Here is a 1,020,010-nt window from a genome sequence, read left to right as displayed (position 1 = left end):
ATTTCAGGGGGTCCCCAGCGAGGAATGCGGGCTCTCTCATCTGTGCCTGCCCTGGAGCCGTGTCTGGGCAGATTCAGGGGGTCCAGCTGCCGGGAGGATACAGCTGCATGGTTTCAGTCCTGCCCCGACTGCTCACCTGCTTGTGAGACGCCACCCCAAACGTCAGGGAGGGGCTGCAGGGCCCCAGGACACGCTCAGGGTCCTGTGAGGACGAGCCAGTTCAGGTTTCACCATCAAAGCGCTGTGCCTTCACAGGCGACCTCTGCATTTTTGGGCTGAGCTGCCACTGCCTCCAGCCCTGCTTCTGCCAGATGCCGGTGAGGCCGGGGTGACCCTTAGCTCATGCCGTCTCAGCTCACTGGGACCACGAGAGTCCCCAGAGTCAGCACCTCTGGCCCAGGCCACAACCGCAGGCGCCTCCCAGAAGAAAAGCCCCTGGAGAATTCCATGAGAAGCCCCCAAAGAACACTCAGTGTGGAGTCTGAGGAGCTGGATGCAAAGTCTCGCTCTGCCACTCACCGACCGTGTGGCTTTCCGCTCGTGACCCAGCACCTGTCAGAGTGGGGACCATGCCTCCCTGGGAAGATGGCATGAGGGCGCTCACAGGGCATTTAGCACGGGCAGAGCCCGAGGACCTGTGGGCCTTTCTTTGGGGCCTGGGTTCTGAGTTGCCGTCCAGAGCATCTGCTGGGGCACTTAGCAAGTACAAGTGTGGCCTTTGACATCCAGAACCCAGGGTCTGTTTGCAAGAGGCCTCAAGCACTGCTCGGGAAGGCAGGCAGACGGATGGATGCTCAGAGCCCCAGAAGAGACACCGCACACACTGGCCTTCATGCAGGAAAAAAACCAAAGTCCACACACTGCAGCCAAGGACAAGGCCAAGGGTTAGTAGGTAGACCCAGAGGACGCTCAGAGCCCAAAGCAGGACCCAGCTGAGCCCCAGAGAGGCCAGAGCCAGCAGCACCTATTTCTCCTGTCTTGCCCACATGCCTCATCTGCCACTCCCTGGGGGTCTGCTTGCTTCTCATTCTCTCACACTCTGGCCCTCCCTCTCATGTGCTCTGCACACCAGCATACATGGCACACATATGCATATGTACACACAATCACCCAAATTCACGCATTCTCAGTTCAGAATTTCCAGAGGCAAGAGAACCAGGGCAGGCTCTGATTGGCTGGCCTGGGTCAGGTGACCCCTTCTGCCCCTGGTTGCTCTGGCCCAAGTGGGAGTGGGGAATATGTGATCACAGAGTATCTGGAGCTGGTCTAGGTTTGGGTCCTAGAGAGGCACCTGCTACAGAGGAAGGCAGGTCTGTGGGCAGAGGGATGGAAGGGAGACCTTCCGGGGAGACGGGAAAGCGCCTCACCAGCGGCTGTGACGCGAGGGACGACGGTGAGGTGAGTGCCGCATCATTCATCCTTTCATCTGTCCATCTAGCCATTCGACATGGGTGAGCACCTTCTGTGTGCAGGCTCTGAGCCGGGCACTGGGGACTCAGTGTCATCCCTGTCCTCACACAAGGGATGTGTGATGATCTAGCCCGTCCCACTCCACCCCACACATACACACCCCAGCCACGTCTGTCCTACCTCTCTCCAAGCCCCACCCTTGCCTCTCTCTCCCCCTTCTGCATCCTCCCGGTGGCTGGGAGCAGCCCGTGTCTCTAACTTCACTTAGGTCTGTCACTGGCCCACAGTGACACAGTTCCAGCAGCAACCTTGAGGTTCCACCTTGACCTTAGCATAGCCTGAGCTGAAGGTGCCCTCTTCCCCCAAGCCCCAAACGGCTCCGCTGCTGACTGCTACATCTCTGGATCAGCCCTGCCATCTCCTGCCAGAGTCACCCTCACCACCACCTGTGGTCACCCCCATTGCCAGCTGGATAGTTCTCGCATCTAAATGTGTTTTCAAACTCAGTCACTCTCTTCTTGATGCTCCTTTTTTTTTTTTTTTTTTTTTTTTTGAGTTCTGGCCCTTGAGACTTTTTACCTGGATTACAGCACCAGCCTATAGCCATTCCCTGCCCCCAGGGTCTTCCCATGTCCATCCCTTTCCGACCCAGCCAAGCTCCATCAGACAAGACTGCACCTACTGAAGTCAGGTTTCCGCACCCCGCCTTCCTGCGTCTGACCCCACCTCTCACCGAGCCCCGCCTCCCCGATCTCCCCGCTGCACTTGTGGTGCCTCAGGCCCTAACCTCTGTGCTTCTTTGCCTTTGCATGTGCTACTCCTTCTGCCTAGAATGCTTTTCTGAATTGAGAAAGTTGCAGGACACAAAATCAATATACAAAAATCATTTGCTTTCCTGTACACTAATAATGAACTGTCAGAAAGAGAAATTAAGGAAACAACCCATTTACAATTACATCAAAAAGAGGAAAATACCTAGGAATAAATTTAGCCGGAGGTGAAAGGCCCGTACACTGAAAACCGCGAGGCACTGATGAAGATGACAAAAATAAGTGGGAAGATATTTCTTGTGTATAGATGGTTAGAATTAATCCTGGGAGGATTAATATTGTTAAAAAGTCCGTACTACCCAAAGCAACCTACAGACTCAATGCAATCTTCAAAATTCCAATGGCATTCTTCACAAAAATTGAACAAACAACCCTAAAATTCGTACGGAACCACAGAAGACCCCAGATAGCCGCAGCAGTCTCGAGAAAGAACAAAGCTGGAGGCAGGATGCTCCCTGATTTCAGACCGTGTTACAAACTACAGTAACCAAAAGTACGTGGTACGTGGCACTGGCCTGGAAACAGACACATAGATCGATGGAACACAATAGCCCGCCCAGAAATAAACCCACGCGTACATGGTTCGGTTAATTTATGACAAAGGACCCAAGAATATCCAATGGGGTAAAGACCATCTTTTCAATAAATGGTATTGGGAAAACTAGACAGTCACATGCAAAAGAATGAAACGGGCCCACTATGTTACACCATGTGCTAAAGTGAAAACTCAAAAGGGATCGAAGACTCCAAGGTAAGACCTGAAACCATAGAGCTCCTAGAAGTAACAGGTGGTAAACTCCTTGACATTGGTCTTAGCGATGAGTTTTTGGATATGTCTCCGAAAGCGAAAACAAACAAGTGTGACCACACCAAATGAAATGGTTCTGCTCAGCGGAAGGAATTTAAACAAATGAAAAAGCAACCTACAGAATGGGAGGAAATATTTGCGAATCATATATCGGATAAGGTGTTAATATCCAAATTACATAAAGAGCTCATACAACCTGTAGCAAAACAAGCAATGACCAATTAAAAAACGGGCAGTGGGTCTGAGTAGACATGTCCCCAAAGAAGACATCCAGATGACTGGCAGGTACTTGGAGAGATGTTCAACATCACCAGTCACCAGGGAAATGCAAATCACACCACAGTGAGCTGTCACCTCGCACCTGTTAGAAGGGCTGTTCTAAAAGACAAGAAATAACAAACGTTGGCGAGGGTGTAGGAAAGGGACCCCTTGCGCACTGTTGGTGGGAATATAGATTGGTGCAGTATGGCGGTTCCTCAAAAAATTAAATACAGAACTACCATATGACCCAGCAATTCCACTTTGGGTATTTATCCAAAGAAAACAAAAACACTAATACAAAGAAAGGTATATGCACCCCATTGTTCATTGAAGCATTATTTTCAATTGCCAAGATACAGAAGCAACCTAAGTATCCACCAGTGGATAAATGGGTAAGGAACATGTGGCATACACACGATAGAATATTATTCAGCCATAAAAAAGAATAACATCTTGCCACTTGCAACAATGTACATAAAACTTGAAGGCATTATGCTAAGTGAAATGAGTCAGGCAGAGAAAGATAACATGGGATTTTTTTTTAAAGCTATAATTTTTTTTTAAATCTCACAGATACAAAGAACAGATTGGCAGCTGCTAGAGGCAGCGGGGGTGAGAGGACACATGAATTAAGGGCACGAAAACGTACAAACATGCAGTTATAAAATAATTACACCATTAGTTAACAAACCCTGCAGTGCACGCGTGGGGGCTGCTACGCCCCACGACAGGTGTCACGTGAATGTATTGTGGCGATAGCTCACAAATACTGAGTCGCTATGTGGTACACCTGAAACTCTTGTTACAGAACAATTATACCTCAATAAAAATGTTTATATTAAAAGTTACTAATAAATGGAGTCCGATTATCAATCTTCTCTTTGATGGATAGTGCTTTATGTTTAAGAAGCTTTGCCTGTCCTCCCAAGCCCTTTAAAAATGGCTCTTCCACCCTGCAGTGCCTCCCCTTGGAGACGAGTCCTGGAAGAGGGGAGAGGAGAGAAGACCTCTGGGGGGACAAGGTGTGCAATGGGCTCTGGAGTCTGTGGGGCTGGAGTGAGTGAGGCTCCGAGGGGCGGAGAAAGAATTGGGGGGGGGGGGAGCACTGCACCTGTGCACAGGGCATAGCAAACATTTGTGGGGGGTGGCAGCGATACCCCTCGTGCAATACCACCACAGCCCTGCCGTCAGGGACCCCCCCCAATTTAACAGATACGGAAACTGAGACTCCAGACAGTCTCAGGAGCTCAGGACATCCAATCCAAGCGTGCCCAGCTTCAGAGCTGTGCCTGGAGGCAGCCTGAATTATGGCCACCCCAGAGGAAGTGTCCAGTCGTGCAGTGGCTCCTCCTGCGGTCAGAGGGGCCCAGCTGGGGGCCCAACTCTGCCACTGCCCCAGCCTGTGGCCCTGAGGCTCTCTGATCAGAGCAACTGGCCACAAGGGCTTCCCAGAGGAGAAACTGAGGTCAGACCCAGGGTGCAGCACAGTGCCGGGGGGGCAGGGCACCTGGCATAGGGCATTTGGCCACGGGGAGGCCCCAGGAGGCCCTTCAGTGTGAGCAGGAAGGGAGACGGGGTCCAAGGTCACCTGTCCACCCAGCATGAGAGCCCCTGGCTTAGTGCATGCTTGTGCTCAATCAATATTCCTGGGTAGGGATTTGCCAAAAACTCCTAGGGCCCCGGGCTAGTACCAGCCCCACTGAACCCGTCACTGCATCCCACTGGGGTCTGGGGCCGCCTGGGGCTTGGCCAGGGCGGCAGGTCTGGGCACCCAGCACCCCACTGCACTGACTAGACCAGCAAGGCTTCCTAGGGTGGGCCTCTTGCAGCTCCCGGAGCTGGGGGCTGGGCGGTTGGCACTTTGCGGGGAGGCAAACCACCTTTGAGTCCCATTTCCCAACTGGGGGAACTCTGGAGGTCTCTTGGACTTTTTCTCTGGCCTGTTTTCTCCTCTGAAATAGGGGCCGTTCTACTTGCTCCTTTCAAGGTGACTGGGTCGCCTGTGAAGTGCAGATCCCTCTTTGCGGGCAGCCCTGGCCGCCGGTGCACACACCGAGTTCGGCCGCGCGGGGGCGCTCTTCTGCGCCGGCCCGGCGCCGGCTCTGCCTGGGCTCTGCGGGGACCCCCACCGCATGCTGTCGGTTCTTCCATCTTGCAGAAAGAAAGCAGAGCTCAGCGAGCTCCTCCAAGAGTCTGAAGATAAATCTACAGCTCCGTGCTGTAGACGTTTGTTTGGACCGAGTCCAGCCGGCAGTGGGCCCCTCCACGACCCTCGGGGGTATCCACCCCTGCTGCACCCGCAGGCTTGCGGGCAGCGGCTCCACGGGACTCTGAAGTCCCAAGGTTGGCCAGGCCGGGCAGTTGCGCTCGCTGTGCTCTGGAATCCGGATTCGCTGGCGGGGCCTGAGCCTGGGCTGTGGGACCGCAAACCCTCAGCTCCGCCCTCCCGTGCGCGTAGGCTCGGACAAGTCACATCATGGAGCCTCAGCTCTGAGCCTCAACTTCCACATCCATAAACTGGGGACGCCCACAGTCCCTACTCTGAAAAGTCTCTGAGATTAGAGGAGACATGTCTCTGTTGTCCAGCGTCCAGCGTCCGCGCCTGTAACCAGATGCCTGAGTATCCGTTTCCCTGGCGGTACAATGGGGATGACAGAAAGTCCTTACTTCCCGGGGTCGGCGAACAGCTGAGATTGCAGCAGCTGCCTGGCACCCCCAAGCTCTCAGTAAGCAAGCCTACAGCCCCAGCCTGTGTCCCAGAACCCCACCATTGTCTTTTAGGGGTCCAGGCCACCCAATCTGGGAGCTCCTGGCTGAGAGCACAGCTGGTACTCCCTCTGGTTCCTGGCTGGAATCTGGACTCAGTTGTGTTGCCCACAGCATCTGGGAGAATGGGGGGTGGGTGGGGAGGCAGTGCCCCACTGGTCTTCAGGACCCTCTCTGGTTGAGTCACCTGGCAAAAACACTCAGCTTTTGACACCATCCAGAAAGTGAAAATGTCCCAAGTGTCTACTCCTTCCCTTCCTTTTGGCAACTTAAGCCGCCCTGAAACACAACCAAGGCATGGAGCGCTTCCATGCTGGAGTGGAGCCTCCCGGACTCAGAGAAGCAGAGCAGCGCCTCCGGTCGGACTCAGTCTCACCAAGCATGGAGGGATGCCACCCCCAGGAGCCCACATCCCTATGTGCCTCCAAACCAGCCGACCTGAGGGGCACCCCACAAACCCTGCCTTTCTTCCTAAGCAGGGCTGCTGCCTACCCTCATCCCCCCTCAAAAAAAAAAATATTTGAAATGGTCTTTGACTGAAGTGAAATTAATCCTCAGTTCCCCGACAGTGTCCTTGGGCGTGTGTTTTTATAACCTCCCTTTCAAATGAGAACCATTTGTCGCAGAGAAGCTGGGGAGGCCCAGCCCCAACTGCTGGGCCAGACATCACCGGCACCTGGTTGAATGTCAAGGACAGTGCGAGGGGCCAGAGCCGAGGTGAGAGCAGGATGTAAGCCGTGATAACCCGTCCTTTGCTGCTCTCTGCCTGGTCCTCGGCTCCGGCCAGCGGCAAACTCGGGAGGATCCAGACTCCGGCCCTGCCCCTCCCACACCACAGCCATACATCCTTGAATTGCTGACTTTGCCTCTCAGAGCCTTACTCTTCTCATCTGTAAAATGGAAGCCATAACGGCCTTTGTCTCCCTGGTGACGTGCCCAGCCCAGTGCCCGGAAGACAGGAGACCCTCCATGTTTAATGAGGCTTTTAAACACGGTCTCAGCTCCCTTGGTGAACGGGCAAAGTAGCCCGGGCCGGGGCCCTCCAGACCACTGCCGACGTCCATCCTACACGTGGCCCAAGTCTGGCCCTTCCAGCATACTCCCAGGTGAGAGGGTGTCTGCACAGAACTGGGGTTGCTGGCACTTTAATATGCAGTTTATAGGTGCTCCAACGCAGTCTCTTTAATTAACTCTCAGCCCTCTGCCGGTGGCCTCCCCCCAGCACAGACTACCCACCCCCCAGTCCTGTTTGAAGTTTGCAGCCCCCACCCTCCCCTTTCCTGCCCGTCTCTGCTTGCTGAACCAACTGCAGAGCCTCCGGGCTCAGCTGGGAGGGATTTATTGGAGAATTTCAATCATGGGCTCCTGGCTCACACTTGTGGCTTCCCCAAAGATCTCCCCAGAAGTTTGATACATGTGGAACTGAGGCTTGAAGAAGGGATGCTGATGATCTCAGAACTCAGAATTGCACCTGGGCCTGTCGGAGAACTCACAGCCCCTGACACGGAAGAAGGGAGCCCAGACAGCCAGAAAGATGCAGGTTCCTGCGACAAGGTACCGGGATTCGTTCACTTTTAAGGAGCTGCTTAGAAATAGTGTTTCTCCCTTCGGCACCCACCTCCCTCCCCCAGCCGTGCCACGTGTGTGCAGGTGTGTGGTTCTCTGTGGTGTAAGCCCCAGGTGGCCCTGGGGCTGAGGAAAGGATGCGAATCTGAGGTGGTGTGAGTCCTGAACGGTGGCTTGGGCACCAAAGCCAAAGAGATGTGCCATTTTTGCAATTTTTCTTAAGCCATGCGGCGCACCTCCCCAAAGGCATTCCCTCGGCAGTTTTCAGATGGAGGAGCCCACACCCGTCCATGGGAGCCAAGCCAAGAAGGTCCTGGGACAGAGGCCCCATGTGCCGCTCATTTTTCTCCCCCTCAAGCACGGCTGACTCCTTCCCTTTCTCAGAGAGATCTTTGCAATGATGGATAAGCCGTGGCCCCAACTGCTGGGGTCCTGGGGAGAAAAAAACATCTTTTGCAGTTTTGCGTAAAGCCTCCCACTTCTTGCTTAATAAGTGCTGAAAGCGGCACAAACAGAAAGACCCCGGGCTTTCCATGACTAACAAGATGACCACATCAGGCAGCCGTGCCCTTGTCCCCGGAGTGAGGTGTCCAATTCCCTCCCCAGCCTCCATCAGCAGCGCTTTGAAGCCCAGGCGAGGCTGCCGCAGAGCTCGGGGCTCGGGAGGAGCCGACGGGGAAAGGGCTGGGCTCCCCCCGGCTCTGATGGGCACAGATTGCCGCGATAAAGAACCGCAACTTCATCCAACTTGTGCTGAATCGCTCTTTTCAAAAGCCCTTTCAGATGGTTTCACTTCTCTGCGCGCTTTGTTGAAAGATGTAAAAATTTCAAACCACCACAAAGTAAACATTTCAAAACTCGCTTTTCAGAATCCGTCACATTTTCAAAAATCCCTTGAATTCCATCTCTCTGCTCCCCCCACCTCTTTTGCTCTCCTTGGACTCGAGTGTTTTTCATTAATTTAGAAGCAGTCCAGGTAAAGCTGGTGTTTTCGAGCTGTGTTTTACGGGCGGGAAGTAGCTTTGTTATTTAGGAGATGTATTAGATAAGTCGATGTCTTGTCAAAATCAAGCAGGTTTTCTTTATTAGGGTGAAATCGTAATGAACTCATCTGCTTCTAATATTTATAAAGAGAAGAGAGGCCATTAATTCTACTGCTTGTGAATAAAACCATCTGTGATTTCTTTCCATTTGATGGGCTTTGGTTTTAATATACATTTTTCACAAATAAGCGCAGAGATTTTTTGGTGAAAATGTCACATTCAGGATCTCATAAAGAAAGAATGCAAAGGGAGGAAAACGAAATGTTTTGTTAGCTAAGTAATTTCTCACCTTGCAGAGTGGGGAACATTTGAGCCAACTTTAGCACATTAGGTGATAGAATCGCCCATTCAACGCTAATGCAATCCATGACATGTTACAAGGCGAACCACGTCCGTTTTGAAGTTTGTTTTCCTTCGGGAATTACACAGTTCGTTTAACCTAATCTGTCCTGACACTTGAATTATAATATTATGAGCTTCTTCAGGGAAGTAAAACAGTAGTTGCCTGCTTAAAAGCAAAGCAGAAGTTAATAAAGTGGGCAAAATGTCAAGGAAAAGGGGCTAATCGAATCACGGTGTCATTCTCTAGAGAAAATATAGTCAGGTTGTATTTTTTTTTTCCAGTGGAAATCTTGGATGCCTAATGACATATTTCTGTCCAGGAAGAAATTTGAACTCTGAAACCGAACTTGATTAAACCCCAAACTGCACGACCTTGCCCACTGGGACCACTCGGGGACTTTGACTTCTGGGTGTCAGAGCTTAATTAAAATATTCATCCAGCTGCTCTCCCCTCGCCAAGGGGGCCCAGAGGAATGAAACCAATAAGCTTAATTCTATTAGTTCACCTGCCTGTGTACACAGGGATGCGGAAAACCATCGACTCGTTCAGAAAAAAAGCATCAGACTCACCCTGCAAATCCAGCGTGGGCCGTCCCCGCATCGGTGCGGGTCCCCCAAACACAGGTCCACACAACACTTAGCGTCTCAACTCCTGACTCTCAATACACACAGCTATTTTTAACCTGTCGTCCCAGAAAACGAAAATGTCAGGCGAGTCGTTATAAGGATTTATGTGCGTGGTGTGACCTACACGTCATTTATCGTAACGTAATATCTACAAAACCGTGTGTCACTGTGCTGAGCCTGTCCCAGTCACATCTCAGGGAAATCGTCACTTCCACTCTAGGAAGCCAACGCTGTTACAGCCCCACTTGACAGACGAGAAAACTGAGGCTCCGTGAGGCGAAGTGAATTGAAGCCCAGAATTCTCAGACCAGAGTCTGAGCTCTTCGCCCGTAGTAGGGAAGGCTTCACTGACGTTTGTCTGGAATCCTAAGTAACTTATTTTAAATCTACCCTACACACAGGGCATACAATTCAGGAGGTGCAACGGCTATAAAGGGCGAAGGGCTCTGACCCTTCCTCGGCCCCCTGCGCCCCTCCGCAAGGCAGCCACTTGGGACGATTTCTAGTGTCTCCTTCCAGAGTCAAGGTTTATACCAGCAAATATGTGTCTATTTGCTTTTCTAAAAACACATATGGAGCCTAACAGGTACGCTATTCTGCAGCTTGCTTTTTTCATTTCTTAATATGTGTCTTGGAGTGTTCTCCATCTCATTCCTGAAGACTGCCATTCCACTCAACAGCTATAGTGGATCGGCCCATATGAGACCGTCAATATCCAACCCCTTTGACCAGTGAAAATGCCAATTTAATGTCGTTCTGCCTAATATCAGAATGTCGTTCACTTGGTCTCCTGTGATGGAGGCATGGAGGGGGGTTCCCGCCTTTTGCACCTACAAATAGTGCTGTGCTAAGTATCCTTTCTCACCCATTCAGGTATTATCTGTAGGAGAAATTCGTACAGGGGCCAGCCACTACCTGTGACGTGGGTAAGCCAAGTCCCTCGCCTTGACCCGAAGTCGTCCCGGAAGTGAAGCAGTTACGCTGGATAATTTCTGAAGCCCCTGGCAGGCTTTATTGTTCTGCGAACTCTCACGCCCACGTTTGCAGTTCCATGTCACGGCTGGAGATTGCCCCCCACCTCCTCACGGACAGAGCCACGGCGCCAGCTCAGGGTCCCCCAGATCACGGTGGAACAAACGTTTTTCACCCAACACTAACTCCCTCCCTGCGGGCTGGACGCGTTGGCCAGAGAATGAGACGTTTCCCTGTGATCGATACAAATGGGATAGAAAGCTATCCTGGGTGGCAGCAGCAAGTCTTGGCTTTTTAATAAGGGGACCCCCAGAGGACACTGCATTCCTGTGACAACGGCCGGCAGGCCTTGGTTTTAGTGTCAGAACCTGTTTAATGCACAGGTCTGCGGCTGGGGCCTGGCCGAGCGTCTGGGGCTGGAACCAGACTTGGTTGGAGGCGGCTGCAGAAACCAGCCTGCTGCCCCTGCGGGCCACCTGTTCCCAGAGGTGGCCAGTCGCCTCTGCCAGCTGGGCTGCGGCCGAGCCTGCGTGATCTGTAGCCACAGGCTGATTATTTATGGCTTTCCCAGGGTCCCCGATGACCAGGCAACTCCGGGATGACGGCAGTTCACCTTACACAGGACCAGGTACCTGGGCAGAGGGGGCAGCACCTGTGAGTGACCGTACAGACAGCCTCTTTCCTTGCTATAAATTAATGCGATAAGAGTGACTCAAAGAAACGCCCTATGCCGGTTACTGTTTGAACAGACTCGAGAAGGGTCGGCTCTGAACTGTCTCGGACAAAGTGGAAGGTTCTGAAAACACGATTCTTGCCCAAACAGCCTTGATGCCTCTGGGCTCTGTCTCTTGCTTCTTCTCCCTCTTTTTAAATTATCTGCTGATACAGACCAGGGCTGAGAAGGCAGGCAGAAACAGAGAAACAGCTGGCGTGTAAGGAGATAGAATCGCAGTGATTTATTTCCAGGGATTTGATATTTTAAGTTATTGTTGATGTTATGTGTGGGCAATAAATCATATTTTAAAGGATCTGTTAATAGAGTGTTTTATTCTTAAAAAATAATAATCCTTTTTTTCTCTCTTTCAAGTGGATGGGTTATTTCTTGAAGCCGAATCCTCGGGTTTTATTAAGAGATGTAACAATAAATAAGAACGCGTCAATAAATTTTTCCACTGGGAAATTTCACACCCAATCACATCATCTAGGGTCTTGTCCTTCCAAAAGTTAGCAGGAGAAGAGAGGGAGCCTCAGACGCTACTGCTTAAAATCCTGTCTTCCAGTATATGGAAATGTCTTTAGTCCTGGGGCTTTTTGACCACTGAATTCATGTTTAGGAATTTTAAATACCATGATGGGTACTCTCTCCGAGTTTCAAATGGCGACTCTCACAGTTGCGTCCACCAAAGCCCTGAGGAGCAGGCACAGAAGTCCCCCAAGCAAGGTCTTGAAGGATGATGGCCACATTCCTTTGTGTGACACAGTAACACCACTCATGGGCACGCTCGACCCTCCGTAGAGAGTAACTGACTGGGCTGCAGCTTAAAACTAATCTTGCCCTTGGCTCCCTGGCCAGAGGTCAGGAGGAGAGCCCCTCAGAACATGATCTCCGGCAAGAGCTGAAGGGCTCAGAGAATATAACACGTCGGAAAGGGTGGGGGAACGGAGACGGAGGGAAAGAAAAAGAATAAAAGCAAAATTAAATTTTTACAATTAAGCATATTCCTTTTTTTTTCATTTAGTTAATTTCCAGCCGCTCACGTTTATTGCACATTAATTATGCATACAGCTTTTGTGCAACTTAAAAAGTGAAGAATGTGATCCTTATCCTTTCATGGAGGATCCGGCTGCTGGGAGAGGGCTGGGAGAGGCTCTGGGTCAGAAGGGGCAGGCACTGCGCCCCGCGCAACCCCCCCCCCCAGCCCCTGCCCGAGTAGTGGGGAGGGGGACAGGGACACTCCCCCTCCCAATCCAGGGCTCTCTGAAGCATTTCCTACGGGGCAGGGATGGTGATCAAGGGACCCGGCAGGGGGCGGGGAGGGGGGGGAGCTGGATGTGTTTCTGCATCAAATCTAAGAAAAAGACCTCAAACTAGCCCCTGACCAGCACCCACCCCCAGCTTGTCATGGCCAATATCTGTGTGCAAACCCACTAGCCCAGGCCTGGGGGCTAAAACAGAATGTGACAAGGCAACAGACCTGGGGGGAGAGGCATATTTCCTTCCACCCACCCACCCACCCACCCCTACCTGCCAAGGAAGCAGAGGAGGTGGAGCCCAAGGGGGACCAGCCACCACAAGAACCTTCTTCCAGTCCCACCCAGCCCAGGCCACAGCGCAGTCCCCTATGCCCCCACAACGGCCTCAGGAGCAGGTGGGCAGTGGCCCCCCGCCAGCATGCTGTGTGACACCAGACCAGGGCCATGGTCTCTCTGCCCTCCTCTCAGAACCTGCGTGGAAATCCGTTTGGCCAGGACCTCAGGCTCTGTGCCCAGCCAGGCTCCCTGATCCACGGAAGCCTGTGTTTCCTCTTCAGTCCTGAGACCAGGTGGCAGGTCGCCTGGTGGGAGCCGAGCACCAGCCCTGAGCCGGCCAGAGCACGGCAGTCGCCCTGTCTCCTGCACAGGCTCTGGGCAGACCCAGGACCCAGGACCCAAGCCCAGAGCCACCCTCACTGCCTGGCGTTTCGGGCCACAGGCCTCCCTCTCTCTGATCCCAGACTCCATCTGAAACACGCATCAGAACCATTCACAGGGCTCTCTCCTGGGCTTTGGTTGGAATATTGCTTCCAAATCCCCACCCTGGGTGAGCACCCAAGAAATGGGAGCTCACAACAGCCCCGAGGGGTGGGCATGGAGACCCCATTTTACAGTGGAGGAACGGAGGCTTTGGGAGGGAAGGCACCCTGCCCAGCCAGCTGTGTGACAGCTCACAGTGTCCCCCTGGGTCCCACCACCCTCAGCTCCCAGGGAGCTGGAAGCCTGACCCTGTTTCTCCATCCACTGATGATGGAGACGAGGTGAGCGAAAAGGAAAGGCACAAAACTGGTCCTTCTCTGCCTAGGAAGGCTTGTGTGGTGGATTTGCAGGAAGGGAGGCCTGGCATGGCACATGGCTCTTAGTCCCTTGGTCCCAGCCCTCTCCCTGTAAAACCACAAACCAGTGACTCAGATATCAGCCCCAGGGAACAAAGGCTGCAGAGGCAGCCTCGCCGAGGGGCTCAGCAGGCGGCGACATGCAAGCTGAGACGCCCACTGCAGCCCACCGCCAGCAGCAGCAGAACCTGGTGGCGGACAGGCACCGGCTCGCCACACCACCCCCTGACCGGGCTGTGGGAAGGGGCTTGGGGCCTGGGCCGCCCCTTCTGTTTTGTGGTCTTAATAAAAACGGTTCTCCCAGTCGTCCTGCCAGGACAAAGCGTGAAATACCTCTCCCTTCTCTCCTAGAGTCCCCACCCCTGTCTGCCGTGACTCTGACAAACTTTAAAATAAAATTGTCATCATAAAGAAGTGAGCCGTGCATAATAATAAACAACATGCTTAACATTTATTACTCTGCCTTCTGACAAACTGAAATGTGAAAATATGCCAAAATTTGGGTTTCATAAAACAATTTTTCATCAAGTTCTTGCCTTTGACAAAATGCCTCCGTTTTGCTTCAAATGCCACAGCGTTTCCAGAAACGGGCCTTGGGTCTGATATCCCCAAGTCTCCTTGGCTCCATCAGACTCTGAGTGACAATATTCTAGCTTTCCCAGCGAGCCACTGGGCGGTCACCTCGCCCGATGGGGGGGCACCGCCCTTCTGAAGTGGAGCCTCGCAGTGCGGCTGCTCGCCGGGCCCACATCCCCCTTTTTTATTGCGGTGAAACACACATAACATAAAATTTACCAGCTTAGCCATTTGAAGTGTACAATTCGGTGGCATTCAGCGCATTTACATGGCCGTGCGACCTTCACCACCCTCTCCCCGGAGCTCTTTTCATCTTGCAGAACTGAAACTCCCTCCCCATTAAGTCCCAACTGCCCGTTTCCCCCTCCCCCAGACCCCGGCAACCACCCTTCTGCTTTCTGTCTCTGAATCAGATTTTCCCGGCGACCTCGTGGGAGCGACTCCGTGCAGGATTTGTCTTTGTGCATCTTGCTTAGTTCCTTAGCTAATGTCCGTCCTCCAGGCTCATCCACGCTGCAGCCTGTGCCGGCGTTTCCTTCCTTTTTAAGGCTGAATACTATTCCTTCGTACCAAACGCTACGTTTTTAAATATATTTTATTGATTATGCTATTACAGTTGTCCCATTTCCCCCCCTTTTACTCCCCTCCGCCCTGCACACCCCCTCCCTCCCACATTCCCCCACTTTAGCTCACGTCCATGGGTCATACATATAAGTTCTTTGGCTTCTCCATTTCCTATACTGTTCTTGCCCTCCCCCTGTCTATTTTCTACCTACCATTTATGCTACTTATTCTCTCCCTTTCCCCCCTCTCTCCCCCTCCCACTCCCCTGTTGATATCCCCCCATGTGATCTCCATTTCTGCGGTTCTGTTCCTGTTCTAGTTGTTTGCTTAGTTTGCTTTTGTTTTTGTTTTAGGTGTGGTTGTTAATAACTGTGGGTTTGCTGTCATTTTTACTGTTCCTATTTTTTATCTTCTTTTTCTTAGATAAATCCCTTTAACATTTCATATAATAAGGGCTTGGTGATGATGAACTCCTTTAACTTTATCTGAGAAGCATTTTATCTGCCCTTCCATTCTAAATGAAAGCTTTGGTGGATAGAGTCATCTTGGATGTAGGTCCTTGCTTTTTATGACTTGGAATACTTCTTTCCAGCCCCTTCTTGCCTGTAAGGTCTCTTTGGAGAAATCAGCTGACAGTCTTGTGGGAACTCCTTTGTAGGTAACTGTCTCCTTTTCTCTTGCTGCTTGTAAGCTTCTCTCCTTGTGTTTAATCTTGGGTAATGTAATTATGATGTGCCTTGGTGTGTTCCTCCTTGGGTCCAGCTTCTTTGGGACTCTCTGAGCTTCCTGGAAGTCTACTTCCTTTGCCAGATTGAGGAAGTTCTCCTTCATTATTTTTTCAAATAAAATTTCAATTTCTTGCTCTTCCTCTTCTCCTTCTGGCACCCCTATAATTTGGATGTTGGAACGTTTCAAGATGTCCTGGAGGTTCCTAAGCCTCTCTTCATTTTTCTGAATTCTTGTTTCTTGATTATTTTCTGGTTGGATGTTTCTTTCTTCCTTCTGGTCCACACCATTGATTTGAGTCCCAGTTTCCTTCCCATCACTATTGGTTCCCTGTACATTTTCCTTTATTTCACTTAGCATAGCCTTCATTTTTTCATCTAATTTGCAATCGAATTCAACCAATTCTGTGAGCATCCTGATTACCAGTGTTTCGAACTGTGCATCTGATAGGTTGGCTATCTCTTCATTGCTTAGTTGAAGTATTTCTGGAGCTTTGATCTGTTCTTCCAATGGGCCATGTTTTTTCTGTCTTGGTGCGCCTGTTACGTAAAGGGGCGGAGCCTTGTGTGTTCCCCGGGCGAGGAAACGCCGGTCGCTGCGCTGTGACTGACGCTGTACGTGAGGGAGGGGCCGAGAGGGAACAATGGCGCTTGCTCTGCTCTCTGCCAGATTTCAGTCACTTCCCCCGATACCCACAAGCAAAGTGGGCCCCTCTGGTGCTGATTCCCCGGTGGGGGGCTTGTGCATGCTCTAGGCCGCTGTGGGTCTGTCCAATGACCTCTCCTGTGGGGCTGGGAGTCTCTCCCACTGCTGCCTCAACCCCCACGGGCGTTTTCAGTCAGAGGTTTGAGGCTTTATTTCCCCACCTGGAACTCTGGGTTGCGCAGTCTGTTTTGGTCCCCAGTTGTTCCTCCCAGTTTATCCTCACGGAAATGTGGGACCCCTGGGTCCACCAGCCGCCGCCTTGCCGTGAGTCCTCCCCGCCCAGCTGCCCGTCTCCGCCCCTCTACCGGCCTGGGTGAGTGTTTCTTCTTTATCTCCTTGGTTGTTGGGCTTCCATACAGTTCGGTTTTCTGGCAGTTCTGGTTGGTTTTGTTTTTAAATTGTTGTTGTCCTTCTTTTGGTTGTGCAAGGAGGCACAGTCTACCAGGCCTCCATCTTGTCCGGAAGTGCAAATGCTACTTCTAACAGGTACACGGTCACGTACACGGGCACACCTCAGAATACTTCCCCTCCACAGCGGTAAAGGAAGGGGCACCACTCACCCTCATCCCAGCTCAGATGCCATGGCCACAAGGAGGGCTGAAGGTTGGGGGGTACCCCTATCCACCCAGCTCTCAAGTCCCCCACTCTCCCCACACACCCCTCTCCCCTGGGCAAGGGCAGAGCTGGAAGAAGAGTCCCTTCTGTGCTCAGGAGCACGAGGGAGGATCCAGGGGCCGATCTGACTTTGGACACATTCAGTCAACAAACACCTCCCCAGCCCCCACTGTTCCTGCAGGGCTCATGGACTTGGGAGCTGAGCATCACTCCATCCTCCCGCAGCTGTCCCGAATGGAGACTGAAACCAAAGGAGGCCTAATACAGTAGCGTTCTGCCCATCCTTTGTTTGCTGAGGCACCAGCACTTACGTCTTGGCTAATTATCCAAATCCCTGCCCCTCGAATTACTGCTGCTTTTCGTCACAGGGCCGTGGTACTATGGTGACAGAGAAGAGCAGCCTCATGCTTAGAAAGTTCACACTGAAATATTTAGGGATGACACCCGAAATGTACTTTCAAACTTACAGAAAAAAAAAGCCCAACACATAGGTATTGATGAGTGTATCCCTAGATAAAGCAAGTGGGGTAAAATGTTTCCACATGTGGAATCCAGGGGTGGGCATGCGGGCATTCTGTGCACCGTGCTTTCAACTTTTCTATGAGTTTGAATATTTTTATAATGAACATTGGGGGGAAATCCTTCGCTCTCAAACCCTCCCTTTATTGCTATGTTCCTCTGCACGAACGTGGCCCAGAGGTCCAAGGGGACATGTCAACGATGGGACATGGGAAGGGCATTCTGCCAGTTACACGAGCAGGGAGCATCACGTGGCTCTGCCCACACACTCCCGGAACAGCCGGTCACACGGGAGTGGGAAGGTTCAGTAGAGCAGCTGGCTCCAACATCCCCAGGGACGCATCAGGGCCCCAGGCAGCACTGTCCCCAGACACCGAGAGTGAGGGGTCTGTCCCCATGGCAGGCACACTCTGCCCCGATCAGCGGTAAGCGTGTGCCACAAAATCCATTGCTAATCAGAGACCCCTCCACGAGTACAAGAACCACGTCCACCTCACCCGCTTCTGTCTCCCCAGCGCCTGCCCAGGGCTGACACAAAGTGGACCCTCGATAGAAGGAATGAAAGCTTACAGTCGCGGTTCTCTCTCTTTTCTATTTTTTGTCCTCATCCGAGGACAATTTTTTCATGGCTTTTAGAGAGAGAAGAAAATGGGAGAGAGAAACAGATTTGTTGCCTTCTGCACACTCCCTGACTGGGGATTGAAACCACAGCCCGGGTATGTGCCTTTACTGGTAATCAAACCCCTGACCTTTTGGTCTACAGGATATGCTCCAACCCACCAAGCCACACTGGCCAGGGCCGAGGTTCTCTTTTCCCATATTAAAATGAAGTTGAGGTCCTTCTTCGCAGCCCAGCTGACCATAGAGATCAGAGGTGAATGCCTGGCGGTGACGTGGCATGTGGGCACACCAGCTTCCTGCCTTTCTGGGCAGCAGTAGCCGAGGGTGAGCAGAACTGAGGAGCCCCGTGGGACGAGGGCAGGAGGAGGCAGCTGGGGCCAGAAGATGGGGGTGGGGTGGGCAGGCCACTGGGCCAGGGACAAGGCCGGCCTGGTCAGAGCCAGGTGTCCAGGTGAGCCTCTCCAAGGCGGCCTTTGAAGCCAGGGCCTCTCCCACAGGAAGGCCCAGGGTGGGCTGGCCTCTCTCTGGCAGTTCCACGTCTGCTGGCCAGAAAGGGGGGCCTCCCTCTCTGACAAGGAGGAACCACCTGAGAGGGTGTTTTGTTTTAATCATCAGAGATCAAAGACAAGTCCCACTGGGCTGGGAATCCCCCAGGGGTCCCAGGGAGCCAGCAGGCAGCCAAGAAGGGCTGCTGTAGGCTCCGGGGCCCTTTCCTTCTCTCCCTCCTGCCGGGTGGTGCCTGGCTCAGCTCCCCCATCCAGAGCTGCTGCCCAGGGCTGTGAGGGCCCAGGGACCTCAGTCCTAGGGTCTTGCTGACTTTAGGCTGTGGCCTTACAGAGAGCTCAGAAATGAGGGAGGGACTGTGCAGCTAAAAATCTGGTGTGCCCAAGGGACTTGAGGGCCAGCTGAGGGCCAGCTGAGGCCCCGGCCCCCTCTGGAAGGCCCCCGGTTAAGAGCTGGGCGATGGGATGGCAGAGCCAGTGCCGTCCTGCCTCTGACCGGCTGGCCACCTAACCCTCGGAGCCTGCGCTGTCTTCCGTGAAAGGGGGGCGCCAGTGCTGCTGCGCTGAATTGTCCTTGTCGAGCGCTTGGCTGGGTACCAGGCCCACAGGGCATGCTGCAGGAGTGGTCCGAGTTGTCATTGTCACCGTGTGGGCTAGGTGACACACAGGGGCCAGAGACCCAGCCAAGCATCCTCCCCGCCACTGCCTGTGGCCTGGGCCAGCATCCCCAGTCCCGGACCTGCCCTTTCCCTGCCCCCCCGGGAGGTGGGATGGCCTGTGTCCCCCCCAAGGACAGAGGCCAGAGACTTTGGCCCCGCTCTGTTTGCCATGAAAGAGCAAAACCACCGCAGGGTTCAAAAGGAAAAGGAGGAAAACCTGGTAACTCGTCCCAGACGGCCCGTCCGCTTTATCAAAGCTGAGTCCAGGGAGCGGCGTTCTCACGGGGAGAGGCCACAGCCTCATTAGGGAGTTCTGGGAACGATGAAAAAGCCTGGCCGCCACGCACATCCCCGGGACAATTAGGCCTTGTCCCTGTGCCTTCAAAGGCAGGCTCACTGAGCATGCACGCCTGTGTACGTGCGTGTGTGATGTGTGTCCAGGGAAGCCTGAGTGTGCGTCTCTTCTCTTTGTCTTGTCTTCCTTGTTGGCTCTTTGTCTCCCTGTTCTCTCTCTCCTCTCCATCTGTTCGTTCACCCCTCTCGGCTTGTCCTAATGACCCACGTCTGCCCGCCAGCTACCACAGATGCGCCGGACCAGACAAACCACCCCCCACCCCCGCTCAGGGAGACCTTGCCCTCCTGTCCTTGGAACAGGCTCCGAGAAGCTGTCCCCAGGACACCCAGTTCTGCCAAAAGATGGGGCGGTTGCCATCACTTTGGCCAAGTCCTTCGAAGGAACTCCAGTTCTGCCGTCCTGAGCACAGAATGCAAACTATTCCCCCAGAGCAAACGCCAGCTCTGGTTTCCGGATGCCGCCCTCGGACGTGGCCGAAGTCTAAGCCGGGATTCCTCTCCAAATCCCTGGGAGCACCACCCCCACCCCTTCCCCACGGGAGGTTTCTTACCAACGTCAGGCGTCCTAAGCAGGGGCAGTAACCCCCTCCACACCCCTGGAGACTGCTGGGGCCTTACTCTGAGAGGCGTCCTGCTCTCTGGGGACATGGATTCATTTCGGGAGTGCCACCCAGAACGGATCCAGGCCCCGAGAGCAGCGCGGGCCTGCCCAGTCCTGACCACCCCACTGCCCGCCGCCCAGCCCCCTGGCACCAGGGAAGTTTCCTGGAACCGACAACACCCCTTGTGATACAGATTCTGACATCAGGCAATTATTTCAGGGGATCCACATGTTGCTTTAAGTGAAAAGGCAAATTCTAGATACTTGTTTTTGTCATAACACCAGAGGAAGCAGGCACAATATTTGCAAAATTAGAAACAGCCTGGGTCTCAGCCCCCGGCCGATGGCACGCAGGTATTAATCCATTAAGGCAATCAAAAGAGCTTAAATAAAAGTCTGAAGCCTGCAATATACATGTCCATGAACAAGCGGTAAAACTTCCTGAAAAGGTGATTTCAAAGCCATATTGCCCACGCTTGGCAAATTGCATATTTAATTATTTTGTCAGTCCCTCTTTCTCCTCTAATCTTTGGGGAAAATGCCTGTGGCCATACGAAACCAGTTAGGATAATTAAGGTACGATGGAATTAGGTGTCGGTTGATTTCTCAGAAAGATGGCATCCCCTAAGCTGGTACGAGATGTGTGCAGACCCCAAAAGGCAGTAATGTCGGCAATGTCTGCCTTTCTATGGAAAGATCAAAGGTCTTTTGTCCCTTTCAAGATGTTTGTAGAATTTGTTTCCCAATTACCCCACATTTGCGCACTGGGACATCCTAGTTAACTCTTTGATGGCACCTCTGGAATTGGGCTGTAATTGACATCAAGCCGCACCTCCCAACTCCAGGCTGGAGGCCAAGATTCCGCTCTGGGGCTCTCCCTATGCTCCTTAGAGGGTACGGGCTGAGGCCTGGGACCCTTCGGTTTCTGCCGGGCTCTGCGCTCGGCGATCTGGTCGTCCACTGGTCCTTCTCATTCTGGTGTGGCTCGGCGCTAGGATTCTGCCTTCGCAAAATGTTGCCTCGGGCCAGAGCCCAGCTGCCTTTGAATGTCGTTCTAGAGAGGAAATAGACTGAATACACGATTTTCCCACACTGGAATATTTCTCCTGGTCCAGCAAGATGTTCAAAAAAAGAAAAAGCCTTCAAATATTTGGAAAAAGTGAGAAATAAAGGCCATCAAGATTTGAAGTTTTAATTAAGACCTTTTGAAACTAGATGGGACTAAGATGGCATGCCCAGGTATGAAGTCAAATGTTAACATTTTCCGTCTAATGTAAAGACTTTTTCTAGTGTATGTTTTATTTGCTTTTTAGGTTTCCTTTTTTCATGTTCTGTCCCTCTGTTTTTTCCTGATTGCTTAGTTCAGATGATTTGTCTGTAAAACTTTGTCTTAGCTTAAGAAAAAGAGAAGGAGAAAGAAACAAAAATAGAGTCTCTTCATACACAAATGCGGTGGGCCTTGAGGAAATAATTGTTCGGAAAAGCCCGCCATAATTTGAAAAATGAAATACCACTGATTTAAGGCATCAGATTCCAGGAATTGCCCCAAGAACTTTCGCTTATACTGTGTGCTGTCCCGTCCCCTGCATTTTACCCTTTTTACAAAAATCCACCTGTATCCTTACAAGTTTTACATTGAGGAGACAGGCTCCCAGAAGCATCAGAGCGAAGAGTTTCCCTCACGACATCAGCTGTTTTCCAAATTCTTGCAGAGACCCTGGAGATCAGAAGCAGCCCGCCAGCTGGGCCGCGTCCGCTCCAAACCGCAAACTCCAGATTGCCGCATTTCCCTGAGAACATTTTCCCTGGTGAGGGAGCGCCTAGCCCCTCCAAAGATGTCTACCGAAAGAAAAATGTCCCCCAAATGCATGTTCTGCTCTTTGCAACAATACAGGGGTGGTCCCGGCACCTCTCAATGCTCAGAGTAGCCTCCAACCCGGACTCCTCCTGCCAGAGAAAAGCCTAGAAGATTCTCCCCGGCGGCAACAAGCACCCCTAACAGAGGGAAGGGAGCCCTCGGTAGAGTTGCCAGATTTAACAAATAAATACACAGACCGTACCATCCGGTGCTGATTTCAGATAAATAAAGAATAATTGTTTTTAGTGTAAGTACATCCCAAATAATGCAGTAGACAATACTTATACTAAAAAAATTAAAATGAAAATAAAAAAATAAAAACCCTGCCGGTTCTCTCAAATTGCCATGGAATGGAGCATCCTGTTCTTCATCCCTGTTCTCTGCTCCCAAATGGAGCAGAGAAGACTGGGCAGGGACCCCCCTAATCGTCCATCCAGAAGCGGAATCAAGTCTACCAAGGAAACAGTGACTCGGGGTGAGGTTAGGTCTGCAGGAAGGAAGGAGGCCGACCAGCTCTGCACTGGCCCTGAGTGGGACTCTACAGGGTCTCACCCCCTTCTCCTTCCGCAGGCCCCCCAGGTCGGTGACCGTGATCTGAGGGAGGAAGTGCCAGGCTGAGTCACCAGCGAGCAGACGGAGCCCGTGTTAGGGCACCTCGGGCTGAACACGGACACCTGGAAGTGTTGGCTGCATTGTTCTCAGGCACCGCAGTATTCATTGTGGGGAGAACTGAGACTTTGCCCGCCTTCCTTACACTTTACAATTCACTGCCATTTATTTTGATGAGTGGTGGGCATGGGGACATCATGACACTTTAGGGGCTTTGGCAGCTGATTTCTGGGTCTGGTTGTCCCTAACCTGCATGGGCCCTGACCCCTTAATGCTCCATAAGTTGGGAAGTGGCCTCAGAGGCTCCCATCCAAGGCTGGAGACCTCAGACAACCAGTCTTGCTGGGGTGGTGGGGCCTCTGGTCCACGAGGCAAAGCTGGGTAGGTGAGGGTGGTAAATTAATTCAAATCATAATTGCAGAGAAAGAAGGTACAGTTCCCCAAGTTCCCTTTCTCTGGCCCCTGGGCACCCCCATCAGTAGCTGTCACCCTGCTTCTTATAGCTGCTCAGAGGTCAGCTCCCCTACTCTTCCCACCCCAATCACTCCCTCAGCCAGTTCTTTCACCTATCCCCCCTAATTCCCTCCTGCTGTAGAAGCCCTTCTGGTCATGCTGGGCCTCTAGGGAGACAGAGAACAGCTGGTCAGCATCTGGTGCTCTCCATTAGCCAGGGCCCCTGCCCCCTGGGCCTTCCGCTCCCCGGGCAGAATAATCCCGCTTCCTCTAACCTTTCGGCTGGTCCCGTGCTCCGGGGCTTTCATCATGTCCATCGAGGCCTCTGAAGCCACTCCAGGCTCCCTGGGCCTCCCATGGCTTCTGCTGGGCCAGGCCAGGCTGACCGGCAGGGGTGGGGCAGGGGGTGACTGACCCCTCTCTCCTCCCAGCCAGAGAAGTGGGGGGTGGGGGCAGCCATGTCAAGGGAAGGAGGCAGATGTCAGGGCCATGCCGACTTCCCCTACTGCCAGGTGAGCCTCATCTTGAGTCGGGAAATTGGGGACCCTATGCCCTCCCTTGAGGGTTTGGTGGGTGGGTGCCAGGGGGTGAGGGAGTGGAGCCCTCTGCCTCTGCTCCAGGCCATCCCGAACTCCCTTCCTCCACTGGGTTACTTTGAGCCAGTAATCTCACTTCTTAACCTGAGCTGCTCCACCTACAAAGGAGTAGTTAGGAAGATTCCAGAGATGGGCCCCTAATGTGCTTGGCCCTGATCCACAGTGAGAGTTCAGGAGTGTTAGGATGCTTGTCATCATGGGTGCGGCGCCCAACGACTGTATCATCCTTGTCATTCACCAGACCGGGGGGTGGGGGGGGTGCTCATGCAGTGGGTTCAGCTGCCCAGGCCCTGCTCCACCTGCCACCAAGGGCCTGAATTCTGGGCCCCCTGGATTGGGCCCCAGCCCCGCGGCTGGGAGGGAAGGCTCCTGCAAACACAGCTAGTTACACTGTTCTCGGTGCCTCCAGAAAGATTTGGGGAACCTCCCCTTTCCAGAAGCCTCCATGGACCCAGTGCAGGGTGCCTGCAGAACCCAGGGTCACAGAAGGGCTGACTACAGCGGTCCTCTCCCTAAACTTGCACAGCACTCCCGGGCGGAGTGTGCATGCCCCAAGCCGGCCTGGGCACGGAGTGGGCCCAGCCAGTGCAGCTGAACTCCAACACTCGGCATTTACAGACCCGAACGAAGCCAAGTTCACAGAAACTTCCAGCCCTGCATGGACCTTGGGTCATGTCCCTCAGAGACCCGCCACCATGGAAGTGTCTAGAAGCAGCATCAGATGAGCCATCTTTGATTTAGACGATGAACATAGCATCCTGACCTTTGGTTGTCAGAGGCCCCCTGTCCTGGAAGGGGCTGCAGAGCTATGTGAGTTCACCATCTCCCTCCCCTGGGCCTCTGCGGACCCCAGGAGCTTGAAGCTTGCTTCTCGAAAGAGCCCTCGGTGGCACCCCCAGCTCCCCCTGCCACATGTCATCGTATCTGCAAACAGACACCCAGCACATAACCTCACGATTAATTTCCACAGCTTGGAAAGAATCCCGGAGACTAGAGAGATATTTATTAAATGCAAACTTCTAATTACTTTGCGGAATGCTGATGAAAACTGCTCCTTAAGTAATCTTTTTTCTAGTGACTGAGCTCCAACGTATTTTTCTAGCAATTATTTTTAACATGCCGAAAATTGCCCTGCAGATATGCAAAACACATTTCCTACGAATCGCACTTAAGAGAGGCAAGCTCTCTTTTCCCTCCATCTCAGTTATTAAGAAAATGGGAAGTCAAATTTGTCGCTAATCACATTTCCGCAGCAGATTCTAACGGGGGTGACTCCCCCACAGTGAACAAGGAAAGAAAACCAAGAAATAAAGCAGAGAACTCGCCTGCCACGCCTTTGTGTGTTTGCCCTTCCCGCCAAGGTGTGCGGGTTCCAGGGTGGAATTTTCCTGGCTCACCCACCCTCTCCAAGTGGGTCGCTCGGAGCTGTAAGAACTTACCTGCAGGCGTCCCGAGGGGCAGGCTGATCTCCGGAGCTGACCGTGCCAGGGCTGGGCCACGGAAGGTGGAGGTGCAGCATGTGGAAGGCCTTTGTGGACAGGTGCATGGGCCCATCCCTCTCCAAGGCGCTACCTGCGGTTTACTGGACATTTATTAGAAGCCCACGCAATATCATGAAGCACCTGCAGGCAATAAAACCCCTTACATGTGTGAGGCCTTGAGGAAATTAACGGCTCCTCCCTGGGGATGCATATTTTGTGAAGATGTTTATTACAGATGAAGTGCTCCCGGGGTGGACCATTAACAAGTTGTAGAGTGATAAAAGGGTTTTTATCCTTTTTCAGTGACAGAAGTAGGAAGAAGGCTTTCACAGAATCTATAAAAGGCCCACTTCCTAATGAATTTTCTTAACTCTTTATTAATAGGGTTGGCTGAGTGGGGCTGGGGGTCCTTGGGCTGTTGGACCACGAGACAAGGGGGACAGAGCAGAATGGGGAGGGGCCAGGGGGCTTGATGCTGGACTGAGAATGCCCCAGAAGGGTCTGGGTTCGAATTCCAGGCCTGGAAGATCATTCCAGAACCTGGGTGCATGATGGATGCGTTCTGCCGCAGGAAACTCATTCGCAGGCCCCTCCAGGTGATGGGGTGAGTCAGGCCAAAAGGCAGGTTCCAAGCCCCTCTTTTTAACCCCCTGTTCCCCACTCTGGCCTGCAGGCCATTACCAAGATGAAAGCCCGGAGAATGCCTTTGGACCACGACTGCGGAATCTAATTGAATTATATGAACGCAGTTAAACGTCTGCTTCAGAGAGGCAGGGCTTGCTTTCAAGACTGGATGCTTCAGGAGTTAATGGGCTATTTGAACAATATAGGCCAAGAGCCAAACACAGGTGGGCTGTGTTAATAACTTTATTTAGACCCGCTTTTTTTCCCCCTTTGAGGCGCACAAGCCTTCCATTAATGCATTCATTAGAGTTTACGGCCAGGCTCTGGTTTTCCCCTAATGACACTGTCCAGACCCGGCTCCCCAGCTAATTGAGGCCAGCTGCCCCAGGGCCGCTCCCGGCCTCAGAACCCAGTGTCACCAGGACAAGCTGCTGGGGCTGGGGCTGGAGCTGGACCTGAGCCTGGCTGGGCAGGTCCCGGGACAATAGCAGTTTGGGGAGGGGACCCGGCTGTTCTCCCCCATCCCAGGAGCTACAGGAGAGGAGGAATTAAAGGAGCCTTTGGACACCCCCAGCCCCACCCAGGCACAGGGAAGGAGCCCAGATGGCAGACTTCCATCACCGCCATCACCATGGCCAGTGCTGCCTCCACTCCTGCCCCCTCCTGGGCCTCCTCCCCACTGCAGTCACACTGATGCTTCAAGAGGCCAATCTGATCACGTCAGGACTGCTGAATAGCCTGCTGTGGCTCCCCACTGTCCTCAGAGGGAAGTTCAGAGTTTGTCTTATTGCCTCCAGCCCCACCTCTCACTCTCACCTTCGTGCATCCTGGGTCCCTCCTCTGCCTGCTGCAGATCATCAGCCAGGAGTGTCTCACCCTAATCCCCAAGAACCCCCTGCTCCCCAGCCTGCCAGACCCAGTTCACATGCAGCCTCCTCCTGGAAGCCTTCCTTTTCTGCCTGCATTGGAATCCTGTGAATGTGTCTATGTCTTATCATTAGCCCCTTCCCTCCACTAGACCATGAATACCTTGAAGAACAGGATTCCATGTTCATTATTATTTTTTAAAGATTTCATTTATTTATTTTTAGACAGAGGGGAAGGGAGGGAGAAAGAAAGGGAGAGAAACATCCATGTGTGGTTGCCTCTCATGCTCCTCCTACTGGGGACCTGGCCCACAACCCAGACATGTGCCCTGACTGGGAATCAAACTGGCGACCCTTTGGTTTGCAGGCCAGCACTCAATTCACTGAGCCACACCAGCCAGGGCTCATTATTATTATTAAAATAACCACAACACTCTAGTGATTCCCTCTGGTCAAGAGCACAGTGCCTGACCACCTCGTTCTAGCAGGCAAAAAAAAATCGCATGTATATATATCGTATATCCTATCATATAATATACATATATATAGGTGTGTATATGTGTATGTGTGTGTGTGTGTGTGTGTGTGCATAATATCAGGAGGTTTTACTAGCATGGAGGAATATAAAGTAAGGACAGAGAGTAACTGAGCAGTTGTTTTCTTTTATTTATTTTATTTTTATTTTTTATCCTCACCTGAGGACATTTTTTCATTGCTGTTAGAGAGACAGGAAGGGAGAGAGAGAAACATTGATTGGCCACCTCCCGCACACACCCAGACCAGGGATCAAACCTGCAACCTAGGCATGTGCCCTGACTGGGAATTGAACCTACAACCTTTCAGTTATGGGATGATGCTCCAACCAAATGAACCACACGGGCATGGCTGGTTGCTGTTTTATACAGGAGTTGAGGACAGCCTCACATTGGGCAGAAACGTAGAGAAAGTGAAGGTGCAAGTCTCCAGGCAGAGGGAACAGCCAGTGCAAAGGCCCTGGGGTGGGACAGCAGTGGCTGGAACAGAAGGATCAGGTGAATTCAGAGAAACACAGGGGCCTGATTCGCACCAAGGACTGTGGAATTTATCAGAAGGAAGGTAAGGAGCCATTTGTGGGTTTTCCACAGGGGAGTGATGTGACATGCTAGGAAGTGACTGCAGTTGTCCTGAGAAGACAGGATGGAGGCTGTGCTGGTCATCCTTGGCCCACGGTACCCTTTATCCTGGAGTGACCTGTCCCCATTGTGCAAGTCTAAATCCAGGTCCACCTCCTCCAGGAAGCCTCCTATCCAGGTTGAGTCAGGTGGCCCTTCCTAGTGCTCCCACGATGCCCATCCCTGTCCCCCTCATGGCAATTACCTCATTGTTCGTAAGGCCTGCTTACTCACCTGCCTCCCCAATAGCCAAACTGCAATGTGGACACAGGGGCTGGGGTTCTTTCTGCCCAGGGCTGGCACATGCCCACACACAAAGGAGATGCTCAGTGGACACGTGTTGACTTAAACTAAAAGACACAACAATATTACCACAGTGAATGCTGTTCCACAAGAATTCAAAGCAAACCTCTCAAAGGGAAGTTAGGTGTGGCCAGAGTGTAAGAGAGGGCAGGGGAGTGGTGAGAGCTGATGCAGAGTTCATGCAAACTGCACCCCGAATGGCAGAGAGTTTGCACTTTCTCCTGTGATTGATGAGAAGCTGTTGGAACACATGTGGCATAGCGAGATTTCAGTTTTAAAAAGATGACCCTAAAATGGCATCAGGCCCCGATGGTTTGATGAGATCTCCCAAAGAGTAGATCATTGACATGTAGTTACTACTTTCCAGAGGATAAGATGGAAAGTTTCACTGACAATTCTATGAAGCTAGTGCAAATCTAACACCATAACCCAACACAGGTGGCAGCAGAAGCTCTGGAGAGCAATCTCATCTGAAATATTGATGGAAAATACCAAACCAAACACTATCCCAGGGCATCAGATAGAACATCAGAAGTACAATCCGCTGTGATTAAACAACACCTGTTCCGGGAGTGCAGGTCCAAGCATGCACGGTCAGCAGGAAGAAACACTCCCGATGCAGTCCTTCACAGCCAATGCCCGTGATCGTGAACTGTTAGGCAGACTTTGTACTTAAAGAGTGGAACACCAAGCTGCAAAAACTCTTCTTCTCCAGAGCATTTGAGATCTTATTTCCCAGCGTATGCTATTAATTTGGCTCAAATAAACTCTCATAAAAGTTTAAAAACAAAAGAAAAGAAAGAGTGAAAGACTAGCAATAGACGTAGGAGCCAGGCTGGGTTGCCGATAAGGATGCCTGTGATGGTGATTGTCCTCCTCCTTTTGTCTCGTGACACAGACACACGTTAACACGCCCTTCTCTTCATGCTCACCCCCAGGGGTTGAAGTAGTGCCCGGCGGTACTGAGCCACACCTGCGGTGATTCATGGTTCCCAGGCTACAACCCGCCCACTCCCAATAGTCATGACACACCAGTGCGGTGGGAGGAAGTATCAATACGGAAAAAAAATCACCATTTGTAAATAAAGATGCTGTTTGTCTATAAAATGCAACACAATCAAGTCAAAAATTATTAGAGCTAAAAAGAGAGTTTGGTAAAATACTTAGTGGTTAGACAAGCAGGAAGAAATCACTGCTATATTTCAGTAGCAAGCAGTTAGAAAATCTAATGAAAAAAAAATCCCATTTATAAAACCTATTTAAAAAGTACCAAGTTCCTAAAAATAAGCAGGACCAGAAATGTGCAGGACTTCTGAAATTAAAAAACTTTATAGAGAGACATAGAAGAACTTTTAAATAATTGTAGAGACAAGGAATTTTACTGGATGGGAAGATTGATTCCTGTAAAAATCTATTTTGAAAATGACTATCTTGCCCCGGCTGGTGTGGCCCAGTGGATTGAGCACTGGCCTGTGAACCCAAAGGTCACTGGTTTGATTTCCAGTCAGAGCACATGCCTGGGTTGTGGGCTGGGTCCCCAGCTGGGGGCGTGTGAGAGGCAACCAATTGATGTATCTCTTGCACATCGATGTTTCTCTTCCTCTTTCTCCCTTCCTCCCCTTCTCTCTTTAAAAATAAATAAATACAATCTTTAAAACAAAAGGAAATGTTGAAAAAAAAGACAGCATGTTTTGCTTATCAGATTGGTCAAGGTTGGAAAGAATGGTAACGCCCAGTGCTGGTGAGGATTCTGGGGAAGCACTCTCACGCTCTGCGAGCAAGGGTCCAGCTGGGGCAGCTTTCTGGAGGAGGTGACGCAGACTGACAGCCTTTAAAATATACATATAAAATGCACCTCTACCCGGCATTTCTGCTTCTAGGCCTCTGGCATGGAGAAATAGACAAGTTCCCTGCACAAGAGTATTCAAATGAGACACTGTTTACTAACGTGGGGAAAACTGGTTACAAGCGAAAGTTTAGGGAAGTGGCTGAATAAACGCGGGTGCACATCCGTCCTAAGCAGCACGAAACAGAATTAGGGAGATCTTCGCGTACCGGTGTGGAACCACCCCAGAGACTACGGTTACGTCAGAAAAGTGAATAGCAAGCCATAGGTGTAGTATATTTGTAGTTGTGGCAAATAATATATTTCTATCTGCATGCATAACAATTCTGAAAAGATGCCCCCCCCCAAAAAAAAAAACTGCGAGGGGGTATAACTATTTGTACTTTTAAATTTTTTATCTTGTTTTTTTAATTTTAAAAAATGAGAAAGATATGCTAAGTATGTGCATATATATTCTCACACGGAAGGGCTGTCAGAATTGTCAGGTTACTAAATAGCACAAATAACATGATACCATCTTTCAAAAAGGAAACGTGTCTGTGTGTGTCTTGTCTGTAGTGGCTTATCTGTGTTACTTCATCTCACTGCTGGGCTTAATAAACATTTGTTGGATAAATCACAATGCATCTCCCTGGAAGAAAGATGCTAATATCTCAAAGACTGCCGGTCCCCAGGTGATAGGATTATGAATGGTTTTGATTTTCTTTTATTTGTCATTTTCCCTGGTTTTTTAAAAAAATAAATAGGTATTGTGTGTGTTACTTTCATAACTTTTTCAATTAAAAGAAAGAGAAGCTAGTCATTTCTCTACAAAATGGGTGACTAATGGGCTGGTCAGTGGGCCAAGCAGTTGAGATCTGGCGACACCACAGGAGCTGGACCTGGGGAGCCAGACGTCCCAGCACAGTCCGCCCAGGGCGCGCCCCTCCTGAAGACCCGGCCCTCACACCCCTTCCCCACCGTCCTGGTTCCCATCCCAAACAAGCATCAGACTCACTTGGAAGTTTATTGACAATAGCGGTTCCCTGGCCCCAGCACGGACCACGGACCGGCTGCCTGGTGGGGACCGAGGGCACCGCGGTCTGGAGCCTCCGGCAGAGCTCAGAGCGGCGCCAGGGCACAGAGCAGCCTACTGATCAGGGCTTGCGCCCCTGCCCCGGTGACCTCCCTGCTTTACGCCCTCTGGCAACACGGCCTCAATTTACCACTACAAGGTCATGTGGCATCTGTCTCCCTGGAACCCCGTTCCCCTCCACCCTCCACTAAGCTTCTCACTCTGCCTGGGACAGACCTGGCCTCTTCACCCCTTCACGCCCCCACTTTGCCTCCTGGCACACTCCCGAATTCACGTTCTGAGATACCTGCTGTTGATGAGTGGGCTCTGGGAATAGCCCGCAGCTGTCCTGCTCTCAGAGTCCCAGGGTCTTAGAACAACCCCTCGCAGGTCTAGACTGCGATCTCCACTCCCAGTCCACCTCTGGGCAGCCCCGCTGCTGCCGGGAAATGGCTGCTGGTGCACTGTGTCCACCTCAGACACGGGGTACTCAGCGGAATGCTCTAGAACCATCCCCTCTTATGGACCCCATACTGATGCCCAGGGAGGCTGGTGCCATCCTCACCACCCCTCGGCCCCACAACTTCCGGCTCACAAGGTATTCCGCACATTAATAAGCAATAGTCAAGCACCCCATTAGAAAAAATGCTGGTCTTCTTCCAGTAAGCACGTGGGGTGGCGTGGGGTCTTCCTGATTTGCACAGAAATTCAAGTGGCTCCAGAACCTCATCTTGGAATGGGGGTGGGCCCTGGCTTGGTCCTGGCCCATGGGGGCTCTGGTGCTCTGCCCTTGCCCCCACCCCAGGCTGCTCCAGCTGGGCTCAGCACCCGACACCCCTGCACACAGGTCTCATAAGCTCCCACAGTCCCCTGCAGCCCCCTCACTGCACCTCATTCCCAGCAGGTGAGGGCTGAGGCCTGGATGTGCTGGCAACAGGACTGGAAGAAAGGATGACCTTTGCTGGGACAGGGGTGGCTGAAGGCCCCTGGGGTCTTCCTCATTTCGCACAGCCCTTCGCACGACCTTGCTGTCTGCCCTCTGTTCCCCAAACTCCCCACCCCCACGCTGTGACCAGACAGGCAAGGTAAACCGAGGACACAGGTCCAGGCCCTGAGACTCTAGGAAAGCTCCTCTCACCGCCTGTCAGTCCCTCTGGTTCGGGTCTCAGCAGGTCTGGTGGCCCAGGGTCTGGACACTTGGTGAGAGTTTGGAGGGTGACCTGCAGCATCCATCCTGAGGGAGGCAGACCTATGGTGGGCAGGGCCAGGGAGCAGGCAGGGGAGCTCGGGGGGCTGCCCTTCTGACGTGCCCCCACATCAACTGGCTGGTGAGCCCCTGGGGTGGGTTTGGACGCTAACGCCCTCTGTGACTCCTGTCCCTGCCCCTGCTGAACTCGAGCTCTGAGGGAAGGGAAGACCGAGGAGGGGCAGATGAATGCATGGGGGTGGAGGCCAGCGCAGAGGGCCGGGGGCTTGCAGGGTCCATCGTGGCTGACGTGAGCCCATCCAAGGCCTGGCCTCGGGTCATCAGATCCTGGCTCTCCAGCTGTGTGGCCTCAGGCAAACTGCCCCCCTCTCCAACCTCAGTTTCCCCCTCTGTTCCGGGGACATATGCCTGTGCCTGTGTCACTGGGGTGCCGCACGCACTAAAGGAGGGTGTCCACTCAGTGCCCCACCCATGCTGGCTCTGCCTGGGTGCACAGGATCCCCCTCCCCACCCTCCCTCCTCACCCTCCCTTCCCTCTCCCTCCTCCTCTCCCAGATCTTCCTCCTCCCTCACCACTTTGAAGAAGGAGAAGGAGGAGCAGTGTTTGAAGTCTCTGAAACCCACTCAGGATCCTCTTTATTGGCTCCAGCCCTGGAGACGGCCTTACCCAGGAAGCCCGTGGGATGTCAGGGAGGGAACGGTCTGGAATGAACGGCCCCTGGCCCTGGGCCCAGGAGATGAGGAAAGAGTGATGCTCAGAGCCTGGCGGGGGGACAGAGAAATGAATAGAAAGGGACAGTCGGGGGGAGGGGTCCAGCACCAATGTCCTGTGAGCTTCATCTCCCTGTCCCTGGTCCCTGAGGGGGAACCTTGCTGTCTGCCCCATGCTGTGCCCGTGGCAGCCAAGCATTGCTGGGGAGACCTCGCCAGGGCCCCCCACTCCCCCTCAGCCCCTCCTCTCCAGCCCCTCAGAAGTCCCCTTGACATCTGAGGGCCCCAAACCCAAGTCCCCTTCACGGGGCCCACCTGGCCTGCGGCCAGCCCCTTCTGCTGGGCTCTGCCTCCAGCCCCCTCACCAGAGGCTTCTCTCTCCAGCTTCCCTTGGCCAATAAACCTGCTCAGGCCTCTCCCCACTTTAAAAAACATCCTCTGACTCTGCCCCCCAGCAGGCACCCCCTCCCACTGCTCCTCCCCTGCACAGGCCAACTTCCCAGGGGGGGTCCTGGGCAGCCCCACCACACTCCTGCCTCCCCTGCTCCCAATGCTCCCCCACCAGGTCTGCCCACCTCCCTCTCCCCACAAAGCCCATCCTATCAGCCTCCTGGTTCCAGGGTCGTCCTTGTCCTGTCTCAGCTTCCTGACCCAGCCTTCCTTTGAGGCTTTCCCTTCCCTTGGCTCCCCTCTCCCCGTGCACCCTTGCCGCCCCCACTCTCTGGCCTTCACAGGTAGTACCCATTCGTTTCGCGCTGGGTCCTGGGCTCCCAGCATGGTGTGTGGCACAGATGAATGAGAGGGAGCGAATGAACAGAGAGCAGCCAGCACCCAAAAAGAGAGAAGGGGCTGAGAGGATCCAGAAGGCAGAGCTGGGCAGGAAGTCCCCCGTGTCAGGCAGAGTGGGTGTCACCATGCTGACAGGGACCCCCACGAGGCCAGAGAAGGTGGTGATTGAGAGGAAGGACCGTGGAGCCAAACAGCATTGGATTCCAGCCCTGGCTCTGCCTCCCGGGCCTCCACTTCTTCCTCTGTGGAGTGGGGCCAGCTGCCGCCGCTGGGAAGGGTTCAACCAGCATGGGATGCCGGCTCGCTCCTATGCGCTTGCTCTGGGGGCCTGAGCTCCTCTCCCTCTCACCACAAGCCTGGAAGCAGGTCAGCCTCTTGTCCCCATTTTTCAGATGAGGAAGCTGAGGCCAGAGAGCTTAGGTGGTTTGCCCGGGGCCACAGGGTTCAAGGACAATAGGGAGGAGACTTGAACCCAAGTGGCCTGACTCCAGAGCCAGCCCTCCCCAGCACAGCCCAGCAGCCCAACACATCAAAGGCGCGGATGCCCACCCAGCACAGGGCTTACTCTCTGGAGAAGCCCAGAGGTGGAGCCTCCAAGAGTGAGTAATGAAATCCAAGATGGTGAAGGCTTTGGGCAGGAACACAAGGGCATAGCAGGCTAGATGAGAAAGGACAGGGAACCTAACACTTCAGGCTGGGGGTCACTGTGAGCCGGGAGCCATGGGGAGTGAGAACGGGTTCCAGAGGACAGGGGCCTCTGGCAGCAGAGCCCATGGAGCAGACGCTGTCAGAGGCGAGGACCAGACCTGGACCACGAGCCCTCTGTACCCCACTTAGTGCCTGGCCAATAGTAGGCAAACATTGGATGGATGGATGAATGGATGGGTGGCTGAATGAGGTTGCTGTATAACAATGGATTTCACCCTTCAACCCAAAAAGTTCTGTTCTGGGAGTTGTTCTACTGACAATCCAATGATGCGTTTGCAAGGTTCTTCCGCTCAGCTGTGTTAATAATAATAAGCCAGGACTGTCTGCACAGTGGAATACTATGCAGCTGTTGAAAGGAGGGCCCCCATCCACGGCAACATGGAAAGATCTTCGGGACGGAGTAAATGAAGAGAGGAAGGCGGAGACCCTGGGACACAGCATTCTATGTCGATTGCGCCTCCTGCTCCTACGTAAACATGTACGTGTGTAAAGGAACTCAGGAAGGAGACCCACGGAGCTGAGGGCAGCGGTTCTGGCACCGGGTGGCGGTGGGAACTGGGACATCACTGTTCTGTCCACCCATAAATAACGTTGAACCATGCGAATTTAAACATATTTCAAATAATTAAATGTAAAATAATTTGTTGTGGGTTCCAAGGTGAGGCAGGTCCGGGGAGAAGAGGACAGAGAGGAAGCCTCATCTCAGCTCTGCTGTCGGGCTGGGGGAGCCAAAGCCTGGGCCGTGCCGTGCTGGCTGGAAGCACCCTGGAAACGCCCCTCAGGCCCCTACTGAGGGGTGACCAGAGGGTGGGGACAGAGGCTGACACACTGGCAGGGATCACACCCCCTCCCCAGGCAGGGTGGGCCACCTCCCTGGCTGCCCCTCATGAGCAGCTGAGGAAACTGAAGCGCAGAGAAGGCGCTTGCTGCCGGTTCCCGGCCTGGTGACGAGTGAAGCTGGTGTCGGGCGGAGTGCTGGTACGAGGCTCGGGCTTACACGTCTGTGTCATTCATTCATTCATGCATGCATGCATCCGTTCAATCATGTGTTCCTTGCGTCTTTGCTTTCTGCCAGAACTAGGTGCTTGGGACTCAGAGGATGACAGGGAGGGACACCTCGGGCTGGGGCTTGAAGGTAGAAGTTGGAATCTGAACAGAGAGCCTGGGCAGAGGGACAGGCACAGCAAGGCTGGGAGGTGGGAGGGAGCGGTGCTTGGCTGCACCCTCCCCTCCGGGGCAGACTCAGAGCAGAGCAGAGATTGCCCACGCCAGGAGCACCCACGTGGGGCACCCCAGCCTCAGTCCCATACATGGGATTGGCAGGAGATAGCCAAGGGCTGGGCAGCGGGACTGGGGGAATGGATGTGAATGCCACGCAGGGGCTCAGTCCAGGAACACCACAGTCCTGGTGGGAGTAGGGGGCAGAGGACACAGAATGGGGAGGGGTTATTCTCCGGTAGTGGGGTGAGGGGGGAGTGGCAGCAGCTGCCTCCCTGGCTGCCACCCCTCTCTGGCTGGGTGATGGGCAGGACTGATAGCAGCGACAATGTTGGGCCTGCCAAGGGGGCTCACTCTGTCCCTCCCCCCAAAGTTCTTTATCGGCAGGATGCGCGTTGCCAGGGAGCCTGCTTCGGGCCCTGCTCCAGCCGTTGCTGGGAGGATTATCAGAAAGATTTGAGTCTTTTTAATTAAATCCGTGCCGAATGCAACCCTGTGCCCGCCCGCTCAGAGAAGCCCATTCAGCATCCTGTCGTCTCTCCGATAGCTTTGTCTCGCAGGCCCTGCTATCAGGCCATCTATCTGCAAGGCAGCCACCCTGTCCCCAGCCAGACAGCGGTGGGCACCTGGGGAGTAAACAGGTGGGGCGGGGGGGCCTCCGGTTGCTGGGTGCAGGCCTGAGGTCCTCCCAGTAACTCTGCCCAGAGCCAGGCCAGAAAGCCAGGCACTGTGGCCTCTCCACTCAGCCTTAAACATTGTTCTCATGGGCCACCTCGCCCAAGCCCACAGCATTTGAGGTTTACTCTGTGCCAGCTATTGTGCCTGGCATGTGGATCCCTCAGGCTGCAACCTAAAAGGAAGGGTCTGTTCTCATTCCCATTTTAAGGTGAGAAAACAGAGGCTGGAGGAGGGAAGTCACACACAGCTAGGAATTGGCAGAATCAGGATTCGAACCTGGACCCTCGTCCTCCAAAGTCTCCACTCTAAATTGCTGCATCTACAGACTTTGAGGGGCTGACCCCAGCCTCCCTCTCACCAAGGCCTCCCAGGCTTTGTCCAGAAGCTCCCACCATTAGTGGTCACGGTACCAGCAAAAACAACAGCCAGCATTTTCTGAGCGCTCGCTGCCTGCTTCATCTGGGCCTCATGCAGCCTCAAGAGGCAGCTTCAGCTTCTGCGCCATTTCACGACGCAGAAACAGAAGGTCCGGGAGGGGCGAGTCACTCGGCCGACATCTCAAAGGCAGGCAGGGTCCGGCCCGGGTCTCTCTCATTTATAGCCGGCATCCGCGGCCTCGCTCCTCCCCAGAGGAGGCCAGGGTGTGCTGGGGCACAGCCTGGGAGGCAAGTCAGGGTCGGGGCCGGGGGCTCCGAGTTGGTTCACGATGCGGCCAGAGGACAAAATTAACTCGATAAATAACATGGGCACGCAAGGGCGGGGGTGTTCGTTTTAGAAAACCCGGCAGCTCCAGGCACCCACGCCTGTGTGCTGACTTTATAGAGCTAAGTTTTAATTGCAAGCCCCACACCCTGGCTGCAGCCACCCCGCAGTGGAAGACGTGTATTCTTTTTAATTAAATCTGTCTGTTATCACAGAGTATTGTTATGAAGGGTGGCCCATTAGCAGCGTGGCGGCTGCTGGGAAACGGCCTGCTGCACTGGACACAGGGGCTAGAAATCCCCATCAGGGCCGGATCCCTGACCCCTCCCTGTCCTCGCCGCATGACAGGAAGCAGCTCTGGGCAGGCCCCTCCCACATGGAGCCCTACTACGCTCCAGGAAGGCACCTGCCACCCAGGGCTCTTGCAGAGCATGGGAGAGTGTCACACCAGGACCTGGCAGGAGCTGGGCTCTGGGGTCCGAGAAACCTGGGTGGAACCGTAGCTTGGCCACTTCTTTGGTGCATGACCCTAGGAACACAATGTCTCCTCTGTTGATAATGGTGATGATGAGCGGCTCGCATAGGTGGCCCATCCTCGCTGGAAAGCTATGAGCTTTTTTGTACAATCCTATTGACTTCACACAACACCCCAAGGTGCAGGGACAGTTGTTACCCCCGTTATATAGGTAGGGAAGCTGAGGCTCAGCAACCACTTGCTGTGGAGCACACGGTTTGCATTTTGGCTGAGCTAGGACTTGAATGGACCATGGTCTCAGTGTCCCCACCTGGAAAATAAGGATGATGGTCCTCACCTGGGAATGGAGGGCTAGTCAATAGGGGAGTAAAGAGCACGGAATGACTCAATAAATGATAGCTGTTTTCATTGGAACTCTGTACTTTAAGTCCGGGAAAGGCTATTAGCATGATTTTCTAGACGAGGAAATGGAGGCCCCGCCCCACGCTGCCCCTGGTACCACAGCCCTCTGATGCCACCCACACCCGGGCATCCCGGCAGCCTCCTCAGCAGGTTTTGGCCCTGATGTGCCTTTGAATCTTGTCTCCTCAAAGCGCCCAGAGCAGTCTCTCCTCCTATCATTAAAATAACATATATTTGATGTTTAGTTGATTATAAAAGAAAATCAGGATAAACGTGTGTAAAACTGAAAGTATAAGAAGAAAATTGAAATCACCTACGATCCGATACAGTTATCTATCTGGGTTCGTTTCTTTCCACCGTTTTCCTGTTTGCTCATTCATTCGCTCATTCATTCAGCATTTAGTGAGTCCCCGCACTGTGCTAAGCCTCGTGCGTGGTTCTGGGAAACGGCAGTGAACGAGACCAACCTGGTCTCCTCCCGTAACAGGAGGAGATTGATATGAAATAAACAGGCAGGCACAACTATGACATTGACCTCGAGTGTAAAATGGACTGCACCGCGTGTTTGAAGGATGATATACCATAACCAAGTGGGATTTATTCCTGGGGTGCAAGGATAATCTAACATATGAACACGTATGAACATATGATCAATGTAATTAATATACCATATTAACAGAGCGAATGGGGGAAAACCCACATGATCTCAATTGATGCAGAAAAACATTTGACTACATTCAACACCCTTTCATGGAAAAAGGAAACACCTGCCCTGGCTGGTGTGGCTCAGTGGATTGAGCAGCAGCCTGCAAACAGAAAGGCCGCCGGTTCGATTCCCTGTCTGGCCACATGCCTGGGTTGCGGGCCAGGTCCCCAGATGGGGGCGTGCGAGAGGCAAACGATTGATGTTTCTCTCACACATCGATGCTTCTCTCCCTCTCTTCTCCTCTCTTTGAAAATAAATAAATTAAATCTTTTTTTAAAAAAGAAACCACTCAACAAACTAGCAATAGAAGGTAACTACCTCAACATAATACAAGTCATATACGAGAAACCCGCAGCAAACGTCATACTCAATGGCGAAAGAATGAACGCTGCTCCTCTAAGATCGGGAAAAAGGCCAGGGAGGCTGCTTTGGCCACTTCTGTTCAGTGTAGCACCAGATGTTGTCAGACCAAGTAGGCAAGAATGAGAAATAGAAGGCATCCAAGTGGGGTGGAAGAAGTAAAATTACATCTGCTCACAGATCATATGAACTTACCTATAGACAACCCCTAGAATTTCATGGCTAGAATTAACAATCAAATTCCAAAAACCATGGTTAGACTTAATCATCAAATTCAGCAAAGTAGCCAGATGCAGAACCAACACACAAAAATACATTACGTTTCTGAACACTAACAATGAACAATCTGAAAAAGAAATTAAGAAAATTTCATTTACAATAGCATCACAAAATATATAAAATACATAGGAATTAATTAACTAAGCAGGAAAAAGACTTGTAAAATAAAAACTACAAAACATTTCTGAAAAGAAATTAAAGGCAAATAAAGGGAAAGACATCACATGCTCATGTATTGGAAGAACTAATGTTTCTAAACTGTTGATACTTCCCAAGGCAATGTACATACTTAACGCAACCCCTATCAAAATCTCAATGATTTTTTTTTCACAGAAATAAAAAGCATCCAAAAATTCATATGGAACCTCAAGGGACACCAAAGAGCCAAAACAATCCTAAAAAATAAGAACAAAGTTGGATTCACACTTCCTGAATTCAAAACTCACTACAAACTTACTATATTAATCAAAATAGTGTGGTGCTGGCAAACACATAGACGCATAGACAAACGGAACAGAGTGCGCAGAAATAAACTCTCACGTGTGTGATCGGATGGTTTGGCCCAGATGCCAGGACTAGTCAAGGGAGAAAAGACAATCTTCTCCCCCAAAGGCGAGGAGAGAACTGGATGTCCACCTGCGAAAGAATGACACAGTACACAAATATTGATGCAAAATGGATCCATGCCCTAAGAGTAAACCTAAAACTCTCAAACTCTGAGAAGAAAACATGGGACAAAAGCTTCCCTAAACGGGATTTGGCAATGACTCAGTGGATATGACACCAAAGACACAGTCAACTACAACAAAAAAAAACAGACAAATCAGACTTCATCAAAATTAAAAATCTTGTGCATCAAAAGACACCCTCAGGGGATACAAAGCCAACCCACAGAATGGGTGGAAATATTTACAAATCAAATATCTGATCAATAGCCGAAATATAGAGAGAACTTCTACAACTCAACAACAACAAAACCCACACACAACCCCATTGAAAAATGAGCCAAGGACTTGAATACAAATTCCTCCAAAGAAGGTCCACAAGTGGCCAATAAACACAGGAAAAGATGCTCAACATCATGTATCATTAAAGAAATGCCGTCAGAAAACTACACTTCACACCATTTCAGTGGCTCTTACAAAACTAGCAACACCAATAACAGAAAGATTATTGGAGAGGACGTGGAGAGATGGAGCCTCGTGCACTGCGCATGGGTGCGCAGAATGGCGCGGCCACCGTGGAAAACAGCATGGCCGTCCCTCAAACAATGACAGACAGACTGACCGCGTGACCCAGCAACGCCACTCCTGGGTACATGCTGAAAGGGATGGAAATTGGGGGCACGGCGGACAACAGGGGAGGGGAAGGAAAGGCATGATTTTCAAACTTACCTTATTTCATACCCCTTTGGAATTTTTTCCCATGTGCCTTTATAACTGATTTTTAAAAACTAGATAACGTTCAAAAATAAATGACGTGTTTTCCAAACAGTACAGTTTAAAATGTTTTTCTTTGTGGTAGAACGTTGTCCCCTATTCACCTGGGTTCAAATCCTGAACCCATCACATCCTGATTGTGTGATCTCAGCCCGGGTGGCCTCCCACCTCGGAGGCCTAGATTTCATCTGCGCTCTTCAGATGGGAACAACGCTGCAAGACACGAGAACAAGGCATATTAACTCCCCAGCACATAGTGGGTGCTTAGTTCTCCCTACCTGGGCTCGACCAGGGTCCTTACACTCAGCTCAGCCTGGGGTCCCGTACGCCCTGGCCCCGCCAGGACCACCTCTAGCTCTGGCTTCAGCTGGGATTGCCTCTCCCCCTGGGGATGGCCCTGGGAGAGTAAAAATGGTGGCCCCCTGGGAAAGGGGGCCCTTCTGGGGCTTGATCCCTGCAGCCCCCCTCTGTCTCCTGCCAGCTGGCCAGCGCATCTGAGGCCCATGTGTGTGCTCCCCTGGCCAGGGGTCTGGGTCCCTTGTTTTATGGCTCCCTAATCCTCACTTGGCAGAAAGGAAGCGGTGGGTCTGCCCAGCCTCATGGAGAGTGGCCGGAGGATCCGGAAAGGAAAGAAAGATTCATGGACCATCAAACGGGACTTGTGCCTCGGAGGCCGCCCCAGCCATTCACGTCAAGATAAATCACTGCCAGAAAAGGCAGATAAAAGGTGCAGGGATGCAGGGCCCTGTCCTGTGGGAAGAAACGTGCCGATGGGGGCTTTTCCCTGGACTCCTGCAGAGCTGGGCTGGTGACCTCCCAGGGGCTCCTGAGCGCTGTCTCCCACACGTCTTCCCCAGACCCGAAGGGACTGGCTTCCCGGGCCTGCGACCTGTGAGTCTCGCAGCGCCTTGCACAGGGAAGGGCCCCGCGCTGGCTGTCACTGTCTTGAAATGCTTAATTTTTTAGCATAGGGCCCGACGTTTTTATTTTGCCTGGGTCCTGAAAATTACGTAGCCCATCCTGCCTGGCCGGGAGTGGCCTCAGGCATCTGGTGCTCCACACCCTCTCTGGTCAGTGATTATTTGTCACAGCTTGCGCACCTCCAGAGATGAGGAACTCACCTCCGCCTAGGGGGCCCACTGAGTGGGCTGAGAGACAGCTGAAGCTCAGGGGCTCATCTGATGGTGCTGTGAAAGCACTCTGTCTACTAGTCCCGGCTCCTCCAGGGCTATGGGAGCCAGGGCACATTATTGTACCTTATTGTCAGAGAATTAGGTTAATAAGAGGGCTCTTGTGAGAAGTCAGAGAGAGAATGCATATACGGTGCCTGGCACATACTGCCTTTATAGTTAATCTGTGATAACTGTTATCATATGCTGTTGGAAAAGACTTCCTTCTGCCCAGTTGCGATCTGCAGGCCTACGGTGACTAGGAGGAGAAGGTAGAGGGAGGCAGAGGCACACAGGCTGCCAGAAGCTCTCTTCTAAGGTCAAACCTGTGTCTTTACCTGGCTCCACCCATCAGGTACCTTGTTCTCTGCTGCCATCTTCTGGCTAGAATAGGGCACTGCACCACAGCTGACAACGGCTGGACACCAAGCTCCATTCCTTCTTCTAGTCATTAGAAGATAATGGAATCTTTGGACAGTTGTTTACAGAGGGCTGCTTCACGCCAGGCAATGGAGATTTTGCCGTGAACAAAAAGACAAAGTCTCTGCCCTCTTGGAGCTGAAATTCTCATGGGAAGAATGGATAATAAACAAGAAAAACAACAATTTGATTTCCACTAATGATAAGTACAACAAAGAAAAAAATAATAATAACGCAGAGGGTGGGCAATAGAGGCTGTGGGCTCTTGCTGGGGCCAGAAGGACACAGTCCGTTCTGGGGTGGGGGCAGGGGGACAGCAGGCTGGAAGGCTGTCAGGCAGGGGGACAGGCGGTCTCAGCTGCATCCCCTGCGCCAGGCTTCCCAGCCCCACCTCCCACATCCTGTTCAGTGGTGGGCAACTTCTCCCCTGACCTTCTTCCCAGTTTCCTCATCTGGAAAATGGGGAGAATCAGAGCGGATTCAGTGGGGCCCTGGAGGGAAAGACGTTTTGGGGACTGTATTCTTCTCTTCATTATAATCTTACTGTTGGCTAATGGTTGCTATGCATGTATAAGAGCAAGAATACAAGAATCTGCCAAGGCCTTTTATAAACTGCCTCACTGAATGGTGAGAGAAGCCCTGCTAGGTCAGTGACCACTCCCCTTTTCCAGACTTCGAGGGTCAGGAGATAAAGCGGCAGCCAAGGGCCTTGGACGGGTGAGAGCTGCGGACCAACGCCGGACAGTCACAGCCTGCATGCTCGCTCCCACTCCGGTCACCTCCACCCATACTTCTGCCTTCTCTCCCCAAGGCCAGAGGGCTCCCCGTGAGGCTGGCAGACCCTGGGCTCTGGTCCCCACTGCCCCGCAAAACCCCGTCTGAGGACCGTGACTCTCCCATGACACACCACCCCCCAGACTCAGGGCTGAGTCCCTGTGTCCATGGAACTTAGTCTGCCATACTAAGCCCGTCCTATGCCCACCCTGTCTGACCCCATGTGCCGCCTGTTCTGTCCGGCCTCAGTCTGCTCATCTTCAAAGCAGGGAGAACAAGCGGGAGCCCTGGAAGAGGGTAATGGCTGTGTGAGCCGTGAAGTGCAGGGGGGGGGCCCAGCCCCGGCCCCGCCCCGGCCGCCATGCCAAGTGCTTTTCACGCGTCTTCTCTTGTGACCCTCACAACGACCCTGTGAGTGACCAACCTGACCTGCTTTTCCTGGAATTTTCTAGGGTTTAGCACTACAGCCCAAGAAGTCCCCCAGTTCTGGGCAACCCTGTAAGGCAGAGAACATCTGCTGCATTTTCCAGGTGGAAACGGAGTCTGAGTAGAAGAGCCCTTTCCCCAGGTTCTGCAGCCAGGAGGTGGCCCGGGTCTGGCTAAGGCGCCTGGCCGGTCCCTGTGGACAGTGGGCAGGGCAGTGGCACGTTGTGCCCAGGAGCTCACGGCCCGCCCGGGCAGGTCTGTGCCAGGTAGCCCTTGTGGGGGGTCAGCCAATGACATAGTTCAGAGCAGGGCAATCTGAATAAACAGCAAAATGCCCTGTTGCCCTCCCTTCCTCGTTTAGGTTTTAACTTTGAGGACACACGCCTCAAAGAAGTCCAGCATGGGCTTGTGGCCCAAGAGGCTCGGGCTCCGTCCCCAAGCAGTGGTTGACATGCCCGTGGCTTCAGACACTGGAGGGTCTTTGGCAGAGCAAGAAGGGCCCACGGGCGTTCCAGGAAAGCCGAGGTACAGAGCACAGTGAGAAAGTCAGGGCCGGCAGATCTGGGCCACCCCAGCCCGAACATCTATTGACAGCCACCATTTCCTGAGTGATCACTGAGTGAGTCTCTAGAAGTTCCTGAATTGTTACCAAGGCTCAGTGAGGGGAGGCCCATTATGATCCCCATTTTACAGATGGATAAGCTAAGGCCAAGAGGGAGCATGGCTTGCCTCAGGTCACCCAGTGGGAAGTACCAGGGATCCTGAAGCCCCAAAGCCCCCTATTGGCCTCCTTATCTTATCCTCCCCCTTCCGGGGGGTGGCCTGCTTGAGTCCCTGCCCTCTGCGTCTTGGTCAGCTCCCCTGGAAGGTGGGCCTCAGAGTCCACCCCTCCACGTGTGCTAGAAGAGAGGGACCGGGACCAGGGCAACAGAAGTGATTGCTCACCACCGTTACTGATACACAGTGAGGGAGATCTTCACGTTCAAATCCGTGACTGACGTCTACATTTCTGTTGCCGCGGCACCCACAGCGCCAGGGAGCAAGGAGCTGTGAGCCCTGGCTCTGTCCGGGTCCAGCTGCAAGCAAGCTCTTCATGCACGTTAGTGTTCGATCCATTTAATTCTCACACCAGCCCTGAGCTGGGCACCATCCTCATTCTCCTCGGCAACTTTCAAGTGAGACCCAAGAGAAGGAACTCGCCTGCGGTCACTCAGCCACTAAGGGGGGGTATGGGATTGGGTCCAGCGAGGGACGCATGGCTTTGCTGAGGGGCAGGAAGCCGGAGGGCTCTGTGGGCACCCGGACTGGGCCACCCTTGGCTGCCCTCGGTACCTGGGAAGATGAGGGTGTTCCTGTTTCCTCTGTGCACTAGAAGGTGAAGCCCCAAAAGGGGAACTCAGAGTGCAGGCGTGGAGGATGGGTGGGCAGTAGGGGTGGGAGGGAGCCAGGTTAGGTGGCGGTCAGGACAACCTCGCTGAGGGGGCCACTCTGAGGCTGAGGCCTAAAGGGGACGGAGGTAGACTTGTGCAGAACCGGAGAGGGTACACCTGCTCACCCAGCCCCCGTTGCCCTGTTGGTAAAGAAGGCAGGGTGGAGCTGTCCCTGCCTTTGAGGAGGTCACAGGCTAACGTGGAGGCAGAGCCCCAGGCAGCTGCGACCCACATGACCCAGGAAAAGGCCAAGGACACACTGCACTGGGCAAGCTCAGAGAAGGGAGGCACAGCCTTTTCAGGGGGGGGCGGTCAGGAGGGCTGCCTGGAGGAGGGTCCCTGGGAGCTGGCCCTCAGGTTTCTGCAGGAGTTGACCAGACACCTGAGGGGTCCAAGGGGCTGTAGCCTGCATTTCTAGTGGGAAGAAGAAGGACCAAGGACAGGTCTGGGACCCTGGGCATGCGGGAGGCAGGGTCCTAACCCATGGCTCTGGAATCTCCCTCTGGAGGAGCAGGGAAGGGCTGGAGCTGGGGCCAGGCTGACAGGATGGGACAGGAGCAGACAGTGGCCTTCAGGAGGCGAGAGTTGGGGGGGGGGATACAGATGGGAAGCAGGTGGGGGGTGGGTGGGAGACAGGAGACAGATGAGGCCTGGACAGGGAGGAAACGGAGAACAAGATGAGAGATAAGATTTCAAAGGCGTGTCAGACAGTGGCAGCGGCTGCAGAGCATGAGGAGCAGCCCTGGCCCGGGGCCAGGGAGGCCAGGGCTAGGCGGGGCAGGGTGGGGTGAGGCTGAGAGACCTGTGGAGGGGAGAGGGTAGGAGGACCAGGGACAGCTCTAGGTCAGGCCCCTCAGAGCTCTGTCCACACCACTGTGTCCCCAGGGGCTGTCCCACTGTATTTCTTGTCCTGTCCTGCTGTACCCAAACATAGCCCACTGTATCCCTGACTCCGTCCAGTTGGGACTCATACCCACTGTTCAGAGGTGTGCCTAGTACTGTCCCCTGCGTCCCCAAGCCACAGTTTGATCCCCTGTTCTATCTGTTCCCCTGCTCACCAGCCATATGTTTGCAGCCCTGTCCTTGCCCCAGGATGGCACCCCTGTTCTGAGCAGTCAGCACCCCCATGCTGCAGCCAGGGAGTCCAAGCCCTCCCAGCCTCTGAGGATGGACCCAAAGGGAAGACCAGGAAGGGCATGGAACGGCCCATGCAAAGCTGAGTCCTGGGAGCATCTGGAAGGTCCTGGACAAGCTGAACGTACCTCCACCCACAACCCCGCCTCTGTTCACACCTCATCCTAGGTGGCCTGCCGATGGCTCTGGGAACAAGAGGCATGCCGATGCTGTGGTCGACCCCGCCCTGCGGACAAAGCCAACCCCCACCCTCTGCAGCATCAGTGTGGGCACCAGACTGCCTGGGAAGACACCCAGCTCCACCTCGCACCTGCCATCGGGCAAGCTGTTCAGCTCTCAGTAGCAGCAGTGGTACCTGCGTGCCATGGGTTGACATTAACAGCCAATGACGTGAAGATTCTATTTTGACCTTTAACCTCGTGCACTGAGGGCAGCAGGCGGGTGCGATGGAGGGCAGAGCTGTGTGGTGGGCGACAACGTGCAGTGGAGTCTGGGCGTGTGCAGCTTGGGCAGCGAACCACAGCAAAGGCTGGACCCCACCACAGGCGGCGGCGGCAGGGGCAGCTCCTTGGTGCAGCTGGTGTTGAGAGACAGTCCCAGAGGAGCAGGGCTGATGGGTGTGAGGCAGAGGCTGAGCCAGGCACACAGAGCCAGCAGCGCAGGTGCGAGAAGGGACAGAGGGGGTGGCTCAGAGCGCTCCTTTCAGAGCCCTGGGGCCCATCAGGCCAACGCGGGTGGCGTGTGGCAGCGTCCGCAAACGGAGCGATGTCCAGAACTGGAGTCTCACAGGCCCCGGTTTGCACCCAGCCCCTCTGCTTCCCAGCGCGAAGCATCTCCAGGGTGAAATCCCAGGCTCGGGGATGTTGAACTGGGGTCAGAAGACAGCTCCGCCCCCACAGCTTGGCCCAAGGTCTCCCCAAAGGTCATGACTGATAAGAGCCACAACCACGTGTTATTTTTGGGAGGTTTCCTCACAGGTAGGTGGCTCAGCCCAAGTCGGTCCCTTCTCCTCTCGGGTCCCAGCCCACATGTCACCTCCTCAGAGACGCTGCTTTGGCACTCAAGCTCTTTGGATGTCAACAGTCCTTGCAGGCAACAATGCAGCTCCACGCATGCGCAAGGAAACGACACCTCGCTCAGGCTGGGCCTTGCTCTGCGCACCTGCTGCCTTTGGGCCCCTCGCTGGACACGGCACGGGGGAAACCCACTCAGAGCTCAGGCATCTGCGACCCAAACACTCAGGAAGAGGTAACCCCAGTGGGGCAAACCTTCGGCCAACAGGGACAGAGGCCAGTGGGCAACCACTTCCCCCCCTTGTCCAGATGGACCGCCCTGAGACGTGTTTCACACGACGCTTCCCCTGCCCTGTGGGATGGAATCAACATCGTCCCCAGATGGCAGTGGGGTCCCTAGATGGCAGTGGCTCACTTAATGACACATCCACACACTGGCTCCTCCTCCTCCCGGGGCTCACACTCCCCTCAGTACTTGCCCTGAAGTCCTTGTCTCAGGCCCTGCTTCCGGGGGAGCCTGGCCAAGGCAGAGGCCCTCCCTGGGCACCTGTTCCCGAGTGGCCCACCCCAGCCCCGCCCCCAGTAGACCCTCACCCCAGCACTTCCCTTTCTCTCTTCACTGCATCTCTCATGTTCTGACGGCCATGTTCATTGGTTTGCTGACTTTCTCTCCCTCTCTCCCCAGCTAGACCGCAGACCCCACAAGGGCTCCACCCCAACACCTGAAACGGCCAGGTACATGCCTGGTGCTCAGTCAATACTAGTCAAGTGAAAGGAATGGCACTCACCAAGCCTGACCGCTCCTCCTTCAGAACCTTAGACGAGAAACCAGACTTCCCATTCACAAGCTGGGATTGGGATTCTGCCTTAGAGTCTCTAGTAAGCCGGTGGGTCTTTGTTCTCAGGAGAGAGAGTTGGCTCTTTTCAAACAGAACGTTATTTTTTAGGTCCACCCAGACAGGACCTTGCCCTTCAAGGGGATAGAGGTCAACCAAGAAGCAGCTATTGAAATCTACCAATCGGAGAGCGTCATGAGCGATTCTGGGACAGCTCCTCCTCTCCAGAGGCTTAATTGTGTCTAGATCACCCAGGATATTACGAAATATCACCAGGCCCCAGACACCAGCCCAGGGGACTTGAATACATGGCTTTCTTTTGCAAGGTGGCAAAGGTAAGCTTCTCAGGTGGTAAGCAGGTGTTGGGGCTTCCGGGACCTCATTCACCAGCCCCCTTGCAGTGTGGGTACCCCAGGGACTCGGGGTGCAGGACAAATGAGATGGCACACACAGAATCACCCGACATATGCACTGGCATCACCATCACCTGTATTTTTCTGCCCACCTGTGACCCTGAACCTTCCTTGTAAGACCTAGAGGCAAGCCCCAGTCCCCCCCCCCCACACACACAGACCACACCCGCCCCCAGGGGAGGCATAAATGCAGAGTGGGGGCTCTCCACGGAGAAAACTGCCACCCCTGCCCGCCACCCCTGCACAGTGGCTGCGTGCCCTGGAGCAGATGAAGCTCCCCCTCTGAGTCTCAGCTGCCTTGACTATGAAATTGGGAAGATAAAACCCACCACTTTACGGGGTAGGAGGATTAAATGAGATATACATAAAAAGAGTGCCAATTCATTCTTCACAAAGAGCCCTCGGGAATGGAAGCTCTACTGGGTTGAATAGCCTCTCCCAAGTTCACCTCCCACCAGACTCTCGGCTGTGACTATACTGAAGATAAGTCTTGCAGATGTAACTCGTTGAGCTAAGATGAGACCACACTGGCTTAGAGTGCGTCGTAATGTCAGTGGCTGGTGTCTCTGCGGCAGGAAGGAGAGGGGCACTGAGACACAGACAGAGGAGACGCGCCCAGGAAGAAGGCCGCGTGAAGACCAAGGCCAAGACTGGGGTGGCGCATCTACAAGCCAAGGAACATCCAGAGCTGTCAGTCAGCCCAGCAGCAGCCAGGGGAGAGGCAGACCCTCCCTCAGGGCCTCGGAAGGACCCAACCCTGCGCACACCCTGACTTCGGGCTCCTGGCCTCCAGAAACTGAGAGAACAGATTTCTGTTTTTCAAGCCACCCAGGGCGCGGCACTTGTTCATCAGCAAGTCCTTCTGGCGCTCGTCCTGCCGGTTCTCTACGGCACACGAGCGGATGGATCCAGGGCGCAGAGCTCTCCGCACCCCGACGGGGCTGGCACACAGTTACTCTCTAGCGTGCCACCCGCAACTCAAATGCCCGGACGTGTCTGGAGCATGGGGGTTTCTCCACGGACCCGGGAGAACGCCTGTATCTCCAGCGCCCAATTGTATTTAGATCGCAGCGTCTGTGAAGCCACAGAGGATCTCCAGAGCCTCCGGGATTTACCTGCAGTACACGGTGTACACCGTCGGCGCTACCTGTGTGCATCACCCCCAGGGCGTGTCCAGGGTGGAGACCTGCTGACAGCTGCCCCCCTGTGTCTAAGGACAGGTGACCACCTTTGCAAGACTCAGGCAGAGTCCACACCCACAGGAGCCTCTGTCACACGCGTGTGATGGAGAGGACACCAGGCGTGGCCACAAACGGCACCCCTGGCAAACGGATGGCATTCACAGCTCGGTGTGAGCCTGCGGCATCCGGGTTCCGGACAGCGAGCTATGGAGATCCGCAGCCCAGGAGGATGTCTGCCCCGTAGAGGTGGCTCAGAGGAACTCGGAGTCACTATGGCACATGGAAAGCAGAGAAAGAGAAAAATCCATTCGGGGCCAAGAGCTCTGTCTGAACTTTGTCCTTTTCTCAAGCAAAAGAAAATATTATTTCACCCTCTAAAGAACCACACATAATAACAGGCGAAATGTCAAGACCAATGTTGATATAAACCCCCAAGGAAAACAAACATCTCGGTACCTTCTCCACAGCCTCCCCACCTCACCCTGCTCGGCTAGTTTAAACAGATCTAGCGGTGGGCAGAGCGGAGGCGAGACGCGGGGGCAAGGCTGCTGTGCTGGAGATGAGGCGGCCAGGGAGGCTGTGCCTCTCCAGCAGGAGCAGCGGTTTGTCCAGGCAAGCCCGGCCCGGGATCGACACACAGACGGGACGAGCCATTAGGAGCTTGGTCAGATTTCAGCCCGAACGTCGCTCACTGGCTCTGTGACCTTGGGCAAGTAGCCCGACCTCTCTGAACCTGAGTTTCCTCATTGGCATATCAGGAGGATGGGCATGGGGTAATGCATGTCGGGCACCAAGCGCGGTGCCTGGCACATGTGTTAAGTAAAAGCAATTATGATTGCAGGCCCGCCAGGTCTCCCAGCAGGGAAGGCCAGGGTCAGGGCTAGCCAGGGAGGCCCCCGGGCTGCATGACTGCGTGAGCAGGGATTTCCTGAGCACCCACTGGGTAGCCAACACTTGTCGAGCCACTCCATGGAAACCACCTACGTGTGCCCTCGCGGCCTGCAGATGATCCTCTCCCCGTTGTAAGGGTGGAAACAGAGGTTTGGAAAGGCGAAGGGACTTGCCTAAGGTCACACAGCTGGGAAGAGGGGCCGAGATGCAAAGCCAGGACCGGCCAGCTCCAAAAGCCCCAGGCAGGGGTGACTCGAGGGCCCTTCCAGGAAGCTGGAAGCCCAGCTCTGGTCCCAGAGTCGCTGGGACTCTGCACCCAGGATGTGTGTTGGGAGATGTTGGATTATAGTGGCCAGGACACCCCCAAGCTTGGCTCTGGCTTGAAGCCTCAAATGCCCAGCCCCTGGCGATTGGTTTTCCCAGCCCCACCCGGGTAATTTTCCAAACTTTCAGTCTAGTTGGGTTTTTTTTTTTTCTGAATTGAAGATAATCCAACAAATATTTGTGGAGCCCCACCTCTGTGCCGGACCGGGGCTGAGCCCTAGAGACCCAGTGTCAAATCCTCTTCCTGTCCAACCGTCAAGAAAGCCCCACTCCAGTGGGGGCGGGAAGGAAAGACAGACAGAACAAGACAACTATTACGATACAAGAAATAGCTGCTTTCGTGGGTGCCTGTGTAAGCCTCAGTGGAACTGTAGGAGAAGGGGTACCTGACCCTTCCAGGGGACCCGAAAGGGGATGACATGTGAGCGAAGACTTGACAATGAAGAGTAGCTTGCCTGGAGGACTAAAGAGAGAGGAAGGAACAGCTCTTGTAAAAGCAGGGAGGCAGGGGAGCCTCGAGTGATGGGCATCGAGGGTGGCGGATTGGCAGGGAGGTTCACGAACTGACCCAAGATCCCATGACGAGAAAATGGGACGGAGGAGTTGGCAGGGGCCACGCCACGGCGGGCTCTACTGAAGCGGGTTTATGGTGAGAGCGGCAGAGTGCCATTGAAGGCGCAGAGACAGATCAAACTTGCATCTGAGGGAGACTGGTCTACGTCCGGGGTGGAGAAGTGTTTTCGGGGCCAGTGGGGTGGGGGCTGCAGGGAGAAGACCAGTGAGGAGGCTGAAGGAGGGCAGAGGCCTGGGGGATGCCGAGGAGGAAGGGGCACCGGGTTGCGCACGAGGTGGAACCAGGGGCCTTGGTGTCCAATGTGGAGCGGCCCCTCTTCCCAGCTGTGTGACCTTGGGCACAGTGGAGAAGAGGGAGGGGTCCACAGGATGCTCCGAGTTCACACCTGGGTCCAGGCAGGGTGTGGTGCCTCCTGGGGAGATGGGCCTCCTGGGAGGGGTTCCCCCTGGGGGAGGGGTTCCTGGGGATGTGCTGAGTCTGAGGGGCCTGTGAGGTGGTCCAGTGAAGACACCCAGAGGCGCTGAGTGGGGAGGTAAGCCAGAGGGGGTGGTACAGGTTTGCTTGTTGGTCCCCCGGGGAACATGGCTATGGGACTAGGCGGTTGGAATGCTAGGGCACACCAATACTCAGGACATGGAGCAAGTGTGAGGTGCCAAAGAGTAGCTGGAGGAGGAACAGCGGAGGTAGGGTGCGAACCAGTGGGAAGAAATTTTAAGGAGGCAAGATGAAGACTGAAAATCCAACAAATGGTCTGGGCCATGGGAAGGGCAGAGGTGGTCTCTCCAGGAGCCGTTTCCAGGGAGGGGGAAGCAGAGGGCAAGTGCAAGGAGGTGAGGGCTGGGTGGAGGTGAGGAGCAGGTCAGGGACAGGGTGCCACACACTGGTCTTTAAAAAGTTTGGCAGGAAGTGGAAAGAAAGATAGAAGATGGTCGCTAGCAGGAGGCTCAAGGTCAAGGGAAGGTTTGTATTTCAAAATGGGAAATTTCAAGAGCTGCTGGTGATTCAGAAGTTCAAGTCACAGGAGCTGATGGGTTACAGGAGGCAAGGAGGTCCTGTGGAGGACACTGAGACAGAGGGAGAGAAGTGGGGTGCTGGGAGGGTCAAGCCAGAGAGGGCAGAGGGAGAAGCAGTGTGGCACGAGGGGGTGGGGTAGAGGGATGTCAGCACCAGGCCACGGGGCTCTTCAAGGGCAGGCCGCGGAACCCAACGGGGCAGCAGAGAGATGGCAAGGCACTGGCCCTGGGTTCAGACGGACCTGGGTTTGCATCCCCGCTCCGCAGTCACCAGCTGTGTGACCCTGCCGTCCCCCCTCATGGCTGTTCCCTTACCCCACGGGGACCCGTGCACGAAAGGCATCCAGCACTGGACCCGGCAGCAGAGAGCCTGGATAAATGTTAGCGAATAAGAATAATAAATAATGAGGAGCTATCGAAGGGTTTTGAAGCGGGAAGTGACAAGGTCAAATCTGTGTTTTAGAAAGACCCCGCTGGAGGAGGAGGTGGCCTTGGGGAGAAACTAAAAGGTCGTGCACTTCTCGAGGTATTTCTCTGAAGTCTGTGGGAAGTTTGTAGTGTCAGGTTAAAGACTTTATTGGTTCCACGTTTGGTTTTGATTCGGCGGTTTCCTCGTGTCCTCCCGCGTCGGAGGCCGGGCTCTCTGGCTGTGCTCGGCACCCGCCTGGTGAGTGGGGTCCGTTCGGGGCTTCAGGATGCAGTTCAGAAGGAAATAAACTGATGGGGAAAGTAAATACAGAAAAATAAACTAGTAACGTGGAGGGTGGATCTGGGGGGAAGCTGGGCGGGGCTGGCAAGGGCTTGGGAGGCCTGGTGGCCGTGGGAGGAGGATGCAGCAGGACTGTGCGGGGGCAGGGGGGGGGCGGGGGGGCCCAGCTGGGAAGGACGGGGGTGATTCCTTGTGAAATCTCCAGTCTGTTCCACAGGACAGACCAGCAGCAGGGTCCCAGACACGGCCAGCCGTCCTCTCACACCCTCACGGCCTCAGCAGAAGAGGTTTGCATTTGGGAATTGACCCGCCTTCTGGGGCCCACGGCGAGCCCCAGGGCCCAGCCGGGCCTGGGTGAGCTAGAAGAATGGCGGTAATAGTGGTATCGGCCGTGGTTATCACTGAGTTCTTCCTCCTCATCCACCCGCATGACTTTCACGTGAGACCGACACGGTGATTAGCCCCGTTACACAGAGGAGGAGATTGAGGCTCAGGGAATTTGCTGCTTGGCCAAGGCCTTGACTTGGAAAGACACCCACACGCTTACCCATCCTGCTGCAGGGGCCCTGGCTGTGCAGAGCCCTGGGCGGCACTTCCTCCACGAGACCCCAGGGAGACCCAGTTCCTCCAACTATAATTCAGGCACAAAGGAGGAGGAGCCCAGGGGAGCAGGTGGCCTTGCCTTCCAGCTCTCCACTCACGGCTGTGTGACCTGGGGCAAGTCGCTTCCCCTCTCTGAACCTTGACTGCCTCCTCCTCAGTCCAGTGTGGTTCCATGTCTAATCCCTGGACTTCATTGGCTCCCGCCTATCTTGGGTCTAGCACATAGTAGGCGCTCCATGAGGCCACAGCCCTCTTCCCAGGGTGTCTCTGTCAAGGATGATTATCTCCATGGAATCTACACTGTGAAAATAAACATGAACTCAAGTGGCCCCAGTCGCTGTGGCAGCCAAGGGGAAGCTCGGTCCCCAGCCTGTGTCTGTTCTGGGCAAGAACAAAAGTTTCCCTGTGAAGTTGCCCCCACCCCCGCTTCCCCTCTGGAGCCAGCTGGGATGAGGAGGTGGGGAGGGGGCCAGGGCTACAGCCCTGTGAACTCAGCTGCCTGTCAAAAGCCAGCTCACTCCTGCCCAACTCCTTCCCAACTCCACCAGGCCAAGGCAGGGCCTCCCAGCTCAGGTGCCCCAGGGGCAGAACGCTTGTGTCGTAGTAGTAGGATTCGAGGGAGAGAAGAGGTGGCCTTGGGCACACAGTGGGCAAAGACTAGATTCCAGAGACATTCCGGGATGGGGGAAGCCACCCCGTTATCCTTGCTCCAAGCACTGTGCTAACTCCCTCACCTCACACACCTTCAGCCACCAGCCACGCTGTCCGCAGCCCCTCGGATGGCGGGTTTCGGGAGCCAGAGGACACAGCAGAACTGGCACACAATCTCGTGTCAGAAAGAAATGGTGCCAACTCCGGCCCATCAGAACTTGCCATCAGGCAGGTTAAGTCCTCTTCGTGCATCTGCCTCTGCATCGGGGTCACAGCACGGACCCCCCCGCTGGGGCCGAGGGGCAGCCACATCCAAGTGCAGCAGCAGCTGTTGGCACCCACTGGGGAACAGGCACCATGCTGGGGCCGGCCTGAGATGCACCCTCCCTGGGTTCCGAGCTGGGGTGACAGGAGCAGGCCTCAGGGAGGAGCAGTGGGCCTCTGAGAGAGAAAAAGAGCCGGATGCAGCCCAGAGCCAGAGGAGCAGGACGCCGCCACTCCAGGTGGCAGTGTGGCCATCTCAACACCAGTGTGTACACAGCTCTCCCAACAATGAGGCGGCTCCTTGGTGACAGCAGGGGCCGTGTGGGAGGGAGCCCCACTTCCCTCCACTCCAGCCCTTTGTGTGCCCAAGCAGCCCTGCTGGGGGGGGGTGGCCCTAACCAAGCAGAAGCCAGAGGAGGGACCTCGCCTTCCCCTCCAAGGTCATCAGAGCACAGGAAGTGCATAGGGAGGGTCAGCAAGGCGCGGACAGTGGGCCATGGTGGCAACTTTGTTCTGTAACAGGGTGCAGCCAAGGGGGGCCCCAAATAGGGATTTGTGATGGGGTCCAGAACTCAGTGTCCAGGAAATATTAGAAAAATGTATATATATATATAGAATGTCCTCACCCCCACAAGTCTGAGCTGGGGGAAGGGACCCATGGAGCAGGGCCATTGAGAGTGTTTTGAATAGCACCAGTTTTGCAGATTACCTCTGGCATGGTCATTTAACATATCTACAACCTTTAACTGGTTTCATGGATATGTTAAACAGCCGTGGCCAACGCTTTGAGCTGGGGGGAGGGGGATGGGAGTGACTTTAACCAAGGATGTAACTGGGAGGCAACTCCCCCTGGTTACAGCCCCTGCCTGAGAGCTTGGAGATGATTGGCTCCACGCCACAGAGCCCCACCTGCTCGGACTTATTATGGCAGCCCAGTAAAGCTGGAAAAGTAGGGGAATGCTTGCAGCTGTAGCCAATTGTGGGAGGAGTCGGAAGATTGGCGCTGGGATTTAAATCCAGGCGTGGCAGCCATGCGGCATCTTTTTGGGACCATTCGGCTTAGGCAGAGAAGAGCTACGGACTTCTATTTCTTTTTCTGAGATACGGTACCCCGGACTGGGCAGAGGGGGAAGGAAGACTGACTGTGCGTTTGTGGGCATTTTAAAGGACTTTGGGATCTCAATGAAGACAGTAAGTCATTACTCTTAAGTTTGTATAAGTCTTTAAATAAATAATCCCTTTCCTTTTCACCAATCTCTGGCTTTGAGAGACATGTTTCCCTGGCGGTAGGCAAGATGAACCTAGTACAGGGTGGGGGACCCCCCGGAGCACAAGGGTGGGTCCATTTAGTAAAAGTATATCGTTCACCACCCCGGGTCTGTTCGGTAACAGTTCTCCAGTGCAATGGCATAGGAGTTGTCAAATGACCATCAGAATGTATGTGAATTATAGCTCAATAATGCAGTTTTCAAAGACTTAAGTTGTCTTTGACTTAAGTTGTGATTGCTCATTGCTGGCGTATAGAAATATATTTGATTTTTGTATTTCATATCATGCAATTTTATTAAACTCACTTATTAGTTTTAGTAGTTTTTCTGTAGATTGCACTGGGTTTCTACAGAATCGTGTCCTCTGCATGCAAATGCCACTTACTTCTCCCTTTTGAAATAAAATGACGGCCAGAATTTACCCGCAGGTACCTGTTACACACCCCTTCGGGTCTCCCTGACTCACCCAGAAGAATGGGGCTCTGGGAGGCACCCGGTCTCCTGAGAGAAGGGGCTGAGGCGCCGGACCCCGCCCACATCGAACCTTTACGGAAAGAGGGAGCATCCAATGAGACATGCAAAGGTTCTAGCCAACTTCGAAGCCTCTTTATCCACAGAAAGTCTATGTGTAAATGTATACAGGTGATAGGTGTGCTCCCTTTAAATTGGATCTAAAATTCCTTTCCATAATCTTTTTATAAAAGATCCAGCTTATTGTCATCCTAGGCTGATGACACCAGAATAACGGTGATCATAGTCCCTTCTCTGTGGGGGATCATGGGAATTCGAGACCTCAGAGCTGTAAAAGTGTTTGATGCAGAGTGGCATTTGGAGCCTGCAGAACTGGTTTTTGTGTTGTCTGGAAAAGACATTTAAATGTGTAATGACGTGTTGCTACCTGTCCCACAAAATGTGTATGTTGGAGCCTAACACCCAGTGGGATGGCGTTAGGAGGCGGGGCCTTGGCCAAGTGACTGGGTCCTGAGGGTGCAGCCTCATGAATAGGGTTGGTGTCCCTGGTAAAGGAGGCCCTGCTTCCCTCACCTTTTCTGCCAGGAAGACGCAGTGAGAAGGTAGGTGTCTACGGACCAGGAAATGAGTCCTCTCTGGACCAACACTGAACCTGCCAGCACCATGACCTTGGACTTCTCAGCCTCCAGAGCTGGAAGCCACAGATTTCTGTTGTTTGTGAGCCTCTCAGCCTCTGGTGTTTTGGCAGAGTGGCCGAAAGGGACCAAGACCGTGAATTGTATTCAAAACTTAAATATTTCAAAACAATTACAATGTGGGTTTTTATATCTGTAAAACTCTTTGATTCTACAATTCTAGTCTTCAAAACTGATCATTAGAAAATTACAAAGTGCCCAAATATGCAGATCAATTGGTTGATAGCGCACAGAGAACATCACAACATCATTTATACAAAAATAACTTGGGGCCGACCTGAACACGCGGCCATTACAAACGACTGTGCGGTATATCTCTACGATGTGTCCGGTTGCCGTCTCGGTGAAGCAGGTTTGAGACAGTATTAGATACTAATCTCGTTTTGTTTTTAATAAATTCATTTATATAGGAACATGGCTGGAAAAAAAAACCCTCGAAATATTTGCCTGATCATCCCTAAGAGGCGAAATTAGGAATAATGTGCACTTTCCCCCTGATTTTCTTTTTGTTCTATTTGCATCTTCTTGCTTTTCTACAGTTAAAATTATAACAACGACAATATAAACAATTCATTAAGCATTTACTTTGTGCCAAGCAATGTACTGGGAGCTTTCTATACGTTTCCTTGTCTTCTCCAGTAACCCCCCTGGGAGACGGGCGCTATTGACTAAAGTCTCAGGCAGGAGTCTTTCAGGTGAAAGTGACAGAAGATCTAACTCAAACTGGCTTACGCAAAGAAAGAGGATGAATTAGCTCATATCAATGGAAAATCATGATCAGCTTCATTCACAGGGCTCAAAAGTTGTCTCTCACAATAGGTTCCTATTGATTCTGCTCCTCTGGGGCAGCCCATGCTCAGGCACCCAATCCCACCTGGCAGCCAGACGGCTTTGTGGAAGGGTGCAGTCGTGCCCTCACTGCTGCAGGGCTATGGGAAAGAAGTGGTTCCAGCAAAAGCCCAAAAGGACACTCCATTGGATGAGCTTGGGTCACATGACCCTCCATGAACCAGTCTCTGTGGTCAGTAGTGAAATACACTGATTGGCTTCAGCCCAGGTCACATGCCGCAGTCTTGGAGCCAGGGGGTGAAATCACAGCTCAGTGGGGTAGAGAATTGGTTCTCCCAAAGCAAACACAAAAGCCCAGTAATGGGTGCTGCATGGGAGGAAAAAACAAGGCGACCACCACAATTATCTCCAACTTACCGATGAAGAAGCTGGAGCTCAGAGATGGAAAATAGCTTGTTCAAAGTCATAGAGATAGTAAATAAGGGGGTGGGGATTTGAACCCCCATCGTCTAACTCCAACAACAGTACATTGATTTACTAAACAGTACTGCCTTCTGTGATTACTTGCATAGTATTTTGATTAATTTAAAAATGAAATCATAAGCTCCATCAGTGGGTTTGTGGTGCCTGGCTGCTTAAGGTGCAGTTGGGGTCAGGGTACACCTGAGACACTTGTGCCCAATGCTCCCTTCTGAGGAGGTAACCAACCACTTGCTTTGTATCTGTCCACCGGTACAAGTGGCCAAGAGCAGCCCTGACAGCAGTAAATGGCACGTGCAGCGCAGAAAAAGAAGGCGTTCCAAACACACGAGTTATAATAACAGTGTCTGATATTTACCGGTGGCTTACGCGTGCCAGGCATTGTGTTCCTCGTGGCCGTGGGAACAGTGGCTGCCCTGTGTTACAGATGAGGAGCCGGAAGCACAGATTGGTGAACTGCTTCCCCCGAGTCACATAGCCATCTCGGGTGGAGCAGGGCTCAGGCTGAGTCTGACTGCAGAGCCAGCCCTGAATCCCACTCCCTGATGCCCGCGTCGTAGGTCCTCTGCGGCCGAGAGAGAATTTTAGTGGCACCCACAGAGACCAGGACTGTAGAAGGCGAACGTGCTAATGACATAACTCCGAGTATGAAAGGGGGCGAGAAAGGCTGATGCTGCCAGTACGTCCCCCTGGCGTGTCCCAGGGACTGAAGCACAGTGCATGGCCTAGTCCCCTGCTAAATATTCCTCCTGTTGTAGTTCCAGTCTTAATCTTGAGTTGATAATTATTTTCTATGGTAAAGGATGTCGTCACTGGTGAAAGTAAATCCAGCCTATAAGCAGACACAGGTTTAAAGGATGTTCAGTTAGGGAAAAGTTCATGATACATCGTTAGTGATGTTTCTGATGCAAACTATAGAGCTATATATGTATGGTGTGATCCAAATGTTTCTTAAATATATATATGTGTGTGTGTGTGCATATATATATATACACACACACATACATATACACATTTAAAAAAAAACAAAGGAATATACAAAAGGCTAATTCTGGGGGCTAGTATTATAGATTATTTTTATTTTCTCTTTTGTTCTTTTCTATACTTTCCAAATTTTCTATAACAAAGTATATATTATATCCATAATTTAAATGTTAATAGATTTTTCACAAAGGTTTCTGAGTATAAGAAGCATAAGACTTCCACAACAACCACAAGCTTTGTTTTTCTTTTGACCTTCTCTAATCATTTGCTTACTCGCCCAGCAAACGCCCTCTGGTTTCTGCCGTGCGGGGCTCCTGCGCAGAGAGGGCCAGGCGCAGGTGCCTGGAGGGGTTCCCTGTGCAGCTTAGACAGGGATGACCCACCGGATGTGTGAGCCCCGTGAAAGCAGGCCCCCGTCTGGCTCAGCCCTGTACCCCAGTGCCTGGGCTGGGCCTGCAACAGAGTCAGGGGCTGCGGAAACCCCGGTGGGCAAGTGGGAAACATCTGGGCAAGTGGGCAACATCGGGGAGGCCTGAGCTCAAAGTCCAGCTCCTGGACTTCCCAGTTCCCACTTCTGCAAAATGGGGGCCTAATAGCCACCTCAGGGGGGCATTCGAAAGTCTTTTACACAATGCCTGGAAACAGTGCTAGCCGCTGGACGAAGAGGAGAAAGCATTTATTTCAGTTTGGTGTACAAAGCCTGGGGTCAGGCCTTCCTCTGCAAGTGTTTGGGGCTTAACTAGAAAGAAATCAGGCTTACTGTTTGGACAAGAGTGTGCAGAGCATGCTCCCATTTATCTAAGAAAAGAGGAGGCGTTAACTTTTAAAATGAAAAGACAAACCAAAGAGTTGAAGCAGCCAAAGTTACCTAAAGTAAGGGGAGAGGAAGGGAACCGGCCAGAGGGGCAGAGGCAGGAGCTGGGCCCCTCCTAACGCCCCGTGTCTTGTGGACCTGACCCAGAAACCAGGCGGGTATTTCATGTCATCATAAAACAATGTTGAATGTTTCAGAGAGAAATTCCAAACCTCATAAAGCAGAACCAATGAACACCAAGCTAACGTGGGGCAGGTTGGTGATGAGCTAATGGCGTGGAATTACTTCAAGTGACTAAAAGTGCGGTGATTGTGGCCTTCTATCCCTAGGGAGACGTCCCCCAAAGGCAAAGCCAAAGATGCAGGTAGTGGGTGCCTAGTAGCAAATAGCCTAGTAGGGGCGCAGCTGTAGGAGAGGCAACCACACGTTGACGTTTCTCTCCCTCTCGTTCTCCCTCCCTTCCCCTCTGTCTGAAATTAAAAAAGAAAAAAGAAAAAGAACGCTAGGAAGCTACTCATTATTGAGAGCTGTTAAAGCAGTAAGTCTTTGTACGGTCTGGCTTGCATATATCGAATGACACCGTACTGTAAGTTCTCTTGTACAAGTACTCCAGCCAATAAATGAGGGAGGCTAGAATTAGAATAGCATCATTTTGCGGTCCCTAACGAAATAATGAATCTAGGCAATGGACATCAGCGACAGCTAGCTTTACAAAGACAGACAGCACGAGACATTGTGGGCCTCCAGATGCAAGGGCACGACATTGCCTGTGACGTGTGAGCCCCCAAATCGAAGCCGGATCTATCTGATCGGGACTGCAGACCAGATCTGCTTACAAGAAGTACAGAGGACAGAGGGACACGGTAAAGGCCCACAAGGGTCCAAGAGGCCCAACCTGGACTAGGAGAAACTCCGCAGGGTGAACCACCAGCTCCCTTCAACAATAAGTAGAAAGATGGGGAAGGAGGGAGAGACCTAAGAGACATGGGTGGACTCCAATAAGGTATCACCAACACTTCAGAGAGTCAAGGATAGGTAAACACTGACCAGATGGGTGGGATGGTAATAATTTCTCCAGGTGTGATGATGGTATTGTGGCTGTCATTATTTTTTAATTTCCTTGTCTTTTAGAAAGAGATACCAAAATAGTTATAGTTGAAATGTTACCGTGTCCAGAATTCACTTCAAAATCATCCACTGGGCTAGGGGAAGCGGGCATGAGTTGTCACTGCTGACGCCGGGTGACAGGTACACTATTGTCTCCACTGCTGTGTATGTTTGAAATTTTCCGTAATAAAACAGAGCTTACAAAAAATGAAAATCAAAGCTGCTTCTAACCAAGGCAGAGGCGGCCCAGGCTCTCTTATGCCTCTGCTGTTTTTATGTTGTCACCTCTTTGTATAAAATGTGGTATGAGTAGCAAAGACTAACTTCCCAATATGCCTTCTTCTTTCAAGTGCCTGTTGGAGAGTCGGTTCTAACCTGCAGGGGTGAGGAGGAACCCCAGCGATGCCCTCTCCCCACATCAGCCTGCACCCTGGGAAGTTCCAGCAGCCACCAGGTGGAAACAATGAAGCTGGGTTTGGACCCCAGCACTGCAGCCACCTTTGCGGAGGGAGGTAAGAGCACTCTAAAGCCACCCCACCCCCAGTGGGCCCCCCTCCAGGCCACAGGCCAGGCTGGGCGCCAGAGGGCAACAGTATGAGTGCCTTTCTCATAGGGCTGTGGGGTGGACTCTGTGCAGCAAAGTGAAGCTCTGAGCTGAGTGCCAGGCTGGAGTGGCACCCAGCCAGCAGTGGTTATTTCTGCTGCTCTAATTATTTAGCCAGAATATAAAGTAGGGCTTTCCCCCCAAAGTGATTCCTTGTATTTGCCTCTTTACAGAGAGCATGCTGTATAAGGAGACACTTTCTCAAATATTTCATTTTGACCAACAGAATGTTGTTTGGGGAAGATGCAGTAGCCTGAAATGATCTCTCTTAGTGCTCATTTTGGATGTTAATCCCAGCACCCTGACAAATGGGCTATAAGAGATAAAGTAATTCTGCACAGTTTTAGAACTTCTCCTGGGAGTGTGCCCTCACACCGGCAGGGGTTAGGTATTGCTGCAAAGGAGACTTTACAGTACACTTTATAACACAGCAGAGAAGCTGTGCGGACTGTGGATTCATACAAGAAGAGCAAGTATGGCCTAGTGGTGTGATGTTTGGCAGATAGGAGCGTGTGGCGTGTGACAATGACAGCACCACACGTGCACCGCCACGTGTCGAACAACGTAGAGAGAAGTGAAGAGGGGTGCTCTGGAAAATGATACTGGCTATCCTGAAAAGTGGCTTAGGGACGACAAAGGACACATTCAAAAATGCAAGTGAAGCACAGGCAACAAAAGCAAACGTAGGTCAATTGGATTTCTAAATCAAAAGCTTCTGTGCATCAGAGGACACATCAGCAGAGTGAAAAGGCAGCCCTCCAAAAGGGAGGAAGTACGTGCAGACCATGTGTCTGGGAAGGAGTTGATACCCGGAATACACAAAGAACTCCTGCAACTCAACAACAAAAAACCCAACTTGGGCAAACGCAGACTTGAATAGACATTTCTTCAAAGAAGATACACAAATGACCAATGACCACATGAAGAGATGCTCAACATCACTATTCCTTAGGGAAATTCAAATAAAAACACAACCAACTACTACCTCACACCCATTCAGATACGACTAACACCACCAACAACAAAAAAACACAGACGACATAGAGAAACTGGAACTCTCGCGCACTGCTGGTGGGAATGTACAATGGCGTGTCTCTGGGGAAAACAGTATGGCGGTCTTCAAAACATGAAAATAGAATTTCCATATGATCCAGCAACTCTGCTTCTGGATATATACTCAAAAGACGCGAAGGCAGAAATCTGATGAGTGGTTTCTATACTCGTGTTCATAGCAGCGTTCATTACTCACCATAGCCAAGGAGTGGAAGCACCTCGAGTGCCCAAGGATGGATGGATGGATAAACAAAATGTGCTACAGCCATACTGTGGCATGTTATGCAGTCTTAAAAAAGAAGGCATTTCTGACACATGCTATAACATAGGCGAAACTTGAAGACATTAAGTGAAATAAGCTACTCACAAATGGACAACTATGTATGATTCCACCTGCATGAGGTCCCCAGAGTATCAAATTCATAGAGAAAGTAACATGATGGCTCCCAGGGCCCGGGGTGCAGAAAGGATGGGGAGTCACTGCTGACTGGGGACAGAGCCTCCGTTCTACAAGAAGAAAAGTGTTCTGGGCATGGATGGGGCCAGTGGCCACAGGACACTGCGGATGCCCCTGGTGCCACAGAACTTCCAGTTGAAAAAGGTTGAAATGGCAACGTCTATGTCATGTTATTTCATCACTTTTCAACATAACAGTTAAAAAGGAAGACATGCAAGTCAAGAGGCTGAAATTAAACTGCCTCTGAAACTGCAAGAAAAATCACTATTTGTATCTATTATCTCTTTTTCACCCATGTTTCAGGTTACTGTTACAAATATCCAAAATTACAATCCAATTGTGAGTGTAATTTGACAAGGCATACCCAACTCATAAGCTTAATATTTTCAGTAGGCACTTGACAATTTCATCATCTTCAGCTTATATGCTCAAATTGGCCAGAAACATTTGGGGGGATCTTCTCTTTAGGAAAATGCAAGGGAGCTTTTCATCCCTTCTCAGGTGTCCAGGGCATGTGTGGAATCTTCTCCCATCACCACTGTCCCCGCCACCCCTCCCCACCCCCCCGCCGGCTTTCCTGGAAACCCCCGGCTCTGTTGGTTGGCTCTGCACTGTTTCGGGCACCCACGTAACCTAGAACCCAGAGCTCGGGGCCCCAGGGCTCCCACACGGCCTGCCCTCCTCCCCGACAGGTGCAGCCGCAATGCAGAGAGCATTTAGAGTCTAAAAGGCTCACGTTTGTGCATGCTTTTTAATGTTCTTTTATTAAAGAGTAATGAGCTGGCTCAAATAAATGACTAGAAACAGATTTTTAAAATTCTTCCTACATCCCAACACCTTGGAAAGAGTGCTCCTTTTGCAGAGTCCCCTCAGGCTGTCACCTCCAGGTGCCTCCACAATGAGCTCCCTGCTGCAGAGCCTCTGCTCCAGGAGGGTGGACAAGGGCTTGAGGCCTTGAAGGTGGACTCCTGACAGTCACCACTGAGTGCTATGACAGGGACCAGGCCACGGTCTCTTGCCCCCTTGCAATGTGTGAGACCATCATCACGCCCCCACAAGCTGCCTTTATGACTGCCATCAAGAATCCCCAGAGAGCCCTGACCAGTCTGGCTCAGTGTGTTGAGCATCATCCTGCAAACCAAAAGGTTGTGGGTTCGATTCCCGGTCCAGGCACCTGCCTTGATTGCAGGCCTGGTCTCCAGGCCGGGCGCATGTAAGAGGCAACCGATGATTGACGTCTGTCTCTCACATTGATGTTTCTCTCCCTCTCTTTCTCCCTCCCTTCCCCTCTCTCTCTAGAATCAATAAAAGAAAAAAAAAATTAAGAATCCCCAGAGAAGTGTCTATTTAGGTCCTTTGCCCATTTCTAAATTGGATTGTTTGGTTTTTTTTGGTGTTGAGTTGTATGAGTTCTTTATACATTGTTGATATTAACCCCTTAAGAAGTGTATCAGTGTATCATTGGCGGTTACTTTCTCCCATTCAGTGGGTCTTCTTTTCATTTCGTCAATGGTTTCCTTTGCTGTGCGAAAACTTTTCAGTTTGATGTAGTCCCATTCATTTATTTTTTCTTTTGTTTTCTTTGCCTGAGGACATATATCAGACCTGAAATTAAAACAAAATAATAGTGAATGGACATTGTAATTGAAAAAAATTTAATTCTAATAAAAATAAAATTTTGGGGGGGGAAAAAGAAGAATCTCCAGAGAGCAGAATCTCCTCTCCTCACCCACTGCCCCTCGCCACCCCCAACCCTTGGAGCTCCTCTCCCCGCCAAACCCTGCTGCCTCAGTTTCCCCAGACCACTCCACCCTCCCCGAGAATCTAGCAAGCCCGTCTTCAGTTGCGTCTTCTCCAGCGTGAGTGGTGAGTCCAAGCACTGTCCTCTCCATCGTTAGTGCTCCTGGGAGGAGGAGGATGGAGGAAAGGTGGGGGGGGGGGGGGGCTACTTGGTACAGCAACCAGACTCACCCATGGGAAGCCACCTCTTGCCTGAGTCCTACGTGGGAGAGGCGTGTTCCAAACCACGGAGCCCATGCAGCGTGGACCATGTTTTACTTCAAGGGCCCTTGTCCTCTCCCCATGTCACAGAACCCCTGCCTTGCCTTGGCACTGAGGGGTGCTGTCTGCATCACTTCTCCCTGCTCCTTCCTGGGACGGCATGGAGGAGGGGGGCAGGTAGGAAGACAGATAATCCTGCCTCACCATGATGGAGAAACACATGTTGCTGAAAATATGTGTCCCATAGGAGGCAAACCTAAGCTGATCTGGGAGGTAAAGGAAGGCTTCTGGGAGGCGGCGACACTTACAAGGAGACAGACAAGACGAACAGGAGTAAGCCAGAAAAAGGGGGTGGAGAGTGCCTTCCCTGCAGCCCAGCAGCAACAGCCTGTTCGGAGCCTGCAGGCAAGAGAGAGTATGAGCTGCTGGAGAAGCTGAAAGAAGGCCAACATACTTGGCGAGTGGCAGAGAGAGCAACGGGGAAGGAGACAGGGACGGGGCCAGGGATGGACGCAGGCCAGAAGGCCTGGGAGGCCACTGGGAGAATGCTAGACTTGGAGGCTTTTCCTGGGCTTGGAAGAGTCTGAATTACCCGGCTCTTCCAGGGAGACAGACTCCACAGGGTAGACTGCGGGCCGGAGCGTAGGTGGGATTCGGGATGCAGGCATGGAATTTTCTGGCTTTCCTGTGTGCTGGGAGCAGTCGTAGGGCCGTCTGGATCCCACAGAGCTCCAACACGCCAGCTCGCCACCCTTCTGAGGCTGCCTGGCACCCACCGGTGGCAGTGTGAGGGCAGGGGCTGTGGGCCATGCTCTGCCACTCAGGAACTATGAGCAGGGGCGTCCCCTCTCTGAGCCTCGCCTTCTTCAGCTGGGCAGCAGGAATCGATAGCAGCCACTCCATGGGCGTGTTCCAGGGCTCCCCAAGACCACAGATGTTAGGGGCTTTGCAAAGGGCCCGGTAGAGTAAGTCGTCAATAAAGGGTAATTATGATCACCATTACTACTATTGTTGTTATTGCTGTTTGCAGCCTGTCCGGACTCCTGAGTGCTGCTCTGCCTGTGGGTTGCAGGGCTGTTTCAGGGACAGACACTGCCAAGTCCCAGGACTAGGATGCTCTGCTTTTTTTTTTTTGCATAAATGTGCATCTTGCATTCAGAAGAGCTCCTCCTTCCAAGGAGGGTCGAGCGGGGTTGCTCGGGGGACACATTCCAGAAAGAATAACTCTGTGTAACATGAAACCCTGAATCTGGAAACACAACCTCTATGGGAAATTAGAGGATAAGGTCTGCTTCGCGGACCGCCCAACCTCATTCCATACAAAAGGGATATTGAAACCCCAAGGCCTCGTCACTTGGCCTCCTGTCTCTGGTCTCACCCCTCACCACAGCCAGAGAGATCTTCCTAATAAACAAACTTGACTGTGGCACTGCACTGTTTAAATGCTCCCATGGCTCCCCACTGCCCTCAGGTTCAAGTCCACAATCCTCATCTAGTTCCACAGTGCCCTGTGGTCAGTTGCCTTCCCACACCTGTGGCCATGCACTTGCTCTGATCCAGCCATATATGCTTGCAATGGATCAAGGTCTTTCCTGCCTCAGGACCTTTGCACATCCAGTGATCCTCATGCCCCCTGTCACAGGCCACAACCACTTTGAGATTCAAAAGCCCACAGATCTAGTTGAACCCCCACAGAGTACTAACATCATCCCCATTTTCCAGATGGAGAAACTGAGGCCCTGAGAACCACCATGTAGCTCCTGAAAGTAAGCCCCCAAACCATGCCAGCCACCTCCAGAATTTATCAGCAGCCAAGAGGAAGCACCTGGCTGCCCCTCTGCTGTAACAGGAGGGTGCAGGCGGCTCAGACAAGAGGGCAAGCCAAGGAGAAGAATGGGCCAGTACAGCAGGGAGCAAAGGCCCTGAAGTCACACTGAATGCATTCAAAACAGTGTGGCCACTCACACGCTTGTGGCGTAAGACAGAACGTTCGACCTATCCGAACCTCAGTTTTCTCAGCGGGAAAGTGGGGCTACATGATAACACCTCCCTCGGAGGCACACTGTGAGTGTTCAGGAAGGACAGGTGGGAGCGCCTGCACGTGTGTGGTGGAGACTCAGTGAAGGGCGTGTGCCACCCTCCCCTGGTGTTTCCGTGGAGCCGTGCAAGTCCAGACCAGCTCATCTCAGACTAGCCTCCCCCTAGATTAGGCTGCTGGGGCCTGGGAACCATCCCTGCCCTGCTCTCGGTTTCGGGTTTTGTTTCCCAGCCTTTCCTTTGGAAAAAGCCCAGCGTCCTCCCTGCTAGAAGAAGGCAGGAGGGGGCTGTTCATGCCTTGGCCTGGATTCCCCAGGGAAGCCATGTGCAGAAATGACAAGAGCCTGGGGCTTGGAGTCTGGCTGATCTAGGTTCGAATCCAGGACCTGACACTTAGGGTGCCATGTGACCCCGGGTAAGTGACTTTGCCTCTCGGAGGTACTGATTTCTTCACCTGTTAAAAAGTCTTGTGGTTTCTACCTCGAGGATATACTGGAGGTGGATGGAGGGACTGGGATGAGAGAAGATTCTGGAAGTGCTTTCCCCAGTGTACAGACAGTGATTCCTCTTGCGGAGGGACTGAAGACGGGGGAGAGGCACAAGTTTACAACAGGAGTTACCAACACAAATGCCCCCGGCAAACTGGAGAGGGCAGATGGCTGGCCTGGGGCGGGGGGGCGTTGGGCTAAATCTGGGGGGAAGGCACAGTTCAGTCCCAGAGTACCAACACCCAGTTGCATGAGGGTCTACGATTGGGTCTACGATTATTCAGGAGAAAAAAATCCATATTTGCATGTAAAAATCTCATGAATAAAGCATGGTAAGGAATATATACTGTATGACTCCATTTATATAAAATTCGGAAACAGACAAAACTCATGTATGGTGATAGGAACCAGGGCAGTGTTCTCCCACAGGAAGGCTGGGCAGTTAATGGCTGGGGGTGGGCAGAAGGAGAGATTCCAGGGGGCCAGAAACACTCTCGTGATCTGGGTGTTGGGGGCCAAAGTGTAATGTTATGTTTGTACACTTCTCTATATGCATATTAGACTTTGACAGAAATACTAAAATCATTTTAGAACAAATAAATCAAGACTGTAGTGCCAGGAAGAGAGACAGCCAGCATGGGCCAAACCAAACAGTCCTGCCAGAGGCAACCCGGGCGCCGGACAGACCCCTGCGACAGGGGCTTGGGTGCTCCTGGCCGCCGACACCCTGGACTGGCTCTTCACCCTTACAGATGGCTCCTGCTTCCCAAGCCGCACAGGAGGAACACCCATCCCTCCCCACCCCGAGGGCCTGTCCAGGGAGGGCCGGGAGCCACATCTCTGTCAGCCCGTCTCCTAGGCACATACTTCTGAGCTCAAGTTCTGGAGAACAGTTCTGCCCTGACACTGAAGCGGTCAAGTGCCGCCCCAAAACCTCACCCTTATCTGTGATTCATTTTACTTCACCAAGAATACCCAGAGTACAGGAATCAAAAGGCAGCCGAAAAGCCTTCCTAGAATCTGGAATTCACCGAGCCTGCCTCCCAGCCCACAACTCCATATAGCAAACCCCAAGGTTGCAGGTCCAACAGGCAAGCGTCCAGTCCCCAGAGCCCATGAGCCCTGTTCACAGGGGTGGTGGGCCACAGTGAGACTGCCCGGGGCTGCCCCTCTGCCTGGTCTGGACATCTTGGTTTTATTTTTATTTTCACTCTCATTCTCTTCTTTCTGAGGGCCAACAGAAGGCGCACACGCCTCCTATATAGAGCGGCGCTAGCCAAAACAAATGCACGTCAGATGCATTTATTTGCAAAGACACTCATAAAAACTTTACTAGACACCAAATAATTACAGGAAGGGGCGAACCTCCAACTCCGCTGATCCCCAGCATTCTGAAGTGGATTGAAGATAAAGATCAAATAGACAGGCGTTCTCATCACACCCAGCCAGCACCCCCTTCCCAGCCTGGACCCTCCCGACGAAGGCCAATGAACTTTCTTGCTTTTGTGAATTTGCGTTCAATTCATATAAAATGTCTTTCTGTGAGTTATTTTTAGTCTCCTAATGGGGCTTTTATGACTCCAAATTTCATCCCCGGCCGTCTCTTTGTTCTGGCTCAAGTCCTCTACCAGGGAAGCCCCTGGTTGTAGATGGGCTGTTGAAATAACCCAGCCCCTCCACTTGGTAAGAAATGCAAAAATTCTTGAGGAAAGTGCCCTTTTAAAATGTGCATATATATAAGTGGCATCTTGAGAGCCCCACACAGCTGGTTTTGATGCAATGTGCTGCACCTCTAATTCTGTTCCCCACCAAGGGTCCAGCTTGGGCAGCCCTGGCCTGGGGCTCCACAGGCTATCTGTGCAGGAAGCCTGGGCACTGCCTGGGGCAGGGGGCGGTCTCCCAGGCCCCGCCCACAGCGGCTGGGATCCGAATCTCACGTGCCCTGAAGGAACATAGTTGGCTAAATTCAGTGTGGTCTGCTTCTCCTTGGGCTCTGGTTGGAGGAGAGCTGCGATTTCCCCAAGTCCTGGGAACTCTCTTTCATTCAATTATTTGCCAATGCCAAATATTTATAGAGGCCCACTATGTGCCAGGCACTTTGGTGAGCATTTACATGGTGTCCCCTCCACAACCTTGGAGGATAAATGCTATCCGTATGCCCACTCTAGAGATGAGGAGGCTGAGGTGCAGAGAGAGAGAGCAGGACTTTCCTGAGGTCCCACAGCCAGATGCTGACCCATAGCTGGGTGACTCCCAGAGACATGCTCCTGACCACTCCTAAGCCCTGCCTGGCCAGTGGAAGACCTCAGCCCTGGCCCACCTGCCCGGGGCACTGTCCCCCGCTAAGCACCAGGCCGGAGCTGGCTGCACTCTTTGGATCTAAGGGAGCCCAGGCTCCTGACCCACCAGGGAGGAATCTCATGATTCCTGAGGACCCAGACCTTGCGCTGAAAGGTCGTGGGTCTGCGGCCAGAGACCCCACCAGCTGGTGGAGGGTGGCGCCAAGCTGCAGAGAACAGAGGAAGCGGGCGGTGCTCGACCTCGCACACAGCCTGCGTCACAGTCACCCACGTAGCACCTCACCAGCCAGCTCTGCCTAACACCCTATCCCCTGCCTCCTCTGCCACCAGCCTAGAAAAGCCCAGAAGGGAGAGAGCCTGCTCCCAGCCCTGAGTCAGAGGGATGGCAGCTTGGACCTCTCTCCATTCACTCCTCTCTTTGGACCTCCACCCAGCTCAGGGTCTCTGAGTTCGCCAAAAGCACAAGACCACAGACACTCTTCCCTGGGCTGTGGGGAGGTGAGGGAAGGGTTACTTATTGCACACAGCCACCTCTTTGCTAGCTGAGAAGGGGCCTGAGCCTTTGACCACAAGTGCTGGCGCCAAGCACCCCTAGGTCTAAGGTGGGAAGCGTGGGGACCTCTCCCAGCGCCACCCAGCTCCACTTCCAGCACTCCCAGTTCTCCGGACCTGGGGCTGCCTCCCTGGAAGAGCAATTCCCAACCCAGGTCATGGCTTGGAGCAGTTTGGGTTCAGTCTGGCTGCAGCTCATGGATCTGAGTGCCTTTCCAGCAGAATGCAATCGTGGACCCGTGCAGCTCTTCATCTGCACCTTCGTTCCTCACGGCACTGGCCCCGGCAGCACCCTACGCTCCATCCGGGCCCAGGATCCTGGCCTCTAGCTAGGATTGTAAACTGAGAGGGGACCCCGGCGATAGGCTCTGGTCAGAAAGCACAGGGGAGAGGGGGATGCACCAGGCTCCGTGCGGGGGGGCGGTGTGGAGCACAGGCCGCTGGTAGCTCTGGCATGTGGGGAGGGGTTCAAGGCCCCAAGAAAAGGAGCAAGGGGGACTGGGGAGGGCTCAGTGAAGATGGAGCATCCACGGGATTTGGGAAGCCCAGACGCCCACCTCGGAGCTTGTCTCTCTGGTTTTGCTTCTTCCCAAGCGATCCCGCACAGCCAAATGGGTCTTCCCTTAGGTGAAGAAAAGCTGAAGCTTTTTCTGCCGCTGAAGGCTGAAGTCCGAGCCACAGAGAATCCCCCATCGGCCAGGGCCAGAGCACCTCATCGTGGGTCCAGAGTCGCTCAGGCCAATCGGCGGCTACCGGATGCCCCCCGCTGCTGTGGGGGAAAGCAAGGCGTCGCTGCCCACGGGCTGTGTCCGACTCCGGGCCTAGGCCCGGGTTCTAGCACACGGTCGGTCACATCCTCAACAGGGGACTAGGTCTGGAGGCGCAAGAGTTGCGAATGTGCTCGAGAGAGACCCGGGCCCCTGCGCAGCTGTGTGCGAAGGATCCGGGACCACAGACTCGGCCGGGGAAACGAGTGACCCGGGCAGTAGGGACAAAGGACAAGGAACCGGACCTATAGGGTGACCCAGAGCGGGGGTGGGCGAGTGGACAGTGAACAGAAAGAACGGAGAGAGGGAACTCCAGGTTTCTGCACCAAGCAGCCCGCCTCTCAGACAAGAGAGGGCAGCCCTCGCCCGAGTCCCGCCGCACGCACCTCGGCAGCTGCGGGGCGCCTCTGAGCGCCACCCGTGGCCCTCCCAACGTCTGCTATGGTGGTGCTGGCTGTGACGCCGGCAAGGGCGCGAAGTGACCTGCCAAAATTCTGTGTGCCCCAGGATACGCCAGCCACCCGCACCCGAAGGGGCAGCCGGCACGACCCCCCCCCCCCCCCCCCCCCCGCGCAGAGCGCCAGCCAGCCGGTGGCCCCGGGGATGCGACTTGCACACGGCCGGCCGCCCGCCCGACTCAGCTCTTGACGCTTGGCCGAGGGTCAGAGAAGTGTAAGCGGCCCCCACTCAGCCGAAAGGGAGAAGAGAAGTGCGGAGAGGAAGAGGCCGGGCACAGGGAAGGGGTTAGTGAGAGACGGGGGAGGGGGATGGGACGCTGCACCGGGAGTCTGGGGTCCCGGGTGGGTCTGCAGGGACTGTGATGGGAGAGGATTTCCAAGTGCGCTCTGCAGAAGACAGGGGTTCGGACCTGGAACCAGGACCCTCTCGCCTCCTCGCCCGGCAGCAGGTGCAGGCACGTAGCGCTACCAGCAGAGGGCAGAATATGCCCGATCGGTCAGACGGCCCCGCGCCCAGCTGTGCGCGGCCGCGCGGCCCGCTCTTCCTGGCGGCTGCCGGCCCCCGCCCCAGATACCAGGAGAAGGCAGCCCTGGCCCAACCTCGGTAGACCAAGGCCTGGGGTTTGGGAGGACCGAGGATCAAGGGCCGTAGGAGAAAAACTCCACACCCACTCATCCACTGTCCTGGATATAGACCCAAAGAAACCGAGAAATACACGGAGACAGAGAGACACACACACACATACACCCCAACACCCCCCCCCAAACTCTGGGATACCCGAGCACGCAGAAACATTCAGAAACTCGGAGACCCCCCACACACAAAGGTGACAAGACGACACAGACACAGAAAAGGATCCCAGACACAATACAGAGGCTGAGAGACGACGCACAAAGGCAAACGTGCCCGCAGAGTGACACAGGCGCAGGGATACACACAAAGACCTCCAAAACCACGGAAGAAACAGAGGCACGGAAGGACCCTCAGATTCCCGCACAAACACACACACGAGGATGCAGGGAAATCAGACTCAGGCTCACACATTCGGCGCCCAGGAAGTCCGGGGACACAGAGATACTACTGTATTATGTGCACAGAAACACGGGTACACCCGCACGCGAGAGCCTCCGAGGCCAGACCCTGGACAAGCGCAGGCACACACGGACACACACGCGGGTACTGGGGTGGGGCGTGAGGCCCTAATCCCCCACAAAGCCGGGCCCCTCCGCGGGGCCCCACGGCACAGGGGGCCACTTCTGACCAAGCCTCCCGCAGGCTCCAAATCCGATCCGCCCTCTCGCCTCCAGCGGGGTCAGGGGACCCGCCTCCCTTGCCCTCCGCCCCCGCCCCGCTCCGCGCCGCTGCCCCGCTCCTCCAGAGAAGCCAGGACCGCCCCGCCACAGCTCGCGGGGTCAGCCCGCGCCCGCCCCAAGGCGGCTCCCCTCTGCTCCCCGGCGAGCCGCGCCTCCGTGGGGCCCCAGAAGCCGAAGACACAGCCGGTGCCGGCGCAATGCGCTGTAGCCCGACGCGGCGGCCTGAGCGGCGAGCGCGGGTGCCAGGCCCAGCGGGTGTCGGGCCTCGCGGGCTCCGGAATCGGCCGCTTGGTCTCGCCGGCTTTCTGCTCCCCGGTGCAGAGGCCCACTTCGTCCAGCCTCTCGCGGCGCTGTCCCTGCCGGGCGCGGCCCACGGACCCCTGGCCGGGTCCCTCCACCGCCAAAGGTTGCCTAATCCAGCGTCCAATCCGGTTTCCTTCCAGCGGCGGAACGCACGTCGTCCCGGACTTTCGGCCCGGACCTGGAGCCAACAGCCCCTGCCCTTGTTCCTCACTCCAACTCCTTCGAGGCCGGGTTCCCGTCCATTGCCCCCAACCCTACCCGGGGACCCCCTTGCCCAGACCTACTCGTCCTCTGAACTTCCCGTCGTGTGAACCCGGCCTCGCCTTCCTCCCCCGTCCAGTGTCCCCTATTCTTGATCCTGGGGCCCCTCCACGACGTTCGCTCACTTCTCCCCCCAACCTCTGCCACGTCTGAACGCTTCCCGGACCCCACACCCCGATTCCGGGGCCCACCCCCCTCTCCATGGGCCAGGGCCCCCTTTGGCACGTCCTGGGCCAGCAGCCGTCCCCTCCTGCAAGTCCACGTCCCTCGGGCCCGGTAGTCAGCTCTCTCCGAGGACCAAACCCTCCCCGGGACGGCGCCGCGGCCCGGGGACGCCAGCTCAGCCCGGTGCGACCTACCTCGGCCGACAGTCTGGGTCCCCGGCCGGCGCCGTCCGCTGGTGCAGCCGCTGCGCTCCCCGCGGTCCGCGCAGTCTGGCCGCGTTCGGGGCCACTGCTCTCAGCGCTGGAGCTTTACAAAATATTAATAATAAAGAAGGCAAGAAAGAAAAAAGAAAGCCTTCATTCCCCAACTCCCAAATCAATTTTTCAAGGGGGTGGGGTAGAAGAATTTGTTTGGAGGGCAACCCAAACTTATGAGAGGGGCCAGCAGGGCGTTCGTCCTGGCCGGGCCTCCGGAGCCGGTGCCCTGAGCCAGGCGCCGCGAGGGGCGCAAGCTGGGGGCGCGGGGAGCCCTCCTGCAGGGAGGGGGGGCGGCGACGGCACTATTTGACGTGGAGCCGCCGGCTCATCCCGGCGCAGGGATACGAGGCGCTCCAATGAGTTCAAATGTCAGGAAGTTTGAGGAGGGGTGAGGCGGCTCCCGGCCGGAGTATCCCTCCGCCGCCAGCCCCAGCTCTAAACCGAGCGGCTCCTCGGGCGCACCATGGCACTGGAGTAGCGCGGGGAGCGCGCCGGGAGCCCCGCGGCCCGCTGCGCCCCGCCCGGGACCCCGCTGCGCCGCCCGCGCCCCCCCCGCAGCCCGCGGGGCCGCCCCTGCACCCCCGCCCCCTCCCCCGCCTGCCGCCGCCGCAGCCACCGCCGCCGCCGCCGCGGCCGCCGTCTCCTCCCCGCGGCTCCGTCTGCCGCCGCCGCCGCAACCCGGCTCCGGGGCTGACAAGCAGGTGACAGAGGAGCCGGCGCGCGTGGGTGCGAGTGCCCGGGAGAGCGCGGCGCGGACTGCAGCCGCCCCGGCCCGCCAGCACGACGCCGGGACTCGGGTCCAGCGCGTCGCCGCTGCACGCTCGCCGGGGGCAACCGGCGGCCCCAGCCGCAGCCCCAACCCCGCGGGTCCCGCGCCTCCCCCGCGCCGCGGCCGCGGCAGCGGCGGCCGCGAGCGGGCCGGCGGGCGGCCGGGCGAGCACCCTGGCTGGCGGGGCCCGCGGCGCGCCCCGCGTCCCATGGATATAGCAACAGGTCCCGAGTCGCTGGAGAGGTGCTTCCCTCGCGGGCAAACGGACTGCGCCAAGATGTTGGACGGCATCAAGATGGAGGAACACGCCCTGCGCCCCGGACCCGCCACTCTGGGGGTGCTGCTGGGTGAGTGCGGGGTCGGGACGCCCGAGTGGCCACGAGCAGGGGACAGGGGCCTCGTCCCGAGGTGGAAGTAGGCGTCTAGACCAACTGATAAAGGAAGTGGTTTGCAGGACATGGGGATGTCGGGGGACACAGAAAACTTCTGGAGTGATCACCAGAGGGACAACAAGCTAGACAGCCATCCTGTGGGGACAGAGGGATGCAGGGACATCACCTAGGAGGACGAAAGACAGGACAGCTCCAGCCTCCACCCCCGCATCTTCATCCGGCCTTGGATCTAGAGATGCCATTCTGGGCGGGAGATAGGAGGCGGGTTGCAGGGGCGACGGAAGACCCAAGCAGTCACCTGGGCAAGCTTGGGAGTAGTGCCAGGTCGCTTGGGGAGGGGGAGCTTCTAAAAGAAAAATGTCCCCTGAGTCACCCAAATCACAGATTTGGGGGAGTCCGAGGACAGAAGACCACGTATGCCACTGTGGGGCGTGTCAGCCAGCGAGCGCCCCAGCCTCACCTCGCCTGTCTCGGTCCCAGCCCGCTACCCCGCGCTGTACTCGTTCTCTTACGTATTAAATACCAAGCGCTGGATCTCCGGAGAAGGGGAGAGCGCAGCGCCGAGCCCAGGCTCGAGGCCCGCGGCCTTTGGGCGGCGGAGTCCGCCGACTAGGACGAACTAGCTGAGGCTGCCCGGCCCTTGGCGTGGCGGGTATTGCTCCAGGGCTGCCCTCGCCCTTGGAGCCCGGGCTGCGGGCACCGAGCGGCCGGGACGCGGGGCCCGGGCTTGTGGGCGCTAACGGCCCGGCTCTCGCCCTGTGCGCTGCAGGCTCCGACTGCCCGCATCCCGCCGTCTGCGAGGGCTGCCAGCGGCCCATCTCCGACCGCTTCCTGATGCGAGTCAACGAGTCGTCCTGGCACGAGGAGTGTTTGCAGTGCGCGGCGTGTCAGCAAGCCCTCACCACCAGCTGCTACTTCCGGGATCGGAAACTCTACTGCAAACAAGACTACCAACAGTAAGCGCCTCTAGTCCTCCTCCTTCCCCGCCGCCCTGCGCTCGAGCCTGGCCGCCCCCTGCCAGGCCGGGCCCACGTCCGCCCTGCAGCCGGCTCTGTGCGCCGCTGGGCCATTCCGCTCCGAGGGCTCCGCGGGCTGCGCGTCTCCAGCAGGAGCGAACCATCCCAGCCCGGACAACACTAGTGGGGTGGCTGCGAGCCTCCGGCAGCTCCTAGTTGCTGCCTTTTGTCCGGAAAACCTTCGCTGGGCCGCTGAGTTGGGGTACAGGACAAGGCCCTGGGCCGACTGGGGGATGGATGCCGCTGTCCTGGGAGGCCTGAATTGAGGACCAAGAATTGATTTCCAAACGAAGGCAGTGCTTTAGGGAGTCAGGCCCTGGTGGTGTGCTTCTCCAGCCCAAAGACTGGGTTTGTAGGGGCTTGGGGTTCCTGGAGCAAGGAGGTGGAGAGCAGGGGTGCTGAACTGCCTGAGCAGCCCCCCCCATGCCCCTTTGCTGCCAAGCGCCCTGCTGCAATTTTAGTCCCTGTTGGAGAGAAAAGGATGTCCATCCTCCCCAAACCGTTCCATGCGGGAATTTTGCACTTACGATTTTCTTTGGCTGGAGAAGCTGTCTAGGAAGAGGACCAAGAGGTGGCAAACCACAATCTGGGGCTCCCCCTTGGGAGTGGGAAACTGACCAAAACAGCCATCCCCAGCAGGCTCTCTGCTTTGCAAAGTATGTGTTGGGGAGGGGGTGGTCTGCTCTGCCCTGGTGTAGTTCAAGCTTGAGAGTTGAGGCCGGAGGCTATGGGTTGAGTTCTACCTGCTGACGTTTTTAGCTGAGACTGTGAATTTGTCTGGTAAGGGGCTTGGGGCAGATATTAGTAGATGCGCCTTCCCCCCACCCCCAGTCTGGGTTTCGTGCCTGGCAGCATGATTGAGAAGGAGGCAGAGAGGCACAACAGCCAAAAGAGGAGTGTGGGGATCCCTAGGGCAGCGTTGTGGAGGCAAGCGGGTGCCTGTGACAACTTTCTAGTGAGGCCGGGAAAACTCCTTCAGATGGAGCTGCACGGTGGGTAGGCTGCTCAGGTGGTTGGGGGCTCAGTGGGGACTGTGTGTGCCCACGCCCCTGGGAAAAGGCTGGGCTGCCAGTGCCTGGTGATCCGAGCAGCTTACCTGCTCTACCCAGGGACTCTAAATCCAGGCCCTGGTGGGAATCGGAGCAGCTGGCGTGCCCCTCCACTGCTTGGCTGAGGCCAGAGCCCTCAGGAGGGCATCAGGTTCTACTCTGGAAGGCTCTAGCTGAGCCCCACACTAGGGCCTAATCTGGCTGAGCTCCCCTGGTCTGGGGGCCTAGCAGGAGCTGGTTTTGTGCCTTGCTCTTTTTGCCGGCTGGGGGCTCTGAGGGCAGGAGCTGGGGTCAGGTTCCCAGAGTCAGCTCTTTCACTGGTCTGGGAGCCCAGCTGAGGCCTCCCCCTCTGTCTGGAGAGCCCCCGGGTTGGGCACACTGCCGTTGATCGCTTTTGACTCGTGCCCTGGGCTGATGGGGTTCTAGTTTCAGGAGGTGAGGCTGCCAGTCAGCTCCGCCACAGGCAGGCGTAGAGACGCACAGATGAAATGGGGAAAGTGGTTTGGAGCAAGCGTGGTCGGCAGCTCTGGGCCAGCCTGGGGAGCAGCCCCTCGGCTAGGCTCAGCAGCATGCCGCCCACCCACGTCCCGCCCGTCCTGCAGCCCTCACTGCTCTGCCTGCCCAACCTGAGCGGGGCCCTGGCAGTTCTACTTCCCACTCAGCTCAGCCACCAGCCTGGTCGACTCAACACGTGGGGGCAGGAGGCTCAGGAACCTGGAAATGGGCCTCCGGGTCTTTCGTGCAGGTTTCTGAAATTGTTGTGCACGTTGGCAATGCTCCTCCCAACCTCTAGTACCAATCTGCGCGTTCTGCCCCCCAGCCCTCACCCCCAGTCCAGTCATTGCTGGAGCTGCTTTTTAAAACAAGGAGAGGATGATACCCCTGCTTCTTCAGAGCACAGAACTGTGAAGTCACCAAATCTGAACTGGATGTTGCCCCTTAGAGCTGAGGGACCAGCCCCTTCATTTTACAAAACAATTAAACATTTGCGATTGCTTTGTCAAAGGTATATTTGTTTTAAAAAGAAAAAAGGCGCCCTAGAGTTTTCTTCTTCACTGCAGTAGGGGTGTGCTTGCGAGTGAATTTTGGAAGAGGGTGAATCTCAGGTCCCGAGTCTGGGTCCTGCAGGGCCGTAGCCTCGGGGCGCGGGCATCATTCAGCGCCCTCGAGGTGCCTCCTCCTCCCTGACCTCCTCTTTCTTCCAGTAACGCCAATTAGCTACCTGCACAAGGCGGGCTGGTCGGGAGCCGAGGAGGGGTTGTTAGAAAGACAGTCCTGGGCACAAACTCCCGGGGCAGGTCTCGCTTCAGCGTTTCTCAGGGGCAGTTAGTGCAGCCAGGCAAGCAGGGGCTCACAGGAAAGCAGTGTGCTTTGCACAATACAAATAGATTTCACGATTTATTTTTTTTCTTTGAGGATCGCAGAGGCATATTTATTGCATCTGTGCGTAAATGCTTTCAGACGAGAATCCAGGCAAGTGGGCACAGAAACGTGCCTTCTTGGTTTTGTCTTGTGTGTGTGACGGCGGTGTTGGGAAATTAGCAGTCCCCCCACCACGGTAACTTTTGGAAAACGTGTCCTCCCAGCAAGGAGCAGCGGGGCTCGGTTCTTAGAAAGAGGTGGCTATTTTTATTAAGCTCTCTTTCTCCACTCGATTTGTTTTCAAAGATCCTGGGCACCTAGAAGGGTAGCATTTATTTTACGCACCACGGGGGTAATTAATTGACATTCGGACGAATTTAATAGCATTTGATAAAAATCCACGGCAAGCGCTGCACTGGCAAAAAGAGCAGGGCGGGGGGCGGGGGGGCATGGCATTTGTCATTTTCACGCATAACTCGAAAGTCTCCTTTTTCTCCTACGCTTTTTTGGGGGGCCTCCTTCTAAGGAAAAAAACCCAGAAGCATCGGATTGTTCTGTGCCCGAGGCTCTGGCCCCTCAGCAGCCGGAGCACTTCGGACAGAAAACCCGGCTAGAAACCGGGAGGAGATGCGGCCTCCAAACGCGAAATCAAGAGCACCCCTCTCCCTCCTCCACCGGAGAACACACGGAAAAATGACAACATGCCGTCCCCCAGTTTTTTTTCTTGGCGGTTTGGCCAAACAGAATTATGTAACTCTTTTCTTGCCGTCTGTCGCTCGTCTGGAAAGGGTTTGTATCCTGAGGAGGTGGCGAATTCCTGGAGGAGGCTCCGGAAGGGGGGAGGGTTGGCGGGAGAGTCCAAAAATCTGTCACAAAATGGAGTCTGATCGCTTGTAAGACAGCTCCGAGGTCTGGCGACCCGAGACTCGTCGGCGTGCGAGCGGGAGCCTGCGTGCGCCGAAAGACGCCAGGCTCCCGCCGGAGCCGTGCACCCAGTCCGGGCTGGCGGCGCCCTTCTGCCAGCGGGGCCCGCCCGGGCGCCCTCGCCTCTCCGCCGCAGTTGCAGGGCCCCGCTGAGCCTGCGAGGATCCCCTTGGGCTCGCCTGCCCAGGTAGGGTGCGCCCACCTCGGCAGGAGGGGGACAGCGAGGCTTTGATTGAGTTTCACAAAAAGCCGTCAGAGTCCCGGGGTGATTTTTTTCTTTTTTTAATTTACCCCAGCTGGCTGCACGGAGCTCCAGTGGCCCAACCCCGCTCTTCCCAGCACATTCCTTTCCTTGGAAGTGTTTACACCGGGAAAGGCCTTCCTGGGAGGCTCACCTCCCCTCCGAGCACCCGCGGCGGCAGGGCCCGGGTGTGGTGCAGGGGAAGAGCAGAGTCGGGCCGTCTTTTCTGGCTGCTGCATCTCCCAGCTCGGGAGGCCTCCCATAGGCCTTCCTGCAGAGTGCCAGTTACCAGCAGGACCCCCCTCCTCCGGTGGGTACCCCAGCTGGCATAGTCCTCATCCCACTCATTCAGGGCTGCGGACACCCCTGTCCCCAGCCTGGGGTAAGGGCCTGTCTGAGGAAATGGATCTCTTTGGAAGGAAGAGACATCGCATTGCCTTATAAAAAGGCCTCCATAGTGCCCTCCTGGGGGATCTGAGGGCTGAAGGGCTCACTCTGCCAGCCCAAGCCTGGGGACCCTCTGGCCCCTGGGAGGGCACCTCTCCATTGAACCTCAGCACCTTGGCTGCAGGCGGAAGGGCAAGCAAAGGCCTTCCTGAGGCTGCAGTCGTCTGCTGAACGGAGGCATTATTCAAAGCTGACTCCTGGCTCACCCTGTATTCCCCAGGCCCTGGGCTGGAGTAGCCTAATTTGTTGGCCGGTGTTTTTCTCCAGTGGGGGAAGCAGGTTGTGAGGATCTCCTCTGGGGTATGTGATTAGTGGCCCTCGGCTACCTCCCTCCCTGTCCAGCGGAGCCAGGTTAAGGACCACACAGCCCTGACACCTACCTGAGCCTCTTCTGTAAAATGGGGGCATGCCCACCTGGGAGAAAGTATTCTTATAAGGATTCGAGATAATGTGGCCCTGAGGACCTGGCATCTTGTTGCCTGGAAATTATTGCTGTTACTCGTACCACCTTCAGCGTGGCAAGGAATGCCTTGTCTTCGAGGACACGCACCCAACTAACTGCCCATGGGCTCCGCGTCAGAGAGAGGTGCAGCTAGAATGTAGGGCTTGTGTGAGCCTCTATTCAGGGACGATGGGGCGTACCTGGCACCGCTGGGAAAACCATTCCCTTTGCATGGGACACTGTGAGGGTCCTGCCTCCCTCAGTGATGAAAAGAGCTTTAGACGCTGAGGCAGACCTGGGTTCACATCCCAGCCCCAGCACTCAGCAGCTGTGCAACCCTAGCCAGGTGGCTGCCTATCTCTTGAGCCCTGGCTTCTCCATCAGCAAGCTGGGGATGATGATGTCACTTCTAGGGAGTGGTAAGGAGTACACGGGGCACCTGGTGGGGCTTCAGTGAGTGCTCTATATTCCGTGGGGTCCAGAGAGGCAGGAAAACTTCTGATTGTAGGGGTAACAGATGCCAACTGTGCATCATCAGGAAGGGCAGACGGTGGAGTGGGGCTGGATGTGATGCTGACCTATTTCTCCTTGGGAGCCGAGGTGGGTGGGTGTTGGACCAGAGCAAACACCTTTCCACTGGGGAACAATTAGCATCTGCAGGGTCTAGTTTGGAAAAGCATTCTCAATATTATCATTTCACATTTGGACAACTGTTCATGCTTATTGCTTTTGTGATTCAAGTGACTGAAAATAAAGCTCAGCCAACATCTCTGAGGCTGAGGGGGATACAGAAAAGGGGGCATATGGGGGAGAGATCTAGGGATCTGTGTGTTTCTCAGAAAGGAGATGAGATTTAAAAGATCACCAGCCCATGCCATCAGAAGGCTCCTCCAGCCCAGGGAGGTTTTTTTGGTCCAAGATGGGCTGGCAGAGCCTCCCCAGAGAACTTCCTCTATCCTGCGGCTATGAGATTTTTAAAACAAAAAAGTTGGGGGGGGGACCAGTCCTACTTTGGCATTAGTTAGGCTGAGGAATGGAGGATACTCTCAATGACATGAGTTATAACTTCCAATTTGTTGGACACCACAGTCAGGCCTCAGCTTCAGGGGAGGGAGGAAGAGCGGGGATGGTCCATTCATCCAAGGAGCCTGGGCAGGCTGTCGGTCAGTTGGGGGTGCAAGAGGACCCTAGGCCCTTGGCTCTCTGGCTTACCCAGCCCTCTCCAACCCCTAGATTCTGCACTGATGGCAGCAAGGAGCAAAACCAAAATTATATGTATATATGTATTTTGTCGCTGCAGTCAGGAGTGGGGAGGCGGTGGTGGGGAGGGGAGGGCCAGGCTGAAAACCATATTTGAAAAAGTTGATTCACAAGGCAGAGGAAGCAGAGTGGCAGACGTTTGCCATTTCATCGGCCGGCTGGTGCTCTCCATTCATGTCATAAATGTCTCCTGTCATTTGAAGCCAAAAGCAACATGATTTGGTTCCCCGGTGGCCTATAGGGTTTTCTCCCCCCCTTTTTTTTGTAGTAAATGTTTATTTGTTAATAATATACTTTAAACAGCCTAGCCTTGACCTCAAGTCTCCTGAAGCATCCATCTTCTGTCCAAAAAATCTTTCAAAGTGTGTGTAGTTTTGGGGGGAAGGTGTAACTGACGGGGCAGTGAAGGGCCTGTGTTTGCTTTAACTACTGCTGCGTGGTGGAGTGGTGGGGTATAAGGGGCCACTGTGCTCCGAATGGCAACTTTCTTGGGTTTCAGGCCTGGCTGACAGCACTTCCTCGCTGCCCTGTACCTTTGCTTCTCCTGATCAGTACAAATAAATTTCTGCGTGGGCCCTTCCTTTGTTATTCCCGGGGCAGTATTCCATCCATTTCTGTTCAGGTTCTTGACTGGCAGCTGCTGGACCTGCCTGGTGGCCCCTGGGGCCCTGAGGGGGGTGAGGGGGAGTGTAGGGGTTCAGAGGATGTACGTGGACGTTAGGGGTGGGGGGAGGGCTTTGTCTCCATCGGGAGCCTGGCTCAGATAGGCCTGGACCCAGAGTGCTGGCCGCTGGCAGAGCACCTGGCGGGCCCTGCACTTGGTGAACTGGGGGAAGTGTCGTTGAAGGAAAAGCCCGGCTCCCGGAGTACGGTTCCAGAAGAAACAAAGATGTTTGCTTCCTGGCCTGCTGGTGCTGCAAGAGGTTTCCCTGGGAACTGCGAGGTGGGCTGCCAGCCTAGGCGGATTCTGAGGGCTGCCCAGAGCAACAGAGGTGCCCACCAGGACTGGCGGGAGTGAGGAACCCACCAAGCTGCTGGCCAGATGCAGAAAGCAGAGCTAGCGTGCAAGAACACAGGGTGGCCAGCCGGCAGCAGACCCCCACCCCGCCCCGCCCCCCAGGCGCCTCTGCTGAGCACGGCAGCAGCGGTGATGGGAGAGGAGGAGCAGCAGCGCTGGGCCGGGACGCGCTGGAGCTGGGTGTGACTGGCGTTCCCCTTCTCCTGCCTCCTGCTTTCCACAGGGACTCAGTGACTGTTGTCATGTGACTCCTGGATTGCCATAGTTACTGGGCAGTCGGTGTGTGGGGGCCCGCCCAGGCCCGCAGTGCGGAGCCTGTGGAGATGGAGAGGACCAAGGTACTCCGGGGCCACCTCCTCCAAATGGAGGTCCCCCTCCGTGGGGCACATTTTCTCAAAGGAAAGAGCAGGACTGCAAGGGCAGATCTGGGAAGGGAATGGCGCTGGCTCCCGCGACACAGGCCAAGGGCCTCTTCTGGAGCCTCAGTCTTCTCCTCTGTGAAATAGGGGTGACAATTCTCTGAGGATAAAGTGAAACAGATGCAAAGGTGCCAGCCTGCATTGGGCGCTCGGTCAATATATGTTTCCTTCCTGCCTGCCTGCCAGGAAAGTGAGCTGGAGACGCCCTGCTTGGCAGGAATGCATTGTCTGCTTTGCGTGGGAGGCCCAGAGAATGTAGCCTCCAGAACAGGCCTCCCCGAGGGGCCTCGCCTACCCGCCTGCTCCTCAGCCAGGTCTGGGGCCTGTGTTTTGAAATGTTCCCTTGAAAAGGGAATGGGGCAGGGCAGGCTGTCAGAAGCTGGTCCCTGGAGGTAGGCAGTCAGCTGCCTATGGAGGGACCCCCAGTACTACTGAGGCACTAGGTCTAGTTTTTCTCCAACAGGCCAGTGGAGATGTGAACTCTCAGGAACAGAGGCTTACTGACCCCAGGAGGACGGGCCACAGTGGTGCCTGTAGAAGGAAACGGAATTGTTCTTTCTTGCGTGCCTGCGGGTGTGTATTGACCTCTATCACTCTAGCTCCATGCAGAGATGAGGAAACTGAGGCCGAAGGAGTTAAGTAACTTACCCCCAGGTCCAGAGTTATTCTGTAGCAAATTTTCTCCCGGGCGGGGCTAACTCCCAAAACTGGTGGCATCCCTAAATCCCATTCCACCTCCCGGAAGACCCAGATTCCCACCCTGGAGAGTTAGGATTCTCCCTGGAGCGCCCACCCTGGAAGCTGTAGGGCAATAAGCGCCCTAGGGTTGGGAGGGTCATTGCCCTCTTCACGCCAGAATGCCCTGTAGGGCCAGCCTTTGCTAGAGAAGGAAAAAGGTTAGAATAACTGCCTTTCTCTCCGTGGGAGAGCTTCCTTCGAGGCGCGGCACACGGACAGGAACTGCGGTCTCTCTCCGCGCCCTCCTCCAGGCCCACCTCTCAGAGGGGGTCCTGCTCCTCGTTCTCCTTTCCCCCCCGACTGGGGCAGTGCGGTGCACCGGCTCCTTGGCTCCCGGGCTGCTCGGGCCGAGCCACGGGCGCCAGCAGCGGTTGATGAATTTCGGTGTCACCAGGGGTTTAGCCCGGATTTGGGAACCGCGCGCTCTAATACGCGCACACGGTCCTGCCCTTTCTAAAGCGCAGCCCTTTCACCCAGCCGCTGATTTATGAAGGAACCCGATCCCAGGACGGGCTGGGCTGGAGCTGGGAGCCCGGGGCCCTGCGACAGCCTTCGTGCTCCTTCGTGTTTCAGGGGCCCTTGGCGGCTCCGGGTGCTCTCCTGGTCTAGACTTGGGGCGCCCTGGCGGGTGGGGCCTCCGTGGCTCCGCAGATGCCAGTCCCCAGGGAGCCGCTTAGACCCGCTAGAAGGGAGCGAGGTTGGCGGAGAGAGTTCGCATTTTCGTTGAGAATGAAGCAAAGCCGTTGCCCCTCCCCAGGCCCTTCCGCCGACCCCCTGGGGCAGGTCTAAAAGCAGCGAGTTTGGGGGGTTTGTTTATCGAGGGAACAGAAAATTGAAAAAAGAGTCTAAGACCTTTTTCCCGCCTGAGAAATGTGCAAAGTCCCTCCGCTCCTGGAGGCGGCCGGGCGGCCGGAAAGCCGAGCCCTGGGCGCGAAGGCTGGGCGACCCCAGCCCCCACCTCGCGCGCCCAGCCTCCGCGCGGCTGGAGGGTGGAATTTTTTCAGGTTTGGTTTGCAGGGGGGAAATGGGGTTGTATCAATCCACAAATATTTACTCTTAACAGACTTGTATCTGTGGAGATTTCGAACAAAGACAGTTTAGGGGGATTACAAAAACCTTAAACCCCGTTTTTCTCCCGGACTTGGCGCTTTAAATGCCAATTACAGGCAAGCCATATCCAACAGCAACGGGGGAGGCCGGCAGGGTCCGGACGGGGTTGGGGGGGCGAGTCCAGCCATTAAATGTAACTTTTCATTATGAAAAGGATTTCGCCGGTTTTATCTTCTAATAAGATTATGTCACGAACACAAGTACCTAGGATGGTGCTGAGTGACAGGACTCTGTCGTTTAATCAGAGGCTGCGCCGTTCAAACCGCGGGGCCCTTTGTCCAGCGGCGTGAACGACGGAAACTTGCCGTCCTAATCCCCTTATTCATGTCAAGCAGAGAAAAGAAGGCGAGCACCTTACAACCGTGTCCCCTCCACCCCTTCCGAGGGCAGGAGGAGGGGGGCTCCAGTCCTGTCACCCCCCTAGCCTGTCCTTTCTGAGCGCCTGGGTCTCCTTAGCCTGTCAAGCGTTGCAGTAGGGGGTGGGAGAGGGGGTTGCTTTACAGGAGCCTCAATTGTCAGCTTCTGGAAAATGGGGACAACAGCCCCACAAATAGAGGACACTTGTTGGGGGAATTTGTGTGTGTGTTCTTCCCAGGAAAGGTAGCCCTGGGCGTACACACCCACCATCCCCAATGAAGCAGAATCAACAAAAATTACGAAGCCGTGTGGAAATGCCAGGCTGGGGTCTTCCGCTGGGCGGATGTCGTTGGGTCACCGGGACCAATGTTCCTATGCTGGTATTCCTGCGAGTGTCTTGGGGATTGACCATTCCAGCTGCTCACTCAGCCCATTTCTTCTGAGGGTGAATCACTTTGTTCCTTCCCCCTCAAAAGTCCCCACCCCAGGAAACCCGCTTCTCCGCTGGGTGGTGGTGCCTTTATTCTCGACACCATGCCGCTTTCTCTACCCTTGTCCCACAGTTCGCAGGTATTTCCTGCTGCACCCAGGCCGCGCGGACCAGCCGAGTGCGCCGACCGGCCCCCTGACGAGGGCACCCAGCTCGAGCCAGGCTGCCTGCTTGAACAACGACAACTCCGGCCAGCCGAGCGGTCGCTGCAGGCGCAACTTTAGCTGCCTGCGTTCCCCTCTAGGCACAGCAGAGAGCCGCGGGCTTCAGAGAAGCTGCCCTGCTCAGGTCCTGGTCACTACGTCGGCTGAAAAAACCAAAAGCAAAACCAACACCCAGCAAATGAAACCCATGCGCCCCCACGGCTCCACTTTGCATCCCTCCAGAGGACCAGGCTGGCCACCTGTGGACCAGCGTCTGGGGTCTCAGGCAGAAGGCCCCAGAGTCATCAGAGCTGGAGGGGGTACTTCTGAGGAATTTGCCTCCAACATCCCCGGCTCTTCGGCATCCTTTTAAAGCTCTTAGGCTTTGGGCCGTGCTGGGGGCAGCCGCCCGGGGACCCCACTGTGCCCCGGGAGCGCCCTGGAGACGCCTGGCTGCACGCAGTCTCCTCCCTCTCTAGCCCAAGCTCCAGCATGGGGAGGATCGGGCTGAGAGCAGGGTGTCACCTCGTAAAAGCGACAGGCAAGGGCTGTTTTATGGGGAGGGAGAAGGGGCAGGAAGTGATGCTTCCATCTCTGGCCGAACTGGGACAGAGCCCCCGATGGAGGGAACCCTATCTGGGAGAGACAACTAGGGGGACAGAATAGGTCAGATACCCTGGGCCCGGGTCCGCAGCTTTTAGGCGTTGGGCAGGGACAGACCAGAGCTGAGAAGGGGACCAGCCTATGGACCAAGAACCAGAGCTCACCTCCCGCCTGTCCCCTCCTCTCCCAGAGCCCCCTCTGCAATCCCGGCCTCAGCCCACAGCCCCAGCTCTGCCTCCCAGGCGGGGGGCAGGGGAGAGACTTTCTCCCTCGAAACACTTGATACCAACTTTGTTTTTCTGGCAAGAAAAATAAGCCTTGTTTGGAAAGGGGGGGGGGTGGTCGAGTGAGCCAGGGAAGGAGCGAGCCTGAGGCAGAGCAAACTTTGCGGATTAGGTTTCAGAGCCTCCGCCCCACCCCCAGCCCCGCGGCGGTGATTTGTGTGCGGGGGTCTGTGACCCTGTGAGGCATCAAACGGCCCGCGGGAACCGGCCGAGTTCAGAGGGACAGTGGGCAGAGGGGCGTCCTAAGACAACGCAGATGGTTCATATCAGCCCTGCCGGGCCAAGCCCTGGGCTCCCAGCGTCTGCCCACCAGCCCAGGCTCCTGGGCAGGGAAGAGACCTGGGGTCTTCAGGGGAGGCCAGGGCATGAGCCGGAGCAGTAACAGGGAGCCAGGGACACCGCAGGCAATGCCCAGTGGGCCCCAGTGGAAAGGAGGCCAGTGACGGAGTTTCTCCACCGAGGTCTGGCCCAATCCAGGCAAGGAGCACCCTGACCCTTGTCTGCCTAGAGTAGCCTCTGAGCACCAACTGGTGGGAATGGAGACCCTTCAACCTCTGCCAAGTGGCCAGTGTGTATACCCCACCCCTGCCCAGGGGCAGCCCATGCTCCTTCTGCTCACGGTGCCCCTCCCCTGAAGACCCTTAATAGCATTTTTTTTTTTTCCCCAGCCAGGTGTCCTGCCTTCAGCCCGACTACTGTGATAGGTTTGGGAAGCCCTCACCTTCCTCTGACATTCATTCATCCATTCATTCATTCTACTACTGCGGTAGAGAACCTCTCCCTCCCTGCCCTGTTGAGCCCTGCTGCCGGGCTTGGGCTGACTCTGAAGGACTCTTCTTTCTCACTCCTCGCCCCAAGGGAAAGCTAAGAAGGAGGCTCACTCATACCTTGGCCCAGAGCCTTTCTTTGGGGGCAGGGCCCACAACAGCCTTGGCCTCTGAGCCTGCTGGCCCCTTCCCAGAGCTATTGACACCAACAGGCCCAGGCCTCCCTGCCCTGAGCTTTAGGCCCTGGCTTCTCCGTGGCATCCAAGAACTCTTTTTAGTGACCACAGCAAGAATGCAGCAGGGCCATGCCCACCACCATGCCGCCACTGCTTTCGAGTGTCCCAGTTGAAGGGCTCTTCCAGATCCTTGTAGAAATGGGAACACTAAGGCCCAGCTGTGGCCAGGACTTGCCCCAAAGCTCACTCACTTCGGGCAGAAACTCCCATGTGCTCACTGCCAGGTTTGGGGTTTTCTATGTGGCAACTGCAGAATTCTTTCGAGAACCCTCTCCTAAACTCTGGCTTTAGCAGTGGCCTGCTCTGTCCTCTTTGGACTGAGGTCACTGAGAGGAGAAGCTCCTTCGGCTGCTGAGAGGGGGTAGTAGATGAGCCTCCATAATGAAAATGATGTTTGAGAGCTTTTTGGGTAGCATGGGCCATGTGGGTTTAGGACTTCCATCTTCTAAATCTCGAACTGAGGGACAAGAGCCAGGTGAGCACAGTGCCATATCCCAGCATCCCTCCATCCTTCCGATGTCTGACACCCAGACACCATGGGCTTGGCCCTTCCCCTCTCCAGCAATCCAGGGGGAGGGCAGTGGTCTGCGGGGACCTCTCGGGGCTCCGTCTCCCAGGGTCCCTACCTCGGGGGAGCAGCGGCTGGGTCATCTGCACACGGAAGACACATCTGTCCTCCACATGTTGGAGGCCAAGCAGAGGACATGTGGTTTGGGACGTGTTATCTTAATCATATTAGCCAATCCTGAAATTGGGGGAAAAAAAAAAAAAGTTTGATATTGTTACAGTTTGGAAAAGATTCCCCAAAATCTACCGGGCGACAGGCAGCAGAGGCTGCTTGCAGCAGAGAGGTCTCCTTCAGCCGGGACCAGGACGCAGCCTCGGGAGTTCTCGGGCTGCTCGGGGGGCCTCGGAATCCCCGGGCTGCGAAACAGCACTTACCGCTCTCATTCTCCGGAGCAGAGATCTGAAGCAGAATTAATTACCTCTGCCTTGACTGATAGTTGTTCTGTTGGAGTATGGTTCTAATCCTTATTAACATTCTCTAAAGTCAGGCATGAAATATGACTTTTACAACACACTCTTTGGCATATGTTTTTCTTTCCCAGGATATTTTTCAGGCTATCTCCGCGCGCACTGCTGTTCATTATTTTTGCCGTAGGTCTGAAGTCGCCAGCCCCGCAGCCAGCCCCGCCCAGAGCTCAGCAGAGCGGGTGGAGGGTGGGCACGACACATCTCTGCTCGCGATGCAAATTGCTTCTGATTATGGAGCTTTGAATATTTTCCTCCATCGTGTTTTTATTAAAAACCCCAGCAGCATATTTACCCTTGATGGTGTCTTCATTTAGGTTAAAAAAAAAAAAGCGTGGGGTTCCCCTTGCTATGGCAGTATGTAAAGAAAATAATTCTTACGACCGCAGAATTACCATCCAAACCTGGTTCTAGTAAAGCTGGCCCTACTTTGACAAGCCCAGCAGGCTGGGCGCTTTTTTTCTGAGTGTTCCAGCTGCTGGGGAAACAGACCAGGGGGAAAGCCCACAGAAGCCTCTGTTCTGCAGGGGACTCAGGGTGTCTCTCAGGAGCTGACACTTCCCAAGTTTGTGAGCTGCAGAAGGGGGTCTGGCTGCAGGGGGCTTGCTGACAGGCAGGCCCAGCCCAGAGAGCACAGGGTGGTGGCAGCGACAGTAATGATCCCAGCAAACGCTTATTGAGCACTCGTGTTCATCAGGTGCTACTGCTGTAAGCACTTCCATTCTTTCCCTGAGCCATGACCTACATGCCATTATTATTTTCATTTTCGGAGAAGACAGCCGAGGCACAGAGACGTTGAGTAACTTGCCCCAGGTCACACAGCTAGGAAGTGGACCTAGGATTGGAGGGTAGGCATTCTGTCAGGAGAAAACCTCCAGCAATCTAGTGGGGGGGGGGGGGGGCGGGTACCAGCCCCTTGCTGAGTTCAGTTGCCCCCGTAGCTGTCGGGCCCCAGAGCTCACTCAACGTTATTTGCTGAATGAATGGCTCGTAATCAATGGCCAGTGTTCACTGCCTGCTGCCTGTGGCACAGGATCGACGGGGCTAGCTCATTGAATCTTCTCACCGGTCCCGGGCGGGCATGATGATTATTTTCCGTTTTGCAACACTGAAGCTGGACCTGAGAGGTGCAGGTCCCTCCCCAAGGTGACACAGTTTCACAGATGACAGTGACAAGAGCCACCGTCTACTGGGCACGTGTCATGTCAACGTGCAGGTCTAAGCCCTCGGCACTCCAGAGTTTTTGATGAGAGTGCCTAAAAGCTCGATCCTTTCCCCTGGTTTCCAGGTGACAGGGCTGGGGCTCAGAGAGGCAAAGGCACACACCCAGGGCCACACAGCCAGCTGGGAGCTGCACCAGCGTGGAGCCGGCATCTGCAGGTGCCAAGATTTGCCCTCTGGACCCTCCTCAGCCTTGAGGGGCCTGGGTTAGGGGAGCACTCAGACCAAGCTTTCTTGGCGTTAGACGGGGCGTGTTTTAGCATTGAGGTGTGTCTGTGCCAAGTGGGCATGGCATCATCCCATCCTCACCTCACTTTACAGAGGGGGGGCTGTGGCCAGGCAGTCAGTGAGGAGCTGGCAGGACTCACACTTGGTGTTCTGGCTTTGGGGTAGCGCTTCTCCTAGAGAGACTCTGAGTCCCCATCTTCATCATCAGCGTGGTGTCCCTCGTGCACAACCATCCCCGAGTGCTTTCCTTGTGCTTGGCAAATGCACCTCGACCACAGGGAGGCTCGGAGAAGGGAGGTGATTTTCCCAGGGTTGCACCGCAAGATATAGTTGGCCCACGGGGATGTGCCCTGCTGTGGGCAGGGGCAGGGGAGCAGGCCCACCCCACGGATGGGAGCTTGGCCAGCTCTCAGGGGCCGCCTTTACCCGTGTTACCTTCTGGGCTGGGGCTGAGGGTCCAATAGCCAGGGCAGGCGCTGTCTGCCCTTTGAAGGGGATAGCCGCCTGAGCATGTCACTTTGAACTGTAAGGGGGCCTGTGGTGAGGGCTCGGCCCCCTCCCACGTGCCCCGTCCGCCCACCCCCCCAGGTCTGCTTCCAGTCGGCAGGCCTGGAGCCAGAGGGGCAGGCAGGGCGGCAGCCCCCCTGTGGGATGTCAGCCTGATAAGTGAGCAGCGGCAGACCCCTGGAGGGGGCAGGAGCTGGCCGCCCACTGGTCCAACCAGCCACACGGCAAGAGTTCAGGCCGGTCACTGAGGTGCCACCCTCCCACAGACTTGCCCGTGTAGCTGCAGAGAAACCTCTCCCTGGATGTCAAAGATTTAAATTAAAATAACAGTAATAATGGTAATAAAAATATTAACTGGTAAAAGGAAACATCTTGCCCTGGGGCACAGGGAGTATCGTGGAATCAGCCGAGCGCTCTGCTTGGTGAGGGCTCCTGGCGGGAGGCCAGGAGGGGTGTTAGGTAAGAGACTGGTGCGTCTGGGCAGCCAATCACCAGGAACCCGGCGAAGCTGCCCACAGAGGGCTCCCAGGCAAAGCCGGTGGGGACAGAGTTGAGCAGAAGTCATGCCGGCACAGCTCCTGTGCCTGGAAACGTTGGCCTCTTCTCTGATTTTGTGACCCCGGAGCTGATGCCTGGGGAGGCTGAGACTTAACCAGACCCTTAGCCTCGCAGACAGAAGCGAGATGCTAGTGCTTCGGAGCCTCTGCGTGCAGAGTCCCATCTGGGCTCTGCCGTTCCCCGGGTGTGGTGCCTTCAGTTGGCTGCTTTACCTCTCTGCCTCAGTTCCCTCACAGATGCTTGAGGACCAAACACCTGCCTGAGGACAATGATGGGCTCCAAAGGAGAAAGCAGATGGAGTGTGCTCATATTAGGTGTGTGGCTCTTGCTGATACTGTTACTGATGCTCCCGTAGCCCTTGGTGACGGGCCTGCGCAGGCATCTGATTTTGGTTCTGTGTCAGGTGGCCCCCTTGCTAGAATTCCCTGAGTGCACCGTGCCCTGGCTGGGACAGGGCATGATGCATACAGAGTAGGTGCTTGGTTAGTATTAAAAGAAAGTACAAGGGAATAACTTGGGGGCTAGGCGGGCTGGGCTGGTCCCCAGGCTTAGCCTGTTTCTAGCAAGTTCCTCAGCCTCCCTGAGCCTCTGTCCCCTTGTCGGTAAAATGGGGATAATCAGAGAGCCTAGCTTCTTGGGTTGTTGTATTAAATGAAGTGATGAATGCAGACAGCCCTGTCAGTGAGTGTGAGCTATTTTTGTCCATGGGAAGGGCCATGGGCGGGGGTGGGACCCAGGACAGCGAGAGTCTATGTGTTGGGTGGCCCTGGGAGCTTCCTGCGAGGGGGGAGGCTAGGTTTGGGGGGAGCAGACCAGGCAGGGTCCCTGGGAGCCAGAATACTGGGGGTTAAATTGGTGGCCCAAGACAAGTGGGCTGGGACAGTGAGTCTGGCTGGAGGGGCTGCCCAAGGGCTGCTGGGACCTGGGGCTGCAGATGGGAGGGGGGACGGTAGCTATGCAACAGGGTTTGGATCTCATCCTGTGGGCAGGAGGGAGCCATCGAAGGTTATTGGACAGGGGAGTGACAGGACTGGAGAGGCACTTTATAGAGGTGACACCGGCAGCTGTGTGCATGGGACTGGAGACCAGAGACGGTCTCTTTAGAGGTGAGGGCAGTGGAGGGGACGGGAGAGGAGACAGATTTGAGCCAATTTAGGAGGCAGTGCTGAGGATTGAGGGGAGGGGGTGGGGCAAAGGGACAGTCAGAGAGGCCTGGGGCTCGCAGCTGGGGTCATGGACCCCTCTGGGCCTGAGCAGTCTGCCTGGTCCCAGCCAGGGTGACCTACTTGACCAAGCCCTTGACAAGCCCAGTGCTGTGAGCTGGTGGTCAGCACAGCCACTTGGGCCCTGCACTCAGAAGGACTCTTCTTGTCTGAGGCTCTGCTGTCGCCCTTCTACAATTCTTAGTACTTTCTGAACGAGTACCCTGGGTTTTCGTTTTGCGCCAGGCCCTGCAAACTGCGCGGCTGGTCCTAGTTCTCTGAGCCTCAGGCTCTGGCCTCTTGAAACGGAGGCCTGAGTGCGCCTGAGCCAGAACCAGGCCCTCAGGCACAGCGCTCGCCCTGCCTGTTGGCCTGAGGCTCGTCCTCAAATGGCCTCCTCCTCCTGGCCATCTGCTTGCCCTTCCAGGCCTTCCACAGTTGGCCCCACTCTCTCTCATCTTCTGTGTTCAGCCATGAGCTCACCTACTGTTCCCCACACATCTCCGACACTTGTCCACATCTAGATGTTGCTCAGGCTGTTGTGGGTGTGCAGTCTGTGTCCCCCAGCTTCCATTATCTTGTCTGTTTCTGGAAAAGTCCATCTTCTCTGAAAGCTTGGCATGAATCACCAGTTTCAGGAAGTCTCCCTGGTTTCATACTCCACCCCCTATCCCCCTGCCCTTTGCCAAGCCTTGGGTCTGTCCTGCAATGCATGTTAAACATGCAGATTCCTAGGTCTGGGGGTGGACTTGAACTCTTAGGGTGAAGCCCATGAATCTGCATCCTTTGCAGGGCCCCCTGGGGGTGCCTGTGTACACTGAGGTCTGAGAACCTCTGCCCAGTGTCCCCCCAAGCCTGGCCCCGGGCTCAGTGTGCTGAATGAATGAATGGGGGGGCCATGGTGATCTCCTCGGCATCAGCGGGCAGGTGACTCTGGGTGGACAGGTGGCATGGCAGCAAGTGTGGGTCCGGAGGGCAGTTGGGAGGATGCCTGGCCCATCCTGGAGGCTCTAGCTGGGCCAAGGCTCTTCCCCTCTCCCTGAAGCCCTAGGATGTGGGGGTCAGAATGGGATGTGGGAGGGCAAAATTAAGACCCTCTAGGAGGCAGGGAGTGAGCAAAGGTCAGGGGGCCCCTGGCATCCTCCATCCAGCGCTCCCCCGTCCGCCCCTCCCCATGCACTTCTCTCTGCACACAGTGTGGCAGCAGGGTGGACTAAGGGTCTTATTTTTTTATTTCTGAAACCTTTGCCCTGCGTAGGCACAGAGTTAAAGATTTGTACCATCACACTAAGCCCTGACAAACCTATGAGGCAGGGTCTGCCATCGTCCCCATTTCAGAGATAGGGACACTGAGGAACAGAAAGGGGAAGGCAGCCGTTCAAGGTCACACAGCTTAGCTCAACCACTCCACCAGGTGGCCTCCGAGATGCCTTATCCCCCTTGCAGCTTCTGCTTGCGATGTCCCCTGAAAGCACCTGGCACTTGGTAGGTGCCCAGTGCATATTTGAGGAAGGCGGGGAGGGAGGGAACAGGGAGACCCAGCTCACCTATGTGACCGGAAGGACCCTGCTCCAAGGGGCAGAACCTGATCCAGCCAGACAGGCCCTGGGGCACGGAGCGGGGACGACAGAGGCCAACGTGATTTCCAGTTGCCTGCCTACTGTAGCAGCCCCTGTCAGTCAGCGCCCCAGAGCGCCAGGCCCCGGGCCCTCCCTAATGCCACTTCTGGGAGCTGCGCTGTCTCAGATGAGTCCCTCAGCTTCTCCAGGCCTCAGTTCCCTTACCTGTAAAATGGGTCCAACTCTCCCTCCTGTCCAGGTCATTGGACGGGTTAACAGTGGGAGGGTGTGAAGCACTTAGCGCAGAGCTCACATATATGAAGTTCAAGGAAAAGAAGTGGTTCCTTTGCATTCCTTCACAGCTGTTGTTTATGTGGTGGTCATTACCGTTTTTGTTATTAGTAAGAATTCTAGCAAAGCAACCACAGGAAGGTCAGTCGACCCCTCCAGGCCCTCTGTCGCCCTCCTTGAGGCCAGCCCCCGTCTCCACCACCTCCCATGGCTGCGGCACAACCAGGTCTGACTCCAGCTCCTGCGTCTCCCTGATAACCCACCACTCCTCTCCCAGGAAACAGCTTGTCATCTGCTTGCTCACTACCCACACACCGTCACTCAGGGGAGCAGGCAGAACACGCTGGGGCTCTCACAGAGGCGAGGGGCGTGGGCTTTGGCGATGGAGGGTGGGGAGAACAGGTCCACGGGGAAGTAGATGTAAGAAGTTTTTGAAAAACCAGTTGCGGTCGGAGGGGATGCTGTGGCGAGGGCACTCCAGGCTGAGGGTACAGCTTGGGCGGAGGCGTGGGGGCGGACAGGCCCAGACCACGCTAGCATTCTCCATGCATGTGTGGTGATGCAGCACAGTCACCTGTGACCTTGGAGATTCAAAGGGGAAAGTGTGTGTTTCAGAGCCTGGTGGTTCTGGGCTTGGCTCCCTCGCTCTCTGCCCCTCAGCCTCCGTTTCTTCACCTGAAGTGGGGTGGTCTGAAGACCCGCGTCAGATTGCCTGCACGTGAAGAAGCGGTGGCTGCCATCACCGTCTCTGTCGTCCTCGCTGTCACCTCAGCAGTTGCAGCTGAGGAAACCGGAGCCCAGAGAGGTTACGTGGCCGCTCTGAGGTCACCGCGCTGGGAAGTAGGTGGTTTGTACTGGGGCCTGTCTGCTAATAACTGCTAGGGTGGCACTCCTTGGTGTCACAGGTGCTGTCTCCCATAAGAAAGGGGGTGACACCCTGAGGCCTCATTCAAACCTGGACAGCCCAATCCAGAGCCTGCCCTGTGGTGCTGGCCCATCAGGGGTGAACAGTGGGGAGCATCCACCCCCACAGTCCAGGATGGGGCACTGGGGGTGACCAGTGACAGAGTGACAGCCACTTCCTGCCAGCAGGCAGCCTTATGGCCCCAGGCTTCCCTGGACACCCTCATGCCAGCACCCGCCCTCAGTGACCCTTCTGCAGGCCCCGGTCTCACATAGAAGTGAGGACCCCACCCAAGTTCTTCCTGGTGTTCACAGTGAGGTTACTGTGTGCCTTGTCCTAGGCACTGGGGACCCAAGTCAGACACAGCCCCATCCCTAAAGAGCTCCCCATCCAGTGGGAGAGGGAGAGGCGTGTCCCTGGCTGCAGCTGGCCAAAGGCTCTGATGGGGAAGCACAAGGCCTTGAGGACTCTAGGGACAGGGCTCCTCTCCCAGACTGGGGGTGTGGAGGAGGGCTTCCTGGAGGAAGAACTGTCCACGCTGATGGCAGAGGGATTATCTAGGTAAAGAAGGGAAGGGAGCAGCTTTTGGGCAGAGGGAACAGCATGTGCAAGGGCCTGAAGGTGGGCTGGGTGGGGGGCAGGGAAGGCTGCGCCGGGGCATCTGCCCTGCACTCCAGGGGCCACTGGAAGCCATGGGAGGATTCTAAGTGTGTGTGTGGGGGCGGGTGCCAGGGTCACTTTGGAGCATGAGCTGCACTCTGACTGCCGAGTGGATTGCGGGGAATCAGGGCAAGGCTGGGGAGCAAGCAGTAAACGTGGGTGCGTAGCCAGGCAGCGCTCAGGTGTGTGCGCCTGAGTCCCCGTGGCCCTGACTCCAATGGTCATGTGTGCCTATGTGGGTGTCAGTGGACCTAAGCTTCTTCAGGGCTTGGCCTGTGATGGGGCCTCGGTGACTGTGTGGGGGACACCGTCTGTGGACACCGGCCACCCCTCCATGCCCGTGCGCTCGTGCCTCTGGGCTCCGGGCTGCATGAGTCGTCCATCGGTGCTGCTGGTGTGTGCTAACAAGGGTATTGGCGTCACGCACGTGGCGGGTGGTGAGAAGGCTGCGCCCTATCCAGCCTCGCCGCCCGGGAGAGCACAGAGGCTGCCGGCCTCGGCTGGGCCAGCCAGACCTAGTGTAGACACCAGCCGCTCTTGACACCCTGTCCCCAGCTGGAAGCTCCACCTCTGCTTACTGTTGGTGCCACCCTGCCCCTCCTGGGGTCACCACTGCTGTCAGCCGTCCCTAAGAGTTTAACCTCTGCAGTACCCGCCGGCTCACTGTGGCTGAGCTGCTGGGTGGCAGGCAGTGGCCGTAGGCCTGGGAGCTCGTGGTCTGGAACGGGCAGCACCGGGGAGGCAGCCTCTGTGGACGCCAGCTCAGAGTCTGCATAAGGCCCAGAGCTCATTCTCCCAAACACTCGTGGCCACACGTGGCGGGGTAGGGGGCGGCGGGCATGGTTGGCACCGCGTCAGCATGTGCGTATCCTGCGTGTGCTGCCGTGTGCCTGGACGGCCTGCTCTGCAGGTGTGTCCGTGTGCCCGCACGCCACCCTCTGTGCCTGTGACAGTGTGCCTGCCTCTCACCGTGTCCGTGAGCTCCAGTCTCGGCCACATGCACATTTGTACCTGCACGTCTGCGCCAGCGTGGGCGGCCGTGCTGCCTGTGTCCCGGCGTGGGTGTGCACACGGGCAGCTCCGTGGTGTGTGACGTGTGTGTGTGTCTGTCTTGGAGACACCATGTGTGAGAAGGTCCCAGCCATCATTGGCTGAGATGGCTGGGCCTGGGAGGGTGCCCACGGTCAGAGAGGCACCGCACGTGTGTTTGGGCACGGGCTGGAGGTGACAACGGCAGATGGCCCCTCCTGGCCTGTGACGTCTGTGGTCGGCTCCCAGAGCCCAGGCCAGGCTTAGGCAGGGATTTCCTCTGGCCTGTGTCCTGGTCAGAGGGCCTGCGGGGCAGGGCAGGGCAGGGCACCACGAGGATGGCCTCCCTGGGGCTGCAGAGGCAGCAGCAGAAGGTGGGCACCCTCTTCATACCCTCTCCAGGTGAGAACAGCCTGCAGCTCCTCCCTTTCCCTCCTCTTCCTCCTCCTCTTCCTCCTCTCTCTTGTCAGGTACTGGGCCCAGGCTTAGCTTCAGAGCTAAAGGTGTGGATACCCAGGAAGCCTCCCCAGATGGGGTCCAGACCCTGGGAGGGGACATACATACCCCTCCTCTTCTGTGACCTCAACTAGGAGACCTGCTTTGAGCCTGCAGTCAAGCAGCCCCTTCAAGGTCCCAGGCTGGGGTCTCAGGGCCTGGAAGCGAGGAGGGGCCAGATAGCACAGTGCTAGGCAGGGGAAGGTTCCTGGAGTCCAAGGAGCCCCCAGCCCAGGTGAACCCCTGCTGGAGTCCCTGGCAGGTGGGTCAGGACAGGTGTGCTCCAGTGGGTGCACACCAGCTGGTGTGTCCTCACAAGTGTGCCCCAGCCGTGGCCCCCAACAGGTGTGCCCTGACAGGTGTGCCCTGACTGAGTTTCTCTGGGCAGAGGAGTGGAGTCCGCCCACTGGCTCCCGAGGCCCCCAATCCCTGCCGGCCTCTGCAGTCACCGCCCCCCAGCCCAGAGCCTAGCACCACCGCCACCACCCCACACACCGTTGCCACTGCCCTGCCCTCGGCCCTGCCACCCTGGGGAGCTGACCCTGACCCCACCTGGCCCCCACGTCCCAGCTCAGGGGCTCACAAAGGGAGAGGAGGGAAGAGAAAAATCGCAGAGATTTGTCTTGTCTCGGGCTGACAGCGGAGCGAGTGATTGCCAGGCCCGCTTGGCAGTTTTTAATCATTTTATCTCTGTTCTCGGCTCTCCGGGGAGACAGCCAGTGCTTAGCAGTCTGCTCAGAAAGACCTCGGGGCGCGTGGCGCAGCGGCGGCTCCGAGCTCCCATTATTAGCTGTGCTCTTCGGAGCGCGCTCCGATCTCTCCCGGGGGAGCCGGTGAAAAATTAACACGGGCCGGCAGCGCGGGCGCCCGATGTAACTGTAATTACTCCATTGATATTCCTCACACAATAGCGCTGTCATCAGTCATTTACATAAACTTTCTCTCCTCAAAGACGGGCGGAGGTGCCTAATCCTATTGGGCGCTTCCACTGCATGCATTATACATGGCAGCAGGCTCCTAGGTGGAGGGGGAGGGGAGAGGGGAGGGGAGGGGACCGAGAGTTGAGAACTGAAGGGAAGGAATGAGGAGAGGAAGGGATTGGGAGAGGCAGAGAGGAGAGGAGGGAATGAGTGAGAGTAATTGGAAGAGAAATGGAGAGAAGAGGAGCTAAGGGCCAGCTGGGGGTGGAGGCCGGTTCGGGGCAGAGCTTGAGCCACCCCGAAGAGGGTGGGGTCCCCATGGGCTGGAGCCCAGTGAGGCTGGGTCCTGCTTTGCCTGATGAGGGTCCTACTGAATCTGGGGCTGGCCCTCCAGGGGTGGGTGAGGGAGGTTCCTGGCCAGTCTACTGTCCTGGGGCCGGTGAACCTGACCCTCCAGGGACCTCCAACAAAGCCTCGCCAGCCCCCTCCCCCAGGACCGGCCCTGTTTTACCCACTGGGGGACCAGGCCCTAAGCCCCACTGGGCCTCTGGACTCTGGCTCAAAGCCCTGCAGCCGCTAAAGAGTTAAAGTCTCCCTGGAAATTACCCCGTAATGACCCAATTACAGACTTTGGGACCACCTACTCCAGGAGGAAAGCTAATAATACCGCCCAACAATAATAATCTCAGTGGAGCCTGCCCCCCGCCCCCCGCCCCGTTATTCCTGCAACCTCGCACCTTCCCACCCCCACCTGCCCCCTCCCCTCGTCCGGCCTGTGCCAGCTGTTGGTGACAGGGGAGGGCCAGGGCCTGAGCCCCCCAGCTGGGCAGGGAAGGGCTCAGGAGGGGACCTAGGGGAGAGGCCCGGGATAGTCAAATTTCTGTTGCTGAATATTTAATGAAGGCTGCGCGGTTTATTTGGTTGGTCTGTCGATTTTTATTCTTCTGTCAATAGCTTCTCATATGTGGGGCTGTGATGGTCTTTAGCAGGGCCTCTCCAGGGACAGCTGCCACTAAATGCAATTATGGATTTTATACCTCAATGTGTTTGATATTTCTGCTGATCTAATTTGCAGCCTGGTAGTTTATTGTTTGGCATTTTAATGGCGTTCAAATGCTATGGGAAATTTGATTTCTTTTTATAATTTCTCCTTAACGCAGTTAATGCGGGTGGTGGGATGGCCCAGATTTTAGAGCCGAACGTATAGAAAGAAGGGAAAAAGAACACACACCCAGTGTGTGTTCAAGCATGTGTCCGTTGAAGGGAGATCTCCCTTCAAGCCACGGGGCCCGTGCCTGCCGGCCTCTGGGCCGGGGGCCGCAGATGGCTGGAGCAGGGAGCTGGTGCTGAGGTGTAGGCAAGCTGACGGTGGCACCCGGGGCTCAGGCAGAGGGGCTAGCAGGCGGGTCGTCCTTTGCTCCCACTGCCCTGAGCTCCATGGCCCATAGGCCTTGTCACAGGACCTCTCCAAGTGGCTTTCAGGACACTGCCTATTCTAGTTTTGAGCAGCTGTGGAGTCAGGGAGGCCGTCCCTCTATCGCCACCAGCTTTTGTGACCTGTATCGACGGGCAGGGTCTACACCAGTCCCGAGCCTTTGAGACTGGGGGTGACTCTGTGACTTGCCTGTCATCTCTAACAAATCCTTGTGAGGCCTCAGCCACATTCACCGAATGCATCCCCTCCCAAGTCCCAGGTCACGGATGTCCCCACTTGAGCCCCCGCCTGGCCTCCTTAGGAAGGGGTGGCCAGACCTGGGTTTCTAGAGGCTGTGCCGGCCCTTTTCTAGGCCGGAATACAGCCGGGAGGATGGTGGAGGCCCCCTGCCTTCTCGGGGCAGCTCCCCTAGCTGAGCCACCTTCTTCCCGGACAGTGAGTCTGCCGCCTGGGCAGCTGGCCAGGAATAGCCTTCTGCCATGGCAGGACAGCTTGGGCCAGCCCTGCGGCAGTTACTCTGGACTTTCTAAAACATTTTCTGGGAGGAAAAGAATCTAGAGAGGCTCAGGAACCTCTTCCAAGTGGCCTGCCTGGAAGTGAGCAGGGAAGGTGGTATGAGACAGGTGGACCAGGTCTATGTCCTGGTTTGCAGGGCTCTGTGGGGCAGGCCAGGCAGCCTGCTGCCTGCAGACCTCAAGTTCTGGTTGGGAAGGTCCCCTTTCCTGGAGCACAGGGCAGCCTGGAGTCCCGGACTCTGGGGATGCAGAGATGACTCAAGCTGCCCTTACGGGACACTCACTGTGTGCTGAGCGGTGTGCTCAGCGCTTGGCGTGCGTTATCTCCTTGCATCCTCAGGAAGTATGGGCACGCTATTATTATGCCCATTTCACAGGGGCACAGACTGAGGCTCTGAGAGGTTTACAGCCCCTGCCTGAGTTGTAACTCATCAGAGCCAGGATGTAAAGCCAGGTGTGTGTCGCTTCAGAGGCCCTTCTCTCAGCCGTGGTGCCTGGCAGCATGGTCTTCCAGGGCTGGCCTGCTAGGGAGAGGCAGGCCCCCAAGCCCGTCAGGTTTATTCTCCCACCCTTTTCCTCACTCCTCTTCCTGCGTCACTGGCCCAGGGCCGACCTGCCCCTGTAATCCCCCGGCCTGCCAGCTCAGCCATGTAGGTGTGTTCTGTCTTTGGGGGAATTTTGTTCCTTTTAGAAAGGAATGGCTGTCCTTGCCATCCTGGGGGACTCTAACCTTGACATCTGCCCCAGGTCGCTGCTGTGTCCAGTCCGGCCCCCACATGGCTGCTGTCCATAATACCAGTGCTCCCAGCCGCTCACCCGCTCAAACGGGAGCAGTCGTGGTAACAACTCACACTCACAGACCCCCAGCCAGCCCCAGGCAGAGCACTTCACGTACACTCTCTCCCACCCCACAAGACAGGGACCACGACCATCCCCACTGCAGGTGAGGAAGCCGAGGCTCAGAGAAGACGCACTCCTGCTCGCACCCCAGTGAGCACTCAGAGCCCCCCGACACCACCCTCCCAGCTCGAACAAGTGCATTGCCCAGGGGTTTTCCTGTGTGGCTCATGCCCCCTAAGGCCAGGGCAGTCGTGTCCATAGGTGTGGCCCTGGTAGGGCAGGGGCTGGGTTTGTCTGACTCCTCGTCTCTCTGCTGCCACAAGAGGGCCTGGCACACCCCAGATGCCAGGGCGATTGTTGAACAAATGAACGGATGAAAAAGTGAAGCCCCGCAGCCCACGCTCTGGGCCTCTCCTTCCAGCTGTTCTAAGATCTGGAAGATTTAGGAGAGATTCCAGTCCAGATGCCAGATGCCAGCGTTGCTCATAGTTCTCCGTCCACAGGAGAACTCAGGCCCTCAGGTCCCAGGTCCAGCCTCTCAGCCCCACCCCGGATGCCCAGTTCTCACCCCCAATCCTCACTTCCGGGTCCGCATTTGGGTGTCTGGACACCGGACTCTCTTTCATGTTTCCGTACCCCTGGCCACACTGTCTTCCTCCAAGAATAGCATTCCCTTCCCTTCCCAGGCTTATCCTCCTCGGTGCCACGCAGGGCGAACCCTGCCTCCTCTGGGTATCCCCACTGCCCCAACCTCATCACACGGCTTTGCCACTGTCCCCGCTGCCCTGGCAGGACCTGGAGGCGAAGCTGTCCCCCTACAGTGCAGACACTGCTGAATGGATGGGTGGAAAAAGGAAACTAGGGGCAGAAAGGCCGCTGGTGGCCGTCTCAGAGAGCTCCCCACCCTGACCCTGGAGGGCTGAGACAAACAGGTCTCCTGCTAGCTCAGAAACTCCCATCCTGGCGGGAGGGCAGGGGGGAGGGGCAGAGAATCGACGGAAGCTTTGTCGCCCAAGTGTGGACAGGACGCCGTCAGCAGGTGGTGGGTGAGCAGTCCCCTGGTGGCCTCACGCTGTCCTGAGAGCTGTCTGGGGTTAAGTGTCCCCCACCCCCAGTCTACAGTGAAACAAGACCTGAGTAATCTGATGTTCCACTTAGGAAAGAAAACAGCACTCCCCTGCCTGGGCGGGGCTGGGGCTTGGGTGGGCAGGGGGCAGCCTGCTAGCATCAGCTTTGGCCATCAGGGCCCGATAAGATCTTCACAGCTTGTTATCCTGGGTGGCTGGCGTGTGTGCATGGCTGGGGGCAGCTCTCCAGGTAGCTGGGCCTGTTCTCTGTAACCTGCCTGTGCAGGGGTGAGGGCTGTGCGCACTGTGGAGACAGCTTCAGAGGAACTGGGGTCCCAAGGTCTGCCCCCATGAGCTCCAACTTTCGATCCTGGACCCCCCGTGGGGCCCAGGAGAACGGATGCATGTTGAGGTACAGCTCAGCGGGTCGGCTCGATGCAAGCCTGGCTCAGTCACTTCCCGGCCATGTGCCCTTGGGCAAGTCACATGCCCTCAGTTGCCCACTCTAAGTGGGGAGCCCAACCCCTACTCCTGGATTGTTGACAAGCTTTGGCGACATCCTGTTTGTCCCTGACACAACTGAACAGCTCAACACAGTAGGGAACCTTGTCATTCCTATTGTCCAGCCCAGACATTTTCAGAGTAAAAAGGGATGTGACGATGTGCCGGGACCACAGATAAAAACTGGGGCTGTCCCAGGCGTCCTCGGACTGATGGTCACCTATCAATAAAGTACTCTTCCACGGGTCGGGGACAGGTGTGTCAAGGTGGGCTGCGGGCGCCCCTTCGTCTTCCCCCAGGGCTTGTTGGCAGGCAAAGGTCTGCAAAAGGGTTCAGCCAGAAGTAATACTGTGTAACATCTTCAGAGCACCAGCTGCATGCCAGGTACTGTATTTTCTTATGGACTTGTCACAATAACCCTGTGAGGTAGATACCACTTTTATGCCTACTTTACAGACGAGGAAACGGAGGCTCAGAGAGGTCAAGGTGACTTGCAAAGGTCTCACAGACAGGAAGGGGCAGAAACGGGGCCCGAAAGCAGGTCTGGTCGGCTCCCAAGGGGGAGACACTTCCCTGGACAGCGCTGCTCACTTCCCCACCCGGCCAGGCCAGCCCTGTGCCCCGGCAGCAGAGAGGAGAGGAGGCCTGGCTGATAAGAGGGCCATCTGGAGGCCAGGTGGGAGCTATCTCATCCTGCCAGGTAACCGGCCGGGCCCTCTGTGTCCTGTGCCCACCAGCAGGGCATCCGCAGAATCGGTTTCCCAGGCTGGAGGGTCTCCCCCGTCAGCTCCGCAGCTGTCAGGATTAAAGAACGAGATGGGGAAAGAAATCCATAAACTGCGGTTTTGAAAAACCTGTTTGTTGGGTGAGCTATTGATTGACTGGAAGGCTCCTCCCAAGTCAGCATCCACGCTTAATGGCCACAGAGGACAGTGGGTCAGGCACAGAAAGGGAGAGGGAGATGTTAACTCCACACCCCTCCAGCCTATCCGCCACCCGCACCAAACCACCTGCCTGGGACTCCCTGTGGCAGTGGCCTTCCCCCAGTGGGGGCTGCCGGGCCGGCTCCGGATAGTTGCCCCTGGGGAGCAGTTCATTGCCTCTGAAGCGCCCTGTTTCTGCCCCTGCACCGCAGGGTTGTGGCCTGACCTGCGCCAGAGCAGTGCCCGCCATGAGGCAGCGGGGAAGAGCGGCTTCGCCTGCAGTTGAACTGAGTGAGAATCCTGCCCTGCACTTCCTAGCCCCTCTCTGAGCCTCGGCTTCCTTTCCTGTAAAATGAGACCACTGCCCCCTTCGCAGGGGTCCCGGTGACTCAGCGGCACGCCCAGCTGGGCTCCAGGTGGGAGCAGAGAGAAGCTCCTGGGTGCACCTTCCTGAGTCAGGTGCTGGTGGACACGCATGTTCTGCTGGGGATTCTCTAGAGCGAGACAGGCCCTTTTCAGCAAGTGGGTTGAGTTTCTCAGAATCCCTGCCGAGAGCTGACGGGATGGGCCCGGGGCTTCTCCTGCCCTCCTGGCCCCTCTGCTGTCGGCCTGCCCCCAGAGAGGGCTCTGCTCCCTCTCTGCCTGGCCCCCGCCGCAGGTCCTTCCCGGCCGCGCTGCGTTCTTCTAGCTTTCTCCTGTGCTCAAATGGCTGGGCTGCCCCACTCCACCGAGACCCCTGGTGAAGAGCCTTCCTCACACCAGGGGTCCCGTCTCTCAGAGAGACAACCTCGCACACATCTAGTGGGCACCTTTCTCCAGAACTCTGCACTTTGCCCTCGCCAGACCCTGCCCCCCAGCACCTCCTGTTGGCCCCAGTGGCCTGGTGTAGGGAAGGGCACAGGGAGGACTCAGACCTGGGCCAGTCCTCGGAGAGCACCCAGTCTGATGAGGGAGACAGATATGGACACTGGTGACACCAGGTTGTGCTTGAGGGATGTCCCGTCCCAGGGCCTGGCAGGGAGCAGGACCACTGACCCAGCCTCCCCACGGGCCCATGGCTTGGCCAGCTGGGCATGGACTGAATTGCAGCCCAGTCACCCCTCTGAGGAACACCGAGTTCAGTGGGCGACCCACACGGCCATCCAGGGAGGTCCGGGAGGAGCTGGGTCCGTGGGAGGGGCAATGGTGTTGACCCTGGTATCAGAGACAGAGCTCGTGAGGCCGAAAGGAAGAAGGTCTGCCCTCCAGGGCGTTCGCACACACAGGGAGGCAGGCCAGGGGACGGCCTGCATGGAGCTAGAGAGGAAGTGGGGCTTGTCCTCGGAATCCCCAGATTCCACGTTTAAGAGTTGGAGGTGACCCTAGAGTCTAGAGAGAGCACGGCACGCAGCCGCTTCATCAAGGACAGGGTAGGGGCGGAGCTGACGAGGAAGGAGGTTTGGGGGGACACCGTACCCCTGGGGTGGAAGCTCTGCCTGTCCAGCATGCTTAGTGCAGTACCTGGTGCCCCCTGGGCTCTCGATAAGTATTTCCTGAGCGGATTACTAACCCAGCAGAGGGCCAGAATCTTGGCTCGGTTCCCCTCACTTGAGACCAGAGATGGCTGGCTTCTTGGCAGTGTAACCAGGAGCAAATCTGGGTTAAACTCTGCTCTTCCTCTTGAGAAGAGGAAGAGATCTCAGTTTGCTCCCCTGTGATAGGGGCTGATGTCCTAGAGTGGAGTGTGGGTGACAGGAGGGACGTCTGAGTGCCTAGAAAAGTGTGCTGACCCCTCTTACCTTGTTTCTCCATCCACCTCACCCTTTCCTCCATCCACTCTCCATCTAGCCATTCACGTGTCCCCCACCCATCTGTCCATCTGCCCTCCCATCCACCTCTCCGTCCATCCACCCACCCACTTATCCATCTGCCATCCATCCATCCTTCTGTCCATCCATCCATACCACCAACCAACCACCCAATATCCACTGAGGGCCCCCTCCATACCGGACCTCTCTCTGGACAAATGAAGACACAGCAGCGGAACCAGAACTGACAGCAGGGGAGACAGACACGTAGTCAGGGATGAGGTAGGCGCAGCATCCTACTCTCCCAAGAGGCCAGGGCCAGTTTGCACATCTGTAGGACAAGCGCTTTGGCCCCTGGGTCCTGTGTCTGGGGGATGAGCAGAGTCCAGCTCTGAGGGACAGCGTTCCCAAAACCAAACTCCCTTAGAGGAAGTAAACTTCAACGGAGCTGGGATATCCTCCAAACCTTTTCCTACACATTCACATTTGGTTCTCCTTGCTGGTAACTTTTGGACAAAATAGGACCATGCCCCACAAACTATTTGGCAGCCTGCCCTTTTCTCTTCCTGGACAATTCCTTCACGCCGATGCCTTCAGCCCCTCCTTGGTGTCTGCTGGCCCAGCACTCCTTTCACCAGCCGCTAACCACGGGTGGGGGTTTGCCTTCGATCTCCGCCATTACAAGTAATGCCGCAGTGAACGTCCTTGCACGGCAGCTTTTGCACAGTTGCACAAGAACTGGGTTCCAGTGCGGACTGGGCAGGGCGAGTTGGGGCCACCAGATGCACCTGGGCCGAGGCACTGTCAGAGGACAATGTGTGCAGACACCCAGACACCTGCAGCAGCTTCTGGCTGGCCTGGGAAGCAGCCAGTGGCTCCGGGTGGCTCAAGTGTTGGGTACGTGAGTAGGGAAGCGTGACCTGGCTGGTCCCTTCAGGAAGCCACACTGGGAGGGGGCTCAGCGCTTGTGGTACCTGTGCTGGGCTGTGTGAGGATGCCAGCCTGTCTGGTAAACCCAGGGGTCTCCGCATAGCCCCTGGCCCAGCTCCACAAGCCACCCTGTGTCCCAGGGTGGTCCCGGGCACAGACTGGGCGAGTTCACAGGGACACAGACTACAGTGCCCAGAGACCTGATATCTGCCCCCAACCCTCTGTCCCGCTCTCTCCAGGGAGCTGCCAGCTCTGCCGTCCCCCTTTTGCTCTCTGGACCCTGGTAGCTCCTTGGGTGATGGGGAGGGCGGCCTCCCAGCATATGGCCTGCCTCTATGCAGTATGCATTTTTATTTCTTCAGCACGTTGTGAAATCCATAACACCCGGTAATGACTTCCTCACTGTACTGGGTAAAGAGAGGGGGTAAAAGGCCCTTGAAGAAAAATGAACCGTGGCAGGCGTGGACTCCATTTGTAACAATATGGAAATTGATTGTTGAGTCGGAGGAATATTTTGTAGTTTGCTTAGCTGTGCCCGGCACTAATAGCCGGGACATTAGTGAACCCAGGGAATGAGTTATGGGCACATTAAGGAGGCCTCGAGGCTCCCGGGCCTCCCTCGAAGGCAGGCCCCAGCCCCCCGGGTCTGCCCGCCGTGGGCACTAGCTCCTCCCTGGGAGAAGCAGGCCTGGCTGGAGCCCTGTGGCCAAAGGAAGACACAGGTGCCATCCCGGTGGAGGCATGGCGACTCCTCTCCTTTGTCTGCTGTGCGGCCTCGGGCGGTGACTAGCCTCTCTGTCTTTGTTTTCCGACCTGTAGAAAGGTGTTCGCATTGCCCCGTGCTCAGGGAGTGCGGGGAATGATGAAAACAAAGCAAGGGCACAGGACTGGGCAGCGCGGTGGCTTGGGGAGCCCTGTGGAGAGATGGGTGGACAGACGAATGAGCAGAGGGCTCTCCAGGTGAAGATGGGCTGCCAGCTGGAGGCACTGAGTGAGTGACAGGACTGCCCGGGACTGTGAGGCTCTTGCGCGGACTGAGGAGGCTGCAACTGTAGGGACCGCAAGTTGGGACCAAGTAACTGGGTGGGGGGCAGATGATGACTTCCAGCCTCCGCTGCCCATCAGCAACCCCCAGGCCCCAAGCTACCCCAGGATGGGGGACCAATGACTTCCCAACTTGCTCACGTGAGGCCTCTGCAGGGCCCTGAGACCCCACTGATCTGAAGTCACAGTCCCCATCCCCACCCACCCAGAACACCATTTCCTGTCCGTCCCATTATCCACTCAGTGCCTGCATCAGATTCCTTGATGCCTCCCCTTGCCCTCACCTCCTGCACCCTGGCCTTTGGACTGTCTGTTTCCCTCTGTGCCCTTGGCTGTCCTCAACCCAGGCCTCCCCATCCTTTCCCTGCATGACTGCATCGATCTCTCCCTGGCCTCCCTACCTGCCCGCTGTCCCTCCATCCTGAGTCAGAGCGTGCTTTTAAAAACGTCCATCTGACCTTGTCACTTTCTTGGCTTCCAGGAAGTCAGGACCTTCGGGGAACCTCCCCCTGCCCCCCCCCCCCCGCACCTCCCTGCATCCCCCCAGCCTCCCCTGGGTGGGCACTGGCACCAGGTTGTCAAAGCTGAGCAGCCATCGGAACCCTCCCCCGACCCCCGCAGCCAAGGGCTTGTTAGACTGCAAACTGTACTAAGTACAAACTGCCAGCTAGTTTGTTCGACCAAGCGCTTCTGCAGTCTCGGATTCAGTGAATCGGGGTGGGGCCTGAGAACTCGCATTTCTCATAAGATTCCAGGGATGCTGCAGCCACTGTCCTGAGGACCCTCACTTGGAGAAGCGCTGGTTCAGGCACCCAAAATTGTTTCCCGTCCTCAGACAGCGGTTCCTTCTTGTCACTGCAGCTTTGTGCCTGCTGTACCTGCCGCCGAGAATGCCCTTCCCTCCTCTTTTCTCCTCTCCCCGTACCACTGGGCAGAGGCCAGCCTGGAGCCCTGGTGCCGCCCGTGACCCTCTTGTCCCTGCGGGTCCTCAGCTGGGGATGCTTGTCTGGCCGACTCTGAGTCTTCACGAGGGCCAGGTGGAGGAGGCTCAGAGAAAGGGCTGTCTGCCCTCCCAGGCAGCTTGTTTTGGCACTTCGAACGTGGGATCTGGCTGCCAGGGGTGTGGACGGGCCATTTGTGGGGACACAGAGCCAGGTCAGCCCTCCTAGAGGCCAGAGGGAGCAGAGGCCTCTGGGAAGACAAGGCCAGAGCTGCACCTCTGACCGGTCAGCTGAGAGGCAGGCGGGGCAGCGCAGTGTTTTGTTTTAATCACGAGTGAGGTGCTGACCTGGGCCTCCCTGGGGGCATCTAGGGGGAGACCAGCCCCACGGGCGGTGGAGGCGCTTCTGCAAACAGTGAAGAAAACCCAAGTCAGCAGCAGCGGGGGAGAGAGGGCCAGCGGACTTGGAAAGAAGCCATTCATTATGCCAGGAGGGTGGCAGCAAAGCCCCTCCACGTCCTGCGACCTCCCCGCTGGCGGCTCAGCCTGCCCACTGCTCAGGCCTGGGCCCTTGCCCTTCCCATCCCGGGGACAGCGGAGCCAGAGCCTCGGAGCAGCTGGAAGTTGTTGGCCACAGCAAAACTTCCAGCGCATCCTTTCCGTGGGTGCCCTGGGTGGCCCTCGCCGGGCAGGGAAACTGCTCGCCATACCTATTTTAAACACCAGTGTAATGGTTTACGGCCCATAGAGGGATAATTACGGAGTGCAGAACCGGCTTTTATGGCCCCTCCTCCCCCGGGTGCACTTAGAGAGCAGTATGTGTCATGTAGCCAATTTAGATAATGATTCTGATAAAGATAAACGGAATTGTTTATTATAAGTAATTGGGTCTGCTAAGGCCCAGATGAGGCGGTGATGGGGCAGGATGCAGTGGGTGTGGGGACCTGGGGACAGGGGCCTGGATGGGGCTCCAGGGTGGAGACAGGCCTGCCCCTGTTGATTGTGTGTGTGTGTGTGTGTGTGTGTGTGTGTCTGCTTCCCTCCTCTCTCTCTTTCCTCCCTCCATCTCCCTCTCCTCTCTGGGGCCGAATGGATCCTCCTCCATCTGCATCCTGGGCAGCAGGCTGCTCCTGGGCATAAATAAATCATGGGGTTTTCTGTCGCGTCAGCTGAGCGGGGGAGGCACCTGGAAGGAGGGCCAGGAGGGGCAGGAGGGGTTCCAACCCACCCTGGGCTCCAGGGCAGCCTGGCCTATGGGACACAGACCCCAAGCAGGTCCCCGGAGCCCCCGAGGGCTGCTGTCTTCCTGGCGGGCAGTGGGCAGGTGTCGGGCCGGGATGGGGTGCATGGAACTGGGGGCCCAGAGCTGAGACACAGTGCTGTCTCAAGGGGGCCGGTGGCCCCCTGTCGGAGGTCTTTGCGAAGGATAAACAAAATGAAGGGCCTTTGAGTCCACCCCCACCCCACAACACACACACCTGAGACCTCTAATTACGCCTCTGCCCCAGGCAGGGCCGTGGGAACGCTGCCCCTTTAACCTGCCCGCCTGACCCCTCTCCCCCACTCCCTCTGCTGAGGCCCCCTGGGTCTCAGCGCCTGGCTCTGCAGGAAGGAGAGGAGCCCTGAAGGCCCGTCCTCTGAACAGGGGGTGCTCAGAGAGTGGAGCCTCTGAGAACAGAACACACGTCCCCGGGGTCTCAGAGGTGAGGATCCCCAGAAGTTAGGCCTGAGCTGGGGGTTCCTCAAGCCGAGGTGTCTACAGGAGGATCCTGCAAACCAGTGCCCTTGAGGGGGGTGTGGAGACCCACATGTCGGAGTCTTAAATGCAGGATTCCACAAGCTAGCTTGAAGGGGAGGACCCTACAAACCACGATTTGAGCTTGGGGGACCCATAAAATGAGGGAATCCTGTAAACCAGGGTCCCTATATGCAGTGTCATCAAAACTACAAACTGGGGTGGCTGAGGTGGGGAGGTCCCTTAAGTGGGATACCTCATGAGGCTTGGGGGTCCCAGGGTCCCCACAACAGAGGCCCATCAGACCCAGGTGTAGGGGCCCAGGGTTGGCTGCCGGAGGCTACGGCTCCCCCGGATTGAAACCCAAACCGGAGGAGCCGCCTGTCACCACGCCTGTGATCCCAGGCATGATTGAGAGGGGCGCGGCGGGAGGGGGGCCTCTAGGCCCCTAGGCAGCCCCTCTGCGTGGAGCAGCAGCGCAGCAGGAGTCTGAGGAGGCAAAAAAGCGGGGATTTTTCTCTTTCTTCTCTGCCCGCTTATCTGATCACAGTGGAGGGAAGGGCTCCCGTTCAAAGGCAGTGTCCTTATCGGCTGGGGTTTGTTTGGGGCGTGATAACTGCACCTGGCGGGGAAGGCTTCCTGCAGGTGGAGGGCGGGGCTGGGGCTGCAGGCTGCGTGTGTCCCAGGATCTGGGAGTGTGCACCCATCTTCATGGGCATCGTGGTCTCTGCGCACTGGTCTGTGGGCCGTGGGTGTCTGCCCGAGTGCACCCGTCTCCCACCTGTTTGTAACAGTGCACGTGTGGCTGGGCACAGGGCAGACCTCTGCACAGGGGACAAAAGGAAGGGGCTCAGATCTGGGCCTGGGGCTGACCCTCCCTGGGGGGTACAGGCAGTGGGTGCAACAGGGACAGAGAGATGAGGGAGGGACATGAAGCTGAGGTGCAGCCCTGGGGATGCTGACGAGGAGAAAGAACCTTTGGGAGAGGCCAGATCAGGTGAGGGGGCCTGGTCCACTCACCTGAGGGCCCCCAGGCAGGGATAGAGCTGTGGACTGGCCCAAGAGTGCTGCGGGGACTTTTGTGCCAGGAGTTGACTTAGCTTAAGACCCATCCCCCCTCCCCTGTCTTCCAAGTACATGTTGGAAAACATGATACAGACATCCCCTGCCCCCTTTCCCCAGTTTCTCCCAATGGTGAGTAACACCTTGCACAACTAAAGTGCGTATCACGGCTAGGACATGGCAGTACTATGCACTGTCGGACTCAGGTTTCTCCAGTGGTACATGCATGTGTGTGTGTGTGCGTGCACGCATGGTGTGAGTCCTGTGCAGTTCTGTGGCATGTGTAAGTTCTGTGTCCGTCCACCCCCACGGGTAAGGTGGGGGACGGCCCCATCACAGGGGCCCCTCCTGCTGTCCTTCTGCAGCCATACCCAGCTCCCTCCGAGTCCCATCCCGAAGCCCCTGGGGGTTGTGTGTTTTGTTTAGCAAATGGCACTTCTCTCTACCAGGCTCCCAAGATGAAAACCGAAAATCCCCGCATTGTCTTGGTACCTGCCATCTCTGCTCCCCACCCCTGTGCATGCAGTCACCCAGGCCTGGGTATTCACCCAGTCCTACCGTTTCTGGAACTCCCTCCTTTTCTCCATGCCCCCATCACTGCCCTGGCTCATCTGCTGTTCCCTTGGCCCCGCTAACCCATCCCTGTGCCGCAACCGGCCATGTGGCCGCACACTCCAAACCTCCCGCAGCTCCCCTGTTAGGACACAAACACAGAACTCGCTGCTAGCTCTGTGCTGCCCCTCTGCAGCCTCTGCTCTTTCTCTCTGCCTTCCAGCCATTCTGAGCTACTTGCACTCCCACCCCCTCCTTGGGATGCCACGCCACCAAGCTGTCCCCTCTGCTGGGGCCCAGCACCCACCCCTGCTTGTTCCTCTTGGGTCACCCTTGCCCCTCTTGCAGGTTTCATCTGGAGTGCACTGTCCAGGCTGCCTTCCCAACTTCCTGTCCAGTTTGCTGGCCCTCCCTGGGCTCCCGAAGCCCACTCTGCTTCCCCCACCCCAGACCCCTCCATGTATTGTCATGGTCTGTTTACTCGCCAGTCTTCCCGAGAGACAGCAAATAACTTGAAGGCAGAGACTGTGTCTGGTTCAGCGCTGTGAGCCTTGGGCCTGTGTGGTGGGGAGCAGATGCCCGAATCCGGTTGGCGTGAACAATGAACGTATGGGTGGGCAGGTGGTAGGTACGCACCTTGGCCTGGTGTTGCCTCTCCAGGTGGGGGCAGACCACAGGGGCTGGGGCCTGGGGAGGGAGACTGTTTGCATCACTCGTAGTGAACTGCAGCCACCTGTCCCAGAATAGGGCCTTGCCCGTGGCCTCTGCCTTCTCCCCTGTGGCCTGGTTGCCAAGGCCTGAGCAGCTGGCTCTGGAGAAAACAACAAAGGAACAACTATTGAGTGCCTGCTGGATGCCAGGCTCGGAGCACGCCACAGAAGACAGAGTGGGCCCGTGGGAGGAGTAGGGAGAGTTGTGACATGAAATCCTGGTGCTATTTTTGTGTGACCTTGAGCAAGTCTCTTCGCCCTGTGAAATGGAGGGGGGGCAGTGATGATAATATCTTCCAAATGCATTTCCTAGGAGGAGCCAGGGAAGCTGTGGGTATGAGCTTGATAACGTTGTGATTTCATCGTGGGCTAATTAACTTTTTGGAGGTTCCCAAAAGTGCCCTGACCTGGGGCTGAAGCCAGGAAGGTGTCTCCAGCTCAGCCCTGGGGGTCCCAACACCCTGACCTTCAGCCCTCCTACAGTGGCCCCCTTAGATGGGAAGACCTAAGTATCCTCGCTGCCCCAGTACCCAGCTGGTTCTCCTGAAGGGGACAAGCAAGATGGGGGCAGTGATAGGTGGGGCCGAGGGAGCTGGCCAGGGTGCTAGAAGTTGGGGTTACCTGCCCAGCACAGAGGAATTCTGTCCTAAGAGAAACAGGTGGACAGACAGGCAGACAGGAAGGGGGAATCCTGGATGTCTGGCATCGCAGACCGGAAGCCTGGCCTTGCCCCCGCCCACTGAGGAGCTCTCCATGCAGAAGCAGCTTGGGGAGGGGCCCTTGCGCTTTGGTTCACTCGTGTGTCCCTAGCACCCAGAACAGCACTTGGCACAAAGCAGCTGCTCAAAAAAATATTTGTCGAATGAACAGATCAACCTGGGGCAAATCATTTCACTTCTCTAAGCCTCAATTAAAAATGGGAATATAATGCTGCTGTTTTGTTTTGTTTTAGATATAACTCACATAACATAAAACTTCACGTAACATAAAATTCACCATTTCCGAGTTTGTTGGTGCATATGCGGTCACTGGAAGTGATAGGGAGAGAGGGACCCACAAAGTGGCTGGCTCGCCCGCCCCACGGACGGTGGTGTGTTTCTTGTTCATGGCGCACTCCTGCTACTCCCTAGAAGAGTGTGAGGCGGCTTCCAAGATCCCTAAAGTAAAAGCAGTGGGTCAACCCTTAGAGATTGCAGGGGGTGTACGTGGGGCGCCCGGCTCGTATCTGCCCGAGATGAGGATTAAGCCGAGCTCTAAGCATCCGAGCAGCCAAGGCAGAAGGGGAGACAGGATGGAGCACAAAGTCCCCCCTGTCGGACAGCAGGAGGATGGCAAGTTCACCAGAAAAGGACTTTTTTCTGGTTGCCAAGTTCGTTTTCTGCAGTTGTCTTATATGAGGAATGGAAAATAGGCAGGGGTCAAGCCCTAACCTTTGAGGAAGTAAAATATTAAATAAGATCTTCAGCAGAGGCTGTCTTACCCACTCACAGTTTTGAACAGACAAGGGTAGAGGGCTCAGAAGCTGCTTGAGAAGGCATTTCTGGGGGGTCATTTGCTGAGGAAGGAAGGGATGTGATGCTCCAGAGAACTCATGGGACACAGGGACAGGTAGGGCTCAGGGGCCCAGCAGGAGGGTGTGGCCCAGTGCTCCTGCCCTTCCCTCAGGTCCACGCGGCCTTGGCTGGTGAGAGCCCAGCTCTGACCAGGCCCTAAACCGCAGTTGGACTGACTGCGGCGTGTCTGCGCCTCGGCACTGCTGCCTGTGGGCCAGATCACTCCCTGCTGCAGGGGGCTGTCCTCTGCATTGTAGGGTGGTCAGCAGCACCCCAGCCTCCACACCCAGGATGCCACTAGCGCCATGCCCGCTGGTCATGACAGTTGGAAATGCCTCCAGACACTGCTGAAGTCCCCCGGGGGCAAAATCGCCCCTGCTGGGAACAGCTGGGCTTGAGAGACACCAGGCCTTCTGACCTTATACTTGGCTGTGGCCACGTCTGGAGATGTTATGCACCGATGCCCCCCACGCTGTCCCCTATCCTGGCCCCGGCTTTTGCCTGTCACCTGATGAAAAAAGGACTCACGCTCCTCTGACGTGGCATGGTCACCTCCCAGCCACTCCCCTGGCCCCAGTGTCACCTTTTAAGCAACATGTGAGCATTTTTTGAGTATTTTATTACATTTTGTTCTGAGCTTTTTTATTTTTTTTAAGATTTTACTTAATTTTTTTAGAGAGGGGGAAAGAGAGGGAGAGAAACATCAGTATGTGGTTGCCTCTTGCACGCCCCCCACCCAGGACCTGGCTGGCAACCCAGGCATGTGCCCTGACTGGGAATCGAACTGGCGACCCTTTGATTTACAGGCCAGCACTCAACCATTGAGCCACACCAGCCAGGGCTTGTTCTGAGCTTTTAAAAACAGTAAAACAAGTGGGAAATGGGCAAAAGAAAAGCACTACTGTGGGTAAGAAGAAGCAGTCCCCTCACAAAGGTGGACACCGCCAGCCTGACGAAGTGGACATGAGGCTGTCTCGTCGTGAAGGAAGACGACAAAATCAAAGCACGTGAGCACGGCAGTGCACAGGAGCCTTTCTAAGGGCCAGGCAGGTGATTATGTGACACCAAATGCACAGAACAGGCAAAGCGCATGTGGGGATCTGATCATCCTTTCAGTTCTCTGCAACAGAACTCTGCTTGTAACCCGGAAGTCTGTTTCCGGGATCACCTGTGCATAGAACCGGGCTGTGTGCCCGCCTGTGTGGCGGGGTGGGGGGGGTTGTCTAGGAGAGGGAAAGACCCACGGGCTGTGGAGCCCAGAAACCTCATGGGGGAGGGCGGCGGGGCAGCCGCACTGCAGAGCCCTTGCTGTTGCCACAGGGGCAGGGACACCTGGTCTGCAGCCCCTGGGCCCGAGTTGGGGGAGTGGGAGGGTCTCGACTCAGTGGTCCGTTCACTCAGGCAGGCACTCCGCGAGCCACCCGGGAGGAGCTGCGGGTGCCGGCCACAGTGTTAGGCACGGAACATGCAAAAATAAGCACGTGAACCCCAGGGAGCTCCGTACTGTGAGAGCCCCCGAGGCCGCCCACGTACCGACGTGCAGGGTGTTGGTTGCACAAGGGCACCCAGCGAAGGGAGTGAAGAGACTGAAGTCCACTTTGCTTGTGTTCATCTGCTACAGGGCTGCAACTGGCCAGAAGTGGGGGTGCCACCTTCATTTAGCATCAGGGTCCCGAGTGGGCTAACAGTCCAGTGAAGGGGTGAGCACGGGGCCTGGGGGCTTCCCTTGGGGGAAGCAGCAGGGCGTTGGGAGACATCTTCTCAGAGAAGGGGCTGAAGGACACCGTAGCCAAGTTGGAGAGTCCTAGATGTGGAGAGAGCAAAGAGGGAATTCTCGGGCGGGTGCAAAGGTCAAGGAGGCATGAATAGGGATACTGTGTTTGGGGAGGGAGATGGCTGCCTTGTAGGAGTTGGGGGAGGGGTGAGAGACGAGGCCAAGGGGACAGGAAGGGTGAGCCTGAAAAGGGCACCCCATGCCAGCTTTGGGGTTGGGGGAAGGGAGTCAGGAAGGGTCTGCAGCCGGGAGGAACTTGCCAGCTCTGGGTCCCTTTGGTTGGGCACAGGGAGTGGGCTGCAAGCAAGCTGGCCTCCATTTTGGCCTGCCCCTTCCGCCAGGCCTCCCAGGACCTGGGGGCACCCTGCCTGCTGACCCCCTGCCCTGCCTGCCGCCTGCCAGCCCCCTCCCTCTGGTCCAAATTCCCACCTCCTGATTAGATTTGGGAAGAACTAATTAGATATAATTCATTATCCTCAAAAATGAGATCAGAAATCAGGAGCTCTCCTCAGAAGAAGGTGGCCTCGCCCCTCATCCATCATGCCTCTAAGTAACCAATTTAAAGTCAGGCGGACGCACGCGGCAGCGTTATTACCTTGTCATAAATAGTTAGGGGGAGGCCCCCGAACGAGGCAGCTTTATAAATGGTTTTTATCACATTAGTTTGCAGTTATTTGTCATCCACTTTGCTTAAGATAAATGCCGAACAAATAATCAAATTATCAAGCCAAAACCTCAGAAAATCATTTGCATTAATTGCAGCAGGAGAGGCCCCACGCCCCGATCCAGAGAGCCCCCTGCCCCTCTCAGGGCTAGTTTGGTGAGTGGGAAGGGAGCACTTCCTGCAAGGCGCAGGAAGTACGAACTGGGGCCAGAGGCACCCAGAGGCCCCACCGGGAGGCAGGGCAGGCCAGACCCAGCGCCGGGATGCAGGATGAGGAAGGAAGGCCTTTCACGGGGCTGGAGCCAGGTGTTTGAGGGTGGGTGTGCTGGGCCTCCTCCCCCTCAGACACACAGATAGACAAATACACACGGGCACATGTAAACACATGCCAACTCACAGGCATACACACACACAGGCACACTCACTCTATGTTGCCAGGAGCTGGTGTCTTTTGTCTAGCCCCAGAAGAGCCCTGTCATGGGCCTGAATGGACCCCCTGTCCCCACAGAGCATGACAGCTTCAGGCAAATCGTGCCCCAGGCCTGTCTGGTTCCTGTCCTGGCCACCAGTGCTGGGCAGGTGGTGAGGAGGGTCCTGGGCCTGGGCGGAATATGTCCGGGGGCGCCTGATGACCCCCTCCCAGCTGGGCCCGGAAGGCTCCCTCCAGCAGCAGCCCCTCAGTAGAGAATGGCAATTTCACGCTGCCCCCAGGAGGCCCTCGTGTGCCCCAGCTGGGCCAGGGATGGGCCGGGCCTGCAGGCACCCACCCCCCTCACCCCGGCAGGGCCGGCCCTGGCCCTCAGGCCCACTCCACATGCAGGTCAGGGCAGGGGCCTTGGGAGGCCTTCTGGCTGTGCGTGGGTGTCTGCACCGGCCTTAGAGGCTGTCCTGTGAAGGAAGCGCTGTCTACACGGGCCTCAAGCGCCCCTGCGTGGTGTGGCGTGGAGGTTGCTCTGGTGCGACCAGGACAGTAGGGGCTTCCCTCGGTCAGTGTGGACCCTCTTGGAGCTGCCTAAGAAGTGAGTTCAGAAGCCAAAGTAATAGCACACCATGGGCATGAGTCCTTGAGCCATGCGGCCTGGGTGAAGCCACTGTGGGACTCTGGGCCAGTCACAACGCCCACCTCCACCCTGATCGGCGTGCCTCAGGTGGTTGGCCATCGTCCCACAAAGCTGAAGGTTGATGGTTCGATTCCTGGTCAGGGCACCTGCCTGGGTTGCAGGTTCGGTTTCTGGTCGGGGTGCATACGAGAGGCGACTGATGAGTGTGTCTCTTCCTCTTTCTCCCTCCTTTCCCCTCCCTCTAAACATAAATGAATAGGATCTTTTCTAAAAATTTAAAAATGAGTAAAATAAATAAAACAAAAACGCACCTCCGGGTTGCTGTGAGGGTTAACTGAGTTAGTGTTTGCGAAGTGCTGGTGTCGAGCAGGAAGGCCTAGAAGGCGCAGCGGGCACCAGAGCAGGCCTTGGAACTCACTGGGTCAGAGGGACTGCAGGACTCGAGTGCGCCCTCTGGGCAGTCTTCGCTGGCTCGTTCTATCCATGTGTCCCCCCTCCTTCACCTACACCCTCGCACCCGTGTGGGCCAGTCTGCAGCTGGAACCAAGCCAGCCGCGGTCCAGGCCTGCTGTGCTTTCTGGGCTGAACTGGGGACAAAAACGACAGAACGGCAGTGTAAGGGCCTTCAGTAGGAGTCGCGATGAGAGACAGGAGCACTTCACCAGTCAGGGGACTCCCTGGAAGACACCCCAGAAAACGCAAGACCTAAGGTCTGAGATGGGAAGAGGTGGCCTGGGGAAGAAGGGTGGAAGGCTTTCCCCGTGTGGCACCGCCCCTGGAGTGGGTGCAGATCCTTCACAGCGAGTGGCCTCTGCGGCCAGGGAGGACTCGCCGAGCAGGGTGACTGAGGCTAGTGCAGACGCCACCTGATGCAGGGCTGCCTCTGAGGCCCTGTGGGCTGCTCGGCAGCAGTTCCAGCAGGGCCAGGGCTGGTTTCCGAGCAGGACACGGTGAGCAGCCCGGGATGGGGCAGGCAGACGTCTCCAGGGCAGCTGCTCCGGGCGGGGGTGGGGGGGTTGGAGGGCTGGCGCGTGGGGGGCATTGAAGCTGAGCTGTAGCACATGGTTGCTGTCTGTTTATTGGGCAGCGAGCAGGTTTAATGGGCCAGCCTGCAGGCCATGGAGAGGCGGCCCTCAGAGGAGCTGTAGAGGAGGGAGGCCCCTCCCTCCTGCCCCAACTGCTCCAGCTCAGCTGGGCCCCCGGGAGCCTGAGGCTCTGTGGGGCCCAGTGGGGTCCCTGCCCGCCCCCTCCCCGCCCACTAGCCTGCGGTGGGGCCGAGGCATTGAGCAGGCACCTGGAAATGCCAGGCCTTGGTGTGGGAGGGATTGGGCCTGCCCCTCACTATCCTCAGAGCCCCGAGGGTTCCCTGCAAGGTGTGGCCATAACAGTGGGGAGAGAGGACACCTGGCCAGGCACGACCTTTGCCCCGGCCCAGGCAGGCCTGCAGCCCCCAGCCCAGTGGCCCCCCGCAGCCCCCAGCCACCTCAATCACTCATTTCCCCACCCTCTGAACAGCTGGTGCTTCCAGGGAAATTACCTAATGAATCAACAATGCGGGGATTGTGGAGGCGGAATGGGCCTTTCTCCCAGCGCTAGGCCCACCGGGCACGGAGGGCACCTGCGGGGCAGCGGAGCCCTCTGCAGCCTCCCCCTCCCACCCCCACCCCCCACTGATTAAAGAAATCTGGAGTCAGACCGACCTGGGTGCCATCACCAGTCCCTGCGCTGCCCCGTGCCAGCTGTGTGGCCTTACACGAGGGACTCTACCTCTCAGCCTGCGTTGTTCTGCTCCGTACAAGAGGGGTAGCACAGCGCCTTGTGCGCAGGGGCAGTGCTGACTGGGAGAGGGGTCTCGTGCGGTGCTTAGCGTGGGCCCAGCGCCACAAACTGCCCGGCATCTGGGAGTCTAATAATAATTACCATTACTTTACCTGCCCAGGAAACTCCCTTTAAGCCACCGTTTCCCTATCTGAAAAGTGGGGCCAGGAGCCTCTTTGCTTAGGCGTGGTGGCAGGGACTAAAATGTCACAGCCTGTGGGAGGCCTCTGTCCTGGTTTCTGCCCCGAGACCTCCTGGCTCCCAGCCTGGCAGCACGGCCCTGGGAATTCTGCAGAACCAGTTCCCCGGTCTTGCCCTGTGGGACTCCCACGCCCTGCCCTCAGGGGAAGGAGGCCTGCTCCCAGGGTGGGCACAGGGCTCTGGAGAGGAACAGCGGACCTACGTGGTGCTGGATCTGGGCTGGGAGCCGGTGGGTAGCCTTTTGGAGCCGGCCCCAAGCTGGGCACAGAGGGCCCATTGTTGCTGGGCCCAGCCAGGCCAGGCCCTCAAGGTCCGCTATCGCCATGGAGTTTCGAGAAGTGTCGTCTAGACAGGGCAGCTCCAGGCCCTGGCCTGGCCTTCCTGGGGGTGGGGCTGCACCACAGGGACAGGCAGGGAGGCTGGTACCCATGGTTCAGACAGACAGGCAGAGGAGGCTGGGCTGGGGGCAGGGGTGCCAAGCAGGAAGAACAGACAGGCACCATCCAGACACTGCTGGCAGGGACAGCATTGGCCACGATGACTCACTAGGGACTGGGGAGGTGCCTGGACTCGGGCATCGGAAACCCAGAGGTGCAGTCTTGACCGTTGCTGTGTGACCTGGGGCAGGTGAACGCCCCTATCTGAGTCTCGATGGCCTCAGTGGAACAACCTACAGTTGGAGAACTCTGGGTCAGAGACTTGGGTTCAAATTCCAGCTCTGCCACTTCCCACCATGGTGTGGCTTCGTCAAGGGACCTCTGTGAGCCTTAGTCTCCTTATCTGTAAAGTGGGGATAATAATAACCCTTTCCTCATTTCTAAAATGAGATGAAATACAAGATGTTTCGAACGATGCCTGGCAGATAATGATTGTGCAATAAACGTTAACGACTGTAGCTATTGTTACCGTCATCCAGATTTGTTCTGGATGAAACCAGACCTGCCTGGCACAGAGCCAGCGCTCACACTTGGAAGTGCCTTTTCTGAGAGAGCATGCTAGGGCCCTTGCCCTGTCCTTGGCCTCAGTTGCCCTGCCGGTGAAATGGACTCGCTCCAGCCCAGGCCACCCAGGAGGCCGGAGCAACAGGCCAGGCCCTCGGTGGGGAATCCCCCACCCCAGCCTCTGTCTCCCCGCACCCAGCTATTTTTAGCAGGGTGAGTAGGAGTAGTTGCTCTTATCTCTGCCTGGTATTTTTGGCATGTCCTGACCGACAGGGCTCTCTGCCCTCCATGCCAGCAGCACCCACAGGGCCCAGCCTGAGACCTGTGCCAGCGTCTCCAGGTGGAAGGGATGCCTGTCCAGCCTCCCCTCACCTGCCTCTGGTGGCCTCTAGGCCACCCACAGGCGGTCCCAGGTCTGAGGCTTGTGGGGGTCTTACATCTGTAAAGGGGAGCTGAGCTCGGGCCTCCCCTCCCCCGACGCCCTGTGCTGTTTCCATGGCAATGAGCACAAATCCCCCAGCCCTTCACAGAGGAGCCTTGTTTGTTTTGCCCACAGAGCTCTGGAGACCAACTCACATGCCTGGCCCCCAAGTCCCCCACTCAGCCTAGCCCACTCCCCAGCCTGATCAGATGGACAGGCCCAGAGTGACCCGGCTGAGCAGCCAGCAACGTGGAGCCTAGGGACATCACCTCCCAGTCCCTTCCCCTCTGGGAGCCTCACTTCCCTCGTCCATAGAATGGGAGTGCGGCACAAAACAGAACATGTGACATGGCCCACACTAGACGCTTGCTCACGCACAGGGTGTACACACTTTCCACTGTTCTCGGCCAAAGCCATTCACCTTCCTGAGCCTCAGTGTCTCCGCCTGCGAAATGGGGATGAAGGTCTCTGCATCATTAGAGGGGGAGAGGCATTGAATACATGACGTGTGTGTGGTACTCGGCACAGTACTTGGCACGGACCAAGTGGGGATCACTTTCTCCCTCCTGCTGGTGTCTCTGCTGTTTATTATTATTATCATCACTGCTATTATTATGGTGCCCAGTTAGGGGTGGGATGTTCCCACCATGCCCTCCTGCTTCTCCATCTCCTTCCAGCTCAGGGAGCTGCTGGCTGAGCCCAGTGCCCCCAACCCCCGCCCCCCTAACCCCCAACCACGGTAACCTGATTTGGGGGGAGGGGCCGTGCAGCCTGGCACGGCCCATTGTTTGGCCTCCCGGTTAGGCAGGGGCCAGGCGGTGGGGGGGGCGGGGCTACCAGCTGTGCGGTGACATTCCGCAGCCCTGCTAACCGCTGCTCCTGACTCTGGTGGCTAAATTGAGTCTCGGTTTCCTTAAAATGACTATTTATTGCTTTAATGCAGTATTGAGTATTTACTGAGTGTTGGCAAAAAGGCTGGCCCGGCGCGGGCTCCACACGGCTGCCCGCCAGCAGGGCTGCTCCAGGAGGCCTGGGGGGCGGGCTCAGCCCCTCTTTTCCAGAGGAACAAAGGCCCCTCCGCTGCTCCCTGTGCTGGGCTGCAGGGGCGGGGTCATGGAGTCTCTGATCTGGGCCACCCCCTCCCCTGGCTAGTCTGTGTTTGGGAGGACAAAGCTGGCCTGACACCCCCACCTGCCCCTCACCAGCCGTGGAGAATCGCTGGCCTTTGAATAGAGCAGGCAGCAGCTGCCCCCCACCATCCCCCGGGTAGCCCACCTCTTCGGCGGGGCCAGCCCATGCCAGCCTGGGGCATCTCAGCTGTGTCCCCCTGCACAGAGATCCCCTGCCACCACACCCGCCAGTGAGGGGGGCAGAGAGCCCTCCGTGGAGGCTGCACCATTGTCCCCAGGGTTAATGCAAATGCTGACCAAAAAAAAAGAAGAAGAAGAAGAAACCATGTATTGTGGGTAAAGGCAAAGGACTTGTTTTCATCAGGGCTACAGTGTATAGAAGCCCAGGCCAGGCCCTGTGCTGAGGGCCCATGCCCCAGAACTCAGTAATCCCCATAACCTGGGAGGAACTACTATTTGCGCCCTATTTTACAGATGGGAAAACTGAGGTTTGAGAGGCCTGACCTTAATCCAGGTCTGGCTGCTAGACTCCCCACCTTCCAGGGTCCCAGGGTGTTTTGTCAGCTGCAGGAGGAGGGGTGGGGCTCAGGCAGGCTCCCCGGAGGCAGTGCCCATTGCATCTAGCCCTGAAAGACGGAAAGCCTTCAACCCGCAGCCCTGGAGGGGCAGGAGCAGGCCAGACAGAAGGATGGTTAGAGCCAAGGAACAGAGGTGGGCCAGCGGGATTCCAAGTGCAGGGTGGCTGTGCGAGGCTGACCAAGTACGTGGGGCCAGGTCAGGGAGGGCTGGTCTTTGTGTGGCTGGAGCCTCAATTCCATTTCTGGAAAGAGGAAACATTCCTCTGGAGGGGGCGGTGGCAAGTTGAGGGCAAGAAAAGCAAGGGCAAAAGGAAGGACGGAAGTGGGGCAAGGAAGTTGATGAAGTGCCAGCAGTGATGACAACAGCAGCTAATGTGTCTGTGGCCTTTCCTCTGCGCGGGCGCCGTTCTGAGGGCCTCACTCATGTTAAAAACGTGGACAGCAAGCTCGACCGGCCGAGGACTTTGGAGGCCACACAGTGAGAAGCAGGGGCTGCTCTGTCCTATCGCTGAGTAGAGAGACTGAAGACCTCTGAGCAGGTGACAGTCTGACTTTTACTCCCAAAGAGTCAGCAGGCAGGCAGAGCAGGTACACAGGGACAAGGGTCTGCACAGGTGCCACAGGGCGGAACAGGGGAGGAGGAGGAGGAGGAAGGCCCAGGGTTCCCGGTGCTGGCCCTCAGCCCTGGGCACACGGTGGGTGCCACCTTCAGAAGGGCTGGTCAGAAGGAGCTGACCTTAGGAGGAAGTGACAAGGCGGGCGTTTTATTTCTTTTTACATTATAAAAACCATTGTTGTCTGCTGTAAAATAAATCCAGGCAAAGCAGAGGTAAGTCAAAATGGAACAGCCCTCCCCCTTCCTCCACCCCCTTCCCAGTGGCAGTCGGTTGACTGATGGGGGGCATTCCAGACCTTTCCTGCGTGTGTGCAAGCGTGTTCTACACACATGGGGTTGCTTTTCCTGCCTATGGGACCCCATGTGCTCTGCACTTGCTCACTCCACTTAGCAGCATGCTAAGAACATGTCAGGGCACATGGATTTACCTCGTCTTTGCAACCATGACATAACGGTCCAAGGAATGGGTGAACTGTGATTTATGAGCCCGTTTCCCCACTGACAGCCCTGGGGGTCGTGGCCAGTCACTCCCACACACAGTGCGTCGGCAAATGTCCCGGTACAGAGATCTTTGTGCAGCATGCTGCCTGACGGGAACTGGGGCGTGGACACGTTGGGCTGTGCTGTCCCGGGGGCTCGGAGCGGCCCAGGAAGCAGGCGGGTAAAGGAGTCTAGGGCCCAGGGGAGGGAGAGGGGGGCTTGAAGGAGGGGTCAGTGCTACATAACAGAGGTGGTGGCTCAAGGGCTTTGGGCACAAAAGTGACAGTCGAAGCCGTAAGAGGACAGAGCCCTGGGGGTCGTGGCCTTTAAGAGCAGATGGAGAACCTGCATGTATGTGGGGGGAGACCAAGTTCCCAGAAGAAAGGGATGTCTAAATGCGGCCAACAGCGGAGAAGGGCATGAGCTTAGATGTCCAGCCCTTTGCACAGCCCTGGCACATAGTAGCTGCTCAATAAACGTTGGCTGGTTGAGTGAACGAATGAACGAGGCCCTCGAGTCTGGAAGGTATGTGTGTTCTCAGCAGAATGGTAGCTTTGGGAGAGTGGAGGAGGCTGAACCCAGGTTGACCAGGGAAGGAAGCACAGGTGAAGACGTGGTAGCAGTGGGGGCAGACAGAGGCTCCCCGGAGTGTGGTGGCCAGGGAAGGGGAGAGGTGGGCCGGTTGAGGAGTGTCCTGGCAGGTTAAGAGGAGAAGGGCAAGGAAGAGATGCTGGGGAAGTATGTTGGAGTTTGGGGCTCAGGGCTAGGGACTGTCCCTGGGGCCAAGGACCTTCAGGGACCTCACTGTTGGGGATGGTCACCACCTCATTGTGTCTTCACCAGCAAGCTGCAAAGGCAGATGATAGCCTCCCACTTTACATATGAGGAAACTGAGGCTCTGGAGGTGGAGTTGTGGGCCCAGGTCCCAGAGCTAAGATGAATCCGCATCTTCTAGACTCCAAAGAAGCCCCCACCTCTGCACCCCCACCTCTCACCTTCACCCAGGGCCTCCTGGTGCGGTGCTTAGCAAGGGGTGATATTCAGACATGGAGTGAGGAGCCTTCAGGGAAACGGTTTCTTTCGCCCGAGGTGTGGGGGAAGCCCGTGCACTTTTGCCCTTTTGTGGAACCCCGCGACGCTTCCTTGGGTAAGGAGCCCAGATGCTGTCAGACTTGTGTGCCGTTTACAAGTGGACATGGAGCCTGTGACAGGCCTGGGGTCCAGCCCAGCCAGGGGGCTCTCTGGATGGGAGGAGGGGGAGGAGGGAGTGAGGGGTGGAGAGGGAGAGGGTGGCAGGCACAGGCAGAGAAGCTGGGAGGGCATCCCAGGCGGCAGACCCGTATAGGTGACAGGGTGTGTAGGGGGCAGCAGGGAAGCCAAGCAGGGCACCGGCAGAAGGTGGGGACTCCCTGGGGTCCGAGATAGGGTGGGGCAGGGCAGCTGGAGGCCCGAGGCAGGGCTGGCAGGGGCGGACAAGGGGTGGTGGGCCCTCCCTGCTTATGAGGATGGAGGCCATGCTGGCTGGGTGTGGCTAGGAGCAGGTCACTGGCAGGAGCAGGAAGGGCGGGGTGGGGGGTGGCCAGTCACTCCCGCTCTGCCTGGATCCCCAGCCCCACCCCGCAATAACCCGTTAGCTGCTTTCAGGACCCCCACACCTTCCTGGGCGTTTTCTCCCAGAAGCAGCTTCACTCAGCATGTTGCTAAGTGGCCTACAGTTTGTGGTTGTGTGTGTGTGGTGTGCGTGCACGCATGTCCAGGTGCGTCCCTCGGCACTCGTGCGGGTCTGTGCGCCTTTGTTTTCACGCGCCTCTTTGTGTCCTTGTCTGCCCTGCATCTCCGTGTTCTTGCGTGCTGGTGTGCGCCGGGGCTTGGTGCCTCTGTGTGTGTGCACCTCTGCACGTGCCTGTGTGTTTCCCCTGCCGGTCACCTTATGCATGTGTGACCGTGTCCACAGGGGTGTGTCCACAGGTAGCCATGTGTATGATGGTTTTGTCCCTGCGTGTGCCTGTGCTTGTGAGGTCCTGTGGCTTTGGGACTGGGGTTCCGGTGTACCGGGGGCAGAGTGTAAAAGGTCACAGGAGCCCAGAGTCCCTCAGAACCAGGCAGCCCACTTCCCACCCCCAGGGTGACCTCCCAAGTACCTGAGGCCACAGGGCCAGGCGGGAGCCACAGTGACCACGGCAGAGGTGGGGGCGGCTGGTGAGAGGGACGAAGCCTCCGGAGGAGGTCGAAGGCAGGGCTCCTGGGCCAGAGATCCACAACAGCCATGGGCGGGACCTGCCTGACCGACAGGGGCCAGGCCCCCAGCCCTGCCCTGGGCCCCCACCTGCGTCCTTCCCAGAAACCTGACACCTCCCCAGACCGAATGCCCAGCATTCTCTCTGGCCTGTGCCTCAACCTCCCAGAACACAGGCCAGCAGGACTGGGTCGCCCAGAGCAGTCCCCTGACTCTGGATATGGGTGATGCCCCTCCAAGGGAAGACCCCTGAAACAGCCCCAGTGGCCTCCCATGGGGAGACATGTGACCACACGAGTAGAGGCAGCAGCTGCCCCCACAGGTGGGAACATGTGTGTGTGTGGGTTTGTAAGCAGTTGTGCATGGGTGTAAGTGTGTAAACTCGCTCAGAGATCACCCTGTAGGCACAGCTACACCCAGGTGCAGTCCCAAAAGGCCGCATGTGTCAGCGTGCGCGTGAGTATGTGTGGGCAGTGTGGGCATGCACGTGGGCACAGACACTGCTGTTTGCACATGTCTGAACGGCAGAGGTCGGTGTGAGTGGCCGTGCGTGTGCACATGGATGCGTGCTCACGTTGTGCCGAGGTGCACATGAGTGTCGGCAGGCGCGTGTGAGTGGGTGTGGGCAGGGCCCTGCAGACTATTGGCGTGTGCATCCAGCTGTGCCCACATGCATGTGTCCAGGGTGTGCATATGCGTGGAGTCCTATGCACTGTGGTGGGAAGTTGTGTAACAGGTGAGCTTGCGTGGCTGTGGGTAGGCTTGTGCACACACAGACCTCTTCTCCCGGGCAGGCCAGCTGCTGTCACTGAGGTTAGTTACCTGGGGGACGGCAGGAAAAACACACAGCCGGGGGGGGGGGGGGGGGGGGCGGGGTACGGTTTGAGGTGGCAGAGTGGGCACAAGGGATGCATGGGGCATGGGCACCCCCCAGCTCTCCCCGAGCTTGCAATCCGGCACATTCCTCGTGCCCAGCTTATCAGCGCTGTGGGAGAACTCAGTCCCACCACAGTGCACCCCCACTCTGTCTGCCACCACTGCCACCACCGCCATCACCAAGCATGAGCTGGGGGGAGGGGACCATGCTCGGAAATCGACCATAAATTTCTCAAGATGCTTTAATTTTTTAAAAGCCCCCAAGTAGATGCTTTGCATTGCGAAAATCCACAAATATAGGCTAAATGAGGTGCGCCAGGAGAAGCCCCAGCCAGGCCCGCAGTCTGCCCCTCCCAGCAGCTGGCCCCGGCTCAGCTGGGGCCCCTGGCCTGGCCAGCGGGCCGAGGGGCCCATCTTTGTTCGGAGCGGGGCTCTGACTGCAGAGTGGCTGGGTAAATAGTCGCCGCAGTAATCGCAGGCTGATTCCAACTAATTAAATCCTGCGCCAAGAGCCCACTCCAGCTAGTATCCCGAGAGGCCACGAAAACACAGACACCCCAGACAGGGCTTTGCTCCAGGTCGGGTCTGGCTCTCTTAATCCCGTATCTTTTGAAAGATAGGCGAGTCCCGGGATGAGGGGTCAGCGGGCCTGCCCCGCTCTGAGCGGTGGAATTTTTCAATAACCAGCAGCTGGGTCACCAGGCACACAAAGGCACTGCAATATCCTGTGGGCTTACGCGGGAGAGAGCTCAGGCCACGCAGAGCCAGCTCCCGCCAGGCCCAGGGCGGTGCCCCCCCACAGCCTGGGCCCCCAGCGCTGAGAGGCCGCCTGGCCAGGCCTCCACTCCGCTCCCACAAGGACAGAGAGAGCCATGGTCTGCAGCCTCTCTTGCCCCCTCCTCCCAAACCAGGCTTCCAAGCAAATTCATCTTCCTTATTAAAAACCAGCCTTGGCGCTTTCAGGCCCCAGCTGCGGCTGCAGGGGTAGCCTGCCCAGGGCCAGGGCTGCTGGGACCAGGCCCACCTCAAGGGACAGTGGATACTCCTCACTCCAGAAGCCCACCTTGCACAGGGCAAAGGTGCCCAGCTCTGGAGGGAAAGACCAGGGGTCAAATCCCAGGGGGCCGGTCTGCCTGCGGAGATCCTGGCTTGGCCACGCACTGGCTGAGGACCTTGAACGAGGGCCTCATTTGTCCTGTCTGCGAAATGGGGCTCATCAGTCAGTATGAAGTTATTGGGGGGATTAAGTGAGCCTGGGTGACCAGGACATGGCAGCTCCCTATTCCCTCCCCCAGCCTCAGTCTCTTCCACTGTATAATGGGGACCAGGCCCTGGGGGAGAAGCAGGGTGCGTGCCCTCGAGGGGCACACACACTGTCGAGGGCTGTCCTCGGCGGGAATCACGCAGCACATGTGAGAGTGATTAGAAGCTGCAGAGCGCCGCTTGATTTTATTTTATTTTTTCCCAGAGAAACAATAGTTGCCCCTCTCCCGAGTCTGGAATGCTTTCCACCCAGGGTCTGGGACCCCTCATTTAAATTGGCTGCGAAGGGACAGGCACTGTGAGCTCGGGAGGAGGTTGTTAGGGATGGAAAGCCGGGGCCCAGGAATTTACAATCCGTTACTTGAGAGGTGTCCTGCCTCCCCCTCACCCTCTCCAGGCCTAGGCAGGCCCAGAATGTGCCGTAAAGATGTCACATGGGGAGGGGGGTGCCGAGGAGGGATTCAGGGCCTGGCCTGGGTCGGGGGGGTGGGGGTGGTACACGGCCAGGGACAGAGTCCCAGCTGCACGTGTCCCCGCTGGATGGGCCTGGGTAAGAGCTTCCCTCTCTAAGCCTCGGCGCCCCTGTCTAGCAGGACACAGAGGGCTGGGTGTGCGGGAGTGTTTGTTTTATTGTGCGCCCCCGCGGCCCAGTAATGCCAGCTGTGAGGCAGGTGATAGCCTAGTAACGGTGAGCTCCCTGGACCCAGGGGACGCCTTGCACAGGCGCTTGGTCAAAACTGTTCCCCTCTCACTGCCCGTCTGTGCCAGGAACTTTGCTCACATACCAAGCAAGAGGCTCCTTTGTCCTTTGCCAGGTCACACACAGACCCTCTGTTATTGGGGGCTCTGACACTGTGTAGCTGTGACGCTTGGCACAAGGCACACTGCCTCTCTGAGCCTCGCTTTCCTCATCTGTGAAATGGGCCGTCATTCGCCCTGCCTTACCGGGTCGAAGGGGAGTGGGGTAAATGGTGCTGGAGCCGGCCCAGAGCCAGGCACTCAATCAGCCGCTGCTGCTGCCGTCAGGGCTGGGGCCGGAAAGAGCCTGACACCTCGAGGTCCCTCCCAAGGGAAAGGGCATTTGAGGGGACCTGGGGGAGTGAGCCGGGCCACCGACAAGAAGGGAGAGGGCACAGCATTCGGGTGGCTGGACACTGTGGGCCCCTGACATCCCGGGTCCCACAAACAACTCCCCTCCAGTGGGAGGGTCAGATCGCAGAGCTGCGTAGCAGACTGACGGTGGGTCAAATGCGGGGACATCTGTCGGGGAGAGGGGGACCCAGGGGTCACTCAGACAGAGGTGAGAGTGGCTGTTTGTGGCCTCAGGGAGATGGAGGCAGGGGAGGAGACACAGGGCTGGAGGCCAATGAGGAGCGCTGGGACGCCCAGGTGCTCTGTCCTGGCGTGAGGGGGAGGAGGGCGATGGCAGGGCTGAAGCCCTGAGATTCCCCATCAGGGGCCACATCTGCCCTGAGCGGACATAGGCTCAGGAGGTGACTTGGGATGCGAGTCTCCAGGCACTACAGTTTCACTGGGTCCCCAGGCTCTGAGACACTCAGTTTCTGCTCCTGGCAGAGTGGGCGTTGGCGGCATTGCCTGGAGCCCCTGATGACGGGCCCAGGTGGGCCAGTCAGCATTTCTGTCCCCATCTCCTGGACACCCCCAGTCCAGAGCCCTGAGCAAGGACATTCCTCAGAGGTGAACCTTTAGGAACCTTGTGCTCAGGGGTGGTGGGAGCAGCAGGGGAGGAGGGCGCACCCCAAGGGGAGACTGGTGGAGATGCCCCGCCAGTGCGACCGCTGGGGGAGGGGAACAGAGTAAACAGCCACTGCCCTGTCCCCTCTGCGGCCGGCCGTGGCCAGGTACACAGGCCTGTTTGGACAGCTGCCTTGTCTGCCCCTCTGTTTGGGAGATGCTGGCTGATAGATGGGGGTGGGCCGACCGTTAACCCCTCGCTGCCCGCACTGCCGCATGCTCGCTGCCTCCCTCTGTGGGGTACAGTGGAGCCAGGGGGTGGTACCGGCCGCCCCCACCCAGCTTCTCTCTAGGGGAGGCCTGTAGCTCTGAGCCAGGGACAGCGGCTGAAGGACAAATCGAGGAGGGCTCCAGTCTGCCCCCACCACGAGGGAGCCAGGGGCAGTGGCGTGTCTCCCCGTGAGGATCAGGGACAGAAGCTGTCTGTCCAGAGCCTCCTCCTCAGCCCACATCCAGGCCCTTGGGAGCCTCGTCCGCCTACGTTTATTAAAAAGCCAGCTGCCAGGCGTTCTGGGGCTGCCCGTCTTCCCAAACGGCTGCTCAGCCTGGAGTGGGGGAAGGGGGTTCAGGGCCACCAGCAGCAGGCCCCTCTGCGGTGTGAGAGATGGGGCTCGCGCCAACTGCGGGGTGGGCAGCGCTGGGCTCAGACCCAGGCGGCCTGAGCTGGGGGGACCCGGGCCGGATGACGCTGCTCTGGGTGTCTGCACACCTGCTGTCGCTACGTGGGCCCCGCCCACCACCGTGCGTCCCCATCTCAGCCACTGCTCCCCCATCCACCAGGCACCGCAATGGTCCAGGGAGCCACCCTCGGCTCCCCCCACCCACCTCAAAGGCCAGTCCCCTTAACACCCTACGTGGCTCTCAGATGACCCACCCTTTCTCCCAGTCCTGCACCCTGGCCCGCCTGTGCCTCTCACCTGTGGGGCCCCAACAGCGGTCCCCTCAGCTGGCCCCCTACTCCCAAGCTGTGCTCCCCCACCCTTGGTCCCGGCTCTGCAGCCAAAATGATCAAAATGTAAATCGCTTGAGCCCCTCCCCACTTCGAACATTCAGTGGCTTCCCGCGGCTCTTGAGAAGACGAAAACCCTTTAAACGGCCCACAAGGCTGCCTGCAGGACACAGGTTAAACACAGGAGGGTTCGCCCACCCTGTGGCTTGGCGGGCAGCTGAGGGGCTCCAGGCCTGGGGACCGGTCCTGTCGGACCGCTCAGCAGGTGGGAGGGGGCAGAGGGGGGTGCAAAAACAGTTTGTAGAGTAAGTTAGCATGTGAATGAAACAAAAAAAAGGGACAATAACCCCAACCAGTTCTCATTTCAAAAACAATAATAAAAGTCGGGGCGGGGGGATAATGCATACACACGGCTTGTGCACATACTGCGTGCGTTGTGGGGGGAGGCTCGGGCGGAAGACGGTCCGGGTTGCCCGGGGGGTGGGGGTGGGGGGGGGGGACCTGGGTGGCTAGGGATGGGTGGAGGAGACAGAAGCGAACACCTTTGTACCTTTGCATATTAAACCATTACCTAGTGAAAAAGAAATTCGATGACTATTAAAATGCCGGTTGTTTTAACTCCCTGCGCACTGAAGCAGGCTCCTGCCACTCCAGTTCCCTGCTGCTCCACATCGCTCCGCCTCCCCCGCACACCTTCTGCACCTTTTGTTTCTGGTTCATGGCCGTTCCCTCCTTGGGCCTGGGCCCTATTTCCTCTGTTGCGGGGCCTCTTCTGGCTGATCTTCCTCACCTCTCAGTCTAAGCCCAAACCTGTCTCCGGAAAAGTGACCTTTCCCTCATAGCTGCCCACCCCCCCCCCCCCACCACGATCAGGAACAATTGCACCTAACTTTCTATTCACCTGTCTCCCTTCTCCGCATGTAGGTCCGCCTGGGCAAAGCCCACCTCTGGCTTGCTCACTGCGCCCCAGCGCCCAGCTTCGCGCCTGGCACACAATAAGCACCCCGTCAGTGTTTGGGGACTGGGTGAACTAACGGGGGGCAGGGAGAAGACGCCCTGGGAATTCTGAAGAGGGGGCTGTGGCCTGGGGGGTTGGGAGGTGCCCCCCTGAGCCTTGGAGCCCCAGGATTTTGCCGGATTCACAGGTGGGTGGCGCTGCAAGCAGAGGGCGGTGCCAGGCGCAAAGCCCCGGCTGCTGGGTTTCGCGAGCAACCTGTCTGCCAATCCCGGCTCCTCCACGCCCAAGCTGTGTGTCTTGGGCAAGTTACCTTCCCTCTCTGCGCCTCGGTTTGCTCCTCCGCCAAATGGAGGCGTTGGCAGGGACCTCTTGGAGTTGCTTGGGGCGGGGTTGGCGGATCCCACCGGGAAGGTGCGCACACAGTCGGCACAGGATGAGTGCTAGGGGAACTGCGGTGGGCACGGAGAAAGGGTTAAAGCCAGGAGCTTTTTAATTGTCAAATGACTGCGGGCGATTAGCGCTGGCAGCTTCCTCAATAATCGCTCTTCTCTATACCTGCTGGGAGCTTAATTAAAAAACAAAGAGGCTCAATTTAAAGGCCATTACTATGCTAATGTAGCCGGGCGGGCGGTGATTAAGCGGCTCTGGCGGGCGGGCGCGCGGCTGGGGCGGGGCGCGGGGCGATCAGTTACCCACTAAACAGACCGTCGGGTGGCCGTGCGCGGAGGTGCCGGGCGCTGACCACGCCGATCGCCCCTTGCCCGCCCCCAGCCGGTGGGAGCCCGATAGCTGAGACCCAAGGTGATCTCCCAGAGCCTCTTCTTACTGGCTAGCAAAGGGTCGGCTCTGGGTCGGAAAGAAATGCCACCCACACCTCCAGGGACTCCTCCAGAATACCCCCTCCTGCCTCCCACCGCGTTGAGTCTGGCTCCTCTCCTGCCCCTACAGCCCAGGTTAGTTAATCTCAGGCCCCTCCACTGGGGGACGTGCTCTGCCCACAAGCTGTGGCTGTGTCCCTGCAAAGTCAGCCAGGCACTGATAGGCTGATGGCTGGGAACAGGTCTCCGGCTCCCCAACCGCCAGGGCAGTTGCTCCTCTCTTCCGGCCACCTTCCCAAACCCCTGGAAGGCAGGCTGACCGGGGTGGGCTCCTGGTTCTCACAGGTTGACTGACCTTCGTAAGGAGGGGGCTCCTGTTTTCCAGGGTGGTCAGGAGGCATTGGTGAGGCCCTGCTTGTGAGGCTCTGAGCCCAGGGCCGGTCTGGTCCAGTGAGTGTGACATTTAGGAGTGCCTGCCCGGGTGGGGTCAAAACCGTGACAGCAGGAGCGCAGGTGTGGTGGGGAGCGGGGCGGTGGCGGGGGTCCAGATCTCATAAGAGAGGCTGGGCAGTGAGGCCCTGGCTGACTTGGCTAACAAAGTCGGTGTTCTCTCTGGCTGCATTAAGAGGAGTATAGTGTGGAGCACAAAGGAGGAGGTGGCTCTTCTTGCCACCGAAGGGCTGAGTTGCCAGGTGCCGTGCTTTGAGGGCTGTTTGGACAGACTCCGACTTGGGGTCTGAGAGTGAATGAAGAAAGAGCTGCCGGAATCGGGAGGGTTCCAACCAGGACGCGGAGGCGCCAGGTCGCTCTCTTTGAGTCTCCGAAGGGCAAGAAGCAGCACAGTCGGTCTGTAAGGTTTTGACCGCGGGCCTGTTTCCTCCAGTGGCTGCCGGGTAAAGTCTGGGATCGCAGGCTGCAGTCATTTTATTGGTAACATTGAACGCCACCCTCCCTGAGCCTGGGGGAGGTCTTAACTTGGTAACTTAGCCAGTACAAGACGCCACTGACAACAACGGAACTGTCCACGGCTTTGTGTGGCCGGCTGCACACCTTGATCACCCGGGAGATGCACAAACACAAGCACAAACCCGATGACACAGCCAACCTTTCCTGACATTTTTTCCACGGAGAATGATTTACCTCAATTAAAATAATTTTAGTAAAATAAAAATGAAAGTGGAAAAAAGGTGTAAATTATTTAACTGAGCTAGAAAAAAAATTGATCAAAAAAATTAACTTGCCTGGATGGAGTTTGTTCCAGAAAGCACTTGCTAGCCCTGCTCTGGCCCTGCTCAGAAAGCTGTGGTCTGTGTCCAGGGAGTCCAGAATCCTTGGGGTCAGGATGACGGGGCCAGATGTCAGCTGGGTCAGCTGTCACGCTGTCCAGGGGGGCCCTGGATTTCTCCTTCCGCTGCCTCCCTGTCCCCTACAGCCGGAGCACACCGAGGGGCGGTGGCCCTGTGCCTCATCTCCTGGCGCAGCGCTCGGCCGTGGTGGGTGTTTGGTAAATGCTTACGGAACCAACTCATCGTAGAGTGGAAACCTTAAAAGGCAGCTTCTGCTTTTGAAAGGAGGGATCACGGCATAGGATTTGGCACAGAGCCCTTTCTGGGTAGCTCAGTTGGTCAGAGCATCGTTCCGATATGCCAGGGGTGCGGGTTCAATCCCAGGTCAGGGCACATACAAGAACCAACCAACACATGCATGAATAAATGGAACAACAAATCAGTTTCTCTCAAATCAATTTTTAAAACAAAATTAAAAAATGAAAAGATTGGCACAGAGCAAGTGTCTAGGTGTGTGTTGCATAAACAAGGATGGATGGGTGCGTGGTTATGTGGCTGGCCGGCTGGCTGAGAGGATGTATGGATTGGGCGTGTTGGGTAGCTGGGTGAGTGGATGGACGGATGGGTGGATGGACGATGGGTGGATGGATGGATGACTGAGTGGCTATGTGAGTGGATGGGTAGGCGGATGGGTAGATGGAGTGGCTGTGTGCGTGGGTGGGTAGAGAAATGGATGGATGGATGGGTGAGAACAAAAGAACCTGATCTGTCCTCTTTAGCCCAACGTTCGAGGCCCCCAGCTTGACCCTTCTCCTTTCTCTCCTGTGCTCCAAGCTGAGTGACCCACTGTCTCCCTAACCTTGTATATGGTCTCCATTTGCTACATGCCTTTGCTCTTTTTCAACCTCTCCCTCCCAGAACAGTCTCTCTGCTTCCTCCTCTACACAGAGCCCAGACTCGGAAACCAGACACACCTGTTCCCATCTCAGCCTGACCACTTCCCCATTCAATCCTTGGCACTTTTCATGGCCTCCTCCAGGAAGTCTTCCATGATCCCAACCCTGCCTGGATCCCTTCAGGTCCAACCCTGGATCCCTCAGCCCTCCCTGGGCACACAGCTCTGGGCAAGGCCTATTCTGCCCACTCAGGACCCTTGAGGTATGGGGGTTGGGTCCTCATCTTCCACCTGTGTTATCAGCTCCTCACCTCTGTAACCTTGGCATGCCCAGATGCAGGCCAGGTTGTGGGCCCACAGCTCTGAGCCGAGCAAGCAAGAGCAGAGTCATTCCAAGTGGTGGGCACCGGGGAGGAAGTGGAGAGAGGAGAGGGAGGTCTTCAAGCACAGGGAGGTCCAGGAACCAGGCAGCGAGGGGGGAAGAAGGAGCAGGAGCTCCCACGTCCCAGCTTCAGTTCCAGCCCTGGCGCTGAGCGGCTGCTATCCCCTGAAGCATCACTTTCTTCTCTTGTGAAAAGAGGGTGGCAGTGCCTGCCTCTCAGGGGTCTTATGAGGGAGGGGTCCGTGTGCAAATATGGCACAGGGTGTGGCATGTTGGAAACAATGAATCTAAGTAACAGTAGCAGTAACAACGGCTGCTGTATTTGGCAACTGAGAGCTGGTGTCTCAGGGACAATGGTAGAAGACCCCTGGGATCAACTCCGAGGGGTTTGATGGGAATGTGAGAGGAGAAGGCCCCTACTGTGAGCCCAGCACAGGCTCTGGCTCACAGACAGTGTCTGATGAAGGTTAGGCGGATGAATGAATACCTGAATCAGCACAGGAACTGAATTCGCCAAAGGGCAGAAAAAAGAGGAAGCGTGTCAATGCGAGGGTTAATGAAATGGTGCAGGTGGAGCCCTAGCTGGGCCTGGCCAGGAGCTCACAAGCCCTCCCGTGCCTCTTGGCCCAGGTTGTCCTGCAACACTTCCCATCTGGAAGGCGGGGGAAGGACTGTCAGAGGGACGTGATGCTCCACCTTCCACCTCTTCTGGACTATTGATTCTCCCTGATGTCACCAGAGGAGCCCCATATCTCCAAATGGAAAAGAGGCTCCCAGGGCAGAGTCTGGGCACCTCAAGGATCACAGCCCCAAAGGTAGCAAGCCACGTGCCCACAGCAACTCCTTCTGTTGGCTTGTGAGAGTGTGTCTTGTGTGTGCAGTGAGTGTGAGACCAAGTGTCTGTGTGTGTGTGTGTGTCTATCCTGGCAGCTCCTAACAGTGTCTCTGGCTTGGGCCCCTCGGAACTCCAGACCTGTGCGTGCGGCAGCCCCCAGGTGCACCCACGTGGCTGTCAGAAGGCAGCTCAGACGTCACATGTGCGGACTTGCACCCTCTCCGCCCCCACCCCGCCTCGGTGTCCAGGCTTCCGTCCTTCCACGTCCTGTTCCTGTGTTCAGATCCCCGTTTTCAAAAGGCATCCCGGGTCTGACCACTTCTTAGCACCTCGCCTGCTCTCACCTGGTCTGAGCTGACATCTTCTGCCTGGGTGGTTGATAGAACCTCCCAACCCCTATCCCTGCTCCCCCACCACACCCCCACGCCCACAGAGCTGCTGAGGAACCAGGTAAAATGTCAGTCGGATCACGTGCCCCTTTGCTCAGAGCTGTCCATTGAGTCAGAGCCCACATGATCTGTCCCCTCCCGTCGCTTACCTGTGGCCTCTCTGGCCACATGGGCCTCTGGTCCTTTCTCCAACAGGGCAGATCTGCTCAGGCCTCAGGGCCTTTGCACTTGCTGTTTCTTCTGTGGGGAGGGTGAGCCCCATCCCCCCAGATATCTCAGGGAGCCTCCTACTGCCCCTTGTGAAACCTCTCCCACCCCACCAGTCTTCCCTGCTTCGTTTTCCTTCATCTGCATTGTCACCGGCTGTTACACTCTGCGTGCGCCCTGCCCTGTGTATCCGGATGTATCAGTCTGTGGCCTGTGCCCTGCCTGGCCCAACAGGATGGAAGGAAGGGGGAGGTTTGGGAGGGACTGTCCTGCTCTATTCCCCAGCCTCCAGGCAATGCTTGGCACCGTAGTAGGCGCTAAATAAATGTGCGGAATCGCGGAATGTGTGTACCTCGGGGTCCCGGCTGTGCCCGTCCCTCCCTGGTCCTGGCCCCTGCCCCGGCCCCTGACCTCCAACCCCGCCTGGGGGCTCCCGACCGCGCCCTGGCCCGGATCAAAGGGCTGAGGAGCCGGCCGCCCCGCACAGCTGGGTCTGCGCCCCGCAGGAAGCGACGGGGCAGCCCTCCCGGCAGGCCTGGCCCCGGCGCGGCGAGGCTGCGCAGAGGCCCTGCGAGGCCCGCGCGCAGGCAGCTCCGTCCGAGCGCCCGGCCACGCCGCGCATTCCAGCCGCGTGATTGACGCGCGCACCGGGGCCCCCGCCTGCGGCTCCCGCCGCCGCCCGCCTGGCCCGCCGCGCCGCCGCCGCATCAAAGCAGATGTTTGCAGCTGGTTTGAGTTGGATCCCCATCAACAGGCCCCTTTTTGTCTCAAAATAAAAAACAGCTACGCCCGGAATGATAAGGACGCGGCAGGCACGTGGGGGAGATGTCAACGAGTTGGGAGGGAGGAGGCCAGGCAGCTCCCTGGGCCTGTTCTCCCCCATCAGCTTCTACAAGTGACAGGCAGACTCTGGCAGCAGCAGCTGGACCCCCAAAGGTGTCCAGGGCCCTGTCCCCGCAGCTCCTGTGAACTCCAGCCCATCCCTCAACAGGCATCGGCACAGACACCACAGTTCCCGGGAGACAGGATCCTTGGCCAGCGCAATGAGCGGTTGCTGCACAGGGGCCTGTTCCGTGTGCTGTGACCCTTGTCCGGGGGCCCTCACCATCCGTGGGCGAGGCGGGCTTGGCACAGAGTGGTAAACAAGTTAGCATTCCCGCGACCGCCTGGAAGGTGGGCGTTGTGGGCCCCAGCTTTCAGCAAGGAATACGGGTTCGGAAATTGTGCTTGGCTTGCCCCTAGGTGGGACCGCTAGTGAGCGGCAGCGCTGGGATTCACACCCTTCAGACCAGTTCTGCCCCCAGAAGCAGATCAGCTGTGTCACGGCACCTTTTTCAGAGTCCCCAGCTCTCCTCCAGGTAGACCCTCATGCTTTTCTTTCCTTCTCAAGACTTTATTTATTTATATTTAGAAAGGTGGGAAAGGAGGGAGAAAGAGGGAGAGAAACACCCCTGTGAGCGAGAAATACTAATTGGCTGCCTCTCATAATACTCCCTGACCAGGGAACCTGCAACATAGGCATGTGCCCCCATCGGGAATCGAACCTGCCACCCCTGGCTTTGCGGGATGATGCCCACAAATGGAGCCACACCAGTCAGGGCTAGCACGCCTTTGCCTCCCAGCTTGCAGAGCAAACCCATCAGAGCGCTCCCCACATGATACCAGCCCCTGCCCGACGAGCTTCAGCCTGCCTCCTTCCCCAGTCATCCTGTAAGAGCCTGGCTCTCAGCCCGCCTCCATGGGTGTTTGCTGGGTGAATTGCTGGGTGTGGCCAATGGCTACAGAGTGGCTGGGGTTCTAGGAGCCAAGCCTGGTGGTCCCCATGGAGGGAGTGTCCAGAGACTGTGGGACCGGGGCCTGGAGAAGCCCTAACGTAAACCAGACCCAGGGTTTGCATGTTCCCCAGTGTGGCCCAGGTGACGGTCTGACAGAAGCCCACAGCTCACAGGGACAGAAAGACTGACAAGGAGAACACAGACCCAACAAACAGTGTGATCAGGGGCTTCAGACTAAAATTAGAGATGAGGAAGGGTAGGTTCCAGACCCTGTGCCAGACATCATGATGAGAGACGGGGGGGGGGGGGGGGCAGGGTGGAGCACACACCTGCCGAGATGCCCTCCATGCCAGGCACTGGGCTACACTGTCTCACACGGTCTAAAACACCCAGATTCTCAATCGCCAGCTGAGGGAGGCGTCAACACCCCCATTTTATAGAAGGGCGAACTGCGGCTCAAAGCAGGGATGTGAGTGAGCCAAGACCACACACAGTTGGTGCTGGCTATGTGAGAAACAATACCTCTGAGGATGGCGGGGGGCAGGGGGCATTGGTGAGAGCCCTTGAATGAGCAGGGGAAGGAGGGGACACAGGGCAGAGGGTCCGACTGGCCCACCGTGAGTCAGGTGTCCAGGCCTGGCCCAATCACCTGTGGGTAGTGGAGTCGTTTCATACCAGTAGGGCAGCTGGGGCTTTCCCTGTGTAGCTGTCGGAGGAGGGGGTGGGTGCCGCAGGACTCCCAGCCCAGCAAGAGTCGTGTATACAATTTCGTTGATGAAAAGGACACTGGACTCCAGGTTGTATAGTTGTGAAAGGGATGGGGCCAGGAGAGGCCAAGTTCATTTATCTTGCCACCCGGTAGCATTCTTAGACCCACCCCTCCCAGAAGCAGAGTACCTAATATTCTCTTGTCCTACCTGGCTGCTCATTCCGTTTCTCACAAGGTTGTCCATTCATTCAACAAATACTTGCTAACCACCTCCTCCATGCCAGAGTCCAGGAAGGTGAGGGTGGATTAGACCCAGTTCCTGGTTTCTAGGCCAGTGGGGGCTTCAGACACACAAATACCTGGGTCTGTGGCCATCAGGGAGGGCTCCACAGAGGAGATGACACTTACATTAGGGCTTGAAGGATGAAAAAAGGAGTTGAAACAAGAAACAAAGGAAAGGGAGAGAGAAGACAGGCCTTGGAGGCAGATGGGATTGTAAGTGTTAAGGAGGCAGGAAGGAACTTACTGTGGTCCAGGAGCCATGAGAAGCCTGGCCACCCCGGCAGAGGATCTGAGGCTGGGCGCAATGGTGTAGCGTGGCGTGGGCCCCTGAGTGCCACAGTTGGGTGGCTGGACTTATCCTGAAATCATTGGCTTCTCTTGGACTGAGAACCCAGCAAGGGGCTACACATACTGTAAAATTCGGTGATGGGGTGTGGGATGGGCGGTGCAGCCACCAGGGGGCTGGAAGTCCTGGAGAGCTGGTGGCAGGGACCAGGATCCCCACTCATTTAACCCATCTCGTGTGCCCGGCCGTTATCCGCATTGGACAGCGGGGGGCACCGAGGCCGAGGCTCGGAGACCGAAAGGAACTTGTGTGTCAGGTTGCAGCGCTAGGGAGGGGCAGATCCAGGACTCCGGGTCTGGTGCATGCTGTGTGGTCCAAGATCCGCACATGAAGACCCTGGAGGAGATGCTGGAGTCCCCCCAGGATGTTAGCGAACCAATTTTATCAGAGGCAAAAGAATCAGCCAGCTGTGGGCCGCTCTGCAGTTGTCAATGGTTTAAGAGAAGTTAATTGATCAGATTTGTAACCCATGTTCAAATGCTCCAGAAAAAACTGGCTTTAGGGTTTTGTTTATTAGCTCGATGAGTTTAATAAATTGAGCATTAAACAAACACTCAGAGGGGATGGAGATGTGTTACAGCCCGGGACTCTCGGGAAGGGCAACCCTAAAAAGGGACTTTTTGCTCCACAATCACAGATAATCTTGGGTGGGGCGCTGTGTGTGAGGGGAAGATGTTCAGTTTGGTTTAAGAAAAATTCGAACATTCAGCTGCAGCTACTGGGTACCAGGCTTCTGCTGAGTAATGAGAACTCAGGGCGAATCCAGCCCCTGCCCCACGGTGTCCAGAGCCTTGAGGGCAGGCAGACGTGGGTGAGATGGAGCACAGGGCAAGGTGATTGACAAGCAGAGGAACTCTCGGATGCACAGAGCTGGGAGGGAGAATACGGTGATGCTGCTGTGTGACCTTGAACAAGTAACCTGCCTTCTGCACCTTGGTGTGCTCATCTGTAAAGTGGGGAGGGAAACAGAGTCTTCCTTTTGGAAGTTCTGGATTTACTGAGCTGACGCAGGCAGGTGACAACTGAGCTTTATCAGTGCTCAGCACTGCTAATGCCAGGAGGGCTCCACCCGGCTCAGGCCAGACAGAAGCTACAAGGGCCGATCTAGAACCCAGGGTGCTTGTGAAAGCAAAGCGTGGGTGGGACCTGGAAACCCGGTGTCAGGGGGGCTTCCCTCCAGAATCTCAGAGACTCCAATGAGGGGGACTGACAAAGGCCTGTTGGACCCACATGGGACAAGAGAAGGCAGACACACCGCTCTTGCGAAGTGCTCTCGGCACTGTGCCGGCCCTCCCGGCACCCCCGTAGGTAGGCCAGACAGAAGACCACCACTCCCACTTTAGAGATGAAGAAGTTGAGGCTCAGAGATGTTGAATGTCTCGACCAATATCACACAGCGAAAAAATTATGGAGCCAGGGTGGGAACACAGGTTTGCCCGATCCTGTGCCCCACCCCTTCCATGGTCCCACTTACTGACCCCTCCAGGGCACTGCCTCCCCAGGGCAGGTGGCCGGGGCTCTCACCAGACCAGGTTGGGGGTGGGGACTGCCTTCCCTGCTTCACAGGCAGAGCAGGACTGAATTGGTTGGTTCAGTATTCATTCAACAAACACGCATTGCTCTCCTTGGAGTGCTCAGGGCCTTGTGCTCAGTACCAAAGATACGGAGGTGACCAAGGCAGAGGTGGACCTGGAAATATGTAAAGCAGAGTCCCTAGTGCAAGCGCTACAACGCGGAGCGGGGCAGTGGGTGGTGTGAGGATAGGGAACTCGGGGAGGGAGGCACCTACCTGAGACTGGAGAGGAGAAGGGGGCTTCCTGGGAGAACGGATGCCCGAGCCAAGTCCCTCCACATCAGCGGGTGTTTGGGGCAGAGATTGGGAGTAGAGGGAATGGCGATCTAGGCAGCAGGGAAGCGTGAGGAAGGGCCTGGTCCTTTACATGAAAAATGGGGGAGGAGGGCTCTGTGGGTTGCAGCAAGCCCCTGCGCCCATGATGCGACCACAAAGCCGTCCTCTGGATTTGGAGCTTCTGGACTGGGGGAGGGGCAGGGAGGTGGCGGGACACCAAGAGGACAGGCAGCTCCTCCTGGGCACCCCACCGTGCCCTGACCCAGGGCCTGTCCGTCCCTGCCTCCCCACCTCAGTGGGGACTATTGTCCCCATCTTACAGATGAGGAACTGAGACTCTGATCTGCCCAAGGTCACAGAGTCACAGAGCAGGTAAGTGGCTGAGTCAGGATTGAGACCAGGACCTGGGCTCCACATCAGGGGCCTTCACACCAGGCTGCCGTGCCCCTGAGGGGAGGTGGGCTGGGAGACCGCCCATCCTCGCCAGCTCTGCTCCTCTGCGCTCCTAAAGCCTGCCCTGCCCACTGACCATGCCCTCTCTGCTGGCTTTATACTGACAACTTGCTGCGTCCTCACACGGAGAAGCAGGCAGTGTTGCTGAACCCCTTATACAGATCAGTAAGCTGAGGCTGGGGTGGGGAGGAAATGACCTGCCCCATCACCAGCCAGCAGTGGTGGAATCAGGCATTGGGCCAGTGCCACCTCCCTGCGGCTGGGTCTGCCTCTCCACCAATCCCTCCGTGGTGGGAGGGACTGAGGGGGCAAGTAGGGGCTCATAGAGAGGAGGGGACCCCATGGTGCCCTGGCCCCTCCCACACATGCCATTAGTAGCTCTCACCCCTGCACGGTAGACAAAGGCACCCCATACTTGAGAGCGAGTATTTCATGCGTCCCCCCTGATGTTTTATTGGGAGGAGAGATGCTCAGAGACCAAACGGATGGCACATTCCCTTTATAAAGTGCGCGCCGCTTGTTTTATTTCCCGAGTTTTTGCAATCTAGATAACAGATGATGCCCCGAGTGGCTGGCGCTGCCTCTGTAATGGCGGCGCTGAGCCTTTGGAGAAGTATTAATAATAGATTGTGTTGATGAGTTTGGAGAAAGTAGCAATCGACCCCCCGCTGCCAAGGCATTAGCGAGGCTGTTCTGAATGCAGCCTGCACGGTGGCAGTGGCGGCAAATGCAGGTCACCCCCCTGCCGCCCCCTCCCCACCACCTAAGAAGGCCTCCCCGGGGGAGCCACCCAAGGTGTGCTGGCCTCCACCTGAGCCCCTGGCCCAGCTGGCACAGAGATGTGGCCAGTGCCTGTCCACTCGGCTGCCGAGGCCAGCTGCAGACCTTAATGGGGCCCCTAGGACAGAAGGCAGAGGGTGGGGAGGGGACAGAGGGGCAGTGAGGGGGGTGGGACAGAAGCGTCCTCCGTGTCAGAGCAGCGGGTTCTGCAAACCTGGCTCCTTCCCCAGCCCCTTGGCAGAGCCGGGCCGGCCTCTGCCTGAGGCTGCTGTGGACAGTTGGGCAGGTTGTACCCCGAACAAAGGTGTCCAGGCAGAGGGCCAACCTAAAGCCGAAATCCATCTCAGGCTCTTCTCACAAAGTCACCTACTGTGTGGGCTTGGGGTGGGGTGGGGTCTGCTCTGCCTGGCCTGAGCCTCCGCCACCCCAAACCTTCACTCTCCTGCTTCACAAACACTCCCTGAGGCCTCCCTGAGGAGCAGATGGAGTGAGGCCCTGCCTTGTGAAACCACAAAAGACCTGGGAGCTGACAGGGGCTCAGGCTGTCACCCCAACGTGGTCCTCATTCACCGAGTTACATGCTCAGTGTCACTGAATTCTGATGACCGCCCTTTGGGGGGATGTCCTGTTGACACCCTGCTTTATGGTAGAAGGAACTGAGGCCGGAGAAGCTCAGGCCAGCATAGAGGAGGCCACCTTCCCCTGACCGGGCCATCCAAGAAGGCTTCCCAGAGGAGGCAGAGTTGGAGTTGGGCGTCGCAGGATGAGTAGGAGCCTGCTAGGTAGAATAGAGGGAGTGGCAAGGTTGCCGTGGATGCCCCCACTTGGAGTACCCCAGCCCGGGCAGGGGCAGCAGGCAGGCAGGAGGCGGGGAGGCCCTGTCCAGCACGCCTGACCTGCTGCCTGTGGGCGGAGCTGATGGCAGCCCCGGGAAGGGAGGCGGGCCGAGGGCCCCGCACTCAGGGCTGTTCCAGAACCGATTAGTGGAGAATTGCAGCTGTAATCTGTGCCTGCGAGGATGGCGGGCCATAAAGAGGGATGGGATGTGCGCGGCGCTCCCAAGGTGGCGCCCACAGACGTGGCCCGGGGACGCGGGAATGAAAAATGGTTTTAATTCCCTCCCAGCAGCAACAATTTGATTCTTCATAAATTTTTCCATCAAAGTGTTGTTGAGGCTGAGTTCCCACAGAGCAGGGCACGTGACAGGGACGGGCAGCCCGGAGGAGCGGTCAGTAGGTGTGGGCAGAGGAGGGGCCGAGCTGCTTGGACCGCTCTGTGCATGCGGGCTGGTGGCTGGAGCCCCCACCCAGCTCTGTACCGGGGAAGGGACACGGATCCACTGTGTCATGGAGGGACAGGATTAGTTCCAGGCTCTGCGTAGGCTCCCTCGTTTACTATCCATGTGACTCTGAGCAGGTGACTGCACCTCTCAGCACCTCAGTTTCCTAAGCTCTGAAATGGGACTGCTGTTGCTTCCTGTCTCATAGGGAGCGTGCGAGGATTCGATGTGTTTCTGCAGGCGAAGTGCTTAGAACGGCGGCTGGCAGGCCCTACGCGCTCAGTAAATACATCTCTTTCTGGTAGCAAAGCTTAAAACTAAAGAGAGGCTTAAGCAGGTGTGAGCCAAACCCGGGGCCAGAGAGAGGAAGAACAGCTGGTGTGATGCAGCTCTGGAGAAACTGCAGGCTCTTCCGTGGGGCACAGCCCCGGGGGGGGCGGGGGGAGCTGAGGGAGTGAGAAGAGGCAAGATTGGGAAGGGCCCTGAGTGTCAGACTCAGGAACCGATGTTCTCCTAAGGGCACTAGGGAGCCATGGAAGAGTCTAGAGCAGGAAAGCAGCATTACCAGGTGTGTGTTTTGAACAGATCTTTCTGGCTGTCATCCTGGAGGGTGAGTTGAAGGGTTGGAGGGGCCAGAGCCCGGGGAGAGGACTGGGACAGTCACTGAGAAAGGAGAGGAAGGGCCTGTGCGGGGTGGTTGGTTGGACAGGGTCCAGTTTGCTTGGATGTGGGGTGATGGAGGGGTAGGGAGAAGGAGGAGTGAGTCCTGAGTGCCGGTGGATGGGCCTGGGGGCTGCCTGCCCTTCCCCTCAGGGCAGGGACAGACCTGGTTCTGGGGAGAGTTGGAGGCTTACCTTGTATTCTGCCCTCTAGTGGCCACTGTGTCTCTGAGTAGGAAGGGCCCTGAGCCAACACCCAGGAGAGAGGGCAGTTCAGGGTAGAGTGCCCAGCGCCCACCCTGGGGCCACTGGGTCCTGTGAGCCAGAAGAGTAGGACTGCAGGGTCCTCCCCATATGTCTCTGTGCCCAGGGAGGGCTTCTCCTACTTGGCCCGGAGGGTCAGGGTGGTGGGAGGGAGAGGCTCTCAGTTGGCAGTGGCGTCCGGGAGGGACCCCTGAGCCCAGCTAACGTGCCCACTCTGTGCCCCCACAGACTCTTCGCGGCCAAGTGCAGCGGCTGCATGGAGAAGATCGCCCCCACTGAGTTTGTGATGCGGGCGCTGGAGTGTGTGTACCACCTGGGCTGCTTCTGCTGCTGCGTCTGTGAGCGGCAGCTGCGCAAGGGCGACGAGTTTGTGCTCAAGGAGGGCCAGCTGCTGTGCAAGGGGGATTACGAGAAGGAGAAGGACCTGCTCAGCTCTGTGAGCCCCGACGAGTCTGACTCCGGTGAGCCAGCTGGGGGGAGCCAGCAGCAGGGTGGGTGGCCAGGCAGCGTGCCGTGGGAGGGTGAACCTGCTGGAGAAGCACGTTCACGGCCCCAGGACCCGAGCTTCACGCAGACAACGTACCGCATTTGTACATGTATGTGTGCTGATATGCTCACGTGCACACATGCAGGGGCACGTGGACAGTACTATGCACACACACTCCTACAGGCACACAAATGCATGTGCAGACATTGCCATGGAGGCACACATACCTGTGCAAATGTGTACATGAATGTGATCGCAAATGCACACACATGAGCGCATAAAATGCACAGGTGGTCACCCATGCCCAGGAATGTACGTACACAGGCGAGTGGACATGTGTAGACATGTGCTCACATGCCCAAGCATGCAAAAACTCACACCCAGGTGTGCAAGCACACACATGTGTGGACACATGGCCCAGCACACACACAGTAAGCACTGAGGCGTGTGGCTGTACACACGTTTATCCCCATGCTCACATGCACGCACACGCTCACACCCTGCTCTCCGGCCTGCCATGCTCACCCTCCCTCCTCCTTGCCTTGGGCCCCCCCATGACACAGCACCGCAGGGTCTCTGCCAGCGCCAGCCCTGTGGCTGCTGATGTCAGAGAGGCGGGGATCTTGCCTGTGGCCCCCCAAAGCCTTCAGCAGTGGGGAGCAGCAGCCCTGAGCTGCTCCCTCATTCCCAGATGGGTGGCGGCCTGAAGCTGTCTGTGGTGGAGGGAAAGACCCTATTTCCAGGTGCCTCTCTGCTCTGCTCTGACCCCCAAAGGACTGTGCCAGTTTGGAGCCGTCCTGGCATGAAGGGCCAGCCAGGAGAGAGTCCCGAGGTGGGAAAAGTCAGGGGGTGACTGGCACCTTGTCATTCCTGGGAAACTGGAGCAGGGAGCATGGCATGGAGGTGACCTCCCTGTGCCAGGCTCTTGGGATAACCTAGAGCCATGGACACAGGACCAGCACAGGCAGAAGGGCTTGGTCACTGCCAGGACCTTCGGTGGAGGTGGTGTGTCCATCCGTCCATCTGTCCCTCTGTCCATCCCTGGCCAGGGCACCACCCTGGCCAGGCCTGTGGCTGCCTGGACTCCTGTGGGGGAGCAGAGGCTGGCCAGGTATTAGGAGGGGTCTCGGAGGGAGGAGACAGCCCCATCCACAGGGGCTCACGCTCGGAGAAAGACGGGCATGGAGAAAGGGGCAGCAGGAGGCACGTGGCTGGGGAGGCTGTGCTGTCCTCCTGAGACCCACAACTCTGGGCATGGAAGTGGTGTTGTGGGTGTGTCTCTGGGCAGACACAGGCCTCTGTGTGCACATGTGCGGGCGCCTACTCAGGCGTGTGCACGCCTGGTCGTCCTGCCTGTGAGCACGTGCCTGTGTGTGTGTGAATATGTCTGTGAGCTGCATGTGCTCAAGCCTTGTGGGCCCACATGCCAGTCTGTATGTGCAAGTGCCGGTGGGTGAGTGTGTGTGTGTGTCTGTCGTGGTCGTGGATGCTCCTGTGTGAGAACATCTGGAGCGTGGCCTTTGCCTGTCAGTTCTTCGTCCCTGCAAGCTCCGGGGAAGGAGGTTCTCTGGGCCTGGGGCCTGGCTGGCGCAGCACTAGCGGAACTGGCTTTCCCGAAGGTTAGCCTTCTGGACAGGGTTGTCCCGGGCGCCAGAGGCCAGCCATAGCAGGTGTTGGCCATGGAATTCCATCGGGCAGCAGGTGGCCTAAGGGTGCAAGGCTGATGGCCCGGACTGTGTCCCCCACAGTAAAGAGTGAGGACGAGGATGGGGACATGAAGCCGGCCAAAGGGCAGGGCAGCCAGAGCAAGGGCAGCGGGGACGACGGGAAGGACCCACGGAGGCCCAAGCGACCCCGGACCATCCTCACCACGCAGCAGCGAAGAGCCTTCAAGGCCTCCTTCGAGGTCTCCTCCAAGCCCTGCCGGAAGGTGAGGGGTGCAGGGAACAGCGGCGGGGGGGGGGGGGGGGGGGGGGGGGGGGAGGGGGGGGGAGGGGGGGGGGAGGGGGGGGGGGAGGGGGGGGGGGCTGACTCACATCTGCTGCCTTTCCTGACAACACCCCTTCCTCTCCTGCTGGGAGGGGGACATCCCTCCACCTCCCCACCCATCCATCAATCCCCCTCCCCCACCACCTCCCCAGGGGCCTGACCCCTGTCCCTTGCTCCCTGTCTCCTGGCAGGTCCGAGAGACGCTGGCAGCAGAGACGGGCCTCAGTGTACGTGTGGTTCAGGTCTGGTTTCAGAACCAAAGAGCAAAGGTGAGCGGCCACCTGCCATCCCCGCTGGGCAGAGGTGGGGGCCGGGCACTGGCAGAGGATAGAGGGCCTGATGTGGGTGGGCGGGGATGAGTGGGAGTAGAGGGGGGAGGGGAGCAGGGACCAGCACGAACGGTGTCTTCTGCAGATGAAGAAGTTGGCGAGGCGGCACCAGCAGCAGCAGGAGCAGCAGAACTCTCAGCGGCTGGGCCAAGGTGAGCCGGGGTGGGGCGGGGCCTGGCTCAGTCTCTGACAACTGAGAAGCCTTCCACTCAGGCCGTCAGAGCTCAGGGACCTGCTGCCCTGGAACCAGCTGAGCTCAGCAGAGGGTGACAGTGACCACAGGATGCAGGAGGAAGGGCATTGTCCTGTCCCATTTCACAGATGAGGACACTGAGGGACCTGTGGGGATCACTCAGCAAGTTAGGGAGGAAGCCGGGCCTCAGCCGGGAGTGTGGGCCTCCTAAGCTCTGTGTTTCCCATGACCATACAGCCTGCGACCCACAGCGGAATCCAGCGGAAGACTCCAGGGAACATTCCAGAGAAAGTTGGCAGGGAGTGGAGGAGTCGGGTGGGCTCCTGCTGGAGGGTGAGGGGCCAGTCAAAGGGGCAGGAGGCAGCCCCTCTCCAAAACGAGGCTTTGCCAAAATGCTGTTTCCACATCTTGGTCCGAGGCTGGTCTCCCAGGCCTCCTAGGGACACAGAACTGCTAAGTGGGGTGGGGACCCCAGAGCCACCTGCTCTGAAGTGAGACAGGGCTCCAGTGCCCTGATGCCAGGGCTCCTCTACCCAGAACTCCTGGGCCGGTGTCCCCGGTGGAGGCCAAGACCATGGCCTCAGGGCCCAGCTCTTCCCCTGCTCTCCCTCTGTCCCCTCTCCCCAGACAGCCCAGATTCCAGAAGCTGCAGGCACTGCCTCAGGCCTCCCAGCCAGGCCCATTGGAGCTGTGCCCCCTGGTGTTCCCAGCTGCCCCTAAGCTCAGCCTCCCCGAGAATGTTCCTCAGCCCCCTCGAGCTCATCACGGCCATACCGCCCCTGTCACCATCGGGTGCACACCACTCCTGCTCCTCCCCCACTGGGTCCCAGCAAGCAGCACCATGCACCCGGTGACCTCTGACCCTTCCCATCCCACACGCACTGCATCGGCTCAGGGTCCCTCAGGCCCCTCCTAGCTGATTTCTCTCACACCTCATCCCCTTGATAGGGACCCCGCACCCTCCCTGACCTCCTCCTCCCACCAGCCCTCACCCCCTTGTCCACCTTCCCAGCTCTTCTCTGCAGCCCTTCCTGGCTGCAGCGGGGTTCCCTGCAGCCTCTGGGCCCCTCAGCCCGCACCCCAGGCGCCCCCTCTCAGCTCCTGTATCCCCACCTTGGGCCTTCCCCCTCCTCACGCTCCAGCCCACAGATGGGCTCCCTGCTCCCACGGGGCAGTTTCTCTCCTCCCTGCCTCTGCTGCCCTTCAGCCTGGCAAGCTGCCCCCTGCTGGCCCCTGTCAAACGCCAGCTGGTTCATTAAGTCACATGGAACTAGGGGACCCTTCCTCCAGGAAGGCTTTTTGGGGCCTCATCTTGATGCCCCCAGATGTAGGGCGCTCACTGCACCTGCTTAGGGCCTGTCCCCCTGAGGGCGGGCCTGAGCTCCTGGAAGGCAGGGCCTTTGGCAGATGGGAGGAGGTGGCGAGGGGAGGGCTCTGGGTTTTGATAAAATGGTTCTGGAAGAGGAACTGGAGTATGTCAGGGGTAGGAGGCTCTGCTAACTGGGCTCAGTGGTCCTGTGGGCCCAGGAGGGCCGCAGGGTGTCGGGGTGTCCCTGGAGAAGGTCAAAGGGACTGCCGTGGGCTGGAGGACATGTGGGAGGTCTGTGGGGACCCCTGGGGTCCATCTGTGGGGGCTTCCGGGACAGGGCAGGCAGGACCGGTGGGTGAAGGTGTCATCTTCCCCCAGAGGTCCTGTCGAGCCGCATGGAGGGCATGATGGCCTCCTACACGCCGCTGGCCCCGCCGCAGCAGCAGATCGTGGCCATGGAGCAGAGCCCCTACGGCAGCAGCGACCCCTTCCAGCAGGGCCTCACGCCACCCCAAATGCCAGGTGACCACATGAACCCCTATGGTAAGCTGCCCCACCCCTCTCTGGCTCCAGCTCCACCCCTGCTCCCTGCCTGGCCTGGCAGGCCCGGGGCCATGACAGCCCCCTCCCACCCCAGGGCCCCCAGAGCCCAAGCGCCTCCTCCTGACAGGAAGGGGACGCCCTCAAGACCCTTCCTGCCATCCCTAGCCCCTCAGCAGGCACTGCCCGCAGGTCCTCCTGTCCCTCCCTCGCCTCCGGCCACACAGCCTCTAAGGCTGACAGGGTCCCCAGGAGCCTCTGCCCACACTTGCGTCCTGACACCCCTTCTGCTCCCCAGGGAACGACTCCATCTTCCACGACATCGACAGCGATACCTCCTTAACCAGCCTCAGCGACTGCTTCCTCGGCTCCTCCGACGTGGGCTCCCTGCAGGCCCGCGTGGGGAACCCCATCGACCGGCTCTACTCCATGCAGAGTTCCTACTTCGCCTCCTGAGAGCCAGCTGGCCGCACGAACGCTTGGGCATGGGCCCTGGGTGGGACCGCGGGCCACAGCGGCCAGCCTCGCTGCCACCCTGGCCCCGCCGCCTGCGCAGACTCTACAGACAGCCATACGGTGCCCCCTCGGCCAGCCGGGCCTGGCTGGAGTGCCCACTGGGCACAGCCGGATGGGCAGATGGGCACAGCCTGGGCAGGCGCTGTGTCCTGCCCGCAGAGACCGTGCCGCCCCCAGGGACCCAGGGCTCTTGGACAGCTACTCACCTCCCAGCCCCACCTCGGCCTCCATTGCCTCCTCTCTCCCCATCTTTTTTGGGAAGCTTAAATTCTCTCTATTTTTTTAAACATCCTCTCTGTGTCCAGCCAACCTCCATGGCCCAGGCCCAGGCCAAGGCAGGGCCCCCGTGCATGCCCCAGGACGTCAGTATGTGGTACCTGTCACCTGTGAGACGCCGTGGCCATGCACATGTACCCAGGGCTGGTGCCCACCGTGCCCACCGCCCCTCCTCTAGCAGCAGGCCCGAGGCCCAGGGTCACCCCTCCCAGCCTCCCAGCCAGAGCCTGGAGCAGAGGTGGGGAAGGGCCTGCCAGACGCCCTGAGGGGGGTCACTGGGGAGTGAAGATGAGCCCTGGCAGACCCATGGGGACAGTGACACAGGTGCAGAGGTGCACACACTTAAAGGCACACTGAGGGCTGACACACACACAGAGACGCGGAGACACTGACAGAGGCCTCTGGGGGCAGCCCTGCTGGGTTAGAAAGGGGAAGGAGGCCAGACAGGGGGAGGAGTCCCTCTTCTTATACAACAGGAGAGGGAGGAAGGAGGGGCGGGGATGGGGTGAGCTCGGAGCAGGTGGACTCAGATGTACTGCAGCCTCGGCCCAGATCCCCAGATCGGGGCTGGGCTGCCTGAGCAGGCAGGGCAGCCACCAACCCGCTCCAAGGGCAGAGACAGGGCACTCAGACCCAGGCAGAGGTGGGCCAGATGGCAGAACCTCCAGGTGGAAAGGGACCTCACAAGTCACCCACTTGGCCCTCCATCTTATGTTTGGCTCCTGCCGAGCCTCCTCTGTCTCTCCTTGCGTACCTCCTGGGAAGGGGAGCCCACTACTTCATCAGGCCCCAAGTCAGCTGCCCTTTTCTGCTGATTTTGCCTCCGCCTTTTTCAGCCCTGAGTCCTTGCTTTTCAAAGGCAGGCTTTTCCAGATCCTCCAGCTCTTCCTCTTAAAACTGTACCCACGGCTGGGCTCCAGCTTTCCCACTGAAGTGTGGAGCAGATATAACCCAGTTTTCCCACCGACATCAGCCAGCCAGAGTGAGCAGGTCCATCACCTCCCCAGCCTTACGGGCCCGGCCTCTGTTCATGCGACCCGAGGTCCAGTGAATGGGTGAGACCGCAGAACCTGGGAGACTCACCCTGCCCTTCTGTAAGCGAATCCCCTGACCCTCACACACGTGTGCCAGTGAAGCCACGCCTGTCTTCTGTGTGTGCATGTTGGGGGTCAGCTCTGTGCCTCTCACCCACAGCACGCAGACCCTTGAGGCCTTTCCCTGTTTGGGTATGGACACCCCTTGGGTGAAGCATTCCAGCCCCACTTGCAGCCCTGCTCTGCCCTGCCGGAAGCCACGTACTGCATCCACCCCCACCCCAAGTTCACACAGCTCTAACCCTGCCCTAAAGGAAGTGAGGTCAGGCTGATGGGCCCTGCTCTCGGTGACCCCTGGAGGTCACTGTGTCCTCAGCCAGGTGCTGGCAACCCAGCCTTTAATTCTGACTCAGAGCCCTAGGCCACCACCCTGAGGTCTGCTTTTTGTCCAGCCTTTGGGCAAATGGGACGATGGCTGACTCTCCACCTCTGGGCCTCTCCACCTGGCCCTCACCGGGATCCTCTAAGGGTGCCAGCCTGCTCTGTGCTTTTGCTCCTCTGTCTGCCGGGAACCCTCTGTCCCTCCAGAGTGACCTGGGCCCATCTCCCCACCCCTCCTGGGTCCTAGGCTCAAACCCTACCCTGCTGGTCACCAGGGCAGCTGTCAGAGGGTGGACACGGCTCAGTTGAGCCCTCCCAGCCGGCCTGGCCCTTCTGGGCTCTTCTTCCACACAGAACTTCCACAGGGCTCCCAGATGGTGTCCTCAGCCTTTCCGGTGCCACCCCCGGCCCTGGGCAGCGTGCTGGTTTCAGAAAGAGGCTGCCCTGCTCTGTTTGTGTTTACACAGTCTGATCACAGAGCAGGCCCCTGGGCAGGGCTGGAGTGAATGCCCCATGGCATCCCCTAGGAGACCTGGCCTTCTCTGCCGGACTCTAAGGTGGGAGGAGCCTCAGGAATGGGTCATCTAGTGCACCACTCACCCTTATTTTACAGCTGAAAACTCTGGGCCAGGAGAGAGGAATGGCTGACCAGTCCTCTGATGCCTGTCAGTGATGGGCGGAGCTGAGAACATGGGGGAATGACCTCTGGGCGAGGGGCAGGACCTGTCTTGAGTCACTCTTGCCACTCCTGGGCCTCACAAACCCTGAGTCCAGCCCAGGCTCTGCCCCTGGCCAGGAGCTGGTTCATGGACACCCATGCTCATGACCCACAGACAGTCAAAGCCACGAGGGACCTCAGAGAGCCCTTCGTGCCTGAGCCACCCCTTGGCTGTGGTTAGGTAACTCCTTCAGTGTCTGCAGGGGCTTGCTGCCTCCAGCACCCCCTGCCCCGCCCCTCCGAGGCTCTCCCAGACTCTGCTGCTCACTCTGCCCAGCCCTGGGCCGGGATACAGAAGAACAAGACGGAGGGCCCTCGAGGGGCTCTCCTTACACACTCTGTCCCAGACCTTGTTGAGGACCCATTTCTCAGATGAGGAACCTGAGGCCCAGAGAAGGGGGACGTGTGTTCAGGGCTGCCCGGCAGAAGCACGCAGAGCTGGCAGGCTTGCTGGGGGCTGGGCAAGCTGAGAGGAGCACGCTCTTCCCACTTCTTGGGAGGAAGTGCATCCTTGACCTGGGGGAGGTGAGTAGCCAGGACCCGCATCCCCTCCAGGGAGAGGGATCATCACTGGTGGGTTGGGGGGCAGTCTGAGGGAAAAGGGAAGTAAGAGTCCGGTCCCTGGAGGAAGAGGCAGAAAGGGGGCAGCGGGCAAGGAGGAGACTGCTGGGGAAGTTGAGGCTCAGAGAGGAAGGAATCTGCCCCAGGTAACATAGCTAGTGAGGGAAGAGGATGGGTAAGGAGGGCTTTTGCCCAGCCAGAGCCTTGTCTGCCTTCTGCATGGACAGAGGGACACAGTGGTTTCAAGGGTCAGACCATGGATCCAGCAGAGCCTGTAAGAGAAGGGGTCTGGGCATCTTGGGAGACTTCCTGGAGGAGGCAGCGGTGGGGGGTGTCTACCATGTCCAGATGAGCAGGGCCTAGAATGGGGCTGGGGCAGGCTCTTCTCCTTTAGGGGGCTTACCTGCCTCACCCAGCCCTCCAGAGCTGGTAGCCTTCTCACTTCCCACCCAGGGAGCCTTGGAGCAGGAAGAAGTGGCCGAGCCCTGCCTGGCCTTAGCCCGAGCTCTGGGCACCCCCTGGGGTGAGGATCTCACCTCCATTTGGGAGAACCCACAGCTCTGGGGCTCACTCCACCCTGTGGGGAAGGGGGTCCATGCTCATACGCACACATATGGACACACACTCACACCCGGACGCACATGGAGGCTCACAGACTCACACTCCCGGGCACACACGGCCTGGGGGCTGGGGGAGCAGGAGGACCCTCCAGCCTTTGGCCCTTGGGAGGTGCCATTTCCAATGAGCCTCTTTGCTGGTGCCCTCCCCACCCCACTGGGGTTCCCCCAGGAGCCTGCCTGGTTGGGTGTGGGGACCGGGCCACTGGCCATTCCTCTGTTTCCCTTGTACAGACTTTCACTGCCCACCCGCCATCCCCAGACACATTTTATTTAATAACTTGTCATTGTTAAATTATTTATTAGCGTTTACCACATCACCACCCCCACCCTGCCCTCCACTCTCACCTTCAGCTCTTCCCACAAAAGCAGAAAATGGAAACAACAACAAAAAAAATGAGACATCAGTATATTTGTAAATAAACCAACCTGTACACGCCTGTGGTGACTCTCCTTGGGGGGAGGGCTGTCCGGGCTTGAGCCAGCCCTGCAGGAAACGGTAGCAGATTTCCTGGGGGCTGTCAGGGACAGCAGGTCAAGGAGGAGGGCTTGGGGTCCCTGGTCTTGCCCAACCCATTGTCTTGTCCTATTCCATAGTCCTTACCCCCCACTCTTGTCCCATCCCAACCTTGAACCATCTCCATCCTTAAAACAAACACATCCACCCTATCTCACTCCCCAACGCTCATTCATTCATTCATTCATTCGCCCAACCAATATGAAGGGTCCTTTAAGTACCTGCCCCCAGGCTGAGAACAGGGGTTGGTGGTGTCTGACTCAAGGGAGTAGTCAGTGTGGTATGAGCCCAGTTGAGGTACAGTAAGGCCTTGTTACAACGTACCCAACCTCATCTGGAGTGGTGGAGCATCCTGGAAGGCTTCCTGGAAGAAGCTGCATGTCACACAGGGATCCAAAGTTACCCAGCAGGGCAGGGACTGGATGAAGAGAAGTTTCTGTGAGTGCTCCAGGTTTGTGTAAAACCTCACAGGCAGCCAAACTCTTGTGCGTCTCCTGAACAACAAGAATAGCTAAGTTTAGGGGCAGAGAAGCAATGAGGCTGGAGGCAAGACTAGACCACCCAGGGTCTTTCTGCAAGTGGAGAACAGGTCCAGTTAGGTCAGGATGGAGGCAGGGAGGTCAACTGAGTCACCTCTCTCACCTAGGGGAGGGCGACAATGGCTTTGACAAGGGCGGTAAGAGCGTGGAGAAAAAAGGGGACAGGTTCCCAAGACATTGGAGAGATAGGAAAGGCAAAGCCACACCTGGGCTCCTTATCACTGGGATGGGGTTTCTGGAACACTTTGGCAGGGGTGTGGGAAGCTCTGGGTCTCTGGGAGCACCCCAGTGGACCCATCCTGGAGCAGGGCTGGGCCTCAAAGGGACCAGAGGCTGAGCATCCAGGTGTTCAACAACCAGGTGAGTGAGCTTGCCCAAGGGAACGCAACATGCAGAAGCAGAAGCCAAATCCTGAGAATCATGAGGACTTGGGACTGGATCCAGGAGAGATGGTGGCAAGGGCAGAGAATGGGGGGAGATGCCAGAGGCTCAAAGGAATTTGGCTCTCGAAGTGTGTTCCTTGGAGTCTACAGGTTCCTCGGAGGACCTGGAGGAGTATCGGCGTGTGCGTGTAAATAGCTCCCTGGGTGATTGGGCCCAGGTGTCCTGAGTGCCAAGCTGTAGGTGTCAGGGTGTTGCGTGCAGCCGGGTCTACCTGCAGGCTGTCTAGATCTGCAAGTGGATGTGTCTGCGTGCTGGCGAGGCTGTTTGTATATCCACACGCGGGCCTATCACTGTACGTCTCTCTCTGTCTGTGCATCCAGGGGGCCTCTCCACCTCGTGTCCACAGACCTGATGTCCCAGTGTTCTCTCCCTGCCCGCCCCTCCATTCCGCCTTCTCAGCAGCTTCTCTCCCTCTGCCTGTGGGCACCAGCGCCCCCTGGAGGCACACTCTGCCCTGCACCCTCTGTTGGGGCGTCTGGGTGATTCTCACAGCCACATGGCTTCTGAGAATCCAGACATGTTGAGGCCCTCCAGTTCATTTCCTCCTTTGTACCCCACAACACCCTGAGAGGCAGGTATTAAGGTCTCAAGTTTCAGAAGGGAAACCAGAGGCTCAGAAAGAGACAGCAACAGGGTCGATATGACAAAGCTAACAAGGGGCAGTAGAACCAGAGTTCAAAATCAGGTTTGGCTGCACACACATGGCCTCGCCACCACCCTCCGCCCCCCACCCCACCCCTGGCTGCCTCCCTAAGCCCACACTCTCTGGCCCTGTGATCTTGTCCTCCAAAGCCAGACCCAGAGCCCCAGGGAGCAAGGAAACTCTCTCCTACCTTCCAACTGGCCTCACCGAGGCTCCGAAAAATTAAGTTACTAGGCACAGCACAGCAGTATGACTAAACTGGGTCCTCATGTCCAAGCCCCAGGCCTTGGCTTGTGTGAGAGTGGCCTCCCAGCTCCCCCTAACCCCTCAGCAGCGGGCCGCCAGCTCTCTTGCCTACAGCAACCGTTTAAAATCCTGTCACTAAAAAATGTGTGGGGAGGGCCTTGCAGGGGAGGGGCCGTGCTAATCCTTTGCTCCCCAGGTCTCCTGCCTGTCTTTTCCCCCCAGCTCAGAAAGTGAAGTCGCTGGAGGGGGAGGAGATGTAGGCTGAGTCTCAGCAGACAAGAGAGGAGGTGCGCTGTCCCAGACAGGACAAACACTAGCCACGTTCCCGCCAGTGCTAGTCACAGGCTGGCCCTGGATGCGGGCAGTGCAGCTGGCCTGCTGGACAGCTCGACGGGCAGAGAGTTAGAGGCCACGAGGCTACCGGGTTCCGCTCATCGCCTCTGTGAGCAGGAGCAGCGGCCCTTCAGGGAGACTGGAGGAGCGCCACATGCTGTGCCGAGCCTCACACATCTGGTTTCACTTTCTCCTCGCAGCCCTGAGGGGCGGGGGCCATTGTAATGTCCACCTGACAGCAGAAGACACTGCTCTCCCCAGCTGTTCCCAGGAGCTCCCATCCTGCAGACGCCGCTCCTCTGCCTCAGATGCCCCCTCAGGCCTCTGTCTGTGCCAGGCCCCACGCCAGGCAGGCCTGCACTCTGGGCACTGACAGACAGGGGGCTCTGTTAGAGCTTTGACTTTAGAGCCACCCCTGGGGCTTGACTGGAGAACGGAGACAGCCCTCTCCCCCACCCACACCCCAATTGCTCATCCCTTTGGTCTCGTGTCCTGCTTGGCAGACCTTGCCAGGCCACAGGCCTGCCTGGGCAGAGCGAAAACAAGAGTGACAAGAGAGGCAAAAGGACTCAGAGTGGGTGGGTGGCGGGGTTCGTCAGTTGTGCCTGGGAAATCAAGGAAAGCCTCCTGGAGGTGGAAGCAGCCAGAACAAATGCTCAGAGGTGGGAGCTGCCAGGGACCAGTGAGGCGGGGCACAGCCAGGTTGCAGTCAGGGCCCAAATCCCAGAGATGGCAGGAGGTGACACCCTGTTCTGCCCATGCCCACGCGGGGCCTGCCAGCGGTCAGTCAGGCCCTTGCAGTGGGAGGACGTCTGGCGCACTGCCTGTCCTCTGATTCAGCGGGGACACACTGAGACCGTGAAAAGTACGGATGAGTGTATGTACTGTACTCGTTTGTCGCCTAAAGAAAAATAATAAACACAAAAACTCCTGTACCCACTCCCTAGATAAAGAAAATGTACATTCTTCAATTCCTCGGAGCACCCAATGTCCCAGGAGCCTCTATTTCTTCATTTGGAAAATTCTGGTCCAAATCACAAAGGAGTAATGTACAGAAAGTTCTTAGCGCAGAATCTGCGGAATGAGCTGAGTGGCAGGCGGCCCCTGCTGCATCTCCCGTCTGCGTCAGAATACCCAGGTGCGCTTTTCTATGGGCAGCACCCCACTTCCATACGTCCCTTCTCAAAGCTTGGGGTACTTGGCGACTAAATTCCCAAGGCAGACCAGAAGCTACTTTGAATTTCGCTACTAAACCTGCAGTCACCCATCCAGCCACGAGGTGGCGATAGGGAGTCGGGCAGGTGAGAGCCCAAACCTTGGCTGGGCTCTGGGATGATGCGTGGATCGCGGAGCCTTCGGATTTGGGCCAGAAGGGGAAAGAGGGGAGAAAAACCTCCCTCGTCGGAGGTTTCCGTATGCCAAGCACTGTGTGGGCGCTTTGTAGGGACGATACCGGGCATTCCTCACCACAACCCTGAAAAGTAGGTGTGAGCATTCTCATTTTATAAGACAGGAAAGTAGGCTCAGAGATGGTAAGTAACCTGAAGCCACACAGCCAGTAAATGGCAGAGGTGGAGCAGTAACAGACAGACACGCACAAGGAGGAAAAGTAGGGGGGCGGGGCGAAGAAATAGGTGCCCCTTCACGAGAACTTGCGTCAGCCACTCCCAGCTTGTTTGGCTCATCCCACTGACTTCTCACACTGACCTGGGAGAGGGCGCCGTTACTACCCCGGTTTTACTGATACGGAAACTGGGCTTAGGGAAGCTTAAAGCCTTGGGAGGCTGCTTATCCTCAATGGCCTGGCTCCCGGGGAATCAGCCCTCTCTGAGCCCAGGGGGAAGACTACAGGGGTGAGTAGAGAACCACTAACCTCTCCCTACCCCCTCAACCCCACCCCTTATTCCTGCCTGGCCCCTTCTCCTCCACCCCTTCCCGGAGGGAGGTCAGCAGGCTCAGGCCCTGCCCAGGCACAGGAGGGGGCTCCCTCACCAGAGCAAGATCCAGGTCCGCCTGCAGAGTGGGCCAGCCCCTATGGACGCTTCCCCCACAGGGCAGGCGGGGGCGGCAGCAGCCTCTCATGGTGGTCTGTGTTTCATTCTGATCATCGCGGTCCCTGGGACCTACTAGTGGGGGCAACTGACCTGGCGGGGCCTGGGGCTCTGGGTTTGAGAGCTCCCCACCCGCCAGAGTCAGGGACTGTGTAGTGAGTGCTGTCAGGCTCAAATCCCAGCTCTGCCACTCACAGACCATGACCTGGGACAAGTCTCCGTTGCTTGTTTGGTTTTTTTTTTAACAAACTGAAAGGCGAGGACAGAGCCATCACAAGGGTCACATGAGTAAGTGAGCCAGGCCCAGAGTTCATCCGCCCCCAGGCACTCAAACAGTGGGGGTACCATGGGCGCCCCTCACTTCTGCCCACCCAGGAGGCTAACCCTCAGCCCAGACCAATGAACTGGGAGGGGCCAAAGGGCCCTGATGGAGGTGTGTGGAGCCGTCCCTGGCATTGGCAGTGGTGAAGCCTCCCCAACCCTTTGGGCTTTCAGAAGCTGTGTTTCCTGTGACAGAGCCTTCCTTTCCCCGTGCTCTGAGGCTGACAGACACCTGGGCCTCCTGTGACCTCAGGGGCCATGCCAGACGAGGCATTGAGGCATGGGCAGTGGGAGCTTGTCCCTGCCAGTCAGCCTGGCCTGAGTCTTCTGGCCAGACCACTTCATTCCCTGTGATTGGTCCACCAGTGCAGTTGGGCAGTCTTCTTGGATCACTAGTTAACAGGGATGCTGGCAGCTATATTCCTTACCACAGGGGGGAGCCCTAGAGACCATGGCCAGTGCACAGACAGAGGTTAAGAGGAAAGATGGACAGAGAGGCAGCCCCGGGCCTTCAGTTTAGGGAGGCATTAAAGGACTAACGAATACACGACTAATAAATTCTTTTATTGCTTAAGCTAGTTGGAGTCTCTGTCACTTGCCACCAGAGTCCTGACTAAAACCCACACCATCTCCCAGGGTTATTGGGTGAAGGGGATAATATTTCCAAGATTCTGGCATAAAAATCAGCATTCAAAAAAATTTTTTTTAAAAAGAGCTAGGATAATTCTCCACAGAGCACAACGATGCCCTCTATATCTGTCCCACCCCCGGTTTTGCAGCATCCCACCCCCCTCAGTTTATAGGCATCATGGTTTGTGGGACTCGAACGTGCACAGATTCTGAGCTGCTCTTTAAGAGGAGACGCTGTTTATGGGGCATGTTTTCTGCAGATACCGTTCACCTGGATATTAACAGAGATTCCTAAGAACAAGTGAAAATCATGATCTTTGGCCTAAAATGCACAAGGGACATCACATATTGTCACTGCAAGTGCAGTTCCTGCCTTCTGAGGCCCTGGTGTGGGTCCCCTCTGGTCCCACACACCCCTCTGGTTCACCCACAGCTGGAACCGGAAGGCTGTGCCACAGAGTCAGGCAGTGGGGTGACGCAGATCCCGGCCCGCAGGATCTGCTGTTGTGGCTGCAATATACACATACACACGGACTACAGAAATCCTGTGGAGGAAAAGGGACGGCACGGCCACTCTCTCAAGAGGAGAGGTCCCCAACCCTTGCCTTGACAGGCCTTTATTGTTTTTCTAGGCCCCTTACATCAAAGACGGTCCTCCTTTACTATGCAAAGGTTTTTTTGGGTGGTTATCTTTTGCAGACAAAGGAGAGGATGTCACTGAGTACATCAAAGAAGGATATTTGCAATGTAAAAGGAGAAATGGTGAAACCAACTATGTTCCATACCTGGACGGTCTAGCCCAGATTTTGAAAAGATAAAGATACTCAGTAAACATTTGCTGCCTCAGGGTGAGGGAGTTTTAGCAAGAGCCAGTCTCATAGCTGTCTAGGTACAATGCAGGCCTGATTTCCCACTGGAGAACCTACCCATGGACATGGGTCCTGCCCGCCAACCTCGCACCCCACTGGCTTTTCCGAATGGGGGCTGAGCCACATTTCCCCCGCTTGGAACGGTTCCCCACAGTGGGGTACTTCATAAGCAACAGAGCTCAGTTGAAAAACCTGAATTACTGGTACTGAGTTACTAATGAGCAAATAATCAGGTTATACCCATCACAGAAATGTCCACGGACAGAGCAACTGTGACAAGGGCAGAAAACTGGAGTCGTGCTCTGCAAAGCACCGTGGACGTGAGACTGCGGAAGAAGGCAGCTTACTTACGGCAGGTGTTCTTCCTGCTTAGGAAATGCCCTGCCGACACCTGGTAATAATGACGGCGACCAGGACATTGGTAATAGCTGTTGTGTATGTGCTGAGTATTCTCCGTGGGCCAGTGCCTTCAGGCATCTCTCATTTCGTTCTGACTCAAAATAGCATTATCCCCATTCTACAGGTGAAGGAGCTCGTTCAAGGTCACGGAGCTGGTGAGTGGCAGACCCTGAGAGCAGGTTACCAGTGTCAACAAGCAACTCTGCCTAGAAGGCAGGTCAGGACAGGCAAGAAAAGCCCCACATTTTTGGTAACTCTGCCCTTCTAAGCAGTGGGACAGGGCTTCAGCAGACCAGGCTCCAAACCGAGGGATGGATGAGGAGGCCTCATCCCTGGAGAGGACTTGACAGCAGGGCTGAGAGGTGTGGCCCATCCTGAGCTGCTTCCCAGACACTGGCCAGCGGGTTGGCTCAGGCATGCCAGGACAGGAAGCAGGGAGAAAGGGAGACTGACAGCCAGAAAGCCACCCTCCCTCCCGTGGGCCAGCCCAGCTGGAGCACAGGCTGGGTCTGCGCCTATTGCATCCCTGCCTTGTGCCCACAGCGGAATGGCAGAGCTCGGAGCGGTCAGCTACGTGCTGGGTTCACACAGCCCGTCCGCATGGATGAGAAGATGGGGAAGGGAGGGGAAGAGAGTGGGTTCATTTTCAGGATTAAAGCCCTGCCCCAACCCTGAGAATCTGGGAAGGAATTCTGTAGATTTGGAGCCTAGAAAGTTGATGGACATCAGGCTGCTGAGGAGAAGCAGCAGGAAGAAGTGGGCGGGGTCATCCATAGGGAGTCCACATGCAGGAGCAGGTGCAGGAGCTGGTGCAGGAGCTGGGACCCCTGGGAGTCCTTTCCGAACCACTGGAGAAGCAGGGGGACTCAATGGGGACCCCTCAGAGCCGGGGCCCTGTCCGGGACCGGGCCTGGCCAGCAGCTCCGATGCAGAGAGGACCCTCCTACCACTGAGCAGGAAGAACAGTAAGACAAACCACTGTGATTTTTTCCCCCTCTGCATTTTGGCTAATTTCTGACCCCCTAAACCCTCTCTCACTCAGTTTGGCTGTACTGAGCTTTACGCCAGGGAGACCGTGCTGTGCGTAGTCTTCCGCTCGTTCCTGTTTTATATGTGTTTCAGTTTCGCCCACGTTCGCCCACAGCGTTGCATGTAGCCATTATTTATTGCTTAGTTATTGATTCTCCTGGAGCAGGTGCTGCTTGTTTCCAGTTTTTCACTAGGATGAACTGCAATGAGGGCCCGTCTACACGGCTCTGCGACCACGGTTTTTCCAGAACCTTCCCTGGGGAGGGCTGAGTTGCCAGCATAAGGCAGGGTCAACTCCGTGAGGCAAAGTCAGCGCTTCCCAAAGTGACTTTACTATCCGCAGTCCCACCAGCAATTCTGAAGAGTTTCTGCAGCTCCCCATCCTTGCCAGGACTTACCAATTTTGACTGTTTCAAATGATCTTCATTTGCTCCTGCCTTGTTATTAATGAGGTTGAATATCGATACATTCCATGCATATTCTTCATCTGTGTTTTCTCTTTGTGAAATGCCTACACATGTCTTTTGCCCAATTTTCTTTTGGGTTGTTTGTCTTTTTCTTATTTACTTCTAGGGTTCTTAATATATAGCTACAAATAAATATATGTTACTTTTAACTTATATACAAACCCTTTGCTAGTTATATGTGTTACAAATAATTGCTTCCAATTCGTAGCATAGAAGTTCTACATTTTAATGTAGCCTAATATATCGTACTTTTTAGAGTATGCTCTTTCTTCGGTCTTGTTTACCAAACCCTTCCCTACCTGAGTTATGAAGACCTCCTCTTATATTTTCTTCTTAAATGTTAAAGTGTTGACTTCCACATTTAAATTTTAGATTGCTTTCTGTACCAGCCTACCCGCTGCCTTTTTCTGAGTTGTTTTGTATGCAAGTACACGGAAGAACAATTCAGTTTTTCATATTAGCTTACATCCTGCCTCCTTGATGAACTCTTACTAACTCTAAGAGTATCTCAGTATAGTATTTGGATTTTTAATCTAGATAATCATATCATCTGGAAATGATAGCTTTGCTTCTTTCTAAATAGTATACCTTTCCTCCCTCCCTTCCTTCCTCCCTTCCTTCCTTCCTTCCCTCCTTCCTTCCTTCATTTTCTTCTTCTTTTCCTTGTTCTTTTGTACTAAACACGTTGGCTGGAACTGCCAATAAAATATTGATTAGAAGGATATTAACTGGCTCCTTGTCTTGTTTGTTAAGAAGAATGCTTTTTTTCCCTGGTTGGTGTGGCTCAGCGGATTGAGCGCCAGCCTGCAAACCAAAGGGTCGAATGGTTCGATTCCCAGTCAGGGCACGTGCCTAGGTTATAAGCCAGGTCCCCGGTTGGTGATGTGTAAGAGGCAACCGATCAGCGTATCTCTTGCACATGGTGTTTCTCTCCCTCTCGTTCTCCCTCCCATCTCCCTCTCTCTAAAAATGAATAAATTAAATCTTTAAAAAAAAGAATGCCTTTTAATTTTTTACCACTGTGATTTTGCTACCATTTGCTAGTTAAGAAAATTCCTGTGTATTCCTAGTAAGAATTTTAATTATAAAAGATGTTGATTTTGATTAAATGGTCTTTCAGCATTTAACCTTTCCTCCTTTAACCAGTCAATGTTACTGTATATCTTTACATAGTTTATATATGAATAACAATAGATAATTTGTAATGTATGATATATAATGTGATAATTATTATATAGAGTATATCGATGGCATCATCTGTATTGATAATATATTGGTGATATAATATGTGTTACATATATTTTTTTTCTCATCATAATGAGACAAGTACCGGGTTCGACAAGGTCTGAAGCTGGCAAGCACTGAGGTGTGACTGTCGCTACGCCGCCCTTCGATCCACGGTATAAACCCATTTGGTCATGATTTTTAACTATTTTATTGTATTCAGTCTTCTACTGTTCTTTTTAAATTTGTACATCTAGGCACATGGATGAGCTTGTCTGGATTTGTGAACTAAAGTTATACTGATTTCTGAAAGTGAGCTGAGGAGTGTTCCCCATTTTCCATACTCTGGGAGAGTGTGTATAAAATTGTAATATCTGTTTTTTTGAATGTTTGAAATCATCTGGATGTGGTGTTTTCTATGTGGAAATATTTTAGCCACCTAGTTAATTATGTTTAGTGGCTATAGGACTATTCAGGATTTTTATTTCTTTTTGGTCAGTTTTGATAAGTTGTGTTTCAAGGAATTTGTGCCTTTTGCCTGTTTTTAAATTTATTAATATAAGTTATATAAGATATCCTCTTTTAAAAAATCTTTTTAATCTCTGTTCTATCTGTGGCATTATTTCCTTTATCATTCTTAATATTATTTTTATGCCTGTATCTTTTAAAATTTTGCCAGATTTTAATGTATTTTACTAGTCTTTCAAAGACCCAATTTTAGGCTTGTTAATTTCCTCTACTGTATATTTTTCTATTTCATTAAATAGTATCCTTTCTTCTACTTTCACTGAGTTCTCTTATACATTTTAGCTTTTTCAGATTTTCTTTTAAAAAATAAGCATTAAAGGCTCTAAATTTCCTTCAAACTACCATTTTTGCTGACTTACACAAGTTTTGATACATAACATTTTTATTCAGCTCTACATACTTTAAAACTTTCCAGTGTGATAATTTTCTAATTTAAAAACATGGAATTTTTTTTCACTCACCATTTTATCACTGACGTTTAACCCAGTTGTATTTTAAGTTACAGAAACCTGACCCATATGATGTCAGTTGTTATAATTTGGTGAGAACTGCATTATGTTCTAGTATGTGGTCACTGTTTATAAATTTCCCACATGCATGGAAACAGTTGTATTCTCTCATTGCTGGTTTAGGATTTTATCAACATCCATTTGTTCAAGTATATAAATTGTGTAGCTTAAATAATCCATATCTTAATTTTTTCTTTGCTTGACATATTAATAACTTCAAAAGATACTGAAATCTATAATAATCATGGATTTATCAAAGTTACTCTGTAGTTCTATTCATTCTTGCTTTGGATATTTTGAGGCTATTTTATGAGTTGAGTTTTATCTTCCAGGTGCACTAAAAATGTTATCATTATTAGGAACATCCTTTATCTCTTACAATATTTACCTTAATAACTTTTTTGATACTAATAAACAATCCCAGTTTTCCTTTAGCTTTTATTTTTCTCATGTATCATTTGAATACCCTTATTTTCAGCCTCGGGCAGCCTCGGTGCCCATGTGTTTTAGAAGGGGCTCTGAAGAGGTCCCGTAGAGCTGAATTTAAAATGTAGTGTGTCTGATAAATCTCTGTCTTTTAGCTAGATAGTTTAGCACATTAACGTTTTTTAAGATTAGTGATAAATTTTCACTTGTATCTGCCATCTAACTTTGTGCTACCTTTAAAAACACCTATCTTTTCTATGGTTCTTATTTCTCCTTTCTTACTTTTTAAAAAATTGAAGAATTCCCCCTTGCATTTCGTTTCCTCTACACACTTGGACTCTTTACGCACCATTTCTTCTTGCATATCAGACTTCCCTCTTGAGATCATTTTCCTTTATTTTCCCTTAGTAAAAGCCCGACCATGGTGAATTCCCGCAGTTTTCGTTCATGTGAAAATGGCTAATTCTCATCCTCCAAAGATACTCATGCTGAATGTACAAGTCTGGGCCAGTAATTATTTTGTCTCAGTACTTTGAAGGTATCTTCCCCATATCTTATGGATTTCTATTATGGCTATTGATAAGTCTGCTGTTAGTCCAAATGCAATTTTCTTTCGTAATTGATTGGTTTCTTTTCTCTGGTTGCCTGGAAGATCTTTTTATCTTTGGTCTTCTGCCAGTTTGTCACACAACGTCTAGGTGTGGATTCTGAAAAGTCCTCAGCCATGACCTCTTCAAATATCACGTCTCCTTGGCCGAATCTCCTCTTTCCTCGTGGGGCTGGGTTGCACGGTAGACCTTCTCCTTCTTCCTTCCACCTTTTACTCTCTTTTTACACTTGACATCTCCTTTACTGTCTGTGCTATATTCTGCATAATTTCTTTAGGTCCATTTTCCAGTTCATAATTTATCTCTGTAGCTGCATCCAATCTGTTTAACCCATCTGATGAGATGTTTATGTCATCAATGATAATTTTCATTTATACAAGTTCTATTGGTTTTACTTCCAATTTTTTGGCCATTTTTGATGGGATTTTATTCTATATTCATGTGTGTGTGCTTGTGGTGTGATTCCACCTTGTATTTCTTCCAACATTTATACGCGACTGTTTAGTATGCTGCATTTGGTAGTTCCAGTAGCCCAACGACACGTCTGAGCTGCCTACGCATACTGTTTGGTGTATTGCTGGCCCTCTCTCATCGTGGCTTGTTTCCTTGTCGTTTGGTGATCTAACTGTGGGTTCACTTTTTGTTGACTCTAATCTGTGGGAACCGTAAGGGCCTTACTTGAAGGTGTGTTCCTACTCAGGTGCATTTATTTCTGTCAGGGGTCAGGAACGGCTGTTAGCCCGGGACTACTTCCCCACCTCCAAGAGACCCTGGCTCGATGCAGGAATGTCAGGTTAAGTTCTCTCACCTTGCCTCTGCCCTAGACTGAACTTGCCCACCTCCATGCCTAGGTCAACAGCTAGCCTACCTTTCCCGCCTACCTCTCGGTTGCCATTCCCTGCTTTAGTTTCAGTTTCCCATTGTCTTCTTGTGTTTTTCTTGGCAGAAGGTGTTTAGAGCTTGGAGATTTTCCTTAGTTTCTAACAAGCCCAGCAATGCATTAACAGTAATGGTTGGTCTGTGTTGTTTTTGTAATTCACACAAAATCTGTTTGAATTTTAGTGGGAGGGCCTTTCAGAGCACAGGTCCATCATCCCACCAAAGTGGACACTTCAGGATGCTCTTGTTATCCCTATTTTACAAATGAGGAAAACCTGGGAGGCTCAGAAAATTAAATGTCTTTCTCAAGATTACACAGCCAACCCATGGCAAAGTCAAGACCACAAACCATGCTGTCTGACCCCAGAGCCTGAGCCTCAGTGTTAAATCAGGAGTTTGTCGCTCCCCCCAAAAGAAGATACATGCTCGTAGGTGTGCAGCCTTGGAACAAGTGGTGCAGGCCCAGGCCAACGCTCTGGGACAAATCCCCAAGCTTCGGCCGGAGGAGGAATGAGTAGACCCAGTCTGGCCCAGAGTGGGCAGGCCCCAGCCATCCAGCACCAGCCTCCATCTCGGCATGCTCAGCCTGCAGCTCCCACCCTGGGAAGGGAGCCAGCAGGCACTTCCTGCACTCAGGTTTCCATGACAACCAGTCACCCTAGACGATGAGAAGCAAAAGCCACAGGCAGTGAGTGCAACATTCCTGAATCTTGACTCCTCATTATAGGTAGGTCTTCTGAAGCCTTGGGGGCTGTGTGAAGGGGGCTCAGAGGAAAGAGAATTTGCAGGAAGGGGTAATGTTCAAATAAGCCCACAATGCCACTCGCCAGCCCTTTTCTCCTTACCCTCTCCCCAATTATGATGGCTCCAGGGTCCCAGGTTCAAGGAAATCCAGAAGCACTGGACTTCCTTGAGCTTGGGGGGTGGTCTGAGGCTAGGTCCCAAACAACACCAGGTTTCCCAAATGAGGGTCCCTGCCCTCAGTGAGCCATCAGTCTCGTGCAAGACTCAGACAGGTTCTGAAAGGTAATTATAACCAAAGGACGAGGCACACAGAGGCCGTGAGAGCACAGAAGACGGATTCCGTTCTGGGAGACTTCCCAAAGCAGAAGCGCTTGAGCCAGGCCTCGAAGGCTGATGAGAACCTAGCCCAGTAGAGAAGGGAGGGAAGAGCATTCCAGGCAGAGGGAACCACCTGCAATAGGTTCAGGAGCATGAAGGAGCAATGTCACTTTAGTGCAACAAGGTGAGGGAAGCAGGAAAGGCAGCCGCAAGAGGGGAGCCAGGCCAGAGCTTGAAGGGCCTTGAATACCATGCTGGGAACTTTGGCTTTTTCCTGGGAGCAACAGGCAGCTGACGTGACCCCAGTGCCAACCCAGCATCGCGGATGGAGAGTAGCCAAGGAACCCAGCAAGGAGCTTGTGGCAATAATGCAAGGAGAGAGAGACCTCAGTAACGAGGACAATGACTGTGGTTGCAGGGATGAGAGAGCAGGGGACAGACTGAGAGATGTTCAGAAGGGCAAATCAACAGGCCTTTGGGAGAGACTGGATGTGAGGCCTGGGGGAAGGACGGGCGCTCAACGGGAGTGGGAAGGCAGAAGCAGGGGTGGGAACAGGGGAGGGGCAGCTGTATCAAGCCCTGGCTGGGTCATGTGGAGGTGACCAATTTTCCTCATAAAGATGCCAGTGGTTGAGCTCCCTAGAGTGTAATATCCAGGACATTTCCTCTCCAGGTCAATGGAGAAAAAGAATGTTTCGGAGCCTTCTTCAGCCTGGAGGCGTCAGCAGGCCTCAGCTACCAGCAGGGCAGCCATAGCTGCTGTTTGCATTGCCCCCACCCCACACACAGCCCCTGCTCTGAACACCACCCTGCTGTTCCGCAGGCCCTGTGTGGGGCAACAGGGTCAGCTGGTGTCTGCCCCCACCGGGCCCCTGGCCCCTCATACCCCAGACTGGTGAACCCAAATTTCTGTTCCACACCCTGCTTCCTTTTGGAGTATGCTTGTCGCAAAGCGGCATCCATGACTGCTGGGCTGAGTAGCCCATGGTGGGTTGTGGGACTGTATTAGTAAGAAGTAAATTGTAGAGAAATTGAGGTGATGATTGCCAGTCCAAGAAAGGTGGCTCTGGGGTCTGACAGGATTGTGTGCAACCCCCCACCCCCACCCCCACACGCCTCCCCACCGGACCAGGCGCTCAGATACTCCTCCTCCTCCTTCTGCTCACCCCCTTTCCCCCCCACACCCCCTCTCCTGTTCACGCTCCCCTCTTCTCTCTCATGCCCCTCAGGCCACACTCCTCTCCTGCCCACACCTGGATGGGCCCCACCCAGACTCATCCTGGTAAGGAGTCATAGGCTGCTGAGCGAACTGTGTTGGGCCCAAAGGCTCCCCACTCCCTGCCCTTCACTCCAGCCCCCAATCGGATCTGCAGGCAGGTGCCAGGCCTGGCCATCAGGGACCAGAGCTGCTGCCTCGCTGGTGTGCACCGCTGCACTGGTATATTTGACCCTGACTCGGGACTTGGGGGCACCATTCTGCCCCCAGGGAAAGCTGTGGTGGGCTTGGCAACGCAACTGGGGCTCCAGGGCTGGTATCCACTTCTCCTTTTACCGCCTCTTCCAGCAGCTCCCCCCTACCCTCCTCACCCCAACACACACACCAAGCTCGCTGAAAGTAGAAGGTAGGTGTGGCCCGCGAAGGAGCCGAGGAAAGGGGGCGGGGCAAGGCCTGAGAAGCACTGAGACAAACCCCACCCCCTGGGTTGGGACAGCCCAGATCCCCTGCAAGAAGGCCCAGGGGAACCAGAGGGGAGTCGCAGGCTGGGCTCCCTGTAGAGTCCGGGAGCCCCCCGGGCCTGATCTGCGCCCTGCCTGGTGGGGCCACCCCTCGGCTGGGGGAGGCGCCCAGACCCAGCACCCGCTTCCTCCCCGGGGCGGGTCCGTCGGCCACAAGCCAAGCGCCGTAAAATTTAAAGAGGTGAGAGAGACACTTCGCAGAAACCTCAGCAGCGCGGGGAAATGAAATAAGGCCTCCCTTCGGGGCGCCCCCCCAACCCGCGCGGCCCGGGCCCGGGTCACCCTGGAGGGTCCAGGTGCGGGCCCTGCGCTCAACACCCCCATCCTCAGAGTTGGGGTAAAGTCATGCTCCCCCCACCCCGAGCTGCCCCGCGAAGTGCGAGAGAGGGACCAGGCACCCAGGGATCTGCGCCCCTGCAACCTGACTAGTGTCCCAGGCTGGGGCCGAATCCGGCCCCTGTCCTTCGTCCCCTCCCTACGTGGAAAAACGGACCCAGAACCACCCACCCCCAGGCTTTTCCGGGAGTCCGAGGGTACTTCTGGTTCCTGCCGCCCCCTCCTTCTCCGCGCCGTCTGAGAGCACCCCCTACCCCCACCCCTGCGCAGTCCCCATGATGGATGGAGCCTTCAGGGAGCCAGCGCGGGCGGGCTCAGCTCAGGCGGAAATGAAGAGGATAAGATCTGCGAGCTGAGCCGCCCCTGACACGGTGATATCCGCCTTGCTCGCAGCGCTCGGGGTGATGGATGGGACGGAGCAAAGCCCCCTCCACAACCACCCCCCTTGCCCAGCCGGGTGAGCAGTGGGCCCAGGGGTCCCCGCCCCACAGCCCCGGAACCCCGCCCCTACATGGAGGCACGCGCGTGTGCCCCTCCCAGAAACACCGCCCTGCGGCCACACACGCGGCAGACTGCCTCCCCACACACAGCCCACCGACGCATCTGGCCATGCCCACAGCATACACGGGACTGTCCTCTTCCCCTAACACTCGCAGCAGACCCTTCCCCCAGCGCTCACACGAACAGAACTGTCCTCAGCGCACACCACACCTTACACATTTGCACATTTGCCGATGCGACTGCCTCTTGCCAGCGCACACGCACACACATCCAGGCAAGCTTGACCCCCTTGCCCTCAACATAATGTTCTTAGAGGCTCATGGACCACTCAGGAAAACGGTGGGACCACTATGAACAAGCAGCCCTGGGCAGGGCGGGGGGGGGGGGGGGGGGTGTTGGTCTTGGCACGCGGGCAGGACAACAGCTGCTTCTGGCATTCATGGTCTCGATTCACCACCGAACAGGTCAGGCTTGGCATGAACAAAATAGCGGGCAGGGCTGGTACTGTCCGAACAGGCCTCACTGTCTGCGTTGCCATGGTAACCATCTTCCTAGCACTATCTCACAGCCACATCATCGTTACCATGGTTACAGGCACCCCATTCCCCTTCCTCTGCATTGCTACCGTTTGCTTGCCATCACCATTCAGTCATTCACTCGTGTGTTCACTCATCCCCTCATCCTGCTCATCAGCTGCTGCCCACCTTTGGGAGTGCTAGCGGGATGGCGGAGACTGGGCAACCAATGGCCTTGTGCCTTCTCAGAGCTCTGAAGAACCATTAGGCCTTGACACATAGATGGTTTGGTAGAAAGGACACTCAGGGGACAACAGGCAGGGAGGACAACAACAAAAAAGACAGGCATGAAGCCATCGGCATCATCACCACCACCAGGAGGTGCTCCGTGTGCTTGTGGAAGGGTAAGGAGAGGAGCGCATTGCTGCCGCACGGTGGAGGGTCTGCAATGACCCCACATTCCCGGTGGCATGGCTGTCGGAGTCTGACAGACCTGGACTGCAATCCTGACTTTGCCTCCTCCGAGCTTAGGGACTTTGGGCGCATGATTTCTGCACAGTGTCTGGCACTTCAGTAAGTGCTGTGGAAGTCACTGTTTTTACTTGTTATTTCTAACCATGCAAAGGAGCTTTGTAGAACCCCAACATTAACACTCTTGGCCTCTAGGAGGAGCTCAAGTTCCTCTCCTCCCTAACCTACCTCTTGATGCCCAAGGCCAGAGGAACCAAGGTGGGTAGTGGTTAAGGCCCACGGTGTGTCTGGAGGATGAAATCTGGAAGTGAGGCTTTCCTGAAAATAAGTGCACCTGTGTGCAACCTCTCCTTTGTCCGCAGGACAGGAGTCAACCCCTGGGGACATGGTAGCTGTGTAGTGGCTAGGGCTCATTCACCTAGGCTCACTCACATGGTGATGTGACCCAAGGCTTTAGATGATTTTTTCTTTCTTTTTTTTTTTTTAAAGATTTTACTTATTTATTTTTAGAGAGAGGGGAAGGGAGGAAGAACGGGAGAGAGGGAGAGAAGCATAGATGTGAGAGAGAAACATTGATCGGTTGCCTCTCCTACATGCCCTGTCTGGGACACAGCCTGACCAGGGACTGAACCCAAACCCAGGCATGCGTCCTGCCTGGGAATGGAACCGGCGGCTTTTGGCTCTGTGGAACGATGCACAATCAACTGAGCCACACCAGTCAGGCCTAGGTGACTGTTCTTCAACTAGCGTTTCCCATCAGAACCAACAGAGCGCTTTTTGGAAATGTGGATGCCTGGAAAATCCCGGCTCAGCAGGTCTGGGTTTGAATCCTCCAAGAAGCTCCCCGGGGGTTCTGACGTGCACCCTGGTTCATTTCCCAGATCTCTGGACGGCTCAGGCCCCCAGGCCCGGCTCGCAGTGGGCATCTTTGAATCTGTCTGTGCAGCTCCTCTCCCATCTCAAAGACACGCTCCTCAGCCCCAGGGCAATCCCAAGAGCTTCCATGTTCTTCCAGGACTCAGCTGGTCGATCCAGAAAGGGGCAAGGGACCCAGGAGAAACCAATCAGACTTTTTCTTTGGGGTTGTGAGAAATTATTTCATTAAAGCTTTAAATGGGAAATATTTCATATATATGGAGGAAGAGAAAGTCGCATAATAAAACCCTTGTGCTCACAGCCACGGTAGCGGTCAGGGGCACTGTGCCTCACTTCTGATCTCGCTCTGCCTGGCCCCTTTGTACCACTTTCCTCACTGCTACTTACTCACTCACAGGCAACTGTGTGTCTTAACTGGCGTGTATCCATCCCGCCCATTCACATTTTATACTTTTATAGTATGTAGGTGTCCATAAAAACATAGCATTATTTGCATATTTTTAATATTTAAATAGTTGTCCTAGACCATTATGTACATATTTACATGAATGGAATCACTTTCAACTTGTTCTCACGGATAGCATTTTCTCATATTTGTCCATGTTGATATATGTTGCTTTTGCTTATTCATACCACCTGAGGAAGGGTAGCACATTGTACAAAAATGCCCTAATTTCTTTACCCACTTTGGTGTTGGTAGACATACAGATTGTTTCCTGACGTTGTTGCAATGGCAAGGGACCCTGCCATGAGCTCTGGTACATCTCTCTGTGCCTGCGATCGCGGTGTGGGGCGCACAGACCGAGGGGTGGAGTGGCCAGGCCTGGGCTGTGTGCATTGTCAAGCTGTTTCCAATTGGTCTCGAACGTGGTTGCCCTAATTTACTCTTCCACCAGTCACGTGCGAGAGTCTCCATTTCCCCGGTCCTCACTAATACCTGGTACGCCCAGCCTTTTACATTTGCATCCATTTGACTGAAGTGCGATGGTATCTTACGGTTGACCTTTTCTAATGTTTCCCCAAGTAGTAGTGAAGTATCTTTTCATTTTTATGGGAAATTGCATTTTCTCCTTTGTATCTTTTTAAATTATTTTACTGTTGTTCAATTACAGTTGTCTGCATTTTCCCCCCCACCCCGCCCCTCTCCTTTGTACCTTAGCTGTTCATGTCCTTCGTCCACTTTTCTGCTGGCTGTTTGCCTGTATTTTATTAGATTGGAGATTTTATGTAATCTGAATATTAATCCTTTACAGTTTTTTACTTTGAACATATTTTCCCCCACTTTGTGGTGTAAACATGTTCTTAAATTTAGGATGTCTTTCTTTATATACAGTGGTTTTCGCACAGGAATGGACAAAACAGTGAAGCCGAGAGGAGAGTCTAATTTATCGGTCTTTTCCTTCAAGGTTGGTACCTTCTCTCTCTCTCTCAGCATTTCCCTAAACAAGACCATAAGATATTCTCTAATAGTTTCTTCTAATTATTTTAAAGTCTTTGCTTTTTTTACAGTAGCCCCCGAGTCCCCTGGATTTTTACACGTGGCCTTCCATACGCCTTACTTTACATTGGCTCCCACTCAGACCTACTCCCACTGACTCTCGAAGTTCACTGTCATGTACACAGTCTCCGCACATATGTTAGTTTCTGGGTTCCGCTTTCTGTTCTATTGATCTGTTCACCCTGTGTCTCTACCACAGGGTCTTGTTGGTTATATCTGTGTAAGAAATCTTGATATATGTCAGGGGTGGCAGACTGACTAGCTCTTCACCACACCTGTTTCCTCTTGTTCTTGGGACCACAGCTGGGCTCCTTGTCACAGCCCCCCTTGCAAGTAGGTGTGGCCACCAGACTGAGTTCTGGCCAATGAGGTGAAGGGAAACAATATGCGCCACTTCCAGGCATTGCTTACAAAACCTACCCTCCACACGGGATCCTTCATGCCCTTTGCCTTTCTGCCACCTTGATGCAAACATACATGGCAACCTCGAAAATTGGGAGCCAAACACGAAAGAAACCTGGGTCCATGAACTACTGCTGGAAGGCGGGCAGCCCGCTGATCAGAAAATCCATTTCGGATTTTACACAAGCCAGAAATACACTTTTTATCACGTTTGATCCCCAAACATGTTGAGGTTTGCCTGCTTCAGCAGCTAGGGTCGCCCTAGTACAGTAAGGCACAGCGGCTCTCTGCCCCTTCCTACTTCCTCCTCACAATTGTCTCGGCGGTCCTCGGCTCTCACCGTCGCAGGAATTTTAAGATCAGTTTGCCAAGTTCCTTTAAACAACCTTGTTGTGTCTTAGTTGGAATTCCACTTAAATTCTAGATTAATTTGTAGAAGCTAGCTACCTTTCCATTCATAAGCACAATCCACTTGTTTAGATATTGTTTATTTGATGGTATTAGATCTTATTTGATTAATTTGCATCAGATCATTAAGATACATAATTTATCCCATACATAGGTTTTGTGTATCTTCTGTGACATTTTGTCACAGTTAATTTTGTCGTTACTGTGAATGAAATATTTTTCTTTTCCACATTCTACGTCCTAATTGGTAGCTGCTGTTATATAGGAACCCCAATGTTGTTTGAACATTTATCACGTACCTGCAACCTTGAGAAATTTATCAGTTCTAATAATGTATAGTTTTGGATTTTCTACATAGAACACCATGTAAAAGATGCCTCCACTCGCTATTACCTCTGCCTGGAACACCCTTATCCCGGCTGGTTCACTCCTACAACCTTCCGGCCTTTGTTGAAATACTGTCTAACCTCTCAGGTTCCCCCCGCCCCATAAAGTAGCACACACACGCCTACACTGCATTCTTTATTCCCCTTACCCTATGTCATTTTTCTTTTTAGAACTGACATGGGTTATTTTGCCCTGGCTGATGTGGCTCAGTGGACTGAGTAGCTTGCCTGTGAACCGAAGGGTCTCTGGTTCAATTCCCAGTCAGGGCACATGCCTGGGTTGCTGGCCAAGTGCCCATTGGTTGGGGGGGTGGGCATGTGAGAGGCAACCACACATTGATGTTTCTCTCCCTCTTTCTCCCTCCCTTCCCCTCTCTCTGAAAATAAATAAATAGAATTATTAGTTTATTTTTGTCTACCTCCTCCACTAGAGTGAAAGCTGTACCGGAGCAGCAACTTTGTCCGTTTTATTTATTTCTGTATTTCCCAGTGCCTTGCTTAATGGGTTTATTTATTTATTTATTTATTTTTAGAGAGAAGGGAAGGGAGGGAGAAAGAGAGGGAGAGAAACACTGATTGCTTGCCTCTTGCACATGCCTCCTGACCTGGGACTGAACCCACAACCCAGGCCTGTGCCCTGACCAGGAATGGAACCGGCGACCTTTCTCTCTGGGGGACAACACCCAACCCACTGAGCCACACTGGTCAGTGCAGTCAAAGTGGTTCTTTCCTTTCCTGTCCATGTTCTACATGTTTTTTCTTTTCCTTTTTGAGACTTTTTTTTTAAAGAGCAGTTTTATGTTTGCAGAAAAATTGAGAGGAAGGTACAGAGATTTCCCATAGAGCCTCCTATCCCCGCACACGCACGCAGGATCTCCCCCCTTATCAGCATCACTTGCCAGAATTTTTTTTTTTTGACCAGGGTAAATTGACATTGACACATCATAATCACCCAAAGTCCTTAGGGTTGTACATTCCGTGGGTTTGGGCCGATAGCCATCATTATAATACCATACAGAGTATCTCCGCTGCCCTAAACATCTCTGCCCCCCCCCCCCCCGCCCACCCACTGCAAACACTGATCTTGTTGTCTCCACACTTTTGCCTTTTCCAGAATGCCACGTCATCAGACTCGTGCAGCGTACCCTTTCAGACTGGCTCCCTTCGTCTGGCACTACTCGTTTAAGGCTCCTTGATGCCTTCCTGTCCTGTCGGTGTCCTGGATTTGGGCCTGATAGTTATGCAGTAGTGTCTCGTTGTTGTTTTAATTTGCACCTCCCCGAGGACATCTGATGGGGAGCATCCTTTCATATCCTGATTGACCATCCGTATATCTTCTTTAGGGAGGTATGTATTAAGATTGTTTACCCATTTTTTATTTGGATTGTTATTTTTCTTAATGAGTTTTAAGACTTCTTTGTGTATTTTGGATAACAGTCCTTTATCAGAAGTGTCTTTTGCAAATATTTTCTCCCAGTCTGTGGTTTGCCCTCTAATTCTCCTGGCACTGTCTTTGGCAGAGCAGAAGTTTTTAGTTTTACTGAAGTCCAGCTCATCAGTTACTTCTTTTACGGGCCATGACCTTGATGTCACACTCTGTTTTCAGCACAAGACCAGAGGGATTGCCTCGAATATTTCACCACTTGTGATCTTTGTAAAAGGCTTTTGGTAACTTTAAGGGTTTTTAAATATATTTATAGCATTCTAAGAGTTTAAATATTTTATTTTTTATGTCAAATGGTTTGTCTCCATCGATTGAGATTTATTTTTAATCTACCAATGTGGTGAATTTCACCAATAGATTTACTAACATTAAACCATCCTTGTTTTCCTGGGGTGAATTTGACTTAGTGTCTATTTAGCATAAAATTCACTTTGTCAACATTTGGAAAGGAATTTTGCATCTGTGATCCTCGGTGAGACTGGTCTATTGCTTTTCCTTCGCGGGGGTTTATAGCTCTGGTGTCAAGGGTACTTCAGCCACACAAAAGATGAAGGCGAGAGCTCATTCTCTCAATTCATCAAAGAGTTTAAGACAAGAGTTACTGATTTCTCAAAATTTTGGTTAGACTCACCTGAAAAATATCCAAGTTCCGATGTTCCCATTGCAGGTCAAGTTCTGAAGTGGTTATAGGTACTTGATTTGTTTGTACTTTGCTGAAGCTAGTGTTGATCAGATGTCTGTTTCACACAACTTTCTACATGTATTGGCACAGAGTCGTTGGAAATAGTCCCTTATGGTCCCTTTCCTCTCTACTGTGTCTGTACTTTTATGTCTCTTCCTTAAAATTTCTCTTTTGCCCCCTTCATTAACCTTGCCAGAGGATAGCTAGTTTATCAGTCTTTTGAAGGAACTAACTTTTGATTTTGTTGATAATTTCTACTGTTTTGTCTTCTAGGTTATTTTCCTATTTTCTTGAGTTGAAAATTTGGTTCAATTATTTTCAGTTACTTTGGTTTTCTTAATAAAGGTATTTTAAGGTGATAATTTTATCTTTAAGCTCCACTTTGGTGGCAATCCGTGAGTTTTGACACGTATTGTTTAATTGTTCAATTATAAATATTTGTACTTGATGTTATGATCTTCTTTAATTCATTAGTTATTTCCACTCTGGCTAGTTTTTTATTATTAAATTCTAATTTCACGCAGTCTGTATAATAGCGCCTCTTTGTTATCATTTCTGAGTCTTTGTTTATGTGTTAGAGTGGGTCTATGTTCATAAACATTCTGCATATGCATGAGGACTGTATGTATTCTCCGTTTGCTACATTCAAAATCCTACATGGGTTCTTCATCTTAAACTTGTTAATTTGTTATCTAGTCTTTTTTCTTTTTAATTATATTTTATTTATTATACTATTACAGTTGTCCTGATTTTTCCCCCTTTGCCTCCCTCTACCCAGCACCCCCTATTCCCTCAGGCCATCCCCCCACCAGTGTTCACATCCATGGGTCACATGCAGAAATGCTTTGGCTGCTCCATTTCCTGTACTGTACTTTACATCCCCACGGTTATTCTGTAACTGCCTATTTGTACTTCTTAATCCCCTCACCTCTTCACCCATTCTCTCCCTCCCCTCTCCCATCTGGGACCTATCTGGTAACTAACTTATTTTCTCTTACTGCTTTTAAGATTCTCTTTCTCTTTAACCTTTAGTCTTTTAAATATGATGTGTCTGGGAGTGGACCTCTTTGCATCTGTCATAATTGGGACTCTCTGTGCTTCCTGGACTTGTATGTCTATTTCCTCCACCAAATTAGGGAAGTTTTCTTTCATTATTTTTTCAGATAGATTTCCAATTTCTTGCTTTTTCTCATCTCCTCCTGCACCCCTATGACACAAATGTTGGAATATTTGAAGTTGTCCCAGAGGGTGTTTATACTATCCTGATTTTTTAAATTCTTTTTTCTTCTTCTTGCTCTCTGTGGTTGTTTTTTGCTTCTTTATGTTCCAAATCATTGATTTGATTCTCAGCTTCATCCACTCTACTTTTGTTTCCCTGTAAATTGTTCTTTATTTAATTAGTGAATCCTTCGTTTCTGACTGGGTCTTTTTAATGCTGCTGAGGTCCTCACTAAGTCCCTTGAGCATCCTTATAAACAGTGTTTTGAACTCTGCTTCTGATAGATTGCTTATCTCTATTTAGTTTAGCTCTTTTTCTGGAGTTTTGATCTGTCCTTTCATTTGGGCTGTGATTCTTTGGCTCCTCATTTTGGCAGCTTCCCTGTGTTTGTTTCTGTGTATTAGGCAGAGCTGCTTTGACTCCCTATCTTAGTAGAGTGGCCTAATGTAGTAGGTGTCCTATAGGGTCCAGTGGCACAGCTCCCCTATCACCCAAGCTGGGTATTTGAGGAGGCCTTCATGTGGGCTGAGTACCCCCTCCTCTTGTAATTGAGCCTTGGTTGCTGTTGGCAGATCAATGGGAGGGATTTACCCAGGCCAGTCAGCTGCAAGGACTGGCTGTGACCACTGACCACCAACCTCTCCACTCCGTGGAGGATCAGCTGTGCAGGGCAGGGTGATGGTGGTGCTCCTATGTTGTCTGTAGCTGTCCATTGGATGTGCTGGCCCTGGGATTTTTTGGGTGGTGCAGGCCAAAGTCAGTCCCCACCTGTTTTGCCTGGGGTACTCTGCCTGAGCTATAAAGCAATCTAAGATGGCTGCTACTTGTGCTGGGCTTGGAGATTCCCAGGTGAAGCCGAGCTGTGAATCTAACCTGACTGAGCTAGGGCTCACCGAGGCCAGATGTCGCTTGTTTCATAGGATTTAGGAGCCAAGGCCGGCGTTCTTAAGGAAAAGCAGCCTGGATGGGCCTGTAAGTTGGGTGGGGCAGAGCCTCTGGGGATCTCCAAGGCAGGTCAGTGTTAGCTAGATTGATGGAGTCTCAGATACAGCACCAGCTTACCAGCTCTGTTGGGGAGGGTTTAGAAAAGGGACTATGGCCTCTGCTCACCTTGATGGCAGACACTTCAGTTTCTCCCTGTATACCACTGGTGCCTTTGAAGCTGCTCCCCCAGTGCTGGAGCTCAGAGGGAGCGAGTCTGAGTAGGTGAGTCCATGTGTGGGTTCTTTAAGAGGAACTGCTTGGGGCTCCAGAAGTTTCTTCCACTGATTCAATCCCTGATGGTTTTTGCAGCCAGAAGTTATGGGGACTTATCTTCCTAGCACTGGAACCCTGGGCTGGGGGGCTGGGTGTGGGGCTGGAACTCCTCGCTCCCAAGATATCCCTTCTGAATTTTTATGGGTTTGGGACTGGCCTGTTCCATGTCTGCACCCCTCTTACCAGTCTGGATGGATGTGGTTTCTTTAATTCCATGGTTGTCAGACTTCCATTCAGCTCGATTTCTGATGTTCCTGAGTGATGGTTGTCCTATATTCTAGTTGTAATTTTGATGTGGCTGTGTGAGGAGGTGAGCCCTGTCTGCCTACGCTGCCCTCTTAACTGGAATTGAATAGTGTTGTCTAGTCTTCTATGTCTTCTTTATCCTTACTAGGTCTTTTTTTTTAATGCATCTGAAATGTGTTAAAATCTCCCAGTATGAGAAGTGGTTCTTTTTTGCACTATCACCTACTTTTCTTAATGCTCTTTTCTGTAAAGTTTATTTTTGTTTAGTGTTAACATTGCTATACCAACTCCCTTTTGGTTTGTATCTCCTTATTACTGTATATTTCTTTCCCTTTTACTACAACCCATTTCATTCCTTTCAGCTTGCCTCTTGTAAATTGGCTATACGGGAGAGCTAAATTTTTAAACCAACTTGAAAAACTCTCTTTTAATGGGTAAATTTAATTTATTTACACTTATTGTGATTATTATTTTATTTTGAATTATTTATAACATTTATTTAGTGTCTGTGTACGACTCTTCACTATGTTTTTCTTTACTTCTGTTCTGGCTTCAATTGAATTAATCATTCACCTTTCATTGGTCATAAGTTGTATTTTCTATCTATTTCATTTGAGTAGTTAGCCTTACACATCTTAACATAAATAGTTGATGTAACAAAGGTGAGCAAATAATCAATATCTCTATCATTTTCCACAGTAACATATGGACTAATATATTTAATTTATATATCAGCTCTGTCATCTATTTTTTATTGTCTAACATTTAGTGCCACCATATTTTTAATTCTCCCCTTAGTTAGTTAGTGCTTTACAGCTGAGGCTTATCATGTTTTATCAAATCTAGGATGTCATCAACTATACGAAACACTTATTGTATGTACCTCCAAGAAAAAGAGGGGTGACGTCAGAAAAAATGAAAATGTAAGGACTTCTGAAAATTCCCTCTTCCATAATATCAATGAAAACACCAGCCAAATTGTCAGAAACAACTTTTTCAGAACTCTGGAAATGAACCACAGTCTTGCAGCTCTCTTGGAAGCATTTATTTAAGAAAGAAACAGAAGACCAGCAGGTGAATCTTGGTAAGAACAGCAAGCTTTACAGCACTTCCGCTGTCACGATGCGCCTCTACCCCATTCCCGGCTCTTCAGTAGCCCCTTCCCTACAATTACAGTGGAAACGAGCAGCCTGGCTGCACTGGAAGGGGCAGAATGGGTTGGTGGCCCTTCAAAGTCCCATTCTCAGGCGACTTTGTGGCCACTAAGATGCTCAAACCACTAAGATCAGACGTTGAAGAGGAGAAAGCACTACTGACATTACAGAAATAAAAAAAGATTATAAGGGAATACCATGAACAAATTAATAGATGAAATGGACAAATTCTTAGAAAGACACAAACTATGGAAACTGGTTTTAAAAAGCTGAAATCCAAACAGACCTGTTAACAAGAGACTGACTCAGAGATCCAAAACTTTCTGCAAAGAAAAGCCTAGGACCAGACGGCCTCACTGGTGTGTTCTACTGATTTGTAGGGTCCTGCTACTTCTCGGTGCCCTCCACCTGTAACATGAGACACCTTCTTCCAAAGTCTGGATTCAGCCGGCATTGCCATCCAGCCACTCACAGGACTCAACTTCAGGTTTGGTTTTCAGAAACCTCGACCTGCAGCTCCAGGAGATAACGGTTTCTTTCAGGGCAGACATAAATACTTCTTGTATCTTGACCCATTTATTTATTTTATTTTTTTTTATTTTTATTGATTCTAGAGAGAGGGGGAGGGTGGGAGAAAGAGGAGGAAAGAAACATTGATCGGTTGCCCCTTGCACACACCCTGACTGGGGACTGAACTTTCAATCCTGGCGTGTGCCCTCACTGGGAATCGAACTGGCCGCCTTTTGGCTTGCGGGATGGTACCCCACCTACTGAGCCACAGGGGCCAGGGTTTGGCTCATTTCTTGATCTGGGAATTTAAAATCCTGAGCTCATCTTTTTCCTCCAAATTTTCCATGCACTAAGAACCAACCAACCAGCCCCACAGTCCTCATACCCTTTGTTTCCCCTGAACTGCTCCACAGCAGTGGCAACTGGGTCAAAGTCTTGCCTTCTTTGTTCTTGACTCCGGGGGTCTAAAGGTGTGCACTTACATCAGCACTTCACTATTGCATGCCATGGACCACAGTGACCCCGTTATCCTGGCAGCAGAGTCCTTAATGCCTCTCAGCCTATTCAGCTTGGAGAACAAATGCCAGATCCCTGAAGGTTCTGCTCCACTCCCACTCACTGTACCAGGCCGGGTTCCGTCAGGAAGCAGAGCCCCCGTGAGTGCTCTGAGAGATGGATTTAACATTATAGGGACTGTGACGGAGGTGGGGAGTGAAGGTCCGGGGGGGGGGGGGACTCGAGGGTCAGAGGAAGATTCTCTAAGCAATCCGTCTGATGCTTTGGCCTGGTGGAACCTAGGAGCCGAGCCCACAGAGCCACCGGAGTGGGACTGCAAACAGGGGCTCAGAGGGAGGTCTGTGGGACGCTGGTGCCTCTGAGTGGCTGGCTACCTTCTCTGTGAGTTCACAGCCGTGCATCTTATGCTGAGCCTGATACAGAGAAGAAGAGCTGATCGTGGAACAGAAAAAGAGGACAGGCTGGGACTCCCTGACACCTCAGCATCCGTGTGGGGAGGGAATTCGTAGCTTGCCCAAGTCCCCCACAGAATATTCCAGCACAGGGAATATAACGGTTCTGCAGCTCATAAATGTACGAGTCATAATTTCAGCCATTGACTGAAACTGATTCACTCTGTCAAAACTCCAAATTGTATAAAGAGTCTGATTGGCTCAGCTTGGGTTATGTGTCCACACTGGGTCCAATCGGCTTTGCCCAAGGAGCACAAGTCACATGGTAACACAGCTGGGTTTCCTCCCCTGGGAACGAAGGGGACATTCTCAGAGAAGAGAATTAAGGCACAGCTGAGGCATAAACCTCTAACCTGGCATGGTGTGAAATCGGGAACTTTGGAGAGATGCTTAACACGAGGTGCTCTGCTCACAGAGGGGGTAGAGCTCACACTCCATTCCCAGGTGCTGGGATGGGGGAAACGAGGGGAAAACAGAAATCCCACTCCATAGATTTTCACCAGGTGCCACACACCACTTTAGGCTTCAGAACTAGCACAACACCAGCTTTCCCAACGAGCTTACAAATTAGAAAATTTTAAATGGTCAAGGCCTGACCCCGAAAGGAAGAAAAGATCAGAAAAGAGATGGAGGCTGGTGGTACCCACAAGACAAGTAGCTTTTCAACTCAGCAGACCCAAGATCACCAGCAGTGTGCTCATCACTGAGTGCATCACGGGTGAGCCACCCAAGGGGCCACACGTGTGCTCAGAAAATGTCTCCTAACTGTCTGTTGTCACGCTAGACTGTTCTGTGTTCTTTTAGGTGTGGTCAGGCAGGTGCGGCCCCCAGAGGGGACATAGGAAAACAAAGTTAATTCCACCCATGGGCCCTAGCTCTGGGGAGTAGGCTCAACCAAGCAGGTGGGGAGTCCAGAGAACAAGGGCCTGTGGGCAAGGACCTATATGCCTTTAGTGGGGGTCACGATGGGGTCCACCAGAAAAGATAAAAGGGATTTCACTGGTGTGTTTGAAGGCCATGATCAGGAGAGAGCAGGAAGGGGAACTTGTAACAGAAGCCAACCTTGTCATACTGGCACACCTGGTCACCTGTGGACACCTGGGCCAGGTGTCCACAGCCTGTTTGTTGGGGATGTTGAGGCAGCAGGAGAAAAGCGGGGGAGGATTGGGAAAATTTCAAATTTATAGTAGAGATGGAGAAAGGGCCGGGGAGAATGTGAAAGAGAGGGAGAGGCTGAAATTACTGTGAGTCAGTATGGTGGTTTGAGCTCAGTGAAATGTACCCAGAGTCCTCGCTTCTCCTTCCTCTCTCCCTCCTTTCCTTCTACTGTCCCTCCCTTCTCCTCTCCTCTCCCCTTGCTCCCTTCCTCCCTCCCTTCCTTCCTGCCTCCCCCCACTGCACCCCTCTCCAGGAGAGATGAGGAAGCTGGGCAGTCTGTGGCTCAGTGGTTAGCCGTTATATATTACTAGTCACATATTTTACACTCGGCAGCATGAAAAAAAGGACATAAAACTGCAATTAAGTGTCTGAACTGTTGCTATTTTGGAAATTAAAACAGCCTACATTATCCTCGGTGCAACTCCGATTACTGACTCAGGGCTGAGGAGCAGTTATTCCCACCACTTTCACCGACTTCTTTCCCATAAAAACCCGTTGTTAATGGGTCCCCGGGGACCTCTGGAAATAACAAGATCTGTAATAAAGAAATTAATAACATGCAGAGCAGGCCACAGCTAAAAAGCTTTTTAGAATATATTAATGGTTCTGTTCTGAATGAGGCATATTCGCACCCAAATACCTCCTGTCCTTGATTTCTTGTTGGTGCCGGGGGCAGGCCGCCCCGGTGGAGGGGAAGGGGCTGCCCTTTGGAGTCAGCCTCCCTGCAGGGCAATGGTGACCCCCAGTCCGCGCCTCCTCTGCTCCCCGCTGCCCCTGTCTCCATCTGTCCCCCTTTCTCCCTCTCCTTTGTTCGCTCTGCCTTTATGCCACATCACTTCTTTCCATCGCTGTCTCTGGGCCTCCGGGCCTGGTTCTCATTCGTTCCCTCCTCCCTTTGTCTTGGTTTTCTCTCTTTTCAGTTCACACCCTCTCCCTTCCTCAATTTTCCTCCAATTAAATGCTTCTCTGTGACTTTCTACATTCCTATCTATCATCTACCTTCCTCCCTCCCTACCACCTACCTACACGCCTATCCATCTAGCCCTCTTTTCCAAGCACCCTCCGTGGACATCTCGGTCTCCCCTCCTACTTCCCTGTCTGCCCCCACTGCCCCCGCTCTGCTGCTTCCCCCCTCCGCTTCCCCAGTCCTGCATCTCTCAAAACCCCGCACGTTCTCGGTCTGAATCAAAAGCTCCTTGCCCTTCAGTTCAGCTAACGCACAGTTAGGGTTTTCCTAAAGAGAGTTCATGTGGAAACGAAGTGGCCACTAAGAAGATGCTACTGACTAGAAAGGGCCACGTTGCCCTGGGGTTCTGGGTTCACTCCACGGGGGGCCAGCAGGGCCTTTGGGGGCTCGTGGTCAGCCTCAAGACGGACGGGCGATTCTCCACCGCTCGCCTTCCTCCAGTGTCAAGGACAAGAGCTTTGGAACCAGACAGCCTGCACCCCAGGCCCAGACGTCTGGGTCCTGACGTCTTCACTAGCTGTGGGGCCTTGCAGCAAATTGCTAAAACTTTTGAGGCTCGGTTGCTTCACCTGAAAAATGGGGTTAAAACTAGGGAGGTAAATAACATGTGCCCATTTTTGTAACCTACCGTAGTGTGGTAAATGGCAAACAGAAAATACGATGGCAGAATCTTCTGCAACTGACTTTGTAGCACCTCCTGTGAAGTAGTGGGGCCTATGTCCCCACCCTTCGCTTCTGGGCTGGTCTTGTGACTTCCGTCTCCAGTGGAATCCCATGGAGGAACAATGTGCCAGTTCTGAGCCTGGCCGGCCCTCTGGGGACTCCTGTCTTTGCCATAAGAATAAGCCTGGGCTAGCCTGCTGAGGGGCGAGCGCCTACTTGGGCAGAGACGAGCTGTCCCAGCTGAACCACCATGGGCCAGCCAGCCCCCAGCCCTGCAGGGCCACTGCTACAGACCCACGCAAGGGCCCAGCCCAGGTCAGCAGGGCTGCCTCGCTGAGCCCAGCCCCAAATGCCGACCCACAGAATCATGAGCTAAGTAAATGGATGTTTTTTTTTTTTTACCATCTTAACCCTCGGTAAGTGCAGGGCCCGGTAGGGTTAAGTGTATTCATGCCACAGTGCACCAGATCTCCAGAGCGCTTCCCACCACGACCACCTCTCGCCCTGCAAAGGCACTGGATGCCGCCGAGCTGTGCCCTTACCAACGGTTAGGGTGACAAAGCTCACGTGGTGTGTGTCGTGTCCGTTTCTCTACATCCTGGCCAGCGCTGGCTGTTTTCTGGTTTATTGATGGTGGACATCCTAGTATGAAGTGGCAGGTCCGTACTCTTATCGGGAGGGGTGCCCAGCTGTCCCCACTGACAGGGTGAGGCTAGAGTCCTGGAGGCTGAGGGGCACTGTCCCCCTTAGCTTCCTGGGGTGCTGCCTCCTAATGGCTCATAAGTGACCCTGTCTCCAAGAATCACCCTTGGCCGGACCTGCCTTCCTCCCCAGGGATGGCACACAGGTGATGACTGCTGAGGCGGAGGTGAAAGGTCCAGCCTCTGTGCCCCAACCTGGGGCCACCCTGAAGGGCCAGCCACCCAGCTCCACAGCTCCCACAGAGATGAGCAGAGGCCTCTGTTGTAACTAGATAGGAGTTCAGTTTCACACTCTGCCCAGTCTGGGGGACCCAGAGGGACCAGACAGAAGCCCGTATCCACCTGGTTCAAAGCCAAGTTGGAGAACCACTGCACTAAACCCTGGAGCAGGGGCAGTCAGACTGTCGGGGCCCCGGCCGAGGGTGAGACCAGCGCACCCAGCCTGGGCCTTGGGCTCTGTGTGGGGACCAGACCCACCACAATGGACAGCCCTCCCACCAGGGTCCCCAGGACCCGGACAGCTCAGGCCCTGGGAGGCACTGCCTGACTCCTGTCTGCACTTCAGTGTGCTGAGAACCTGCGCCTCTGCCCGTCACCGGCAGCTTCGAGGACAAAGTCTCCTCACCAGACACTGACCTGCAGTCTTGGTTCCTGCGAGTCGGCGCATTTTGCAGTCCCTGCCTTGGCTCACGCTGCTCCCCGGGATGCATGCCCTTCCCACTCTGGCAAACGCCTCATCTTCTTGGTTCAGCTCAAGAGACCTCCTTCATGAAGCCTTTTCTCACTCCTCTCTCCGCCACCCACACAGGTAGAAACCCTCCCCTTTTGTTCTCCCACTATAGCCCCTGACCCCCTCCCTCCCCTGCCAGGATGTGTCCATCCCCGCACTGGACACTCCTCAAGCGCAGAGCTTGGCTTGACTCTCCTTGAGGCCACCGGTGCCCAGCAGGCACCTGGCACAGAGCGGGCACCCATGAGGGTTGACTGAAAGGGACAGGCCTGGCCCGGCCCCGGGAGCACCAGCGCAGGTCTGATCTTGGTCCAGTAAAGCCCAGAGCTCTAGGAGCTGCTGGTTCTGTCAGAGGTGAACACTGCTCCCTAACCCAGGGGGCTGCTTCTCTTCAGCCACAACTGCCCACCAGCCGAGACTGAAAAGACCCAGGTAGCAGGGCCAGGGCTAGGGTGGAGCCCCAAATGCACCTGCACCCCTTCAAGATCAAGGTCTCTTTACATTTTGCTCCAGGGGCACCTCACCGGCCTTACCGCAGCCCCAGCCCTGTGACAATAACAATGGCAACGGCCACACCTGACATCTGTGAAGTGCTGACTCTGTGCAGGGCACTGAACTAGTCACTTGGCAGGTGATATGTCATCAACCCACACAAAACCCCTATGAAATGGGAACCTTGAGGTCTCCATGGTACAAATGAGGATACCAGGGCACAGAGAGCTGAGTGACTGCTGAGCTAGCAGCAACCTGGCATGCAGCAGTCCTGCCCCCAAGAGGGAGACCCTTCCCTCCACTGCTCCCACCCCTGGGCCTTTGCACGTGCCGCACCAGGCACCAAAGAAAGAGTCTGCTGCCGCATTTCCCTGAATCTTCAAACCCAGCCCTGGGCAGGGGTGCTTTGGCTCTTCTTCTTTATGGGGGGAGAAACTGAGTCTCGGAGAGACAGGGTGCCTCCCTCCACCCTGGCCACCGGGCGTCGGGGCCAGAGCAGGAGAGAGTTCTCAGCTCCTGCCTGCCCCCGAGGACCTTTCACCCGCCCCTCATCAGGTATTTATGGTTTCGCCTGGGAAAGGATGGGCCATCCCGATAAGATAGAAACATTTTATGGGGTAACAAAAATATAGATAAAATTTTATAGTGCAAATCAGGAGGAGGAAAGTATTAAGTTCCACAAACACCTTTAAATTTTAAACAGCCCCATTGCAGGGTCCCTGGAGCCAAACTTAAATAATGGATCAGAAAGGGGATAAATCTCCTCGGTCCCTTGTGTGACAGTCAGAGAGACCTGATCGACAAACAGACAGGAAGGGGGGCACGGCGGCCGCCCGGCGCGGTGCCGGGCCCTGGTGGGCCGCAGTGCGGGCAGAGAGCCTTGTCTTTATTGTACTTATAAAATATACATGGCCCTTTATTGAATTGCCTGCTGTCGAAATCTGCAAGAATGTTATTGCCTTTTACTGTCCTGGAGAGAAGCAGAGCAGCAACATCTGTGTAATTTCATAAGATGCAGGAGCCATAAATCTGATTGTGCCGGATATAAGATCGATCGTAAAAAATCACGCATTGAACAGAGATCGGGATGCCGGGAAGCAGCAGGGGCTGCAGCAGCTTGGGGGGCGATGCTCTGCACCCACCCCGTGCCGTCCCAGGTGGGGTTCTGGACAGCAGGTGCTTTGGAGAGGTAACACCTTCTCTGCGGAGTCAGAGCCTCCCTGGGGACCCTACGTGGGGTCAAAATCCTCCAAGGCCTGTGGGAGACCTGCCCGCAGGAAGGAAGCCAGAATTGGAAGGGGGCCCAGGATCCACTGTCCCTGACAGATGAGAGGAACAGAGGGGTGTAGACACCCTCAGTCACGGTCACCCCCAATTTGAGAGACACACTGACCCACCTAGGGACACAAAGGTACAACTAAAATACATTCTCCCCAATCCCTGTCCAAACCTCCCCCCCCAACCAACCACAATAACCCAGTTGCCTGATCCTTCCCTGCTATCACTTGCTTATATCTTCGTAAAAAGCACAGTTATCTTGAATACATATGTAGATATTGAGGATGGAGACAACAAATACAACCCCTCTCTTCTCTGACCATGGAACCAGTGAGCAGACCAGAGGACCATCCGTGAGCACTCGGTGGGCCTCCTCCTGCACCTCCTGAACTGAACCGCCCTGCCCCTTCCCTTGCAGGCAGAACCTGCGGGGCCAGAGCCTTCCTAGGAAGCCTCCACCTTGCCATCACTGGCAGCATGCAACCTCCCGCGGGCAGGAGGAGCAAAGCATTAAGTTCCTGCCCCCAAACCTGGCAATCAAGTCTCATCTCCCTTGCGGCAGCATCAGGGAGGGATGCAGACAGGGGCCAGGAGCGTTCCTCCAGGAAACGGCAGTCCACAGGGCAATGAAAGTGTCTCCATCCCCAACCTCTCCCCTGAGATGCTGTCCCAAGAAACTCATCAGAAAGTGTGAAAAGATGTGAAAGGTTTGCCCAGGTCTTCTGGGCCATCTGAATGCCTGAAAATTAGCTCTCCCTGTCAGTCAGAGCTGCCCTTGCCCCAGAGCTGTGCGAGAAGGGGTGAGATTTTGAAGGACAGGAAAAGGATAGAGATAAGAGTTGGTTGCTCCCAAGGCAATGCTCTTCCAACAGCACTCACTTATCTGCTGCTGCAAAACAAATTGCCCCCAAACACAGGGGCTTAAAGCAAGAACATCTGTCAACTCACAGCTTCCCATAGGTCTGGAATCCTATGAGGTGTGGCTTAGCTGGGCCTTCTGGGCCGGGGCCTCTCACAGGCTGCAGTCCTCTCATGGCTCAGCTGAGGAAGACCCCACATCCAGACTCGCTTGTGGGGTTGCTGGCAGCATTCAGTTCCTCAGGGGCTGTTGGCCAGAGGCCACCCTCACGCAGTGCCTTGTCGCATGGGCCCCTGCTACAGAGCAGCTTGCTCCATGAAGTGGACAAGCCGAAAGACAGAGAGAACACCAGCAAGACAGAAGTCCAGTCTTCGTGACCCTAACCCGGCAGACACACCCCACTGCTTCTGCCATATTCCATTCATTAGAAGCAAGTCCCACTCGAGGGAAGGCAGATGCACAAGAGGATAAATACCAAAGGCCACGTCAGAAGACGCCTATCACAAGCACTCTTTCTGGAAGCTCTTCTTCCGCGCCACAAGCAAGGCCCAGGAGGACCCCTGAGGCCTGTGGCTCAAAGCAGACAACATTGAGAAGGCAGGCATGGTGGGGCCAGGCTGTGAGTGTGGCGAGAGGCTACCCTGACCAGGACCAGAAAGAGGTGACCCTGGACTCAAGAGTGGGATTCTTTACATCAAAGCCTTAGACCGCCCCATCAGGGTGGATGATACAGTTAAGCAGTCATTACAAATCTCATTTCCCTTGCCACCTTTCACTATAGACCAGAAGGCTGTTACTTTTTCCCCAGCATCCCTTGCAACCATGATAGTCACATGATTCAGTTTTGGCCAATGAAATGTAGTATTCTCAATGTTTCTTGGTAAGAAGTAGCTAGCGCCATCCAACTCCCCCTCCTTCCCTCCTCGGACACACTTGCTGTCTGGAGTGGTGGCAGCCACCTTATGACCATAAGATGACAACCATACATACAAGCCTACAGCAATCAAACATCATGTACTGGCGTGAAAACCAGATACACAGATCAGTGCAACAGAATAGAGAGCCTAGAAATAAACCCACTCCTTTATGGTCAATTAGTATTTGACAAAGGGGGCAAAAACATGCAATGGGGTTAAGACAGTCTATTCAATGAGTGGTGTTGGGAAAATTAGATAGTCACATGCAAAAAAAAAAAAAAAATGAAGCTAGACCACCTTCCTACACCATACACAAGAATAAGCTCAAAATGGATTAAAGACTTAAATGTTAGGAATTGAAACCATAAAAATCTTAGAAGAAAACAGACAGTAAAGTCTCTGACATTTCTTCCTGTGGCAATATTTTTCCTGGTCTATCTCCTCAAGCCAGGGAAACAAAAAATAAACAAATGGGACCATATCAAGCTAAAAACCTTTTACACAGCAAAGGAAACCATCCATAAAGTGAAAGGCAACCCACTGAATGGGAGAACATATTCACCAGTGAGACACCTGATAAGGGGTTAGTATCCCAAATTTATAAAGAACTCAAACAACTGAACACCAAAAAACCCACAAACAATCCAATTTAAAAATGGGCAAAGGATGTGAACAGACACTTGTCCAAAGAGGACACACAGATGGCCAAGTGACACATGAGAAGACACTCAGTGTCACTAATCATCAGCGAGATGCGAATTAAAACCACCATCAGGCATCACCTCACACCTGCGAGAATGGCTATCCTCAATAAATCAACAAACAACAAGTGCTGGGGAGGATGTGGAGAAAGGGGACTCTCGTGCACTGTTGGGGGGAGTGCAGGCTGGTGCAGCCGCTGTGTGGCAGTTCCTCACAGAGTGGAACTGCCTTATGAACCGACGATCCCACTTCTGGGAATATATCCAAAGAAACCCGAGACGCTGATTTGAAAGAACATAAGCACCCCTATATTCACTGCAGTGCTATTCGCAACCGCCAAGACCTGGAAGCAGCCCAGGTGCCCACAAGCAGAAGAGTAGATAAAAAAGCTGTGGTATGTTTACACAATGGAATACTACTCGGCTGTAAAAAGGAGGACATCTTACCTTTTGTTACAGCATGGATGGACCTAGAGGGTATTACACTGAGTGAAAGAAGCCAGCCAGAGAAAGACAAATGCCACGGTTTCACTTATATGTGGAATCTAATGAGCAACACAAACAAACAAACTAGAAACAGACTCATATGCAGAGAATAGACTGACGGCTGTCAGAGGGGAGAGTGCTGGGGACTGGATTGGATCTGTGAAGGGATTGAGCAGGAGAAAAGAAACCTCAGAGAACAGACAGCAGCATGGGGCTTACAGGAGGGCAAGGGGGGTGGGGGCAGGTAGGAAGGGGGGACAAATGGTGATGGAAGGACATTAGACTCTGGGTGGTGAACACACAATATAGTATACAAATAATGTATTATAAAATGGTACACCTGAAACTTGTATGACTTTATTAACCAATGTCTCCCCGATAAACTCAATTTTTAAAAAGATGACACCCATGAGGAGAGAAAAGCTCACCTGCTAAGAATATTGAGCTAGAAAGACAGAAGGGGCCCTGGCTGGCCTGGCTCTGTAGGTTGGGCGTTGTCCCTAAAAGGGAATGGTCAAAAACAGAAAGGTTGCCAGTTCGACTCCCAGTCAGGGCACATGCCTGGGTTGCAGGTTTGGTCCCTGATCGGAACCCATCAATGTTTCTCCCTCACACTGATGCTTCTCTTCTTTTCCTCCCTCCCTCTGAAGGAAGGGAGGGAGGGAGGATGGACTTTAAAGCCATCACTGAGCGTCGGGTCAACCACAAGCAGTCACCTTTCTCCACTTCATTTCGCATGAGGAAATAGACCCCACTTTGTTCAAGCTGCTGTGTGACGAGTTCTCTGTAACCGGCACAGCCAGACACACCCTCCGTCTGGATGAGAGTGGGAGCCCACCGAGGCAAACGCGGCTTTGCAGTGAGCGCCCCTTCTGCGAGGCGACACAGCGCACTGATGCACAGATGCAGAGAAGCAGAGGCCAAGCAGGTTTTAAAGGAATGCTGTCCAATTTGGCAGGAGTGTGGGAAAATGATCATTCTTATGTGCTTTGGGCGGAAGTATCAACTGGCCTAGCCTACTCAGAGTGATTTAGCCATATCTATTATACTATGAAGTACATGAGCTCTCCGACCTAGAACCCTCGTGCCTGTAAATCTATCCTATGGAAACAATCACACGCGTGTGCAGTGTGACGAGCACAAGAACGTTCGCTGCAGCGCTGCTGAGAAGAGCAAAGCCCGGGAGCAAGGGCGACCTCCAGCAGCAGGCGCACGGTGACGTGAGCGCTGGGTGAGGTCTGCGCGGTCCGGCGGTCCGGCCGGGGGCCACTGGTCGCAAGCGGCCACTGAGCACTTGAAATGCGACCAGTCCAAACGAAGACGTGCTGTTAGTGTAGAACACACGCCGGGTTTCAGACGTTTAATATTTAAACACAATGTAAAATAGCTCAAGAATTATGTATTGTTTACACGTTGAAATGGTAATATTTTGGACCTATTAGGTTAAGTAAAATATATTACTCAAATTAATTCCACTTGTGTTATTTTCCTTTTTTTCAGTGTGGCACCAGAAAATTTAAAATTACATGTGTGGTTCACATTATATTTCTATTGGACAGGGCTATTTTAAACATGCATGGACTTCTACACAGCCTCTAGAAGAGTGAGGGAGATATGAATGCGCATTTGGAAAAATGTTCACAACATATTGCTAAGTTAATAAAGAATTTGTACAACTAAAAAAATAGTATGATTCCAAATTTGGAAAAGAAAACCAGAGAGAGTTATTTGTGTAGAAAAAATTCTTAAAGAACATATTAAACCACAAACAGTGGTTATTTGGGAGTGAAATTGGGGTCTTGCTTTTTTTTATGCTGTTATTATTTAATGTTATTGCATGTATTGCTTCTGTATTTTATATGATTTTTTAATGGGAAAGACACAAGAGTAACAGCAACAAAGTAGCAGCTGCCACATTTTGGCCACGGAACCTCATGCATTCTAAACCAGGTTTCTGAAAAATGCAGAGAGGCGGATCAGGGGAGAAAACTGCAGGCAAGCCAAATGGGATGAGGGGGCAATCCCAGGTGACAGTGACTCAAAGAAGACATCCAGCCACGACTGAGATGCCACTCCAGCCTCCTGGCCGAACCTGCCCCACTGCTTCGTGTTCCTGCCCTCCTGCTTGAGGTGGCTGGAAGCCACCACCAAGCCCTCTTGAGGGGACACAAGATATGAAGGCCCTGAGAACTGCCATTCGGCAAAACTGCATGCAGTTCACCCACATCAATGGTCTCAGTTAAGGCTTATTTGTAAACAACAGGAGTCCACCTCCAACCAGCTTAGGAGAAAACGGAGCTGGTGTTGCAGCGTCTTGCCTCTCAGGCCATCTCCAGAGCTTAAGCAGAAGGCTTAACCAGAACCGGGCTGCCTGCATCGATGAGACTTCCCAAGGCCATTGTGTCTTGCAACCTGGTGCCTCCCCTTCCTCCCACGTCCATCGAGAAGTTCTTGGCCATTCCCTGGGCCAGGTAACTGTTGCCAGGAAGTCCCTTAGTAAGCATGGCCTTGGGGGACTTCCCCTGTTTAGGTAGAGTGTGAACAGGTCTCAGTAAGAGCTCTGTGGGCTGGGTGACACTGCAGAATGTTTATGTCTCCGTGTGATTTGTTGTTGCTTTCCTCAATTCATTCTTTACTTTTCAAAGTGCCACGGTCAAGAGCCTCCCTCCTTTGCGAAGGTGGAATTGCTAGAGCACAGGAAGTCTGCAGGGCCACCTGCCCCCGATGCTTTGTCAAGGACTCCCTCTAAGGCACACGCTGTGCTCCTAGATATGCAGGCAGGTCCCATTACGACACCCGGAAGGCACCCCACCCCCAGCACGATCAGGGCGGTGCCACCTGGCTGGCTGCGGCTGCCTCACACCTCAGTCAGTCCTGCACTTTCTCGTCATCGTCATCCTCTTCTTGCATCTTTCCACATGTAATTTTTTACAACGTCATTAAGATACATTTGCATACCCTAAAATTCACCCATTGAAGGGTACAGTTCTGTGGTTTTATTATAGTTACAGAGTTGTTCAATCATTACTGCTACTTTTAGGACATGTTCACCACCCTAAAAGAAACCCCATACCCGTTAGCTGCCCGAGCCCCATCAACCCCTACCCAACAGCCACTGGGGACCACTAATGTACTTTGTGTCTCTACAGACTTGCTGTTCTAGACATTTCCTATAAGTAGAACCACAATATGTGGTCTTTTGTGACCAGTTTCTTTCACTTGGCATATTTTCAAGGTTCATCCATGTTGTACTGGGTTGGCCAAAAAGTCTGTTTAGTTTCTTCTGTAAAATAAATGACACATTTTTCATTTTCACCAATAACTTTACTGATTTGGATATTTTGAGTATGTCACCTACCTCCCCATGGTATAACACTGATTGTTCTCAATTAATGTTTCAATTTGATCGCTATCAACTTCAACTGGTCTACCTGACCATAGAACATTATCCAGAGAGAAATCTCCAGCATGAAACTTCGCAAACCACTTCTGACACGTTCGATCAGTCACAGCACCTTCTCCACGCACTGCACAAATCTTTGTGTGTTTCAGTTGCATTTTTACCTTTCTTGAAATAATAAAGCATAATATACTGAAAATGTTGGTTATTTTCTTCCATCTTCAATATTAAAATGGCTACACAAAAATTCAATTTTGATATATTTTTTAATGCACGCTGATATGACAGCTGTCATGACACAATCTAACAAAACTGTTTTGAATGAAGTTAAAGACAACTAAGTGCTACTAGAGGCATCTTATGGGAAAAACCGAACTAACTTTTTGGCCAACCCAACAGCATGCACTGACACTTCACTCCTCTTTACTGCTGAAGAACAGTCCATGTATGATATGAACACAGCACGTTTTGTTGTCTACTCATCAGCTGATAGACGTATGGTCATGTCCACTTTTTGGTATTACTGATAACGCTGCTATGAACATTCATGTACAAGTTTTTGTGTGAAATATTTTTCATTTCTCTTGGGCGTATGCCTAGCAGGGAAACTCACCTTTCCCTGAATTCTCTGGCTTCCTAGGCCACCCTTCCCTTTAATGTCCATGGAACAGCAAGGTGAGCCTTCCACCCCGCTCTCTCATGGTGCAGTGGCTCACGGACTTTCCTTGCCCTGGTATGGCAGGAATTTCTGACGGACACTTATGTGCTTTACAGACCCATCTCCTCACGAGCTGGCCCGTGGCTTCAGGGGCTTCTGCCCATCACCCCTTGCGGCCTGTCACCTCTTCTCCAGTATACTGTGGCTCTCCCCAAATGTGGACACAGGCACCTCCTAATTCTTCCAAAGCACAGCTAGAACTGTAGCCCTCAGAATTTTCCTGAAACCTGGGGTGGCACAGAGCTGATGGGCAACATTAAGACCAGATGTTCACAGAAAACTGAGGGAGGGTCCCCTGCCGGAGGCAGAATGCAGCCAGATTCTCTCCTCTCCCCCCAGGAGGGCAGATAAGTCATGTCTTCCCTCCATCCACAGCTTGGTGTAGGCACAGATTAAGGCCTGGCCAATGTGTTCTCCATTTCCCCCCTCTCTACTCTCCTCGGTAATCTGACCTTGGGTCCTCCAGGCCCAGGGTGGAGGTGAGGAAAGCCAGGTAAGGGGAGCAAGAAAGCTATTACCTGACTGTTCTGTCAGGAGCTGCCGTCATGCTCTCCAGGCCTGGCAGGAGTTCAAAGCTGAGTTTCTTTCTCGGCTCTTTACATGGGTTCTTCAAAGACTTTTAATCACAGGGTTTCTCCCTGTAGTTCTCTGGGCCCAGGCACATGCACCTCTCTTCTGGCTGCGAGCGCGCTCCTCCCTCAGCTCAGAGGGACAGCTCTGCTCTACTGTGGTGTCCAGGCCTCCGCACAGCCCTGCTGGTCCACGAGAAGCATCAATGTATCCTCAGCCACAACGGAGCATGAGAGTGAAAGCCCCTCCCACAGGCAGCTTCCAGCAGCCAATCAGCTCACCTTAGCCCTTTGGTTCCAGCAGCCAATCAGCCCATATGGGCCCTTTAGATGTCCAGCTGGGATTCAGACACAACTGCACTCTGGGCCATAACTTCAGGGGCTGCATATTAAGCTCTCCAGGTGGTTCTATTGAAACCTCCTTCACTAGCTTCAGGTAAGAGACAGGTACCCCCAGACTCTCCCACATCACCATCACACCAACAGCTCTCTCCAAAAGTCATTCCACAAATTCTCTTCTGGTAGCCACTCTCCTGCCCCTTTCCTATGTTTGGTGTGGTGAGAGGTTAGAAGGCTGTCTAACGAGTTTCTCACTAAAAACTCCACGCAGGTCCCACAGGGTGGCTGGACTCCTAATTCCTACTGGAATGTGATGTCCATCACTTGGGGTGTGGCCAAAACCATCACTTCAACACTGGCATTCCATAACACTGCTGTTGGAATGGCCACGTGAGAACCGCAACTACTGGGAAAAACTGCTGACAATGTCCGGATAGAGCAAGTAAGCTACTGTCAGGGGAAAGGATGACAGCTTGTCAGTGGACATCTCATTTACCACACTGAATGTGAAGTAGAAAACAATTAAGGGCTCTGAGGGGAAATTCCACACCCAGCAACATTATACTCATGTGAGAAGACAAAAGACAAAAGAAAATTTCAGACCTGTATCACCAATATATCCTTTCTGGAAAAGGGATCTGAAGAAGCATGTAGTCAAGATAAAGACTTTATAAAGCGTGGTCTGCAAGAAGCATGAGTAGGAATCCAAACCTGTTAAGCCTTTTCCTTTTTGATGGCCCAGGCACATTTTATTGGTTTTCTTGAAGAATTCTTAAGCTTATAGATAATTCTAATTAATGATTGACATGTGAATTTTTATGCAATCTTTCAAAAAGGATTCTTGAAATATAAGACATATACACTAAAAAATTAATAATAATGCATCATTTAATGCATATGTTGATTTAATAATGTTTCCAAAGTGTGGATGGTAACAAAAGGCACACTAGAACATTCTAAAGGCCAAATCTTGTTTGGAGATTATAGATACTTTAAATTTTTGACATTGTTGCGCTAGCTGGTATAGCTCAGTGGATTGAGTGTGGGCTGCAAAACAAAGGTCCATGAGTTCGATTCCCAGTCAGGGCACATGCCTGGGTTGTGGGCCATGTCCCCAGTAGGGGGCACATGAAAGGTAACCACACATTGATGTTTCTCTCCCTCTTTTTCTCCCTTCCTTTCCCTCTCTCTAAAGCTAAATAGCAAAACCTTAAAAAGATAAAATAAAATAAAATTTTGACATTGTTATTAGCAACATAATTTTAAATGTTTGTTAATTTTTTTTAATGTTATCCACTTACTAAGGTCTGCTTTATGACCTGAATTCATAATTTTGCTGGCGAAAAAGTATATAGAACTGCCCAAAACGAAAGAAAAAAATATCAAGCCAGTAAAAGTCAGTTAAAGAAAGAGAAAACTACAAAAGTAAAAGAAACGGGAAGTAACACAAGATATCAAAAACAAGACCAATTAATTGACACCTGTGAGGTTGTAATGATTAAGCTTTATTAAAAGACAAAGATTCTCGGATTGGGCGAAAAAGAAAAATCTAGCCCTATTCTTGGTTCAGTTACCTCCTGCTGAGAGACAAACCATCCCAAAACTTCGTGACTTAAAACATCACTGAATTGTTATTTCTCAGGAAGGGCTGGGTGGGGTCATTCATTCTGCTGCACTTTGTGGGGCGCTGTGCCGGGCTGCCCAGCCCAAGAAGATGTCACTCTTGTGCATGCGTAGCACCGCCCACTGCGTCTCCCCTCGGCCTCTCGGTCTCTAAGAGCGATGTTGTTCTGTATCATCGAAGGACTTGAACATCCTCCAAGCATGGCGGCGGACTTCCTCAAACTCAAGCGGAAGTTACCAGCCTCTTATTTAAAGGCTAGGCTGGCCCTGGCAAAACGTCACTTCCTCCGCTTCCTATTGGTCAAAGCAAGACCGAAGAGCAAGGAAATAAACTCCTCCCCCTGGTGGGTGGAGCGACCTGTGCTTGCAGGGCAGGAAAGAATTGTCATAAATTCTCTGGAGGCTGTCTACCTCCATTGTGCTTTACAAGAGATCCACGTCAAGTTCTGTAATTATGAAAGATTTAAAGTAGATAAATATATTTCAGGAAAGTTCAAATAGAATGAAGAGAATGTGATAGTGTTCATATTTTTAAGGGCATAATTCAAGTGAAAAAGCATGAAATGAAACTGTGGGGTATTTTTTAACTGATGAAACAAATGTATATTCACCGAGAAAATATTGTAATATTTATTGAACACTTACATAGACAATGCTATTCATCTCACAACAATTCTGGGAGGTAAATGCTATTCTTCACCCCATTTCACAGATAAGGAGCCCGAGGCTGAAGAGAGATTAAGTAAATCATCCAAACCCACATGTTTTGTGAGGGGAAGCACCCAGATTTAAACACAGGTGACCTAACACCAGAGTTCCTGCTCTTACTCACTGAGGAATTGATTAAGAATCTGAATCAGACTCGCGGATAAATACACTGAAAAAAATATAGTATAGAGCAAAAACGGAAATATGAGGGGACTTTCACAAAATCACAACCAGATTAGGGAATTTTAGAACATCTGTCGCAGAACTGAACAGATCAAATATTTTAAAAATAACACAGGCTGTCTAAATAATAAAATTAACAAGACTGTTTTAGTACATCTAGACAGCAGTGGAACGGGGGATATCCTTTCCCCAAATGCTCACGGAGCATAAAGTCAAATTGATTAAGTAATGAGTCTCAAACTAAGCTTCAATAAATTCCAAACAGTAGAAACTACAATTTCTACAAATCAATAATAAAAAGACAAATGACCGAGTAGAAAAATGGGAAAGGATAGGAAGGGGCAATTTACAAATGAGGACGTATAAATGGCCCAAAATAGATAAAACGGTGTAAAAGCCTCATACTAGCAAATGTGGAGCTTGAAATCAAATCAACAAGATACTTTTTTTGTTTACATAATAGACTGGGAAAATTGAAAAACATCAGTTGCTGGTAAGAGGGTAGGGAAGGACTTTTGTATTGCGCTGGTAGAATATAAACTGATGTGGCCATTGTAAAGAACAATTTAGAAGTATCAATGAACAGTTTAAGCATACGTGACTACTTCATGGAGCAACTCAGTTTGCGAAATCTACAGTGAACTTCTGCTGCTGGCCAAGATAAAGTTGCTACAGCAATCTCTCTCGCTGATTGCAACAAAATACAAAAGGCAACTAAGAACTAAAAATAGCAAGTGGATTGGCAAAAATGGCCAAAACTTGAAAGAACTCTTATGGGGTATGTTTCCAGGGTTTTGTGCTGCTTTCATCATTGGAGGGTGGCCCCAATACAAAACTATTCAGCAGTGCAGACAGCAAACACTCCAAGGGAAACCCATTTTCCTGGACAGAGAATTGGAATAAGAGGCCTCTGTGAGTCGGAGAGTGTGGGGTCTCTCTTTTTCTCTTTTCTCTCTTTCGACCTTTTCTGAGAACAGAAAAACAATAATTAATGAAATCAAAAGCTGATTCTTGGACAAGATAAATACTATTAGAACCTATGTGTGAGCCAAAGCCATACTCATTTATGACCTCAAATGCTTCTATTAACCAGAAAGATTACAAATAAGTGAATCAAACATTAAACTCAAAGAGTTAAAAGAAGAAAAACAAAAATAAGTAGGAGGAAATAATCAGTAAATATAAAAGCAGCGACTGCCTGAGCTTGACTCTCAGCTCCACCACTGGGTAGCTGTGTGTCCTTAGTCAAGTCACTTAGGAGTTTTGCGATTCAGTTTCTCCATCTGTAAAATGAGATAGCACAGTGCCTAACTTCCAAAGTTGCTGTGAAGATTGAGTGAGTCAGTAGAGTTTGGAATAGTACTCAGCACACAGTAAACACTATAAATGGTTGCTATTGTATTTCTCTACTGCTAACGTTGCCATTCAATTTCTGGCCAGTGTCATGAAGAAAACAAAGAAACAAAGCACAGAAATATATCATGACTAAGCTGGAATTTCTAAATAAGAGTAATACAAACATTTAAAAATGATAAGTGAATATTGTGTATCACTTTATGCTAATAAACCAACTGTTCTAAGTAAACAGATATTTACTCCAGGAAAATATACATGACTTAAATGGACTCAATAGGAAGAAATCAGAAAAGACTAATAATGTAGCAAGTAAGTTTAAGACAATTGTCAAAGGCCCTAGGACCAGATGGTTTTACAGATGAATAAGTAAAACATTTTAAGAAGAGCTACTGCCTAAATTCTCTCCCAAAACTGCAAAGCACTGAAGTGCACTAAAATACATGGAAAATTTCCAGTTCATTTTATGAGTCTGTGTAACGCTGATACCAAAAGCAAATAAAGCACAAAAATGAAAACTTTGTTGAAAAATCACACCTAGATACATCAGCAAATGCAAATATATCAGCAAATAAAATATCTAAATAATCGAGCAGCAAATTAAAAACTCAAGTAAAAAGAGTAATACATCATTACCAGGTTTATTCTTGGAAAGCAAGGTTAGTTTAACTCAAGCATGTGGGTTTTGGAAGCAAACTGCCAGGTTTTGAATCTGGCTTCACCACGTACCAAAAACCGACTGAGTGACCCAGATAAGTAGTGTGATCTCTCTGTGGTTGTTTTCTAGTTTGTAAAATGTAAATAATAACATCTACTTCATAGGAATGCAAGAATTAAATTAAAATAATTCATTTGAAGAACTTAGCCAAGTATGTGGTACATAGCAAGCACTTGACAATGGCTAGATATTAATAATAATTTTTAATATAATTGTAAAACCCCTTGATAATGCAGTTGGCTTGAGCTCTCCACTCAGTTCAAGTTTTTGAATAGGGTCAACTAAATGTCTTCGTTTTTGAATGGGAAGCGTGGAGAGGGAGGCAGAGCAGGGCAGGAAACTCAAGGAGCAAGGGTCACAGGGCACGTCCCCATGTTCCCAGCATTCTTCCAACCCAATTTCCCTAGATTGCTTTGAGATAATTAGTATCAAATAACCTATGGATTGCTAGAATTGCTGCTCCTGTCCTACAGTCTTAGCCATGCTCAGAACTCAGAATGGTCCCCAGGGATATCTGAATCATAACAGAAATCCACCACCAGGAGGCAGCAAACTACAGCCAATGCTGGGGCACATTGGATGCCACAGCCAGACCCGGGGAGCACCTGGCCTGCGGGCCGCTCAGTTTCACCCTGTCTATTCCATAATCGTGCAGTCCGGAGTTTACTCCGTGGAATACCTTTAACCACATGCATTGCATTGTGGTGGAGTTTCACTACGCAAATTTAAAAACAGAAAGTGATATGACCAACTTCATAAATATCTAAAAATCATTTACTCAAATTCAACTTCCATTTCTCTCTTTACAGAAAACTCTTAGTGAACCAGAAATGCAAGAAAATAGTCTTACCATGATAAAAAAAAAAAAAAAAAAACCTATTTGTTCTGGAGCTCACAGCAAACATCGTGCTCACTGGTGACACATCAGCACAGCACCGCACACATGACCCTGTTAGAACATGGTTCCAGGAGATGTTGAACAGTCAGGCATTAAAAAGGAAAAAGGTAGATGGTTGAGTCAGTTGAAGATATGTTAGTTAGTCTTGGACATCCAGAAGGCATCCAATTTTCTGATTCTTGCTGAATTAAAGAAACGATTTTGTCTTTGTTTAACCCAGCATATTCTAAAGTTATTTGGACCCAGAACATTTTTTTCTCTCAATAAAACTATTAGCATCCTGTTGACCAGTGTCCTTTTGATGTTAGTTAGTTTGGAGACGTCACTTTAGAGTCCTCCACTTCACAAGAACCTGCTGTCGCGGCGGTGACTTATCCCGACTCCGAAGGTGTCAGCGAAGAGACTAAGGCAGCAACAAGAAAGGAGGGGAATACCTATCGGCAAGGCAGAGACAAAATGATTATTTTGCAGGTAATGTGTTTGTCCACCCAGAGAAGCCAAGTGGACAAACTGAAAAACCACAAAGGCTAATCAGAGTGCTGAATAAAGAGAGTGATGCAAGGTGACAAATATACCAAGACCAGTGTCTATCCTGTACACCAGCCATAACAAGTTAGAAAGCATTGCGGGTAGGGGGACATATACTCAGCAAAATATGCACAAAACACATATGCTGAAGGAAATTTAAAAAAAAACAAAGACTTAAGTCAATGGAGAAATGGACTGTGTTCTTGGACTATATTGCAAAATTGTCCATTTTCCCTCAAGTAATCTATAAAATTGATGCAATTTCAATAAAATCTCCACAGGGATTTTTTTTTTTATCTTGAGAAACTGATTCTGTGGTTCCTCTAGAAGAGTGAGGGCACAGAATGGTCCCTGATGGCCCAAGATATGGCTGGGGTTCAGAAAGTCACCTCTGAGAGGAAGCATGTGGGTGCCTGGGTACCCCAAAGATGCCTCCATCCTGACATCACTCATGGTCTTCACAGGCACTTCCAACTCCACTTAAAAATACCGGACACAGCGTCCTCCCCTACTAGCCTGGTCCTTCTCCTAGTGTCCCCTAGTCCAGAAAGGCACCATCCTATTTCCAGTCACGCAGGTCAGAAGCTGGAGGTCCCCGACCCCTTTGCTCTCTCCCATCCTACACATCCAACTGACATGAAGTCTAATCGATTTTTATCTCCTATATACTTCTCAAATCTGTCCCCTTTTGCCCATCTCTGTTGCCAACACCCTAGTTTAAGGAATGGTTCTCTCTTGCCTGGACCTCTCCGACAGCCCCTTTGTGGGCACCTGCCAGTATTTGTCACGTTGTAGTAGTGACCTTCAGCAAATGCAAAACTGGTCAAGTCACTCCCCTTCCAAAATCTCCCACAAGACGTTGAGGCTCTGCATGGTCTGGCCACTGCCTACCTCACCAGCCACTACCTCACCATCACCAGTAGATGGTGATGACCATCTACTTCGTTCCTTGTCCTCTGGACCCCTGACCCAATGCCTCCCTCCACCTCCTGGAGCACACACCTGCCGTCCTGCCTCGGCATCCGGGCACATATCTCTGCCTCCTCCTCCCTGGCTGCTGTGCCAGGGCCACTGTATTGCACAAAACAGGAATGCAATGATTTCTACGGCAGCGATGCCCCCTAGAGTTGTGCAGCAGGAGCAGCACTTACCACCCTGCCTTCTTCCGATTAATGTTGACTCACCCTTCAGAGCTCGGCTCAACACTAATTCACCAGGGAAGTCCCCGCCCTCCATGGGACCAGATCAGCTGCCTGCTGCTTGCTTTTATTGTTGCCAGTTCTGTGCAGCACTTACCACAATGCTAAACATACTGTTTATTGTGTAATAACTTTAAGGCAGCTTTATTGAGATATAATCTGTATGTAGTTAAATCATGCCCCCTAGAGTCAATCCCCTCCCTGACCCAAGGCCCCGGAATCACTGATCTGGCTTCTGCAGCTACAGTTTTGCCTTTCACGTAACGTCATATAAATGGAATCTATAGAATGCAGCCTTTGAGTCTGGTTTCTTTCATTTCATTGTTGTGTAATAATCTAGCGTGTGTCTTCCTGGCCAGAATGTAAAGCGGTGTACGGGGAGGAGCCATGCCTGACCCAGTAACTACTGTATCACCATAGCCTACCTCGGTGTTTCTCAACCTTTTTTTTTTTTCATTACTGATCTTCTAAGGAGAAAATTTTAATTTAATTTTAATTCTCCCTGATGAGAGAAATTAAATTCTAAGGACTAAGGTGTTGTTGAGTAGGGTTGAGCTTTGGAGGGTCACAAAACACTGTAATAGCTAAATATTTTTTTACCCTTCAAGAATGAATTTTCATCCCTGGAAGGTGGTATCACCCGCAATGAAGCATGCATGGTTTAGCACCTAGTAGGTGCTCAACACATGTGTGCAGATTAATGAGTGAACACTTACAGACATTGCCATGTGGTAACACCTCCCAAAGGAGCCAGCTCATCTCATTGGAAGGCACTGCTGGGTTTCAGGCCAGGCTAGGAGTGACTATGCCCCCATATGTGAAAACTCCCTCCTTCTCTTGAAAACCCCACTAGTAACCGCCGAGCACCATGCCAGTGGCTTCAGAAGTGGGGCCCAGCATCCATGTACTTAGGACATAATCAAATTTGTGCTTTTGAAACAGATGGAAGGAGAACAGCCAATAAGAGGCAAGACATGACGGTTGTTTGAACTTGACTGGTGGCAGTGGGGATAGACACAAATGGATGTCCTTGAGAATGACTTAAAGTAGAATCCACACACTTGGTGGTGAGTTATAGAAAAGGGGAAGAAGGTGGACATCCATGTTTCTAACCTGGGCATCTGGGGAAATGGCGGTGCCATTTACTGAGTTCAGATCCCCTGTTAGAGGGGGCTGACAGTGGTGTGAAGGTCAGTAATGGACTCTTAAGGTTCAAGTGGCTTTGGGTTATCCAAGTGCAATGCCTAGTTGGCTATTGCATACCCAGGTGAGATGCTTAAGAGAGCCCTCTGAGCTAAAAGCAAAGATGCGGCAATGGTCAGTGTAGATGGTGACCCAGGCCATGGGCGTGAATAACCTCTTCGGAGAGTGTGGAGCATGAGAAGAAAAGATGGCGCCGGGCAGGCGCATGGAGAACAGCCGGAGGAGGAGGCACGGCATGGGAGTGAAATTGACCATCACTCCTGAGTTAACATCTAGGTTGTATTAAGCTTTTTTGTCATTGTTATTGGGTTCTGTTTTGTTTTGTTTTTGCTGCTATAAACAGCACTGTCATTAATATCTTTGTGCAGAATATCTGTGCGCAAAGATATTTCTGTGTTTAGGATTGTTTTCTCAGGATAAATTCTTAGAAGAAAAATTGCTAAAGGATAAGAACATTTATATCTAGTGAGGTATTCTGCTACATGCCTTCCAAAAGGGTATCAACATGCCTTCTGGTCACCTATGAGAGTGTGTGCCTATCAATACATGCATCTTCAGTCACGTTCTTAATCAGTGCTATTTTGATAGGGGAGGGAAGCTGGAGAGGGGTGAGAGGGATTCTGGACAGAATCCACAAGATTTGGTGATTGATGGGACACAGAGGAACAACAACAGAGAAGTCAAGGATGAGTCTTAGCTTGTGCACTCCAGCTCCTGAGTGGATGCCAAGGTGGGCCATTCGGAGGAGTGACTGGTTTGGCATAAAGGTGATGAGTTCATTTACAGCTTCTTTGAGTTTGAGGGACACCTGAGGCATCCAGAAGGTCAGATGTCAAAGGTTAATGTGTTTGTAGGTCTGAAGCTCAGAAGAGACTTGGGTTCCAGAAGGGTGGGCTGCAATAGCAGTGTCTGATCTGGAAGTGGAGTGGAACATTCAGAGCTGGGGACACCTTTCAGGCCACCCCAGGACCCTGCATCCCATCCTCCTGCTCACCTCTGATACCAGCTGCAGCTGCAATGGACAGTTCCATGCAAGTGCGCACAGCCCGCACTCAGCCTGGAAATGCAGGGAGTCAGCTCCCCTGCAGACATCTCCGCCCAGCGGAGACAGGAGCCAGTGGGTCAGTGCTCTGTCCCCATCCTTGGGGAGATAATTTTTGGGGGTGTCGGGAGCGGTGTTGTGCAAACTTCACAGAGGCCCTGCAGGAGTCAGTTCAGCCCCTGCTGCCAACAGCTGCAGTCTCGGTAACACCGCCTCCCAGTGCCTTCCCCTCACCTCCCTGCCCCATCACTCCTGGGGTCACAGCCCAAATACGCTACCCACACCCGAGTCCCTGCCTCAGACTGCCCTGCAGGAGGCTGCAGGATGCCCCGGCCTCCTCATCCTTGCATCCCTGCAGGGCAGATGTGTTGCTGGGCCAGGACGCTACTCCTCTGGTGGGGCCAGCTCTTTTGGGGGAAGGCGAACAGCTAGAAAAACACTCAGTCTAAGCTGGCGAGGTCTGTCTGCTCATTCCTACAATCCCGACCCTGAGCCCTCTCCACAGAGCCAGGGTCTTTACGAAACAATCTCCTGGAGGGTGTGCGGCCTGGCTACTGCAGACAGTTGACGGTGGAGGGTGGAAGGCAGGTCTCTAGTCCAGGATGATGCTCCGAAGACAATCGATGTACCTGCCTTCCTCCTTCCTCTGTATTGCCCCCCAAGCCAGGGAGCAGCCCTTACGCAAACCCAGGAGGGCCCTCCACCATCATCTGAATGTCTTCCCACACACCCCCATCCCCCAACCCCCACCTCATAGGCTCAAGCCATTCACTTGTCCTGGATCAACTGCAACAGCGCCACCTTCAGGACATCATGGAGAAACGTATCTCCTGAACCCTACAGGGTGCCTGGATTAGTCTTTTCGGCTGGGAGGTGGGATGGCAGGGGTGAGGAGTGTCTACCATTGCAAGGTGATGCCATTGGGCACTTCACCTCTCTGAGCCCTGATGTCAAGTGAACTTGGCAATCCCTCCTGGGGTGGCTATGAGGATGGAGTGAGATAATCACACAACACACCTAGAAATTGCCTGGTACCTAGCAATGGCTCGGTGACCAGTTCCAACATTGGATGACATACTTGTTTGCCTGGTTTGCAAAATCCCTAAACGACCAACAATGTGCGGGGCTTATGAAGTTACAGAAGTTCCTTGGCCCCCTTTTCTGTCGTTCTTTGCTTTTTTGCCTTGGCCCTCAGAGGCACAGAATTCGATGGTTCACCATCATCATTTCAACTCACAGCCATTGTGGCCACACCTGATTCCCCTCGTGTTTTTGTTTGCTTTGTTTTTGTCTCTTTCATCCCCCTTCTTGGACCCCCTCCCTTCCTCCACCCCCCACCCCCAGCAAACATTCTTTTGTGTTCAATGTGTGAAATCTGTGTGTTACCATGAAAATATATACTTATATATGTTGTAGCGTATTTAAGCAGTATTTGCCAGGCATCTTCGTTTGGCATTACATTTTTATAGTCTGCCTGTGTTAATGCGCATCGTTCTAATTCATTCCAACGAACCGCTGCCTGGTGTTCATCATTTGCATATGCCCCTGTGATTTATCTACTCCTTTATGAGTAGGCATCCTGATTGTTTCCACCCCTTGGCTATTCCCAATAAATACTTCGAGGAATATCCTTGGGCAAGTGTCTTTGTCTACCTGTGTGAGAGATGCTCCAGAGTCTGTGCCCGGAGGTGGGATGGCTGGTGTGTGGGGCATATGCCCTCCACTGTGGCCCCGCCAGTTCACACTCCTGCTAGAACAAGGGCTCCTGGGCCCCCATGTCCTCACCTCGATGTGCCCATCTGATGCTTAGAAAGTAGAGCTCACTGTTCCCCACCTCTCCTTTTCTTCCCTGGCTGTCCTGCCTGGATGGCCACAGAAGGAAGTGATGTGGCCTCCTACATGCTAAGTACTCCATCACCTTTTAAAACAAGTGGCTCCAATGGCTGGGTGACCCCACACCTCATCACTGGCTGTTGTATGTGCACAAAGCACCAACTTGGTCACAGCCAGCTGGGCAAGGGATGGTGCGGGAGCCTAAACACGTACCCAGATGTGTGGCCAGCCCAAAGATGGCCCTAGAAATTCTGTCCATACTGAGGAGCCAAACCGACCCACCCACTGCAACTTGCATGCCCACCCCTGCTCTCTAGGAAGCGGAAACGTGTGGCAAACAGCAGCGATGTGGGTGAGTTGGTTTGGGCTGCTGTCCTGACCCCTGTGAGCAATTTGCTTGGTTTCTGAGGCATGTGGGGCCACTGTGGTGTAGGGCAGACTAGGGTGTGGGTCTGGGTGTCAGTGTCCCCTTCAAGCTCACATTTCTCCAAATCTCTGGAGTGCTTTTGCATCTGGGTTTTCAGAGTCACAGGCTCTGAAGTCAGAATGTCCTGCTTCAAGTCCCCACTTAGCCACCTCACGGGACTCTTGTAGATGACAGAGACATAGTACCTGGGAAGGTCTCAGCAGAGTTCCAGGCATATGCTAAGCCCCCCAAATGACCATCTATTAATAGTCACTGTCCCTAACAAAGGAAATACATTTCCACTTCACAAATAATAAAAGTGACTCTCAGAGATGCTGAGCCACTTGCATGAGAGAAGAGTTCAAACTCAGGTCTGTCTGACTATTGGTTTCTATCTTCCGAGGTGGCCTGACTTCAGAGACTCCCATCGTCTGCCAGAACCTCGGGCTGAGTCCAGCCCCGTATGATGGGCCTCCAGGTCCTAGAGTCCTCCCCAGGGTGGGCAACAGGCCGCCGGGCCATCTTGGCAGGAGTCCCTCAGGGAGTGGGAAGCCCAGGGCAAGCCCAGACCCAGGCCGGACTCTGAGAGCCTCCCAGGTGCTGGGGAAGGTGGCTGCCTGGCGTTTCTCCAAGCATGTTGAGAGCCAACCCAAGGGAAACCCTGATTCTGTCAGTGCCAGCACGCCTGGGGCACAAGCATTGGAGACATTAAATATTAAACGTGTCGGCTGGCTTCCAAGCTTGGTAATTAAAACTCTTATTTCATATTTTACACAGGATGGACAGGGAGGTCATGGGGCTGCTCTAAGAGGTTTCCGAGCTTCCTTGTTCACCGATGAAGTGGCTCTTCTGAGGAAAACTTTCCTCTCACTTGGGACCCGTGCTGCCCTATTAATAAAGTGATTTCCTGGGAGGGCAGGAAGGGGAGGTCAGGAGGTGTCCAGGGCAGGACTCCCGGCAGGGTCTCAGACGTTCTTTCTACTTCTCCAGAATGGAGAAGGTGTTCCCCAGAGCCTGCAGAGGGCTGGGCCTCAGGCCCCTCACCCCTGCTGCCATGGCAGCCTGGAACCCAGATGGCTCCTGATATAGGGAGACAGGGCAGCGCCGAGACTGGACTGCAGGGAGGGCCACAGGGAGGGGGAGCCGTCCCTTAGCTTCTGGCGCCATCTGCTGATGATGTGCTGAACTGCAGCTCTCCCTGAGGCCAGCAGGAGACCAAGTTTAAGCTCTGGGCCTGGGGGGAAAGAAAGGGCATCAAGGAAAATCAGGCCTGGTGCTTTGGGAAACACTTTAAAAATCACACTTTAAATTTGTGTTCATTCTGTTAGTCTCCAGGGCCAAGGAGTAAATAAGACTCAGACTTGGATCTCCGGGGACCCGACCTGGCAGGATAACCAGGATGTGCGTGGGAACCATGGTGGCCCGTCGCTTGAGCGCTAAGTGTGGGCTGAGCACCGGACGGCGGGACTTACGTGAGTTATCACACGTGGGGGCTGCACTCAGGCTGAAAGAGGCCCCCAAAGTCCTGAGACGCTCTTAAGGACAACAGGCATCTGGTGTCAGGACTTACTGCAAAGCTCTAGTAGGAAGACAGGATGGCCCAGCACAGGGGTAGACACAGAGACGGGCGAGGCAGAAGGAGAGCCCCGATCCTCGCACACCCGGACACACAAGAAACGCAGAGCAGTGGGGAAAGGAGAGAGTTTTCAATAGGTACTGTTGAGACAATTGGGTCTCCAGCAGGGAAACCAGTGGGACCTCTAATTTCACCATCTGCAACCATCCAAATGGTGTGCAGGCCTCAGGTGGAGCTGGAACCAGGAGCTGAAGAACTGTTGGGAAACCAGTGGCTCCTCTGTCCCCTCCTGACATTTACTGAGCACATGTTGGGCGCTGGGCCCTGTACTCAGGGCTTTCTGGCACTTCATTGAGTCCCTACAATATTCCTCTCAGGCCAGTATTATTATCCCCATTTTATAGGGAAGGAAACTGAGGCTCAGGGATTAAGTACTTTGTCCAGATATACAATGCATAGAAGGTGGGGCTGGGATTTGAACCCAAGTAGGGAAGTTCCAGAGCCCACTGTGTTACAGTACCCCTTCTACAAACAAGAAGTTCACTGTGGCGTGGACTGGAGATTGGGGGATCTGGAGGGTGAAGGGTGCATGGGGGACTGGGAGGTAGACCTGAAGAGGTGGGTAGAACCAGGCTGTCAAGGGCCTTGAACTCACCAAAGGAGCTTACCCTTCTTCTCCAGAAGGGTTGGGAGGGCAGGGAGTGACATTTGCTCCTTTGCAGCAAATTCCCCAGTCACCACTCAGGACCCCGGGCCAGCAGTTTTGAGAGGACTATTCAGACACAGGCCGATTCCCTTCCAGCCTTAATCATTATTTCTTACATCTTCCCTGCCCAGGTCATGTCCAGAGCTGGCCTTGCTGGATGCCACATCAGGATGAAGCGGAGAGTCAGGAGGTAGGTTAGCCATATTAGTTAGAATGTTCTGGTTGCAAAAAACCCCAGAAATCCACTTGAACTGGCTAATGACCCCAAAGTGGAATTCCACGTTTCAAACGGTGAATATCAGCAATGCCACCAGGTCCTGGGAGGGCCTGGGATCTGAATTAGAGACCCAGTGGGATATGAGGGGTCCTCCTCTTCTTTCTGCACCTCTCACCCCTTCCTTTCTTTCACCATCTGGGTCTGCAAGGTCACTCCTCTCTGCTGTGGCCACCGTCCCCACCTCCCCAGCCACTGATGCACAGGTGAGTCACGGGTCTCAGTCCCACACCTGCAGCTCCATCTGATGCTTGACCCCCCAGAATCCCACACCTACGCACCTCCCAGACAAGGCCATCTGGACATCCCACAAGCCATTCAAACTCAACACGTCTCAAACTAAACCCAGCATCCTTACTCGATGTTCCCATTCAGTGATTGGCACCCCTACCCATCCTGTTGACCCAGTCACCTATGCCAAAAATCTGGGAGTCACCCCGGACTCCTCCTGCATCCTCACTCCCACATTCACGAGTCACCAAGACCTGTTCATCCTTCCTCCTAACTATCCCTCAGATGGGCCATTTCTCTACATCTCCACGGCCACCCTGTAAACATCTCTCACATGGACACCTGCAGTAGCCTCCTTATAGGTCTCTCCCCCTTCAGCTCTAAAACACAAAGTAGGTGGGTCACGGCTGGCCCACAGCCCTTCAGTTATTGGCATATGGAGAGACACACAGTTCAAGAAGAGAATTGAGAGTCTGGAAATAAACATACATTTATGATCAATTAATTGTCAGCAAGGGTGCCAAAACAATTGAGTTGGGGGGGGGGTAGTTTAGTCTTTTCGCCAAATGGTGCTGTGACAACTGCATACTCACATGCGGAAGGATGAGGTTGGAGCCCTACCTCGTGGTATACACAAAAAGTAACTCGAAATTGATCTAAGGCCTAAACGTAAGAGCTAAAACTGTACAAGTCTTAGGAGACAGTATAGGGGTAAATCTTCATGAGCTTGCACTAGGCAATAGTTCCCTAGGTATGGCACCAAAGCACAAGCAACCAAAAGAAAACCAGATACAGTGAGCCTGATTAAAATTAAAATTTCTATGCTTCAAAGGACACTAAAAGTTTGACAGTTCCTCAAAAAGTGAAGCATAGGATTACCCTAAAACCCAGTGACTTCACTTCTAGGCATATACATACCCAAGAGATTTAAAACATGTAGTTCACAAAAAAAGTTGTATGTAAACATTCAATGGTAGCATTATTCATAATAGCTAAAAGGTAGAAACAATTCAAATATCCCTCAACAGATGACGGATAAACAGAATGTGGTATATCCATACAGTGGAATATTACTCGGCCACAAAAAAGAGAAGTACTGACACACGTGATAACATGGATGAACTTGAGAAATGCCATGCCCAGTGAAAGAAGCCAGACACAAAAGGCCACGCATTGTATGAGTCCACTTATATCAAAAGTCCAGAACAGGAGAATCCAAAGAGACAGAAAATAAATTAGTGGTCTCCAGGGACTCAGGGAAGGAGAGGATGGAGAGTGATGGTTAATGGTACAACATTTCTTTTAGGGGGAGGAATACGATCTGGAATTAGACAGTGAGGATGGTTGCACAGCCTCAAGAATATGCTAAAAACAACGGAACTGCATACTTCAAAAGGACGAAGCTTGTGGTATGTGAGTTATACGTCCATTTTTAAAAAAAGAACTTTACTGGCTCCACGTGACCCCAGGACTTTGCACACTTGAACCCTGCGGACCCTTCCAGCCTAGCTCCTGCCAGTCCTTCCATAGATCACTTTCCTCAGAGAAGTAAAGACCCTACAAGTGATTTACCGGGTGACCTCAGTTCTCAAACTTAATTTGTTCTGGAAAACTACCCGAGAAGCGATTTGTTTGAAAACTGTATCTCCTGTGTCACCTGAGAGACATGTGACTGATTATACAGGTATCAGCACAAAAGGGTTGTTGGTCGAGAATTGCGACCTGAAGTTTTGTTCAATAACCGAGACATTTTTTCTGTGAATAACTTGGTTGAGGACCATTATGTTCGAGAACCAAGGGTTGACTGTATTTTTAAAAAGTGATTTAATATTGGGATGACTTGACCTTGGACCACAGGAGCTGGGCAAATGGTTTTTCTAAGTCCATTGTGCCTGCATCGACACGTGTGAGCCACAATAGCACCTGACTAACCATGGCCGCTGCTTCCTCTCCACCTTCTTAACATCACAGAGAAGGGCATTCTGGGAAGTGCGGTTAGTTCAGCTTAGCGATTTCCAGTGCAAAGCCACCCGCCACTCTTCGAACTTGGTGTTCTCCTGCCTGGAACACAGTCCCGCCTCTCTACCCCTCCCCTCTTCTCACCGTCTCACTCCTGCTCAACCTCCAAATCTCAGCTTCCAGCAGGAAGTCTCTCTGGCCCTTCCTCCAGACTTGGGTGGGTCCCTCCTCTGTCCCCCAAGGCCCACTTTATGGGGTCCACCGGCTGTGGAGGTTGTGCACAACTCCAAGGGCACAACTGCCATTCTCAGTCATCGTAGATACCCACCTTTATATGACTTCTCCCACAGATGTCAGTAAAACAACTGGAGCAATGGGCATCCTTTTCTAATTCTCACAAACGTGTGCATAGTCATTCCAGAGCTGGCTGCCCTTCCTTTATCTCAAGAGATGGTGGTACACAGCTGCTGTACTGTGTCTCTTTCCAGTCTGAGCCCCAGTTGGCAGGGACCACACCAAAACAACCTCCTAAATCCTCCGCATTTAGCATAGCACCTGGCACACAGCAGACACTGGATGTTCATTGAACAAAGGAATACATGAAGATCCAGGAGATGAGAGATGAGTGGAAGGAAACAGGTGGGCGAGCTGGGAGCCGCAGGCAGGAAGAACAGGAGGCACAGCAGGGTAGTTTAGAGTACACTCAGGAGCCAGGCTCCCATCTCCATCACTTACCAGCTGTGTGACTTCCAACAAGTTACTTCACTTCTCTGTGCCTCATGTGTTCATCTTTAAAAAAAAAGACTGCCAGCCAAAATGGAGGCATAGGTAAACATACTTTGTCTCCTCACACAACTATAGAAAAAATGACAAACAGGCCTCAAAACAAATAACACTCAGAACCACCAGAAAATTGAGCTGTATGGAAGTCCAACAACCAAAGATTTAAAGATACCACATTCATCCAGACAGGTAGGAGGGGCAGAGATGCAGAGACATGGAAACAGGTGGAGAGGTGCGGAGACCAGGTTTGGCATAGAGAGGTGGTGTAATGGGTGGTCCAGCACTCATGTGTGGTGGATAAAAATAGTGAGGGATACCTTAGGAGCAAAGGATCCCAGCCTCAGGCCAGACCACACAGCCCAGGGTTCCAGTGCCAGGAAAATAGATCCCTATATCTTCTGGCTGTAAAAACCAGTGGGGGTTGGGGCGGTGGAAGAAACTGCTAGATTTTCAGGAGACTCTGCTGAAAGGGCCTACATGGAATTAGAACTTACATAGCACCATCCCCTCTGGGATTCAGCAGCAGGACCACTGCTGGAAGGGCACCAGTCACATACAGGGAGTAAGTGAAGTGACTAGAGACAGGGCGAGTGCTGGGCAAAACTCCAGAAGCCAGGCAGCAGCATTGTCCCCTCTCTGAGCCCTCCCCCCACACAGAGCCACAAAGCGGTGAAGTGGGTTGCCTGCCCTGGCAACTACCTAAGGCTCCTCTCCACACAATTTACAGATGCCTTTTCTACAATCGGCCACACTACTAAGACAGGGAGTCAAAGCAGCTCTACCTAGCACACAGAAACAGACACAGGGTGGCTGCCAAACTGTGGAGAAAAATAAACATGGCCCAAATGAGAGAACAGAACAAAACCCCAGGGGGGGAAATAAAAACTAAATGAAATGGAGATAACCAACCTATCAGATGCAGAGTTCAAACACTGGTGATCAGGATGCTCAGAGAACTCACTGAGCACAGCAACAACATAAAGGAAGAAATGAAGGTTACGCCAAGTGAAATAAAGAAAAATCTACAGGGAACCAACAACAGAGAGGTTGACACCCAGATTCAGACCAACGATTTGGAACATAAGGAAAAAATAAGCATTCAACCAGAACAGCGAGAAGAAAAAGGAATTCAAAAAAAAGGAGGATAGTATAAGGAGTCTCTGGGACATCTCCAAACATACCGACATCAGAATCATAGGGATGCCAGAAGGAGAAGAGGAAGAGCAAGAACTTGAAAACTTATTTGAAAAAATAATGAAAGAAAACTTCCCTAATTTGATGAGGGAAATAGACATACAAGCCCAGGAAGCACAGAGAGTCCCAAACAAGCTGAACCCAAAAAGGACCACACCAAGACACATATAATTAAATTGCCAAAGGTTAAAGACAAAGAGAGGATCTTAAAGCAGCAAGATAGAAGCAGAGAGTTACCTACAAAGGAGTAGCTATAAGGCTGTCAGCTGATTTCTCAAAAAGAAACTTTGCAGGCTAGAAGGGACAGGCAAGAAGTATTCAAAGTGATGAAAACCAAGGAACTACAACCTAGATTACTCTATCCAGCAAAGCTATCACTTAGAATGGAGGGCAGGTTAAGTGCTTCCCAGACTAGGTAAAGGTAAAGGAGTTCATCATCACCAAGCCATTATTACATGAAATGTTAAAGGGACTTATTTAAGAAAAAGAAGAAAATCAAAACTGTGAACACTAAAATGGCAACAAATCACAACTATCAACAAATGAATCTAAAAGACAAACTAAGCAAACAACCAGAACAGGAACAGAATCATAGATATGGAGGTCATTTGGAGGGTTATCGGCTGGGAGAGGGAAGGGGGAGAGTGAGGGAAAAGGTGCAGGGATTAAGAAGCATAATTGGTAGGAGCAAAATAGACAGGGGGATGTTAAGAATAGCATAGGAAAGGGAGAAGCCAAAGAACTTAAATTCATGACCTGCGAACATGAACTAAGGTGGGGGGTACTGCTGGAGAGAATGGGGGTACTGGGCAGATAGGGGCAAAGGGAGAAAAACTGAGACAACTGTAACAGCATAATCAATAAAATATATTTTTTAAAAAGATAAGAATAACACCTTTTTAAGGGGTTAGTAGAAGAATTCACTGGGTTAATGTGTGCCAACCACTTAGCAGTATACAAGTATTTGTAGACAGACAGACAGATAGATAGATAGGTAGACAGACAGACATGAAGGAAAGATGGATGTTTTGTATCTCTCTCAAAGCCAGAGCAACAGGCGGTCCCTCTAGAGAAGCAGCCGCTGGGTTCCCCATCCGGGAGGCTGGGAGGCTGGGAGGCAGTGCAGCACTTTTACTCTGAAAATATTGGTTTAAGAGCATCAAGACAAATGCCCCAGCTGGTAAGAATATTTAGACCAGAGGGTATTGCATTAGCATACTGTCAGTTAAGGAATTATAGCTCTTAGGATACCAGCTTCTGCACAATAAAATGATTTTTAAAACAACATTTTAAAAAAAGGCCGATTAAAACATAATGCTTTGTTTAGTTACTGCCACAAAATGTTTTGTTTGCAAATTACAGCCTAGCGGGTTTAATTTACTTTCTGCTGACACCCATATTAGACGTGATGGACCAGGCAGGCACCGCAAGGCTGCAGGCTTCAGAGCAGCGTTGCGGGGACCTGCGCACGCGGGCTGCACCGCTGAGCCTTTCTGGGAGAGATGGCATGGCCAGGCTTCCTCCTCCGCCCCCGCCCAGAGCCCCCAGGGTCTCCGATGGCCAGCACACAGCAGTCTTCCGTAGGCTCTTGTCATCACGTAGGATTCGGGGCTTGGCGGGACACCATGCACTGCAAGCAGAGACTGAAAACTGGTCTCCAAGGACTTTCAGCCAACCGGTTGTTAACCTGGCTCACTTCACAATTTCTAAAACTACGAGCCAACATTTAAAACTCAGGACCTCTCACTTGAACATCTGCACGTTTTGCTACTTTTGAAAACTGGGAAGGACTAGCAACACTGGACTGCTGTCAGGCAAAAAGAAAGGCCGAAGTGAGAGGTCATGTGTTTTCCAGTTCATCGCAATCCCTACCATTCCCTACTGTCTCCCTCACGTTCAGGAGTTTGGGACTCACTCAGATGCTGTTTGTTGGTGCATATGAGCTGTTGTTTTTCTTCTGGTGGAGAAACATTCCCCAATTCCATGTACGCCATTCAGTGTACCAGCAGGGAACAGACAGCACACTCAAAGCCAGGTAATTGAGGAGTTTAGTAATGGGATTATTTACGAGGGTATGGACAGGGTTTAGGAAAAGCAGCAGGGAATGATACCGTACCCCAGTGCTACTAACACCTGGCGCTGTTGCCACCCCGGGTCTGGAGAGAAAGCGCCATTATTGATGGAGCTGAGGCTGGATCACGGCTGCAGCTAGGCATGCGGCTCCACGTGAACACAGCCTGGAAAAGAATTCTCCCAGTGCCTTCTCCTCCCTCGCTCCCTCCCGCCAGTCTTCTCTGATGCTCCCCATATGGGTTAGCCTCCCAGAACACAGAGTTGGGGAGGGGAGAGGCAAAGAGAGGATCTGGCGGAAGGGCCGTCTGGAAGAGAGCCAGCGTGCCATGTGTCCATCAAAAGTGGCACGACAAAAAATACACAGAGAGGACCAAATGTTTAAGAGAAAGAAGGAGAGCGTGTGTATATTCATGTGGCAGTTAGGAATATGTATTCTTCTATATTTAACGTGCAAAGGCCTGGTCTGGTCCTCGCACTGGCATCACCTGCCTGGTCCCTGGTAGTCATCTGACTTTGTATTGGTGACATTAGGAAAGTTACACCCTTCCTTGCTGCCCCCTCCCAACTCACCACACTCTCTTTTCATTTCCACGTGGAGAAAATGATTTCCACCCATTCCCTAAGGAGGAATAAGCCTCAGAAAGAAGGCCCTTTCCACCCTCCTTTCCACTACCCTCATCTGTGGGGTAAGGCAGGGGACAGGTCACAGCGTGGACACTGCCTCCCCGGATCGGCCCTCCAGAACAGCTCATCCCTTTGTGTCTGTTCCTGCTGCCACACAGTAGCTCAGCAAGGCAGAGCCCCCTACCCTGGGGGGTACTACCTGGTCTAATGGCTCCCCACAGCTGGGAGAGAAACTCAGGGAGGGAGAAGTTGGAAGCCTCACTTCAGCCCCAGGTTTAAGCTGCATTCTCCATTTCAGATTTGCCATTAATGTAGCTGAAGCTATTGTTCCCATTTGATCTCGATTCCCTATGCCCCATAATGAACCCCTGGCTTACTTCTTCACTGTCCCACATAGACTCCCATCCTGTGGGTCTACAAGGGAATTCCCCCCTTACCGAGCCTTAGAGGGAGACAGGACCCACCTCCCACTGTAGAAGCCCCAAAAGGCCACTTAGCCACTTTCCCAGCCTCCCTTGAAGCTAGGAAGCAGGCACAGGACCAGGCTCCTCTAGACAGAGTTAATCATTAGAGGCTCAGGGAGGCAGCTGCAGCAAGACTGGCTTCCAAGCCAGCAGAGGCAGCAACAGTGCAGACCAGGGTGTCCATGAGCAGTGACAATGGTGGTGGCAGTGGTGGCGGCTGCGGCATCCTGGCCACTCCAGTTCTGTGACCCAATTGTGGGTATGGTTGCATAGTCCCTGAGCCTGATTTTCCAGCCCTCTCTCCCAGACACAATGTGAGCCGCTGACACCCTTTTAGTGAATCCCTCTTCTGCTGAAATCAGATAGACTCCATCGTGTCCCCTGTAACTTTGAACTCCTAGTGACGCTGGTGCACGCATACCCCAAGAGCCAAAACCCTGGAGGAAAGAGATGGTAAATGGCTGCCTGACCTCTGCCCCAGCAACTGCGCACACACTGTGTGCCAATTTCGACTGTCTCGATTGTAAAAAGGCAAAAGAAAACAAAAGCAAAGCCTGAAGCCTACGAGCAATAAAGGGAATGCGCTGGTCCACAGGCGCCCGGTCAGGTGGGGCGTGGTGCAGACTCTCACCAAGACACTGATTTTTCTCTGGCTCTCTTTTATGTTTTTCTCACTGTCAAGTTCACTTTCAGCCCCTTCACTTCAGCATCTGCAACCACAGGCCTTCCTCTCATAGCAATAAAATGACTGCAAAAGTTCTTGACCGCCCTCCACATCCTCCCACGCCATCCCACAAAAGAGTCCCTTTTGTTAGCTCCCTCACAAGTCCTGGGGTGTCCAGATGGGATCTCATGCCTGTCCCCATACACCCCATGGTGGTAGGAAAATGGGATAAGCTGATTGACTTAAGCAAATCGAAGCCCATCCCTGGAGCTGAGTCTTCTCAAACCACAGGATGAGCATGGGGCTGGTGGTAAAGTCTCCCCAAAAGTCAGCTTACTGTCAGTGGGCAGAGGGGCATGGATGCTGGGAACCTTTGAGGTGCTCAGATATCTGGGGCAGGGCTCAGATCCACCCCAGCCTGCCAGTGTGACCCTGGGCCGGTCCCTTTTCCTCCTCATGCCTAGTGGCCAGATCTGTACCATGGTGAGGGTGGGGTGCATTTGGAGCCCTTTCAGCCCTGCTATTCTGCAGGCCTGTGGGTCTGTCTCCAAGGAGACAGTAGTGTTACATCCAGTCAGTGGCCGTGTGGACAGAATTGTGTCTGCCAACTCCCACATGCCGAAGCCCTAATGCCCAGTACCTCCATATGTGACTGCCTTCGGAGACAGAGCTTTAAAGAGGTGATACATTAATGTAAGTCCGCTACAGAGAGACCTAATCCAATCCGAGTGGTATCCTTATAAGAAGGGGACATTAGATATGCAGAGAGACACCAGGGGCATGTGTGTTCCACACAGAAAAGGCCATGTGAGGACGCAGTCAGAAGGCGGCCATCGGTAAAGCCAAGGAGAGAGGCCTCAGGAGAAACCAAGCCTTGATCTTGGGCCTCTGGCACCCAGAACTGTGAGAAAATGAGTTTCTATTGTTTAAACCACCCAGTGTGTGGTACTTTGTTATCGCTGCCAGTTCTGACAAATCCAGTGGTCATGAACTTGGACTATCTGTGAAAGGAGAGGGTCTGTCCAGCCAAGTTCCCATCCCTGCTTTGCTTCTTACCGGTCTGCATGACCCTGGGCAAGTCACTCCACTTCTCTGAGCCCAGCAGCATAGCTGGAGGACACATTCTCCGGGAGTGGTTGCTCTGTCTGCAGTTTCTATCAGCCACTTGCAGACTTGGTGATTGGCAAGAGCAGGACAAAAAAATATTCCAGGGGGCAGGGGGGAGCTAGGGCCAGTCTGTCCACCAGGCTGGTGAAGCTTCAGTGGTCAGACCTTGAGCCATGTGACGTGTACTCAAAGGGCAGGGTGTCCCCCGCTGATCCGTGGCAGGGTCCTCCTCTCAGCCTGACAAGCCCCACCTCCAAACTCAGCCCTCAGCACCTAGGGATGGAGTTGGGGGGGCTCCCTCTTCCAGACCCCTCATCTGTAAAATGAAGATAACAGCAGCACCTACTGCATGGAATTGTTGTAAATATTCAATAGGGTAATAAAGGTAAAGGGCTTAGCCTCCTACAGAGTAAATGCCCAAAGAGTAAGTGTGAAGGCCACTGTCATTCACTGGGCTCAGAAGCCATAAGGCAAGACACTATGCTTGCCTGAGAGTTACAGCCATCCTCGGTTCCCTAAATGCACCCCTACCCACACACAGCCCCTACGCCTGGGTTGCTGGACCACACTCCTCACTGGTCTCTCTGCACCCAGGTTCCAGTACCTCCATTCCAACCGCCACATAGCAGACAGCATGATCTTTCCATACAGCCCTGAAGATGTTACTCCCAGCAGAAACTCTCCCCACCCCTGCTCATTTCCTTGTCTTCAGGATCAAGGTCAAGTTCCCCACATGGCTTATCAGGCCTGCAGTGATCAGATGCCTGCCCTCCCCTCCAGCCTCATCTCCGCCCCTCCTTTCTCCAAGTACCACACTCCCACCAGTTCCTTAAACATACTGTGCCCGCTCTCATCTCTTTGCCTGTCCCCTCCGTCTGGAATATACTTACTTGTCCCACCTCTTCACTCGGCCAGCTCACCCTTCAGACTTCAAGTTGGATGTTACTGGCTCTGGGAAGCCCTCCCGGCCTGCGAGCCCAAGCGGGGGGCCTCCTCTCTGCTCTCGTGGCCCACAGCTCCCACACTGGCTTGAAATTCCCTTTTTACCTCTGTTTCCCTGCTATTTGGTGAACTCTGTGGGGGCAAAAACCGCGCCTGTTACTGTCACCCCCGAATCCCACAGGCTGGCCCAGGGCCTGGACTGTTGCAAACCCTCAAGAACATTTGCTTACTTGTACTGGTTTCCTAGTGCTGCCATAACCAATTACCACAAATTGAGCAGCTTAAACTACACAGATTTATTATTTGGTAGTTCTGCAGGGCCATCCTGTAGAGAGGGGATACAGGTCAGAAGTCTGACATGGGCTTCACCCTTTCTGGAGGCTCAGAGGGAGGATCCTGTTGCTTGCTGGCAGGGTTTAATTTCCTACACGTGAGTGGACTGGCCGTTTCTTTACTGGCTGTCAGATGAGGACCATTTCCAGATTCTGGAGGCCACACACATTCCTTGGCTTGCGGTTGCCTTCCTTCGTTTTCGAAGCCGGCCACAGCAGGTTGAGTCCCTCTAATGCTTCCAATCTCTCCTCCTTGTTTCACCTAATCTCAGACCTAGGTGGGAAAGGTTTTTCACTTTTAAGAACTCATAGTGTCAAATTGGGTCCACCTAGATAACCCAGGATAACCTCCCCATTTCTGGACCTGTAACCTTAGTCACATCTGCAGAGTCCCTTTTCCATGTAAGGCGACATACTCACAGGTTCTAGGGATGAGGATGTGGACATCTTTAGGGAGCTGTTATTCTGTCTAATATACTAATAAATGAAAGTTACTGAAAAATCAGCAGAATGTTAGAAACGAGTTTGGGTGGAGGCAGGCCACCCACAGCTAGAGAGCTGGATCTGGCACAGTGCTGCCAGGAAGGTGGAGGAGCTGAGCTGATGGTCCACAGGGAGAGTGTGGGACCAGGGGAGGTAGAGGGAGCTGGAAAGGAAGACCCTTCTCCCTGAAGGAAAGGATCAGAGTAGAACTCCTTGGGGCCAGTGATGATGCAGGGTCAGAAAGAATGAGCATCCCAAGTAGAATGAATGGCAGGGAGGCGAGTGTAATTTCCTTTGGACTAGGGATCAATTCTCCTCCCAGGTATAACCTGGATTTTAACCAGACTCTTGGCCCCTCAAAATACAAATAAGGTCAGCTAAAACCACCATCCCTTCTCCTGAAGAGAGCTCAGTGTGCTCCCCACATGCCTGCACAGGTAGCCAGGGTATACCCCTTCCCAGGCACCCCTGGATCTAAGCGCCAGCTTGTGCCGAATTTATTGAATTTCTGTCCCTGCACTTCATCACCTGCAAAGGAACTCGACCCTTCCTTTGATGTACACACACACACACACACACACACCCCACTTCCGCAGGGCCTTTGCGGGTCTAACACCTTTTATTGAAAGTCTAGGATGACAGAGGGGGATTTAACATCACAAGTACCCAAGCAAAAAACTCCTTAAATTTACATATTAAATATCCTTTATTGTAAATGAACTTTCATGCTTCCTGCACCAGAGGTTTCTTACTGGCTGCACCACAAAGCTCCCTGGTTTCTCCATTTCCTTCATCCTCCTCTTCACTCCTCCTCTCTCCTGGATGGGCTCCCCTGAATCCTTCTCATTCCAAAACAGAATAATGGAGATGCAGATTGAGGTATTGGACCTGACCTGTCACCCCGCCCTGTGTCCTTTTACCATGGGACTTTGCACTTCCCCCACTGGAAGTGGACTTTCCTACCCCTGGACTGTGGCTCAGCCCCATGACTTGCGCTGGCCAGTGAGACGGTGACAGCAACGATAGAAGCCAAAACAGGAAATGCGTTTGCACAGCGAGGCTTGATCTCTCGTCCCGCTCTGTTCTGTGAAGGGAGTTCCCCTTGGGTAGCTACTGTCCCTTCAGGGGGGGCTCAGAATGAAAACAGGTGGGCAGACCTGAGCCCAACCTGTAATGAGGAGCCAGGCCCAGCTGGACCCACAGCTTGAAGCAGGCTGCCCATTGAGGCAGCTGACATCAGCCAGCCCTTAACTGACACAGCAGAGAAAATAAATACCGTATTTTTCAGACCATAAGACACACCTAGGTTTTAGAGGAGGAAAATAGGAAAAAAAAATTTTGAAGCAAAAAATGTGGTAAAATATTTAATAACATAAATAATCCCCCCCACTCAGAGAGCCAGGTAAGCTACATTCGGACTGTAAGACGCACCCCCATTCCCTCCCAAATTTGGGGAGGTGCATCTTATGGTCTGAAAGATACGGCAACCTGTTCTGAGCCCCCTTTGGGGTGAACTGTGTGTGTGCTTATACACATACACACCTGAACAGTCTTACCAGTCCTACCAGATGCTGCAGCAGTGTCAGTTTTATCGGTCTCTCCAAAAATCTAACCTCGGGCTTCATTGTTCTTCTTTATTGTGTTTCTGTTTGCGGTTTAATTAATATATGATCTTATCTTTCCTTCCTTTCACTTTCTTTGGGCTTATTTTGTTTCCTCTCCTCAACCTTTTAAGTTAAGCGATGAACTTATCACCTTTACACTTTTCTTCTAAGAACTGAAACAAAAATATATCTCCCTCTGAAAACTCTTTTTGCTGATAACACAGATTTGGAATGTGGTAGTTTCTTTGTCCATTATTCTAAATAGTTTCAAATTTTCATTATGATCTCTTTTTTAACCTGTTCATTATTTTCATGTGTGTTTTTAAATGTCCAAATACAGAGATAATTTTGACTTGTGGGGATATAAAATGATACTACCACTGTGGAAAACAATTTGACAACTTCTTAAAAAGCTGAACATACAAATACAGTAATCCTGCTCATAGCTTTTCACAAAAGTGAAAACTTAAAGCCCATACATTAGTATGTACACTGGCTTTATATATAATTAATTACCAAAACCAGGAAACAGCAACAAGTTCTTCAACTGGAAAGAGGATAAGGAAACTGTGGTACATCTATATAATGGGATGCCACTCAGCAGTAGAAAGGAATAAACTGCTGATACCGCAACAAGATGGATTGATCTTGAATGCATTGCAGGCTAAGTAAAAGGAGCCAGAAGGTTCCATTCTACATATGAGTCTATTTTGGAACAGGACAAACTAGAGAGGCAAAGAACAGACGGTGGTTCCCCTGAGTGAGGGTAATCCACAGAGTAGGAGAATTTATTTTTTAAATCATGTATCTGATAAAGAACTTATATCCATAACATATAAACAACCTAAAAACTCAGCCATAAAAACAGAAACAATCCAATTTTTAAAAAGGGGGGGGCAAAAGACTTAGTAAACACTTCCCGGAAGAAGATAGGTAGATGGCAAATATGCACATGATGATCATTCAACATAATCGGTCATTAAACGATGTAAAATAAAGCCACAATGAGATATCGCAACATGTCCATTCAATGGTTTTAAAAACTGTCGACACCAGTTATGAAATCAGAGATGTGGTGGACGGCCCCAGTGAATTCCACAGTCTCCCCTGTGGTGAGGAATTTGTTGATTTCTCTTTAGAGTTCCATCAGTTTTTACTCTAGACCACAGTTTGAAGCTGTAATATTACGTGGCTACAACTCAGAATGATTCCGTGCTGCTGGTGAGTTGGACCTTTCCCATTCTAAAATAGGCTGTTTGAATTAGTCATCTTTGCTGAAGAAGGCTGCAGTCACTGCATGATAACAGGAAACCCGCCCTTGCTCTGGAAGCACCCACCCGCAAGCGACACGTTTCAGACTACGTTAGTCAAAGAAAGCCACATGACCACACCTCATTTAAAAATCTCCATGGTTCACAACAGCGAGGGTTCGTTTTTCACTCATCCTTTTTGGATCCTTTGTAACACTGTCCCTTCTTCATTCTATGTCATCTTCAGTCAAGGATCCAGGCAAAAAGCGTATCCCCATTTGGAACATGATCTTCTTGTGGCAGAGAGAACAATGGTTTTTAAAGTTCAGCTCAGGAGTGCACACAGGACTTCCATTCAGATTTCAGTGGCTGTGCGTGAAGTCCACCAGCTGGGAAGTACAGGCCTGCTACAGGACAGGCAGCAAATGACTGAGAACAATGACCCAATTCACCACGTTATTTCTGGCAATGCCTTCGCCTTAAAGTCTATTTCTCCAATGTTAATGAAGCTAACAGATCCAGCAGAATCTGTTACCATTCTTTCACTTCAAATTTTCTGTCTTTGGGTTTTGAACAGTGTGTAGTTTGATTTTTTAAAAAATCTGATGTTACAATGTGTCTTTTAACTAGAAGGTTTTGGGTTTTTCAAAATATATATTTTAATTGCAATTACTGATATATTTGAATTTATTTTTTCACTTTATTTTGTGCTTTGTATTTTTTCCAGTTTTTATGTTCTTTTGTTTCTGTCTTTATTTCCTTTCTTTTCTTCTTTTTCTTCTTTATTGTTTTTTAAAAGATTTTATTTATTTAGTTTTAGAGAGTGGAAGAGGGAGAGAAACATCAATGTGTAGTTGCCTTTCACATACCCCCTACTGAGGACCTGGCCTGCAACCCAGGCATGTGCGGGGACTGGGAATAGAACCTGCAACCCTTTGGTTCATAGGCTGACATTCAATCCACTGAGCCACACTAGCCAAGTCCCTTTCCTTCTTTTTTAAAATGTTATTTTTCTTCTTCGCGTTTGGTCAATAATGATTCTTTCAATGATAAGCCTCAAAATTTTAATATTCATATTTCATTAAAAACCTAATGCTAATCAATATTTCATGGGCAGTGCAAAGAAGCTAGATCAAACTAATGACTCCAATTCTTCACTCTCCCTGTAAGCAAACCCTTTGCCATAATCCTTCATATTTCTCTCCTACTATAACTCTGGACTCAGCTATGTGACTTGCTTTGGCCAACGACATTTAAGAAGAGTCCTGGGAATATGCTTGTGTATTTCCATTTGCTCTTTTGTGTCCCTTCCATGGATCTTGTCCAGAGTACCTGGCTGGTGAGTAAGAGGCACATGGAGCAGAGTCAAGGCCTGCAGCCAAGGCCATCATAGCTCAGCTGATCCTGGACTTGTAAGCAAGCCAAGTCAACCTCAGCAGACACCAGGTATGTGAGCAATAAACAAATATAATTGTACACCTCTGAGGTCTTGCGGCTATTTGTTATACAATGGATAATTGACGCACACTTATAATGCTTTAGCTTCAATAATCCTCTTATAGTTTACATACTGTCATTCCATTATTTGGGTTTTACCTTTTATAGTCCCACAAGTTATAAATTGTTCTCACATTTTGCCCTTGATGTTTGTTTATATTTACCCACATTTGCTATTTTATTTGCCCACCAACCTTTGTTTTTCCTCTGATCTTTCTCTTAGAATCATTTTCTTTCTTTCTGAAATATATCTTCTAGAAGATCCTTCAGTTAAATTCTGTTGGTAGTAACTCTTTAGTTTTGTTGATCTGAAAGTTTTGTTTTTTCATTCTCGAAACATTGTTTGCTAAGTACACGATTCTAGGTAGACAGTTATTTTCTCTTGTCACATTAAGACTATTATTTCATTAATGATATTATTTCAAACTGTTACTGTTATCATCGCTCCCATTCTGGCCGTTGAACAGTCAGGAGTTAGTATCACTGTCATTTCGTTGTAGAGATTTTCTGTTTTTTAAAAGTATCTCTTATGCTTTGGTGTTCTACAGTTTTACCAGACTGGTTCTAGGTTTTCTCTTTCCTTCTCCTCCTTGGGATTCATTGTGTCTCCTGAAGATTCTTATCTTTCCTCAATTCTGGAAAATCCTCAGCCATCATTATTTCACAATTGCCTTGCTCACATTTACTTTATTAGCTCCTTCCACCATTAACTGATAAGCACATGATAAACCTTCTCACTCTTATCCACTTCCTTGTCTCTCTAGGATGCCTTTTATGTTATATTCTTCAAATCTATCTTTTAATTTACCAATTTCTCTCCAGTTATATCTAACTTGGTATTTAACTTTTCCCGTGAATTATACATTTGAAGTGGATCTGCATCTGTTGCTTGTCTTCTCTGCTTATTTCTTCATGGGTTTTGTGTTTTTAAACTATAAGTTCATATTCAATTGGAAGCCCATCTGTGGGAATTCTTTGAAACCTGTTCTGACAGTGAGTTCTTCCAGTGAGTACTTGTGTTTGCTTTCCCCAAGTATCATAGGTACTATCTACCCAGGTCCGTCTAGTTTAAATGTTCAGTTTGTGGGGGTTTGGACCATGCAAACAGCGTGGCCAGAATTTGGCTACATATCTACTAGGGAAATGTTTTACACGTCCACCCTGAGCCAAGGCAGAGTGAGACAAATTTCCTTGCTCTGCAGGGGAGGTCCCCCCACCTCTAGTTTATCCTTCCCCTGAAGATATATTCCCTCTTGGTCCTAACCTGATGTTCCAGTTTGGCTCTCATTCTGCCTGGACCCGAACAGATGCCCCTACAGCTGGTAGCAGCATCATTGTTTACCTACCTCAACAGATGATTTTCTTTTCTTTTTAAAAGATTTTATTGATTGACTGATTGATTGATTTAGAGAGAGGAGAAGGGAGGGAGAAGGAGAAGGAGAGAAACATCAATGTGACATCGACCAGATGCCTCTTGCACACTCCCCAACGAGGGACCAAACCTGCAACCCTGGCATGTACCCTGATCGGGAATCAATCCATGAACTTTTGCTTTGTGGCATGACACCCAACCAATTGAGCCACACCATTCGGGGCCAGAGATGACTGTCGGGGCAGCACATGCACCAACCAAGTGGCACAAATGCAGATGGTACCTGTACACAACTTCCGTGCATCAGCTTTGTCTAACCTCCTGGGCCTGTGTTTCTGTTTTCTTCCTGGCCTCAGATGATTTTTCTGACTTTCTCACAAATTTACCCATGCATTTAAAAGGGTGTTTTCCATATTTCTCCTAGCAATTTTACATAGTTCGTTGTTGTTACATTTGCAGGTACGTAGCCTATAACATGGCTAGAAATACAGTCCAAGTGAAAAGTTTATTAGGCTCATACAGCAAAACGTCCAAGATTAAACAGTTCAAACCTGGGACTGTAGCTTAATGTCATATGAGACCTAGGATCTCTCAAACCTTCTGCTTCGCTGGCCTTAGCATTTCCTTGTCAGGTCACACGCACTTGAGGGTGACTGAAACTCTAACTTTCAGGTCTGTTTGGAGACAGGAAGAAAATAAAAGTGGCAAAGCACTAAAGGAGTATACTCAACTAGAGGTCCTAGTGGATTTGTGAAAACAAACAAACGAAAAACGAAAACAAAAAACCAAAACTTTTCCTCACTCAGTGACTTCTACAATAAATATTAAGAGCCAGAGGCAGGTCACGTGACTAAGCCCTGTTCAGCTACCCAACACCCGGCCAACGAACGTAAAATTCTCATAAATATTCTGGAACAATAATGAGTCATTCCCTCCAGCTGGGGTGAAGGTCCGCCTCCCCTGAGATCAAAGGATCTCCTCAAGTACCTGCACAAAATGAGTTTTTTCCTGGGGGACCCAGCACAGCAGCTGCCACACAGAGGTACTGATCCTCCAATTGAGCATTTACGTGCCGAAGGTGCTGTGCCGGCAGAAACGGATTTGACCCGATCTCTGTTTGGCAGGCTGAGTGCGGCCAAAGTTTACAAAGACAGGTCTCAAAGTCCCTAAGCAGATGGACCCGCTCCGGGCTATACTGCGCAGGCGCTGGATACCTCGCGGTGCTCGTCGACGTGAGTCACGCATGCGCGCAACGCTTTCTCTCGCAGACGCACCCTCGGAAGCACTGTCAGTTTCGGGGGGCGGCACCGAGAAGCGTTTCCGGGGGCGGGAGGCACTGGCTGAGGCGGTCGCGGAGGCGACAGCTTGAACAGGCCCGGTTCCGGCAGCGGAAAGTGTCCCGGGCCGGCTATGTGAGCGCCAGCCCTTGGCAGGTACGGCGGGGAGGAGACGACGGGCGGCGAGGGGGTCGGGGGGAGCCAGAGGGATTTGAGGGCTTACCTGAAGGTCCGGGCGCGAGCGCTGCCGGCCCGGCCAGGCCTCTGCCGCCGACCCGGATGCTTAAACCGTGCGCGGGTGGCTAGGGTCCCGTGCGCCAGGTCCTACTCTGCGGTCCCCAGCCATCCCGGCGCACGTACCGCGACACCAAGGACCCTGAGGTGGCGTCTCGTCCAAGGTCACCCTGCGGTGGCGGACCTCGGCGGACCAGAGCGCTTAGCGATCCAGCCCCGGTCTGTCCGCCGGCGTTTTGCGACCGCCAGGTGGGCGCGGCTGGGCAGCCTTGGGTTCGAGCCCAAGCCGGGAGAAAGGCTGCGTCGGGACTTAGCTGATACCTTTCTGTTTACCTCCGTGTTTCACCTCTGTTGCTGTCTCTGTCACCTGTTGTCACCTGTCCTTTTTGCCTCAAGTCGGCCCCTGTCAACTTTGTCACTACTTTGGGTCTCTCTCGAGCCCATCTCTGAGTGTTTCAGTCTTCTCTTTATTTCTGTCTCAACCTTGCTTTAGTGTCTCTGGACCGAGTGTTCCCCTCCTAGCCCTTATTCTCATTCATGGCCTATCTCTAAGTTCCGCTCTTCGGCCACCCATGTTTCTCCGACTCTGCCACTTCTGTCTTTTCTCTCTTGTTTTTGCCTCTCATAACTGGGTTAATTTGGGCGAGGCGGGCAGGCCTGCCCAGACCTCTGAGCCATGGAAGGTGGTGACTCATGACCCCTTGAAGCCTCCTGCACTGGTGACGTTCTCAGTGACTGGACTGTCGTCTGCCCTCAACTCTAACAGGTGTCTGCCCCAGCTAAGCGTCAGGGTTCAGGAGCTCTCAGCGGGCAGACAGAAGCCATCTCAGAGCCCAAGTAACTTCAGGAACCCTTGCCTTTTCTTACCCAGGGTTTTTCAGGCCTGCACAGTTCCCTACTTCCCTTTGCGCTATCCACTTACCCCAGGATGGCCTCCAGGGCTGTCTACAGCCTAAGGAAGAAGGGTCAGTCTGAGAGCCTCTGCCCTTGAGTCTCAAGGGACAGTAGCAGGATTTTTGGGAAAGCTGTATGCTTAGTTCTGAAATTGTCAGTGTGTACAGTTAAATTATGAGAAATCTAATAATTTGGGGTTCATTCTTTGCTTCACGAAAGTGGAGAAATAAGAAAAAAATACTGTATGAGTCTGCTTATATGAGATATCTAATACTAGGCAACTTCATGGAGAAAGAAAGTAGAATATAGTTTACCAGGGGCTGGGGGAGGAGGGAATGGAGGAGAATTACTGTTTAATCAGATACTGGGTTTTAGTTGGGATGATACATTCTGCACATGGATGGTGGTGATGGTTGTACAACGTTGTGAATGTACTAAATGCCACAAATTGTGCGCTTTAAAATGGTTAAAATGGTCAGTTTTATGTTAAGTATGTTTTACTACAATACAGAACAATTGCTCATTGGAGACACTTGGAACTAACAAGCTCTTTGAAAATGTGATTTTAGAAATTCACTCTAGCTTTTCGGAACAGTGCTTAGTTGAACTGCATTTATCGACACCTGCTCTCTTCACAGCCAGGGTCCAAAGGAGTTAAAAGAACTCAGTTAGAATCTTCCTCAAGCTTTCTGCTTAGAGCAGGTTCCCGCCAGGGCTCTCTTCCCTCCATATCCCTTGGATTCAAGCAGGAATCTGCTGCAAAAGTAGGAAATTGGAGGAACGTTTTTCTTTTCACATGAAGAAAACTCATAGGGTTGGAAAAATAGCTCTTTTATTATAATAATGCAAAATTATGCATTATTTCTTATGTGTATTCTGGTGGGGGAGGCCTTTATTTTTTGCTCTCTTACTTAAGATACCAGTTTGCCTGTAAGGTAGTTTATCAAAACTTTCTTATAAGACGTAGCAACGGAATTACTACCGTATTGAATCCTAGATACCATCGATTATCATATGTACCTCCCAAGGAAGAGAAAACACTGGTAATTAAACTATGACATGTGCTTTCTTGTAATTTAGGCTTTTAAAAACTTTATTGGGAACATTTTTAGACTGACTTAGACATGTGAAGTGATATGCTAATGCACATATACAAAGAAAAATGAGTGGAATATGGGGAAAGTGTTCGTTGTTAACATTCCTTCTCTTCTGAATGCTTTTCAAGTTCAGGGCTGCGTCCGTGCTTTTCCACTGTGCCGCCCTTTGTGCCGTCAGACGCTTTGGTGAGGCGCTCAGGAATGCTCTGTCATTGTCTCCAGCAGGGACGACTATTACATTTCCACCCGGCCATCACAGCCTGATTGAAGAAGTTTGGAAATGAAAATGATATACTTGACAACCATTTGCATGAACTGTTTCTTTTTACCTTATTTATACCCATCATAAGTGTAGAGAGAGCTTTGTCTTGTTTGTAATGTATGGAAGAAAAAACATTCTTTTTATTTTTTTGGTATGTGGTTAATAATTTTCATGAAACAGATTCCTTTCTTTCTGCCTTTTGCTTTCTTGACTTGAGCTACGTCTCCTGAATGCTAATGAGTATGAGAAGGCGCATTGAAATGTAATGGCAGGATGACTGATCAACTGGGGGTTAGTGGCTAGAACAATACCTTCTTTTAACAAAAATACTTTCATTGAAGTATAGTTGACATTACATTACTTTCAGCATAATGATTTGACATTTATAGACCCTATGATGTGATCACCTACTAAGTCTAGCGACCAGCTGTCACCGTACAAAGTTATTACATTATTTTGACTGTATTCTCTGTGCTGTATACGACATCTTCATGGCTGATTTATTTTAACTGGAAGTTTGTATATCTTATTCCCCTTACCTCTTTCGCCTGCTCCTCATTCTCCCCTCCCCCACCATCCCCCGGCAGTTGTCTGTCCATTCTTTGTTTCTGTGAAACTGTTTCTGTTTTGTTTGTTCTTTTTTTTTTTTAGATTCCACACATAAGTGAAATCGTATAGTATTTGCCTGACTTATTTCACTCAACATAATACCCTCTAGTCGCATCCATGTTGTCTCAATGGCAAGATTTCATTCTTTTTTATTTCTGAGTAATACCCCATTGTGTACACATACCTCATCTGGGTTGTTTCACATCTTGGCTATTGTAAATAACGCTGCAGTAAACATAAGGCTGCATTACTCCTTTTTTAAAAAATCTCAAACTGCTTACCACTATGGAATGTTTGTCCTGAAATTTTAAAACATTCAGCTGTGGCTTAAAATTTAAGGGAGATAGGAGTCAAACTGTATAAAGTAGGTAGCTTGTTTTTCAGAAATCCTAAAATAGGTTTTACTAAGTTCTTTCTTTCTCTAAAGTATTCCAATTTAAGAAAATTTAGGGGTGCTGACTGATCATCATCTGGAAACCAAAACATTTTCCAAAGGGTGGTTTAATTCCGCAGAATCACACAGGCATTGAGCAGTGTGGGTTTTCTGTGTTTGACAAATGTGTTGTGGTGATGTAAGATGTTAACACTAAAGGAAATTGAATGAGAACTCTCAGCATTCTTTACAACCTTTCTGTAAAGCTAAAATTATTCCAAAATTAAACATTTATTTAAAAACAGCAAAGGCAGAAGCCAAGAAGGTGCAGAATAGACAATATAACCAAAAATACCAACCCGGATCAGTTTGCTTCTGCTGCTCACCTACATGTGTAGTATTTACTGGCAAGACATGCGAACACAGTGAATAGCACCAGCACCTCGTTTACATTTTCCACATGATTTTTCCTTTCAGAAGTCAATGTGATTTTTATTGGAAGCAAAACTGAGAAATGGGTGCCTTTTTCTCATTCATTCATACTGCTTTTTGATGACCAATACAACTTTGCATTAGGTAAGTTATAAACTTGCTAAAAATACAACTTTAAAAATGATTTACTACAATGGTTTCTTTTTCAGTAAAAATAATAATGTGGTTGCATTTAATTGCCTTAGGCCAGAAGTTTCTTTTACTTCTGAGGAGGTACTAGAAGGCCAATCGCTGCCATACGTTGTACTGACTGAGCATTTAACTTTAGAGAAATGTTTCTACTCAGTGACTTTTTTTTTAACTTAGGAAAAGACTAGGTTTGGAGTTGTACTTCTGCTTGAACCCTGACATACCACTTCCTAGATAAGTGACCTTGGGCAGGACTTTTAACCTTCCTGAGCTTCAGTTTACTCCTCCTTAAAATGAGTGTGATGATACAGCGGTGTCGTGAGACCTGAGTTTATGCAGTCTGCTTTGTAAACCATAAAGCATTTGACTAAAAATTTTGGTGGGCGTGGTGTGTTGGTATTTTTGTACGTCCGTCCCAGTCGTTAGGTTTACTAAAGTAATACTTGCTGTGTTAAAATGCGCTCTCTATAGTAAGCATGCAAATGACAGTACGTTTCAGCCCCTGCGCCCTCCTCCAGGAGCTCCAGTTAGGCACCTCAACGTCCCGCAGCTCACTGGTGCTCTTTTCCGCCTTCTCTTTTTTTCCTCTCTGCGTTTTATTTTAAGATGTTTCTGTTGCTATGCTTTCAAGTTCACTCCTCTCTTCTCCTACACTGTTAATTCTGTCGTTACTCCCTTCCAGTGTTCGTTGTGTTTTAAGCTGTGGAATTTCAGCTGAGGTCTTTTATCCCCCATCTACCTGATATGCTTAAGTTTTCTCGGACATATGATCCACTAATTGTATAAATCTGTCATTCTAGATCTGTTTCTCTTGATCGATTTTTTTCTCTCTCATTATGGTAACATCTTCCTGTTTGTTTGCTTGTTTATTTTGCATGATGGTGATTTTTTTAATGGAGGCCAGACATGACTTTTGCCTTGTTGGGTTCTGGATAGTTTTCTGTGATGTAAATATTCTCCCGCTGGGTGCTGGATGACAAGTTGGGAAAATAGTTTGGCCCTTTTGAGGCTTGTTTTTAAGCTTTGTTTAGTGAGACGAGAACTGCATTTTGCCTGGGGCTAATTTGTCCCCCTGCGGGACTTTTCTGAGTACTTAAGGTTTTCCACTCAGGGAAGTTCTCTTCTACTAAATACTTTATTCGATTATTCCTTCTACTCCAGTCATTTTGTTCTTTCTCTCAAGGACACTAGTTAGCCATATGTTGTGGTAATTTTGATCTCTAGTCTCTATTTTCCTGTTCTGTTATCTTCTCTCCTGCTGTTTTCATATTTTTATCCTCCTCCTGAATTCTGATAGAAGTTCCCCAAAGAGCCTTCCACATCGCTGATTCCATCCTCTGTAGCCGAAATTCGTATTGCTTGTTTAAATTTCTGCTCTATTAGTTTCCTTATATCTTTTCTTTTATTCAGTCAGTTCTTTTTTATATCATTCTGCTGTTTTTGTCTTATCTTTGTACTTCATTCATAGAGACCATGTTTTCACAAGTTGGCGGAAAACTACAGTTTAAACATGCTATCTAAACTGTACTCTTTGTTTATCCCTTGCTATTTTCTTTTTTGTGTTTGTAGAATTTATTTACAGACCCCATTTACTTAAAAGAATAAAACCATGTTGATTTTATTTATTTTTTTAAGAGGGAAAAGTTCTGCTGAGCTCTGACATTTTCTCCCTTTAGAGTGGATTGGTTTTGGTCCTTCACCACGTACCTGGGCGCTGTCAGAATCAACACTTAGCTCTTTCGCAGATGGACAGCCTGAACCCCATTGACACCAGGGCTTAGCTTAAGTGGGACGGCTAGGGCCAGGGGCTGGGTCTCAGGGACTCTCGGGAGAGCTTGAGCTCTCTGCATGTTCTTCTGTGTTGGTGAAGCAGTGATTCCAGGGCTGCCTTAGTCTCTTTGGCCCAACTGGCAGATGATGGGCTGCCTTTCCCTCCTTCCCTCAGTTTTGGATGGCCACAACTGAGCCCCATCCTCTCATACCAAGTCTTTTTTTTTTTTTTTTTATTTTTTTTATTTTAAGAAATCTCTGCTTGGGCAACCTTTGGTATCCCAGTACAGCCACCGCTGAATGTTGCCAGTCTTGGGACTTGTCCCAAGGTCCACCCTCACTTCTCACTTACATACCTTCCAAATGAGCAGTTACTGGTGGTCCTCCGCCACAGCTGCAGCTGCTGCTGCTGTACCAGGATTGCCTGGTGTAGCCGGTGGGTCGCAGGGGCAGTGTCTCCCTGCAGTCTGGCCCCATCCTTACTGTATGCTTAATGAGACTTTGTGGCATGTAGATGTCTTGGATCCCTAGTTTCTAGGACTCAGACCAGTGTTTCTATATTTCTTAGGTTATTTTGGTTAGGATGTGTAAAAGGGAAGAATTGTAGGCTGCCCTCAAGCCTTCCCCTAACCTGGTGATACCAACATTTATAGTGACAAGGTACATAACTGTAGTACAAGGTACGCTGGGTTCCCTCCCCTGAGTTCCCCCAGAGTTTGTAATTCTCCTGCGGTGCTTTTTTTTTTTTAAATCAGGCTTTACCTTGAATAACAGGGTTGTATGTGTGTTTTTATGTCCCCTACCAGATTTTAGACTCTTTCATGAAAGAGAGATGCCTTCACCATCTTAGAAATCCCTCACCGTACCTTGCATGTAGTATTTTATGTTGTTAGTGAGCTAAAGTCTTTTCAACGATTGAAACGGCAACTATACTGTTAATATAGATCACAACCACCTATAACTTTGAAAATATTACTTATATAGCAGAAAAACCTTCAGAAGTTCAGGCTTTGCATGTCACTAAGATCAGGAAGTATGTAGACATGTCACACTCACCCAAAATTATGGGCAGAGATCAGGTACTTATTAAATTGCAGTTGACAAGGTTAAAAATATTGTTATATGACTTGTTGCCCAGTTTTTTAAATGTGTGGTAAAAAACATATGTATCATTCAGTTTGCCATTTGAAGCATTTTCAAGTGCACACTTCAGTGGTGTTAGTTCCACTTGTGCCACCGGCACCACTTTCCATTTCCAAAATTCTTCCTCACTCCAAACGGAAACTGCCCGCGAAGCAGTAACTCTCCTGCGCTCCTGGTAACCTCTACTCTGCTTTCTGCTGGGTGAGCTCGCCTATTCTAGATATTTCACGAAGTGGAATAATGCAACATTTGCACTTCCGTGTCTGGCTTACTTAAGTTAATGTTTAGCATGGTTTTTAGCATCGTATTTTCAGTGTTCATCCATGTTGTAGCATGTATCAGAACTTCATTCCTTTTTGTTTGTGTTCTGTATGTGTGTCTTGTAGGTATAATTGATTTATAATATTGCTCAATACCTCTGTTTATTTATAGATCTTCTGTCTGGTTTTTCTATCCATTACTGAAGGCAAGGTGTTGAAGTCTCCACCTGTTATTGTAGATCTGTCTGTTTCTGTCTTCATTTCTGTCCATTTTTGCTTCATTGTACTTCTCTTGTTAGGGGTATGTATGTGTTTATAATTGTTTTATCTTCTTAATAGATTGAACCTTTTATCAGTGTGTAATGAGTATATCAATCCTTCTTCATTCTTGTAACCTTTGTAACTTAAAATCTGTTTTGTCTGATGATAATACAGGAGTGGACAAACGTAGGTTTACAGTTGTTGGTATGGAAAATAGTACAGTAGCTGATAAATAATACAAGAGCAAACTCTGTGTTTCTGCACTCGCAGCTGTGAGCCTACATTTGCACACCCCCGAAGAGCCACTCCAGTTCTCTTTGGTAGCTCTTTGCATGGGATATTTCTCCATCATTTTACTTTCAACCTCTTTATGCCTTTATATCTGAGGTCAATCTCTTAGAGACAACATATAAAAAATGTTTTTTAATCCATTCTGCCAATCTCTGCCTTTTAATTGGAAGAAGGATTTCCTTCTACCATTTAGCTATTTGTTTTGAGTATATCTTGTATGTTTTTTGTTCCTTAGTTCCTCCATGACTGCCTTTTAAAAATACTTATTTTATTTTTTGTATTGCATTTTGATTCCATTCTTTTTGTATATATTGTTAGTTATTTTCCTACTAGATACCTTGAGGTTTATAATCAACATCTTTTTTTTTTAAGATTTTATTTATTTTTAGACAGAGGGGAAGGGAAAGAGAAAGAGAGGGAGCGAAACATTAGTGTGTGGTTGCCTCTTGCGCGCCCCTCACTGGGGACCTGGCCTGCAACCCAGGCATGTGCCCTGACTGGGAATTGAACCAGTGACCCTTCAGTTCACAGGTCGGCACTCAATCCACTGAGCCACACCAGCCAGGGCTACAATCAACATCTTAAACTTGCAACAACCTAGTTTGACTAATTCAAACTTTGTTTTAATAGTATGCAAACACTCTGCTCCTGTACATCTTCCTCCCTCCCCCTTCATATTGTTATTGTCACAGATTATATCTTAGTACATTGTGTGCCTAGTAACATAGATTTATAATTATTGTTTTATTCATTTGCCTTTTAAATCATAAAGAAAAAAGTTATAAATAAAAAGTATATCGGTTTCTATATTTGCTGATGTCGTTACCTTTTTCAGTTGTCTTTATTTCTTTATATGGTTTTGAATTATTGTCTAGTGTTATTTTATCTCATCTAGAAGGACCTTTCCTTCATCATTTCTTATAGAGGAGGTCAAGGAGGTCTGTTGGTAACAACGCCCTTCACTTTTGCTTATCTGGAAATGTCTTAATTTCTCCTTCATTCTTGAAAGGATAGTTTTGCCAGATATAGAATTACTGGTTGACAGATTTTTTCCTCTAGCATTTTTAAGTTTGTCATACCACTGCCTTCTGGCCTCCATGGTTTCTGATGAGAAATTAGCTGTTAATCTTATTGAGAAGTCCTTTTATGCAGTGAGTACCTTCTTGTGCTTTCAAGATTATCCCTTATCCTTGGCTTTCTACTATTTATTTGACTTTCAATGTTTCTCATGTGGATCGCTTTAACTTTATCTCGCTTGGAGTTTGTTGAGCTCTTCGGACGTGTAGATGTGTCTTTTATCAAACTTGGGAAGTTTTCCATCATTGTTTCTTTTAATACTTTTTCTGCCCTTTCTTCTTCTGAGACTCCCATGGTATGTATGTTGGTGTTGGTATATTTGATGGTATCCCACAGAAATCACAAACTGTGTTCCTTTTTCTTCATTCTTCTTTCTACTCCTCAGGCTGGATAATGTTACTTGCTTTATCTTTGAATTTTCTGATTTTTTTTTTTTTACGTCAACCTGCTTATACCTGCTGTTGAACTCCTTTTGTGAATTTTTAATTTCAATTTGTATTTGTTTCCTAGGTCTACCATAGCAAACCATCATAGACTAGGGGACTTAAATAACAGAATTTTTTTTCACAGTCCTAGAGGCTAGGAACCAGAGATTGTGCTGTCGGAAGAGTTGGTTTCTCCTGAGCACTTGTCCTCAGCTTGCAGATGGCCACTTTTCACTGTGTTCACATTGCACTCACCCCTGTGGTCTCTCTGTGCGTCCAAGTTTCATTTCTTACAAAGAGGCCAGTCAGCTTGGATTGGGGCCCACCACAATGGCCCTACTTTAACTTAATTACTTTTTAAAGTCCTGTGTCCCGATATAGTCACATTCTGGGGAACTGGGGATTATAGGGCTTCAACATATGAAGGGGGGGATACTATACTGCCCATGACATATCTGTTATACTTTTCAGCTCCAGAATGTCTATTTGGTTCCTTTTTGTGATTTCTAACTCTTCATTGACATTGTGCTCCTGATTTCCTTTAGTTCTTTGTCACATGCGCTTTTGTTTTGTTTTGTTTTGCTTTTTGGTTAGTGATTTGAACATATATAAGATGGTTGGCGTAACATCTTTGACTAGTGATCCCAGGGTCTAGAATTCCTCAGGGATAGTTTCTAATTCTTTTTTTCCTGTGAATGCACCATTATTTTCCTTTTTCTTTGTATACTTCATAATTTTAGTTGAGAACTAGAACATTTTGAGTATTCTAATGTGGTGACTCTTGAAATAAGATTTTTCCCCTCCTAGGAGATTTCCTTTTTTCTTTGTTGAGGGCTCAGTTGCCTGTTTGCATGGTGATTTTTCCAAACTATTTTTCAAAGTCTGGTATTTCTTTTTGCATGTAGTCACTGATGTAGCTGTTGCTTTATCTGTGTAATCAGCCTGTGACTTGACAAAGATTTCGTTAAATGCTTTGACCCAGAGAAAAGGTGGGGAAAGTGTGTTTGGTTTTTTTTAAATGTTATGATAGGTGCTTCTGGGGAAGCCACTGCAAGCAACCTAAGGGGACAAACAATGCTGTGTGGGTCTGCCAGAATGGGCAGGATGCAAAAGCCCCCAATTTGTAGAGGATGTGGTCCTTATTGTTCACCCTGGCAGTGCCCCTCAGGCTGCAGCAGGGCGGAGGAATGGGGCTGCAGCTGGTTTGGGTACGCTGCTTTCTTAGCAAGGTTCAGTAGCCTCTCCCTTCCTTCATCAAGGATTGCCCTGGTTGCTCTACGTGTCCGATCAGATTTCAGAGTTCCAAAATAGTTGATGCTGATCATTTTAACAACTTACTACTTTTTGTGGAGCGACTGACCTCCAGAGCTTCCTACTCCACCATTTTCTATAACATGAATTATGGCGTTTATTTTTGTAGAACTGTTTTTAAAAGTCTCTTCTCAGCCATTTAAAATTCTACAGCACATACTTGAAATCTTGAAGAAAAGACAGATATTCAATAATAGTGTTGAAAAAGTAGGCTAGCCATTTGGAGGGGAAGGGCTGGATTTCAGTCTTACTCTTTATGCCAAAGTAAACTCTTTGTATATTAAAGGTTTAAGTGCTTTTTTAAAAAGTGTACCAGGAAAAAACCCTAAATGATTCTTTTTACTTTTTAAAAAATAAGCCTTGGAGTTGGGAATGCTTTTCTGTATCTGACACAAAGCCCTGAAGCCATGAAAGATGGGCTAGTTTAGTAAAGTTCCAAACTAATTTCCTGAATTTACAAAAAAGTACAAATCAATGAGATGAATTGCCCAATTAATTTGAGCAAAGGATATGACTGATAATTTGTAGGAAAAACAAATACCCTGTAAACATGAGTAAAGAGTACCTTACTCATAATTAAAGAAATGTTGGTCAGCCCTGGCCAGTGTGGCTCAGTTGGTTGGAGCATTGTCCCGTGGCTGAAAGGTTCGATTCCCAGTCTGGGCACGTACTGGAGGCAACCAACTGATGCTTCTCTCTTGCATTGATATTTCTCCTTTCCTCTCTATCTAAAAGCAATGAGAAAATGTCCTTGGGTGAGAATAAAAAAAAAAAAAGGCAAAACAGAAATGTTGGCCAAAACAACAGTGCAACATGAATTATTCACTTTGGTGGGTTGCAAACTTTTATTTTCTTATTTGATAACATCCAGTGTTGGTAAGAGTGTGCAGGAGTAGACACTGTCGTTCCTGTTGGTAGTAGTATGACTCACTGCAGCCTTGCTGGAAAGTACTTTGGTAATATATATCAGAATGTCTGATGCATAGCCCCTTGACCCAGCAGTTCCACTGGTAGAGATTAATCTATAGATATTTACACAGATGTCCATTGTAACATTGCCCATAATTTCAAAAACTTGGACAATTAAAATTCTGTAAGAAGAGAACTGCTTAAATTGTGATATATCCATATGACAGGAAACTATATAGCCATTTGAACAGAATGAGTTAGCTCTTTTTGTGCTAATTTGGTGTCTTAGTCCATTTGTGATACTGTAACAAAATATCACAGACTGGGTGGCTTATAAACAGCTATTTTATTCCACAGAGTTCTGGAGTCTGGGAAGTCCAAGGTCAAGGGGCCAGAAGAATGAGTGTCTGATGAGGGCACCACTTCCGGGTTCATAGATAGAATTCCCTGTCCTCTCGAGGAATTCTGTGGTGTCTCTTTTATGAGGGTACTAATCCCATTCATGAGAACTCTGCCCTCATGACCTCAAAACCTCCCAAAGGCCCCACCTCCAGTGCCATCCCACTGGGGGGCTAGGTTTCAACATGAATTTTGGGAGAAGCATTCAGTCTGTAGCATATTGGAAGATCTCTGCCAGATACATTAAGTGACAAAAGCTAAGTACAGAATAAATCGTAGTTAATGAACCCATTTGGGTAGGGATTTTTAAAGGACATACATGATTTATTCTGATATATGCACAAAGATGAGGGTGACTAGGACTAAATGGTGGGGAGATTTTTTTTACAGCTTTCTGTACTTTTTTTACATGTTTGTATTAGACCCTCTCCTTTTTTTCAAATAGCTAAAAACAAAATTCTGCAATGCAGAGATCTAGCAGAGAATCTGTTTACCCAGATGTAGTTCTTAAAATGTACATACCTCTAGTCTATACATTTATATACTTTTCTTTCCTTTTTGAAAATGCAAATATCTAAATAGTTGTTCCCCAGTCTGTTTTTGTTTTAAATTGTGATAAAATATTTTCTGAGATATATACCATAAACTAATCATTCTAAAACCACTGTTTTACCTCTTAAAATTATTAATAACTAATTTCGTCTTTTGGCATCTTCTTAGAGGAGGCAGACTGATGAAACAGGAAAAACAGCATAGGCTTTGCAGTCATAGAAACCTAGATTCAAGTCCTATCTTAATCAAAACTAGCTTTTATTTTAACTTCGGCAGAATTGCTTAAAATTACTGAACTTGAGAATATCAGTCCCTATATGTGCAGAGTCCTTGTAAAGATGAAGCGAAAAAAGATGAACAGTCTCTGGTGTATAGTAATTATTCAAGAAACATTAGTCTCTTCCCTTGGCGTCTCTCCCTGTCTCTCAGAGAGGACTCGTAATCTTTGTTTGGGTTGTCTGGTTCTTTTTATCGTGTGCGTTTATCTCATACCTGGTATTTAGCAATATTTAGATATAGATAAGGGCTAGATGACAAATAGCACTGATAAGTCTTCTGGGCTTTCTGGTTTGTTTTCATTTACCATGGAATGATCGGGCATGCACAGGACCTCCATCAAAGTTCATCTTGTTCGTTGCTGTTAGAAATTGTCTCTAATGCCTGACTTACCACAAAATATATTTACAGTAACATTGCAGGTAATCTCTTATTGTTTGCTGTAATTTTATCTTTGGTCTATAACTGTTTTAACAATTTGAAGGCCAGCAGGTGAGAGGAACACCTTGCCTTGCCATTTCATTTGTTTCCGAGGATCGGAGAGCCCCCAAAGGGCCCAGATTCTGGCAGCAGCTGGAGAAACTCACACTGTTGAGGGCCTTAGCCTGCTTACCTTGTGGCGCTGCGGGAGCATAGGCTCGGTTCTTCTGGCCTGGCCACGGCAGCCCCCTCGCCCCTTGCTCCCTCACTGGATTCGAGCCTGGTGGTCTCCTTTCGGTGCCGTGCAGTTGCAGAGTTCATTCCCGCCTCGGAGCCTTTGCATGTGCTCTTCCTTCTGCCCACAATTCCATCCTCACTCCGACTTGGAAATTTGGGTTGAATCTGAAGCCTCTTAAAAATTCTGTCATTTTGATACATATCATGTTTGTTTTGACTAAAAATAGTTTGTTTTATTTGCAGGATTTGTATAGGTTGCAAATCTAATCTCTGTGGGTTGTATTCTCTCACTCCCAAATCAAGAGTTAATGCCATGAAGAGTGGTGGGTGGTTCCTGCCGTTGGCACACTTCATACCTGCAAGCCTCGCTCTGGGGAATGAAGGCTCCACCCGCCAGTGTCCACAGGCCAGGGGACATGGAACTATGGAACCTGCCTTAGTTATCTTAGTGATCAGTAAGTTGCTCTTTGGGCTGGAATTAGTACTAATTTTTCTTTCTTTTGTAGCACTGAACAAGATTTGTGATGAAATGGAGCCTGGAACAAACTCTTTTCGAGTAGAATTTCCTGATTTTTCCAGCACCATTTTGCAGAAACTGAACCAGCAGCGCCAGCAAGGACAATTATGTGATGTCTCCATTGTTGTGCAAGGCCACATTTTCCGGGCACACAAAGCTGTTCTTGCTGCCAGTTCGCCCTACTTTTGTGACCAGGTGCTCCTGAAAAACAGCAGGAGGATTGTTTTGCCTGATGTGATGAACCCAAGAGTGTTTGAGAACATTCTCCTGTCTAGTTATACGGGACGTCTTGTAATGCCCGCTCCGGAAATTGTTAGTTACTTAACAGCAGCGAGCTTCCTCCAGATGTGGCACGTGGTAGACAAATGCACAGAGGTTTTAGAAGGAAACCCTACAGTCCTTTGTCAAAAGCTAAATCACAGCAGTGACCACCAGTCTCCAAGCAGCAGTAGTTACAATGGCCTGGTAGAGAGTTTTGAGTTGGGCTCTGGGAACCACACCGACTTCCCCAAATCCCAAGAACTGAGGGATGGAGAGAATGAAGAGGAGAGCACCAAAGACGAGCTGTCATCTCAGCTCACTGAGCATGAATACCTTCCCAGCAACTCGTCCACAGAGCATGACCGGCTGAGCACCGAAATGGCAAGCCAGGACGGAGAGGAGGGGGCCAGCGACAGTGCCGAGTTCCACTACACCCGGCCTCTGTACAGCAAGCCCAGCATAATGGCGCACAAACGCTGGATCCACGTGAAGCCCGAGCGCTTTGAACAGGCCTGCGAGGGCATGGACGTGCACGCGCCCTATGACGAGCACCAGGTCACTGAGTCCATCAATACCATGCAGACGGAGCACTCGGTCCAGCCTTCAGGAGTGGAGGAAGACTTCCACATCGTGGAAAAAAAAGTGGAAGCAGAGTTTGATGAACAGGCTGACGAAAGCAATTATGACGAGCAGGTGGATTTCTATGGCTCTTCCATGGAAGAGTTCTCTGGAGAGAGGTCGGAGGGAAATCTAGTTGGGCACAGACAGGAGGCTGCCCTAGCAGCAGGCTACAGTGAGAATATTGAAATGGTAACAGGGATTAAAGAAGAAGCGTCCCACTTAGGATTCTCAGCCACGGACAAGCTGTATCCTTGTCAGTGTGGGAAAAGTTTCACTCACAAGAGTCAGAGAGATCGACACATGAGCATGCACCTCGGTCTTCGGCCGTATGGCTGTGGTGTCTGTGGTAAGAAATTCAAAATGAAGCATCATCTCGTGGGCCACATGAAAATTCACACAGGCATCAAGCCATATGAGTGTAATATCTGTGCAAAGAGATTTATGTGGAGGGACAGTTTCCACAGGCATGTGACTTCTTGTACCAAGTCTTATGAAGCTGCAAAGGCTGAACAGAATACGACTGAGGCTAACTAAAAATAGTATCTGGCCCTTGAGTGGCAGGCACAAAAATAAACGATGGTAATTATGCAAATCTGGGCACAGATGATGTGTGCTACTTGCTATTATGAGAGAAGCTTAAAAAAAAAAAGGGAGATATTTCTGAAAGACCAGTTCTAAGTAGGCCAATTAAAAAATCTAATTCCTCAGATTTGTATGTTCCAGCTCAGGCCTGGAGTAGGTAATGGGGGTAAGTTAAGCCACCTCCCAGCTGGCCAGGTACACCTTTAGGCCTGTTGTGATGAGGCAGGTGGACTTGGTGATACAGATACCTGCACTTGGAACTGGACTCTGGCCAGCCCACCAGTTCCACTTCAGGTGGAAGCAGTTTTTGATCACTCATTATTACAAGGTCATGTTAGAATTTTATTTTGCTCTTACTATAGATACTTAGGTAATGTGGATTTGTTTTGGTAGCTGCTTTACTGAATGACATGCTACTTATGTAAAAGCTACAAATAATGTGATTCCTAGGATGCAAAACTGATTAACAGCTCTCGTCTGGTTCTATTCTTTCTAAAAGAGTATTTCAACTAAAACTATGGAGATGTTAAGGGGTGACAGGCTAAGTATGAAACAACTTACGGCACATGCTTCAATTTTTGTAAGATGCCACTGTCGCGGCGTGTTTCAGACTCTTGATAAGGCCAAGTTCTGTGTTTTAGTACTAACACTTAGTTTGAAGTCGATCTAATTGTGATTCTCTCGTGTGCCCGAGATGGGTATTTCTAATCGGTTTGCTGTCCCAAATCCTTTTTGTTTGTCTGTAGCATCCACACAGTGGGATCTGCTCTGTGGCTAGTAGATGTCTAGCCTGCTGTGACTGACCACGGTACCATTGGCTGCTGTAGCCATTTTGCTCTATCTTAGATTATGGTGCTTCCCAAAGAGGTCAGTCAGTGACCACAGTTAGTGGGAAGGAGCCAAAAGTCACGCCTAAGAATAACCTGTGAACTTCAGGAGTTAACAGAGTGCTACGGTGACACCCCAGCCGTCAGAGTGAAGAGTTGCCGAACAGAGAATTTTGAGTGGCGGGTTATAATGGAGGGGGAGAGGCTGCACGAGAAAAGAGGAGTCTTGGAAATACTTTGGTAGGGGAGATATTTATTCTCTTAGAGGGGCACACTGAGCTAATACTGCCAGTTCTTTTAGGAGCTCTGGAATGTGTTTTAAAAGGAGGGAAAGGAAGAGTCCTAATTTTAGAAAGTAGTCTACAGATTCATGCTCCCAAATCACAGATAAAGCTGCATAAATTTACAAGTCCACATAGCTATACCTACCAAAAACAATAAGATAAGCAGCTATTCTGAGACCTCTTCTGCCGACCAGTCAGATGTTTCAGGATGAAAGAAACATCCGTCTGTTCAGGATGCTTTTAAGCTGTGTGATGTACCTGGAACTATCACTGGCGCAGGACAGGGTGCTACTCTGTGTCATCTTTCCCGTAACTTTCTGGTCTATTACTTCCAAGTGGAAACTTTTTTTCCTGAAAATAAAAATAACTTTTCTCGGATTTGGGACGAAATTTTGTTTCAAAAGTTTGGTTTTTCTCTAATGTAATTGCTGGCAATAGCCTCTGGTCCTTAAGCTCCTACACCAGGTGTTTACTCATTGAATGTTGTCTGGAAAGGGGAGATGACTTATTTCCCAGTTAACTCTTGTAATCAAGGTGACAAAACAGGGATCTACTCATTAACACTGTATCATTCTCGATATATAAAAAGCACTTTGTATTTAAAACTTTATTATAAATATATATATATATATATTGACTTTTTAACTTAGAAACTAGATATTACCTCTTGGTTGTTTGCCACATTAATAGCCTCTTCTCTTGGTGTCGAAACTTTACCCATTGACAGTCCTTTCTCCGTGTACCGGACGGAGTGGCTGTACAATCAAGCTCACTGGCTCCTTTTCTTTTTCTCATATTAGAAGCCAGTGGGTTTTAGATATGATCCTAGCCATTATGTGTGAGGAGAAACTTTTTATTACTCCTAATTTCAGTTCTAAGGCAGTGAAGCCATTTTGTTCTGCCAAAAACTGATTACCCTCTTCCATGGATTAGCAAACCATTCTCTGCCTGTTTGGAAGGTGTGCCATCCTGTTTCCCATTAAAGATCATATTCAAACGAGCACTGGGACATTTGAGAAGGGTCCCAGAGGTAAAATTAAAATACTCGAGAAAAATTTTGGTCCTTCAGTGATGCTGAAATAGCCAGCACGCTTGTTATGACGCAGCGCCCTTGCTCAGCCCCGAGTCAGGGCAGCCCTTGGAGGGGGGGGGTTTGGAAGCAGTCAGTTGTGCTGGAACGTACTTCATCTGCAGTGAAGACAGGTGTATCTTTTGTGGAAATCCGCACATGCACATCAGCTACTAAATGTAGAATTTAAAGTCCAAGGTTCTCACATCTGCAGTTATAAGTTTTTTTATGATAGTTGGGGTTTCCATGGAAATCAGCGTTGTTAATTGGGTCAGCCAGACCTTGTGAGATGGTTGGGCATCTGAACTGCGGCCACAGTCGGAGACGTGGGGAAGGGGGTTGCCTTAGTTTGGATATTGAAAGTGAATTTTTATAAACTCTGTTTGTTAAGAGTAGGAGATTATACTGTATTACTACCTTTTTTTCCTGCCTACCCTGGGGTGGATAGTCGGTCTCCTTAGCCTCTATACAGCTTTAGAAAATCTTTATCCTTCCAAAGTTTGGACGGTTGTGGGTGACACTTTTCAAACAGTCTTTCAGGGATCCTGTCAGTGGCCTGAGTCTTAACTGTGGTTTTTCTCTAATCCCAGTGGGAAAGGGCTTCACGGCACCACCAATGTTGTTTAATATTAGAACTTATACAATGCCTTTAATTTTAGATACGGACATTATGTAATCCACTTGGTAAAGTAGATATCACTGTCTGAGGAAGGACCGCGACAGCCTTTCCTCAAGTGTTGAGGGTACCCTCAGGTGCTCCTGGCCCCGGCCTGTTGATTCTTACTTCTAGATCTCACCTTCCTCCAGTCTCTTCTTTTGGCCACAGCTTTCAAAGAGTCTGCCTGAAGGGTCTCCTCCGTTCTAGTGGGCTTTTGCTGAACTAAGCTGACCCTAAGCTGACTTCTGACTGTTTGCAAAAGCTGCTGAACCTCAGCAGCTCCTTCTTGCAGAGGCACACACCTCCCCAAGCTGCTGCGGAAGTGGAGTTGAGGCAGAGGAGAAGCAGCAGAGCTGTGCTCCCCCCCCCCCGGGGGGTGGGGGGGATGGGGATTTGCTACGGTCCTCTGGTCACTGAGGCTGGCGAGGACTCCATCACACCAAATCCAGGCGTTGGCTTTTTAAAGGTCTCTGATAATTTAGGAATGCTGGAAACCAAGCAACATATTACCCTCCCCCCTTCCCAACCCCTATCTGTGCCACACTTAATTTTGTGATTTAGGTTGCTTTCATGGGTGACTAACTTTGTTCAGTGAAACCAGGGTTTGTTTGAGTTTTTTCTTTGCTACTTAATATATTTAAAGGTACATGTCTCTTATTTTAGATCTCTACTGATAGTACTCTATGGGAAGATGCTGGAACACATTTTGCAAATGTGACTTTTTTTTTTAGTTTTGCTTGAAGCCTGTGTCACAAAGTCAGTTGCTGCTGCCTTCTTTCCTTTTATGAGGTTCCCAATGTTTCTTCCAGAAAATTACTTTATTTATGCAAGTCAGGTGACTCTTAGATCACAAAACCATTTGATGATAAACAGATTATCACTAGGTGCATATCTTATTGATTTTGTGAAATGTTATGCCTGTGTTGCAAAAGTTGAATAGTTTTGTCTTTATATATTGCTGTCTTCAGTGTACAGCATGGTTTTACTTAATTGAATGTTACTGTTTAATATTTTCTTCTTATAGAAGAGACCATGCCCTTTTGTATGACATGTTTTAATAAATGTTATCTGTCAACTTTGTAAAAGTTTTTTCACTCTGGGTAAATGAAACATGTCTTTGTTTTCGTTCTGGCTTTGCCACCTGAGAATAAACGTTATATTGTGGCCTTTTGATAGTAAATGCCAAATAGACAGCTGGATCAAATAGATAGTGAGTGCCCATTTGCCACGCCAGGCACTTATGACAGTCATCTCATTTTGAACCCCCACCAGCCCCCTCTAGTGTTGCAGGGTGCGGCACAGTCCCTGTTTGCTCCTTTAGGTCCCCTCCCTCCCTGTGCTACTTCGTTCTGGAGTCCGGCCTCAGTCAGGGCCTACTGGATGCGCTGGAAGGAGCTTGGCGTAGGAGAGGAGGGAAGTTGGGGAGTCACTCCCCTGGCTCCATCCTGCCAGGTGTGTGTGGACGGTGGCTGGGCTCCTCTGCCAAGGGTGACAGCTCCTGCCAGGCAGCTTCAGGGTTTGGTAACCCCTCCCTCCCCTTGTTGTTTCAAGCTGAGGATGGGCTCCACTCCCTGTTTAGCCAGGCCTCGGTGACCCCACAGGAGTTAGTAGCCTTGCCCACACCCGTTGTCAGCAACCCCTGTATGAAGCTCTCCTCGGTCACCCCAGCCGAGGGAGCCATTTGCTTCATGTCAGGACTCTGGCTGACGCCCTCTGAACCTGCTGTGGTTCAGAGAAGGCAGGTGCACTGCCAGGGCCCATGCGGCAGCCGTGGCGTGGAGCTGGGATCCGCATGCGGGACTCCGTGGCTCCCGCACATGGAGGTGGCTCTTTCCACTGCCCTGTAACCCTCCATGCTCTTCAGGTGGGCCCCTGCCTCGCCTCACCCAGCCCTTCCCCTGTCATCCCCACCCCCTGAGAAGAAAACCCTTAAGAAACAGCAGCAGTGCCCTTTAAAAGTGCTGCAGGCACTGAGGGCCCCACATATTTCCTAACAACAGCTCATTACCAGAGACACTGCTTGTTTTAGACCAAACTTAACCATCTTCCCACACAAACCTTCTGTCACCACTGTTTGTTGTGAGGTTTTCCCCTCCCCATTGCTGATTGTGAAGCCAACTACAGATTGCCTGAGCTAGCTTAGCCGTTCTGTGTATGTAAAGCAGTCCAGCAGAACCATTTCTAGCCACCACCCCCTTTTTTGAGATGGAGCTTGTCCATCCTGACCAAGGGCAAAAGGTCCCTGTGGCATGTGACCCCTCTGACCCCTGCTTTCACCCTTCCAAGGGACCTTGCTGAGGCCCCTGGGGACCAGCAGTCCAGCCCACCTGGGAAGCAGGTGTTTTCACCTGCAGGCCCAGGACCCCTGGGGTGAAAAGGAGAAGCACTGTGCTCCTTACCGGGAGAAAGGGAACGACGAGGAACGACGAGGAGGCTCGTTTGTGTTTGGGAACAGAAGCGGGGTGGGAGGCGAGGGGGTGTCACCCAGATGAAGCATGTGACACCTGTGCAGTTTATTTAGATTTCCTCAGTCAATTCAGGGGCAGCTTCCCACCATACCACCGGAGCATGAGTCTCCTTGAGCCCGGGCCTCGCGGAGGGTGCACGGCCCTAGAATTCACCCACGGTCGATGGATCAGTTAGCAGGTCCTCAGCAGGAGATGAGGTGAGCTTGAACTTGATGTAACAGTCATTCATTATCTGGTAAATGATTTTAAGTATGTTCTCTCTCAGTGCAATAAGCAGAAGAGGAGAACTCTGTGCCCTTTCAACTCTGTTCTGTGCCCTTTTGAAGAAAACTTGGGACAGCTCTCAGGGCTTAGACCTCAGTAGAGGCACATGAGTGGGAGTGGCATTTTTGTCCTTTAGTGAGAAGCCAGAAGGAGAGTGAGGATGGGGAGAGAAATCTCATACTCTTTTTCGGAACTGGTTTGACTCGTTTGAATCAAAACCAAACAATTTGATTTTATAATCTTCCACCACTTTCTTGTACCACTACAAGTAGCCTGATGCGATTAGAGGAAAATCGCAGCTGCCCTTTGAGGGAGCATGTGCGCTCTATAAAACCTGGGTAATTTATAAGCAATGTTGTAGGTAAATATGTATTATAACAAACTGGCTTTTTTAGGCCCTAGTGATCATGAGTTCTGATTTTTTCTTCTTCGTATTCCAAAATAAGAAACAAGTACTAAAGCCATTATATGTATTTATAACTTAATAAGATACTCATTAGTCCCCAGAATATACTGGTCTGCCTAATGTAACAGCTAACCTTTATTAATGGAAGCTAAAGGCTGCTTCTAGGACTGCCCCTGCCTTGTTACTTTGGAGTCAGCAATGCTGTGATAAAATCTCACTTTTAGGGTTTGCTGAAAAGATTCTCAGCTGCGTGGCAGTTCCCTCATGGCGGATGGATGCCAAATCAGTAAAAGCTGCTAAAACTCCTACAGGATCTGGCTTAGTACAAATTGTAGGATTTTAAATGACAGCAGTGACCTTGAACCAGGCTAGAAAGTGTTGATTTTTACTACATTTATATAGTATGAAATATCTTTGTCTGCTCACAATATGAAGATACAGAGAGTTTTTCTTGGAGCTTTATTTTTTTTTTTCCTGCAATTCTATATACTTACTGGGCTCTGAACACCCATTCAGTCTGCTGAACATCATACCCACTTTAATGGGTGTAAGAAGAATTGGGGTTGTGGACTGAAAATAACAGGTATAAATGAAGGTTTTGTCGCATATTTAATACATGCTAAGTTCTTAACTTGCATTAACTCATTTATTCCTCATACCAGTTCCATGAGGGAGAATTTTATCCCAGGCCACCTCACAAAGCAGAAAAGGATGACAGCTTCCTGTTCAGTTGGAGAGATGTGGTTTGGTTTGTTTTTTTCCTGCTTCGGGGAAACCCCTCTCTGAGCCCTTTTGCGCAGACCAGCAGGGATGCCTGTGTCTGAAGGTGACATTTGCACAGTTAGTTGTCCCTCTCCACCTGCAAGGCCCTAGCATGACTTCCGGTGCTGGGAGCCCGGGCCCAGGCCGGATTGGCCTTCCGGTGCTGTTTGGTGATGGGTGACTCACCAGCAGCCTCCTGTTTGTTGCACTTTGCTCTTTTTGGAGAAATACTGTTCCATCCAGATACTATTCCAGGCATGGCCTCGGCAGCTAACTCTGCTTGAACTCCTTGGGTTCAGGAAATCCATGTAGAAATTAAACCCAGGAATGGAGAGTCCACTGATTTTCAGGCTGGTAGAAAGGTTCCCATCAAGGCCCACTCCAAGGAATGGGTAGGCAAAAGGAGCATGGATACCCCACCCCTTCTGACCAGAGCAGCTTTAATTTCAGCCGACCAACCACTCACTCCTTCACAGAGCTTACATTTATTCCATCTCTTGTGTTCCACACTGTTCTAAGCCCTTGCTGTAGATTAACTCTTCACCCTCACACCAGTCCTGCAAGGTAGGTTAGTGCCATTCCTATCTCTCAGGGGGACTGAGAGCAGAGCGAGGATTCAAACCCAGGCAGCCCAAGTCCTGGGCTCCCCCGAGCTACGTGTGCTCTGTTGCTTCCTGGAGACTTGCCTGCCCCAGGGTTCAGAACCTCCAGAGGAAACCCCACTCTGCCTGCTTGTGCCCTGGGTGTTAAATTGTGGACATAAATAATCTAGAGAGGGGTCCGACGGCCAAGGGCTTATCTGAGCCCCCTGACCACTGCTGTGGCATTTATCTCCCGGAGGTTGTGGCTCTCGGCACCAGCAGCCCCTGCTTATCTCTGGGTTGGTGGGCTGTTCCTTTCACCCTCTGGGGCAGCTGCTTCCTCACAACAGCCTCCACTTCTGATGTCTCCCACCACTGGACTGCCCCAAAGCCCTCTGTCTTCCTAAGCAGATCTAATCCTGTCACCTCCCACGATGCCTGACAGTATCTTAACTCCTTAGCTCGGGACTGGGCTCCAACATGACATAGCCTACCTGTCCTTTCTGCCTCCCGATCCCCACTTGGGCCCTGGCAGCATCCTTGGGCTTCCCTTTGTCCTCACATGGGCGATTTTCCCTGCCCTGAACCTCTTCTCGTTCATCCACCCCTCCCTTGTCTTTGTCTTCTTGGAAAACTCCTTTTTATTGTTCCAGGCTCTGCAAAAATAATCCCCGAATGCCTTCCCTCGGCATCCCTGGCAGTTACTGACACCACTCGTAGTGTTTCCATTTCATTTACCGTTGAACTTAGCTCTGCTGTAGCAGTTGTCCCTGTATTGTCATTTTATATATGCCATCCATTCTTCACACGCACCCACCCATGTGTTCTGTTGGACAGTGAGCTCCTCAGAAACAGGGACTGTGCCTGCCTTGTCTCCAAGTGGCCGTTCCTGGCGCAGTCCTGATCACAGTCAATAAATACATACTGCTGCCTTTAAGAAATAATGCCAAGTTTACTGCTCAGTCCTCACCTACCGGTGACGGCCACGGACTTTTCGCTTCGTCCAAGACCTTTCTTCAGGAGTGTGGGCACCTAGCAATCATAGGAAATGCCCTCTTCCCACTTAACGTCATCTGCGTATTGCTGAAATTGCCTGCTAGCTGAGAATCTAAGGTAAGTGTAGGTCATCTTTCCTAACACAAATGAAAGGGTTCATATCTGAGGAGGAACTTAGCTGTGCTACTGGGTTTAGGTGAAGTCGGGCAGAAGAGGGCAACGGGATTTATTGAAAAATGACATCTGGTAGAGAAAAGTCCGTGTCTGGCTCACGCCAAAAGGTCAGTAGAATAACCGACAGTTGACAACTTGCTTTGGAAGCAGAGTAAACTGAGTTGCTGCACTCCTTATGAAATGTGTTAGCCTTACAGTGAAGAGAAGTGACTCTTGGTTCATTTCTTCTAGAAGCTTGTTCTAGAAGAGGGCGTATTTTCAGTGAGATTTTGGCAGTCTAAAACAGATGATTACATGTTATTTGGTGCTTCATCTGATACTAAAATTTGTGACAATTGATGAGGGACTAAAAGTTGCTTTGGACAACATTCCAATTGAGCCTTAGGTAACAGTAGAGTCTCGTAGCTGGGAACAGAATCTGGGGCAGACAGCTGGAGGGATTGTGTGCAGGAAAAGCAGTGTTTCTGGTGAGCCGGCCCTGAGGGAGTGTGGCTTGAGCCTTCTCTGACCATCTGAAAGCAGGAAGGGCGGCAGTGAGCCTGTGACTCACGCAGGGAACTCTGCTAAGATGGTGTTAAGCAGTTCTGTTAGCAGTGGTTTCAGAAGCATCTTAGGGCAAATGTGTGTACTTTTCAAGTAGAAGGATAGAAGGATCATTTTTTAATAGAAAATTTTGCAGAGCCCCTCCCACACAAACATAATAGTCGATCCAGCAAAATTCAGAATCAAAAAACACTATTATGAATTCAGTAATGCTTAAGTGCATTTATATATATTCTTCAAAAAAGCTTATAGTTGAAAAGTATTAGTGTAGATATGTGGGGGGATCTAAAAAAGAGTAGCTTCATACCCTTTGGTCCATTCATTCTCTCATTTATTTACCAAATATTGGCCACCACCTCTGGCCCTGGGCTGATGGTGATTGGCTGTCTTCCGAGGTAGTGGAAAACACTCCAGGAGACAAAGAAATGGATATTTCAGGATAGTTCCCTTGTGTCATATACGGGACTCCAGACCTGTAAATAAGATTTAAGCATCAACTTGAAGAGAACACTTCTCAAGCAGACCTAACTGTCGACGGTAACCAGGACACTCTTAGCTGTGGATGGGGTCTGAGCCCCTGAGCTTAATTCAACTGTAGGCCAAGACCCAAGTTACAGCCAGTTCCTGTAATAGCTCTCCAGCTGCCCTAAATCCCCCTGCTCTCCCGGGTTTTCATCATTGTCATCACTAGGGTAAAAGAGGGTGGAAGTTCCCCACCAATGTTTCCTATTTCTGCCTCTCAGGGTTTCCCATTCCCCCTTTTTGAGCAGAACCCTTTTCTCATAATTCATCCGCCACAGTTCAGGACGTTGAACTCACAAGGACAATATGGAAGCTACAGAATAAATCAGGTACAGGCCCTCAAAGAGCGCACTACCTAGTAGGCAGTCATGCCTTTAAAAAAAAAAAAAGAAAAGAGCCTAACACTACACGCTATTGGCGGGGGTGAGGGGTGGCCATGAAGAACACAGAAACCCCTGCCCTCCTGGAGTTCACACTCTAGAGGCAGGTAAGACTGGGGCCTCTCTAATGCTAATGAGAGGTGCAGACTCACACAGGGTGACCAGGGGCATGTGGGAAGCCTTCTTAGTCGGCATCTGGACAGGGCCTGGGAGGCTGGGTGACGTTCTGACCTGCAGAACTGTGGACTGAGTGAAGAAGAGGCCGACCTTACCCAGAGGGAAAAGTATTGAGAAAGGCATGGAGATGGGGAAATACCGTAGGAAAGTGTATAGAGCTTGGGGGCTCGGTCATGACTGTAGCAGAGGGCGTCAGCTATCGAGCACTAACTGTGCGCCAGACTGTGCTGTGTTCTTTACCTAGGATATCTCTAGATCTTGACCGCCACCCAGCTGGAAAGGTACGGGGAAACAGGCTCAGAGAGGTTAAGTAAGTGGCAGAGCCAGAATCCTAAACTAGGTCATCTGACTCTGGAGTCCAAGCTTGTGACAATTACACCATGTTGGTGCCAAAGGTCACACAGGGCTGCAGATGCCAGGCTGAAGAGTGTGGATTTGATTTTGTGGGTGAGGATCAGAGCTGTCAGGAAGATGAATCCAATGGAATAATAGGACCCAAGACATGTTGTTTGTACTGCATTCCCCACATGGGCTGAGTGACAAATTCTAGGCTTGCCAATGTGGTTTCCTGGGTGTGGAACGTGCCTGGAGGGAGGAGCCACCATGAAGCCAGGTAGGCCAAGTTCACAGTCTGATGGAATTGAGCAATACCACTAAACTGGTAGCCTAACTGGGGAAGGGAGGTTGTTGTTAACCTAGGCACAGTACTCGTTCTCGTCTAAGAACGAGAATTCAGACACTCCTTCTGAACTTGGTTTTCTTTCATAGGGTTTTTGCCTCTTGCACTGTTCGTGTGTCTTCCAGTCGTGCATGCTAGTCAAATTCCAATGAGCAATTCCTTAAATGTAAGTCCCACTTACATTTCAAAACATTGTCCCACTGATGTCCTCAGAAAAGGGTAATGCTCATCCCCTTCTCCGTGAAGGTCACGTGGGAAGGAGGGCTGAGAGGGAACCTCAAGAACCCGATCCCCACACACTCAACTAAGAGCACTTCTGTAAAGACTTGGAAGGTGGCTGTCACCACCCCGTCCTCATTATCGCTCACCTAGACGGCTGAGCCAGCCTGGCCTCCCCACTCCTCTTCATCCTCCACATATCTGTCAACCTCACTCTTTCATCATGTCACCAAGCTGCTGTGAAACCTCCAGAGGGTCCCCAGTTCCTACCAAAGCAGGCCCAAACTCTTCAGACTATGGACTTGGACTTCCTTTCGGGTTTGTTCTCCCCATTTCTCCAGTTACTACTTCCACTCCCTGCCCAAGCCCGTAGTCCTCAAACTTGCACTCAGCTTCCCTGTATGAGCATTACTGAATGTTCCTCCATAAAGGACGACCACCACTTCCTACTCCTGCCAGAATCCCGCACGTTAGTCCTGCCCAAAATGAAGTCCATTTCTAATGCCGCCTGCTCTAAGAAGCTTTGGCTGTTCTTCCCACCTCAGTGTCATCTGTCCTTCCTTAGAGCCCCCATAACTCTTAGGTTGTGTCGCTGGTGCAGGCATCATCTGTATGCACATTGCTAAGCTCTGTGGGGACTGGAAGGGTGTAAAGACCTGATGTGTCTGTTCGTTACACTTCTGTGTTCCTTCCAGCATAGGGCCTGGCACCCAACCAGTTCATTCGGTTGGAGTTAGAACAGTCCCCTACAGTCCTTAGGAAGGCTTAGGTGTGGCAGTGGCAAGGCAAGGGACTGGGGAGAACAAAACACTCGCTGAGATAGAGACCTGAAATTCTCGTTCGGGTGAGAGCTGAAAATGCATGAAGCTGTCCCATTACTGGCTGTAGTCCCTCTTGTAAATTCAGGCACCCAGCAAATGGAGATGTATTTTGTAACCAGCCACCCCAAGCCAGGAACTGCTGCGGAAAGTACTGGGTATTGAAATTCGGCTTTGTAGCGTTCAGGTTACTCCCCTTTTGGGGACTGAAACGTGCCAACTCAGGAAAGGACCTGCTGTACCCCCGCCAGCCTGTGAGCAGCGATCACAGCCTGGTGCCTGGGATCAGGAACTGAGAGCTCGTCTCAAACCACATCATATACAACAGTCACACCCACTGCCGAGCTGCTTCTGTTTCCCCGGTCTCTCCACCCTCTTTACAAATGGAGGCTGAGATAATTCAGTTGCATTTTATTTTTGAACTTTGAATGACTAGCGCGGCCGACTTTAAAAACAGTATCTTCTTGTTCTTTGAGTAATTTTACCAGTCCCTAACTACTCGTTTTAGAAATCCAGACCCCAAAGAACCACCCCCCACCCCACCCCACCCTCCCCACCCCAGCCCACCACTCCAACTTGGGCATGATGAAAGTCAACTTGTCAACTTGGTATTCTACAGAATGCCTGGGAGGCAGCCTGTCCTGTGATCAGAGTAGCACTTGGGGGGAATTATGCAAGCTGGAAGGGCAGCTCCGAATCTGTGGTTGGGAGCCCTTCCCCAGACAGGATTCTTATCTGCTCCAGGGAAAATTGTTACAGGTTCTTAAAGACTTTTCTCCCCATCAGCAGCTGTACTTTCTAGCAGCTGCTGACCCCTGGCCTCCGTTGGAGGTCATGATACAGAACTTGTACTGACAGCGATCAAGGAAGAGACTCTGGGTGAGAGTTCCTCCCCTGTCCTCTCGGAAAGGAACATTTTCTCCTGGGAGAGTTAAATGGCCTCTATGGACACAAGAAAGCTGGGCGGGGTATGCTGCTCTCTCGTAGCCCTGAGAGATAGCTTAAATGTAAAGAAAGTTACACAAAAGCTTGCATAATCATTGTGTGATTCAGGCCTGGGCCTCAGGATTTCCTGCTGGCCACATGCACTTATTTATTTATTTATTTTAACTGAAGTGTGATCCAGCATAAAAGAGCACAACTGGGATCAGTTCAAAGAATTTTCACAAAATGAGTGCGTCCGTGTCACCAGGACCCCGATCAAAAAAACACGGGGCTCCGAATTCCCCTCCTTCCTCTTTCCAAGACTAACCTCTCCTGACGAGTAGCACCTCCGATCAGATTTGCCCATCTTGGAACTTCATATAAGTGGGATTATACCAGCGCATACCCTTGTGTCTGTCTGCCTTCGCTCAGTGTTACGTTTCTGAGCTTTACCCATGGTGTGTGTGACTGTAGTTCTTGATGCTCGTTTTTAATGCGCTTGTTCTTTAAATGGGATGGTCCCCACAGCCGCAGCTTAAACTCCATCAGAGGACCATACTCCACAGCCGAGCGTTGCAGTTCTGAATGAGATTGTCATGCATAGCCTCCTTCCGCTAGAAACAGCATTCCCATCTACAGCAATGAGACGCGAGCACGGGAAATGATGGGTATTTGGAGAGGTTCCTGGGCCCGCATTACAGCTTGAATTCTACTGAGTAAAGCAAAGGCCACGCTTAGACTTTTGCTTCTGGTTCTTCTGAGTTTTCTAGGTCTCCCGAAACTGTCATTGTATCGTGCGTTGGAACTCAAGACAGCCTTTCTGCTGACGGCGTTAACTGGAGAGAGATGTAGAGGCTGAAGTATCAGCAAACGTTCAGGAAAAGCTTCACACATTTTATTGAAGGGAATGTCTGTCCCTTCAGTGGGCAGTTTCTGGAACACCTGTTGGTAGCAAGATTGTTGACGTGTTGCTGGAAGAGAGGTGGGTTTAGGCGGCCACGGACTCTCCCGCTGGGGGAGAGAACACTGTTGGTTACACACTGCCCTCAGCACCGGGAACATTGCTGTTGCTCCTTCCTTACAGGCCAACTGTTTTTCCAGTGGGAAGGCAGGATGAGCCGCAGCTTGGAGACGAGGTTGGAGTGAGGGCCGAGGAGGGCCGGCATGGCAGGGGAAGATCCGGCTCCCGGAGGGAGGGCTCTGTGAATCCTTACTCCCTCCTTTGGAACCAGCTCCCGCTAGTGGGATCCAGATGGAGCCTGACTGCTTTTTGTCCTTCCTTTGTTCCTTGTTTTAAAACATTTGTTGAGCACTTGCCTTGTGCCCAGCTTCACGCTAGGCACAGGTATCACAGTGAGGAACAAGACTCTTAAGTCACCGGAAGCCCTGGCAACAGGAAATACTGGTAATAACTTCTAAGAATCTTGAGAGAACTAGATAAGGTTTCCACGTTAAGCTGCTTACACCTGACAGAGGAGCCAGATGCCCAAGGCCCAGTGTGATAGCTCCCAGGTAGCTGGCCACGGTAGAGGAGCCTCAGCAGGAGGAGAAGACTCATCCGAACAGACCCCAACGTGAACACAGGAGCTACTGATTTTTGTGTTTATCATACATGAGGCACCTTGTGAAGCCCTTCACAGTCCTTATTGCACTGGAACCGCCGACAACCCTTTAGGATCGGACCACGGACTGTCCATTTTAAGGGTGAGGAAACAAGTCCAGAGAAGTTAAGCATCTCTGAAAACTTGTCCAGTCGGTTTTGACCAGAGAAACTGTTCTCAGTTTATCGCTTGACCAGGAGCTGAGCCACCCCTAAAAGGAAGGACTTTAGGACTAGAAAGTCTGCCTAAGAAGCCAGAACAGATGACTGTGTCCAATGTTGTCAAAACCCCAGGAGCTCAAGGGAAAAGAAGCAAGAAGAAGCTTCAAGGAAGAGGGGAATGGTAGAGGTTACTCACTTATCTGAATGTCTTGTGAGAACTGCGGGCAAGTTAAAAAATAGGGAGCATTACAATGTACATTGGGGGCTAAGCCAGGCTTCCAAGCTGGGAAATAAGGAAGGTGCTTTGGTTCCAGCCCGGAGAAGGGATCCAGGCCGAGATACTGAGATCCTCTCAATGCAAAGGGGCACCCTAGGCAAATTCAGCCGCTGACTACTCTGGCAGTGCTGGGTGTTCTGAAGGCTACTTATTTTCAGAGAGGAGAAAAACACTGTCTTACAGCCAGGGCACGAGAAGTGAAAGGGCTGAGATATCCCCCAGTCCTCCTGAGTCTTGACTGACAAGAAAGGCATCTTCCCCTTTGAACAGAGGCTGTTCTTCAGGCAATGAGAGGGGGCGAGGGAAGGAGGGAGCGGGACTATTGAAGAGTTTTTCTCATTAAGTGGCCAGAGGCAAAGATTCCACGGAGTTAAGCTCCCTGATGAAAGGGGAGCCAGAATGACAGCCTTGGGTTGGGGGAGGGAAGGGAGAGACAAAGCCAGGGTGCCGGCTGAACTGCCCCCCCGCTCCTCTTGCCCTCCACCTCCCTGCGCCTTGTTTTCTATTAGCTCAGTCTCTCATGTTAACAGCTCCTGCTGGTTCAGCACCCACCAAATGCTAGGCTCCGAAAACCACATTACCTGCTATCTTGTAGGGTTGTCATAGCAACCACCTGGGGCAGGCAGTTACCACGCCCATTTTATAGATGAGAAAACTGAAGTTCAGCGTGTCTGAACCAGGGTCTCCTGGTTTTTACCACATGGCGCAATCTTGGAAATGTGGTGAAAGAATGTCTAGTAGTGGTGGAAGCATGGAACCTGGAAGGAAAGCCAGCCCACTTCTGGGCCAGAGATGGTGGACAGGACAACGGAGCTGAGACCAGGGACAGGGGGGACACAGGAGCTAGGGAGGAGCAGATCCTGGAGGAGCAGATCCTGGAGGAGCGCGGCAGAAAAGGGCCAATCAGAGCAGGGCTGGCACACGGCGGGGGGGGGGGGGGGGGGGGGGGGGGGGCGGTGCTCAGGCACACCCCAACTCAGTGTCATCGGGGAGGGAGATTAAAGTCAGGAAGGCAGGTGCTATGAGCCCTTCCCTACCCTGCAGCTGTGAGCATCCTCTTCTCTGATAAGAGAAGTTGCGAAGTTCAAACTAGTCTACAACTCCGTCATTGGGCGATATACTGTCCTCTCCCCTGTTTATTTTTCCACAGCCCTTCTCCCCATCTGACGTGCAATAGTCTTTTGTTAGTTTGTGCCTCTCTTTCCCTAATAGCACGGCTCATCCAGAAGGACACAGATTTTTTTTTTCCTGTCCACTTCTGTATCCCCAGCACCTAGAGCAATGTTTGGCACTTAACTAGCACTTAGTACGTATGTGTTGAATGAATAAATGTGCAACCATAATATCGTGACAGGGGTCTCAGGCACTGTGTCACCCCTACTGCCCAGCAGCTCTCTCTGAGCATGGTGGCCTCTCCTCTCCTGTCAGGCCCACCTGGTCCCTGATTTCTACAGTGCGAACAAGCAAGGTGAGCTGCACAGGGATTCTGGGAAACAGTATCAAAAACCAGATGCTGAGCACCTACCTTCTTCATGGGCAGCAACAGTCAAAAAGGCAAGTTTAGGGTGGCAGTTAACAAACGTTTACATTGGTCAAAACTCACTACACCTTATTGCATAAAGTTGATTAAAGGAAACAAAGATGGACTCTCTTCCGTCCTCCACAATGCCTGGGAACATCCCACTGCCCCCGGGGGACTCTTCCCAAAGGGCTCCAGTCTGTCCAGATTCTATTGTGAGGAGGAAAGGACTGCAGGACTAGCAGAAGGGGAAAGATTAGAGAAACACCCCTTCCCCGGTCCTCATGTTCGAAATCTCTAGTGAGGCTTTGAAACGATCAGATTCTGTGACTTAATTTTAAACAGCTCTCAGCTCAAGAAAGAGCTGAAGTCATGTCTAAGGTCAATGGAACTATTTGCTCTGGAAGAATTTACTCAGGGGGAAAAGGTTGCATCTCCCCGGGCATCTTTTTTTAAAGAGTCGTGGTCACCAAAGTCATCCTGCAAGGCCCTTTGACTTTTGAGCGAAGGGGAGTAGTGTTTGTGGTCCAGAGTTTGACAGACAGGATGTTGGTTTTACGTTGGACACGTGGGGTGGCGTGAACGCTCCTCCCATGCAGGTTGTTCACTCCGTGGAAACCCATGCCGTGCCCAGCAGGCTTCTGCCTGGTTGGTGACACTTACAACACCAAGTCGCCTTTTTAAACCAGGCTGGGTCTTGGCGGATGTCTTTACTTCCCTGACTTTAATCAGATGTGTTCTTTGTGAGAAAATGTGAGTGTTACAGCAGTCCAAGTTAAGACATAGCTTTCAAGAACACCCTTGATTTCTGCACGAGACTCTGGATTTATTGACCATGTTTGGGGCAAAAAAAAAAAAAAGAAGAAGAAGAAGAAGAAAATCACAACTAGATTAACCATTGAGTATAACCAATGATATGTTCATTGATTGTAAGATGTCTTCTAATTCCAGGAATGTTTAAATGTGAACAGGAAAACATCCTTTATTTAAAAAGGAAACTCAGTAACATTAGGGCCATTTTCATACGGATAAGAAAAAGTAAAAAAGATTAAGTGATTCACCCAAAGCAACTCTAAGGACTTCCCCATTCTCTTGACCAGAATACGACCTGCCTCCTGCAGTACACCTGAGTGCGTGTGTGAAACTTTGCAGTTGATGGCTTTGATGAATACAGGACCACAAAAAAAGGGTCTTGTATCCTCTCCTGGAGTGCAGCCACCCTCCCTGACCAGGTAGGTGAATCCTCTGCAGGAACTGAGGTAGAGAGGACCCATGCAGATGTCCTAAAAGCCTTATTTTTCCAATGAGAATTCCTTACAGATGTGGAAGGACTTTTGCTTCTCACCTGTCACCCTTATGGGTCAAGGGAAGCTGCAAGATAAGGGCTGGTTAGGGCCAGGAGACCACTCACATGGAAAGGGAGACTGGGCCCGAAGGCATGATGCAGGTAAAAGGGGAAGACCCAGGTGGGGATTCATTCCCTCAGTCTGTCCATTCATTCATTCATTTGTTCATTCTTTGTTTCACTCAGCAAATATTTATCATTGCCCATTCAGTAGGAGAGTCTCTGCAGGGCACAGAGAAAATGGATCCGCTAAACAGCCCCTGCCCTCAAGGAACTTAGAAGCAAAAACAGGCAACCACTCATTATTCAGCAAATTTGTATTGAGTACCGAGCCCTGGAGAAACAGCAGGAAAGGAGTCAGACAAAATCTCAGCTCACAGAGTTTACGAGCTACTGGTGGAGGACACATACATTAAACTCATAACTGTACAAGTAGTTAATTACCACTGTGGTTCCTGCAAAGAGGTAGAGAGTGCCAGCAGAGTCCGAGACAAGGGGCAGTGGTGGAGAATCAACAGGGAACCAGGGAACCTGCTCAGACCAGGGAGAACTTGACAACGGGGGAGGACTCCAGAGGCAGCATCCGGGCCCAGTGGGTGGCCGCAGGGCTCCCGTCAGAGGGAAGCCAGGCCCCCCCGGAAGCTGGGCAGGACAGAGCAAGCTGGCTCTCCAGGAAGTGAGAACGGGCCCCATGGAAATGGGTGGGGGCTCTCAAAGCCATCCTTTCTCTCTTGCTTTCTTGCTGACCAAGAATAATTATTGAGTGTGTCATGCTGGAAGCATATGTCACCGAGGTCGACACCTCACCCTCCCTACTCGGCCTAAGGAGCCCAATGCTCAGCAGGGTGAGTGCCTTACCACAGATCAGATCCTGGAGCTCTTGTGTAGCTGGGGGGCAGCGGTGGGGGGGAGGGGGGTTGTGGTGGGGAGGCGGCCAGGACCCTGATCTGCCAACCTAGTTAGCCACAGTGCTCTACTGCCCAGTCTTGGCTGTGGGAAGGGAGACCATAAGTCACTTTATGACCCGCTGGGATGTTCTAGATCCTGCAGACACTGAGGGACTGTTTGGAGAGACAGACTTCCCCTGCCGGCCCAGAACTACTCAGGTAGTGAGGCAGGGGGGAGGGGCACAGGAGTGAGGAAACCCCAAGTAATCCATATCATTGTTTTGCTTAAGAGATACTCATGACTTCCCAGTGTCCTGTAAAGACTCAGACAGGTGCCGATAGAGACAATAAGTTTTTGCCAAACTCTGGGGATTTCAAAGTGGGCCCAAGCCACGCAGTGAGGCCTGACTTCTGGCAGAAAGGGTCTCCTGTGTGGAAGGAGAGGCTGGGCTCAGATAGCCTGGCTATCTCGACTCTCCAAGTGCTCAGGAATATGGAACAGATGAGTGTTTCGGGCTGCTCCGTCCTGGGGAGAGAAGGGGAGGGGAATTCACTTTGACTTTGACGTGCACTTCACACACCGTCTCAATTAACAAGTGACACGCAGGGCAGACTGGTGATGTGTTTTAACCATGTGCCCTGGAAGAAGAGGAAGCAGAACATAGATACTGGCTAATACCAGCTGTCTCTGTCACAAATGCAGACCCCCACTATAGCAAAACCCCTCCTTGACTGGACTGAAGGTTAACCCCAGACTTTGAGGAAATGTGAACTTGACCATTTCATAAATATTGTGGTGGAAACTGGATACCTGTGGAATAAATTAAAATGAGGCCCATACATTACCCTCCAGCCTCTTCTTGATTTCAAATAGGCTAAAAGATAAATCATTCAAACTGTCAAAAAGATTATGGGAAAACAGGAACACGTGTATCCCAGTTGTGAAGAAATGACAATTTTCTAACTAAAATAGATAGAGATTATGATTAGCTTAATAACCGCAAGAGCAGGGGACTAGGAAATATGAGTTTAGTGGCTCAGTGAGATGGGGGAATAAATGTAAATCCAGGAGGGAAATACCAGTATCCGATGGACAGATGGCCAATAACGTGGAGACATTTGGCACAAAGGTCAAATACTTAGGAGCATTTTATTCTGTATCGTCCTTAGCGACATGCAACTCAGTAACAAATTTGGCAAAAATCAGTTAAAATGAGGCCTCCTGCTGGTCTGGAAGGACACAAGAACCCCCTGGTGGGCACGTGAATCAGCCCAGTGCTCTCGCTCAAGGAAACCTGGCTTGACAAGCCCTGTGCCTTTGAGTTCGCTGATCTTCCTGCTGGGGACAGATCTCAAGGAAACAGCTCAAGAGGATTCGTAATTAGCGTGAGATTCTGCCCAGGTGCCTGCACTTAGAAACCGTTTACTTAAAATTCCATGTTCGGAATATTCTGTTGCCATAAGAACGTCCTGTCTGGAGTCAGAGACAAGGGAGCTCATCTCAAGTCTGAGATTTAGCTGTGTGACTTTAGACATGGCACTTACCCTCTCTGAACCTCCGTTCTCTTCTGGATAAAATGGGGTTAACAATAGACGGCTACTTCCTGGTTGTGTATTACAAGAGGTCATGTCTATGAAGTGTCTATACAGTGCCCCACACAGAATGTGCAAGGGGTAGCTGCTGTTACTGGAAGGTGGCTACTGGATGGGCCCTGGAGAGAGAGTTCCTGCTTGCAAAGGATGAAGGAACATCAGGAAGTCTCAGTTTTATATCTCGAAGAGTATATCTTGATCTAGTACTTAGAATCCTAGTTAACTTTTTATTTCAAAATCAGAAAAAGGAAAATAAATCTCTGCCAACTACTAAGGAGCCCACCGAAATGCAAAGAGCAGCTCTTTAAAGGAAGTTAAATTCTCCCGAAGCTGAGAGTAAAATGTTGGGGAAGGCTCCCACTCCTACCCGTCTGAAGATAGGGGTGTCTCCAAGAATCCGGCAGTGTACAGGGGGGCCTGCTTTGTGACAGGGACTTTATAACCTCAACTTCGGAAATTTTATCTCCATTTTGAGGGAGAGGAAATCTGCCCAAGGTCCTATATGAAGTGACCCTGTATGGTAGGTCCCCAGGCCCGGGCTCTTGAAACCAGAAAAGCTGGCGTTCGTGCTGCCTGTCACCTACCAGACCCAATAAGCAGAGAGAGCATTGAATCTTTATGGGTGCTGTATTCAGATGGCTGGTGATCTGAGAAGACGGTGGGTTTGTACCCTAACAGACCATCTTACATTTCCTTTCAAGCCAGCTTTTTTATAATAGAGAAAGTGCGGTGAGGGATTTGGAATTCAGGAAAAATCAGATTAAAAAAAGCACTGCAGCATTCCCCCCCTTGGGCGGTTAGCTGCGCCCCAGGCGGTCCTCTGTCTCTTCCTGGAACACAGTGGCTCAGATACCACCTAGATTGCTCATGGTCTCTGGTGGAACACAAAGGTCAATCGCTGTGGTCTCCTGGAGTCAGGGTGGGCCGTACCTGCAGTTCAATTTTATAGGGACTCAACTGAGTCCCACTTCAAGGAGCCACCCTCATCCTGAGCTGGGCAATAGGCAAAGCTTGATCCCAATGGAGATGAGTTTCTTGACAGCTTGGCTATGTTTTTCTTCAAGGTGTGATTCATCTTTTCTGCCTTCCCAGAAGCCTGAAGTCTCCATGCTGTGTGGAGTCTTCACTTGATTCCTAAAAATTTACTAACCTCCTGTGTAATTTCTGAAATGAAAACGGGTCCATTATCACTCTGGATGCTGCCAGGGAGGCCAAAGCAAGGGATTATTTCCTTCAGTAAGGCTTTCACTACCTCCAAGGATTTCTCTGTTCTAGTGGGATAGGCTTCTATCCATCCTGAAAAGGTGTCAACAAAGACTAACAAATATTTCCACTCTCGGACCTTTGGCATCTGAGTAAAGTCTATTTGCCGGTCCTCAAGTGGGCACTGTCCTTGGTATTGTTTCCCTTCTTTCTTTTGATGGGGATCTGGCTTGGGGTTGTTCTTCTGGCACACAACACATCTAGCAATTACTTTTAGCAATGGCTTTAGCAATTCCAGGACCTGTGAGCCACAGTTTGACATAAGTAGTTAATGAGTCTCTTCCACAGTGCGTGGCCTCATGCAAATGCTTCATGACTGGCTCTACTAAATGTTTCAGGAAGCAGTATAGCTCCTTCCTTATTCTTTCTCCATCTGCTATCAGGACCTTCTTCATCAAAACCCCAACCCTTAGCTTTCTTTAAGTCTGCAGTTGAATATTCAGGGTCAAATTGTGACAAGTCCAGAGCAGGTACCAAGGGCACTACACACATTCCTTTGGCAGCCTCTTTTGCTGCTCGATCAGCCAGATTGTTTCCTCTAGCCCCTTCAGTGCCCTCCTTCTGATGCCCTGGGCAGTGCATCTGCCACCTGCACAGGTACCTGAACAGCCTCTAATAGTTTTAAAATTTCTGCTTCATGCTTAATCTCCTTCTTATTGGAGGTTAATAGTCTTCTTTCCTTCCAGACTGAACCATGTGCATGCAAAATTAGGAAAGCTTACCTCGAGTCAGTATACACATTCACTCTCTTTTCGTGCGACAGTTCCAGTGTGCTCATTGATGCAATCAGTTCAGCTTTCTGCATGAGTACCGCGCGCTGGCGCTAACCACTGGAGCTCCCACAATCAGTTCAGCTTTCTGAGCAGAGGTTCCCGGTGGCAAGGCCTGGGCCTCTGCTACTCCTTCAAGCGTCACAACTTCATACCCAGCCTTTCTGCTTCCTTTTTCCGTATAACTGCTTCCACCTGTACAGAGAGTCCAGTCTGCCTCTTCTGGAGGATGGTCCTGTACATCAATTCTGCTAGAATACACTACAGCACTTATGTTAACACAGTCATGTATTAGCGCATCGGAGTCAGGCTTCGGGAGAAGAGAGGCAGGATTTAACTTACTTGCAGTTTTGAGGGAGACGTTGGGATCGTTGAGAAGAATGGCTTGGTACCTGCCCCTTCTTCCAGCAGTGAGCCACATATTTTCCTTTTGCTCCAGCAGGCTCAACACTTGGTGGGGCACAGCCATAGGCTGTCCCGAGGAAAACTTTTCAGCCTCCTGTAAGAGCTCGCAGGTGGCTGCCACAGCTCCCAAGCAGGCTGGCCACCCCTGGACAGTGTGATCTAGTTTCTTTGACTAGTATGCAGTGGATTGCGGAATGTCACTAAGCATTTTGGTGAGGACCTCTAGGGCAATGCCCTGCCTCTTGTGCCCATATCATTGAAAGGGCTTTAGTAGGTTTGGAAGCTCCTAGGCCGGTGCAGAAGCCAGGTGCACCTTCAGGCACTCAAAAGCCTGAGTGCACGCCTTCGTCCACTGTAAAGGGCTATATTCTGGTCCCTTCAGAGCTGCATACAGTGGTTTAGCAATGAGCCCAAAGTTTGGAATCCAAATGCAGCAATAGCTTGCCATTCCCAGGAATCCTCTTAACTGTTTCCTGGTATTGGGAGCTCTCATGTGGATTATGGATTCTTTTCTGTTTCTAATGAGACCCCTTTTGCCAGGTTCAAGCAGGAACCCGAGGAATCTAACTGCTTGTTGGCAAATCTGGGCCTTCTGTGCTGCAACTTTATAGCCACAAGATGCCAGATGGTTCAAGGTAGCTATGGTGTTAGCTAAACATTGCTGAAATGATGTCTTAGTAATTAGGAGATCATCTACATATTGTAACAGAGTTCCTCCTTCTAGCTTTAGGTCCTTTAAGTCCTGACTCAGGGTCTCCCCAAAGTTCATGAGGGAGTTCTTGAACCCTGTGGTAAGACTGCCCAGCAGTACTGAGTGTTGACCCGAGATTCTGGGTCCTGCCATTCAAAAGCAAACAATGGCAGAGAGTCCTGATCAACCAGAAAGCAAAAGAGGGCATCTTTTAAGTCCAGTCCTCAGTACCAGAGGCTGTCCCCGGGTACACTGTTCACCAAAGTGTGAGGGTTCGGAACAGGGGGTGAATGTCCGGGTACAATGTCGTTTATGGCCCTTCAATCTCGTACAAACCGGTATGCATCCGAGTGAGGTTTCCTGATGGGCGATATGGGGGTGGTGTACAGAGAGTGGCGAGGCTGACTAAGTCCATATACCCAAAACTTCTGACCCATTGGGTATATTCCTCCTAGGGCCTCCTTCCGCAAGGGGTACTGTCTCTTATTGGGAGTCCTTGCCCCTGATTTGAGGTCAGTTTTAACAAAGAAGGCTCACTTAGCTCTCCCTGGCCTTCCTGCAGCCCACACAGTGGGGTTTACCTGGTCCTCAATTTGTTCTGGCCAAGGATGTGCTTCTTCCCACTCCCTGAATGATCTCATGAGGAACTGCCATGCATGCTCCAGAGGGACCTGCAGGTGAAGCTGCTGTTCCTCTGGAGCAAAGGTGATCTGGGCACGGCGTTTTGACAGCAAATCCCAGGAGAGGTATGAGACACTCAGCGATATATGAGAAACTATGAGTTAAAAGCATATCCCCCATGGCACATTCTAAGAGTTTCAAGAAAAAAAAAAACTGGTTTTCAGGGCTTCCAGAAATTCCGGTTACTGTTACAGCCTGCCATGAGGATTCGGCTAGAGGTCTACTGACCATGGAATACGTTGCTCAAGTGTCAATCAAAAAGTTCACAGTTTGCCCCCCAACCCTGTGCCCCCCGCCGTGCCACCGCTAGTCCTTCCCGAGGTTCTCAGGGGGTGACTTTAATAGGTCACGGTAATGAGAGAACCTCTGGGCGCCATCAGTCATCAGAATGATTTCCTCTTTTTAGCAGAACTCTCGAGTTCTCAGGCTCTGGCCCCGTCTTCCCTCGCTTGGGACACTTACTGTCCAGTGCCCTTTCTCTTTGCGCATTGATCGGCGGCAGCCGTTTTAGATGAGGGTCGGGCACCTCCTGCCTGCGATGGCACTGCCCTGAAGCCTGCTCCAAGAACATGGTGGCCACTTGGGCCTTCTTCTCTTCTCTGTTATTAGAAATTCTGAAGGCAACATCTACTAATTGGGAAGGATTCACGCCTATTCCTCCCTCTAACTTCTGAAGTGTTTTTTCTGATGTCAGGAGCACTTTGGGAGATAAAGGTCATAGTCACCATTCCAACATTTTCAGGGGTTTGTGGATCCAAATCAGCACCTTTTCTATAGGCCTGGTAGATCTTTCAAGAAACTCAGAGTGGTCCTCTGTGGACTGTTGTTGCACCGCCTGCACCATATTCAGACTCTTCTGCTTAGGGACACCTTTCCTCATTCCCTCAAAGATGCACCTCTTATAATGCTCTAAGAAAGGAAGGCTATTCCCACTAGGGTCCCAGTTGGGCTCAGTTAAAGGTATGGCCTTGTAGGGTCAAAAGCCCCATCTGGATTTTCCTGGTGCAACCTCTGAGCCTCTTCATTTGCCTTATCCAACACCAGCTTCCGCTCATCCCGTGAAACAAAATATTTAATAAGGCTTATACATCTGCCCAGTTGGGATGATGGGTGGCAAAAACTGATGCAACCAAGTCAGTCATTTTAGTAGGGTCATCCCCGTAAGAAGGGTTTGAGCTTTAACAGATCTGATGTAGAAAATGGAGTATGTGCCCAATAATATCCAGCAGGCTGGCCCTCTGGCTCTACTCCCATTGGAAGTCTCTGCAAAGGATATTGTCATGCCCCAGCAGGGGCTTGTTCTCCATCGAATTTGGTTCCTGGAGGGCTCGAGACAGAGATACCAGTTCAGGCTCACTTTCCCCAGTTCCCTCAGCTGGGTAAGGAGGAAGATCCCCCAGGGCTGGAAGGGCCGTGGGAACCCTGACCATGCTCACAGCACCCATAGTATCTAGATCTTCCTCTCTTCTGAGCTTCTGCCATCTTTCTCAGGCAAATTCCCTTTTCCTGGACCGTTAACTTGTTACTTTTTAATTCTGCATCTTATTATGTAAACTCATAAAAGCTTCTATGTAAGGCATTTCATCCAACTTCCCTGATCTTTGACAAAACAACTCTAATTGCAGTATGGTGTGGTAATTTCAAGACCCATTCAGTGACCAGTGCTCTCCTGAATCCAGATTATATGTAAGCCAAACAGTGTTACAGTAAAAAAACATTTTCTTTTTAGTCATCGGTTTATAAGCCTAGGTCAACCAATTAGCCAAACTCGCCCCAAAGGGCTGTTTTCCAGAACTGAGGATTCCCATTCTACCAGATAGAGCCCTGTAAACCAGATGGTACCTTAATTAAACCAGAAGACATCTTTTTACCAAACAGAGCTCTGTAAAGGCACCTTAAATTACTGATGACCTAAGTTGAAGCCAGGACTGTAACCTGAACCAGAAAGCGCAATGATTCAATCAAATGTGAAAAGCAAGGGAGGTGCCCAGAGTTGGAGGAGGAGAGTCCCCAAGTGAAATCACTTGGCAGCTGCTAGGGAGTCTCCAAATCAGCATCCCGTAGCCCCCCAGTCCAGGCAGCAATCGGGACTCCCTGCCAATACCCAAACTTAACGCAGAGTCCCAGAATTGGTCCCAGAACTGAGTCGCCAGAATATGAAACAGGAAAAGCCAGTGTTCGTGCTGCCTGTCACCAGACCCAATAAGCAGAGACAGGGATTGAATCTTTATGGGCACTTTATTCAGATGGCCAGAGATCTGAGAAGATGGCAGGTTTGTACCCTAACAGACCATCCTACATTTCCTTTCAAGCCAGCCTTTTTATAATAGAGAACAAAGTGTGGTGAGGGGGGTTGGAATTCAGGGAAAATCAGATTAAAAAAAAACAAAACTAGAGCATTCTCGTCCAGGGTGGTTAGCTATGCCCCAGGCAGTCCATCGGCTGTGGTCTGTCTCTTCCTGGAACACAATGAATGGCTCAGATACCACCTAGACTGCTTATGGTCTCTTGTAGAGCACAAAGGTCAATCGCTATGGTGTCCTGGAGTCAGGGTGGGGCCATGCCTTCAGTTCTGAAACAATAGCTTTTCACATGCATTAAATACTAGGCTTATTAACTATTACCTTAAACTAAAATTTTCCCACTCTTGAGTTCCCCATCACTTTGAACCACTGCACCTTACTGCCTTTAACTGCTCCACCAGGTGCACCTCAGGTAAGCAGCAGGTACCGGAAAAGCTGTGGGAACCAGGATCTCCGAAGGGGAGAGCTGAGCCGCGGGTGGGCACGAGCCCTGGTGATGGCTGGTGGAGGGTCGTGTCCTCCCCACCCATTCCCCTCTGGGAGCCCCGGAGAGTCCCGCTGCGCTGCCCTCCTCCCGCCAGCAGGGGGCGCCGAGGAGACCGCGGGCGAGAAGCTTAGAGAGTAGAGCCCCCGCCGCTCCCTTCCGGAGTCGGGACGAAGGCTACCGCTCTCCCAGTCGTCCGCGGCGAGGTTCCTGGACGTGGCACCGGCGGAACCTGGAGCCCCGGAGAGAGGTCCCCACCAGTGCACAGCCTTCTCGGTCCGCTCCTGCCCGGAAGCGCTGGCGCTGAAGGGGCGGGGCCAAGAAGCGCTTCCGGGGGCGGGGGGCGCGGGCTGGGGCGGCTGCCGGAGCGGCGGGGACGGGCCTGGCGCCGGCGGCGGCGGAGGGAGCGCCGCGGGCGGGCGATGTGAGCGCGGCGCTCTAGTCAGGTGAGGCGCACCGGCGGGAAACAGCGGGCGGCGGCCGAGGCTCGGGCATAGCTGGAGGGCGAGGAACAGTCCCCGGCCGCTGTCCGGCTCCCTGTGGGCGCGGCGGGGCTGGAGCGTTTGCGCCTGGTCAGTCCGGCCGGTCGGCCGGCGGGTGGGCGGGCGGCACGGGCTGGAGCAGACCCGGGCGGGGTCGGGAGGCCCGGGGCACCTGCTTGGGCCGGACACCCGCCCCTGAGGGGCCAACAGTGCGCGGCCGGGAGTCCAGGCGCCAGTGGCGGGCCAGAGGGGTCGCGCTCGGCCAGCTGCCCCGGGCTCTCCAGCCGCCGCCGCCTTGGGTGTCTGGGGATCCCCTGCTTCCGGGCCCTTCGCCCTCAGGCGCGCTACCCCTTTGTACGAGGAGGCCGGATTAATGAAACCCCTGGATAACCGGGCCGGGTGGCGGGTTGACTCTGCTGCACCGGGGTCCCTGCCCTACGCCACCGCCTTTCTCCAGGTAAACAGGAGGCGGCGCGTCGTGCTTGGCCCTAGACGTCTTCATGGTCACTCTCATCCTCAGACGGTCCTGCCATTACGGAGGGCTGGGCTGGGGCTGGACTCGAGGTGTAAAGCGTTCTTCTAGGCTTGGCGGCTGTGCTTTGGGGCGGCAATAGTCTGGGAGTCTCAGTCCTGAGGCTTTCAGCTGAGCCTCAGTTTCCCCATTTGGTCAGTGAGGGTTTTAGATTAGCTCTCTGAAGACCTTTCCAACTCTACTATTCTGTATATGTCTGAAATTGGAAGGGCTGTCCCAGGTTCAAGATACTGGGCAGTTTCACTGAAGACTTTTTTTGCAAATAGGGACTTTTTTGGCCACTTAATACATTAGGCTTCAGATAGGCTTTAAAATGATTCCAAGAAGCGTTTCTAAACCTTACCTCAGTCATAATTCATCCCTTGCTTTTGTTCCTAGTAGTATAGTCAATCACATCTCTCTGAGTTTTTGCATGCAAAAAAATTTTTTGTTGTTTATATTTGCCCTTTTTCTCTTTGTTCCCTAGGCCAGGCTCTCTTTGCTGCACATCTGGATTATTGCAACAACTTCTTAGCTGGTCTCTGACTTTAGAAGCCCCCCTCCCCCTCCTTTCTTTATGCTAATGCCAAACTTAATATAGGAAGTCAAGGAAAGAGTTGAGTGTTTGCCTGCTTATTGAATGTCAAGATGCTGTTCTCTGTGGTGGGGGAAAGCAATAGAAGACACAGCCTCTTTACACTGGGTGCTGAGACTTTACCTGTAAAAAGGTAATTTGCTAGGCGAGGCTGTGTGTAGGGGGAAGGAGAGATGGAGGTCATTATAGGCCAAGTAGTCAGGGAAGGCTTAAGGAGGGAGTGGGATTTCATCTGGCTGTCAAAGGGTGAGTAGGATTCAGACAGGAAAACAAGAATCAGGTCCAGTGATCTTACGGAGCTGGTGAACAGACCAGCCTCCTTGCAGAGAAGGGTTCATACAGGAAAGGAACAGGAGGAAGGATTGGTTGGGCTAGTTCCTGAGAGAACTTGAACACTAGGCCAAAGATGAAACTAGTCTAAAGGCAGTGGTGCGGGCAGCGGACTGGAGGTGGTTTCTGATCACTGGTAGGAGAGGGACGGGGAGCGAAGGGGCCAGGTGATCAGCCCAGGGGCCGTGGCGTTTATACTGCCCTTCAAGGCTGAGTAGTGGCCCCTTGCCTGCCCCATTGTGTCCAGTCATTGCCCACCCTGTCTTTTCAAGGCTTTCCTTCATTGGCCCCCCTCACCTGCCTGAACCTTATTCCCTGCTTCTCCCTCCAGGAGCCCGTTCCCTGTGGGAGCGAGTTTATGACTGTCTCTAGGGCAGCGATTTCCAGCCGGCGGCGTGCCGCAAGAGGCGCACTGGGGCACCACAAAAATGTTTAAAACGTGCAGTACCTGACCATTTAGTCAGGGGCAATGACCTCTTTTCCTTTAGATTGCCAAATAAAAAAATGACAACCGCCCACACAACAATAGCCACAGGGCGTGAATGAATCAGAATTATACCTTTTTTTTTTTTTTGTCAGATCGGCAAAAGGTATATTTTCGGGTGTGCTGCAGAATTTTGGTAATTAGTTTATGTGTGCCATGAGACGGAAAAAGGTTGAGAACCGCTGCTCTAGGGCTTTGCTCCTGTTGTTTCCCCTTCTGAAGTGCTGGCCTCCTTTCCTTCTCCTCTGTGTAAATTCTCCATTTCACTTCCTTCAAGCCCCTGCTGAAGATATACTTCCTCCAGAGGGTGTTCCCCGACTGCCCTACCCCCATGCCTTTGTGGCGCTCAGAGTCTAAAGCACAGGATTCAGCACTTGTTCCTTGCTTGTTAAACTTGTTCCTTTCCTGAGTGGGCTGGGAGGTTTTCGAGGGCATTGGGTCCTAATGCGTCTCTCTGTGCCCTTGTAGTACCTAATACTATAGCTGGACTTTTCTGATAGGCGCTAAAATAGTTCTTGATTTTTGCTGATGAACTTTTTTTAAAAAATTGCCCTCTCCTTTTTTTAAAGGACATCCTGTTACCAGCTTTTTTCTGTTATATGTTACTTATCTCTAATGCTGCCATTCAAAGTGGATGTTTTCAATTTTCATTCTTAGGGTGCTGATAACATAAAACAAAGTTTTGAAACATTAAAATGTTTACTTTTAACTGTGGGAAAAGATAAAAACATGTATTTCTTTGTTTGGAGGCTGTGGAGAAAGAAAGATCATCAACTTTGGAATCAGGCCTGGGTTTGAATCCCAGCAAGGCTACTAACCAGCTCTGTGAACTTGGGCAGTTTATGTAATGTCTCTGAGCCTCTGTTTTCTCATCTGTGGTGTGGGGATAAAATCTACTTCGTGGGGTTACCGTGAGCTTTAAAATGAAAAAAATACATATGAAAAGTGACCCACTCCGGGGACAGTGCCAGGTGGGGAGTCTGACTGTGGCGGCACCCCTGTCGAACAGTAACGCAGGTGTGCGAAGGCGAGGTCAGGGAGGAGGGGAACCTCCTGAGGAGCAGAAGGGCAAAAGCTCGCTTGATCTGGATGTTCAGCACCTGGTAACTGCTTAATACATTTTTAATTATCGTCATTATTAATATTAGGTGTGACCGTATCAGGGTGGGGAAATGATAGACTGCTGAGCCTCGGTGTACCTCTGGAGCTGTAGGTTTCTGCTGTAGGTCCCCGGAACCTGCTTCCACCTTCCAGCTCAAGCACTTGTTAAAAATGTCTGTCATGAATCTAGAACCATCATTGTGTCTCATTCCCATTAATTTTCATGTTACTTTTGTGTAAATTCTGCTTAATGTTTTTCAGACTTCTCGTTCATTTCATGTTTATAACTGACAAAAGTGTTGAATTTAGTTTAGCAAAGGTCATTAACTTGATGCAGCTTAATTTCTGATGGTTATTTTCTGGTTGATATTGCCGGCATGGAAACCTCATGGAAGAATAATTCAAGGTGAACTTTTTTAATCCTTGTGTTCTCAGAGGCAGGTCATAAAGCGTTTTCCAAGCCCAGTGCCCCCTGCGACGGCCGCGGCAAGCAGATACGGGATGCTGCTCCTTGCCATTGTTGAGTTCTCTGCCTTAAGAACGCTCATTCATTCTTTTCCTTGAAACAGATCTTTCTAATTCATGATTGGCATTTGAAACATCTATTTGCCCACTTCATAGACAGAAGTAAAACGAGTGGATATTATGCAGATAAATGGGTACACACTACTCAAAGTCAGCTCATTGCACCCCCTTCGTTCTCACTGTGTCGGTGCTTTGGCACACCCTTAAGTAAAAGCTGTCCTTCCACTCAAAGTTGAGCAGCGCAAGTCTGGCCCCAATAAAAACCCTGCATCTCACCATTGTGCCTGAATTAAAATCTTACTCTTACAGGATTTAAGAATTCTGGCTCTGGAGGTGGACTAACCTCGGCTCAGACCCTGGCTCAGCCAGTTTCGGTGACTTTGGGGAAGACTCCCAGTCTGAGTCTGTACCCTCACCTGTGGAATGGGGGGGGGGGTTGCAGTCCCTCTCTCACAGTTGTTGTGAAGATTCAGCGAGCAGGTGAACGGCTTGCCTAGCATACAGTACACAGTAGGAGCTCGATAACTTGGTTTTTTAACATTGCCAGAAAGGTTAAAGAGGCCATTTCTACCCTGCTAGGAAAGCTCAGAAGAGGCTTCTGATGTTCTACATTGACTGAAAGACAAATCTCACTGTGAAACCAAACTGCACTCTCAGAATTAGTGTATGTGAGCAGCCTTGGAGAATGTTAACGCCTTGGTAGGAAATCTAACAGTTTGGATAAAAATGTTCTTTCAGGCTCATATGAATTAATGCAGTAAGAACTCTAGACTTGTTTCCTTTTAAATTAGGATGAGTGCTTCATGAATATCCATTGCAGAATGCCGTTTTATTTATTTTTTCCTTGCCTGGGGTTTCAGCAGCACCAGAATGTTTCCTGCAGCCCTGGTGTAATTTGGTTGCTGCTTTCTGAAGGATTCGATCGTAGTGCATGACAGCTCAATTTTAGTTTTGACCTAGACCCAAGCAGCGATACCTAGAAAAGTTATTTTTATGTAGTTACTACTGCTGCTCCCATGCCTGTTGTCCCTCGTGCTTCCATCTGTGGTCTTTTCACCGGCTTTCTGTATGAGAATGAAGTTAGGGATCTCCAGGTCTCCATTGCCTGGTAGGGAAAGCCTCGTTTGAGTTGTCTCTAGTGTCAGCAAGTGACTGAAGCCAGCAGGTACATGTCTGGGTTTGGAGGCATGAGCATCTTGATTGAGAATAATGGGTACCTCTGGGTGCCTTAAACAATTTTAAATTTGCAACCTTGCCTTCCTTTCTTGGAGGTGTCACTGGGTGTTTTTAAATGCAGCGGAGCGCATTACATTACAGTGCCGATATGCCGATAGGCCGATAGGCTAAAGGGGAATGAGCCATCTTGCTAGATTTTGCCTGCTGGCAAGGATGGCCCTACATCTCTTTGGTCTTCAGCAGGGAAAGTTGAAAGCTGAGGGTGCAGCTGTGGGGGCAGTCATGGGTTTTGAGGCACCGACTTGGTTTAGGCTGTATTGACGGACATATGCTGAGAACCTCTCTCTACAGGACACACTGCTGGGCTCTGGGCACGCAGCCCCCGTCCTCAGAGAGCTCAGCACCGAGAGTGAGAGCTCAGCAGCACAGGGGGCTCAATAAAATCAGCCCCCGGCCAAGTGCTTGTACACTTTTGTTTGGCTGTCACAGGGAAACGGCCACACGGCTCTGCCTGAGGATGTTGTAGAGGGATCACGGCCCGTGTGGGTGTTCTGTGCAGATGACATTTACATGTCCTTTCTCATCTTCAGGTCTCTTCAAAATAGGTCAGCAGTGTGAGAAGCTGTAACTGGTTTTGGTTTTCAATACACGGTTTCCTGACAGCCTGACAAAACACATGATGTAAAATTTTACTAGTCAGTGAGTGATGTGTGAATGAGAGGCTGCTGTGGGTGCTGCCTCTCTCATGAGATGTCATTTTGTAGTTCTTCTTTGGTAGGACCAAGCAACTTTTCTGTTCTCACCTCCCCCCACCCCCGGCCCCACCCCGTCTTCTCTCTTGAGTAACCTCTTACCACATCCATTCTCAGTCAGTACACAGTGGCATCTCTGGGGCTTGTTTCTCTGCAGTTCCAGCCCTGTATGTCCCACTGTTTGTTGGGCAACTCTTCTCAGACACCCAGTGGGTACCCTAAACTCAGCTTGTCTGAAGCTACACCAAGTTGCCTCTGAGAATGGATAGCGTCCCTCAGTCTCCAAGCCCTGCTGAGTCCTTCCCCAGACCCACGGTCACGTTGGCTGCTGCCGGGGTCGGTTCTGGTTCCCACTCCAGCATTCAGGGCCCCCCACATTCCAGCCCTGGTGCTCCTCTTTCTCTCGTCACCCCTTGTTCCTGGACCCTAGCCACTGCCCCAGACGTTTTCACTCCGCTGTTCTCTCTCTTCCTGTTCTTTCCATCTGGAGCGTTCTTTGTGTTCCATTTAAGTACAAAGCCCTGTTCAAATATTATTTCCACCATGAAGTTTTTCTTTGCTCATTTTGATTTTTAAAAATCTCTTTTTGGTCACAAGTAATCAGTGTTAATCATTGTTCCTCATAGTTCTTTGTTTCTGTCTCTATAATTGCTTGATACAATAATTGTTCATTTGTACCCTATGTTTCTCTAGATTCTTTGGTTTAAAAAATTATGTTTTTAGATAAAATCCTATAACATGTCTAAAAAATTTTTTAGCAAGAATAACACAGCTACGTGATTTTAAAAATCAAAAAGTACAAAATAAAGTCTGTTTCCCTTCCATCTCACCAGTGCTTAATCCTCTTTCCCCAAGGTCACCAGCATTCATAGTTCCATGTGATGGCTTTTACAGTGGCTACAGTGGCATCTGTTCATTCTTTTAAGAAAAGTACATGAAGGGAATCATATATCTATCTATGTATCTATCTATCTATATACACACACACATCTTATTTATATGTATGGGCTAAATATTAGAGCTCTTGCCAAAGCATACAGATCTATCATTTATTTATTTATTTTTAGATCTATTATTTTTAATGGTGGTGAGTGTTTCGTTATTGATTGGTTTTTTGAATCAGTGTTTGGGGATTTTGAGGTTGTTCCCCCCACTTTATTTTATTTTTGACTAAAGCAAATACAAGTACTTAGTACGTATACCTCAACAAACTTTTGTAAGTATTTGTATATTTGTAGACCCCACTCCTAGCAGTTAATTGCGGACCAAATGGTAAATGCCTTTTACATTTGGATCGCTGTTATCAGATTGCCCCTTGGGGTCACGCTGGCCCGCTCTTCTCAAACGTGTGCAGATCTCATCTGTCGGAATCACATCTCATCTCCTCCTTTTGTGCCTCACGTGTATTTAGTCCTGAATAAAGCTCAACATCTTCTCATGGTTTTTGGTCATGTCTTTGTTTCTTGAAATGCTGACACCCTTTGCCCCTTCTTCCATAGGATTTCCTGTGTCACCCCAGTCTGTTCAGTTTATGAGAGAAATTAAGGAATTTGGAAAGTAGCCCTTTGTCAAATGTGCACATATTTTTCTTACCTTTTAAGGGAGTTTTTTTGTGGCCATAAACTTATATGTTGTCAACTGTGTTTGTCCTGTCTTTGTGGCAGCTGGGACTTAGGTCGCGTCTGGAAAGGCCTTTATGTCATTGTTGTAAGAAATTCGTTCGTGTTTTCTTTTAGTTACCTTTTGGTGATAATCAAGTCTTTTTAAGACACTGTTATAAGGATAAAATGGCATTAAGTGGAAAATAATAAAACCTCCCTGGTGCTTTATAAGAAATTGGTAAATATGCAACACATTTGAAAACTCAGGGAGCTGTATTTTCCATTAATCAGCATTTTATTTCAGGTGGTGTTATCATATGTAAGGGCAGTCATTGCCTTTTTGCCTCTTCCGCTTCAAACTCAGTGAGAGGAGTGGGGTGAGAGGAAGAGCAGAGTGTCAATTAACTGGTACCTGCTTACCCTGTGAGGATCAGTTGGCGTGTCTGTCTGTTAAGGTTCAGCTGGTTTCCCTGTTGTTGCAAAGTGACTTTTTTTTTTTTAAGATTTTGTTTGTTTATTTATTTATAGAGAGAGGGGAAGGGATAGAGAAAGGGAGAGAAACATCAATGTGTGGTTGTCTCCCTTGAGCCCCTCAATGGGAACCTGGCCCTCAACCCAGGCCTGTGCCTCGACCAGGAATCAAACCGACGACCCTTTGGGTTGCAGGCTGGCACCCAATCCACTGAGCCACACCAGCCAGGGCACGGAGTGACTTTTTTATTCTGAAGCTCCTTCAGTTAAAGTGTGTTTATTCTTAGTGAGTTTGGGAAGCTGGATTAGGGGTATCATTCCCGTGTTTGTGGTATTTCAGAACAGTATCTCTTCAGGTGTAGTGATATGTTCTGCAGCTTTTGGGTGGGATCTTGATGTCATATGGTCTTGCATCAGATCTTAGTTTAATTTTCAGAGCATGTATGTATATTGGTTTCCAGGATCCCTCTCCTTTGCTTTTTCCTTCAGGACAAAGGAGAGCTGTCTGACTCGTATGGTAACTTACAGGACAGTGCCACTCTCCCCCGTGGCTTGCCCACAGTGCCTCACCGTGTAAGTGGCCTCTCTCCTCTGGTCGCCCAGTTTGCCTTCACTCCCCAGCAGGTGTCTGTTCTCCTCCCCAAACGGGCGCGTTCTCTCGCTCTCTCTCCCTCCCCCACCTCCCGTGGTTCTGTCTTGCCCCTGGCCTGCACTGGCCTTGCTGGTGTCGCCGGTGCTTGGTCAGTCCTGAAGAGCCCCTCATATCTGCTCTTACTTTTTGACCAGTCTCAGCGCTGCTTTGAATTCTGTTGAACTTGGGTTGAACCTGTGTCTTGGCAGCATCTGCTGTCTGTGACTTTCACCCTCAAACATTAAAACGACCAGTTACTTGAGCCCCAGATCAGTGGTTTCTGATCAGTTGAGTTTTTAGCATATAAAAATAGCTGTTTACTTAAAGCCGGTAAAATCAGTCAGCGTTGGGGCTCTGAGGGGAAAAGGGATAAAAGCTGTAAATATGGAAGACATAATATACTTCATTTGGTGATTTTGATCTAGAAAGGGTGCTGTACCAAATTTCTAGAGCTGAAGTTGCCTGGTCATAGGGAATGTGCTTTTGAAATTTTGATGGATATTACTGAAATGTAGTCTCAGAGGAAGGAATAGCCCTGGGCAGCAGTCAGATTTTTGCTGCCTGTCCCTGTCCCTTTCCTTGGCCACCACCCTCGCAGGAATGTAACCTAGGGCAAGCTTTCTTTTCATCCCGCCTTTTCCTCAGCGCTTCCTGCCTCCTTCAGTGGGTCCTCCCATTCCCAGTGGGCAAATTAAACTAGACTTACTGCATAGCAGGTCTAGGTGGGCAGATTTTGGAACGGTCCTGGGAGAGTTAGCCTCTTGGAGCCTCCGTGTTCTCATCTCTAAAGTGAGAGTAGTAATACCTGTCTTCCGGGAGAAGGCTGGGAGGACTCAGCCTTCCAGGGAGGACATGCGTGGCACGTATCGAATATTCAGTAAGTGCTGGTTACGATGATGGGCTTTCCCAAGTAAGGGGTGTGGTGGCAGGTGGAAGCAATCCCCTTTTACAGTTGCTGAGGCTGGTGTGGCAGTGGTTGGACATGTGGGAGTGGATGACATTCGAACTGCACACACCAGAGGTGGTCCTTCCCAGAACCCACCATTGACACTAGTGGCAGCAGAGTCAGACCATGGCAGAGGCTGGGTGTGAGGTGAAAGCTGCTTCCAGGGTTGTGAAAGTATTCTAATGCTAAAGAAACTGAAAGAGCACCCCTGGCTGGTGTGGCTCAGTGGATTGAGCGCTGGCCTGCGAACCAAAGGGTGGCTGGTTCAATTCCCAGTCAGGGCACATGCCTGGGTTGCGGGCCAGGCCCCAAGTAGAGGGTGCGGGAGAGGCAACCACACATTGATGTTTCTCTCCCTCTCTTTCTCCCTCCCTTCCCTCTGTCTAAAAATAAATAAATAAATCTTAAAAAAAAAAATCAAAAGAGCAGGCAGTTTGTGTGTCCATTAGTTGAATGAGCAGAAGAGGGTTATGAAGCAGAGGAGCTGACAGTTCTGAACTTTCCGACAGACCATTTCAGCTAAGTCCTCTCCGTGTGTGTGTTTTAGAATAAGTATTTCACATTCTTATCCAAAGTATCATTTTTACAAACAAAAACAAAATGAGTGTTAAAATAAATATGAATGGTTTTGAAAAATAGCTTATATATGCTTGTTTTTTAAATTAAGATATAGCAATGCAAATGCCTAGTTCGGGGGTGGGTTTTTTGCTTAATATAATGTGACAGAAAGACCAGTGATTAATCTGCTGAATTAAAAACTACTACTCTGATGTATTTAGTGAGTAGAATAATCAAGTTCATTATTGTTTTCCAAAGCAGCTGCAAACTTAAGTCTAAATGAAAAACTAACATAAATCACTTCTCTGCATTATTGAAAGTGAATTTCATTCCCGTATGTCTGAGTGGGGATGCGTCTGCGTGAAGCTTGTACCAAACTGCGAGACAGGGACTCTTACTCGTCTTTGAATTCCCTTTGGTTTTGTGCACGCAGAAGATTGAAATGGAATGAATATATCCTATAGATGTAAAAAAATAATTTAAATTCCCAGTCAGTATGCCATTTAGTGATTGCAATTAAATCTAATATGTACTTGCAGCACATATAACAAAAGGCTAATTTTCTTAATTTGCAAAGAGTTCTGACAATTCGGTAAAAGGCAAATATGGGCAAAGGATATGAATAGGCAATTCAAAGACAGACTTAGACAAATTGCCATTAAACATGAGAAAAGATGATCAATCTCATGTATAATTAAATAAATGCACATCACAACGAGATACTGTTTTTTAACCTATCAGTTCAGCAAAAGTGAGAAAGTTTAATAACTGTTATTGGCAGTTGGGGGCACTAGGCACTTCTGTGTGCTGTTGGTGAAAGGGTAGTTGCTGCCCCCTTTGGGGAGGTCACTTGGCATTACTGACTGAAATGAAAAATTAACCCAGCACTTCGTCTGCTGGCAGGTGATGCTATGACTATTTAAATTGTTTCCCATTTTGTATCCATTGGGGACTGCTGAAGTACATTGTGACATAGCCAACCGTGGAATACTATGAAGTCGGAAAAGGTAAAAGTAGGTGAGTTTGTGCTGCTGTGGAAGGACTTTTAAAAGCGGAGGACAGTTTGTGCTGATAGATGTCTACAGTTTTCTCTGAAAGAATACCCGAAAACTCTCAACCAGTGATTACCTTTGGGAAGAGGAACTGGGGAAAGAGCTTTGCTATTCATTTTATATTTTCCTCTACAGTGAATTGAAGTTTGACCATATGCATATATATTTTATTTTGAAGACAAGTTAATTGAACATCGATATACCGTAGGTGTAGGCCCACTGACAGTCCACGTAGGGGAGGTACCTGCACCTGTACCAACCGACAAGGAGCCCCTGCTGGGAACCTGCTGATCCAGAGGGTTGTGAGGTCACATTGGAGTTTGGTGTCTCCGTAGGAGCATGAGTTCCTTTGCCTTGGGGACCACTCTCTGGGCTCTATAAATCAGGTCATTGGGTGTAGACTTATGATTTTTAATGATGTTTTTTACTCCCTTTCCAGCCTGGTAATGCGCCTACGACTTAAGTTACCTGCAGACTGCCTGTGTGTCGGTGCTCTCGAAGCCTCTCACTCAGGATGCTGCTTACCAGCGGCGGGCAGGGGACTGAGTCTCACTGGCACTGCCGAGGACGCGCTGATGTGAAGGAGAGGGGAGTGAAGCGTTTCCCTTCTCATTTTGCAGAAAAGTGGAGTCCCTCTTGTAGGTGTTAATCACGGTCTTTTGTTGTCTTCTCCTCACTGATATTTTCAGGTGTGGTTCTCCACTTTTTTTCTGGGAAGGTAAAAGGCCGCACGGGAGGAGGGAGCTTCATCGTAGAACCATTTTCAGCTTTAGACTCTCACAGAAGTACTATATTATTTTTCTTCTTCTGCTGGCTTTTGCTCAAGACTCTTTCCTTTAAAAAGCCAAATCTCCCTTGTGACCTTTAATTTCAAAAGTCACTGTTTACACACCCTTGTGTCGTAAAAACGGTGCAGTGCACAGGTGACATTTGGGCACTTGGGAGGTGCCAGGCAGTGGCTGTGTTTCCTGGAGGCAGTCTGGCGTGGATGTGAGCACGACCTGTGGAGCCAGACCGAGTTCACCGCTGAGCTCCGGGACGTTTGGCACGTGTCTTAACTTCTTTTCCTGTTTCTTCACCTGTAAAATAACAACAGTCACAGCATTTCCGTCACAGGCTCACAGGGGATCAGACTGGGTAGGACGTGTGGAAGGTGTCCAGCACACGGTGAGCGCTCATTACGTGTAAGCTGTTGTGCACACTTACTATATGGACTCCCCTTGTTTAATTATCAGGGAGTCGGGTTGGGAAGTAGTTCTTCCAAGACCTTTTCTAGATAAGGAAGTCTGTTAGCTGACTTGTCCATGGCCACAGAGCTATTAAGTGTTCGTTGTTACTACTTTTCTTAGAAAGTGGCAGAGCCCGGATTCATATCCAAGTCTGACTTCCAAGCAGTTCTCTCTGTTACAGTGTCCTGTCTCCCTGAAAAGGGCCTGCAACAGCTGCCTTGTTTACCACATGTCAGGCAGCCATTGTGGGAAGTGCTTCCTGCCCCTACATAGATTCCCCAGAACAGCCCACGAGGCAAGGACCAGTGCTCCCATTTTACAGATGAGAAGACTGAGACTCGGAAGGGCTATAGAATATGTTACTTAAGGTTTGACGAGTGGAAAGCTGTTGTCATTTGAACCACATCTGACTCCAAATTCATGCTCCTAATGGTTTTATTATGATATTTTCTTACCTTTTAAAAACGGGATGAGGTGTCTCAAAGTTTTTTAAATGAAATAAGAAATACATTCACACAATTTAGAAAAAAAATTTTTTAACATTTTATTTATTTATTTATTTTTAGAGAGAGGGGAAGGGAGGGAGAGAAACATCCATGTGCAGGAGAAGCATCAGTTGCCTAGGGGACGCCCCCAACCGGGAACCGGCCTGCATCCCAGGCAGTAATCTGGCAGATAGTTAATAAAACCCATAAAAATCCCTGTCCTTAAGGGGGTTACATTTTGAGGAACGAAGTTTGTAGTCTCCTTTAAAATCATTTTAATACTAGTAGTCAGCATGTAGGTGTACTAGACTCAAATAATACTCTACTGTTGGACATTTAAATTGTTTCCATTGTTTTGCTATTATAATTGAATAGACTTGTGGATGAATTCTTGAGCCTATAGCGATGATTTTATTTTTATGGTCCAGACTGCTGAGTCAAGAGAAACGCCCATTTTAATATAAATGCCTAATCTCTCTGTTTTACACCTGAAACCAATATAATACTGTATGTCAACTGTCATTGGAAAATAATTTCTTAAAGAGAGACGTGCCCACTTTAGGGCTTTTCTTCCATTTGCCTCCCAGAAGTGTCTGAGAGCTCTCCCTCTCTCTAACAGTGCCAGCTGGGCTGTTTTTAAGTCTTGGCAGTTTGAGAAAGAAGAATGTGTCTCATGTTAATTTTTATTCCTCTGTTTACTGATGGAGTTGTTAAGCATTTTATCTCTATGTTTAAAATCTATTTTTTTTAATTTCTTAAAAGCATCTGTTTATATTCTTTACCTAATTTCCAATTGTTATATTTGGCTTTTATTTATTTGTAAGAGGGTTTTATACTTCTATTTTTAATAATTTGTCCTTTTTTGATGAAAGGTGGTTTTATAAGTTTTTACTTTTATGGTTAAATCTGTTTCTTCTTCTGGTATCTGTCTTTGGGTGCTTAAACATGCTTTCTCTAGAAGTTTTTTGGGGGGTATATTGTGAAGAGGGGATCTAACTTTATTATTACTTATTTGTCTTATTCAAGCAGCATCTATTTCAAGAATTCCTCCTTTTCCACTATTGGAAATGGTCCACAAGGCCCATCATTGTCCGATTTCCACCTTGACAGCCCCATGTGGCCTCTGCCCTTCGGCTTTTCCTTGTCCCAGCTATGCCACGGCCCTTCCTTCCTTCCCCAGGCAGACTCACCTCTGTCCACGTGACTTCTTCTGTCTGGGAAACTGGACTGTTTCCCTGCAGCAGCCCTCTCCCCTCATATCTGGCGAACCTCTCCTTAGGTCCTAGGTGAAACATCATTTGTTTGAGTGGCCTTTGCCAACCACTCCCCCATCAGGAAAGATCTCATTGCTTTTATCATAATTTACAACAAGAGAATTGTAGCTCTCCTGGGTCCCTAGTGCCTGGCACAGTGAAGACACTCAGGACATACTTACCGGATGCATTACAGCCTAATCAGACATTTTTACATCTACATGTTATGGCTGCTGTTTTCTTTTTCTAGAGTATCTTCCATATTTATTCTAGATCTACACTGTCCAAAATGGTAGCCGCTAGCCACATGTGGCTATTGAGCATTCGAAATGTGGTTATTCCAAATTGAGATGTGCTGTTGGTATAAAACACACATCGATTTCAAAGACTTAAATAATCTTTTTCATATTGATTACATGTTGAAATGATACTGTTTTTGACATATTGGGTTAAATAAAATTTATTAAAATTAATTTTATAGTTTTAAACAGTGTAACTGTTAGAAGACGTTACACATATATTAATTGGACAGCAATGTTCTAGAATAATTTTAAAATCGTTTTGTCAAGTTTTTAAGGAAATACTCCATTGTGCTGCATTATATTTATAAATTAATTTTTTTGGAAAATATCCATCTTTATAGTATTGAGTCGTCTTGCCAGAAGCATGATATGTGTATTCTTTTAGACATGTTTTTGTTCTTCTTAAAGTCTGGTCGTTTTCTTCTTGTAGATCCTATTTTCTGTCATTCCCCCCTCCCCCCAGGTATTGCATAGTTCTGATGCTATTGGTTGCAACTTGTCATCATTGTAACTAACTGGCTTTCCATGTACAGTAATTTTTGAAACCCTTCACTTACTAGATCTTAATTCTAACAGAAGCAATTATCTTATGTTTTCTATGTAAGTAGTTATATTTGCCCTGAGTAGTCATTTTGCCTCCTCTTTTTAAATGGCTGTGTGCATTAATTTTCTCTTTGTTTGTTGCTTTGGCTGAGACTTCCAGAACAATGTTAAGTAAGAGAAGTGATGGACAGACAACCTTGTATCCTCCCAGGCACTAACAGGAATGCCTTCACAAAAGTGTTTACCAGAGTGTGCACCAAGGAACACTAATTCTTTGGAATATTAATATGTGTACCTTGAGAGAAGAGTTTCACTCTTAAATGAGTTTGTAGACTAAGTTAAATGGAATTCTTGTCTGCAGGACTTTTCAGATGGGTTATAATGCTAATGTGTTGTTAATCCCTGGGAGGTAGGGATATGAGGCTAGCTCATGGGCATGCACTACTAAATACATTGTAGGGAAATGCAGATATAATGTTGCCTTTTAAAGAATGATGTTGCCATTGGTTTGCAGTAGATACTGTTATTATATTAAGAAACTTTTGTTGTATTCCTACCTTATTGAGTATTTTTACCCTATTGAAAAGGGCATTTAGCTTTCCAAAATGCATTTTGGCATTGTATTGATTTGACCATATGGTTTTTCTCCTTTGACTTACTGATGTTGCAAATTGTCTTTGTATATTGCCTAACATACAGCCATCCTTATATTTGGTCATACTATGATATTCTCTTAATAGGTCATGTTTGCTAGTATTTCCTTTAGGACTTTCAAATCTGCTTACTATTTAGTAAAGTTGGCAGTTTTCTTTATGCTGTTTGCCGTCTTCTAGTATCAGACTTGTGCTGTATGAACCAAAATGCTTTGAACATTTTAATATGCATCCAGAACAGGGTGGATGGCCCGAAGATCATTTGGGCTCTGGTTCTTCTGTTTCTCTCTTATTTAATTTTGCCAGTTTATGTTATCCTAAAAATATGTTAATTCTGTACAGACTTCAAATTGACTTCAGTTATAAATCTAGGATAAATCAGGGCACAATATTGCTCTTTAATAACTAAAATGTTTCAACTCAAATTCTGACATGATAAACGCTGATGAGATCTAGTCACACAAACTAACCCTTTCCTGCAGGAGTCTTAAATTTAGTTGCATATTTTCTTGTGATTTAAAATTATATGCTGCTCTATATTAACTACTTTTTTGCTTTCTTTGGATTCTTTTTCTAACCTCATGAATTTTATTAATTTTTATTCTTTATTGTTTAATAACTATTTTCAGGCACTGACTTTCCCTGTTAAATTTTGTTGTTTCAAAACCATCAACATTTCATTGTGAAAAATTTCAAACATACAGAAAAGTTGAATTTTACAGTAAACACCTGTATACCCACCATCTAGACTCTACACTTGTTAACATTTTACTGTTTGCTTTATCACATATCTATTCATCTCTTTTTCTGATGTATTTATTCTCAAGTAAGTTGAAGACATAGCAAACTTCACTCCTAAACCCTTGTTGCTACAGATTTGATGTAAGATTTTTAATTTTTTAAATAGTGTTATTCCTTTTAGATTGTGCTTTCGATTTAGTACTTACCCAGGAAGTGTTTACATTTCTATTGGATGGGTTTTAAAAACTAAAATATTGTTAGATCTAATTTTGTTATTTTGGCCAGAGAACGCAGCCTGGGCTATGTACACTTCTGTAGTGTTGAATGATTCACTGCTGTGGATTCTAGGCAAGAGGCAGTCAGCCTGTGCTGGGTGTGCCAGTGTTGTGAGCACTGGTGGAGGACCATACACTTGTGATGTCTGGCATTCTTTTTGCTCCTGCCATCTAAAATCCCCCTCTGGGACATTTGTTCCTGTCCAGAATGTCCATGGAAACATTTGGTATATGCTAAAAGATGCTTGAAATTTGGTGCTATCAAAAACATCCATGAGCATATTTGGTCCATTCCAAATGGTCAAGGATCAAATGTCTCCATGGATGTGTGAAGATGAAATGTCCGCTAGCTCTGAAAACTCCCAGAAAGGGACTGAGCGTTGCTCTATGAATCCCCCACCCCAAACGACACACAGGTGTGCAGAGCTGAAGGGGGAAAGATGCACATTACGACAGCTCCTCAAATTCTAAACAGGGTTCCGCTCCATTCATTGTATCCAGTATGCTGTGCATTGATAAACACAAATTGGAAATGTACAAATAAGGCAGAACATTGAATTTATTTTTTTTACAAAGTAAAAGTCCTCAAAACTAGGTGAAACAGGGAGGTATTTTTCCTAAAATTGTGCCAAGTGCTTTTTCAGAGCTCAAAGGACCCTACTATATATGCTTTAATTTTGATCGAGATGAAAGTTAGGCAGTTAGGATACTAGGCCAATCAGTCATATGGTTATTTGTCTCCAGGTGAATTAACCAGGACATGAGAGACTGGAAATAAGTAAGAGGAGGATACGCAGGTAGACCCTAGGAGGCCCAGTAGCTGCAGCAGCAGTGGTGGTGGTTTGCCGGCTTGTGCTTCTGCTGCTCGTACTTAGCGAGGAGTCGTTGGTGAATTATGAAACTTTCTCTTTCCGCAGATTACGCTTCATGTCAGTAGAAATGGACAGCAGCAGTTTTATTCAGTTTGACGTGCCCGAGTACAGCAGCACCGTTCTGAGCCAGCTAAACGAACTCCGCCTGCAAGGGAAACTATGTGACATCATTGTCCACATTCAGGGTCAGCCATTCCGAGCCCACAAAGCAGTCCTTGCCGCCAGCTCCCCATATTTCCGGGACCATTCAGCACTAAGTACCATGAGTGGCTTGTCAATATCAGTGATTAAAAACCCCAATGTGTTTGAACAGTTGCTTTCATTTTGTTACACTGGAAGAATGTCCTTGCAGCTGAAGGATGTTGTCAGTTTCCTGACGGCAGCTAGCTTTCTTCAGATGCAGTGTGTCATCGACAAGTGCACGCAGATCCTGGAGAGCATCCATTCAAAAATCAGTGTTGGAGATGTTGACTCGGTGACCGTCGGTGCTGAAGAGACTCCAGAGAGTCGAAATGGAGTGAAAGACGGCAGCTTCTTCGCCAACCCGGTGGAAATCTCCCCTCCCTACTGCGCGCAGGTCCGGCAGCACGCCGCGGGCGGGGATCTGCGGATGGAGACGACGCCCAGCAAAGCTCTGCGCAGCCGCCTGCAGGAGGAAGGGCACTCGGACCGCGGCAGCAGCGGGAGCGTTTCCGAGTATGAGATTCAGATAGAGGGGGACCACGAGCAAGGGGACCTGCTGGTGAGGGAGAGCCAGATCACTGAAGTGAAGGTGAAGATGGAGAAGTCCGACCGGCCCAGCTGTTCCGACAGCTCCTCGCTGGGAGACGACGGCTACCACACCGAGATGGTGGACGGGGAGCAGGTCGTGGCGGTGAACGTGGGTTCCTATGGCTCTGTGCTGCAGCACGCGTACTCCTACTCCCAGGCGGCCTCACAGCCGACCGGCGTAGCAGAAGCGTTCGGAAGCTTGAGCAACTCCAGCCCGTCCAGGTCCATGCTGAGCTGTTTCCGAGGGGGGCGTGCCCGCCAAAAGCGGGCCTTGTCTGTCCACCTGCACAGCGACCTGCAGGGACTGGTGCAGGGCTCAGACGGCGAGGCTGTGATGAGTAACGCCGGGTACGAGAGCAGTCCCCGGGAGAGGAGTGTGAGGGGGCACTGGTACCCCTACAACGAGAGGCTGATCTGTATTTACTGCGGGAAGTCCTTCAACCAGAAAGGCAGCCTGGACAGGCATATGCGGCTCCACATGGGAATCACGCCCTTCGTGTGCAAGTTCTGCGGGAAGAAGTACACGCGGAAGGACCAGCTGGAGTACCACATCCGGGGCCACACCGACGACAAGCCGTTCCGCTGTGAGATCTGCGGCAAGTGCTTCCCGTTCCAGGGCACCCTCAACCAGCACCTGCGGAAAAACCACCCGGGGGTCGCCGAAGTCAGGAGTCGCGTTGAGTCCCCCGAGAGGACAGATGTGTATGTGGAACAGAAACTGGAAAATGACGCCTCGGCCTCCGAGATGGCCCTAGATTCCCGGATGGAGATTCACACAGTGTCCGATGCCCCTGATTAGGATGGTAAAGAAGTGCACCCAAACAAAGCACATAAATCAATGCATATTTGTGATTTGCTTTGTTGTAATCTTTAGTTTTCCCAACCATCTGGAAATCTCTTGGTCTCTTGGCAATTTTTCTAAGGTTTCTGGAAGGAGCACTTCATTGTGTTCATCCTTTCCCCTGTCCTCCCTCCCCCAAGGAGCTCAAAGCATGAAGGGCATCATATCCAGGGAAAACACAGGCTGACAGTATTCCTCTTTGGCTGAACTCTTAATCCAAAATCTGCCAGTGACTTAGCTATGCCAACTGGTTGACCCTTTAGTCTCTGCCAAGAGGCGTACTCTCTCGCCGGCCGTCACACACTGGCACCAGTGCACTTCCATGGAGAGGGACTGAGATGCCGTCAGCTGATATAAATGGGTAACCTTTTCTAATTTAAAGTTACTTTTACGGAGTAGTTAGACAATTTATATATATATAATAAAGTGATTATTATATATATAGTATATATACACTCTCAAATTTGGTTTTATTCTGGTTGAGGTGAATGTAAGAAGAATATATAATTTAATACAATGTGAACAGAGCTTTTGACTCTGTCTCATCCCTACCTAATGTGTTAGGGTTTTGCCCCTTTATTTCCCTTATGAAAGAATGTTAATAGGTTTTCATATATATTAATCATTGTGTCCAAAAGCAAGCAAAGCAAATCACAGTGTTCATAGCTCTGCTTCGTAACTAATACATAAACCAAATGCCATAAAATGTATTCAACTCTGGTTGGAAACCATTTGGAATTTTTGTTAGTTGTCCAGTGGGTAAGCTGGATGACCCGTGGTGCTGACCTTTTTACATATTGTAGTGTTTTATTAGCCAACCCCAAAGGAGCAGTGGTTTTCAATGTTTTTACTGGCCTCCGAATCTACCTTCATTCCGTACTGTAGAAACATACATACCAGGTAACTAAATCGAATCACTCTCTACCATGAGTTACTACTCGCACTAAAGGAAAGGGATTTGTAGTTCTGTCTACAATATTCTCCAAGCAGTGTTGTGGTTTTCTTTCCTTTCTTTCTTTCTTTCCTTTTTTCAAACAGCCAGTTCAGGTGCACAGCAACTTTTTCTACATGCAGTTCCCAGGGAAACTGCAAAACTTGGAATTTGTACTTTTATAAAGATATACTCTATGGGAATTGCAAGCAATATATCTATCTTAGTATCGTGTGTGCTAACGAGAGCCTCCGAGGCTCCCCCACTCTCAGTGTTTCCTGCTTAAAGAAACCAACAGTTCAGAGCCCTCTAAGATACTCTGTGTCACCAAATCTGTGTATGTCACCTCTTTTTTATTTTGGTCATGTGGTGCTATCTTTGTTTTGTATCTTTTAGGTCAGTATAGTTGTAGAAAATGTGAAATTAAATGGTAATAGTGAATTACAGTTTTTTTCCTCTTGAGTTTATAGCTTGAAAAGAGACCTCAAAAGCATGTGCTGGCAAACACATCACTGTATAAAAACATAGTCCTATTTGAATAACGTTTTATTAGTGCTTTAGGAAATGTCGTCAGTTCTATATTTTGTTCACCCGTGTGCTTCTAGTAAACAAAACGGGCTTTACAAGATGGCTTTGGTACTGTACCCTCTGACACAGTAATTTTGTGAGCAGTTGGGTGGCAGTGTGCACTGGGAGCTGCCTGTGGGAGGTCAGCACTCCAGACTCTCTGCTCGAGACCTTGGCTCTGAAATTCACAACCAGTGCGTCTCCTCCTCTGCAGAGAACAGCACAAACCACCTAAAAGAAAACAAGCAAAAAGACCAACCTCAGAGGCTAGGAGTTGAAGGAATACAAAAATAGACGTTTGCTGGTTTTCCATGCTTTTTTGGCTCTTAAAATGCCAAGAATGGGGGGGAGGGGTTGGGGGTTATTTTTTTTGTTTCGTGGGGGGTTATTTTGAGAAAAATGAGTCATTCAGGCCCTTGTGTGTGATAGCCCCCAGGAGTGGTAGCTGTGCAGTGGCATCTCTTCAGCACACGGGACGAGGTCACGTGTGAACTGCGCTACACATCAGTGTTACTATGTACAGACTACACTCGGATCCCGCCGCTCCCAAGGAACGGCGCCTGCTGAATCGGGTATGCGTTTGCCTTCTCCTGTCAGACTGCCTAAGTAAGGGGCCTTCTCTCCCTGAGCACCCGCTCAGCTCCCGTCAAAGCCGCGTGCCTCGAGGGGAGGCTGGACCCCCGGTGTTTACCCACTTAGATGTGTTCTGGGGTTTCAGGTAAATGTTTGTGGCTTTTTTTTCCTTACATGAGTAAGTTTGGTTTTGATTTTTTTTTTTTTTAAGAATTAAATGCAAAAATGTTGTGATACAAAATTAAGTTTGTGACAAGCAATGCCCAAATGAAGGACATGAGAGGTGAGGCTCAGGGAAGGAACCTCCTTTTCTCTCAGGCTTGAGGCCTTCTGAGAGGTCTCCAGAGCATTCTGTGACATACCAGACAAGGTAGGAGGAGAGCGCACTTGGGGCAAGCACCTCGAACGTCCCGTCCTTGTCACCGTGTCAGTCTTAATGTTCTTTACACGGAGTTCTTTGTACTTGTAAATTTGTTTAACTGGTTTGAGTTTACCAAAGAGTGACTTATCCAAAATTGTCTTTGACAAAAATATACATTGCTTTGATTGTACAGTTCAGGTTCAAACATTGTAATGGGACTGTTAAGGGGCAGAAAATTGATTGAGTTTCTCTCGAATAATGATTCCACATTTTGCAAGTTCCACTTGCTCCCATTCATGTTGCTAACACTTTACCCTTTCCACTGCTAGCAGTGTTAAGAAAGAATTCTCAAGCCATAACACAGTACTGTAAGGTTCCACAGGGCTTCGAGGGAGCCGCTCAGAGGCCGGCGCACAGCTGTGCGGCCTCTCTGAGCGTGTGTCCTGCCACGCCTCTCTGTGCGTGTGGCGGGGAAGAGGTCACTCCATTCAGATCGGGCAGCAGCGATCACTTGTGCCTTGTCACGTGAGGATGTGCCAGGAGGACTAACATGGCCACAAAACAGAAGCATTCTCTCCCCGAAGCTCACGTTCCGTCTCCGCAGACGAAGTACGCTGTGTAACTCCTTAGAACAGCTCTTTTTGAAAAGCAAAGTCCCTATTTCTGTACAGTTTTACATTAGATGTTTCATTTATGACAAATGCAAGAATCAATTAAGATAAAAGTGATATGTGAAGAAATCTTTTACAGCAAAATATATCCTGAATTCATACAGGTTTGTTCATAATTGAGTCTCTTCTTGAGCTACCTTTCCCACACATAGAAATGTGAAGCCAGTGACAGCGTCCTTTTCTACGGGGTTTTACCTGCTATTACAAACTGTGAAAACAAAGAGTTTTGTACTTTATGTAAGTTTGTGGTTCTCAACAGTTGTCTTCATTCTAATCAGTTCTCTACCCTCTAATTTCTACTAAAGCTGTAAATACATTTAGAAATTATATTTGTAAATACAGTATATGAAGACAAGTTAATTTTTTGGTCAGTGGAAAACCTCCCAGTTGGCTCTGCCTTGGCAGTTTTTTGTGGGTTTTTTTTTTTTTTTTAATAGAAAGGATACTGTCGGTTCACTGTTAAGCAGAAAATACTGTAGAACTAAATTGATCATTTTTAAATCTTCCGGAGCATGAGCAAATGTCTTTTCTCATGACAGCAGTTACAACCGAGTCTTTGTTTTCCCTTAGCCCAGACCATAGGCCTGCACATTTTTGTGTGCGGTTTTGCTTTTACTTTGTCTTTACAGCCTAGACTGTAGGAAGAATTTGCAGGAACGCAACACAAGGGCTGAGGGGGAGAAATCACTCAAGTGAATGAGCTTTACTTTCAAGAAATCAGTGTATTTTATTTTAACAACTGTTCTCTTAGTTACTGTGATTTTTCATTGTTGTGTCCTCGTTGTTATTGTTAAATTCTGTAATGGTTTCCTGTGAAGCCCCCACTGAAAGGGACTCAAATATGCAACACCTAAACTATTTTCCACGGGCACAGGCCCCTTGAATGGTGCTTCTAGACTGGTCAGGGTTATTTATTAAATTTTATATATGAGAGTATTGGGGAATTATGTAAATTCTTTATATGAAACTATCTAGTTCATAAGTCATAAATTTCATATTACTCAGTGCAACTGAACGGGGGAACGTTCAGCAGAGTCATTCACATTGTTCCAGATTTGTAATGGTTGTCATGCCACACGCGTCTTTTCCAGTAAGTGCCAGAGCGTGTCCACTGTCTCTGCCCAGTGCTCGACCTCTTGGCCCGGAAGAGAGCCCCTTTTCTCTGGGTCTGCACAGACAGGGCTCTTGTAGTTCTTGATCAAGTCCTGGAGTGCACCTCGCAGCAGACGCAGTAGATGGACCTCTTGCTGCCCCTCAGTGACAAGTATGCTGTGAATTCAACCTTTGGACTTGCTGCCTAAGCCTTTGGTTGCTGCCCTGATAGAGCAAGAGATAAACTTACCTGCTTTCTTTGAGAATGACCATTTTCCTAATGTGAAAACCATCTCTCTCACCACTTGTATTAGTAGGGCTAACATTGTTTTCCATTACAAATGGTTGAGCAATTTGAATGACTTGACAGTGTCATTATCTTGCAATATAAACTGGTAACCTCACAACTCCACGCTTCATCACCGTGTGAAGTAAATGAAGCTAGCTAAGCGGATGCTGTATCAACTAGTAACTTGCCATTAAGGATTATTTTATAGCATGAATTTAAAACTATTTATTCAAATGATATTTTACTCTTGTATTCATTTTGTTTTCAATTTGTGACATGACTATTTCAGTGCTGCTTAATTTTGTTCTGAATCCTTGTTTCTTGCTTGTAAATGGCTTTTTTATGGTATAAATAAAGTCAATGGAAATTGCTGTTTGTAAATAAAAATGCTGCTAGAGCGAATGTGTCTCCCTCCGTGTTTGCCCCTTGGGGCCTCGGCGAGTCCCCCAAGCTCTAACTAACATCTGCAATGTCGCAGTTCCTGTAACCACTGTTTTTGAAAGGTTAGGATTTCATAAAAGTTCTTGTGCCACAATGGTGCTGGAAAGAGGACAAAGAAGCGGCTGATTTTTGACCTTCTCATGTGTGGCAAAGACTGGGTTTTCAGGACCCTTGGGGAACCCCTGGGGAACTCTTTCCCTCTGGCCTGCAGAGCTACCCGTTTGGCTCCCTTGAATGTGCCCTTTTCTCCTGCCAGAGGGCTTGGAGCTTCGGGAGCTTGTTCTGCTCTCTCCAGCTTCTCCCTCTTCAGATTTCAGCTCAAGGGAGCCCTGCCCTGCAGCAACCCTTCTAGGTCAGGCCCCTGTAACAGAGAGTTTTGTTGCTGCGTGCCTGCCCTTCAGAGTGCTTATTTTGGTTGGTAATTGTATATGGACTAGTGTGAATATTCAATTAATGTTTCTCCCTCCAGCCTGTAAGTTCCATGACAAAAGGGATCCTGGACCGGCTCCCTCATCTGTATGTATGTCCTTAGCACAGGACCTGTCACCGAGGCAGGTACACATTAAGGACCGAATGAATGAGCAAATGCATGTGTTGGGGGGCGGCGTGTCAAGCAGAGCAGGTGGCTGGGGAGTGGATGAGGAATAAACCTGGCTCCTATGCTGCTAGAACCCGCTTGCTCCTTGGTGTAAAGCAAGGCCTCTTCCTTCTCACGAGGGTGTTTTACAGGCGAGTGGGCAGTGACCTGGTGCACAGTGCAAGAGACAATGTAGGTACCAGCCTCACTTGCTAGCTGGAGGCCTGGGGACTCCTGAGGTACCCAAAGGCATGATGGAGAAAGTGCATTGACTTGCGAGTCTGGAGATCTGGTGTCTAGCCATCCATGGCTTTGCCTGGCCATGACCTGAAGCAGGTTTCTCACCCTCTTTAGCCCCGGTTTGTCCAAAATAATGGAGTTGGACTCCTGTGGCTTAGGTAACTTGCGAGGCAGTGGCATTTTCCTTATGGCTGGAGAAGTAGCCCAGAGTCAAGGATCAGTGGTGAGCCTCTCCATTAGAGGAGTATTGCCAGGGGACGTGGTTCCGGAAGTAGCACCACCTGAAGCAGACACCGAGTCGGAGCAGATGTGTAGACATACTGAACTGTGTTGCTGGCGAAGACCATCGGCAGTAGCTGGCTCCTTCCATTTGTCCTGAAGGCGTGATCTGTCTTCACTTGTTTCTTCCGATTATAATTCGTACAGCTGGCTGAGCCTGCCTGGCTGCAGGGATGTGTAGGACATCCTCTCCAGTGTCAGAGGGCCACCACCAGTCCCCTGTTGCTTGCTGATCCTCTGTTTCCTGGACCATTTCCTCATGCCTCGATGACTCAAACATCTCATTTGATGTTTTCCTTTTGTTTTTCACAACAGGCCTAACTTGCCTACCTTTTTAGAACACAAATGGCAAAAAGAGGCGACCTCCAAGGAAACATGTCGTAGAACACGTTGGCCTGGGGGTGTGCGTGGAGCCCTCTCCGGGTGGTCCCTGTGCGGTGCTGGGCAAGACATGTGCAGTGGAGCTTGTTGATCCAGCTTTCGCTGGTCAACGTATTGTTGCTCCAAATGAGGGGGCGGAGGGATATACAGACCTCAGAACAGTGGATTACGATGCAATCACCCACAGGGTAACCTGCCCAAGATGGCAGATGCAGAACTGCTTCCCTTTCCAACTCAAACAGCAGACAGGTCCCCTGCCTCTCATCTTTGGAAGAGGTTGCTTACTAGGACTCCTTTCGTTCCTGACTCTGCCCTAATAGAGCTTGAATCTAATCAGCCTGGCTGGGCCCTTATGGGATAGTGACATTCCCTTCTGGGGCAGCTAGCTGGGTGTCGCTTGTGGTTGTGCTGGCCCCTCTGGCTATGTAGACAAGCCCACCTCCAGCTTTGCTGGGGAGGCAGTGAGGTGCTGGCACTCAAAACATTTCTTCACCCCTTTTGGCCTCAGCCTTTGGCACTCTGATCAACCCTGGGGCACTCTGTGTCAACACGAGATCTGTCCCTATTGTACCCTGGGCCCCACTAGGAGCTGTGCGTGGCCCAACGAGCTGAGCTAGAACGGGTCCTACAAGTTCGTACCACTTTCAGGCACCGTGCCAGTGTGTGTGTGCTTTAAAACATGCAAATTGGAGGATAAGTCATTTTGAATTCTGCCCCCTTTCCCAGAGTGCTCAAGGTGGAAGGGACAGACCCTCACACTCTTGGAATAACAGGAAGGGACCACCCAGGCTGCCTGCTCCCTGACTCCCAATACAGGGACTGCTTGAGTGGTCTACAGAAGTAATCTTAAGTTTCTACTTGCTTGCGGAGCCTGGCTGCCTCCCAAGGGACTCTGCATTGTTGACAGCTTTCTGTGACCGAAAGTCCTTCCTTATCCTTAGCCCCAAACCCGCCTCCCTGGAGTCAGACCCCTGGTTCTCTGTTCTACTACACAGGACCACAGCGTGCTTTAAATATTCAATGACAGCAGTCCTGTCTCCTTCTAGCCCTCTCTTGGGGCTTTTCTAGGCTAAATGTGATTCTGGGCTATTTTTCCTAGAGGCTAGGACAGGGGGACATCCTTCCCCTTTTTCTGTCTGCCCACCTGCTTCCACTTCAGGACTTTAACAATGATTAGGAGACATGTTTCTGATAGAATCTGGTTGGAATTTGAGGTGGTGGAATCCATAACTTGGAAGAACACTTCTTTGGCAAGCAAATTTCTTTTGTGTGACTGTTATTTTAACTAGCCTGTTTCTGCCAGATGTTCCATTCATTGCACATCTGGCTCCCTGGAGCTGTTTTCAGGTTTTTTGTTAACTCCTCAGCTTCTTCACTCTCTCCCCTTACATCTCCAAATATTAAGGTGAGAATTGAAAGGCACCTTTAATTTGGGAGATCTGGGCTCTGAGAATGGACTCTGGCCTCTGAATTTCCGCCGAGGCCTCACACCCATTCCCTCTCCCTGTATGACTGACTCTCCAGCTCCCCAGGGCCCTCTGGCTTTGCTAACCTCACAGGCACTGGTGCCAACTAGCTGGGCACAGAAATTCCTGTCTTGCTCCATTTCATCTTTGCAGAGGGCAGGCACGGAGGTCATTTGCTGGCTTCATATCACTTTCTCTTTCCCCTTTCAACACAACTGCCTCCCCATCCTCCAGCCTTACTCACCCCTTCTTGCCTGCTGGACCCTGGCCAGGCTTCTGGTGAAATGAGAATGCTGTTGGGTGTTCGATAACTAAACTAGTAGTTGCCTTCTTTCCCTCTACTGCATGGGCCCCCTTTCCCCAGAACAGGCCCCCAGGGACCTCCTGCCCCCAGGCTTGGTTGAAAGGCCCCACTTACGACTGTGGCCAGGGGATGACCAGCTGCAGGCACTGTGACAGCCAGAGCTCTCTGCTCTCAAGGCACAGCCAGCACGTCTCTGCCTCCAATGTGGAAATGCTTCCCTCCATAAAGAGGCGGGTGCTCTCTGGATATAACCGTCTAAGCCTAGACGGACAGAATTGGATGGTTCCTTTGTGGGGGCTCTGATGCTGTCTCTGGGTGGGTAGTGTCAGAATCGAATCACTATGTAGGAGACCCAGCTGGTATGGGGAACACTGTGCCCCTTGCACACACAGTGGAATCGACGATCAGAACCCTCCCTGTGTACCCTCGGCCCTGGGAGCGGGAGCTGCTTCCTTCTCTCATTACATGTTTCCTTGGGGTCATAAGGTCCTGACACTACATGTGAAATGTATTACTTGAAGACAGACTCTACTTCGAGATGTACATTGTAAACCTTAGGCCAATCATTAATATTTCTGAAGCATTTACATGGTTTAACCCCCTGTACTGGATTGTCTGCCAGCATTTTAGCACTGTTCCCCCTCCTGTGGTCTCCCGTGGATCACAGGGTCTGGATGCTTAGGGGAACTACATTTCCCAGCATTCTTTGCCAGAGAGTTTACTCGTTAGAGTCTACCAATGAAAAGTACAGTTGACTTGTTATTTGCAGTAGTTACGCCCTATCCAGTCATTGTGAACACCAATTAAGTCAGCGACTACTGACCCATTGTTCCAGGGGGCCATACACGATTAGGTTGCTGTGAGCCTCTGTGCATTTTTGGGAACCCATCAAAACATATCTTTGTTCATGCGTGCTTCTGTTTAAAGACCCCTTCGTATATACTGTTAATTCCTTAACATTGAGCTCATGACCAGCCCCTCTCTAACTCATGCCTGAACCAAGTTTATCTAAAACACGCGCTTTCTCCTAAAGGCACCTCACTGCCTTCCTGTGCTTAGAAACACTAGACAGCACTTCAGCGCTGTGCCTGGGATCAGTTTAAACAGAGAAATCACAAACAAAAAGCTCAAAAATGCCAAACCCCCCCCCCCATGTGGCACTAAATAGGTTGCAAAAAGGACACGTTAACACTATGAGAGCTGAACACGAGGGCAGAGCGTCACCTTGTTTGACCTCTGCTGGGAAGGTGCACATTGGGTCACTCAAGTTTGGGTTTTTTTTTTTTGCTTGTCTGTGAATGACCTTGAAAGTGCTGTGAGTATTAATTTTTGGATTATAAATAAATTGTAGCAGCAGGCTAATTTGCAAATACAGAAACCGTGAATCGTGAGGATCCATTGTATGTCCGTTTCGGCATGCCCATGTCTTCTAACAACTACCAGGACAACTCGGGTATTTCCATCTCGCTGAGCACTGGCCATGGTTTTTCGCCAGGCTTGTAAGAGCGACTGCAGTAGCTGGGGTTCTTGCTGGGGCGTCAGATCCCGTGTCTTGAGAAGGTGTCCCCAAGTCAATGAGCTCTTGTTTATTTAGTCTTACACTCCCAGTTCCTTGATTGAGCACCCACAGAATTCAGTCTCGGGGTTACTGTCCTGGCTTCTTCTGGTACATGCTGACTAATTCTTGCATTCTTCAGGCATATAGTCTGTTTTTGTCCCTTGCCAGTCCCAGTGATACCCAGCTGGGCTTGTTGGGATTTAATGCTAGTTACCACCCTAGCAGCCTGGACAGAGGTGGGGGCAGCACTGAAGCCCGGGACGCCTGTTGTCCGTGAGAAAGAGCTTCTGTAGCACCTGCCAGCTCCGTAGTGGCTCCAGTTCCTATGAAGGAAAGGTGTGCCAGCTGGGCAAGTCTGGAGGAGTCTGGGGTGCGTGCTGCAGAGCCACTGTCCTCAGGAATACCCATCCAGGTGGCCATGTTTTAGGTTTTTCCCACCAGGGCCCTGACCTTCACCCCAGCAGACTTGCCTGGCTGGACATTCAGACATCTCTGGAGCTCTAGACTCTAATAATCAGCTCTTCAGCCCACCACTCAAGTCAGTGTGTCTGTTCTTCCACTACCATAGGTGATGAGGGCCTCTTTGCAAGCTACCTCCACAGCTCTCTAGCTCTTGCCCTTTGCCGCTAACAGCTCCTTAACAACCTGCAGTCTCTCATTATCCTTCTGCTGTACAACTTAGCTGAAACCAACCAACTAGCTTCCTCTGTCTTTGTCAACATTGATTTCCCCATTTTTTCAAACTCTGGCATCATAGCACCTACCACAGTATTCTCCACAGGGATATTTTCGCAGGTCAGTCCCAGTAACACCATTAGCATTTTGAGCCACACCTCGTTGCCAGGGGCTAGCTGTGTTCCACCAGGAGAGCAGCCAGTTTGCCTGCTGGGCAGTAGATGAGCCAGTCCTAATTTCCCTGACCACTTCTGCTACTTCTTGAGCCAGTCCAGATTCACTGAGAAGTAGATGCCAACACGGGATCCAACCCTAAGGGAAGTGGGCAGGGAACTGAGGAGGGTTGAGAGTGCCACCAGACTGTGATGCAAGTCTGACCCCAAGTGAAGGAGAGAGGGAAGGCAGTGTGTGGAGGTGTCCTACACCACCATGCCTTATGAGGGAGTTCAGAGGGCCGCTGGGTAGCCCTTGAACTAAAAATGATTGTCAGAAGAGTCCCATTGTCACCCAGGGACAGGCCCACCTTAGAGGCTCTGCCATTGGGTGCAGCCCATGTATGTATGTTGACTCAGTGCAAATGCATTACAAGTGGTACCTCAGTACTCGTCATTAATTTGTTCTGGAACTCGTGACAAGTGCTGAAACTGACAAGTACTGAACAATGAAGCATTTTGTCTTGAGAGGCTGCTTCCTGACTCATACAAGTTCTAGCAAGTGAAGAGTCCCCAGCAAGTGCTGAATGCTGAACCATTTACCGTATTTTTCAGACTATACGACGCATCGAACCATAAGAAGCACCTAGGTGTTAGAGGAGGAAAATAGGGAAAAAAATTTTGAAGCAAAAAATGTGGTCCTGCTCCTGCCTCCTGTGACCTCGCTCCACTGCCACCACCCCCTTCCCCCCAAGTGAGCCAAGTAAGCTACATTCGGACTATAAGATGCACCCCTGTTTTCCTCCCAAATTTGGGGGGGGAGTGTGTCATATAGTCCGAAAAATACAGTAAATGTGATGAGTACAAGGTTTCACAAGTTCTGAAGCTTATGAGTGCCGAGGTGTGACTGTATTTGGCTTCAGAGACCAGTAGTCAGGCCCTTGAACAAATGAGCTCCCAGTATTGGAGGTCTGCAAGGTGTATTCTCATGGCCACTAGAGGACTAACTCACCTTCCTCAGGAGAACCCTACAAAGTAGGAAGTCTGAATATTACCTTCTTATACCTGGGGAAACTGAGGCTTAGAGAGGTTCGGACACTTGTCTGAGTAAGGCCTCATAGCTGGGAAGTGGCAAAGCCAGCATTATTTCCAGGAAGGGACCAAATTGAACATTTCATTCTCAACCCCTGCCCTTCCTGTCTCCACCAGCTGTCCATGTTGATGACTCGCTTTGGGGGTACCTCCATTGCCACTGTTATCTGTACCCCAGTGATGGTGCTCTTTTTTTATACCCTTTCTTCTGTCTCCCGATGTCCCCCAGGATCTGGAAGAATACTACCTTCTCCTTGGGCACCAGGGCAGGGTGGGTTGTGCCTCTGTATTAGTCCTCTATTGCTATGCAACAGTTTTATCACACATTTTGCAGCTTATAACAACACACATTTATTATGTCAGTCTCTGTGGGTCAAGAGTCTGGCACAGCTTAGCTGGACCCTCTGCCTCAGGATCTCACAAGGCTGTAATCCAGGTGCTGTCCAGGGATGCAGTCCCATCTGAGGCTAGACGGGAGGGATCCGTGTCTGACTCCTGTGGTTGCTGGCATCATTCGGTTGCTGCAGGCTGCTGCACTAAGGGCCCCAGTTTCTTGCTGGCTGTTGGCCAGAAACTCCTTTCTGAGTGATCTTTTCCATAGGGCAGCTTGCTTCTTCAAAGTCAGAAGAGATTTCCTATCAAGATGGGTTATAATCTTATGTAACATACATCCTAAAACCTTCCGCACTCAGGGAAGGGGATCACACAAGGCCATGGACATCAGGAAGTAGGGAATATGGGGGCCACCCTGGAGTTCATGTACCACAGCTGCCTTGTTGATCAGCATCTCTAATGAAAATAGCTCCTTGAACTGTTCCAAAGCTTGGCTCTCCAGGAAGTACAAGTCTATGTAGAGGCAGCTGACCTGGAGGATCCTGCTTGGTGACTTTTTCAACTCTCCTTTCCTCCTATGGTTCAAAAGATCCTTCCCCTCATTGCGAGTGACTCAAACACTTGAAATGCTGAGAGCCGGCCCTCTCCATCAGCATATTGTGCTTTAATGGTGGGTGATAGTTACGTATGTTCTTTGAGAACTATTCTTCTCTTAATGAGAAATGGCAGAAATTTCCCTCAGAGATCCCTGAAGACTTAGAAATGGTTTAATTCCCAGGGACCTTGTTTCTTTTCTTCCTTGTTTGTTTCTCTTTCCTCCCTGCATCAGCTTGGGGAAGCACAGTAACTGAATCTTTCCACATTCTGATGCTATTGCAAAATGAATTTGAAATTTTCAAAACGACATTCTACTTGTCTATGTGTCCACGAATCACCCGGAGTAAGGCAGGACATAGGGCCTCTCTTCAGTGGGACGCGGGACAGAGATGTGTGTGCGTGTGTAGTTCCGGATTTCTGAGGCTTCACAGGCTTGGCTTCGACTGTTTGCGACTTATTATCTCTGCAACTTCACCTCTCTCTTCACCTCATTGCACTTGGCACAGAGTAAAGGATCTGACAGCAGGAAGACAAGAGACAGGCTCATTTCCCAGCTTTGAACCCGTGTGGTCTTGGGCAAGACCCTTCATTCATGGGGCCTAATTTTGCCGAGCTGTAAAATAAATGGGTTGGACTCAAGGCTCTTTGGGGTTTCTTAAGGTTCTGTGTTCCGTGCCTACCTCCCAGTAGAGAGTGGGCATTAAAGTGATGTGTCTCACCAAAACCATTTTTTGTTGAAAACGGTAAATCCTACGTAGAAATTTTAGGGAAAATTGCATGACAGCTGGAAGGATGCCTGGGGAACGAGGTGCGATGCTATTTCTAGGAAGGGGATGGGCGTGGTGGGGCGCTGAGGACGTGCGAGGGCAACTGAGCATCCTTGCAGTCTGACGGCGTTCACCGGCGGGAGCTGCGGGGCCGAGTCGAGGGAGGACCGCGGCCGCAGCGGCTGCGCACTGGCGCGCCCAGCCGTCCGATTGGCTTGTCTCCGCCTTTGCGACCAACTGATTGGGAAAGCTAGTGGAGAGCTGCGCGCCGATTGGCTGGGCGGCCCGCCGCTCAGGCCCAGGAGCGGACGGTTTCTACGGCGGCTGGGCACCGGCTCTGCTCCAGCGTCGGCCTGCGCTCCAGCTGCGCCCGGCCCGGCCCCGGCCCGGCTCGGCCCGGCCCTGGCCTCCGAGCGAAGGCGCTGCTGCCGCCTGGGCCGCTCCCAGGGCCATGAGGAGGCGGCGGCAGCCACTGCGGCCCGCGTCAAGGTGACCGGCCGGGACTGCGGCGGCATCGGCGGCGGGAGCGGGCGGTGAGAAGATCGGCCCGCGGGGCGGGGCGGGGCCCTGAGGGCTGGGCCGGAGGGAGCCGCAGGTGCAGGAGGCGGGACCTGGAAGGGCCGCTGGACCGGGGAGGGGCCTCAGGGCGGGAGGCGGGCCTGAGGGGGGTAGGTCGTGCAGGTTCACGGGCGCGGGGGCCGGGCCGGGGGCCTTCGTTGCTCTAGTTCGGTGGTGGCTTGGTATGGAGGGCGGTGGGTGTCAGGGTGGCGGTGGGGTAAGGCTGCAGATCGGGGGGCGGGGCTGGCGGAGGCTGTTGGGTGGGGCCGAGGGCTGCAGGTGCGGGGGGCGGGGCCAGGTGGGACCACAGGTTTGCTTGGTGAAGCCGAAGCGGCTGGAGAGCTTGTGTCTAAGGAAACCACAGGTGCAAGGGGCGGGGCTAGGTAGACCTGCAGGAGCAGGGGGTGGGGCCCTGAGTGATTGCAGGTCCGGAAGCGGGCGCCAGGTGAGGAGCGAGCAGAGGTGAGTGGGCGCGGGAGAAGGGAATGCCGCCCTCTCTGCTGTCCAGGGGGTTTGGGTGGAAGCAGGAGTTTTGGGCTGTCTGAGGATTCTGGAGGCTTCCAGGGTTGCCACTGGGCCAGAAGGGCCGGCCAGGCCTGCCTGTCTTCTCCTGAGTAGGACTTAGGTCTCAGCTGTCCTGGTTACTAGGCTGGCGGCTTCCCCTGTGTCAGGCTCTGGGACGTACCGTTTGTCACGTCTCAGGGACTTCTCCTGTTGCTGTTGCAGGGGCCATGCCCAGGTTGGGGGGCGCTTGGCTTTCATTCGATGATCCGCTGGTGAGAAATATGTGTGCTTGAAGAGTAGCTAGTGTGAAACTTGAAGGGTCCTGGCTTGCTGGCTCCTCATACAGAAGCTGCTGCAAATCCTGACAGCGGCAGTCTCCAAAAGCCCGAAATGACAGCCTGGTTAGGGGGAAGAACAGGGATGAGGGTTTAGAAGTTTCTGCCTCTGTGTTATCTTGGAGAGTCTTTTTCTCCTTTGCAAAATGAGCATCATGGTAACTGCCTTGTGTGAGAGGATAGGATGGAACTGTGCTTACTGAGCACATCCTTGTAAAGTTATGAGTCTCCCCGGTCTGCGTTGATGGGCAGGTTGGATTCGGGAACTGGGGTCTAGGAGGAGATTTCTAAGAGGAGGGGATTTCTAGGCCATTTTCTGTTTGAGTTGGGGATGAGGCTTGTGGCGGGGAGTTCCCAGAAGACTCCGTCCTGTCTCTGATGGTGACTGCGCCTCCCCGTGAGGCTCTGAGGAAGCTGTGGGAGGGAACACGGGGAGAAGGAAAGCAGAGGAGCATTTAATTGTTTGCTGACCTTTAGAACCCAACCCCAGTGAGGACTCTGACCTGGAAAATGAGGCTCAGGTTTGAGCCTTATGGAATTCCCCTTCTGGTTCAAGTACAAACCCCAAACTTACCGCACTAAACAGAGGAGAAGGCCAGAACTTCGTGAAGTTCCTACAGGGCAGAGAGAAGAAAGCAAGGTGATGGGGCTCCCTCCTGCTGAGAAAAGTGTCCCATACCTATGTGTGTGACCTTTTATTGTGCAGTGCGGTTACTCCCTAGTAGACCAATCCGAACTGTAATTCCTCCCGTGTTGCACGGACAGGAGAGAAGGCGGGAGGAGGTTTCTCCTGTACTGGTCTGCATTTTTCTTTGCTTTAGAAGATATGAGACTTTTGGAGACCAACCACCCTGGTGCTGGCCTCTGTCACTACCACCAGTTTTTTGTGGTGGTGACCCAGTGGCATCATGGGGATAGCATCTCAGGGCTGTGCTTGTATGTCAGGCACCCACAGGGTCTAGAAGCAGCATGTGTGAGCTGTCCCATTCTGCCCCAGGAGGAGCTGTGTACATGGCTATTGGAGATTGCTGCCTTCTGGATATCCACCACACTCTGCGGTTAGAGGGGAAGCCCAGGCTTGGTGGCAGACAAGGGCCAGAACATGGGTTGGATAGGGAGGGGATGGGCTTTTTGATTGTTTATTGTTACAGTAACAATATCCAGGGTTGGGAGAAACTTCATTAATGGAAAATATTGCATCCGAGGCTCTCTGTGATATAGCCCAGTCCACCTTTTTAACTCAATTTTCCTTTTCATTATGGAGGGAAAAATCTCTGGCTTGGAAAACAGGTCTGCATTTGAAGCCTCGTGCACTAGTTTCTTAGTTTCTCACAGCTTTGGTTTCCTTATTTTTAAAACAAGGATGATTATGCCTGCCTTGAGAGCTTATTATGAAGAACAAATGAGACAAGATATGTGAAAGCATCTGATATATTAGGCACTCAGTATACAGGGTCCGGTAGAAGGCCTGCTTGAGTGTGGTTGGTAGGGTAATAGTATGGGTGTAATAATTTACAGTTTTAATTTGAACATTTCACCTAAAATGTCATGTGGTATGCTTGAGTGTGATATTTTTGTTGTGTTACAGAATGACTTGCTTTTATTTTGTAATAAAATCTTTTATTCTGTAAAAGATTTTGTAACAAAAAGAGGCGGTATTTGTGCCGGACCCTGTATATTAGGATCTGCTTCTGCCTCTCCCTGCCTCCCTGCCTTTCAACACAACAGAACAGCATGTAGCAGATAAGGAGAGCAGGACTGGTGATTCCGAGGCTTTCACTTCTTGTGTAACTTGGTCAAATCCCTTGTCCTTTCCAGGCCTTGGTTTTCTGAGCTGAGTGAGAGCGGCGTTAGACCCCGTGAACATCAAGGGCGGTCCTGGCTCTGGCATTCTGGGTAGCATGCCCTCATATTTTTTTGAAAGACAGGAGGGAGGAAACTAATAACCTGTTCTTTAATTCTTATTTTAAAAATATCTGTCTAGCTCTTTGCCTAGCACAAACAAATATTGCAACATTAGTGAAATTCGTGAACCTCAACATGATTACAAAAGGTGTTTAACAGTCCTCTTTCACCCCCAATTAAGTTCATCCAATTTATGTTCATAAGCATGCATAGTTTTTCATGTTTATAGTCATACATATCTGAATATTTGGGAAAGGCCTGGCAATAAGTCATATCTTTAAATGATGTTTTTATCTTATTTTTTTTAAAAGTAAAAAGAAAAATCACACATGGATTTTTTAAAAAGCAAGTTGTTCAAAGGGGAGCAAATGGTGAAGTACTTCTCTTTCTTGTGTTGAGCTTCCAGTCCCTAGCCCTCCCTAAAGGCAAGCACTGTTACTGTTTCTTGTTTACTATGCATGCTTACATAAATAATAACATTCTATACGTACTCTTGCTCCTTCATTTATTAACTCGATCTATTTTGGAATTGTCCCAACATTGGAGAAAGTTCCAGTTGGTACATAGAGTTCCTCTTTAATAAATGTTTTTGACTGATACTGTAAGCGTAATTTTGATCTCCACTCCAACCCCCCATGGTGTTTACTCGGAAATGGTTAGCAGTCACTGTTCAGAAGAATTACTAGAGACAGCCCTTGTTCTCCTCTAGAAAAGAAATGGCTTTGATCCCGGGAACAATAGACTAAAGGGCAATCCATGTATTTGGATTCGAGGCAGAGGACAGAGAAAGGAAAAGGGATTTTTTCACTAGGAATTGAGAGCTGATTTTTCATTCACATATGCTTCAGAGTTCAGCTCTGTCGCTCACTGTATCACTTAGGACAATTCACCTCATCGCTCTGTGTTTCAGTCTCCTGTTCTGTGGAATGGATGATGATAATGGGGTCTGCCCATTGGGGTTTTGTGTGGAGGCCGTGAGACCACGCAGGCAGAGCACCTGCCGCAATAGCAGGTGTGGGAGATGCTCGAGAAGAAGAAGCTGGCATGTCATTAACAATCTAAAGTTGACTCTTTTATTCTTTGTCAGCAGATATTTACTTAACAGTGAGGGTGAGCCACAGAGAATTCCTAAAGTCCTTGCCCTTGAGATGCTCACACCCTGTGCAGGGAGACGGGCACACAAGTCACTGACGACAGAACAAGATGGCGGGCCTGATGGTGGGGGGGCGAACAGCTTGGGGGCCACGGAGGCAGGAACGATGGCCTCTCCCTGGGTGATTTGAGAATGGCCTCCCAGCTCAAGTTTCTCCCCCTCTGTGAAAGCCCCCCAGCTCTAGGTGCAAGCGGCACTCCCATTTGTGCCCCCTCGACTTTCATTGTGCATGCACCCTGATGGGAACGTCGCTGCATATGTTACTTGCTGCTTGTTGTCTCCTGCCTGCACCCCGCTTTCATCGCTGCTGAGTCTCCAGGGCAGGCTTTTGGTGGACATGGTGATGGACCTCTGCTCAGACAAGCTGTGCCACCAAATACTGGCAGCCCCCTATCGATAAGTCATCAGGTCTGGTGAGACCCAGACTGTGGGCTCTGTTACTTCATTCCCCAAGTATTTGAGTGCCAACTCCGAGACAGACATGTGCTGAGCCATGTACCAGCTGTAGACTTTGGGTGTGGCTGGTGATACTTGTCCCACTAAGTCTTAGGGGTGGGAAGAAGAATGAAATATTTGCTTCAGGTGTTGCAAGATAAGATGGGGAAGCAGAAAAAAGGACAAATCCAGAACCGAACTGCTTAGCTTGCCGAATCCCATCACTCCTTTCCTCAGAAGTATGGCTGTTCACCCTTCCCTTGGGGTGGGGGTTGTGGGGGAGCAGGCCTGAGGGAGATGAGAAGGCGGTCTGTCGATTTTGGCCAGGGGTCGGGGATAGTTGGTGGGGTTGGCCTCTGTGAGGGTCATCCTGGAGCATTTCCGGGGCCCCTTTGTTAGAGATGAGGCGTCACTTCCTTCATGCGGGCGTCCATTCCGCAGCTTTGCTGGGCTCCTGCTCTGGGCTGAACCCTTTGCTGGATGCCAGGCATACGGAGATGAAGGACCTCCACCCTGTCCTTGTGGAGCTGATGGTCAGTAGGTGGAGAAGCCGCACGTGAACAGAAGGCGATTGGCTGTGATGGAGGACCTCAAGTGAAGTGGCCAAGCAGACTCAGACTCCGGAGCCAGGCAGACCCGTGGTCAAATCCTAGCTCTTCCATTCCTGGCCTCTGTGACCTTGGGCAAGTGTGCTCCCCACTGGGTCTCAGTTTACTGACATGGAAAATGGGGACAGCAGTGTTACCTAACGGGGCTGTTGTTGAAGAGCAGTGCAGTAATGCCGCAGAACGTTAGCACAGTGCCTGACAGGAAGCTGACGCTTACAGAGGGTTCACTGTCATTGTAATTATCCTCCATGCTGTGGGAACAATGACTATTTTCTCTGGGTTCTAAGTATAGGGGTAAGGTGCTATTTGGATGGTGAAAGTGAAGGTGATGTTTAAGGTATCCAAGAAACCAGCACTGAAGTCACAAAGGGCTTAAGGAGTACGGGAAGCATTCCTCAGGGGCCCTGCTGACCCAGGGCTATGGGTTTGTCTACAGGTGTTCCCCACGCCCCTTCTCAGAGGGGATTCCCAGCACCATCACAAGCGGTCACCTGCACCCATCAATTCCAGGACTTTTCCCTGTGGGGAGGCCTGAGTCATCCTGTCTCACCTGTGCTTCCTGAGAGAGCAGAGACCACGAAGACCCAGAGCAGCAGAACCTTCCCCAGTTTTTCTGCAGAGCTTCCAAACCCATTGTGTCCTCTGCAGGAGACTTACCTCCTGAGCATCAGAGAGGCAGGTGGGGCCGCCCTGGAAGCCCAGGCTCTGCAGTTAGGGTGATGTGGGTTCGTGTCCTGACTCCCCCACTCACAAACCCTGTGGCTTCAGGCAAGTGACTGTTCTCTGTCCTCAAGCGTACGGGAAGTGTGATAGTACTTACCTCCTCATGGTTCTTACAAGGCTTCAGAAAGCTCCTGTGGGACAGGATTTAGCATAGTGCTCACACACCATGAGCGCCTGGTAAATGTGAACTGGAGTAACATTCTCTTTTGACCATCGTTCCAGGGCTTGTAGAATGCCCGGGGGAGGATGGCAGGCGGTGCGGGTGCAAGCCCACGGGTACGGGTGAGGGAGAGGACCGCATGACCCTGAGGGGGCCCCCTCTCAGGCCAGTTCAGGAACTGAAGGCTGGTGTGCCCAGCTCTTTCTTTTTTATTTTTCTGTGATTCCACATAAATAATGGGTCTTTAATACTTTGATTTTAAAAAAGATTTTATTATTTTTTAGAGAGAGGAGGAAGTGAGGGAGAAAGAGAGGGAGACAAACATTGATTGGTTGCCCCTCACATGCCTGCACCTGGGGACCTGGCCCACCATCCAGGCCGGCACTCAATCCATTGAGCCCACCAGCCAGGACATATAATGGGTCTTGAATATGAACTAATGCCACATTATACTTTCCCTCTTTAGGATTTAAATATCTTTATTATAAGGTTTTATTTTAAGTGTAAGGTAGTTACTTGAGTAATCAGAAGAAAAATTAAGTGCTTTGCTTCAATAGTCAGAGGTTTCTTTGAAGATCATCTTGCTGGGGACAAAAGAAAGAATAATGAACATAATTAAATTCGTGTTTATTGGATACAATAATTCTCACTCTTGTATAAGCTTGATAACTAGGCCGAGGGAAATCTGTGCTTTTGGTACATTTCTGAGTAATTAAATATTTATGAAAAACAAGTTAATAAATTCAGGAGAATTTGCTGCGTCTCTTTTTGTGGCAATAAAGTCTATTATATGGAATTAGGGAATTTCACTATTTTCAGAGATTTCTTATTTTGTGTCCTTTCAGCGGCTGTGTTTTGTTGTTTTTCCCTCTAGGCTCCCTATTTCCAGCACTTGGCCCACTAGCGTTTACAGACCGTTTCCCCATTAAGCTCTCCCAGCCCCCGCTGCAGCACAGAACGACACTGTGTGACCAGCAGCGGCTCCCCTGTGACTCCCCTACTGGCCTTCGCAGAGTAAGAGCCTGCACTTGTCCCTCCGACCCTGATGGTCTGAGTGTGTCAGTCCCTCTGCTTAGAGCCCTTCTGTGGCCCCAGTCAGTGTGGCTCAGTTGGCTGGGCGTCGTCTCGCAGACCGAGAGGTCCCTGGTTCGATTGATGGTCAGGGCGCATGCTTGGGTTGCCAGGTCGGTCGCAGGTCAGGGTGCGTGTGGAAGGCAGCAAGGCAACCGATCGATGTTTCTCTGTCATGTCGAAATTTCTCTTCCGGTCTTTCTCCCTCCCTTCCCTTCTCCTTAAAATAAAACGAACAAACAAAAGAAACCCTTCGTGGTTTCTAATTTCTCTAAGAAAAAAGACCAAATTGTTAGCATGGCCTGCAGGGTGGAACTGCTGGTTACGTCCGTTTCCTGTGGTGCTGGGCAATGCAGTCCCAGCAGATCAGGGACTGCGGCCGCTTTCCTCCCCTCGGCTCCTCAGTGCTTGGCAGAGAGCATCCGAGGAGCCCCATACGTGTGTGTTGAGCAAACAGATGAAGTGAGTGCCCAGGGACTGATTTGAATCTATAAAATGAGGCGGTTGGGTCTGAGGTCCCTTCATTATAAAATATACTAACACATTATGAAGTCTCTTGACTTGTGATTTTCAGCCTCACATTGATTCTGCATGGTAGGTGGGGACAGGCTTGGAAGTGCAGAGGAGAAAAGGAGGCTCAGAGGGGTTAAACACACTGCCCAAGGTGTAGCTCCGGGAGAAGCTGAGGGCTCCCCATCCCAGGCTGCCTGAAGGGGTGGTTTCTGACATGCAGAGGAGGAGTCACAGGTGAGGTAAGGAGATAGGGATTTGTTGAAAAGAGGTATTTGTAATAATTTCTTGTAGTTTTAGTTTAATTTCCTGGTCATTGAATTTGAGGAGCTGAGTTCAATTTGGAGTGATGGGTTTAAGGCTCGGTTTCTTCTAGAGACCAGGAAGCCCTGGTCTTTCTTGTAAGTGGCTCAAGCATAGTGATCAGTGATGCTGATGGGCTGAGAGCTAAGGTTAGAATTTGTTCTTGTTGGGAAACTTTGATAGTTAGAAGTTACTTGCTAATCGATATGTAGCATTCTCTTGCTGTTTTGAAAAGACGCTGGTTGCTTCCATTAGCTTACTTCTCCACTTCCTCTCTGGGTAAACCTGCGCCAGGGCTGTACTGCAGAGAGCACTGCCGTGGCCTTCGTGCTCACCAGATACAGTGCTCGTCCATCCCGAAGGCTGGAGGTCATTGAGTCCACCCTCCCTGCTTCCCAGATGAGCCTGGGGGCTTTGCCAGGGTGTTACACTCAGGTGTCCTGACTCCCCCCCCAGCAAAACCGTTGACGTTAGCTAGCACATCCAGTGCACGTAGCAGTTTCTCAACGAGCACCTCCAGCGCACGGCACGTGGCTTATGGACCATGTCTGTGAAGAAGCATTTCTCTCCGATGAGAGCTCCGCTTCCCGGCCTGTGTTGAATCTACAGGGTGACCTCATTGGAAGAAGACGCAGACCCGACTTAGCACAGAGCTCCGGTATCGAGTGATGGCGGCTGGCTGAAGAAAGGCAGTGCCTCTGGTGGTCTGTTAGCAGCACATGCACTGATCTCGGGGGCTCCATAAGGGCTGAGAGGTTCTTGGAACTTAGTTTTATCAGCGTAGCCAGTACACTTGTGGGACTGAGAGAGCAGCCTGATGTTACAGAGACATCACTGAGTGCGAAGCCAGAATGCCAGGCGTGCCAGTCTGTGCTGACACCCGCTTTCCGAGTGAACAGGAATAGCCCCCGTGTGTACACATCCTCTCTTCAGTAGGGGAGCCACAGTTTTAAAATTCGAGATTGCTCTGCGAGGGCTGAGTCGGAGTAAAGAGAGCTGGATGATATTAAAGTGTTGTACCAGTAATCAAAGGCAGCCTTATTCCTTGTTCCTGCCGTCCACACCTACCTGCCTGCTGGTCCACCTGCCCATCCATCTCTCCATCCACCCACCCGCCCACCCACCCAGTGCTCGGGCGGGGCCTGCTGGGCGCCAGCACTCGCTGACTGTGGGGCCCTAGCAGAGGAGGAAGACGAACCTGGTCCTTGCTCTCTTTTAGCTTACAGTCTAGTGGGAAAGTTAAAGTATAAAAATAATAGCAAGATACAAAGAATTAATTACAGGTCTGATGGTGATGGCTACAAAAGAGGAATACAAGGTGCTTAGAGACCCTGGACAGGATGGTTTTACCTGGCCAGGAGGGCCGGAGACAGCCTTGCAGAGGAGAGATGAGCTGGGGTTAGCCCGGTGAGGAGGTGGCACCTATGTCTGCGTGATCGCGGCTGGGGCAGAGGTCTGGTGAATTAGAGGAGTGACAGCCAGCCGGGGTGGCTGGGGCACTGAGTATGAGGGAGAGGTACAGTGTCTCTGCCCCGGTGGTCACGGCACTGCCGTTCACCTGACCTGAGCTGGAAATCTGGCATTTCTGCGGTTGCTGACTCTTCTTTTTCAGTTCCCATCTGTCACCAAAGCATCATTATTGAAACATTACTTGCCATGGATTCCAAGATAGCAGTCGGGCTTATTTTTATTGCTTTAAAGATTGGTTGCTTCCTATGCTTCTCCAGGGGATGGAAAAACAACCTCCATCTCATTAGCGGTTTTCATCTGTGAAGTAGCCGTTTACCAAGCATGTAACTGGCTTGACCCCTTGCCCTCAGGAGCCCACAGACCCGATAGATTGGAGTAAATAAATGATGCTGCTGCTGTGTTCAGGGTGGGAAGTGGTGGAAATGGAAGCTCATGGGACCGAGTCTGGAGCCCAGGATGTTCAAGGCAGATTTCAGTTTCCCGGGTGAAGGGGACATGGGCAGAGGGAACGGACTGTGCAGAGATGCTGCAGACAAGAGCCTGCTGCGTCTCAGGCATGGCGAGCTGTGTGGTGTTGCTGGCGCGTGAGGCTTGTGGTGAAGGGAGGGGGACAAGGTTGGACGGGTGGTTTGGGGTCAGGACTCAGAGGGACTCGCAGACAGTGAGTGCTTGGGGGCTGGATGGCGTCCAGTAGTGAGTGGGGAATCATCCAGGAGTTACAGGAGGAGAGGAACACTGTCAGTTATACTCCTGGTAGAGGACGAGTGGTGTGGCAGGAGACTGGAGTTTGGGATATGGGTAAGGGACTGTTGCACCAGAACCTGGCCATGGGGATGGAGGGGAGCAGGCAGGTTCAAGAGAAACCGAGGTAGAGGCCTCTCTCCTTGGAGATGTGGTGGATGGGAGGGAGGGCAGGCAATGTCAGCGTGCCTGACTTCAGTGAGGTGAGGTGCTGGCCAGTCACAGGGAAGAGGAACATAAAAGGAATTGGGAGGACGCTCTTCTGAGTCTGGGGTGCCCATGGGAATGCTTTTGGCAGCTGGCCTGCTAGCGTGGACTTGAGAGGGAGGTCTGGGCTAGTGCAGTGGTCCTGCCCCTTTGGAGCATTGGAGTCCTCTGTGGTGCCTGCGGTGGAGAGGCTGGCCATCGGTATGTTAAAGAGTCTTCACTGGTGGTTCTGATGCCTGCACTGGTCTAGAGGAAGACTCGGGCTGGCCCCGTAGAGCTGGCCCCTGAAGTGGTAGGAGGGATGTCGGGTCACTCAGGAGGATCCTGGCTGCACTGCTGGGCAGCTCCTGCTCAAGGGGTGGAACACAGTGGAAGAGCCAGAGAAGGAGGAAGAAGAGGGTCAGTGAGGATGGAGAAAGATGGTGGTGTGGAAACTGGTGTGTGGGGGTCCCCTCCAGCTCTTTTCTTGCAGGGCCTCTGCCTCTGCCTCTGAAGCCTAGCGCTCTGTTGCCCAACATTGGTAGTTGTATTTCCGCTGATGTCAGCCAGTCTCACATGAGAGGGGTCGTTCTAGTGACCTCTGCTGCTGTGTGTGAAAGACTCGGAAGGAGGCTCTAAACCACAGGAGGCAAACACAAGGCTGGCGCACCGAATCCGGCCCTCCACCTGGTTTTATCCGGCCCGGTACCTTGTTTCTACCTGGTGGCAGTGCTGAGCTCTCACTCAGTTGTTAAGGAGTAGTTACATTTATACAGCCCTAAAATTACACTCGGCCCTTTGGAGGCAACCGTGAGGCTGATGTGGCCCCCGGTGAACATGAGTTTGACACCCTTGCTCTAAAACCCTTCAAGCCCCTTCGGACCTTCTCAAGCAATCCACTCACATCTGCTGTTGGTGATCCTTTGGACTGAAATCTCTGGCTCCTGAAGAAGGAAAGTGGGGGCCTCATTTAACATTTTGGGGTTCAGGATGGGCCTGCAGCCTTGGTGGGAAGGGTGTGTATCCAGATCCTAGGAAAGGCAGCTCTCAGGACTGTCGGGGGGAATTCTGGGAAGACGGTACAGCCATTTAGCCTGGCCTGATGCAGCGTGGGAGCCCTGTGACTTGGGAGTGCATCCTCGGCCCCCTCGGCATCCTGGGCTCGGGTAGCAGGGAAGAGCCTGCTGTGGAATTTCCAGAACTTACAGGTGCGCTCTCACATTAGAGATCTACCCGGGCAGTCAGCAGAGGGAAGACCCTGAACTGGCAGCAGTGAAGTCCCCCTGGAAGGTCTAAATGCCTGGCTGCTGTCGGCTTACAGAGCCCAGTGCAGAGCCGTAATCTGAGAAAGCCAGTGGGGAGCCGGTCTATGGCCCAGCGTGTGTTTTGCATCACCCTGAACTCGAAGACTGAGGAGTGTAGGACAGAGGCAGACACCGTGTTGTCACTGACCCTGGTGCTGAAAGCCACCGATGAGCAGTACTAAGAAAGGATCGAGGACAACTCAAGGGAAGTGGCTGTCCTTAATACCAGGGCCAACCCCGCCCCCTGGCATGAAGAAGCCATTTGCTCCTCAGGAAAGGAAAAAGAAGCGGATGGGTGTCTGTGGAGTTGAGAAGCCCCAGTGGTTGAGCAAAGAGAAGGGAGCAGGTGGGTAGATGGGAGTACATGTCCCGGTGCAGAACGCAAAGTGCCGCTGAGCTCTTGTGGGACAGAACACAAAGCAGTGGTTCAGAATAGGGTGCAGACTTAGCTGGGTTCAAGTCCCGCCTTTGCCCAAGGACTCACTACCCACATGGCCTGGGAAGAGGCGGCCAGGGCCCTGCATTCTCGTCATGCCCAGGGAGACGTGTTGGAGAGCCAGAGGCTACGGAGGCCTGAGTCTCCGAGCAGGCGGTTGGCGGGATTCAGTGGGACGAGGCATGTGACCTGTGCCAATGTGGTATCTCATTGACTGTGTGTCTTGGGTGAGTGATCGGACCTCTTTGGGCCCCCGTTTTCTCACTTTAATACCCACCTTGGAGCATTGTTGTGAGGACTCTGGTACGTCACTATGGGTCAGGTGCTCAGCAAAGTGTCACAGTGGTTCAGTGAGTGATGGTGATGACGAACTTCGACATTGACAGATTCTGCTGTGTGAGCATCGACATGTGGGAGGAAAACCGGCTCCACTGGTGAAAAGGCTCGAAGGCCGAGAGGAAGCGTGGCAACGGGGAAACACAGAACACATTTTGTGACAGGAACGAGGACGCACCGAGCCCAGGAACCTTGAGCAGGGGAGTTTTATTTGGCTGCGAGGGAAGGAGGCAAGAGGGTTGGAGTCGGAACTGGAGGTGATTCGGACAAAGTAGCACGCTAGCCTCCGTCCCGGGTGCTGACAGACCTCTGTCACCTCTGCCGTCTCCCCGAGTATTGGGTGGGCACTGGGGAGGTGCTGTCGGAGATTGTTGACGCAGTGTTTGTTTATCAGCTCCGAAGTCTGATGTTCATGACTAAGCTTGTTACAGAGTATTAACTTGTGTTTTGAATGGACTGGATGAAAATCAGTCAATCAGTCAAGCACTCAATTTCTGGCTCTTTCCAGGGAAGTCTAAACATACTAAGAGTAACAATACTGTTTTTCCAAATGTTGGTAAAAACGTAATGCAATTCTAATGAGATATTCTATAAAACCTGATAAAGTAAGTGATGTGCATCTGGAAAGATAAATTGTTAAAAAAAATTAAGTTTTTTTAAAAGCAATGAAATGGCCTTCACTTTTCCTGATTCCTATTCATTTCAACAAATGTTTGCATTTCCTGCTGCGCGTGTAAAAACAGCGCTAGACCCTTTGTTGGGGGAAACTAAAAACTGGTACCTGTTGTGAAACATATTCTTGTTTAACCCTTACTACTGCCCTTCAGAGGGAGCCTTCGTGTCGGCTGGGGTGCGGGTGATAGAAAACCCAAAATGACAAGGAAATGAGGTGGACATTTCTCTCCCGTGTGAGGAGTCCGGAGGCAATCAGCTTGGAGTAGGCGTGGAGCCTGCAGGGTCAGAGACCTTCCATTTTGTTCCATCAGGAGGTGACCTTGGGAATGGCTGACTCCTGAGTGCATTTCATGGCCTCAGGTGGCTGTTAGAGCTCTAGCGCTCGCCCCTGCTCTCTAGCCTTTGAGGGCCGCTCTCAGAAAATTACGCATAACACTTTCTGCGTCCAGCTGGCCTGATCTTGGCCATGTGGCCACACCTAGCAGCAAGGGAAGCTGGGAAATGTGGTCTGTGTGCAGGGAAGCCGTGTGTCCACCTAACAACCAGACGTTCTTTTACTAAAGAAGAGGGAGGGTGGCCATTGCAGTTCTGCCTCGCCTTCACTGGCCCTGGCTTACAGATGTGGAGCCTCAGACTGCTTGAAGTCAGCCCAGTGCTACGTGGCCTTAAAAAGGCTGAACCTTATTGGAAAGCAGTACTTTGTTAATCCCATGTGGCACTTGGGTAAAAGTAGGAACGTAGTTGAATGGAAAGCAGTGACCTCATTGCCAGCTAACACAGGAGCTTAAGTCATGAGACCTGAATTAAACGGCAGCGAGGGAAGGAAGCGTCATTACGTGGTTGGGGCATTTGGGCTCCAGTGCGGAAAGGAATCGATAAGCCTAACCACATGCTCAATGGATTCCATATGGTTTGAGTTAAAGGACAAAAAACGGAGTTAAAGACGGAAGATGTGTACTGGCTCTCTAGTGGGACCTAGGAGAAGTGGGTTACAGGACTCAGCTGTGGGGGGGACCTGGAGGGAGAGCTTCCTGTCTCCTTTGTAGCTTCCTGTCTGTATAACCCCCGAGTCAGAGACCAAGGACTCCGTCACCAGTGCGAGCATTAGCCTGCGTGAGGGTTTCCCTCCTCCCAAGTCCCATGGGGGTGACACCGTGGGCCCAGGTGGGGGCTGTGCTTCTGTGCTACAGCCGGGAAACACCGAGCTTGTGGAGCCTGCAGCTTTGTAGCCAGCAGTAGGCAAGCCTGCTCTTTGTCCTTGAGGGAGACATCGTGTCATCCCTCAAGGTTGCTCACTGCCCACACAGCCCTGGCAAATGGCCTGGGTAAAGGTGGTCAGGGCCTTGCATTCTTTTTTATCTTTTTAAAGATTTAATTAATTTATTTATTTTTAAAGAGAGGGGGAGAGAGAGGGAGAGGAACATAGATGTGCGAGAGAAACGTGCCTCTCACACACCCCCAACCAGGTGGCCTGCAACCCAGGCATGTGCCTTGACTGGGACTCGAACCAGTGTCCCCTCGGTTTGCAGGACGGCACCCAACCCCCTGAGCCACACCAGTCAGGGCGGGACCCTGCATCCTTGGCATACCCAATGAGACATGTTAGAGAGCCAGAGACTACGGAGGACTGAGTCTCTGAGCAGGTGGTTGGCAGAATTCAGTAGCATAATACGTGTAGAGTGTGTGCCGATAGGAAGCTTGCAATCAGTGTTATTCCTTAAATTTTATTTATTTTTAAAAAGATTTTATTTATTTATTTTTAGAGAGCGGGAAAGGGAGTGAGAAAGAAAGGGAAAGAAACATCAGTGTGTGGTTGCCTCTCCCATGCCCCCCCCAACTGGGGACCTGGCCTGCAACCCAGGCACGTGTCCTGACTGGGAATTGAACCGGTGACCCTTTGATTCGCAGGCTGGCACTCAGCCCTCTGAGCCACACCAGCCAGGGCAGTGTTATTCCTTATGATGCCTGTGGGCTATGGAAGGCCCGGCAATGACATGGTCAGTTGTCACAGCCTTCCTGCCTGGTTTTCAGTGCTGGGACAGGACTGAGTGTCCGGGATTGACAGGGTGCTGGGGGTACTGACAGGGAGAAGGCTCGTTCTCAGGTTCCTGTGTATAGCTTTTGGCTTCTTGTACCAGTTTCTTACCCAGTAGATCCTTGGGGCGTGTGTTGTGCTAGCTCTTGGTAAATTACTGATAACTCTCCTTCTTACACATAACCAGATGAAGTCATTCCTTGAGCTTAATATTTGTGGTTCGCTTAATTTGAAATAAAGTACAGTAAGCCTTAAGCAACAGGGTATTGTTTATATATATATTTAACAAAATTCTTGGTAACTAATTTCTGACTGGTGAAACTTTAAATCTGTATGATGACTCGGGGGGACAGTTTCCAAGCTGTTACTCACTAAACTGAAGGAAGTTTCAAACACCATCTTGCTTGTCCTCTCACAGAAGTTGTAGATGCTCCGAAAGGCAGCAATTGGTCGTCAACGGACTGAGGTGAGAAGGAGCTTGAGGACTCAAAGCACGTGCGAACGTGAATCGTGGAATGCCAGCAGCCGAAATTAGTGGCACTGCAGAAAGTCAAGGAGTCGAGAGGAGGCTAAACCGACGGGTGCAGAAGGGTCGGGAAACCAACAGGAAACCCCAGGTGTGGATGATGGACCGGGCCGGAGATCAGAACAGTGGGAGCAGAAGGAATCTTCCGTTTTCCTGAGCTGAAGAAGCCCCGAAGGGTTCATCATGAACCAGGAAAAATTAGCAAAGTAGCTAACACTCAAAACACTTAAATAATATCCGGGTGATGATAGTGTCACAGAGATACGTATCTGTGATAAATACGACGTGTTACAGAGGAGAGGCCTGGGTGCCCCAGGGCCACAGAGGAGCTCCCAGAGGGGGGGACATCTAGAGTGAGACTGGGAAAGAGGGTGGGAGCGAGCAGGGAGGAGGGAGGAGGAGATGAACCAGCCCCTTCACACCCGGATGTGGGACAGAGTGGGCGTGCCCATCGGCGTGCTCCAGGGATATTTTGACAACTGTTCTAGTCTGCACTTGCTCCTTCCTTGGCTGGGAGCCACTTCTAAGGGGCTGGATGGGGGAGGGGCTGGCAGAGGGACTGCACCCTCTCACCACAGAACATGCTCCCCCACAGGCAGAACAGGGGATTCTTAGTGAGTTGGGTGCCTTTAAGCGCCCCCTCCTTTCCTCGCACCCAGCTTCCCTCCACAGCTTTGTCTCCTGACTGTCCCCTGTGAGGACCATGGCTCTGACTGCTTAGGAGTGGACTGGAATGCAAGGGGGTGGGATGGGGGGAGCAAATGGAAGGCAAGGACCTGGGCTGATCTTCAAATGGGATGATTACTGGTTGGGTGATTAGAGGTCAGTCTTTAGGAAGCCTGGACGGAGGGAAGATTATTAAAGCAAGTTGCACTCCATTGTAGCCGAAGCCCCTCTGGGGCGGCGGGTGCACCTGGGTCCTGCCTTAGCTGAGCCCGAGCCTGAGCCCAGTGCATTGGCCTGGGGGTTGGTGTCACTGCTCCCTCCCTCTCCTCTCTCCCCAGTGCTGCAGAGGTGTTTTCGTCTGCCCAGCACCTTCTCTCTGTGACGTCATTTTTTGCAGTTCTTGAGCCATGTTTTGGCAGCCCATCCCGGTGGCTGGGGGTGCTGGTGGGGTGGCTTAAGCATCGTGGTCTTGCTGTGACCTGGCCCCTTCCTTTCCATAGCAGGCCGGGGGTGTAGTTCGCTCATTTTCATTATGAACACAGCAGACTGTGCTAGGTACTCTTCTTGAGAACTGGGGTAACTGCCAGTCACTGTGACCAACACCCCACAGAGGTGGCCTCAGTTCAGGAACTTAAGACATAAAGTGTTTGGACAAGTGCCTGGCACCCCCGCCACGGCCCAGTGCTGCTGAGTGCCCGCTGGGGCTGTTAGTTAATGCTCGTGTGCGGTGAGTACAGTCCCATCCCCCTCTGCGCGGAGGGGGACACTGAAGCTTCGAGGTGCTTGCCAGCTGCCACGTTGGTGGTGATGGCAGCACCTGGATTCAGTCCCAGAACCGTTGGACTTCCAGGTCCCGTCCCCAAGGGAAGGTGAGATAGGTGTGACACCAGTTTAGCAGGGAGGAGCCCGGAGGAAGCAATTCCGTGTCCTGGTGACAAATGCTACGGCAGGCGAAGTGGAGGGTGTGCGGAGGAGGGGCACTTGACCCACACCTGAAGGTTGGAGAAGAGACAAGTATTCCATACAGCCCTTGGTGCAACCGACGTGGCTTCCCCGTGACCCTGGGGTACGCCTCGCCTCAGTCTGCTCTGGGGGTGGCGAGGAGGCACTAGTCAATGTGTGCACGTGTGCGTGTGCTGTTAGTGATGAGTCATTCGAGGGCAGGGGGGTGGCTCCTCATCCCAGCCAGACTCCTGGGACCTTGTCCCCCAGGCACTCCTGTCGGGAAAGACCCCTCCTCTTCCCAGCACCATGTGCCTGAGGGCCTGTCACTCTGCTTTATGAATCCCCCAGCCTTCTCGGGGGCACACGTGCACCTGGCCTGGGCTGTGTCTGCCACACAGCTCTGTCTCCTGTCTCTAAGGTGAGCATGTTCGGCTGTCCCGCAGGATTGCTCCATTGCATAAAGAATGTAGCATCACTACAAGACTGTGATGAAAATCTAAGCTAAATACCCACCACCATTTGCTGCCACCGCACAAATCAAGCCGCGTGTGTTTGCCCGTTTCCCTTCCAGTCCCTGTCCACAGGGCGGGTGGGTTTTCATACAGGTGTGTGCCTTGCCTCTTGCTTCCTTTCCGCAGTTGGAAGCGAGATGGCTCAGTTAGGGAATGGCCACCAGGTGGCGCCACAGCACCAGGCATCCCACTCCAACCTTCTCAGTCTGTAACACCTGATGGTGAGCTGCCCCTGAAGTGCTTGTCGAGTGGAAGTTCATTTCCAGTGTTCTCTTCAAATGCTGTGCTACTCGTTGGTGTTTTCCATAGTAATTTGAAAAGAAATTGAACAGGTGTACAAAAAGTAGAAAGGGAAAGTGTTTCACAATGACACCTTTAAGAAGCCATGTTAAGAAACAGTTGAGTGGATACCCTTACAGACTTCGGTGTGTTCACATGTGTGCATAAATATTTCAAAACATGTCCGAGTGTCACTTGCTCAGTGAGGCCTTCTCAGACGTCCCCTCCCCACTGTCCCTGTCCCCCACTCCCCCTGTGCTTTTGTCTCTCTCACTTCTCACCAGCTGACAAGCCGTATATTTCATTGGATGCTTTATTTTTAGTTATCATCTCTTTGCTTTTGGTTTTTTCTTCACTGCTCCACGTCCAGCACCTAACCAGTGCCTGGCACACGCTAGACTTTCAGCAAATGCACGTTGAGTGAATGTTGGTCTGTCCCGAATCGGTGGACGTTTCTCCGTCCCTAAGTACTGACCTATCTCATGCTTTTGCACTACTGCCTAGTGCCCCTTGAGTGGGTGCACTCTGACCGCCTGTCCCGAAACACAGCGATGCGGTTGTCCAGCACTCTCCCGGTGAGCTTCCCGATCGCCCTCTGGTTGCCTGTCTGGCGATTTCCGTGCTTCGCTCAGACCCCAGGCTCAGTGCTTCACACGCAGCGTGTGCTGTACCCCCCATACCACACACCTCACACCTGTGTGGGGTGCTGCTCTCAGCTTCTCTTCCTGCAGATGGCGAGCCTGTGCCCAGGACCACGGGTCTGCTGAGAGCTGACCCACAGCTCTCGGAGGGGATTCTTTCTATTTTAAGGGTGTGACTTCATCATCTGTCACGTGACATCACAAACACCCTTTCCCCAGTTTGTGGATTCTTTCATCTTTTTCATAATGTCTTCACCTAGTCAGAAGTTTTAATTTTTGATATAGTTAAACCTACCAATAGTTTTTTTTCCTTCATTTTCTGGCTTTTATATCACCTTAGACTGGACTTCTTCATCCTAAGATTATGAGAAAAAGATTTGTGTTTTTATTAGTATTTTTATTGGGATTTTTTTTGTGTATATCTTTAATCCATCAGAAATTTATTCTTTGCCCAGACTGGTGTCGCTCAGTGGGTTGGGCCTCATCCCTCAGACCAAAGGGTCACCGGTTCAATTCCCAGTCAGGGCACATGCCTGGGTTGCAGGCCAGGTCCCAGGTTGGGGGTGTGCAAGAGGCAGCCGGTAGGTGTTTCTCTGGCACATTGCTCCCTTTTCTTTTTTTCCCTCCTTTCCCCTCTCTCTAAAGGTAAAATATATAAAATCTTTTTTAAAAAGTTTGACAAACATAAGTTTAAAAAAATTTGTTCTTATCTATAATATTGGGTAAAATTTTAAAGTAATCCCCTTCAAGTGAGTAGTAAATTGTTTCATGAACATCTGCTGAATTTTTCCCACTTTTCGAAATGCCCTCTTGATCTGCTGTTAATCCTCATAGGTCCCTGATCTCGTTTCCGGGACTGTGTTCTGTCCTGCTGATACGTCCGTCTCTTCCACGGGGCTTCCTGGCAGGACAGGGCCCTTCTCATTATACTTCTTTTTTGAAAACATCTTAGTTATTTTTAATTATTCTTCCAGATGAATTTTTAACTCAATTTGTTGAATTCCAAAATGAATTCCCTTAGGATTCAGAATAAGCTTACATTTTTTATACAGATCACTTGGGGAGAATTGATGTCTGTACAATGTTGTCTCCTTATTAGGAGAAGTAAAATCTCTCTCCTTTGATTTTAAAACCTTTTTTTTTTGTCTTTTAGTAAAACTTCATCATTTGCTTCAAGTGACTTTTGTACATTTCTTTTAGAGCTTATTTCCGGATATATTTATTTTTGTTGGTAGGCGCTTGTGTTTTCTAGCCATTTAGCATTTGGATAGAGGACACCGTTGATTTTATGGCCAGATGTCTAACACTCATAGCTTTTTCTTCAAGCCAATTCCATTTGCTTCTTCTAGGAGTTCTTAATTTCTGGTTTCTTAAAATTTTTTTTTTTAATTTACTGATTTTAGAGAGGGAGAGAAAGGGAGAGGGGGAGAGAGAGAAACATTGATTTGATGTTCCATTTAGTTATGCATTGTTGTGCGCTTAGTCGGTCATTGGCTGATTCTTGAATGCGCCCTGATGGGGGATCGAACCCACAGCCATGGTGTATGGGGACAACACTCTAACCAGCTGGGCTACCCGGCCAGGGCTGCAACCGATTTCTTGTTCTTCGTGTTTATTATTTCTTTGGTCATTTCCACAAGATTTGAAGAGGGCAAGGCAAAGGTATGAACCCAATTTGGGATCTTGAAACCCAGATCACTCCCTGTGCTGTTCTGCGTGGAATGTGGAGTGATACCCGAGGACAGTTTAGAACCGGGTGGGTGTTTCCCTGAAACTTCGGCTCCAACCTCATGCGGCTCTTCGTTCCTCTCCCGGGCTGGGCCGAGACGGTTCCCCCGCACTCCTCCAGGCAGACCTTGTCCACTGCCTCGCTCCCTGGAGACAGTTTCCCTCTCTTCTGTGGGACAGGCCAGGCTGTGCATCGTGTCAGGGGTCAGTGGTATTGTCAGAAGGCCCCCGATGTGGGTGTCCTGTTCTGCCAACCTCCCTCTCCCCTCGAGGTTTCTGAAGTACCTGACCAGAGAAGGAACAGCATCGAAGGAGAATCAGCGTGCCTACATGCTGAACTGGGTGGGACCGGCCCCCACCCCCGCAAGGGCTGTCTGGTCAAAGCTGGTTGAAGCAAGTGATGGGCTTACTGCCCAAAGGGGCCTCCCACACCCACTAAGCTTGATCTGTACCTTGGGCCCTTCCCTTCCTCTGGCCCGCAGCAGTGTCTAGGAATATGCAGGCCGGAGGGGCACACTTAGGGGTACACATGGGAGTCAGAGAAGGCTGAGCCCATGCAGGGTCCTGTTCCCATCAGGGGTCACAGAGCAGTGAGTGGGGAGAATGGAGGGCCCGGCACCAGGTCTGTGACCTTTTGGCCCGCAGCGATGCTTCTGAGGGGTGTGGCCCAGTTAATGACCTGGACCCTTACCAGGTAAGTCCTCTGCACTTGGCAGGGACTAGGAGAGAGGGATCCCCTGCTCCTTAGGGGAAACTGTCCCCTGCCCCATCCCCTGTCCCGCACAGACAGTGCGTGTTTGGCCCACACGGCACTGGCAGAATCCCTGGACCTGAGCACCCCGAGCTATAACTGGACTCGTGGCATGTACAGAGAACGGCGAGCCCCTGGCTATAGGCCTGGTTGTGGGGATTGCGTGTGTGTGGAGGTGGAGGGGGTGGAGTGAGTAAGGGTGTGGAGTCCCTTTAAATTTTTAAGACTTTTGTTTTGAAATAACTTTAGACTTAGAGAAAAGTTGCAAAGGAACGTAGAAATTCACATATACCCTGCACACAGCTTACATGGCATAGCTCACGTAACATAGTTACGTGAGTTAACCTGGGAGCCGTTCCATGAGTTAAACTACGGCCTTTTCCAGATGTCCCCAGTGTCCCCCTAATGTTTTTCGTTCCTGATCCAGGATTCAGTCCTGGATTCCTTCCTGCATTTAGTTGTTGAGTCTCGTTGGTCTCCTCCAGTCTGTGACAGTTCCCTAGTCTGTCCAGAAGGTCACAGCAGACCCGCATTGGATGGAATGTATGGTCTGGTTACGTGCTGCTGTTTCACATTTGTGTCGAGTAAAAGCGTCTCATCTGAGAGACTTCCTCGGGCCCGGGTGTCGTTGTAGGTGCCTGGCTGGCTGGTGCTCTTGTGGAATCAGCCTCTCCTGACTCCTGGGCTGCCCTCCTCCAGGGTGGGTCTGAGTGGTGGCCGCCGTTTTTTCTCCAGGGGCAGGGGAAGCCGCTAACACCGAGCATGTTGAGCTGCCAGCTGTTGCAAGCCACCACCCATCCGCCCCGCCCCCCTCAAGCCCAGGTGTGCTCTGAGTGTGTCCACAGACTGAAGAATCGGCACAGTAAATGTGGTTGCTCTTTTCCCAATGGATGTAGATATTGCTGTGATTATTAAACCGCAAAACCATTTAAAAGTGTTGGTGATTTATCATAGCTTTTTCTTATCGACGGGTTTTCTTAACAGATGTCAAAAAGAGAACAAAAGTACTTTCAGTGTTGAAGAGGAAGGCCTGTAACATGCGTTTTCATATTCGTTTATATATCAGTATATCTACTTACATCTGTGCGTGTGTGGATGTGTGCCTAGATGCTGCCCCACACTGCGTGAACCGGGTAAGCTTGGGCACAGGGACCAGGGCTGTGGGGGGAGGATCCTTTCTTTTCAGTTTACGTAATTTTAACACGTACGTGTATTACTTTTCCATAAAGAACTCAGGAAGCCCTGCTACCTGAAAAGGGTAGGCTCCCCTTAGGCTTCCAAGGACGAGCTGGGCCTCGCTCACCCCTGCTCCTCCGGCCTCAGCGCTCAGTGGGCAGCTCTGGGCCTCGGTCAGGGCCTGCCATGCGGACTTGCACACCGCTGCCCGGTTGTGCCAGCCCTGCCTCAGCCCCATAGCCGTGGGTGCCTCCCTAGCTTGGGGAGAAACCCGTCCTGGCCCTTCCCACAAGGCCTGCTCAGCTCCGTGGTTCATCCCCTTTTCAGGACGACCGCAGACCCTCAGTCTCCATTCCCAGCCTTGCCTCCCTGGAGCTGCTGCTCGCTGTCCTCCATGGGGGGCAGTGGCCTTTCGATACAGTGGTGCCCCCAGCCCATTCTCTCTCCCTCAGTGAGGAGGTGAGCTGTTGGGTGTTGCATGTCCGGTGGGATGGTTTGAAAGGAGTGGGGGAGGGCGTGGGCAAGCGCTGCGGTGCACGATGGCGTTGCAGTTCTGGCGTGCTTACGTGCTTATGGGCCCAGCCCTCTTTGGAAGTCGTCAGGCGCTGCTGCTGGCCAGGAAGAGGGGTCTGGCTAGTTTGGAGAGGGTTGGCAGGAAGTGGAGGTAACAGCAGCTCCACCTGCTCAAGGCTGGCCTTCCTGAGCTACCGGCAGGTGGTCCAGCCCCAGATTGATGGCTACCCTGGGGGGGGAACCTCTTGGCAATACAGTCCGGTCCTGTGTCTGTGTGCGTGCACACTCACCACTCCTGAAGTGGACCGAAAATTGGTAGAGGGGGTGTGCGCAGAAAACCTCTGTTTCCTTCCTCTGCGTCTTTGTCACAGCTTCTGTTCCACACAGGAAGGCGGAGCAAGCTCTGACCACGTCTGTGGAGAGCAGCCGCCCCCCGGCGAGGAAGCGGGCCCTGAACCGGGCTTGGCCTCCGCTTCCATACTTGTCTGAACATTTGGAAGAGATCACGGTCTTGTAACTGAGCATTCCTGGACGTGTGTGTTTTCTTTGAAACAACCTCCATAAGCTTAGGAAAAAGTGGTTATTCTGCCTTCTTAACAGTGGTCTGCACCAGACTGCCTCATGTTATTTTCCTGGTTTCCTGAACCTGAAGCGCTGAAGCAGGATTCTGAGTTTGGAAGGGAACCAGCGGTGCATCTGGGGTTTCCCTCCCCTCCTCAGGAGCCCACACACACCAGACCAGACTCTGTCATGCACAAACAGAGACGCGGGACTGTTCTGTGGTCCTGATGCAGCTGCCACGTGCTTGCGGAGTTACATCATGAGAATCGCTTTTTCTCCAGCAGTATTTTGGTTTCCAAGGAGGCGTTAGCAGTCTGAGAGAGAGGGAGGGAGAGAGAGGGAGTGTGGGTGTGTGGTGAGAGGGGCAGAGGCCGGGTGGAAGGCAGGGTGTTGGTGTGTGCAGGTTAATGTGGCCAAACTGAGAAAGCTGGCACTCTGACCCTTGGGCTGCACTGCCTCAGTGCGCCGGGAGCGCAGTCAGCGCGGGCCTGTAAAAACGTGCCCCTGAGTTCCAGTGTGATTCCCCTCCGAGCGCCAGTTTCCTCGTTTGTTTAAAAAATATTCAATGCGTATAAATCCTGAGCCAGAGCCTGAAAAAAAGTGCCTACTAAGTGGTCAGGATGATGGTGATGACCAGGCTGCATGTGAACTCCTCGAGGTCAGGGCCAGCCTGACTGCTCTGTGCAGCTCAGGGCTCGGGGAAGCCCTCCATGCCGGCTAAACGGGTGAATAGGTGACCGGGGCCCGATGCTGTGCCCGTGACTGCAGTGCAGGGCCCCCTGTTAAACAAGCTCTGCGCCTGGCCTGTCTGCCGCTGTGCCCCCGGTGCCTGTGCTGGTCTCAGGCAGACACAGGGCAGGGTGAAGGGAGAGGGGCAGCCTACTCCCTTGTGCTCCTGGAACACTGGCACCTCAGGTGTCTTTTCACAGCTCCGCACTCCCACACACGCTCAACTGCCCTCCCCGCTCTCTGCCCTTTCCCTGAAACACTCCCTCTCATCCTATGGCTCTTCTCAGTGATGTCTCCTCTGACCCCCCCAAGGGGAACCTGTGCTTGGTGGCAGCATTTGTCCTTACTGGACTCCCCCCAACCCCTGACTACCCAGCAGCGTCCTGGAGGGCAGGGCTGTCTTTTCAGAGTTGGTCCGCCAGCTGTCTCAGTGGATGGGCGCCGTGTGAGCGAATGAATGAACTGCAGATCCACATGTGGCTGTTAGGTCAACATCTCCCCAGTCACAACAGCCTCAGGTCACCCTCTTCTCCTTTGCCCTCACAGGCAGTCCATCTGCAGCCCCTCCCAAACCCATGCCTGTCCCCGTGGCTGGCCGGCCAAGTCATCAGCATCCCCTACCCACTCCTGGCTTTGCTGCTCTTTTTTTTTTTTTTTCACCCTGCCACCCGGTTCTCCACACAGCATCCGCAGCGATCTTCCCCTGCTCAGAACCCTCTGGTGTACTCCAGATGAGACCCAAGCTCCCCACCGTGGCCTACAAGGCCCTTCCTGCCCGGGCCCCAGCCTGTCTGTCTGCCGCCTCCCACGCTCAAAGCCCCAGCCATGACCATCTGCCTCCATCCCAAAGCTGCTCAGCCCATGCGCATCTCAGTCTCTGCAAAGAACAGCACTTTCTTTAATGCCGACTCCTCCCTCAGGTTCAGTTCCAATATCACATCTGCAGAGAGTCCTCCCTTGACCACCCTGGCAAATGCTGTATTCCACTCTCTTATTTTTTCAAGACATTTCTCCTTGCCTGAAATGATCTTCTTGGTTCACGTGTACTCTCTGACTCCCGCCCTGGAATGTGAATGCTGTGGGACCGGTGCCTGCTCGCTTCACGTCCTCAGTGCCTGGAACGGGGGGTGCTGACCAGGCACTTCTGAATCTGAATGGGAAAAAAATGTCATTTGCTTTTGCAAACTTCTAAGTGAAATACAGAATTTCTCTCAGTCACTGATATAGATAATGAATCACAATAATATTAATAGTATCTGGGACTTTGTCACCAGGGAAAGTCACAGGTATTTTCATACCACATAACAGCCATGGCATCTCAGAATGCCTGTGCACACAACTACTTTGAAACCACGGTAGCTTCCAGACCGACCAACAGATCTGGTTATTTAATGCATAATAAGTATATACATATGTATTCCTGTACGTGAAGCAGCACGTGTATTACTACATTACAGATGGTTTTGAAAGTGATTTAATGACTGTGCTTTAATATAGTTGGTTTCCTGAGTAATCCTGTATAATCGGTTTCCTGTGTAAGTTTATTTTATGTATTTGAAAACATTTCTGTGAGAAAGGGCCCAGAGGCTCCATCAGACTGCCGAGAGTCCAAGGCACAAGACGGTTCGGAACTCCTGGCTAGAATGGGGCCTCCCTGGCGTGGGAGCTCCAGGATGGGTGGAGGAGGGAGGGATGGATGGATGACGGCACACACCATCCCTGGTCAGAGGGGCCCCTGCGTTTTCCAGGTCAGGTTTCTGATGACTTGGCATGAACTTGGTGCTTAGGAAATCATCTCGGTCAAGGTCTTTTGGAAATCTAACTATCTGACACTGAGAGAGGCATTTGATACAAAGTACGGGGAACCAGGCCCAGTGCTCTCCTTGTCTTTGAGACCCGGCTCTCTACAGCTTCTCTCTGAGCATCTGCCTCTGAGGGACTGTCCCTGCACCAGGCAGCATTCGGCCAGCCTCTACTCCCGGGGGCACAGCACCTCAGTTTGGTTAACCAGCGGAGATTGGCATCTCAGGGTCCTGAGGTCCCAGGAGAATGAGGTGGCCACTGCGGTCCAATCAGCCTGGTTGGTTCCCATCTCCGGCCCCCCCCCCATGGGGCTGGGAGAGGGTTCTTAGAGGGGGGCCTGGGCCAGGCTGATTTCCTGGTGGGAGTCTGGTTCCTGACAAGGAACCTGGGGCTTGGCCAGGCCTCCGGGACTGAAGGTGCATGGGCAGGGGTTTCTCTGGGCCCTGGAAAGGAGCGTCTGTCCTGCGTGGTTGTGTGTTTTCTTAGCATGTGAAATATTGCTTGTCTGAGAGTTGCTGCCCATAAATTAGGCTGATTTTGTCAGTGGTGAGACAGGCAGGATTCAGATTGGAAACAAGCCCTCTGCCTGCCTTTCTAGCCCAGGCTGCCCAGAGGAAGCGTGGTGGGCATGCAGGGAGGGTCCAGAGCAGACTGACACCCCCTTCTCTCCCATCCACCTGCAGACCATCTTTCCCAGGGACCTTTGGGCTTACCTTGCTCCCCAGGATTGATTTTCTTGTGGGCACCCCGCACACATCCAAATTAAATTCGTCATCTTTCCCTACACATCTGCCACGGCACCTCTGTCCCTTGCCACCCTTCTGGTGTTGCCAGCCAGAAACCATTCACCCTCAGCGCGTCCTTCCTCACGCCTCGTCCATTTCTGTTGAATTTTTGTCCTTACTGTCGTTCAGTCTCTCCCCTTCTCTGTGACATCACTGCTACCTACAGCTGTAGCTCAGGGGACCAGCCTCATCTGTTACCCAGATAATTGCAGCTGGCTTCCAACGGGCACCTCTGCCTTCTCCTTCCCTCCCCTCTCTGTCCTCCCTCCCCTCCCTGTCACTTTGCTGCTCACCAGTTGGCGTGGCTGCACTTCTGTGACGTGCAGTAATGTGATACATGCTCTATTGGAACTGTGCGCACATTGACATGAGAGCAGCTGGTTGGCTTTGGGTGGTCCGGGCACGACAGCCAGGGGCAGTGACACTTGAGCAGGGTCTTGAACGATGGCGGGGTGGGGGGACAGCATGAGCAAAGGCACTGAAGCGTGAGCTACTTTCCTTCTCTGCACTTCACATTCCTCGTGTGGGATGTGGCTGCAGGAGCAGGACCTGCCCCCGGACTGCCGGGAGGGTTAGAGGAGCTGAGGGGTGTGAGACACACGGCGCACCGCGGGCACCGTCCGAGTGTTGGTGGCTGTCACCCATTCCTATGATGCAATGGTCCAGTGCACAAGGAGATGCAGTAGAGTTGGTCTGTCATCTTCACGACTTGCCTTCCTTTTCAGACAAAGGTCGCGAAGTCTGGTGCCTGCGCAGGCAGCTCTGCTTGGCCTGGCTTCTGGTTGCCATGAAGGATGCGGCCCAGTGCTTCCGGGTGTCCCTATTTTCAGCAAAAGTCAGAAATCCAGAATTCTATGTGAAACGTTTTAATTTCTAAACACTGATGATTAATTTAAAAAATCCCCAAACCTGTACGTGTCCAACAAACTACACCTGTGGGTCATATTTAGCCGGAAGGCCTCCAGCTTAATGCCTTTCTTTAAAGGTCGCCCCTAGGGTCATCTGCTCAAGCCGCACACAAGTTTTCCCCAGGGGCGGGATCTAGTTGGGTGCAGGGCAGGTTTTTATGCACTCCTTTGCCTTGCAGGGCTTCTCCAGACAGGTTATGTCCCCGGCAGAGGCTGCCCTGAAGCTCCCTGCGGCCTGGAGACTATGTACAAGAGGAATGGTCTGATGGCTAGCGTGTTGGTCACCTCCGCCACTCCACAGGTACGAGACTGCGAGGTCTGGGCAGGGGCCACTGCGGCGGGGGGCAGGGTGGAGCCGGGGTTCTTCTCAGCTGGCCCAGGCTCCTGCGGAGTCACGGACGGCAAGGCTGGGGGCTCTGTGAATACCACCATTCTTAGCACTCCCAGGCCCCCGGCCACACCAGGCGCGAGATTTGGGAGGCAGTCAGTCCTGGGGATCAGCATGCTTTCTGAAGTCGTTCTCTTCAAAGAAACACAAACACCTGCCCAGTCCAGTCTTAGCAAGTGCTGCATTCCACGTTGGTCGCATGAAGAGATCAGACCTTTCCCAAGAAAAGCCGCTGCTGATTATAAGGCACAAATTCCAGAATGAAGTCAGACAGAAGTGATTCCAACTGGCCCTGTGTTCTTATTTACCTTGCTCAGTGGGAAATGGCTGTGAGGGCCCGTGGTCTGAGAATGGTCTGGGCGAGGGCCTTTTCCTGGGGGCTTTGGGGGTTTGCTCTCCGAGTTCAGTCGTGGAACAGAGGCATGCGGGAGGGCGGGGGGTAGGTGTCACCTGAGGCCCAGGGGTGCCACCACGTCCAGTGTGCACTGCCCGGTCCTATAATGGACCGGCAGCACTTGGCGTTCTGAGCTCACAAGGGCCTCACAGTTGAGCTGGGCTTTCGAAATGAGCTTGTGTGATCAGCTAGAAATTCACAGGAACTAATTCATTTCGTATACACCTTTCAAAAGTCTCCCTGTTTTGATCTATGTTTCTGAAATGCAGACTGTGGGCACCTTTTACAATTCCCTGATGGCACCAATATAGGTTTAAATAAAGTTACTGCATCATCACCCCTCCCCCCACCACTAATGAGTATATTTGGGGCAGCTTTTGACTAAATAAGGACCCTTGTATGAGTGTGTCTGAGGCAGGCGCGATGGGCAGTACAGGGAAGGTGTGAACCCTGACACGCCAGGAGAGGACTCTGTGTGGTGACTGGAGGAGTCAAACCTCTGTTTCTGCTTACAATTTATGCCCCGTCTAGAGTAGAAATTCTTCCTTCCCTGCTCTCTGTGTGTCTGTACACGTGTGTGTGTGCCCAGAACACAGAGCATGCTTGATGAATATCTGCTGAAGGGGGCAGCGAGCGCAGGTCTAGTCGAAGCGCTCGGCGCCTTCCAGTCACACGCATACGCGCACCCGTGAGTGGTGCTTCCGCACACCGGGCGCTCTTGTTTGCACGTCCGTGGGCACACTCTCGCTGAGTCCTCCCGGTAACCCTGCGGGGCGCGGGCCGTTGTTTTACCCCCAGTTTACAGATGAGGAAACTGAGGCGGGGAGAGGTGGATAAATTGGCCTCACATCACATAGCAGTCAAAGCCAGGCCTCTGTGGCCCATGGGCAGGGTGCCCCTGACCATGATGATGATGACACTACACCACCCTGAAGAAAGTCACCCCGTCACCCGGCTCAGCCTGCCCGCTGGAGGGTGCAGAGGTGCAGAGTGATGGTGGGTACGTGTCTGCTCAGGGTGTGTCCGAGACTAAGGGGTGGGAGAGACCGCCAGCTCCAGAGGCACTCAGGAGTAGTCGACACTGCTTTTCAAAAGTGTAACACAGATTTTCCTCAGGGGAGACCGTCTCATCACCCACACAACTCTTAAGATAGCCACAGCTGAGTCCAGCCAGGCCCCTCGAGCCCTAGGGTCAGCGTCTCCTGATGGGGAGGGCAGGGGGTTCTGCCAGTTGCTTTGTGAGCTTCACTTTCTACCACCTGCACTGCCGCCCTGGGGAGCAGGTTCCCGTGGGGCCATTTCACAGATGGTAACTGAGACTCGGAAAAACGAAGTCACTCGCCTGAGGTTGGACAGCAGCTTGTGTGGGGCTGGCATTGAGCCAGGCCTGTCTGACTTTGGCGCCTTTAACCGCCACCGTGCATGGCTTCTTCGCATCGTCTAGTTTTTGGTTACAAATGAGTAGACTCATTTGTAAGACACTTAAATGACACAGTCCTATTAAAATCTACAGGTTTAAGTTTCTGTTTCCCCTTTTAACCTCACATTTTCAGTTGTTGACTATTGGTTTCCCTCACTGGCTGACAAACACTCTAGTTTCCAGTAAGACTGCAAAGTTTTTCCAGATATAGCCATTTTGGAAAGAGTGAAATAAAGAGGAATTAATAAAAGCATATTCTCTAAGTCCCAGTCCAAGATGTTGAGGTTAATGGAAACCACAAAATCCCTCTTCACGGATTGAGACAAATAAAACCATTTATGAATGGGGCACAGTTTGGGGGTGGTAAGTGTGATTGGTTCCCCAAAGTAGAATTTGATGAAATTAAATAAAATAGAAGAGAAGGCATGTTCGACGTTCAACTCCTGCAGTGTTGGGTTTCACGCCACCGGCCACAGTTGGGGCGCCCCGGCTTGCTCCGTTGCAGGAGACCCTTCCTTCACTCGCAGGGCCCACAGTATTCTTCCCGGCGAGGGGCTCTACTAAATATAACTCACACGCCCGTCTGCAGTGCCAGTTGGTTACCTCTCACCTCATCAGCGAACAGGCTTTGAATTCCAAGTGGCCCATGCGTGAAATAAGCCTTTGGAGCCAGTTTTAACATTTTGTGTGACAATTTCCTGCAGTGACTTCAATAAGAAGAAAAACACGTGAAACTAGGTAATGGATGCAAGACGTAACAAAACAGGAGATCTCAGGCCCCCGGAGATGTGGAGGCCGGCTCTCTCTGCAGGAGGGGTGGACTGTCTTTCAGCCTCATCACCACACAGCCAGCGCGGGGCAGGTGGGGTGCGGTGTGGAGGGTGTGCATTCTGGGATCAGGTGGATACAGGACAGGTTCACTGTCTCGTTCTTCGCTTTCCTAAGTGAGGTGCCTTGGGGAAGTAGCACTGCCCCTACTTCCTTAGCTGCAGAACGGGAGGAGGAATACTGTGTACCCAGGGTTGTTATGAGATGAAGTGAGATAATGCATGTGAAGTGCTTAGCACCGTGCCTGGAACAGGGCAAAGTACCAAACAGCAGAAGCTTTTAGCACGACAGTTTGTCACCCTTGCCGCCTGAGTTCTGAGGTGTGGGGGGCAGTGGCACCGGAGCCCGCCAGCTGCTCAGGTAGCACTGTCTCTCCCCTTCCTCCCCAGGGCAGCAGCAGCTCAGACTCTCTGGAGGGCCAGAGCTGCGACTATGCCAGCAAGAGCTACGACGCCGTGGTCTTCGATGTCTTGAAGGTGACTCCCGAGGAGTTTGCTGTAAGTAGCAGAATTGATGGGGTGCTGGGCCCGCAACTGGGTGCTAGAGGGGTCACGGCCCAGGGTTTTGCCCAGGTTGGAGAGGAGCCATATACCCAACAACAGGGGATTGTTGAATAAAGTATTCTTTTTGAAATACTGCGCAGTGTTGAACAGGATGCCTTCAATCTAGAAGTGAACCTCTTTGGGAGGCCTACACATACATATGAATAGTAAGTGGGAGGAGCCAGTTACAGCACAATTTATAGAGAACGATGCCATTTTTAAAACGCACGTACAATGTACACATAATTATTTTTGCATAAGAAAAGGTCTAGATTTAATATTTACATATTTTTAAAAGATTTTCTTTCTTTATTTTTAGAGAGAGGGGAAGGGAGGGAGAAGGACGGAGAAAGAGGGAGATAAACATTGATGTGTGGTTGCCCCTTGCACGCCCCCACCTGGGGTCCTGGCCCACAACCCAGGCATGTGCCCCACCTGAGAATCGAACCGGTGACCCTGTGGTTCTCAGGCCGGCGCTCAATCCACTGAGCCACACCAGCCTGGGCTGATGTTTACATATTTTAAATATTGGGATATATACAGCCAAACATTTGATTTACTATAGTTTCTGGTTATAGGATTCTGGGTAATTAGAATTTAATTTTTCTTATTTTTATTTGTAAATTTTTATAATGACTTTTTGGGTTTTTTTTTTTACAATAATACACAGTATTATTTGGGCAATTTTGTAATGGTAAATTTTTAAAAATTTGATTTTTCTTCAGCCAGTGTGGTCTGACCGAGAGAGTGCTCTTGTGGTGGAGGGGCAGAGTTGGCTCCTCGATCTGCCACAACTTGGTTTCTTCCTTTTACGCTCTATGGGCAGAGAGAGCACATTGGCTCGGGCCGACCTTGGGCATGATTGGGAGTGCTGTCCTCGGGCTGCGTGACTCTGCAGGGCCACAGGAGGAGAAGTGTCTCCTCCCAGGCCCACTTCACCCTGCCCCCCTTGCTCTAACACGTTTCGTGCCCTCCAGGATGCCACAGGAGCTAACTGGGCTCCCTCCCAATGCCCTGCCATCATTGGCTCCCATGTCCACTTCGACTGGGCCATGCTGAGTCTGGCACATGCATCTACTCTTTCAGTGTGTCTAGGGACCCTTTCAAAACCTGTGTAGAACTCTGTAGTGGGTCCCTTGTGCTGGAGTGAGACCCCGAGTGCTACCAGGCCTCTGGTCCCCGCTGTGGTCTGGCCAAGCCAACTCTCCTGCCCCGATCCGCTTGCCCTCCAGCTATGCGGCGGCTGCCTTTCTCCCCCAGACTCACCGCATCCCCCTGCCTCAGGGCCCAGTGCTTATTCTTCCTGCGGTCCTCACGGCCCTTTTCCATGTGTCTCTTAGCCTCTGTTCAAACATCAGTGCTTGGAGAGGACTTTCACAGGCTAAATAAGTAGCATCTCTCCATCACTCTCTCTTCCCTTACCCTGCTTAATTGTCTTCATATCTCTTAGTAGCTCATAGTCGGTGCCCCGTAAATGCACGCTGACCGACAGGCGCCAGGCCGCAGAACAACCTCATGAGGCAGATGACAGCCCCCGATTTTCTAATGAAGAGACTAAGGGTCAGGGAGACTACTTGTTTGGCCTGGGTCAGGTGTGGGCAGAAAGTCTGAGCCCTTCATCTGCGCGCTGTGTAGTCCATGCCGGGTGGTGGTGGAAGGACGGCTCCCGTGTTTGAACTACGTCTAGGTCGTATGCCAAATGTTTGCCATGCATTTTCTAATTCACTTTTTGCAACAGCCTTACAAGTGAGGCATATTCATCCTTCTCAATATACTAATGAACAAGCAAATTCCTAGAAAGCTTACCTCTTCACACAGCAAGTGGCGCTGTGTGGGATTTAACACCGGGTGCCTGACGTTCTGGACCAGCACCATCCGAGAGACCAGTAATCTGAGCCACATCTGTGACTTTCAAATTTTCTAGTAGTCACATCAAAAAGAGGTGAAATTAGTTTAAAAATACTTTTTATTTAACATAGTACATTTAAAATATTATCATTTCAACCCGTAAGCAACATAACATTATTGAAATACTTTGTATCCTTTTTTTAAAGTAAGTCTTCCAAACTCAATGCGTATTTTAAACGTAAAGTGCTAGTGACATTTCAAATAGCCACATGTGGCTAGCGGCCACCTTGTTGGGCTGTGTGACTTTCATCTGTTCCCTGGGCCACGAGACTCTATTGCCTCTTCCTCAGAAGGCTTCGTGGGTTTTGCTGGCCGCTCGCTGAGCTTCTACATTCTATTTGCTTTTGTTAGCTTGCTGTATTTTTGAGTTGTATTTTGTAGCTTCAGGAAAGGAATGAAGCAATAATGAGGTTTAAAATCCCTTTACAGTTGTCCATCGCGAGAAATGGCAGAGAGCTGGGCCGCACGTAGAGTAACATCGCCCAGCAGGACTCCTTGGGGAGACCGTGGGCCTCACTTTCTAGCCTGAGCCCTGGACTGATGCTCAGCCTTTCCCTGGGCAACTTTCTGGGCCTGGAGAACTGCAGGGAGAGGTGAAGGCTTTGAGGGTACAGTGCCTACACTCTGGCTGCCTCTGCCAGAGCTGGAGTGTCTTGAGCTCAGATGTGAAGCCGGGTCCCCTGCAGTCCTTGGTGTCCGGGGAAGCATAGGCATTGCCAGGCGTTGGAAGTGAACTGGACCACCTGGTATTTTAGTTTCCTGTCTAATAATATGAGAGAAAGAAAAAAGTGAGATACAAAAGTCCATTAAAAATCACTTACGTGGTTTGGGGAAGCTGGTGGCGACAAGAGCAGAGTGTTTCATCCTTTCTCAGTCCTCACATAGCACACTCGGAAGTCCATTCACAATATTCACGATACAACTAGGTGAAAAGTCGTCCCTGTCAAATCCAAAACACAGGTGCTGGGCATGCACCACCAACCAAACCTGCAGAGTGTCAGCATTGGTGTAGCAGAAAACAGAAGCGAGCGTGGGGGCATCAGGCAGACTTGAGAATAAGAGAACTCCAGAGTTTTCAACAGGAGTTCCCTGGGAAGTTTGGCAGATTAATGTGAGACTAGCAACGGAAACTGAGAAGGATTTTGAGCACTTGACTGATTGATGGGTGGAAGAGATCTGTGGACTGGCCCCTGTACTCTCTTGAAACCAAGCCACCAGGGCTCACTTCCAGGACAAGGCTCCATGCCAACAACAAATTCAGTGTGGGGTGGAGTCACAATGATCAGGATAGGGGAAGTTAGGGTTAGGGAAAAATAAAATAAAACTAAATAAAGTATGTGTGTGAGAAATCTCACAAAGCAACTGCATGTTTTTTTAAAACGATATTTATTTATTTTTAGACAGAAGGGAAGGAGAAAGAGAGGGAGAGAAAGATCAATGTGTGATTGCCTCTCATGTGCCCCCTACTGGGGACCTGGCCCACAACCCAGGCATGTGCCCTGACTGGGAATTGAACCAGAGACCCTTGGGTTCACAGGCTGGTGCTCAGTCCACTGAGCCACACCAGCCAGGGCAACAACTGTGTGTTTTTGAATACTATGTGAAGGCCACCAAAAAGAGATCTGTATGAAGTTAGAAGGGCTACCCTGAACCGTGTTTTTCTCTAAAAAGTGCAGGAATGCTAATTTTGCATAGAAATCAAGAAGATGAAAATTACTTTTGTCAAATCTCTAAGTTACTATTTTAAAAAAAAAGAGTAAGGAGAGGATTCCTATAGATAATGAAAGAATGCCAGAAAGACATGCCACCGAGTAAGCGAAAACTGTAATTATTTCAAACTAAACTTACAGACATTGAGATTATGCTGTGAGCCTTAAACAGCATAAGTCTGAAGTAGAAAAATTTCAGGAATGAGGTGACAGAACTTAGGAAAAAACTGAAAATAAAAATACAATTCTAGAAATGAAAATCGACCTAGAAGAAACACAAGAATAGACAAACATAAGAGAAAATGCCTGCAGGCAGGAAAGTTATTAATATCAAATGAAGAAGGAGTTAATAAGACTGAGAAAAAGTGACAAATATTGATGGTGGGCAAAGAAGATCCAACACACAGACAATAGAAATACCTGAAAGGGGAGAGTAAAAATGCACTGGAACTGAAAAGATACTTAAACTATAATTTAAAGAACTTTCATAAAATAAAAGATTCGAAATGGCGTATTGAAAGAGCACATGATGAAGGTGACTATGTTACCCGAGTGGTCAGTGCCATCGACATGTTCTTGGTAACCTACTGGGTGTTACAGGGAAAGAAAACCCTTTGGGCATCTAGACAAAGTAGCGAATGGCTTTGCGATAAACAATATTAGATCACTGCTAGTGTTTTTGACAGAAACACTTTTTGCCAAAAGAAAGTAGAATAACAAATAAATCAAGGAAAGAAAAAAAGTCTGAGCCAAAAATTTTGTATCCAGCAAAACCTTCAAGTATAAAGGACACTGCCTAACCCATTAGGAGCATGCAAGGCCTCAGAGAGTGTAACCCCTGTGAGCCCTTCCTGAGGAATCTGCTGCAGAACAGGCTTCAGGCAATGAAGAGGATTAGAGAACCATCACTCAGAAGACTGGTGGAGGGCAACAAGCATGCACTTACAATAGAGTTAAGACTAAATAAGAATTAAAAGGGAGAAGGTATAATGGCCGTATGTCCATATAATAGGCATAGTATGACTATTATATTTAGTATAAACCATAAAAAAGGAGAATGGAGAGAATATATGCAAAATTTCATAGCTTTTCTCAGTAATTATACTGATAGCGTTGCATTAGTATTGGTATTCGGAGACCACTGTGTGTACATATAGGAGAAAGTAAGGGACTATTATGGGGTACTGTAATCCTATATGCCCTGTGTCCTTGAGGCCAGGATTTTTGATACAGAAGAAGGGAGATACAGATGTAACACAGAAGAAGTAAGTTAGGGGGGAAAAAACGTTCCGAATTTGAATTTGAAATATCAGTATGAATTCTAGATTGTGGTCTTGCAATATTATTTGTCACTAAAAGACTCCACGGCTTCCCAGATAACTGGTCGGTCCCAAGTCTGGGACAGGACATGTTCCAGATAACCTGGTGCGTCCTTCCAGTACCAGCGAGGAAGCTGTCAAGGACTACTAGGGTCATGTCAAAGGGACTCAGGAGCTAGCTGGAGGGAACCCCCACTGCCCAGTGATGGGACAGCGTGAGCTCGAAAAGGATAGTAATTGCAATTGATTGAGACCCGTCAAACCATAGGTTATCACTGGATGATGACAGGGAGCCAATTTATTTTCTCAGAAACTGAGAAATGTAAGGGTAGACTCCAGTATTTGTCCTGCCTTTTATCTTTGAACTATACTGGGTAACTAAATAGTAGACGAGAGAGAGTTTCTCTCTATTACCTTATTTCAGTTAATAAACAGGAAAGAAATGATAGAATTAGAATAGCATCACTTTATGACGTCAGTGTGGGAAGAGATCTAAGCACTGAACGTCAGCAGCCACTAACATCACAAAAGGAGAGGAATCTTGTGCCTCCCAATGAAGCAGCACAATGCCGCTCACTCCCAGTCCTGCCATGGAGTCAGACCAGCGTCCGGTCAAGTCCCTGGGCCCAGCCGCCAGCTTGCAGGAAGTAGCGAGGACAGAGGGACACACTGACCTGCACCTGAGTGTGAAGAGCTGGGTAGGTCTGATGGCCTGGATTCTGCAGCAGATGCATTGGAAGGAACAGAAAGGTGGAGAGAATACCTGTAGATTAAAAGAATCTTAAAAGTATACGTGGAATTTAAAAACAGGCAAGATGACGCTGTGATGCCTTGGTACACACGCTGGCTTGACAAAATCGTGAAGACATTTGAGGAGAGTCAGAATAGTGGCGACTTTTGACTGGAGGAAGGAGCTTGTGATTGGGACCCGGCACAGGGAGGCAGTCTGAGGTGACTTTTTTCTACATTGTGGTAAATTATACGTAGCATAAATTTACCATCCTAACTATATATATTTAAATCCTTATGCAAGGATATGTTTATTGATTTGAGAGACACACACACATTGACGTGAGAGAGAGAGACACAGATCCGTTGCCTCCTGTACGCACGCTGACCAGGGGTCGACCTTGAAATCTAGGTACGTGCCCTGACCAGGAATTGAGCCTGCAACCTTTTGGTGTATGAGATGACGCTCCAACCAACGGAGCCACCCGGCCCGGTCTACCGTCTCACCTGTGTTTAACTACTGTACAGATCAGTAGTATTAAGTGCATTCACATTATTGTGCAACCGATCGCTAGGACTGTATTCATCTCGCAAACCCAAAACCGTACCCATCAAACAACCCTCCATTCCCCACTGCCCTCAACGTCATTCCACGTTCTGGATCTGTGAATTGGACTACTCAGGGTGCCTCCTACAGGCAGAATCACACAGCATCTGTCTTTTTGTGACTGGCTGATTTCACTTGGTGCAATGTTCCTGAGGTTCATCCACCTTGGGGCAGGTATCAGGATTTCCTTCCTTTTTCATGCTGGATAATACTCCATTGTGCATGCATAACACACTTTTTTTCTTTTGTTGTTCATTCACCTATTGGTTGGTGTGGCTGTTTTTGGACCTGGGTGGTGGTTACAAGGTGTTTATCTATAATCCTATTATGAGTCATCAAACCATGCCTTTGTTTATGCTGTTTTCTGTAAGTGTGTGACACTTCATAATAAAAAGGGTTAAAATTACTTAAGCGGTTCTCATTTTCCTGGAGGTGCTCTGCAGATAGGTTGCAGTCCCTTTATTCCTCGGTGGCTGAAAGCAGAGCAGAAAGCATTACCGGAGTCTCTCTTTGTTATCAATTGATCATGGACATCTTTCTAGGCCGACGCGTATAGATCCAATTCTCTCTTTCTAATAGCTGCGTGGCATTCTGGAGTCTGGGTATACCATGAGTTCTTTTTTCCAACAAGTCCCTTTTGATGGCCTTTTAGACTGTTTCCAGTTTTTGCTACTAAACATAATGGTGCAGTAAACCTCTGTATTCCTATCTGTAGCTAAATGTAGATCTCTATACAAACTCTCCTTCTACACTAGTGCTTTTCTTTCTGTAGGTGTAGGGACTGTTGGGTCAACAGCATACTCATTTCAGTTTTTAGGAGATGATATCTCAACGCAGTGAACGATCCTGGAGCAAGACAAAATTGCTATAGAGAACAATATTGAGATAATCAGCAGATTTTGAATGTGGACTGTATATTAGATAATACTGTTGTACTAATGATAAATTTCCTAACTGTGATAAGTTTACCATTATGTAAGCGGGTCATCTTGTTCTTGGGAAATAACATGCCAAAGGACTTAGGGGTGAAGGGTCAAAATATTTGCATTTTACTCTCAAATGGTTCAGAAAAAATGTACATGTATTATTATATACATAGACATAAAGCAAATGAGGGAAAATGTTGATAATTAGGCTATGTGAAAAGTTACAAGAGTTCATCATATTATTCTGGCAACTTCTTTGTAAGTTTGACATTTAAAAAAAATTAAAAGTTAAAAACTTTTATGAGTTATTGCCAGATCACTTTCCAAAAAGAACAAACAAAGCAGCACGTGGTCCCATCAGCCCCGATGGCACCGATGGATGACAGATCGTATCTTCCTGTTTAATTTGCATTTACTTGACTCTGGTTCTAAAACCATGCCAGACACGTGCTTCCTGTGGCCCTGGGAGCAGAAGCAGGAATGTGTCTTTGGAGCTGGTTGCTTTGTGAGCCTTCCTGCTTGTGCGCTGGCAGAGCGCTCTGAATGCACATTGAAGGAGAGCTTCCCGTGTCAGGCTCCCCGCTGATTGGCTGACAGCCTTTGTTGTTGTTAGTTTATTTGGGGGCTGGGAGGCCCTTAAACTGAGGTTGCAGTTGGGAAGGGAGGACCCAGGGCCGCTGCTGGAGAGGAGACACACTGCATTTAACATGCACAAGACATTTTTCTTTTCTTTTTGGGTAAGCAGCTATCGTTTATCCACACAATACCACCTTTTTCTTTAGGGCCGCGTCATGCAGTGGAGCTGTAGGTCTCTCCGTTCTGAAGGGTTCATAGCTCATAGCAACAGAAATGTTTTCAGATATGTGGCATTTGGCCACTTCCCTAAAAGGCTGGAATTTTAGGAGGAAGGAGGACATGGGAGAAGGGGTCAGGATTAAAGAAAGCATTGCCAAGTGACTAGCTTAATTGGACATCCTGTGCTGAGGCTTTATTTCCAGAAATAAGGAGAAGCTGCTAAGATGCTTGCGAGTGTCCTCATCAGTCCAGGCACGTGCTCCCCACCACCTCGGGGTGCTGCTTGGGAGAGAGAGTCTCGTCATCTGGTGTTTCTGTGGAGGTGATGCCACACCTCTGGGGGACGCCCTTTCTCTCTGGGAGGTGGGGGCCCCTCCCCTGGGTATGCTGAGCTTGCTGTGGAGAGGGACAGGACCTGACTGCCCCCCTCAAGCTTTTGGTAAAACTGTCTGCCTCGGGGTTCTCCAACTTCCTGGGAAGGACTGCTCACCAGCCACCTTTTCACAGGTGTTTGCTTTGTAGTAAAATGCTCTGCAATTTGTAATTGGATGCTTTTACCTACATATTGATATATCCTTGCTCTGGACACTGCATCCTTTTTGTGTGGAATCGAGAGGATAGAAACGGAACCCCCAGATTGTGTGTTTGGGACTGGCCAGTCTATTTTAAGCCTGGTGACCCCTGTTGATCTTGTTTGTTTAGAATAAAACACTTGAATGCATTTTCTGATTTACAATCAGCAGGGATCAGAATATTTGAAACTTGGACCATCCAAAAAGCATATAAAACATAAAGTCACTATTTTAATAAATCACTTGGAAATTCAGTAGCAAACCCTAGAACTGACAGCAGGATGGAAAGGACGTTTTCTCATTTTCGCATTAGCAGACTTCTGGTCCTTTTCCTAAATGACATTGCAAACATCCTGCCGGCTCTTCCGGGTAGGGAGTTAGCTTGAGCTGCGGGGCAGATTTCCAAGGCCTCTGAGCTCCCAGCTCAGATCTGCTTTCACAAGGCCTTTCTGTTCCCTGGGATGGCAGGATTAATCCAAGTTTTGGAGCGCTTGGCCAACAATCTCCACAGGCCTGGCAGGAGAAATGCCAGTCTGTTTGCCCTGCCTCGGCCAGGCACGCCGGCCTACAGGCCTCGGGGTGTAGTCGTCACTCGACACCCAGATTGTGAGGGCCAGAATCACACATGCTGATGTCCAGTGCCCCCTTGCCGCAGGTGGGTGGACCGGGCGGTGGAAGAGGGTGGCTTCCCAAGTGCTTCACTCCAGTGCTACCCACTGTCTCTCTGCTAGCGGCTTCTGTTAGTGGCAGCGTTTCCCCTCTGTGCCCATGAAGAACACCAGCCTTTCGGAGGGGGCGGAGGGGCCCTCCACCGAAGCTGCCTGCTTATTTCCCTTCCTGCTCAGAGATGTTCTCCTCTGTATGCGTACGCATAGATTGTCTCTCTGTGCATGCACACCATGCCCATGCCCACGCCCAGCACATACGTATGTAGAGAGCATCTGTCAGGTGCCCGGCCTTCTGCACCTTTCGTCTTGAATTTTCACTTAGAACCTGTAAGACAGCGATTATAGTTACCGTTTTCCAGATGTGGCACCTGAGACTGGGAGAGCTGTCAGGTGTCACGCAGAATATTGCTGTTAGGCGATGGTGCCAGATGCATACCCACGCCCGCTGATCCAGAGCTCGTGTTCGGTCCTCAGTATCGCACCCTCCCAGACCACCTGTGTTTGGTGGACAGGGTGCTTTCTTGCATTAGGAGACACCCGAAGGCCGTCGGCTCTCCTTTCCCTGGGCTGTCACAGAGGCGTCTGTTATCTGACACCTGGCACCCCATGTGACACCTGGAGATAGGCAGGTCCTGTGAATTCAGCCGGGGCCATGCTTTGGCCCGAGCAGTTGTCGGCAGTGATGCCTCATTATGTTGCTCAATGAGCTTCTAACAATGGGAACGGCCTTGAACCAGCCGTGTGCTTTCTGTACTGACAACATTAGTGCTTCTCAAGCTAGTTGTGGTGCGGGATCAATTTTTTTTCATTTCCAATCTATAGAAGGCTAGTACTTTAAAAAATACAGTAAGAGTACCGTGGCAAATTGCTGTAAAAGTTTCCGAAAGCTTGCCCTCACATTCTGGAGTTATCTCGTATGCTGTGGGCCGCGGAATAAACAGCTTGCGGTCCAGCGCTGGTCTGCAGAGGCGTCTTGAATGTCGTGCTACCATATAATTTTGAGGAGCCTTAGACTTCAGAAGAAATGGGCAATTTCTTTAAGCCACAATTTAAACAAAATTAAATTAAGAGTTAATAGTGCCTCTGTTTAGCATTCTAATTTGAAATATTGCCAACTGTTTAAAATTACAAAAGTAATTCATGCTTGAAACAAACTTAAACTGCACAAAAATATCCAAACTAAAATCTGTTCCCCTTCTTTTCAGGCCCACATGTCAAACTATTACCAATTCTTAAGTTGGACGTTCGTCTCACATCCCAGAAAGAAGGGCGTGGATCGAGATTTATGACGAGGAAAGGGATGGGGGACGCATTTAGAAATCTGCCTGTCTTTTTACTCTATTCTGTCTTGACTTTTATTGAAGGGGTTAAGTGTAACTTTTAAGAGTGTGTTACTGCTCCGTGTAGATTCAAAATAGCGCGAGTTGCCTGTGGGTTTTCTAACACCTCTTCTCTTTTGTTGCAGAGCCAGATCACGTTGATGGACATCCCCGTGTTTAAAGCCATCCAGCCGGAGGTCTGTGCCTTGTCCTTTATATTGTTCCCACAGCCACATCAGAGTGACTCATTTCTCAGTTTCTCTCCTGAGGTCTTTGTAAACACATGTGATCGATTTCAGCCCCCTTAAGAGAGTGTCCAGATGCGTTCCACTCCTGATGCTGCTCACTCTCTGAGCCAGGTGTCTGGGTTCTCCAGAGAATGTCCCCGCATCTGGTCCCCACATCTGGTCCGCTCTGGCAGGGCTGTGGCCCTTGGTGCCCATGACCTCCATGCCTGAGCCAGGTCCTGCCACACTAATTACTTGTCCCAGGCTCCTCCTGCTGAAAATGGTCCCTGTCCAGAAGGGGATGTGAGAGAACGTTTTTTCTAGAGTTTTCTTTCTGTTGATCCCAAATTCTAGTGGTTGCCTTGTGTCTGATTTTGAAACCAGGTGCTACAGCAAAACACATAAATATTTACGTTAAATTGCAATGTACATCTGTAGAAACCGCATATTCAAAACCGCGTAAAGAAAAAGTTGACTTAAAAAAGTTGATTTAAAAAAATTCCTGGAAATGCTTAGCAGTTGATAACGAGGCTTTATAGTTATTTCAGCCAGGGTTGTTTTTTATTAGCAAGTAATAGAAATGCATTTCAAAATAGCTGTGATAGGCAGAAGAGGAATTTATTACAGGGATAAAAGGGGCATTTCACAGAGTACATGGGTGTGGAGTTCAAGCAGCCCGGAGGACCACCCAGTATACAAGCCATCTTTGCTTCTTGCCTCTGCTTTTCCCTCTCCTCTCTTCTGCCTCCACTCCTGTCTGCCTGCATGGTTTAACGTGGCCTCCCCAGGGCCCACATTTATGTGGTCCCCACTTAAGCCATCTTCTATACCGAGACCAGCAACTCTCAGTCCAGCTCAGCAGGGTCATGTGAATAGTGGGGGTTCAGTGACTGAGGTCGGGAGTACGTGGCCAAGATGAGCAAGCACAGCTGAGGGGCCGGCCTCGTGAGTGGGTGCAGATTTCAGAGAGGAGGGGTGCAGAGATGTGTCGAAAGGTGTCTGCTGCAACCAAAAGTGGCTGCTGTGCATTCCAGAACACTCCTAACATGCTCTTGTTGCAGTAGGGCGGCTGTTAGGACCGAGGAAAACAGCACTGACCACAAAGTGAAACAAAGGGCCCAGGCCTCTGGGAGCTGGAATCCAACCTGTGCGGGGGGTCCAACCCTTTGGCGCCTCCGGGCCACGCTGGAAGGAGAAGGGTTGTCTTGGGCCACACATTAAATACATTGCAACAGTAATCACAAAAAAATCTCATAATGGTTTAAGTAAATTTATGGTTTTGTGTTGGGCCACATGCACAGCCATCCTGAGCCGCATGCAGCCCGCAGGCTGCCTGTCGGACGCCCCGTTAGAGATTAGGAAGAGACTAGCACTGTTAGCTGCTGTCAGCATTTATGTGAAGACGCGGCAACGATCTGTTACTTGTGTATGTGCATGCGCGTTGTGTTCCATTAGGTTTGGGGAGCAGAGCTGTGTTTGCTTTTTTGAATTGGCTGACTTCCAGTCTCTTTCTGTTTTATCTAATGTAGAGTTATCTATTCTTTCTAATTAAAACAACAGAAACAACTCACTCAGTACCTCTTGGAGCCTTTTGGGGGAGTAGTGGGTTGATGGTCACCTTAGTTCTCAGCTGAAACTATCTCTGATCACGTCCGCTGAGTAGCTTTGATCTGGAGCCGTGCAGACGTCTGGGTCTTCATTCGTGTCCCACTGAGGAGGGCAGCCAAGTGTGCTGTGAGCCCTGAACCCCAAGCCTGTGTGTGCCCAGGGAGAAGGGAGCGCTGCTCAGGCTCAGGCTGACTGTGGGAGGGTGGGGTGGGGAGTTCTTCAGAGGCACAAACAGGGGCAGACCAAGACCGTCCCCCAGGGCACTGCAGTTTGGGAGGTACCTTGTCCAGGGCATATCTGGTTTCAAGCGGTGACAAGACATTAAGGTAGAGGTGTTTTGCTTTCAAGATTTTATTAGCTTGGAGAAGAGGTTCTCAATTGTGGCTGCACATTGGAATCACCTGGGAAGCCCTGAAACACGGGGTGCCCAGGCGCCACCCAGACCGCTGAGTCTGCATCTCTGGGTCGGGGTCCAGAGCCCAGTCAACCCTACTTTGTAAAAGCTTACCACATGATTCTGGGGCAGAGTGGAGTTTAAGAACTAGTTGCTTTGAGGTATCTGGAGAAACCCCAAACTCAAATGTCGTGGATCTATGATACATTAGCTAAAAATGGAAGCATTTGTTCCTCATTGTCATTGTCAACATTGTGGGTAAAAGGAGGACCCTGGGAGCTACCCCAGCTTTTTTGCTGTTTTTATTTTTTTGTTAGTAGACTGAAAACTAGAATTTTTTTCCCTTGAAGTTGCCCGCCACATTGTGGCTGGACCACCCCAGAGTTGGAAGGACATGAATAGGGGACAATTTTAGGTTTGTTGTAGGCAAGACTCTCAGGAAGCAGAGGCCAGCATCTGAGAGCAAGACGGGCCCTGTGACTGACCTGGGCTCCCCACCAGCGAGGCGACCTGCGGGCTGGTGCCCTTCGGCCCTGTTTGTGCGTCAGCGTCAGCAGGGTCTCTGTCAAAAATACAGACGCCTGGGCTCCATCCTTACAGGTTCCAATTCCGCGGGTAAGAGTGGGGTGGAGCCTGTGCTTCAGCCAGTTACAGGCACTATCTCTTCTGACACCTGAATCGTCCTGTGTTTAACCATTGGGAGCCCTTTCATGTCATGTCCTACAGCAGCATGACCCATTTATTTTGTATAACGCCCTTGCTCTTTGGGACAACAAGAGATGGCCCGTGTGCTGTTGTACGTTTCCTCCTGCAGACCTGGGTTCGGGCTTTCATTCCTTCAGGGGCGCTGGCTTCTTTTAGTGGAGAATAGTATTTAGAGACCACCACCTAGGTGCCAGGACAGTCATTGTACTGGGTTGCTAGGTCTTGTCAGTGGCCAGGGCTAGGAAATGTTTATTTTTTGAAAGGAAAACTCATGAGATTATAATTAGGGCAGGTGGTGGTATTTCTTCACAATTCTTCCCTCTTCATCCTTGTTACTACTTCCCTGTGGGTGGTGTATGTTGCCCCCTTGTATAGATTTTGGGCTTGGCCCTGTGATTTAGGCACAGGTGGTAGTAATGCAAGTGGTGGGCTGAGGTGGTAAGAGGCATGACAAGCTTCTACCTGTCCTCTTGGAATTCCTACCCTCCGTGGTGTACCGGTAGCTATTGCTCATTCAGCCTGAATCCCGAACCCAAAGCCTGAATTTCAGCCCAAGGGAGCCCTGCAGAGGCCGGCTGAACTGCAGCCACTCTGCAGACCTGCAGGCCGGCATAAACACTGTTGCTGGAAGCCTCTGAGATTGGAGGGCTGGGTGCTACACCACACATCTTAGAGAAACATGACTGACACAATGTTGATCTTTCCGTTCCAGTCTGACATTACAGGGCTGTTAATTTACTTCCCTTGATTTTTGTATGTTGTTTTTGACATTGACAATTTGATCCTAACAACATTAAATAATTACTTTTTTTGTATTATCCCATCACATATAAAAATAGTTTTAAAATAACAATATCAATGTTACTGTTAACCTGCAGACTACTGTTAAAGCTTAACATTTCTTTGTAATCTATTTGTCTTCAGTTCCTCTTCTTATTTTCTCTCCCTCCACTGCTACCACTGACCTACTACACCCAGGGGGCCTCCCTCCTTCACTTCCCCCAAAGGCCCTGGGAAGCACCAGGGCAGAAAAGGAGGGTTACATGCACTTGGTTCTGGAGATCTGCTTCCTGAGAGACCCTGCTGTTATCCCAGTGCCTGGAACATAGTAGATACTCAGTAAATATTTGTTGAATGAGTGGAGAATGCATGAATGGTGGAATGAGAGAAGTGCTGTAGTAGAACACTCTCTGGCTGGGCTTAGGCACACTGCCAGAGGGAGGAGTACCAAATCAGGGACATCATTACCAGGGTGCCTGTTTTGTGGTGTGACCACTTTCCTCAAAGCAAGGGTTTTGCCTGGTGAGCTCAGCCTTTGAAGACTCAGATTTCCAAATGCCGTTGATAACAGGGTAGAGCTGGTTTCTGCTCCTTTCTGCAAGGAGGACTGTGAGAGCATCATCCCAGGGCTTAGAGGAAGCCAGGCAGACGGTGAGTTAAGGATTGGCAGAGAGCAAGGAAAATGGAAGTTAGCAAATATGGAACCATGATGGCCCTGTTCCCTGGTGACTCTAACAAGTGAAAATTTTTATCAAAAATTGGCGAGTTAGCGCAGATACAACGCTGCAGTATAATAGCTCACAGCTGTGTTTAACTTACAAGCTGTGGCCTAGAACCCTCTCACCACCATGGTGGATTGGGTTGCAGGGGCTGGGTGGGTCCCTCCCGGCCAGAGGCCAGGGCCAGGGCGAGGGCAAGGGCTGCACTGTGAAGGACATCTCTCGGAGGGGCCCCACTGGCGGCAGCCTTGTGAGAAGGTGCATTTTCAGGGTGGCACTTTGTTTCCACCGGCATTCCCTACCAAACAAACCTGTCATTGTGCCCAGCTCCCAGTCTGTGGACCGGAAGGTCCAACAGTTCCTCAGAAGCCAGTTTAAATCAGCACTGTTTTTGTCATTAGCTTCAGCGTGGAGCAGCGTCACGGGGGAGCTGCCGTTCTTAGAATGTGCTGAAAATGAGCACGGTGTGCGCGCTGTGCACGCAGCCCAGGGTGCGCACTGCCGGGTCAGCTAACTCCACACAGCGTTCCTAGGAGCACGGGCTGGTTCCGACAAAGCTGGGTCCGCTCCCGCCGTCACTCGCTCCAGCTTGGACTCTGGACGAGTTACCGCTCACTCTCTTTGTGCTTCACTGCCCTGGCGTGTAAAGTGGGGGACATCATGGTTTTTACCTTGCGATGGGCACATAAGAACTGAGCTCAGCGCCTGCATGCAGTAAGTGCCTGGGAGTGCTCGGCTATCATTTCCCGCCAGCACGGGTCTGAATAGTTGCTACATGTCACAGCGTGAGGGTATGCTGGACAGAGAGTTCAGCGGTGGCTGTGTGGGAGCCGGTGGCCCAGCACAGGCAGCGCTTCGGTAGCACAGTGTTGAAGGGCAGCGGACTTGGAATCCGTCAGACCTGAGCTCGCAGGCTGACTGGCCTCCAGATGGTGGGGGGCTGGGGGCTGGGGTCTGTTGCAGACGTGCACCTTGGTGTGCTGAGGGGCCTGCCGACATGGGACAGGGCGGCCTCCTCTGCCTTGGAGTTGGGGTGTGGACAGGGAGCCTTGAAGGCTGAGAGGGATTGTATCTTGTGCGTGGTTTGGGGAATGGGAAGGGAGTTGGGAAGGGCATTGCAGGCAGAATGACTGGCTCGTTGAAAAGGCAGATAATCTGTTGAGCGAAACTAAACACTACCTTGGGTGCTGGTGCCTGGGGAGGAGAAAAGCTGAGCCTTCCGTTCTCCTGATCCTCTGCTCCTTGAGGGCACTGCTGCTGCGATGCTGGCATGGCAAAGGCTCGCCTGAAGTCAGTGTGCCATTCTCTTCCAACTAGCACTGGCACTGGTGGCCTGCCGGGTCTCGGAGGCACGTGGCGGGCGCCCAGCAGGCCTGAGTGTGATGCACATGCGCTGCAGTGGGTAGCGCATTCAGGAGGGTGGCTTTCCTACGTGCCTCTGTTTTTCCCAGTCGTTTTGCTGCCCCTGCCTGCACTGCTCCATCCCCACTGCCAGACTGCCTCAGTGCCTGTCATTCACTGGTCAGTCTGCTGTGCTACCTGCTGGAGAGACAAGACAAAGGGGACATTGGTGCAATCCACTGAGGGACAGAATGTAAACAAACAGTGGACAAGAAGTGTTTGGGGGTGGTAGGGGCATCAGGGATGGGTGGGAGGTGGAGCTTTATCTTGTTACCTTTGGGGGTTCACTGAGGGGCTTCAAAAGGAGAGTGGTATGACAGATTTGTATTTTAGGAAGTTCATTCTGAGTAGCTGAGGCAGAACCGGCTGGAGTCAGGGAGACTGGTGAGCAGGCTTCGCTGTGGCCCATGTGAGGCAAGGGTGGTAGGAACAGAGAGGAGGGGAGGGCCTGGTGCTGCCTGGTTGTGAGGCAAGGGTGGTAGGAACAGAGAGGAGGGGAGGGCCTGGTGCTGCCTGGTTGTGAGGCAAGGGTGGTAGGAACAGAGAGGAGGGGAGGGCCTGGTGCTGCCTGGTTGTGAGGCTACTGTGAGAGCCGAGACAGGGAGAAGTGGGAGAGAAAGCAGTGGGCTGTGTATTTGGGGAGTAGAAGGAAGAACAGAGGTCAAGAAGGAGGCAGCGAAGGTGACCCTAGGGAGAGGAGGAGGCCCAGGGAAGTGTCCTGGAGGTCCAGCTGGGTGGTCCGCAATGCTTTGCCGGGGGTGGGGGGAGGCCAGAAGGGCTGGAGAGGGCTGATGGTCTGGAAGAGTCAAGAAGCACTGAGGGACCAAAAGTTAAGTGGCAGACAGAGTAGAGGCTTGATCAGGAGTGGGGAGTGAAAGGGAGGCCGGGAGGCCGTGGAGGGAGAAGGGGCTCAGAGTGTAGGGTCTTGGAGGTGGGGTATGGGTGACTGTGCTCGAAGGGGTGACGGCTGTGCCTTTTTGGTGGCTGCAGTGGAGAGGAGATAAAGGTCTTTCTGGGAGGAATTGAGGTACTCTGTGACCCAGGGATGAGAAGTCGCGCCACCCAGTTTAGTGACATCCCTAGAGATGACAGCAGAATGGGAGAAGATAGTGAGCCAGGGCTAAAGGCATAAGGACATCTGTGACCCTGGGGTTGAGAGCTGACAGCAACATGGAGGGAGATGGAGGTGCCAGGACGTAGCTTGAGTTCCCCCAGAAGAAGTCTACGGGGCAGGACCAGGAGCCTCCTGAGGTGAGGAACCAGTGTTACGAGGACCTGCCACTTGGGTTAAGACATAGGCCAGGTGCTCAGTGTCAGTGGGGGTGGACACGGGGTGGTCCAGGTGGGCGCGCCATCCTCAGCCCTCCTCCTGACTGTGGCCCTAGAGGGAGCCTGGTGCCTGAAGGGAAAGGCAGAACCTGGAATGGAGAGGTAGGAGCAGCATTCACAGATGCTTTGGGACATTGTCCAGATAGAACTCATGCCCCTTGGGGCACTGGCTCTAGAGAGATTTAGCGGTACCCCTTCCCTCATCAGAACTTGACGTTGGAGCGTGACCTGACCAGCATCTGCTGGCTGGCAGGAGGGCTGTCCTGTGGGAATGAAGACTCCCCCCCGAAGTGGGCAGTTTTTTCTGGGCCATAGGCTGGCTTTCTGCAGTTCAGGGAAACACTGCCTGTGGTTCAGGAACCCGACCCTCTGGCCTTTTGTCTGGATGCTGTTTGCCTGCTCTGAAGAAGCGGGCATTCCAGAAGGCCGAGGTCAGTGTTGGATGTTGGACAAACCCTGTGTGTCTTTACTGCTCCTTGGAAGCACAGCTCTAGGCCCTGGGAGAAGGCAAGAGCTCTGCCAGCAGGCAGTTATTTGTAAAGAGATCGGTTTCGCTGACATCATTAAAACCCCTCTCTCAGGTCACATGCTGGGCAGTTTTCTGAGACCATTTCCCTCCACCTCCCCAGCCTGGCCTAAGTACTGCCGGCTCTCTGATCACGTCTCTCCAGGGGCAGTCCTGTCCCCCAACCTCCTCTCAGCATCCAGAGACATCTTTCTAAAGCCAGAGTCTGACCGCTTCCCAGTCCTGCCTCGCACCCTCCGAGGCTCCGCACTGCTCTGAGTATGCAGACCCTTCCGCCAGACTCTGCCTGGTAGGCCAGCAACAGCCCTCCTGGCCTCCAGGGCCCCAGCTCCCCGCAGCCTCCTCAGTTCCCTCTTGTCTCAGCTCCTGCCCACGTGCTGTGCCCTCAGCCTGGAATGCTCTTCTGTCCCCTCTCACAGCCACTCCTCCTCGGCCCTCAGGAGATGGGGTGAACAGCTTAGAGCCCCAGGGGAGTGCAGGTTCCCTTGTGGTCCCTCCCACCACACCACCCACTGCTTCTCCGGTATAGTGCTTTTCAACATTGTGCTGAAATGTCCTGACTTTTAAAAGCGGAATAATTACTTTGTGCCAAGTCGCTCTCCCCACTGGATTGTAAATTCCATTTACACAGGGGTCATGACAGTCCCATCCCCCCTATCCTGTGACCCAGTACAGTGCCCGATGTTACTTGTTCACAGCGTTTAGGATGTAGTAGTAGCAGTAGTAGTAATAATAATAGTAGTAGTACTGAATCCTCTCGACTTCTGTGCCGCACTGCTTCCCTTTGTTAAGAAAACTGAGTTAGGTAGTGAGGGCATGGGCCAGGTGCCCTCCGGCTGGGCCACGGCATGGGTGGGGTCGTGGCCGCTGGCCTAAAGCTCAGCAGAGCTGATGTTAGTGCCGGAAGCCTGAGCTCTTTCATCTGTTACTGCTCTGAGTTTGCATTTATTATTTGCTTCTCATTTCCTAGTGACTGCTGTATCCATTATGACAATTTCTTGTGACACTAGAAGCAAAGTGGAAAAGGGCTTCTTCCAGCTCCATGATGGAGGCAGAGGTTGCAGGCCCTCTCTGGGCAGAGGGCGGGGAGGGCTGACTGGGGCGGGAGTCGGTTGGCCTGGGCTGCAGACATAGGCCAGCAGCATTTTTGATTCAATGAAACCAACTTTGCAACTTCCAGATCCATTTTTTTCTCCCTTCTTGAGTGTGGATATGACATTAGTTCTGGTTAGAAACCAAATTTCCTTTTAAATGAATTAATAACACAAAACAGAACCTTTGGTAAATGGCTCTTTTTGTCTGCGAGGACTTGGCACCTGGTTGTGATATTTGTTTACAAGGAAACAGGTTGTTTGGGCCCTGGTGGCCCGGGGCAACTGCCTGATTCCAGGCAGTTTGGGGCGGTGGGAGGATCCTGAGCTTTCGAGGCAGGAAGGTCTGCGTTTGCAGCCTGGCTCTGCTGCTCTCTGGCTGTGGGATCCTGGCAAGCGCCTTCACCTCGCAGGGCCTCCATGCCCTTATCTGAACGTCGGAGAAGTTACCCCTCTCGTGTGCTGTGATGGTCACAGGAGATCGCGCAGGCCAGCGGCCTGGTCCGCAGCAGAAACTGCCAAGTCCAGTGGACAAAGGCCCCGGGGAAGACCTCTGCTGTCACTCCTGTGTCTCTTACTCCAGTCACAGAGTCTGGCCCACTGTGGGATCAACACTCACCAATGCTCGTGGAAGGAATGAGAAGCAGGTGGAACAGCATTTCTTTCTGTGAGGCCTGCGGCTTACGAGCTTGGGCTCCGGAGTGAGAGGGCCTCCGTCTGCATCTGTGTCGTCACTTACAGCCACTCATGGCCGTGGTGTCCACATGTCTCAGACGGAGATGACAATGTGACTGCCTCCAAAACCTGGACGTGAGGACTGCCTGAGATTTGTCTTCAGCTTTTGCGAGGTATAATCAACATGTAAAAAAAAACCCCACGTAAATAAAGCCAGCAATGTGATGAGTTTGGCTGTATGTATGTACCTGTGAAACCATCATCAAATCAAGATACTAAACATACCCGTCACTCAAAAAATATCCTCGTGCTCCTTGCAGTCCCCGCTCTCCAGCGCCCCCCACTGTCCTGAAGTTAGGCAGTCCTTGAAATGTGCTCTCCTGTTTCAGAATTGCTGTGGCTGTTCTTCACATTCCCTTGTGAATTTTAGAGTCAGCTTGTTACGTTTACGAAAAGCCTCACAGGCTGCTGATTGTGATTACGTTGAACCTGTAGACCAGTTTGGGGAGAACAGGCATCTGGACGATGCTGAGCCACCTCAGCCGAGCACACAGTCTGTGTCTGTGCGTTTGGGTCTTTAATTTACCTCGGTGATGTCACGTAGCGTCCAGTGCGCAGATCTTACTTGTCTTCCATCAGATTTGTTCCTAGGTGTTTTCTTTTCTATGCTGTTCCAAATGGTGTTTTATTTAAGTTAAATTCCACTTTCTCATCACTAGTTAATAGAAATATGACTTATTTTTTAAATTTGACCTTGTATTCTATAATTTTGCTAAACTCATTCTAGTAGATTTTTTGTAGATTCTGTAGGGTTTTCTACACAGATGGTGATGTTCCTGTCAATAATAACAGTCTTCTTCCTTTCTTTTCCCCTGATTAGTCTGCCTAAGTTTATTGATTTTATTGATGTCAAAAAAAGGTTTTGGTTCCATTCTTTTCTGTTGATTTTCTGTTTCCTAATCCATTGATTTCTGTTCATAGTTTTAATAATTTCCTTTCTTCTGCTTGCTTTGAGTTTGATTTGCTCTTCTAGTTTCTTAAGGTAGAAGCTGAGGTCAGTAATCTGAGACCTTTCCTTACTTCCCATGGAGGCATCTGGTGTCAGAAATTGCCTTCCAAGCATTGCTTTCGCTCCCCCCCCACCCCCGCTGATGTTTTGGTATTTTGGGGATTTCATTCCCACTCAGTTCAAAATGTTTTCTAACTTTCCATTTGATTTTTTTTTTGACCCATGAATTATGTAGAAATTTGTTATTTTGTTTCCAAATATTTGGGGATTTTCTAGGTATTTTATGCTTTTGATTTCTACTTCTGTTTTGGTTAGAAAACATACTTTGTACAATGTGAATTATTTTAAATTTATTGAGGTTTACGTCATGGCACAGAACATGGTCGGTCTTGGTGAAGTTCTGAGTGAACTTGAAAAAGGTGCGTATCTGCCGTCGTGCACAGTGCTGTGTAAGTGTAATTCAGGTCGAGCGGGTGCGCAGTGTTAGCGAAGTCATCTGCATCCCGGCTCCTGCTTATTTGTTCCATTAACTGTTGGGAGGAGAATATTGAAATCTCCCACTATAATTGTAGATTTGTCAAATTTTCCTTTAAGTCCTATCAGTTTTTGCTTCATGAATTTTGAAATTCTGTTACTAGCTGCATAAACATTTATAATTGTTATGTCTTCCTATTGAATTTACCTGTTATCATTATGAAATGACCTGCCTATCCCTGGTAATGTTCTTTGCTGTGAAATTCACTGTGTTAGAGAATGTAGCCACCTTTCTTCTCGTCAGCACTAGCATGTGCTGTGGTCTGAGTGACTGTCCCTCCAAAACCCACGTATTGAAACCCTGACTCCCACAGGGGTGGTGTGAGGACATGGGACCTTCGGGCAGAGCTCTCACGGTTGGGATTAGAGACCTCATCAAAGAGACCTCAGCACGCTGGCTCACCCCTTTCCCCATGTGAGGGCCCAGTGAAAAGACACTGTCTACAAACCAGGGATTGGGCCCTGAGCAGACACTGCGTCTGCCAGCATCTTGACCTTGGACCGCCCAGGCTTCAGAGCTGTGAGAAACACGTTTCCGTCCTTTGTAAACCACCGCTTCATGGAGTGTTTGTTACGGCGGTCTGAGTGGGCTAAGACAGAACGATACGTATTTTTCATCCTTTTACTTGCAACCTATTTGTATCTTCATATTTGAAGTGTGTTTGTTGTAGGCAGCATATAGCTGATTCCTGCATTTTTATCCAGTATAACAATTTCTGCTTTTTAATTGGGTGCTTAGACTATATTGAATGTGATTATTGGTTGGACTTGAATCTGATTTTGTTTCCCTTCTTCTCACTTTTGACTTGTTTTAAAGTAATTGAGCAAAATAATTTCGTGATTTTATTTTATCTCTTTTACTGGCTAACTAGCTCTATTTCCTTTAGTGGTTGGTTTAGGGTTTATAGTACACATCTGTAATATATCATAGGCTACTTTCAAGTGATCATGTAGCATTTGCATGTATAATCTAAGGACTTTACAACAACAGTGTACATCTCTTTACCTCTCTTCTGTTCTTTGTAGCATTGCTATCATACATTTTACTTCTGCATATGTAATCTGCATATGTAATAATCTCCACAAGACATTGTTTATTGCATTCACATGAAAGAATTATCTGTTAAAGTCAACTACCTTTTAAAGAGATTTTTTAAAGTACATGTAATAGTAAAGTGTGCAAATATTGAGGGTACAACTCAGTGCATTTTTACAGACTGAACCAACCACGTAACTAGCCGTGGATCATGATGCAGAACATACCGACACCCTGGAAACCTGCCTCACGCCCCCTCCACGTCATTAACTACCCACGAGCCTAATCACTATTCTGATTCGGTCACTATCGGTAGTTTTGTCTATACTTGAACTTCATATAAGTGGAATCATATTACGTATACGTTTTGTCTATTTTTCAATTTTTAAAAATTAAGCATATTGGAGTGACATTGGTTAATAATTGACTATTTTCACTCACCATTATATGCATGAGATTTATCATGTTTCTGTGTGTAGCAGGAGTTTTATCCTTTTGCACTTTGGCACAGTATTCCCCTCCTTGTATGAATAGACCATATTTTATTTATCCTTTCCAGTGCTAATGGATACGTCGGTGGTTTCCAGTTTAAGGCTATTATGAATAATGCTGCTACAGACATCCTTAAACATTTTGTTGGACAGAAACACTGATTTCTCTTGGAAATTGGTTGGTCAAAGGAATGTGTACGTTCAGTCTAATAGATACTAGCAAACTGTTTTCAGAAATTGTACCAACTGATATTCCCGTCAGCAGTGTGTGTGAGTTCAGTGGCTCCTGATCTGTGTCAACACGTGGTATCCTCAGAGGCCAAACCCTGGAGGCGCAGAGCTCACCAGCGCTCTTCCTGTAGTCGCCCTGGGTCTTGGGCCCTCCCATCCTGAGCGCTTCGGTGGCTCTCGGGTATCTTCGGAGAGCCAGGGTTTTGTTGTTGTTACTTTATCCAGTTTATATTAATTCCATACTAGTTACTTTGGCAAAGACAGAATCCAAAGCCTCTTTCTTTTGAAAACTGTCTTCTGTGGGAAAAAGTCGTTTTTCTCTAATCAAGGCATCACTCTTCTCTGACAGTGCGTAGGGTGGCACCAGGTGCTCGCACGCATGTCTGGGTGGCGACAGTGTCACTGTCTCGGCAGTGTGTTGTCTGGTGCTCGCTCTGAAAGGAGTTCATGGAGGCGTGCCTCAGCTGTGTCCGCACGCACGGGGGTCTGTCTGAGTCCACGCCCATCCCAGCCTAAGCAGGGGAATGTCGAAGGCGAAGACAGCCTTGCAGCTTACATAGTCCTCCGTCTCACTTTCGTTTTTGTTTCTGTTTCTGATTTCTGAATTGCCACATGTTTTATCTCCACCTTTCTTCTTTTTAAATTAAATTTATTGGGATGACATTGCCTAATAAAATTATGTAGGTTTCATGGTCCAGTGACAGGTTTCTGAGTGAATGATCACGTGACACCTAAGAGGGGGAAGGGCACACACCACACCGCCCAGAGATGCTCAGGGGAAAAGAGAACTTACTGGGGAGAAGAAGGCTTCAATTGGAAAGGCTGGAAATTTTCCGAAATATGGATTTACCTCAACACAAAACCTTGGTTTTAAGTCCCCTTTAGAATTGCTTAATGCATCGCTGTGCAGAAGACGTCTCTCTGACAGGAGGGACTTGGTGAAGCCGCATAGCTTGGACCTGACTTAGCCGAGCTGTGACTCGGGGGGGAGGAAGGAGATGAAAACCAGTTCCTGTGTCAAATGATGACATTTCCAGAATAGCTGACCCACGTTCTGTGTTTTAAAGGAGGTCGTGGAGAGAGCAGCAGCTGTGCCCTTTCGTTTGAAGCTCATTGTGCAAACTGCCCACAGTGGCCTCGCACTCCCCGCTCCTGCTGGGGTCTGTCACCTGCATGCTGTCAGTGTTCAGGAAGAACTCTCGTAGTTCAGGCTCCTTTGGGAAACTTTTAAGCCTTCAAAATGGCAAACAGTTTCTTTGCCAAGCTAAATTTTGACTGAAAGGAATGTCAAGGCTATCTGTGTACAGATGGAACATCTGCTTTGTCTGGCAACACGTCTGGTTTTGGAGGTTTGATGAAGCAAGAGGGCCTGCCTGCCACTGTGGCCGGGCTTTTCTCTGCCAGTGTGCATTGCTGTCAGACACTGCAGCGGTCCCCAAAGCCCGCAACTTCATCAGAGCTGGGGCCTCGGGCACTGCGTTCTCCAGGGGCTTTGCTAGGAAATGGAGCAGAACATACAGTTGCTTCAACTATGCAGGAGCTCACTGGCTCTCCAAAGAACAAGTCTTGAAGAACTTGCCTGAACTTCACAGTGAAATTCTACCCTCTTTTTTTTTTTAAAGTAAAGTAAAACACACAAAACAGAAAGAGGAATTCATTTATGACTTGGCTTACTTACTAGATATTTTTGGCGATGTGAATGAGGTAAATCTTTCAACTCACCATTATAGCTGGTTCCGAAAAATGGGACGTTTCAGCCATGCTGTCTCCTAAGAGGACACTGGGTTGGATGCGGCAGTGCTGGAAGAAATGTTTGCACAGCCTGGGAGTGGCAGAGTCAGCAGCGGGAGTCTGGAGATGCCTAGAAACACTGCCCTTCTCTTTGGAAGGCTGCTGCTTCTCAGTGGAACAGGCAGAGGGAGTATGGATTCATGATCCTTCCTTGGGGAAAACTCATTAGCGATGGAGACCTTGACCTTGCTTTTGTCATTGGCTTGAGAGAAAAGAAGAGGACACGGAGTGGATTCAGCAGGAACATTCTTGGAGAATACTGCTGGTGCGTGACACCTGACACTCCCTGACTCTTGTGAGTGGGCTTTTGGAGTGACGACCCGGTGGGCCACTGCCTCCCTTTGGGCCTCAGGGTTTTCAGCATTGGTCGGACAACCAAAAGGTCAAGTTGATTGAAGTTGAGGTTTTACGTGTCAAGGAGCATCACGTGTGTCAAGGGGTGTTCACAATTTCAGCTTTATATTCAGCAGTGATAATAATTATAACTACTTATTGCATGTTTCTGTGTCAGTCACTATTCCAATAATTTTACATGGGCTGAACTGTTGAATATTCATTACAGTCATAAAGGGAAGGCATTTTTATTGATTACTCTCATTTCCAAATGAGAAGCTGAGGCTGGAGCGGTGAGTCAGCCTGCCTGGGTGGTAAGTGGCCAAGCCAGGTTCCACGTCGCCCCGAGAAGGCTTCTCCTGCTGGACGGCGGCAGGAGCCTTGCCGCAGTTCACGTTTGCTCCTGTTGGCCCAGTTTGTGTTTCTTTTGATTCTTTTTAGGAAGTTGGTATTAATTTTTCTTTTTTGCTTGAAAAAATAGGAGAGAGAAATAATCTCTGAAAAGACTTTCTTTTCATTTAGATTTAATGTTAAGATAAATTGTGTACAAAACTTCACATAATTTTTCAATGCACATTTTACTGAGAAAGGAGCCCATAACTTTCATCAGATTCCAAAGGGCCCTGAAGCTCCAGGGCAGCAACCACATCTGGTGTGTTGTCTCTCAAATGCCTGGCGTGGTGCTGGGCACAGAGTATTTGCTCAGTAAATTTTTGTTGACTCGCTGGATAAAGTTACTGTGCTTAAAGAATTGTACTTTCACTATCTGGAAAACTCACTTTTTCTAATCACTTTACTTCCTGCTAATTATATAGGATACCACCCATTCATCAACAAGGAGTTATTTAACATGAGCTACAGCCAGGTACTTAGGAGCTGGTCTTGCGAAGGCGAACAGATTAGATTCTCGGTACTATCCTCTAGTCTAGAGAGCAGACAGACAGTTCAACAAGCTCTGCAGTGAAGAACAGTCAGGGCAGTCACACATGCACGTAGGGGCATCGTGTGGTCTGGGCAGTGGGGGGCTTCAGGAGTGAATGCAACATTCCACGTGGCTGGGTCACGCACGAAGAGGCCGGGCAACGGGGTGGCTGATGGAGGAATGCAGATGGTGTCAGCAGGGTGGGGTGGGGCTCTTGGAGAATTTGGTCTTGTGTGTGTTGAATTTGAGGTGCCTGTGAGACACCCACATAGATGCCCAGTGCCAGAAGCATGGCTGCAAATGGAATATTTCTTTCTCGGATTCTGTGGGCATTATCTGCATGCCCTTCAGCAGAGCTCTAGGTTCTTAGGAGCTGCTGATCCCAGCTCTGTCTGTAGGAGAACCCCTGGGCTTGTGAAGGGATCTTGGGGGCAGATTTGCCACTAGAGGCTCATTAGTGGCCTAAGTGTTGGGATATTAGTGGGATCTGGGAAAAAAACAGCTGAAGGGGCAGCCTTGAGAGAAGTGGCCTCAGTGAAAACCAGAGCAGCCAGAATGGGGTGACCTTTAGAGGAGAGGAGCATCTTGGGTAGGATCCTGGTTTCCTAGAACCCTCCAGAAAGGAAGAGGAAGAGTCAGGGCTCAAACACCTAATCTTTGGGGAGATTGTGTGGCACCTTGGTTATTAGTATAGGAGTTTGGACAGAGCTGAGTTTGAAATTCTGCTCCACCACAAACTAGCTGTGTGAATTTGGGCAGGTTCCTTAACATCTCTAAGTCTTTGTCATCTCATCTGTGAAATAGCGGTGACAATAGCACCTACTTCATAGTGCTGTTGGGAAGAGTCATGTGATAACACAACTTAAATCCCTGCTTAACACTGTGGCTGGAGCATAATGTAGGTGGCTGCCGCTGCCTTGCCTTCTCTTTCTCTCTTCTTCTTCCCTTAGTTGTTGCTGTTATCACCCCCAAGGTGCCTCTCTGAGACGGATGTAAACTGGTCTTGAATCTTGAATCCAAGTCTCCATTGAGTTAGGAAGGCCAGGGCATTCTCTGCAGGTCTCTCATGCATACCGTGTGATGTGGCAATGCCTTTGTAGACTCCCCCTAAGGAATCTGCCAGACAGAGTGCAGGGAGCCACAGAGACTTCATGGAAAGGGAGCCTTGGGATCTCATTAACAGCTTTGTCTTTGAATCCTCACTCAAGGATATGTTTATTGATTTTTTTTTTTTTTAGGAGAGAGGAAGGGGGAGAGAGAAGCATCAACTGGTTGCCTCCCATATGCACCCTGAGCGGAGATCAAACCCTCATCTCTTTGGTGTATGGGACGATGCTCCAACCACTTAGCCACCCAGCCAGGGCCACATTTATAGCTTTAACAGGCACTGTAGGCATCCCTGTTTTTAAAACACGTATCAGATACGCTGTCAGTGTGGGCCCCTTGGCTGATTCCCGCCCCTTCTAGCTTTCCCAGCTCTTTGTTCCCCTCTCAGGACCATCCATCGCCTGCACTGTGCAGAGCAGTTCAGATCCCCTGGCACCTACAGCCTAACGTGCGTCTCAAATCCATGCAGGAACCAGCAGGACAGGACAGCCTCCACCCAACAGAACCACCTGTGTTGTAAACAGCCCCTTTGGCGGTGGGGAGGCCGAGAGGTTCGATTTCATTATTATTTTTATTGATGGTCACAAATGCTTCTTTGCTCTAGGCCCTAGGGAAAGAGTTGGCAGATGAAATCTACTGATGGGGGTTGGGTAGGGAGCACGGATTTTGGTGCATGGCCAAAATCCACCTAGGTTGAAACCTTGGCCTTGCTTCTTACTGGCCTGTGGCCTCCTGCAATTCACTTCATTTCTCTGAGTCTCTGTGCCTCAGAGTCCAGGCTGGCTTTCCCTTCTTTTATTCTTTTCTTTTCTTTTCTTGTTTCTTTCTTTCTCTCTCTTATTTATATATTTTTAGAGAGAGGAGAAGAGGGAGAGAAAGAGAGGGAGAGAAATATCAATGTGTGGTTGCCTTTCACATGTCCTCAACTGAGGATCCAGCCCGCAATCCAGGCATGTGCCCTGATCGGGAATTGAACTGGCGACCCTTTGGTTCACAGGCCAGCACTTCATCCACTGAGCCACACCTGCCAGGGCAGCTTTCCCTTCTTGAAAGCTCCATGCCCTGGAACGAATGTCCCGCAAGGTACCTGTGGGGTGGGATACCATCTTAATCTCCACCTACTCTCCCTACTTCCCAAAAGGATTAGTGCCCCTGGCCCTGATTTTGTTAAAATTAAATTGCTAACTACTCTGAGCAAAGCAGGACAGCAAAGCTGCACATTGGGGATGTCAACAGATCCTAGAGTCTCTCAGAGTTGGAAGCCATGTCCCTGGTCAATGGTCGCTGGGTCCTGACTCTTCCGAGGAGGTCTCTGGATTCCTGCTTCACCAATTTCCCCGAGAGAGGGGCTTTCCAAGCTTGGCCTCCACCAGGCCCTGCCTTCCCTGCCCTTCCCTGTGCACTTTCCCTCACCGAGGCCACCCAGGCTGGCGCACTGTGCGAACAGAATGTGGGAAACCAGGTGAGTCGGGATGTTTTTAGTTTCAAGTAACAGAAACAGCTCAAGCCAGCTTGACAAGAGCATGATCTGCCAACAGAAAGGGGAATTTACTCCAAGCCTCAAGGGGTGCCTTGTGGAAACTAGAAGTGGACAGAGGCTGGAATCCAGGCCTGGAAGCCTGGCCAGACACTAGTCCTTCATCTCTCTCCTGTGACTGTGACCTTCCTCACGTGTCTTTCCCGGGCTTCCACACCGGCTGCCTCTGACTCCCTGGTAGGCACGGCGGCCGTGAGATGGCTGTCCGGGCTCCCGAGCCCAGGATGCTGAGTCTCTTTCCCTCCATCTAGATTCCAGCTTTGCACAGAAGGAGTTATTAATGGTCCAGTGGGGGTCTAGTTCACGTCATTCAAAGTGACTTCCCTGTGACAAGGTTTAGGGGAAGGTGTAGCTCCCGGGGCAGCCGGAATGATCAAAAGCTGGGCAGACACTCTCAAAATGCAAGTGATGGGGAGCCAGCATCTTCTTGTCCTAATATGTCATTTGCCTCTTGGGGACCTCTGGCTCTGAGACCCCCATTTGCTCCAGTTAGTGCTGTTCACGTTCCTGTCGTGCAGGCTCCTGAACAGAGCCCACCTGTGCGGGCAGACTCGGTGAGCGAGTGCTGCCTCCTGAAGGTGTGACGGCACACGGCCGAGGGCCAATGGGGCCGCCTGGCCGCTAGGAAGGGAGCCTCACTTACACGGGGAGGATGAACCAAGAGCCCCTTGTGTTGGAGCTCATCTGCATTTTAGTAACTCTTCCTGTGGTCCCTGGTGTGCGACTCCTTGAGGGACACAGCCAGTGGCCCTCTGGGTTCTTGCAGACCTCCCTGCTGGGGAGGAGTCCCAGAGCCACCTCAGTTCCCTCCCCTGGGAGTGTGGCCAGGAGGAGGCTCTGCCTCAGCGGGCAAGGAGGGGCTCCGCCCTGGTGGCTGGTGATGTGTGTGGAAGTCCCTTCCTGTAGGCACGTAGAGTTGAGGTGGTGTATTAGACAAATTATATCTCTAACTGGGAAAAAAAATCTAACTTCATTCAAACTCTTTTATTTATATCTGACTGATACTTACAAAGCCATTTTGACTAGGTCTGTACCTGTATGCAATTGAGACAGTTAGGTTGACTCTCCCTCCCACCCCAAGATGTCTAAAAAAATAAATACTGTTCAGCGTGACTTTGCATGCCAAGATTTAGTCTGAATGTCGGAGTGTAAAAATGGGTTTGTATGAAATGGGAAGACTAACAGGCAGTCCCCCACCCCCTGGCCTCCCTCACAGAGTGGTCCTGGCAGCCCCTTCCTGCCTGCAAATACTTGGGGTTGCCTCATTGGCATGTCAGCAAAAGGGAGAAGAAGCCAGATGATTTTATGATCCATAAATGCAAGCACCAGACGTGCTCCAAAATTCATTAGTGTTTGCTTGTCATTACAAATAGCCTGTGTTGTTTGCCTTCCGACTAGACTGGCGGACAGGCAGCCCAACCAGGGTGCCGGGGGCTCCGAAGCCCTGACTCTCTTGGCAAATGAGAGTTTAAAGCAAACTTTAAATTTATGGCTGAGGATCGTTTCTTTCTCTCGAATGTAGGTCTTGAGAGTTTGAACCTGTAGATGTAGATCAGCTTTTCCTTCAGTGGAAAATGTGAGGTTCTGGGATAAAACCTACTCATAAAGAGGGTTGTGATGTCTCTCTGTCTGTCCTCCCCCCTCTGCATTGTGGCTAAACTTTTTGGAGAGCGTAAGCCTCTCCGAATGTGCCCAGACACTTCCCTGTGCAGCCTGGCCCCACTTACAGAGCACAGCCCCGCGCCTGGCCGCCCTTCCCTCGTCTTGGTCCCGGAGCACTCAGAGCCAGCCCCTGCCTGTATCCCCACGTGTCCCTTTCAGACCCCAGATGAGCCTGCGAGGTGACAGTGAGACTGCGGGTGGCTCTAGGCCACTGCCCTCTGATGTGGGGGCGGTCAGGGTGGGGCTGAGCAGTCTCAGCTGCAGATACATAGGTCAAGGTTTAGGTAGCCCTTGAAGTCTGAGCAGCATCTGGAGGAAGGCTGATGTGCAAGGGGGCCAGATGTCTGAGGTCTCTACGTGGAGTTACACATTTGAATGTGCTGTTAATAGAGGAGATGCTCTTCCAAATCATCTTCATGTGCCTTGCTTAAGCATTCCTGGGTCTGCTTGGAATGGTGGCTTTTATACTTAATATTCAGTCGTCTCGCACATATTGACTATGGGAGAGGCTCCCTGCCTGGTGTTTTGGGGACACAGGGATGAATGAGGAATCCCTGGTCCAAAGGGAAAGGTAAGAAAATTCTATAAATAATTACAAGGGCCACACTGAAGGGGACAGACTAAGTACTGTGCGGGAGGGAAGGAAGCCAATACTTCTAGCCAGGGGCAACGGGCAAAGTATCCTGTTTGCTTGTGGCCTGGAAAGATTGTATGATTTGGGCACAAGAAGGGGCATTCCAGGTAGAGGGAACAGCTTGAACAGGTAAGGCAGTTGGGAAGAACGTGGCCTTGGACAGGGACCAGGGAGGAGATTAGTCTGGCGAGAGCAGAGGAGAGGTGAAGGGCACATGAGAGAGCAGAGTGGCCCCGTTGCAGAGGTCTAGAACGCCATGCCAGGACTCGTGGGACGTGGTGCTACAGGCCCTGGCAGAGCTGTGCTTCTTTCTAGAAGCTGAACAAGCAGCAGCCAAAACCCTGCAGGTCCCATTGCCACAGTGTGCCCCAAACCAAACCTATGATTCTTTTTCAAAACGATTTTTTTTATTTACTTCTAGAGAGGGGAAGGGGGGGAGAAAGAGAGGGAGAGGAACATCAATGTGTGGTTGCCTCTCCTGCGCCTCCTACTGGGGACTTGGCCTGCAACCCAGGCATGTGCCCTGACCGAGAATCAAACCGGTGACCCTTTGATTCGTAGTCTGGCATTCAGTCCACTGAGCCACAGCCGCCAGGGCCCTGTGATCCTCTCCCCAAAGTCCTGCTGTGGTCTCCCACCCCTGGAATGACAAAAAACTTTGTCTGCCATCAGCGACTCCTCTCTTTTCTGCGTTCTCTACTCCTAGTCAGTCCCTGCACCCTGTCTCCCCCTCTTTCACTTCTCTGTGTCCCTAGTGCCACCTCCCCACTCAGGCTGCCCTCTTACTTCCTCCTCAGTTTATTTGCTTATCTCCCAGCAGGCGTCACTACAGCCACTTCTGCCCCATCCTACTCTGTCATCATCCACCCTTCAGTTTTCAAATCTCTATCCACATCACCGAGCTTCAGAATTTCCACCGGCTTCCCCAGGGCCCTAGGATCAGTTCCAAGTCTTTAAGATGAGTGAGCAAGTCTTGTGAGACCTGGTGCATCCCTGTCTCCCCAGCCCTTCTCCTGGCCCTTCCCACTCACTCCTCAGCTTCACCTCCTCCGGCTTCCTCGCAGGTCCTTGGGCCGGCCTCCAGGCCTGCACACTTGCTGTTCTCTGCCTGGCTTCTGTGCCTGTGCCCCTCCTCTTCGCATTATCTGGCTCACCCTGAGGCCCCTGCTCCTTAGCTAAGCCAGCCCCATTACACTCTCTTTTTGTGCTCTGACCTTGTCCTTAGGCACTTAGCAACACGTTGTTTAACGTGTGTCTTCTCCCCTGGAAGGCAGATGCCCTGGTCAGGGCTCTGTCCCCTGGCCTTGCACAGTGCCTGGCACAGAGGAGGCCCTCTGCAAAGGCTGGCTGGGTGTTACTGATGGGATGCGGCTGGAGACCGGGTGGAGGAGCTGGCCGGGCCTGAGGTCGGGCTTGGAGCCATGGTCTCACAAGGTGGTTTCACACCATCAAAGGCTAGTGGCTCCAGTGTCTGAAAGGTTTCTCACACTTCTAATTTAAATAAGTATCCCTATATAGATCAAACATTTGAAAGGCTGGTTTTTCCTTCTAGCCTTTCAGGAGAGGAAACGGCTTTTCAGAAAGAGCCTTCCTCCTGGTCTGCGTGTGCACCGGCCGTCTATGGTCACCATTGGGTGGTTCAAATGTCTGAACAGCCAGCGCCCCTGTAATACGTCCCGCCGGGTAGCCATTCCTGGAATTTATCAAAAGTCTGGCTTTTTTTTCCTGGAAATCTTGCTCTGTCCAGGGCTTCAAGCTGCTTGTGATGAAAACCCAAGTTACTTGGGGTGGGGGGAGACTCTTTCAGGGTGATGCGAGGAATGGACTGTTACTCTGATGAGTGAAGGCTTACCCTTGGCACCCTCCTGCAGCTCTGCCTTGCTCTAGAGTGCAGTCAGGCCTGACTGCAGGAAGGGGCCGGGGCCTGTCCTTAGGGTCGGGACATCCTTGAGACCTTGTGCCACTGCCAGGCTCACCAGTTTTTACACACCCCGCCTCCCCATCATGCCTTTGGGCTTTTGTGAGTGGAGTCCTGGCGCCTGTCTGGTTACCAGACTTAGTACCTCAATGTCCCTCTGGGACCTTCTATATTAAAAGCTCAGGCTCCGGTGTCTGCCACTTACTCTGTAGATGAACTTGCATAAATTATTTCATCTCTGTGGGCCTCCGTTTTCCCATCTGTAAAATGGAACAGTAAAGTCTATTTCATGGTCTGCCTCTGAGCTTGAGCAAAGCAGATAAAAGCACACCGCACAGCATCTGGAGTGCAGGAAACGTGTAGTAACTTGCGGTTCTCTTCCCTCCCTGTCTGTCTGCGCGTTTTGTAACCCCCACGGTGCCATCTGCCTTGGAGCTTCTGAGTCAGTATCACTCAAGGTGTTGGTGGAAAATTGTGGTGACAATGCTTGGCCAGGCCGAGAGCACAGTAGTTGAGAGCCTGGGCTTTGGAGTCACGGAAACCTGGATTTGGATCCCTGTTTTGTTACTTATTTGCTGTGAGACCTTGGGCAAGTTACTTACCCTCTCTGAATCTCGATTTTGCTTATGTGTGAGCTGGAGGCAATAACAGCCCTTCTTGATAGACGTCATCCTTAAAAGATTAAGTGGCATGATATAAGAAAAGTATTTGGCCTAGTAGTGCCTGGCACAAGGTAAGCATGTTGTCAGCTGCCATTGCTGCTGCTGCTGCTGCTGCTGATCTCAGCCTGCGCACAGGACTAAGCCTGTTTGGAAGGACCTGCTCGCCTCTCAGGGTGAGAAGGAACGTGGGGCAGGTGCTTGGGTATCTCAGTGTGTTCCCACTGTGTTCTTCTCTTCTTCTCTGGGGAGATTTGGGGCCACGTGGTTTGGGTCCCCAGATGGGTCCCATGTATAAGGTGACTAATGCTTGCTCTTTGGTGTCTGACCAGCTTTTCCTGTCTGCTCCTGGCATGCCTTTTGTTGGGAATATCAGTTGTCGTGTGTGCTGCCCATTCGTCTCTCTCCAGGTTCTTCTCCTGCCCTGGGCAGCTTGCTGTCCACAGTGGGGCCCTCACACCCATCCCCCCTGCCTCGCTCCACCTGGGGGTACCTCTCTACGGCATTCCCACCTCAGAAGACAGGCTGATGCCACCTGGAATTAATCCTTCTGCCTTGGAGCACCTTTCTATTTCTTCTCTCTCTCTCTTTTCTGTGCTTCTTTCTCTCCTCCCTCCTTTTCCTCTCCCCTTCCCTCTCTCTGGAACCTGAGTCTTCACCAGTCACCGGGCATTGGTGTCGCTGTTTATCAGACCCCGTGTGACCCCTGCCTCACCAGAGTGTCATGTCCACTCGTCCCTGTGGGAGAGTGCGGTGCCCTGAAGCCCAGCCCTCCTTGGCCATGTCTCTCGGACTCGGCCCTGCCGTCCCCCTCAGAACGCTGGGAGAAGAAAATGGCGGTAGTCATGCAGTCTCCAGGGACAGGGCTGACTTAATAGTATTTCTATATACAGCCGGACATGTGACCTCTACTTCTCTCCGGCTCATAGAATGGGAGGACTGGGGTGACCTTAAAGACTGTTCAGTGCCCCTGTGTCCCACAGACAGGGAAACTGAGCCCCCCAGAGTGGGAAGGACTGACCCAGAGTCTCAAAGGGGCGTTAGGGCACAGCTGGTGAGAACCCAGGACTTCTGACTTACGGTGTCCCCCTGAAGCCGCAACATTGCCCACATGAGTTCCATCTGTCTTTCTCAATCTTTTCACTCCATCTGTAATCTGAGGCCCCCTAACAGCTGCAGCTGGATCTCCCTAACCCATCGGTGACAAGTTCTACCTCCCTTTGAGGGGGCAGGGGAGTGGGGGTGGGGACAGACCTTAAGTAAGGAAGAACCGTGTTCAGTCACGTGTTCAGTCTTCCTGCGTGTCCTGGGCTGACCTTCCCCTCTGGTTCTTCGCTGTCTGCCACCTCGCCCTGGCCCTGCTGACGGGGCTTCTTCACTTGTCGTGGGCTCTACCTGACCCTTCCTTGTCAACAAGGGTATCTTATATCTCAGAGTCGTGCCTCGTACGTTGGATAGGGCCGTGTTTGCCAGCGCGGTGGCCGCCTGTGGCTGTGGGCACTTGAAACGTGGCTATTCCAAACTGAGTTGTTCTCTGGGGGTAGAAAACAGACTGCCTTTCAATGGCTTAGTATAAAATAGGGTGTACACTCTTTAAAGGATAGTGTTTTTGGTATATTGCGTTCAATGAATTGTTAAATTAATTTTATCTTTTTTCCATTTTTAGTCTAGCTGTTAGAAAATTTAAAATATGTGCTTTGCTATATTTCTTGGTTATGGCTTCTAGGCCAACACTGGGTTATGGCTTCTAGGCCTTTCTCAGCCAGGGGTCCGTGAGAAAATTAAGCCTGATGCGCACAGGCCCGCTGTGTGTAACGAGTGTACGGTTCTCGGGAGAACTGAGGAAGTCACGTCGTTTTCTGCGCTCGGTGGTTCGGATGCGGAGCCTCGCTGAGAACAGCTGCGCCACCTGTGGTTTCTAACGTCAGATTCCTGTAGCGCTCGCTCCTCTTTGTCGTATAATGACAGCTGTTGGTTTGAGGTAGACGCTACTAAACTTCTAAGTTTTTTAATCTTTTAAAAATCTAAATGAATGTTGCATCTTACTAATTGCCTTTAAGTAGGCGAAAGGATTATATCACTCTCTCTGATTTGTTGATGTGCAGTTATTATGTTAAAATTTTCATAACATTAGCTTATTCCTATATTTCTTTGACAGACCTGCTAGGTCATGTAGGATGATTCTTGGGGTGTGTGTGTGTAGGAAGTTTATTGGAGAGCGACCAATAGCTGTGGGTGAGTGAAGGAAGTGGGGTAGAGCTGAGCGAGTTGAATTGCAATGCAGTTGTCCTGGAGGACTCGTCCGCGTAGTGTGGTTCTTTTCCCCCTTGTTCTGTATTTGTTAGCTGTTAGGGTTTGGGACTTTTTCCCATCCCTTTTTGTGCTCTGGAATAAATTATTTAGTATAAGAAGTAGGTGTTCTTTATAAGTCTGAGAGGACTCACTGGTAAAATCATATGGTCCTGGAACCTTTGAGTTAACTTTTCCAGTTTCTGGTGTGGTGTTTAGCATACTCACCAGACATAGGAACGTTTATTTGGCCAAAAAAGTAGAAAGTGGCATGAACATTAAGTCGGTGCCAGCCTCGTCCCGTGAAGCAGGTACTTCCAGAAATTTCATTCTGTGTTCCCAGCAGTGTTCAGGGTGACCCTGCAACATGTCAAGGTCAAGATTCAGAAGGACTGGATCGCACTGAAGGATGTGATTACTCAGCTTCAATTGCAGTGGAAACAGTGAGCTGCAGATTAGAGATTGCAAGGCCAAAGCAGAGTTACAAGACAAGCTAACATTTCCTCCTGGGACTCAGAGGAGACACGAAGGAAGACAAATAGGAAGGACTGCTTCTAGGAGGTGTCACGTATGTGCCATAGGAGTGCTCCAAACGGAGGGCGGGCAGAGGTGAGCAGGTGCTGGCAGCACAGTATGGACAACAGCAGGTTATAAGCCCACAGGTACAGCATGAGCTCAGTTTTCGAGAGAGAGTGTGTGCACATGTGTTAGTGCTCTTGCACCTGGGAGTGGGGAGCGGCCACCGTCCTGGACACAGAGGTGCGCTGGGGCCAAGGGCCTAGGCTCCTGACACCTGCAGGCCTGCCTGAGTGTGCATCTTGGCTCTCATACTGACCACATCTGAGGATTTGAGCAAACTGTGTAACTTCTCCAACTAAGCTTTCATTTCTTCATCTGCAACATGGAGGGTTGTGAAAATTCGGTGAACAATGGATAAATGTGTGTAGAGCTGATGACCTGTGCTTGGCACTTAGTAAGCACTCAGTAAATTTAGCTGTTGTTGTTATTGACCAAAATGTAAGTTCTGGTTTTCTCTGGGTGTCGGGCTAACAGCGATTTAAATTTTCTTTTGTGGGTTTTCTGTATTACCCAAGTTTTCTGTAATGAGCATGTACTAGATCCTTCATAAAAAACAAAACAGCCCTGGCTGGTATGGCTCAGTGGGTTGAGCACCAGCTGGCGAACTGAAAGGTCACTGGTTTGATTCCCAGTCGGGGTACACGCCTGGGTTGCAGGCCAGGTCCCCAGTAGGGGGCGCGGGAGAGGCAACCACACATTGATGTTTCTCTCCCTCTCTCCCTCCTTTCCCCTCTCTCTAAAAATAAATAAATAAATTTTTAAAAAACAGCGTTTTTTGTTTTTTTTTTAAAGAACATCTGAATGGTGTTACTTGGAAAACACATTTCCCAATAATATGGAGAAAGGGAATTGAGCCATGTCCCCAGTGTAAGATTCGAAAAGGAAGGGGTGGCCCTGTGGGGCTTGTGTGGGGCTTGGGAATCTGGGCAGGCGGATCTGCTGACGGCTGCTCTCCGTTCTGATCCTGCGGCCCTTTCTCCATCACATGGACGGGAGGCTGTGCACAGCGACACACTTGGCTGCTGCCCCTCGCTGACAGCCGGTTCTAATTGTGCAGAGCTGCACGGTGCTAGGGCTGGAAAGGGGGTGTTTGGGGAAATTTGCCTCATCTTCATGATCCCAAACCTGCCTGTTTTCTGAGCAGACAGTCGTTGGGGGATTTGACAGAACAGTAGCGACTGTCATGAAGTTGCTGTCCTATAGAAACCATGACCGAACGCCGAGGAGGATGGATTACTTCTGCTCAATCAGCGGCCTCCCCTCATCACACACTCTGCTCCACGGAAGGCGCCGGTTTGTCCCCAGGGACTCTTCCTGCTCTGTGGTTCTGTCTAGTCGGGGTGCTGAGGCCCGATGGAGGCCCTCAGGTTCCCACCTCCCTGGCCCTGCCTCCTTCCTGTCCCCCCACACACAGACAGCCCCTAGCAGGTGTTTGTTTCAAATGACTGAAGCGCATTGCTCTCACACGAGAACATTTTAATGCCCCACGTGTGGGATTCTGGCACAGACTAAGTCACAGCGCAGCTTCGTGGGTCTGGGTCTGTCAGCCGCATGCTGCTCACGTCATCGGGCAGTGAAACACGTACCGCGTGAGGCTTTGGAGCTGCCTCTTCTCCGTCCCACCCCGTCCTTCTCAGGATAGATCCAGTCCTACCTGCCCTCAAGGCCAGGCTGTGCCCTGCCTCCCCAGCTCCTTCCTTTCCTTCCACTCACCCGCCACAGTCCCTCAGGCTCACTCAGCTTTAACCACATCGGCCACCTTGTTCTCGGAGGTTCCATGATGGCCCAGCTCAGGGCCTTTGCACTCCTCCTTCCTCCTGCCTGGAAGCCCCTCCCTGGGGACTTGCGGAGCTTGCTGCCTCACCTCTTTCATGCCCCTGCTCCAGCGCCAGCTCATCAGCCAGGCCTCCAAATATCCCCTCCCTTCAACCTGAGCGGTATTTTTCCGTAGGATTTGTCATCATCTGACTTATGAAAAACTTCTCACCTCTCTCTCCCCCCGTAGAGCAGAAGCCCCATGAAAGCATCAGCACGTTCGTTTTGTGCACGGCCGCGTTTCCCAAAATGTTCGCTCCTCTGGTAAAGAAATGAATGTAGACGTGCTTTATCCACTGTCGGTCACTGTTGCCCCTTCCTTTTCTTATCCTTTCTTCTCACCCCTTCCCTCTCCCTCCATCACCATCACCCTCATCACCCAAGAAGGAGCTAAAACACCTCTGCCCGCTGACAGCCCCTAGAAGGCTTGGACCTAGGAAATCAAGGTTGAAGTCTTTTAGGAAGCAGGGAAGGGCAGCTGTCCCCTGTGGCCTTGAGGTGTGTCTGTCTCCCCCTGGGAGGGACAGCAAGCCCCTCAAGGCCTCGTCGCACTGTCCTGGGACTGCTCCAGCACAGTGCGGGCACTTAGTTGGCCCCACCTTCCTCCACGTCTTTCTCCCACTCCTCCCTGCCTCTCCCTTCCTCTCTTCCCTTGCCTCTTTTCTCCTTTTCCCTTTTTTCTCCTTCCCTCTTCTTTTCCTTCCATTTTTCATTACAGCTGGATTTGTTCCAGGGAGGGTGTACATACCCCCTGTGTGAGCCTCCCAGGAAGCCGTCTCGACTCCCTGGGTAGCTGCTGCCTCCTTTGCGCCTCCCCTGACTGGAGCCCTGACGTCTCTGAGGGACAGGCACGTCTCCCGAAGGTCCAGCTGGTCGGGGCTTTCACACGAGTACTCCATCTACAGGCGCGGGAGCATCTACTGGTCATGTGAAAGCCAGCTGTGATTTCTAAATGCTGACACTGCAGGTTATACACTGGTTATAATTTTGTAGACATTTGTATATTTCTGAATATTTACTCAGCTGCTAAGATTTCATCTTAGAAGGGTTACAGTGTTTAATATGCTGATCAATATGTCAACTATTAAAATTTGTTCGAAATTATCCTGTATGTGATAATCAGATAGTACAGAAGAGTTCATGAAAAAGGCCTGACCCCAGAGGTGAGCTCTTCGTACTGTTTTTCCTTCTGCTGGTGACTTTGGGAACTTTATTTCGTTCATCGAATCCTCAGTTTCTAATTTCATCAGCTTTCTGGGGTGTTTCTTGCCTGCTCACTTCCTGTGCTTTTTGTCCCCTCTCCACCTGCCACCTTCCATCAGCCATTCTTCTTCATCGTCAAATTAATTACGTTAACATTTTGACATTCTGCAGCTACCACCAAGTCCATCACACTTCTCCTTCCGTTGACTCTAAAAGTTGAAAGCCAACCAACAGCGTTTATTACCGTCGCAGCTCTGTAAATACTATTCCGCGCCGCACCAAGCAGCGCACCAGGATTGTGTTTCATTCTCCGGTGAACCCGGGCCGCCCATCAGGGGCCCACAGAGCCGCTTTCCTTCCAGTCCGTCAGATGCCTGCTGTTAGAATGTGTGTACATGTATAATACTTACATGGCTGCAACTATTAAAACATATCTGAATATTTTAAATATGTACTAGTTAAATGTATATGTACTTAAAGACATAGATAATATTTAAATTCATACAAATAGGAATTTTGTTTCTTGTTATTCTTAGAGGTTATAATTGCTTTGTTTCCTTTTATCATTTCCCTTCATCATATCCTCAAACCTTTTCAGACTGTCTATCATATTTTTAATCTCATTGATTTTTCCCCAGGGCCATCCCTTCAGGGCCCTTTGTTCTTTAGTCCTTTTGCACAGCTGTTAATGGGGAACGTCCCTTCGCAGTCCTGTGTGGCTGGGCTACTTCCCTTTTCTAAAGTTGTATTTATTGAGGTGTAATGTCATCCGGTAAAAGGCACGCTTTCTAGTGAGCGGCGTGGTGAGCTCTGCTGAGTGCATGCCCTCATGCAGACCGCCGCGATCCAGAGGGAGGACGTCCATCACTTTGAAGCTTCCCCGCTCCCCATGGCAGCCGGTTTGCCTCCTGTCTTCACGTCCCTGGCAGCCAGTGATCTCATCCTGTCCCTGTAGTTTCCTTTGCTCAGAATGTTAGATGGAGAGAATCATACAGTGGTTCTGTGTCTGGTTTCTTTCACGTAGCATTAGACAGTCATCTGTGCTGACGCAGTTCATTCCTTCTTTGTTACCGAGGAGAATTTGATCATATGGCTCTATCACAATTTGCTTATCCCTTCACCGATGGATGGAACTGGGTTGTTTTTAGTTTGGGGAAATTGAGAATGAAGCTGCCATAAACATGCATCTATGTTTTTTCTTGTGTAGACAAGTGTTTGCATTAGTGAGATTGCTGGTCGTTTGTTAAGTGTGAGTTTGATGTTATGAGAAACTGCCATACTGCTTTCCCATACTGCATACCCAACGATGAGGTATGAGAGTCCCAAAATGCCCAACCCCTCCATCAGACCCCACCCCAGCCCTGAGCTGGCGTGGTCCCCCCACTGCCTCAGTGGGCCCCCCACTCCCTGGGGTGTGTTTAGAACTCCTTTGACTTAAGTGTGTGATTCCGGTTCTGAATATTGTTCCAGAGGATGGACGGGAGGAATGGGAAGAGTACAGAGCCAGGAGGAAGAATAAAAGCTTGCCATTGAGCGAAGTGGTAACATACTGTTGCTAGCTGCCAGCCTGGTGGTGGTCCCTGAGGTCAGATTTAATGACCTTGCCTTGAGGTGGTGCATTTTCTGTGTGGGACTGTTTTGGGAACGTGATTGGGAGAAGATCGCCATTAGAATTAAGCGCATGTATGGAGATGCTATGTGTAGGTACCAGCTTCCTGTGGCTCGGTGGCCTAGATCCTGTGTGGGTCTCTAGGGAGGACTTGTCCCGCTTCCCAGGTCTCCTCTTCCGGGCCTTACCTCACTGACCCCAGGCATGGTCCGGGACAGGTCTTTCTCGGGCCGCTTCAGGACATCTGACTCCCAGACACCCAAGCATAAAGCTGGCAGCTAGAGGGGACGCTCCTGGCAGCGTGGCCCGGAGGAGCTCTGCGGGGCGAGCTGAAGCCAGTGTTGACTCTCGCTGTCACCTCGGAATGCTGCAGATGGGACATTGAGACAGAGTTGTTTTTATACCAGTTAGGGACTTCTTTCCATAGACAGTTTCTTTGTAATAAACACCTTCCTTTGATGTCAGGACAGATGTCTAAATGAGTCTCGCACTGTGGTGTGTTTTTATGTTGGGCAGCTGGTCAGACACCCTTTTGGTCTGGGCCTGCTGACTGCGAGGTGCCTGCGGATGCCAAGGAAGGGCGGCCAGGAGGCAGCTACACATCCTCGTGTGGCCCTCAGGAGAGAGACGGGCTGACAGACGTGCAGTCAAAGCCACGTCAGTGTGCGCGTCTGCTGCGGGGCACAGGCTTGCGGTCTCGGGTGGGGACGGGAGGCGTGTGTCAGAAAAGAAAACGGCAACCGGAAGACAAGACTGAGGATGGGGGCCTGAGAGGAGAGGAGACAACCAGAAGAAGACAGGGCCGAAGGGCAAGGACAGAGTGACAAGCGTGGCAGAGGGGTTGCCTAGCCTGCACATTGTGGCTGGTACGGAAGGGGGCAGTTTCAGTGGGCGGGGTGGGGGTGGAGAAAGGAGGAGAGGGAAGACAGTGAGAACTGACAGCGCTTTCAGGAAATTCACCTGTAAGGAGAAGGAAGAGTGAGCAGGAGCTGGAGGAGACGGGAGGTCTAGAAGAGATGTCTGTTATTATTACTATCATTGTTATCATCACCATTATCATTAATGAAGAGGCTATGCACATTTAAATGCCAGTGGGAAGAATAAATGGGAGAGGAAGACAGTGAAGACACAGGAAGGAAAGGGCATCAGCTCCTCTGGGTTGGGGGGAGGAGGTTGGAACCCAGAGCCAAGGAGGAGAGTGGGTCCTGAGAGAAGGGGGCCTCCCTTCCACTGAAGGCAGAGGAAGGTACATTTGTATGTTTAGTGGTAGAAAGTTTTCTTCTGACATCGTTTTCTCCCTGACGAAGAGGGAACATCCACGTAGCAGAGGAGAGGCCCCAGAAGCAGCTGGCAAAGGCCTCTCTGTCCAGGCTCCACTCTCCTTTCACATGCCATTGACCTCAGCAGAGAGCTCAGAGTCAGAGTTGGGGACAGCCTGGGCGAGATCACCCGCCCTCCTTCCCCGTGACCCAGGGGCAGCTGAGTGGCTCCTCCATGACTCAGGGCTCCCAAGGCCTTAGCAGCTTCAGCCCCAAACCTGTCTCCCTTCTAGAACCGGCCCTGTCTCCTCTGGTCAAGTTTAATTTAAACTACACTCAAACCAATTCCATAGCATGGACCTTTTTCAGGCATTAGTGACTGGAAGAGTTTTGTTCTATTACCTCACATTTTCCAAACCCACTCACACAGATGGAATCTCTTGTAATCATATAAGGCCAAACACAGAAGAGGAGCAGTGCCAAGGAGATGGGGCTGAGGACTTGTTGTAGTAGATAGAACAGCCTGATTTCTTTTGACATCTTGATAAATCTTTCTACGCTGAACTTGGGAGATTCCAGCGTTGAGGAATGCTCATACTCATTCATTCGGCAGATGCTGCTCGGCCTCTGCCCTGCAGGGCACTCCTTTTGTCAGGCTCTCCTGTGGTCTCTGCCGCAATTCCGTGGAGTTAGTGTCTGCCTCCCTGTGTCCCGCTGTGCTGAAACCCACACCGAGAAAGGCTAACGTACCTGAGATAACGCACCAGGAGATAAGCAGCGGGGCTGGGCTGCGGTGCCGGGATTTGGCTCTGAGTCCTTTGCTCCATTTTGTGAAGGAAACTCTTCAACTATGTTTTACTCTGCTGGGGTTTTAATTTTAAATATTACATATCTTCTGGTGCGAAACCCAAGAACTGCACATACGGTTTTTGAGTCAGTATCTTAGAACTGTTCAAATCAAATAAATTGAGGGCAGATGCATTAACTATGTGCTTTGGTTCCTGCCTGCATGACATCAGCAAAATGAAAGAGAAACAATAATAGATTTTTAAATAATTCAAAACAGCAACACAAGAGTGTGGAGCGGGAGAGAGCAGGGTGTTGGGGTTAGAGCCGACTCTGGCGGCAGCAGGACCCTGGGAAGAGGTGGGAGATGGTGCTGATCACGTGCTTGTCAGGTGCTGGGCTCTCTCTGTGTTTCAATCTCATGAATTGTCTCGAGAGACCCGAGGTTCTGAGAAGATGGGCGTCATGCGAGCAGGGGTGGAGGCCAGGCCTGCCCCGGCCTTCTCGCTGGAAGGCCTGCATGGCTCGTCTCAGGACGCCTTCCCACGTTGCTGGCGGTGTGGGGTGAGACCCCAGACTCAATTCAGTGTACCCCCCACACATGCACACACACACATGTGTAATTTTGGCTATTTATTAAAGAACTCAGGGCAAAGAAAAAACAGAGGAAACAACTGTCAGCCAGAGATGAGGCTACAACCAGGCCTCAGTCCTTGGAAATCAGATTTGTGAATTCTCTTTTATATTGAATTGTAACCCGTACCCTTCTGGGACTGGCTCTGGGGTTCACAGGGGAGAAGGGCTCTTGTCCTCACAAGTAGACATGAAAGGGCAATAATACACATTTGCAAACCGATTTAAACAGGTGAAAAGGTGGAGCAGGGTGGGAGAAGTAAATGTAACGCAGGTAAGTCAGTACACATTTGAAAAGAGATTCAAGTGTACATTTTCAGAACCAGGAGAGCCATGGTACCCAGGTAAATTCTACATCTCAAAGAGATTCACGTGTACTTTTGGAAAAGTGTAGAGTCCAAGTGTTGATTCCAGAGGACGAACAATAGGGGGCCCCTTGTCCTCTTTGTTAAAATGGACTTGCCGAGAATGAGATGGAGTGACACGGGAAGGGCCTGTCCAGTGCTGGCGTGGGGGGTTCTTGATAAGCAGCGGCGCCAGTCGGGGTCCTTGCTGTTACCACTACTCAGCTCTGAGTAGTGAGGGGTGAAGGACTTAGCAGGGTCACGGATGGCTGTGTTTCCCCATGAGGGGGACTGGCAGGGTGATGACCATGTACAGAAATGAGGCGACCAGGGAAAGGCGCTGGGTTTCCTAGCTCCTGGTTGGGTCTCAGTCGTCCTCAAGGCCAGGCAGGCCATTCACCTTGTGTCCAGAGCTGTTGGTTCCGTCAGACAGGCTTCCCACAAGTGCCCGTCTGTGGTTTATAGTTGGGTCCTGAGGGTCACGTGAAGGGCACAGCCCTTTAGTGGCATTGCTGCTTAGCCAGCAGGTTTTGTCTCGGGTCAGTCCTGCTGCCCCCGACTCCCCAGCAGACCTGGGTCTGTGTCTGTTCCAGCTGCTGGGCCGCCGGCTCTCACTAAAGATCTTAGAAAAGTTTCAGGTGTGTGGCAAAACAATGCTATTAATAATACTGAGGCCTGATAAGAATTAAAAGGAGGAGGTCTTGTAACTTAAGGGCAGAGAACTTTAGGAGCTACCCTTCCCTCCACTCTCTGCCAGGGCACCCCAGGCACAAGCTGGGAATACTAGGCCTTTGGGCGGTGGCTTTTCCCTGGTCCTGTTATGTAATCCCCAAGGAATCCCATTAGATTGCTCCTGTTATCTCCCTTGGATAAAACCCGCCTCACTGACAGATAAAATTTAGGTGATTTCATCAGATTATAATGCTAAACCTGCTGGAAAAGAAGAGAACACAGCCCCTGAAGAAGATATCCTAGGGAACCTCTCCTTCTGGCCATGTTGGTTATAGGAGGGGTGGGAGGGCCCAGCTTCAGGAAGGAGTCTGAGGTAATCCCAGAAGCTCCTCTGATTGCAGTGGGCTTGGATGAGGCTTTCCTTGACTCCAGAAATGAGGATGTCATGTAGCTGATGAAATCTGAGATCCTCCAGCCAGATCTTCATTTTAAGTTTGCCTGTGGGGGATGAATCCTACTAGTTAAAACATTACGTCCTCCCCTGGCCAGGGTGGCTCAGTTGATTGGAGTGTTGTCCTATAGCCGAAGGGTTGCTGGTTCGGTTCCCAGTCAGGGCACATGTGATCCCCAGTCCAGACACGTACCATCCCCGGTTTGGGCATGTGCGTTTCCTGGTCTGGGTGCGTGAGGGAAACAACCAATTGATGCTTCTCTCTTGCATCAACGTTTCTCTCTCTCCCTTCCTCTCTCTCTAAAGCAATGAAAAAATATCTTCGAGTGAGGATAAAACAAAATAAAAAAAATTAAAACACACTACGTCCTCTCTCAGACAGTTTGCATCAAGAAGAGACTTCTGGTCCCAGAAAAACTAGCAGAGTAGCAGTGGTGAGATTAAGAATATTTTGGCACAGAAGCCCTGGGAAATGTGGCTGGCCACTTCTTACCTCTAGGGGGTCCCAAGAAGCTCCCCCACCTAGCCTTCGTCTCCAGAGGAGGAGAATCTTCTCACCCTGGTGAAGATATGAATGGCCAAGGCCCACTCTTTCCCACCTTCATGTCCATGTTCCAGTGAGATGCCCCTGGTGTGTTTGTACCCTGATTAGAATCACTGTTGAAACTGACTCTCTGCTTCCTAGGAACTAGCCAGCTGTGGATGGAGTAAGAAGGAGAAACATAGTCTCGCCCCAAACGTTGTGGCCTTTACCCGGAGGTTTAACCAGGTAAGCAACCCCTTGCATATGCCTGTCCAGATAGCAGTGTTGTCCCCTGTAGGCTGGAAGCCCCACCAGGGTTCAGTCCCAGGCACATGGCCCAGGTCCAGACCCCTCTTCCTGAGCTCTCCGCTGACCTTCATCCATTCCTGGTCTGTCACAGGTGTTTTTTTCACACTGCAGGCGGAAGTGAACACATCTTTTCTGTGTGAAAGTGCTTCAGTGGCTTCCAATTCCACATAAGCTAAGGTTCCAGCACCTTAATTGCCCAGCAAGGTCCTGCATGGTGGATCTGGCCTACGTCCGCCTGCCAGCCTCATCTCTGGTCCCCCACACTCTGCAGGCTGCAGCCACCCTGGCCTGCCTCCTCTGGCCTGACGCACTGTATCCCTGTCCAGTCAGGCTTGCACACGTGCTGTCTTCTCTGCTCAGAATTCTTCCCCGCCCCGTTCAGCCCCTAGGCGGGTCTCAGCCTGCCTGTCACTTCCTCGGGGACTCCTCTGTGAATCCCCGGCCTGCATAAGACATCCCGTCGCGCACGCCCTTGCAGCAGCACTCCTCCGAGTGGCCCTTTACTCACCTGTCCTCACCTCGTGCAACTCTTCAGCCTCATCTTCCTTGCCGGTCTGGGGGCCCCGTGAGGGCGGGCACCATGCCTGCCTTGTTCATCCCTGCACCCCCGCCGCTTTGCCCAGTGCCAGGCATACAAGAGGTCCTCCGTGGATGTGTGTGGAGTGAATGAGTGAGGGGCTCAGGAAACATTCCTTGCATGGAATTTCTTGGACTCCCTGGTGGCCTGGTCACTGGCCTCATACGCACTGCTACAGACGGACTTGGTCCGACCAGAACCTTTGCTCCACGTAGGAAGATCTGCATCCCTACCTATGGAATGATGAGGAGACTTGGACTAGCTAAGGGCCGGGGGGGGGGGGGGGGGGGGGGCGGCTTCTGATTGCTCGGTCAGATCTCCCAGAACTTGATCTTCAGTAGCAAGCACCCTGCGAGATTCCCTTTACATGGATCAAGCCCCAAAATGGTGTTGTTGACAGTTTTCTTCTTTCCTCCTGTTTTTCTGGTTTCAAATGAGGGCAGTGGCCTAGAGGTCGCATAGTGTGCATGACTGGACCTCTGGGTGATGGGCCTGGGTTTCCTTCGGCCCTTCCCTCCAGCTGGGCGTTCCCTCTCGGAAACGCTGGGCCCCTCGCATCACCATTACTCAGTCCTCTCCAGGCTTCCCCGGCCTCGGCTACCGCCTGGAGTGTAGCAGGAGCCTCAGAGGGATCAAAGCTGGAGTTAACGTCACTGTTGCTTTATGAGCTATAATAGGAACTAAGAAAGGCCTGGATACATCTGCGGTCAGGACTGCGCACCGTTTGTTTTGAAAAAGGAAGTTCTGAAGCCTTTTTCTTTTTTGTTTTCAAAATCTTTTCCTTTTCAACTGAGCTTAGTTTTTTAAAAAAACAGATGTGTACACACTATCAGGGGATTCATAGTTTCCTTAGTGAAACTGTCTGACTAGGAGCCAGCTCCGGCCCACCTCTGACCAGCCGCCGGGCTCCCGGAGGAGGCCCCTGGGGGCTCTGATGTAATCTGCTTTGCACGCAGAGGCCAGGTCAGCTTGGCGAAGGGTGGTGTGGCCTGTTCTGCGAACAATTGCACTGTGTCCAGGTCAGGCCAATAAAGCGAGCCAGAGTAAAGCTGCGTTTTCCCAAACGGTGCTCTGAGACATGGTCTTCCTGCCGGCCCGTCAGCTACTCAGAGTGAGCAGCTCTTGAACATACTCCTGGTACCTCCGGTTTGAAAACTGGCCAGCGGCCAGGTCTGGTCAGCCACCAGGGCTGCTTTCTCGGAGATAAACTGATTGGCATCCCTTCCTGGCAGACTTCCATATGTGAGAACAAGCCTCCCCATCAGACTCCAGATAAAGGAAAGCAGGTCACTTACCTTTTCTGAGCCTCAGTTTCCTTATCTATCAATGAGAGTAGTAACAGCACTAGAAATGAAGTGAAAAAGCCTCTCCGGGGGAAAGGAGAGAGCTGACTATGGAAATACAGGAAGACTCGGGCAGAGACAAAGGCCCAGATGAAATGAGATTGTGACTTTGAAAGTGGCCCCCGTGCATGAGGGTAGATTGTTTCTGTAGTTGCACTTTGCAGCCTGGGAGGGAGGACATGTAAAGGGCGAATACGTGGATCCATCCGCAGCTGGAGGTTAGGAAGTCTGACTTTTTTGAAGGATCAAGGGGCTGGGGAACCTAGAGTGCTGACTAAGGAGCAGAAAAAGACTGCCAGGGGCTCCAGGGCATGGAGAGAAGAAGGACAGGCATAGTGGGGGTGCAAGGAGAAGATAAGGACTAGGGGGGTGAGAGGTTTGTCCCAAGACTGGAATTTAAAGTTCCTGGTGCAGAACAGTTCTGAGAATTACGAGGAGGAGGTGACTGAAGAGGTAGGTGGGTAATCGTTGCTGAAGTGGTCAAATGACCTTGAGGCAGAGGTCATTTACAGTGATGCTGCAGTTGCCCAAGGAAGAAGGCAGGGTTTGGTATAGAGTGGACCAGATCCTGAGCTGTTTATCATTTCTGTAGTTTTACCCTCTTCAGATCTCAGAAAAGGGGGAGGAGGGATCATAAATAAAGAGTCTTCTCATGCCCTGGCTGGTGTGGCTCAGTGGATTGAGCACCGGCCTGCGAACGAAAGGGTCACTGGTTCAATTCTCAGTCAGGGCATGTGCCTGGGTTGTGGGCCAGGTCCCCAGTAGAGGGCACACAAGAGGCAGCCACTCATTAATGTTTCTCTCCCTCTCTTTCCCCTTCCCTCCCGCTCTCTAAAAATAAAGAAATAAAATCTTTAAAAGAAAAAAAGAGCCTTCTCCGACTGGCTCTTTCAATTCATCCATGTCTCATCCATGTCTTGATGTGTTTTTTTAATGAATACTATTCCACTGTATGGATATACCCGTTTGTCCATTTATTCCCCTATTGAAGGATATCTTACTTACCTCCAGCTTTTGGTGATTATGAATAAAACTGCTATAAACGAACGCATGCCACGCGTGTGTGTGTGTACGGAAGGTTTCAGTGCGCGGGGTGAACACCTAGCAGCAAATTGCTGGGTCGCGTCAGCGCCGCTCTGCACTGTCATCCACCAGCAATGGATGACAGTCTGTGCTGCTTCAGGTCTTTGCCCACAGCTACTGTCAGGGCTCTGCAATTTTACTTACTTACCTGTTTATTTAATCCATTCTAATGGTGTGGGGTAATCCCACTTTCCTTTGCTTTGTACCGCCACTCCCGGGTACCTCACATGAGGAACAGGGGGGACTGCCACACAAGAGTGGCATGTCAGTGTCACAGTGGCCACTGGGTGAGGGGAAAGGAAGCATGTTATGTAAGGATCAGGCGAAGGATCTAGGATTGAGAACACTCAGGGCGGAGATAATCAAGGTTTTTCAAGTAACTGAGGGGTCCTTCTGGGGAAGCTGATTAAGCCGAGCCTATGGGGCCTACTCAGTAAGGATAAGGACCAGGGGACTGGCGTGGGGAGGCAGTGGCTGCATCCCAACAGAAGGCAGCTCCCTACCCACGAGCACTCAGGTGGAGACCGACAGGGCTTTGTCACAGAGCCTGAGGAGCTTCGCGGTGGGGTGGGGTTCAGCAACAGGGTCGGGCCCTGAAGTGTCTCCCAACTCCAGGTTTCCACAAAAACTGTGAATGGACTTAAGAGAAATTTAGGGCCAAGTAGATTTCTCATAGGAAAAGAGAATTTTTTTAACTTGAATTTTTCTTTACTTTATGCTTTGATTGTTTTGTTTGTGGTAGATTAAAACTCTTTGTGTTCATAACTATTCTCCTTCACTCATCTACGATACTGTTGTGAAACTTCCCAGGGTACCTTAGTCTTCAGTGGCGAAACTCTTGTTCTGATTATACCACTGGAGCAATCATAGTAATAATAATGGCTTATGCGTTTTATTTTTTAATATATTTTATTGATTATGCTATTACAGTTGTCCCATTTTCCCCCCTTCACTCTTCTCCTCCCTGCACACCCCCTCCTGCCCACATTCCCCCCCTTTAGTTCATGTCCATGGGTCATACATATAAGTTCTTTGGCTTCTCCATTTCCTATACTATTCTTACCCTCCCCCTGTCTGTTTCCTACCTACCATTTATGCTACTTATTCTCTGTACCTTTCCCCCCTCTCTCCCCCTCCCACTCCCCAGTTGATAACCCTCCATGTGATCTCCAGTTCTATGATTCTGTTCCTGTTCTAGTTGTTTGCTTAGTTTGCTTTTGTTTTTGTTTTAGGTGTGGTTGTTAATAACTGTGAGTTTGCTGTCATTTTTACTGTTCGTATTTTTTATCTTCTTTTTCTTAGATAAGTCCCTTTAACATTTCATATAATAAGGGCTTGGCGATGATGAACTCCTTTAACTTGACCCTATCTGAGAAGCACCTTATCTGCCCTTCCCTTCTAAATGGGAGCTTAGCTGCGCGTTTCCACCCCTCCACCCGTCTGATGAATGTGTCTTCTGTAGCTCCTTGGTTGTCGGACTTCCATACAGTTCAATTTTCTGTCAGTTCTGGTTGTTTTTTGTTTGTAAATTATTGTTGTCCTTCTTTTGGTTGTGCGAGGAGGCACAGTGTGTCTACCTACGCCTCCATCTTGGCTGAAAGTCCACCAAGACTTATGTTTATATTATGTTAAAACATAACATAAAAGCTGTGTTTTAAAAGCTTATTAGCACTATGACCAAGTGTTTATTCCAGGTATGCATGACTGGTTCAACAGTTGAAAATCAACTAATGCAATCCATTGTATGTATTGGCTAAAGAAGAAAAGTGATATTATCACACCAGTTGATTCAAAAAGGCGTTTGACAAAATTCAGTACCCCTTCATGACAAAAAGAAAATCTCAGCAAATTAGGAATCGAGGGGAACTTTTCAACTTGATAAAGGACATCTACAAAATTTTGCAGCCACCATCACACTCAATGGTGAGACACTAGGTGCCTTCCCCCCAAAACTGGGAGCACGGCAAAGAGGTGCTCTGTTACCACTTCCATTCAGCATCATATTGGAAGGCCTGACCAGTGCAACAAGACAAGAAAAAGTGATATACAGATTGTGAAGAAAGAGAGAAAACTGTTTTTATTCACGGATGACATGATTGTCTATGTAGAAAAATCTCAAAGAAATCTATTTAAAAAATACTCCTGGACCTAATAACTGAGTATACTGTAGCAAGGTTGCAGCTTACAAGATCAATATACAAAAGCTTTCCTATTCCAGCAATGAAGATTTGGAATTAGAAATTTAAAAAATTCACAATAGCGTGTGTGCACACACATGAAGAAATACTCAGGTATAAAACTAACAAGTGTGTGCTGGTTCTGTATGCAGAAAACTGCAGAACACTGATGTAGAAGCTCAAAGTAGGTGGAAATGGAGCTATATTCTGTCTTCAGGGATTAGCAACTTCAGTATAAAGATGTCAGTTAATCTCAGCAAGCTATTTTATAAATATCAATAAACTGATTTTAAAGTCTATATGGATAGGCTAGAGACATGGAATAGCCAAACAGTACTGAGAAAGAACAAGGTCGGAGGACTCACGCTACCTGATCTTAAGACAGTGAAGCTATAGTAATCAAGACAGCATGGTGGTGACCAGAGACTAGACATCTAGAACAATGGAACAGAATGGACCCACACAGACATGGTCACCTGGTCTTTTTTTATAAAGATTTTATTTATTCTTAGAGAGGGGGGAAAGAGGGAGAAAGAGAGGGAGAGAAACATCGTGTGCAAAAGAAACATTCATCGGTGTCCTCTCCCATACCCCCACCTGGGGACCTGGCCCACAATGCAGGCATGTGCCCTGACCAGGAATTGAACTGGCGACCTTGTGCTTTGTGGGACGACGCCCAACCCACTGAGCCATGCCTGTCAGGGCTGGTCACCTGATCTTTGACAAATGCATGAGGACATTCAATGGAGTAAGGCTAATTTCTCAACAAATGATGCTGGGATAATTAATTGGAATTTTTTGCATATATAAAAAATTAACCTAGACACGGACTTTAGACCTTTCATAAAAATTAACTCAAAATGAGTCACAGACCTAAATGTAAAAGTCAAAACTGTAAAACTTTTAGGAAAAAACAGAATAAAATCTACATGACCTTTGGTGACGAGGTATTAGATGTAACGCCATAAGTACAATTTGTGAAATAAAAACTTGAAAAGTTGGACTTTATTAAAATTAAAATTTTCCACTCTGCAAAAGACATTGCTAAGAGAATAAAAAGACTAAGCATAGACTGGGAAAAGTATTTGCAAAACACATATCTGATGAAAGACTTGTATCCAAAATATACTCTGAAAACTCAACAATAAGAAAACAACCCAATTAAAAAATGGGCAAAAGATCTGGACCCTCACCGATTAAATGTGCAGGTGGCAAATAAACATGAAAAGATGTTCAACAGCATTTGTCTTTGGGGAAATGCAAAACACTACACACCTATTAAATGGCTAAAACTACAGGGAACTGCCCCCCCCCCCCCGCCCCCCTGACAAATACTGGTTGCTGACAAATAACTGGAACAACACAAACTCTCATTCATTGCCAGTGCGAGTGCAAAATGGTACAGACACAATCCAGTAATTGCACGGCTAGGGATTTGGGTTTTAATACCATTGAAAGGAGCCCAGGCTCCTTGGAGAAGGGGCTGGTTTAGGCCGGGCAGGAACGTGCGATAGGCCTATAGCCCGGCCGAGTGCCGCGCAGTAAGGAAACGCTCAAACAAGCTGGCAGACCAGAACAGCGCTGGGGCTCGGTCAAAGGGAAGGGACGCAGGGACCAACTGGAAGAGGTCTCGGTGGCCAAGGCTGGAACAATCTGAGCAAAAAATAAATAACTTAGTATTGGATTACACCTCAAAGTGTAAAATAAATATGTGTGAGTCCATTCTGATACAAGTGGTTGAATAAATAAATGCAGGAGGCAAGACAAACCTCTTATGCAGAAGAATTCCCAATCATTTATGTAGATATTTTGCATAATGAACCCCATTATGCAAAATGGATTACAGCTGCTCACTTTCCTCTCTAGCAACTTCCTTGGAAAGTTTGAGGTCAAAGTATTATTTATGTAACCAATTTCCTATTGATGGACATTTTGTTTTTTCTCCTCTTTTGCTTTATAAATAGTGCTTCAGTGAACCTATGTACATACGTCCCTCTAAACTTCTATATATTCATAAGATAAATATTCTCGGGAGAATATAACTATCATCTTGAAAGATCCATTCAAGTTGTTCTTCAAATGGCCCTATGAATTTGTATTTCCCAAAACAGTGTATAAAAGTACCAACTCCTCCCCACTTGGTACATGACTCACAAAGGGTTAATGTATTTTCTTTAATGTACAAGGGCCATTCACTCATCATTAGTAAGAGGACAGACGTCCCAACAGAAAGATGGGTGAAGGACCTGAGCAGGTAATTCACAAGGCAAATAGTATAAGTGGTTTATAAATATTTGTAACCCCCCCCAAAAAAAACCTGAAAAAAAGTGCAAAAAGTGTTAACTGAGTAGTCGTGAAAGAAATGCAAAATAGAAACAGCAAGACATTATTTTGCACATAAGTCTAGAAAAGAAGAAAAGAGTTGTAATAGCTGGTATATTTGCCTCTGTGTGGGAACGTGGTTCTGCTCACACTTGTTGATAAACAATAGACCTTTTCAAGGCCAAGGTTTTTAGATATACTTTTGAAAAAAGGGTACACATAATTTTATTTACTCTATCTTACAGGAATTTATCCTACGACCTTATTAAAACTATGTAAAGATACAGGTATAAAGATTTTCACCACAGCCACAAAATAAATAGTAACCCAACAGTAGGAGCTCACTTAATGATGATACACCCCTAAGATGAAATACTTAGCAACTGCTCAAAATTATATCGTAGAAGATTGATTCACTTATAAAAATTCCTGTGACAGTATGATCAATACCACTTTGGTTGAAAAATAGAAATGTATGCTCTTTACTTGGAGAAAAGACTAGAAGAACGCCCGCCACAATGTTTACCATGGGGCCCGCGTGTGAGGGAAGTTGCAAGTGGCTTGTCTTTGGTATGTGTCTCTGTTTCCCTGGTTTTCTGCATTAAGCTCCTCTTGAATTCTATAGTTAGAATAGAATTGAAAATGTTTAAAACTGTTCAACCCCCTTTGTAGTATCTTTCTTATCTGCCCCTTCTCTCCATCTGCTTCAGCGTGGCCCTCGTTCGGGCCTCCCATCTCTCACTTAGACCCTTGCGCCAGCTTCCTGTGGGGTGTCCCGGCAAAGCGCCTGTCATCCTCCTGCTCAGAAGCCTCTGGGACCCCCCGTGTATGACTGTCTTAGGTCCTTCCTATCGCCGTGCTGCACCAGACCCCCACAGTCTTCCCTCCCCTTCTTAGTCCCCCTCACTGCCCCCACCCACAGAGTACCTGCCACAGCAGCCCATTCAGCTCTCCCTGGTCCTGGCAAGTACAGCCACACCTCAATGCTATCTGTACCTGTTAACAGTCTACCCATCTTTCAAGACCTGCCTCCTGCAGGAAGCCTTCCTCTATCATCACCTCCCCCGTACTCCAGTCCAGGCCACGATCACCAGCTGCTTTTTAATACAGTGGTTTCTGGAGGATCCTGCCCCCTCCCTTCGGTCTCCTTCATACCAGGCAAGGACTGAAGTGTCTGGACTCACGGTGCCAAGGGCCCGCGCACAGTAAGGGCTTCGGGACTGTCTGTTGGACTGAACTGTCTCAGAGTTGCCTCTGCATACCATGTGCTATAGGTCAGGGTCAACTCTGCCTGTTCCATGATTATGCCTTTAATGTGTGTGATTTTTTGGCATGCAGGAACCTATTAAATTATATAGTACACATGAACGATCACACTTGAGATTATGTGGCATAAAAATGTGCATGTATTAAAATATAAGGTTTATGGACCTATCACTGGGTATCCAGAATATTTTTCTTCCATAACTACCCGCTAAACATTTGAGTCTGAACTTAATTTTAGGCAATTCCTTGGAAAAAATGATTCTATGGGAACCGGGGCGTGTCCTGGAGGCAACCACAGATAATAATGCAGAGAAAGCTTTTCTATAATATTCCTGCTTCACGTGAAAGGCACAGTTTTGATTCTTGGTTACTCTTTCCTTGTTTGCTCATGGAAAAGTGGCAGAACTCGAGTGGAGAGAACACATTTGGTTGCGGCAGTAAACATGCTTTGTTAACTCTAGAATATCCTTAACCTGCACTGCCTTATGGAACTTCGAAACAGCTAAATTTAAATTAGTATTTGGGTGACCGTATCCTAGAAAGTTAAACTTGTTACAATTGTGCAAATGTTGGCAAATTCTTCTTGTCTTACATCTGGCTGGGGATGTGGATATCGTGGGTGACACTGCCAGTATGTATACCGCTTTGGCCACTTGTCCATCCGTCCATCCATATGCACCCACCCACCCTGGTCTCCCCACAACTGGGGTGCTTCTGAGTAGGAATCCTGTCTGTCCATCGCAAAGTTCCCTGCAGCACTTAGAGAGACTCACCCGCCGTGGAGGCGCAGTAACTCCCCGGGGGACGACAGAAGCACGCACTTCTCTCAGCACACGGCATGTGTTGGAGAGGAGGTGCTGAGAATTCGGGATGTGTTGGCTTAGGTTGGCGTCACGAAGGAGCCCTGGACCTCACACCCTGAGGCTGTGCTCTCCTACTTTCCCAACCTCTCGGAAATCCCGTTAATGGCGGTGGGCAAGGGTGACATGGGTAGCCTGGCATCTAACAACTTTTCTGGTCTGTGTGTGTCTGTGTTTGTGTGTTTGACTCCACAGGTCAGTTTTTGGGTTGTACGAGAAATTCTAACAGCACAGACTTTAAAAATAAGGGCAGAAATCCTGAGCCATTTTGTGAAAATAGCCAAGGTAAGCCGTTTTTTTTTCCTTCCCCTCTCCTCTCCTTTCTTTCTTTGTCCTAAAAATGTGTTTCCTCAGTAATTTGGGAGCACCTTTGCGCTGGGCCTGCCAGGCAGGGTTCAAACAGTGGGCTGTGGCCTGACTTGCGCAGACAGAGGCAGCTGGAAGACCAGCCTGGCTGCCCACTTGGGCTCGCAGCCCCACGCGTGCATTGGCAGCAAGCCCTTCCACCTCATGATTTTGGCAGCCAACTATTCCCTTTGGCCTTTCACGCTCTCCATGAGGCCCCAGGGGCTGCCTCTGGGATCCATTCACCTGACTTCAGGTTTAGCCAGTGTGGGGGGCTGATGGGTTTGAGTTAGCCTTGCTGTGTGTGATGCCATCACATTCTGCACAACCTTGTCCCCAGTCAGCAAAGCTCTGCCCACCCGTTCTGAGCCTCAGGCCTGGGCCAGATGACCCTGTGGCTCCCACTCCCAGATCCTGCCCCCTGGCCGGATGGGTCCTGTCCTCATCAGTGGTTGGGTACCAGGTTCATGTCTCCATCCCACCTTCGCCCTCCTCTTCCCTCATCTCGGCCAGCCCAGGCTGTGGTCCCAGGGTCCTTTCTGGACCATTGTCATCAGTTACACGGCCCGGCCAGCTCCTCCCCATGCACTGCCCCCGACCACCAGGCTCGCCTGGCCCCCGGCAGAGCCTCACTTCACGTGCGCGTGTTGTCTTCCCACCCAGACCCTAGGCCAGCTGGCCTTATGAGGCCCCCCATGAGCCAGGCACAGTAGCAGGCGCTTTACTGAAATGACTATATTCGCTGCCCGCATTATTATTACCCCATTTCCAGAGGATGAGGGGAGGCTTCGTCAGTGGGTACACGCCCCCCTGCCCTCGGGAGCTGCTCCCCTGCCCCCATGGGACAGTGAAGTGCATCTATGTATAAAGTGTGTGTGTTACGGGCAGCAGGCACTTTATGTCCTGTGCATTCTGAAGTACTTGGACTGGGCTGGGCTTAACGACTTACTGCTGTCAGTGAGTTCGTGCTGGGCCACATGAGGAAGTGGGATTAGGTTGCAGCCCACCTGGTGCTTTCAGTTTAGAAATGAGTTTATGGTCTCCACCCAAGGGGCCTAAAAAGATCCCTTTTTAACGTCTGCCATCTTCCAGTGGTGGATCGCCATGGGGCACTGTGCCCTGGAGGGCTTTTGCGCCTCCTTTCCCGGGGCCTTTGTTTCCCATCTGTTCAACGAAAGAGGGGATTAGATGATCTCCCGGAGGACCTTCAGCTCTGAAGTTCTGTGACAGGTGTAAGAATTCAGATACATGGGATGACATTCAGTTCACGCGAGACATCTGCCGTTACACGGCAGGAAACGATCGGAACGCGACAAGATGTGTGGCATGGAGTATGAGCTGCGTGGTAAGGGAGAAATGTCCAAACAGGAGCAGAGCCACAAGGACTGGGCATGAGGGCTTTTCATTCATGAGTTCGCTTTACTGGGCCCCACGGGGTGTTCCCTGAGAGCAGGGACAAAGTTGTGCCTGCCATTGCGTCCCCGGTGCCCATCACAGCACACAGTAGGCAAGTGAAAGCAAGTGCAGTCCCATGTGCGAAGGAGACGCACAGGCTGTTGTGGGACCAGAGTCGGGGGCGGTTCCCAGACTGCCCCGACTTGGGAACATGGTCAGAAAAGACATAGTAGGGGAAGTAGCACCTGAGCTTGGAAGTACCCAAGATGAGTGATGGGGACATGTGGGGGGATGAGTCTTCCCAACAAAGAGTGAGCAACCCACGTCACCTTGAGTGCCTGCCCCAGTGTCAGGCAGGGGTCGAGGCAGCTCACGTGAGCTGTGCCAGGTAGCAGAGGGGCCATGATTACTTTCCTCATTTTAAGATGAGGGTGCCAAGGCTCAGAAGTAGCACTCAGAAGCAGTGACCCATGCCCAAGGACACAAGAGCACTTCGGGGCCGGGGCTGGAACCAGATTTCTTGGTTCCTAGAGCCTGCTTGCTGACCCAAATGTCAATGACCCCCAGGGATGAAAAGTGGAGCCCCAGTCCTGTTAGCAGGTTCCCCTCAGCATGAAACCAAGAACAGAGCAATCACGTTCTCCTGCACTTCCTCGCGGCTCTGTCTCCTCCTGTTGCCCTCCGTGGAAAGGAACTTCTTTGAGACTGAGTGGAGTCCCAATGCTCACACTAATCCGGGGTCTGCTTCAGAGGAGCACGGCCAAGGGATTAGGAAGCCAGATCTCTGTCCTCCTGGCTGAGGGGCTTATGCAGATGGATAACATCTTTCCTTAGCCCTTCTCATTTCCGTGTTAAGGCAGTCGCAGGAGACCCACGTTGGTCTTGTTGGTGCAGCTGAGGTTTCGGTTTACGAAAGCCTGTCGGGACAGCTCAGACTTGTCTGAAACAAGAACACAAATGACGTATCAAACCTTATTCTGAGCCACATTTCTGCCCAGCAACCAGACGAGGCAGCTTATGAAATTCTGCAGATGCTGTAGACACAGACTCACCTTTGGACAGTTTAAAAGAAAAAGAGCATATGGTTTCTATGAACTTCCTACAACTGTGTTTTCTACATGAGGTATTTTAAGTGTAATTGAATTTCATCAATACGACAACATTTGGTAACACTTGAGCATGTTTTTGTTCTGTTGTTTATAGCAGCAAAATAATCTATTCCATGTCTTTTTTCAGAAACTTCTAGAACTCAACAACCTTCATTCTCTCATGTCTGTGGTGTCAGCATTACAGAGTGCACCCATCTTCAGGCTGACGAAAACCTGGGCTGTAAGTTAATTTTCCTAAGTCTGTGCCTTTGATTTTGACTGTCATTTCACCGGTGAAGCTCTTCATTCCTTCGGCCCCAGAAGGCTATCTCTGACTGTCCGCCCTTTGCGGACTCAGAGGATGACTGGGGGTTAACGACACGTTCCTCTCTCCCTCAGTGACCTCAGCCCCATTCTGGGATAAGGAAGTGGGGGGACACTGGAGTGCACAGGTTTGGAAGCCCCCTAGAGTGGGCCTTCCCACACCCTGCAGCGTCCTGAGCGGTGGCCGGGTCAGCGACATGACATCTGCCCGGCACTTGGCTGGCACTCTTCTCTGGCAGGCTCCAGACTGTGCTTGGGAAGGTCTCTGGGCTGATGGTTTGCAGCTGCCGTGGGTTGCTGGCCATACAGCTAGGAGTTTCTCTGGAGAAACCTGTGACCCTCATGTAAGGAAAAATGATTTTTTTCCTGAAGGCCATGGATAATTTCAGCCCAGAGGTGGAGTCTGAGAGTTATATAATTGAGTCTGTAGGAAAGTTTTTCTGCTGTAAAAATACTTGAAAACTATCTCAGACCTCTTTCTCCTCCTTAGCTTGGCGCAGGGCCTGACATGGGTAATTGCTCTTTCCATAGCTCGTTAGCATTCACCTCCTGGCCCGCCTGGTCCAGGGTCTCTCACAGCAACACGGCCCCAGCCTTTCAAGGACTGTTTATGTCCCACGGAACTGAAGGAAGCTGTATGGAATTGTCAGCTGTGCTTCTGCAACTCATTTCCCAACTTCATTCTGCCTGTCTGTGGGGCTGGGCCCTGTTTCATACTTGGCTCGTTCCGGAGCTTTTAAACTTCTCAGGGATTATGCTGTAGGTGATCAGATTTGAGCCTTGTTTCTTTAAAGTACAACCTTCCATAGATGTAGCTCTTTAAAGCCAAGTGAGAAGTGCTAGCCAGGACTCAGGAAACTGGGGTTTGCCTTCAGGTGCAGCTCAGAGCGTGACCCTGGGGGGCTGGTTTCCCACATCAATGCCTTTGGAGCCCCAGGGGCTCTTTGGAGCTGCTCTGGGGGCCACCAGGGGCTGGGGGAGAAGAGGGAGGGTGCTGGGCAGACAGCTGCAGTGCCGTTTCCACCAGAGCAGCTCTGTTCATGTCAGTTCTACGTGCTGCACTTCTGGGTGAATTTCAGTTGAGCGATGACTTCAGAGGTCAAAAGCAAGTTTGGAAGCCGGTGGCCTCTGCAGTGGCCAACAGCCCTGTGATTCCCCGGCTCTGTCTGAGCTGTGAGGCTTTTCCAGCAGTTGCCTGGAGATTCTTTTTCAGATGAATTTTCCATCATTTAGATGCTATTATTATTTCTTGGGCTGCTGGGAACTATCTGGGGACCCAGAGGAATAATTTTGAATTTCATAGTGCACAGACCTTATTGTCAGTGATATCGTGACTCTGAATGACCCCTCTAAGTTTATAGTTGGTGAGGGACCATAGGGAGTCTTGCAAGCCCCCTCTCACCCACCTGTTCTGCTAGTCCCAGGACACTGGTTTGCACAGAGCCTTTGGGAAATGGAGGGGGCCAAACATGTCATCTTTTCCCATCATCCTGGTTACCCCAGCCCAGTGGAATTGATGACCGCATTGTGCCCCCGACGTTCTCCCCACACCTGTCCTTTCACAGCACACAGCCCATCTGCTCTGTGGTCTTGTTTACAGGTCTGCCTCCCCTTCTGACTGCCTCTTCTTGATGAGGTCTGATTTTCTCTGTATCCCTGGTGGGTGCCAGAGCCAACACGTTGCAGCCTTGCCTTGCTGGACCCCATAGTCCATGTTCTTGGCCAGTGTGCCAGCTGACTCGTCAATGACAGAACCCGGTGTTGGGATCAGGCGGGGCACAGGGCGTGGAGAAACAGACACACACGCTGCTCGGGAAGTGGGTCTGGAGGAGTGAGGCCGGTACACTGCCCTGGGGACAGGGCAGGACCGGCTCCCTGGGGTTGCCCTGAAACCCTGGATATCTGGGAAACTTGGGCTGAAGCCAGTTGCAGGCGTGGGAGGAAACCTGCCACTTGGTTGCACCATGGGTGACCCCCAATCAGGGCCACTTGGTCACTAGCTGTAGGACAGGCTGCCCTGACCAAGTACCATGGGCCAGTAATGGCCAAGTACCTGGGTGAGCTGGAGCAGAACCATGATTGACACCAAGGATAGGCCTGCACATTGTAGGCCCATAATAAATGCTGGCTAGATGCACAGACAGGAAGGGAATCACCTGCTGGCCTGGAAAAATCTAGGCAGGATCTGAGGTATCCCAGCACTAGGGCCACTTTGGAGTATTGGCTGCCTCAAAGCCACGAGACCTTAGAAGTTGCATCAGCCAATTCTGATTTCCTGAGTATACACATTACCGTGTGTACTTATTCATTCTGCAGATCAAATATTTATTGAATGCCTCTTCCACGCCAGGCCCTAAGGCTGTGCTCAAGGCCCCTGTCTTCATGAGCTTTTTAATGTTATTCAGAGGAGACAGACATGTCATTGAGGCAGAATAAACATATGCCGACACTGGCTGGCACAAGAAGTAATCGATGTTTGTTGAATGTATGAAGTAATGAACAGAGAACTGTCAAATGGGAACAAAATGAAGCAGAAGACTAAGACAGGAGGATGTGATAGAAATGATGGGGTGTTCAGGGAAGGCTTGTCTGGCCCCTGAATAACAAAAGGAGCCAGCCGTGCTAAAATGAGGGCGTGAGCATTCCAGGCAGAGGGTACAGCCAGTGCAGAGTCCCGCAGCGGGAAGAAATGCAAAGGCCGGCGGTGCAGGAACATGGGACCGGGAGGAGGTGGTACCAGATGCCATAGGTGGGAAGTGGGACCAATCATGGAGGGTTCAGGGCCTGGGAGAGGAGTTAGGTTGTATTCTAAGTGTAGGAAAGGGGTTTAAACAGGAGACCGACTTGGTCTGCTTTACAGCTGGTTTTATTTTTTGTTCTTTAATTGCTGTTGCTACTGTGTGGAAAACAAATGGAGTGGGGGATTCTGGAAGAAGTCAACAGTGGAAACGGGGCCTAGTTAGGATGTTAGGGCTGAATCCAGGAGAGAGGAGAGGCTGGCTGGGGTGGAGGAAGTGGCAGTGGACATGGAGGAAAGTTCACTGGTAGGGAAGGCATTCTGAAGATAGAGTTGGCGGGATTTGCAATGGATGGGATGTTGGAGATGAGGAAAAGAAAGGAAGGAAGGATGATTCCTAGGTTTGGGGCCTGAGCAATTGGGAAATGGTATAACCTGGTCCCAAGAGGAGGCTGACTTATTCATGAGGGACCTGGGGGGTGGAATTCCTGGAGAATGGGTGAGTCACTCACAATAGTAATTACAGCCATGTGCTACACACCATACACACTCATGTACACACACCCACACGCACACACATATGCACAAGCACACACGCACCACTAGCTCTGTGCACATTCCTATTGTGATTCACTCTTTCCTGCTGAATTGATCCAGAGATTTTGACTCATCTGCAGCAGCAAAGTGAAAACTGAAGTTTCTGGCTGGGAGGACATCTCAGCCGATGGGTCGGGAGGCCTGGCCTGCATGGTGGTGACCTGGAAGGGGAGCTTTCTGAGAATGGGGCTCTCACTCCCAGACATCTGGGGGCACGGGGTCACCAAGCTGCAGTTCTGAGAATGGCTACTTTGCAAGTATCCTAAGAAGGCAGATGTGTTCATATTTTGGATTTTAGAGTCTTTCATCCAGAAAGTGTCCCAGTAAGCTCCCTCTGATGTTGTTGAGAAGGTGGTGACAGGCATAGGCTGCCTGTTCAGGTTTCCCTGAGCCTTGGGTGAGGGGGTGAGGAGATGGGAAGCAGAGGAAACCAATGTTTGCACCCTCCAGTTGTTCCTTCCCCTGACACTCCTCAGAAGTTCCCAACCATGAATCCTGCTGACTGCCACCCTCATCCTCCTTGATATCCTCACAACATTGGACACTGTTCATCACCCTCCTTTTGAAAATTCTCTTTGCACTTGACTTGGTTCTCTTCCTGCCGTCTGTCGGCTGGCTCCCCCCCCACCCCCCACCAGCTTTTGCTCCTCCTGCGCACTAAGTGTTCTGGAGGCTCTGACCCCAGTCTCTGACCCCAGTCCCCACCCGCCCCAATCCACTTCCCATCCCTGGGGGATGCCACTGGCTTGGAGAGCATCAGCCTTCACCTCTGTGCCCCAGGGGTGGCTTCCTGTCAGCTCTCACCCCAGCCTTTTTCTGGAGCCCTAGACCCGTGTTCCCACGCCTGCCCCCCAGAGACCTCTGCTCACATGTTCCTTCGACAGCTCACAACTTGGCATGTCTGAAATCCAACTTGGGTTTCCAGGAAGTGACAGCGAGTGCCAGAAGGCTCTCTTAGCAGACTGTGTTTTGGACTTTGAGGCAATATGGCAGACTGAGCTGATGAGGAAAGGCCCCTCTCTCCCAACTGCTTGCTTCAAACACAGAAACACAAATAAATCCTGGATAAAATGCAACCAAATTAAAAACCGAGGAGCAAAGCTGAGCCAGGAGCTAAGAAATGGAAGTCACTACGTGCTAGAAATAAAGAACGTTCTCAGAGTCAGCACAGCAAGCAGAGTCGAGTGGAACTGCTAAGGCCTTCGAAGCTGGGGCTAGGGTTCCAACGTGTGTGGGGGCCGGGGGAGGTCCAGGCTGCAGACCCACATGCCTAGGGGGCTGGAAGTCAGATATCCACAGAAATCAGCCAGTCCTCAGGTGTCACCCTATCAGAAAACTTCTGTTCATCCTGGCGAGGGGGGGTCCCCAAGGGAGCATGAATGAAAAAAGTTACCTTTGAAAGGCTGTCACTCAGGCCTGTGTCTCAGGTGGCTGCTGTGGGGTCTGCGTACCACATGACCTGAATTCCTAAATAGGTATGGGGACCCCAGGCCAAGAAATATGGGGCAGTGTCCCATGGAGATTAAGGGTATGGACCCTGGAAACATACCTCTTGGCTCAGCCTTGGACCTGCATCTCATGGCACGGACTAAAGGAGTAAATATATGAAAAAACGTTTAGAATGATGCCTGGCAGCTAGTCAGGTCTAGACAAGTGTTAGCTGCTGCTCTGCTGCTGTTGTTACTATAATTATTTTCAGCTCTTCTGACTGTTCTCAACTGTGCTGGCAGAAGCTGCCACCCCCATCAGCCAGGCCCTTTTCTTTATGACCTGAGGTCATTGTCATCTTCCAGCTGGTCTCCTTGCTTCTGGTATACTCTCCGGTCCTTCCCCGCACCACTGCTGGAGTGATCACCCCGAACAGAGCTGCGCGGTTTTCCCTTCCCTGATTAAAGACGGTTTCAGTGCTCCACACTGCCCCCCCCACACTTGGTTGGGAGGTCTGTGCTCACCGCTCCTCCAGAGCAGCGTGCTCTGGAAACCATTCTGAGGCCACTCTTTTTAACCCGTCATTGGAACTTCATTTCATTACCGCCAGCTTTGTATTGGCAATGTTCTGTCAGCCAGTTTTTAACCATCACTTGGACTTCTAACCCTGCTCTTCAGTGATCCCATAGAGTAAGGGGAGGTACTGAGCCTGGAAGAGAGAGATGGCCGGTGTGTCTCGCTGGGCGTTTTGAGAGAAACTTGTGTGGGAAATGTGGCGCTGGATGACAGCTCACGGGTAGTGCGCACCTTGCAGAGTCCGAGGACACAGTAGAGGCATTTTGGCAGTGGCAGCAGACATCAAAATGTTTCGTACCTATTTCACACCTACTTCCTGACCCTGAAAAACAAACCATAACCCTTTCAGCGGTGGCCAGTGGAGCAGATGCCTCTGCTGGCCACACAGCCGCCTCGCACCTCCTGTCACGTGTGGAAGGGACGCAGGAGCTGGCCATAGGAATTTCCTGTTCCAGTACGGCCACAACCAGCTCATTCTTTCCCCTTTGATTAGTCTTTGCTGCTCATGCTTTGCTGCTTGTGATTGGCACCCTGTTTGCAAGTTGAGTTGACATATCTGGAAAAGCAGAATTAGCAGTCACAGCGGTCACCACTTGTGCACGGTATCCAAATGGCCACCTCAGAAACATACTTCACCAAGTGATGAATTTCCATCTCTCTGCTACCTTTCCAGTCTCTTCCAAAGCAACGCTTGCCTACACTGCTGCTCAGCTGCTGCTCCCTGGAGCATCTCTGTGTTCCTACCTCCCGGCCGCTGCTTGTGCGTTCTTTGTCCTCTGGGTCCTCTCCAGCCCCATTTCTCTGCTGGTTGAAATCCTTCAAGACTCATTTCCAGGACTGCTTCTTCCTGAAGTTCCTTCTTCTTCCCATGACGGAGTTTCTCTCCTTCTAGAGCTCTCTTCCAGTGTTTCTGACCCTTCCTGGCCTTATCTCGCCCTTCTCATTGCTCAGCCAGGTTGTACATGTGGGGATGCGCACTTGGTGCTTGACTCCTCGCCCGCCCGGACCGGCTCTGAGCCCACGCTGGGCCCTTGGCAAACTTTTACTCAGGGACCAATCTCAGCCTCCTGGCTCTACTCTTCAGGCTTTGTGGGAATATCTCCCAGGGTTGATGTCAGTGGAAGTTAAAAAAATTAGCAGTTGTTAGTGGAAACACCTGATAACTGTCATACATGAGTATAAATTCTGTGTGTATGTATGCATGTGTGTGAATGTATGTATGTATATATGTGTAGGTGCATAGAAACTGTTAAAGGATGTTTTTATTTTTAAAGATTTTATTCTTTAGGGGGAGGGGAAGGGAGGGAGAAAGAGAGGGAGAGAAACGTCAATGTGTGGTTGCCTCTCAAGTGCCCCCTCCTGGGGACCTGCCCTGCAACCCAGGCATGTGCCCTGACTGGGAATCAAACCAGCGACCCTTTGGTTCGCAGGCCACACCAATCCAGAGCCACACCAGCCAGGGCAAAAGGATATTTTTAAAATATAAAATCACTACTCATACAAATATAAAATGAATACTTGTTAAAGGTTTTATTTAACTCATGAATTAGTGAGAGAACCAGCGAGGTATTACAACTGTATCAAAAGAGAACCCAGAGGCCTCCCAGTGCTTACCACAGGCTGTGTTCTTACACTACCTGTACAGAAAGAGGAGGCAGAGTAAACCCACCCCATATACACCTCAGCCCAGGCCCTTTGCCTGGTCTGTATTGTGAATGGGGAGACATAGAGAAAAGAAAGAAAAAAAAAAGAAAGAAAGAAAAAAAGAGAGAGAGAGAGAACCCAGAGTACTTACAGTCAGATAAGGAATATTGAAATCACTTTTCAAATGGGCACAAAACTTGTCAGTAATCCCAGGGTGATAATCAGTGGCATTCCATGACACATAATTTGCCTTTCTATGGACAGGAATTCTTTGCATTATAACATTTTCTGCAAGTTAACTTCTATCTGTACAGAATTTAAAGCAACCATAGTCAAAGACAAATACAGACAGCTATCCAGGATACCTACTAAATTGTGAAGCCACATTTTTTCTTGTGTTATTTATGACATTCTCCATTGCATCTAATATTTTACATTAGATACATGGCTTTGCGCTTAATTTCAGAATCTGATAATTTGTATTTAAAGAAGCAAAAATTACTTTTTTTAAGTGCCCTAGTTTCATTCCTTGCTCATTCCACACTCAGTCTGTTGAATCCATTGGTCCATAGATTAGCCACGGCACTAAAAATTCTTTCCGTACCAGCAGTAGACACTGGAATTAAAGTAGAATTTTGAGCCAGTTTTATATATTTGAAGCAGCAGGCTCTTTGTTGAAAAACATTTCCATGTATCAAGAAATGTTACCCTCTCGAGGTAGTGGGACAAGATACCAAAGTCCTCATAGAGAGGATTTGGAGGGGCTTTTCTTTTTTCCTCCATGGAGAAAGATTGAACTATTTACCAGAAAGAAGGCTGGGGGGGGGGGGGGGGGGGGGCGGGGGGCGGGCCTTCATTACCAGTCACGTGCAAGTGCCGCAGGCAAGCTCTTGGAGTACGATCAGGGGAATTTCCAAAGCCACACTCTCCAGGTGTTTGACCAAGCTGCCTGGCTTTTGACCCCATGATTTGAGAGTCCCGGTTATCCCTCACAGGTGACACTTGACCCCATGAAAGTTATTTAAAATCAGGATGCAAGTATGGATTTTCACCTTGTAATTGTAGTTCACTCTACATATGTGGTTATAGCCCCTTTCTCAATCCTAATATTGTCTGGTTTCGCTTTTTTGCCTTATTTATAGAGGTTTTTTTTACCTGTTCTATTGATATTTTATAAAAATTAGTTCTTAAGTTTAGTTATTTCCATAGGTTTGGTATTCAGTTCTTTAACCTAACAGTGTCCAATCTTATCTATTAATCAGTTTCTGAGTGCCCTCTCATTTTTCTAGCCTCTTGAGTTGAATGTTTAGTTGATTTATATTCTTAGTTGTTTAATTATAAAAGAGTTTAAAACCATGTACAGTTTTGGCCTAACCACATAGTTTAACATACAGTGTTTTTATCATGCGTGGTTTGTAAATTGTTTATAATTTTAGCTTTCCCCCCTTTTACCCAAGAATTATTTAAGTGTTCGAATTTTTCCACGGAATTGGATTCTTAAGTTATCACTGTTAGTTTTGTCGTTCCTTTGTTCAGCGAGCGTTCGGGCAGCGTTTCCTCTGCGCCAGGACCCATAGCAGATGCAGGGGACACTGGAGTGAGTGCCGCCAGCGGCCACGGCCTTCCCAGGGTCGGTAGCCGAGTGCGGCCCAGGCGCAACCGCACAGCAACCGCACAGCTGACCGCCGCCATCTCGAGTACTGTGGAAGGGCGCTGCAGGGCTCCCCAGGACTTGTCAACTCCCCTGCACGTGAGCTTGCCTGTTGAAGCTAGGAGCCTTTCCTCACCCTGATTTTCCCTGCCTCTTTTCCTGGACATGAATGCTTTTAGTATCTGTTTGACTCAGGTAGGCAAAGAAACTTATTTTCTTGTATGTATAATATCTCTAATGGTTTCTTCCTGAAGCTTCCTGTAAACTCTAACATGTAAAGGAGCCTGAATTCATATGAGGTTTTTAGTTTATGGCTCCACTTGTAATAAAACTTTAAAACACGTATAAGTAAATGTTGCTTTTTTTTTTAATAAACACACTCTGTATTTTAAAAAATTAAATCTCAAAAGATTTTTTCAGCATAATACACGCACATTAACTTTAAAAGTCACTAAGTGATGAAAGGCTTAGTGAAACAACAAACACTCATCTCTCTGAGCCCCGCTCACTCCCCAGAGGCCGCCACTTACCCGTGAATGAGCTGGTCCTGCGGGTCGTTTCTGCCACATGCCTGCCAATGCGCTTTGGCTAAAATTTCTTGATCTGTTTACTTTAAACAGTATTTGGTGACTCCTTTATATGATACATGTTGTTTAGTTTTCCCCAACTTCCTTCACTCTTCAAGCTCACTCATGTTACTGTGGCTCAGCCACTTGTTAGATGAGTAGTTAGTGTTTTAATTATTAGGGATGTGTAAATATGGTTTTTTGTAGTCAAGTAGTAAACCATTAATGACATATCCTTTATTGAATACTTTTTTTGTTTCCCTGGAATTTCTAATTCCCTTTTAAAAAAGTTCTTAATCTGCCCTTCCCATTCTAAATGGTAGCTTTGCTGGATAGAGTAATCTAGGTTTTAGGTCCTTGCTTTTCATCACCTTGAATACTTCTTGCCAGTCCCGTCTTGCCTGCAAAGTTTCTTATGAGAGATCAGCTGCTGGTCTTATGGGAACTCCTTTGTAGGTGACTTTCTGCTTTTCTCTTGCTGCTTTGAAGACTCTCTCTTTATCTTTAACCTTTGTCATTTTAATTATGATGTGTCTTGGTGTGGTCCTCTTTGGGTCTAACTTGTTGGGGACTCTCTCCCAGAAAAGATAAAGCTAAAGGAATTCATCATCATCAAGCCACTATTATATGAGATGTTAAAAGGACTTACTTAAGGAGAAAAAAAAGAAGATCAAAACTATGAACATTAAAATGACAACAAACTCACAGCTATTAACAACTGAATCTAAAAAACAAAAACAATAACAAACTAAGCAAACAACAAGAACAGGAGCAGAATCATAGGAATGGAGATCATTTGGAAGGATTTCAGCAGGGAGAGGGTGGAGGGAGAGTGGGAGAAATGGTGCAGGGATTAAGAAGCATAATTGGTAGGAACAAAATGGACAGGGGGATGTTAAGAATAGCATAGGAAAGGGAGAAGCCAAAGAACTTATTATATGCATGACCCATGGACATGAGCTAGGGAGGGAAGGGTGGGTACCGGGCAGAGGGGGCCAAAGGGGGAAAATTGAGACAACTATAACAGCATAATCAATAAAATATATTTTTAAAAAGAAAATAAAGAATGATGATAAAACAAAATTCTTACTCTAGCTACCTTCTGTCTACCCGGTATTACACGCACACACCCCCCCACAAACAGCTGACTCTGGGACAACACAGGTTTGAATTGTGCAGGTCGACTTATACGCAGATTTTTAAAAATTTACCCACACAGTTTAATTGACCTGTGAAGTTCAAACCTGCATTGTCCAAGGGTCAACTGTGTGTGCGTGTGTGTAGTATATATATATGTTAATATTTTACATATTACACACTATGTTATTTTATAATATACACTTAATATTATGTTTTAAATGTATAATATTTTACTAGATTTTACTATATAAGCTATTAAATTATTTGATTTATTTTTAAATTATATATAAAATAAATATGTCTCTCATATAATAAATATATTCCAACAAGTGTGTGGTCCTATCAGGTGTTCTGTGGCGCCTTCTCTTTCTCTGCACACGTCTCTTCTGGGGTGTGGGCCAGTCGTTCTCAAGGCCTGCCGTTCAGCTGTCATCCCAGAAACTCCCGTCACTGCTTCTGGATTTGATCCCCTGTTTCCTGTGTCCTGTATCTCCCTGTATTTGGTTTATTCCTTTATTTTACTAGAGGAAGTTCTTGAGTAGTTTCCAAATATCTGATTGGGAAATAGGTGTTCTGAGTTTCTATGTCAGCTGTCATCCGATGTACTATTATTGAGAAATCTGATGCAACCCTGAATGTCATTTGTGGGCACAGAGTGGAGCAGACGAGTGAAGTTAACCAGATGCAGCCCTTGTGAATGTGTGTGTGTATTTGTGTAGGGCAGGGGGGTTGATAGGGAGTAGGTCTTTAGAGGCAAGGTTCACAGAGCAGGGTGTGAACTGGAAGACCTTGGTTTTCAATTTAGGAAGCATGCAAATGTGACTGCCTGTGGTTGTCCCACTCTGCCAAAGAACCCCAGTTACTGATTTGAGGTCCAATCTGCAGAGTGATTTTCAGGGACATCCCCGAGAGCTCTAACCTCGTAGTCAGTGGCCTGGCCATATCTATGTCAGGACACAGGTGATGTGGTGCCATGCTTACAGGCACTTGATAAGCTAGGCAGATAGGCCGAACATGGAAGGGGACACAGGCAATTTCCCACCTGGGTCCAGAGAGCCAGTGGTGTGAGCACTGGGCACCAGCAGGGGTCAGCCACAGAGAGCGTGAGGGCAACGCAGGGATTTGTGTGGCTGCTGGATGACCATGGGTGATTGCCAAAGAATCCAGTGCGGTTCTACGTTGCATTAATAAAGAGATGACCTCCCAGTCAAGGGTATGAGGGGCCTGCTGAACTTTACAATGGGGCAGTTCATAACTAGAGGATCTTGTTCTGATCCGGGTGTATGTTGTTCATTTAGTGAATTTCTCATCCTAAATGTTCATTTAAAATGCCTCTCTCTATTTGGCTTTCCTTGACACTTCCCCCACCCATGGTTTCCTTATTATTTGTCTCGGTTCTTGGTCTCTATTTACTTACCATGTTGCTGTAATAGACATTGCTGTCCTCTGTGAACTGAGTTCCGCAGGGATACTCAGACAAGTGGTTGTGACCCTAAAATAGAGACAATAGTCTTGGCTCCACTTGTGTCCCAGGGCTTTGTAAGGATCAGATGAGCTGTTATATTGTGGGGCTTTACAAATAGCAAATGGGGGGTGGTGTTATTTCCTGTTCATTTGTTAATGTGATGAAGAACAGCTTCAAATTAGCAAGCCAGTTAAGCAGCGTTGTCCCTAGCATCTGTGTAGCATCCCCACCCTGGTATGTCCTGAATTTCTCAGTCGGAAAAAAAAACTTGTTATTTATTCTCTAACTTCTTCAGCACTAGGACCTTCTTTTTAGCTCATTCTTTTCCCTCTCCTCCTTGAAGTCCTTAAACTGTCATGGCTCAGCTGGGCCGTCACACAGCTGAGTCCTCTGTGACTCCACAGTCTGAGGATCAAGGAATTGGGCAGCGTCTGCCCGTGGTAACCCAGGCTCCCTGGTGCAGACATGGCCTGAGTCTGGGATTTGCAGACCCAAATCTTGGGAACTGCACTGCATTTGTACTAAAGTCACCTAAAGGGGTTACTTCAGTACAAAAGGCCCACTTCCCCTGGTGCCGGTCTTCCCCTGGTACTGTTCCACTTCTCTCTGCTGTTTGACAGGGGCTGTTGAACACTGGCTGACTTCAGTCTGATGAATGTGGCAGCTCTGCTGGTCCAGGTCCTTGCACAGACCATTGGGATCTGAACACCAAGCTTGACCAAGGATGCTCCAGGACTAAGGTCCCGCTACATTTATACTCCTGGGCTCAGCCATTGATCTAAAATCCCAGAGGCACCGAGTCCCGGAAGCTCAACTGGGGGGAGCCATGTGCTGTGCCAAAGCCAGTTCTCTCTGTGACCTTCCTCCAAATACTCTTGTTAAGCCTCTTCTCCCAGCATAGATTCCTCTCCTCAAAGCCATTTTATTCAAGGAGACTTACTGCCATTTCCTGGCACTTGGCCTTGAACTGGGACATACAGGATGACCACAGCATTCAGGCTTCTATTCCTTGCTTCCAAAATGCCTCCTATGCACGTGGAACCCTCCTCTACATACCAGAAATCTCAGTCATCAAGGATCTTGCTTTTCTAATCTCTGGGCTGTGGATGCCTGCTCCTCCTGTATTTTCTTAACTAAGTCATCACTTAGATGACTGCATATGGATAAAAAGCTTGGTTTCTTATTTTATTTTATTTTTTAAAAGATTTTATTTATTTATTTTTAGAGCGAGGGGGAAGGAAGGAGAAAGAGAAAGAAACATCAATGTGTGGTTGCCTCTTGCATGCCCCCCACTGGGGACCTGGTCTGCAACCCAGGCATATGCCCTGACTGGGAATCGAACCGGTGATTCTCTGATTCTCAGGCCAGCACTCAGTCCACCGAGCCATACCAGCCAGGGCAAGCTTGGCTTCTTTGGTTAAAATGCCATAACGGGGAGTCTAGAGGGGACAGCCTTGACTGGAGAGGCAGCCTGGCTGTGCGCACAGCACACACGAGTGAGCCGTGTGAAATATCTTGTGGCCTTCTGCAGCAGCAAAGGTGTTGAGGAGCAAGCGAGTAGCTGTGGACTCACGTACAGAGGCTGAGGTCGCTGTGAGTTACTCTGGGACACTGTACAATTTGCTTTACTCTCTGAGCTCCTTGCTGTTGCAGGGTCTACACGTCCTGGAGGCAGGTGCTATGCAGGGGATTCTGGCATCATTTAGGACAGTGGATGAGTTAGCTTCAGAGGATGTCTTCCAAGGGTGAGATTCTATGAAAAATGATCCCCCAAGGCCATGAAACGTTCCATCTCTACATGAAACTGCTTCTTCACCTCTTCAGCTGTGCTCAGGATTTGGCTCACACCGTAGACACACCATTTGGATGTTTCCCTTTAGTCTTCGCCCACAGTTGTCCTTTCTCTTTAGCTTCTTCTGATTTATTTCTCTTCTTCCTCATCATACTCCATGTGTTCTTCTCACCTCAGCTTTTGAATCGAAAAGACAAGACCACCTTTGAGAAATTGGACTACCTGATGTCTAAAGAAGACAATTACAAGCGGACTCGGGAATATATCCGAAGCCTGAAGATGGTTCCCAGTATTCCCTATCTAGGTAGGAGTCTGAATCGACTTCCTATTTTTTAAGAAACCTGTTCAATGCCAAATAAGATGTTTTTATAGTTTCTAATTGAGAAATTCCCAGGAAGCAGCATGGGCCAGGGATAAAGAGGTAATGAATTGGTTGGATGCTTGGATTGAAACAGGCTGTTGCTACTTCCCAAGGACGGGAACCTTGATGAGGACCTTGAAACTGGGGGTGTTGTGCTTCTCACACGAGGGATCTGCTTGCCCCAACCTGCAGCCCAGAAGGGTCACAGACTCCTACTTGTTCATCCACGTCCTCCCAAACTGAGGGAACCCGGGCCCAAACCCCTCTGTTCTGGTTCTCTGAAAATCAACACATTTTAGAAGATTGGTACCAACAAAATTATAATAACGATTATTGATTATTCTGATTAGAAAATAATACACATTTATTGTAAAGAACTAGGAAGGGAATAAAATTAATGTAATTTATTATCCCACCTAGAGATAATCCATTTTGCTTCATATCTTTTCACAATAGAATAAACATATATATGCTTTTAAAATGTATGTTTATTCTATTGTGAACATTTAGTGCTATTACCTGTGTTTCTGTATTATGACTCAATCCCATCAAACTTGAATCTGCTCTCTAATATTGACATTTAAGTTGTTTCTTTATTTTGCTATTAAAATTTTGCCGTGAACATCCTTGTTGCAAAAACTTCCTGCACATAGTAATGATTATACCACACATTAAATTCCTAGAATTGCTATTATTGGGTCAAAATGTAAGCAAACTGTTATGCCTTTTCATGCATATTTTTAAAATACTCTCCATAGAGGTGGTAACAGCTTACACTTATTGGAAGGGGGTGAAATTACCTGTTTTTCCCACTTTCACAAATACTTTGGATTTTCATGTGTTTTTTTTCTTTTCCTTTCTCTTTTTTACATCTTTGCCATTTGCTAGGTGAAAAATGCTTCTTATAGTTTGGGTTTCAGGGTTATGCTAATTTTATGAAAATATTCTATCTTTTTATGACCTAAAGTAGTATTCATAGCAAGGGAAGTTAAGGTCTTATAGAAGACCTCCAATATTTTCAGGGATGTCGTATAATTCGTTGAGATACATTTTTGACAACTTTTAACTTTCTTCCATGAGCATTGTTTATTTAGATTTTTCTAATTCTTTTAAAACCAATTTAGAAAATCTATTTTTAGTAGAAAATTGTCCATTTGATCCAAGTTTTAAAAATGATTAGCATAGAAATTTTCCTCATTTAATTTTTTTTGACCATAGAGTTTTATATGATATTCTCACAAATTTTAAACTAAATGTAGTTATATTTGCTTTGTATTCCTAATGGTCTGCATTTTTCCTTTCTCTTTCTTTAATTTGCTTTGCCACAGGTATGTCAGTTGGCCTTTCTAGAGGATTAGACTTTGTATCTGTTTATCAGTCACATTGTCTTTCCGCTTTCTAACTCACTGTATGCCACCAGCCTAGTGCGGGCTTTTCCCTCCACATTGTAACACCGCTGAAGTTGGGGTGCATCTTTGAATTCATGACAACACAGCGATGTGACATTACTTAATTGGCAGCAGTTTTTCTTAGTGATACATAAAATAATAGTGCATTTATAATAGATCACAACCTAAATTTGATGAAATTTCCACTTTTGTCTTATAATTCATTTCTCCTGCTTCCCTTAAGTTGTTTTGTTTTTTTCTATTAATTAGTTGAATTATTGGTTCATTTATATATGTATGTATTATTTTTCCACTTTAGAAGACAGTGGGTATACATTTTCTTCTAATTGCTGCTTTCGCTCTATCCTACATATTTTAATGTATACTGTTCTCATCGATATTCTTTCACTGTTCTGTAATTATGGTTTCCCTTTTTCTTTTATGCAAGTATTATTTAAGATAGTGGTTTTTAATTTCCAAGGGCACAGTTTCTTTCGAGTGGCCTTACTGAGATGTAATTCATACACTGTCGATGTGGAGCGCGCTCTTCAGTGGTTTTCAGTGTGTTCTTGGAGTTGCGCAATTCAGGGCATTTAACACCCCGAAGAGAAGCCTCATATCCATTTGTAGTCACCCCCTTCTTTTTCAGTCACCCCACTCTTCACTCACCCACCCTCAGCCCTTGGCAACCACTAGTCTACTTTCTGTCTCCATAGATTTGCTGATTCTGCGCGTTTCATGAAAATTGAATCTACAGTATGTGGTCTTTTATGCCTGGCTTTATTCCTTCCACATCGTCCTGTATTAAGTGTTCATCCGTGTTGGAGCCTGCTCAGTACTTCTGATTGCCCAATAGCATTCCATTGCACGGACACACGGCATTCTGTCTATCTGTGCATTGCTCGGTGGGCATGCGGGTGGCTTCGCGTTTTGGCTGTCGTGCACAACACTGCTGTGGACAGCTCCGGTCTTTCCTCTCACTTTGTACATTGGCCTAGAATGTGTAACATACATGCTTTCTGGGTTTTTAAAGATGTTTGAAATTTGTCTTGAGGGTTAATACAAGATCACTTTTTGTTAATGTTTCCTGGGTGCTGGAAACAGAAGGTGTAACTTCTCAAATTACTCATATAATTATTAAATTACAGTATTCAAGTTATTAAGTTTTGACAATGTGGTCTAAGGACAGGAATATAGGTTGGAATCTCCTTGCCCTGTATCATTTAGCATATAGAAGTTTATAAAATCGTTGATTCGTTTCAAAGTGTCCCCTACAAAATGATCTTGATTACATTTCTTATCTTCCTTTACTTCTTTGAAATGTTTAAGTCTGTGAAATGTCTTATTTTTCCTTTGCATTCATTTTATAAATCTTTGACTGTGTTTTCGATTTTAATATTTTAAATTGATTTGGATTATGAGTGATCCTTGAAAACAGAATTTAGTTGGACCCAATATGAGAGGCCAGCCTTACAGTAGGGGAGCAAAAGTCTCACATTTGTGTAGCCTTAAGCCATGTTATTGTGTTGAATACCATCCTGTGCATCCTTTTTTCATGTTTTCTCATTCTTTTCCCGTCTCACCTTACGGCTGGCTGTAAGCTGCAGTGTCTTTCTACTTGGTGGCAAAGCCCCTTCTCGGGTCCACAGAGGGAGGGCGTGTCGATATGCATAGCTCCCAAGCCCATTCCCACTTCACGAGAACCTAATCAATTGAGGGCTGAGACTGATGGTATGAGGGCGAGGGCAAGCTGATACAGTCCACTGGTTCCCTCAGTGGGTGCTCCAGGGTTGGGAAAGACGGCCTCTTTTCTCTCATAAAATGATCACGAGAGCTGCCATGGACCATCTGCTTTCTCGGTGCCTGGCACTTTGCTAGGCATTTTAATGCATTATTGTGGTGAATGCGCGCACAGTAGCCTAGTGAATAAGCAGGTGCTGAGAGGTTGCCTGGGGTCACATAACTGAGAAGTAGCAGAGCCAGGATCGGCCCAGATGGTCTGGCTTTAAGCCGAATCTTTTGACTCTGCCCTCTCCTGACTCCCCACTTCTAGTGGCCAGGTCGTTGTTCCCCTACTCCTCCCTTGCAGTTGCCACCTATATGTCCTCTGCCATTCATGACTTGTGGCGGCCTCCATCAGGCAGGGTATGAAGTGGGAAGAACTGTGATACTCTTTACTCTTAGACCACAAAGCATTGCTATCTTGGGTGCCCAAGGCATTCGTCCATGGGTCTCAGCCAAGGGCAGACTGGACCAATACCATCTCCCTGTTCTGACTCATGTCCCTTGTCATCTGACCCAGCATATGCACCTCAGGTCCCCCCATTACAGATAAGTCCTGTCCTCGGGCCACGGGAGGCCCGTGTTAGACTTGCAGTGGACAGAAAGCCTGTGCTGGCCCTGAGGCCCTTTGCCGCTGAGTGTTGGGATGCATTCAGCCCCTTGTCCTTGATCACCTTGTCTCAGCTGCCTCTCCCTGGCAGGTGCTTCCCGAGAGACTCCGTGTGGGCCTCGCTCTCCTGCAAGGCCCTCTTGCTTCTGCCTCTCAGCCAGCCCAGCTTAACCGTCCTCTACTGTCCCTTATACCCCCAGGCCAATGGCACTGCACTGCTCCACCCACGACAGAACGGCTCCTGACACAGACAGGCGTTGTGACCGCCATCGCTTCACTAAAGGGGCGAAGCGAAACCCCATGCTGAGTCCCAGTGGAGCCATCTACCCCAAGGGCAGCCAGGGCCCTCCCTGCATGTCTGATGGCCATGGACAGACGCTGCCCCCATCCAGGCCATGGTTTCAGTCCTGGGGTTCCTCCGGAAAACCCCACCTGTCCCAGGGACAGATTTGTTTATTGAAAGAGGAATTGTTACATAATTCCTGGAAAGTACAATATTGGGGGGAAATGTCTGAAACCATTTTTCCCCCAGCGAAGTCCTCGTTGCAGGACTTTCCCTGGGGAGAGAGGGAGTTGTTCTTCGGGAGCAACTTGAGGTCAGTCCCTGGTATTTCCAGCTGCTTTGTCAGTTCCACTGCCTGAGAGAGACCTTGAGCGCCGGCTGCTTGGCAGTCGTTAGCTTGCGGTGGCAAGTGTGGGTTTTACTTCATGATGATTCTTCTAGACTTCTGTGCACGGTCCTCTGCTAATGGGTGTCCTGGGACTCTCCACAGGTGCGCCTCTTCATGTTTCCAGGTCCTTCCAGTGCAGATTTTGTGCATTGGGAGCTTTGGTATGCCAAGCTTCTTTTGAAATACAATTTAAAAAGCACTGAGGAAAAAACTACATTTTAAACATAAGACCCTTTGTATCAGAACCTTCTTTTCAATGACTTCAAAGTGTAAAAACGGAGGTGGAAAGATAGTCATGTCAGTTATTTGCAGCTTATTTTTATCTGATGGCAGCTTTTAAATGCCTAGTTCACATGGAAATGATGAGAAAAGCAGGCAAAGCGCCGGAAGAACCGCCACCCCATTTGTTTCTAAAGGGCTTTATTGACTTAGAGAGTGTTCGGTTTTCACTACCTATAATTCCCTTCAGGAAATAGCTAAATAAAATTAGGAATGTAATGGATTTTAAAAGGTTTAGAGCTGAATCTAAAAGTACCTGTAGGCAGTGTGGAAAAGCGTGATCCGTCAAGGAACAAAAATTCGGCATTCTGACAGTTCGGAATAGTAAGGGAACGTTTGGACATTCTTGGTAACTTTACTCAGACTTCTAATACGTGAAATAAATGTCTAGAACTCAAGCTATTTCTTCAAATAAGCAAACCCTTCCTTTTAAAGATGAACTCTGAAGTTTAGAATAAAGGCAAGTCATTTCCGAGTATAAAATAAACAGACCTACACTGTTGGATTTCTGAAAGGACTTTAATAAAGAAGCGTCACTGGTCACAGAGAAGCATTCACATGGGTGCCTCAAAGCCCTCAGAACAGCAGGTGAGTGAGGGGCTCCCACTGAGCCTGAGGGTGGCAGGCCCTCTGTGAGGTGGGGTGTCACAGCTGGTCATCCTCCGGCGACAGACCCCCAGACACTATCTTTGCTCCGGTGGAGCTCACATCCCAGATCCGATCACAGGCAGCGAACAAGAAACCAGAAGTGAGCTGAGCACTGTGAAGGGAAAGGCAAAGGAGTCAACAAAGGGCGACCTGACCTGGTCTTGGGGACCAGGGCAGACGTTCTGGAGGGAAGCCCTAAAGGGTGAATATGCGAGGTGAAGGGTGAGAGGTCAGCATGCCAGACAAAGGCAGCAGCTTGTGCAAGAACCGTCAAGTGGGGAAAAACATGTTTGTTAGAAAAACTGGCAGGAGAGTGGAGTGAGGGGGAGAGGGTCATGGGAAGTAGCTGGAAGGGAGGGGAGGAATGAGATCGCCTGGGGCCTAGACACTCAGAGTGGGGAGCTCAGGCTCTGACCCCACCCCTTGCTCCCCCCTCACCCCCACAGCTCCATGCCAAGAGCAGTTGGGAACCACAGAGCAAGGACATGTCCAGACTGGATCTGCACTTACACAAGTCACTTTGCCTGCAGTGAATGGCTTTGAGGCAGTCAGGCTGCAGGTGGGAAGGCCAGGTGGGGGACCATGCAGAGGGCTGTGGTATATCACTGCATTTCAGAAATGGCTAGCAGGGAAGGGAAAACCCTTTAAAAACAGTTCATTTGAGAGCAAAGCCTTGGAAAGACATAAAACAGCTGTCAGCGAGCAGGCCCCTCACACCTGATGGAGACACACGGCATTTGCGTGTGTGCTGGCTTTGAGAGTCAGTGTGTGCATTTGAGCGGCGGCCCCAAAAGCACAGCTGAGAGGCAAGCACAGGTGCTCCAATCTGCCTCCAGAAGGCCAGAGGGGTTGAGCTGATGGATGCTGCCAGCACTTCTGCTTCCCAGAACGTGGATCGGAGTGGCTGTTGCCCCTTTGGTGGGGACTGCAAGTACCCAAGACCATGTCTAATGGCTCCCAAGTCAGAGTTAACACGATATTATCCAGCTGTCCCCAAGTTTGCCAGCATTAAGGATAATCCTTTCCTTTAATACCCAACTGAAAAAATTCCATTCCATATGCAGTAAATCCAGCCTTTGCCCCAACACCCCCCCCCAGCTCCCCACTTGTCATGCTTCCAAGGATCCCAGGGAATACTCATTTGTTCCACAGATCCATCCTGGTTGCTGCATGGTGCCTCCACCAGCTGCCTGGCCCCAGACCTCTGGTCCCTCCCTCCAGTCATCTCCTGCCTCTCTTAACCAGTCTCTCCAGCTGGACCTATGTGGAGCCAGGCTCCTCCTTCCTTTCCTAGCCAGGAAGTGCAGCCTTAGCGTGGGTAAGGGGATGTCGGGGTCACCAAGAAAAGCTGAAGCCTGCACTCTTCAGTGCCTTCTCTGGAGTCCATGGGCCATGCCCTCTCTTCTCTTTGCCTGATGGCCACATGCTGCAGAAGCCGACCCGTTGCCCTCCCTCCCCTAGCCCAGGAGAACCTTTGATCAAGTTCCCCCTTCTCCAGAACAAGGCACCCTCCCACTCTGGGGCCCAGCAAGCATGGAAACTACCCTCTGACACATCTTGGTCATCACCCACCCCCACCCCAAATGAAGGGAACCTCTCCATTATTCTGTAGAGTGGTCTGCTGTGTACTTCCTTACATTTCTCCCTTCCAGAAGAGAACTTTGCCTTTACTTTTGTAGTCTCAGGATTTGTTACCTTAAAGTTTACATTTCTCTGTCTTGCTTCTGTGACTGGGATTTCAGTCTTGCTCAATGTTTTTAAAAAGCCAGTGGATGTTACTAAATGTTACTAAAGTCCTCATTTTGTGAATTAAACAAAACAAAACAAAATACAGCTTGACTTATGACTTGCCCGATGTCATATGCCAGGCGGAGACCAAGTTTAACTCAGGATCTCATGCTCTGGCTGGGGTCCCACCCAGCTTTAACTCGTGCATCCTTCATTGACTGTCTGTGTCTCCATGGAGAGAAACAGTGTAGGAGGAAAACACGGTGGGGAGAGTGTGTTTCCTGCGTGCTTTGCTGCCCAGAGCTGCATTTGTCCCTTCTGGGGCACAAGGAGGACTTGCAGTCAGCTTTCCTCTGGGTCAGGAAGTTTTGCCTGATCCCCCAAAAGGAGGTGAGAGCATAAGCCCGTTTTGTGCAGAGAAAGTGTTTTCCTAGAAGGGACCTGTGTACCCATGAGGGTGACTGCTCGCTTTGACCTTTCAGTGTTTGGGTTTCTAATTAGAAGTCAACCACAGTGGCAATAATGGCAACAGCTCAGGTTTGTCCTGCACCACGGGAAAGCTGGGTGCTGCTCTCACAGTCTCACCGAACCCTCCCAACACGCCTTCCCCGAGGGAGACACTATTCTGTAACTTACTTCACAGCTGCAGAAGCTAAACAAGACTTGTGCTCACACCCAGGTCTGACCCCAGTTTCCAGCCACTAACCTTAGGCCGTGCCAGATGTTCCCTCCAGCAGGTCTTTCCCCTCTGGGGGAACCAGGAAGAGAGGCAGAGAAGAGGAATGCCTCTAGGGGTTCTCCTGTGTGGAACAGTGGGCTGAGAAGGGAGACCAGGGGCCCTGGCAGGGTCAGCTAGCCCTAAAGAAGAAAAGGGTTGGGTGGAGGAAGAACTAGTGAGTTTCTCCATCCTCGAGACTAACCTGGGGCCACTGGGACATTTCCTTGCACTGCTTCAGAGAGGAAGAGTTAAGACAATGCCCTGAAAATCTGAAAGATTTTGTGTGGTAGATAGCTTGTAAGATGGCCCTTGATGGTCCCTGCCCACTGGTACTCATGTCCTTGTGCAATCCCTTTCCCTTGAGGGTGGGCAGGACATATTGACTTGCTTCCAACAAATAAAATGAGAGAAGTAATGGGATGCCACTTTTGAGATTGGGTTATAAAAAGACTGTGCCTTCTATGTTGGATGCTTGCTCTCTCTTGGATCCCACAACCTGGGGGAATCCAGCTGCCAAGCACGTGGCGGTCCTGTGAAGAGGCCCATGTGGCCAGGGATTGAGACCTGCCAACAACCCCGTGAGCAAGCTTACAAGCAGACCGTACCTAAGTGGACCCTTCAGATAAGATGGCAGGACCCACCCAACAGCTTAACCACATCACTTGAGACACCTTGAACCTGAGACGTCTAGCTAGGAGACATGCAAATACCTGACCCACAGAAACTACAAAATAATCAATATTTATTGTTGGAAGCTGCTCAAGCTGGGGGTGATCTGTGATACAACATTGCATAGCTAGTGCATTGCACAATCCGTATCACTACCCCACATTTATTACTCTGGTGCCCCATCTGCTCTGGGACAAAATCAGGTGTATAACTGGACACATAAAAGACTGTCAGGCTGCCCTACAGCCAGCGGGAAGCGCTCGGTGCCCCTGAGGCACTAATTTTGAGGGCAGGAGATCTGCAGGACAAAGGTGTGGTTGCACGCTGAGAGTGACGAATCCTGGCAACTCTCTAAGGGAGAAAGGTGCCTGAGAAGGGCCTGAAAGTTACTCTCTGGACGGCTGCAGTTCCCTAGTCAAGTGTGTGTTGGCCTTCAGGTGGCGTCCTGCCCAAACCTGCTGGGGTCCGGGAAACAAGGCCACCCAGAAAGGCTGTGCTCGGGAGTGGGCCCAGCACCCACTCATTCTCTCAAAAGCTTATTAAGTTAGAAAGGTAACTTTGTTTGTTGTAAAACTCATTCATACTAAAAAGAAGTCTATGAAGTAGAAAGCAAAAATCCCCTTCTTGCTCTCCCGTTGCTCAGGGAGGCATCCACTGTTGTGGGTGGGTGTGTGTTTTTCCAGACCTCTTATTCTACTTCTATGAATATATGTGTGCAGGGGTGTGAGAATAATACTGTGCTTTTTAACCAAAATGGAGACATTTTATAGGTCCCATTTTGCATCTTTTTGTTCCACTTACAGTGTCATCTGCACTTAGTGGCAACAAATACAGAACTTCATTCTTGCCAATGGCTCTGGGGCGCACAGATGTGCGGTAACTTGTTGGGTAGTGCCTGATTCGCGCTCGTTTGCTCAGCCATGCCCCCGCTGGTGATCGGTAGGCCACTTCTCCTTGCTCCTTTGGCAGACTGTGCGTGGGGAGCGTCCTTGCACACGGACCCTTGCTCACCTGTCGGAGTGTGTCTGAAACCTTGCACTCGGAGAGTGGGACTGCCGGGGCTGTTGCTGGAGTGCCCTCTACAAGGGTCGCAGTGGCGTGTCCAGCGGCACAGCATGAGCCAGCTTGCTTGTCGCACTCATGCCAGCACTAGGCACCACCGACCATTGCTTTTCTGATAAATGATAGGTAGAAGAGGACATCTTTTAACACACATTTCTCTGCCCACCACTCCTTTGTGCTCTTGGAAGGGAAGCTGCTTTTTCCTTCCAAACACATGTTTCCTGGGCCCTTCTGGGGTTAGGAGCCAGGCCTTCAGGCCTCCCACCCAGCTGCTCAGTCGCCCTCTACTCTTGCTCCTGCGTCCTGAATAGCTGTCCTTAATCCCTCCCCCTGCACCCCGGCTCAGCCCTGTGCCCCGCTCAGCCCTGTGCTGAAGAAAGGCTGCCTGGCTGTAGGTCCCCACTGAGTGGAGGCTGACAGAAATTCATTCCCCGCGCACACTTGTGTGGGGCTTGGTCAGCATTCTGGGCTCCAGGGAGGCTGAGTGCTTCTAATTTTCTCCCTAATTTGAGATGATTAGGGCGTTGGCTTCTGTCATCACAGAGCCTCAGAAGGGAATTCTAATTCCATCCCCTCTACACTAGCTACCCTTCCAGGCTCCGGACCACTCCCAGCTCTGCTAATGGTCAGGGAAAATGTGGCCTGTCCTCCCTTGCCCAAGGAGCTCTCTTCTTCTTCTTCTTCTTCTTCTTCTTCTTCTTCTTCTCCTTCTCCTTCTCCCCCTCCCCCTCCTCCCCCTCCCCCTCCTCCTCCTCCTCCTCCTCCCTCCTCCCTCCTCCCTCCTCCCTCCTCCTCCCTCCTCCCTCCTCCCTCCTCCTTCCTCCTTCCTCCTTCTTTCTTCTTCTTTCTTCTTCTTCTTTCTTCTTCTTCTTTTTCCTCCTTTAAGCTTTTATGTATTTTTAGAGAGAGGGGAACAGAAGGAAAAAGAAAGGAAGAGAAACATTGATCAGCTGCCTCTCACACACCCCCAACAAGGGGCCTGGCCTGCAACCCACACATGTGCCCTGACTAGGAATCGAACTGGCAACCTTTTGGTTCGCAGGATGCTACCCAGCCCGCTGAGCCACACCAGTCAGGGCAAGGAGTTCTCTTCTATTGTAAGATGCCCCTCAGCCTCAGGAGGGTGCGTGTGCTGAAGGAGGGGCAGAGGGAGCACGCCCTGACCAGCCCAAGGAGTCAGATGTAGCATGACCATTGACTAGCGGGGGTTGGAACAGCTGGTTGGCCCGCCCAGCCTTGAGGAGCTCCGTGTGTAAGTGCTTTGAGAAGGCTGCACAGGTGGGAGGGATTATCTCTGGGTTCCATGTGTGGGCTGAGCTGGCCCAGGGTGCCCCAGGTCAGGAGAGATGGGACACTTGAATGTCTTGGTGATGGTTGGTATTAAGGCATTGTGTCCACAAGTGGTGAATACCTGGCTGGGGCTGGCTCAGGCCTGACTCTGGGATCTGAGAGGTAAGCAAGCCCCTGGGCCTGAGAACATGGAGATGACAGATGAGCCACCACATCAGGGACCCAGTTACCAGAGCATGTGGACCAGGACGTGCACCAGATAGAATTGGTGCATGAGGTGACAGCCAGACCGGCCACAAGAGGGACACTCTGAGTGCCAAAGGGTGGGACTGGGTCTGTATGTTGTACGATAAGTGGCTCTCTTGTCCTATGAGAAGGAGGGAGAAAGGCAGCGCCCAAGAGCTTTGGTCCTGGCAAAGGGTTGGGAGCCCCGAGAAGCTATGAAATACTCTCCATCGTTCTGCGCCCTGCCCACTATTCTGAAACTGGGCATATAGCCCTGAACTGGCTTTCCGACCTCTGGGGACTACTGTCCACCCAGCTGCTTCTGCACAGCCAGGCTGGCCAGCCACCTCACATACCCTCTCCCGTGAGCAGGAGACTCCACGCTGCCATGATTCTTAGACGTCTTGGGAGTGGTCATGGGTGACAGGGGAGCCTTAGCCATTCAGTTTGATGCTCGGGGGGAGAGATCTAATGCTGCAGAGGCAGGAGCTCAAATCCTGAGTGTCCCAGACAGCATGTTCTTGGTCAAGTTGCTTACACCTCTGAGCCTCGATTTCTGTTGTGTAGAGAGGAGGGTAAGTACAGACCCCCCCCGCTCACAGGGTTGCTGTGAGAATTTAAGGAGACACCCATGGTGTGCCTTAGGTGGTACATGGTGTGAGCATCATCCAGAGCAAATTGCTGCCAGGAAGCCCACCACAGTGGAGACCTTTGAGACTAATCCATACAGAGTGTTGAGAAACTCAGCATATCCAGGAAGGGCAGGAAGAGCCCCATCTGGGCACAGCCAGGTGTTGTTTAGTGACCCAGCGGGGTCCAGAAGGGTTGGATGTGCTCTCTGGTGAGGGCCGGGGTCAGCAGCGGAAGGGCGGGGGGGTAGGACACAACCTACCCAGGAACGGGATGGAATTCAACTAGCTGGCAACATATGGTCCCTGGAGAAGATGGGGACCAGCAAGAGCTGGAGTATAGTCTAGACACTTTTTGGAAATGACCCAAGCCATGACCCCTCCTTCTCTGGGAACCTGGGAACTCCCCTACCTTTCCCACGACATTGAACTCCAGCAGCTGCGTTCATTCTGCCCGCTCGGTGCTGAAGCAGAGTGGATAGGACTGAGGATAGGACCAAGGGGCCAGTTGGGTCCTCTGGCCAGGCGTTGGTGTTGGAAAGGAGAGGTGCTTCTCAGTCTTTGCCGGCACTCAGAGCAGGAGGTCACCAGAGCTCAGGAATTCTGTGCCAGGAAAAGCAGATGTATGCACAGTGGGAAACAGAGACAGAGACCCTGCGAGCAAGGGAGAGGAAAGGGGAAGGGAGAGAAGGAGAAAGCTGTTGCCTTGCCTCTTGAAGGCCTTCCAGACCGCATCTGGTTCCCAGCCCTGGTGAGGCCCAGCTGCATCCCTGCTCATGGACTCTGGAAGATACCTCGTGTCCTCACGTAACCAACTTGTTAAATGAGCTGGACTCAGTCAGGTGTAAGAAGAAACCAGTTTTCCAGTCTACTCGTTTTATTCCCAGTCAATGCTGAAAACCTAGCAGGCCCCTTCAGCTGCCTGCTCTTAGGTATGAAAAAGCCCAGTTGTTGCCTCCTGTACTCGCAGAGGGTACCACTGAACAGTCACACCCTAACAATCACGTCGTCCCAGACAGCCCAGTGTCATAACCAGAAGACTGGGTTCCTGCAGCCAGACCAGACTTGGAGGCCTGGCTGGGGCGGCCACCAGGCAGCGTCTTCACTGGACCCTGCTGTCCTGCTTCCCCCATGGGCCAGCCTAGTGGTGTGGCCCTTGGGTTGAGGGAGAAGTGAGGGGTAGGGGGTCATCTTTTGTGGCCATTTGGGTTGTTGTCCAGAACTTGTGCCCCTGCTGTCTTTTTCCCCTCTTTGCTGTCTTTTCTCCCTTGTTTCTGCTGCTGCTTCAGACTTTCCCTTCTGGGCACTAGTGGCTCAGCTGCCCTGAGAGGGTAAGGCTTCTCTTCCAGCTGACCACTTATGACTCCTTGATTGGCTCCTGGCCTCCTGCACCTTCCGCACCCACCCCTGCCCCATCCAGGCTGCCCTCTGGTTCCGAGGAGACCTGAGTCCTTGCCTCCCCTGCCCCCACCAGTGAGCTTACTGTTTGCTGCCAGCAAGGTCAGCTTCTCGCAGCTCTCTGCCTGAGGCTTATAGACTTGAGGCATGGGTCAGACGGTAGTGCTCATGCTTGCCCATGCCAGACTCTTGGAGTGGTCCCCTGAAGTCCCTCTCACTTGGTTGAAGGTGAGGGGGACACCCACCCCCGCTGTGGGGGGGCGGGGACAACTCATCCTCCCCCAGGATATTTTTCCGCACCTTCTTTCACAGGCTGCTGGTGCTGTAGGGCCAGTGTGGGGGTGGTTTTGCACCTGCTCTAGCATGGGGATATGAGCCTTAGGAGTCTAGATGAAAGCGAGGCAGAGGGAGAGATGACTGTTCACACCGAGGCAGAGAAGGGGGCTAGAGTACAGGGTTGGGCTGACCTGGGTGAGGGGGAGACAGACCCCCTTATTTTTGACCGGAGCAATTGAGTAGATGGTGCCATTTGGTGGGATGGGGCCAGACCTGGCAGAAGGTGTTTTAGGTTTTGACCACACTGCCTATGAGGCATCTCCAGGACATCCAGGCCACACCCGGAATGTAAGGAGGTGGATCTCCATAGGACCGTCTCAGCCTGAGGTACTGTGGTGGGACTTCAGGGGTGTCAGTGGGAACCAAAGACAGGGAGAGTGTGATTTAAATGATTATGGTGTATGTCCTTGGTGCTGAATCTCTTCTTGGTTTCACACTGAAAGAGGCTCTGATATAGGAGGTCCCAGGAAGGCATTCTAAAACATTAACACGCAGTGTAGATACTTCCAAATACCACTGATGGCTTTTATTGCAGATTTGTGCCATTACAAGGATAATCTGGGAATATATTAAAAAAAAGAACCCTCCCTTTTATATACACAAAACACGCTACATGGTACACTTTGTGAGAATGCTGAGGTAATAGGCACACACCCAGACACGGACAAATGTTCCAAATGTTCCAACATCTCGCACACCCCAACCCACTCGCCCACCAGGAGGGTCTTCCCTAGACTCATCTCCGCTCCGTGCTTGACGACAGCTCTGGTAGTGCCGAGGCTGACACTCCACAGCCAGCAGGGCTCGGAAAGCTACCTTGCTATAATGCAATAGACAAGGGGCCAGTGGCCCCTAGTTATTCAGAAACTCACAAGAAGTGGCCAGCGCTCATTTTTGTGGCACCTGCATTCTCCGGGGAAGTGTCGTTTGGGGACGAGATGTGGACTCTAGTTTGCCTGAGAGCACGGGACCTTTGGTCTGTCGCCAGCCGGGGGTCCCAATGGTCAGATGATGGCTTCTCTTCAATTGAATGTCTCCTGGACAAGGTAGGTTATTATTTCTGTGAAGGTTAAAATGACATGTAGGCTAACGTGTGAATGGAAAATACAAAACTGCAAATACATTGTCTGTGTGGCGGGTAGTTAGCTTTGGGCCTGGCCTGGCCGTTCCTGGCCAGAAAGCTGGAGCCTGGACTGTCTCCTACTCAGAGGCTAAGGATTCTTGAAAGGAAGGTGTGACAGCAAGGGTAAGGGGAAGGTAGGCGTGGAGGAGAGATGAGCAGAAAGGTCCCTGGAAGTGCAGCGAGTGGCCAAGGACTCATACACACAGGGCACTTAGGGAGCGGTGCTGACGAAGTGAGTAAGCGATGGGTGGATGGGTGGATAGTGAAAGTCCTGAGAATGGGGGAGAGTGTGGAAATGGAGATGGAGGGGCATTTTGAAATTTGGTCAGGTGCCCAAAGGGGTCCTTAAGTGAGGAAGTTGGAAACCCGTGTATGAGAGAGAGAGAGAGGCATTCCTAGAGGAATTCAGCACGTGGACGCCAAGGATTAATCTTTGAAGGACAGAGCTCTACAGTCTGTGATCCGCTCTTAGACTCAAGTAACACAACCTGATGAAATGCTGTTCTCCTAAGGGCACTGCTGTGGGTAAGAGCTTGAATATATGCGTGTTCAGGTATATAAGGCAAACCTATATATGTATCTAGATATATTATATGGGCCATATATCTAAATGCATATATATGTAGTATACACGTAAGTGTGCAAGGTCGGCTCATACACATGTATATTATGAAGGTATTTTGAAGTTGTGTTTTTATTGTAGGGACTTAATTAACTTAAAGAAAGACTGGTCTGCAGTCCTGTCTGGAAACCCGAGGGGCCGTCTGGTGTGAGGACCGCTATGGAGACAGAGGACACTGTCCAATCCAGTTCCATTATCTGCCACAGTGACTTGGGAAAACAGAATCCAGCATCCCAGTCCTCCCGGCCCCCAGTGGAGTGGCGAGGAGTTGCTTTTTGCTCTGGGGCCAGCGTGGCGGGGGCAGGCTCCTGGCAGAGGCCACAAGAGGTCAGGAGGGGAGCTGGCTTAGTGGAAGGTGTTGGGGTTGGGTCGGATCATCATCACCACTTTCTTGAGTGAGTAGGAGCCCCCTCGGAACTCAGCCCAGTAGACTCCATCCTGGTAGCGGCTCCGGTAGTGGCCTCCGCGGTACCAGACCCCGTTGAGGTTGGAGTGGGCACAGGCGTTATACCACCAGCCTCCCTTCTGGTAGTGGGCACAGTTTCCTGCAGGAGAGAGGGGAATGAGAAAGTCTTAGGGAGGAGGTGGCTTTACCCATGTCCACTGCTTGCTTGGGGACTTTAGCAGGACCCTTTCTGGGAGGGAGGCCTTTGGAGCAAGAATGCTTGAGAGGTGGACTGCACTTCAGACCCGCTCAGACCCGCTCAGACCTGCTCAGACCTGTCTGTTGAGGCTTGGCCTTCTGACTAATGAGCTGTGTGATCTTGGGCAAGTGACTTAACCTCACTGAGCCATTGAATTCTCATTGTAAAATGAGGGTAAGCATAATGCCTCCCGCACAGGACTGCTGTGGGAATTGAATAGAGGCACATGTTTAAGCACTTAGCTCAGGGCCTGGTGCAGAGGAAGCGCTGGGGGGACAGCACACCATGGGTTTGAACAGGAAATGGCAATGACCTGAGGTGGGCGGGGCAGAAGGCAAAAGGGTTTTTCTTAGGAATTTTTTTAAAGAGTTGAAACTGTTGGATCAGGAGTCTTTACAGAATGACAAAGGAAGTGTTTAAGAGAAAATTCTCCTCTCTTCCTCCCTAGCCAGCATTCTGGCCAAATATGTTTTTTAATTTCATAAAAGAAAGATATTTTTATGAAACTTTTGGCACTATCCTATCAGTCTGGGTTTTTCTGCCAAGGACAAGCTGCTTGGCACGGCTGTGAAAGCGTGGGCAAGGTGCAAGCGGCTGCAGGGGCGCCGCCTCCACAGGAGGGCGGCAACGGAGGGGCCACTGCTGCTTGGGCTGCTCTGAGTTAAAAGAGGGGGTTCCCAGTTTCCCGACCAGGCCTAGGAAGCAGGTGGCCACTCCGGGAAAGGACTGCCCCAGTTAGGTTTGTAGGTTGGGCGCCCGATCAGACTGGTGGCCCTGCTCTGGCCAAGGCCTTGGGATGAGGTGAGGAGGGAGCAGGCCGGCTGAGGCAGAAGGCTGAGTGGAGACTCGGCCCTAGGCACTTTGGAGCCCCGCAGCCCAGGTTTCCCCAGCTGTTTCTTGGGTTCCTCTGAGCCATGATTCAAGGCCAGAAGGACCAAGTGGCAATGTTGGGTTTGGAGAGCAGGGAGAGCCCTGGGCAGAGAGCCGGCCTCCCGCCTGCCAGCAGAGGCCCTGCTCAGCTTGTGCCACGTGCCTGCAGGGACCAGGAGTTTAGCTCCTCACTGTCCCCTGACCACGCTTCTAGGCCGGCCTGGCGGCGGCTCCTAGAATAGTCTCCGCCCTGCTCCTCGTTGCCACATGTGGAGGCTAAGGCCCAGACAGACTAAGCAGGGTGCCCAAGGGCACGTGACTGGTAGGGAGTGGGGCTAGCACTGTGTTCTAGGGCATGTGGCCCAGCGTCCGTCCGTGGGGATGTGTAGCCCGCACACTCAGTGCCTCGGACAGAGATGTGATGGGAGTGCACCCGCACTGGCCATCAGATGTATGATTTGTACGCCTCTTTCCCTTTCTCTTTCTGTAAACGTGACTCTCACCCAGCTTTGCAGAGGGGATCTGTGGGCCGTGGGCAGAGGAGAGGACCTTTAGGGGCAGGGAGAAGGTCACGCAGCTGGGCCCTGGGCTCCTCGAGGTCCTAGGCCCTGGAGTCTGGGGCTCTGGCTTTGGCTGACCTCTTTTCTCTAGTTTCCACCTGGATTTGACCCCATTGGTCCTACCTGTGTAGACATCGTGGTCCCTGTCCAGGGTGGTGAACTGCTTGCCGTTGTGCCAAGTAAAGGAGTCACCAGCATTGCCATGGTAGCGCCCCAGCCGCAGCTTGTAATACTCGCTCTCTGGCTCCAGGCGGAAGCTGGCATATTCTGCAAAGACCTTGCGGCCAGACCAGTCCTCCATGGTCACCAGCAATTTGTAGTTGCCTTGGTTCGTCAGCCAGTAAATGTTCTCCAGGCCCAGCCAGTACTCGCCGTCAATGTTCCCAAACCCTTGCTGGGGAAAATGCAGGAGAGCATTAGTAGGAATATGCAGTGCCCTCAGCCAGCAGAGCCTGGCGGTCAGGTACTCAGCCCTGGACAGAGGGGCCCAGAAACAGGTAGCGCCTAAGGCTCAGATGGTACCTGGCAGGCACCCAGAAAACTGGGCTGCTCTGTCTGTAGTACCACCGCTTTGCTTAGAGGGGGAGGGCAGAGGTACGGCTGGGCGCTAGCAGCCTTTCCTACTATTGTGAAGATGAGTATTCAACCCCCTGGGAATCAGGATCCCAGAGAATGAGCTCTGGAATTAGGACCCACAGTCCCCTGCAACAGGCCCTTGGAAGCCTCTGGACTTGGCCCTTCTGGGTTGTGTGTGAAAACGTTTTTCCCCAAGGACGCCCCAGCTGGGAGGAAGCTGCTCCCCACACCCAGGCTCAAGTGAGGGGCCACCACACACCAGCATTTCTAAATCCCCACCCTGCCTGCTGGGCTTGGTGGCCTGGGCTGCGGACTCTTGTCTCGCAGAAGCTGTGAGTGGCAGGCAGGGAAGGAGCTGCAGGCTGGCAGAATTGGCCCGGTCAGTGTCCTTGCTGCAGAAGTTTGCGGTTTGGGGCAGCACAGGCCCTGGCAGGTCAGCACACACCTTCCCTCCAAGTGGCCCTGTCACTGGTCAGTCAGGCTCTCCAGGAGTGCCAGTCTTTTCATGGGCGGCACAGAGAGGCCTGTGGTCCTCACCTTGTATGTCTCCCAGTTCCTAAAGAAGTTGACAGAGCCGTCCAGGCGCCTCTGGATGACGGTCCAGCCCCCGGGGTCGTGTCGCTGGTCGCACCACACCTGCATGAGGCGGTTGGTGTTCTCTGGCTTCACCAGGTAGATGGAGCTGGTGTCATGGCCGTCCTCCAAGGCCTGCAGGCAGTCTCTCCACGGGCCTGGGACACACAGTGTGCATGTCACAGCCCTCCCTGGTGTCCATCACCAGGGCCCTGAGTCACATTCTCACACACACGCACACGCACACATACACACATACACCCCTGGCTGCACCCTAAGCAGCCACAACCTCGGGGTCTCCTTTATCCACAGTTTCACTTTCTGCAGTTTCAGCACCCACAGTCAACCATGGTCTGAAAGTACTAAATGGAAAATTCTAGAAATAATTCATAAGCTTTAAATTGTGTGCCATTTTGAGTAGTGTGTTGAAAGCTCACCCCTTTCCACTCTCTCCCGCCTGGTCCATGAATCATCCCTTTGTCCAGTGGATCCACACCGTCCACCCTCCCTGCCCATTAGTCACTTAGTAGCTGTCCCGGTGATCAGATCAGCTGTCACAATATCACAGGGCTCGTGGTTATTCTACTCAGAAAACGGCTCCAGGGTGCAAAAGCAGTGATGCTAGCAACTCAGACATGCCAAAGAGAAGCTGCAAAGTGCCTCCTTGAAGTGAAAAGGTGAAAGTTACCAACTTATTAAGGAAAGGGGGAAAAATGTCTGCCGAGGTTGCTAAGATCTGTGACAAGAACGAATATTCTCTCTGAATCTTGGGAAATTGTAAAAAAGGAAAAAGAAATTCGTGCTACTTTGCTGAGAAAGAGAGACAGCATATTCATACAACTTACAGTATGTTGTTTATATTGGTTTTTTTCATTACTGTTAATCTCTTACTGTGTCAAATTAATAAACTAACTTTATCATTGGTGTGTATATAGGGGAAAAAACATCATATACATGGTCTGTCCAGAAGGGATCCAGCCATGTAATATGAAAAACAGAGTCATTTATTGAAGCAGATACAAGAGACAAGAAACATTGTATATAGGACAATGACACCTCAGTCCCCTTCGAAGTAGGCATCTTGGGACTTCACACAGTTCTCCCAGTCGCCATTAGCTGCCCCTCTGTATTTTCTTGAATCTCATCAATGGTCTGAAATCTCTTCCCTTTCAAAGGTGACTTTAGTTTTGGGAAAACCCAGAAGTTGCAGGGTGCCAGATCTGGGCTGTAGAGGGGCTGAGTCACCTGGGTGATTTGATGTTTCACCAAAAAACTCTGCATGAGACGTGATGCATGAGCGGGCATGTTGTCGTGATGAAGCTGCCAGTCACCAATTGCCCATGGCTGTGACCTTCTGAATCATCCAACTAGTGTCCTCAAAGGGATGTTCAAGCTTAACACGAAATGTGATGCAGATTCGTTGCTCTGCTTCATTGTGAGTGTGACGGCCACACAGTACACATGCTCACTCAACAGTGTCTACCTCCCCCATTGACTAGTACAGTGAAGTTGTCATTGTTCACACACGCACATTCCAGTCCACTCTCCTTGGCTGCCAGGTTATATTGATGTTGCACAAACCATTTGCATTATATTAACAATGGCTGGACTTTCTCTGTCCACTGGACTTCTACTGGACAGACCTCATGTATGGTTTGGTACTCTCTCTGGTTTCAGGCACCCACTGGGGATCTTGGAATGTATCCCCCAAGGATAAGGGGAACTGCTGAAATGTGATGTAAAGACAGGAGTTCAGGGCTAGGGGCCAGGATGCCTGGACTCCAAGCCTGCTTCCCCACTCCCACTTCCTCACAGTGTGATTTAGGCAAGCTTCCTTACCTCTCCAGGCCCTCAGTCTCCCTAGTTTCTAGAAGGGAGATCATCTTTACCTCATTTAAGGTCGTAGGGATTACTGAGATCATCTGTGTGGAGTTCCTGGAGTGATTTTTCTATTAAAGTTGGTTATATTGGCAAAGAGAGATGGGTGCCCACTAAAATGCAGAGGTATTCATCAGCCCTGTGCGGGCTCCAGCAGCCTTGTCCCTCCGGGGAGACGGGCTCACTGCTCCTCCTGCGCACTGTGGGCTGAGGCCGGTTGGCGGCACTCACTCTGACTCCACACTTGCCTTCTCACTGGCAGAGCTCAGGGACAGTTGCTGCAGTTTTTAGTAAATGGACTCGAGTGTAGTCCCAGGGCCCCAAACAGTGCCCCAAATTTGGCCACATAGCCAGCGATTCAGGATGCTTTTGGGATTCAGATGCTGGCCTCCAAACATCTTTTGGGGGACCAAGTTCCCTTCCTGCTTAATCTGTGTATTTTCCAAGCAAGCTCACTTGGGGCCAAATGCTTGGAGTTCCCACGTTCTGAGGAGGTTGTTCCGTAGGCAGATCTATGAACGTAAAGGGTGGTGTCTAGGACACACCCCAACGCGTGCCTCTCTTCTGACTCTGGGACCAGATGCGTTCTGGGACTTTCTGGGACTTCACTGAGCTTGAGCAGCCCCGTCCGAGGGTCTTCCCCTTCCCCACTCCCACCTCCCCTGGCGGTTTCCTGTGTGTGGTCGTCAGTGCCATCAACCAGAGGCACGGACTTGAGTCGCCAACGTGCAGATAGGCCTGCTTCTTCTTCCTCATTCATCTGAAGAACATTGGAAAGGTTTTCAGGACCTAGTCATTGAACTACATATTTATTTTATTAACTTTATATTTTAAAATAAATAAAATCGCCACACTTTGCTTCAGCTTCTCTTCAAAATATTCCCCAAACCGAGATGCTTAAGATCAAACATGCTAGGAAAATTCCATCTTGTTCTATTTATTCAACAAGTATTTATTGAGTCCCAGGCCTGGCAGGTACTGTGCTGGCAGCCGGAGCCCAGGGCAGCGTGGGGCTGCTCTCGGGTCCAGCAAGGGAGGAGCCGACCTCACCCGCCTTCTCCCCGCCTTGTCTCTGCCTCTGTTCCTGGGGAGCCTTGTCCTTGCCGTCCTGTGGCCCTGTGTGTGTGGGAGGAGCAGGGGCTGGGGTGACTCCTGCCGCAGGTGTACTCAGCTTCACCTGTGCAGGTCAAGCTTCTCAAATTCCTTCCTGGCTGGTGGATGAGCTTGATTAGTCCACGTGTGATGGCAAACCAGGAAAAGTTTGGGTTTGGGGGCTTTGTTACACATCTCAGGTAGGCTTTCCCTAAGTCCTTGCAGCTGTGTTTGAGCGGCCTGCCTGGGCCGGGACTGGCCTGACCCGCCCCTCTGCTCACAGTGCCAGGACGGCACTGAGAGAAAAGGTTGGCGTGGGCGCTTGCCGCTGACAGTTAACCCAGGGTGCGCCTGCCGTCAGCCTCCGGGACAGGCCTCTCACCCATTTGCCTGTTCACCAGCTCTCTCTCCCCTCCAAAGGGTGGGCAGTACCCCACGCACTGCCTGGCAGCAGATGTGGCACAGGAGGCTGCTTCCTCCGTCGCTTGGTGCCTCTTCCAGCCAGGCCCCAGCAAGAACATTCACAAAGGAGAAGAAGGTTTTGGTTGTGTTCGGCCCACAGCCCCAGGGACCAGGGCAGAGAATGGGAGTCTGTCCCCAGCAGCTGGAGCAGAGTGTGCAGTGGGTGTGGGAGGCCTCCCAGCCTTGACCGTGTCGGAAGCACAGGAGAAACTGCTGGATGTGAGGGCTGGTGCCGGAAGACCCAGCAGAAGCCTGCAGAGTAACACCCACTGGAAACCAGCAGCCAGGTCGCTCACCGCGGGACTCCTGCAGAGTTCTCGCGGGAAGGCGGCTTTGAGAAAGGTGCCACGTGGGGCGAGGCTTTGGCGGTCCCTGGGAGAGGGCACTGCTGGCCTGGGCTACTTTTGTGGCTACGGTCAACGGTTTTAGCTTTTCCTGGGGCAATTCTACAGAGAGCTCTCCTGAAAAGGCAAGTGTTTTCAATGTTTTGGGGTCACCAATCCCTTTCAGAATTTGGGAAGAACTCTCAACCCTCTATTGGGCTTTTCGGTATGACTTGCTTTCTAACACCATAGAGTAGGTATGAAACGGTGTTACCAAAAACCCCGCACGTGTCCCTGCGCCCTGCCTCTCTCCTGGTAGCCGGCACCCATTAGCTGCCTTCAGTAACCACGCTTCCAAACGGTTTTCCCCCAGAAGCCCACGCAGAGCTCTGGCAGAGCTCCTGCATTCAGACGGAGTCCCTTTTCCTCTGGCAACAGTCAGAGAGTTAAATGATGGGTGAAAATCAGCCAGGGAAGTATTAAGCATAGGAAACTGGCAAACGATCAGGGAGCAGAAAACGGCAGCAGTGAGGTTGTCCTGTGGCTCCGTGAAGACGGCTGGTCAGAGTGGCCGGCTTCGATGCGAAATCTGTGCCTGTGGCACAGACACGGTGTTGCTGCGGAGGGTGAGGCGAGGGGGCCGACTCTAACTGAGGACGCGGTGGCAGAAGTGTGGGGCTGGGGCTGGAACCCCAAACTCAGGCACAGGGGCCCTCGGCTTAAATCGGCGGCCTCATCTCCTCACAGTGGGGCTTTGGACAGGTCCTTGAGCCTCAGTTTTTGTTCTGTGAACCGGGGGGGTGGGGGGGGGGAAGGACCCTACCTCTTCTGAGGGTCTCACGAACACAAGAGCACCCAGCAGCACAAGGCCAGCCAGGGCAGGTGCCAGGGAGGGTTCTCTCTTCCTGTCCTTTGATAGGTGAAAGCTAATAGTTTTGAAGTGGCCCACTCCCCACCTCCCCCTGCCCCCCACCCCACACAAACAAGCCACTGTATCTGCTTTTAAATTTCCAAGACTAAGTGTAAGATTATTTACTGAGAGATGTTTTCCACAAAGGCATATTTCAAAAGCCAGGACTGCAGTGGAGAGGACCACAAAGATACATTGAAATGAGGAATGGAAATCTTTTTTGTCAATGAAGCGGCATTTTCAGTGTGCATGGGCAGAGCTCTCCCTTCACAACAGTGCAGAGTGCCCGGCAGTATTTCCCTTGGCTCTCCTTCTGAAAGGGCAGCTGCGCCGGAGCGCCAGGCCAACACTAACTCGGCAGCACCAGGGCTCCGAGCAGAGTGAGCACCCCAACCTCCTCTCCATAAAGGCCGTATTTACACTCTCGGTGGAGGGGCGACTGGCACGTTCTACATGAAGGGACGCGCAGCCACCATGGCCACGCTGAGCCTGCATGGCCCCTTATAGACGTGACACAGGGTGTGGAACGCACACAAGGACTTGGGGCCAGGAGGCCCCAGGGAGGACGAGGATGGCAATGGGGCCACAAAGCATACAGATCTTGGACCCCCAAATCCCAGTGTGAGACCTGGGAAATGCGGGGGTGATCAGGTTTGGGTACCAAAGTCTCCTCCCTGCCTCCTTCCTCCTGTCTAGGGTTCTTGACGGACGGGGGATCAGGCACAGAAGGAACATGGCCTCTGGGGAGGCCAGGAAGCCCTTACTGATGGCAGACACAGAGCATGCTGTCCCCAATGCAGGGCCTTTCTGGTAGAGCCAGAGCCTGCAGCCAGGCCAGACTGATGTGTGACTCCACTTTCCTCCCTGGGTCTGGAACAGACCTGAATCAGCCTGACTCACCGTGCCCACCCCCTCAGGCCCCAGCAGGGCAGTGGGCTCACCAACTGCATCCCTTTCAGTGCAGGCGCCCCCCCCCCACTACGGAAACGTGGCCTCGTGACCATCTGACCAGGTTGACGGGAAGCTCCCCCTAAGGCCAGCAGCTAAGAAGTGGGCACACCGCAGGGCCTGTGTGGGCAGCTGTGATGCCTCTTCTCCCTGTCTGTGCCTGGAGTAAGGGTGGGGGGGAGCAGAGTCCTTCCTAGATCACATGGCTGTCCTGCAGCTTGACAGGCCTCTGTACCCCCACACCCAGATCTCTGGACTTGACCACCTGAGGCCATGCAGAGGTCCCTGCAGCCCATGGGAAACATTTTCGGGACGTTTTAGTTCCCGAGTGGGCACTCGGGAGGGGCTGCTGTGATATCACCAAGACACCCTGCTTTTGCATGAGAACCGTTTGCTGTTTTCAGTTATTCCCACTGACAGTCTCTCTCCAAACAAGTCTTTCCACCGCTCCCTGAAATGTTTCTCTAACAGGAGAAACAACGAGTTGTTGAAACTGGATCTGGAATTATTTAGCCAAATTACCCTATCTGAGAGCCGGGGCGTGTGGAACTCTGAGGTGCGAGTCCCAGCCTGGCCTGTGGCAGGAGTGCTGGGCGCGGGGCGCAGGCGGGAGAGCAGACGCCTGGGGAGGGCGGCGGGCAAGACCAGTTACAGGTGCTGCTCGTGTCTCATTCATCCAGAAGGCTTGGAAAAGGTATATTTTGGTTATGAGCATAGGCATTCTCTGTCAGTCGCCACGTTCAGTGAACCAGAGTACAAAACAGTAACCTAAACACTGGGACCACCGGTGCATATTCCCAAAGGCATCTCAGGCTCCTGCAGGGCCGCAGAGTTGACGTAGGAGCATGGTGTCTGGCCCTGCTGGGAGAAGGGCCCACATGCTGGTGCCCACTGCTCAGGCCAGTCAGCGTGCCCTCTGATGGTGGGCACAGGGCCCAGGCCGGCGGGCTTCTCAGGGCTTCATGAAGGTGTTTGAGGCCTAAGGAAATTTATGAGCTCTAAAATATGAAAAGAAAACTACAAAATGAAAATTTATAAGCATATAGTAAAATGTCTGCAAAATGTAACATTTTGTCAAATTTGTTAATTGTTAAATTTAGTCTTCATTAAAATGTGACTACTTTTGAAAACAATTTATAGGTAGGTTTTTCTCACTTCCTGAGAATTCCTGAACATGCCTGAGAAATCCGAGCTATCCATAAATTGATTGTCTTACTCTTGGCCCAATCGTTTCAAAAGCAAAATTATTATAATCCTTTGAGAATTCCTACCGTAAAAAATTATAGCAGATGTGTGAGGCGGTTGTATTTCAAAGCCTTCGATACGCTCTGAGGCCTCCCAGGTAGGAACTCCTGGGGCCCATGCAGAGCTTACGGAGACCCTGCTCCCGCTTGTTTGACCTCAGGATAAACAGACATTTCAGTATCGCTTCCCAGAGGACACTTAGGAAAACACCGTGCTCACTGCTTGGTTTCCATCAATACCCTGGGCAGGAGGAGAAACAAGGACTTCACATTTTAAAAAGAAGAGGTTAGACTAGGAGGGCAGTGGCGGGCTCACCGTGTGCAGAGGTGAGCAACTCTCTGTGGCTCCCCAGGACTGGTGGGGTGGAGCCCCGAGGCTCCCCTGGGGCAGGGGGCAGTGTTGCCGCAAGGCTCCTTGGGTAGGGGAGGTCCCGGGGTGCGGAGGCTGCCTGGGTGCAGGGGTGAGGGTGACCGGGGCTCTCTCAGCCCGGAGATGGGCAGTGCTGTTCTTCAGGCACATCTCGGAGGAACCTGTCAGGCCTATGGTCACCGCTCACGATACCGGACTGGTGGTGTCCTGTGCTCTGCCAGCCCCTCGGCCTTTTCCAGGAAAGGGAGTTAGCTTATGGGCTTGTTCTTAAAACCCATGTTGGCTTTCATCGATCACCTTTTAGTTTTCCACATGCTCACAAACCCCTTTTTATAATCTTTTCCATAGTTTTTCTGGGGTTGACCACAGCCAATTGGTATCTATTTCTAGTATTTTGTCCTTTTTCTCTTTCTGAAAACAGGACAGCTTGCCCAGCACTAAGCTTGGTCTTCGTGATTTCTTGGTGATTGCTGGCAGTAGTTCTGAGAATATATCTGCAAGGCCCTCAGCCCTCCCCATCCCCTCCTCCAGGAAGTCTTCCCCAACCCCAGAAGAGCTACTTACCCTCCTCGGGGTTCCCATAATGTCTCATAGACTTATCTCTACGGGAATATAATGAGGGTGATGAGTAACAGGCATCTGGAGCCTTTACACGCTCTTTCACCTCACCCCCACGAGTCCCGCCACAGTGAGGAAACTAAGGCTCAGAGAGCCCACACAGGTGCAAGTGGACGGCCTGGGCCCCGGCGCCTCCCACTGCACTGCGCTGCGGCCATCGCGCCGCTTTAGGATCGGTGGGGGTCTGTCTCCCTACCAGCCTGTGGGCTCCTTCAGGCAGGAGCCTTCTCGGGGCAACGATCATGTGGTGATCTTCCCAGTCTAGCACCCCACGTGCCTTCCCGCATCTCCCAGTTTCTCACCGCCATCAGCTGCAATCCCTTTGCCATCTTCACTCTAGTCTTTGCAGTGCGAGAACCAATAATGATAAGTCCGTCTGGAAACAGGGACCCCACAAAAGGGGATAGTCGGGATGCAGACCAAGCCGTGGGAGGGGAAACCTTTGCTGTGAGGACGTCTGGACAGCGTGCAGTAGAAGGTCAGCACGTTAGGAATTTTCTGCTCTTTTGGATGTGCATCTAGCATGCCACTTAATTTCAAATTTAGAAATTTAATAAAGAAAACTTACATTTGTCACTTAAACCAAAAATTTTTAGTGAAATTATTCCCTATATGTACAGTAATTTTAACTTAAATTAATGTATCCCAAAAATCTATTAGGGGAAAATCAGTTATTCATTAAAAAAAAAAAGAATGCTGTAAAACCACCCTGGGTCTGGTAGCCCCACTGACTCGTGGTAAGATCCGGGACCCGGGTCCTCAGGCTTATTTCACATGCTCCGCCTCCCAAGCTATCACAGGGAGCCGAGGCTGAGCAGCTCTGCTGCAGGGATCGTAGGAGGGACTGTCTGCAGTGTCCCCGTAAGCAGTCTCTGCTGCTTGTGCCCTTCCTTGGTCCTGACAGAGACCACTGGGAAGCACACAGCGTTACTCTGCAGCAGCACACTGCCCATTGCGAGCAACAGACCCGCCCAACTTTGTTTAGACCCCGTAGTCGGATGCTAACTCAGTTCTGCTTTCTTCATCGTTTTTCCCGGGGAAGCCTGTCAGGCATACGATGCAGTGTGCCACATAAATTCGCCACAGCAAACCCTTTGTGGGACTAGTGAGCTGGCTGCAGATGCCTGAGCTCCAGGGTTTTCTAGATAATTTTCAGTTTGCCAAGTGCCGAGCTGTTGGGATTTCCTGGCCACGGGATGCCAGGTCACCACTTTTAACTGTAACAAGTTGATAGTTTATCTCCCGGTGCCGTGAATAGCCTGAGCATCGAGCCAAATGTCTGTCTTAGAAAATGCCTGCATCATAGAGGAAGCGCTTGCCATCATTACACTTCCAGCGTCTCTGTGACCTGGTCCCTGAGAGGTGCCCAATGAGGGGAAAAGAGAAAGCAAAGCTGGAAGGAAAATGACCCAGCCCAAACTGGAGTGGCTTTTGTTTATGAAGAAGCTAGCAAAGAATGCTCTCTGAAATACCACTGCATTACGTAGTCCGAAATGAATTTGGGAATCTGATTTTGTTCAACAATAACATTTTAGAAACGAGACAGCACAGCGCAGCAGTGAACAGCACAAGCTCTGGAGGCAAGAGAGCTGGGTTGGGTCCCCCCCCCCAGCCTCTGTGGCCTGAAGGACCCTTCAGTGGTGGCGAGTGCCCCCTCACCATCATCACAGTTCCCAGAAGCTTCCCCGGTCCCCCACAGCCGTGCAGACGTAGAAGCCCAGTCAGCTGGAGGTGGTCCGCCCATCTGACCAACAGCTTTTCACCTGGATTGACAGTTGCTTGACCTCCAGAAGGAATGGAAGCCACAGTGTGATACATCTCATTCTCTATCTTAAAACATGCCACTGCGCCAGGGTACCGCAACCTAATGTACATATTCCCCACCTCTCAGGGGGAAGTGAAGTAGAAGGAAAAATCCATCTAGGAAATTACTTGTTCACGTTGCCCAAGCCTCCCTGGCCACAGACCGTCTGTTGTAGGGGAGGGGCTGGTCCTGTGTTATTATCAGGGAGGCAGCGTGGCTGCCACCTAATGTGGCCCCACGAGCAGATCAGAGCTACTAATTTTTATATAACTAGAGTTAACTTATTTAAAGAAATGAGGACTTCACCCCTGGCTCGTGTGGCTCAGGGGATTGAGCACCAGCCTGCACAAAGCAGGATCGCTGGTTGATTCCCAGCCAGGGCACAGGCCTGCGTTGCGGGCCAGGTCTCCAGTAGGGGGTGCTCGAGAGGGAACCACTCATTGATGTTTCTCTCCCTCTCTTTCTCCCACCCTTCCCCTCTGTCTAACAATAAATAAATAAAATCTTAAAAAAAAAAAGAAATGAGGACTTTAGACTTAGCTATACATTGAAATGCTAAGAAGTAAACCTAGAGAATTTGTCCAGATTTGATACAATTAAAAATCAGATTTATCTACAGCCTCAGTTGGGTCCATTTAGCATTTACTAGAAGTCAGGTACATATTATGTTTTCTGTGGGGGAGCTCAATTGGTCTATTATGCTAACTTAATTCTGCTTGCTCTTTCATTTCTTTTTTGGGGGATGGGGTTCATCTCAGGGTTATGATACAGTCTACTACATAAATTCGCCACAGCAGCCCCTTTGTGTGACTAGCGAGCTGGCCACAGAGGGTGGGTTCAACTGGTTCCAAACAAGGAGGCAGCGCTGTATCAGTGGGTCTGCAGTGACAATGTCCCGTGTCATTAGAAACGTGAAAGTTCGAGTAGCAAATCCACCGACTCTGTTCCCAGAGCTCTTTTACAAGGAGCTGCTTGGAACCTGGTGCATGGAATAGTGATACAGGGTCAGGTCCCAGGCAGCTGGCACCTGTGGCCAAGTCAAGCATTTATAGAGTGATTTTCACACCAGTTCCCCTCCAGCCTTTCCGTGGAAATGTGCAGTATCCCAGAGTGCTTAAGACAGACTTGGGTTTGAGCCTTGGCTGAGCTCCTTACCTAGCTGAGTAATCTTGGCTAAGTTACTTAACCCCTGAACTTCAACATCCTTGATGTTAGAAGTCTGGGTCTGATCTTGGCTCTGCCACTGACAGGCTCAGGCTCTGGGATGGGCAGGCTGTGCCAGGGCAGCAGAGAGGCCCTTACTGAGCTCTAATAACTCATGATTCTATGGCCCCTTCTGATTCCATTGAGAAACAAACCGAGCTGGTTGTGTTCTTTTCAAGAGTGAAAATGGCTAGAAGTGGCTATTCCTCTTGGTTTTTAAAAGATTCATTTCAGACAAGGCCTCACTGTGGCAGCCAGAGGTAATATTGCCTCTCCTTTTCTGACCAGTGCCCAGGACAGGTGCGTGGCAGGAGGGCTGGCCTGTGCCTGGCTGAGGAATGGTGTCCCAGGCCTCCTGGAACCATCTCGAGAGAAGGCCAGAGCTGAGGCTCCATCCCGCCCTTTCCTTGGCCTCTGAGTGAGCCTGGTAGCCTTCCTCTTTAACAGAGGACAGGGGAGGTGTGAGCGTGGAAAGAGCGAAGGGGAACAGAGGAAAGAAGGGCAGCTGCAGCAGGACCCTGGGGCCACTGGCAGAGCCATTTGGCCCCAGACCTTATCACAAGCATCATCCTAACCAAAATGCCCCCAGGTCTGGCCAAACCTGAGAGGGACAGGACAAAACTCCATTGAGTTGCCCAGGAAGCCAAAGCTGCCTGGGTCTCCCTCACTCAGGCTCTGAGGCCTGGGCCTGGCTTGGGGCTAGCCTCCGACTGTCAGGCTGGGAGCAAGTTGGTGAGTGTAGCTTCAGAGAAGCAGCCAGGGCTCCCTCAGTCCCCTGGGGGAGGGCATGCTGCAGGCTGAGTGGCCCAGACAATGAGGAGAGAGTGGATGGCTCTGAGATTGCTCTGAGATTGTAGAATGAAAGATTTAGAAGCTGCCAAAGCTCGGGTACAGAAGTGTTTAATTGCAAAGGTGTTTCTGGCTGAGTGGTGTCTTCAGGAACAAAGAATCTGTTGGGCAAGAGCATAGAGGAGGTTTTGTTTTCCAGGACCAGAACCTGCCCCTGAGCTCTCAGAACAGGCCTGATAAGAGGTCGTTGCTTATTGGCTGAGAGAGACCATCTGTGTTTTCCTCTCAGTTAATCCCAACTCCAGGAGAGGAAAGGGCCCCCAGGCATGCCCTTCAGGGCTCTGTCTGCCCCTACAACTTCCACAGCCAGGTCTCAGCTGGCAGCCCTGGTGTGGGAGCTCAGTTGGCAGATGGGTCATAAGTTACTAACACTCAGTACCAATGTGTGGGAAAGCCTTGCTTTTTTTTTTTTAAAGGTAAATTATAGCACATTTTAAGTTATCACCATAATGAAACCACTGCCTTTCCCTCCCATGCAGGTGTGCTTTCCTAAGCGGGAGAGAGGGGTTGGATGAGTGCAGGGGCCTTGCACAAGCCCACGCTGGACTGTGCAGGTGAAGCAGCAGGGCCATGCCCCTGTGTCTTTGCACAGACTCACCTGCATCAGGGGCCCACTAGTAACACAGTTTCCCGATTCCCAAGTCCACCTGGTAAACTCTTACATAAATCGTTAAAGACGCAACACTGAAATCCCCGCTTCTGCCCAACTTTCCCCTTCTATTCCAAGCAGACTCGGCCATGCCACCTACTCTCCAGTAGCACTCGTGTGTCCTGCTAAGGGACACGCAGCACACTGTAGTACCACCGCGGTGACTGCCCAGCCCACAGTTTTCACGGATTCTGGTTTCAGGCACTTTGTTACGTTGGCCCCATAAATTCTCCCAACATTCTGGAGACTGTGGCCTCGACAGGTGCTTCCTCTCAGAGAGAGCCTTCGTCAGACCTGAGTTGCTGATTTCATGGGAGAGAACTGCTGGGTGATGGGTGGATCCCAGAGCATTCCTGTATCCACCACCTCCCGCAGACTGAGTTCCTGGAGGTCAGACACCGTGGTTTTCACCTGCTCCCCTACTCCAGCTCTGTGACAGCACAGAGAAGGGGCCCTGCCATTGTTGGCTGTGCCCCAGCAGATACCTTGCGTCCTATGGCACATGATACGACATGCCTGCCTACACTGAGTTTCCACAGCAAGCCTGCGTGCGATATTAGGACTCTTGTTCCCATTTTACAGAGGAGAAAATGGAGGCTCAGAGTTAAGTAACTTTCTCATGAGCAAACAGCTAATGAGAGTGGATGCAAACCTAGGTCTTTATTCCTACACTGTATATCTGTCAGCTCAGTTGAAGCTCAGTAATGTTCCAAAATTGTTGAGTCAGAAACCAGAGATGCTTAGATGAGATCTATTTGTTGTCTAATGAGATCAGCCTGACTCCCAGTAGGATTACTTGGTGCCCAGAGGGCATGTTCCACCCTCTGGGTATCTGTGGAGATGGAGTCGCACACTCTGCCCTGTCTTTTGGAGTTTCTGATGTAAATAGACACGTGTACAGCGGAACATGGATCTGTGGACTGTAGGTCAGCTGTAGAACACTATAGCTAAAAAGGGACTGTGTATTCAGTCTCCTTGTTTTGAGATGAAGACGCCAAGACCAAAGGAGACTCATAGCTGCCACGTACTGAAATTTACCATGGATTTGCATTGTGTAAGACACATTTTTTTTGCAGTATTTCATTTAATCCTCAGGTAGGCGCTATTTTAATCTGCCCCCATTGACAGATGAAGAAACTGAGGCTCTGTGGGTAAAGTGACTTGCTTACCGTCCCAGAGCTAATCAGTACGGGGACCTGAGTCTGAATCCAGGTCAGTCTGCTCCAAAGCACACCCGGTTAGGACACTCTCCTGGGAGGCGCTATGGGCGGCCGCTCTGCCCCACACCCCCGTGCTCTGCCCCGCGCCCCCGTAGACCTGCACACAGTGCCACCCTCGTCTTTGCATAGGCCACCCTCTTGGACTCAGATGCAGCCCCTCTCTGGAATTAGCAAGAAGCTGTTCTTCCCAGTCATAATCGCATTTTCAGAAGTGTGAAATAAGTATAAAATAGGATAGTTTGAGTAAAAATGGCTTCCTGCTTATTCAGTGAAGTGGTGCCAAAATCACTGACTTTGAGAAGATACGTGGTTAGTTTTTGCAAAGATGAATCTAGTTCTCATATGACAGCTACTTGGAAGGTTCACAGGGTCCTGGGTGAATGACAGACTGAGCTTCTGGGGGCTGGGCTTATGCTCTTCCCAGAGTGAGGATTCCCAGAATCCCAGAGCACAGAGCAGTCAGCCCTGGATTTACAGTGAGAAGGCCAGCAGTCTGAGGACCCTAACCCTGTTAGTCTTCCCTAAGGAGCTGCAGGAGTTAATCATGTGATACACATGAAGGTGCCCGGCACCAACACTTGGTCAAGCTTCAGAACGTACCAGCAACTCCGTCCTCCCCCATCGTGAGGTTCTGAGAATTGCCATATTTTACTATGAAAAATGTACTCAAGAGTCTAAGGAATCAGCGTTGAAAATTCTAGACAGCAGTAGACTCTAGGAAATGTGTGGGCTTTAGAAAGTAATCCTTCCTATCCCTCAGCCCCTACAATGTGTTTCTCATGCTCTTAACGTGAACACACTTTTTCCTTTGGCCTGTTGTTTCTTCAGTGGGCATTTACCAAACGCCAATTCTCTGCCAAGCATGGTACAAGAGGTTGCAGGCGAGACAGCCTACTTGCCAACACAGAGCATCTAATGCAGAGCCCAGAAAACCACAGACTTGGGGTTCTTTCCTGTCAGAAGCCAGAGAGTACTTGCTCTCTCCTGAGACCTCCCATTTCCTGGTCTGCCTTGGAGCACCCACTGGCTCCAGCAGCTTGACCCAAGGGATTGCTAGGGGATTGTGCAAGTATGTTGGCCGAAATTCAACTTGCTGTGGCTTTTCCCCAACTGGTGGCCACAGCCAAGGGGAGCCTCGTGCCTGGCTCTGAGGCGCAGATGGAGCAGGCTTCCAGAAGGAACTTACCCGATGGCTTGTCTGTGGAGGACGGGAGGTTGGTGAGGGTGGGCATGGTGGGCAGAGGGGGTGGCAGCACCTTCAGGTTCTGGTCACTCTGGATCTCGTTGGTGGAGAACTGATTGATGATGCGGTTGTAGGGGGACGGCTGGTAGACCTGGGGCGGGGTGGCGGGGGGCGGCTGGGGCATGGGTCTGGCTGCGGGCACCCGCTGGCAGTGCTCCTCCAGCTGTGCGATGATCTCCGATTGGTTGTGGGCCAGCGTGGCCAGGTGCTGGTACTTGTGCTCCAGGTCCTTGTACTTGCTTGCCAGCTGCAACATGTCGGCCGTCTGGTTAAGGATCCGGTTCTCCAGCTGGGAGAGCTCCAGTGCGTTGTCCCGCTTGCGGATGATCTCATGCAGGAGCTGCATGTAGAGCTGTGTGACCCGAGAGTTCATGTTGCGGCTCTCCTTGCGCAGCAGCTTCACCTCACTCACGATGCCGCCGTCCACCTCCACCAGCTGCTGCAGCGTCTCGATCTGCCGCTTCTGCTTGAGCAGCTCGTTGTTGAGCAGCTCCAGCTCCTGCTTGTGCACGCGGTTCTCCAGGAGCACCTCGGGCTCCTTGGAGTTGACACAGATGGCACCTGTGACCCGTTGCTGGGGCACAATGAAGGTGTAGGTGCACTTGTCTGGGGACTCGCCAGCCCGCTTGTACCTGTTCAGGTAAATGAACTCACTTGGGGAGCCCTCCTCAGTGCCCTCCAAACCATCCTTCTGGCCGATAGCAGCTCCCAAGGTAGCCAGCAGTCCCAGCCACCAGCATGTCACACACAGTGGCTTCATGGTCCTTGAAAATGGTGGTTGTCCTTTGCAAACAGAGCCTATAACAATCTGAAAGTAAACAGAAGGGGAGACTCAGTAACGGTCCCATCACTGCCAGTGGCCTGTGCCATAAATGAGCTCAGCCTTCTTACCAGGCAGATCTTTCCAAACACGCAGCTTCAGGAGGCAGCCCTTCTGGAAGCAACAGAAGGAGACAGGCAGGCCCCGGCAGAGATAGAAAGGAAAAGGGAGGAAACCGGGGCCTCTGTGGCAGGAGGCCTCAGCCGGGCTGCTCCTGGAGCCAGCCCCAGTGACCACAGCCTGAGAGGGCGGCTGGAAGCTGGGAGGGGGGCAGAGCAGGAGTTACCCAGTCTGCCTTTTCCTCAGCCTCACACTCCTCAGGCCTTTAAGTCTCCCCATTCTACATATTCATAACCCCTGGACTTTCCTTTGTGACCCCAGTTGCAATCTTGATGCATCAGAATTCCTTGCAGTGTCGTCCGTCGGCTGCACTCCCCGTTCCGCGAGGGCAGGCCCTGTATCTGCTACCATTCTGTATTACCAGGGTGCTGCACCAGGTGAGCTTCCAGCAAGCATTTGTTGAATGAATGAATTGCTAGACATAGTATGGGATGTGTTCGGTTTCTAGTGGACAATGTCAATGAAACAATGTGTCCAGTCCCATGGCTTTGGTCCGTGTCTTAGCCAAGCTGCAGAGCCCAAAGAGGAACAAACAACTGAGCCCTTAGAAACCCAAATATTTGCCATAGCCACAACTGCACAGTTCGAATCATCGCAACGTGATTGAACCAGGCGGGGGCAGAAAACAGCCATGTGTCTTTGGAGTTGTTTGAGTTCTGTTCTTGGACCATTCATACCTTCCCTAGATGTCCCTAGAACATCAGTGGTGTGCCAGGCGGTGCGCTGGCTGCTGCAGATAGGACAGAGCCTGCCCCAACCCTCATGGGGCTTCCCTGTCATCACGTGGTCCCTGAGTGCTGTGAGGGGACTAGCATATGCAGTGGAAGAGTGTAACTGGGAGCTGACCTTATTGGAGGGGTCAGGAAGGCTTCCCTGAGAAAATGACCTATGCTCTGACCCTTGAGGAATGACTTAGGAATTGGTCAGGCCAAGAGGGAGGGGACAAACATGCCCAGATCCCGCCTCTCACCTACTTAAAGACCCTCCTCCCCCATCTCTCCCATGTGATCACATCTCCCCTACAATCACGCTGTCACTTCTCTCAGCTTAAAGACCATCCTCTCTTGACCTCACATCCCTTTTCCAGCTACTGTTCCATTTCTCCACTCCCCTTTTTAGCAAAACCCTTCATAGAATTTCCTGTGCTCAGTCTTTCCAGAAAGCCCCTCTTCCTGTTCTCTCTTGAACTCACTCCTGTCAGGCCTGCTCCCTCCCCCACCACGCCAAGTGCTCTAGATGCAATCACCCGTGGCCTTATTTGCCAGACCAAATGTCCAGTTCTTGGTCCTCATTAGTGCTTTGCCTCTCAACAGCATTCCCTTCCTGGGCTTACTTTCCCAAACATCACCCTCTCCTCCCATCTCGCCGGCTGCTCCTTCTCAGTCCTCTCCACTGGTTCACCCTCCTCTTTGTGTCCTGGGGCCCCGAGCTCAGTCCGCCTTTCCACCAAGGTGGTCTCCTGTCTGGTGGCTCAGATTGCCTGTAAGCCTTGGAAACTCCCACGTTTATTTCTGTAACCTAGACCTCACCCTTTGACTCCAGACTCAAATATCCAACTCTCTCTTTGGCATTTCACTGGGCACTCTGCTGGGCACCTCCAACTTCACTTACCCAGAAACGAACTCCTAGCAATCCTACCTCCCTCTCCGCCTGCTCATCCCAGTTTCTCCTATGTCGGTAAATGGCAACTCCATTCTTCTGGTTGCTCAGGCCAACAACCTTGAAACCATCCTTTCTTTCTTTCATACCCACCTCTAATTCACCACCAAACGATAACAGCAGTATCCTGGAAATGTTCCCAGAATCCTACTGCTTCTCCCACCTCCCGCACACCCTGGTGCAACCCACCATCACCTCTCGCCGGGACCCAACGGGTCTCCCTGCTCCTGTGCTTGCCCACTGCAGTCTGTTCTCATCCCAGCAGCCAGAGTGATCCTTTTGTAAAAAGTCACTTTGGGTCACTCTTCAATTCAAAAGCCTCTCGTGGCTGCTCATCTTGGAGAAGAAGCTCACTGGTCTCTAAGGGCCCCCTGATCTGGCCCCACTTTCTCCCTGACCTCATCTCTGTCTCCTCTCATCCTCACTCACAGCACTCCAGCTGCGCTGTCCTCCCGGGTGTTCCTCACGCACAGTTATGACTCAGGGCCCTTGCACCTGCTCTGTCCTGTCTACAACACTTCCCTCGTTGCTCGCTGCCTTGCTTCTCTCAGGTCTTTGCTGAAATATCACCTTCCCAGGGAGGTCCTCTCTGCTTACTTAAGATTGTGATCTCACCGCCTGGCCCCTCCAGTGCCCTCATCACCATTAGACACAGCATCTCCCCAACCTGCCCCTGTGAATGTAAGCTCCATGAGGGTGGGGTGGGGGGCAGGGGTCTGTTTTGGTCACTACTCCATTCACAGTGCCGAGCATGTGGCCTGAAATACTAGGAGCTCAGTAAGTATGTGTGGACTGAAAGAAAAGACATGCCCACCGACAGCTGCAGGCAGTGGGAGTGCTGTGGTAGGGACACAGCAGGCAGGCCAGGGAGTGACTGCTGGGGTGAGGGGCTGCACAGGAGGCAGGCCAGGGAGTGACTGCTGGGATGAGGGACACAGCAGGCAGGCCAGGGAGTGACTGCTGGGGTCGGGGGCTGCACAGCAGGCAGGCCAGGGAGTGAGTGCTGGGGTGGGGGGCTGCACAGGAGGCCATTTATTGTATTTATTTGTAGCTTTCATAACATCCATCAACTGAGTGTCCTCTAGGTACCTGACCCTGCACTAGGCCTTTGCACGTGTTTTCAACTTTACTGAAGTCTCACAATGTCTTTCTAAGGTAGATACTGTTACACTTATTTTACAGACGAGGAAACTGAGACTCAGAGGCTCAGTAACTTCCCTAAAATCACACAGTCCTGGCAGAACCAGGACTCAGCCCTGGTCTGATGTACTCAAACCTGTCGAAGTAAGAAACATCCAAACCTGTAGAGAATTTTTATAAATTGCCAAACCGATGACAATTGCTGGAAAGCAAAATCTCAGCGGATTGAGAAAAGGCTCCGGAGAACTGCAGTTTCGCAGCTTATTTTCTACATTAGAATCAAAGGCAGAGATGTAAGGAGAGTTACGTGAAACGTGTGGGCGGTAGATTAAGGGGGAGGGAGAAAGAAAGGGGGTGTATCTGGGATTGGACAGAAAGGCAAAACAGAGAGACGCATGCTTGTTTTACGTTGGTGGGTACAGAACGCTAATAAACATCTCCAGCAGATAGAGATGATGCGGGGGGTGGAGGGCAAGATAACAAGCAGGGACTCTGTGGTGTCCTGCCTAGGGTTGTGTCTTGGGGGCTCTACAAACGAAGGTCACTCTGACATTTCAAAGGTGTGTTATTCTAGACAATGGACAGGCTCACTCCAGGTAGAGACTGACATTTGTCAAGGAAGCTACAGGCCTAGGACGTGCCTACCTGCCATCGCTTGCTTCTAGTCAGGGGTTTTTGTGTTCAGACCACCCTGTGTGACCACGTTGGTCTCTGAGCTTGTAGGGCCCACCACGCCGGCCTCCCCTGAGCTTGTCAGGTTTAGCATGTGGCCCCCTTTTCATCCACAAACCCTCAAACCCTTAGTGACTACACAGAAATGTACTGAATCTGGTCCTAGTCGTGAAACAAGCATCAGCATCCCCACTCTCTGATTGCACATTAGTTTATGCTACAATAACCATAGCTGTAGACCTGAAGGTTTTGTCTCCCACGGCCCCCTTGGGGGCTTCTCCAGTGAGCAGCCTGGGTCCAGGCCACACCTGTGACAGCCAGCAGGCAGTGACAGGGGTCACGCTGAGCCATTGGCCCGGGAATGACAGTCCAAGCACGGTGCCAATGGCCAGCCCAGGCCTTTCAGGCCAGGCAGAGAAAGGTGCCTGGGAGCCTCCAGTTTGGGTTGGGCCACAAGGTAGGGTTGTAGTGACGTTAATGGAAACCGGGCTGAGTTTGTGAGTGTTTGCCTGGTTTCCAACATGCTTCGGCTGCTCTTGTGCCAGCAGCCACACCCAGCCCAGAACAATGGGGAGGAGCCGCCCTCCTGGCTAGGGTGGGCCTGCCCCTGCCTTCCAGGGCCGCTCACCTGCCTCAGCTGGTGACAAACACCTCTCCCTGCCGGTGCCCATGCCAGCAGGGGTCTCCACCCTGGCCCAGAAACTGCCAGAGGCCCAGGGAGACAGTGGACTCCAGGAAAGGATTGACTTCCAAACCTCCCCAGGCAGGCCTCAAGACCAGGCAGGGACTCACTGTTTACCATTGAGTTCTGTTCCCTCCCAAGTGCGGGCTCCCCCAGCTTTCTGGGACCTGAGATCCTGAGGGCTGAGCCTCTCCTGGGAAATGGGGTGTTCCAACCCATCCCATACTCAAGGTGAGGAACATGGAAGGGCTTCTGAAACTGGAGATGGAAGAATGTGATTGCGGCAGTAGAGCAGGAATAACAGAACCGGGCCCATGGTAAGGAGGGCTGGCCACACGCAGGCAGTGTGTCCGGCACTTTTACTGTCTTCTTGAACCCATCCCCTGGCCCCTGAGATGGTGCCAGAGTTAATTACCCCATCGCAGGGAGGAGGCGTGGCTTTGTCAGCCAGGCTCTGACCTGGGGCTCGGGTGGCTTCACCTCTAGCCCTGAAGCAGCACACCAGATGGACTGCATCCTGCCTGCCTTAGTGTCCCCAGCATGTCACACGGCACCTGGCACAGAGTGGGGAGTCAGAGGCGAGCAGATGCCACCAGAGCCTGTGCTGTGTGTAAAGAGCGCTTCTTGAGACTGCCCTTTAAAAGGGGAGCTGAACTGGGCAGTCCGCACTGGCGCACCCGGCCCTGTGTGTGCACGTCCTCTCTCTGAACCTTTACGACGTTCAGAGCTAGGTAGCAGTTGTGTGCTGTTCCGAGGGGGAGGAAGCGGAAGCTCACAACGGTGTCTTCCTGCTCAAGGTCACGTTGTGAGTGGTGGGACCGGTTGAGAAGCTGCTGGTTCTGGGTCTCGCCATTACATTTACACGGAGTCAGGGTTTGGCAGGAATGACTTGGAGTCGCTCGGGTTACAAGAAGGAAGGGAAGGAACAGGGCCCTGTGCTGGGCGCCTGACATAGATTGTTTCAGGTAATCCAGTCAGGTTGTTATGAATGGGGACACAGAAACCCAGAGAGGTGAAGTGACTGTCCCAGGGCCACATGGCAGATCAGAGTCAGGACCGAGCCGGCCCAGGGCCCCGGTCAGCCTGACACCGAGGGCTGTGCACTTCGCGCCGCCCTTGGCCTCGGAGTCCTGTATTTTTCTTAAAGATTCCAATACCACACCCCCCTCAGTTTTCTGCTAGTTTGGCAGTTTTTAATGGGTAATAATGAGTTTGTATACTTTTGCTCTCTTGATATTTATTCAACTAACTGCATCCCAAGAGAAATAACCCCCTAGGATTCCAACCATTTCAGACCCGGGGAAGAACTCAATTCCAATCAAAGCCACACTCCTCAGTTTCTTCCTATGACCAACAAAGAAAAGCAAATCCAACTATTTTCCTTGGCTTCAATATGAAAATAAAAATGATTCTTGAAATGGCTTTTCCACATTGTATTGTGAGGAGTTTCCATTATGCACGGGTTTCCCTCCCCACAAGTGGGGCTGCTGTGACCAAGCCGCGTGACAGCCCCCGCTTACGGGAGGAGGCCTCCTGGCCTCCAGGGGGCCGCTGTGAGCGTCCCTGCGTGGCTTGGCATGGTGGGACCACACACCGTGTGTCCACGCCCTCTCCACAGCATGGCAGCCAGGCGAGGGGCCACTTGGTGGGAGCGGTTATTTCTGTGAGACAGAGCCGTGTGTCCTGCCCTGTGGCAGAAGCCGCTGGCCTGGGGTACTCTGGTGAGTTCTCGCCCTGAAGGTTAGGGTCAAATACTAACAACAATAATACAGCCAGTTATCACCCAAGCACTTATATGCAGGGGTGGGCAAAGGCAGGTTCACAGCTGTTCGTGTGGAGGAAGACGTGCAGGCTGTGGTGATCGCAGCAGCTTTACTAGCTCTGTGTTTCGCGTGCTCACGGCTGCAGGCCTGCCTTTGCCAGCCCCGCACGCGGTCTCGGGCCCCCCGGCGGCCCTGGGGTGCCCTGCTCACTCAGGGCTGCAGTGTGGTGGCGCAGGCTGTGCACGAGGCAGCTCTGGGGAGCACCGCTCCCAGACCTCACCTTTGTAGTTCTGTGCATTTCTATCACAGCGATTTTCTAATTCCCACAAAAATGCTTTTAAGGCTAATGGCAGGTGAGTAAACTATTGAGATTCAAAGACCATGAGTCACTTCGCCCAGTCATCAAGCGAAGTGCTACTAAGTGGCAGAGTGGGTAGCAGAACCCCGAGGTAGGCCGTGCTGAGTGTACAGAAACCAGTGCTGAAGTCACAGGCAACTCCAGAGAGGTGGCTCTCTGACCCAAGCCCAGGCAGCGGAGAACAGGAGAGCTCTTGAGGTCCCCAGGACTGCTGACCCCAGGAGCCCTCTGGGTTAAATCCAGATCCCAGGGGGACACTTCGTCCCACTCTGAAGTGCTCACAGACCCATCCCTCCCTCCCCAGCCAGCCTCGCCCCATCATTCTATGATCACAGATGGAGGCCAGGCACTGCGGGAGGCCCGAGAGGGGGGCTGTGCCAGGCCGGTGAGGGAACCTGCAGCTGGCAGCTGCCCCGGGAGTGCCCCGCTGGCCCCTGACATCCGGTCCCGGCGGCCAGGAAGCGGAGTGGTATCTGAGGTGTTCTGACAGGTCTGAGCGCCGGTCAAAGCAGCTCAGCCCACACTGGGGCAGAAGAGGGGAAGGCAACTCCAGAGTTGGCAATTTTTCCCACTGTTGGGAAAAAAGCTGGTTGAGATGGATGGCAAGTCAGTGGGGTGGTACCCACATGAATTGATAGTGCAGGATGTGCGAGGGGTCCAGACAAAGGAAAATTCCAGAAGATAAGATCCTAGCAGGCCCAGCTGACCAACAGCATAGATAGAACAGCAGTCCCTTGTTTGATGCAAACGGCAGCGTGCCTAGCTGCACCCCCTCTCATTAGCACGTACAACTCTTGAGGATGGGGGACCATGAATCCTGGCTGGCCCAGCTGAGGCGTGCAGTCTTCTGTGCTTATTAATAGCACCCCCAGCACCTTCAAAAGTGCCCTGATTGGGTAACAAAATATATAGTCTCTTTACCTGGGAGAAAGTTACTATTATCTGCATCTTGCTGTAGAGGAAACCCAGGTCCAGGAGGGTTAGGTCACTTGCCTAGGGTCACTTGGAGTAAACATCAGGGCTGGGGTTCAGCTGTCAGCTGCAAGGTCCATGCCCTCACATCCACCAGGAGTGTCCCCCCAACCAGCATGTCTGTCTGTTTGGTGGCCAGGGTGCAGATTACTTCCTGGTCACTGTTGACAAAGTGGAAATGGCTTTCAGGCCAGCACAAGGGTGAGCTGTGTTAGATATTAGAAAGAGCTTCTTGATCATCCAAGTGGTGAGACCCTGAAATGGGCATCTGGGATGAGCACCGGCACCCTCACCTTAGAAAACCTGGATCAGGGACTGTGCATCATTGTCCTAGGTGATTCACCGCCAGCCTGGAGGCCAGGGTGGGGACAGCCACATCGCCAACTGCCATCCCTCCCAGCCTGGGCTCCCTGTGAATCATTCCCCACCAACAGACCTTGTGGGCACCCAGGGAGGCTGGAGCCAGTTCCAGACCCTGCCAGCTCAGCTATCATAAGACCTTCAACAAACTGTGTGTCTATCCACCCAGCCTTCCATTGCCCATCCATGTAGCTTCCCCAGCCCTTGTGGGCCAGCCCTGTCACTGGGGGGTGGGAACATAGGCATGAGCCAGAGAAGCAGGTAGGGTAGAATTGGGCAGGTTTCCCTGGAAGAGGGGCTCTGGGGGGTTGACTCTGCCTGATGCCCCGGGCTCTAGTGGTCCTGCCAGTGGGGAGCTGCTGGCTCCAGGGAAGGGCTGAGTTCGTGGAGGGGGCAGGCCATGGACACACTGTGAGATCTCAGGGTGAGTGGGGATGTGGTCAGGCAGTGGGGAGCTGGTTTCCTTCACCAGAGAGACAACGATGCTGCTGTTACTTTTTCATGGCACATTATCTGGGAGCCATTTTGAGATTCCCCCAAAGCCGGCACGCTGAGCCCTCTGTGCCAGGAGCTCCCGCCAGCAGAGCAGAGGCGGGGAGCCTGCAGAAGCCATTTCAGAGCCCGGCTTCTGAGTTGGCTGCTGTATTTCCGGCAGAGCCTGATGTGTGCTGGAGCCCTGGAACTGGGGAGCCTCAGAGGAGGAGAAGCCTGGGGCTGGATGGATGGTGCTGCCCCCTGTGGCTTCCGGGGAAAGCCGGGCCTGGCCTGGAGCTGGTCTTCGGGACCAGGCTGAGTGGCTGGCACCAGGGCCGCCTCAGCCTGTTGGCATGGGCTTACCCTTTGAGCACGGGGACAGCACTTTTCATGTCCACCTCACTGACCCCAGCAGCTCTGTAAGGCAGGGGCTATGCTTGTCCCCAGTTCACAGTTGAGGAAACAGAGGTAACAGGCAAAGTCACTTGCCCAGGGCCACAGATCTACCAAGGGGTGGAGCCGGGTCTGCAACCAGGTTTGTTTACTCCAGTGCCAGGTTTCTTATCCACACAGACCCCACTGGCCTCCCTGCCTTTGGGACAGCACAGCTCCAGGCCTGTATTTCTAAAACTTACATCTGGTCTTGTCAGTGTCCTACTTAAAACACACACACACACACACACACAAACACAGCCTGTGTTGTCATGCCTCCCTGCCTCTGCACGCGCCGTTCCTTCTGCCTCAGCACTTCCTGCATGTCTGCCTGCCATCGTCTTCCTTCCTAAGCTGACCCCACAAGTCCACTTCTGTGTGCAGCCATCCGTCCGGGTGAGGGCCCCGCCCTCTTCCAGCTCCCTGGAGCAGCTGTGGCTCCTTCCATCACAGCACCCAGGACACAGCTTGTTGCATCTGGTCGTCTACCCCCCAGATTGTGAGCTTCTTAAAAGCAAGGTCAGGACGGTACTTGTTCTGACTACACAACAGCCAGGATGGCACCGGGGTCACTAAATAGGAATTCACAGATTTCCTTCATTGGACATACTCCCTGAGCATTTCCCCTGTGGCAGCCACTGCGCTGGGGGCTGGAGGAAGAGCAAGAACAAGGAAGGCCCCTGCCCTCCAGGGCCACTGATGGTGGGTGAGACAGAGAGCAGGCATTTGTACTGCAGAGTGACCAGTGTCCTGGTAGGACAGCTCAGAGGACTGTGGTGGCACCCTAAAAGAGACCTTAGCTGGACAACGGAGAATGAGATGATGCAGCAGCCAGGCTTGAGAGGCTTGTTCACCTGGGTCTGAGGCTGGCTTCACTCACTCACTCACTCACTCATTCACTCACTCATTTCCTCACTGACTCATTCACTCACTCGCTCATTCATTCACTCACTCATTCTTCACTCATTCACTCGCTCATTCACTCACTGACTCATTCACTCATTCATTCACTCATTTACTCACTCATTCACTCACTCACTCATTCACTCACTCATTCATTCACTCATTCATTCATTCACTCACTCATTCACTCACTCACTCATTCATTCACTCAGTCACTTACTCACTCCACAGATACCTTTCTTGCCTGGCCCTGAGTTGGTATTGTTGGTTCAGCAGTAATTAAGAGATACCATCTTTCCTTCGAGAAGGTTGGAGTGGGACCACCTCCAGCAGGAGTTTGGGCATTCCTGGAGCTGGGCGAGTCCTCAGGCATCTCTTAGAGATAAGAACAGAGTTCTGGTCTTTTCTGAGGTGATCTTGGGTCTGCCTTCCTGGGGGGCCTAGGCAGCAGGGAAAGCTGGGACTGTGGGGCTGCTGGGCCCAGATAGGCTGGTTTCACCAGAGAATAGACCAAACACAATAGCTCGATTGTAAGAGGCCTGCCTGTGCCCTTCCCTCCCCACCCCCCACCCCACACTCACATGTGAACACTTCTGTGATCAGAATGTCTTACAGTGATGTACACATGTAACAGGACATTGTAATGTTTTACAGTGTTTGCCATTTTATGATGTTTTACAGCATTACAATGTAATGTTTACAGTGTCCCCCTCCAAAGCTGTTATTAAATTAGTCATATGGCTTACAGTCAAAGTAAGAGAATTAGGATTTTGTCATAGAAACTACCGTCACAATGAGGTTCTGATGTGACCTATCAGCACAAACTCCAAGCCACCAGTGACTGAATAACCCTTCTATTTGAGGTGTTTTATATAAATTTACAGAAAAGAAATGCCATTCAATGAATTGATTCATTCTTGAGATTTCCACAGTGTGCTTGTCCAGGGTGGCAGCAGGGTAGGGTAGAATGAGCCCAGATCTGGGTTTGAATCCCTGCTTCTTGGTCCGCCAATAGAGAGACCTGGGCAGAGGTGCTGCGTGCACCCTCTGAGCCTCGGTTCCCTCCTCTGTAAAGTGGGACTGCACCACCCATCCTGCAGGACCCTCTTGGTGCCACAAGTCTCTACAAGCTTCCTGCTACTGTGTGTCTGTGTGACGACTGGCTTCACCTTCCACCTCCTCCTCCCACTGGGCTGTGGGTACAAGAAACAGAGCCCCTCCCCATCCGCCTGCTGTCCACTGAGACTGCGCCAGGTGAAATGAATTGGGATTAAGAGAGAGGCCAGAGCTGAGTGTACCTGCCGAGGGTGGGGCCACACTCTGTTATGTTCGTTCTAATGTAGCTACCAGGGCTACCTCTTATGGCTTCTAAGGAATTGCTCGGGTGTGGCCCAGTGTGGACCCTGAGGACCTGGGCTCCAATTCAGCAGGCCGTAGAGTCTCCGAGTGCGCATGCAGGCAGCACAAGGAGGCTCCACTCCACAGAGCTGGTGCCAGAGTTCCGTGGTGCTGATGTGGGGGGACAGCAGCGCAGAGCTCCAGGTGCGTGGGTTTCTGAAGTCAGACAGCTGGCTGGGAACCCAGTCCCGTCTCTCTCTGACCACGTTACCACAGGCATGCTGTGTGGCTCTGCTGAGGCTCATCTGTAAGAGGGGTGGCAATAATGCCTGTTCTGTCTCAGAGGTAGGCTTCTGTGACAAGCAAGTGATGCTTCCCAGTCGGTGAGCATGTGGTGTTCAGATGGGGTCGTGCAGCCTTCTATAGAACAGCAACCCAAACAGATGCGGCTGCTGGGGGCCATGGGCAGGGACCCAAGGACCAGGTCAGGAAAGTCAAGACCCCTTGAACAGGGCAGAAGAGTGGGGAAAGGTATGGACTTTGAAGCCAGACTGAGCAGGGACCAAATTCTACATAATCATCAACTGTGTGACCTTGGGCAAGTGACTCACCCTTTCTGAGCCCTAGTTTTCTCATCTACAAAATGGGATGCTAAAACCAAAACCTGCCTCCTGGGGTTCTGGTAAGGATGAAATAAGATGATGCCCGTCCCTTCCTTAGCTCAGCGGGTACCTAATAAACCATCGTGAGTAGAGCAGTGGCTTAGCCCTGCTAGTGAGCTTGCCCTAGTACCACACAGTGCCCCCAGGCCATGTGCTTCACACATTTTAGTCTGACTGGTGGTTAACCCCATTTTTGTTTGCCAGCCCTGTGAAGTCAGTCAGAGCCTTTGCTTGGCCTGGGCTGCCCAGAGAGCAGAGTGAGTTGCCCCGGTTCCAGGCTGGAGCTTCTGCCACCCCAGAGGCCTTGTGTTAAAGAAGCAAATATTTAACACCAGCTTTTCAAAATGTTTCTAGGAGTTCAGGGAGCCCACTGGGACCTCTGGGACCACAGGAGAGAAGCCACTGTCTTGGGCTAAGATGCCCCAGTGTCAGCTGGTGTCAGACCCACCAGGCTTGGCCACCACGTGGCCAGACTTGGTGATGGGGGGGGAGGGTTTGGGGCAGGGGTCTTTGCCTCTCCTTGTGCAGCCCCAGGACAACCTGGCACTGGTCCTCCCATTTGGGGGGCCTCCTGTGGCGCGGAGATAGCTCACTTTCCTCACCCACTGTGGTTCTGGCAGGGAGACCAGCAGGCAGACAAGTAGTGCCCATGTGGGTGTAGGATGCTATACTATAGGGCTGATGTTGGGAACACCAAGTTCCTTTTGTCGCCCGTAATGTGGACTTCTAGGGCCTGGACATGCTGTAGGTCACCCCAGACGTAAAGCCCCTCAGGCCTGGTGGACCTTCTGCCCCCCTAGCGGTGTGTGTCAGGACAGAGAGAGAGTGTGGGTCCCTGCCCTCTTCTCTGTGAGTCTGATTGTTATGGTTCATAACAAGCAGTGACTAACATTTTCTGAGGGTTTGCCACATACCAGGCACTGGCGCTGAGGCCTTCCTGAGCATGACCACATGTGGTCCTCCTAGAAAGCAGTAGAATGGGGTTCAGAGTGCTGGGTTCAAGTTCTGGGGCTGCCACTTACTAATCACGTGGCCTCAGGCACAATCGCTTACCCCCTGTGCCTCACCTCCCTGCCTGTAAAGGGTGATGAATAGCAGTGCATGGGTTCCAGGGTGGTCGTGAGGCTTCTACAGGTTGGTGAGTGCCTGGGTCGGGGTATGTGCAGTGTGTTAGCTGTTACTAAGAGATGGGCACTATTATTATCCCATTTCACAGAGAAGGAAACTGGGGCTGAGAGGGAAGAGCTAGGATTTGAACCCAGCCTGCGAGCACTACCTTCCCGTCCCTCAGTTTGGAAGAGCACATGTGGGGAGCACCGGGCCAGCCTCAAAGTGGCATTCCCCATCCACTTTCCTCGGAGCCCCGATGAAGGGGGGCCTTTGCTAAGTGGCCAGCTGGCCTCTGGGGGCCGTTGTAATCCCACAGCAGAGGAGCAGCTGACCCGTGACACACATATCACAGGGGGAGGAGGGAGGGGTCAGGGAAGAATTTCTGTTTCGAAATGTTATCTAACGCCAAGCGCTTTCAAGGGACTCGGAGTGTGGAGCCTGTGTTGTCCCCCGCCCAGTGCCGGTCCTCCCCTGTCTCCCAGCCCCATCCAGCCTGCTGGAGACTGGAGTACCTGGGCTACCATCCCTGTGTGAGGAGAAACCGGGCGTCCTTGGACATGCAGAGAAAGCCAGGGCAGCACTTTGCCCCGAGTCACAGCGGCACAGGTCTCTGGCTGGCAGGTCCCTCCCAGGACTGCAGCCCCTCGCCATTCTCCTGCCTGGCTGAGGGGGTGGGCACCGGCTGCTCGGCTCCAGGGAACTTTCTGAACAAGGGCTCCCGGCTCCCACAGGACAGACTTTGCTTTTGCCTGGGTGTCCTCCCTAGCCAGGGTGTAGAGGAACCCTAAACTTAAAAACACCTTCCCGGATGTTCAGCTGCCTCTGGCGTCTGCAACGCCCCAGCCTGCCGGCCCCTTGGGCACACCCGGACACAGAGCGCTCACTCGCGCACAGCCCCCAGCCCTGGCCGGCCCAGGAGCCGCTGCTGGCCCCCAAAGGCTCTTTGTCTGTGGAGGAGAGTGGCCGCCTGACGAAGCCTCGGAACCCCGGCCCCTGATCTCACACACAGAGCACCACCCTCTGCCCCAGCATCCACTGGTCCTGCCCCGGCACACGCCGTGTTTGGCTCCCAGTGAAAGCAGGAGTGACTCCCGCTGGGATCCAGCTACACACATATCCCAGCTGGAGGGGCCAGGGGTCTTGAGCACCCAGACAAGGGGCCAGCTGCTGCCTCTCGCCTACTGTCCCTCGGTGCCACCAAGCTAGCTCCTTACCTCTTCCCTCCGGCTTGGCTCCTGGGGCAGCTCCTCACATGCTTCCCTTTGGCCGTCAGAGAGGCAGCCTGTCCATGGCCTCCAGGAGGGGTCCTCGAGTCACAGGCTTGCCCAGCCACACAGCAGCCCTGCCTCACTGGCCTCTGCCGGCTCTGCTCCTCCTGCCCAGTGGAGCTCTGTCGGGCTGGGGCGGGGGCTGGCCGGGGTTCCCGCGGGGCTGCTCACAACCTGCCTCCTCTTGGGGTGGGAGCCGGCGGCTGCCTTAGGGCCATGCTCTGCAGGTCTGGACTCCAGCAACACAGCTCAGGGCTCAGTCCGTCCACACCTCAGGCTGTCTGCTGCAGCCTCATTTGAACTCCCAACTCCTTTGTGGAGCCTTTACATGCCGCCCGCCGGAGGAAACTGTGAGCACAGCCTGACCCTGGTTGGCTGCAGGCACTTCTCTCCACCCACCAATGCAAGAGGATCCCCCAGGCCCCAGAAAGGCTCTGGGCCTCCCCTCAGCCCCAGACAGAGGCGGGCCGCCCGGTGATGTCACACTAGCTCCAGCCCCAGCTGGCCTGGCCCCTCCCGCCCCAGCCCACTTTGGCGGCTTCGGAGGCTTTGGCGGCCCCCTCCTTCCTTGGCAGGAGCCTCCTGGCCAGCTCTGCTCCCTGGCCCGCCCGCTCTCCAAAGCCCAGGCAGCTCCTGGTTCGCTCTGAAAGGCAAGCAGCTTCCCCTCTGACTCAGGTAAGGGGTTGAGGTCTACTCCAGCTGTGCAGGCAACCTCGTGCAAGCTGCAGGGAGCAGGGTCCTCCCCCAGCACTGCCCTATAGAGCCAGGTGGGCCGGCAGGGCAGCCCCCTGCAGATGGCCTTCCTGTGGCCTCCCTCCCACCTGTAAACCCTGGGGAAGGGAGCCCAAGGCTGCCCGCACAGAAGCCAGTAGCATCTGTGCTGTGAAAGAGTGGGAGGCAGGAGCCCAGGGCAGTGGAAATACCACAGCTGGGGGAGAGGGCAACACCAGAGAACACTGTCACTTCCCCCCTGCGTGGCCTTGATTAAGTCACTGATGCAGTCACCTCTCTGGGCATCCCATTCATGCCTCAGCGGATGAGTGAATACTAGCAGTCTGCCTGCGAGGACTCTCCTGTGAGGTCGCTTGGGAAAGGGCCTGGCACAGGGCAAGGATGCCTCCGTGGGCTGAACTTGGTCGGACTCAGGGTTCTGTGGACCAGGGGTTGCCCTGACCCCAGCCCCCATCCGGTTCTGCAAGAAGAAATAGTGGGTGACTGTCAGAGTCCTCAGCACAGTCTGTCATCCAGGGGGAGCTCGTGAATGCTGGCAGAGTCAGAGCAAGAGAGGAGGAGCTGGCACTGGACCCCAGAGTGAGCAGTCCCGCAGCAGGCAGGAGGGCGGGCACTGGGGAGGGAGCCGCAGGCACAGGTGTCTCCCTCTGCCTGGGCCACAGCCACGGAAACAGTGTGGTGACTTTTCTTCCCTTAAAAAAAAAAAAAAAAAGATGACGGTGATGGTGGTGGTGATGCATATGTTTGGGTACAGACTGAGAGAAACTTTGAAGGGGTGCTCCCACCCCTCAGCACGGGGTATCATGTCCTAGGTCCCTGGGCAGATGGGTCCATCCTGGCCCTCCCTGCCTAAGGGCTGCCACTTCTGTCTTTGCGGGGAGCAAAGTTTTCTGCTTGCATCAGCTTCTGTCAGTGCGCTCAGACCTTCTTCTTTTTCCATTTGTCAGTCCCACCCCTCTTCAGAAGATGTGTGTTTGCCGAAAGACCCCAGTATGTTATAGGCCACATTAGCCAGACAGTTGGATTGGACAGAAACCCTCCCTACATCTGCCGTGGGGGTGAAGATGCCCAGCCAGTCTGTGGCGGGACCCGGTGGGGCTGTGGCTGAGCCATTGGTGGTGGAGCCATGGCAGGCTGGGGGCTCAAGGTGGGCAGAAGCACAGGGGATGGGGCTGAGTTCTTTTTGATCCGCACCCTGACGGCTCAGAGGCTAGCATGTGTCCTTTCTTTCCTCTTTCTTCCTCCTGTCTCTTCTCCAGCATGTGTGGAACCTGCTGTGGGCCAACACCAGCAAGGCAAAGTCCCTGTCCTTATAGAGCTCATAGTCAGGAGGGGAGACAGGTGACAGACTGGGGTACGTGAGAAGTTCTGGGCGCGAAGGGAGCCTCTGAGCCGGAGGCCTGAGTAAGCCTGGGCAGGGCAGTCACAGCGAGGTCCCTGATGAAGCGGTGCTTCAGGGAGAGCTTGGCTTGGTGAGAGTTAGCAGGTGGTGAGGTTGGAGTGAGGATGGTGGTCTGGACAGAGACGATAGTGTGTAAAGACCATGTGGTGGATTGCTTTTTCAGAGAGATGGCCCCAACAATATTTCCTGGTCCACAGTGAGACCTTGACACCCCTCCCCTTGAATCTGGGTAGGTGGGTGACTTGCTTATAACCAGCAGAATGCAGTGGGGTGGCATTACCAGAGCGCCAAGGCTGGGTGAGCACAGGCAGCACGGCTTCTGCCTTGTGCTCCGGGACGCTGTCTTTCAGAACCTCTGAGCCAGGCCAGAGCCTGAGAAGTCCGGCTACCCAGGAGCTGCCACGCAGAGGCCGTCTGACACACAGGTCCCAGCTGACAGCCAGCATCAACCCCAGACATGTGAGGAAAGATGCTTCTCGATGGTTCCAGCCTCTAGCCATCAAGTTACCCCAGGCTAGAGAGTCTTCCTGCCGAGGCCTCAGACACTGGGAGCAAAGATAAGCCATTCCACTGTTCCATGTCTTAATTCTTCATCACAGAACCCACCAGGATAAGGAAGTGGTGGGTTTAGGCCTCTGAGTTAGGGTGGTAGTTTGTTACACAGCTTTAGTAACCAGAGCAGACCCGGAGGCAGGAGCAGGTGCAGGGAGTTCTCTCGAGGAGTGGAGGAGTGCATTTGGCTGAGGAGAGAAGGGGAGCAGGGCAGAACATGAGGCCTTGTGAGAGATGGGGCTTTATCCCAAGGATGGGCAGAAGCCACTGAAAGGTTTTAAGCATGGCAGTGTTCTGACTTGCTTTTACTTTCAAAGCCCCCATTAACTGCTGAGTGCAGCCCAGATTGATGGGAGCTTGAGACGCGTCATCCAGAGCTCATGGGAGATGGTTGCAGCCATCCTTGTAGGAGAGACAGTTGGAGTCACAAGGTCAGAGGCAGGGGGGTTCTTTGGACTTTCCCTCCCTCTGGAACAGGTACAGCCCAAGACCCTTGCAAACAAATTTGCTTTCACAATTCAAAGTTCCTAGGACCTCATCAAGAGAGGGAGGAGCACAGGTGGCCCTGCTCTGCCCATCTTTGCATGACCCCTGCCCTTTTGGTGGCCTTGGACATTTGAGCATGCTGCTGGGGAGCCTGAGCCATAGAATCAAGTTCTAGTTCTACCACTCAGTAGCACTGAGCCTCGCTTTGCTCACTTGAAAGATGGAGATGATACAAGGACTTACCTCATAGAGCTGTTTTGAAAATTAAGTAAGATGTGACACATTAAGCGTGACACGCAATGGCTGGTGCCTAGTAAGTGCGCAGTAAGTGCTGGCTATGTGATGTGTTTCACCTCCTGGGCAGTGAGTCCCCGAGCACCGGGGCACGCGCGGGCATGGCCACAGGGAGCGCCCGTTGCACTGGAGCGAACCCCTGAATGGCTGGCTGGCGGAGGGTGAAGAGACCTCACAGACCTTCACTTGCCTGGGCAGTTTTCTGACTCTTTCAGACTTTGTTTCCTCATTTTAAAAAATGAGTGCCAGTACTGCTCCGGGTCGGTGCGAGGATTAAGCTAACGCGCCTGGCGCACTCAGCACGGTGCCTGGCATCCAGCGTTGGGCAGCTGCTCGGGGTGGGTGTGCCGCCCCTGCTCTCCCCGTTCGCAGCCTGTGCCCCACGCTCGCCCAGAGCATCTCCATCAAGTTTCTACCTTGACTGCTCCCAGATCTCGGAATCCCCCCGACCTTCTATGGGAGCACTGTTCCCACATTTCCACCAGCCGGTTGGACCAAATCGTCGAGTGACTGAAATATTTAAGGAGGAGAGAATTTTCATTTTTCTTATTAGAGCTTTGATCAGGATGAAAAATGTCTGATGTTTACATGCTGGCAATGGCATACAAAGAGTCCTAATGGTGTCTGACAGTGTGTGTAAGTGATTTCCTGCATTCTCACATCTTACCCCTCCCTGACAGTTGCTGCTGCTGTTGTTGGGAATGCTGGGGTGTTGAGAACTTACTGTGTATGTGGCGGGCGGAGGGGGGGCAGTGCATGGGTGCTGTGCGTTGTTGTAAGGGAGTGCTTGGGAGGGGAAGAACAGCATTTCAAGCTTCACATGTCCCAAATTAACTTCTCTTTCCTTCTAGAACTTTTTAAATGCCTTTCCATTGCCTTCTGGCCTTCGGTGTTTCCGACCAGAGTCAGTTCTCGTCCTTATGGTTGTTTCTGTGTACATGGTAGGTCTTTTCCCCTCTGGCTTCTTTTAAGATATCTCTATGTCTTTGATTTTTGGTACTTTGACTGTGGTCTGAGTAGATGTGGTTTCTTGGTATTTATTCTATGGCGGCTTCCCTGAGCTTCTTAGATCAATGGGTTGATGTTTTTTACTGAATTTGGTAATGTAAGGGGACTTTTTTGCTCATTATTCCTTCAGATATTTTTTCTGCCCAATTCTCTCTTCCCCACCCCTTCTGGAATCCCATTTACACACTAGGTGTTGTCCCAGTGGTCTCTGTATTTATTTATTTTTATCTTCACTCTGTTCTTCTGTTTTGACCATTTCTATGACCTATCTTCAAGTTTGCTGATCTTTTCTTCTACAGTATCTAATCTGCTATTAATTGCATCCAAAATATGTTTTATGCCAGGTACTTCATTTTTCATTCCTAGAATTTACCTAGGTTTACTTTTATAGGTCCATTTCTCTTCTGAGATTCTCTATCCATTTATTAATTCTATCCTTCACTTCCCGAAAATCCTGTGTATATTTATCATAGCCATTTTAAAATCCTCGTTTACTAATTCCTACATCTGGTTCATCGGTGGGCCCGATTTTATTGAGTGTTATTTCTCTTAATAGTGTGTCACACTTTGCTGCTTTTTTACATCTATATATTTTTAATTGTATACTGGGCATTTTGGATGATACATTAAAAAGACTGTGTATTTTATTGTCTTCCTCTAAAGAATGCTATGTTTTATTCTAGCTGGCAGTCAAATTACTGTCATATCCACTTGAGATTGTGGAGGCTTGGTTTTCAGGTTTCATTCAGGTAGGTTTATTTTGGTTCCGCCCATAGCCCTACAGTATAACCCTTAGTATTGGGCTTATTTGTAAGGCATGGTTTTTCTAGAATTAAATCAAAAGCCTTAAGTGTTTGCTCAGCCCCTTTAGGTTAGCTGAACTCCCAATTCTATATTCCAGGCAACTGTTGAGCTCTCTGCCTCCCTGCTACTGCTTTCTTTGGGGGACTTTGGGGCTCCGTGGAGTCTCTGTCTATGCATGTACGACTTAGGGGTTAACTAAAGATGGGGGGGAGGAATTTGTACAGCAATTTTAGAACTTTCCCTCTGTCATCCTTTCCTATGTGGCATTTTCCTCTTCATTGTTTATCCTCAACGTCTAACCTCTTTCCCTTCTTCCCAGCCAACAACATTGCTGAGCCCTGTTTAGTTCTGTTCTCCCATGTGTTACCGTAAACTGGGAAGTGCTGGCGGCATGCTTCCCACCTTCCAAGGATCATGTTTCCTCCAGTTTCTGTTGCTTTGGGTCGTTTTCAAGAGCTTTATGTAGTTTGTGTCTGTTGTCCAAATTTTACCAATGTTGTTGACCAGAGAGTTTCTTCAGTACAATTGCTCCTGAATTTCAGGGACAGGGACTCCCCACATCCCAGCTGAATGGGTCTCCTCACCCAGGCCTCCTGCACTCACTGCTGTCGTTGCCCCACTGGACACCCAGCCAGCTCGTTGGTGTCTCTTTCCTCCCTGCTCTTGCTCATATCTGCTTGGAAATATCAGTCCTAATAATTCATAGATTGGTTCTGATCAGTGTACCCACCTGGGGACCAGAGGATGGCAAGATGTTGTCCCCACCAGCCTTGTTAGAGCACCTTGTATAGCTGCCTGTGATTATTAGACATCAAGCTCAACATTCTTTAGGTGTCTTTTTTTTTCTCCTCTCAAAACCTATGAGGGAAGTATTATCATTCTGTTCTATTAACAAGAATACAGAGCCCTAGCAAAGTGAAGTCCCTTGCACCAGGCCACACAGGTAGCAAGTAATGGCACTGGGAGGAAGGCCTACCTCAAAGCTAGCAGGAACACAGTTGTTCTGAAAGCAGATCACCTTTTTTCGATTCTAATACGTTTTCTTATTTTAAGATCTCCAAAATTGGATTACATCTTAAAGTTAATAGCATGTCAGGGTTTAATTGGAAGCACTTTCTGTTTTTTATTAGAATATGATGCACTCATCAGTTGATGACTTCTCAGATTCGAGGAAGTTTGGCAGTTTTAGTGACCGAGGTTCCAGCAAAGTTGACCCACAGTCAAGGGCCAAAAAGGCAAGGCCCCTCTGCTCCTGGTCTGCTGGTCTTGGAAAGGCCTCGGGGAGAGTCCGAGCATCAGGGAGCTGGCAGGATTGCCCAAACCCCCCATCCATCCAGATTTAACGAAACAGCTGCCTGTAAGCTGAGAGTGAGCCCGCTGGTCTTCTCCTCCCCTGGAGGTATTATGGTCAGATCCTGTGACTTGCTTCCCTGTGCCTGGCAGGGGAACCACGTGTTCCCTGGTCCTGGTGAGAAGTTAGGAGACCTGCCTTTATTGGGGTCGGGTGGGGGAGTGCTAAGACAGAGCTACTGGTTATCCTGCTCTGCCCAGCGTCACAGAGGATGCCCAGGCTGCACGGAAAGCCCTTTGAAGACAGTGTCTGTTACATGCTTGCCAAACAAATGTCAGCACGGGGCGCACGCTCAGTTACAAAGCAGCTTTGAGAGTCTGTTTTTAGCTCGTGTATGATCGACTTCATTCCTGACTTCTCAAGCCCCTGCCTGGGGACAGAGTCCGGGCAGCAGCTCCCCTCAAGCCTGGGTACCACTGCATAGTCAGACACATTTGCTGTTCGGTCAGCAAACATTTATCAAGCCCATCTGAACACCAGAGCCTGGGCTCCAGGTCAGCTCACTCATAACCAGTTTGCTGGGACTTTCAGCTGCCTGGTTTTCATTTTGTCATCGTAACGGTATTTGAAGGAATGCTCATGTGTCTGTCCCTGCTCTCATGCTGCAGCGGGTGCTGGGGCCGGTCCCTAGGCGGGGAGGCAGAGCAACAGAGAGAGGAGAGGTTCAATTTTCTTTGTATCCTCATAATAAAAATTTCACTGGAAATTTTCAAAGCTGTTTTAAATCATCCTCATCTTATATAAATTCTTTAAAAATTGTGGCTTCTGGAACACTGTGTCAGACAAGACCTCTGTCCCAAATGGGAGATGAGGGACAGAAGTCAGTTTTATGGTCAGTGCAGGAGGGTCGCAGAGGCAGCAAGCAGTTGGTGACCTTGCTTATCTTTCCCGGGGCCCAAGGAGGCGGCTGCGCAGATAAGTGAGGACTTCTGGCAAGGCACTGATGGAGCGAACTTCCCAGGCACAAGGCCAGGGTGAAATCACCAGGCAGAGACGCTTCCAACACCTCGAAATCCACCCTGGGGGGGAGTGGGGGGGACCCTCCCCAACCCCTTCAACGTGGAGCCCAGACCGTCCTGGTTTCTATGTGTGCAGAGCATTTGGTAAACAGAATGCTTGAGCCCTGACTTGCTGGAAGGGGCAAATCCCAGCTGACGCCCCAGACGCTCAGCCTATTTTGGGCCTGGTCTGTTCATCCCCCACCCTCTACCCCCCTGCTGAGGTCTGTGGTCTGAGTGTTCATCTGTCTCCGCCCTCCCTCCCCCAGCACACACCACAGGGGTCGGAGAGTCGCCCGCCGCCGCTATAGGAGCATAGGAGCCGGTTTCACGTTCCTTTCCTGCTAGAGCCTTGGCCCAGCCAGGCCTCCCACCCCCTGCCCCAGCTGATGCCTGGTATCCACTTAGGAAATGCTCTTGTCCCCGCTCCCCCCGTGAATGCTGTGATTCAGCATACACAGAGAGGAGCTTCACTTAAGAAAGAAAGTATTCACAACCGCCATCCAGCTCCGGCAGGCGCCGGGAGACAGCTGCCGGCTCCTGCCTGGCCAGGACGGGAGGGCTGCCCACCCTCCATATACAAAGGGGTCTCTCCTCCTCATTTCTTTTTAAGACCCACAGTCTGTCTTGGTTGCTGGACCAAATGCAGCTTAAATCTGTGTTCAGAACACCTCATTAATAAGGAGCAAATTAATAGTCTCCTGGAATTAAGAGAACACCACTCATTCAACAAAACATGTGTTTCAGGCCTGCACGTGCCTGGCACCGTGCTTGGCTCCTCTGCCAGAGCTGAGCAGCCTCGAGGACACCAAGTTGGTGGCCCGCGATCCTTCTCTACCCAAGGCCCTGTTTGTGCCTCTTCTTAGCTCTCCTGTTTGAAAGCACTTAGAAATGATAATAGCCACCATGTCTGCCGTGAGGTTTGTGGTTGCCGTGTTCCAGGTACAATGCGAAGCTCCTTATTGCCGCAGAGCCCACAGCTTACTCTGTGGGTGCGACGGTTCTAACCTCCCCTGTGCAGTAAGGAAACGGAGCCGCAGAACGGTCGGCAGTCTTGTCCAGGGTCACTCAGAGTGAGGTCTGGCCCCAGAGCCAGCTCAGCTCTTTGTTTCCTTATTGTTGAAATGCTGCATGTATTAAGTAAAAGTAAATGCCTTACCCCCTCATTGTTAACAAACCAGAGCTTCTGAACAGCTGAGAGTAACTATATAGTATATACATGATTTTCCTGCCCCCACCCCCAGTGCTCAGCTCCTCCCCGCACCCACTCATGTAAATCCAGTGTGGGCGCTGTGAGGAAGAGGTGGGTCCTGGACTCAAAACAAGTGTAGTTTTGAGATGAGACAGCTGCTTCTCCCCAAGGCCAAATGAGGAGGCTCTGGGAGAGTCCTTTTCAGAGACTGGGCATGTGATGAACTACAGAACCCTCAGACCCTCCGTGGAGCACGGGAGAGCCCTCGGGAGCTGAGGGTAGGGGGCCACGTGCTTTTCAGCCCCCTCTCCCTCTCTGGGGAAGAAGAAGAAGGGGGTGAGTGACATTAGATTCTGAAGTTTGGGTCCCATTGAGCATAGAAACTGGTGTAGAGGTCTCTGGAGGTGGGACTCTGTGGAGTCTGGAAGAGGTGGGTCCCACCCTCCCATTCCAGTTCTCAGTGGCCCTCACAGAGTGTCAGAGCTACCCCAGGGTCTCCATGTGAAGAATACAGAGGCTGGCAGCGGGGCAGGAGCCGTGGCCGCCCAGGTGGTATGCCAGCATAGAGAAGGGGTTGGGACATGTGCCCCTTGTGGCAGAGAAGGGCTGGCTGGGTGCTCCTCAGTGATGGAATGGCCAGGGCACAGCTGAATCGGTCCCTAGGAAGCCCGGATCACCAGCAGTGTGGAGACCACCCGAGTCTGAGGGGACCAGACCAGACCAGGTCCCTCCCACCACAGACAGGTGACTCCTGTGTGAGCAGGTCTCAGCTCTCGCAGAGAGAGGGGCCTGGGGAGGTCTGCTACAGTCTGAAAGAGGTTAGGGGAGGCCGTTCAGGCAGACAAAGGAGAGGACTTGATAAAGAGCAGAACACTCTCCATCCCACCTCCCCCGATCCCCCAGGGATCAGAGAGAGTGGGAAGGGAGAACAGAGATGCACTTCAAGTTGGGTTTGAATCAGGTCTTCAAATGAACAGAACCAAGTCTTAAATCTTGAAATGTGACTATGCTAATCATGGGAAGTGACTGCAGAGTTACAGAATCTGGTCCAGATTCCATCGAGGGACCAGCTGTCCAAAATTGGGAAGCAGAGTCAGCGCAGCGCGGGTGGGGAGTGGGTGTTGGAGAGAATAAAGCATTTCACATTTGTGCTCCCAGTGGACGCAAACTCCCCAATAAAGTTGTGATGACCTCAGCCATCTGATGACCCCAGATGCCCAGGAGGACCAGGGCTGCCCAAGGAGCCTCCACTCTGTGGGAGAGGCGTGACAGAAACATCCTGCTGAGCTGAAGCCCCGCCAGCACTGCCTGCCTGCCTGACAGGGATTCGGTGACATGGGAGAAAGACAAGAAAGCAGGAGAAATGCTGACCTTTGTCCCAGCCCTAGAAGTATGCGAACACGTGGGCTCTCACTCCCCTCACCTACCTCATCTCTGTAGGAAGGTGTGCTCATCCCTTTCTTGTGCGAGGAGGCACAGGGTATCTACCTATGCCTCTATCTCGGCCGGAGGTCCTCATCCCTTTCTTATGGGTGAGGTGCCTTCATCATCCTCATGGCCGAGGGTTGGGGATTGGGTTGCTTTCCTCCACACCCAGGCTCTTTCTTGCAGCTTGCCAGGTGAGGTCAGTGGATGTCAACGCAACCACTGGCCTTTTTACCTGGCAGACCTCACTGTGCCACTCTCTCCGGGAGGAGCGAGATCTGGTCATGCAGGAGTCCCCTGTCTGTGGTGGGAGGGACCTGCTTTGGTCTAGTCCCCTCTGACACAGGTGGCCGTGGTGAGCAGGTGGCCTCCACGCTCTGTCCTTCTTGCCACGCTCCTGCAGGAAGGGAAGGGAGTAGGGACTTTCGCATTGAAACCTATAGACTCCACGGTAGAGAGAAAACAGGTGGTCACAGGAATGACCCTGGATTTTTCTCTCAGTCTTGGAAGATGGTTTGTCTTAGCGTGGGCTGCTGTAACAAAATACAGACAGTCCCAACGTACGGTGATTGACAGGACTTTTCAACTTGACGACTATACTTGGTTAGTACTATTCCAAGTATAGTTTAGTACTATTCCAAGTACTAAACTATACTTGGAATTTTGATGCTGATCTTTTCCCAGCAGGCAGGAGGCAGCACGATACTCCCTCGTGCTGCTGGGCGGTGCCGTAGCTCTCAGAGGCACACGTGGCCACGCGGGCAAACAACCAACACTCCGCAGCGTGGTATCTATTGCATTTTCGACTTACATTTTCAACCTACGATGGGCTTATGGGGAGATGCTCACAAGTTGAGGAGCATCTGTACCATAAACTGAGTACCTTAAAAACAACAAATATTTATTTCTCAAAGTTTTAGGAAGCTGGAAAGTCCAAGATCAAGGCATTGGTAGATTCAGTGTCTGGTGAGGGTCCACTTCCTGGTTCATAGACACCTGTCTTCCCGGTGTACCTGGAGTCTCTTTTGAAAGGGTGCTAATCCCATTCATGAGGCTCCACCCCCATGACCTAATGACCCCCTATAGGCCTTGCCTTCTGATACTGTCACCTTGGGGTAGGGTTTCAATGTACAAACCTTAGGGGGACCCAAACATTCAGTCACAACAGGGTTGTGTTTTCAACTGTCCTGTGATGAGTAGTAACTGAGTTTGACAAAAAGCTTACATCACACCTGGGTAACTGAGATAACTTCCTGTTTGACAAGGTTACCTGCTGGGATGGCTGTTCTCTGTTGCTCAGCATTCACCTCCCACCTAGCCGTCACCCCTGCCCCGCCATCCTTGGGGCTGCCTGGATTTTGCGCTGTAGCCCCTGGTCTTGTGAGCCATTCTAGGACCCTTCCCCCTTCTGAAGCTAGTTTCAGGTGAGTTCCTGTCATTTGCAACCAAAAGGGTTCTGACTTACACATTTTCCCCCTTTCTTTTGGTAAAGAAGTATTTACCAAGCTGGCACTGGGAACTGGCTGTGAGCAGAGCAGATGGGGTCCCTGACCCTGGGGCATGTGTTGAATAACCAACAAATAAGAGGTTAAGGAGTCTGGCAGATGTGGCTTTGAACCCCACTCTATCACTTGCTGGCCAGATGACTGTGGACAAGTTTAATTTATCTGAGCCCAGGTCCCTTATCTGTAAATGGGGCTTCCCTAAGACCTTAGGGACTAGCGATGTGGAGCTGGCAGATAGCCCTGGGAGAATGGAAGACACTACTGTCATTAGGACTAGACTCCTTTAATTACAGATTGATTATTACAGAGGAAGAGCCCGAGGCAGGCGGCCGGGAGCCAGACCTGCAGAGTGGGTACGTCTGCGAAATGGGTGTGATAACGGGTGCTCCTTCGGAGACTGTGTGAAGACTCCATGGAGCTCACCGATGATCAAGCCCAGTACCTGACATCCACTGGTAGCATCAGCATGCTAGGGTCATGGTTACTGGGGAATAGGAACGCTTTCACTGACCAGAAGTTTTAGCTCAGACTTAACCTGAATTCTTCACATTCTTGTTCTGGTCCTGGCAGAGATAAGGATCCCAAGTTAGGGTCCCACAGGATCCCACAGGATTGCTCTGTCTCTCCCTGTCATCTGCACCCATGGCTTGGCCCCTGCATCTCAGCTCTCTGTCCTTACAGGGAATGGAAGATGACCCTTCTGTGAGAGACATGCCCAGACCTCAGGGCAGGGGTGCCTTGTCTGGGCTTGCCCTGCCTCAGAGGAAGCTTTGGCTGGAAGTTGGGTCACGCTGTCCTGTGCTGACATGCAATAGGCCTGGCAAGGCAAGATTCGACCAGCCACCCTGTGCCCCTGTCCCCAAGAGGTTGCTGGTGTGGCCTGTGGCTGGGAAAAATTTCCAGACCTGCCATTCCTGGGTCAGTCTGACCATAGGGAGGCCCCAGGAAGTTGTGACTGCCAGGGCCATGGGAGACTTGCCTGACCACATCACCCAGTCCTCTCCTCAGGCAAACTGCACCCTGTTCAGTGGCTGCATAAATGGTCCTGAGCCCACCCCCCTGTGCCTGGCTGTGCTGGCCACAGATGCCTCAGTGGGCATGACCAGTAATAGAGACCTGTGAGCTCTTTCTGTCTGCGCTGGGGTGGGGGGGGGGGGGGCGCTGGGGGGGCACGTGGTGCATGCACTCCCCAGCTGCACTCTCAGGGTGTCCAAGGGGAAGGTGGCTGCATCTGTAGTAGCAAAGACCCCGACATCAAGCTCTTGTGGACGTGGAGCACTGATGATGGACAGATCAATGTCATTTCCTCGCAGGAACACATTGTAAAGAGGAAATATGCCAAGTACCCACCCTACAGTGTAGGGCATTCTGTAGCCAAGCACTTCCGCATGGCGCCATGCCCATTGTGGAGCACCTCACCAACTCGGTGGTGGAGCACGGCCTTAACAATGGCGAGAAACTCATGACCACACGCAGCGTCAGGCGTGCCTTCAAGATTATCCATCTGCTCACTGGCAGGGGCCCCCCTGCAGGTCCCGGTGCCATCACCAACAGTGGCTCCCGGGAGGACTCGACTCGCACTGGGTGAGCCAGAACCGTGAGGCAACAAGCTGTGGACGTGTCCCTTCTGTGCCGTGTGAGTCAGGCCATCTGAATGCTATGCACAGGTGCCCGTGAGGCTGCCTTCTGGACCGTAGAGACCATCACCGAGGGCCTGGCAGAGCTCAGCGTGGCCAAGGGCTCCTCCAGCTCCTGTGCTGTCAAGAAGGACGAGCCCTGACTGGTCGGGCATCATCGCACAAAGTGAAAAGTCCGCATTCGATTTCCAGTTTGGGCACGTGCCTAGGTTGCAGGTTCGGTGCCTGGTTGGAGTGTGTGTGAGGGACAACCAATGGATATGTTCTCACATCAGTGTCTCTCTCCCTCTCCTTCTCCCTCCCCTCCTCTCTCTCTAAAAATAAATAAAATCTTTAAAGAAGAAGAGGAAGGAGGAGGAAGAGGAGGAGGAGGAGAAAGACAAGCTGGAGCATGGGGCCAAGTTCAACCACTGATTGCCTGCCAGTGGCCCCAATAAATCTGCTTGCCCTTTGGGACAGCACCACCAAAAAGACAGTGGGGACTTGTGGGGAGATGGGTGCCTAATAGCCAGAGGTGTGACCCACTGGGAGGCTAGAGCTCAGAGCACCTGCCCTGCCTGGGCCACATGCAGCGGGTGGGTTGGCACAGCGAGGGCAAAGGGTAGAAGCAGAGGCTGCCTCAGCAGGGACCAGGGTGAGGAGGACCCAGGCTCTGGGGTTAGCCACCACTCCCCAGGGTGCCACCTAACCTCCCTGTGCGTTGTCACACGAGTGTAGAACAACTGCTGAGAGGATCTGGTGGGATAATACCATGTTTCCTCAAACTTAGACCTTTGGGGCCATCTCTGCTATTTGTACCATCCTTCTTACTTTCTCTCTTAAATCTATTTTCTTCATATCTGTGATGTGGGGGGTTTTATATGCTATAGGTTTTCTAATACACGCTGAAAGAGGTACAAGCGTCCATCCCTGGACCACCCAGGAGCCACTCAGTGAAGTGTGTCCATACTTTGAAGAAAACAAATGACAGACGTTGTTTGAACCTGACACATGGTGAGCTCCCAACACTGTCAGCGTTTATGGTCCTATGATTACTATTATTGTTGCCATTATCACAGCTTTGAGCATGTAGGAGGAAAGGAACAGGCAGCTTCAGCTCTCTTGTCACTGCCAGCCCCTCTTCTCCACCCCAGGGGTCTGACCTTTCCTTTTCCTGCTTTTCTTCCCACCTTTAGAGTTGACTCTGGGGTGCCGCAGAAGTTGCATGCCCAACTGGCAGAGTCGGATGTGTGGGCTGCGGCTGTTCACTCCCAGACCCTGGAACCTTCTGGGCACCTGTGCAAAGCAAGAGCTCTGATTATGTGTGGTCAGGAAGGGTCTGCGGCAGCCCCTGCCCACTTCCAGGGTCTTTCAAAGAAGGCACCTGGGGTGTCTAGCCTCAGTACCGAACTTGGGTTAGGACCCTTTCCACTTTCACAGAAGAATGAGACCCTTGGGGCTCCCGCCAACAGAGCAGTCCACCAGAGCCACGCGGCAGCATGCTGTGTGCCGGCCTGTGTAGACGGATGTGTTTGTGTGAAGGGTACACTTTGATCTGAGAGTGTGCATTTCACACTCGTGGGATTCCAGGTGGTTATTTTTCTCATTATACTTTTATCTATTTTCCAGGGTGAATGTAAATTCCCTTTTTAATCAGAAAAGACATGTTCTTTTAAATACCAAGAAAATGAGGTAGTGTAGGTAGGGAGACAGCAGAGATCCCCCAGATAAACATGGGGTTGGCCAGGGGTCCCCGCTGGAGGAGATGGGGTGAGGGTGGCTCTGAGGGAAAGGCGGGTGGGGAGAGCCGAGGGGCAGAGCAGGGTGCTGCAGGGAGGGCCAGCTGAGGGTGGGGGTGATGTGCAGCTATTGGGGTAAACCAGCCACCAAAGGGAGTAGGGGAGGCACCTGGAGGGGTGGGACTGTGGAGGGGGTGGACTGTGGAGGGGTCTGGAGCCTTGCCAGGGCTGGAAAGCGGGGACTACCGCGGAGTGAGCACCTCTAGCAGCACCTGGCAGCCTGTGCAGAGGCTGGGAGATAGATGCCTCCTGAGATGGGTGCAAGGCCTGGGCTTTGACAGCCTGTGCCTGGCCAACAAGGAGAGAAGCCAGGGGTTGGGGATCTGAGTGAGATTGGGGTCCAGGTGGTCAAGCCCACAGTAATACAGAAACCCTGACAGAAAATAAGGGGGAAGAGGTGAGCTCAAGCTTGAGATTTTTGTGCTAAGCTGAAATTCCTACTTGCTCAATTTTCAAATATTTCGTAAGTTTTAGAGCTCCTCCAGCTTGCAGCAACACAGAGCTGCCTCCCCGCCTGGCCGCCTTGCTTTCCTGCTCAGAAGCCACCCTGGGGGCTTCCAGCTCTGGCCCACTCCACGGCAACCAGCAGCCTGGCTGCCAGAGCGCTTCGTGTGGTCTCGGGCTAGCGTGTCCCAGACTTCAGTTCGTGGGCACGGGGAGCTTCAGAAAGACAGTTTGGAACTCTCACAGGCTGTCAGCTTTTTTTTAATGGACAATGAAGAAAATATAAACTATCATTATTATTTTCTAGAGTAAGGAACATTTTAACACCAACAATGTAAGCAGGGCATGATCCCAGAATAAAGGATATTTTGTCCCAAGGAAGGACAATTGGCAGCCTTTTGCTAACACTGTTTTTAAAAGTTTTATAAAGTGTAACCCTTACTTAAAATGTTTTGAATATACAAAATTACAACATAAAAATTTATCACAATTTCACCTTATTTGTAAGTGAATCTTTGGTACAAATTTGTCACTTTGGAGTATGTGTTCAACAGCCCCTTGCAGGACGTGGGGTTTTTCACAGTTGTTTGTAAAAGTCCAGCCTCACATAGGTCTGTTGATGAAAGTGGGCGTAACACTCTAAATGTTAGCATCTCCGTTTGGAACAGTCTGGGAGGAGAGGCCTCCTGCCTTTTCTTTTGCCATCCCCCCGGGTGCTAGGGAGTGTCGGGGCGGCTGGCAGGCCAGACGTCAGGCCAGCTAAGACTGCAGGCCCTCCTGCTCAGCAGCAATAAATGCCCCGGGCTCAGTGTCTGAGGCCCAGTCACCTCACAGGGGCAGTGAGTCCATCCCTACTGACCTGCCCGCTTGTAAGTTAAGGGAGGACCTGGTCTCGGGCTCCGAGAGTGCAGACTGTGTCGGATGGATGGGTGTGCAGCACCCCGCCTGGAGATTGATGCATAAGACAGGCCGCACTGTGGTGGCCTGGGACGCCAGGCTGAGTGGGCCAACCTCGTTTTGTGGGTCAGGGACTCTGGAAGCCACGGGAGGGTGGGCATATCCAGAGGGAAGCAGGACCCGGAGCTCCTAGAGGCGCTCCAGGGTCAAATGAGGTCAGCAAAGCCCTGACTCGTCTGGGGAGGGCTGCAAAGGTCCGTTGCTCTAGCTGCAGAGAAGACCCCCCTGAGCCACGGCGAGCTCACCTGAATCTCACAGGCCCCTCACGGTGTGTAGCCAGTTAAATAACTGGGCAGAGCAGGGACATGAGGCTTCCTGGTGTTGGGGAGGAAACCGTTCTTCTTTAGGGGCTGTTTGACTGTATTTACATAGATATTTATATGTGTGTAAATATATTTATGTATATATCTTCATAATATATGATGTATATTTGTTGCTACTTCGGTGAGAAACTTAAATCTGACAGTTAATATCAATGACTGGAATCAAGTTTTATCTTGCTGAAAGATGAATACATTCTCCTTAAAGAATACGCAGACACCTGGATGACACTGCTGGAAATGCCTTAGGCATCTAAAATCCCTCCGGCTCAGCACTTGATGTTTCCATCCATATATTTATTCCCATATTTTTGTCACAGTTTATTCTAAGTTCCGTAGCTGGTTCCCTATCGTTTGACATTCGGGGGTTTTCAGTGTGTGTTTTGCTGTTTGTAACCACTGCAGATTTCCCTCACTGCGCGTGCTGCCTTCCCTTCCTTCAAACCCTTTCCTCGGAAGAAATTCCTCAGAGCGGGATTGCCAGTAATTTTCTGACTTTGGGGTCCCCGAGGCTTTCCAAGAAGGCCGGGCCACCGCACCCTGCCGCCAGCAGCATCTGGGTCCTCCCTCCCGCCACAGCCTCGCTGGCTGCCAGCATTGGCCTTGCAGTCTTATTTCAATTTTAATGATGTAATGGATTTTAAACGGGAGCTTTTATTTATTAATTTACATGTCTCCGCCTACTGCATTTCTCTGCGCAGGGCCCCGATACTCTTTCTCCATTCCCCGTGCGCGACTTCCTTGCTCTCTACCCAGACGTGAGGCCCAAATGAATGAATGAATGATTGTCGGGGCTGGACATTCTTCCTTGTTTGTGTGGGAACTACCTCAATGGATTTTAAAGGAAAGACAGTGGAAAGATGTTTAAACTATAAATAGATTTGGTGGCACCTCTTATTTGTTCAAGGTGGTCCCAGGAATGAATGCAGACTCTGTGCTTCTGGGAGTGTGTTTATGTCTCATTTGAATTCTAGAAGACACCAGAGTTAGAATGTTAGCGCATGATGTATAATTTAAGTCAGAGATGAAAAAGTCTCCATCAACAACAACCCCTTCTTTCTAGGCGTCCCGTAATTTCCAAGGCAGAGGTCTCAGAGTAGGCAGGACTCGCAGCTGGAGGAAGTCTGTAGGAAACTTGAAGGCCAGCCTCACCCTCTCGTCCTGGCACCTGGGGAGTCAGCCTCAAAAGCAACACAAGGCGGGGTCGTCTGGGACGAGCCCTAGACCCCTCCTGGTGTCATCTCTGATGTCGGCTGGAGCCCTGGGCCCTCCACTTTATTGTGTCCGTGCCAAGACTGAGGGTCAGAGGGGCTGAGAAACTGTTCAGAGGCCACTGCGAGCAGGTCGGTGGCGGAGCTGGCCCTCCCCACAGACCACCTTGCTCTGGACCCCCTGCCCTAGTGGCACCAAGGGGGCCCACTTCCCAGGCCGGCCTCTGGAGGACTTACTCCTGGAGCAGCAGCTGCTCCAGAGGGCGGCGGTCCTCCTGCTTCCCAGCCCAGCCATCCACACAGGTCGACATTGGTGTCTTATTGTTAAAGCTGAGAAATCTCAGGGGGCTGTGCCCCAAAGTTCATGGCTGGGGCAGTGCTGACACCAGAGTGGATGCCTCTACTGAAGGTAGCACTTGGCTTTGAAGGCCTTAGCCCGGGGATGTGGCTGAGCCAGAGCCCACGAGCCAGTTGGAGGGAGATGTGATGGGGCTTAAGTCAGCGTCCGTCTGAGCTCTCGGTAATCCACTTGGAGCTAAGTCGTGCCCTGGCCAAGAGATGTTTCCACTCCCCAGAAGGACATCTGCCCCCTCGGAGGGCAGGGTTTATGACTCAGCCCTCCAGGCCTGGGCTGAGGATCTCAAAGCGCAGGGGCCACAGGACTGAGCTCATGGCGGAAACAAAACAGAGGCTCACGACTGACCGGTGATCCCTGCAGCCCACCCCTCCACGGCCAGGAGGTTGAAAAGCACGGATTGGGGCCAGCCAGACCTGAATTCGAATCTGTGCTTCTCAAACTACTGGCCAGGAGACCTTTGGAAAATCACCCCACTTCTCTGAGTTCAGTTTCCCCACCTGGATGATAGGGTAATGATGCTTTCATTGAGGTCCTGTCAGTGGAGGAGCTGAAAAGATGGGTGTAAGGCCCAGAGCACCACATAGTCTGGCTGCGGGTCACCCCACAAATGGTAGTGCCCCTGTCCCCGCTCCCTCCTCAGGCTTTGCACACTCATGCTCTGTCCCGCAGGACCAGGACGAGGAAGAGCGAGGCAAGGGCACGCTGTGGGTCAGAGCCCCGACTCCAGAGTGAGCCCGGAGCACAGTCAGGGCTCGGCCACGCACTCGCTGGGTGCTCTTAGATGAATGCCTTGGCTCTCTGAGACTCGCTTTCCTCTTCTTCAAACTGAGGACTTTAGGTGATTGTGTAGGTGCAGCCCTTAGCCCAGAGCCTGGCACATAGTAGGAGCTCAATGCCCATGGTCTCAGTTACCAGCATTCGCTTGCCCAAGGCTCCCACTCCCTCCACCACCCATGCCAGAGCCTCATTGGAGCCCCTGCCTCCTCGCTCCATTGCTGCATATGGAGGTCTTGGTGAGGGTAAGATTCAGGCCAGATCATGGTCAGGAAACCCTGAGGGAAAGGAGCAGACCTTTGCCCAGAGCAGTGCCCACAGCAGCCTAGGAAGGACATTTACAAATTATTCTCCCTCCGCTGGTGCCCCAAAGCAGACTTTCCACTTTAGCTGAGACATGCTTTTTCAAACTCCAAAGGGACCTTCTTACTGGGGTCCCCAGGCTGCCTCATTCCTACCCAGCCCACCCACACTGTTCTCAGCAGCACTCAGTGCTGCCCCTCCATGGCTGAGCACAGGCTCCTGCTTTCTGGGTACCCAGTGGTCAGGGAGTTGGCAGGAAGCACCCACACTGGACTTGACAGAAATGACCCTACTGTGCTGTCACAGCCAGTCACCCAGGTCCTGTGCAGCCGTGAGAGCCCCCAAGTGCTTGCTCTCTGACCGCACCATCGGGGCAGCATCTATGGTTCCAGCTGCACAGGATGCTGACGGGGACGTGTGGCCAGAACACGTGTCATCTGTTCACCGCGCGTCCAGAAGCTGGCGTCCTCTGCGGCCCTTGGTCGGCGATGGGGAAACAACCCCATACACTTATATGGAAAAAAAATGTGCATTGACTGAATTTTATGGCACTCAAAATCATATATCAAGTCTCTTTGGGTTTTTATACGTAAGCACCATAATTACTAGGGGACAATATTTTTCTTCTTAAAAAAATCAGAGCAATTGACAAGCAACCAGATGTCCGCTAACATTTCGTGAGTAAACTGTGCTTCCTGCCTTCGAGAAGCCCCTCCTCCCGCAGGAAAGCTGTTGGGGCGGCCAGCAGTGGCCATCGTCATCGCTGTCCTTGCACTGGTGGGGAGTCGGGCTCCGTTGGAGCAGAGACAGAGTGGCTCCTGCAGCTCACTTTGGAGGGGCGTGCTCACTTTTGAGTTTTGTGGGATGTTTAGCTTTTTGGTTTCTGCCCGGATCTTCACAAGATTTCCTTTTTAATGCAAACATTTATCCAGGATCTGTCTGAGGATGGGCCTCTTTCCTGGGACCTGGCACACCGTCCTTGGGTCAGCCTTCCCCGGGCTGTTCCCAGGCCCCCGCCCCCTCGTACACTTCCTTTTCTCACCCCTTCCCCTGCCATGGGGGACACCCTGCCAAGTTGGCCCTCTCATCACTGACATGAGTTTCCAAGGTACCTATTTCACTCATTGCTGCCCCTGATGTTAATCTTTTTATTCTTCGGCTGTGTTTTACTTCCTTGTATTCTCTCACGTTACACATCTCTTCTGTCTCTTCTCGCTGTTTCGCATGGCTCTTTTCACAGCCTCGTCTTCTTGTACCGGTCGCAGCGTCTTGAAGCTTTCTTCCCGACTCTGGAGCAGACTGGGGAGATGTGTTCTCATGTCTCAGCCCCTTTTACGCACAGTCCAGGCCCCATTATCTGGCAATAATTTTCCACGTGCTCTTGCTGGATTTCCGTCCCTCTGCGTGTTTTCTTGAACAAGGGCAAATCTGTCATCTCTGGTGGTTACCAGCAGGCAGAGCACTTGGGTTTCCCTTTGGACACACGCCGGTTCTGGCGCGGCGGCAGCAGCGGTCTGCGCGTGGATGTGAGGCGATGGAGGGAAAGAGCCAGTGGGAGCATTCCCAGGTCTGGGGACAGCGCCCAGGAGGGACCAGTTATCTCCATTTCAAAAGACAGGGCCCAGATTTGCTCAATTTCTGTCACCCCTTCTGCCTATAGTAATTTCCATTTCTTCCTAGATTGTAGCAATAAGGCTGTCTGTCAGCTAGTGAGATGTGTTTCATCTTTTTTTCTTTTCCTAGTCACAAAAATTTTAGTGATAAGCCCTTGTTGGTGTGGCTCAGTGGATTGAGTGCCGAACTGCAAACGGAAAGGTTACCAGTTCGATTCCCAGTCAGGGCACATGCCTGGGTTGCGGGCCAGGTCCCTGGCCAATGTATGTCTTGCACATCGATGCTTCTCTCCCTCTCTTTCTCCTTCCCTTCCCCCTCTCTCTCAAAATAAATAAATAAAATCTTTTAAAAAAATTTTAGTGATAAGTCAGGGGAGGCTTTATGAGGGGCTGTCTAGTCTCTTCTGGAAGGTTTTCAGAAACAGACAAGCACCCCCATCCTTTCTTAAAGGTTTTTTCCTCAAGTAGCTTCATCGAGTGCCTGCTGTATCCAGAGGCTATGCGAGTCCCTTTGCTGTGCGGTGTCTCCCTTCGTCTTCCCCTGGGCCTGGTGAGAAAGTTACAGGTACTGCCTGTGCTTCCAAATGAAGAAAGCAGTTGAAGAACTCACCCAGGGTCACACTGAACAAATAAGTGGCAATGCCAGAGAGTGAACACAGGTGTCTCGAGTTTGGATATCATTTCTCCTCTGTATATATTGAGCTATAAATATTGCATGTAACATGGTAGATAAGAGTGTAGTCCCTAAAGCCAAATGACCTGAGCTCAGATCCTGCCTCTCCCAGGTGTGCACCAAGTGACCTTGGACAGGTTACTTAACAGCTCTGGAGCTGAGTAGCTACGGCAGAGAGAGCAGACCAGTGAACCTCGTGAGCGTTGAAGATGTGACTAACCCATTTCTGTCTCCCACGCCACGGTTCCTCTGGGGTCTCTCGCTGGCATCTGAGGACGATTCTCCAAAGTCAGCGTGCACTAGAGTATTATTTTTCAGCAGTTGCGTGCCCTTAGTTGTTTGTGTAGTTAGTGCCTCTCTTGAACGCCTCAGGGGCCAGGCTCTTCTCTGTGCCCCGGTGTCCTGCAGGTGGGGGCACTCAGTGAGCACTCGTGGCATTGCTGTCCTCTCCCAGTGACGGTGGGCCTCACCGAGTGAGCTGGTCCCTGAGCACATCCCCTTGTGTCCTCCTCCACACAGTGACCTGCCACCTTCATGCTCCTCGCCACCTCTGATTGGTCAGCAGACATGTTTCCCTGCCACTTTGCCCTCTGTCTTCCCTGAAAAGCATCCCACGGTGGTATAACCAGGAGTGTCCTGATGAGGGTAGTGTTGGTCCCAAAGCCTGCTGGGATGCCAGTGAACTGGGAAGAAGGGGAGGAGCCAGGACGGAGTAAACTTGGTACTGGAGAACCAACCAGAGTCCAGAGGTCAAGTTTGTTGAATCATTCTCAACGGAGTTGATTCTAGAGGGCAGGGGAGAGGCAGCACAAGAGTAGGTGTGAGTGGGCCTTCCAGCCTGAAGCACGACCCCAGCCAGTGCCCTGGCTCTCCTTTTCCCCCCTCCATCCTACCCACAGGCACAATCCCATACCCGCAAGCATCCCCTGCAGGTGGGGCTGAGTGCTCTCCTGTCCTGTGAGACTGGGTCACAGGCTTGGTGGGAGTAGCCCCTGTTAGCCAGCTGCCCCCTGCCCCGCCCCTCAAGACCATGGAGTAGGGCTGGAAGAGGGCGGGCTGGGCCTGAGCCAGTTGGATCTGAATGCCTCCTTACACAGTGTGTCCTGGAGAAGGGCAGAGCCCACAGTGTGGCCCCCACTATGGGACAGGAAGAGCCCCTGGCCCATGAAAGCGGGCTGCTAGGACAGTCCTGCGTGGACTTGCATCCTGCCATCTCTGTTGAGCAGGGCCAGGAGACGTGGAAACACCTGGCCCAAGACTGCAAACAAACTAGGAGTTAGATGGCTTCTTCCTCCAAAGAGGCCTGAAAGGAGCCTTTCAGTATATCACTTCAGCAAAATCAAAAAAGAATTTTCTTTAAAAAAATAAACATCAGTTTGGATGTAGCTAACTCTCCGAAAATCTGTTGCTTGTTTTCCGGAGAATGCAGGGTTTGGTGATTGAGGTTTAGAATGTCGTGTTTTGTTACCCAGTTTCCATTGAGTGAGGACCAGGTCTGACAGTTTTGCCTGTGCCTCCCTTATTTTTTGTTACACTTAAAGACCAGATGAAGTGTGGTCACAGACACGTGAGTGCATCGGTGGGAGTGGAAAATGCTCCGGTGATGGAAGCGGCCGGCCATGAGCTCACTCTCTGGCGGAGATCCCGGGGGCCTCGGACGCCCAGGGAGACTTTCTGCGCACAGTAGCGACTCCGTGAGCCAGGGCTGGAAAGACCGAGCGAGGAGTGTTTTCCTTGGCCCGTGGGCAGCCTCAGTTCTACCCACTGTGAGGCAGGTTTCCGAAGCCTTCACTGGGGGAATCGTCTTGCATTTCCTTTCGGTGACGTCAGCTACTCTGGAAGCCCTTTATAGCACTCGGAGAAACGTGGGTATTTAGCTTGGAGACAGCGGAGCGCAGGGCTGACCCTATCAGGGGAGGAGGAGTGAGGTGCCTGGCAGCTCCAGGTACTCTCTTCCGCCGAGCAGTAGAGCTTCAGAGGCCAGATTGAAGAGTCACGTGTGTGCAAGTGCAGATCCACATCCGGCCCAGTCGTTCCCCAAACATTCATTTTCCGGGCCCCTCCTGTGTGCTAGGCTCAGCGCTAGGCCCCTGAGAACACAGAGGTGGATAAGACACAGCCCTCGCCCTCGAGGAGTGTGTGATAAATGCTGTCATCAAGGAAAGGGCACCGGCTCTAAGTGCCCAGGAGGGACCAGCTAACAGCTGGACAAGGAGGAAGAAGAGGTTGAGGGGACAAGGGGAGGAAACTCCTCTGCTAAGCTCAGAGCCACGAAGCAGAGGGCTCGTGCAGGGAACTGCAAGGGGCCCAGCCGGCTGGACTATTCTGTAAGAGAGAGGGGGAAGAGGCCAGAGATGCCGGCATGGGCAGAAGCCAGAAGGCCAGGAACCCTCGCCCACGGGGATGGAGAGCCATCGAGTAGTTTTAAGGTGGGAAGGGGCACAGCCTAACTGGGTTTTAGAAAGAACACAGGTACAGGGTGGATTGGGAGTGGAGACCAAAGACAAGGGGAGGAGGCAGGAGACAATGGCATGTTAACAATGGCTTGTAGACTCCGAGGCAGCTGGTAAAGCTTGTGGCCTTTAAATCGAAACCTAAAGACCGAGTCTTCAACAGGAGCAAGGGATGTTTGGAAAAATCGCTTGCGTGAAACACTGCCTCCCTTTTCCCTGCCCAAAAAGTGTTTGCTTCTTCAATAGCGAGAAGGAAAGAAGGGAAGGAGGCAGAGAAGGAAGATCTTGCTCTTTCATATTTCTACAAGTAGTACATACTTGTAGCTAAAGGCTGAATTAATATAAAATTGTATAAAGCAGAAAATAACCCTAAAATTCTAGCCCTGAAGATGGTTACCATTAACAGATTGGGCGATATATTCTCCCTCTCTCACTCTCTCGTGTATAAAATCATACCTGATTTGTTTTCCTTAAAAACAACACATCATGGATATCTTTTATTGTCAGTTCTTAGAAATGTATTTTAGACTTTTAATAGCTGCATCATTTTCCTCTGCGTGTATAAAAAATCACTTATCCAAACCATGCAGTTTTTCACAATTTTACAGTACAAACAATGGTGCAATGAACATTCTGTGTCTTACTTTGCCAATTTGTAGGAATATTGCTATAGAATAGATTTCTAGAGGTGGAATTGCTGGGTCCTGGGAAATGCACGTTACGAGTTGTTGGTGGATAGTGCCACATTCTGCCCCCACGCGTCTCTGTCACTTTACACCCCAGCTGGCCTTGTGGAAGGGCCCCCGTGTCCAAGCTCTCGCAGCAACACCAAGGGTTGTCGACCTCTTTGACCTTTGCCAATATAAATGGCAGGAAACAAGCTTGTTTTAATATGTACTTACTGATTATTAGTGAGGCTTGGGCATCTTTGACATCTTTATTGATCACCTTCTGTGACATCATTTACTTTTGTTGCAGGAGGTCTTTATGTGTTAGAACTATGGACTGTCCCTAAATTGCAAATATTTCTCCCATTTTGACCTTTGTCTTTCAGCTTGGTGGAAGACACTTCCTTCGGTCCTGCAGAAGCGTGCCAATCTTCTTCCGTGGCTTGAGTTCCATGGCTCACTTAAGCTTTTGTGTGCCCCGTGGTTATAACAATATCTTCTTCTGTTTTGTTCTAGTGCTCTTCTTACTATTGAGATTTCAGCCCTGAATTCACCTGGAATTTACAGTTTTAAGGAGTAAAGTAGACAGGCAGCTTTTTACAGGGTCCGACAGCAGTAAGGCCTGCTTCAGTGTGGTGGGGAGGGTAATAATGTGGGTGTAACAGTTGATAGCTTTAATTTGAACACTTCACCTAAAATGGCATGAGTGTGAAATGGCTTGAGTGTGATACTGTTATATGACAGAATTATAAGCTTATGATTTGGTAATAAAAGATTTTGTAATAAAAAGGAGGGTGTTATTTGTGCCGGACCCTGTATTTTCCTAAATAGATAACCCCTTGTCCCAATACCATTTATAGGAGGACCCACCCTTTTCCTATTGATTTAAATGCCCCTCCGTCTTCCACTGAGTTTCCGCGTCTGCATTTCTTACTCTGTGCCGTTGGCTCATTCGTCCAGTTCGGTAGCCGTGCCACCCTGCTCAACCACTACCGCCTCGTAGCACATTTTCACAAGTCCCTCTCTCCTTTCTTCTTTTCAAAATGTTCTATTTCATGTATTTACCTCTCTAGGTGAACTCCGAAATCAATTTTGAAATTATGTGAATTTTATACATTCATTGGGACAAGTGTCCATGGTCATTTTTCTTTTCAGGAATGTTCTCTTTTCATCCCAGGTGAACTTTGGCATCAGTTTGGAATGATATGAAATTCACATATTGGTTAGGCAATAACCGACACCCTTACAGTGCCGAGGCTTCCCACCCAGCAGTGGCATGTATTTCCTGTATGTTTACATCTTCTTTCTTGTTTGCCCTTCAGATGTTTCTATATTATGGGGTTTATCTTAATTACCAAAGTGTTACATCCTCATTGTGACAGTTAAAATACAGAGTTATAGAGAAATGGTTTATATTTGTAAGAATTGTGCTTTTGTTTCATTAAAGTAGATTCTTCAAAGAAGAATTGAGCTCAGAATATGTGCTTATTTAATTTTAATAAAAGTTATATTAGTTTTCTATGAAGTAAGTTTTATTCATGTAGGTCTTACACATTTCTTTTTAAGTTTACTCCAAGGAGTTTTATAGTTTTGTTTTTATTGTACATGACCTCCTTTTTTATTTTCCATTTTCTGGTTGATAATTGCTGGTATAGAAGAATTCTACTGATTTGTATATATTTACTTTGAACTTAACTGTTATTTGGTACTGATAGTTTTTTAGTTGACTATCTTAGATTATTTAGTTATATAACTAATATGATAACATTGTATCTCTTGAAAATAATAGTAATATTATGTGTATCTTTAATATTTATAACATATTTTTTCTTGTCTTATCTCATTGCCTTGTGCATCCAGAGTAGTGTTAAATGATAGAAGTATGGCAGGTATTCTTGATTTCTTCCTAGGAATAGGATTTCATGTTAAGAACATTGTTTTAATTTTTCTGACATGCATCCCCTATCACATTAAGAAAGTCTGTTACCAGCTCAGTGCTTTATCAGGAATGGATATTAAATTTACCAGTTACTTTTCAGCATCTCTATCAAGATCGTTTGAAGTATCATTGCACTCCTATAATGAACCCGTTTGCTTTATTAATCTTTTACATACTACTAATTTGATTTGCTAATGTTATTTTAAAACACTGAGTTCCATGAGACCACTTAGATACTGTACTTTTTAATAATAGTATCTTTCTCAATGTTGTTAATATTTTCCTCTTTATTGGTAAGGAAGTTGTTTTGCTTCTTGAGACAGCTTTGGGAAGATGGACTTCCCAGCAGGCCCCGCCTCAGCTAGGTTTTCAGGTGTGCCGGCGACGTAACAGCGCGCGCACCAGCACTCTCACACCGCCGCGTATTTGGGACCAGAGCCGCCCTCCCATCCCCAACACTGCACATCTGTGTGTTTTCCTTTTTCTTCATCACACATACCAAGGAATTGCCTACTTTGTTGGCTTTTCAAAGAACCAACTTTCAGTTTTATTTATCACTTCATTATTTCTGCTTTTACAGTTCGTTCGTTTTCTTTTACTTTGTTTTGCTTTCTCGTTTTTTTTCTAGTTCTCTGTAATGAATCCTAAGTTCATTTCTTTTTACCTTCTTAATTATTAATATGAGCACTTGAGGCGATGGATTTTTCTCTGAGTAGTGATGTAGCTTTGACGGCATCCTATATGTGTATAGTTTGTTATTTTAATTTTAATTTCTTCTTTCATCTCTGAATTATTTGACGTGTTTTTACCTCTGGGTCATGGGAGGAAATTACTTTAGACCTACCAAAACCACATGTGTTGTGGGCATGGGAGGTATGATTTCCCCCAAAGGAAAAGTGAGGGCTGTTTCCAGAAGAATTGGGAGTGGGTGTTTAGCAGACGGAAGTGCCGGTTTCCTCTTACTACCAATAGAGTTGTTGAAGGGTTAAATGAGGTGGTACATGTAATTCACCCAGCACAGTGTTCAGCACGAAACAAGCCGACTATTGATGGCCAGATTAGTGCCGTCTCCGCATGCCCTTTCCTGTTGCTGATCAGAATACCAGCAGGTGCCGCATGGTCCCACTGAGCTCCCTGGGAGAACATTTGCAAACAGTAGGTGACCCCATTGCACCTATAGATGACCAGGTAATCCCCCAGGCACGCGGGGATCTGTGGTCGTGTCTTCGTTTCACCTCGGGGAGCCAGGAGGAGACCCTAGATTCTGAGCAGGCTGCGGGACTTTGCCCAAGTGCTTTTGTGATTCATGAGACTCCACACCATGAAATAAGCAAGGCCATGTGCTTGTGGAGAAACATGGTCTCTGACCACCTGACATGTGACTGCCTGGGCCAGCCCCTTTCTGCAGACGTGGGAAACGTGTGTCTGGGTGTTGGTCAGCTTGCAGCACATTTCACAGGAGGAATAATCTTTACGTAAGGATTTTTTTCTGCAGTTTGTGTTTTGCATGATTGATATCAATTAGTGGGCACTAATTAATCCTCACAGTCTTCTGCATCTTGACAGGGAGCCTGAGTGGCCCACTGAGACCTCCTTCTGCAGTGGATGGAATTGCTTTGTGCTCTCATTAAAAAAAAAAAAAAACAACCCTCTAATGAGCTGCGGCTCTGTTATTTCATTTGGAATTCACCGGGACAGTTTGTGTGATCAAACCACACAAGTACGGTTCTGGGTGCCAGCACTCCTCACTTCTAAAGTCTAAAAGTGATTTTTCCAAGGCAGAGCAGGACAACACGGAACAAAGTCTTTTATCTCCCACTTTAAAAGACAGCGCAAGAGAATGGAAAGCATAAGATGGAAATGTGGCGGGTTTTTATGCTGTGGAGGGTTTTTCCCTCAGCACAGCAGAATTTTCCTTATTAAACAGATAGCTGTGTGAGGAAAACCAAAACCAGAGTCAGGATGGAAGTGAGACGGGCGGTGATGGGAGAAACAAGAGCACAGTGAGTTTCTGGGCTTGTGGTGAAGCCCAGTGCCAGCCATGGGCTTTGGCTCTGGCAAGCCGAGAGCACCCAGCTCAAGTGGGCTTTGCTCCACGGTGCACGGTGTCCCTCAGCCTAAGAGAAGGTGTCTGTTCAGGAGAGCACCTCCTTTGTCAGCCTGGTGATCCCTCCTCAGGGTCGGCGCGTCTTGTGGACAAACCCTGGTGGGGGGCCTGGATTCACTGTCAGGAGGAGGGTTTGGCCACATGCCCCTGGGGTTGGGACCAGCCCAGCTGCAGAGGGCATCTGCAGCAGAGCCAGCTGAGGGCTGCTCACTGCCATCGGCCCCACCACAGCAGGCTGATAGACACGTATGTTGCAGCCACAGCAACCACACCAGGCCCTGTGTGGGGCGTGGCAGTCTGGAGCAGCGCACAAGCATGTTCAGGTGGCTCTCCATCTCAGAGGAGGTCCAGTCTGCAGGCGGGCAAGCCACGGGCTGCCAGCAGCGTCACTGGAGGAAAGCAGGGTTCAGCAGGGGTCCTCAAACCCCTATCTCTGTGGCTGGGACCCTAATCCCTGTGCCAGCCAATGACTTCCAGCCCTAGCACACAGCATTGCTCTCTGTCCCAAATCTCTGGAGTCAGGCAGACCTGAATACAAATCCCAACTCCCCCATTTGCAAGCCGTGTGACCTTGGACAAGTCACCTTACCTCTCCAAGCTCTCATTTCCGAATCTGTGAAATGGGGAAATGAGAGTACCTAAATTCCATGAGACAGGCAGGCCAGCCTCTCCTGTCACAGAGAGTGGCAGTTACTATTATGGTTGTTTCCTCCAAAGTGTCTGTACCTCCCAGTCTAGCCCCAGTCCCTGGTACCACTCAGCCCCGTGGCTGGTCCAGTTATTCTGCATCTTAACAAAGCCAGTAGCACAATTTCATTGGCTGCAATAACTCTGTATAAGTAGGAGGGGAGCTGAGACGTCCCAGCTGCGCTGTCCCAGCTCAGATGGAAGGTCCCAGTACTGGCCTGCCTGAGGTGGGTGGCCACCACATGGTCTGCATCTGGGCGCCACCCATGGTTATGGCAAACCCAGCCAGTGCATGCCTCCTGTGGGGCCTCGCCATGGAGCCAGGATCGAGGTTAGCTCAGCTTCTTGGGCATCTCAGTGGTCCAGGCCCTGGGCCAGCAGACTCCTCACAACCACCGTCATTACTCCTGATCACAGTCAAGGAAACTGAGGCCCCAGGGGTGGGGGGTGAAAGGATTGCCTGAGGCCACCCAGCGTGGCAGCACCAGGGTTCCAAGCCTCCTGGTTCTGAGCCCCACACTCTCCCACTCACTCCACAGCTACCTGTTATGTGGCAGAGTTGGCAGCGCCCCCAGGCCTGGGTAGGCGCACTGACAATGGGACCTGGACAGATACACCATGGTGGGTGCCAGGGACGCAGCGTTATCTCCCCCCTCCTAAAGGAGTGGGAGGCATTCCTGTAGGAGAGGGAAGTGGCCACAGCACAGCCATGAGTCTTCTTGGAGGGTGTTGACACCAAAGGAGAAAGCAGGCAGGGGAACTGTAGCCTGGAAACCTCTGGGTTCAGCTTGCCTCACCAGCCGCCAGGCACCAGAGGACTAGCTGGGGTTAAAAAAAAAAAGACAATATGGCAGCCTGGACAGACCAGTGTTCAAATCCCGCTTCTGTCACAGCCCAGCTGTGTGGCTCAGGGAAGTGAAGTGAGTCTCGCAGCTTCAGTGCCCCCCTCTATAAAAGAGAGGAAAAACCTCCCTGACAACTCTGGTGTGTTCGGAGTCAGTATCCTGGGCAATGCTCCTAGCTTAGGACCTGGCACGTAGGCTCAGGTTCATTATCATCACCACCTGACCCTGGGTCTCTTTCCCCAGCCACAAAATGAGGTAATAATGTCCTTCATTAGGTTATTGTATGGATTCACTAACATATGGCTTCCTCCGTGCTTTTCTTCTTTCAGCTGATGCTCACCGAGCAGCTCCCGTGTGCCCTGTTCTGGCCACTGGGGACTGAGCTCGTGGAGCAAGACACACTTCCTGCTTGGAGGGGCTTCGAGTCTGAGGGGGAGATTGGCATTAGGAGCAAGGGCGACACAAACAAGCGTGTAATTCCAGGTGTGGTGGGTGCTAACCACGCCCGGGGCTTAGCGCAGCACTGGCTCAGCGCGAGTGGGAGGTGGCCGTTTTTATGACTTCATTACGGTTTAGGCTTTTAAATATTTCTAGTTACAGGCTAACAATACTGAGGAGATCTCCCTGGATTTGTGCAGTATTAACTGTGGAAGATTTGCTGCTCTTGGAGTTTTTATTATGGGAGTGAAAGACTTTATTGGTGGTTCTGTCCAGGCATTGCTGCGGATCAAGGTCTCTCTAGGTCACGGGCCAGGAGGCCTCCTTTGCAAGGTCCCCTCGGTCCTCAGCATGTCGTGGCCTTGGCCTGTACTCTGCGGTTCTGGGGAGTAGACAGATGTCGGGGTCTGCACATTTCATGGAGGTGGGTGATGAACGCTCCAGCAGTGGCATTTGCCCTCATGAAGTAGTGAGCTCCCCGTGCTCCCAGGGTGTAAGTGGGGGTGGGGCAGTGGAGATGGTGGGCCGGCACCTTCAAAGGCAAGCTCCTCCTGGCCTCTGTTTGCAGAGCCAGGGACCTGAGAGGAAGCAGAGGGGCCAGCACCCGTCCTCACAGGACGGAACAGGGCACGGCTTCCATGCTGGGGGTGTTAGCTGAGAAAAGGTGATTCCCAGGGTGTTCTGATGGCCAGTGGGAGTGTGGGAGCACAGGGGCTGGAGCCAAACAAACCTGGATCCAAAGCGCACACGCCCACGGTGAGGCCTCCGGCAGGTTTCTTCATTCCTCTGAGCTTCCGTGTTCTCTTTAATCCTCCTGGGGTTGGTGGGAGGGTCACAGGGGTAAGCAAGGAGAGTAAGTTTCCAGCTGATGGTAAATCCCTGGGAAGCATCAGTCTCTCTCCCTTTTTCTGCTCCGTAGTGTCTCTGCTCCTGGGCCGAGTAGTCAGTCAGCCACTCAGAGGCAGCTGGGTGTCTCATCTGGAACAAAGCTGCCCCTGTCACTTATTCCATTACCTCCAGCTCAGCACAAGAGGGTACTTTCTATTGTGGTGGAAGCAGTGAGGGGATTTTCAGGGTCGCCACTGTTGAATCCTTGGGGAGGTGACTGAGCTATGGTTTTAAGAGGAGAGAGGAAAAACGAGGTCAGGAGAAAGAATAAATCTGTGGACCTGAACCTACTGACCTTGGAACTTCTATATAGGGGAAATTGTTTCTAATTATTGACATTTCGGACACGTGATGCCACTGAAAGAGTGGACGTGGAGACGGTTCCTGTGAGAAGCATCAGCATATGTTTCTGTGATTGAATGGTTTCCCGTAACAATGTGCAGCTATTTTAAAAGCAGATGAATGACTCATGGCATCCAGCAGCAGCAGGAGCCGACCGTGATGGCAGCAGTGTCCTCTGGGGAGGCCGGCTTGAGTTCAGCTCCCATTACAGGGACCAGCTGTGCGACCTGGAGCTACTTGCACATCCCGCTGCATTTCCTTTTCCTCCTCTGTAAAGTGGGGTGTTGTGAGAATCAGTAATGCAACGGATGTATAAGTCAGCATAGTGCTCATTTGTCCATGCAAAAGACCCACAGCGTCTAACTACCTGCTTAGTTACGTTGTAACAATGATTCGTAGTTTAACAGTAAACTTTTAAGGCTATAGGTTTTCCTCTGATTACCGATTACCGCCTCACCTGATGCCGTAAATTGTTAACATGTAGTGCTCTTTCTGTCATTGTCTTTAAGTAGTAGATTTTTATTTTAGATTTTTTGTTTTTATTTGACCCGAGAGTTTCTTGTGAGTATGTGTATGTGTGCATGTGGGTCTTTCAGATGGCTAGACTTTCAAATAGTTATTGCTAAATCTTGCGTGTACTGTAAGGCCAAAGAATGTGGATAATTTACTTTTTGAAACTTATTAAACTTTTCTTTACAGTCTAGTATCTAATCAATTTTGTAAGCATTCCATGGGTATTAGAAAAGAATTACATGTTCATTTATGTAATACCGAGCTTGTTTATTTTGTTGCTCAAATACTATATATACATATGCACAACTACATCCATATATCCGTATATGCATGTCTGTGTATATTTTGTATGAACACACACACACACACACACATATTCTGGAAGAGACATGCCAAAGGCCCCCTGTGCGATTTATGTCATTGTTGAATTCACTTTTTATTTCTGCCAGTTGTATATTTTGATGCAGTGTTGCTTTGGGCACTGAAATGTGTAGTCATTAGATCTCAGTCACCTGTGCTTTTCATCAATATCAGTCACTCCTCTTCGCCTTGGTCACTGTTTTCTGCCCTGAGTTCTGCCTTGCGTTGCCACTCCTGGTCACCCGGCAGTACTCGGGGAGGGCACACGTCCCCAGGGGGTCTGGGCTGTGGTCCCGGAGCAAGCTAGTGAGCTGAGGCCATGAGCGCGTCACGCTGCATCGCCATCCTCCTCCCCAGTGCCGGCCAGGTGGAGGGTTCCGAAATCCCCTGGGGTGATGTCATGAGGCCTTGCCGAGGTTCAACGCTGGCCTGTCCTAGCTGTGTTTTTATATCACTGTTATTTTCTTATTAAGTGCCCTCAGGAGAATTCTCTGCTTAGCCTTAGCTTTTTATACCATGGGCTGTTGCTTTTTAAAATTTCTTCTTCTGTCCCTTAGTTAATTTATGATTTGGGAGTGTGTGTGTATGTGTGCGTACAGATAGATGTGCAGACGTACAGCAAAGTGAACAAGTGAAAACTGAAGCCTTCATCCAGAAGGCTTCTTCTGGACGTGGTATCTACTGAACTTTATCAGCTGGTGCGAGACACAAGTATTTATTCATCTCCTTTATGTCCTGTCATTTTCCACATGGGTGACAGGGGGGAAACCCTCGGGGCTGAAGAGTGCACGAACCAGAGATGCTAAAATCTTGCCAGCGTTCATTTTGGTTGTCGCTCAGGTGTTTGGTTTATCGTTGAATGATCTGTGTGAAAATCTGGTGTGAAAAACTTGGAGCTGAAGTGCAAGCAGTACCTCAGTTTTCCATAAGTCGCCCTTTATAGCTTCCGGCAAAGCAGTTCTACTTTGTGCTGCTTTGTCTGGTTAATGGTGAACACCCACCATCACTAAATATCTTCTTTACTTTCAGGGATCTATCTTCTGGATTTAATCTACATCGATTCTGCATATCCTGCCTCAGGCAGCATCATGGAAAACGAACAAAGGTCCAATCAGATGAACAACATTCTCCGAATCATCGCTGACTTACAAGTCTCCTGCAGCTACGGTGAGCACCCCGATTGCTGGCATTGTGAAATACTACGTCCCTGAAATCTGGGGCCCGCACCTTATCGGTGAGAAGGCTCTGTCTTGAGCGTTAAACACGTGCTCGACTTGTTACGTGCGTGCTTGGTCTTCACGGACTGTTGCCGTCTCTGTGCTGCAGGTGAGGACACTCAGGCTTAAAACAGGGTGGTCACGTGTCCACGTGGCCACATGTTTAGTGAGTGGCAGAGCCCAAGTCTGTCCAGCTCCCAAGCCAGAATATTCGTGAGCCTGTGGGCAGCTCCTGGATAGCTCTCCTGCAGGCAGACTCGGGGACCCTGGCTCCTCCACCTTGCGGCTCTGCCGTGTCCCCGGCCCCTCCAGAGTCCTCCACTGAACTCTGCAGGACGATGAGGAATAGAGAGCATAATGTAAGACTAGGTTTTACGGGCCAGACCTGCATGTGGCACTCATTACTCTGCTGAGGAAGGCTGGGAAAGGCGGTCTGGCTGTGCGTCTAGAAGGAAAAGGGAAATGACGTGGCCAACAACTTAGCCAGGCTCTGCCACCCATGACCAGATCCAAAGCGGGACCATGAAGGGGGCAGTCTGAAATAGGTGGAGGAGACGGTTGTTGCAGATGGGCCAAGGAGCTGGGCAGCCAGAACATCGGGCGGGCCATCCACATGGGCATTCATGTCACCCAAGATGATGGCGGGCTTTGGGGTGTGGAGGTCATCTGTGGGCCAGGTGCCCAGGCCCTCCAAGAATGGACATGAATGGCCAGGGGGCAGTTGGGAGGTGTCAGCAACGAACAGGAGAATGGGTGGCAGAGTTGTAACGATGAGCCTCTGTGCAGCGGGGTTTTCATAAAAGGGTGGAGGAGTGAAAGTCTAGAAGCAGCGAAGGGAGCCAGACACACACCAACTCTATACAAGGTGTGAGCGAACTGATGGGACACGGGGTGTGAGCGAACTGATGGGACACGGGGTGTGGGCGAACTGATGGGACACGGGGTGTGGGCGAACTGATGGGACACGGGGTGTGGGCGAACTGATGGGACACGGGGTGTGAGCAAACCCACAGACACGGGGTGTGAGCGAACCGACGGGACACGGGGTGTGAGCAAACCTACGGGACATGGGATATGAGCGAACCAATACTCCCCACTGGGGAAGACCCCCTGGGAAGCCAAAGTGGGCTTCCTACAAGGTGGGCTCACTGAAGCAGATGGCCTGCTCATAAGCACCCCCACAGGGGGTGAGGTGAGGTGTGAGCACTTCCCGACCAGCTGTTCTCTGACCAGAGGAGCCTGGAGGGGACTGTGTCCCCAGTGCAGCCCTCGCCCACTGAGGCCCTTTCCACTGACAAGTGCATCCACACTCAGTGTCCTGCTGGCCAGCAGAGCAATTCCAGACACAGCTGTGGGGTGGGGCAGACTAGGGTTCAAATCTCGGCTCTGTCTCTTGAAAAGTCACTTTCTCTCCAAGTCTGAGCTGTTCTCATCTGTAAACATGTGCACATATGTGTGCGAGCCCTTGGCATGCCCGGGCGTTTCATCAGAGCTCAACAAACACTTGCTTTCCTACCGTCACCCACACCTGCCCCATGGTCACCTTCAGGAAGTGGTGGTGTCCCCCTTGCAGAGATGAGAACGCTGAGACTCACAGGGCTGTCCAACCTTCTGGCATCTCTGTGCCACACTGGAAGAGTTGTCTTGGGCCACACATTAAATGCACTGCAACATGTAATCACAAAAAAATCTATTATGTTTTAAGTAAATTTACGATTTTGTGTTGGGCCACATTCACAGCCATCCCTAGCCAACATGCAGCCTGTGGGTTGCAGGTTGGACGCCCCTAACAAATGATATGTTCAGAATCTTGCAGTTATGGGGCAGAGCCATCAGGTGCCCCTCACATGACCTGGATTCACCCCAGAGAGTGAGGGCCCTTTTCCACCCTCTGTCTGCTGTTCTTCACAGCCTGCTCCACCGCTGCCACCTGTCCTCTCGCTCATTCTGCGCCCTTCCCCCGTGGGGAATGGCAGAGAGGATCTTAGAGGGTTTTAGGCCCCCTCAGAAGTGCAGTGACCCTGAAGGTCTGCGGAGAGCAGCTGGCATCGGCCACCCCAGGAAATAGAGGCAGTGCAGTGTGGAAGGGGGCCTGGGTTCAAAACCCAGCTCTGCCACTTCTGTCAGTGACATAAGCTTTGCAAGTTACCATGGCTTCTTCCTCTGTGAAATGGACATATGTGTCCCCCAAATGAGGCAGCTGTGAAGGCTAAAGCAAATGACTCCTAGGAGTCTCTCAGTACAGAGCCTGGCACGGAGCAGGTGCTTAAGCCTCCAGGCCCGTCCCTGCCTTCCCAGGACGCAGCAGCTCCAGCCCATGGGCCAGGTGCTCCAGCTGTGCCAGGATCTGGGTGGAGCCTCCACACCAGGCTGGATGAGGTTTTTTCATTCATTCTTGCTTTCTTGTTAAATGGGTGGGCAAGCATGGGAGGACACAGACACCTGGTTGTGGCCTGTTCTGGAGGCCAACTTTCCCCGAAGATCCATCTTTCCCTGACCAAAGAACTGTGGTGGCCACGGGGGGTGTGTCTATGGCCCAGCCATCGGGGGGCACTCTGTGAGGGCAGAACCCAGGCCTGATGGCCCGTCTGTGCCCAGTGCCTAGCGTCTGGTGCCAAAATCAGGGATTCCTGCATTTCTCATTTGGGGCCTGGAGATGGGAAAGACAAACCTCTGGGTTTTGTCCCCCTCTGGCAGATCACCTCACGACCCTGCCCCATGTGCAGAAGTACCTGAAGTCCGTACGCTACATCGAAGAGCTCCAGAAGTTTGTGGAAGACGACAACTACAAGTGAGTGCCCACCCTCCCTCCCGGCCCGGCACACACAGAACGTGTGCGCACAGAACACGGCCTCTGCCACCACCGAGCCCGCAGTGGAGCCGTCTGCCCCAGGCCCACAGGCCCCCAGGTTCTGAGGAAGGTGTTTTGTGAACTTCGCAGCTTGGCTCTCCCAAATTGCGTGGGTAATGTGGATTTGGACTCCAGCCTATGTGAGGTGCAGGCTCCAGCTCTCACGAGTGATTCCCAGTGCTGGGTGGAAGGACAGCTTTCTAGCCGTATCTCCAGGCCGGCAAACAGAGTTCTCCAAGAGTCTGTTTCATAGATGGGACAGCTCCCTGTGGTCCCAGCCTTCTGCAGGACCCTCGCTGACTGGCACTGGCTGAGGCCCCATGTCCATGCCATGCAGCCCTTATGGAGCCAGTTCCTATGGAGAGCCCTGGGGGCCCTTTGGCCTCATCTGCCACTCACTCTGCTCTGGCTTCCTGGTCTGTCTGCATTTGTAGCACCTGGGAACTTACGCAGCATTTCTGTCTATTTAGAGGGAGGCAGAGGGTTTTTCATGTCAACTCTGCCACAATGGTGGGACATCTTCTTAGCTCATTTTGAGCTTGAGGTCAGCCGTGAGCCTCGGTGCATTTTCATATACCCTGACGCATCAAGGCAAGTCTCAGCCATCTTGTAATTGATCATTTACCCCCAAGTGTCAACTTTACGTGTGTTCTTTAAAATCTCATCTTATTTGTTGCTTCTGGCACACCACAGTTCCTTTGTCTCCTGTTAGCTGTTGAGTTCGTTTTCACGTCTTCCAGCGTGAGGATCTGAGAGTTTGATCAGCTCCATTGCTCCTCATCTCAGTCACTGAAAACTATAGAGGACCGTGGTCACTAGAGACACCCTCAGGTCACCCACGATTCACTCACCAGGACCTTAGGAATGGCTGTGCACACAGCCCCGCACCTGCCAGCCCTACGCCAGCGGTCCTCAGCCCTGGCTGCAGACCGGTCACCTGGGAGGACTGCTAACTCTCCAGATGTCCAGGGTGGGGCCTAAAAATCTGTAGTTCTTCAAAGTTCCCTAGGTGGCTCTAATGATTGGTTATAACTTTGGGAACAAGACATAATATCCTTAATTGTTTTTGTATAATATTTTGTTAAAATCAAATATGAAAGTTCGACCTATTACGTAATAGTAACAATAGATGAAAGCCAGACAATATTATTAAAATTATGTTTGCCACAAATTGAGCTCATTTTACTTACAAAGCGCTTGCTGTGCTTAAAAATGGACCCTAGAGTGTGAAATTATTCCCACTTAGGTTCTGGGATAATATTTTCCATTCTTGTGCCAGTAGCACTATTAAAGAGACAGTAGTTTTTCATTAACACTAATATCCCTTAAGGAGAAAAATGTAAATACTTCTGACCATGAGATAATCCTTGGACAAGCCACAGGTGGTGAGTCACTGCTCCGTCCCTCCTGAAGGACTGTGAGCACCCCCAGCATTTCATGCTGGACAGCAGTCAGCCTGGACTTCACAAAGGCCCTTTGTTGTTGTCCACGTGGACAAACCCAGGGAGAAAGCCTGCATTCTTGGCCCCCGGGGCCCAGACCATTGAGGGAGTCCCTCCCAAGGCAATGGGTCCTTTCCCTGCCTCTGAGTGGCAGAGAGGTCGGGACCTGTGGTTCTGCTTGAGGAACCCACGCTCCACAGCCCAGCTAGAGACTTGCTACCCACCCCCCGAGGACACAGCTGCTTAGCTAATACCTTAATGACTGTGTTTCCAACACCCCACCCCCTCTGCTTGGGAGATGCTGTGCGGGGGGGCCCACCCAGGGCTATGTCCTTCTCAGCCTTTAATCTGGGGGTTTTTTTAGCTTAAGAAAAATTACCCAAATTCCCATTAGCATTAGGTGAACACAATTTTGGGCAGTTTTCTATGCAGAGAAATTACATATGTATACATAGAGGAGGGCGATGGATGGGTGGATGCAAGGTTAGAATCCATTAAAGTTGAGTCATGCTACACGTGCTATTTTTTTTTTCACTCATCAAAGAAAATATTTTATTCAAGTTTCCAAAACAAATTTAAGGAGTTATGTTGAGTTTGAACTGAAGAAAAAGGCCCAGTTAAAATATGGAAACAAAATTTTCATTTGGTAGAAGCTGAAATCAGTGTATACATTCTAATCAAAGATCTGTCCCATGTGCCACGTTTCACATTTTTAAAAATCTACCAGGCCAAGCCCTTAGCCGCCTTCACTGCTTTTGCTTTGCTTTTCCCCTTCCCTTTCTCTCGCTTTGCCTTCAGCCTTTTTCTCTGCCTCTGGTTCATCCATACGGGGTACTGTCCGTGCTGGTCTAGAAGACTCTTTTTATTTCTCTTAATATCAGTCTCCATTTTCATGTCATCTTTTTCATCTTTCCCCACACACTGGGTTTTCACCTCAGAATGTTTGGCCACCACCACGGTTGCTATCTCTTGAACATCTTTCATTAAAACATCAGTATCTACTTTAAGAATATTCTTTAGTCGGCTAAGTTCCTTTGGGGCATTCTTTTTTCTCTTTTCAGCACGCATCTTCCTTTTCCACTTACTCCATAAGCTTTTAGCCATTTTTTTATCCGAAAAGGGTCACCACTCAGCCCACACTCATGACGACCGGAAGCCTCACGTGCTATTTTTAATTAACAGTATTGACTTTAATTTTATTTTAATTTAACCAGAAAAAAGGAACTGAAATAAAACATAAGGAATTGCTACTCTTTTCATAGATATTTCCCCACCACAAAAGGTATTATTTCCTAAAAAGAGCCTTCTAAGATTAACCAAGAGGTCAGGAAAACATTAACAGGATCGAGGCCCTCAGTTCTGCCTTAACTTGATTTCCACTGTGAACTTGGGCTACGAAAGATGAGAACACTGGCACTCTCCCCCTTCTGTCACCCCCACTCCACCACCTTCCGGTTTTTTGTTAGTTATATTATTGTCCCTGAGTAGTCCAAGTTTATGACATACACATCGTGTTCAAGAATTGCAATTCCTACTGTTCAGCGTTGTTAAACGGACTCAGTTCTTACCACCTGTTGTTTCTCCAGAGCTCCTCCATTGCTGAAGTCTTTATTTTAAATCAGTCCCTCATCTAGATAATTTCAGTAGGTTTTCGCAAGTCGTGCATGGTCTGGTTTCTTCCATGAACACACCTGCTCCTGGCTTGCTGGGTGAGCCCCTTTGCATCTCTCCCCCAGGATGCACAGACCCTGCCCCATCGCCTTCTGGCCTTGTATAATGCTGTAGAGAAGCCTCAAGTTACTCAGATTTTTAACTCTTGCTAAGAGTCTTGTTCTGTCCTTCTGGTGGGTGAAGAATTCCTTGAAGTTCAAGAGCCCAAGAAGGGGCATGCCTACAGTGGGCGGTTTGTATCACATTTCCCTGGAACATGGGGCGCTCTCTCTTCATTTCAGAGGAATTCTTTTGGTGTATATATTTGGCTCCTTCTGTGCTGTTTCTTGGGTTTTTCTCTTCCAGGGATTCTAGGAATCCACATGTTGGATGCTCTGCCTTCCATATCTGTTAGCTTCTTTCTAATCTCTGTCTTTGTGATCACAGTCACCTGGATGGTCTCTTTTTACTTAGGTATTCATTCAGTCCTTGATTTGTTCCCCTCAGTCTCTGGTCCCCTTTTCATCTTACTCCTCTGTATCTCATTCTTCAGGTCTTGTTTCTATTCAGCCCATGTTCTGCATGAGTAGTTCCACTGCTCAAAACACCTGCCAGGATTTCCCTGTACTCTTGGGGCTGCGCCTTCTCTCTCCTTTTTCTGTGGGAAGGATACTGGTTGAGTGGCCACGCCCTTCCTTTTCTTCTTTCTCCCACTTGAGAGGCCCCATCTGGATATTCCACAGCCATGATGGAGGGAGGGACATCAGATCCTGCTCCCACGTGTGTGAGGTGGGTTGGTTCTCCTGCTGGGCAGTGAGGTCCATGGGTTCTTAGTCTTTCCCTCCTGGCCCTGGGAGAACGCAGGGCTCAGACTCCATGAGGAAGGGAGCAAGCAGTTTGTTTCAGGTATGGGGCTCTGTTTAAAGACCTGTGTCAGGGTTTCCTCCACCCTGTTGGAGGCTATATCCCATTCCAGAAAGGAATGTCTCAAGCATATAATTGCCCCCCGATGGGGGCTTCATTTCCATCAGAGTATCCACCATGCTTTCTACCCCCGCCCCCGCCCATCTCTCCCAGCACCTGGAGCCACTCAGAAGAGGGATAGGTAAGGGCCCCACTCAGCCCCGAGAGAAGTCTCAGAGGGCAGGACAGGAGCCATGCTGCGTTACAACTCCTGGTCGGACCTCACCATCCTCTTTTTTTTTTTCTTGGCTGCAAGTTTCTGAAGTTCATGGCTTTAGTTCAGATCCCTCCCCTTGTTGAGTAGCATCTGGTGAGTTTGTTTACGCCCAAGCTTTCATAATTGTTTGTTGGTTTTGCTGGGAGAGGGAGAGTCTGGCGTCTGGCTTCACTCTGTCATCTTCACCCAGAAGTTCTTAATTAATGCTTTTTAAAAAGATTTTTATTTATGTATTTATTTACTTATCTATTTATAGAGAAAGGGGGAGGGAGGGAGGAAGAGAGGAGAGAAATATCGATGTGAGGGAGAAACATCGATCAGTTGCCTCTTGCACACCTGCCGTCAGGCACCTGGCCCACAACCCAGGCATGTGCCCTGACTAGGGATTGAACTGGCGACCTTTTGGCTTGCAGCACGACACCCAGCCCACTGAGCCATACCAGTCAGGGTTTAATTAATGCCTTTTGAAAATAATAATAATGCTGAGGTGCCAATCCTCATAACGTGGCCGTTGCCACCTACATCTCTGGGGACAACTGAGAGGGAGTGTGTGTGACAATTAAAAACCCACCTGGCCAGTGTGGTTTGGTTGGAGCATTGTCCCATAAACCAAAAGGTTGCGGGTTCAATTCTCAGTCAGGGCATATGCCTAAGTTGTGGGTTTGGTCCTGAGTCAGGGTGCATATGGGAGGCAGCCGATCGATGTTTCTCTCCCTCTCTCTATCCCTCCCTTCCCCTCTCTCCAAAATCAATAAGCATGTCCCCAGGCGAGAATTTTAAAAAAATGGTTTGGGTTCAAACGCCCTGGGGTTTGATGCCCTGCTCCGCCACGCTGCCCTATGAGCTGGGAGAGCTCCATCGGCTTTGCTCCTCCGCTCCCTCCTTTATAAGACGGGATAATGTGCCTGCCTAGTTCACAGGGCTGCCTTGAGAATGAACACATTGGCGCCCAGCAGGTGATGGGCCATGATTACTCTTTTTGCTCTGTCATCCTTAACCACTATTTCTTGGCCATGGAGGTCCCCTGGGGACCGGGAAGGAAGTGGCTGTGATCTGGAGCAGACCTCAGAGTGTTCCTGGGCTTCATGACCATAAGTGTCCTTAACAGCGACCCAGCCTCCGACTACCAACGCGGTCATGCTCCGTTCCCTCCGACGCACCAGAGCCCGTCTGATCTTGTGAAAACCCTTGTTTTCAGACTGTCGCTCAGAATCGAGCCAGGAAGCAGCTCTCCAAGACTCGTCTCTTCCAAGGAAGACCTTGCAGGTATTGTAGCCTCACCACACCGAGTGGGGGCACACCCGCCAGTAGCCCACGTATGGGGGCCGGGGTTGGTCCTGACTATGGAGCCAAAGGGTGCAGTTCAGTTTGCAGGTTGGCAGGCTCAGCTGTCCCTGCTCACGGCCCTCCCACACCAGCCTTCCTAGGCTCCTGATCCCACGGGACTCCTAGGGGACACCTCTGGGCTGGCACTCCCTGGCAGAGCCTGGGACCTAAAAGCCCCAAGAAGGCAAGATCAGAACCCCAAGTTGGGAACACATACAGGGTAGGTAGAGAAAACCCAGGATCTTCTCCAGGTCACCCGGGCCCTTATCATCGGGCCCAGTGCCCTGGAGCTGACATGCCCCGGAGGGGTGCACAGGATGCCGGGGTGTTTGGTGCCACCGGCCACAGATGGCTCAGCCCCCTGGAGCATCAGTTCCGTTCACATATTTGGGACACACACACAGTGTCCCCTAGTAATTCAGGACCTGGCTTTGAAGGACCTAAGCTGTGCTGTTTGCTAGCTTTGTCATCTTACCTGTCTGGTCTTCAGTGGCCTCGGCCACACAATGGAGGTAATCCTAGCGATCACCTTGCATGGTGTCTGTGATGCCCAGGCAGGTTCATGCCTGTAAAGCACTCTGCCCACGTGGGCACATTGTGAAAGTTCTTCGTCATTATTGCTGTGATGGTCCCCTTTCATCTATATTCCAACCGGCTTCGTGACTGGGACTGAGCTCTGCTGCCACCCAGCGAGGGACCAGTCTGGGGTCAGCAGCCAATTGTGCTGCTTCCTCCTGGTGTGAGCCCGGGCCACACCAGTCTGGGTTCTAGGCCACTGCAGTGTTGGATGGCAACTCCACCCTTCCTGGCCTCGGTTTCCTTACCTGTAAAGTGAGGGTAGTGGAACCCCATCCAGGATCATTGGCAGGTCAGAGTGGAAATGAGACTTAGAAGGCACTCCGTGTCATCTGACATACAGTGAGTGTTCGGGGAGGGGGTGGCTGTTACAAGCTGCTGTCCGGCGATGTGCCCACCCCCCACCCAGCCTATTGGCCTGCTCAAGCCACTCACTCCACTGTCTGGAGCCCGGCCTGTGCAGCAGTCATGTCTGCTGCTGGGCACGGGACCATGGAGGCTGCAAGAGGCAGTTACAGCCGCTCATGAACACCAGCCAGCGAGGCCTCTGCCCTGACTTCCAGGGGTTTTTCCCATGCTCCTTTGCTTCTCCAGCCTCTCCCAGCTCCACTGTGCAGGCTGGACCCTGCTCCAGGCAGCCCTGGGGGCCCAACAGTGACTTAGCAGAGGGAGACACTGCTTGGTCCACAGAGCCTTGGGAGGGGCTGCTGTCCACACCTCAAGAGACAGAGTCCTGGCCTCAGCTGGATTGTCACAGGGTTCTATGAGCCCAGTATCGAGCCCACATGAGAGATGACCCACTAGCAAAGGCGACCAGAAGTAAGCCCCTGTTGCTACTCCTGTCTCTACCTCCTCAGCTCTGTCCCTGTTCTGGAAGCCCTTCCCCTTTCAGTCCGCAGTGTTCCTTCTGCGTGCTCAGTCACCTACCCCTGACCTGTGGGGGACATGGGCAGGGGTCCTTTCAGGGGTGTCAGAAATAGCAGCAGGATCCTACAGCAATTGTTTGGGGCCACAGAAGGAACAATAGGAAACACTAGCCATTCCAGATTATTTCTTCAGGAGATGGTGCCAGAGTTCTGGAGCAGAGAGTAGACTCAAATGTGGAAGTGTTCTGCCCTTCTGAGTCTCCCCCAAATGAGTGTGAATAAGCCCCTGCGGACTTACATGATAAACGTGTGTTAGCAGGAGTAGGCACATCTCTGGCTTCCCCGGGTGCCCAGAAGTCCCCGTGGCTACCCTTCCTTTCTACCCTCCCGACAGCACTGGAGGATTCTGTCCCAGGGCCCCTTCCTGCCCCAGCCCAGGTCAGCACCACCACCTCTTGCTGCTCAAGGGAGGGTTGTAGACCAGCAGCCTGGCTCAGAAAACTAACACTGCTAACTGGGGGCCTCAAGGACTGGGCCACTCACCAGACTCTGGGGCTGGAAAGGAGGGGCTGCATTTACCTAAGACCCCTGCCTAAGATGGAAACCAGTGCCTGGAGCCAGGCCCCACCCCTGGCCCAACCTCCTCAAGGTCAGCCCGACTCCCCTTCCACCCCATTCACCGTCACCTCCACCTGGCTCTATTGTTCTTGTGAAACCCCGTGCCCAGCAAGTTAAGGAACCTCCATCATCAGCAGGAATCCTGGCAGGGAACAGAATTGCCCCCAAAGGCCCACAGGAAGAGACGTAATGAAGATGAAATGGGAACAAGAACAAGGACTTCACATAGAGAGTGGCCTGGCTCCCAGCACCTCCAGGCTGAAGGCCCAGGGGTAGGAAAAGTGTTACCAAGTCCAGCGATTGCTGAGTCACAGAGAGGACTCGGGTGGGGGGTCAAACAGAACACTCGGCACCTGCCACGGCTCCATTCCCCCATCTGCAAGGGGCATGCTGACACCTCCCTCGCAGGTGGTCGTGGGAGTTCCCTGAGACCCCAGGTGTAAAACCCTGAGCACTGAGCCTGACACACACAACTCGTTCAGCAAGTGTAACCTCCGTTATTAGGATGGTGTTATTATTGTCAGTATTGTGGTTCTGATTAGCATCAAATCACCCTTCAGGTTTTAGCAAGATGTCGCTGCCTTGGGGAAGCATTTCCTCCCACCCTAGCCCTCCACCCATCCCAGACCAGGTCAGGCCCCCCGTTACACAAGTGGTTGGCACACAAAGGACCAAACTCATGGCCCCTGGCCCCTGTTTGTGTCGGAGCACAGCCACACCCATCTGTCAACTACTGTTTGTGGCCACTTCCACACTGCAGCGGCAGAGTTGAATGGTTGGGACAAAGACAACTGCCCCCCCGCCTGAGCCCTGCAAAGCCTGAAATACTCACTAGCTGGCCTTTCACAGAGTTCCCCCTCTTACAACTCTCTGTGCCTCTCCGTAGCACTTCCGTCCTGCGCATCAGACGGTTATCTGTGCTTGTTTGTCCCAGCTCTGCCCTCCCCCTCAGACCGAGGTCCCCAGGGTAGTAACCCCATCTCCTGCCCTCATCCCTTCAGCCCAGGCCTCTGAGCTCCTTGCTGGGCCCTGCAGGCACCTGGTTCTCGCAGGAGCTCCAGAGCCAGCGACTGCTGACTCCACACTCCCTCCCAGAGAAGTGCTGATGCCAGCAGTTTTCACGCCCTTGGAGCGAGCTGGCTCACAGGGGTGTTCCCCACCAATTCCCCAAACCCTGGATGCAGGATGTTAAGGCTTTCATTGATTACCAGAGACCTCGGCAGTGTCTGGAAAGCTTCAGACTCACTCAGTGGTCCTGGCTTCCCACCCGCAGCCTCAGATGACAGAGGCGGTGCCTCTGCAGCCCTGGGACAGCCAGGGGTCTGTGGAGGGCCAGGCCAGAGGGGCAGCTCCAAAGAGGCCTGCCCTGGTCTGGCAGTTAGACTGGGCTGCGTGGCAGGAGCCCGACCAGACCCTGAGACAGGAATGTGCCTCTTGCAGTCCGGGAATGGCAGGAACGTGGCCTCCCTCAGTTCCTCAGAAGGAGCTTAAGCTGCTGCTCTGGGTACTCTTCCCAGCAGCCAGGCACTCCCCACACCTGCCAAGGAGAGGCCCCAAGATGTGTTCATTCGTTCTTTCCTTCAAGACTTCCATGCCAAGGGCCTGCTGTGAACCAGGGACTCGCCGTGGGCCACATGCCCAGGAACAAGGCACAGACCTGCCCTCATGGAGCTGACACATTAGTGGGGGTGGCAGGTGGCAGAAGCCGTGAGGGGGCAAGGTGTAGCATGTCGAGGAGCTGAAAGGAGGCCGGTAGGAGCTCCCTGTCCCCTCTTTGCGGCTGCACCCCCTTCTCTAACCAGCTTGCTTGCCTGCCTGGGTCACGGGGACCACAGACTCTGGCGTTAGGAGCAGCCCTAGTCATGGGTCCCTCTGAGGCCTTGGTTAATTTCAGCATGGTCCCAGCAGAGGCTGTGCCCTGTCTCTGCAGTGGTCCCTGCGCCCACCCCACAGGGACCTGCCCCACTCTGCACCCCGGGGAGTGGCTCTGCCGGCAGCCCCGCACTGACAGGCAGACAGCCTGTGAGAAAGGAGATGCGGAACTTTCTCAGTGTCTGGTCCCTGGAGACAGGCCGGGAATGCCACGTTTTCAGTTTTCCCCGTATGTAACGTTTCGTTTATGTAGATGAAATGGTATTTTCCTGGAGAACAGACCCCCAGACAGGGCAAGTCAAGTTTGCGTGTGCCTTGGAACTGGTGAAGACAGTCCTAGATTTTGTTAGCGCCGCCTCCACGTGGCCGAAGCAACCGACAGGTTTTCTCTGAAGAGTCCTCGGCAGTAAAGCAAGTCCGTGGAAAAGCTCGGCCTGCGCCGTGGGTTTCTGTACTTGTCCCTTCAGGTCTGCTCTCCCACACGCCTTTCTGTCTTCCTTGTTTCGTCGCCTACTGAGTAAAAGCCCTCCCGGAGTCAGGCAGTCCGGGTTCAAAGCCAGGCTCTGGCACTCAGCTATGGGACCTCGGGCAATCGGCCGAATCCCTCTGAGCCTCAGTTTTCTTACTGGTGAAATGGGAATCAGAATAAATAATTCCTGTTGGCTTACTTCATGGGGCTGTGGCCATGCCAGAAAAGCCCTTAGCACGGCACCTGGTGCTCGCTCACCACGTCTGCGCTGATGCGCTGATGGAGGGGCATCATGAGGCAGGGGGCAGAGTCCAGCGCAAAACAATCATTTCATTGCACGCGTAGATTCTGTGAGTCAGGGAGCTGGACAGGACACAGCTGGGCACCTGTCTCTGCTCCACCGTATCGGGGGCCACAGCTGGAGAGACTGGAAGACGGAGAGGGATTAGAGGCCCTGGGGCTGGAATCACTGGACGTGCTTGGTACCAGCCGTGGAACCCGGGCCACCTCACCGCATGGCAGCCTCAGGGTCCCCAGACTCTTGTGGCATCGATTCCCCAGACAGGATGTCCCAAGGGCAGGGTGGAAGCTGCCTTGCGGCGTCTGTATGACCCCTTGGGAAGTCACAGAGACCTGCCCAGGTCCAGGGAGAGGGAGCATAGCCATGACCGTGCGTTAAGAGCAGTGTCAGAGAACCCATGCGCGCGTGCCACAGCCACCACACAGCAGGCTCGCAACAGGGAGCAGATGCTCAGATGACAGTAATGACAGCTGACATGTGCTGAGTACGCTCTCAGCACCGCCCATGTGTCCGCTCAGTGACCCTCGCCCCGGCCCTGTGACCTGGGGGGCTGGTCTCCTCATTCTCGGGGTGAGTGGCCTCATCTCATGCAGGGAGGAAGGGGCAGAGCCTCTGGCTGAGCCCAGAGGTCTGGACTGGTCACACCTGTACCAGCAGGGAAAGAAGCAGGGTGCAGACGAGGGCCCCAGCGCGCTCTAGGCTCAGTGCCCCTTGCATCCGCAGTGCCCTGTGCGCTCTGCCCCCGACGACAGCCTTGGCACACTGCTGACTTTCCTGCAGACACTGAGTCACACACGGTTCAAGCTCGCTCCTTAGAAGGCTGGTGCTGTGTAACAGTCAGAACTCCAAACTGGATTTGGCATAAGATAGCTTTCTCTTGCCCTAGCTGCTTGTGGTGGGAGAGCGGGAACGCTGGGCTCTTTTCCTTCCCTAAGCATTTCCTGCCTCTCTCAGCTTGCTGACCATGGGCAACTGGAGGGAAGGACACAGTCTTAGTGGTGGGTGCTGCTGTCTTTGGACACGGGTGACAGCCCCAGGTGGCCGTTGATAACACTAACGCTTCCTCTTACTTGGGCTTTTCAGAGAGCCCGGAGGTCTCCTGACCTGGACAGACGCAAAACCATTCTGGGCACCACCGCAGCCCCTTCCGTGGCCCGCAGCATCCAGCCCCTTGCTGCTTGGGCCCTCTCAGCTCCACGCCAGCGCTCCTCACTGGGCCACCTTGGTCCTTGGAAGGCCACGCCTTCCTTGTCCCCACAGATCTGCGAGTGCAGCTGAGCCCAGAGCGGCCACCACTGTCCTGTGGCCATGGCCATGCTGGCTTCTCAGGCCCAGGGTAAGACTCTGGTTGTCCCCTGGGTCTCCTGACTGCTGGGGACATATTTCAAGCCCCCCAAATGGTCTGTGGAGACCCTCCACACTATGACTGAGTAGAAGAGATGACCCTATACGCAAGGGGTGGGGACTCCCCTCCCACGTGCTCCTCTCTCCTCCCTTTTTTAGTTTCGGACTGGGTGAGGGGCCCCTAGGTGAAGGGCTGTAGGGCTGGGAAGCCAGTTTTCACCCATTCCCCCTGGAAGTACACATCTGCCTTGTCTGGAAGTGTCCCATCCTATAGCCTAGTACGTCAAGGTCAGGCCGAGGAGCCGAGACTCGAGCCTGGCTCTGCCCGACTCTGCTGCCCTGCTGCAGCCCAGCTCCTCCTGTGGCGCCAGTGCTGTCCCTGGCTTTCCTTGCTCCCTGTGGCCTGGGAATCTAGGCCCTCCGACTCCAAAGGGGACGTCTGGGCCTCACCACAGTTGAAGGGTGATCTTCACTCACAATAGAGACCCGTGAGAGCTGCATGTGTAAGAAACAAAGAATGTGTGTGAATGTAAAAGGGATCAGCTCCCAGGCTCGACCGTGAAACCTGGCCAGAGAAAGGTTTCAACACAAACAGGCTTTCTGTGCAGAGGGGCCCCCGTGTGTCCCAGCATGCTGCAGGGCTCTGGCAGACCCAGAGGAGGACCAGTCCCTGCCCTGGGAAACAGGGTCTGAGCAGGAGCAGGTAAAGGCACGCCCCCCTCAACCCCTGCCCCCCGCCACTTCAGGTTGGATGAAAGTATGCCCTGTGCATCACACGCCCGGGAGGGTGGTGCTTTCAAGAGCTCCACGTCACGGCAGTTATCACTCCCCTTCTCCAGTGAGGAGACTGGGCCGTGAGCTCCCAGCTCCGCCCTGGGCAGAGGCAAGACTGGAACACAAGTCTTGTGATTCCAAGTTGAGTTGTTTCCTCTCTGCCACAGCTGCCTCCCATTAATTTCCAATGCGTGAGACTTGGAAAGCACCCCGGAAGGCAGAAGTGGGGCTGCCAGAGTGCTTAAATCAGGCAGTGCTGACCCAGGGCAGGGCCGCTCGGGTGCTGCCGGAAACCTGTGGGAACGAGGCTCCCCATCCCAGGCCCGTGTCCTCCTCGGCAGAGCCACTGCCTCTGCAGCTGTGGGCCCCGTGCCTGGCCACTCGGCACACCCGCTGTGCTCCAGCTGCCCGCCCGGCCCTGTGCTGGGCGCTGGGATGCAGCTCCTGCCTCCCAGGGGTCTGGTGGGAGAGCCAGATAGTCAACAGGAAATCACACACAACCCTTAGTTACAGATAGGCAGGCGCTGCGACAGCAAGGTGCGAGCCATCCACGAGCAGAGGGCGGGAGGCCTGGACTCAGGAGGAGAGGTCACTGCCCTCCTTGTGAGAACTCAGACACTCTGTGAAGCACAGGCTTGGGCCCGTATCACAGTGACGGCCCTCACTGCTGTCTGACTGAACCCCTCAAGGCGGGGGATTGGCAGTTCTCTCCCTCCATCCTCTCTCTTCTCCCGAGAGAGACTTGCAGGATGAAGAGGAGGGTGTTCCCGGGCATGCCAGGCTTGTCTGCGGTGGTCCACACGGCTCCAGGCAACGCTCTGGCACTGGCTGGCTGGCCCCGGTGGCAGGCTGGGCCCCTCCGGTTGGCTGTCTGGAGACCTGGAGTGGAAGGAAGGGGAGCACTGCTGTGTGGTCCAGCTGCAGAGGTGGGTGCTGCCTCTGGGAGGGCAGGCGTGCTCGCTGAGGCCAGGGGCTGCCAGGGCCAGGAGGACAGGGCTTTGCTTCTAGGGCGCCTTTGGAATTACCAATGAAGCAAGATCACGTCCCCCTGCACCTAAAACGATGCTTTTCCCAAGCAGCTGTTCTGGTGACGCTGATTTTGCACAAGGTCCTTTGTCTTCTCCTCATCCCACAAATGCCCCCATTGTCCTGGCTTTCTGCCCCAGGCCTTCCCTCTTCTTACTGAGCTTACAACCCCAGATGATCTTACTCCCACCTGGGGCTCCACACACCACGGTGCTGTCACCTCATACACATCTGTCCCCCGCTGTCTCCTGAGCGTCACACCCATCTACCCAAGGGCCTCCCAACATCAGCCCCAAACTGAATTTCTCATCATTCCTAAGTGAACGGACCAGCCTCTACTGCAGGCTACCTGCACACCCCCTCCTGCCACACCCCGCACTGGCCCACGTCCTAGACATCTACCCACATCTCTCCCTCCCAGCCTGCGGTTGTGGCCATGCCCACATGCTTTCCAGCCAGAGTGAGCTTTCTAGGGTGCAAATCTGAACACTCTACTGCCCTTCCTAAAAATCTCCACATCTTCCCCTCCTTAAACTCTAGGCCCCTCCCCCGGCCCCCAGCTCCACTCCTTTCCTTTCAACACACACAGACACGCACACATGCACACATGTAGACCCCACCCTCAGCTCTTAGCTAGTTTCTCTGCAGCTTTTTCTGCCACCTCTCATCTTGGGCTCTTTGCATGTGCTGCTCCTTCTGCCTCTGCCACAGCTCTGCCAGAACTTCTGGCCAGCCTGGAGATCAGGCCATCAGGTCCTCCATGGCTTCCTGGCTTCCCGTGCTCTCAGGCACCCTGCTCACAGCTCCACTGCTCACCAGCTGCTCTCCTGGGAAGCTCTGAAACCCTTCCGACCTCAGGGCCCCATCTCAGCATGGAGACAATGGTGGTGCCTGTGTACCAGGTGAAACACCACTTCCGGCGCTTTGTAGATACTTGTTGAATGTCAGCCACTGGCATTACCAACATCATTATTGCCAGGGTAGTGCTACTGTTGGTATAGTTACTGCTGGTACCAGATTTGTTGTTAGGGTTCTCCTGTCAAAGCATGTGTCTGTCCGGGTGTACCTACCTGGTTCCTGTCCCCACCCCATTAGACTACCAACCCCAGCAGAGCAGCTCTCCAGTTCGGCCTGGCTGTGCAGCACCCGGCGGGGGGCTGGCTCGGCCAGGGAACACTCGCTGCAGGAAGGAGGGCAGGGTACAAATCCTTTCCTCCTCTCGGAGTCTGCCAGGTCAGGTCACTGTTCCCGCCTGGTCGATGTACAGTTCCGACTCGGAGGTGTGAAGTACTTGCCCGAGTTCACTCAGCCTGCAGGTGGCAAACACCAGTGGGAGCCCAAGCTTGTCTGCCTCTGGATCCCAAGGTCTTTGCCATTGCCATCCGTCATCCTTAATCTCGTCCACGCCAAAGTCACAATTAGGAGGCCTGTGCTGTGTTCTCTACGGATCAACGAGTGGTCTGTTGGGCAGCCTGTTGGTTTCTTGAGAAAAATGTAATGAAAACCAGATTTTTTTTCCAACATGATATCTCACTCCCCACAGACTGTCAGCTCTCATATATTCCAATAAAACTGCTAAAGAAACAGCCACTTAAAGAGCTTTAAAGATTATTCATGGAAAAATTATGCTGAGGAAAAATAGAGCAATCCTCTGAGATAGTCAAGCCACATGGTCAGTTTTTCCAGCTGTCCGTGCCATATCAGGCCAGGCAGTGGGGACCACACTGCTAAGCGAGGCCAGAGCCCTGGCTCATTATCACCACCCCACCCCTGCCCCTGCCTACAGGACACAGAGAAAATAGCACTCACTAGCTGCCCAGCTCAGAAACTGCCCCAGAAGACACATGTCCCTGGTGCTGTCACATGGTAGCCATCCCAGGCTCAGTAGTGCAGGAACATGAGGCCTTTCAGTAGCAGAGAGTGTCACTTACTGCCAAAGAGGCCACCCCCATTCCTAGGTCCCAGCTGAATGGAAATTCCTCTGCTTCAGCGTCAGACCCAGGCTGTTGGTCAACAATGCAGCGGGTGGGAGTGGCCAAGACCCAGGGCATCCAGAGAGGCGTTTGTTTTGACACTGGGCCCAGGGAGATCACAGCCACTTTTGCTGGGGCCCACCACCATTCCCCCAGCTGTATTGAGGGGCATCTGAGGCCAGGCATGCCTCCCAAGGCCATCCAAGACTTCAACAAGAGGGGGCAGATCTGGGCCTCTTCTTGGAGGGAGAGTCAAGAGCCAAATGGAAGAGACAGTGGGTGAATTGGAGGCTTGAGAGAACTGGAAGGTGGTGATGAGAGGCAGGAGAGGGAACCAGAGGGAGACAGATGGGAAAGGAGTGAGCAGGAAGGCCAAAGAAGTTACCAGAAGAGCCTCGAGGGTCCAGCTCTCACTGCACTCGCAGCTGGTTAAGAACAAACCCAGCACCCCTCCAGGTGTGCTCCGTGCATCCTTTTTAAAACGGTGATAGTCGAAGTACCCCACTGCACAGGATTCAATGAAAGGGGGCGTGGAAGGGTGTAGACAAGCCTGGCACACCGTTGATGCACACCGCCTCCTTTCCTCACGAGTAGCAGCTGCCTTATTCTTCACATACTGCCCGGAGGAAGCGCTTCCTGCTGCTCGGCTCACCTCACATGTGTCACCGTGTTCCTTCTTCCTCCAGTTTTCACTAATGCCTGACCTCCGAACTGTAGAGCTCCTCCCCACCACACTGTACCCCTGTGTTCAAGTCCTGCATGTATGAGACATATATGCCCAGGCTTTCTTGCCTGTCAGACAGGCCTACTAAGTGTACCCACTTCATGAATTGCAGCCCATGCCGCAGTGTGGTGCCGGCACGGGGTGTCCGACCATGGTTATCACGGATACTACTGCCACAACACCGGAGAGTTGAGTTCCAGTTCAGACCACAGGGGGAGGAGCCATGCAATTTGACCTTTACAAAGCATTTTCTGAACTCAGGGTAGCAGCCAGAGTGACTCAGGCAGGGAGGCCATAATCCCACTGATAAACAAGGCGAATTCCGCCCTCTGCACGGACTCACTCACTGAGCAACACGTGCAGAACAAAGGCAGAGCAGCGTAGCTCCCATCCTTCCTTTTCCTCCTGGGCGCGGCTGCACGAGACATTTCCTCCAGGTCAGAGCTCCCTCGCGCTCCAACGCTGTGAGCAGCAGTCCTCCCGCAGGGCGTGCCCCGGAACCGCTGGGAGAGCCATCCTGCCTGCCCGAGGCTGCAGTCGGAGCTGCCATTCCCACACACTCACCCAGGCGCCCGTGCCAGCACTGGGTAAGGGCTGCAGCCTCAAAGAAGCTGATGGACAGTGTGGGATTGCTCGTCACGAAAGTGTGCACACACACGTTTGTGTTTTAGCTACAATGTCAGTGCCCCCACATGTGACGCCGTAGCTGTCCTGACACCACAGTGCAACACATTACCCACGTGTTCGTGGTAGTGTTCGTGTAAGCAAGCCAAACTACTGCACTGCCATCGTGTAAAAGTGTAGCATGTACAACTGTGTCGAGTGCGTGAGACTTAAGAATGATAATAAATGGCTATGTTACTGTTTGTGTATTTACTATGCTTTTAGTCATAGTTTTAGAGTGTATTCTTTCTACTTGTAAAGAAAAGTTTGCTGGAAAACAGTGTGCTGTATCACACCAGCAGCAGCCTCATACATCTCATGGCTTCTGAGTCTTGATTGCGTCATTTTCTCCTGTGCTCGATTTAATCTCCTGTTGTTTGAACGGAGACGTGCTGCGGAGAACGCAGCCTGAGTGCTCGAGCCCGGGAGCAGTGGCATGCAGCCCCGGTGTGTGGCGGGCTGTACCCCCACGTTTGGTCCAGGGCACTCTGAACATACCCCATCGTTAAGCACCGCATGACGGTCTTGTGGGACAGTCTGTGAGAGCCGTGTTCGTGAGATGCCTGTGCGGGTTGACATGGCTACTGAGGACAGTGTGCCCTGTCCCCTGCCACCAAGCTGGCTTGTCCAGGTAGCTGCACCCAGAGGCAATGCAGTGTGGTGGGCCCCTCATTAAGGTCCCTTGGGCAGAGAACAGTAGCATCACTAGCATGCTGAGGGCTCTGGTGAGAAGCCGATGAGTGTTCGTTGGTTTGGCAAAAATGAGGTCAATGGAAATGTCATTAGAGTTTAGTGCCTTGAGGGGTGAGTGAGAGAGACAGAAGCAGAGCAACGAGGAGCGCAGACCTCTGTTTGAAGAAGTGTGTTTAGCAGGAAGGAAACTCTGGGGCCAAGGGACCTTATTTTACAGAAAATGAGAGATCAGGGTCTGTTTGTAGGCTGGGGGAAGGGGCCAGAGAGAGAAGGTGAAAGTGATGGAGTGAATGCTCAGAGGAAGCAAAGAGGACTGGAGAGGAGAGATTGGCCTTGGACGGAGGAGCCCCCCTGCCCCAGGCCCGACAGGAAGGCTGGTGTGGATGGGGTGTACGTAAGGACTGCAGGGCCAGTGGGAGATGGGACCTGATAGCCACAGCGTCCTTGTGGAAGGAGAGGGTGCCATCATCTGACAGTGAGGGAGGCTATGATCTGTGTGGGGGCTTCAGGAGAGCAGTGATGTTTGGGGAGAGTTATGGAGGGGAAATAGCGGGGAAAGTTGGCGGTGACCTAGTGCAGGGATGGGTGGTGGGGCCCCGGGAAAATGAAGGAGAAGGTGTGTGTGCAGAGCAGGGCGGGCGGGAGGAGCAGAGACTCAGGACTCAAGGAGACATGAGTTGTCCTGCCTCGGGAACCTTCCCAAGTGCGAGAAGCGAGCCAGACCGTCCGCAGTAGACAGGCTGTGGTATTAGAGAAATAAAGGGCCAAGTGTGCTGGAGGAACCTTCGGTCTCTGGCGGATCTGCAGCAGCTTGTGGTGGAGGACCTGGAGCCCTGGATGCACCGCAGGCCTCGCAGGGCCCCAGGAAAGCTCCCCAGCATGGCCAGGCAGCAGTCCCCCGATTGGCTGGGTGTGCTGTGCTCTACAGGAAGTGCAATGCCCTGGCCCTGCCTCCAGTGTCTGTCCCAGGTAGCTAAGGCTTAGCATCTTGGGGTCCCCTCCCTTCCTGAGCCACAGGGTACAGTCAGTACTAAAGAATACAGCAGTGGGCAGGACCGCGCCCCTCAAACGTGGCTATGGGTGTGGCCAGCAGGAAGACTCCATTGGTGACCCTGGCGACCCCCTGTGGTCCCCATACTGGGGCTGGAGAACATGCCAATAATTGTAACACAACAAGTATGAGTGCTAACTATGAAGCTGCATATGTTACCTCAGGCTCCTCCAGCCCCCTGCAAGGTGAGTTGAATTATTTCCACTTTTCAGATGAGGAGACCGAGTCTCAAGGGAATGAGTAAGCAACCTGTCCAAGGTCCCCCAGGCCGTCACTGATGGGCCTGGGGTCAGAGCCCCTGCCTGCCCAGCTGTACCCTCACATAGGAAATCCTGTGTCTCCCTCAGAAGCTCTCTATCCCTTTTGTTGCACGAGTGGGTAGAGAAAGCGGCCGTGGAGGGGCACAGGGGTGAGAGCACCGGCCTTGGAGTCAGAAGATATACTGTCAAGTCCCACTCTGCTACCCGGCTGGGTGGCCTTGGATAAGTCATGCCCAGTCAGGGGCACCGTGCACAGCAGGACACGGGCGTCCTGACAGATGTCATCCCCAGGCATTAGCTATCCTGGGGGCGAGGAGTCAGAGTCACTTGAACAGAAAGCCATGGGGCTTGATGATCCTTGCTCCCGCTGTGACAACCGGGCCAGGCATCTTGCCCCAGACCCAGGCCCTGGGCCCCTGTGCTTCACAGCCCCCATCACCACGCTCTCTCTGCTCTGTTCACAGGCCCCTCTGCTGGCTCCAGTTCTGCGAGGTTCAGCCGGCGGCCCACCTGCCCTGATGCATCTGTTGCTGGCAGCCTCCCCACACCCCCGGTCCCGAGACACAGGAAGAGCCACAGCCTGGGCAACAAGTGGGTAACCGAGCAAGCACTGCTCGGACTGAAGATGGGCCGAGTGTGGGGTGTGGGCTAAAGGGCTGCTGGGAGTCCTTGCCCACCAGAGTTCTCCCCACCCGTCTGGGAGTTGTTGATGAGGGCTCTTGGTATCCCTGGCTGGTGCCCTCTCCCCACACTGGCCAGGAAGAGCCGGGTTGGTGCTGGTGACAGCTGTCACCGGCTCAGTAGCCCATGGAGGAAGCATGCAGGGAAGGCCAGGGAAGCAGTGGTGGGACTCCTTCCTACTTTTGCCCCAGCTCCATTAGTGCCACCCTCACGGCGCCTGCTGGTCTCAGGGCTCAGTGGCTCTGCTTGCTAAGTGCTGGAGGGACCCTGCAGAACAGTGACCCTGTGGGGTTGACAGCTAGGGGACATGTGCAGTCCTTGGCATGGCCAGGAACAGCCATGCCCATGTCCCCGGGGTGTTGGGCACAGGCTCCTGAACAGTTGGGTCCACCCCTCCCTCCTGCCCTCTGTTCCTTCCTGCCTTCCTTCTTCCCATCTTCCCTTTTCCTTCCTGCCTTCCTGCCTTTCGCCACAAAGACACAAGCCGCAGCCGGCCCAGGCTGGTGCTGGAGCCCCTCAGGCTGAAGGAGAAAGTGGTTGCTCTCAGTATTCAGGGCCTGCCCCGTGCCAAGCACCCTGCCCCGTGCCTGTCAGGCATGATCTCATCGAGCCCCCGTGGGCCTCCGGGTTGGCGCTGTGCAGTGGGCACTGTAACCGTTGAGTCCGGTGAGGCTCAGGGGGTGAAGCGCCCTGCAGTGGTGAGTAAGGTTGGAGCAGGGCTTTGGCCCACATGTGTGTGACTCCAGAACCAGACGTGATGACCATAGGGGCACGCTCCCCTTCACTGCGTGCCCTGTCACTTGCAAGCACCACCCACTCACCTGAGCCTCATCTGGGGAGACAGGCAGGGCAGGTACTGTTAGTCCCCACCTGACAAATGGAGGCCCAGATGCAGGATGTGACTTGCCCAAGGTCACACCATGAGATGGGGCCGAGCCTGGACTTACCCCCCGGTTCTGGGCGGAGCTCCTTGTCTGCAAGGCACGCTGTCTACTCAGGAGCCAGCCCAGGGCAGGGGCGCCACTGTCGCTCCAGGGATAAGGAGCTCCACCTTCTCTCTTCCTTTCCATTTTCCAGTATGATGTGTCAGTTGAGTGTAGTTGAGAGTAAAAGTGCAACTTTCCCATCGGAGAAAGCGAGGCACCTGCTGGACGACAGTGTCCTAGAGTCCCGCAGCCCCCGCAGGGGCCTCGCCCCCACCTCCTCCTCCGCCATCACCAATGGACTCTCCCTAGGTAAGCGTCTCTGGCCTGCACACACCAGCGGGCGGCCACGGCCCGGCGTGTGCTCATGTTTGTCTGTCACTGCGCAGCGCCCGGTGGCCCCTCAGCCCCATAGAAAGGGCTCCCTGCAGAGTCACCAGAGCCAGGGGCATCACGAAGTGCCTTGGGTTTGTCCTCATCCTGCTGGTGGCCCTGAGTATGGCAAGCAGGTGGAAGGAGCAGCCAGACATATACTGGAGACCCGCCGTCATTGCTTGGCAACCGTCAAAGCTGGGCCAGGGCCTCGTTTGGGCTGCTGCCCACCATGGAGCCACAGGCCCCAGCAAGCAGGACAGAGCTGGGAAAGCTGCCTGAGGACAGCCGCTGATGGGCCGCCGGGCGCTCGCATGTGTGCTTGTCCTCACACCAGAAAGTCAGAGCTAGGGGGGGTGAGGAAGTGACCTTCAGGGGTGAGATGGTGTGCCTGAGCTTCCGCTGGAAACGGTGCTTGCGTCAGCGGAAGGGACCGTGCTGCTTAGGCTGGCCGGTTGGGAGGAGGTCGAGGTCAGAGCAGAGGATAGAGTTGTGCTCTGGTCTTGGGTTCGCCCCCCCTGCAGTGCCCAGGCCACCTGTCACTACTGCCATCAGACAAGAGCGCTCTCTGCTGGCTGTGTCCTGTTGGCGTGCCTGTGCTTCTGTAGTCCTTGTGTCTGTGTGTCTGTCTGCTTTCCTTAACGAGGAGCCCTCCCGGTGCCGGGGGCAGTTTAGACAGTTGCCAGTCTGGGGGTTTGACCTGGTGAGGCCTGCAGGGTGGAGGGCCCATGCGCATGAGGAGGAAGGGAGTGTGGGGACAGGAAAGATGGGCAGGAATCTCATGTCCTACGTGCCTGTGACATGCGGCCAGTGTCTGAGGCAGTATCACTCCAGGGGACAGCCGTCTCCCGCCACCAGAGTGTGACAAGCAAGGTCCTGTCTGCCTTCTGTCTTGGGAGGGGGTCATCCTATTGGGACCTAGTCGGGAGGGGACAGAGGTGTGGCTCAGAGGTACATACTCCTCAGAGCAGAGTCCTGGGGACGTTATGTTGGGGAATGGCTGGTTAAACCAGGTGAGCGGCCCTCTTCTCAGAAACCCCAAAACGCTGAGGGCTTCGTGGGTCACCAAGAGGCAGCAGAGTCTGCAGGTTCCCCAGTATCTGGCCATGGAACCCTCTCCTTGGAGCGTGCTGTGGGACGTGGTCTGAACCAGGTTGGGAAATGCCGGCCCAATAGCGTTCAGCTGTTTGGCATCCAGAAATTTCCTGAGCTGTGCTGGAGCCCAGGCCCTGCTCTCCCTGAGCAGGAAACTGAGTCGGACGCAGTGCTGCCCGGTACCCAGGCGGGAGACCAGTGGGCGCTTCGGTTCTCAGCTCCTGCATTTGGGGAACTCGAATGTGTTTCCGATCGGAGCTGAAAGCCCAGGAGCAGGTTGCCATCGCATGTGCCCCGTTTGGAGCCGAACTGTCCTCTCTGTCCTGTAGCTCCCGTCGGGCCTGAGATCCCCGTTTCCCCTTTCCCACTGCCTAGGCTTGGTGCCAGCAGGTAGCCCAGGCAAAGTGCACTGAACTGAGGTGCCTCGAGGCCTGAGGGGCAGTCCAGAGGCGTGTGGCATCAGAGAAGCAACAGAAGAAGACCTGCTGTCCTTGTCTCTGGAGGCAGGCCCTGGAGAGCCCCTGAGAGGCAGGATATCTGAGTCAGCCCCAGAGAAACAGGCCTGTGGGGAGGGTCAAGCTCCCCTCTGTTTGGAAACTAGCCGGTTGTCTAAAGGGACTCTCCCTTGAGGCTCTGTCTAATGTTGGGCAGCTGCACAGTGACCAGTGTCTAGTTAGGACCTGACCCTTAGGGGAAGAAATGCTTATTTGGCCTCTGCCCTTACCAGGTGAGGACTATCCTAGCACTGGTTTTCCTTGGCCAGAAGGGAGGCAGTGGGGAACCGGGACAGGTCAATACAGAGGCCTAAGAATGCCAGTGGTCCCGGGGCAGGCTGCTGCAGTGCCCCGTCCCCGAACAGGGGACAGCAGGAAGGGAGTGAAGGGCCCACCTTGGAACAGTGGGACCCTCCCAGGGCAGAGAGGCAGACATAGGAGCAGCAAACCCCTAGTCACAGCGATGCCCATGGTCAGGAAGCTGTTGCTCCAGCACTTCCCTGGAGCTCAAGGACCTGGGCCCAGTGAGCCAGGAGAAGAGGCCCCTCTGGGGCTGGCCCCTGGGTGCGGCTGCCCTGCTCACTGATCTGTGTTCCTTTTCCAGGCAGTAGTGAGAGCTCAGAGCTTAGTGAAGAGATGTCGTCAGGGCTGGACAGGTGAGTGTGGCCTCACCCCCGGCCCAGCCTGTGAGGCTGCTCTGAAGTTCCTCAGGCCAGCTCGGCCCAGGGCAGGACCAACTGAGGGGCGGGTGGGAGTGGGGTCCTGGCCCACGTTCTGAGCAGCCTCCTCACTGTCTGGTCCAGAGCAAGCCCAGGAGCCTGAGTCCAGGGCCTCTTCCTCAGGCCAGGCTGCTGGGGGGCCGGGGAGCAGACTCGGTCTGAAACGTGGGCTCTTGAAGCCAGAGGCCTGGGCCCAGGCCTAGTCTGCAGATGGGCACGTGGCTCCGCCTGGGGGGACTGAACGTGCTGTGCCCACATGGCCTCAGGCCTTGGGCTGATGCCCAGCCTGCTGGGCACTGGTGACAGCACCATGGACCCTTCCGCCCAGGGTTTGGCTCCCTGCGGCCGGGCTGCCCAGGGGATTGGGCCTCCTGCTCAGGCATTCACCCTTGGCGCCTACTCCACATGTTGGTGCTTTCTCTGTGCCAGCCGCCACGGGGGCTCTGGGAAGACAGGGACTCTGTGAATGGGGAGCTCCCAGAGCCACGGTGCCACCCAAGGTGAAGGGCATCGCAGCGACCTTGAGGGGAGGCAGGGAGAAATCCAGTGACCCAGAATGAATGTCATGACAGGCAGACCCACATTGTCCCTCAGAGTGGCCTTTCTACTAGCCTGTGGGGACCTGTACACACAGACAGGCACACACAGTCATGCCCACGTTCATACATACTACACATACTGGACACGCGTCCTCACATGCGTGGGCGGACATACCCGCACACATGATTGCACAAATGTTCCTCACACAGATACACACCTCACACACGCGTGCCCTCTGGTGCTGAAGCTTCCTGTCGCCTCAGCCCCCATAGTCATAAAATGGCCAGAGCAGGTGGCTCCCTCAGCGAGTCCTCGCAGGGCAGAAGGGTGGAACGTGATGGTGGGCCGCCCCTGTCTAGCGTCCCCTGAGTGCCTGGCACTGTCTTGGACTCACCGAACCCTCCAGCACTTCTGCACAGCGGTTCCTTGGGGTGTCCCACATGCACACATGGGCGGCAAGGCTCGGACAGGTAAAGTGCCTGTCTTGCTTCACACCCTCTGGCGGGGCAGCGCTGCCCCCAGTCCATGTCTTCCTGGCCATTGAGCCCACCTCTTCACCACCAGTCCAGGCCTCGCCCAGAGCGCTGCTGTGACAGCCACAGGCACTGGCCCCAGGTCAGTCGGTCGGTCTGTCTGTCCTGTGAAACCCCAGAGGGAGGACAGGAAGTGGGGAGCACGGTGCACGAACCCTGGCCTCTGCCCCAGCTGTAGGACTCCAGGAGGGAGGTTTGCTCTTGTTCTCACATTCTCGTTCTCTCGGGCGGGTGGCCCCACTGCCCTCTCGTGGGGCCTCCTGAGCAGTGGGACGTGAGAAGTGGCAGGCACTGGGGCAGACTCCAGGTCTGCTGAGCAAGAGTTTGACTTTTCTCAGCACCAGTCAGAGGGCTCTGCGAGAGCCTGAGGAAGGGGCTCACAGGCCTGCCAGCATCTTTCTTGGCCACAGGCCAGTGAGGGGACATTGAGTGGGGAGCACAGGCACGGTGCCCAGATCCTGAGCATCATCAGGCCTGGACCTATTCATTTGCTCCTCCCTCCCTCCCTCCCTCCCTTCCTTCCTTCCATCTTCCCCTCATTCATTCACTCATTCATTTATTCCATTCCCATGTGTTAAGCAACTGCTTCCTGTGAGACACCACCCCGAGGGTAGCAGAAACAGTTCCTGCCAAGCACCCACGGCTGAGATGAGAGCTGCCAGGAAGGAGGATGGAGAGGGCACTTCTGACCCAGAGAGACAACGCTGTGCCCAGTTCAGTGGGGAATGCTGTGGAATAGCATTTCTCTTTCCTCTCCTTCTCTTAGAAAGTAGCATTAGATTTGCCATCCATCCAAATGCCTATAGTAGGTGCTTTGAGGCGGAATCTCCTGCGAGCGCCGATCTTGCAGCGAGCTCACATGTGCAGGTGCCCAGCAGCCTTCGGGACAGTCCTGCAGGGAAAATGTCCTGTTGCTCACTCTCTCGGGACCTAGCGCCTGGTCCAGACCTTCCTTGCTGAGGGGAACAGGAGACCATGTGCTTTGGGAAGCGACAGTGAAGCTAGAGTGTCCCCTCCAGTCCCTTCCGAGACGCAAAGCTGTGTCGGCCACCCAGATGCCAGTTGCCTCTTGGCCTCCAGCCCCTGTGGACCAGCCCCAGTGTCCACTCCTGCCCTGCACTGACCTCTTTTCATGTCCCCCAGAAAGAATCCACTCCCTCAGAAACACATGAGCATTCTAGGCTTTCCTGGAGGGCAAGATTTCCCTCACACACTTCAAAATCTTGGTTAAATATTCTTTCTCTCCCAGTTCAGTGACCACTGTTCATGTTGCCACCTGGGCCTCTCCTGTCCTAACCTTCACCCGCCATGCTCAGCTCCACTGGGTCCTCCTGCCACCCCGGCCTCACGTGCTCCTGCTCTGTAAAGGGGAGCAGATTCCCTCCCCTAACCCCAGGAGCCAGGGTGTCACCCTGCCTGGGCCCAGAGGCAGCGTCTGCCCAGAAAGAGCCTCCAAAGCACTTTGCAGCACGGCGAGCCACCTGTCTCGGAGGCCCCTGCCTGCTGATCGCACAGACGCTGTAAGAACGCAGCCCTCACTGCATCTTCACACCTGCATGGGTGGGCAGTGGTCCCGAACCAGAGCCCAGGGTGCAGAGGCAGGATAGGGCCCACCCAGGGGAATGAGGTGTGAGAGAGGAAGAGGTCCTGGCCTTTGCAGTCCCCAGAGGCCAGGCTAGGGTGGGGGCAATGCCTTGCCTCACAGCCCTGAAGCTTAAGGGCCACAACCTTGAACCTGAATTGCCCAGCTCTGGTGACAGGTATGGCCCAAGCCAGGAAGAGAAATGGGGCCAGATATTAGCAGCATGAAGGACATGGAGGCCTCAGCCCAGTGACCCCCACCACCGGTGCATACCCCGCCATTGGCTCCAGGGCACGTCTTAATCACCCTTTACGCCACTGCGGACTGCGGACGGGAGGCTTCCCGTTGTCCGGCCAAAGCTGGGATCACCCGGGCCTGTGTGGCAAGTTCGCCTACCCTGAGTTTATGCACATGGACATTTCAGCCTGGTAGCCCAAAGACGGTCCTTGGGGGGCAGCCAGAGCTCAGGCTGTGCCCACTGCTTCCTTGAGGGGGCCATCCTTAAAGGGATCCCACAGAGCCCTGGGGACCTGCACTGCTCTCTGTGGGAGTGGGCCAGGCGGAGGGGTAGCACAGCCACCAACCCTTGTTCTTGCTGCAGGTGTGCAGTGAGGACTCAGGGAGCAAAGGGGACCTTCTGCTGCTGTCGTTCTCCCGTCTCCTCACCCATCTCAGCCTCAGCAAGGTCACAGGGCCAGTGGGCTGGGAGGGGCAGCCGACCCAGGGAGACACGGGTCATTTCTCAGTCCATGGACTGCCCTAACGACCCACCCCTGTCTTCAGGGCCCAGAATGAGGGCAGAGTGGTGGTCCTGGGGTGGGGCCCTCACGGGGGAATCACTGGGGAGGGAGAGAAGGGGGCCCCCTTCTCTCTAAGGATGCTTCCTCACGTTTCCACCCTGAAGTTTTCTTACCCCAGTGTCCTGGGAGTGGGGACAAAGGCAGGAGCAGAGCCCTGCGTCATACTCTGAGGAGGGGAGGGAGGTGGCCCTTTCCATCATCCCCATGGACTTAACTGGAAGTAGGGACTGTGGTCGTTGTACTGGGCTGACCTTGAGCAAACCTCAGGCGTCTCAGAAATTAAAGGGGTAAGAGAGCATTTTAGTCAGGCCCATCAGTAAAATCAAACAGGTGCTGCTTTATGCCTGATTTACCACTAGTAGTGAGAATAAGAATATCAGCCTAAAAGTTAAACATTTTAAACAAGGTTTCTAAAAATTTATATTTTATTGATTATGCTATTACAGTTGTCCTGATTTTCCCCCTTTGTCCCCCCTCCACCAAGCACCCCCAACTCCCTCAGGCAATCCCCCCACCCGTGTTCATGTCCATGGGTCATGCATGTAAGTTCTTTGGCTGCTCCATTTCCTGTACTGTACTTTACATCCCCACGGCTATTCTGTGACTGCCTATTTGTACTTCCTAATCCCCTCACCCATTCCCCCATACTCCCCTCCCATCTGGCAACCATCAAAACACTGTCTGAATCCATGATTCTGTCTCTGTTCTTCTTGTTTGCTTACTTTGGGTTTTTTTAGATTCAGTTGTTGATAGATTTGTATTTTTTGCCATTTTATTGTTCATAGTTTTGATCTTTTTCTTAAATAAGTCCCTTTAACATTTCATATAATAATGGTTTGGTGATGATGAACTCCTTTAGTTTTTTCTTGTCTGGGAAGCTCTTTATCTGCCCTATGATTCTAAATGACAGCTTTGCTAAGTAGAGCAATCTTGGCTGTAGGTCCCTGCTTTCCATGTCTTTGAATGTTTCTTGCCAGTCCCTCAAACCTGCAAAATCTTTTTTGATAAACCAGCTGACAGTTTTATGGAAACTCCCCTGTAGGTAACTAACATTTTTTCTCTTGCCACTTTTAAGATTCTCTCTTTATCTTTAACCTTTGTCATTTTAATTGTGCTGTGTCTTGGAGTGGGCCTCTTTGCATCCATCTTTTTTGGGACACTGCTTCCTGGACTTGCATGTCTATTTCCTTCACCAAATTAGGGAAGTTTTCTTTCATTATTTTTTCAAATAGATTTCCAGTTCCCTGTTCTTTCTCTTCTCCTCCTGGCACCCCTATGATGCAAATGTTGGACCTCTCGAAGTCCCAGAGGCTGCTTATACTGTCCTCACTTTCTTTGGATTCTTTTTTCTTCTTGTTCTGCGGAATGGTTTTTTGCTTCCTTATGTTCCAAATCATCGATTTGATCCTTGGCTTCCTCCACTCTACTGTTGTTTCCCTGTAAATTGTTCTTTTTTTCAATTAGTGAATCCTTCCTTTCTGACTGGGTCATTTTTATGCTGCCGAGGTCCTCGCCAATTTCCTTGAGCGTCCTTATAACCAGTGTTTTGAACTCTGCATCTGATAGATTGCTTTTCTCCATTTTGTTTAGCTCTTTTTTCTGGAGTTTTGATCTGTTCCTTCATCTGGGCCATGTTTCTTTGTCTCCTCATTTTGGCAGCCTCCCTGTGTTTGTTTCTATGCATTAGGTAGCGCTGCTTTGACTCTGTATCCTGGCAGTGTGGCCCTAATGTAGTAGGTGTCCTGCAAGGTCCAGTGGCACAGTCTCCCCTATCACCCAAGCTGAGTACTCGAGGTGCACCCTTTGTGTGGGCCGAGTACGCCCTCCTCTTGTAGTTGAGTCTTGGTTGCTATTGGCAGATCAATGGGAGGGATTTACCCAGGCCAGTCAGCTGCAAAGGTTGACTGTGACCACTGACCATCAACTTCTGCCCTCCATGGAGGATCAGCTGTGCAAGGGCAGGGTGGTGGTGCTCTGACATGGTCTGTAGCTGTTCACTGGGTGTGCACTGGCCCTGGGGTATCCTGGGTGGTGCGGGCCAAGGTCAGCCCCCACCTGTGTTTTGCCCAGGGCCACCCAGCCTGAGCTATAAAGCAATCTGAGGTGTTTGCTACTTGTGCTGGGCTTGGAGATTCCCAGGTGAAGCCAAGCTGTGAATCTAGGCTGGCTGCTGCTAGTGCCAGGCCTGGGGCTCACTGAGGCCAGCTGTTGCTTTTTTCAGAGGATTTAGGAAGTTGTGAAGCATGAGCCAAGGCCAGCTGTTCTTATGGAAACGCAGCTTGGGTGGACATGTAAATTGGGTGTGGTGGAGTCTCTGGGGATCTCCAAGGCAGGTCAAACAGTGTTAGCCAGGTTGATGGAGTCTCAGATATAGCACCAGCTTACCAGCTCTGTTGGGGGAGGGTTTAGAAAAGGGACTATGGCCTCTGCTCACCTTGATGGCAGACACTTCAGTTTCTCCCTTTATACCACTGGTGCCATTCAAGCTGCTACTCCAGTGCTGGAGCCGAGGGATTGAGTCTGAGTGGTAAGTCCATGTGTGGGTTCTTTAAGAGGAACTGCTTGGTGCTCCAGAAGTTTCTTCCACTGACTCAATCCCTGATGGTTTTTGCAGCCAGAAGTTGTGGGGACTTACCTTCCTGGCACTGGACTGTTGGCTTGGGGCCTGGTGTGGGGCTGGGACTCCTTGCTCCCGATATATCCCTCCTGAATTTTTATCCACCACATGTGGGTAAAGGACCAGCCAATTCTGCGTCTGTGCACCTCCTACTAGTCTTGATGGGTGTGGTTTCTTTAATTCCGTAGTTGTCAGACTTCCATTCAACTTGATTTCTGATGTTCTGACTGATGGTTTTCTGTATTTTAGTTGTAATTTTGATGTGGTTGTGTAAGGAGGTGAGCTGTGTCTGCCTATACTGCCATCGTGACCAGAAGTCTTAAGTGAGGTTTTTAAAAAGAGGAACAAAGTAGTTGCTAGAGATGAACACATGTGTAGGTATGAAAATGCATGATATCATCCATCTCAGTTATCTCTGAGGTACAGGTTTATTGAGTTAGTTTCTTTCCTTTACCTTTTTTTCCCCTGTATTCTCCAAATTTTCCATAATGGGTAAATGTTTCTCTTAAACCCAGAAAAAATTAACATTTAACTTTTTTAAAGAAGATATCATCAGAAATGTTTACTGATCTATTTCTAAGAGGTGGAGTATGAAGCACGTCACAGAGTTCATTACCAAACACTCATCTGTCCATCTTCTCTAGTCTGACGGCCTGTCTGTGTGGAAGGGTGTGAGAGAGTGAGAGGCGGGCCCACAGAACAAGAGTGAAAGACGAGGGATCAGAGGGCCCTTGGAGGAAGCCCCCCGCTGGTGGGAGGTGGAGAGGGAGAGGAAAGTGTGGCATCTCTCTGGCGCACAGCTGGTTCTTGCTCCTTCCCAGGACTGAGCAGGAACTGGTCACAGCTCACAGTCGAGTTGGGAGACAGAGATTAGTGGAGCCAGGTTCACAGAGGATCAGTAACGGGAATGTCCAGCAGGGGGCCAAGTCAGACTGCAGGTTCAGTAGATGCTTAAGCAGAAATCCAAGGACGTTTGGTGAAGAGGGACCATAGTGGGCCCTTGAGGGGGTCCTGGGACCTGAGGAGGCTGCGAGGCCTGTGTTGGGTACCAGGATGGGAGAGGTGGCCTGGGAATGCTTGGTGTCTCTAGGAGTCGCTGCAGGAGAGGTGGGCTCCAGGATGCGTCCTGGTCTCTGAAGTTCTTGGTGTACCTCGCAGGGAAGGATGACACTCTGGCTTCTGGACGCTGCCTGCAGCGCTGGGAAGGGCCTGCAGCCCGGCTGCTTACTGTCTCAGTGACCTTGGGCCTGTCTCTGGACCTCTCTGAGCCTCAGGTCCCTCAGCTCTGCGGGGAGGATACTCACAGGAAGTAGCCCATAAGTGGAATGGCTACATTTGGGAGAGTTGCTTTGGGATTTTTCTGAATTTCATTCAGTGGATATCTCTTGCCAGCAAGTGTTCCAGGTACCTAGGGCTGGGCAGGGTAAAGAGAACAACCCCAGATGGCAGTCAGCCATTTTGGAGGGAGGGGCTATAATGAAGGCAGGTGTCCGCCAGCCCTGGCTGGCCACTGGACAGCGGGAAGGCCCCTTAGGAGAGTGCTGCCTGCGGGTGGCCACACACGTGCTCTCGGGTGCTGAGGGCATTGGGTGTTGCAGTTTCTGCCCTGTGTGTGCGGCTTTCTTATTCTTAGCTGGTGGAATCTTCCTGCATCCTCTGGGAGACCCAGGGAAGTGGGGTCGTGGCAGTGGTGCCCTGAGCCTGACACCCTCCAGTTAGAGTTTCTGAAGACACTCTTTTCCTTCCTGGAGAAGATGGGAGACTCGGGAAGATGCCGGTGTGCCGGGAACAAGGGTGCCTCTTGAGCCCCAGACTCCACAGCAATTGGGAGAGGGAGGGGAAGCTCTGGAGGTGAGGGGTCCCTTTCAATGGAAGTGTACCCATGAGAGCGGCCGTGTTCAGGGGGTGAGACCCCTGCCCCCTGAGGCTGAGGGCCAGGAATGCCCAGGCTGTGTCCCTCATCTGTTACCCTTCAGTCGGGTTTTCCAGCTCCACCCTGCTCTGGTCCTCCATTCTGCCGCTCAGCCTCGAGAGGCGGCCCAGCTGGGTGACGAGCCGAGCTGCTGATGCTAGTTCCCCTCAGAGATGCCGTGTGTTGCCTTGTCCTCAGTAGCAGACACCGAAGCCTGGCACCTGAGGCTCAGCCCAGGAGCTTAGGCCCCTCTGAGAGAGAGAGCAGCAGGCAGCAAGTGGTGCGGGGCCTTTGTCTTGACCCTGTTTTGGGGCCCCAGCTGACAAGGGCTGGGCCCTGCCCACAGGCTGCTGCGGCTTCACAGACAGCCGAGAAACCTGCCACAACCCTTTGTCCACTGGGACAGCCCCCCAGAGTCAGGTCCTAGGAAGCGGGCAGGACTGTCCGCCTGTCTCATGGTGGTCCTTCTCAGTGTTGGTCTGCTCTACTCCCCTCTGTCTCTGCAGGCCACACTTCTGTTCTAGACTTCTCAGCTCACCGAGGGGAAGGTGGACACCTCACAGCTCCCACGTTTACGTGTTACAGCTTCACCCAGCCACAGAGCCTGACTTCCAGTCTTTAAACATGGTCCCTAGTGGCCAGGAGAGGAAGTCTGATCCACTTGGCTTGGGTCCGCCCAGCTGAACTATCAGTGCAAATACGGCTCCTAGGGGCCTGCTCAGTGGGTTGGGGTCATTGCCCAGAGGACAGTGAGTGACTCACAGGCAGTAAAAGCCCTTTAACAAGTACTGCTGGGGAGGCATCCCAGGACCCAACACAACTTGGGGTGGCGGCTTCCTGCCTGCAGATGAGGGGGAATCACCAGGAAGTGGCCAGGGTCGAGCCCTGGCCAAATGGGACAGCTGCCCACGCAGGGCTTGCCGGTGCAGGTGGGCGCTGCTGCTGAGCAGCCCCCTGCCCCCCCGACAGGCACACTCCTGCCAGGGGCCCTGTGCTCTGGGGGCAGGAGAATGGGGGGATCCTAGTTCTGCTAAGACAGGATCACTGAGGCCTCAGTGAGACTATTATTCAAGACATCTCCCTGTACCCCAACCTCCTAGACCAGTAACAGGGACTCAGGGTGAAATCATGAAATTTAACCTCCGAGACAGCTGCCACCCAATGTGCACTAGAAAGTTGCCAAGGGGAAGACGTCTCTCAGACTGTCTTGGCCAGTCTGAATTCTCACGGTGCTGTGGGCCCAAGCAGGACCCTGGCTGCCCCCACCTCGGCAGCACCGCCCACTCTTCCTGTGCCTAGTGTTGTGACCTTGGGCAAGTTACTCCCCTCTCCAAGCCTCAGACTCTTGGTCTGTGAGGTGGGGATAGGAATGACGCCTGCCCCCAGTGTTCTTGGAGCCAACACAACAGTGAGTGGATACTGCTCAGCACATTGCCAGGCAGCCACCTTCCCCTTCCTCATCCCCACCCATCATCCCCACCGTCCCATCGCCCCACCCTCCCACCACCAACATCACCACCACCTTCACCCGCTGTGGGACCGAAGGGGTGGTCTCCATGGTCACCAGTCCACATCGTCGAGGACTGTGTGTGAAAGTACTGAGTTGTCTCACAGTCAGCAGTCCACAAACAGCAGCTGTTCTTTAGTGCCGGGAAGCCAAAACCACCAGGAAAACACTCCATGGGGGAAGCCCAGGGCCCAGGGGCCTGGGAAGTGGCCCCGCCCCAAGATATCCGGGCCTGCAAACTGTGTGGCCATCCAGTGTCATAGGCTCCAACGAAGTCCATCCAGTGTGAGCTGCAGCAGAAACCTACAAGAAATGGAGCCTCCGGAGAATGCCAGGAAGCCACCCACTCAGAGCTGGCTTTGAACCTGGGCCCAGGCCCCCTGGCAGATTCCACCACTCGGGCCACCTTAGCCTTTCCTCACCCTGACACGTGTGGGAAGAGCTTGGGCTATGGAGTGAGTCAGGCAGACCCAGGTTCAAATCCTGCCTAACTAGGCCCATGCCTCTGTCACGTGTCCTCCTGGCACTAAGCCTCAGCTCCCTGTTCTGGGGCGGGTGGTAGCCCTTGAACAAAGCTCCAGTGAGAGAGAGGGCATGGCCTGGCGCACGGAGGCACTTGCCAACTGGGGACTCCCCCATGAGCTGCCTTGGCGACCCTGGCGTCCCTGCACACTCCCACCAGCCCAGGGAGAACATGAGAAAGATGCTGATTTAAAGCTCTTCATAAACACATGTCGGTCCTGCCAAACATCTGTTAAGTATGCAGCCACGGACTGTCTCGAAAAAGGGGACAGAGTAATGGAGAGAAGGTGGCAGCACCCACCCTGTCACCCCGTCTGAGGAACTACTGGTGGTAGCGGACAGCCCACTATCGTCACCTGTTTTCCCGGGGTACCGGGGAAAGAAGCCTCCTGAGAAGGAAGGTGGAGAGAAGGGGCCAGAGGATCCAGCTCTGGGAAGTGAGGGTCTGTCTCCGGCTCCGCACCTGCAGCAGCTCAGCAGGAATTCAAATCAAATGAGGAGACTCCCCTGCACACAAGGGACATCACCAGGGCACTGTTCACCGGCAGACCCGATTCATAAGAAATCCCTGGGGGTGGCTGGGAGGAAAGCAGCCCTGGGGGTGGGGGGACTGTGACACGTGGCATCTCACCCGGCTGTGAGGTGCTCAGTGGCGTTATACAGGTTGTGGTTGAAGCGCTGAGGCTTTTCAGAACTTAGAGCTGGTTCCCCATTTTCTGTGGAGCCTCCTGCTCACTCACTGCACTGCAGGCCTGCTTGAGGAAATAATTACCTGGGGTCCTGAGGACTTGCCCGAATGGAGGCTCTGGGGCTGTCTGTTCACCGGCCTAGCAGCTCAGATGTGCCTGAAGCCTGACCCGGGAGTGGGGAGGAGTTGGAGCTGGGGCTCCTGAGCTAATGGCCATCCACAGTCCCAGACGCTCTTTCCTCCTTCAGAGTATTTGTCTTCCCAGCCCATCGCTAAAACTCCACCTTTTCCCTCCAAAGCAGGGGACGTCTCTACGCCACCCTGGGGCCCAACTGGCGGGTTCCGGTTCGGAATTCTCCTAGAACTCGGAGCTGTGTCTACAGGTATTCCTTTACTCATGAGTTCGTCTGCTCAACAAATAACTAGAGGGTGCTTGTTGGGTGCCGGGCGCTGGGCTAGAGGCCCCGCCTCGGTCCACAAGGCTGCTGCTAGAGAAGAGATTGAAATGCAACAGAGAGTCACAGGTGCCCGTTGCCCCGGAGAAGGGGGCTGCTCGGGGAGGGGAAAAGAGTGGAAGGGTGATAGGAATTACCCTGATTAAGTAGAGGGAGGGAGGATAATTAGAGTGCCCCCAGTCAGCAATCAGGGCCTTGAGGCAGGAAGAGTAGGGCAATCTGGAATGAAGGAAAGTCGGTGTTGTGAGAAATGAGAGGAGATGAGACCAGAATGGTGGGTGGAGCCACATCCAGGCAGAGGGGAGGCAGTGGTCTCAAAGGCCATGGAGGTGTTGGGTGTTGGAGGGGAAGGTGGGGAGTGGCATGACTAGGTGGAGAGCACATGGGAGGAAGGCAGGAGTGGATGCTGTGAGGCCAGGGGTGAGCACAGGCAGTCAGTCCAGGGAAGATCAAGTTCTGCCCTAAGTTAGGGGAGTGGGATGGCTGAGATGGAGGGACAGTCAGGCATTGCAGGGATGGAAGGGTAAGAGGAGAACACACCAAGGTTTCTGGCTCAAGCAGCCAGGTGGACAGCAGTGCTGGTCACTGGGGTGGAGCAGAAGAGGAGCCTGGGGGACCACGCTGGGCCGAGGGAGGTGCCTCTCCGGTAAGCTGAAGCTCCTGCTTGCTGAGATGGGTCTTAGGACAGACTTAGGTTGGTGCTGCCCTTGGACGTCTTCACCTATAGGTGGCGCCTGAAGCCCCGTGGTGAGGGTGAAAGAAGGAACCCTGAGGAAGAGGTGCTGGGCAGGGCGGTGTGTCTGTCCCCTGTGGCCCCTTCTCACTTCACCCACACCTCTCCTACTTCCTTGACACTCCTCCCAGGCTCCTGCAAACACAAAAAGGAGGGGCTGCATAGTCCCCAAGGTCCCCTAGTGCAGAGGAAGCCACCAAAGAGGTCAGGATAAGGTGTGGGTGCTGAGAGGTGCCTGGGTTACGAGGAGCTTGGCCACCAAGCATAGCGCTCTGCAGCGCTCACACAGGGAGGCGAGAGTTCCCAGGGCCACCATCCTTCATGCTGTCTGCGACCTCGGCCCCCCCAGCCACAGCACTGTGAACCCTCCGGTCTGTGGCAGCATCCTGGACCCCAGTGAGTGAGAGGGTGCCTGGCCTCAGCTCCTCCAGACGGCGTCTGACTGGTGGTCTCCCTGCAGCCCTACCGGCCCGTGCATCTGTACCCTGGGGAACTCGGCAGCAGTGCCCACCATGGAGGGGCCTTTGAGAAGGAAAACGCTGCTCAAGGAGGGTCGGAAGCCCGCGGTGAGTGCAGACACACCTTGGTCCGGAGACCACACAGGGCTCCGGCCCTGGCTGTGCCACTGAGTGGGCGAGGAATGCGGCTTCCACAGCTGCACATCGGGGTAGAATAGTGCCACTGTCCTAAAGGACTCGGCGAGAATGTCACGTGCATCGCAGTGCATGTACTGAGCACGCAGTGAACAGGGCTGGGCAATGATCTTGGGGACCAGTGGAAGCCTGGAGACCCGGGGAGTGGGGATTGCTGCGCCTGAGAGGGGCAATGCAGCCTGGGAGCGTCCCAGACCCAGTCCTCTCTCCCTCCAGCAGCCGCACAAAACAAGTCACAAGAAACAGGGATGCAGAATCAGGAGGCCTTGCAGGCTCCACCACTAGCCCCCTAGCCGCCCACGCTGGACCCAGATGTCACTGGCCCATGGCCCCCACCCATGGCAGGGCATTGGTCCCTTGCCAAAGCCTCTCTGTTTTTTCTACCCATGGCAACCTGCCTGCACACCCGCTGTGAGCTATGTCGGCAGGCGGCATCCACTTGTGTCTGCTCTGCCTTCCTCTCCTGCTCTGGCCCCTGCCTTCCACTGTCCACTGCCCATGGAGCCCCCTGGAGAGGCCCCTCCTACAGACACCCATGAAGGTGCCAGGGCCCTACTCCAGCTGCTGCCTCCACACTTTCCCGTCTGCAGCAGATAATTCCTGCGTGAGGAGGAATCTTCGCCCCAGCCCTGGGCCACGCTCTGTCCTTGGACCCAGAGCATCCCAAAGCATCCTGTGACATGGGCCCCTGCATCTAGCCTGTTATAGTGACCTGCCTGCCTCTCTCCCATTCCGAGTCCGGGCCCCAGCCACTGTGAGACCAGGGCAAGGCAGTGTGCCAAAAGCAGTGTTTTCCCAAGTGCTGGGCAGCCCAGCAGGGGGAGACACCAGTCCAGGGGGTCATGGTGCATTTTCTTGAGTAGAATAGAAAAATGAGGGAGTTCCTTACACTGAGTGAAGGGAAGTGTTGTCTCATGAAGCTGCTTCAGCTTGGCACATACACACACGTGTGCATATACACCCGTGGGTGTCCTCAAGAAGGCCAGAAAGCCACTGCTTTCACATTTGTGACAACCCAGTACCACCGGCGTGGGGAGGGGGCTGTGGGTTGTGATGTGCTGCTGTCCGCTCAGCCCTCCTCTTCCAAGGTGGGACATTGGCTTCACCTCTGCAGAACCAGCAGGCCCGCCAGAGCGATTTTCCCCGAACCAAAGAGCAGAGCCCCTGAGCGGCCAGTTCTGGCCTTCACGCCTAGAGAAACAGAACCCGGGCCTGCAGCTCAGCCCTGCTGGGCTCCCACCTCTAGCCATTCAGTGTCCGTCAGAGCACCCGCCGCAGACACTGTGGTCCTTCTCGTGTCTGTGTCATTAAAATGTTTTCCCCAGGACATCCCTGGGCCCAGGTCGCCTGAGCACTTAGAAACTGTGCCTTGACACTGCCCGAGACAGGGCGAAAGAGGAAGGGCTCTCGGGCGAGGGGGGGGGGGGGGAGGCAGCTCGGAGGGAGGGGCTGGGCCCTGCCCCCACCACCTGCAGTGTTGTCACCCAGCCTCCCCTGCCTGTGTAGCTGTCCTCGTGGACCAGGTACTGGGTCACACTCTCAGGATCCACCCTTCTGTACTATGGAGCCAAGTCCTTGCGGGGCACAGACAGAAAACACGTAAGTCCCATGAAGGGACCCTCCACATGGTGAACTGCAGGGAGGGGGTGGGGCTGGGGAAGGCGGCGGGGTGGGAGGGGAGGACGTGAGCCTCCGCTGTGCTGCTGCTCCTCTCCAGTACAAATCCACGCCGGGCAAAAAGGTCTCCGTTGTGGGCTGGATGGTGCAGCTGCCCGACGACCCCGAGCACCCGGATATCTTCCAGCTGAATAACCCCGACAAAGGTAGGCAGCAGGCCTGGAGCTGGGTGCCGGCAGCTCCTCTCCACCCTGTTTCCTCTTCTGCTAAATGTGCATTTTGAAATAATAGGAACTTTTGAGGTTGCTTGCTTTTCCTTTGCTTTAGGTTCCAAATGTTCACAGGGTCCCCTCACTAGTCCTCAAGAGCTGTTCAGATCGTGGTCAGTGCACGCAGAGGGTGGCTCCAGGGATCCTTTCTGTGGCCACTGGGGCCCGTGACCCCTGGCGCTGGAGCCTCAGGCTCTTGGAGTAGATAACACAATGCTGGATGAGGCGGTGACCGTGCAGCTGGACAGGTCTCAGGAGATGTCAGGGACACCCAGACGTTACCTGTGCCATGTCCTGACGGGGGCCAAATCGAAGAAGAGCCCTTTAGCAAAGCTCCAACGTGAACTTGCCCAGTTGTCTCCGTTCCTCTTGGTTCTGTCCTTGTCCCTGACCAGGCGGAGAGGAAGGGAAAGTTCCAGGCACCATCTTGTCTAGGAGCCCTGTCTGCGTTGTCATTCCAAAAAGGTCACACTAGTCTCCTTGGTGGCCTGTGTCACGTGACAACGCCCCAAACGCCCAGGCCTTGGACCCTAAACTGCTGGAATAATGGCAACACCTGTGCTTGTCCCGCCCAGAGGAGCCGCAGGTGTCCCGTGTCGCACACTCTCCGGAGTCGCAGCACAGCTTCAGACCTGCCCGGGTCTCTGTTCACGCGCTGATAAAGGAGCTCGAATAGAACTCCGGCACCACTTGGTGTTCAGTAGTCAGGTCGCTGTATTTCAGCATTGATTTCCCTTGTATTTTGTGTCACGCATTTGAAACCATTCTTCTGAGGAGGCTTCACAGGCTTCACCAGAGCCGGAGGCACCAGGGGCCAAAAAATGGTTGAGAGCCCTGGTCCAAAGGCACAGCCCAGAGGCAGGGTGGGGGTGGTTGGCTCCTCCCCAGCAAGCCCCAGCCTTGCCTCCGGTGCTCCGCACCTTTCTTAGTTCAATTACCCATGTCTTCTTGTCGCAGTCGCGGGCAGACCCTCCCGTGTGACCCTGGCCTCTTTTATTTATTTATTTATTTTTTTAAAGGAGAGCAGGGTTTATTAGCAGGGAATAAGAGGGAAAGTGGAGTCAACCAAAGGAGGCTGGAACTCATCTGGTGGTTCTGACCCTGGCCTCCTTAACCCCCGCTTCTGTGCCCGCCAGGCAACGTTTACAAGTTCCAGGCCGGCTCCCGGTTCCACGCGATCCTGTGGCACAAGCACTTGGACGACGCGTGTAGAAGCAACAGGCCTCAGGTAAAGTCGCCAGGACCCTGCTTGTCACCCGAAATGCCCCTCCCACCCTTGGGACCAAGGGTCCCTAGACACCAGGGCTTCCTCCTTCCCTGGGAGCCTGTCAGCCCGGCTCTCAGGCATGCCCCCATGAGGCAGGGCACCCCCGCTCAGCTAGCAGCAAAGCCTGGCTTCAGGCCAGAACGCTGAATCTAGTCCCGGTGTTTTGCCCACGAAGGAAATGCATAGAAGTATCCATCAGGGCCAGTGAGGCAGGGGGTGCTGCATCGCCCCAAGGTTCAGGCCATGGCATCACGGCATCAATTTAGATCATCCCCACAAAAACTGATTCGTGGGAATACTGCCTCCAGCCCCCTGCGCTCCTCAAGAAGGATAACAGTAACAGCTGATGTGTTGAGAGCCCACCGCGGCTGCTGATGAATGGGGCTGTGGTCTGCTGGGCCTGGCCTGTGGCCGGCCCCTCCCACCCCAGCACCAGGCACTGCTCCAAAGGCTTCCCAGGCAGGGTCGGCTGGTCCTCCTGACATCCTGGCGAGGCTGGTCCTCTCATGGTCCCCCTTTTGCCCCGAGGACACTGAGGCTCAGAAAGTAGCAGCACTAACCGGGGACCTACCCAGGCCTGCCCCACAGCACAGTCTGCACCTGCCACCCCTGAGCTCTCCCACCCAGCACCTCCCAGGGGCCTCAGGCCAGTGAGAGGCATGGCTGCCCCAGCCCTCAGCACCCTGGAGTTCCCCAGGGATCCGCCAGAAGAGGGAGCTGGGGAGCTGGGCTCCTCTCCACGGGAAAAGAGCACCTGGGCTTGGAGTAGATGGTGGCAGCTTCCCAGACACAGGTGGGAGCCGCTGGGAGGCAGCAGCCCTGGGCACGGGGTCTGGAGGGGAGGGCCCTCATCTGTGCTGGTCACCACACGGTCACTCACTTCCTGGCCCTCAGAGCTGCTCTCTTAGGTAAGCAGCAGGATGGTCTGTAGTGATGAGTCCCCTCACTCTGCGCTCTGTGTGGTCCTATTCAGGATTTTCTTTTGTAACATAGATGAGGACATGTGATAAGCTGATGGAATTGTGGATGATAAGAAACTAGAAAGCAGAATTAGCAGAAAGTCTGTGATAAAATAAACAGTGGGAGGAGGCCCGTACAGGAATAAACGTACCAGGGGAAGCTCAGAATAAACTGCATTCCCATCTGTTGACTCACCTACCGGCCAGCTGGGAATCTGTCCGAGGGGTGTGGCTAGCGACGCACACTGCCTGTTGTCCTTGATAGAAAAAGAGCCCTGGGCGCCCCGGTGACCCTCATTCGGTCCCCGTTGGGCATCACCTGAACGGTTAGGAGGGCAGAGGCAGGTCTGTGTGTGATCTCTGGTGCCAGGATTAGAGGGAGAAAGCAGAGTCTCAAACACACGTAAGGGCGACCTCATCTGTGTTAAGATACACGTGCCTATTTATCATTGGCCTGTTTGTGCATGTACAATTTTAAACAAGGAACTGTAACTCTGGTTTCTAAAGTGTTTACATATACTGTTCACATTTAAAAAGTGTAGTTGCCTGCCTGCACGGTGGAGAGCCCGGGGTTTTGGTGTGTGGCGGCCAGTCACCTCAAGATGATGCCAAGTGAACAAGGCATTAGGGCTTGGACGAGGCTGGTGCCACCTCAGGTCACATGAAGAGAGGAAGAGCATCCTGTCCTCCACCGCACCCGTCACGCCATGTGTGCCTGGGTCCCCTCGTTAGTGCTGAGTGACCGGAGAGCAGGAGGCTGGGCTGACTCCGGGCCTGATAGGGACCGGCAGAGTGGGGAAGGGAAGGAAGCAGGGTCCCAGTCAGGAGCACCGAAGGTATCTGCAGGACAGCTCGTTGCCCCTCTCTGGGAGGGCAGCCAGGCGTGGCAGCAGGGTCACAGCAGGTAGCCGGGAACTGGGTCAAACCCACGCAGCAGAGCAGGCGCTTGGCCAGAAGGACCAGTGGATTGAATTTCATGTGTGGCCACGGCAAGGCTTTGCTGCTCTTCGTGTGGGTCCAGTGTTTAGACCCAGGGGAAGAGGACCTTTTATTTTTCTACTCTTTTCCCTTTGTATTTCTAATTTACTTTCTACCAAATATTTCCACTGTGGGCTGTACGTGTTATAGTAGTAAAACGTTGGCAACAACTGAACAGTCCACAGCAGAGGAATGGACTTCCGTGATTTCAGCTAGCCCCCGTCTTCCGTGCGGTGGCACGCGAGCAGGGCGCAGGGACAGGACCCCAAAATGCACCTACTCCCGGGGAGTCCCAGCAACTAAGACTGGTTTTCTTTGTCAGGGGCAATTAAATTTCTTACAGTTGTTTGTAGTAACCTTGAGATCTCATAACCCCATAACTGCTGATTTGCTGGTCTCCTGTTTCTGAACATGTGTGTTCCTCACTCTGTCGTCTGGGGCCCATGTTTTATAACTTCCCTATAAATGGAACCTGGTAGCTGTCTCTCTCCCTCTGCAACTTGCTCCCCTCCTGCAGTGTGTTCCTGAGATTCTCCTGTGTCCATGTGTAGCACTTTCGTTCATTGACTCACATGGACTTTTGTGAATCAGTTCTTCTCCCAGTGAGCCCCAAACGATCTCCCGCCTTTCGCTGTTCCAAGCAGTGCTAGGTCCCTGTTCTCAATCACTGTCTCCCGGTGCAAGAAGACGTGCTTTCCCCAGTTCGTTGCTCTGCCCACATTGACACCAAGATAGATTTGTTCTTGATGAAATTGCTTCTCTCCAAATCTCCTGGAAGCCTCCCCCACCCCGCCCACTAGCAGTGCCCCGGGAGGAGTCCTGGGGCTGCGGTCATGTCAGCAGCTTTGAGGGGAGAGGGTAAACACCTTGACCTTGAGCCTGGTGGTCCCCCAGTACAGGGAGCTGGGATCCTGTCCTGGGGACATAGCTATGGGAAGGCCTTGGGTTCCGGATCTCCCCAGTCTTGCTGCCGCTCTGCCTTGTTCCTGCGGGATCTGGGTTCTCTCGGTTTCATTTGGACCCAGGGACAGTGCCCGTACTGGCTGAGCACTCACCTCTCTAAGCCTCGGCTCCCTCTTCTCTGTCACGGGGACTCGCCGATCCTGCCGCACGGGACTGCCATGAGTTCGCAAGGACACGATGTGTGTGGAAGTCTTCAGAGCAGTGCCTGGCCCACAGCTGTCACTTAATGGACGGTGGTGGCCATTACTGCTGTGCCCTTTCCCCCCGACCTGCTCATTCACAGACTAACTGGGCAAGGCCTGGTCCCGTCCTTTAGGGGCCACCCCTGTTCCCATCTGAAAGGTCGGAACTTTGACAAAAGGCTGAGCTTTCTCTTCCAGGTACCTGCAAACCTTATGTCATTTGAATAAGTCTCTGCAGAACTTGGCATGACTTCAGAGGCTTCCAGGAGCCCTGCCCGGGACTAGTGGTGAGCGCGAGTCCTGGGCACGGGCCATCTGCCAGGGTGCTGGGAGACTCACAGCTGGACCCCAGGGGCCGTGGCCTGTGGCCTCGCAGTCCAGAGGGCCCCACCGGTGCAGGGGCTGCAGCCACTCCCCAGCGACTGCCATGGCGCCCATTCAGCAGCTACACCCGTACTCCCTCTCGGGGCCTCGTCTGTCCGCCAGCTGCTGCTGCTGCTGTGACTAGAGAGCTTTCAGCCCATGTTGGGTCCCCAGGGCTTTCTCCTGCTCAAGAGAGTGGACAGTGTCAACCTGCATGAGGGGCCAGAGAGCAGGGACAGGCTGTGGGACTGGCTGTGTACACCCCAAGTACATGGGGTTGCTCGCCCACAGGGCTCCCTCAGATTTTGTACGACCCAGAAGCGCCCTCTGCGTGTGCGTGCCATATACGTGTGCGTGCAAGCGAGTGTGAACTCTTCAAGAAACATGCATTTTGGCACAAGACTCGTGACGTCGCTTATTCATTGGCCTGGAGGCCCTGCTTTAGCCTTCAGTGATGGCCTTGTCCAGCAAGAAAGGTCGGAGTGAGAGCCCAGACCCCTCCTGTGTTAAGGGACCCTTGCATTCTTTTACTGTAAACAAACAATGCCTTAAACCGTGTCTCGTTTTCTGTTCCTATGGGTGCTATTCATCTGGAAGGCCTGCTTCCTGGGCCTGGGTCCCTTCTAGGCCTTGTTGGTGTCAGCTCTTCTAAGACAGAACCCGGCTTCAGGACTGTGGACTGGGCCACTGGCCTGCTTGCTTCCTCCCATGCCCTTTCCTCAGGGTCTGAAGGCCCTTCTCTTCCCTCCCCTCCCACCTCACCCATGCGGGAAGCTGGGGCACCTCTCCCCACTTCTCAGCCGCAGCTCGGAGGCCACCACGCTCACAGCGCACGGCTGCACCGCCTGTCCCCACAGGCCAAGGCTTCTGCTCCTGACGTCTTGCCCCTCTGCCTCCACTGCCAGGGTGGGGCCCACCGGGGTCCCTGATTACACCGGGGAGCTGAGTGACACTGAGGCCTTAGGCCCCCCCAGTTTTGCCCCCAATCCAGTCACCAGCAAGTTCAAGGGGCTCCATCAGCACAATTGTTGATGACCACGGTGACAAGAAAGCAAAGCCCTGGGGAGTGAACGGCCCAGCTCCGCACTCAGTTACGAGCTCATTATGTGAACAATGTCCTTATCTGTCACTGTCATATTTGTGACTTTTGTTTTGCACAAATACATTTTTATTCAAAATTATGAATAAAAATTAACTTTATTTATGGTAGCTTTTTCACCATATCTCCCCCCGCCCCTCTAATCTGGGCATCTTAATTCTGAGAAGGAAACCCTAAAGTGGCATTGGAAAGAAGCAGTCTCTGGGGCCTTGTTGCTGTCACAGCCCCAGAGCCCCCACCGGCCAGACCAGACGTCAGACCACCCCGGCGGTTTCCGGTTTCCGGGCAGATGCTTCAGAGAGACACCTCAGCCAGCACCCCGCAATCGGTCAACTTCGAAACAGCCAAAGGACCCAGCAGTGCGTTTTGACCGAATGAAGACGTTTCTGAAAACGTGAGTGAGTTGGTGAGGAAAGGTTGTCATCGGGGTCTTTTTCTGCAGTCGAGCTGCGCTGGGTTGAGTAACGAACCCTCTTCAGATCAAAGCCTAGAGTGCTTTCGTGCCTGGAGAAACCGTGATGGTCAAGGTGAGGCTGTCGCGCTGTGGCTCTTGGCGCTGGGCACACGCACCTGCAGCTGGGGTCCGGGTGCGCGCACCTGATTCATAGTGACAGCTGAGAATCAGCATCCAGAGGCTGGATGAAGACACCACACACCCCAAACACCTCTCACCAGAACCGGTCAGTGTTGGCTTGAACCTGCGTTCAATCTGAGTCTGCCTGTTAATTTTTTTAAAGTATTAAGTATGGATGAACATGTAAGAATGGAACATCAGCAACTTATTTTCCTTGATTTTCTCCATTCCTCAGTTGTCCTGGGTTTTCTCACATGAAATATTGTAGATGTCAGTCCAAAAACCTCAGAATTTCAGGCTCCACTAAGTCAGATAATTTTTTGCCTTTTACGAATTTTTCTTGTCTTCCACAAATGTTCTTGTTCAAGCCCATCTTGAAATAGCACAATCGCTATTCTTCTCAAAGTGTTTGTTAGTCTCTTCACTGGTCCCACGTCCTCTCCTAGAAATATTCTTGAAGAATCTTTGAAGACCTCGTTGGCAAAGTCTCAATAGAACTGGTACAAACCTTGAACTACCAAGAGAGTCCTGGGAACAAGCTGAGAGACCCTGGGGTCCCCCAGCAGGGGCTTGGGGCCAAGCGTGCGAGTGAAGCGCAGATCAGCTTCCCAGTGTCAGATTGTCCCAGCGTTGGGCTGCCCGTGAGGAGGCCTGCGAGGCTGGGCCGGACAGGGCCAGGCACAAAGCCCAATGGGGAAAGTCCGTGAGTGGGTTCCAATCCCGGAGGGAAGCGTTTCTGGTTTTTGCTCTATGTCCATAATGCACAGATGTTTGTGAAACCACTGGAGATGGTATGTCTTGCATGCATAGGCTATTTTTTTTTTTTTTTAAGCAAACAGGTCACGCCATCCCAAAAGGAAACTTACAGAATGCTGTCTACAAACGGGAGTAGGTAGGTAGTTGGTGCCATTACAATGCTCAAGAACAGCTCCCTCACCTCTTCCTGGGAGTACTTTTCACCCCTTTCAATTGAACATGTTTTGTAACTCAAAGTCAGCCGAGTGAATTCTGATGGCTGAAATTCTTCCTGGAGGATTGATTTGATGGACAGCAGTAGAAACATTGTTCTGAGCATGCTCAGTGAGAAAGTGAGTTCTCTGCTTCCCTGAGGAAGCCCATTCATCACCCTGTCCCACCATGGAACCTAAAAAGGAAGATACTTGAAGGGATTCTGTTTGGGAAAGAACCCCACTCTGTCTTGCCAACTGAATTTAAAAGCATTTCTTTTCTTGCCAAGATGGCCAGTATTTCTTTCATCATCTTCCTCCCACCTCCAAAGCCCAAGGCGTGTACCTGTTAGGATGCCATCTGACAGGTGGAGCCTAGAGCTCCTCCCATTGTAATCAGGTGAACATTGCCAAAAACACAACTTCACTTCTTTTCAGTGACTTCATAAATGACTTTAATCAGCCCCACATCACACTGATATGTTGGGTGATTTCATGTTTAAAAAAAAAATAACGAGTCCCTTTGAAAGAACAGATTCTCTGCAAAAAACCACCCATTCATTCATGTGCTCACATCTCTAGTGAGTGTTTCCTGAGTGCCAGGCTCTTCCTGGGATGTAACGGACTGAAAGCAAGAGAGACCGGTCCTGCCCTCAACAAGCTGACCACTCAACGAACAAGCGATCCTCACACTGCATCTCCTCCGGCAAGACCCTGCCTGTCTCCCAGCACCGAGTACAAACCCTGCACAGGTTCCTCCACAGGGACTTCAAGAGGCTCCATGGACTGAACAGCCTCTTGATCTGAGAGTTCAGGGGCAACGAGGACTCGCTGGAGTCTGTCCTAGAGGCTGGTTGGTGCAGAACAGGCAGGCACAGAGCTACAGCTGGGCACACAGAGGACTCCGAGGTGGAATGAGAGCAGGGTCAGCGTGTTCACAGTATTTACTTGAGAGGTTGCTTTTGCTTTAATTTCATGTTCAATGCAAGCACAGTATGAGCAAGAGCTGCATTTCTTGAGTGTTCGGACCTCGCACCGTGGACCACCTCGCAGGCTGCATGGTGGGGTGCGCGCCAGAGGCAGCCCGAAGTCCCTGTTCGCAGCAGCAGCGCCATGGAGCATCTGTTTTTTCTATAACCACTAATGTCTCCGCCCATTTCTGAACAACTGTGACCATTCGGTAATGAAACAATAGTAGTTAATTTATTGTATGGTATAATCTTTAAATAAATTTTGTGCCAAAATGCATGGTTTTTCACTTAGCATTCAAAATGTTGTGTAGAGAGTATTTTAAGTACCAATTTCTTACGTATTCAAAGTAAGTTGAAAATCAGTTTCTACCTTTTAATCCTTTTCTTGTTGAATCTGTTGCCCTCTCTCGGGCTGTCTTTCCCCAGCAGACTCCCTGCATGCGGTTGTGTAAGGACTTTCTCTAATTCCTGTGAAGTGTCTCACCCACCATAACACTGAACATGAGCTCTCCGGGGTTCTTTAGATTTTGGTGAAGTATTTTGTTACCTCAGTCTTGTATCAAGTTGCTGTATTTTTCAGCTTGTTACACTGATAATAATTGTTTCACTAATTAAATACTTTAATGTACAAACATCTTTGTTTACTTTGAAATTAAATGTGTTTTCCAATGACTATTGCTCAATTTGTTAAAATCACTTGCATTTCACTTAGTAAACAGTTGCTGTGCCAGACACAGACATGAAGGGGGTGTGAGGCGGTCAGGGCCCAGTTACGAGGTCAATAGAACGTAAATGACATACAGGAGCAGTGGCATCGGGAAGGACAGTGAGTGCTGTGGATACTCAGGGAAGGAGGCGGGAGATCTGGGGAGGCCTTAGAGGACAGCGGACATTTGGAGATTCATTTCAGAGATCTCTGAACACATGGAGGGTGGAGAAGGCAGAGAGACTGACGGAGGAGCAGGATGGGGTCGGGAACAGTAGCCAGCCCAGTCTCACTGAGTGAAGGACTTGAGGGAGTAATGGGACCCAAGTCTGAAAAGACATGTAGAGTGAATTCATGATGTTAAGCCAAAGCCAGGAACCCACTCAAGCTTGCTTAAGAGAGAACAGGAGACTGCCTTACAAGGTGAGGAGGCTGTTTTACAAGGGTTGTCTCGTGGAAACCTGAGGGGAGGACCAAAGTGGAGTCTCAAGGCCAGAAGGGGAAATGGAAGTCCCCCCTACATCTCTCTCCCTCCCCTTCATTCCCTCTCCAGACTGGCTTCTTTGCTGGACGTTTCAGCAAGCAAAAGAGTCCTGGGGAAGCAAGTTACTGAGGCAGCGTGCACTAGAGAGGGCCTGATCCAGGTTGAACGTGGGAGCCCCTGGCCCTGCCTGCCTCAGTTTCCCAGCTGGTGCCTTCCAGCGCTGCAGTGGTGGATTCTCCAAGCACAAGCTCCCTCCACGCACTCAGCACAGCTCAGGCCAGCATGGCCACACTTCCCCAGCCAAGACAAGCCCTGCTGAGGGACCCTAGTGCACCTCCCACTCACAATTTAGATGTCACAGTGGTCCCCAGCTTTACCCAGATGAGGTCACTACCCTCGGCTCCAGTGTAATGTCTAAGACTCTGAGACCAGGGCATCTGACTTGGGGAGGAGGTGAAGACGGTAGGTGAAGACGGTGGGGTGTGGTGGTTGTCACACAGCAGGAAAATGATGCAGTGAAGACTTGAACCCATGGTTAGTAGCCTGTAAAGCTGCAGCCCTCAGCACTGCGTCAGGCGCCACAAACAACCTCCAGGAGACCGCAATATCTCCTCTTGGTGGGTGGAGAGATCCGCGAGCTAACGCCGACTGTGCAGTAGAATGCCCATTTAGCCTCGAAGGAGGGCGCGGTACCCCTGTGCACAGGGAACCGGGATCCTGGCACCCGCAGAGCAGAAACTGAGTGGGCGGGGCCACGGCGTGGGCGGGGCCAGATTGGGGCGGGGCTGAGGGCAGAGCCCGGGGCACCCCCGTGGGGTTGAGAAGGGTCTCCGGAGGGAGCTCTACAGTCTGGGGGCTTTGGAGAGAAAAGGTGGAGCCGTGCCTGCAGGCGAGAATTGGGGAAGGGCGGCTTCAAGAGGAGCCAGTGCTTCATTAGGAAGGGCCGGGGGTATTGAGCTGTGAAGGAGCAACGCTCCAGAAAGCCGACTCTTGGGTGAGGGCTAGGACCGTGCTTGAGCTCAGTGGTGGAGCGGAAGGTGGGTGCGACCTGGGTCAGTCCTGAGGGGCCGGAAGCGGGAGAGGCGGCGGCGTGGACGTTATAGAGTGGGCGTTTTGTGAGTGTAGGCCGAGCAGAGGTGCGGAGAGCCAGCAGAGGGGACCCGGGGGGGGGGGGGGGCCGGCGCGGGATGGGCGTGGCAGGAGTGCGGGAGGGGGTGCTTGGCCCGGCGGAGGAGCGTGGAGTGGGAGGGGCTGAAGTTCTGCGGGTGGGGAGGCCGGGGCGGGGCCTGGGCCCTCGGAGGAGCAAGGAGTGGGAGGGGCCGAAGTCTGGGGCGGGGCCTGGGCGGGGCGGAGGCGCGCGGGGCGGGGCGTGGGCTGAGGCGCCTGAGCCGAGCGGCCCTCCGAGCCCCGCCGAGCCCCGCCGAAGCCCGAGCCCACCCGAGTGCGCCCGAGCCCGCGGTCCCCGCCCGGGGCGATGGAGCCGGAGTTTGGTGGGGAGGCCGCTGCGCTCCTGCGGCAGAAGAGGGCGGCGCTGCGGCGCAGGGGGTGCAGCTTCGAGAGCCCCAGGTACCGCGGCCAGGAGGGGTGCGGCCGGGAGGGGAGGGAGACGGCCGCGTTGCGGGGGGCAAAAGGGGATGACGGTGGCAGGGAAACGAGGGCTGCGAGACGGCAGCGCAGGGAGGGGTCGCTGGGGGAGGGCAGTCTGAGGGTACCGGGCGAGGCGCCCGGGCCGAGCGGACGGGGGTTGAGGGGGACTGAGGCGCCTCAGCGGCAGGTGCGGGAGGGGGTCGCTCCGGAGAAGCACCTGGAGCGGCGGGAACCCAGACCAGCGGAGACTCCCGCAAAGCGTCGGCTCTGTGGCAGGCTCCGAGCGAAGCCGTGGTTCTGGGCGGATTTCAGGCTGTGGAGAATGTGCCCTGCCTGCCTCTTGTAAACTGCTCAAGGACGAGGTCGGGAAATAGCCCCACTAAACCCAGGAAGCTCTCCCTCTTCCCGGGAGCCGCTCTGCGCTGCCCCAGGACTCGGGCCGGCAGCGGGCTCCACATCCGCGCTCCGCGGGCCGCGCACACCTGCTGCCTCGCGGCCCCGCCCATCCTGGCGCGGCGCGGCCCGGCCGGCGCCCCTGCGACCCGCCGGCTCCCGTCCTCCGCCGCGCGGGTCCGCGCCCCGCCTGGCCCCCTTCCCCTGGCCTGGGGAACTCCCCTGAGATGTTCAGTTGCTTCTCCTCCCCGGAGCCTTGACCCACACGCACGGGCTGGAGGGCGCTCCCTCCGCTCTGCCAGACTCATTCCCTCAGCGAGCATTTTCCGAACTTGGAGAGCCTTCTCCCGCTCCAACGTCGCTCAAGTTGGCCCTGCCATTTTTCAGCTCCACCCCCCTCCCCGCGCGCTTCTTCTAGATGACTCCAGCAGCCTCTCCACTAGACCCCCCGTCTTTCTTCTCCCTCCTCTCCGATCCACATCCTCACTGGCCGCAGCAGGCGTCTTACAAAACTGCCTAGCCACCCCACCCCCACCTCCAGCCTGCCGCCGGGGACCCTCCACGTCCCTCTGCAGTGATGGGGCCTGGGGTGGGAGACTGGGAGATGGGAGAGAGGACTCTGGTCCTCACTGAGGCCAAAAAGAGGGTTCACTTGCTCGGCTAAAAAACGAAACCAAGCAAGATCCTAGATACGAGGAGTGAGGGCCTCGCACACATCCCCTCACCCTTGGTGCTGCGCAGTGCCGCACGAGAGTATAAGCATCCTGAGAACAGGACCACTGCTGTCCCGTCCACTGCTCTGTCCCCAGAACCTGGCTCGGGCCTCGGCCATCACAGACATTTACTCTCTGTTGAATGAGTCGATGCCTGACCAGCTGGTAATTCTCCTCTTACGCCATGCTTCTTCTCATCTGTGCCTTCACTCATGTCAGGCTCCTTTCTCTGCTTAGAATAGGCTTTTCTTTACTGGTTGGGTAATGCCTACCCCTCCTGCTTTGAGAAGGCTTCCTGGCCCTGAGCTCTGTGCTCTGTCAACAGTCCGCGCGCACGATGCTCTTCCACGGTGTGCGATGACCTGGGGGATACGCCCTTGCCGCTGGACTGGGGGACCCAGACAGATGTGGTGTGTGCTGTCCCCGAGCCTACACTCTCGTTGCTGGAACGTGAGGATGCGAGAAGGTGTTCTAAGAGATGAGGGTGAAGAGACGAGCCCACAGCTGGGCTCAGGGTTGAGGAAGAACGTTTCCATCAGCGCTGGGGAACGGAACTTTCAAATCACTCTGTAGTCTCTGTAGCCACAAGGCAGCGGCGCCTCTCGAGCGCTTGAAATACAGCTAATGCAGCGAAGACATGGAGTTAAAATTTTATTTACCTTTAATTAATTGAAACTTAAATAGTCACATATGACTGATGTTTACAATATTAGACAGCACCAGAGAGGAAGTTGTTTTCTTCCTCTGAATTCTCACCTTTGCCACCCCCTCCCTGGTCCTCATGACACTGTACCTGAAAGACGAAATGACTCTGTGGCTTCCAGAGGGTTCCCCCCTCTATTCAACACTCCATGATATTACCACACAAGCCTTAGAAACAGCGATGACCACTTTCTGATGATAAAAATAATTTATGTTGGAGGACAATTTATTTAACTCATCCTTTATTATTGTAGATGCAGTTTATTGCCAAGCTTTCATTTTCACTAAAGGCACATTGAATCCATGTGCATTAGCCTGGGTAGGAAGAGGCAATCGTTTCCTTAAGATAAATGTATAGAAGTGATGGGATTATTGGATCCAAGAAAATGAACACTTGGCATAACGCCAAATCGCCCGCTAGAAAACCATACCAGTTCCCAGTTCTCCTGGGAATACATAAATGTTCATGTTTTTACTCCGCCCGTGCTAGGCATTGTCCTTGGCAGATGTTTGCCAAAGCTGCACCTTATTTTAATTGAAATGTCTTTGTTTAATCAGGAGGTGAAACTGTTCTCGTATTTATTTATAATTTCTATTTTTAATGAAATATATACATCCACTTTGTCCATTTTTCCTTTGGAATGTTTATTTTTGATTGAATTGGAGTGCTTTTTATTTGTTGAGGGAATTAATTTTTTGTCAAATATGTAGCAGATATTTTTTGCATAACTTTGTTTATGGTGTTTGTTGATAAAGCTTTTACTATCTTTTTTAAAAAGTTTAGTCAAATCTATTCCTCCTGTTTGGGCTTAATTAGAAAAGACTTCTCTAACTTAAAATAGATTGGTGTCCATCTACAATCTCTCCTAAGTTTTGGGGTTTTTTTTAATGTTTTAAAAGATTTTATTTATCTATTTTTAGAGAGAGGGGAAGGGAGGAGAAAGAGAGGGAGAGAAACATCAGGTGTGGTTGTCTCTCACACGCCCCCTACTGGGGGCCTGGCCCACAACCCAGGCATGTGCCCTGACTGGGAATCAAACTGGTGACTCTTTGGTTCACACGCCCACAACCAGTCCACTGAGCTACACTAGCCAGGGCCATTTTTGTTGTTTTTAAACAAAATCCCTGTTTAATCTATTAATGAGAATAGTCTTACTTTTAAGTGAAATTGTGAAGAGCTGCCTTCTGTTGGACAGCGTGGGCTTTTGTTGCCAACAGAAGGATTAACCTGTGAAACTTCTTAACCATGCAGGTGTGTGGTCCCCTAGAGCATGACTGTTGTTCCCGAGAGGCCAGGGCAGTAATGCGGTGTGTGGATGCTCGGGAAATTCTGCAGGTGACTCTGCTGGGCAGCAGCCGTGAGAGCCTGTTCACATTGGTGGGCACGTTGCCAGATTAGCCTCCCTTACACCAAAGTCCTCACTTATTCTTCATTTCCTATCGTATCCAGTTTAAATGCCACTGCTTCATTTTTAGAATCTGGTCTAATGGTATTTACTCAATCATCTCGGGGACATCAGGAAAAAAGAGGCATTTCTTTCCTGATGGCAACTATCTTTGCTAAATGTGCCCTATCAGCTCTGATAACGGGCCAGCAAACACAGAACATAGTGCATGTGGAGGAGCAGGGAGCAGCCCGGGTGTGCGGCATCCGGGCAGGCGGCAGTGAGAAAGGCTAGCTGGGAAATCTCGCTAGAGAGGCTGTGGGGCAAGGCTCTTGTGCTGTGAAGCCACTTGCCTAGATGTGTGTGTCCCGATTTTGTAAGAAGGCATATCATAGAGCGTTCAAGAACCAGGGCTTTGGAATGAGGCAGACCTGGGTTCAAGTTTCTGTCCCTGCACTTGCTGTGTGTGTGGCCTTGGACAAGTTGCTTAACCCCTCTGAGCCCTGGATAACTCATTTGAAAAATGACAGCAACACCCATCTCTCAGGATTGAGCGGAGCTTTAAAGAGCTGATTTATGCAAAGTGCCCAAACCAGTGTCTGGCACAAAGCATACTAAATGGTAACGTTTATGGACAAAAGCAATTGGCATTTATATGAAAGTTCTCTGCCTTTCCCTTCCTTTGCCTTGTTAAAATCCTAGCTCTGCCGATTCCGTTTTTCTTCCTCCTCTGCCCTCCGAGCAAGGTCCTGCCTTTCTTTCTCCCATTTTTGAGCTGCAGATACGAGAAGAGAGGGATTGAGGAGGATGATAGCTATGCAGGGTGCTGGTTAGGACTGGCTGGGAAAACACTTTTGAGGGTGATCAGAGATGAGAGGTACAGAAACACCTACTTTGTATGAGGGAGGCCAATAGGTCTCCCTATTGTGTTTGTTGCTTTAAGATATATTCCAAAAATATATGTTATCTTTTGTGACTTTGTGGATAGAGTTAATGAACCTGAGTTTTTTTCAGCAGCACTTCATGGAGCTGACACATGTGAGCCAGGGCATTAACGGGGTTACATACTGGCAGGATAGGTGTGCAAGGCAAATCCCAAAGACCAGAGAATCTCTACACTGATGGCACCTGAGACATCCCGGAGGTTAGCCCCTCAGAGAGTGGTTTCCGGAGCACGGTCTCTGGACCAGCAGCACCTGCACTAGGCAGAAATCGGTTAGAAATGCACATTCTCAAGCTCCAGCTCAAAGCTACTCACTCAGAGTCTCCGGGGATGGGGCTCAGGAAACCATGAGAACTGGTGCTCTCTAGTCTGACACGGTGGTTCTCAGTCCTAACAAGCATGAGAATCGCTGGGAGGGCTCCCTGGCTTCACCCGCAGACACGCACTGTGTCCGAGTGGGCCTGTGATTGTATTTCTACCAAGCTCACAAGTAACGCCAATGCTGCCGGCCCGGGGACGTAACCAAAATGGATGGTCAACCCACTCTATTAGGGCAACGTGGGAATCTTTTCTGAGACAGCGCTTGCAGCTGGCCACCCAACTCTGTCCATCATGTCTGCAGGACAGAACTATGTAGTAAGGCAAGCCTTTTGGTTACCGGCCAGCTCTGTTACCTTTCCCTGACCACAAAGGTGAAGCTTACCTCATTGTACCTGTCACCCATCATTCATGCCTGTGGCTCTGATTGCAGCTGACAGTGGAGGCTTGGACTGCAGGGTGCAGGCTCAGAGGCGTGTGGGTCTTACTCCTGACTACCCCGTGGTCGTCACCACAGAACAGGGCTTAAGCCACAAGCAGGACTAGTAACTCACTGGTATCTTTTCTGATTGGTGCCTGACCAGCTGCTAAATTTTTTTTTAAAGATTATTGAAAGCTATGAATGACACGCCAAGGAGAGTTCTTGGTTCGTGCAGTTGCTGAACGCTGGGGAAGACCGAGCTTTGGGAGAGGACAGGCCCGGGCGCTCAAACGATGCCTCAGGAGGCTCGTCTCTCTTCTGTGTTGGCCTTCCGCTTCTCCACGCCTTTCCTTGTGGAGGCAAAGAAAGGCAACTATTCCAGGCATACGTTCTACCAATGTGCAATCCCAACAGAAAGACAGGGCCTCTTTCTCATTGGTTCAAGAATGATGTTACAGGCTTAACCTTCATTGGCTCCCTTGAGTTCTGTGCTCATACCTGAACCAATCACTTTGGCCAGACAGGGTAAAACATGCTAACTGGCTGGGCTGGGTCATGTGCCCAGCCCGGAACTGAGGGGTGAGATCATTTCAACCACAAGAGACAAAGAGGTAGCAATTGTCCAAAGGAAAAAGATCACAGTACGGTTGGGTTGGCCAAAAAGTACTATGGTTTTTCCGTAAAATAAAAGGCATGGTTTTCATTTTTACTAGTAACTTTCTTGATTTGGATATTTTGAGTCTGTTGGCTATTTTCTTCTATTGGTTTCTAGTGGGTAGAGGCCAGGGGTGCTGCTAAACATCTTCCAATGCATAAGACAGCCCCACAGCAGAGAATTATTTGGCCAAAATATCAGTAGGACCAAGAAACTTCGCACACCACTTTGACACATTCTGTCAGTCACAGCACCTTCTGCATACACTGCCCAAATCTTTTTTTGCATGTCTGTTGCATTTTTACCTTTCTTGAAATAATAAAGCATAATACGCCAAAAATGTTGCTTATTTTCTTCCATCCTCAATATTAAAATAGCTGCACAAAAATGCACCAATTTTGATGGGTTTTTTTAATGAATGCTGATATGACAGCTGTCACAAAGTTGTTTCGAATGAAGTTAAAGACAACTAAGCACTACCAGAGCCACCATACGGAAAAAATGTAATGGGCTTTTTGGCCAACCCAGTGTTACCGTAAGAGGGATGGGTACTGGCTTAGCAAAAAAAGAAAAGGACCCTTATATCTGGGAAGCTTTCCAAAATACAGATGTCACCCCAGAGTCACAGAATTGGGGCTTCTGTGTTTTTTTTTTTTAAGTTCTTGTCATAAAGGACTACCTTAGTTGAGTGGTTAAATTATGCTTACTACATTTAGGCTCAGTGGGCGCAGAGCCCTACATAGGCAGAAGACTGTGAGTTACAAATGGAAAACAACATATTTCCTACTTTCCCAAATATTGCTCCCTACATCATGACTTCCTTATTAGTAATGCATCTAACCCACGCCTTGCAAGAACATATTTGATGCCAAACAAATGCCTCCTTGTTCCTGCATATGGCTTTGCAGGCCAAGAGCGGATCAGAAAAGAACAATTATCCATTATGCATTGGGTTACCTACTTTTCCTCTTCCTTCTGCTTCTCCTGACTCATAGATTCCTAACAGATTTTTTTGTTGTTGTTTGTTTTCCAGGAGACACGTTTTTCCAGGTAGTTTTGTAAACAACTATTTTAATGTGAGCTGTTTACATAGTCTTCGCTGTTCCATATTGTGTCGTTATTCTTTTTGTTTGAGTCAGGCCTGTGAGTATTTAATCACAGATAAGTCTGCTGCTGTCAGCTTCTTGTGGAAAAACAGCAGACTTCCTGGGAAGGGCTATTAGGAGCTGTCTTGTATTGGGCTGACCTAATGGGCTCCCAGGGCCAACAGAAGAAAATTAATTTTCATATTATGTCTGCTCTTCGATGAGAAGGAGAAAAACCATCTTTTATTATTCACTAAGAGTTTACGTTAATACAAACCAGCTTCCTTTCTTGGAGGAAGACAGTGGTCAAATTAGTTTTGCTTTGGAAAGTTAATATGAGAAATTACGTTTGGTTGTCTGGTTTCCAGAGCTGAACGTCTAAACAAAGATGAGGTCTGACAGATAATGCTGTAAGAAAATCAAGAGCGATTTGGCCTGAGCAGTGGCAGCCGCTGCTGGTTTTCCCGGTGTGGGGGGTGGGGAACTCTAAAGCTACACGTGAGTACGGAGATGTGGGGAAATACGGACCACACTCGCGGTTGTCTCTAAAGCTAGGAGAAAGATTAAAAATGATTAAGATGATTTGCCTTTTTTTCCCCTGTACTGTCTGTAATCTGGTGTGTGTTTTGCACTCCCAACACCCTGGTTCATGTGTTAGGTGCTCTGTAGTCACGTGAGCTTTGTGGCTGCCTTATTGGACTGGGCAGGTTTGGACCCTCAGGTAGGAAATGTTTGAAGAAGGCATCGAGGCTTTTGTTTTGTTCTGTAAGGTGATGGTGAGTCACAGTGAAGTAAGGCAGGGTCAGAAAACGCGGGGGAAAGCGGTAACAGGAGCCTTTAGGAAAAGGGAATCACGAAATAACTTCATGGGTCAGGAAGAACGACTGTGATTTGATGAACTTTGGTTAGCTGTTCATATAAACCCCAAGTGACAGTTAGGCTTTGAGACTTAAAGGGGAGGCCAGGGTGTCATGAATACATGATGGCATTAAAAATCGTTTTTATTTGGGGAAATTGGTCTAAACAAACAGTTAAAAAACGGAGAGGGAATGATTTTTCTGTGTCAGATGCTGCTGATAGGTCAAACACAATGAAGAACCAAGAACCGGCCATTGGGCTTAGCATCGCGTGTTCATTGGTGGCCTTTGACAAGAGCTGTTCCTTAGGAAGGGGGAGGGTGGTGGTCTCCCTGGACGGGCTTCAGGAGATAATGAAGGGAGAGGAATCGCAAACAGTGGACATCATCAACTCTGCAGGGGAGGAGGGGGTGCGAGCTGAAAAATTGGTTGGTTGATTTGACTTTCTTTTGGTCTTTTTGGCCTTTGTTTTATAAAGGTGCTTATATCTGCTGGGAATGATTCAGTAAAGGGAAAAGATTTGTGTAGGGGAGGGGTATATTACTTGAAAAAGAGAAAATTCATGGAGGATATAATAGCTGTCTTGCCACATTTGAAAAGGTGTCACGAAAAAGCAGTCAGGTCGCTCTGCCTCTGGCCCCAGGCTAGACCTGAAATCTCCGAGGTCTGGGGGGGGGCGGTAATGGAACAGCTCGGACTCAGGGCACCAAAGTGCATCCCCGCAGCCAGTGCGCCCCACGTGGCTCGCTGCAAGATGCAGCACCGTTTTTATTGCTGGAGACCTGAAAGCATCTACAGGTTAGACCAGTGTTTCCCGACCTCCTTGTGTTCTCAGCAACACGCAGAGTTGGTCCAACAGTTTCTGGTGGCGCACTCCAGAAGACTCAAAGCCACGGTGTAAGCAGGTCCGCGACAATGGCACACAGTCACTGCTCCAGGATGGCAGTGACCGCAGAAGCGTCTGCAGTTGGTGTGCTGCTCTTTGGTAGCCCTTCAGCATGGCCTCGCTGTTTGAGCAGAGACGCTTCCTGCTTGGTCCAGCTCGATCTTACACTCAAAGGGCGGAACTCCTGTGTACTCCCATTAGAGCACACCGCCTCTTTTCATTGCCCACTGGAAGTGATACTGCTGCACCCACCAGAAGGAAGCCGTGCCCTGCTCTCTGCTCTGCACAGGGCCCTGTGAGCTAGCGGGCTCACAACACAATCCAATCTGACAGCTGTCACTGTTACCATCAGTCAGTAATCTGTTGCCTACAACAGAATGCGCTCCGCCTCCTGGAAGCAGACGGGATTTAACAGTGATATGGGGAATTACATGCTCACAAAGCTGTTGGCAGGCTGGACGGCAGACGCAGGTCTGAGCTCCCAGGAGCAGCTCCAAGCCCCCTAAACTGCCATGCCCTGCATGATCAGGGGAACTGCCACTTCATAACAAGAAACCACGTGGTCCAGAGGCTGCTGCCACCTTGGCTCACTGCACAGCCATACTCCCAACTCGACTCTGAGCCCCAAAGCTGCCACTGCTGCTTCAGAAAGTGACGGAACCCAGAACCTGCTGCTTCCAGAACCACGACAGCTCTGTTGTGACCCACAAAAGCCGAATGGTGCCCTGGGTCCGCTCTCTGAATCTGCCTGGCTCCGCTCCAGATCAGAGTCCCTCCTGAGTGCATCTGAGTTGAGGGACCTGAATCCCAGCCAGAACCCTGAACTGCAAAGGAGGTCAGGACATTTACCTTATAGTTTTCCAGCTTTTGCACACTGGAGCGGGGTCACAATGGGCACTGAGCAAGGGGTCCCACAGTATCTGCCACACACAGCATCTTTCTTCAGTCTAACAAAAATAAATTAGACACATTGATCAAAAGTTGGTAGCACGCTAGGGAAGGTGCCTGAACCTTGGCGTGCCACTGCGTTCCTGGCATGCCCGTCTCAGAGCTGCTTCAGAGCGTGAGGTGGTAAAAATGGGGAACCAAGCCTCTGGAGAGCGCTTGAAGTGGACTTTCCAACCATAAGTGACAGTGATTCCAGACTCTGAGCTCAAACGGAAGTTAGGACAGAAATGCCTGTCTTACATTTTTTGGCCAGAGAGAAAAGCGTCTTCAGAAGACCTGCCAGCCATGAAGTGTTTTCTAGAACACGGCCATTGACCTGGCCTGGAGCAGTGTTTTGCAGATGCATCGTCTGCTCCCTGCGATTGTCAGTCCTGACAAAGCATCTGCCTGTCAGGGATTGGCAAAAAAAGTGGGCGGGTCCCACAGTGGCCTACTGCAGCCACCAGTGACCTCATTCAAGAAAGGCCAAGCCCTGGCCAGTGTGGCTCAGTTCATTGGAGCGTTGTCCCAGAAACTGGAGGATTGCAGGTTCAATTCCCAGTCAGAGCACATTTCTAGATTGCAGGTTCGGTCCTTGGTCGGGGCACGTACAAGAGGCAACCGATCAATGCTTTTCTCCCTCTCTCGCCCTCCCTCCCCCTCTCTGAAATCAATAAGTATGTCGTCGGGTGAGAATTAAAGAAAAGAAAGACCAAATCAGCCTGACTTCGTCTCCCTGTTTCAGATGACTTTTTCCCTCCTAGTCTTGGCCTTCCCATAGTCACTATCCATTCAGCCACTGTTCACTGAGCACGTCTCTGTGCTGGGCACTGGGACACACCGTGAGCAAGGCCCTGGGGGTCCTGCTGTCATGGAGCTGGCATTCCAGTGGGCGAGGGCAGACAGCGTTCCGGCAGGAAAACGCACAACAGGGAAGGCTTGCGTTGCTTTCGGTGCTGTGGAGGAAGAGGGGTACAGGACAGGAGAGGCTGTGTGTGGGAGGGGGCAGTTCAGATTTGGGGACAGAGGGAATTTGGCCTCCCACTGCCCCCACTCTGCAGGGGACTACTGCTCCCTTGGCTGCTGCGCCAGCTCAGACCCCAAAAGCAGATGTGGGTTTGAAGATAGGCGAGAATGATGTTCGGGCTTGGGCTGAGGTGGCTTTCAGCCCACGGGCTGAGCAAGGCATCTTGTGCAACAGAGTGGGCGTGGCTCCCAGCAGTTTGCTGATTCCTCACGGAGTCCGCCTGAAGCTCAGTGATCTGTGCCACCTGCGCTGGGGGCGATGCCTGTCGCGTCCTAGGAGCTGGAACTGAGACCTTGCTGCCTCTCAGGCCACTCTGCTGCACGCAGGGGTCTGCCTGCTAGCGTTTGAGACAGATGAGGGCCACAGTTGTGCTCCTCATGTCCTGTTTCTCGCTGCAGCCTTGGGCCCCTGCAGGCCTGGCCTTGCCACTGCAGATGCTCACCCCCTGCGGCCTTGGCGCCCCCCACCACCACTGCCCGTGACTGCTATTGGTCCCTCGTGGCCATCAGTGGAGGGCTGACTATGAAGCAAGCCGCTTTTCTCCTTACTGTCCTCCATTTAGACTCTCAATACTAACACTCAGGGTGCACTGATAACTTGGGAGGCACGACAGAGGAGGAGAAAACTGGGAACTGTGGCTTCCAAGGGTTGTCCCAGTCCTAATTAAACACCCCACACATGCCCTCCTAGGCGCCCTGATTTCTTCTCCGCAGGCCCCCTCCTCCACCACCCCCGGCCTGGGGAAGCGCCTCCACACTGTGAATCAGCTTTCTTCCTGCCACATTCTGGCAGCTTCATGCTGGAGCCTTGTGAAGTCCGTTTGCATTATTTGATCTTTTGTTTTGAGAGGTTCTTGTTCTTTCATTTTCTTGAGAAAACAAAGCTTTTACATTGTTCGTCTGATCCCTGTTAAAAAATCATCTGGTCTGCACTCCTCGCCTGCCTTTGCTAACCTTACTTCATAGGTCCTGTGCTAGTCTGTTCCTGCCTGTTGTCTTTGAATCCGAGCAGTTCCCTCTGGGTCTGTGCGTGCCTGGAAATGACACTGGCCGGCTCGCCTGAGCCCCTCGCCTGTTTGAGCAACAGTGAATTGCTTTCGGACCTTGAGCTGGAGCTCTGGCCTTGACACTTCTTGGGAGGTGGAAGGGTGCAGGGGCTGTGGGAACGGGACATCTGACTGTACTCTCGCCCCAGGCTTCACCCCCCCCACCCCGATCTGCAGAGTCCCCTGTACCTGCAATGTGTGCAACCCATGGCAGGACTTCCCCTGAATTTTCAGCTGTGCCCCTCAACCCTAACTTTAGGACAAATGGGTCTCTCCAAAGAGGGCCTCGGTTGGTGTGATTTTCCGACTCATGGGCCTTCTTTTAGGGAGTGCAAATAGGCCTTTGGTTAATATTGTTCAAGAGTTCAACCAGCTCCTAAGATACACTTTTTCTTCTCTCCTTCAGCCTTGCTCAGGTTAGGCCACCCCTCCACATTAGAAAGCTGGGGCAATGGGGGGAAAGGGGACGCCGCAGCAGCTCCTGCCCCGGCCGGCCCACGCTGCCCGTGGTCAGCATCCACAGCCGGCAGTCAGGCCTCCAGAGCATGCTTGCTCGTTTCCCTACTGCATTAGAGGCAGAGCTCGGGGTTCGCTCTCGGTTCGTCCCCACTTTATTATACACACAGATCTTCAGAGTTGTAGCGTGGACGTTGCCACTCTCTAGTTTCAACAGGTTTTCTTCAAATGTTGGGCTATTTTTGGTTATTTTCATGGGTTCCGAAGAGTTGTGCAAATGAGCGCTTACTCCACCGGCTTTCCAAGAAGTCCTTCAACGGCTGCTATTTTCAGGCCAGACAATAAAGATAAAACATGTCAGAAGATTAGAGGACTGCACATTTTTTAAATTAGGAAGCTAAGACTGGGAAAGATAATGGGAGTAAAAGGATTAATATTAACAGTGATGAGACAGAATCCGAGAAGTCAGAAAATGAAGCTAAAGAATGAGATGAAAGTATAAAAAAAGACCTCAGAAACTAGGGGTAAAGTTATGGCAAAAAAATAAAATTAAATGATGCGAAGGGTTTTAAAGAACTAGCATTTAAGTGTTTTTAAACAAAATTTAAAGTTTAAAGGGCTAAAACAGAAATAATCGTAGTAATTCAAGATTAAAATAAAATAAAAGATAGAATGTAAGATGTCAGAGGGGAGGCTGGATGAAAAAGGTGAAGGGATTAAGCAAAAAAAAAGCCAACCCAAGCACACAGACAAAGTCAGGGACACGCGGCAGCATGGTGATGACGGGAGGGAGGGGCGGGAGGGAGGGGCTGGGGTAGAAGAGGATGAAGGGGGTAAATGGTGACGGGAGGAGACTTGGAGTGACGACCACACAATACAATGTACAGATGATGTGTTACATAGAATTGTGCACCTGAAACTGTAATCTTATTAACCACTGTCACCCCAATAAATTGAATAAAAATAAAAATAAGTTACAAAGAAGACATTATAAAGAGTTCCTTTTTATTTTTATTATCCATTTTCAAGTCACTGGGTCTTATTTGCTTGTCTGTCTGTCACTTGAGGGAGAGGTGCATGAAGAGCCCTCTCTTTGGCTCAGAAGGTAATTCCAACCTGGGGAACAGGGTGCCTACATCTTCCCAGCAGCCCTGCCGCCCCCCAGCCACCTTCCCACCTTCCTCGGTGGGTCCTCAGGGAAGGGAGCAGGCAGGCTTCAGGGAATCAGCTCTCAATTTGTTCCCACAAACAATCCATGCATTAATTCAGCAAGTGCCACTGCTTACATACTCTCTGCCCGTCCTCTGGAAACGTGGGTTTGGTCCGCTTTGTCTACGGCGTTGTAGCCAGTGTAAGTCCTTCTCGTGGCTTTTCTGGGAAACTTCAGTGGGAAAGTCGGCAATAATCTCAGCTCCCCTAGACTACTACAGTGAGGGGTATGAGGTCCCACCACTAATCATTCCCCCAAACCACTACAGACATAGCTTCCCTTCCTTCCTGGATGAATGTTGTCCTTTCCTCAATGAGTCTGTGGTGGTTTAAATTCTCACTGTCCTCCTTGTCCCCTGGCCCCCGCTGACTGCACAGCGTGGATGACGTCACTTGTTGCTGAGGGACGCGGTAGAGTGTGGACGGTGCCTTCCTGCCGCGAGCATGCTCGGGCATCACTTCCTGCAGCAAGGGCATGATGCAGTCTCGGTGGGACACCTGAGCCCCTAACTTACGAATGGGGCTGACCTCTGGGGGGTGGTGCCAGCATCGGCCAGCGACTGGCCCGCATTTCTCGTTCTCTGTTCTCAGTGCCTTTCCCAACTCCCTCTGCTTCAGTACAGCACTCCAGCCTCCAGGCCCACCGATGGATCCACTGACGAAGGGGTCCTGTGGGGGTCAGGTCGCACACACCCTTCTGTGGAAAGCAAAGTCGTCTCTCTCCTTTGGCATCCAGTCCCTTCAGCCATGGCCAACGAAAGACCCTGAAGTAGAGTCCCAGGTCAACCTGTAAGTAAGTAAAAGAAACATCATCTGTTTGGGCTTGTGTTCCCTGTAACCTTAAAATCCCTTAGTGCTCAGGAAGAAAATTCCCTTTGGGGGAGCATAGGGAAGGTGAAGGAATGGATATTGAGTTGGGAGATTTCATTTTTGTTCTTAATGATGTCTTATTCATGTATTTATTGTACTTAGAAATATTTATTGAGCACCTATTCAGCCAGGCCCTGTGTCAGCCATAGTGAGCAAAATAGATTCAGTGCTTGTCTTCAGGGGATTTACAGCCCATGGGACAGGGAGCCATTCATCAGAGAGATGCTAACTGATGGGTGATACCCCTATGAAACGTGTTGCCTTGATTCAGTAAAGATTTGCAAATGCCTTCTATGTGCCAGAAACATACTGGAGATATAGGAAAATAAGAGATTTCCTTAAGTTTGAATATCAAACAGTATCTAGCGGGAGGAAATATCCAATATTATTCAGAAGTAATAATAACAACTGTCCTATAACTAACATGTTAATTCTAAGTCCCATAGGGTGGTGCCTGTGTTTTCCTGTTTACTTCCGAATCCCCAGGGTTTGGTTGTGGTGTGCAGTGATGTTTGTTGGATGAATGAATGAGTAAGTGACTGAAGAAGGTCGTACAAGGCAGGGTGCGTAGCTTTCCAGGGGAATTAAAGGCGACCAGGTGCCGAGAGGTGACTGACTTTAAAACAAGTGAGATGTTTCATTCATTCGATGCAACAAATATTTACTAATGCTCAGGGTACCCAGTGCTTTGGTGAAGCTAATTCGTAGCCAGGGGCGTGGATCCGAATCACCTGTGGGGCTCAAGAAACAACTTGTGCCTGAGGCCCGCCCCCAGAGATTCTGATCCAGTGGCTCTGGAGTGCCTGAAAGAGGGCTGTTCAGGGCTCTTCTGAAGGAGCTCACAGCCTTTGCAGGGAGACACAGTAACCGAGTGACTCCTGGGCCGCTAGAGATAAACACGCACCCAGTGCCGCAGGAGTAAGAAACCTGCTGGAGGACGGGGGAGAGAAGGCTAGCAGCTGAGCTTAGCCAGGCAGGAAGAGCAAAGAAGGCCACTTGAAACAGGAAAGTGCAGAGCTAAGGGAGCGGTCAGATCCATGAGAGTATGTTCCGGTCGTGTTGGTAGGCATTAAAGCCGTGGTTCTCAGCCCCGGCTGCACATAAGAACCATCCTGGGATCGTTAAAAACCAACTGAAGCCTGCACCTCACCCCTGCCCCCAGGATTCCAAGGTTTAGGGTGGGACACAAATACCAATGTTTTGTAAAGCTCCCAGGTGGTTCTCATGCAGCAAATGTTGAGAAAAGCTGCCACACATCAGTCAATACAGAATATTTATGGAGCACCGTATATGCCTAGCTAAGAGGTCTGAACTTTATATAGTAGGCAATGGGGAGCCATTGGTAGCTGTTATGATGTTAAGAGATAATGCAGTTTGAGATAGACAAGGTTTGCAGAGTCTGGATAAATTTATATTGCTAGTTCTGTCTAGAGGATTCTTCAGGGAACCTAGGGAGTCACTGCTGACTTTTCAAAGCTACCACCATACATTCCACAAATGGCCCCTGAAGTCCATTTATGAGAATATGGGAATTGAATGTTTCCTTGATTTGAAACTGAAATATAAAATTTCAGTGAATACTGAATTTTCTGAGCAAAAGGGGCTCGTTTTTTGGAGGCTTCTGCTAACCAGAGTCCTGGGCAGCCCTGGCATGCCACAAGGGAGGAAAGGGACGCCGAGGCTCCATCTGCGAAAGGTGGGTGGGGAAAAGAGCCCACCCTGTCTTCCTCCCAGCACTAGGCGGAGGTACTGTCCTCGCATTTGTGCAGCAGGCACCGCCTTTTAGCTATAAACTACCAGCCCCACAATGCATCGCGCGTGTGATGCAGTCAAAGGGGCGGGCAGAACTGCGGCAGAGCCTATGAGCAGCAAGGAAGCAGCCGGTGCTGGTGTCTTCTGGGCCCCATTGGTGAACCTGGCTAGGGGCGGGGCCGAGCCCTGGTGATGGGCGGCCTCAGGGATAGCGAGGCTGTTAGGGGATTGAGGTTGGAGGGGTTTTGAAACTGATTCTAGCAAAAGGCAGATGTTGGGTTCTCCAGAAATCGTGCTAGAAAGATGAGTCTTTAAAAACTGTGAGTCTGTGCGCCACTCATTCATTAACTCGTTCATTCAACAAACATTTATTGATTACCATACTTGCATATGAGGCACTTGCGCAAACAACCTAAACACGTTTACTTATTTAGTCTTCACACACACGCACACACACACACAACCCGAGATGAGGTAGTTACTCTTAGCTTCATTTTACAGATAAGGAAGCTGGGGGTCCAGAAGGTTAAGAGACGTGTCCAGGACGCACAGCTTGTAAGTGACCTGTGAAGGATTCGAACCTAGGTCTTTCTGGCTCCAGTGCCCACAACCTAACCTCACGGTGCTCAGCCATGCAGTCAGGAGCAAAGTGTTTACAGGATGCCAGTGTCCGCAGGACGTCGTGGTACTGTCCAGTGATGAATATAACACTACCATACTGGACACCAATCAAGCTGACCAAGCACGAAGTTGGGCCTTGTGCCAGGAACTGTGGCGATACAAAGACCTGTTCTCTGCCAGAAAAGGCGTCTGGTATCTATTAAACAATGTACTGAGCACGTGTGTGTTGTGCTGAGCCTTGTGCTAGGCGCTGGGGATGCAAAGAAAACATCTCTTTCCAGATTAAGTGGGTGATTAAGAAAGTGCTGTTACCTAGGGCAGCCTAAGGAGATTCTCCGCGGAGGGAAGACTTGAAGGATAGGAAGTTTCCCAGGCACAGGTGGGGGAGACCTTCCCGGGCACACGTGCACATGTGCAGAGGCCAGCAGCACTGAAGCACTTTGGGTGCTAAGGGAACCACGAACAGTCTGGTTTGGCCCGTGCTGCCTGGGGAACGGCGAGCAGTGAGTCTGGGAAGGCGGACGGAAGCCCATTCGCTGGGGAGTGGGAGGGCTTGACTACCCTGCTGAGAAGTATGATCTGACTCTTTAGGGCCGGGCAGAGCAGGATCAGAGTTGCCTACTGCAAAGGTAACTGGTGTCTGTGGGCAGCTGGACTGCAGTATCAAGGCTGGTGGCCCAGAGACCTGTCAAAGCGGGCAGGTAAGAGGCAGTAAGCAGGGGCAGTGAGGCTGATTTAAGACACGTTTAAGAAGAAGATTAGAGTGTACCCAGTGAACTTACAGGTGGTGGAATGTGGAAGGTGAACCATGGAGTTTTGACTCGGGCAACTGAAAGGTTGATCTTGTCATTAATAAGAGGACCCTGAGAAAAGACAGCACAAAATGCAAGATAGAGTAAGACAAGTTCACCAGATAAATGCCATCAGGTGCAAGGGGGGTCCCTTTATATCTCTGGGGACAGAGGGTACTTAGGAAAGGTTTTCTTGGAGAGAGTAATGTAAAATGGACCTTGACAAAGGAGTAGCTCCTTCTCTGCTTTCTCTTGAGTGGATTTTATTAGGCAGAGACCGGAGAGCAGATGTTCTAGACGGCCTGTCCCAGTTTGCCTCTTGTGCGGTAGGAAGTCTGGAAAGTCAGATTGAAGGACATGCTATGAAAGATGTTATACTTCATCCTTGGGATGCTGGTTTTGAATGGACTTTGAGACAGGCAAGTCATGGTTTGAGCTCTGATTTTTAGAAGTTACTTTCACAGCTATGCACAGTAGGGAGGCCAGGAAACCAATGAATAAATGGACTAAGGAGGGGCTTGTTGATTGTAAGTGACGGAAAACCAACTCAAGGTAGCGTAAGCCAAAGAAGGAGCATGTATGGGGTCCTGTAACCATACTAAAGAAAGGGACAGATCAGGCTTTGGGGGTGACCAGATCCGAAGACTCAAATGCAGCACCATCAGCCCATTTTTCCCTCACTCCTACCACCTCCCATCACGTAGCCCTGCTTCCAAAAGCCTTGAAAGAGCCTGTTTGCTTCTGAGTGAAGGGCCACTTTATTTTAAAGCACAGTGCTGGGAAGGAGGCTCTTTCATTTACTGTCGGGAAATTCTCCTCAGTCCTCGTGTTTCCATGAAGAAACTTCTGCTTCCCTCTGTGGAGGAAAGGCTGATGGCTGCCTTGTCCCCCTCCTTCTGGCCTCTTGCTTTTTCGGGAGCTGGTTTCCCACAGAGCAGTGTGTTGTTCCCTGTTTCCATGTGGGAAAGCACACCTGAGTCTTCTAGAGTCAGGTGCAGAGGCCCGTCTGCCTCCGTCTCCCCTGTGGGAGACTGACAGTGGGGACTGACGCAGCAAATCCCCTGGCAACCAGGCGGCTGCCCAACCTCAGAGCAGACTCCCCGATGGGGGGCTATTCCAGGTCTGCGCAGCGGGGAGAGTGGGGAGTAGGAAGCCCGTTTCGCTCTTGGGCTCGGTTTGCTAATGAAACTCTGACAGTGAGGAAATTGACATTTTGATTTCCATTTGCCTCACTCCTGTCATTAATTCCCAACTGATTGCAAACATGGGAAAGGGAGCACTTTGATTTATTGATGAGTTCCCAAAGCTCCAACAATGGCAAGACAGGAGCGGTCTGTGTGGGTGTGGTTAGGAGAGGCAGGTTTGGTTTGGTTGGTTTTGATTCTCTATCTGGCATGTAGAAAGGGCTCACTAGATACACTTGTTGGGTGTAAGTTAAGGGAATAGAGCAGAGATGCCAGTCAGAAGGCTTCTGCACCAACAACAGTCTGAGCTAAAGCAGAGAAAGTGGGAATGGAAAGGAGGAAAGGAACAAGGGACTCAGAGACATTGAGGAGTTCTGCACACGTCCTCAGGCCAAATGGCACAGTCAAGGCTGCACATTGCAGTCTGGCAGTCATTTACCTAGGGGATTGGGTACGTAAAATACTACGTGGCCATAAGAAAAAATACAGGCGCTTTTTGGTACGGGTTTGGAAAGATCACCAAGATACATGAAATGAAAAAGTAATAAGGACGAGGAGTAGAGTTGTGCATGGTTTGCTGCTGTTCGTGTAAAGAAAGTGGGAAAGGGATATGTATTTCTCTGTCTTTGAAAACGCATCCAGCAGCTCTGGGAGATAACACAATAATAAGCCAGGCTGATGGTGGGGAGAGGCAATGTGGGGCTGAGCGGGCAGGAGAGGGGGGCTTTGCCTATACAGCCTTGTAGTTTTGAACCAAGCGAATGTGTTTTCTCTTCAGAGAATGAAATACACATGCATAGATACAAACCTACAGCTTTTGAAAGTGACACCATGCAGGGAGCAGTAACAGGGCCTGGTAACTGATTAGATGCTGGGCGTGAGAGAAGACAGAGGTGACTCTGGACTTGGTACCTTGAGTGATGCAGCCATGGGAGTGAGTGGGATTTGGGCCAGGTTATGCGTTGGGTCTGCTGGAATGCCCAAGGAAGTATGCCCACCGTGGGAAGTCAGAGTTTGAGGTGGGAGAGAAAGAGCCAAGGTGGAGATACAGTTTGGAGAGTCGTTGGTGCAGAGGCACAGGAACGGCGAGGTCCCCAGGGAGGGAGGTGGCCCGAGTGGAGGGAGAGGAATGTGGATCTTCGTCCTTCAAGGATGCCGTGCAGTCACAGCTTGTGCTGGGGAGGAGAATGGGCTCGCTCTGCAGGACATCCTGGCCCTGTGCTGGGAGCAGAAGCTGCAGGTGCCCTGCTCCCCACTGAGCTCGACGTCCCCTGGAGGGGCAGCTGCCAAAAGCAGTCGTTTTTCCTCAAGGAGGTTATGCCATTACTAAAATGGGATTCCTTTGACGATTCGAGTTTTCTATTCTTTCAAATGTTACAGTCCTCCCGGGCCGACAACCCATTTTTGGTGCTCACCTCATCTCAAAGTGTAGAAGACCATGAGGACACACTATAAATAGGGGCTAGATGGTATTATTCTTTTAATCATTGCTTTTAAGGGACAAGATGAAATAGTTTATGCTCCCCTGCCCTAAATGGACGTCAGCCAACACTCCTTTTTATAAATCCCACTTTGGCCGTGGAAGCAGGCCGGTGGTTTTCTTGTCCTCTCCTCTGGTAATAAATGTGCTTAGTGAAAATACTCTCGCCTCCTATATTTCTATACATTTGGCTTATCTATTATTTTGCTTTCTTTAAAGAATACCCCCTCCCCCTTCCGTCCCCATTCTCCCTCACCCAGTGTTTCATTTTCCAGGACTATCTCAGAATCAGAATTGCTTAGTGAAGTAAAAATTTTAGAAAATCTTTCAAATACAGTGTTTGACCTTAAAAGTGCGGAGTCAGCTGCTCTGCCTGTCCTGCGTGCTCTGAATGCGCCTGGAGGAAAACCGGGCAGATAAGCTTGGAATGGGTCCAGATTGGTCCAAAAATTATAATGCGACGCAGAGATTATTTAAAAATTAGCCTGGGCCTTCTCCCTCTCCTAGGTTTCCTCAAGGTGAAATCCAGCCAGTGCTACAGCATTTATTTCTCTGTTTGAGGCTAAGAACTTTTCATATGTTGGTATTGGCTACGAAGGAGATCAGAATATGCCACCTGAAAATATGCTGCTTTGCCTACGGATGATTTCAAGTCGAAGGCAATTGAGAAAAAGCAGACACAGGAAGAAATCTCTGCCCTCCTTCTATCTGCCTGGAAGGAGGGGCAGAGATTTCCTTCTGTAAAGCCCGCCCACCTCCCTCCTGGACCCGGAGGAAGAGAACACCACTATGGGCGGAGAAGACAGAGGAGGCACCAAGACGAGTCTTCACGCAGAAACCTTACCGAGTAACACTCAGAGGCCAGCAGCTCCCCCACGCGTTCACCTGCCTACGATTTCCCACTCCGGGAGCCCCGACCCCTTTTCCTGTGTGGAGTCAGCGCACCGCAACTTACCGCCCTTTGTTAGAATGGCGTGTGAGCGCCTGCGTCTCCCTGCTTCTTTACGTTTGCTTTTCTGTGGAGCCCCGGTGCCCATAAAATTAGAAAGAAAACTTGTGTGCCTTTTCTCCTGTTAGTCTGCCTCTAGTCTGCCTTTCATCTGTTTAATTCACAAGCCCCTGTGATAGAACCTAACAGGGTGGAGCGACAGGCTTTCCTCCCCAACAGCTGTGTTCCTAAAGTGAGAAGATTTCAATAACGGCGAACTCTAGCTCACCCTAATTTCCACAGAGAACCTCCTCTTCTCTTCCTTGAGCTGTTCCCCAAGCACAGTCTCGTCTTCTCCCTAATGAGAGGCGTGGCCGGCCACACAACCTCTGTGTGTTCGGGTAGCTTGTGTGCTCAGACTCGACACCACGCCAAGTGCCTCATGTGCATGTTTTCTTTAAAACCGATACCCTATGAGGAAGTTACCATGGTCATCCGTATTTGTTGAATTAGTTAGTTAAGCCCCATTTTACAGCTACAGGCCTGACGGCTCGTGAAGGAGCTGTTTCTTGCCTAAGGCCAGGCAGTGAATTGGTGGTGGGTTAGACCAGGCTAAGTAAATATCAGGCAACACTTATACACCTATAACTTCTGTACACATGTGGATATTACTTTATTTAAGTTTAGGGTCAGAGTTCTATATTTTCTCTGTATGGCATTTCAAAATAAATATTTTGTTGAGTTGTAATTTATATGCAATCAATTGCAACGATCTTAAGGATACCGTTGGGTGAGTTCAGCACTTGCCGCTGATTCACTTCTTAGAGTTACGGTGTCAACCAGTTGCCCCTAATTGTATTACGTATTTATTAAAAGGCACTGATTACTAGACGCAGCAAACGTAAGCTTCATCAGGAACTAATGTCTAGGGAATGGTGTCCCGGTTTGTTTATCGAGGTGGTTCCCACAGCATTTCTTTGTTTGCTCATTTTACTGGCATCGTATTAACCTCTGAGATGAATTTTTGGAGCTTAACCTGAGGCGGCATTCACCGTGTTTCGTGCCTGCTCAGAGACAGACTGTGAACACGCAGCCGCTGGCAGCAGAACCGTGAGCCCCTGGGGCATCTCTCCGGACGAGGTCCTAGAGGAAGTTGCATGGCAGCCTGTGTGTTTGTCCTGCCCGTTCCCCAGGCGCCCACACAGCATAGCTCACCCCACCCTCCCGTGTCGCTCTTGACCCCCATGAGGAAGAAAACCCTTAGGGGACATGATGACTTTCCTCAAATATTTATTTGAAGAGCTTTCCTGTAGAAGTGATCTTAAGTTGATTTGTATGGTCCCAGAGGGCTGGCTGCCTTTCCTCCATCCATCCATCCATCCATCCATCCATCTGTCATTGAACAAAACCCCACTAAGAGCTAACTCTGTGCCAAGTATCATATTAGGTGGCAAGAATTTTGCATTGGATTAAACCAATGGATTAAGGCACCCATCATTGTGGAGCTTATACTCCGGTGGGGGAGGCAGATGTCAACCCAATGCTCTCCTTGTCATTTCTAGTCTGGGAATAGGGGGTGGGTCTGGGAAAGGAAGAAGGAGTGTGGAGGGAGCATTCTAGGTTCTAAGATGAAAAGGAGCTTAGCAAGCTGGAGGAAAAGAGGGCTGGAGTGCTGAGAGGCAGGGGAGGGTGGGCCAGACTAGACAGGGGGCTGGGGGTGGGTAGTGATGATGGAGGCGTTAAAAAATGAAAGGGTGAAAATGTAGGACCAGCTGGTGGAAATTAAGGTGTGATAGATTTCAACTCAATATAGAAAAGCACTGTTTACCCGGAAGAATGGACGGCTTTGGGACATACTGTGTTTGTTATCACTGATAGTATGGAAGGACAGACTGGAGAGCTGGTTTTCAAGTATCTGATAGAGAATACACAGTCACAGATGATGGGTGGGACACCAGATGGTCCTTAGCTTCTGGACCTGGAAGTCTCCACCACCCTCAGATCCTATGATGAGGGGGCAGGAAGACGGGCAAGGCTATGCCAGAGTCTGGGTGTGAGGCAGTGAGGGTCTGTCAGACTGCAGGACCGGGCTGGGTAGTGTGGACAGTGATCGCGGATGGTGTCTGATGATTGACTGTAGATCTTGAAAGACAGGGAGAAGTGAAAGGTGATTCCATAGCTGGGAGACTGAAAATCCTCGTGCACCGACAGAAATGGGACCAGGTTATTGGATGAGTTTTGGAAAAACCATACTGAGCTGCTGGTGCTTCTGGGAGAATTAGGAAAGGTGACCGAGCCTCATCAAGCACAGAGGGTTACATTTGAGCATGACGGTAATATTGGTGCCAGATGGGTAGATAAATGCTTCAGAGGACAGAGCCTAGGGAGCACGTCAACTTTGGGAGCAGAAAAAGAAAGGACGAGCCAGTGAGGGAGGCAGAGAGGAGATGCATTCCTGGAACTTTGCAGAGGAGACACCTCCAGAGGCATCCAGTGGGTAGGGAACAGATCTGCCAGCATTTCTTAGAATTAACTTCAGAATTTATTTTTGTTAAAATTGTGAGTGTGCCCTGACTGGTGTGGCTCAGTTGGTTGGACGTAGTCCCGCAAAGCACAAGGTCAGTGGTTTGGTTCTCAGTCAGGGCACAGGCCTGGGTTGCAGGTTTGGTCCCTGGTCAGGGTACAGGAGGCAACCGGTCGATGTTTCTGTCTCACATGGATGTTTCTCCCCCTCTCTTTCTCCCTCCCTCCCCCTCTCTCTAAAAAGAAAAAGAAAACCACTGCAGTGGTTTCACTCCTGAAGATTCTGATTGCAGAGGTCAAGGTGAAAACTGGGCATTTATATATTTAGATGAAAACTTTAAAACTTTTGCAAGGAATGATAGGAGACTATCTTTATGACATCACGGTGGTGAAGGATTTTTTAAGTCAAAAAAACAAAGATCATTCAAGGAAAAGACTGAAAATATCTACATTAGAATTTTAAATTTTCTACATGATAAAAGATATCAGGAAAACAGCTTAAAAAAGAAAAACTCTCTGGAAGAAGACATCTGTAATTTGTTAACTGAAAAAGCATTGACATTCAGAATATATGAATTATTCCTACAAATCAATTAAGAGAAGGCCAACCACCTACAAAAAGGGGCACAGGATTTGGGATAGGCAAATCACAGAAAAGGTAGCTCAGATGGTCGATAAGCCCAGGAAAAAAAGGTTCAAGCTACTGAGTTATCAGAAGAACGCAAATTACAACCACAACCCCTCAAGACACCACTTTATGTCCTTCAAACTGACAAAAACCAATTTCTGACAATCCCAAGGGTTGGCTAGGATATGGAGCAAATAGAACTCACGCTGCTGATGGGAGAGTAAGTTGATACACTGTAAGTTCTCGCTTAACATCATTGACAGGTTCTTGGAGCTGCAGTGGGACAACCCATAACAAAACCAGGTTCACCCATAAACAAGAGTGAAGTTCCTCCGGCACCTCATCAACATTGTAACAAAACAACATTGAACAAAATGACATTAGTTGAGGACCTACTGTACTCACTTTGGAAAGCAAATTTGGCAACATATAGCAAAATGAAGATGCACGCTCCAATCCAGTTGCCCTCCCGGGCATGGATCTAGGGAAGTTATTGCCCCTGGGTTTGGGGAGATACGTAAGAAGGTGTTCATTTCAGCATTGTTTAAAAATTGGAAACAACTGAGATGCCCAACGACGGGGGGATGGAGGACCACTTGGGTATCGACGCAGCAGGGCACGGCTGGCCGTGTAAGTGAATGCAGTAGAGCAGCAGGTATCCACACACACAAATCTCAAAAACAAATCTTTTAGCCAACGAAGCTGGTCACAGGAAGATATGCACGGTATGGTGTTCTTTTGTGTAAAATTTTACAACATTCCAAACAATGCTGTATATGGGTTTTTTTTTTAAGATTTTATTTATTTACTTTTAGACAGAAGGAAAGGGTGGGAGAAAGAGAAGGAGAGAAACATCAATGTGTGGTTGCCTCCCATGAGTCCCCCACTGGGGACCTGGCCTGCAACCCAGGCATGTGCCCAGACTGGGAATTGAACCGGCGACCTTTGGTTTACAGGCCTATACTCAATCCACTGAGCTACACCATCTAGGGCAAGTATATTGTTTTGAATTAGTATACAGTCAGTACAAATATAAAAATGTAAGCAGGAAGTATAAATTCTTTGGTAGTTTCAGGGGAGGGGAGAGGTACACAGGAGTTTCGAGTCCATCTGTAATGTCCATTATGTTACTCTTCTCCTGCCTTGAAATATTTCATAGTAAAACAAATAGAGAAGAAGTCCCGGTGATCCCAACACAAGCTGGGTCCGGAACCAAGGTCTAGATTCCCATGTGCCTGTGAATCCTTGGGGGGAATCTTGTTAAAATGCCGGGTGGGGCCCGAGAGCCTGCGTTTTTAGGGAGCTCAGGTTCTAGGCCCACACTCAGCAGCAAGGGTCAGAGTGACCTTGACGTTATCTAGGATTCTTGCTGCCAGGGGGACAGCTCAGAAACACCCACTCCGGGTAACATGCTTCCTTCAGAGTCTGGGTGCCGTTGGAGGCAGAACGTGCGAATGAATCTCAGTGGGGAGATTTTGAGAACCCGAGGACAGAGGCTCTGGAAGGACTTCCCCGGAGACGGAAAGCTCGCAGGCGGTGGGAGGTGTGCAGCAGCATGTGTTTTCTGCTGATTTTTCCCCTGAAATACATTTCTGCTTAACTCTTTGTGGCTGTACAGGTATAGGGCTCCTGGGCAGTGCTTCGGAGTGGGAAACCCCTCCGGTCTTGACCTCACAGGAGGGGAGAAGCCAAGGTCACTGAAGAACGGGGAGGGGGGAGCAGATGCGCAGACACTATACTTTACAGGAGTCAGTTTGTAGGTCGAGGTTCCCAGGTTCTGGATGGTGGGCCTTGAGCCGAGAGAGCGTGCCAGAGCTCCCAGGCGTCTGTCTGCTCTGGGCCCCACCCCTGAAGGCTGCATGTGCTACTTATGAATGAGGCAAAAAGAGGCTGGTTGACAATTTACCAGATTGCTCCACACAGGTGTGCTTTGCTTGCACAGTTTGTTTTCCCAGGGAGTCCTGCGTGCTCTACGTTTTCCCGCCGCACTGTGAGTGCCCGTAGTAGGGACCACACTCCTGGGTTTGGCGCCTGGTACCCACAGGTGCCCAGTAACTGCGTATTGAATGAGTGAAGGGCTTTGGCTCAGAGACAGTTTTTTAAATGAAGCCTTTTATTTTGAGAGAGCCATAGATTCATATACAGTTATAAGAAATGGGACAGAGAGACCCCCTGTCCCTTCTACCCCGCTTCCTCCCATGGTAACGTCATTGGCATAGCCCATTGGTCTTAAATGTCCCCTTTTACCCCCATGTTGTCACACTTGTAAGTTCATTCCTGCACCACCACAGACAAGACACAGTCCTACCTCCCCTCCCCCACCTCCCTCTGCCCTCAGTAATTTTGTCATTTCAGGAATGTTGTGTATATGGGGTCATACAGGATGTAACCTTTTAGGATTGGCCTTTTTCTCTGTGTAATTCTCTGGAGATTTACCCAAGTTGTTGCGTGTATCAGTAGCTAGTTTCTGATTGCTGAGTGATATTCTGTGGTGTGGCTGCTCCACAATTTAACTATTCTCCCTTTAAAGAACACCTAGGCCTCTTCCAGTTTGGGGGCTTTGAATAACGCTGCTGTGCACATTCGTGTCGGCGCTTTGTGACTATACGTCTTCATTTCTCTGGGATAAGTGCCTAAGAGCACCATTCCTGGGTCACGTGGCGATGGCATGTCAAGTTTTATAAAAAACCGTCCAGTGTCTTCCAAAGAGGTTGAGCTGACCATTTCACATTGCCACCCACGCCCTCGCCAGCGCTTGCTGTGGTCGCTATGTTTTTACAGAGAGAGGGAATTTCAAAGGCACTGGTGGGACCATTATTGAAAGGAGCCTCGCAGTGAGTCACTGCAAGACGCACTTAATAGTAGAAACCAGGCAAGTGCCTGGGACACGTGTCGTGGTCAGAAACCTAGTGGACACATGAATACAGCGAGAGGACCGCATTCCAGAGTGTCTGAGAAAGGAGGATTAGAAAGAGAAAGATGACCGAGTAACGGTGAAAGTCACGTCACATGTCCCTGAGCTTCGTCAGAATATCGAATGGCAGTTGGGGCAGGGGTGGGGGCGGGGTAGCAGGCAGGAGCCCACCTGCGTTTAAGTAGAGCAAAGGTGAGCAGAGGTGTCATTTATTCATGACTCACTCACTCAACAAATACCTGTTGGGCAGCCAGCCTTGAGGCAGGCCCTCTGCGAGACACTCAGGGCATGGCGATGTCCCTGGCAGAGTACCCAGCCCTCGTTTAGTGGCTGCTATGTGGCAGGTGCTGCCCTCAGCACCTTGTGATACCTTTCAATCCTCCCACAGAGACGGGGTGTTCTTTTCTGCCCACGTTACAGAGGAGGAAACGGGCTCAGTGAGAAGTAACCTGCCTGAGCTCCAGAGCTAGCATGCCTGAAACCCAAATGCGGGCACATCTGACCACGTCGTGGCCGCTGAGCTTGCTACGGGGTGGTAAGCCCAAGATCCTGGCACCACATGGCACCGCAACTCCAGGGACCCACCAGGGCAACCGGTTTGAGGGGTCTGGGGCAGGAGTCAGGGGCTCTGAGCACCTGAAACGCTTCCCCTCTGGGAAGCTTCCTGCTTACTTCCCAACCTCTCAAATCTGGGGTCCTAAATCTCCTCGAAAGGGGTCAGAAAACCTGCCCTTTCATCATTAGAAATCACTGGCGTCTCTGCTTTTCTGTGTCACCTCCAGAAGGAAAGACAATGGGTCCCCGTTATGCAATAAGCTATTCTAGAACCTGCTGTTAGAAGGTTCTGGGCTCCCTCTAAGCCTAAGTTTGAGGTCTGGCACATGTTTTACCTTCTCCGTCCCTCACATGGGGGTCCCTTCCATCTGTCTGTTATTACTATGTGCTTAGCAAGGGCGCTGCCTGATGTTTCTCAGATTCTCCGCTGACCCAGGAAGAGCCTCATTCTTGCTGTTGGCTTTAACTCTTCCGGCAGGACCGGGCATGACTGAGGCCTGGATTGGCGGGGTCTGGCCAGTCCTTAGGGCCAGTCACTAATCTCTGGGGGAGCTGATTAAGGACCAGTATTGAGTTCAACTTCCTTCTTTTTCCTTATTCAGTTTCCATGACTTTGCCTCTTTGAAGGGGGTTGTCCTGCTTTCCAGGAACCAACTTATGTAATGGCCATTTTTGTAGCCTCTGCTTGGAGCTGGAAATCTTTGCTTTCATCCTGGGCCCTGTTTAGAGATTTCACTTGAAAGTCCTCAGCTGTGTCCATGCTTGTGAAGCATGTTCCAGCACCCTCATGCATTAATTTGCTAAAACAGAGGCGTTTATATTTAGAACCTAGATCACATTGCATGTCAGGAACTTGAACTCTCTGGTGTGATTTTGGACGTGCCTTGTTCTGGTAAAAATACTCTCGGTCCCAGGGATTTTCTTGGTGAGGCCAGACTGCTCGGTCAGCACTTAGGAAGGAGAGGCCAGCCGAGCTGTGGTGCTGCCCCTGGCCCTGCCCCCAGCCCTGCCCCCTGAGGCCTGTGGCTGGGCCCCCGGTCTCCCTTCCTGCTGTGGGGGGCAAAGAAGTCATCTTTTTAAAAACTCTTTTAAAAGTCAGTAATCATCCTCCTGTCTGGTGTGGCTCAGTGGATTGAGTGCCAGCCTGTGAACTGAAAGGTTGCTGGTTCGATTCCCAGTCAGGGCATATGCCTGGGTTGTGGGCCAGGTCCCAGTAGGGGGTGCGTGAGAGGCAACCGCACATTGATGTTTCTCTCCCTCTCTTTCTACCTCCATTCTCCTCTCTCTAAAAATAAATAAAATCTTTTAAAAAAGTTATTTCTCCTCCATACCATAGCCCAATGGGGGTAGCTCTACTTGGGATCTTCTATGGGGTCCTTTAGAGCCCAAGGCTCATCCTTGGCTCCTCCCTCTTGGTCCTCACAGCCCTCCCCATTCAGCCAGCAGCTGAGCAAAGATTCATGGGAAATTGGATGGGCTAGGTCTGGAGGAGGTGCCCATCACTTCTGCCCACATTTCATTGGCCAGACTCTTACTGTTTGGGGTCCAGAAACAGAGCGATTTCTCAAGCCTGCAAGGGCCTTTGTCTCTGGGCTCTCTCCACTGTCTTTGCTCAACACCCATCCAGCTGTGGCCTGGGCTGTCTCTTCCTTGTCAGAAACCCTTGCTGCGGTCAGCCGGCCAGAGCCAGCACACAGCGTCACTCTGACCTGCCCAGGCTGTTTCCTAGAGATGCAGGCCCAGAGGCGCAGGCCCGTCTTCTGCATTACTGCAGGTGTAAGTTTACCACATATTTTCCTGCTTTATAACAAGATCTCCCGCTTTCAGCTGCTGAGATCAGTTTCCACGTTGGCTGCTGCCTGCCTACGAAGCCCGCGCCATGCGTTTTAGGTTGTTGCTATGGTGGCACCCCACTGCCAGGTGCCGACCTCCGCATTAGTTCAGGGAACACAGCGGCTTTCACAGGCAAACCCAAATGCTGTGTGCGTAACTCAGTGCTCATCACTCGCTCGCACCATGTCCTGGTACAGATGTTCGCAGGAGTGTGAGCTTCTGCTCTGTCATTCAGAGACCCAGGTTTGTCCATATTGAAGCTCTGCATTTCTGTGGGTCCTTATATAGTCCTCTGCACCTGCTGGCTGTGGGGAAGGAGAGGAAGTGACCCCCAAGGGATGTGCCCAACATCACTTCTGCCCATATTCCCTTGGCCAGCGTGCAGTCATAGGGCCACACGTACTGCAAGAGGGGCCAGGAAACGCAGTCCAGCCACCAGCCCGAGAGGAAAGGAGAACAGGTGTGGCATGCACCTGGTGGTGTCTGCCTCTGGGGCTGGGACCATCTGATCTGTTGGAATAATGACCAGGGACCTATCAGCGAGAAAGTCAGTAGGCAGCCTGCCTTGGTGCTCACAAGGGTGCTAACACACGGTAGCTAGTAAAATCCAAGTATGTGCAAATATCTTCATTAATGCAACCAACGTTTACTGCAAGTCCACTCTCTGCCAGGCAATGGGCCAGACTCTGGAGACCTGGAGGAGAACAGAGCTCCTCCCGGAGCTCTGCGGGATCCCCTCTCATCACACACTTTGTGCCGGAAGCCGAAGGGCCAGAGGGCCTGGGGAGGGAGAAGGAGAGTGGGGAGGGTTTTTAAACATGGCTGCTCCGAGTGCTTCCGGCAGCCCTAGAAGTACACCCCATGTGGTCAAGCCTGGCTCCTGCCGTCAGCAGTGTGCTGGATAACAGGGAACGAGGGGAAGGAGAGGGCGCCGAGAGCAGAGGTTCTGTTCATATCTGTCCTGGATTTTTCCTAGGACATTGCTTTCCCTCTCTGAGGTCGCTGTGTTTGTCGCTGGCTGTGGGCAAAGCTAGGGAGCTGGTGCTGTGTCTAGAACGGGACCTCTCCCCAAGTGGTACTGAGGGCACACAGGGCGGGGCCCAGAGCCCAGCATCCTGCTGCTTTCACGTTGCTGGCCCTTCCTGTTAGAAGCTGCCGCTGGTGTTGACTGTGCAGTGGACCCGGTGAAAACTGAGGAGGTCACTGAGCACGTAGAGCTTTCAGTCAGCCGCCGTCGAGCTTCAGCGCTGTGCCCAGTCTCTGTCCAAGCGCATGGACGCTCCTCCCTCTGGAGCCCACTCTCTCCGCAGCTGAGGGTGGCCGGGAAGGATCTTGCACCTGCTGGGTAGGGCAGTGGCAACATTCTCCAGCAGGGTTTTCAAAATGAGCTGAGAAGATGGGTGCAGAGGACACGTTTAACACGGACCAGAATAGAGCATGGAGGGGAGTTTTTGCATCTCTTTCGGAGATTTTTTGGTAGAAAATCATGTCACTAGGAGCAGGAAGGTAATACCTAGGACGCCCTTGCGAGCCGCATTCGTTAATTTGTTGCACATTTTCAGCTAAGGAAGTGAGAACGACAAAAGGTTAAATTTCTCCCATCAAATTAATTCAGCCATCTCTGTGCAATGGTGGAAGCAGAATGCCATTAGCTCTCTAATCTCATTTCTCTCATGCTGTCTTTCTCGGAGCCTATCAGATAGGGTCCTGGCAGAGAGTCATTTCTGGGGATGCAAAGCATCAGACTCGGTCTCTTTCCGAAACGTGCCAAGAGGGCTGTAATTTAGAAAATGTAGCCTACCTTTTAAGGAAGGATGAAAAGGTACTAACTGCACCTTTCTTTGCATGTCAGATCCCGAATGTTTTGGCTATCTTAAACATGTGACTCCTGTGTAATTTTAGTGTCTGTGTTTTATTAGAGTTATTTGCATGACATGAGAACAAAACTTATCAAAACTGCTTGTATTTGCGGATCTCTGCTGGTTTCCCGAATACTGTTTGGGTTCCTAACTAGTCAATTAAGATATGTGTCTTTTGAGTGTGGGACTATGTATTCAAGATGCAAATGCAGGGGCAATTTTGCCCGGGTTTTAATTGCTCTGCTTCAATAATGCATGTGATTTCTCTTACCTGATTTAAGTCATTTTTGAGGGGAAGAGGGGTGGGGAAGTATTAGCTACTGCTATGTAAAATGCTAAATATCCTTGGAAATTGGATATTCAGATTTTTTTTTTGTTAGCCCTGGTCTTTTTCATTTTGTCATAAATTAGAGAGGGGTGGGGCCTACCTGGATTTTGAAGATTTTTTTTTTCCTCCTATACAAAGTTTTATTTTTCCTATATAGCATCAAATAATGGTGGTATTTTTCTGTGGAATATTCGGGACAAACAGGCTCTCTTCAATGAAAGACCACTGCAAGCTTTGTCCCTTGCCTCAAGTTCGCTGCAGGGCTCCCCTCCCCTTTGCGTACACAGAAATGAAATTATAAACCACCAGTAGCCTTGGAAACTTCAATCGATTCCAAATGACTAAATATTTAATTCAGTCACTGCCGAGACTTCCAGGCATGACTCGGGTGTTTTTCTTTTTCCTGAGGGCTCCCGAGAGCTGGCTCTGCAATGGCCGCCGGGGACGGTGCCTGTGGCCAGGAGGCTCCCCTGCAGTGAGGAGCTGGGGCCGGCCTGCTCCACGGCAGCCCCTTTTGCAAATGGTAGTCAGGTTTTGCAGAAGGTTTGTGACCAGATCGCTATGTATAATACTGATGAAGCATTTTTGTTCCAGCTCTGTCTCGGAAGACCTAGGCTGTAGACGTGGGGATTTCAGTAGGAAGCATTATGGATCTGTGGAGCTGGTAAGTTTACTCTGTCTGTTCGCTGGTGGTACGATGATTCAGATTTCCCGGAGGCTCGTGAGCGTGGATCCTTTGTTGTGTATTTACTGTTAGACCGGGTGAGGACGGTGGAGGACTGGATGCGAGCAGGTGACTGCAGAAGCCCGTAACAGTCCGATCACCTTCGTTTGCTTTCACTGTTACATACTTTTCATCTCTGTCTTTCAGCTGGTTAAGAACATGTTGGGGCTTGGTATTTTTATCTGTTATTGATAGAGATAATTTTTTTAATGATTTATGAATCAGGAAAGCTTTTGGTTTTTATATTATCTTGTTCCTGAAAGTTTTTAAATGTAGCTTTTGAGGTTTAAATGTTACTGAAATACATATTCTGATTTTCTTGTACCTTTGCTCTCGGGATATGTGGTAAGAGTTGGGATATTATGAGTTTTCTTTATTGTCTCATGAAAAGTGTATCTGTTGGACTAGATAAATGCCTGTAATAGATGATCAATGTGTGGAATGAAAACACCCACGTTTTTCTTCATGAGAGACACTGGGGCTCGAGTCATGATGTTTAAAAACAGTATGCGTTCATTCCACAAGAGGCATAATGAAGGCATACAATAGCCTCAGTTCTTTTTAAAGACAGAATTGTGGTTTTTTTTCTCCCCAATTGCATGGAAATTTGAACACATTTTCAGGGACATGTGCTCATAAAATTCTCTCTATTATTATTTAACAATATTAAAAACATTAAATTTATTATTTCTGTTTACCAAAAAGAAAAAGTGTTGATCGCATCCATTTGCACGGTGCCCAGTTAGCCTCATTCACATCGGCTGCATTCCCACAGGGTTTCGGTAGCAGGGGAAGGCACACCAGCGTTGAACACCAGTGGCGTGCTGCTCAAACTCGAGTACGCATCACAGGCTTGGCTGTGTGCCTGCCCAGGGCGGAATGTTCTTGAAAATATAAAATAAGTAAAAGAGTTGGTCCTTGCCCTTAAGGTGCTTACTGTCCTCCAGCTGGGCTGATAAGCTACACAAAATATCTAAAGAATGAATTTAGTCACATAAAAGGCATTGATGGACTCAACTGGTGCCAGCCCTGTGTCAGACACCATGCCCAGGGAGACCGCCCCTCCCCCGAAGGTGCGTGTGCATAACTGCGACTCGGGGTGGGAGATAGTAAATACAGGGTCCGCAGAAGTGACGCCTGCCTGAGTGTGGTTGGTAGGGTAATACTGTGGGTGTAATAATTGATAGTTTTAACCTGAGCATTTCACTTAAAATGCCGTATGGTGTGTTTGAGTGTGATATTGTTATGTCACAGAATTACATGCTTATGATTTTGTACTACAAGATTTTGTAATAAAACAGGGGCGTTACTTGTGCCGGCCCCTGTATTGTGGGAGGTATATAACAGGACCAGGTGGGGGTTGAGAAAAGGGAGACAGCAGCCCCTTCTAGCCAGAGATCTTGGGGACGCAGCCTGAAAGGCCTCAAGGAGCCTGAAGGATGTGGGTTGGTGGCAAGGAAGATAAGACAGAAGACATTTGCCAGTGTCATAACTTTTGGCAGCGGTGTGTTCGAAGGGCAGTGAGCGAATGGCTCTGCCTGGCGGAGAGTGTAAGGCGGCAGAGCTTAGTAGTTAGAAAGCAAGGAGGCTTTGGAATCAGAATGGCCTGGGTTCCTGAACCAGCTCCCTCCCTTACTGTCTCTGTGACCTTCTCTGGACCTCAGTGGTGCTTAAGACCTTGCGCTCTGAAATCATTCTTGTTTCATCATTTACCAGCAGTGTGACCTTGGACTTCTTTTGGCCTCGGTTTTCTCATCTGTGAAACGGGGGTGTTAACAGTATCTACTGTGTACAGTTGTTAGAGGATTGAATGAGGTAATTAACGCACAGAAGCGCAGTCCGTGTGAACTAGCTGTAGTAGTAAAGATGAAATCCGGTAGCAAAAGTAGAACCTGACTCTCAGGTAAGACTTCGAACCTGATCTAACAGGTAGTGTGGGTGAAAGGCGGACCCTCCTGGGCATGTGGGAGTCACAGAGTAACAGACTGGGGGAGGGGTGGTTCTTGAGAGCAGCGGTTTCAGACTGGAACAGGGATCAGAATCACCCAGAGAATTTATTAAAGCAGATGGCCGGACCCCTCCCCAGAGTTTCAGATTTAGTAGGTCTGGGGTTCACCCAGAATGTGCATTTCTACCAGGTTCCCAGATGATGCTGAGGCTGCTGTTCCCAGGGCCACACCTAAGAAACTGCCTTCGGAGAATCGCAGGCTAGTCATGTGTCATTCCAGATGTCCTCCCAGCCATTTGTTCAGGTGTTTACTCTGGAGCTGTGTGTGTGTGTGTGTGAGTGATTGACCTTTTAAAACACTGCAAAGGAAATTTTAAATACATTTCTAAATTCCATGTATAATTTCACCACCTTGCACAAGTGGTTTCGTCTCCTTTCGGCACCTCCCCAACTTTGTAGCTACAAATGCCTTTTCTACATGGTTGTAATCAAATTATAGATGTCATTTTGCACTCCTCTCTTTTCATCAGCTCTATTTGGTAAATGTCTTCTTCTTGCTGTTAGTCTTCATTCAGCGCTACCGTTCTCATTGGCGCACGACAGCCGCCACGGTGATGAGCAATTCTGTGTGTCAGTTTCCCTCCTTTTGTAAACTCAGGTAGTTTCCAGTCTTCCCGTGTTAGGAATGACACGCAGTGGTGTTTGGGATGGTTGAGAAAAATGGCACAAAGCCACGTCCCATTTTTGCTATCTAAGGTTTTAAGGAAGGAGATGGATCTCTCACCTACAAACCACAGAGATTATTAAGTTAAAACCCGTGTTAGGTGTTCTTATGCTTATAAGAAGGTGAATTAACTTTTCTTATTCCTGGCTTGATGAATATTCTTGGGAGCCCAATAAATCTTGGGTGTCCTGGAACTCAAGTGCTGTAAGGGGTACCCAGGGTTCTGTACAATTGTAATTTTAGCATGCACTTCCCCTGACCTTGAACAAATGAGGAGGAAGTCCTTGTGAAGAACTAAGCTTGGCCATTCAAGTCAGTGATGAGGGCCGACAGGGGCTTCGGTTTACCACAGATGTAAATTTGGTGAGAGCGGGGACGCTCAGCTCTCTATAGCCTCCTGGGAGAGGTTCCCAGGCCCCATTCAGTAACTGTTTGTTGATGGCCTGCCACCAAGCGTCAGGCACTGTGCCAGGCCCTGAGGGACAGGAGGAAGTTGTTCTGTTCTCAAAGGGCTGTCTATCATCTGGCTTTAGGGACCAACCACCTCAAACTTTCAGTCCCCCGGCTGCTGCTTAACTGGATCCTAGCCATGTTCTCTGCCTTAACCAGGGACCATTCCAAGGCAAGGGACAGAGATCCACCCCGTCCAGCCCCAGGGTAAAGTGATGCGCCGACAGGAAGTGCAGGAGGCGGCTGGGCCACATGCCACTGTGAAGCCACCAAGAAGCTTTTCTCTGCTTCTCTCTGGCCCCTGCGGTTTCTCAGCTTCACTTTCTCTGTGTCTGTGTGTGCTGCTTTCGCGTCTCTGCAGACCAGCTTCTCCCGACGGCTGGCCCCCTGTCCCCAGCCCGTGCCTCCCGGCAGCACAGCTCTCTCCATGCTTTTTTTAATCGTGGGAAAGCATACCCAACCTGGGCTTCGCCATGTTTAAGTGTACATTTCGGGGGCATTAAGCACACTCGCGGAGCTGTGCAGCCACCCCACCATCCGCTTCAGAGCATTTTTCATCCTCTCCAACAGAAACCATCCCCATGACCCAATAGTTCCATATGCCTCCTCCTCCCCAGCCCCTGTAACCTCTATTTTATTTTCTGTCTCTGTGAATTTGCCTGTTCTGGGTCCCTCATGTAAGTGGAATTACATAATATTCGTCCTTTTGTGTCTGAGGTTCACCCATGTTACAGCATGTATCAGGGTTTCATTGCTTTTGATGGCCGACTAATATTCCGCTGTGTGTATGTACCGCATTTGGCTTCTCTATTTATCTGTCGATGGAGGCTTGGGTTTTTCACACTTTTTTAGCTAGTGTGAGTAATATCGCTATGAACATTGGTGTGTGAGCATGTGCTCAAGTCCCCACATTCAGTTTTTTGGGTATATTAGCAAGGAGAAGAATACACATTTTACATTTCCACCAGCAACACACAGGGTTCTATTCTCTCCACGTTGCTATTTCCGCCCCGCCACTGTTTAATAACCACACTAATAGGTGTGAAGTGGTACCTCAGAGTTGTTTCGATTTGCCTTTCACTAGTGAGCAATGATGTTGAGCATCCTTCATGTGCTTATTGGCCATTTGCGTATCTTCTGGGGAGAGGTGGTATTCAAGTCCTGGGGCCATTTTTTAATCGGGTGTTTGTTTCGTTATTGTTGAGTTGTAGGAATTCTTCATATATTTGGGATATTAATCCCTTATCAGATACATGATTTACAAATATTTTCTCTTCTTCTCTGTGTTGTCTTTTCACTCTATTTGTAGTGTCCTCTGATGCACAAAAGTCTTCAGTTTCCGTGAAGTTCCGTCATCTATATTTTTCTTTTGTGGCCTGCATTTTTGGTGTTACATCCAAGAAGTCATTGCCAAGTCCAGTGTCGTAAAGATCTCCCCCTACATTTTCTTCTCAGAGAAGAGCTTTAAAGTTGCAGCTTTTACGCTTATGTCTTTGATCCATTTTGAATTAATTTTGTAAATGGTATTGGGTAAGGACCCAGCTTCATTCTTTTGCGTGTGACTATCCAGTTTTCCCAGCACCGTTTGTAGAAAAGACTGTCCTTTCCCATCGAGTGGGCCTGGCACCCTCGTCGGAAATCCATTGACCTGGTACCCCGGGTCAGTTTCTGTCTCATTGATCTATATGTGCATCCTCAGCCAGAGTGATGTTTTGAAATGTTGGTGCTACAATGTCTTTTCTTCCTCGAAACCCTTCCTTGGCTGCCCATCACACTGCAAGTCCAGGCCCATTACAAAGTTCTGCGAGAACCTGCGTGGTCCCCGTCCTACCTTCCTCTCCCACCTTCTCTCTTGCCACTCATGCCTTTCGACACCTGGCCTCATTTTGGTCTCTAGAACACAGTGAGTTCTTCTCAGTCCCAGGAACTCTGCACCTGTAATTCTTCTCCCTGGAATAGGCTTCCCCAGCACGTCTGATGCCTGGTGTCAGCTCAGATGCCACGTCCTCAGAGAGGCCCTGCCTGCTCGCCCTATCTACAATAGTCCCCCTCTCTAACTCTGCATCCTGTTGACTTTCTTTAGAGCATTTATCACGATCACTATTTATCTCTTATTTGTGTAGTAACTACCATCTCTTCCACTAGAGCTCTCTGTCTTGTTCATTGCTGCGTTCTAGGCCCGGTCACATCCTATGTTCTCATTAAATGTTCTTTATCACTAAATTGATTTCCAGCCCCTGGTCCTCCTGGTCCTACAGCTCTATTGCCCATTATAGTCTGTTCCTTCCAGGGTCCTAATTTCAAAGTCCAAATAGAACGGTACGGATTGGCTGCCCTGGTTCAGGTATCAATCCCTGATTCAAACAGTTGGGTTCAGGTTGTGGAGTCATGTGATTTACATATGGCCCCCCCATCTCCTCAGCAAAGTCTGTGGATGGGGCAGATTCTCTATGAAGAGGATGTAGGCAAACATCAGTTTCAAGGAGTGTGAGCTGGATGGGAACCCCCCAAAATGTGTCTCTCCCACCCCCTCACACAGTAGATGATTTAAAAGCGCCAGTGAAAATTTCTTCCTCTGCTGGTGGACTGTATTCCCTGGCACTTTTTCAATCCCATAAACAAGCATGTAGGTTATAAACTGCCTGAAGATAGGGATCGTGGTTGTGTATTTGCCACTGTATTCCTGTCACCAAGCACAGTGCTTAGCGTGAGTGACTTAGTCAGTATTGGTTGAATGAGTGAGTGGTTCGACTTGGCTGAAGTTGGAGAGTAGCCCAACCCCACCAAAACATATAAAGGAAAGGAAAAACGAGCCTCTTTGACTCCCCCTCCCCAAATATGGTGAGACTCATGGGCCTGTGGTGCTTTCCCCTGACTCGCGCGTGTGCCATTTTTCTCCCTGACGAATTGCGGCCGGTCTCTCGCGGTAGCGCCCTAAGCCAAGCGCAGCTGCTACGCCATCAACGGCCCTTCATCACTCTGCACTGAAAGCTGTCAGCAAAAGCATACGTTTGTTTGTAGCTCTTACTGATCTTTCCTTGGCCTTTGACTCAGTGGGTAAAACACCGACCTGTCACGAATGACAAACGGTGTGGGCGCAGCAGAGAGCTCCCTCCTGCCTGCGTCCTGATACTTCTGGGGAGGTCCCAGCCTGCAGGCGGTCTCAAGTCAGGATCAAACAGGGTGCGATGTGTCCGTTCCTTTTAAAACGTGCACCTGAATGACTAAAGGCCGCCTTGGACGAGCAGCATGCTCCCTGCTGCGTCGGAAAGACACAGGGAAACGCTTCTCTCCGAGGAGAGCGTGGCCTGGTGCTTGTGGACTCAGGGTAGCCTCCGAGGGTAGCTGTCTGTGCTATTCAATTGTTATCAAAAGAAGAGTTTACAGTGGACTTGCTTGACCTCCGCAGAGCTTAACGTTTGCGGTTCTCCCTGTCTGAGGACTCCCGAGGCCTGATGGAAGTCATCTGCTCAGGCGCACATCTGAATTGCGCCTGGGGGCTGCCTGCGTGAGAAAGATGGCCCTCGGCTCATGAGTGACTCAGCTGCCTGTCCAGCATCCCTCACTCCTCGCAGTTTTGTCCTCTGTTTAGGGTTGAGGAGGCTGTTTTGGTTTTCATAGGCATTTTATGGGAGAAATTATATTCTCTGTGGTACTGCCAAATCGAGAGATCAGGGAAGGTCCCAGCACATCTCCCTCAGGAACATCAAAACATCAAGACTTTAACATTCTGCAGCTAGACTCCGAATGTTGGCAGATGTCCTCAACATTTAACTGGCTTGGGTCTCAGTCTTTTCGAGCAGGCTGGCTCCTGTAGGTACACAACATTCATCCTAGAGCCCTCGCCACTGAGTGAACCTGGTTTCAAACTGTGGGGGCTGCTCTTGGCTACCTTTGATGCCTTTGAGGGTGATGGGAATGCTGACTCTGAACCCTGTCCAGGCTAAAATTATTGCAACCACTTCCGGTGAGGTAGAGCTGGGAGACCTTAACCATGCCCTTATTTATGCATTAGAGTGCAAGCAGCAATCTTTACCATGGTTATGATTTTGTTGCTGCTATTATTAGTTTCAACATTTATGGAAAGCTGGCTGTGCACCTGTCATGGAGACAAACCCTTTAGATGCATTTACCTACTTGATCCCTCGCAAACGACCCTCGGTGGTAGGTAGTGTTTGATTATGCCGCACACTGGGGGTGCTCCGAAGACTTGTGTGGATACTGAGTGGAGCCCCATTTCCCTGATGACCTCAAGGAGGTCCCGCCGCTAGTGAGTGTGGAGGTGCCACCAGACCCGGGTCTGTCTGACTCCGAGAGCCCCTGGGCCTGACCGCTTGCTTCGTCTTGCAGCCCACTGCTTCCAGCCCCTCTGGCCACAGGCAGTTTTCTAAGGAAACCAGGTCAATGGTCCCAGAAGACACCTCTGCCCGTGTGTAGCGGTGGAGAGGAGCCCTGGGCTAGGTTTTAGCTCAAACGTATAATTTCAAACTCTCTCCTCTTCAAACCCTAAGGCACGCGTGGTTTTAAGAACGTTTATAAAGATTATCCAAAGAGCCGCCCATGCCGTGCAGGGTTTAAATCGAGAACCAGGATGAATCCCAACCATACGGTGGCCACAAACACGTGGCCCCCCATTCTCGGCCCTCTCAGGTTCGCGTCTGTGGCTCTGCGCCTTGGCATTCCGCCTTCCCCTTGCGCTGACCGAGAGAGTGGCAGAGAGCCAGGCGGAGCTGCACGGCCCGTGTCCTGTAGGGTGCTCGTGAGGGTTTGTCTCAGGCTGCCACGAAGTGTCGCTCTCTTAAGAGGACCTCTGAGTGGCAGGACCAACAAGTACCGTGCTGCTGCGAGGCTGCTCTGTTGTTGCCCTTACAGCCAGAGGGATCCTGCAGAGACGGGATGTCCCTCTTCGCATCGGCCTCCGGGAGGCTCAGAACCTCGTGTCGGCTTGCCTCGCAGGGCTCAATAGCATGCGCCCTCATGTTCTGCTTTTGTTTTCCGTTTATTTACCCACACCTAGTTTTCCCTTGTTCTGAGCTTGCTCGCTGTCTGATTTTATCCTTCCAGTAAGATATAGTTCAGTTAGCTGCTTTAAATGTATTTTTAAATAAGGTAGAGCATAAACAAAAACGGTATTTCTGTGTCCAGCCCTTAATGGTGTGTCCTCTGCCCCCTGTTGACTCTAGTCTGGTCTGTAGGACGGTTCCGACCCTTGTCTCCTCCCCTCCCTGCTTTCTGATAGAGCGTGGTTTTGTGACCTATTTCCTTGGGATCAGCAACTCACGGGCAGAATCAGCACCTTCTGCGCAGCCGTGTGGGACCGTCTCGAACACCGAGCTCTGTGTTAATGGTGTAGCTTGGGCACGAAACCGACCAAACCCGCTGGCTAACCACACACTGTAATAAGACCACCAGACACGTCCTCCGCATCTCCCCACGACAGACCTGGGGAGCAGCCACTTCTATGACATTCAGCACCAGCATGCTGTCTGGTTTCAAAACTCGAACTCCCTCCTGCAGGTCCCGGGTTGCTCACGCTCTCTGTGGCCACACAAGTCGCCCAGTCCCGTGCTGTCATCGCCCTTCTCCAGGCCGTCCTCAGGGCTGCCACGGCGACCTCAGCTCAGCTCATGGTCTCCAGCTCCTACAATGTCTGCTGGTGTCCTGGGGTCTTTGTTCATGGACGCCAGTGGTCTTCGCCTGGTGGGATATAGTCCCCTGGTATCCTTTAAAAATACATCCAATTTTTAAAAATCTAATATTTAATTAATTTATTTAATCTGCACTGGAAGACATATGTATTGATTTTAGAGAGAGGGGAAGGGAGGAAGAGAGAGACAGAAAGACACACACCTGTGTGAGACAGAACACGGACCAGTTGCCTCGCATTTGCGCCCTGACCAGGGACTGAGCCTGCCACACAGGCATGTGTCCTGACCAGGGATCGAACCTGTGACCTTTTGGTTTATAGGGTGATGCTCCAACCAACTGAGCCATACCCGCCAGGGCAAAATACTTCCAAATTGTAATCAATGTGTAACAGTTAATTTTTTATACAACCAGAGATGCAGACTGTCAACCTCTCATTTCCTGGGTTGGCTCTTCATCACAGAAATCAAGTGTCTGCCCTGACTATGTGCGGGGTCTTGCGCACTTAGGAGACAGGGTTCTCCTGTGTGTCTCGGGTGCTGTCTTTCTTGGGTCCTGTTTGGTCATATCCTTTGCCGCTCGCATCCCACTTGTGGCCTCTGCCCTGCGTGGTCCTATCACATGCCACCTCGACTTTCAGCCCGGTGCAGCAGTATGCATCATCACGAGTGACAAAAATAAATTTTACACTTGATCAGAAGTATATAATGTCTGCCTGTGTAGACTGCTAGGATGAATAGAAAATAATCTGCATTTTCTGAAAGTGCTTTTTAAGAAATTGTATTTACTTCTGACTTTAGGCAGGTCCACCATCTAAACTGCAGCATTGGACAGCCACAAACATACACGCACATTTGAAAACCACGCTTACATTTCTTCCCGTGCCCCCTGGCAGGGCACTGGGGACACCTCTCCCTGGGGCTGCAGGGCCAAGAGTGTTTAAAGTTTCCTGCTGGCCTCTGTCGGCGCCCCTGGGCCAGGCCCGTGTCTCCCGCTCTCTCCTGTCTCCGGGCCAGTCCCCGGCAGGAACAGCTCTGCACCCTCTTTATGAGAGGGAGCCAAGTCTCTGGGTTCTAAAGGCTGCTCCCCTTTTTTGTCCCCGTAAGTGGATGTAGGGAAGGCCATGCCTCCAAATCGGTGTCGCCTGCCACAGCTGGCCTAGCGCAGAGGGCTCCCGTCTCACGTCCCCCTGTTTCGGTTGAGCCACACTCAGGACTCTGGTTCTACTGTATTGGACCATTTCACCCTTCCAACTAGGGCAGTCACTTTGGGTTCCTTCTGGCCTCAGCTTCAGAACTGGTCTATTGCAGTTATCACTGTGTTGCAGTCTCTTAAAATATAATCTCAACTGTGTTTATTAGTAGAGGGAAGACTTTTTCATTACGCTGGGGGTGCACGTCGGCCCCCTCTCTAAGCTCCCTTGTTGACCCCACGATGGCACCACGATTTCCCTCCGAAGTTGCCCCCGGAGCCTTCCCCGCCTTGTTCCTCTGAGCCTCCCCTTGCCAAGACCACCAAAGATCCCGTTGCTCCCATATCCAGGTGACGCTTTTAACCTTTATCTTGCGGGACCACACTGTACAGGGGCCCTGTTGAAACTGCTTCTCGCCCTGTGTGCCTGCTCGCTCTCACATTCTTCCTCCTGCCCCCTGCCTTACCTTCCCTCCTCTCCTGCCCTCGAGGTGCTGCCTCCAACTGGACACTCCTCACTCTGCGGGCCCTCCCGGGGATCATCCCTCCCCTCAGGGCTTCCGCTTCAGCCTTTGGACTGGTGATCCCTGTGTTCAGCCCAAATGCCCCTGGGCATCTCTCCTGGAGTGGCCTGTGGGCCACTGAACCTTAACATGCCCCCAACTGAACTTACCCCCATCCCCCTCCCCCCACCCCAATGGCACCACCTTCCTTTCAGAAGGCTAATTCCAGAACCAGGAAGCCCCCCCATAGCCTACATCCAGTTGCTCACCAGAGCCTGCAGGTGACGTGGCGGGAAACAGACTTGACGGCCAAGTTGCTCTCCATTCACAAGGATGTGCACGGGCGCTGCCAGGCAGTGATGGGTGCGCCCCCACATACGTGGAAATGGAATGCGTGCGCTCGGACTATGTGCGCCCTGACGTAGATTTCACAGCCACCCGATGAGGTGTGGAGCCCGTTATCACCCCCGTTTGACCGCCGAGGAGGCTGAGGTTCAGGGCAATTCTTTAACTCAGCCAAGTTGCAGAGCTCCTTCCCCACCCCACCCACTGTGGCTTTTGGTGACTTCAGAGCCCTGTGGTGTGGCCCAGAGTCCCAGGCTGCCCAGTGTCTGCCCAACTTCAAGACCATGATAATCCCTTGAGGACTTTGAACTTCAGGTTACGGTTCTGTATATGTGAGTCGGCTGAAGGGCGTGTGTTTTTCACAGGAGCAGGACTGCTTCTGTGTTTGCCCTTTTTTGGGTGACATTCCTGTCACCCCCTATCTTCCCGAGCTCCCAGACCTTTCTCTTGCTCTCCCTGACTTCTCAAAGATTGTACTCATCAAGTTTGATAAGATTACACCCAGTTTGTCAGAATCCTCAGCAGTAATGAACCCGAGTCTGGGGGCTTTGATTTCCTTAATGCTGTAAAAAAAGTCCCCAGTGTACCGCTCTGGCCACATCATCTTTATGTTCTGAAACCAGCAAGTGATGACATCACCAGAACACCCTCGGCATCCCTCCTGCGCTTACGGAATGAAAAGTAGGTGCTCTGAGCCTGACACTGAAGCTTTCCCAGGCTCGCTCTAACCTCTGGAGCCTTCGCTCATGATCCAGCCAAACAGGGCTTTGCCCACCGGGACGCCGGCCTCTGGGCTGCTCTGTGCCTCCCCCTCCCTCTAGAACACCTTCCTGACGTGGGCCTCGGCCAGGCCTCGGTTTTCCATGCAGCCTTCCCTGATTCTCCCGGGGGAAAGTCTTCCTGCACAACTCTCTGCATTTCTCTGTGGCACCTGTCAGATTTACACTGTCATTATCTGTGAGCATGTCTCACCTTTTCTAGTGCACAGGGCTCGTAGTTCTTTCTTGGTTGTCTCCCCAAGGGCACTTAACTCCCTGCCACATGGCTACGTATTAGCTGCTAGACCGTCAGTTTTGCTAAAAAAAATTCTGGTGTCTGATGAATTCTTTTTTCTCTTCTTAAACTTTTTATCTTACTTTCCATTCTTTGTGTGCGTGACGCCCGTGCATGCCGATGCACTGGTCTGGTTATAGGAGGGCTACATGCCCATTGTAGAAAATTGGAAATGTACTGAAAAGCACGGGAAAATTGAATTAATCTGTAATCGTACCACCTAAGGATAATCACTGTTAAGATTTAGTGTGTATGTCCCTTTAGTAATTAAATTTTTATACAAAGTGGGTTTATATATTGTTTTGTGCTTCTTTACCTAAAAACAACATATGATAATCTTTTGAAGGCATCGATACTCTTCTACAAACAATTCTGCCTCCTCCCATGCAAACCTCTTACTGCTTCTGCATGTCTCATTGGGCCGGCCGTTATTCAGAGCCGCAGTAAACATCTCCATGCTGGAGGCCCAGGTCAGCTTTTTAGGCGGGGCAGGCAGGTATCTTTCCTAAATCTGAGAGTATCTCAAGTTATGCCTCCCAGAAGAACAGCTTGGCCGGTTTTACATCTCTGAGTCATCTCCTGTTTCTCTTAAAACTTCACACATTTTAATCTGTTATTATGTTAGGATCCTAGGCCTACTGTAACAAATTACCACAAAGCAAATGGCTTAAAATAACAAAAATTTTTTTCTCCCATAGCTCCAGAGGCCAGAAGGCCAGAATTAAATGTTAGCAGAGCTGTGCTCTCCCCCTCTGAAAGCTGTAGGGGAAAAAAATCGGTCCTTGCCTCTTTTAGGATCTGGGGTTGCCAGCCATCGCTGACACCCTGTGGCTCGCAGCCACACCGCCCCAGTCTCTGGTTCTGTCATCGCCTGGCCACCTTTCCTGAGTCTCTGCGTCTGCATCCCCCTCATTTCTCTCAGAAAGACACCGGCCATTGGACTTAGGGCCCACCCTAATCCAGTACGGGCTCATCCCCATTAACTGCACCTGCAAGGACCTTCCGCAAGCAAAGGCGCACCCTGAGACTCCAGGTGGATGTAAATTGGGGGGGCGCTATCCAACCCCAGACAAGTTGCCTTCTTCCCTGAGCGTTCTGAAGAGAGGTCCGAGGCAGTTTAATTTGTTTTCTTTCTTGGCACCCTTTCCTGCCTGGATTTTTCTCAGATCTCCTTCTTTATTCTTTTATTTAAAAAATGTTTCCCGTGATTTCTCTACATGTTTCTTTGTCATTAATTTTGCCTAGAGCACTGCGTCTTCATGATTCTTAGACCCAGGTCTTTCTTCAGGGCTGAATGTTTTCTTCTGCTATATCTTTGAATATTGTTCATTTCCCGCCTCGAACCAGTAAGAAAGGTCTTTTCCTCCACACTGTCACTTCTCCCCATTGTATTTTGTTCCTTTTTATCCTGGGAACGAGTGTCAGATGATGAACATGTTACTGTCCCTACTTCCTACGTGAACAGGTAGCTTTCCTCCTCCAATCAGGAGCTTAGTCTCACATTTGCATATTTTGGTCCTCTTTCTTTTTTTTTTTTATCTCCCCCACTTCCACAAGCTTTATACACTTGTTGCAAAGATCACATCTTCTGTCTTATTGAAGGTAATAACTGCTTTTCAAAATTTTATCTTGGTTTCATAGTCAAAATGATGTACTTCCTTCTTTCGTTTTCAGGATCCTATGTAGCATTTTCTCATAGCTCCCAGGTTTTTGGGGTTTTTGTTTTGTTTTGGTTTGTTTTGTTTTTCTTATGAAACCTTCAGACAGAGAGCTGTTCAGACCTTGTATTTTTCAACAGGCAGCACATATAGCTCGCCCTTGGGGACCGCAGCTTCTTGGAGCCACGCAGCTGGAGGGCTGCTGACTGGGCAGAGCTGCCCGATCGGTTTCCAGTGCTGCGCTGGTGCTTATCCTGTGCCACTCTGCTGTGGTGAGACGGGGATGCTCTCGTGCTTGGCTGAGAGCACCCCCAAGAGCATCCTCTGAACCAGTGGCTCCAGAATGGACACGTAAGGCAGGGGCTTACAGGGCCAGGGCAGCAGTCTGGCCAGGAGAGCAGTATTGAAGTCATGGTTGCTCAGCTCGTTACAGAAGCTCGAGAAAATGGTATCTGTGTAGACTCAAGAACTGGATGGAGATTATGAAGCAGGGAAATCTCTCCCCATCCCCCACCCACCACCCTTTGGTGGCCGACTGCTCTGCTCCCAGGATGCTTCCTGTCTTTCTCCCTACGTGTGGCGCTCTGCTTACGAAGACTGCATTCTCTAAATGGACTTTCTCTTCCTCCCTCTTACTTCTTGCCCAGTGTTTCCTTGGAGAGGTGCATGGCTGCGGGCCCCCTGAAATGCGATGCCCGTGCAGTAAAGGGGTGACTCCCAGTGTTTTCTGGGACCCTTCCTGTAGGACCAGTATCTCTCAGCCGAAATGACTTGGTGGGAAGGTAAAGGGCCCTCCGACTTTCTGTGCTGACCTCTGATCGGCTCTGTTCCAGGCAGGGAAGCCCGTGACCAAATATGTTTTTCTGTTTCCTCATTGGCCGCATGGTCAGCAGAAATGCCCTGGTGCCTGGGCCGTAGGGCGGGCAATCTGTCTTCAGACCCGTGAATTGCCATCACCTCTTGTGCCGAATCCTCACCGCTGTTTCACTGGAAAGTTGAATCTCGGGGACCGCTAGTCAGGGATGAGTTTAACGAGGAAACCGAGACAGCTGTATTGGAAGTGGAGGCTTAGTGACAGTACTCACCCTGACTTGCCTGACATCTCTCAGTAAAATGAGTGCACAGGTCACCTCTTAAAAGAAAGGCTATTTCGGGGATAGTGACCGATAAGTCAAGGACAAGGCAGAAGCTGTCACGGGGAGTGAGGAAGGAATGGCTGATAGGAGTGGGGCGTGGGAGTGAAGATGTAGCCGCCATCCAGCACGTGAGCCTGTCGGAGGCCCAGTCATCAGAAGCTTTCGTTTCTCCAAGCACAGATGTGCAAAGGGGGGCTGCTCTTGATGAGGGGCAGGGGGTGAGAGCTGGGAGTCGACTCAGTGGGCGTGACAAGTCAGCAGTGCGCAAGATCTGTGTGTTGTTGAGCGCAGTGCTGATGGCAGTAACCCCAGGTCCCCGGTGAGAACGTGTGCCGGTGCGCTGAGAGCACATCTGTGCTGCGAGTCGTGCGTGGCGAAGCCGTGAGGTCAAGGGCGGTTAGTGAATTTGACCAAGCGGAAGGCTGGAGCTCAAAGCACCAGATGAATCATCGTGATGGATGGATGTTGAGTTCACTAAAGACGGTGGCCAAGGATTGATGATTGTTTTTTTAAAAATCTGAGCCCAGATCTGAGGCCGTGGTGGCTCTCCTTCCACCAACATTTATTTCCTGGCTGAGGAACCCTCTGACCCCCTGGGTGTTCTGGCACGCGCCCAGATGCTCCCCGCTTGAGCGGCCCAGCCCCCCAAATAGTGTCCCTGTCCCCTGGCACCAGCAGCATAGGCCCAATGTGAGAAAGTCTCCTCTGGTTCCCTCACTCCCTGGCCTCTCCCTGAAGGCAGTGGAAGTGCCCGAGGGTGACCAAGGGACAGGGCCTGGGGAGAGCACTCACCAGAAGGGGGTGGCTCATTCTACCTACATTTAGGCCTGGACCCCCCAAAACCCCCAAACACACACCTTTTTTGATGGAAACATTTAAACTTCCTTTCATCTCTCTGGGCAGTACTAAGTACTTTCTAATTCAGGGGTGTGTGTGTGTGTGTGTGTGTGTGTGTGTGTGTGTGGTCTGCACATAAAGGGTACAATAGGTCTTCTTGGCCAGTATTTGTATTTTTTTTTTAAATCTGCTTATGTTGGAAATCATTTCTCAAAGGTCCCATATATCTTCCAGAATAAATCGCATTATAGCAATGAAACCGTCTCCAGTTCCCTGAGGCAGAGTTGGCTCTGCAGCCTCTGATCTCCCCCCGCACCCCATCTTGCTCCTGTTGTGGCATTTAACCAGGTTGCATGGTGATCTATCTGTTTATGCGTGTGTCTGTCTCTCCCACTGGGCTCCGTGCTCCTCCGGGCCAGGCATCACAGCGCATTTGTCTTCATGAGTCCGGCAGTCATTGCCAGCCCTGAGAAATAGGTTCTGAGAGTGCCAGACAGACAAGTGTTTAGACAGAGCGGCCAAGAGTTTAAAGACAGCATTCCGATGGTGTAGTCATGCCAATAATAAGCAGAACCTTCTCTCAGTTACATTATTATTGTGTGTGGCGTTCAACATTTCTTGAGCACTTCCGATGTCCAGGCACTGTCCTAGACTCATTACACGTTTTATTTTATTGAATCCTCTCCACAAAGCCTAGAAGTGGCTACGATCACTGTCTCCATGTTAAAGATAAGGAAAAATTAAGCGATTCGCCCAAGGGCACAGCGCTGAAAGTGCGGAATGAGATTTGAACCTGATTAGTTGATTGCCAAAATCCATATTCATAACCACTCATTTTAAAGAAAGGAGATGGGGGGGACAACTCTGAAATAGTAGTTTAAAGATATGCTTTACATAAACCTTTGGAGACTTTATTCTGGATTAAAATGCTGTTTTTGTGCTTCACCGGCCTGGATGCCGCGTGCGCAGGCATCCCAGCACTGCTTTAGAACGGAGACAGACACCGACCCAAAGAAATGGGGCAGTCATGTGGAGAGGGAAAAGGCTTTTGTTTTTTAAAAATGATGTACTTGTATTACTTTAGGAAACATTCTCATTTAATTGCCTATAATATTAAGCTAACAATACTTTTATTTACAGTAGTTAATGAAGAACACTGTATGCTTCCTGGTTTTTAAAATATTTTCTTTTAAATTAATTTGTTAAATCATACAAATGGATGTTATTACTTGGAAGTTACTTTCTTCCAGAAGCAAAACATCTAAAACATTGGACAGTACTACAGTTTTGGCTGATGCTGGACCAAAGCCTCCATTCAGGACATTAAATTGCACAAATTTCCTCTCTTTTGTGTATTTAACTACCTGTGTTTAACTCAGCCTGAGAAACTGGTCTGATTGCGGTCCCCCAGAGCCGCATCCATGCTCAGCCTGCCCCAGTCCGGTCCAGAGCACTTCCTTGTGGTCTGTGCAGGGGAGTAGCCTCACACAGCTGCAACTGAACTTGCAATGTGACCAGTGGAACTGAGGAACTGAACGTTTCTCATTTTAATTAATTTAAAATTAAATGTAAATGGTGCCAGTGGCTACAGGATTGGACGATGCAAGAACACCAAAGGAGCCCGTCCCAGTCAGTGCCTGGCAGATACCAGCCTTCTCCCTTTCCTTTTGGTGTGTGGCCAAGTCAGATGTTAAGACAAAGTCACATAAAATAAAATGAAAATCCTGCCCTCTTTTCTTAGCATTGCTGATGTGAAATATATATTAACACCCCTGAACTTCTACACCAGAATGACTGCAAAAGAACCTGCTCCTTCCTTCTCCTGCAAAGCAGCACTGCCCTGCTCTCCTGTGAGTGAGCACGCACAGACCCAGGGCGGGGGTGGGGGGTGGGGGGGTCCTGTAATGCAGGGAACTGGCCCAGCACCGCCTCTGAAAACCCTCCAGGCCCGGGCGGGCTCTGTGGGGCAGCATTTGATCAGTTCAAACGCTGATCAGTTCTACAAACAGTTCTTGGTATATTCAGGTTTCTTTCTCATCTTAAGATAGTTTTCATTGTGTATATTTTCCTAGAAAGTTTCCTTTTCATTGAAGTGTTTGGTGATATTTGCATAATTTCATGTCATATTCTCTCATGCGTTTAAGAATCTCTTTCTTCGCAGGGGTTTTGTTTTCTTTATCACCACTCTGTGTGTGTGTGTTCTTTGCTTTTTAAAATCAGGCCTGCTCATGCTGTCCTGGATGTGTTCATTGATTCTGCTGTCTTTCCGAATCTGTCCTTTCTGTTCTGATCTTTTATTGATTCCTTTCTCCTGCTCCCCTGGGTTTATTTCATTGTTCTATTTTTGTATCTCCTAGAGGTTGGTGAGTAGTTCATTGTTTTTATTCTTTCTGGTTTAATAATGAAAGCATTTAAGATTATGAATTTTCCTATCAATATAGCATCTATTACATTGTTTTAATATATACTGTTTTTGTCGTTGATATCTGAATAGTGTCCAATTTTAATTTTCCTGTTTGACCTGAGTGTTTTTTCAGATGTATATTTTTAAATTCCCAATTTTTTAATCTTTTAACATCAATTTCTCATTCAGTGGCAATATGCTAAAAAAAATCTGTACTGTTTCTGTTTTATAGAATGTATTCATGTTTGCTTTCTGTCTGGTATTTGATAATTTTTTTTTTTAATTTAGTCAGTGTTCTTAAAAAGTGTATATCCTGTTTGTACCTTGATAAATTAAACATTTTTCTATTAAATTTTGCTTCTTAATTTCATAATTTTATTCCTCTATAAATCCTTATTAGTTTCTGCCTTGACCTATCAGGATGAAACACGCTAAGACTTCCCATTATAATTACAATTTTATAAACTGCTATTGATTTTTTTGTCCTGTGATAAGTGCCTGTGATTATTATATTTTGGGAGTGAGTGTGTTTACTTATTCATGTACTGTAACTTTTATTAACTTGCCATTTTTCTAAGTTCTACCCTCTTATTTTATTACTCCCTCATCATTTTCCTTTTTTCCCAACTCACCATGAATATTTGTTGCTTCACCTTCCTTTTCTGTGATTGTTTTGTTGTGTTTATTATGTCTCTTAGTGGTTAGATTTCATTCATGTTCCCAGTCTTTGAGGCTTATTTTTCTTTTAAAGGGAGCGGTGCCCATTCATCTTTATTATGTCTGCGCTGTTCCCCCTGTTGCCCTCTAGGGGGTCCAGGTTCCCCTTTACCGACGCCCTCATTTCGCCCCCATCCTCACTCTGTCATCAGGAGGGCGGATCTGGATGGCTCAGATTAAAAGCCATCTTCCTGAACTCCCTGCGCTGGGGCAGGGGCAGGGGCAGGGGTGGGGTCGGGGGCAGGGCCGAGCTGCGTTTGCAAAGGGGGGAGCACACGTGGGAGTGCCCTTTTCTCCCGGGGGAGGAACAGAGGGCCAGCGGAGCTGGCCTACCAGCCCCCTCCTCTCTGAGGCCTCGGAGTGGGGCAATCTCGGACCGCCTTGCTCTCTGCTTTATTTCCGAACCTCTCAGGCCTGTCTACAAACTGGTTTTCTAATTTACTCTTTTGGGGACATTTTTGTCCGAGTGTCTAATTTTTGGTTCAGCAACGTGCTCCCTGGGGACTGTGGTCTACATTTCAAAATTCAGAAACCACACTTCACATCGTGAGCGCGGACCATGCCTCATTCCATTTCGTAGATCCGACACCCCCCACACTGTGACAGTGATCAGCCATCTCCCGCAATGGCCCTGTGCTTCTGCAGTGAGTCTGTTTCAAAGGACGTCTGCTCCGATACCTCAGATCAGTGTCCACGCTTTAAATTACGGGCTCAGCACAGGTGCAACGATTTTGTTTTGTTTTGTTTTGCTCTTCCTCAGAGGGTATATTAGTTGACTTAGAACATCAAATTGCAGTTAAGAATAAGCTTACTCACTGTCACCCCCAGCCAAACAGTCTGAATTAGTAGGTGGCTCTGCCCCACGCATTCTGGGGCTCACAATGGGCCCACTGTCTTCACTCTGGACTCCCAGCTCTCTCCGGTCATTGAGGCTATAGCCAGTGGACAGGGAGAGAAGGCGTGGGACGGGTTCCTACCCTCTCTGAAGGGCCGAGATCTCCGCATGCCACCTGGAACTCTGGCCCACCTTCAGGTGGGAAGAATTAGGTCAAGTGGCCCCCTGGAGGGAAATGTGGTATGGCCACACATCCAGCCACAGTGTGGCTGCTGTGGGAGGTGGCGACATTGGTGTTGGTGGCAACCAGGACCCTGTACCACATAGGGTTAGTGGAGAAGGTCCTAGGCAGTGTGGCACTGGCCATTGAGATGGGTTCTATGAGACACTGTGCCCTCCCCGAGCCAAGTCTCCTTCCAACAAAAGAAGACTTTACCGATTTTTACAGTTTCGATTGGCCGGATCAGAGGTTCGTGAGAATGAGAAGAGGAAAACTACTGATAAACACAGCTTCTCGCTGTGTTGAAAGGATTTTTTACCCTGGGGCATTATTCTTTGACCCCCAGTTCGCTGGAACACTGTTTCCTTTTGCATCAGCTGCGTACCAGCCCTCCCCTGGCACCAGCTGCCGTGGGCCCTCTGCTGCGTGAAGCCAGCAGCCCGAGCCAGCTGCAGAGGCAGGGCTGCCATTCCCCCTGCCAGCCCAGGTTGCCTTCCCAGTGCGACTGGAGGTGGCCTTCCCACCCACCACACTGACACCCACTGTCACCTGCACAGGCCGCCCGGTTCGAGGAAGCCAGCACCCAGGCCGATGTGCCCCGGCACACCGTGACCCAGGGGACTGGTCCCGTCCCTCACTTTGTTTCTTGTGTGAGTGACGACTGTCCTCTGAAGTCCAGGACTGGCATAGGTCTTACCCCAGTTCTGGATTCCTTTGGTCACTTCAACAGGAATTTTCTCTTCACCTATTTACATATTTCTTGTTCGGTAAATATTCCGTAGCAGTCTGGGCTGTGGCAGGCAGTGTGCTTCACTGGGGCAGGGGCGGTGCAATGGCGAGAAGAGAGGTGGCCCCTGCCTTTGTGGGGCTTCTCACAGGGAGCAGGGGAGTACATGAGGAGGGACAGGCACGAAAGGAGCCACCTGCAAAGAAATGGAACCCCAGTTCCGGGGGCGCTCCAGAACTTCCAGTGGGCTCATTTCCCAGGCTGTGAGGTTGGGACGCCCCCTGCAGTGAGGACTTGGGTGAGATTGCATGAAGAGTAGGCCTCGCTAGGGGAGGAGGGCAGAGGAGGGCATCCGGGGCGAGGGAGTGAGGGGTGCAATCCTCAGGTGGGGCAGAGTGGGGTGCTACCATAGACGGGATTGTGGGCGGTCAGGTTTGCAGTCTGCCAGAGTCACCCGGGCTGCAGCGTGTGGCGTGGGTGCAGAGGAGCAATGGTGGGGGAACGTATGGACCGGCGAGGAGGTGGTTGCGGTCGTCCAGGTGAGCGGTGACAGTGACTTGGATGGGGATGGAGATGGTAGCAATGGTAAAGGTGATGGAGTTAAACGGGCTGGCTTGAGGTCTGAGTTCAGCGTCTGTGGGTTTCGCGAGCAGAGGGAGCCAAGTACCTTCTAACCATCAAACCATGAAACATGCCCTTCCTTTCTTCTTCTGCAACTTTGCAAGTAAGATAAGCAGTAAGCTTCTTGTTCTAATCTCAACAAAGGAAAAGGGCATTATTGCCTTTGCCTGGCAGTGTCTGAAACGTAGTTGGTAGACATTTGGTTTATGCATCTTGTATAAATTAGATATACGTACATTGCATGACATCAGCTGTTCTGCCAAGCCTTTGAGTCTCGGATGAGAGCAGCCATAGAGGACTAGATCTACCAACCTCTAATTCGGGGGTGGGGGGTGAGGGGGTTCATGGTGCTCTTCTCATGCACCAGTGTCAGATGTTATTAATTGATTGCAGCTCTTTGTCTCCCCAAGTCCAGATGTGACCTCGGAATGCTTCCCCCAAAGCCCTTGAGGCAGCCGATACCAACAACACTTCCCTTGAAACCTATTTGCTATTCCCTCACGAGCAAAGAAGAGATTAACACCGAATCCTCTGTACTTCCCCTGTGAATTTGGCCCTAACCTCAGGAGACCTCAATTCATCTTGCTCTTATACTTTAGACACAAACCAGTCCACAAGATCCCTCACTGCTGACACCAGCTGCAGAGTGCGGGGTCCCCCAGGCCACTCTTGGGTTCCATAATTTGCTGAGACTCACAGCGCTTGTTGAAAGCTGTTAGGCTCACTTAGGGTTTGTTACGGTGGAAGGGTACAGATGAGAATCAGCCCCGGGGGCTGGCACATGGGACAGAGTGCTGGGGAGTGCACTCCACGTGCAGAGCTCCCCGTCGCCTTCCCGCCGCAGGGTCCGGGGCAGCATTCGCTCCTCCGGAATGATCTGTGGCCGCACATAGGGAGCATTGCCAACTGGGGAAGCTCCCCTGAGGCTCCGTGTCCACAGGGACTCTGATACCATGGGGCCCAAAGCCCCCATTGTAAATCGTGTTGCTCCCCCTTGTGGAGTCCCCAGGTGAACGAATAGACACTCAGGTGGGGCATCCCAGGGCCTCGAGATCCCCTCCCAAGAGCCAAGGCCAACCTCTCCTAGGGCAAGGTTAAGTTCTCTGCTATACGGCCTCGATTGCCCGTCTTCAGTGTGGCACAAATAGCTAAACATACATAAAAGTCTTCTTCATATTTTTTTTTAAAAATATGTTTCGCAAGATAAAGATGAGGTATACAAACTGGACTTCATCACGGATATTCTGCAGAGGATGGTTGGGCGGGGCAGTGGCTGGGCGAAGTAGTGGGTTTCTGCAGTCCAACTGCCTCAGTTCACATCCCAGGCTCACCACGTACTAGTTACGGGGCTGTCGCTAGTTATGTTTACCTGTCTCTGCCTCCCTTTCCTCCTTTGTAAGTGAGATAACAATGAAACCTACCACATTGTTCCAAAGAGAATTAAATGACATGATGTTAAGGCCGGAAGAGTTCATGGCACTGTAGAAGCAGTCAATAAGATATTACATACTGTTATTTTTATATTTATCATGGAAAAAAATTATCAACCTTTCTCAAATGATTTTCCGTGGGAAAATATGTTGTTTTTCCCTGAAATGTTTCCATTTTCATGCCTTCCTGTCTGTCAACACGAGTGAAAACGAGATGACAGTCTTTCTTAGGCAACTGTGGGTCATCGGCCTGGTGGGCCCCAGGTCAGAGTGGTGAGAAGAGCCCCCCGGGGCGGCTGCGTCCGAATGGACGCGGAAGCTGTTGACAGATCTTTGCTTATGTAAACCGTGGGCAGAATCAGAAGGTTAAAAAAAAAAGATGTCATATTTCCACGTTGCTCCTGAGCAATGTAGAAGATTTGGGAGAAAATAAGAGCAAGCTTGAGTCAGGAATTTTAGAACTGATGTGGCCTGACCTCCTTTCCCCTCCTCCCTCTCTAGCATCGAGCCCCTTGACGGCCATTGGCAAGCATCGCGCTGCCAGGGCTAAAACAGCGTCTGCCGCCCTTGGCCGGAGCTCGTCAGCCTTTTGGAAACTGTTTCACACTGAACGAGGCACAGGAGCTTTCTGCGGTGTTAGCAGAGCCTTGCGTTCATGCCAGCCATTGATTGTTTTTTCGGCTTTCCTGTGCAGGCGGCTGAACTTGAGACTTGGCTTCCGGTGCTGCCATCTGTGAGCTGCACTTGCCCACGTGTGGTGTGCATTAAGATTCTTTTTCCAGAGAGCAGCGCCTCGATGTTTTCCAGGACTGGAGTGTGTTCACATTTAGAACTGATGCTCTTGTTTCCCACTCCTGAGGGTTAGGTGTTCCTAAAGACCAGGGCCGACAGTGTGAGGACTTGGTCAATCAGCTTGAAAAAGACCTTTAGCTTCTAGGCAGGGCCTCCTGCTGCTGTCGGATGTGGCTCGCTTATAGGACGGGTACAGACAGGAGATACTGCACATGGTGACCCGGCCACCTAACTGAGTGCTCTCTTGTCCCCAGCTTATTTCCAGTGACGCTGATGGAGCCATCCAAAGGGCTGGGCGATTCCGAGTGGAGAATGGCTCTTCCGATGAGGTAAGGAAGCCCCCCAGGCCCTGTATTGTCGCCAAGCACGTGGTTCTGAGAGGTGGCACTGAGTGGCGTGTGAGCCCCGCCACCGCAGAAGACCTTCGGGAATGGAGCCAGGCGGGGTCAACAGAGCGCTCCAGAGCTCCGCTTGAAGCCCACCTGGCGTTATTCTTTGTGTGGAAGGTGCAATGAATAGGGCAGCGCATACCCTGTAAGAGGTCTGTAGTAAAACCAGGTAGACACCCGAGATGGGACCAAAGACCGATTCACAGCCACGGCACCCTTTGTGAAAGGCCCCCAGAACCCCAGGCTAGCCACCTCCTCACTGCCATATGAGCAGTCGGGGTCCAGGAGAGTCAAAAGATCACTGTGATTACAAAGTGTCATCTGTATTCACAGAAGTCACCCACAAAAGGAGGTCCCTCCTCAGGCCCAAGCCCTCAGTCTGGGCCCCTGGTCTGCCTTGTCACCGGGACTTGCCTTGCTTTTCTTTCTCCCTTTAAATTTCCACTCCCTGCTCTGTCCCTTGGGGTCTCCCCCCAGAACTGCAGAGTGCAGGGGAAGTCCCCCAGTTATGTTGTACCTTGCTGCTTCTGGGAGAAGTTGCCCACCACAGCACATCGGCACACCCCCGTTTTGGAGTCAGATGAGCCTGGGTGTGAGTTCTGGCTCCCCCACCTCCTGGTGGTAGGACCCTGGGCAAGTAACCTAGCCATTCTGAGCCTCAGTTTCTTCATCTGTACAATGGACACTGTCTCGGGGTGATTGAGAAGGTCCCATGAGCCAAGTTTGAAAAGCTGCAAGCACTATGCCGGGCCTAGAGTAAGCATTGAATGAGTGATGGCCGTAATAATAATAATGGTGCTAGCTGTTACCATAACTAGTGCCTTATAGCCAGGCTCGCCCGCCTGACCCCCCTTAATCAGATTTCTGGTGAAGGGCTATAGATTTAACTCAGAAGGCCGCAGCATTTGGGAAGTTGTTGCCCGTCTTCGCCTTTGACTGGACTTAGCATAACCCTTTACCCAGACGTGTGCCCATTGACCCAGAATCATACCCATTGACCCAGATATGTACCCATTGACCCAGACATGTACCCATTTACCCAGATACATGCCCATTGACCCAGACGTGTGCCCATTGACCCAGAATCATACCCATTGACCCAGACACGTGCCCATTGACCCAGAATCATACCCATTGACCCAGACACATGCCCATTGACCCAGACACGTGCCCATTGACCCAGATATGTACCCATTGACCCAGACATGTACCCCTTTACCCAGACATGTACCCATTTACCCAGATACATGCCCATTGACCCAGACGCGTGCCCATTGACCCAGAATCATACCCATTGACCCAGACACGTGCCCATTGACCCTGACCCATGCCCATCAACCCAGACACGTGCCCATTGACCCAGATATGTACCCATTGACCCAGACATGTAACCGTTTACCCAGACGCGTACCCCCACCATTGTTCTGTGAGGCGGGGTGGGGGGGGGGAGGGCAGATCCATCTTGGGCTGGACCTCTGAATAGGTGTCCAAATACTTCCTGTGTGGAATGATGTCAACTGACCCACGTAGGAGAAGGAGCTCCCAGGGAAGTTTGCTTCTGAAGCTTGAACACAGCCCTCCCCAAACGGCTGGCCCCTGAGAAGAGCCGGTCTCATCGCCACGGGCTCAGGCAGCATAGAGTCCCTGGAGCCAAGTCAGGAGCAGGAACGTCGAGGCATCATTTGCTCAGAAGGCAGTGGCCTCCGTGCCGAGTGTCCACTCTGAGACCCCAGAACCAGAGACCCCAGGGAAGCCAGAGGTCAAGAAACCCTTCTGCTACCAAAACTTTGCAGACCCTCAGCCAGTCCGAAATGAACATACCACCCCAGGCATCCCCCCGACATTAGCACAGCTCAGCCCTGCCTGTACCTTTTCTAGAGGAAAGCCACACCTCCCAGGAAAGACAGAAAGGGAGCCGTCACGTGAAAGTCCTAGCATCACAAAACGCTTTGACCATCAAACAGTCCTCACCCGGTGACGTCATCTGGGTCTGCCCTATGAGAGGATGTGCTCTGGGACCCTGTCAGTGACCGGAACTCACCTGTGGAGTGTGGAGGTCTGGAGTGGCGCTAGAGTCAGCCGGCCTGCTGAATTCCACAGCTCACCAGCAGCGTGGCCGTGGGCAGGTCATGTAACAGCTCTGGAACCATTGGGGGCAGGGATTGCTTTCACAGATCCCTGCAGGCTATTGTGTTCAAACACAGCCCCTGCTCAGATGGCTTCTCTGGGAAACGCGGGCAGGCTCAAACACAGCTCTCAGCCTTGTCTCTGCCGAAGACACCGAGTGTGAGTGCTCAGCTGGAGCGCGCTCGCCGCGCTTTCGATTGGTGGTCTTCAGTTAAAAGCTTCAGAAGGAATCTGAGACTCGAGGAGAACAAACAAACAAGAGCTGCTTTGCTCTGAGTTAGTGAAGGCGTAGTGGGTTAGAAGACTCCATATAGCTGCTTAGAAATTTCCAGACCCGCGAACAATCAAATTGCAGAACAGATTCCCTTTTGGATTGTTTTTCCTTTTGTTGTTGAATTTTAAGAATTCTCTGTACAGTATGGACACCAGACCCTTATCAGATACATGATTTGCAGAAATTTTCTCTCGTTTTGTAGGTTGCCTTTTTTCATTGGCTTCCCTGAGTCCTCTGAAGCACAAAAGGCTTTCAATCTGACGATGTCTAGTTCAGCTGTTCTCTCTCTTGTCGCCTCTGTTCTCATGTCCTAGCGAAGAAACCGTCGCCTAATCCAAGGTTGCTTGGCCACTTTCTATAGTTACTGTTGACGTTACCTCAAAATGTTACATTTGCCTCTTATTTCTTATGCACTGCCAGTGTGACGGTTTTACCATCGGGGCTGATAACTCCGTATGTGGAGTTCGCTGTGGCTCTCCACCTGCCGTCTGCTTTTTCTCCCAGCACGCGCTCGCGGGGTACCGTGTTTCTCTGCGAGCTCGGTGGCCTGACTGTGTGCTGTTCGTGCTTCAGGTAGATGGGGTCGGAATTGAGTTGAATTGGAGAACGCCCGGCCTGTGTCAGAGGACTGCCTGGTGGGGCGGGGGGGGGGAGTGGGAAACACATAACAGAATTGGTGTCAGAATCAGAGGGAGGATTTGCATTCACTTTTTCCAGACACCTTTAAGCTAAATTCCCAGCTTGAGACTTTTTTAAACCACCCAAATGATGGAGAAAGGAGCTGCAAAGGCACATGGAAGCTGGCCGCCGGTCAGAAACTCTGCCCACCTGGCCTGCTCAGCGCCTGCTCGCCCCCTGGCAGCCTTCCCGCCGTCTTTGGGTGGAGTGGTCTCTTCTGGCTCCCCCTCCCCTTCAATGTGTGGACCTTTGGGTCCCAGTGTAGCGTGGGGTGGGAGTCCTATTCCACTGACCTACTCCAGTGGGTCCTGGGAGTTTGATTCATTTTCACTTGTGTTGTCACTTAGCTGTGAGGCCACATCATGGGGCAGTGGGGACAGTGTTGGAGGCAAACACACCTGATTCAGGTCTCAGCTCTGCTGCTTGCCAGTTCACGACAGCGTCCGTGAGCCGCCACGTCATCATGGGTAGAATGGGCGCAGATTCCTGCTTCGCAGGGGCCGCCCTTCCCCACCCTGTGCTTTGCACCTGCAGTGTGCGTTTGTTCTCAAGTTCGGGTTTTGCATTGTCCACGCTGCATCGGATCTCCTTAGTGTGTCCCGGAATTGCTGGGTGCCAAGCACTTTTGACATCTTGATTCTGTCACCTGTCCTATTAGCTCACCCCCCAAGAAGCTTTAGATTACCTTGTGCTTCTCCTGCCATCTGTGCACTCACTCTGATTGCTAATGACCATGAGTGTGGCCCTGGGGGGCTCCCTGGAGGCCTCCCTTACAGCTCACTTGTATGTATCAATTAGTAGGTGGCAGAGCAGGGGCACAGTCTTTCAGCTCTTTACAAATCTGTCTCCCTCAGCGTGGGGCGGGTTTTCCGTAGACGGTTGGAATATGTAAATGAGCACCATCTTTGGGGAGAACAATTAGCAGTAATTAAAAACGCATATAACATTTAGCCAGCAGTTCTCCTGTTAGGGTGTGTATGGTAGCATTATTTAAAATTAAAAAAAACACCTGGAAGCCACCTCCATTTCCATCTGTAGAGGAGTGATTATGTAAATGATGATACAGTTATACAATGGAATGCTTAGCAGCTGGTAGAAAGTGAGGTGGAGAGAGATGTGACAACCATGGAAAAGTGTTGAAGATACAGTGCTAGACAGAAAAGCAAGTTCCAGAATGATTTGTATGATATCATCCCACTTCCTTAAAAACAGCAAAAAAGCTAAACATGCTTGACAATATGCAAGGAAGTCCCCAAAAGGCCACCTCAGCATTTAACAGCGATTTCTGGTGGGGAATGAGATGGGGGGTCAGGGAAAGTGGCAGGACCTTCCTGTCTTCACTTGTTTTATATGTCTGTGCGAAATCGATGTGTTTAATTTAAAAATGAAACGGCGTAGTTGTTAAAGAGAACAAGGTGACTCTATATGTACTAACAGCAACATTTGTGCTATATTTTCTTCAGTGAAAAAAATAAATTTCACCATAGTATCTGTACTGCTTGTCTCAGTTATGAAAAGTCACATGTGTATGTACTCACTTGAATGTGTCTGTGTGTGTAGATGTGTGTATGAATGTGAATGTGTTGTGTGTGTATTTATGTACAAAGTAAGCATATCTTTGTGAATGCACAAAGAGATGTAAGACCATCCAAACCACCCCGGTACCCTGGTAGTTACAGAGAGAGTAAGTGGGCTGGAGCGTGGAGGATGAGGGATGGAAACGATTTTAATTTTTGTGTGATTTCACTTTTTTCAAGCAGCTTATATTTATATCTACCATTTAAAGATTTAGTTTTAGTTTTTGGGGGTTTTTTGAAAATCTGTCTTACTGCCTCGGCTAGTGTGGCTCAGTGGACTGATGCCGGCCTGCAAACCAAAGGGTTGCAGGTTCGATTCCCAGTCAGGGCACATGCCTGGGCTGCAGGCCAGGTCCCCAGTAGGGGGCGTGTGAGAAGCAACCACACATTGATGTTTCTCTCCCTCTCTTTCTCCTTCCCTTCCTCTCTCTCTAAAAATAAAATAAATAAAATCTTAAAAAGAAAAAAGAAAAAAAAAGTCTGTCTTTTTTACTGCCAGTATTCTCTCAGCAATTTAACCTATAAACTGCAGTCAAGCCAGTTTAAGTGCATCCGCTCATTAATTGAACTCACCCGAACAGAGAGGCGGGAGCTCACAGGCGTCACGCAAAACCGTGGACCTCCTCTGTAGTCCAAGTGCTGTGTGGCTTCCCTGCTTAAAGGCAAGTGTTAGAGGACATTCAGATCAGAGGGCGGTGTAATATGTGGATTCTGACCAAGTTCAAAATATCTTGGCCAGATTCAGTCGTCCTCCTTCACACCCATGAGTATCAGTGGGGTAAAAAAAAAGACAACAAAGGCAGCTAGGAGCTCTGTGGGCCTTGGGATCCGATGCAGCCGTGGTTCTGGACTCCTGAGTCACAGCACTCCTGGGCACGTCCAGGACGTCAGCAGCACAGAATAATTCAAGTTCATTACCCTCTGTAATTCCTTTTAGCAAATGATTATCTAGAAGGGCATAAAATGAGTGCGGGTGTTTGCAATGTTAATCTTCAGTTGTCTGGAAAATGTGCTCATTGGAATATTTCTCCCTGATTTTCTGGTTGACGTCAGTTAATGTGTCCCTGTGCCACTGTCACCGGAGAGTGCTGCAGACAAGCCTTCTGTGTCTCTGAAACCCCCTGTAAAAGAGGACACACCCAAAATGGGATTTATTGAAAAATTACAACCACAGTTAGGTGCCGCCGCACCCGCTCCGGAACTGCTGAACCACAGGGTGAGATGCCGAGAGTCGGGGGGTGGGGGAGTGCAGTGGGACAGCTCCTTTCTACAGGTGATAGTGTTGGCTGGCTCGTCCCCTTTGGAAGACTGCCGGCAGTATCTACAAACCGGAGCATCTGTGGCCTGTGACCCAGGGCTGCACCCGACAGAAATGAGAGCCATGTCCCCCAACAGACAGACTCAGGAACGTTCAGAGTGGCTTTATTGCTCATAACCCCAAACTGGAAACAGTCCATATGTCCACCAACTGCAGGGTCAGCCTGTAAGCTGTGGTGTCCCTACTGTGGTTGCGACGTGGCCATGGGGAAGACCGGACTCCTGCTGTACCAGTAACGTGGGTGAAAGTCACAGACGTGACGCTAAAGGACAGGAAGCCTGGCTCCGTGAATGCACACAGCATGACTTGATTCAGTGACCTGCGAGAGTGGGCAAAGCAAATGAACCCCTGGTATAGGAGTCGGCGTGATAGGTGGTACCTGTTGGAGAGTCGTTGGGTATTGACGGGAAAACGAATGGAGGTGCCTTCTGGGGTGCCAGGTAGTGGTGATACACATATTTTTAAAATTAGGTAGCTGTTTAGGGGGAACAGAGCTTTGCCACCCCAAAATATGCCCTTTGGGGGATATTGATTGCTTTTAGCCGGTGATTTTTAAAAACTCAAGAAGAGCTTTTTGCTCCCCCCCTACCTGCCTAGAGGAATTCAGTCAGAAAAGCCTGCTCCTGGGAGGGATCAGACAGGGAGGGCCCAGCAAGTTGGTTTCTTAGCTTGCCTTCTGTGTCCCGATGTTTCTGGGGTCCAGCAGGGGTTTGTTCACCAAACAGCACTCTTTCTCATCTGCCTGTGAACTGCCTCCCTTCCCTGTGAAGTCCAAGTCACCACCCCCCCTTTCTCCATAGCTCGAGACAGCAAATAAGCCCTGGCTGGTGTGGCTCACTTGGTTGGAGCATCGTCCTGTGACCTGAAAGGTCATGGGTTTGATTCCTGGTCAGGGTACGTGCCTGGGTTGAGGGTTCAGTCCCCGGTAGGGGTGTGTGTGAGATCAATGTTTCTCTTTCACATCGATGTTTCTCTCCCTCTCTCTCCCTCCCTTCCCCTCTCTCTGAAATCAATAAGCATGTCCTCGGGTCCCCTAGTCTTATGGAACCTCTGTATGTACATACATAATAAATGTGACTATTTTCTCCTGTTCATCTGTCCCTTGCTAATTTGATTGTTAGACCAGCCAGAGAAACTCAGAAAGGTAGAAGGAAAATTATTTTTCTTCCTCTAGAACATACACTTAAGGTTGGTGCCTCGACTGCCCATTTCTACTGCATGTCATCAGAAATTCGAACTCATTTTTAGAGGCATTCCTCTGGGGTTCTGGGAAGAGGGTTTTTTTTTTTTTGTTTTGTTTTTTGCTTAGTTTCCATTTCTGTTGTTGGTTCCTGTGTATATTCTTGTCTTTACACCTCCTCATGTGTTTTTAACAAGGGATGGGAAGTGCCTTGCTCTGTGAGACTCACAGCTTTTTTGGTGTTGGGCTTTTTCCCCAATTTAGTAAGTATTCAGTGAAGATACAAGTGAAACAGGCAACGTTTTGATCATTAAAAAAAAACCCTGGTTGGGTGGAGGTATGGGTGTGCCACTGGCCAGGGTGCCGTCTTGTCACTCTGAGCTGCTGTCTCATTCTGGCCCTTAGTTGGCAGTTTGCACCTCTGCGGGGGGCGGGGGGTGGGGGGCGACTGCAGAAAGTCTAGGGTCTGGGATCGTTTCTATGCCCTTGAACCCCCTTGGCAGTCTGTGAAGCCTGTAGACTCCTTAGAATCATGCTTTCAAATGCACAAGACAAGATACCCAGGGTCACAAAGGAAATCAGTTGTATTGAAATAGTTCTCAAAGAGAAGGGAAGGGGGCAGTCACAAAACGTGTGAGTGTCCCGTGGTCGTGTGCAGCCGTGTGGGAATCCACCGTGGGAGTGGGGGGAGGGCTGGGCAGAGGAGCGCAAGAGGGAAGGAAGTGCGACAACTGTAATGGAATGACAATAAAATTTTTTAATTTTAAAAAAGAAAGCAAAATGATTTTTTAAAACCCAATATATTATACTGTAATACACATGCTTTTTACATTAATGCATTAAATAACAAACCTAGCAGCAGGTTTTATAACTGTTGTAATTTTGGACAGTGAAGAGTATAAACAGTATTTCAAGATATCTGCAATCGCTATAGTGAGTTCTGAAAATACCTGTGATTTTTTTATGACGTGGTTATCAGAGCTTTATTCTATTATAGGTTTTTGCATATGTTTATAATTGAATGAAATACTAAATCTTAGTTAGAAGTTGGGGAAAATTACCCAGTTTTTTTTTTTTCTTGCCCCATCCAAGTTCATGTCCTCCCTGGGTTTTTTCGGAGCCCCTGGTATAGAGCAGTGATTCTCAAAGTTCGGTGTTCATCAGCATCACCTGGGTGCTAGTTAAACATGTGGGTCCTGGGGCCCTGCCCGCAGAAAGCCTGAGGAGGTCTAGAGCGGGCCCGGGGTGCACATTTAAACACATGTAGAAGCCCTGAGCTGAGATCGGGGTGCTGCTACCTCAGAGAAGCCTCTCTGTGCCGGGCCAGTGTTGGGGCTCAAAAGGTTTGAATGTCCTGGTGGCTTAAGAGTCCCCTCTCCAGGTTCTGCTGTTGCTTCCACGGATCTAGGGCCTTGGGACCACAGCACCAACCACTGTGGGTCCACTCTGCTATGTGAGGCCAGCTGCCAGCTGCCCCTGGCCTGTGTCTAGCCAGCCAGTGCCTGTGGCTTGGTGGCAGCTCCTGGGATTATGTGTGGCTACGGGCTGCATGGTGGCGTGGTGGGAAGAACTTCGGCCAGGAGGGCTGCCATGGTTCATGGTTATAAATGAATGGCTGTTGATAATGAATCATCCAGAAAGTCTGCAGGGAACAAAATCCAATTGCCCACCCTTCCTGAGTCACACCAAAAGGTCAGAGCTAAGAGTCAACGTCTCTCGAACAGGGGACAGCGTTAGCGTCACCAATAAGGAACGGGTGGATGTCTTGAAATACGAGAAGCTGAAAAGGACGGAGTCACCGTTGTAGCGTCCGCCTGGGTGTGCAAAGCATGAGTGGTCATGGGGACGAACCCAAAACGAGCAGCGCTTTACTAAGGAAAAGAGGGCGGCTGGTGTGCCACGTTCTTCACGGATGTCAGCATAATAAAAGACACAGAGTCTGTGGTAATGCTCCAGATTAAGGGACTGTAAAGAGATGTGGCACGAAATGATCCTGTAGTGAAGGGGGGAAGCTTTAAACGACGTTGCTGAGTCAGCTGACAAAACTGGAATGCGGGCGGTAGATTAAAGTATCGTGTGAGGGTCGAATTTACAGAAGTTGATAAAGCTGTGTCGAGGTTGTGTAAGAAGATACCCTGTTCCTGGGAAATACACGCTGAAGCCTTTAGGAATAAAGGGCTATTATTCATGCACCGTAGTCTTAAGTGGTCAAGGGAAAATTCTGTGCGTGCATGGGCACGCGTGTGCACACATGTGTGCATGTGTGGGGAGACAGAGGAGCACATGAAGCAGTGGGGTGAGACGCTAACGGGAGGCGGATCTGGGGAAGGGCTCTCAGAGGCTCCCGCTGTCTTACTGCTGTTGCAGCTTTTGCACGCGAGTGTACCTGTCAGTAGCCGAGGGCTGGAAATTCAAGGAAAGCCAGTATAAGCACGTTAATACGAAGAAACTTTAACCCACTTTTTCACTCCCTGGCAGATTAAAAAAGCAGAACATTAAAAAGGACACAGAGGATGATGTAAGGGTTAAGACGAAAACAATAAATAAATAAACCTGTGAAATTGGGGCTGATTTCCATTTCAGCTCCACCACTTACTACCTCCGCGACCAGAGACAACAGACATAAACTCGCTAAGCCTCACTTTCCTCCTCCGAGAGTCAGGGGTAACCTCGAATCTCTCTCATCGCGTGGGTGGAGATACGGTGGAGCTAATGCTCCCGCCTAGTGCTTGGCACGTCGAGCTCGCTCACTGCCTGTCCGCATTGCCAGAGCCATGAGAAAGACAGAAAGCACCCCCGTTGACTTTATGAAGTAGTGTAAGCCTGAGAGCGTGACAGAGATCCATTCAGAAAAGAAACCTACGGTTCCGTCTCACTGGCGAACGTGATACGTCGGTCCGAGTTTTCCGTCCGGCAGCGTCAGAGGAACCCTGTGCACCGCAACCTAGCAGGGTGCCCTCCGGGGGTCTGGGAAACATTCAGCATCAGGACAGCTAGTGGGAGGACTCACTGCATGACTAAGATTTTCCCCCATTTTACATACTCTCCCAATAGTTGCCCCCAAAAACCTCTCAGTAAAATTTGACATTTATTCCTAAGAAAACCCTCTTTGTAACCTTGGAATTGAAGGAAACTTCTTCAGCATGATAAAGGAACTGACCACACACATCTAGCAAATCACTAGAGGCTCGTCCCACTCAGAAAGGTATGTTCCAGACGTCTGTCTTCCAAACGTGACACCATGCAGGTGTCAGTGGAGTTTTAAACTGTATATTCATTATGGTTCCGTTTGGCGAAGTTCCATGTGGTTGTACGCGTAGGAGAGACAGAGGAAACCATGCCACACCGTTAACAAAGATTATCTTTGGGCGGAGGATTCAGATTGTCCATCAAGGTTATCTGTATTTGCCACATTAATTGAGTTGCATTATGGTAAATTTTTAAAATTCTACAAAGAATATGAACTCGACTAAGAGGCTGCCCAGATGTTTTCCAGGTGAAGTGTGCCTTACAGGTGACAAACAGAAGGGCGTGCCTCTAGGGGGCGCCAACTCCCAAATAGTATTTTGGAATCTTCCACCCAGAATGGAGAGAAAGTTGAAACTCAAGTTAGAAAGAGCTGAACTCCCTGGTTCGCTGGGTCCCTTTTCCACACCCCAGGGAGCCTCTGTGATGTGGACTGAGATGGCACTTCTGTTCTAGTGGCGACACATGGTGACACGTGGCCACAGCCCTGTGTAGGCGCTTTTAACAGTGACTTTTCTGGTTCTTTGGCCTGGGGTTCACCGTCGTCTGCTTGTTTACTTTCTAAGTAAGCCCCTTAATTGCGCAACTTTGTTCCATCACAGAACGCAGCCGCTCTGCCAGGTACTTGGAGAAGAACAGACGTGCACTTAGAGAACCCGGAATACCACACCAGATGGTACTTCAAGTATTTTTTAGGACAAGGTAAGCACGCCATTGTGGGATTGGGGAGGAAGGCTATTCAAAATGAAAGTCAGTGTTGGCGCCATTTCTGGTGCCCTGTATGTGAAACTAACCGGTTTGGGCACATTAATGGCAGGGCATTTCGCCTTAAGGTCGGTACTAAGCTTTGTGGATTTGAAGCTTTGACTGAGTCTCAGCCCTAGGAGTTGTTTTTTTTCTCTCGCTCTCTCTTTTTTTTGGGGGGTGGGGGGGATAGTCATTTTTGTCTCTGGGGAGTTAAAGGGAATTAGATGATCTGAATAAGTGATTTGAGACATACAAAGAATTTGCAGGATGGAAAACAACTTTAGACTTAGCAAGGCGAGTGCCTCGTCTCCAGTGGGTTTTGAAGACTTAATCCGGGGCAGCGAGGGAAAGAAATAGTTCCATGAGCTCCAGGGCCAGCATAGAACTGGCGAAGGCAGCCAGGACCCGCGCCTTTGCGGTGACTGCAGAAAGGGTCTGAATTAACGGCAGGACCTCACGCTCCTTCCTCTCTGCTCCACTGAGACTGCGTTTCCTCGTCTGCAAAGCGGGGCTGTTACTAGCACACAGCTGGTGGGTTTGGGCAGATGTTTCAATGACATACACAGGAAAAAGACTAAGCCTGACGCCTGGTGCCTGGCAGGAGCTAGTCGTGAACAGTGATAAAGCGAAGGGCTCGCGTGAACGTAGACGGAAGGGCAGAAAACGGGGTGGGGGAGTTCACGACAGAAGAAGTGGAAGGATGATCACTACTGCAGGATTGGAATGAGTCAGACACATTTCTTATCAGACTAATACATCTGTTTGTAGAAGGTGTGATGCTGGAGCTATAAAATGAGAGTGATCAGACCCAATGCTGTCCTTAAAAAAAATCTGATACTGTACCATTCTAAGAAGTTCACTTACTTAGCAAGGCATGTCTCATTACAAAAAGGAGATCAGTGGAAAGTTGTCGGCCTCCCAAATGTTTGGAAAATGCAGTGATGCCTGGAGGAAAATGGGGCCGTCAGATGCCTTCATCTTCCTCAACTGGCTCAACAATAAATGATACAATAAGAAACCCAGAGAGAGGGCAGGCTCCCGGCTTGGTGGGTTCAGAGGCTCTGGGATGGCATCAAGGCCAGGCCTCCTCAGGATCACAAGATGGTTGCAGCAATTCCAGGCATCACTCCTACACACCACCAGCCAGAGCTCAGAGGAGACCATCTTCAACAGTGAGGAAGCCTTTCCAGAACCCCCTTGACACATTTCTGCTCCTGTCTCATTGGCTAGAATTGGGCCACATGTTCATCCTGAACCAGTCACCAGCCAGGGGAGGGGGAGTGCATGATTGGTGGAGTGATCAGGTTCCACTTCACACCAGGTCTGGGTTATCGGGCCCTGACCATGCACGAGGGGCCGGGTACCACCTGAAGGGTGCACAGCACCAGGGACCGGGAGGACCATGTGCATTTTCACTGTTCTAAACCTGCTTCTTCTCCAGTCCATCAGAATTACATCGGAAATGATGCAGAGAAGAGCCCCTTCTTTTTGTCCGTGACCCTTTCGGACCAAAACAATCAGCGCGTCCCTCAGTACCGTGCGATTCTTTGGAGGAAAACCGTGAGTAACCGGCTCGCCCCTGGAGCTTCACCACATAACCTGGGGGCAGTGCCACCTCTGTTCATATCACCATCTGTGTAATGTCAGAAATGTTTTTCTTTTTCTGAGCAGGTCTGAGGTAGCCACCCGATGTAACGGAGAGTTAGGTCCCACTCATGAATTACGTCCTGCAGGAAAGTTCTGGCACTTAACCCGCTCCCCAGGCCACCGCAGTCGGGCCCCGTCTTGCCATTCTTGTAGCTATTCCTGAGTCAAAGTTTGTTTGCAAAGATGATGTTGGGGAGCTGAGTGTCAGTTTCTCTCAAGTGCGTGCATGGTGGTCTTACCTCATGGTTCACCTGGCAGGAAGCAATCACGTCTTCCTCCAGAGCCCCCACCTTCTGTACCCGGGGGCTGCTTTCTGCCGCCCCCCCCACTTTAATGTTTGCTAGTTACAGTGTTCCAATCTCTGCTGGTTCAAACATCCTCTTTGGCCTGCTCTGTCTCTTTCGGACAAGCAATCCATCTTTTCGAGTTCTTTCCCCTCGCCGCTCCTCTCGAAGCAGGTATTTGGGTGACTGGAAGAGGGTCTGTGAGAGCTCCTGGTGGCAGGGGAAGAGGTCCTTGATCCACACGGGGCCCTCTGGGTTCCTTCTGGTTTCTGTTGTGGAGTGGCTCTGGTCTCTGAACTAGCAACCACGGAGATGTAACTTGTCCCCTCTGGCTCTCTGGGGTCACTGGTAAGCACCGGTCCTGAAACCCGTAGTCCCCGCCATGTGTCCCTTGTTGTGAAGTCAGGGTATTGTGAACTCTTTGGCCTAATCCCAGGTCTCTGGCGTATTGTCTTAGGCTCACGTGTCTAATCTTGCTGACAGTCCACGCTTGAAGCTACTGGGTTACTGCCCTTCCCCGTGTTCAGACGGGTTCTGCCTGGCCTTTGGATCCCTGTGGAAGGCCCTGCTGGGGAGGGAGCCCCTCGTCCAGACGTCCTGTGGGTCCTCAGATCTTACCGTGATGTGTTTGCAGCGTCCTCTCTGCCCCTTCAAGGCCTGCCCTCGGAATGGGGGAGCCAAGCACCCCGCATCCAACCCTCAGCTTTCCTTCCTCCCCCCCGAGGCGGGCAGGGGGAGGTTTCACGCTTCTGCTGCGTTTCAGCAATACATCTTCTCAGTGTCACTTCTTCCCTCAGGAAGTAACAGTCACACCACCTCCTCACCCGGACGTTGCCAGGTACTGGGGGAGAAAGAGTGGAGCAAATGCAGGGGGACATTTTTGCTTCTTTTTTAGTTTCTAAGCGTATTGTCTCTATTACATCATGAACTATACCAAGCGCTCTGAAGGAAGCAAAGCCACAAAATGACACAGGAGACCTGCTGAAGAGGAGGCAGCGCGGGGAACGCCTTCTGAGGAGGGGACGTTTAGAGACCTGCAGGATGAGAGGGAGCCCACCCCTTAGAGAATGGGGTAGGGCTGGGGGACAGAAGGGACCACAGATACAAGACAAATGAGGCGTGCTCTGGGGGTCACTGTGGGCTGGAATTGGAGCAGTCAGGAGATGGGATGTAGACCCCAGGGCCACCATGAGGGCCACAGCCCAGGGCTGGGCACAGTGAGTATCTGTCCCCGTCCGCTGAGAACTGCCAGTGCCTTCATCCAGAGCTCCGACCTGGCCCGGCTGTGTGCCAGCGCCAGGGAGTGCTGCGGGGCAGAGAGGCACTGCGAAGTCAAAGCAGAGGGTTGGCACCCGGTCGGTGTTTAAGCCCCTTTCGGCCCAATCCTACAGCTGGAGGCTGTGGAAAGCCAAAGAAGTAGATGACTCACCACCCCCCACCCCCGCCAGCTCACACTCTGTTACGAAACACAGAAATTGTCAGAGACGTGAACCCTGCTTGAAGCAGTCTTGATTATCTCGACCGTGCTTCTTCTAAACACAAAGACAAGGCTTTTTTCTTTTTAATGATTCAAACTTATAAAAATCCCATCAAGACAATATAGCATGTGAAAAAGAAGAGGACCAAAATTGAACTGCTCAGAGGTAATCACCAGCATCCTTCTAGCATCTGTTCACACACACACACAAACACACACGTGGGCTGATGGTCACCGTACACTCGTGTCCTCGCTGTGCTTTGTGTTGTCCGACATGTATATGGACTTGACTTTGCCTCTGCGTTGGTTGGTTCCACTGGAAAACATCGGACTGCAAGGTGTTTTTATTGGAGCGACTCTGGAAAGCTACAGAGGGAGAAGATGGGGAGGAAGGACTTGGTTGGTTCTCTACTAGCCAAGGACATTAGGTTGAGGGGGTTTTTTGTAGTTTGCATTACAGAGATTTAAAATATTTAAATTTTTTTCCAAATATAAAGGGATATTATGATAGAAATATGCATTTTCAAATTCCATGTAACCCACTTATTAAAACCTGAGTTGTTTCTGTGGCCTTGCTTTTTTTCCTTTAAGTATATGTTTATTGATTAAGCTATTACAATTGTCCCATTTTTTTCCCCCTTTATCCCCATCCACCCTGTACCCTCCATCCCTCCAGCATTCCCCCCGCTTAGTTCACATCCATGGGTCGTGCATGTAAGTTCTTTGGCTTCTCCATTTCCCATACTATTCTTACCCTCCCCCTGTCTATTTTGTACCTACTATTTATGCTACTTATTCTCTGTACCTTTTCCCCCCTCTCCCCCTCGCAATCCCCTGTTATAACCCTCCATGTGATCTCTATTTCTGTGGTTCTGTTCCTGTTCTAGTTTTTTGCTTAGTTTGTTTTTGTTTTTGTTTTTTTAGGTTCAGTTGATAGTTGTGATTTTGTTGTCATTTTACTTTTCAAAGTTTTGATCTTCTTTTTCTTAGATAAGTCCCTTTAACATTTCATATACTAAGGGCTTGGTGATGATGAACTCCTTTAACTTGACCTTACCTGGGAAGCACTTTATCTGCCCTTCTATTCTAAATGAAAGCTTTGCTGGATACAGTAATCTTGGATGTAGGTCCTTGCTTTTCATGACTTTGAATCCTTCTTTCCAGCCCCTTCTTGCCTGTAAAATTTCTTTGGAGAAATCAGCTGATAGTGTTATGGGAACTCCTTTGTAGGTAACTGTCTCCTTTCCTTTTGCTGCTTTTAAGATTCTCTCTTTATCTTTAATCTTGGGCAATGTAATTATAATGTGCCTTGGTGTGTGCTTCCTTGGGACTCTCTGAGCTTCCTGGACTTGTATGTCTATTTCCATCACCAGATTGGGGAAGTTTTCTTTTGTTATGTTATCAAATAAGTTTTCAATTTCTTGCTCTTCCTCTTCTCCTTCTGGCACCCCTATGATTCAGATGTTGGAATGTTTACAGTGGTTCTGGAGGTTCCTAAGCCTCTCCGCGTTTTTTGGAATTCTTGTTTCTTCATTCTATTCTGGTTGAATGTTTATTTCTTCCTTCTGTTCCAAATTGTTGACTTGAGTCCCAGTTTCCTTCCCTTCACTCTTGGTTCCCTATACATTTTCCTTTATTTCACTTTATATAGCCTTCACTTCTCCCTCCATTTCTGTGACCCTACTCAACCATTTCTGTGAGCATCCTGATTACCAGTGTTTTGAACTCTGCATCTGATAGGTTGGCTATCTCCTTGTTGCTTAGTTCTTTCTCTGGAGTTTTTATCTGTTCTTTCATTTGGACCATATTTCTCTGTCTCAGTGTACCTGTTACGTAGTAAAGAGCAGAGCCTTAGGTATTTGCCAGGATGGGACAACCTTCTTTGCTGCATTGTGGCGCTGTATGTGGGGGAGGGGTCTGAGAAGGAACAATGCCATTTGCTCAGCTCTCACCCTGCTTTCAGTCACTTCCTCTGCTACCCACAAGCAATTTGCACTCTTCTGGTGCTGATTCCTGGGTGGGTGGGCTTGTGTATGTTCTAGGAGCCCATGGGCCCCTCCAATAGATTCTTCTGTGAGAATGGGAGTTTCTGCTGCCACCGCAACTCCCACAGGTTTTTATAGCCAGAGGTTTTGAAGCTTTCTTTTCCGCCACTGGAACCCTAGGTTGTGCAGTCTGTCTTGCTCCCTAGTTGTTCCTCCCGGTTTATCTGCATGTGAATGTGGGGCCACTCGGTCCACCAGCCCTCACCTTGCCATGTGCCATTTCTGCCCCAGCTGCCCATCTCTGCCCCTCCTACCAGTCTGGATGAATGATTCTTCTTTAACTCCTTGTTTGTCAGACTTCTATACAGTTTGATTTTCTGGCTGTTCTGACTGTTTTTTGTTTTTAAATTGGTTTGTTATCCTCCTTTTAGTTATATGAGGAAGCAAAGCGTATCTACCTATGTCTCCATCTTGGCTGGAAGCCTAAGGCCTTGCTTTTTTACAGGCCCCAGCCGACCCCACAGTGTGGCCACCTGTGTGAGATGCCAGCCTGTCTAGAAGAGGTTGTTGAACCTGACCTCTTGCTCCACCCATACTTTGTCTACCTTTTCTTCCCAACATACATTGCAAAGGTAGCTTTACAGAGAAGCCAGGGGGCATCTTGAGGGGGAGTGTGTGGAGCAGAGAGAGCATCCAGCCCTGCCTAGGGGATGGTGACATCTTCAGGAACTGCCTACACAAAAGTGAAGCTCAGGGCTCGTGGGATGAGCCATTTATATTTTTCTTCCACTCAAGCTGTACAGATTCTTCGTTCATTCCCTTTCATTCAACCAATATTTAGTGAGTACTTTCTATGACTTAGTCACAGCGAGTACTCATTTAGACAGGGGGAGGCAGACTTTCAATAAGTAAACGCAGATACAGGTAAAAGTGCACCTTACACACACCTCTTTGAAAGAGTCAGGTGGTTTCTAGCTCAACATGCCCGACCTGGAGCTGTCACATTTGGGTCCCGTGGAACACGTGGAGGCTGTTTTCTTCTTATGATCTTTGAGGCTGATCTGACTCTTGGCTCAGAGACCCAACCCCCTTCTCATCTGGTCCAGATGGCCCATCTGCTCGCCGCAGCACCTGCGGCCCTGGGAGCCGTCTGTCCTGATGGGGAACAGTACCTGTGCTGAAATCCGCCCCCATTGGGAGTGGGACCGGAAGATGCGGTCAAGCCTGAGCAAGATTTTTCCAGCATAGAATGTGTTTATTCATGTGCATGCCCCCTGAAGAGAAATGTGAAAGGCTGGGCATGGGTTTCTTTGAAAAGACCAGGGAAGGCCATTTTGGAGATGGAAATGGCCAAACTCCTCACCAATTTGGTGTTTTGACTTTCCAGGGTACCCAGAAAATATGCCTTCCCTACAGTCCCACCAAAACTCTCTCCGTGAAGTCCATCTTAAGGTGAGTACAAATGAACAGAACCCCATGCCAGGAGTCTCCATAAACGGTTTTCCCCGTGATCATTCTGTTTGCTTTCTATCCTCTCGAGCCTTGGCCTGGCCGCATGCCAGGTGGTTTCCTAAGCACTCGACAGGCATTATTAGCTCATGTAACCTTCACAGCAGCCGCTTGAGGCAGGTACCATCTCTGTCCCCATTTTATAGATGAGGAAATGGAGGCTCAGGGAGCCAGCCAGGGTCACACCGAGAGGGTGTGGTGAGCTGAGGACCCGTCCAGGTCTGGCTGATTTTGAGCGTTACCCTTCAGCATCTCAGGAAGACCTTAGTCGCCTGCTTCCTTTTTCTTTGAATGCATGCAGGTGCTTTGGTTTTGTATTTAAAAAAAAAAAAATCAGGAAATATTTTTTTCTTTCGTTTTCTGCTTTGAAGTAGAAACTTATGTCAGCAAATGCTTCTCAGGGAAGAATGTACTTATTCACCAAACAGAGAGTTAAGTGAGTGGGGCACGTGGCTGTTCCACACCCAGCTGCCTCTCACGCGCCCACCTTTCCCCTCCCTTCTGGGTCCCTCCCATGTCGGGTGGCAGTCTCCCTGTGAATGCCACCTCTCAGAGCGGGCCTGTTGCTTTGTCACCAGCTAAGGTATTCCAGCACAGGAAGAGCAGCTTCTGCTTGTCAGGCACTGTGCGGAGTGCTCTGCAAGCATTCTCTCAGTGAATCTGTAAACCAGCACCGCGGAGTAAATCTGTTATTATCTCCACTCCACCCAAGAGGAGGTGAAGGGGCTGGACAGAGAGCTCAGTCTCCGTGAACCAGGGAGCGGGGGTTGAAACCCAGGTTCGCAGGACTCCAGGGCGTGGCTGTGGACCTGTAGTCCTGTCGTGGGGCCCCGGCTCGCTCTTCCTTCAGCTGCGGACCAGGTCGGGGGAGGGGATGGTGTTTGCCGTGTTCCCAGCTGCAACTCCCAGTTGCCAGAGGGTCCCTTAGGTTGACAGACTGGTCCCCGGCAGCTAGGACTGCATCTGGCTGGCAAAGGGCACTGAGATTAAGAAGCAAAAAAATTCAGATCTCATTTTCAAGCCTGATTTGGTCTCCAAATTGCAGACTGCCTCCTCTCGGCCCTGGGCCTTTGGCGTTCTCTCCTCAGCCTGAAGCCCAGGCTCAGAAAGCACCATGAGGTTGACCTGTTTGTTGAGCCCAGAAGTGTCTTGCTGTTTCTAAGTGGTAACTTGCTTTCAAAGGAACACTTTGAATTGTAGTGGTTTTAAGTTGTTGTGAATCTTTTTTTTCCTAAAAAGAAGTTCTTCCAGCTCCTTTCTTCTTTATATTTACAGACAAGGGATTTCATGCAGCTACAATTTCAGTTAGTTCTCTGAGTAGGGCTCTTGCCTCTCAGCCCACCACTCACAGCCAGGGCCACCTTTGCCAAGAACGTAGCTTTAAAGAGGTGAAAAATTAAAACTGCTACAGTTTCTGCCAGTTGAAGAAAAGAGTTTATCTTCATTTGTTATAATCATGAACTTGAAAACTTAAGAGGAAATTAAAATATAAATATTATGGAGTTGGATAAATTAAGCCTGAGTTCAAATCTTGGCCCTACTACTTAACAGCTCTGTTGTCCTGGACTGAGCCTCAATTTCCTCATCTTTACAATGGGGATAAAATAGTACTTGCCTCACACAGACTGACTGAGGGTGCCTGGAATGAGTAAGCACTCTCTCATGTGAGCAGGTATTTTTATCATTCACTTACAAACACAGGGGCCTGAGAGACCATCCAGTTCCATTTCCCCAGGTTTCCTCTGGGGGACTTAGGCTAAAGGAAATCCCCTCGCTCGTTCAAAGTAGAACAAAGAACGGCCTTGTTAAGGACAGATGGCCTTTTGCCCTGAGTGGCAGAGGAGTTACCAGTGGAAGAAAGATACATATCAGGTCATCCTAATTACATTTCATTTTGTCCTTAAATGCTCCGTACATGTCAATGAATCGCTGTTTTAGGAAATAAAAGTAAGAATCATGAAGACCAGTAAAGGCTGCAGGGAGCTGACGTGCTCAGTTCCTCCCTCCCGCTGACCTGCGTGCCAGTCGCTCCCTGCAAATACAGTAGGGGGCAGTCACGCACGGAAAGCACAGTGTGGTGTTTGGCGGCAATCCTGTGTCCCCAGAGCCGAGTGTTGAGTCCTCCTTCGTCAGCAGTGTCTCCCGTGGGCCGGGCCCCTCCGTGATTTTCCAGGAGATAGCGTTTGGCTTCTCTCAAGAACCGAAGCTGGCCCCGCGGTACTGGGGTCCCCTCCGCACTGTGCCTCATTCTGTCCTTCTGTTGCAGTGCCATGAATCTGGACAAATTCGAGAAGGGCCCCAGGGAAATTTTTCATCCTGAGATACAGAAGGTAACGCAACTTTATGCTTCATAACTGTGTCCGTTGGGTCAGTGTTAGACAAGAACTGGCATCATCCGTCACCCTTAGCCGCGGGGACCGACCAGCATCACCTGCGGAGCTTCGAAAACAGCACCATGCTAGAACTCACATCTGAGTTCTGGTGTGCTGGGTCCGAGGTACAGGCCAGGAATCTGTATTTTTCAAACGTTCCATGAGTGATGCTGAGGGTCCTCCATCCATGAGCTAAAAGGTGTGTGTTCAGAGGGACCTTGTCAGCCTAAAGCCATTCTTTTCACTGAGTGGTGTAGAATTATGTGGAATGTGAGTTTTTTTTATAATTAGTAAAATACAAAATGTGCTTATCGAGCTCGTAACTCAGGTAGAAGGCTGTGCTGGGTATCATAGAGGACAGCGGGAGGCCAGAGAGCCGTCCCGTTAAAACAGTGTGCGTTGGGAGAGAAACACCCGGGTCATTAATGTAGGTGATGGTGCATCAGAAAGATGTCAGCCACGCTTTCGTCTTGCAGTTGCAGTCAACTCAGCTTTGGAACTCTCCCCTTGAAACACAGAAACCGGCTATTACTAGTAGCATGCCAGCTATGTGACAGGGACATTGGGATGGGTGACGGGAGGGGCTGCAGAGGCAGGTTAGGGTTCCATCCAGGAGACCCGGGAGCCGGGAGAGTCTCTCAGCAAAGGAGGACCAGACTCGAAGCTGCCACCCCGGGAATAACTCAGGCGGTGTGCGGAGGCAGATGGGACGATGAGCTGTCTTTGCTTGGAAACCTTCAAAGTACAGTTAGCTCATGAAACTGCTCGCAACTTAGCTCACCCCAAATATACACTGTTGTGAATTCCCATAGCTTTTGTCTTGATTTAGTGGTTAAAGTGTTATTTGTACCCTGACTCAGCCCCAAAAGGAACTGAGGCAAAAGCAGGTGTGTGAGGTTCAACTTCAAGCCGCTGTCAGCCACACTATGCAGATGAGCGCTTTCCATAGCACACTGAGAACAAATTAGCGTTAGGAATGTGCCCGTTCCAGTGTGCCCCCATTACTTCATGTGCGGGGGTTATCACGCCTAACCCTTTCCTCCTCGGAGCTGGGTGTGACCCCCCCACACCGGGCCCCAGAACCCGTGGAGCCCGTCTGATGCCCAACGTGCAGTCACTGCTGAGGTCACTCATCTCTGCACATCCCCTCCCCTGCTCCCTCTTTGTGAAGTAACAGGACAAGTAAATGAGATAAAAGACTTTCGTGCTGTCCCTACCCGCGTGTTCTGACTTTCTTTCCCTTAACAAGTAACTATTCCTGAGCTGTCCCCATCCTCTGTGTGTGTGTGTACACGTGAGCGAGTACACGTGAGTGTGAGACGCAGCAGCAGTAGTTGCACGCCTGTCGTCAGGTCTGTGTGCACTTCCCTTAGGAAGCCTCAAGCCACGGGCTTTGAGTTTAGGCGAAAGAGCCCTTGCCGATCCCTGGGTCCAAAAAGTAAACAGAAAATAAGCCGATTGCATTGAAAAGAAGGCACCTTTCCACCAAGTGGGAAGGTGGCAGGTGCTATTTTAAAATGTTATTCATCTGTTTCTGGCTGCTATACCCTATTAATGTCTTTCTTGACCAGAATCTTCCCAGAAGCAGTGTGTGATAAGCCGGCTTTAAATGGCTAGAGAAACCCAGGTGTATGTGTCTGTTCCGGCTGCCAGGCACCCTCTTCGTTTCCAGGTCATCGTGGTCTGATAGGATGTTCTGAAATGACCAGGCATTTTGCAAAAAGCTGTAGAGCTATATTTGCATTTTAAAGGCATTTCTGAGAGGGTGGGGGGAGTGGGGTAAACGCCAGTAGATTAAAGCGTGGCTTTCATAGAAAGTCAGAATAAAATGATCCCTGTTAAGCGTGGCCGTGACTTTTCAAACTTTGTTTGACAGGACCTGCTGGTTCTGGAAGAACAAGAGGTAAGTAATTTGATGCGCTCTCTGTCACCCTGAGCCCTGCCTCCGTATTTATAAACAAGCTTAGCTTCCCCCTCCCGTTCCACCCAGCCAGACGCTCTACCCCCCCATACCTCCCCACACACCCCCACCCCCGACGGACTGCATGGTGGGGTCTGTTTACTACACGTGGTTTGTCAAGGTTCAGAATTTCTGTGCAGCTGGCTACCAAGATATAAAAACAAGCTACTTAAATCCGCTTGGAAATATTCCAATTTTGACCTCGCGATCAGTGTAGGTAATAGGTTTTAATTTTCATTAAAAATAGGGTGTTTGCACTTTATTACACACTCGGTTTACAGAATGCCACATTTATCTGTGTGTTTCCAGTCCCTGTTTCCCCAGTTTAAAAATGTATTGGGTTTTCTAAGTACATAGGTAACATACAGAAATATCTAAAATATTGTAAATAGGCATTTTAAGTGAATAAATTACAGTTTGTGCATACCCACCATACCTCTCAGTAAATGGCGGTATCATTCGTCCAGTTCTCAGGCCAACCTTGGACAAATCCAGCCCCTCTCTCTCTCACACCCTGTATCTAACCCGTCAGCAGGTCCTAGTGACACTGCTTCAAAACACAGCCCTAAGGCAAGCTTTTCTGGGCGCTACCACCACGGCCACGCTAGTTCGTGGACACCACCGCCGTCCTCTAGCCTGGACTCCACAGTGTCTCCCTGTTCCCGCTCTCACCGCCATTCTAGTTTTCATACTGTGTCCAAACAGTCCTTTTAAAATATGTCAAATCAGGCCATCCCTGTGCTCAAAACTCCAGTGGCTTCCCATCCCACTCGAAGGAAAGCCCAGTAGCCTCATCACGGCCTGCCGGGGCCAGCCCCCCGGCCCCCCAAGTCCCAGAGCAGCCACTGGCAGCTCATGAAGCATCAGGATTTTAAGGTGAGTGGTTTATTAGAATATGGTCTGTGTGGTCAGGTGCCCCCAAATCAAACTACCTCTCCTAAAAGAGCCCCCTAAAAACCATCTTCTCCTAAAATATAATCCACTATGACCAGCGCCACCTCGATTTCCAGAGCCAGGTGGAGACTCGGTGGCAGTCTCCCATGTCCCTTGGGGAGACCTGGAAATGGCATCACTGAAAGGAGACCCCACAAGTAACTCCAAACACAACAGAGCCTCAAATAACAGGTTTAATTCCATCGTTCCATCATAACGTTGATGGGGAAAAACAGCCGATTCCCGCTGGGGCCGCCATCTGGGTGGAGTTTGGGTGTCCTCCCCATGCCTGCACAGGTTTCTGTGGGGACCCCAGCTTCCTCCCACATCCCAGAGGTGTGCCCGGGAGGTGAACTGATGTCTCCACACTGTCCCAGTCTGAGTGAGTGTGTGACATGCCCTGTGAGGGAAGGGTGTCCTGTCCGGCGCTGGTGCCCACCTTGTGCCCTGAGCTGCCGGGAGAGGCTCTGGCCACCCACCACCCTGGCCTGAAATCAGCTGCTTGGCAAAGAACGATCTTACCGGTTTCTGTTCCCCGTGCCTAAGTGTATGTGCAGCTCACCTTGATCTCAGTGTTTGACGGTAGAGCTGTTTGGGTCTTTCTTTAGAAGTTCGGTGGTGTGTTTGTGACCAGAAGTACGCAGTAGGGACTCATCCCTTGTTTGTATTAACTAGCCTGCGGTGAAGTTGGTTTCATTATAATAAGTCATTCTGCTTCAAGTCTCAGTATCTAAGAAGCTGTTGGCATCGTTAAGTGAGGATTTGCTGTACTGGATGAGGCCTTCCAACGCCAGCCTCTGGTGCCTCCCCATGAAGCGGGGGCGGTCCCAGCAGGGTGCCAGTCACGGAGTGGCCCCATGTGAGCTTTTACGAGCTCCGGCCCGTGATCCGGCAGCAGTGGGCCCCCGTTTCTGCCTGGGCCTCGGCTTCACTCAACTCGGATCCATCCTGAGAAGACCATGCTATGGGATAAGAAGGAGCCCCGGAGACCCGGCCTCCAGCTCAGTCTTGCCGTTCCCTTAGCCCAGCCTTTGGCAAGCCTCGCCTTCCCCAGGCTTCAGCTGTCCTGTCTATAAAACCAAAGCATGGATTCGGTGGTCCTCAGGGTCCCTTCTGGTTCTAACAGGCTGTTAGCTCACGGCTCGTCGCTCTGGTCGGTGACCCAGACCTGCTGCCCTTGGCTCGCTAGCGGTCAGGTCAGCTGGATCTCACCCAGGCCCCCTGAGAGTCTGCTGGTTTGTTGCTGAAGTCCAGCGGGTGTCAAAGTTGGTCCCTGGACCACAGCCTCAGCGTCACCAGGGAACTGGTCAGAAATACTAGTTCTCAGGCCCCACCCCAGAACTATGGACTTGGAAACTCCAGGAGGGACACCCAGCACTCTGCATTTAAACAAGCCTTCCGGTGATTTCCATCCCCAGGCAGGTTTGAGAACCTCTGCTTCAGTCCCTGCACCGTCATTCCAAGAGGGTTGACTGCCAGGCCCCAAGCTACTGTGGGTGCTTTTTAAGGGACCGCTGGGAGCGGAAGAGGTGCCAACGTGTTGGAGACGTGTGGCCGCTGTCACCGCTGCCCAGACAGAGAAGTTGGAAAGTATAGAGCCCTCACGTGGATGGAGATCCCTGAGAAAATTCTAAGAAATTTGCCAAAAACCAGTTAGGAGGCAGCTTGTGAAAATAAGTTGTACCCGACCAGTTTTGTCTCCCTTCTCACTGGCCATGCACACGGTTAGGCCGCGAGTCTTTATGAACCCTCTCGGTGTGCCCAGCACCGCGGGGGGGGGGGGGGGGGGGGGCGGGCGGGCCCGCAGACTGGATGGAAAGTGAGGCGTGTCCGAGTGCCCCTCATGGGACTCCGTTCTAGTGGCAGGAACAGACGAAGATGCAAGTGTGGCAGAAGCATGGCAGGTGTGAACGGTGCTGCTAAGGAAATAGGCAAGGAGCTAGGATGGAGAATAACAACGGGGGATGCTGAATTTATTCTGGGAGGTCAGGGAAGGCCTCCCTGGAAATGGACATTTGAGCTGAGCCCCGCATGATGGGAAAGAGCCAGAGTGGAAGGAGCCGAGGAAGAGCTCCAGGTGCAGGTCCTCCCTTGTCCCTGCTCTATATGGAAAATCACTAGATGTGAAACCACTATTGCCCTGGCCGGTGTGGCTCAGTGGGTTGGGCGTCGTACCATAGACTGAAAGGTTGCCGGTTTGATTCCTGGACAGGGCATATACCTGGGTTGCAGGGTTAGTTCCTGGTCAGGGCATGTAGAAGAGGCAACCAATCAATATTTCTCTCCCTCTTTTCTGCCTCCCCTTCCCTCTCTAAAATCAATAAGCATGTCCTCAGGTAAGGATTTAAAAAAAAAACAAAACTATGCCCCTGTCCCTCAGGTGTGTTGGGCACAGAAAAATGTCTGAGACCCTTGGTGCTGAGAGCCGTAGTGCTCCGGGACCCAGCGGTCCCGAAGCCCAGCGTTCTGCCTTCGCCTCCCACCCCGACCCCCAGCCAGTGCTTGAAACACCTCTGTTCCTTGTCTGCCCCTTAGCTGACCACCGAGAATTCCCCCAGCCAGACGTGGGTCAGACAGCCTTGTAGAGGTTGGTTCTCTTCCAGACTTAGATTTTACTTTCTTATGAAATACTTCAAGAAGCTTTTTTAAAGGTATCAAGAATAATATAATGAAGACCTATAAACCCACTACTTGGCTTAAGAAAAAACTGTTACGGATACACAGGGCTCTCCGATCCATTCCACCGTCTCTACAGAAGCTATTACCTGCCTCTGGGCATTCATCATCCCTGCAGGATCCAGTTTTAATCCAGTGGCGAAGGCTGAGTGTCATGAACATTTGCACCAGCTACTTCTTGATTGCCTCCCCGCCCCACATCTGTTCTGTCACTTCTTGAGGTTAAGCGTCTTTAGGAATTGGAGGAAGTGAGCTTTTCAAATAAATTGCCTGCAGTTCCCATTTCTCTTCTAAAAGTGTCCACTGGTTTCAGCCTAAGATTGCCGTGTTGAGTTTTGGGGTCTGGGCCTCTGCTGATGAGGGGGTCAGAGATGGTACCAGTCCCGTGGGTCCTGTGGGCTGTTCCTCTTGAGCTCTGTTGGGCCGCAGCCCAGGCCTGGCACCCTGCAGATGCCATTGGCAATGACATTCCAAACAAATTAACTCACATGAAAGCCTAGCGTTTCATCTGTAAGCTGTAAAAACGTGCAAAAATAGAGGAGCGATTGCCCTTCATACTGGTCAGAGTTGCCATTGTCCTACGTAACGGCAGCACATCCCATACCTGAGTGTGCTTTGATGAGTAAATGACAGCCACCGCCTTTTCTTGTCCTATTGTAGGGCTCTGTGAATTTCAAGTTCGGGGTTCTTTATGCCAAAGACGGGCAGCTCACCGATGATGAGATGTTCAGCAATGGTGAGTGTCTCCCCTCCTCTCTGCTAACGGACACCCTCTTCTGCCCATTGCAGTTTTCACGGTCCAAGCTGAACTTGCCAGTTGAGTGGCAGTGTTTAATGCGAAGGAACAGCCAGGAGTTTTATGAGGTTGTGGGGTAAATTTTGTAGGGCAGATGTTGCCCAGTGTCCTTCATTTCATAAATATCAGCCACGTAATGTGTGCCAGGCCCTGGCCCCAGAGAGGTGGTCTAACTGGAAAATTACACGGGATTTGAAGAAGTAGGGTCTACACAGCCTCAGGAGCAGGTTTTTCTCTGATTTTCAGGGTTGGGAGAGTTATAAATGGTGTCATTGCCCTGTTATTTAGCACTTTTCATATTCGATACCTGTTCATTATTAGTGGAAACGGTCATGATGTTTTCATCTTGCAACCCAAAACACCTGCGACCCCAGCCTGGTGGGGGAAGGTTGGATGGTCTGGCTCTGTGCTTTCCTGTCCGTGGGTTCCTGGGAATCGTGGGCCCTTCTGCGCAGGATCGTAGAAGAAGGGAGTGCGACTTCTCTATGCTCTTCCCACTACGCACATCTACAAAGCCTAGTCTATTCCCAAGCTTCTTCAGTTAGAAAATGAGGACTTGTTGATACCACACCTTCTTCACACTTTTACCTCTTCCTGCAGAAACCGGAAGTGATGCTTTTCAAAAGTTCTTAAACCTCCTGGGTGACACAGTCACACTAAAGGGCTGGACAGGCTACCGCGGCGGTCTGGACACCAAAAGTAAGCCTGCCCCTGGATGTGTTCTGTTGTAACTTGGAGGAACTAAGGAGGAAAAGCACAGAGTGCCACCGAGGCATTTGACTAATCTGGGGGATTAGAGAAGGCTTCCCCCCCCCCCAGGGAGGGACGAGTGCGGGTAACTTGAAAGTCTAGAGGGGAGAAGAGAATTCCATGCACAGGACATTTGTGAAGTTCCTGAGGCAGGAAAGAGCATGATATGTTCTAGAAATTAGGAGGATACCTTTGCAGCTGGAGAGAGGAGTGGGGCTGGAGAAAATGGTGGGATGATCCCGCAAGGACTTGAGAGGATGATCCCGCAAGGACTTGAGATCACGTTAACAATTCTGGATTGTATTCTAAATGGGGTTAGCATCATGAAAGGGTTTTAAGTCAGGTGTGATGGGTCAAAATGAGCCTTTGAGCAGAACACACTGGCTGCTGTGTGGAGAGTGGGCTGGGGAGGGTGGGGGTGAAGAGCTGATGTTGCCAGCACCGGGGCGGGCGGTGGGGTCAGAAGGGAGGGGGTGGACCATTCAAGAGTGGGTTTAAAGGTGGAACTAGAGCGATCTCCCCATGGCTGATTGAATGTGGGGACAAAGAGGAGAAATCAGAGGACACCTGGATTTCCGCCCTGGGCAGCGGGGTGGGTGGAGGCTCCAGCAGCGATACTGCGAACATCTGAGGGGAGGCCTTGTGGGGGTGTGGGGGGGGTTAGGGGGTGAAGGTACATAAGATCACACGTTTAGACTTGGAATCACTCAGGCTATCTTCCAGTTGCATAGCTGTCTAGTTTACTTCGCTCTTGTCCTCGAAGTAAGCCAGGCAGGTGACGCAAAGCTCATTTGGCCTCAATTTGACAGGCTTCAAATCCGGGTCCCCTTACCCCGGGAGCCTCAGCTCCCCACCAGCCCACATTGGTGTCATTTCGGAATAGGAAAGGCCAGGCAGGGTGCGAGGCCTGCACTGTGAGCGATTTACTGACAGCTGCAGGGGCGAAGTCTTTGGCCCCAGGCGTCAGGCCCCGCCTTCACCCCACAGGCCTCCCGGGTCTGTGGGGAGTCCAGGAACGCCTGCCACTCATCTCCCCAGTGCCAGCCCCCAGCCCCTTACGGTTATGGCTGCCGTCCAGCCAGCCCTTGCTGTGGCCAGGCACTCTGCTGAGCACTTTGCAGGCAGAATCTGGTCAACATCCCTAGGAGCTACGTACTATTTTTTATCTCCATTATTAAAGGAGGAAACTGAGGCTCACAGAGGGGTGAGGTGACTTGTTGAAAGGAACATAGCTCACGAGAACTTGAATCCAGGTCTGGCCGATTCCAACGCCTGTGCTTTTCCTCGCTAGGCAGTTCTCCCAGCACTGTATTCCTTTTGTTTATGGACGTGATCATTATTTGCCTGTCAGCTCGTGTTAATGTTTCCTGGACGCCAGCAGTAAGTGGAAGGCAAGGGCGTGTAGCACACTGGCCTGTTCAGCCTAGACTTCTCATGACGCCCACCACTCCGAGGGGCAGGGCGTGCCTCAGACAGCGCGGGAGCTGAGACGGAGCACAGGCCCTCCATGTGGGCAGGACCCGTGTGGTTGCTGCCCCGCAGCGGGTGACGATCTTTGGGGCTGTACTGATTGTGTGCTCTGTCCCCGTCATCTGCACAGAGACCCCCTCCTTCTGGTCCCAGAATGCTCTGCACCCACTCAGTGCGTGCTTGTGTTTTGCAGACGATACCACAGGGATACATTCGGTTTATACTGTATACCAAGGGCACGAGATCATGTTTCACGTCTCCACCATGTTGCCATATTCCAAAGAGAACAAACAGCAGGTACGTGTGAACACAGGCACCCTGGGGACACAGGCCACCAACTCGTCCGGAAAGCACCGTTTTGGTTTCCCAGAGTGTGGGTGACAGCAGATGAGCTGAAGGTCAGGCTCCAGTTTAGGGATGCCATTTACAGTCTCTCTACCTGCACTTGCAACGAGCCTGAGGGACAGTTGTCCTCTCTGGCGCCACCCCCAGAAGGAGGTGAAGGGTCAGAGGTAACGGTGCACGTGCGTTTCTGTGTGTGAGCGAGTGTGTGTTTGTGTGTGTGTGCATGGTTTTATGGACTCCTGAGAGACTGCGTGCATACACGTGGCCTTCTCTCTGTGACTTCTCTTCGTGGACCCTGTGTCTGGTCCGGGACATGAAGTAAGTGGATCCCGAGTGTTTTTCGGATTCATGCAGGAGGTTGACCCTGTCTGCTTGGGCTGGGCCATGCTGGGAAAAACACCTCCTGAGACGCCCCAAACTCACCCCAGGGACTGGCCTTTTCCAGGAGAAAAGAATTCCAGTTTGCAAAGACACGTGCTGCTGGATTTGAAGAATGGTGGGGGGGAGTTAATTTAACTTTTTATCAGAATCGTGTCCATTTTTTATGCATTGAAGGCACCCGTGTGAATAAATGTCACAAACGTGAGTGACAGCTGCTCAGCAAAGATCTGTGAGAAATATAGGGAAGGTGATGGGGCTAAAAAGGCCTTTTCTGAGGACATGGAATTCTTATTTTAATGATAAGACTTCAGCAGGGGGGCAGACGCAAAGCAGATCTGGGGGCTAAGATGTGGCGTAGCAGTCGTGGGGCACCAAGGTGCTCTGGGGACATGGCAGGGAGGGGCAGGAAGAGCGAGTTCTGTTGGGTGGTTGGCGGCTGGGATAAGGGGCTGGCGGATTACCTCGCAGGCAGAGCAGACCCACTGGAGCCTTTACGCTTGTTCTGGCCTGAGGAGCCTGACTCCGGGAAGGGACAGGTGAGGCAGGAAGAGCCTGGGCCCCGGGGAGACGGTGTCAGTGGCCGAGAGTCACTGGCAACAAGGCTTCCTCCTCTGTGTGCCTGAGGGGCCTGCTCACTGCCGCCGGGCTGCACCTCTCAGGGCTGAGGCTCTTAGGGGCTTGGGGTCCCGGGCAGAAGAGAGACCATGCTGTCCCTCCCAATCACCCTAAGTTGTATCGACCTCTTACATGTCAGTGGTAATGTCACAAACTGCCACTGAAATATATTACAACCCTCCTCCTCCCCCAACCCCAACGTTTTCAGCCCTGTTTCTTCACCAACATTGCCTGTTGCCTGTGACAGAAAGGGCCTGAGCAGAGGGGCAGGAGGGATGGATGTGCCAGCTCAGCCTTTGGCCAACTCAGAAGTCTTTAGCCTCATCTTGTGCGAGGGCTCTTAGCCTATTAAGGCATAACGGCACTCACCAGGAGCACCAGAATGTTCCCAGGTGAACCCTGCTGTGTTCAACGTCCTGCCGGGCTCCGGGGCAGGGCCTGGGCCCCCCACTCGCCCAGCATCAGTAGATATGAAGAAAATCAAAACCGTGCGTTTGCCGCTGTTGCCAGGAGGATGCTGCAGGTGGGAAGAAAGAAAAGAAATGTGGAATGATAGCGTGTCTCATCCTGGGAGGGCAGAGGACTATGAGCCTCTCTCTGCACCTGTCGTGGTCTCTTGGGGGCTCAGGTAACAGGCACAAAGTCAGAGACTAGCCTGGCCCATAAAGTCTCGGTGGCTCTTTGACATCTAGAACACTGGCAGAGCAATCTGAGCCACATACCAAATCTGATGCAAAGAAACAAAGTTTTACAAAGATTTTGTCGGTCCTGGTGTTACAGTGACCTCTTCCATCTCTCTCCTCCCTCCATGCCCGTACGGAACCACAGTGGAAGTGAACCACAGCAGGGGTTCAGGAGGAGCCTAGATGTTGCCTCTCTGGGCCTCACCTGCTTCCTAACGCCCCGTGGTGTACCGCACCACTGACTCCCTCTGGCCTCCCAGCAGCAGCTCTGGGACCGGATGGAAGCACAGGCTCTGTGATCGGCTGGATCTGGACCAAACCCCAGCTCTGCAGGGAACTGGCTCCAGGTCTCGGGCGCATTTCGTGCATTGCCACTCCCAGAGCTCAGTTCTCGGTCCTCTTCTCGTTCTGCACCCGTTCACTCCTTCCTGACCTCACCCAGTCTTGTGGCTGTAAATAGCTCTTCTATGCAGTGACACCCAAAATTACATCTCCAGCCAGACCCCCTCTGGAACTCAGGCCCAGTGGGCCGGGTCCAGCGTGCTAATAAAGTGTTCTGAGAACACAGCCACGCCCACTCCCGTACCTGTGGCCCTAGCAGCTTTTGAACTACAACAGCAGAGCTATGTGTCGCAAAGAGATAATGGGTTCTACAAAACCGAAAATGTTTACTATCTGGCCCTTTATGGAAAAAAATTGCTGACCACGCACCTAGGAGGTCATTTTGGGAAGGTCAGCTGGGCTCAGATTAGGTAGGGCCATGTTTTCGCCAGGTCTGTGCTGCACACTGAGGCATTTCTAAGATACACCCCAGGAATTCTGATGTAAGGTCTCTTGTTTGGGGGCCTCGAATTCCAGGCTAAGGAGACGAGTGAAGATGAGCACAATCAGGAAAGTGCAGTGGGAGAGAGTGGCGGCAGGGAGGCTGGCCAGGAGGCTTGTGCCAACCACAGACAGGAGGGGGTCAGGCCTATCGGGAGTGGAGCGGCAGAGAGGGGTGGTGGCGGAGCCGGAGTCAGCTGGTAAAATGTGGGAGGCAAGGGATCAAAGACGCCTGAAGTTCGGGCTCTGATCTTTGTGGTTGGTCATCCTGTGCTAGTTTTGTAACTCCATGCCGTGTTCGAGCGACCTTCTCAGTGACCTTATGTATGCTCACTTCCAGGTGGAAAGGAAGCGCCACATCGGGAACGACATCGTCACCATTGTGTTCCAGGAAGGGGAGGAACCCTCTCCTGCCTTCAAGCCTTCCATGATCCGCTCCCATTTCACACGTATCCTGGGCCTTGGCGACCACTCCACGCAGAGAGCTGCTGGGCAGCCCCTCCCGCCTGGCACACCCCTCCCGCCAGTGCAACGGTGGACCCGTGTGTTGTCGTTGTTTGGGTGTGGCTAGAGCTCAGACGCACCGTTTGGGGCTTTCTCATCAGCACTGTTCCCTCTTCTCTCTCCATCCAGTGGGGTAATAGATGGCTTAGTTCCCAGGCAGTTCCTGACTTCTACAATCTCTTCTTTTTCCTCAGGGAGTCTGTGAAATCAGGGAAACTTCCTCCCATCCATCAATGGGAAATTCATTAGAAGAATTCTAGTTGAATCCTCTGAGAAACTTGCAAGGGAAGAAAGGTGAAATGCCAAAATCACGTTTCTTTGTTGATTCTAAGCCCTGGTAACAGCTGCTGCATTGTCAGCTCTCACACTCGGAGAACTGATAGAACTGGTCGTATTTTTATTTGCTTCCCGTCTGCATCCTCTAGTTTCTGTTTAGCTCCCATGGTGGCAAAGTCCTGCTGAAGCTCTGTGTGATGCCCAAGCTCAGCCAGGCAGGCAGGCATGGGATATGAGCTGGCCCTCCCGGCGGACACCCGGTGTGGCCCTGTCACTCTGGGCCACGGACCCTGACAGGGAGACCCCAGGTGGTACCTCTGCAGGCTGTGCATAATTAGTAAAAGGCAACTAATAGGGCTTTTCAGAAGACTCCAGTAAGAATGGTGGGAGACAGGGCCCTTAAGACTCGTAGCATCCGGAAGCAGGTTGCTCTGCAGACATGGGCTCGTTCATTGTCACCTAACAATGTAGCATGGGAGGATTTAAAAGCTGAAAATTGAAGGAAACGGAGCGCACCCGCACTTCACTGCGAACCGTTTCCGCTCCCAGCCCTGCTTACTGGGACAGTTGCTCTGTTGGCTGGGATGTAGGACCACATTTCCCCACCTGCAGTGGGCCCGTGGGCAGAGAGCCTCTCCCTAGCCACTGCAGGATAGGGAGGGAGGCAGCCCTTTAAGTGACTGAGGATGCTTATTCCTTTTAGAGTGTCCTTTAGCTCTGGGGCTTGGCGCATTTGTGTCCAGAGAGGGCTCTCCAGAATCTTCATGGGTCAGTGCAGATTCCTTCCCTTGCGTCTAGATATGGAGACACTTTGAGCAGCTGACGGCTTTTTAGCCCTAGTAAGCAAAGCTGAGCTGGGCAGGGAGGAGGAACGGGAGGGAAAAAAGGGGAAGCTGGCTGGGGGCTTGGTACTATTTTATCTCCATGGGCCCGGCACAAGCCAAGTAGAGGCCACCCAGGGGCTGCCTGCAGCGACTTGGGTTTGTTTTGGTTTGTTTAGTCTACCAAATGCAGAGAGAGGGAGAAAGAGGGAAGGTGTATGTACAGTGGGAACGTTTGAATTGCTTTTCTCTTCAAAACGTGAGATGAAATCTATGATAATGTCCTGTTGGGATCTCTGCGTTTCCAAGCAACAGAATTGCTCTTTTCGCTTTGTTGGCTTCTTTGTCACTTAGTAGCTTTATTTATATGGATTTGCTGACAGATTTGGAGATTTAGCTCTTCCCCCAAAGGATGAACATACAGAGGGCGAACCTCTGTCTTCCTGGGCTGTCTCTTTGAGAGAAGTCACCCTGCGGGTGACGGGTGCCTGACTACAAAGGGCAGGTCCGGGATGATTCTGCACTGGGGCTGTTCAGAGCACAGGCCACTGGCTGTGCGCACCGGGGTTACTGGTTGATTTCCTTAAGCATCGCCACAGACATTTTTGCCTTAGTGAGGCACGATCCGCAAAATGACAATTACCGGTAGGTACCGACACGGTCATCGACTGCTGGCTCCAATTCTTGTGTTTACTTGTTAATTGAGCGATCATTTCATGGGACTCAATTATGACAGATATCTCTTGATTCGTTTGAGGTGTCCCCACCTTAGAGAACTTTCTTCAAAGCCGTCATCTCTTCTGGAAAATCCTGTTCCGTGTAACGTTGCCATGTGCGGCAGGCCCAGGGTCGGGGTTAGTTTGGGATCTTATTGCGCTCTGCTGTGGGCTCCAAGCTGACACATTTGATCTCAAGCAGAGTATCCCCTTTCCTAGGCCACATCCTTCCTGTCTGTCTGTTCTCAGAAACACTCTGTGAAGGGTGTCAGGAGGTTGTGCAAAGAGTGTGAACTTTGAGCCAAATAGAGCCAAAGAGAATCCCAACTCTGTCACTTATTAACTTTGAGGCTTTGAAAAAAGTGTCGCCTTCCCATCTCAGGTAACGATAGAATGAAGGTGATGATACTAGTTTAGCATGTTGGCGAGAATCCACCGACATTGTGTCTTAAAATACCAAGTATGCTGCCTGGGATGAGTGGGTGCTCAGTGGTGGCCTTTGCCATTATTTCTGGGTGCCTGGCCCTGCCCACGGTGGTGGGTTGGACCACGAAGGACACAGGAAGACCTGGCCTCTGCCCTGGAGCACATGGGAGAGCTGCCTGGTGCCCAAGGCTCCGGCACCCACAGGACGGCGCATCCTGCAGAGCGAATATTCCCAACACATCACATGGGCAACCAGACAAATTTAAGGTCAAAATACCGGTGATGTCCAAAGAAAACAAATAATCCTGAAATGTTCTCTACGTAGGCTGAAAATATTTTCGGAAGAAAGCGTGCCACTCTTTGGCCCACCCTTGCCATCCCCACCAGTGTTTACAGACCGCCAGGAGTTCAGGGACTTTTTGCTAGTGAAACGTAAGTTCGGTTTGGAAATGTTTTTGCTCCTTGTTCTACACCAGAATATCTTTCTTCCGATTCTCCCAGGATGCTGCGTAAGAAAGCGTCATCGTTCAGGCATCGGTTCCGCTGTGTGTTGTTCATTCTTCACACGGAACGTGTTTAGTGGTCTGGCGGTGCTGTGCGGGTCTCCCCGAGTCCCCGTCTGTACCTACGCCCCTCCTTGCCTTCAGGGAAGGGGCCTGAGACCTGGGGCTCGAGAGGCCAGCCGTCATCGCTCAGCAGCACTCAGGACCCAGGTTATCGGTGGACAGGGCGACTTTCTCCAGCACCCTCTGAAGCGTGGGGTGGCAGGGCATGAAGGACGCAGTCGGAGATTTGCGGTGGGAGAAGAGGGGCTAAGGATTATGGAGAGGGTGTGTTGAAGTCACAGAGGGTGGAGCCAGGCAGGCCCAGGAGGGGCTGGTGGCGTGAGAGCGAAGGTAGAAGCCAAGGCTCAGAAGTCTCTGAATTCCAGTGTGGCTTTAGGAGGAGGAGGAGGTGGGCCAGGTGGAAAACCCCAAGAGAACAGTAAGTGGCACCAATTTCCACAAAACATTTGAACTTTCTCCCTTATTCAGCCAAAACCAAGTCATTTAAAATGGATATTTCTGGGGTACTAAGGAGAAAATATCCCCAAACAAAAACATTCCCTGTCACAGAGTAAGAGGAAAGAGTAGACAGGCCGAGTTTAAATTCCTGAGAGGTGCCTGGCCAGCAAGCCATCTGAGCTTGTCTCCCGAGCAGGTCTTCCCAGGAAACGCCTGTCGCCAGGGAGTCACCCTCCGGTCTGTGAACACTGCCCTTCCTCCCTCCTCTATACAGGAACAGTAATCCTTGATGATAGCTGGCTGATTCATTGCCGTGCCTCTCACTGTGCTCACTCCTCACGTTTGATACCATTTAACAATTGGCAGGGTCCCTGACAGGGAAGTGCCGTTACTGGCACTCTTGTACAGTAATGGACTTGAACTTGTACAAGGTTTACACCCGTTTTACAAGGTAGAGAAGCGAGGCCCCAAAGAGCTGAATAGTTTGCTTAAGAACGTGCAGGTAGCAGCCCAGCTGTGACCCGTACCCGGAACCGGCCTAACCTCAGGCTTCCGGCCTCTGTCGCACGCTTGCTGCTCTGTGCACGCACGTGTAACCCCACGGTCCGCTTCAAGGACTCCTGGCGTCCGGTCCGCTAACCCACTAGCTTTCTATTCCCCAGAAGAAACTTCCATTAGACTAAGAAGCTGAGCACTCTGCTGAGGCCATTGGTTTTTTTTTTCTAACAAAATGTACCAAGTGTATATATTTCATGCCGTTGAATGGCATGCTGGTGGTTTGGCCAGAGTTGGCTGGGTAGGTGGGTGGGAGGATGGACGGACAGACGGACGAATGGGTGGGTGCTATGGGCGGGATGGCAGATGGTGGCAAGTTGGGTACGTATTAGGCCTTCGGTAGTTAGGTATACCCTCTGCTCGGGAAGTTGCAGTCCAGCAGGAAAGGTAAGGGCCTGCCCATGGACTATGAGTTTGCATGAGGAAGCCAGAGTCTGTAAGCTGTCTTCCGTGAAGGAACGACCAGCGGTGGTACTGGTGTTAGGAAAGTGGGTGCTCTTCCCGATGGGGCGTTTTCTTGAGAAGGACATTCTTCAGTAGACGTTAATATTTATAACTGCCTTGATAACTTGGTTTATTTTAGTAATTAATGGTGAAAAAGCCACTCTGGAAACCCCAACATTTGCCCAGAAGCGCCGGCGGACGCTGGATATGCTGATCCGATCCTTATACCAGGATTTGATGCCAGATGTGCATAAGGTAACCCGGGTCCACGGCCTCTCTCTTCCCGTGGGGTCTGCGTGGAGGACACAGGTCCCAGCGAGGAGTCTGGGTAGCAGAGCACGGGCATCGCCTTGGTCCTTGCTGTCAAGGCAGGGCTGGGGCCACCCAGCTGATGCCCTCATGTTGTTCCCGTGAGGAGGAGGGATGCTGACTCTCCATGCACGGGAGCATGGGTTTCAGAAGCCACAGCCCGTGGAAGTCAAGGTGCAGGCTGGAGCAGGCACAGGGAACAGCGATCTGTGGAGCGTCGGAGCATGCTTTGGGGGTGGGGGGGCTGTGCTTGGTGGTGTTACTCGGCACGACCAGTGCCACAAAGCTGATGGACAGGCAGACATGGGGTTGTGGAGAGAGTCTGGCGCTTTTTTAAGGTTTTCTGGAGCTGCTGGTTTGCTGGACCTCGAAGCCCCTGCTGTCCGCCGCCACACAGCACTGCCTCTGCACCTGTCGGCTCTTCCGCCCCCAGCATCTGGCACAGATCCTGAGCACGGGGCTGGTGGGGGCGGGCTCCCTGAATGCTTAGTGAGTGATGGACACAGAAGGCAGAAACAGGAGCGTTGGGGCAGATAGGTCTGTGCCTCCCGAGAAGCCAAGGAAGGAGGCTTGACAAGCTTTTGTGGAACTCATAAGCTGTTTTTCTTTTTTAGAACATGCTTAACAGACGGTCTTTTAGCGACGTCCTGCCAGAGTCACCCAAGTCAGCGCGGAAGAAAGAGGAGGCCCGCCAGGCTGAGTTTGTTAGAATAGGGCAGGTGGGTTGTGTTCTGGAACCTCTGTGCAGGGCGTGTAGTCGTGAGTCCCATCGGAACCTGCAAAGATTGTATGTTTGCACACTCGTACAGGAGCGTGTGACTTCCCCCAGGCTGACTGCGGGAACCGTGAGTGAGATTTCTGATGAGCCTGCAGGGAAGGGTCCGTGCAGGTGTGAGTGAGAGGGATGCAGTTGACGGGGAGCAAGAGGCTGCAGGGCCATCTGGGCCCCACCTTCCACCTCCCAGCCCAGGGAACATGTCTCCTTACCTGCCTGCAGGAATGTTCTGAAGAGCGGGTGACCGATTTGGGGACAGGAGGGAGTGAAGCGGCCATGTCCTCACAAAAGACCTGAATTTCCACCCTACCGCCTGGAAGCAATCGCCACAACCAGGTGGCTGCCAGGCGTCACTCCCCCTTTGCCTTGCTCCCACACAACATTGGTATTTCTCGGCTCCAAGAGGTGGCACTGCTTTCTGCCTTGATCCCACACCATAGCAGGAAGAAGGCCAGCTGCCAATTGCAGAGAAATATCTGACCCAAAAGTAGAGGGTGAAGTAGGGTGACCGAGGGGAGCATAGAAGCCAAGGTCACTGTTTCCCAAAACAGGTGCCCTGTGTCCGGGGCCCCCGGCAATGGTCCTTGGTAAAGATACCCGACTCCACCTTCAGACGTTCTGGTTCATCAGGTGTCAGGAGGGCCTGGCAACTGTTTTCGATACTCATGGTTTGACAGTCACTGTATTGATATGCTGATTGGTGGAAATGACAGAGTGCGTGTGGGGTCCCTGGGTTGGGACCTTGTCATTAGGGCCTCACCCTGTCAGGCCAACTGCAGGCCTTATCTTCAATGAGAGGACAGTGTGGGAGCCCAGAACCTTAGTCTGGAATTACCCCTGTTTAAGTGTTCCTAAAGTTCCCATCATAATTGCTGACCCTGCTGTCTCTCACTGCCTAATAACACACTTTCAAAGAGATCTCTCTTCTGTAAGGCGCTAAAACTGAAGTCCATCGTGAGAGTGGACGCTCCACCCAGCTGGGTGGCTTCAGGGATCTGCAAAAAAGAGGTGAGTGGATGATACTTTCAAGTTCAACTGTGAATGTCCTTTGTCCTCAGTGAAGTTACCCAGATTCTTAGAAAGAGGTTTGTGGGGCAGGAGGAAGAAGAGCTTGTCTGTGGTCAGAGAGTCCTCAGAGGAAGCCCAGATAAAGCTGGGTGGCACTGGGTGTTAGCCTCCCTGTGCCCGCTGTACACGTTGCCTTTTCACACTCATGGGGAGCAGAGCTTCGGACTGGGCCTGGCCAGGCAGACTGGGTCGCACAGTGCTCCCCAGGCCCTGGGTGCAGACAGCTTGCCTGGATATCGTGGCCAGATTCACGCTCCGATCCAGCGGTCCTGGGGCAGGGTCAGGGTCTGCATTTCTAACAAGGGTCATGTGGCACTCTGACCGTGGGCACACTCTGAACAGCGAGGTTCTGGGGCCAGGCTTCCAAGCTTTCATGGGCATGTGAATCACCCTGGAGTTTCTGGCACAGGAGGTCTGGGATGGGGGGTGGGAGGGTAGGGGCTGAGAATTTGCAGCTGTAACACGTCCCCAGATAATGCTGATGCTGTTGGTCTGAGGACCACAGCTGAGAAACCACTGCCTACTGGACAGCTTACTCAGCCAACCAAAAAATTCTTATTTCCACATGGAGAAGGAACCACGTGGTAATGAAGAAGAGAAGAGGAAAGAAAAGACCAAGTTGCATTATGAACTTACTGTCAGCATGATTTTGTATTGTAAAGCAATACACGTACTTAATTATGTCTATGTTCAGAATATATAAGTTCCTTAAAGGGGACGGATTTGCGGACAGCACATCTCTGCAGAAGTGTCCATTATAAAAACAAAAGAATTATGAGTATATTGACCTTAGTGATAAAGGTATAGATGGTCTGTATCTGCATTGCAGACCCTACACACGGTTTTGGGGAAAATGATGAATTCAAAATACAATGGATGCAAAAAACCACAGCCCAAGTTACACAAGACTGATAGCAAAGCCTTTCCCAAAGCTGCAGAAATTCCCACCATCTGCTTGTTTGTGTGAATAGTGGAATTTGCAGGGTTGCCAAGCACTTTATAAGTAATAAATTCCAGTGAGATTTAGTAGCCTTCTTCATAAGCAGTTCCGAGGCATACATAAAAATGAAAGTCCATGGTGGTTCACCAGTGAACAACGAAGAGCGAGCGTCCATCTTTTGGCTCAGTTCAGAACGTGGCAGTGGGCCCCGGGCCGCCGCTGGAGAAGCGCTGCTCTAGCAGGACTAATGGACTCTCATACAGTCGGGCCCAGAGCAGCCAGAGTCCCACGTGCTGCTCCCGAGAGGGTTCAGTTTCCAACGATGGAGCTTTGTCAGCCTCCTACGCACCCAGCATTCCGTGAGCTGTGTTGATGCTCTTAGAGCAAGCGAGTTAACAGTCCTGTGCTTAGGGAGGGTGGCTGGAGATCACGTTCCCACCCTGCGGAATCTGTTCAAGCCTCACACGTGGCAGAAGGGAGTTCAGTGAAGTGGCAAGTGCCATCTGTCCTCAGACCAGAGCCTCTGTATCTCTGACACTTTATACAGGATGTCCTCACATCCTGGAGTCCCCGGCCCCTTTGAGAATTCATGACAGCAAAACACACACACACACACACACACACACACACACACACACACCTCGGCCCACTAAAGGGTACACACGGCACATACACAGCATTGAGAATGCAATTTCTGGGTTTCACAGACGGTGGGGCCTCCCTGGACCCTCTAGGGCCCTTAGATCTTCTGGGTCAAGAACCCTGCTCTGCATAAGTGCTCTGTTCTTGCCTCATTTTAGCAATTAGAATATTCATGTTGAGGCATGTGGGTTTCTTAAAGGGAGAGCATGCTTTTCTAGAGTGATAATACACACAGAATTTGCCCTCATCCCACATGACACCCTTGAAGGTGACCTCAGAGCCATCGCTTCCTCTCTGAGTACGTGAGCGTGTGTTCACCGGGTGCACACAAATCCCAGCCAGTGCATGCAGGCTCTTCGAGCAGCCCTGGTGCAACATCTGAGTGACAGAGAGACTGAAGAGGTAAGAGTTCAGCTTGTCCCTGAGAATCTCCGAAAACTCCTTTGTCCTGTGAGGCCAAGCTCCGTGCTCTGGAGACACGTCAATGATTCTGTTGAAAACGTACATGATTCTGGAGGGACTAAGAGCCCGCTAGACGAGGCCAGCCCAGCCCAGGCATCCACACGCAGCTCTGAGGCAGTGGGGACAGGGCCGACTCGCCGTGTCCGAAAGGAAATGAAACTACGGACAAGAGTCACGGGGCGAATCCGTCATGTGGGGGAACATAAGCAGGTTTCGTCACCAGCACTTGCCATATTCCTACAAGTGTTATTTTTTTCTTTACGATCATGTTGCCTTGACTGTGTCAGGAAGCATGTTCCTGTTAAGACAGTATCAACTTCTTCCACTGCGTATGTTGTAATAATGCTGAATCAGCAACACAGGAGTCTAACACTTTAAGAGAGTTATGTAGGGCTCCCTTCTACGATGAACTAGACTGAATTCTCCAAAAATTAGGCATCAGTGGGTCCAACTCCCAGGTGTTAAAAGAAAAACATCTTTTAAAAAAAGAAGTCACCGATGCCTCAATTGTCCCTAAAGAACAATTTCCGATACAGGGACAGGGGATGGTGTCAGAGACGCATGACGTCACTCTTTTCCTGTTGGGTGCGTATTTGAAAGGAGCCCCAGCCCACACAGCCAACGGGCGGGGCATCTGTGTTGCCGTTTCAGGCGGGGTACCGCGCGGCGTGGGGGGCCGTGTGCTGTCTTCTGTCTGGTGCACTTACCTTCCGATGCTTCTGTCGCCTCGCAGCCCTGGGAACCTCAGTGTTTCTACAGCAATTTCCCCCATGAGGCCGTGTGTGCGGACCCCTGGGGCCAGGCCTTGCTGGTCTCCACTGATGCTGGCGTCTTGCTAGTGGATGGTGAGTGAGTAGCTGCTCCTTCCAATGTCTTTACTTGTGTGACTTGTAGCACTTCCCAGATGGGTGGACCGCCAGTCAGCTCTCTTGATAAATGTGTCCTCAGAGGTTAGCAATGTTTCATTTCTTGACGAGATTACCCCCTTGTTTCAGGACAAGCGGGGGGAATATTTTCCGAACCAGCCAGCCAGAGGGTGAGTCGTGCGTGACAGGTTCGTCCCCTCCCCGCATCCCTGAGTGCTCTGTGGGTATCAGATGACCCGCAGAAAAGAATCTGCGTTCGGCCAGTACTTGTCACGATTCCAACCTTCACCCTAAATCAACAAGTACATGTTGTTATTTAGAGCTGCTCGCTCAGGGACATGCTCTCTCAGAGCTCTCTTCCTCTTTTTAAGGTTTCTAATTGAAAACGTACTTGATGTCCAAAACAACAAGAAGCATAGATAATCCATTTTTGATGGATATAGAAACAAAAAGATTTTGACAGGAAGACAGATTTCAAGTCAATATAAAACCAAACTTCCTGCCATCCGAGTGGGCCAGGCTGCTGTGGGGGTGGCCAGCTCCCTGTCAGCAGAGATCAGCCCCCGATCAGACCCGTCCTCGGCGAGGATGCTGTACAGGGAGTTCAGCTTCAGGTGAGGGGTTAATTTAGACACCAGGACCGTGAGGCCCTTCCTGCAGGAGGCCCCTGTGGATTGTTCCAGGCTCCAAATGGACATTTAAGGGGCTAAACACTGGTAACAAGTGTCTCCCGGGGGCTTCAGAGAGAGCTATAGGCAGGGAGACAGCGTCTCCCAAGGGCACACCCTCCACCGCGGGGAAGCAGCTGCCCAGCTCTGGGTACCACAGCAACATGTCGTGAGAATCCTGAAAGCCACCACTGTGAGAGTGACATAAAGGCCTGCAGCTGCAGCATCTTCCCACCCTTGGCCATGACCTTTCCTCCCCCCTCCAACCCCGACGCGGCATCTGTGCTGGGTGCCTCCGTAAAGACAAGACAGGGGGGCGAGGCTTCGTAATAGACTCATTTCTGACCGTATCTGTTATTACTGATGTTTATGCATGCCCATAACATCATTTTTTAAATTTATATATGTAATTGTACAATAACTAATTTACTAAAAGGCAGATAATTTAAACTTCATACTTTAAGAATTTAAGTTAGATACTTAATTTTAGAAAGTGTGGAACAGCTTTGTGATCTGAAAGGAAATTAACCTCTCTGAGCCTCAGGCTTCTCTGAAGCGGAGGTAATTCTTCTAAGCCGCTGAGAAGTAGCTTATGATCATGAAAAGTGATGAATGAACAAAACAGGGCGATGATCATAACTACAAGGAGGAAATGGTGGAGATTACATTGTTACAGAGGTTAAGTGCTTAAAGCAGCATCTGCAGAGTCCTCACTTATTAAACAGCAGCTGTTACCTTTTCTGTATCCTTGTGAACTTGCTACATGGTAACAGAGCCCATAGATTTCACCAAAAGTACAACCAAAAAAGAATACGTATGCTTTAAAAACACACCCCCGAGGGGTTCAGTCTGATCTCTTAGTTTTATAGACAAGGAAACTGAGGCCTGCAGAAGCGATGTGCTTGCCCAAGGCCACGCAGCTGGTCAGTGCACTAGACCTAGAACCCAGACGTGACCCCTAGTCCAGTGCCTTTGCACTAAGCCAGTTACATTTTATTAAAATTAAACTCTACCAGTGTTATTGGCTGGCCCTTACCACAGATTTCCAAAAATATAGTCCTGGGTAAATAATGATGAAAAATTGTATGATTAAAAGAATGTTAAATTCTGCCTATCTGCCTCTGTGGGAAAGGATGTGTGCTTCGTGGTGACTGTGTAAGGCTTGCCTAAAAACAGAAGGGAAAAGCAAAGTTCTGAGTTGCTTCTGTTTGTTGAAATGTAAAATCCAAAACAAGAGTACCAAGTCCCTTTCTGAAATTTTCATCTTTAAGGTTGCACAGTTTAGTGGAGGTATCAGATGGAAGGGGTTTTGTGATTTGCCAGGAGATTCTTTGCCTTCAAACCTGAGAGCCGTCTCACTCGGGGGCCCCACCTTGCACCAGCCAGACACGCAGCTCAGATCTCTGCTTTCCTTTCGCATAACGCGGCAGCCACGCTTCCCTGTCGGCCTTTGCTAAGGAGAATAAGGCTTTCCTGCTATTCCTGGTTGTGCTGTTAAGCCATAATTCTCTCATTATTTCCTTGTTTACCATTTTCTTGTCTATACTTAATCATATTACAAATCGTTTCCACGAGTGAATCTCTCCTTCCGCTTCAGGCTGTTTCGCTCTATCCCATCAGCCTCCGCCTAATTTCCTCAGACTTAACCCCTTGAGGGCCTGCTCCTTTCAAGGTCGTTATTAGGAAATCAAGAGCCTTTGTATTTTAAGTGTAGCAAAACCTTCTTTGAAGGGAGATACAATACGGATTAAATGTGCCATCACCATTTTTTTTTGGTTTTGCAGTAACCTAAAAGCCAGCTCTACAAGATTATTTCTTCATAAAGGGATTATAAAGAAAATTACAAAACAAAATCTACCTGTTGCTTGCCGAGACCCCTTGCCTCCTCTCCCTGCCTGTGCTGTATATGTGTCAACCTGGTCAGCCGCCGGGGAAAGGTGTGATGGAGAATACAGGCCGATTTACTCTGCACAGACTTGGGCAGCTACACAGGATCGCCCTGTTTTATTAAAATAACATTGTATTTTTCACTTACAGTTGGCATACAATGTTATATTAGTTTCAGGTGTACAACCCAGTGATTGGACCTTATATAACTTACTATGTAACCACCCTGATGAATCTCGTACCTCTCTGACACCACACACAGTTGGTACACTGTTATTGACTGCAATAGTGCCCTATTTGAAGTGTGAGATGAACTGCTTCTGCCCTGACTCTCTACAGTGCTGCTGCTTCTGAGGGCACACCACCCCTCCACGGGGTGCGGCAGCTTTTAGGCTACAGCATAGGCTAAGGGCAGGGACTTTGTCCTTGTACACACTGGCGTTCCGTGTGTTCAGGACGTGGCCTCGGACAAGTTGTTAGTGCCTCTGAGCCTCAGGTTCCTCATCTGTTTGATGGGAGTGTTGGAGGTGCCTGCCCGACAGGGTCCTCCCTAACATGAAATGAAATGACGTTCAAAACACTTGGTGTCAGGGCCTGGCATGTCAGTACCCAGCATGTCAGTACCCTCTGTCTTGTCGCTGCCATTCACAAAACAAAATAATCACTGTTACTTCATCAAACGGGATGCTGGGTACTGAAGGGATTGTGCCACGTTGTAAAAAATCCAGTGTGCCCCACAGAAGCCCAGAGAGCCTGAGAATCAGTTCCTCTTGGGGTAGGAGAGGAAGGAACGTGGTTTGGTGGGCTCTCACAGAACTTGCATCTGCCCCATCATTCTGGGAACTAGAGACAAGCCCTCTGTCAGGTCAAAGCTTAGCAGGCTTGAGCTCGGACCAATCAGAGCTCTCACTGGCCTGCAAGAAGGGGGACCCCTCCCCCAGAGGTGTGGTTTCTCTGCCTGCTCTGGCACCATCCAGGGAGGATAAACCCCCGATTAATTTCTGGAAGAGGCAAGATGCTGAGGACCCCTCGCACCTAAGGTATAACCACACAAACCCAAACTCGCAGCAGAGCACTTGAAGCTCTAAGTGTGTGACAAAGTACAGATGAACAGTAGGCTGGCCACCTCTGCCTGCACTGTCTCCACCGTCCCCGGGCATCATCGCCTGGCCCCGACTCCATGGCAGCCTCCGACAGACCCTTTGCTTAGGGGGCAGCCTCGTAATTCCGATAGCTCTCTACAACCCCCAGCCCCCGGAGCACAGTAACCGCAGGCAACACAAAACCCCAGTGAGTGAGCCCCGAGGAGACCCTGCACGGAGTCACAGTGCCTTCATTCACCCACTCACCTGGCACCTTCCCGAGCGTGCCCACTGAAATTAGCTTTTTCCTGCTATTTGGGCAAGTGATTGATCGTTTCTCTCGTATTTTTGTCTAACAAGGAGATTTTACAGTCTTATATGGAGGAATACTGAAAACGTGTAGGTAAATGACTCTTGACACAGACGTAGGGCATGTTGGAAGAGGCTATCATCGTATTTATTTTTAAATACCAACGGAAATTTTAATTTTGCTTTCTTGAGAAATACACAAAATAACCTAAGATGGGAGGCAATTTCAAAAATTACATAAAAATCAGAAACTACTTAAAAGAAATGGCTGAGGTTTTTTTAAAAAACACACCAAAAACGGGTGTTCAGTCCTCTGTAGAAACCCCAGTCAAAACGGGGATTGAGAGGTGCTGCTTTTCCTCTGGTGAATGTTGACAAGACGCATACGGTTTACGGGCCCTGCCACCGCACTGTCTCGGGAGCGTTTTGAATGCCTCTGGGGAGGAGGAGGCTAGTGCTTGAACTGACTGGACAGCCCTTAGGAAAGCTGTAGAAGCTGATGACCTTCCTCGCCCAGAGAGAACCAGGCTCCAGGGCGACCCACAGGCATGCTTTCTGGGCTCAGGGAAGCGTGGTGGGCTCGCCGCGTTGGGTGACCAGGCCTCCTTTGCAGATGACCTCCCATCGGTGCCGGTGTTTGACAGGACGCTGCCCGTCAAGCAGATGCACGTGCTCGAGGCTCTGGACCTCCTGATTCTCCGAGCGGACAAAGGTGCTGCTCCCCTCCGGGTGCTGCTCCCCTCCCGCCAGTGGTCCCTGGGAGGAAGGGGAGCAGGTAGCCCTCTGTGACTGGCGCCAAAGGTCATGGGGTCTGACTGCGTAGGTCATGCCAAATGGCCAGCTCCTGGTGCCCAGCGCTCAGGGTTCCTGGGTGGCCCACAGGTTTTCTGAGGAGGGGACAGTGAAGGAGAGGAGGTAGGGGGTGGGGCATCCTTAAATGCATGGTTAGGTGAAGGCAGTGAGGGGATTCTCCCCAGTTCCGAGTCCTAACTCCTCTAGCACTAGTTTTCCCACACGGTCCACCCCCTCGGCTCTCCCGGGCTGTGTTGCTTTCCCACCCATCCCCTCCTCTGTCTGCCTCACCTCCCCAGGAAAAGATGCGCGTCTCTTCGTCTTCAGGCTGAGCACCGTGCAGAGGGGCATCGAGGGCAAGCAGGCCGCGCGGAGCAGGTGCGACTGCAGGGAGAACAAGCTGGAGAAAACCAAAGGTGACGCGCGGCCTCAGGTTTTGCTGGTTTGGGTTTAGACTGCCCCCGTTGCTCTGAAAATTAAAAGGAGTAGGGACTTGATTTTATTGGTTGGAGCTTTCCTCGGGAACATCACAAAGACAGCATCGCTGGTTCCCTTAGAGAAGCTTGAGCGACAGAAAGGCCTGCTGAGGGCCAGAGGACCTGCTCGGCCCTTGGAACGATCTTCGGCGGTGGGCCCGGCCCTGTTCGCAGGCCTGCAAAGGGACTCCCGGGTTTCACACTTCGGTTTCCGCAGCTCTGATCGCCCCTCACTTTGATTTATGCCGTGTTGTGAGTGAGAAGCTAGGACCACATACTCTGCAATACAGGGAATATAGCGTCCTTAATTTTCCTGTAACCCAACCCAGTTTTCATTCTAAGCCTCCGGTTTTCCAGGTGGCGGCAACGTTCTCAGTCGTCTTACTGGGTTATGCTTAGTTTCCAAGGCTCCTAGGTGCTGCCAGGCCACCAAGGCCTGGAGGCGTCCCACCTCTGGTCGCGCGGTCGGCATCCTTTGTTTCCCTTCCCAGGCTGCCACCTGTACGCCATCAACACGCACCACAGCAGAGAGCTGAGGGTTGTCGTCGCCATTCGGAATAAACTGCTTCTGGTCACGAGGAAACCCAGCAAGCTCAGCGGGGTGACCGACCCCTCCCTGTTATCTCCCCTGTCGGAGTCACCCGTCGAAGAATTCCAGTATATCCGGGTAGGTGTTCTCTTCAGACTGCTGCCCTCCTGGCCAAGATGTCAAGTCTTGGCCATGCCACATATGAACTAGGTGACCATAGGCAAGTCATGGGACCGTTGCGCCTCAGTTTCCTCATCTGTAATATAGAGTAATAGTCTTACCTACCTCATGAGGCTGTTGTGAGGATTCAGTGAGAACTGTGCCTGGCACTGTGTTAAGCACTCCGCAATGTCAGCGATTATTCCTGTTTTATCATTATCATCATTACATCACAGGCCAGGCCAGACTGTCTGCGGGCCAGCCAAGTTAGCGATTACTGTGACTTTTATCACAGGAATTATGATTACTCTAAATCACAGAAGAGGACCAGACTCCTTGAGGACTCACTCGGACCACCCTGTTGAATCACTTCTATAGAATTGTTTCCCGGCCCCTCTCCCGTGCAGGGACAGAGGTCCAGTCTTGAGGACAGGGTGTGGGAGGCCGAAGTCACCCCTACTGTCCCGCAGGAGCGGGGCTGCAGGAGCCTGGGGAGGGGGACACTCTTCCGAGTGGGGGAGGGCAGGGAGACTTGATATTAAGATGACCGCCCTGTGTCCCAACCCCTTTCTGCTACGCCACCGTCTGCCACACAGGAGATCTGTCTGTCCGACTCTCCCGTGGTGATGACCTTAGTGGACGGGCCAGCGGAAGAGAGTGACAATCTCATCTGCGTGGCTTATCGACACCAGTTCGACGTGGTGAACGAGAGCACGGGGGAGGCCTTCCGGCTGCACCACGTGGAGGCCAGCAGGGTGAGTGGGCAGCTGCAGGGCAGCAGGGCATCGAAGACGGCCAGGGGCCGCGTCTTCTGCCTGCCTGATGCCATCGTTAGGTTTCTTTACAACGACAGGCTGGCTGCCCTGTCGGCGTTCTGTACTACCTAGGCTGTGCCACGGGCCGTTGCCATTTTTGTAGGTTGAGATGGTTCAATCGAGTGTCGCGGCCCCATTGCCTTGTTCAGCTTTTCCATGTCTCCCCCTGCCATTCCTTTCTTCCCCAAAAAAGAGAAATGAAGCATCAAAAAGCTGAATCTAAATAAGTAAGTAAACGAGAGCATATGTTCAGTGAGGCATCCTGGAAGGGCCTTTGGAGAATGAATTTGCTCTGCAGACTCACAGCCTGGGGCCTAGGCGGCTGCGGAGGGTACAGCCCTGCCTCCGTCCCCTTGGAAAGGAAGAAGGGACGGGAGGAGAGAGAAAGACTGTTGTTCCGGAAGTTTGCATCCCCCGGCCTGAGCTGCTGTGATGCCCTGGGTTTGGATGAAATCTAGGGCCGCCTCAAACCTGGACAGAAGCTCCAGAGCTAACTGTGGGTCTGAACATTAGCACCCCTGGAGCAGGCAGCTGGTGACCTGCCTGGCCCCAGAGCTTCCCCGGCAGACGGTGACTCAGCAGATCGAAGAGCTCTTCAGCACACTGATCGCTGTGAAGCAGGGCGAGCCTGGTCACACTCGAGCCACTTAGAGTCCGCCCGCCCACCTAGGGACCAAGGACACCCGGAATGAGGAAGGCAGAGTTACACTTCTAAGAAATAAACTGCAACTTGTATTAGGACATGCCCTACATAAATATTCATTAAAATTGCTAATTACTGTATTAAGAAGACTGAACACTTCACAAGAGCAGGGTTTTAAGAAATAGAAAAATCCAGATCTAATTAGGAGGCCTTCTGGTCCTCAGCTGTTACCGTCACAGATCAGTCTGCTGTTCCTTCCCAGGAGATTGCTGGTGCCCGATCTGTCTGCTGTGGGCGTCACCTAAGAAGCCTCAAGAGCTACCAATGCCCTTGTCCCCCCTCAGAGATTTCGCTGGTCTTGGGTGTGGCCTGGGCTTCGGAAGTTTTAAATGACCCTCAGGTGATTCTAATGTTCAGACAAGTTTCGAAGCCACTGGTAGGTATGCAGGGCTTCTCCACTCTGGCCGTGTTGCCTAGAAAGCTGTAAAAGGGTCAGTGCTCTGCCCCTGTCCCCCCAGATCTTTTACATCAGAACTTCTGGGTGGGTGGTACTTGGGAATGGAACGGTTTAAGTCCCCCCACCCCTCCCCCACCCCAAGGAGATGCCGACATAGAGCTAGTAGAATGAGTCTGTCCTCAAACTCTCCGGAACTTAAAGTCTGGAGGACTTCCCCTCCATCGCCGCAGCTGGGAACCTCTAATCGCTTCCAGCCTCCGACTTCCAAGGAGGAAGGGCCCGAGTGCGCCTTTTAACCTTCTTGCCCCACCTTGGCCAGGTGGCCATTGGTTGTAGTGTTGTCCCCCTCACACCAAGAGGTTGGGGGTTCAATCCCCAGTGAGGGCACAGACCTAGGTGTTTGGTCCAAAAACTTCTTGCCTCTGCTTGCTTTTCACACCTCTCTGTGACCAGCCAAAGGGGCAAGAAAGTCATGGCCTGAAAGGTTTTGGTCCAGTCAGCCCTTTCCTTGGCAACTAGTTTCCTATGACTTAACCTTTTTCCGGTGATTATTATTTTTCTCTTATACTTACTGCCCTGATCATTCATTAGAGCGTTTGTGGATTTTTTCCAAGACGCATAAAGACCCAGGAAAAATTGGGTTAAAACAGTTTTTTTTAATAAAATGTATGTTTTGTTTTTCTGAAAGCTATGAGGAACAATTCTAAAATTTTCTCTTTTCTTTCATATGCTTTTTAAAAGAAACAGAGAAAGAAAGATACCAAGCTTTTTTCCCTTAGAGAAAATACTGTTTTTTAAATGTTTAAACCCTTCCCGAGCGGCAGAGACCTTAGACACAGGGACTCGCCTCGGCAGGGCTTTCCAGCCTCCCTGGGGCGATGAGCCCCGGAGCCGTGAAAAATTCTAACAGCGTGTCTTCACCCAGCTCTGTCAGAAGCAGGATCAGGACGGCTTTTCACTGTGATGTTCCTGCAGCTCCGCAGTGCTATGGCGACAGGAGAGAGAGGGGGCTGGACTTCAGGCCTTTCAGGCTACACGCACAGCTGCCTGCTGTGTACACCACCCCAGGGAGGGTGAGTGGGGATGGCCTAGCTTCCCGCTCCCCTTCCTCCTCTCCACTCTGCCAGCCCACCAGATTCTCATGTCAGGCTTCAACCCCACCTCCGGGTCTGAGACAGTCCTAGCTCCAGAGAGGAAGTGCTTACGAAGCACCAGAACAGAATTCTGAAAGTCAACATCAAGTTTGTCTTACAACTGGACTCCTGTGACCTACTGCCCCAGCTCCAGCAGCCAGCATTGGCCTCCTTCCCAAAAGCAAGGGCTGCTCTGGAAGGAACCACGGACCTGGCAATGGGGTCAGGTCTCTGGCTTATTCTCTGGGCCCAAGTCCCCAGTGGTTCCCATCTGGAAGCTCACCCCTGAATCTCACGGGAAGGCCGGACACTGCCCCAACAGGGGCTTCCTCCTCCAGCTGGGGCTGGGAGGGCAGGGAGCAGGCTTCGCTTCTTACAGGTCTGTGTTTTGAATTTTCACAACCACTGTGTGTTACTTTTATCATTTTTAAACCCAATAAAATGAACTACTTCTTTTTAATCAAATAGAAGTTAAAAAGCCAACGCTATGTCCTACATTAGACCTACTGTACCAGCATCTCTAGGAGTGAGAACCCAGCAGATGCGTTTTGTTGAAGCTCTCCTGTTGACTCTCATGGCCTCACCTGGTCAAGAAACAGTGTTGCAGAGACTGACTCCTGCCAGGCCCCTCCACAGGGCGGAGACAGACTTACAAACTCACATGTTGGAGCAGGAAGTGGGTCTCCCCAAGCTGTGCTAAGAAAGGTCTGACAAGGTGGCTAGTCCTCAGGAGGAGCCTGTGAGCTCCAGGCTGTGGTTTCTGCCTCTGACCCCGGCCCTTCCACCTCTGACCGTGGCTGGAGCTCTGCCACTGCCCACCGCACAGCCTGAGTCTCTGAAGACAGCTGAGCTTGTCTGCCCCTCAGCACAGTCCTGGGATAGTCCCCTGAAGGACCCACCTGATATCAACTACCGTCCTCCTATCTTCTGCCACCATGCACAGCCCTGGGCCTGGATAGCTGCCTGAACTTCCTCCACCCCTATCACCGCCTCGCCGCCCCCCTGTCCACTGCCACCCCAAACACACTCACAGGCCTCACCTCTACACTGCCGGGCGTCCAGCTCTGCCTTCCCCGCCGAGGTCCACCTTCCCATCGTCATCATTACACAGCACCTCCGAGTGACCTGGCACCGGGCCGGAGCACTTTGTAAGCAGCATCTCCCAAAGCCTTCCTGACAGCCTGGGGAAAGTGCTGTGCACGTCCCCGTTTCTGCAGAAAAGGAAACTGAGGCTCAGAAAGGAGGATTGGCTCATTCACCCAAAACCGCACAGCTGGTAACCATCAGGGGCAGACTGGAACGTGTCAGACTCTGAAGGCCAGGCCCCTAGACCCAGCGTGCTCTGGCGTCCAGAGCCACACCACAAGGCATGATGGGGACAGCAGGTCCCAACTACACAGCCAGTGCCCCTGGCCACTCCCCTGCAGAAGTTCAAGAGGTTCACAGTCGGGCAGAGTGAACTCATACGTGCCCACCGGCTGGGCTAAGTGTCGTCAAAGTGACAAGTACTGGGACACCTGAGGAGGAAGTGACTCTAAAGGATGGGGACAGGAAGGTTCTTTTTAGGGGCCCCTGGGGCTCAAGGGCTATTCCCTCATGTCCAGCAAAGCAAGTGTTGTTGTCACACCAGTTCACAGATGGAGACCTGAAGCCAGAGGTTAGGCCATTGGCCACAAACCACAGAGACAGCAGGTGATGCAGGCAGGATTTGAACTCGGGTCTCACTGACCAGAGTCCATGCTCCTACCCACTCCCCACCATGACCTCCCGCTTTTTTGGATATGGAATCTATTGCATTGCCTGATGTTGTCAATTTAGAGATTTTAAGCACCGAGTAAAATTTGAAGCTATTAAGGTGGGTATTTTTCTAAGTGCGAAAAGAGTCAAGAAGTGGAATAATCTGAAGTGGGAGAGAGGACAGGAGGGAGGAGACGTCACGTGTTAGAGCCTGTGGAGAAGCGGCCAGAGAGAGAGGGGCATGGCCAGAGGCCTCCAGTCTGGGGGAGAAGGGGGTCTTTGTCTGTTTCCCTGAGGGCTTGGGAGGCCAGGCTGCAGGCGCTGAGAACACAAGTGAGAAGCGCAAGAGGCAGGCGATTTTTAGAGGGTCAGCATCTGGGAAATGAGGAAGAAATGAGGACATCGTCAGATTGAGCATGAATCCTTTTCTCAAACGCGGAGACTGAGGCCCAGGGAGATGGGTTCGCCCGGATCACAGAACTCGTTTCGCCGACACCCTTTTCATTCACTGAGTCAGGCCGCCTCCCTTGACGTGAAGGAGAGACAGGACAGAAGAGAAGACAGGCCACCGTGATGCCAGGATTCAGAGACCCTCCCTCTGCGTGTGAGGCAGGAGGGGCCCAGCAGAGTGCAGGAGTGGGGAGATCACACAAGACCCAGCAGCCCAACTCCAGTCTCGGCTGCGGCACTTACTAGCGGAGGGGCGGGAGTGGCTTCACCTCTCCAAGCCTCACCTTCCTCACCTGGATAGTGGGAGCAGAGCATCTCCTCTCCGGAGTTGACATGAGAGTGGAATGAATGACCCACGGGAAGAAGCATGGGGAGCTGGGGCACGTTGCATAAATGCATCATTTTGCGAGCGGGAGCCGAGATGCCTGCCACAGAGCTTCTCACAGGGATGGGCAGGGGAGCGGGGACGTCTTGGGAGGAAGAAGGAGCTCCACCCCTTTCGACCATGTGTTAGAACCAGGCCCCTATGCCACTGGGGTGCCGGAGAGGCGGAAGTGCTCCGAGGGCCCTGAGTTCACAGAGCGCACAGAGCCTCCGCAGGGCACTGGCGACTCGGGAAGGGCGCCCCTGTCCAGCCCGCCCGCGACCACCGCCCGTTGCCATTGCAGGTTCATTTTGTTGCAGCTATTGATGTGTACGAGGACGGCGAGGCCGGGCTGCTCCTGTGCTACAACTGTAAGTGAACCCGCGTTCGTCTCTTCATTTGCTGAAATTCAGTGTCCTTTTGGGGGGCCAAGTTAAAGGGACTTAACCTGAGATTTACCTAATGTATCGCTCCCGTGGCCTTAACTGCACTGCAGGGAGCATCTAAAAATTGCATTCCTACCTGGGCCTTCCCGTGCGCCCCAGACCTATGGCCCAGTCACCAGGGTGTGGGGTGTCACAGTGAGGCCAACAGTCCCATCCACGTGCCTGGCGCTGTGCTGGGGACGCTGTAGTCATCGTCCCTCTGATTGTCAGGCACCACCGGCGCCTGTGGTTTGGAGATAAGGCAGCTGAGGCCGGGAGAGGTGAACCGCCTTTGTCAACACCACGCAGTTCCCATTCCACTTTTGCTGTCTCTCAGGTGCTAGTGAAGTCAGCCTCTACCTGGGTCCCCGGTGTCCTAGGTAACCAGTCAGGTGGCAGGGTGGGCTTGGCAGACCAGAAGTGCCAAATAGAGTCTTTAAGGATTTCCAGCATTTCAAAAGCTAATATGATAGTACAATAAAAAGGACCTTTTATGGCTAAAAGTAGTCATGTGTTTTCATGGTTGTGGCTGCGCAGTCTAACTAAAACAGGGAAGCATATTTTTTCAGCCTAGAATTGAATTAATGTAGAGTGGCAATGCTAGTTATGTCCCGTGGGGCAGATGTTTTAATTGATTAATCTTTGATTAATAAGCACGGGAAAGCCAACTATTAGTAGAGAAGTGTGTTTGGAAAGGATCATCCTTCAGAACTTGAGATTTACGGGGATACGTCGGGAGAAGGCAGCCACACAGAGGAGCCCCTCGCACAGTAAACCTCTCGTGCAGGAGATTTGGGGCTCAGCTCTGTCTAAACCCTCCTCGGAATAACCAGTCTTAACAGAACGCTGGGTGAGGAGGGCGGCAGGGACAGGCCAGCATGGATCCTAGATGCCAGTGCTCGGATGGCCAGGCCACTGCTGCCCTCTGTCCTTGGTTTCTGGGGACAAGGGGCACCGGGGTCACGTGCTTAAAGTCACTTCCACAAGATGTTAATCTCTTTAAAGTGTGCTCTTTTCACTTACCTGAAAAATCTGTGAGAAAAACTTGTGACAGAATGCTTTAAACGCCAGTGTAGATTTTTTTCCTTTTAACTTCATGGAAGGATGGGCAGGGTTTTAGGTGGGCAAGAAGTTGCGGACAGAATGGTAGGGCAGGTTTTTAGAATGAGTCCCCAAATGAAAGGGAAGTGTGAGCGACACCCACTCTGGACCACACTTGAAGCCCGGGCTACTCAAGCAGGCAGCGTGGCGGAACGGCTGCCCCGTGCCAGGTGTGGTCCAGCGGCCATTTCCCCTGGGTTCATGCATCTTCGGGTCTCATCTCAGCCGGGAACCGGCGTGCATTGGTTTTCCCAGACCCACCAGGCCATCAGAAGGTGACCTCTGCATCTTTAGACCCCACGTGGGTCAAGGCCTAGGCCATCCCAGAGGTTCCCAGACCCACCTCATTCTGTCCCAAACTGTGTCACTTCCTCCCGTGTCTTTGGACCAGGAACGCAGCTTGGGTTTTCCACCTTCCTCTTTGTCCCAGAAGGTTGACGGTACGCAGTGAGCAAGCCCCGGGGAGCCAGTTGGTTTTCCCACTTCCCAGGGCACTTCTGTAGTCGGCCCCAGGCGCTCCCTCACTTGCTTTAGCCCCTGTTCTTGTCCTGGTCCCAGATCCCGTGCAGCAAAAGCCCTTTCAACAGGTGCTAAAGGATGATATTGTTCCCCCCAAATTTGAAGCTGATTTCTACCATTTAAGTCCATTCCTTCCTGTTGATAAACAAAACAAAATAAAAAGTAACTTCTATCAATCAGAGTTTGGTATAGAGAAATTTTTATCTCAGGTGTGATAAAGATGAAAACATTTTATAATATCTATTGTAACTTCTAACCTCTAATGCATGTTATTTGAGAGAAATGCATTCACAAGATAAACTTTCAGTGGGGGGAGTATAACTAGGATGATATGTGAGTGACATTCTTATTTTTTTTGTAACTAATCTCTATTTTGAGCACCAGGGTCAGTCTCTGCTTAAAAACAGAAAGAAAAGAAAATTCAGCTGTAACCTTAGCACGCAGTAATGACCTCACCTTTGATACGGATAATCAATTTCGGCACAAAGGGCAAAGTCTGTGTTGGCTGGTGTTTTAAAGATAATCAGACGAGAAAAACTAGAGAAGCTCACCTACACCCCCATTCTCGACGCAACTGCATGCAACCCCACTACGTCTTAACTTCCGGATAAACGATGTTAAGGGCGCACCCAGCTTCTCATCACCATTGTGGGGATCAAACAGGATTATTCACGTAAAGCCCGTACGCACCGCCAGGCAAGGCAAGGTTTTATTTTCCCTGTTTTCCAGACTCATCAGAATATTAGTTCAAAACCCAGTGTTTAACCTGTGTAGACTTTTCTACATGCATAAAAGGACTTTTCTCCAAAGAAATGTGTTTCAAATTGGAAATAGTGTCTGTCACCCTGCTCTCCACTGGCTGGATGGGGAAGGTCAAAGGCATCATAGATTCTGAGCTCCTTCCCGTGAAGTGCGGTTACCAGAGTCCGGCCCCCCGCCCTGGCGCCCTGGCTGCGCTTTCCCACTGCAATGAACGACCTTCTCCGAGCCCGCCCAGCCGGGGGAGGCTCTGCAGACGCAACAGCAAGGGCACGGCCAGGGTCGTCTGAGCTCCCAGATCAGTTTAACATGAGTGGTACTTAAAACGGGTAGATGTTATGTTATATAAGTTGTATCTCAATAACGCCATTTTAAAAAATAATTTAAAGATAAAACTGTATGGCTAAAACGACGGGCTTCTGGAAGAAAAGGTGCCTCCGCTTCTGCGTGAACTTCCTCCCTGTGAAGAGGCTCTGAGTCACCTGGGCTTGAGTTCAGCGTTCAGAGCGGCCCAGAGCAGGGCAGCTGAAGTGACCTGGCCTTAATCTAATGCCGGCTCAGGCCCACCAAGGTGAACCAGGCCTAGGGCTCCAAGTTTCCATAGTAAAACGTGGGGAGGAGGGGGACTATATCACTGTCACCACCCTTGTCCTACTGACCAGGCTCAGTGTGTGACACACCTCGCAGAAGGGCTTGCTCCCTCCGAGGGCTGCCACGCGCGTCCCTTTCTCTCTGCAGTCAGACAGACCTGTGTTCCCCGCCCCGTAGTGCTTCACCTCTCCTGGCCTCAATGTTCTCATCTGTAAAATGAGCGTAGAAATGGCGCCTACTCTGTCAGACTCCGCAGATTACACGGGGTAGTGCTTTTACAGCTCGGTGCCTGGCACGTGGCAAACTCTCCCGAAGTGACAGCGACGATTGCTGTAGTGGTACCGACCCTGATGAGAATCTGGCCTCGTGACAACATTCGCACCAGCCGCATGTAAAGAACGAGCAGATAGGATGCTATTCCCGTTGCCTGTTTTTCGTTTTTCTAATTGCAGTGGTCTAAGTATTGTCTCTAACAAAAAGGAGTCACTATTGTTTCGTTGCAGACAGTTGCATCTATAAAAAAGTTTGTCCGTTTAATGGGGGCTCTTTTTTGGTTCAACCCTCTGCGTCAGATTTCCAGTTCTGTTGGAACCAGGCTCCTTACGCAATCGGTAAGAAAATCCGGTACCGTAACCCTCTTCCCCACGTAGATTCGTCTGAACTGCTCCGCCCTGTGTGAGCCAACTTTCTGGCTCACTGCGAAGCTGCCGTAAATCACGTGACTCTGGGAACTCACTGTTCTTCTTCTGCCTTAATTGCTTCTATTGTTCCCCTTTGGGAACTAGCCTCTCCACCGCTCCTCCCGGTTCTCAGTGACTGGGTGTGTGCCCTTTTGAGATCAGTGAAATTTCAGTCTTCGGGACCAGGCTACCTTTCAGCATCCTTTCGTTTCTGGGCCTCGCTCACCACTTTCTAAAATTCAGGAGCAAAATGTCCAGTCCCAAGACCCTGAGCAACTCAGGGAAGCCACATGGCGCTTTCAGCACCATTCCTGTGTTTTTCGAGCTTGAAAGTCTAGTGTCACACAAACTCTGGCCCTTTGCCTGCCCCTCATACATCAGGACCTGCACTGGGGTGCCTCATTGGTGTGGCCCACAATCTACTCTGGGTGTCCGCCTGGGGAGAGTCAGGTCCGAGCCACGGCTGTTTGAGTTAGCACCGTTTCCTCGGGGATAGAGTATTTGTTGCGAGGTAACATCGTCGAGTTCTGACAGAACAGAGGAACAGTCCGAGGTACGGGAGGACTGGTCTGGTTGGGTGACAGATCCAATGTGGTAAAAACGAAGAGAGGACCACTCAAAGTGGCTTTCAGGTCCTGAGCCACACCACGCACTGGAGAGATCAAGGCCAGAAGCGTGGGTGCGGTGGAAAGAGTCACTGGGGTGTGGCCGGGAGAGCGGCTGCATCCACCAGGGTGAAGGACGGGGGCATGAGGTGGCCAGTAAAAAAGGCAACAGTGGGACCACTGGGCAACTGGGGAAGCTGTGGCGTTCGGAAGTCCCAGCGTGTCATAAAGACGATGTCCAGAAGAGGGGACAAGGCACAGGGCGGCGAGGGAAGAGACACATGAGGAGGGGAAAGGAGTCACTAGTGTCAGGAGGTGCAGAGTGCGTGCAGGCCAGGGAGGGGTGTGTCATGGTAAGGAAGCGAATCTCAGGGGCCTTGGGCAGTGCGCCCCTCGACCACCCCCCCTCCGCAGGTTGGGCTCCAGGGCTGCAGGAAGAAGGGGAACAGGGAGACATGGAGACTGTACTCACCTGCTAGAGGCAGAAGCTTGGCACCTGAGGGGAGGCTCTCTGAGACCCAGGGCACACGCCCCGTGCAGGAAGGTGAGAAGCAGCCAGGAGAATAGGAGATGCTTCCAGAGAAGCTTCCAGAGAAGTGAGGCTGAATATGAGAGGGTCACAGCACCTCGCCAGCCACAGACGGGTGGCCTGGGAGCTGACGCGCCCCGTTGCCTTGCAGTCTGTGCTTTCCCGTACCTCCTGGCCTTCACCACCGACTCCATCGAGATCCGCCTGGTGGTGAACGGGAACCTGGTCCACACAGCTGTCGTGCCGCAGCTGCAGCTCGTGGCCTCCCGGGTGAGTAGACCCCCCTGGTTTTATCTCCATCCCAGTGGCTTTGGGAGCCCTGAGCTGCAGGAGGTGACAGGCGAGCGGGGACACCCCTCTCAGGCAGCAGGGCAGGGGACGGCCACGCCACTTGTGTGTCAGGGCACCAGGAAGGAGTGAACGAGCTGAAAAACAGACTCACTAGCTGGGTTTTCACATGTGGGCCCTGGGGCTTCAGAAGGCCCCTCCTCGGGCATGTTAACATGGTTGTTTGGTGCTGGTGGCGGTTGGGGAGCGCTCACCCAAAGAGGCCCCCTAACAGAGACAGGGTCCGTGGTCACCGTGACACTGAAGGACAGTCCGAGCCTAGAAAAGTAAGAGCAGCAGCGGCACTTCCTTCCTTTGCCACGTTCTGTCCTCGGCTTGGATTTGAATTGGAGTCCCGTGAACTCCGCAAGGCTAACCAAGTAACCGGGTCTAGTAACACAGAGCCTGAGCAACAGCAAGGACGCCAGGAGGGACAATGACTTCCCATGGTGTCACCTCACTGGTCCATATGCAGAGGATGGTCTAGTCCCCTCCCCGGGACAGCCCACAGCCCTGCCAGCCTGGGCTGGTCCCCTGCTGCAGCCCCGTGGTACTGTCTCCACCCTGACATGCAGCACCCCTGGCAGGGGGCGACTGCATTTTCTGTCTGCCTGGCTCACTACCGTGACAGCTCTGTGCCAGCAGGACTGGTTCTGTGGCAGACGCCTAATCACTAGTGGCGCGGGTGGGAAATGTTGAACCAGCTCTCCGAAAGGTGCGTGTGTCTGTGTGTGCACATTTTTATACATATATAAAAAATCTGCTTACCATTTACAGATAAAATATACAATGATTCTAATATTAAAGTCCATTTCACCATTAGCTCTCACAAAACGCTTCTGTTTATTTTTGCTGAACTCTCGTCTGTAGCCAACCCCTGGCTGTGGTTCAACCAGTGATGTTACAGTTGCAGTTACAGCTCAGTCTGTTCATTCCTTTTCCAGAAAGTTCCTTGTGACCTGATCCAGTGTGACCTACTGTTAAACGCATCCTCGCCCTCATGCAAGTCAGGCATTAAACCGAAACTTCTTTCAGTTCCAGCATTAGACTCAACATACCTTTAATTTTAATCTTCATTAGCATGTTCTCTATCACTTTAAGTCTAGACAGTCAACAAATCAGGCTCCGATTTGTAGCTCTGCCACTTTCCGGGGTGTGAACAGCCCTACAGTGGTTAATTTCCAACCCCTGCCTGCCGGTGGCACTCAAGCAAGGTGGACTATTACAGTGTTCCCGCCACCCAAATACTGTGACTGTAAAAACCTCAAGAGCACAGCAAATATAACAAACACAGCAAAATAATTAGGAATGGTTGGATTTTGATATTTAGTGCCTTCCTTTGTAATGTGATTTATCTAAGTTTAATAACGGCTGTGTGTGATGGCTTGTAAAATCCCTGAAAATCGGGCTTCCTGCGTCAGCCCCAGCTGGCTCCAGCACAGCCCCACTTGACACAGGTGGGCAGGAGAGCGTGGGCCCAGGGCAGGGGCGACCCACTTCCCCACCTGCGAGTGGCCCTGCCCGAGCGCCCAAGGCCCTTCAGCCCCGGCACCCGGGAGCCTGAGACCCGTGAGGGAGGCGTGTGTGTGTGTGTGTGTGTGTGTGTGTGTGTGTGTGTGTGTGTGGTGTCGTGTTTGCAGCTACAAACAGAGGGGGAGGGTGGGAAGGCGAACACTCAGGGCGAGCCCGAGGGGCTGTGCTGGCCTTCCCACTGGGGCCTCCCCAGCATCGGGCCCTGTGCTGCCCGCTGCCCGGGATGAGCTGGTGGCGGGAGCTGAGTGAGGATGGACGGCCAGCGGGCGCACGGCCCACAGGACCCGGCGGCTCTAACGTCTGTCTCCCCTTCTAGTCGGACATATACTTCACAGCCACGGCGGCCGAGCGTGAGGGCTGGTCCGCCGGCAGCTCCAAGGCAGCCAGCGCCCACAACTCCCCTCAGACGCCACCAGGCCGAGATGCTTCCGTGTTTCCTTCTTCCCTGGGGGAAGGTGAAGTCCGTTTCCACTGTCTTATTCGTGGGTGTTTCCGATCCATTCGCTGTCTGCTATCAACATGGGATTAGCGCCTCGGAAAGTCACTGTCGAAAACCAGGAAAAAACTTGTATTCTGAACGCTTTGGTTGCATCCTTAAGAAACCTGGTGATCACACAAAGAAAAATCCTATTATGGGGAAAAAAATTGTTTCAGTGGGGAACAGGGGGAGCTGAGAGCGAGAGAGACTCCCACTTGTCAAGCGAAGTTACTTCCCCTTCAGGGACGTTAACTAGAGAGTAGGTTTCATAGCTAACAGGGCGCGGCCAGAAAACCTTCCAGTCTTGCACTCTACCCGGCTTCGCACACGAGTCCCAGAGGCCTCTGCTGTGGTTACCAGCCACTGCGGGCCCAGCTTTCCCCAGCTTCTCACCACGTCAGGCCCCCGGATGGCTCCCGGCCGCAGTAAAGCGCAGGCTGCCCAAGCAGCCTCTCTGCAGCTGGGGGCCCGGCAGCTGCTCGCCGTTCTCGTCTGCTCTTTGCTCCTGTGCAGGGAACCGGTGGTGGGTGCATTTTGCCCACTTTACCCATGAAAACGGGGCCCTTGGAAAACACAGCTGTCGGGCACCGTCCCTTGGCTGCTCCTAATGGGACTTGGGAGATCAGCGGGTGATGTCCAATCTTCCTTCACGCTAACTATGTTGAGGTGCTAGAGATTATCCTCTTGTAAGTAATCTGAAGTTTTCTTAAAGTTCTGACGTTCTTTTCTAAATCACATTTCAGGTGAAATTCAGTCAAAAAGTCTGTACAAGATTCCACTCAGAAACCTGGTTGGCAGAAGCATCGAGCGACCTCTGAAGTCGCCCTTAGTCTCCAAGGTCATCACCCCGCCCACGTCCATCGGCGTGGGCATCGCCGCCATCCCCGTCACTCACTCCCTGTCCCTGTCCCGGATGGAGATTAAAGAAATAGCGAGCAGGACCCGCAGGGAGCTGCTGGGTAACGGCTCTCAGTGTTTTTGTCGTCACTGTTGGTAAACATGCCAGCTGGTTTTATCTTTGGGTGTTCACGCCCCTCAAAGACAGTGAGTTGAAAGGAAGCCTTCCCTTTAGTACGGGATCTGTAAGTCAATTACAGTGCCCCTCCGCCGAGGGGTGCAGCACAGCACACCCCACCCATGGCGGCTCAGTCTGTGTTTAGCGGCGTGGAAAGCGGCCCAAACCTCGGGTGAGGGGGAAAGGCAGCTTGTTAATAGTATGTCTAGTCTGATACGATTTTTATGTATATATGATTTCCTAGGAAAGTGTCTAGAAGGGTGTATATCCTACAGTTCTGAGATAACATTTGATATTTGTATCTCCATAAGTTTAAATTTACCATGTTTGTCCATATTTGTGGGGCGGTGCGGCTATCCCTTCTCCAAGCTCCTCGAGCGTGGGCACAGGTGTGTGGGGTAGCACAAAGGCAGACACGCACTCTGCCCTTTTCTCCGGGCCTGCAGATGGGCGCCTGCACCAGAGAGACAGAAAGCACCCAGACAGCTGGGAAAGGCTAGGCTGTTAGAACCCTTGTGGCTCCGAATCATGGAAACAAAATGAGGGGAAGTGGAAGTGATGCGTTAAGCCAGAAAGAACTCGAGTGGGGACCTGCAAGGCGTCCAGCTAGAAGGGCAGTGGCCTTAGTGCCTGCCCGCCCGGCCTCATGTTTCCCAAACAGAGAAGGGGATCCGGGCCCCTGGGGGGACGCAGGCTTTGACACTGGCAAAGTCAGTTGGTTTTAGAAGTCGGTGCCCCCCACTGTGCCTTTATAATATATGCGTTGCCATTTTTAACCCACTGTGCCCTGTGAAAACTCGATCTGTGACCACTATTTTACAAGCCCCTGTGCTTTTCCGACATGCAACCGAACTGAGTTGCAGAATTAGTTTCTAGTGGAAGGATTCTAGCCCTTCCCTCCTTCATTTGACTCGAGTCTCTGTGAGTCTTAAAAATTTTCAGCAACACATATATTCTTTATAATCAAAGGGGAAAAGCCTTCCACCTACAAGAAAACCAATTATTTTAAATATATACTTTTTCTTCAGTCTTCCTGACTGTATCCCAATAATGCACCAATTCCCAACCAAAAGGAAAGGGGCCTTTTCTGTCTCTGTGTCGGCCCTCTGGTGACGACCCTCTGACCTCTGCTTCTGCCCTGCAATCCAGGCCTCTCCGATGAAGGTGGACCTAGGTCAGAAGGAACACCAAAGTCCAAATCCAAAGCCCGGAAGCGGTTAGAAGAAAGCCAAGGAGGTCCCAAGCCAGGGACAGTGAGATCAACTAGCAGCGACAGGTAAAGAAAGAACAGCAGCCCCAGCAGCCCCTGCTCAGGGCAGTGGCCCTTCGAATCACAGCACTTCCACGAGGCCCCTTGAGCAGCCGCAGCTCAGGGCTCCCCAGAGAGCACAGCCTGCCAGGAGGGCCCGACAGATGGGCGACCTCGCCAGCCATCCAACAAACGCTCATTAAAACACAGTGAGACACCTTGATATTTTTGCTCACCATATTTATTGACAGAGGTGTTTTTAAAACAAAAATGCTCAGTACGAGTGATGGGAAAAGGCACTTCTGCAATGCTTGTGGTGGGAATGGCCACAGCTACAGCCTCTCTGGGGGGCAGTTTAGTATCACAGGCCAGTGAGTACTTGTTGAACCCCCCCGATCTGTCCCCTAAGGTCCTCTGTGTCCCTCAAGCAACATCGTGCATGCTCCATGCATTCCGCACGCATTCGCAGAGTGCCCAGCACTGAGCTGGGTCTTAGGAACATAGAGATGGCCTTCAGGGGCTTCCCAGGCCCGTGGGGAAGGCCAACAAGGACATTCTAGGAAGCACAGCATTTTGGGGTGGCAGGTGGTGCAGAGCAACGTGGGGTGCCATCCGCCCCACACCTGGGGCAGGAAGGGTCTCAAACATCAGAAGGTTGGATAGGTCTATTTTGGGGAGTGGATCAAGGAAGTCTTCTTTGAGGAAGTGGCACTGAGCTGAGCAAGAGACACACAGAGGGATGGGAGGGGGCCGGAGGGGTCTGCAGGGCCTGTGGCCTTGTGGATAGGAGTTTCAGTCTTAACCTCAGGCCATGGGGGCCACGGGTGGGTTTGAGGTGAAGAGTGACTTTCCCACGATGGACACTTGAGAAAGGTAAATAATGCCTCACCCACACCTCCGATGTCACTGCTGGCCTTTAAAATGCACACCGATCCATGAGGTAGGGCTCTCGGACTGCAGGCCTCAAGCTGTGTCGGGGTGGGGGTGACCCTGCACGTCCCCACCTCTCCCCTAGTGGGTAGCGGAGACAGGCTAGGAGCTCAGGTGAGCAGTACGCCGCCGGCTCAGGGGTGCTCCCAGTGATCCTTCTCAGCGACTCTCTCTCCTAGGATCACGTCGGGCTCCTTGGAAAGCCCCTCCACTGCCGAAGCCAATCCCGAGGGGCCTTGCCACTCAGCAGGCTCGGACCAGGACCCTGGGGCAGACAGAGAAGGCAGCCCCGTCTGGGGCAGCAGCCCCTTCCAGCTCACAGCCTCCTCGGACGAAGACGTTATTGACTTGAAGTAAACAGAACGCGAGTGGAGTTTGCCACCTTTAACTTTCTTACGGAGGTTTATACTCTTGAACCAGAGCTGACACCTTTTCTCAACGAAATGTGGCTTTGAGCCTGTCCGCAACGTATTGGACCAAACCTTCTGCACCCTCAGCCAGTCTGGGTCACTCTCTAGCGTCCAGTGCCATCTCTCTCAACCTCTGTTTCTTTCTGTTCAGGAAGCATCCGTCCCCTTGTAATACAGGTGGTAGATTTCACTGAGGTTTTAGATTGACACTTTGAATAAACCAAAAAATGTTCATTCTTACTTATGGCAGCCTTCTTTTATATTTTATATACCTAGATGGGAAAATTATTTTTTTCATTCCAGTTTTTTGTCATATAATGTGTTTCTTTTATAAAAAAAAAAAAGCCATTGCTTTTCAAATGTATTCTAAATAAGGTTTCTTTCTGCACCTGTGGCCCTGTCACCATTTCAAGTCCCTGTGATTAGAACCAGCTCCATTCCTGCCCATGGGCTCTTGAGAAAAGCTGACCATTAGGTCTCAGAAGCTCCTGTTTTCTTCCTCCTTGTGTCTCACAAAAAAACAGTAAGGTATAGGAAGGAGCTTGTGAAGAGTCTTAAGATGGTTTTGTTGTTACTCTGAAATCATATAACATCATTCTCAAGTTCCTTCCTCTCATTCGGGGCTGCTTTACTCTTTCACGTGAACCAAATGATTATCCTTCCTCTTGTTACTTATCCGTCTTGCGCTGCTCCCTCCTCAAAGTAAGAAGAAAATGTAGGTTTGGCCAAGTGCAACTGAAACAATAGAATGTCAGCCTCTAGCCAGGACAGATCAAAGCGGGGAATCTAGTTTCACTGACTGTAAAAACTTTAATGTTCGAAGGAGGTAATTTACTTCTGGCTTTAGTCTGATAATTCCGTTCCATTATATCTCTTGTCAACTATATTACCCATCACAAGATACGTAAGGCCTTCCCCCATTAAAGCAGCTCTGAGTCCTTCTGCAGGTCTTCGCCTTAAGTGCAGAGCTGTGTGTGACCTTGATCTGCCAGAAATCTGGACCCTGCCTCCCCGCCAGCCTTGCACAGCACCAGGAGCTCCCTTCCCTGCCTGTCGCCCCAGCGGTTCAGCATGATGGTGAATCAAGCTGAAGGCCGCCTGGCTCCCTTCAGTGGAAGGCAAGAAGCCAGAGTCAGAGAGTAAATTAGTCAGAAAGTAAACAGAGCTTTGTAGGTGTGCCCGAGTGGGGCATGTCCAACCTGCGTGTCCAACCAACGTGTCTTCTCGCGGTCTTAGCGGCATTCAGCTTTGCCATTCTTCCTCGTGTCTTATTATGCCCTTTTCACATGCAGAGGAAAACACAAACTCCACTACATCCTGTATCTCCACCTCACCAAAAGTCTTGTGAGTTATTTACCTTTTGCTTTTCAAATGAGGGCACAGGCTCAGAAAGGGGCAGTGACTAGAACCTGTGAGTTCTCTGGCCCCAGAGCTGGGCTCTCCCCACTGTCCACCACACAGAGCCAGGCTGAGCCATGGTGTCCCTTGGATCTGGCTGATGTTCTTCATGTTAAACTAATTTGTGACCTTTATGAGTTTATGTGTATGTTTTTCTGTCAACTTTTTTCCCTGATGTTTCTTGCTTTCTCAGCCTGGAATAGAAAAACCAAAGGCTTTTTAGACCATTTAGAACAAAGATTGGCAGTACCGGAGTCACCCCATGATGTGGCACAAGCCACAGATCTGCGGAATAAATGCAGAAAAGGCAAGAGGTGGTGCTTAGCTTATAAAGGGGGGCAAGAGGCTGCCCTGGCAGCAGTATTTGCGTACAGTGGTCACGAAGTGAACCACTTCTCACAGGAGCAAACGGGTTTGTAGGGGCGGGTGGCTCAGAGGGCTGGCTGGCGCTGGCTGGGCTCACCGGAGCATCCTGGTTACATAAGCATCTCTGCATACGCCCTGGTGAGTTACAAAATAAACTGTCTCACTGAGCAGTTTACCCACGGAGTATGAGTCTGCATCCACTCTGCAAGCACCAAGCAGCTATCTGGACAAGGAGGTCATGTGCGTTGGGGGAGGGCGCGAAGTAAACAGGTGATCACAAAGTTGTGATAATGTATAACTACCGTGAGCCCAAGATGCCCCGCAGAGCACGGAGAAGTGGTCTGTCGTTAAAGGTGGTGCAGTCCGGTGACTGCCCTGGGGCAAACAACTGCCCTGATCACATTGGCTAGCGTTTTGTGCTTGGTGTTTATGTACCTTGCCCCTACTCAGAACTCTCCTGGAAGACAGGTACTATCATCCCCAGGTAGAGATAAGGAAACACAGGCTCCGGGAAAGAGTAGAAGCTAATCCTCTTGCAGCCCTGCTTCTTCCCAGAATTACACAGCACCCCACTGCAGGCGCCTGTGCCCAGAGTGTCCGTACAAATGGCGCGGTTCTCCTGAACCCTGACTGCATTCATCATCCTCACTCCAGCAGTGACTCGGGTGGGCAGCTAGAGAGGTTGGCTACTACCATCCGCAGGGGACCCGAAGTTGGGAGGTATTTGTTTGAAAGTTCAAGAAGTCAGGATTACCTGTGAAGTGAGTGGAATTTAGGGAGCGTGGAGCTCACCACTTAAGCCCTGATCAGTCACACAAGCGGCATGGGGGACCCCGGGTCCCCAGCACCTGGAGATCCTAGTCGTCGTAGGCTCTGTTGCCGTCAACAATCTTAGGGCTCCAAGGGATGACCTGCACGAAGGTGGGCTGTGTCGCGCAGGGCCGCGCCTCAGCCCCCGCCCCCCAGCAGCCAAGCTGGAGCGCCCGGGCCAGGCTCTGCGTCTGAGAGGAGAGTAACACACAGCAGTCATTGGGATAACTCCAGCCCTGCGGCTCTCGGAGGGGTACCAGGCGGAGGGGCCAGGCCCTTCCAACTCAGGCCCCAGAGCAGCTGTAAACACCGAGCAGGAACTGCACACGGACTAAGGGAGGACTGTGGCAGCAGCCCAGAGTGGGAGGTGGAAAGTCCTGGGCGTGACCCACGTGCTCCGCCTTCCTCCGGCTCCTAGCCCCATTGGTTGAAGCCAGACTGAGAGGCGACTCCAGGGGCATGGGCAATCCCTGCCATCCACCCTCATTGGCCGGCTCGGTCAGAGGCAGCTATTTGACCCCGCGTGGCTCGCACCACACTCCTATTGAATGATTTGCTCAAGGCCCAGATACAAACTCCGCCCCTCCTGTACATTGGATAACTCTGTTCTAGGGGCGGTTCCAGTGCGTTTCGCCAACTGTCTCTTTGGTTCCATTGGTCTGCTTTGATTTCAAGGGCGTATCTCGACGCAACGCTAGCTGTGCCTTGCGTTCCCATTGGCTGCTCTCCACCCACGCCCAGAGCCTCCTAGAGACTCCCATTGGCCAGCTCTGCCGGGAGAGGCTGGTGCAGACCTCAGTCGCGGGACACTTGGCAGTTCTGGCTTCAGAGCGGACCCAGCAAGGGTTGGCTGCAGACATGACGCCAGAAGCCCAGGTGGAGACCCTGCCGCTCCTGCGGCCGCCAGGTGGCAGGTGAGCGGGCTGGTGAGCCCAGACCCGAGGCGCGTCCTCGCCCCTCTCCCGGCGCCCAGGCCGGCGCCGCTCACCGACCGCCTTATTCCCGCAGCGGTCCCCGCAGCCGCCGCGTCTTCCTCGCCGCCTTCGCCGCTGCCCTGGGCCCGCTCAGCTTCGGCTTCGCGCTCGGCTACAGCTCCCCCGCTATCCCAAGCCTGCGGCGCGCAGCGCCACCGGCCCCACAGCTGGACGACGAAGATGCTTCATGGTTTGGGGTGAGACATCTGGCTGGGACACCACCCCTTTCACCCCTAAGACGGGCTCCGGGGCCCTCCACGCCCACGCCCTCGGACACTTGATGGACTTTACCCTGCCAGGGGTCACCCTCTCCCCGACTACAGGCCAGGGACTTAGTCCTCTTCTCTCCGAGGTCACTGGTGTTGGGGTGGCGGGCAAGGTTGGGCCACGATCCCCTTGCCCCCCCTCCTCAGCCGGCGATCGTCCCCAGGCCATCGTGACCCTGGGAGCCGCGGCTGGAGGCGTGCTGGGCGGCTGGCTGGTGGACCGCGCAGGGCGCAAGCTGAGCCTCCTGTTCTGCACCGCGCCTTTCGTGGTCGGTTTTGCCGTCATCACCGCGGCCCAGGACGTATGGATGCTGCTGGGAGGCCGCCTCCTGACTGGCCTCGCCTGTGGCATTGCCTCGTTAGTGGCCCCGGTGAGTGCCCCCTAGCCTCAGGCCCTGGGACCGAGGAACAGGAGAGACCTTGGGGCATGGTTCTCCCCTGGGCCTCCTGGGTGGCCCTTATCTGCTTTATCTCCCTTACCCAGCCATGGGCCTGGAAGAGCTGCTGTTATTAGCCCCGTTTGCAGATGAGTGAGTTTCAGAAAGGTGAAGTCCTTTGTCCAGGCTCAAGTAGGCAGTGGTGAAGCGATTACCCAGGATTGTGCCACTTAACCCAGCCTCCCCTTTGCTCTACAAATAAGATGGCATCTGGATGGTCAGCAGAAGCCACACAGTATGGCTTGGGTCGCCCTTGTCACCCCGTTTACTACCGTTTAGCAAGAATCTCCTGTCAGGTTTGTCCTAGGGGCACAGGCAGCTGCCACCTGCCGACCCCTTCCCTGCTCAACACCAGTCCTCCCGCTGCTTCCCTGCTTCTCTGCCAGCGCCTGACCCAGCACTGCCCAAGCTGACTTTGGAGCTCTACTGGCTGGCTGATATCCCAGCTCTGCCACTTCCAGGGGCAGAGCGCCTCTCTGAGCCTCAGTTCCCTCCCCTGTACAGTGAGAGTGACAGGTTACCTTATGCGGTGGGCGAGGGATCAGAGACACACTGCACATTAGCCCTGTCATGGCTCGTGAAGGCCTTGGGCCCTGGCAGCCGGGATTGCCAGGTGGCCGGTGCACTGCTGCTGGCCATGGGCTAGGATGGTCCACCACCCACACCCCAGCCTGGTTGAGACTGACAGCAGCGGCTCGGGTCCTCCCTGGCCGTCCCTGTTCACCTGCCGCTCATTTCACCTGCATTCGTTGGGCAGCTGGTGTTTTGCTGGACAAAAACACACCTAAGTCATGAACATAAGGTATGGAGTAACCCGGAAGTGTGGGCGAGGCCTTTCTGGCCCCTGAGCCCAGTCAGCGGTAGCCACTGAAGTGAAGAGTTCCTGCTTTAATTCCAAGGACACCCCACCAGCAGCCAGGTGTCTCCTGATGCTAGTTAGAAAGGCAGAATCTTGGGCCCCACTCCAGACCTACTGTACCAGAATCTGCATTTTATCAAGAGTAGCGATACCATTACATGAAAGTTTGTAAAGCTCTGTGCCCCCACCCGCCCATCCCCCTACACACAGCAGCCACATATACACACCATTAGTCCCCTTTAAATCCTTGCCGCAGGTCACTTGGTGGGGTGTGGGGAGCTATGAGGAAGGCTCTGACCTGGGGCTTACAATTAGGGGCCCACCAGGCCTACAGCTCTCGTCTTCATTGCCAACAGGTCTATATCTCTGAAATTGCCTACCCAGAAGTGCGGGGGCTGCTTGGCTCCTGTGTGCAGCTGATGGTCGTCACAGGCATCCTCCTGGCCTACCTGGCAGGTAGAGTTTTCACATGATCTCTTTGATCCCTGTTAATGGCTGCATGGCCACTTTACTGATACATAGAAACTGAAGTTCAGAGAGGTCACGGGACTTGCCCAAGGTCACACAGCCAGTGCCCAAAGTGCTAGGTTCCCAGAACCCCTCCCTGAGACCCGGGGGTGTGTGGGCTTCTGGAGAGCTGAAGAAGGTGATGTCCTCATCTTCCTAGGTGGGGGCCCATCCCGAGGGCCTGGGGAGGGCTGACGGGTTAGGTCGGTACCCTGCTGCGCAGTGACAATCTGAGAACTCCAGGCACAGGTAGGGTACCCCTGAAACCTTCAGCGCCGGAGCTCAGAGGGCCCACGCCTGCCTCACTCAGAAATATCAGGGCTGGATCAGCGGCAGGCAAGGAGGCAGGTTAGGGGGGACCCGAGGCCAGAGCTGGGGCCCGCAGTGGAGACATGTTCCCACCAGACCTGGGGTAGAAAGCGGCCAGACTCTGCATCTGATAGTCCCACACTAATGGAGGGCCTCCGCCCCTTCCTGGCTGGGCGGCCTTGGCCTACTCACACAGCTCCTGGGAGCCTCAGTTTCCCTGTCTGTAAGCGGGGATAACCCCACCTCGTCCACCTCGCTGCTAAGGATTTAAACTCAGTGGCAGGTGAAAAGCGGCTGGCAGCAGACTCCAAATGAGAGTTGTCCAGGGACAGCCTGAGAACCATGGGGAGGGGCAGGGGCCAGGGGCTATCAGGCCTGATGGGTGTGGCAAGACCTGGGCCGCCAGCCCTGGGGGTCTTTAAATTGGTCAATAGGCAGGTTCGTGGTCTTTCATTTTCACCCACTTACTGTCCTGACTCTTAACTCAGAGTGCTGCCTGCAGTCCCGCTTCCATGGGGGCCCAGATGTGCTGGGGCCCTGCCACATACAGATGCTGGCATTTGGGACAGACTCGTGGGTGTCGATACACTCGTGAAATTATCTGCATGTCATTATAGTGTGGCCTTGCGTTGACCACTTCCTGTGACTTATGATCCTCTGGTGTTCAGAGAAAAGTCCCCTGCCCCGTCCCCCTTCCTCTCCGGGGCACCAGCCTTGCCAGCCTCTGGTGGCCTTCCAGAGGGTTGGCATGAGGACTGGATGGGGACTGTGCACACTGATTCTCCTGCCCTGAAATATCACATGCATGGTGCCAAGGCACACCCGTCCTTGCATAGCGAGCGCCTGGTTCTTTGTGCAATGGCCACGTAAATATTCACCAAGCAGACGTAGTGTAACAATGTCCCCGTCATCGTTTCTGCAGTCAACAACAATAGTGGCGATATCAGTAACCAGCTCGAGGGAGCTGTGCAGAGGTAGTGAGGTCCCCACCCTTTAGGCTGAGTCCCTGGGATTGGGGAGGAGCTGGCTCACCTGGGCTCGGACATCTGATCCTCCAACCAGGCTGGGTCCTGGACTGGCGCTGGCTGGCCGTGCTGGGCTGTGTGCCCCCCTCCTTCATGCTGCTGCTCATGTGCTGCATGCCCGAGACCCCGCGCTTCCTGCTGACTCAGCACCAGCGCCAGGAAGCTGTGGCCGCTGCGCAGTTCCTGTGGAGCTCCGAGCAGGACTGGGAAGAGCCCCCTGTTGGGGCTGAGCACCAGGTGAGGGGCTGGGAGGTAGAGCTGTGGGAAGGAATCAGTGTGGCATCACCGCTGTGCATCCAGGGAGGCCGCGCAGCCAGTTCCCAAGGGTGTACACACACTCGCAGGCAGGGGGTGCCATGTTGTCCTGCGTGCCAGCAAGCAAAGGCCTGCTTGAGCTCCACTGCTTGGCGGGGCTCTGGCCTTGGAGATCACTGGGAAAGCCTGGCCCTCAATCTTACTAAAGAGAAAGCCCAGGCTGGGTCCCAGGGACGTGCGGGCAGACTTGAGGACTTGGATTTGTACCTGGGGGGTTACATAGCAGGGGAGATTGAGTCTGTGCCATGTACCTGCGGTGTGACCGTCCCATTGTTAAGCCTTAGTTTCTTCATGCGAAACAGGAGTCCCAGCACATGCCTGCTAGTGGCGATGGAGGAGAGGGTTCGTTGGGCTGGGGGGATTCTGGACCCCCTGGCTCTTTGCCCATGTGCTCTCGTGGTGGTTCCCCCAGCAAATCAGGAAGGGGTGTTGGGACGTGAGGATCTTGTCACCCTCACAAATGGGGAGGCTGAGTGGTGCAGAGACCTGTCTCTGGACCCGAGGCCCAGATGGGGCCAGGGCAAGAAGCTGAGGCTCACTGCTTCGGCCAGGCCTTAGGGTGGTGGGCCCAAAGCCAGGGGCCCCTCGGGAGAAGCACTGATGCCCAGGTTCTGTGAAGCAGGGCTTCCGGCTGGCCCAGCTGAGGCGTCCTGGCGTCTACAAGCCCTTCGTCATCGGGGTCTCGCTGATGGCCTTCCAGCAGCTGTCTGGGATCAACGCTGTCATGTTCTACGCAAAGACCATCTTTGAGGAGGCCAAGTTAAGGGTAAAGAGGCCTCACCCAGCTCGAGTCGTCTGGGTGCCATGCAGGTGTGGCTGAGTCCCCTCGCCTTTGCCTGACCCGCCTCTGCCCACCTCCCCAGGACAGCAGCCTGGCCTCGGTCGTCGTGGGCGTCATCCAGGTGCTGTTCACAGCCATGGCTGCCATCATCATGGACAGAGCTGGGCGGAGGCTGCTCCTGGCCTTGTCAGGTGAGGCCCAAGGGCTCGGCTCAGTCCTTGCAGGGGTGTGGCCCAGGTCAGGCTCCAGTGCAGGCTGGAGGGTCTTTACCGGGACCATCTGTTGTGCAATGAGGCGGGAGGTGTCTCTGAGAACCTGGCGGAGATTTATCGGGAGCGCACGCTCGGGAGTACTGGCTGCAGACCGCCTGTGCCCGTGGCGTCCCCACGTCACACCTGAACCTTTGCAATGAACCTACAGAGAAGGTGCCGCCATGGCCCCAGTTCACAATGAGGAAACTGAGGGCCCTGGAGGGGCAGTGGCTTGGAAGCTTGTGCTCTTTGGGGCAAGTGACTTTACCTCTCTGAACCTCAGTCTCCCCTGTGAAATGGGGGTACCGGTGGGCCTTCGTGAAGAGCACGGGATGGTCGGCGTGTGCCCCTGTGCATGTGCGGAGGCCCACAAGCACCGGTGCCGCTGGGGAAGGCGGGTCCAGTGGTGTGCTGCGCTCTCACAGCCCCGCCCCTCAGGCCCGGGCCCTGCTTCAGGGAGCTTGTTGGAGTTCGTTGAGGTTTGAGGTCCAAGCCAGGGCTGGGCTGGGGTGGGTGCTGCCCAGTCAGGGCTCCCGGGTGCCGCTCATGGCCCCTCCCAGGGGTGTTGAGACCAACCGCGAGGGGCGGCCACACTGGTGGGAGACTCCTGCTGCCGGAGCCGCCTACACCAGCGCCCAGCCCCTGCCGTCCCGCCTGCAGGTGTGGTCATGGTGGTCAGCAGCAGTGCCTTTGGCGCCTACTTCAAGCTGACCCAGGGTGGCCCCAGCAACTCCTCACACGTGGACCTCCTGGCGCCCGTCTCCATGGAGCCAGCCGATGCCAGCGCAGGGCTGGCCTGGTTGGCAGTGGGCAGCATGTGTCTCTTCATTGCTGGTGAGAGGGGCCAGTGCGGAAGTTGGGTGGAGACCAATGGGGACACCCTGTCACTGCTGGGCTCCTACCTGGCCTCACCTGTCCACCTTGGCCCGCAACACTGCATTTATAGCTCTGACCATGTGCCAGGCACCGAGTGAGGCCCTTTTCTGCCCTCTCACTTAATGCCCACACCAGTGTTCTGAGGCCCCCTTGGGATCCCGTTCTACAGAGAAGGGGCCAGAGTGTAAGAAGCAAACAGGACGGCCTGACACCTCAGAGCAGGAGGGCGCAGAGTTCCTGGGCCCAGACCGGAACCCAGGCCCCCTGGACTCACGCCAGGCAGCCCAGCGAGGCACCAGCCCTGGGCTCTGTGGCCAGCAGATAGGTCTGGCCCCTGGGGGTTCTGATGCCTGTCTTGCTCCCGCAGGCTTCGCTGTGGGCTGGGGGCCCATCCCTTGGCTCCTCATGTCTGAGATCTTTCCTCTGCACGTCAAGGGTGTGGCCACCGGCGTCTGCGTCCTCACCAACTGGCTCATGGCCTTTCTGGTGACAAAAGAGTTCAGCAGCCTCATGGTGAGTCCAGGCCCTGGTGGCCACCCCCTCACAGTCAACAGAGCGCACGTGTTAGAATTGCTCTCGGTGCAGAAGATTCAGGACCCGTGGCCTCGGGTACCAGCTGGGGCCCCACCTGGGGCACTCTGGCTGCCTTGGTCAGTGGTGAGGGGGAGACAGATGGGCCGGGGCAGGGGGAAAGGGGGACCCTTCAGGCCGTCTCAGTGGAAGACAGCAGGACCGGCCTGCCCACTGGACATTGGGTACACAGGTTGGGAAGCTGGGCTGTGTGAGAAAACCCTGGCTTTGGAGTGGGCAGGCCTGGGCTCGAACCCTGCCTTAGCCATTTCCCTGCTGTGTGGCCTTGGGCCTGCTGCTTAGCTTCTCTGAACCAGCTTCCTTGGCTGAAAATGGTGGGGGCTGAGGTACCCTCCTCTTGGGGGTGATGGGAACATCAGTTCAGTTCAACATTTTGCTGCCTTCACATGGATGGATGGACAGACATGGCTCCTGCCTAAGGGTCTTCCCAGCCCCTCGGGGGCGGGGCGTTGGTCAATAGTCATTCATTCCCCCGGGTCTCCTGGTATATGCCACATCCAGGCTTGTTCACGGTGCCAGAGACAGCCGGGAATGAGATGGTCGTGGTCCCCTTTATGACAAAGGCTAGGATAGCAGTGAACTGTGGTGGGAGAATGAACAGCCAGAGGCCAGGCTGGGCTGGGGAGGCAGGCCTCAGGAGGCGTGGATGCCCAGGGCTGGCCTGGAGTCCACCCAGAGAGAGGGCCCATTCAGGCAGCTGCCGTGGGGAAGGAGAGCTGAGAAGGAGGAAGGGAGGGGCCTGTGGTTCTGAGGCTTGGGAGGTCGCTGGGGCTGGGCTGGGAGGGTGGGAAGTGCTCACTCTTCCCCCCATGCCTGCCAGCCCTATGTGTCCGTGTCTGTGTGAGCTCACACCGCCCCATCTCCACCTGCTGTCAGCTCACCCACTCCCTCCGGTCCCGAGAAGAGAGACTCCTCTGGGGGCAGGGACTTCAGAGGGCATGGCCAAAGCCAAGGCAGAGGGTAGGTCTGTGGGCTCTGGAGTCAGAGCCCGGGGATGCGGGCCCAGCTGTCACCTGGTAGTGCATCTCCGACCTGGGGGCAGTCACTTCATCACAGTGAGCCTCAGTTTCCCTGGCATACAACATCCACACTTTGGCCAGTGCTCAGCCCTGGGCCTGGGCCGGGCAGGCTGGGGCCCTGGCTGGTGATCACATGAGGGCCCCTGACCTTCTGCCAGGGTCACCCGTGGCTTCCCCTCTCTCTGCAGGAGGTGCTCAGGCCCTACGGTGCTTTCTGGCTCGCCTCCGCCTTCTGCATCCTCAGCGTCCTTTTCACTTTGTCCTGTGTCCCTGAGACCAAAGGAAAGTCCTTGGAGCAAATCACAGCCCATTTTGAGGGGCGATGACAGCCCCTTCCCAGGAGCTGCTGCCCCTGCTAGCTGGGCTGCTTTGGACTTCAGAGGGGACAGAGCCTGCCTGTGACCTTGAGCTGGGCCTCCACCGGAGCCCGGAGCCCCTGCCTGCCCCCAGGGAGCCAGGATCCAGGACCACAGCGCCTCGCAGCTTGTCCTCCGTGTCCCTCCTTCCCGCCCAGGTCGCTCCAGCCCCACGAGCCATGGGCAGGAGGTTCCCGGTCCCTGGGTCAGTTCGTGCCGCTGCTCTGAGGCTGAGGAGGAGGGGACATCTCAGAGGGTCTCGGCTGCTCTGGGGCCAGTCCTCCACATGCCATCACTGTCGTGACACAAAAGCGGCAGTGGAAGAGAGGACATGTGGCTCCTCCTTCTCCGGAGGAGGTGCCTTTGCAGACCCGGCGGTGGCCTTGGTAATGTCTGCCAAATAAAGATTTGACTCGGAAAATCAGGTCACAGCCTCTCTGTGAGCCACAGCTTGAGAAGGGCATTTTCCTGTCTCTTCCACAAACCGGCCTTCCAAGAACACTTACGGGCTTACTTCCCACTCCATATAGGTAACTTGCTTTATTCACTCCCCAGGCTGTGCAGCCCGCGTGTGCCCACCTTGGCATCTTCTATTGGTTCTCACGAGGCTGGAGGGCGGGCCTGTGGTCCAAGGCAGAGCAGGACCCCAGGGTTAGTTTCCAGAAGATCCTGCAGCAGCGGATCTTCAGTGGTTTCAGTAAAATGGGCCAAGTAACACACAGGACAGCTCTCGGCTTTAGCAAAATCCAAATTCCGGGGAGCCTTCCAGAAGTGAGGTCGCCTCCCCCCTGCCAGTAACTGCCCATCTACGTCAGGGTTCGTGCTGCGCGGTGGGTCCTTGACCAGGCTGAGAACCACACTGTGATGCTGGCTGGAATGTCCCACAAACGCCAATCAGCAATCAGCGTAGGGGCGTGGTTCGGGTCTCCGACACCCGGGCTGCAGCGCGGACATCTCACCTGCAGCTCTGCGGCAGGGTTTGCTCCGGTAGCTGGAAGCTCTCTGACCTGGTGTGGCACACTCGGGACCATTCCGTCCCCCTGACTGATGTGTCCTTTATCATCACGCAATGGCCTGCTCTCGCCCTGGCAGCAGCGCTTGCTCCGAGCTCTGCTCTGTCTGGCATCAGTGTAGCCGCTGCCGCTTCCTTTGGCTGGAGTGTTGTGACTCATTTTTATCACAGCATCCTGTACTTTTCTTTTTAATGGAGTGCCGTTTGGCTTTCTCTGAGGATTAGTACTTTCCCTTTATTTTTTAAATCTTATTATTTTTATGGACTATGGTATTACAGTTGTCCCAATTTCCCTCTTTGACCCCCTCCACCAGCACCCCCAACTCCCTCCAGCGATCTCCCCTCCTTTGTTCACGTCCATGGGTCAGGCATATAGGTTCTTTGGCTGCTCCGTTTCCTGTACTAGCTCTTAACCTCCCCCTGCCTATTCTGAAAGTACCAATTTGTACTCCTTAATCCCTTCGCGTCTCCCCACCCCCACACGCCCCCTCCCTGCTGACCTCCATCCCAGTATCCCCCATATCTGTGATTCTGTTTCTGTTCTGCTTGTTTGCTTAGATTGGTTTTTAGATTCAGTTGTTGATAGTTATGTATTTATTGCCATTTTAATGTTCATAGTTTCGATCATCTTCTTTTTCTTAAATATGTCCCCTTAACATTTCATATAATAATGATGATGATTATATGAAAGGTTTAGTGATGATGAACTCCTTTAGCTTTACCTTCTCTGGGAAGCACTTTATCTGCCCTTCAACTTCAACTTGCTGTTGAAAGTGCCAGCTTTGCTGGGTAGAGCAATCTCGGTTGTAGACCCTTGCTTTTCATCACTTTGAATATTTCTTGCCAGTCCCTTCGTGCCTGCAAAGGTTTTTTTGTGTTTTGTTTTGTTGAGAAATCAGCTTATGGGCACTCCTTTGTAGGGAACTCTCTGCTCTTCTCTTGCTGCTTTTAAGACTCTCTCTTTATCTTTAACCTTTGGCATTTTAACTACGATGTGTCTTGGAGTGGGCCTCTTTGCATCCATCTTGTTGGGGACTCTGTGTGCTTCCTGGACTTGCATGTCTATTTCCTTCACCAAATCTAGGAAGTTTTCTTTCAGTATTTTTTCAAACAGATTTCCAATGTCTTGTTCTTTCTCTTCTCCTTCTGGCACCCCTATGATGTGAATGTTGGAGTGCTTGAAGTCCCAGAGGCTGCTTCAACAGTCCTTTTTTTTTTTTTTTTTTTTGGATTCTTTCTTCTTTTTTCTTCTTCTGGATGCTTGTTTTTTGCTTCCTTTTTTCCCAAGTCATTGATTTGATTCTCAGCTTCATCCTCTCTACTGTTGTTTCCCTGTAAATTGTTCTTTATTTCAATTAATGTATCCTTCGTTTCTGACTGGATCTTTTTTATGTTGCCGAGGTCCTCACCAATTTCCTTGAGCATCCTTATAACCAGTGTTTTGAACTCTGCATCTGATAGATTGCTTTTCTCCATTTCGTTTAGCTCTTTTTCTGGAGTTTTGATCTGTTCCTTCATTTGGGCCATGTTTCTTCATCTCTTCATTTTGGCAGCCGCCCTGCATTTGTTTCTATGCATTAGGTAGAGCTGCTTTGGCTCTGTGTCTTGGCAGTGTGGCCTAATGTAGTAGGTGTCCTGTAGCGTCCAGTGGCACAGCCTCCCCTATCACCCAGGCTGGGTACTCGAGGTGCACCCTTTGTGTGGGCTGAGTACACCCTCCTCTTGTAGTTGAGCATTGGTTGCTGTTGGCAGCTCAATGGGAGGGATTTATCCAGGCCAGTCAGCGGCTGTGACCACTGACCACCAACCTCCGCCCTCCATGGAGGATCAGCTGTGCAGGGGCAGGGTGGTGGTGCTCTGATTAGTCTGTAGCTGTCCACTGAGTGTGCTCGCCCTGAGGCATTCTGGGTGGTGCAGGCCAAGGTCAGCCCCCACCTATGTTTTGCCCAGGGTCCACCCTGCCTGAGCTATAAAGCAATGTGAGATGGCTGCTACTTGTGCTGGGCTTGGAGATTCCCAGATGAAACCAAGCTGTGAAGCTAAGCTGACTGCTGCTAGTGCCAGGCCGGGGGGGCCACTTGGCAAGAGGTACAGGGGCTGGGGGCTCACTGAGGCCAGCCATTGCTCGTTTGAGAGAATTTAGGAAGTTGTGAAGCCTGAGCCAAGACCAGCTATTAATATGGAAAAGTCTCTGTTAACGGCTTGGGTGGGCCCCTATGTTGGGTGGGACAGAGTCACAGGATCTCCAGGGCGGGGCAAACAGTGCTGAGCAGGCTGGTGGAGTCTCAGATATGGCACCCGCCTGCTGGCTCTGTGGCTCTGTCTGCCTTTCTGTCTGGGTGAGAGCTGTCCTCCAGCTCTCACCTTTACTCCAGATACTTCAGTTCCTCCCCAGATGCCACTGGTGCCTTTCACGCTGCTACCCCAGTGGTGGAGCTCAGAATGAGTGAGTCTGAGTAAGTCCGTATGGGAGTTCTGTAAGAGGAACTGCTTGGGACTCCAGAAGTTTCTTCTACTGACTCAATCCCTGCTGGGTTTTGCAGTTAAGTTTTGGAGACATATCTCCTGGCACCGAAACCCCGGGCTGGGGCTGGGACTCTTTGCTCCCGAGATATCCCTCCCAAATTTGTATCCACCACACATGGAGGTGGGCCCAGCCTGTTCTGCGTCTCTGCCCCTCCTACCTGTCTGGATGGATGTGGTTTCTTTAATTCTGTAGTTGTCAGACTTCATTCAACTCGATTTCTGGTTGTTCTGAGTGAAGGCTATTCTATATTTAGGTTGTAATTTTGACGTGGTTGTGGGAGGAGGCGAGCCACGTCTGCCTATCTGGACTGGAAGTCCTGGACTCGGTACTTTCACTCTAAAAATGAGCTTTATTAAGGCATATTCATATCTATGAATTTTATTTATAAAATTCAGCAATTGTTGGTATAAAGTTTGATGGCTTCGGCCAAACGTACGCACACAGCTGTGACCTACGACCACCATCAAGGCAGAGGACGTCTTCGTCACCTCAGAATGTCCCCTCACGTGTCTGTGCAGCCAGCCGCCTCCCTGCGGCTATGACCCTGGCACCCACAGACGTGTTCTGTCCCTATAGTTTTGCGCTTTCTAGACTTTCGCCAAAATGGAATCGTACGGTTTGCAGCCCTCTGCGTCTGGCCCGCAGCCCAGGCGAGCGCGTGCTGCGGGGTCGGTTTACTCCTCTCCGCTGTCCAACAGCAGGTGGTCCGCTGGGCATGCGGGTGCATCCCAGCTTCTGCCTGTGGCGAGCGAAGCTGCTGTAGATATGCGCAGACGGGTTTCGTGTGGAGTGGAACTTCTGCGTCACGTGTTAAGTTTATGTTTAACTCTTCTAAGGAGCAGCCAAACCACCCTCCAACATGGCTGTACCATTTGGCGTTCCCACCCGCAGGGTGCAAGAGTTCCCCCTCCTCCACATCCCCAGCAACGATTCACACTCAATGTTGCAGACAGAGCCGCTTACATAGTTAACTTTTTGAAAGTTGTCTTCTACTCTCCGATTTCCTCTGGAATCACTTAATGCAGTCGTTTGTTTGGTCCTTCTTTTTATGCCGCTGGCTAAACTCAAGTACATGGTGAGCGTCGCTCATCCCCATTTGGGAATAAAGAACTAGGGGTTTAGCTGCAGCTGGTGCGCCCCCTCCCCGCTCGTTCTTGGTTCTGTTACGGATTTGTTGCCTTTGGTGCATCTTCCCTTTTGTTTCAGCGGGATTTGGAGGAGAAGGGGAGGTAAATGTGTAAGTTCAGTCCACCAGCTTGAAATGTAAGCGCTCTTCACTTTTCTAATGATGGCGCATTTGTTTGCCGTGGGATGTGGCACACAGTAGGTGCTCAGATAGTTGTTGAATTTATGACTGTATTGGAGCTTAAATGCACCTCACATTGTTCCACATCCAGATTGTTTCCAGTCCTCTGCTCATTGACTTCTGCTATTATGTAGATGCAGGGTTAGGGACAGAAGTGGGAGACAGTAGAGGGAGGCAAGAGAGGAGAGTGACAGGTGGGAGAGAGGGAGGTGAGAGTGGGTAGAGAGGAGAGAGTGAATGAGGAATAACGAGCAAGCCGACAGTGGCAGAGATGAGATGGGAAAGGGGGTGGTGGTGACGGGGCAGAGCTGGAGGTGGCGGGGATGACGGAAGTACAGGTAAAGACAGACGGTTTGGGGGATGAATTGTGTCCCCCGACAGACAAATGTTGAAGTCCTCACCCCCAGTACCTTCAAATGTGACTATATAGAGGTAGGGCCTTTAAAGAGGTAATTGTAAAAAATGAGGTCATGAGGGTGGGTCCTAGTCCAACATGACTGGTGTCCTTATAAGAAGAGGGACTAGGCCCCAGACACAGGAAAGACCACGTGAAGACAAGGTGAGGATGGCTGTTTGCAAACCCAAACCTGCCAACACCTTGTTCTTGGACTCGGCCTCCGGGACTGTGAGGAAATACATTTCTGTTGCCCGAGCCACTCCGTTTGCGGTCTTCGTTACATTAGCCCCAGAAAACCGGCACAGCTGTGGTGATAAGGAAGATGGCGAAGACGGAGGAGATGATGGAGTGGGGGAGAGAGAGAAGTAGGCAGAGACAGACCCTGCGCGGGCGACCAGAAATCTCGTAGGGTTAAATCTTAGAGGTGTGATTGCTGTTAGAGGAGTTGTGCGTCGTGAAAGCTCTTGTTTCGTGCTGTCAGACTGCAGCCCAGAAGGTGAAACACGGGCGCGTCCCAGAGGGGCTATTCCCCACTGCCCCAGAACCTGTTCTCAGTGAGGCGGCACCAAAGACCGGGAGCAGGATCTTCAGACAGGTTCAGGCACCCATTAGGTGTCTCATGGTGGACAGCCTTGGTACCTGGGCAAATCACATCCACATTTTACTCAGTACAACAGGCCGCCCACTGAGCCACCTTACGGAAGGATGGTCTTTGTACTGGCTAGCTTCTTAGGGAACTTCAAGGAGAGGCTGCTTCCAGCTCCTGCTTCTGCAAATGGGAGCTGTCAAAGGACCAGAGGAAGGCAGGGGGATGGGTCACACAAACACACCCCCTGCCAGGCTGCAGGGGAGATGATTAAACTTGTGGGCAAGGAAAACTTCATGTGGCTTCAACCCTACCTTGGCCTCTTTCCTCTGTAATCCAGGGGCCAGGAGCTGTGGCAGCTTGGTGAGCAAGCATCAGTGGCCTTGGTTCAAATTCTGGATGTACTGCTTACTGTTTATGTGACCTGGACCAGTCGCTTAACCTCTCCAGGTCTCAGTTTACTCAGTGAAGTGGGCATAATGGCGCTATCTTCCTCATAGGATTGTGGTGAGGATGGAAGGAGATAATTACCAAATGCACTGAGATCTGAGGATGTCACAGAACAAGTGTTGGACTGACGTGGTGGGGACAGGGAGCTGCGTACCAGGCTGGTGTGAGGTCCAAGGTGTGCCTCTGAAAGGGACATTGAAATCTTTACCCACTTTTCTCTTTATGTTCTATTTCCTACCCAGCTCCCTTAGCCACTCCCACCCATGCCACCTTCTGATGGCTACCAGCACCCATGTACAGGCACCAACAGCTGCGGATATACATGCTCTTCAGAGGTCCCCTTAGACTCCCCCTTGGGGCCTTCCCAGCAGAGCACAGGATGCTTCAGGGACCAAGAATCAGCCCCAGCTGGCAGTTCTGTGTTTGCCCCAGGAGCCCAGCCCACCACTCACTGACACAGGACTGTGGAGAAGAGGGAAAGGATAGGACATTCCCAGAAGACAGGTGCAGCAGAAGCTGTGATTTACCCAGGCCACAGAAGATGGGTCTTTGTATTGGATAATAGGGTAGAAGTCTGCACTGTCCACCAGTACTCACTCCATCTTCCACCCCGACCTCCATCCCCACCCCAAAAAACTCAGAATCCTGGCTTCTGCAAACCTGAGGCAAGGACTGCTCTAACGCCACTCAGTGGCCACAGGTGGAATTGCATCAGCTGAAGCTTGAAACACCCTGCTACCTCCCAGTGGCCACGGTAGGATCATAATACCATAGCAGGAAACCCTCTGCTACCGCCTAGTGGTCAGCCTGGGGTTAGCACCTGTTGGGCTTGTGGCTGGGAGCAAAACCGCACCAGCTGGAAGGGGCCAAAAGTCAAGGAATGCAGGCAGCTTCTGGAAACTGGAAGAGGCAAGGAAACAGATTATCTTCCCTAGAGCCTCTGGAAGGAATATGACCCAGCCAACACCTTGATTTTAGCCCCCACGAGATCCATCAGAAACCCCAAGTAGAGAAGGGCTTATCTCAAAGGAGTCTATGGGTGTGACTTGCCTAATGGCGTTAATCCCAGTAAGATTCACAGGGGACCCACAAAGAGAATTATATTGGCAAAAACACTACCACTGGTGACTGAAAGGGACAGAGTCAGTACAACATGAAAGGAGAACTTAGGACCCCCAAATTCATTTCTGCTACCCAGATGACTGCATTCCCACGGTCTTAACGTCAAAATGCTTTTACACCTGAATTGCTTATCCGAAAAATTGCTTGTGCGGTGATGAATTTTCATCAGTGCCCTGAGGAAGCCCATTGAAATATCTCCTAGTGTAGCAGGGAAGCCTCCAAGGAACAGAATGTTCAAGAATCTCCTCTCGCAATACTGCTGATCATTCTCAAAGGGTATTTCTGCCCCTGAAATTACCGAGGAACTTCACTCCTGCTGACAGATTGTATACTTTGAGAACCCCAGGCCACCAACCCGTGACAGCCTGTCACACTGAGGGGCCCTCATTTCCTTTATGTTTCCCAAACACTCAGTAAGGCTCAAGAGGAGCATGAAGGTGGCTGGGGTTGGGCCTCAGCTGAAGTTCCCGGAAAGAGAAGACCGTCGCCAACCGCTGCTCTGAAATCAGGGACCCAGAACCAGTGCAGACCTGCGTCTGCGCTAAAACTACCACTCCCAGGGTCCTTCGCGCCAAGTCGCTTCCCGTCGCAAAGGCTCCAGCTGCAGGATTCCAGCGGTCCAGAAGAGCATGTGCAACAGAGCATGATGGGAAGTCGACTCTGGGAGGGAGGACTGGCGGAAGCTCTTTGCGAAGCATGGTTCCCGAGGGTGTGCGGGTCACAGACTGGCAGCAACAGAGGAAAAAGGCTTTGGCCAGGCAGAGAGCCAGAGAGCCCGGAGGTTTCTGGGGAATGGAGTCTGGCTGGGCTGGGAGGCGTGTGCGCATGACCGAAAGTGACGCTATTTAGGCGCGTCCCCTTTGGCGCGAGAGCAGCACTTGGCGTGTAGCAGCCCCTGAGGTCGCAGTTTCTCAGCTCGCGGCGGCGCCCGGTACGCGGTAGCACTCTCGGGGAGCCGGCGGCGACTTTTCACGCCGGGCTCTGGTTGAGGCCGTGTTGTCGGCTGCGTGTCGGGCTCTCTAGCCGCAGCCTGGCTGTGCCTGGGAGACTGCCAGCGACCCGGCCGGTCAGGCCCCACCGGAGCTGCCGGCACCGCGCGCTCAGACCCGGCCTTTGCGGGGAGAGGCCGCAGACAAGAGTCCGCGGGCAGAGCAGGCCTGCAGAGCGGGGCTGGGCTGCCGTGAAGCGACGCGGAGGCCCAGGGAACTGCTGGGAGGCCGTGTCCCCGTGCGAGACCCCGATGCTGGAGGAAGGTGAGGAGTGGCGGCGGGGGCGGTTTACAGGAGGTCCGGCTTCTGGTTCTAGCCTGCCTGCTATTACTGCTCTGCGGCCCGGGCCCGGACCAGAACCCTGCGGCTCTCCTTTCCATTTGGGGCCGTTCTTCTTCGAATTAAAAATCCTGGGGTCAAAACAGTTTGAGGAGGTCAGGCCTGGATAATCTCTGAGCATCCAACCCCTCACCACGATCTGCTTGATGGACCGATAGGGAGAACGGGGCCTGGGAAGGAAAACGGGACATGCTCGGGGTCTCCTCCCTTACTTCTGACCTCCCAGCGCTTGAAGCAGCCAGGGACACTTGGAGCTGGAGCCTATTGGCTGCACCTGGCATGAGGGCGGGTTCGTCCCAGCTGGTCTGGGATGTCCAGGAGGGTCCTGGGGATTTGGAGTCAGAAAGCAAGAGCCCTGTTTAAGCTGCAGGGTATCTGCCAGGCCTCTTAACCTGTTTCTTCAAGGAGGAAAGGGTAAAATAACATTAAGTACCCCGTTCCCTCTAAGAACTGTATGCATCAAGTAAAGTAGCGTTTTGAAAGCACTTTTAACACCTTGCAAAACAGAACTAACGTGCATCTAATCTTAATCACCGAGGCCTGCGCCACCCTTCCCTAGATCAGGGAGCCCCTGTATGGGTCAGCAGCTCCAGTTTGACGCCCAGCATTTCGTTGCCTTCCCCAGAGGCCCGGAGGCGGGCAGGAGGTTGTCATTCTCTCCAAAGAGGAAGAGAAGACACGGGGGTCAGGTGCAACTCAGTAACGTTAGGTCGGTGCTAAGACCCGTATCAGACCTTCTCACTTTTTTCTGAGGACTGTCCTACCGCTACTGTTTTTGAGACATAAATCATATACTGTAATACTCACCTTTAAAGTGTGCAATTCAGTGGCGTTTAGTACATTTACACAGTTGTACAACCATCACCGCTGTTCAGAACATTTTCATCACTCCAGGAAGAAAGCCCTACCGTTAACCATGCCCTGTTCCCCATGTCCCTGGCAACCCCTGATCTGCTGTTTGTGTCTGTCTCGCCCGTTCTGGACGTTTCATAGAAACAGTCATACGATGTATGTGTCTGACTTCTTCCACTTAGCAAAATGTTGCAGCATGAATGAATGTACCCGTTTCTTTTTATGGCTGAATAATGTTCCGTTACATGGATACACCACATTCTACCTGTTCCTGGGCTGATGGACATCAGGTGGTGTCCAGTTCGGGCTATTACGAACAATGCCCTGACTTGCGTGCGCCGGTTTTTGTGTGGAGAGGAACTGCTGTGTCGTGTGGTGACTGTTTACCTTTCTGAGGAGCTTTGCCACGGCGGCTGCACCGTTTTACATCCCTAGTGTAATGTGTGAGCGTTCCAGGCTCTCTCCCTCCTCGTCAGCCCTGGTCCTCCATCTCCTCCTGCTTCAGCCGTGCAGCGGTGCCTGTGCCCCTGTCCCGTGATGAACGATGTTGAGCGTCTTTTTGTGCGCTCTTTGGCTGCTTGTGTATCTTGCTTGGAGAAATAGCTGTTCAAACCCTCTGCCCATTTTGAAATTGGGTTATTTTGTCTTTTTACTGTTGAGTTGTAAGATTTCTTTATAGATTCTGGATGTTGGACCCTTAGATTTGATTTGCAGCTATTTCCCCCATCGTGTGATGGTCTTTTGACTTTATAGTGTCCCTTGAAGCACAGAGTTTTTAATTTTGATGAAAGACATTTTAGTTTTTCTTTTGTTGTTTGTGCTTTTGGTGCCATATCTATGAAACTATTGCCTATTAGAGGTCATAAAAACTCATACTGTGTTTTCTTCTAGGAGTTTTAGCTTTTGCTCTATAGGTCTTTGATCTATTTCAAGCTCATTTTTCTTAGTGGTACAAGGTAGGAGTCTAACTTCATTCTTTTTTTTTTGTGGAAGTCTAATCGTCCCAACACCATTTTTTGAAATGACTGTTCTTTCACCATTTAATCTCTTGGTACTCTCGTTGAAAATCAGTTGTGTTTATTTCTAGACTCTCAGTTCTTTCCCATTGGTCTGTATGATTATCCTTATACTGGTTCCACACAGTTTTAATGATTGTTTTGCAGAAAGTATTGATATTGTGAATGAGTCCTTCGATTTGGTTCTTGTTACTCCAGAGTGCTATTTCTGGGCCTCTTGCATTTCCATAGGACTTTGGGGACCAGTCTGCCAATTTCTGTAAATAGGCCAGCGGGGACTGCCACAGGACCCGCATGCACCCACGCTGCTCGGGGTTTTAGTGTGCGTGTCAGTGCACCCCCTCTGCTTTCACCCCAGGCGCTTCCTTCTTTTAGTGCGCTGGTAAATAGAATTGTTTTAAATTGCATTTTGGGGTGGTTCTTTGCTGGTAACTAGAAGCACACCCGGAGAAATGTCCGTCCAGATCTTCCACATGCGTTTCAGTGGGCTGTCTCTTCACTGCCTGTTCGCTTTACGTCCCACAACCTCAACGACCTCGTTTATCTGTGAGAGTTTGTGGGTTCATTAGGACTTGCAGTATCATGAAATCATGAATACACTTTCAATTCTTCTTTTCCAATCTGGATGCTTTTTTCCCCCCCTTGCCTTGCCTAGCGGCCCTGGCTGGAACTTCCGGTAAAGCACCGGACAGAAGTGGCGAGAGCAGACCGCTCTGTCTCGTTTCTGGCCTTCCGCTCCACTGTTAAGTGCGGTGTTAGCTCTGGGCTTTCCGTAGAAGCCTTTTCTCAGGTGCAGGACGTTGCCTTCTGTTCCTCGTTTACTGAGTGTATTTTATCATGGAAAAGTGTCGTATCTTACAAAACGGCGTTTTTGGTGTTCATTGAGATGATCGTGTTTTTTCCCCCCTTTGTGTTAATATGGTGTTTTACATAGGTTGATTTTTTAATGTTGACCCAACCTGTGTTCCTGGGATGGACCCACTTGGTCATATATCCCTTCTTTTGATTAGGCAAATGTCTTAAGTTTGTAGAGCCCCTTTCTCCAAAGAATTAATAGGTAATATTGGTAAATTATATACGTACTTGCTATGCTTTGTGCCAACTGCTTTATCTGCATTTTCTTTTAACCTTCAAAGCAACGACTTAACAAGGGATTGTTATCCCCATTTTACAGATGAGAAAAATGAGACCTAGAGAGATTCCGTGATTTGCACACAGCTGGTAAGTGGTAGCTCTGGGATACTCGAGAGCCTGTTACACTCTAACGCCTCCGTATACCTGACTGAATTGAGAGGATTTCCGAGGTAGGGAGAATGGGGGAATTTACAGCCCTCTGCAGTCTGCAGACTCAGCCCCTGACCTGAAACTTTCAATGCCCTTTGAACCCCCTCCTCGGAGTGAGAATGTGCAGCTTTCTAGCTTGGAGAGTTGCAGACTTGTACGCCTCATTGCTTTCTTTCTCATCCTGCAGAAAAGCACCTTCTCCGGGCCCTACCGCTTCCCAAGAGGAAGGCACAGGAGAGGAAGGAATGGTGGCTGGTGTCCTCCGAGCTGGGCCACGTGTAAGTTGGAAATTCACTCTAAGAGGCAGCCTCTTTTAGTATATTAATATTAAGGGTTTTTGTTGCTGTGAATTACACAAGCAGTTCATGTTCATTGTAGAAAACCTGAAAAATACAGAACACACACAGTGGTGATACTGCGGGGGAGAATGAATAGGCACTTGGATCTGTGGGGAGCTGCAGCAAAGGAAGGGTAACAACCCAGGTTTCTGGGGGGCCACCTGGGTGAAGGGAGATACTCCTGGGCTGAAAATAGACACAGATTGTGTTGCCTCAGTGCCTTTGCTCACGGTACTTCTCTACCGTGGCTAATACCCTTCTTTTGCTGCTTCTGAGCCATCTCCTACAAGGCCAGCTCCGTGATTGCCTCTCTCTGTGGCCTTCCCTGACTGTCCTTCCCCAGCCCCCCACCCAGGATTCCTCTGCTGTTACCCTCTAAGCTGGTCTGCCATCTCTGGCACGTTACTGCAGGCGGCTGCGTATGTGCCTGGCTCTCCTGCTGGCCGTGTGCTGTGTGAGTTCACAGGGATATTTAGTAAATGTTCTGAACACATTCAGCTGTTCCATTTGCTGGGTAATTTGCACCTGATTCCTCATCGCAGAAACACATTCTAGCGGGTTTTTTTTTTTCTATATTGGCTCCTACTTCCCAAGCAGCTGTTATTTTCTGTCCAATTTCTGTTCGTGTATATACACATTTTGTCTATTCATATGTCAGGTCTGTCATACCAGAATTACAAATGTGAAGGCGAGACTGCATTTTGTTTATTTTTGCAACACTATCCAGTAGTGCTAGCCACACAGGAAGTACTTTTCTGGAGCCACCCTGAGTCCTTTCAGACTCCTCTGGGCCTGTGAGCCATCCCACCCAGAGCCACCAGCGTCCCCACCTCCCTCTCCTCTGCCCCTTTTCTTAAGTGTTACTAGGAGAGAAGAAATGTGCTTGTTGTTTCAGAGATCCACACCCTTCGGCAATGTGACGGTAGCTTTCACCCACAAAGAGCGAGAGCGCTCGGTCCTTGCTCCAAGGCGCGGGTTCAAGGAGGAGACACCAGACAAGTCCAGGAACTTGGTCCTGCTGGGTAAGGAAACCATTTAATACAGAATCTGCTCAATTCTGAAAACACGTTGAGTGATCCCAAATTGCTCTGACACCCTGGAAGGACATTGTCGATTCCTCCTTGTTCCCTATTTGAAAAGGTCTGCATTCTTGGTGGGAAATAGGCATTATCATTTTCCTCCCCCCAGGCTGCCCCTCATCATTGTCTCCCCACCCCCAGGGTTGGGGTAACCTCTAGGCTAGTTCCCTCCACAGTCACTAATTTCCCACCTTTCTAAGTAGCTTGCTCTATGAGCCTGACTTGACTCCTTGGCTTGACCTCCTCCTCGAGGCTGTTTTTTCCTTAGATTACACACAAGAGGGTTGGGGCTGTCCTTCTTAGCTGCTGCCTTCCTCTTGGCACGGATGTGTGTCCCCACCCTTCTCTTGGTGACTTTCAGGGTCCTCTTGTCCTTCGAGACCTTGAGCAGCTCCACAGCACACTGTTCACAGGGAAACATACCTCTCGGTTTATGACCTGCGTGAACTTAGTGCATCTGGTGAGATGCCCGTGGTGGTGGCTGTGCCTGGGCTTGCTCACGTTCTTGGTCACCTTATGGTCCTTGTTGAGGCTGCAGCCATAGGGTACGCAGAGCCATGGCTGCTGCAGCCGAGGCTGTTTCGTTAGCTCCTTCCAGAATTGCTTTCCCAAGGCACTGGCCCCATGCCTGTCTTACTACTGTATTCCCTAGTGCCCGGCACCATGTAAGTGCTCAATACGTATTTGTGGAACGAATGAGATTAATTGGCCTGTTTCCACTCCTGAGTTCTGTGTGGCTCTTAGGACAAATCTCTAAAGCCCGCTTTTCTCTCTTTGAACAGGACTTCTAGTTTCCCAGCCTGGCATGAACTCCCAGTTAGAACAAAGGGAAAGCCCATGGATACTGGAGAGAGAAGGCCTAAGAACTACCTGTCCAGGTAAGTGAGCAAGCACTAAGCCATCCAGAGTTGTGAGCAGAAGCCCCTTTGAAACCCACATTAATGCATTTGATGAGGGAACAGTGACTAGGGGTACAAAGGTGAGACTGGGAATGCAGGTGGGGGTGGGGCTATTTTAAATCAGATGATAGGAAAGACCACTTTGAAGAAGTGACACTGGATCTGATATCTGAAGGAGAGAATGAACCAGCCATGTAAATATTGGGTTGGTCAAAAAGTCAGTCTAGTTATTTTTCTGTAAAGTAAGATGCAGTTTTCACTTTCACCAATAACTTTATTGATCTGGATATTTTATGTCGGATATTGGCTTCTAGTGAAGAGAGGCCGAGGGTGCTTCCGAACATCTTCTAATGCATAAGACAGCCCCACTGCAAAGAATATTTGACCAAATTGTCAATAGTACCAAGACATACTGCAAACCACTTTCAACATGTTCAGTCAGTCACAGCGCCTTCTCCATACACCGCACAAGTCTTTGTGTTCCAGGTGTTTTTACCTTCCTTGAAATAACAAAGCGCAGTGCGCCAAAATGCTGCGTGCCTTCTTCCATCTGCAGTATGAAAGCGGCTGCACAAAAATTCACCACTTTTGGTAAATTTTTTAAATGTACGCTTCTATGACGGCTGTCACAGTACAATGTAACACAATTGTTTCTAATAAAGTTAAAGACAACTGAGCACTGCTAGAGCCATGGGAGGGAAAAAACTAATGAACGTTTTGGCCAACCCAACCTTTGGGGGAGAAACACTCTGAGCCACAGCACGTACTGAGGGTGAGCCTGGTATGAGCTTGGCTTGTGTTGGGATTAGAAGACCCTAGAACTCACTGAACAACAGGGAGAGCAGGCGAGGGCCAGATCATGGAACGCTTTGGAGACCCAGGGTAAGGGATTTACATTTTTCTCAAGAAGACAGGAAGTCATTGAGGGTTTTGAGCAGGGAAAGGACAATATTTGACTTGTCTTTTAAAAGATAGACTTTCAGGGTTGAGGAGTAGAAGCCAGGAGATCAGCTGCGAATCTGTTGCAGACAGAGTCCAGTGAGACGTGGTGGGTGGTCAGGAGGATTCAAGGTGTATCTGGGTATTAAAGCCAAAAGGACTTGGTAGTGAATTCGACGTGAGAGCAAGAGGCATTAAGGATGACCCTGGCCTGAGAACCTGGTGACTGGGAAAACTGAGACACTGGCTGAGAGGGAAGAGCAGTTCTTTTTCGGGTGCACGTAAGTCTGCAGTGGGCCGAGGTGTGACATTCGTGACCATCAGTGATCTTCGGGATTGCTCCTTTTCCTGTCACTTTTCCTCAGAGAGGCTCAAAGTCATACGTGATCAAATGCAGAGACACTCTCAACCAGAAACGGGGCCTCCCGTGCGCGCTGGACTGGGTGTTTGTGTGCACGTGCACATGAGGGCGCCCTGCCCAACGTCAGGCTGTGTGCGATGGGGGCGAGGAAGATGTCCACGATGACAGTAAGCGTGCATGGAACACAGTATTCCTCAGGCTCCATTCCGGGTTCACCATGTGCCTTAACTCTAAATTAATCCGCACAACAATTCTGCGTGAGAGCTACATTCACAGTCCAAAGCACTGAAAAATTAATTCGTCCAAAGTCACACAGCTAGTAAGAGGTAGAGTCACGATTTGAACCCAGACCTTCTGGGTCAAGATTCTGTATAGAAATTGAAATTAAGGGTACCTGGAACTAACCCTGCTGTTCTTCACTCTGAGAAATAAGGTAGAAATGGAAAGAATCTCCTCGGTTAAACTGAGAGGAAACTCCATAGCTCTCCCTAAATAAAGCTTCACTTCCTGACCTACAAACCCCTGATGCAGGAGGCAGAGGTGTCTGGGCCTTATGCTTCGCTTAGTTTTAATACTTCCAAATACTACACATTAATTCTTGGGCTTCCAGCCCCAGATGGTGGTATAGGAAGATCTTGAACTACCTCCACCCACAAGCACACTGAATTTACACCAACAGGTAGAGCGATCCCCTGAAGAACTGAGCTGACTGAACAGCTTCTGCACAAGAAACCAAAGGGACCACATAGAATGGGTAGGAGACCCAAGACATGGTACTGTGGGAAGCCCGTTCCCCAGGCACGGCCTGCAGTGGGAGGGATCACTGCAGGGCCTCTTGCAGACTTGCCCACCCTGGGGAGCGGTGAAAAGTGGTCTGAACAGCACCTAACCTGCACCTAACCTACGCTGGAAGAAAACCCAGACTAACCCTAGAGCATCTGGCAGGCGGGAGGGGAACTGCTGGAGGGAGAATACGGTGTGTCCCACCCACTCCCCCAGATCACACGCGCAGGAGCACAGCCTACACACTCAGACCAGCCAGCCTAGCCAGCCAAGGCTGTAAGAGTGCCCACCAGGCTCTGGGCCCAAACCTGCTCCATAGCTTGTCCCCTCACTCCCCACAGCCTACAGCTGCTCCAGTTACAGCTGCAGGTTTGTTCCCATGCTACACAGCTTACCCCTGGGATTCCTTGTGGTCTGCTACAACTTCCAGCTTGCCTTCCAAGGTGGTTTTGGCGTGGCTCACATCTGTTGCAGCAACAGCTACAGGCCCCAGAGTAGCTCAACCCCTGGACATCTCGTGGCCTGGTCCCATTCCAACTGGTCTGCCAAGGTGGTCGCAGCACAGCTTGCCCCCGGAACTCCTTGTGGCTCACAGCTGCTACAGCTAAAGCTCCAGGCCCTGTTGTGGCTTGCCTGTGGACTCCCTTCAGACTAAGCCGCTCCAACACAGCTCCAACTGGCCTGCCAAGGTGGCCCCAACACGACCTGTCCCTGGAGCTCTCTGCAGCCAGAGCTCACTCCAACTGTAGCTCCAGCCAACCTGCCACAGCAACCCTAGTGAGACTTGGCCCTGGGACTCCCTGCGGCCTAAACTGGCCCCAACTAGAGCCCCAGCAAGACTGCCAAGGCCACCCAGGCGAGGCTTGCCTCCAGGATCCACACAGCCCCGGGCTGCTCCAGCTTCAGCCAGCTTGCCAAAAGTGGCCCCGGTGTGGCTTGCCCCGGGTCTTCCTGTGTCCCATGCCACCTCTAGCTCCAGCTGACCCGACAAACAATTTACACAAAGGGGAAGGAAGCTCCCACACAAGGCCACTCTTTCCAGGGACAGACAAGTTGCTGTTTTGCCTAATTCATAGAAATAAACACAGAAACGGCCAAAACGAGGAGACAGAAATGTTGCAACTGAAAGAACAGGATAAAACCCCAGGAAAAAACTCAGTGATGTGGAGACGTGCTACCTACCAAATTAAGCGTTCCGAACATCGGTTGTAAGGATGGTCAAAGAAGCTGGGAAAAGAACAGGTGAACTCAGCAAAAATTTTAACAGAGATAGAAAATACAATATAAACCAATGAGGACTGAAGAGTAACTGAAATGAAAATACACTAGAGGGAACCAGCAGCAGATTTATTGATACAAAAGAATGAGTTGGAAGACAAGTTAGTGGAAATCGCCCAATCAGAACAGTAAAAATTAAAGAATTATAAAAAATGAGGTTTAGGGACCTCTGGGACAGTATCAACTGTACCAACATTCAGATAATCACAGTGGTCCCAGGAGAGAGAGAAACTATGTAAAAAAATGACCGAGAACTTCCCCATCCTGGTGAAGGAAACAAACATCTAAGGCTAGGAAGCAGTCCCAGACAAGATGCATCCAAAGCAGCACACATCATAATTAAAATGCCTAAGTTGTAGAGAATTGTAAAAGCAAGAGAAGACAGCTACTTGCATACAAAGGAGCCCCCGAAAAACTATCAGCTGACTTTCCAGAAACTTTGCAGGCCAAAAGGGAATGGTGCAGTATACTTGAAATGATGAGAAGGGGGGAAAGCAAGAATACTCTACCTAACAAGTCTATCACCTAGAATGGAGGGCTATCTTCCCAGACAAGCAAATGCTATCCCAGCATGAGAAAGTACAGAGGTGATGTCAGCGTTATGGCAGAGTGCAGACTCCTTTGTGTCTCCCCTTCAATTTACAGGCCAGACATCTGTAATCCAGCAAAGGTTCCCCTTCTCAACACACAAACGTGCCTGGGATGTGCGTGCATCGGTACATCTGAAGCAGGGATACTGGAATGCACAGGGGAGGCTGGCTAGGAGGAAGGACGGGGTCAGTGTTTGCAGATACAGTGCAGCGGCCCAGCAGAAGCCAAGATGAACCTAGCTCCCTCACGACGTGCCACCCCGCCCACCCCCCCCATTGCCGCAGAGCCAGGTGTACCTGCAGAGGTGTGTCTTAACAGCACAGCAGTGCTGGTGGCCATCAGGAACAAAGGGGCAGCCCTGCAGGCCCAGGAACCCAGCTGCTTCCCCCACCTACACCATGGTGGTTATGCCCCACGACTGAGGCCACCCAGGCACAGTGGGGAACCTACCATGACCCCCAAAGCACAAGTAGCACATGTAAGCAAAAACAATGAAAATCTGCACTATGTCTCACCTTCTAATGGCAAACAAAACACAGACCTCTAATGATCAAGCTGTTGAATGAACCCTTAGGATCAAAACAGTATCTAAACAAAGAACCCGCTACCTCAAATGCACAGGTGGAGGAACAGTCCCTCGAGTACTGTGAACAACCAAGGTAACATGGTGACTTCCAAGTATCTAGAAACCAGTCTGAAAGTGGAAGGCTGATTTTCAAGATTTGGAACTATAAGGAACCAAATTCTGCAGCTGAAGAACTCTCAATGAATGATACGGGAAATACATTTTAAAAACACTGGAAATATAGCAGACCATTGTTACAATCAGTGAAACAGAGTTCTATGAGAACTGACTCCAATAGAAAGAGCTCCATAAGGATAATGGATATCTCAGAAAAAGGGAAGGGAACAGAAAGCTTATCCAAAAAAATAATTGATAAGAACCTCACAAACCTAGGGAAATAGCCTAGTACAAGAAGCTACTAAAAGAATATGAAATTATCTCAATGCAAAAAGACCTCCAAGATGCATTAAAACTGTCAAAATGTTAGTGGTAAAGAATTCTCAAGGCAGCCAGGGGAAAAAAAAGACAGTAACCTGCAGAGGAAAACTCATCACATTATCCTCAGAGTTCTGAGTAACCAGACAGGCCAGGAGAGAGTGGAATGATGTATTTACATATGTACAATGGAATATTCAGCCATTAAAAATAACATCTTGTCATTTGCAAGGATATGAATGGACCTACAAAGTATTATGTTACGTGAAAAAAGTCAGAGGAAGACGAGTACCAATTGATTTCACTTATGTGTAATCTGAAAAACAAAAACAGAATGAAACAAACTCACAGATACAGAACACAAACTGATGGTTGCCAGAGGGGAGGGAGGTGGGCGGTTCAGGCCTAAAAGGGGAGGGGACTAAGCAGCACAAACACGTCCCTGGGGGATAAAGCACAGAACCCGGGTAGAGTCCGTGACAGGCGGCTACTAGACTTTAGGACAATTACTTCATAAGGCACCTAACGTTGGGTCACTATGTTGTACACCTGAAATGAATATTGCAGATCAACTATAAAAATAAATTTTAAGACATCATTAAGAAAATATTCACTCTACTAAACGCTGGTTCAGTTAAGTTTAGAAAAAAACAAAAGATCAAGATTCCCCATCATCCCACCACAGAGGTAAACTCAAGTCTTCTAAGTCTTCCTATCACAAGACACAGCAATGTGTGCTTTTGCATATTCCTCCTTCACTTGGCTGTACGTTCCTATCACTGCATATTCTTTGAAAGCAAGGTTTTTATACCTCGCATTGCAAATTACTACCGTCAAACATTAGAAAATACAGACAAGTACGGAAGGGAACAGTCACTGTCCCTAATCCCACAGCCCAGAGACAATACAGCCTGTACTCCTGTGTCACCTTTCCAGTGGGTTTCTACAACAGGAATTGTAGTGCATAAGTCCCAAATGTGGCTTTCGATTGCTAAGAGACCCTAGGTTGGCTATGCTGTGGTCATCCCCCATTATTCACTATTTAGGTGTTTGCTTTTCTCTTGACAGGGCGATGTGACGAGCACCTGTCGCAGCTTTGTCGTTTCTCAGTGGGTACACGGAGGGCACGTTCTCTCAAGTGGATTCTGAGATCAACGATTTAAAGACTCCACGTGTGCATGCAACCGTGGTGTTTCCAGGCACGGCCCCAATTTATGCAGCTGCACCCACATGAGATAAGCCTGTGGCGCTGCACTCTTACCAATGCTAGAATTAAACCATTTTTTGAAATCTTCAATTTAAAAACTGAAAAAATTGATGGCCACCAGCTTTTTAAAGTGAGTTACTTAAGCCTGGTAAGCAGATTACCCAAACCGCACTGAGAACTGGCATGCTAAGACGGCAGCTTGAGCTAGCCCCGTGCATGGAAAAGGAGCGCTGCACCTGAGGTGGAGACCAGGGTAAATCCATCCCCCTGCAGTTTAGGGAAGGGGGCTAGCGTCTCTGAAAAGTCATCTCAGCCATCACTCCCGGTTTAGAACAGACACACAAACCAGTCCCGTCCTGGGTGAAAGGAAGTGAAGCGTATTTTAGTAGCATCTTTTCTTCCACCAAAGGAATTTTTTAAATTGCCTCTCTATATATAATTTTTTTTTTTCCCCCAGACTGGAGAACGGTATTTGAATCACTGCCAGAGCCTAATGTTTCTGAAGAATCATCCCAAGACACAAGGGCAGAACTGCCCCATGCGGAGTCTGATCTTAGGACCTCTGAACTGGGGAAGAGCTTCCACCCGAGACCAGTCCTTTCCCCACAGCGGAGAGTCCCCATGGAAGGGAGGCCCCGTAAACGTGAAACACACACACAGTGCTTTGGGAAGAACTCAGACATGATCAAATCTCACAGAGCAAAACCGCACACGTGTAACGAGTGTGGCAAAGCCTTCAGTTACTGTTCTTCCCTCTCGCAGCATCAGAAGAGCCACACTGGGGAGAAGCCGTATGAATGCAGTGAGTGTGGGAAGGCCTTCAGCCAGAGCTCCTCTCTCATCCAGCACCAGAGGATTCACACCGGAGAGAAGCCTTATAAGTGCAGCGAGTGTGGAAGAGCCTTCAGCCAGAATGCAAACCTCACCAAACACCAGCGAACTCACACCGGAGAAAAGCCCTACAAGTGCACTGAGTGTGAGAAGGCTTTCAGCGACTGTTCGGCCCTTGTTCAGCATCAGAGGATTCACACCGGAGAGAAGCCCTATGAATGCAGTAACTGCGGGAAGGCCTTCCGCCACAGCGCCAACCTCACGAACCACCAGAGGACCCACACAGGGGAGAAGCCCTACAAGTGCAGCGAGTGTGGGAAGGCCTTCAGTTACTGTGCTGCGTTCATCCAGCATCAGAGGATCCACACGGGAGAGAAGCCTTACAAATGCAGCACGTGCGGGAAGGCCTTCAGCCAGAGTGCAAACCTCACCAACCACCAGAGGACTCACACGGGAGAGAAACCCTACAAGTGCAGTGAGTGTGGGAAGGCCTTCAGCCAAAGTACAAACCTTATAATCCACCAAAAGACTCACACTGGGGAGAAGCCGTATAAATGTAACGAGTGCGGGAAATTCTTCAGTGAGAGCTCAGCCCTTATTCGACATCACATAATTCACACTGGAGAAAAACCCTACGAGTGCAATGAGTGTGGCAAAGCATTTAACCAGAGCTCGTCCCTCAGTCAGCATCAGAGAATTCACACGGGTGTGAAGCCCTACCAATGCAGGGAGTGTGGGAAGGCCTTCAGGTGTAGTTCAGCTTTCCTGAGACACCAGCGACTCCATGCGGGAGAGTAACTGGGAACAGGACCAACAATGGGGTTTAGAAACCTGATTTTCAGTCGGTATCCAAATCACAGGCTTTTGCACCTTTTAATAAAGTCACTATTTTATGTGGAAAGGTCTCAGCTTTTCTTTTTCAACATCTCCTGTAAGCTTAAACAACCCAAGGCAAACTCCTGGTTAGCTGTACTCAGTGGGCCAAAGTGCTTTTTGTATCGCAAGCACTGCAGAAATCTTGGTTTATAAGGCTGTGATCAAATCAACAAAAACTTGGTTCCTACCCAAAGGCTAGGTGTTTTGGTGGTTTCTCTCCTTGAATGAGTGCTGTTGCAGAAGAACAAACATTGGCCAGGAAGGAGTGTTTCTCTATTATGGGGTCAGTATCTGATTTGAGGAAGTAAATTCAAGTGAGAAAGGGATCCTAGGACCGACCACTAAATACTAAAACCTCAGGGGGGAGGGTAAGGGAAAATCTACACAGCTGCTTACATCGCTCCACTAGGCACACCAGGACAACTGGCGACAGTCACATGCTCTCCCTGGGTCAGAGGCAGGAGGGTCATCTTCACTTCTTTCCCCTCACTGGGAAACAGCCGTTTCCTTTTCTACTTTGCTGACCTGGGTCCCACCCAACTGGTACGTTGTGTCTGCATGCGCTTTCCCCAGTCTTTGGTTAGGTAGCTGCTGGCTTCAGGGACAGACTTCGCATTACTGGGCATCTGCTGTGAGGGAAGCCTCTGTCAATTATCCTCCCCCAAGGCCTCGGGGACTGGTCGGGTGACCTGACATGTCCTGGAATACTTTTTTCCTTCACTCATCTTTCACCTAAACAGCAGTTTATTCTCCAGCCCTGACTGCACCTGGGATGATTAACCACCACCTATGTACTCATGGGAGAGCGAAGCAACGACCAATGGAAAGGAAATGGAAGTTCTTGGGTTAATCATTCCCAGCTTCCTGTAGGGTACCCACAAGAAGCCCCTTCTCCTTCCAGGTGGTGCTTCAAGCTACTCAGGCGTGGCTTATGCCAGTGCCCAGAGGTCGGTCCATCCCTTGCACGTCTAATAAAGGGAAAGGGATCGATAAGCTCTCAAAATGATTCAACTGGAACAGAAAAGAAACTGAGGAAGAGACTTGGGAAAAGGTGAAAACATATATTAGAAGACAGTCTGTTACCGGTTTAAAGCAAACAGGTTCAGAGAACGGCCGGGCTAGCCCACAGCTAACATTAGAAGTACACTTGACCCTCACTTCCACATAAACCCAGGACTGACCCAGGACTCAAGAGAAAGGCCAGGTTTCTTTGTTGTCCCATCAATAAGCCCCAGCTGTGCACCGTAATGGACACCGAAGCCTTGAATTATGGGCCCTGGACCCCAACCCACCAAATAATTTAGTCTGGGATGAAGAACTTCGTCCCTCATGGACTTGTGCTGAACTGCAAGTTTTCCTTCAGGCCAAGAACTATGTATGAAAAGCTCTACGAACATTTCTACAAAAGTACTGAGATTTCCTTTCCAGAAAGATGGCTCTCCGCAGCTACTCCCATAGAGGGCAGAAGTCTGTTCCCTACAAGGCACTTACTGCCCAAACTGCTACTCCCACAGGTTCACCACTTCGGCCCCACTAACCTCCACCTGGCCACAACGGACCTGGCCCCCCAGGGAAGAGGCCACATCACAGTTCATGGGTTGTTAAGTGATCTTTAATTGAAATATTTTCCTTTGTACTTCTTAACTCTGTGGGAAAGAAAAAAAAATCCTATCAGTGATAGGACCAAAAAAAAATAAATAAATATGATTTCTCAACCCCACTGCTGACCATCTCTAGAACTTTCCAGATTATCTCTATAAACACATTAGCTCCTCCATCTTTCACCCTGATTCCAAGCAAACAAAATCGATGCACAAGTCACTTACAGCCGGGCACTCCACGGCACCACTGTTGATGTCATCTATGATGTCGTGAGGGTGGCGGCCATCGACATTGCAGCCCACAGACTGGGCCGTGCCCAGGATCTCTTTAATGGTTCCTGTGATTACGCAAAGGGGGCATCAGCACTGTCAGCCCCGCACAGTCCTCAAGACACTGTCTGGAAGGGACTTTGAGTTTGACAGCAGGCAAGGAGGAGCAGCCCCGAGCCCTAGTGCAGAATTCATTGCTCCGTTCAGTTCTGTGAGCCCTCAGTGCAGCCTCCACCACCTCCACACCTAGGTTAGTCACAGCTGGCCCGAAATCTTCACCAACATCAAGCCATTTTTGCAGACCCGGGAGACACCACACCCCAAATTTTGGTTCTTACAGATTAGTCTCCTTTCAGGAGGGAAAATGCCCCATAACACAGGGAGGCTCCATGTTGCCCTGCTCTTACCAGACAGTTCTCTAGCCAAAGAGCGGTGCCGCATCTGTCGGGCAATGTTGACGATCTCATCAAAAGTGATATTTCCACTGTGCTTAACTGCAGGAAAAAAACAGCAAAAGCTTCATCACAACCCAAGGCCAGATGAGTCCCCATGTCCTCCCTGAGCCCTTTGTATGGCTGTTCCCATGCTTTCGGCACAGAGTTACCCACATGAAGAGCAACCCTGTTTCCTAAGCTGGGGTTTCTATCAGCTCACCACTGGATTGCACCAGCCAACAGCAAACTGGTCAGGCGCAGTGGCGGGTGGCTGACGGCAAAACCCAGGCTTTACGAAGAGGCTGTTGCAGAGACGACGGAAGATCAGCACAATTTCCTGGGGTTAAACTATTCAGACTGTCATCCAGCCCAGAAGTGCTCTTGTAACCACTAGTCAGCATTCTCAGCTGCTTCACCCGACCTATTCCCCTTCTGCATGGCACTGCCTGGCTCCACCAAACCCCCGCACCATCGCTCGGTTTCATTACAGAGAAAACACACAGCTACGTATCAAGCATTTATGTAGACAACACCATTCACAAACCACTCTGGTTACCAGGGAAAAGGCCACTCACTGTTTTTCTGCTTCTTTCTGTCTCGTGGTGGTTCTTTGAGAGCTTTGATGATCAGGGCAGAGGCAGAAGGCACCACCTCAATCTGCAGAAAAGAATCTCACTGTGAGTAAGCCCTCCCCGACCCTCCAATTTGGACCACACTGCCATGGAACCTGGTTCTTGGAGACCATGGCCCAGACACACCGGACATGCTCTACTTTCTCAAGTAAGTTTCACAAATGGAAACATGTCCTAGCCTCGGAGACATTAAGTCATTTTCCCAAAGTCACACAAGTGACAAGAGTTAATATTTGAGCACGTCTTTGACCTTGATCCATGCTCTGGAAAAAGCCTTCCCCAAATAAAACTGCTCTCACCACTAGCGGCAGGTGGCCATGCCAGCAAAAACCTCCCACCCGGGAATCCCAGAGGGCGGCTACCCCTGCCTTCCCTCGACCCAAGTACCTGGGCCTGTCTGTTCTGAATGGTCAGTTTCACTGTGATCCTCAGGCCCTTCCAGTCACCGGTTGCTTTGGCGATGTCATCACCAACCTTTTTTGGAGACTGTGGAAATAAAGGTGTGTAATCACACTGTGCCCCAAGTTTAAACAGCCTGAAATCCTGCCCTGTCTTCCTCACTTGTCAAGACCCCAGTCTTCCTGGTGGAGCACACAACTGTACCTTCCCAATCAAGACATGATGAGGCTAGGGGTGAGGTCTGTTCAGGGTTGTGAGCTGCAAGCCCAGGGCCATAACGGGGCAAAGCCACTCACCCGCGTTCCCTCTCTAAGGACCTATGTGATAACGTAGGAAGAAACTTTCAACCAGGGTTACATTCAATCACCTGGAGGTCTTTAACACTATCAGGTTCCTGTGTCATCCAATGCAAGTCAACCTACCCGGCTGCAAGTCTGAGCACGTGCTACGTCAGGACTTCCTAGTGACCACTAGGAAACAAATTCGTCCAAGAGTGCCAGCTAAGGGCCAAGTCGAGTACTAAGACACTGGGCAAGCAAGACTAAGGGGGGGGAGCACGTGGGAGAGGTGACCACTGTGCAAAGAATGAAGGCCTAACGATATTTAGGGAAACTCAAGTTCAGTAAAATGGAAAAGCAGCCAAAGAAGGCAAGTCATGGTAACCAGCAGATTTAGAGCAGAGAAGGAAACACAAGCTATTATAACCTTCACCAGAAGTTTTACCCACTGTCCCATTTTATGCTCCTATCAGCGATATGCCTGCTTCCCTCACTAGAAAACGAGGGCTAAGTGTCACCAAGCCACGCGACTTCAAAACCCTCATTCGGCTCCTTCAGCCTATCCCTCACATACACTAACAGCGGCTGTTAGGAGATTAAGCTAATGCTTCAAGGTGCTGGGTCCGCCTTTCACATATAACCTTTCCATGGCACCTAGTGCCCATTCAGTGAACCTGGAGTCTAGTCGGGGGTGGAAATCGCCATCGCCAATGGCACCCCACGCACAGTCGTGTTTGTGGAGCCGCAGCAGGTTAAGAAACGCCCCTCCCCGAAGGTAACTCACCAGGCCCAGGGGGCCGATCTTGGGGGCCAGGGCGGACGTGGCACCGACTTCCCCGCCGGTGCACCTCAGGTAAACTGGGAGGAAAAAAACCGGTGAGTGCCTCTGCACAGCTCCAGCCACAGCCCTCTCTGCGCATCGTTCCTGGGCTGGCCACAGCGCCAAGGGCCTCTGGGAGAAGCTAGACAGACCACCCCTTCCTAAGGCGTGCGGCTCTCCATCCACCAAGTAGGACCAGCGACCTTCGGCTTGGCCACGGCTGCCGAGGCCCGAACCGCGCCGGCGTGGAGGCAACCAGACCGCCGGCCAGCCCAGTCTACGGGGGAAAGGGCCCGAAGACAATCTTACCCTAAAGCGTGCGGGCTGCAAAGCCGCCAGGGGTCTTCCGGTCCGCCCTCCCCATTTACACGTGGGCAAGCTGAGGCCCAGAAAGGGAGCGACTCGGCCGCGGCTCCACAGCGCCCTGAACGCGGCACCGCAAAGGCCTGGACTAGGCAGCAGCTTTTAAGCGCGATGTGGTGTGGGAAAAGGCAACCATTGCGGAGGAACGGCAGGCCCGACGGGCTGCGCGGGGAAGGGATGCTCCATCCCGCAGCCCCGGCCACATGTAAGACACGCACCGACTTTGATCTCGTTGGGGTCGAACTTCGGTGGCATGGTGGAGGCGGCTGGTGTCGGATGAACCCGGATTCGGGACGACCGAAGAAAGTTGCACCTTTGCCTCCTCCGAACCGAAAGCCGAAAGACCGGAAAAGTCTTCTACAACGCCGGATATAGACAGGAAAACGCGGCTGTCGCGAGAACCGCTGTCTCCGCCCAACCTCCCAGCGACGCCCTTGCCGCCATGTTGCTTGTGGGCAGGTGCCAGAGGCTGACGAGTGGAGGAAACCGGCGCCGCGGTGAGCTGTGACTAGGGGCTCGGGAGGGGTTTCGGGGCATTCAGGGCAGTTAGCCCAGGGGAGGCAGACAAGAGAGGGCCGCTCCCAAGATCTCGGCCCCCCGTTCCCCATTCTCCCTTATCGTGAGCGTCACCCCATGGTCCCTGTCATCCAATCCCTGAGCCCCGCCCCTCCGCTGAGAGGTCCGCACACATTACAAAACCTAGGTCCACAGCGACCCCGGCCCCTCTTTTAACTCCCTCGTGATGTGAGCATTTTAGTTACCAAAACCATTTCGTTCGGGTCCAAGTCCGTTTTAAACTCTTAATTCTAAGATTCTGCGGTCCTCAGAATCTCAGACTTCGTCATCCTGGTCTGCATGACTTTCCGAGATCCTGAGTTTCGGTGCCCAGCTCCTGCGTCTGGAGACCCGTCTCTCCGGATCCACCGGGGCTGGTTCCAGGTGGTCCGAGACCCGGCGTCCGTGACCAAGCCCTACGAGTGATCGGCCTGCCTTCTGGTTCACCCTCGGGGACTAACGTTGGGGACCTGCCCACACCGAAGGCCAGGTCAGGCACCCCTACTCCAGCCAGGGGAGGATGGGTGTGGTTCTCCGCATCTAGACTGGACGTCGGGGAGGGGATGGGTGCGGGATGGACATCGGGAGCGGGTTGGGAAGAGCTGATCTGGGATGGAAGAGGGAGGGATGGTCATTGTGGAGGAAGTGGAGAGGGGGTGAGAGAGGGTTAGTCATTGAGGAGCAGAAGGGTAAGAGCGGGTCATCAGGGTAGGATGGGGGAGGGCAGTTTTTAGACTGTGCCCCATCCCTGCAGGCAGGCAGGTGGGTGGGTGATGAGGGGCCTGAGCCAGCTCTGCAGTCTCGCAGGGCTCCCCAGACAGCCCACGCCCCTGTGGGCGGAGACCTGTGATCTCCACCCCTCCCCCTGAGGACTGGGTGTCTAGCTCCTTAAACTGTAGGAGGCCCTCAATAAATGTTTGTTAGATGGGTGGTGCCCCGTGGCGAACAGCTATTGAGCGCTCATTATGCACCAGGTACTGTGCTATGGGCTTTACAAATATGAAGTCACCGGATCCTCATAGAACCAGGCGTTGGTAACATTATTACTCACATTTTACAGATGAGGAAACTGAGGCTCAGAGTGGGGACCCAAGGTGACATGGTCGTTGGGTGTTAGATCTGGGATTTCAATCCAGTTATATTTTATTGCAAAGCCCCTGCTAGTAACCGGAAGTGTCCCTGGATTGCTTCCTGGCCCATGGATGTCCCACCGGGAGCGCTGATATTTGCAGATCCTGCGCAGGCATTGAGCGCCTGGCTTCGGCGTTTGGGAGAGTGTACTTGGTGCACTTAGCACACGCTGAGAGTTGGGCAATTCCACAGGACCAGGACTTCAAAGGGCAGAATTCCAGACTGGTTTTGCTACAATCCGCCCCGTGTAACCAGGTCACTGAACTCAGCGATCAGTCAGTCCCATCTCTGTAAACAGGGCTGTGGTGAGAATCACGGAATAATAACTGTGAGAGTGGCACCTGAGAATCGCTGAATTGCTTTCAGATTTTTATCTTAAAAATCTCTTAGGTTATGATGTAGCGGAGCTCCCCAAGGTCATGGCTGGCTGATGTCATGCCATGTTTGATTTGCCACTCGGACAGTGTTTCAGAGGCCGGAAGTGATTGGTCAGGCCGGTCTGTTTGAGTCCTCAAAGGGCAGCCTCAGAAAGGACTGAGGAGACTTCTCTAGGTCACTCCCTTGTCTAACGTGCAGGGCGGATGGGAACCTAGAACGGGCTGAAAGTATACCAGGGTCTCACAGTGGCCAGTGGCAGATGTGGGCCCAAATCCCGGTCACCTGGCTTGCCGTAGTGCTCTTCCCACCACATACCGGCCCTGAGCACCTGCCACGCCTGGCTCAGGACACAGAGTTATGGTCGAGATGAACACAGCCCCTGCCTCAAGGAGCTGACAGTCCAACAGATCGGCTACGTGCTCTGTGTTACCGCGCCGCCTGTCCTGGGTGCCAAGGGGCTGCGGCAAATTCCCCAGGCCCTAACTTTTCTCCCATTCCCTAGTGTTGTGAAGATTGCCCCAGGAAAAGGGAAGGATGCCACTCTTCTTCCGGAAGCGGAAACCCAGTGAGGAAGCTCGGAAACGCCTGGAGTACCAGATGTGTCTGGTAAGGGAAAACGAGTTTCCTGAGTTCATCCCCATCACCACCACTGCCCCATAAAGCAGGGCTCCAGGCCGCCCCTCACACAAGCCATGCTCCCTCCCCTCCGCCTACCCCACTCGCAGAGGAAACCTCTGACTTAGAGCAGAACCAGGAAGCTGCCTGGCAGGTGCTCGGGTGCCCTGTAATTCTCTCTGTAGACCGGTTACACCTGTTGTTACTTGTTCATTTGCTCTTCCTACTGGCCCTCAAAGCCTTTAAAACAGGGATCATTGGTCCACCTACAAAGTGGACTAGTTGAACCATATGCTGTCCATCTGCAAGGGACCCTTAACCCTATGTTTCTTTGCCTGGTTCGTCCACTCTGCAAGGATGTTTTGTTTGGAACATAAACATTACTTTTATCCTTAGGCAAAAGAAGCTGGAGCAGATGACATTCTTGACATCTCTAAATGTGAGCTCTCGGAGGTAAATGGGGGTGGAGTTCTGGTTGTGAATTTGATTTTTTTTTTTTTGTCTTGAACTGCTTGTCCCTGGGAAAGACACATGTGGACAGGGGCTCTCAAAAGTCCAGAAGAACTAGTCAAGATATGTTTCCTTAGCTTTTGTTCTTGTCCGAAAGAATGGAGATGATCTTTGGTCTCAGTCTTCAAGAGTCAGGAGTCTACTTAGAAAATGTCCCCAGATTCCCAGGAGAGCCTGGGTCTCAGCCTCTGCCACGCACCCTGAGAGCACTGATGATGGGGATGGGCTGCGTGGGCTAGGGCTGGGCAGGGCCGTCCCCTGCCGGCCGATTGGGAGGGCTGACCATCCCTCCCCGACCCCTCCCTGGGCTTAGCGCTCTCCGCATCAGCGTCTTGCATTGTTTGCCTCCTTCCCCATCTCTCCCTCACCTGTGTGCCATTCAGAAAACAAATTAAAAACTGCAGGTGGGGAGGCACTGACTCTTCTTTATGTCATCTTAGGTTCCATTTGGGGCTTTTGCAACATGCAAAGTTCTGCAGAAGAAGGTGAGACGGGTTGTTTTTCAGAGAACTGTTACTGCAGGTTTGCTCATTTGAAATCGAGTGGGACTTTTAGAGAGCTGTCTTCCTGGCATCTCTGTGTTCTCCGACTCGCACCCTTTCAGCCTGAGGCAGGTCTTCCCACAGTTAGGAGAGCTGGCCTCGGCATGGGACAGCCCTGGGTCACATCCTGGCTTCACCCCTCGCGACTTGAGCAACTTCCTTAAACTCTTACATCTCCGTTTCTTCATCTGCGACGTGAACACGTTCATCGCTTTACACTCGCAGAGCTACAGTGAGAATCGAATGAGTGGCAGGTAGAGGGGTAGAGACAGATGTAAACGCACAGAGTGTAACACCTGCCTCGTGGTGAACCCTGGGCGCCCTCACTGTGATTAGTAATCAATACCACACTCCCTTCATCCCGGTCACCCCGGGAGGGGGGGCTGTTAAGAGTGTAATGAATGATGGTCAGAAAGTCTTGGCAGCTCCGAATGCAGCTACATAAGAGCGTTCTGCACACCTTGTCTAGGTGAAGGCGGGTGGGAAGTGTCCCACGCCAACAGGGCAGTGAGCTCCTTGGCACTGGAAGTGTCTATGCAGGGGCCGATGCCTAACAGAAAAGACGCAGATCGAGCCCTGACCTCGCGCCAGCCCTGGGCCGAGGGCTTCTTGGCCGTTAGCTCGTTAATCATCAAGGCAGCCCTCGGAGATCAGGCCAATGGCACAGGGGTCCCATCTCAGAATGGAAGGCAGAATGAACCCTCCAAGATCCCTTTTATCATTGAAATTTCAGTGTTAAGGTCATCTGACTCCTCTGGGACCCCATCGCTGTCCGCCCTGTGGAGTTTGGGAGAGCAGAGAGGGCTGGGCAGGGCAAGGCAGGTGGGGCCGATGTGCCTGCCCTCAGCCTTCCCCACTTCCTGCTCTCCGACCTGACATACCTGGCGCACATCTTTCCCACACAGGTGTTTATTGTCCACACGAATTACCTCACTTCCCTGCTTCCGAAATCCTGCAGCCTCCAGAGTCTCATAACCATCAAGGTACTGGGGCCCTTCTCCCAGGAGTCGGGGACTCTGCCTGGTGCACCAGGAGGCAGCCAAGCATCCCTCTGTTCCAGTTTATGGCAGACAGACTTAATGCAGTAATCAATGTGGGATTTGATCACCATGGTTTATTGGGCACCTACTACGTGCTGGGTGTGCGGCGGGGTTAGGAAGAGAAGCAGCCACAGGCCTTGTCCTCGGGGAGCTGGCCCGCGAGGGAGAAGACAAACCACAGACTCACCACAGGTGAACTAGCAGAGAGCAGGGGGGACTGATGGTCCCAAACTGGACCATCAAACTGGAGCAGGATGGACGCTGGGCACCGTGCGGCCACTCTGTGAAAGCCTGGGGACCTGGGGCGACTCCCTCCTGACCATCAGGACCGGGACTGGGATGTCGTAGTCACACAATACATGAGCTGTGATCGCAGGACTGCGCCACATGACCGTAGGCTGTGACGGAGGGTGTGCGCACCAGAGAAAAGACTGGCAGCCTGGGCAGCGAAGTGCTTTTGTGGTTAACTCTGGTGTGCAAGGCGCCGCGGTAGTTTTTACTTCTCTTCATTGTCCAACACAGGTTACTTTTGTAGTCAGAAAAAGATAGCGTTAGCGTCTTTAGTATTTACGTACACTGCTACTTCATACATACGTACAGCGTATACCCACGCACGCATGCGTCTATCCGTGTCTATATCTGTATCTCTAGCCCCTATGCCTGTTATGCCCATTTTCATTGTTCAAAAAATCAACAAATACAGGTGAGCAGAAAACGGTAAACAGAGGAAAATCATGTGATTTCATACTCCAGAGAGCCACTATTAGTACTTGTTTGCGTATTTAGTAGTCACTTTCTATGCAAACATATATGTGTACTATGAAGATGCTCTCTAACAAATAAATCTCTCTGCATACTTTTTTACTCAACAGTAAAAGTAAGTGTTTGATAAACGAAAGGATGAAACGGGATAACATTCTGAAAAAGGAAACAAGGTGGAATGATCGTTTAGCTGGAGGGGAAAGGTTGGGGGCTCCATCTCAACACCAGGGGCCTGAGGCGCCCCGTGAGTCGCCCCCCACCCCGCCCCAGGAGCCTGGAGTCGGAGTCGGAGGGGCTGTCTCAGTCAGTCACTGTCAGGTGCTGAGCTTGTCTTCCTTTCGCAGGTTCTGGATCTTCATCATAATCAGCTGACAGCCCTGCCTGAGGATATAGGGCAGCTGATGGCCCTCCAGGTAAGGCCGCAAGAAACAGAAAACCCACCACCCAGGCCTGGGGCGTCCTGGCTGTGCTCTGGCCGGGGAGGCACTGGGCGCCAGCTCCCCTGCCCCTTAGCTGTTTAGACACCCAGTGACCCCCTTGCCATTGCAGCCCAGGCTGTGGGCATCCCCCTGCCGTATTTTTGGCTTGTCCATTTTGGGATTTTATCATGAGCTTCCACAACTTTACAGAAAAAGAGCACCCGGTGAATCCACCTTTTAAAATGCCAAATTCAGCACTCGGACTCATCATCTCCCTTCTCACCCATGTCAGTCCCCCTCCATTCATTAGTGCTTACAGCTAAGCATTTCCTTTGCATTGTCTACTGATTCCTCACCCCCCCCCCCCCCCCGGGAGGCAGGTGTGGACTGCCCCCTTTTACAGAGGAAGAAGCAGCTTTCTTTCACACTTAAAGTCCCTTCTCTCCATTGAGCCCAGTCAGACCCTGTGTGATGGGTCCACCTCTCTCTCCAGCCTCCTGTCCTGCTCTCTCCCCTTCACTCCCTGCAGTTGGCTCCTAACACGCTTCTGGCCTTCTGTCCCCACCTCTCCGCACGGCTTTCCCTTCCGCCTGAGTAGCTTATCACTCAGCCCACACATCCCTGAGGATCCTCTCCCAGGTCCCTGTCTAAGTAGATCTACCTTATTTGCCTCTGTGTCGAACCCAGATGACCTCCCCGAGAACACTAATTGCAATGTAATTACTAATTATGTGTCTCTTGGCTTGACGCTGTCCCCTACTGAACCGTAGCCCTGGGGGGCTACGCCCCCACCTAGCACTGCCTCACACGTGGAGGAGACTAGTGACTTGAGTGAACAACTCTACCACGTGGGTGATGCTGCCGCATCTTACAGCAGAGAAAACTGTCCAGAGAGATGACTATAACTTGCCCGAAGTCACACAGAGAACATGTGGCAGAACAGAAGTAATTGCCACCACTTAGAGAGAGCCACGGTGAATACCTTGGTGTAGGATCTTTGGGGATCCTACATTTTTAATATGTATATTTTTATAGAATTGTGGCATCTGCTGTGTTGTAACTTTTGGATACCTGACAGTCACTCATAATCGTCCTTTGGTTCATCAAATATTCATCTGCCACGTTATTTTCCAAGGCTGCTAGCTTCCCATTGTATCTATGTTTAACAGCTACTTAGTGCATCATCCTGCCGGCCTCGCTCACCTCCCGGCACCACGTCCTGGAGGGAGCGTGGCCTTTGGAATCCAGCACACCCAGTCTCTGCCCCGGCACCAGCAGCTGCAGCCTCGGAGCTTGGGCAGGTCCCACTGCCTCTGTGTGGCTCAATTCCTTCTGACACTGGGTTAACCAGGTCCTTGTCACCAGCTGCCTCACCCGGATCCCTGACCTCTCAGTCCTCTCCGCCCTCCCTCCCTGACTGGGGGGCTGTTGCCGTGCATTCTGTGGTCTGTGCAAATGGTGGAATCTCAGCCAGAACTGGTTCAAGGTCTAGCTGTGCTCTCTTGGACACGTGATTTCACTGGTCCGGGCCTCAGTTTTTTCATCTCTCAAATGGGAATGTAGCAACCTATATCTTCCTCACGAGGCCATCAGGAGGAGGTAGAGGTATATGTGTAGTGTCCAGATGATTCTGGGCCCGAAGCCGGGGCACCACTATTGTCTATATGTTGGGCCTCATGATTTTTCCTTTTCTCAGGTATTGAATGTGGAAAGGAATCAATTGACGCATCTCCCACGTTCCATTGGGAAACTGAGCCAGCTCCAGACCCTCAGTGTTAAAGGTAGGAGCCAGGAAGCCCTGCCTGTGGGACCCTCGGTCAGCTCTGTCCCAGCCAGCATCCTCCTGGGAACCATGGAGCATGAGGGCAGCCAGTCCCGAGCTGTCACCATACACTGGACTGACCTCCTGTCGGGTCCATCTGTCTCCATGGTAACCACAGATAGGAGCCTGTGGGCAGGAGGGCAGACGGCATTGACAGCTAGGCCTCCGAGACACCGTCTCTTGCATTTGTAGCGACAGGTGTGGGGGAGAGAGGCTCACTGGCTGGGTGAGAGCCATGCAGGAGCCGTGGCAGGGTTCCGAGGGGCGCCTCACACTCAGCGCGCAGCACTTCCACAGTCCGCAGCGCGGGCAGCCTCATTCCAGCCCGGGAGCTCTGGGGAGGGCGCAGGGGTTATCCCCACGTGACAGATGACGAAAGCCAGGCTCGGGGAGCAGTGACTTGCTCAAGACCACCCAGCACGATGAAGACAGAACCAAGGTTCTAGCACATCAGTCTAGTGCCCGCCTCCCCAGACCCCCAGCTCCTCCTCCTCCTCCTCCTCCTCCAGCCCTTTTGAGCACTTTCCGCACGGACTGCCCCACTAGCGTGAGTGATGATAAAAGCAATGGCACCCCATTACTGATCCTTTACTGTGTGACAGGCACCATGCTGAGGACCCCATATGCATCCTCTCATTGGACCCCTCAATATTCCTGTGAGGGCAACTGGTATTATTAGCCCATTTTACAGATGAGAAGTCTGTGCCCCAGGGAGGTAAAGTCGGTTTTCCAAAGTCACCCAGCTAGTGAGTTATGGAACTTGAGCCCAGGTCGCTGACACCCCACCATTGTGGTCTTCACAGAGCCTCGGTCAGGGTCAGAGGCACCTGGTCCCCCCTCAGTTCTGGTGGGAGTCAGACAGGGAGCTGGTGAAGGGGTTTTGGGGTGTTGAGCTGTGCTATTGGGATCTCTCCAGACAACAGGCTGAAGGAGCTTCCAGACACCTTGGGGGAACTTCGAAGCTTACGTACTCTCGACATCAGTGAAAACGAGATTCAGAGATTGCCGCAGATGCTGGCACATGTTCGAACTCTGGAGGTAGGTGGAGCCGTTCTTGCCTGGGGCTCTCTCTGGCTGCCTACCCCCCTCCTCCCTCGGTGCAGAATACCTGTCCTGGTACAGGGCGCTGGGGCCACAGAGATCTCAACACATGGCCCTCAGGGGCTTGCAGAGTGAGCGATGTGTGAACGGTTGTAATAATATGGCTTTTGCTGTTGTAATGGTGGCATAGAAACGTATTTTCAGAGTGAAGACATAATGCTAAATCCTGATGGGGTGACACTTTGTGAAAGAGGTGGTATTTGAGCCAGACCTCAATAGAGAAGTAAGCTCTGGGCTGTAGACAAGGGTAACAGGAGCATTCCAGGCGCTTACTAAGGCTGAGCACTTGACCTGCATTGGTCCCTGAATCCTCACAAAAATCCTGGAAGGCAGATACTGTTGTGCCCCCTGCAGATGAAGAAACTGAGGCACAGGCCGTTTCAGGTGCTTGCCCAGGGCCACACGACTAGTAACAGCAAAGATGGGATTGAAAACCAGGCAGTCTGAATCCAGGGCCTGTGCTCCCCACCTCTGCGCAGCTCGGCCCCCGGAACAGGAACTCAGCCACTCACGATGACGCACATCCAACCAGCCACCCCAGACTCCTCTCATGAGCCGTCAGCGAACTGGCTCTCGAGCCAGACTGCTGACCATCAGCATCTGGGTCAGGAGCGAGGAGACAACAAAGGGAGGTGGCTGACCCCAGGGCCTGCTCCCTGCTGCCATGGCGGACAGCCTGAGGCAGGACAGGTGGTCAGGCGGCTCTCCCTGGGCAGCCTGGAGAAATGGGCCAGCACGGGGGTGTTCTTGGTGTCGCCCAATGGAACGCCCAGCGATGATGGAAGTGTTCGGTGACTGTGTCCAAATCAGTAGCCACTAGCCACGTGTGGCTGTGGTGCGCTCGTGTGGGCTACTATGACCAAGGAGCCACATGTTTGATTTCACTGGATTTTAATTACCTCATATTGAAATAGCTCCCTGCGCTCAGGTGCTACTTTATTGGACAGCATAGCTCAGAGCTGTGTTCCTCAGTCTGAAGCCATTCTAAGACAGCTAGTAAGAACTGTGTGATTTGTTTTATATCAGTTCTTTCAACAAAAATTCTTTTGAGCTTCTCGGTGGCACCTGAGACAAACCTGTTTCCAAGACGAGACAATTACAGCAGCCGTTCTTGGTTGAGACCAGAGCCTTTTTCACATAGTATCTACACTTACCCGTCGAACAGCCTGCCAGGTCGGTGGTTTTGTGCCTGTTTAAGTCAGGGGGAGCTGTGGCTCGGGGAGGTCCAGTGGCCCGTTCAGGGGTGCACAGCTGGCCCGTGGCGAGCTCCAGTCTGAAACCAGGGCTGTACGACTCCACGCATTGCTGTCCAAAAGCTGTTGCTCCTGCCGATGACGGAAATATTCCATAGTCCATGTCGTCCGATTCAGTACCTGCCAGCACTTGAACTGTGGCTGGCGCTTTGAAATTCTCTCTAATTTCATCAATTAAAATTTATTTATTTATTTATTTATGTATTTTAGGTGGCTCCAGATTTAGTCTTTTTTATTGAATTTTTTTCTAATATATTTATTGATTATGCTATTACAGTTGTCCCATTTCCCCCCCTTCACTCCTCTCCATCCTGCCCACCCCCTCCCTCCCACACTCCCCCCCTATAGTTCATGTCCATGGGTCATACATATAAGTTCTTTGGCTTTTCCATTTCCTATACTATTCTTACCCTCCCCCTGTCTATTTTCTACCTACCATTTATGCTACTTATTCTCTGTACCTTTCCCCCCATCTCTCCTCCTCCCACTCCCCTGTTGATAACCCTCCATGTGATCTCCATTTCTGTGATTCTGTTCCTGTTCTAGTTGTTTGCTTAGTTTGCTTTTGTTATTGTTTTAGGCGTGGTTGTTAATAACTGTGAGTTTGCTGTCACTTTACTGTTCATATTTTTTATCTTCTTTTTCTTAGATAAATCCCTTTAAGATTTCATATAATAGGGGCTTGGTGATGATGAACTCCTTTAACTTGGCCTTATCTGAGAAGCACTTTATCTGCCCTTCCATTCTAAATAATAGCTTTGCTGGACAGAGCAATCTTGGATGTAGGTCCTTGCCTTTCATGACTTGGAATACTTCTTTCCAGCCCCTTCTTGCCTGTAAGGTCTCTTTTGAGAAATCAGCTGACAGTCTTATGAGGACTCCTTTGTAGGTAACTGTGTCCTTCTCTCTTGCTGCTTCTAAGATTCTCTCTTTATCTTTAATCTTGAGTAATGTAATTATGATGTGCCTTGGTGTGTTCCTCCTTGGGTCCAACTTCTTTGGGACTCTCTGAGCTTCCTGGACTTCCTGGAAGTCTATTTCCTTTGCCAGATTGGGGAAGTTCTCCTTCGTTATTTTTTCAAATAAAATTTCAATTTCTTGTTCTTCCTCTTCTCCTTCTGGTACCCCTATAATTTGGATGTTGGAACATTTAAAGATGTCCTGGAGGTTCCTAAGCCTCTCATTTTTTTGAATTCTTTTTCTTCATTCTTTTCTGGTTGGACGTTTTTTCTTCCTTCTGGTGCATACCACTGATTTGAGTCCTGGTTTCCTTCCCATTGTTATTGGTTCCCTGTACATTTTCCTTTATTTCACTTAGCATATCCTTCATTTTTTCATCTAATTTGTGACCAAATTCAACTAATTCTGTGAGCATCCCAATTACCAGTGTTTTGAACTGTGCATCTGATAGGTTGGCTATCTCTTCGTTGCTTAGTTGTATTTTTTCTGGAGCTTTGATCTGTTCTTTCATTTGGGCCATTATTTTTGTCTCAGTGCGCCTGTTATGTAAAGGGGCGGAGCCTTGGGTGTTCACTGGGTGGGGGTAACGCAGGTCGCTGCGCTGTGACGCTGTACGTGGGGGAGGGGCCAAGAGGGAGCAATGGCGATTGCTCCACTCTCTGCCGGATTTCAGTCACTCCCTCTGCTACCCACAATCAAATCGGGCCCCTCTGGTGCTGATTCCTGAGTGGGTGGGCTTGTGCATGCTCTAGGCCCCTGTGGGTCTCTCCAACAAACTCTCCTGGGGAGCTGGGAGTTTCTCCCGCTGCTGTCCCAACCCCCACAGGTGTTTTCAATCAGAGATTTGAGGCTTTATTTCCCTACCTGGAACCCTGGGTTGTGCAGTCTGCTTCGCTCCCCCGCCATTCCTCCCGGTTTATCTACACGCCAATGTGGGGCCGTGGGGTCTGCCAGCCACCACCTTGTGGGGTCCGCCAGCTGCTGCCTTGCCGTGAGTCCTCTCCGCCCAGCTGCCCGTCTCCACCCCTCCTACTGGTCTGGGTGAATGTTTCTTCTTTATCTCCTTGGTTGTCGGACTTCCATACAGTTCGATTTTCTGTCAGTTCTGGTTGTTTTTTGTTTTTAAATTGTTGTTGTCCTTGTTTTGGTTGTGCGAGGAGGCACAGTGTGTCTACCTACGCCTCCATCTTGGCCGGAAGCCTAATTTTCATCAATTAAAATTTAAACTTAAATGGCCATACGTGGCTCATGGCCACCATACTGGGCAGTACAGCCCCAGTGTCTGCGCTCTTGAGCCCCCACACTTTCTAGTCAGTGACTAACACAACCCATGTGGGGTTACCTTCCCTTGGATTCACTTCCCCAGGATGAGCTTTTCTGCTCTTGAGCCTCCCACCCCAGGCGGTCAGTCCCTCTGCTCCAGAGCAGGCTCCCCTCACCTCTGCAATTCATGTTCACCCCGCACCCCACGAGTGCAGGGGCTGTGCTGGCGTGATGTGGACTCCATCCGGCGGGGTCCGTATGTTGTGGATGCGACAAACAAATTCACACAGACTACAGAAGTCCTGTGGAGAAAAAGGGACGGCATGGCCACTCTCTGAGTGCGAGAGCACCCTGACCCTTGCTTGGACAGGCTTTTATTGCTTTTCTGGGAGCATTACCTCAAGGAAGGTCTTCATTCATCACGGTCAGGCAGTCAGGATCAAACAATAGATAACATTCCAAGAACTCTGAGGGCTTATTCTGAGTCAGGGTCAGTTAGCTAAAGGGCTACAAAAACTTGGGAAATAAACTCATTTCATGCTTTGACCCTTATTTAAATTGAGGGTATTAGCAAAGCAGGTTTCACAGAATTTTATGCATTCTTTCTTAGGCCCAATCGCCCTGGGGAACCACCTGTTCCTGCCCAGGGCTGCACCGCCCTCCGGCATCGTTTCAGGCTGAAGTCAAGCGGAAGAAGTAAGGCAGCCAAGAGATTAGGAGACTTCTCGAGACAGAATGAGGACTCAGGCTATGTCAAAGCCGAGGGGCGAGGGTCCATCACACCCTTTTTCTATAGCCCCCCCAAGTCCTTCCCTGAGGGCCTCTTCGCGACCATGCCTGTCTTAGGTCATCCCTCCCTTGAGGAATCTTACCCGTCATTGGCTAACCAGTCATCCACCCGGGAGCCAAGCAGGGTCAAGTAAAAGGGGGCAGAGGTGGCGCCCCTACCGGGAAGATAAGCTTTGTCTCCTTAGTGGCTTATGGTCCCAAGGTCTCTCACTCAGCCTTAGCCATGGGGGTTACTGCTTCTGAAACCAGGCAGGGCGGTTCCCAACACTGGCTGGGCTAGGGAGGGCATCTGAGCTGCTTTTCCCACTCCGGCTTCCCAGGCTTTGTCCCTTCTGCCCTGAGGCTTATGTCTGTTTCAGGGAGATTATCAGTTCCCAACAGGGGCCTGGGGTAACTCACGGGGCACTTCGTGGCATCGGGAAGTGAGAGGGTGGCAGGAGGAGGGCTTGGCTACTGAAGGACTCGCACTGCGGCCGCGGGCAGCTTGTGGACGTTTGTGCGGGCCTCGGTCCCCCTTTCCTGGGCTTCCTAAAGCCTGTGTGTGTGCTCATATAAGATTTTTTTCCTTACTTAAAAAGTCATACTGCATTGTTAAAAATTCACGTTAAAAAAAAGAAACTTTCATGTAGAAAGTACCCCAGAATCTGTCCTTGGGGAAAATCACTTTGAGTCCGGTGTATATTGCTCCAAATTTTTTTCTGTATACTAATCTGAGACTATATGAGTTGTTTGGGGTTTTTTTTATAAAAATGGAATCTTATTCTCTGTGCTGTCCCATAACTCCCCCCTTTTTTCTTTTGCTTACTCATGTGTTTACCCAAAAACCTTAATTAGATGCTTGCTGCGTGCTAGTCACAGTTCCAGGAACTGGGGACGTGGACAGGACGAGACAGCTTTCCCTGCCAGGCAGAGGAGAGAGTAACCACGTTCATAACTAAACCAAGGGGTTTTCGACTATGGTGAGCAGTGAAGCGAATGACATATATAAAGAGGGGTCCCCTTGTGTCCGCAGACCCTGAGCCTGGACGCCCCATCCATGGTCTACCCGCCGCCAGAGGTGTGTGGCACTGGCACCGAGGCCATTCAGCAGTTCCTCTGCCAAGGTAAGGCCAGGCAGCCTGCCTCCTTCACTCAGTGGGCACACGCAGCCCCCGCAGCTGCCCTGGGCCATCCCAGGCTAGGGAGGCGACAGAGACCGGGGAGGCCACAGGCTGGCAAGAGACGGGCTACACATGATCACATAGGAAATGCAACTGCTTATAGTGGTTATGCAGGTACAGTGGGACATCAGATTTAGGGTCTTGGGGTAGATCTGTGTGAGAAAGTGAAACCTGAGGGACAATTAGAACTTTGACTGGAAGAAGGATATTCCCGGCAGGCGGAGGTACATGTGGAAAGGCCGAGTAGCTGGGAGCCACAGTGAAGGGAAGAGAGACGGAGATGAGGCAAGAAGGGGACCCAGGCCCCTCATATAGGAGAGGAATTCACTTTTTATTGTGCAAAAGTTACCCCAGCTACAGGGAGGAGAAGGGATTGAAGGAAGCAAGAGTATAGAGGGTGGGGGACCCGTGAGGAGGTCATGGGGTCATCCAGAAGAGATGCCATGGTGAATGGGACTTAGAGGTGGCAGTATAGCAGAAGGAGCTAAAGCCCAGGGCCACACCCAGGCTGGGCACAAGCAGGGAGAGCAGTGCACAGGCAGACCCTGGAGACAGCACAGCCCCTTCCAGACCGCGGCAGGACAGCGAGGCCTGAGCTTTCTGCTGGTGTGGGTAGTGGGGGTCTTGCCTCCAATTTGTAAAGAGCTCAGTATGTGTGGAGCGCAGTGAGGCTGGGTGCGATAACGCAAGGCCTGCCTGCACTCAGCAGCTCCTGTGAGGCCAGAGGGGCTCCTGTCACCTACTGACCTTCTAGAGCACAGTCAAGACTCACGTACACATCTGGTCGTCTGGTCGTCTGGTCTGTGATGGAGGTGCCGTTGCAGAGCACTGAGAAAGGAAAGCCAGTGCTTGTCAGTAAATGATCCTGGACCAGTTGGATGTCCGCGTGGAAAAGAAGGAACCTTAACCTCTTCCTTAGAAAGGAGACAGGCAGCACTAACCATAAAAGGTTGATAAGTTAGTTTTCATTAAAATCAAAAACTTCTTTCCTTCAAAAGACACCATTCAGGGAAAGGACAGGCAAGCTCTGAAGTTGGAGGTGATCGTTGCGATGCATATCCAGCAAAGGACTTGTTTCTAGAAGGTGGAAAGAAGTAGAGAGCAATAAGAAAGAGGCATCATCAAAAGACACAGATAGGAATTTTACAAAAGAGAATATCCAGATGGTCATCAGTGACTGAAAAAAGGGACTCGACAGCATTTTAGTCAGCAGGAAAATGCAAATTAAAACTGCAAAGAGACACGTGAACCCTAACACACCCACAAAAGTGGCCGAGATTAATCTGACCATGCCGAGAACGAGCACAGGTGCAGGGCAACGGGAGCTTGGTGCGCTGCCGGTGGAAGTGTCGATCAGGACTCTTCAGAAAGTGGCCGTTGACATCTACCCAAGCGGAGCTCTCAAGTGCCCTGTGACGCTTCAGTTCGTGTCTGGGTCAGACGTGCCGGGAGTGGGGCGTGCGATCACATGACAAAGGCCAAGTTCAGAGGTACAGAGGTGCCGTACTGGAAACACCCCATGTCTGTCAGCAGTAGAAGGGACAGTCTGTTGTCCACTCATGATCACGACACAGCAGTCGAGCTGGACACAAACTGGGCTGCTGCACGACCTGGGTGAGCCTCCCTGACGCGCTGGGGGCCGTGAGAAGCCAGGCACAGGAAGGTGCCCTTGAACTCCAACCAGCACTGAGTCCTGCCTCTCAAGCCTTAGACAGCGGTGAGCTGCACAGGAGGGCTCCGGGCCCTTTCTGTAGGGAGTCACACCTCAGTTGACAAAGGGGAGGGGCTTTCGCCCCACAGCAGCGGGCCAGGCCGGGCGTGTCTACCGGAGGAGTCGGAGCCACGGTTCTGACGGGCGGCAGGTGTGTGTCGCCACGTAGTTCCAGAAATGCTCCTGCAGTTGTTTCAACTGTGTAGTAGGTACCCATATGCATGTAGGATTTTTGGTTTTGCTCTTTTAAAAACATTAAAGAAAAAACCCACAAAAGATACGCTATGGGACTCTGTGCCCTACTTTTTTTATATATATTTTTTTTACTAAAAATAAGTCTGAGCCCTTTCCTAACATATGGACCTGCCGTGTTTAAACTGCTGTGTAGCATTTCACGTGCCGGAGCCCGTTGGTGTGCACGTGGGGGTTCTCTGGGGTACCCCCTCACGAACACTAACCCGCGCCTCCCTGGCCCGTATGAGTGTGCCTCTAGGGCAGGCCGCAGTGGGGTTGACACAGCGGTGAGGACCAGCCCTCTGTGTTGGCCCTGGAGAGGTTACACCCGGCTACGTTCCCGCGAGGAGTATCAGAGAGGGCCTCTCTCCCGCCCCATCCTGGCTAGCACTTGGTATTGTCTTTGACAGTCTTCTAATCTGGCAGGGAAACAAGGGATCCTATTATATTTTAATGTCATCTCCTTGATTATTTGAATATTTGTCCATATGTCTACTGCCCAGTTTTACTTGTTTTTGCAAATTGCCTATTTATGTTCTTGGTGTGGCGGGCAAATAACTTTGACTACATTAAAATCTAAACTTCTTCTTTTTTTTTTTTTTAAGATTTTATTTATTTATTTTTAGAGAGGGGGAAAAGAGGGGGAAAGAGAGGAAGAGAAACATCCATGTGTGGTTGCCTCTCAGGTGACCCTACTGGGGACCTGGCCCACAACCCAGGCATGTGTCCTGACTGGGAATCAAATCGGTGACCCTTTGGTTCACAGGCTGGCGCTCAGTCCACTGAGCCACACTGGCCAGGGCAAAATCCAAACCTTCTTTATCTCAAAAAGATAGGATGCCATCAAAGCTAAAAAGACGAGTTGCCACCTAGAAAAAGATAGTGGCAACATGTACTATAGACTGAAGATTATTAGCTATGATACATTAAGAGCACTTACAAACCAGCAAGAACAAGGCAAAAACTACCCAGGGCAGAAGGCCAGCCTCTTGCCCAAGGTCCCACACACAGGAAATTATGGGTAAAGCTGAGTCTTGAACCCAGCCTTCAACTACTGATCTCAGGCTCTTTTCCACCCTCACTCCACTTGGGTGGTAAAGAGGCAGGTGGCGTGTCTGTTTATTCACTCAGCAGATGCTCCCTGAGCACTGGCCTCACTCTGGCCCAGGCATGAGGACTGGTGGGCGACACGAGGGCGCAGTCTGGGGCAGGGGAGCAGCTGCCTGAGGTGGGGTGGGACAGAGTGCCGTGGAGGAAGGCAAGGCGGCAGGAGCTGGCAGTGCCAGGTACCTGGGCTGCCCCCTCCCCACTGGGCAGCTTGAACCATCTCTTGCAGAGTCAGGGCTGGAGTACTACCCGCCTTCTCAGTACCTGCTGCCGGTCCTAGAGCGAGATGGGGCCGAGAGCTCCCAGGACAGCCTGGATGGGCCCATGGACAGATTCTCCAGGGAGGAGGTAGAGTGGCAGGTAAGGCGCACCTGCCTGCTGGCACGTGGAGTGGGGCCCCAGGCACGGAGGGGATATTCAGAGCTGCAGCCTCCAGTCTCCTCCATCAAACTGAAGTTCACCTCCATCAGACAAATGTGCTTAGAAGGCTTTCGGGAGGCCAACCACGGCCACCCCAGCTCGCCAGCTCACCAAGCGTCAGCAGCACCCTGCTCGCCTCTGCTGTTCAGGCTGGCTCTCCCAGGTCCCTGTGTGGTGCATGCACACACATACAGACACAGGCCTGCCTTGGGGAGGTTGTGGGGCTGTTTCCAGACCGCTGCAATGAAACAAATGTCGCAACAAAGCCAGTCGTGCGAACTTGTGGGTTTCCCAGTGCGTATCAAAGTTCCGTTCACACTATACTGTAGTCTTTTAAGCGTGCAATAGCATTATGTCTAAGAAATGTGCATGCCATAATTTAAAACTACTTTATTGCTAAAAAATGCTAACTGTCATCTAAGCCTTCAGCAAGTTGTAATATTTTTGCTGGTAGAGGATCTTAACCTCAGTGTTGGTGGAAACACAGTATCTGCAAAGGGCAATAAAATGACGTATATCTGTATATACATTTTTCCAAAGGCACAGATTATATGTAAGTAGATGCGTGGACTTGGGTCTGAGAATGATATGCGGGCTGCGGTGGGGAGCCAGGGTTAGGGCTAGGAGTGTTCAGTGGGTACCTCAGTTGTATATGCCTTGTTTTATTTTTTTAAAGATTTTATTTATCTCTAGACAGAGGGGAAGGGAGGGAGAAAGAGAGGGAGAGAAACATCCATATGTGGTTGCCTCTCATGCGCCCCACCACTAGGGACCTGGCCCACAACCCATGCATGTGCCCTGTCTGGGAATGGAACTGGCGACCCTTTGGTTCACAGGCCAGCGCTCAATCCACTGAGCCACACCAGCCAGGGCTTGGTCTCCCTTTCTGAGTACTAGGCCTTCTCAGGACTGCATCCCAGAACTGTCTTGAAGACCTTCTGGGGCGGGGGGGGCCTAGCCCCATGTTTCTCAGCCCTCGGTGCCTGCCCCCCACCCCAGCATTCTGGTGGGCCTGGGAGTCTCAGTGGCGTCAGGCCGCCCACCTTCTCTGACCACTGCCTTTTCTCCCCCAGAATAGGTTCTCGGACTATGAGAAGAAGAAGGTAAGAAAATGCCTTTTGTCCTCCATCACTTCACTTCTTATTAAAGATCTCAACCATTATAAAAGGCTTGAGGAAACAAGTTCTTCCTGCCTCGGAGTTAGAGGGTGAAGCAACGCTTTCCTCTTACATACATCACCTCAGCACATCCTCCCAGCCTTGGTCGATGGTAGAGTGTCTCCATGTGGCCAATGAGAAGACCGAGGCTCGGAGACGTTGAACCCAAACCCAGGCTCTAAATCATTGGCCTCGGCCAGCGAACAGCCTGTTCTATTTCAGTGGGGCCCTGCAGGGTTGCTCGGCGTGAAGGCCTGCAGCCTGCACTATTCAGAGTTTCGGGGTGGGTTCACACTGCGCGCACGTCCCGATGCCCGCAGGGCCTGTGCCAGCAGTCCCCAGCATCTCCGTTCCTGCAGGAGCAGAAGATGCTGGAGAAACTCGAGTTTGAACGGCGCCTGGAAGTTGGGCAGCGAGAGCACGCGCAGCTCCTGCAGCAGAGCAACAGCCACAGGGACGAGATCCTTCAGACGGTCAGGGAGGTTCGTGAGTGGCCTGTGGGGTCAGCCTGTCCGTGCTCCCCTGCCAGGGCCTCCTGACTGCAGCCGGGGCCCCTCTGATGGGGGAAGGCAGTGGGAGTGAGCTCTCTCACTTCCACACTCCAGGGCCTAGGGGGCCTTTACACTGGGAACCCATTCTCCTAACCCCAGTAGGGGCCCCTCACTGCCCTAATGGTGTCTAAACGGGCCCCAGGTGCTCAGCACCTCTGCCTGTCCTGCCGCAGGAGCAGTCCCGGCTGGAGCAGGGCCTCAGCGAGCACCGGCGCTACCTCGACGCAGAGCGTCAGCGGCTGCAGGAGCAGCTGAAGCAGACGGAGCAGAACATCTCCAACCGCATCCAGAAGCTCCTGCAAGACAATCAGAGGTCAGGCTGCAGTCCTCCCAATGCCCAGGCCCAGAGATCTTCTCCCGAGTGATACCCTTGAGGGAGACCAGGCTGGGGGTCCACTCCCCCGTCACGGGCTCCACTCCTGCCCAAGGGTCCCATCATTGGGATCCGGTCTCGGTGCTGCAGTAACACCGACTGAAAGAGGAAAGACTGGAAGAGGAAAGACTGGTCTGGGCATGGCCAGCTCTGTCCCCTGTTGTGGGGCGGCCACCAACCAGACCTGGGCCCCCACTGCCCCATCTGCTAAATGAGCGGACGCAACAAGACAGTTCAGAGCACCTCTGTTCTGATGGTGTGGGTTCCGTTCACCCAAGCAGGGCTGCTGGGGGCAGGTATTGAAGGAGAAAGGGGGCAGAACAGAGACCTAGGGGTGGAGCGGGGAGCCCGAGGAAGTCTGGTCAGGGTTCCAAGGGGAAAGGTTCAGAAACAGGCTTTTGCCACGTCCCCTGTCGCTTCCAGGTTTCCTTTTGCTCTTCACTCATCCCTCTGCCATCCTGGGCACCCACAAGCCAGGGCCCTGCTCCCCGAGCCCTCACCACCGCGGGCATCCTGGAAAGCTACCGTCCTCTTGGCACTTCTTCAGTGCCACGCGCTTCGTGTGCATTTTCTCACTCTTTACAAATACTCCACAAAGGTTTTGTTGTTGTTTAATACTGTTCCTGTGTCACAGTCAAGGAACTGGTCTGAGACCACAGGGCCCCTCCCTCAGTGGTCGGGCTGAGAGGCCCCCAGCCCAGTCCCTCAGCCCGCTATGCGCCCCAGTGCAGGGAGGGGGCGGTGCTGCTGGGAACAGGCATGCCGGGGGCTGCTGCAGGGACCTGTCACGGGTTTCTCCACAGGCAAAAGAAAAGCTCCGAGATTTTGAAGTCGCTGGAAAATGAAAGGCAAGTGTTCGGCCTCAGCACTTTCTCTGCACAGCCTTCCTTCGGGGGGCAAAGGGTGGGGAGGGGTGGCTTTGGGGTTAGGATGTCTTATGAATCTCAAGGATATGTCAGAAAGTTTTCCTACAGCTATGAGGAAAGTCACCTCATTAGGGAATATTGAATTAAAAAGAATCACTATCTGCAAGTTTGTGTGAGTACATTCCTGACAAAAATGTAGATGTGAACAAGAAAGTATGTATAATGTCCTGCTATATTCCCAGTGTAAGAAAATGACCGAGAAATCTACGTTTCTGGGGGGAAATTTTGGTTACATGAACTATGCACTAAAGAATAATCTGTTGCCATTCAATATCTTGTTGAAGAGTATTCCTTATTAAAGGAGACGCAGTAGCCCTGGCTGGTATGGCTCAGTGGATTGCGTGCCGGCCTGTGAATCTGTTCGATTCCCAGTCAGGGCACATGCCTGGGTTGCTGGCTGGGTCCTCAGTGGGGAGCACACGAGAGGCAACCACACATGGATGTTTCTCTCCCTCTCTTTCTCCCTCCCTTCCCCTCTGTCTAAAAATAAATATATAAAATCCTTAAAAAAATAAAAATAAAGGAGACACAATATATTGCTAAGTGGAAAAGTGGGGTCTACAGTCTATCATTTTTTTAACATTTTATTTATTTACTTTTTTTAGAGAGAGGGGAAGGGAGGGAGAAAGAGAGGGAGAAAAGCATCAATGTGTGGTTGCCTCTTGTATGCCCCTAACTGGGGACCTGGCCTGACTGGGAATCAAACCAGCAACCCTTTAGTTCACAAGCCAGTGCTTAATCCACTGAGCCACACCAGCCAGGGCCAGTCTGTCATTTCCTGAAGACAGTCTGTACGTTTCTGTGATCGGAAAGCAAAAAGACCCACCCCCCAATGGTATACACGGAACAGGTTTAGAGGTGGGAATTAGAGGCGGTGATACTTTTCTTCCTTTGGGTTTTCAGTGTTTTCCAGGTTCACTGCTTTGAGGTACCACCACCGTAGTAATGAGAAAAGATGGTGGCTGGGAGGGACAACCTCCGCCCCTTCCCCAGGTGTTAATGGGACCCCTCCTGGTTCTCTGAGATCCCAAAATAGCAGTGTCGTCTTTGCTGCTGTCCTATGCCCAGCCTTCTGGGCCCCTGGCTGCCTGGAAAGACTGCTGCAGGGTGCTCCCACCAGGTTGCAGAGCAGCCTGTCACCCCACCCACATAAACTGTGGTGCTGGCTGCAGCCAGGGTGGTCAAGGCCAAGCTGAGTTGTGGCCAGTGGCCTTGTTTCTTCAGCACACGCTGATCAGTTGCCCTCTCTGTGCCGGGCCTGGGGTCCAGCGGTGCGCCGTACAGCCCCCCTCGAGCAGCCTGGGGTCCTGGGGCAGAGGGGCTCAGGTGAGACATGCTTCCTCCAATGCAGTCAGACCCCACAGAAACAGTAGAGGGCCGTCCCTCCGAGCCACTGTAGCCGGTTCAGTGCGGGGAAACGTGCTCGCACATGCAGCACGCATGCCTGCGATTTACCTTCTAATTTTCATTTTATGTTCTTATTTTTTTATTACAGTTTGCATTCACCACTTCTGCATTTTAGTTTATTACGTCATGGATGTCTTGCCATGCCCGAAGCCTTGTTATTCGTAATAGCTGCAGGGTGCCCACTGTATGATGATGTCATAACTTACTCAATTGGCCCTCTGTTCACAAACATTTGTTTCCAGTTTTTCATAATCACAGTGCCAGTGACCAGCTTCTAAACACACCTGTATGCATTTACAGGACATTCGATGGGTATCGTTAAATTGCCTTCCAAACAATGTTTTGCCAGTTTACACTCTTCTCAGCAGTACATAAAAGAGCCCATTTCACCGCCTCCATTGCCGTCACCAATGGTTACCAGTTGTCTTAATCTCAACCAATCTGCTAGGTGAAAAGGTTTTACTTTCCTTAGTTACCAGTGATGTTAAGCATCTATTTATTGGTCACTTGTACTTAAGCAAGTGAAGTGGCTGTTTGCATCTTTTGCCCATTTTTCTAAAGGAATGCTCATCTTTTTATGCAAGAAACTCTTAACCGCAAGGCTGAAGGTAAACAGGGCCCCAGTGGAGGTGTGTGATGCAGCCAGAGCACATCTAGGTTGGCACATCAAGGAGGACTTCCTGAAGGCGGTGCTATTCATCTGATGGGATTCCCTCTTGGGAATGTTACGTTTGCCGAATGAATGGGTGGATTGTTTTTCTAGAATAAGAATGGAACAGTTGATGTCCATAACCCAGGAGGAGACGGAAAACCTGCGAAGACGTGAGGTTGCCTGTGAGTCTTGGGGTAGGGAGGGGTGAGGGGTCATGGGAACAGAGTTTGGCTCTGGGGGGGCGCAGTGGGGCAGGGGTAGACAGTCACCTATAGAGGGTGCTGAGTGTTAACCCCTCTCATAAGAACCAAGAAGTGATACGTTTAGCATGATAACATTTTAATTTTGTATTGTGGTAAAATATAGATAACATAAAATTTGCCATTTTAACCACTTTTAATTGTATAGTTCTGTGGCGTTAAATACATTATTGTGTAGCCATCACCACCCCCATCTCCAGAACATTTTTCCTCTTGCAAAAGTGAAACTCTATACCCATCAAATCACAGCTCACCACCCCCCGCCCACCCCTGGCACCCACCATTCTACTCTCTGTCTGTGAATCTGATCGCTCCAGGTCTCCTGTATAAGGGGGTCATGTGGTGTTTGTCTTTTTGTCGACTGGCTTCTTTCACTTCCAAGGTTCTTTCGTGTTGTAGCTCACCTCTGAATCTCCTCCCCGCTAAGGCTGAATCACATCCCGACACTCCGTTGTTAGGAGAGACCGCATTTTGTTACTCTCTTCGTCCGCCAGTGGGCACTTGGGTAGTTTCCGCCTGTTGGCTATTGTGAATAATGCTGCTGTGAACGTGGGTTACACATAGCTCTTCAATTCTCTTTTGGCTTTTTAATTTTAATTGTTTAAAATCCACAAGTACACATTAACCTTTAACTAGAAGAATATATATCAGAAAGCAATGATGCCTCTGAGTGACAGATTAGAGGAGACTGCGTGTGCTGTTCAGTGTCTTGCATTAGTCAATCTTTCACGCTTAAGTTACTTTTATAGTTTAAACAAAAAGATTTCTCTTGTGGGTGACCATCAGGTGGGTGACTAGGTGGACCCTGCGAGGCCACCCCAGAAGTGGCCACCCCGTTCTCAGCCCCCGTCGCCATGTCTCCCCAGCCGCCATGCAGCAGATGCTGACCGAAAGCTGTAAGAACCGCCTCATCCAGATGGCCTACGAGTCTCAGAGGCAGAACTTGGTCCAGCAGGCCTGTTCCAGGTAAGGTAAGGAGAGACCTCCTGAGGAAGGGAGTTGGGGGAGCCAGCTCTGAGCCTCAGGAATCCCCACCCCCCTGCATCGGCCGTGCTACCAGGGGCAAGTGGTGACTGGTCTTCATGGATTTTCCAGCTGGATCTCATGATTCTATGTTGGCTCGTGATAAAGCGACAATAACTTGTGTTACTGCACTTCAGAAACACTGTGTTTTTTACAAATTAAAGGTTTGTGGCAACCATGCCTCCAGCAATATATTGGTCACCCCTCCATTTTTCCTACAGGCTCAGGTGGTTAGCCTTTTTTAGCAACAAAGAATTTTTTAATTCAAGTATGTAATTGTTTTTTGAGACATAATGCTGTTGAGCACTTAATAGACTACAGTATAGCGCAACCATAGTTCTTATGTGCACTGGGACACCCACAAATTCCTGTGCTCGCTCTGTTGCAGCACCCCTTATCGCAGTGATCTGGAACCAAGCCCACCGCGTCTCTGAGGTGTGCCTGCGGTCACTGCCACTTCTTACGCATTTTCTGTGTGCCAGGCACTCGGCTCAGTGACACGCATTAGCTCACTGGATCTCTGAGGGACTACGTTGTAACCAGCCCCATCTTACAAGCACGGCTCAGGCTGAGAGATGCTATGTGACACACCCGAGGAATCACAGCTATCAAGTGACAGAGGGCAGAGTGGGGGTGTGCTCTTTTTTTTTTTTTTAAGATTTTTATTTATTTACTTTTAGAGAGAGGATAAGGGAGGGAGAAGGAGAGGGAGAGAAACATCAATGTGTGAGAGAGACATTGATCGGTTGCCTCTCACACACCCCCGACTGGGGACCTGGCCCGCAACCCAGGCACATGCCCTGATCAGGAATCGAACCAGGGACCCTTCGGTTTGCAGGCACGCACTCAATCCACTGAGCCACACCAGCCAGGGTGGGGGTGTGCTGTTGACTGTGGTACACTCCTCATCACCAAGGGTCCGCACAGGTCGGGGCAGGGTGTACTGGAAGGAACGGTGATAGGGCTGCCTTCAGTGCTGATGGCCCCTCTGGGTCTGGCTCTCCAAGTTCACTGAGGCACTGTGGGTTTGCCTTTTGAGGCAGCCTTAGGGGTCTGGCAGAGCCAGGTGAGAAAAGCGCAGTCGGTGCTCAGGAGCCCTAGACGGGGACGAGCCAGTAGTGCAGGCTGCCCTTGTGTTTCCCCTTCCGTCCAGGTGGCACAGCTGCCAGCCCCTCCATGTCCTTGGGGTGGGGGGGCTTTCTCCCCCACTTCCCAGTGTATGGCTCTGTGCTTAGGGGCATGGGCACATCTTCCCTTAGTCACTGTGAAGTCTTGGGCAAGTTACTTTCCCTTTCTGAGCCTCGAGTTTCATACCAGAAAAATGGGGGTAAATCACATTATGACCCCTAGAGTTGCTGGAACATTTAATCGGTGTGAGGTCTGCCCCACAGGGTCCAATAAGTAACACCATTATGATGAAACAAACAAACTCAAAACCCAGGTGGTACCGAAGTGTGGACATACATGAGGTTTGGATTTTTGTGCCAAAATCACTAGACCTGTTCTAGGCACCGAGAACAGACCCCCTGCTGGAGTCAGAAAGGCTGCGGCGGGGAGTGCCAACGTTAGTGCCCAGGAAGGGCAGCTTTCTCGAGGCCCACGCGGCTCACTAGGGGCTGTGTTCCGGTGGAGGGGTGGATGAGAGGACCCGGAGACCATGTCTCCCAGCTCCTGAGACAAAGGCTTTGTCCCCTTCTGTCCAGGGCCGCGGGATTCAGACAAACCCTGTCTGCACCCAGCCTGGAACACAGTCCCCAGCCAGTGCTCCATAAGTGTTGTTGAATGAATAAATGGTGTATGTTGATCTCCTCCAAGGTGCCCGGCACATAGTAGGTGCTCAGAAAATGTTGAGAGAGTAAATGAATTTGTTGTCTTCCTGGCAGCATGGCTGAAATGGACGAGCGGTTCCAGCAGATTCTGGCGTGGCAGCAGATGGATCAGAACAAAGCCATCACCCAGATCCTGCAGGAGGTGAGCCCTTGCCCAGGGCATGAGGGTGGAGGTGCACGAAGGGACGGCATCGGAACTCTGCATGGAGCCCTGTCCTGGACAGCAAGTGACCCAATGGGCCCAATGCACCTAGTGCCAACCATCAGGAAGAGAGGGGCACGGAGAGGCCTCTGGTGGTGATCCACCGGTCACTGAAGTTCAGAGAGTACCCCTACTTCTCTGGCGGCCACCCACTCCCCATGCTGTGGGGGCCCCATCATAAGGACTGAAAGGGCAGGGAGTGGATCACACCTCGAAGCAGGAGCCCGCAGCAGAGTCCGCTGCTCCTGCCTGCTCCCCTGCTGTCTTAGCGGACAGCTGGGAAAGCAAGGCCTTTGGCCACTGCTCAGCAGGCTGTGCTCTCTGTGCAGAGTGCCATGCAGAAGGCTGCATTTGAGGCTCTCCAGGTGAAGAAAGACCTGATGCATCGGCAGATCAGGAACCAGGTGAGTGTGGGGGTCATGGCCCCCCCTCTAGACCTGTCTTGTCAGCTTTCGGAGTGGTACAGAGGTGGCTGGACAGGTGGCAGATGAGGTTGAATCCTGGCTCTTTCATGTGGCAGCTCAGCAGGAGGTCTCCCTTCAGAACCTCCCTTTCCTCCCAGAACCTTGGTCAGGGCTGCTGGGAGGCGCCTTGAAGCAGCACTGTGAGTGCCTGGCAAATGTGCCCTGTCCTCAGCATTTCTCACGCTGCCCAGGGCAAAGGGGAAGGGTGGCCTGCGGCCTTAACTGCTGGGGCAGCCTCTGTGCTGAACCCGCCCCAGGCAGCCAGCTCAAACCCCGACCTTCCCATCAGCCGTGAGCTGGGACACATTGGATTTCCTGCCGGAGAGAGCAGGGAGGCCCTGTCAGCCGAGGGGTGACCTGGACCTGCAGAGGCATGCACTCTCCTCCAGGCTCTGCTGCTGACCTTCGGCTGTCCCTGGGCAGGCCCCACTGCTGTGGCCTCTTGGCCGCCTCTGTGGCATGGGGCTGTCTGACCCACGGGGCTTTCCCGAGGACGAGGTGTGCTCAGCGGGCTGGGGGTGACGGGAGCTTTCAGGCTGTGGGAACGCTCATCACATCGTATTCCGCACACTTTGAATTTCACATTTTGCATGGTTTTTTTTTCTTTTCTTTTTGGGCCAAAACCAACTTACCCTTTTATTTCCCCCTTTAATTTCAATCCTACATAGCCAGACATGAAGCTCATTCCTCTGACCAGGGGCTGGTGGGGACATAGGAACTTAGGTTACAAGGGTCATCAGGGCATAGGCACAGGGTAGAGACCAGCTGTGGGGTCTGACCCCCCCCAGGGCTAAAAGTCCCCAGTCACACCCTGAGGGTGTGCGGTGACCCCTAGACCATCTCACTCTGGGTGCTTTTGACCCACCAGACCAGCTGTGCCCCTTTAGATCCCGAGCAGGCACGTTCCAGGGAAAGGGCTCACTCACTTACCTGCTCTGTGTCGATGGGCAAGTTACTTAACCTCCCTGAGCCTCAGTTTCCTTGTCTGTACAATGAAGGCATTAATACCCCCTAATAGCCAGAGGAGAACTGATGAACTCATACATGTAGCATGTCCAGCACAGGTCTAGCACACAGAATCCTCAGTACCTATCAGCTACTGCTCCTGTTATTGTTCAGTCCCTTCCATCACCCTCTGCTCCCCTCTGGGACAGCCGTTCAGAGGAAGCAAGAGAACTGGACCAGGAAGAGGCTCAGGGAGAAGTCCACGTCTGCTCCTCCCTCTGGCCTGAACCTTGGAGAAAGCCCCTTCTTCCATCCACAAACCTTTATCCGTCACCCTCTCCAGCAGAGTGACAGCCCCTGCACTCAGACCTGGGTCAACAGTATTGACTAGGACAAGCATGTCCACCCCCACCCCCAGAAAAGCACTCAGGACCCCTTTAGTCCAGAGACCCCCAGAAAAGATTCTTAGCACCCACTTGGCCATCAGAGAGCAGTGGCACAGAGCTGAACTGTGGTTGACGTGAATAAAACCCTGTCTCGTCTTCTGTTTAGATTAAGTTAATAGAAACTGAGTTATTGCAGCTGACACAGCTGGAGTTAAAGAGGAAAGCCCTGGACACAGAGGCATTACAGGTACGTAGGGCTCCCTGGCCACCCTGTCCCTCCCCGTCCCCCAATGAAGCCCCCCACCTGGTGCCCCCACTGCCTCTCGGCAGTGGCTCCCCAGCAGGCAGGGCAGGTCTCCTCTGTGGCCGTGAGGTAGGAGGGTGGCCCAATTCCAGAGGCTGATGGGCACACGGGCCACGGTGAGGCATCTGGTCAGCCTGTTGCCAGGCAGGAGGGTCAGAGGAAGGAGGGTTTCATTGCCGCGGCTCACCCAGGTGACATCTCCATCTCCGCGTTTTCTTTGTTTCGGAGCGGGGTTGCTGCTGAGCTCCCTGTCTCTTCAAGCCATGCTTCTGGGGCGCTGGTTCGACTCACGGGCTGACATCCTTTGGGGAAGAAGCTTTCCTGGTGTCCTAAGAGTGTCTAGAGGAGAGGACCCAGCCATTACTGAGTCACTCTCTACAGGCAGCTTCTCCAGGAGCTCCGGCCAGGGCCCTGCTCACAGAGAAGGGGCAGCAGGGACTAGCAGACAGCATTCTGGTCTGCAAGTCTGGGACCTGGGTCCTGTCCCAGCACAGCCTGGCTGTGTGACCTGGGCAGGAAGGGGGAAAGGGGTGGCCCTTTCCCTCCTCTACACCTCCGTCTGCCCGCCTGCACACAGAGGGTCTGAGTCAGTGGCATGCGAGGATGCAGGCCCCTCCAGGCTTTGAGCAGAGCCTCCTGTTCTCAGGTTGTCTTGTGGGTTTCTCAGTACAGGGAAGGAGCACTGCAGGCTGGCGCCCTGGTCCGAGGTCCCCCATGGACGTGCTGTGTGACCTCAGGCAGGTCACTTCCCCTCCCTGGGCCTCCATTTGTCCCCTCCGTAAAGGGGAAGTAATAATCTCCCAGGCCCAGCCTGGGTCAGGGCCGTCCAAGAGAGGTGAGCTAGCAAACAGAGCCTAGTGTGGGCCTGGAAACGGCCCTCAGAGAGGAAGGGCTGAGCTCAGAGCAGGTGCCCTTGTCTCTTGCCTGTTGGAGCTTGCGGGCTCCACTTTCAGGGCCTCCAGGGGTTCCCAAGGTCAGACGTGATGGAACACGGACACAGACAAGGGCTCTGCTTGGTGTGCCTGTGCACCTACCTACCTGTGTAGGGCCTTCCAGACTGCTGTGGGGTGACCCCAGCCCTCCCTGCACAAGCTTCCCCCATGGGCCCTAGTCAGTGAGGAGGTCAGCCATGGCTGGTCATTTCCTTTGTCTGCTGTTTCTTACTACTCCGCAGACATCAGTCGCTAGATCCCATGCCTGGCCTCAGGCCTGTGGAGAAGGGAGATGCAGGCTTAGGAGCGGGTGGGGAGGGGATGCTCGGGCAGAGAGACCCCTTGGCTCTGTCCCTTAATTTTCAGCCTGAAACGGGGGACAGAGCCTTGAACTGAGTCAGGCCCTCCATGGGCCCCCTGACTGGCAGCTGAGAACTGAATGACGGGGATCCTGCCACGGTGCTTCTGGGATTTCTGGTGCCAGGGGTGCCGTGGGCTTCCAGCGGCACTGGACGTGGTCTTGTGTTACAGGAGATGATCTCGGAGCAACGCTGGGCCCTCAGCTCCCTGCTGCAGCAGCTGCTGAAAGAGAAGGCGCAACGGGAGGAAGAGCTCCGGGAGATCCTGGTGCGTCGGGTGTCTGTGTCCGCATCGCGCAGGGGCCTGCTTTCCCTCAAAAGTGTCCTTACACACCCTGGGTGTTCCCACCATAGCTGTCCACCAAAGAAAGAAACAGGAAGTACACAGGAAAAGAACCTCACTTCTGAGGGTTGCTCACCAGGCAGCCGTTGTTGAGCATCAAGTCCCCTTCCCGCCCTTTAGTTTTAAGCAGCGCCCTCCGACCGTCTTCATAGCTAAGTGTTTGAGAGCAGCTGAGCATTTGCTCAGGAGAGATGCCCAGGAGAGGACTTGCTGTGTCTGGCGCAGGCCTTGGAATAAGCCTGTGACAGGGTTGCCCACTTGTACTCTGTTTCCAAAGGGGCTTGGCGCTGGCGCGTCATCAGGGGCAGCAGAGCCCCATTTAGGTAGCGGGCCAGGTCATGTCCTCCAGACCCCAGGTGCTCCTGGGCAGTGAGGACGGAGGCCAGCCAGTCCATCAGCTGTGGCATGGCCACTGCTGCAGGCGTCCTCTAGCTCCACCGTGGGCGGGCCCTGGGCAGAGAATAGGGAAGACGAGACTGGCTGCTTCCCGGGCCCCTCATGAGCTCAGCTGTTCTGTCTGTGCTGATCAGAAGCTGCCTTCCCTCACGGTGCCTGGCTGCCGCCGTCTACAAATTGTAGCGATGTGGGCATTGTGCAGGGCAGCCATAGGCTGTGGCCGTGTTCCTGCCCTAGAGGGGCCTCGAGGGACTCACTGCCTAGGGGAGGGGTACTACCTCAGCAGAACGTGGATGCCAGGGTCATAGGTTCCAGAAGACAGGTGTATCCACAGCCCAGGCTGGGCCATGGCCAGAAGAGAGGAGCCAGCTCAGTAAGGCCAAGGAGCGGCCACCAAGGGCACTGGGACAATGCCAGGGTTGGAGGGCCACCCCCTGCCCAGCACACCTGGCCCTGGCGTGTGGCTGCAGCCCTGGACGGGCCAGCACAGCTATTCAGAGCACAGGCTCCAGACCCGGGGCTGAGTCCCGGCCCTGGCACTGGGCAGTTCTCAGACCTCAGGCAGGCTACTGACCCACTCTGAACCTCGGGGTCTTTGCTCACGAAGTTGAACCTGTTTCACAGTTATGAGAATTAAGTGAAATGGCTCCTCTTGACGCACAGCACAGAAGGCAGCAGACAGCATCTGAAAGTGTGAGCTGCCATCAGGGTCACTCATCACTGCTCTGTCCCCAGCACCTAGCACAGCGCCTGGCCCAGGACAGCTCTCGGGGGGTTTTGCTGAACGACAAAAGAAAGGGGTCCATTTCAATAGCATGTTTGTAATCCTCCAGCTGTGTCAGACCAGGGTAGGCAACTCCGAAGCTGAAGGTGTCCTTGGAACCCTATTTCTGTCCCTGCCTGGCACCCAGAAGACCAGCCTGAGCTTTGTGGGAGGAGGAGGTGGCTGCTTCGTGCTTTGCTGCTTCCACAAGTGGACGAGACGGTGTCCCTCCCAGACTAGCAGTGTGCAAAGCGGGGTGCCAGGAGTAGCAGCCCAGGTTCAGGCCCCCGCCAGGTGCGTGCCGCTGTGAGATCAGCCTCGGCAGTGAGTGGGGCAGAGTGGCGCTTGCTGCCCTTCCTGCCTCTGTAGTGCAAGTGAAGCGATGCGAGTGGGTAGGAAGTCGTTTTCGAGGTGCCGAGTGCCATCCCCGTGCTCGGGGGAGCAGAGCTCACAGTCATCACGGTCATCGGTCATCATCGTTTTTGCTTGCCGGTCTGTAGCCAACAGCATCTGCTTCTTTCTTGGCAGACGGAGTTAGAAGCCAAAAGCGAAACCAAGCAGGAAAACTACTGGCTGATTCAGTATCAACGGCTTTTGAACCAGAAACCCTTGTCCTTGAAGCTGCAGGTAAGAACGGGTAGCGCCCGGCCCCACCAGGAGCCCCGAGGACCTCCATTCGGAGGGTCCTCTCTGCCTCAGGGACACCCTGCTTGTTGATCTTTCCAGTTTTACTCCGGTCCTATTTCTGGTGGCTAGTGGGCCAGCTCCTGTGCTAGACCCCAGGCGGGACGGAAGTGGGAGAGAGGGAGGGCTCACTCTGGTGAGGAGCAGATGACCTGTGCTGCAGAGCCCACGAGCACACGGTGGGCCGGGGCCTGCTGTGCCCGCCAGCACAGGCTGGCCACAGTGCTATCTGCGAGCACCTGCTGTGCATGCAACAGGTGTGTGTCCCCTCTACCTCCCTCTCCCCCACACTTTTTTTTAACTTTAGGTAAAAATGGAGTCTTTCTGTACATGCTATTTTGGCCACTTCTTTCTTCCCTTCGCAACAGGGACAGGCGGTGTCCAGGCCTACGCACACACGGGTGTCCTCACTGTTCCCAGACAACTGTATAGCATGTGGCATGTGGACGAACCCTCGCTTATTTAAGCAGTCCCCTCCTGAGGGGTGTTCATGCTCCTTACTGATTTCAAGTGTGCAAATTCAACAGCAGTGAACTTCCTGTACAGTTATCTCTTTGCACTTACACATGCGTGTTAGTAGGACACTTCTGAGAGCACATTTTATGTCTTCTGTACGTTCAGACACTTTGTTTGCCGCTGTAGATAATGGCTTCTTCTTTTCCTTCCTGCCATGGTGCCCTTGGCTTTGCTTGCGCAGGAGGAAGGCGTGGAGCACCAGCTGGTGGCCCTGCTGGTGGAGCTGTCAGCCGAGCATTACCTGCCCATCTTTGCCCACCACCGTGTCTCACTGGACATGCTGAGCCGGATGCGCCCCGGGGACCTGGCCAAGGTAGGTAACACCCTCCTCTTGGGGGGTTAGGGAGGCCCAACCCAGCCAAGCGTCAGCTCGCCCTTCTCGAAGTTCCTGCTGAGGCCTGCTCTCGGCAGGCAGCCCAGGGCCCCCTTGCTTCCAGGTGGCTCACACACCTGCCCCGTCTGCCCCCACCAGCTGGGCAGGCCCCACACGCCTATGGCCAAGAAAATCCAAGGGTGTGGGTCCTGCCGAGCCAAACCCCCACCTGCTCAGATTGGGTCTGTGCGTTGGTGGTCCCAGACAGGTCCAGGCCCAGCCCGGCCCCACAGTTGTAGAGCCCTCACAACCAAGGCAGCCCCACCCGGGCCCGGTTACATGCAGGTGCGTTGCACTGGTTCACTTACTCTTCAGAGGAGACATGTCACCGCAAAAGTTCACGTCTTTGTAGCCCTTGCTGGTGCCAGGGACCCTCTGAGCACTTTTTGCATTTGGGCTCACTGACTCTGCCCCGCGACCCAGCCAGCAGGCATCGTCCTGGCAGCGTTTCCCAGATGAAGCAGGCGCACACTCGGGTGGTCATCTGCCGGAGTCCCCCAGCAGAGCCAGGACTCAAGCCGGGCGGTCTGGGGCCGGGGGCCGTGCGGCTGACCACTCTGTACACTGCCAGTCCCTCCAGGCTGTCCCTAGACAGAAGGGCTGCGTGGGAGCCATGTCAGCCGAGCTCAAGCACTTGCCCTCTGGAGGCTGAGGGTGACTCTGGTGCTGCTGCTTCTCAGCAGCTCGGTTGCGTCCTCGTGAACTGTGACGGAGGCTCCTGGCTTACTGGTCCTCATGCGGGTGACGTGAGGTCATGCGGGTGAAGCCGTCAGCACTGTCCCTGGCACAGGGAAAGCACCTGTTAGGCCCTTAGCGTTGTTGCCTTCCTTTTGGGCCTCTGTTTCTCCCTTGGCCACACCGACTGGTGAGCCCAGGCATACCGGGCCCCAGCAGGCCCCCCACATTTCCAGCCGAAGGAGCCGGCAGCCAGGAATGAGGCAGCCCCTGTGGCTCTATGCTGTGTGGTCGGCTCCCACCAGCCCAGGCCACAGTCTGCTCTTCTCGGACCCCTGCAGATGGGCATCTCGGAGGCTGGCCTGCAGCACGAGATCCTGCGCAGAGCCCAGGAGCTGCTGGATGCGGCCAGGACCCAGCCAGGTACCGACACTTTATGTGTGGACTGTGGTGGGGGGCTCTCATCTGCTTACCTTCCAGGTCGCTAAAGGCTGGCTCTAGCCCTGCCCTTACTGGGCGGCTCAGGGGGTTGGGCTTCATCCCACAAATTGAAAGGTCACTGGTTCAGGGTATGTGCCTGGGTGGCAGGCCAGGTCCCAGGTTGGGGGACGTGCAAGAGGCAACCAATCGATGCTTCTCTCCTTTTTTTCCTCCCTCCATTCCCCTCTAAAAATAATTAAATAAAATCTTTAAAAAAATAAAAATGAAAATAAGGCTAGTTCCAGCCCTGCCAATCCCTAAAGTTCCCTCCTACAGGGACAGGATTTACCGATGAGAAAAACAGGCCACACCAAAGGAAGCTTCCTCACAGCAGTTCGGGGCCCTGCTGGCTCCCGGTCCCAGGTCTTCCCTACACCCACCCTGCAGACACTGGGAGCCACACACTCAGGACCCTTGGGATCCAGGAGAAAACTGGCTATGTCCAGTGCCCAGCAGTGTGCCTGGGGCGGCCGGGGGCTCGTCTGTAGGAGGATGGTTGGGAGGAGCTATGAAGGGTCAGGAAGGCGCCTGGCAGAGTCGGAGGCCAGGAGAAGGCTGGTGCTGTGGATGACGCAGGCGCTGGCATGGGAACCAGGCTCCGTGCCCCGAGCAGGGCCCAGGTGCTGGGCATTTGCTGACCATTCCATGTGTACCACGTTGTGTCACCTGTTTCAACCCCATCAGGAGGGCACTGTTGTCATCCCCATGTGAGGGGTGAGGAAACTGAGGCAGAGAGAGGTGAGCTCATCGCCCATAACATCCCACAGCTGGCAAATGACTGAACCACAGGCTTTGCTGCCCCCCTTGAGAAGGGACCAAGGGGCCTTGACAAGGGAAAGGAAGCCTGGGGCCAGAAGAAAGATGAAGGAGAGGGCATGGGCCAGAGTGGGCAAGCCCACAGACAGCCAGCCTCGGGCAGGGCCTATTTGGGGCAGAGGCTGAAGGGCAGGAGCTCGGGCTGCCGGGCTGGGAGGAATCCCTGTGTCCCCAGGTTTTGGGCCAGTGGAAGCACTGGGCCATCTGCAGGCTCCAGCCTTCCAGCCAGTTTTACTCCAGGGACTGACTCTACCTAAAAAAACCTCATTAAACTTCCAGTCCTTTAATATCAAGCACTGTGCAAAATAGACACCTCCCAGATGTTTGTTCCCCCAGCTTTGACCCCTGTCTTGCTCTCGGAGTGGAGGTCAGAAGGAGTTTGGTGTGAGGACTTGGGGTCGCCCTAGCCCTAACAGACAAACCTCCCTCGGGCAGGAGTCGAAGGCGCCCTTTCACCCTGAGCCCCTCCAGCAACCAGAGCGGCTGCCTCTCACCATCTCCCTCGAACCTAGGGCTGGCAGGAGCAGGTCCCCCTCTCAGAATATCCCTGCTGTCCGTGGGGTGCCACAGCTGCTTAGGGCTTCTTCCGGGTTGTGCCCACCCCACAGGGAAGGGGCTGTGGCAGGGGGTTCCTTCTTAGCTCCAGAAGGGACAGGAAGCCCTCAGGCACTTTCCCACCGGTTCTGTCACTGCTTCCCAGGCCTGATAGGTGGTGTATTAAATAGAGGGGGGCTGTGTACCCGGCTGGTCTGGGACACCCTGACACCCTTGGAGTGTAGTGTTGTAATCGCCTTTTTCCAATCTTCGGAGGGGGGGGTTCAATTATAAAAAATACTATTCGTAATTCAAACCATAGACTGAATGAAACACACACAGTGGTCAGGGTGGGTGTTGGGGCTGAAGACAGATTCAGGGCTGTCGGGGCTGTTGCGAGATGATGAGAGGGGCTACCTTTTGTAAGGGCCCATTCTGATGCCCGTCCAGGGCTGGGTGCTGGCCCCAGGGCAGAACAGTGGGCACAGGGGGCTCTGCCAAGGGGTGGGAGGGGACCAGCCACAGGGACTTCTCACTCCTCTCCCTGCTCCTCCGAGCCCTGATTGGTGGTGGCCAGCAGTGGAGAAGCTGAGAGGGGTCCCAGTTCACCCCAGAACTCCTGACCAGGGGCTCCTGTACCGGGTCTCCGCCACCAGATGGCCCTGCAGCTGTGGGCAAGTGGTTTCCCCTCTCTGAGCTCCAATTTCTCATCTCTGAAAGCGGCAGAGCCCCACTTGCAGGGCAGCTGTTGAGGATCCAGGGGATGTTAGGATTAAGAGACCCCTCCCCACCAGCACGCCTGCCTTCCAGATGGGAAATGAGACTCAGAGAAGTGGAATACAAGGGTGTGTGGCCCGGTGGCCCTGCCCCCGATTCTAAGATCAGAGGCCAGGTCCCCTCACTTCTAGCTCACTGGCTACTTGGGATAGGCGGGACCTGGGCCATCCAGCAGGGGTTGGGATCACTGGGTGTGACCCTGGCCCAGCCTCTTTGGTCCCCACAGAGCTGCTGAAACCACCCCGGGAAGAGGTCCTCGGGGCCCTGGAGCCCACTGCCCCGGCGGAGTTCCCTGAGCCAGTAAGGCCGTCGGCTCCACCCGCGGAGCTGGAGGTGCTGCTGTCAGAGTGCGTCGTGTGCCTGGAGCGGGAGGTGAGTCTGCGGCTGCGCGCACCTCTACGGGCAGCAGTCTTCCCAGACGCCCCTTTCCAGTTCCCTCAGTGCGCTGTGTCCGCTAGAAGTTGTGGCAAATGCAGGAGATCGGGGTGGCCCGTGATCCCGTGAGCCAAGCGTGAGCGATGCTGGCATCTCTTTCTGGGCCTTTTTTTTCAGAAGAGGGTTTTTCCCTGCTTAACAAATACACTAAGAAAATTTTCCAAGTCGTTAAGTATCACAACACATGTTTCTCTGAAGAGGCTATTTTAAAACAATCTTTTTAAAAAAACTATAACAAAATTGACCCTTATTGTAACAGTTGGACAACACAGCATATAAGATTAAAAGTCACCCCTCCCTCCACCATGCGATCCCACTTAGAAAAGGCAACCCGGGCAGAGCATCCCATTACCCCGTGGTCTTTCCCAGACCCAGGGCAGGCCGTGGTAGGGAAGGCCTCTTTGCTTATAAATTTAACCAAACTTCTGCTTTTGGGCCCCATAGGCTGGCTTCCCATTTCTCGTTATTACACACAGGGCTGTACTGAGCAGCCTTGAACCGAACTGGGAGCACGGCCTTGACAATCGCCGCGCGATGCGTTCCTAACAAGGAAGTGTGGTGGCAACGCGCAGGCGAGGCCACTGAGCCGGGACGTTGGAGTGGTTTTACACCGAGGGGCTGGGCAAGTGCACCAAAGCCACAGCAACTGGGAACGGCCCTCACGGCCCCCCTCAGGGCCGGTTCAAACCCTGCGGCTGCACAGCACAGCGTGCACCCCTGCTGCCCCCCACGGGGGGCATGGGGGCTGTCCAGGCAGGTGGCAGGCAGGGAAGGCAAGTAGCGAAACGTCGGGAATGTAATGCAGTTTTATTTTAGAAACGAAGGGGTGGGGCCTATGGTATGGATAATTTTCACAGAACATGGAGGAGGAGCGCCAAACTGCTGCCAGAAGGAAGGGCCAAGCTCTCACTGGCCCCGGAGCAGCTGAGAGGGCCGGGACGACCACGGCCAAGTCGGTGGCGGTGCCCAGACGCTCCTGCTTTCTCCCCTCAGGCGCAGATGATCTTCCTCAACTGTGGCCACGTCTGCTGCTGCCCGCAGTGCTGCCAGCCGCTGCGCACTTGCCCGCTGTGCCGCCAGGAGATTGTCCAGCGCCTCCGGATCTACCACAGCAGCTGAGCGCTGGCCTGGCCCCCGGCCCCCGGCCCCCGGCCCCACTCCACCCGCCACAGGCCCAGGGCTGCAGTTCACCCCTGCTCTGCACACACTAGTAAGGCCCCCTCTTGTCCTGGGCCCTGCCCCACAGCTCGGGAGGGTGCCCCCCACCCTTGACCTCCGAGCACTGCTGGGCCGGGCAGAAAGTGTTCCTGACCAATGACCCGAATCCTGTGAAAGAGCGAGGATCCCTCATGGCACTAGGAAGCTCTGGGTGTGACGCGGCAGCTGTGCCGCTCTCTGAGCTCAGGGCTGTCCTGGCCAGTGTGGCTTTACCACTTCCCAGCTGACTGTGGAGGCCCCTGTCCCTCCAGGAGCCTCAGCGTCATTATCAGAGGAATGTAGACAGTGCTGTCCCGTTCAGCATGCTGTGGGGAGGGGTGGCCACAGGCCACCACGGGCCATCCTCTGATGTCCTCTGAACAGCTGGAAGGTGCTCAGTGCAGGCCGTGCGCCACAAGCAACAGCAGCCCCTCCGTGCTTCCGTCACTGCTGCCCCCCACGCTCTGGGCCCCTCTGCTCTCTGGCTCAAGGGCAGGCAATGAGCTTTGCAGACCCAAAACAGGAACATCAGTGTCAATAAACCCACCTCCAGCCTGCTTCCTCGGAGTCATCACTGGATCTGAAGGAGCCTGGGGAAAGGAAAGGTCCAGCGCCCAGGTAGGGCCAGGAGAGGGCCGCACCTCAGCCAGAAGGAGGGGAGGCACATTCCAGAATGAGGAGTTACGCAAACCTCCCCTTGTCAGGGGTGGAGAGGTGGCCTCAGAGAGAAGGGCAGGATGGTCAGCAGAGCAGGTTGTGCTGTGCTGGGCGTGCCTGTGCGCTCCGTGGTCGTCATCCCTGCCTAGGGAGCCCAGGCCGAGGGGTGGGGCGCCCAGGACCTTGCCGTGGCGACCAGCGCTGGGTTCGGACCGTGCAGTTGTGCAGGCTGTTCCAGGAGCCGTGTGCCTTGTTCTTGCTGTAGAGGTGCACGTGTATTGCGCCTTTTCTGGCAAAGGGTTTTGAGCCAAGGGCAGCTTGTTCTCTAGGCTAGAGCAGGCCTGCTTGGGGCAGGGGCTCTGCCACTGTCTCCCACCAACCTGGGCCAGCCTTCCAGACAGTTTCCCCATCCATTCAACAGGGACCTGAGGGGGCCCTGACATAGGCCGGTGGCCACCAGGAGGCGCTGAGTGCTCGCCCTAGGTGCAGTGCCGAGAGCCAGCTGGATGCAAAAGACTGGACGGCGGGTGGCAGAAAGAGCCCTGGGCCTCAGTTTCCCTACCTCATTGGGCCATCTGTCAAGCCTGGGGGCCAAAACGGACAGACAAAGGCCCCCTGTGGTGGGAATCCTGCTTTTTGGGCAGGAGCTGGGTCTCTTCCCATGTTTTCTCCCCCCCCAGGGACCTTTGATGGTCCCTCCCCCCACCACCGCCACCCCTCGGGACTCATCCTGGCCAAGAGGGGAGACTGGGGCCTGAGGTGGGCAGGGCCACTTTGCAGAGTGCGGCGTTCGCCCTGGGAGAGAGCACTTCGGTGAGTCACCGTTCACAGGCCCGGAGCCTGAGGCGGAGTTAGTGACTGGCCCTAACCACAGGTGAATCCTGTCGCTGGTCACAAAGCCCCTGCTGTTTCACACCCCAGCCCTTGTCAAGTTTTTGGCCACCGTGGACGGGCAGGTACCAAGGAAGCCAACATCCCCCACAGTGACTGGCCGCTGTCCCACCCGGAGGAATTCGTTTTCACCCATGGATGAGGCAACCCATCCCCACCAGTTGTGCGTGGGGTGGGGGGATTCCTGTGCCCCATAACCTCAGCCAAGTTTCCCTGCCTTCCTGGGCCTCAGTTCACACGTTGGGGACTTGGTGACGATGGCACCACACTAGCTGTGTGATCAGGAGTTGTGAAAACGTTGGCATCACTGGTCGGATCCAACACAAGCCCTGGACCCACCCCCACCGTGAGTGCCCCATGGCCACGTGGCCTTAAAGCTGCGGGAACTTCTCGGCCAGTCACCCGGGCTCCCTGAGGAGAACCTGCACGGGCCTGGCTGAGGAAGCTGCCTGGCAGATCACAGGCCAGTCACCTGTATGCTCTGCACCTTCGCTCTGAGCCTCAGTTTCCTCCTCTGTAAAGTGGGATCACAGAAGAACCCTGACCGAGAGGCACTCGGTCAGGCAAGCCCCGGAACCCAAGGCGCGTGGACAGGCCTCCTAGACGCAGCCCCCAGCCCAGGTCCCCCTGCCGGCCACTACCACACGCAGGCCGCTGGCTTTAAATAAAGCATTTATTGATTAGTAGAGTTTAAACAATTTGCATAATATTTTCAATACAATATCTGGGAAGGATGATTGGAAAACCCCAAAAGGCACAAGAGGACAGCATCTTGAGACGGAATGTGTTGGCATTAGAGGTTAGTGAGGTGTTCGAGATCAGGGCTGGGGTGGACTGGGGGACCCTGAGCACCAGCCACTGCCTCCCGTCCTGGGGGTCCGAGGCCCAGGCCCCAGGAAGCAGATTAAAGGGATAGAGGATGCAGGGCTGGGTGGGGGCCCTGCCAGAGGACCCTGAAAGGGTCCCGCTCTGCCCTGCTGGCCACCGCTCAAAGCAGCAGGGGTGGGGCCTGGGGGCTGCCTTGGCTCGGCTCCCACCCCCTGGGACAAGAAGCTAAAGGACAGTTGGGCCCCACGTGACTCACATTTGAAAAGGGGCCTGGAATGTTCCGGGCGAGGTGACGTGGTGAATCAGGCAGCAGGGCCTCACCACAGCCTGACCCCAGATCCTCTGAGCAGCCACCAGCAGTGCCTCGGGGAGCTGCGGCTCCTCAGGAGCCCTACCAGCTCCCTCAGTGGACAGCACGTACCTTGGAGGTGGCCCTCGGAAGACAGAATCCACACCCACCAAACCCTGCCTCTGAGCAAGGTGCGTGTGGGCGCAGAGGGACTCCCGAAGACAGGGTCCCAGCACCAAGCGGAAAGAGAGAGACCGCTGTGGCTGGAAGTGAGGACAAAGGCCTGAAGCCTGCCTGGCCTCCAGCAATGCTCCCTCTGCCCTCTAGCCTCCGTCTCCCTCCTGCCCTCCAAGACACTTCCTCACCCCTGACCAGCACATTCCAGGCCTTTCCATTCCAACCGCAGGCCTGTGGGCCCATCCCCCTTCATGTGGCAGCCCTCCCCCCAGCACCCCCAGCCTGGTTCTAGCCTGAAGACACCGTCCTTGCACCTCCCCTCACCCGGGGTTGGGGAGCAAGGCCTCCGGGACGAGCAGAAGACGGGCTCAGCACTCTGTGCTTCCGGTTCCAACGAGCCCTTGGTAAGAGGGGAGGGAATTCATGGGCTGTGAGTCACAGCGGACAGTGCCTTTAACTCCCTCCTTGCAAGGATGGCAAGCCCACGAGGGAAACAGGCCACAGAAGAAAGACAGGAAAGGAGGACCCAGAGAACTGGGACCACTGGGGGCTCCCCAGCCCCTCAACTACACTCAGCTCCCTGCACAAGCAGGAGAGCCAAGTTCACCCCACAAAAGAGAAAATGGAGCAACAAAGTATGACCGAACCCAATAAAGTGACTTCAGGAGGGCCCATCCCTGCCTAGCCCCAGAGGAGCCACGCCAGCCCTGCCCCACCTCCACCGGAGGCGCAGATCGGAGCGCCTGCCCGGGCCAAGCTTGCCAGCACCTCTCAGGGAGGGGCCCATGTGCCTAGTCCAACAGAAGCTCGGGGACGACCAGCCTAGAACTCAGTCTGCACCCCTGCACTGTCCTCGGTGGTGGTGTGGATGGGGGGACGGCCACCAGGGCTGGACACCTGTTCCCCAGTCTCCTGGTCGTTGGGCTTGGGAGGCTCAAGGTCCACAGCCTTTCCAGGTTGGAGTTGCCGGAGGGGCGAAGCAGGCGGTGAGGAGGCCTGAGGGGGGGCCATGGGCTGGGGGCTCTCCTGCACGGGGGCCCCGTTGAGCAGGGGAACTGCCGGCGGGGGGCTCTCAGCCCGCAGATTCTGGGCCAGCAGGCCACGGAGCTCAGTGACACTGTCCAGGGACGCAGGCGACAGTGGCTCAGCGCCAGCCTCCAAGGGCAGCCCTGCCTCCTCATCCTGGACCACGGACACCACCTGCTTGGCCCGCCGTCGCTTTTCTGAGATGGTGGCTGCCTCCGGGACTCGGGGGCTGGGGCTGCCGCTGTCCCCACTGCCACCACCACTGCCACCATACTCCTCACCCCAGTCGATGGGCGAGCCCTCGGCCAGCAGGTGCAGGTTGGGGTCGCTGTTGTGCAGGACCACGCTGTCTCGGTACAGGTTGTGCTTCCTCTGCACGGCGGCCTCCTTCACAGCTGCAGGGCCAAATGAGTGACTTCAGGACATTTGCCAGGGGGGCCACAGCCGCCACCACACCCAAATGTGACCAGCATCACCCCTCCCCAGGCCTCCCCCCAGCCTGAGCGGGCATTATAACTGGGACGTGACTTATTCCAGGCCTCACTGCTAGGAAGGAGGAGCCATAATCCTAACCCAAAGCCCAAGCTGGTCACCACGTCACCCTGTCACTCATCTGACACTCCCCAAAATGCCAAGGACCACAGAGAAACTAAGGCACAGAGACTCAGCGCTACTTCCTGTGGCCACACAGCTCACCGGGGCCCACCTTGGCCCAGAGGCATAAATCTCAGGATTTTCTTTGCAGCTTCACTGACCGCACCAGAAAGACCTCTGGGCTGCCTCCTCCACCCTCCTGGGGATACGAATTCCAACAGCAGCCTCGGCGGCGGGACGCCCCCCACCCAGCTCCGCAGCGGCCCTCCCCGGGGGTGGGGGCGGCCGGCACACACCCTGCAGGATGTCCTTCATGACCGTCTGCAGCACCACCTCCTCGTACGTGTTCTCCACCAGGATAAACCTGGCGAAGTCCTCGAAGATCAGCTCCTGGAACCGGGGCAGCTCCTACAGGGCGGGCGGGCATGAGGCAGAGAGGGGCGGTCAGGGCCTTGGGGCAGAGAGGGCCTGCGGACTCCCCCCAACCAGGGACCGGGCGGGGCAGCTGCTCACCGACTTGCAGGTGGGAGCCAGCTTCTTGAGCAGGAACGGGATCGTGATCTGCAGCAGCGCCTCCCGGAAGAAGCGCTTCCGCACGGAGCTGCTGTCATAGTCGTATTTCTGCCAGGAAAGAGAAGGGCGGGGGGTCTGAGGCAGTGGCTCCACCGGCCCAGGGCAGGAGGACGGCCCAGGGCAGGAGGACGGAAGGCCAGTGGTCTGACCAGAGCCCCAGTGTCCCAATTTGTACAAGCGGGTGAGTAGCACCTCCTGTAGGGGCAGCAAGTCTGGGGCCAGTCAGGGGACTGGGCCCAGGGATGGGCCACACTTCAGGCAGGTAGGTCAAGGGCAGGGGCGGGGCCGCTCACCTTCAGCACCCGCTCCAGGATCCGCTGGATGGACTTGCACAGCTCCTCCTTGGTGGGCCCCTTCCCCAGCTCCTGGTGCAGGAGGGTCTCGAAGGTGTATACGGCGTTGTCCATTTGCTGTGGGGCACACCGCGGGCACATGAAGGCCCCAGAGTGACCACGGCCCCTTCCTCCACACCTCCAAGGGGCTCAGCCAGCTGTCCCAGGCCTGCCCGGGAGGAGTGGGAGGCCTGTGCGCTCACTCGCTGTGCACACGCCCTCACATCGCTGGTGCCTACTGTGTGCTGGCACAGTGCTGGGCACGGGGGCCAGTCCCTGCCTCAAGGAACTAGGAAACAGAGGCCCTGAGCCCTGTAGGAAGGGGCTTGGGGAGCAAGGAGGGCTGCATGGAGGAAGGGGTCTCTAAGCTGAGCCCTGAAAGATGAGTTGGAATTAACCAGGTGAGCAGAGGAACAGGTGTTCCAAACAGATGGGCGAGCCCTGGAGACCAGAGCAGGCGGGCACGTGGGGCTGGGCAGGGCTGCAGGGCAGCTCCTGAGGAGGGTGGGGCCAGACAGCAGGGACCCTGCCAGGAGACGGGAGTGTGGAAGGGCAGTGGCCTCTGACACACCTCACGCATGTGGATCTGGGCTCGCTGCTTGAACACAGACGTGCTGGACACGTCAAAACGCTGCTGCAGCCCGTCGAGCCGCAGCGGCTCCATCTTCTCGTAGCAGCTCTGCATCTTGAGGGGGTGATACGCCAGCTGGGACAGCTTCTCCATGTACTGCAGGGAGGCAGGGACACGTGGCACCTGAGCTGGGGCCGCCCGAGAGGCCAAGCAGCCCCTGCAGACCCACACCTCCCTGGGCCCTCGGGCTGGGCCTGGCCCCAGGGAAGGCCACCGGGGAGGGACAGCCCAAGGGACAAAGGATGGGGGTCTGAAGGCAGGAGGCACGTGGTCCAGCAGCACAACCTGGGTGCTGGGAGCGGGTTCCCGTCCCTCCTAGGGCACTGGGTGGCCTTGGGCAGGTACACCCTCTCTGAGCCTCAGGGTGCTCAGCCTCAAAGTCGGATGGTTTCTCATGATCTCTAAGGTCCTTTCTGGTCCTCAAATTCCATGATTATTATGGCCTGTGGACTCTCTGATTTGACATATGGAAGAGGAGGCTAAGGTTACAGGACCAATTCTATCTGCACCTGACTCCAGGTGCTCTTGGAGACGGGGCTCCAGGCAGCCGAGTGCCCCATATGGGCTCTGTGGCTGGGCGTCCGCCCCAAGAAGCAGCTAATTGAGGAGCAGCGGGAGAGCTGGGCTGTTTGTGGGGCACACGGAATGGAGCACACGTATTTCACTCTTCCTGACAATTACACCACGCATGACTGAGGCCAGCCTTTCCCTCCTCCATTCCCCTCCTTCCTTCTCTTCCTCCTTCCCTCCTTTCCTTCCCTGTTCAGTTCTTTCACAGTCTAGCAACCTGCTTGGCTTATAAAGGCCCACGGCAGGGGGTTAGGGTCCCCCTTCCCTCTACCTGCCGGCCCCCCCACAGGACAGCCAACAGCTTCAGCCTTACCTACTCAGCCCCTCAGCCCCTGTTCACAAGCTATGCCAGGAGGGGAAGGGAGGGGAGCGGCCCACCCTGGCTCACAATGGAGGCGTGATGGGGGCAGATCAGACCCAAACCCAGGAGGGCCCCTCCACCCCAGGATCAGGGGCAGCCTCACCTCGCCAAGCTTGTCAATGCCACCCTCGTTGATGACGTTCAGGTTCATGTCGGTGACCTCCTTGAAGAAGACGTCCCGCACCTCCGTGAAGCCCTGGCTGGTGGGCACCATGAGAGCCTCCAGGATGGACGGGATATAGGGCTGGACGTGGTTCCGGACACACACCTCTGCCTTGGGGAGGATGAAGCCTGCACCCGGGGTGGCGGGGAGCTGGTTAGCTGACGTCCACCCCCCCAGGAGCAGCTCCCAGCCACCCCAGGCCCCAGGACGAGAGGTGAGCAGTCTGGTTATTTTTTTAAAGAAAACCACTGGGAACAACAGCAGCAGAGGACGGCTGCTGCGGAGGTGCGGGCAGCTTTCTGCTCAGCTAGAAGTAGAAAAGAACATCTTCGGGGGTCTTGCCCAGTTGTCTTTTAAGAAATGGGAGCCCTGGCTGGTGTGGCTCAATGGACTGAGGGCGGGCCTGTGAACATAAGGTCATCGGTTTGATTCCCAGTCAGGGCACATGCCTGGGTTGTGGGCCAGGTCCCCAGTAGGGGGCGCGTGATCTCTCACACACTGGTGTTTCTCTTCCTTTCTTTCTCCCTCCCTCCCTTCTCCTCTCTAAAAGTAAGTAAGTAAAATGTTTTAAAAAAGAAAAAGAAATGGGAAACACTTAAGTAGTTTCAATGAGCCTCTGGGTTTTACAAACACTGAGCCCAACCCTGCCCTGGAATGGCGTGGCATGGCTCAGCGTGACTATGTGAAAGGTCGTGTCCCTGTGAACAGGGACCGTCTCCAGGACATTCTGACCTGGGGGATTTCAACATCCCTCCCTCTCTGCCCAGCCAGGCTTGTTTGTTCCACAGAATAAATGGCAACTCTTGGGGTCCTGTCCTCTCAATGAACACAGCTGGCAAAGACTAACTCGCGGGCAACCGACAGCTCTGGCCGATGCATTACGGTGAGAAGGGAGCAAAAGGATCCCGTCTGGCTGGGAACAGGAAGAAGCAGAAACTGACTTGGAAAAGTTCGACTCGGAGAAAGTGAATCATCACAAAGTTAGGCCGATGTCTGCTAAAACAACATGTGGAAATCTGTGACCCACCAAAGAGGAGCAGCAGGCTGGACCTCCTCAACAAACACTGAGGTCTTCAAGATCTGGGTTTATAGAAATAACAGCCAAAAACCAACCTACAGGGACTGGGAAAACAATGGCTCAGACGTGATTTTGATTTCTTTAAAAGAAATCAGCAAATGAGGTCACTGCTATGAAATGCACAGGGATCTTTGAAATAGACAGGAGGGCCCAGCAGGCCCGCCCACCCAAGACAAGCGTGGCGGGTAGCCTGCCTACCTCGGATCTTGCTGGCCAGGTGCTCCTTGGAGGTGATGATCTGGTCCATGTCGGTGCGGATGACCGCCTCCATGGCCGGCCGGGCCCGCTGCAGCTTGGACAGCACCGCCTCAAACTGCGCTTTGGCCTGCTCGTACACGATGCGGTACACGGCGTCTGAGATCTGTGGACCAAGATGCAGTGTCGGTTTCGGGCTGAGGGGCCTGCTCAGCTGCCAGCCTGCAGCCCCCGCCCCCAAGCCCAGGTCACTCACCTGGATCCACTGCCGCTGTCGCTCCTGCGGTTTCCCCTTCAGCCGTGGGGCGAGCTCCACCTTCAGCTCAGGGCCCAGCTCCTCCATCACCAGGTTGCTCAGGATCTAGGACCAGGAGGCACAGCCAGGGCAGGGGTTGAAGTCGGGCTGGGTACACTCATCTCCATGTTCCATAAGGCCGGCCACTCAGGTCCCCGCCGCCTTGGGGTTTGGCCCTTTGCTCCATGTCTCCAGTTCCAGTGCCCTCTCTCCTGAGTGTCCTTCCCACAGGCCTCAGCTTATCTGCTTGGGTGTCCTGCAGGATCCTCGGGCTCAGAGGTCACACCCCAGGGCCTTTGCACATGCCACCTTCCTGTCTGGAATACCACGCCCCTCCCATCTTGGCTGCACACAGAAGTGCGTACGTGTTCATTTGTCAAGTGTCTGTTTCTCCCACTAGACAGAGAGTTCCACGAGGTCCAGCACCACATCCCTTCTGTTCACAGTGGCATCGGGACACCTGAGCCAGGGCAGGTACTCAGGAAATAACTGAACAAAGTAACAAGTGTCTCCGTCTGCATGGCCTGCATAAGGCTGCACCTGTCCAAACCTGAGCTTCTCATCTCTGTCCGTACCTACAGCACCCCGGAGCCCCACCTCGGTGCCCGATCCCATCCTCTGGGCCCTGGGGTAACTGCTGCAGTCTCCCCACCAGTCCTCCTGGCCTCACCTGCACCTCGTTCCCACACAGCATCTCCCAGGTGCCATACAGCTCCTTCGACTGGCGGTACATGCGGATAGCGTCCGTGAACGCGGGGCCCTCCACCTTGGAGTCTTCAGGGATCCCTGCCCAGGAGAGGGAAGGAGAGAGGAGGTTGGCAGGGTGGCCTAGTGGCCTCCACTAAGACCAACTGACTGACAGGCAAACACATGTGCATGCATACATGCACACGCCGCGTGCACACGCACGCACACACCCTCACCTGCAACCCCCACCGCCCCTGTCAGCACTAGGCAGGAGGAGTTGCAGTGGCAGCAGCAGGGATAATAACCCACCACCGATGGGAGCGAGGCCGTCCTCCTTCATACCCTCCTTATCCCCTAAAGTCCTCCCAGCCACCCCAAGACAGGGCACTGGCATTCACCCCCTTCTCGGGGGTCAGGCCACTGTTGAGGGGCCAAGGGCAGCGCTGGCGGAGCCTGGCTGGAAGGCACCCCGCCCTTCCAGGGGAGGCTGCCGGAGATCCTCCTTCTCACCCCACCCCGCCCCTGCGTCAGGCGCCTGAGCTTCCTCCCAGCCAAGGACGGGACAGTAGGTGTTCTCGGCTTTGCAGCAGATGCTCTGCCACCGGCGCAGCACACATGGCAGCAGCCACAGACAACCTGTGAGCAAACGGGATTCACGACGGTGCCCGTGGGACCAGGTCTGCCATGCCTGGTTCCAGATCACTGAACCCGAGAGGGCCTCAGTTTCCCCTTCTGAACACTGGGAGCCAGGACCCGACCTGGCCGCACACATCACACGGGAGGCTCCCGGGGTGCAGCGCAGGCTCGGCACTTGACTAGTAACTGCAGCGAGGACGCGCTCTTGCTGCCGTGGTCTGCCTCGGTCACTGCTGTGTGTCCAGGTCGAACTAGAAAATACCACTTCTCTGTTTTTGGCTTTAGTGCTGGCGGCGGTGGCCCTGATGAGTTTGCCCGCCTCCCCTAGGCTGGCGGAGAACCTGCAGACTGGGTGCTGGGGAGGCTAGAAGAAGCAGGAAGCTGCAAAAGCCAACTTGGGGAAGAACGTGGTTGAACACCTCAGAGCCAGGCAGCCGGAGGCCGCCCTGGCCACGTGCCTGCGACCGCTGTGTCCCAGGGCGGAGGGAAGGGAAACTCAGCTTGTGCCTCCGAAACCCCGGCTCCCACTGCGATGACTACAGGCTGAGTCACCACCACAGAGAAAAAGCCCCTCTCTGGCATACGGAGGACTCCTCCCCTCCCACGTGCGGCTGACCGCAGGAACCACTGCCTGTCAAGCAGGAAGGGAGCTCGTCTTTGGGGAAACTGAGGCCCAGCCCCCGTCCCTGCAGGGGCAGCAACCTGGACTGCAGTGGGGGCGAGAGGGGGCGGGGAGTCTCACCCCTGCGGGGAGGGACTAGAGCAGAGCAGGGCTGTTCTAGCCGGAGCACCATGCAGAGCCCCTGGGGTGGGTGCTGCCCACCTGGGCCAGGAGAGAAACCCCCTCAAGCTCTCAGGAGGAGCATGGTCTCCCAGGGACCAGGGTTTGCCTAAAAAATCCGGGCTCTGCATTACCGGCAGCCTCTCCCACTTCAGGGCATTTATACTGCACAGGCACCCGTCAGGGGTGCCAGTCCAGGATGCTTTCCAGGGGGCAGGGAGGCAGAGGGCGGGGCCAGCGGCGAGGAGGCACCGATGTTCAGGCAGGCGCTGGCTGTGGCCAACCTGACCCTTAGACCCTTAGGAGGGCTCCACTCTGCAGGGCTGAGCTAGTCTCAGGAGCCCAGCGAGGGGCTGGGAGCTGAATTGTGCGTCCCCTACCCCACATTCACGTGTTGAAGCCCTAACCCCTAGCACTTCAGAATGTGGCTGCATTTGGAGATAGGGATTTAAAGGGGTAATTGAAGTAAAATGAGGTCACTAGTCTAGGTCCTCATCCAGTATGACTGGTGTCCTATAAAAAGTAAATTCGGACACAAGACACGTTCGCACTCAGAGGGGAACAGGGGAGAAGGCAGTCCTCTGCAGGGCACGGGGAGAGGCCTTGAGGAGAAAACAGACCTACTGACACCTTGATCTTGGACTCCCAGCCTCCAGAATTGAGACTACATTAATTTCTATTGTTTAAGCCACCCAGTCTGTGGTACTTTGTCGTGGCCACCAGAGCCCACCAAGACCCGGATCCTGGGCTGAGACCTCAAGACCTCACACACATTCCCCGCCTTCTCGTCCCGTGAGGAATGGCTGTTCTCAGCCCCTTTCCCCAGTGGGAAGAGAGGCCCAGAGAGGCAGCTGCTGGCCCAAGAAAACACAGCCCCAGGCTCAGACCCCAGACCTGGAGACTTCCTGCCCAGGGGCGGGGCGGGGGGGGGGGGGGGGGGCGGTCCTCGGGGTCAAGCTGAGAAAGGAAATGGAATTCCTCAGTCCTGGGCAGCAGACAGGAAGAGGCCTTGACCTCTGCACCCCAGGCCCACCCTGAGGGCTCAGCTCAGTGCCCCAGCTGCCACTTGCCACCCCCAGCTGCTCCAGGAATGCAGGATGTGAGGGGGGGCCTGGGATGAGCTGGAGTCCACCCAGCCTGGCCTCCTTCCCCACCCACCCCCCCCACTTCCTGGCAGCCCCTGAGCAGAGCAAGCAATTCGAGGCTCCACAGATTCCAGGCCCAGCCTCCGAGCTGAGGAAGCAGAGAACTTTCCCACAGTCCTCTGGGTGGAGGAAAGGCTCCTCTAAAACCAACCTCATCAGCTCCAGAACCCCTCCTGGCAGCTCTCCCCTGCCGCCCCTCCTTCCCGGGCACAAACATCCAAGGGGTGGCCCTTGGCCCCCCAGCTGAGCACTAGCTTTGTGCCAGGCACTGGCGGGGCGCTCTACCACAACCAACTCATTTACTCCTCCGAATACAACCCTACACTGTGCACAAGGGGACCCGAACGTGACTGTTCCCCACCTGGTCCTGTCCCCACCCTCCACCTGGCCTGGGGTCACCCTGCCGGGTCAGCCATTAGCCTTGGAAACCTGAAGAGGGTGGAGCTGGGCCAAGCTGGGGGTGGGGAGGCGGAGAGAAGGAGGGAGGGGGAAGGGAGGAGGAGGGAGGGTGCCCAGGCCAGGCAGCCAGAGCCCAGATGGCCTCCACCCAGTCCTGGCCTCACAGTCCCCGGGGACCTGGGAACAGGAGGCCCTTTGTGGGCGGCAGGGCCCAGCCCAGGTGGCAGGGGTTGGCCTGACTGAAGACCTGGTTCCTCCGCCTGGCAGATTCCAGACAGGGCAGAGGCGGCTCCGGAGAGCTGTGAGGACAAGTGGGGTGAGCTGAGGCACCACCTCTGTGTGGAGCTGAGTCCAGGTGGGCCGGCTGCCAGGGTGGGTGTGGGCAGGCGCAGCTGCCCCAAGGCCAGGTCACTAGGAAGGCAGTTCAGGGTCCACGACAGGGTTGTTCCTGCCTCAGGGCCCTCCCCTACCCTCAGGAGACAATCACAAGCCTTTTTGATCAGACTCCTTGGAGCCCTTCCTATGAGGTTGTCCTGGCCCCAGTGTCCCCTGCAGCCCCGTTTCAGGTCCCCAATTCAGGGCCCCCTCTAAACTGCTCTGGCCTCGGGCCACCCCTCACTCAGCTGCTGCCTCTGTCTGGCACTCTCCTCCCTGCCCCAGAGGAGGACTCATCCCTCAGTTCTCAGCTGAACCATCACCTCCTCCTCCTGTCTGATCCACACACCGTCCCTCCCAGCACATTCACACCCTCAAGGCGCCCCGAGGGGCTCCCTCCCCTGCGCCCAGCTCAGCTGTGACCCATCACCCTGGTCTCCTCATCTGTTTCACATCTGTCTCCCCCACCAGGCTGCCAGCAGCCCGGGGCCGGCCGGAACCACGTCTTCCTCCCTTGTTGCATCCTCAGCACCCAGACACTGAAATCGTTTGTTGAATGAATGAGTGAGCTGGAGGAGACCTCATCAGTTCAGAGATGAGGACCCTGAGCCCCTGAGGGAGGAACTGAACTTCCCAGACCACCTAGGGTCAGTGGTAACAGGAAAAAGTTACATGATAAACCAATTTTTTACAAGCATTGAGTGGATTCTCACTGCCATCTCACAAACCCCTCAGACTCGGAGGGGCTGTCTCTCCATTTTCAGAGCCTCCCAGAGGTCAGCTGGTCCCCTAAGACCACATCGCTAAAATGTGGCAGACTCGGGGTTGTGACTCCGTGATCCAGGGTCCAAGGGCACAGCAATCCTGCCCCTGCCCTCTGAGGGCAATTTCCGGACTTTCTTCTGAGCAACACAGAATTGTTTTCATCAAGGAGAAGGTTAAGCGCGGCATCGCAGTGGTGTCTTACAAATCCAGAAGGAAAAGAGAACCGCTCATAGAGCAGGGTTGTCACACCGCACTCAGCCAGTAGGTGTCGCCATTCAGGACACAACCCAGGGGATGCCCCTCACCCCCACCCCCCCCGGGACCTGAAGGCCACTCACCATTGTTGCAGTGCCGGACGCAGTCCTGCAGGACAGCCTGCCACTTGTCCTGCTCGGCTTCCGTCATCATGCAGAAGTAGTAGTGACGGGCATAAGGATGCCAGAGGATGAGTGGGAACTGCGTGGGGCACTTGAGGATGGGGGCAGAGCCTGATTTGGGTGTGGTCCCTGTGGAGACAGTGCCCGCTGAGCAGCTACCCCCTGCAGTTCCCCTGGGCCCCAGTCTGAGGGGCAGGCTCAGGCCCAGAGAGGGTCAGCCTGTCCTGGCAACCAGCAAGCAGTGGGGAGGCAGCCCGCTTCCTTGCTGTGCCCTCCACAGCCTGGCTGAAAGGGGCCCTCAAAGAAAAAGGCCCATTTCTTTGAGCTGGTCATGCAGTTTCGCCCACTCCCTCTTGGGGGAGGTTCCAGACTCCGTGTGGGAGGCACAAGTAGCACATGGTCAGAGCCCTCAGGTTCAAGGGCCGAGCATCACCTTCTTGGGTTTCCCTTCAAATTTTAGCTATGGAGGCCAAAGTGTGGTTTAAATGTCCAAGGGGGGAGGGAGGCATGGAGGGTGGGGGTAGAAAAACTAAAGTGACTTTTCTCTCTCTGTTTTGCCTGCATGGATATTCGAGATCGAGGGAGATAAAGTGGTCCTGGGCTGTGACCTCGCCCCTGCTGTCGGTAATGAAACAATGACCGTTTTTCTTTGCGCCCTGGCTCTGTCTGTGCCCTGTGCTGGGCTCGGCGCACACAGACCTCACGGGGTCCACACAGGACTCCAAGGTCAGTCCTCTCAGGGCTGGGTTGCCCGAGAAGACACAGCAAAACAAAGCCGGGGTGTGGACTGGAATCCAGAAATGCCCACTCCCACCGCGCCCTCAGCCCCACTGGGCGCTTCAGTCCCAAGGCCCGGCTAAGGGCCTCTTTAGTTTCCCTGGGGTCATCTGAGAGGCAGATGGGCTCCTGTAAGTCTTCTGGGAGTCTGTGACAAGGTGCGGTGGACGGGCCGCCGAGAACAACGCCTCAGAAGTGCAGGACCGACTCAGCAGTTCACAAAGCTGGGCCGCCGTGATCGTCCTCTCCCAGGAGTCTCTCAAGGACTCAGGGGAGGGAAGGATGACAGTGAGGTCCCCGATGCTAGCTGTCATCAGAAGCCTCAGGAAGCAGGAAACAGGTCCAGCCTCGCTTCAAGCCTTCCCTGGCCTCCAGCCTCCTCTCTGGGTGGCATCAGGTGATGCTGGGTACCTGCTGGCAGCTCTAGGCCCAGCTGGCCTTTCTGCAAATGTGGAGCCTGGCGCTCCAGGATCGGGGCCGCCCTCTCCCCCTGCCAAGCCCCGGGCCTGTGCAGGGCACTTCGGCCTGGGATAGGTGCTCCCTTACCTGGCAAAGAGTTGCCGACCAGCTCTAGGTACTGGTCCACGGAAGTGAGGATTTTGTAGCCTGCGCTGTTGATGACAGATCGGGGTGGCACCTGCCGCTCGTAGGCCTGAGGAGAGTGCAAGAGAGATGGTCCCTGGGGGATGTAGGTACTGACCCAGCCAAATCCCATCTCCAGCACTGGCTCCAGGACCCTACACGGTATTGCTGCCCAAGGCGGGGACAAGAAGAGGGGAAGGAAGAAAGGGAGGAGAAAGAGAGACACGGGGAACAGGAAAAGGAGTCTGAGCAACATGGACACTCCAGTCAATATGGTTTAACCTGAACCCAGGCTCTGGGTTCAAATCTCAGGCCCACGGAGCACCACCTGTGTGATGCCTAGGATGAGGTTCCCCCACCTCCTATGCTTCAGTTGCTGTATCTATAAAACCAGGCTAAGAACAGTCTCTACCTCACTGAGTAGCTACATAATCCACAATAAAATGGTCAGCACAGTGCCCAGCGCCACAGCGGCAGCAGGCACGCTGAGGTCATTATTTTCATCACTACCGTTACTACCGCCTCTTTTACCACTGGCCGAGTGTTCGTCGTGAACCAGGCGCTGTGCTATGGGCACTGCAAGCCTCATTTCAGGGAACCCGCACAGTCCAACAGGGGTGACCACGACTAGCCCCAAGTTCACACAGCTGGTAAGAAGGGGACGTGAACCTGGACAGTTGGCCTCCAGAGCCCAGAGTCTCGGACTGTTACCCTGGACTGCCCACCGCTTCCCTAGGTTCTGAGCACCACACGTGTCCCTGTAGAGGAGAGTTAGGTCTGGGCACTGCTTTTTTTCACCAGTGGGGAGAAGGGTGGGTCTGCCACAGTAGCTCATACAGCAGGGCTGCCATGCTGTACCCTGCCACTAGGTGTCACTACTCAATATAGTTCTTTATTTTTTTTTTTAAGATTTTATTTATTTACTTTTAAAGAGAAGGAGAAAGAGACACAGAAACATCAATGTGCCATCGGTCACCTCTCACATGCCCCTAACTGGGGACCTGGCCCGCAAGCCAGGCATGCGCCCTGACAGGGAATCAAACCAGCAACCTTTCGGTTTTGGGGAAGACGCCCAACCCACTAAGCCACACCAGTCAGGGTGCAACATGTTTCTTGAGAGTAGCTTGAAGCTCTCTGGGGCGCTGATCATTGGCCAAATGTGGTCCCAGATCATTAACAGCACCTGAGAACTTGTTAGACAGGGAAATTATTGACCGCACTCCAGCCACGGCTCAAACTCGGGCAGGACCAGCAACCTGTTTTTCAGCAAGCCTTCCAGACCCTTTCAATGGAATTCCATCAATCTGAGAACCACTGGCCTGGGGCAACAGGCTGCTTCCGACTCCGTTCCTCTAACGCTGACTTGCCCTGAGACAGAGGCCCTCTGGCTGCCCTGGAGAAATGTCTGGTAGAAGAAACTGGGTCTGTGGCTCAACCAGGTGGGGCTGCCTCCAGGGCCCAAGGACACTCAGCAGGACCCACCCCCCTTCTTGCAGCAGTACTCGGACCTGCAAGAGGAGAAGGAAGTCAGGTAGAGGGTGCTTCCAGAGGTCTGGAGTCTCAGATTTAGGAGTAGGGGGCTAGCCATGATAACCACTGTGAAGGAGGACAGCTGAGGGAGGGGAGGGGCCTCGGGGAAGGGGAAGAAGACCTGGCTGGAGGCTCAGTGCCAGGCACCGAAGCCAGATGGGGTGGCAGCCTCACCACTTTGTTCTCGTAGAGGACCAGCCCATAGTTGTGGGGCACGAGGCTGAAGCGGTTCCTCCACTTCTTGCTGTCCTCCTGGTACTGGAATAGGTTCCCCGAGAAGATGATGCGCTCATCCAGCGGCACCTGGTGGGAGGGAAGAGGGCGGGGAGTGAGGCCCGCAAGGCAGCGGGGTCCTCTGAGAAGCTGACGGCCTGGCCCGCAGCACCTGTGTGCTCACCCAGGGAGGCCTTGGAGACAGGGCTGCTGCTCACCCACTTCGCAAAGGAGGACAGTGAGGCTCAAGGCCGTAAAGGGGTGCAGGGATGGCAGCATTTGAACCCAGGCCACACACCACAATTCAGAACCGGGACAGGACCCCACTCCGTCCTGGCCCAAGCAGGCTTGGCTGCCTCAGGACGTGTCTGGGGCTTTCCCTGCAGGGCAGTCACTCCAGCAGAGGGGACACCCGAGGGCCAGGCCGGCGAAGGCCCCAGCGCCTGGGGAAGCCTCTTCACCGATCTGGGCCTCGGTTTCTCCCCAGAGCAACAAGCATGACAAAAGTGGCTCCAGAGAGCCTCCCCAGCCCTGACAGCTGACAGGATGGCCTCCACGAATGTGGGTCAGGGTGCAGGGGGACCTCAGTCCAGTTCGACGTTTGACGAGCGTCCTGACAGACTGCGGACCCGTGCAAGCTGCACAAACACCAGACCTTCCTGCAAAACCCTCCCTTCAACTCCACCTCTCTGACTCAGTGTGACTTCAAGCCTGTTGTGTCACCTCTTTGAGCCTCAGCTTCCTCTTCTGTAAAATGGGACAGCGACACCAGTGACTTTCGAGGATTCTGTGAGATGACGCATGCGAAGGTCACGCAGGCAGCTGGCGGGAAGGGCGTGCAGTGCGTGCCGCTCACATCCTGCGGAGCGGCCATGACCACCGTTAGGGTTACTCGGTCTGGGTCAGTCTGCCGGCTCCACAGCTGGCTTATTTGGGGAGGAGGACGGGGTGGCCATCCTGAGAGGCTGCTTCCAGAGCGGATTGGCACCAGGACACTTCAGGAAAGGAGATGCAGGCCGAGAGGGAGCGGGCTTACTCCTGGGGGGGGCGGGGAGATGGGGGAGTCTAGGGTCCCTCCCTTTCTCGGCAGCTTCTATCTGTTCCACAACAAGTATGGTGCCCTGGGCAAAAGAAACACGTGCCATAGGTAATAATGGGAGGAAGCTCTATGTTAGTGGTGCCTAACCCTTCCTAGCTTCCTTGCTCCAATTCTGGGCTGCCTGCAGCTGTAGTCGGGTATGAGGGGCCCTCTCAAGCCGCCCCCCAGGCCTGGCTCTTCACACGCAGCCCCCTCTTCCCAGCAACCTCCCTTCTACTCGTCAAGGGGAAATACCAAAACACTCTTGGAAAACGAGGGCCCATTGTACTTAAACAATGGGACCCCGCAGACTGCTTCCTACCCAGGGATAAAAATATTTACAGGAAAAGAGAACGATTCCCCCTACCACCCCACCACCCTGCCACCCCCACACAGTGGCTTTGCCCAAGTCACACAGCCGCTAGTGGTCTATATTTAGACCAGGGCCTACTCTCAACCCACCTCTCAGTCCCCAGGTCTTCTGGGAAGAGAGCAGAGAATTCTCTTGACACCCTGCTGAGACCCTGGCTGGCCCCAGGCCCTGCTAGGCAGCAGCCCCGCCTCGCCTCCGGGCAGTGGGAGGCTGTGGCTAAGAGCAGGCCTTCCCAGGCCCAGTCGGGGCTCGGCACCCTGCCCCAGCCCCATTCCACCCCCAGGTCCTGGGCAGCCCATAATGGGTGGTTGGTTGCGGGTTTGCGTTTTATTTTTAAGACTTTCAAATGGCAGAGTCGTGTTTTGTTTCCATTGGAAGGTCTGCAGGAAGTGAAACAGAAGCGACAGCCCAGCCATAATATTTTGGACTCGGCAAAGCTCTCCAACCCCACGATGGGACTCTTCGGGGGCGTGGTGAAGGGTGAGCGCACAGACCCCGGTTCCAGCAGCCCGGGTTCCAGTCCCAGCCCCACAGCACACACCGGGGGAGCCTGGCCAACCCTCCCTCGGTGCCTGCGGCTGTGAGGCGGGCACAATCGCAACCTTTCAGTGCGGAGTTGGGCCGGCTGACAAACTGTGCCCACTTAAAACACCTGCAATTTTTAGTTTGTTTGTATTATTACTGCTTTTTATTGTATTATTATTATTTTTATTATTGTTTCTCATAAAAACAATTATTGGTGTGATGAGGAGGAGAGGAGGAGGAATATTATTTCTATTACTATGGTGTTACTACCGTGACTTCCCACCGTAATGGCCAGGTTCCCGAGAGGCAAAAGGGGAGCAAAACTCCCTGCTTGTCAGGGATTGTGGATGATTTCTCCTGACTCTTCCTGCTCGCGTGGGAATTCTGTCTTCCGACAATGAATATGCACCCTCGTGAGCGCTGAAGGCATTTCTCGCGCAGAGTAAAAGCTCAGTGCCGCCAGCCAGCCCGCCTTCTATCTTGGATTATTGGGACTGGGGTCCCTGTGACATTTCTTTCCAAACAGGAGACAATTCCAGCTCTGCCTACTCGAAGTGGCTCACCTGCCTCCTTTCCTATCACACAGGTGTGCACCTGCCAGACAGCTGCCCTCTGTCTTCAGGGGGTCAGGCCCTGACACCAGGAGGCCAGTCATTTCTGGGCCCAAAATTGAAGTGCCACATGACGCTCTGAGCGGCTCTGACACACAGCCCTGACCAACCCTCCAGCCCAGGTAGGCCGGGGTCAAGGCAGGAAGAACCCTTGGCTGGGAATCTGGAACCTGGCTCATGTCCTGCCTCTACCATCCTGGGCAAGCCAGTTAACGACTCAGCCCTGGGCCTTTGCCCGTGCCATTGCCTCAGCCAGATTCACCTTCCCCATCGGGTCCTCAGCTGAGATGGTCCTTCTTCCAGGAAGCCCTCGGGGTCCACCCAGATGAGGCCAGGCCCCCGGTGTCTGAATTCACCCGGTCTTCTCCTTGGGAGTGCCCACTTGCTGGGGTAAACAGCCGTGTACTGTCTGTGCCCTGGAGTGTCTGCAGGGCCAGCAGGGGTAGCATGGCCCCAGCACCTGACCTGACACAGTCAGCGGGTCCCCGACACGGGGCCTGCCTATCTCTTTCACAAGGTAAACCTCAGTATCATTGGCAGCTCTCTCTCCACCCACACCACCCCCCAACCCCAGCAGCTAAGCCTCCGGGGGTCCTCCTGCTGAGAAGACACCAAAGGGTAATAAACCCTCCAGGCCAGGTCTAGTGCTACAAGCTCCTCCCCTTTGGTCTCAGGGTAAACAGGTGCATTTTCAGTCACGTGGTTTGGGGGAGGACGGGGAGTGGAATGAAATGAAACCCCAGTACCAGGCCTCCTTAGCCGTCTGTCCGCTCCACCGCCTTCCCTGCGTCCCCGTGCCCATCTGCCCTCTCCCCCCAAGCCCAGGCCCCATGGAGCCCTGACCCCTCTACAAAGTTGCTCTGACTCCTCTCCCTGGATGCCATTTCACAGACAGAGAAACTGAGGCCAGTCAGGTGAAGCCACAGCGGATCAGCACTCACACCCACTCCGGGACCCCGCCTGCTGGGACCACACGCCAGCTGTCTTCTCGCTGGACCCTCGCTGCAGCCCCCGGCAGGAGCCTCCCGCTTGTCAGATGGGGAGACTGGGCCTTGAGGGCTGTCGAATCAACTGAGGGAACTGGAACCCAGGTCCCCGAGTCCTTTCCTGCCAGACCCCGGGAATCCAGCCTCCATCCCTCCTTTGACACTGGCCCCAGCACCTCGAAGGGAGCTTCCAGCCCCTCACTGGACAAATACTGGACCAACGCAACCCTACCACTAACAGTGGGATAATGACGAGGCCGGTGACGATGACAGTGTCAGCCAGCACAGACCAAACACCCTCCCTGCTCCAGGCAGCCGGTTGACTGGAACCTTTAATGCTTACAACCATCCTGTGCAGGAGTGTGCTAGTGCATTTTACAGAGAAGTAAACTGAGGCTCCCCGAGGCGAGGTAATTTGTTCCCGGGCACAGGGCCAGTAAGAAAAGGCTTTGGCTTGAATCCAGGCAAGTCGAGATGACTCCAAAGCCCCAGTGCTGGGGGGGGGGCGGAGCTGGGAGGAGTCACCCACAGTGACAAAGGGGCCCCGATCGCACCCCCAGGTCATCTGTCTATTCAGAAGCTGGGTGGGGCCCTTGGAGACCGTCAGGGCAACAATGGGAAACTGAGGGCCGGAAGGAGGGCACTTGCTGGAGACCACGTGGGGAGCGATGTCAGAGCCCGCCCGGTCCCTGGCTCGGCCCTCTCACCTTTCGCCAGAGCAGCTGGGCCTGCGGCGCCCCGGTGCCCTCAATCTCGTGGCGCATGCTGTTGAACAGGGCGACGCCATACTGGTCCTCGTAAAAATGGAGGAACTCCGTCAGGATCTTTCCAGTTTTCTCTGGAAGGGAAGGACAAACAGAAGCGTGAGGTCATCGTGGTCACTTACACATGCAGCAACCCTGCCCCAGGGAGCAGCCTCCGCAACACCCCAAATTCCCGATCGTCAAGTTGTTTGCTTTCGTCGGCATTGCATCTCGGGCAGAATTGTGTGTTTCCTGCACACACCTGGGTGAACCCCCGACAGGGAACCGGGCCATGGCCCCAGACAGAGAAATCTCCAGGAACCAAGAGACCAGTGCAAAGACACAGCCTCACGGTCACCAGTCAAATGGGAAGGAGACCGAGATTCCATCGTCCCATCACAGCAGCAGGCACCCTACCCTGGGGCGGGGCTGCTGGAAATGGGGATGGCCCTTTGGGAGGGTGACTGGCGGCTGTGGGAACAATGACAAAGTCGTAAGGGAGAAGGCGGAGGGGGGCCTGTAGGTATGTGTACCAACAAAGGGCAGGTGCCCACACCCTGTCACATAAAGAAGAGCGAGTTACAGAATCACACGTTGAATATCCTCTCACTGACAGTGACCCCTATTCGTGCGCAGCGGCGATTTGTGCCCGGACACTTACGGGAAGTCAGGAAGGACGCACTCCAGACTGTGAAGGCGGGGCCTGGCGCGTGGGAACGAGGAGCGCAAAGTCCCTTCCACTTTCTGCTGTACTCACTTTTCCGGCATTGGAACTCTTTTGCAAGCACGATCCTTCTCACAATAGAGTAGGCATTCTGAAACCAACGCAGCTACCAGGTTAACAGCCTTGGCGCTCGCATTGGCCGTTTGCTTCCGTCTTCCGCTAAAGCAGTTTCTGAGCAGAGACGGTGAGGACTGTGGCCTCCAGAGCAGGCCCAGCACACGCTGGGCGCTCCATACTCGCACTGCCGCGGCATCCCCATGCACGGGTGAGGAAACTGAGGCCCAGAGAGGGCTGTGACCCATAGCAAGGGGGCCTTCTCCTTGGGAGCGACTTCCTGGTGCTGAGTCCCACCGACTGGGGTGGGGGGGGTGCTGGCTCACTGTGCAGAGACCTTTCTGGGCCTCAGTTTGCCCCTGAACACCGAGAGGACTGGACTCAATAAAGGACAGGCCCTGCTGCCTTTGACAGTCTGGGATTCCGGGTTTCAAAGACGAGGTCCCTTCTCAAAGGAGAAGGGGCTGATGTGATGCTGTCCTTCCCATGACGGGTCTCTGGGTACAGAGGGCACCTGGCCAGGACAGCAGTTCATTCACTCCTCTCAATGGCTTTGTCAGGTAGGGCAGGGCCACCCCATTTTAGAGAGGAGAGGTTTAACCTCTCTGAGACTCAGAGAGGTTAAGTCTTTGGCACAAGGTCACACAGCTCGCAGGTGGTGTAGCTGGAATGTGGCCTGGGGGCCAGGCTGGGGGGGGTGGGAGGAAGGCTAATAGCGTGCATCGGCCACATCCCCCTGGGGGGGGTCTCAGGCAAGCCACTCCCCACTCCCTCTGGATGCATCTTGGCCCTGCCTTTGCTCCTCCTCCCTGGAATAGCCATGTCTGTCTGGACCCTGTTTAGGGGAGAGGACAAGGAGAACAAATGAGGAATTTGCTGTGAATGCCTGTTTTTTAAAAACCATACACCAGAACTCTCTCAAAGGCCATGGGAACTGGTTTTGAAAAACGATGAGGCAAGATGGGGGGTTGGAGGTGGGTGGGTGGGAGAGTCAGGACAACGAATCGGGTCAGTTAGAGAAAACAGGATCCTAGATGACAATAATATTGATAAATCATGCGATCTTCATCGTAATAGTTACCATTGCTTGTTAACCTGAGCCAGTGATGGGCAAGTTTCACATGACCCCAAAGAACCAACCTTCCAGAAAACCCTAAGGAGTCAGGGGTATTGTCTTCCCATTTGAGGGATGAGGGGACTCCCGGTCCCAGAACAGGAGTCCAGTTCTCTGCCATCAGCCCACACAAACTCGACCGGGGGCTTTGTCCCAAGCAGCCTGACTCCCAGCGGGCTAGCTCACAGCGTGCAGGATGGGAGGCTCGGGCCCTCCAGTCTCGAGCGTCCTGCAGCCACAGCTCTGGGACGCCTGACCAAGCCCTGGCGCACCCAGCCTCAGACAAAGCATTATTGCTAGAAGGGCCAGAATCTGCCCTGACCCTCAGGGAGTCAGGTCCAAGAGGAAGCTGAACCGGGGTCCCGGCTGCAGCGTCAGCAAAGGCCAGACATCGCATCCACGCAGGGTTTAGAAGGCTAGATGAGGGAAAAGGACAGGAAAGGCAAGTCCAGCCAAGTGGAGGCCCAGGCATCACCCCATGGAGGGACTAGCTGCATAGAGGCCCAGGTTGGGCGGGGCTGTGGGCTGGAGAGGAAGCTGGTGGAGGCCGAGGAAGTGACAACCAGAATGAGGTGACCCAGACAGAGCCAGAAGGCAAAGATGAAGCTGACAGACCTGAAACATCCGGGCTGAGAGGGGCCAGGGCGGGCGGGAGGTGAGGATGAAATTCTTGCTAGACCTCTCGCGTTATTCAAGTAAGGCTGCGGGGCTCGGGGCCAGGAGTGAAGAGCATGAGGACTGCGGGAGACGTCACCAGGCAGAAGGTGGAGAGAGGACAGGGTGCAAGCAGAAACTCAGGGGGCCTCCCTCAGTGGAGGACAAGAGGCAGCCCCATGCGCCGTGCACCCCCAGACTGCAGCAGCCCCAGCCCCCATCCCACCCAACTGCAACGACAGGCATGCCTGGCTATCCGAACTCCAGAACCGTACAGATCTGATCTGATCCGATCCGCTTTTAGAAAAACCCTTTGCTCCCTAACATTCCAGAACCAGATTGAAGAGTGTGGGGTCTCTCACTACCCAGCCTTGCTCTACCGACTCGGGACCCAAACAGATTAGGATGCTCGTGTCTGTCCAAGAACTGACTGTGGTCTGGCGCCCTTTTGGTCACCACTGGGTCCCCTTAGCTCACCCCTTGTGTCCTGGCACCAGCCCATGCTGGGGGGGCGGTCCATTCACCAAATGGTTACTGAGGGCCTGCTCTGCACCAGGCCCCACCGGACGGGAAAGGCCGAGTGAGGGGTGGGGGTGATGGCATTCCCCAAGGGGTTAAGGACTAAGAGGTGGCATTGCCAGGGAGCTGGGCAGCAAAGGGAGAGCAGGAAAGGGAAGCCTGTGGGGGAACAGACCGTGGTAGCTTCTTGGCAGAGGTAGCCCCGAGCACATTCTTGAGATGTGTCCTAAGACAGCTTGGGAGGAACCGCCCAGTTCTGATACAAAGGAAGCACCACAGGAAGGCAGAGAATGAGGACTTTAGACCTTGGAGAGGCAGGAGTGGGAGGGGTCCGGCCCCCAGCAATGACAAAGAGTTGGCAGCTGGAAGCCCTGAACAGGGTCTCTGGCCAGAAATGCTACTCAGCACCCCACTTCCCCTCCTGCCTCCCTGCAAGGGCTACATCCCCAGAGCTGCCACACAGATTTCACAACTTGAATTCCCACTGTCCTGTCCCTGCCTGGGTGTCTGTGGGTGGTCCCCAAGGCCTCAGACGCCCCTCTCTCCTGCACACCTGCCCACTCCAGCTCCTCTTCCTTCCTTTCACAGCTTCTGGAGACACCGTACTCGATGGATTTGGGATCTCCAAGACCAAGGCTCACAACCAGAGAGGGTGAGGGTTTCACCTGAGCTCTTACAGCCAGACTGAAGCACTCAGCGTTCAAGCAGCAGTCTGCTGACCCCTCCTGACCCTGGCTCCGACCCTTGTTCATTGGGCTCCACAGGACACGCCCCAACCCCGGCCCAGAGGGCAAACCAGAAGCAGTCTGTGGCCCCATCTCCAGAAGCAGGGGCCAACCCCGGGGATCCGAGCCCAGGAACTGGGAGACCCACGCTAGTCGAAGGGATCTGGTTGCTGCTGGGAGCTACAGAGCCCTCCGAGGGGGCGTGCCGGCCTCGCCTACCTTCCACATCTACTCCCCCCACCCCTCCCTCCCTGCACTGACTCAGCCCCAGGTCCTGCGGGAGAAGGTAGTGGGACTGAGAGAGCCTGCCCTCCAGCCTCAGGCTCCCAGCTTCCGGGTGAGGAGCACAAGGTGGGCACTGCAGTCCCAGACCCCAGACCCCAGCCCTGCAGCTGCCTAGCTCTCTCAGGACCCCAAGCTCCTCATCTGCAAAACGGGCATCACAGAATCCATTCACAGTGCTTGCAGGCCAAGGACAGCAGGTGGAGTGCCCAGGTCAGACCTCCATAAATGTCACCATTAACCATCACAATGCTCAGCCTGTCACAACAGTGTAAGGGACCAACACTTTCACTCGCAGGTATAACTCTAATAGTTTGAAAAATCCAAAACAGAAAATGGAGTTCTAAAAAAAGAACCAGGAAGAGAATCACAAAATAATAAAAATGATAAGTGTGGGTAAGTCTTCAACAGACAGAGACCAGACAAACGGAGAGCCCATGAGGAAGAAGGGACCACACAGCAAAGGGGCAGGGGTGGGAAAGGCAGGCCAGGTGGGTGCAAGGAGCACCCCGGAACTCGGGTTCCCATCTGACCTTAACGAGGTCCCCAGCATAATCGTCTGCCTCTGCCAGTGCCCGGAGCCAGTCGCTGCCCCCTTTTATGCCCCTCTGCCAGCACGTCCCACAGAATCTGGAGGGACCAAGACACACACTCAGATTCTTCAGGCGGCTCCAGAAATGAATACGCGACATCAAGCCCTCCAAGTTACAGGCTCGGAAAGCTCAGTAGCTCACGAAAGGTCTGTTCTCTGTCAGGCACCAAAAGCCTAGTGTGCTGTCCCATAGGTTGGCTCAGGAAGGGCCGACCCGTGGGGCCCCGCTTCCCTCACCATCCCACGAGGGCAGCCTGTGAATTCTGGGAGTGCGCCTGAGTCAAGCCTTTCAGTGAACTGGTGGGAAAGGGATCTTGTATCTTACATCCCTGGATCTCAAGATGGGTCTGCCCCCAGATGCCTGGAACCCTGTCTCCAAAGCCTGTCCCTTTTGGAACCATCAAGGGTGACTCCGAGATGCCTTCTCACCAGCCAGTCCTTGTAACTCTGCCCCCTGGAAAGACACAGCCCAGAAAGGGAAAGAGGTGGGTTTCAAACCTCGTCTCACACCAAAGCCTCTTCCTCCTCCAGCCTCTCCCGCTGTGGCACAGTGGAATTTCCAAAGCCCTACCTTACACTTTCCCACTAGGTCTTTGCCTGGTCCCAAGAGGCAGGCAAAGCAGACTTTACTGTCCCCATTTTACAGATGAGGAGACTGAGGTTCAGAGAGGCAAAGTGGCTTTCCCAACATCACACCGTTGCCACACTGCCAGAGCCAGCACAGAAGTCTGGGGTCTCCATCGTCCGTCCACCTGGTCGGGGAACCTTCACACCTGCTGGTGCCTGACTTGTCCACCTTCTCGGGGCCTCAGTCGTTCCACTTATAAAATGGGTGGGTGGGTCACTGTTGGTTCAGCTGATCTAAAGTCTCAATGACGATCTAATCAGTGTTGTCCTGGCCCCAGGAGCTGACCAGGATGCTGGCCTCAGCACCTCCTCTGAGCTGCTGGTGAGTCAGCTCCGCGTGGGAGATGGCCACTGTGCCCTCCCTCCACACACGCCAGGCTAAACAGAAGGGTAGGGGGGAGGCGGGGTGGGCAGGACTCGGCACCATCTCCCCTGGGCACCCATGCTCTGGGGTCAAGTCCCAGCTCTGCCATCTACTAGCTGTATGGCTTTGACCAAGGTACTTGCCCTCTCTGAGCCTGCTTCCATCTCTGCAGGTGGCACAACAGTATATGCCTGATGGAGATGTAAGAAGACCTGTGAGCTAAGGAAAGAAAAGTGCTTTGCCCTGACAAGGAGAAGACACATCACTAACGGGGTCTCCTACAAAGTGCCTCTTGTCCAAGGTTCTGACCCAGGGAGGAACCCGTGAAACAGAGGCCGGGCAGCCACCGTCCCCCATCCCCAGGACCTGCACCGACAGCAGCCAAAACAGCCGGAAGGACATTAATCTCTGATTTTCCAAACTGACAACGTCAAGGATCACGCTACTTCCTGAGTTCAGTTAGTGGAGGCTGGGCAAGAACTGGGGAGGCCCCAGGGTGGCCTGAAGTCCCCTGGAGACTCCGGTGGGGAGGAGATGGGTACCGAGCCCACTGCTCGCATGGGGAAACGAGGCTCGGAGAGGCGAAAGTACTTGCTGAGCTGAGAATGGAAGGAGAGTAGGGTCCTCGGAGAAAGGACCTGGAAAGGGGCATGCCCCGGGGGGTCTGAACGGCAAACTCAGGAGGCTGTGTTTTCTCTGGCCCTCCCGAAGCCCAGCACATGGCACACCTGAGCTAAATCTTTTACCTGGATCGCCCCCCACCCCCAGATCCTCAAGTCAACCCCAGGGCAGGTGGTGTCAGACAAGGAGCCGGAGACCCGGAGAACTGAGACCTCCCTCCGCTGGGAAGCGGCAGAGGCAGGATCTGACCCAGGCTGGGGACCCCCCTCCATGCTGACAGCGGGGTGCCAGGACGAAGAGGAAGACCTCCAGCTGTGACCACACCGGCCTTGTGCCAACCCTGGGGGCTTCACACTCTGGCCCAGCCCTGATTTGACCTGAGCTGAGGGCACTGTGCCAGACCTGTTCCTGGCTCATCCGGTCCCTCCAGTGAGTTCCAGGGACATGCCTCACCACCGGGCCCGGCCTGGTTTCAGGGCTGAGATGAGAGATTTGCGGACTGAAACCAGGAAAGCAGTACCCTGTAGGGCAGGGCAGACCCAGAACCTGTCTGCCTAGCTCCCCCAGCACAGGGGAGCAGGGCCAGGGTGGGAACGTGGGGGAGACTGGCCCAGGACACCAGCCACGCCCACCGCAGAGCCATCCACCCCAGAGCTGAAGGAACAGCAGAGGTAGAGCGGGGCAGGGACTCCATTTCCCTGGGTCACAGAGAGAAGGGAAAGCCCGAGGTCTAGAGAGGTGTGGACGCTCTCCTAGGTCCCAATGGCCAGCATGCCTGGCCCCCGGTGCCTGGCTCAGGGCGTTCTACCTGACCACCCCTACGACGTCCGTTAACACACACTAGCAACGGCTGTTTGCTGCACGCCTCCTCGTACCCAGGATGGTGCTACACGTTTACACGCGTCATTTCAGCATTGTCCCCACTTTACAGAGGAGGAAGCTCAGACCCAGAGAGGGTGACTCCCCTAGGGACAGACAGGCAGAGTCTGAGTGTAGCAGGGAACCAAGGTTTTATCTCACCCCCATCTTCCAGACCTCGGGCTCTGGGGGCAGGGGCTCCCTGCAGCACTGGCCCCGTGGGTGGTCGCTGTCAGAAAGGCTGACACCGCTCCTGCTCAGGATCGGTAGGTAATCAGGGGGGACCCAGTGGAGGCGGGTAATGACAGGTTCTGTGGGCCAGCCAGCGAAGGGGATGGGCAGCCCGCCTCTGAGAAGAGCCTGAACTAGCAGCTGGAGCTCTGCAGAGCCAAATCCAGGACGGGGTAGGACATCAGAGTGTCCCACCCCCCACCACGGCCAGTCCTTGTCCAGAAGGGGACTAGTCCCCAGGGACAGCAAGGGGATGATCCAGGCTTACCCCATGAGCATGGCCTGAAGAAGGGGTGGGATCAGAGCACCTGTAAGGCCATGGCAAGTACCTGGGACCCCACTTTCGGGCCCAAGAGGCTTCCCACCCCTCCATGCCCTGCTACCCAGCACAAGGCCATCAGGGTGAAATGGGCTTCCTAGCTCAGGGCCAGGACAGCTCAGCCCAGACTACGCCAACAGTCGCTGCCCCCCAGGCAGGCCACTCGGTGCTGTGCCTGCCACAACCTCCAAATTTCTACTCTCTTCCCTCTGATCCTCCCCTGCTCAAAAATCTCCTATGGCTCCCACGCCTGGGGCTCCTCGGCATGCCAGGACCCCGAGCGCCCTTCCTTGCCACGGGCTCCTGCACGGGCTCCTCTCCGGGTCGGGAACACTGCCCTCCCCTTTGCTGAGCTCACTCATCAGCTCTGCGCTGTGCCCAGGCTGACGGATGCCCCCTCTCCACTCACAGACCCCTGTTAATCTCACAGCGGATCGAGGCATGTTCCCTGCCTGACTCCCCCTGGCAGCACCCCTCGCATCTGGGACAAGGCCTGGCACATAGTAGGAATGGGAAGAAAGCCCAGAGAGGGAGGCCAGAGGCCGCAACGGGGAGCCAGGGCCACCCCCTGCAGGGAGACACCGCCCCCATTGAGCAAGCAGCCTCCCCACACACACCCCAGGGATTTCTCACTAAAGAAAGGGAGGCTTAAACCCAACCCAGGGGCTGTGGCCGAGTCCCAGGGGTGAGAGAATGTGCACAATGCTGTCCCTTTTCCTCGGGAAGGTGGCTGCCACCCACGGAGTTTCCCTCCCTGAAGGCCTCAGGTGCCCTGCAGGGGCCCTCTGCTGGGTCCCCCTTCCCCGGGGCCAGTTATTAACAAGGGAAAACCTCTCGCCACAGATACAGCAGCCCGCCATAGATACAGCAGCCCACAGCACATCAAAGGCCCCATAATGACAGCCGCCTGACTGGGTGCCAGCTCTGGGCGAGGGACTTCGTGAGGAAATCACAATGGCCAGGAGGAGGCGGGAGCTTTCACCATTATCCCAGGGCACTGAGGAGGAAACAAAAGCAGGGGGCAGTCCGGGAGCCTACCTAACGCTCACAGCCGGGAAGGCACAATGCAGGCTGGCGACAGCCAGCGCTCCCCACACGGGCCCGCACCCTGCAGGGCATCTACCAAAGCTGGGTCCCAGCCCTGGCGACAGCCCCCGGAGGTGGGTACAGGTGTCACCCCCCCTGAGGAAACAGAGGCCGTGAGGCCCAGTGACTGGCCCACGGTCAGCCAGCTGTCAAGCGCAGGAGAGCACTCCAAACCCGGGCTTGACCCCGGGAGTGCGGGGCTGTGGAAACCGCAGAGACCGCACGCGCGGCATTTTGTAGAGTCTCTCGCCGGCCTCCCACGGCCCGGGGAGACTGTGGGCTCCCATATCACCGGATTCTCAGCACCCGTCCGGGAGCCTGGCAAACTGCAGCCCAAAAACACGTGACACTGAATCAGACCCAGGATCCACCAAGATCTCAATCTCACTTCCCTTCCCACGCCCCACCTGCCCGTTTCCTACCTGACTCAGGTGCCTCCCACCTCCGTGCCCTCGCCTAGGCTGTGCCTCCCGCTGGAGCTCCCTTCCCCGTCGTTCCCACAGCTCCAGACCTTAGCCGGACTTTAGGCCTGACCCAAACTTCATCTCTTCCATCTCCACGTTTTGCAGTTGCCGTTTGCACATAATTATAATAACTGAGGCGTGAGCGAATGTATGTAACTCTCAGCCCAGTGCCAGGCACAGAGGCAGCCCCCTGTGTTAACAATTATAGTCCCCATTATTTCATTTAACCCTCACCCAGATGTACTGTCAAACCCTTTTTTTTAAAAAAAAAATTGTATTTATTTATTTTTAGAGAGCAGGGAGAGAGTGAGAAAGAGAGGGAGAGAAACACCAATGTGTGAGAGACACATCGATTGGTTGCCCCTTGCACGCCCCCAATTGGGGGCCTGGCCCACACAACCCAGGCGTGTGCCCTGACTGGGAATCGAACTGGCACAATTCTGGTTCGAAGGCCGGCGCTCAGTCCACTGAGCCACACCGGCCAGGGCTGTTGAACCCTTTTTATAGGCGAGGAATCTGAGGCTCAGAGAGGTGAAGTGACATCCATAGGTAAGAGCAAAATTGGGCCGTGAAGCCAAGCCCGCCTACCTGCGCTGCTCTGCCCCAGTGCCTGCACAGGTCACAGAGAGAACTCACGAGTCCCCGTGACTCTGCAGGGACACTCCCAACTTGCCCGGACGGCAGCTCCCGGACTGGGTAATAGGCCACCGGCCTGGAGAAGGGCCCTCTGAGACCAAGTCTAAGGTCTCCATTGCATAGATGGGGAAACTGAGGCTGGGGGATGCGGAAGGAGCAGCCAAGCTCCCATAGCCCTGTCGCTGGCCCAGCTCCTTGTGAGAGCAGCGTGGAGAGAAAGAAATCTGTGGGAACTCAGCACGCAAAGAGGAAAACTGGCTCTGCTCTTGGGGTCTCTGGCCGGGAATCCTCCCCCAGAACCCACCCCCTCCATCTGGCCAGGCTCAAACGTCACTTCCTCAGGATGCCCCCCAAGTCCTGTCCCCACAGCCTCCGCTACCGCAGTCCCACTTCTCCTTGGCACTCTTCGCAGCTACAGTTGCTGTGTTGCTGTGAAAGGCCCTTCGACCAGGCTCCCACAGACAAGAGACCTCATTCCGCCATCTCCCCAGCACCCGGCTCCTGCCTGGCCCAGGTGGGTGCTTGCTGAACACGTGCTGGGTGAACAACGCCTGGCGGGCGCCCATCTAGTTTCAGAGGCAGAAATGGCCGCGCAGAAGCTGCACGGGAGCCGTGTGGGCCTGGGAGGGAGACTCAGGGCAGAGGCTGGCTGGGCCTTCCCGTCACGAAGGCAGCTCTGGGGCAAGGCAGCAGGCCCAGAGGGGCCGGCCTGATTTCTCACAAAGCTGCCTTTAAAGCTCTTCTCAGTGAGCAAACATTGAACCACAGCTCAGCGACCCTGGTGTGCTGGGAAGAAGGGGCTCTGAGGCAGTAGGGCCTGAGGAGGGCGAGGTGGCTGGAGTGCAGGCCCAGAGAAATGCCCAAAGCAAGACCGAAGACCCAGCCACCGGGGGACTGCCCTTTCCCTTACACCTTGGAGGGAGGAAGTCAATTCCCATCTGGACTCAAACAGAGGGAAACAAAAGCCCTCTCATCCCCTTCGGCCCCTCCCTCCCTGCCTGGCAGCAGCCCCATGCCCACAGCTCACAGTTGGCAGCTTGTTCTGGAGCCCAGAACCCAGGCGTCCCTGCTCTCTGGGAGCACAGACCCCGGCCGGGAAGGGTGGAGAAGGGATGCCAAGGCCCCCCTGCAGCGTCCCCCACGCAGGCAGGACCAGCCTACCCACACCTCCCCTGAGCCAGCGCTGTGCCTGCCACGGAGGGCGCCATTTCCACTCCCAGGAGCGCATCTCAGATTGGCTCCCGAGGCTGGCGGCCTGCGCTGTGCCCTGACACGGCCAAGGCCACCCCCCAGGCCGATGGAGCCACAAAGACACGATCCAAGGAAGGGGCAAGGGCAGCTGGAGAGCCCCAGAGCTGCAAGATGCCATAGGAGAACCAGCCACCTGGCTCTGTGCACCCCTGCTCAACTTCCCCATCCTCCTGCCCCCAGAGAGAGTCCTGGCTGGGGAGCAGACAGACACAGAGTAAATCCCAGCTCAATGCTTCGGTATCTTCTGGGCACGAGCTTCTCCTTCACAGGGCTGCTGGGCACAGAGGCAGCTGATCTGTGCTAATGGCAGTTTTCTGTGGTGCATTTCATGCCAACTAATGGGGACCAGCAAAGAAGGACCAGAACAGCAGCCATATGCAGTTCAATCTTCCTGGGCCCCCACAGGTTAACTAGTCAGAAAGGGAAAATGGAGAGAGAAATGCCGGGGAAGACTTTGAACGAACGCAAACACCCAACAAACTGCATGCCCTGCTTCCCACGGGTAGACGAGGTTAAGGGCGTGGCCAGATGGAAAGTGCTTGGAACTTCAGGAGAGCGAGACTTGTGTATCTTGCTCTCCTGGTATCTTGTATTTATACCTTTCCTTTCCCTTATCTTATCGCTTTGGCTGAGACATCCGGATCCAAGAAAATCCTCCGGGGTTTCATAGCACCTTGTTCAGTACGTGATGAGTGATTCTGCAAAGGGCTGAGAACCACACAGGAGATGCGATGGGGAAAGGGGGAGAACTTAGTTCTCCTCCCCAAACAAAAGAGCTGGATAATTCCCTGGGGAAACCCAGCAACAGCAAGCTAAAGCCAAACCGGAGCCTGGGCTCAAACGACCCACCAAAGACAGATAAAACTCCAGAGAGGGGTTTCTACCTAAGATGCCCAGTACAGAACACGTGGCCCTTGGAGGTAGAGAGCTCCCCGTACTGGAGGTGTGCAAACACAGGCTGGATAGCCAATGGGCAAGAAAGCCGCAGAGAAGATTCTGTCCCAGGAAAGAAGTTTGCAGTAAAAACACAAACTTGGGGACCAGCAGGCCTGACTCTGCTACTGTCCGTGACTTCCCAAGCCTCAGTTTCTTCATCTGTAAAATGGGGAGAAAAATAGTACACACCTCAAAGAGCTGCTCTGAAGACTAAATAAGGTAATGTGCGAAGTGCTTGGCACTCTGCCCGGCTGTTGGCAAGAGCCAGGTAAATGCCAGTGGCTGTTCTAATAAGAACCAATCAATAATAAGTGCCAGTTTCAGCCCTAACGGAGGACTAAACAGAGACAACCCCCCACATCTCCTTACCTAAGTGCCCTCTGACGCCAACATCCTTTTCACTGAGTCCAGGACACACACACACACACACACACACACACACACACACCCCTGCCTGCAGGCAAGTGGGGGCAGGGGAGGGAGAGGCCAAGGGGGAGGAGGAGGGAAGAAGATGAACCAATATGAAAATTCACTGTGTGTTTGCTGCTGGGCCAGAGGAAACCCAATCTGGGCTGGCGTGCCAGGGACACTGAGCACGGTGAGGCCTTATGCAGATGGAAGATGAAAAGTTTATTCAAATAATAAGACTCCCGCAGCTGCCCTCTGAGCCAGCAGAGGACGCAGGCCCCACCCCACCCTTGGGTCACCAGCTGCAGGCCTGCTCCGGCTCCAGAGGGGCCAGAAGGGGCGGGGGTACCAGAAAGATCCCCTTGGAGGCCCTGCCAGCCTCACATTCCTTGTCCCAGGTGCTGCACGGCCCTGTCTGTGCTCCATGGGAGCTGCTCTTGGCCCACAGACCCAAGTGCTGGGTCCACTTCTTGGGGGGGCCCTTGCGGGTGAGCGGAGACAGGCGCATTGTCTCCCCAGAAGCAGCGCAGATTCCAGGCACAGACTCCAAGCGGTGACGCAGGGTTAAGAGCTCTTGGTCCGGGCCTGGGCACTGACTGCCACTGGGTGACCTTGGGCAAGTCCTTCACACTTCCTGGCTCTCCACCCCCTCGTCTGCCCAGCAAAGGAGCTGAACCCCATTGCACTGGGCCGTCAAGGCCCTGACATAGGACCCTCCGCCTGTGACACTGGACGGCGTTCCTTCCCTGACACAGCACCATATGGGCAGGCCAGGCTTGATCAAATTGCTCCAAGTCCCACCTGTCGACCTGGGGCACTGAAAGCACTGTCCCCGACAGTCACCGCCCCCCAACCCCATTCAGGTCAGAATCCCATCAGTCATCAGCACAATTTCACTTTAATAATTAACTGTTTAGTATCCATTTCCCCCATGAGGGCAGGGACCCTGTCTGTCTCATTCATGATATGTCCCCAGCACTTAGCCCATAAATATGTGTCCCTGGCAGTGAGATGACACCACAGCGCCTCAATTGGGTCTCCCAGGCACCTTAAGTCACAGAAAGAACGGGGTTTTCAGAAAGGCCAGGTCAGGCCTGGGGACAGACCCTTCCCCACCCTGAGGGGCAGTGTCAGCCAAGGGCCCTCTAATCCCAGTAGGCTGCTTCCTGTACAGTCCGGGCCGGATCTGGAGCTGGCCAGGCCAGCTCAAGGTCACACATCAGCAGCAGGAAAGGTCACCACCCCATCACACAAGCCAAGCTGTCACCTAAGCTCGGATCCTCAGTTTCCTCTTCCAGCAGATTCTGTCAAGTGATACAGCACCTGCAAGGGGCCTAGAAATCGGAGCTGCGCAGGCCTGCACCTGAGCCCCTTCTGCCCTCTCCGGGCACAGGTGGTCAGGGGGTGGGGGTACCACGCCGAGGCTTGGGTCTGCCGGGCTCTCACCTGGAGCAGGCACATCACCCTGCTTCTGCGTCCCCCTGAGAAGGAGACCCCAGCCCCACAGAGGCACAGATGGGTCGGCACTCTGAGAAACGACTGACGAAGTGTGGTGCACACGGGGGAGCTGCTGCCGTGGCCACCACGGAAAACCACCTGTTTCTGAGAAATTCCAGCTCCCCAAATACCTGCGCTCTCTCGGCTTTGGGCCTTTGCAGAGCTGCCCCTCTACCCATGATCCCGCCCTCCTCCTTCATGCTTTAGGCCCCGCCCACACACCCCATCCTCCGAAAAGCCTCCCCCGCCCTCCAAATCTGAGATACTGCTCCTCCCTGTGTTCCCAAAGATGCCCTTGCCCCCCACCACCTGGGCCGGGGTTCCATGCGGGGTTTGTCCTCCCAGAAAGGGGTTCTCAGGAGGGTGGGGACAATGGCTACCTCCCCATCGGGCACTGAGCGAGCTCTCGACGGGAGAATCGATGGGTAAATCCCGCGGAGATGACTGGGGCCGTCCAGCAGAGCACTGTGTACAGCGATGAAACCCAGAAGCAACCCAAGCGCCAACAAGAGGGCTTTGGCTGGGCAAGTTGAAATGCAGACTAGTGGGACCTGGAGGGATATTCTGCAGCCATGCGACACACCAGGGCGGGACGCGTGCGGGACGTGAATGCAGATGCCACAACCCACTGCTGATCAGGCATCAGGGAAATGCCCAAAAGTCATTCTTTCTGGGTGGTGGGGTTATTGGTGATTTTTACCTTCTTCCTGTTACTTATCCTCATTTTCTAATTTTTCATTGATCATTTGTTTATGTAACGCAACAGCTCTGAGGAAGCTCAAAGTTGAAAGCTCAAGCTCCAGAAACTGAGGACCCGACTGCTGGCAGATGCCGGCAGGTGGGAGCCACTGCGGGTCGGAGGGGAAGGTTGGAGCTCATTGCTGGGGGACCTGGCCTAACCCCATCCTGCCACCAGAGTCCAGGATGCCTGGGCTCCTCCAGAAGGGAAGCCCTGACCTTGGCAGGGGTGCTGCACTCCAAGGGCAGCAACTCTCTTCTGAGCGCTCACTCTGTGCCAGGCACCAGGTGTGGGGCACCGCTCATACAGCTCACAACACTCTCAGCGGCAGTTATGACCAGCCCTGCTTTACAGATGGGGAGCAGAGCTGAGATCACAATACAGACAGGCAGAGGGGAAGCCCAGCCTGCCTCCCCTCACACCTTTGGCAGCCACACAGGTCACCTGGTGGCCTGGGGCCACATTCTGGCCAGAGAGGTGAGCAGGGTACCTAAAGATGGTGGACTGGCGGGTCGTAGACTCTCCCAGCTGAATGAGAACCCGCCCACATCCGCCCTCACTGCCTGGCACAGGGAGAGACCCCAGGTTGTGGAACCAGCCCACCGTCTCTGGCTTGAACCCCCACAGTCTCACCCATGGGTGGCCAAAGTGCCCCCCAGGCGGGGCACAGAGAAAGGGCCCAGTGAGTGCTTATTGCCCTTCTTCTCATAGCGGCGGAGGTGAACTCCTCTTTCTAAAGTCCAGCCACTAAGTGCTGATGAGAAAGGGCTCCCCACTCCCTGGTTCCTTTGCCGGGCACTGAAGGCTACACCAGCCAGGGCTCCTGCCCCTCTCCCTCTAGCCAGGGACCCCAGCCCTGCTCCGAGAACAGGCAACTGTCTGCACTAAGCCACTCCCTCTACTTGTCTGTACCCCAACTCTGATGGCCAAGATCCATCCTGTGCTCCAAGGCCCAACTCAAACACCCCCCTTTACAGAATCCTCTCTCCCAAGCCTGCCCTGGGGGTTCCTGTCAGGCCAGGGTGGCCTAGGTTCTGGAGTCAAACAGAAGAATCAAAACGTTCCCCAAAATATGGTCACTAGGACTATTTCAAAAAATTCAATATATTTACCATGAAAAAGACACCAAGCAAGAATGAAGAAAAAAAAATAATCCATCACCCTAACACCCCTACAAAACCTCTGTTAGCATTTTGATGAATTTCCTTCTGTATTTTCTCTACACCTGCGCAGATATACGCACCTGCAGGCAAACAGAACTACGCTTTCACCTTATCGGCTACATGTCACGCCACTGAACATGGCCTGCTGGTTGGCATTCCCCCACCCCCACCCCTTTAACCAATGCTGTAACGTAGTGTGTAACCTTTTGGCCACATCCGGGTACGTTCCCAGCCTGGAATGGCAGGGCAGGTTTCCCAGCCGCCTTTCTGGTGTGGCTCCTTCTGGTGGGGGGCTGAGGCGGACCACCCTCCTCGGGCAGCCATTTCCTGCCCAGCCTTTAAAAGGATGCAGTGCTTTACTGTCAGAGGACTCGGACGTATTTCTGTCCCCGGAAGCACAAAGAAAGAATTGAGAAAGGATTTGGGGGACTACAAACCCAGCTCCCCAGGCCGGTAGTTCTGTTTTGCAATCCCAGAGGCTGTGGCGGTCATCCTACCACCCAGAAGTGACGCCCCCCCTCCGCCCCCGCCCCCGGGGCTCTGTGCTGGGCAGGCAGGCGGCAGACCAGGCGGCAGACCCCGGCCCCAGCTTCTGTCACAGCTCCTCCCAGACAGGCCTTTTACCTGACAGGGAGCTGAGGCTCCAGGAGAGGAAGCGCCAGGGCTTGCTCTCCCACCCTCTCAGAGGGCCCTGGACGAGTCCCTCGGCCACCAGGCACCTGCTCCCTTATCAGTGACAGGAGGGCAAATAACAGGCTGTGGCAGTCCCTCGGATGGGGCTCCGCACGAGCCTGGCAAAGGGGCCACAAGTGTGAACTCTCTAGGACAGTGGTCATTTTGTCACAAACGTTTGCCCTCGGACAATTATTTAATTAGTGGCTGGCTGGTAACTATTGTTCGCTGCATCTGTCCTCGAGCTCTGCGCAGACAGGGCCCGGGCGAGCTGGACTTGGGTGTCAAACGTGACGTGCGCCCTTGGGCCTGGCACACGGTGAGTCAGCAAGGGCACCAGGACCCAGGTGTCCTGTCCCCTGCCTGTCACACCAGGGGTTCACTCCTGCAGGCCTGTCGTCTGGAGCTGCAGAGGGACCTGCAACCAGGGGGAGGGTCACCTGACCAACAGCAAATCCCTGGCTCCCGCCCTGCATCTCCCAGGATGGGCATCCCCTCGAGGCTCAAGGACGAGAACAAAGGGCCCGAAGCCATGAGTCAGATTGAGAGGAATACCGGCCAGGAGGAAGGAAGCTGAGTTCGGCTGCGTGAGCTCCGTGCCTGCGGTCTCGGGCACCACTCTTTCCAGAAGAGGGGAAGTCAGAACCAGCCAGGGCTCTGCCCTTGCCAGCATCTGCCCCACCCACCCCTCTAAACCCCTAACCCCCACTCTGCTACCACCAGACCCTTCAGCCAAATAGCCTCAGGGGTCCTTACATGCCCAGAGAAAGGAAACCTTGCAGTGGCATTTATCCACCCTTCACTGCTAAGGAATTAAAGCCATATACACCATAAGTATTAATTAGAGCTATTGAGCATCTACTGTGCCCAGTGCGGTGTGAAGTATACCTGAGTGTAATTTATAAACACGCATCACATAATTTAAACTTCACAACCCAGTGAAGCGTTATTATCCTTCCCACTTTGCAGCCGATTAAACGAAGGAGTACAACCTAAAGGACTGTCCCAGCGGCCCTTGGCTGCAGCCGCTGGAGCAAGCGCTGGCCCTTGAGGCCACACGGCAAACCTCGAGGGAGCCCACAGTGACCAAGCCCTCGGGTGTCTTATCATAGAGAAAAGTTAGAACCACACCACGCGAGGAGTCCAGAGGAGGGGCCCTGACCCAGCCTGCACGGGTGGGGCCCAGGAAGGAGGGCTCGAGGGCTAGTCCATGGGCCCAGCAGGGCCTTTCATGATCTGGAACTCCCCCCAGAGGGCTTTTCCAGAGTCTTCCATCCAACCCCTCATTGAGCCATGGGGGAAACTGAGGCCCAGAGCAGTGGCTAGACAGAGCTCCCATTTACAAAGCCAGGTTCTCAGAAGTCACACAGGGGACTCGGAAGAGGACAGGGGGACCGGAAGGGGGGGAGTGAAGGGGCTCTGCCCCTAATCACACAGGAAGTCTGCTGGCCCAGACTGGGGGCTCCCAACCAGAGCTCCTCTCAGATTCTGCCACGACCTCCGCCGGAAAACAGGGAAGCTGAGGCAGCCTGACTTGGATGGGACGTGCGGTCCCCCAGGAGCAGGCCGACTCTCTCAGGTCACGAGGGAGTAACCGCTCTCTCTGCTCAGAGAGATGGGCCGCCACTGGCCGCCGAGGCACGGAGACATCCAAGGTCCCGCTGGCCTCACGCTGGTGAGAGAAAGGGCTCCTGTGTCCAGCTGCTGGCCTCCTATCACCCCCACTCTCACCGCCCTCCCTCAGAGCCGGGTTCACCCCCATTTTACAGACAGGGATATGAGGCCCAGAGAGGAGACACCCCTCAACCAAAGTCTCACCGGGAGCTGCGAGCCTGGGAGGAGCCAAGCAGTAGTCACCCCAGGGGATCCACCCCACCCTCATCCCCTCCCCTTTTCCTGGAAGCACTCCCTGTGGGAGTGGGGCTGGGAGGGGAGTGTAGCTTTGGCTTTTTAAAATCTTCCATAACACCTCACTGTCCGTGGGAGGTGGGGGGCGGGGGGCGGGGGGCAGGGGGCGGGGACAGGCCTGGGCTGTCTCTCAGACACAGGCCGATCTGTGAGGCCGGCACAGAGCCGCCTCTCTCTCTCTAAGGGAGGGTCTGTTTGTTTACTCAGTTCCCCAAATTATAACCTCCGAGGCCCCACCCGCCACTCGCTCGGGGCCCCATCAGTCTCTGCTGTCTGGGTCGTCCCTGAGGGCAGAGGGGACCCAGGAACCTAACGGCTGTTGTGCTGGGGTCAGGGTCCCGGGTTTCCAGCCCGTCCCACGGCCTCTGAGACTCTGGGCATGTCCCCTTCTCTTTCCGAGCCTCAGTTGACGCAGTGACAACACGGGAGGAGGAGTGAGCTCAGGACGGCAAAGGGTCCTTTCTGGCTGGGAGGAAGGAGGGTCTGGGCCAGAAAAAGAAAAGCAGCCGCTGCCCACCCGACAGGTTCAGATTCAGCGAGGGGGAGCGGCAGCCCAATCACACCCTGCTCGCCAAGCCTTCCGCTCTGTTCTCCTTTCTCCCTCCGCCCCCTCCCGAACATTCCCAAAAAACAAGCAAAACAAAAACAAAACGGGAAACACAAGTGTGATTGTCCACTCCCTCCCTCCCTGGGTATCCCATCACCCCGTAGGGCTCTGGCAGAACTCTCACTAAAACGGAGCAGCCACTTACAGGGCACCTTCCCCTGTGCCAAGAACAACTACCTCCCAGAACCTTCACGCCCCCCCGGAGGCAGGGGTTTCCTTCTGATTTTACTGACAGCTGAGGCTCCAAGGACAGGGACAGGGGCCCCTCGGTGGTGGAAGCCAGCCACCTCCTAGTCAAGGCCAGACCCGCTCACTCTTGAGTTGGGCTGACTGAGTGATTAAAGCCGACGAGCACTTAGTACAACCTGAAGATCTGCCATCTTCTAAACACAAACCACATCACGCCCAGCGTGACGGAGTGTCCTGGCTGGGGTGAGTCCCATCAGCTTCGTGACCACCACCTAGCTTAGGCCCTGAGGCGCCATCCCCATCACCCGGCTCAGACCCGCAGGCCTGGCACACGACAGCTCCTTCTTCCCCAAGCAAGATGGCATCGCGCCATAAATATTTGCTGGGCGCTTGTGCTTTGCCTTCAGTGCAGCCGAGGTCCACAGGCTCCCAACAGGGCAGAGCCAGCAGGGCGCTAGAGACTGTCCCGGTGCCCACAGCATAGAGATACAAAGCGAGGCCAAGGGGAAGAAGGGCTGGCCAAAGGTCGCCAGCCCTGGGACACTTCACCTCCAGCCTGTACCTGCAAATGGCTCCTGGAAGGTGGGGTGCCCTGGAGTTGAGCGGAGCACAAGGAGATGAGTAGTTTCCTGCCCAAGGGACTCCTCTTCTAGAAGATTCTGGCTTAACAAATTTGGCCGGACACTAGCAGCCCTGTTCTGCGGGGGGTGTGGGAAGAGGATGGGCAGCAGCTGCGGTTGGCTTGGCCACAGATACATGGGTGAAAGGTGGGGTTCACATTTGGTGAACCACAATTCATTCTTCCTCTGGCCCTCCTGAATGTCCAGTTACCCCCTGGAGTCCCTGCACGTGGACCCTGCCCCGGGTGCCCCGGCCCCAGCCCTGCACTTTGATCTCCCTGAGAGGAGGGGCTCCCCTGGCCGGTCCTACCAGGGAGTCTGCACAACAGTAACAGCTAATGAAAGCAGGAGCGAACGTGTCCTTCAACCGAAGGGCTCCACCCACATCGTCACTGCTCCCTCACAACACCCGAGCAGGCCTGGGGCCTGTCCAATAACAGCGTACTTGGGACAAGATCTCAAAACTGGATCCTCAGAATCCAGGCCCAGCCCCTTCCCACTCTGTCCGGAAGGGGAGAAGGTTCTCGTACTCAGAGCTGCCTAGGAAGGGAAGGAGTCTCCTGTCACAGGAGGAATGGGAGCGGAGGTGGGCCACCAGCTGCCTTGATAGAACAACGTATGGACCCACCAACCCAACAGGGCCAAGAAGAACAGACCCCAGGTCTCCGCAACTTGACAGTTCACCACCGTGGAGGCCTGGTTGTTCTATCTCCCCGCCACACACTGTCCCCCAACTGGGCCCCCCCACCCGCATCCACACTGGCCCTGGCCCTGTCTCACCCCTGGGCCCGGCTCTCATCCTCCCTCAAAATCAGCCTGTGCCACTTCCAAGGCCTCCCCCTGACCCTCAGGAAAAAGCCCCCTCCTCTTCAAGGCCAGTCCCCGTGGCTCCCTCTCCCTCACCCACCAGGCCGGATCAGCCCCTCACACTCCCGCAGAAGGCCCGCCCCTCTGAGGAGGGCCGTGCAGGAGCTGCCATACCAGCATGTCCCTGGTGCCTGGCACACACAGGGGCTCAGAAACTACTAATCCAGTGAATAAAAAGCACAACCTAGTGTGTCTGGGGCCAGAGCTCATAACACCCCTGTGGGGTCCACAGGCACGCAGACGGGGACCCTCCACCTCAACTTCCCACAGTCAAACCCGCCCAGCCCTGCCTCTGGAGGGCAGTTTGCGTCCCTGAGGAAGGGCTCTTAGAGGCAGAGAACGCCCGTGGTCGATACTGGTCTTCGGGCCACAGATGCGGAGAAAAGGCATAGAGAGGCACAGCCATTGGCCCAGAGTGACACAGCAAAGGGTCGACAGGATCAGGTTTGAGACCCGAACGAACGTCTAGTTCTGGATGCGTGGCCAGGCAAGGAGGTGGCAGCGTGTTTCCGTTCGTCTGTCACCCATTATTCTGTGTGCCCGCCCCATGCCGGGCACAGTGTGAACAGTGTTGACGACTGACTCTGCTGTGTAACCATGGCCCCTGTGGCCTCATCCTCCAGGTACCTGTGTCAAGAGCCACAGGCTGGTGCTCTGCAAGCTGGGGCACGTCAACTTCCGGGGCACACGGGAGGGGGCTGGGGGTGCCTGAGGCCCCAGAACAGCCCTGGCACATCTCCCTCGATGACATGCCAGTCGGGACAGCTGCCCCTGCCTGTTCGCACCCCTCACGGGCCCTGCGCTGCCTGCCCCATCCAGGGGCTGGCGCTCTTGATCCTCACTGTCACCCTCTTTTACAGGGAACATTAAGGCTCAGCGAAGGTGAGACCAACTTGTCCCAAAACACCAGTCCATGCTGTGGCAGAGCTGGGTCTCAAACCCAAGCAGTGTGACTGCAGAGTCTTGCCCCGAACCTCTCTGCTCCCTGCTTCTTCTAGCTTACCATCCAGTGTCACCAGGCAGTGGGCCAGGGGTGGTGTATCTCCAACCCTGGGAGGTTCCCAGGGGGTGGAACCAGGTGCCAGGCACTTCCTGCTCTTCCAGTTTTAAAATCTGTGAGATCAGAAGATTGCAGGCTCCCTGACTCAGGGCCTAAAGATTCTACCAAGAGGGGGCTCGGCTCTGCCCCTCCCTCGAGGCTGTCGCCTAGGCATCTGACTTCATTACTCCTTAGATCTGCTCTCCACTAGCTACAGAAAACCCTTCCTCCCCAGGCGGGGAAGTGGAAGGCACTAAGTGGGGGAAGGGAAAAGCAGCTCAGGAATTTGTGCAACCCGCAGGATGATGCTGCTGGAGACCCAGGGCAAAGTGAGTCATGAGCTTTGCCTGCGGAGGAGGAGGAGGAGGGGGCGACGTGAGGGGGAACAGGACTGGCCAATGAGGGACGTGACTCTCAGAATGAGTAATGGCGGGAGGGAGAGATTTGTGCAACCTACGGGAGCCTCTGACACACACCGCTCTGTTCCCACTCAGCTCCTCCCTGTCCCCAGGCCCCCTCCCCCCCACACCTGCTTCCTTTGGGGGTGCAGGGGAGGGGCTTTTCCTTATAGCACCCCTGCCTAATCTGGGCACCAGGAAATGTCCAGTCACAATGGAGCATGGATTTAACAGCTAAGGTCTCAGACTGCCAGGTCTGGGCCTGGGCCTGGGCACTGATTTGCTCTACCTCCACCTGTCCGACATTGGGGAGCAGTGCAGAGGGTGAGGATTCAATGAGGTATACAGGCGAAGGAAGGCCTGGCGCATAGTAAGTGCTCAGTTAAAAGATGGCTAATCTTACAGGTACTGTTCAGAGCCTGATATGCGCCGGCCCACCCTCCATCCACCACCATTCTCAGGCAGGAGAGTACCAGTGGAGTCCCTGTAGGTACGGCTGAGGAAACAGCCAGAGTAAGTGGCCACAACCCCCACCAAGGCCCTGTCATCACTTCACGTCCCCAGCTCACAGGAAGCCCCCACGAGCCCACTCCCCTCTGGAAAGATGCTCAGAGGTGTCAGGGGCCCCTTCAGAATGCCCAGACGGTGTAAGCTGCCCGGGGAGAGTAGGGCCAGAGAACCAGTGTGTCCTCAGCAGGAAGCCGAGCAGAGCAGAAAGGGAAGCAAGTGCTGTGACTCAGTTTGCTCATGAAAACCAACTGTCTGGTCACAGGGAAGCGGAGCGATGCCCAGCATCAGGGGAAAGGCTAAGAATGTGGCGTTTCTGCAGGGATGGCCAGAGCGGGGGTAGCGGTGCAGGGGGGGGATGGCACAGCAGGAAACCTTTGGGAGGGTCCAGTGACCTATAAATTGTTTAGTGGAAGAAGCGAGACACAAAGTAAGACATGCCTCAGGAACACAGAAGGGGAAGACCACTAAACAATAAAGTAGTTATCACAGGATGGCAAGAGATTCCCATTCTTTTCTAAACTTCACTCCTCGAAGGCAGAGAGGGAGGGCTGTGGCCCAGTTTGGGTTTAGAAAGGTCTCTTTGGCAGTGTGTATGGGAAGAACGGAGGGGTGAAGTGGGACGGGTGTTGGGGAGGGGCGGGGGGGGGGGGGCAGAAGGCAACCCTAGCAGGCTAGCCGGAGGCCTCAGCAGTGAAAAAGGACAGACTGAAGGCTGGACAGAGGGGGAGGGCAGGGTCAACGCCAACAAAAGCTCGTTATGTAAGAGACACAGGAGCGGAGCAGAATCCCCAGACACTTCACCCCAGGGACTGACCCAGACCTTGGCTAAGCGCAGTAGCCCATGCGGAGCCGGGCACTGCTTCCAGCCAGCCTGGTCTCTCTGCAAAGTCCAGGCGACAGCTTACCTGGGTGGGGGGTGGCCAAAAGAACACACCTCCATTCTTTCACTCCTGGGACCTACAGCCATTTCCCAAATGTGGAGACGTAGGTTTTTAAAATCAATTTGGAAAAAGGCATTCATTGTTTTACTCAATAAACAAACGAGATACCCATACTGGGTATACACTGACAGAAAGGGGTGTCAGATGTTTACAGCCTCGCCCTGACTGGTGTGACCCAGTGGGTTGGGCATCATCCCACAAACCGAAAGGTCACTGGTTCGATTCCTGGTCAGGGCACATGCCTGGGTTTCGAGCCAGGTCCCTGGTTGGGGGCGTGAGAGAGGCAACCACACATCGATGTTTCCTTCCCTCTCTTTCTCCCTTCCTCCATTCTCTCTAAAAATAATAAATAAAATCTTTAAAAAGTGTCTACAGTCTTTTCAGAGGCTATGTGTCAATACATCAGAACAGAACCCAGGAGTTCCGTTCTGAGGCCTCTGTGATACTGGAACCAGGCACAGGATATGTGCCAAGAGGCTCGGGCAGTGCGGTGACTGCTAGCCCAAAAGTGGAAACAACCAAATGCCCAGGAACGGGGGAAACTGGGTAAATAAACCAAGCCGCGCGCAGAGAGAGACCCACCGACGGCAGCACGAGGCAGACGCGTAGGTTCTGACACGGAGAGATGCCCACAAAAGTCGGACCACAGAAACGTATCGCTGGACCTCTTTTTAGAGGCAGAGCTACCTGCATGTGTACACAGAGCTGCACGTTTGGAAACAGTGTCACGCCGAACCTGAGTGACTTCTTCCGGAAGTGGAATTACAGGGAGGGAAGCGGGAGGGAGCTTTCGGTTTTCCACCTGACACTCCCACGCTGTGCGCCAAAGCCTCTGCACCCAGACACCGCTCCCAGGGGTGGCCGGGAGTTGGGAAGGATTGGGGGAATGGGCGGGGTGGCTGACGGGTAGAGGGTTTCTTTCACAGGTGATGAGGGTGGTTTAAAATTGATTGTGGGGACGGTGGCACAACTCTGTGAATATACAAAAAAAAAATCATTGACTTGTACACTTTCAGTGAGTGAATTGTGTGGCAGGTGAATTATGTTCCAATAAAGCTGCTATTTTGAAAAAGAATTAGTAGGGGAAAAGTTGAGCCTGGCAGGAGGGAGAAACTCTCAGGTAGTAAACTTGAGGGTAGCATGTGTGGAGGGGGGTGGGGAGCATCTCTCAGCCCCCACAATGTCATCCTGGTTAACAGAATTTCTGGAGCAACAGCGGAATCCTTCAAAGCTGTCCTAGAGGCGGAAGGGCCCCTGCAGGCAATGTCAGCGTGTCTGCCAAAGGCACAGCACCCAGCCCCGACTTGCACATCTTGAGCAACAGTGAGCTCACTCCCTCACCTGCTGCATCTTGGTTTACGGGGCTCAGACCATGTGTAAAGAATCTCTCATAGAGCTCCGACACGGGCCACCCACCCAGGCTCCTCCATTCTCTTATCCTAGTCCTGTCCTCGGGGCCTAACCCCACCTCTCCACATCCTAGTTCCTTGTGGGGCCCCCCATCACTGCCCTCCCACTCCAGATAACCCACATCCATCTCACACGTATGCCCACACGGAAGGAACCCAGTCATTAAGGTTCCTGAAAACACAGTGGATTCCTGGATCCAGGGACCCTAACCCCAGGGATGACTGCACAACCCTCAGAGAAATGGGACCTGGGCCACCGCAACACTGCCCTCTTCAAACCCCAAACACCTGGCCGCTCTCCTCGCCCACTCCTCGCCCACCAGAGAATCAGTAACGGACAGCACTCAGAATCCCTATAACAGCAATTGTTTACGGAGCACTTACTATGCCCCAAGCACTGGCCTGGGTTTCTCACCTTTCTAATATTATTAAATCCGTGCAACAATACCTGGTAGGAAGGGACTATTATTCCCACTGTACAGATAAGAAAATTGAGATTAAGATGTTGGCCCAAGGTCCCACCAGCCAACACACTGGGGAGTCCATGCGAAGCCCCTGAGCTGGCTGGAGTCTGGAGGAGATTTGTGGGAAAAATTTGTGATCGTTCGGCCCTCAGAGCTGGAAGGGACGTCAGTCATCAGGTAGCACACCTCTTCAGTTCTCAGCTAGGGGACACTGAGACCAAAGGGAGCAAGTGGCTGCCCGAGGTTACACAGGCCTCCCAGCTCCCAGGCCGGGGCTCTTTCCTGCAAGCAAACTCCCGCAGGAAAGCAGGAGGAAATCATCCTGCCATCAGCCCCTTTGGGGCCCTCATGTGAGGACAAGCCCCTGCATGCCAGAGGCTTTGAAATCCCAGGATGAAAGGCGCCCTGACAGCAAAACAGCACCGTGGGCAGGAGGGCGCCTGACCCCTGCCAGGGCTTGCCCACTGGCGTTCACCGCTCACCTGCTTGAGGGTGGGCTGGCTAAGCTAAAGAACCCTAACAGGCCTCAGAGCACGGTGGGAAGGGGTGTTCTCAACCCTGACATTTCTACAGCGGCAGCCCCAGGTTTCCTGGGCGAAGAACTGGCCCCGGGTAGGGAGGGTGCTAGAATTTTGATTGTCTGGATTGCAAGCGCCCCACTGCTCCTTGGGTGGGGTGAGGAGGGTGCAAGATCACTGGAGGAGGCAAAGGCACACCCTCGTTCCCCTCCAGCAGGGATTTCTAAGGCCGCTCACTTCCCTGGGAGGGGGTTGGAGGCTTGCTGGCACCTGGCTTCCTCCCCTTCCAACCTGCCACCCCCACACTTCAGGAGCTCCTTCAGGTGAGCCTGGACCAGGAATCTGAGGCATTTGAGGGGGGTTATTAATAGCACTGAAGTGTTGAGAAAAGGGTGGCCAGCAGAGTCTGAGTGAGCACAACCCTCTTCCGCCCAGCCTGGTATCCACAGAACAAACCCAACCCTGTCCAGAAGAGGACACTTCACCTTTTGTGGTCTCAGCCTCCTCCCCTGTAAATGGCAGGGGGTGGGGGGTGAGGGGCACTGGGGGCAGTTGCTGGCAGTTCTCAGCCCAGGAGGTGGGAGGAGTAGGGGAAAGCCCAGCTGTGTGTGGGTAAAGGAAAAACCCCACCGAAGCAAGTGAAGCACACCCCACCCAAGCCGGTGAGGGGCCCAACAGGAGGTGGTGAATGGATGGACTGTTACAGAGCCTCAGGAGGCTGCCACCAACAGGGAGGGGACAGGAAGACTCCGCCCTTGCCTTCCTCCTCCCAGAGTGCTTGTCCTACAAGCAAGAGTTCCAGGACTTAACCCCCTGCTGCTCCGGGGCTGGAGAGGGTCTGACTCATTTCTACATCACCCTCATTCCGGCCCAGCCCCAGCCCCTGGTGCAAAGAGAGAGCTTAGGCCATGGGCCCACACCACAGTTTCTGGACAAGTCTTTCCCAGCACCTTTTTTGTGGCCCAGAAAGGGTAGGACATGGAGTTAAGGGTCACCTGCTCTCTGTTCTCAAGGGGCAGTAGCAGGCAGAACACAGCTGTTGAAACTCTCTACAGGACTGCACGGCACATCAAGGTAAGTGTGAGCAGACACACTGCTCCAGGCACACTGGACAGGGAGGGGCAAACACTGTCGAGAGGAATGGTCTCCTCTTTCCATGGGCTGCCCCCATGCCCCACGGGGACCAGCAACCTGTGCATTGGTGCCTCCTCTATGCCAGGCCCTGTGCTGAGCAAGCTATGTAAATTAGCTCACTTAAGTCTCTCAATAACTCCTAAATAAGAAAGAAATCATTCGCCTCATTTCAAAGAGGAGAAAACGGAGCTGTCAGGACACTAAGAGACTTGTCCAAGATCTCATGGCTGGAAAACAGACCCTGGGGTTCCTTCCACCTGCGCAGCCTCACCCAGGACAGAGAGGTGAGCGGCTGAACTGAGTTTCCCGGGCAGCCTGACATTCTCGCCCTCTCTACTGCCTTCTCTGCGGCTGGGCAGGAGGAATCCAGGCATCTGCTGCAGTCTCCAGGTTTCCTTAGGGAGCAGCAGGAGCACCCTGCTAAGCCTGAGCCAAAGGGCAGGGGTTCTGACCCACCCCTCCTGTGCTCCCCATCTCTCCCTTGCCCCATTCCCCAGGCTCAGTCCCAGGCATTGATGGGCTCCCTGGAAGCCTCAGCCACGTGTACTGGGGCTGCTGGGCCCCGGCCCGGGGCAAGCTGGGGACTGAGACTGTTAGGGAAGGTCAGGACACACTGGCCGAGCGAGCCTGGAATGCTTCCGGTAGAGGATACCCGTGCAGGGCGGGGGGGGGGGGGGGGGGGGGCCGCGACCCCTCCCACAGCTCGATGAGGTAGTGTGTTGGGGGCTAGGATGGGACCGGCTCCAAGGGGGTTCCTTTAGAGAAAGGGGCGGGTTCAAGTCCCCTCGAGAGGGGGAAGGGTGAGCTCAGAATAGGTTGAGAAGGGGCGCCTAGACCTGGAGGATACAAGCAAGGACGACCGACTCAGTCCCCAGCCATTCCCGCCCTACCCTGCGGCTGACTCTCCCAGACCCCAGTCCCAGCGCTAACGGCGGGCCGGGGTGGGGGCGTGGTCCAGGGGATCCAGATTGGACCCCCGGAGCGCGCTGAGCGGCGAGAGACTCACCTGAGATGTGCTGGCGCCGGGCGTCGTCCAGGTGTGTGGACACCACGTCCCCCATCGTGAAGAAGCGCCGCGGCCCGATCCGGCCGCCACCCGCCGCTGCCCGCGCTGCTCAAGCTGACGCCGCAGGCGCCATTGAGCCCGGCCCGCCCTGCTCCCGCTGCTCCCGTCACCCTCGCCGCGGCCTCCACTCTGATCGCGCTCCCGCTCCCGCGGCGTCGTCTGGCTGGCAGCCTCGGCTCCAGCCTGGCCTCTCCCCACCCCGCCCCGCCCCACCAGGCCCCGCCCCCGGGCCGAGCCCACGCCCCCGTCCTCGGCCTCTGGCGGGCGGGGCTGGAGGCACGGGAAGCCGGGACTGCTGCGAGACCCAGACAAAGAGCAGATCAGAGAAAGGGAGACCAGGGATAGATGCAGAAAGGAGCCCGGGACCCGCACCAAACCGAAGAAAGAGATGGGGCTGGCTGGGCATCTGAAAGAACGGGAGGTGCCCTGGGTGTCACTCCCTCTCTTCCCTGCGCGTGGAGAGAACCACACCGAGGGGGGCGTGGGGGACTGGTAGGGGACACTAGGCCGAAGTGCGTAAACTCAGCGTTCGCGCCCCATCCTCCTGCCCCCTCCTCCCTGCACCACGCCCTCCTGCCCCCAGCCCCTCCCGCCGCTGCCCGATCTCGTAGACTTCATTCGACCTGCTTCAGAAGGTGTGCCCTTCTGTCTTGCACAATAATGCAGAGATGGGAGGGAGCATGGAGGACTTGGTCTCTAAGGCATTCCCGGTCCCAATGCCGGGAGCACATTCCTCAGGCTCAGCATATGGGTATATTCCCTCGGGAGGTTGCTCATAGGTCAGGCCAAGTGAGGAATGGAAAAAATAATAGCTATTTACAGTTTACATAAGACAGATTCAAAGCCCACGGACCGGCATGGATGTAGGGTGCCCAGGGCCTGTGGGTCTGGAATTGGGTGGAACCCCGGGCACCAGTGGAATGTGTTTCAACTCTACTCTCAGGACCTCCCAAAGTAGGGTTAGACGGCTTAGCACCCATCATTCCCAGATCGCGGACTGCCGTGGCCGAGGCCTTTCTTGGCCGCTGATACTCAGCCTCCTGTACAGCACCCCAAAGATCACCCAGTGTCTCCTTCTGACCCCAGCAACTGAGTGCTCACCACTTGGGCGTTCATCCTACCCTGTAATTAGACAGCTCTTGTTGTAAATGTGACCCAGGCAGAAAATAATGGAGATCAAAGTTAACATTACTGAACCTGGGCACCGAGGTCCTGTCAACTCCACAGAAGGTAGGTTGGAAGTTGATTAACGTGAAGCGGCCACTGAGGCACGCTTACTGATCATTCAGCAAACAGGTGATGAACACCTGCTTTCCTGGCCCTCTGCAAGATGCGGGAGGTGAAATGAGAGGAAGCCCAAGCGGTCCTGCCCACTCTGCGGCCCAGGACAAGGGGCGTTACTCCAAACCTCAGTTTCCATCCTCGTCCAGTGAGAATAATGGCGGGATGATTGTTGTGAGGATTAAATGAGATGGCGCAGAGACCCGTACGGTGCCTGGCACAGGACCAGTCATCTCAGTAAACAGAACCCGCCGTTTGTCACAGTCCCTGCCCTCAAGGACATATAGAAGCTTGAGGAAGGAGTAGAACATTCTGTTTTGAGGAAAATCCCAGAGGGAGTAGTACCAGAACGACAAGTTGAAAAACCAGACTTTTGAGGGCAGATACTGGGAGACGGCATTCCAGGGAGTGGGGACGGCGCAGGAGAGGCACAGTCTCTGAAGGGCAGGATGTATTCATGCAGCAGAGTCATCAGGTGGGGTTGAAGTTAAGCTGGCGGGGATTACTGATTTCCTTTTACAGAACCAGAAACTGAGGCCCAGAGAGGGAAAGTGACTTGCCAAAGTCACACAGCAAGGCAGAGGCAGAACCCAGCCAGAGGCCAAGCCTTCTGACAGCCAGTGTCCTCTTCTCCGTGAGCAACCAAAAGAAAGTGATCCTACCAGCCTCACTTTATGTTTCCCATGGCCCAAACTATAGGGACTGGAAGGGCCCGCTTGGCCCTTGAAGGGGGTAGCTGGAAGAGCTGGCATTGGGGCACCCCAGGGTGTCTCCTCAGCCAGGCTGGAGGCCTGGGCCTTCAGGGCCACAGGCAGCCTTTTGCCAGACCTCGTGGTGCACCTGGGCCCATGAGCCTTGAGGTCCCGCAAACTTGCCAGCATGCCCGGCTCTTGGCCCAGGAACCCTCCATCTTGGCTTTGGAGACTTTCGGCCACATGTAGCTACTCTGGGCATCCGTGGCCTCATATGTGAGAAGTAAATGAGATCGTGGAAGTGGAATGACTTTAGAAGCTATACGGTGTTGTACATGCATGTGAGTAGCTCCCTGCAGACCTTGGGGCCACGCCCTTCCAACTCAAGATTCGTTCATTCCACCAAAAAAAAAAAAAGAAAGTGTTATCTAGGAATGGGGTGGAGGGGAAATGACCGCAAAAAAATCAGAAGGGAACTTTTGGGGACGATGGAAGTAGTCTATGCCTTGACCGGGGTAATGGTTACACAGGAGTTAAAACTCAAACTATACAAATTAATGGATGCACTTTACTCTATGTGAATAATACTTCAATAAAATTGATCTAAAAATAAAATATGCGGAGCACCTACGTGTGTCCAGCAATACATCGTAGGTGATGGCGGCGATACATCAGCATACAACATAAGCAAGGTCTTTGCCGTTGCAGAGGTTACGTTCTCGTGCTCGAAGGAGAAAGACAGGAAATCGATAACATGGCTGTACAGGGTGATAGACATGAAGATGAAAAATACAATGAGGAGGTAGAGTGACAGGTGCAGGGGTGCCACCTATGAAGGTGGTCTAGGAAGGCCTCTCCGAGGAGGTGACTCTTGGAAACCTGATTAGCAAGAAGCCTGCTCTGTGAAGATACAGAAATAGCTACCATTTATGGAGCATGTACCGTGCCAGGAATCAGTGCCAAAAGGCGCCTCATCTACAGTTCTCACAATTTTTTTTAAAGATTTTATTTAGTTTTAGAGAGAGGGAAAGAGAAGGAGAGAAACATCGATTGACTGCCTCTCGTGTGCCCCAAACCAGCCCACACACCAGGCATGTGCCCTGACCGGGAAACGAACTGACAACCTTTCAGGTCGCAGGCCAGCTCTCAGTCCGCTGAGCCACACCAACCAGGGCTACAGTTCTCACAATTTCTCTTTTGGAAGAATCACCAATTGTGAAGACTGTTAAAAGATGATATTCTATTGTACGCACAGAGCAATCGTTATTTAAACACTGGATAGGTAGGTATGGGGCAGTAGCAGGGCATGCCAGATAAAATTGTCAGTGAGAGGGAGTCCTTCGGGACCTTGGGGCAAGGCACACCTGCAGGGAAGAGAAGAGAAGGGTCCCCCCTGCCTTGGATGGTAGGACCAGTGGGAGGCTCCTAGGGCACCAAAGCATCCAGTTTTTTCACTTTATTCTGGGAAGATTGTAAAGTTCTTGTTGTCAGCATCCCACTACTTTATATTAATAAGTTAGGCCAGGCCCTGACTGGTTGGCGTAAGTGGGTTGGGCGTCCTTCTGCCAACCTAAGGGTCACGGGTTCGATTCCTGGTCAGGGTGCATGTCTGGGGTGTAGGCTGGATCCCCGGGTTGGGGGCCTGTGAGAGGCAGCTGATCCAAGTTTCTCTTGTTCATCAGTGTTTCTCTCCCTCCCTTCCACTCTCTGCAAAAATAAATAAATAAAATACTTTACAATATAAATCAATCTATAAATATAAATTAAAAGATAAATATAAATAAAATATAAATAAAATCCTTCTTTGGAAAATAAATAAATCAGGCCAGTTATGATTATTGAATAGGGGAAGAATGACGTTTCTTAAAGGAAAGAAAATGAATACAGTCGTCAGCACCGTATGAGGAAGCGGAAAGGATTAAGGATTCCAGGAAGTTACACATCAGAAGAATGTCTGTACTCTGAAATGTTGGGAACCCCTGCCCTTGTACTTGAGGCTGGGGTTTTTTTTCACTTTTTTCTCATTTTCAAAATGTGTCCTTTTATTTTCCTCATAAGGCAGCCACGTATCATAACCCGTAGGCACTTGACGGTCACGTGGTTTCTTCAGTGAGCCCGGGGCTCCCCAGGCTCTCTTGGGTCTCACAGCCAGAGTGGATCGCGGAGTCACACAAAGCTTTCTCCAGCGCCACATGTCCTTTGACGTGTGGGTTATGGAACACAAATTCACCAGATAATTTGTCTTTAGTATACTCCATTTCTGTTTCCTAAAAGTAGCTGTGCTTTCTTTTCAATGATCTTCCTGACTCCATCTCGAACAACTTCTTCATCAAAATCTCCTTTGTCTTTGTACAGGAGAAAGGCCACCGGAGCGGCGTGGCTCGGGTGGGCATCATGGGCACAGTGAAAGGTCCCCGGTTAGGCACCGGCGCGTGCAGGAGGCAACCAGCGTTTCTCTCTCTCCCTCCCTCTCCTCCTCTCTAAAAATAAATAAATAAAATCTTAAAAAAGAAATGAAAGACCACAGACACCAACTTTCACACCCACATGCTCAGGCTTATCTTTAAGAAGTTGCTTTATCGCGTTTGCTGCAGAAGGTGCAGGCTGAGGGCTGCGCACAGGCCCGACGTTGGCCTGAGCTGACGGAGCCAACGCCTGGGCCAGAGCTCGGCTCCCCCAGGCGCTCCCCCTGCACAAGCAGGGGCATTCACTTGAGGCCGTTCGGATGTTTAGGTTTAGTCCTGAGTAATTAAAGCATCTTCTTATGCATTTATTGGCCATTTGTAGGGGTTTTTTTTTTAATGTATATCCTCTGCCCGCTTCTCTATTGGGATGTCTATCTTTTTTCTTTTTTGCTGATCTTTAAGAATACTTTCTAACCCTGACCAAATATGCCAAAGCTGGTTAGTGTGTTGTCCCAATATGCCAAAGTTGTGGGTTCAATCCCAGGTCAGGACACATAAAATAATCAACCAGTCAACGCATAAATAAATGGACCAGCAAACCAACGTCTCTGTCTGTCTCTCTCTCTCTAAAAAAAAATCAATTAAAAATATTTTTTAAAAATAGAGATTTCCGTGTCCCACGTTTAGAAAATCTGTTTCAGCAGGTGAGGGGCAGAGGCCTAAATCTTAAAAACAAATAAAAAATAAAATAAAATAAAAAAGAATTCTTTCTATAGGAAGGATTTCTCAAGTCTGCTCTTTTCTAGGGCTCTAGGGGCCAGCTCTGTCCACCAGGTCTCCCGCACCCTTTCCTTCCCAGGCCTAGGAGCGTACAGGAAGTTACCAGCCATCTGGACAAAGGATGGGAATGGTCCACATCCAAGAGGAGGGAGAGGGTTTCTCCCCTGCCCACCTGCTGGGCTTGCCCCCTCCCTACAACTCCTGATTCATTAGTCCTTTGCCAGGAAGTGGCTTCCACCAACCTGCCTCCCTGCAGGGCTGTATAACACATTTAGAAAGAAGGACCCAAAGGTAAAAATAATAATACTTTACTTTGAAAGGAAGGATCCAGAAGATAGGGGCCAGAGCTTGGACAGAAGCCAGAATAAAGGAAGGGATTTGCCCCAGAACATCCAGGAGGGTTTCCGGCCAGGACCCTTCCCAGTCTCATCAGAAAGGACAGGGACCTTCCTTAACCCACTGGTCCCTCTCTCTCCCAGTTGGCTCTGAGCTCCAGCTCTGCTCTGCCCTCAAACCTGTCAGACCTGAAATAGCCCAGGAGAAAAAAAAACAAACACCTCAGGTAAACAACAAGGAGTGTGAATGAATCAGGATTTTGTTTTTAAGAAATATCATGTGTCCACTTCTGTTTACCCGGTTGGCAGGGCCCGTTGTGTGGAAGGAGGCCTGGCACCCTGCCTGGACCTCCCCTCTTCATTAACTGTTGGGTGGTGGCGGATCGAGCCACAGCTCAGCCAGTTTCATCTGTCACCTGGCCTCCAGCTGCTAAACTCCCTCTCGCTCCGCCCAGAGGCCAGCTCCACCGCCACACCCAAGGCCAGCCCCGTGACTGCCATCTGGTTGACCGCCCAGTCTTCGAATGGCCTCCTGCCTCCAGCCTCCCATTTGTTCCTCACTGGCAGCCAACGGGATTGTTATAAAACACAATTATGACCGTGTCGTTCCCCTGTGTCAAACTTTCGGTGGCTCCCACTCTCCTTGAGATAAAGTCAGACCCAGACCCTAAACCTGACATCAGAGCCCCTGCCAGCCTTGCCTTCGCCCCTCTTCCCCTCGCCCTTCCCTGACCTTTCACATCCTCATACTAGCTGCGCTCCCTCCGCCATCAGGGCTCACGCACATGCTGACTCCCTTTTCCCATTTTGCCCCGCCAAGCACCAAATATCCTCAGACCTCAGCTAAAACCACACTTCAGCAGAAAGGTCTTTCCCATCCCCACCTCCCCCAGTATCTTCCTCTTGATCGGCACATTTATAATTATTTCGTGGGGTTATTTGTTTAACTAGACCTTCCTCTGTGATGACAAGGACTGTCCTCATTCAGCATGACATTCCTAACGTCAGGTGTCACGGGCGCTTGGGTGAGCATCTGCAATGTGCAGAATGCTGTCCCGGGCACTGGAGGGGAACGCGACAGTGGGCATCCACCTGGCCCCCGTGACTTGGCCGGCTCATGCCTGCAGTACCACACCCACTTGACTCCCATTTGAGAGCAAAATCTCTTCTACAGCGTCTCTGCCATGCAGAGCTCCCTCTTGCATACCTCCAGGAAGGGGGTGCTTACCACCACCCCAGGTCATGCCGCCAGGTTGGACCCAGCAGCACCAAAGGCAGACAAAGGGGTGTCCAAGTGCCGGCAAATAGGCAGGGAGTGAGAAATAATCACAAAGGGATGATTAAAACAACCAACGCTACCATTCATCACGGGCTCATGCTGTACCCAGCTCTGCCTCTTCCACCTTCCCTGCAGCCCCCTTTTGGAGGGCACTCATGTTACAGGAGAGAAAACGTAGGCTCAGTGAGGTCACGTGGCCCATCCAAGGTCACACAGCAAGTCAGAGGCAAAGATGAGACCCCCACTCAGCTCTGCCTGCTTCAGAGCTGCGACACACCACACCACACACCCCTACCCTCCCGCCCCGCCCCCTGGACTCTCCTGGTTCTCAAACACCAGATGGGCTTCCCTACTCTGCCCGCTGTTCTCCCACCTGTTTTTGGTTTTCCCTTAGCAATATAATATGAACATCTTTCTTTTTTTAATTTTATGTATTTTTTTAGAGAGAGGATAAGGGAAGGAGAAAGAGAGGGAGAGAAACATCCATTGGCTGCATCCATTGGCAAACACCCCCAATTGGGGACCTGACCCACAACCCAGGCATGTGCCCTGACTGGGAATTGAACCGGCAACCTTTGGGTTCCTAGGCTGGCACTCAGTCCACTGAGCCGCACCAGCCAGGGCATGAACATCTTTCTATGGTAATGAATTTTTAATTCTACTAATTTTTAAGGGCTGCATTATATTCCATTGTGTGGCCCATTAAATTATTTCCCTATGGCTAGAGGCTTATTTTCTTAATTAGATAAATTTCTAGAAGTGAAATGACTGGTATAAACCTCCGTTTGAGGTTTTGGGCACACGGTGACGAATCGCCGTGGTGAAATGATTATAGCAGCCAGCCTTCTCCTGGCACTTGCCATGTGCCTGTCACATGTCCTAGTCAAGAAACCCTTGCCCTACTACTAATTACTCCTAATTGTCACTGTTACCTAGTCTTATTATTGCTTTGTTCCAATACTTGCATTGAAGTAATAAAAAAGTAAATAATAAACAATTATATATAATTTCAAGTACATGTCCATTTTAATAGCACACACACAGAGACCCTTGTATGGCGGTGACTTGTGCCCAAGCCTGGCCTCCCGCCTCACCCCGCCCTCCAGAGCGAGAGCCCCTCAGAGCAGGGACCCTGAGCCAGGCCCAGTTCCTGACTTCCTGGCGAGTCCGGGAGAGACGTTTGCTGCTGAGCAGATGGTAACCGTCATTCCCAGTTCCTCTAGGGTCGGCCAGGAGGGGTTTCAGGCTCACCAATCCCCACCCATTTCTTCCGTGTCGGGCTTGGTTTCCTGCTGAGCCGAAGCTGCCCCTCACCAGCCAGTGATTCAGAGCCTGGCCAGGGTGGCCGCGCTAACCACCCAGGCCTGCGAGTGACTAAGCTTGTGGTGAAGCTGGGCCGGGCCTGTTGGGGTGGGGCTGCCTCCACCCAGCCTGGCCCCCCTTCCTCTCTCCCTTCAGTCTTACTGATTTCTGTTCACTGGGTCTTCCAGACAGAATGAGCATAATCCTGAGTTCTGGATGCCAGAGTGTCCCAGAGGTGACGGAGGCTTGGCGTCCAGCCTCCTAGGGGACGGAGCCCGGAGGGCAGAAGCTGTTGTTGCTCATTGCTGGGGAGGAAGAGAGAGAAAGTCCAAGAGGAAAGGAGAGTGGAGGAGGAAGAGAGAGAGAGAGAGCTGTAAAGAGTGCCCAGGGTGGCTGCTACGTGAACAAGGACTGATCAGCAACCCGGGACAGGGGGCATGCGAGGACTGGGCTGTCCTACCCCAAACAGCGCATCTGTGAGAAGTGGCAAACTCAGTGACAACAGTCTCCAGCCAGGGCCCCAGCTGACTTCGCAAGTGCAGCACAGACTGGATCCAGCCCCTATGGCCCAGTCCCTCGGGCAGCTCTGTGGGACTTGACCTGTGTGCTTCTGCAGGGAGCCCTGAGTGACGGACAACGCAGGGATGGTGCTCCTCCTGGGGCACTGGGAAATGTGTGTGCGTGGGGGGGGGGGTTTGATCATCACTATGTCTGGTGTCTACGGGGGTGGGCGAAGACGGCAACTGGCATTTAGTGCCTGAAGGTCAGAGATGCTGAGCATTCTGCTGAGGTGGCCAGTCCTGCCCAGGGACAAAATGCTCTCTCGCCACCCCCAAATCCAGGGCTGCAACCCCTTTGCTGCCTGGCCACACTGTGAAGAGGATTGTTCTGACCTCAGAAGCACCTCCCAAGGTTCCAACTGGTTTTAAAATATATTGTCTTCTTCTGATACACGAAAAGATGCTTAACTTCACTGGCTACCATGGAAATGCAAATCTAAACTGCAATTAGATACCACCTCACGCCTGGTAAAACGTTATTATCCACAAGACAAGCAATAACAAGTGTTGGAGAGGTTGTAGATAAAAAGGAGCCCCCATCTGCTGCTGGCGGGAGCATAAACTGGTACACCCACTATGGAAAACCCAGTATGGAGGTTCCTCAAAAAATTAAGAATAGAAGGTGGTGATGAAACCAACGTGCCACCTGAGTGCGTGTGCTGAGACTCAGGCGCTGGTTCCGAGTTGCTGCCCAGCCCTGTGCTCACTGGGAAGTGGGTGGACTCCAAGGTGACCGAGTGTAACTGGACTCCCACATGGCCCGAGCCTGCCCTTTCTGTGTTCAGTTTTCCTTCTCATCTCTGTACCGACTGCATTTGGAAACTTCGCGTTCCTTCCTGTTGCGCCCTCACTGTAAAGATGGTCTCAGGCTAGGCTCGTGTCTGGCGCTGATCAGGAAGCTCCAGTGAAACAGGTTTTAGTGAAGGCATCCATGCTGGAGTGTGTAAAGTGACTTGACCAATTCCGGCACGTTTGGCAGCCCTCAACGAGGCTTCCCACATCCACGCTGCCGGGTTTGCATCAGGTGTCAGATAAGACTAAACAGACGTGGAATTGGTCTCTATCTCAGAAAAAGGCGTCCTTAATCTAGGGTAAAGTTCTTAACACCTGAGTTAAATTCTCACTTTACTGTTTAGCTCTCTTCCGAATAGTCGCTTGGCCTTGGCTGGTAACAGCCTGCAGTTGCCCTCCCTCCCTAAGTGTCCTTAACTTGTTACATTCGAGACCCACCAATGACCTTGAGGCATCCTGGATTATCTAGTAGGTGGGCAAGGAGCCTGTGGTTTTCCTCACTGGGTTTTATTGTCTGTTTTACTTACCCTTAAAAAAAAGAAAAGAGAAAAAAATTAAGAATAGAGCTCCCGTATGAGCCAGCAATCCATCTGGGTATCTAGCAGAAAAATTTGAAAACATTTATTCATAAAGATATATGCACCCCTATGTTCCCTGCAGCATGATCCACGGTGGCTAAGACATGGAAGCAACCAAAGTGCCCGTCAGTGATGTCTGATGAAGAAGACGTGGGGTGTACATGCCGTAGAACACTGCCCAGCCACAAGGAAGGATGAACTACTGCCATTTGTAACACGTGGATGGATCCTGAGGATATCACGCTAAGCAAAATGTCAGATGGAAAAAGCTGAGAAGTAAAACTGAACGAAACAAATAAACTAACAAGACAAAAAAGCCCTCATAGACACAGACACCGGGACAGGGGTTACAGAGGGCAAGGAGGGTAGGAGGGGTAGGTAGGAAAAGGTAAAGGGGTCGAATACGTGGTGACGGAAGGAGACTCGACTTTGGGTGGTGAACACAGTGCAATCTACCGACGACGTATTACAGAACTGTACACTTGGAACCGATATAATTTTATTCACCAATGTGACCCCAATAAATTTTAAAAAGACACATTGTCTCACTAGGCTGGGACCTTCCCTGGCCGGGGACGCAGCGGTTGTTTTCATTCCTCATTTAGTAATCGTGATGATAACGACACGGGTATGACACCCTGCGGCCCCTGCGTGTCGGGCACGTGGCCAGGCTTTGGTGTGTTATCTTCATGATAGTCTGTCACTGGCGCTATCTTCGTTCTGCAGACAAGGAAACACACGGTCCGAGAGGGGAGGGCGGTCACAAGGGTGGGAAGTCGGGAAGCCCGCTTTACAGCTGGGTCTACTTCACACCAACGCTCTACTCTCCACTGCTAGGACAGATGGGGAAACGGACACACAGACATTTTCACTGCTTCCCAAGTAGCCACTGGCAGAGCCAGGCAGAACCATGGTGTCTGAACCCCTTAATCAGGAGTCTTCTGTCTCCACTACTGGGCCAGGGACCCATGTCTACGAATGGGTGTGGGGCTGTTTAATAGGAATAAAAACCCTTGCCCTAGCTGGTGTGGCTCAGTGGACTGAGCACCGGCCTGCGAATGGAAAGGTCGTCAGTTCGATTCCCAGTCAGGACACATGCATGGGTCAGGTACCCAGTTGGGGGCATACAAGGAGCAACTGATGGATGTTTCTCTCCCTCTCTTTCTCCCTTCCTTTCCCTCTCTCTAAAAATAAATAAAGAGGCAAACAAATAAATAATTTTTAAAAAAGAGTTAGGTGCACAGTTTCTTCCTTTTCTTGTCTTTTATTCGTTGAAACCTAACTTACATACATCAAATGCACAATTCTCAATGAGTTATTACAAATGTTTTTGCAGCTTTATTGAAGTACAATTAACTCAGAGTAAGCTGTACATATTTAAAGTGTAAAATCTGATGATTTTTGGCATATGAGTACATCTGTAAACCATCAACACAGTAAAGATAAGAAACCAGCACCCCCAAAGTTTCCCCTGGTCCTTCTCCCTCCCTCCTCCACCCGACAGGCAAACCACGAAACAACTGATCTGGTTTCCATCACTCTACATTAGTTTGCATTTCATTCATATAAATTTTATGAATTTAAAATCATACAATTTGAAATTCATATACATTTATATGAATTATATGATTTACATATAATTTATATACATTTCATTCATATACATGAATCAAAGAGTATCACTCCTTTTTGTTTGGCTTTTTAAAAACTCAGTATTGCCCTGGCTGGTGTGGCTCAGTTTATTGAGCCCTAGCCTGTGAACCAGACAGTTGCTGGTTCGATTCCCAGTCAGGGCACATGCCTGGGTTGCAGGCCAGGTCCCCAGTAGGGGGCGCACAAGAGGCAACCACACATTGATGTTTCTATCCCTCTCTTTCTCCCTCCCTTCCCCTTTCTCTAAAAATAAATAAAATCTTTAAAAAAATAAAAATACATACATAAATAAAATAAAAACTCAGTATCATTGTTTTGAGATTCACCCCTGCCATGGTGTGTATTAATAGCCCATTCCCTTTTGTCGCTGGCTTGTAGTACCCTGTATGGATGTGCCACAGTTTCTTTATCCACTTGCCTGTTGATGACCATTTGAGTCATTTCCAGTGTTAAGCTATTACAAATAAAGCTGTTGCGAACATTTCTGCATAGCTTGATGAATGTTGATCTATGTATGCACGTGTGTAACCAACACCCAGATCAGGACATGAAATATTTCCAGTACCCCAGGGTTCTCTTACGCCAGGCCCCATTCCCCAAAGGCAACCACTGTTTTGACTGTTATCACCATAAGGCAGTTTCATTTGCCATAGAACTTCACATAAATGAAATTCAACAACAACGCAATACATTTTCGTTTGTGTCTGGCCTCTTTTGCTCAGCATCATGTCCCCAGGAGTAACCCATGTTGTTGCTATAGCAGTAGAGTGTTCCTTTTGCTCTGTGCAGTATTCCACTGTAGACACACACCACAGGGTGTTTATCATTCTCCTATTGGTCCCAGTGTGGGGCTATTATAAATAAAGATGCTACAAACAGTTTTTGAAAATATTCTATTTAGTTATTTTTAGAGAGAGGGGAAGGGAGGGAGAAAGAAAGGAAGGGAGAGAAACAACGTGTAAGAGAAACATCTATCAGTTGCCTCTTGCACACCCCCAACCAGGACCCGGCCCACAACCCAGGCGTGTGCCCTGGCCGGCAATCACACCAGCGATCTTTCGGTTTGCAGGGTCACACCCAGCCCACTGAGCCACACCAGTCAGGGCTTAATTAATGCTTTTTGAAAATAATAATAATACGGAGGTGCCAGTCCTCCTAATGTGCCCATTGCCTCCTGCCTCTCAGTTGTGGGGCAACTGAGAGGGAGTGTGTGTGGTGATTAAAAACGCCGGTTTGGGCCCTGGCCAGTGGGCTGGGGTGTCATCCCATAAACCAAAAGGTTGCGGGTTCAATTCTCAGTCAGGGCACATGCCTAAGTTGTGGGTTTGGTCCTGAGTCAGGGTGCATATGGGAGGCAACCGATCGATGTTTCTCTCCCTCTCTCTATCCCTCCCTTCCCCTCTCTCCAAAATCAATAAGCATGTCCCCAGGTGAGAATTTAAAAAAAATGGTTTGGGTTCAAACGCTCTGGGGTTTGATGCCCTGCTCCGCCACGCTGCCCTATGAGCTGGGAGAGCTCCGTCGGCTCACTGCTCCTCCGCTCCCTCCTTTATAAGACGGGGTAATGTGCCTGCCTAGTTCACAGGGCTGCCTTGAGAATGAACACATTGGCGCCCAGCAGGTGATGGGCCATGATTACTCTTTTTGCTCTGTCATCCTTAACCATTATTTCTTGGCCATGGAGGTTCCCTGGGGACCGGGAAGGAAGTGGCTGTGATCTGGAGCAGACCTCAGAGTGTTCCTGGGCTTCATGACCATAAGTGTCCTTAACAGCGACCCAGCCTCCGACTACCAACGCGGTCATGCTCCGTTCCCTCCGACGCACCAGAGCCGTCTGATCTTGTGAAAACCCTTGTTTTCAGACTGTCGCTCAGAATCGAGCCAGGAAGCAGCTCTCCAAGACTCGTCTCTTCCAAGGAAGACCTTGCAGGTATTGTAGCCTCACCACACCGAGTGGGGGCACACCCGCCAGTAGCCCACGTATGGGGGCCGGGGTTGGTCCTGACTATGGAGCCAAAGGGTGCAGTTCAGTTTGCAGGTTGTCAGGCTCAGCTGTCCCTGCTCACGGCCCTCCCACACCAGCCTGCCTAGGCTCCTGATCCCTCGGGACTCCTGGGGGACACCTCTGGGCTGGCGCTCCCTGGCGGAGCCTGGGACCTAAAAGCCCCAAGAAGGCAAGATCAGAACCCCAAGTTGGGAGCATGTACAGGGTAGGTAGAGAAAACCTAGGATCTTCTCCGGGTCACCCGGGCCCTTATCATCGGGCCCAGTGCCCTGGAGCTGACATGCCCCGGAGGGGTGCACAGGGTGCTGGGGTGTTTGGTGTTACCAGCCACAGATGGCTCAGCCCCCTGGAGCATCAGTTCCGTTCACATATTTGGGACACACACACAGTGTCCCCTAGTGATTAAGGACCCGGCCCACACCCTAAGCATGTGCCCTGACCGGGAATCAAACTGGCGACCTTTCAGTCTGGGGGACGACATACAACCCAACCCACCGAGCCACACCAGTCAGGGCAATGCTACAGAAATTTGTTACAAGCTTTTTGTGGACAGACTTTCATGTCTCCTGGTGTCTGGGTCATAGCTAGGAGTGGAATTTCTGGTTCATAGGGGAAGTATGTCTTATTATTACAAAGTGTCAAACATTTTTTCAAAATGGTTGTGCCATTTTACACCCCCACCTACAACATCCGAGAGTTCGAGCTGCTCCACATTCTTGCCAAGTTTGTTATCGTCAAGCCTTTTAATTTTAGCCTTTCTGGTGATGAGCAGTGGTATTTCACGTGGTTTCATTTTGTGTTTCTCCCATGACCAGTGACTCATCACACTCGGCATTCTTTGATATGCTCACTGGATTTTATTTTTCCTTTCAACTTTGTGTTATTATGAAAGCAAAACACACATAAAGGTAAGACATTCAACTACAGAAATACATAAAGTACAATGAAAACTTTTACTTTATACTCCCAGTTTCACTCCCTGGCATTAGCTAACAGTTTATTGTATAGCACAAACAGGTATCATTGAACACACACTTACTATTTTTTTACCTGGAAAAAAAACCCTCTTGTTTTTATTGGGCATAGGCTACATGTAGATTTTAGGCTAAGGGACTGACATGCATGATATCACTGAATTTGTATGACATCTGGGATAAGTAGATGAGGATACCTGGGCCCCAGAGAGTTAAGACAGTTGCTATGGTCACACAGCTCATACGTGGCAGTTCTTAAACCCAGGTCTCTAACTTGGAAACCACAGGTGGGTTAGCTGTGATGCTACAGTTACAACCTCAGATTCACTCACTCACTCATCTGTTCTGTCGTTCATTCAACAAACATTCTTGGAGCCCATGCCCGGCCCTGTCCCACCTTTCAGAGCCACAGATGAGCTGAGGAGTCGGACAGGTAGATGGACTAACATCATTTAGGGAGAAAGGGCTGTGATGGAAGAAGTAGGGGGCAAGCCCAACCCACACTTTGGGTGAGGAAAGGGTCCTGGAGGGAGCAATCCCGGAGGGGTGTGAAGGATGCCCAGAGGAAAGGGGGTCAGGCTGCAGACACAGCACGGGTGACAGGGGGCACTCGCAGGCAGCGTGTCCCTTCCTGGAGGCAGGACTGCGGTCCAAGGGGGCAGGTGAGGGGGACAGCATTGGCAGCAAGGCCTTGTAACCACCTTAAGGAGCCCGGCTCCATCCTGAGCATAAAAGAAGGGCTGGAGTCACGATTTTCAGGTTCCAAGGTTTTAGCATGTAATTTCCTTCCCTCCCCATCCTACAAGATTCCCCTGCCTGGAGCACGGTGTCTGCTGCGGGTAGCTCAGAGGCCACTGGGGAACCAGGCTCCACAGCTGCTCCAAGGAGCAGGTGCCTCGGAGCAGGATTCAGGCTGGCTGGTCCTCCAGGAAGGAACCCATTGCCCCCTAGTGGTGACCAGGTGGAAATCCGACTCCTGCGGGGCTTGGAGAATCCCGGACAGGGCAGGGTTTCACAGGTCCTGCTCCTCCCCAAGGCCTCCCAGCTCAGTCACCAGCGCTACCACCCACCCAGTTGTTCAACCAGGGCTCCCCCGGGAGACCCCTCTTTCTCTCATTTCACTCCACCTCTGCCACTCACCCTGTGGCTGCTCCAGGCTGATCCTCCCTCCCTGCTTTCCTCTCAGTCTTTGTCATGGCCTCCCAGCTGGTTTCTCTGCTGTCCGTCTGGGCCACTATGCAGAAGCTAGAGCAATCTTTTATTATTATTATTATTATTATTATTATTATTATTATTAATCTAAGGTATATACAGTAAATTGCACCAATCTTAAGTGCACAGCTCAATACACTTTTGTATATGCAATCCCACATGGAACACCCACCCAGGTCAAGACACAGAACATTTCCAGCCCTAGAAGCCCCTCTGGTTCCCCTCCCCGCAAAGATAACCAGTATTCTAATGTCTGTCATCTTAGGTCAGTTCGGTCTGTTGTTGAGGTGGAAGAAATGAAGTTACCGTATAATGTGCAGTCTTTTGTTTCTGGCTTATTACACGCAGCATCGTATTTTTGAGATTTACCCCCGGTGTCATATTACATGTTGTTCTTTTTACTGTCGGGCAGTATTCAATGTGTAAGTGAGCTACCGCCCACTTATCAGTCCTGCTCCTGAGGGGCATGTGGGTTGCTTCCAGCTTGGGGCTATTAAGAATACACTGCACCCTGGCTGGTGTGGCTCAGTGGGTTGAGCATCAGCCTGTGAACCAAAAGGTCGCCAGTTCGATTCCCAATCCGGGCACACGCCTGGGTTGCCATCCAGGTCCCCAGACAGGGGTGTGCGAGAGGCAACCGATCAATGTATCCCTCAAACATTGATGTTTCTCTCCCTCTCTTTCTCCCTCCCTTCCCCTCTTTCTAAAATGTAAATAAGTAAAATATTTTTTAAAATACACTGCTGTGTACCTTTCGGTACAAGTCTTTTGGTTGACACAAGTCACTCCTATTAGGCACGTGCCCAGAAGTGGAGCCACTGGGTCACAGGGGAGGCAGGCACTGGCTTCAGTGGTCCCGCTGCATAGCTTTCCAAGTGGTTGTACAACGTCCCGCCCACCAGTCACTCATGGAGTAGACTGATCTTTGAAGCTTTTTATTTGGAAATAATTTCCAACGTATAGAAAAGTTGCAAGAATAAAAATAGTACGAAGAGCATATTTGTATATCCTGTACTTGAACTCTTATTTTATATTGGGGACTCTAGCTATATATCTACGTATCTATATACTCTCTACACTCACTTGCACCTACACTCACACAGCAAGGGATGTTATGTACATGCACATCCATAACATTCACAAATTATACGTATGGATGTGCATGATTTCTCTGCAGTCATCTGAGTGTAGACTTTATACATCGGGCTTCTTTATCCCTAAACACTCCGGTGTGTATTTACCAAACATGGGGATATTCTCTTACGTAGCCACAGCACAGTTTTCAACTTCAGTAGAGTTAATATTGATTCAATACTCTTTCTTTACTACTCTGCCGTTCCTGTTCCTATGTTATTAACTGACCCAGAAGCGCCTCGCCGGCCTTCTCCCTTCTCCAGCGCAGGATGCGGTCTAAGATCAGGTGCTATACTTCACAGGCCTGTCTCAGCGGCTTGTTGGCTGGCTCTGTCAGTTGGGAACATTTCCGTTATCCTCCTTTGCTTTTATGACTACAGCAGTCATTCACACCTGGGAGCAATGTTTGCCCTTCCTGGGGACATCCGACAACGTCTGGAGACACCATGGATTGTCACAACTGGGAGTGTACTACTGACATCTAGTGGGCGGAGGCCAGGAACGCTGCTGAACATCCTACAGTGTCCCGGTGGCAATAGTGCCAAGGCTGAGAAACCATAGACGAGAGTGGTCTTTGAAAATCGTGTCTCACATCCCACCACCTTCCTGCATAAATCCCTCCAGTGGCTTTCCATGGTCCCCAGAATAAAAGCCAAACTCCTTATCTTGGCCTACTAAGCCCTCCGTGACCTGGCCCCAGACCTCATCAGCTCCCTCCCTATCCCTCCTTCTCTGTTTTTCAGTCACAACAATCTTCTCTGCACATGTGCCCATCTTACTCCTACCCCAGGGCCTTTGCACTCCCTGTTCCCTCTGTCTGAAACACTTTTCTCCCAGGTATCCCCTTGGTAGATCCCTTAGCATTCAGGTCTCCTCTCAAATGCCCCCTTCAGAGAGGTTCCTGACAACCCAGATTTTCTGCCATGACCCTCCTTTCGTGTGTTTTTATAACACCTTTTGTTATCTGAACTTCACTTGTTTGTTTAATTACATGTTTATTGATTGTCTCCCTCACCAGAGTGAATGCTGCGTGATGGGGGAGAACTTGTTAGCCATGTCCTTCGCTACTGTATCCCAGGCACCTAAAGCAAGTCCTGTCACAGAGCAGGCATGCAAAACTATTTGTCGAATAAACAAATGTGGCCTAGTGATTAGTCTGGGTTCATCTGACACCAGCTGCCTCTACCATGCCGCTCAAGTTCAACCCCAAGATCAAAGTCGTGTACTGGTGGGGAAGTCAGTGCCACGTCTGCCCTCAAGATCCTGGGTCTGTCTCCAAAAAAGATTGGCGATGATGTTGCCAAGGCAACCAGGGACTGGAAGGGTCTGAGGGTTACAGTGGAACTGACCATTGAGAACAGACAGGCCCAGAGAGGGGTAGTGCCTCCTGCCTCTGCCCTGGTCCTTAAAGCCCTCGGAGAACCACCATGAGACAGAAAGAAGCAAAGAAAGAAAGAAAGAAAAGAAAGAAAGAAAGAAAGACCAAAACCATTACGCACAGTGGAAATATCACTTTTAATGAGATTGTCGACATTGCCCAGCAGATATGTCAGCGATCTTTTGAACTCTCTAGAACCATTAAAGAGACCCTGGGGATGGCCCAGGCTGCGGACTCACTCAGTCTGCGGACTGCCCAGACCTCAGATGGAATCACTGCTCTTACCAGCTGTGGAACTCTGAGTAAATGACTCTGAGTCTCTGAGTCTCCAGTGCCGCGTTTGTACGTGAAGGTAAAAGTGGTGCCTCTATCACAAGGGTGCTGAATGCTCGTTGGGTATTGCTGGGCACACGGTAAGTGCTTGCTGACTTATTATTTGTGGTTCAGACGCAGAAGAGGGAGCAGGTATGGGTGGGAACTGGGACAGAACCCATCCAAACTCTTTTCCTCCCATGGTCCCAGATGCGGTCCTTCTCTTGGCCATGTAAAGCTCTTGTAACACTTCTTCTATGTGCACTTTTTGTTTGCCTCCTTACTCAACAACTTCCTGAAGGCAGAGACATTCCCTGTCTGCTCAATGCAGCTCGTGGCATAGAGGAGCTGGGGAAGGTAGGCGGGAAGGAAGAAAGGGAGGGAGGGAGAAAGGAAGGAAGGGAGGGACGGAGGGACGAGTGGAGGGTCTTGCCTGCATTCTGACAGAACAAGTGAGGATCTCTGATGAGATGCCAGCGCTGGCTTGGGGAAGGAATGGGAAAGGAAGGAAATGAGGTTCTAGACTAGGGTGCAAAATTTAAGGATGGGTTGCCAAAAACCTTAGAAATCAAGATAAATAATTGTTTGATATAATGTATTTTTTAATTTTTATTGATTGATTTGAGAGAGACAGAGACAGACAGACAGACGCCGATTCGTTGCTCCACTTAGTGATGCACTCACTGGTTGATTCTAGTATGTGCCCTGACCAGGGATGGAACCCACAACCTTGGTGTATCTGGATGACGCTCTAACCAAATGGACTGGCCCACCAGGGCTGATATAACATTTTTTAAAAACTAAAATTAATGCCAAAAATCCCATGATGAACCAAATTTTTAAACAAAACAAGGATTCATCACAGTACTGTACCAGAGTCATATTGGAGCCTGGGGGCAAAAGGAAAAAACACGGTGCCATAACCCTACTCCTGGCCCTCAGGGTCCTGCTGTTGTTCCTCCTGCCTACCTGCAGGGGGTGGTGTCAGCCTGGTTCTGGAAAGTTTTCCCAGCTCAGCCTTTGCTTTCCAGATCTGTGGAATTACTCAAAGTAGATGCTGACCTGGCTGGGTGGGCATTCTGTGAACCTGAGTAAGTCCTTTCTCCTCTGTGGGCCTTGGTCTTCCTATCTGTAAGGGGCTGGGAGCTCACCTTTCATTTCTAGCTCAGACATCCTCATTCACCCTCACTCTTCAGGCCACTCCATTTGGAATGTAATTGTTTTCACGTTAGCACCCGATCGCTGTTTCTCCTACACCATCATCTGATTGACTGAACACTCAATTACAAGAACCTGTGAGTTCCTGAAGGGCAGGCGCTCCACTGTACAAACCTGTAGGCTTCCCGATGTGTATAGCATGACACCGGCGCTCACCCGGCACTTATGTATTTTTTTCTGGTCAAAAAGTTATTCATTCGTTTTCTTCTTTAATCTGTTTATGTAGTGAATTAAGTTGACTGTGTTCCTAGTGACAAAATCTCTTCTTCTTGGGGGTGAAGAGGATACCCCCAAATGAAAATGGTCTATTTTTTTTTAATGTGTTTTGGAATTAAAGTAATGTTAGTAAAATGGATTGGGAACATTCTATATTTTTCTATAATCTAGAATAGTTTGTATAAAAGGAATAATCTGATCTTTGAAGACTAGATAAAACTCAGTTGTAAAACCATGTAGGCCTGGTGCCTTTTTTCACCCAGCTTTTTATTAAAAATTTCAAATCTACAGAAAAGTTGAACACCATTTGTCTAGATTCACCTATTGTTAACATTTTGTCACATTTGTGTGCTCTGTCTCTCTCTCTCTCTCTCTCACACACACACACACACACACACACACACTCTTACTCTACTTTGTACTGTGTCAACTTAGCGGGAACCAAGTTTCCTAGAATTCTCTTCCCTGTGTGATTCCAAGTAAGGTTGGCCACAAATTAAGTTCTCTCAAGATTTAGAAGGAGCAGCCACTTTTTGTGCTTTGTACTTTGGTGGAAGGCCTCGGGCTCCCTGTAGCTGGCACGTGGTTGTCACTGAGCTGCTAACTTGCCTTATTACTGGTTTGGGGCAGTGCCTGGGCACGTGTCCTCTCTGGTTCCTGCCAGGTCTCCTCCTTTGGCTTCTCTGAGTCTTGGGCCAGGTATGTGTGCACTTCTGCAGCAAAGGGCACCGGATCTCCTGCGGTCACCTGTGTCATTGAGGTTGGAGAAGGTGAGAGACAGAGGTGTCCTTGCTCTCCCCCAACACACCCACCTCTCCTTTCCGACTACCGGCAGGTGTAGAGGCCTCACACACCAGCACCCACAGTTGCAAGAGGTCTAGTCCCTGTTACCAATCCCTTATTTTATTTCACTGATATTTTGCAGAGTGGTCCTGCTTCTCTGAATCAAACACACAAGCACACACATACGACATGAAAAACAATTACTGATTTTTGAGAGAGAGACACCAATTTGTTGTTCTACTTATTTAGACATTCATTGGTTGATTCTTGCATGTGCCCTGACCAGGAAATGAATCCACAACCTTGGTGTTTCAGGACGATGCTCTAACCAATTGACGTACCCAGCCAGGACCTCATCATTGTGCTTTCCCTCTTTGCTTTCTTTTCTCAGACTCACCTTCAGTTAAGCTTTTCTCATAGTATGTTTTCAAACAAATTTTATGTATCCTTTTAGTAGTTTTTCCATTTCATTAACATCAGCGTCCATCTTATTTTTTCTGCTCCTTTCTTTTATTGTATTGCTGGTTTTCTGATTTCTTGGGTTGAATACTTAATCCATTTATTTTTAGTCTTTTGTTAATAATAGAGATATTGAAGGCTGCATACTTTATCTCCTGTGTAATGAAGAGTGAAGAAAACATACGTAAATCTCAACCCCATCATAGTCCAATCACACTGTCCAGGATTTCCCTGCTGTAGTCGGAGGGGAAGAAACGCAGGAATTAGGAAAGATGGCCTAGCAATAGCAGAGGATTTGATCTTGCTTCTCAAGGAAGGAGATGGGCACTCTTTTAGCACGAGGTCCACTTGAAAATTGGGCAGCAACAGGGGTAGCAAGGTGGTGAGATTTGGATCTCATAGAAAGTGTGCTGATGTAGCAGGAGATTCATTTGCAGAGTAAAAGAGGTCATTTTTAAAGCAATCAAAAAAAAAAAAAAAACCCACCAAGGGGGAAAAAGCAAGCTGTGACCCAAGCAAAATGTAGAATGCAAAGTTCTGTCTCCTCTCTTCCTCCATGAGGCCCCATCAGTGGGAAGTTTGGGGGCATGGGGGATGCTTGTGGCTTTCAGTAAAACATGGTGAAGAACTACTTATCAGTATGCTTGAATAGATATTGGGTGGCCATACTTTTGCCACAGAAGGCAGCCGGCATTTTTAGGTCCCAGGGTGAGATGTCGCAAACAGATGGCTTCAGGTTGTTGGGGATCCATGAAATAAAGTAACAGCTGCTTTTGTTTTATGTACTAAACAACGGCTCAAACACCCCTCTGCGTACACAGGGCGTGGCTGTGATGTGTTGGGGGTGGGGGGTGCTTAACAGCTGGAGGAAAGGTCACAGCCTGAAAGCAAGGGAGGGAAGGCTTGAGGGTGATCATCCCCCCACCCCCACCATCACCACACAGGAGCAGTTCCAGTGTAGGGGGGCAGGGAGGTCCCCAAAGGCCTGGGCAGTGAGTCCCGAGCTAGTGAACAATCAGACCCCACCCAAAGCCTGCATCCTCTGCTTGCCCAATGACATGGCACCTGAGATACCTCCAGGGTGGGCAGGTAGTGAGGAGGGGAGTCAGGTCCCCAAGATGGACCCCCTTGTCTACCTGCTTCCTGACTCAGGAGAGAGTTAGACACCACTGTGGTTCAAGACAAGGAGCCTATGACCCAGGTTATGCATAAATGGGAGACGGGGAAACTGATGTCCACAAAGAAGAAGCGACAGGCTGGCGCCACCAAACAAGGTAGCACTTGAGCCTGAGCTTGGACTCTTGGCTCCCCCAATGCTGAGTCATTCTTGGTCAGCTGTAGAGAAGGCTCTGGGCCCTGACTCCGTGCAGGGTAGGTTGGAGGTGGGGGGAGGAGGCTGCTGTCAGGCACACGAGTGGGGGAAAAGCGGAGGTGGGAAGACAGTCGACAAAAGAAGAGGGAGGGAAGAGGGCAAGGAGAGGAGGCAGGAAGCTGGAGGGGCTGGAAAGACAGCCTGTATTTAATTTGAACTGAGATGGGCGGGCATCCCTGCCTTTCCCAAGCTACTGAAAGCTTCCCGGGGTCTGCTTTACACTACAGGGGTGGTGGGGGCACGTGTGATGAGGAACAGAGGATGCCCTGTCACAAGCTGGGGTGAAGGTTAAGGTATTAATAAGTACCACTCCACCTTGGATCCAATGATGGAGCAAACAACCTCCCAGCCACTTCTGAGCCAGCGCAGATTCAGACTTCACAGGGCCTGAAGCTTCGACAGTATGGGGGCTCTCTATTTAAGAAAAAGAAAATAATTACAAAAATAAAATTAGGTACAGAGCCTTGGAAGGAACCGTGCTTCACAGTACCCCGATCTCCCTCATCCTCTATAATCTAAGTCCCACCACTCCCGAGGGGGGTGGGGATTTTTGCATAAAGATGCACCCACGAACCACCACGCAAAGCAAGACAGGACGTTTCAGGAGTCCCAAGGCGCTTCCTTGTCTCTCCTCCCAGGCAACACTCCCTGCCCTCCCCCCCCCTTTGTGAGATAATCATTGTCCTGAGTTCTATAAATTAGTGTACTGTTCTAGAAACCTCGTATGCATGGAGTCATAGTGTGTACATTTATGTCCGGCTCAGAAGGGCTCTGGGGTCCGGAGGTGCTACAGAGATCTTGGGCTAAGAGCTGTCCTTGGGCTCACACATACCCAGTTCAAATCCTGGTTCGGCCAGGAATTTGCTATGTGCCCAGAATGTGTTGTGCCTCAGCTTTCCCATCTGTAAAATGGATATGAGTCATTATACCCACTTCATAAGAGTCCAGGGGAAGGCGGTGGTTAAATGAGATCTTGTGCGTGATGCACTTGGCACATAAAGGTACTCAGGAAATGGCAGGGGCCACTTTTATTCATCTCGAGCATGTTCGGCCCTCTTATTCCCTCCCCCAGGTTTGGATTCCACCATCTCAGACCTGACCTATTGCACCAGCCTCCTTGTGGCTTCTAATAAGAAGAGAAATGAAATCCGAACCATAGAATATTGCTTTCTACTGTCCATCCTCACCTCACCAAGCCAGGGTGTGAATCCTGGCCCCGTCACTTACTGACTGTGTGACCTGGGAAAAATGCCTGTTTTCTCATCTGTGAAATAGGATAATAACAGAACTGTCTCAGGTGATGGTTAGGGATAAATGAATGGATAGATGTAAAGAGCTTGGAATATTTAGGAGATAGCATGCCCCCTATACTCTTGCTGTCGTTATCATCATCATCACCACCATCATCATCACCATCACCATCGTCATACTGCAGGAAGGGTAGTCACCTGGCTATGCAGGGTGGGGAGGGGCTCTGCTGGTCTGACTGCTCCTTCCTTCCTTCCTTCCTTCTTCTTCTTCTTCTTCTTTTTTTTTTTTTACCAATCCTTTATTTCCAGCCCTAGAAAGGAATGGAAACTCCTTCCTCTGGGGTCCCACAACAATTTAATGGGTCAAAGGCATAAATTGTTCTCTGGTACCCAAAGTGTAAAAAATGCCATATGCCATATTTCTTTATTTTTCTAAATCGAAGTAAACCAGCTTGAAGTCCCACTGTCTGAGGTCTGAGACTTCTGATATCTGGCATTTGGGGGCGGCTCCCTCCTCGTTCTTGGGCATATCCCAGGACCATGGGGCTGTCACAGTCCCAGCAAAGCTGAGTTACCCGCATCAGCTGTCCTCAGAGGCTCCCACGGCAGGTGCTCACCAGTCCATTCAAAAGTGGCTGGCACGTTTGAATGGACTGTCCTCCTAGAGCCAGGCTGAGCAGAGGGACTTTCTCCTGGCCCTCTGGGCTGAGCAGGAAGGTCCTTGTTCTTGGTGCCCAGGCATTCACACCACCACTACCCCCGTCTGGAGCCCCACCCACTAGGGGGCTCTAGTGAGTTAGGTAGAAGTCAGTGCCTCTCCAGGAACCTGCTGCTTGGGGAAGGGATATTAGTGCCCCACAGTTTGCACGCATGCAGTCCGGGGGCTGGATGCAGCCTGTGGATGTGTTATTTGGTCAGTGTGGTGTTATTAAAAATTAATAATCTACTGGAACACTTAAACAGTGGAAGATGTCACATAACTTCTACAGTCAAGACCCTTTGTTACTACATGGGAACCACTGGTTGGAGCCGAGGAAGCACCGCCCCTCGAAGCAAGGCGTGTACTCTGCAGTTGGGCACATCTGTGGTGCTACACATGTCTGTCTGGCCTTTTGAGTTTGAGAACCTGACCTAGGATTTTGAAAACGTATTCCGACCTCACACACAAAAAACTTTTAACTTGTCCTTGGGGATAAGGATGGACCAAACAAGCACTCGGGGCCAGCTGCTCTTTCTTTGTGCAGGGTGTGGCACAGCAGGGTGGCTGTGATGGAGACGATTACTTTTCCATTCTCTTCCAATGAGTCTTCAACAGCAAAAGGGGCAGGACGGTGACTGAAATCCCCATTACTGTATTTACAGCCTCATGGTGCGTCACTTTTGACTTTATTAACAGCCAACATTCACTGGGCCCTTACTAGGTTCCCAGTATTAAAGATAAATATTATCTTGTTGAACTCTTGAGAAACTGTCCCTTAAAAGAATGTAGCAGAATCTCAAGACCCATCAGCCAAGAGGAGAGGGTGAAGGTGAACATGAAAAAAAAAAAAAAAAAACCCGTAGCTGCTGCTGCTGCTTTAAAAGGGAGGTAGTTGCAAGCCCAAGACTGTCAGAGAAGAGGCCAAACTCTGGACCCAGGGCTCTCCAACAATCCCTGGGTGTGTGGTGTGTGTATGTGGGGGCGAGGGACAGGGGGAACCCAAGTTAGTGGGCCCGTGGTATCAGTAGACCTGGTGGAGGCAACTGCACCCCGTTACTTCTGTCTCATCTTGGTCTATCCCATTGCCTATTCTGGCTAGCTTGTTCCTCACCCTCAGTTCTCAGTGCAGCCAGGCCGCTCCCTGACTCTGGCCTGATCCCAGCTTCTCTCTGCTCCTCTCCGCATCGGTCTTCCCACCTGCGGGGTTCCTGGCGCAGTGGCCAAGGCCTCATGCGACAGATGCGTGAATCACAGGACTATTCCCAGTCCTGGCAACAGGCCCGCACTCGGGCTCTGCAGAGGCTGCAGGCCGCGCATGCGCAGCAACAGGCGCACCTGCGCGCGGGGCAGGCTGCGTTGTGGACCAGCCCGGAGCATCCAGGGGACGCACAGCCCCGCGGGTGGTGGACGCGCTTGGGTCCAGACTCCCGAGCATTCTGGCTTGGGCGCTCCGACCAAGCTGTTCAAACAGCCAAATCTTTCCTTAGGTCAGGGTCCTGGGGCTACGCCTGGGCGCTGGACGTTCTCTCCCGGGCATCAGGAAATCAGAGCGTGAGACCCAGGTCTGCGCTTAGACCCGCATGAGCTTGCGCAAGTGATTGACTTCCCTGCGCCCTAGGAAAATGGAATGATAATAGCACCGACCTCGTGGGGCCATAGTGAGCATTCAATGAAAATATATAAGAGCCCTTTGCCAGGTGTCTGGCGTATATCAAATGTATATGCAAATAAAGAATACAGAGCCAAGGGTAGTACCGTGTGAAGACTGAGGGAGGTCATCCTCCTGGCCCCTCAGAGCCACTGTGGGAGAGGCCCTGCGGCTTTATTGTCTCTGTCCCAGAGATGGAGGAACCAAGGCTGGGAGACGCCAGAGATCTCGAATCAGGTCTTGGATTTCACATCCAGGGAGACTCCAATCGGCCACCTCACTGTCAGGGTTCGGCGTGAGCTCACAGTCTCCCACCTCCTCCGCTCTTTCAACCATCCTGTTCCAAGTAACGCCCATTTTAATTATTGCCATTCCTAGTGAACATCTCAGGCACACATCCTCAGGAAAGGATTTCTTTTTTGTCTTTCCTTCTGTAGAAAATAAGGAGCTGCTATATTTTATTTGCTATGAGGAGGTCCCAGTAGTCCGGGAGCCCTGCAGCAAGGGCTACCCCCGGGGGCTGACCTTCCCACTGTGCCCTCAGAGGCTGTCCCCACTAGTCACCCTGGCCCTCTCTGTTTCTGGAAAAGCCCAACTCCTTTCTGGCACTTGGTCTTCGTGCCTTCTGTATGTCTGACTGGGACACTCTCCCAGTTCCCTCTTGCTCCCTTGTATTCATCTCAGGAAGCCTGCCCTGACTGCATTCCATCCCATATCCTTTGGTCAGGTGCCCTGTCATTTACTCTCACAGCCCCTTGTCCTTCTACTTAGAAGGTTCTAATTAGCACTAATTAGAACAGTAACTCAATGTTGTGTGTGACTTCTTGATTCCTTTCTGTCTCCTCAACTCCTTGAGGGCCTTCTCAGCTGGCATGGGCCAGGTGGCTAAGCAGGGAGCATGTGGCATCAAAAGTGCATCTTAAGTTCCCTCCCATTTGCAAACTATCTCCTTCTTCTCCAAAGGACCGAGACAATCAATATCTTCCTTGGGTAAAAGGCTGAGCCCAGACATAAAGAGATGACAGAAGAATGCTTTCTGTCTCTGAGAAGCCGTATGAAGCTTCTGCTGGGGTGTATATTGGGGTGAGGATGAGAAAATGGTCAAAACTGCACGACCTGGGGCTGGTGGCTGAACTAGGACATGAGCCCCTTGTCCTCATTGTTCACCGCATGACCTTGAGAAAGTCCTCCTTTAGGCCTCAGCTTCTTTACTCACGGCTCAGTATTAAAAAAGGGTTCAGAATTCAGATTCGAGAACTGGATCTTTCCTTTGTCACTTACTAGCAAAGTACTTATCTTCTCTGAATTTCAATTTCCTTCTCTGTAAAATATTATTCTATTTCTTAATACAATTAAGGAAAAGACCTAGCTCACAGAGCTGTTCTAAAAATAATGAGCATTTATTGATTTTGCAACTACTAGCTCTCCTATCCTTTTTGATTTTTAAGGGGCTCTATTCATTTTTTTTAAGACAGAGGTGAGCCCTGTCCCATCTTTCAAAAACAATCTCCCCCATCAACAAAGAAATTCCAGCAAAAACTGACCTGGGACCGCTTTGATAAATGTGGACTCCAGGAAGGAGATACTGAGGCCAAGGGTAGTCCCACAGCATATTCGTATCACATTTGGGAGTTAAAAATTCTAGACTTTGAGTGCCCAAAGACTGGGCTTTGCTTCTGCCTTGTTGTACACAGTTGTAGCTCCCATGCCCAGAATAGCAGCTTCCATACAGCAGTGAGATACCAATAAGTATTTGCTATTGAATGATACACAGCCTGAGAGCAAGTCTAGCGCTCTGGGCCTGTTTTATTCATCTGAAAATGGAGATGAAAAACAATGCCCAGTTATTGTGAGAATTTAATGAGATGATTCATATCAGGGGCTTAGCATGGCACTGGACACCTAACAGTTCAGTGAATGGTGAATTTAGGGATAGATACGCAGAGAGACAGAGATGGTGTCAATAACCCAAGCACGTTATGTTGTGGCTGTGCATATAACTAATAAAAGATCTAGCCTCCGAATGCCCTCTATGGGGAGGGGAAGAATGAAAGGCTACCAAAAAGAGGAAAAACAGGACCTGCTAGACTGCAGGAAGATGGACAGTGTCAGTAGCCGGTGGCCAGGGGTTCAGTTGCGGAGGCAGCGCTGGGGACTATAGGATCTCGCGCTCCAGGAGCGCGCGCTTGCCGGGGGCGCGCGGCGCGTGAGGTGAGGGGGAGGGCGCGGCTCTAGCTCCAGACAGAGGCCGCCTGGAGCCCAGCCGCATCTCGGCGGGCGGGGCCGAGCCCTCGGGCCGCAGTGCGATTGGCGTAGGCGCGCGGGTGACGCTGACGGCTGGAGCGAGACCCCGCCCCCGGGCGGCTCCGCCCCCGCGCGCGCTCGCCTGCTGGTCGGCAGCCTCGCTCTGGCTGGCTCGGCGCCCCCGCGCGGAGTCCGAGCGTCATTCGGTCCCTAGAGCGGCTTAAGGGCGGCGGGCTGCAGCCGGCAGAGCGCGCCGACCCGGGGAGGCGGCGGTGTCCGCGAGCGTCGCGTGAGGAGGCTCGGAGCCCAAAGACTCGCGCAGCGCGATGGCACCCATTGGCCTCAAAGCCGTGGTCGGAGAGAGTAAGTGAAATCGGGGTTCTCTCTGCAGGCAGGGACTGCGGCTGCCCGGGAGGAGCCCTGCGCCGTACCTGCCCGCAGAGTCAGGGCCTCCGGGCTGGCTGCTCGCCCCGCCCGGCCGGGGGCTTGCAGCTGGGAGGGCTCCGTTATTCCGGCGCCGCCCTCCGAGGGAAGTCCCTCCGGCCTCCTGCGGCCCGCGTCCGCTTCCCTTCTTCCCTCGCTCTTCCCTTCCCGAATTCCACACTCTCCCCACTCCAGCCCCTCTGCACCCCATGCCCTCTCCTCCTATCTTTCGCCATTATCTCCATCCCTTCCCTTCATCCCCGCACCTCTCGTGCCTCCACCCCCTCTCCTTTTCGCCATTTCTTCCCTCTTCGCCCCCATTTCTCTTCTCTTCACTCCATCTCCCCACTCCATTTGTTTTACCTCCCCCTTTACCCCTGGTACCCCTTCCCTCCCCCTTCACTTGGCCTTTACCCTCTGCTGTTCTTTACCCTCCCCTTCTGCTCCCCATCACCCTATCCTGCGCCCTATTCTTCACTCCATCACCTTCCCCCATTTCCCTTCTCCCCTTCTTTGCTTTCTTTATTCCCTAAGCCCCCTGATTCCACTCCTTTTTCCTTCCCCAGCCCCTCCCTTTTTCCCCACCCTCCTTCGTGAATCGTGATGAGCGAAATCCTGGCCTGGGCCCTCCTCCTCTCCCTTCCTCCGCCCTCCGGCGAGCCGAGCCGCGGTCCCCGGCTGCAGATCCACCTGGGAGCGGCTCCGCGCACCAGCTCGGGCCGCTCCTGGCCTCTGGAGAGAAGCCAGATTTCCAAAGACTTGGCTCTGCGGAGCTGAGGCCGCCTCTCTCTCCGCCTCCGGTTCCCGGGTCTTGGTTTCAAGGGCGGGATCTTCCCAGGGTCCTGAACCCTCCTAAATCACACCCGTGACGAGGAACGCTGGAGCGTGCGGCGGGAGGAGCGGCCCTGCCCAGCACCGCAGTCTGCAGTCCCCCTGTTTGCGCGACTCAGCCCTGGCTCGCCTGGACGTCTCGGGCTGTTCGAGCCACTGTTGCAGGGAGGAAATGGTTGTTTATGGGTTTGGATGAAAGGCTCGACGTACATGGATTTTAAAAAATAGATCGTGGTGAGTGCCGCCTGCAGCGGAGTGAGGGCCGATGTTGGCAATAACATTTGGAAAACGGCGTCCTCTGTGCTAAGATTGCCGATGTGTAAACGGACCGTGCCTCTTCAGTATTTTGGCTACTTCTTCAACGACAACAAAAAATGTGCAAGGATCGCTGTGGGTTTTGCTACTACCTCTTTTGGAATTAAGAGAAAATTAAAACGGGTCTTTTCTCTAAAGGAGAGGGTAAGAAAGGAAATAGACTAAAAATGGTGCAAACAGTTTCCTTCCCAATGATTTTCTCCTGTTGTAGCAAACATTCGCCTCTCTCTTTTTATTGTTTTTTTCTTTTCCATTCTTTTCGTTGATGTGTAGGAGATATACCCAATTTTAAGTGCCCACTATAACACCCGCCTTCCCCATGCAGTAAAAGTTCTGAATCACATACCTTCTATTTCCTAAGCAGAATCACGGTGTTTAGGGCTGGGAGAACCCATGGGGGTCCCATAATGTCAACAGCCTCATTTTAACTGAAGGGGGAGGGGAAAATGGAGGCCCAGAGCAGTTAAATGACTTGCCAAAATTGGTGTTAATTAATTTTTAAAACCTGGTGTCCATTTTCCTTAGTAAAAAAGAACAAAAACACAACTTTCTTAATTATTCTAAATATGCCATTTAGTTCCATGCCCTTTTTAAAGGGTTATGAAATATGAAATGTGAATGTTACATTACATTCTTTCAAATGTTTCGAATAAGATGGTTTTTAAAACAAAATCATTAAGTGTTAGAGAAATCAAGTTTGTGCAACCTTGCCACTTGCCAGGACCTTGTTCATGCATGTGGCTCCTTAGTCCATCCCTCCCCTCACTTTTTTAGCATAAAGGTAAACAAGCATAAAGGTAAAAATAAATCAATATATAACATGGCCAAATTTTCATTTCTGAATTAAAGCAATGCCACTTTTTATAAAAATAAAACCAATTTTACATAAAATTGGGGAATGTGTGAAGTGTTCTATTCCTTTAACAATTGAGTTAGGGATACATTTTGGGGGGGGGAAATGTTGCAATCCTTTGTCAATAACACAAGTTAATTCTGGCTCCTAATTTTGGCTGGGATTTCTAGCTTTGCTTTTTTTCCTTCAAAAATAAAGGTGCACCCGTTTAAATGTTACCCTCAAGTCTGGTCTTCCCAATGTAAATTAACACCCAGTGGTCACTGCGTGTCGTATTTCCTCATTAATTTTATTCATAGCACTTAAAATTATTAGCTGAAATGATCTGGCTCAGTGTTTTTTTGTTTGTTTGTTTTATATGTATTTGATTGTTTCATCCACTGGAATGTGGCTTCCAGTACAGCAGGGTCTGTATCTGACATGTTCACCGCTGTATTACACGTCAGGTTCGGTGGCTGGCTCATAGTCGGCCGTCAGTGACCACTTATTGAATGAACGAAAGAAGGATATGATGGAGAGTAGGTTTGGCTTTTTGTCACATCTTTCTGCATTGAGTTTTAGAATGGCAGTAGGTACAGGCACAACAAAAGCAGAGGAAGTGGGTCAACGTTAGTTGTTCACTCAACAAATGTTTTCTCAGAGCCTGTTAGGAATTGTGGGGGAGTACAGAGTGACTGAAATTTGGGGCACTCTCACACGGTATGATGGACTCAGACCATCCTGAGTGCTGAGATGCTTCCCCTGTCCCAAATTTTACTGTCACTTCCCAACACACTCAGGGCATGCACAGTACTCAGGGTATTGCACTTCTTTGTGTGGGTCTCGCCCACCCAGACCAGCAGTTCCTGCAGGGGACCTTGTCTTATTCTTACATGTAGTTTTAGTGTCGTGAATTAGTGCTTGGTACTCCATAAGTATCGAATGAATGGCTTAAGCTGTTGTAGAGCACTTTAGAGAGTGGGCTCTGGAAATAGACTACCTGGGATAAAATTCTGATCTGCCATTTATTAGCTGTGTGACTTTTATAAGTAATGGAACCTTTTCCTGCCCAAATTTCTTCATCTGTAAGATGTGTAATAATAACACCTGCATTGTAGGGTGCTATAGTATTGAATGAGGTAAGGCAGGCATAGCATTTAGCAGAGTTCTCAGCATACAGTAAATTCAGTAAATACCATTATGAAAAGATAAACAAAGAGGGTCCATAAAAGTGTCACAGGATGCTGAGAAGAGACAGACTACCTCTATCCTGTGGGGCCAGAGTTTTGGGGGAGAAAGCAGCATCTCGGATGAACTTCTTGAAAGAGGTGCAGATGAACTGGAAAATGGAAGAGTGGACTGAAGAGCATGCCGGCGATATGTAATCCGAGCCAATTTCTGTTCCCAGTCCTACCAATCGATTTACCCCCCCCCATAAATGTTGTCTACTGCCCTTTACAAAGAGATTGTAAGCGAAAGAACAATTTCATTTTTTGTGGCATTATTAAACATTTTGCTATAATTTATTTTTAGAGAGAGGGGAAGGGAGGGAGAAAGAGAGGGAGAGAAACCTCGATAGTTTGCCTCTCCTATGTGCCCCAGGCTGGTACTGAACCCACAACCCAGGCGTGTGCTCTGACTGGTAGTTGAACCAGTGACCTATCGCTTTGCGGGATGACGCCCAACCAACTGAGCCACAGCAGTCAGGGTTTTTTGTGGCATTTTTATATCTATTTTATATTAACAGATGATGTTTCAATTATGTAAATCCATGTTGTATAATCTAGAGGTTATTCCTGTTCCCTGAAGTTTTGTCAGTGTGTTCCAAAGATGCAAAGATTACAGAAGGTATAATTTGTTTTTCTTGTGGTTTCCTGTTAGCAGCTTCTCCTCATGTTCGCTTATAAGAATCCCATTCTTTTGGAGAAGAATGCAGTTTCCATTCGTACATTAAATGATACCTTTTTCAGGGGCCGTGATTCACAGGATGTGTCACAAGTTGAGAGAACACCTCGACAGAAGCGGTATTCATTTCTGACACTTATTTTCCCTTAGAAACAAGCATATTGTGAACTATATTAAGTAAATGTTGCATTTTTTCCATTTTTTATTTTATTTTTTAAAGATTTTATTTACCTATTTTCAGAGAGAGGGGAAGGAAGAGAGAAAGAGAGAGAGAGAAACATCAGTGTGTCGTTGCCTCTCACACGCCCCCAATTGGGGGCCTGACCCGCAACCCAGGCATGTGTCCTGACTGGGAATTGAACCGGAGACTGTTCAGTTCACAGGCCTGTGCTCAACCCACTGAGCCACCCCAGCCAGGGCAGCAAATTTGCTTTTAATGTTTTAGTTTCTTTGCTGTATTGCATTGTGAAAATCATGATTATTAGCTTCACAAATAAGGGAGCAACCCTGTGATAAGAAGAATTGTATGTAGGTTTGCAAGGTTGCAAGATACAAAGTCAATTTACGAAAATCAGTCGTATTTTTATATACAAACAATGAACAATTAGAAACTGAAATTTGAAATAGTGCCATTTATAGTAGAACAAAGCAACCATGAAATACTTAGGTATACTTAGTCTAAATCTAAAGGAATACGTTCAAGATCTGTATGCTGAAAGCTACAAAACACTGAGAAAAGGAATCAAAGAAAGCTTAAATAAATGGATATACCATATTCATGGATTGGAAGAATTGATGGTACATTTCTTTTTATTTTTTTCAACATGTGTTTTCAATTCACTTGGGTAGATAATACCTAGGAATAGAATTGCTGGGTCATTTGGTAACTCAGTAGTTAACTTTTTGAGGACCCACCGACCTGTTCTTCAAAGTGGCTGCACCATTGTTAAATACATTTCCACCAGCAGTGTATGAGGGTTCCGATTTCGTAACATCCTCACCCACACTTGTTATTTAGTACCTGTGTTTTGAGTATAGCCACGCTGGTGGGTCTGAAGTGACAGCCTCTGTGGCTGCGATTTGCATTTCCCCGACAGCAAGTGATGCCGAGCATGTTTTCTTGTGCTTACTGGCTGTTTGTGTATCTGTGTGGAAACGTCTGTGCAGATCCTTTGCCCAGTTTTAAATTACATTGTTCAATTTTGTATTTTTAACTTACACATTTTCATTTGAAGTTATTATTTTTACCCTGCCTTTTAAATGCAAAAGTGGAGACCCAGCCAGTGTGACTCGGTGGGTTGGAGAGTCATCCTCCCGCCCAAGCAAAAGGTCGCAGGTTTGATGTGACGGTCCCGTGCCTGGGTGGCGGATTCAGTCCCTGCACCCGTGCGTGCCGGAGGCAACCTGTCGACGTTTCTCTCATATTGGTGTTTCTCCCTCTCTTTCTCCCTTCCCTCCCCTCTCTCTAAAAATAAATGAATAAAATCTTTTAAAAAATTATTTAAAAGTAAGAGTGGAGAGCTTCAGTGAGTAAGTATGTACTTAAATCTGATCAGATTTTCTGTTTCTTTAATCTTCTATCTTTTTTCTGTGTACTTTTGATAAAAACTACTTTTTCTTGTAATAATTGTGATCCCGTATCCTTGTAGACTATTCATTTTAAAATTTAAACATTGTTGAGTGGTCCCACTATGTCTTCATTCCCAGTTTATTAATGAAAAACATCATATTTTTGAATCTCCTCTCTTTTTTAAGGGATTCTAATATAAGTTTGTTCATCCTGGGAACCCCCCTATCCTTTAAGGCCTGTTCAATAATATTTTTTCCAGTAAGGCATCTCCCTCTCTCCTATCTGGAATAGAAATTTCTCCTCTAACTCTATTGACGCCATTTAATTTTTTTTTTTAAGATTTTATTTATTTACTTTTAGAGGAGGGGGAAGGGAGGGAGGAAGGGAGGGAGAAAGAGAGGGAGAGAAACATGGTTTGGCTGTCTCTCCCATGCCCCCAACCAGGGACTGGCCCACAACCCAGGCAGGTGCCCCTGACCTGTGCCAGTGAGGGCAGACGCCATTCAATTCTTTATTGTGGCCCTTTATTGTATTCTGCGTTAGGTTATAATTGGTGTAAGTTTTCCTTCTTCAATCGTAAGATCCTTGAAGGCAGGGACCATGTCTTGTTCCTCGTGGTGTTCCCCAGAGCGCCTAGAACTGTTGTTACCTACACGTGGCAGGCAGGCAAGAAATATCTCTGGAAACAACTTGCATGTACATAGTGTCTTCTCTTTAGGTCCAGACCCTTCCAAGCTTTCCCCAAATTTCTGAGCATTGCACATTCATGCACTCAAGGCTGTTACCCAGTTGGCAGACGCTGCTTTGGCTGGTATGAAATACTGAAAACCCTCCACCCTGGTTTGTACATAGTTGCCGCCCTGAGTCCCTTATCCCCATTTTCTGGGCCCCTCTCCTGGGACCCGCTGGAGCTTCCCGTGACCCTGCAGCCAAAAGGACAGTGGGTGGCATGAAACAATCATGCTCCTGTGTAGTAGTAGCATCCGTTAGGGGGTGGGGGGGATGGTACCTGTGTTTATTAAAGTTTATTTGCTTATACTTATTCTGGTTTCTTATATAATTCCTATGAAGAGTGTTACTATTTTCCTCGGAAACCACATCTAGGATAGTTTTCTAAGATACTAAGTAGTAATACACTCCTAAGTTAAAAAATAATAATCTTGGTATAAGGCTTTGGAATCAGAAGACACGAGTTTTAACTTGGGGACAAGTCAAAATGATACCTATCATTTTGGACATGTCAGCTAAACTCCATTGTAAAATTAAGACAATTAATAATTGCATTTGCTTTGCAGGGTTGTTTGAAGCATTAGAGACAATATATAAATTGCTAGTGCATTGCTTTATGTGTAACAGATGATTATTTTAAGTGGTGGCTGTTATTTTAATTCCTATGTTCTTTGGTGTTTTATCAACACGCCTTTTTAGTCATAGTAGCTGCATTTAGAATTTTTTGAAGTTCATAATCAACTTTCCTAATTCATTTCCTAATTTCTGTTTTATATACACTGTCATTTTTTGTACTCATGCTCTTTTTTAAAATGTTAATATGACCCACAATGGTAACAGACAGGAAAGGTAAAGCCCAAAATGTTTTTTAAATAGTGTTCAAACTAGTGTTTTGATAACCAGAACTTTGTAGTATGTGTTGAAATTTGGTAGGTGGAAATCTCCCTTTATTATTCTTTTTCCCCCAAAATTATCTTGGCTCTTCTTAGCCTTTATCAATCCAGATGAATGTTGGCACTTTTCTAGGAATTTTACTCAGTTTATAGGTTAACTTAGAGAGGATTGATATTTTTGCAAATTGAGTCTCCCATAAAGCAACAGAGTATATTTCTCCACTCACCGAGGTCTTTCTATGTCTTCCACGTGAGTCTTGCTAAGTTTTTGTTAGACTTATTCTTAGAGCCTTGGTTACGAGCACTGTACCAGGTACTAGTTCTTGCCCCTAGAGAGCTTATAGTCTAGCAATTAGTACAGATAGTTAATTAGTCATGATTGTGATGAGACTTACAAGGGAGTGATACAGGGCACCATGGTCGCATGTAACGGGGAGGCCTGGCCCAAGACTGGGGAGAAAAAGCTTCCCTAAGGAAGTGACATCTAAACTACTTACTTCTAGTTCCAGGTTACCAAGGGTTTTGTTTTCAAAATGGGAAATAACCACTTTTTCAGTTTCTTTTGAAATGATCCTATAGTTTTTTTCTTATTTAATCTAGTAATGTAATATAATTAATTCTAATATTGATCAATCATTATACTTTTTTTTAGTTTTTATTTTTAGACAGAGGGGAAGGGAGGGAGAAAGAGAGGGAGAGAAACAATGTGTTGTTGCCTCTTGTATGCCCCGCACTGGGCACCTGGCCTGCAACCCAGGCATGTGCCCTGACTAGGAATCGAACTGGCGACGCTTGGATTCCCAGGCCATTGCTCAATCCACAGAACCATACCAGCCAGGGCTCATTACACTTTTTAAATAAACTTCACTTGATAGTCATGTATTGTTCTTTTTCTGTATTGTTAAATTTTACTCATTATTTTTGCATCTTTATTTACTACCATTGTAGCCTTCTTGCTGTTCTGTGGTCATTCCAAGTATGATCCCATCTCAGGGCTGTGTCTTTGCTGTTCCCTGTGTCTGAAATGCTCTCCCTTCAGACACCTGCATTCCTTTAGGTCTGTTGCCAAATGCCACCTCACCAATAAGGTCTTCCCTGAGTACTCTGTATAAAAGAGATACTTTCCCTGATTTCCCCCAGAATTTCCTATCCTCCTTGCTATGCCGAATTGTCAAATTTGACATTTCATTCTTACGGGTTTATTCGTTTGATTATCCTAGAACAACAGTACTGGTACGTAGTGGGCACTCACTAAATATTTTGAGTGAATAAATGAATTCTATATTATATATAATAGTTATTTCTCTCTCAAATCTTTTTTAGGTCTTCAGCATCAGAACTTTTCTCTCCTGAAATGGATTGGGAAGTTCCTCATCTATTTATATGCTCCAGAATAGATCAAATAACATGGAAATTCCATTCCTTGAATGTTGGAAATGATTTATCCATAAAACTGTTTGATTTGTTGCTTTTTGGGGGGAAGAGGTTAAATATTTGACAGCCTTTTAAATTTATTTGATTACTATTTGTTTAGGCTTTCTGCTTCTGCTTTCCTTGAGTTTTGGCAATTTATATTTTCTTATAGGCCTTTCAACTTGAAAATTTCAAGTTTATTGAGTAAATTAAATTTGTAGAATTTTAAAAATATATTCTGCACTGGTAGTTGTAATCCTCTTTCTCATTCTACCCTGTTTGTGTTAATATTTTTAAGGAAATATTTGTTGGAGACGTCTATTTTAATTGTCTTTTTTAAGAAAAATCAGTTTCTTTCATCCATGTTGTGGGCATGTGTTCTTAATTTAATTTTGAATGCTCGGTTAATTATTTTTCTTCTAATAAGAGCATCTAAGACTGAGTACAGCCTTCGTTGAATCTCATAGGTTTTATGCCCCCCCATAGTTTTTCATATGCAATATTCTTCCCATTTATTTCTAAATACCATCTTTGTTTGAGCCAAATGTAACGCTTATGGGTGATAAGTAGTTTAAATTGGGGCAAAATTTCCATAAGAGGAGGTCGCAGGTACCATTCACAGTTAACCATCAGATGTAAGAGGGCGTTTATCTGCCGCGGGACCCAGAGGGCTATTGAATGTGCACTGAAGGGTTTTCCCTCCGGGTTGTTTTTGGCACACAGCACCTCTTAAGCAAACAGGTATTTGGCAGTTAATGAAGTATCTTTTCTTTAGTGGAGTAGCCAGGCCAAATTTTGTAGTTGTCACTGGCAACTCAGCAGCCGTAAATTCTGAGCCCCAGTCCTGTGGTTGCCTATATGGGAAGCGCTTGGAGTGTCCCCAACTGGATCCTCTTATGTGATCGCCTTGCTCAGCTCAGGGCTGTGGCTAGAGCTGGAGTTAGGGTGAGGTATCTGAGACTTCGTTTTATTTATTTACTTTAAATTTTAACCTTTTAAAAAATTCTTTAAAATTCAGACTAAGACTACAGTTAATATTCTTTTATATTAGTTTCGGGCGTACGGCTCAGCGGTTAGCCGATCGTACACTTCATGCAGTCCTTCCCCCGGGATTCCCTGCGCCCAGCTGGCCCCACACGCCGTCATCACAGTGTTCCCGACGCACTCCCTGTGCCGCACTGCCCATCCCCGTGACGTTCTGTAACCGCCAACCTGCGCTTCCCAGTCCCTTCGCCTGTTTCGTCAGGCCCCCCACCCCCTCCCCTCTGCCAGTCATCAGTCTGTCCCTGCATAGCATCGGTGAGTCTGCTTCTGTCTTGTTTGTTTGTTTATATTGTTCTTTAGGTTCCACATATAAAGGAAATCATTGGGTATGTGTCTTTCTCCAACTCACTTACTTCATTTAGTGTAACACCTTCTTGGTCCATCCATGCTGTTACAAATAGTAAGATTTCATTCTTTTTTATAGATGTTTATTATTCATATTTTTAAGTTTTTTCTTCTCCTTAAAGAAGACTGTAACATTTCTTGTACATGGTTTGATGGTGATGAACTCCTTTAGCTTTTTGTTGTCTGGGAAGCTCTTTATCTGTCCTTCGATTCTAAATGAGAGCTTTGCTGGGTAGAGCAGTCTAGGTTGCAGGTCCTTGCTTTTCATCACTGAATACTTCTTCCAGTCCCTTCTGGCCCGCAGGGTTTCTGCTGAGAAATCAGCTGACAGTTGTACGGGCGCTCGCTTCTAGGTACCTAACTGCAGTGTTGGGTATTGGAAAAAGTTCTGGGTTAGAAGTCAGACGTTGAGCCAACAGTCCCAGGTTTGTTTCTTGCTTACTGATTTGGGAGAGAGAGGAAGGGAGGGAGAGAGAGAGGGAGAGAAACACCAATCGGTTTGGTCTTTCACACGCCCCGACTGGGGGCCAAACCTGCAGTGCAGGCGTGTGCCCTGACTGAGAATCGAACCTCCGATGTTTCAGTTTACAGGACAACACTCCGACCGACTGAGCCACGCTGGCCAGGGCTAGCAGTTCCAGTTGTAATGCTTAGTGACTGGGAGACCTAGGTGTGTTGCTTAACCTCTTTTTTTTTTACTTAACCTCTTTTTAAATTGGGGCTCTAATTTCAGCATGACAGAATTCTTTTAAGTCTCACATTAAGACATTGCTGGGAAAACAAGAGTCACTACAAAGCAGTTTTTATCATTTTATAGATAAAATTACAGAGATTAGTATACCTGCTCACAGTTATTGAATAAATCATTAGAAGAATCAAGGAAACGAATCGCTTATACTTTTGATAGACATATAATCTAATAATGGCTAGACAACAGACAGCTACTGCCTACTCTGATACCCTTTGGGAAGGTTTGCATTGGTTAAAATACAGTAATTTACTCTGCGGTACACTGATCTGATCTTAGTGTATGTCTCTGGGGCTCTGGAGCAAGAATAACCACTGACAGCTCCAACTGCAAGCTCTCACAGGGCAAACCTCCAATGTTCCTTCCTTCTATTTTTTTGTATGACACTGATGTTTCACTTTAAATGTCTGCTAATTATTTTGTCTAAGAGCTGACCTTGTAGGAAGTGAATGAGATATTAAGTATTTATCACACCAAGAAAGCCTATTCTTGGAGGAAAAATTAAAGATGGAGAAAAGTAGAGAAAAATGAACAATTTTTTAAAGATTATTTATCTATTTTGGGGGAGCGGAAGGAAGGAAGAAAGAGGGAGAGAAACCTCACTGTGTGAGATATACGTTGCTTGGTTGTCTCTCGCAGGCCCCCAACTGGGGACCTGGCCTGCAACCCAGGCATGTGCCCTGACTGGGAATCGAACCGGCGACCCTTTGGTTTGCGGGCTGGCACTCAATCCACTGAGCTACACCAGCCAGGGCGCAAACAAATTTTTTAAAAAAGCATTGGAAGATAACGGATTTGAGTCAAAGTCTCTAGCACTCAATCCTTGTTTGGAGAACTTCTGAGATGTCAGAGAAGCCCAGGTTCAAGTATCACAGGCTACTATCGTTTCTATTTTAGCATGCTTTGGAGGGTTCTGGGACCAAGTTTTCATTCACTTGACCAATATTTGTGCAGTCTCTTCTGTGTGTCAGGAGCTGTGCTAAGGGCAGCAGGTGGAATGGTACATAAGGAGACCTGGTCCTAGAGGGATTTAAACAAGCAGTGGTGATTCATCAGGGTCAGTACCTGAGAGGAGCAAAGGGCACGATGACATTGGGGCACATGGGGACTCTCAACAAGGCCTGGGGATGAGGGAGGCCGAGGGAGACCTGGAGGACGAGGAGGAGTTAGCCAGGAGAAGGGTGGGGCTGGTGGGGGGGCGGGGGGAGTATGTCAGGTAGATCCGTGTGCAGGCTTGGCAAGAAAATGAGAAAGCCTCAGTGTGGCTGGAGCCGGGGGCGAGGGGGTGGGAAGGGGTATTGGAGAGGTCCTTGGGGCTCTTCTGTCCTCGTGAAGGACTTTCCTCTTTATTCCAGGAGCAGTGGGCCATCACTGGAGGCTTTAAGTTAGGGAGAGGAATTTAGCTTAGAAAGATCTCTGGTTGCTGTGTGGAGAATGGGTTGGGGGGGAGGGCAGAGGGTTTCCTTAGGAAACCCGTGGAGAGGGTGTAGGTGAGGAGAGGGATCTCTGCTAGTGATGGAGAAATAGCAGCTGATGGAGAGAAGATCAACCTGAACGAGTCTCAGGAGGTGGAAATGTCAGGCTGTGGTGACTGATTGGATGTGGGTGAGGAAGAGGAGTTGGAAAGATCCCTGGTGTTCCGGCTTGGGCAGCCAATTGCAAGGTCGGGCCATTCACTGAGATAGGAAAGAGGGAGAAGAAACAGGTTTGCCAGGGAAGATTGGCTTGTGGAGGCAACGTGTGTCGGGTACCTGTGGCCTGAGACAGGAGGTGTAGCCAGCAGGCTTGAAGGGAGCGAACCCAGCAGGACAGTATCTGCGGCACTGCGGCTCCCGGGGCCCACAGGCTCGGGCCAGCCACCAGGGGTCTTCATGGAGGAACAAGCCTCCACCCTCCAGGCTGGGAGGCTTGGCAGGCGAAAACTTTTCACTTTTTCTCTCCACAACATTCCCTTGTGTCTGAAAGTCAGCCTTTGCCTGTGTGGACGTCATTATTCAGGATCGCTCTGAGCAGGAAATGCTTGTAGTCACTCAGAGTGCAAAGCTCCAAGGATTTGGGGTTTTTGTTGGGTCTAGGTACTATCCCGGTGTAGACCCTTGGCCCTGGGAAGGGTCTTGGACATGTGGGGCCCAGCCTCTCACCCACAGCAGAAAGTCAGATTGGACTGGCCTGTTGGATGAACCACGCTGGCAAGGTGTTTTCCCTTCTCTGTGGCTGCTGGGGACAGACAGCGTTGTTTTCAGGTTCCGAGCCAGCATAGATTCACAATCACGAGTATAAGCTAGTGGGGGCGTTAAAACTGGGAGGGCGGAAAGGCTGCTTGTGCTTGGCTGAGATGTAACTCAGGACTTTCCCATTGATGACCCTCATGAACTTCCTTTAACAGCAGCAGGAACAAAGCTGCTTCTGTTTGGCAGCTAAGGGGGAAGAAGGAAGAGTTTTTAGGCTCAGATGGTCTTTCAGAGCCCCCACACTGGGAGTGGCAGGGAGACCCAAGCCCATTGATCCTCTCCTCCTGTAGTTCCTTTTCACTCATCTTCTTGAGCAGGTGAGCAGGAGGGAGTAGAGAGCCCTTTCCAGGTCTCTGGACACGTCCATGTTGTTAGTACTCATGCTGGGGATTTGAGGAAAACAGAACCCTGGAGCTGAGCAGGAGTCTCCTTCACCTTGTGTTGATCTAACGCTCTAGGCTTTCAACGATAGGTTACTGTGAGGCAGACCCCTTAAAAATATTCAGTCTACAGACCTCATCGTGTTTCGGTAAAAGCGCCTCTCTGGGATTTTAAGATGAGGCAATCACGTGGCCACGGAGAGTTTTCCAGTTTGCTCTCCTCGGACAATCCAAGGTTGGGTTACCATGAACTTGACTATTTTGGTTGTATGGTGCAGTCAGTCTCTCTTCTCCTCCTCCCCCTTTCTTTTTCCTCTTCTTCCCTCCCTCCTCCTCTTTCTCTTCTTCCTCCTTCTTTTCTTTCTTTCTCTCTCTCTCTCTCTCCAAACCCCCATTTATCCTTTAAGGAACTTTGGAATTCAGGTGAGAGTAATAGGATTTTTCAGGCTCTCACTGAGACCGAATGAGCTGCTCAGTCTCTCACAGAATGGCTGTCCTCATTCTTTTCCTGCCTCCGATCTCTTACTAAGGAAAATTTCCAACATAGTGAAAAGTTGAAAGAATAGTGTAATGGTCATCCACCTACCTTATGCCTAGATTTCACAGTTGCTAACCTCTTATCATACTTGTTTTTATCTCTCTCTGTAAGTACCTTTTACTAAAGGGTTAGGGTTTAGATGTCACATAAGAAAAAAATTAGTGAATTTGAAGACATAGCAATAGAAACGATCCAAAGTGAAACATAGGAAAATGGCTGGGGGAAAACGAGAGCAGCAGTGAGAGCTATGGGACAACTTCAAGGAGCCAAATGTATATAATCAGAGTCCCCAGGAGGGAGGAGAGTGAGGGGCTCCATGGACAGTATTTTAAGAAATATCAGCTGACCATTTTCCAAATTTAATGGAAACTATAAACTCAAATTGAAGAAGTTCAATGAACCTCACAGCATAAGCAACAAGAAGAAACCTACACAAAGGCACACCATACTCAAATTGATTGAAAGCAGTGATTAAAAAAGAGGAAAAAAATTTAATTAGCCAGGGAGAGAAGACACATTATGTGCAGAACAGAAGCAGAGATGTCAGCAGATTTCTTGTTGGAAACAACGTAAGTTAGAAGGCAGTAGACTAATTATCTTTAAAGAACTAAAGATACAAACTATTAACCTAGAGTTCTATGGTCAGAGAATATATCCTGCAGTAACAAAACAATAATAAACACTTCCAGACACTTGAAGAAACAGAAGCTGAGAGAGCCACCAGCAGACCTGCACTACCGCAGTGACATCCCAGGGAGACCTGGGTCTGCACAGGGGAGTGAGGAGCACCGGGTCTGATGGCCACCTGGGCGACTGTGAGGCCACACGGCCGCACAGACTGCTGTCTTCCCCCCAGTGCACCGCCCTTGCCCCTCACTTCCACGCACCGTCCTCCTGGGCTTGGTTTTCACCTCTCCCGTGTTGAATTGTCCCGTCTGCTATATTTCATGTCCTCCTTTCTTGTCCTCGCCCTTTTGGGGGGAGCACATCTCCAGGGAGTTTCTGAGAAAAGGGAGGTAATTCTATTGAGGCCTTGCATGTCTGAAAGTAACTGCTTTCACCGCTAACTCGCTCGATGGTTTGGAGGGCCATGGATTTCTACATTGGAAGTTATTTTCTTTCAGAATCTTGAAGACTTTGCTCCATTGTTGTCTTGTTTCCAGTTCTGCCTTTGGGGAGTTGGAAGACATTGGGTTTCTGAGCCTTCGTATGTGTCTCGTATCTTCCCCTCTGGAACCTTCGATCTGTCCCCAGTGTTCTGGACTTTCCTAGCAGCTTGCCTTGGCTTATGTCTGTTCTACCCATTGCGCTAGACCAGGATCAGATTTTTTCCTTTTTTCTTTTGTAAAGGGCCGTGTAGTCAGTATCTGAGTTTCCGTGGTCCACGTATGATCTCTGCCACACATCTCCTTAGCTTAAGTGTACAAAAATGGGCTGCAGGCTGGCGTCGGCCCACCGGTCGTCACTTTTTAGACATGCAATAGCCCCCTGCCATCTGGCACCGGACGCCATTGACTTCTTAAATAATTTCAGTCTTTTCTTCCGAGTTCTCTCTCTCTCTTTTTTATAGATTTTATTTATTTATTTTTAGAGAGAGGGGAAGGGAGGGAGAAAGAGAGGGAGAGGAACATCGATGTGTGGGAGAAACATGGTTGCCTCTCACACGTGTCCCAGCTGGGGACTGGCCTACAACCCAGGCATGTGCCGTGACTGGGAATCGAACCCATAGCCTTTTGCTTTTTGGGATGATGCTCAACCACGTGAGCCACGCCAGTCAGGGCTCTTCTGAGCTTTCTCTTTATGGAGTTCCTACTATTCAGACGTTAAACCTCTGGGACTGGTCCTCTAGTTTTATTTTGTTGTCTTCAATTATTTATTTGTTTGGCCCTTTGCTGTGTTTTCTGGGAGATTGCCTCAACTCTACCTTCCAGCCCTTCTATTTAATTTTGAATTTCTGCTGTCATGTTCTTAAAACATTTTTAATAGCTCTCTTTATTTTTGTTTTTTTTTTATAGTCCCTACTCTTGTTTCATGGATGTGGTGTCTTTTTTTATGTTTCTCTCTTTTAATTAATTAATTAATAATTATTTTAGACAGAAGGGAAGGGAAGGAGCAAGAGAGGGAGAGAAACATCAGTGTGTGGTTGCCTCTCATGTGCCCCCCACTGGGGACCCGGCCCGCAACCTAGACTTGTGCCCTGACTGGGAATTGAACTGGCGACTCTTGGGTTCGCAGGCCAGCACTCAATCCACTGAGCCACACCAGCCAGGGCCTTTTACGTCTCTCTCTTTTAAAAAATTTAAAAAAAACAATCTCTGCATAGTCTGTTCCCTCCAGGTTTTGCTGCTGTTTGTTTGCTTTGGTCTCTACTCTCCATGTGGGAACTGTTCCCCGCAGTGAAGCACCCCCGGCTGGCTGCTGGTGATTTAGCTGAATGGGAGCATGGACTTTGTGGGTGGCTCTGATCTGGGCGGCCTGTTTGTTGGGGAGTCCCCAATGTCGGCAACTTTAGATTTTTCTTCTCAGGCTCGATTCCCCAGAGGTCTCTTTCTGTCTCCTGCCCGGGAGATAAAGGTCTGGCTGCCAGGGTTCTGGGAGCCCCGTGGGTGAAGAAGGCCTGGCATGGAGGGTCATCCTCAACAGCCCCTACATATGGTCATTTAGTCCCTGTTTTCAGTACGAGACTTATGTTCTCAACTGTGCCATGGGTCCCCCAGTCCAGGGACCCTCTACACTCTCTAAAGAGGAAATTTTCAGTGTTTTGCTGTTGGAAGAGGGACGATCACCCAGTGAAGGGAAGTGGTAGAATGGATCTAGGATGTTACTGCTTCTCAAATCCCTTTCTACCAACATGCCTCTGCCCCATCCCATCACATTCCAGATGTACCTGGTGCTGCCTGTTCCCGAAACTGCTGGGGATTCTTCTATGTCCATGGGGTTGGCTTACAGTGCTCTCCACCCCTGGCATGGGACCCACTTCAGCTGGATTCCACTGTCCTGGGCCTGCTAAGTCAGTCACCACACATCTGCCATAGAAATTAAGACCACAGACTCGGACTTTTAAAATAAGGCTTTATCATTTATAAGAACTGTGTTCCAGGAAGGAAGGAGGGGAGTGGCTGCCAGCCAGAGGCTGCAGACCACCACACCCTAGTTTCTCAACAGCGAAACCACTGGCTCTTTTGGCCATATTTTCCTTTCCCACTGAGAGGGGGATGCCGGCAGTCTGCTGGGCAGCGAACAGGAGTCTGAAACAGGTTAAAAATATGTGGGCCACCCCAAATCCAGGGGTTTCATTCTGAATGGGCTTTCTAGCTCATTGCGAAGCAGGAATCAAGTGAAGCCTAAGGTCCTTTCTGCCGATGCTGGGGGCCCTCCTAGACCCCAATGTACACCCTCAGTGGAGCGGCCTTTGGCACAGAGCGTTTTACTCAGTTGTATCGTCTGGAGAGATGGACTTCACCAGTCAGTTTTCCACCACCCACCCACCCCAGCTGAGGGCGGAGCAGGAGCCTTAACACTGGTTCTGAGGCCAGCATTCAAACAAGGCCCAAGTGAGTGGGGGAAGGGCAAAGGAGGCCCACATGCACGTTGTTAATACAAACACATGGCCAGGGAAAATGGCCTCTGGTCCAGGTGCTTTAAGCAGAAAAACAAAAAATCCACTTGGGCACTTTGTAAATGTTTAATAAGGAAAATTGGCAGAAACGTGGCATAAACTCTCAAGTAAAGAGTTTACTTTTTAAGGCACCCTCAAACGTAAAATGACAGCCAAGAGCTCTAATGTGAGATAATGTGGAAAATCAGAACAAAGTGGAAAGTGGGCTAGCCAGGCCACGGAAATGGAAAACGGAAAGCGTTAGGATAGCAGAACTAGTCTGGCTATGGAGTTTGGAAGACTGCTGGGGAACTCACCCAGCGTGCTCATTCAGTGAAAATTTGTGCAATTTCAGCTGATTCTTTTGGATTTTCAGTGTTTCTCCCCTTCTCAGAGCTCCACCTTCTTCCCATGGCAAATCCTGAGCCCAAACCCCAACAGGATGTTTTCTTTTCCTGGTACCTTCTTTTTAAAAAGGATTTTATTTATTTATTATTTTAGTGAGGAAAAGGGAGGGAAACATTGATCTGCTGCCTCTTGCATGCCCCCAACCCGTGACCGGGTCTGCAACCCAGGCACGTGCCTGGACTGGGAATTGAACCGGCTACGGGACAACGCCCAACCCACTGAGCCACACCAGTCAGGGCAGTATTGGCTTTTTGCACTAGTAGTGCTTTCTGTCCTGGAAGATTAATTGCCATTTCAGCATAGTTTTGTCTTTGGTCCCTGTTTGAAAATATTGTATTCATTTAACCAAATAGTATTTACTACTATAAGCTATTGATGTTAAGAAGATATAAATTGTCTTGGTTTTCTTTTTTGATTGATATTTCTATTTGCGTATATTTGTAACTTCACAGCTCCTTTTATCCAAAGAACGTTACGTTGTAGACAGCCTGAGGAGAGGAGGGCAGCTCCTTTGGAATTGTCGCTTCCAAAGTGAGACTGGGAACTCCTACTTCTAATCTCTTTTTTTTGTCCGCAGTTTGAGATTTCTTTTCTAATCAAAGTCCCAAGGTCTATGAGGCTTTGCTTTAGACTTGCTGGCTCTTTAACCGTTTAGCTCTAAACCTTATGAAGCAGAATGGGGAAAATGAGATAGAAAATGAGGATTTCCTGTGAAAGAGAAAGGGAACCGTCCTCTCTGTAACTCTCTCCAGCATCTGTGGGTCTGAGGTTAGGATTCGGTTTCTCGGATATCAGGCATTTATCATCACGCATTCCTCTCCAGTCCTGGCCGCAGCCCAAGACCAAGACCGGGCGCCCTAGCGCTGACATTGGAGTCTCTGCAGTCTCTGGGTGTGCTTACGAGGGCGGTGGAAGCAAGTCGGAGGTCACCCATCTCTGCACGATCTGAAGCTGGCCACCTCTCCAAACAATGGGCCTCCTCGCTTCTCTCCCACTGTCCACCACCCGAAAAGTAAATAGGACCATCCTCAGATCTACCGATTGTCCTTCAGCAGGTATAGGGAGTGGTACCCTGTTCTTGCCTCGTGGCTAACAATCTGTGGTCTCTATTTTGGTCTCTCTCACTTCCACAAAGTACAGTTTAGATACAAGTTTATAGCAAATTACTGTTTGAAATAACTGATATCTTACAGGGGTAAGAGCGGGCTCCTGTCTTCAAAGGAAGACACTATAGAACAGTTCCGCATTAAGCAAAACTGTATTTGTTGTTTGAGTTTGCAGTTTTCATCTAAAATTCTCTTATGACTTTAAAAATAAACAGCTTTCTTGAGATAGGGATCATGCACCATACCATTCAGCCATTTAAAGTGTACAATTCGATGGTTTTTAGTAAATTCACAGAACTGTGCATCCATTACCATAATTTTAGAATACTTTCATTGAAAACCCCAAAAGAAGCTCTGTACTGTTTAGACATCACCCCCCACTCCTCCATCCCCCCTGCTCTGGGCAACTACTAACCTACTGTCTATTTCTATGGAATTGCCTATTCTGGACATTTCATATAAATGCAATCACATAATACGTGGTCCTTTGTGATCGGCTTCTTCAGCTTAGCATGTCTTATAGGTTCATGCATATTGAACATGTATAAGCACTTCATTTCTTTTTGCTGCTGGATAATATTTCATTATATGGATCCGCTGCGTTTTTTACCCACTCATCAGCTGATGGCCATGTGGGCTGTTCCCGCTGTTCGGCCACCATGAGCAGTGCTGCTGTGGACACTCACTATGAGTTTTGTGCGGACGTGTGTTTTCATTTCTCTTAGGTACACACCTCGGGGTGGCATTTCTGACTCTCGTGGTCACTGTACAGTCAGCCCCCCGAGGAACTGCCAGATCGTTCTCCTGCTGCCCCAGCCCCCATTCCCACCAGCAGTGTCCCAGGGTCTCGGTGGCCTTTCGCCTTACGCTGCAGGTATATAATGCCTGGTGCCTTCACCTGGACTACAAGCTCCTTGAGGTCAAGAAATTGCTTTATACTTTTCTTTTTATATTTCCCATATATTTTGTGTATGTATGTGCATTTTATTGTGCAATCACTACACTTCACTTCTCAGGGCCTCGGTTCCCTCCTTTGTAAAAGAGGGTGATTATAATCCTTCATCTCGGGGAGTTGCTTGAGCTTTAAATGAGATGATCCATGGAAAAATGTGTAACGATGTCTTCCGTAGAGTAAGCCTTCAACAAGTGTTAGACTCTCCTGCTCTCGTTGGCGACTTTTTCCTCATGTCAGCTGGATTATTGACTATTGGTAACCCAACAATTTTCTTTCATACAAACTTTTAAAAGAATTTTGGCCAAGGTGTGATACCTCAATTAGATGCTGGTTGAAAAATTAGTATGTAGAAAATGCTAGGATGGCAGGGACGTTGCACCTGAGCATTTGTGTCTGTACGTTCACACAATACCACACTTGTCACTGAAGGTGAGCGAGGAGAGCCCAGGAGAAGACACTGCGAGGCCCCTCTGACTTGCAAGCACGCACTGGCCAGCACGGTCATCGCTCGCCTGTCATGCTCCTCCAGAGTAGACACGGCTCTCCCCAGCTATCCCTGTGAAAGAGTGCCTGAGAGTTTTTTCCAAGTAGTGACCTTTGAACTGGGAGCTCTGAATCCAGGGGTGTCAGGAGAGTGGCGTGGGAAGGGGGTGTGTAGGTGGTCGCTGGGCGCCACCATGTGGGATCACCATACTCAGCCATGAGGTGCGCCGTGAACAGTGAGCGGCACTGCTCACCTCACTCCCAGCAAGTCCCACTCAGACTCGCCACCCAGGGGATTCATTCATTCTGCGGGCACTTGCAAAGTCATTTCCTGCCAGATGCCAGAGATGGGCGGGAATGAGGGTGCAGGGTGGGGAGGGAGCTGTCATGTCTGCAGGTGAATGAATGGAGCTTCGTGTGTACAAGGGGCAGAGCACAGCGAGCAAGCGACTCCTTCCTCAGCGAGCAGTTACTACTTTAAGGACCAAGTGAGACTCCAGTCGCCACTCCCTGCACATCCCGAACTGTTCCCACCCTCACTGAGCTCACCGAGTCTCCCCATACGTGCTTTCCCTCCCGCCTAGGCTGTCCCACTCTCTATCCCAGCATGGGGACTTTGCGTCTGCTCTTCCTGTGCCTGGAGAACTTCCCCCAGATTTTCACAGGGTTGTTTGCTCCTCGCCACCTCCTCCAACAACCTTCTCCCAAGCCCCTACCATGCTCTAGTTCATTCACCTTAACACTTCTTTTGAGCACTTACTCTCCAGAATGGTCTTCTGGATTCCCTTGTGTTTATTGACTCTCACCCTTCCACAACAGGTGGAGGCAGCTGAGAGCAGGAGTCTTGTTCAGCTCGTCCATTACGGCCTTTCCAATACCTGGAAGGGTGTCTGGCTCCTGACAGGTGTTCAATAGATCATCACTGTCCATGGAGTGAAGGCTTTGTGTGCAGAGACACAAAGTGGAAAACAGGAGACATTTTGTAAAGTCCATGGAGGAGCAGTAAGAAAGTGATTGCAAATCATCGGATTCTTTCTTTATAGGAAAGTCAAATACCATTTAAAATAGGTGGTGGTGATGGTGGAGGAGGTGGTGGAGGAGGAAGAAGAGGAGGAAGAGGTAGTGGAGGAGGAGAAGGAGGTGGAGGAGGAGGAGGTAGAGGAGGAAGAGGAGACCAACAGTGTAGGAGTACCGTTCCAGGCAGGGAACTGTGTGCTTTGCTTACCTTAACTCATTTCATCCTCATAGTAACTCCATGAGGCACGTGTAGTCGTTCCCATTTCACAGACAGGGAAACTGACACAGACAATCATTTTCCCGAAGTCACAGCTGGTGGGTGGAGGAGCAGAAATTTGAACCCCAACTGTCCGCCTCCAGAATCCCTCTGAACCACTTTGCTTTACTGTGTCCAGGGATCACTGCAATAACAAATAACATTGCGATAACAGAGAAAAGGATGCCTGGATTCAAGTTCAGAGCCTCATCCGTCTTGTGCCTGAGCGACAGTGTGCAGTGGAAAGAGCATTTGGACAGGGAGCCAGAGAGCCATTTCTCCTCGCTCCGAAGTGACCAGTTGGAGGCCTCGCCCACTCCTGATGGCTGTGTTGTGCAGGGGCATCTCAATCCCAGAATGAGGGACTCAGACTCTGGCCTTGGACCATCTCCAAGGTTCTTTCCAATATAATTAATTCTTAAACACGGGAGAAGTAGAAAGTGACACTGAAGTTACTTTACCTCCCCAGGCCTCACCCAGGGAGCCACGAGGGTGCACGCGTTCCTCACACGCGTGCGTGTGCACAGGGAGGCCCGGACGCGCGCGCCTAAACTGGCAGCGCCGCTCCCTCAAGGCTGGCTGTTTCACTTTGAAAATACATGTCTGTCTCTGTCGTTTGGATTTTTTCAACAAGGATGTGCTACTTCTATATTCAAAACAACCTAAAAGCCAAAAAAAAGGTGGTTTGTAGTTAGGTTACCAATAGTTTGTGTATGCTTAAGGGAGGGATCTTGTGAGCGAGTGCCCGGAAGGCTTGTTTTCAAGTATGTGAACCATTTCTTCCTGTCTTGTTTAGTATTATCTTATTCCACCTGGAAAAATGCGGTTTTTTATGTTGTTTTTTTTTTAAGCAAAGAGAATCTTCAGCCCAGAGGAAGACATTCCGAGACTTGGTTGCCGTCTTCAAATGTCTGACGTGCTGTCAGGGAAGGAGGGACAGGCTTCCGTGTCCCCCTGCGCAGAGCTGCCAGCAGCCCGTATAATGGACAGGGGGGTGGGGTCCTGGGGTCCCGGCCCAATGCACACTGGGAAACAGTGGAGTGGTTACGGTTGCCATGGCAAAGTGCTGTTGGTTTTTTTGTAGTTACTTTGTATCTGCCACCTCTCCAAACGTTTACTAGTAGTTTATCAGTTGAGTCCCATGATTCCCTGAGGCAGACGTGCTGTGTCTGTCTTGCCAGTATTATACCTCACTTTGTTTTCCTGTCTCAGTGAATTTTCAGAATGCTGTTAAGTAATAGCAAATTAGAAATGGAGTTCTGCGGACCTGTGTTGTGACATTAATGTTTTACTTTCTATGGACCCCTACTTGTGGTTTAGTGTTAACACATCTCTCCTAAATAAACAGAGGTCGTCACTGTTCCCTCAGCAGGAGATAGGATTCGTTTGGGTTTTTTTAAAGATTTGTGTTTATTTTCAGAGAAGGGGAAGGGAGGGAGAAAGAGAGAGAAACATTGATGTGTGAGGGAAACATCAATGAGTTGCCTCCAGTATGCCCCCAACCAGAGACCTGGCCCACAACCCAGGCACATGCCCTGACCGGGAATCGAACCAGCAAACTTTTGCATTGCAGGATGATACCCAACCAACTGAGCCATAGAGGCCAGGGTTATATGAAAATTTTTGATTGGTGGAAGTGATATATCATAATTTTCTTGTATGAATAACATTTTTATAGTGATACTACAATCAGTGCCTTCTGCTGAATGCCTCATATGTGTCAGGTACTATGTATACCAGGCATTTTATCTCATTAATCTTCACAACAGGTCACTAGAGTATTAGAATTTTAATTTTGCAGTTGAGAAAATGGAAGTTTACAACATTTCAAACTTGCCTAAGGTTCAGACGTAGCCAGCAAATGCCTGAACTCGATTTTCCTCGTCTGTCTAACTTCAATGCTTCCCCTTGGTGGTTTTTCTTAATCCTGAGGGCTGGGGGTAACCTTTGCCTGAGTAACTGGGTTTACCCTCGCACTACTGGGGCTTATTCGAGAGGGTGCCTTTTAGATAAACTGCCCCTTGCGGGCTGCAATCACTCTGGAAATTCTCTGTGCTTCGGATTGGTGAAAGAGGAGGGCAGTTGTGACCTCCGTTCAGCAGAAGGGAGGCCCTTCTCCTCCCAGCCTGGGGACAGCAGCCTCCTGCTGCGTCTGTTCAGGGCAGCGGGGAGCTCTGGGGCTACAGGACATGGGATATTTGAATCCCCCTCGGTTTCAAGGACTGTGGTGATGCTCACGTCTCCCAAGCTTCCGGCTCAGCAGATTCAGTTGTGCTGTTTCAGATGTTTTGGCGTGCCCTGGGCTCAGGGGCCCTGATGCGTGTCTCTGCGGAGGGTGGCCATGGGTGCCAAGGCTGTACAGACGGGCTTCACAAGGGGGGTGGGTTGCAGCTATCCCTAGAATCTGCGCTTTAGGCCTCCAGTTGGTATATTGGGTGCACCTGGAGATGTCCCAGATAATCTTAGACCATCTGCTGTTTTTCTCAGGATTTGGGAGGGCTTTGTTGAGTTTGGGAGTCGCCTCGGACCTAGAGGGTGTGGTTGAGAAGGAGCCTACTTTCTTACCCCTTTGGGAGCAGAGTCCACCTGGGCCGTGGCCCTCACAATTATGGAGAAGTTGAAGCTCCCTGGTCTCTTTTGTCCCATCTGGGTAGACAGGGTGGGTGGTGGAGCGAAGCTGTGTCTAGGTGCACATGATTTGGCACACAGAAATAAGACCAGCTGCCTGGACCAGCGTCAGAACCTCTATTCTTTTCACACAAAGAGAACTTACAAGAGATGGAATGTGATGGCCAGGGGATTATTTGTGGGGAAGGAGCCTAAGCGTCTTGACTCTGAATGCTCAAATGGGCTCTAATCCTTGTTTCCTTTTTGGTTATGGATTAGAAGAATGTAGGGCATGATTAGAATTGGCTGTTAACAATGCCCATGGCAAATACAGGATCCAGCACAAATAACGCCCCCTTTTATTACAAAATCATCAGCATGTCATTCTGTAACATAACAATATCACTGTAAAGCACACCATGTGACATTTTGGGGGACATGTTCAAATTAAAACTATAAATTACTACACCCATATTATTACCCTACCAACCACACTCACGCAGGCGTTGCTTCTGCAGGAACCTGCATTTGCCGGAGAACAGTCATAGAGCAGTAGGAGGGGTTGAAGTAGCAACTGTTATTCTCAGTCTTTACTGCTTGTGAGACTTGTGATACCTCTGGCTTCCCCCGTCAAAAGGTGACTTGAATTTAAAGTCAGTGAATTTAAATTAATTTTGTGTAGTAGCAAAGAAAAAAAAAGATTAAACAAAATATTAATCTCCAGTTACAAAATAAATTTAAATAAAGATATTGAAATATACCATTTTCTGCTGACACGTTAGCAAAGATTAAAATAAGCACACCCCAAGGTATTACTTCACCAGTCAGTATGTTAATTTGGAGAGTCATGCAAAGTACTGGCGAGGGTGGAAATCGTGCTTTTGGGAAATCATTCAGCAGAATTTGTCAAGAGCCCAGGACATTTATGCTCTACCTACTTATTTCATACCCAGAAAGCTCTCCTAACAATAATTGTGTGAAGAGAAGCTCGGGCCCAGAGTTATTCACTGGCACATTATTTTTAGACCATTTTTCCTATGAAAAAAATAATATATACTTAATACAGAAAGCTTGGGAGAACATAGGAAGACAAATTTAGCAATTAAAGGTTAATCATAATTTTACTGCACAAAAACAACACTTCGGTGTAAGTTTTTCTATTTTTTCCTTGTATATATACTTTTCAAAAACTAGTTGTAGCATGCCTCTTTTCCCCCTTACCCATATGTTGTGAGCATTTTCTCCCTCTGTTGTACTCACTCACCTGGGGAGACTGTAACCTTAGTTGAAACCAACTCTTTTTTCCTTCCTGGCTTATACAGGGACAGCCGAACATTATTTGGAAGGAAAAAAAAATTATACCATTGAGCTGCCTGCTTTCACACTGAATTTGTGGTCATGAACCTCAATTAGCCCTTTGTACCGTCCAGAAATGCTAAAACATCTCTAGTAAATTCACTTTCCCAGCCTTTGGGAACATAGTCGATACCCTCTTTCTTCAAACCTTCCGTCTACAATTCCACTCTGCCCACTCTCAGCCGATGACCTCCTCCCCAGGGAGGACACCCCTCACCTCTGCCACCAAACCTCCCAGCCCACCCGCGCCCCCCCCTTCCCACTGATGCCACGCAGTGCCCTGCTGCTGTGGTTCGTGCCTCGTGCGCAGTGACCGGCAAACAGTGGCCACTCAGCAAATGTTACCGAATGAAGGAGTGAATGCGTGAATGTATAGTTTCCCATAGCATTATTTCTAGTGAGTATATAGTATTCCATTGTACGAATGTGCCCTAGTTTACTTCTCACTGCTCTGTCATTGGATAGATTTGTTTCCAATTTTTCGCTACACTGAAACATGGAAAATGACTAAACTGTGGACAATTATGCATGCATTTAAACTCCTAGGAAGCATTTGTATCAACCTGGGGAAATGGGTTTATTAACTGAAAAAAAGGTGTAATCGAAATTACATATACAGCATGAAAAAGCTAGTAGGAAGTAACTGAAATGTTAATTAAGCATTTCAAGTTGGCATGATTTTTCTTTTCAGTGTTTTTTAAGTACATGAGTAACACATGGTATTTTCTTCTTCATACAGTTCTGTGTTTTCCAAGTTGACTGCAGTGAGTGTGTTCTTATAATCAGGAATACAGTTCTTAACCATGGTAGCGCACATGAGATTATCGAAGTCGGCCAGAAGCAGAATTAGGAATTGTGGTGCTCCTGAGAATGGCCTGTGTGTTCGAAACATGCGTGCTAATGATGACTGTTAGCCTCTGAGTCCTTCCAGTCCCGTTTACTGCCTGGGTTCAGAAAGGGTGGCGAGAGTGGTGTTTCCTAGGAAACCCGCATGGCTGGGGACGCCTGTGTGTGTGTCGGGGAGGGAGTGATGCAGACTGGGGCTTCTTCCAAATGGTGGTTTGGGCTGAGAACATCCCACAGATATGCTCAGGGTGGAAAGCCTTTTCAGCTGCTTGTCACATCTGTTTTTGGAGCTTAGGGGCGGCTCATGTGGCCTGAGGTATTGTTGCAGCCTTTCGCTCACTTCATGGAAGGCAGTGGCTCGCAAACCCAAGACCCTTTCGGGAGTCCACGAGGTCAAAACTATCTTCTTAATAAGACCAATAAGGTGTTATTGGCCTTTTTTACTCTTAATCTTTTACAAGTGCACAGTGGAGTTTTCCAGATGCTGTCTGATTTATAACAGATTGTAGAAGCAGATAGGAGAATCCAGCTGTCTTCTATGAAGCCAGACTTCAAAGAGGGTTGCAAAGACAGGACGGGGGGAGCCATTATTCTCACTAAAACCTTTTTCTTCCAGAAAGTATAGCTACATTTCATTAATAGGCTATTTATGTTAAGATATAATGGGTTTATTGTTATTTTGATGAATTAATTTTTTTAATGTCTCAGGTTTACTATTTCTAACATGGTAAATATCAATAGATATTTACCCACATGAGCAAACACTCTTGGGAACCTCCGTGTTTGAAAGTGTAAAGTAGTCCTGAGCCGAGACTTGGAGAACCACTCAGCTGAGGAAACAGAAAGAGAGCCTCTTTATGATGGTTGACTGTGGCTCAGGGAACAGATTGGCTGAACAAAGAACAAAGCCCACGGGGAGAAAGATGACCTACTCTAATGCGTAGGTGTTGGGAGTCCTTGAAGTTACATTAAATTTTCCTTTTCCCCTCCTTTTCTTCCTCCCTTCCTTTCGCTGTCCTTTTTTTAGAGATCATGCATGACGTGATAAAGAAGGTAAAGAAGAAGGGGGAGTGGAAGGTAAGTCGACCAGGGTGATTAATGGCCTTCAAAGTTCATGTCGGGGTCAGGTTGGGGAAAGGTGTAGAGGCAAGGAACACAGAAAGAAAAAATGTAATCTGCTCCTGCCTCTCACTTTGTGTGATCCTGCTTATGCAATCTCTTGGCCGTAAAGCTTAGCTGAAAGGTCACCTGGTGGGGCAGTGTCGCAGTGGGACTCCTTTATTCAAACATCTTACCTGGAGCCCGTGTGTATAAACAGAAGAAGGGGGCTCTGTCTACGCAGGGAGAGCAGGATGAGGCCCTTCTGGCCCCTCTGGCAGCCCTGCAGCTTCTCCACGGAGCCCGCAAACAGCGTGAAGGCCCTCTTCCCGTCTGTCCTCCCGTCAGTAACCGCGCGTTTATTCCTGTCACTTCCAGAGCGATGCTCAGTGTCTCACGTAGAATGTACATGAAACAAGTATTTAAGCCAATCAAACTGATTATGGCCTCAGTGTCTGGAGGGGGCGACGCAAGGAGTGTTGTCCCACACCACGCTGTCCCTCATTCCGGAAGTCAGTGTTTTGAGGGTCGCTTGGTTGTCTGTGGCTGGGCCTTACCTGGCCAGGAGAGCATGCAGTGTCGCTTGAACTTCCCTGTGTGTTATTGAAGAGTTTATTCCAACCACTCTTGCCCCAAGTTTTCCTGCAGTCAAGAACTCACACGTGTTCAAGTCCGTTGGGCCAGGACAGCAGAGGTTATTGGCCCCGGAGGAGCCTGAAGTCTCATGCTGGCCTGTGAGCCTGTTTTAACCAGCACGTCCTCCTCACCACCAGAGCGGGAGGCCATCTGGTGGGAACTCTTTATGCCTGTCTTTGTGGACATAGGAATTTTACAGGGATCTTGAGGAAGCTGCCTCATAAAATGCAAACTGGCCCTATACCACAGCAGAACACTTTTCGGGCCACATCGTGTCTCACCTTCACCTCGGTTTATATCATTAGAGAAGGAGAAGAGAGGTAGCCTTGGTTTAACTGCCTGCCTCTCTCCACTGTGGGCTGAATGCAGCTAGGAAAGGTTAGCTAGAGAATTGTGGGCGCTCTGCTTTTAGACACGATGGCACGTTCTTGTTCCTCCCATCTGGACTGAAGCCGAGTTTACCCCCAGGTGATGCGCGTGCTGGTGAAGGTGCCGTCCTTACAACGCAGGAACGGCCCTCACCTTCCAGCCGTCCACGGGGCATGAGAGCTTGGTCTCCCTTTAAGCAAGAGTTATAGCCTGAAAACATACTCTCCAACATAGTTTTCTCTGCGTGTGGGTGCTGTAGATTATTTCCCCCCCTCTCTCTTTGTTTTTTTATGAGTAATGATTCTCATCATCATGAAAATTACAAGTTTAATTTTTTTAAGCTTATAAAATTAAACCAAGTCAGTGAGAGCAAACTCTTAACTCCCAAGTTAGGTTTGCGTGTGGTGGAAAGCAAGCTAGCGTGTGTTTCAGCACACTTCCGGCCCGTAGAGAATATGGAAAGTCAGGGTTCTGCACTTCTGGGCTCTCGCTGAGGTCTGACACGGTAAGCCAGCGAGAGGAGCGGGGAGGACGCCATTCGGGCCGTAAGCTGGTGTCTCTGCTTCCAGGTGCTGGTGGTCGATCAGCTGAGCATGAGGATGCTCTCTTCCTGCTGCAAGATGACGGACATCATGACTGAGGGGATAACAAGTGAGCACACCATTCCTTCTGCCTCTCCGTGCCGCTCAGGCCGTCCTCTGTGCCCGGCTTTCCTCCTCCCTATTCAGTATTGTCTCACTTGACTTCACATTCTTCCAGTAACCTGGGTGGTAAGACTGTACATTCCCAAGAGAGACCCAGAGCTTCTTGTTCATCACTGAATCCCTGATCCCCTGCTAGCTGCTCGTTAAATATCTGTGAAAGGTTGCCAAAAGGAAGATTAAATCAAGAAGAAAGGCAGGCCATCCAATAGGGGAAAAACGGGCGAAAGACCTGAACAGGCACTTAACAAAAGAAGAAATCCGAAATGGCCAATAAATACGTGAAAAATCGCTCACCCAGGGAAATACCATTAAAGTCAGAGTAAGACCGGAATATTTAAACTCTGATAATTCCAAGTGACAGGATGTGGAAAAGCGGGAACTGCTATATGACAGAGTGTCAGTTGTCACAGCTCCTTTGAAAAGCACTTGGCAGTGTCTCGCAGAGTTGAAGGCAGGCGCTGTCCTGTGAGCTCACAAGTCTGTGGTCAGGAGTGTGCCCTAGACAGGCAGCCTCAGGCATGTGTGCCCGTGTGCACATGCAGGGAGGCTCACAGGACATTGCTTACAGGAGCCCCATATTGGAAACAACCTAGAAAGACCGTCAGGAGCAGAGTGGTCAGCTCAATTGTGGCGGAGTCATACAGTAGAATTCTCTATGTCAGTGAAAACGAATGACCCCTGACTACTCACAGTAACATCAGTGAGTCTGGTGAACATATTGGTGAGCAAAAGAAGCAAGATACAGAAAAGTACTTGCAGTGTGCTTTAACTTACAGAAAGTTCAAGTCTAGGCAAAACGACCGTACTGTCTTGAAGTGCAGACATAGCGGCAAAGCCATACAGAGAAGTGACCGCTGTTGCTCAGGACAGTGGTTCTCTTTGGAGGGAAGGGAGGAAGTTGTTGAAGGAGGGAATGGGGCTCTTCTGCAGTCCTGGGGCTTCTGCTTCCTAAGCTGCCTGGTGCTTATGTAGACATTTGCTTCATAATTATTTGTGTGTTTGTTTTAGTCGATCTCTACAATACGTGTTATAATTTCACAGTAGGTAGATTTTTAAAAATCACCCGCTCAAGGTCCCTGGCCAGTGTCACACCTGAGACTAGGACTCAGACCTGGCTCTTGGCCCAGAGCTCTCATCGTACTCGGGCTCCTTGTAAGAGGGATCATGCAGCGCGACCTTTGAAACAGCACTGACTGTAAACCAGTCTCTTTTGAGGTATTATTTCAAACATGGAAGTTAACCTTTGTTTTCGCTCAAAAAAATGTGGGGTGGGATGCAGCCCCCAGTGGGTTCCCCCAGAGAGGACTCCATGCCACGTGTGGCTCCCAGGCTGTGGCTGGTCCTTGTCAAAGTCACTGCTGTGTCTGCTACAGGAGGGAAGACGTGGGGGTGGAGGTTGTCATTAAGCTCAATGAATTTAATTTAGAGGTTTGTCCTTTATTCCTAGATTATGTCTTTCCCATTATTGGAGGTTAAAAAAATGTTTTTAAGTTGTGAAATTATGCTAATAATATATTGCGGGTGAGCTGTTAATTAAATTCTAGGTGAAATATATACATATGTATCATTTGGGGGGTATAATCACTTGATTCCCTAATTTTTAAGAACACATTTCCAAATCCAGTTTATCTACTACCAGAAATACAGTCCTGTAAACAGGAGTGCCTAATTTTGGGTGTGACGTTTTGTTATTCGGCTATTTAAAGCCAGGCTTACCCCTGTTGCGAGCTTATAAAGGTATTTTCTTCATTAATTTTTAAAAACAATATTTTTCTCTATCAAAGGAAAAAGCATACAGAGTCGGGGGTGGGTGGGGGAGCCAAATGGAGCTGACGAGTTTCTAACAAAGGTGCAGCCATGCCCACCCGCTCCCCTCTCCCCCAGGCCAGTCACCCCAGAAACAGCCACTCTGCTCTTTCTAGTTATTTTCGTGACTTTTCTGAATCAACACTTGTAATATAGTCTCGTGATTCATCCACGTCAGACACTGTCTGTTGACAGCGTGGCAGATGAGGGCTCTGCCGTCTCCGGATGCACGCAGACGCTTCCCTACCCGGGACGTGGCTTTTAAAAAGGGCCTTATCGGGCAGAATCTAAGAGTTAGCAACCTTATGTTGAATCCCAAAACATTGTGGGGGGAAGTGTTACTGGCTTATGAAATTCAAACATGTACAGCCAGTGGTGAAGTAGGTGGTTGAGGGACGTGGGTATTAATTTGAACATTATTTGGGGTGAGAAGTCTTTATAAATGTTACAAGGGACACATCTAAAGTGACGCTTGTATTTCCCCCAATCAGCTGCAGAGGAAGAGTGGCGGCGTAGTAGGTACTGCCCCCTATACCGGAGGACAGTACAGCATGGGTAACTCTCTCAGCTCTGTCAGGTGACTAGTGAGGTGACAACTGTCCCAAAGCTCTTCTTTCCAGGTGACGTAGTTGACGTAACCATAAAAGAACAAGTAAATCAAAATCCCTGGTTTGATTTAACACACTGTAATGTTTAATCTTGGAACTATTGAGAGGGACAGTATTATTTAGAGGGTATGTTTGGAATGTCCTCACTGGATGTATAGGAGAATATGACAAAACTATCCAATGGTTGATAAATAAACCCAACCTGGAAATCCTAAAGGAATTGGGATTATTTGGGACAGATGAGGAAAAAACTGAAGGAAGAGGCAAAAGACTATTCTTGACAGAATGAGGCAACATTTTCCATTTTCGATTAGAGCAGATCAAGGAATTTACTTAAACGGAAATGGGAAGTGGGACATATCTAGTGGGATAAGTTTCCGGTTTTCTGAAATCCTGAGCAGTGTGGGACAGTGGAGTGTGGTGGCTCTGTGGAAGGGGCAGTGAACCCCCTCGGATTTTTATCTGTGCCAGTGTGGAGGTGGCCCGTACCTGTTGCCTCCAGTTCCGTGATGACCGGTTGTGGGTTTTTATTCACGGTGGGCTGCTGTTTGTTGTCTAGTTGTGGAAGACATCAACAAGTGCAGGGAGCCGCTGCCCAGCCTGGAGGCTGTGTACCTCATCACTCCATCCGAGAAGGTAAAGCCCTCCCCCACAAGAGCTTGGCTAAGGGCACACGTGCCGGCCCGGTGTCCGCGCGGCACAGCATGTCTGCAGTTTCTAGGTTAAGCTCACATGTAACACGCTGCTCTGTTTAAGCATGCAGTCCACAAACGGGGGGCGGGGTGCAGTGAGCAGCGGAGGGAGCATTAAGCTTCCTGAAATACAGCCACTGTCCAGAAAGCCAGCGTCGGGCCGTTCCGGCTCCCTCCCCCTTGCACTCCCCGTCTGGGGAAGAAACCCACTCCATCTAGTTGGGGAGCTCCCTTCCAAACTCAAGTATTTGATGCTTTGGGGTTGATTTCATCAGCATCCGATTAGTGTTCAGATTTACCCGTCTCATCATTTTGGGGGTTTGGTTCAAATTAGCATCTGGACGAGGTCCACCTTCTTGCTTTTGGTTGATAGCTGTGTTAGGGCTGTTTCTCAATCCCCATAAATTCCCTCCAGTTTTCATGCTAGCTTTAAACCCCCATGTTTAAAAAGTGACTCCCATATGAGTTTCTGAAAATGTAACTAAATTACCAGAACTTCATCACTATGAACCTCTTGGAAGATTTCTGACCAATTTCCTCTTTTGTGGGTCTCTTCTCAGGAGCCCATGTTATGGTGGCTCCAACAACTGACACTGTCATTCTGGAATGATCTAGGAGGAAGGCTTTTGTTTGTCTGTACTCTCAACCCTAATTTCAAGTCCCCAGAACTCAGTTATCACCAAACATCAGTTAGAATCATACATTAAAAATCCCTTGCTGTTTTGTGCAAGCAGCTCGAAAGCCCTCTTGGATTTAATTTGGTCCAGATGTAGATTCCATTTGCTTCTAGAGCTGGACTCAGCTCCGTCTTTCTTCCCTCCTCCCCTCTCCACAGTCCGTCCGCTCTCTCATCAATGACTTCAAGGACCCACCGACCGCTAAGTACCGGGCTGCCCACGTCTTCTTCACTGACTGTAAGTACAGCTGTCAGACGCCGCCCGGTCCTCCGAGTCAGCCTTTCTGCACGGCAGGGAGATAGGGAAGAATTGGGTTGTCGCCGTGATTGCCCTGATCTTTTATTCTATTTTCAGAAGAAAAAATGCATAAGAGAAAAACATAAGCACCCACAGTACAAACCTACTAGGTCATGCAGTCCTTCTCGATGAGAAATAGCACCTCTCCCTAGGATTAGGGGGTTCAGTGGTGAGCAGAATTGCCCCAGGGCAGCCTCGGTGTCTCACCATCCGGACTTCCAGCCAGCCCTGTACACTCTAGTGGGCCTCCTCCATCCCCATCCCGCTATCAGCTAGAGCTGCCCCATGTCCTGGCGTCCTTTGTGCTCTTTGTGGAGGTCGCATGCATGGGGCCCGGGGCAGCAACGTCTTGGTGAGTCTTTGTCACTAGTAGAGAGAGAGGAGCAGGGCTGGATAGCTGCGGAGGGTACAGCAGTCACGGTCTCCCTAGGGTTCTCCTCTCTAGGAGAACCCCGCAAAACTCACCCCTGAGGAAGCGGGGAAAGCTGCTGGTGGAGAATAATTTTATACTCCTTGAGTGTGGGTGACAAAGAGAGCAAGTAGATGACAGTAGTAGTAATAGAACAATGACACATTTCTGGGACCCTGCACCCGTGTGTGGCCCAGGAGGGTCATGTGACATCATGGTTCCCCATCAAGGGCAGCTGAGCAGCTGTGTTCCTTAGCGGGTCCCGGGGAGCTGCCTGTCTCACATTGCCCACTGCCGTGACTTTTATTTCTCTATTTTTCATAAGCATGTCAGACGTGTGTATGGTGTTTTTATATATTACACGTCTTATCCCTTCTTTGTTTTTTTTTTTTAAGATTGTATTTATTTATTTTTAGAGAGTGGAAGAGAAGGAGAAAGAGAGGGAGAGAAACATCAATGTATGGTTGCCTGCCTCTCACATACTCTCAACTGGGGACCTGGCCCATGACCCAGGCATGTGCCCTGACTGGGAATCAAACTAGCGACCCTTTGGTTCGCAGGCCGTCGCTCAGTCCACTGAGCCACACCAGCCAGGGCCATTATCCCTTCTTAATCTCTTCTGGGTTTTTATTTCCTCTCCTAGACATAAGAAAAGCTTTTATTAGCTCTCAATATCTCAGTCCTTATCTCCCATTTTTTCTCCGTTCTGTGTGAGGGTCTTGTAGGTGTTTTTACATCCCTCTTATAGCCTGGAGGTAGTGGGTATTTTAGGGTGGAGTGAATGTTTTATTTGCCTTTTTAAAGTCCGAATAACTAAAGAACGCACCAGACACACGCGACTATTGAAATGAGCCCGCAAAGGGACAGGAAAACCTACTTAGTGTCTTCTGTCATTCTTGCAGCTTGTCCAGACGCCCTGTTTAACGAGCTGGTAAAATCTCGAGCAGCCAAAGTCATCAAAACTCTGACGGAAATCAACATCGCCTTTCTCCCCTACGAGTCCCAGGTGAGGCTGAGTCGCGAGCAGGTGGAAGCGCATCTCTGTTCCTCTATCAGGAACTCCGAGGGGGCAGGGGAGGGGAGACATGTGCTCCGGATTCCTACAGGCCGTGTTGTAAGTGGGTGTGTAGGTGATGGAAAGTGGGGGTACTCCTTAGGGGTCTGCACCGCCCTCATCTCACCCCCAGTTGTATCTGACGTTTGTGAAGCCGCAGTGCCTCTCTTTGTGTGCATTGCCCTTACTCACCGTGTGCACTCCAGCTCGCTGACTCCTGAATAACCAATCCAAAAAGAGCGCGGAGGGAGAGATGGGAAGGGATCAGACAGCACCCATCTGCTGTGAAGGGGACTGTTTTTATGTGCAGAGAACCTCAGCCTGTCACGTGCTGAGAGAACAGATGGCAGCCTTCGTCATTCGCCGTTAACACTTCCAATGCCAGGTGCTGCGGCGGCACACACCGCCCCCCCAGGAAAAGCTCAGAGTGTTAAACCAGGAAGGGCGAAGCTGGTTGTGAGAGAGCGTACTGTAAGGTTTGTTGAAATGCCTTCTCGGAGCAAACAAAGAAATGAAACAACAGGGCTGGTAGCACTTTGTAGAGATAAACAGATGGTTGTGGCCCGTGGGACCTTTATAGGTCAGCTTCTGACACCAGGGAGGGACCTATTCTTAGCAAAGGAGGGGTGGAAAAAACACAGTACGGACGTTAAAGGCCGTCTCACTCCCGGCTCTCTGGGCCCAGCGCCCGTTCCCAGCCAGACTGCGTGCAGGAAATACGTTTTCTCTGTGTGAGCCCTGTCACCACCTGGATTGAAGAAAATCCAAATGTGTCGTGTCCAAACATACCATGTTTTATAGATTTTTGAAAAGTAATAAACTTTAAAAAAACAGCCCTCAGGTTTTCTAGATGATCAGGGTGGTTTATGTAAATGAGCTTCCGAGAGAATACTGATAGCTGGTAGGTTAGGCAGTTTAAGAGAAAACTTTAAACTTCTGGAACTTTCCAAACAAAAAGAAAAAAGAAAAACAGTTAGACCTGCTGAGGATATGAAATTGTCAGATCAAAAAGCTCCATTATACGCACAGAGTCGCAGCCCAGTTTCTAGCTCCCCCCTTACCTACTGAAACCGACAGTGGCCTGGGACGCCCAACACTAGCCTGCTTCTGCTCTCCTCCTGGCCTTCTTGTCCACCAGACACGCCTGCCTCAGGGCCTCCGCACCGGCCATTCCCTCCGTGTGGAAGCCCCCCTGCTGGTGAGAAACTTCTCACCTCCCTCAAGCCCTTGTCCAAACATCACCTTCTCAAGGACAACTTGTCCACCCTGACAGCCCTTCTGGGCATTCTTTCCCTACGTCAGTATTTTCTCATACATTTACCAATTTTTCCCATACCATAAAACTCACTTTCATTGTGCTTATTGTTTCTCTGTCATCTGCTGTGCCTTCACGCTCTCCATGAGGACGGTCATGTTTTGGTCACTAACAGGTCCTAGTATTTAGTTCCCTGGCAAAGCGCACAGCTCGCACGCATCTGAAGAATACACGGAAACATATTCTGTAGACTCACTACCGGAGCTGGAGAAAATTCCGGCAGCTCGCCATTCTGGATGCAAACACTACACGTGCGGGCACCTTTGCCTCCTCCTCAGGTGTACTCCCTGGACTCCGCTGACTCTTTCCAGAGCTTCTACAGTCCCCACAAGGCTCAGATGAAGAACCCTATCCTGGAGCGCCTGGCAGAGCAGATCGCGACCCTGTGTGCCACCCTGAAGGAGTACCCCGCCGTGCGGTACCGGGGGTAAGGCAGCGTGCCCCCGGGGGTTGTCCCAACGCCTCCCCACCTTAAATTTCCTTGGCGATTGGCTCCAGAGGGTCAGGATTTGAATGTCAGGCATTTATAATTGTTCTTCCAATGGTTTTGTTATTTTCTAAATTTTGTTGTGGATGTAATAATACATACAGAAAAGGTATGAAAAAGCATGAAAGGTATGTATGCTGAGTCGTGAGTAACTAAAATATGAACCCCTATGTAATGGCAAGCCAGGTCTCCTGTAGTTTTTCATCTCTTTCTGACCTTTAAAAACAAACAGCATCTTTGCAGAAGATGTTTCAGAGTAAGGTAAAATCGAAAGAGGACGCTTCTCTAAAGGACACATTGCTCAGATTTTAAGAGTCATTCACATATCACTTACCCGCCATGTGCTAAGTGCTGGCGGGGGGGACTCAGCCAGAGGACACGACTCCCGATCTGTGCAGGCAGGTCAGGCACCAGCTGCGCGTCTCACGCCCACAGTGCAGGCCCCGAGAGACCAGGGCCGCTCGACAGACAAGCCCAGGGCCCGGGTCCTCAGTGGGGAGAAGGCCCTTTGAGCTGAGAGGATCAAGAACAGCTTCAGACGAGAGGTGACATTTGAACTAGGTCCGGTTGGGAGGAGAAGAGAGGCCTTTTCTGTGCACAGTTGGCTGTTGCCATTGATATTAGCAAAAGGGTGGAGCGGGGAAAGCGAAGGGCAAGTCTGAGGAGGATGGGGAGTCTAGCACAGTGTAGGCACAGGGCAGCCAGGCGAGACAGGCCATTTCTGGAGGCCTCAAATGCCATCTTTGGTGTCATGTCCTTTCCTAGCTGACACCGGGAAACTCGGGGTGGGGGGGTTGATGGGGCAGCAAATGCAGCATTGTGGGAGCGTGAAGATGGGAGTGTGAGCAGGAGCCAGGCGAGGAGGAAGTGGAGGGGGAGCCACTCCGAGAGGAGCTGAGGGCCTGAACCTGGAGCACAAGGGTCAGTGTTCACCCGTCCTGGTGCCGCATTGTCTGCTGGATGCGTAGCCCTGGAAAAACGCCTTTCTCCGTCTGCCCCAGCATCGGGCCTCCCTCTGCCACTGGTGTGCACTGACAGAAGCCTGGTGGAAGTTAAGGAATGAGGGCCGAGGCCAAATCCCGTGACGGTGACCGCATGGTGGGAGGTTACAGTGCATTGGAGGGGGGGTGTGGCGGGTCCCTGAGTACTTTGGCCCTGAGCCTGGCCAGGTGGCGCGCACAGCCACACACTGCGTACCGCGGGGTGGGGCCCCAGAAAATGCTGTCAGGCTGAGCCCCAGGGTAAGGTTCAGAGGTTCTCACTTACACCTTCTGGCTCTGCCTGCAGAAAATGTCACTTGGTGTCAAAACAAGACCCAGGGGAACTTGAATTGAGGGAAGTGAGGACCAGGCGGGTCAGGCTCACTCACCCTATTGTGGGAAAAGGGTGGTGCTCAGGACCCTCTGCGACCTGGGGTTGTTTATCTGAAGCTGCTGGGAAACACTACCTCTGTTTTCACTTCGATAGTTAAAAAGGAACTAGAAAATCACATGTTTATGTTCCAGGCACTGAGCTAAGTATTTTATTTTGTGTGTCCTTTTTAATTGTACTTGTAATGTGTGAATGTATTCTCACTGTCAGAGCAGTGCAGGTGAAGCTCACGCCTCCCTCGGCATTGCCTGCACTGTCCGCCTTTCTCCCCCGAGGGCCGTTCACCCTTGTCATTCCTCCTTTGTCAGGGAATACAAGGACAATGCTTTGCTGGCTCAGTTGATCCAGGACAAGCTGGACGCCTACAAAGCTGATGACCCAACCATGGGGGAGGTGAGTCGGACTTGGACCATGTGGTTCTTTCACCAAGTGACCCCTGCGTGGGTGGCAGTCCTGGGGACGGCTCCGCTGCTCACAGAGCAGGCGTGAGTGCCGCCTTTCCTGCCCGTGGGCCTCTGGTGGAGTGCTCAGGCCCTTGGGCCGGCTGGTTGAGGTTCTGTTCAGTGTTGCCAGGGTGCCCGGCTTGTTTCTGTTCTCGGGGACCTCCCCAGGCTTAGCACTGAAAGCCCTGCATCCTGGGAACCCCTCAGGAGGACAGTATCAGCCCCAGAAAATGGACCTCGGTACGATCGCCAGACCTCATTCACTAGTTTGGACGTGTGCTCGTGTGTGTGTCAGTTGTGTTGAACTGTATCACGCACAGAGGCTCACTGCAGTCCAATGCAGTTTCTCATCATCTTGGTTTTTAAAACCGAAAGTCCTACGTCCTGGGAACCCGGTCGGTCCTGTGCAGACTGCGTGGGGTCACCCATTTGTCGCAGAGCCCAGGTGGTTCTGTTCTTCACTTCGGGCCCCAGCCACAGTTTTAGGTCTGCCTCCAAGGGCCCTCATGGGGAAATAGACACATTGCATTCTCTCTCACATGGCATTAACGGACATCCTTGTCAAGTGGTGAATGGACTGCATTCAGTGCCATGTTACTGGATTTTACCTCCGAGTCACTTCCTGCTGCCCCCTTTTACAGGAGGGGCAATGCTAGTTGCGGCAGGCAGCACTGGATGGAGTGGCTAGTGAAAGTTCCCTGTGTCCTTCCTTCTAGGGCCCAGACAAGGCTCGCTCCCAGCTCCTGATCCTGGACCGAGGGTTCGACCCCAGCTCCCCCGTGCTTCATGAACTGACCTTTCAGGCTATGAGTTACGACCTGCTGCCTATTGAGAATGATGTATACAAGTAAGTGCACGCACCCGGAGGGACCGCAGCTTTGCAAACAAACCAGAAACACCTCTGGTTTGTCATTAGGGTGTCATTAATCCTAGGGAAAGCAGGTGCATTGATACTCTTGCCAAGAAGCCTGCAAGCTCTTTTGTAAGTTCCCAAAACCACATGTTTCTGTCCAGGAATTCGGGCCCCTTTTGGGGAAGAAGAAGTTCAGTTCGTAGCTCACTTTACCTCGGTCCATAGCCTGCTTGGTGAGTCAGTGTGTCGATTTGGGCATGCGTGCATGTCCTATTCAGAGTTGAATCTTCTTACTTATAGATCACCAAATATAACGACACGATATACCAACAGGAGTTTCTCACTGCAGTTATTTGCAGAGGATCTGTTTTCTTTATTATAAACACTTTCCTGCCCTGGCAGGTGTGGCTGAGTGGATTGAGTGCTGGCCTGCGAACCAAAGGGTCACCTGTTTGATTCCCAGTCAGGGTACACGCCTGGGTTGCAGGCTAGGTCCTCAGTAGGGGGCACCTGAGAGGCAACCACACATTGATGTTTCTCTTCCTCTCTTTCTCCCTCCCTTCCCCTCTCTCTAAAAATAAATAAAATGAAATCTTAAAAAAAACCCAAACATTTTTCTTGGTAGCAATCATTAGAAACTCGGTTTCTAAGAACACTTTTTATGTGTATGGAAACAGACTGCATTGTTTCCATGGGGTTTATTTTACAACGCTGGTCATAAAGGCAGCGGCTTCAACATGAAGGTTCTAAAACTGCGAGTGACTCTGCTCTTCTCCCTTTGGCACAGTAGTTCTACCCTTCCTGGAGATGTTCCTGATGTCACAGGCCTGTTGTGGGCAGCCGCTGAAAGGTTGTTAGGCACCACACATTGGAGGCTGGCACCCGGCCCTTTCTGAGAGAGGGATAAAACATGATCTTTGTCCCTTATAAGTAACTTGGATCTAGGTGGCTCAGGTGGTGCTCACATCAGCTGACCCTGAGGAACCTAAAATGGAACTTCAAGTCAGTTGACCTTGAGTAGAGAGCTTTGGGCCTCCTTGCCCAAGGAATCGCAGCCTTTACTGCCCATCCCACAGACGTCAGACGTCGTGGGGCTTGTGGACTCGTTCTGTGGACGCCCCTCTGCCGAGGGCTGTGAGCCCAGAGGGGACTTGGATGGATTCTGTGGGGCCCCCTCTAGGTACGAGACGAGCGGCATCGGGGAGGCACGGGTGAAGGAAGTGCTCCTGGATGAGGACGACGACCTCTGGATAGCGCTGCGCCACAAGCACATTGCGGAAGTGTCCCAGTAAGAACCTCTTTCCTTCCTCCACCCTCCCTAGGGGGAACCGATTTCCCCCAGGTGCGGTTTCCGGTGTGCGCACTCCGGGCAGCTGGAGGGGAGCAAGGTCCTCCATGCATGGAATCGCTCCCTGGGCAAGGTGCCAGCGTGCTAACCTGTGCCCACAAAGCCCTTCTGATCTATGAGCTAGGGCTCCACCAACTTCAGGAAGTTAGAAAACCCATTCTGGAGGGGGGGCCTTAGGATTTTTGGAAAGCATTTGTAGCGCCCTCAGCAAAATGCTCTATAAACGCTAAACATGTAAAGTGAGCTTGTTCTACTGAAGGGTGCAGACGCCACATGCAGTTCTCTCTTACGGAGCTGGTGGGATCTTTCCCTCCCGTTTGCATACCTGAGTCCTGAGCCAGCGCTGAGGTCTGATCCCCTGAACCTGCTTTGCTTTGAAAGTGTTTCAAAATGTTTCCAATATCTAAACATTGTTACATGACCTTTAAACAATTCTGTTTTTACAAAAAGACACATTCTGCTACACTGAGCTGGCGTATCCTCAGGAAATTTACAAGGAAGAGTGAGAAAAATAGTGTTGGATAGCTCTGTTGTTTAGAAGTGGTCTCCACAATTTTGGGGTCACTCAGCTTTAGGAAAACATGATTCACTACTATTTAAATTTATCTGTGCAGTAAATATATACTTTATTGTACTAATGTGTGTATTTTGCAACATATCCAAAAACATAAATTTGAAAAGGATGACGTAAAGTAAACATGAAATAGATGTCATAATATTTTCTTCTCTCTTCTTGAGTCATCTCATACATCCCACCCTGGAGAACCTTGGTTTAGAACACTTTAGAAAATCTCTTAGAAAATCACTTTAAATGCATACCTTCCTGGCAGGAAAAGTCACCACATTTTCCTAAGGGAAGAATCTGGCATTATTCCTGTAGCATCCATACAGAGGCTCTCGGTGTTGCTTTGAAACTTAGCTGCCTCCTCTGTCTTCCAGGGAAGTCACCCGTTCTCTGAAAGACTTTTCGTCCAGCAAGAGGATGAATACGGGAGAGAAGGTAAGCCGTGCTAATGCTGCAGCGCCCTTTAAGCTGATCCCTGCTTTCTGTCTAGGAGCAGGGAGGATGCCTGCTCCGCATCACATCACTGAGTTGGGGAGGCCATCGTCCTTCCTTTATCTACAAGCATTTTGTCCTAGTTTTGCATTCAAGATCGAGATCCGGAGCCTGTCTTTTGATATTTATAGAGAGCTTCTTTTTGTTACTTTTAGGATTCATATTTGCTGTTTTGGATCATGATTCATTTTCAGCCGGAAGAACTGCAAAACCCTTTTTAGCTTGTGGAGGCATTAGAATTCATGACCTAACTTTCCTGGGCCTCTCATCCTGGCCGTTTATCAGAGACGGCTTACTCTTAGTTGAGGCCTGATTTTGTCACTCCGTTGCTTAAAACCACTTAGTGACTTCCTGTTCCCCATGGATTCAAGCCTCACTTGCCCATACATCTCACAGCACCTGTATCATTAGGCTCCAGAGACTCTGGTCTCATCTCTGTCTCCCTCCTTCGTATCCCTGCTGCCTTGCTCCAGCCACACCTGAGTTCCTTACCTGAGCCTTGCCTTGTGAAGTTCCGGTCCTTTGCTCTGGTGTCGTTTTTTTTTGGGGGGTGGGGGGGAGTGGGGATTCTTCCCTACTCCTCCCCAGACTAGTGAAGCCTCTGCTCTGGGCACGGCCCCGTCTGGCTCCCTCAGGGAGCGCCAGTCCACTCTGCTCCTTCAAGGCAGAAATTCTTGAAACTTGATTTTTTGGTCATTGTATCTCCAGCACCTAAAAGTGTCTGGCCTGTAGTAGTAATTCAATAAACTTTTGTTGGATAAATGAGTGGGGTTAGGTGGGTCACACAGTTAGAAAGTAAACAGACCCCTTCACCTGTCGGGATGCAGATTCCAGATGGTTTTCACCTCTCCCCACAGTCCACCCGTCCACACAGCGGCAGCCTTGCTGCTGGGATGAATGTGAACTTGATACCAGAAGTACTTACTTGAGCTAAGGACGCAGAGAAGCAGCAAAAGCTCGTTCTTTCCTGGCAAGCGCTGTGCTCTCAGTAACTTTCTAGTCCAATAAGTAAGATGTAATTGCTGGGCGTCAGAGTTCAGTTCTCCACCTGTGAGACATGGTGTGGGGGTCAGTCATTTTTTTTCCAGCCAGAGGCCTGGCAGCCTAAACACACATGACCTGGTGTTTAGCGGCTTCATTCTGAGAGTCCCAGAGTGCACTTGGGGACCCCGGGCTGGCTGCTGGCCTGGCCTGCGCCCACCAGGCTCACACAGCCTCAGCTCAGGGCGTGGGCCTGAGCCCACATGCTTTCCTTTCCCTTTCAGACCACCATGCGGGACCTGTCCCAGATGCTGAAGAAGATGCCCCAGTACCAGAAAGAGCTCAGCAAGGTATGGCGGTCCAAAGTGGTCGATTGGCATCGTGCATGCAAACAGCTTCCAAAAGATGTCTCAGAGTCCCACTGCACGAACCGATTCACTGACATGCGCGGATTTTCAGACCTCTTCAATTTTTATTCGGCAAAAATGGAAGGCTGGGATACACAGTTTATTTTCTGTGACTTCCTTCTCTCCTCTTCAGTTTTTTCTCTTTATCCTTCCTGTTGCTCTTCTCATAGGCCTCACCACGGGGCTGCTTGAGCGTTACCACGACGTGGCAGCTAGCTCCCCAGACTGAGTGACAGAGAGAGAGAGAGGGGAAGGGAGAGAGAGGTCGAAGGAAGTCACAGTGCCCTGTATGTCCTGATCTGGGCTGTCATATGTCACTTCCTCCACACTGTTCGTTAGAAGTGAGTCCCTAAATCCAGCCCACACTCAAGGACAGAGGAAGAACTAAGTTCCTCCCCCTGGAGGGAGGGATATCAAAGAATTTGGGGACACACTGTGAAGCCATCACACCCTCCCCTACGAAGGGTTCCTCCTTCCTCGGGGCTCTCTTACACTGCGGTCTGCCCCTCTCTCCTGACACGCAATCTCCCTACTTCGTGGCATTTATGTGCCGGCCTGCACGCGCTTCCTCTCCTTCATGAAGCTGGAGATGCCTCGGTGCCCAGCCCGGTGTTCATGCGTCATAGGTGCTTGGTAGGTGTTTGCTGGATCCGTAACTCCTCGATCACAAACTCTACTCTTTCCTAGTATTCGACCCACCTGCACCTTGCTGAGGACTGCATGAAGCATTACCAGGGCACCGTGGACAAGCTCTGCCGAGTGGAGCAGGTAGGACTGTTTCCTTCTCTTCCTGCCATGCCATTTACCCAGCTGAATTTTAACCTCTGACCTTGAACATCCTGCAGAATCATAGGAAATAGACATGGGAAAGCCCACTAGATCGTGTGTCACCTCTCTGGAGCCAGTGCCTTGCCGCCCTCAATGGCAGGGACTGGGCTGGCCCGGATGGCTGTGCCGTCCAGATGTGCATGCCTGGCTCGCCACGGGTCCGAGCCCTGCGTGGACAGGGCTGGCTGGGCCCTATATTCTGACCGTATTTCCTCCTGATGCAGCCACACCGGCTTCGGAGGCCTAGGGCTGGCAGAGGACAGTGCAGTAGCAGGTCAGAAATTTGCCCACAGACTCACCAGTCACAATCAGGACCACAAGTGGGGAGTTTGGATTCGAGTTCTGTCTCTGTCGCAGGTTTGTCTGATGTGCCCACTTCTCTCTCTATATCCCTCACCTGCGAAGGGAAGGGGCGAGGCTGCCACAACTGCCCGGACTGCTGTGCGGAGTCACTGCGTTCTTCCAGTGCGATAACATGACTCAACTGGGGCCAGCTTCTAAGGAGGGAGAGGGCATTGAACAACCCCTTTCACAGGGAAACACAGCTCAAGTTCTCAGCGTGAAGCTGAGGTTCAAATCTTCTGGTTTGATGTGTGGCAGGCTCAGCTTAGGTTTGTGAGACCTGTTCCAGTTCGCTGCTGCGCTCCTAGTGGAGGCAGCCCCGCTAACACCCGTCAGTTTCCAGGGGGTCTTGGAAAACAAAAGGTGTCCTCTCCCCAAAAAGGTCACCATCCAGAGAGAGGTTATCTCTAGATCAGTAAAAATGCAGTTGGGATTAATCCTTGGAAGCTAAATTGTTTCAGAAGTGCTAGATAGTATTTGTCAAACCCGTTACATTTAATTTGATTTTTAGAGAGTATTAGAATCAGGTCCTCATGAACATGAACAAACATCGGTGAGGCTGGCAGTGGACTCGGAGGTGAAAGGGCTGGGGGGAGAGGCCCCCGCCACCCACCCAGGCAGGGAAGAGGCCACACAAAGAGGCCACAAGCTCGAGATCATAACTGTTATGAACTCCTGGGATCTCAAGAGAAAAGGAACCCTCAGGCAGCCTCCGTAAGAGCCACAGAGGAAGTTGTGGCTGCTGGCCTCTGAGAATAAGACCAAATGGTCCTCAATGGGCCGCGTCTGTCCGCTCTGCCACTTTCTCTGACCTGCTGAGAACCGGCCAACTCTTGCCTGAGTCATTAAGTGGGGTCAGTAGGCTGTGCTTACTTCATTCTCCTCCATCTTCGGTCATTATGTCAGCCCTTCTCTCCTCCTCCATCTCCATGGGTGGGATTTGCAGGTTTGGGAGCCTGTTCCTTGTTCCTCCTCACCCTGGAAATGTTGGGAAGATTAAAAACAGACCCTAAAAACCTGAGTCATTAAAACTCAAACAGCACGTCCCTCAGTGCCAGGGAAGCAGCCAGCGAAGAGTCAAGCCAGGCAGAGGCCCTCCCAGTGCCAAAACCGCCCTTGTGGGGGAAGGGCTTCCCTCGAAGCCCTGGCCCCACAGCAGGCTTTGGGCCCCTCTCTAGAGGACCTGCTGACATTGAAGCTTTCCCTGGGGAGCAGGCACTGGTGCCTGGGCCCTCACCTGAAGGGAATAGCCTCCCTTCGAACACGACGGCACCCGTTGTGGTTTCTGCATTTGGAAAGTGAAACCTGGAGCTTTTCTCTCACTGATGCTCTAGGAATCCGTGCTGGTTGCCCCGGTGCTCGTGATGCGGCGCTGGGACAGCGGAATTGCCTGGCTGAGACCTCCCCGACCCAGCCACGGGTTCCAGGCTTTCTCGGACCAGCAGTTTTCTAATAGCTGCCACCTGTCTAGACTGTCACCAGAAACAGGGCCAATGCAGTGTGTTTTCTGCAGGACCTAGCCATGGGCACAGATGCTGAAGGTGAGAAGATCAAGGACCCCATGAGAGCCATTGTCCCCATTCTGCTGGATGCAAACGTCAGCACTTACGACAAAATCCGCATCATCCTTCTCTACATCTTTCTGAAGAACGGTAGGAAGGGTGGGCCGCAGAAGAGGGGCAGCTGGGAAAGACAAAACAAGGTGAAAAGTAGTTTAAAAGACATGAAAAGGGTATTTAAACTGTAATGTAGGCAAACCTGTGCCCACTGGAGGCTGTGTTCCCCCGTAATTCCAGGGGTGACAGTGGTGTGGACGTGAAGCCGAGGACAGGGCAGGCAGCTTCTTGGCCCGTTTATTAGAGCATGTCTGCCTGATATTTTTAACTTGTACCACACTTGTAACCTGTGCCTTTAAGTAACAGTTTTACCCCCATCGTTGTTGCCCATAAGTGTCCTCTGCAAAAAGATGGGCACAGAGACTCTATTGTCCGCGCTGATGTGGGCGTGGGCTCAGGGTGGATGGGGCGGCTGAGAAACAGGAGAGAGAAGGAAACGGAGACTGTTAGGGGAGCGCCGGTGGTCACAGCCCGGGATGGAGTGGTGGGAGTGGACCGGGAGGCTTGGTCTTGTCCTCATCTGACGGTGAAGTTGATGCAGCAAACAGATTCACTGCCACTAACACTCTCCCTGCCCTGCCCTGCCCAGCGATTGGCTCTGCCTCTGAGTGTGCGCTGGGCGCATTGGTGGGTGTGGTGACCAGGGTTGTTCCCTCAGGCATCACGGAGGAAAACCTGAACAAACTGATCCAGCACGCACAGATCCCCCCAGAGGACAGTGAGATCATCACCAACATGGCGCACCTGGGCGTGCCCATCGTCACAGACGTAAGGGGCCAGCCTCGCAGTGGGTCGGGAGCAGGGGGCGGACGGGCAGCTGGTGGGCAGCTTAGGGTATACACAGTCAGCACTGAGAGAGAGAAGACAGGTAAAATCAGAGGGCTAAAGATACAGAGACGTCAGTAAAATCGGGGTTTAGCGCCAGGAGCCCAGGCATGCACGTCCAGAATCAGTCACGAAACTGAGTCACGAAAGCTGAGCTGCATCTGGGAACCAGCCCACGAAAGGAGTCACACCAGCTTCTTCCGGTTAGTCTGGCTCTGCCTTTGGACACCTAGATGCATCTGCTTCTGTGAGAATCACCGCCGAGCGCCAAACAGTCTTGCCACTTTGAGTCTTCCGCCCTGGCGATGACTCAGGACCCAGTGAGGGCAGGCTGTGTGGGAGGCCCGACCACGCAGTGGGCTCTGGCAGAGGCTGGGTACCAGGGTGAGGAAGAGGCCTAAGCACCCCGCAGAGCGCTTGGCTGGGAGCCTCGCTGGTAGGGACCCCCGGGGCGTGATCCCCCTGTAGGCAGTCAGCTCGGCCTGTGCTAGTCAAGCTGGAGTCGCAGATGCCGTCCTTTGGGAACCTCAGAGCCAAAGACTTTGTCCCAGAGCCACAACTGGCATTTTTCCACTAATGTTCACAGGAGGGACCAAAATGAGAAGGGAGGTGGTTTCTTCTGTGCCTCCTGTCCTGTAATTAATCGACAGCAAAATATTTTTGTAACTACCTGGATTTTTTTTACCGGCACTCGTATCTGACCCACTTTGCCATTTTTCGTGGCTTTAAAGACCCGGCGTTGCTCCAGGTTCCTAAAAGAGGAGGCGTAAGTTCGGCTTTTCCAGGGAAGCCGTCCCCCACTCAGTCTTTGTGCATGCTGCCTCTGGAGGCAGTCCTCGGGGGAGAATTTCCAGAGGCCGCCTAGGGCCCACGTGGCCGCTGACCCAGTCTAATCTCGTGTGTTGTGTTTGCCTTCAGTCCACGCTGCGCCGCAGGAGCAAGCCAGAACGGAAGGAGCGCATCAGTGAGCAGACCTACCAGCTCTCGCGATGGACCCCGATCATTAAAGACATCATGGAGGTCAGTGATGGCTGGGTGGGAGGGGTGGAGAGGGACAGCCGGGCCCAGGGCCCTTCACTGGGATGCCCAGACGCTTCCAGCTTCACCAGCCGTCAGGTGGCGGTGCCACCCAAAGGACTTGCGTCCAGGCCTCCAGAGCTCTTTCAGGCCTCTTAGCACGTCTTGTCCTGAGAGCTTATGAAGCACAGTCTCAAGAGACCCCAGGTGCAAATCCCCAAGATGTATGGGATCTACCCTCTATTTGAGACCCCTTGATGGCCCCGCACCTAAAGGAACCACTCACACCACAGCACCCAAAGGTCCGATGGGCAACGAGTTTCACGCTGAGGTGCGGCTGTGCTACTCGGAGACCTGCAGGTGCGAAAGGGCCTCCGCGACCCCAGCCTGCCCCTCATCCCCCGCTCCCCTCCCTCAGCCCTCCCCTGCCAGCCGGAGACCCTGCCGAGCGGATTGCTGCCTCTTCTCCCCTTCAGACCCATCCCTGGTCTGGAATGTTTCCGCTCGCCTCTCCCCTGTCTCCGCCCTGCCTGCCTTCGGTGTCCCCTCGGGTCTCACTGTTCCACACGCCACCCGACCCATCTGACACCCAGCCCCACGGAGGCCCCCTGGACTCCTGTAGCGTATGTCAGGGGGGCTCTGTGTACGTATGCTGCTTGGTGTTTCGGGTCACATTTTTATACCTTGGTTCTATGCCCTCAACTGACGTGTCCCCTGGCCCCATGCTGTGTGCGTAGTAGTTGTTTTGTCTCTGTACAGTAGCCTGTCCCTCCCACCTCTCCCGTAGATCAAGGGGGCCCTGCATAAAGTCCCACCCTGCTAGAACTTTGGGGCAGGGCTGGAGAAATCTGTCCAACCCCCACACTTGACAGGTGGACGGGACTGGGTCCCGAGGATGAAGGGACTTGCCCAGGATCGCTTTGTTAATTCATAGCAGACCAGGTGTTCATACTGAATTGAATGTTCAAATAAATATATTGTAAATATATGTAGTGAGTCAGCGTCCTATTTTTAAAACTCACAAACCAGAAGGATGAGTGAACCTGAGACATTGAGAAACCAATTACTTTGAGTGGTACAGTAGATAAAGCCAACCCCTGCCTCATTCCCTCCTTTGTTCTCTGCCCTCTTCTTCTTCTCCTTCCCAGTCCCCCGCCCCCCAGAGGCATATGGAGGCTTCGCATGGTAGCCGTTAGGAGGGTGTCATTTCTGGGCAGCAGGAGGTGGGGAGCTGGAAACCACCCACCAAGCCATTAGCCCCTGGGAAAACTGCAGGTGGGAAGCATTCTCCTGCATGAGAAACTGCTGGTGCCTCGTTTCTACAAGACAGATGCTAAGTGTCAGGGATTATTGGACAGAATACAGCATAATCTCACATAGAATATTAAGAGGGAGAAAAAAGAATTGGAGAGGAAGCAAGGAAAATCAATGCAGTTTTTTTTAACTTCCCTTAAAGAGCAAACCTGCAGGCACACCCTGCACCCTTCCCTCACCAAGCAACCCCCGCGCCCCCAGTACAGCCCGGCAGCAGGGCGGGGCTCTGGCTGAGACAAACCTGGCCATGGTTTTTGCTTCCTGACTCGATCTTCCCATTTTCTTACCTGGGTCCCCACCGTCCCTTGTCCGATGGGCGGCAGAGCTAACGTCGGTGTCTTTCCTTGTCAGGACACTATTGAGGACAAGCTCGACACCAAGCACTACCCGTACATCTCTACGCGCTCCTCTGCCTCCTTCAGCACCACTGCTGTCAGGTGGGTGAGAGCCCCTGCACGGGCGGGGGCAGGCCGTGGGGCCCATGCAGGCTGAGTGGAAGCCACTTAGCAGTCCTGTGACTCGGCTGGCTCGGCCAGGGTGCCACCCGTTCCTTCTCTCACCTGCCTGCCCTCGAGGCCCTTTCGCTCTGGCCCCCCTTCCCCTGACACCGGTTCCTCAATCCTCCTTTCTGTTGCTCCACTGGCACCACAGCAGCCTCCTCACTCTTCCGTGAACATGCCAGGCTCACTTCTGCCTCAAGGCCTTCGCACTTGCTCTCCCCTCTGGCTGAAAGGGTCTGTCCCGGCTACATCTGCGTGGCTTGCCTCTTCTCTCCTTTAGGTCTTTAATCAAGTGTCACCCTTTATGACCCTCCCTAACCACCCGGTTTAAAGCTACGGTGCGTCAGTGCGCCCAGCAGCACCGCCCAGGTGTAGCCCAGAGTAGAAATGACCCACGTGTCCGTCCGCTGATGCACATAATCAGCATGTGGTAGACTCGCACAGTGGAGTAGCGTCCACCCAAAAAGGAGGAAGTGCTACCGATCCACGCTGCAGCGTGTTTGAACCTTGGAACATTCTGCTAGGAGAAAGAAGAAATCACAAAAGACTACACACTGTATGATTCCATGTATGTGAAGGGGCCAGAATGGCAAATCTGTAGAGATAAAGTAGGTCAGTGGTTGCCAGGGACTGGGGATGGGAGTGGGGGTGGGGGAATGGGGAGTGACCACTGATGGGTATGGGGTTTCTTTTGGGGGTGATTAAAATGGTCCAAACCCTGGCTGTGTAGCTCAGTTGGTTAGGGCATTGTCCTGATATGCCAAAGTTGTGGGTTCGATTCCCCAGTTAGGGCACATACAAGAATCAACCAATGAATGCATGAATGGGTGGAGCAACAAATCTCTCTCTCCCTCTCCCCCCCCTATACACACACACACACACACACACACACGGGTATATATGTATATATGTACATGTACATGAATACACACACGCATAAGTAAAAGAAAGTGGTCTAGCATTGACTGTGGAGATCATTCCCAGTTCTGTGACTACTAAAAAACTACCGTGTTGCACACTTTGAAGAATGAATTGTACGATATGGGACTATCACTCAATAAGGGTATTACAGTAAATAAAGAAAAAACTGCAACCTCCCCACAACGCTTCCCTCTCTCTCCCTGCTTCATCTCTCTCCGCGGATGCCACCGCCACTCAGTGCACTATTGGTACCTGCCCTGTGTGCGGCCGGCCGCGCCTGACCAGCTCGCCAGCCTCAGCAGGACGGGGATTTGGGTCTGTTGACCCTCGGTGTCTAGAACAGCCAGCACTAACAGGCACATTGTCTTCACTTTTGACCAATGGATTAATTCTGGCTGTTAACTGAGAAGTGGATGACTACCTTGCCTGCACAGAGCCACACGTCTCAGACCCATTCTCGACGCAGTGTGGGTGCCTGGGGGGTGTGTACCGGGTTTCTGCCGCGTGCTGGGGATGCTCAGGCAGCTCTCAGCTTCAGGATAGAGTGGCCAGCAGTCTTTCCCCGTGTGTTCTTAGTCACCCAGGGTGCCCGCAAGGCCTGTTTTTCAAAGCTCTTCCTCTCCTTCTCCTCCTCCTCCTTTTCCCTGGGACCATCGGGAGCCTTCCCCTCTGTGCTCTCAGATGCCATTGCCTCAGCCTGTCCCCGTCCCCGGGACTCTGCAGCACTGGCCGGTGCATCTCACCTGCCAACTCGCTTCTCGCCTCCTCCTCTGTGTGGTCCAGGGTCCTCCCTGACCCACAGGCAGTCTGGCCCCCTCCCTGAGATGGCAGGGCACTGAGAGCAGGGGCGCTGCTCTGTGTTTCTGACGCGTGAGCTTCACTTGGCTCCCGCAGACAGTCAGGAGGGCGCCCGCTGGCGCTCTGTAACAGTGAAGTTAACAGGAGGTTCCCGGGGTTCACTTTGGGACACGCGCCTTCGCCTCTGGGCCTGCCATCTTCTCTCCTGCCCTCACTTTCAGACCTTCTCCTGGGGGCGGAGGCCCGTGAGGCATGTATAAGGTGGGACACCCTCCTCCCCGCCCCGGCAGTGCAGGCCCAGTGTTTGTTGCAGGGTTGGAGTAAAATACAAAATCCCAAGCAGCGCCCCAGGCAGGCTGGCGGGCAATGGCAGAAGGTCGGGCGATCGCTCAGGCAGAGAGGGTGACTGACATTCCCTGTGTCGGCCCCCTCGGGCCCCAGGGCCTCCAAGATATGGAAGGGGGCTCTGCTGCTGTCGTAAGTCAGGAAGAAGGACGAAGAGTTCGCTGTCCAGAGGAGACTTGCTCTCCTCGTCTCGTCTGTGTTCTCCATTTTCTTCACCTGGCCAAGGTGAGGATCTGTGAGGAAGCCCAGTGACAGAGGGGTCACCTCTTCTGGGAAGCCTTCCCCAGTGGCACCCAGACAGCGCTCGACGGCCCTGCCCTGTGTATGTCACCGAGCGCAGTCAGGACCAGCTGCCTTCTGCCCACCCTCTGCCCACTCGCTCTGGTTAAGCCATGAGGCTCAGTTCGCAAGGGCTGTGCCTGCTGCGGGCTGGCTTCCCTGTGCCGGGGCGGCCCCGGCCCGGGGGGGCTCTCGGTGCAGTTTGTGTGCTGCAGCCGGGCCTTGGACTCCGTCCCTGCTCCCGCCAGTGGAGTCGTCCCCCACCCCCGACAAGCTGAGAAACACGTGCAGCCGGGGTAGATTCCTGGAGGAGCATCCTGCGGGGTGGAGCTGTTGAACTTAGCGTGTCCGACTGTGAAGCCGACCTGAACCGGTCTGCCGCCTACATGTTCCTACGAGAGTAACTCGGTCACGGCCCCGGCGCGCAGAGTGGTTCTCCAGGCAGCCAGGGCGCTTGATATTTTGCACTGGGTTCATTCACAATACTTACCACGCGTCTACTCTGTGGTTGGTGTGTGCAGAGCGAGTGTGTAAGCGAGTCACGGAGGTCTGAAGCGGTGAGTGAGGAAGTGCAGATGAACATCATTAACCTCTCTCCCTCCCGCCCCCCAGCGCCCGCTACGGGCACTGGCACAAGAACAAGGCGCCGGGGGAGTACCGCAGCGGCCCCCGCCTCATCGTCTTCATCCTGGGAGGCGTGAGTCTGAGCGAGATGCGCTGTGCCTACGAGGTGACCCAGGCCAACGGCAAGTGGGAGGTGCTGATAGGTGAGTGGGCACGCGCTCTCGGGGGAGGGGCCGCTTCGCCGTCTGTGACTCCATTCCATGCTTAGGTGTGTCCTTCTGTCTTTGACTGTCTGTTGCCACCACCAGACTTAGCCTCTGGCAAACGCTGAAGGGGCGAAGGGTTCCTCCCTCCTGTCTGCCCTGTCTCTGGACGACGAGAGGCAGCTGCGTGCGGTGGGCAGTGCCTGAACTCGGACCCCACGGGCCCCAGGCTCACTTTCCACCCGACACCGCCCTACTGGGCCCCTAGAGCAGGTGCCCTGCCTCCACAGGCTGCCACCTCCTTGTCCAACCAGATGGAGCTGAGAACACCCACTTCCAGCCTCCCACTAGGCCTGAGGCATCAGGCCTCCCACTCAGGGGCCAGTGAAGAGAAGGGGAATTCTGACCCCGACCTTTACCTCTCGGTCGGCGACAGGCAGACGCTGCCCAACACGTCAGCCTGACTGCTGGACTCTGCTAAGGGTCCCCCCTGCCTGGTCCTCCTACTTTCTGGGTCAGTCACGCCCCTTCTGCTGTTTCTCGGGGGTTTCCCAGAGGACACTAAACAGCTGTAAGAGCTGACGTACTGCAGCAGGCGACGTGCCCCCTTTTCTCATGCCCATAGGAGCTGCCACAGCTGCTAGGCCTGGAAGAGAGCGTAAGCTGGGGAAAGCCTTGCTTTCTCCAGATGTTCTCCTCCTTGTCCCACCTTTTCCCTAACGAAATGGAGCAGCACTCGCCTGGGCACCTCTTGACTGTAATTGGCAAGAGGCTGTCGGCACGTACCGCCCTGGCGGGTCCTGTACTGTCCCCTCATCTCGGTGAGACGTGTCGGTTTTGTACCTCTGCTTCGGAGTGACCAAGCACAGTGCCCCCGAGGCTCTCAGAGGGAGTAGGGTCTACAGGCCAGTCTGTGTGGCCATTGCTGGGTGTCTCCAAGATGGACCTGGCACTGTCCACCGACTCCTAGATGCCACCACTCAGTGGGGAGATGGACATCCTCCCTCCCCTCCCCACTCCCTGAAGCTTCCCGTCTGGCTGCCATTTCTCCCGGTACTGTTTCTCCCTCTTCGTCACGTAGGCCCCAGACGAAGCTTCCTGTGTTCCCTGTTCACATACGTGTTGCATGTGTGTGTTGCTTAATTCTCAGCTCAGACACAGCTGGGCAGAAGCTGTCAGAGCCGGGCTTGGAGGTAAACCTCCTTCTTCAGCTTTGGCCCTGACCTAAGGTTCCCCGCTGGGAGGTGGGAGCCTGGAGGGAGAAGGGGGCCCACAGGTTCACGGAGGGCCTGGCTCCGACAGCCGACGTCCGCTGGGTGGCCTCGCCGGCTTCGTGCACGCCCGCCGTCCTTGCCATGCGTGTGCATGTGTGCGTGTGCATGGGCGCGTGTGAGCACCTTGCTTTCTCACACCTCGCTGGCTGCATAAAGTGTAGGCCTAACTTGGCATGTTCCGGTAACGTACCTTTGTTCAAGCAGTCAGCTGGCCTCTGTTCTCCCGCAGGTTCTACTCATATTCTTACTCCCACCAAATTTCTCATGGACCTGAGACACCCCGACTTCAGGGAGTCCTCTAGGGTATCTTTTGAGGATCAGGCTCCAACAATGGAGTGAGAGCCAAAGAAACAAAGTAAAAGCAGCTTATTACAGAAAAGAAACTCTTCCACTCTGAAGGGTTTTCTTTGATTATTCCGTCACTCTTTCTTATTTTTTCCTTTTTAGTTTATTATTTATTTGATTTTTCTTTAACAAGAAAATGCTTGCAGTTCTTAACACCGATTGAAAATGTGTCCGATGCTGCCTTCACACACCCTGCTACGGGAGCCTCCGGGCCCCGGCTTGCCGGCTCCCTCATGTCCTAGTTACCTGCTGCTCAGTCCGACAGAGCGGCCCGCTGGGTCTCCCCCTGAACACGAGAATAACCGCCCGCCGTGAGCAGAGGGGGCTGGGAGTCGAGGGATGCCAGAGGTCCGGCGCCCGAGCCTGCTGGCTCGGGGGCGAGTGTGTGGGCACCAGGAAGAGAGCACACTGCGTCCTGGTTGGGACGTGGTGTGGGCACTTCGAGAAGGAGGCTGGCAGGCGTCCAAGGGGTAGCCATGTCCAAGAAGGCAGAACCCCCGTGGAGACAACCGTGGGCCCTGACCACAGGGAAGGCTCGAAGGAGAGGGCAGAGTAGACGCTAGGCAGTGGTCGTTAGACATGCACTTTCTGGGACAGGCACTTACCCTGAGGGGCAATTGCTAGGGGGTCATGGGGTCACAAGCCACCTGGTCCTTGGTGAACTTTAGCCATACATGGGAGGAGCCCACGTCTCATGTTCCTCTGGGGCAAACAGCACTTACTAGTCATTTGCTTTTACAGTAATTGCTTTTATTTTAATTCTCCTGTGATCCTTTCAAGAGTCGACTAATCATACCCTCTGCTCCCCCTGAAGCCTCCTGGTTAAGACCCGAGAGTCTTCGGGGAGGAGTCTCTGCTCTTTAAACAGCGGCTTCTCTTCCCTCCACACTGTCCCTCATGTCAGTCACCCCAGAACCCACCATCCGTGGGTAGGTTGTCCAGATTTTATTCCTGCCCTCGCTCTGTCCTCTCTTCTTGCCTCCTTCGTGCGTGCCGGGAACCTCCTGTGACGAGCTTCAGTGGCAGATGGATACAGAACTCCACTCTGACGTCAGGCCTTAGCCTCCTTACCTGCTCTGTGAGGGGGCCACATTTCGTGTGCCTGACTTCACATGCTCCATCGACACTGGACCCTGAAAACGTCCCCTCCCCTTGGGCTGAGATGTGGCCTGGTGGGTCTCAGAATGTGAGTCACCTGGGAAGAGTGGGGACCACAGAGTGTGGAGCACAGGGAGGCTGGGTCATAGGGTCCCAAGGCTTCCCCAAGCTCTGTGATTCAGTGATTCTGAGACCCAATTCAGGTTGGTGACCCAAACCGTGCAGTGCTCCCACTCACACGTACTCCCTGGGGACCTCAGAAGAAGGCTCCATCGGAACCTTGGCTGGGAGGCACGGAGGGGCTTGTATATAGGAAGGGAGTGTGCCTGTCTGCAAAGGATTCGCTCTAGAGGTCAGACCATTTACCTCCTTCTTTTTCCTTCCCTGGGCAGAGGCTCCCCTGAGCAGCAGAGAGGTGAGAAACAGCAAGTGGCGTTGAGCCAGGACACTGGGACTGGCTGCGCCCTGGGACCTCCCATCCTGCCCAGGCTGCCTTCCCAAAGAAAGCAGAGCTGCGCACAGCGAATAGAAACAGTCATTGCTTGGGAGCCCCTTGGTAGGCTGGTAATCAGAGCTGCCTGGTTCTGTGTGCAGGTGACAGGCAGGTGGGGTGGCACTTACCCCGAGATGTCCTTGAAGACTCAGAAGGACAGATACTGAGGCGAGACGGCTGCAATGGCAGGCCATTTGCGGGTCTGAAAGTCACAAACCCAGAGCCCACGGGCTCCTGCTAGGCTTTAGTCCGGGCTCCCCGCTTCAGAAGAAGCCTCTCCTTTGCAGACTGGTTTCCTTTGTTTTAGGCTCGATCAGCAGAGAGGGTCTCAGCTGCCATCAGAGCAAAGGGAGCACAATGAGACTCTGGTTGTACATTTGTGGCTTCTGAAAAGCTTTGTTGGATTTTAGAGAGTTCATGTAAGAAAAAGCGAGGCCCGAGGCCCTGATGCCAGGGAGGTCAGAAAGCAGATTAAAATCTTACTCCGGCCCTTCCACTGTGATTGTCTAGGTGACCACAGGCTAGGACTGTGCAGAGCATTGGCAGCCGGGGTGGTCTCCTCCCACGCACGGATATTTGCAGTGATGTAGCTTTCAAGAGATGAGTTTTGTTGCTGAGCAGTGAGCGAGTGTCCCCCCCAGGCCCTGTGCATTGGTGCCGGTGCATGGCTGTTTCTCCTGGAGCCGAGGCCGGCCCCCCAGGTCTGGGTTAGAGGGCAGGCGCCACAGCCTCACTGGAACCCCCGCCCCACCCGCTAATCACTCATCTCTTCCGATCGTCTAAACACAAAGTCTGCCCATTAGGTCTTCACCTCTGCGCTCTGGGCGATGTTTTGAAAGTGCTGATCGATAGGGACTTGCAGAGGCAGCCAGGGGTCATAAAAGAGGGCTGGCTGAAAGGCGGGGTGAGCACGGGTGTGCATTCGGCGCTTACGCTGCAGAGGGAGGTTTTGCTTTTCTACATCGAATATTTTGCCTTATTCCAGATTGGGGTCAGACACGTTTCATTTTTCAGTGGGACTGAGATCGAAATCTGAATTCAGAGCCTACCCGTTGCCCGTCTGTAGATAGCCTGTGACTCTCTTCAGGAGGAGCAGGCAGATGGGCAAGGTCACAGAAATGGGTGTGCTTCAGGGGAAAGGAGCATCACAGTAACACCCAGGGATGTCCTGCTGGCCCCCGTGTTGCATTTGCAGAAGGAGCTGCAGTTGTGCAGAATAACGAGGCAGCTTAAGAGCTCGGCAAGTGGGAAGTAGCAGTGACAGGTGGCTGGGGCTTGAACTGCAGAGGACAGAATGTTGGCAGAAACCACTCACACCAGGGGAGGCTTTACAGGCTTTCTGCTGGTTTGGGCTAACCAGGAAGGTTCAGGGCCTGCGGCCCCAGCAGTCATGGGCTAGCTGAATCAAAGGCACGTAGTGGTCAAAGGCACAGGGGCCCTGGTATGTGGAATCACACCCCACGAGCCAGCGGAAGCCTTACCTTCTTTGCCTGCCCTCAGGGTGGAAATCTGGCATCCCGAGGCTCTGTTCCCCTCCTCCCACGAAGGCCTTCCCTTGCCCGCACCTCCAGGGGGGCACATTTTCAAGTACGGATCTCTTTTGTTCGGTTCTCTGCCACCGGGACCTCTTTCTTTGAAGCCCGCCGCTGCATGTGCGCGGGCCTCACGCATACATACACACAAGTCGCTTCTGTTCTGTTTGAGTGAGTCCATGTCCAACCCACACGGTCCATGCATCTTTTTTTACTGCACTTACTAGATCTCTCTCTCCTTATGGAAAAGGACTTCATTTATTTTTATTTCTTATTTTTGCAGTAGAAGTATATCTAATTCCATTAGCCTAAATTTTTGCAAGCATTTCTAATCTCTTACAATGCACGGTCTCTGCAAGGTAAGGCCTCAGGTACCCTGGCCCCCTCCCTTTCACACCTGAGGTCCCATCCCACCGGCAGTGCCAGCCAGCTGGCTCCAGAGGTCAGTGACGTCCCCCAGGGTGCTCTGCCCATGCACTTCCTACCACGCACCACTCTTTCCACACACAGGCTCCTCATAACCCCACCAGTCCCCAACCTTGTCCCCTGCCCTATGGTATGGAATTCCTCCCCCTGCTTCACCTCAAGTTCACAACGCAGCTGCCCTGTCCCCTGTCCCCTGGCAGATGGCACTGAGCCCTGCGCAAGGGGCACGCACGCTCCTTCCCTGGTGCAGCCTGGGGCCCTGCCTGAGCTGGAGGATGTGTTTTGTTTATCCGCAGCCCCCAAATGTCTCCCAGGCCTGTGGTGGCTTGGCCCCAAGCCCCAACTCCCAGCCCCCCTCCTTGCTTCCACTGACCAAGACCAGGGTGGGGGTGGGGAACGGGTGCACATCTGGGAATCCAGAGGAGCAGGGAAGGAGAAAGTGTGCCAAACCAGAGCCGGTGAGCTCACTGTCTTTTCTGCCTCCCCCAGGATCCACGCACATTCTCACCCCACAGAAACTGCTGGACACGCTGAAGAAACTGAATAAAACAGATGAAGAAATAAGCAGTTAAAAAAATAAGCCGCCCCTCCCAAAAGCGACCCCTCCTCCCCCAGCGCTCAGCAGCCCCTGCTGCTCTCGCCTCAGCCTCAGTTACTTTGCTGACCTTCTCTCCCTCCCCTCCTCCCGCTCTGCACGCCCTGGCCGGCGCTGTTGCCGCTGAGTTCTCGTGTTTAATGATGCCCTCTTCTCGTTTGAAACAAAAGAAAACAATGCATTGTGTTTTTTAAAAAGACTCTCTTCTATACGCACCCTAAAAGGAGAAGCCCGTGTGTGAGGGGCACGCTGCTGGAGCAGTCTTGAAACTGTTTCGAATGAATGGACGCCTTCTCCCCACTAGTTAGGATTCTGTGACCTTGTACATAAAACCTGGTGCGACTTGTGCAAATTGCTTGAGTATGGGACGGTAGACGCTTGGGTGTTTTTAAAGGCCTGTCTTGGGTTGTTTCTGTTCTTTCTGGGACTCGGGTGTCTGTGCCAGGAGTATTGCAAACTGAGGATAGATCTGTTCTCTCGCTCCAGCTCCTGCCCCTCCGTGCCCGCTCTCATCCACGTGAGTGGGCAGTGAAGCTCAGGTGGCATCTCGGGGGGCTGGAGCTGGAACCGACCTCTTTTGCTTTCCCCAGTGGCTTATACCCTGGTGCCGTGGCTGTGGGTGGGGGCCATGTGAAGTCCATGTCCATGTGAAGTCAGGCTGCGTGCTGGCTGCTGTTCTGCCTGTCACAGCACCCTCCCTGGCCCACGTCCACGGCGCTGGGGTCCTGAGGGGAGGCATTCTGCAGTCTAAGGCACCGTGCCCTCACAAGCGAGGCGCAGGCTCCCACTGGGGACCTTCGTCTCTTGGAGAAGTGGTTAGGCCCGATCCTTTTGACCAGAGCGGGGTCAGCCTGGGTAGAGCTCTCGGGTCAGGAAGGGACTAGAACAGAATGGGCTCTGCAGGCGGCTGGTCAGAGGGCCCGTCCCCTACGACGTCAGACAGCCGGAAGGACAGCCCATTGGATTTAGACAGACTTTCCCACTCAGATTATCCTCAGTTTAAGATACTTCTAATCTTTTATTTTTTGTAACGCGGGATCATGTGTCATTGTGCTTGTAAGAGAAAATGATCGTTTTACTCTCTGTATAAAAACTTAGCTGTATAAAATGTAGCTCTAATGCAAAACTTAAAGAAGCAAATGCAGGCAGGATGTCTAGTCATCCTCAAGACTCAGCAGCTCTCGCTCTCCGCGAGTGAGCGCCATGTGTCCTGCTGCTGTGGTCACGAAATACAATGACAGTGGAAGTCACAAAAATGTCCCCTGTCCAGCCCCCCTGCCACCCTTTACCTCCTGCAGACCGTGTGTATATTACTGTCTCGTGATGTCGTTGCAAACGTGATGTGTGCTAGTTCCCCGCGGCCCCCGCTCTCCCGTCAGAACATGCCCCTTGCCCGCCCAGTAGGTGCATCGTGGTGGTCTCACCTCCAGGCTTTGACCTCTCTCTCCCTCGGCGCTCAGATCAGCTTCCCCGTCCGCGCCCCTCCCCCCCCCCCCACACACACACAGCTCACGTCCTTTGGGCGGAGCTGCTAGGCACACGCATTGGTTGTTTCCTCACCACTACGGCTCGTTTCGTCCCCTCCCCTGCCCACCTGCTCACGCTTCAGGACCCTGTTCGTCAGACATGTTGGTTTTCCTTTCCTTGTTATTTATATAAAAATAATTTATCAAAAGGATATTTTAAAAAAGCTAGTCTGTCTTGAAACTTGTTTACCTTGAACTTATCCGAATCTCAGTGTTTGAAAGTATTGAAGCACAAACATGTATCATCTCTGTACTGTTCTGTACGAAAGCACTCAGTCTAATAAATAAATACATCAGCGCCCATTCTGTGTCCGCGGCGACTTTCGACTGGTTTTACTGTGGGAAGGGGAAGGAGAAAGGCTTTTGCAATGGTCCACGGCAGTGGAGCCCAGCCACCCCGGCCCCGGCTTGGACTCTTCTGGATCCGGGTGACCGTTACTTACGTTAAGATCCACAGCTGTCTCACGTTTGGGGGCAGTCCGTGAAGCTTGTCTTGGCCCTGGCGGCAACGGGACACGGCCTGTGGATGAGGCAGTTCTTCCCTCGCCCTACTCTCCCTGTCGAGAATGCCTCTTCTTAGAGCCCGCAGGGCCCTGCCTTTGCAGATGCTCCCACTGGAGCATTCGGGGACAGTCTGTTTAGGGTGTGCGATGGTCACTTCATCAGTATTATGCTCCCTTCCGCTCCTGATGCCACGCCCTCTAGCCTCCTAATGGACTTCCTTCCAGACCCGAAGCTGGTGCCTGTCCTGCTGGTCCCGAGGCCGTTTGTGACATGGAGCGACTGCGATGTGTTTGGCCCGGCCTGGGCAGGAGACCGCTAAGGCAGGGCTGGGCCGCACTGGGAACCTGCTAGAATACTGGGCACAGGGAAGCGGGGTGCTTTGCAGGGACTCTGCCTTTGTCTCCAGTCACTCTTGCGTTCAAATCCTGTCCCCTTCGCGGCCAGACACAATCTGACAAGTCGGGGCCAGTCGGTGGAAGTCGTATGTCCGCAGCTCAGCAATTGTCCGGTAGGACCTGCCTTGAAGGTAACGGTGACAGTGACCACCTGTGGAGCTGCTGCTCCGTGTCAGGCCCCTCAGGTACCTTATCTGTTGGGTGGGCCCCCTCCCGTTTTGCAGATGAGGAAGCTGGGGCTCAGAGAGGTGCAGTGACTCCCGAAGCTCCCTCCCTCCCGCCTGGCCACATGGGATACTCGTCGTCTTGTATCCCTAGTCGCTTCACTGGTAACCAAAACGCCTTGGAATGAGACCCAGGATCAGAATTTTTAAATTCTAAATTGTCCTACTTTGAGCTCACAATAAAGCAAAGTGGACACTGTTCCCTCATCCCAGGGCCGTCTGTGCCCTCCAGACCCAGAGTAGTGGCTTGCTCTCCCTGACTATTTCTGACACCCTTTGACCCAGGGGCCCTGGCGCTCTCTCCACCCCAGCCCCGCCTCCTCCACCCAATGGCAAACAAGGCTGACCCCTGTTATGCTCCTGCCGGAAGTCCTGGTTCCCCAGTCACACAGCTCAGGAGGAGCCTGCAAGTCACTCCTCCAGAATGCCCCCAGTGGTGGTCAATATTCTTTGAAGGGTGAGGGTTCCGAAACCAAAGCAGATGGCGCTGAGTCCGTAGCCAGCAGTGCTAAACCAAGACAGGTCTGCGAGCTGCAGCCAGCCACGTTGCCTTTCTGGGGGCTCAGGTCTAGGCTGGGGGTCTCAGCCACACCCTGCTGAGGGGCCTGTACACCCCCTTCAGTGTGACAGCAGACATTCACTCCTGGGAGGCAGAATGGCACAGTGACTAGGAGCACAGAGCTTGGCATCAGGCAAGCCTGGCTCAAAGCCACATGACCTCGCTGAGGAACTTTGTCCCCTCCTGGGAGTGATACCTGTGGAGGGGTGGTGCTGAGCTGAAGGATAGTTTTGCTGGATATAGAATTCCTGGTTGACAGTTTCTCTTTCAGCATTTTCTCATTCTACTGCCCCTGGCCTCCATGGTTTCCCATGAGAGGTCAGCCGTTAATTTTATCAAGGAGCCATTGCAGGTGATGAATAGTTTCTCTATTGCTGCTTTCAAGATTCTTTTGTCTTTGTCTTTCTGCAGTGTGACTATGATATGTCTAGGTGTGAATCTCCTTGAATTTATTCAACTTGGAGTTCATTGGGCTTTCTGGTGTTCGGCAACCTGGAAGCTCCCCAAACCCTATGTTTAGCAGTTGTTATGGAGGTCTCACCGGGTCGGGTGGTTGATTAAATCATTGGCAGCTGATCATTGAAATCAACCTCCACTTCTTCTCTCCCCAGAGGTCCAGGGTGGGGCTGGAGTGGGGCTAGGGTCTGCGAAAGTTCTAACCTTCTAATTACGTACTTGGTCTTTCTGGTGAGCAGCCCCCGTCCTGAAGCTGTCCCCAACTCAGGAGACACCTCATTAGCATAAATTCATGAGTGGTCCAAAAGGGGCTTGTTACAAATAACAAAAGACACTCAGGAAATTTTTCAAGAGCTCTGTGCCAGGAACCTGGGGGCATATATATATATAGTGTATAGTATATATTTAGTATATAGTAGTATAGTATAGTATATATATACAATACCACCGCAGGTAAGAGTGGGTCACTGCTCAAGTACCACACTCATTCTTAGGGAGATTTAGATTTTCTTGAATGAATGTCTATTTCCTGTATGCCCTCAGAACAATTTCCAGACACTTTAAATCATTGTTTCTTAAAAAAAAAAAAAAAAATCTTCACCACTTAAATTGTTGTCTTGCTGAAGGGAAGGTGGATCGAGCTCCTTCCTGTGTTATTTGGGAATTTCCCCCATGTGCTGTCTGTCAGTAAGCAGATGTTCACTGAGTGCCTACTATGTGCCAACTTTCATCTCAGGCCCTGGGGATGCAGCCACGAACCAGACGGACTGGACCTCGCGAGCTCACACTAGTGGGAGGTAGTTTCTCTCTCTCTCTCTCTCTCTGTCTCACACACACACACACACACACACACACACACACACACCCTCGATAAATGAATCTGGCGGGCCGTGTGCTTCACAGAGGCAGGCAGGGTGTCTGGCATGTTTAATGATGCCTAGCCCCTGCTGTCGGCATTGGGCCCAGGCCTCCTCCTCGCCCTGGCCTCCCAGAGCTGGCGGTGCCCCAGCCTACCGGCCACTGTGTACTCTTCACTGCTCCTCTCAGAAGACTCAGGTGGCAGAGCCTGGCAGCTCCGGCAGCTCTGGGCCCACCTCCACCAGTCCCCTGCATGGGACACAGAAGGCCGTCCAAGGAGCGGTAGTAAGATGGTGCCTCTGGGGAATGTGATGATGACCTGTGGCCCCAGCAGAGGGAGCTATGGGGAGACTCTCCAAAGGAACTCCAGAAAGGGGTATCCTTCAACCTGGAGCACCCCCTTCCCCACCCCCACCACCTAGAAGGCTGGCCAGGAAGCCCAGGTGGTCACTCTTGTCATGTGACTGTAGCCACATTAATGAACCTCACCCTGCCCCCAGGAGCCACCGTGGTGCCAACAGGAGGAAGTAGAGTTCCCAGAGCTGACAGCTTCTGTGGGCTCCCGGCAGCCTGAGGGGCTGCTGCCCGTGCTGCCCATAGGGCTGGGGATTCAGAGCTACCCAGGAGGCATGAGGAGGGAGAGGACAGCTGGCTGGGGCCAGGCACCATGGGGGTCCTTTGCCTGGGCTGGGCTCCTGTGGGGGAGCCACCCAGGTCAGGGAGGAGGCAATGTCCATCTGGGGGGGGGGCCAGCCCCAAGTCTTGGGCACTGGGTCAGGCCTCTCTCCCCTGGGGCCTGTATCACCCCGTCTGCTGTCCAGGGCAGACAAACTTGAGGCCACTTTTAACCAACCACCGCTCCAACCTGCCTCACTGCCAGAAGTGAGCGCCCTCCTCCTGTCTCCGGCACCTCCCTGTCACCAGGCACCCACTGCAAGGGTCCCACTGTTCACGAGATCTAGCCACTCAGACCGACCCCAAATGCTGAAGGAACCCCGTGCCCCACCCTGTCCAGCCACCAGACTTTCAGGTGGACTACATTCCTGCCAAGTGCTGGACCCTAGGACAGCAGGGAGGAAGAGGACCTGCCGCGGGCTGACCCGGGAAGTGCCTGGGCCACAAGCAAGGGGAGGGAGGGCTCTGGACAGGGCCATCCTGGGGCCCCAGTGTGAGATCCCCCTATGTAAAGCATCTATTTCGAGCATTTGAGAGGTTGCTCCCCAGCATGTTGTCAGTTTGGCTCGGATAAAAAAAATACAATAAACATCTAGTTCTTACCATACTGCCTCCCCACCCCGCTTCGGGAAAACCAAGAGAATGATTCTGTGCAGCCCCATCACCAAAGAATTAAGCTGGTCTGAGGGGCTCCTTGATCTGGAGGCCAAGGTGACCAGCCTCCTCTGGTCCTGGGGCGCCCTGGGCACAAAGGGGCAGGGTGGAGATTTCTAGGGCTCAGACCCACATGACTTACTACCACTTGGGGGAAAAGGGCTCTCCCCAGAACCCAAAAGGGTGCGCCGAGAGCCTGGCATCCTTGTCCCTGAGACGCCCCAGCCTAGGGCCTCTTTGAAGATGCTGCTAGCCTTGGAGGTGGAGGCCACTTGCCACGCCAGCCTTGCCAGAAAGAGGGCAGGGCCCCTTTAAGCCTTACCTCACCCCCTCAGTCTGTTGCTATGTATGAGACCAACTTCCTTAGCAACCACCTGGCCTTTTAAAGGAGCCCTGGAGTAGTGGTGGCCACCAGCCATGGCTCCGAAAAAGAAGGCAAACAAGGGGGCCAAGGAGCCCGAAGTCAAGAAGAAGAAAGGTGGCAAGAAGGATCCCGGCACGGTTGTGGACGCGACTGTAGTCGAGGAGCTCCGGAAGTTCTACCACATCCAGATCCGAGACCTGGAGGACAGGCTGGCTCGGTGGGTGGGCAGGCCAGGGAGGGGTTGGGGCTGGTTCTGCTTTGTCAGAAGCTCAGCCAAGGGCTGGCCACTGTGCCGGCTGGGCCAGGGATGAGGGGTTTCTCTAACTCTTCCAAGAGTTAGAGAAACCCCTCATTCACTTGCCCACTTCTCTTCTTTTCAAACTAAGTTTCCTCCCAGTTAAAGGCACTAGCTACCGTATTTTGCTGTGTATAATGCATGCCTACGTTTTTGGCCCAATTTTTTTTTTTTTGAGGCTTAAACAACAGAAATTTATTTCTCCTAGTTCTGGGGGCTGAAGTCCAAGATCAAGGTGCTGGCAGGGTTGGTGTCTGGTGAGAACCCTCTCCTTGGCCTTTCCTCTGTGCCCACGCATCCCTGGTGTCTCTTCCTCCCATAAATCCTGTGGATTAGGGCCCTGCCCTATGACCTCATTTTACCTTAATGACCTCTAAAGCCCTACCTCCAAATATAGTCACACTGGCCAAACTTTCAAGAAAAAAAACCCTTTCGTTTTAATTTTTAAATTCAATTATTTATATTTAGACACAAAACCAATTACCATATCCAGGATGTTATTTTGCATACAGACATTGTTATTGCTTTCTAGAGTTAATGCATAAGCATAAATAAAATCATTAAAAAACACTTATATAGCCCTGGCTTAGTGTGGCTCAGTGGATTGAGTGCCAGCCTGTGAACTAGAGGGTCGCTGGTTCAATTCTCAGTCAGGGCACATGCCTGGGTTGCAGGCCAGGTCCCCAGTGGGGGGGCGCACAAGAGGCAACCACACATTGATGTTTCTCCCCCTCTTTCTCCCTACTTTCCCCTCTCTCTAAAAATAAATAAAAGCTTTTTAAAAATTATATAGATATTGAATTAGTACCACCAATGTATAATATGCATCCTTATTTTTCCCTCAAAAATTTGGGCAAAAAGTGCATTATACACAGCAAAATATGGTAGGTCTCAGGATGCTGCTTAGAAGACAAACCCCTCTGGTGATGTGTAGGCAGTGGTTCTTGCCCACGTGTTGCAGATACAGCTAATGTTGAATCATTCCTGTACGCCAGGTGGGCCCTGTGCTCTCGGTCACTGTGCCCTTGAAACAGAGCCCCGAACTTCATCCCCATGGCTCAGGTGGAGGAACCGGGGCTCAGGGAGGGGAAGTCCCCTCCAAGAGGAAGAGGCACCAGAATGGGAGCCCGACTTCTGTGCACCAGGCTGCTGCTTTGTCCACAAAGCAGGCCATTCCGCGTTATGCCCTGAACAGCCGAGTATGCAGCAGCCCTTCAAAAGATGGTGGCTGGGTAAATGGCACAGTAAAACATCCTTCCAAATAACTTCTACCGATGATTCCACTGGAAACCAGTCAGTTATGTGATACTCTTAATTCACAAGCTTCCTTCAGGCTGAGACACCAGGTTGAATGTATTTGGGGAAAGTGCAGTTGAGAGACAGTGATTGGGTACTTCCTACTTGCCAAGCCCCTCTGCCAGGCCCCGAGAATACGGTGGTGAAGGGGGTCGGTGGTCTGCCAAGTGGAGAAAACAAACACACCAGCTCTCGTCCCCAGTGGGACGAGGGCCAACCTACTGAAGGGCACCAAAGAGAGGGTCACAAATATGACTCAGGGCCAAGAGGGCTTCACTGAGGTCACACTCAGTGGACGAGGGTGAGGAAGACAGCAGGTGTGAAGGCTTGGGGCTGCAAGGGCAGAGGTGTAGGGAGAGCATGGGGCTGGTCAAGTGTGGCCATAAGCATTGTGGTTGAGCCTCGACTTTGGGGTGAGATTGACTTCAGTGCAACTTCTGGTTTTGCCACTTACTAACTTGGGAGTTTCCGCATCCCCCTGAGCCTCCGCTTCCTCCTCTGTAAAATGGGTATCATCATCATAGTACCGATTTCCTTCTGGATTGAGAATTTAACAAATACACACCAAATACCTACTATGTACCAGGCACTGTCCTAGGTGCAGGGGACACAGCTGTGAGCCCCAGAGACAAAGGCCCTGGCCTCATGGAAGTTACATTCTGATGACGTGATGAGCATGAAGCACCGAGCAGACACTGGCTGTGGTTGTGAGTGCAGATCAGGGGCAGACAAGGCTGGATTCCGACGGAGAGGAACCTGAGTGCCTCTGTGGGAGGGTCCTGAGGAGCAGGGCCCAGGTGCAGAACCCTGGCTTGCCCAGCCCCTGGAGCTCTGCCCTGCCCTCCATGCAGGTACCAGAGGAAGTGGGATGAGCTGGTCGTGCAGGACAAGCTGTTCCACCAGGAGTTCGAGCAGCTGGCCAACAACAAAAAGGAGATCGTGGCCTTCCTCAAGCGCACGCTCAACCAGCGGGTGGATGAGATCACCGACCTCAATGAGCAGCTCCAAAGCCTGCAGCTGGCCAAGGAGATAGAGAAGGATGCCTTTGAGGCCCAGCTCGCCCAGGTGCGCCACGAGTTCCAGGAGACCAAAGACCAGCTCACCTCGGAGAACATCATCATTGGTGAGGGGCTTGGGGGCACGCACCATAGTGGCCAGGAGCCCAAGACTCTGGCTCGCTGGGCTCAAGTCCTAGTGTGAGTGCAATCTCCGTGGCCTTGGGCAAGCACCTCTCTGACCCTGTTTTCCCACCTGGGAAGCGGGGATAATACATCTACCTTGAATAACAGCCATGTGCTGCTTTCAACACATGATCTTCTGTAATTGTCCCAGCAATCCTACCAGGCAGGAAATACCATCTCCTCCATTTTGTAGGTCAGGGAGCACCTTAAGGTGAAATGTCTTGGCCAAGGTCACCCAGATGGCATGGGTTGTTCTGAGGCTTAATGACACAGCATGAGTGCCTGGCCTGGAGAAGGTGTTCAAGTTGAATTAGCTGTTGTCAGTCACTTTCATGAAAGGGGACTGGAGAATGTCCAGGAAGTGGAACAAGTCTTACTGAGATTAGTGGAGGGGAGCAAGTGCTTTCCAGACTAAGGCAATAACTGGATGTGGGGGCAGGGGTCCAGCCCCGCTGCACCAGAAACCACAGGGCTGGCAAGAGGAAGTGGGGAGGGAGGAGCATGGCCCCAGGCCCTCGCTGCCCAGGGGACCTGTGCTCCCAGGCACCCCCTCACCAGGCCTGTGCCCTGCTGTGGGGCAGCGGGGAAGCTGGCAGCCCTGGAGGAGTTCCGGCTGCAGAAAGAGGAGCTCACGGAGAAGTTCACATCGCTCGAGGACCAGCTGCAGAAGCAGGAGAAAGAATTCAAGGATTATGTGTACAACCTGGAGAAGAAGTCAGTGCTGGACAAGGACAGGTGGGCAGGCCAGGTGCTGGAGGCCTTCATCAGTGGAGCCAGGCACAGCCCAGTCCTCAGCCCTTTGTTTGCCTCGGCTTCTAATCAGGGAGGGGGGCTGCACTAGCTCCTCAACTCCCCACCCTGAGCTCCTCAGAATCCTGGCTGGTTTGTGGAGGGTGGGAGAAAATAACCACGCTCCCCAGCCCCAGTCCTCCCTCATGCTGGCATTAGAGAATCCCTGAATGTCCTTTTGCCATGTTTTGTGACTTACGTCATGTTTATTTCATAGGTAATACATTGATTTGGTTCCAATTCCAAAAGCACCAGGGTCTACAATGAGAAGCCCGCTACCCACAGTCTTCCCCCCAGGGGAAGAGCAGAGGTGGCCCTAAGCGCTCTGGGAACCCCCGCATAGGAAGGGGATGCCTGAGGTTTGCGCCCACTCTGCCCGACCCCATTCACTCCCACCTATCCTGACTAGAGTGAAAAAGGAAGTCATTCAGCGTTTGAACATGGTGGCCACCGAGTTCCGCAAGGTGGCCACTGACCAGATGTGGGACACGACAAAGCGGGCCATCCTGGAGAACAACACTGTGACCCTGCAGCTGTCCAAGGTCTCCAAGCACGGCCTGAGGCTGCTGCAGGAGAACGACCAACTCAAGGGCGCCCAGGACAAGATGTCCAAACAGCTGGAGCTGCTGGAGGACATCGTGAAGGTCATGGCCACACACCGCAGAGACTACCAGAAGGTGTGCCGGCCAGGTCCTCACCACAGTGTTTGGCACCTGAAGCAGCGGGGAACCCTAGGGGCCCTGCCCTGGAGCCGAGTCATGAGGGAGGCAGCTGTGAGGGGCCGGGCCATCTTGGTGGGAGGCCCAGGGTGTTGGCCCCAGCTCTAGTTTTTCTTTACTTGGTTTGAAGTCCCATAACATGATGAAGTGGAACCCGCTCCCGGAGAGCTGGGGGCTCTGCCCAGCTGCTGCCCAGAGAGGCGGCCTCTCTGTGCCACGGGGTAAGCCCTGGCTGAGTCTGGAGCTGGGGGAGCAGGACCGGCTGCGGGCCCGCAGTGGGCCCAGGGCATGCCACCTGTACACACCCGTAGGTGGTCCTCAGGCTGACCCAGAAGTGCCACAAGGAACAGCAGGGCAGAGAGGAGGCTGAGCAGCTGCGCGTCCTGCTGACCCAACTGGAGCAGAGCCTCCTGCAGCTGCAGAAGGACAAGGAGGCGCTGAGGTGTGGCCCGCAGAGGGGCGAGCGGTGGGAGCGGGCGGGAGCCCATTTTTTCACGGGCACATGACTCAGGCCAGTGACTTCCTTTCTCTCTTGAGGGGCCTCAAGGCTTCCTCTGTCAAATGGGCTAAGGCCTGGAGCTGGATATGGGTCCCTGTGGGCTAAAGAGCAACGTCAGGGCCTATTGCCCTGGAACTGGGAGGTGACCGACTCATCTGGTCGGGGACCAGGAGCCAGAGAGACCAGCTAAACCTGCAGCTGGAATGGCAGCAGGCCGAGGCGCAGCAGCTGCAGCAGGAGCTGACCAAAGAGCGGAAGGTTCGGGCAAGCCTGGAGACGGTCCTGAGCCAGGCCACCGCCTTCCTACAGGACATCCTGCAGGTGAACGAGAAGTGGGTGACAGCTGGGGGCAGGGGGGGGGGGGGGGGCGGGGGGGAGTAGGCCAGAGGCAGGAAGTGCTTGGAGGTAACTGGGCCATGCAGAGAAGCCCTGGCCAGGACCAGAGGCCCCAAGTTTCCCTATGAGAGACTCCTGACAAGTTTGTCCTTTTCTGATTCTGTAAATCAAATATCCCTTCAAGGTCTTAAAGAATGGGGTGGAGTCCTCCTCAGAGGCCCTGGAAGGCCGTGAGCCTCAGTATTCCCGTTTGGAGAATGGGTACCCCCCCTCCCCCCAGCCAGGGAACACTGGAAACAGGCCCTGGGGTTGGACTTACCAGAGGTGGGTGTTGGAGCCACCATGGGCCTGACCCCCACGGGCCCATCCTCACCCCTCCCGGCAGAGGCGGCCAGAGGAAGAAGACAGTGACTTTGATGTAGGGTACCACCTGCAGCACAGGCAGATGCTACAGCAGCTGCTGGCCATGCTGGGCTCAGCCATTGCCCTAAGGCCCCAAATGGAAAGCCAGTCCCGGGGTCCCAAGGTGAGGTGAGTGACTTGGTGTGGCCTCAGAAGCAGCTATGGGACTTGTCCCAGGGCTGTCCTCAGTGACCCTGGGCCAGAATTCGGGCTCCCCGAAGCCTTTCTGAACTGCAACTCCCTCATCCATGAAATGGAGGTGATGACACGCGCCCCCTCCCCACAGCCAGTGCCGCACCCAGCCACCCAAGGCCAGGTCTCTGCAGCAGCAGCTGTCCGGCCTCAAGCCCTACCAGCTGGGAGACCTGGGCCTGGTGCCTCGACGGGCCCACATCCCACCCAACCCCGAGGACGTCAGGCTGCTCTCTCACACCACCCGCATGAGAGCGCTCCACTCACACAAGAACTCTGAGGTGAGCGTGCCCGGGGCCCCAGTGACAGCAAGATGGCAGCCCGCCCTGGGTGCCGATCACAGCTCAGCCACATTGCAGCTATGCTGCCTTGGGAAAGTGGCTAGACCTCTCCAAGCCTCCATCTCCCCGTCTGTGAAATGGGCCAACGAAAGGTGTGGCAAGGCCTCTGTGGGCCAAGGCACACCCACGCAGCCCCTGGGAGGGGGGCTTGCTGGGCCCTGTGGGCCCCTCCCTCCTCCACAGGGAGGGGGAGGGTAGGAACCCCCTGAAGAGCTTCCAAGCAGGCATCTTTAATCTCACAGATCCTCATCTCTGGTTCTCCAAAAACGTTAAAAAAGCTTAGTCTCCCTGAAGCTTCCCTACTTTCCGAGTAAGACATGGAAAGAAGACCAACTCCCTATCCCAAGAATGGACCCACCCAGCCACAGTCCCCCTTTAATCGGTAGAAGGCCTGGAGCAGGCAAGAGGACGAGTTATATAAAAAGTGGATATCACAGGCTGGCGTGGCACCTCTGTGGATGTGGCTGGGTGTGTGGGCATGGCAGCTGGGCAGGCAGCCGTGTCCACTGGTGTCAGGAGCCTGACGAGGGGTCCCGGCTTCGCTCACGGATGTGGTCCAGGAGAAGGTCTGTGGCGCGCTCCAGCAACGGAGGCAGCAGCTCCTGCTCGGAGGGGGAGAAGCAGCCCAGCACATGGGCCTGCACTGCGTTAGGGTGTGTCGGGCGCCCAATGCCTACCCGCAGCCGTGGCATTGCCTGTGGAGGAGCAGAGGGGCTCAGGTAGCTTTGGTGAGGAGTGTTGGGGCCCCACACCAAACCACCCGACCCAGAGCAGGACTCACACTGGAGTTGAGGCAGCTAATGCAGGAACGAACTCCGTTGTGGCCCCTTCAAGGATATGGGAGGGGCAGTCAGTGCTTCGGTGCCTCAGCACCCGGCACCCTTCCCAGCCCAGGCTGGGGTCAGCACACCTATCCCACTGCAGTTGGGAGGCCAACTTCCCTATCCCAGCCAGACAGGCTCAGGGCCTCACCTGGCGCTTCCCCCCAGCTTCAGAGCCAGCTTCCCCAGGGGCTTGTCCAGCTCATCGTGCACCAGGTAGACCTCCGCGGCAGTCAGCCGGAACAGCTCCGCTTGGCACAGGGAAACGGTGGCCCCGGTTACTGCTGATCTGCCCAGAGGGCGTTTCCCAACTCACAGTTCCCATGAGGAGGGGCAGAAATTAACCCCACTTCACATTTAAAGAAACTGACGCTCCCACAATACCCAAAGCCATGCGGCAGCTGGAACTCAACAGGCACCTGGAGGTGAACCCGTCGGCCGCACCCCAAAATGCCCTCTGGCCCCTACGCCTTCGAGACCCGCCTGCCCCTGGTACTCTCAACTCACCGGCCTGGGCCACGCTGCGCCCGTTGGCATTCATGAGACGCCGCGGCCGAAGCAGGACCAGCTGGGCATCCCCAAGTGAGGCCAGGGCGAGGTCGGCGGCGCAGCGACGGTCGCGGACCCAGCTCTCAGCCACCCCCAGCCGCCGCGCCAGATGCCCCAGCACCGCCATACCCACGCTGTGCCGCGTGCCGGGCAGTCCGGGGTTCCCCAGGCCAGCCACCTGCGGGTGGCACCAAGGAAACTGAGGCCCGACAACCCTCTCCACCCTCTATCTCACAATGCCCCTGAGACCCAAAGCGGAAGAAGGGAAATGGAAAGCAGGAACGGAGTGGGGAAGGGTCGCGAAGAGGAGGCCGGGGAAACCCTGGACACTCCAGAAAGCTGGGTGGAAACTGGTGCCCCGCGGGTCGCGCAGGCAGGGCGCCACGGTGCAGGAGCGGAGTTCCTGCAAGTATGGAGCCCGCGGGTATCGGACCCATTTCTAGATCAGAAAACTGAGACAGGGAATTGGGGGGGCTTTGCCCAGGAGACAGTGGCAAAGCTGGAGTTAGGCCCCTGGGGCCCCTACGTCGCCGCCCCTCACGCCACTCACCAGCCACCGCTTCCCCGAAGGCGGCGGTTCCAATACGCAGCGGCTCATGCCGCTGCTCAGGGAGCGACTCAGCCGCAGCCCCGCGGGCCAGAGGCTGGGCGGCTGCATGCTGCTCCCATTCACGGCCCCTGCCCTGACGTCAGCCACCCCCCGGCCAACCGTGGCCGCCACCTGCCTCCAGCGTCCAATCCGGGGCGGGCCGTAGGGCCGCCACGCTCCTGAGGGGCGGAAGTGGCGGGGCGGGGCGGGGCGGGGCGGGGGCGGGGCCCCCCCACGTGTCTAGGCGCCCCCCGTGCGTTCCGCGGCGCGGCGTCATCGCGTCCGGGTGGGGTTTGTTGTGGGACTCGCAGAGCCCTCGTTTTTCCCTCCGGTTTGGGAGGGGCGAGTCCCGTTCTGGCCCGTGCTGGGGTTCTGTCTCGCTGCGGAAACTCGGCAAGTCCTCTCCACGCTCCAGCCTCTGCCTCCCCGGCTAATAAAAGTTTGCTACTCCTTTCCTGGCTCATACAGCCCTTGGGCTCCGGGGGCGTGGCCAAAGGGCGGAGCCTGTGGGTGTTGTGGAGACGGTGCCTAGCAACGTCTGGACTAAGGCTGCGAGGTAGCCCACTCAGTCCGGCAGGTCTTCCTGGAAGGGGCCTCATGACAGACTCTAGGAAGGTGCGGGAGAAAGCTAAAGCACAGTTGGAGGGTCGGGAGAGAAGAGACCTATACTGAGTTCACAGGAAAGGTTTTAAGGACGGGAGAGGCAGGCTTGGTTGTGCAGTTCAGGAAAGCGCCAGACCGCTGTGCAGAGTAGAGAGGACTTGGGATGTGTGGCTGATGCTGGCGTCCTGGCAGAGTTGGCATTGGCCCAGATGAGGGGGTGAGAGAAGAGGCGAGATCTAAGAGGTCTTTAGGAAGTGGGACAGGCAGGACTTGAGTCTCTTTAGGAAGTGGGACAGGCAGGACTTGAGTCTCTTTAGGAAGTGGGACAGGCAGGCCTGATGGGACATGGGTCTCTGGCTGGCAGAGAAGGTGGATGTACCGAGATGGGAAAGCTAGAGCAAAAGTCAGGTGAGGTGCTCGGTTTGACCTGCTGGGCGTGGGGGTCACACAGGATGTGCTAGCAGCTGCAGGCCCCTGGAGCGGGCAGCGTAGGACAGGGTCTGAGCTGGAGACAGAGTTTTGGGTGTCAGTAGCTGGAGAAGGGTGCTGAGGGGGACCAGGAAGAGAGCAGAAGTCAGTGTGAGTCTAAGAATCTTGACCCCTGACTTTGACCATGGGAGAGAGGCGGGACTGGAGAGAGAGAGGGGGGTCAGAACATCCCTAAGAGGAATAAGGCTGGGAGTGCACCAGACCCCGAGTGTGCCTCCTGCCATCCCTCCTCCTTCCCGTAACACACCAGACCAGAGTGTGCAAGTGGAGGAGAGTCATCTCGGACGCCTGCCGCAGCTTGCTGTCCCTCGGTTCTAGAATTCTCCTTGGCCTGAACAGGCTCCCGCACAGCACATCCAACAGCTGCAGGGGACTCCACTCCCACAGGAGATCCTACGGCGCATCTTTGGGACCAGCCGGGTGTTCCAGGGCTTTGATGAGATAAAACCAACAGCCACTGGGATAGCAGTGCCCTTAAAAGTCAGGCAGTAGTGAGTGACTACCTCGTCCCAGGGTCCCTGGTTTCTGTTCTGCCCAGCCATTGACATGCTGTGCAGCTTTGGCCTGTTACTCTCCCTCTCTGGGCTTCAGTGAACTCACCTGTGTAATACGGCTCTTCTGCCTCAGTGGATCAAAGGCTGCTGGCCAGGATGAGCTCCAAAAATCTCTGTCTACTCCTCCTGTCTCTCCACCCAACTGTGTCCCACCCACTCCCACAGCCCCAGCTGCATGCCCTGGGCTGGTCAGGGGCAGGGCCAGCCCCTCTGCCTGTGCCCCCTGTCCCCACAGCTACCACCAAGGCTACCGGTGCTTGGAGCAAGAAGACTGGGAGTTGGCCGTGCTGTTCTTCTCCCGTGCCGTTCACCTGGACCCTGAGCTGGTGAGGGAGAGGGTTTGGATGGGCACAGGCAGTCTCCAGCACACACTTCCCCCTCCCTGTCTGTCGCACCTTCCAGGTCCCTCCTTTCAGAGCCACCAAGCCCATGCTGGCAACTGAGTGCCAGTCCTCAGGGTGAACTGTGGGGAGAGGACAGCAGCCCGGGTTTCCTCTCCCTCAGATAGACTTCTACGCCTTAAGAGCTGAAGCTTACATTCAGCTCTGTGACTTCTCCTCGGCCGCCCAGAACCTGCGAAGGGCCTACTCCTTCCAGCCGGAGAACACCAACTTCCTGGAGCGCCTAACCTTTGTGCTTTACCTGCAGGTGCCTCTGCACCCAGGCCCTCTGGGTCTCCCTCCGGCTATGGGGCTTTCCTTGCGCCTGGGACTAGTTTTGACGCCCTGGGACCTCCTTGTCTCTATGTCGGTGTGCCCACCTGCTGCCCCTCTCGTGATCTCTCCCACCTCCCTGTAGGCTGAGCACCAGGGCTGGGTAAACTTTTGTAATGTCGTCCAACAGAACTTCCTGCAATCGTGACAGTGATCTGTGACCTACGCATCACTGTCTGACCTGGTAGCCATTAGCCACATGCCACTGCTGAGCCCTTGAAACGCGGCAAGTGTGCCTGAGAAGCTAAGTTTTTTTTCATTGTGTTCCATTGTAATGACATTTACATAGCCACATGCCGCTGGCAGCTATGGTATTGGACAGGACAGACCCAGAATCTAGAGACCCTAAGCACTAAAAAGGTAATACTGGCCCCATTTGCAATTCAAAAAAAAATTAAACCATAAACACCAACAAAGTCCTGATTTTTTCCATTTTACCAACTTTGATGTCTTTGTTTTTAATGCCCCGTTATTCAGTTCTTGAAAAGAAACATTTGGGACACCCAAAGCGCACGCTTAATCTGTCTGCTGGGGTCCTGAGTCCAGTACAGACACTTCCTGAGTGACCTGGGCGGAAGTTACTTCACCTCTCTGAGCCTCAGTTCTTTCACCTAAAAGGGGGATGCTAGTTAGTACCAGTGAGATAGCAAGTTCCCAACACGGGGCTCGGCGCCCGGAGCCCTGGTCCTGGCTGGAGCCTGTTGCTGTTGGCTCTGCCGGTCTGCCAGACTTTTGTCTATTTCTTTTTGTTCCGTGTCTCTGTATTTCTGTCTGTCGCTCGCCCAGTGTATTTTCTCACTGTCTCGTGCTGTCTCTCCCTAACTCTGTATCTCTCTCCGTCTCTGTGTCTCTGACTCTTAAAGTCTCTCCAGCTCTAAAGAGCTCCGTCCCTGTCCCTCGTGTCTCTCCCCTTCCACCCCAATGTGGCCCACGCCCTCTCACGAGCACTGCTGGGCCAGGGAGCTAAGCGGAAGTGACTGCTCCCTGTGCTCCCAGGGCCAGTGTCTGTTTGAGCAAGGTGCCTTTCCGGACGCCCTGCACGTCTTCTCGCAAGCTTCTAAGCTCCAGCCCGAGAGATCCTGCTTCCGTTACCGATGGTGAGGGTCCCACTGGCGCCCTTGCCAGCCCTGGTTCTCTGGCAGCCCCTTCCTGTCCCTCTAGCACAGAGATTTTAAACCAGCATGCAGCAAGAATTTTTAAAATATGCAACACCTGACTATTTTAACCAGGGGCATTGACGTCTCTAACCTTAGACTGTCAAACTAAAAAACGACTACGGCCCTGGCCGATGTGGCTTCCAAGTTGGTTGAAATGTTATCCTGTAGACCAAAAGGTTGCGGGTTCAATTCCCCATCAGGGCCCACGCCTGGGTTGCAGCTTCAGTTCCCTGGTCAGATTGATGTTACTCTCACATCGGTGCTCTTCTCTTTCTCTCTCTCCTCCTCTCTCTCTAGAATCAATAGATACATCCTCAGGTGAGGATTAAAAAAAAATAACAGCCAACATAATAGCCATCTGGTGTAGGTGAATCAAAATTACACCTGCTTTTCTTTTTGTCAGATCAGCAAAAAGTATATTTTTGGTGTGCTGGAGAATTTTAACAATTAGTCTGTGTGGGCCCCGAGACGACAAAGGTTGGAAGTGGCTGCTTCAGCGGACAGAGCACCTTTGTTTTTGCCCTCAGCATGGCCTGTCTCCTGGCCCTCAAACGACACGACGACTGCCTCTCGCTTGTCACCAGGGAGGTGAAGCACGGCACGGCTAATGCTGATATCTACATCCTCCGGGCCAGGCTCCATAACTTCTTCCAGAAGGTAGAACAGGGAGGGTGGGGCAGGCGGTGGCCCTTCCCCCAGCCTCAGGGTCCCCCAGCACACCCCAAGATTATACAACGCTGCTAGGCCATCCACCAGCCCTGAAGCTGCCTCCCCACAGTGCGGCAGGGGCACTGTCCTCTGTGGGCAGAGGCCCCCGCCTGGCACTGTCCGCTCAGCTGCCCAATCAGGTAGTTGTTCCCTTGTCACTCAGCTTTGGTCCTGTGCCAGGCCTGCACTGGCCCCCGGAAACCACGAGGTAAGAGACCTATGCCATTACTGCCATCACAGAGCTCAGCCCAGGGGAGACGCCCCTAAGCAGACAATTTCGTGAAGGACGATTTCAGGAGAGTATGAAGCAGCCTCAGAGATCCATTAGATGAAGGGGCCCTCCCTCCCTCCTTCCTTCCTTCCTTTCTTTCCTTATTTGCCTCAGTGAACATTTACTAAGCACCCCCAGCGGGCACACCCCCTGGGCTAGGCACGGGGACAGACAGTACAGGGAACAGCTTGGGGGAAAGGGAAACTCGGGGGTCACGAGGGAGGAGGGGACTTCAGGTATGTGAAAGCATCAGGCAGGGCCCTGTGAACACAGGACCACCCTGCCTTCTTTCTGGGGACAGTAGGAGCCTCAAAAGGTGTTCCCCAGGGCAGCGGCCTTTAGAAAGATCCTTTTGGCTGCCAGAGGGAGCAAGTCTGGAGGCCGGGAGCCTGAGGAGGAGGCTAGGTGCCATCTGGCAGAAGGGGAGGGGGCCGGGGGAGGATGGGCAAGAAGACAGTTCCGCCATCCTTGGAAGTCAGGACCAGAGACTGGGAAGGTGCATGAGGGAAGGAAGGGATCCAGAACTGTGACCGGTATTCTGGCTTGGCCTGGTGCTTGGGAGCTGGGACACTTGGGAGGGGAAGGAACAAGGGGTGGGTGGGATCAGGCGGGGGTTCACCTCAGCTCACCAGGTGGAGCATCCTGGGGGCGGTTGGAAATGTGAGCCTCCCCTATGCTGGGGGTTGGGCTTCTGTGTCCCGCAGGGAGTCAGCAGGGGAGTGTCCTTCAAAGGTAGGAGACCAGTAATTATGGATAATTATCGCTGACTGTCCGGACTGGGACTTGAGCCGCTCCCACCACTGCAGCCCTTGCAAATCTCTTGCTGAGCACTCACTCCTGTTTATCTTACAGGCTCACAATAACCTTTCCAGGGGAGGCAACCCCTTGTCGTCTTCTCACGGATGAGGGTACAGGGCTTGCTCAAGGTCCCATGGCCAAGTGCTCAGTGGCACTGCCCTTGAACCAAGGCCTGCTCCCAAGTCCACCCCCCCAAGCCTCTCCAGTGTGTCCCCTCTCAACTTCCTGGTGTCCCACTGTTTGCTGTGCTCACCCTTCAAGCAGTTACCCTGTGGGAGACGGGTGCTTGCTAAAACTGTTGACTGACTGACCCAGACCTGCTCACCCAGTGGGAAGTATTTGCCTGGGGATGTTTTCTGCTAGTGTCCAGGCCCAATCTGTTCTTAGTCAGAGTCCTGTTGTCCTTAAAGGTCAAGGCAGTGGGGGAGGAAAGGGTAGGAAGGACGCAACAGTCACCATCGGGATGCCATCCCTCCCCCACCCTGAGTGAGTCTCACAGAAATCGTCCCAGGAGGCAGTCTCCCAAATCCCCTTCCACGGTAGAGACCACCAGGGCTGGCCTGGCCCCCCTGAGGCCACATCCGGAAAGGGGCTGGCGGGGATTGGGCCTAGACTGGGGTTTTCCCCACAGGGTTCCCTGTGTGCTTCAAAAGTCAGAAAAGGCTGAACGGCAGCAAAGCACGGCCTCCGGGGATGGGTGGCATGGTGCCAGATTGCCTGGAGGAAGGCCCCTACAAGCCTGGAGCTCTGCCTCCCCCTACTGGACAGGGTAGAGCTCCGCTGGGCCTGTGCCCCTGATGTCTCTCCCCGCCCCTGCAGCCCAACCTCTGCTATCAAGACCTGCACAGCGCTTTGCTACTGGATCCCAAGCACCCAGGGGCCAAGGCGCTGCTCAAGGTGATGGTGGACCAGGCCCGGAAGTCACACCAGGACGCCAGGACCCTGGCCGTGCAGGGCAAGCTGCAGCACGCGCTGCAGTGCATGGACCGCGCCATCGAGAACAACCCTCTGGACCCCAGCCTCTTCCTTTTCAGGTGCGGGCCGGCAGGCGCCAGCCTCTGGCCCAGCTGCGTGCTCTCAGGGAGCTCTGGAATCCATGTGGGCCTCAGTTTCCCCATGGAACCTCTCCCAATCTTTCCCTAATCCCCACTGGGGTCAAGGCATCACAGCAGGAGGCTGCAGTAGCAGCCTCAGTGAACAAGGAATCCTGGACCCACGGGCCTGCTGCGCCCAGCACGGTGGACAAGGCCTGGGTGTGACTCTGACTCCAACAAGGACTCACCACCCTACTCAGGGCCATTTCACTCCCTTGAGCCTGGGTTTTCCCCTATGAGCAGTGTGTGTGTGGGGGGGAACACCTGTGCTGTGTACAGAACGGCCGTAGTGTGAAGGCTGGCGTGTACCCAGCTCCCAAAAAGAAAGAGGGAAGCTATTTTTGAGAAAAATAAAATTGCTAGTGACTAGCAGGTTATCTGAGTAGCAAGCCAGGCCCCACAGGCCAAACCCAGTGAGGGTCCAGGGAGCCCCCCCTCCCCCCACAACCTCTGCAGGTCGGAGGCCCAGGGCAGGCAGTGGCTTGCCCAGCCACCCCAGTCAATGGCGGTGCTTTGGCCGTCATGTCCCTTCCCCACAGGGGCACCATGTACAGGCGGCTCCAGGACTTTGATGCCGCCGTGGAGGACCTCCTGAAGGCGTTGGACATGATGACGCAGCGCCAGGAGGACATGGCGCAGCAGGCGCAGCGCCAGCTGCTGCTGTCCTACAACGACTTCGCGGTGCACTGCTACATGCAGGGTGCCTACCAGGAGAGCGTGCTGCTGCTCAACAAGGCGCTCCAGGGCGAGCAGCAGGAGAAAGGCCTCTACATCAACCGCGGCGGTGAGTGGGGCTGGCCGGCCCAGAGCCCCTCGCCTCTCCGCGGCCTGGGCTGGGCACTTGAGGCCCCTGAGGGAAGAGGGCAGGAGGGAGGGAAAAAGGAAACATTTAGGAGTCTCAGTGACCACGGACAAACTTGGGGAAGCTTTGCCTTCAACAAACTGGCTAGTCTTTCTAAGGACTGCTCAGAAATCAGGCGCGGAAAGCCTCCCGCAACCGCCTGCGCCCACAGGTGTCACCAGCCACCAGTTTCAGGCCCCGCCCTCCGGGCAGTGGAGCAGGCTGAGCTGGGCTCCCGGACACTGGGTCCACTCAGCTGCCGCCACTGGGTCCGGGCCCCAGACTGCTTCTTCCAGCTGGGCAACCTGACCTTTGCCGAGTTGGACTATCGGCAGGCGCTGGCGCTGAGCCCGCAGGACGAGGGCGCCAACCTGCGCATGGGCCTACTGCAGGAGAAGATGGGTTTCTGCGAGCAGAAGAGGAGGTAGGTCCTGGGGGGGGGGGGGGGGGGGCGGGGCCGGGCCTGGCAAGAAGCCATCTGTTGGGATCCTTGGGTCAAGATGCTTCTGCTCTCCCAGTTATGTCTCCTAAATATAGATTTTATTTTCCAAGTTTCTGCTAAAAACCCTTTACTTTTTTCCTGAATATTAGGGTAATTGTACTTTTTATAAAAAAAACCTTAAGTGTTCAGTAAGTTATAATTCAGAACATGAGAGTTCCTTCTGGTATCTACCTCGGAATGCCTACCCACCCCCACGACTTTGGGAAAGATTCCTTTAGATTGTTTCCAGTGCATGTACTAACAATTATCACTTTCAAAAGGGGGATCGTGCTAAATTGTGTTTTGCTTGCTTTTCTACTTATCCACATGGGACTCCCTCATTCTCTCCTCACTGCCTGCACAGTATTCCACTCTATGGAGCAACCATAGAGGATTGTCCTTTGTGTATTTATCCACTTTACTGCTGAATGGTTGGCTGCTTTCAGTTTCTCACCATAAATAATGCAGTAATGCACACGCTGGCCATAAGCTTTCATGTACTTGTACTGGTAACGCTGTAGTTAGATTGCCGGAGGTTAAATGGTTGGGTTAAAGAGTGTGGAAATTTAACATTGGATATAATATTCAAGTGTTCTCCAAAAACAGGGAACTGGTATAAGTTTCTCCCAGGAAAAAGAGTCTCGGTTTCCCCAAATCTCAATAGTGGGGGCTATTAAGGCTATTTTTCTTTATTTTTATTTTTTAATTGATTTTGACAGAGAGAGAGGAAAGGCGGGGGGGAGAGAGAGAGAGAGAGAGAGAGAGAGAGAAATATTGATTTGTTGTTCCACTTACTTATGCACTCATTGGGTGGTTCTCGTATGTGCCCTGACCAGGGATTGGACCCACAACCTTGGCCTATCAGGATGATGCTCTAACCCACCGAGCTACCAGGCCAGGGCCAAGACTATTTTTCTTTTATTTATTTATTTATTTATTTATTTAAGATTTTATGTATTTATCTTTAGAAAGAGGGAGGGGAAGGGAGAAAGAGAGGGAGAGAAACATGAATGTGTGGTTGCCTCTGGCGCACCCCCTACTGGGGACCTGGCCCGCAACCCAGGCATTGGGTTGCCCCAGGTGCCCCGACTGGGAATTGAACTGGTGACCCTTTGGTTCACAGGCCAGCCCTCAATCCACTGAGCCACACTAGTGAGGGCTCAAATTAATTTTTTAATTTTTAGCTGCTAGGTGTATGACATTCTCAGAAAGGCATTCCGTAATCCAAGATCATAAAAATGTCTGCTTATATTGGGGTTTTATATTAGCATTTGAGTGCCAGGTCCATCAAAAGCATAGCTGGTAGAAGCAGAGCAGAGGGGCATGCTGCCAGGGAGCGGAGACCAGCCTGGTTTCCCCCAGACTCCCCAGTGCAGCCCAGAAGCTGCAATTTCCCTCCAAGTGGTCTAGCTCACTGCAGCCTGTGGCCCGCTCTCTCGCAGGCAATTCCAGAAGGCAGAGAACCACTTCTCGATGGCCATCCAGCACAGCCCCCAGAGGGCTCAGTACTACCTACACCGAGCCAGGACCCGGCTGCTCATGCAGAACATTTCTGGAGCCCGCCAAGATGTTGCCAGTGCCCTGCTCCTTGACCCTAAGCAACCAAAGGTGGGTTCCTGCTGGGGGCCGGAAGGGCAGACTCCAGAGTCAATACCCCTGGCCACCTAAAGATACTCCCTGTCCTTAAAAAGAAATTTGGTTCCCTAGCAACTAACAAGAGGAGCTGACGTGTGCTAGGCACTGTCCTAATCACTTCAACTTGCGTCACTCTGGTGCCCCACAAGGCAGGTAATATTATCACTTCCCAATTTACAGACAAAGAAGGTAGGGCTCAGAGAAGCCAGTTCCCTTGGCCCAGATCACAGAGCTTAAAGGTTAGACTGATCTACCTGGCTTCAGAGCCCGTGGCTAGACTCACACCACCAGTGTCCCCTTTCTGAAAAGCTCCTTTCTCATGGTCTCCTCATAGTTCAGGGGCAAAAGGGTCCATCTCTTTAAAAACAACAATTTGCTCTGACTGGTGTGGCTCAGTGGATGAAGCCTGCAAACTGAAAGGTTGCTGGTTTGATTCCCAGTCAAGGCACGTGCCTGGGTTGTGGGCCAGGTCCCCAGCTGGGGGTGTTGAGAGACAACCAAGCAGTGTCTCTCTTGCACACCAATGTTTCTCTCCCTTCCCCTCGCTCTATAAGTAAGTAAAAATAAAAAATAAAAACAACAATTTATAAACTCTTCCCTCTTCAGCCCTGTAAAGGGACTCTGCAAGGGCCGGGCAGCCCCCTTTCCTGGTGGCCCCTGCCCTGGCCCATACCTCACTCTGGTCACCCCTTTCCTGGCAGCTGCTCCCACTGATGACCGACCTCTTCTCGGGCATGTCAGTGGAGGAGGTGCTTGGCACCCAAATAGCCCACCTGGCCAGGCTGCAGCTGAGTCGGGCGGTGGAAAGCAGGCTGCAGGACAGCATCTCTGAAGGCATCCTGGGGTAAGTTCCTTGAACAGGAGTGGGAACGACTGGGGCTCGAGGCTCCTCTGGCCCCAGCTGCCCCCTCAGGCCACTGACCAGTCCTGGGGATGGTGGGGTGGATGAGGGACACTCACCCTGCGCTCTGGGGCCATGGCTGTGCAGGCAGTTCAGGAGGCGGGAACTGGAGCGCCAGAAGGCCCGGGCCCTGCAGCGGGCTTGGAAGCAGGAGCAGCCTTTGCAAGAGCAGCCTTTGCAGGATCAGCCTTTGCAAGAGCAGCCTTTGCAGGAGCAGCCTTTGCAAGAGCAGCCTTTGCAGGAGCCCTCCGAGAAACCGGGCTCCAGTCCCCAGGCCCTGCAGGCGGAGCCCAAACACCCGGAGGAGGCCAAGGGCCCCAAGAAGGAGGTGAGTGGGCCACACGTCAGAGCCCTTGATGTCCATCGGTGGGGGGGATGCACCCTACACCAGGGCTGACGGATGCAGGCTGGCTAGAGGCTGGCTTCCAGGCCTGGCTCTGCCACCACTCAGCTGTGTGACGTGGGCTGGGGACCTCTTGCTGTGAGGTCAGGATGGAACCAGTAAGGGGTCCCCCTTGAGGGAGTGCACCTGAGGACGAGGCCCCTCCCAGCAAGGCCTTCTCACACCTTGCCCACACTCACCCTCACAAATGCTTCTGTGTGCAGTGGCCGCTCATTCCAGGGTTTTCTTAACTATTAAATCCATTTCTAAAAACTTTGTATTGAGCGTAACATATAGAAAAGTCCAGGAATCATAAATGAACTGTTAGATGAATTTTCACAAACTGAATACACCCATGACGTCATTACCCACATCCAGAAAGAACACTCCCCAGAAGTACTCCCCCACCCCCACCCCAGCCCCGCACTCCCTTCGAGGCCCCTCCCTCAGCCCGGCCCCTGCCACCTACCACCAAAGGCAAGCCTGCCTGTTGTCCCAGGGACAGTCCGTGTGCCTCCCATCTCCGCTTCCTTCGTTACACAGCGTCTGTGACACACACCCGGGCTGACTGCTCGTTCTCACTGCCGTGGAGAATTCTCCCTTGTGACTACCCCACAGTTCACTCCCCACTCCGCTGCTGTGGGACAGCGTGTAAACCAACGGGCCAAGGACACTTAACACGATTGAAGGAAACGGGCTCCTACAGTCCCTTGCCGTAAATGGAAAAGGCTAGCTCGACATTTTTCTAGCTCACGGAAGAATACAGAAATACAGAACTTTGGTCTGTGTGGCCCCCGAAGTCATCGTGAGCCCCTCCCTCGGAGAGGTGCTGAGCTGGCACCTGCACATTAGCGCTGCCAGCTCTCCGCACCTCTGCCTGTTCCCCCTGGGGCCGCAGGTGTGGACGGGCCAGAGGGGACCAGCAGCCAGGAGCCTGGCTGTGGAGTCCCGCAGACCCGGATTCAAGCCCAGCTTCTCCTTAGCCGAGTGCCCAGGGCAGGCTGCTTAGACGCTCACAGCTTTGGTTTCCTGGTCCGTGAAACGGTACTAGCGGGAGTTTCCTCCCAGATGTGTGGGGAGGATGAAACGGGATAAGACGTGTAAAGCATGGAGAAGCTCCTCAGTTCCTCACCAGCCATTCCCCAGGGTACTGCACTTTACAGTTTACAGAAGCCCGTTCCAGACTTGAGCAAATTTGCATTTTGCAGATGGAGACACTGAGGACACTGCCTTGCTCACAGCAGCATGCCTGTCTAGGCTGGCCACTCCCCTTCCTGGCCAGTCTCAGCCTCTCCCTGTCCCCCGCCCCCTGCCACAGCCCGAATCTGGGAGCCCCGAGAAGCTCTAAGCTCGAGGCGACCAGTCACTGAAGGTCCCAACGCCTGCTGTCCTTCCAGAGATACAGCCACTGGCCCCGGGCTCCCTGCAGCCTGACTGCCCAGCCCGTCTCTTGCCCTAGGAGAAGCCGGAGCCCGGTCCTAGCAAGATGAGGTCTCTGTCCGACAGCTACCTCGATCAGACCTCTTCAGACTCCATCCTGGGCTGTAAGTCCCCCACGCTCCTGCCAGGCCTGTGAGCCAAAGCAGCAGAGTGGGCAAAGGTCAGGGGTCAGAGCCTCCCTGGCCTGGGTGTGAGTGTGGGCTCCGTGTGACTCTAAAGCAGGAGTATAATCCCACCTTTGCAGGGGGCGTGCTGAGCCCCCAGGGAGGTGATGCCCAGCCAAGCCCGGACCGGCTTTCATGACAGCCCCTCACTCCCTGCTCAGGGCCATCTCCCCTCTGCCCCCTTACCCTTCCCTGAAATAAGCCCACAAACCCTGTGCATGTCCAAGGGGCTTTGACCCCCAGTTCTTCCAGGCCCTAGCATGGAAGGGACGAAAGTCACACACCCAGGAATGCTGCTCCTAACAGAGTCCCGGGGACAGTGTGAACAGTCCAGGGTAGGGACAAAAATAGTGGCGGCTGGCCCTGTCCGCCCTTCAGTGCTGTTCAACCAGCCGTCAAGTCCCGGGGCTGGGCTCTGCCACACCTGGTTACGGGCATGAAAGGCCCAGTCCCTGCCCTGGGGATGCTTTGGTCCGGATGGGAAAAGGCACGCAGGTAAACAGACAACCAGGACAGTGTAGATGCACGCTGGACCACTGCGGGTGCGTCTGGCCCCGTGGGGGTCAGAGAGGGCTTCGGGACCTGAGGGAGGAGCGGGGTTAGTCCGGTGTGGGAAGCGTGGAACAGGGCAGAGTTCAGGCTGTTGGCTGTGGCTGGATTCGGAGGGCAGGGGGCGGCCAGCACTGTGGAGGCCAGGACTATAGGGCTCAGGTGGCTGAGGGTGGGTGGGCTGCTGGGCTGCTGGGCTCTGGCAGGCTTTCCCCTTGACCGTGCAAGGCCTCTGGGGTGTGGGCAAGGGCGAGGCCTAGAGTCTCCTTTTCCTGGAGCCGCCCAGGGGGAGGGACCTGATGGGTCCTCTCGGCACACCCTTAGCAGTCAGGACCCTGCCGACCTCGGAGATAGAGACATCCACCACCAGTCCGGAGTACCGGAGTGACACGACCTCCACTGAGACGATCTCGGATTCCTCCCTGCTGAAGACTCAGTCCTCAGTCATGGGCACCCACAGGGGAGCCCTAGGCCTGAGCCACCGCTTCAAGAAAACTAAGGCCACCCTAAGGGTCCAGAGCCGGAAATCCAGCAAGAGAGAGGCCACGCAGAGCCAGAGCCACAGGCCCAGCAAGACCAAGGCTGCCCAGGGCCCAGGGCATAGGCCCAGCAAGACCGAGGCCACCCAGGGCCCAGGGCATAGGCCCAGCAAGACCGAGGCCGCCCAGGGCCCAGGGCATAGGCCCAGCAAGACCGAGGCTGCCCAGGGCCCAGGGCAGAGGCTCAGGAAGACCAAGGCTGCCCGAGGCTCAAGGCAGAGGCTCAGAAAGACCAAGGTTGCTCACGGCCGGGGCTGGGGACCCAGCAAGGCTGAGGCCACCCAGGGCCGGAGCTGGGGACTGATCCGAAGTTCCAGCAAGACCAAGACTTTCTATGACCCAAGTAGTAGCCCCGGCAATACTGAGGCTACCCAGGACCTGAGCCAGAACCCCAGCAAGACCAAGGTTCCCCAGAGCTGGAACTGGGGCACCAACCTAGGTTCCAGCAAGTCCGAAGTCACCCAGGACCTGAGCCAGAACCCCAGCAAAATCCAGCAAAGCCCCAGCCCTGACAGTTCCACTGTTCTCTGAAGGGGCCACCGAGCCCCTCACTGCTTGCTAGAGATGGGAAATATTCTACTGCATTCGCACTCAGCAATGAGAAACCTAAACCAGCATTACTCTGGTCCCACGGCTAAGTTTATTTGTTCTCTTCTTTTACAAAATTAAAAACGTTAAAAAACTAGGCTCAAGTGGTAGCTTGAGCCCCTCCATTTGCGGAGACTGAGAAGTCTCAGCCTGGCTTTACCATCCCGGGACATGGAGGGGGGGTGCGGTGGTGGGCACGGGTCCGAGGTAAAGGCTGAGGAGGGAGGGAGCCGCCGGAGCCACAGTTCCCTGAGTTATAATTCACATTTTAAGGAGGCTCAGGCTGGAGGGCAAGGTCAAGGCTCATGGAGGTGCTGGGGTGACTGGCACTTTCCCCTGGGGAAGGAAGCAAAGGCCAAGATGCCCTCAGACCAGTTAAGAGGCCAGGGCCCACCCCGGGCCTCTGTCTCGGCCCGGCCAACCCTTCTCATCTTTCATCTGTGCTCTGGGCCACGGTCTCAGGAGGCTCAGGACAAGGGTCCCTCTGGCAGAGGTGCCAGGGCTTCCCTGCATGGCCTGGCCTGGCCAGGTAGAGAAGGGCAAGGATGCCCCCTGGAGAGTCAGAGGAAGAAGGCAATTCGGGAAGCCACAGTCTTGCAGCCGTTGGAGGAAAAGAGCTGCTCCTCCTCAGGAAAGAAGGTGGTGCTGTCCAGCACGGCCTGGATGGCCTCCTCCCGGGGCTCCAGGCCCAGCTGGGCCAGCTCGTTGAGCACGCAGTGCCGCACGTGGTGCCTCTGGAGCGGCAGGAAAGGCACCAGGACGTCCAGGAGATGCTCTTCCATGATGCCCGAGCGCCAGAAGCCATCTGCAGGAAGGGACGACGGGAAAAGGAGCTGTGCTTCACAGAAGCTGGGCTCCTGCTCCCCCGGAGGCCGGCGTAGGCTCACGATTCTCAGCCACCTTCTGGGCTCATGGCTCAGGAGCACCAGAGCCTGGCCTGGGACGTGGTAGGTCAATGGGCAGAGTGTCAGACTCCGGCCCCTTGGGTCTGGGTATGAGGCCCAGCCTGCTGAGGCCACCCGGGTGGGGCCCTGAGCCGGACTCACGGTGCGGGTTGTCCAGCACGGCCCGGGAGACGGCTGGCTCTAGCTCCTGCAGGCGGATCTCCTCGCGGTCCCGGCGGCTGCGCCATGCCTCCAGTACCACCTGGTTGATCTGCTCGCCACCAGTGTTGCTAAAGCCATGGGGACCCGGGCCAAGACTCAGGCAGTGAGGGGCAGGATTTGACCCTGCTTCCCACGTGCCACCTAACACAACCCAAGCCTGGGGGTCCAGCTCAGTGCTGGCAGGAGCCAACCCACTGAAAACACGCCAGCGGAAGCACTTCCCCTCTCCAGAGTCTGGGTCCACCACCGTGACCCCCGGAAGTCCACCTGTAGGTGCCATGCACCCTATAGTCTACAGAACCCTTTCGCATCCCTCCGCCAACTTCCCCTTGCCCAGCCTCTAGGAAGACAGGGGTGTTCGCTCAGCCCTGCTGTTCAGACAGCAGATGGGAGCTCAGAGAGGTGCAGTCATTGGCAGGAGGAAGCATAGCGAGGACTCTTAGCGGTATACTAGAGGCCTAGATCTGTTTCTCCCAGGCCTGTGTCGTCCTGGCCACAAAAGAGTGAAAACTCTTGACCCAGCAGAGCTTCCACAAAGAGATGGCGAGGACCAAAAAGACTGAGCCCAGAACGGGCTTTGAGATTTTCGAAGGGGAAGCCAACCACGTTGAATGGCAGTGTCACTATCGAGAGGGTGAGGGGCTTTGGGAAAGCCTGGTTGGGCCTGGGGGATGGGATTCTGCTGTGGGGCGCCAGGCCAAGACTGGATAGCAGAGACCTGGAAGTGCCCCCAACACTAGGCCCACTGCCCAGCGGCACTCCACCTGATGAAGATGAAGATGGCTTTCCGGTAGTTGGTCCCGTACACAACCCAGGAGGAGCCCAGGAAAGGTTGCAGGACCTCCATCAGGCCCGGGGACAGCTTGTCCATCTCATCAAACAGGAAGAGGGAGCGGCCACAAACAGTGAGGTTCCCCTGGACCCAGCTCTTCAGGTCCTTCTGCAGGAGAGAGGCAGGAGTCTGAGGGGGCTGCAGGTTCTCTCCCAGCCCGACTGCTTCCCGAGGCAAGAACTAACCCCCTTCCCAGGAAGACGGGGTCTCACAGAGAGCACTGACCCCTTAATATGACTGGTGGCAAAACTGTGGCCCTGGGAGGGGCAGAGACTAGTCCACGCTCAAACAGCAAGGCAGCAGGTCACGGCACCTGCCTCCAGGACTCCTTCCTGACACCTGCTGCTTTCCACTAACGGGGAAGGCTCCTTCCTGCCCCCGTGAGCTTTCTCAGCCATTTTGACAGGTGAAATAGATCAGCCTGGGAAATATCCTTGTAATCAATAACTAAAATACTAATAGTAGGAGGAGGAGTAAAAGCTAGTATTTGCTAAGTACTTACTCTGAGCTTCACATCGGGGCTAAGTGCTTTACAGAGAGAAGACAGTGCAGACCGTCTGGCAAAGGTTTAAGTGCCCAATAATTAATACCTGTAATTATATACTCTCATGTCCTTCACAACAAGCCTGGCAGGTAGCTACCATTATGCTCCCCCACCACCCAGGAATTAAAGTGAGAACTAACTCCCTGCCAGGCAGAATGGCACCATCCCAAGCTCTGTTCCAGATGCGTCCTGAAGGCTAGCTCCAACTGGCCGTGTGGCCTGGAGCAAGTGAATCTCCCTCTCTGGGCTTAGAACTCACTCCCTAGGATATGGCACCCCGTGATGCAGAATGATCCACGATGCAACCAGCCTACCTTGTAGCGCTCCAGGTGGCTGGGATGGGGGAAGTGGAGGACGGGGGAGAAGTGGTGCACATAGGGGCTGCGGAGGCCACCCCGGAAGAGGTAGTGTGCCAGCAAGGAGCTGACATAGGACTTGCCAGTGCCTGTCCAGCCATGCAGGGAGAGGACCAGTGGCTTAGTGGGGGCCGGGTCCTGCACGAAGGCCTTCAGTGCCTTCACCACCAGCGCCCTGGCCAAGTGCTGGCCTGCCAGGTGCTGGGCCAGGTCACACTCCAGACCTAGGGCCGCAAGAAGGACAGTGTCAGAGCTGAGGACACGCCTCTGCCATGGAAGAGGTTCATGGGGGAAGTGATATCTGGAACCTGGTCTAGGGATCCCTGTGGTCTGGGACGTTTTCACAAGATGTCTGCGGGAAGCAAGGGCGGCCCTTGGGGTCTCCGGCTGCAGAAGCTACTCTCAGGACTGATTCAGCTCCGCAGCGCCCCCAATAGGCCTCCCTCTGAATTGAGCTCAGTCCTAAGTGGGTGCGAAATGTCAACAGGGTCTGCCACAGAACCCTCTGCCCATCCCCAAAGCAGGCTTCTCTCTTTTCGGCCCTTCCACCGCGGAGGCCTACACCTCCCCAAAGGCCCCGCTGTCAAAGTCCTCTCTCCCAAACGGGCATCCCTAAACCCTCGCCCCAAGTCCCGTGCCCCGGTCTGTCAAAAGTCCCTCAGCTGCAGGCTCACTTCCGGCCCTGGCCGTCCAGAAGCCTGGAGGTTCCGCCCGTCGGCTCTACCCTCCAGGTCCGGTCCCGGCGCAACGCCGGAGTCCGTGGGCTCTCGGGTCTCCCCTCCCCTTCGCTCCTCACCCGGGAAGTCGGGCTGGAAGTCACATTCGCAGAAGGTGCCGAAGTTGCAGCGCAGCGAAGTCAGGTCCCAGGCGGCGGCCGCGGCCGAGACCAGCCCGAGCAACCCGAGGAGGAGCGAGCCCCAGGGCCGGCAGCCACGCGTCTCTGCCGCCATCCAGGTGAGGAACAAGCTGGATCTGGGGCGGCCCACCGCCACCTGAGAACTACAGCTCCCGGCGTGCATCGCTCCGCGCCAGCCTCCTCCCTCGGCCTACAGCTCCCGGCTCCCCTCTCGCTCGTCTCAAAGGCCCGCCCAGTCGTCCCGCGGCAAGTGCGGAAGGTAGCCTCCAGGGGGAGCCCGCGACCTGCCCAACCCGGGACGGCGGGCCGCGTTTCCATGGCCACAGTAACTAGGGTACCATCATAGTAGCTCCAAAAAAAAAAATAAAGCATTATGACCACAAGAGGGATGTAACAATTGTAATGGAAACTTGTGCGGTACTTTACACCTTGCAAAGCTCCTTTTTCATGTTTTTTTGTTCTTTAAGAACTTTCCCTAGAAGCTTTCGAGTACCTACTGTGCACCATTAGTGTTAGGTGCCTTACAAGTCTTAAAATACGATAACAGTGCCTGTCATAAAGGCACTGAAATGCCTGAAATGGTGGCATTTCAATGAGATACAGGCACATAAAAATGTTTTGGCTCAAAATAATCCATAAATGATCGTTGACAACCCATTATGTATGAGACATACATACATATATATGAAACTGGTTCCTTACGTGCTACTATGCGCTAAATGCTTTCACAGCAACCCTGAGAGACTGAGTCTGTTATTGTCCCATTTTGTCGAGGTGGAAACTGGGGCCCCAGGGGTTAAGCCTCACTCATATCCAAGGTTATTCAGCTAGTAAACGATAGAACTGAACCCAAGTCTGGCTAACACCAAAGATCTAATGCACTACGTTACCCAGCCTCTCGCAGAGGATTTAGAAGGGAAAGAAACCCAGATGTTCCAAATTCAGTGAATGGGCTCCCCGGACTTCTAGCCTGGCTTGGAGTCGTGTTGGTCTGCATTGCGTACCTTCCCCACCTACGGAATCAAAACAACTGTGTTCACATCCCTTCTCAAAGATCCCCTGCCTCACTACACACACACACACACATACACACACAGAGGACTTTTGGGGCCACGTTTCAAAGCCTGAAAAGAAATTAATTCCTACTATTGAGGAGAGAGAAAAACTCCAGGTCAGGATGCCTGGGTTCCAGGTTTTCTCGTTCTGTTGCTTTGACCCAGGTCACAGTTCTTAAGTTTTCCAGAGGGGAGGTAGAACCCTAGGTTTCAAAAAGCCCTTCCACCCCAAACATCTGGGATCCTTGGTTGTGCCTCTGTGGGAACCTTTGCTGTGGCTTCGCAGAGGCATGGAATGGGGTAGGAGGTGGGGCAGTATTTCTCCCACTGGTGGGAACTGGCTGTTTACCTCCCCCACTGTGTGTAAGCTCCTCCAGGACAGGTATTTAGTATTGGCAGTAACTCTAGCTCCTGGTACAATTTGGAATGTCCCAGCAGCTAAATAAAGTCCGTATTTTGCCATGTATAATGCGCACTTTTTTGCCCAAAACTTTAAAAAGATTTTATTCACGTTTAGAGAGAATGGAAGGGAAAGAGAAACATCAATATGTGGTTGCCTCTCGTGTGCCCCCAACTCGAGACCTGGCCTGCAACCCAGGCATGTGCCCTGAACTGGGAACTGAACCAGCAACTGTTTGGTTCACAGGCCGGCACTCAATCCACTGAGCCATACCAGCCAGGACTTGCCCAAATTTTTGAGGGAAAAATAAGGATGTGCATTATACATGGGAACAATAATCCCGTGTATAATGCGCATGAAAACATGGGTGCACATTATCCATGGGAGCACATTATACATGGCCAAATATGGGTATCTGTTGAATGAATTCTTTCCCCTTTCACCTAAGAAAAGATGTCTTCTTCCACCTCAGGGCCCACTGAGACAGAGAAGAAAGATTCATAAAAGTTTATTATATGAAAGAAAGACCATAGCTTCTGTACATCTATTTACAGAACAGAAAGACTTATTTACAGCCAGATGGAGGCCTTGGTGTTGGTGGGGAGCAGATGCCTGGAGAAAGTGAGGAGGCGTGAGGAGCCTCCCACGGCTCAAACACAGGGCACCTCAGCAGGAAGGGGGGAGCAGAAGCTGGAGGGAGGACCAGGGGTTCCGGTTCTTCCTGAAGGGAGGCTTGGTGAGCATGTAGCTGGTGGGATGGAGCCCAGAGTCCATGCAGAACCCTGGAGGCGCAAGGGAGATCCTGGCATTGAGCCCAGAACATTCTTGGGCTGATCACAGTGTCCCTGGGGTGCTCTGGGGAAAGGTCTGTGCCCTTCTGTCCCCGATGCTGCCTGCAGCTGCAGAGGGGAAGGGTCCATGGGGGTCACAGCTCGCTGGAGCGAATGGCAGGCTCCAGTTTGTGGGACAGGGCGGTGAGAACCTTGTCGAACTTCTCATAGCGCCGGGCCTGGTTGCTGCTGGCGCCCTGGCTGCCCCAGAGGAGGCGCATCTGGAACTCAGTGCTGAACACCTCCAGGAGCTCGGGCTGGGCCTGGAACCCTGCAGGGAGGGGCACAGGGGTTAGGGGATCACCATCCAGCTGGGGAGGCTAGGGCTCTCACCAGAGCCACCACATCCCTCTGGGCCGCACTCAGGGACACCTTCCCCCAGCTCTGCCAGAGATTCAACAAGGTTTATTGATAAACATGGCCACACACTTTAGTTCCCAGTCTTTGCCCTGCTATTTGCCACATCTAATTTAAAAATGACTAGAAGATAAAATATTAATGTTAATTGGAGGGACGACTTGGGTAATTTTTTTCTTTTTTGTCGTATTTTTCTGTAAGTTCCAAGATCTTCCCTAAGAAACATATACATTTTGTAAGTGAATGCAAAAAAAAAAAAAAAAGTTTTTTTCTTTCTGAAGAAGAAAAAAGTCAGCAAAGATATACACCAGAATACTCACAGCATTTACCTGTAGGTAACTGTGGGTGATTTTTTTAATTTTTATTTTTTAAAGATTGTATTTATTTATTTTTAGGGAGAGGGGAAGGGAGGGAGAAAGAGAGGGAGAGAAACATCAGTGTGTGTGGTTGCCTCTCACATGTCCCCAACCGGGGACCTGGCCTGCAACCCAGGTATGTGCCCTGACTGGGAATCGAACCAGTGACCCTTTGGTTCGCAGGCTGGCGCTCAATCCACTAAGCCAACCAGCCAGGGCTGGGTGATTTTTTTTTTTTTTTTTACTTTGTTTTTGCTCAGCTTTCATTTCCAATTTGTCTACACTGAACTTTCATGACTTAAATAATGCCTAAAGCAGTAAAAGATGGCTTCTCTGAAGCCACTTTCTCTCTGCTTGCACGGGAAAGCTCTACCTTTCAACTAGACTGAGAGCCCCTGGAGGGCAGGGCAGGTCAGGTCTGTGTCAGCCCCAGGACGCCAGGCCGAGCGCTTTGCAAACCACCTTGTGAAGTTGGCCTGTGAGGACGCCCACGTCACAGATGAGAAAACTGAGGCTCAGAGAAGCTAAAACACACGGCTCTGATGCTCCCTGTATCAGGTGTGTCCACCTGGTGCCTGCCACTAACAACTGCTTGTTGAACTGGTGAGTGAGGAAGAAAAGGGATGAGCAAAATGAATCAGGGAGACAGAGCAGGAAAGAGGGGTGGAGAAATGGGAATGGGCGTTTGGAGGGAAGGGGGGAGCAAGCGAGTAGAGGGAGGCCCAGGTTTGAAGGGCCCGTGACTCACCCTGCAGCTTGACCTCGGCGTTGGTGTGGTACAGGCCTCCGTGGTGTGCCACCGTGCGGGCAGCCTCCAGGTGGGCCAGCACCACCTCCACGCCGTGCTCCGTGCTGCCCCAGGGCTCGGGGCCCTCTGCGGGGGCTGAGTCACACTCCAGCAGAGTGATAAGCGGCAGTACGTGAGGGAATGTGGTGTTGCTCAGCGGCGGGCCTTCTGCAGGGAGGGAGACAGCAGACCCTTAACCCGGAGGGTTCCACTGCCCACAGTGCTCCCGGAAACTGAGATGCAGGAGGGGCCAGGTGCAGCCTGCCTGAGGTCCCAGAAAGTCCCCAGGGCTTCTAACTCCTGGACAGACCTCTCCTTTTAGATTCCTTCAACTAAATCCACCGCCCCAGGAGCTGAATGTGGCTCCCACGGTTGCCAGGTGCAGAGTGGGTGCAGGAAGCACTTGCACAGACCTCAGTCGGGCTCTCACTATCGTCCACAGGGGTAAAGTCCTGCCGGCCCAGAGAGGGCGGAAACCTGCGCGAGGTCACAAAGCAACACGGGGAGGTACCTTTGCCCTCATTGAGGCTCTTGAGAAACGGCTTGAGCTTCTTCTCATAGAGGATGGCACCTTCCGTGTGTCGCTGCCGCAGGGTCATCCACGTCTGCTCCAGCCGGGCAATCTGGGGAGACCAGCTGTGAGTGACCAGCCAGGGAAGGGGCCTGCCAGGGGCCACAGGCCCCCTGCTGAGTGGACACCCAGAGGTAGGATCATAACCCTATGGTCACCGCTCTGGTATCTGGTATTGGGTATTGGGGCAGTGCTCACTGACGTCCTTCCACCCATCCTCACGAAGCTCTCGCAGCAACCCATTGTACAGACAGGGAACCAAGGCTCAGAGAAGGGACCGACTTGCCCAAGGCCATCCCACACACGGACGGCAGAGCTGGGAGCTGAACCACTGCCTTTAGGACCCTGGGTTACCGTTCACTAGGCACAGGAGAGGAAGTGTGTTGTGATGAGGCTTGGGCTCTGAAATCAGACAGACCTGATTCAAATCCCAACTTTTTCAGCCTCTGACTGCGTGACCTTAGGCAATTACTGCTCTGCCTCAATTTCCCCATCAGCAAAATGGGGACAATAAAGACATTCACCTCATGAGATGCTTGGAGGAGTCGGTGCTTGTAAAGTACTTAGTGTAGCGCTAGCACCCAGTACACAGTAAGTGCTCACTCAGTGTATTGTATTTATTCTTTATACTCCTATAATGCACCTCACCCACTTTACAGTGGGGAAACTGAGGCACAGAGGAGCGGGAAGACCTGGTCTTAGATCAGCCCCTAGAGAACTCACCTCTTCCACATCCCGGGGCCCTTTAACAGTCTACCTGAACCCACTCTGCGTGGGCCCCTCCGTACCTGGGCCATATCCAGGGCGCCCATGACCGCAGCGAAGCTGAACATATTGCCCATGGTCCCCCGAAGCTCAGCCGCCAGCTGGATGGTCTTGTGCAGAAGAGCTGCCCGCTCCTCAGCAGAGCCGGTGCAGCCCAGGATGTCCACAGCCAGCATGATGGACATGGTGTGGAACCTGCCGGAGAGGCCAGGTGAGCCCGGGGGGGGGGGGGGGGGGGGGGGGGTGGACCCAGGACCCAGGGTGGCAGGGAGGGCTCCTGCCTCTGCCTGTGGTTGGGCACCGAGTGGGTGGAGAGCAGAGACCAAACTGGGAGGTTGTAGAGGGTCAATGAGATTAGTGGGCGCTACCAGGGTGAGAAAGCTGATGGGCGGGGCTAGGATTCATGGACTGTGATTGGTCAAGAGGATGCAAAGGTGCGTCCCTAAAGGACTCAGTCTTTGGGAAACCAGAATTGCCCCCCCACCCCATAACAACAAGTTGCGATTGGTCAATGGGATAGGAGGAGTGGCCAGAACTCCTGGGAGCCAGGTGAGAGACTGTGATTGGCCAACTGACCAAAGCAAAAGGACAGAGGGCGCGAGGAGGTGGGGGGGTGGCGGCAGATTGGGGTGTTCCTTACCTTTCCAGCAGGTCTAGTCGTAGCTGCCGGCCATGGGGGAGGGTGAGCAGCTCCATGCCCCAGCGGACTCCCATTAGGGTCTGCATCTCCTTGGTAACGCCCAGTATCCTAGCAACCTGCAAGGACGCCCAGAGGGCTGATTAATTTCCTGTCTTGACTGGCCCAAGCCATCTGGGAGTCAGAAAGCTTTATCTAGGAGGGCAGCCTGGCTGGGAGGCCAGATTTGAATTCCAGCTGTATTGCTAACTCTCTGACATGGAGCAAATGAGCCTCATTTTCCTCACCTGTGAAATGGGGGGTCAGTGGGAAAATGCCCAGAGGTGTCTGACGTGTTAAATACTCAGTTAAGGTTAAGGACCAGGACTGCCTTATTCCAGAAGGTAAACCTGAGTCCCAAGGAGTGAAAGGGCTTGTCCAATGTCACTCACTGGGTCTACAAGCCAGGCCTGCGCCCTTCACCCCTTAGGGCTCTCCATGGAGCCACATCTCTGCACTCTCTCTTCTTGCTTCCAGAGCTTGGAGACCGATGCGACCAAGTAATCAGTGCCCTCCAAACTTCAGAGGGAGGAACTGAGGTGCAGAGAGAGTTGGGGTCCAGAGACGGGCAAAGATTCATTCAAAGCAAACACCCTGGGCTTCTATAAGGTATGAGCCCAGGTAATGAGTTTTGCTTGCTTTGTCCACCAGGGGGTGTGGGGGCGGGGAGTTGGGTCTCACCCATTCCCTGGACCAGCCAGACTTTCGCCAGACTCAAAAAGTGCCCCCAAAAGTCAGGCAGCACTGGGTTTTGGGACTGCCCATGTCCAGTGCCAAACTGGTATCTGGAGGATGCAAGAATGTCTTGTGGGTGTTTTTTTGTTTGTTTGTTTGCTTGCTTGCTTTTTTTAAAAGGAGAAAATGGAGGCCCAGAGAGATAAAGTGACCAGTCCAGAGGCACACAGCAAGTAAGGGACGGCCATGAAGCCAGAATCCAGGCCCACTGACTATATTTGGGGAATTTAGGGGCCAGCTCCTCACCACCCTGATCCTGGTCCTAAAGCCAGGGCACAGGAGTGCTGCCCCGTCCCCGTGTGCACCCAGCACCTACCAGGCAGTCAACCTTGGTGACATGCCGAGCCAGCGTCCGGGCGTCCACCTCTGCCAGCAGCTCCTTGACCTTGCGCAGGAGGCCCACCTCCAGTGGCCGGTTATCCTTGGGGATGAGTAGTGACTGGAAGGTGGCCAGGTTGAAGGAAGAGGTGGCTTCTACAATGGGGGCTGTGAAGGCCCTGCCCCAGTCCCCATCGGGAGCCCCGTTTTCCGACAGTTCCTTTAGCTTCTCCCCACAGCTCTTGGCCTGCCGGCTGGAGGCCTCAGCTGCTGCCCACTCACGGGTGCCACGAACAGGAGGCTGGAGCTGGCAGTAATGGCCAGAGTCCGGGTCGCTGTAGCTGCTGAGGGATGGTGATGGGGAGGCCTTGCAGAGGGTGTGGGAGGGGCTGGCATAAGGGCCCTTGTCCAACTCCCCAGGGGCCTTTGGGGTACTTCCAGGACACAGCTGAGGTTCACTGGAGCGGCGCATGACAGGGGAGGCAGGCAGCGCTGTGGCTGAGGTGGCTGCAGGGGCGGCATGAACACGGGTCACTGCAGGGAGACAGAGGGAGAGGACTAGTTATCATGGCTTCCCCCCCCCTCCAGTGAGGTTCCCCCACCCCCTTCCCAAAGGACAGGCTCCATCCACCCTAGAAATGACGCCCCTGCTTCCCCGCACCCAGGCCAGCCCCAGCAGGCTCTAGCAAACTGAGTAGCGATAGGCCGACACTGCTGGCCCCCAGGAGTTAGCACACTCCCGCCCTAAGCTGCTGTAGCCATGGAACTACCTGCAGGAGCTTCCAGCGATGCAGGGAAGCTAAGCACTTGCTGGAGCTCATTGTGCCACATGGAATTATTTCTCAATGAATTAGTGACGATGATTTAGTGAGTTCACACATGCCAGGAGCTGGCAACATGCTGGAGATACACTGGTCAACAGCAGTGAAAGCATCATCCAAAATCAGAGGCCTTGTTGATTTGAGCTCTCACTGCCTGTGAGACCCTTCTTCGCACATTAGTTCATTTAACCTTCTCAACATCCTCTGAAGTAAGTACTTTTATGACCCTCATTCTACAGACAAGGAAACTGAGGCTCAGAAGCGAACTGACCTACCCAAGGCCACGCGCCAGCAGGCGGGAGAGCTGCCATTCAAAACCTGGCTCCTAAGTACAGGAGTATGCCTCATTATCTAGAAATTGTCCGACCGATCGCTTCTGGAAAGGGATTTTAACTTTTCCGCTCAGGGGTGTCATTTTGAAGGTAGTGTGCAGCTACCACCAAGCTGATGGCTGTGTTTGGGGGAGGGTTTGTGACGAGCTGCATAGACAGCAACATTCCCAGCAAAGCCTCCTCCCAGGCTGCTCCTCTGTCTGCACCCTTTGCCCATCGCATGGGCAATATGCAAGATGGCCTGTTGGGAACACTCTTTCTTTCTTTTTCTTTTAGAAGTGAGCTAGTGGCCTGTTTCTACAACAGAAATTTTCTTTGTATTAAAAAAAAAAGCGCACAGCGTCTGTACCCTCTGCTCCATTTCTCTGTGAACCTAAGATTGCTCTAAAACATAAAGTCTGCTCATTTATTTTAGAACAAAATGCAAAAAGCACAGCATGGCTAGCTTGGTCTGAGCCCACCATTTGGAATCGGGGCTTCATTCAGTCGCAGGCAACGCAGGGCCCAGCAGAGCGCCCTACACTCACCCCCCACACAGTGGGAGCGTGACCAGTGGGGGCTGTGCGCGGCACAGCCCGGGTGCAGTAACACAGTGAGCCTCCAGCAGACTCACTGCGTTCTGGAAACTACTGGAAGGCACTGGAAACTACTTTACGCACAGTACCCAATAGGGACTGACTAAATTGGGGTAATGAGCGAGCCGTGGGTCTGTCTGCATGTCAACATCGAGAGTCCCGCCAGCAGGTTTTCAGTGTGAATTCGTGCAGGGCCTTGCTCTCGGAAAAGAGGTGGAAACACACTTAAGTATGCACGGTACTAGAACTCATCCAGAGCACGCGCACACACCAGGCCACTGCCCCCCCAGCCCCCCCACCTGCCCTAGCCCCTCCGCGGGCCATACCGGTACTGTAGGCAGGGGAGCTGGGGCTCTCGGAGATGGGGGACATGGGCGAGTGCAGGTCTGGGATCTGGTCCATGCTGAGGGCACAGTTGCGGATGGATTCCCGGGGGTGGGGCAGTGACGTGCTGCGGAGCAGACAACTTCATGAGCAGAGAGTTCAGAGGTTCGGGTCCTCAGCCAGCCTGAGGACACCCACCTCTATTTCCATCCTAGAACCGCTGAACTTCAGAGGCAGAAAAGGCTTAGAGGTTACCAAGTCCTGCCTCCCAATGAACAGGTACAAAAACTAAAGCCCAGAGGAGGAAGGGCTCACGCAGTCCACGACCTGCACAGCTGTGCTCTGTCCTGGGAACCTTGCCCCCAGCGTGGAGAACTGTCTGGGAGGGAGGCTAGCAGGCAGGGAGAGAAGCCCAGGGAGTCAGGCCTGCCAATCTGGCCCCCCCTCACCGCTCCCACACTGTGCTTGGATGCCTGGGCACGCGTGGCCTGTGGATCCTGGCACCATTACCGTCGCTGGTTCCAAACCACAGGCCAAGTGGCTGCTGTCCGCAGGGTATCCAGCCATCAGTTCTTTGGCTGGCAGCATGCAGCCCAGGCCCAAGGAGATGAGACCTACCCAAATGTTAGCGGCACAGAACAGCTGGTCTCTTCGCAAACAGCCAGGGAAGCCATAGAAATTAGGGGCACAGACTTTGGATTCACAGGTCTGGGTTTGTATCTTGGTCTTACCACTCTCTAGCATGTGGTTTCTCCTTTCTAGGCCTATTTCCTCATCTCTGAAGGGGGAGTATGGATAGGAGCCAGCACCCAGGGGGGCCTGGGAGAGCACTGGGCACAGGGCTAGGTGTGGCGGGGGGGTTTGGGAATGACTAGCTTCTGGGGCTTTTTCTGGGGTCAGGGCCTGGTCTCACGCAGCCCCAGAGGCAACTGCATCTCATCCAAATTTCACCGAGAACATTCCACTCCCCATGTGGTGGTTCACACACAGTGAAACCCTCCACTCTACTGCCTGCCTTGGTGAGGCGAGGTGGGGAAGGGTAGCACTGGCAGCAGGGACCAGGCCCCTGCTCAGGACAGGGCCATATCCAGAGCTCCCCTGGGCCAGAGGGGGCATCTGAGTGAGGGCCCTTTACAGGAAGGAGCACGGGGTGGGGGCCAGAAGAGCAGTGGCAGGGCCAAGGACGCACAGCTAGCCGTAGCACAGCTGGGCTTCCACCCGGGGCCGAGTGCCTGCAAACCCTGCGTGGCCTCACAGTAGCACCCGACCTTCCTCCCGCGCCCTGCACACCCAGGTGCCCAGGCCATTGTTTCACCCTCGTTCACTGGACTGGGCCTCCCCTTTCTCACCAGCACTCTCATTACCGATGCCCCCACTTGACAAATGGGGAGACTGAAGCAGAACTGGGGTCCCTGCTTACCTGGTGGGGCAGCCATCGCTGCGGGTGACCTTGTCGGCCGTGAGCCCATCGGTCATGGTGACGCTGCGCCGCTTCATGTGGCTGCCCTTGGGGCCCGAGGGGCTGGCGGGGCTGGCAGCCTTGCCGCTGCCCTGGCCCAGGCCGTAGCAGGCCTCCAGGTAGCGCAGCGGGAAGGTGCGGTTTACGGGGCAGTAGATGATGGCGCCACTCTGCTCCGACACGGCCTTTCGGCTGCCCACGTGGTACCGCACCAGGGCGGGCACGTGGTCGAAGCTCTCCTGCTCGAACAGGTACTGGATGTGGGTGTAGCTCTCGCCCGCCTTCACCACCACCTTGTTGATCTTGAAGTGCAAGGCCTGGTTGCGCCAACGGCACGTGAGCACGTAGTCCCCCAGGCTAGTGAGCGAGTCCCGGATGAGGAAGTCGCCGTTGCGCTGCACCAGGGTCTCCGAGACCTGCGGGATGAATGGTCAGGCAGTGCAGGGTCAGCCTGGGAGAGCACGGTCAGGCAGGGTAGCACCAGGCCTGGGAGAGCCGAGGCCCCAGCTCAGGTGCCACTCACCTCACGGGGGATGCGACCATGGTACCAGGCGTGGCTGCGGAGATCTGTGCTGCTGAGTTTGAGTTCTTCCTCCAACTCCTTGTGCAGTTTCTCAGGCGATGAATCCAAGATATACTTCTCCTTGGAAAACTGGGTGGGAAACAGCAAGAATTAGCATCCAATCCAGAGCCCCATTTCTCCTTCCCTCCTGATCCTATACCAGCTGAACTCCTTCCATCCCGGGACCCTGGGACGGCTTAGGTCCGGGTGCCCGCAAGTCCTCACACAGAAGTCCCTATCCTGGCAGAAGTAAAGAAATCTCAATTAATTCCACCAGACTGTGCCTGCTGTTTTTTTTTTAAAGATTTTATTTATTTATTTTTAGAGAGAGGAAGGGAGGGAGAAAGAAGGGGAGAGAAACATCAATGTGTGGTTGCCTCTTGAGTGCCCCCAACTGGGGACCTAGCCTGCAACCCAGGCATGTGCCCTGACTGGGAACTGAACTGGCAACCCTTTGGTTCATAGTCCAGTGCTCAATCCACTGAGCTACACCAGCCAGGGCATGCCTGCTGTTTTTGCAGGCCCCGTACTATGTGCCAGGTGTAAGTAAGTGAGGCAATAAATAGACCAGGCCCTGTCCTCATGGAAGCTCCTAGTCTAAGAGGGGAGAAAAAGCCACACGAGCATTTGAGTAGGCTGCGGTCAGCACCACAGTGCTGGACAGCGACAAAGAGCCAGCTGGCTTTCGGAATGAAGATGAAGTCTAGGCGAGGCGGAGTGGTCCAGGAAGGCTTCCTGGATGAAATGACAGTAACAGAACACTCGTTGTGCACCAAGGACTGATCTTGAAGTTGGGGGAGGGAGCGGTTCTATGGGTAAATCTGGGAGGTAGGCTGCAGACACCCTGGCAAAGGCATGGATGAAAGCGGACACGGAACCGTTCTGGAACGGTGAATTGCATGGCAGAATGGCAAACGAGGCAGCTGTAAGCAGGCAAGCGGAGCCCCCCACCCCCACCCCCAGCCATCTGTGGTGTCCCTTAGGATCCCCAAGGCTCCTTCCTCCTTGCTATCTCAAGCAATCCTTGCCCGATGGGGAAACCACAGCCCAGCAGGGAAGCCCAAGGTCAGTCACTGGAAACAATGTCCAGGACTCCCCCCTTCATCTGCCCAAAGGGGGACATTCCTGGTTCCCTGGTCGCTGTGGCCTGGGGGTGGGGGTCTGAGGGAAATCAGAGAGGAGCCCCTGCTGTCAGGTGCACCCCCCTGCGGAGCCCAGCCCGATCCTGGCTGTGCGTGTGAGTTCTCTGGGCCTCATTTTTTCCTCCGTTAAATGGGTATGATGATAAAAACCTGCCTCACTGAGTTGCAAGGATGAAAGGAGACAGTCCTCCTGAGTACTGTGACTAGCCCACAGATGTCCTCGTCACTGTGAGGACATGTGACATTGCTTCCTCGCCCTTCCCCCAACTCCAGGCCCCAAAGATGACTGCTCCAGGACAGACAGATCCAGCCCAGAACTGGCCAGATGGCAGGTCAGCTGAGGGCAGCAGTCAAGCGCTTGGCTTCAGCCCTGGGGACCATCTCTCCTAGGACCCCCTACTCACCAGGGTTTAAGGGTCCTTCGGTCCCCTCCCTGACTTCTCATACCTTCCTCAGGTCTCTGAGCCTGACTCTGCAGCTCCACTTTCCACCCCTCTGCTCCCGTACTACCTCAGTTTACCTTAATCTACACTGCTCCCTAGACACCCTGATTTCCAGCTTCAGAGATGTATAGAATCTCTGAGTCCACTGTTCCAACAAGGATTAAGCTCCCACTCTGGGACAGGTCCATGTGCCAGGGGCTGAGGTCCCAAGGCCGTCAGGACAGGCAGCCTTGGCCCTGGGAGGGCCATGTAGACACTGAGAAGCGGTTCTAGGTTTTCTGAACGTTCAGAGGTGCACAGAGCACTGGAGCAGATGACGGTGTCCCTCCTCGTCTAGTCAGAGGGGAGTCCCCAAAGGGGCGATGTTTCCATTGAGGGCTGAAGGACTGGATGAGCCAAGTAAAAGCATCAGGGTGGGGACAGGCAAGTGGGCAGACTGGGCAGGGAGCAGCTTCTGGGAAGAGGGAGGCAAAGTCAAGGCCCTGGGGGCAGAGCCAAGGCCCTGGGGGCAGAGTGGTGGGGGCAGATGTGGCAGGGACGTGAGGCTGGCCTGGGAGCTGGGCTTTGTCCAGAGGCCACAGAAGGTGTTTGAGGAGTCGGGGCAGGTCAGGGTGGGGCCTGGGCAAGGGACTGGGGAAAGGGCATTTATTAGGGAGCCATGGATCAGGTGTGGTGGAAAAGGGCAGAGGGGTCAGAGGGGACCCCAGGCAGAGGTTCTGTGTGGACAGTGGGGTACTCTCTGAGGTGGGCAAGGCGGGGGCAGGAGCAGTCGGTGAGGGACCCGTGAACATTTTGGCTTTGAGGAGGCTGCAAGGCTCTGGGGACAGTTGGTGAGGTGGGTGATGTGCACAGGCAGGTGCTCAGGGAGGTGGGGGTGGAAATGGAGATTCTGCACGTGCTTTGCCCAGGGTAGAAAGTGGTAAGTGGGACGGGCGGGGAAGACCAGCTCTCTCAAAACCTGCACTTCTCCACGGGGTTGTCTGTTCTTCAGGGCCCCCAGCCGCCTCCTCACACCACACCACACCACACCACACCCTGAGGAGGGAGGAGGGCTCAGGCCTTCTGGGGTCCTTGTCCTCCACAAAGAGCATGCAACTGAGAATTTGCCCCAGTACCACAGCTGCAGCAAGAGGAACATGGGGCAAAGCAGGGGAGGGGGCTGTGTAGTAAAGAGCCTGGCCCAAGACTCTGCCTGCTACAGTGTGACCTTGAGTTCATCACTGTCCCTCTCTGGGTAGCCCCATCTGTAAGTGGGGGTGGGAGACTGGGCTCCACTTTTCCAGCCATAATCCATGTCTGGGAGAATCTGGGGTGACCAACTAGGTCCTCCCACACCCCAGAAGGTGGGGAACCCTGGGGTCCCTGGGCCTTCCTCCTCGCCCTCCTCCTCACCCTCGACCCAGGGGTCCTCAACTCCCAGGAGGAGGAGGGCTGGGGCGCGAATGCAGCATCCGTGCGCTCGGAGCACTGCTATTGGCCAGAGATGATCTCACCGCCTCCCGGTCTGCGTGCGCCTGATTGGCTGGTGCAGGGATGCTGCGCTCATCCGCGGCCGTCATTCAGGCGGGCTCAGAGCGTGTGTGAGTCTAGCGGAGCGCAGAGGTGATGCGCCTGGCGTCCCCCAGAGACACCAGAGGCAAAAGCACACAGACCCACGGTCAGGGTCCTAACCCCCTTCCCACCAGCCAGCGAGGCCCTTGCAGTTCCTCTAGTCTCACAACCCCAAGCAAAGCCAGGCACAGATGATGCTCCGCAGAGAGGCGGGGTCCGGGTCCTCCCCTCCACCTCCTTCCGTTTAACCCTTTCACCGCCACAGGGTCGCCCGGCACTGCCTGGCCAGTTGAGCTGAGAGACCTGCTCCCGGAGCATGCCCCAGCCCACCCAGAGTGGCAGGCGCTCTGGCCCCAGCCCTGGGCACCCGCAGCAACCTCTCAGCTTCTTGCCCCTCACGGCATCTTCTGATCCCAGCCCAGCGCCCCGATACAATGGGGAGCCGGGCTGCCCAGGTCAGCCGCCGGGACCCGAGTGCTGTCCGGAGGGTCAGCAGGACCCCATTTCCCGATACCCAAAGCCTCAGCTCAGCTCCCTCCTGCGGGGAAGGCAGGGCCAGGATGGTAGCCCCCGCAGCCCTGAGTGCCAGGAGTGGCAGGTGGACCCTCACCCCAAGGGTCAGACTCCCAGAGGTGAAGTTGGGGCGACCCCGCCTCCCTCAGCCCGCAGCCCCTGCCGGGCACAACCCTGAGCGGTGCCACGGGACTTCGGCTCCGGGGCCGGGACAGAGCGGCCAAGAGTCCCAGCCCTGAGCGCCTGGCAGGGGCCAAGCCGCCCCCTCACCTGCACCTGCACGAAGGAGCCACGGTAGAAGCAGCAAGCAGCAGCCGACAGGGCACTCCACAGGCTGCAGCGCTCGGTCATGGTGGGGCCGGGTAGCAGGGACCGGGACCGTGCAGGGGGCGGCGGCCGGCGGGGCAGGGGCGCTGGACCGACCGGGCTGGGCACCGGCTGAGCGTGCCTCTCGGCGGCGCGATTACCTCATCGTCTTGTCGGGGGAGGAGCAGGGAGGCGGGGCGGGGAGACCCCACCCTCCAGCCGGCCAGGGGAGGGGAGGGGGCCATTGTTCCTCCCTCCGCCCACCCCTCGCCCCCCACCCCGCAGCCACTCTGCGCCCCAGCCCGCGCGTCCGGGCTGCCGGGAGTAGAGGGATGCGAAGCAGAGGACCTGCCAAGGGGGCCATCACGAGGGACAGCGGGATGGGGTAGGGACCCCTAGGCCAGAGAGGGTAGTCCCTCCTCCCCCACTAGCTGCACCCCTCACTGACCCGCAGCGGGCAGAGACTTTGAATTAAATCCTATCTAACACTGGAAAAATCACTGTGCGTTTGACCAAATCCTTTGTGGCCTCAGAAAATCTCCCAGAGCCCAGGATTTCTCATCTCTGAGTTGGAATCGGGGACTCTGCAGAGAATTGCGGGAGGTTTGACTGACAACCTCTGGGGGTGCTGTGAGCCAGGACAGCTCAATGGCACCAACCTGGCTTCAGGGAAGCGTGTGCCCACCTCCACCTGCCCTGCCCCTTCTCTAGGAGCCCAGACGCATTCAGCTACAAAACATACCTGTGCAGACCGCACATAACTCTTGTGAGCTCTGGTTGAGCTGATGCATGTAACTCGCCAGGCATAAAGTAAGTGCTCAATTAAGGTATGTGATTACGTCCAAGCTTAGTCAGAATCTGGACTTTCTGCCCTAGAACCATGCGCTCCATGCAAGGGGGGTCACTGCTCTGCTCTGCAGCCGACTGCTCTGCAGCAGTCAGGCCTGGGGTTCAAATTCTGACAGGCTGTGTGACCCCAGACAGGTGACCTCAGGCCCACCCCTCTGGGCCTCAGGTGTATTTGACTGTTTTCGGCAAATACATCTGATGCTCTGAGCATGGAGCTTGGAATCTTATGGTCTCGGGACTTCAGAATTCTTGCCTTAGAATGAAAGTATTCACTTCATGGTCTGAGAACCCTGGCGTTCTGGAAGCTGAGAACCTCGGGGCAGGAATGGACTCTTGGAAACTGATGATCCCACGCTCTTCTAAGGCTTGAAGCTAAAACTAACATTCCTTTCACTTCATCCTTTAAGGGGACTGTTTAATCAGTTTCAGTGAGCAGGTACATTTCTTTTACATTTTCTTGTGGGTCCCGGGCATGAACCCACTCTGGCCACCAACACAGGCGACAGCCAGGATGAACTGAGGACTGTGCACCTGCTTTGCCCCTGCCTGACAGAAGAGCAACACCACCAGTCAGGCGTGTCCTCGCCCGTTCCTGGGGGGTTCTTCTATAATATTTTCGATTACTATTTTAGCCCCATAAACTAAGGGAAAACACAAGGCTAATAATCCCCACAGGGATCTCACTACCATCAGCGATGGGGATCTCACTACCTTGCCAGGCAGCTGGGACTTGTGGGGCACTGAAATATGCCCCTTCCCCTGTTCTTGCAGCTGGCCTTGGTGCTGATTCGACCTGAGGCCTCTGCCCCCAGCGGTGTGAAGCTCTGGAGGAGCGGCCAGGGCGCAGGTTCCGGAGCAGCTTATGCTCGTCTTGCTGCCGCCCTGGGCTGCATCCCCTGGGCTTGCCCGGCTTGCCTGCTGACCTTGCCCACACTCTTGCTTCTGCCTGGACCACTTTTCTGCCCATCTCTGCTCATCTTTCCCCTCTTTCTGGCTTTTTGTTTGGGGAGAAGATGCTGGAGAATGTTCCTGTTCAATGGCAATGGCTTGGATTCAAAGCCTCCTCCTCTAGAAAGCCGTCCTTGATCTCCCTCTCCCCTCCCCAGCTCCTGAGCTGAAAGTCATCCCAACTTCAGGAGCTCCAATGGCTTCTTACATGAGGCTTCTGGTGATGGTGGGGACAGCAATCTGAGAACTTCCCGTACTGCCTCATTACTAGGCACTTATACAGAACTTGACAGGCAGCATCTCAGGTGATGACACGCCCCTGGGGTCAGGAGCTAGGCCTGCCTGCTCTGCTCCAGGCCCAGCTCCCCCTGGACTCAGTGAGCACGGACTCACTGAGCCCCCAGTGACCCTGGGCTGGAGGGGCTGCTGTTATCCCATTTCACATAGGTGAACACTGAGGCTCAGAGAAGTGTCACACACACACACACATTCAGTCACGTGGCAAATAAGCGGTAGACCTGGGACTAACATTAGGATCTGCTGGATTACAAAATACAAGCCAGAACCATTGGGTGGATCTGCCTGGTCCCCACGTGGACCAGGGGCCCTTTGAACACAGGGCCTGGCGCCCTCACCCTCTGCTGTATGTTCTGCGCTCAGCAGGGGGCCTGGCTCAGGATGGGTGCTCCCAGGGGTGGAAGGCCCAGGGCTCCCTCCGGGGTCTTGGTATCAGGAACACGTGGATTGCAATCCAGCACCTCCTGTAGCAGCTGCGTGGCCGTGAGCAAGTCATTGCGCTTCTCTGGGCCTCAGCTTTCCCGTCCGTAAGTGGGCACAGGAAGGCCTTCGCTGCCCAGTGATGAGGGAAGAAGCCAAAGACCTCATTCACGCAAAAAGATCAAAATGGTCTCCCTTCTAGCACCCACAGCTGGCACAGGGCTCTGCACACAGTAGGCGCCTGAAATGTTATGGCACATCATTGTGGCTGTCATCATTATTTCAAAACTCTCAGCTCCCAGGGCGAATTAAGCTTATGGGAAATGTGAGCTGTGCTCATGATCTGTGACGGGGGATTGCGTCATCTCTTCTGCTCCCACCTCCCAGCACCAGCGCACACTCAGAGATGGGGTGGGATTAGACTACCGGGGGTCTTTGCATTCTGCACCCAGACACCCTTGGAGCACGGGCTGGCTGGCAGGTGGCGGGGTCTGCTGGTGACAAGCACTGGGGCGTCCTGAGTGTGGGACCAGGAGAGAATGGTGGCAGGCATGGGAAGAAGATGCCGGGAGTGAAACCAGACCCCAAGTGCTGCCCCGACCCCTGGACCCTCTCCTCCTGGGGGTGGACAGTGAGGTCCCGGCTCCTAACAAGGCTCAGAAAATGGTTTTGCCCTACGTGGAACAGGCTCTGAGCTGCTCTTACCTTCACGTAGTCCTCACTGGCCTCCGGCTCTCCAGCAGCCCTGGAAGGAAAGGACAGAGGTGAGTGTCCCCAGCCCTGACTGGCTCCCCAGCTGCCAATCTCTGCCCCCCTGCCTGATGCCAGCATCTGGCCCTCAGAGCTCCAGAGAGCTCATCCTGAAGGCAACAGGGGACACTGTAGCTGCGAGCCCTTGCTGGAATCTGCCGGCCTGGCGCTGCTCTATCTCCAGCTGCAGGACCCTGGCTGGGCTAGTCACCTCTCTGAGCCTGGGTTTCCTATTTGTTACCAGGGAACCCCAAGAGCCTTGGCCTCATAGGGCTGCTGTGAGGATTCAAGAAGCTGATGGGTGTTCTGTGCTTAACACGAGGCCTGCTTCCTGTCTTCACCGCCGCAGAACACACAGGACTCTCCTGCTGCCCTCCCTCCGTCCTCCCTGACTCGAGTAGCTGGAGGCCCCAGGATGGGGCTCCGCCTCTTCCCCTCCTGCCCTGCACTCGTAGAGTGGACTGACCCACTCAGCGGCTGCCTGACGCTCTGTGGTGCCAATGCTGGTGGCAGTCGGCTGTGGAACTCATCCCTCTGCCTTCAGGATGGCCAGGATGGGGTCTGAAGGGGCCAGAGGCCAGGGTGGCTACTGTTCCCAGGTGCTAAATGAATATCATCCTCCTGAGGGCCACTGTGAGTCACTTCCCCAGTCCTTGGCCTTCAGCGTCATCCCTTCTCCGATGTCTCTTCAACTCTAGACTCATAAACCCGACTTCCTCCTTGGCATCTCCTCTTGGATGTCTGATGTCATCTTGAACTTGTCATATCCAAAGCAGGGCTGTTGGGTCCCGCCCGCTCCCCACACCCACTTCCCATGTCAGTTAATGTTCTTGTTGCTTTGTTTGGCCAAGAACCTATGGTCGTCTGTGCCTCCTCTCTCACTCACTCTCCCCACGCGGTCCATCAGGAAGGCCTGCGCGTCTACTTTCCACACAGACCCTGCCCACTTCTCTCCACACGTCACCTCTGCCCGACCCGGGCCACCCTCCGTGTCCTCCCAGAGTACACAGTGGCCTTCTCCCCAGCTCGCTCTCACACCCCAGTCCACTTTCACTCTGTGACCACATGCCACGGAGGCAAAAACCTACGTAGCTCAGGCACACACTCCACTCCCAACCTTCCCATCTCTCAGAGAACAAAATCAAAACCCTTCTCCATGGCCCGCAGAGGGCTGACCATGTGGTTCATCATCCAAACCAGAAAGCTTCTTCCCTGCTGAGAGCAGAATGCCGTTATTATGCCAGAAAAGTAGGCATAAACTGGGTAATGTGTTCCCTGACCTACAGGGCCCTGGGTGGCCTGGTGGCCCTCAGCCTGCCACCTTGCCAAGCCCCTTTATGTGCCTCCCTCGTGGGCCCCAGGCACATCCACCTCCTCTGCCTCCTCGTCAGGCTCCTTCCTACCGTAGGGCCTTTGCGCTGCTGTATCCTTCTCACGCCATCAACCCCTACCCAGAACAATCACTTGACTTTTACCTGTTGACTGTTCGTTAACTGACACCTCCACTTTGTCTTATTCATTGTTGAGGCCCCAGGCCCCAGCACAGTGCCGGCCACCTAGAAGAAGCTCGAGGAATGTTTATTGCTCAAAGGGATGCGTGAATACTCAACATTCAACCAATGTGAATCACTACGACTATTGTTAATTCTGTCAGGCGGGGCCCTGGTTCTCCGGCGAACACAGGCCTCAGCATTCCCATCCGCAAAATAAGGAAGGAGTGGGACATTGGGGAACTGCTTCCTCACATGCAGAAGTGCAATATTTGCATTTAAATGTGGCCCTGACTGGGCAGCTTATTTGGTTAGAGCTGTTGCCCAGATACGCCAACCTTGCAGGTTCGATCCCTGGTCAGGGCACACACAAGAATCAACCAATGAATGCATCAATAAGTGGAACAACAAATTGATGTTTCTTTCTCTCTCTTCTCTACAAAATCAATTAAAAATTAAATGTAGTACATTTAATAAAATAAATTTAAAACAAAACAAAAAGCTGAGCTAAAAACAAACAGAACTTGTGGTTAAGGCGTGTGTTCCTGGGGCAGAACCCACAGCGGGTGCGCCCAGCTCCTAAGGCCGGGACTCCCGCTGAGCCGCAGTCTGACATGACCGCCCTCCTTGCTGTGACACTATAGTCCCTGTTGCTAACCTCCCCTCCTGTGACGACCTCCCTGTAACTACGGTCACAGCCAACAGATTGCAAACCTAGCCACAGCAGGCTTCCAAAACCCCTCGGGTTCTCTCTGTCCTGTGATGGAGACCCCTGCCCTGCTCACCTCCACCACTCTTCCCGGGTGAGGCATCCCATCCCAGCGTTTCCGGCCATTCAAGCCCGGAAATCCTTCCACTGCTGGGAACAGATTGGCCAGGACACTGGGATCACCCCAGCGTTTCCTCCTGCTTCCTGTCCACTTCCCCTCGGGCTGTGGGTGGGAGCAGAGTCTTGGGGAGGGGTTGGCTGCACCAGGGGTCAGATGGGATGGGGGGCCAGGGCCAACGGGGGCGGGGAGGTTCAGGGCAGAGGGAAGTGGAGGACCCTGACGGCGCTCAGCCCCCAGCCCCTGCCCCTCTCCAGCACTCCAGGATTTCCAAGATGTAAGGTGACCACGTCTGCCTACACCCCCTGCCCAGGTACACCCACGTGCCCAGCCTATGGTCACCGGTCTCCATTTGTTCCCCTCTGTGACTTGATCCCACCTCAGCAGCCCAAGCAGTCCTGTTAAAGTAAAAGTCAGATCATGGCTTTTCTCTGCTCCAACCCACGGCGGTGGCCCCCAGTCTCACCCAGAGTAAGAGCCAAAGTTCTCATAACAGCGTTCACAGTCTCCCCACCTCCCCCACCCGGAGTCTGACTGTGCTGCTCCAGCCACAGTGGGCTTCTTGCCGGCTTTTGTCCCCACCTCAGGGCCTTTGCACTTTCTGTTCCCTCTGCTGGAATACTTTCCCTCTAGATGTCCGCTGAGCTCCCCCCCTTTTCAGTGAGGCCTTCCCTGACACCCACCTAAAAGTGTGACCTTCTCAGGGCTCCTGCCACCCTGCCCGGCTCACCTTCCCCGCGGCACTTCGTCTGGCTGACCTTGTACCCTCTCTCCAGCGCTGTCTCTTCTCCCATATCCTCAGCTCCACAAGGGCAGAGACTCAGCTCTGCCCACAACAGTGCCAGACGCCCCATAAAGATTTTTTTGAAAGAATGTCACAGCAGCCCCTGTGTCCCTAAGGATAAAGTCTAGTCCTCACAGTGGCTCAGCAACCCCCCGCCCTGCCCCCCTGTGACCAGCTGTCCCTCCTCTCTCCTCTAACTCTTTCCCGTACTCTGGCCATCTCACTCGTCCTCCAAAGAGTGCCGCTGCCTCTAGCCTCAGGGCCTTTGCGTGACACTCACGTTTCCTCTGCCTGCAACCTCCTCTTTTCCTTAGGGCCGGAGTAATTCTTATTTAGACTTAAGATTTCAGTTTGCTTGGAGATTTCTAGAATTTTCTCCCTCCTGTTGTAATGAACAAACCAGGATTCAAAGTTTTCATTTCTAAACACTCAGCTGCACTAATTAACTTATTCCTTATGTTATAGACTTAAAAGGCACATCCCCTCTAATATTAGTGGTAAAATCAATTAATAAATAATAGTGACAATTGAGCTAAATCTGTCCTGTTAATCAGCCGCATTAATTATTAAAATAATCCTTTTAATTGCCCATGTTAACTGATTTGTTCTGATAACTGATACCACTTATTACATATATTAGGTTAGTTAATTGGATTAATGAGCAGTAATGAAAGCCCACTATCTTTTATTTCCTCAGTGAAAGTTTAAATGTGAGCTTCCCCTTCAGGACCTCCCTCTGGGCCCAGAAGAGAGGGTGCACCCCCCAACCGCCGATCCCCCGGGGATCCAGGAGGAGAGGCAGTGGAGAGAGGCTGGCACTCTGTTGCACCCTGGTCCTCCCTCCCCGCAGGCGGCTTTGCCCTCTGCAGAGGCCTGCTGCCTGTCATTCTCTGTCTGTCCCCCAGTGTCTTCCCTTGGGCCACGCGGCCTGGTCATATGGCCTTGAGTGGAGACTCCGCCAACCTCCATCTGCTGCTTCTCGGCTTTCCCTTTGATTTGCCCTCAGGTTCACTTTCCTCATCTGTGAAATGGACACATCACAGCCGCCTTCCCAGAGAGGCCACAAGGACCCCATGCAAAGGAGGGGTGCGAGGCTCCCCAGCCCTCAGATTCCAGCCCCTTCCCCCCCCATCTTCCATCCTGGCCCTCCTGGGAAGATTCTTTCCTTCCTTCACGCTGACCTTCCCTCAGCCCTGGCAGAGAAGCAACGCTGCTCTGTGCTCCTGCATCCTTAAAGGCCCTGGGCAGAGAGAGATCTGCAGCAGAAAGCCCCGTGTCTCCAGGGGCACCCGGCCATGGGGCCTTTGGGATTTCCTTCCCAGAGGTTCTTGGCTTTAGTCCCTGGCCCGCTCCACCACTTCCTAGATGGGCTGCCACTGTCCTGGAGACACCCCCCCCCTCCTTCCCCACCCTCCTGCACCCTCAGTCTTCTAGACGGGAGCTGAGAAAGGGTGTTAGCTCCGGTGTTAGCTCCGTGGGAAGAGGGCAGGCTGGGGCACCCTCCCCAGGGCACAGCAGAGGACTCCAGGTTCTCAGGGCAGCTGAGTCTCAAGGCCGCTGGAGAAGAGCAAAGGGGAGGGCTCATGTTGCGCGCTGACTGAGCGCCTGAGATCTGGGAGTCCCGTTACAGGAAAGAGGACCAAAGCTGTGACTGGACCCAGGGCACAGCTGCACAGACGGGTCGGGGTTGGCTCTGCTCTGCTCCCTGCCGGAGGTGGTCACCCCAGAAAACAGAGACTGCTCCTGGGTGGAGGGGGAGAGAAGCTGGGGAGGGGTGGCAAAGAGAAATAATATTTCATCCAGGCCAGGAGCCCAGAACTGATGTCAGGAAGAGGAGATGGAGTAAGGACAGACACTGCAGAGCTACCGGGGCGGGGGGGGGGGGGGGGGGGGGGGGGGGCTGGGCGCAGCTGCATGACCCTGTGCAAGTCCCCCTCGTTGGGCCTCAGTTTCCTCTTCTCTGACATGGGCATGGGGGCATCACGACAGACGGCTCCTGTGTGCTGGTGCTTCCGTGGGTCAAACCCAGGATCAGTGGTCTACCTGCCATATCTCAGCCAATCCTCACAACGACCCTGTCGAGCAAATGCTGTTACTGTCTCCGATTTGTAGATGGGGAAACTGAGACTCAGCGAGGAAAAGGGAATTCAAGGATGTACGGTCCATGGGTCTCTGAGCTGCAGATACATCCAGCTCCTGTCCTCCCCAGCCCTCATCCCACTACGCCCAGCATTCTGCAAGCAAGGCCCCTGAGGGTGTGGGGGGATGTGGCTCCAGCTGGGGGCAGGGCAGTCCATCTTTCCTGAACCAACACAGTTCCCACAGCCTGAGGCGTCCGGGGGTCTCCAGGACTGTGAGAAAATCTCCACAGGAAATGAGAGCCAGGAGCAGCTGGGCCCCTTCGGAAGACAAGGACCCGCCGCCCGGAGCCTGAGGAGGCTGAACAGCCTGGGCCCACCGCGGCCCCTCCCCCAGTGGGTAATCACTACCAGATGCCCAGCAGCTGACGTCACTCTGCAGGGCCGAGAGGGTCGTGAGACTCTGGGGAGCACTGGGAATTCTTGGACCAGAATCAACATTCCAGAAGGAAAAGGCAGGGGGGTGTGTTTTGGCCTGTTCTCAATGCCTGGCACCGGAGTCGGGGCAAGGGAGACACTGGGTACCCCAGCGCTCCTATGGAGTACCACCTTCTTCAAGTCTCAGTTTCCTTCTGAAATGCCTTGGGAGTGGGGATGGAGGGGCCTGGGTCCCTGGGTGGGGGCGACACTTAACAATGTGTAGAACTGCATTCGAATCCTCCCCCAAGGAGAGGTCCTCATAAAACCCAAGTCAAAGTGGGGCCTTCCTCTGCTCAAGGCCGGCACTGGCTGCTCAGGGTCACAGCCAGGCCTTCCATTACTGACCCCATTTTCTCCCTGGCCTGTCTCCTACCACTCTTCCCCCCCAGCCCCCCCACCTCGTTGTAGTCCGGCCACTCGGGGCTCTGCTGCTCCTCACACAGGCCAAGGACGTTCCCACCTGGGGACCTTTGTGCACTTTGTGCTGTTCACTTGGCCTGGTGCACTTTGCCCCAGATAGCAAGAGGGATTGCTACCTCATCTCCTCTGTTCAGACATCACTTCCTCGGAGATGTTTCCCTGGCTAACCTTCCTAAATTGCCACCACCAGCCAACTCCCCCCAAGACCAGTTCTCCCACTTGATTTAAACCTCCCTTCACAGCACTCTTCTCTTCCGACTGTATCACTTTTATCTTGTTAATCACCTGTCTTCCTCACCCTGGAACCGGGACTCCGGGAGAACAGGGATTTGTCTGCTGTGCTCACTGCCCAGGACCTAGAATAGTGTCTAAGGAATAGTTACATCACGGCAAACATTAAAATGATTAAAATTCCAACTCAACTAACTGTGTGATCTCATGCAAGTTATTAACTTTACGAAACGTCAATATCTTTGCCTGTAAACTAGGCTCCTAATGCCTCTCTCCAGAGGGTTATGGAAAGTCATTGGAAATCATGGTAGAAACAGCTCTGAGCATTTTACTTGCAGGAGGTGAAATGTGGCCTTGTGGTTAAGAGCTTGGGCTTGGGAGTTGGTCAGGTCTGGGGCCAAATCTAGGCTCTGACAGTCTCCCTGTGACCCAAGGAAAGTCCCTTCCCCTCACTGACCCTCAGGCTCCTCACTGGTAAAATGCAGCAAATAGAGGCTTCCCCTACCCAGGGCCCCTGTGGTAGACAGTGCCCACCGGGAGCTCCATTTAGGGTCTGGCCAGTTACGAGTCCCAGCTCTGGCGGGACCCTGGCCTGCTGATTCCTGTGTGGGTGTGGGTGTGGGTGGGGGTTGTTGGGAGCCTCTCTTCCCTCTCTGGGTCTCCGCTTCCTCCTCTGTAACATGAACTGAGAGGGAAGGGTGTCAGGGGTCCCTGGACGGGCCGTTCCCCTGCAGAAGGCTGAGGGTGCTGGGGTGTGGGGGCAGGCTAGGCTGGCGCTGGCCTTCTGGGAGCTGAAGGCCCTTCATTGCCCAAGTTTTGGGCCCCTCCTCCCTCCTTCCTCCTCATCCCCATGATCTCAACAAGGAACTGGGCACCAGGAAACTCCTGCAGCCTCACCTCTTCCCCTTCCTTCCTTCTGCTCCAGGTGCACCCTGCCTCGGGGGGGGGGGGGGGGTGTAGGGGAGGGACAACCAGCTTAGGCTGCTCCCTGAGCAGCCACTGGAACCACCCCCTTTGCAGTTCTCAGATGCCTTCTTCCCCAAGCTCAATGGATCCTCAGAGACCACCCCAGGCCCACCTGGGCTGCTGGGGAGATTGAGGCCCAGAGTAGGGCAGGACAAGCCTGAGATCACACAGGCGAAGCACCTCTCCTGACTCTGGGGTACATGGTTGGGCTTCAGGGGTGCCTGGAGGTGTTCAACAATTCCTGACCTCCTACTTGGCTGAAAGGCAGCATGGGACACCAGGAGAGGCCTCAATCTTACCTGCTAACCCACCCCCCTCAGGACCCCTGGTTACTCCAGATGATTCGAGAGTGGCGGGAGCGTCTCTATCCCCACAGCTTTAGACCATGCTTGATGCCAGAGGCACTGCCAGGGGCACTGCCAGAGGCACTGGAATGGGCAGAGGAGGTGGAGTTAAATCCTGGGTCTGATCTTTGCTACTTTTCAAATGGCACAAGTAAACCTCTCTTTCCTCGTCTGTAAAATGGGAATGATAACTGTGCCTCTCTCCTGGGACTGTTGTGAGGGACTGTCCCCCAACTTGGGGGATAGAACGGGACAGAGTTATACCAAAAGTCCCTGATGCTAAACCAGCACTGGTTTGTCAGTTGCCCCAGGGACACGGATTTCCCCCTCAGCCCACTATGGTCCCCGCTGGCCCTCCCCGGGCCCAGCTCGGTCACTCACCCCCTGGGTCCCAGTGCGGGACACCTTCGGCCCACTGCAGTCATGATTCCCCGCGATCACCGCAGCCTGTGGAGCTCCTCAGCCCAAGGTCTCCCGCCTTTCTCAGGCCACAGAGCTGCAGAGCCCAGAGCAGGACTCAGAGGGGTGGAGCCTGAGGTGTAAGCCACGCCCCGGGAACGCCCCTCCGCCTATTGCCCGGCAGCTACTGCTACTCCACAGGATGGGAAGGACACGCCCCAGCCCGGACACGCCCCTCCGCCCCTTGTGTCGCTCCGCCTCCTCCTCCATCTGTCAAAGTCCTGGGGAGGGAAAGCCACGCTCTTGACACACCCCTCGGCCCCGCCCCTCTCCGCTCCACCCTCAGCTTCTCCTACAGTGCAGCCTGGAAAGACCACGCCCCTCCAACCCTCCTGTCCAGCCCCCTCAAACTCGCAGTGTACAGTCTGAGGCTTCGGGTTGCCTCAGAACGCCCCTCCCCTACATGCAATCATTGCTCCACCACCACCTCATGAGCCCGAATTTAGGAAGGAATGGCAGGGTATTCTGGAGCGTGGGGCAGCCAGGGACGGTGGAAAGCATTAGTTTTATTAAACATAAATGTAAGCATTCCCATTTACTGAGTGTTTGTGGTGTGCCTGGCACTGTGCTAAGATTTTGCAATATACTTTGCAATAAAAAACTAATATCCTTATTTTTGAAGTCTCACCACAACTCTACAAGGTCAGTGCTATCGTTATGCCCACTTCTCAGACGAGGAACCTGAGGTTCAGAGAAGGGAACAGGCTTGTCCAAGAGCACGCACGCAGTCAGTAAGAGGCAGAGTCTGGGCTGGGTTCCCTCTGCAGTTTTGCACAGTGCTGCTCCCCATTGAAGAGGGGTTCTAGGTTCAGTCACCTCGGTGCACAGAAGCTGTGCTTTTGTGTCTCCGGGCCAGGCCACTCAAGAAAGGTCCCAGAACCAGCCCTAGAATTACTTTTGCTCAGCTGAGTTTTTTTCCTCCTTATTTCTGTAAGCACATCTGGTCGGTGTGATTTACACAAAGGCTCTAAGGTTGAAAAGGCTCCCTTGGTTGGGGCTGAGGGGTCTCCCAAGGGCATGAAGTCCACGGCTGTGGCTCAGGGTGGCTGTGAACGGGGCCCAACACAAAATCGTAAATTTACTTAAAACGTGTGAGATTTTTTGGCGATTACGTGTCACAATGTATTTAATGTGTGTCCCAGGACAACCCTTCTTCTTCTAGGGTGGCCCAGAGACGCCAAAAGATTGGACCCCCCTGGTAGACGGTGGTGGATACGATGGGCTGGATGAGTGTGCCACCGCTGGGGGCAAGCGGTTCCCTGCTCGAGTCCCAACTCTGCAACTTTGGCTGAGTCACAGCTTCCCCATCTGTACAAGTGGGCTACTCATAGATTCTTTTACAGTTTTCAGTGAGTAACATTTGTTGTTACACCCAGTAAAATGGGCGCTTACTAAGTGGAAGCTCTGACCATGTCGGAACTATTTGTATTCTTGCGTGAACTCATCCCCCCCTATGCCCAGTTAAGGGACACAGAGTTTTCTGGAGCAGGTGAAGCACTGCTGTCCGGAAGAATTGAGGGTGGTGATTCCAGAGTGGGGGCCCCCGGCAGGAATCCAGGGACTGGGTTTGGAGCCCAGCCAGCAGCTGAGCTCATGCTGGAGGTTGCCTAGGGCTTTGGAGTCAGGTGGGTCTTACTTCAAATCCTAACTCGTCATTTACTAGATGTGCCACCTGACTGGGGCAAATGACTTTCCCTCTCGGGTATCTCCTCCCCGGCTGTTGGTTTTTTTCCTTGGAAAGTGAAGGGCTGAGCAGAGTGCCCGGTTTATGGTAAGCGCTCAGAGAAGGTGTAAGCATTTGTTTACCCAGATGTGTGTGTTGGGGGGTCCTCTCCAGGTCCTATTGACAGGAGACTGAAAATCCCACCCCTGCGGGTCCCGCCCTCACCTTCCCCTGGTGGACACTTACCTTTCTGGGGGCACGGTCTCAGGGACACTCTCCTCTTCTGTGTCTCCCCTGGGGTCCTCAGGTGTTTTTGTGGGGCTCACCTCCACTGCAGAAGGGTTGAGTTTCATTGCTGGGGTGTCCTCCAGGGGGGCCTCGGTCCCCACCACCACCTCCTTGGCTGCCTCCTCGTTCGGGGGGTCAGGTAGATCTCGGGGCACCAGGTGGGGTTCAGGCCCCACCTCTTGGGCCTCCTGGGCAGCCTGTCGGTCCCGAGACTTCTTGATGCTGGGGCGAGGCATGGTACCCATGTGGCTGTACATGTCGCTGGAACGGGCATAAGCTGGGGGACTCTTGGGGACTGTAACCATGTCATCCTGCGTGGCCTCAAAGATTTCAGGCTTCAGATGAGACCGGATAGGGTTGGCAGCCGAGGATCGTCTCAGAGTGAAGGACCGAGGGAGGTTGGAGAGACTCCCAAAGCCCTTGAACTTGAAGAACTCTGGCAGGGGGGAAGAGGAGGGAAAGGACTTAATAACAATGCCAGTGGCAATAATAATAATAACAGATACATGCTGTTTGACTCACTGAGAGTTCAAGGAGAGTAGGCCTCACTGCCACTTCCTCTAATTATTATGTATAACTGGGCAGCTTTGAAGCCACACAGCCCTGGGCTTAAATCCCTACTCTTCCGCATCCTCACTGTGCGACCTCCATCAAGTCCCTGGACCCCTCTGAGCCCCATTCTCCACATCAGTAAAACAAAGATTATAGAACCCACCTCCCACAGTCAGTGGGAGGATTGAAGAAAAGCATGTAAATGATATGCTTAACATGGTGCCTGACACACCGAATACCCTCAAAAACTAATGAAGACGCCCTGGCTGGGCGGCGACAGACAAGTACCGTATGATCTCACCTATAAGTAGACCCTAATCAGCAAAACAAACAAGCAAGCAAAATATATCCAGAGATACTAAAATAAAGAACAAACTGACAGTAACCAGAGGGGAGGAAGGAGGGGGATAATGGGGGAAAGAAGGAGACACGCCATCAAAGAACATGTATAAAGGACCCATGGCCAAAGCCAAAGAGGGGTAGGATTGAGGGTGGGAGGTGGGGGTGGGTGCAGTGGAGGAAAGTGGTGGCAGGGAAAATGGAGACAACTACACTTGAACAACAATAACTTTTTTTAATTGTTAAAAAAAAAGAAGATGCCCTGGTTGGTGTGGCTCAGTTGGTTGGAGCATCCTCCCATAACCAAAAGGTCACAGGTTCAATTCCCAGTCAGCACACACGCCCAGGTTGCAGGTTTGATCCCTGGTCCAGGTGCGTACAGGAGGCAACCAATTGATGTTTCTCTCTCACATCACTTTCTCTCTCTCCCTTTCTCTTTCCCTTCCTCTCTCTCTAAAGGCAATGAGAAGCCATACTCAGATGAGGGTAAAAAACAAGGAATGGAGATGCTGACGGTCACAACACTGCCTCCGGGTCTGTCAAACTTGCTGCTCGTACTTCCTCGCTGAGTTCTCAGCACGACCCAGCAACACAAGTTCAGGCTCTCATTTTCCAGATGAGGAAATTGAGGTTCAAAGCTGTGAAATGAACCCCTGAGGTCACAGGCCAGCAGGTGAAGCTGCATGTGTGTGCGTGTGTGCATGGGCGTGTTGGGCAGCAGATGAAATGAGGAAAGGGTTGTCAAGAGCCAGAGGGTCCCAGTCCTTGCGGTTCTCTCCTTCCTGTCAGCTGAGCCCTCCAGTCCTAACTCAGGCAGCAGGGCTAGGTGATACCATCTCCTCATTTCTGCGGGGGCGCATGTGAATTCCCTCCTTCCTGTCCCCTCCTTGCAGCCACCACCATCTGACTTCCCTACGCCTCCAGAGAAGCATTTTCCACTTCCTCAGCATCCTCTGCCTCCTCAGGTCCTCACAACCACGCTGGAATATAGGTAAGGTGCCCCCATTTGACAAGAGAGGAAACTGAGGCCCAGAAAAGGGAAGGGACCTGCCCAGGGTCACACAGCCAGGCCGAGCCTGGACCAAGGCCCATGGCTCCGGGCTGCTGGATCAGTGCTCTGGGGCTTTGCTCCCAGCCCTGCCCACCCCTCACTGGGTCTCGGCCTCTGCCTCCTGACAAATGTCAGAAAATGTTCTGCTCTCAGAAAACTATGCCAAAGGGCAGAAGTTGTGCCAACAGCCAGAGGAAGGCCTCCTTTCTCAGCACCGCTTGTTTTGTCTCCTGGGCACCGGGGGCCTGAAGGAATCAGCAGTAGGGCAAGGAGAGAAACTGAGGCCCAGAGTCCAGGGACCTGAGACGGGGCTGAGCCCTGGTCTGTGGCCCCATAGGACCTCAGGCAGGTCTCTGGGCCTCGGTCCTTTCATTGGTAGAATGCAGTGGTAATCTTTGCTCACCCCCCCAACACACACACACACACACACACACACACACACACAGTGCTGTCAGATCAACAAACCAGGGGCTGGGGAAGCAGAGGTCTGCTGGGACGAGGAGGGGACTGACTTGGGGAACAGCAGTGGGTGGGTGTGGCCCTTTACTGAGTTGCTCTGGGTCCCAGCATTGCTGCTGCTGGGGACATGGGACAGTACCCGACAGAGCGCGCACATACACACATACACACACACAAGCCGGTGACTCCCAACCTGAGACCCCATGAGAAGCAGGCCCCGGGGCGGAGTGTGTGGCAGGCTTTCCTGGTGCCATGAGGCCTGAGAGAGCCGGAGATGGGGACACACAGATGAGGGGAGAGGCTGAGTCGGGGTGGGGAGAGACAGAGACGACAGAAGCACAGAGATGAGACCCAGGCCAGCCGGAGGCGGAGAGGGGTGCCGGGCCGGAGTGATGGAGAGATGCTGATGCGGAGACCCAGAGGCAGAGAGCTCTGGAGAGAGACGGAGATGGACAGAAAGAGAAACAGAAACAAGGCATAAAGCAGCCGATGCAGAGAGAGGCTGAGACGGACAGACTGACGGGGATGAAGGGCAGTGCACTCACTGAACTTCTTGCTGGCCTTCCTGGGCCCCTCTGTCATCTTGGTGAGTCAGGCAGAGCTGCTGGCCTGCTGGCAAGTGGCCGCTTGAGGCTCTGGACATGGACGTTGAGGTGCCGTCCTCACCTCCCCTTCCCCTTTCTCACACCCTCTCACTCACTTCCTCTGTGTATTTTTAAACCAGTGCCACTCCCACAACCTCACCCTCCCACCCTCCCCACAGGGGGCGGGGGCTGGGACCCCCCCAGTCCAGACCCCTGTGGGCCTCCTCCTTGTCCTCAGTAGCGAGCAGGGAGCTGGGGCAGACCGCAAGCCCGTGGGACTGGAAGGTCTGGGAAACAAACCACAGGCTCTGGGAACAGAGCCCACTGGGCTGGGGGCCGCTGGGGACCTGCCAACAGCTGTCGGGGGTCTGGCCGTGGGGCTGCGAGCATGCAGGGAGTCAGGCCTGTGCAGAGGGCAGTCTATTGTGAGCCTGCCTGGCCATGGACTGGCAGCTGTGGGTAGAAGACAGCTGTGGTTAGGCCTGTGGGCTCTGGGACCACTCAGACCCAAGTTCGAGTCCTGGCTGGCCACTCTGTCACTGTGTGATTCTGAGCGAAAGCACTGCCCTCCCTGAGCCTCTTTCCTCTCTGTGAGCAGGGCTATTTGCAATGCCCGCCTCCCAGTGTCCAATGTTTGGAGGGAAGCCTGGCGCAAAACCGGCGTCCTCCAAGGCACGCTCATTCCTTTTCAAGCTACCCAGGGCAAGGCGCTAATCTGGTCCACCACACCGATTGTACAGAGATAGGGAAACTGAGCCACAGATGGGCAGCAGGATTGCACCCGGTCATAGAGTGGATTAGTGGCACAGACTGGGTTACAACTTGGCCTTTCAGCCCTGGCTGGTGTGGCTCAGTGGGATGAGTGCCTGCCTGCAAACTGAAATGTCACTGGTTCGATTCCCGGTCTCCGCACATGCCTGGGTTGTGGGCTAGGTCCCCAGTGAGGGGCACACGAGAAGCAACCAATCAAGGTTTCTCTAGCACATCAATGTTTCTTTTCTTCTCTTTCTCTCTCCCTTCCTCTCTCTCTCTAAATAAAATCTTAAAAATAAAAAGCAAACTTGCCCCTTCAAGTCCCTGAGCCCAGAGCCTGGGGCTGTTCCACCCTACAACCTGTGCGTGGGTGTGTGTGTACACATTCGCAGGGTAGGACAGAGATGAGGAAATGAAACCTCCCCTACACAGGTTGTCCTGGACACCTGAGGCAGCTGCAACAGCTGCCAAGGTTAGGGGTGGGGCCACAAGGCCATGGGCTTCTGAGTCCCACCTCTGTATGCTACAGACAAGTTATTGGAGCTTCTGAAGCCTCAGTCACCTCACGTCTAGAATGGGCACTGCTGCGAGGTAAGCAGCCAACCCACAGAGGCTCCAGCACGGTTTGACATTATTATCCTGGCCTGTGGGGCTGGCAACTAGGGCTGTGAAAGAGAGAGTGCAAGGTCAAGTGGGGCCCTGCATAAAGTAATGACAGCTAATATCTTCTGATCACCTAGCTCTGTTCCAGCCACAGGGCTCAGTCCTCCTGCCCTAAGTGATAAACGTCATTACTCTTGCCCCCATTCCATAGGTGTGGAAAAGTCACGTTGCCCAGAGTTGGAATCTGCTTGCCCAGCTGTGGTCCTAACTTCCATGCCCGTGGCCCCTGCAAACCACTGGCAGCTGCATGAGGGGCCTGGGGAGGGAAGGGGTCTGGCCGGTGGGATGAAGGGGAAAGTGAGGCCTTAAGAGGGAAAGGAGCACAGCCCATGAGACCAAGGCACTGGGGTCCTGCTCATAGACAGTATTCAAAGTTCAAATGAAAGGCGGGGGTTTCTGGGCCACGGGCTCTGGAGAAAATGGGGGTGCCATTCCAGCTCCCTCTACTAAGCATTAACTAAGAGTCAGGCATGGAGCTAGAAGCCTCCACAGATTGACCCGTGAGGCAAATCCTGGGACGGTCCCGTTTCACAGATGAGGAAAGTGAGGCTAAAGGAGACCAGAGATGTCCTGGCCGGGTGGCTCCGCTGGCTGGAGTGCCGTCCCGTACACGAAAAGTTTACGGGGGGCTCAATCCCTGGCCGGGGCACTTGTGGGAGGCAGCCAATTGATGTCTCTCACTTCAATGTTTTTCTCCTTCTAAAATCAATAAACATATCTTCAGGTGACGATTAAAAAAAAGAAGACCAGAGACCAGTCAGAAATGCAGGTGCTTTAGCTCCCAGACCGGTGTCCCTCCCAGTTCTGGGCTGTGTTAGAAGCGGCGAGGGGCCCTGGCCTGGCGGCAGCAGGGGTCTCCCTACTGAGTCCCTGGCTTTCTCCCAGGAAGCAGTCCCAGTGACTTGGGCTGACTGCTGAGGCTGTGGCATCAGCCATGGCTGGATTCCTGGCCAGATTTACTTTTTTTTTTAATTTAACTTTTACTTTAGATTTTAGAGGGGGAAAGGAGGGAGGAGAGGAAGAAATACATCGATGGGAGAGAGAAACATCGGTTGGCTGCATTCTGTGTGCACCCTGACTGGGGCTGTACCTGCAACCCAGCCACGTGTCCTGCCAGGGAATCGAAATGGTGACCTTTCGGTTTGTGGAACGACACCCAACCAACTCAGCCACACCGGCTGGGGCTAGGCCCACTCTTGACTTACTGGGTGACTCTTCACAAGAGACTATACTGCTTTGGGTCTCAGCTTCCTTATCGGTGAAATAGGTTACAGTAGCCCTCACTTCCTGGGGCTGTCCCATACACGGAGGATGAAAGAAGCAAATTTTGGCCCAGGCCAGCTCGCTGTGGCTTCTGCAAAACCCTGGCAGTTGGTGTGGAGGGATGGGCGTGGCTCAGGCTAGGAAACCCCAGCCTCAGGCTTGGCGTGAGACCGTGAGACCGGAGTCCCAGCCACCCCGAGGCTATACGTAGTGTGGTGCAGCTGCCTTGTCAGAGCTGGGGGCTCTGTCGCTGGCCCTGGCGCCAGGGCAGTTGCAACATCCCCAGGAGGATGAATGGGGCTCAGTGTGGCAGCTCTGCTGAGCTCAGAGCCCCCTTTGTGCTGCCTCGAGTGGCCGTTTGGAGTGCGGCTGGGGACCTGCCGGCGGGTGGCCGTCCCATAGGCCCTCCTCGGCCTGTGCTGGAGGCCGGCCACGCTCTGCTCCGCAGCCCTGAACACACAATGCTTTCCTTTCCTTGGGCCTTGGCTGGGGCCGGACCCACACCTGAAATGCGGCCTCCACTGGGTCCCTCTGGTCTAGATCAAGCCATAGTGCCCCCCCCCCCGCAACCCAGCTCTGATTTTTGTCCCCTCCTGCCTTGCCCTCTTCCCCAGTCTGTGACTCAGCTGCCTGGAGTTTGGCCAGGTAGTATTAGGGACTAGAGGCCTCCCACTTCATAGTCAAAGGCATTTGACTCAGGCACACCGGAGTTCAGACCCTTTCTGCATGACCTGGGGCAGGCCCCGTCACCTCTTTGACCATTTCCCTGCCACTAAAATGGGACAAAGATAACACACCCCTCCCACGATCCCGTGGTAATGAAACGAACCATGTGCGGGACAGCATCATCCATGTTACATTCACTGGAGCCTACTCGCACGTTCCAAACAGACCTCCCGCTCTCCGGGAGGACCGGGCCTGATGCACCCACATGGGCTCCGTCCTGCCGTGCCGCACACAGATCTCAGGAGACTCCTGCCCCTGGCTCTCCCTAGCAGTCTGGTATTGGGGGCCGTGTAGGATGATGGTCAATGACCCCGGCCTTCGAGAGAAGAGACCTGGCTTTGAACCCCAGCTTCACAGCTCCCTTGAGCGTGGCCTTGGGCAGGCCACTTCACCACTCTGAGCCTCAGTTTCCTCTCCGGTAACTCGGACCCAATAATAGCAACCTCCTAAGAGGGGCCGGGGCGGGGGGACATGTATTATCAACACAGGGCCAGGGACAGACTCGTCGCCCAGCTGGTGGGGGCAGAACATCCATGGTGGCATCACACAGCCATTCTCTGTTCTGGACCCCTGGTGTCCCTGGACATGCCAGCAGCCAAGAGCAGCCCAAACAAAACCATGAACCTGTCTTCCCCTTCCCTCCATACACCTCCACCCTGTCCCTGTCAGGGGCAGAACACAGCGGGTCCAGGCCAAGGTCAAACACCTGGCCAGTAGCTCTCTTTCCTACTCTGTGCCTCAGTTTCCCTAACTGTAAAATGGCAGCAGGACCAGAGGCACTCTCAGAGCCCAGTCAGCCAGCCAGCAAACATTTACTGAATACTGGCCACATGCCCCGCCTGGCTGGCTTAGCCGACCCATGGAAGCAGGAAGCATTTCCCCCAGCAAATCCGCAGTCGAAGTCAGTGAGGAGTCATTTACAGCCAGAACCTCATCTCTTCCTCCAGCTGGGCATGTGGAGTCCCAGGCCTGCGCAGCCTTCTGAAGGGCTTCTGACCTCTCCTGCCTGCACCCTTCCCCCAGGAAGGCTGGGGCCCAAGGCCCCAGAAGGAAGTGACTGGCAATGTTAGGGTTCAGGCCAGCGGTGGGGGGGTGGAGGTGATGACAATGCCGGAACTTCAGCTGAGGCTTCTGCCCACAGGATGTGACTTAGGGGGAGTTCGTGGAAGTAGGCAGAGGCCCCAGCCTGAGAGTCTGACAGTGGGAGCCACCCAAACCCACGGCAGAACCCCAACCCTGCTAGCCCCTCCCACACCTCCCATGGGCATCCAGGGCAACCATCCCGCAGTGCTGTGCCAATACTGTGCCCTAGCGCCACCCCAGCCCAGGATGGCAGGGTCCTGACATGGGCAAGTGCTGGGGATGCCAGACTGACTTGGTTCAAATACCAGTGCGGCCACTGGCCAGATGTTTGAGCTGGCCAGGTGATGTCATTTCTGAGTTTCAGTGTCCTTGTGTGTACAGTGGAAGTGATACAAGAACCCACCTCCTCCGGCTGGGTGAGAATTGAGATAATTCCCATAAAGCGCTACATGGACGGCTTGGACCATTTCTGTTTCCTCAATAAATTCTAATGGCTACAATTATTGTTTTCTCCCTCCTTGCCCTTGCCGCCCCCAGGTTAGCTAGTGGTCTCCCGGCTTCTCAGAGTGTACCCATGAAGCCAACCCCAGATCACTGATATGTCCCTACCTAAAACCATTGGTGGCTCCGCACTGCCCTCAGGGAGGGCTCCTTTTTCCTCTCCTGACCCTCACAGCCCTCCCTGGAACGGCCCTCCCCCAGAACAAGGTCTCTTGGAACACTAGGACCACCAGACCCACTCCTGCCTCCTCCTGCCAGGATGCTTCAAGGCCAAGTGTGTGGGGTGAGAGCTGGAAGCTTTCCCACAGGTACAGAGGGTCCTTAGCTGCCATTAGGGAGGGCAGCTCCAACGCAGGAAGGCCTGAGGGGTTAGGAAACAGGACATTTGTGTGGCCACATCCTAGGAGGGGAGCTGGAAAGAGTCTCAAATATCACAATTTGTTGTTTTCTGAAGAGAGTGGAGGGAAACACGCAGGCTCTACTTCCGAGTGATCCGGTGGGGGCAGAGGGAGAGGCCAGACTGGGGGGCCAGGGCTCAGGATCCATGGGCAGAGGACAGGAGAGGAGGGGCGGATGGAAGGCAAAAGGTAGGAGACAAAGGAGGCAGAGGACAGCTTTGCTGGGGGCTGGTGGTTGAGTTAAGTAAAGCTGGAGGAAGAACTGGGAGGCTCCTGGAGCCAGGAGGATATCAGAAAGATGCTGGGGAAAGGCTGGGCCAGGGGAAGGGGTCACAAGGTTAGGGAGGGAGACACTGGGTGAACGGCGGGCTTGGTGCCTAGCACAAGGACAGCGGGTCTCACACAGGACCACTACTTACTGTACTCCTGGCCAGACTGTGAATAGCCTGAGTCAAGAGAATCCTCTTCAGACAGACCAGCTTCGAGTCCCAGCTTTGTCACTATGTGATCTTGGTTGGGTAAATGACCTCACCTCTCTGAGCCTCAATGTCCTCTTCTGTAAAATGGGACAGTAATCCTGACTATGAGGCTGTTGATTCAGGATTCAACGGGAACGCCTAGCACTGCCCTAGCACACAGGGCTGCTAAGTGAAGGCTAGCTCTTTTTGTCATTACTGACCCAGGGCTGCGCCAGCTCCGACAGCGAAGCTCGTTGGGGAAGGGGTCCTGTGGGTTTCAGCCCTGCGGGCCAGAGAACGGGGGTCCAAGGCTGGAAGGCCCGGGCGTTGCTCGCTCGCCGCTTCCAGTGTCGCCGCGCCCCCTGGCGGCCATCGGTTGCCATGTCAACGGCGGGTGGCTGAGGCCCGGGGAGGCGGCGGGGGCCGTTCTCTCCTCCCAGGACCGAAGGCCGCTCCTTGGCTGTCTCCCGCCTTCACCCGTGGAGAGGGGGGGCACTCCGAGCTGGGGAGAAAGGGGCTCCCTGCGGCAGCTGGCATGTGGTGGTAAACTGAGGCACGCGACAAGGCGCCCCGCAGCCAGGTGTCGAGTGCGGGCCCCACCTCTGAAGGCGGAGGAGGGGCCGCGGGTGGTGACGCGCTGAGGGCCGCCCGCGGACAGCGGGCGGGCGGCGGCGGCAGGTGCGGCCGCGGAGGGCGGGAGGGAGAAGGGAGGGGGCGGGCAGAGGGGGAGGGGAGGGCAAGGCCCCGGCACCTCCCCCTTTATAACGCGCCCCCTCCCAGGCTCTTGGGCCGCCTCCTTGTCGGCTCTTCTCGTCTCGCCCCCTCGCCCGGCAGCCCCGGGCCCGGGCCCGGTCAGGGAGACCCCCCAGGCCGCGGCTTGGGGGCCGCCCCCCCCTCGCTCGCCGCCCAGCGCAGCCCGGCGGAGGCGGCGCCGTCGGAGGAGGAGGAGCAGGGCACTGCGGCTGGCCCGGGATCGGGCGCCAGAGCGGCAGCGGCTTCGGCAGCAGCGGCGGCCCGGGCCAATGCAGCGGGACGCACCGCCCCGAGCCCCAGCTCCGGCGCCCCGACTTCCCGCGCCCCCGATCGGGGTCGCCGCCAGCAGTGGCGGCGGCGGAGGCGGGGGCAGCGGTGGCGGCGGAGGCGCCTCTGCAGCTCCGGTTCCTCCTGGCCTCCCGGGAACTACAAGTCCCAGGGGGCCTGGCGGCGGGCGACGAACGGAAGAGGCGGGGTCGGCGCCGCGAGGCCGGAAGTGGCCGTGGAGGCGGAAGTGGCGCGGTCGCGGTGGGGCCTGGAGCACAGCGGCGGGACCTGGAGTGGGAGCGGCGGCGGCGGCTGGGGGCGGCGGTGGCGCTCTGGGAGCTGCCATGGCAAAGCAGTACGATTCAGTGGAGTGCCCCTTTTGTGATGAGGTGTCCAAATATGAGAAGCTCGCCAAGATCGGCCAAGGCACCTTTGGGTAAGACTGGGCCTGGAGGGACCCGGTGCCCTGGGCCTGCACCCCTCAGGGCCCACGTCGAGACGCACGGGAGCTGACCGGAGGTGGTCTGGGGGCCACCTATCCCTAGACTTGTCCGCTGGTCTTGCCAGGCCGTTCTGCTTCCCGCCCGGGCCTGACGGAGCTGGCTAGCGGGGAGGAGCTTGAGGCCCGTGATGGGGGACGGGGAGGGGTTGTCGAGAGGAACGCGTGAGGGGAGCAGGTTCTCTCCGTAGAGGCCTGGATGAGAAGAAGAGTCTGAGGGGAGTTAGAGGGTCTCGGAGAGGGACTGCAGAGAGCGGATGGTGGGGTAGCCGAGTGCCCTAGGTACCAGGCCCCGCCCCGCCCTGGAGTCCCTTTTTTCCTCCCTTCCTCTTCTGGTGGGGGAGGGGCGGACCCTCGGAAAGTGGTCTGATGAGCTTTGGGTCTCCCTCTCCGCCTGCAGGGAAGTGTTTAAGGCAAAGCATCGTTTGACCGGCCAAAAGGTGGCTCTGAAGAAGGTACTGATGGAGAACGAGAAGGAGGGGGTGAGTATGGGTCATGTGGCAGGCAGCCGACTCTCCTGGGCACGTGAGTTCCCACCCTGTCGCTTCTAGCACTGTCACGTTGAGACTGAATTTATGTGTGGTAGTGCGGGGATTTCCATGGTACAGGGAATTTGATCCCTAAGTAAATCGTTTAGTTCAAATGCTTTTAAAGTATTTGATATTTCATTCTTAGGCAAATGTGTTTGGGACCAGGAGGGGGAGCTCATTGCACTGAGTGTCTAGCGGTTTATGAAGTTAGAAGTCTTTAACCCTTTTTCCTTAGCGTTTAATTTTGGTTAATATTTTAAAAAATACATGCAGTGGGTTTTAAAGGGTGTCTAATACTCAACCAAAAAGGAGCAGTTTCCTTTCCCCCTACTGCATCTTAGCTCCCGTCCAGCTCCAGTCCAGCTTCTAGAAACCTACTTCTTAGCAAGGTAATTTCTCAATACACATTTTTATTGTCTTTGCTGCCGCTCAGCAAGTTAAACACTCACAGAGCTAAAATTTAAAAGCTGAAGAAACTGTGGAGCATTTAGTGCCTAATAGTGAAGAGGTTAAGAAACTCTATTTCCATTCATTGTCTCAAACCAAGTCCTTGAGGGGTGCATACTATTTACTTTACACCCATTTCCCAGATTAGGCGTCTGAGATGGCTGATTCTGGAGCCATGATTTTACTGTCTCCCAACCTGTGCCCCTTGGAACACACCCCATGACCAGCTCCTTGGTCTGTCGTGTGCTTACTCACTTCTGATCCCCTTCCTTCCTTCTCCCACACAGTTCCCCATTACAGCCTTGCGGGAAATCAAGATCCTCCAGCTTCTGAAACATGAGAATGTGGTCAACTTGATTGAGATCTGTAGAACCAAGGGTAAGTTGCTTGGATTTTATTCCCATTTTCAGATGAAATAAGTGAGGTCTGTGACTTTCAGCTTTGTTTGCAAAGTTGGAACTGGATACACTTAAATTGCTTCTTCTTAACCGAGACATAACTACTGTGACTGCTTTCTCCAGTCCTTTCATCACAGTTGGTGCTTCCCCAGGCCCTCCCACAGCCCCTGGCCCGCGGAGGTCCTCAGGAAATATTTTCCCATTGAAGGAACACGCAGACGGACGCCGGCTGTCCGTGGGTTGGAGGGGTATAGGAACTGGTTGTGGGAGAGTGAGTTGCATGAGGGATTTTTGACCTTCTTCTTCTTGTTCCCCTTCCCCCCATTCTTCCCGCCTCAGCTTCCCCTTATAACCGCTGCAAAGGCAGTATATACCTGGTGTTTGACTTCTGCGAGCATGACCTTGCTGGGCTGCTGAGCAATGTATTAGTCAAGTTCACACTGTCTGAGATCAAGAGGGTCATGCAGATGTTGCTCAATGGCCTCTACTACATCCACAGGAACAAGGTGGGGGAGGAGAGCCCAAGGCTTGGTCTGGCCTTTGCTCCCACTTCTGGGCGGGCGTGGCTGGGAGACCCTGGGAAACTAACTGAGCTCTCGCTCTTGCCCTTCCCACAGATTCTGCACAGGGACATGAAGGCGGCCAACGTGCTCATTACCCGAGACGGGGTCCTAAAACTGGCAGACTTTGGGCTGGCCCGGGCCTTCAGCCTGGCCAAGAACAGCCAGCCCAACCGCTATACCAACCGTGTGGTGACGCTCTGGTACCGGCCTCCGGAGCTGTTGCTCGGTGAGGACCCCCGAGTGGGCAGAAGGGGGCAGGGGCTAGGCATTTAACCTGGCCTCAGCCCCCACCACTGCCAGGGCTTCTTGAGCCGCTGGCCCCAGGGCATTGCGTCTCAGGAGGCCCTCGGGCTCAAGGGGCCCTCCTGGTGCGCTCTTCTTCCCAGGGGAGCGGGACTACGGCCCCCCCATTGACCTGTGGGGTGCTGGGTGCATCATGGCGGAGATGTGGACCCGCAGCCCTATCATGCAGGGCAACACGGAGCAGCACCAGCTTGCCCTCATCAGCCAGCTCTGTGGCTCCATCACCCCTGAGGTGCGTGGCCAGGCTGCCTGGGCCCCTGGTCCCTGCAGGATGCAGAGATCGGAAGTCTCCCTGGCAGGGGAGGAGTGGGGAGTGGAACAGAAGGCAAGCTCCTCTCCGGAGAGGTGGCTGGTGGAGGGACAGGGCCTGCTCTTGCGAGCCACACAGGCGTCCCGCTCCAGCACCAGTTCTGTGGCCTCAGGGCAGGCATCTGAACTTCTCACCTCGGAGCTGAGTTTCTCTCCTGTGAGACAGCTGCCAGGTCAGCTGTGGCGCCCCTGCTCCGGGCAACTCGTGTAAGAGGGCCTGGAGCTCGGCGTGCCGAGTATGCGGTCCCTGCTGCTCTCACCTTGGAGGGGTGAGCTCGACCTCCAGGGTGGTCTGGGAGCATCTGGACGGAGACGTTGTAGTCCCTTCACGTGCGTGACCGACAGACAAGCCGCTCATCTGCTGAACTAACTTCATCCTCTCTCCATGCCCCACCCCCCAGGTGTGGCCAAACGTGGACAAATACGAGCTGTTTGAGAAACTGGACCTAGTTAAGGGTCAGAAGAGGAAGGTAAAGGACAGGCTAAAGGCCTACGTGCGGGACCCGTACGCGCTGGACCTCATCGACAAGTTGCTGGTGCTGGACCCTGCGCAGCGCATCGACAGCGACGACGCCCTCAACCATGACTTCTTCTGGTCCGACCCCATGCCCTCGGACCTCAAGGGCATGCTGTCTACCCACCTGACGTCCATGTTCGAGTACCTGGCACCGCCTCGCAAGAAGGGCAGCCAGATCACCCAGCCTTCCACCAACCAGAGCCGCAACCCCACCACTACCAACCAGACAGAGTTCGAGCGTGTCTTCTGAGGCTGGTCACTGCCGCTTTTCCTGAAGGCTCTCGTTTTGTTTTCTCTTCTGCTATGTGACGCGCAGTGTGGAGATGATGGGGTATTTGAGTTTTTTCTCTCGTGCAGATTTTCTGTAACCCCCACCTGGGCACTGGGAATGCCAACTGAATGGACTGGAGCAAAACTTGGCGGAAAGCCCAGGAGGTCCCTGGCACTGCCTCGCCCAGCTTCCTGGTTTGCTGGGTAACGTCCGGAGGGTCTCGTGGACCTTAGGACAGGCATGGGGTGAGAGGAGCTGTGCACCCCGCCAGGGACTTCATAAGTTCTCAGCCTGATGGGAGGAGGGGACAGGTCCCTCACCCATCCCCAGTTTTCTCGGGACGAGGAACGCGCGTGGGGGACAGCTGGCCTGGAACGTGGGCTGCTCTGGCCTGACCCTGAGAAGCACTGGGGCCGGCAAACACTCGGTTCTCCGGGAGGAGGATTTTATCATGTTCCTTTTATTCGGTTGTTTAGAGACAGTTCAGGACAGTCACCCAGTTACAATTAAAGTTGACTTTCTTCCTTTTTTTCAGTAAGGGGTTGTGCGCTTTATTCCGTGTCCGTACTCCCAGCTCTCATGCTGCAGCCAGCAGGTTGGGCTTTGCTGTTGAAAGTCAATTTGTCGTATCTTGGCTCTTTGTCCCAGTTCATGCCCCGATATAATTGTGCAGGGATTTTGTCTTATTTTTTGGCCCCCCTGTCCGGTACCTTCCAGAACACTTGCTATCCTGCTCACCAAAGGGCAGGTACCGCGAAGCTCTCTTGCTCCTCCCCACTCTGTCAGAGGAAGCGGGAAGACATGAAAAAATGTTCTCCGTCCCGTGGGGAGGGACCTGGGGAGGGCCCACTGGGAGCTGCCGTCTGCAGTGCGACCCAGCTGGGCTCAGCCTAGGGTGGCAGACAGATGGACAGACGTGCTCCAACCTGACTCGTGAGCACAGGAGGCTGCAAAAGGCCCTCAGCAGGATGGCGGCAGTTAGATCTGAGCTTGCAAAGCTCCTTCGGGCTCTTGGGGGAGGCAAGAGAGCAAATGACCAGAAGAGTTGAAGGATCTGTTAGGGGCTGGGGGAGGTGGCAGCAGCTTGGATGAAGGTGGTGAGGGGGCGGGAGGACAGAAGGCAGTGTGAAGCGAGGGTCTTGGGGCCCCAGAGCTGGGACTCTTGGAGGAACAGCACGTGCTGAGTCTGAAGTTACAAACAGGCACATGTGAGGTAAATGCTACATTCCGTCCCAGGCAGGGGCCTCTCAAAGGGGGCCCAGGAAGAAAGCTTGGCAAAACCTTTCGCTGGGACTGTCCTTGTGAAAATGGACCCAGGTCACAGCTTCACACCAGTGCAAGTAAAAAGCTGCTTGACTAGTGTATTAGTTTCTTGGGGCTGCTGTAACAGATTACCGCCAACAGGGCGGCTTCAGACCGCATCTGTCTGTTGGGTCTGGAGGCTAGGAGTTCGAAATCCAGGTGTGGGCGGGGTGGGCTTCTCTGGGAGGCTCTGAGGGAGAACCTGTCCGCTGCCTCTCAGCTTCCCGCAACCCTTGGTGGGCTTGGCTTGCAGACGCATCACTCCCCGCTGCATCTTCACGTGGTGTCCCTTAGTGAGGACACCAGTCCCCGGAGTTAGGGTTCACCGTGACCCAGTATGACCTCATCTTAACCAATTACATCTATGAAGACCTTTTCAAATAAGGTCACATCCCGAGGTTCTGGGCAGACGTGACTTTTGGAAGGACGTTGTTACCTCCATACAACTAGTAGTTACTCCAGAAACAGCAAGGGGTCCTATGACAAAAACCTGGTAGCTTTTTAGATGACATAATTGTTCTGGTTTAATTGTCCAAGGTGTGGTTTTTTTTCTCTGAAGAATAAAAAGTTTCTATAAGAGGCTCATTCTTGGACCTAGCAATTCCACTACAGAAATTTCTTATAAGCGATTGTACAGTCTGTTATCTCATGGAAGAGGGGAGAAGGGAGACGTGGCCCTCAGGCATGCCAATGTTTAGACGTTCTGGAATCTGGGCAACAGATGAAGTAAGACGTGGCCAGAGGGAGGCCCTGGCTGGTGTGGCTCAGTGGATTGAGCACTAGCCTGCAAACCAAAAGATCACAGGTTCGATTCCCAGTCAGGGCACATGCCTGGGTTGCAGGTATGGTCCCTGGTAAGGGACGTGCCAGAGGCAAGCACACATTGGTGTTCCTCCCTTTACTCTCTAAAAATAAATAAAATCTTTAAAAAAAAAAAAGAAAGTGACAAGACAAGAGGAAGAATAGGTTCCAGAAACCAAGGAACAGGATGTTTCAGGGAGGAGGGGACGATCACTTACATGAATTCAGCTGATGGGTCCAAAATATGGGAGTGAGGGCTGACCATTGGCTTTGCCCGCATCAAGGTCAGCAGTGACCCTGGCAAGAGCCATTGGTGGAGTGCTTCCTCTGAAGCCCTGCAGCTGCGGGAGCATCAGTTCCCGAGGGAGGGGAGCTGAGGACAATAAGCAGGAGCTTCTCCCATGAAGGAGGATTAAAAATGAGCTAGTCTTGTATAGTCTGAGACAAGAGCTGTGACTTCATGGAATGGCCCAGTAGAGCAGGCACATGTTGATTCCTGTCCCATAGACAGAAGGGCCACGTGGCTGTAACCTCAAAGACCACGCCCCTACCCTGTTTGCTACGGCCAGTGCGCCCACCCTGTTCAGGGCAGCCCTACATGTGGAAAAGCATAAACCTCCATCGGCTTAAAGAAGAGCAGAGCTTCAGCCTCAGTGGGCGCCCCAACCCCATGCAAGTGCTGGGTGGCGCACCTCTTAACAAGGCGATGTCCACACTGCAGGGCAGGGCAGGGCCCTGGGGTGGGGTGCTGGGCAACAAGAAAGGATGTAGGGGTGTATTTCCTGCGCCAGGAAGTCGTTCCAACGGCAACAGGTGGAAAAGACACTGCTTGGGCTCATTTTACAAGAATGGGAGGAATCACTAAAACTACCCACGGTTATTTGGAGTGGTTCTGTCCTTCATGCATCTCTGTGTTTTCTCATAACTTCCTGAATTCATATTTTTATTTGTGCAATTAAACCATATTTTGAAACAACCAAAGAAGGCTCTAAACCCTGGAGCTTCTGGCTCCAAGTTCCCCCCACATCCCACCTGCCCATGGGACTCCGAGAAGGAAGGTCAGGAGTAGCGGCAGGGTGGGTCCACCTGCTTGAGCCTCCAACCCTGCTTTCATCCCAGCATGTGGAGAGAGGAGTGTGCCTCAGAACAAAAGCTCCCAGGTGGCAGGGCTATGGGGCCGTTCCCCAGGGCAATTAGAGTAGCACCTGGCACTTCCAGTACGGGAGTGAGTCAGCCAGCAATATGAGTGCAAATGGAAAAGGTCTCTACCAGCATGTTTGGACCCACCTCCAGGCCCTTGGCGTCACCCTGCAGCCAGGGAATGGGTCCGTCCTGGCTCCTTTCCGGCCCAATGATTTGCTGAAACACAGCCTCTCCACCCAGCAGGCTCAGACTCCTTAGGTCAAGAGTGCCCCTGAATCCCATCCCTCCTCCTCATGGATCTCAGCCAGGCAGGGCCAGGACAGGCGGGCTCCAACAGTGACAGAGGCCCCCTAAAGCCAGCCCCAAGGGCTGCAAGTCTCCCACGTGCCTCTCCCCTAGGGCCCCCACCTGCCTGCTCACCTTTAACCTCCACCCGGCTGTTATTTAACTCACGGAAATTCTGCACTCTGGATACCTCCAGGGAGGACGAGAGGCCCCTGGGCAGATCCCAAGAGAAGAGCAGGAACCTAAGACCTTCCCCCCTGCACACCTGTGAGGCCCTGGGCTTCCAGGTGGGAAGAAGGTGAGGTCCCCGGATATCCTCTCAACTCCCTGCCCTACCTCTGGCCCAGCTGAAGCCAGCACAGAGTGACCTTGGCTGGGTAGAGGTGGCCTGTGATCACTTTGTGCCTGCCCTGTCAGGGAGCATGAAGGTCAGGGATGAGAGGTGCCAAGTCCCTGGCTACCTCCTGGCCAGTCGCTGAGAAGCTGTGGCGGGAAGCAACCATGGAGCAGCCGCGCCTGCCTGGGGGCCCTTTCTCAGCCGCACCTGCCTCCTTCCAGGTAGGAGAACACAGTGAGTGACCTTGGGCAGGTGGCCCCCTCTCTAAGCCTCAGTCCTTTCTTTTTGTACAAGTGGGTAAATATCCCACAGGGGTCCAAGGCCATCAGCAATGGCAATAACCCCACACTTTGTGGAACCCCAAGGGGAACTGACATGGATAAGCCTCATGCTAAAGGTCCGGGGTGGTCAAGGGCTTTACAGCTCCACCTTGACCTCTGGAGACTCCATAGTAGCCCCCATCCAGTGTGGTTCTGGGGAGGCTCCTGAGGGGTGGCCTCTAGAACAGAACCAGTAGCAGGCGTGGCTGGTGACAGAGGCTACGTCCAGGGTCCCCTGTGTGTCAGGCCTGTTAGCATGGTCTGTAGACTGGATTTCATCCGACTGAGCTCTCGGGGCTGCTCCACGAAGGACTGTTAGTCTCATTTTAATAGTGATACTAATAACAACAGTAATAACGGCAACACTGATCGAGTTCTTACTCCCTGCTTGGCCCTGTGCCCACTGTCACGATCTGCCCATCACAGATCTGAAACCATATTGTCGGCATTTTATAAATCTGGTAGATGTGGTTATGAGCCGTGAAGGACTTAGCTTGTTAAAGGTCCCAAACTCTGGCACATGGGTAGGGCCCTGGCTCTGTGCTCTGGCCTCAGCACCCTCTCATTGGGCTTCATCCAACCCTCAGAGGTGGGGGCGACTGCAGGCCCCGCTTTACAGATGAAGCCACCAGGCTCAGCCAGGTCAGGAGGCTCCCCAAGGCCGGCAGCAAGGCCGGCAGCGGAAGCCTCCTAGCCCGGCTGGGGCGAAGGCTGCCTGGAACAGGGAATGGGAGCCTTGGGCTTGGCTACAAGGGCACAGGCATGGAGATGTAGGTTCACATCCCAATAGACGCTAGAAAAGTCACTTAGCCTCACCAAGCCTCGAGCACCTCCTCTGTGGAACAGGGACCACAAGAAGGTGCCTCCCTCCCTCCCTGTGCCTTCTGAGGCCCAGGCACGAATGCACCGGCTGCAGCCGCTGGCCAGCATTACCTAGGGCTGCACACCAGGCCCGGCCATGTCTCCCCAGTCCCTCTGGACACAACCTTCTGTCCAGCAGGAGAGAAGGGGTGGCCCCAGATGCCAGGGTTTGGGAACAGTGGCACCTTCAAGTTCACCTACACTTCGAGGCCCCCACACTTTGGAGGCCAGGGTCCAGGAGAGATGAGGTGAATGACCCAGCGTCACGTGGTATGGGTCCTCTCACCAGGGGAGGAAGAATTGAAGGCGGTCCCCAGGGAGTGGGGAGTATTGGCATTTCACAGGGCTCCTCACCAATAGTAGGGCTTCCCTTCAAAGTAAGAGCCAGCTGAAGGCCAGAGTTCTGCTGACCAGATGACCAGGTCACCTCATGGGGCAAAGAGCCCCAGGGTCCAAGGGTGGCCTGAGGGTGGAGTCAAGGGCCCAGTGAATGACAGTCGCTTCTCCTGTTAGGCCATTGTTGCCTCTCCTTGGAAATGGGTCCCTGAACAGAAGCTTCCTCTCAGGGTGGGTGAAGAACCAGTGAGACCGGTGCATGTAAAGGCCTCTGCACAGCAGGGACATCTAGAAAGAACCCACATTAACTGTCATTTACGGAAATCCAAGTTACAAGTGAAAAATATTATCCAGGGATTCCCCGACTCGATCAGAGAGGCTGAACCAGTGGTCACGGAAATCCAACAGAGCCGGGACTGAGCCGAGTCCTTCCTAGCTAGTTGCCTTCCCAGGTGATTCCTCTCCTTGGGCCCTCAGCTTCCTCATCTGTAAAATTGGCTCAGCACAGTGTCTGGCAAGGACGAAGCTCCATAAACCTTACCCCCAGGGAGCAGGCGCCCCAGACCGCGGCCGTCACGGAGTGGGGATAACAAACCAAAACAAACTCCTCATTTTTTCTTCCGAAACGCAGTACGACAACGTTTGGGCAGAGAAGGCTTTCACCAGCTCAGAGGGGAGGAGGAAGCAGGCCAGAGCCAGCCTTTCCATGGCCCAGCTACCACAAGGCCCCCCACCACATGCCTGGTGCCGTCCAGGGCCCCTCTTGGCCATGTACAGGAGGAGAGGAGGGGAACCACACCTGGTTCCAGGTCATTTCTGGCCCCTTGCTGGGCCTCAGTGGCCTGAACTGCTGAACAAGAGAGTTGGTCAAGCCCTGGCCAGTGTGGCTCAATTGCTTGAGCATCATCCTGTAAAGCAAAAGGTCACCAGTTCGACTCCCGGTCAGGGCACACGCCTGGGTTGTGGGTTCAGTTTCTGGTGAGGGATCCATATGGGAGGCAACCAGTTAATGTTTCTCTCTTACACTGATGTGTCTCTCCCCCTACACTCTCTCTCTTCCTCCCCCTCTCTCTAAAAAAAAAGAGTTGGTCAAGATGAGTTCTGAGGTGCAGCCACCCATTGTGGTAGGAAGTGTTCGTTCTTTTTTTAATTGTGCATATTCCCAGGGACATTTTGATAAAATCCTATCAGCACAAGGAGAACAGAAGTTGCCTTTAGCCTGGCCACCCAGAGCTAATCACAGGTACTATTTACAGAATAAATTCCCGGTTCTCTCTAAATTATAATTTTTTGAACAAAAATAGGGTCCCACTCTCCACATTGTCTCACCAATGGGGTTGTTCCCTAAACAGCCTTCTTACATTGCAATTCATAATACTCTTTTTAAAAGGTATTCATTCTGAAGTGCTAATGCAAGCACATGATTCAAAATTAAAAATATAGATACAAGGGTGGACGGCGAAAAGAAGGCAGCAAGAATGTGACATTTGAGCAGAGACCTGGAAGGACTAGGAGTCAGTCACGTGAACTTTGGGGGAAAGAATGTTTCAGGCCAGTGCAAAGGCCCTGAGGCTTTGTTAGGCCCTCACTCTGCGTGCCCTTCGGCCTCGGAGTAAGCCCTCTGGGCCTCAGTTTCCCACGAAGACTAAAAGAGTACCTTTAATGCTGCATGCTCACTAGTTGTGGACTTTCTCAAAGGTGGTGATGAGAAACGGGGAGATCAGAAGTTTGGATTTCATCCTAAGTACAACACAAGTGAACCCACTGGAGGGTTTCAAGCAGCAGAGAGACGAGATCAGATTTTCTTTAAGAATCATGGAGAGCAGTTGTAGAGTCTAGAGGCGCAGCAGCAAAGAGGCTATAAAGTAGGCCAGCACTGGTGGCTGGGACCACACTGGAGGGAGGCAGTGGGGCCGAGTGGACAGGCCTGCGGACGGTGGGGTCTGGCGTGAGGGAGAGGGAAACCCCAGGTGAGGCCCAGCCTCAGACTTGGGCAGCTGGGCAGATGGTAGAGCTGTTTTCCAAGCTGGCAAGGCCTGGGGAGGAGCAGGCTTTGGGGTGGAGATGAAAGAGAACATGGGTTATGGATCTGACCGGTTTGGATGCTGTCAGATGGTCACAGGCCATCGGTCATCAAAGAGGGACACTTGAAAGTCAGATATTGTCACAGACCTGAGACAGCAGAACCTTGGAGAGAGGTGCGAGCCCGAGACCCTCCAACGGGAACATGTTGGAGGAGGTACAGCCAACAAGGGAGGAGGAGAAGCAGGAGGGAGCGGGTCGGGAAGCCCAGAGAGCAAAGGGTAGCAGGAAGGGGGGACATCATCAACTGTGTCACCTGCCACTGGAGATGGAGCCTGTGGGTCTCTGATCATAGCTCCAATTGTTTCTGAGGTCATTTTTAGAAGTGGAATCACAGGGTCAAAGGGAGACCGGCGCTGGCTGGTGTGGCTCCTTGGGTTGAGCACTGGCCTGTGAACTAAAACATCGCCGGTTCAATTCCTGGTCAGGACACACGCCTGGGTTGCGGCCCAGGTTCCCAGTTGGGGGTGTGTGAGAGGCAGCCAATTAATGTTTCTCACACATCCATGTTTCTCTCCCTCTTTCTCCCTCCCTCCTCCTCTCTATAAACAAATAAGTTAATTAAATCTTAAAAAAAAAGGGGGGGAGACAAGTTTGTCCTTATAATAAACTGAATCCATTAACACTTTAGCAACCTGCATCAGGGTCAGCGTTGGGAGAGGCTGGCCCACCAAAGACATGCGATTCTGTCTAAGGCAGGTTTTCTTCCCCCCAGTTACAGGAAGGTGTTTCCTTGTAGGTCACTGTATGTAAATAGATATTCAGAGCTGGAGGAGTCTTTATGTACATCAGAGGTCAGAGCCCTGGAGTGGCCATCCCACAGCTACCCTCCCTAGCCTTGTGCACAGACCTGCCTGTGAGCTTGACCCTCCCCTGGTCTCCATAGAGCCCTGGGTGGACCACTCTGGAGAGTGCCGGCTCTCCGGACTGGTAGCCTTTGGAGACTTGTCCTCATTGAGATGCTCCATCCCGTGCCCCAAGATATCCCCAGAAATTGTGGGCTCATAAAGAGCTCATTTCAGCCCCGGCCAGTGTGGCTTGGTTGATTGGGAGCATTATCCTGTAGACTAAAAGGTTGCGAGTTCGATTCCCAGTCAGGGCACATACCCAGGTTGCAGGTTCGATCCACAGTTCAGGGAGCGCATGAGAAGGCAACCAATTGTTTCTCTCTCCCCCCCCCCCCCCACACACCCCTCTAAAAGCAATGAAAACAAATGTTTTTAAAAAGTCTTTGAGGGAGGATTTAAAAAGAAAAAGAGCTCATTTCAGCTCTCACCCTACTAAGGAATTGCCCAGGGTCACACAGCACATCAACGGCAGCGAGGCAGGGTGGCCAGACAGGTGGTGGTAAGGGCAGACTTTAGTGTCAGCAAATCCAGGTTGGAATCCTGGCTGTGCCACACACGGTCTGTGTCACCCTGGGTGAGATGCTTAATCTCTGGGAGCCTCCATTTCTTCACCTGCAAAGTGGGGATAATCTCTAATCCACACAATTCTCAAGAGGATGAAAAGAGACTGCAATGCCCAGTACAAGGGTAAGTGCTTGCTTAACAAGTCTTCGCTAAAAGCAACCCACCCGGAGGGCATGATGGGGCAGGAGAGGGGCAGTATCAGGCAGATCTGAATTTAGAAAGTGTACAGTGGGGCCCAGCACCATGCCTTTGCCTTTGCCAACGTGCTGTGTGACTCCAGCCTGTCTCTGAACTTCCCCTCTCTGAGCCTCGGCCTCCACTTACCCCTATAAGCAATGAGGGTGGCTCTGATCGGGGTTTGCAAATATGTATATTCCTCCATAAATGTTCTTCTTTGCTGCCCTCTCGCGCTCTGGACAGGCTGCTCCGAGAGCAGAACTTTGTCTTCTGTCCTTAGAACCCATGGTCCCCAGCATCCAGCCCAGGGTCTGGCACACAGACAATTTCTCATCAAATGAAGGAGGGAATGAATGAATGGATTAATGATACCCTTTCCCTTTGGGAAGGAAGGGGTTAAAGCTGAGTCCCTCAGCCCCTCCCTCACCTTCCACACACCTGCAGTTCAGACTCCAGGGGGTGACACTGCCTTGCCAGTCTCCCTACACCCCTGTTTTCTTTTTTCTCCAAACAATGGCTTTGTTACTACTGGGGTTTTTTTTCCCCCCTGGAGAGTGGAGATGCTGCCGTGGTGGTAACAGTGGTTCTCCTGGTGGGTGATGAGGTTGCCTTTGATTTTCTCCTTTACACATCTATTTTTCTTCTACAAACATCTCTGACTTTTCAAATAAAAACCAAGGATACAAAGGAGGCCAGGAGACCATAAAGAAAATACAGTTTTCAAAAATAAGAAAAAACTGTTCTGCCTCCTCCAAATAAAATAAACGCAACGGAAAACTACCCCAAGAATCCATTTTCCCACCTGTGTGATTGGCGAGGACCGAAGCTGACGAAAGTCTGTGTCGGCGAAGAAACAGCTGGCGCAGGCCGCACCGGGGCTGAGAGGGCAGAAGCCAGCCCCGCCCCCGGGAGGACAACGTGGCAAAATGTATGAAAGCGTCAACTGCAAATCTCCTTCTACCCAGCAGTTACACTTCTGGGAATTTATGCATCAGGTACACTCACACGTGGAAGAAATAATGAGGGTAAAGAGGGTAAAATGTTATTAATTGCAGCATTGCCTGTGATGGCAACATACTGGAAACCTGAATGTCCATCAGTAGGAGACTGGCCAAATACACAGAAGTACGTCCACGCCGAGGAGCACTGTGCAGCCTAGAATAAATTCACTAGTGAGGAAGCTCTTGACCACTCAGAATAAGGTCCGAGATATAACGCGTGTGGGGGAAGAACAATGCAGACTTGCGTGCGTGGTCTGCCATCTGGGAGCACAAACGGGAAATTTATAGATACTTGTATTTGCTTGTAAATGCACAAAATTTATCTGGAAAGATTACAAGAAATATAACTTTGCTTTTGGGGAAGGAGAATTAAGATGCTGGGACCTGGGGCAGGGGGTGGGTAAGATTTCCCTGTACATCTTTTTGTACCTCTGTCTCTTTGAATGATATAATGTGCCCAACCTGCCCAAGGCCATCGGGTAGGTCGTCAAGGCTTTGGTCACCACTTATAATCCTGCACAACTGGGGTGACACCAGACAGGACCCCTGGAATTTTCTGTGCTGTTTCCTGCCATCCGTGTCTGTGTGGGGGCCATGCTAATCTTCTCTGTAGCGTCCCAATGTTAGTATATGTGCTGCCGAAGCGAGCCCCTGCCTTCCGCGTCTGCACATCTCTTTCTGTTTTCGACTGGAGCTGAGGTCTGCAGCCCAAAGATTGCCAGAACTATAAACCCTCCCCATCTAGAGATGGCCTGGCACAGGTCAGTGGGGAGGGTTGACATGGACAGCTTTGCTCCGGATGAAGGGAAGGAAATAAGCTAAGATTCAGGAATATAGGCAAGTGGGGTTTTCCACCTCACATCAGAGGAGGGAGTCTCCCCGCTGGGATGTCATTTTGCCTGGGACCTCATTCTTGGAGGAACAGACCAAGAGTTCCAATGCGCCTTCACCCCTCGTTATATATGAATCAGTGGAGGCTGCCAATAGTCAATTCAGAAAAGGAAAACTGGTTGTACAGGACAGAAATGAGGAACAATATCTGTGGTACCCAACATGCTTTTATGCTGGACTGGAAGGTGATAAACGGACATTAGAAAAATGGGCGGAGGATGAGCGAGGCAGTTCATTGAAATGAATGTGCAAAGATGCTCAAGTCCACTGCAGCTGGGAAAATGCAGAGTGACGATGACAAGGTACACCCAGCAGTCTGGGGCACATTCTGGGAAAGGGGTGCCTCCCTCACACACACAACTGGTGAGATGCAAATGTTACAGCATTGGGGGAAAGAAAAGCAAGCGCCCTGGACCCAGCCCTCCCCGTGAAATCTCACCGCGGGATGAAAGCCCCGGCATACACTCTATCCACAGCAGCGAGACACCTAAGGTTATGTGAATACCCTGCGGCAGGCCAGGGGGGGTGCTTTATGGTACTGCCACCGCCATTGAGTTAGCAGTCCCCCTGGGGTGGGCGGGGGAACGGGGGAAGGAGGAAGGCACAGAGGCTGGGAACTAGGACTCCAGGGCCAGAGTTCAATGAACTTGATTTTATGACTTGCGCTTGTTGCCTTTATTCCTTTGCACCTCGTTTTCTTCGCTGTTAGGCTGAAACAAGGGTGATGACCAGCACCTGTTTCACAGGTGAGCGATGAGGCCGCTCCGCAGAAGTGTTTCATGCAGGGCCTGGGTGCTACTGAGCTGTTTGCTAAGTCAATGGCTTTTTGTTTTTAAGATTTTATTTACTTATTTTTAGAGAGAGGAGAAGAGAGGAGAAAGAGAGGGTGAGAAACATTGATCGGTTGCCTCTCACACGCCCCCAACTGGGGACCTGGCCTACAACCCAGGCATGTGCCCTGACTGGGAATCAAATCTTCCGGTTCACAGGCTGGTGCTCAGCCCACTGGCCACACCAGCCAGGGTTGCTAAGTCAATGTCTTGGAGGTATCCCTATCAGCTTATTGTTGAGTAAGAAATGAAGACAGAAAATATCCTCTGAGTTGACAAGGCCCAATGGATATCTAGGGGTGTCTGTGATTTCACGAACATAGAAATCTGTGGGACACATTTGGTCATTTTTATGCAGTTGCTAAATTATATACAAGTATATGCATAGAGAAGGTTTCAATAATTTAAAAAGAAAGAAAACAAGAAAGTAAAGGACCTCTTTATCTCCCATGGGGCCAGGTGGGGGCTCCCAGCAGTGCTGTGAAGAGCCCAAGCCAGCCAGTGAAGGAATCTTCCTGTTATACAACAGACCGGGGCGGGGCTGAACAACATAAAAGACCCCCCCTTTTTTCTCCGGGGGTTCCTCTCCCATACTAGGTTCGCTTTGCCTGCCACCAGAGATTGGTGAAAAGGAAAGGAATTATTTAAAAGTTATACAGACTGAAGTTCTTTAGAATACCCACAAACGCACACAGTCCTTCCTTCTCCCTCTGCCCAGTCTGGGGTACCGTATCTCAGGAAAGAAGTAGAAGTCTGTGATTCAGGCTCCTGGCACCATCCACGTGGCAAAAAGGGAGCACTTCCAAAGCCGTGTGATCCCCGAAAGGACGCGTGATCCCAGAAAGAGACACCAAATGGCTGCTGCGTCTGGGTTTAAATCCCAGCGCCAATCTTCCTCTGCAGCCCCATTCCCAGCTCCTCCCACAATTGGCCACAGCTGCCAGCATTCCTGGCAGGTGTGGCCCTGTAGTGTGGAGCCAATTATCTCCAAGCTCTTCTGGACCCCATTACAAATCCCTATTTGGGACCCAACCTCTTGGCTGCACCCTGTTACATTCCAAACACATTCTTTCAAAATCAATCTCTGATAAATAGTTACCCCAATGTTTGCACGAAGGAGGGAGAGAGGTCCTGAAATTTCATCAGCGGTTTGAAGGCCTGCCTCTCATCTGTGGGAACTTCCCCACAGGGATGTTTGCGGCCCACCCCACCCCGGTCCTTTCTCCACCTCAGCCGTAAAGAGGGAATCTCCATACTATTGTACTTTTTCCATGTTAGCAGTTGCGGCCAAGAAACTAATAGGACAAGTTCTGACCCCCACTTTAAATTTTTTTTAAAGATCTAATTGGCCTCATCAAATGATCCAGGAGTCAGGCCGCACCCCAGCCAATAAGTAGAAAGGCCCTCCACCACACCGCAATCTTCAAGTGCGAATCTGATCATGTCGTGTCTCTTAAAACCTTTCTATTGTCATCCAAACTTAATCTAAGTTCCTTGTCAGGATACCGTGTACAGAAGACAGAACTGAGGAGTAACTGGCGATCTAGCATGCAGGCACTATGGGGCAACTAGCCCCACCAGGTGGAAGTTCAGTCCTCCTGCGAGCCTAGTTCTCTCTCTCAAATCGTTTGCTTTTCACACATGGTTCCCTCCAATTTTCCTGGAAACCTGTCTTCCATCCCCACACCTCGCTGACTCCCCCTTACCCCCAGACCTCCCCCAGGATGTTGCTTTCTTCCAGGAAGACTTCCTAGGCTGCCCACGCTCGGCTAGGAACCCCAACAGCGTAGGCGTCTGATTTTTGCTCTATTGGCCCGAAGGCTGTCAGATTCGCGAGGGCCGAGACCGCACCCTGGCTGCCTGCAGCCTCTGTGTTGACTTGTGACATTTGGGGCCGGGTTTCACTGACGTCCACAGGTCATTTCATCGAACTCGGAGCTGATTCAGAGCTGGTTCTGGCTTGGAGCAGAAGCTGAGGGCTGCTGACTGGGAACGGCTATTTTGGGGGGTGCAAGTTTCTCTTAGGTGGAGGCGGCCCAAGGAGCTTGCCCCTCATAAATATGAGCGAAGGCCTCTGGCCAGGGGACTGCCCCTAATAAGGATGGCACCCGAGGATTCCCATTGGTGCCGGTGGGTTCCTTGGGCGGTGCTCATTGGCGGAGGGCGCGCTGGGGCGGGGCGGGGCTGGGCATCTCCGGCTCCAGCCCAGCGTGAGGTCGTGTGCTTCTCAACTATGCCCCGGGCGCACAGCCACCTGCGCGCCGCTCTCTTCCTGGCAGCGGTTTCTCCGCTTGGTGCAACGCCCAGGGTCGTGGGAAGGCGAGCGTGGAGCGCAAGGCCCGCGCCGCAGGAGCCCGGCATGGAGTATCAGGTATCCAGCAGGCAGGCTGGCGGTCGCGCGATGACACGTGGGCCAGACCTGAGCCACACTGCATCCGGAGGCGCCAGCCGAGGAGGGGACCAAGAACCCCGAGGCTGGGGAGCTCGGGTGGGGTGGGGGGGTGGACATCCTGGAGTCTGGACTTGGGGCGGGGACCAGGAAGTTGGGCCTGGGAGCCCGGATCTGGAAATTCTGAAGCTGAAGTGTCCCGCGTTAGAGTTGGAAAGGGCGCTGGGTGATGGGATCAAGAGTCCAGTGGCTCCGCTGGGGTTCTGGTGTTCCATAGACTCTGCAGTCAGGGATCAGGGGCAGTGGGGTGGGAGCGGGACGGGGGCGGGGCAAGAATTAGGAAAACAGGCAAGTTCCGCCTGGCTCTGTGCCAGGGGCCAGCCGCTAGATGGCAGGCGGAATCAGTTTGATGGGGTGGTGCCTCCAACCAACCCTTGAGGTCGTGAGGGGAGATAAACAGTACTCCCACTCTTATCCCCAGGGCGGACCCTGGGAAGCTGACCTACCTTCCTCGCTGGCGGGGTGACCCGGGGCACACCCTTTCTCCCTACCAGCCTCCTTCTCTCCCGTCTGGTGACTTCAGGCAGCTCTTCTCCTCTTTTGGTGGGGGAGCACAAGAGTGCCAATGTATTCTTTTTGGAGCCATGAACACAAAAAATCCCTGCAGGCCAAAAAAACACCTTTTTTGCAGAATTTAAACAACCATCATCTTATCTCAGTATGGGAAAACCACCCGTCCCTTAATAGTTTAGAAAGTATTTCAATACCTCGTATTCTAGAGCTCTACTCCTGGTCAGGGTGTAGAGTCCCAACCGTCAGGGTTAGGCATGGAAGACTTTAGGAATTCCTGGTGCTAATTTCTCCAGTTCTAAGAACCCCAACCTTCTGTGGTTCTGGCCCCGCCCTAGCTGGGGCCCAATGTAGTGGTGGACCCCATTGGAGGGAATGAGAGCAAAGGCCCCAGGGATGCAGCCTGGGGAGCCCTAACCAGAAGCAAGGCTAATTCCATTAGTCTTGTTACCTGCTTAGTCTGGCACTCCCTGGGTGGGGCTGAGCTGCCCCAGGCTCCCATTTCTGCCAGAGCAACGATGATGCCGCTTCTCTCTCACTGCAGTCTAATCTCTAGGATGGCGCAGCAGGGCTGGCACAGCAGGCTGGTGCCCTGGCCTGGCCACTGGTGCGCTGGGTGCTTCTGACCCTGTGGGTGCCTAGTGAGCCTTAACTTGCTATCTGGGGACTGTGTTTGACAGGATGCTGTGCGCACACTCAATACCCTGCAGACCAATGCCAGCTACCTGGAGCAGGTGAAGCGCCAGCGGGGTGATCCCCAGACACAGATGGAAGCCATGAAGCTGTACTTGGCACAGAGCGGGCTTCAGGTAAAGTGGGCAGGGCTTGTGACCTCCCCATCCCCAACACTCCTGTTTGTGAGTCTTGTTGCTGACTTGGGGACCTTGTCTGTCTGCCCCAGGTGGAGGACTTGGACCAGCTGAACATCATCCATGTCACTGGGACGAAGGGGAAGGTGAAGGACAGGACCCAGGGGAAGGGTATCCACTTGGTGGGGTGGGGGTGGAAGGGACTTCCCAGACAAGAACTTTCTTTTCTAGGGTTCCACGTGTGCCTTCACTGAACGTATCCTCCGAAACTATGGCCTGAAGACTGGATTCTTTAGGTACTGAGGTGTGGGGGGATGTGGTATCTCTTAGCTCTCTGGGGAGCTGTGGGACCAGCCGACACCTCACAGCCAGGGTCACCCCTCAAAGCTCAGCTGCTTCCCTCTCTGCCCAGTTTTTATTCATTTGACAAGCATTTAATCAGTGCTCATCACAATGGCTCAAGTTTACCACAGTCTTTCATTTTCATAATGAAAACAATTGGGGGAGGGTGGCAGTAACCTGAATGTATAAACTAAATACTGCTAGAATAGTCACCTGTCTCTTTGTTAACTTGAATTCCATATACAATTTCTAGGTCACATAGGAATGTTTATCAATTAGGATGCCTTCGCAGTAAGGAGCGGAGAACCTGGCTTGTGAGGGCTTGCAGGATAAGGGTGGTTTATGACGTGCGTGCTGCCTCCTGATCGGGCAGCACAGGGGTCCCTCCCCTTTGCTGACCTCAGTTGCTGCTTTGTCCTCAAGCCAGAGCTCCCTCGTGGCTGCACTCGGGCACCTAGACTCGCGCCAGAAGTTGGGCAAGGGCGGGTGGCGGTGGGGAAGACGATGGGCTCCTCTTCCCTAGGTTGCTCATGCCTCTCCTTAGCTGCTCACCTGTAAAGCAGTGGGCTTCACCTGCTGGTTAATTAGTCCTGGGGGTTGGGGCATTTGAGATTTTTGTCGCCTCCTCTGTAACCAGTTCCTTCAAGTGACCTCTGAGCATCTGAAACCAGCTCACCGAGGTCCTTGCAGGCCATTGTGTTTTCCCTGACCAGCTGCTTGTTCAAAATAAAGAAAGAGAAGGACTCATAACATGAGGGGGTCTTTCTCAAGTAAACTCTTGGGTAAAAGCCCACCGAGCCTTTGACCTGAGCCTATGAAGCCTTGTGGGCCAACCCGGGGATGCACGGAAGGGCGGGGGCACAGGGAACTACCGAGGGACTCGGGAGAGGTGAGACGGGTCAGTGGCATCAGCTCTGCCGGGACCTGGCGGCCCAGGTGAAGAGCTAGGACTCTCTTGAGGGCAGGGGGAAGCCCCTGAGCGTTTTCAGCAGGACAGTGACATGATCACATCTGTGGGGCTGTTGGGAGGCCTGGGGGGCAGGAGCAGGGAGACTTGATAACCTCAGGCCTCCCGGCAGCTCTCCCCACCTGGTGCAGGTACGCGAGCGGATCCGAATCAACGGGCAGCCCATCAGCCCTGAGCTCTTCACCAAGCACTTCTGGCGCCTCTATCATCGCCTGGAGGAGACCAAGGTTTCCATGCGGGAGGGCTGCTGCTGGTGGTGGGGTGGCAGGGAAGGGGCTGCTGGGGTGGGTGAATGGACCCTGGAGGAGCCGCCCGCCCCAGGCAGAGGCCACAGGGGCCCCAGGCTCTGACATGTTCACACCCACAGGACAGCAGCAGCCGTGTCTCCATGCCCAGCTACTTCCGTTTCCTAACACTTATGGCTTTCCATGTCTTCCTCCAAGAGAAGGTGCATGCCCACTCCCCAGAGCCCTGTGTCCAAGGCCGTGGGGATACACAGGCTGGGGGCTCACATGTGGCATCCGGGTGCCCATGCACCTCCCGCCATGCCCTCTGATTCTCCGCAGGTGGACCTGGCCGTGGTGGAAGTGGGCATTGGTGGGGCTTATGACTGCACTAACATTGTCAGGTGAGGGTGCCTGCGTGGGGAGAGGGATGGCGGCCATGAGCCCGGGTGTCCCAGGGCAGGGGCGTCATGGCGCTTGTGTTCTGCAGGAAGCCTGTGGTGTGTGGGGTCTCCTCTCTTGGCATCGACCACACCAGCCTTCTGGGGGACACCATGGAGAAGATTGCGTGGCAGAAGGGGGGCATCTTCAAGGTGACCAGGCGGCCCCAGGCTCTCCATGTACCTCCCACCCTCATGGCTCAGGGAAATGGGGCTGGGGCGGGGTCCTTTGTACCCAATGCAGGAGAGGTCTTGGGCGTCAGTGGGGTCTGGGCGCTTGTCTCAGCTCTGCATGTGCCTGGAGCAAGTTAAGCTTCATTTGCAGCTTTAGTCTCCACATGGAAGAGTTCCCATAGGGCTGTGGGGGCAGAGGTGGAGGACCCTCGGCAGCGCGTCTCACTCTCTCGGCCCTCCACAGCACGGCGTCCCCGCCTTCACCGTGCTCCAGCCGGAAGGTCCCCTGGCAGTGCTGAAGGAGCGCTCTGAGCAGATCTCAGTGAGTCTGACCGGAAGGGCTGGGAGCCGCTCTATCCTTTTGGACTTCAGTTTGCTCCTCTGTTCAGCGAGGGCCAGCTGCTCGTCCAGCCGGGGCACATCTTGGTTCTAGGAGCAGAGCTTGGTGGGTTCTGGTTGGGGGGGAAGGAAGGAAGGGCTGATGACATCAGGAAGAGCTCCTGACTCCTCGGCAGTGTCCCCTCTACCTGTGTCCACCGCTGGAAGCCCTGGAGGAAGGAGGGCCGCCGCTGACCCTGGGCCTGGAGGGAGAACACCAGCGGTCCAATGCCGCCTTGGCCTTGCAGCTGGCCCGCTGCTGGCTGCAGCAAAAGGACCACCAAGGTAAGTGGGCAGGGCTGGTGGGCCGGGGACATGAGGAGCATGCCTCTGAGGGTTCTGAGAACACTCGGTCTCACACAGTCCCCCTGCCCCCCAGGCATCGGGGAGCTGAAAGCATTCAGGCCAAACCCCCTGGGTCAGCTGCCTCTGGCGCCTGTGTTCCAGCCCACATCCCACATGCGGCTCGGTGAGTTAGTCTCTCCTGCCCAGCCATGTCCCTCCAGGTGTTCCTTTCAGTTTCCTCTTTGAGGGGTGCTGGCAACTTGATAGGGTGCCCAAGAGAAAGGACCCCGAAGTCAGTAAGCTTCCCTGACTTGGAGTTCAGGAAGTCTCTGTGAGCCTCAGTCTCCCCACCTGCCAAATGAGATGATTATGGGACCCGCTGTGAGGTGACATCACCAAGGGACTGAGCCGAGAGCCTGGCAGGTCGGGGATCGAGTGCCCGACCCGGGTGGCTGCCGTTGCTGTCACTCTTGTTTTCTTCATCATTGTCAGAAGGCCACGAGGTCCTTGGGAATAATGATGCTGTCAGACTTCTTGCTTCCCCCAAGCTGCCAGCACATAGTAGGTGCTCATGGCTGTCAGGCGGCTTCAGCAAATGGTTCCAGTGTGCCCACCATGTGCCAGGCCCTGTGTCAAGGCCACAAAGCAGCCCAGGAGCCAGGCAGATCTTGGATGACATCCCAGCTCCAAATCATTTGCTCCCTTACCTAATCTCTCTGAGCTAAGGGCTGCCTCGAAGATTCCACCAGATGAGGCAGCAGAAGAGCTTATCCCACTGACTGGCACCCAGTCATGGGCTCCTGGGCTGATCAGCTCCTCAGAGCACCCAGATGGGGGCGCTGAGGGTGGGTTATGTGTGTGAGTCTAGGGATTGGGGAGAGGATATGGGAGGGCCTCCCCATAGCAATGGCTAGGAGCTGCCTTGGCCCCCACCCCCAGGGCTTCAAGGCACGGAGTGGCTGGGCCGGACTCAGGTGCTACGGCGTGGGTCCCTCACCTGGTACCTGGATGGCGCGCACACCTGCAGCAGTGTGCAAGCCTGTGTGCGCTGGTTCAGACAGGCGCTGCACCGCCTGGAGAAGCCCAGCAAGTGAGCTTGGGACAGGGTGGAATCGGGAAGGGAGGGGCCTCGGGGAAGGATGGGGCAGGATCAGCTTCCCCTAGGGAAGAGGGAAGTTTCTGGAGGAAGGGTGGGAGGTATGCTCTTACCCGCCTCCTCACTCCTCTAGCAGGGGGCCTGAAGTCTGTGTCTTGCTCTTCAACTCCACTGGGGACCGGGATGCCGCCGCCCTGCTAAAGCTGCTGCAGGTGAGAGGCTGGCTGGTGGCTAGGTGACAGGCAGCCCCGTCCTGTTCAGGCTGTGTGACAGGCCTCTACCCCCAGTGGTGCCTTCATCCTGGAACCTCCTTTCCTCAGTTGTAGAATGGGGCTCATTGCTGGATTTGGAGCCTGCTCAGTGGCTGGGTGACTTTAAGCTGTACCCCTGCCCCAAGCCTCTGTTTCCCCATCTATATAGTGGGCTGCCCGGAGCACAGGACAGGCAGGGGGCAGATGGTAGCTCCTAGCCGTTGGAGGTAGCTAGATGGTAGATGGGCGTGGTAGATGGGCGGGGGGTGGGGGCTGAAGTGCTGCGGCTGGGTTTATGCAGTGTCATGCCAGTGGGGGGATCTCCAGAGATGGGGATGTGTATGTGGGCCCCAGGGTGCCGTGTGGAGGACGGGGTGCAGGGGGGGCATCCGCTCAGGGCTCTGACACCCAGCTTTACCCCTTGGCCTTCTAGCCCTGCCGGTTTGACTACGCTGTTTTCTGCCCTAACCTGACAGAGGTGTCGCCCGTGGACAACGCAGGTGAGAGGTGACAGGCGTGGTTCCTTGTGGTGGGCAGGGTGTGGGGGCCCCTGAGGGGTCGGCTCTGTGGGTGACTGTGCGGCCTTCTGAACTGGAAGTTGAGGGTAGGACTAGGTTTGTACTGTTGGGTAAATATCCTTTGGTGTGTTTTGAGTTTTGCATGTGCCTGTAATACTAAAACAATTATTGGGGAAAAGTTTTCAAAATGCAAGTTAAACCTACTGATGATTTCTTAAAATCAGTTTAGTGGGTTTCAACCAGCATATTTTATTTGCAATGGAATAGAATAGACAGTGTCTGTGTCTTGCACAAAGTAGGGTCGGCACTGTGTCACGAAGCTTCTGCTCCAGATATTTATACGCACGTCTGTGAGTACCGGGCTGCCACTGCAAAATGTGTTTTTTTCTGTGGGTCCCATTCACAAAAATTTGAAATGGTATGAAAAATATAGCTCCCCAGGCCCCACATCAGACTGTCTGGGGAGAGTCCAGGGGTCTGTGTTTCCAGAAATGCTTCTGCACGCCCAGCGATGGACTTTGTCCATTTTACAGATGAAGGCACTGAGGCTAGGGTTGGGGGGTTATACTCAGGGGCCAGAGCCCCGTCTTTGAAGCTGAACTGCCTGGCTTGGCATGTCGGCAGCTCAGAGACAACGGCAAGTCTGAGCCTCACCTTCATAGCATTCACTGAGGGCTGACGGCGTGTGTAAAGGGCCTGAATTAAGTGGGTGTCCGCAGCGTGCCTGCTCTTCCTCCTCACTGACGTGCGCATCCCTGTGTCCTGCAGACCAGCAGAACTTCACCGTGACCCTGGACCAGGTGTTGCTCCGCTGTTTGGAGCACCAGCAGCACTGGAGCCGCCTGCATGAGGAGCAGGCCAGCCCCGACCTCTGGGGAACCCCCAGCCTGGAGCCTGCAGGGCCCCAGTCCCTGCTGCTGGCACCCCGCCCACCCCACACCCACAGCACCAGCTCCCTCGTCTTCAGCTGCATCTCCCACGCTTTGCAGTGGATCAGCCAGGGCCGGGACCCTGTCTTTCAGACACCCAGTCCTGCACAGGGCCTTCTCGCACACCCTGTGGCAGACAGCGGGGCCAGAGTACTCCGCCAGGCCGCTGCCATCCATGTACTGGTCACAGGGAGCCTGCACCTGGTGGGTGGTGTCCTGAAGCTGCTGGAGCCCTCCCTGTCCCAGTAGCCGAGGCAGTGGGGCTGGGGGTGGGGCCTCCCACACCTGCCCTGCGTCTGTCTCCATGGACTCCTGTATTATTAGGCACCTTTGGTTTCCTGCCTTCCTAAGTCTTTCCGGGCTGCCCCAGGGACCCAGGCTCTGGGCAGAGTGGATGGCTGGTGGGTGGGAGGCTGAGATCAAACATGCTGTCTCTGAGCCTATGGTGCGCTTGGCCTCTCCTTCCTCCCTGCTGAGGCAGCCAGGGGCCTCCCCATTTCTCCTGTTGGAGTGGTAGGCTTGACACTGGCCCTGCCTGTCTCCCTCCTACCCAGACTACGCCCTGGCCAGGCCTAGGTTCCTGCCAGGTGTGGGTCCATAGGGTTCCTCCTCTCAGTGGCCTTCTGGAAAAGGAAAGGGTCCGTGCCTGGGGATCGGGCGGCTGGATTAAATTAAAGTCTTTATCTTTTTAAAAAAAATTGAAAAGCAAAAGTGTTTGATTTAACCTTTGACCTCCAGTTCCCTCTGCAGACAATAGGGGGGTGGGGACTGTAGTAGTGCAGGAACTAGATTGTGTAGGAGCCCAGATGTGTGGCCTGGGACCTTCCGAGCCTCGGGTGGCCCGTCTGTGAAATGAGAAAACTAGCCTGATGTCTGTTGACTACGCACGAGGCACCGCTTTGCAGACCCTCCTGCGGAGACCCTGGGATCGAGAATTCTCCTACCTGATTTACCGACTGGGGAACCGAGGCTGGCTGAAAGCAGCCATGGAACCTGCCCACAGTCACCCAGCCCGTAAGTGGCAGGTCCAGCATTTGAACCCAGAGCTGTCACCCCCTCCCCCTCATTTTAGGTGTCCCTTCCCTTCTCCCAGCCCGACACTGGTTTCATGGTCTGATTTATTGGTGGTGAGTATATAGGGGTGGGCCCAGGTCAGGCAGCCTGGCCACTCCTATCTGCTGCCTTCCTGATGGGCTAGGAGAGAAGGAGTCCCCGTGTGACAGTTGCAGGAAGGAGCTAAGCTCCCCTGTTCCCAGGCTGGGCCTCCCTAGGGGTCAGTTCCCCCCACCCCAAAGCTGCACCAGTCCAAAGCTGTGCTGCTGGGATCAGATCCCGGTGGTTCTTGGCTGGTCATGGTGCAGGCGCCTTTGGTCCGAGTGGGCTGGGCAGTCTCTTCTGAGTTCTCACCTCCAGCCCAGCCCAGGTCATCAAGGGCTGGATGCAGGTTAAAATAACAGGGAGTTGTGTGTCTATAACAACGTGGACATACAGGGCAGTGTTCTGTCACTCTGGGGTCCTGGGCAGCTGTACCCCAGGCCCACTGAATTTGAAGATTCTGCAGGGTGGGATGGGGCGACCCCAAGGCGTTCCAGGCTGGTGCCCGCGCTGGCAGCAGGCCTCCGAGAAAGAGGCAGCGGGCACGGTCCGTCCTCAGTCGAGTGGAAGGGTTTGGGCCACAGGGTGAGTTCATGACCAGTGGTTCCCAGCTGGTGGCCGCTCAGTCTCTCCTGCTGGGCAAGGGCTGACTGGGTCGTCCCCAGGGCTCCCGGCTGGGCACTACGCCATGCTGCTGGTGGAGCAGGGGGTGCTCTGGGTGCTCCCGATGCTGTGGTTGGTGCTACTGCTCTCTGAGGAGGCCGGGGCAGCCACTGCCACCACGGGCTCCCGCTTGCTGGGGGTTCCTGGGGGCAGGGGCGGAGGTCAGGGCCCCAGCCAGGGCTCCCCGCTCCCCCAGAGGCTTCACTGGGCTCCCCCAGGTGGTGGTAGAGGGGTCCTGAGCACTCATGGCGGGGGCCTGGGATACTCACGTGTGTGCGTGTAGATATACCAGAGTGCGGCGGTGAGCAGGGCCCCGATGAGGAAGGCGCCAAAGGTGATGCCCAGCACAGCGGGCAGGACGAGGGTTTTGCCTGGACAGCCGAGGGAGGGACAGCTGCAGTCAGTGCTGCTGCCTCCTCCCTGGCCCCCACCCTGGCTCCCTACTCTTGGGCTGGCCAGGAGCACAGGTTTTGGTGTGAGTCCCAGCTCGCCCACTGCCCTGAGTTCCCTGAACCTCAGTCTCGTCATCTAGCAAATGGGTGCGTCACATCCATGCCTGGCATGAAGCTGTGGTTGCTGGGACCATCAGCCGAGAGGGCCAAGCCAGACCTTCAGGGTCACTGCCTGCTCTGTCTGAGCCCTGTACCATGGTAGGGATGGGCGGGGCCCCTCTGAGGGCTCTTTAGCTCTGCTCTTGGGTTTTCCCAAGCCTCTTTCCACACTGCTGACTCCTATGCGAATGTGGGCCAGGCAGCCTCCCCTTGGTCCTGTGTTCCTATTCATGCCATGGGGTGATTAGCCCTTCTCTCCTGGGTGTGAGCTGGAAGTGGGGGTTCCATCCTGTCCACGGTTTAGGGGCAAAGAGGCGAGTGCCCCCACCTCTGCCTCCAGTGTCAGGGACTCTTCTGCCTGGTGGAGGCCCAGACCCAGAGGGAACTAGCAGGCTGCAGAGTGCTGGGCTGAAGGGGCATCCTCCACACCGGGGGGCCTCAAGGTGAGGCCAGCACCACCCCAAGTGTCCTCCATCCCATCCAGACCTGATGCAGGAGGCCCCATCTCCCTAATGAGGCCGACCAGCAACCACGGGAATCGAGAAGAACCAAAGGCCTGGAATCCCATCCCACGGGGGCGGGGGGTGGGGGGGGCGGGTCATAAGCAAAAGCTCTCCCTTCTAGAAGATGCAGCTGTGGACCCTACTCCAGGCCACTGGGAAGCCCTTGTCCTGCCCTGCTCCCAGGGCTGCTCTCTCTTGGGTCCTCCCTGCTATGAACCTAGGCCCCAGTCCCTCTGGGCCATCTGTTGTCAGCCACTGGAACCCCAGAGAGACCCGGGGAGAGCTCACCAGACATGCCAGGGCTGACGACGTTCAGGCGCATGGTGACGGTCCTGTAGGTTTTCTGCGGGAAGAGAGAGCGGTGCGTAGCACAGCCTTTGAGAGGGAGCTTTCAGGTTTACTTCCTGGCTCTGTGACCCAGTCACTGCCCACCCTAGGGCCTTGACTTGGCATCTCACCCCACCACTTTCTAGCTGGGAGCCCTTGAGCCAGTCCTGGGAGATCCATGCTGTGGAGGGTGTGGGGGGACAGTCCCTGGCTACTGAACTTTCCTGTGAGCTCCTGCGAGGCTCCCGACTCCCATGAGGATTGCGGGTACACTCCGCACTGCATCCGTTATCCTGGTGAAGGACTTGGGAAGATGAGCCAGCTTGGCCCAGAGGCCCGGGCTCACTGTGGTGGGAGGGAGAGGGCCTGCCCAGGAACGGCCCCAGAGGCTTCTCTAGGTTCATACAACCAGAGCCCCTTCTGTGTGCAAGGGCCTGGTGATGACCGTGTGCCCAGAGCTGAGTGCCTGAGAGCGGAGGGCCACTGGGCGGTGAAGCGTGTGACTAGTAAATGCAGGCAATCAGAAAGCCACCTCCTCTGCTGAACCCTGGCCCCTCAGGTCTCCTGTTTGCGGAGATTGCACTAGTTATCATGCTTCACAGGGGGAGTGGGTGGGTGACCGGGATGGTGAAAGGACAGGGGATGAATGAGACTGGGTGGGATGGACAGATGGATGGACACATGCAGCTACTTATCCTACCAATGTCCAAGACACATCAAAGCCACCAGAGGCTATATGGTAGCAGAAAGGGGACTCTGGGAGCCGGAAGCCATACACCTGACTGACTCTGCCCTTTGCCAGCTGGTCTCACATCCTCCTGGGCTGTCATGTCTCTTCCTGAAACCCCCAGACCCAAAAGCCACCCTTGACATTGGGCCTGGCCCAGGCCCTACTCACCTGATTCCAAGAACTAAGAAACAGGGAGACAGAACAGTTGAGGATGCCAGCCTTGGGGGTGGGCACCATGTAGCCACGGAGGAGAAAGCTGAAGCGCTTGTCACCATGAGGGCTTGGAGACAGCAGGCTCACACAGCTGCCTTTGGCTGCCTCGCTCTGGATGAGTTCCAGGGTGTCTGCCCCAGTTCCCAAATCCAGCTGGCAGCTGTCCAGTGTGAGGGTGAGCTCAGGGATTGAAGGAGACGTGCTCACCTGCAAGGGTAGGCAAGGGGGCGAGGCATGGGCGGTTACTCTTAACCCTCCACCCTGCCTGCTCTCATGAAATAAGCTAGATTCATTCTAGAGCTTCTGCCCCTGAGCCCAGATGGCGGGACAGTCAGGGGCTTGCCTGGAGGAGGAGGCGACATTCCGAAAATCAGTGTCTCTGAGCTCTGCCTTTTCTACCTCTCCCTTCTACCATGCACCATGCCGGCTCCCTCCTTGCTCTGGGAAGTGAAATCCTCATCTTCTCTGTACTAGCGGTGGGAGGAAAGGTTCTGAGAAATCCCAGGAGCTGGCAGTCCTGGGAGGTCAAGTCCAGTACCTGCACGAAGCCCTGCTGCCCCAGCTCAATGGTGTCCACGGCCTGGAGGAACTGCGGGGTGAGGTAGAGGCCCAGCTGCAAGGAGAGGCCTTCTGTGTTGATGCACTGCACTTTTTTCTGTGGGGGATGGGACAGGAACTTGGTCAGCCTGGGAGGTGTCTGGCCAGGAAGGGGAGGGGGTGGGGTAGCAGCAGGGGGCACGGTCCAGAGGAGTTGCCTGACCCTCATCCTCACCTTAAAAACAAAAACAAACTCAAACTAATACTTATCAAGAACTCACTCTGCGCAGGCCAGTGTAAAGTGCTGTCCCTATGTCATATCAGGGACTGCTCATAAGTACCCTTGGGAGGACCCTTTCTGGTGCCACTGCTCTCTTGGGGCGCAGAGCGCTTCAGTGATGTGCCCAGGGCCTCACAACCAGTATGTACTAGACGCTGCCGACACAAGAGGCTGAGAGCACAATGCCCGCAGCACTGTCCCCACGGTGCAGAGGCGGGGCTGGACCACTCTGGAGGCACGTGGCAGGTCAGGACCAGGGTCTGGGTTTCCGGGGGCCTGCTCCCTCCCAGGCCAAAGAGGGGCCCCGGGGCCCTGGACCAGATGTGTCAGCACAGTGCCCACCCATCTCACCCGCTTCGGCGATGGGCTTGACAGGAAGTTGACGATCACCTGCAGGAAGAGAGCCGAGGAGCTGGTGAGAGCCAGAACTGACCCCAGAGGGTGTTCCACGCAGTACACCCTTCTTATAGACCGGGGGTCAGGGGTGGGCAGCCATGGCCACCCTGATCTTGTCTTCCTCCTGGGCACCACTCCCCACCCTCCCCCAGGCCCTGCAGCCAGGAAGATCAAGCAGGCACCTGAGAGGGTCAGCAACTAGGCTGTGACCGTTCCTGCCCCAGCTCTTACCTCATTGTTGATCACATTTTCTATCACTTTCATGCCGCAGTTGGAGTAGGTGCTGTGTAAGACAAACTGGTCCCCTGTGTCTTCAGCCTGGCAGCTGGAGTCCCAGAAGGTCAGGCTGATGATGTTGCACCTCAAACCCTAGGCCGGGGGCGGGGGCACCGTCAGGAGGCACCAGGCTCCCTGGCGCATGTCCGTCACCACCCAGCACCAAGGACTGATGGTAACCCCGGGGTCACGGGCATTCCTCTGCTCCCCTGTCCACTTTTGTGAGACTTCGTCAACCTACACCACTTAATACGTTTCCTGAACTTGACTCGCTTTTGTACTCAACCTTGCCTTAAGCAATAAAATGTGATACATCATGACTTTGGTTTACTACATACTGTTTTTCTTCTAATATATATTAAAAGTAAATGCAGAACTATTAAACTTGAAAAGTTCATTTGAGTTCTTCCCACAGTCATGGCTCACAGCCCCAGGGGCATGCAGACCTCACCAGCACAATCCCGTCTCAGAAGCTTAGACTCCTGGACCTGGGGGCAGCTCACTTCCCTTAAAGGGCCAGATAGTACATGCTGCGTGAGGCTTTGCAGACCATGTGGTCTCCGTTGTAATTACTCAACTTCACCTTCATAGCCTTAAAGCAGCATGGACAATATGTAAATATAGGTGTAGCTATGAGCCAATAAAACTTTCAATTTATTTTTAGAGAGGGGAAGGGAGGAAGGAAGAGAGGGAGAGAAACATCCACGTGAGGGAGAAACATCAATCGGTTGCCTCTCGCATGCGTCCTGACCTGGGACCAAACCCACAGCCCAGGCACATGCCCTGACTGGGAATTGAACCAGCGGCCTTTCGCTTTACGGAACGATGCCCAACCCACTGAGCCACACTGGCCAGGGCCAGTAAAACTCTATTTACAAAAGCAGGCAGTGAGCCCTAGTTTGCCATCTCCTGTCTTAGAAGAATCAAATCTTAGAATTTCTCAGTCACACTGTTAAGATCAAAAGAATCTCAGTCCCAGAGACGAGTGGGCTATTGGAGGTCCCGCGTGGGTTCAGCTAGCTCACAACTACTCCTCCAGAATGCTGCCCCCAGCTGCCCAGGGCCACCTTAAGAGTCATAAGCCCACCAAATAAAAATGGCTCCAGACTGGGTGAAGCCTCAGCGTCAGGGGCCTGGGATGCAGATTCTGCACACTGACCACTTTTCATGAACTGATGAGAGGCTGCATGCCCCGCGTCTGGGCTGAATCTGCTGAGACTCTTCTTTCTGTTTTCTTCTACACAGACATGTGTACTCAGAGGACGTGTGTGGATTTTGAAAATATTTTTAAGAAGTGGCATCATCCTTGTCTTTCACGCAGTAGCTTAGTTTTTTCCTGAACAATAAATCATATGCATCTTTTTGTGTCCATGTGTATAGATCCAGCACGTTCGTTTAGTGCAGTGTAATGTTCCAAAGATGGATGGGTGACGACGTAGCCATCCAGGCGCCGTAGCCATCCAGGCGCCGTAGGCCGGGATGACAGACGGGGCTTCCTAGAGGCCCCTGAATCTCATGCCCCAAAACCTCCCATGTGGACTTAATTAACCCCAGAGTTCGATGTCATTCTAAAACCCTGAGAACATGGGGGATTTGTCGAGGCTCCAGCAGCAAGATTTCTTGCCTCAGAAATTCCAGAAGCAATCACAAAGGGGAAGATGGGCAGCTAGAATGGCCCAAAGTTTTCAAATATCCAAAAAGTTAAAACCACTGTAGCAAAAATTTCAAGAACTATACCAAACCGGGAGAAATTATTTTGATAAGAATGAAGAACACCTGGCTGGTGTGGCTCAGTAGGGGACTGAGCAGGGGCCTGAGAATCAAAGAGTTGCTGCTTCCATTCCCAGTCAGGGCACGTGCCTGGGTTGTGGGCCAGGTCCCCAGTAGGGGGAGCATGAGAGGCAACCACACACTGATGTTTCTCTCCCTCCCTCCCTTCCACTCTCCCTAAAAATAAATAAATAAAGTCTTTTAAAAAAAAAAGAATGAAGGACAAAGGGCCAAAATGTTCTTTCTTTATGTAAAAAGCTTCTAAAAATCATCAAGGAAAATACCAAGCCACAGGGATCAAAAGCCTTGGACTATTATCAGTCACGTGGAGCCACGCCCACACCGCCATTAGGCAAAGAAGTGTACGTTAGAACAAGACAAGAACACCACGTTCCACCTCCCACCCACGGGAAAAGATGTTTTAAAACAAAAACAGGAGCCTAAAGAGAGAGAGAGCCACAGTGCTCTCATAAATCCGCAGCAAAGACTGGAATCATATTTTGGAGAGTGGGTTGTCAGCGTGTATCAAAACTTCCACAAAGTTCACTCACTTTGACCCAGTAGTCTCACTAGTAGGGAAATCTATCCTAAGGAAATGATCCCATATTTTAAAAAGTTTCATGCACGATGACATTTTTTGCATATTTATAATATCACTGAATTGGAAACAAAGGATATGGATAACACAGGAGGAGAAGTTAATGATGGCCTGTCGATATGAGGGAATAACATGCGCTCATTCAACGTGATACTAAGTATCTAGGTCAAAGTTCTAAAAATACATTAAGTGGATAGAGCTGGAGACAGACAGATGCATTCGATTCCACCACATAAGACTTACACAGGGGGGAGGGGTGCAGGACAGAGGGGAATAAAGGGGAGAAAAAAATGGGACAACTGTAATAGCATCATCAGTAAAATATACTTTTAAACAAACAAAAGACCGACACAGAGAAAACATTCTAGAAAGAAACAAACCAAAATGCTGGTAGCCACTCTCTTTGGGTGGAGAGATTGAGATTCGCTTCTTTTCTAATGTTTCCACATCAACAAAGAAAAGCCTATTTATTCTGATAATAAATACCTTTGTTCTTCAATGAGGCAGAAATATTGGGTAGGTACACTAAGTGAACACCCAGCCTCACCTGTACTTGGGATGGATGATGACAACTACCTCACAGCTACTGAGCACCTACTGAGCACCACACCTGGCCCAGTGCGCCAGACCTTATTTCACTCTCCCCGCAAGGTGGGTACCCATTTCAACTCCATTTTACAGGTGGGAAAACCAAAGCTTGCAGAGGGATGTGATTTGTTCCCCCGCCAGGGTCAGGAGCCCAAGATTCTCAGGCTAGTGGAGGAAGATTCAGGCTAGTGGAGGAAGATTCTCAGGCTAGTGGAGCTGCCCATGCCAGCCAGGCCAGAGGGGTAGGGTGTCCCTTACCAAGATGTGATTTTTCTTGAGTTCCAGGGTCATGGTACCATCGGCGCACTTGGGCTGCAACAGGGTCATGAGCAGGTTCTGATTGCAGCTCTCCCTGGGAGGGGTGGTCCTGGCAGGTGTGGGTGAGGTTGGCAGCCCACTGCCTGTGGGGTAGCAGCAGTGAGCCAGCTGCACAGTCGCTGTGGGCTCGTGGTGTGCGAGGCACCGAGCGTGTCTACAGCTAGCTACTGCCCATGCCCCCCTGCTGCGGAGGAGGGAAACGGGGCTCCCACGGGTAGGTACCACCTGCCAGACTCACACAGTTGTGCAGCGGTGTTGGCACACTGCAGCAACTGACCCGCAGAAAGGACAAAGGGAGGTAGGAGGGCCGGGGAAGGGGGCCGGGTGCTCACCACAGCGGCCAGCCCGCAGGGAGATGGCGGACGCCAGAGGGAGCTCCGCAAAGGATGCCACCACACTGGCGTTGAGCCTCCGGGCCTCCCTCAGCAGGCCCTCACGGGTGTCGGGCAGATCGACGTCACTCTTGTTTTCCTCTGGGAAGATCTTGAAGGAGTATTTACCAGTGGTCTACCGACAGGGAGAAAGGCAGAGCCGGGAGCCGCAGTCAGGGGGCGCACAGCCTGGACGGGACGCCGCAGCCCTCAGGGCTGCTCTCCCCCTTGCTCTTGCTGTTACTTCTGCCTGGGACACCTCCCCTCTCTGCTGGCTCCTGTTTGTCCTTCACTTCAGCGTGGGGTTCACTTCTCTGGAAACTTTCCCTGACCCTGTGGACTTGGTTAAGGGCCTCTCTAAGGGAGGATGGAAAGCTTCTTGGAGGAGGTGGCAGCTAGGTGCCAGTCTGAAGGAAGAATAGGTGGTGAACAGAGGGAAAGGGTGGGGCCACAGTGTCATCATTACGTGTAAAAGCTCAGGGGTGCTGGTGCAGGGCATCTGGGTTCTCTCACGAGCTTTGGGTGGCCTGCGCGGGGGCTACCTGGGTCACAGAGCAAAACTCACCAAGATCTGCATGGTGTGGTTGGTGTCGATGAACCAGGACAAATAGGGTGGACCCTGCAGGATGAGCACGGCTTCGGGGTTCCCCGAAGTGCAGCTCAGCTCCACCTTCACATTCACTGTCCGGGACCTGCAGAGAAACAGACCCGGGGTCAGCACCTGCTGGTGGGAAGGCAAGGTTGGGCAGTGCCCAATGGCTACTGGCCAGGGCGGTAGGAGACCTGAGGCTGCACCATCGCGCCAGGTAATAGCAGTGGCTGCGCTACTACCTGGTGTGATGTGGATGTGAGGTGTGGATGTGGAAATGGGTGGGGCTTGGGCTCAGGGGCGAGGTGCAGAGATTGATAAGAACTACTACACTCCTACCTGGTCAGGGGCGGGGCTGAGGCTTGGACCCGTCCGGGGCGTAAGGATGCCTCCGGGGCGAGGTTTGGGAGCAGAGGGGGTACCCTTACCTGGCTTCGGGGCCGGGCAGGACTCGCAGGATGTGTGCCTCTTTGTGGCCGGCCACACCTTCCAAGCGGCAGCCCTGGACCAAGGGCCCAGTGTGTGGCTGCCATTCAAGCGTGTCACCCATATCCTTGTGGAGTTCCGAACTGCAGGGGGGTGGTGACCTCGGGGCTGCGGAGATAAGCACACCTCAGTCCCCTCCCCCAGAAGTCTGGCACCTCACACAGAGGCCCACCCTTACCCACTCTACAGGTGGGGCAGGCAGCATGGAGCAGCCAAGAAGTGGGGGGCATGAGAGGACCTTGGTTCAAATCTCCTCTCCACCACTTACTGCCAAGTGACTCATGCAAGTCCCCCAGCCTCTGTTCCCTCATCTGTCAACACAGGGCTCAGGTAGAGTGTGACCGCGGCACCTGCTAGGGATGAAGCCCTGCGGCCATCAGCAGTGCCCCCCTTGCATCTTCCTCACGACTTTACTGTGCCTGGAGATTATGTAATTTATCTGCGTACATGCTTATTGTCATCTCCCCACCACGGTGTCAGCTCCAGAAGGGCAGGGATCGGGTCTGTCCCCGCAGAGTCCTCAAATGCCTAGCACAGGGCTTGGCACATAGTAGGTGCACAACAAATAATATGAATGTGCTGTTTTTCTGGGTCAAAAAACTGACAAGTAGCAATCTCACGTGGTTCAAAGTAATATTTGATGAAGCAGGAATTACTGTCCCAATAAAGTATTAACCTGCCCTAAGGGGTCTGGGGCAAATCGCGTCCCCAGGAGGCTTAGTGTTCACATCTGAGGAATGGGCCAGAGGAAGTCAGGTCCTGAGCCCGGAGGAGCTGCTGGGGAAGCTGACCTTGGTCCAGATGGAGGAAGATGTTTTGGGGGTCATTCAGCTCGGCCACAGAGGCGATGGCACCTCTTGTAACTGCCCAGTTGAGGAACTGGCTCTTGGTGGTGACGTTTGACAGATGTATGTTGTTGACTCCTAGGGGCTCTGGGAAGACGTACTTGGGGTCCTGGGGAGACAACAGAGACTCAGGGTGTTGTTTCTGGTCCCGAGTTCCCCGCCCCATGCAGCAGGTCAGGAGACAATGTGGAGAGGCAGCTGGTTGGCTTCGCAGAGGAAGCCAGGGCTGGGAATGCTGCGACTGGTAGATCTGAAGTCAGCCCAGAGCCCCCTAACTAGGGACCCCAAGAGCCAGATCTGCCCCATCTCTCTTTGACACCTGGGGGGCTAGATGGATACACATCCCTGTTCATCTACCTGTCCAAAATCACCGCCCCACCCCTCCCTAGTCACACTCATTTCACTCACACTTACGACATCAGGTGGCTACTGTCTGTTTCACCCGCACTCTAAGGATGGATGAGGGACAACTGTTTGCTTTGCCCAACCCCACATGGTGCTCAACACATAGTAGGCACTGGGGAGTGTTTGTCTGACTTTGCACCACGTCCTAGGGCCAGCGCTCAGGACCCTAACTTGTCAGCTTCACCCTAATGCCTGGCACATGGGAAGAGAGGAAGGGAGGAAAGAAGAAACGGATGAATGAATGAATGAATGAATGAATGAAAGATCATTTGAAACAACAGAAAACAGAAGATATTCTTTCGTAAGAAACAAAGGAGCAAGCAGGACAGATCCTCTGGATGGACAGGGATGGGAATTCAGGTGGCTCCACACCTGACTGCCCCCACTGCCCAGGCCTCAGGAGAGACCCTCATGGGCTGGGGCGAAGGAAACATGGAAGGCTTCCTGCTGGAGGTGCTCTGTTGAAGCCAAAGGAGTCCAAGGACACTGTTGGAGACTTGGACTCAGAGTTCCTTTGCATTCCATCTCCAAAGCCAGGGACATGGTGCTGAAGCAGCCTAAGGGTCTCAGGCTAGACACGCAGGGGGATTCCCTGACAGTGGAAGTAGTCAAGGCACCACAGAATGGTCCACCTTGAATGGAGCAGGACTTTAACAAGGGGGCAAAGTGAGGTGCCCCTGGGTGAGGAAGCCAGCCGTGACAGAGGGGCTGGGGCCGTGGTTTAGAGCTGGAGAGGGTAGGAGGAACTTCCCCAGCTCTGGCCCTCAGAGCCACGGTCTGCAAAATGGGGATGTAACAGGGATGAAAAGGCAAGGTGTTTGCCATTTGCCTGGCACTGGGTCTGGCCCAGAGGCTCAAGCCCCCCGCCAGGCTGTGGTCCCTATAGGCATCCAGGAAGCTGCAGGCCCAGGCTGAGAGAGGCTCCAATGTGCCCCCGCTGCTGTCCCCCTTCCCACCCCGTACTCTTTGCCCCAGGAGGAAGGCTGGAGAAGAAGGTGTTTCCAAAGCCATAGCCTTTGGCTGCTTCGGCCTTTCTGCTAGAGGGCATGTTTTGTGTCCCTTGGGAAGCTTAAGGCTCCCGCTGGGCTCAGATCCCTTGCCTGGGTTGCCTCCAGAGAGCTGCAGATGGGAAAGAAGGAAGAGGAGCCATGGCCAGGCCTGGCCCTTTAAGGAGCCTCGATTTCCCCCATTGGGAGCAGAGGGAAGCAGATGGGATCCATCCAGCTCCACGCTCCTGACTGGCTTCTGGCATTCCCACCCTCCACTCCAGGGGCTTTCCTGCTGGCCATCTCTGTCTGTCTCTGTGGTGTCCCTGCTGCCAGTCTGGATTCTTTGTCCCCAACTCACCCTCAACTTCTCTCTGTCTCTAGGCTGCCTCCCAGGAAGCCTGGATCTAGTCCTGTCCTTGGGGCTCCAGCTCCTCTCCCCCAACTCTGTCTCTGGCCTCTGAGAGTCTGTCCCTCCCACACTGACCTTCCTTTTTCCATTTCCATCTTGCTTTCTGTGTCTCTCTCCCCCTTGTTATCTTTGCTGTCATTGGTCCCCCCAACCCCACCCTGCTTTCTCTGGCCATAAGCAACAGCAGCTCCCATCTGGGGGTCACCTCCTATGACCTCCCATGTGGAAGAGGCAGCCCTGAGCCTCCTCGCTGTGAATCTCTGCTTTAAAACTTGAGTTTCTGAAAAAGATTTTATTTATTTACTTTTAGAGAGAGGGTAAGGAAGGGAGAGAGGGAGAGAAACAAGGATGAGAGAGAGAAACCTCGATCGGTTGCCTCTCACAGGTCCCCAACAGGGGGCCAGCCCATAACCCAGGCACGTGCCCTTTCCTGGAATCAAACTGGTGACCTTTCACCTTTGCAGCCAACTGATCCACGCCAGTCAGGACTAAAAGTTGATTTAAAAAAAAATTTTTTTTTTCTCGCCCTGGCTGGTGTGGTTCAGTGGATTGAGTGCCCACCTGCAAACCAAAGGGTCACTGGTTCGATTCCCAGTCAGGGCACATGCCTGGGTTGTAGGCCAAGTCCTCAGTAGGGGACCTACAAGAGGCAACCACACACTGATGTTTCTCTCCCTCTCTTCCCCTCTCTCTAAAAATAAATAAGTAAAGTCTTTCAAAAATAATAATAATACTTTTTTCTCTAACACAGGCCATGTTAACTAGAGCAAGTCTTGTGAAATCAACAAAGTGCAAAGAACAAAATAAATGTCTTTCCTCACCCCCTTCCCAGCCTTAACTACTGTTAAAGCATCGTCAGGTTTCCTCCTGACCCGTCTTCTCCATGCTTAAACATGTTCGAACACATGTCTTGTGACTTTTTCGAAGACAGTGACGAGATTATTTTATGGGATTTCACTGAGTCCAATTCTCCCACCGGATAGGAGGGGAAACTGAGGCTATGCAAGAGGATGGACTTGGCCAGGCTTGCCACCTGAATCCCGTCTCTGGGTTTGAACTCTTTATCCCAGACCCTGCTGCCTTTTGGGTTTTCTCTGTCAGGGCCCCGCAGGATTCAGCAGGCAGGGCCCTCACATGGCCAGTGCCTCAGCCCAGGGTTCGAGGGAACACACTCACGAAGGCCAGGCGGAGCGGGATTCCAGGGGCCTGCAGCCGCAGGAAGACACTCTGGTTTACACCCAGGACTAGCAGCATCTCTCGGGGCTGGATGCCATTTTGCTTGGACATGTTGACAGTCAGCCTCAGCTCTGGATTATCCTGGGGGGAGGGGGCGGGGAAAGACACACACACACACACACACACACACACGTTAGTCAGACTAACATAGGCTCGGCCTCCCAGGTCCACAGCGAGGACCCCTGTCCTGAGCTTTCACTCCACTCTCCCCGCCTGGTGTGCCCACCCCTGCCTTCCAGGGAGCACCGTGCCTGGCTCTAGGGAGGTGCTCAGAAAATATTTGCTGAATGAATGAACGAAGGAGATTTGTCTCAGCAAATGCAGAGGCAAAAAGAAAAAACTGTGATAAGCCTGAACTTTATCCAAGGGCCGCTCAAGTTTTGTTATTTCTATTGAGCGCCTGCTGTGTACCAGGCCTGCACGTGTCGGTGTGACCCAGAGAGTAGCCTGTGCCTTTTCTCTGTCCCTGTGCAGCAGGATCAAGGCAGCCACCCCTCCCCGGGCTGCAGTATTCCTGTTGGCCTTATTATTTTAAGGTACTAAAATGCTCATATTTTTGTCGATATACTACCATTATTTTGCTATTTTATAAGAATGTGAGGTTGAGATCATTTTTGTCTTGAGAGATGCCGACGGCATTACACTGTTAAATGGCGTACGTATTTAGAATGCTTCCAGAACAACAACAGGTAATAATCACATCTAATACTCGCGTAGTGCTTACTACGTGCCTGAACTTACTACGTGTTCTGAACACTTTACCTGTTGGTCCGTTTAATCCTCACAATGACCCTGAGAGGTACCATCGTTATTGTCTCTTACAGATGGGGAAACGAGGCACAGAGAGGTGGAGTCATTTGCCCCTGATCACACAGCAGGTAAGAACGGAGCTTGGGAAGTGGACCTGGGCAGGCCTCTCCTCTCAACCGCTATACTGCCCAGCCACGTATGCCTCCTTATGCCCACGAAGGAAAGAGAACACAGCGACCCACCAGGGCCACCCTTCTGTTGAAAGAATGTCAGCTCTGCTGGAAGACCTTCTGAACCAGATGAAGAGAAACGCTTCACTGAAACACTAACTCCAGCTGCTCTCAGAAGCTGGCACTCTCCACCAAGGGGCCAAACCTGACCCCAAACACCTCACACTTAGGAAGAACGAGAGAGGTTTCAAGATGAAGAGATCAGTGGAAAATTTTTTGATTTAACTTCTAATTATCCCCTGGCTGTGTCCCCAGCTGATGTCACAGAGCCAGACGGAGTGTTTTAGCCGCTGGAAAAATCTGCCCAGAAATGTTTCCGTTACTCACTCACGATACTCTCTGTTTGTAAGTCTGCTCTGTAAGACAAAAGAGCAAATAATATTCCACTTTCCGTGTTTCATGGGTAACTGTTTTTCACTACATGAGCTATTTCGGTTGCTTATTTTTGAAGAATTATTTTTATTCTAATTTAGAGTAGAATGAACATTTGAAATTGATGTTTGTATAAGTTCCCATTTTTTGTGAATTAGTGTTGTCTAATGGGTTTATAACTTTTTGGTTTTTGAAATGTCTTGTTTCGTCAATTTAAAAAAATATGCATTCTAAACACTTTAAAAGTAAAGCGATAAAATATGATACTGGCTTTAATATCACATTTTGGCAAAATATGAAACACAAAGCTAAACATTAGAACAGACATTTTGCGCCGGCGTGGTGAGCACTACTGCAAGTTCATGGGAGTGGAGGGAGACCGCCGGTGGTGCGGAGAAAGGCCCTGGCACAGCCCACCTGCGGAACCATTGACAATGGGCGCACCCCAGCTCCCTTACTGCGAGTGTCCTGCTAGCTCAAACGACCAGAGATGAACGCACAGCTCCGTATGTGTACTGGAAACCACTCCGCGGCACATTTTAAGTGGACACATTTTATCTCAGTAAAGCTGCTGAGTACACAACAATTGAATATCAGTAATTTCCCACAGCCCAGCCTAACGCACGCCTGGCCCTGTGTGGGGCATGCTGCCTGCATTCTCCCCGAAGTGGGGTCCCCTGTCCTCCTATTTTCACAGATGCGGCAGGTGAGCCTCCGGGAGGGAAGGGGGCTACCGGTGAGCGGCAAAGCCAGGCAGCCCGTGCACGTCAGCTTGCTGCTGGAGTGGCACCCACAGCACTGGGGCCTCTGGGCAGCTGGCCTGCACTGTGTCCTCCCTCTCGGGGCTGCCCCAGCCATCTGTCCTCCTCACCCAGAAGAGCCAACACCGAGACCTCCACAGGGCAGACCCCTGAGGGCTGGAGTCCCATCCTTTGCCCCTAGGTGGACACCCACAGGCCGAGAGCGCTGCAGGTGACAGAGAGAAGGCACCTGAATATCCATTCTTGCTGCTGTTCTGCAAGTGTCCCTGTCCCTCTGCCCTCGGCTTCCCGATCTGTGTCACAGGGGTAGGGCCGGGTGGGGGCGCTGGGCAAAGGAAGTCAGAAAGAGAAGTGGAGGTCAGGGTTGGGCCCTGCTGAGGGGGAGGGGACTCAGAGGTGCACCTTTGGGACCTTTGGGACATCACACTCTGCTCTTCTCCCAGAGCTCACACATCAAACCGTCCACTCAGTCGTCACCAAGTCCCTCCCTGTAGATTTGGAGGCTGGAAGGGGTGGGGCTGAGGCCCAAAGAGGGGTAGTCACGGGCCAGGGACACAGAGCCGGGCAGCAGCGTGGACATGCAGGGAGGCTGGAGAGCAGGGCTCTCTTGGGGTCTCTGAGCCCCTGGGCCTAGCTGAGTCTGTGCAGCTGCTTACGCAAAAAACCCAGCCCGGGTTTCCACAGCAAACATTTCCACCCCAGGGCCCTGACTCATCGCCATGGTCACTCACGCGCACTGGCTTCCCTCTCCCCTCCCAGCCCGAAGCCCAAAGGCAAAGAGAGGGGCCTGCCTGGCCCCCCACCCCGAAGCTACCAGTTCCTAAGGCATCCTGGGAACTCTGAGAGCCCAGCCGAGGCCGGCAGGCCAGCCACCCCTTGCCCCCAGCTCTGCAACCTGGGTCAGCCTGGGTCTGCCCTGGTCCTCACCCTGAATGGGTGGGCGGGAGACCATGTTTCTATTTTTGTGCCAGTGTCCCACAGATGCCATTGTTGGCCTGGCGGTCAGGAGCGGGAACAGGGGATTTCGGTGAGGAGGCCCTGAGTACTAGTAGCCACTTATAGAAAGTTGCTTCCAGCAATTCTTCTAGGATGGAGCCTCGGGGCTGCCTGCAGCTCCCACCCTCCTAGGGCTAGACTGGAGCCGGCCCAATTGGAGCCAGACATCCCTCTGTCCACCCCGGCAGCCTCAGATGGCACATGCAGCCAGGGCAGCATGGGAAGGGGTCAAAGCCAGACAGACCTGAATTCAAAGGCAGTCTCAGTCATCAGCCTGTGTGTGACTCTGGGCCTCGGTTTCCTGATCTGGAAAATGGGCTGAACAATATGCCCACCTCATAGGCTTCTTTTTTAGTTTGTTTTTTTTTAATCCTCATCCAAGGATATTGTTTTCATTGCTTTTAGAGAGAGAGGAAGGGAGAGAGAGAAGCATCGCTTGGTCGCCTCCTGTATGCGCCTGCACCAGGGATCACACGCACCTGGAACCAGGGATCGAACCAACGAGCTTTTTATTTTATCCTCACCCGAGGACAAGCTTATTGATTTCACAGAGAGGAGAAGAGATGGGGAGAGGGAGAGAGACGTCAACCTGTTACCTCCTACACGCGCCCCGACCAGGGATTGAACCCGCAACCAGGGTGTGCGCCCTGGCCGGGAATCAAACCTGCAACACTTTGGTGTACAGGACCATGTTCTAACTGAGCCACACCGGCCAGGGCCACTTCCTAGACTTGTGAAGATTCAGTGAGACTCTGACTGCAAAGTGGGTGGGCCAGTGCCCGGGTAATTACAGACTGTCCACTCGTCCAGAGCAGCCATGGTTTGCGACCTGGGGCGGTCAGCACTGGAGGTAGGCAGCAGGCAGCTGGAACTGGGCTGTGTGTCAGTCACCCCTCGCCTAGCCTCAGTCTCCCCACCCGTGTAGGAAAGCGCTGGGGTCCATGTGGCTGCGGGGTTCCATCTGGCCTCCTAGGGGCTCCAGCGTTTGACATCCGGGAGTAGCCATCTCCAGCCAAGTGGCCGGAAGAGTGGGCTTCCAGAACCCCCGGGAGAGATCTGATACTTTCCCCAGCTGAGGGCCCCTGGTCAGCCCATGTCCTCCCCATCCCCAGCCATTTCATTTGCCATCTGAGATGCCAGAACTGGGACCAGCTAGGGCTTCTGTGCTCTTGAATGGGGACAGGAAGAAGGCACAACTCTGTCCTTCAGGAACTTGGCAGAAAACAAGACGAACACCCCCAAACAGCCAATGATGAACAACAGTGACACCACTGACCCCTTGGGGATGGCCAACCAGCAGAGGGTTTTGTGTGTGCATCTGTCCCCTCCTTCCTTCTATTATCTGCCCATCTGTCCATCCATCCAGTATTTATTCCCAGGCTGACCCGGAGCTGGACACTGGGGATACAGCAGTGAGGGAGCAGATGCAGCCCTGCCTAGCCCGTCTGATCCCCCAGACATGCCCGTCTGCCAAGCCCGCCCCTGACAGGCCCGGGACAAGGGTACAAATGGCTGCCCATGCCCCAGCCTGCACCCATCTCTTCACACAGACACATGTGGGCAGCCCGTCCCGGATGCCAAGCTCCGCCATGCCCACCTCCTGCCGATAGTCACCGTGGTACCCTTCAGGTCAAGGGGAGCTTACCCCAGCCATGCAGTGTCCCCTCTGGGGGATGGGACAAGAAAGCACCCCTTGCCACTCTGGGAGTGGGCTCAGCACACTTGGGCAGGGATCGCTGGTGTCCTGGGTGCCACAGCTGGAACAGGGCCAGAGAGGGCCACTAACTGTGGGGCCTGGGCTGGATCCCCCTTTGTCCAGGTCTGAGGGCGCCACTGCCTTCCACACCCCTTCACGGCCTCCCAGGACATTCCCCCTAGGAACGGGACCTCTGCCACTCTCCCCCTGCCTGAGCAGCCTCGCCTGCCCATCTGGCCAGGGGTAAGTCAGTGTAAGAGCCCAGTGGGGTTCATCGGCGTGGAGGGGTGTGGTGTGCTCCCCGAGATTGCCCAGAAGTGGGGTGAATCAGTGGCTGCCCAGCCCTGGCCTGGCTGTCTGGGGTTTTTTAGAAGGATAACAGATTGGTACAGTCAGCCTGGCAGGAATCGCTGAGACACCAGGCTGGTTTCCTGTCTCCACAGGTCAGGATGTGACCCCGGGCCCCCTCCCGGAATCCAGGCTCCAGCCTGCCCTTTGGGGACCCAGCAAGATACAGCCCCAGCCTAGTGGCCCCCTTGTCTGCCTGTAAACCTCCCCAACACACACACACACTAAATCTCTCCTCCCTGAGGCTCTTGGCCGCCACAGTCCATCTGCCGCCCACGCACGGGAAATCTGAGGATTCCAGGGCCCTGCAGGGATGGGAGGGAAAGCGAGTCTCCGTGCCAAGGCTTGAAGAAGGCGACCAGAGGTCGGGAGGGATTGGACTGGTTGCTGAGATGGCCGCCGCTCACATTAACACTGCCCGTTTGCGTTTCTTGCCTTTGCTCATGGGGTGCCTTCTGCCTGGAATGCCCTTGACCTCCCTCTCTATCTGGTTAGACATGGGACCCACAGCCCTCCATTGCCGATTCCATCACTTGATTCCATCACCTCCAGGACAACCAGGGCTGCTGACGCCCACCTCAGACTCCCCTGGCCCAGGCGTGGCCCAAGGGCAGGGGCTGGGTGTGCTTTCTCTCTGCACTGTCAGTGCCCGACTCAGGCTGGACACAGAGGAGGCACCGGGCGAGGACTGGTTCAGGGGGCCTGGGGGGCTTCGGCCTCTATTCTTGGGAGCTGCCTGGGGAGGGAGGTGTGCCCAGGGAAACCACAGGTCCTTCAGCGTCACAGCAGCAGGATCTAGTGGGAGCAGGGAGGCCAGGAGCACCCAGGGTGTGAGGCTCCATGAGGTGCCCCTCTGAAAAGAAATTCACAGCCTTGCCTCAGCTGTGCAATAACGGATGTGAGGGTATTCCGTAAACTGCAGCGTGCCCGGCAAAACGAGGGTGTTTACAGGTGAGACAGGGGGCCCGGAGAGGAGCCTTTATAATAATAACAAGTGCGGCTGCCGGATGGCGAGCTGTGGCTCTGGGCAGGCCTGCACTATCCCACTGGATTCTCACAGCGCCCTGAGAGGTGGGGGCCTAGCATCCCCAAGTTTCCCACGGGAAAACCGAGGCTTGGAGAGGTGTTCCAAGCTCGCGCCACCATAAGTGGGGGAGCCAAAATTCAATCTGAAGGCTGTCTGGCTCCAGAGCCCATGTTCTTAACCTCTGCCTCAAGGTCACATAGCAGTGCATTCATTTTTTTCATTCATTCATTCATTCATTCATTCACTCACTCATACATACGCTCAACAGCTATTTGGCACAGGCCAGGCGCCGGCCCAGATTCTGATCCTCCATCATTCTTCAGTGAGTCCCTGAGCACAAGCAGTGTGTGTCTATTGGAGAGTGGGGAGAAGGAGCCCCCTCGGTGTGCCAGGCATGAGAGGCGGCGCTGGCCAGTGACAGGCCCAGGACTGGCATCCCGGCTCTCTCCCCCACCCCCTTGCCCTCTCGTCCAGGGAAGCCACAGTGTGCAACCTGGGGAGATGTGGCAGGGCTGGGGTTTGCAGGCTGGCTCCTTGGGTCAAAAGCCAGATGTTCCACGGACGAGTTCTCTGGAAGATGCCCAGGGTGAGTGGGAGGTTCTGTTGCCATGACCTCCACGACGACCTGAGTTACAGTGGCCCCTGCCATGCCCGTCAAAACCCTCCAGTGACTGCCCCTGCCCACAGGATAAAGACCAAACTCCTCAGTGTGACAACAGGGCCTTTCCATCTGCCCAGCCCTGCCCCAAGGTGACGGATAAGCTACTGCCACCGTGAACCACGTGCTGCCCACACCAAGGCCCACTTCCCTGCCTGCACATTCGCGGTATCATCTACTCTCTCCCTCCGCCTCCTTGCCTCAGCGAGCTCCTGGCCATCCCTATGGTAGCTGCTTCCTCCAGGAAGCCCTGCCTAGTCCCACAGCAGCTGGGGTACCCCTGCCCTGTGCTGACCAAGGAGGCCCCCATCACCTGGACCCGGGCTGTCTGTCCCGACACCTGTCTCCCGTAGACCTGGGTCCTTGGCCGGGGGCCTTTCTCTGACTCTGGCTCGCTGTGGAATGATTCGGGTGGGGGGAGCCCCATCACCCAGAGGGGGCACAGAGACCTGGATGTGAGAACAGACAAAACGAACGCCCAGAGGGCATTCTTATTTTCCGTCTCACCGCCAAACTTGGAAAAAATTACCATGGCTATGAAAACCACGTAACGTGTGTTTGGCACTATCTGTGGTTTGGGGTTATCGAGGCCCACAGTCCTCACGGCAGGCAGGGCGGTGGGGAGCAGGCCCCCCGATATTGGTGGTCTGGGCACTGTCTTATCACCGCACAAATGCAGGGCAATGTAACAGTTTTGGGGGCAAGCTGGCCACAAGTTTACCCTGAGCCGACACCACCGAGTCGCTATCAGGACTCGGGGCCACGTCCACCAGGTGTGGTCACCGGCCCAGGAGCGCCAGACACCGTCTGAACACTGAGATCCCGCGGGCAGCCAGGTGAGAGCCTGGCTCAGAGTCCCTGGGGAACTTGTGTGGACTCTGGCCTTGGACATGCTGCTTCACCTCTCTAGGCCTGCCTCAGTCTCCTCCTCTGAAAAGTGGGGCTAGTAACAGACCGGGCCAGATGGGCTCTTGGGAGGCTTGATACATATTAAGATTTTGAACTCACTTCCTGGTACATAGTAGGCCTAGCAAAGCACTCAGCACATAGTGAACACTCCACAGATGTGTTACTAAGAGGGACTTAGAAAATCTAAATGATGGGCCTCGGGGTGGGGGGGTCTCAGTGGGAGGCGGTGATGGGGTGGGGGAACAGTTTCTGATACTGGCTGCTCGCCAGGGCACAGACGTTTGGTGAAGCACACTCCAGGTGTGAGCGCCGCTGAGGGAAGAAGCACTTTCTCAAAGTCCAGGCTGCCCAGAGGGCACCCTGTCGTTGGGGTTACGGGAACGCCAGCTCACCTGGACCGCTGCACGGCTCCCCCGGCTCTTCCCCACTCGGTCTCCACCAAACCCAGCCCGTCCTACCTGGGTCTTGTGATGACATCCAGAGGTCTGCCCCAGTGCTGGCCCAGAAGTGCCACCCTCTACAGGCCCTGTGAGATGCTCATGCCACCCTCCTGGCAGGGGGCCCTGAGGCAGACTCACCCCACTGCTCCAGAGACAGGCACGAGGAAGACTCCCCGCATCCCGCTGGCCCCGGGCCTCCCTCTAAGTCCCTGCCTGACCCTGTCTTCAGGCACTCACCCTTGGGAACTCCAGGAAGAGGATGTGAACCTCGACGGTGGCATTGGGGACATGAGCCACGCAGCCGTTAGAAACCTGGCTTGTGAAGTACGTCACCTCGGCGTCCACAGGCTGCAGATCACAGTGGACTGTTTGTGCAAGACCTGTTGGGGAAGCAGGCCAGAGAGAGAGCCAGGTGAGAACCAGGTGGTGGCAAGTACTCCCACTCGCTGAGTGCCTGCTGGGTGCTCAGTGCTGGGGCGGGGCCTTACCTCATCCGCACAGCTACCCCGCGAGGCGGGTACCACGCAGTCCGTTCCCCAGATGAAGAAATGGAGGCTCAGAAAGAAAAAGTCTCTTGCCTGAACGCACAGGGCTACTTGGTGTAAACTTGATAGATAAAATGCAGGACATCCAATTAAGTTTGAGTAAGTAAAACATGAATGATTTTTAAAGCATGAGTATATCCCAAATATTTCATGGGATATACTTACACTAAAACTTTTTTCATTGGTTACCTGAAATTTAAATTGAACTGGGCATCCTCTAGTTTACTTGCGACTAAGGGCAACCCTGCTTGTGTGGCTGGGCCCACATGCTCCTGCACCCAAGCCTGCAGCCTGGCTCACGCCAAAGCAAGGTGGGAGCTGAGATCGGAGACATAGCTTCCCCTCTTGTGCCTCGAGGAGGCCGAGAGGAATGGGCCAAGGAGCGTTGAGAGCCTGCTGGTCTCCAGCTAAGTGAGCCCAGGTTGCAGGCCGGTGGCAGGCCAGCCCCAGAGCTGCCTGGGCTGCGGGAAGTGTGGGTCCTGAGGGAAGGCAGTGGAATTTCACCCTGACCCAGCAGAGGAGGAAGAGGAAATGAGGCCCCTACACCTCAGCCTAAGGAATGTGCTGGGGGGGGCGGGAGGGGGGCTCCGGAGGAGGGAAGGAGGACAGAGAAGGGGAGACTGCTTGGAAGCGTGTGTCTCCATCTTGTCGCGCTCACTTCCTGTTTTCTTGGAGATCAAAGTTGGGCACGGAGGGCCTGGACACACGTCCAGCCGACGCCAGCTCGGAGCAGGGGGGCAGGGAGGCTTCTTCTGAACCCTGGGCTCTTGGGCCGCGGCTTGAATAAGCCGGCCTCCTTCCCCACCTTTCCGCAGCCTCGCTGGGCTTGGGACCACCAGCGGTCAGCGAAGGATGCGCGATGGCCGCCCGGGCCCTGCAACCCCATCTCCCAGCGACATCTTGGGAAGGATGAGCTCAGGACAAAGACATCTGGCCACCACGGGGGCACAGGCCACGGGGGCGCAGGCCATACAAGTCCTTGCCCTGGACCTGGCCTGTGTGCCAGGGACTCCCGAGTGCCGGGGTAACGTGGCGTTTTGGTTACCATCAAAGCCCCTGAAGCCAGGCTGTGTGGCTTTGGCGAGCGGCTTCACCACGTCGGGCTTCAGTTGCCCGGTCTGTGAAAGGACGGCCAGAGAACGCACACAGTGCACAGAGGTGCTTGGGATGACTTCTCGAGAAAGAGCACCTGGTGGTTAGTTCTTTTTGTCACTTTATGTGACAGACTCGGTCACTGGGGAAGACTGTCTGTCTGGTGGGGGCACAGTGAAGTGGTGGGACAGGCAGCCTGTCGGTGAGGGGCCTCTCAGAGGGTCCCACGTCTCAGCCCAGCCACCTCCCTCACCCCAGCATACTCCAGGGCTGGCTGGCACCGTCTCCTCCTGTGCCACCCCCTTGTGACCCACCAAGCCCCTCAGAGCCCCCCACCCTGTCCCTCTCCCTCTCAGTGAGCACACACTTCTTGGCTGTTACCTAGTCCAAGCCCCTCCTCTACAGATGGGGAGACTGAGGCCCGGAGAGGCTACGAGTGCCAGAGACGCACTGCGTGGGGCTGGCCAGGCTGGGCCTGGGACCCACCTCTCCCCACATGACCTGGGGTCTGGCCTGCAGATTAGCACAGTGGCTTCCTCCTTCCCTTTGGACTTTCCCTGCCCCCTCCCCAGACTTCCAGGAACCCCAGTTCCTCCCAGATTGCCGGATTGCTGGGCCGCCAGGGCCACCTCCTCCGTGCCGTCAGCAGCAAGGCCATTATGTAATGATCAGATAACAGGCCAGGCTGGGGGATCAGATAAGAGGCCCATTTATTTTGGGGCCTTTTCGAATCCTAGCCACTGCCCCCACCCCGCAGACGAGAATGGGGAGACAGGAGGGAGTGCGACGCCCAGGCCTGTCTCCTGGAGCCGGAGGCGGGCCCAGACAGCAGAAAACAATCCCCGGCACCAGGGGAGACTCCCGGGGCCTCTGGGGACCTGAGCTGGAGGAGGCGCTGCAGGGGGCCTGGGTGACCCGCTGGCCTACTGAGAGACCCGGAGTCACCTTCCCACCCCCGTCTGCCTCCTCCTCCTCTCTGACCCTCGAACCCAGGGACACCTTGGGGCTTTCCAAATGGCCACCCCTAGGACCTTGGGAGGACACCGATGATAATGGTCAAGAAAAGCAGCTCTGGAGCCTGATGTCCTGGGTCAAACCCAAGTTCTGCCTCTTAAAAAGCTGGTCACCTTGAGCAAAACCCTGACTTCTCCAAGCCTCACTTTCCGCGTTCGCAAAATAGCTCCCCTCGTGCTCACTGGGACCAGGTACAGTGGCATCGAGGCCTTTACAGCTCTGTCATTTGACCTTCACAGCAGCCTACGAGGTGGGCGCTATTATTACGACCACTTGACACACGAGGAAACCGAAGTTCAGCCCGAGGTTACCCAGCTACTAAGGGGCAGGGCCTGTATTTGGACGCAGGCCGTCCAGCTCCAGCACCCACTCTGCAGGCTGTGTGTCAGCTTCGTGAGGCAGCCCATGTAAAGAGCGGTACCCAGCCCGTATGCTGTGGTTATTGTACATACCAGCGCAGATCCTTTATAATGGGGCCTTTTCTGTTTTTTTTCTTCCATCACCGAGCTACCCAGCCACTTTCTGCTCCTCTTAGGGTTCAATGACATCCTCACAGATTTCCCAGCTCCCAGCCCAACCCCCACACTGGGCATGGCCACCAGCGGGGCCTCTACACTCCTTCCTCCAGTCTTTCCCATAACTTCCCGATGCCTTGGGGGCAAGTCCACACTCCACACCTAGAGCGGGGTTACAGTGCAGGGGTCTGATGATGCCCAAGGGTCAACTTGCGGTTCTGCTACCGTCCAGCTTCCTGTCCCTGGCTCAGTGCTATCACCTGTAGAGAGGGGACGATGTGACCATAACACCTGTCTCAGCGAGGTGGTCAGGCTGTTGGTGGGACGGTATGTGCATAGGGCTAAGCAGGCTCCTGGCGCGCGAGTGTTGCTCAGGAGCCGGCAGCTGCCCTCACGATTATTTAGGCCCGGTCGGTGGGCAGAGGTGAGCTTTGCCTTCAGATACACCCTGGTCGTCGCCTCTGCCAGGCCCTTTCCCAAACCAATGGTCTTCCTCTACTCGACCACGTAGTCAACTTCTATTCATCCTTCAAAACCCTGTTGTGAAAATCTCATCAGAACTGATCCAGTTGGGCTCTAGGTGGGAGGGCCACTGTAGGAACAGGAAAGGGACCGAATGCCCGTGGTGAGAAGGTCTGCAAACAGAGACATCCTCATCTTCCCTGAGGCAGTGTGGTGCAGTGGTTAGGCCCAGGGCTCAAGCCCCAGCCACTCACATCTGGGCTGCATTACTCAAGCAAATGCCTTCATTGGTTTGCGCCCCCAGCCTCCTCAGCTGTACAATGGGGGTGACAGGAAGTGTCCACTTCACCAGGCTTCTGTGAAGTTCGGTCTCGCAGTACACGTAACAGGTTTAGAGCAGCATCTAGCACCCAGTAAGTGCTGAATCAATATGGGCTGTTTCATTTGTCCCTTCCCGCCACCCCTATCACAGCTCCCAAAGTGAGCTCAGCCCTGGATGAGGGTCCTCTTCAGCCTCTTGGGCTGATATACCCAAAGCTGGGCCTGGAGCTAGGAGAGAGGGGCCAGAGCCAGGGCCCTCAGCTCTCCGAGCCCCCACGCCAGGCCGCCCCAGGTGCAGAGAAAGAAGCTGGGTGCAGGAGTGGGCAGCCTGGGGTTGAGCTCTGGGACTGTCACTTGTCCCGAGCCTTGGTCTCCTCAGCTATAAACGGGGTCTGGAGACAAAGAGCTGCCTGACATGCTGCAGGCCCAGAAGAGGGGTTCCGTCCCGCTTGCCCAGGTTCCCCCTCAGGACCCTGAGCAAGCAGACCAGGCCTGTCCTCAGAGGGCCCAGTGCTGCCCCATCTGTGACCTTGAGAGATGGGTGTCTCTTTCCCTTCTGGGTCTTAGTGTCACATCTGTCTGGTTAAGGTGACAGAATCTTTTTTTTTTTTTTTTAAGATTTTACTTATTTGTTTTTAGAGAGAGGAGAAGGGAGGGAGAAAGAGAGGGAGAGAGGCATCGATGTGCAAGAGAAACATTGAACGGTTGCCTCTCGCGCACCCCCAACCAGGCACTTGGCCCGCAGCCCAGGCGTGTGCCTTGACTGAGAATCTAACCGGCAACCTTTCGGTTTATGGGACAACGCCCAACACACTGAGCCACTCGGGTCAGGATGAGAGAGAATCTTAATGGTCGTATACCCACGGGCTTCAGGGACCCAACCTCTCCTAGCTCCCATGGCTCCGGCTCCAGCCTCTTTCTCTTCCTGGCAAAAGGGAAGCTGCCCCGGAATGCAGCCTCTACGACACAGACATTTGTCCTGTGTCACTAGCCCCTCTCCAGAGGGTCCCAGACCCCGCCACAGGAAGCCAACAGCACAAGGACTCAAAGTCAGGCCCCTGGCCCATCCTCCAGTGAACGCTCATCCACACTCAGGAAACACTCTTTGATCCCAGCCACCCAGCGTGGGCCACGAGTCCCCGCACCATCGCTTCTGGGACTCCATCCAAGCGAAATACTACAGAATACAGGAAAAGGTGCATGTACCAAAAATGCGCACGGAGGTGGTATTTATAATTAGCCCCACTGGGGAAACCACCTAAATATGCAACAATAGGGGCTCTATTAGGCAAAAGACGGAGGGCACATTTAAAGCAGAGACTGTTCCAGAACCACATGGGATGGTTTTGGGGTTCACCTGCCAACACAGAAACCTCTGGGACGAAAGAAGGGTGCACAAGACGCCTGAATGTTAATCCCCCTGCATCAAAATTACCTTAAAAAGCTATTAAGCAATCCACCCCGGCTAGTGTGGCTCAGCAGATTGAGCGCTGGCCTGCGAACTAAAGGGTCGCCGGTTCAATTCCCAGTCAGGGCACAAGTCTGCACACACTGATGTTTCTCTCCCTCTCCTTTTTCCTTCCTTCCCCTCACTCTCAAAATAAAATTTTTTTAAAAATCTTTTTGAAAAAAAGAAGAGCTAGTAAACAACCCTCCAGCATGCTAACAATTTTCCCCTCTTACATATTTTCTCCGAACAGACTAAAGTGAATATATAGTCAAATTGCTTTGAAAAAATCTCTACATGCTTGCTCTTCAAAAAAATTCCAAATGACAAAAAACGTGTGTCCTGAGCAAAAATCCTGATGCTCGAGAAAGGAAGAGTGACCACGGGGTTTCCTCTGCGGTGCTGTGCGCGGTTACTGTTCACTCTTTAAGAAATGCATCGCTGCTGTTCGGGCAGCTGGCAGCGTGGCCCCGACGTCCATCCACAGCAGGGCAGACGGAGTCCAGCTTTTTCTTGATAACGACTGCACGATATTCCACTGCATAATAATCCATTTAACGGGGCCCAGGCTGCTGGACATCCGGGTGGTCTCCAGTTGTTGCGTTCTTGTTACAGCTCCCTGGGGACCATATATCTTTGTGGAGCTGGGCAAGTAACTCTCTAGGTCTGACTTCTGAAGGTTGAGTTGCTATTACAGGTGTAGTTTTTTGAGAGGTTCTGTCAAGCTGTGCTCCCAGAAGGCTGGACCTGGTTTGGACCCATCTGCACCCCCTCCCGCCTAAATGGGAAGGCTTGGGTCACCCGCGCATCCTCCCCCAGACTGGAGATCTGAGTCCCATGCCTTGGCCAGGCCCCCAGCTACCCGCCGCGGGCCTCTGTTTCCCGGACTATGAGGGAGTTGCGCTGGATGGTATGGAATGGGGGGGACCCTAGGACCACTGGGGGTCAGTACCTGCTCACAGGAGCAGATTGATAAATTATCAGGAGTTTTTTCCAACAGGCGGTTAAACACAGCCGTTATTAAAAATTAAACTTTATAAGCTTACAGTTAAATAACATGTATTTTCTAACAGGTAAAAAATATCAAATTTCTTACTTCCTAATTATTTTACTCCATTTCACCATTGTCTGTGCTTTTGAGGTTATCTACGTCTGTCATATGTGTGTGATGGAAATACTCTATCAGGGTCCCCTAATGGGCACCTCTTACCGACTCCGAGTGAGTTTGGTGAGTTTGGCAGCTCGAAATCAGCCATGCGGGAACATTTATACCACGGAACTTAACAAGCGCCACCCCAACCCCTCACCCCTGTTGTCAGTTTTGTGCCAGCACACCCTGCCCTTGAGCCTATACAGAGATCTTCACAGATCTCTGTGATCTTCGCGGATATTCCTCTGGCGAGTGTCTTCAAGAAGAGAGTGTAACCAAGCTAGAAGTGTGGGGGCTGCGGGAGAAAGGCAGGGCGGCCACCTCGGAGCTCAGGTAGGGCTCCCATTGAGCTGTGTGAACGCGGCTGGCCACAGCCTCCGCTTCCTATCCTGTAAAATGGGGCGATAACGGCAGCCATCTCGCAGGGTGACCGGGAGCTGTATCACCCGCCCGTGGTTAGGAGCAAGAGCTCCAGGGAGCCACAGGCCTGGGGTCAAATCCCTGCTAAGTCACTATGTGTCTGAGGCTCCCTTTCCTGTCTATCAGTGAGGCAGCGGGGAGAACTTTAGAGACCAGGGATTGGGGACTTTGAAAGGCTGCGGGGATGGGGGATCAGGAGGGAGGGGAAGGCCCCCCAGATCCTTCAGGGCAGGGGTGTCCAACCTTTTGGCGACTCTGGGCCACACTGGAAGACGAATTGGTTTGGGCCACACATTAAATACATGGCGACACATAATCACACACAAAAAAATCTCATAATGTTTTAAATAAATTTACGATTTTGTGTCAGGCCGCATGAGACCCGCGGGCCTTGAGTTGGGCACCCTCGCGTTAGGGAGCTTCTGGGTGCTCCACGGCTGAAGGGGTGTCCACAGGGCCATGCTGTGGCTTCAGGTGGCTGTGCCCACAGGGCACGGCAAGGCCACAGTAAGTGGGACGAGGGCCTGGGAGTCTCTGGCTGCTCGTGGCCCCTCATCTGGTCAGCTTCGGAAGGCAGCCTAGGCGGTGACCCCTGGTAAAGCCTCCAGGCCGAGGAGCGCCCACAGAAGCCCTGGCCTGGGACTGTACCCCCATCCTGCAGGCTTCCTGGGGAGCACAGCAGCAGCTGGGGAGAGCACTGCACTCAGAGGGGTCTGAGCCGCTCACAGGACCCAGGGAAAGCGAGGGTGGAGGATTCAAAGCTAATCACAGAACGAACGATGGTAACAACACGGAAACAACCAGCCTGCCTGAGACATCTGTCCACAAGCATGGCCTCAACACCGGCCTTCCCGGCAGCCCGAGAGGCGTCTGTTACCATCCCCACTTTGCTCAGAGGCTGGAAGGTCGTTCCCCAAGATCACACCACAAGGAAGTAACCACAGCCTAGAGCCCGAGCTCCAAACGTGAGGCCTCGTGCCCTCCTTCCCACACATTCCTCAGATGGGAGACACAAGGCCCAGAGAGGGCAGGAGACTCTCCCAGGGCTGCACAGCATGCTAGGGCCTGGGCTTCCTGGAGAGAAACGAGGAGGCCAGAGGCCAGAGACCGGGGCTAAGGTAAATAACTCACCTCTGTTTGCCTGAGACTTTTGGGACTGAAAGTTCTTGGTCCTGACAAACCAGGATGGTTGGTCACCCTATGGCATCTGCCGTGGGCTGTCCAACCCCACAGGACATGAGCTCCGGAGGGCATGAGCTTGGGACAAGGAGTCTAGTCTCCCACCCCGGGTCCCTGAACACCTACTTGTGGGGCTGAGGCTGCTGACGGCCAGCAGCAGGGCCACGACCAGGAAGAGTGTGCTGTGGTCCATGCTGATCCCCTGGGGCTCTGGTCGCTGGACGTTATCCGGTGTCCAGGGGCAGAGCTGCGGGCAGGCTTGGGGGCCGGCGTGGGTTCACACGGGGACCCAAAGGGAGCAGGCAACCGGAGCGACGCTGTCCCTGCTCCAGCCTTCTAAGGTGACGGCCAAGTTGGTCAGAAGTGGGCACGGGGCACAGGGCCTGGCAGAGGGTCGCTGGCTGAGGGATGAGCAGGAAGGGGGTGCTGGGCTCGTGTGGGCGGCAGCAGTCCGGGGCTGGGGAATGACCGGCAGCGGTGGGGAGCTCCTGGCTCATCCAGCCAGGCCAGGGAGGCAGGAAATGCGCTTCCTTAGAGAAGGGGCTGGGCCAGGCGGCCTGCCAGGCGGGAGAGGAAGTGCCCTGAGCTTTGTCGCTGGGTGGGGGGCCCTGGGGAGGGGGAGGCAGTGGGGTGGGAGGGCCTAGGCTCCAGGCTTGTCTCCCCATGCACTCCACCCTCCCATCCCACCCTGTCCAGGGCTGGCTGGCAGCCCCAGGGCAGGGGACAGATGAAAACAATCACCCTAACTGCCCACCAAGGGAACCTTTCAGGAGACAGGCCCTGGCCAAGGTGGTCCCTGTGGAGCTCCCAGCTCCTTGAGGTCAGTGGTCCCCCTTTGCAGATGAGGAAGGAGAGGCCTAATAAAGTGAGATATTGGCCCCAAAAGACAGTGGGGTTGGGATTCAGACAGATCCCACTGGGCACCAAAGCTGGCTCACAGAGCACGTCACTGGCTGCTGTCATTTCCTTCTTTTTCAGGCAGCGAAACTGAGGCCCAGCGTGGCACAGGGCACAGGGCACAGTGTGGCTGCTGGGGCTGAGGTCTCCGAGCCCAGAAAGAACAGGGGGCTGCCCCAAGTCACACATTTTTCTCCTGCCCCGTCCATGTGCGGGGGCAGGTCCCTGAAGGAGTTTGTCCTCTGGAAACCCTTCAGGGACAAAGGAGAGGAGGACGCATTTTCATGGCGTTTCTGAACTCAGATGGCCTAGGGGTCGAAACCCTGCCCTGCTTACCCTGAGCTACGATATGAGACCTTGACCAAGTCCCCTCCACCTCGGCCACCCTGTTTGTAAAGTGGGCACGACGGTGCCTTCCTCGCCAGGCCACTGTGAGATTTTGGGGTCGGAGCCCCACAGCCCTGAGCCCTGGGCCTGGCGCACAGGAAGTGCTCCCTCAGCAGTGCTCCCTGAGCCTGGGAGACAATCCCAGGACTGTCCCTTGTTTATTCTGCAAACAATAAGTGTCCACTATGTGACCACCGTGGTGCCAGTCATGGGTAGCAGCTAGGGTCAGGCCCAAGGGAGCTCAGAGGAGGAAGCCTAGGCTGCCTGGAGGAGGTGGCATTTAGGCCTGGCCTTTGAAAGACTGAATGCTTGGGGTGGGGTGGAAGAAATGGGTGAGGAGGACACACGGGTGTGGCAGGGACAGGAAGGCTGGAGAGGAAGACTCTGGCCCTGCTTTGGGAGGGGGTCCTTGAATACCAGGACTTTATCCTGATGGGCCACGGGGAGTCGGAGGGTAACAGAGCAGAAGGAGCTGGCGAGCTGGGCTTTGGGAAGATGAATCTTGATGTATATTGGCAGGACCCACAGAGAGGATGGAGCCAGGGGGTCTTTCTCTCGACACTTATCCTGAGTCACAGACGGAGAAATGGAGGCCCAAGGAGGCCCAGGAGGCTGGGCTACCTCTGGAGGGGGCAGAACAGGCGTGTGTTGCTAGTGCAGGAGCTGACATGGGGTGGAGGGGGCCAGTGTGGCTCCTTGGGTGGGGACTTGGGGAAGTCTCGCTTGCCCAGCCCTGCAATGGCCCGGCTAGCTCCTGGCCAGGCGTAGGTGTGGAGTCATGGGAGACTCAACCGTGCCCCACAGGCCAGGAAGCCTGGGATGGGGTAAGGGGGTCCCCTGAAGGTGGCAGGTCCTCTGCCTTTTGCCATGGGTGCAGAGATGGGGAGGTGGCAAAGGGTGGCCTCCGTGGGGGACAATGGGGAACGGCTGTGAGGTTTCCTCAGGCCCCCCAACCAGGGACAGTTAATCCAGCCCCAGGGGCTGAACGCTCCCTGTGTACCAGGCCCCACCCTAGGCGTTCACCTTATCAGCTCTGAATCCTCACAGCCACTTCTGGGGGCAGGTGCCATTCAACCATTTACAGAGGAGGAACCCACAGCTCGTTGAAAAGTGAGGGACCCCTGGGGTGGCAGGGAGAGGCTCCAGGGCTGCCTCTTTTTGAGCCCACCTCCTTCCCTGCGACTCCCACCTGAACTGACTGTGAGGACCGATATCACGGGGCTGTGGGTGTCAGGGGACGAGGGGGACTGTTGTCCAGAGTGGGTGTTGGGGCACCTGGGTCTGTGACAGGGATCCCATAAGAAGCTCTTCTCCAACCTCCCTCCCACCACCTTCCCTCCACGCTGCATAATCCGTCCCCACCCGTGTTATAAACAAGGCCTATTGGGTTCTCCAGCAAGCAGAGGAAGCTGCAGGGCATGCAGAACTTGTAGGAAATGTCCCCGGAGAGAACAATCTACAGGAGCCACAGGAGAGCCTGGACCTGCCCCCAGAGACCCCGTAGAGGAAGGAAAAGATTGGGGTGGAGAGGAGGTCACCCACACCACCCCGGGCCAGCTGGGGTCATGCTGTGCAAGTCTCTCCCCTCAATTAGAAGCCCCTCGAGGGCAGGCACAGAGCTCAGGACCCTTTCAATATGTATTTACTGAAAGCATGAAGTGCCCTGGAAGGGAAGGCAGGGGCATGAAGGCACAGGGAGACTGAGGCACCGAGAGGTAGGTCTTGCTCCTGTTCCCCAGCAGAAGAGGCCGGTTCCCAGGCTGGGTCACCCGTCCCCAGGAAGCTTGGTGGTCATGTGGTCTCACAGCTGGGGATGGACCCTGAAGTAGTCGTCTTCTATTGCCCCCTGGATGCACCGTCTCTCCTGATGGGTCCACCTCTCCCCCTCCGCACCCCCCAACCCCAAACAGATAGAGAGAGGACGGAGGGGGAGGAGGAGGATTCATTCCTCTGGGTCCTTCACTGCAGGGTCACTGCAAATTGGTGGCCTCCCTCCACTGAAGGCCATGCCTCTCCACGTGGCCCTTCGGGCTGAGCATGGTCAAGGCCCCCACTGCTGCCAGCCCTGGGGCTCAGCACTGTCCCTTACGGTTTCCCTACGCCCTGCCCACACCTGTGTAAACAGACCCTTTACTGAACTCTCCTGATCCCAGTGGAACGTGCCATCTGTTTCCGGCTGCCGCTCCGACAGATACTGATGCTTTCAGGTGCTGCCTACCCTCCCTCCAAAGAGACGTGTGGCCAATGGCCAGGCCCCGGTGCCTAGACCCCATGGTGGGCAGGTGCACAAATTCGCTTCTTCCTCCTCCTGCCTGGCCAGGAAGGCCAGGGCTGCAGGAAGGGCCGGAGCACGTCCACCCTGGCCACTGGCCACGGGAGGAATTTTAGACGTCCCCCAGGGACCCCCCCAGGCGGCTGTCCGTCTCCAGCACGGGCCTGCAGCCAGGGGCTGTAGAGAACAGCAGGGTGAGATCCACACGGGCAGGCGAGGCAGAAAGTGGGTGCAGAGGAAAGAGCGCCGCAGGCTCTGCCCTGATTAGCCTCAGGCCAATACTTCCGCAGTCTGGGTCCCGGTTTCTGCCATGGGAGGGCAGCCTGCTGGGCTGGAGGGGCTCGAAGCCCAGGACCAGAATCAGAGCCACTCCGCCATTCACACGCTTGCCCGGCCCCGCGCCCAGTGCCACCTCATGGCCACCTCGGCAAGCTGAGACTGTTATGTCTCCATATCTCAATGGAGGAAACTGAGGCTCAGATGTGCTTGGCAACAGGGCTGGGGAGAAGCAGAGGATCATTCCAATCTGGGTCTTTTTCCTCCTTTGGCGTCCAGAACTTTCTGTTCTGGTTTTCTGCCCACCTCCCTCATTGCCTTATCTGCCTCCTCACTGGTTCCTCCTCATCCTCCCACACTTGGCTCCCGGACCTCTTCCCTTCTCTGTCTCCCCTCACTTCCCAGTCAGGTTTTCTCAGACCTCGTGGCCATGACGACGGCATGTCCCCAGGACTCCAGCTCCGATAACTGAGGTTTTGGGAACCGGTATGTACCCTTGTGATGGGAGTCCGTTTTCTTTCAACACTGATCATAAGCCGCTCTGTTGATTTCACTGGCCACCATTGGGTCTTGGCCGTGAAACAGTACCCTGGGCCCTGGCACTCAGAGAGTGGTCTTGGCTGCCCCCGCCCCTGGAGCTTCTCTTAGGCCCTGCCCAGACCTCTGACTCAGAACCTGCATTTTACCAAGATCACACCGGGACATGGGCACACATGTTCAAGTTTGAGAAGTGCTGTTCTGGGTGTCCTTAGCCAGACAGGTAGCTTTAGGTAGCATTCACATACTGACGGCTCCCCACTTGACATATTCCAGACATAAAGTTCCAGCCAGAACCCTTCCCGGGCTCCAGGCTCCTGGCTGTCTAACAAGCAGCTCAGACTTCACGTGTCCAACACTGGGCCCTGGGCTCTCTCCTTCTCTGCCAACTGCTCCCGCCTCAGTCCCTCATCTCAGACAACGACAGCTCCCTCCTCTTCTTGCTGCTTAGGCCTTGAGGTTGACCTTGACTTTCTCTCACAGCCCCCTTCTGACCCACAGGCAAGTCCTGTGGGCTGTTCCCCTACATTTCCAGTTTTTGTGGGGTTCCCATTACCCCACTGTGACCTCCCTGGTGACCTCCAGCACCTCTTGGAATATCACAGTCACCTCCTGGCTGAGCTCTCCTTGCTTTCCCCCTTGTGCCCAGCCCACTCTGCACACCATAAAGGGGGCCTGTTAAGCTGAGTCAAGTCCCATCCCAATTTGGCTCAGTGTCCTGAGCAGGCAATCTTCTCACTCAGTGTAAATGCCAGGACCCCTCAAATGGCAGCAAGGCCCCCCACCCCCTCACCAGCCTCACCTTCTTCTCTTACTCCCTTGCTTCCGCAACCGCAGCCACATGGCCTCCTTGCTCTTCCTTGAATGGGCTAAGCACATGTCTACCTCAGGGCCTTTGCACTTGCTATTCCCTTCCCCCACCCCCAAATTCTCTCCCCCTACATACCCCCAGGGCCTGATCCTTGCCCTTTAAGACCCAAATGTCACATGGTCATGAGGACTTCCCTGACACTAAATTTAGAATAGCCCTCTACCTGCTCCACAAGTGGCCCCTGGGGCACACATGACCGTCCCACATACTATATATTGTTTATTTTGTCTGTCTCTCTCTTCGTAGAACAGAAGTTCCAAGGCCCCATTGCTTAGAATAGTGCCTGGCCCATGGCTGGCATTCTGTAAGTGTTTATGCAATAAATGAATGGGTTTAAGCACTGGGCTACACAGCCTGAGGTTTCACAGGCTGTGATTATGAGTCCCCAGGGTGTGGGTGTTGGGGGGCATTCTGAGCCCAGGGACAGGGTCTTTGAAGAAGGAGAATGACTCCTCTAGGGAATAAGGAGGTCACAAGAGTCAGTGGTCCCACCAGACTCTGTTCTAGAAGAGCAAAGTCCCCCAAAGTCTTCCCCTCTTTACCCAGGGAATGGGCTTGGTTCCCGCTGCCCCCTGGGTGGTGTTGGCCTTCCAGATGAAACCCATTCCTCAAGGCCTGGAGGACCCATGAAGACCACCTAGGAGGCCTAAGGATTCCACTGGGTCAGAGGGCCAGAGCCTTTGAGTTATAAGGGCTCTGAGTTCACAGAAAGGGAAACTGAGGCCCCAAATGTGAGAGACTCACCCAGCACCTTAGGAACCATGGTGAGCGACACAGGCAGGAGGCCCTGCACCAGAAACCCAAGGGGATGGCAGATGCAGGAGAGGCAGAAGAGGGTCTGGCTCTGTTCCCCTGCCTTGCTGTGTGACTTGGGGCAAGCCACACAACCTCTCCGAGTCTGCGCTGGCAGGCTACGCAGGTCCAGTAGGGCTCTGGCCCCCACCCCTCCAAAGCCCCCCCACTGTGGAGCCGCCAGGCCTTCCTGTTTACTCGAGGCCCCTCTCAGAGGCTGGGAGGCGACAGCCTTGGCCTCTTCTGCTCCCCACTTCCTTCCTCTCCCACTTCAGCGCCTCCGGCCAGGCCCTCAGGGCCCCCGAGGCCAAGACTTAGGGGCACAGAGCAGTGGGGCCATCTGAGGCCACCACCCCAGAGAGCCTACCTAGGAGCACTCTCTTTCTCTGAGACCCTGAGGTTACAGAGACGCTACGCCATCCCTCTGGCTGGTTAAAATGTTCTGGCACCTTGGGACAAGCCATTTCCTGGAGTGTCCCTAGAGACATGAAGAGTATGACAGCATCTACTGTCCCGGATCCGACACCACGCCCACCTCTCAGCCCACCAGTAGGGGAGGAGCTCACGCTGGCCTTAGAGGCGCCCCCTCCTCCCCACCCTTCCCCAGGCTCCCGCCTCCACAGAGCAGGTTCTCTCTGAGCTACCCAAAGTGGTGGGCCCCCCCGACCAGCCACAGGGGCCTCACCACCCAAACCAGACCTGCTGAATCAAAACCAGCTTTTTAACAAGACTCTGGAGAGCTTCTTGTGCACTCAAAGCCAGATTGCTGCAGATCTGACCATCCTGTCTCATTCTAAAACCCTTCATGAGCCCTGGTGAGGTAGCTCGGTTGGTTAGAGCATAGTCCTGATACACCAAGGTTGTGGGTTCGATCCCCCATCAGGGCATATACAACAAACAGCCAAAGAATGCATAAATAAGTGGAACAAAAAATCAATGTCTCTCTCTGTCTCTCAAAATCAATCAATAATTTTTTAAAAAAAACTCTTCATGAGTCTATCAGGTATTCTTGTCCCAAAGGCTTACCCTGAATCTCTGAAGCCTTTACAACAAACTTCCAGTTTACAAGAAATTCGGGGAATGGAGGAACCCGTTGAACAGCACCCCAAGGGAGCCACGGGCAGATCTGGAAGGAGGAATTTTCCGCAGGATGACCAGTCCCTCCACAGCTCAATGCCACAAAAAGGGGGGGGAGTCGTTGGAGGTTTAAGTTTGACGGGAGTCCACAATGCCACCGGCGGCCCTGGGTTGCCTCCCAGTTTGAACAAAGACACATTTGGGGGAAATGCCATGTGGGCTGATTATTGTCTATTATGACATTAGTGTTAAGTTCGTGTCGTTGAAACTCTGAGTTGTGGTTATATAGCAAAATGCCCTTATTTATTAGAGGGTCACACTGAAGTCACACTTAAGGGATGAACTTTGTTTGTATCTGTAATTTACTTTAAAATGGTTTGGCAACAGTAAAACAACAGTGGAGGAAGTATGGAAAATGTTCACGATTACTACATGTTAGTGATGGATATATGGGTGTTCATTACATTATTTCCTCCAGTTTTGCTTGTTTGAAGATTATATCAACAAAACTCTCTAAGCCTCTCGTTGCCCTTTGGGGAAAGACTAGACACCTGGTTGGCATTCAAGACCCTGCAAACCTGGCTTCCATCACTTGTCTCTAGTTAGGGTACCCCCTCTAGCCTGCATTCCAGCCCCACTCAGTTGGTCCTCTCTGCCTCTGCAGGGCTCTTCCCTGTGCTTTTCCCAGCTCTCTGTCTCATGGTGCTGTGAACTCCTATTTACCTTCAGGGCTCCACTCGAGAGCTCCAGGTCAAGGGACCTTCTGCCGCCAGGGGCCCCTCTGAGCTCTGTGCACTGAGCTGCCTGGAATTGGTCTCGGTTGAGTAGGTCTGATGGAATTCTGTGAACATGGGTCCCCTCCTCATCCCAGGGGGCACACTACAGTGGGCCAGGGCTTGGGAACCTCTGTCCCACCACGTGGCAGGGATCCTGGAGTGTTGCTGAAGGAACAAACATGCATGAAGGAAACTCCCAAAATAAGGTTTGTAGGGGCCAGGATGGAGTAGTGGTTACTGGAGCCTTTTAAATGTGTTTTTTAAGTTCTCAAGCTTTTCTTTTCTTTTTTTTTTTTTTTTTTTTAAGTGAACAAAGTGATTCTGTAGTGAAGAGTTTGGGTTAGCTTAGGTTTTCGTAAATTGGGAGACACCTGAATTCATGAAGCTGTAATAAGAAACTAAAAATAATGAGACCTCCAGTCAAGACGGCGGCACTGGCAGGCATGGCTCACCTCTTTGCACAGCCACGTCAAAATTACACTAAAATATGGAACAACCATCACTCAGAACTGTCAGAAATCAAGTTGAATGGAAGTGTGACAACTACAGGATTAAAGAAACCACATCCATCCAGACTGGTAGGAGGGGTGCAGATATGGAACAGTTGGTCCCTCACCCACGTGTGGTGGATAAAAATTTGGGAGAGATATCTCAGGAGCAAGGAGGCCCAGACCCACACCAGTACCCCCAGCCCAGGGTTCCAATTCCAGGAACTCCCCACAACTTCTGGCTGCAAAAATCAGCAGGAATTGAGTTGGTGGAAGAAACTGCTGGAGCCCCAAGCAGTTCATCTTAAAGGACCCACACACGGACTTACTCAGATTCACTCCCTCTGAGTTCCAGCACCCAGGTAGCAGCTCGAAAGCACCCGTGGCATACAGGGAGAAACTGAAGTGTCTGGCATTAAGGTGAGCGGAGGTCATTGTCCCTTTGCTAAACCCTCTCCCCACAGAGCCAGCAAACTGGTGTCATATCTGAGACTCCCTCAACCTGGCTAACACTGTTTGACCCACCTTGGAGATCCCCAGAGACTTCCCCCCACCCAATTTATGGACCCACCCAAGCTGCTTTTCCATATGAATGATGGCTGGTCTTGGCTCATGCTTCACAACTTCCTAAATCCTTTCAAATAAGAAGCAGCTGGCCTCAGTGAGCCCCAGGCCCAGAATTAGCAGCCTAGATTTACAGCTTGGCTTCACCTGGAAATCTCCAACCCCAGCACAAGTAGCAGCCATCTCAGATTGCAGAAATGGAGATAAGCAATCTACCAGATGCAGAGTTCAAAACAATGGTTATCAGGATGCTCAAGGAACTCAGTGAGGACCTTAACAGCATAAAAAAGACCCAGTCAGAAATGAAGGATACACTAATTGAAATAAACAATTTTATAGGGAAACAACAGTAGAATGGATGAAGCTGAGAATCAAATCAATGATTTGGAACATAAGGAAGCAAAAAACAACCAATCAGAACAACAAGAAGAAAAAAGAACCCCAAAAAAGTGAGGATAGTATAAGCAGCCTCTGGGACTTCGAGAGGTCCAACATTTGCATCATAGGGGTGCCAGGAGGAGAAGAGAAAGAACAGGGAACTGGAAATCTATTTGAAAAGACAATGAAAGAAAACTTCCCTAATTTGGTGAAGGAAATAGACATGCAAGTCCAGGAAGCACAGAGTCCCCAACAAGATGGATAGAAAGAGGCCCACTCCAAGACACATCATAATTAAAATGCCAAAGGTTAAAGATAAAGAGAGAATCTTAAAAGCAGCGAGAGAAAAGCAGTTAGTTATCTACAGGGGACTTCCCATGAGACTGTCTGCTGAATTTCTCAAAAGAAACTTTGCAGGCTAGAAGGGACTGGCAAGAAATATTCAGTCATGAAAAGCCAAGACTGCTCAACCCAGCAAAGATAGGATTTAGAATCGAAGGGCAGATGAAGAGCTTCCCAGACAAGAAAAAACTAAAGGAGCTCATCATCACCAAACCATTCTTCTATGAAATGTTAAAGGGACTTATTTATGAAAAAGTAGAAACAATGAATAATGAAAAGGCAAAAATACATATCTATCAACAATTGAATCTAAAAAACTGAGCACACAAGACAAACAGAGACAGAATCATGGATACAGAGAGTGTTTGATGGTTGCCAGGTGGGAGGGGGACGTGGGGGATGGGGGAAGAGGTGAGGGGATTCAGAAGTACAGACAGGGCCCTGGCTGGTGTGGCTCAGTGGATTGGTTGCAGGTTGAATTCCCAGGCAGGGCACATGCCTGAATTGTGGGCCAGGTCCCCAGTAAGGGACACGTGAGAGGCAACCACGCATTGATGTTTCTCTCCCTCTCTTTCTCCCTCCCTGCCCCTCTCTCTAAAAATAAATAAAATCTTTTTTAAAAAAGTGCAAATAGGTAGTCACAGAATAGCCTTGGGGAGGTAAGTTACTGTACAGGAAATAGAGTAGCCAAAGAACTTACACCATGACCCATGGACATGAACAATGGTGTGGGGATGGCCTGACGCAGTGGGGGGTGCTGGGCGTGGGGAGGGGGGGATGGGGAAAAATCAGGACGACTGTAATAAGCATAATCAATAAAATATAATTAAAAAAAGAATGACGATGATTTTGTCAGGTGGGTTTCCTTACTCCTTATCATCCTTGGCCTGTTTTCTCACTCACCGTCACACGGATCCTCAGACAACCCTGTGATAAAGGGGCGTGTGCATGTCAGTGTGTGTGTGTGTGTGTGCGCGCGCACATGTGTGTGTGTGTTAGCACACTTTGACAGAGGCGACGTGGACACTCCCAGATGGGCGGTCGCAGCGAGTTGGGGGTTCCCCCCACACCCCAGCTGGCGTGGGGAACGGAGGGGCCAGCTGCGGAGGCCTTCACCTACACCCCACCCAGACACATGGCTCACCCCGCGTGATGCCTGCCTTCTCCTCTCTCCCCTGCATTGCCATTCAGTTTGTGTTCTTTCAATAGACTCACCTTTTAGAACTTAAATACGTTTATTTCAAAGGAAAGTTTGAATAGCTAGTGTAAATGGAAAACCAGCTGCACTTGCCATCAATGGAAGGGACACACAGCGGGCACAATCAGCCCACACTGTCGGGATGTCGTTCCAGCCAGGCGCGGGCCCCCGAGGGCCCTCTTGGCTTTGAAGGGAGCCCGCTGGGGCTGGGACAGGTGATGAGGACACATGAGCACCAAGTGGAGCCTTTCTCCAGGATGAGGTCAGAGAGTGAAAGAGAACAGAAGAGGGAAGATGGGTCTCCCCAGGGGATTCTGGGGCCTCCCCAAAGCACCTGGGTCTGGCATATCCCCAAGGCTGCTCTGGTCTCCAGATCCCACGGGCCTCAGTAGCTAGTATGCTACACCCTTTGCTTAGTATGTCTCTTCCTAACTGGGGGTGGCAGTAGCAGGGGGGGCTGAGCCTTTAAATTGTGAAACAGGCTTAGAAAGGACAGGTTGTGACCTGTCCAGGGCCACATGCAGGAAGCCCTTCAGGTCTCATCTCCTCGGGGAGGTACTCCTGACCCTGACCCCTCCCCCCATTTGACCTTGATGCCCTTGAAGCCCCAGATCCACAGGGCTTCTGGCACCAAGGAAGCCAATTCATTACCCACTTGGCGGGCTGATGTATGCCATCCCCACTACCCAGGAAGTCCCCCACAGCCATGACCTCACTTCATGCTAGAGCTCAGTCCCCAGCAAGGGTTAGGCACAGAAAACAGGCTCAGAGAGATGAGGGGTCAGGGCCAAGGCCACACAGCAAGGATGCAGAGGAACTGGGGCCCAGGCCCAGCTCTGCCTGACCACGAGTCCCAGAGGGCAGGGACGCTACCTCAGGCCCCCTGGGTCCCCAGACCTGGCACAGCCCCCACCTGGTATGCCCTGGGTAAGGAAGGGCCCTAGGTCTTCCACCAGAGCTACAGGAGGGGCAGCTGGCTGTGGTGGGCTGAGGGGCCCAAGGAGGAACGGGGAGGGTGAGGGGCTGGGGACTCAAGGCTGGGCAGCCATCCCACATAAATCAACCCTGATGGGAGCAAAGAAAAAGGAGTAAAACCGAACGTCCTCGGAAATTCCTTTAGTGCTCAGCTGTCCATGAAAACAGGATAAAGTGGCTTCCTCTGTCTGTGCTCCAGCCGGGCAGGGTGGAGGCGCTGAGCTCAGGCCAGAACTCCTTAGTCAAGACAGGGGTGGGGCTGGGCTCTGAGCGGGGGAAGGGGCTCCAGCGTTGCTACTTGAGGGCATCCAGATGGGTGCAGACCTGGGAGAAGACACTGTCCACAGAGCCTTCGGCGTTGACCTGCGGGGAGACCAGTGGTGAGCAGGACATGCTGGGGGGTGCTGGGCGGACCCCACGGAGGCCGGCCCCTCCAGCAGAGGCCAGGCCTGCCTCCCTCACCCGGCCACAGTGGACAGCAGCCCCTCATCAAACCAGTGGGGAAGCCAAGGCCCAGGCCAAGGCCCACGGCTGGCCCAAGGTCACTGCAATTTGAGGCCAGGCCAGGCAAAAACCCAGGTTTCCTGGCGCTCCCTCGTGCCTGCAGGGGGCGCACCTTGCGTACGATGCCACGTTTCTCATAGAAGGCGATGACAGGTTCTGTGGCCTTGTAGTAGGTATCCAGCCGTTTCTTGATGGTCTCCTCATTGTCATCCACACGCCCACTGGTCTGTCCACGCTTCAGCAGCCGCTGGGTCATGGTCTCGGGTCCTGCGTCCACGTACAGCAGCAGTGTGGGCTGTCCAATCTGTGGGTGGGGCACCAGTCACAGGGGCCCCATTCCTGCCGCCCCCTGGGGCCAGCTCCTCCCCATCTTCCCACTTTTGGGGCCACCAAGGCAGCCTGACAGACCTTCCTCAAACCAATCCGCCCTGCCACTCCCCTGCTCAAACCTCTTCTGTGGCTCCCTGCTGCCCTCGGGATAAAGTCCTCACCCCCTTCCTGACCTAGGAGGGCCTGCGCTGACTCTGGTCTAGGCTGGCTCTCATCAGCTTCCTCATACGCAGGGCCTTTGCTAGTGCCAGACCCCTCCCAGCGCCCCTTCCACTCAATACCAAGTGCTCATCTTCACACTTGAGCTAAAACCTCGTTCCTCCTGGGCAGTCTTCCCAGATGCCACCCCCACCATCATCCCCAGGTCCCTGCGACATGCCCTTCCAGTCCCCTTTACTTCTTCTGCCTTCAGCACCTCTCAGAAGGGCCTCTGGTTGTTTACTTAACCTCCCTCTCCCCAGCCTGGCCTCCACCAGCAGGGCTGGATAAGGGCTTGAAAAAGAAACCATGCTGAGGGAAGGGGTGAGAGGCACTTGAGCTCTGGGAGGTTCTGAAAATGTCACCATTATTGACACGAGTGTTTCATCACCAGGAAGATGTGGGAGAGAAGGAATACCGTTGATGCGTCTTTTTTTGGTGAGGACCTGGCGCCCCCTGGTGTCCAGAGTCAAAAAGACCAGGCGCTGGACCCCTGAGGGCTGTGCGGAGCCAGGTGCCCACACCACCCCCAGGAGGGATGAGAATTTTCATTAACCCTATTTTCCAGATGTGGCCCCGAGGGTCAGAAGGGACGTCACTCAGCTGGTACCTAGGTCCAGGCCTCCCAGTCTGAAGGAAACCCAGGAGACCCCCATTTCATACATGGGGGAACTGAAGCCCCGATCAGAGTGGACACTTCTTGAGGTCTTGCACCACTTAGAGGGCAAGAAATACAGTACTTTACCTCTGGATGAAGCGCAAAGCTATGAAAGTGTAAAGACGGCCCCAGTCTTGCAGAGATGGCGGGTGGGCATGGGCGTCCAGCCCCCTGCCCACTGGGACACCCAGATCTCCCTGCAAGGCCTAGAAAGAGTCCCTCTGCCAGGAAGCCTTCCCTGAATGCCCCACACACCTACTGGCCTCTCCATCCTTGGCACTTACAGCTTCATCTGTCTCCCCCATGTGGCACGTGACACCAGCGGTATGGGTATGTGTGTGTGCCCCCGTGTGTGTGTGTGTTTAGGTGTGCTGAGTGTGTAGACACATGCTGCCTGAGGTGCCTGAGTACACACTGCGAGACGCATGTGTACATGAACACATGTGCACGCACATGCCTGTATGTGTGTGTGTGTGCATGAGACGCCCTCGCCCTCCCTGTAGAAGGTTTTCCTGGTGGGCGGGTGCCCACCCCAGGCAGCTCAGAGGCATCGCGCTCGAGGCCCACGCTCTCCAGCTGGATTCCCCGTGGCCCTTGGCAGGGGACTGTACCCTGCTCCCGGGCATCCAAAGCCTCCAGCCAGGCCTGAACCTCCCTCTCCCACATCATCCCCCGTTGCCCTGTCCCAACAGCCTCTGTTCTCTCCACAGCGGCCTGAGGGGCCTGACCCTTCCAGCCCTGTCCATATTATTCCCTGCCCCTCTGGCCATACATTTACAGGCACCAAGGCCCACTTTTGGAGAGTGCGTTCTCTCTAACCCCCACACTGTCGCACAAGGCAGCTGCCCCTGGTCTGTCTCCGTTTGGCAGATGGGAACCTTGAGGTTCAGAGAGGCAGAATGACAGCCCAAGGCCTGGAGCAGTCAAGCTGGAACCTGAGGCTGGCCAGGCTTGTGAACTCCCCAGCCTGGTACTTCCCATCCTTCAAGACTTTTTTTCTGGATTTCTAGAAAGATCCAGAAAGTCTTCCCTGGTTTCCCTCCTTATACCCCCCCCCCCCAAATAGTGTGTGTGTGTGTCTGTCTTTTCCATCACAGCAGCCTCTGTCTGGCCACCCCCAGTCACAGCTCCTGAAGGCCATCCACCAGGTTGTGCCTTACCCTCTGCTCAAACTCCACCCCCTGCTGCACCTCCCGAGGGTAGCCGTCAATCAGGAAGCCTGTGGAAGTTTCTACTTTGGCCAACATTGCATCTCGGAGCATGTCCAACACCGTCTCCTGGGGGCACAGCAAAAGAAGGAGGGACCATGAGCCCCTCTCCCCCACCCTCCCCAGGGCCCTGGTGTGTGCTGCCCACAGCTGAAATGCCCTCTGCCCTAACACAGATATCCCAAACAAGCCTCCCCTCCAGGCCTTCTCTGAGCCGTGAAGACTCGATTGATGGATCAAATCACTCACTCATTCATTCATTCATTCACTCAAAGTTATAGACTGAGCCCCTCCTCCTGTGGGGACCCAGAGGACACAGCTGTGAACAAAGCAGACCCTCCCTGCCGTCAGGAAACTCGCTGTCTGCTGATTTATCAGTTTCCAAGCATGACACAGGCCGTGTGGGCAGAGGGGGCTACGGGAGTATAAAGTTAGGGTATAGTATAAAATCTTAGCCCAAACCCGAGGAATCAGGAAGGCCTGAAAACTGAGGAGGGAAAGGCACCCCAGACAGGAAGGAGTATGATGAGTTTGAAGGGACAGAAAGGCCAGGGTGGTAGGAGGATAAAGGGGTCCATAGGGCAGGGTCCTGGAGGCTCTTAGAAGATTCTGGAAAGAATTTTGTGCCAAGGGCAATGGGGAACCACAAAAAGGTTGAGAGCCAGGGAAGGTCATGGTCAGCCTTGCCAGTGTGTCCTGGGCTTTGTCGGCTGTTGTCCACTCAGGACCACCATCACCCCCGCCCCCACCCCACTGGGGCCCACTCACCAGTGGCACCAGCTGTCCCTTCTCCATGATTTCCGACAGCATCTTGCCCCTGGCTGAGCCCGAGCTGACCTCAGCCCGAAGGAGGTCCCCGGTGGAGAGGTGGGTGTAGCCGTACTTCTGGACAATCTTCTCACACTGGGTGCCCTTCCCTGAGCCAGGCCCTCCTGCAAGCGCCCACCCATTCAGAAGCCCTGAGAAACAGGGTCCCCCACAGGGGCAGGGTCTGCCTGGGTCACCCATCGAAGGAGGGGCAGAGCCCAGGGTGCAGCCCTAGGCCCCGGCTCCCACCCGGGGCCTGTGCAGACGTCCCCTGCTAGTGCCTCACCCGCCTGCCTGGACTCACCCACCACAAAGATGATCTTGGCCTTTTTCAGCTTCTCTGTGGGAGAGAAAAGGGGAGCAGAACTCAGCCACTCGCTTAACAAAGAGCCAGAGGCACCTGTGGAGTCCCAGGCCTGTGCTGGGCCCGAGGCAGAGGGTCAGACACAGCCCCGGGTGAGGGGAGAGCGGGACCAGCCGAGACAAAGGCGGGGAGGCTACAGGCACAGGCCGTAAGGGTGACTCTGAAGGGCTCGTGTCACCCCAATCCCTGTGGATGGCTGGACAGCAGCAGCGGGTCACCTCTGGCCCTAGAGTCTTCCTCGCTGCGGGGGTTTGTCGATGAGCAGCAGGCACCCATCGTCCCGTTTTCCTGTGTCCCCTACCCTTCCCCTCCCAGGCCCTGGGCCTGCCCATTGCCCGCCTTCCCTGGGCAGTCCAAATGTGGAGTTGGCAACCACAACATATGTTTCCCTGGAGACAGTTGCCAGGGAAGAGGGCTGCGGTGGGCATGTGGAACCCTTGCCCAAAGAGAGGCCAGCTTACATTCCAAACTCTGCTTCAACCACCCTTAGAACTGAGCAAGACCACAGCCCCACCAACAGAGAGAAACTGAGGCCTAACGAGGCAGGGGCTGCTCTAGGGCTGCCAGACCCCGAACAGAAACCCAGGCCTCTTCTCAGGCTGCTGGCCTTCCCTCCTCTGGGGAAGCAGGACCTTGCCGTGAGACCTTAGGAAAGAAGTCCCCACCCCTTTCTGGTTCTCTGTTCCTGTCCCAAAGTAGAGGTGAGCTCCGAAGTTCCCAGGGGCCCCCCAGCCAAGGGGCTGGAGCCTAGAGGAGCTGGCAGGAGGACAACTTCTCTTGTGGCTGCCTGCCACCTGGCTGCCGTGTGACAGGCACAAGCCTGGGTGTTGGTGGAGGCAACAACCCAGTAGCATCTGACACACAGAGCCACAGGGGCAGAAGGGTGACCACTGGTTTCAGGCAGCAGCAGCCAGGCCTGCTGGGCTCCTTTAAGAACTGCCCAGGCCGAGGCTCAAGGCCAGGGATGGGAGGGGTGGTGCAGCCAGGAGACAGGCCAGCTGGGCTCTCTGCCCATGATTCCTTCCAAGCCGGGTCCAGAGGGGCCTGGAGGGCCCAAGACATCCTCAAGAGCCATTCCCCCTGGACAATGGGGAAACTGTGTCCCTGAGAGGGGCATATTGCACACTGGGGCCTCTCCACAGGGCAGCCTCCCCTTGCCAGTGCCCACCCTCTGCAGAAAGAGGCAGGGATTCCACTCTAAAAATACCAGTGGTGGAGGTGAGCTGGGGGGCCCTCAGGAGCCTCAGGGAGGCCTCGTGGCTTCTAAAATTAATCGTGCAACTGGAACATCCGGGAGAGGCCTGAGGAGGGTGCTGGGAGCTCCCACGCACACCCCATCTGGCAGCCCCAGAGTCTCCTGGAACCCCTCCCAGAGTATCCCCCAAAAGCACACTCCCTTCACAGGTGGGCATACTGAGGCCCAGGCAGTGAGCAGGAGAGAGGAACCTCCATACCTTCCATCCTGCCGAGGTCCGGGGCGTGGAGTCAGCGCTCTGCAAGATAAGGCACAGGGAGCGGCGGGTGAGCGAGCTCTCCGCACCCTGCCAGGCCCTGGCTTGCCCTCCAAGGGGGCCACTGGGCGCAGGGAAGGCCCAGGAGTCTGGGTGAGCTTGGGAAGTCGTCTTTTTTCTGTGTGCTTCCATGGCCTCACCTGTCGCGAAGGGCAGCAGCCCCCTCCCGCCACTGAGGGGCATAAGCAGAGACTGCAGTAACTGTGGAGCCACTCTCCTCGCAGAAAACAGGGCTCAGTCCTGAGTGCCTGACACCTTGACAACACTCCCCAGGGCGCGAGCAAAGGCGCCAGGAAGCGGGAGGGGCAGCAGGAGCGGCGTGAGTGCTCATCTCTGATGGGGTTTGGGAGAGGAAGCTCAAAGGGACACAGACGTCTGCAGGGAGGAAGCTGCGTTCATGTGGACCTGGACATGGCCCTGCGATTTCAAACGAGGGGTTCCCAGGCTCCTCCCCGCCACCACCAAGGCCCAACTTCTACCCTCCATGTGGCCCATCCCCTCACCCCCCTGAAGGACCTTGCTTTACTGCCCTCCCTTCCCCCCAGCGTGTAAATCAACCCCAGCCCTTCCTGGGACCCCACTCTACTTCCCCAGCCCCTCAGGGGCCTCCCTCAACCTCCCCTTCCCATCAGTCTTTACAGAGTTGCTGCTTATGCACCTTTGACTTCCATTCACCAGCCCTCCCCAAGGCCACCTGCAAGCATCACCACCACTCTTGCCTTGACCTTTGACCCTTGGCCACCATTCCTCCTGCCTGGGACCCTCACCCCAGACCCCCTACGCCACCCTCTCACTATTAGCTTCAGGTTCCCGGGACCTCCACCCTTGCCCAGTCAGCCCAGGCCCCTCTATCCAGCTCGGTAAATCTACAGCCCCTGAACAGGCCGGAGGCCCTGCAGACTCTGAACAGCCCCTCCGATGCCCCCAGCTAGAGGTCCATCTCTCAAGAGGCCTGTCTCTCACACCCACCTCCATCCTGCATGAGCACATCCCAACCCTCTTGCTCCTAAACCTCCCTCTTCCTTGGCCACTTCCTCATGGCCACTTCCTTGTTCCAAGCAGGGGTGGGGGGGGCATCTACCTACCTCCATACCCTTCCAGGCCATCTGCAGGACATATCAGTCGCCTGTTTAAAACCCTTCCATGTGTGGCCCCCTCAGCTCCCAAGATAAAGCCTCCTCTACCTCCCCGCCCACCTGCAGCTTTATCAGCTGCCACTTGAAGTGCTGGGAGCTCCCCCATGCAACATGGCATGTCCCACCTCCAGGCCTCAGTTCATGGTTGCACCCAAGGTCTGGATGCCTTTCCCCAAGGTGTTAATGTTTAGGACTCAGTTCAGGTGTCACCTCCTTCAGGAAGCCTTCCTGGGTTCTGCCCTCCACTCCTACACTGGCAAGTGCCTCCTCTGAACTTCCCCTGGTGTCACACCAGCCACACTGTATTGGAACTCTCTGTTGTAGTGCAGGCCTGTGTCCCCACCAGACTGGACCTAGCCTGGAGCTGATCCTAGTGCTGGGGGCCTCACCCTGTCCTCACAGCCGTCTTGGGAGGGAACTGAGGCTTGGAGAAGAGAAACTTGTTCCAGGGCCTAGCTGCAGTCAAAGCTCAGGCTACATTTTCTGCTGATCTGGGCCCAGCACCCAGTAGGTCCTTAAGCAGCTGCTTGTGGGACATGAGTTATAGAATCTTTCCTGCTGAGTGTGCTTAAGAAAGGGCAGTAGCTGCCAATACTGCTCAGCAGCTGGTAGGGGAGGGGGAGGGTCCCCAGGCCAGGAACATCCTGCAGTGACCAGAGGAGTAGCCTGGACCCCACTATGCCCCACCCCCTCCCAGTGACCTAAGCCCCACTAGCCTGCTGGCACCTGCCACCTCCTTGGTCCAAAATAACCTGGGTTGTGAGGAGGCCTCACAGAGGCCAGGGGTCCGGGATGGAGTTAGGTTACGGGCTCAGCAACCAGGCCTTATAAGGCCCCTGGATCAGGGCCTCAGTGACTCAGTATAACTGGGTGGTCTGCTAAGGGGTGCGAGGAGCTGAGGCCCAAGGGACAGAGACTTAACCTCAATCACAATGCAAGGCCAGGGCAAGACCCAGGTCTTCCATCTCCCGACCAAGAGCAGCCTTTTCAGTGGCTGGCAACGAACTAGGGTTCAAATCCCAAGTCCATCACTTGGCTGTACGACCTTGGGCAGCTGGTATCCCCTCTCTGGGTCTACACCCTCAGGCACCTACATCCCCAGGCCCTGGGGTGAAAAGTCCCAGGTGGGTAGCTGAGCAGTGCGCAGGGAAGGCTGGTGCACAGCCTTCAGGGTTCCCACAGAGGGCAGAGGCAGGGGGCCAAACACCCAAGGGGCCTCCTGTCCCCTCAGGTACTCAAAATGACGTGACAGGATTGCTCCTCCAATCACATAGCCTGCCCCGCCCAGGCCCTTCAGTGCAGGGAATCAGGCCACAGCCCCCTCTCCCAGGGCCCCAGCTGGGACAAGCCAAGGGCAGGAACCTGGAGCCCCAGGAGTATGGGCTAGGACAAAGGGGTGACTGTCTAAGAGGATGGGAGGGACTGCAACACACACACCCACAAAGGCGCAGAGTGTTGCACAAATACCCGGAGTGGAGCCGGGGAGCACAGACAGGCAAGCACACACAGATCACAACCACGGACACACACACACAGAGCCACACACATCCTGAGGATACCCTGGTGCAGGGCGCGCGCGCGCCCCCGCCCCCTCCGCCCCTCTCCATCCCCAGGTGCGTGCGGCTTCCCCGCTCCAGCACAAGCGCACCCGTCGTGAGCACAGACAGACACACAGGCACACACTGACCTGGGGGTCGGGTGCGGGTGGGCGCTGGGGCCAGTGTGTGCCCTGCGCGTCCTGGCCAGCCACCCGCCCCGCAAAGGCGACTATTTATAAGGCTGTCAGCAGCGCGCGGCATGCCGGGAGCCAGCTCCTAGTGGCAGGAGGGAGGGAGAGAGGAGGAAGGGAGAGCTCACTGGGAAGGGAAGAGGCTGGACCAGAGCGGAGCCCTGATGGGAAACCAGAGCAAGACTGGGGTCCTGCACACGCAGACGGCCTTTCACCACCCCCCGAGAGTTTTCCACTCCTGCATTACCTCTGCTGGGCCCACATCACTCCAGGGGGACTGGACTGGGCTTCCCATGTGACAGCTGGGAAAACTGAGGCCAGGAGAGGAGAGGCTCTTTGCACAAAATCCCACAGCAAATTGGTGGCAGGGAGAGGCCAGGCCGGGAACCGAGAGGACTCAGGCATGGATTCTGGGGACTCTGCAGGCCAGGCCAGTGCTCCCCCGGCACCCCCGGGCACCATCTTCAGATCCTGCCCAGAGGCCCTTGAGCCAACACCCACCTGGAA

General features: G+C 52.5%; 21 protein-coding genes, 1 long non-coding RNA gene, 3 other non-coding genes and 2 pseudogenes across 80 annotated transcripts; 14 read left to right on the top strand and 13 right to left on the bottom strand.

Moving 5' to 3' along the window:
• Positions 1 to 74,447: 74,447 nt before the first annotated feature.
• On the bottom strand, positions 74,448 to 75,101 carry LOC139440391 (SKI family transcriptional corepressor 1-like). Its single transcript, XM_071220132.1, has one exon. It carries the CDS (start codon positions 75,099 to 75,101, stop codon positions 74,448 to 74,450), a length of 654 nt encoding a protein of 217 aa, XP_071076233.1.
• LMX1B (LIM homeobox transcription factor 1 beta) lies at positions 74,809 to 154,701 on the top strand. 2 transcript variants are annotated; one of them, XM_024562201.3, is made up of 8 exons: positions 74,809 to 75,238; positions 76,053 to 76,239; positions 145,547 to 145,779; positions 147,554 to 147,735; positions 147,986 to 148,063; positions 148,209 to 148,275; positions 150,004 to 150,147; positions 150,464 to 154,701. In XM_024562201.3, exons 1-8 carry the CDS (start codon positions 75,100 to 75,102, stop codon positions 150,619 to 150,621), a joined length of 1,188 nt encoding a protein of 395 aa, XP_024417969.2. In that variant the 5' UTR covers positions 74,809 to 75,099; the 3' UTR covers positions 150,622 to 154,701. The 2 variants fall into 2 exon arrangements, with proteins under 2 accessions (XP_024417969.2, XP_024417970.2); XM_024562202.3 differs by having other exon boundaries at positions 150,004 to 150,168.
• A 73,990-nt stretch (positions 154,702 to 228,691) lies between these two features.
• On the top strand, positions 228,692 to 248,176 carry ZBTB43 (zinc finger and BTB domain containing 43). 2 transcript variants are annotated; one of them, XM_045196899.3, is made up of 3 exons: positions 228,697 to 228,842; positions 232,633 to 232,731; positions 242,614 to 248,176. In XM_045196899.3, exon 3 carries the CDS (start codon positions 242,637 to 242,639, stop codon positions 244,038 to 244,040), a length of 1,404 nt encoding a protein of 467 aa, XP_045052834.1. In that variant the 5' UTR covers positions 228,697 to 228,842; positions 232,633 to 232,731; positions 242,614 to 242,636; the 3' UTR covers positions 244,041 to 248,176. The 2 variants fall into 2 exon arrangements, with proteins under 2 accessions (XP_024418101.1, XP_045052834.1); XM_024562333.3 differs by lacking the exon at positions 232,633 to 232,731 and having other exon boundaries at positions 228,692 to 228,842.
• Positions 248,177 to 271,158: 22,982 nt separating this feature from the next.
• RALGPS1 (Ral GEF with PH domain and SH3 binding motif 1) lies at positions 271,159 to 539,535 on the top strand. Of its 13 annotated transcripts, none has more exons than XM_053920557.2 (20): positions 271,159 to 271,265; positions 331,496 to 331,617; positions 334,736 to 334,843; positions 345,587 to 345,637; positions 381,085 to 381,168; positions 391,055 to 391,144; positions 393,836 to 393,928; positions 407,785 to 407,911; positions 490,002 to 490,139; positions 492,887 to 492,980; positions 498,511 to 498,578; positions 512,313 to 512,439; positions 513,607 to 513,764; positions 516,018 to 516,069; positions 527,133 to 527,216; positions 528,482 to 528,587; positions 530,181 to 530,273; positions 530,392 to 530,497; positions 531,697 to 531,788; positions 535,108 to 539,535. In XM_053920557.2, exons 2-20 carry the CDS (start codon positions 331,561 to 331,563, stop codon positions 535,135 to 535,137), a joined length of 1,758 nt encoding a protein of 585 aa, XP_053776532.1. In that variant the 5' UTR covers positions 271,159 to 271,265; positions 331,496 to 331,560; the 3' UTR covers positions 535,138 to 539,535. The 13 variants fall into 13 exon arrangements, with proteins under 13 accessions (XP_053776532.1, XP_053776526.1, XP_053776540.1 ...); XM_053920551.2 differs by lacking the exon at positions 271,159 to 271,265 and adding an exon at positions 303,617 to 303,834; XM_053920565.2 differs by lacking the exon at positions 271,159 to 271,265 and adding an exon at positions 303,617 to 303,878 and having other exon boundaries at positions 527,136 to 527,216.
• Positions 271,163 to 294,882, top strand: ZBTB34 (zinc finger and BTB domain containing 34). Of its 3 annotated transcripts, none has more exons than XM_053920596.1 (2): positions 271,163 to 271,265; positions 288,433 to 294,882. In XM_053920596.1, the coding sequence occupies exon 2, from the start codon at positions 288,443 to 288,445 to the stop codon at positions 289,955 to 289,957; it is 1,515 nt and encodes a 504-aa protein (XP_053776571.1). In that variant the 5' UTR covers positions 271,163 to 271,265; positions 288,433 to 288,442; the 3' UTR covers positions 289,958 to 294,882. The 3 variants fall into 3 exon arrangements, with proteins under 3 accessions (XP_053776571.1, XP_053776577.1, XP_024418156.1); XM_053920602.1 differs by lacking the exon at positions 271,163 to 271,265 and adding an exon at positions 271,270 to 271,391; XM_024562388.4 differs by lacking the exon at positions 271,163 to 271,265 and adding an exon at positions 271,490 to 271,758.
• On the top strand, positions 400,947 to 401,078 carry LOC112306637 (small nucleolar RNA SNORA51). The gene has a single exon (XR_002974966.2). It is a non-coding gene; the product is annotated as a small nucleolar RNA SNORA51 (small nucleolar RNA).
• ANGPTL2 (angiopoietin like 2) lies at positions 421,897 to 456,373 on the bottom strand. The gene is made up of 5 exons (XM_053920606.1): positions 455,862 to 456,373; positions 441,126 to 441,990; positions 426,334 to 426,527; positions 425,344 to 425,614; positions 421,897 to 423,691 (listed from the first exon to the last, which is right to left on the bottom strand). The coding sequence occupies exons 2-5, from the start codon at positions 441,940 to 441,942 to the stop codon at positions 423,492 to 423,494; spliced, it is 1,482 nt and encodes a 493-aa protein (XP_053776581.1). The 5' UTR covers positions 441,943 to 441,990; positions 455,862 to 456,373; the 3' UTR covers positions 421,897 to 423,491.
• Positions 464,449 to 469,444, top strand: LOC112306489 (small ribosomal subunit protein uS7-like; annotated as a pseudogene).
• Positions 494,543 to 496,249, bottom strand: LOC112306293 (protein LLP homolog pseudogene; annotated as a pseudogene).
• Positions 539,536 to 541,000: 1,465 nt separating the features above from the next.
• GARNL3 (GTPase activating Rap/RanGAP domain like 3) lies at positions 541,001 to 661,834 on the top strand. Of its 4 annotated transcripts, none has more exons than XM_045197043.3 (30): positions 541,001 to 541,090; positions 555,281 to 555,451; positions 573,523 to 573,592; positions 597,144 to 597,218; positions 608,281 to 608,380; positions 609,867 to 609,985; positions 615,206 to 615,270; positions 617,594 to 617,657; positions 619,576 to 619,602; positions 623,929 to 624,004; positions 624,665 to 624,763; positions 626,478 to 626,581; positions 629,471 to 629,579; positions 631,331 to 631,376; positions 632,199 to 632,305; positions 634,016 to 634,131; positions 634,800 to 634,904; positions 635,894 to 635,968; positions 638,806 to 638,917; positions 643,498 to 643,596; positions 643,976 to 644,092; positions 644,644 to 644,819; positions 645,437 to 645,595; positions 650,744 to 650,810; positions 654,338 to 654,445; positions 655,800 to 655,918; positions 657,825 to 657,963; positions 658,730 to 658,945; positions 660,151 to 660,277; positions 661,360 to 661,834. In XM_045197043.3, exons 2-30 carry the CDS (start codon positions 555,309 to 555,311, stop codon positions 661,535 to 661,537), a joined length of 3,117 nt encoding a protein of 1,038 aa, XP_045052978.1. In that variant the 5' UTR covers positions 541,001 to 541,090; positions 555,281 to 555,308; the 3' UTR covers positions 661,538 to 661,834. The 4 variants fall into 4 exon arrangements, with proteins under 4 accessions (XP_045052978.1, XP_024417895.1, XP_024417897.1 ...); XM_024562127.4 differs by lacking the exon at positions 541,001 to 541,090 and adding an exon at positions 541,461 to 541,619; XM_024562129.4 differs by lacking the exon at positions 541,001 to 541,090 and adding an exon at positions 541,553 to 541,619 and having other exon boundaries at positions 555,286 to 555,451.
• On the bottom strand, positions 660,474 to 664,499 carry LOC139440801 (uncharacterized). Its single transcript, XR_011651028.1, has 2 exons — positions 664,109 to 664,499; positions 660,474 to 663,182 (listed from the first exon to the last, which is right to left on the bottom strand). It is a non-coding gene; the product is annotated as an uncharacterized lncRNA (long non-coding RNA).
• Positions 664,500 to 664,945: 446 nt separating this feature from the next.
• SLC2A8 (solute carrier family 2 member 8) lies at positions 664,946 to 673,151 on the top strand. Of its 4 annotated transcripts, none has more exons than XM_024562131.3 (10): positions 664,946 to 665,078; positions 665,173 to 665,335; positions 665,569 to 665,775; positions 667,057 to 667,156; positions 668,579 to 668,778; positions 669,479 to 669,622; positions 669,720 to 669,828; positions 670,549 to 670,722; positions 671,132 to 671,277; positions 672,563 to 673,151. In XM_024562131.3, the coding sequence occupies exons 1-10, from the start codon at positions 665,023 to 665,025 to the stop codon at positions 672,698 to 672,700; spliced, it is 1,437 nt and encodes a 478-aa protein (XP_024417899.2). In that variant the 5' UTR covers positions 664,946 to 665,022; the 3' UTR covers positions 672,701 to 673,151. The 4 variants fall into 4 exon arrangements, with proteins under 4 accessions (XP_024417899.2, XP_045052982.2, XP_024417900.2 ...); XM_045197047.2 differs by having other exon boundaries at positions 669,476 to 669,622; XM_024562132.4 differs by lacking the exon at positions 671,132 to 671,277.
• Positions 673,152 to 680,857: 7,706 nt separating this feature from the next.
• On the top strand, positions 680,858 to 694,817 carry ZNF79 (zinc finger protein 79). 5 transcript variants are annotated; one of them, XM_045197052.3, is made up of 6 exons: positions 680,858 to 681,383; positions 684,501 to 684,547; positions 684,798 to 684,888; positions 685,844 to 685,970; positions 686,810 to 686,905; positions 693,543 to 694,817. In XM_045197052.3, exons 3-6 carry the CDS (start codon positions 684,856 to 684,858, stop codon positions 694,712 to 694,714), a joined length of 1,428 nt encoding a protein of 475 aa, XP_045052987.2. In that variant the 5' UTR covers positions 680,858 to 681,383; positions 684,501 to 684,547; positions 684,798 to 684,855; the 3' UTR covers positions 694,715 to 694,817. The 5 variants fall into 5 exon arrangements, with proteins under 5 accessions (XP_045052987.2, XP_071077144.1, XP_071077142.1 ...); XM_071221043.1 differs by lacking the exons at positions 680,858 to 681,383; positions 684,501 to 684,547; positions 684,798 to 684,888 and adding an exon at positions 692,947 to 693,077 and having other exon boundaries at positions 685,927 to 685,970; XM_071221041.1 differs by lacking the exons at positions 680,858 to 681,383; positions 684,501 to 684,547; positions 684,798 to 684,888 and adding an exon at positions 692,947 to 693,215 and having other exon boundaries at positions 685,927 to 685,970.
• Positions 694,818 to 696,386: 1,569 nt separating this feature from the next.
• Positions 696,387 to 699,958, bottom strand: RPL12 (ribosomal protein L12). Of its 2 annotated transcripts, XM_024562135.3 has the most exons (7): positions 699,808 to 699,958; positions 699,191 to 699,264; positions 698,117 to 698,215; positions 697,673 to 697,754; positions 697,071 to 697,157; positions 696,619 to 696,731; positions 696,387 to 696,438 (listed from the first exon to the last, which is right to left on the bottom strand). In XM_024562135.3, exons 1-7 carry the CDS (start codon positions 699,842 to 699,844, stop codon positions 696,433 to 696,435), a joined length of 498 nt encoding a protein of 165 aa, XP_024417903.1. In that variant the 5' UTR covers positions 699,845 to 699,958; the 3' UTR covers positions 696,387 to 696,432. The 2 variants fall into 2 exon arrangements, with proteins under 2 accessions (XP_024417903.1, XP_045052988.1); XM_045197053.3 differs by lacking the exons at positions 696,387 to 696,438; positions 696,619 to 696,731 and adding an exon at positions 696,748 to 696,842.
• Positions 697,237 to 697,365, bottom strand: LOC112306632 (small nucleolar RNA SNORA65). The gene has a single exon (XR_002974962.1). It is a non-coding gene; the product is annotated as a small nucleolar RNA SNORA65 (small nucleolar RNA).
• Positions 699,959 to 700,006: 48 nt separating the features above from the next.
• LRSAM1 (leucine rich repeat and sterile alpha motif containing 1) lies at positions 700,007 to 737,677 on the top strand. Of its 4 annotated transcripts, none has more exons than XM_024562136.4 (26): positions 700,007 to 700,086; positions 700,417 to 700,634; positions 702,156 to 702,259; positions 702,665 to 702,721; positions 703,219 to 703,263; positions 704,226 to 704,303; positions 705,467 to 705,535; positions 707,238 to 707,322; positions 708,280 to 708,401; positions 713,742 to 713,832; positions 717,171 to 717,301; positions 718,435 to 718,464; positions 718,878 to 719,000; positions 719,243 to 719,382; positions 720,246 to 720,290; positions 722,539 to 722,609; positions 723,554 to 723,653; positions 725,594 to 725,681; positions 726,071 to 726,145; positions 727,703 to 727,783; positions 729,304 to 729,399; positions 731,162 to 731,260; positions 732,015 to 732,146; positions 733,223 to 733,304; positions 735,715 to 735,860; positions 736,917 to 737,677. In XM_024562136.4, the coding sequence occupies exons 3-26, from the start codon at positions 702,188 to 702,190 to the stop codon at positions 737,040 to 737,042; spliced, it is 2,184 nt and encodes a 727-aa protein (XP_024417904.2). In that variant the 5' UTR covers positions 700,007 to 700,086; positions 700,417 to 700,634; positions 702,156 to 702,187; the 3' UTR covers positions 737,043 to 737,677. The 4 variants fall into 4 exon arrangements, with proteins under 4 accessions (XP_024417904.2, XP_045052984.2, XP_045052986.2 ...); XM_045197049.3 differs by having other exon boundaries at positions 735,697 to 735,860; XM_045197050.3 differs by having other exon boundaries at positions 700,039 to 700,086; positions 700,401 to 700,634; positions 735,697 to 735,860.
• A 1,012-nt stretch (positions 737,678 to 738,689) lies between these two features.
• On the bottom strand, positions 738,690 to 786,780 carry NIBAN2 (niban apoptosis regulator 2). Of its 2 annotated transcripts, XM_053920491.2 has the most exons (15): positions 786,510 to 786,780; positions 758,328 to 758,458; positions 754,009 to 754,137; positions 752,269 to 752,374; positions 750,907 to 751,074; positions 746,451 to 746,566; positions 745,742 to 745,846; positions 745,489 to 745,651; positions 744,153 to 744,340; positions 743,059 to 743,214; positions 742,449 to 742,565; positions 742,096 to 742,203; positions 741,879 to 741,990; positions 741,249 to 741,383; positions 738,690 to 738,778 (listed from the first exon to the last, which is right to left on the bottom strand). In XM_053920491.2, exons 1-15 carry the CDS (start codon positions 786,562 to 786,564, stop codon positions 738,705 to 738,707), a joined length of 1,863 nt encoding a protein of 620 aa, XP_053776466.1. In that variant the 5' UTR covers positions 786,565 to 786,780; the 3' UTR covers positions 738,690 to 738,704. The 2 variants fall into 2 exon arrangements, with proteins under 2 accessions (XP_053776466.1, XP_024417846.2); XM_024562078.3 differs by lacking the exon at positions 738,690 to 738,778 and having other exon boundaries at positions 739,323 to 741,383.
• Positions 786,781 to 815,285: 28,505 nt separating this feature from the next.
• On the top strand, positions 815,286 to 875,714 carry STXBP1 (syntaxin binding protein 1). Of its 2 annotated transcripts, XM_024562239.4 has the most exons (20): positions 815,286 to 815,494; positions 842,988 to 843,037; positions 844,633 to 844,714; positions 847,741 to 847,817; positions 848,709 to 848,787; positions 850,159 to 850,262; positions 851,904 to 852,052; positions 853,792 to 853,876; positions 854,643 to 854,773; positions 855,960 to 856,067; positions 857,067 to 857,127; positions 858,450 to 858,515; positions 859,260 to 859,340; positions 861,256 to 861,394; positions 862,017 to 862,126; positions 863,102 to 863,203; positions 864,866 to 864,951; positions 867,970 to 868,124; positions 869,628 to 869,753; positions 873,782 to 875,714. In XM_024562239.4, the coding sequence occupies exons 1-19, from the start codon at positions 815,458 to 815,460 to the stop codon at positions 869,735 to 869,737; spliced, it is 1,812 nt and encodes a 603-aa protein (XP_024418007.1). In that variant the 5' UTR covers positions 815,286 to 815,457; the 3' UTR covers positions 869,738 to 869,753; positions 873,782 to 875,714. The 2 variants fall into 2 exon arrangements, with proteins under 2 accessions (XP_024418007.1, XP_024418008.1); XM_024562240.4 differs by lacking the exon at positions 869,628 to 869,753 and having other exon boundaries at positions 815,287 to 815,494.
• A 4,423-nt stretch (positions 875,715 to 880,137) lies between these two features.
• Positions 880,138 to 902,116, top strand: LOC112306532 (cilia- and flagella-associated protein 157). Of its 4 annotated transcripts, none has more exons than XM_071221020.1 (14): positions 888,660 to 888,726; positions 889,522 to 889,694; positions 889,993 to 890,083; positions 890,262 to 890,405; positions 891,467 to 891,567; positions 892,155 to 892,284; positions 894,224 to 894,438; positions 895,038 to 895,282; positions 895,622 to 895,763; positions 897,263 to 897,428; positions 898,157 to 898,299; positions 898,444 to 898,684; positions 900,198 to 900,282; positions 901,219 to 902,116. In XM_071221020.1, the coding sequence occupies exons 1-14, from the start codon at positions 888,709 to 888,711 to the stop codon at positions 901,959 to 901,961; spliced, it is 2,637 nt and encodes an 878-aa protein (XP_071077121.1). In that variant the 5' UTR covers positions 888,660 to 888,708; the 3' UTR covers positions 901,962 to 902,116. The 4 variants fall into 4 exon arrangements, with proteins under 4 accessions (XP_053776422.1, XP_071077121.1, XP_071077120.1 ...); XM_071221019.1 differs by having other exon boundaries at positions 901,216 to 902,116; XM_071221021.1 differs by lacking the exon at positions 890,262 to 890,405 and having other exon boundaries at positions 901,216 to 902,116.
• On the bottom strand, positions 886,516 to 888,216 carry PTRH1 (peptidyl-tRNA hydrolase 1 homolog). 3 transcript variants are annotated; one of them, XM_045196814.2, is made up of 5 exons: positions 888,073 to 888,216; positions 887,481 to 887,700; positions 887,125 to 887,284; positions 886,934 to 886,979; positions 886,516 to 886,847 (listed from the first exon to the last, which is right to left on the bottom strand). In XM_045196814.2, the coding sequence occupies exons 1-5, from the start codon at positions 888,178 to 888,180 to the stop codon at positions 886,665 to 886,667; spliced, it is 717 nt and encodes a 238-aa protein (XP_045052749.1). In that variant the 5' UTR covers positions 888,181 to 888,216; the 3' UTR covers positions 886,516 to 886,664. The 3 variants fall into 3 exon arrangements, with proteins under 3 accessions (XP_045052749.1, XP_024417972.1, XP_045052750.1); XM_024562204.3 differs by having other exon boundaries at positions 887,125 to 887,224; positions 888,073 to 888,214; XM_045196815.3 differs by lacking the exons at positions 886,934 to 886,979; positions 887,125 to 887,284 and having other exon boundaries at positions 888,073 to 888,215.
• On the bottom strand, positions 902,052 to 905,848 carry TOR2A (torsin family 2 member A). Of its 4 annotated transcripts, XM_024562480.3 has the most exons (5): positions 905,653 to 905,848; positions 904,815 to 905,080; positions 903,889 to 904,064; positions 903,065 to 903,192; positions 902,052 to 902,823 (listed from the first exon to the last, which is right to left on the bottom strand). In XM_024562480.3, exons 1-5 carry the CDS (start codon positions 905,804 to 905,806, stop codon positions 902,579 to 902,581), a joined length of 969 nt encoding a protein of 322 aa, XP_024418248.3. In that variant the 5' UTR covers positions 905,807 to 905,848; the 3' UTR covers positions 902,052 to 902,578. The 4 variants fall into 4 exon arrangements, 3 of the variants coding, with proteins under 3 accessions (XP_024418248.3, XP_071077124.1, XP_071077123.1); XM_071221023.1 differs by lacking the exon at positions 903,065 to 903,192; XM_071221022.1 differs by lacking the exon at positions 904,815 to 905,080 and having other exon boundaries at positions 905,653 to 905,824.
• A 1,811-nt stretch (positions 905,849 to 907,659) lies between these two features.
• SH2D3C (SH2 domain containing 3C) lies at positions 907,660 to 943,356 on the bottom strand. Of its 9 annotated transcripts, none has more exons than XM_045197076.3 (12): positions 942,676 to 943,356; positions 933,843 to 934,320; positions 923,810 to 923,849; positions 916,597 to 916,725; positions 916,035 to 916,489; positions 914,617 to 914,741; positions 912,561 to 913,096; positions 911,474 to 911,589; positions 910,857 to 911,028; positions 910,009 to 910,120; positions 909,459 to 909,665; positions 907,660 to 908,268 (listed from the first exon to the last, which is right to left on the bottom strand). In XM_045197076.3, exons 2-12 carry the CDS (start codon positions 934,187 to 934,189, stop codon positions 908,093 to 908,095), a joined length of 2,415 nt encoding a protein of 804 aa, XP_045053011.1. In that variant the 5' UTR covers positions 934,190 to 934,320; positions 942,676 to 943,356; the 3' UTR covers positions 907,660 to 908,092. The 9 variants fall into 9 exon arrangements, with proteins under 9 accessions (XP_045053011.1, XP_045053012.1, XP_024417936.1 ...); XM_045197077.3 differs by having other exon boundaries at positions 942,936 to 943,356; XM_024562168.3 differs by lacking the exon at positions 942,676 to 943,356 and adding an exon at positions 936,831 to 936,986.
• A 239-nt stretch (positions 943,357 to 943,595) lies between these two features.
• Positions 943,596 to 948,105, top strand: CDK9 (cyclin dependent kinase 9). Its single transcript, XM_024562417.4, has 7 exons — positions 943,596 to 944,170; positions 944,634 to 944,715; positions 945,498 to 945,588; positions 945,948 to 946,114; positions 946,226 to 946,397; positions 946,558 to 946,706; positions 947,185 to 948,105. The coding sequence occupies exons 1-7, from the start codon at positions 943,737 to 943,739 to the stop codon at positions 947,548 to 947,550; spliced, it is 1,461 nt and encodes a 486-aa protein (XP_024418185.2). The 5' UTR covers positions 943,596 to 943,736; the 3' UTR covers positions 947,551 to 948,105.
• A 3,013-nt stretch (positions 948,106 to 951,118) lies between these two features.
• On the top strand, positions 951,119 to 969,392 carry FPGS (folylpolyglutamate synthase). Of its 5 annotated transcripts, XM_045197084.2 has the most exons (16): positions 951,119 to 951,400; positions 951,520 to 951,660; positions 962,989 to 963,117; positions 963,210 to 963,263; positions 963,349 to 963,413; positions 964,539 to 964,653; positions 964,794 to 964,874; positions 964,993 to 965,054; positions 965,141 to 965,243; positions 965,509 to 965,586; positions 965,780 to 965,927; positions 966,022 to 966,111; positions 966,867 to 967,017; positions 967,160 to 967,235; positions 967,708 to 967,774; positions 968,561 to 969,392. In XM_045197084.2, the coding sequence occupies exons 2-16, from the start codon at positions 951,538 to 951,540 to the stop codon at positions 968,968 to 968,970; spliced, it is 1,752 nt and encodes a 583-aa protein (XP_045053019.2). In that variant the 5' UTR covers positions 951,119 to 951,400; positions 951,520 to 951,537; the 3' UTR covers positions 968,971 to 969,392. The 5 variants fall into 5 exon arrangements, with proteins under 5 accessions (XP_045053019.2, XP_053776382.1, XP_045053018.2 ...); XM_053920407.2 differs by lacking the exon at positions 951,520 to 951,660 and having other exon boundaries at positions 951,120 to 951,400; XM_045197083.2 differs by lacking the exon at positions 951,119 to 951,400 and having other exon boundaries at positions 951,407 to 951,660.
• Positions 958,178 to 958,279, bottom strand: LOC112306625 (U6 spliceosomal RNA). The gene has a single exon (XR_002974955.2). It is a non-coding gene; the product is annotated as a U6 spliceosomal RNA (small nuclear RNA).
• Positions 969,393 to 969,825: 433 nt separating the features above from the next.
• Positions 969,826 to 999,519, bottom strand: ENG (endoglin). The gene is made up of 15 exons (XM_024562447.4): positions 999,355 to 999,519; positions 991,321 to 991,463; positions 982,837 to 982,977; positions 979,804 to 979,966; positions 978,955 to 979,120; positions 978,503 to 978,629; positions 977,899 to 978,073; positions 977,507 to 977,649; positions 974,248 to 974,385; positions 973,972 to 974,010; positions 973,342 to 973,458; positions 972,759 to 973,010; positions 971,822 to 971,876; positions 970,749 to 970,850; positions 969,826 to 970,622 (listed from the first exon to the last, which is right to left on the bottom strand). The coding sequence occupies exons 1-15, from the start codon at positions 999,419 to 999,421 to the stop codon at positions 970,498 to 970,500; spliced, it is 1,953 nt and encodes a 650-aa protein (XP_024418215.2). The 5' UTR covers positions 999,422 to 999,519; the 3' UTR covers positions 969,826 to 970,497.
• Positions 999,520 to 1,011,184: 11,665 nt separating this feature from the next.
• On the bottom strand, positions 1,011,185 to 1,019,583 carry AK1 (adenylate kinase 1). 4 transcript variants are annotated; one of them, XM_045196948.2, is made up of 7 exons: positions 1,019,462 to 1,019,583; positions 1,016,582 to 1,016,620; positions 1,015,068 to 1,015,103; positions 1,014,725 to 1,014,915; positions 1,013,909 to 1,014,025; positions 1,011,675 to 1,011,866; positions 1,011,185 to 1,011,421 (listed from the first exon to the last, which is right to left on the bottom strand). In XM_045196948.2, the coding sequence occupies exons 2-7, from the start codon at positions 1,016,586 to 1,016,588 to the stop codon at positions 1,011,353 to 1,011,355; spliced, it is 612 nt and encodes a 203-aa protein (XP_045052883.1). In that variant the 5' UTR covers positions 1,016,589 to 1,016,620; positions 1,019,462 to 1,019,583; the 3' UTR covers positions 1,011,185 to 1,011,352. The 4 variants fall into 4 exon arrangements, with proteins under 4 accessions (XP_045052883.1, XP_024418149.1, XP_045052884.1 ...); XM_024562381.3 differs by having other exon boundaries at positions 1,014,725 to 1,014,888; XM_045196949.3 differs by lacking the exon at positions 1,019,462 to 1,019,583 and adding an exon at positions 1,016,779 to 1,016,912.
• Positions 1,019,584 to 1,020,010: the final 427 nt, after the last annotated feature.

The sequence above is a fragment of the Desmodus rotundus genome, chromosome 1 (assembly GCF_022682495.2).
Source record: "Desmodus rotundus isolate HL8 chromosome 1, HLdesRot8A.1, whole genome shotgun sequence".
NCBI classification, from domain to species: domain Eukaryota; kingdom Metazoa; phylum Chordata; class Mammalia; order Chiroptera; family Phyllostomidae; genus Desmodus; species Desmodus rotundus.
This window is presented reverse-complemented; position numbering and strand designations above follow the sequence as displayed.

Bases quoted from the DNA above. Each gene is read 5' to 3' on its own strand.
- LMX1B (XM_024562202.3), top strand. From the start codon at position 75,100: ATGGATATAGCAACAGGTCCCGAGTCGCTGGAGAGGTGCTTCCCTCGC. The intron at 147,736-147,985 runs GTGAGGGGTGCA...GTCTCCTGGCAG, and splicing joins CCTCCAAGCCCTGCCGGAAG to GTCCGAGAGACGCTGGCAGC. The intron at 148,276-150,003 runs GTGAGCCGGGGT...ATCTTCCCCCAG, and splicing joins CTCTCAGCGGCTGGGCCAAG to AGGTCCTGTCGAGCCGCATG.
- LOC139440391 (XM_071220132.1), bottom strand. From the start codon at position 75,101: ATGGGACGCGGGGCGCGCCGCGGGCCCCGCCAGCCAGGGTGCTCGCCC.
- ZBTB43 (XM_024562333.3), top strand. From the start codon at position 242,637: ATGGAGCCTGGAACAAACTCTTTTCGAGTAGAATTTCCTGATTTTTCC.
- ZBTB34 (XM_053920596.1), top strand. From the start codon at position 288,443: ATGTCAGTAGAAATGGACAGCAGCAGTTTTATTCAGTTTGACGTGCCC.
- RALGPS1 (XM_053920557.2), top strand. From the start codon at position 331,561: ATGTACAAGAGGAATGGTCTGATGGCTAGCGTGTTGGTCACCTCCGCC. The intron at 530,274-530,391 runs GTAAGTCCCATG...GCTCCTCTCCAG, and splicing joins GGGGCACAGACAGAAAACAC to TACAAATCCACGCCGGGCAA. The intron at 531,789-535,107 runs GTAAAGTCGCCA...TTTCTCTTCCAG, and splicing joins GTAGAAGCAACAGGCCTCAG to GTACCTGCAAACCTTATGTC.
- ANGPTL2 (XM_053920606.1), bottom strand. From the start codon at position 441,942: ATGAAGCCACTGTGTGTGACATGCTGGTGGCTGGGACTGCTGGCTACC. The intron at 426,528-441,125 runs GTAAGTTCCTTC...TGTGTGTCCCAG, and splicing joins CTCCACAGACAAGCCATCGG to GCCCGTGGAGAGACTGCCTG. The intron at 425,615-426,333 runs GTGAGGACCACA...CATTTTCCCCAG, and splicing joins GGAACTGGGAGACATACAAG to CAAGGGTTTGGGAACATTGA.
- GARNL3 (XM_024562127.4), top strand. From the start codon at position 541,528: ATGGAGCCGGAGTTTGGTGGGGAGGCCGCTGCGCTCCTGCGGCAGAAG. The intron at 541,620-555,280 runs GTACCGCGGCCA...CCTCTGCTTCAG, and splicing joins TGCAGCTTCGAGAGCCCCAG to TACAGCACTCCAGCCTCCAG. The intron at 597,219-608,280 runs GTAAGGAAGCCC...GTTCCATCACAG, and splicing joins AGAATGGCTCTTCCGATGAG to AACGCAGCCGCTCTGCCAGG.
- SLC2A8 (XM_045197047.2), top strand. From the start codon at position 665,023: ATGACGCCAGAAGCCCAGGTGGAGACCCTGCCGCTCCTGCGGCCGCCA. The intron at 667,157-668,578 runs GTAGAGTTTTCA...TCCTCCAACCAG, and splicing joins CCTCCTGGCCTACCTGGCAG to GCTGGGTCCTGGACTGGCGC. The intron at 669,623-669,719 runs GTAAAGAGGCCT...CCACCTCCCCAG, and splicing joins TTGAGGAGGCCAAGTTAAGG to GACAGCAGCCTGGCCTCGGT.
- ZNF79 (XM_045197052.3), top strand. From the start codon at position 684,856: ATGGTGGCTGGTGTCCTCCGAGCTGGGCCACGT. The intron at 684,889-685,843 runs GTAAGTTGGAAA...TTGTTGTTTCAG, and splicing joins TCCTCCGAGCTGGGCCACGT to AGATCCACACCCTTCGGCAA. The intron at 686,906-693,542 runs GTAAGTGAGCAA...TTTTTCCCCCAG, and splicing joins CCTAAGAACTACCTGTCCAG to ACTGGAGAACGGTATTTGAA.
- RPL12 (XM_024562135.3), bottom strand. From the start codon at position 699,844: ATGCCACCGAAGTTCGACCCCAACGAGATCAAAGTCG. The intron at 697,755-698,116 runs GTACTTGGGTCG...TCTTTTCTGCAG, and splicing joins TTCAGAACAGACAGGCCCAG to ATTGAGGTGGTGCCTTCTGC. The intron at 696,732-697,070 runs GTAAGAGCAGGG...GCGTAATCACAG, and splicing joins TTTGGCTAGAGAACTGTCTG to GAACCATTAAAGAGATCCTG.
- LRSAM1 (XM_045197049.3), top strand. From the start codon at position 702,188: ATGCCACTCTTCTTCCGGAAGCGGAAACCCAGTGAGGAAGCTCGGAAA. The intron at 702,260-702,664 runs GTAAGGGAAAAC...TTTTATCCTTAG, and splicing joins TGGAGTACCAGATGTGTCTG to GCAAAAGAAGCTGGAGCAGA. The intron at 702,722-703,218 runs GTAAATGGGGGT...ATGTCATCTTAG, and splicing joins CTAAATGTGAGCTCTCGGAG to GTTCCATTTGGGGCTTTTGC.
- NIBAN2 (XM_024562078.3), bottom strand. From the start codon at position 786,564: ATGGGGGACGTGGTGTCCACACACCTGGACGACGCCCGGCGCCAGCAC. The intron at 744,341-745,488 runs GTAGGCAGGCTA...CCCCGGGTGCAG, and splicing joins CCTGGCCAGCAAGATCCGAG to GCTTCATCCTCCCCAAGGCA. The intron at 741,991-742,095 runs GTGAGCAGCTGC...CCCGCCCTGTAG, and splicing joins TGGCTCCCACCTGCAAGTCG to GAGCTGCCCCGGTTCCAGGA.
- STXBP1 (XM_024562239.4), top strand. From the start codon at position 815,458: ATGGCACCCATTGGCCTCAAAGCCGTGGTCGGAGAGA. The intron at 815,495-842,987 runs GTAAGTGAAATC...TCCTTTTTTTAG, and splicing joins CAAAGCCGTGGTCGGAGAGA to AGATCATGCATGACGTGATA. The intron at 859,341-861,255 runs GTAGGACTGTTT...TGTTTTCTGCAG, and splicing joins AGCTCTGCCGAGTGGAGCAG to GACCTAGCCATGGGCACAGA.
- PTRH1 (XM_045196814.2), bottom strand. From the start codon at position 888,180: ATGCAGCCGCCCAGCCTCTGGCCCGCGGGGCTGCGGCTGAGTCGCTCC. The intron at 886,980-887,124 runs GTGAGGCCCTGA...ATATCCTTGAAG, and splicing joins AAGCTGGGGGGAAGCGCCAG to GGGCCACAACGGAGTTCGTT. The intron at 886,848-886,933 runs GTGAGTCCTGCT...GCTCCTCCACAG, and splicing joins TTAGCTGCCTCAACTCCAGT to GCAATGCCACGGCTGCGGGT.
- LOC112306532 (XM_071221019.1), top strand. The intron at 890,084-890,261 runs GTGAGGGAGAGG...CCTCTCCCTCAG, and splicing joins TTCACCTGGACCCTGAGCTG to ATAGACTTCTACGCCTTAAG. The intron at 900,283-901,215 runs GTAAGTCCCCCA...GCACACCCTTAG, and splicing joins TTCAGACTCCATCCTGGGCT to CAGTCAGGACCCTGCCGACC.
- TOR2A (XM_024562480.3), bottom strand. From the start codon at position 905,806: ATGGCGGCAGAGACGCGTGGCTGCCGGCCCTGGGGCTCGCTCCTCCTC. The intron at 904,065-904,814 runs GTAGGCTGGTTG...TCTCTCCTGCAG, and splicing joins GCCACCTGGAGCGCTACAAG to AAGGACCTGAAGAGCTGGGT. The intron at 903,193-903,888 runs GTGGAGTGCCGC...CCATGGCTTTAG, and splicing joins GCCATCTTCATCTTCATCAG to CAACACTGGTGGCGAGCAGA.
- SH2D3C (XM_024562168.3), bottom strand. From the start codon at position 936,867: ATGACAGAGGGGCCCAGGAAGGCCAGCAAGAAGTTCA. The intron at 911,590-912,560 runs GTAGGTGCTGGG...GCGTCCTTGCAG, and splicing joins TCACCAAGGTTGACTGCCTG to GTTGCTAGGATACTGGGCGT. The intron at 908,269-909,458 runs GTGAGTCACGGG...CCCTCCCTGCAG, and splicing joins CGCCGAGGTCAAGCTGCAGG to GGTTCCAGGCCCAGCCCGAG.
- CDK9 (XM_024562417.4), top strand. From the start codon at position 943,737: ATGCAGCGGGACGCACCGCCCCGAGCCCCAGCTCCGGCGCCCCGACTT. The intron at 944,716-945,497 runs GTGAGTATGGGT...TCTCCCACACAG, and splicing joins TGGAGAACGAGAAGGAGGGG to TTCCCCATTACAGCCTTGCG. The intron at 946,398-946,557 runs GTGAGGACCCCC...TCTTCTTCCCAG, and splicing joins GCCTCCGGAGCTGTTGCTCG to GGGAGCGGGACTACGGCCCC.
- FPGS (XM_024562401.4), top strand. From the start codon at position 961,583: ATGCCCCGGGCGCACAGCCACCTGCGCGCCGCTCTCTTCCTGGCAGCG. The intron at 966,112-966,866 runs GTGAGTTAGTCT...CCCCACCCCCAG, and splicing joins CACATCCCACATGCGGCTCG to GGCTTCAAGGCACGGAGTGG. The intron at 967,236-967,707 runs GTGAGAGGCTGG...TTGGCCTTCTAG, and splicing joins CCCTGCTAAAGCTGCTGCAG to CCCTGCCGGTTTGACTACGC.
- ENG (XM_024562447.4), bottom strand. From the start codon at position 999,421: ATGGACCACAGCACACTCTTCCTGGTCGTGGCCCTGCTGCTGGCCGTC. The intron at 982,978-991,320 runs GTGAGTGCCTGA...CCCTCCCCCCAG, and splicing joins TCTTCCTGGAGTTCCCAAGG to GATAATCCAGAGCTGAGGCT. The intron at 974,011-974,247 runs GTAAGAGCTGGG...CTCTTCCTGCAG, and splicing joins AAAATGTGATCAACAATGAG to GTGATCGTCAACTTCCTGTC.
- AK1 (XM_045196948.2), bottom strand. The intron at 1,014,916-1,015,067 runs GTGAGTCCAGGC...CCTGTTTCTCAG, and splicing joins CAAGATCATCTTTGTGGTGG to GGCTTCTGAATGGGTGGGCG. The intron at 1,011,867-1,013,908 runs GTAAGGCACAAC...CCCCACCCACAG, and splicing joins GGGTGGAGTTTGAGCAGAGG to ATTGGACAGCCCACACTGCT.